The sequence below is a fragment of the Hippocampus zosterae genome, chromosome 20, assembly GCF_025434085.1.
Source record: "Hippocampus zosterae strain Florida chromosome 20, ASM2543408v3, whole genome shotgun sequence".
In the NCBI taxonomy this organism is placed as follows: Eukaryota; Metazoa; Chordata; class Actinopteri; order Syngnathiformes; family Syngnathidae; genus Hippocampus; species Hippocampus zosterae.
The window spans coordinates 260,485-1,371,052 of NC_067470.1; the positions used below are offsets into that span (position 1 = coordinate 260,485).

Genomic DNA, 1,110,568 nt, shown 5'->3' on the forward strand with positions numbered 1-1,110,568 from the left:
AATGAACACATTCAACGTCAGGCTTGCGCAGGGCTTGCTGATGATCTGCTCATTTGAATCAGGTGCGTCGCATCAGGGAGACGCGGAAAACATGCAGGGCGGCGGCCCCCCAGGACCTGACTTTGACACCTATGCTCCAAGTTATGTCTCTAACTGGATTTCTTTAAACGTTCAAATCGAATTGCTCGGGTGGAAGCGGCGAGGCTTCACCTCTCCATCTGACAATTTTGCAGCGCATAATCGGCAGTCCGCTTTTGCCCTTGTCAGTTTAGTTTGAACTATAGCACGCGACGAGAGGAAGAGAAAGAATATATGCCTGTGAGAATTGTCCCGGTGAAATTCCGCGTGAATTGTGGGGCCGTTTGTGTTTGAATATTAGGTTATTGTCGATGGTTACGCTGCAACATTGATGCCAATTTGACAGCTACGGTGGCTTTCGTAAGCCGTTGGATTTATGCTTGCAATTTCTTTAAGTGGCGGCAATATTCGATTCTATTGACTTTGCGTTATTTTCACAGTGGCAATAACCGGCATAAAAGCCAGCTTTAATCTTCGAGAGCGGTTCTTGTCAAACTGCACGTCACGTTTATGGAGTGCAGCATCGTGATATCAAGCTGGTAAATTGTCGCAGTATTGGAGTATTTTTAACGTGTACGAGTACAGACTCAGATACATCCATGCAAAACGTTTTTCGATGTGAGAAGGCCATTTAAAGTAGTAGTCGTAGTAGTGGCGTATCATCCCACACTGGATGGTCCTCCTATAGAAAGACCCGGGAATCAAATATGAAACGGATTGTGTTTGGAATTCAGCCAAAGTGTTATATAAGGTATGAAAATTGGAGAAATTGTGAAAACATTTGGACATTTATGAGGGTGGAGAGGGCGGCCGTGCGTTTAGAAAAACATTCTTCCAACATCAAGCATATGTTGCGGCCATGTGGAGACAAGAGTGCCGTTGTTGCTCACCTTGTCGGGAGGTTCGCTGTAAACAGGCAGGATCGGGTATCCTAAAACTCCGCCCTCAAAAAAAAACGGGGACGTATGGGACCCGACATGCGGCAGTGCTAAAAGACGGAATGCTCCGCAAGAAAAACCTTGTTTGGAGCATTTAGAAACAGTATCCGCCATCATAGCAATGGCATAAAAAGAATGTCGGAGGCGCAAGTGCAGCAAAGCGCTAAAACAATTTAGTCGGCAGGAGGGCCCGTCAAACAATTGATGTGACGGGACCATTTTTTGAAGTCACTTTTGGACCCAAGTTGTGCGCTTCCAAGCGCCAAATATTTGGCCTCGACTTGTCTGGAAAACTCGATATGAGAAACCAAGATGAATATTTACCTTCACATGGGAGCCATTAGACTTGAGCGCTCATTTTAGATGACACCGTTGGAAACATTCATTTCCAAAGAACCAACTGTCCAACTATTTGGACTAAAAGAGGAAGCACTTCCTTTTGCATCATCTGTAGAGCAAGAAGGATATTATTTCTTTGGGAGTCGGGAAAAACACACCGATTCAATGCTTTGTCTGGTGTCAAGAGAAAAAAAAAAACAATCCCAAAAAGGGGGCGGGCAACTTTGTTGGAATAATGTCATTGCCATTTGCATTCAAATCGGATGGGCAATATTTTTGAGAGCGTGGAAAAAAAGGGCGGGGGGTGAGGGGGGCCTGTCACCCAGCCTGAGACAGCCGGTTAAGAACTTTGAGTCTCCAGAGACCCCATAAGTACACTTGGCCGGCACGAAATGGGACCAACGTGACTGGGCTCAAAACGTGTTTCCTTTCAAAAACCACGACAAGAGCAAGACTGCCTGGGCACACCAACACAATGCAATTCAATTCAATAACCTCTGGATCACTCACAACCCATTTTAAAAGTCATCCCAGTGTGATCGTTTCAACTCATCTTTTTGGTCATATTTATCGTTGCATTTCCGAGGTATTTAGGATGTTTTTCTTGTTTTCTAAAAACTTTCATAAGGCTGTGCAAACTGTTTCCAACAAACGCCACAACAGTATCACGCGTCTAATAATAACCCGAAAGTATGACTCATATTTTCTTAAGCACATTACAGAACTTGAGGTGAAGACACGTGAATGCATTTTTTGCAGGCGATGGGGGTCACGGCAAAAGTCCAAAACAGTTTTGCCGAAGACACGCTCATCAGTAAAACATCGGTCAGAGCCAAAACAAGACGATATCCGAGTTCGCCGCAAATGCAAAACTCCGATTGTGCAACAGCAACAAACGAGAAACAGGTGTGAAAAGAAAACGTCACGTTTGGTCCAACGGTCGACTTGCAACGGCCGGGGAACAACATGCGGCCATAGGATTATTTTTGTTTGGAGGGGGCGTTTACTGGAGATGAGCCCTTTGTGGTGGTGACACATCGCAAGCTATCATCTTTCCTTCAGCAGGTGGCCGAGGGAAACGGTGTGGCATTTAAAAAATTAAAAAAAATAAAAGATCCCCGCTTCCCACGCTGCCCGTAATCGACGATTCGTTCAGCGGCTGAAGCCCGAAGACCGCTAATCGTGTTAGCGGGATCTGATTAGCAAGAACACGGCAGAACCATTGCGCCTCCCGGCCAGGAGCTCGAGTTCAAGTCTTGTCCTCGTCACCTGTTAATGATGCTAAATGACCCCCCTGCCCCCCACCACCAAAAGAAAAAAAAATGGAATTCAAATTCAAACTTGTAAAGTTAGTTCCAAAATATGATATAGTCAGTCATCATGATCATGAGCAATGATTGGCCTGTGCCAGTGATGTGATCCTGGTCTGGTTTTCCTCGTCTACACTACTGGGCACATTCAACCTCAGACACGGGCGTCAAACTCAAGGCCCGGGGGCCAGATCTGGCCCGCCACATCATTTTATGTGGCCCGCTAAAGCAAATCCAACATGTCCTCTTCCAGTGACGCTTGCTAAAATCTCTACCAAAATGTAAAATTCTCATATTTCATAAATTAGAGATATATTGTACATGGTTTCAGTCATTACAAGGGAAATGGTAACTGAAATGTGTGAGATTCCGCTGCAGGTGTTCATTTAGAAGCTGTGGCTGGATGACGTTACACCTTGCTAAGTTGAGCCGAACACGTATTATCAATCGAATGAATCCCCCAGGAGAAAAAAAACAAACAAACAAACAAAAAAGCTTCTCCCAATCGTTGACTCTTCAAAAGCTCGCCATCTGTTTCTGCTCGTGCCCGAGCGGTGTAAAAATCAGCGTCGTGTGCCGCACTTGCTATTGCAACAACATCCTGTCTCCTCTGAGAAGTATTTGTTTTGTGAAGAGCCCCTCTCGGAGATGTAGCGCTCGGTACATCCTGAGCGTCCTCCCGGGTGGGATCCACATTGTTTGATAGCCCGGAGAAGGCGTACGCCATCCGATGAGGGCCTTCTTCATTGGCAGGCGTAATGGAGGCCATGCGAGGTGCTCCGGTGGTGTAAATGGCTCAGTTGCCGCGTTTCAGGCTGGACCTGACGAATGACGGGCATAAAGACTGAAGAGACCTCACCTCCACCGCATCAATTAACCACCTACACTCCCCCCCCCCCCCTCCCATCTCGCTCCTTTTGACCCGCTGTCACCTGTCGGCTTTGTAAACCGATGACTCGGTCACACCTGATCGCCCCAAAGTCACCCAGCCGGACCGTGACTTTACACCCCCCCCCCCTCCCCACCCAACAACCCGTCGTGCGTGTTTGTCTTTCCTTTCATTGCTCATTTGTCGATGCTCAGGCCACTGACGGACGCCTCATCAATCACCATCCATTTATGCCGCTGCCATTTGGGACAGTGTGGCCCGAGGGCGAGGACCCATGCGACCTACTTCTCACCACTTTGAGAAAGAAAAGCGCCGATGCATGAAAGATTGCACGTGGGAATACTTTTGCCATTCACCCTATTGTGGGTTGTGGAACTGTTGCGAGGGACACAACTTGCCCAGCTCCACCCTTAGAATAGCCCGGCCCAGGCCCAGGGCGAGCGCGCATTGACTATTTATACGGAGCGATGACAGACCTTGTCACAATCAGAATGCTCGAGTCTTCCATTTGTGGCGTTTTGGGTGGTGGTGGGGGACAATGGATGAAAGATGAGCACAAGAGTGGACCGAGAGAGGAAATACTTCGAGCCTTGAACACCAGAGCTAAGCAATTCGGGACTGCGCCGTTCTTTCTTTCCAGCAAATTCTGTACTATGTGTAAAATGTACTTCCAAAGCACCGTATTTTTCACACTGTATGAATCTCACACGCATGTTTTGGGAGGAAGTCAGACCTGAGCGGTCGCCAGTCAATGGTGGGGCGGATACAAACACCCATTAACACATGTGGAAACTTGGAGACTTCAATGTGCTTCTGGAATGCGGAGAGAAGCCACAGCATCTGGAGAAAAGCCGTACATGGAGAGAACACGCAAAAACGCCCAACACTCCACCTCGGAGCTGTGAAGCAATCATGCTGGCAACTCGTTTCACCGTGCCGCTGCCCTGACTCCTCCAAAATGACCTCAATAGCCAGCGAGAGAGCGACCCGCCCTGGAAGGAGCCTTTGGAGCCACGTTTCGTACAGCTGTATTTTCAAACTACCGTATTTTCCGCACTATAAGGCGCACCTTCAATGAATGGTCTATTTGAAAACGGTTTTCAAGTGTCAGGTGCATAGAAAAGAAGCAATCGTGGCTGCGGTGGGGTTTGCATCCACGCTAAAGGGAATACAATACAATACAGATTGATTTATTTGGAGTTTTCACAACCATAACAAGGCGCTTGAGAGTACATTTAAAATACTACCTCCAAGAAATCCGAATATTGATCCATATATAAGGCACATAAAATTATAAGGCACACTGTCGGCTTTTGAGAAAATGGAATGATTTTAGGTGTGCCTTATAGTGTGGAAAATACGGTCATTTAAAATAAGGCCTGAATTAAAAAAACATTTTGGTTTTAGTTTTTTTCCCAATTTTAGTTGGAGTGATTTATTTTGATTTTTTTAGTTTGCATTAAATGGAATAACTTGTCGGTCCCATGATGACACACAACCGCTTACAAATGATATCTCCAACCAAGTGCTGATTTTTAAACCATCGGGGGAAAGAAGGTCTCATATGATGATGATGATGATTAAAAGCAGACATGAAGAGAGGGAACCAAAGAGAGGCTGGAGAGTTGCTGTTGTGAAAGATTCTGTTTATTTGTGTGCGCTGGAGACGGGTCAGCACAATGTGAGTGCGTAACAGCTCCAGTGTAATTCATTCATCACCTTGCGTGTGTATGTGTAAGCAAGGGAAAGGGAGCGGGGGTGGGCGGATAGGAGGTGGGCTGTAGGGGGGGGGTCAGTCCCGGTTGGTGTGTGTCGGATGGTATTCCTGCTCGTCTAGCCGCGCCAGTTAAGTGGAATCAGAGGCGAGCGGTGGCGCACGGCGGTGGTCTCTCTCTCTCTGGTGGGCTCCCGATCTCACAGCATCACTTCAGGTAAAGATCAGCTGGCTTTGATAGGAACTTTCAGGATATTTGGAATTGGGGCTAAATTGGCACAGCGCTTCTTTTCCACCTGTTGTTGCTGTTTGTCCAAGTAGTTCACGTGGAAATAATAGCGGGGAAAGCGAGGATGAGGGAAGCGGGCGGAGGTGGAAGGGGGGGGGGGGGGGGGGGGGGGAGGTGCAAATTCCAATGTGGCCTGATGAAATCGTCACTTTCCAAACATAATTTCCGAGTGAGAGCGCGCGTGTGGCGAAGGAGGAAAAGCGAGAGTTGGAAGAGCGGGGAAATGTCAATAAGGGCCCCCACCGGCTTATGCCGGCGCAGCTTGTCGGAGGCGAGCTTCTGCCTCGCCTCATCTTTTCAAACTCGCATTGGGAGACGGGCTGCTCGGGAACTTGGAAAAAGAGCCACTCGTGTCATCTGTTAATGTGGACGGCTTATCATGTTATCAGGTTATCGTGATTGGTGCGTGAAAGGGTGAAACAACGGTAGAAGAAAAAAAATACTGCTTATTTGACATTCAAAAGGAAAAGCAGGAAAGTCAGAGAAGTCCAAAGACGTTGGAACCATTGTTTATTTTGAAATGGCCAAAATCCTGGCAAGTTCAGCCTCCTGCCAGCAAATCTGCTCATATTTCTGTCGTCCTCCGTGAAGGCATCTTCGTATTGACTCCAAATGAAACATTTGCAAGCATCTGCTTTGACTTTGAAAAACACTTTACCTTTTTTTTTTTTTGACATGTACCAATCCGGTAACCGAATCCTAAATCATTGATGCTGGGCTTCTCTCAAGTTTGATACAATGTCCTCATTAGTTTAGAAAAGGAATGGAAATAAACACTTTTGTTGTTCTTCATCCGATTCATCAATGACTCCATAAAATAAATGGAGACAAAAAGAATTGTCCGCTGCAACGCTCGCGATTAGGGTGATGATGTACAACGATGATAGTTTTCACATTTCCAGTAAGTCAGCCACATTTACATGCCGAGATTGCCCGGATTTTGCGGTCGCTATACGTCTGTCTGCTATGTCTGGCTTGTGGGTTCAATGTGCACGCATGTTTTGCCGCTGCTTTCTCCTCGACTCTGGCTTCCTCCCACATCCCCCCCTGACCCCCCCCCCCAAAAAAAATTGTGCATGTTAAGATCATTTGGTGTGAGCCAGTTCAGAGTATGGCCGTGTTCTGCGGGCCAGTAGGGAAAGTTGTCTGTCATTGTTTAACCCAGTGGTCCCCAACCCAGGCCACGGTCAGTGGGTCATTTGGTACCAGGCCGCACAGAAAGAATAAAGAACTTCCTGTACATTACATCCGTTTTATTCATTTTGGAATCTAAAAGATGTTTTGTTTTGAAAAATTACCGGATTCTCTGTTACATCCAATCTTCTAGCCAATAACGTCGATCCCAAGTCCCAAGACAGCACGCCCCGCGACCCTTGTATCTCATCTGAAGTGAGAAGGTTTAAAAAAGGGAGCTGGTGAAAATGGTCATGAACAGGAAGTCATGAATTCATTCTATTGAATTCATCTTCCATGAAAAAAAAGAACACAGGGGGGGACCAAAATATTGGAAAAACACAATCATTAGAACAAAATGCTGAACAATATTTAAAGCATTCAAAAATACCAAATTAAATGAAAAATCAACAAATACCACACAGGGGAAAAAAAAGACAAAAGCTCCCTAATTTTAGGAAATACAAAAAAAATCCTCACTAAAAAAATTAAAAAAATACATAAACTATCAAAAAAATCAAACTATAGATTATTTAAAAAGACTACATTGTTTTCCCCAAAAAGATATTACGTACCACTTTTGCCACAAAAAATACACATGAGCGTAATCCTTTTGACTGTATAAGGGGAAAAAAGAAATTGACACCTTGACCAAGGTAGACTTTATTAATATTTGACAAAAAGACCAAAATATTGTGATGATTGTTCTTCCGTTTTGAGGCATTTCCGACAAAGAGACAAAATTGTGGATCTCGTCTTGCACAGCCTGACAGTCACGCTCCATAGGTGGGCTGTCAAGAGGAAGCCGACGTGATGATGCTCTGTTGCTATCAATCATTAACTCCATCAAGCCCACATTACGCTTGGCTGTCTATGCGGGCAGCCCCCCGCACGCAAGACGGGCTGCGCGTGCAAGGCGGGCGCCGCTGCGCAGTCCAAGAGCAGGCTCGCATATCTCTGTTGATGGGAAACATGTTTTTTTTATTTACGGTACTCACTGGAAGCCAGGCTGCGGTTTCACTTGAACACAAACTTGCCATGATCCTGGGAGGAGCTTGTTTTCAAATTGACTGGCTGTAAAAGGCATTTGATCAGGGGTGTGTAGACTTTTGAAAGCCACTGTACTGAAACAAAAAATGTGTGCTGTCAATGGCTCTTCTGTCCGAATAAAAATCCCCCCCGACCTCCACCTACCGCCAACATCCTGCTATTCCTGTCTTGATTGTTCACCAAAAGCCTTGCTTGACCTTTACGCTTCATCCCTAGAGGATGCAGCCTTGACCGAAATGTTTACCTTCCTGTTTTGCGGTCACCCTGGGTTTATGGTGGCCATTCTGTAATGTGCCATCTTGGCATATCTCCGCCGTTTAAAAAAAATAATAAAAGTCACCCGCTTCCGAGCTCCCGTCTGTCACACTTTGTTGTTTGCCTTTGCGCACTTCTTTCATGGAAAAACACTTGAAATTCTCATTAAATCATAAACGGGGAACATGGTGGGACGTTTTCAACATTATTTACATAGGCGCGTATCATAAATTGTCCGTGAAACGAGAGACTTTGTCGGAAATGCCTCAAAAGTGAATCCGACGTTCGGACATTTAATTAAGAACACCTGCAAGATACAACACACAATACTGCCTTAAAAGGAACTTTGAGGAACCAAGATCGATGCCAAGATCTTTTGCAATTATGATGAAGCCCAAAGAGACCAAATAGTATCACATTTTGCATGATCCTTGTTGTGTGAAAATTCCAGTATCAGTATTGTCACACACAAAAATATATATATATATGCATACACACATTAGGGCAAATCCCTCGTCTTTTCATCCGTTTTTTAATCCGGTTCTTGTTTTGCTGCTTTTTTCTTTTTAACATGAGGTTATTATATTTTTTAGGCATCCCCAAAACCTGGCATTTGTCGACATTTCGGAGGCACCGCATATGGGCCACGTGCCCACCTGCGGCTATACATGCAGCTGTTCTAATCATTAACATTGGGAACAAGTAAATAAAGCAGTGACGTGCGGCGGCCGGGCCTGCGCAGGATAGCGTGCCAGATAGCCCATCATTGTGCTACGCTTGGTAGTGCCAAGTCGTCTTCCACAAGTAACAATCGTCACGTCCGCGGCTGATACGCTTTGTTGTTTCTCAACAACGTCGCTGGAACATTTGGAGAAGAGGGAAGATAAAATTGCTCGGGTGGAATGCTGCACTATACGCACTGCCTAAAGATGCTCTATTTTTTTTTCAAAAGAGGACACTGACTAATAATTTCATTTTTGCTATTTATTTATGATGCTTTATTATGTAACGTCTGTCACGTTGCATGGTGGTGGTGGAGCCCAAAAAGCAGGCAGGAGAGAGGAGCAGGGTGTATTTGAAGATGTGTATTGATAAAACACAGAAAACCTAAGCACAGAAAACACAGAAATCCTAAGCAAACAAAGTCCAAAGTAGCAAACAAAGTCCAAAGTAGCAAACAAAATCATGAGTGAAGATAAAACATAGCAGCAAGCAAAACATGACTCAAACAACACATGACAGTAGCAACAACAACACTGAGTGTTCGGGCAGGAGTCCTTTTAAAGGCCTGATTAGCTATGAGCAACAGGTGTGCAACTGCCAGGGGAGCCCTACAGTGCCACCTGTTGGTCCCTAAACCGAATGGTGACAAAGTCTTTAAACGTCATTTTAATCAACAATTTCTAGTGTCAAGTTAATAGAATCTAACTTTAGATCGCTGCTACTGGTTGAGGGAGAAAATAAGGTATTGCAAATTATTGAATGTTTTGGTTGATTTTTTTCTTCAAGATGTGTCACGTGTTCACATTTAAAGAAAATGAATGGCCGTTGTGGAGGGCCCGGTAGTCCAGTGGTTAGCACGTCGATTTCACAGTGCGGAGGTACCGGGTTCGATTCCAGCTCCGGCCTCCCTGTGTGGAGTTTGCATGTTCTCCCCGGTCCTGCGTGGGTTTTCTCCGGGTGCACATTCCAAAAACATGCGTGGCAGGCTGATTGAACACTCTAAATTGTCCCTAGTTGTGAGTGTGAGTGCGAATGGTTGTTCTTTTCTGTGTGCCCTGCGATTGGCTGGCAACCGATTCAGGGTGTCCCCCGCCTATTGCCCGAAGACAGCTGGGATAGGTTCCAGCACCCCCCGCGACCCTAGTGAGGATCAAGCGGCTCGGGAGATGAATGAATGAATGAATGGCCGTTGTCATTTTGAACTTGGAAATATTCTTTTCGACGTTTCCACGGACGTCGTGTAGTATCTTGAACCAAGACCGCCATCTTGTGGCAAGACTCAGCTCAGAGTAAATTGTCAAATGCTGTCGATTGGAAAGCACTTGGATCACAAGGCCTGCATTTTAATCTCGTTTATGTAACAAAAATAATAATGTTGTTTTATTATTTTAGATTATTAATCACCGGCTGTAATTTCCCAAGTTACAAATACCGAATTTGCAGCTTTATAAAGTGAGCTGCTGACAACTACAGTGGGCTACGTCTTTTTATTTATTTTTACGAGTTTAAGTGTCAGAAAGAAAGAAAGAAAAAAATCAAGGTTTAGTTCCAATGTTGACATAGAAGGGGCACTCCATTACTGCACTCAGCTTTTTTTTATTTTATTTTATTTTAATTTTGCGTGTCAGTGCGTCCGAATGTTAGCATGAGTGAATGTTATGATCTTTGTTCAAGCTGACGGATGCTTGGACTTTGGGCATTATTGCACCAAACTTTTAGTGGCAGACAAAACTAAATCACTCTCACACAAAATGACATTTTTAAAAAATGGAGTTAGCCCATTTTGTTCTTGGTGGATCATTTGTTTTGCGCATGCTGCACAAGTGTGCAAGTATTATTTTCGGCCAACTAATGAGGCTCACAGAGCCATTAAAATCAAACGCCAGTTTAATTTCATCTCTCTTCCCCAGAAAAATGGAAGCAAAGGCTCGCCCCCAGGCCAATATTCCTCCACATGCAGGTTTGATTTTCTCACCGGGCAAAAGAAAGGAAAAAAAAAAGTTTCCAGAGAGCCGAATCCCCGCCGTCTTGTTTGTTTAGGTGCACGCTGATTAGAAGTTCTCACGCTGCGGCACGACGTATCGAGGCGAGCTTTTTAAAACGTGTCTTCTTATACCTTCCGTGTTTTAATGGCCCGCTTAGCCGAGCTTGGTAGCTTTGCGCAGGCCGTAACGCACCAGGGCTTGAATTGGAACCAAAATCATTGATGCTGCTTCCCTGGAAAAAAAAAAAATATTATTTTTTTAAACAAAAGCACCATCTGCTCACTAAAGCATACATAACTTCAATAACACGGACAAACAGAAACATTTTTACCCTGATGAGAAAGAATTTGACACATTTGTGTGACTGTTCCACATTTGACTTCATTTTACAATTCTATCAAAATGTTAATGCTGTACAGTAATAGTTTTCTATTCATTTTTAAGGTTATTAAGAAAATACATAAGTATGTTCAAGTGTAAAAATAGTTGTCTTTGAAAATGTGCGCATTTTTGAAAATAATTTTGTATCATTATTCATCAAGTTTGCTGTATTGTTTATCTTTCCGCTATTTTGACTTATCCTGTAAATTTCAGTGCGGCCTCGGCACTTTCCAGCATCTTTGTGCACTTTGTACAGAAATTGCATTCTGCAGTGATTGATGAATGATGTTCTCCTTCCGGGGGCTTAGCGTCCACCCAGATGGACGCATCGTCGCCATTCATTAGCCGAGAGACTATTAAATGAGGAGACGGGACGTTGAACATCTGAATAGCAGCATTTTTGGAACGGAAGGGCATCTAACATCTGTTTTTTTTTTTTTTTTCACAGGCTACTCTCTTAGCGAGGTAGCATAAAGCGTAAGGATGGTTTTAATGTCGGGCTCTGTAATGAGCTCGTGCGTAGGGGTTGAGCGCTTTCGTGTGGATTTAGCGTTTATGGGCCGTGCTGGTGCCAGGGGTGGCAATAGTACTCACACTCAAAAGAGTTTCCCTCTTTTATTGACTTGCGTAGTACTCCTACAGAGAAGAAGGTTTGGTGACTTGCGGCGGATAACCGGACACGTTTTTAAAAACAACTTCCTTCCATATTAGCTAACGATGTGAACCGACAAACAGCACATGCTAAGTTAGCTGTTATTAGCTCTTGAGCTAATTTAGCAAAGCAAATTGGAGTAATGGAAGTGGCTGGTTTTTAGGCTGAACCAAGACGACGCATATGCCACGACATCAAACAATTCTTAAATAGGGCCTCTACTTACGAACGTTTCTTCATACGAAATGTTCAAATGACGAAACGCCGCGACAGGAAAACATCACCTCTTGTTACGAAAGAAAATTTCAAGATACGAAAGGTACAAGTACCGCATGGTCTGCTGATCGCGGCGCTGACTTTCCTGAAGGCAACGTACTTATAGCCGCTCTGCTATTAGCTGTTACCTAGCATCACACAAAATAATAGACCCCAAAATGCAAATGCACAAAAGAGATTCCATAAAAATCTAAAGGTTCCTCAGGCGCTTTCTGACATTATTCTTTTTCAAATTCTTTTTAGGAGTAGCAAAAAGGCCTCTGGCCCAAGGCCTGCTCACCAGTTGTGGCAGCCGTCGTGGGGAAAACATGGAGAACGTCACAACTTGGACGACAAAGGCCATCAACCTGACGTGCGGCATGTCGGGAAATCACGATATCATCTTCACCCTGGTGCCCATCGTCTACAGTGTCAATTTTGTCATCGGCATGGTGGGCAACAGCATGGTGGTGGCGGTCATCTTCTGCTACATGAAGCTCAAGACGGTGGCCAACATCTTCGTGCTCAACCTGGCCGTGTCCGACCTGACTTTCCTCATCACGCTGCCCATGTGGGCCACCTTTACGGCCATGGACTACCACTGGCCCTTCGGGGGATTTCTGTGCAAGAGCAGCGCCGGACTGGCCATGTTGAACCTGTACACCAGCACCTTCTTCCTCAGCGCGCTCAGCATCGACCGCTACCTGGCCATCGCGCACCCGGTGCGCTCGCGACGCTTGCGCACGGCGGCGTACGCCCGCGTCACCTGCGTGGTGGTGTGGCTGGTGGCTTTGGTGCTCAGCGTGCCCACCGCCTTGACGCGGGACGTCATGAACGTGGCCGACTCCAACAATACCTTGTGCGGCGTCCTGCACCCGTCCAATCCCGGCGAGCGCGAGAGGCTGAAGGGCGTGCGCCTGGCCATCAGCCTCATGAAGAGCCTGTTGGGCTTTCTGCTCCCCTTTGTCATCATCGTCACGTGTTACTGCCTGATCGGACGGGCGCTGGTGGGCGGCAGGAACATCCAGAAGAGCGCCAGATCCCGGGACGACGAGGTCCTGCGCATGCTGGCCGCCGCCGTCCTGGCCTTCTTCCTGTGCTGGATGCCGCACCAGGTCTTCCACTTCCTGCAGGTTCTGACCCAACTCACGCTGGTGGAGAACTGCACCGTGGTGGAAATCATTGACACCGCCATGCCCTTCACCATCTGCCTGGCTTACCTGAACAGTTGCGTCAACCCCATCGTCTACGGCTTCGTCGGACGCAACTTTCGCAAGAACTGCAAGCGGCTGCTTCGCTGCTCGCCCGGCGGAGCCCCCGGGACGCACCCGAGCATCAGCTCCAAGATGAGCGCGCTGTCTTTTCGGGCCTCCGAAGCCCTGAGCCTGACGGCCCTAAAGAGCAAGGCTTCGTCGGAGGGGAAGTAAACCAGGGGGGAAACCCAAGAAGAAGACGTTCCGTGGTTGGAAAACCTCCAACGCTCCAAGCACTGAAGCACGCCAAGACTTGAGGTCCTGTAGCGTGCTAGTCTGACAGTCTCAAGTTTTATTTTGAAGAAATCGACGTTCGCCCTTGTGGGATGCACCCATACAGACAATGAACCCAAATGTGAACATTTTCCGAAGCGCTTAATCCTTTGCCTCCCTTGTAATTAAAGTTAGCAAAGGCCCGATTACTCCAAAATATTCTGTGGTGGTAGGTGGTATAAGAGTGGTCTTTCTTCGCCCTGCTCCGCACAGCAAACAAACGCGGCCAACAATTTACGACCTGAAACCCTTGTAGCCTTGCGCTCTGTAGGCGCATGCTATTCAGCGGCTTACAAAACATACTCTCAAGACAAGCTGCCCGAATTTCAGCTTTTTCAGCAGCGGCACGGAAAAAAGTCATGTGAAAAACATGGCCTAAATGTACTGTACGGCATTTTAAAAAAATATATATATAGAAATATCGAAATATATCTGGAGGATGCTATCTGGATGTTGTGCTGTCCAACGTGTGCTCGTCATGTTAACGTCAAACAACGTCATTCGTTCTCGGTGGTAACAAGACGTACCAAAAAAATGTTGAAGTGGGCGCTTGTCTTTGTGCTATTTAAATATGTTGATAGATTGTTTTCTACTGTTTGCGTGTACAGTTGTGAATATGTGACAGCATGAATAAAAATCGATAAGGAACATTAAAGTGGACGCGTTTCTATCGTTCTTACTTCCTGGTTTGATCGTGAAATGTCATCATTGCGGAAAAATGTGCACCTTGCAAGTTTAAACCCCCGGAGTTGATTAATGATTGACTTACGCATGGCAGCCACCGATTGCGGGGATGGGGGTGGGCTGGGGGGTCCAGCCCGCGTTTATAAAAGCCGTCAGGAGGCCACGTCAGCCTCACTCGCCATCATGAGGATCCTCGTGCTTTTCGGACTGGTCGCCGTGGCATCGGCCGACGTCACTCGCTTCGACGGGTAACCTTATCCTATCTTCTGATGAAACGACAATTCCACTTTTCTTTTTCGGGGGTGTTGGGGTGGGGGGCGGCAATATGATGCGAGACACGCTGAGCAAATCATAGTTTGGGCTTTCTAGCGCATACGGTGACAACCGCCTGCTATCCATCACGGTGGCGTCAACATCGGATCCAGTTCAATTAGCCTCCCGTCAGCTCCGAGTCGTGCCATTTTCCATGTGCCAGCAAACAAGAAAGTTGGCATCTGAGTGACTTGGGGGGGGGGGGGGGGGGGTTTAAACCCCCATTGTGACACGGTTTATCATGGGCGTTGTCGCTGAACTGCGCTGCATCATACCGAGAGCTCTCTCTCTCTCTCTCTCTCTGTATTTTGCCATCAATACCGATCAAAATTGAGTACAAGAATCTTCGGAAAGGCAGGTTTTACAGTCCGTTGGGGAGCACGCCTGTCTCGGAGAACTTTCCGGACTTTGGTGTTACCTGTGTGGAGTACCCTGTGATCGGTTGTCAACCAATCCAGGGTTTATGTCTTTGACCAAAATCAGCCGAGATGGGCTCCAAACTCACGCGCTCAAACCCTAATGAGGAAAACAGATGGGCCTGTTGCATCACTAACACATTTTTTCCCACCCCCAAGCGAACAAGTGTTGCGTCTAAAACCGGTTTACGACGAACACGTCACCCTCATCAAGGACCTGGCACAAAGCATTGAGGTAGACCTTGGATTCCTGACGTACCTTCACACGAGGCAGACCGCAGGTGTCGCTCAACGCCGTCCTACTTTTGGCAGATGGACTTCTGGAGCCCCGAGAGCGCCGAGCTGGTGACCGTCGACATGGACGTGGACATCCGCGTCCCCGCCTTGTACCAAGATATGGTGCACACCATGCTGCTGCGGAGTAACATCAAACACGAGTAAGCGACATGAGGCTCAAATGACTGCGTGAGTCTGAAATTGGATTTAGGGTAGCATTTCCTGAACCAGAAGGTTACCCAGCTTTGTTTCAGTTCCTTTTACGCTCATGCTAGAAGGCTTTTGTATTTGTATAAGGGAGAAAATCCTCGTCTTCAGCCCGATGAGCGGCGTGCGTCTAAACGGCTTTCGGGGGGTCGGGGGGGTTGGTTGAACGTTCCAACAGGGTCCTGATCGACGATCTGCAGGCTGCCGTTGAGGAGCAGGCCGACAACGAGGCTTCGCCCAGAACCCACAGCTACACCAAGTACAACAACTGGGATAAGGTAAGAGAAAGTCACCTGCCTTGTCTTTGCATCGACACTCTCCGAAGTAAGAAGCCATTTTTGATTCTGGAAGAGATACCACCTTCCTCCTTCCTTCGTGTTTGGCGACCGCTGCATGAGGGGGTTAAACGTCCACGTTTGGTTTTAGGTCCATTCATGGATCGCATCCATTTCCTCTTCCAACCCGAGTCTGATCAGCAGACAGGTGATTGGGAGAACATACGAGGGACGCCCCATGACTCTCCTGAAGGTATCCGGCGAATCAACAAATCATCCGACGGGTGTCCAACATGATTACAGCCGACGTTTGTTTGCGGCGGCAGCTCGGCAAGAAATCCGGCTCGGCCAAGCCCGCCATCTTCATGGACTGCGGCATCCACGCCAGAGAGTGGATCTCCCCCGCTTTCTGCCAATGGTTTGTCAAGGAGGTACGAGATCTAGGAAGCCAAATTTGAAAATGGAGATGATTTTTAAAAACAGTCATGCGTCCTCAGGCTCTGTCCACCTATGGCAAAGATTCTCAGATGACCAGTCTCCTCGACCAGATGGACGTCTACGTCCTTCCGGTCTTCAACATTGACGGCTACGACTACACCCACAAGAGCGTATGTGCTTTTCACACCCCGTCGGCGAGGCTCACGTCGAAATGCGTGACCGACTGCGTTTGCGCTTGATGCTTTCTAGAATAGGATGTGGAGAAAAACTCGCTCCAGGAGGTCCGGGTCCAGCTGCGTTGGAGCTGATCCCAACAGGAACTGGAACGCTGGCTGGTGCAGTGAGTAGGATGAGGATGAGAGAAATTTCATCTCCGATGTAAACACACACAAAACGTATACGTGTATTCTTGCACCACGTGCATAAGTACAAACATGCACTTATTGGACACTTCATATAGCCAGTGCAGAAAGGAAATTGTGACATTTACAATCCGCTTTCACTTTCACTTACATCGATGTCTTTTACTTTGCTTCCTCTATCTCAAAAATTTATTACCGTATTGGCCCGGATATAAGACGGCGGTTTTTGCATTGAAATAAGACTGAAAAAGTGGGGGTCGTCTTATATTGGGGGTCGAGGCGTTATACCTATTCGGGACGCTAGATGGCGCCATATATCATTGAAGCGAATGCAGAACTTGACTCCCCAGGCCAAAGCGATAAAAATAAAAATAGCGGTGGCACAAAGAAGAAAAATAAAACATGTTTCCACGTGGGATTTTCGCCCATGTAGGTTTCGTTATAGAGGAGTTTGACTGTATTTGTATTGCTCCTTTGATGATGCCACGACTGCATTGACGCGCACTTTCTAGTGCAAAGACATCAAATGTGGGTCTTTGTTTCAGCCATCGGAGCCTCCAGCAACCCTTGCAGCGACACCTTCTGCGGCTACAAACCCGAGTCCGAGATCGAGGTCAAGAACGTGGCCGACTTCATCCGCAGGAACAAGTCGGCCATCAAGGCCTACATCACCATCCACTCGTATTCGCAACTGCTGCTCTTCCCTTACTCGTACACCTACGACCTGGCGGCGCACCACAGCGAGCTGGTCAGTAGGAGCTTCCTCATGGCGCTGCCGAACTTTGTTCTCTCCCGCTTCGTCTTTTGGCTCTCAGCTGGGAGGATCCAGTTGGTTAACACTGGCTACGCGTCTTAGCGCTCACGTTGAACGGATCTGTCTGCCTCCTCGCGGGTCATTTTTGACACTTTAAAGGGAGACAAAGAAGTCTCACAGCCGAGGGATTTCATTTCCCGAGCGTGCATTTCTTGCCTTGAGTTCATTTCCTGCCGGGTGTCGCCACAATCTCCGCAAAAATGCGCTGCGTGTGCATATTACGTGTGTCGTTTGCCATTCTCATCTGGATTGAGTTCACAGCACTGTGTCGGTCTTTCGATTTTAACGACAATCCCGCTCGGAAATGGAGGTACCTTTGGCTTCAAAGGGTCTCCTGGTCTATCAGAATTGGTAGTATCATAATAATAATAATTATGGGCCTCGCAGTGCAGAGGTACCGGGTTCGATCCCAGCTCCGGCCTCCCTGCGTGGAGTTTGCATGTTCTCCCCGGGCCTGCGTGGGTTTTCACCGGGTACTCCGGTTTCCTCCCACGTTCCAAAACGGACATGCATGGCAGGCTGATTGGCTGGCAACCGGTTCAGGGTGTCCCCCCCGCCTACTAACCGAAGACAGCTGGGATAGGCTCCGGCACCCCCCGCGACCCTAGTGAGGATGAAGCGCTTCGGAAGATGAATGAATGAATGAAGAATGCAAAAAACAAGAAATGTGTTTTGTCCACCGTCTTGCAGCTGAAGATCGCTCAGGGAGCTTCGGCTGCCCTTCGCAGGCTGTACGGAACCCGCTACACCAGTGGACCCGGTGCGGCAACCATCTGTGAGTGACAGTCAAGTTTCGCCGCCTCTTACTACCTCCATCATGTACACGCTTCTGCGAGAGGTCTATGACTAAAACTCCAAAACTCCAAAATAGACACATCAGAAAAGGAACAAAAGACCATTTGGACACAGTTCAAGTCCCGCCTTGAATAGGGCTTTGACGCCACTTCCAACGGCGTAATCTTGCATGCGAGCAATCTCCTGACAAGCGTTGATGAAAGTTGACTTTGCTTCAAGCTTGCCGATCACTTCCTACGCTGTACTCGGCTCTGGGCCTCGTTATCGAACTGAAATGGATTTGCATCCCACGAGCAAATATTTCAATGGCCTTTGCCGCTCGATATGCCCTCAGACCCCGCCGCCGGAGGCTCCGACGACTGGGCCTACGACCTGGGTGTCAAATACTCCTTCACCTTCGAGTTGCGTGACACGGGTCGTTACGGCTTCCTGCTGCCCGAGTCTCAGATCAAGCCCACGTGCGAAGAGACCATGCTGGCCGTCAAGTACATCGCCGCCTATGTGCAGAAGAACCTCTATTAAAAAGAGAGCCGGATCGGAGAAGCCCGGCGGGACCCCGGCCAACCGGTTCTCCGGCTTCCCCCAACCTCGTCGCCATCTCCATGGAAACGGTCACCGCCCGCCATGTTTCCTTGCTGTGCTTGACAGAATGTCAAGATGAGTGCCAGCAATAAAATCAATGATCCATCCCCAAGTGTCTGCTGCTTTGTCTCACAAAGAATGTATCATTGTTATGTATCCGTGCCATTAACGGCAAGCGGCAGGCAGAAGAATGTCGCGTTCTTCTGCTGGATGACAGAATTAATTTGGCCATCAAGCAGTTGCAGTGACATTTTTGATGGCTGGTTTGGAGCGATTTTTGTCTTCTAACCTAATCCGGTACCGTAGGCCAATGCGCTTTGGCGCTATTATGGTTGAATATTGAAAAACTGTATCGCTCACTGTCCACGAGATGACGCTAAAGCATCACATCGAGGTTGCCTCAATGTTTATGCGACATTGTTGCTTGAAATGTCCTCGTCCAACATTGCAACATGACTCAAATCTTTTCAAAGCACTACACACATTCCAATCTGCCAGAGAATTGACAATTAAAGCTCTTTAGCTTCATTTCAGCTGTCATTCGACATCATTTGCATTACTGTTGCCTAGTATTTCCATTTTCCTCACTTTATATTGCTTAATTATTCTGTATTTTTTTAAACAATTTATCTACTAAAAGTATTATTTGTGATCGTTCGTTGGAGAGGCTCCAACTACCCGTGTTATGAAATATTATTTGGAAGGATGGAAGGAAACAAATAGCTTCCTTAAATTCAAGTGTATTCCACTCCCTTGCCCCCACCCTTGTCAATGTAATATCTCAGTCAAAAGTCAACCTTTTTATGTCTGATCTCGAACTCTCACAGTCTAATAGTGCCTCATGCGCATGCGCACACATTCATCTTCGCACACCCCTGGCCTGGAGAGAATGCGCGCGCGTGTGTGTGTGTGTGTGTGTGTGTGTGTGTGTGTGTGTGTGTGTGTGTGTGTGTGTGCGCGCGCTGCGCGCCTGTACACGCTCATGCTGAGAGCAAGTAGTGTAGTGGACAGACACAGCCCCCCGCCCCCCCGCCCCCGGTCACATGATGCTGACCACTGTCCCGCTTCTATAAATGCACTCGGGTACGCTTTCGTCGCTCCTTTTTGTTTCCACGCCAAAGCTACCTTGAGGGGGTGCGCCAAAGTTGCCTTGAGTGTGTGAGTGTGTGCGCCCGCGCACACTCACGACGACGACGTCGCTTGGACTTTCTTCCTTCGGTCATGACAGGTAACGGAAAGCGGCTTTTCTTCCAAATACCGCGAGACTGCCCGAGAGGCGAGACTTCTAATATATTAGCACAGCGGTGAATTTATACGTGAAAATGTCAACGGAGCGACGGAGTGATTTTACATGCCGTGAAAATGGCAGCATATCGTCACTTTCACGCCGAACACGTGCGCGCGCCTTCGATTCGGGATTTCTTTATAGATGAACTCGGTCACTCCCAAAGACGCTTTTAAACGTCTTTTCAGACTCGGTCCCGAATGAGTTAAATGTGGGTATTTTGGGGCGGTGACGTGACGTCATCACTCGTGCGAGCGTCACAACGCGGCGCGGCGACGTCAAACTTGTATTGGTGTTCACTCTAATCGAATGCAACTTCATTTTGCATTCATTTGAACATTCGAGGCAAATCAGTGACATTATATCCTGCGAATTTGAGTTCCTCTCAGATTTTAATCCCCGCCGGACAAAGTTGATAGCAAAACAGTGGGGTGACATCGTATAAATTACGAATAATCTTGAATCGCATTAAAAAAATACATAAATACATACATAAATATGGTACTGGCACATGTGACAAAAAATTCTATTCAATATTTTCTCGTCATCCTTTGCAACAAAATGGATGCGGAATGTCCTGGCTAATGCGGGGGGCGCCAACAGCAAGGGGCGTCTCAACAGCACAGGGTGGACCCTGGTCAGCAATATGAATTACTGCCGTTTAATATTGTCTGCTATTGTTTTACCCCGCCTCAGCCGGTCCTAAGCCCGGATATAAAACGGGGGGCTTGTGTCAAGAAGGCCATCTGGCATTAAAAAAAAAAAAATCATGTGCCCTGATTTGCTGTGGCAACCTCTGATGGGACCATCCCAAAGTAGGAACAACAACGACAACAACAACAACTCCCTATCCGACATCCTTTTAACAGCGGCTTTAGCGAGCGGCATTTCTATTGGAGTATCACGTTTTATGATGCTCATGTTGAGATAACGTGACTCGCTGTCACTCATCACAATGTCAAAGTGATCGTCAGACTGTAACTGCCCATCACTCGTTTTCCAGCAGCTCCATCCGTCCATCCATTTATATTACAGAAACAGATTTTTAGGAAATCGGAAGTAGATCTTTGAACCGCCTATTTCTGAAAAAAAAGAAATGCCTGTGAATGAGCCGTTTTGAAATGTATTATGTATCCTTCTAAATGCTGCTTTTTGTATTTTATTTTTTTACTTTGTTGTTTGATTCTAATTACCGGTAATGCACGTGTCTATCTTGATCCCTGTTGGCCGTATTGACCAAAGAGTGTCGTTAGCCGTTTTAAAAATCGGAGGGGGAAAGTGCATCGTGTCTCAAGTTTGGCTGAATAGACCGATAGGAAAAAAGGGGGTGTGGGAGGAGGGAGGCCTGGCCAAACAGCCTGCAGCACATCATCTCAACATAAAAGCGCATGCGACTCTTGGCAAAAAAAGTCCAATGACGCAAGGTGCGTCTCTTACTCCTTGACAGAGCAAGCTTTTGTGACCTTGGCGACCAATGACGGCTACGCCAAGGGAGCCATGGTTCTGGGCCAGTCCTTGCGCCGCCACAAGACCTCCAAAAAGCTGGCGGCCCTCATCGGGCCCCAGGTGTCGGAACAGTGCCGGTAAGGCAGCTCCGGTCCTCTCCCGACCGGCGCTCGCGCCTCGTTTGTTTGACGCTTCGAAACCCCGTCAGGTCCGTGCTGAGGAGGATCTTCGATGAGGTTCGAGCGGTGGATGTGCTAGATAGCGGCGACGCGGCCCACCTGGCGCTCTTGAAGAGGCCCGAATTGGGCGTCACCTTCACTAAACTCCACTGTTGGACCCTCACCCATTACCAAAAGTGCGTCTTCATGGATGCAGACACTCTGGTGAGACACGTCAAATAGAATCACGCCACTAAATTCCCCCCCCCCCCCCCAAAAAAAAAGCAGAGTGAGGCTATTTTCCGCTTGTTTGTGTACGTCTCAGGTACTTTGCAATATAGACGAGCTCTTTGACAGAGAAGAACTGTCAGCCGCCCCCGATCCCGGCTGGCCCGACTGCTTCAACTCGGGCGTGTTTGTTTTTCGTCCGTCTGTGGAGACTTATGACAAACTCCTTCAGTACTGCACACAACACGGCAGCTTTGACGGTAAGCCGGCACGCGCATCTTATGCAAGTCAAGCGGGAAAAAAAAAAACCCAACCTTACTAGCCTGTTGATATTTTCGGATTTGTCAAACTAGCGACGGTCGACCATTCGTATCTAAAGTGTTAGCATGCAGTGTGTGGACAAAGCCCGAAGAAATACTTTACATTTGCCAAACAAGCGTAAAAAAATAACGGGATATTTGTCTTCAAATTCCTCACGGGCCCACCGGCGGTTCCGCTCAACTTGGACGAATCCAAATCAGTCCGGAGGCGGCTGGACCCTGAAGCGATCTCCTGCTTACTAACTACTTTTCTATAAATAGGAGCATTATCGACAAACGGAACGTGGGGCTGCATTTAAATGATTCATAGCACAAACGCATTAGCAAAGTCTTTTAAGTGGTCGTAAAACTGGCTCGTTGCCCCCTGATGGTCATTAGAAGAATACCGTCTGAAAGTGGGAGCAAAGTCAAAAATTCCTTTCCGGTAAAACGTTCGTGGCAACACCATTCCGAGAAGTATGGCGTCTGTGAAATATGAATGAATGAATGAGAAACGAGCACAACGTGAACCAAAGAGCACCTTAACCCTTCCGGGCACAGCTGTTACGACAGCGGACAGCTTATCAGGTTTTCGGGTTACAGGTTAGAGTTCAAACTGTCTTCCACATCGCGCCTAAGTAAGCCGAGTCAGCTGTGAGTCGGACTCAGGAGCGGATGGCCTGCCAAGCACTCTTGGAAAGGAACGTTAATGAAGAAAATAGTTTGTCAGCCGTGCACTTGGCGTGGACTGCGAATATCGGTGCCGCTGCGTTACCTGAATCATTTCCAATCCCTTGAGGGATGATGTTATTTTGTCTCGAAAAAACAAAAAAGCAAGCGCTAAACTGCACTAGGTATCATTGCCATAAAGCAAATGAGGGATGAAACGATGCGCTTCAAACTTTTCCAAAGCAACAGAAGTCAATTAAGACGCCCCAGCTAACTACCTTCCTCGCTTGATGACTTCCAAAGCATTATTTGCGGAATATTTCACGACGGGAACTTGTATATGGCTCCGAGAATGGAGTAAAGGGCAATTAACAAAAGGAGACATTATAGCCATGATAATCTTTAAAAGTGTGCGACGCACCCCCGTTGGCATTTAACAGATGCCTTGAGTGTAAATGTGCTTGTTTTTTTTGGGTTTTATATGAAGGAAAATGAGTCATGAAACATCTTAGCTGCAATTAAACCGTGAGGAATGGGAAAAACTCATCAAAAATCCGGGGTGCGCCCCGCTCGGATGTTTTCACTTTGGGCCCGATTGTTTGTCATTTTCGAGATGCCAATCGACAAAAAGCCCCCAGATAAAAGTCTCTGCACGTCACCTGCTCAGCAAAGCCCTTGACCTCGGGAGTGGCTGGAAACTTACTTGAACGCAAATGTGACTTTGAAGAACTCGGCTTGTTCTGCTCAAAAGTGCTTAGCTTCACAGCTGTCAAAATCAAGGCCCATTACCTTCTTTACATCGCAATATGTTGAAAAGATACTCGTCGCAGGATGGAATAGCTACCAGGGCCTCAACACTTCCATCCTGCTGACCCCGAGATATAGTGACACACGGGGTCAGAGGCCATTTCAAGATTTGAAAACAAATAACAATTTCAAATCAAGTTTAAGACCCAAGGTCAGGACTGATGGCAGCAACACAACAATCTAACAGTCCTCCTATCATTTGCCGATTGTCTCCTTTGCGTTTCAGGGGGAGACCAGGGGGTTCTGAACGGCTTCTTCAGCGACTGGGCCACGGCTGACATTTCAAAACACCTCCCCTTCATCTACAACCTCAGCAGCATCGCCATTTATACGTACCTACCAGCCTTTAAGCAGTATGTGTCTCGGCCATTTGCTGACATGGTGTGGGTGCCTTGAATACTTGGAGTGGGCAGTCAAGGGGCGGGCACTCGGGGGGGGGGGGGGGGGGGTTGCCAGTAAAAGACCTGGGTTGTCGCCCTCATTGGCTACATAGCGGAAAGAGGACGCAAGCCCTTCTGTTTCAAGTTGCGGCGTAGGAAGACATAAAAAAAAAACGTACTCCGGCAAAGAGGCTGCGGAAGCTGTGACGGCGCGTACGTAAATCACGCGCTGCTAATCGCGCAGTGACCTGGAGTTCGGGGCGAGATGAGGACTGGGACGCCCGCGACTCCGGATAGGGTTTCCACCTCGACAGCTGATAGCAAATCCCCAAATAGAGCCGTTTATTTAAAGACCTTTTATGTTTATCACTCAGCCGGGTCATTGTGTGCCCACTTTTCTGCCCCCCCCCCCCCCCCCCGCACTTCAGAAATAAACCTCATTGACAAGCTCTAGGTTTTGGTTTTCCTGGCAACAGGGTGGGAAAGATTTACAGCCGTCAAAACCCCCACCGTTGACTCCAGCCGGTTTGATTTCAGCTACGGCGGCAATGCCAAGGTGGTTCACTTCCTGGGGAAGAGCAAACCTTGGAGCTACGGCTTGGACGCCCAAGCCAAAGGGATGTTGGGCGGCGCGCAGCCCTCCTTCCTCCTAGACTGGTGGGCCTTGTACTCCGCCGGCGTTGTGCCCATGCTACAGGAGCAATATGGAGACCGGCCCTTCCACTCGGAATGCACCCTGGAGGTAACACTACGCGGTGCACCCCCCCTGCCCCCAAGTCACAACAGATGATGTCAATAAGATTGTTGTTATGCATTTCTGGTGCTGGATGATGTCCCTTCCTTTCCCGTAAAGTTCCCCTACAGTGACATGGTTACTTTTTGGAGTGCGCAGGTATGGAAGAAGCTCAACGCAAACTTGTCGGCTTGACTGCGACTTCACACCGGCGCTTCCGCGGCGTTCATTTTGTGCTATTTGTTATGAATTATTTGACAAAGTGTTTTGAGATGGGACCGGTGGGTAACTTTTTCCCCGTCCGTCTTTCTCAGGCCACGGAGGAGAGCCTGGCGTCCGTGGCCGCGGCGCTCCGCCTGTCGCCGCCGCGGCCATCTTCCGAGGAGCGCAAGCAGAAATGGGAGCAAGGCCAGGCCGATTATATGGGGACAGACTCCTTTGACAATATCAAGAAGAAGCTCGATACTTTCCTCAAATGAGGCGGGGGAAGTGGGGATGCACTTGCACTCCCACACGCGACAAATGAACATTTCGTGGGGGGGTGTTCTGTGCCGTTATTTTGACATAAAATGCTTTGGTATGTTTTAAGGATTTTTTGCTCGTTATACGGATTTTTTTGGGGGTAGTTTATACAGGTTGGCGCTCCGAAAATTTGACAGGTATGCATACTGTAGATATCACAATAAACAATTTAAATTTGCTCAAGTGTGTTTATTTTCACAGGACTGTAGTCTCAACTCTCAAAAGTAATTATTATGAAGGAAACTTCCTCGGTAATGTTTGAATGACTTGTATACTCTCTTTGTAAACTCACACTCGTTACGACTGGACATTTCCGTACTATACATCCGTATGCTTTTAATATTCAAGCTAAATCACCGTTTGGAATTTTAAGTCATTTTTTCGATGAAGCTCGACAATAAAAGATTGAAATATCCCAAATACTAAGCGTTGCGCTCGTTGACTACCGTGCAGTCAAACATGATACGTCACCCCCTACGTCACTGTGCTACGTCACCACTTCGCACGATAAAATAGTGTCGCCGAGGAAACGCTTTGCGATGCGCGCGTGACGGACCTGTTAGCGGCAACCAGAACGTAAACGGAGGCTTTGCAGTCAGCTGTGTCGTCACGGTGACGTAGTACAAGACAATGTTGGCAATGCCAGCAAGGGAAGGGAATTGGCAGCATTTAAAATGTAAAAAAAGACAGAAAAAGAGGGTCACAAAGACGATAAACGGCACGCCTTTGCAATTGGTCATTTAGCGTGCACATTTTTTTTTTAATGGAGAGATGGATGGATGAATGCGTGCATTTTCCTTCGGCTTCCTATCTTACGCCCTTCGTAAACTTCGCCTCTCAGAGCCCACTCGCGAGATGTCTTTCAGAGACTTACAAAGTAAGTAGCATACGCGAATATGCGGCGTTCATTTCAATCTTGCTGCTGAAACGATCTCTTGATAGATTTTACAGAAATGATGAGAGCCTTGGGCTTCCCTCGCCTAATATCGGTGGAAAACTTCCGGACGCCCAACTTCACGCTCGTTGCGGAAATCCTAATATGGCTTGCTAAATGGTAGGTTAAAAAAAAGAAACCATGAGATGTGCGTGCCAAGATTTTTTTTCGTATCCTTTGAATCAACGAGGTAAGTAATATGCCACATTTCATTTGCTCTATTCATTTTAATTTCCTGCACCCACTTTTGATGCCAAATTCCACATTCCACTCCTTTAATCTGGCTCCATCCGAGTGATTGACATTCATAGCACGCACCCCCTGGTACACATACACGATTCTATTTCTGTATGTTAACACAGCGGTCCCCAAACCCCGGGTGGAGGGCCGGCACCGGCCCGTGGGTCATTTTGGACCGGGCCGTGCAGAAAGCATAAATAACTCGCATGACTTCCATTATATTCATTTCTGAATCTGATAGACGTTTTATTTTGAAAAAAAGGTTGGGGACCGCTGTGTTAATCCATTCAACGATCTACCCAATTTCCTCCTCTCAAATATAGTTATGAACCCCAGATGGAAATTGCGTCTGACATGAACACAGAGTCGGACAGAGTATTCCTCATCAAGACGGTGGCTCAGTTCATGGTAACATTTTCGCTTCCAAATGAACACAAGTCCCCTCACCCCCATCCCCTTACCCCCATCAACGAATGTGCATCCCTTCCTGTGACAGGCAACGAAAGCTCACATCAAAATGAACACCAAGCGCCTTTACCAGGCCGACGGTTACGCGGTGAAAGAGATGCTCAAGATCACGTCGGTGCTGTACAACGCAATGAAAACCAAGCAGATGGCCCTGGAGGACAGAGGGGAGGAGGAAAACAACAAATTCAAATTTGAACTAGGCACTCGAGTGAGAACAGTTTTTCGGGGGGTTGTTTGTTTGTTTCATGGGGAGGTACTTTGCCTATTTTGAGTGGCTGTAAAGTCTTAAATGGTAGAAGAAAGTAGATACAGTAGAACTGAACCTTAAACTGAATTGCTCTTGAGTTGGACCCTTCGAAGTGCCTTCACCCTTTCATGCACAAATAATGACAACCGACATCAGAAGTGTTTTTAGAAATATTTAGGCATGGGAAAAAAATCATTTTTGAATGTCGTCTGTGTGTGGGTGTCTATGACTCCCTTCTTTTCCCCGTCTTATGTCCAGATTTCAGATCTAAAAGCAGCTCGGCAGCTGGCATCAGAAGCCACGTCAAAAGGAGCGTCTCTGTATGACTTGTTAGGAAAGGAGGCGGACCTGAGAGTGAGGAAAAATATTCACGCGCAAAGTTTGAGATCCAAAGTTCTCCGTCAAATGATTTGGTTTGTGCTCTCCTTCAGAAATTGCGAACGGCGGCCATCGCAAGACCTTTGGAGATCAGCGGGACGGAAAAGGCCTTGAGGCACGCCATCAAGGAGGTCTTGGTTTGTATCTAGGAGGAGGTTGTGTGACATTGTTATTTTGTCAAAGCCTTTCCTTGCGTATCGTAAAATCGGCTCGTCCTTTACGTAGGAAAATGTGGAGAAGACCAAAGTCATGATGAGGAACGTGCTTTCCGATGTCGCCAGTCTGGATGCCAAGAAAGAAAAAAAACACTGGCAGTTGGAGATGAATCAGAGAAGACTTCAGACGCTGCAAAGTGTCCGGTGAACTTTCCAGCGTGACACGTGAAAAACGGGAAATGCGTCGGACCGCAATAAAGAAACTCCCACGGTTGATGTGGCAGAACGAGAAAGTTCAGTATCGCACAAATATCCAATAAGGAGCAGCAACTGTTGGGCAAACCAGCAATTATAAAGCTTACAGACAACACTGACCAATCCAAAAACCCCCCCCCCAAAAAATACAATGATTCAAACCTTTTGTTTGATCACTATTATTATTATCCTCACTGGAATGTTGTAAGCAAAGACTTACGTTCCTTTTCCATCTCCCAGGCCATTATTTATGGATGAATACGAGAAGATCGAGGAGAAGCTGGAGGAGCAATACAAGTTGCAAGTGGAAAACTTTGCCAACTTCTATTACCTCGAGTGGCAGCAGGAAAAACAGATCAGACAAGAGAAGATGTTTGAGGTGTGCGAACGGAAAGATGTCTTTACATTTTATATTTTAAATGATCATTTTTAATTCGGATTATGGGACGTGTTTCTTTCTGCACATTCAACAAAGAGTCCTATTCACTTGTTTTTCTTTTTTTTCTCGCAATTTTCTCACCCGCAGGAGGAAAACAATCGAAAGAGGATGATGCAGCAACTGAAGGAGAATTATGGGGACGGTATGAGTTCGAGTGAGACAAACGCGGCTTCAAAACATGACCAGCTCAGATAGACCTTTGTCGCGCGGTGGTAACTCGCAATGCACAATGTTTGTGTGCATGGCAGTGAATGAACAGGACACAGTTGAGGACAAAGGCCAAGATGGCGACACCGATGAGTGTCAAACTTCTCATCCAAGGCTCCCTCTAAACGACATTATGGCAGGTAACCAAAAACAATTACGCTTGACGTCAAGAGTTCCTTTCCAGATAAGGCTACAGTTTCAAGGGTACAACATGCGGCCACCGTTTTCATATTTTCAGTTTCTCGTCGCTAAATGATAAACAAGAGCCTCAAAACGCATTTGTGTTTTGTGTTCATTAGGAACAGCCGTTGGGAACATGCCGCCTAGTGACAGTGATGAGGTAAATCTCCAGAAATATTTCAAATGTCTCTTTTACATGTACTAGCTAAATAAATACTTTGGCTGGACATTCCTTTCTTTCGTTTGTAAACATACCCCGGACATAGACGCTGGACAAAGACAAGTTGTGTGTAATGTTACTTTTCAGTCCGAGGAGAGCGAGCTCGACGAAGACGAAGATGAAGGCCTGGGATCGGACGGCTTTTTGGGGGGTCCAGAAGCAAGGGCGCCTTGCGCTTCCAGGGGAGGTTCCAAACGCCACCTGCTGGACAAGAGTGATGATGACTTTTGAATTCAGAACCGACCATTGAAGTCTCATTGTGGCTACTCTTAAAACAAACACAGTATTTCAAAGAAGAATACCATTTTCGATTTCGTGGGGTCCACATTGTAGACACCATGAGAAAAAAACCCTAAAGACTCATCGTTTCAAATTAGCACTGCCCAAAGTCGTGAAAATGAACCGGACACGAAGGGAGATGGTTCACTCGAATGTACTTCCGGTTTCGCTGACTATAGCTTCTCGAATGTTCGCTCATTGATCTCATTGCCTGTATTGACACCTCATACGCAACAAATGAGTGAATAAAATTGTTATTCTATATCGGGAGTCGAATATGTCTGTCTCACCAAGGTTGTCGTCCGAGAGGCGTGTCCCGGAACGTAAAGGCAGCATTCGGCCAAGATGGCGTCGCTTTCCGCGTTCCGAGTGTGCCTTCTCGTCTCTTTCTCCGCATTCGTGACCGTGTCACTGGGCTTCGGCCTGCCGGCTCTGTTGAACGCCGCCACGGGGCTCCTGGGAGTGCCGGAGGCGAACGCGAGCGAGTGCGTGGTGGTCTGCTATTTGCTCTTCGCCCTGTATGTCGCGACACCGCGGATCCCCAGAGGGCTGGTGGAGGTAACTCGTGCGGCCGTGAACGCAACACCAGCAACATTATCTGGATACGGAGTTTTTCAAAGCAGCGCTTGGGTTCGCCAACTAAACAAAATGCATTTATTGGGAGAATAAGTCATTTTTCCGCAACAAAGTTGTACTATGGTATTGAAATCAACGTTGAACAAGTGAACAAATAAGTCCTATTTTATCAGGTGAATTTATTTCTAGTGATATTACTGCATTTACTCTAGTCAACATTTTTTTCTCTGTATAAAAACATAAATAAAATTGTTTTTCTCGGCGGAACCTATTTTCTGCCGATAACGCACCTATTTGCAGCTTTTTTTTTTTTGCTCCAGCAGTACCACCCCAAGATGGTGCCAAGGCCTTGGCTAACATGAAAGTAGGAATTGATGTCAAGAAAGTTTGTCGATGTCACAATTATAAAAAGAATACTGTATATCGAATAGGAAGGACAGATACCAGATGCATTACGGACCCCCAAGCTGTGGCTCAAAGACCCCTGGTCCGGGGAATCCAGTTTGAGACTCTGCGGCCCGATCGATAGAGTACATCGGCACTCCTCACCTCGGTATTTTGTTTTGTGCAGGCGACGGGCAAAGCGGTGTTCATTACAGGTTGCGACAACGACTTTGGTCTGGCTCTGGCCCAACATCTGCACAAACTTGGCTTCACCGTCTTTGCGGGATGCCTGCTTAAGGTGAGTGTGGCAATCAATCGCATAAAGTTTAGGGAAATGCATTTGAAAGACGGTATAGCGGCTCCGCAGTTGACAACGCGCGTTGATTTGTGGCAAAGCGGAGCAGTAACCGCGTCGTGTTTTGACACGACGAGCTACAAAATAGAGAATAGTTTCTTTGCAGGATAAAGGCGGAGAGGGTGCCAAGGTGCTGGAGGAGTTCCACTCCGGGCGCATGAAGGTGGTCCAGCTGGACGTGCGCAGCGAAGACCAGGTGAACGGCGCCGCCCGGTTCGTCCGAGACAACCTGGAGGACTCGCAGAGAGGTTAGAACAATCCCGAGTCAATAGACATCTTTGCTCGTTCTTGTAACTTTTTTTTTGTGTCTGCGATCCACCGCCGAGGTCTGTGGGCGCTGGTCAACACCGCTGACGTCTCCACGTTCGGAGGAGTGGAGTTCACCTCCGTGGAAGCCTACAAAGAAGTTTCCGAGGTCAACCTGTGGGGCACCATCCGGGTCACCAAAGCGCTTCTGCCGCTCATTCGCCGGGCCAAGGGTGGGGGCAAGAAAATTCATTTTTCATCCCAGCTCTGACCTCTGCGTGGAAGAGGCTTTCGATTGACGGGCCGACCGGCTAAATTAGCGCAGAGTCACCGCAAATGATGGGGTTGTGACAATTTGCTTTCCAGCGGTTTGGAAAATATACACATCACGTTCGGATTGTTCTTTGTGCTTCGCTGCCACAAAGACGCCAACCAATGACTTAATTGTGACGCTAAGAGTCTAAAAGATGTCCTTCCGCCGCCACGTCATTTCTTGTTCATTGTTGCGTTTCTCTCGCAGGTCGCGTGGTAAATGTTTCCGGCTTGTACGGCCGGATGGGCAATATTGCTCAGTCGCCCGTCTGCGTGTCCAAGTACGGCTTGGAAGCGTTTTCCGACTGCCTCCGCTACGAGATGAAGTCGTGGGGCGTCAAGGTGTCCGTCATCGAGCCGGGGAATTTCGCCGCCGCGGGCAGCCTTAGCCGCAAAGTCTTGGCCGGCACGGCCAACAAATTGTGGGGCGAGGCCTCGCAGGACGTCCGGGAGGATTACGGGAAAGGACGCTTTGATCAGATCATGACACCGATTCGCTCGCAGTGCAACGGCGGACACAGAGATGCGAGTCCCATGCTGGACGACATCGCCGACGCCGTTACGTCCAAGCGTCCGTACGCCAGGTACAACGCCATGGAGCCGTACTGGTGGATCCGAGTGCAGCTGATGACGCACCTGCCCGCCGCGTTGTCCGATTTGCTGTACTTCTAAATGGTGACATTCCGGCTCAACGCCATTCCTCGGAACTTGAAGCCTTTCACTGATTAAGCCTTACATTTCAATCCTTTTTGAAAAAGTAAACTATTGCACTTTGTCGGAGCCACGTCAAAGCGTACATCGTCAAAGTTGGAACGGAGCTCCGTTGTCAACACAGGACCCCTTCTACAACTGTACAGGTTGTCTGAATACTACCATATACAGTCCTGAATTTTGTAACGAGCAACAAATCCACTGAAAAGTAGAAAATAAACGGATACGTGTAAACCAACCAATGTCCACTAGAGGTCACTCTTGTACAATCATTTGTTGACAAGGCCAGGTCCAATAGTTCTCACTCAAGTGAAACGCAAACGCTCAACCATCAGCACGAGAATATTTCCACCAAGGGGGCCAAAAGTAACACAGCAGGCATAAATATTATTCAATCCACTTCTTTCCGTTTACAGTAACAAATTAATTAAAATGGTGTTGACTTTAAGCCAAAAAGGGAGCTTTGGAGGAAATACTCATGATATGATATAATAATGATTATATGCCATACGCTTCGAAACATGGACAGCAGATGATTGAAACTATGCTCGTATATTTGAGTCTTTGCACATTAAAACACAATTTCATGGCTTTATTTTGTCGTTTATTACGTTTTTGAAATACTAATAATTTCTTCTAAGTAACACCTGAAGACGCTCTCCCCTCTGTTCAAACAGCATCAAGAGCATGTCAAAACATTTTCACAGCACTGCTTTTTTTTACCATTCCACACCGGCGTAGATCTACTTGCTTCAGATTTGCGCACACCAAGAGCCGGGTGGGGGTTGTCTGCTGCTGCTTACATTTTTATGTAAGCAGCCCTCGGTAAGCAGCAACATTAGGAAACGGGTTATTTGTATATTTGTCTCAAGTGGTTTGCGACGTATTTGAAGCAGATTTTTGTTCTCTCCACTGCCCAAGCGGGCTCCATTGGTGCAGAGACAAACGCTACGGCCGTTATATACAAATGTAAAAAGCAGCGAGAGTCTGCTTCATTCTTGTATTTCAATCCCAACATTTACATGTGGCTTTTACAAATCTACTGTGGGTGGCTACACAGGAAAAAAAATGAATGAAACAAACGTGACACTTGACTTGCTTCCGTACTTCTCCAATGCACGATTTCTCTCAACTGTACATGGAGGCATTCACTTATGGTTGCTATCTAAGGACACTTGAAAACTAGGGCATTTTATGGATCTGGGTGGGGAGGGGGCATGGGGAGAAAAGGATCAAAAAATAAATAAAAATGTTTTTAAAAATTCAGTTGACGACGAACACCCGATAACTCATATGCGACACGGACTGATTTAAAGCTGAGGTGGAGAACCTTTATAAAACCCTTCAAGGAACAAATTATTGATATATCAGGAGAAAATAACTGAGGTACATTTTTAAGGTGAGTGGGTTTATATGTTTGGAAAATTGCATGTCCAGCCTTATGAAACAGTCTTTGTTTGGATGGCTGACCGAAAGGTCTAGCTCCAGTTGCCCGTATATGAGCCCCGGGGCCGTAGGTTCAACACCGCTGCTTTAAAAACAAACGCCACGCAACATGGCAAGTAAACAATGTAGACTCGCCAAAATAAACAAATAAAATGACACTTTGGTTGACAAAAAGCTGTAAAGGCACGTGAATGAAAAAAAACAAAATCTCCCAAATCCTCCATTGCATTAGTCGCTTTACGTCACAGGTTGGACACAAGAGGGGAAGTTTCACAAGACTCTGAAGTGTCACAACAACAACGTAAGAGCCCATAATAATAATAATACGCAACGTAACATGGATCCTGTGAGGAACTTGAATTTTTTTTTGTGTGCAGAGCAAAAACAGCGTTTACTGGACAAAAACCTTGCGGTTGATTCATCCCAGAATGTGAAGCAGCTCCCATTCTAAATCTAAAAGCCGGCATGGCCTCCCCTCTTTAGCGAGTCATCGCTTAGCTCGACGCACACCTGGAGAGCGTGGAAATTCTATCTCCGTTCCCCACCCAAACCGGGACGAGGAGCATAATTCCAGATGCGCTACTAAACGGGACTCCAATCTCCTCCTCCCTCCCTCGAACGCTTGCTTCCCCCCACCCCCATCTGAAATCCCTCTTCCTCCCTCGCGTTCCAGATGGACAAGTCATCATCGGAGAAAACACGCATGCGCAGCGCTCATTCTGGATTACGACAAGACACTTTTCTACTCGACAAAGCGACAAATAACAGCACCCTCCCGTGTCTCTGCCAGATGGAATCTCGCACTTCCAAAGCACAACCGGCACATTGCCAGCGATAAAGACCTCCCCCTCGTTCGTTCCCTTCGGCCGTGCTAATTTAGCACAGTGACATCATCTTTTGGACTCCGTTTACCCCGCGGCTCTGCCGAGAAGGCAGGTGTTTTGAAGCCTCCCCCGCCACCCCCCCAAGGCCTTCCCAGCAGGCCCACTTTCTCAAGTTAAAGCGTCCGACGATTGATTGTTTTTCACATGACCTCCTAACACCTGCAATGAATACCAGGTTGGACATGCTATGTTCCGTGTAGCATCCATGTGAACAAGGGCGGGGAACCGAACGGGCCTTACTAAAAAGGAGCCATATGGTAGAATATTGAGTTTTAATGGCTGGTATACCGCTGGATGTCTGGCGTGTGGAGCTCATTTACAAAAAAGAATAGAGTTTCTTCACCAATGACATCACCTGCTTGGGTGGGTGAAGATCCAGAGCCCCTTTCGAGCAATGGCCTGAAACGCCATGCAGAGGCATTATCGCGTATGAGCCAAAGCCAAAATGTAAGCAGAGTTGCATTGAGATTTGTGAACTGTTTGTGTGTGTTTGTGTGTGGGGGGGGGGGGGGGGGCTGATTGACACAAAACATGTCTCCTCAAAAGCATGAAATAAATACAACGGAAAGGCCTCAAAAATTCTGGACACTTGTGACTGAAACATTTCTGGACTTTCAACAGTTCCTCTGAAGGGTCTGACAATTGGGGGGGAATACAGGTAGCTCCGCCCCCCCCCCCCCCCCCCCCACACCACCAAAAAGGACATGCACATTCTTTCTACAAGCAGCAGAATTAATAAATAGATTTTGGTCGCTTAACTAGCAGTTGCCATGATTTGCCTTAACAACGTGAGATCTTGGGGAGAGAGAGAGAAAAAAAAGCTTCATAGCGGAGGGGCTCGGTTTACAGTTAAAACAAACAACAACAAAAAGTCACATTTTTAAAAAGAAATGGTTAAAAAGGATTAGGTATACATTTTCGACAAACTAAATGCGACTAAGCTATGGAGGTGGAAATACACCACTGCCAGCAAACACATCTGGAGCACATAAATAAGTGGCCAAGAGGTCCATCATCCGCTCTCAGGAGTCTTTAGTCTTTTTCTTTTTCCTTCTTCTTCTTCTTCTCGTCTCCCAACACTCCCATCATTCCTCCTCCTCTCATGCCTTTTTTCCCATTCTCCTCTTGGAATGCTCAACCAGGCAAAAGAAGTCCCGACGACGTGTAAAGTCTTCAGGCTTGATGTTAGTGTGTCTTCCGGGCTGTATAGTGTGCGAGTGTGTGTGTGTGTGTGTGTGTGTGTGTGTGAGACATTTACATTTGCGTTGTTGGGATCAGGAGGCGGAGAGGGCCTTGACCAGGTAGAGTTTGTCACCCTGCTCGCTGGTGAAGATGGGCGCTTTTTTGTAGTGTTCCACCAGCTCCTCCATGGAGTTGAACTTGCGCTGTCCGATGCAGTAGAGGCTCTCCTTCAGCTGCACCTTGAAATGCTTGTTCTTGCTCTGCGCCTTCAGCGAGATGGAGAAGTCGTTGGGCTGGAAGACAAGGAAGGGAGAGAAACGTGTCGCTCAGTAGTTCCCGCGCACGCCGGACCAGACGCGGCGGGTCCTTGGTTCACGCCGGCCGTTATTTTCAGTGAACGTGACCCAAACGGAACGCGTTATCGTTTGATATGTTCCGATTGCTAGGTCAAAGGTCAAAAACAAGTACCGGGACAAGTGAACACGCCTTCTTGTGACAACATTGCCTTCCGCCACCGCGCAAACTAGTTCATTGCGCATCGCCGTCGCTGAACCGAGGCCCCTTGCGTGTACCATCAAAGTCACTCAAGCAAACACGGAGCCAGTTTCGGATAACATCGGCGCAATCTGATGAAACGCAAAGCGGCCAATGGCGTGACATCACGTCTTCCCTTTTGAAAAAAACAAAAAAAAAGGACCAACATTGCTTGAGCAACACACGCTTGGGATGATCAAAGTAGCAACAAGAAGCCAAGAAGCCCAATCCCGAGAAAGACGACAACAGGGGGGAGTAACGCCGCCGTCCTTCACATGGGTGGCTTGGCAGAGAAATGCGGCAACCCCCTCGGACAAAAGATGGTTCCAACCCAAGGACACGATCCAGAACAGCACGCCCAGCAATGTTGTTCACGCAGCGCAGTGTAGCGTCGTCAGGCGTGCAGTGACTGGTCATCGGCTAACACGATCTCCCGCGGATTGTCTCAAGCAACGGTAACGTTAGCAAGTTAAAGGCCGCTCCCTAAAATATTGTCTGACATGAAAGCGGTCCGTAAGGGGAAAAAAGGGTCGGGGAGCGCCGGTGTAGAATGTGGAATAGCAACTGGAATAGGGTTGGAAAGGATCAACTCACCGATGACTCGCTGTCTCGAATGAGGAAGTCCCCCTCGGCGCCTCGCTGGTTGAGCGCCACCTCCGCCTGGTGGCGCGTCACCTTCCCGTAGTACCACTCCTTGCCGGCGAATCGCCCGCTACCGGACGGCGAAATGTAGTCACAGTCGGGCGTGGGCGGGCCGGCGGGCCCCGCCGCCGTTTTGTGCGAGGCCGAGTCCAGCACCGTCACGTAGTTCTTGGGCACCAGGCCCAGTTGGCCGTCGGCCTTGCGACATTTCCACCACTCGGGGTCGTTCTCGGGCTTCTCCACCACCTCCATCACTTCGCCCTTGTCAAAGTTCAGCTCCTCGTCGTTGTCCGAGCCGAAGGGGTAGAGCGCCTGCACCGTGTGCAACACCCGGTTCCCGTTGGCCGCCGCGCTGTTCACCACGGCCGCCAGCTTCTCCGCCAGCGATCCCGACGGGTCCCCCGGACCGCCGCCGGGCCCCACTCCTGCGGCCGTCCCGTCCACGTCCTCCGTCACGTAGTTGGACGGGAACCAGCCGGAGCGCCCGCCGTAGCTGCCGCGCCACCAGCCGTCGCTGCACTTCTCCATCACCACCACCCGGGTGCCTTTGACCAAGGAGAGCTCATCTTCGCGCTCCGCCGCGTAACTGAACTTGACCAGGGCCGGCAGGTTCAGGTCGTACAGGCGCTCGCCGTTGTCGGCGTACATGTCGGCGTCGGCGTTGGAGGCCGTATCCCTCACGCCCCCCTTCCTGCTCTTCACCTTTCCGATTCCTGTGGAGAACCACCAATGACACAAGTTCAACGTTAACAACGGCGACGTGCACGCATCATCCACTGACCGTTGCTTTCTGGCATCCGAAAGAAATTTAAACAAAATGGCTGCAACCGGTTTTCTGTCCAAAGACCAACGTGGCATCAGTTATGGGCAGCGACACTACATCCATGCGCAGGAGTTCAAATCAGATTCTCCAATTCCATTAAGGAATAATAGATAGCGTATTTTTCACACTATAAGCCGCTTCTAAAACCGTTTTCATATCTAGGGCGCACCACACATTATAAGGCGCATAAAAAAGAAGCCACTATAGTGGCTGCGGTCGTGTTATGCATCCACTAGATGGAGCGATGCTAAAGGGAATACAATACAATACAGCTTCATTTAGAGCCTTAACAAAGTGATTTATGGTTCCCCCCCCCTTCATTATGCATTTTATAACTGTTGCGATTTATACTCCGGAGCAATTTATAATCCGGAAAATACGGTACACTGGAATGACCTCCAACAGTATGGCATGTTCATGCGACAATGAAGAGTCTGTGCAGATTTGTAAACATTGAAATGAGGCGAATCGACTCTTCTCTTTTTGGGCAATCCAAATAAATGGATTAGAAATGGTTGAAAAGCCCCCTGGAAGGGACCGTATTTGAGTTCTGAGGGCCGACTGTAATCCAAAAGGGGGGGATTAGTAGGTCCCCGCGGCCCTCGCTCTCCTGGTGGTTGTGGAGCCCCGAGGCCGAGCTTTTGGCACGCCTGTGATCTCCATCTTACTTGACAAGAATTTCCACTTGGCAGCATGGCGCGCGCTCGCAGATGACGCCGGTCACACCGTTGCCATTTTCCGAGAGACCGCCAAACACTTCCAGGAGTCCCATCCCGATATACGAAAACGCTCTTTGGTGTAAACAGAGCAAGGCAACAGTACACCGGCACAATCATTCTTGAACCGAGAATGCCTTTGCTCTCAATGCTATCGGTGAGCCAATGACGTATTGCGGGAAAACTCTCAGTACGTTTGCATCATGAAAAGTCAGCTGGTTGGGTTGACATTACACCGGGAGGCAGGGTGGAGTTTCCGGGACGACGCTGGGATGGTCGCGTTGATTTTCTGAGAAGCTGCGGATGAATTGTCCCTCACAGATGTTCGGATCCGAACGCCGGGACAAAAAAAAAAAATGCAATGCTTCAAGGTAGAGCCTGTTAGTAGTCATGCCGATGCATTGAAGTGCAGACTACAAACGCAAGTTGCAACTGCCCGGCGGGGTCTCTCCAAACAAGCTTGAGGACTCGGCGCGGCATAATTAACGCATCTTTAGATGTGCTTGCTGGACATGATGTCAGAGTTGTATCTAACTGGCCATGTTCCCGAACACTACTGCCTTATCGGAGATTCATTTCTGCTTCCTTGTCTGAAGGCTTTGCATTGGAAACAGAATACCGCCTGAGACCGCCTCATTTGAGTAGATGCTCAAACTGGGTCAGAGTGACGAAAAAAAAAAAAAGTTGGGATTTGCATGTACTGCACAGCTACAGGTAGGCGGCAGTTGGACAATACTGAGGGTGGGGTTGGGGGGGGGGGTCCTGTTATTGAGGTAATCAGTGCCGGATTGCTCAATTAGACCAAGCAATCTTAATCGGATTAGTACGGAATTGGAAGCCTTCGCAACGACCCCCGGCCGCTGACAGTTTGGGGTCAGAATAATGCACTGGCCCCCCAAGAAAAAGACAATCCCCTGAACTCGGGATACGTGGTGACGCGGGTTGCGGGTGCGGGGGTTGTAGCCTGACATTCTTATGTTAATGACCACTAAAAAGCCCATTGGAGACTGTTTACGGATGGGGTGTGCGTGGCACGAGGGGGCGAACGTGCCGAAGTGGCGAGCGGCGTTTGTTTAGCGAACGGGCGCGCACAGGAACCGCTTTTGTTTTTCACTCTGCTTTGCCTTTGCCGGGCAGCTTGTCCATTGTCTGTCCGCGGCCCTCTCGACCCTCGGCTTCCCTTCGTTTCAGGGCTCTTCCTCTGTGGACGACAACACCCCGCGTCAGGCTGTCTGACAAAGCCGGGACATCCCCCCCCGCTCGGGACACAATGCGCTCGCTTGGACTGGCTGAAAATGTGCCGTTTTAGGATTTATTTTGTAGGCCAAATGCAAGTGATGAACTGTGTGGAGTGAATGTACTCAAAATGTGATTTATATCACTATAATAGATATTGTGGATAATCTACAGTGTGGATTTTCTGAGGAGTTCAATATACACGCGGATGAGAGCACAATCAGGAAGGTCTTTTCTCAAAATCTCGCAAACCACTCATGCGAATGGTGTCAAAAAGCATTGATGGCCTGACGCAAGCAAAACCCACTTCAAATCCGATCGATCCCTCGGGGAATACGTTAGCATCACCCGGCACGCCGAGAAAGAAAACTCCCAACGCGGATGGTCGACGGTACTTCACAAAAAGCACTTGATGTGATAATTATCAGTTCTTCATCCATCCCATCTGGGCGCCGTCAACCAAGGGTGACGAGCGACCGCGCAGCCGCCCAAGGCTGCCGTCGGCCACATCTAAAGCGCCTCGAGTGAGGCGGCATGTTGTCACAAGCGCATGGCAGACAATGATAAAGCTACTCGGCGGCTTCCGCCAGAACTGCGTTGTTTGAGAACGTTAAGTAGCTGACAAGAGACATTATTGCCAAGCCCGATTACAAGAATGGTTTGCCCATTTGATGGATAAATGCCATTTCCCGTGTTGAATTTGCAAACATTTGTAGATGTGAGCATTCCACTTCCCCGGGGAAAAGATAAGCCTCTCCACGTGCTCAGGCAAAAGTAGGAATGTATCACCACGACCGCGGGCTGAACTGAAATTGGTCTAGATCCTGATAATGACCACAAATGTCTCCTGAAAGAGAATTTCATGAAGAGCCGGCATTTAGCGGCACGTTGCATAATGACCATGGAAGGGAAAGTGATAACTGCCGTGTGAACACAAGTGGGGATGTACCGATGCTAACACGCTCAACTCGGCGGCTTTGCGCGTCTGACCGCTCCACAAAATTTGCTCCGGTGTAAAATATATCGCAACAAAATACATCGGTGCAGCACCGGAGCAAATGTGTGCCGTGTGAACAGCCCTGAAAGCAAGTATGTTGCATTCAGGAAACTCGGAGCTGCGAGTGCCTTCAGACACACAAAAAAAATGATAATTTCTCCAGAAACAATCATTATATTTTCACATTGTTACTGCCTTGTTGTTCTATATTAAGGTGTAGAATTTAAAAAAAAATAAACATTTACTGCAGTTGAGACCAACCTACTGAGCGCGGTTAGTGATAGATTGACGAGTGTTCCACTTTAAGCACAAATAAAGGCAATGAGAATGTAAACCGCACATAAGTCAAGGACCCCCTGTATCAAAAAGATTACGCTTTTTTTTTTTGACCGGTAAGATGAACAAGACTGGAAGGAAACATGAGTCGAGGAGAGAAGCGTCGAAGCGGGAACAAACGCGCGCCTGAACAACAGAGTCCCTGCACAATGATTCAACTTCCTTCTGACTTTTCACTTCCTCTCTGGCCAGCTCTCTTCCAATAGTAGGGAGGTAAGAAATGTGGCTCAAATTAGAGTTTCCGCTCACTTGAGGGGGGGGGGGGGGGGGGGGGGGGGGTTAAGAAACAGGAAAACCCAGGGAGGGGGCAGAGCAACTTCCCCCAGTTGCCCCAAAAAATACAACTTTGGTAGCTGATCTGTTAGTGCAATCTCTCCGGACAACGAGGGGTATGTGTCAAGTTTTAAAGGGGAAGGTGGGCACTGGGCAGGGAGGGACGTGCTTCCGATCACTGCAAAAAGTGTCTGACGGGCTGTAAAAGATCAACAGACTCGGGCTAACGACATTCCCCTGATAAGTTAGCGAGGTGCGGGAGATGGGAAGAGGGCAGGGGGTGTAGTTCAACGGATGGCACTCGACACAATGACTACACTGTTCTACGTGAGCAGTGATAGATCATGACCGGCCCGGTGGTGCGTCGGGAGGGGGGGGCTTCCCAGAACGAACGCCCTGAGGATAGCGCAAAAGGAAACGCAGCGTCTTGAGATATTCACAAACAAAAGTGGCGTGATGTTCTTCAACAACAATGGTATCTGTCGCGTTGCAGGACGCGAGGGGGCCGGGTGGGGGGAGAGAAGGGGACGAAAGCGGGATTGCGGCGTGGCTATGTACTTAAAAGCAAGAGAGACAGAAGGATAGCTGAGGCAATTACAGGCTTCAGCTTGGGCAGCAGGATTTTCAAGGGAATATCCAACCCAGAGTGGGTGTGTGTGTGTAGACGCCCCCCCCCCCCCTTGCTCTTCCAACACAACATATTAGCACATTCACAAAGGCCTGTTTCTCAGAGGAGACTCGCCTAACAAATCTTGAACGGTTTCACAACCAAAACGAGAAAGCCGGTCAAGCCACGCACGGTTAGGAAGTCCATAGAAAATCGGCGGGGGGGGGGGGATCACCAAAGACCACCAAAGTTAGAAGAGGACCTCCGCGTAGGATAAGCAAAGTGTGGCACTCACGGAAGAAGTGTTTGAATAGGTTAGCCATGTCCATTTTCGGCTCGCCGCCGCCTCGCCTCGCCTCTCGCTATCCGTCCCCCGGCTGCTCTTGCTCCACACTGCAGCTGTAGAGTTATTCCATGTGAACACCCAGCAAGCGAGGGGGTGGGGTGGGGTTGGGGGGCGGGGGTTGTCCACTCCTTGGACCACGTGACCGGCGGGAGCCAATAAGTGCAGGAGCCAGGAGGCCCTCATGGAAAGGGGAAGAAGGAAGGAGGTGGAGGACGGATGTCGAGAGTCGTTCACGTCAGAAGAAAACGAGATGTAAAGATGTCAAAGGGAAGTCAAAGAGATATTTTGGGGAGGCAGATTTTTGGAACTCCAAGTAAATGTTTTCCCTCGGGGGCAAGGCGGCGTTGCCGGCTTGGCTGATTCACAAACTGCTCGCCCATCGCATGACTGCAAGTTGTTTGTAAAATTTGACATGACTCCCCGCACTCTCCAAAGCACTCCACGCCCAGACACAAACTTGTTTGTTGCTTTTTTTTTTGGTCTCTCTCAAATAGAATTTCATCCACTCGTTCACCCCCTCCCCCCCAAAAAATTGTGATAATCACCTTCAACTCTTGAGTTAAAATGTTCTTGAATCCACTAATAGATCAGGGTGGCATATTTACGAGCTCCTTGTGACTGTAATTATAATTTTACAAGCCGCTCGGTGCGCTTCAGCTCAAGTTTCGCATTAAGGCATGTTAAGCAGATGTAAAACACACACACAAGACATGACCACGTTGAGTGCGGTTTGTGCGCCATCCGTGCAGCTGCTCACCTGTCCCGACCGAGTACAGGGGACGGATCTCGTAGCAGGTGGAGTGGGGGGCGTGGGGTGTCATAGCGAGGTTCCTGTTACGTGCTTGCACATTTTACAGGCTAGCTTCCAAGTGAGGCAATAAAACAATCACACGCTTGTAAATGAAAAGGTCACGGCAGAAGGGCAGCATCAGAAGTGCAAGTCATAGCAACCTCAAATGGTTTTAGTGGCGTTTTGGGGCTGTTGCCCAGCTACCGGGAAGACAATGTCCCCATCGTCTGAAGATAAGAGAGTTGCACACACTGCGGCGCGAGATAGCATTAAAACTCCAGGATGCTGCCTGGGCCTCATGTCTGTCGTTGGTAGATCTGCTAATAAGATGCCGGTCCCTTGCGCATATGTAAGCATTTTCTTGAAACCAACCCCGTCATGACAGTAACTTCAACAAAAGTGGAGTAAAACGTTCTTCCTGAATTCTTTATATGGTTTCAGTCATAACGGCCCACCAAGGGGAAACTGTCACAAAAATCTGGGCCGCGACAAAAATGTGTTTCACACCCCTGCTCTACGGGATGGTGTGGTATGGCGTGACACTAATTTTCTGTTAAGCCGGTGATCCGGATTTTGCATTCTGGTCTTCGCGTCCTGCTGTGCCTCAACGGGGTATACTGTACAGCACGGGTGTCAAACTCAAGGCCCGTGGGCCAGATGTGGCCCGCCACGTCATTTTAAGGGGCCCGCGAAAGCAAATCAAAGATGACGACTTCCAAGATGCATGCTAAAATGTCTACCAAAACTTCACATTTTCATATGTAAATCAGTGACATATTGTTAGCATTTTGTCGTTACCAAACCGGTTATTAGAGTTACTTCAACAGTAGTTGAATAGAACGTTACCATTGACTTCTTTATGTAGTTGAAGTCATCACGGGAATTACAATGTGGCCCGCGGCAAAAATGGGATTGACACCACCGCTGTGACATGTACCACCCTGTGGAAACGTGACTTTGGTGTCATTGGGTCTCGTTTTCATTCAGAACCGTACATGAGCTGGACACTCGGAGACCAAGAGGAGAGCCGACTGCAAAGCCATCGCAAAAGCCACCATGAAAGAGGCGATGCGGGAACGCAATGTTTCGGCTTACAACGTGCGAAAAGGTTGAGTCAGAAACAAGATCTTTACCCAATGTATCCTTGAGGTTCTTGACAATGGAAGCCTTCCTGGCACTGTTTTTCCTTTCCACATAGTTGGAGGGCACAAAGCCCGTTTTGTTGGTGGCGTTGCGAACTCTCCACCAGGACTTGGAGTCGTCGAGAAGCCAGAGGCGCTCGTTCTTCTTGATGTCGAGCTCCTGGTCCTGCTGGGCCATGTAATCAAACTTGGCGATGACTATCACCTCTTCCGTCATCTTGCACAACGTGACCTGGAGAAGAGGACGAGGAGGAGCGGTAAATACTTTGAATGATCTCACGTTAGCTCATAAGGCAGAAGTTCGGACTAAATGACAAACTCCTACACGCAGTTTCAAAATGTCACCGATACTTTTTTTTAATCACAGCTCAAGTTTGTGGTGGGGGGGGGGGCTGACAATGCAGTCAGACACCAATGGGGCGAACTCGTGCATTTCTACATTTCAGTGAGTCATTTGACATTCAAATAAATCAACAGGATTAATGTCAAGCCTGTTTGGGGAAGAAGAAGAAAATAAAGAGAGAAACAACGATAATGACAGTGAGAATCTGGACAAAAACGGAATGTGATGGTTCCCGAAGAGAAAAGGTTTGTTGGAAGGCGACAACCATGTACTGTGGCGCGATTCATTTGGGATGCGTCTGATGTCACAGGCAGAAACTGCAAGATTTGTCCAAATACAACAAGAGTCCTGAAAAACAAAATCAGTCTTGGCCAATGGGATGCCAGCATGATGCTCGGTAATAGCCAATGGCAGAGCGGCTATTTAAGTATGTTGCGTTTGGGGAAACTTGGACCCGCCAGCAGCAGCATGAACACTATTTTTACCTTTCGTATCTTGACATTTCTTTTGTAACCAGAGGACATATTTTCCCGTTGAGGCGTTTCGTCACTTGAAAATTTCGTATGAAGAGTTGTTCGTAAGTAGAGCTACCGCTGTACTTCAGACTCAAACGGAAGCAGTCTGGATAATCGTTTCTGCCAACAGTGGATCCACATGAGCAATTTCTCACTCCAAAACGAACATTTGACTTTTGCTTTCTTGAAGTGACTAAAGTCGTGTTTGTGGGTCACGGCTTGCTTCGTTAGGGCAGCGATGTTGCTCATCACAAGAAGCGCAACACTCCCCCGGGCATTGGACAAGTGTGTCATTACGAGCCTCTTAAAAACAAAGAGCAGCATTCAACCACCGGTCTTATGACAAATTCCGCCATCAGCTCTGCGCCACGCTACGCAAATGTGAAGTATTTGGGACGCGCGGACAAGCGCGAGGAAGCATCCAAGCGGCCGTTTGGCTGCTCCAATATCTCGCGCGAGATGGTGGCTGGTTCTACTCTACCTTTAACCTCCGGATTAGACACTGACCTCATTGATCGGGAGCTCCCGGGTTGGTTTTCATTTGAGCCACTGGGGTCTCCGAGGTGCCGGGGTCTCGGTTTCAACCGCAGCTGGCGCTGGGACCGGAGCGCAAATTTCTACATCGCCACCTCAATCTCACTTCCGTCACCGAGGCCGCTGGTGCCACGGGGTGGCCGAGTGCTAACTGCACATTAACTCTGCAGTGACTTGCAGCCGTGCAGATGTAACGGAGGACCAAAAAATAAATAAATCAATAGCGGCGACAGATGCTGCAAGCTCATCGCTGAGCTGCACAGCGAGCCAAGGCCGCTTCCCAAGCCAAAGCCCTAAAAGACGAGGGCAGACGGGTCAAACTACTCGAACGCCGTCACATCCACAGCCCATTTGCCACACAAACACTGTAGCCCAAGAATCAAGCCCCCCCCCCCCCCCCCCCCGGGCTCGATTGGACTAATCTACCCAAGTATTCCGAGATGAAACTTTCTTGAAGAAAACACACTCCGAGCGGGAACCTTTTTCCTTTCCACCTTTTTGTTTTTCCATCTCTAAATAAGTCTGAAATGAGGTCAAGTGAATTTGTGCAAGACCACCCCCCTTTTGGACAACTTCCTGCAGGGAAACTTGTAAAAGCTGCTGTGTCAGGTCGTATTTATACCGGTGAGGGAAAACCAGGATTTGCCGGGTATAAGGGGCAGTGCTCCTGACTTGGGAGGCAGAGGCACAAAGGAAATAATATAACCTTGGACTTCGGACAAAAAAATAGGTAATTATATAGGTATGCTGCTGGAAAAGCAGAGACTCTGAAAATAACACCGAAAAGAATGTCAAGTACAAAATTTGCGGCCCTGTTTTGCGGTCAAGGTCAACGTGGGCGGCCAAGACCACATGCGATGGCGGACAGGTGGTCAAGTGTGGCGGCAAATGAGGGCTTTCCCCTCGCTCGGCGCGGCTGCCTTTTGTCACTTTCAATCTGGAAAGTTAGAGCGTGACAAAGACAAACGAATCAAAGTGGCATCCCCGTTTCTTTTAACAAGTGCCGCGAAATCACCACTTCCTGTTCCCAAAGAAAAGCTCGTCGCCCTTTCCATGTCGTGTGGCAAAGCTCGCAGTTCAAGATGACGCAGCGCAACTTTTCGACTGTCGTGATCGCAGCCGCGGGTCAGAGACGGGTCACCCATGGAGATTATCATTAATCCCGTTTTTCAAAGATTTATGAAGACATAGTCACGTTTTGTTGGCCAGTGGAGATGCGTCTTCAAACCATGCTGTGACAAAACAGGCTTTCATTCGATGTTAGGGTACAAAAGAGAACACCGACACGAGAACACAGACAATCTCATCACGCGGAAACGCCGCGATGCGAGCTTGTCGTTTGATAGAGCCGATATGTTAAACCACGCGTGAGTTGTGTCGCCGAGTCAACTGACACCATCACATCCGGCAAAGCCCGCAGCTGCAGACACAATCCGATTGTCTTGACAGGGTAAAACGATAGGCAAGCGCCGCTTTGTCTTCTACGCGGTCGTGCTTTGCATCGGGATACGCTAATGGGAGATCAAAACGAAAAAGAGAAACTCGGACTCGGTGTTGGAGCTCATTAAATGGCCCCCCCGACCGTCTTAAAACGGGCTTAGCAAAAAATGATGTCACGAGTAGGCCTAAAGCCTAATGGGACAAATATAGATCCATCATTGTTAGGGGGGGTGTCCAAAGGGGGGGTCGTACTGCTGCCCAGCCAGATTGCTGAGGCACTGACACAGCAACAGCATGAGCTCACAGGGGCAGACAGTAACCTAATCCCTGTGACAGGCTGCTAAAATCACAGGGCTCTCGCCTTCTGGAATGCGCTCTGTATGCCCACTCGGCCCTTCTGGCACCGCCACACTTCCCGTGACTTACACCCAATCCTCGATTTTCAGCCGCAAACCTCCTTCCAACAGCCACGTGAAGAGCTTTTCACATGGGACTGCGACAACTGCAGCCCACGGGACGGGATGTCCTTGCGGCTGTCCTAGATTTCCCCCAAAACAAAACGGCGGCATCACAGCAAAGGGTCGTGGGAGACTGGCGGGGAGACAGGAAGTGCGGACATATGGGGTCAGTGGACGATGGGAAAGTGATGCATTCGAGCAGAGCGCGGGCTCCACCAAGCCGCTCAAGCTCACGTTGGCTTTCTACCAACGCGTAGCAGCATCACCCACAGTATGTGGCGCGGTTCAAATCGGGATCAGGGCCATACGAGACCTTCAAAGCAAGCGGCGTCCCTGCGAGCGTGTGTAAAAAGTGTTTTTCTTCATTCTCAAGCTAAGCAACAACGCCGCAGCAGTCACCAGTGTGTGAAAGCAGTTGGTTTGAAGTCATCGTTGATTTACGTTTTCGGGGGTGGTCATTGAACGCCTCTCGAGCAGAAAGCACGCAGACCGAGAAGGAGAAGGACGTGCCTGTACAGTAATCGCTTGCGTCGTGTATCTTTTAAAAAGAACCAACACGACAGCTCTTTGTTTTCTATCGTTTTGCACCGCAGCAGAAACTGCCGTGTGAACGCAAGTGGCGCTGCACCGGGTTAACGCGCTCGCCGGATTTGTACGTGTGAGCGCTCCACAAAATTTGCTCCGGTGTAAGATATATGGCAACAAAATACAACGGTGCGGCACCGAAGCAAAAAGCCACAAATGATACCCAAGCTTTAGGCACCACGCATGCGGTCTTCCAGAAAACTCCGCTGTTGCCTCCAAAACAGTCGAGCGCTTGTAAAGCTTCGCGTTGACAATAGCAGACGGGGGTTGTTGAAAGGAATACGACTGCTTCCGACATCCGGGCTAAGACGAGCCCTCGGGTTCTGTCTCTAGAAGACTAAATAAGCCACTTGGGAAAAGGAAGTCTGCGAGAGACACGTGTTGGAACTTGTGTAAGAGCATCTCGAGAGAGGGAGGCATTCCAGCTTGCGCGTTGGTCAGACAAAACACATAACACGGAGACAGTTTGGCCACGGGTGTCCAATCTCTACCAGAACGGCTCAATCTCTGCGGCCATTTTCGATATGCAGTGTCATCATGAAACTCATCGAGACCACATTTTAGGACACAGTTCCTCATTTTCACACCACGCGGCTGACAATAATACGCAAGCAGTCAATAAAGGACAACAAAAGCAACAGGAGGAAGTACCGTGTACCAAAAATCTGAAATTTTCGGTGCACAAAAATGAAATCGAAACTGACATTACTTATAAACATGGGTATGTTAGAATCATTTTCAAAATACATATATATACTTGAAATCAAGTTTAATATTAAGACTCCGACGTTTTGATCATGAGAATCAAGTCACAAGACGGACAGAAAATTCGACCAGCAAACATTTTCTTCTTTCTTTTCAAATCAAGCCCAAACATAACAAGTGAAATGTCATAATTGGACACAATATTTTTATGAGAATAAATTTATTGTAGGCGGCCCGGTGGTTTAGTGGTTAGCGCGTCGACCTCACAGGGCAGAGGTTCAATTACAGCTGCGGCCTCCTTGTGTGGAGTTTGCACGTTCTCCACGGGCCCGAATGGGTTTTCTCCGGGTGTTCCGGTTTCCTCCCACTTTCCAAAAACATGCATAGCAGGCTTATTGGACACTCCAAATTGTCCCGAGGTGTGGGAGTGAGTGTGGATGGCTGTGTGCGCTGCGATTGGCTGGCAACCGATTCAGGGTGTCCCCCGCCTACTGCCCGAAGACGGCTGGCATAGGCACTCCCCGCGACCCTTGTGAGGATAACCGGATCAGAAAATGGATGGATGGATAAATTCATTGTTTTACGAAATTAAAGACCTGTCAGAGATTTTCTCGGAAAAAGTTAAAGAAATGACTCGGCACACAGGAAAACTGTCAAAATCATAATGTGCCTTTCCGCCCGCTTCCAGTTGACCTTCATTGATGTTTGTTCATATAAAAATGTGTCAGCTGACTGTTTAGAGAGATCGATGCATGAAAGCTCTACGGAAAATATCTGTTCTATAGCCGAGCATATGAGGATACAACATTCAGATTTGAAAAAAAGAAGATCAAACAAAACACATGGCTGAAAAGGAAACTTTCCTAAGCCACTTAGTGGAATAGCGTGTCTCCAACTTGTCATTTGACCGTGGAAATTTTGAGCCTTGAGACTTGGTATAAATTAGTCGAAACTCCAAACAAAACACTTTCTCCCCAAATGCACCATTTTTATTCTTGGAAATGTACAACCTCGTTCTTAATAGATAACTTAACAGTCACTTTCCCTTCACTATACTGTACTACTTTTTGGGTCACATTTCAACTGGAATCCCGTCAATCGAATAGACAAATTTACTCAAGATTCCACAATTATAATATTCAAAATGAGTCTCCAAAATATGTAACTTTTTATCGCGAAAATGTGTTTTGAAACATTAAATAAAGAATGTAACCAGGGCGTCTCCACGTTAGAAAATGTGGACATTTGGGAGATGCTAAGGGTTTCCTTTTCCTATTCGCAAAATAAAATAATGCACGTTTAGTACGCTTTACAACAATTTGACCTGGACTGACTTTTCTACAAACACCTCGCGTTACGTTGCGAAGCTAACAATACGCCCGTTGTTTTTCAAGATAGAACACGGTGATGAGAGTCGCGAGAAACTAGCCGCTGGTTAGCCCCGTTAGCCGCCGTGCTGATGGAAGGTTACGTACGGTTAAGTGAAAAAAGAGCTAGCCTCGGGGCTTGTCTCGATAACAAGCCACACTGCGGCACCAGTGATTTTTACAAGGCACGCCTTACCTTCTTCTCACCGACGGCCACCTTTTTTCGTCTCTCCCTCCGTGCGTAGTCCTCACCGAAACAGCCCGGCGACGTGACCGGAGAGCGGCCAAGTTAAAGAATTTTCCAGGTTACGTTAGCCGCCGTTGGAAATAGCATGGCTGTGTGTATCCAAGCATGTCATAGCTCCGTGGCATTAGCTTATGCTAGGCTAACTAGCTAGGTTCGCCGCAAGCTGCTCAGACACCAGGTCCCGCCCACTCCTCGCTGGTTGGCTGGTTGTAGCGAGGAACGCTCTTCTGATTGGACAACCTGGGTGGAGGCCCATTAGTTCCACGAGCGTAATGGTTTTTGGACACAATATTAGGAACACTGTATCTAACTAAATTGTTTTAAATGTGTGATTTGTTGTGAATTATGTCATGTAAAAAGAAATCCCAGTAAACTAAACATTTTAAATACTCCTTTCATTTATTTTACAAAATCAGGCCAGTAGCTTTATACAGATCACAATGAAAAACATTTAAGATTATTATTTTCCCCAAAAAGTAAATACAATTACTGTATTTTTTTGTCAAATGGGAAGTGATGACCCCTTTTTCATGAACTTGTGTGTTTGTGTACGGAGAACATATGCAGTTGTGTGCAGTGTGGGTTTGGAAGGTTCTGCAGTATGCTTGCAGGATGCAATCTGTTTCCTGTTCAAACAGCTGAGGCCTCCTCCACATAAAGACCTGAGGTGAATGATGGACGCTTAATGTACTGTATATACAGGTGTATGGCAAGAATTTAGAATATGGCATAAAACATCATTTAGTTTAGTGTTTAAGTTCAAAAAGTGGAATGAAGTTACCAGACGTAAATAAACTTTTACATTTTCATTTATGCCGCACCTGTACATACACAAACTAACTTTTGTAATGTTTGGTGAATCCAGACAATTTTATGTTGTTTTTGAAAACACACCATTGTATACACAGTATACGAAATCATATTTAGGAGTCATTTATACATGTCTTTAATTTTTAAGTGAAAGCACCCTTTTCTTTTTTTTTTCTTAGAACCCCATCAATAATGTCAAGACCAGTTTTATTTCTAACAAGCATATATGATATAGTTGTAAGACACCGTCACATTATGCACAGTTTCAACATTAACAGTGCACTTCAATTGAGTAAAAATATGTCAAAAAATACAGAATGATTCAATTAAAATGTCTTGTGCAATAAAAGTCAAATAAATGTTGTATCAACATAAATATCTGAAAAACATCGTTCCAAATGATTTTAAATGCAAATATATTGTACTTAAAATGTAAATTCAACTGAACTGAACCAACAAATGCATTACTGAGAACATATACGTATGACGCTTTGAAAATCACCCATCTAGACTGTATTTCAAATGCATTGAAGAAATATTTCTCCCCCCAAAAAAAAGATTGTCTTTCAAAAATAAGTATATACAGTACATACATGTAAGTGGTCCCAAACTTTATTTGGCAACAAAAACAATTTCTGCTGGAGATCTTTTTTTTCTCAAGTTTATTCACCTTTTCGATTTGAGGTGATCAACATTGATCGAAGAAGCAAACATGCAATATTTATTAAAAACAAAATGAAGTTGTACGTTGAGAGACCACGAGCGATGCCGTTTATCGCGGCCGTGAATGTTTTCAAAACAAAAATGATTTTATAAACAATAAATGCTTTGTGTTGCAAACTTGCATGAGTGATTTGGTGTAGAAAAATGTGTAACATTCAACATCTGTGCTATGACTGCTGCAGCAGTTGAAATGAAAGCATGGGTTGTGACTTCAATGTATCCAGCTGCATAGTTATCATGTCAAATAAAAACAATTGCCTTCACAATTCATGACCAGTTACCGCACTCAATGTCAACTCACTTTGGATGACTAAAAAGTGAGTCGTCAGCGCCCTTCAGCGACCATATTGAGAAGTACAAGTGCCCATTTGCTTTTTTTTTAGGGGGGGACTCAGCAGGCAACATGAGTCACGCGCCTGGCCTGGGTAAGAACAGATGGCCGCCATGTTCTCATCAGAAGGCAGGGTCATTTTTAATAATGACCTCGGGGAATACGTTTTGAAAGCGACGTCAAATACACGCCACGGAGCTCTTTGCGTTTGCAACCTTGTTGACGAGCAATCAAATGGCACGTACAGTGAAACCGGAAAAATGCTACAGTTTAGAGTTTGACCACAAATTGATGGGGAAAATCTATTATGATGTCAGACATTAAGGGAAACTATGTTGCTGTCCAGCACAATACGAACAAATAATTTGCACGACTGTGAATATAGAAGCTTGCCAACAGACCACAAATAGGATTTTTTCCGTCCATGATTGTCCATGACCATTGTGTTCACCGAGGTTAACTTCAGTTCAGAATGTAAAAACCGGCTGGTGTTCAACTCCAAATGGTTCTGCTGTCAAAAAAGAAATCAAATCGATAAACGCGTTTGTGTTTGTTGCATCACCGTGACTATAACGGATGAGTTGTTGACACTTACGATGCATGACCAAAAACACACCTGGCTGATGTTCCCGTTCTAAGAAGTCGATAACACTGGAGTGAGACTATTTATTTGAGCCAGTTTAGCTGTTATGTAACAGATTGGTGCCCATACACCACATACATGGAGTCGAGTAGTATGTGGTGTAAGTAGGAGGTAAGAACCGACCAACACACAGCGACGGAGAGATAGCCAAGTAAAACCTAAAAGAGACAAATGGCAGCCCGCAATGCCACAAACTCACCGGTAAGATGCAGCGTTACGCATACACTTAATGGCGAGATGACGAAAGCCAGGCCGCGAAGCCTCTGCCCCTGGTCGCCAGGGTAACTAAAGCTTGACTTAACATTGGCCCGCTTGTACACGGCTGGCATGAGGGCTGATTTCAGCAAGGCAAATAGAGAGCAAAACGTGTGGTGGATTTCTTCATCTTTGGGATATTTGTAGAAAAGGTCGGTTTTTAAAGACGCATGGGGAGTGTTTTAAATTGGCGGGGGGGAAATCCATGAATATGTCTCCTTTAATAGACCCACAAAATTGCTCGCCGTTTTTCTCTTCTGCTGACAACTTGACACGAACATATCAGAGGGGAGTAAGAAAGATCACCATATCACATTGTTTTCATTTCACGTAAAAATATTAAGACATTAGTCACATGACCGGCACTCTTCCAACAACTGGCACGACGACACAAAAATCATCCGATGACGGCACAGACATTCTTTGAATTGAGCAACTAAACAAACACTGAAGGCGGGGGGGGGGGGGGGTTCTCAAACTTTTTGGGTGCAGGGACCCCTGATTGGGCAGAAATCTTCAACACAAGCGCCACTTAAACCAGTGGTGGGCAAACTACGGCCCGCGGGCCATATCCGGCCCGTTGGTCTTTTTAATCCGGCCCGCCGAAGGTTGCAACACAATTACGGTTGGATGTCAACGACTGCATTCATTTCATTTGGACTTGTAATGACAGGCATTTAAACGCCAGGTGGCGCGGTTAAGTTGCAGAGCATAGGGAGGAAGGGGGAATGATGTAAAAAATAATTGCCCACACCCGACTTAAAATTAAGTAAGCAGGACTCGACTCGAACAACCTGACTGCGAACAGAGAAGAGCTTGTTTTCAAAAGGCACACGCAGTGCGGCCAACTTTATGACTCGATTGCCGTATTCGGGAAGTTGTGTTCCTGCTCCGTTTGTTTTTCCAAGCGCTAGATCTACGCTACTTTCCGTAAAAGAACGAGTGAATAGCAAAGGAGGGCTCGCAAACGTCACAGGGATCCCAGGGACCCCAGTTTGAGAACCGCCGCTGTAAAACAAAGACTGGGAAGGACACAAATCTCTCATTTGATGGGCGAGTCGAGGATCTCCTGGTAATCCTGCCGGACGGCCCTGCTTACCCGGTACAGCTTGAGTCCGGTGAGCGCGAAAACGCTGATCATGATGACCGAGCCGCCCAGCACGTCGTAGAGCGACGGGATCATCCTCAGCACGATGAGCTGCAGGAACATGGCCACCACGATCTCCAGGTGCTGAACGGTGCTGACTAAGGCCGGGTGGAACTTGTTGAGGGCGTAGTAGACGCCCAGGAACGCCACGGTGGAGCAGATGCAGATCCCGATCAGATAGCCCCAAGTCTCGCCGTCCAAGGGAACGATGGGCTCCTGCATGATGAACATAGTGGAGGCGCCCCACGCCGTGCCCGTCCAGCCGAAAGTGAAGAGCGCGGTCCACATGCTCACCCGCTCCTTGATAGCTCTGTAGACGATCATGGAGAGCGCGGCGGTCAGGCCGGCCATCACCGTCATGGTGTAGCCGAAAGCCTCCTTCCAAAAACCCAGCCTGGACTTGTCTTCGTCCGCCACGTTGGGCACCGTGACCAGGCACAGGCCGAAGACGCTGCCCACCACCGCCACCACGTCCGCGTACGCCAGACGCTCGTCCAGCAAGAGGAACGCCAGCACGGCGCTGAAGACGGTGGTGGAGGCGCGCCACATGATGGTGCCGTTGCTGGGCGGCACGATGGCGAAGGACGTGTAGGCGCACGTGATGGAGATGACGTTGCAGGCGCCGTAGAAGAAGAGACGCAGTCGGTAGCCTTTGGGTCCGAAGGGAGCCTCGCGGCGGTAGAAGACCACCAGGACGGAGAGCACTTGGATCACCGAGCGGATGAAGAGCAACTCCAGGGAGGGCACCTTGGAGCGCTCCGCCGCCAGACGGGTGATCAGGGCCACGCAGCCGTGAGCGACCGCCGCCCCGAAAAGGGCCATCCAGGTAGCCCTGGAGGCCAGCGCGTTGGCCTCGCCGAAACTGGCCAATTGACCGCCCACCCCCTTGTCCCTGGGGGTGCCGGCCGGCTTGGCCTGGGTCTCCAGCGTTCCAAACAAAGTCCTGCCGCCTTTGCTCTCAGTCACCAGCCTCTTCCCGACGTTGGCTTCGGCAAAGGCGCCAAAGTCTTCGAAGGAAGGGGCGTCGTCGTAGCCCTCGTCACCCGGCTGGGGTAAGTGAGCGGCGTACTTTGCCGTCACCGCGTCGGGGTGAATCTTGACCCGCTTTTTGGAACCGTACGGCAGCGAGGGCGACGACATGTCCGTATGGGTTCAGGAATCCAAACTCGAGCCTGTAGAGATGCGGCGGGAGATCATTAGGACAGTACAGACATACGGTACAGTTAAGCCCTGAATATGCGCAGTTCGTCCTTCCACCCTCTTCCGCTAATATGAGGTAACGTTGAGGCAGCAAATTCAGCAGGGAGCCCAAGCCTCCCTCAACCCAGCCACTGTGTCCAGTTCTTCAGGGAGTCCTGGGTCCTCATGGGACTCATCCCGCCGGGGTGTGCACAGAACACCTCGCCGGCCAGGGCCCAGGGGTCCAGGAGGCATCAGAATCAGATGCTCGAGCCCCCTCAGCTGGCTCCTCTCAATGCGGAGGAGCAGCGGCTCTGTTCTAAGCCCCTTTCAGAAAAGCGTGCTTCTCGCCCCATCTTTAAGGGCGAACCCGGACATCCATGCGGAGGAAACTCTCAAACTGCGCTCTTTGGGGAAGGATCTCAGACCCGACGCTCGGCGGTTTAACATTTGCAAATGCACCGAAATTGAGACCGGTTTGAGATGGTTGAAAATGTTGAGCCGCTGCTTTCAGTACCGGCGTGCGGCATCTTGAAGTGGGGAGGGATGTTTCATTTCATCAGGCTTGTCAAAGACAGTCGAGGGCCACATTTGCATATTTCTTCCCTTGTGCAACCTCGCCCACGCACAGAAAAAGAAAGAAAAAAATAGCACAGCTGCTGACATACTTAAAAAATGAGATGAAGTGCGTGTGTCAAGCTCAACCAGATCCGCCCTGCCATCATTTCTTTGGGGGGGGAAGGGGGGGGGGCACTCATGCAAATCAAGTGAGTCAACATCATATTTCCTGCTACATGGATTTCTCATTTTCATGTTGTCACAAACAGCCGATTTCATTTCAACTCATGAAAAGATTGCCCAACTTTGTTATGCTCCACCCACATGAATACATGAACACCTTTCTGACTAGGAGTGAAAATGAGATCGTGTTCATTGCATCATTTTTCTTTTCTTTTCGCAAGTGGTCATAATATTGTGGTGTTTTGTCTAAGGATATATGCCACGCAGCCTCACGTCGGCAAGTGGTGTGAGGCTGATTCAGGGTGATGGGGGGGTTGACATTACGTAACAAGAGCGCGCACACACGCAATACCAATGCGGCCCATTTAAAGCATGGCGACACAAGTAGATTAAAAAGGTCGAAAGGCTAAAAAGCTAATGTGAGGAACCCCCCCCCCCACACACACACACACACACACTCCCCACTCTCCTCTTTCTTTCCCTTGTGACACGTGATCAATAAACGTTCTGCGTGCCTTTTAGGACATGACGACCACAAGGGGGCAGCCACAAGCCATCATTCGCCTCCGACACGGTGTCGTTGAGCTCTCGCTCGATTAGAACACACGTTGGCAATTATCGATTGCTCGTAACAATCTGAATTATTGTTATCGAGAAGCAAAACCACTATCCAGTACTTAAAATGTCAGCCCAGCGGATTTGCGTATAGGAACAAAAAAGGAAAGGATGCATTGCTTTCTAGGAGTCATGAATCAATTTTCCACACACTCTTTATCAGGTGGTCGTATTTGCCTTGTTTGGGCGTGCGAGGGGGGTGAGGCGGGAACTGAAGAAATGTCTTACCTTGTATTCTTTAGACTGCTTCGTGGGTCATAAAAGAAGATTGAGCGTCATTTGTCCCCACGGCCATTTCTCCTGCATCTTCAAGCCCTCGGACTGGAGTGGAACGCGCATCTGAGAGGCGGTGGGGGTTGGGGCGGCATCGAGACGAACGCTGGGTGGGTGCGCGCTCTCGACGCTCCCAAACGTGGCGTTCGTCGGGGATGATGAAGCTGAGGGTCTGCTGCTGCTGATGCTGAAGATAAAGATGGAAGGGAGGAGGGGAAGGGGACCGGGGGGGCGGGTGCTTGTCGTTCCTCTTCCTCTTTCTCTTTCTGCGCCCGCTCCAGCTTGACGGAGTTGAGGGGGGCTTTTTGATGACGAAATAGCCTGATTAGTGGAGAGGGTTCTTAACGACCACCATCTTACTCAACTGCAGATGGGGAAGGTCACCATTTGAACTTTATTCATTCATTCATTCATTTTCCCATCCGCTTATCCTCACAACACACACACACACACACACACACACGCACGCACCTGCCCCTTCTGTTTGCATCCCTCTCTGGGTAAACAAAGTCCTTTTGCCTTGGAGGCCTGTCCTCTCATGCAATCACCGTCCCTACCGGCGAACGTCATCAGGCCACATCTGCTGGCGCGCACGCTAATAACCACTTAATGTCGTGCAGTAAAACCAAAGATGGCCGCTGATGTGATGGCACATTAGTAATTCATGTCGTCTCGAAGGGAGGGGAATAATAGTTCCCGTTTGCTGTCTGGCCTGACCTGATAACAGCACAAGTGTGTCTCCCCAAAACAGAAAACGGTGACTCATATTTTTGAGCCGAACTACTGCACAAGGGGGGGAATCGTAAAAATAACAGCGTGACGTGGGTCGGGACGTGCTAATAATATCCAAGTCGAGGCACATCATTAAGTACATCCCATGACATCCAAAGCAACACGAGTCTGACTAGTCGAGTGAAGACCTCCGCCAAGACCCGAATTGTTGATGTTATGGCTCAGTCTTGAGTTGATGAACAGGCGACAGCGACAGGTGGTTGACTCTTTCTGATCTGTCCTCTGGTTTTGCCTCATATCTTCTTAAACGTGAGCCACGCCCGCTGGATCCATGACAGAAAACGTCAAGAGGCAACAAACAAACATCACAAATCTGCCTGGGATGCCTTTGGGCGTTGTTCGGGGGTTGCAGCATCAGAGCTGCAATGCTTGTAGCCTGAGGTTGTAATGACGACCTAAGACCAAAAACAAAAAAAAAAAGGCCTCCTAATGAATTTAGGCCTCGCGGAACGAATGTAATTACAACCTTGGAAAGCACACCCAGCCACTCGCTCTCTGGCTGCGGTATGTTTTCTGCATGTAGCACAACACTAATTTGGCTCACGGCGCATTCATAGCGGCGATGCTTTTGCATTGTTATTCAGCAGGATTAGCGGGAAAAACAACAATATGAAACTGCGCCCTTGTGGCATACTGGCATGTACAATGGAAGAGCAATTGTTTGATGCACTGCTGAATTCAGAAGTTCATTTTCCTGATTTGAAAAGTGGAAGAAACAAAACGATCATGAATTGTCCCCCGTCTGAATTTGACATGACATCTCTCCTTGTGAAGTGAGATGATACAAAATGGACTAAATCCCCAAACAGCTACCTTCAAAATGTCATCATCTCTTCCCCTCCACATGTGTCTGTTTTCCACTCTCGTGCGTTCATCTAAGCCTCAATTTGTCACGCCGCAGCGACAGGCGTGAGGCGGTGGTGCTGAACACGATGCTGGTGCCCGAGAGCCTGAAATAAAGGCGAGATGACAAGCGGGTGCAGATGCGTCATCGCTTCCTTCGAAACACTGGCAACATAATAAAGGCGAGAGAGAGAGAGAGAGAAAGGAGCACGAGGCGATGACGCTGAAGCTCTGTAGTCGTTCCGGAGGTTTCTCCCCAAGCCTTGGGCTAACAATGTCGCAAAGCTAAAAGAGCAACGGGCGGGCAAAAACAATCTCATGTCTGTCATCATTTTGGGTTTCACGTGTTGGATCGCGGTCATTTAATGCTAATAAAGAATTTTGAGAAGGCATTCCAATCATAAAACAGCAAGGCATTCCATTTTGTGGAGGGGGTAACATGACTAGATAGAAATATGCAAATGTGAGCTCTTCTAGATGACGTTTTTTTGGTGAACATCTTAAATGTAAACGAGTCAAATGTAAACTGTGTCTCAAATCAGTAATCGTTTTTGAACAATAGGTGGCAGTGTTTACGCTGCCAACCACCGTTCAACATGACTTGGCTAAAGAAGAAGAAAAGGCGGAAGTTAGGATAGCATTCAACGCTTCAAGTGGACTACTGAGCGTCAAGTGTTGTTGTTGAGCTTTCTGAATCACCGTCTTCTTAATGTTGAGGAAGTTGGTAAGGAAGTGTCTAGTTGCTCACGCCGACAAAATAGTTGCACTTTTCCAAAAACTGATATTCTCGTACGAGAGCGAAAAAGAAAATGCCCTCAACATAGCTCGAGTATACGTTTGCAACACTGAAATTGTCTTACGCTTTGAAGGCCATCTTACAAATTAAACTTCGACCTAATGTTATCGAAACAACGTTTTGTTCATCTTATAAGAGTGTGCAAAACGTTACGCTAATTGTGCCCGTTTTGCAAAGAATAAACAAGTGAGATCAAAACACGATGAAGGCTATGTTATGACTGGAGTTTACGAGGTTTATTTCGTTATTATAAAAATGTTCCATTTGCACCAAAGTTAGTTTACCGTCCTAACAACGGCACGATCGTACTGCTAAATATAGGATGATGTGATCGCGTTTACTACAAGTTAATTTGAACTGTATGCGGATAAACACATTTACACTGTAAAAAGGATATGCTTTTCTCCCGTCATTTTGTGGCTAAATTAACCATTTCTGTCCTCGTGCCTGCTACCACTGCATATTTTTTTTAGCTTGACCAGTCTGACGTAATTCAAAATTTCATAGTTCATCATACTGTGTTTGTTTCGCCTGTCCTGCAGACGCCCGGTAGCCGATAGGTCATGGGGAAGCACTTTTCAGCCCTCTGCTGCAATTGGTGGAACATACCAGACTTCAGATGACTGATGTCCCCATGAAGAGTGAAACCGAACCACTCGAGGGGTCGCAGAATCATTTGCACAGTCCAAGCGGAGGATCACCAGCAGACAACCTCGTTGCTCCACAGTCAGACTGCGGCGGCATGGCAAAAGACTGTGAAGGTGACGACAAATAGTTGAAATGTTGTGAAAAGAAGACAACGCTTTGCAGAAAAGAAACCTCACAAATGTATACATTGTGTTACCCGTTCAGTTTCCAGACTTTTTTTGCCCCTAAACGGAGTCACGCATATTTAACCTGTTGGCGCAATCCAAACTGTATTTGTGTCGCTCGTGTTCTTGCAGACATCCAGCGGCTGACTGGCCATCAGGAACATCCACAGGCCCGTCACGTTAAAGAAGAAGGGGGAGCTACGCAGCCCTCCCACTTTAAGAGCGATGAAGATGATCCACACCTCCCCCACGTTAAAGAGGAAGAGGAGGAGTTTGATGTCAGCCACTTGCCGCTGACTGTCGTCTTTGTCAAGAGTGAAGACGACAAAAACGAACTACCCGAACGGTCGCAGCTTCCTCGTCACAGTCCGAGTGGAAAAAATTGTGGACGAGCGCCACCGGGCAACCTCTTAGCTCCTTTATCAGACAGCGACGACATGGACGAACCTTTAAAGAGCGACAAAGTCTGCGAAGATGACGACAAACGGTTGGAATGCTCTGAAAAGGAGACGAGTGTGAACGGGCATAAAAGGCCTTTCAGCTGCTCGATTTGTGGTAAAAGGTTTACCCGGAAGCCAAACATGGTCGCACACGTGAGAATTCATACAGGAGAAAAACCCTTCAGCTGCTCAATTTGTGCCAAAACATTCACTCTAAAAAACGGCATGTTAAAACACATGAGAACCCACACGGGGGAGAAACCGTTTAGTTGCTCGGCGTGCAGCAAAACATTCTTCTTTAAACAAAGCTTGAGAACGCACATGAGCAAACACGTTGGAGGAAAACGCTTTAGTTGTTCAACTTGCGGTAAAACCTTCGCTCAAAAGATCAGCATGGAATCGCACGCGAGAACACACTCCGGAGAAAAACCTTTTGTTGGCCTGTTGTGCGATAAAACGTTCTCTCAAAGTCCACATTTAGAATCGCACATGAGAACACACGATGGGGAAAAAGCTCTCGTTTGCTCGTCGTGTGATAAAACCTTCTATCAAAGGGGACATCTGGAATCACACATGAGGACGCACACGGGGGAAAAACCTTTTCTTTGCTCGTTGTGTGGTAAAACATTTGCTCAAAAGGCGCATCTAAGATCGCACGCCAGGACACACGACGGCGAAAAACCCTTTGCTTGCTCAGTTTGCGGTTCGACGTTCTCCCGGAAGGAGAGCGTCAAATCCCACATGATTATCCACACGGGAGAGAAACCCTTCAGTTGCTCATTGTGCGAGAAAACGTTCTTTTTTAAGCAAAACTGGAGAGCACACATGAAAACGCACACGGAAGAAAAACCTTTTAGTTGCCCGTTCTGTAATAAAACATTCTATCAAAAGGGACATCTGGAATCACACGTGAGAACTCACACGGGAGAAAAACCCTTCAGTTGTTCGATTTGCGGCGGAAGCTACGCTCATCGCAGCAGTTTGGCCGCACACATGCAGACCCACGACTGAGGCGGGACAAATGTTGGACAAGTCCCGTGGAAATCACAACTGAATTTGTATTCTTGTAAAAACCTGCAAATTCCATTGTTTGGCACGTGGAAAAAAATAAAGCTGAACAAAAATAATTGTCTTACAAGCACTTTCGTGTTGGTTTAATTGCGGAGGGTGACAAAGCCCATGCAGTTATCCTTGAAGGTCAGTAGGGGGCGGTCACGCGCATATCATTTGGAACGCAAGTCGAAGAAAATGGGCCTTTTGCATCCAATAGCACATCAAAGCCAATCTCGTTTGAAATTTCTACAGTTTGTTCATGTTGAAAGTAAGTAAAAAGGCGGCGAGGTGCGGCCACGCGCCGCCGTAGTTTGGAGGTGACCTGCTTTATTTAATTTTTTGAAATAGTTTTTTGTGAAAGCGAAACCGAGAGATTTCTTAGGGTGCAATGTGCAGGAACACGACAATAATTAAAAAAAAACGTTTTTTTAAAACATCTTTTTTACCTAGACCCGCGCGATCGACTTGGGACCAGTTCGGGAACATAAAGCGCTGGTCACAACAAGGACCAGAGGGCAAATAAAACAAATAAGAAAAAGCGCTTGCACAAATGGCAAGGGAGAAAAATATAGAAGGCGAATACAAACAAAAAACAATGTATCCAAAATACACGCAAGAAAGCCCAATCACAAAACAAAATCAGTACTTACCACACCATGCTGGCCAGACCGAAAACACAACCGTGACAGTAGAAATGTATTGATAAAACACAGACAACTAAATCCTAAGCAAACAAAGTCCAAAGTCGCAAACAAAAACCACGACTGACATAACAGCAGCAAAAAGCAACAATGAGCCGACAATGAGTGGTCGGGCACAGGTGTGCGGCTGCAGGGGGAGCCCTACAGTGCCACCTGCTGGCCCCAAACCGAATCGTGGGTTTGGGGCCAACACGGGAGAAAAACCTTTGAGCTGTGCTGTGGAAGGTTTGCTCATTCAAATGTTTTTCCTGCTGCGCACATGCGGGCACAGCGCGAAAGGAGAAGACATTTTTTACAGTAGTCCCGCTCAATACGCTGTATCGTTCTGACGGAATGACATTTTTTCTGAAAAGCTGTCGATGCCACACTTGGGACGGAACTCGGAAGCAGGCCTTCATTCATGTCGAGAAAGTCGTCCGCCATGATACAACGTTACTACAGCGGACAGCTCATCATCTTATCAAGTTACATGGGGCATGAAAGGGTAAGTGAATACAAAATTAAATACAACAAATGAAAATGTATTTTAGCAAATTACTTAAATGGACCTTTCGTCCTCCGGCTTAATGCGAACATTATCGACCGTTGTAACTGGATTTCCTTGCGTTCTATTATTGCTGTATGTTTTTTATAAATTGCAAAATAGCACAGTGCCATTTTAAAAAATTGTCTTTACTGGGAACATATTAAAATGATACATACACTTCAAGCTGTCATTTAAAAAGCAAAACAGGAGTCAAGCATTTAGAAAACATTTTATATTTCGAGGGACAGGCTCTCAAAATGGCTTGAATGAAAAGTCTGTCAAACAACAGGTTGAATTAAAGTGGGAGCATGTAAAAAATAAAGCAGCTCTTGTTTGCTCTGCGGGAGCATTGAAGCAGAAATATGTACATAAACAACAAAGGCTTGAAAAATGTACCCCCCCCCCCAAAAAAAATGTAAGACACGTTCTTTGAAGCGGAGGTATAAAAAACGCAGTATGCTTGCTTAATACATGACATTGATCAACACTTACTGTTGCCGTTTCTTCATGGTTTTGTACAAGCACGGCATCATCGGATGGAATTTTAAAAAATGAACATAAAAAAGGCAAAAGCAAATACAATTCCAAATTGCTGCACTTTTCAAAAGTCTACAATTCTAATCCAGACCTCACCAAGCCTGCATGCATGATGTTGGCAATTCGAAGGTGGGGAAGCTTTGGGTGGATGTGGCGGGTTCCCCACCCCTGTTCGAAAGGGACGTGGAGACAAAGCTGCCGGAACAGCTGCAACACTGAAGCGTGTATATGTACATGGGCTCTCCAGCTGCCCGTCACATGAATTCTCCCTCACTGTTGGCAACAGTACTTTAAAAGCGCCATCGTATTGGCGAATTGTCCCGAAAGACTCCCCGGAGTGCCTGACGACCCATCAAGTGTGAAGTGAAACCGAGCAAATAGTATTTTCTGAAAATGTGAATTCAACCGAATTGTGACGTCACAAAATAGCCGGCGAGGGCTGCACAGGACCGACATTTGTGCAGTCTGGTCGCAGAGATCGTCTCAGAAGCGCCGATAACGCTACGAAAAGTTTAAAAAAAATATAATAAAATAAACTGCTGGGTAGACACTTCCCGTGGGAAAACGTCATCAAGTTGGCAACATGGAGTTGGGACTCGTACGTCATCAAAACGCGCCCAGTCACACGAAAAAAGTTGAATTCGACATTTTCATGGGAAGGGAACCTTCCTCGCCGCAAAACGGCGTCGTTTTCATCTGTTTTTAACTCTACATCTTTTAGAAACATGGAAAGCGTTTTCAACAATCTGCTCCTTCAAAACGAGGCAACTTTTTCACATCGAGAGTTCCGCACACATGATAAAAATTGTATAATATATACAGTTTTTATCCGGCAATCTCCCCCCTTTTTCAAATGCTCTGACGCGACTCACAGACTTCCGAGAAAAATTCAGAATACAATCAAATCGATCCTTTTTGAGCGTCACACCTCTGGCTGTGAAAAATACTTCACACCATAAATGTAATATAATTTCTATATCTTGCCCCCCCATTGAAAAAAATCTGCTTAATAAAATAGTCAATTTGTCAGTTTCATTAGAATTCTCTGTCAGTCAACATAAATTAGTTACAAAATATTAGTCCTTTCTCTATGGTTACATTACATAGGCAGAAATACAACAAATGCCATAATTTAGAGATTTTTTTGTTGTTTGTTTCAAGGGAGATTCCACAGTTTTCTTGCTTGGCTTCCACAGCTCCATTTTTATTGCCAAAAGAATTAAATAACATAACTGTTGATATAATAAGTTAGTCAGCAAATAGATATTAAATACTTTTCTGATGGCCTTTTTCCGATAAGGATTCCTAAAAAGTAAAATAAAATAAAAATGGGAAATGACGACGATTGCACTTGACGGTTGTGAAAGAAATGAAAGGAAGCGCAGTGCTTCTTGAGTGGAAAATAAATAAGAATCATTGCAGGAAATAACTTATGACAAAAGCCCCGACCCCCCCCGCCCCCCAAAAAAAGTACAGCTTTGTAATAGTTTGAGCCAAGAAAATCCATCATTTAACGGTTGACTACACAGCCCACGCGACCAAAATGATGCCTTTTAGTGCAGCTAAAGTGCAGATCAAGCGGGATTTTTCTAAAAAACTGTTGTACCATGCGAGCCTGCTAGCTAAGGGATTCCACGCAAAAAAAAAGGGGACCCCCCCCCCTCAAGTCCAGGACGTGGAGGAAGGCAATGGCCTCCGAAAAGCAAGAACAAAAGAATCCCTGAGGTGGACATTCAGCTATGTTGTCACGGCTCGTTCCGCTTCCCGTTCTTGGGTTCGCTTGCGAGTTCTCTCGGCGCAATTTGGTGTCGGCGACGCCTGCACGCGAGCGCCCAAAGGACAGTTTGGACTTCAGACAATGAAGGAGATCACGGCTTCCTCCATATTGCGACGGGTACCGCCAAACACCCTTATAAAAAAAACTATGCACAACAGTTTTGGCTGAAAATTCAGGATGAACCTAAAATGCACTTTACAGTTGAACTGAAGCGGACATTCCGGAACCTTCTGAACTGTTCCCTTCCAGAACTTGTCGTCCAACTTCCTTTCCACCGGAAATAGCCCAAAGGTTTCGTGAGCAGCGTCCATCTAGAGTCCAACTTTGACAGACTCCATGACAGACATCTTGATGGCTTCCTCCAACATCTGATTGTCCGTAAAGGTGGCGGGCGGCTCCGGGACGGACTCGGAGAGGCCGATGAGGGATTCCAGGAGGCAGGCGCCCGGCTCGCCGGCCGCCGGCAAGCTCGGGTAGCTCGGCAGCTGGAAGTGGAAAAAGTTGTCCGTGTGCTCGTACTCCTTCAGCGAGTTGTAGAGCGAGCTGGGCCCCAGGCAGGGGAAGCCCTCGAAGAACTCCAAGTCCGACTCAGAGGACAGGCTCGGGTCCAGGTCGTAGCCGGACGAGCGATCGACGGTGGGCGAGGGCGTGTGCGGGACTCCGCCGCCGCCGCCGCCGGGGAAAAGGTTGGCGTTCTCGTCCAAAAGTTCCGACGCGGCCCGATTGTCTAACGGCGTCGCGTCGTCGTTCCCGTCCGCAAAGTCCGTTGCGCTGAAGCCCTCGAACGTCTGCGCCGCCGTTTGCCGGGAGCGCACGCCGCGATTGGCGGCGTCCCCGTTTTCCGCGTCGTTGAAGCCGAGGAGGCTGCTCAGGCCTTTCTCGTCCGGCGGCGCGTGCCGCCCGCATGGGCCCCCGCCGCCCTCGGAGTCGTCGCTCGGGGCCGACGAATCCGACGAGTCCGTCATGTCGCTGCCGCAACTATTCTCCCCTGCGCACGCTAGCTCCGAGCCGAAGGGGAAGCCGCGCGCGGGGGCCGGCGGGGCGGCGCCGGACGTGACCTCGGCTTCCGCCGCCGCCCCTCGGCCGCCGGACTGCTCCTCCAGTCGCTTCTCCAGCTCCAGCTTCATGACGGTGTGGATGTAGTGCGTGTGCACCCGGGCCGAGTTGAACTCGATGCGGCCTTCCGTGTTCCCGCAGCCGTCCTTCGTGCAGCCACACGGGAACGACGAATGGTCCATCTGTCGGAGGAACAACCCGTTACTCGCCGATACCTTCCTTCCCTACCTCGACATTATTCGTTGACCAGAAGCCTTCTTCTTACCTGCCCAATAAAAGGCTAGCATAGCGGTAGCCGAGCACTATTTGTCGCTCAAGAGCCGCGTGCTAGCCCGACAAAAGGCTACCGCTACTTAGCCAACTCCGCGACTCGGCTAACGGAAGCCCAAATCGTAAATGTTCTCTCACCTGACACTTGATGCCGGCGAGGCTGCAGCCGCAGGTTTCGGGCTCGCAGAACCCCCGACAGTCGCAGCCGCAACGTTCCCGGGAGATCCTCAGCTCGTGCAGCTGCCTCTTCTCCTCTTTGTCGACCTTCTTGACGCCGGCGGCTTTGAGCAGAGCGTAGCGCCGCTTGGACGGGTACGGTTGGAGGAAAGAGCCCTCCTCCAGGTCGGCGCCGCTCACGTCCACGTCCCGCTCGGGGATGTCGTCCACAGTCAGCCGCTCGGCCTCTTCGCTGTCCTGGGTCCCGTTCTTGGTCAGCTGCGGAAGACGCCACGGGTCAGCGGGAAACCCGAAGAAAACCCCTTCATCCGCACGCGGTTGGACTTCTTGGCTCACCTTTAATTTAAGAGCCTCCAGCTTGTCTTCCCGCAGCCGGCGGAGCAGTTTCTCCCGGCGCAGCAGCCGCTGCTCGGCGGCGAACTCGCTCAGCGTGTACGTGCGGCGCGCGCTGTGTCGCGGCGTCATGCCGAGGGTGCAGCCCCCTCGACTGGGCACGCTGGTGAAGCCCTGGCACCGCGGGAACAGGAACACGGTCACCTGGTCAAAGGTGACGTTGCTCCGTCGCGCCCGCTTGCATTTCTTGAGGATGGACGTCGCTGCGGAGGGGCGAAAAGAAGAGAGGCATTTCTTTTGACGCTGCTTCCATCTGCCGCTAGAGGGCACAATATCCCTTCAGTTGAATTGGCAAGCTCGTTTCGGCGTCGGAAAAAAAAAAACATCCGCACAAATCAACCAATCTGGGCAATAAACGCTGAAGGCTTCAGAGGGAGTGCAAGGGGGAGGGCGGGGGGGGGGGGGTGCAATCGCCGTAAAATGACACCTTTCCCACAACAGTGCCGTATGGGTAACCATGCACGCAAGTGGAAGTAAAATTATCGGATGTTTCTTAGAAATTCCACATCCTGGAACCAAGCCCCCCACCCCCACACCCCCGCTCTGGAAATACATGACTACACTCCACATGTGCTGGCTATTATCTTTGAGTACTGGGGGTTTTCTCCGCACTGTCACCAAATTCCTGGAAGCAACAGCAATGGGCGCACTTGAGGTAAAGTCCACTCATCTGAGGACTCTGCGACGGGGCAGACAAGAAAAGGTCCAAACAAAGCCAAGAGCTCTTTTGTTTAGGGACTCATGTATGCAAGTCAAACTCAAACTTCATAGTTTCATCACATACTGCTCCATTTGAGGTTCTTTGCCCTTATAATAACTTTTTAAAAATAAAATTATCAAGGGGGGGGGGGGGACGGTTGAGAAGGCCATCTCTGGAGAGCTGAATTTATGAGCGCCTTCCCATTCCTTTGCTCCGACACACCAATCTGCTGGTGGGCTTTATGTTTGCACGCCTTCCTGGCCGCATCGCACGCCCGCCGGGCCTCTTTCAGCACCTGTGCTGGGTGCGCGGCCAAGCCTTCGCACAACGGGCCTTGTGTGTTCGCCGGCGCTTTGGCAGGCGGCCAGGGCCGCTCTTCCTGGAAACCTCCTTTGCCCTCATCACCTATAGCGACAACCCCGCTCCCCCCATCCCTCCCCACCCGGCTTTTACAGGAAAAAAATGGTTTGGACCGACTCGCATAGAAGCGAGTAAAAAAAAAAAAAAATCTAACTCATCATTGCGCCACATGTCATTAATGAACGGGAGGTGTGCACTTGTTATTCTTTCGTGAGCTGGTCCCATGGCGGGTTAACGCGAGCCAATTTGATCCGAGGTCTCGTTACTTATGTCCACTGCATGCCGCACTTCTGAAAATACCGCTTGTTGGAATCAAGGTGTTCACTGCTTTCTTTTTGGGGGGGGGGGGGGCAGTTTACAAAAACACCACCGCGTGACACATCGTTTAAAAACAAATGAAAAAAAATGAGCACAGGGAGTCTGAACAACTGATTGATTTTCAATTCAAACTTCTTTCAAACTCTGAGGATCAATAGAATGTGTTTTGCTCCGCGCGTTCGCGTGGCCCGGTACCAAATGGCCCGCGGCCAGGTTCCCGGTTGTCCTCAAACGGCCTCTCGCCGAACCTTGGGACAGACCAAAGCGAGGAGTCGCCGTATGAAGGGATTCAGCCCTTTGGCCCGCTTGAAGGCAAGAAATAAAAGCGGCATTTAAGCGTTTCATGGGCTGCCAGCGGATAAAATTCCTTTCACCTCCCTCCCGATTCTGTGTTTTTATGACCGGGGCCTCCGCGGAGCCGTAAAGACAAACTATTTTCCGTCGACCGACCGGACTCACTGTTGATATGCGTTGCCGGGGAGCCGGGGTCGCTGGGGGTGGAATCCAGGGTGTCCGAGTAGCAGCTCTCGCCCTCCGAGTCCCAGGTGGAGCAGGCCGACGAGAGCGAGGAGGGCGAGGGTGACGAGTAGCATGGGTCCTCGCCCGCCTCCTCAAACTTCCTCTTTAGCAGCCCGCTCATAGCGCTAGCGTGGACAATCTGGAAGGAACACGACAAGGCCCTCCGTCAATTGAGCAGGCTAAAGATACATGCAGACTATTTTCCAGAAATTACAGAAAATACACGTCTCTGACTTTTGTTGGATGTTCTCTTTGGGTGTATTTATGCTCAAGTAAGAGGTTTCAAACAACAGCAATACCTATGCTAATTTCCGTTAGCTTGTCTGTGGAGTTTCCCTTGATTGTTAGCGCAACAAAAGTGAACTAGCTTAATGCTAACAATCAAGGCAGTTGTATGTTAGCATTAAGCTAGTTCACTTTTGTTGTGCTAACAATCATGGCAGCGATGCCGTGTTTGAAAGTACTTTGAATCTAAACGGCACGAGCTCAAAAACCTCTCAATGGGAGAACTGAAGACTTCACGTTCAGAGAGCGCAGATTACATCCAAATATGAGAGAAACCAAGAACTAGGATGTTTCAGATGACATTCCATACCAACAAAATGTGTATCTTGTATGACTAACCTAAGCGAACGCAATACCCGAGTCAGAATTTCAGTATTGGTTACGAGGCCGTACATATAACATCATCGCCCTCATTTATAAGAATTCAGTGAAAAAGACAAAGTGAGGCAGCAAGTGAGTCCTCTGCTTGTAACCTTGAATAATCGGAATTAAACCGAGGACCCAGTCATCCCATTTTGTCCCAGAAGCATCACAAAATGAGGACGATGCAGCCACGTTCACATTGTAAACTAAAAGTCATCATCATAAAAGAAATGCAGCTTCTCACACGCAGACGCTGCGTGTGAATATATTGTGAGCGACCCGCGCTTTGCCCACGTGAGTGCACGAGGAGCCCATCTCCTGCTGCCTGCAGCCGGTCAGCCACAGGAAGTCATCAATCAGCCTCCATTTGCATAAGTCAACAACGAGCAAAGCCATCGTCGAAATCCCATCTTGGCCTTCCCACTCAAACCGACTCCTTCCCCCTCGTCTGGCTTTTAGACGCGCTCCCACGTGACACCTTTGCAGACAAAGACGTTCGCCCTTCTTCCTCTTCCAAGATGCTGCGCTTGCGCCTAGCGTTCCCGTGAGAGGGAATGCTGCCTCAGCGATAAAAACAATCAATCCTCGGAGAGACGCGCGCATGCACATCCACACACATCCATAATAAGAGCTCTTGACGAGGGAATGCCATTTCTTCTCCACTCTCCCAAAACATTGCTATTAGTGATGTTCAAATGTGCACACCGACTCATTTTGAGCTAATTGCATGCGAATCAATGTGAATTGGACACTTCACATCCGAGTATTTAAGCGGCGCACACACGGGTACTTTACACGGCGACAATCAGACCTAAATTGAGCATTTCATTCCGGATCGAAGCAAGCCAGCAGATGTGAATAAAAGAGGATGTGGGTTGTGTTCTGGGGTGGGGGGGAGGAGACGGGACAACAAAATGATTGCCAAATGGCAACACCATTTATGACGCGTGCCATTTCAGTACAGATTTTAGCCAAGATCATGCAAGTTGATTTTCTTTTGCGGGCCACAGAAAATGATGTGGCGGGCCAGATCTGCCCCCGGGCCTCGACTTTGACACCTGTGAGTTAAGGGTTAAAGTGGGACATTGGCACATGTTAGAATTTCAGTTTTTGTTTTCCAGAAACAGCCCAATAACTGACGGTGAGGGCAAAGGAAAGACTTTTTTTTTTTTTTTTTTATACGACTGTCTATAAAGCCGTCGTTTGACAATGTCCTTGGAGTGATGTCTAAATCACTTGCAGCTGTTTTAAAAGGGCTTTCTGGAAAGCATTCCTGTTATTTTTGGTCGGGAGGAGTGGGGGCGGGGGCATACCTGCTCTTTTGCTTATTGTTTGAAAGCAGAAGTGATTATCAGGGGGCTAATTGCAGGGTTAGCATTGGTGCTAAGCACGTTGGCTATTCAAGACAAAGCCAATGCCAAGCCAAGCTTGCTGGGAGGCCGGCGGATTCTGAGAAACCTTGGCGTAAGCGCTCGTCTAAACAAGATACCCCCCCCCCCCCAAGTTCCTAGAAGAGTGTGACCTGCATGCCGCCTGTGTCATATCAGGCTGTGTTATGCAAGTGCGAGCGTTCTGCCCGGCGCACGAGAGAATTCATATTCACCTTGGCGCCTGCGGACTGCCTGCGGCCTTTCAATTAACCTGACGCGTATGTTTTGGAATGTGGGAGGAAGGCGGAGGAACCAGATTCGAACCCAGAACCTCGGAACTATGAGGCGGGTGCGCTAAGCACGAGTACAATGTGCGGCCTGATGGGGGCAGTTATGCAAAAAAAAATTTTTTTTTAGATGGGGTGGGGGCAGTCGACCCTCCAACAAGGATGAAGTAGAGAGGCTGACAACCCTTGCGGGGACTTCCGCCGCTCACACGATGAATGAATCACCTTGAGACAAACAAAAGGGGGCTTGGCGCGCAGAGACCACCTCCGTATGAAAAAGCCAAGCGCATGATGCGAGCCGGGGCGGAATCAAGAGAAACCATTTTTTTAAAAGCAAAAAACAAACAAACAAAGCTGTGGGGTGTCCTCCGGGGAGCGCATCGCGCCGGCTAAGCAAAGTCTTTTTAATTAAAAGCTGCAGTGAGCCAGAAGGGAGACGGGAGGAGGAAGAGGAGGGGGAGGAGGGGGAGGGGTGGTGTCAGAAGTGGGTCATTGTCTCTTGACTGCAGCCTACCTGACACATTGATTTACTAATCCTGTTCAACGGGCAGAAACAATGGGGAGAGCTTAATCCTAGTTTGTGGTCAATGTGGGAAGACAACAAGGTCTCCACTACTTCTCTGGAGTCCACCGATGACGATGATGATGATGAAGAAAGTGTGGCAGGAAAGTAGGAGTCATCGAGGTCTCACCAAGGAAATCAGTGCCTGGAGTGGCAGCGCCCCGCTAAATTATGCATTGCTGTCATTCCATCAGTGGCGGGATAAAAAGGGACGCGCTCACTCAAGGGGGTGGGGGCGGGGGCGGGCTGGAGAAATCTTAAGAGCCCGGCAAGATTTGTCACGAAAAGGCACGACACAGATCCAATCGAGAGGCACCGCCATGTCAGTCCCACCCGACGATCAAAATCGGCCAAAAAAAAAAAAAAAACCCATTGAAATAACTGAAATGAATTATTTGGGGAAGAAATTTCCAAACGAGAACATTTCCAAACTTATCGTTTGATATGAAGCGGAGCTGCCACTGTATATGGCATTTGCGCCCAGGGACGAGAGAGCCGAGTCAATCCGGCAGCGCCGTTGATCCAACAGACCCACGAGACACTTGACTTTGTCCCCTTTGTGCTGCCTTGTCCTGCCCTTTTGCAGCTGATAATGAGAAAGTGTGTGAAAGGGGTGGGGTGGGGGGGGCAGCCAGTAGCATTTAGGTGGCAGACTGACAACCCGGCACAGCCTCCGTCTGTCTTCCTGTCCAAGTGAGTGAGTGAGCGATTGCTCATAAAAGTTGAGACTAATGAAGCCAGGAGTGTGCGTATGCGTGCGTGTGCAACATGTCAAGGCAGGTTGGAGGTGGAGGCCCACCTCTCAAAGTCGTCCCATAGGAAAGACGGCAGGCCCAATTCCACAGACGCTTCCGAGAAAGCCAAATTGCCGCTTTCCAGACGCACTCGGGAGAGGAGACGTTGAAAAAGGCCAATATGAGCGCAGCCACTTTGTCCTCACAAGGGTGGCGCCGGAGCCTATGCCAGCCGTCTTTGGGCAGTAGGCGGGGGACACCCTGAACCGGTCGCCAGCCAGTCGCAGGGCACACAGGGACAAACAACCATCCGCGCTCACACTCACGCCCAGGGACAATTCAGGGTGTTCAATCAGCCCGACATGCATGGGTTTTTTTGGGGGGAATGTGGGAGGAAACCAGAGTACCCGGAGAAAAGCCACGCAGGCCTAGGGAGAACATGCAAACTCCACACAGGGAGGCCGGAGCCGGAATGGAAGCCGGTACCTCTGCACTGTGATGTCGACACGCTAACGACTCAATTAACGGGCCACCCGATCCAATTGTTAACGTCCGCAATGATGAACTTTCTGACGGACGCATTAGCCCCGCCCACAAATTCAATGAAAGTGGAAGCGTCGTCATTTCATGGGGCGGAAATTCTCGGCCGGCGCTCCCGTGTCGTTCCGGTCGGAGCCCGCCAGAGAAACATTTTGTTCCCCTTGCCGGCGCTTTCCAGAAAGGAGAGGTACTGGGAAAAGGGAGGGAGCGCGGCGCAAAGCAAATAAATAATGTCGTGTCTCCAAAGCCGCAGGAATTCCTTCTCTGGCAGCGGCGCCGCTCGAGCTGTAAAGGAGCTCAATCAAACACAGATGTGGGATTTTTTTTTTGCTCTTCTTCCTCTTCTTCTTCCCGGGCTCGGAAAGTCCGACGCGGCACCGGGCGGGGGCGCGCGCGGGACACACCTGACTGGGGAATTAGCCGCACGTGGAGCTCACATGCCACTTTTAAAGCTGAGCCACTCGGGAGATAGTTGAGGTGTGTTGCGTGCGGAGGATGGGAAGACGGCGAGGAGGACGACGAGGCGCTCGCCGTGCGTTCGCAACCCGCATACGGCATGCCATTCCAACGCGCCAACTTCAAAATGAGACATTTTTGCCTCCACCTTCCCCCCCCCACCCCCGACTGATACCAGTACTACAAAAAATGTTTTTTCTTTTGGAAAATGTCGAAATGAACAAATCAGACAAATGACTGAAACATTGAAGATAATTCATGAAACAACATTGAAAGGAGGATTTGTCGCTCCCGTTGGCTTCACGGGTTGAGTTCGGAGCCCAAAACGGGACGAGGCAGATGGAAGCTGGCTGCCGCTGTGTGTTAGGTGGGTCAGTGTGGAGATTCCTCCTCCCCTTCCCTCCCCTCTTCTTTCCAAAGTACAAAAGAGAGGTGGGGGGGGGGGGGCGAAATGAAGCAAGGCAACCTCGCTTGAACCCAACGCCGCTCCCGCAAACACTACGCGGAAGCGCGTCCTGAACGAGATGGGTTGCGTGCGCGCCCTCGGTCAAGGATTGACCTTTCGTCACGACAGTATACGCGTAGCCCGCTGATGGGAGGTCGATATGACGTCAGATATGATGAGATGAGCCTTCAAATGCACCATTTCTCAGTCCATTTTAAACCATTCACATTTCTGGAGAAAAAAAATTTGACAAGTTGCACAGAATGCGAAAATTCAGATTCAGATTCACATGAAACTTGACAAGCAACCAATTGAAGCCATTCCACTGACTGACACCCTTGAAAAAAAATTCGACACATCCAAAGCAATTCTACGCCAATGGCATGTCGACTCATCTCTGGGAAATCAACCCAAATCATTTCTAATACTAAATTAGCATTTCAAATCATTTCTCAACCAAGTCGAACAATCGACTCCAACGGAGGACAAAAAAAAATATTATATTTACAACTACGTAAAAAACTCCCAAAGTGACTCAGGGCCCACTGGTGGTGTGCGGACCGCACTTTGAACACCCCTCATCAGCAAGCGTTGTCCTCGTGTACTGAATTCCCCCAAATTGGACCGTCCGAGCTACTTGCTAAGCATTCTGGAGAAAGTGGCGCTTGAGTGCGTGGGAGTAAAAGCACAAGGAATGGAAGCTGTGTCAGTAAACAAAGGAGCATTCTCCTCCCGCATGTATCAATGTGTGTGTGTGATTCCAGAAAGCATGATTTCCAAAAATGATCCGGGTGAGGTCGCGCTAGAGACGCTTTTGAAAAGTGCTTCCCACATACAATGAGGCTCCAAACTAAAAACAGAATGCACATTCAAAAAAAGAAAACAGGCGGAGGGTCGAGGTTGAAGAAAAGCGAACGGCTTCGATATAAAGGCACAAATAAAGATGAACGAGTGGATGGCGGAGTGGGGGGGGACAATGAAAAGGAGCGAGGCAAAGCGGGGGGGGGGGGTTAAAAAGGCTTTTTTTTCTTTTTAAATGGCAGGAATGGCGTGCGGGTGACAGCGGCGCCGTTAGCTTTAGTGCCTTGCGCGTGGGCACAAAGAACGCCGAACTAACAGGAAGCCTCGTTACGAAGGGGGTGATTATGACCCCGTGCAATCTCAATGACTGATTGGGTTCACCTGTGACGCAACCCCAGACCCCCCCCCCCCTCTCCGCCTGTCTTTTCCGTACTTTTAGAAGCAAAAACAATTCAATAAATTAAACCAATGCGTGATATAGTAGCTGACGTCAAGGCGCGCGCGTTCTGTAGAGCACAATGGAGCACGCACGCACGCACGCTTACTCACCAGCAAGTGTCCGACTGTCCGATCGGCATGAGCGGCGTAGGATGCCGGCGAATTAATCCGAACGAGTGCGTGAGAAAGCAGAGATCGCCGACGACTGCCTCCCCGCGGACGCGGATGCGGACGCGGACGCCGAGCTCTCACGCGGGCCTATTGTCTGCCTCCATGCGGCGAGAGCGCGTCCTCTTGTCTGGAGCACGGCGGCGACTGGCTGGGGCTTTTCTCTCTTTCTCTCTCTCTCTCTCTCGTCAGTGGAAAAGTCCCTCCCGGCGTGTGGCTGTGACGCAGGCCGTGACACAGAGCAGAGGAGGCGGCCGACGCCGCTTCCTGCCTCCGCCTCTTCCTCCCGCTGCGTGACTGGATTACGCGCAGCACCTTGCGGGGGGGGAACAGATGCATACCTGGCAACTCGTACGCTTTAGCCATAGTTCACACGGGTTTGGGGGCGAGGGGGGGATCATAACTTACGTATATGGCCCTATCGCACAAATCAAACAGATAATGCAGGAATCCAACTGTGAACACGGTCATGCCAGCAAGTAGAATGATGATTACACATGAAGCAGACATTCTATTATGGAGATCTACAAGAAATAGCATTGAAAATATCGTGTGTGTGTGTGTGTGGGGGGGGGGTGCCGTTATTTTGACATATAAAATGCTTTGGTATGTTCTGAGGATATTTCTGGTACTTTATACAGGTTGGCGCTCCGAAAAGTTGACAGCTATGCAGATGGGATGACGTCATAGGCTGAAGGATTCGGTGGGGGGGGGGGGGGGGGCGACAACTCCAAGAAGGCCCGAGAGTTGGTCACTTCAACCAGAAGTCACAATGTGAATCACGCCCCCCCCCCCCCCCCGTTTTACGTCGTTGTGAATTCCCAGAAAAAGTGTTCAGCGGTTGGCCAATCGCTCACAATGCTGATGTTTGCCTTGGACATTGACGAAAGAGAAAGAACTAAAGAGGGGGTGGGGGGGACCCCAAAACAATGCGGACGCAGTTCAAAGTTAAATGACCATCGTTTTTAATCTTTATTATGCACAACCAATGATGGAATGCGTCTCCGCTTAAAAAAATGTTCTAGTTCAGAAATTTCTTCCGTAACCAACGATTTTCCGAGGTACCACTGCACAGTATGATTGGCGGCTTGCGCCGGCTTCTTGAAACTCTTCAGTTTTCCGCATTTCATTTCACGCCGTTGTGCCGGTAAATGCAAACTTTCGTCACTTGCCAACACTGACACGGGCCGTGTTGCAATCGCAATGGCGTGTGACTCAACTTCTTTCCACTGTAACCATAGACAGTGACCGTCAGCTACCTGAGGAAGGAAAGTGGAATGGGAGCGTTTGTTGACCTCACATTTTGTTTTGCACCTACGGGGATTGACAAGATAATAAGATCTTCAAAGCCGTGGCATCAAATTCAATTGCAATGAATGCCAAGTGCACCCGCGTCACTTTTTACCTGTCCGAGTCCATTGAATGTTCCCGCTCAGTGATGGGAACGCATGACAAACTTTTCTCTGCAGACAAGCGCACACACACACACACTCTCTTGCTCCTGTTGCATATTTACAACTCAGTCAGTCTTGGCGACTTTTCTTTCCTTCCCGCTCGGCCCCGAATGCAGAAGCAGCAGCGGCACTGGTTTGGTTCCGCCAAAGTCAACACAGGTGCTCCGCTCCTGAAACTTGTGTACACAGAGTTATGTTCATTGTTTTGCTGCTAATGGGTGGGGGTAGGGAGGGGGGGATGGGTTCTGAGCTTTGGGGCCTTAATTATCAGCCTCAAGCAGAGACCCCCCCACCCCCCCCAAGCCTCCACAGGAGGCCAGCCAAGCACATCCAGCTGAGTGACAGCTTTAAGTGTCCCATTAGCACTCCTAAAAGTAAATGATGGATGTCTTCCTTGTGTGAAACTGGCGACAATGTCTGTATGTGAGGGGTCCCCAACACCCCCCCCCCCACCAACCCATTAAAACTCATTCGGCAGCGTACCGTGGAAAGTTTGAGGAGAATTATTCGCACCCCGAGAAAAGACAGGGAAAAAAAGGGATCTTTGACCATTCCTCCTTGCAGAATTTTGGATTCCGCATCTGGTCAACAATTTTGCGTCTGAGAGCTGAGAGCCGGCTTCCACAATTAAAAGCAAAGAAAAAGAAAAAAAGAATTCAGGCCTGTTTGGACAGTGGTGGTGGTTCTCCGGCAGTTTGTGTTTCGGTGTTGCCGGCAAGTCTGAGCGTCCAGACAGACCCCACCCATCCAGCTTCCCCGACTCTCCCTCCACTCCCAAATACACAACAATGAGCCACGCACGAAAAAAAAAAAAAAACCCGCAGTGGACATGAACAATTAGCTCTGTGTCCGACGGAATATCCAGACATTGGGATTATTGCTTCCGCACTCAAGGAGAATTATAGCGGGCGACACATGTGCAGCAATGTTGTTCGGGCACCCCCCACCGCTGCGAGTTCTTCGCTTCGGTTTGTTTGTTGAGGTGTCCTCGGCCAAGTCCTGCCGAGATAAACAGGAAGTGTAGAACTCCAGTCCTGTTTCATGTTGCCCTCTAATGTTGCCCATCAGAGCGTCTTTAAAAATGTTTTTTGATAAACAAGGAAGAAGTTCCAGGGGACAGAACGGCTTGCGCGCTGACCCTCCCTTACACAACTTCTGAGAAAAGAAGCAGTGTGTCGGGTGGGGGTTGACAGGGGTGGGGGGCCGGGCTGCCGAAAAGCCAGCGAGACAGGCGACCCTTCTCTTTGAAAAGTGTGCCAAAGAGTTGACGGTGGAAGACGACCTCCGACCCGCCCCCTCCCTCCGAGGAACACAATAGCGGTCTTCAATGCTTTCCATCTGCGGCCACCGAATGCACGTGTCGCGCCGTGGCCGCGTTATCGTTTTACGGCGTCGTAAAACCGTTCCTGTTGTGAGTGCTGGGGCACTCTCGGCGAGTAAAACGGGTGTCGCTTGGAAATCCCTGAGCGGACAACCTGAAACAACAGTTTTGATTCAAAGCGGGGGGCGGGAAAATACCGCATAGATGTTGATTGTTTAAGGTCCGTGATGTCAAAAAATACTGAGACGAAAATACACAGACTGTTGAAAATGTTGGATTTGATCGTTTTATCCCTCCCACTTGACAGTTCAACTATAAAACGCCTTTAAACCTTTCACGCACCCTGTAACTAGATAACCTGAGAAGCTGTCAACTGTGCAGTGAAACTCCTCTACAACGAAACCCACATGGGCGAAAATACCCTCTCGTGTGAAAAAATCTTCATGCATTAACACCATTGCCACTTTCCTGCCCCGCCCCTGATGCTTTATACGAAATATTTTTCTCTGCTCTTGCCTCCCGACGAGATTCACTACAACAAAGTCCAATCCGACAGCGTCCTCGACTGCTTCGTTCTGAAACGGCAACAGCAACCACCGCACTGGTTTAGTGCAGTAGTCCAGGAAGTATTTGTTCACACAGTACACATTGTTTGTGTATGTGTGTGTGTGTTTAAATCTGAGCTCAAATTTGCTACAGTGAAAAACCCCCTGTTGTGAAAAATGATTTCATTGTAGAGCAGTTTAACTGTAGTAACCGCTGTTGCTGAAAGGGTTAAAACACACACACACATACACATGCACACTCTCTCAATGTATTTAAACACATACAACTATAAAATGTATACCAAATACTGCGCTAATGTGTCTTTGTATTGGATAATGAGGCTTTAAGAGGCGGGGCCTGGAGTGACAAAAGCGAGTCTGCGTGTGGGTGTCTGTGACGGACGGCGGCTAACTGTGTGCAGCGTGTGCTCATTGTGGTGCGGTTTTATTGTTTGTCCAAGAAACAGCTGAAAAGTGCCTCGGAGACGGCAACTCTCCTTTCCCACCCGCAAGAGCATTGCAGAACGCTTTATTCCGGCCGAGGTCCAAACTGAAAACACGCCGTTCTGTTTTCGTTTTTGTTCGCCTTGTTCGGAGCTTTCGAACATCTTGTAGCCGCCTCATCAAAGCTTAAATTCACAACAACATCTGTGTCAGTGGAAGTCGAAAACAGTTCCCGCCCCCGCCCCCGCCCGGAGGAGTGACGCGAGACCAGATGAGGCGGCCTGATGTTGTTGCGGTCAGAGCGGCCAGACGGACACGACTCGTTTCAAGGATCGCGGAAGGGAGGAGGAGGAGGGAAGATGGGAGGGAGGTGGTGGGGGGGGCATGATTGATGGCTGCAGCTGTCCCGGCGGAGAGCGCAACACAGGCAAGACAGCTGCTCACCTGTAGCCCCAGATGGGACGGTGATGGAGGGCCACGGCATTGTGTTTCAACGCGGAGTTCATCCTGGTCCACTTTGAGAGGGAGGTGCTCACACAGAAGAAATAAGACGGCTTTCGCTATATAAAAAAATACTTCAAATGTTGGTGAAAATGTATCAGACAGACTGCACACTGTATTTAATTTTGACAAGTAAATATACTTCCAAAATTGCGCTTGTGTAAAAATGACCCTGGTTGAGGCGCCCGGGCCCGCCCCCGGAACGTAACGGGCCTACCGGTGACCCGAACAGCAAGTCTCGCAGCCAGCTCCAAGATATGGCGGCCGGCCTCCGAGTCATAAATCGTCCCGACTCGCGCCGCCGTCGTGGCCCTTCCTCTGAGTGAGACAAAAAATGCTGCGGAGTCAAAGCTCCCATTCATTGGCTAACAAACAAGCACTATGTCTGAGTCGCCCTTGCTGCTCGCCGCATACTGTACATGTACGTGGCCGTGTACGTGGACGTGTACGTGTGTTTTCTCCGCTCGCTGCCGTTGGGCTTTAAGGCCGCAACACAGCGCCGGTTTCGGAGCGCATGTCTTCTTTTGTTGATTTTTGGGCCACTTGGCTTTTTGCGCTAATGCGTTCCGGATCGTCTCTGCCGGGACGTTTGTTGGATGTTTTATTCATACGACGTGATGCGCTCTGGACTTTTCTCTGACACAATATTATTGATTGCTTAATAGAGCGTCAAACACAACGGCCGCGCTCACAAGAGCTAAAGGACACATTCTACGCTTAAGGATAAAAAAATGACCAGCGGGACCAATTCTTATGACATTTTGGGGAAATGTGTTGTTATTCAAGCCCAATTATGTCACACACGCAAGAACTGGAACATCATTTTCTCTTTTTTTTTTTTTTTGGCCGGCCAGCCGGCACATTGACTTCCTGCCGACGTGCGATTGATCAAGCGATTCATCTGCGGACGCAAAATTGATTTTGCTGTAACAAGCTGGACGCAGGTAAACATTCTTCCACGACGGAGGGGATCGAGACGGATATATGATGAATATCGATGGACACATACTACTTTGTTTTTTTTTCTTTGACCCCCCCCATAAAATTGCCAGAATTCTACCGTCAGCGGCATATAAATATAAAACATTTAGGCCTCTTATGGCTTCCTGCAATGCTCGCAAATCAATACAACAACAAAGGCCTTCTTTTTGGCCACTTTGCAGTCCTAGCAAGGATAGAAGGCCGGCCGAGTGTCATACAACAAAAGCGAAAGCGCTCAACAGTTTTTTTTCCCCCTCACACTTCCTGGTTGAAATGTTTACATGCGACACACGTGCTTTCAAAGAAATACGAGAGGCCGCTGAAGCACGGGAAGTGCCGGTCGTGAGCAACCGCTGCGGCCAAGACTGATAACGACACGCTTCCAAATATCTTTCGCTTACTGTTGATGGAAACGGCAGTGCGAACAGAAGAAGTACATTTTAAAAAGTACAAAAAGAAACTAGATGCAGCGGGTTACTCTAATGTTGTCGTGGCAACAGGCTTTGGCGTCAGCCTGTTTGGAAGTCCCACACCGCGTCACAACGAGTTGCAACCAACGAGTTGCAAGACTCCCGTGCACTTCCTCTTTTTTTTTTCTCTCTCTTTGTCATCAAAATGTCCCGTGTCGAAATAGCAAACTGCTTGGAACGAGATGAGACGGCAGAGTTTACGAGGAAACGCGACAGCTGGCTTGATTTGAAACCATAACCTTCCTGGAAGTCTTCACGGTGGGGGCTCGAGATGAACTTTAGCGGACGCATGAGTCGGCAATCGGTAGAAAGGAGCGCCTCGCCACTGACGGCAAGTCGGCCAGCAATTTGTTTGACTTGTCTTATGTAAGGCTCACGAAACACACGCAGGGAGTCACGTGGCGCTGTCGTCGGCGCCGCGGAGCAACACTCTTGGCTAAAAAGTGGCAGCTACTGGCCTTTGGAATTCCGACGGTGATATGCAGCCGGGCTGCGAATCCAAATCTGAACTTTGACCCCTGCACTCCGCCAAAAAAAACAAAAAACATAACAAAACAGCACAGTGTAAACCATTTTAACAGCGTCCAACTTGCTAACAACAAGAGAGTTTAAAAATCAACTTGTGCTTAATGTCCGTATGTCTGGTAGCCGTCTTTCTGCAATCATTTCAACATTTCTTTTCCACAATAAGAAGATTCCAAGTTCTGAGCTGGCCGGCAAAACAAAAAACAAAAAAGGTCCTGAGAATATGAGAAAAAGGCCGAGTAGTTGTGTTGAGTGAGTCCACACATGCGTCCCCCCAACGGGCCCCCTCGGGCGGACGCAGGTTCAAGCCCCTTAAAAAAGGCTCGTTTAATGCCGAAAGAAGAAGAGGGGCGCCGCATACCCAAAGCGCAGGGAGGTGGGGCGACTGACTCACGGCTGGGTTCCTCAACCTCCAGAAGTAACCCCCCTCCACCCCCCCCCCCCCTATCAGCACCCTCCAACCACCTTCCTCTACACTTGCAGCTGAACTATTGGTTTTTTTTGCATCGTGTCTGCAAAAGTGAGAGTGCATGAGGACACGGTTTGGCTGAGGACAGGAAACGAGCACCCCCCCCCCCCCGCCTTTGCTGGATGGATGGGCAGAGGGAATAGTCGAACCCCACCGCCTTTCTCTTTCTCCTCGTGTGAAGGACAAGCCCGGCGGGGTTGCGCTGCGACCCTGGCCGATTGTGTACGCCGCCTCACACAAGAAGCAGCCCCCCCCCCCCCATCTCCCCTGCCATTAATCACCCATGCGGGTCTCTCACTGGTGAACACAAAGACCTCACACGCCGACTTATACTCGTGCAAACACACAAACAACACGAGCGCAACAGAGGCCGCATGTGAGATGGAGATTCCTATGCACGCCCCCCCCCCCCCGAATGCATGTCGTTATTTTTCCCCGGAAAGGAATGTTCAGTTGGAGTCCATCCAAGAGCGCGGCCTCCCATTCCACTTGGCATCCGCCGAGTGAATTTGTTGCTTCAATGCTGAGATTTCAACAAAAACGGCTTTTGATATCATTGAAAGTGTCAGAAGATTCCAACCTAACCCCCCCCCCCAAAAAAAATAATGAGACCATGAGAATAAAGGCTAAATAGTAAGAGAGTCATACGTTTGCCAGAAAAAAATGGTGTCATTGTGCAAGAATAGGTTGTGATGGTTTGAGAATAAACGTAACCTTTGCAATGCAATGACATAAGAATAAAGTCATAACACTTGCAACCCCCCCACCTCATAATTTCAATATTGCAAGATGAAATTGTCGTTTAGTAATGCACGAGGGGGGAAAAAAGTGTGTATAGCCATTCAAAATAGCTTTACAAGAGTAAGATGGCGGAAAAAAATATGTGGGTGCATCATAAGCATTTCTTTGGACACCATGTTGTCATTTTCCATATCTTTCCTGGAAACAGTTAGCTAACCGGGCTAAGCGTAAAAGTGCCGAAATAGGCCTCGCGCTGGTGCGAGAGCTTGTCTTTATTTATTTTTACGTGTGATACAAGTGCAGTACATTGGCAACCTTGGAGTCGCCTGTTGAATTTGGTCACCGTTGTTTGTTTTTGCTTCAAACACAACAATGAAAAGAACTAAAGATTTTCCGTCGGTGTCAATGTGAATGGCCGTTTGTCCAAATGATCCTTTCGCTTGGCAACATTGAATTTTTAGTGTTTATTTGACCAAATATTTATCCACAGTGGCTTTTTGTTAAGGTGTGTGTGGGGGGGGGGGGGGCGTATTAGAGAAATAACATGTTTCCTTTTTGTCTGATTAATGCATTGGTGGCAGATGCTGAGGGGATTAGACCTAGATTAGTATCCTTTCCACTGACTGTTTTCCTGCCACACTCGTGCTCCCCTTTTCAGAAACAAACATGATCAGCTTTCCCCCGTGTTTTAAACATATATATATTTTTTTCTTATTTGTCCGTCACGCCAAGGTTCTACTTGTTTGGGACTCGCCTGTGTCTCGGCCACGAAAGCAGGATTTATGCCACATGCTTCTAGTGACACGATTCTGATTTGTTTGCTCTCCAGCGGCACAACTGACAGATGCGACAAGATGGATTCACTCCAGCCATAGATAAATGGCTCCGATGCTAATATGCTAACCGTTGTTATGATAACGTGTAGCAAATTAGTAACCTGACTTGTTAATGTGCTGCCATCAATTTGTCTCGGCGCTTTCACGACGCCAGCTGCTATCTGCCTTTGACTTATTTTACTTAAACAGTACTTGATTACAAGGCACCATGAACATATTGTGATCTACAAGTTAGCAAAACAACTGTTAGCATAATAGCGATTGCCTGGCCCCAGGGCGCAGTTTTGAATCGGTATCAATCCGCCTTTGTGTTTTCTGTACTCGGAACACCATCCCGCTACATGTTAGCGTGGGACCTTTTCTCATTGTGGTAAATCGCCATTCCAAATTCTACCTTTTGTTGTGGCAACATCTTAAAGTGGTTCTACAGGGAAGGCCAGGCACCTGAACCCGCAGTATGAATCCAGCCTAAATCAAAGAAACTTGAGTGGAAACTATGACTTCTTTTTCTCATTTTGGAACACAACTCTTCCTTTTTTCTTTGTAATGAACCAAAATCATCAGGCTTGGAGCCTGCATGACACCAGCACTGGAAGTCGCATTGTTATTTTGGTCGCCGAGCTTTGCTCCTCGGGCACAATTAGGCGGCGACTAAGTCGCCGGCGACAGATAAAGATATCGGCGACCGGGCGGGCGTTGTCGAGGAACACCGTAGTCTGGGGAAGGAGTGTCCCTGACCCTCTTAACCCAAGGAGCGCTTGTTTCTCCCCCTCCTGAAAGCGCACCCGGCAGCAGATGTGCGCTGGCTGGGCCTGTCAGATAATGACAAAGGATTATGTCGCCCGATTCCCACAGCGGCAGCCCACTGTGTTTGCCTCTCCTCTTTAGCCACAATTTATGGGCTCTGTCGAGCCCAGATAGATCCACTATGAGCATAAGCCCTCAGAGGAATAAAGAACAGCTCTTATCCAGGGGCCTCGGGTGGGGGGTGGGGGGGAATTAATCCCAATTCACGGCGCTGATTTGGGATTAATACAAATGAAAAAAAAACCATTGCGAGATGTGATGGAATTATTTCTTCTGACCTTAGGAGTCTGTGCTCATAATTGCAGATGAAACGTCGCATTTTTTTCCTCTCTTTCCTGCCTCGCTGCGTAACCCCAATTTGAATGCGGTTAGGAGGCAATGTCTCCCAACACATTGCTAAATTCAGAATGACGGTACATTCATTATTTGTAGGGGTGAAGAAAAAAAAATACATCTACAAATGTATTGTATCAAATGGAATCGCTTTGTGATTTCAATGACTTCAAATGAAATCATGACATTATACTGTATGTGAACGAATGAAATAGACTTTTTCATAAAGTAATCTATGCAAAATAAATGTAGCGGTATATATGTATTATGTCAAATGAATATCTCAATGTATTCGAATGAAATCGCATATCTTTGCTCAGGCCGTCCCGTGTGGCATTTTCCGTTTTAAAGACGAAATGTGAGTGACGATACTTGTTGGTCCGCAACCCTAATGAGGAAAAAAATGGATGGCTCCAATTTTCAAAACACAAGAGCAAGAACGACGAGCAACGCACTTAAGTTGTTTTTGTACATCACTAACCAACGACAATAAAATGGCCACAAGTGCAGCTAAGAGGCAGTTTGCCAAATGTTTCCATACAGTCTGCGCCTAAGTGGAAGAGGATTTGCCGTCCAGATAGGATTAGGCGCCGTCTCTTTACACAACAGTAATGTGGATCAGGACTCGGGCGGGGCTTCTGGGCTCATCCGCCACAACGGAGACGGCGCAGATGAGTACCTGAGATGATTGAGCTCACCGTCGCTGTGCTGCTGGCCAAGCGATTCCCACCGGCGTACGCTGCCGCCGCTTCATCTGATGACTTAGGTGTCAGCCCGCTGTCAAATCAGCACCGTAATGCTTTCTGCTTTCAATTTACGTCATTTATTTATTTGAAAGAAAAAAAGCAATCTGTTGTGTAATAACTGTGCCCCATCAACAGAGGAAAGAGCATTTGATTGCCTTCATAATAATCATCATAATTGATTGATTGCTTTAATATGCAGCCAAACCCGTTTCATCGTGGGAGATACGTCGGGGGCCCAGAGAAAAAGTCTTCAGCGGCTTATTCGAAGCCGAACAGTGTATGACTTTTTTTAGAGGAGGCACAAACTCAAGGCCCGGGGGGGCTAAATCCGGCTCGACACATTATTATATGTGGCCGCGGAAAAAACAAATCATACGTGTCAAATTGCATGACCCTTTGCTAAAATGTGTACCCCAATGTCAAATTGTGTGCGTAATAAATGACGTCCCTAATCCCGCTAAAGTGTGACCGGACTAGATTTCTTTGAGTAGTGAAACAAACGGCAGGCTCGGCGTGTCCCAATGCGGCATCCGTAGCGGCGCAGGTCGCATCAGTGAAGGTTTTCCCAGTGGCCCTTTGAGGGTTCAAAGAGCTCTAATCACATTAAGGCAAGCCACTTGCCGCCGAGTCCAATGCAAGCGCAAAAGCTCCCTGAGCTCGGATCAGGCCGCTCGCGTCGTTTAGACAAGACGGCGTGAGCCGTTTTGCTCCGGCGTTGACATTTTCAACATTTCCTTCATTCGTCGCCCCATGTGGAGAGTATCGATCTCCGGGCGATCGGGTCCGCGCGACAAATCTCACACTGATGGATTAGGAAGCGAGGATGCGTGGAGAAAAGGACATTGCTTTACATTGGAACCAACCAGCTCAATAGCAAAAGTCGTTCAACATGAAGAGAAAAACGACGGGAGACAAAACGCGACCAAGATCCAGCAAAGAGTCGAGGAAAGTCAAGAACTCAAAACAGGACAAAAGGAACATGTGGAAGCTCAAATACAGTGGTACCTCTAACTTAAGAAATGAATTAGTTCTGGAAGAAATTTCCAAAGGAGAACATTTGTAAGTAGAGACGCCTTTTGCATGTAAATGCTCTAATCCGTTCCAAGCTTGTTGTTTTGGAAAGCATCAAAATGCATCAAAATATGTGACAAATACATGTTGCACAATAAATGAAAGTTGTACATCATGTAAAAAACAAAGAAGAAAGAAAATAAAAAGGATGCTCTTTTAACTTTGAAGTGTGTCCTGATTGTTTTTTGCCCTCTTTAGTTCATGTTGTCTCTCAGTAGTGGTCTTTGCCTGGCGTTTTGTCCAAACTCATCCAAGGAGCTTTGCTTTTGTGGGCTTTGAACAATCCTTCGGAACTATCCAAGGCAACGACGTAGTGAGCGATCGGCCGGCTAGTGAACACTTTTTCTGAGTGATTCACACTTACGCAAAACCATCGGAACACCTCATGGCCCTTGCTTAGCATGGATGTCATTCTATGGGGGGGGGGGGGGGGGGGGATAGCAGCCCTGGGATGAAAATGACCATTTTACGATGCCGCTTCCGCGCGAATGCTTTGAACGCTGGGTAATTATTGCAAGCCGCTCCGTCGACTGCCCGGAATCCGCTCAGTTAGGTTCAATTCCCGCGTGGCTAAATTTCACGCGGCCGAATCGCTCGCCGTTCGCGGGCCTGCTGATGCGTGGCAATTCCTTTCAAATCAGAAATCCTCGTGAGCAGGATTGACAAACGGCGAGCTGGTCGGATGCCGCTCGCCTGAGATTACTTTTCCCAAATCTTCCTCTGGTCATTAAGATTAGGGGGGGAAGTCAAGTGGCGGGCAGGGAGAGCTCAATGAAGCACACTTTTCCAGGGGAACACCGTATGGATTTTTATTTTTCATAGCTTGACCAAAAAAGATTTTCTCTTGACTGCCAATTTGATTTGACCAACTCAGCAGTCACACCGAAGCGCTGTTGAGTGCATTTTTTTCACTGAAGGCCCCGCGTACTGAATACACTAATTTAGGAGAAGTGGATGCATGGAACTCGGGGCTAATTTGTCCCCGCCAAATGTAATCACCACACGCCACTTTGCAATTGAACCTTTGGACTTGTACTCGTCAAAATGCTCATTAGCGTTCCCCGACCCGGGGCATGTTTCATTCTAAATATTTACTTAATGACGCCGGAAAGGGACTGGAAAGCCCGCCGTTGAAATGAGTGAACGGGATCAAGGCAAAGTGCAAGGATGCTACGCTGTGCCCGTATCGATTTGTGCACAAAAGCTCCGCCGATGCTCTCTGCATATGTAGGTCAATGAGGCGGCACACTCGCTCGAGCGCAGCTTCCCGTCAGATATTTAGGTCACACCCCAATTACGGCGAGGCGGAGACCGGCTCTGTAGGAAATTTCTCGGAAAAAGGGACATTGTTGCAATCGTGTCTCCTTTGTGATCGTTTGGAAAATGCCCAAATGAAAAAGGGACACGTGATGATGCTATTTGCTTTTCCATGACATTTGATGCTCAAAATGCCACGTTTGGAGCAAAGGACACCAAAAGAACGCAAGCCGTGAAGCGGCTTGTCGGCGGCATCGCGAGCCGGCCGCAGACGTTTTTGTTCAGTTGGAACTGGCGCCTCGGTCCAGCTGGAGAGAATTATAAACAGTTGCAAACAGTTGCCGCGTGTTAAGCGCAACACCTTCCGCCTTCTGTTAGAGAGAAGAAAAAAATGGCAGAAAAAGCCCACCGGAACATCTGAAATCCATTGCCGGTTTTCAGTTTGAATGTGATTGGTTCATTCTGAGCAAAGCCACACCCCCAGTTTGAAGCACACTTTTGCAACCACGTTTGACTTGCCTTCTCAAAAAAAACAAACATGTTTTTTTTTTTTTATTGAACATGACAGATTATCAGTGACACAAACAGTTTCATGATTAAGCAACAGGGTGTGTAGACTTTTTATATCCGCAGCACACACACACACAGCTCCTGGCGTAATCCACAATGGCTGAAAGCAGCTAGAAAAAAAACGATGGCGTTGTCGACGAGTTGATTTGGTGCACTTCATCATGTCTTAGGAGTCACGCGTTTTTTTTTTTTTTTTCCACAAACAATCCATAATTGTCCATCTTGTCATACGGATGACAGATTGCGGTCACGGTTGCTTTGCGATGGCCTCCAAGCCATGACGTGTTCAAATCCAATTTGGATTGTGGATCTTAGCCTAACATTTGAAGATGAAAAGTGATTGTTGGACTCAAAACAGCAATCAAAGAAGTGACTTTTTTTGTCCCGAATAATGCACGGTGGGATTGGCTGGAAGCAACAAGAAAGATGACAGCTCGGGTGATTGGCTTTGAAAGCGGACCTGTCTGGCCTCTATGCTAATGCTCAGGCTGCGAGACGCTCCTTTATGGCCCTCACTCCACTCAGCCCCCCTTTTTTTTTTTTTTAATGTGCACGTGACATCACCATTCACGCAGCAGCCAGCCATGACATCCACGGGTCAGCAAAGGCTGTCAATGGCAAAGCAAAGCTCGCCTTTGGTTTCGAGACGCAAATCTGGCCCAGCGTGCCAACGCTCAGTGCGTGAGAGTGCCGCTAACCTTATTTTACCTCTCCTGCGAGACTGAATGTAAAAGTCAATAGCGACACACACGAGCTTGGCATGCGGTCCGCATATCAGATCGAGGCAGCCGCCAGCGATGCTCTGCGGGGGTGGGGGTTGGGGGGGGGGAAGAAAAAGCCTTTGAACACGCTACTGGGAAGCAGACTTGCTTTCTTTATGTGTGTGTGTGGCAAAAGTAGAAATGCTGCAAGGTGGCACAAGTGTTCCTTTTTCACACGACGTTTGAATGACAGATGTGGTGCATGGTGGCAAAAAAAAAAAAGGTCTTTGCCCCCCCCCGAGTAGTATTTTAAATTCTCTGAAGAAGGGTACACGCATATTGAAGTGTTTATGGCTCGTCTCGGATTCATCTGGCCCCGTTCTGGTGTCAGAGTGAGTTGGATTGGATTTACAGATGAGAGTAAATGAAAACACTGCTCGGGAAAGATGACAAGACGGTGGCATATTCGTGTTTGCTCATGTCTACAACATTGACAACAAAGTTTTTCTTTTTCACTAGACGTGCCACATAAACGCAGCCGACACACTGGCTAGTGTTCCCGCTTGTTATCTTCTTCAAGTTATTGCTGGCATCCGTTTGGCTGTTCCAGCTGCGGTAGCGAAGCGACGTGATGCACAGGCGGGAACGCAATGTTCCAGGAAAAAAAAAAATCATGAAAGAAAGCAGAATTTGAAAATCAAACAAACCAGTGAGAAGACATCATTGAATTCCATCGGCAGCTGCGGGTCAAATGTGGAAAGCCGGGATGAATCATTCGCTGACTGCATCGCACATGAAACGACGCGACGTAACATCACACGCATGCCAGCACGCCTGCTAAAGGAAGTGATTTGTGCAAATGGAATGCATGTTGTCACCCCCCCCCCCCCCAAAAAAACAAAACACACCTTGAAAATTTGCGAGATGGGAAAGACTGGGGAAAATTTCTGCTGACGGCGGGGAAAGTTCAAAGGAAAACAAAGAAAGGTGCGTGCTAGGTTTCCCCGCCGGCTGCTGCTAGCTAACATGGCAGTTGGCCGGCATGAGGAAACATTAGAAAGCGCTTATGTCATGCTACTGTTACAAAACAATTGTGCTACATTTACTCAATGTTATTTCAATATAAAATCTTCTGAATCCAGATCTTTTTTTTCTAAGTAGATGACTTGAAACGTGTATCTGGATACAGATGATTTGATTTGGTGCCACCACTTGACAAAATAAAATGCAGTCAATTTCAAGCAGCATTTGTATCAGTGCAACTTGAATTTGTGGACAGCGCGGCGCTTCTGTCGTTTGCTTCGCCACTCTGAGGTTTGGTGTTTAACGCTCAGCCCCTCAAAACGACCGACACGGCGCAAAATTCTTGTTGCGTCTTTTCTTTTGGTGGAAAAAGTACAAAAGGGTTCTTTGGGAAATCAAGATTTGAAAAGGCTTTTCCAAACTGGGCGGCAAGGCGGCGGACGAGTTAGCATCATCCACGTGATGCGCTCCTTTTAGCTACATGCTTACGGTGACGCTAAGCTGATGGCAACGCTTACCCTTCCCTATCATGGGACGGTCGCCCCTGCAAAGATGGCCACCATGTATAGGTATAGGCCGAGCTCCTCCCCGTTAAGATGGATGAACACCCCTTAAACGTATTTCCTTGACACCAATTACTGCTTTACAAGTATTCAGGCCTCAGCTGGCTTAGTGTCGTATCTTCGGGCGGTACGGAAAGAATACAAACAGGTTCCACTGGAAAATAAAGCAAAGACGCAAGTTCTTGAAATGCAAACCGCAAAAAAAGTTCACTGTGTTCACCTTCAGTATTTTTTTTTACATGAAAAGCACATGCAAGACAATTAGAGTCACGTCAAGAATTGTTTTCCCCCACCCATTTTTTTTTTAAATAAAACTCTGGACCTTGCTTTCATCTGGCGTCCTATGATGGCAATGCAACAAAGACAGGAAGTAGACACAAATCATCAGCAAAAGCGCATTATGATTCCGTTAAGGTGAAAATGGTTTTGTTCAGCCCGCTGTTACTTGAGTCAGAGCGCACCGTCGTCTCTCTTTAAGTGATAGTCATGCCATTGGTTCAGAGGTTTACAGGAAGCAAATAAAGTGTGAAAAATGATCAAGCGCATTTTATTATAAAGTCGGCAGTCACGGAATTTGTTCCACTCACGCTGCTGCGTAAACGACTTTATTGCGCGCGTGGCCTGTCCCGCAGCCGTCAATGTCTCCAATTTAGAATATGCAATCGCACATGCCGGTATTGGGCGTTGCGACAACGCCACTCATTCCCCAGTAATGACCGCAAAGCTCAGCCGACAGCGGCGTTGCCGGCTAATGGTGCCCCGAGGGGCTGAGCGCTTGAAGTCGTAACCCGCCCGTCATAATACGCCGGCTTTCTTTTTCCCTTCCGCTGAGGAGGTTTTTACCTGGAGGGCGTTAACACGCACGAAGCTGCGCAGGATACCTGGCTGGGGGGTTTACTCAACGGCGCCTGCGAGGCTTCTGCGGCGATACCGTTTCTGCTAGCCAGATATGCTTTCGTCGCAACGCTCCGAGTCCGGCATGTTTCGTTTTCTGTCATCTGTCATTAGACTTGGGTGGGTGAATTTTTATTGCACTTCCCGTACTTTGCTCCACGGGGAGTCACGCAAAGAGCCACAAACGGGGGTCGCTCCCTCCGAATTCATAACGTGACGGGCTACGAAAGATCGCGGGGAATTCGAAAGCAGTCTTGGCCGACGCGAACAAACAAATGAAGTTAGTTTGAAGCAGATTTTCCAAACGGCGTATGTATTGAATGGCAGATGTGAGCCGGCGTTGTTTTCCTCAGACGGCCGACGCCGTCCTCCCTTTGTCTGGTGGCGCGAGGGCAGGATGAGCCCCGCTTGGCACCGGGGAAGGATGATTTTCCAAGCAGCCTGTCGACTTTGCTACTTAATGCTCTCTTCGCCTGCCCCACTGACTGAATTTTTAATAAATGATGAGATGCGCTATGAATAAACCACAAGGCAGCGCAAGCGCCAAAAGGCAGAGACAGACAGACAGACAGAGAGAGAGAGAGAGAGAGCTTGCAAAATACTGTACCAAGGTAACACAAAAGCGATAAATAAGTGAACAAAGGCTCATTTGCAAGTGCTCGCCTCTTATCGCTATCACTGTGCCGCTACGCTAAAAATCATTTTGAGCATGTGTGCTACCTTGCCAAATTTCCAGAGCTAATTATTCATGCCGTGCCCAGATTAGGAACTTCTTTAGTCACATGAACCCTCTCAAATCCAAAATGACACTCATAGCCTCAAAAAAGACTCGCCGATAAGTAGTTAGTGCCAAAATTGTCGTAAGATTAGAATTGGAAGATCAAGAACTTTACTCAAAACAATTGCTTGTTTGTATGGTACCATTTACAACGAGTAGGAATAAATCCAGCACGGTTGTCCGGCGGTTAGCACATCTGCCTCGCAGTTCTGGGAACATGGTTAGGATCTAGGCCACACTTGGCATGTTGAAAATCATGCCAGGTAGGTTATCGACGATTCCAGATGCGCTCGACTGGACAACGACATTTAATGGACATTTTGTACTGAGCTGCAATACAGTGAAACTCCTCTACAACGAAATCATGCTTGCCATAAGGCATTTTTCACAACAGGGGTTTTTTCACTGTAGCAAATTTGATCTCAGATGTAAACACACTCACACATCACAACACTAGCTTGAATGCGTTGACACAACCGCATCGATTGGAGGTGAGGACTGGCGTCAGAGATGTAATTAGAAAGCCGCTACCTTGTACTAAAATGACGAGGCACATCAATTAGTCAGCGGGGATGGAAGCAAGAGAAGGCGGATGAAAGGCGGGGGTGAAAAGCTGGTGAAAACATCCTCTATTTCATCAAAGCGATTATTGGGGGCGAGGGTGGCGGGTACTTAACGGCATTCATATTAAAATGATTAAGGTCCCCTTTGAAAAGCTAAAAGCTGCTGCGACTGCAGTCGGTGGGACACCTTGAGGGAAAAGGCTCTTTGGGTGAGAGAGGCGCTTCTTAAAACCTGACGCAAGACGGACCGGAGACGAGGGGCTGACATTTGGACTCATGTACGCTCATTGATTTCAAAAGCCCCCTTTCCTCTTCTCCATTTTGCATAAATGACACGGAGAGGGAACGCAGATGTGAAGGTGGCAATTTTCTGGCCCCCCTCCTCCCAATCCGGTGCGTTGAAAACACATCACGATCCAACAGGTATGTTTCAACTTCCGACAGGTACCAAAAAAATCGATAAGAAAAATATCGTTCTTAGACACAAAGTTGTATTTTCTCAGAACAAATGGTGTATTTTTCTGATTAAAAAAAAGAAATTGAAAAATCTGTAATATTTTTAGGGAATTTGGGTCACATTTTTCACACAGGAGTACAATGGAAAAAACACAAAGTCAAAGTACTCCAAAAAACGCCTGGAAATGAAAACTAAGCCAGGAAACAAAAGATGACTAAGAGCACACGTATGCTCACACACACTCAGAGCTCACAACAAAGCGTGTCCGAAAGTCAGGGAACTAAATGCAAGCTAAGTGACGAGACGACCAACACCTGGACAAGGCACCAAGACTTGACAGACCTCGTTGCTTACACACAAGGAACAGGTGGTGAAAAAAGCCCACATGAGCAATCAAAACCAAACGGAACCAGATCCAAACAGAACAAACCTCCTGACAAAATGACTCACGACCATTTTTCTTGATCGTGTCAAATCTTTTTTTTTTTTAAAACACTTTTTCTGATGAGAAGAATCCAACTTCATACCAGAACAAGGTGAGCGAGTCGCCTGTCGTACGTTACGCAAGCCGCGCATAGCAATTGGAAACGCTGGCGCGACAATCAGCTTGTTAGTCACCTTGTGGTCGTGTTGTTCTTTGCCAGCGCGTGTCGACTTGCGACAGATTCGCAACGCAATGCAATTATATTGGGGCCAATGCGCTAACTACTGACTAAATGAAGGAAGAAGGAGACAAGCAAGACTTCTCCGGATATTTAGCCCCTACACTTTGTAGCAATTGTAGCAATCGTAGCCTTGAGGTTGCTAACCATCTTAATGCGGGAAGCCGCGTCGTCTGATGAGCATCTGCTTGTGTCCGTACGCAGTTGTGAACTGTGCAGGCCACCGGCGTGCGTCGCTTCGGTTCACCCGCCGGATGTCAAGATTTCTTTAGCCTGGCGAAAAAAGTGCTTTCAGAGGATTAGAATCGTCTCCGAATGCAAATGAAATGTCGCGGCCGCGCTTCAAAGAGTGACAGAATGCGCTTTCTCTGCTGAAAAGGGATTACAGAGATGACGAGGTTCGCAGCAAGAAATTCTCTGATGGAATGGGGGGGGGGGAACGTTGCAGATGGGAGAGATGGAGGCACTCACATAGCGCTGTTTCAAAACCGGACGGCGTCTAAAGCGCTTCACAAAGCCTCATTCATTGACTTACAGGAGCCGCAGGCGCGGCGGCCGAGCTCGCCGTACTTTTATTTCATGGCGATATGTTAAAATAACTCGGGACACAGTGGCTTTTGTTTGAAGCAACACACTTTTCAAGTGAGCCAAAGTATTGGAAGGGCAATTATGAAATGAAGCCAATGACATTTAAGAAGACCGCCAGCCTTTGACTTCGCCGGACTGGTGCGGTTTTCATTTGCAATCACTTTTTTCACACACACAACTTATATATATACGTATATATGTATATACAGTGTATATGCAATTTTTTTTCCATGTAATGCCATTTTGCTTTGTTTCTTTATCATGACCAATGCATCCGATCCTCTTGTCTGACCCTGTACGTACACGCATATATACCTATATACCTACATATACACACAGAAAATACGCAGACCACTTTGAGGTCGGCACGGACACGACCTTAATGGCCATTTCACACTCCATTCATGTCGACGTGACCCACAAAGTTAAGAAGGGTCACCGAGCTCATCAATAAATCAGACGCTGGCTTGACAATTCGGGGGCCCGAAATAAAATTCTGCCTCAAATGGAACCATTTGTGCCTCCTGCCTGAATTCCATTCATTTCCAGCTTTCAACCGGGGGGGGGAGGGGAGTTGAAATGATGAGAAAGGGGGCTCTTAACATCTCATCTCTGCTGCGTTTTCCCCGCAGAGAGCCGGGGCATTGTCTGGAGACGGGCTTGCCGAGATCTTCTGCCGAGCTTATTAATTCAGCGCTCTCATCTCCCCGAGCCGGCTATCATTACGGCCCTATTTATAGAGCCACGTGGGGAATGGGGAGGGACGCGCGCGCAGCCACACGCACGCACACATGTGTTACATGGTGTGCAGACGAAAAAATCGATTGCATTCATACCCCGATTGATTCCTTTGTTTACAAACAACAACAATTAAAACTGTGCTTTTCACGCCTTGTGCAATGAACACGATGGTTCCTTTTTCGTTGAATTCACGATTCCTGCCATAAGCAAGAAAAGTCATGAAGAAAAAAAATGTCGTTTTTATTTTCAAACAATGCAGATAAGATTTCGATAAGGTCGCCGTCACGTAAGCGCGCCGTTAGATTGACAGGAAATCTTAACGTGCGGCTTCTTTGGCGCTACGTGCGGAAGCCCCCACTGAGCGCGCTAATGAACAATCATCCGCACCTCCTCGGGCGCTTGCATTTTGTTCAAAGTGGGATTACATTGTGTCCCTCCATCCCAAACCTCAGCGGGAGTCCGAACGGACATGGCCGATTTAAAACCTTCTTTTAGTGACATACATTTGAGGCAGTGAGAGGCTACAGTACGCATCATGCCGACCCCCCCATCCGGGGTGGCTCGGTAGTGGAGAAGCAGAGGCTGCTTTGGGGTAGATACTCGGAGGGAAAGGAGAGCAAGTGCTTGCGCCGGGGCCCCGCCCGAGCCTCGGGGCCGATCGCACCGCATCGGACCCCCAACCCTGGGGGGGGCCTTGAACACGGTCAGGCACGCAGAAAGCAAGGGCAAAGCCACGGCCCCCAACAAACGCTCGCACAAGCACGCAAAGTCAAGCCCACCCGCTCCCGCTTCTTTGCGAAGCTTTTAGGATGGCTCCAGCAGGTTTGCGGCAAAGAGAACGTCCTAACATGGCCAATCTCGTGACTAAGTGTCGTAGGCGGTCCCGGGACCGGGGAAAAAACTGGAGGATCCCTGACACTTCACTGTGTTGATTTAATCTGCAAGATTCTTCAGTGGGCCCGGCGTATTAGATTAGCGAGTGCGCTGCTGCGCCAAGTGCAAAATAAGCACAATAGGCGGCGTTTCGGTTTTCCCGCAGGCATATTGCGTGCTCCCGCGTCACTCTCGACCAAATGCGCGCTGACACGCGGACAAACAAAAGGAGCTCCGAGGGCGCCTCGCCGCCACCGCCACACAAGGCAAGCGCGTCGTAGCGGCCGTCGTACGCTAGCTGAGCTCTGGGGCGCGGGTTTGCCATTACATGTAACAGTGAAATCTTTAAGCGCCGTGGAGAGAGGGGTTGGGGGGGCATTTCGTCAAATAGCTCCACTTGATGGGGCGCTAAAGCAGAAGCGGCCCAGATAAAGCTTTTCTGGTCGAAAATTGCCAAACGTGCAGTCATGTGTATGTTGCGGGCAATTCCTTAAATGAGGCGGAGATTAGGGAGCTTGTGGTGATTAAGCTCATTTGAAGTATTGACGATCCATCTGCGCATTGGCAAGAGGCGCACTTTAATTAAGCTGCTAATGGATGAGAAAAAGAAGCACTCTTAGGCGCAGAGCAGCATTTTCCGCAACGTTTGGAAGTGGATAAGATGCAGGGGTGGGGGGCTGAAAGGGTGTGTGTGTGTGGGTTGAAGCGTTCTTTTTTTGGGGGGGGGGGTGTTTTAATTTTTTTTTAAATTTTTATGGCAGACACAGTGGATGTAAATTGGAACACGTTGCCTACAGGGAAATGAGCACAAAGTGTCGCCCGATGAATGCACCATTGTATGTATGTTATAACAGAGGGGGGTGCGGGGGCGCTTGTATGGACTATAGTTCTACACACATTTTCAATTTGGCTTCTATTGTGAGCTCAACTGAGCCTTGCCATCCAAAAGTGAGCGCTCGACAAAGGACTGGATGACCAAAGAGGGCAGAACACAGCCCAGAATCTGCGCCGTCGCAATTCGCAAGAATATGCTGGAAGGAATTGTCATGGGAAAAGCCTTTCTCGTAGGAAAAGAAATCAATAAAAACGCCGTTCAGTGTTCAATGTGTTGCCGGTATGATACAATGACCGCTTGTTGATTTGAGGTTTAGTTTTCTGAAGTGGATGTTCACTTATTGGGGCGCAGTGTCAATTATAATCGGTGTTTATGACTATAAACGAGGTCGTTACCAGACCCCTTTGACCCCTTTGACCCCTTGTCCCCCCCACCACCCTAAAAGGAAGGCCGCAAAGTTCTCTGCTCGGTGGCCAGGAATGTCGCCAAGGATCGTCCCGGGAGTGGATTTCTTGGCCTAATTGGGCTTTACGCTCCTTTAACATTTAATAACGGCCAGCTGGATCTTCAGCCGAATATTTAATCCGAGTGGATGGCGAGGGATTTTCCGCAAAGATTATTGGGATTAACGCACAAAAGACTTCGGAGGAAAATTTGACAAAATATTGCGGTGGCATTTTTAATTCAAAAGTGGCTCCTTGACGATAGGCGTCGTCCGCTAATGAGACGGATGCGAGCGGCGGGATGTGCGCCGACGACGACGGTGAGCCAGCGTGGACGCAATAATAAGCGGGAACTTCTTAAATCCGCTCCGAAAAGGCCGAATGGCATATTGGGAGGTCAACAGACCATCTGGCGACCGTCAGCTCGTCACCTCGGAATGCGTCCGCCATACCTGATCGGTGGGCACGGTGGCGGCGTTCCCAAGGATGAACGGATTCCAAAACGGCAAACTCCTTAGGAGACAAATAAAATGAAAAAACGGGCAGCTTTGGGGGAGACGGGTTTTTTTATTTTTACCATATAGCGACAAATCAAAATGTAGAGATGTTGGACATTCTGTGTTGTAACCATGTTGTGCCACACGCAACATGTCAGCTGGCAGGGAGGTTCACTGGGAGAGATTCAGTATTATTAGAAAAGGTGCCAAAAATAGCCCCCAATAATAGTCATCACTTGCAAACAGTAGCGATATTTGACTGTGTTGCTGCTCTCTATATATAATATAGAAAAAAAAAATATATATATATATAGATATAGATATAGATATATATAAAGTGTCTCTATATGGTTGTGACGCCCGCAAGAAGTGGACGTTGACTGGGTGGCCCCGCTTGTGATTTCCATGGAAATGATACGAAGACACGCCAGCGTCTATTTAGCACCTCTGACACCCCTTGTCGGATTTGCTCACTTTGGCGGCATGAGAAAACACACATAATGCCAGCGTGGCCTACTTATTTCCCCTCCCGGAGTGTGTAATAAGGAGAGTTGGCTTGTCCTCTTGAGGGAATGTCAACCAGTCCCGTGTCTGGAAGCCTTTCAGGGACAGCGCTTATTACAGTGTACGGCTATTGAAATGTTTTCTTCTTCCATCGATAAATCTTTCACAGTTTCACAAATTCACGGTTGCGCATCGACCAGTTGCAGAAGCTCAACTCGTACAAACAAAGCGACTCGCAAGTCTTCTCGGCGAGTGAGCGGCGTTAAGTCAATCAAATGGCTCCGGATCACGCGGCGGATTAGGTGTGCCGACTCGCGCTGCCCGGGACGCTTACATCAACAGACCGAAAGCCCCCGTTACAAAACAACCACGCGCGGTCCGTCGGGCCACCCGATAGCGGAAGCGCGCTTCTCCTTCGCACGACCCTGAATTATTACTTTTATTATTTATTTTATTTATTATTAAAAACGCGAGCGAGACGCATGCGGGTGTCCTCCAACCCTGAAGGGGGCGCCGTCTCAATTGGGTCTCAATGAAACACGCAACAGTCATTCAGTCGGCAAAAGATTTCCAACGCCTGCGCAACTCTCACCGGCATTTAGTAATAATAAACCTGAAGTACATTTGATGAGCCCGTAAAGCTCTTTTATGCAGGCGAAGAGGCCGCTCTTCATCAAATCAAATCAAAAGGCGGCCTGGCTCTTCACCGGGGTATAGAAGGGGGCCTCCTAATATTTGACAGCAGGCCAGGGAGAGTTGATTTGCAGCTGCGAGGGCTCTTACGCAATCCAAAGCAGCAGCCTCCCACGGTGTCCTACCGATGGCCGATTATGAAAGCCGCCGCGCGTGCTCGAGAGTTGTTTTTAGAATCTGACAATGACACAGCAGTTTGTACAAAGCAGGAGATCTAACCGGGGGCCACACAAGGAAGCCCGACCCTGGAATCGCAGCTCCCTCCCTCGATTTTTAAATTTATTTTTATTTATTTAAATTTTTTTTTGCGCGCGAGCCAAACCGCAACGTCATCACCGTGTTATTTTTGGAAAGTGGTTCACGCGTGAATCATCCACACGCCGATAAAACAAAAGCTCTCAAAGTCTTCCGTCTGCCGTGCCGTGTAGAGGTTCCGCTGTTTTTGTCGTTGCCGGGCAATTCTCATAAAGGCATCGTTTGCAAAGACGGCCGCAGGAACGAGTGAGTCAAACACAACACCCAACTGAAGAAAAAAAAAAAGAAAAGACCAGGCTCTGATTGGACAATGGGTTTGAAATATTTCCACTTCTTTTTGTCATTTGTGTGTCTTTAAAAAAAACGTCTTATATTCGGGCCAATATGGTAATAAAAATAGATGGTGAGCGATACTTCCGCAGGGGACCGTCCGCCGCACTCCAACGGGTGGTGCATCGCTGTCGTTTGTTGTGTTGTTTGTACCACCAAGGAACAAAATGTTTCATGTCTCCCGACGACTGAAGAACAGAACGCGTTGAGCACACGCAGAAGCGATGACAAAAGCAAAGGGGGGCGGCCAACACTCGCCGAGCCCACGCCGCAATGGAGGAGGCTGACTCAGCGCGCGTCGGCGAGTCACGAATGCGTCGGGCTTCGGCGAGACGCGCGTGAGTCACGAGCGGGCGAGCGCGCGCCAGGACGGCGGCGGAGGCGCTCTCAACGACGGTTCACAGCGCCTCGGGGTTCACGGTGAACGAATGGCCACAAGCCTGGTGACAACAGAGGGCGTGTCAGCGCAAAGGGAATCCCTTGAGGATGCTCCGTGATTGCATTTTCACTTGTCTCCTGTGGAAGATATTTCTTTCTTCCAAACGTGCAGAGGGCTCGGCTTCCCAGAGTCTCCCCGACGGCGTCATGGTAACCGCCAGGGCGGTTGGCGGAAGAATAACGAGAAGGCCAGAGCGACGTGCCGCCTTCTGCTCCGGAGACGTCCCTCGGCGGAGTGGATCCCAAAAGGGCTATCGCGTTGCGGAGCGTAAACGAGCGGGCCCAACCGACGTATTTGCTCACGGCTCCGTGGCGGGAGCTCCGTTTGCACGCGTTGTTTTAAGGGTCTTCTCGGACGTCCGGGATCAGGGGAGGAGATTTCGGAGAAGAGTAAAAGTGAAGTTTTACAGCTTGGAGACGGAGCGAATGATATGCCTCAAAGTTCAAGCCGCGACGCATTTTCCTCAAAGGCCTCAAGAGTTGCTGACATTCTGGAATATCCATCTTGATCCCGGTCATACTAGGACTTTAGTTTTGTCAAACCATGAATGTAATCTAGTCAGAAAAATATATTTTCAGGGAGGGAAAGTTTGACTTGTTAAGATTTGATTTGAAACCTGTACAGTTAAGTCGCCGGATGGTGTCGCGCTACACTCGGCTGACTTGTGTACGGGCAGCGTGGGATCGGTTTCCGCTCGGGGACGGTGTGGATGTGGAAGTGAATGGTCATTTGTCTCTATATGTGCCGGCCGGCGACCGGTTCAGGGCCCAAAGTCAGCCGGGAGAGGCTCCAGCAACTCCCCGTGACCCTCTTCAGGAGAAGCGGTGTTGAAAACGGCTAAATGAGCTTTGATGATGGCAACAATCTGGAACCCGGAACGAAGCACTCCGTATACAACGGATCTCACCTGACCCTCAATGAAGTTGACTGGTCTCGGCACCACGCTTGAAATCTATTTGAGGGGCAGCGTTGTGCCAGTCATCTGCAGTCGGCCACGTGAGCGGTGAAATTGCAGCCGCAGCGACAAGCCGTGGTTGTGTCTATGCCGTCTGCGAAGGATAAAAAGGCCGCTGTGGCTGGCGCTGATATGAAAGGGCTCCGCGCGGGGGGCTATAAATAGACTGGCCCCCCGAGTCATAGGAATGACATAAGTGCTTCCATCTTCCATTCTCGTGGACAAAGCCTCGTTTAAAAAAAAAAAAGTAACTTCTCACTTTTGGTTATGTGTTGCTCAACACGTGGCCATCGTGATCGGACAGATGTTCGAGCCCGAGGTCCAAAGGCGTGACACAAATTGCTTCCGCAATTTCTGCCATGCGTTCTTCCGACTTGTTGATGGCAAAACGGGCAGCCTCCCGTTCTATTCCGACCACGGCTCCTTGAGACTTTCTCATGCATCCCGGAAGGACAGACGCGTCCCCAAAAATGTTGCGTCCAGTGCGTTTCCTCCTCCTTTACATGTTTTCAGACTGACTCCTCTTGAACATTTTCTTCTTTTTTTTTGTAGCCTGCAGTTTGAGGACAACCTCTGTGCCAGAAGCAGTAAAACAGCCCCGAATCCTAAGTGAGCCTTCTGTGTGTTGGACAGTAGGCACACTGTTCTTCGGTCCGTTGCAATCCGTGTCAAAGTGAAGTCTTGCACCGTTGCGCAACACGGCCTCTGATCATCCTCGGCGACGTGACTCTATCACGGGACGCGTGGCCTCGGCCGCCAGACTTTTCCGGAGCGCGTCTCCCATCCCTATCGGTATCTTTGCGTTTATGTAACGGCTTACGCAAGCTTTGCAATTCATTCACAGGATCGCAATCAAGGTCATCGACAAAGGGGCCGGGGTGCTGCAAAACTCGAACAAACCTGAGCGCTCCTGAGATCATTCGTGTTCTGCTTGGGGGGCTTCTTTCTTGCCATCTTCACCCCAAGAAAAGCCAGTCGCACTTCCGGTTGCTCGTCTACCTTGTGACACCCTTGAGTGTAGGTCGCCGAGCAACCCGGCGGACACCTTCCACCCCCCAGAGCCCCCCCCCCACCCCCACCTTATGCTATTAAGAGTTTTTCCTGCATCACATTGTCTGCGCCAGCATCACAGTTGCCGCGGCAACCATATGGCCGAGACGCCATCAATCTTCAGCGCTCTTAAGACTCCACGAGGCCATTTAGCAGCCGGGACAACACGTTGCTGCTTTCTTTTATTTCCTTCTTTTTGCATCTTCGTATCACCATTTCCTTCCTCCAGGGGCCATTTTCATTGATCAAATCGCAATTTCCCCCCCCCCCCCTCACAGAAATCTGTTTGAGGATTTTGTTAATCAAAACAGTTTTGCCTGGTGTGCCCTGAAAGACGCGCTAACTTTAAGTCGGGTGACTTTCCAGTCATCTTCAAATTCCGCAAGGAGAACGTGGGACGAGATTTACCGCGACATGATTTCTCTCTCCGCTTGGTGTCAACGCCTCACCCCATTAGCGACTTGATGTCTCGGAGTGTTGCGTTTCTTAACTTTATTGCACGGTCAAACGCACGTTTCCATCCAAGACTGTGACTTTATCACCCCCCCCCCCCCCCCTCCCCGTACCCTCTTGTTGCCTTGCACTTCCTTTGAAAACCGCACGACCTCCGAAAATGACTGCATTGCACTCACCGCTGCCATAAAAGACGTTTACGACATATCGACTCAAAGACATTCCAAAGGAAAAGCAGAACTGGACTTCCAAAATGATGTCTTTCCAATAAGAAAATGTCCAGACTGTAATCCGGCGCGGTGAAAAGAAAGCTGACAAATGCGGCCCAAAAATATCAGAATCCAGCCCGAGAGAAGTTGGTCATTTAACTCTCGGGGCGTTTAAAGGCAACCTTGGAAAGATTGACACCGCTGGGGAAGCACATTCCGGTTCAGCACGACCGATTCTGTGATTGCCTTCGGCTGGGCTCCGTTCTCGTCAGAAAGAACGCAAAGTGAAAATGATTCGCTTCGGCTTGTCTGTTTCTTAGCGAGAATACAACTCACCAGCTTTTTTAATTTTTTTAAACTCTTGCGAGAACGGACGGCAAAGTTGCTTATTGAATAAGTGTGCAACGGTGGCCAGCATTTATGAAATGTCACAGACGTGTTTTGAAAACACTGTGAAAAAAGTGAAGGAGATGCCTGGTTAAAGCAAAGGCCATCATAGCAGTGGAATAACAAGCCATGCCGATTCAGTGCCCCCGCCCCGCCCCGCCCCGGCCCGCCGCTAACCTCCGGAGCGATTCCTCGACCTTAAAACCTCCTCTGTGTTCTCACAATCCCCCGAGGGAGGCGGGTGCAAAGTCTGCTGCTGTCTGACTGTTCCCATGGCAACCCCAGGTGAGCGGACAGACACTGCGCCAACACGTGACTCGCCAGTGGACGGCGCCGTCAGCACAAAAGGCAGCCGTGCCGTCTGACAATCCTTCTGCTTACCGCTGTGCGTGTGTGTGTGTGTGTGTGTTAAGAGAAGAGGAGCCGAGGGAGGAGGAGAAGGCTGGACTCCAGGGGGCAACAGATGTGTCACAAGGACTCAACATCAATCCAGGAGTGCTACAGCAGCAAAAAAAAAAAAGAAGAAGAAGAGGACATGGCGTAAGGAAAAGAGGGCCTTCATGAAATAGATTTACACGACATGGCAACAAAGAATAGGACACGGGGGTGGGGGGGGCTCTGTTTATGAGGGTCTCGACATGGAGTTTCTCGTGGTTTCACGGCTATAACGTGTAGAAATGAACTACACACACACACAAAAAAAACTGGACAAGTGCACTTCATCAAAGTGAGTTGAGGAGCTTCATTGAGCCTCAAGTACACCTTTGACACTTTGGCCTTTTTGATTGCAGCATTTTCCTACTCTTGTGAGCAAATGTAGCAAAGGCCCAAATCCATCCATCCATCAATTTTCCCATCCGGCTTATCATCACAAAGGGTCCAGGGGGTGCCGGAGCTGATCCCAGCCGTCTTTTGCATTCGGGCCCGCCGGCCGCGCGCACTTTGCCCTCGGTGGCAAAAGCTCGGCCCTTTGCAGTAGAAGGCGACTCCGGAAAAGGCACGTTGCTGCGGATGGCTCTACGTTTGCCCGCAGGCTCTAAAAATAGCGGCCGTCAGATATTTTCACTCCTGCGCCGACGCCGTGTATTAATAACCAATGTGACCGAAGCGCTGCCTCGGGAGGGAATAAGCGCGGGTGGGTGGGAGTGAGGCAAGGCAGCGGGGATGTTGTGACAAAAGTCAAGAAGGGACAAACGCATCCCGGGTGACGGCTCACGCAAAGGGCTCCCGTAAGCTCCCAAGGAGTCAATTGGACCCGAAACATTTTTGCTTTGGATGGCGAGATCCAAGCCATCATTTTCATCAGAACTTCTCCCCTTCAAAATAAGAGCTCATCGAGTCGTAAGTCGGTCAACATTTGCAGAAGCCACTGTGCTGTGTGTGTGTACACCCTGGTTGTAAAATGCCGTCTGCTTATGTAAGAGGTGTTTTGCAAAACAAATGCTGTTAAGGGGCCCGCCTGGCTCTACGCGGGACATTCCACAAGCGGCGCGCAGTGTGCAGTATCACATTTCAACAAAAAAAAGAGAAAGAAATCAATGAAGCCCGAGTTGAGCCACTGTGCAAGCGCAAACTCGTTTTGTGGCGCGGCCGATTGCATCGGCGGCTTTCGCCTTCGCAGCTGACCGATTAGATGAAGAGCAGAGCGCGCACGGGAGCGATCCATTCCGAGCTAAACCACAGCCACCCTTTCGCATTGTTTCATGCTTGGCCTTCTCTTCTTCGACTTTGGAAATTCGCGCCTGGATCCTCCCCCCCCCCCCAACCCACTCCCCCCCCCCCCCCCCCCGCCCCGCCTTTCCTCCACCTCCTCTTCCGCGCTTGCAGTGCCAGGACTCAGCTGGCGCCATGGCGGGGGTCAGCTAGGGTTCCGCGCGCAGGAAAGAACATGAAACATGAATGAAACACACACACACACACACTGATTCTGATTCCGCCTCTGAACGTGCGCTCAATTGGAGCCGAGAGAGAACGGCCGAGTCCCGCAGGAAGTCCCTGCATCTTGCATGCGGCGCTGTAAAGCGCTCAAAACATACTTAGGATTTATATGTGGAATGAGTCCGCCAATCAAGCCGTCGTCATAATTGACTCCGTTTTGCTCCGTTTATAGCTGGAGCTCCTCGTTACAGAAACAGTTGGACGTGCATTCAAAAAGTTGACGAGAGGTCACCAGAAAAGACGTGTGACCTTTCACCCGCGAGCCAGAACCTCCCCAGCGTTTTGGGTGTTAGGGTGGCCCGGTGTTTGAGTGGTTCGTACGCCCCCCCCCCCCCTGCCTTCAGGGTGCTAGCTGAATGCCGGGCCTCCTAAAGCCGCCAAAGCAGCTTAGCGCTCCTCCGCTGCAGTGGGCCCCACGTGTGAAACGTGCACTCCCGCTGACACACAAACACATGCGAAGGCCGGCCCTCGCCACGCTCTGCGCAAGCCTCACCAGGTGGGCGGCGTTTGCTCGGGCGAGGGAGAGGACGACTTGGGGCAGGCTCACTCCCACTCGGCTGTACGGAGGCACGTTGCTCCTCGGGCGCCACGCACGCACCTGCAGGGAGACGGAGAGAAAAGCCAACGCGTGCCACGTGCAAGTGCGGAAAGCACAGGGGTTGTTCCGACTAATGGCTGGCATGTGTTGTGGGAAACCGAGCGTTTTCCTGAGCTTTACTGGAAAAAAAAGTGACATTGATTTCCTTAACCAAACGTAAGCTGAAATTGAGAATGCAGCGTTCCTACACGGTGCCCTACCCCCACTATATGTAGAGTATACGTTTCCAAAAATTGTTTTTCATGGGTTTTCACATGTGGGTAAGGAGAAGAAAGCTTAGACATGAACATATTATGAAAGACATTCAAAGTTAGGAGCTGCCCTTTTACTGAAAATCAATAACGGCACCGCTTCACAACCTGAAATGGTTTTCGGCCCTGGAAAAAAAAAAAAAGTTTTGCTTGCCAACACGGCCTTGCCTCACCTCACAATTACACCAAGAAAGACTAAAATAAAGAATAAAAAAGAAAAAAAGGAAAAAAGGCTTTTTATGATCTATTTATTAAAATTCATGCAGTCAATATCTAATTGTACAATGAAATAAACGCACAAAAGGAGCAAACGAATCAAGTGCAAAGGATGTTTTTCAACCAGAAACACAAAACGCTGATGAAGACATCACAGCTGAATAGATTTGTGGCGGGCATTCTTTCTACAAGGGAACCGAAAACTTTTTTGCTCAACTTCCAAAAGTCAGAAATGTCCATCATATTTTAGCTGTGGGTAACCTTGCCCGTTCTTTTTAAACCTCTGGCGGATCAATCACTGACCTTAGTTTGGAAGTTAAAAAAAAAAAAGTCAACATTGAAGTGTTTTAAAACTTTTGATTACAAATCATAAATTGGATATGAGTGGGGAAAGAAAGGCGCCATTTTTGGCCTTGAAGCCTTGAAATTCCTTTTATTTCCATCAAGGCCGCAGCGTTGGAAACACGCCACGTTGTTTTCCTCGTCAAAACATTTGAGTCACGTCACTCGTAGGAGAAGCATGAATCACTCGCGCGCGCGCACCATTTCACCATTTCACCATACATGTTGTGACCGCGCTAACTCATGCCCAGCCATGTGAGCAAGCCAGTGTGCGCGCGTGCACAACTCCGACGTTGCATTCAAGCTCTTTTGGTAAGAAATAACATCGGAGACCCCACGTCGGGTCAAACGAGGAGAAGATTCGTCTGGCGCGAGACGGGGGGCTTCTGCACACCGATTTCACAGTGACTACACGCACACATTGATGGTGTCGTCAGTGTTGAGGTGAAGTGAGCTCAATGTTCCACAGGCGGCGCCAGTGGGAGTTTGGGGTGGTCTGTACCGCCCCCTTGTGGTTGTCCCCAAAAGATTAAAACTAATCAATTACGTTGTAAAGGTTATAGGTCACATTAATGATGGAAAAAGTTTATAAATAATTTTGCTTGTTCTTTTTTTATTTTTTATTTTTAATTCTCACAAAATTTGAACAGGGGGGTGAAGACCTCTTCTATCGACTGGACCTTCCTTGTCAATTTCCTGTTCAATCTTTATCCTCACACCTTACCCACTTTTGGTACCCACTTGTGGTTGCATCACTGACAGAAAAAAAAGAATAAACATGTGGGTTTAAGTCATTGACCTGCAGTCTCGCGATGTTTAGACGAGTCCCAAATCTAGGATGAATGTTTTGATATATTAAATTATTTAATTTCAGGGAAACTTTCAATTTAATGAGAATTTGAATCGATTGCCATTGGGGTTTATTTTTTGTTGTTGTTGTTGTAGTTTTGTATTCGAACGCCAGTGGCCGTCGTCGGCCACTTTTCTCCGGGGCTGGCTTGGAAATGCGCCAACCAAAAGCGTCACCGCTTCCTGGTGGTGACGCAATTTCTTACGTCAGAAGCGCGTCCCCTCCTCCGTCGCCACCGCCGCTGTGGCTTATGCTTGCAGTCTTTACGGAGGTTAGCGCGACGGTGGGAGAAAGTTTTCCCCGGAGAAACATCAACATTACCGGTCCTGGAAACTACGAATCCTCGGCTCTGGATGTTTCAAGTGGATGAAAGCCTTCGTTTGGCATTCCAGCACCTCGGTTACCGGATACCAGCGCACTGTCCTGTTTTTTTGGGTGGGGGGGGGACGAAGGGGGGTTGAACATTTGCTCAGCATCAGTTGAGTGTCTTTCTGTCGGGGGTTTTAAAAAAATCGCTATTTTCTTTTATTTGGGATAACTTCCCCCTTCGTCTCCACTCGTCCCGCAAGATCCGTTCGTGACATGGAGACGCTGAGGTAACAAGGTAAGAAATGCACACTTAATGCAGTAAACTTGCTGCCATGACAACTCGACGGCTTTTCAGACAGTGCTGCAACTTTCTCTTCCTTGGATTTGACTTTTCAACCAAATGAGAAGTCAAGTGTCAAGTGGCCGTCGACTGCGTTGTTGACATATGACATCCTTCGACGCGGCGCTTTAGCTTCTGTGCACCTTCGTTTCAGATTCAGAGTCAGAAAACTTTAGTTAAAAAGTTACTTCTAAATACACATACGTAAACTTGGACATATGTAATGCTAATTGACTAACAATGGTTGTTCCAGTCTTGCAGTACCACTCTTTCCCACAAATGATGCTAAAGAGTGTGCTTCAAAACCCCCCCAAAAATATAAAATAAAAATTGTGAGCGAAGAAGAAAAAGCGAGCGCGATTATAAATTCATTTCTTACAAAACATTGTAACTGTATTAAAAATGTATCAATAAACATTTATCTGGATCATCTCATTGGAAGAATTGCAACTTACTCGGTCTTAGCTCTTCTATTTACAGACGAGCAGTTTCAGTGAAACTCCTCTACAACAAAATCATGTTTGCAGCAATAAATTTGTCAAAACATGGTTTTTTTTTTCACTGAAGCAAACTTGATCTCTGATGTAAACGCACGCACACACAAACGTATGTGCACTCTTTATTTTTCACTTACTGGACATCAATTTCTTGGATAACGTCTTTTATTTTGCTTCCTCCGTCTTTCATTTTGATCACTTTTCCCCTCTCTTTCCACATCAGAGCTCTTCTTGTGTTAGCTGCTTGACATCCAAAGGTCCGTTTTGTAGCCATTTGAGCAATGCAGTGTTCTTGCTGCATCTGAAACTAACAATAACAAATACTTCCTGGACTACTGCGCATGTGTAAACCAGTGTGGTGGTTACTGTTGCCGTTTCCGAACGAAGCAGTAGGGGTCGCGGAGAAAAAGGTTTCGTATAACGCAACAGGGTTTTTTTTGTTGTTGTATGGGGGCAGGGGGGCATGAAGATTTTTGTCACACGAGGGGGTATTTTCGCCCATGTGGGTTTTGTTGTAGAGGACTTTCACTGTACCACCAGAAATTCCATCCAGGATGGAGGAAATTGACAGAGGAACAAGGCATGTGTATGGAGGAGGAAAAAAAAGGTAGTGCCATAAGAGCACTCCATTGAACGGTCAACTTTCCAAAAATGGAGTCCCGCCGTCATGGATCTGCAGAAAGCAGGCCACTTGTCAGACGCTTTGTTGGTTACGGCAGTTACGGTGACTCACGGGGACCTGCGAGTTGCATCAAGAGGCCTGGCTTTCGACGTGGCGTGGTTACGCTACAAAGCTGAAACAAGTTTGCTTTGTGGGTGGGATGCTTTCACGCTAGCTCGCCCCTTTACACTGTGGCGCATTTGCACAATGCGGGACCACAGGAAACACCAATGCTCAGGCTGGTGTTTGACTTGAGCCCGATGGCGTCTGAACGCTTTCAGGGGCCGGCCGACTTTGCCCGTCATTATCTGTGAGAGTTCAGGGGTTGTGCCCCCCCCCCCCCCCCCCGGCCTCCCCGCCTCTGCCCAAACTCCCGAAGAGGAAGTTGTCCCGATTGAGCTTTGTCCGCAACGGGTTGTTTGAGTGTGAAGACAATGCTGTCTGCCGCAAGGACGGCCGGATAGACAACACACGCTAGCACGCTAACGTTGGACAGGTCTGGCGTGTTGGATTTTTTGGGGCAAGCATTTCTCACCCAAATAAAACCGATCACGTTTGACTTATTTCACGCATTCATTCCGGCGATTGTGATTCTAATCCAGAGCTTTCATTTTCCTGCAGTTTTTTGGAACTTCTTCAATCAGTGAATTGACAGTGAACATTGACCTTGGTTTTTACCATCTGCAGTTATTAGATCATGAGATATGCGACTGCAGCTCTTCTTTTGTTCTTCCGTGTTCCCAAGTAGCAGATGATGCTCTGTCTTGAATAAGGAAGTATGTTTCTATGGCCGTTCCAGAGATGGCACCCATTTGATCTTTTGACACCAGCATCTTTTGTTGACCAAAGCAGGCTTAAGCTTAACAAATAAATCAATGAGATGGGCTCTTTACAAAACTTGAAGGCGTTGTAAGGGCTGTTTTTCAGTGCTCTTTTGTTGAAATGGAAAACCAAGAGCCCAAATTGCTTGATGGCGGCAAAACATCAACTCCCCCCCCCCCCCCCCCCCCTGTTGCTGTACCACAGCTGTTTGACATTCTGTCTTGCCACGAATGAATGAACGCGCTTGTAATGGTGTGTCAGCATATAATGGAGACGACGGCTTAGCTGGAGGTTCCTCTCGGGGTGAGATAACTCCTCTCCCCGAGCCGAGCGGCTGCGATGCCGTGGACCCTGCCAGAGAATCGGCTATTTTTAGATCAAAATGGTGTCATTCCAATTTGTCACCTTATGGTCTACTGACTTTTCACCTCTTCTTGGGAAGTTGTATTTTTACTGGTCACATGTTAGATGATTGAATCAAGTGGTCTTTTGAGGACGGGCCCAATCATGACATTTTTTGTCCAGGGCCCATTGAACAACCAAAGTCAACACCAAATCAATCAAGACAGGACACATTAAAAATATATTTTTTTAAAGTCCTCAAGGCCCCTCGCTTGGAATTGAACAGGAAGTCTGCAGCCATTTTGGCCGAAAAGCAAAGGTGTACAGCTCTACGTTTCCATGCGGCAGAGAGTTGAGATTGTGTCTGACGAGGCCTCCCGCAGGGTGACATTCTCTCGCCCGCACACCGCCAGGCCTCGTGCGCCTCCCTTCCCAGAACTCGCCAGCCGGTGACTCATGCGGGGCGACCGCGGCGCAGCGCAGTCTTGGCTGTCGCTCGGCGGATGAACGGACAGGACGCCGCTTCCACTGACCTTTTGTTTTTCTGCAAGGAGCCAGTCAGCCAAATGTCTCGCTAAATAATCACTCCTGCGCTTCCCGGCCCACGGCGCAACTCCTCGTCCGCCGGGGGTTGTGGCCGCTGTCCCCTTCGTGCGCTGTTGACTGTTTTTATTTTGGACACCGCATTTAACATCTGGCTCGCGTCCACGAGACGACCTCATTTTGGTGGCCGTTTTCCCCCCTCATATGCAGCAATTAGAAAAGCGCGTTTTCTTGATTATTTCCGTGAGCGCCTAAATGGGATGAAAATGTTCTCCGCACCGTCTTGAGGCCCTTTCCTCCTTTCTTGGTTTGATGACTCAAAGGCAGTATATCACGCACTGTCTCAAAGAGGCGGATTTCGGCGACATTTCCAGCCAGCCGCACCGCAGAAATGTCTTCACCAGAAAAGTTTGTAAGTTGAGAAACGTTTTGCATGTAAATGCCCTAATCCGTTCCAAGCCCCCCAAAATTCAGACATAAATGTTTGATAATAAGATAGATTGATTGATTGTTGCTCAATAAGACAGATGCAAGCAGCCTTGGTGCATAATTCGTTTGCTGTACGGATTTTCCTTTTAAGGACTGCGTACAGCCACTGTGTTTCAACTCATGATGAGTGCGTCATCGCCCGCAGGAACGCCTCCAGGCATCTTGATGATCGCAGTTCCCCCGTTGACTTGTTTGTTTGTGCGACTGTTGTCAACCTCGCAGTCAGGGGCACTTTTTCACCTGACTGTGCGGAGGCTTGTATCATTACTAATGGATGGTCTCATTTTTTTTATTTTCTGGTCCCGCATGGGATGAACCCGAGTTCTGCAGCCAAATTTTGCTGCAACGCGGTGGGCCAAAACAAACTTGCTGTGGAAAATCCTGAAAGCGTTGGGGGAGGTTTTTTGGCAGAAGTCTGCACTCTTTTCCATCAGCGGGATTACGCAAAACCTCGCCGCTCTTTGTAGAACTCCCAGTTGAGGATTATTGTGAAAGCTGTCGAAGGCACTTCCAGTCTTTCAAAATGGCACAGGCGGACTTATGAAGGCGCGAAACCCTTCGTGGCTTTTCGGGGAAGAGAGTCTTGGTACGTTCGGTGCGGAAAAGCAGCGCTCACGAGTTAACTCACGAGTTAACTCGTGAATTTAAACTCATTCACTCCCAAAGACGTTTTTAAACATCGTGCGAACACTCCAGCAGACCAATCAAAACGAGAATTATCCTCACCAATCAAGCAAAACGTTTCCCGGTTCAGTTCGAATCGGTGTTGAAACAATCCTATCCGTCATGCTCTTCAGATTTTGGCATCGTGAGACCAACAGCGCACCAAACAATTGATCTGGCAGTACCTTCAGCGCCTAACCTTGCTAAGCGTCAAACAGGATGTCCTGAAAGGAAAGTGACCACTGAGCTTCGAGTGTCTTCAGCAGATTGCCGTGGAGATACGCAGACTGGAGGGGGTCACAGAAAAAAAAAGCACTTTAAAAAAACATGAGTTTTTCATTCCTTTCCTTCTCCGTTAGAGAAGCTCTGCGTAAAGAACTGGACCATTGAACAAGTTCACCTGGAAAGATTTTCCTGCATTTTAGCTTCAAGCGGAATAGCCAAAAGAATAACCGGCCATATGGTATCTTTTGCGTCAGTCAGTGCATATATGAGCGGGATCCCCACATATTTGTCCAAAGTCGTTCGGATTTCTTTGGGACTCCGTGAGGATGATGTCACACGTGAGATCACTCCTTTCGCACCGCAGAGCAGCTGCAGAGCAAACCTTTCAACTCTCAAGTCTCCAGAGAGCGAGAGAGAGAGGAGGGAGTTCCCCTGTTTGGATAGTGACGCAACGGAGCCGAAAGACGTTCGTGTGGATGGGCTGTGACTTCCCTTTAATCAAGAGTCTTGAAAAGACCACTGCAGTGGGAGGCTTTTTGGCCTTTGTTCAGTCGCTAGCTCCTCATCATATGTGGAAATGGCGCCGCGGGGAATCGTTTCGACCCATGAGGTGCTACCACAAGCCGGAGAACCCAAGAAGCGAGCCTCAGTGCTGGGATAGTGATGAGTGGGTGGCGAAGGGGGGTTGGCGGGGTGAAGAAACAGATGGGCCTTCTGGTAACTGGCCGGCGCCGGACATGTACCACTCGGGCATGAACGGAGCATCCCATGCGCTGTTCCTAGACCACCTGTTGTCCTCTTTCACGTGAGGTCGGAAATCGGCGTTGACGCCGTTTATCAAGGTGTTCAAACGCGGACAGTGTGGTCCAACCTACAAATAGTCGTGCAACTGTTCAGCTGTCTTTGATCTTAATTTTTGCACGGCACTTTGCAACCAGCGGCGCTTGGTTTAAAGTGCCCGAACAATGCAGTTGAGTATTGCCATATGACATGAGCCGCTAAGCTAATGGCTAATTCAAGTCCAATCTGATTATTCGGCCTTGGTGGAGGTCTGCGCTCCAGTTGCAAATGTTTTGCATGCGGCCCTTCGCTCTGTATTTATTTATGTATTTGTGTATTTATTTTTCTCGGCTGTTGGCACACACACAAGTACGCGACGTTCAAGCACACGCACGTTAAGCACATTAAAAGCACACTTTGTTGGAAAAAGAGTCAGACAATGTGGTGGAGGGTGGCTATTAGTCTCGCTGCGTGCTCTCTGAGGAGAATGACAGCAGCCAATATATCTGTCTGGCCTGTCTGTGGACGCGCACCAGTCTATATTTTACTCCTCCGTGCTTCAGAACTGCTTGTCATGGAGATGCCACTTTCTCGGTTCTTGGCATTGCTGCACTTTATTGGCAAAAGTACTGACACGCAACTCTTGATCAGAATGTCAAAAAGGATTACGCAATTCGCACGAGAGCGATCCCCGCTTAAATAGCCATTAGATGCCAATCTGGTGGAAAGTGCGGAAAGTAGCACCTGCGTCCTGTTTTTGCATTCGTCCAAAACGCACTTCTGCTTTATGTGCGCTGAAAAAGAGTTTCTTTCTGTCTTGCAGGGCCAAGTGTCCGCCGCCGGCCGAGAGAAGTTGAGCTCCCCGCGCTCGAGTTCACCGGGGCCACTTCCTGATGATGACAGTAAACATGGGTGAGTGGCAGTGCACCAGCGAGAGCGCACCTTTCCTCACACTTCCTCTGGCGGGAGAAAAGAAAATAACACATTCCAAAAAAAAAAAAAAGATAAGTGCACAAGCGGCAGCACCAGATGGCCCGTTTTGTTTTTACGACATTGTTTTGGGAAATGTTCCCTCCTTTTTATGAACTCGAAGTCCGTAAAGTATGTGGGTGTATTTCCACATTGTATTTTAGACGTGAAAGCTTTGAAATATTCAGATCAATGTATATTTTTATTTTTTGTTTTGGCCCTTCCTTGTTTCCACAGATGACGGTCTCCAAAATGGACTCCGACAGCCCAGGAACTTACAAGGTAGGTTTTCCTCGCATAGTCCCTCCAAAGCTGCATTTACACTGCAGGACCGAGTGGCCCGTTGCCATTTCATGCCAGAATTGCACAAAAACATGACCATGTTTTTCTTTTCAAAATATTAGACTGTGTCAAAGCCTACAGTGGTAATGGGTAACCAAGTTGAAGCGATGGTGGCCGCATGCTTTTCCAAAGAACACTCCCAGTTCTACTTCAATTGTCATATACCGTTGTTAATTATTATTCCAAAAGAATCACTTGCAGGAAGACTACAAATTAACTATGCTCACACCCTCTATTTCATCAGAACCATTCTTGATCGTCAAACATTAATTTTCCAAACATGCCACTGAGATTTTTTTTTAGCAATTTTCATAGGGCCGTATTTTTGACCGTGTGTGTGTGTGTGTGCATGTGTGTGTGGGTGTGCGTGTGTTTGCATGTGAGAATGTCAGAGTGCGTGTGCGCATGCTTGTGTGTGTGTGGAACCGAGGCGAGTACAAGTGTGGCTCAGGCTGCTAATTCTGCCGGATGCCTTTGCCATGATGTGTCACTCGGCACCAGGAAATCCCCTCAATGTCTTTATTCAGCCTCTCTGCCTCGCACTCGCGCGCGCACACACACACACACACACACGCACACACACACACACTTTGTTATGCTTGCAAGTCACAGCTCTGTTAAATCTATAAGCTGCTGTTTTAGCATCGCGACTTTGGTGGCGAAATGAAAGCAAACGGTCATGTGGCAGCATATAGCTGGTCGGCGGCTAGCGTGAGAAGCCAACACTGTCGTCCGCATGTTCACTCCGCGTTCCTTCACACGGACTCCAATGCAAGTTCTTGCAAAGTGCGTAACGCCGTAACACAAAACAAACACAAGTTGTTTGTTTTGTATCCTTGACTGCGAGCGCACAGTGTGGTGTGCGGTTCTCGGGCTGAAACGACACAGAGATGAACGGCGGCCAATGAAATTCACAGACGGCAAGAAAAAGGTACAATGAGTGATCCTTCCCCCGCCCCCCCCAATTAAAATAATCATCTGAGCGGACAGCAGCTGGGTGATTGTTCCACTTGATGCAAGCAATGTTGTTGTTAGTCCTTATGGGGCGGGCCTAGTATTTGTACCACATTCTCGTTCAACTAAAGCGATGGCTTGAAATCTGTCAGGCTTCATTTATTCAACACGACATTTGCCAATGTCGCGGTGCGCTCCATCGCTTCGCTTGTCTCCACTTAAACGTGAACGTCCTTCTTTTGCGCATCTCGGCATCCGAGAAGGTTGTCTGCTCTGCTAATGAGAAGGAATGCGGTCTTTCCTGCCGCCGCTGTTGCTTACAGTGGGCGTGCGTGCTTGGCGTCTGCCAATCACCAAAGCTCCTCTTAAGTGCCCCGCCGGCATCGTTGCGTCCATTAAAGTCCCGTGCTTGGGAACCTGAGAGAGCGCTGCTCGACGGGTCTACTTTCTCTCCAGCTGGAACAAATCCTAATGCTTTCATCAACACTTCTTTTAAGCATATTATGTTAAAAAAAAAAATCCAAAGTTCATTTCAGTCGCCATCATTTCTAACAAAAAGCAAAAGTAGCGTATTTTCCACACTAAAAGCATACTAGCCGACAGTGCGCCCTATAATCCGGGGCGCCTAATATAAAGGGACTGAAAAATATATATTTTTTTTAATCCTCGTCTCACCCCCCCTCGGGTGGTGTCCGTCCCTCATTCAGCTCGGGTCCACTACCAGAGGCCAGGAAGCTTCTATAGATGTATATTTAAGATATCCTTTATTTGTCCCAAGATCGCACTTGCGCGTGACTCGCTCGTTGTGCTTCCTCGGCTTTGCTAGATGACGAAGAGGCGCTCAACTCCATCATGAAGGACCTGGCGGCCCTGGGTTGCTGCTACACTCAGCACAACAGCCACAAGCCCAAAAGCAGGACCTTGCTGTACAAACAGGTGACAGCTGCACTTCACGAAACTTGGCCGCCACGCTTCACTGCTAACATTATTCCGCAAATATGGCGGACGAATTGCTCACCTCAAACATGGCTTCTGGAGAAAAAAAAAACCCAAAACATTCCACAAACGGGGTTGACGCGCTTTGCTGGCAGTGCGCGGTCGTTACAAAAACAATTATGATAAACAAAGCTTGGTGTAAAATGAGCATGACACACATGCGTCAGACATGCTATCCTAAAAAAAAATAAAAAGACGACACACCACAAAGATGGCGGGCAAACGTGGCTGACATGCTTGTACAGTGGTAGCTTTACTTATGAAACGCATCGGTTCTGGAAGACATTTCTTAACGTGAACATTTTGTCAGTAGAGACGCGTTTTCCATGTAAATGCCCTAATCCGTTCCAAGAACACACAATATTGTCCTGTTGAAACGTTTCGTAACTTGAACATTTCATTGTAAGTAGAGCTACCGCTGTCATTGGAAAAAAAAAAGTCTTTTTTGTGTCTGCGTTAAGATGCAGTAGTGACAAATAACTACTGAGTAATAATAAAGTGCGCAGATAAGCGAGAAGCGAGCAAGAAGAGGTGCGCCGCGACCTCACGCAGACTTGCAGGCCCCTGCGGATTCCTGCTCCTTCGGATGACGCATCTAAAAATAGAGAAGCCTCGCGTTTGTCTTTTGTCTGGAATAGACCAGGGGGTGTCCAAAGTCCGGCTCAGTGGAAATGTGTGGCCCCTGGCTTATTTTTATTGGCCCCTCATATAAATAGAAATGAATAACCCGTCGCAAGCCTCGGAGATTTCAACTTCAACTTGATTCCATAAAACTGTGAAGCACTGAATCATTTGGTGAGTTTTTCAGTATGTTGAAGCAAAAAGTCCTAGCACAAAGGCTTTGGGTGCATTTTGACAGACATAATACCGCAAGTGCGAATCACTTTCAAGCTGCGTAAGGCCCCTCTCTTATTGTTGTTTTTCCCCTCGACAGGATTTAAGAGTCAAGCTGGAGCATGAGAGAGAAAAACGGTACGTATCGCAGGCTTAACTCTGCAGTCCGCAGCTCTTTTTGTTCTGCCTGGCATTTTGTGTCAGGAGAAGGGGGGGGGGAGCAAAGCACAGTTACATGCTCGAGTCGCGTCAAGACATTTGGTGGAGGCCTAAGGTCTCCGGCTCGGGAAGCTTCAAACTCACGAGGTTATGCCGACATCATGCTTTAACCCTGGTTTGAATGTCGAGCTTGAGGCGTACCTTTTTTTTTTTATTATTATTATTTTCATATAATTGCGAGAGAAAATAGACGGGCAGTACATAATAGGTTCCGAAAAAGTAAGTGACATAGTGAAATAAATAAATACTTTTTTTTCCATTCATCAAATATCACCGTATTTTACGCACTCCATAGAAATAAAGCTGTGTTGTATTGTATGCCTTTCAGCATAGCTCCATCTAGTGGATGCATCATCGAACTACAGCCAGTGTTGTAGCTTCTATTATAAGCGCCTTTTAAAGCTCAAGTTTTAAAATTGGCCATTCATTGAAGGTGCACCTTATACTCCGAAGCCCCTCAAAGTGCGGAAAATATGCCATATACACCAAGGCGATGCAGACGTAAATGTACGAATGCTTCCGTGACTATGTCAAGCGAGCACTTTTACTACAATGTGGTCTCCTTTTGTAATTGTGTGGCACTTCCAAATGTTGAAATCTCGCCTAAAACACGGCCTGTACAGTTAGTTTTAGTTTAGTCCCCCCCCCCCCCTTTTTTTTTTACGACAGCCTGGAACAAATGAATCCGCTTCCCGTGATTTGGCCGCCGTCGGTCGGTCTGCCTGACTCAGTAGAACCGCCTTGCCGGTCCACAATGGAATCTAATTGGACCGTCTCTCTTTTCATTGGCAAGCAGTTCAAGGCAGGAAATGGGAACTTCTCCCCCCCCCCCGTCCGCTTTGCTTCAGTGCCTGAGGGAGCACACACACGAGCTCTCTCTGACTCTATGCACAACACATATTTGACACGCGTTTGCTTGTGTTATGAACGCGACCGTGCCTCGGCTCATTCGACAGCGCTTCACTCGATCGGCGGATTGTTGGTCTGAGACGCAAGGCACTCCGCAGTCACGTGGCACCGTGAAAACCGAGTCCATCTCAGACCGTCATTTCCAAGTGACGCTCAGTCACGCGTCAGTCATTCCTACAAGTGCAGAGAAATGACTTTAGTTCAGCTTTGTTTGTTTTTTTCGCGTCGCTAATCGCTAACATTGTCGCGATTGAAACGCGAGTACGTTAATTTTGCTGTAAATCTGCGCGGGGCTTGTGCGCCCCCGCTCCCACATGCTTGCTTTTTGACAGGAAGGAAAGGCATATATCTGTTTGGAGCAGCATCCTCTAAGCGCCTCTTTATCACACACATCATCAGGCAGTATAAACACAGACCACCAATGTTTAGTTGCGATCTGCAGGCCTGCCCCGTCTTCCCACAATCCTCTTGTCCGATGAGGAAACTAGCCAGCGTTCATTAAGATAGGCCCAGTCTTGTCCTCTGATGGGGAAATGACGTGGGTGAAACGAGCCCCCCTGCCCCCCGCCCCTTCCCCCTCACCTCGATATCAGTTCACCTCAAGAGAATGAGAGAAAAATAGGCAAAAGGGAAATTGTTTTGCGTGTTTCCTCTTTTTTTGGGGGGGGGGGGTCTTTGCATTCTATGTCGTAAAATGTTCATATGTAAAAAAACAAAAAAAAAGCATAATTAGAATTGTTTATCTTTTTAAAGAGCTAACATCGGCCAATTAACTCGGCCAAACAATTTGATTGGCCGAGGCACGCCATTGTTGTGTGTATTTCCTGTGTGCACACTCGCTAGCGTAATGAGGCCAAATGTCCCACAACTGAAATGGCAAGCGAATGATACGTGCGGCTCTGCGCAGAAAGCACAGAAAAGTCAACCTTTTGTTTTCTCAGGCACGTCAGCATTATTTTCTGGAAATATCTCAGCATCTTTCAGTCTGTAAGAGAGGAGGGAAAGACGCACATCCTGCTGCATTTTGATGCCACTCTACTCACTCTTTCTTTCTTTTCTTTCTTTTTTTCTTTAAACCATCCCCACTTGCTCTCAGGATGTTTCCCATCTGCATTTGTGTTTCTTTGACCTGAGGCTGGGACGATGAGGGGCAAGCCCGATGGTGTTGAAATGCTAGCCAACACGCACCCTGCCCTTGCAGCCATTTATTTACTTTGTTTGTTTTTTGCAAATGTTTACGCGGCAGCATAAGAAAGCACATTCGCCCGCCCACGTAGGCGCACGGCATACGTGCAAATGGCTGCATGACAAAAAAAGAAAAAGAAAATGTTACGTCGTGTGAGTTACTGGCAGCACAAAGCCAGCAAAAAGGACTCCTATTTGTGTCCATTTATTCCAATCAGGTTGATAGATGTTTTTTTTTTTTTTTTTGCACCTCTCTTGCCTCCCAGGATCATCCCATTCCAGAGGCCGCTGAAGATCAAGGAACTCCTCCAGAAAGTGACTGAGGCCTTTGGCCAGCAGATGGACATGTTCTTCATGGAGAAAGAGGTACTGGGACGCGCGTCGCTCTTATTATTGGCTTCTTATCATTTCATGGCAAATAAAATAACAATCGCTTCGATCAATGAGGGTTGATTAGACAATGGGAGGCAATAATATATACTGCGACGCCATTTTTTTAGATTAGTGAAAAAAAAAATAAAGAGAGAATGATTGATGAACCCTAATAAAAATATAAAAGCGTCATAGCTGAAATGCTGGAATGATTTGTGCCACATCCAGCGAGTATTACATCTGGATTTCATGACATCCCCTTGTCGAAGAAATAAAAAGCTCATAAATCACTTTTTGGTTTTCACAGCGTAGTTTGCTCTTCTACCTCGTGAGTCAACCAATGAATGACCCGTATTTCTGACAAACAATGGGTGTGGTGTCAACCTTTTTTTTTTTTTGTATGTCCCGAACCAATCCCTTTCTACCTCTTGAACTAAATTGGCGTACAGAGCCGTCTCCCACTGCTGCTTTGACGTAGTGGAAGAATAGGCACAGGCAGAAAAAAGCTTGCACTGCATGTTGTTTTCTTGTCCTTGTATTTTTTTCAAGATGCTGTTGCCCCTCAAGAGCCAGGAAGACCTGGACCAGGCTGTGTTTTCTCTCGTCTCCAGCACGGTGACCAATGGTCTACTCAGGATATTGCTGAAGACCCCCAAGAACAACCATGTGAGAGCCCCCCCCCCACTCACCCCTGAGCCCTCCGCCTGAAATTACATGACTTTTTTTTGTGTGTGTGTATTGCAACACAAGTAGGAAGTCGCCCTCCTTTAAAAGCTGATATGCATTTCGAGTCAACATGAGCGCCACTGTTAGCTGAAGTGACATTTCTTCACTTCCTCTCCCACTACTCGTGCACACTAACCCCCTTGCCACCCCCCCCCCCATTCACTGCAGTACCTTCAGGTGAACAGCAGAGACAAGCAGAGCGAGATGAGGTCCTCGCGGTCGCTGGGGGATCTGAAAGGCTCACTGCTGAAGGGCTCGGAAAGGGTGCGCAAACACTCCACAGGTGACTACGGTTCGTGTGCCGTTGCCGTGCCGCGTCCATTTGCACGTGTCGTGAAACGCTTCACTCCACTTGACAGTCACGGAAATCTCATCGCGTTTATGACTGTCGGCGACACAATTGGCGCCATCCACCCCCGTAAAAAAAATCAGTTCTGTTCATTCCGTTCACCCGGTCAGCATTCCCGACTCCCCCTTTGTTTTGCAGGTGTCGATGAATCCCATTTTACCGTATGCGTCAACGTTGGCGCACCCCCCCACAACGTAGCGACGCATTTATTTTGCCGTCACGTAACTTTCAAACGTCCTCCTCTCAGGTTCCCTCCACACGGGTCGGACGTCACCTCCCCCAGGGAGCGTCCCTGAAGAGCAGCAGCAAATTGCTCGCCAGGGTTCCTACACCAGCATCCACAGCGAGGGGGAGTTCATTCCAGAGATGCAAGACGCAAATGTAAGCCCCCCCACCCCCGGGGGTGTGTCTCCCGCACACCCCCGGAAAAGAAGTGAAACATCTTAACTCGTAGAGCCCCTCAAAATCAGGACTCCGCAGCGGTCTTGAGCTTAAATGACTTGCGCTGGCTTCTCGTTGTCACATTTCAGATGTTGGATCCCTTCGGGAGTGCTGGCAACTCGCTGTCGAGCAGCTGTCAATCCATCGAGCAAGCGCTTGACAGGTGAGGGATGGCCGCTCTCGTGCTCTCTGCTCAGAAGGTGTGTTGAAAGGTCAAAAGAGAGCGGGTGGAGTCGGGGTCATTTTAGCTGTTACCATGGCGACGCTTTTTTTTTTTTTTTACTGATCTGGGCACCCATGGCATTCCACCGCCATCATCATAGGAGGAAAGAGAGGACATGAGAGTGGGGCGCTAACGAGGGGAGTGAAAAGGGAAAAGAGAAAAAAGGAGGCCTGGAGAGCGAGCGAGCGAGCGAGCGAGCGAGCGAGCGAGCGGCGGGCGGAAAGGGCTCCTACCTGCACGAGGCTTATCTGCACTGCAGGCCGCGCGAACAATGGCAGGAAACCGGCGCGTCGGAACTTTTCCCTGTGAGCGGGCATGCGTGCCCCCTTATCCAGGCTCTGGCGCTCCCCGCGACGCCCCGCGGTCAGCAGAGACGTCACGCTTCTCCGATGGGTCAGCCGGGGGAGGGCTGAAGGTGGGATCAGACAGATTTAGTGGTGACATATTACAAGCGGGTCGGCGCAGCGCCAATTCCCCGCGTCTGCTCTCCTTCTCAGGTCAAAACAAACCCTCAGGATAGTCTCGGACTAACTGATTCATCTGCACGCCCCCTTGAAGACCTTCCTACCCGGCACACACTCCCAAAAGTCAAACTCAACCTTGCGGATAGTTTGAGGAAAGCCTTCAATATGCTGACAGACAAAATCCAAAATGATGGAAAATGGAGTTCTTGAATTGATGTCATTTCGCCCCGTATATTTTAATCGGTGGTATCCACATGCAACACAATGTCATTCAGTACCTTGTTGTTCAACATCGGTTTTGTAGCCGCAACACTAAAGTTTATTTATTTATTTATTTTAAGAACACCGCCCAACTCGTGCACTCATTTGAAGATAAGGGCAACAGGGGGGGACAAAATCCGAGCGGAATAGCGACTCATTTTTTTCTTTTTCCACCTTTTCTTCTCGCCGCAGCCCGCCTTTCTCGCAGAACAACCGTGACAATAATTACCTGAACCTCAGCTACGAATACAAAGGTGAGTTTGCGCTCCAAGGCCGTCCTCTGCCCGCGCCCACGCGGCACAAACGCAGAAAGGGAGAGTCCTATTCCATGGAATCTTTCTCTATGCGTAAACGGGAATTGTGTTGATATGATTTCATGCTAAGAACATGCAAATGTTGCACGCGAGCTCAAATATTTGTCTTTGTTGTTGTCTGTTGGTTTGTTTGTTTTTTCCCCCCAAAAATGGCAGGTTTCATTGAAAGGTGACAAGATGGAAATGTACATGAAGTCATATTTACAAATCAAATAAAAGGAAACACGTTTCCGCTGTTGTAATAATTTTGAAATGATTTTTCTGAACACAGTTAATCTGTAAGAGATTTTTAAAAGGGTAATGTGTGAAGAAGAACTTGAAATGCTGTCTTAAACTAGAGCATTAGTAGGTTCTTATAAATAGTTGAAGGTGGCGGTGCCCCGATTGCTCAAGTTTCTGGTCGTCTTGGACAACATTACTTTGGACAACAGCAATATAAAGAGAAGTGTTACACCTACTTTTCTCCTATAAACCAAGCCGATGCAGTTTTGCTTTCTGCTTGGAGGCTTACTGTGGCACGTGTTCGTACACACACACACACACACACGACACACACACACACACACACACACACACTTGCCTAATGTAAATCTGTGCCTGCTGAACACTCCAGTGTTTGTCTATCATTCCCCGTGAGTCAATTTTTCCTCTCCATTGCTCCGCCAAACAAAAAAATAACTCCCCGTTGCCACGGGAGATGGCCACAAACATGGAGTGGGAGAAGAGGAGGACGGAGGGGACAGGCCGCGTCATCCGACAGCTGCTTTCAATCGCCCGTGGCTCTAGCCACTTTTCTGTTTTGCGTGTTTACGTCAGTACTCGTCCTCCACCTGCTTCCGGTTATAGTTCCTCTGGGCTGGGTGCTAAAGGCTAAGCTAGCAACACATTACCTCACTTTCCTCTGTGAGAACGCCACCATTCTGGTTCCTGACTAGCTAGCAAACTTGGCAACTAGCTAGGAAGCGACAATCTCCTGAAGAGACTACGCCTTAGAACTACAAGGTAGCCAATTCCTATCGAATGGATCAACTAGCCATGCAGTCATTCGCTACTCAAGTTACGAGCTGCTGAAACAGCTAGGTATCTAATGGCTACTAAGTGAAGCTAGATTGGAGCAACCTACATGCTTCAGTAGATTGTTGCTCCAGTAGCTAGCTTGTATATGGTAACTCACTTCTGTCCTTAGCCATTGTAGTTGCTTGCTGCTTCAATGGCAAGTGTCTCTGCTAGCTACCTACTCGCTCAATGAGCAAACTGCTAGTCACTCCAGACGACTGTTGCTCCAGTAGCTAGGCGCGGCTACGGTAGTTGGTTTCTCTTTTAGATGGCTACTAGCTTCCTAATCAGAAGGGCGATTGTCCTTCTAGTAGCTCGCTGCCAACTCATTTGTTGCTCCAGTAGCCAGCTCAAACTACCTACTCGTTCCATTGTCACCTTGTCACTCCATTACCGAGTCGCTATCAACGCATCCACGACCGTTCCTGTATATGTTCTTGTGTTCTCAATTTAAAAATAAACAACAACAAATTAAAAACATGTCTTCCTTTGTCTCCTCCTATAGGTCGCCACGGCAAAGGTGGGACTTTTCCTCGGCAGTTTCAGTTGCCCAATCGGAGCAAAGACTATGGTGATCGTAAGTATCGCAACAAACGCCTAACAGCCACGGTGACGACATTTTAATCCATTGCCGTGATTGGTCAAAAAAAAAGACTAGTACGCATTCAGTAGACTGCATTTTCCTGAACTTTCCTGCGCAGATCACAATGGAACAGTCCCACATTGATACCGCGGAGAACTCTTTTAACGGGTCCTTTCAGTCAAGCGATGATTTCGATTTTCCTCTGTTGAAACTGAGCACGTTTAAAAAACACAGCCACCCTGGCTTCCCTTTGGACAGGAAGCCGGGAGACCAGGGAACCAGAGAGGCACCTGTAAAGCAAACATGTGCATGACGCGCTATCCCCATCATTAATATGTCCAATCCTTCTTTTCTCACAGGTCGCAGGACACTTCCGCGCAGCTTCATGCCGCAGGAAAACCTGTTCCAGCTGGTTCCCTCCAGCCGCACACGCAGCTACAACGGTGACGGTGGTGGCGGCCTACAGTATGGCGAGTTGAGAACGCTCGGACGCAATGTGGACAAAAGCTGCCAGCGCACCACGGCCAAGTGTGAGTTTGTTTTTCTCATAAATAAGCATTCATTTAGTAATACCGGTAATAATGTGTAGCTTTTGTTTTCTAACTGAAAAGGGTCATCTTGGAATACTGTAGCTAGCTACTGCGGTGACTAGCGGCTAGCTACTGGAGTGGCTAACTAGCTGGTCGCAGAGTGTTTGACGCGTCACACCAGTGGCTAGCCAATAGAGAGACTAGCTAGAAAGAGACTAGAGCGACTTGCGAGGGAGTGATTTTCTACTGGAGTGAATATGTACTTTAACAACTAGCTGTCTGAGCTTCTAGCTAGTCAACGACTCGCTACTGGAGCCACTAGCTGCTAGCCCAGTATTTTTCACTCCTGCAGCGATCTGTTAGCGAGCAGCTCGCTTTCGGAGCGCCCCCCTCATATTCATGACTAACGTGTTGTCATTGTCACCGCAGCCCCACGGGCGCCGGTCAACTGGAGGCAGGGTAAGCTGCTGGGGCGTGGAGCATTTGGTGAAGTCTACCTGTGCTATGACGCTGACACGGGCCGCGAGCTGGCTGCCAAGCAGGTGCCCTTTGACCCTGACTGTCAGGACACTAGCAAGGTGAGCGGAGGAAAGAAATGAGTTTAATTAAAAAGCTACATTGCCACCATTGTCGTGAGGTACCCCCCCACCTACCCCCGCCCCTCCCTCATGAAACTGACATATTCACCATTTTTGTGCTAGTTCTAATGATGCCACAAGATATCACTATAAACCATGTCACGGAGCTCTGTGCTGTTAATCCTTCCAACACACTGTAAACGAGTCATTGAATCTAATTAAAGTCTCCTAGCTTAATGCTAACAGAGAATGCAAATCTCCCTAAAGAGGCAAAGTAAAATGAGCATTACCATTAGAGTCATTCTAAATCTTCCAACAACTGCAATGTAGGGGTCCTGAAGGTATCCCCCTCACTGAACGTCCATCTATGATTTTGCGCAGGAGGTGAATGCTCTGGAGTGCGAGATCCAGCTTCTGAAGAACCTGCGTCATGAGAGAATTGTACAGTACTACGGCTGCCTGCGGGACATGGAGCAGAGGAAGCTCACCATCTTTGTGGAGTTCATGCCCGGGGTGCGTAGAGAAATAAACAAAACAAACTAGGAGAAATTGCCACATCATTGCAGAGGTAAAATGTCATTTACCTCCACGCCTGCCGAGTCGCTTGCGGAAATGTCAGCGTCCTCAATTATTCTTTGTGTTGGTCCAAACACGCGCTTGATGGGATTATTTTTCCCAAAGAGAGAGAAATACTATTCCTCTGTCTGTTTTTAATATTTACCATGGACGGCACCGTTTTTATCGCTCGTCTCCACATTTACGCCGCATCGTTCTGCCCGACGAGGCGAGAATACCCCCACCGCTCCTTTCGGTGGGATATTTTAACTGCTAAAAAAAATGGCAGCGCGTCTGCCTGTCACATTTCAGTTTCGAGGAAAAAACAATGTCTAAAAAGACAGGGAAGTTGCGAAATGATGGAAGTGAAATAGTAAATCATGCATTTCTCCTCCTCCTCTGCCTCCTGCCGGCCAGGGTTCGATAAAGGACCAGCTGAAGGCCTACGGGGCTTTGACGGAGAAGGTGACGAGGAGATACAGCCGGCAAATCCTGCAAGGCGTCTCCTACCTGCACAGCAACATGATCGTCCACAGAGACATCAAAGGTTAAAAAAAAAAGAGAGAAAGAAATTCCGCTCGGAAAATTGGCTCCCGGGGCTCGTCAAATCTAAAAAAAAAAAGTCCCACGCCGGATGTGAAATGATTTGGTTTAGCGGTTCACAAGCGCTTTGAGAACTTGACTTGAAATGTAGCGTCTGGCCTGGAAAAAGGAGATAGCGGGTGGCCCATTTCGGCATCTATGCGGCTGGGATTTTTCCACTTAGAAATGCAAGATGGCAGTTGGTCTCCACACATACAGTTCTGTTTTCCGGCAATGAAAGCCTCCCCAAAGCACAAGATGGATTGATTGACTTTATTTTCATGACTTGACGTTTGACTTCTTGCGATGTTATGGCTTGATTCTTCTCACTTTATTGCTTTTTCCGCAAAAGGTTACGACTTCTCCCTTCAGTGTGTTTGCTTTTTTTCTTGTCACTTGTGACTCCGGTCTTGCGACTGCCACGTTACGCAGGGGCGGGGTGGCCATCGGGAATTTGGGGGAAATATGTTAATTTTCCCAAAAAGGCCCTTGCATCATGGCCGCCCGCTGGCAGCCGTCTTCCCAGACTTATTAAGTATTTAGAAGTACTCAATACTTTAAAAAATAAAATAAAATTCTCTAAGAAGTAAAAGGGAATATCTGCAATAAAAAAAAGTGTTCTTCAGGTTTATTTTGGATGAGGCCGACGAGTCTTTGGACTAAATGGCTGCCGGTGTGGCCTGTGTTTCCTCTCACCAAGGTGCCAATATCCTGAGGGACTCCTCTGGTAACGTGAAGCTTGGAGACTTTGGGGCCAGCAAACGCATCCAGACCATCTGCATGTCCGGCACGGGCATCAAGTCTGTCACCGGCACGCCCTACTGGATGAGCCCGGAGGTCATCAATGGCGAGGGATACGGACGCAAAGCCGACGTCTGGTAAGAAGTCGTTAGCATGTCTGCAGCATTCTAGGATTCGAATCTGGTACAAATATACTTCCGCCCACTCCCCCCAATAATTCCAGTTCCAGTTACACTGTCCTATAATAGATGTACAATAATATTTTATGTTGATGTTTTTTATATGACAATTTACAGGTAAATTGTGTTTTGATATTCAAATCAGTTGTCAGATTTCCTCTTCATCTCCATTTTTTGGGGGAAATATGTTTTTTTTGTGTAGTGTTCCGTATTGTTTTCCCATTTTTAACTTCTTCAGTGTCACATTTGACTTATATGTCTATTAATATTATTTTTTGTGGGGGTTTCGGTTGTTTTCAATGTAATGACTGCCAGTGGGATTGAAGCAGGGACGAGAGCGCCCTCTGCTGTGCACCTATTCCACACAGGCCCCGCTTCACGTTCCAAAATCATTGAAAATCCAAATTGGCCCGACATGCGAATGGGAATGCTTTTTTGTCTTTTGTGTGGACACACACTATACAAAATGATTTGATTGCACATTTTCCTTCAAATTCAGAAAAATAAATATGATTGTGTAAGATCGGGTCAGGGGCAAGTTAGAAAAGAAAGAATGAAGTTGTAAAATGAATGAATTCAGATTTCAAGAGAATAAAAACCCAAAAGCTGGGCAGGAGACTCTGGAGTGTGAAACTGTACAGCTTCATTCTCCTAACTTTGCTACTTCAGGAGTGTGGCCTGCACCGTGGTGGAGATGCTCACCCAGAAGCCCCCGTGGGCCGAGTACGAGGCCATGGCAGCCATCTTCAAGATCGCCACGCAGCCCACCAAGCCCGCACTACCGGAGGGCGTGTCCGACGCCTGCAGGGATTTCCTGCGCCAGGTTTTCGTTGAAGAAAAGTGGCGGCCCACCGCCGACGTCCTGCTCGGACACCCGTTCGTCCAGGGCGGCTTCGGCCCCAAATGACTCGGCGACCCGCCCGCGACCACCGACACCCCGCTAGAGTGAGCGCTTGGCGGCGGAGAGCTTTTCGGGCCCGCTGTGCTAGCTTAGTTTCATTGCCATCAGGGCAGCTGTGATCGGCCGTGTGGTCGTACTGTATACGCCACTCGTTAGCGCCCGTTAGCAGGCGATTATTTGTATATGACAACGCCCAAAAAAAACAAACCAAAAAGTCTGCCTGTTTTTGGTCATCAAAGCCTTATGATAATGCCGGCGTCGCAGCGATCTGGCAAAATGGCCAAATCGGAGCCGTAACAGGAGTGGAGTCATTTATCGTCCCGCCCAGAAGAGTGGCGCGCTTTGACGCAGCCTGTTGTCGACGTGGGCGGCAAGGGCAGAGTACCGCTATCCTGATATCGGAAGGTTCGTGATCGCATATCAAGATACGGCGATTGCGATATGATCGATACATTCGAAGGGATTCACAACCGATGGAAAAAAAAAATGTCAGTATGACATCAAACGGTGACAATATCGATTCTTGATTCGTATCAATAATGTCTGGCAAGACTTCATTGTGCGATACGTCATGGTATTGATATTTTTTGCAGTCGTCTCCGATCTCGTGATACTGTCTGTATCCGGATATGGTTTATATATGGAGCTGAGGTTTATGTTCCATTGGCTCGTTTCAAGATGTGTTAAAAAAAGTGAATCTGCATTTGCGACATTACAGGACTGCTATTTGGATGGCTCCAACGATATGCCACGCGAAAGCCACTTTTGGTCCCACTCTCAACTTGTCGGACAGCGGTTGTGTCTTTGAAAAGCGCTACTGTTGTCAAAATGAAGCTCCTCAACTCACTTCAACGTGGTTCCTCGGCTTCAAGATGACTTTTGTTCACATTAAGCTCCTCCAACGTAGTACTTGGCGGCGAAAATACCAGATTGTATTAGCATTTATTTTGACTTTGTAAACGGGCGATATGTCATCTTAGCATAAGACGCCGCAGCAATGCCACGGCTGCATCGGAGCCGTGACAGCGGCTAGTATTTATCCGCCGGTGCCTTATATGCAGGACTGAGCAAAGGCGGGATCTGGCTGACAAGAATCCCGCGATCAGATACTTGCACAACAGCAGTGACGATTGCTTTGCCAAAACAGGCCCCCTTAGACTTGGGTGCTGCCTTTTCCAGCATTCATTTACCGCCTGAGCGCTATCCTGTCTGTCTGTTATGGCTCTGATGCTTGTCTTGTAAAGAAGAAACGTCCCCCCCCCCCCCCCCCCCCCCCCCCACCGGTGCCTTTCACACAGAAGCAAGCGCAGGCGGGATATTGCCAACACGTGACACGGCGACGGCATCCGCCAATCAAATGTCAAGCCGACGGGGCTTTTGCCAGCATTGACCACGCAGGCAGTGCCCCCCGCCGCTGTTACGGCTCCGATACGCTCTGGGGAGGCGGGAAAATGTCTGCGAGAACGTCTTCTTTTATTGCTCGTTTCTAAAGAGGTGCGCCTCCTCTCGCCGTTAGGATTGTACATTGCACTTTTTGATATGGCGCCACCTTTTTACCCGATAGACGCCGGCAATTTTTCTACTTTTTTAATATACGTGAGCGTTTGCCTCTCAAAGCAATAGCGGCCACTCCTCCCTATTCCGAGTGGCCCTCGCATCCATTCCAGTCTGTGGACAAGTGGCCAAAGAGAATGTTGAGCACATTCACGTCTTGCTGTTGTTTATTTGACTTTGACAGTATTCCTCTTTGTTTTTCCCGCAACCTCGTTCTACGTCGATGGCAGCTTGGATTTCAATCACTTCATTGCCTTGACCTTCGGCTTTCCGCGCTGTATATGAAGAAGCTAATTATCACCGCCACCCCTCCCAAAAAGCCTGGCTGGGGTGACAAAAAAAGAACGATCAAATGTTTTTATTCCACCCTCATCTGTGCCTTACCTGCTTGGAACAATGAATTGCTGAAACTCTGATATGGACAAAATAAAACACACACACACACACAGTTGCACACTTTTTGTATGACGCTCAAAATACACGGGAACATTAGCTGCGTTCCACAGTCGATTGTAATATGACTTTGACCGGGGTTTGGACGATTGTCTCTTTCCGGGGCTTTCGATCGGGACTCACTTTTTGTTTTTGTCTGAATGACAAAGCCTAAAAAAATGTATCATGTCATTCATCTTTTGTACACTTAAACTACATAAATCAAAGGTCCAAGTCGGCTTTCTTTGTAACTTAATAAATCAAAATGTTCAAGTCATCTTTTTTTGTCTGATATATATATATATATATTTTTTTTAACTCGTACACCACTTTCAACACGGTGGACTGCCTCTTTCACCGCAGACACTCACAAAACCCATCAAAAAGTAGGGCTCAGACCATCGAATAATTCGATGACAGTTTTGGGTTGTTTTGTCTTCTTTTTGTCTTGCATATTTGGTTCTTATTTCTGTCATCGTGGATTTAAAGTTTTCCGTGTCTCACTGTGCTATTCTAGAAACCTGCCTTGGGACTACGGCTGAAAACTAGGATTGATGCTAAACCCAGGCCTCTTGTGTGTACGTCTTTGTGCTAAGCATACCTATCGATTAATCGATGGGTTGCCATATTAGCCCCTCAAATTCAATCAGGATTTAAGGAGCCATCGGACTCAGTTCACCATCTGACCACAGGAGGGCGCAAAAAATCGATGCGAACGCTTGACAGGAGCCAGAAAGGTTGAGGTCAACGTTTCCAAGCGATAAGGAGTTGACACGCGCTTTAATTTTCCGGGTATACCGTAACGTTCTTCCAAACGCAACTGGTCACGTCTCCACTCCAAATCCTGAGCGTCTGCTTCGTCCGTGAGAGAAGTTTGAGAAATTGCTTTCTGAATCCATTTTTGACGAGCTTTGTACACTTTCCATATTGGCCCGTACCATTTGTGTTTCTTGAAATGACGTCACACTTCCAAACGTCTTGGTCAAATTTACAAAAGAGTAAGCTTTTTTTTTAATGATTCATTTAATGTATTTTGTCTCATTACTTTACTCGTCACGTTAAAAAAGAGTTCATTTGGGATTTTCTGGAATGGCTTCGCGGTTGGCCTTTAAAGATGCATTTATAGTTTTTGGCCACTGGAGGCAGTACAAACGAGACTGGAACACCGGAAGTTGTTAGCTCTCAGCAGTCTGCAATTGCAGCTTGTGATCAGAACTGTTGCACTCTATCTTTTATCATTATTCTCATTCACAGTTTGCTTCGTGTACAATTCACCGAGGGCACGAGCAAAGAATAGGAATCTAGGAGGACCCAGTGAAGCACTTTAAAACGGTACGTGTGAGCTACGATAGTTAACAGGCTGCAAAAGTGCGTCTCATGCCTCAGTTTCTGGCAGGCTGTTTCTTCATCAGGGCGTGCGCGTGCATGTGTGTGCGTGCGTGCCGGTAAGGGTAGATCCCAGGACGTTGGTTGATCGAAAAGTAGATCTTCGATCCAAAATGTTTGAGCACCCCTGCACTAGACTGACAATCCATTTTTTTCTGCAATAATTCATGTTTTTGTTTGTATCCGTGAACATATCTCGCCTGTCTGGTTGGTCTTGCACACCGTTGAGTGCATGTGAACACGATGCTCTTATGTTCACTTGGTCTTTTTGTTTTTGTGGTGTTCCCCACCACTTCACACACAGACACGGTGAAATGCTGTGCAGCTGCAGGAGACGATGGCAGCTATTGTCGGCGCACACCATTTTCTCTGTCTCGCTGTTTTTCTCTTTCTCTCCTTGCCCGTCTGCTAATAAGTCTTCAGACAAAGAGAAGCAGTCACCCCTGAGGCAAAAAAAAAAAAAAAAAACCAGAGCGAATCCTTTCCTGATCCCGACTGGAAGGAACTCTCTCACCCTTCCTCGGCCTCAGAGGCGCTGCAGAGATGAAAGGGAATACGTGATGTGCGCTTTGTGAACCCCGCAGTGTTATTGTGGCCATTGTTCTCCAGGCTCTTGTCGCTGGTTTTGCCCGCCGACATTGGCCTTGCCGAGTGGCTATCAGAAGCTTATGTTAAAAGATTCATTATTTAGAAGAGGTACATGAGCTGAGGTTGTCTCTGGTAATAGCAAAGCAGGGCAGTGTCTGTGATCTCCACCCAATGACGAAGCTGGTCACTGACTAATTACGTGGTCAACTGTGTCGAAAGCAGCACTGAAATCGAACCCCCCCAAAAAAAAGCATTTAGCCCTCCCCTTGATCTGCTTTTAAAAGGAGGTCATTTGTTCGTCTGGTAGTCTTGACCCACAACAGACGCACTACACTTGAGTTCTTCTGCTCCTCGTCTCTCAACATGATAAGAGTCACCTGCCCGATGTACGGAGGTCTTTCGGATCTTGAAGATGCCGATGCCAGGATTCAGACTATTTGTGAGAGTGTGAGTACCATCAAAACCTACGTTAATTGTTGCTTGCTTTTAAAGTTAACATTGGACAGAAAATAACCATCCAAAAATTGTTTCCAGGTCAAGTCTAAAGTCGAGCAAAAAACTGGAAAGGCTTACAGCGTTTTCATCGGCAAAGGTTACAAGTCTCAAATTGTGTCCGGGACCAACTACTTCATCAAGGTAAGCACGAGATCAGTCATTTTATGTTTTTGGTTTTTTGGGTGGTATTATAATTATTATTAATAAAACGCATTAAAAACAAATACAAATAGATATTGAAATCGTTTTTTAATTTTGTATCCATTTTGGAGCTGCTTTTCCTGATCTTTTTGAGAATGTTTGTGTTCATTTGTGGTTGATGGGCTCTCTTTTAGTAGCAGATGCGAAGCTATTTTCAATGTGAGCGTTCTCACATTTTGCTTGCAGGTGCACGTGGGAGGAAACGACTACATCCACATCCGCGTCTTCCAAGGTCTGACGGAAAGCGGGCCGGAGCTGGTCAGCGTCAAGGAGTCCAAGACACGTGATGATGAAATTGAGTACTTCTGAATGACAAACACTGAGAGAAGCCTCATCCTGTCTTTATCTACAGCAACGAGTGCATTGTTGCAGTGCATTATATAGATATAGATAAATACTGTCCAATGTCAATCAGGACCATTTTCATATGACTTGATTGAATTAACAAAATAAAATCTATTTAAAAAAAACAAGACTGACATTCTGGTTGTGTGATTTCAAAGACGTGACACATGAGGGCCGGTCCATCCATTCAGATTTGCCAAAATGGATTTGACTCGACTCACGATTCACGTTGATTTTTGGTTGAGCGCAGGAGTTGGCGCCGTACCAAATTTATTCTCACATGGAAAACGTTCTCGGGAGAAACAAAATGGTTGAAACTTCTCGCCCTCATCTGGTGCATCAGTAAGAAAAATGAGAAAAGGGAATATTTACGGTTCGAATGGATGACGTCTTTCAGCGTGATCTATCCATCACATCCGCGTCCTTGGCTGTGGATGCCTTGCCAAACACCATCGCTTTGGCGATTTGCGATAAAGACGCCGCTCGGTTATATCGGCAATGATCTAGCCAAATATTGCTTTTGTGTCTGGCAAAGATCCGTTGGATTTTGTTGATTGCTTTCAGTTCAATTTGTTTGGTAAAATGATGATTTGGACCAATTTATGGATTTGGGCGCGTTGCTCAAATTTCCTGTTTGGAAAGTCAGAGCGCACCAAAAATGGAGTGCCGGTGCACGAGCGGGTGAAAGATTGATTGTCATGATTCTGTCAAGCTGTGGGGTCAAGGTCAGAACAGCAAACGTTGCCTATGATGACCCCCGAAAGGTCCGCTCTACATCGAGAAGAAAAGCAACTCGGGGGGGGGGGGGGGGGGGGGGTGTCTCCGATCCTCACCCAGTCACTAAGTCAGTGGACGAAAATAGCTTGCTCAGCGATCTTGAAAGCAACACTCCAGAGAGATAAGCAGGCTTCTCCGGTGGCTCTCTCATGTTCCCGGCCAAATAGAATATCCACTAGCCGCTCTTCTTAACTTGAACTCTGCTATTTTTATCAACCTCTGGCTTGGGATGAATAATGACATCTTGAGAAAACACGATGTTTTTGAACATGATTAATTAGCGCACTTTTAGACGCACCTTCAACGAAGGGCCTCCTTTTCATACGTATGTTGCGCACGCCGCATGATAAGGCGCATGTCATCGAAGCTACCCAAGCTGAACTTGTTCTTCTTCTCTTCTTCTTCTCTTGTTCAAAAACAGCTCGGACAACACCGGAAGGAGCACTTCAACAAAAAGCTTTCGACAGGCACAAGGACCCATTAGGATCGCCAACGGGCTAAAGTGGCCGCTAAGCGTTTATCGACAGCTGCCAAAATGCATTTAGCGAGTGTTAATTTAGACCCCCGGTCACGGAATAAGCACGGAGCCCCCTCCCCTTTATCCGCTGTTAAAGGGAGGTCATATGTCACTCTGGTAGCGTCGGACCATAACAGAGCCGATGCAGTCAAGTTGCGCTGCTCCTTATCCCTCAACATGACAGCACTCTTCTGCCCCATGTACGGAGGGCTTTCGGACGTTACGGATGCCGACCAAGTGATTCAGGAAATCTGTGACCATGTGAGTATCAAACTTGCTCTAACTCAACATGGCAAGCAAAAAACAAAAAAAAAAAGCAATGATTTCCAGGTGAAGTCTCGAGTTGAGCAAAAAACCGGAAAGGCTTACAGCGTTTTCAGCGCCAAAAGTTGCAGATCGCAGATCATCGCCGGGACCAATTACTTCATCAAGGTAAGCGCAAGATCAGTCATTGGATTGCCGTTTGATTTGTGATCGTGTTTTTTACACCCTATCTGAATTCAAAACTCGCCAGAATACACAATCACAGAGAATACGACACATCTGTATGGAGAGAGCACTTCCACAAGCGCTGCAGCTCCAACCAAAAGACTCTTTTTCAATTCCTTTAAATTTTGAATTATCCATCCATTCATCCACCCATTATCGGAAGCCATTTATTCTCGGGGAGGGTGGGCTGTTGTGTGTGGCGTATATCGGCCCATTGGTTTCCGAGATGCTTACGCTAGGGAGCGCCCTCAGTGCTGCATTCGCATTTTCCATCAGACTTTCAGGTGGTACTTCACATGGCCGTTGTCACCGCTTTCTAGCTTGCCCAGCTTATCTCAGGGCGCCGTGAAGTCGACGTGCTAACCACTCGAGCACCGAAAGCTCGCCGTTTCTTTGCAAATATGAATCGGGATGTATTGTATTGTGCTGTCAATATCATGGAATGTGAAGAAAAATCAATGACAGCTCATCTCAAACAAATCTACTACGGCCGTTTGTGAGGAACCATTTCTGACCGGGGAGTGCGTCAATGACCACAATGTTGCTGACACTTTTACGAGCGGCTGAGAAGCTTCCCTAAATGTTGACTTTGTCACATTTGTATTGCAGGTGCACGTGGGAGGAAACGAGCACGTCCACCTTCGCGTCTACCAAAGTCTATCCCTCACCGGGACGGGGCCGGAGCTGATCAGCGTCAAGGAGTTCAAGACGCACGATGATGAAATTGACTACTTTGAATGACAGTCGCTGAGAGAAGCCTCCCCTTGTCTGTCTATACGGCGACTAGTACGTTGAGGGGGAACAAAAAGTAATACAGTCAGAATCATGTGTGATGCACTGGCCATCACGATCGACATTTATACAAATTCATTTAACAATAAAAAAAGATTGATGCTGTGGTGTGTGATTGAAAAGGCTCGATACTCAACCGTAGTGGGTTAGAACACCCGTATATATATATATATATATATATAACCGGTAACCGGTTCGGGGTTTACATCGCCTCCTATCCGAAGACAGCCTGGAAAAGCTTCAGCACCCACCGTGACCCTTGTGAGGATCAAGCGAGTCGGGAAATGGATGGCTGGATGAGTTGAAAAGTTGTGGTTGTGTCGTGGTTGTCAACAGAGTGGCACTTGCGTCGCTTGGCTGCAACGACTGCTTTGTATTTCGAACTTGGAGGCCAAAGAATGTAGTTGCGAGGGTGTTGCTTAATTGTTGTGAGTAAGTGAATGCCTGACATAATGGCTGGGCGTGGGCTGCGTTTACAGTAAGGGCGTGTGTGCGGGAGGGTGACGGTCTAATGGTGATTCACATCTAAATACTAAGCATGGATATTTTTTGTGCAAGCTGTGCAAAAAAAAAAATCTACATTCAGCATTTGGTGGTACAAAAATATAAAGATGTAATTGAATGGATTGTATTACTAATATCTTGTATTGAAACAACAGTTGAGGATTTTGAAGTCCAGCAGTGGTTCATTTTAGCATTAAATAATATCACAAATAGACACTCGGTAATTTATGTGCAGTGGATCTCCGCACATTCACTTGTAAATTCACCTAATCCGGATTTTTAAAACATATTTTATACACACACACACACACACACCGTCTGATGGCGATTCACATATAACTACTGAGCATGACCTTCTTTTTTCTTTTTTTTTTTTTACATGTCAACGACAGTATGTACCAGTAACTTCTGACACTTTGAGGCTGATGTGCTAACCAGTCAACCACTGTGCCACCCACTATGCCTCTTTGTGAAGTTCAAATGCATTTGGTCATATAAAACCTCACTTGAAACAAAACATAACCCGAAATTTATCGTGATAGCAAATTAACAATAACCCAAAAGGACAATTCGTAGTTCCGCCACTGCCGTGACGTCATCATTAGTCGCCATCAACATGAAGTGAAAACCGCGTCGCTGAGTTGAAGTAAACAAATTGAGTCAAACACGTTTGCCTGAAAGGGTTTTTGATGTTTTTTTCCGTCCGTGTCAAAGACACTGTACACATCGGACGGTCTATTTGTATTCCGTGGTACCTTCCATGTTTTCCAATAGAGTCGAATAAGACAGAGAACACGACAAATGGATAGTCTCCGAGTACTTGAGCTTTACAGTGGAATAGGTGGAATGCATTATTCTCTAAAACGTAAGTACTGAATATTATTGCCTTCTTCATCGCCTTTCTATTCGACAATCGCCCATGACGACCTGCTGCAAACGGAGGAGGAATTATAGGAGTCGGCCGAGTAGCCGGGAAAAACGTCCTAACTTTCGGGCGATTTTTTTATTTCTCCAGAGTCTGGAATATCTGCCCATGTAGTAGCAGCCATAGACATAAACACAACTGCCAATCAGGTCTACAGGCACAATTTTCCCGACACGCCGCTCTGGAACAGAACCATTGAGGTAGGTAGCATTCAAAGACTGAGAACATGATGTTTACAAATACGATTCTGTTCGCCTTAAGCCTCGCTTGACTTTTTTTTTTCTTAGGGCATATCACTTGATGACTTCAATAACTTGCACTTTGACATGATTTTGATGAGTCCTCCGTGTCAACCATTTACCAGGTACGCCCTCGTGTGTATGACAATTGTAAAAGCACGGAACCTTTAAGACACCGCGTTTCAGTATTTCATTTTCCTCATTATTGTGGCACTGTATTATGAGCCTCTCTGTGGAGAGTAGATGTCTCGTGGGATTGTATTCTAAGTACAATGGCTGGCATGTTTGTTTTAAAATGCTCGCAGTAATGCCATGGTATGTGACAATATCAAATGCCCGCCGCCAGTGTGCTTGCTGTATTTGGTGGCCAGGCAGGGGCAACGTGTGCTAGCTTGCAAATCATGCCAAACGAAAGGGGACATTTTCAATGAAAAATATCTTTGTAGGGTGGGACTCCAACGTGGTCTTGATGACCCCAGAACCAAGAGCTTTCTCTACATTCTTAATCTACTGCCAAGGTATTTGCTTCTCAGGTTTTTGTACTGTATCTTCGACTGTATTCAGTACTCGGTACATGCACTGTGTACTGCTCTTTGTATACATATGATGTGGGTTGGGTTTTGTTGACTTGCGCCTCTTTATTTTGTGTATTTCATGGTTGTTCAAGGCTGAGTCAGCTTCCCCGCTATATCCTGCTCGAGAATGTCAAAGGTTTTGAGACCTCCTCTGCCAGGTAATATTTTCACTGTTCTTAACATTTGTGAAAATAGTCATTGATTATTGATCTACTTCAGGGATGAGCAACGTAATTGACCGAGGGGGGCCACCATTTTTCATCAGTGCTTCTTTTGGGGCCGCCGAGGACTTCATAATCAGATGTATGACAAAAATGGCATTGAAATTAGGCCCGTTGGTCCCTCGGCCAGCATAAATGATCCCTAGCCCATGTAAGACCATGACACCTGTGCCCGGTGGTGTGGTCAGGTACCCTCGCGTGTCATCGAGCACGCAGACCACACTGATGTAAATGGTTTCAAATGATCCCACATGACACTTAAATGTGCAGGTGTTTGAGTGGCATTCATGATCCGGTTTCTCGGGGCATTGTTCACAAGTATCGGATGTGGCCAAAGGACACGCACTTCTACAGCTTTCTGTGACTCTACCGGTCTCTCTCTCTTTGTTGCAACATGCTGATCACACTCTGCGTAGCCACCTCTCAGGCATTGTCAGCTGGGGATAGGTGTAGACACACCCGCGGCCCCAGTGAGGATAAGCGCTATGGATAGATGGATAGATGGAGAGATGGATGAACTTAGCGTGTGATTTTTCCATTTTTGCAGGCAGTCTTTAGTGGAAATGCTGACAACATGCGGATACACTTTCCAGGAGGTGATGGTTTCTCCCACGAGGGTAAGAAGAACATTGGAGGTTGTCGCTCAACGGCCTGCTGGTTTTGCCAACATGTTTCCGCTCTATTCCGATATCCAGTTCGGCATCCCCAATTCGAGACTACGTTACTACCTGATGGCTAAGATTTCAACAGAATCCATTTCTTCAAAGTCAAAGGTGAGTGGAATATACACTGAAGCTGTATTTCCTCTGCTCATGAACCGCATATCAGCGATTCTTCATTTGGATTTGATGGACCCCGACGGGGTCAATCTTGGGCAATGGGTGTAGTTTAAAGCCTCCACGCACCAATCCCCCGTCGGCCATCAGAAAATCGGAAGCGCGTTCGGCGGGCTGTCACGCTCGGCCGTTAGCTTGCGAATCGGCGCATCGGATTTCAAGCGGAAGTGAGGAACGGGAAGCGGGCTGCGAAAATGAATTGTATGAAGACATTTTATGTAGATGTCCTTGCAAGCAGGACAGAAGAAAAGTGAAAAGGAATTTGTGAGTATGATTCAGGGAGAAATGAGTCTCTCACAATCTTTGACGGAATGCAGAGCTCTACTAACTGGGGATAATGGCTTCTGTTCACTCGAGCCTTTTCATAAATGTCTTAGTTGGGTCTTGATGTGGAAATGTTTGCGAAACTCGTGCGACATGATCACAACGTCCGACGTGAGTTTATCGTCCGGTGCTTTATCTTGACAGGATTCGCAAATTTCGCTGCTCCCCGCCGAGACGGAGTCCCCCGTGGAGCCTTCGCTTTCAAGCCCTCTACAGCCAGTTAGTTGCCGGACAAAAGAGGAAGAAATGAAAGACGGCGTCTTTTATAAACTCGAGACAAGAACGGATGCTCAAAGAAAGATGACTCAAAATCAGGATTTGTCCGTCAGTCGGATTGAAGACTTCCTTGAAGCGCGGCACAATGTTGACATGGATCAGTATCTTGTTCCATCGGAAGTATTGCTGCGCTACGCTCTTATCCTGGATATTGTCAAACCTAGTTGCCGGAGGTCCATCTGCTTCACCAAAGGGTAAGAACATTGATGCGTACATTGTTATGTTCACATGGAACCGCAAAAGGGCGCTCTCGACCCGTGTTGATGCTTTCCACATTGGCGCTAACTGACAAAACAACTGACGATGACCATGAAAATACGGTACATTTTTGAGAGAACGCGCTCTGTGAGATGGGTAGCGGCCTTATTTGTAGGTTGCTCTACCCAGAATGCGTCCGTTGCCTGTCATCACACGCTATTGCAGCACGTGGCTAAATGGACCATTCACCAGATGATACGTTTGGCATCCTACGTGCGGCTAATTTCTGTTGCGTGTGGGGATTAGAAAATGGATGCATGGATAGTTTGCCAACTCTCTCCAAGGAGTTTTCAAGTCTAATTGTGGCTTTTTATTGATGAATCTTGTTTTTTGTCCACATTATCCAGCCATTTAACATCTTTTGTGTGTGTGTGTGTTTATTGGAAGCTATGGGCGGTACGTGGAAGGAACTGGCTCAGTATTGCAATGCTGCCTTGAAACAGAGGTATGTGTTTTTATTATTTCAAAAGAAAACAAAAGATTGCAACTGGGGATCTTGCCATTAGGAACGGAGATGAGACATGTCAGCTCAGTTGGTGTCACAAAATATTCCAAATTTGGTCTGATTTGTGTTAGTTTGTGTCAACGAATGCCCTTAATATTTAACATTTTTTTCTCCGGTAAATGCTTTGCAGATTGAGAGTGTTTTTAAAAATCTGGACCAATTTTCCGAAGAAGAAAAACTTCAACAACTGCAGAGACTAAAGCTTCGTTATTTTACCCCCAGAGAAGTAGCGAACATCATGGGCTTCCCAAAAAGCTTTTGTAAGTATGACAACCATCAGCAGTTGACGTTGAACAAGTTTTTTTTTTTTTGAGTTGTTTTTTTTTTCACAATGTACTAGAGTTGAGTGCTACATGTTGAAATAATTGAAATCATTTGTTATTCTCTTTTCTTTTTAGCCTTTCCAGAGCAAATCCCCACCAAGCAGCGTTACAGACTTCTAGGAAACAGCCTCAATGTTGTCGTGGTGGCAAGACTGCTACAGCAGCTGACCTTCAACTTGTGATTCATGGAGGCCCAAAAAGTTGCCATTACTGATATTATTTCATTTGCCGCTCCCAATTTGTATTTTAATGTGGGTTCATGTCACAGTTGCTTATAATTAATTACTGTACATTTACAGTTTAAAAAAAAAAACCTTGCATGACACATTGCTCTGTGGTCGTGTGAAAGGACAGCTTTTGTTCTCAACTTGTGACTTTTTGAATTATGGATCTATCCATCCATTTTCTGGTTTTATCCACAAAAGGAAAGCTGTCTTCAGTTAGTCGGCGGGATACACCATAAACTGGTTGCCAGCCGATCGCAGGGACGCGCTCACACTCACACCAAGGGACAATTGAGTGTTCCATAAACTAGTCATGCATGTTTTTGGAATGTGAAAATCGAGAAAAAAAATATCTGAGAAAATCCAAACATGCAAACTCGACACAGAAGAAGTCCAGACCAGGTATCGAACCTGACGCATCTGCACTGTGAGGCTGATGTGCTAACCAGTCAACGACTGTACAAATCACAAAATTAAAATGGCAAAAAACTAAAAATACGTGGTTACAATCGCTGTGTTCTAAAGTGCTGTGCGTGTGTGTGCATGGACTTTGTTCTGGGCAGTGGTGTGGGCACAAAATGTTTTTGCACTGGCGCCTATCACAATGATGCGTCTGGTCTTTGTACAAATGTGTTTTTATTCAGCTGTTTTGTGTCATCTTTGAATGGCAGGAGAGCCCTTGATGCTCGGAAAAACACAGCATGTGGTTATTCTGTTCACACACACACACACACTCGCTCCCTCCCTCCTTCTATTCTGAGTCGTCGTCTCCAGGGTGGGATCTCTGATGAGACTTGATGCATTTTGTCTTGCCTGTAGAGGGCAGCATTACGCTTTGTCCCCCCCATTGGGAGTGCCAAAACAGTATTGGAAGAAGAACGATTGTCGAACGCCATATCCTTTTTTGGTATGGTGAGTTTGGACCTCAAGAAAGGCGTAGGAAGTGATCGAAGGATTAAAATATATTTTCACGTCCATATTTATCAACGGTAAGTTTTGTATTTCTTAGACATGGTGTTACCTTGGTCATATTTGTTGTCGTTCTTTTTTTCCCCGAGCGTGAACCACGGCAAGCGTTAATCAGCCTTTCTCCTTGTCATCATCAGAAATGTCCAAGTCATTGAAGAAAATAGTGGATGAGAGTCGGGAGAAGAACCTTCCAGACGTTGAAATGTGTGACAGAGGCATTTCGAACATGCTGGATATTCCCGGACTCTGTAAGAATGCATGAGTTTACTTTGCAAGCTCGTCGTAAAGTGAAAGAATCCACAGGAAAATACTGTACTGTTTCTCTACCGATTACGCCCCAGAAATTTAGGCTGAAAAAAATTACGAGGCTGAATCGAAACATGGTAATTTTGATGAAATAAATCACTGTTAATAAACACGATTATGCATTGATTTCCAAACATCAACAATGATGTAAAATAATAGTACATTTGTTTGGATAACAGCAGTTCGTTTAGTTAATTAACTAATGAATATATTAAATATATGATAGATTATAGGTGACTCGGGCCCCCCGCTTTCCAAATTTTCCTCAAAACTAAGGATTTTAAACCTGCCAAAATTGAATTGCTGTGAATTTGAGGTACTTCCCGTGCATTGTGCATCATTTTGATTCATTGTATATTCCTTTTCTTTTTAGTCACTTTGTCCAACATCACTCAACTTGTCCTGAGTCACAACAAGCTGACGGGTAAGCCATGTATAAAATATTTTATTTGTTTAATGCAGTGTAAATGTATTTTTTAATGCGTCGTACATTTTACCAATGCTCAGTGTTGTTGTTTTTTCCCCAAATCTTTTTATTGCTTACTGGATATAGCAGAAAATCCCTTGTATAATATGCACCTCGTCGTCCATGGAATTTGATTTGAGGCGTTGTGTCCCAATTAAATACAGCGGTACCTCTACTTACGAACGTCTCTTCATGTGAAATTTTCAAGTGACGAAACGCCTCAAGGGAAAAATATTTCCTCTAGTCACGAAAGAAATTTCAAGATACGGAAGGTAAAAATACAGTATCGGCTGCTGCTCACAGCTCCGAGTTTCCTGAACGCAGCATCCGTATCGCTTCTCTGCCATTGGCTATTCCCTCTTCCTGGCATCCCATTGGCTACGACCTCTGTTGTATCTTTCTATGCGTGTAGATCGATTAAACGGATAGATATGTGTCTGCATTTTATGGCTAGTGCCATTTATAATCTGGAAAATACGGTATTATGGGTGTGAAATGTATTTGTCATTATTTGGGGAGGCATGGCTCAGTAGGGGAGTGATTGACTCAAAACCGAGAGGTTGGGGGTTCGATCCCCGACCATGTCAAAGTGTCTTTGAGCAAGATCGCGCCAGTTGCCCCCGATGCTGGGTCATCAGTAAGTCAATGAGGAAAACTCTGTACAGCGCTATGTAAGTGACAGCCCACGGACGCAAATTTTATTTGTGTTCGTGCTCTGTCCACTCAACATAATGTACTGTACCACTTTGAAAATATTGACATGTATGATTATGATATTTATAATTGACCTTCCCCTTGAACAGGTTTTCAAATGAAGGACATGTCTGTGACCGAGAATGTTCATTTGCCTTTCTCATGTTTTCCAGTGGTGCCTCCGAACATCTCGGAGCTGAAAAATCTGGAGGTCCTCAACATGTTCAACAACCAAATTGAAGAGCTCCCGACTCAAATTAGCAGTCTTCAGAAATTGAAACACCTTAATCTTGGGTACACGACACATTCATGACATGACAGCATTGCTCAGCTGATGTCACGCAACGAACTTTTGAAGCCAGCCGCGAGACGCTTCAAGAATCGCTTCCTCGTTTTTCAAAGTCTTGTCGATTTCCTCTCTGTTGGTGAAAACAAACTGTGTGCATTTTGTGCACAGAATGAACCGCCTTTACAACTTACCCAGAGGCTTTGGTTCTTTGCCTGCACTGGAAGTGTTGGACCTCACCTACAATAACCTGAGTCAAAATTCGCTGCCTGGAAACTTCTTCTATCTCAGTGAGTGAATACACACGCAAACACAAACATATGTCATGAGGAGACACCGTATTTTGGGGGGGTGTAATGATCTGTGTTTTGACCAATGCAATATGTATCCATGTAAGGGCCAACAATTTGACACCAAGGTACATATGGCAATTATTATTTTTGTGACGATACATTTTGATACTTTAAAGGCGATTTTCTATATGGTTATTTTGAACCAATAATCATGGCTTTCCCGTAAATAAACATTCATTAAACTTAACTGGAAATAAACAGTAGAATTTTGTTTTTCATTGGATTTTATTTTAAGACCTCCCACTGTAATTTTGCCACGCCCCCTGACTTCAATAAAGTTGTACTTGACTTGACAATGAACGGCGATGCTTGTATTGCAGCAACTCTTCGCGCGCTCTATCTGAGTGACAATGACTTTGAAGTCCTGCCAGCTGACATTGGAAAGATGACCAAGCTGCAAATAGTAAGTTACAGGGATGGCAATTTTGCGCGCGATTGGCGGAAATCCGCCGTTTTATTTCTTAAATGGATTATTTTTGTGAATTGTCTAAATCCGTTGAGAAAATTTCAGGGCTACTCTCAATTCACAAACAACAGTCATGACCCATTGCCTCACCCTCGAGTCCACTGTGTTGAAGCCCAATGTACAGGCACAGGAGGGCAGTGGCAACAAGTCTGTCCACACCTGCTCGGCGCCTCTCCCCAGGGACAACTCTCGAGTCGTATTGAGTTAACACCGCCACGCCTTCGAGAGGATTTAGTCCCGGAGCCGAAGCCGCATGTAGTTAATCAATTGAGCCTCGCCTCGTCCAGTTCCAACCGTTTGACAGTGAGGGGCGGCCATATTGTCTGGGCACCGTTATGTCACTTCCACCCGTCTGAACATTTGACGCAAGGCCAGCTTGAGCGCGCAGTACAATTCCGAGTAGATTTGTGTATGTCATGATTTGGAATCGGAAATTGACCCTGATCCGCGTGTCCCCTGTTCCCAGTTGAGCTTGCGGGACAACGATCTCATCTCCCTGCCAAAGGATATTGGGGAGTTGGTCCAACTCAAGGAGCTTCACATCCAGGGCAATCGACTGACCGTACTACCTCCGGAACTTGGTAATGACCAGACTCTGATCTGACGAGTCTTTTACTCGAGACGATGCCATTTAGCAAAAATGACCATACAAATCGTAAGCAGGGCCCTGAGAAGCGAGAATAAAGTGTAACCGGGACTTGATTTTTTTAGCATTTTTTTATACATTCACCGTGGCTGTGGCGAATCAACTATTTGAAGATGACCAATCTACAGTATTCAGTCGGCAAAGCAGTAAACTTCGCCCTGTGCTGCTCCGCCGTTTTAAGACGAGACTGCAAATTTGTTGCCGCTTTTGAGAAACCGCCTCTCGTAAAAAAGTGCAAAAGTGCATGTATGTGTTAACAAATGTCTTTTGATGTATCTGAAGGTAATCTGGATCTGACCGGTCCAAAGCAGGTCTTCAAAGCGGAGAACAATCCCTGGGTCACACCCATTTCTGACCAGTTCCAATTGGGAGTCTCGCATGTTTTTGAATACGTTCGCTCCGAGACCTACAAATAGTACGTATAAGCACACCGTTACACAAACACATGTATATGATCCGTGTATTTGATATAATCTTTTGTTTTGAATCATTTGCCGTACATTTTCACCACCGTGCTAAAAATAGCTACCGGATATTCCGCACAATAAGGCACACCTGAAATATACTCCGAAGCGCCTTATACTTGCCTTGTAATTTGACGCTGCCGGATATTTGCGCAACCTGTTGTCGCCGTGTCATTTTTCAGATTTCAGAATGTTTCGCCAACTGAAAGACGGATCCCGTATTTCTATATAGATGTTTAGCCTGTTGTTTAATTTCACACTTGATGGATGGCCAGATACACCGCAGTAGTTGAATACGTATATTTAAAAAAAAAAAAAACATTTATACACACATACATATACCGGTACATTTATTCAACGTCGCCTGAAGAGCATTTTTATTTGACTCTTCTCAGTCTCTATGGCAGACACATGCAGGCCAACCCAGAACCTCCGAAGAAGAACAACGACAAGAGCAAGAAGATCAGCCGCAAACCACTGGCAGCCAAAAACAAATAAAAACGGCACTGGACAGGAATGTTGTTGTTATAGTAACAAGCCAGACTCACTGCATGTGCCTTTCAGTAGCTTTCTTTGGTTTATATTCATATTTATATACATTCATATATATGCCATTATTCGACTTTGCGAGATGGCTCTACAAAACCTAAATTCAGATGATCTATCTCTTATTTAATGGATCAGCACTGTAAAGTTTTTTTTTTAAATCATGCATTTGCCTGTTGTCAGTTGACATTTTTTAACTTTCTCCTTGTGAAATAAGCTTTCTAACGGTATACTGTTATTTGACATCAATGCTTTTATGGTATTTTGTAACGCAGGACTTTTACAATACAATTGAGGAAAGCAAGTTAATAAGTTGGGATGTGTAAAACGGACTACAAAATAAATGGGCACCGGGCCTTGGGAGTCAAGTCCTTGGCCTCGGATTGCCGGTCCTCGGACACAACACTGACTTCTACTAACTACCCTTGACAGCAGTACTACTACAGTAGAGTACACGGACTCGAGTAGCGCTGTAGCGGGTTTTCATCTCTTGTGTGCGGCTCACGCCAAGGGCCTCGGGTCGGACGTCGCGAGCTATCTTGGACTTTGTCCACGTCACGGCGGCCGACGCTACTCTTGAGTTTCACATTGGCAACGCGTGGCCGCCGTTTTCTGATTTCACAAATAAAAGATGATGTTGCGCTCAGGGTTCTTCTCAAATGGTTTTTGTTTTGCTTCCTGCGATGCAAATGTTGTTGATTTCTTGAGTCAACCAATCAATCACACCAGCACTTGACATATATGTTTAGCCTGTTCACACACACTCAACAAGTGGGCAAAGTCGTCAATGAAAGCTGTCCAGCGTTTTTTTTTTGTTTGTTTTTTTTTTGCGGATCCCGCGTTGGAACGGGAAGCAGATTGCGGCGACTCATGCGAAGGGCTTGTAGACACGGATGCTTTATTTCACGCAGACTCGGGACGACGGCCGCGCATGCGCACGGGCAGGAAAGCGCGAGAGCTGGCCGGACGCCGCGCCGACGGCGGTCAGGTGGTGGCCGCTCTCATCAGTGCCTGCTCACCAAACACTTGCGTGAAGTGAATCACGTGCTCCTCGCAGTGCTCGCCTGCAGACAAACACAACGCGAGGCGATTCAGAGCTTGCTTGTCAAACGCCGTGTGTCTTTGCTGGTGTGGCTGTGGCGTCCGGTGGCACAACGAGCCTACCTTGACGCTCGGACCTGATGGCGGCAACGCCCCCGTGATGCCTTCCTTGACTTCGCTTCGGAGCCATTCAGTGGCCGAGCACCGTTTTCGGAAACCGCTGGGCGGCCGCTGAAAAAGCGGCTCATTGGCCCACGCGACCGACACTTGGGACGACTCAAGCCGCCTCCCGGTACCACAGACGCCCCGAAAACGACGTCGACGAGCTCGGCAAGTGTCGAAGCTGGAACGCTCGAGTGAACGCCGGTAAGAAAGCTCGCTAACGGGATCGCATAGCTGTCAACTCGTACGCTCTAGCCACAGTTCACACGGATTGGGAACATTTCCGGGTTTTTTTGGGGGGGGGGGGGGGGGGGGGAAGTTGGTGAAAGAAGTAACGCAGGAATACAACTGAACACGGTAATGCCACCAAGTAGAATGATGATTAGACATGAATAGATCTCCATTGTATTATGTTTCAAGGATTTTTAAAAATAGTTTATACAGGTTGGCGCTCCGAAAAGTTGACAGCTATGGGATCGAAATGAGGTTTTTGCTCCGGCCGGCCCGGTTTGAGAATGGAATCGAAAGCTTTGCGAGTCTTTGATCCCGGGTGCGGCGTGCGGTACGCCGCACCCGTTCGGACCGTCAAGTCTGCGAAACGGGGATGAATGAGCGCGAGGCGAGCGCTCATCGCCACCGGCTCACTAGCGTAGGACTCGCACGCCCATGTTCCCCCGCTCGTCCGAGTGGGGGGCCATTTGGAATTGGTCCACTAAGTGGTGCTCGGGGTCATTTCCCGTGCGCGTTGACGAATTGTGATCGAGCGGGTCGGCCGCTCCAACGACGGTCCCAAAATACCGCCGAAAGCTCACTGAGGCACCTCCGCTAGCAAGCGTACGGGCGGGCGCGCTGACCTGGGTTGAAGGCCGGGTTCCCCCTGAGGCGCTGGTTCCTCTGCTGGAAGGACCTGAAGATGGTGAAGAACAACATGCGGTCTCCCGTCTGTCGAGCCGCGTCCAGAAACTTGCGGGCGGACGTGTTGTCGTAGGCGCCTGCGCGAGCACACGCGCGCGGTGAGGACAAAGGCGGCGCCGGCTAGCTGCGGCCTTCCTTTTTTGCGCGGCGACGTTACGTTACCGACGCTGCGGATGAATCGCAGCGCGCCCAGAACCTGCTGCTTGGACAGCAGAACCTCCACGATCTCGTCGTTGGCCGTCGACAGGCGCTGCGAGGGGGCGGCCGAAGGAAGCGTGTCGGAGGACGGTCGAGCGGAAGACAGAGATGCGGCGGAGGAGTACCTTCAACATGTCCAGGGACAGCTGATGGGCGGGGGGGTACGTGCTCTCCAGGGACAGGAGCAAACAGGCCTGAAAAGAGGTCGACGAGCGTGAGGGGCGCCTCGGCTTCAGATGCGATGACGCAAAGGAGTTTGCGCCGCGCGGGCCCGCCGAATCTTTCCCGGAACTCGCGATTCCCAGTTAGCTTGGCGCGGCGGCGCCATCCGACTTCCACGTGTGTTTTTTTGGCCTGGATGCTCAGCCAAAGCTTTTTTTGCCAGCGCGTTGCGGGCAAAGCGCGTCGGCGTGACTCACCAGCGGCTTGGAGTCGGTGAGGACGTGGTACTGCAGGAACTGATGCAAGACGTAGAAGAGGTTGTGCTGCACCAGCGTCTTGATCACCAGCTCGTACAAGTAGTGCTGAAAGGACAACGGGCAAAGTGCGTCGGTCGGCGCAGGGCCGGCACGGGGGCGGCGGGGTCGCGGGGTCGCGGGACCCCAGCTGACCTGCACAGCGATCTGGAAGTGGTTGAGCGAGCGAATGTACTCCATCAGCACGGCGACGGTCAACTTGTGGGAGGCGCCCTGCGCGACAAGACCGCGGCTTTGGTTTCGCCGCTACTCTCGGACTTTGATGGCGCAAAATAGCCGCATTTGTACCTTCCTCTCGGCGAACGCCGACAAGACGTGCGTGTACATGTCCGACTGGTCGATGACCGCCTGGCTTCTGACGGGTCGCTTGTGAGAAAGTCCGCCTCGCGCCGGCCCCGCCTCCGCGGCCTGCCGAGGCACACGCGCGTGTCATTCGGCTCCTCCCTTTGGGACGATGACGCCGCCGGCTCGCTCGCTCTCTCACTCACCGCGCTGTAGCTTTGCTCCGCCTCCAGGAAGTCCTTGTACACCTGATTGAGTTTGTCGAAGACGCTCGCCACCACGGGAAGACTCGCTCGCCGCTCGCCTTCCACCACTACGTGTAACGTGTGAGCAATTAGCGCGCCGGCGGCGACCCGCGGCCGCGCCGCCGACGCGCTGTGGACGTACGTTGCGAGCACACGGACAGGATGACCGTCTTGCAGTCGTTGCGTCGTAACAGGAAGTCCATCAATTTGCTTTTGTCCTGGAGCATGTCCACTGTCGGACTTAACTTGACGCGAAGGTGCCACAGGTAACCTGTCGATCCACCCGTTAGTCCGTCAATCGGTCAGTGCGCGCGTGCATGTGTGAGGGGGGGTGCGCGTCGACGAACCTTCGCTGGCGCTGATGATGATGTCGGGCTGGAAGACGCCCCAGGAAGACGAGTCTGCGCGACGGTCAAGTCGGACAACAAATGCGCTCGCGCGGCCGTCAGCGCGTACGATGGAAGGATACACAGTTGACACGGGACGGCAAGTTGCGAGGGAACCGCGGCCGGACCTTCAAAACGACAGCGGAATGTTTTCATCAATGGCATCGTCGTTAGCAAGGCGTGCCTGCGCGCGTGCGTGCGTGCGTGCCTGCGTGCGGGATGCGGCACGGCTGGATGGAGCGAGCGGGAAGCACGGGCTGATGCGTGCTGACGGCGCCGTCCGACTCCTTCAACTTGATGTCGAACATCAGCGACGTCTGAAACGGGGCACACGTGTCACGCCGCTTTTGCAGGCGCAGGCGCAGGCGCGGACGCACCTGAGAGCTCTGATGATGGACCACCACCAGGTTGTCGACGATGTTGAGAGCAAATTTGCCAGCGGTGTTCAATTTCAGCACGTGGGTCTTCTTGCACGCGCCTTCCCTGCACGCCCGCCCGCCCGTTCACACGTGTGGCACTTGAAGCGATGCGCGCGGGGGGTTTTGCGTTTGTACCTTGGCATGTGGTAGAGCACCACCTCGGCGCCGGGACTGTTGGCGCTCCTGGAGTGATGCTTCAGGTACATCACGTACAACTGACCGTAACTAAAACACACACACACGCATTCCGGTGCTTGAATCCAGGTCGGACGCGTGCCTGTATAGGCGTCGGAGCGACTTACATGGTCGCCATGGCGACGTCCCTCTCGGATAGGCTGAGTTTGGCCGGTTTCGGGACGACGGGCAGCTCGATCTCAAATTTGGACATCTTGGAGACGCTCCCGCCCTGAGGCGACGGGGGCAGAGTTTAGATGCGGCGGCGAGGTGCCGGCGCCTGGACGCCGCGCGCGCTCACGAGGCCTGACCCGAAAGGCGAAGGGCTGCAGGACGTTGGCCTGCACGGTGGTGGACAGCAGCATGACGGCGGTCTCGGGGCAGTATTGGTACCAGTTGACGTTGAGGCTGTGACTCTTGAGCAATTTGAGAGCGCGCTTGTCGGGAAACACCTGAATGGGAGACGCGTGTGGGCGGGGGGCTCGGCTGCGAGAGGAGCCCCCAGGCGCTACCTGGTAGAACTCGATGCCCTGGTCGCTGACAAAGACGATCTCGTTCCAGGTGGTCCAGCAGAAGCCCAGAAGGTCGGCGTTCTTCATCTGACGGGCAAGCGACGCGTCACTCGGACGCCATCGGCGGCTTTTGCGCTTTGAGCGGCTCACCTTGCACTCGTGCGTGAACTCCGTGTGCGGGTAGTCGGGGATGAAGTTGATGAAGTCCTGAAAGACGGGCCATTTTGTTGCCGTTGGGCCCCCCGCCGCACACAAAGGAAACAAACACGTTTCTGCTGTTGCTGAACAAGGTTTGCAACTCGGCCATTGTCTCAGACTGTCGCACACCTACAAACAGTTCGTGAGGGTGGGGGAGGGGGGACTCACCACGGACTTTGACGTTCTCTGCACGGCAAGAATTTTGTTGCCAATGGAGAATTTGATGCACTTGACTTCTCCTTTGTCCTCCATTCTGCACACAAAACAAATATTGAGCCCAAGCTGTCATAAAAATAAGGATGATGAACAATTGTGGGGCGCCCGCGACTTGCCTGAAGGCAACCGAGCTCTTGTCGTCCGGACCTTTGACGACCACCCCCGTGGCGCCCCCGGAACGCACCGCGAACACCTGAAGGCGGCACCAGACCGTCATCAGCTTCTTGTACGGACAAACGCATCGGATACCCGCAAGATATGCTGTTGGATGGCTTTTTTTAATTTTTATTTTATTTTTTTGCGGCTGCGTTGCCGGCGCTCGTCAGCTGACTCTCAGTCGAAGCTCGCGGAAGCTGACCTGTTTGTTGGCTTCGTCGAAGAAAACATTGTTGACGCTCGAAGCGTTTTCAAAGTGGACCAGGTTGTCGCAAAGCTCCAAGTAGTGCTCGTCGCTCATTGTCTTAAAACATCAGATCGATCTTTTGTTTTTGGTTTTTTCCCCCCCTCTACTTTTACGGCCACCAAAACAAGACGGGCAGAAATGTCGTTGGTTGTCGATTCAATGACTTCCGGTACGCAGTTTCACAATAAAAAAATAATTTCGCTCTTCAAATGAAAATTGAAAGTAGGAAGCACGACGAGCCATTCTTTGCGACCGGCTTTCGAACCCATGAGGACAAGCAGCGACGACAGAGAAAATAAGCCGCGATGGAAACTGATGTCTGAGGAGCATTTCGGATTGCTCTTCTTTTTGTGTGAAATCATCACTCGGAGCGAAGCAACTTGACAATTCATTCGAAAAGACATTTACATATTCAGTGAAATGTGTTTTTGTTTTTGTTCAAGAAGCTTACGAGACCACGGTCTCCTTACCAAAACAGAATTTATGATTCCAGTTTATTGTCTTGTATTCTGTCAATGAAATACATCTGAAAATACATAGAAAGAATAAAAAGCGGACGGGACCCGGAAGTGTTTGATAACGTAAACCCGGAAGTGTTTGATTTCCTGCCGTCACGGCGTCAACCTTGTTTGCCCTGTGGCTTTCTTTCGGCTTTTGGTCCTGCCTTCTTGTTCTCCTCCCAACCTCTCTCTCTAAATGACTTTAACGGCGCTGACACGCTTCACATTAACGAGTCGGTGAGTTTTTCTTTCACTTCTGCGGAAATCCCCGCCGAGGGCAAAGTTCGTGTTCGTTAATGTCGAGGGAAAGGCCACAGGAGCGAAAGGTCAACCGATGCGTTTCAAAGAAAGACGAGAAAGGAACCCGGTCTAGTCGAGTGGCACTTTTGGGCAGACGATTGAGGACGTCAGGGCGCGGTGGTCGAGGGACTGTCCCTCGGTGTGATAGCGAGCGCGCATGGTTGTTTTTATGTGCGATTTTTCCGCAATTATCTGGCAACCCGTTGAGATGTCGGCGCGTCGTGTTGTTGCTGACATGTTGTGGTTGCGTGTCGTGATCAGGTTGTGGCGATTGTCCGGCGTTCCTGCCATGAGCTTCCACACCGGCAAGACTTGGGCGAGGGGTGAGGCGCGCCCTTTTGAGCTCCTCGGTGCCGCGGCGCGGGTCGCCTTCGCCACCGATGCCAACGCGAGTGTGGTTGCGTTCAGGTGTGACCCAGGAGCACTTTGAGGAGGCCAAGAACAAACTTTCCTCGTTGAAGGAAGATCCCGGGAATGACGTCAAGCTCAAAATCTACGCTCTCTTCAAACAGGTCAACATCTCGTTCAGCTTTCTTTTCGGCATTCATGAACAGGACGGCCTTCTTTGTGGCTCAAATGACAGGCCACGCACGGTCCATGTGACACCCCCAAACCCGGGATGTTGGACTTCATCAACAAGGCCAAGTGGGACTCGTGGAAGGCTCTGGGATCCATGACACAGGTCCGGGCACTTTCTGGGCCTTTTTTCGGGCATGTCTGGTGGCGTGTTCCGTGACGTGCCTCGCGTGCCATTCGACAAAGTGCACATCGTGATCATTTTTGTTTGTTTTTCATGGCTAATGTCCCCAAGATCTCAAATGTGATTGATAGGAGGAGGCCCGGCAGCGGTACTGCGATTTGATTGGCTCCCTGGTAGCGGCAGAAGGCGGAGCCCCCGCCCGAGCGCCCGCCGGGTCGTCCGCCGGCAGCCGCGCGTACGACTCCCTGCTGGTCAGCACGCAGGATGACATCACCACCATCGTGCTCAACCGCCCCGCCAAGAAGAACGCCATCACCACCCAGGTGACGCCGACCCATCCTCACAAATGTCATCATCATCGTCGTTGTCCCCCCGGCCCCCCTCCTTGTTCGATAACTAAATGGCCTAACTTTATTCCCGGGCGCTTCTGCGAGTTGGACATAAAAGAGTTGACATGAAGCTGACATGTTGCGTCTGTTTCAGATGTATGAGGAGATCATTGAAGCTCTGCAGGACGCAGCCCGCGACCACTCGGTCGTCACCGTCTTTACTGGTAACACGCACACGCGCACGCCTCCCTTTTCAGCGGTAGCATCGCGTCTGTTCGGGTGTTTTCCCAGGCGCCGGGGATTTTTACTGCAGCGGCAATGACCTGAGCAACTTCACCAAGATCCCCGAGGGAGGTGTGGAGCAGATGGCCAAAGCCGGCGGGGAGCTGCTCAGGTGACGGCTCGCTCGCTCGCTCGCCCATCCGTCGAGTGGTGCCGGGATGGAGGGTAGTAAGATTGTCGCTCATCGCCGCCCCCTGTGGACAGGAGGTACGTGAAAGCCTTCATCGACTTCCCCAAGCCGCTGGCGGCGGTGGTGAACGGACCGGCCGTGGGAATCTCCGTCACCCTCTTGGGACTGTTCGACTTGGTCTACGCAACGGAGAGCGTATGCGCGCGGAGCAAACTCGTGATTTGCGTTTGTTCCAAATCAAAGTCGTGAAATCGTTTGTCATATTTAGGCTACTTTCCACACGCCCTTCAGCCAACTGGGCCAGAGTCCGGAAGGCTGCTCGTCATACACGTTCCCTCGCATCATGGGCCTCGGCAAGGTATCCGCACCGGAACCGCGCACGCGCCCACGTGCGCACTTGTGATTGACAGCGGCGCGCGCATGTGCAGGCCAACGAGATGTTGCTGTTCAACAAGAAGCTGACGGCCTTCCAGGCATGCCAGCTGGGCCTGGTCACGCAAGTCTTCCCCGACAGCAGCTTCCAGGCCGAAGTTTGGAGCCGACTGAAGAACTACGCCAAGCTACCCCCAAATGTAAATGCGCACAGTTCACGGCAGAGGGGGATCAACGTCATCGCAAAAAGACCATTTTAGACGATACGCATCGTTTTATGGGGCTTGACGTTATCGATGGCCCGGCCTGGGGCGACGGCAACGCTTAAGACGCTGGGCCGAACGAGCCAAGAAAAATATGTCTGGCTCGTCGCTCCGTTTGAAAAACTGTCCCTCTCCCGCCCCCAGCGGGAGTCGTGAGCTCGCAACGCCGCACGTAATGTTGTCGGTTGTGTGTGTGTGTGTGTGTTCCGTTAGTCTCTGGCGCTGTCCAAGCAACTGATCCGCTCGGTGGAGAAAGAGCGCCTCCACGCCGTCAACGACGCCGAGGTGGACCGTCTGATAGAGCGATGGATGTCGGATGAGTGCTTCAACGCCGTCATGAGCTTCTTTCAGGCCAAAGCGAAGCTTTGAGCTGTGACGGCAAGCGTCGGGACCCATCGCAAGGAGTGTCTCTGTGGTGGCGTGCCGCCGTGCGCTGTCGTCGATGCCATTGATTGGCAGCAGACATTTCGGCCAACGTGAAGGATCAAGTGCCTGACCCGATTTGCACACGTGCGTGGCACTCAACTCTATGCTGTGTGTCCATTTGTCTACAGGGGGGAGAAAAAAAGTTGTTCAAATGATCAATAAACACGTCTCCTTTCTTTGACATGTCTAATCACTTGGTTGTTGTTAGCAAGAGCTATTGTTCAGATTCGCAGCATTCTCATTAGCGATTATCCGTGCGATCATCTTGTCATTTATTTGTGATTGTGATCGTTCAAATTGCCGACACCAAAGCCACACATTTTGGAAAGTTGTATCCAGATTTATCATTGAACATATTGACTCTGACTTTATGCTATACTGGAAACATTTACTATTTGGGTTCTACAAAAATAAGGGAAAAAACCACTAAACAAACCTTCATAAAAAAATTAATATAATAAATAAATGTATCCACATATCCACAAATGAAAATAGAATAATTCAAAACCTTCATTTTTGAAGCAGAAACAAAGCAGTACCTGAGCTCGATTACGGATTCCAAAAACAAAAAAGCTGTCTGGCTATATGCTCCTTATTTGAAATTTTTGTCTAAAAATCCCCTGGCTTCCTTTTTTTCTTGTTTTTTGTTTAAACGTTTATAATGTGTATGTATTGGTAGCACGTTCGTTTCGTTTTGTTTTCTATTAGCTGAGAATTGTATTCTGACTTGTTCAATAAAGATTTGGGGAAAAAAAAGAAGCGCCCGCCATGATGAGCGTCGTCGAGTTGCCCGGCAACAAATCGTCCAATCACGAAGCGCACCGCCTCCCTTTAAAAAAGGGGGAGGACCCTCGCGCGCGTCAACGCAAGATGGCGGCCGTCCGAGATGGTGACGCGTACCTCGGCTTCGACTTCAGCACTCAGCAGGTAAGAAACAAAACAAACGCCATCCCGTGGTCGCCTGTAAACATCTTGGAACCGTAATAAGCTGTCCCAACGTTTCGGAGTGTTTTTTTTTCACCGTAACACAGTTCAAATCTATTGATTAACCCCATTCCAATGACGCCATCTTTGTCCACTTGTTTGCGAAGTTAAAGGTGGTCGCCATCGATCGCGACCTGAATGTCATCCATCAGAGCCAAGTGCACTTTGACTCTCAGCTGCCAGAGTTCGGGTACGTGAGCGCGTCCACGCTCGGTGTCACGCGATAAGTCACATATGCTAGCTGTCGGGTCTTGATCATGTCAAGTCAAGTCCAACTCGATTGTCCTCTCAAGACAACATCCATCGAACGAGTTGACTTGGAATGAGTGACGCGTGCGCGGACGCGAGTCGATTCTCCACCCAGTCCGTTGATTGTATGCATTTGCAAAGTTTGAGTGGCCGAATGGAGGCCAGGTTGACTTGTCGTCGACGAGCCCTCCATCGGGCAAATCATTTGGATTTTGGGGCGCAGGACGGAGGGGGGCGTCCACGTGGGTGCGGACGGCCTGACGGTGACGTCGCCCGCCCTGATGTGGGTCAAGGTGCGAGCGCACCCGGCCGGGGTCGCGTGACCCGCCTTCAAGCGCCCATGAATATTCCGGAGCGGTTTTCAGGCTCTGGACCTCCTTCTGGAGCGGATGCGGGAAGCCGGCTTTGACTTCTCCAGGGTGCGGGCGCTGTCGGGCAGCGGTCAGGTGACCTGGTGACCTTTGCTCACCGTCCGTCGCTCAAAGCGGATTGCGGACAACGTCCCGCTCTCGTCCTCTCAGCAACACGGCAGCGTGTACTGGAAGAAGGGAGCCGCCGCCGTCCTCCGGGGGCTGCGCAGCCAGCACGGCCTGGGCCGGCAGCTCCAGGTGACGGCCCGTCTTTTGCGAGAAAGTGGCTCCGGTTCTCGGGACCGCCTTGTCCAGCAGGTGGTGCTCGGTGGTGTGTTTCAGGACTGTTTCTCGGTGCGCGACTGTCCCGTGTGGATGGACTCGAGCAGCGGGCCGCAGTGCGAGCGCCTGCAGCGGGCGGCGGGGGGCGCCGACAAGCTGGCGGACATCACGGGCTCCAGGGCCTACGAGGTGCTGTCGCCGCGTGCGCGCCCTCCCTCAAATCCTCGGGCGCTGACACCTTTGGCTGTGCGCAGCGCTTCACAGGAAGTCAGATTGCCAAGATGCGCGAGGGACATCCGCGAGAGTTCCAGGACACCGAGGTGTGTGGGCTGGGCGGCTTTTGGCCCCGCCTCCGATGCGCCCCGACTGACCTCGTTGCGACCTCCCTTTCAGAGGATCTCTTTGGTCAGCAGCTTTGCGGCGTCGCTCTTCCTCGGCGCCTACGCCGCCATCGACTACAGCGACGGTAGGCGACCAAGCGTCATCACTCCCGCCGATGACGTGGCGAGGCTTGGGCGGGGCAGCGTGCAAATTGGACTCCAATCCTTTTGTCATTCATTTTTGCTGGCGAGGACGGCTCGGCAAGTCCAGCGGCTCCCAAATTGCATTTTTGCCACCATCCGATCCACCTTTTTTTGCCAAGCGCCAACGGGATCCATCCCGTCCTGGCGCCGAAGAAGCTTTGTCATTCCGGCGGCGACTGAACGCGCGTCCCACGTCCCGCTTCCCTCCCCAAGGTTCCGGGATGAACCTTCTGGACATCCGCAGCAAAAAGTGGAACGAGGCCTTGCTGGAGGCCGCGTGTCCCGGTCTGGACGTCCTGCTGGGAACGCCGCTGCCCTCGGCGTCCGTGCTGGTGAGACGGCGGTCCGGGCGCGACCTCCCTAAAAGACCCCCCCTCACCCGGCGCCACCGTCCGTCAGGGCGCCGTGTCGTCCTACTGGGTGCGCAGGTTCGGCTTCTCGGAGGCGTGCCAGGTGGTGGCCTTCACCGGAGACAACCCAGGTGAGTGATGGCCACCTGTCCACGCACCCCCCCCCTCCCCCGCCCGCCCCCGACCGCCGTTTGTCTTTTTCTCAGCGTCTTTGGCGGGGATGAAGCTCCGGCAGGGAGACCTGGCGGTAAGTGCGCCCGAGCGGCAGCTTTTCAGCAACGGCGTTTCCATCGGCACCCCCCTCCCCCCGGCGCGTGTGTCGCAGGTGAGTCTGGGTACCAGCGACACGGTGTTCGCGTGGCTGCGACACGCCCGCCCGGCTCTGGAAGGTCACGTGTTCGTCAATCCCGTCGACTGGCGACAGTTCATGGCTCTCTTGTGGTGAGTGCCTTTTGGGCCGCGGCGCCCGCCCAGCCCAACGCCGGCGTGCGTGCGCTCATCGTGTGCCTTCCTCAGCTTCAAGAACGGCTCTTTGACGCGAGAACGACTGAGGAACCGCTGCGCCGATGCTTCGTGGGAACGCTTCTCCGCCGCTTTGAGACAAACGCCCCTCGGAAACCACGGCTACATCGGTACGGTCGATCCGCTTTCCCGGGCTCCGCCCCTTTCCTTGTTTGCCCCTTTCCTTCTGACTTCCTGTTTGCAGGCTTTTATTTTGACGTGATGGAGATCACGCCTCCTGCGGTGGGAGTTCATCTCTTCGACGCGGATGACAACGAGGTGCGTCGGGTGTCGCCCGGCCGCGTGCGTTCGTTCGTGTGAGAGTACTTGCGTTGTCCTGCAGGTGTCATCGGTGAGCGCTCAAGTGGAGGTACGGGCCCTGGTGGAGGGTCAGTTCCTTTCGAGGCGGCTCCACGCCGAACGTCTGGGCTACTCCATCAGTAAGAGCAGACGCATCGTCCAAAGAACGCGCGCGCGCGCGCACACACGGACACACGCGAATCTGGTGCGCTTCAGTTCCAGGAACTCGAATTTTGGCAACGGGCGGAGCGTCGCGGAACAAAGACATCCTGCAGGTGAGCGCGAAAGCTAACACGCTAACGTCACGCCGCCGTCACGCAAACGTCTTCTCGTCTGTGTGTATTTGTGCGCCAGGTGTTGAGCGACGTGTTCAACGCGCCGGTTTACACCGCGGACGTGTCCGACTCGGCTTGCCTGGGCTCCGCCTACAGAGCGCTGCACGGTATGAGAAGCGGATCGTTTGACTCTTGACAAAAGTGCGACACGTCCCGCGTTGCCGTTTTTCAGCCAAAGGACAAAGGAAGGCGGCCTAGAGAGGAAGGAACAAGGAAGTCGACGGAGATTTTTTTAATTTTGCTTTTACCGTTTGGTGCTTTCTTCCGTTTTTCTCACCGTTTATTGTCGATGTTCAATTGCTGCGTGTACAGCGCTTTGGATGCGGCCATGGCTGTTTGAAAGTGCCTGAGAAATACACTTGAGTTGAGCCGACAGGATTAAGCAAGGAAGGACGCAAAGGACTCGAAAAAGGAAGAAAAAAAAAGGCTTGAGGCTCAACATGGTCACGAGTGCTCGCTTGCTCCCTTTTTGACACCCACGACGACGATGGCGGAGGAGGAGCAATCTTGCTGACTGCTGGCTCCACGTCCTCTCAGGTGCGCTTCAGCAATCGGGCGTGTCCTTCTTTGACATCTTGAAGAAAGCTCCCGAAGCGCAACTCGCCGCCACGCCGCAGCCTCACGCGCCCCAGGTACGTGCACACACACACACACAGCCACATATATATATACTGGCCAGGAGGAAAAGATGAAAATTGAAATTGGCCAGTTTGCAAAGGCCCGGCTCCCGTCACTGTCAATAAAAACCCAACAAGACAAGCGGAAATGATGGAGCCCGATGCGCGGCGCGTGTGTGTCAGGTGTACTGTGAGATGCTGCAGCGTTACGGCCGGCTGGAGGAGAAAATCCTGCAGGAGCTCCGCCCCTAAACGCCTCAAACCAACGTGACGGGCCAAGGCGGTGTTCAACGAGAGCGAGCTGTGCGCAAAACGAGGCGGATGCGCCGGCCAGCCCGTCGCCATGCCGCCTTCATAATAAAGCTTCAAAAATCAAACGACGCTCAGACTTCCTGTTGTGAACTTTTGAACTGCGGTCATTGGGATTTTTCCGGCGGAAAAACCAATCGTACACACGCGTCACATTTTCAACTTTTGTGTGGGTCCCCGCGCGCACCGCCGTTGGCCGCTCGCACCGATGCAACGCCGTCCCGGCCGCCAACGGGAAGAGGAGGGGCCAAAGGTGTCGCGGAGGCTGACGGCGACGAGGCCCGCGCCGCGTCTGGAGGCGACGAGAAGGATCGCAGACGTCTGGGCTCGCTGGCGTACGTCTCCAGGCGGAAGGCGCCCGCCTGCCCCGGGCCGCGGGGGCCCTGGAGAGGAGCAGGAGGAGGAGGGGGCGGCTGAGGGGGGGCGCACGACAAGCTGAATGCTGGCCCGCACCACGGCCGGGAACCGGGAGGAGCCGAGCGGATGGAAAAAGAGGCAACGGAGAAAGCTTCAGATGACCACGCCCGAGACGGGGGCAGCCGCTCGCACACACACACACACACACACACACACACACACACACACACACACACACGCACACACACACACACACCTCTGGATTTGCTCCTCTTGTTGCGTGAGAAGAGTTTGTTGGCAATGGGGGACGTTTGCTGGTTAGATTCTCTGGAGGCCGACCTGAACATCCCACTGAAGCTCAGCCTTGACACACACACACACACACACACATAAACTCGGTCCCAAAGCGTTCCTCGTGTCAATCAAGTGTGTTTACCTTCTTGTGGGGGGCGGGGTCTCTGCAACGCTTTTGCCCGAGTTGGGCATGGCCCCCGTGGCTGCGTCGCCCGCTTGCAGGACCGAGTTCCTGCCGCCGTTCGACTCCCCCTGGAGGAGCACACGCATACTACAGCATCAGCACAACATCACCAAAGGTCGCGAAAGGTCAGGTGCCGGCGGGACGCCCGCTCGTTACCTTCCTCGCTTTGTCGTCGTCCGCTCCGGCCGGCGCGTTTGTGGAAGCCATTGCAAAATGGCTTCTCAATTTCCTTACTCAATTTCTCAAAAAGAGCCGTCGGCCGACAGGTCGATTGCAACGATGTCAAAAGGGTCCAGAAGCATTCTGGAGAGCGCTCAGACGCGCGCCGACCGACGTGATCAAGAGTGACTGAGGCCGTCGGGCCGTCCGTCATCTGTTCTCATCTCACGCCGACCTGCCTCTTTGTCACTCGTTTTGTCCCACGACAGCCAATCGGCAGCGAGGATGCTCCCGTGCGTGCTCTTGTGTCTGTGTGCGTGTGTGTCAAAGCTGCTATCGGCAGCGAGGTCGCAGAGGGCGCCTGCCATTCCACAAAGTTGATTGTGGGGGCGTGGCCAACAAGGAGGACAACGTGGCTGACAAGACAAAACAGAAGATTCGCAACGAGGTGGGCTCGCCTTCAGCGGGTTGACACATATGCCCGAAAAAAACCACATAGTATAGTAAAGCGTTTTTGAGCCAAAAAAACGACATAGTATAGTAAGGCGTTTTTAACCAAAAAAAACGACCATGTATAGTAAGGCGTTTTTAGCGGAAAAAAAAACGACCATGTATGGTAAGGCGTTTTTAACCAAAAAAAACGACCATGTATAGTAAGGCATTTTTAGCCCCCCCAAAAAAACGACCATGTATAGTAAGGCGTTTTTAGCTGAAAAAAACTACCATGTATGGTAAGGCGTTTTTAGCCAAAAAAAACGACCATGTATAGTAAGGCGTTTTTAGCCGAAAAAAACGACCATGTATATTAAGGCATTTTTAGCGGGAAAAAAACGACATAGTATAGTAAGGCGTTTTTAACCAAAAAAAACGACCATGTATAGTAAGGCGTTTTTAGCCCAAAAAAACGACCATGTAAAGTAAGGCATTTTTAGCCCCCCCAAAAAACGACCATGTATAGTAAGGCGTTTTTAGCTGAAAAAAAAACGACCATGTATAGTAAGGCGTTTTTAGCCGAAAAAGACGACCATGTATAGTAAGGCGTTTTTAGCCCTCCAGAAAAAGACCATGTATAGCAAGGCGTTTTTGACCGAAAAAAACGACCATGTATAGTAAGGCGTTTTTAGCCGAAAAAAACGACCATGTATAGTAAAGCGTTTTTAGCCGAAAAAAACGACCATGTATAGTAAGGCGTTTTTAGCCCCCCACAAAATGACCATGTATAGTAAGGCGTTTTTAGCCGAAAAAACGACCATGCATAGTAAGGCGTTTTTAACCAAAAAAACCGACCATGTATAGTAAGGCGTTTTTAGCCCAAAAAAACGACCATGTAAAGTAAGGCATTTTTAGCCCCCCCAAAAAAATGACCATGTATAGTAAGGCGTTTTTAGCTGAAAAAAAACCGACCATGTATAGTAAGGCGTTTTTAGCCGAAAAAGACGACCATGTATAGTAAGGCGTTTTTAGCCGAAAAAAACGACCATGTATAGTAAGGCGTTTTTAGCCGAAAAAAACGACCATGTATAGTAAAGCGTTTTTAGCCGAAAAAAACGACCATGTATAGTAAGGCGTTTTTAGCCCCCCACAAAATGACCATGTATAGTAAGGCGTTTTTAGCCGAAAAAAACGACCATGCATAGTAAGGCGTTTTTAGCCGAAAAAAAAACGACCATGTATAGTAAGGCGTTTTTAGCCCCCCACAAAACGACCATGTATAGCAAGGCGTTTTTAGCCGAAAAAAAACGACCATGTATAGTAAGGCGTTTTTAGCCCCCCACAAAACGACCATGTTTTTGACCGAAAAAAACGACCATGCATAGTAAGGCGTTTTTAGCCGGAAAAAAACGACCATGTATAGTAAGGCGTTTTTAGCCGGAAAAAAAACACCATGTAAGGTAAGGCGTTTTTAGCCGAAAAAAACGACCATGTATAGTAAAGCGCTTTTAGCCAAAAATACGACCATGTACAGTAAGGTGTTTTTGACCGAAAAAAACGACCATGTATAGTAAGGCGTTTTTGGCACGAAAAAAACGACCATGTATAGTAAGGCGTTTTTGAGCCAAAAAAACGACCATGTATAGTAAGGCGTTTTTAACCTTTTTTTTCGGGCCAAAAACGCCTTACTATACATGGTCGTTTTTTTCGGCTAAAAACACCTTATACATGGTCGTTTTTTTCGGTCAAAAACGCCTTGCTATACATGGTCGTTTTTTTTCGGTCAAAAACGCCTTACTATACATGGTCGTTTTTTTCGGTCAAAAACGCCTTGCTATACATGGTAGTTTTTTTTCGGTCAAAAACGCCTTACTATACATGGTCGTTTTTTTCCCGCTGAAAACGCCTTACTATACATGGTCATTTTTTTCGGGCCAAAAACGCCTTACTATACTATGTCGTTTTTTTCCCGCTAAAAACGCCTTAATATACATGATTGTTTTTTTCGGCTAAAAACGCCTTACTATACATGGTCGTTTTTTGGGGGGGGCTAAAAATGCCTTACTTTACATGGTCGTTTTTTTGGGCTAAAAACGCCTTACTATACATGGTCGTTTTTTTTGGTTAAAACGCTTACTATACATGGTAAGGCGTTGTTGACAATAAATAAACCTTTTTTTTAACTAAAAAAGACGAGCATGTAACGTAGGGGCTGTCTTACTCCGAAAAAGACGAGCATGTGCATGTCTTTTGGGTTCAAAACGCCTTTCTGTACACGATTGTCTTTTTTGGCTGTGAATCCAGGCTTACTTACCCATCTTATCAGTGAATCTGAAACATCCTCGGCTCAGCATGTTCTCGTCGCTTTTCTGCCACTAGTAAGCATGAAAAGCGGAACCAGACACTCCAATGGCCGACGGTTTGTTGATAGTGGACCGACGGCTCCGGTGTCACTTTGGCTTTTTTCTCACGCGGTCAGCAAACTTCCCCGCCGACGCCTGCGTCCAGCGATCGAGCATCAGAAGACGTCACGCTTTTGAAGACAACCGGTAACGAGGCCGCGCCCATTGAGCGCATGTGTCCTGGGCTGCTTTCATCTGGCATTTTATCATGCTATCGGGTTACTTTCATGTTATCATGTTCGTATTCTGTTACCCCGTTGGCATGTGGTCATGTGACCACATCATCTGCCAACGGTCAATCATCTGACGATGCAAATTTTAAATAATAATAATACATTTTATTTCTAAGCGCCTTTCAAGAGACCCAAGGACACTTTACAAAAGACATTTTGTCAGCATTTCCACCTTGCGATGTGTCAAGGTGACGTTAAAATTTGACCCCCCCCAAAAAAAACTGATGACTTGCGTGCGCGTGTATTGATTTGCGAGCAAGCACTTTGCTGCACTTAAAGACATGATAACACGCTTTAAAATGTTTAGTCATAGACGTGGTTTCCTCGCGGCATGTTGTCCGTTCATATCTATCAGTTAAGATCAAGAACGGAAGACAGGAAAAAACCACCTCGACTCATGAGCCTTTCGAGCACATGACCCGCTAGGAGGCGCACGTAAAGCAAAAGACTCGAGAAATCCACTGCCGAAGAAGACAAAGGACAAAAACAAGCCGACGACGAAGAAGATGACGAGGATGTGGTCTGCTCTTATGCGCTGTAGTTTTGTTCGCTTGCGTTTCTTCGACAATTGTGTTTTAATTTAATTTAATTTTTATATATATATACAGCATATATATATATATGTATATTGGGGTTGAGGCCAGGGGTTATCTTTTTTTCCCCTTCCGTCGTCAGACTGCTTGACGCGAGTAAGAACACAACACTATTATTCGGCTCCTTCTCGTTATTTTTCGTTGTGTCCGCGCTGTTAGCATGAAGCTGCTAATAGTTTCACCCAGCGCAAAGTTGACTTTTTGTTCAAGCCATCACTTGCATTTAATTCTTCTCCAGTGTGACTTTATTATTCTTCGGCATAACACTTTCAACACTCGGCAAACAAGACTTGAATTTCACTTTGGCGCTGCGCTTCAACGTTTGCTTGCTGTCGCACGTGCCTTCATTCACTCATTCTCAATCGGTGGGGGGGGGGGGGGTGTTATTGATGGATTTGGATCCTGTGATAACTTTCTACTTTTCAAACTCAAAATACATAAAACGCGCAACCCATTCAACCGCCTTTCCAGACTCCCGTTCCAGTGGGCAGCAGAAAAGCTCGTCATAAATTCATTCCACTTAAAGTGTAAAACGAATTTTTGTTTGGGGGGGGGCAAGTGACGTACAAGTTTAGAAAACCTTTTCACATCCTAGTCACTTGGAAGGTGTTTTAAACTTTTGACCCATGTTGCACACGTACACTCGATAGCGTGAGCATCTGATGTAGGCGTGAATATGTTAGTGCAAATAATGGCTAATAAGTCTACTGCCAATATTGAAAAAGTGCCACCCCAAAATATGAACAAAAGCGACAATCGGGTCGAGAAAAATGTCCCAGAGGAAACGAGCGCTCGGGTGGATTGCGCCATCCCGTTCTGATCTTGTGTGTCACCTTTAGGACGGCCATGGCGGCGGCGGCGGTCGCGGCGCCGCCCGGAGGTGGAAGTGAGCTGCGCATCCTGGTGGGGAGGTGGCAGGAGGCGGCCTGTCAATGGGAGGCGCCGGCGGACGGGACCCGCGAGGTGGCCTGCCAGAGCGACCTCGCCCAGAGGCGAGACGTCGGCGTTCAGGCGGACCTGTTGACTCGCCGACTGCGCTGGAGACGTGCGGGTGACTTGACCGCGGTTGAACTCCGGGCCCAAATCTTGCATGCGCCTGCCTCGTGTCCCCCTTCCAGATTTGAGACTCGCTTCTTCGCAGGTTTGTCCGGCGCATCCGTTCGGCGCTTAGCGCCGCGACCCGCTCGTCAAAATGGCGACGCCGCGGTGCCGAGCGGAAGCAAAGCGGTCGGAAACGCCGTCGAAGCCCGGGAGGAGTCGCCCGCCAACGCCGCCGCCACTGCCGCCGCCGACTCCTCCAGCGCGCGTCCGCAGAGGACGCGCCGACCTCCCAGGTGGCGCCAAGACCTGCAGCCGGCGGCGTTGACCGAAGCGTCGTCCGGAGGGGCGGAGGCCGACGGGCGACGGCGGCCGGCGACGGAGGGGGAGGAGCCTGTGCGGACTTTGCCCCAGGAAGGTGAGAAGACGCTTCCGCTCCCGTCCGGCGAGGCGAGCGTACTCCTGCCGCAGCTCCCCGCGTGTGCGGCGTTGCGTCAGCAGGGGCGGCGGCGGAGAACATCGTGTGCGACGTGTGCGGTCAGGTGATGAAGAACAAGTCCAGCCTGGCTCGCCACTCCTTCATCCACACGGGCCAGAAACCCTTTGCGTGCCCCCTGTGCGACCTGCGCTTCAACCGGCGCGACAACCTCCGCCATCACCTGGGCCGGCTGCACCCGGGGGGCGTGGCCCGGCGCGAGAAGCGGCGCCCCGTCCAAACGTGGCTCTGCCACGTCTGCGGCAAAACCTTCCGCTGCAGGTCGGCGCTCAAGACGCACGAGGTCATCCACCTGGGGGTCAAACCCCACCGCTGCGACCTTTGCCCCAAGGCCTACATGCGCACCAACGACCTGGAGCACCACAAGCAGACCGTGCACGGCGACGGCGGAGGGCCGCGGCGCCGCTCGGGCTCCTTGCTGTGTCACTTTTGCGGCAAAGAGCTCAAGTTTCGCTCTCAGCTGGCGGCTCACCTGCAGACGCACACGGATGAGCGGCCGCACCTCTGCGACGTCTGCGGCCGCAAGTTCTGCCGCGGCTACCAGCTGGAGCGCCACAAGCTGCTGGCCCACGGCGAGGACGGCGAGCACGACGAGGATGGCGATGACGGCGAGGACGGCTCGCCGCCCCGCAAACGTCCGAAAACGCTCCTCGCCGCCCGCTCGCGCGCCCGCTCCGACGACAAGCCCTTCCGCTGCGCGCTGTGCCCGCGCCGCTTCGCCCGGCCGGCCTGCCTCAAGCGGCACCAGGCGCGCGCTCACCCCAAGGAGCGCTCGGCCGGCCAGCGCGCCGCCAAGGCCTTCCCGTGCGCCACCTGCGGCAAAGTCTTCAAGTTCCGCTCCCTGCTCAGCAACCACGCGGCCGTGCACAGCGACGAGCGGCCGCACGGCTGCGACTTCTGCCCGCGCCGCTTCCGCCGCCTCAGCCACCTCAAGCGCCACCGCCGCGTGGTCCACCGCGACGGGGCGCGCCCGCCGCAGAACTTTGTCTGCGGCATCTGCGGCAAGGACAAGAAGTGCCGCTCGCAGCTGGAGCGACACGTCATCATCCACACGGGCGAGCGGCCCTTCGCCTGCGACCTTTGCTCCGCGCGCTTCAATCGCCAAGGCAACCTGCAGCAGCACAGGAAGCGGGTGCACGGCGTGCGCAAGACGCCGGAAGACGCCGAGCCGCCGCTGCTCTTCCAAGACCTCGATGGGGGGCCGGACTTCAAACGGGAAGAGGCACTGGCGGCGCCGCCCTCCCATTGACGCTGCGTTCGCTCATCGATCCGATCGCGATCCGATTACTTCACCTGATGCCGTTGTGTCATCATGACGTAACTTGATATAGTATCCGGGGGGGGGGGGGTGAAAAATCATGTCAATCCTACAGAGTGTGACTTATTTGTCTTGCCATTTGGTGCTTGGGCAAGTTTGGTCCCAAAACGGGTCAAATTAGAACATCTTTTCTGGCAACAAGTCCAAGTGAATGTTTTGCCGGGTTGACTCCCAAGCGCACCAAATGATTCAAAGTCTCAAGCGGGCGACAAGAAAACGATCAGCATCAAAAGGAGCGACACACTTTCAAGTTGAATTTGTTTTTTCTTTCTTTTTGGGATGGGACATTTACACCTGGACATGAGCTTAGTGATCCAATAAATGACGTGACACTTGAGACTCCGCCCTCATCACCTGCCTGCAATCGGGTAGCGCGGATGCGCCGTCACGGCTCCGCGCCGCCGCCTTCGCGCGTCTCGGAGATCCAAAGGTGGCCCCGCCTCTCCGCCGGGCCGCGGGAGGAGCCGCACGGACGACGTTCGGCGCCCGAGCGGATGGCTGACCTTTTGCCCAGCGCGTGGCGGCAGCGGGCCGCGCCCGCGGCCAGGATGAGCAGCAGCGGGATGGCCGCAAGGAGGATGTACAGCGCCAACGGGCCTGCGCGCCAAATAACGGAATCGGCATCAAACGCTTCGCGTCGGCCCCGAGTCGTCGCGCGGCAACGGGCGTGCGCGCGGGTGTACCTGAAGTTCCCGTCGAGGTCACACGATTCCCATCCGGCGTGGTCTCTGCGAACACAAACGCACAAAACTGCCCAGTGCTGCCTCGAGATACAAGTCGACTTTGTTCCTTGACCATGCTCAAGACTCAAAACATTCAGAGCTCAAATCGTCCTTCGCCTTTCAATCGAAAAGAGTTGTTTGAAATGAGCGCATGCAAATGCTGCCTCGAACTCCGGTGGGATTCGCGCAGTCACTCTTGGCAGAGGATCAAGAGTATATCGATATATATCTATCTATATATATCGATATATTTCTAGATTCTATATATATCGAAGAGTATATGCCAATCGTCTCAGCATTCGCCTCAAGCTCGTGGACTGAAAGGCCAAGCTCGGATGGAGATGAGGAATGTCGCATTTTTTTGACTGACCTGCGCCCCGGCCGGCGGCCGCGGTCCCGCGTTCCTCCTCTGGGCGGCGCTCTGCCAACGAGACCAAAAAAAGGGAGTCAGGAAGCGGCCGCCACAAGGAAGGGGCTGAGGAGACGACAATGAGATGGAGTGACCGGCTTGGTATTTGCAGATGAAGTTATGTTTCATGGAGCAGCGGTCGTCGTTCCATCGGTAGAGGTAAGCCCCGCCCACTCCCGGCTGATGATACATGGCCACGCAGGACTCGGCGCCACACGACGGCTCGTCGGGGTGCCACTCCCTGCGGACGAGTGACAAGAAGCAGACTCGGCGCAGTCCCGCGCGCGCCCGCGCCGCGGCATCACCTGAAGGCCGCCGTGCTGCCGTCGGTCCACCTGTAGCGTTGCGGGCAGGGGGCCACGCCGTCGGAAGGATGTCGCTCGTGGCGGTCCGCGCGCCTCAAACCGATCCAGAAATCGCCATCTGATATTCCCGATCCCAAACGCAACTTCTGAACAACAAACAACGACGAGGAGGGATGAGGACGAAGATGACGTGGGAGACGGCAAATGATGCGAGAAGGGCGGCGGCGACCTCCAGGAGCGTCTCGATGTGCTTCTGTTCCTGCAGCGTGCGTATGCTCACGAGGTGTCCGCCATCCACGCGGCACGCCAGCTCGGCCTCCCTGAAGTCGACTCGGCTGGACACGTGGTGGAAGTAGGCCATCTTGTAGCACGCCGGCCGGGCCCCGCCCAGACACAGCCTTTGACCTGTGCACACACAAGCACCTTGCGTTGAGCTCGGGTGAGGCGCGGCGTGAGTAATAACATTTCAAAAAACAAGTTGGACGTTCTGTGTCCATTTATTGAAAGTCTTTTGGAGATCTACTTGCTGTGGTGTAATCGTGTACAGCATGACGAGAGAGTCGCGGGGCGACTACGTCATGGTGTGCGTCGAGAGCGGGAGACGAGAGAGTGACAAGAGGCTTTATATGCTCCTAATTTGAAATTATTGTCTAAAAATCCCTTGACTTCCTCTTTTTCCCTTATTTTTTGTTTAAACGTTTGTAATGTGTATGTATTGGTAGCACGTTCGTTGTGTTTTCTGTTTGCTGAGAATTGTATTCTGACTTGTTTAATAAAGATTTTTTTTTTAAAGAGTGACTAGAGAGGGACGATAGACGCTTCGGGAAAGCTAAATAAAATAAAAGTGATCCACGTTAACACGACAGCTGGACTCACGTGTGCCTCACTTGATAACACGACACTTGCCATGCAAATATTGCCAGTCCCAATGTTCATTTTGAAGAGCTATCTCGCCGATGATGTGGCCTCGGGAAGGCACCACAATTCATCGGCTTCACCCAAAGTGAATGCGGCCCCTGCAGTCAAAATGGCTGTGCGGGACATGTTAACCCAAATGGATATCAGCTGACACCCCGGTTGGAGTTGAGTGTCAAAGTGTCCCCAAAAAAAACACCTTACGACAGAACGTCGCTAGTGCCAATGCTAAAAACAAAGGAGGATCATCCATACTAATCCGAACGGCAATTTAGCATCGACTTCATTCGCGGAAACGCAGCACAACTCAAAGGTAGAACTTCTGGCCAATGTGTGGGGAAAAAAAAACGCCGAGTCTCTTCCGGACGCAATCTTCTTCTGCTCTCCGTCTTGGGGCGCACTCCATCCGCGCATTGCGCCGCACTGCCCCCCAGAGGCCAAAAGGTGCGCGAACAATTGCCGGCAATTGTTTCCAAAGATGCAATGACTTTGGTTTCTTGGACCAACACATATTTCCGCCCGGCGTGGCACGAAACACAACCCCCGAGATCCCAGCTGAGCCCGGCCGGGCCCGAGACTGGCGAACGGAAAAAAACCTCAAGATACTACGAATGCGATCAAGAGTTAAGAGTCGTGTTGGCACGCTCCGTCTCTGCGTGAGACACGTTCAGCGATGAGCTGCTGCGGCGTCATCACATTGCCGTTCGACACGCCCAACACTTTTGACGGCGTGTGCGCGTGCCCGCGCACGCCACATCGCGCATCCAAGATGGGCTCGGTGCCAGAACGAATGAATCGTCGAAGCGTCGCTCACACGCACACGCAAGCATCGTTCATGTAGACGTGACGCACGCAACCAAGAGTGGACAAAAGGCTTCCCGCGGTCGCTCGCCCGACGGCCGAGCAACTCACCGCTGAGGACTCTTCCGCCGCCGACCGCTGTGACCAGCACGAGCAGAGCCAGCGCTTGCGGCCTCGGCAGGTCAAAGGTCATCTTCCCGCTTTTCTGCGGAGTTAAGAAAACATTCGAAATAACGTCGGCTTCTTTTTCTTCTTCTCGGTGAGACGCGGGCGAGGCCAGATGCTCAAGAGGCCGGCCCCCTTCCGCAGCTCCGCCCCTTCCCCCTCGCACACAAACCCCCACGCGCACTCAACTTAATTGGTTTAGTGGGACGGCGGAGACGCCAATCAATAGCTCAGCCGATAGCTTGCCATCGCAGCTGGATGACATCATCGCAATGATATCACTGCAGCTCGTCAGCGCAGAGGGGAGATTTTACAAAAGAAAAAACGGAAGCTTCACCGTATTTGTCCATCACACACACACACACACACACACACATGCACACACAGACCTTGTTGCTGGTTGGTCATCGATTCCCATTTAAGGAATCCAGACAAACTTTATTGATCTGTTTTGGTTGACAACGGGCAAGGCGGGACTTTCGAAATCACAAGCGATTTGAGCCAATCACACGGTTTTGATATTTATTTACAAGGCGGCGATCGTGCCCGGGTCAAAGTTCATCACGCTAAAATCAATACAAGAATGTTAAAAAGCGAGTGGACGGTCAAGCCCCGCCCACCTCCAACAGCCACTGCTGCGGCCGCGAGGCGTCGCATATCGCCATGGCGACGTGACCTTTGACTCCCGGCGGCTGCGCGGCAGACAGACACTGACCGACGGACACCTGGTACACGCGAGCAGACTTCTGTGGGAACAAGCGCGCGCGCGAGCTTAGTTTGGAAAAAGGCAAAGGAGAGGACGGATCGGAGGAGGCGCTCCTTTGCGTCTCACCCCGAGGCTCCACTGCTGCGACCCTCCCGAGCCGTGACACTTCATCAGCCTGGGCGGGTCCGAGGTCCTGACTTCCGATACGTCCAGACACAGCAGGCCGGACAGGATCAGCTGACCTTCGTCGTCGTACGTCCACTCCTGCGCGCACAAGCCGCCGCCGTGACGTCACGTTACCGCGGCGGCATCGCGCGGGGCCGGGGGTCACCTGTTCGGGGTCGTCGGGGTCGCAGGGTCTGAGCACAACGCCGCCGCCCTTCTGACTGACTCGCGTCTGCGCCACCAAACAGCGTCCGGCGGCCGCGTTGCGCAGCTGAAACGGGAAGCCGCTTAGACTTCCCGTAGAAGTCTAAGCTTAGACCGAGGGGTCGAAGGTCACCTGTCCTCGGCGCAGCACCCGGGGGCGCGCCGCTTTGCCGTCAGCGAGCGCGGGCGGCGCCTGCAGCTTGTTGTTGATTTCGGGGTACACGTTGTCCAGGTACCAGCGGAACGAGCGACACTGCAGACGTTCCCTCAGCGCCAAACGCTCGCTCACGTCGCCAAAGTCGCGCTGGCGCAGCTCGGGACGCAGGGAGAGGAAGCGCTCCTGCGAGGAAAAAGGAGCCGCCACCGCGAGCGTCCGGGATCATTTCCAATCCGGGTGAGGATTGGAAATGATCCCGGGGCTTTCCACGTTGTTACGGCAACACTGGCACGGGCGCGCGTACCTTGTAATCGTCCATCCAGACGTGAGCCAGGCGCAGGGAATTGCGGGCCATGGTGTCATGGCCCCCCGGGGAGCCGTAAGGTCGCCTTTTGCGGAAGATGTGGCCGACACGGGAACAGGGGATAATCAGCAGCTGCCCGCCGCACATCCAAATCTAACACGCACACACACACACACACACACACATACACACACACACACACACACACACACGCTCATCGTCTTGGGCTTTGGCAAGCGCGCGAGCGTAAAAATGTCCGGCCTCACCCTGAAGGAGATCTCCAGGTTCTCGCCGCCCCAGATGTCCATGCCGGCGTCGTACTGGCCCAGCTCGCCAAAGTACTTCCTGTCCATGGCGAACAGACCGCCCGCCATGGTGGGAGACCTGGGGGAGAGGCGGCTCAGACGGGGGCCGGCCCGAGGGGCGGGGCCGGCCCGCTCCCTACCTGATGGGGGCGACGGCGCCCCGGGGCCCGGCCAGCTGGGCGGCGGGCACGGGGTCCCACTTGAAGTGCAGCCCCCAGTTGAAGCCGCCGCGGACCACCGGCGACGGCGAGTAGGCCAGCGTGTCGGCGGAAATGATGTCGATGACGGGACAGACCACCGCGCGGCGCTGCGCCCGGATGGCCGCCAGGAGGGGCTGCAGCCACGCCCGGTTCACCTCGCAGTGACTGTCCAGGAACACCAGAACCTCGCCTGGCGGGAGCGCGCGTGCTGCAGTGCGGGCGAGGAAGGCCCGGGTCACGCGAGGCGGCCGGACGGGACTCACCGGTGGCGTGGCGGGCTCCGATCATGCGCCCTCGGATCAGCCCCTCCCTCCTCGGGTTGCGCAGCAGCTTGACGTTCGGGGGCAGCTGCTCTCGGACCAGGCGATCCAGGTCCTCGCTCAGCTCGGCTGGGTGCGGCCGTTCGGCTTTAGCGGTCGGCTTTGCGACAACTTCGGGGGCGGCGCTCACCGAGCTCGCTGTGGTCGTCCACCAGGATGATTTCGTGAAGGAGACGAGCGGGGGTGCGGTCCAGCACGCTGCGCACCGTCCGGACCAGGGCGGAGATGGCCTCGTTGAAGAAGCAGATGACCACGCTGGCGGCCGGGAGGTCCTCGGGGTAGGTCTCGGCGTCGCACCTGCAAACGGCGGCGGGTGAGCGGGCGGGCGGGCGGGCGGGGCGGGCCGGGACCACGGGCGGCCCACCTGGGGTCCCTGGTGTCGGGCAGCTGGCGGCGAGGGCCGATGCGGCGCGAGATCAGCACGTTGAAGGCGTGTTGACGGTAGCCGGCGTCCCGGACTTCCTGGTCGGCCTCGTTGAAGATCATGCCTGCGCGCGGAGCGGAGGGTTCCCGCAGCCGCCAACCACGCGCGAGCGCTTTGGCGCCCTCGGCGGGCTTCTCGTATGCGGCCCGCTCGACCGCGCTCACTCACCCATTTCCGGCGACGGCCCGGTGGCCCCGGCATCGTCGGAGACGGCCCGGCGTCGAGGCCCCACGGGAGTCCTGCCCAGGCCCGGCTCGGCCGTCCGCGACAAGTAGACCAGGAGCAGCAGCGACCAGGCGGCCGACGTCACCACGCAGCCGTAGCAGAAGTAGCGCAGCGGCACCACAGCCATCGCAGCGCACGCCGCATCGCTTTACGTCCCACCGCTACATCCGCTGTCACGCGCGCACAAACGCATTCAGATGCGTGAAGGCTTTCATTTGGTGCTATGACACCACAAGTCGGAATTTTTCACCCGCGCCCCTCCGCTCTACTCCCGCCATTGCGCTCGATCGGAAAACGTGGCGCAGCAAAAAAGAGGCAAAGAAGGCCCCCTCGCAAGCAAAGACAAGCGAGACCTCCGAGGGACGACGTGGCGCAAAAAGCGCTTCGAGGTTTGCTTGAACGCTTTTCTTCTCTGTCACGTCAAGTCAACTTTATTGTCAAACGTGCTACGTGTGCAACATACGGCGCAGATGAAATGACGAGAGAGAGAGAGAGAGAGGAGCCGCTGCGGGTGCCCACGCCGCCATCAAAGGAACAATGAACATCAAATGAGAGGGAGGTGCTCTGCGTCAACATTTGAGTTTGAAGATACAAAGTTTGTCTTTTGTTTTACGCATCGGCATTGCGCCAAGCTTCCAAGCGGGAGCGACAAAGCGTGTGAAGGCAGCTTCTCCTTCTGCACACTCTCGAAAAGCTCGTCAATGATCGCCCGCGTTAAAACAAGGCGACGACTCAAAGTCCGGTCATAAAACGTCCGCAATCGTCGAAAACAAGCAAATCTCCTCTTCTTCAAATTCCCGTCCCCTCTCGCTCTCTCGGGTCCTCAGCCTCCCTCCGATGGGGTGCAGAGCTTTCTTTCGGCCGCTCTGCCCCCAAACTCTGGAACTCACTCCCACCCGACATCCGTAATATTGACTCTCTTCCAGTATTTCAATTTCTCAAGATTTAACTCATCGCCTTTTATTATTTAGGATTGTATCTATGGTTTTACTGCTACTTTTTGACTGTAAAGTGTCCTTGTGTATTTTGAAAGGCGCTTTTAAGTCAAACGTATTCTTATTATTGTATTCAAAGCGCCTCGCGGCATCCTCAACAAGTGTTCAACGTGCGCACAGGCTCGAACGTTGGTCTCGAGGCCGTCCGAGAACGGAACCGAGCCCGCGGCGGCAACGCGAGCTCGGTTCCGTTCCTAGCGGATTTGATTTGTTAGCATTTTTGCTAGCTGCCGCGCTAAACGGCGAGGAGGTCACGTGACTCACCCGGCGTCCCGTCGGCAGCCGTCGAGACGAGTTTGACCGCACGGCGCAAATCGTGAACGGACGACAACAAACATCAACGGCGCGTCACCGAATCCGGATGACGGACACCGGAAACGTCACGTCACGCCGCGGGATACACTTCCGCCAACCGCTTTCACAATTACGGTCCGAGCAAAATTCGCCACCCGGGCTCAACTTCAGCATTAAAAGTCAAGTCGAGTGTATTCATAGATTAAAAGCCGTCGTGGCGTGGTTCGGTGATTCTAAAACAAGCAAGCAAGCTAGCTAGCAAGTTTTGCGCTCCATCATTTGCTGCAAATAAATAATGGCTGCAACAGCCATCCGTTTTCTAATCCGCTCATCACTCAGGAGGGTCGCGGGCGAGCCGTTTTGGAACAGGAGGCGGGCTACACCCGCGCCCTCCGCGCTCTGAGGCGGTCGTGCCGCCCTTATTTACTCCAAAAGTGGTCTTTTCTTTTCCAGTACAGCATTTGCTGACGTCAGTCACAGCTCCAACAATTCAATTCGCCCGCTAGATGGCACAAGACCCAAAATTCAAATCCGTGTCCAAAAGGAGACAACGTTTGCAATATTTTCTGCATTCACCGAGTTGGGTTTACCCTAATCGATTCATTCAACATGCATCTTTTTTTTTTAATCTTCCCCAGTTACACCAATACACGGTGCCATATTGTTCAAGATGTAAAATATTTTATTTTGATGAACATGTTTCCAAATCAGGGTCCACATAAAAATAAAAAAAAATCAATTCATAATCATGATCACGCTGTAAGGGGGAAAAAAAGCAAGACGGGGCGTGGTCCCCAACAAAAATGGACACAATGGCAAATTGAAAATGGATCTTGTCCAAAGGGTGATTTCATTATTATTATTCTTTTTTTTACAGGCTGCCACTCGCCACCAAACACAAAAGGAGAGTGATTAAAAAATAAGTTCTCTTAGTAATAAATACAAAAACAAACCAAAAGTATTTTACAGCAAATCATCTGCCGGTCTTTCTACACATTTACACACAGAGGACCAGCCTCTCGCTCGTCGGCTCAGCCGTCCGCCCGCCCGCCAATCCGACTCTCGGCTCAGTTCATCCACTTGCGGCAGTTGAAAGCGCCACAGTGACACGGGATCTTGTGCTGGTCGTCCTCCAGGTCAAACTTGTAATCGTAGGACAGCTGGCGGACAAACGCACGGAAGGACAGACGGAGTTGAGCCGGCGCGACCGAGCAAAGGATGGCCGCCGAGCTGCGGCGCCAACTACCTCTTCTCCCCTCTGAATGCGTCGACAGGAGCTGATGATGATCTTGTTCTCCTTTTCCACGCTCACCACCTCAGTCATGCAGTTGGGGGCGCACGAGTGGTTGATGTACCTGTCGATCACAAGCGCGGGTGACATCAGTGACGCGGCGGCGGCGGTAGCGGCCGTCATCATCGGGCGCCGTCGCACCTGGCGGGTCCTCCGGCGATGGTGGCGTCGATCACGTAGTCGTTATCGATCCGGAACATGTACACGCCTCGGTTCTACGCACAGCAGACAAAAGTTAGGACGTCGACGCCGCGACTCCCCATCGAACGACGCGGACGACTGCGCCGGGGGTGGCCCTCCGAGCCGCCGTCAAAGTTGTACTTGGAAAAACAATGCGCTGCACTTTTTTGGGGGCGACCAAATGAGGACGCGTTGGGCGGCGAGAGCCCTCCAATGAGGTCACCTGACTCTCGTAGAGTCTCTCCTTGCGGTTGGCCACTTCGCTCCTGATGATGGCGCCGATGTACTCGATGACCATGGTGCACTTCTCGATGTCTCGTGCGGCATACAGTCCCAGGCCCTGCACGGATACACGCACACATGCGTGAGCGCTTGGCCTGGCCGGCCGCGGGCCCCGACGGGCGCGGCGGCAAGGCTTACCTGGATGCGCGAGCGCGCTAGGTAGACGTTGGTCTTCCAGTCAGTCTTCATGCGGCGATATTGCGCCAGCTTGGAGTGGCGCCCCTGGTGAGCGCCCGCCACCGTCTCGCCCGGCGACAGCGAAATGACCCCTGGGACGGCGCCCACGATGGCTCCCACTGAGCCCTGGCACCGCGGCGCCATGCTAGCCAGCAGGTACGGCCTGATATGGGGGGCGGGGTGATAAGTCAGGGGCGGCCAGCGGACGGACGCGCGTCGCTCGCTCTACCTCTTGGCCTGGCTGGCTTTGGGCTCCGAGCGGGCCGAGCCGGACGGGTTGAAGGCCAGCGGCCATTCCATCAGCGGGTTGCGGCCGTAGCGGAAGGTATAGCGCTCGCACGCCTCCACGCCCGGTAACTGCGCACACACGCATACAGTCAGGATGGCGGCGGCAGCGAAGCCCAACAGCGCGGCCGCCGTGACGCCACGCGTGAAGAGAAGATCACCAGATGCTTTTTCAAATATCCAAATGCTACAGCGGCTCACGGCGAGATGAGGAGAAGGCCCTCGCGTTTTGCTCTTAGGGCAGTGCTGGCTAACACACGCGCTGCTTTTGACTGATGCCCAAATCAAAGTCAAGCGGAAAACTCAAATGAAGAGTGGCCTAAAAAAAAAAGGCACTCCAGTCGCTCTTGCCGTCAACCGCAAATGAGCAAAGGCAGAAAACGGGAGAGCCCGCGCAAGCGTTGCCGACGAGCGGCAAAAGGGCCGCATTTTGCCGCTTCGTCGGCGACATTCATCCGAGCGCCGCACCGGGACCCGCGCAGAACACTTTGGCGCGGGCAAAGTGTTGGTCTTGACTTTCCCCCCGAAGAAGGCAACGTTTCGGAAGGAGCTTCCCACGTACGGACTCGATGATCCTGCAGATGGCCGAGGCGCTCAGGCCAAAGAGGTCTTCTCCTTTCAGGAAGTCCGGAAAGAGTTTGAGCGTCCCGCCGGAGCTTCTGAGCCGCGCCACGGGTTCCAGGATTTGCTCCCACACGCCTGCGGGCGAGTCGGGGTTGAGCGGGCCGGAGGGCGGACGCGCGGCCGGCCGACGGGCGGGCGTCACCTTTGGGCGTGGGGGCCGTCAGGACCACTTCGTCGTAGCCCTTCTCCACCACTTTGACCTTGAAGAGCGGCCGCGCCTCCCGCTCCTCGATGAAGCACATGTATTGGCAGCGCCTGAAGGTCGAAGCGGGTCACGCCGGTTTGGTTCGGCTTTGTTTTTGGGAAGAAACGCTCCTCGGCCGGCACGGCGCGGGTTACCTGTCGCCGTGACGCATGCTCCAGTAGATGCGGTCGGCGTGGTAGCCGACGGGGAAGATGGCGGCGGCGTCGTGGAAGGCGCTCATCTGGCGGGGGAGGAGCCTGCCTACGGCGCAGAAGAGAAGGCTGCCCACGCGAAAGCTGTGCCGCCGCTCTCCGCGCTGCACCATGGCCGCCACCTGCCGGGCCTCGTCCCGCTGCACGTACACGCGGCGGAAGACGGCGAAGCAGCGCAGCTCCGAGTCGTAGGGGGATTCGGGGGGCGGGCCCGGGGCCGAGGACGGCGAGCCGCCGCCGGCGGGGCCCGCCCTGGGCCGGTGCAGCTGGCACAGCATCGTCTTGTCCTGGGAGGCCACACGCGTGGTCGTTTGTCTCCGTTTGGGAAAAGGAAGGACGCACCGAGGCCCACAATCTTGGCGCTTTTGTGGGGACTCTGGCCCCCCCCCCCCGCCTCTATCCATGCAAAAATCAACAAGAAAAGCCAAGCGTGGCCTCCTCTTCTTACCTTGAAGAAGGTGCAGCGCGCCCCGATGGCGCAGGTGAAGTGGTACGTGTTGGTGCAGCGCAGCCGGTTGCAGCCGCTGGTGGCGCCCGTCTGCTGGCAGTGGGCGCAGCGCAGCGTCAGGCCGCGGCGCAGCGCCGACTCCACGTTGATCAGAGCGCCCGCCTGAGTCTCGTACACCTCGCTGGACCACAGGGCGCAGTTCAGGTGCACCTGGGACACACGCGGACCGTCGGCGCAAAGCCGTCGCTCTCGGGCCGGGGGCCGCCGTCGGGCGCCGCGGACTCACCCACAAATCCAAGTCGAGGTTGAGCAGTCTGGCGGCTCCGTCGGTCGCGCCGTCGCCCTGCTGGTGGCAAAAGCAACACCTGCGCTGATCCGCCGGAAAGGGCTCCGGCCGCAGACACGCCCCCAACTTCTTCAACAACGCGTCCACTTCCTCCTCGCTCGGCGCGGCCGCCGTCTTGTCGGACACGGGGCCCCTGGGCCGGAAACATCACACGCCAGCGTTTGAACGGTCAGACGGCAACATGGGCGCATTCCGAGGGCCGGCGATTCGGGGCCGCCCACCTGCTCAGAGCCACGTTGGCGTTCCAGCGCCGCCAGCGTGAACTCTTCGGGCGCTTGCCCTCGGGGAAGGCTTGGGGGTGTGGCTTCAGCTTCACCTTCACCTGTCAATCACGGACATTGGAGGGAAACCGCAGAAAGAGACGGCAGCGTATCCAGCGGCAGCGGCAGCGGCAGCGGGGCATCCCCCCCCCCCCCCGATGAGCGTACGCACGACAGCCCTCGCGCGTTGCGGCCTGGTAACCCATGTCAAGCGCCACGGCGTTTCCCACCTTGAGGCCGTCCGCGCGGGGGCGGGTCTCCATGGTGACGACGGAGGCGGAGGGGAAGCGAGGGGGCGGGGAGGCGGCGGCGCTCCGCGCGGGGGCCGGCGGGAGTGAGTGGACGGCGATGGATGACATGTTGTTGGCGTAGCGGTGCTGAGGAGGGGGCGGGACCGCCGGCTGGGGGGGGCAGGGGGGCACAACAGAGACACGACGTCATCCTTCAAGTGCCGATCGCGAGCCTACCTACGGGTGGCGTGTCGCACCTCGTCGGCGCCGCCCCCGCCGCCCTTCGGACCCGACGAGTAGAGCGCCGAGCAGTTGGGGCTGCAGAACAGCAGACTGGGAGGACCCTCCTGAAATGCCGGCACCACATTTCTTCAAGGTCAAACACGACAGACGGGCGGGCGGGCACTTTGCCGCGGGAGAGCTCCTCCTCCTCACCTCTTTGATCTTGCGGACTCCGTTTCCCAGCAACACTTTGCAGAAGCTGCACGACGGCGGCCTGGAGACGGCGGGCCGGCCGCCACGTCCGCGTCGGACCGAGTCTCCGCTCGCGGCTGGACCAAAGGTCACTCGATAGGTCACACGACAACGCCGGCGCGCCATCCCGCACAAAGTAGCAAAAGGAAGTCTACGCACCGGTCGGCAGCGCCGCTCTCTGCCACCTGCCGCTCGCCGAAGCCTGCGCGCACAAAACGCACAGCGTTTCAAAGCGGGCATTCAAAGCGCACCGGCGCATTTGCCCGCGCGCGGGGCTGAATAACGGCACCTCGGGTAGCGGCGCCGAGACTCCGGCCGGCGGGGCGAGCGGGTCCAGGCTCAGTCGGTAGCCGACGAAGGCCGGCAGCCGCAGCAGCTGGGCCAGCATCGCCATGACGGCGGGAACGTTCTGGAAGGACGGCGACATGGTGGGAGGATGACTCGGGTAAAAGGTGCGCCGCCGCCGCCGCCACACGCGCTTACCTGCGAGGCGCTGGGGTTCAAGGCGACGGCGACGGTCACCAGATCCGATTGGCGGCCGGGCTCCGTCTTGACTTCCCGCTTCAGCGCCGAGCCTGAAAAGGGCGCAAAGGAAACGGGTCAAAGGGAAAGAGCCCGGGCGGGGCCAAGAGCAGCTGGGCGGGACCGACCTTTGCCCCGGGAGCAGGGCGTCATGGGAATGGGCGGCGACGGGCAGGGTGACGGCGCCTCCGTCTTGACAAAGGACAGGTCGGGATACCTGCTGAGCTCCGCGTCGGCCACGCTCTCGGGGGACGAGGACGGGACAAAGCCGCCGGGAGACCAGTCCCGCGTGCTGATTGGACAAAAGACGGCGCGTGAGCCAGCGAGGCGCCGGCCGGCGAGCGCTCGCTCCGGCAACGGGGCGGGGGGACGTCACCGTAGTTCTTCCTGGTTGTTGTGCGGCGGCGTGGGCAGGGAGGCGGGCACGTCCACGTCGACCGGCCCGCGCGGCTCTTTGCCCTCGGACGCCGGCCCGCCTTCGAAGGGGTCGCGGGACGCCCCCGGGTCAGGCCCCAAGGCGGCGCCGCGCTCTCCGCCGGCCTGGGGCGGGACATGCCGCGCGTCCTTCCCGCTCGCCGCCTCGAAGCCATTGAGAAGCTTCTGCTTGGCCGCCGGAGGGGGGGTGGGCGGCAGCGAGGCCGGAGGGGTGGGGGGGTTGCCCAGCATGTTCTGTTTGGGACGAGAAGAGGCCTCAAAATGTCCCTTTTGCTGTCGCGTTTCCCGTCCCCTTTTCTGCCTCTGGACGCAGCGACCAATCAACTCCTGAACGAATGTCGTTGACCTTTTTGCGCTCATCTCGAGACAGACGCTCGACGGCAGATCGCGGACGTCGATCGCTTTCGTTGGAGCCAAAGAGGGTACGCCACCAAGTACGTACGTCGATCGACGCGCGGCGTCGAGTGCCGCGTCCCCGCAGAGCCCCCCCACCCACCCCCCCGGCCCCGCCCCTACCTTGCACGCAAGCTGCGCGTAGTAGTCGGCGACTCCGTCGAGGCAGGCGTTGCCGAAGGAGCCGCTCAGCACGGAGTCTCGGCCCGGAGACGAGCCGCCGTACGGGGGAAACAGGCTCAGGTCCGGGCCCGGGACGGGCTCCATCAGGGGCAGCGCCGACAGCTGAGGGGCCCCAAAAGCAAAGACGCGCTTCCATCAATCCAAAGCAAAGGGATTTGATCTTTTCATTTGGCTTGTGAGCAAAATGTCCAAATGACAAATAGGAGCTGACCTGCGTCATCGGCGGCTCCGAGGCAGAAGACGAGCAGCTGAGCGCGTCGTCGTTCTCCTCCTCGTCCTCTCGCCGCCGCCTCTTGCACTTGCTCACGTTTTTGTCTCCGGCTCGTTTGCAGCTGCGGGGCCTCTTCCCGGACGACGCGTCCGAGACGCCGGGAGGGCCCGTCGTCGCGCGCTCGGGGAAAGCCTCGCCGTCCTCGTCCTCGGAGCGCGCGCTTTCGGCCGAGAGCCCGCGGTGGACGCCGGGCGACGCCAGGGCTTTTTCTTTCAGCAGGTGGCGGAGCAGCTCTTTCCCGGGGTCGGCGCACTCGGACTGTGCGGGATCGCCTCGCTCCTCACGCTCCTCCTGCGGAGAAACGCGTCCAGTGTCCCGACTACAGTGACCGACGACTTATTAGCGAGACGTCTGCGCTATGCTTTTCAGGCTTGCAGTGCCAATGAAAAAAAAAAAATTCTTTTTTTTTGGGGGGATTAAAATCAGCCAGCTAACGAGAAATCAATTGAATTGAATCTTGAGGCGGCGCTGCCGTTCGTGACGCACCTTGACCTGCGCGTGGCTCCCGCAGAGGAGGGCTCCGGGAGAGTCAGCGGCCACCGGAGCGCCTCTCTCCCGGCTCGCCGAGCACGCCGACAGCTGCCTCTCCAGCTCCGTGGACGGCGCCAGAGCCGACGGGGGCGGGTCGGGCGAGAGCCCGCCCCGCTCCGGGGAGGCGCCGGCCGGGCCGAGCCCCCCCGTGCGGCCCCGCCGCGGCGGAGGGAACGGCGGCCCCGTCTGGCCCCCCGGCGTGCCGGGGGGTGACTGGAGGAATTTCTGGGGCAGCTCGGAACTGAAGAAAGGCACCTGCGAGAAAGCGTCGCCGCCGGGGGCGGGGCCTAGGATCCCGCCGCCCACTGCCGGCCCCGCGGCGCGCGGCTGGACCGGATCCGGCCTCTGCTGCTGCGACATCCGATGGCGCTCCGCCTGAGACGCAAGGAATGACCATTCATTTCGGGAATACGAAGGGAAGAGTAAAGAAAATGTTTTGCTTCTCTGTGGCGTGCGTCTCACCCCCTGCTGCATGAGTAGCACTCTGTGTCGCTCTTGCTGCTCTCTCAGTCTTTCCCTCCTTTCCCTCTCCTGGAAACCCTCACTGAATGGGTTGTTGTCATCAAATTTAACCTGGGGGAGCAGAAGGAACGGCGAGCTCACCATCGACGTCGCCGTTGGCGCCCTCGCTCGTCACGTCACACATTTCGATGTCGCGCGCCTCCGGCGCACGAGCGCAATACGGCGCCAAAACATACCGGGCGGCACCGAGAAACAAAGGCGGACCGCGGTTTGATCCCGGCACGTTACCTGAGGCGCCGGGGCCGATGCGTCGCGCGGAGAGACCCCCCCGTGGCCCGCGGCGGGTCCCCCGACGGCCGAGGCGAAGCTCGCCGCGGCCGAAACCCCGGCGCTCGTCGGCGTGTGAGACGCCAACGTGCGCCCCATCAAGGGCGACCAAGTGGGAGGGACGTCCCGGACGGCGCTCTGCAAAGGCTGGGGGAGCGCGGCGGTGGCGGGCGCGTTGGACAGAGGCCTCCGCTCTTGCCGTTTGCTCCTGTAGTCCTCGATGAGCGCCGCGTGATCTTTCTGCTGCCTCCGGATCTGAAGCGCAACAGGCAGCGTTTTCTGAGGTTCGAAAGGAAGTTCGGCGAGGGCAGGACAAAACATTGATTACCTCCGCTCAAGTGGCTCTTATGATTCAAATCCCAAAATCATTTGAAACATCATCAATCATTGGCCTTTTTTTCCGGAACACCTTTGATCGATAAGACGCGACGCGCCGCGCCACACATTCAAAAGCGCAAAAGCGGCCGAGTTGAGAAGCGGAAAAGCGGGCGGGTAAAAAAGCCGTTACCTGCTCCAGCTGCTTCTGGACGGCGGCCTGCCGCTCGAGCACGCGGCCCAGCTGGGCGGCGTCGTCCTCGGCCAGCGCGCGGCCCGCTTTCTTGGCCGTCCTCTGCTTGGCCGACAGCGCCTTCTTGGTCTTGCGGTGGGTGCCGAGCTGCTCCTCCAGGAGGCGCTCTTGCATCCGCAGGAGCCGCTGCGTCTCCCCCAACCACTCCTCATACTGACGCCTCCGAGAGTCGTCTGCGGCGAGCGCGTCACAAGCGCGCGTCGCCGACATCGCCAGCGACTCGCCGATGAAGCCGGCTCCGAAGCCGGGTGGGTCGGGCCGCGCCGGCTGAGGGTCCGCGTCGGGATCCTGACGGGAGACGAGAAAGACGCCTGCAGTTTTGCTCTTGCCCCTCCAGACCTTTGTGGCGCTTCGAGTGCGCCTTTCATCTACTTCCTGTTACTTCTCAACATTGCAAATCCTCTCCACGAATCTTTCACGGCTTTTTGTGCAAACACACAACAGTCTGACTTCTGCTAGATTGACTTTGGTAATCATTAAAATCACGATAATTCTTTTCTTTTTTTGTTTTGACCGAGGGGGTGTGGGGGGGGGGGTAGGAAGAGAAAACAAAAGCTTTCAAAGAAGAGCAATCACCTGTGCCACTGGTAGAGGAGGCTGACTCGCGGCGGCCTGGGCAGCGGCGGCAGCGGCAGGAGGGGCCGGATGAAACCTAACAAATCCAACCCCCCAACATGTGAGCGGAAGCCCGCGGCGACGCAGAGTCAGCGGTGAGCAGACAGGGAAAGGCCTCGGCTGGCCTAACTCGCAACTCACAACTAGCGGTTCCGCAAAAGAGCGGCCGTACCTGTTGATGACCATGTTGTTGAGGCCCAGGTTGCCTTGGCTCATGACTTTGTTAATGCCCTTCAGAGCCACCATCTTGGCCTTCATGATGGGATCCGAGACGGAATCAAAGTCCGCTGCACACACAAAGCTTTTCACAGCAACGCGACGGCAAAACGGCGGCCGCGCCGCGGCCGGGTCGTCGTCGTCGGCTCACCCAAATCGAGGATTCCGGGCTCCGGGGCGGACTTGTGTCCGATCAGGGCTTGCATCTGTTTCTGCTGCTGCTGCTCCTGCCGCTCCTGGTCGAGGAGGTCCTGCAGCAGGAGAGGCTGCTCCTCCAGGAGCAGGGGTTTGCCCTTGTTTTGGTTCCGGATCTGCTCCCGTTCCTGTTCCTGGCCCTGAGCCGACGCTTCCCGCTGAAGGGGCTGCGCATTGGGGTTGAGCAGGAGGCAAGGCCGGGGGAGCTGGAGGGACGGCGAGTCGAGGGGGACACCCTGAGGAACGGGACCGTGCCCGGAAGGCGGCGGCCGCAGAGCGAGGTAAGCCGAGCCGGGTCCGGCCGCGCCCTGCTGCGAGCTGCCCTGCGGACCTGCGGAGGGACAAAGGACGCGGTCAAGCCTACGTGCGACGAGTCGCATGCTGATCCGGGGTTCACCTGGAGCCGGCGGAGGGGTCGGGACGCAAGACGCAATTTTTCCTTGTCCTCGCGCTTGGGGCAAAATGCCGCACCCCTTCGATTCCACCTGATGGGACACAATTGTTATCGAGACGCGAGCCGGGCTTCTCTCACGACACGCGCCATCTCGACCGCGACGTTCCAAGTCTGAAAGCCTACCTTGGGAAGGTGCAAAGCGGAGCCGGGCAGGTCGGAGCCTGCCGCAGGCGCAGAAGCTCCGGCGAGTCCAAAGACCCCGTCCGGGGTCGGGTGATCCACCTGGATTCTCTCCGGGTTTTCTTCTTTCACCCGACCCCTCGAGTCGGTGCGGTCGTCCGTCTTTTGGGATGCCCCCTGCTTGAGGTCACCGACAGACTCCCCGAGGTCGAGTTCGTCGGCGAACATGTCCTTCTTGTCCTCCAGGTCGAGCTCAGGGTCAGCGTAAGCGATCAGGTCAAACTTCCCCGACAGCAGGAAGTCATCGAGATGGAGGTCGTTCGGACCCAGGTCCAGATCTTCTTTGCCTAAAGTGGCACGCGGTAGCCGTCAGCTGACATCTTAGGAAACGGTATTAAGATGAAGACGGAGATCTCCTTCGAGCTGCCGCTGGGCCCAGACTCTGGTTCTTACCGTCTTCGGGATCCAGGTTGAGATTGAGGTCAACTAGGTCTTTCACCTCCACATCTTCCAGATCTTTGACGGCAGACTCCACGCCCTCCAGGTGCTCCTCCATGCCCTCGGCCCCCTGGAGCGCCATGTTGTTGCCCCGCGCCGCCGCGTGGAGCGGGTTGCGTTGATCCTGCTGGTTCAGCTGCACCGTCAGGAGCGCAGGCTGGCCCGCCGCAATCCCCCGCGCCCGGGCGCTCGGCGGCGGCGCCTCGGCAACGAGGGGGAAGGGCAGCCTCAGGCGGTTCTCCGGGGCGCGGTGGCGAAGCTCGATGTAGGGCTGGCCCATGACGCCGTGTTGCCGCGCGGGGACGGGAAAGGCCCGGGGGGCGGCTGCAAAACAGTTGCGGGGGGTCTTCAAATGGCAGGCGCAACCGCGGCGAAGCGCACCTCAAGCCGCGAGCGCCCTTCCCACCTGCCGAGTCGAGACGCTGCGGGCCGGCGGCGACCGGCTCGCCCGGGAGAGGCTTCCTCATCCGGGCGGGGGCCCCGAGCACCGATACCGGGGGAGGGTGCGGGAAGGGATTGAGGGGACCGAACCTGAACGGGAAATGGGCTGAAAATGCCGTCACGCCGACGAGCGCGCGTATCGCTGCCGTCGCTCTCACCTCGACGGCGTTCCTCTCCGCGCGGGGCTCAAAGATGATTTGGGGGCCGGACCTCCGAGCCGTTCCACCGGAAAGGCTCCCGGCCCGGGAAGGCGCAACGTGCCGGGGTAAGGCGGCGGCGGACGTCCCAACACTTCGGCGAGCGCTTCGTCCACGACGCCCTGGGGCCAGTGGCCGGGCGTCGCCGAGCCGGGGGCCGGACCGAGAGCGGGCGCGGGTCCGCCGTGGACGCCTTTCTCCTGCCGCGTGGCGCTCTTCTGTTGTTGCTGCCTCAGAATGAGCTGGCGCAGCCTCTGACGCTGCGCCGGCACAGACGTTTCAGGATCAAGACACATTTACGACGGCCTACCGAAGGGCCCGTGCCCTCGTAACGCTCTTTGTCCTCGCGAGCAGGACGACGACGCGTTACTGGAAGGACAACCCTTGGCCAAGGACTACACACTCACGCCGCTTTTGCAGAAGAGTAGTCGCACCTGTCTCAGTTTCTCCTCCGAGTCGCCGAGCTGCGGGAGCAAGCCCGGCGCTCCCTCTGAGGAAGCCGCGCCCACTGCCACCATGTCATCGGCCGCCATCTTGACCACGGGCGAAGCTCCGGCGGTCGCGTGAGCCGCCGCCGCCGATCCGCGGTCGGACGTCCCGGCGGTCCCGGCAAAGCGGTCCTGCTGAGTGAGGAAGACCTTCTCACTTCAACATTTGCGGTACCGCGGTACGGGCGATTGGCACGCGGTGAATGACTCTGGCTCGCCTGGCAAAAACCGCTTTGGGTTTTGGGCTCCCGCCACCGCGGGGATTCATTTTTGTAATGACCTTAAATGAATACAGCCGAACCGGCGCGCGAGGCCAATTTGTTTCCTGAAGGCGCCACTCGAGAACGCTCAAGCGACAAGTTTGACGCCGATGCGCGACATCGATGCAATGAGATACCACGAGGGCCCCTTACCTGCTTGCGGGTCGCCGGCTCGCCACCGAGAGGAGACGGCACGAGCCGAGGAGTCTCCGCTTCGGGGGTCTTCTGAGGGTCGGGGGTGGAGGCTCGCTGGGCGTAACGGTCCAAGGTCAGAGCGCTGCCCGGCAATCCGGGCAAGTGCGCGGGAAGCGAGGGGCGGAAGTGGCGCCCACTGGCCGTATTCGAGCGCTCCAGACCAAGGTACGAGGCGTCGCCATGCGGGCCGGAGGCGGGGGGGTCGGCGTAGGTGTCGGACAAAGACGACCGCCGGACGAAGGGCTCGGCCGTTTGATGGTCGTAGTCGCCCCCGGGGTTACGCGGCGCGGGCGCGTAGGTGTTGCACCGAGGGGAGCCGAGCTGCGGGTGAAGAGCGGGGTCGGAAAGAGCCGCGCCGTCAAATAATTCCTGCAGCGGCTGGTTTTGGGGCGGCATGGGAGCTTTAAACAAGCCCCCTTGAACCGGAGACCTAGGGTAGACCTGGGAGCCCGAGGGGGGGCTCTTCATAGCCGCTCTGCTGTGCTCCAGGCCTAAACGACAAAGAAAGAAAGAAAAAGAAAGAAGCAGGTCAGAGGCAGGAGATATTTGGCGGCGTCGCTCACTGCCAGGGGCCGCCTACCCGGCTGGAGCGCGAGCGCCCGTGAAGCGTCGCAGGCTTTGGAATCCGGCGAGGGCACGGGAGACCCCGAGGCGTCTCGGGCGGGGGAGGTGCCGAGCGGGGGCCGAGGAGTGTTGCAGGGGTCCCGGGGAGAGGCGGGGCGGGATGAAGGGGGGGAGAACATCTGGGGGGAGGAGGAGGAGTGAGGGGAGCGGGGGGAATGCGGATGGGACGAGTAGCCGGAAGGTGGCGGCGCTTGCGGCCTGAGGAAGACGTCGTCGGCCGGCGACGAGCCCCGCAGGAGGCCGTGGCGGCCCGCCGCGTCCGGCGAGGTGCCCCCCCGCTGACTGGCCGAGAGCTGCTGCTGCTGCTGCTGCTGCTGCCGCTGCTCGCTCTTCACCTGCTCCAGCTTCTGACTGGCTTCCATCTTGGCCAGTTGCTTGCTCTTCTCACGCATTTGCTGAGGACACAAAACGCAGCGGCGGGCTTACGGCGGCGTCCGGCGCCGTTAAGCCCGCCCCGCTTCCAACACGGCAATCGCTCGAATGTGCGCGCGCACGTATCAACATGACATCACTCAGGCGGGACGGGAGAATCCTGGCAGGTGGTCCTGCTCTCAGGTGGAGAAGACCGCCACCCCCCCCCCCCCCCAAAATCAGACACGCGATGAAGAGGAGTCGCGTGGCAGACGTGGGACGGCCCAGAGCTTCATCCCGACGCGTCTGGACAGGGCCGGCAAGAAATGGCTCGCAGTGAGAAACACGAGCGCCGCCTGCATCCATGAAGCTGAAATCCTCACACGGCGGCCCGGGAATTCAACTCGCGGCCGACGCTGACGGACAGGAGGGGGCGTTTGGCGCTAATCGGCGGCACGGCGAGAGGATTTCAGGGGGTCACGGATGCAGGCCATGGGGAAGGGGTTCACCTGGAGAGCTTACCGGAGCCTCTTTGCCACCTCCCGCTAGAGATGCCTGGAAGGGACAACCTTTATCTGTATTTTCCTGCCTCTTCTTACCGGCTCGCCATCTGTCTTTTACCTCTCCCTTTTCAATGACACATCAGAGACATTAGTAGAGGAGGCGGGAGCGACGCTCGGCAACGTTCACACAAGTATCAATCAACGGCATCGGCCTGCGGGGCGCGCGGTGAGCGTGGAATGAGCGGCGCCCCCGTCCGTCAGCGGTGCACGGGGCTACGCACCTGTCTCAACTTCCACTCCTGCTCCCGCTCCGACTCTCTGGGCCTGAACGGATCTTTCGGGGCCGAGTCGGCGGCGTCCGGGCGGACGCGGTCGTGGAGCGGCTGCTTCGGGGGCTCGGCGCACACGTGGACCTTGTTGATGCGCTGAGCCGCACGGTTGTCCCGCGCGCGTTGCTGCGAGACACGGCGCCGCACGGTCACGACAAGAGGCGGCGGCGCGGCCGTGACGACGAGGCGCTCACCACATAGGGCGCTCTGTCCTGAGAGCTGGCCTTCCTCCACAGCTTGGCAATCTGCTTGACTCTCGTGGACCACTCTGACAGAAACGCACAGAGAACATCGGCCGTAGGTGTGCGGCCGCGGCAAAGCGAAGACCCCGAGCCGCCGGCGCCAACATTCCCGGAGAGGCTCCTTCGCAAATTCAGCCAATACGATTCAAACACGGCGACGTGTGCGTGCGTGCGTGCGTGCGTGCGTACCAGGATACTGCTCTCTCAGCTGGGGGAAGTTGGTGTTGCAGTAAAGCACAGGCGCCACCGTGGCCCGCTCCCCGAGAGCCTCCTCTTTCTCCCACTTCATCATGCTCCTCTGCGCCGTCGACATGGTGTCGCGCTCGCCCTCCGCCGCCCTCTGGTCGGCCGGGGAACGGCGGGGGACGGCGCCGCCGCAGACGGGAACCCCCGTCGTCGGGCCCGAGCGCCGCAGGTCGGGAGCGCCGCCCGCCAGGCCGTTCGGCGGGGCCGGGCGAGGAAATGCCCCGGCGCCTGCCGACACGCCACATTCAACGACCACGTTTCCTTCAAGCGCCGCGCGCGAGTACGTTTTGCTGCCGGCACCAGCGTGCGTGGGTCGCTCGTGTTGCTGGCCGCCGTCCGGGCTGAGCACGGCGGTGAAAAGCTCTTCCACGTCTTTCCCTTCCAGCTCTGCGTACATGTCGGCAAGATGCGTGAGCGCGCGCCGCAAAAGTCCGCGGGGCGCTGGCGCCGAGACGGGTCCTACCTGGGATCTTGTACAATTTGCTGAGGAGGGCACCTGGAACACAGTCGCAAAACAAAACGCTTTCAGCAACGGCTCCCCCTCCCCGCCCCCGCAGCCGCCTCCCTGCCGAACGGGGTTCAATGTGGCACTTGTAGGTACAGAAGTAGGACGTTATGCAAGTCACGCAAGTGCATTGTACACATTCGCGATGTCCCGACATCCACCTGGATGTCCGAATGCTGCGGCGGCCGTAAACCATCGAGCGCCAGCTGGAATGTGAGCGTCTTGAACTCACCGTCTGCCACCATCTTGTCCAGCTCCGGGTTTAAGATGGCATCCAGAGGCTCTTCGTGCAACGCTTTCTGACCTTGCCCGCCGCTTCCCGTCAGCTCGGAGGTCACCGAGGGCTCGTTGATGTCCGGGCCGGCTGAAAAGACATGCCACCGACGGTTACTTGGTTAGGGCGGGGGCTTGAAGGTCAAAGTGCCAAAGCCAGAGAAAACCCGCGATAATTAGCAACACGGCCCAAAAATCCCTATGGAGCGATTCGGGAGTCCGGAACGCTGAATGACCGGCGGTCTGCCGGTTCCTCCTTCCCGCCAAAGCCGCCGCCCCCGCCTCCCCGCCTCCCCACCTCCCCGCCTCGGATTTAAGGTCCGTCTTTAAATGTCACTCCAAAACCCGATATCGGCAACTTTGAGATTTTGTGAATCAGCGTAACAAAAGCGTCTTTTGTTAGCTCGCGCGCTAAACGAGTCAAGAAAAGAAAGAGGATGGCGATGTGATGGGCAAGTGCCGCAGTCCCGCCCCCGGTACCTGCGTGTCCGCCGCTCACAATATGAGGATGAGTGTTGAGAACGTCACACAGATCCGCCAGCGCCTCGTCCGACAACGCTGCTCGTACACACACACAAGCGAGCAAGCAATGAGGTCACCACGGAGAGCGGTGTTGAGAATCTGTCCCCATCTACTTGACTGTGAGCACCTTGGGATTTAACAACTTCTTGAATCATCAATTCCTCGGTGGCTCACCCTTGCAGATTCATCGGAACAAACGCTTGCCAACGCAGCCTCACGCGTCGTCACAATGACGTCGCGGAGACAAATGAACGGTGACGCGATGGAGGAATCAATGTCCAGACTCACGCGGCCTTTCCTGCTTGGCGTCCATGCGATTTTCCGAGGGGGCGGGGCCTTTACTATCCACCGCTCCCGACCGGCTGACCCTCGCCGCCTCCGACAGGATCCTCTGGTCCACTTGACGAATGCGATACAGAAGATCCCGACCAAAGAACGCTTCCTGTGAAGTGACGGGCGTGAAGAATGGCCGTCGGAATGCTGCGAGGGTGCGCGTGTGCGCCAGCGCTACCTGTAGATAAGACGGAAAGGCCTCCTCCAGCTTGGTCTTCTTCTTTCTGTATCTCTTCTTCACCTTGTCTGCGGTCTGCTCGGCTCCCTCTGCAAGAGGACGACGAGGATGAGGATACGGGCCAAAGAGCGCGCGGTCTTCACTTGGGGTCACGTCACCTTCATCTCCCTGCGGTGTCTCACTGCAACGTTTGATGACGCCGGCGGCCGCCTTGCCGCCTCGCTGCCGCACCGTGAAGCCTCCGATACCTGAGAGACGGAGCGTTATCACCGAGAGACGACGCTTGGACGCCGCATCGCCAGGGTCGACGTCGGCGGCGGGCTCTAGGGGGCTTCCTCACCTGGCCGGTAGGGCTTCCTCTTCCTTTTCACTAGGTCTTTGCTGACATCATCCTCGGGTGCCTGCTCTCTCTCGGGGCTGGAGTCTGACTTGATCTCACACTCCACGTGACCTGCACGCACCACACGCGCATGCACGCATTCATATAACCACATTCAAGCATGTCTGTGTGTGTGTGTGTGTGCGTGTGCGTGTGTAAAAAACCTGCGTCCGGGTCGGGCAGGGTCTGCAGGACAGACACGCTGTTCTGGTTAATGATCCTCAACTTCAGTTTGGGTTTGCACCTGATAGCAGACCGAAAACAGATGGTCAGCACTCTGCATCTCAGTTGGCAATATAATAAGATATATATTACATATAGTAGCTGGAGGGATTATTGGGGGAGAATTTAGGGAAGCATCTACGTCCATTAAATAAAAATCCGATAGATGGACAGCGATTCGAGTCAGGAATGAGCGGATGATGTTGAAGGTAGTGGCTGCGTTTGGAATCCATCAGTACCGAGGCAATCCCTCAACTTGAGCGTTATGGCCTCACAGCTCATTCTGAATGCCAAGAACTGTCCAATATCCGAGCAAATATACAGTCAGAATGTTTGACTTGTGACTCCAGACAGATCGGGACTTGCACTTTTCGTCGCCGTGCGAGGTCACTCATCCTTTTGCTCACCTGCGGTACCTACGAGTCGAGGTCAAAGGCTCAACCAGGGACTGGAGCTGAGAGAGGCCCGACTCTGTCAGAAATACGCCGTCTTGACGGTAGGTCTTTGTGTCTGCACACGCAAACGAAACGCATTTCAGCTCAACTGCCGACGGGTTCAGGAAACGTCAGCCATTTTGTGCAATGAGGAGGGAAAAAGTAGGCGGCTGCGGGCAACTTGACCGTCAGAAGAACACACCTGCTTCTCGGGTTCTTGAGAGGATCTGAACCATGTCCAAATTGTCAGGCCTCCCTGCAACAGCCACGCCAGTCGACCGTCACGACATAGCCAATCGGGCGTGCGCACGCGTGTGCGAATGCGTTACCGTATGGGATGCGACTGCGTGTTCTGCACAGTGAACAGTCGAAACCTTCATCGGCGGCGACCTCCACCTCATCTTCAGATGTCAGACCCTCACAGACTGCGTGCACCCACCTAGACACGCGCGCGCGCACACGCAAGACGTCAGTGGAAAAGACCATGCAAGTTTCCCTTAATTCATTTAGGGTGTCCCAAGGGTTTAGGGACATTTAGGGTTGTTCCCAAATGAACTGGAAGAGTCCATGATGAAAATCAAATGAAGAGATCCCTTTGTTAAGCCTGATAGGAACAGAGCAGATAAAAGTGTGTGTGTGTGTGTGTGTTACCGGTCACACTGCTGACACTGCAGAATGAGGTCATCATGCGTGTAGGCTCTCTGGCAGAGAGGGCAGCAGGTGAGACTGGCGCAGGGTCCGCAGCGGCTGTAGTTGTTCTGCCACTCGCAGTGCGGCCCGGGCGAGGCCGAGCCGCACTGGACGCACCACACACACCTGCAGAGCAGACGCACACGCAAAAGGTCTGGTAAAAAGAGGCCGGGCCGAGTTGCAGAACGCAGGCGAGCGGCGCCCACCATTTGCACTTCCAGGCCCCCTTGGGGACGGTGTGCAGGGGCGGCTCCAGGCAGTACGTGTGGTAACTGATGTCGCAGTCATCACACAGCAGCAGCCGGCCGGGGTCGGTGGCCTGGCCGCACGCCTCGCACACCGTACACTCCAAACAGCGCCACCCTTTGGTCAGGATGACCCGAGTGACCTGCGCAAAGCGGACGGGCGCTTGGAGTCGCGGCTCGACCGGGAAGAGGCGGACGGGGACAGACGGGCTAACCTTGACGTTGACGCAGTACGGGTGGTAGCACTGGCCGCACTGAGAACACGCCAGCAGTCGACCTTCCGCTCCCCGACCGAAGCTGCCGCACACCACGCACATATCCTTCGCAATGACAAACGAGGAGGAAGGTTACTTTCCGCTGGGCCGGCGGGTCCTTTTCTTGCCACGCACCTGTCTGAGTGTGAAGACGTCGGAGGTGGAGAACATGACCACCGTGTTGTGCATGGAGTTCTCCTCCTCCTCCTTGGGCGGGGCCGACTCCACCGAGCCGTACTGCAACGACAGCGCCCGGTTCACACTCGCGACAACTGGCCGGTCTCATTTGCGAAAGCCTTCGCGGCGTGTCGCCGTGAGACGCTCCCGATCGAGGGCCGCGCCAAGAAAGGTGACTTGGACAAAGCGCGTGGGCTCTTACCGTAGGCGAGACGGGAACAAAGTCCTGCGTCTTAATTCGACTCCTTCCTCGTCCCCCTCGTCCTCCTCCGATACCCCCTCCTCCCCTGGACCTCCTCCTCCCAGGAAAGCCCGAGCCACGACCCTGACAAACGGCACAGCGGGACGACGAAAGCAGCTCAAACATACACGTTGGTTCGTCGCGTCGGCCGACGACAGACGGGCCGCGCTGGCTTTCCGCCCGTTCGCAGGCAAAGCGGCAAGGCTCGAATGAGGCACGGAAGTCATCCGGGGTGGGCGAGGGCTTCTTTACCGCTCTCATGCTCCATAGGGGCGAGTCCGCTCGACGGGACTTGGGGCTGTCCGGGCCCCCCTCGCCCGGAGAGTCCTGGGAGGACGAGGGGGGGCTCACCGCCCTCACATTACTCCACCACGAAGCCTGAGGGAAGACGACGACGGGGGGGATGCCGGAAAGACGGGAGGAAGGGGACAAAACGCGGCGACATGAACGAGACCTATCGACGAGATGCCGTTAGCACGACAACAGCGTACAGCTCGAGGTTTACGTACCTGCCTGACGCGGGTCCTGCCGGGCGAGAACTTCCTCTTGGAGATGGCGGGTTTGCCCATGCCGATCTTACGGGTGAGCGGAATCACCGTGGACGGAAGCGTCTGCGAGCCCGGCGGACATGCGAGGACGACAGGACGCCACGGCGTGACTTACAAATTCAAACTTCACCGGCTGCCGCAAGGCCGGGCTGTCCAAACCGCAAACTGAGATTCACTTTCAAAATGGCTTCCAGCCCTACCTTGCAGAGGGGCGGCGACTCCCTGTACGGTGGGCTGAAGCTGAGGGGCGGAGAGGGAGGGGAGAGGGGCGGAGGGGTGAGGGACACCCTGATGGGCGTGGGCGTGGGCGAGGTCTCGGGCGAGGCCTCTGTGGAGAAAGGAGACTGCCTGAGGCGGATGGACAGCTCGTCCAATGGCGGAACGGAGCGAGGAGGAGGCCTGAGACTCCGCGTGCTGAGTGGGGGAGGTGTGAGGGAGGGCGGGTGGCAGGGGGAGGCGCTGGGAGACGACGAGCACATCAGCTTCATCACCTCCGCGTCTAAAGTTGGTTCCTGCTCCCCCTCCCCGTCACTGCTACTCTGCCTCGCCCCCTCCCGATTTGCTGCCGCGTCAGGAGTCGACTCGTCCCTCTCCGATGAGCCGACGTGGGATTGGCCTGTAACATCTTTGGCGGCTTCGAGCGTCTTGCGGGAGCGTGACCGGTCGCCTTGTGGCCATTCCGAGGGCGCGTCGGGCAGGGGGAGGAACGTCTCGGAGGTAACGCCCCAATGGGGAAAGGCGGGCGGCGAGGGCGCAGGGGAACCACTCAGGTTAGGTGAGGACTGCGAGGGGGGAGCGCAGAAGAAGGCGGATGCCGCAGCAGGCTCATCGGCTGATAGCGGGAGTACTACGGATACACGGAGAAAGAACATCATCGGCAACTTCCTTCCGGAGGTCGTTCAAACTCACTGCCTGCTCCATACCTGATGGGAGCTCCTCACAGTTCTCCTCCGCCTGGCGCTGGTCCCGATTATCCTCTTGCATCCGCTCCACCTCAATCTCTTCCTGGTGTTGCTCCTTCATCTTCTCCTGGCTTTGGACCTCCTTCTCCTCTTGGCGCCGCGACATCTTCTGCGCATCTATCAGCTGCTTATCGTGCTCCCGGTCTGGCACTTCTCCTTCCGTCTTCTCAGGAAGGTAGCGGCGTGAACAAAGTGGGTCGGCCTGGTCTGTGGTGGCCACTGTTGAAAGAAAACACAAAGGTCAAGACATGTCGGACGGTTGAACGAATGTTGACCGTTCAATTCCTACTCACAAGTGGTTGTTGACTCCCCCTCACACAGGAACGCAGAAGTGGGAGCCGCGAGACAGGGGCCGCTTTCTGACCCGACGCGAGTAGGAACGGCTGACCCCGTACTGGACTCGAGCTCCTCAAGACTTTCTGAAATCTGTGCATTATCCGGCCGCAAAGAATCAGCAAGCTGGCTCCGGCATGCTGTTCTCGCTTGCGTTTGACCAGGACATCCGGTTTCAGGCACGTTGGCGTGTTCCTGAGTGGGACCGCTGGCTGGTCTGTCATTCCAGGGGCTTAACGGTGCTGGAAACCGCCTCGGGTCAGCCGTACTAGCCCGGCTAGCGGCAAACGAGCCGCCGAGCTGGTAAGGTGGAGATAAACCCGGAGCGCAATCACGCCCGAGTGAATTCCGTTCCGGGGAGCCGGCCTGCGCGTCCGCTTCAGGGCTCAAACGCGTGCTACCCGTGAGGCTACCGGGACACGTTTCAGCAGCCCGCGCTGGAGTCGGGCTGCCGAATGTCGCACATGTTTTTAAGGAACTTGGGTCGCTCGAGCAGCCACTGGCCTCCGCGTCAATTTTGATCGGAGCGTGACCATCAGAGCCGTCGCCTGCGTATCTACTGTGTGGAGGACTAACTCTAGTCGAATGGGAAGGCTTGGAGTCTGTGGGGCGGCTGCACGTCGGAACGGCGGAGAGACTGGACGGGCCAGTCTGCGGGAGCTGTAAAAGTTCCGGATCATACAGCGAGCCAGCTGGACTGCGGTCACCCGCTGAAGCGGGACTCTTTTCAAACTCGCCATGGTTAACTGCCGTCTGAGGTGAGGTGGCGTCCAATGATGAGGGGCTGGCACATGGTTGGGAAGAGCGGTCTGCTGACATCGCGGGGCTACCTGCTTGGCTTGAAGGACCCATCCCGCCCGGTAAACGTTCAACGGCGTCTGTCATCAAGTCATACGGGGCGTGAAGCGAGTCGGCAGGACCTCTGGCTCCGGCATGGATATGTACGGGACCAGTGGGGTTTTGCGACGTGCAGTCAAGAGAATCGTTGAAATGACAAGGAACACCCTCCGCGGTCCCAGCATCACAAGACACAGGAGAGGGGCTACTACGGTCCACTGAAGCGCTTTGGTGAACAAGGCTTGCCGGTGCGGGCGACGGCAGATCATCGGGTTCACTCTGCGGACGGGAAAGGGGCGCGGGTTCGACCGTGACAGTGGCAGAGCTACAAAGACCAGATTCCAGTGTTTGGCTATTATCCATGCTTCCATTGGGCGGAATGTCCCCGGGACTAAGTTCGGTGCCTCCGCCGCCGCCTTGAGAGACGCTCGATTGTGCAAAAGACTGGTGAGCGACCGCCCCCGGTTGCAAAGGCCTGGCAGGTTGCGGAGCTGGACTAATGGGCTGCGACAGATTACACGGGGTGGAGCTCAAGGGGGCTCTCGATGGGCTACCGGCAACAGTACCGGGCCTGCATGCTGAGGGTTTGCTGCCTGGAGAGAGATCCCGCTCAAGTTTACAAGCTATGAAAGGAGAGCAATCGCTCTCCCGATCCAGGGCTGTTTCGACATCCGGTTTATGACCCTGCGAGGGGGATCTTCCGGCTAGCGTAGGACTTTGGGCCTCAGGAAAGCTTTCCGCTTGATGAGTCTGGACCTGCAGCAGTTCATCAGCAGGCCTAAGGGGTCTCGTCGGCTGGGAGCAGTCATCTTGCACGCGGCTGTCTGGCGAAATGATCACGGGCTTTGCTTCGTCATCATCCATTCCACACGGACTAAGCTCAGACATCGTATCACCCCGAACCGGACCTTTCGGAGACGCTCTGTTTTCCGGCTTTTCCCTACTCGACTCAATGGGAGGACTGGATGGAGGACTATGTTCGGATGGTGCGGAGGTCAAAAGGACAGCGCGTTGCTGCAGGTCCAAAGCAACAGAAGGCAACACGGGGGGTGTTGAACTCAAGGGAGTTCTTGGAGAGGTGCCGTGGTTGTCCTGGTAGTCCCAAGGAACATGATTGGCTTGTGGGTCTTTCTTGACTTGGATTGGATAAAGATGAGACATGGCAGGACATTCGTGGAGTTCTGCATTCTCAGAGCAGCGCAGGTGGCTCATTAGAAGCTCAGCTGGACACGGAAGAGATTGCAGTGCACCTTCTTCGAGATCTGCTCCACAAGTATAAGAAGGCGCGGAGGGTTCTCGGGCTTCGTTGAAATTCTGTGAATGCTCTGTGGCTCTCGAGGGCAACGGCACTTGACTCTCATGGAGTTCTGCGGGGACTGAGGGAGATGTTGCTGGACTTAGCTGGAGCTCTGTGAGAATTGCTTGAGATGAGACTGGATTTAGTCTTGCGTTGGTGAGATCAGAAGGAGATGGCAGCGGGATTTGAGGCAGCGCTGTGGACGTGGACAAAAATGGAAATGGTTTTTGTGGGACTTCGGTGACAGACGGAGATGGGATTGGATTCGGAGGGAGCTGTATGACATGAGAAGATGGCTTTGGACTGCGTTGAAGCTCTGTGATATTCGGAGGAGATGTTGCTGGACTTTGTTGGGGCTCTGCGACGTCAGGAGGCCATGGTGTCGGACAGCGCTGGGTCTGAGTGACGTTAGGAGATGTTGTTGGACTTGGAGGGAGCTCTGTGACCTTGGAGGGAGATGGTGGTTCACAGTGCGGGATTTCTATGACTTGAGGAGGAGATGTTGCCAGACTCTGACGGAGCCGTGTAACGTCGCAAGGAGAAGTTCCTGGACTCGGGAGATTTGTGACATCAGAGGGAAATGTTGGTGGACTTGGATGAAGCTCTCTGATGTGAGAGGGAGAGGTTACCGCACTATGATGGAGCTCTGCGATGCTCGAAGGAGACGGCACCGGACTGTGGCGGATCATGGTGACATTGGAAGGAATTGATTTTGAACTTTGTTGGAGGTCTTGGGTCTGAGAAGGCAATGGTGTTGCCCCATGTGGGATTTCTGTGACCTTGGGAGGAGATGTTGCTGGACTTTGTTGGGGCTCGGCTCTGATCACAGGAGAAGGGACTGGACTTTGCTGGAGGTCTTTAATGTTCAAAGGAGACGGGACTGGACTTCGACGGAGCTCCGTGACATTGATAGGAGAGCTGACTAGATTTTGATGAAACTCTGTGGCCTTGGGTGAATATGGTATGGGACTTTGCTGAAGATGTGTGATTTTAGAAGAAGTTGGTGTTGGACACTGCAGGATTTCTTTGGTGTCAGAAGGAGATGGAACTGGACTGCGCGGGAGCTCGTCGGTTTTACAAGGGGGAAGCTTTGCTTGAAGATCTGATGTGTTAGAACGAGATGGTAATGGACTTTGCTGGAGCTCTGTGACTTTAAAAGGAGATGGCGTTGCAGTTTGCTGGATCTCCGTGACCATAGGAAATGGGCCTGGATTTGGATGGAGAGCAGTAGCATTAGAAGGAGATTGGGTAGGACTTGGATGGAAATCCTGCACGTTAGTAGAAGTTAGTGGACTTTGTGGGCGGTCTGTGGGCTTTGACGTAGATGAGAGCGGAATTAAACCGAGGTCTGTGACACTAGAAGGGGATGGTCTTGGGCTCTGTTGGAACTCTGTGACTTTAAAACATGAGAGTGGACTCTGCCGTAGCTCAGTGTTCCTAATCGGAGATTGGACCGGAGGTGGCCGGAATGCTGTGGGCTCCAATGAAAACGGGACGGCACTTGGACGGAGCTCCGTGACATTAGAAGGAGATGGCAATGGACTGAGATACAGATCTGTGGCATTTGAAGGAGATCGCACTGGGCTTTTCTGGACTGCTTCAGTGTTGGGAATAAATGAAACGGGACTTAGTTGGAGCTCTGCTTGCTGAGACTTCAAAGGTTGGAGGTTTGTGTGCTCGGATGGAGACTGCGCTGGACTTTCACGAAACGGTGTTGGGCTACAGGGAGCCGTTTCTAAACTTGCCTGCGGCTCAGTACCGTAAGAAGGACTTTTGTGAAGCGCCGAGTGGTTCAAGGAAGATGGTGGCGGTGGACTACGAGGTGACGCCGAGAGGTTTGCAGGTGATGCCAATAGACTTTGTCTCAGATCTGTCAAATTAGATGGAGATTGTTCTAAACTTTGCTGGAGGTCTGTTGGATTGGATGGAGATTGTGGTGGCCTCAGTCTGAGTTCTGTGGGGTCAGACGGTGACTCTGGACTTTGATTAGGGTCTGGGTGGTCAGAGGGAGACCGTTCGAGACTTCCTTCTGAGCGGTAAGGAGTTTGCTCTAGACTTAGTCTTTGTTGTGGCTTTGTATCATGAGAAGGAGACGACTGCGGATTTGGTTTTAGCTCTATTGAGCTAGGCGCTGAAACCGGCGGACTTGGCTTTTGCTCTGGAGGGCTGGTAGGAGGCCGAGTTGGACTTTGCTGGAGCTCTGCGGCGCCGGAAGGAGAAGCTACTGGAATGTCGTGTGACAGTCTTGTAATCTCAGTTGGAGTCTGAGTCTGCTCTGAACTCGAGAGATGAACCGGGCTGTTAGCAGTAGTACTAACGGGGAGAACCTCAGTAGGATTTGGAAAATCTGGCGCATGTGTGGGTGTGAGTTGGAGGTCTTGGGCAGGACTGTGCAAGACCAGCGCGGGTGCTGCTCGCTCCGCACCCCGAGGCCGACAGGCGGGACAAACGTAACTTTGGCCGTCACGCTTGGTTGCTCCGATGCCTTCCTCGGCGGAAATGCACTGGGTGTGAACACACCTGCAACACACCGCACATGCGTGCGCAACACAGGCTGTTATGCGGCACACGCAGCCAGGCCATACAACACCGCGTCGACCAGAAACCAACATTGTTGCAGCTGTACTTTGTAATTGACTCCAAAGGAGGGAAGCAGAGCCCTTTCTTTCTTAGCCACGCCTACGGTTTGACGAAATGAAGGTCCTGACCTCACTTCAACATTTTCATATCAGACACGGCTTTGGCCCGAGTACAGACAGCAGAGGGCAGAAAATGGAAAAAGCTACAAATAAGCGGTGGAACACTGTTGTCAACTCTCCAAGATGTTCCTGTTGATCGTGTACCTGTAGCAGCAGATGCACGTCACATAGTCCTGCAGCGAGTACAAATCGGGCGTGTGGCCACACACGCCACAAGGCAAAGCTGGATCACATGACGCACAAAGGAAGGGGTGATTGGCCCAGTGACCTGACGACCTCACGCCGCAGCGGAGACACACTCGACAGCTCTGGGAGAAGAAGAGCATGCCCACTAAGATTATACTGCTTGACGAAAGTGTGTGTGTGGGGGGGGGCAGTGGGGGGCAGTACCTGGCAGATCCAGTTACTGTCTGGAGTGTGATTCAATGGGGGAGTCAGACAGTGCGCGTGGTAAGCTTTATCACAGCGAGCACACACCAGCAACACCGACGTGTCCTCTCGCAGCCTAAAGGAGACGGCAGCACACGTGTTACATCGCTGAAGAAGTGGTAGCCCAGTAGGTAGATCTATATCAAATATGATCAAGAGATAAGTGCAACGCTGCCATGGGTATAGATGCAAAGCATCACCGGTGTGGATGTAGCAGAAGGAAAACGCACAAGGCTTTAATTCCAAATGACACGGACAAGGTCATTTTGGACCAGACAAAACGAAAAGCAGGTTCAAAAAGATGTTCAACGTGCAGGGATGAATCGGCAGGAGGCTTTGACGCAAATTTGGAGGAGTTGAATAAATCCCAAGTTATTTCAATCCCACCCAAAATAATCCCGATTATTATTTTGTCCATAATTGCGCGGCCTTACTCGTCGACTAATCTGGGCAACCCCCGTGGCGCATGCATTACCTGCAGCTTTGACACACTCGACACGGAACACATTGCCAGCCAGCCCGGATGAGGGAGGAGGGAGTCAGGGGCGGGGCCAAGCATCGTGCGTGGTATCGGTTGCCGCAGCAACAGCACATCAACAGACTGCCGACATTGTCGCCGAGTGAACACGACACGCAGGACCGAGACTCTGAAAACAAAGACAACACACGTGCAGCCGTTCACAGGAGCGAAACCGCACCAACGCCTGGATGCGGCGCTGGCGGCCAGTGATGTTGTCAAGTGGGAACCTTCCGGCTGCCGGCGAGTGGAAAAAAAATAAAAGAAATAAATTCAAGTGTGGCTTTTCACTTTCGAGGTGCTTCGGAGGGACTTCTGTACGGCGCAACTCAACAAACCACATCGATCGGACACGTTGAGGTCAGCCGGAGTCTCCGATAGGGCCGATATTTGGCGACTTCACTTTGACCGGGGCCCTCCCCCACCCGCGGCGAATGTGCGTGTAGTTTGCGTACCCGCATGCGCGTGTCTCGTGCACAGCGTGCGTCTCTGCTCCCAGTCCTGATGAGCTCCGGCGGCGGCGGCGCATGGGAAGTGGTAGCTCCGCCCGCAGCCCGTCTCGCGGCAACGCAGCGACGCTCCGAGACCGCCGCAGAACACGCACGCCTGGACGGGAGAGATGCGGCGAGGGGGGCTGAAACCATGCGACACCATGCGCCCATTCCATCGCACTTTGGTCTCCTTTATTCTTTCGGCTTCCTCGATTCACATTTGGTCGCGCGCGGGGGTCACTAACGTCATCAACATGATCAGTGTCTGAAAACGACATTGGCGAGCCCCGGCCTAGCGACAACGCGGAGACGCGGCGGCAGGCCTTGCGGGTCAACTCTTGAAAGAGATCATCGCGCGAGATGGGAGACGTGATTTCGTCATCGTGTATCTTCTTAGGTTTGTGGCCTTGCATCTCCGTGTCGCTTCAGCTCACTTGTCGACTGACCTGCGTGCTTCCCGAGTCGATGGCTTTGTCGACGTAGAGCAACGATTGGCCCTCGCCGCGACGCACGCCCTCAGACCAGGCTGCGCACTGAAGGTGAGCGCAGCATTGACCTGCACGTGCACATGGAAAAAAAAAAGTCACCTCACCAAACAAGTGTGCACATGTGTGCCAGAGAGCCGAGACCCCAGGTGTCAAGTCGAGGCCCAGGGGCCAGATCTGGCAAAAGCAAGTAAGCATGTCAAGTTCTGCTTTAAAACTGCTTATCCATCAATTTGTTGCGCGCCCTGTATGGAATACGTGGAGGCGATTTATATGCTTTCCCAAAATTCCTAAGGCCCCTCCAAGGGAAAGCGTAACTCCAATATGGGGCCCGTGACAAAAATGAGTTGGGGCGCCCTGGTCTAGACAGACGTGACGGCAGGCGCGTGTGCATGTCGAGTACCCGTGGGATCAAACAGTGATTGGACATCGATGTCGTGCGGGAGGCCGATGGCTCCGAGCTGCTCCAGCAACTGGAAGGAAGACTCGTCGTCTGCGAAACCAGAAAATATTGATCGTGCTGCAATGCTGTGTGGGGCAACAGAAAATTGCTAAACGCCACTCACCACATTGCGCTGGGCTGTTGCTCTTCCTACACACACAACACACGATTAAGGTTATTGTGACTGCTCATTCATACAAGGAAAAAAAGTGTACATTTTTCTCTCATTAAAGATTTTTTTTTTTAAATGCAATGTTTATGCACAAAAAAACAAAACCAAAAGCCCACAGCGTGCGACTCACATGTGCACGGCGTGGCTGCGCGGGTAGCAGTGGTCGTGACAATCGCCGTCGCGGTCCGAGGACGTTCTGCGGCTGAGGACGTGAAGCGGGACGTAGCCCGGCGTGGGTCCAAACACCACCAACGGGCCTTGGCCCAGAGGGGGTCGCTCGCCGCGGTAACAGAAGGCACACTGCTGTAGGCTAACGGGACCACACGAGAGCCGTGAAGCCCGCCGCTCGGTGCGGAAAGGCAGCGAGCGGGAGCGCACGCGTGGCCCGACACTCACCGTCTTTCGGTGAGTCCCAGGCTGGGCGTGGGCGAGCCGGAGTCTTCCGACATGGAGCGTCGTAAGAGCGGCGACGGCATGTCGTCGTCCTCCGGGCGCGGGCCGGGCGACTGCGCGGGGCTGGAGGCCAGACTGGCTCCGCCCACGTCGGCATTCGGGCCGGGAGCCGGGCTGCGCGGCGGACCGGGAGGGGCGTCGGGAGCGGCTTGAGGGGGCTCCTCCTCTGAGATCGATGTCGGGGGTGGGGCCAAATTAACAGCTGGGTCGGCGGGAGGGGTTCCGGGGACGCTGGGGGCGGTGTTGGAGCTCCTCCTGGAGGCGGAGCCATGATGTCCAGTCGTCACCTCTACTGACAAACCGATCACAATCATGGTCATTAGCATCTGAAATGTTCCTGCTCATCAAGTTTGGAGGGAAGCACCTCCGCCTCACTTGAAGCCCCTCTGGCTTTTAAAGCATTTCAAGCATCTGACACCGTGAAGTCATCTTACTTGACCCGTGCCGTACTACTTAGGTGTGTGGGTGTTTTCTTTTTCTTTTTTTGGGGGGGAGGAGGGGGGGTGTTTTAAATAAACGCCTTGACGGTGCCGTCTCTCCAAAAAAGTCGCTCCTTAAACTGTGGACGGCGATGAAGACGACGCGAATGAGACACAATTGCCCAACTTTCTTTTTTAGTGCATACGTGACGGACGAAAGGAAACAAAACTTTACTCCTAAACTGGACGCGAGTCCACTTTTGGTAGATTTGATTTCATAAGGAAGATGCTCGTTGCTTTATTTTGTAGTTGATCATACCATATGATTTGGGGCAAAGAAAGTAAAAACATGACAAATTAAAGAACAATAATTTGCATGTAAATACTTGAGAGAAAAGATCTTTGAGGCAAGGGGTTACAACCGCCCCCCCCCCAATTTGAGCCAAGAACAACCTTGCCATGGTCCTCATCCTCACCTGCCATCTTCCGAAGAGGACGCATTTTATCCGTTATGTCCACGCCCTCTTCATCCTCCACTTGGGCTTGGCCTCGACTCCTCCCCCTGCACCCCCACCACAGGCACACACACACACACACATAAAACGCGTGTCAAGATGATCAAACCTGCACACGCACCCTCACACAACGACCAGGTTGCCCGAAACCGACATGAAGACAATTCCCAGCCAGCCTGACTCATCACACTTACTTCTTCCTGGATTTGGGAGAAGGGGGAGGCAGAGGGGAGGTTGAAGGAGGAAGATGAAAGGGAGGCGCACCGCGGCTGCCTACGCCATCTCTGCGAGGTCGCCCGCGAGGCCGCTTCTCCGACGCGGCGGCTTTGCGTCCGGCCCGAGTGACAGGAGGTGGCGCTCTTCGGTCCTCTGAGGGCATTCTGCTTCAAAACATGAAAGAAGTTTCAAAACATCAAACGCCCACTCCTGCTTCCTGGACAGCTCGCTGGCGAACAAACAACAGGTTTTCATCTTTGCGTTGAGCGCGTGCGTTGCGTTTGTAATGACGTGCCAATTGCCGTCTTTGTGGAATTTGTGCGGGAAAACTTAAAAACACCTCCAAAATCCTGCAAAGCAAATGAAAGCACAAAACGTGTCTTTGCTAATGAGGTATTCCACTGCTCACCATTCCAAATAACACAAGTGCTAATTCAGTGGCTGTTTGGGCACGCAAGAGATTCTGCTTGCGACGGCATGCAGCAATTCAGAGATACCTCTGGGGATTTTGGTCCTTGCCAGCCGATTGGGGAGACTGGGAAGGATCTTAACGGTAACTTGTCAGCCAATCAGGGAAGTGATTACCCACGTAGCAGGGTCAGAGAGAGAGAGAGAGAGTTGTGTCGAGAAATGATCTGGTAAAACTGTTTGACTCCATTTTCATGGTGCTTTTGCAGCCAAATTTGGCTTGAAGGCACAATTGGCTTTCATTTGCAATTGGCTTTAAGGCACAACAACGTTTCCCAAAAAGGTTGTTTTTCTGCCCGGCATAAAAAACTCAAAGCGAAGAGACACCTCTGATTTTCAAAATCCTTTGTGTGTCGGACTCACGTTGAAGTGGCCATTCTAACCACACTGGGCACTTTGAGGGAAGATTCACCCATTCCCCACTTTCTAATCACAAATAAAAAGATTCTTAAGAGTCTTTCCAGCAACGCAATACGCGTTTGAAAAAAATCCCAAGAGTAATGAGCGATTAAGCAGTGAGCGCCAGTCCAGCTAGACCACAGGTAGACACCTGTGGTCAAAAGCTCCAGTACTCGAGGGCCGTTATCCAGCATGTTTTCCTTGATCTCCCTTGCTGCAACACGCCCGTTTGAAATGATCAGTATCGTTATCGGGCTCCTGCAGAGATTGCGGATCATTCCAATGAGGTGGGTTGCAACAGGGACATGGAAAACGTGCAGAAAAGCGACCCTCGAGGACCGAAGTTGGACACTTATGTGCTCGACATTTTGGATGTTGCTCGTGTGTGCATCCCTTGCTAGAAGACTGGATGTCACTGTGATCCTGCCACCGAAGCTCTGCTGCTCGCTAGTAGGTGGACGCTTCTTGGCCGCTTTTTAAACGTTGCCATTTTTTTTTGCTTCTCCTCCTTTGAACTTTCTTCCGCGCCAAAATCATTTAGAGTACGGAACGTTCCACTCTGGCCATTGAAAAGCGCCTTTCTTTTGACTTATGCCAATTACATTTGGACAACGAGAGACTTTGGCCAAGGAAAGAAAAGAGAAGAGCAGATGATAACGGACAAGATGTGCTCGAAAGGGCCCAAAGTTGAATTTGGTCCGGTGACAGGCGTCGGCGTCGGAGTTAACGAGCGACAGAAAGCCAGCGAGAGGTGTAAACATTAGCGTTAGCAATAGCATGTAGCTCGTCGCACCGCCCAGTTGACTGATCACTTACGTTAGCAGCAGCTAACGCTCGCGGGGCTAGCCCTCGCCTCGACGCTCAAGGCGCCGCTCACGTTCGCGGTCTCGTCCAAGCAGGGCCAAAGTCACGCGCACAAACGGCCCCGAGCCGACAAAAGCGAGAAAAGCCAGCGAGGCGCCTTACGGGTTGGACGCGGTTCTCCTTCTTTTGCTCTCCAGCTTGCTGCCGAGCTCAAGCGACGTGTTGACACACAACTTGTGCGAGCACCAGCGCGCGTTTGCCGCTGCGGTCACAGCGAGTCGCCCGTCGTATCCCCGCTCATGGCGTCGGGGCTCGTCGCGTTTGGCTTTCGGCGAGTCGCGCGAGGTGAAGGAAAACGCTAAAGTTGCAGTCGACGCTCCATCATGGAGGCCATGTTTGTACGACCGAAGCACCGCCCGCCTGTCAGCGGCACCCGGAAAAGTAGGGCCGCCCCGGACATGTCCGGCCCGCCGCGGAAGCCGTCGAGCCCGCCTCGCGGCATGCCTCCCTTCCTCGCCCTCGGTCCCCTCGCCCGCCGACCGAGTAACCGATTGAGTGTGTGACTTCTCGAGTGTGTAAATACACGCGTTTACACGATGGGCAGCCGTCTCTGTGATATTTCTTGTCTGGTGTGTCAAAGTGCATCTGACCCCGCGCATGAATCTGCTCGTGGTGATTCGGCGCGTGTCATTAGACCTCAAGCTCCGTACTGGATTTCCACTCGCGAGGATTCGGACTAAACACGCAAAGACACAGACTTCATTGACAAATATCCGGACTGGACTTCAGCCGATTTCTGGGAATCATTCGGAGCCCGAGCATCTGACCGAGATGCACTTGAATCCAAACTCGAGTCGTCTCCCAAAGGAACAAAACGAGATCGAGCGAGGATCCGGATTGGATTTCCGTGTATCGATGGATTCGGGACTGGCCTTTGAAGACATTCGGACCGAACTCTCCGGGTGTCCGCGAACCCAGACGAGTGTGGTCGACTGGTCGATGCCGTTGACGTGAAGGTGATGACACGCCCGGACAGACCAACATTTCTCGCAGGAATGCGTGCGATTCCAGCAACGCAAATCAGTCTATAAGTTTGTACCCCGTATGAAACGACTAGAAATCATTTCAAAGTGACCAACTTCGGTTCAAGATTTGGAAATCCTGACCTCACCGGTGACTCATCTCAAGAGGCCTCTTTCCGGAGAGAGGGGGCTGGCAGTGCCCCTACCTCGTCAACGGTCGACATCCAAGTTGCGGCAGCGCTTCCACTTTTTCGAACTCGGGCTGTTGATTGATGTTTCGAAAACCGGGGGAAGGGAGCCGATTTCTCCTCTTTCATCTCGAACCGATTCGGACAGCAAGGGCTGTGCAGGAACACGTGTTACGATTGTGTCGCGGTCACCGTTTTATGCTCGATGCTCTGCAAAGCGCTTCGTTACGGCTGCAGCGAGAGTGAAAGATAGAAGTACAGTACGGCACAGTGTTATCGCTCGAATCTTTCTTCACAGAGCATCCGTTTTCACGGTGCAGTGTCACTGCGACCTCCAGCGGACATAATTAGCAACAACAGTTGGCTTCGGCCAAACAGTGCAAGTCAACCTGTTCTGGGGGTTCTGATCAATACGCGAGACAAAAATCCTTCCCGCGGGCCGGACGTTTGACACGCGCGCTCTTGAGCGGCAGATCAAATGAAATGCGCTGACAAGGTGAACATCAGGAGTCGCGCCAAGGCTTTATTTATTGAGCGGTGGGTTGGAGTCTGTGCAGTAGATGGAGCGGGCCGCGCGGCGGTCAAAGGACCGGCGCGTCAGACAAATTCCAGGCCGCCGTCCCCGATCCGGAAGGAGCTGTTTCTGTGAGCTTTGCCCCCGGATGACGAGGATGTGCAGCGCACGCTGAACGTGTGACCTCCGGGGCCACCCTCGAGGGGAGCAACTTCCTGCCTGGAGCACAACATGCGGTGCGTGACCAGCCGTTGCCAGGGGCGACACAGGTGAGAGAAGGAGGAGGCGTGGCCGCGACGCCTCCTGTTGGCGTGGCAGGAAGCAAACACGCTGATCCGGTAATCCCTGACAGATAGAGGGCAGGTGACAGGTGCAGGAATAGCAACAACTCGATTTACTTTGAACAACATTCAGCAAAACAAAATCAACAGCCGACGGCAAGCGCGAAAGCCCGCCAAAAAAAGGCCCGCCCACCTCAGCAGAGCCGCCAATAGCTGCGAACATTTGCTCAGATTCTCTTCCTGCTTGGACACACTGGCCCCACCCTCGCCGCGATCCGACCAATAGAACGCCGAGACGCTGTCCAGGAGGACCAGCGCCGGGCCGGGTCGAGACGCCAGGCCAGCCTGCAGCGTGCGCAGGGTCACCAGCAGCTGCCGCGAAGAGCCGCAGTGCGCCACCAGCAGGCGGGACAGGCAGGCGCGCACGTGGGCCTCGGGTCGCCGCGGCCAGATGGACGACTCGGCTGGGAGCGAGGGAGGCGCAGATATGGAGAAAGAGGGCAAAAGACAGGAGAGAGTGTGAGAGCGACTCGCTCGCACAGATTCACGCACGCACAGCGGCACATACCGGCAGCGGCGAGGAGCCTGGCGTCCAGGATGCCGACGAGCCTCAACACGTCCAGACTGTAGTCGGTGTCGACGAAGAGCACCTCCAGCTCCAGGCCGCCGGCGTGGACGGGGAGCACGGCGCGGCACAGGAAGTGGTAGAGCAGCTCCGTCTTACCTGCGCGGCGCGCACCTGCGTCAGCGTCACGAGAGATGGGTGCCGACGCCGCGCTGCTTCTTGCGGTCTCAACTCACCGGTGCCCTCCGTCCCGTAGAGCTCCACCACCGCCCCTGATCCAAATACGCCACGTCGTTGGTTAGCAAACGCACGCAAATGCCCGACTGCGTAGCCATGATGCCGCCGTCTTGGATGTCTCACAGCGTAGAAGACCGTGTTGTTGGCACTCCAAGCCAAATTTCATGACATTCGATTTGATCACCGGCATGACAGACAATACCCCCCCCCAACCCCTCTAGCCCCCATTGAGACTTATCCAATCCTGTTTTTGCGTTTGGTTTTTCCCCCCTCTTTTCTTTCTTTTTCTTGGATGGTTGTTCTTTCGGATGGCGAGGTGGACGTGTAGTTCAAGGGCCAAAAGAATAAAAATGAGTTTTCGGGCGAGATTCGATGAAAGGTTCGGTTGCCCAAATTTATGAATCGATAAGAGCCTTTTTGGTGTAGTCGTCATCTGAAGTTCAGTCCATTGAATGTTTTCACATCTTTGTTACTTTACTTTTACAAACACAGCGTTGTTGTGTTCAAATGGAATGTTTATGCACGTTGTTACAAAGAAACTTGCAAATATGGGTTTGCATATGTTCACATATGTCAATTTAAATAAAGCTTTTGACCTCCAAAAAGTCCACGATCTTAAAAAAACAACAACAACGACAACTCGTGACGTTGGAGTCCAGGCTCGGCTTGTGAACAGCGCCTGGGTGACTGACTGCCCATGTCGAATTGTTCTGGCGTGTGTGAGAGTGTTGTTGTTGACTGACCGGGTCCGGGTTGTGCGTTTTGTGGAAAAAGGCGAGGTTCGATGTCACGAATACTTTGGCGGCCATCGAGACGTGCGAACAGCTGGACACAGGGAGAGGGAGGGAGGGAGGCGCTGGTGATAGACGGTCCTCACGCTCAACAGCCACTTCGTTAGATAGACGGCGCCCGCTACGCTAGTAGCGCTACTCGACGACGTTACGCTGACGCCCGACGTCACCGATGCATTACAAATATTGGCAATAATCTTAACAAACGCTGTCAAGTACAGCCTAGGGGGAAAACATCACCCTCTTACCTGCGCGCCACTTTCCGTCATATTAACGTTAGTCCCGCCCTCTTTTTCTTCTTCGGTGGTCCTTATTGGCGCTTGGGAAAGCAGCATCATGGCGCATTAGCGCCCGCACTCGGACTGAAATGAACAAAGAAACGAGCAAAAACCGAAATCAATCCCATTTGGCTAAAGGCCCGTAAGTGGAATTACAGAAGTTGTGAGGAGGTGGAAGCACCGACTCAATTCCCTTCTCGTTTCAACAACTTGACGTCTTTATTTGTGAAGGCTAGGAACCAAACAAGACAAATACAATTCTTCAATAAATACATTTAACATCAGCACCATCGGTGTCTGCATGCTTCATAAGGACAACAAGAAGGAATAAATAGTGGCTTTGCTGCGCTCCTCTATATACAAAATATCGAATGTCACAAGTCGCAGTCTCGGACAACGCCGGCACAAATCCAAGAGCAACACTCATCGTTCATACGAGGAACACTTTTGGCATTTTGAAAACTCACAACTCGCCGCTGTGCTCTCATCACGCACAGACGCATGTCCGCAACGTTCAAGTTCTTGGAGGGGATTAAATACAACGGGAGAAATAACAGTGTGTGTGTGTATGATGAAGGTGACTTCTTGCCGTCGTCACGTGACCAGCGGGCACATCAACTTTGAATGGACGCTCCACTCAGATGCAAAGATACCAACCGCCGAGTTGTGTCCACAAAAGACACACGCGCGTGACATCGTTCAAACGGGAAGTGCAAAAACATGTCCTCCACTTCCAGTAGTTGCGCTCATCCTTTTGGACTTCCTGCTCGTGTCCGCCGGCACCGTGGCCATTGGAGGAGGCTGATCGAGAGAAGGGTGAGGATGAGGATGACGAAGGGCAGCGGGAAGCGGTGTTGTTCTCCCGCTACGCCGAGGACAAAAACTCCAGAGCCGCCTCATAACAAAACTTGTATTGGTCCTACCAACAAAACAAGAAACAGAAAGGATCTCAGAGACGAGCCACCAGTCTGTGTGTGTGTGTGTGCGTGTGTGTGTGCATGCGCTACCAACCAGAAGTTCCACCATGTTGGGTTTGTTGTTTCTCAGCGTTTTGACAGCGTGAAAAACATCAAGAGATCGCTGCTGTCGTAACATGTCGCACACAATGTTGACACTGCAGAACACGCCACTGCGGCCGCCGCCGTTCCTGCGGGTGGGTTAGCGTCCAGGGTGAGAAGGAATGAGGGGTGGTTGAAAAAAAAAGACAAGGAGGAAAAGTAAATGGCCAACTTTCCCCAAGAGAGAGAGCCAAAAGGCCAGTTCTCTCCAAACGGGTACAAAGTTGCGCGCCACGATGCAGAGGTCAGGCATGGCGCAAAGAGCAGGGCCGGGGGCCGGCGCGCCCCCTCACAAATCTGTAGAGCCCCACTTTATGCCCCGAGATTCCAAATGATATTTGGGAATGACCCTGCGCAGCCCCGGCCGGTACAGAGGAACATCTCGTGGTGCCCGGAGATAGCAATGTGGCTCTCAAATTCAAGGCACTCACGCCCCAAATGATCTTTCCCGACTGAAAGGAACACGTTGGTGTACGTACAGGCAGTGCACGAGCGTGCGTCCGTCCCCGCCGTCGTCGTGCCACTTGTCCACCAGGTAGAGCAGCTTGAGGAAGGAGCGCTTACTGACCGGCGTGTCCCGGTACCTCGGCCAGCCCAGGAACTGGAACTGCTGCACCGCGCGGTAGCCGTCCTGGGGCTGGGGCGGGGGCGGGGGCGGAGCAGAGCGGGCAAATCAAACTCTCTCGCCGGCCGAGCGCGAGACGACGCCGGCAAGGAGGACGACGGAGAAGAAGGAGCACCCTGGTGTGGTTGTAGATTCGGAAGATGCGACTGATGACGTCCTCTTCCAGGTCGGCCGAGACGAACTCCACCTGCAGCGAGCCCAGACGATGGACGCCGTTCTCGGGCCAGTATTGAGGACACAGCTGGAGGGAGAGCGGGCGGAAAGCGTCAAGTGCCGAGGAGAGAGCCCCAGGGCAAATGCGCGCGGTCCCGCTTAAGCGGCCGACCTGCGCGGGGTCCACGTCGTTGAGCATGACGATGGCGGTGCAGTGGTAGTCCAGCACCAGGCGCCAGAAGTCCTTGACGGTGTTGGGCAGCGGATGCTGCGTGACGATGAAGGCCGACGGCTGCTTGTAGCTCTGCGAGGCACAAAGCGCTCCGCGGTTGGCCAGTGCCGCCCAGCCACAATTTGCCATCACAGAACCGCAATCCTCATCTTATTATTATTGTTTGTTTTTTTGCTGCTTGCTTTTGTGTTGTTTCATGGCCATTCGAGAATGGCACCAAAGTGCCAAACACAAAGAACTTTTTTTGGGGGGGACGGGACAACAATCGACTGACTCATGGCATCGGTACGATGGAGGCGCTCTATTCGTAGCGCAGACCCAACGGAGGGCCGCTCAGCACGAGACCCGGCGGGAGCTCAAGCGGCCTACGTTAGCTCGCCGTCCGAAGCTCGGTGGCGCACGTACGTACGTCCATGAGGGCGGCGTTGATGTAGTTGGAGCTCTCGCCGTCCATGGTGATGAGGAAGGGCAGGCAGCGGTCGGGAGGGAGCACGTCCATGCAGCGGTTCTTGTCGTGGTTGCGCGGCAGCAAGGCGATGCTGCAGTCCTCCACGCGCAGCGTCGGCGTCACCATGTTCAGCGTCTGGCGCACATGGCGTCACCTTTGTTACAGCACCTCCGAAATGCGCTCCGGGACTTTTGGGGTCTTTTGTTTACCCGGAATTCCTCCTTGATGGGACAGGAGTTGGTCTGCGGGTCCAGTCGGTTCATGTCGTAGCAGACGGAACGCAGCTGATTGGCCGGGACGGACGTATCGCCACACAAACACGCCTCCAAGATGGCGTCGTGGATGAAAACGTACTGCTCCTGAGAGCACGGGATGACAGCGGAAGATGAGGACCGCGCCTGCGCCCGCGCCCGGGCCCGCCCGCTCACGCGTACCTCGGTCTGCACCATGTTGACCCGTCGCGCCCGCAGCTCTCGTACGCAGTTGTAGATGTCGACCACGCCCTCGCGCTCGGCCATGTCCAGCATGATGTCGATCACCATGAAGCAGCCGGTGCGGCCCGCGCCGGCGCTGTCACGCACACGCGCCGGCGTCATTCATCTGGCGCACGCGGCCGACGGAAACCGAAAGCGCAGCGGATGAAGACCGGCAACCTGCAGTGCACGACGGTGGGCCCGGCGGCAGGCGGCGTCTTGGCCTTGACGCGGCGTACGAAGCCCAGCAGTCCGGTGGCGTGCGGCGGCACGCCGTGGTCGGGCCAGCCCGTGAAGTGGAACTGCCGGATCTCCCGGATCTCGGCCGCGCCCCTCTGGAAGGCAAGCGTTAGCCCCGAAGGACGAGCCGGCGGCGGCGGCGGCGGAGGCGGAGGCGGAGGCGGCGCCGACCTTCTCCACCGCGAAGGTTCGAACGACGTACTCCGACAGCAGCTGCGTCTCCATCAGCGTCACGGAAACGTCGCCGAAGATGTCGCTGTCGTCGGGCCAGTACTTGCAACACTTCACCTGAGCACAAGCGCAAGCCGCCCGTCTCAAAACCTCCCGTGACAACGTCAACGACAACGCATCAGAGAACAGGATGTGTGTGTGTGTGTGTGTGTGTGTGTGTGTGTGTGTGAGAGTGGGGGCTAGGGGGGTGGGTACGACTTTCTACTTGGAGTTGTCACTTGAAGTTCAGGTCAGGACGGAGGTTTGCTGCTGTAACAACAGGGGGCACTGTTGTCCTGGCAGATGCATTCTGGGAAAAGGAGTCTCTGTGCATGTGTGTGTGTGTGCGTGTTGCCTACCCGCCCCACCTCCACCAGGTTGGTTACCATGACGATGGCAGCCGTGTTCTCCTGCCACACCATTCGCCAAAAGTCATACACGGTCTCCTGCATGGGACCTGCAAGGCGCCGGCACAGGCAAATGTAAGGCGGGGAGCGCGCCGTCGCGGGGACACGTGAAGGCGTCGCCGGCGGCGCCGCGCACCTTGCGTGGCGATGTAGCGCTTGGGCCGGTGGTAACCCTGCAAAGGAGACAAAGAAACCGGCGCTGGACTTTTTGGCTCGCTGGACTCGGCTCGGCGGCGGCCGGCCTTTGGTTTCCGCTTGGCAGTCGCTGCCATGTCGCTGTAGCAAAACTAACTCTGGCGCACGCGCGCGCTGACTTTTGTGTTTGTTTACTCGGTCAACACCGCTCGCATCCAGGATGACCACCGTTGCCATGGAAACAGAGAGGCCCAGCCATTTTTTGCGCTGACCTTTAAAGGCAACCCACTATTTATTGTGCCTGCGCGTGTGTGTGTGTGTGTGTGTTCCTCACGTCGACATAGCTGGCATTGATGTAGTCTGACCCCTTGTCTCCATCTTGAGGCTGCAGGCGCACACGAGAATGGTCGTCTACAACACACGCACGCGCGCAGGCAGGTTAGCGCGGGACGAGGCTCCCGGTTCGCAAGTATGTTGCGGCATTCGGCCAATTTTGGTAGCAATGGGGGGTGGGGGGGGTACATGCGAGAGCAGGCGTGTCCATCTGTGATCCCGGAGGGCTGGCGTGAACAACAGGGGGCTCGGTACACATCCTTGAGGAGGGGTTTGGAAGGAGGGGGCACGGTCGGGGGAGAACGGACCGGCGGGCGTGTTTGCGTACGTACAGGCGATGATGTTTCCGTAGCGATTTTTCATTCGGTTCTCGTCCTTCTTGGCTGAGTCCCAAGGTGCCGACTGACCCTCCAAAAAACTCTGAGCACACAAGCGCAACAAATACAAAGTCAGCCAGCCAGAAATCGCCGAAGAAAGGCTCATCTCCGCCGCACCGGAGTGGTCGGAGATGAGAAAGAAAGAGAGAGAGGGAGGCTGACATCATCCCAAAAGCGTCTCTCCTCCCATTCTTTTCTCTTTCCTTCCTTTGTTCCCCACTTGCGTCAGCGGCCACGCGTGCGTGCGAGAGCTCAGGCCGACCCGGGCGTGCCGTGGCCTTTGGCGGCTCAAACCGCGGGGGGGCGCCGTTGCGCCGAGCCCCCGGCACGCAGGCGGGCCTCCGCCGGCGGCCTTACGGCGGACTTTCCGCGACATCTCGTTCAACGGAGCGAGTGAATTTGAGCGGCCGCGAATGGACGAGTGAGCGCACGACCGGGAGGTGAATGGATGCGCGGGCAAAGGCGCGGATGAGCGGATGAAGGACGCCGCGAAGGACTGGCGCGTCGCGGACGAGAAGGCGGGGCGTGACCCGTCTTACCTGGTTCAGCTGTCCCATCGGATGAATGGAGAGAGGAGAAGCAAGGGGGTTGGGATTATTATTCTTATGCTCAGCACCACTATTCTTCTCCTCGCTAACACTCCGTGTTGATCGTTACGCTCCTTTGACACCCACGAGAAGAATCGGCACGCAACACGTGCGCGGAGTAGACACGGGCCCACCTCGTACTCCTCCTTGAAGCCGTAGCCCTCGGCGCACTTCATCTGCGTGATGTGCTGCAGCAGGTCGGCCACGCGGATGGCCGGGTGCATCTGGGCCGGGTCGGGGTGGTAAGGGGGCGGCTCGCGCTCCGCCTCGCGTTGCTTCAGGTGGTTCTGGACCAGGCCGCCGGTCTCGCTGCCCAGCTCATCTGCCGCGCAAAAAAAACCCACACAAAAGCCACAGACCTCGTCAACGGACGGCCACGACGGCAAATACCGCAAACGAGACCCGGGTCACATGTGCCGCACGATGCCTTTTTGTCCTCACGACGACGACGACGACGACGGCGGCCACGACATGCACACACGTCACATCAATGGAGGCGTTAGCCGTTTGTATGAATGGAACCACTGCGCCAGAGTCGGATCGAGCCGTCGGAGACGCAAGGTGCGATCGAGCGTCACTCATTTGTACTCGAGTTTGGGCTCCGGGAGCGCTGCCGGAACTCGTGCGGAATACAAATAGGGGAAAAAAAAAAGACTAAGACGAGCGACCGCAGGCGGTGCAAAGGCCGCTCGGAAGCCATGCGGGATTAGGGACAGAGCCGCCGGGCGGTCTCCTCCGCGATACAAACGTTTAGCGTGGGAGTCCCGCAAAGAAGTCAGGCTGCTAACAAAGCAGCTAGGCTACCACTGGCTAGTGTAGGCTAGCATCAGCTAGCTTAGCATTCCTAAGGCGCTCCATTTGAGAAGAGACTCAACGGCGGGCCCACGGGTGAAACGAGGCCAAAAACTGCAAAGTGGCCCTCGGGCTCACATCCGGGCAGATATCCATCAACTCTTTTCACGCCGCACTCGTTTTCCTTTGATTTTCCAGCGCTTCAGATCCTTTTTCTGCGTCGGATCCGGTTCGTGGTCCGGAACAAAGAGCGGTGCAGGCGCGGCGCCGAACGGCATCAATGAAAAGGCCGGATCCGATCCGGACCTGAGCCAAATCCGCCCTCGGTTCCGATCCGCAAACCGGTCCGGATTCAACAGACCACCCGGGAAAAGGCGGGCTCCCGAGCAGATTTGGGGGTCGGGCCGGCGCGTGAAAAGAGTTTTGCTTTCGGCGGCCAGACCCGAGGTCACGCGCGAGTCGCTAAGTTCTCTGCGGCTTCCGACCCGAGCCATCGCGACAAAGGGGCGGGGAAAGGCGATGAGACGAGTGAGGCGACGGCGAGCGATCCGAGTGGATGGGTGACATCACAGAGGGTGGCATGGTGCGCGCGGTGCCGTGCGCTCAGCGGGCGGAATCCCGCCCGGCCCTCGCTCCAAATGCCGCGTCAACTTACCATGAATGGGAACTTTGACACATCGCAGATGTCAAGAAGAAGAGAGAGAGGAGACAAGGTTTAAGCAATAAGCGCAGCTCGGGCCTCAAGGCTAGCAAAGCGCGGCCATCTTTCCTAACGCCAAGCGTCTTCTTCCAGCCCGCTCGCTCCGAGGGCGGCGGGCCTCCTCCACTAGCTCACGTCATCCGACTCATCTCGGCAGACTAGCCGCAAAACAGAACGCGCGATGAACGCCGCAGCCGAGGCGACGGTGCTACTTTGAATGCCGTTTCCTTCGTTAAAACCACCTTGGTGGTCAACCACGCCGATTGCCTTCCGAATCATGAATCCTTCCCGAGTCCTTGCTCACTCGTGGCGCCTTTTTACACAGCGGACTACATCGGCCTTCCCCTCCGAAGCTAACCCAGCGCGCTATCGGCCGCCGAGAGCGTTGAGCGCCATTGAGCGTCTTGCTCTTCCACTGGTGCAAAGTTGATTTGGACTAGCGACGTGTTAGATGGACAAAATGTTAGGTCGCCAACTAGCTTGTCTTCATATCTACATCGATAGAGATAGAGAGATAGACACACACACACACACACACACACAGTGTTTTTCTTCAAATGAAATGGAATAAACACACATTTTACATGCAAAGAAAAAAAAATGTCATGGCCAAATAGACAAAAGAACACAAATAGGTGGTGACTAAGTGTGGCTTGATCATGCCTGGACAGTGACGCACAAGTACGACATCACAGAATTCGCCCTTGTTGCATCGCCAGCGGCGAGTAGCGACGGCGCAAGCTAACCAAATTGCCCGCGCGTCCAAGTGACGACGGACGGAAAGGTTTCCCGTCGGACGACGGATTGTGCGCGGGCACGTTTTTTGCGGGGAGGTCACGTTAGCGCGTGTCCACGCACAGGTCGGAGGTCACGGACACGGAGTGGATGCGGGATGGAGTGACGAACGGAAGCTGACGGAGCGACGGCCACACTCTCGGCGTTTACTGATGAAACGGCCAAACGGACTTGAAATCAAAGCAACTCATGAGGGAAAGAAAGGGACGGAGCCATGGTTTTCCACAAACAAGCCGAGAGCAGCAAGCGGGGAGGGAGGGAGGGAGGGAGGGAGGGAGGCAAGCGAGCCCGTCTCTTTGGCCATTTCCTGTCTCACTTGTCTACTTCCCGTCTTACGGGATAGAAAAGAAAAAAAAAGAGGAAAAAAAGACGGCTCACCTAAAATGGCAGTCGGCACCGACGCGTCTGCCGGAAGCGCGCGCGCACGCACACAAGTAGAAGTGGTGGTTAGTTGCAGTCCCCCCCCCCGGTATGGAAAGATCATCGGATACTGAACGTCAAGGCGTGCGGAGGAGACAAAGTACGTCTTGCTTGCTTGAAGACTCGAGTCTTACCTGCGTAGTAGCACTTTGGAATCGTGCTGCTGTTTGTCTTCATGGTGAAGGACGACGCAGATGACACTGCTGCACACACACACGCACATCATCATCATCATCATCATCATCATCAGGCTGACAATGTGACCGTGTGTGTGTGAGAGAGCCACTCACTGTGTCCATTGAGAGTTTGCGCGTGCGCTTCCACCATTGTTGTGTGCTGGGAATTGTTGACCATGAGAGTCATTTCCTGTCTGGAGCTGAGCGTTTCCTTCCTCTTCTTGGCCAACTTCCTGTTGGCATCCCAAAGAAACGCAGCACAGTTCAAAAGCCACGCCGGGACGCCATCCGCATCCATTCATCCGCTCAAAGCAGCTCCTCTTGATTTGTGTGTGCGTGAGTGCGCCGGACATACAAAAAAAGCGACCTTCGAGTCGACTTTAAAAGCTTCATGTATTTTTTCGCTTTCTATTCCGAGTGTGCAAATCAAAACATCCATTTGTCTGATTCACTTTGAGAACGTGCGCGCACACACACACACGCTTTTGGCTCTGCCCTGTAGATATCTCTCTCGTATGTGTGTGCACGTGCATGAAAAGCAGCTTTTAAAATGAAAAGACCTGCGCGCATGTGGATGTGGCCTCCCCGAGGCCAGCCGCTGACCCCGCCCCCTCATGTCTTGTGTGCTTTCAATGGCCCATAAAGATGTTTTCCTTTTCTTTTTGAAATCAAAACAAACATTTCCCTCTTTCTTTGACAACAAACATCCAAAGACTCGCTCAAACGTGACGTGCTGGCCAATGCGCTCCTACAAATGAAGCCAAAGAGGAATCGTGCTCATTTACTGCGGTTGAAGAAAGACCTGACGCCCCCAAAAAAGTCACCTTGATGGGAGACAAAATGACAAGAACAAAAGAAAACGAAAAAGGAAAGTGAAAATCAACACGCTTACCGTTTTTTCATGAGGAGGACCAGCCCGAGGAAGATGATGATGAAGAGCAAGACGCCGGCCGCGGCGCCGGCGATCTTCACCGTGTGGTCCGATTCTTTCTCGTGATCCGCTTCGGGCTTTTTGGTGGCCGCGCCTGAAAGCGCACGCGCGCACGCTCGTGAGTGCCACAGCGTGACTTGGCAATGGGCAAGACGCTCAAAAGCACACACCGGGGCGCAGACCCATTGGCCCAAAGAAAATCCCAAATGGAAAACGCGTTTGTCACATCAAGCTCAAAGGGCAAGCGGATTTTTTTCGGGTCTGGGTTTTTGGTTTTTTCTTTTTCCCCAACTTGAACTGAAATGACATTTGCAAAGCTAGCAAATCTGCTAGTTGCTTTTGGGCGGCTTTTGGCCCGCTCCAGCGGCAAAAAGGGTCTCCGGCGGGCGTGCGCGTGCCTCGAGCGGGCAACGTCTGACCTGCTAATCGCTTGTCGCCGGCGGCGCCGGGGCCTCGGGGGCCGAAGCCCAGGGCGGCGTGCGGCGTGCTGAGCTGAGTGCTGATGATCGCGGCTGCGAGGAAACAAGGAAGGAAGGAAGGAAAGAAGGAAAGAGCATGCGGAAAGGCGGCGCAAAGGGTTAAGACGTGCACAAAACGTCCCGACGGTGGCGCCGCCATCGCCGTCGCCACAGACGGGCGCTCCCGAGCCCGCATTGGCAATGGCTCCCGAGATTTGGCTCCGCCTTCACGGACCTTCGGGAACACCTTCTTTTCGGAATCCGGCCGCCGTCGTTGGCTGAAACTCTGCGGTGGATCTCGGGGCGACTTGCTGGCCATCATCCATTCCAACGCGAGGGCTTAAGGTGTCGCCACGGGCGGCCATTGCCAACGCGGGCCCGCGTTTGGAGCCGACGGATCAAACCGGAGCCCCAAAAAATTGGTAGTATTGAAACCAGACATGAGAAAGCAAAGCAAGGCACGTTGGGCGCACACCTGTGTTAGCGCGGTGAGCCACAAAGAGAACGGGGGGAAAAAAAAACAAATCCTCGGGATGTGTGTGTACTCCCTGGTGATTGCGCAATACATGCCAGGTCTCCCACAGACCAAGCAAATTGACATGCTCGGCTGGTTGGCTGCTGCAGTGTGACTGACAGCTGCCAGGGGAGCTTCACCCAATCAGCTTCCAGTGTCATTAAACACCACAACTGTGCACCAATAAAAACTGATTAAAGATACTATAGCCAAGTGCCGTGTGTGTGTGTGTGCGTGCGTGCGCGTGTGTCTGTCCATCATCAGGGAAATCAGACTTTTTAGCGTGTTTATCTGCTGAGCCAAATGCCTCCCTTGGCATTTGTAGAGTGCCGGTCATTAGCGTCGTGTTCGCAGAGCATCCATGGAGGCGCTCGCATGCGTGTGTGACTGAGGCTACATGAAGGACAACATTAGTGTTTGTCTTTGTTCACCCCCCCCCCCCCCCCCCCGTCATGAAGCCTGCTTTGAAACTTTTGGGTTTCAACCCACAAACATATTTGGAACCTAGCAAAATAAAAGTCAAGATTGCATTACCTTTAGTGGCCACACGGACGCAGTCAATCTTTGTCTCCTGTGAGAGAACACACACACACACACACACACACACACACACACACACACACACACTGGTTGTAAACAGAATGGACAGAAGGAAAATGGCTGTGGCTCAGCCTGTGGCATTTAACAGCCAACACATACACACACACAAACACACGCACACACTGACACTGTGACCGGGTGCAAAGTGAGATGGAACATCTTGTGTCTTTCTGGTTTTAACAAACAGACGACAAATTAACCAGCAGAGCTCATGCATATTCATGCCCACACGCACATTCGCTACGGCACTGTGTGTGTGTGTGTGTGTGTGTGTGCTGTGTAGAGACAGTGAAAAGCTCTCCTGTCACTGCATTATTCAACACACACACATATACACACCCCAATTAAACCTCCAAGCGTCAATAATTAACACACACATAACACAATAACATCTTGTGTGTGTGTGTGTGCGTGTAGTAAACACTCTCTCTTTCTCTCTCTCACACACACACACACAGACAAACTAGTGTGTGTGTGTTTTTGGAGGTTTATGCCTTTATGGGGACCAGATGGAGTCGAAGTTAAAGGCTCACAGCCGCGCGTACGTGCGCGCGCGCGTACCCCGTTAGCACTGCTGACTGCCTGGTAGTAGATGGCGTAACTCTTGTGAGGCAGTAGAGGAACATTCCAGAATCCTCCATATGTGTCGTTATCACCTAGGCAGCAACACACGAGAGCATTTGATTCCAACCGCCATCATCCTCAAATCGAACATCATCATCGTCTTCATCACTGTCACCGTCACATCATCACATCAACATCCCCGCCATCGCTCTGCTCGTTGAAGTGTTGGCGCGGTCCTCACCGACGCAAAACGGCGTGGGCTTGTTGATGTGGCTGACGGCTAGCTCGGCGCTAAAGTAGTAGTGCGAGTTGAGCTGCGTGGCGTTCAGGAAGTGGACGGGGACGGGATAGCAGCGCAAGATTTCGGCGGTGCCCCTCGTCTGCCTGCGGGGGCGCTCCTCCTCCACCACCACCACCTGGTACTTGCTGCGCGCATGCACACACACAAACACAAATTAGCTTTAGCGGTAAGCTAGTTAGCTAGCGGGCGGTTCACTGCTGTGCTCATTTGCTCTCTGTGGACAAGCGGTCGCCAGCCAATCTCAGTCCGCAATCAGACAAACAAGCGGTCGCCCGCTCGGGAAGCGGGCGTGCGTGTTTTTAGAACGCGACCTCGGCCACCTCGCGAAAAACAACTTGTTTGTGTGACGGAAAAACTTTGGAGTGGAGTTTTGCGCTTGAATGGCACCAGCGCGTGCTGAAATATTGAACGGCATCAATCTTCCCCTTGATGAAGTTTTCATGAGAAAAGCATGAAAGATTGAAAGGACACGTTGACAAGATTCAAGTGTCATTTGAATGATTTGACAATGAGATGGCTCCGCTTGCGCACACGCCATGAAAAAGGACAGAAAGGCTTGCGATGTACTTTGGACCACTCCATTTGAGGGGCCACTTTTTTGGCCGACCCCAGGGACAACGGAGACAAAACGCTCGGCTTCCTTTTTGAGCCCGACGGCCGTTTGTGTGCGTTTCACCTGACTGGGGCGCCGCGGCCGCGCGCCGGCCGCAGCAGGACGCTGACGGTGGCGTCGCTCTGGTTGATCGGCGGCTGTCGCTCGTACGTGGGCATGACGGGAGCTGCGAGTGCGAGGAGGTGAGATCGCCGGCCAGCGTGCGGGATTCGGCCGCGAAGAGCCGCCGATCCCACCTGAGATCTTGGTGGTGAACTGCGTGACGGCGGGCGGTCCCGAGCCTTTGGCGGTGGCCGCTCTTATCGTGAAGGAGTAAGTGGAGCCCGGGAAGAGGCCGGTGAACACGTGAGCCGTCTCGTTGGCCGCCTTCAGGACCTTCCCGCTCTGATTGCTCAGGTCCACGTCCGAGTCGAACGAGCTCAGGGCTTTGAAGGAGACCTGACGGGAGGAAGCGCACCCGTCGGAGCTTTTTCCCAAAGCGCCCGCCGCCGGCCAACCGACCGACCGACCGACCGACCGACTGACCTCGTAGTGGCGGATCCGTCCGTACGTTTGCAGCGGCGGCGCCCAGCTGAGCCGGATGCGCTGCTCGTAGCCGCTGCCCCCGATGGACGCCAGCGGAACCGCTCCGGGAACTGCCGAGGCATTTGCGTTAGCGTTAGCGTGAGCAAAGCTCTCGAGCCGCTTAGCCCGTCGAATCATGTCGTACCGTCCTCGTCCGTCAGCACCAGCAGCTCCTCGCTCTCCTTGCGTCCTTCGGGGTTGCTGAGGATAAGCTTGATGCTGACGTTGGTGAAGGGCGTGAGGTCGCGCAGGACGTGCTGCGGCGCCGCGCCCCGCGCCTCGTACGCCGCTTCTTGCCGCTCCTCGGCCTCTGCCGCCCCCGCGGGCCGGAGGCGGTACTGCAGCGTCAAATTGTAGCGGTGACAGCGTGTCACGCTGTAGCCCAAAGAGTCCCAGCGTAGCGTCACTTCTTTGGAGCGCACCGACGCCACCTGCAGGCCGCGTGGACCGTGCAGTGGCTCTGATGTACACACACACACATACAAAGGGATTTTGTTGGGCAATATCCATTTTTGTATTTGCACTTTCATGGGAAAAAAAATCAGGTTGTTTGCTAGTTTTCGCTGAATACTTGAGTTGTATTTTCGGAAACCTACTTTTCATTTGGACTGACGAGCAAGTCCACCTCGCCAGCACCGTCTCCAAAGCACTCGAGACTTTTTCCGGCCATTTCCCGGAACGGTCTGTTTTTATTTCTATTTTCGTTATTTGTTTGCCGTCCTGCGTTCCATGACCCCGGCACAAGTTGCTCTTGAGGAGCGGCCGCCTTTGACACGGTCTCGCTTGCTACATTGGACTGCTTGCTGGATTTCAACCGTGTGGCGCGTTTCAACTTTGGCCTTTAAAGGAACAATGGGATCGTCGTCTTCGAGATTCTCCGACAAACATGCAAATGTGCGCCTCTATGTTTATATTTAGGGCTGCTTTTGTTTCTTCTTACATGCCAGCGCGCTGCTTTGGGCATGCACGTGCGCACACACGCAAGCAGGCCCGCAAGCGCGCGCGCACACACACACACGCACACACAGAGACAAAAGCACACGCACGAGATGGAAATAAAGGACTCAAGGAGGGATTACCAAGGATCATGTGACTCATAAACCCTTAACACAATCTCATACATTTGGTCTATTTCCCTCATACGTGTGTGTGTGTGTCACTCCACAATTTGAGTTTGACATTTCAATCAAATGATGAGAAAGAGATGTCTGCTCCCGTCATGTTTTTTTTTCCAAGTGAAAAGTCAATCAAGCCCTTCATTTTCAGACCACTTCCTGTTGTCCTCACACATGCACGCACACACAGAAGCTGAGGGCTTGTGTGTGCGTGCATGTGTGGAAGACAGCTGTGTGTCTTTTGTGCGCGTCGAGCACGTGGCTTCCTGTCACCAAGCTAATTTACGTGCTATTCACTCGCCCGTGCAGCTGCTAGCGCGTCACCTTCATTACCTTCATCATGATCCCCCCCTCCTCCCCCCTCCTGCTCATCAACAGCCTCGTCTTCAACACTTGTTGCTGATGCCATGTGAGAGCATCCGTCTTGTTTGCACTCACTAACGAGCTCGGCTGAGCGCGCACGCACACGCACACACACAGCGGTCCAGCGGTTAGCTCATCGACCTCACAGTGCGGAGGTACCGGGTTCGATCCCGGCTCCAGCCTTTCTGTGTGGAGTTTGCATGTTCTCCCCGGGCCTGCGTGGGTTTTCTCTGGGTACTCCGGTTTCCTCTCACATTCCAAAAACATGCACGGCATGCATTGCGTGGCACTGATTGAACATTTCTCCCTAAGTGTGAGCGTGAGCGCGGTCTCTGTGTGTCCTGCAATTGGCTGGCGACCGATTCACGGTGTCTCCAGCATGCCCGCGACCATCGTGAGAATTAAAGCATAAAATGGTTCTCCTCTCTCTATATATCTATATCTATATACATACATGTGCACAAAAGCATACGCTCACATCCAGACATGCCTAGATGAGGCCCAGCTAGAGTGAGCGATGTGAATGTAAATAAAATAAAGAGTGATGAGAAGCGATGCGTAAAAGGTTGCAAATCCAAGTCGTAAAAGTCGAGAAGCAGAAGAAGAAATCTAAGTGAGTCAGAAAAAAAAAAAGGTCAAAAAAGCTTTCAAATGTTTGCTGGCCGAGTTGAGCGTGAAAATGCGACGTGAAAAAAAGAATGACAGTGAAATATTGATATGAGATATTCTAAAAGCCTCGACAAACGGCGCACACACACTTTAATGGATGTCAACACCCGCACGCACCGCTCTGTGCGCGCGGGCGCAGGCGAGCGGGCGCAGGCGCGCTCCCTTTTGAAAAGGCTTCAACTCTTTTACTTTGAAATGACTCACTGACTTCCCACACAATTCTGCGCTCATTTGCATTCCGCTTCTACACGCGCGCACGCGCGCCAGATGATTTCGCCCTCGTTTACTTTCGAATGCTAACTTGGGCGTCATTGTGAGCCCTTCCTCAAGTGGGGTTCTTGTCTGTTCTTCCGTCCATGTGATCTCGTCAACTTCCCCCACCTATTGTGGGGCGGGATTTTCCACCCCCCTCTCCTGCTAAAGGGCAGGTCTAAAAAAAAAAAAAGACAAGAAAAATGCTGGGGGGGGGGGCTCGACAGATTTCTGATAGGGCTTGCGCAACCCGAACGCGGCGTCGTGCCATCTATGGACCCAAGCCAATTCTGTTTCACGCATTCAACGGGAACGCGCGCCAAGACCACAAATAATGAGCATGTTCAAGCAAATCAAAAAGAAGAAGCAGAAGAAAAAGCACAAAGAGAAGAGCCAAGAGCCAAGAGCCAAGAGCCAAGAGCTGTGGTGTCGCACTGAGTCGCCTCACTGGGCTCTAAGTCACAAAGCTTGTATGATGGACACCCTGATTCATTATTTAACACACAACACGCACACACACACGGATTGTATAATTGATGTGCAGTAATATGAATAAATAAAAGTCACTTGATGACAGACGAATGTTATCAGAGCGTAAATCATCACGCTGAGTGTGTGTGTGTGTGTGTGTGTGTGTGTGTAAGGGCCCCCAATTGTCAATCACACACACACATCCACACGCACACACACAAATTCACTCCCAAAGGTGAATTTGTTTATGGTGTGTGTGTGTGTGTGTGTGTGTGTGTTTGGTTAACAAGGAAAGAGCCATGAAATTTTTGCAACAGCTTGACAACATTTTGTTTGGAGAGCGCTTTGTGTATGCGTGTGCGCTAATAAATAACAACAGACACGCACACGCACGCTTGCTTGATGAGCGGCTAACGGGCGCAGCGCTAGCACCGCCAGATGCGGTTCGGCATTTGAACAATCTGGCAGATAAGCGTTAGCCACCTGACCAGCTCTGCTAACTCGCCTCTCATCAGCGACGGCCGCGGCTCGGCGCTAATGGTGCTCACGCCGCCACGGCAAAGTGACGCAGACGACGCCAAGGCTACTTCCCGCGCCACGCAATACGTGCGGTTGTCATCTTACGGCTCGCTCCAATGGATTCATTCAAATGCCACTAATGAATCATCGGTTCATTTGTTGAATGGCTTTTTTCTTTCAATTTGTATCCTTTCAAACGAGCAGGGCGGACCATCCGCGAACACGAACGGACGACGATTCCATCCCTGGCGCGCGAGTGAGCGCGTGAGTAGCGGCTAGCTAACGCGGGGCTCTCACCTGCGCATTTGGTGCGAGCGCGCAGCGGCGGCCCGGGGTTTCCCGTGCCGCCCTCCAGGGGCCGGGTGAGCAGCACGCTGATGCGGTACTCGGTATCGGGGTCCAGGTGGCCGATTTTGTGCGTGGCCTTGTCCACCGGCGTCGTGTCGATCAACATGCCCGTCGCCGTGCGGTACTCCACCTGCGCGCCAAACGCACGCGCCTCGTCAGGACAGGCCGCATTCGTCATCAAAGGGAACCGTGCGGGGACGAGGAGTTGGAAATTGTTTCTTTGTCAACCGAGGGTTGCTTTACGCCGTCAATCAAAATCAAAGAAGGCGAGTCCCAGTTCCGGCGGCGGCGGCGACTCACCTCGCGCTCCACGATGGGACCGTCGCCATTGATGGAGTTGGCGTTGAGTTGGATCCACAGGTAGGTGGCGCCCACCGCCGTCAGCTGAGGGGGGGCGATGGGCACGGGGGGCTCTGAGGGACGACACGAGACCCGGGCGAGTTGAAGTTGAAGACATAATTAATATTTGTGACCTTGGGCAACACGCGGCAGACCTGCAATTTATTACCCACAATCCCCGCTGGCGCTGCTCTACTTCCTCGTGACCCACTTCACTCGCACTCACTCGCGCAGGCGCACACACATTTGTGCCCGAGTCCGACGGTGTTTGAGTGACAGTTCAATCAGCTTTGAACAGCTATGGATCGATTGTAGAATGTGTGCGTGAGCGTGCAGGGGGGGGGGGGGGGGGGGTCATTCGTGTGAGCCCTTAGCCGTCTCCAAGACACGCACGCACGTGTACAAGCACGCCCAAAGAGAACTTCTTACGCTTGACGGTGAGGTCGGCGTAGGAGGACACGCCCACTCCGTGCCCCGATCGGCCGATGCAGCGGTAGCGGCCGGAGTCTTCTTTGGTGGTGTTGTCCACGTGAAAGGTCGCCACGTAACGCCGCGAGTTCACCGGCCTGGTTTCCGTGGCGACGGTGCAACGCCCACTCGCGCCCTGGTGGACGTCAACGTCGCCATCATTACCGTCACCGACCTCGGCATTTCACAATCGCACGCGGAAAAAACAGCCCTGGATTTTCGGGAGGGCGCGATGAGAATGTCTCCAACAAATGCATCTCATTTGTTTTTTGGGGGGAAAAGACATTTGTTTCAGCCCATTTTCATCATGAAATGAAATGAATCTTTTTCTCCGCGCATCACCACCATCGGGAGCAGCAAAAGCACCATCATCATCATCATCATCATGTGACCTACCTGCAGGAGGAGGCGGACGTCGTCGCGAGGGCGACCGCTCACCGTGCACGCAAAGATGGCCGCCTGGCCCGCATTGACTTCCACGCCTTTGATGTGCAGGAAGTGAGGCGCGCTGGCTTAAAAGGCACACACAGAGCAGCGTTCAGCCCATCCGGCCAAAGTGGCGCTCAAGCTTCAAGGTGAAATCGCCACATTCATTGCGACACCGCTAAAGTCTTCAGAGCAACCAATGAAGGCGATGGGGGCGACTTACTGCACTGGTGTCCCTGCAGCGATAGGTCTTTGATGGCCACGCCCCCCGCGGACCCACCGCCAACCGCCTCAAAGACCACCTGTCGACGGAGCGGTCAACACCGTCACAACGGCCTCCGGAGAGGCCAGGCGCTGGCGTGCGCGTGGCGGCGTCGACTGCCCCGCAACCCCCCCCTCATGCAATTAAGCCCCATTGGGAAGAAGCCACGAGAAGCGCGACCTTTGGAGTGCACGTTTAGTGACCTGGTAGAGGTTCGGCCAGAACGTGGACACGGCCAGTTCCAAGGCGTTCCACGTGCGGCGCCCGTGAGCCGATGAGTTGAAGACGGGAAGCGCCAGGGGACCGCCGTTCTCTGCAACAAACGGGAACACGCTCGAGCCTGCGGGCGCCAAAGGCACGCCGCGCGGCCGTACCTTTGACGTAGACGTTGAGCGTGGCGTCCTGGTAGAAGAGGAAAGCGATGCAGTGCGTGTCGTTCTCTTTGAGCGGCGACATCAGCAGGCGAGCGCGTCGACCGCCGCCGCCGCGACCGCTGGTGTTGGCAAACACGAAGGGGGACGAGCCTGCGCGCAAGAAGTCATGCGTGACCGACAGCTGGCGCGGCAAACGACGAGGCTGCTACGCAATTAAGGTTGGATGTCAACGACTGCATTCATTTCATTTGGACTTGTAATGACAGGCATTTCAACGCCAGGGGCGCAGTTATAGGGAGGAAGGGGGAGACGATACGCCCGCAATAGCGCCAAGTCAGGGAATAATGTACTCTTAAAGTCTGAAAAAGGTGCCCAAAAATGCCAAATCCTGCTTTTTAAAGAAAGAAATCCCAAAAACCAAAAACAAAGCCACTCGCATGTGCAAAATGGGCAGCGGGATTTGAAAGGCGAGGAAGGCCAACTCCTTCCAAAGTACGGAAGAGCCCGCCAGCGCGACACCGAACAAGGCGGAGACGCCGACCATCGCCAAAGCTCTCGCCAGGGCTGTCGTCGGCGCTCGCGGCGCTGCCAGAAAGCGGAGGCTCCGCCCCCAAAGCGGAAACTGAGAATAAGCTTCGTAGCAGGCCACCTCAGTCACAATTCCTTGCTAACGCGTACGCCGATGTGTGTGTGTGTGTGTGCACTAAAAATCTTTGCTTTTTGACCTCCGGGTCTCTTTGATCCGTACCAACATTGCGGGAGGAAAATAGACAACACACAGCGAGCGCGTGCATGTGTGTGCGTGTTGTGTGTATACATGGCAGGCTTTGCCTTCAAGCCTTAGCTTGAGCGCACGCGCGCGCGCGCGTCCGCGTGTTTTGTGTGCAGCTGGCAGCGAGCTGATAACGCTCCCATACGAAATATTAATATAGCCCCAACTCTGCGGAGACACGCGCACGCACGCACGCACTTACACACAGTGGAATAAATCAATGAGTGTGTGCAGCAGTGTGACCGACTGAGAAACGTTGCGGTTGCCATCGTCATTCAAAATGTCAACATGGTCAAGTGAAAGAAGAAGAAACTGGGGAAAAAACAAATAGATCTCCCACATTGTATGGCATTCCCGAGATGGTGGAAGTTCATTTCGGGGCTCATGTGTGCAAATGAGGGACTGACCATTCAGCAGTCAATATGGGGGGGGGCGCGTGCCACCCTCAACAAACAAATGCGTCTTTTCAACACAAACAAATGGAACAACATATGCACACTCTGCTGTGTGTGTGTGTGTGTGTGTGTGTGCGTTGTTTCCAGGAAGCGCAGCGAGAGAGCGCAAGGATGAAAACGTCAAGCAGCGCCTGTTTGACACGCGTGACGCAGTCGCAAGTCACGCCGTCAGGACTCGGCGCCGGAGCGTTTCATCTCTCTGCCGCGTGGCAACGATGCCGAAAGCGGGGCAATGAGCGGAGTTTAGTCGGGGATCTTCTTGCTCTTCGTTACACCGGATCTCCGCATCCGATAGAGCTCGGTGCTGCCCTATTGGCCCGTTGTGGCGCAAGGTGGTACTACGCTGCGGGTGCAACTTGAAATTCAGACTCGCTGCAGTAGCAAGTGAAATGGCGCCGGTGGCGTCGTCGCGGGAGCAGCGCGCACGCGCACAAAAACTAGTTTCCACTTGTTCCTGCTGCTCCGTGTGTGTGTGTGTGTGTGTCATCCGATAGCCTCCATCGCTCGCTATTAGTTACACACACGCACAGACGCGTGCTGGAAGACGGATGCGAATCAGAGCGAGTAGGACAGTCTGCGTGTCCTCGCTCACATTGTCTCCTCCATGATTGGCTGCCTGATTTAAGAGCGCCGCGTTCTCATTCGTCAGCAGAGTAACCTCGGAGAGCATGTGACAAACGGCATCTCGGAATGCGCCCCCCCCCCACACACACACACACAAGCAACGGTGTTGTGCGTAGTGGAGTGTGAAGTGTGCGTCCATAAGTCAGAGGAGAAAGTGTTGCGAGATAAGAAAAGCCGCAGACGGCCTGCGGTGCCGCATTGGAGTGCAACAAGCAAAAACAAAAGGCAAAGTGTTTTCCAGTCGCCGCTGGAAGAGAACCTGCCTTTCATTTCGTGACATTGAATGTCTTTTCCCGTCCACTTGAGCCAAAAGGCTTTCTTAAGAAGGTGAAAGGGCCCGAGCGGGTTCCCTGGGGGACAGCAGAAGCGCAAACGGGCTACCTGTCGGCATCCAGGCGTCGGCGTGCCGAGGAGGCGGCGGCGGCCCCGCTTCCCAGTCCGAGTCGTCGTCTTTGGACTGAAGCAGAGCGCACTCCGGGCCTTGTCCCAACAGACACGCTGAAAAACACACGCGGGCAAAGACGTCAACAAAGAAAAAAAGAAGGACAACGTCCTCGCGCCCTCTCGACGGAATTTCCCCTTCGCCAGCCAACTTGAAATGACGACGACCTTGGGATGCGGACGCGAGGCTACGACAAAGGGTTTGGCTGCGCTCAACTTGAGGCCAAAATGCGCAAACCTCCCGACGCCATGGGAACGGGCGACGGCGGCGACGAAAAGGTGGCTTCAAATGGCGTCGCCATACCTTAGCCTGCGGACCTTCATCCTTGGGGCCCTTTGCTGACAGGAAAAGACATCAAGACCGAGCGCCCCGCGGCCAACATGTCAGCACAAGCGCGCGTGCACGTCAAGTCGCATTCCGCGTATGTTGGCAGAGTGACGACGGCGAACGGATACGCACCCCGAGGACAAATCCACCACACACACGTGTGCGTGTTTGCATGGGTTCGGTTTCAGCGGATCAATAATCAAGTTCCCGTCATTGATGTTTGACGAATGATCACCGGTGACTCTTTTGACTTGTCAAGCGCGGCGACTCTCAACTTGGATATTTACGTCGCTATGGGAACCAATGGGAGCGCATCGGGAGGCCACGCAAAGCACATTTTCTATCGCGGGGCAAATCACAGCAGAAAATCAATAGCCAACATGTCTTTCTTGCACACACAGACAGAAGCTAGAAAAGAAGGCAGAAAGAGTTTGGCTGCGCCAAACTTTCAGGAAATGGACTTTTCCTTCCTGCCTTTGTCTGCCCGTCACAAACAAGCAAGCACACACACATATTAAGCAAGCCTGGTTTCACACTTTTAATGACTTTGCACCACTGGCCTCCGTTAGCAGCATGCGCTAACGTAAACCCCGCGAGCCGTTTGGACGAGACGCAATGACACGGCAGCTTCCGGCGGCGTGCGTCTGCGTGAGATGGGAGGTGACAGTGGACACACAATGACAGACAGCGGCGGTGGCATTTCACTGGTGACACGGACGCACGCCAAGCTAAAGCGCGACGGAGAAAAGAAAAGCCGACGAGGCCCGTGCGAAAAATCGCCAAATCTGCAGCCGGGAGACGGACGGATTGGGCAAAAGTTCAGCCCTAGTCCAGATTTCAAGTTCAACGCTCGCGCACGCGCAGTCTTTCAAAGCACGAGGCCCGTGTTGAGCTTCAGCTGCGGCGCAGTTTGCTAACTTGCCGCGGGTTAAGTATGAATAATGCAGCGAGCAGTCAACCCGCCGCACTTCAGGCATCGCTGGGACGCCATGAGAATAATATGCTAATGACTAATAATTAGCCCGAAACATACACACAGATTATCTCGCCCTCCTCCTCCCTCGGGGCTGGAACTGCCGCTGGCGAGCGAAAAGGGGGGGAGGGGGAGGCGGGGACACAACACGTCTGCACATGCCAAGGCCAAAGTCGGGACCCGAGTTGAAGCCGACGCAACATTCCGTCCGCTCGGTGTCACGCGTTCGCAAGGAGGAGCTCGCGGCCCACTTTGAAAGCGGCGACCGGTCCGGACAGCGTGCGCGGAGAGCACCACGACGGCCGCCGTTCGTCTTCTCCAGGAGAAGAAATCGCCGCGTTTGCGCGTCACGCGGCTCAACGCGCGCGCGCACGTGAGTAAGGTCACTTTTCATTCAGAGTTTTATAATCCTGCGGAAGGAATATACGCCCCCCGACCCCCACACACACGCGGACGGGGATTAGAAGATATTGCAAAGGCCCCCAAAAATGTCAGATTAAAGATAAGAAGGCAGATGAGGAATGACAAGGAAAAAAAAAGCCGCTTTTTATCCCGAGTCTTTGATTCGCTTCCTCTCTCTTTGCCGACACGGACGCGAGGTAGCAAAGCAGAAGGCGCACTGGGCCCCCACCCATCATGGATCAAATCCACGGCGCCATCGAAACCAAACCGAACCGAGACGCTGCGGGATTTCAACGCGGACAAAGTCGCGGCCTTCGTCAAATGGCTTCCGTCGGGCTGGGGCGGCGTGTTGGAATGACGCGCTCCAAAAAACGGCAAAGGCGAGCCACAAAGAGGTCGGGCGCCAACATTTGGAGAGCCGGCAAAAGACAACTTGGGACCGATCGAGCGCTACGGCGAGCATCAAGACTTGTTGTCAAAACCAAGCCAGACCACCTCCTCTCCCCCCCCCCCATCCCGGTGCTGCCACGGAGAAGTAGAAGGTCACCTCCGAGAGGAACAATATTCATTCTGACAGTCAAGCAAAAGGTCTTCGCTGGCTGCCAGCACGCGCACGCGCACACGCACACACAAAGCTGAACGCGACTTTGGAAGCACAGCAAAGGTGTGTGTGTGCGTGTGTGTGTGTGTGTGGCCTGGAGCTCCCTCACGGTGCTGCACTAATGCAAACTCGCCGCAAGGCAGACCTGAGGGGCACTTAGTGGGGCCCCTCCCTTTCCGTCCTCACCTGCATAAGAGCACGTGCGTGTGTGTGTGTCGGCAAAAAACTTGGACAAAGATGGAAAGGCAGACACAAACCAAGACGACGAAAACAATCCCTCCCCATACGCATACACAAATCTCAACCGACTAATATCGTTTACAGAGAAGCTTCTGCGACGTGCGTGTGTGTATGAGAGATAGGGGGAGAGAGGGGGGGGGGCTTGACGAGCCTGTGGGCATGTGAGTTAGCTGGCAGCGTTTTCCAATAATTAGCATCATTATGATGCTATCTTGCTAATACACTCCTTTTCAGATTCCACATTGGGGGGTTTCTCCCACACTGACGTCGTCGGCAGATGGCGTGCGTGCGTGCGTGTTCGTCATCAAACTCTGAAGTGTACCGATACGTAAACAAGAATCATCAAACCTGCTGAACACACAACAGGCAGATTAGACCAACCACACACACACACAGCAAGCACACTAATCCCCATCTCATTAGTTATGTCTGACACGCACGCACGCACGCGCGCATCTTCAAACAATAATCCTTTGAATATGATCTGGGATTTGGGCCACCACACTAATCAGACTGCCATCTCAGAACAGGGATTTACCCCCCCCCCCCCCCAATACACACACGCACACACGCCAGTAATCTTGTGAAGACATGCTGACTGTTTTGGTAATCTCATGTCAAAGCCATTATTTGCTTCCATTTTGTGGTCACGGATGCGCGGGGTCACCGGCCGCGGCGCGACGCGACGCTCCGGTTCGCCGGCCGACCGGTTGGCGGTCTCCTCGGACGCCGGCGTGGGGGCGAGCCCGCATTTGGGTGGCAAAAAAAAAAAAGAATAAATGAAAGCCCACCAAAGAGGCCATCAAACCAAGAGGCCAGTGAAGAGGCCTCTTACGGCTCAAGTCAAAGGACCTCTGCAAAAAAAGGCAAAGGCGAGTCGCAGACTTTCACTTCTTGACGGACCAAGAGACGGACCAACGGGGTTTTTTTTTTGGGGCCGCACCAAAGCGATGATTTCTTGTTGAGCGTTGGATCAGATTTGCTCCATGCGCAAGACTCTTTGTACACAGCGCCGCTCGAGAAATACACTTGAGTTGAGTTTGCAGCAAAAAGGAAAACGCCCGCCCGCCCGCCCACACACACAGATGTGCACGCAAGCTTCATTAAAATCCTGACGAGACAAAACAAAAAGCTGACCCGACTGCACCTGAATGAGCACGCACACTCACACACTCACACACACACACAGTTTGAAGGTGAAAATGTGGAGTCCTGACTCAGCGGCAGCACGAAGTGGACACATCAGGTCACCAGGGAGCGTGCGTGCGTGCGTGCGTGCGGATCATTCTGCAGTTTCTCCGATTCTGACGTAGCAATTAGAAGCCATCTTTGACGTCACGTCAGCTCATGATATGGAAATGACTCTTTTGTATCAGCGACTCTTTGTCCATCGTGTCAATTCAACGGCACGCGTGCGTTTGCGTACGTGCGGCCGCTCACGCCAATCAAATCCCCGCTTTGGCTCGGTTTCTCCCGTCACCTTGGAATGGTAGAAGCAAGGCGGTGAACCGGTCGCTCGGCGCCCTCGTCGTCACGTGGCGACCACCACGGGAGGACGAGTAGAGTGCCCCGTCGGTTTCAGATGGAGGCGCGCCAAGTGGGCTCTCGCACTCGCAAATGGACAAGGCGGAGCCTCGGTTGGCACAAAAGGCACGGGGGGGGGACTTGGCTTGGCTTAGGCAAGCAAAGGCGTGAACTCGTTCCTTGACGGGAATAAGAGCGACCGTCACGGGACAATCAAGCCACGGATTGATTGGGTGAATGAGAATCGACCCGAGGCGCACGCCGGATGGCGCTCGACTTGGACCGCCGCCAGCGAGCCCACAACATTGGTATTCATTGACCTCCCGTTGGACGAGAGAGCAAAATGACTTTGGTGTGGACTTGAAAAGGCCAGGTGCCGCTCGCTGATCGCCCTCTCATCTTTTCCCGGGCGACTCGGAAGCGGGGCACGACACCGTCGGCCGCTTGACGGGATCGATACACCGGCCGCCACTTGCAAGTGAATGATGGGGGGGGGGGGGGGGGCGTAAGACCGGACAGCAACTCCGCCGACACGGTGTCCGTGAAAGCAGATTGTTAAGTCAAGTCAACAGTATTTATAGAGCCCTTTCATTATTTGTTATCAAAATTAAAATAGCCACCATTGATGAGACACCGCGACTTACTAAGAAGTCAAACACAAGAGCGATTGAGTTTCTTAATGTGGCAAATGTTCCACATCGAAATGGACCGTGTTCAAAGGAGACCTCAAAAAAGGACACCATTTTCATGAAGACGCCGCAAGATTTCGAAGATTGGCCCAGCCCACAACCACCCCCCCCCCCACACACACACACACAACACACAAACACGAGCACAAGCCTTTGTCAGAACGAAAATATGCGTGCACGCACACAAACTTAAAAACCACATCGCGCGCGCGCGCGCACGCACAATCACGCGAACACACGCGAGACAAAACGAGCTGAAAATATGCAACGAAAAGCACCAAGATGTCAAGACGGACTAAAAAAAAACAAAAAACTACCCCCCCCAAAAAAAAAGAATAGGAACAGAGCAGAGAGCGTAAGCAGGGGAATGTTGGAAGAGAAGGGAGGAGATTTCCACATGGAAAGTTGGACGCCGACACACATTCGCGCGCACAGGCACAGATGTCACCCCCCCCCCCTCCCCATCTCCTCCCCCCTCCCCTCTCCGCCCAGGCGACCCAACCCGCCAGCCCGGGTCCAAGTCCGGCTCGTGTTGCAATTAGCGCAGTTTCATAGATGTTTGTTGCCTACCTGCGATGGCTGCCGTCACGTGGAGCGACAAGAGCAACAAAGTTGTCCAGGCGTCCATCTTCTTCTTCTTGTTCTTCTTGTTCGCTTTCTCGGACGCCCGTCGCTGGTTCCAGACGCAAAGTGTCGTCGGCACTTTTTCTTCTCTCCTCCTGTTCCTCGGCGTCCGTTCCGCACCCGCGCGAGCCCGCCGTCACGTGCGCGAGCCCGCTCGCTCGCCCCTTCTTTCCGTCGCCGCGCCGGGAGGGGGGCCGGCGTGGTGACGTCACGCCGGAGGGGAACTTCAGGGTGGGCGCTTGACGATTCCCGTCAACTTGTTTGAAGAAGGAAAGAGCCAGGTGACGTCATCCTCGGGCTGCGATCGCGCCCGAGAGTTGATTTGGGTGGGGGGGGGACGCGACGCGGCGATTGCGTGCGTCAATTAACCTTCACCGGTGGCGACGAGCGAGTTGGCGAGTCCGTCGTCAAAGCGCCTCTGTGCGGACGACTCACAAAGTCTCCTTTGACGCTGGCGCTCGCTCGGCGGCGCCCCCTGCCGGACGCCACGCCGCGCAGCGCGCGCACACGTCACCAGTACGCGACACCCTCGCGCACGCACTTTTTGACCATTTTCTTTCTCCAAAGTTTTGGGCTCTTCGTCGTGTGTGCTTCTCGACCGACTGACAGTCTTGAGACTGAAAGCCAAGCGCAAAAGATTCCATCGAACGAGAAGAAGAAGAACAAGAGCCCCTTTCGGTCTTTGGGTTGTCTTCTCCGACCAAATTGTGCACAGGGGTGCGTCGGAAACTAACGACAGCGAATGAAACTCGTGAGCCAATAAAGCTTCGCTTCGTCCTCTTTGCGCGAACAACATGGTTGCGGACAGAGAGGCTTTGCTCTGTTGAGCAACTTGCGTTCGTTCCCGCGCTCGCGACGACTTGTCCAAAACGGAGCTGAGCTGAGCTGAGCTGAGCGCGTCTGCTCTGGAGCCGCTTTGTGAGGCGGCGGCTCCCCCGAGCGGACAAGTCACGACACTGCAGCGTAAAGGTGTCCCTTGAGGGCTCGATTGGCGGGCGGCGGGTGTGCGGGCAGAAAGTGGCTTCGGGCGCCACCTGCCGGCCGGGCCGCAAACAGAAGCGTGAAGCGAAGGGGCGTCCCGCGGCAATCCGGTCGAGCGCCACCGCTGGACAAGCGCGGTCGTCGCGTCCTCGAGTTGGCTTGGGAAATGGCGCCGGAAGGCCGCATCCTGCCCGAGCGAGCGGAATCGATGGATTTGTTGTTGCCCTTGTTGTTCAAATATGTCGGGGTTTGAAAATGAGAAGAGACTTTGAAGAGGAAATCCAGGCAATGGACAAACAACGTTCGGAGAGCTCAAGGCCACTTGACTCATCAAGCGGCGCGCCGGTCGCGGGGCTCAGCTGCGGGGAAGCGGGCGGCCGCTACGCACTCAGTTGAGGCCTTTCATCAGGACTTGTGGCCAACGTGGCCGCCACCTGCTCACCTCCTCATCCCGAGCACTCGCCGGGCTTTCATCTTTTGCCGTTTGGACGCTCGCAAAGCAAACTTCCTCCCGATGAGGACGCGCGCCTTCGCCAAACGGCGGGCCGCTCTCCCCTTCGGGGTCGGAGGAGCCGGTTCGGGCCTCGCCGCGCCCTATTTGGCGCCCGTCCGCCTTTGTTCGCCGCGGAGGCACGTTACGCTAACGACAACGGCACCCCGAAGGCGTTGTTTTCCCATTGTGGGGGGAAAAAAAGCACGGCGCCATCTTGGCCTTTGCGTGGCTGACGTGGCCGTCGGGCGCGTCGGCGACAGCGGGACGCCTGAACAAAAGTTCGAGCGGGCGCGGCTCGGTGCAACTCGCCGAACGCTCGCATTCCCGACGCGGGTCGGCGAGCGTGACACGCACGCTATCCATCACGCGACGCGCGGCCGTGCGCGACGCGACACGTTTACTCGGCGGCTTCCTGCCGTCGGAGCGCGTGACCTCCTTCGGGTGGGTGGCTGACGAGGAGCGCGCGTGCGCGGGCGTCACGCTCAGACCTGCCCCGCGCCGAGCTCGCATCAAAGATAAACTTCAACATAAACCCACTTCATTCTTCTTCACTCAGCCGCTAACTTCCTGCGCTGTCAAAACAGACGGAGCGGGCCAGACGGGGCGGGGGCCCGGGTCGCCTCCTCATGTCGTTTGAGCACAAGCGGGGAAAACATCGGCCAGGTGCTCTTTTCCGCCAGCTGCGCTTCCGAGTGCGAGTGCGAGTGAGCCCACGGCGACGACACCAAATGGGCTTTTTCTTTCTTTCTTCTTCCTTGTCAAGTGACAACTCAAGAGAGTGAAGCTAAAGAAGAGCTCCGAGCTCTTCGCCTTTCTTCTGAAATGTCCCGAAATCCGCGCACGGTCGCACCCACGCTCATCCGTCCGTCCGACCCCGAGCTCAATCGGAGCGGGACCTCGCGCCCGCATTTTGACCATCGTCGGCGCAGGACGCCCGCCCGGGTGCAGACGGACTGCGGTCCCGGTAGCCGTCTCGCTCTTCCTGCGTGTCCTTCGCGTGACCTCGGGATGTTAACATTTCACACACACACGCACACGTACGTACACCACGGTGCGTGCGTGCGTGTTTCTTTGATGTGAGTCTGTCTTGTTGATGTTGGCATCCGTGTTGAGAGAGGAAGATGAAAAGCGCCATCATGCTGGTGCCGCTTCTGGACGTCTACGTGATGAGACGCCGATGAGACGCTCCGATACGCACTGATGCTACGATTACATCCATAACCGGTCTGGCCGGTAAGGGCCGGGGTTGGGGCGGGGCAAGCCCGAGGCAAGGGAGCGGAGGGACGCGGGAGATTTGCCCGCACATCCTTCTCGTTCACCAAAAACTTTGGGATTCCAAATGTCAAATGATGACAATGATGAAGAAGATGAAGGGGTGGGTGTGGGGGGATGATTTACTTAACTGAGAAGATTTGCGTGTGAAAAGTCAGTGATGAAGATCAGCAGAGGACAAGAAGAAGATAAGATAAGAGCGTCTTGCTCCGAGGATAGAATTACAGCGCCGACAGCCGTTCCTGCGCGTCGTCCAGGTGGACGTCCCGCCGTGCACGCTGCTTGACTTCCAACTCAAAACACGTGCCAGTTGAGCTCTTTCCTCCTCCTCGCACCTGGGCGCCATCACACCTAGGCCGCCCTCCGGCTGACCTTGGCGACGATCACCTTGGCCTGCCCTTGAACTCCCCTTGAACACGCCTCTGTGCGCGTCGGCCCCTTGTGAGCAGCTGCCGGCGAGGTCAAGACCACCGACTAATGGAGCTTAGTGACAGACACCAAACACTTCCCATCCGCACACGTTTATTACGCGCGCATTTCTAGTGTGCGCTCACCCACACACACACACACACACACACACACACACACACACAGATTCTGGTCTTAATGGTTTTTGGTGCACCCACATTCTGGGCCAACCACATTGCTCACATTCACCTTTTTATCATCTGCCACGTCAAAGACAACACAACCAGAAAGTCCTTGTGCGGGTGCGCGCGCATAGAATGGAAAATATGCCCGATCAAAGAATTTGATGGTGAATAAATATGGATGCGTGAGGGTCGTCGCGACGATTGACGCTTTTGCCGCTCACAGGAAATGAAAGGAAGTCATCGCTCAAGCCGAGCAAAACAAAGGAATAGGTTCCATTGAGTCCGAAGACGAAAATGTCTTTGCCCTCCAGTTGAAATGTCGAAAAATGCCCAGTCCGGAAGCCACGCGCTCACGCCTCTGGAGTCCGGGCTAGCGTGCCGCGCGTAGCTTCAACACGCTAACTCGGCAACAGGCCGACTTCGCCGTTTCGGCGGCGTTGGGCGATCGTGAGTCAAGTCACGCGGGGAAAGGCGGCCCGTGTTTTTCTCCAAATCCGTTTCCGTTCGAAGGAGCCCAAAAGAAGACGCCGGTTTCTTCAAAGCTTCCCGGCGTCGGCGCACGGGCGACGCCTCAGTAGTCGTCGTAGCGGAAGCCGTTGCCGTAGCTATAGCGATAGTCGTAGGCGTCCGCCCGCTCCGTTTTGGTCTGCACCACTTCGGGCTGAAAGGAAAGCGACTTGATGACTCCGCCGGACTCCTCCGTCACCTTCACTTCGGCCGAGTACGATGACGACGGCTCGTCCGGCGGAGCGGAGCAGCCGGGGAGCCCGGACTGAGCCTTGGGGCACGACTGGTAGGCGGCGGCCTTCGGGCACGGCTGATACGACACCTGAGGGGCGGCGGCACAAATCAGCGGCGCCATCGGCAACTCTCCACCCATACAGCGGTAACGTCAAATCTACGGAGCCGGACGGACTCTTCCGGGTCTCGTCCCGACGGCGACCGGACGCCGAGAGCCGGGATCGAAGACGGGGCCGCTCGAGTCCGGCCCCCGGAGAGCCCTTGCGAAAGCCGCTCCCTCCTCCGACGCGCCCGATTCAAACGATCGGCACCCTTCTCGGGCGGCCGCAAATCCGGTCGTTTGAATCGAGCCCGTCGGAGGATGGCCAAAGGTGATCTGGAGGACCGGACTCGGGCGCCCCCGAACAAAGATCCGCCGTTCGTCGACGACCCACGTCGACTTTGGACGGATCCAAAAGCGACTCTTGTGGGACGCGGATCAACAAATATCAAAGAGCTTTCCCGACGTCGTGTCGGCGGAGGAGACTGACTTTGGTGGTGGTGGTGATGATGGTCTGCAGCGCGGCCGGAGAAGCCGGGGGGTTCCCCGGGTAGCGGCAAGGGTAGTCCGGGCCGTAGTAATGGTGGCCGTCGCCGTAGGGACCCGAAGTCTTCAGCAGGTCCTTCCAGCCCGGTTTCGGCAGCGGCGGATCGAAGGAGGAGGACGAGGACGAGAGAGGCGCGGACCCCGAGGACGTCGGACCGCCCGGGACCGGAGCCGCCCTGCGAACGGCGATATCGGGTTTGGCGCGTCCACGCCGCCGGGATACGCCGCCGTGGGTGTCGGGCTAACCTGGGATCGCAGAATTCCGAGGAGACCGGGTAGGAAGGTGCGCTCAGGTAGCCTTGGAACTCGTAGCCGCCTCGACCCACGTAGAGTCTGGGAGCGGCCGTCTTTTGCGGGCCGGCGGAGGGCTCTCCCAGGGTATTGTGGTGGTTGTAGTAGGGTTCCGCACTTTGGAACGCGGGGTAATGCTGAGGGAAACTCGGCTCCAGGAAGGAGATGCGGTCGGCGGACTCGACGCAGGACAGCAGGGCGGGGCCAAGAGCCTGAATCGGCCGTGACGACAACGTTAAGCGAGGAGACGGCGACTGGCGGCGCCCGGCACTCGTCTCGCTCTACCTGGGATTCCACCAGGCGTCGTTTTGGCGCGAAGGGCGGCGAGCTCACGCGTCTTTTGACCGAACTTCTCCTGGCCTCCGTCTCGGACTTGGACTCCGGTCTGGGATGGTCGTGAACCCCTTTGGCCTGAAAGGGCACGGCAAGAGAAGCGGAACCCCAACGGGGAGACCGGCTAGCTCAAAGTGAGATCGGTAGGAGACGGCGTGCCGTTGGCGCACAGACCTGGAAGAAGATGGCTTTTCCGTCCACCCTCCAGAAGTTGGTGACAGGGTAGCCGCTGTGGCCTCGGCACGGCAGCAGCTCCAGAGTGCCGCCGCAACTGGGACACAGTTTCTCTGGAGCGCAAGGACAAGAAAAGCACGCGGGGCTTGAACGCGGCCGGGGGTCGGCGGCCGGGGGTCGGCGACCGGGGGTCGGCGGCCTTACTCTGCTGCTTCTGCCGCGCCTTGTCGCAGATGGCGGGCCGCAGCTGCAGTCGGGAAGCGTCGGCGAGCGCGCAGCCTCGGGAGCAAACCACCACGCCCAGGCAGGACTTTTTCAGGATCTGACAGTTGTGGTTGTTGGTGTTCCTCATGGCCCAGCCCGACAGGTGGCGCTGCGCGTTCTTGTCCTCGGCTAAACAGAGCATCACCGTGGCACATTTCGCGCGACGCGGCACGGGATGACGCGGTATTTGCCGGTTTCTCACCACTGTAGATGTAACGCACGTAGCCGTCCGTCCACTCCTGGAACGGGTCGAACTGCTTCATGTCCTGCAAACAGTCATTCGGATTTAGGAGGATCGGCGAGGAGCTCAGCTGGCCGGCCGGCCGGCTGGCCGGCCCTTTCCTGGCGCGCACCGGAAAGCGTCCGCTCACTCCGCTCGTCACGAACGGAGACGACGGGCCGCTCGCCGCAAACGGCAGAAAAGCATCGGCGCTCCATTTTCAACCCCGAGATATTGATCAGTCATGTGCTGCGCGCGTGCGCGTGTGAGATTGTGCGCAACGCATAACTACGCTTGTTGTTTCAACACTAAAAACTGGTTTTTGTATTTTTGTTCCCAGTGAAACCAAAACACACACACACGCGCGCACACAAGCACGCGTACGCCACCTCCCAAAAACATTTTCTCTGTCGGATGTATTTTAATGAACACTTTATCGAAAATGTATTTTCTTGTTGATTGTCATCCTAAATGGTATGATGATGAATTGATGGTATCATGACGAGATGAGGAAGAATGACGAGAGCAAAACTGTGGTGGAGACGACGTGACAATTGTGTCAGCGCACGGCGAGAACGACGATGAGCATTGGCCTGGCGATTTCAAAGCAAAAAGGCGTACGAATTGAACGCTCACCAAATATTTTTCTCAAGTCTCAAGCGAGAGACGCAAGTAAACGCTCTCAGATTTTCGTCGTCGTCATCCGAATCATAATCACATGCGGCTCATACGTATCGATGTGTTTGCGAGAGTTGAAAGGCGTTTTGCGCGAGTTTTTACAGGTCCATCGAAAAAACAATGAAAAAAAAAGAGGCCATCTTGGATTCAACTTTGCTGTTGACCGGTTGCCTTCAATATCTTTGCCATTTGGTGTTTTGAGGGAGAATTTGTTCTTATTTTGACCTCGTCGCGGACAAGCGCCACGTCGTTCCGCGTTAATCGGGAAGCGATGAAAAATGAGGAAGTGATGTCCGATGACCTGAGGCAGTTTGGGGTCGTTGATGTCCCAAGTGGACTTCATGCCGAAGGAGCACACGCAGTCCGCCTCTCGCTGATCCTCCGCTCCGGACATCCTCAAAGCGCCGCTCCTGCTCCCGCTCTCGCCGCACGTGGTCCTCCTCCTCCTGTTGCTTTTGGGCACTCGGTGGAGCGACTTTGGAGCACGCGACAAGTCCAAAGCGCCAAAGTCCTCAAAGATGGTGAAACATTGTTGTCACTGCCAGCCGGCCGGCGATTCACTTGCAACCAAAAAGAAGGTGAAACACTCAACGCACAACTCCTGGCTGGGAGGGGAGGGACCTCTGCCCGGGTGGGTGTGCGTCCCCATGTGTGTGCGTGTGCGAGTGTGTGTGTGAGAGAGAGAGAGAGAGAGCGCTTGTAGGGATGTTGTGGAAACAAAGAAATGTTTCTCCCAAAACAAACAAGTCATTACTCATCAATTACAGAAAGTGTGCGCGCGCGTGCGTGTGAACGTGTCAAAATGTGTTACAATGTAACCGTTGTACAGAAATGGTGTAAAGTCGATGAATTGGTCATGGTAAAAGTTCTTCAAACGCGTTTGACGTCTTCCCGAAATGCGCTTCGCCGTCGTGTGTGTGTGTGTGTGTTGCGGTTGTGTTTTTTTGTGTTTTCTTTCAGGCGCTTGAAAGCGGCGCGCGCGTCGCGGTGATTGGCGGCGGCTGCGTATAAAGGGGGGCCGAGCGCCCCAAGAACCGCTAACGACCTCAACGAGCCGCAGCCGCGAACGCCGCCGACTCGTCATCACGGTACGAAGCCACGCGGTTCCCTCGCCTTCGGGTACAATTCTTTTCGCCTTCCGCCTCGCGACTGCTTCGGGGGGGAGGGGGGGGGGGGGGTTAGAGGTGAACGGCGGCGTCGCCAATTTGCTTTCAAATCACCCGCGTCCATCGTGGGCTTCAGCAACGGCCCTACCAAGTCCGAGCCAGCTTGGCAAGCTTTTGTTCTTAAGTCTTAATCGGCTTGCAAAAGCTTGCAAAGGCTTTTTTTTGGGTGGGGGGTGGGGGGGGGTTTGTGTGAGTGCGCCTCAAAGCGGTCGGGAAAGCGCGCCGGGAAAGAGCGCCGTCTGCCGGTGTGTGTGAGCGAGACAAGTGGAGATATCCGTCTCCAAAGATACATCCGCCATGGTCGCGTGTTTTTCAAATGCCCCCCCCCCCCATCATATCTTAGTCCATGCATTTCAGTTGCACGCGTGAAGAGTCAGCGGTCGCGCGCGTTTCTTTTCAAATGGGTTCTTTTCCGTTTGAAATCGGTGCGCCGGTCCTCGTCTCATCGGCCGAGAGGGCCGACCGTCACCCGCGAGAAATATGCGTCAGATGGAGATGAAGATGGAGATGGAAATGGAGGCGTGCCTGTCTCGTGGCGACTCGTCTCGATTGGCTCGTGCGCTTCGTGACCAAGGCGTGAGCGGGAGCACGCTCACCCAACTGGGCCTGCTGGTCCACAAGGTATGGGCCCCCCGCCCCCCCCGTCGTCCTCCTCCTCCTCCTCCTCCTCATCACCTTCCGTGACGTGCAGCAGCTGAGCTTGGCCGACTTTGGACGAGTGGACGTGGTCTTGAAGGCTTTGGAGATTCTGGCGGAGGACAGAGACCTCCACGAGACCCTGGTCGCTCTCGGAATGGCACCCCAAGTAATTGCGACGCCTTGTAGCTCGTGGGCCGGCGTGAGCGATAACGCCGCCGCTTTGGGCCAGGCGCTGTCTTGGTTCCAAACGTTGCGGCAACACTTGACCTCCAGAGCCCCGAGAAGCTCGGCTCAGCTGCGGCCGATCGAAGGCTTCTACGACTTGTTTCTGGTGAGCGGACGGGCGCCCGCGCCCGCGCCTGCGCCTGCGCGTCCGCGACCGCACCTCTCACGCTTCCCGTCTTTCAGGCGCTGAGCCGCTCGCCTCTACCAGGTCGGTCACGCGAGCGCTTCGGGGGCGACGCCGAGTCCCGCGGGGCCTCTGATCTGTGGCCGTCTGTCCGTCCGCTAGCCTTGGAGCTGTCCTTGAGCCTTTTGGAACTTCTGCTCACGCTGCTGGAATCGCAACTGCACTACGGCGTCAGACTGGAGGTAACGGCCGATGACGACGACCGCCGTACGCTTTTGGTGGTCACGGTCGTTTGCGTTTGCGGCGCTCAGGCGGTGAGAACGTTCAACGTCATCCTGGACGGTCTGAGCCGAGATCAGAGGAGGCGCGTCCAATCGGAGCGGATGCTCCTGCGGACCCTGTGAGTGCTTTGAGATTCTCTGGCCGGGATGAACGCCGGCTTGACGTGGGGCGCGTCCGCAGGCCGGAGGTGGCGGCGGCCATTCGGACGGTCGGAGGTGAGCGGAGCAGCGGAGCGCGCGTGGGATCGACCCCGTCGCTTTGCCCGTGCGCTTGCGTTGCAGACTACGAGCTGCAGGTGAGCCTTTCGGAGGCTTTGTGTCGTCTGACGCCCAGGAAGGAGCGAGTCCAGCAAGCCCATCAGTGGTTCTCCTGCTCCGAAGTGGCCGGCGCCTTCTCTCGCATCAAAGACACGGACTTTGAGGAGGTGCGTGCTGAACCCGAGTGGGGGGGGGGCAGGCAATGTCACCTTTTGTGATGAAGGGCTCCATGAATTTGAGCAGGAACGCGTCCAATCTTTTTCCCACCCGTCTCTCTCGTCTGTGTGTGTGTGTGTGTGACCCACCCGCGGGACCGCAAGGATTGTCGCCATTTCCTCAACTTCCTGAACAATCGTCAAGGTGACGTGAGAAGGTGAGAAAGCAAGCGCTCGTCGACGGCCGTTTGCTTTCTGCCGGCTTTGCCCGACGCGGGTGTGCGTCTGCGCCTCAGGGTTTGGACCTTCCCGTGCATCAGAGCCTTCTTGGAGAGCACAGAGGTTTGAAGCTGAAGCGGCTCGGGCACCCTTTTGCTCTGCCGCCCGTGTTCACGCCTGCCCCCCACCCCCCCCTCAGCTCTTTCGCCCCTCGGACGACAAACTGGATGAGTTCTGGGTGGACTTCAACTTTGGATCGCAATGCGTCAGCTTTTTCATCGACCTCCCCCAGGTACTTGCCACCCACGCGCGGTGTACGGCGGTGTATGGCGCCAACGCGCTCGCTGGCGCCTCGTCGCAGGGCTTCCTGTGGGGCTCCGTGCACCTGCTCAAGGAAGAAGTGGAGAGCTTCCAGCTGCAGGTGCAGCAGGACGGTGCGTCTCCAGACGGGCGAGCGGCGCCGGACGAGCTCCTCTTCGGTCCGAGGCCCGTCTCAGCGTTTTTTTTCCCAGAAGGCGGAGCGCTTCAGGCGGTCCTCAGCGTCCATCTGAGCGTCGCCATCACGCACCTGAGTTGCAAAGGCCGCCGGGTCAGGCTGCTCTTCCGGCCGGAGCTGTTCGAGGAGCTGGAGGCGGCAACCGCCAGGGTCTTTGCGGGAGACGGCGAGGCCGCGTCGTCGTCGCAGGTAGCCGCCCCGACGCCGACCGGGCTTCGAGTCGCCATCCGGCCGCGACTCTGGCTCCCTCCGCCGAGCGGCCGGCTCATCCGTGGGCTGGTCCCAGCAGGAAGCGGCGCGGGCCTCCCCCCGCGCCTCCAGGCCGCCGGGCAGATCCTACAGGAAGAAGCCGCGCCGTCAACTCAAAGGTGAGTCCTTTGGAAATGGAGCCGGTCCGCCGCAGATGGCCGTCCCAACCCCGGTTGCCTTTGGCGCAGTGCTCCCGCTCTCGTCCCCGAGCAGCGACGACGGGGCCTCGCTTCCCACGGTGAGCCCTCCGTGACGGATTTGCCGCGCCGTCCTTTTCGCTTCTGATGCTCGATGCCTCGGCAGACTCGTCGAAGCTCGGCGGCCGTGGCCTTTGATCAAGTCGTCCGCTCGACGCCGTCCAAAGCGTCCAGTGAGAGCCCTGGAGAAGCGAGCGGCGGAGCGCCGGTCGGGAGGGACCAAGTGAAGTTTGGGATCTTTTCAGAAGAGTTGCGCTTTCCTGCCGTTTGTGTGGAGTCGCCGCTTCGAGTCTTTCAGGAAGAAACCTCGAACGTCTCTCCCGTGGTGCTTTTGAATGCGTGTCTATTTTTTGTTTTTCTTCCCCACCAATCTTTTGACTTTTGTATGTTTGCTTGCAGGAAGCGTTGCGCTCGACTCGGAAGCGATGGGCTCCGGATTCAGGTCCTGAACTTTGCCTTCCCCCTTGGCTCTCTCATTGTATTCACCAGCGGCGGCCTCATTGGAAGGGCGAGGGCGCGCGGGAAAGTTGTCGTTGCGCCACTGCTCCAGCTGGTGGCAGTAGATGTCGCCTTTGATTCATTTCTTTCTTTTCTTTAGACTCGAGTACGCTTTGACGTTGGGATAAGGATTTGGGACGTTGGGATTTTCAAGGAATTCTTCTCAGGCAGAGTTGATGACGATTGTCTTGCGCTTGCGTTAGGTTACCTGTCCGACGAAATGGATGCGTTGAGGAAGCGCCAAGGCGTTCAACCTGGCAGGCGTGAGCCTCGGGGGGTGGAACCCGCAGGTACGCCTTTGGATGATGCATGCGTCGCTTTCCCGGAAACATACGGGGGGGGGGGCTTTCTTTTTGTTGAGACGCAACGCGGCCGACTGAAGGCAAGCTAGCTCAAAAATGCTCACTCTCAATCCGATTGTCATTGGGGTGGGGGGGGGGGGGTCTGTGAAAGGGGCATTACCCGAGGAGGCGATGCAGCCGCGAGCCTCGCCGGGGGCGGAGCGACCGACGGACTCCACGGCCCGCATCCGAAACGCTTTCGAGGTCATCAAAAGCAACCTGGAAGAGCGTTACAAGGTGGGCCTTTTTGACGACTTTGTCGATTGGGTTCATCCGTCCCGTTTCTGATCGGCTCTTGACAAAACAGGACTGCTGGCTGAAGGTGCAAAACCAACTTCCCCCGTTGCCCCAAGTACACCGGCAGCACATAGTCTCGCTCTTCGATGACATCTGTCAACTCCGGTGCCAACCGCCGTGACCTCTCCCCATCGACGCTGGTGCAGACCACAGTACACCTGTTGCTGTCCTTTGTGTGTGTGTGTGTGTAGGGTAGATCTGCTTGAAAATTTCCAGAGGTTTCTGTTGGGTCATCTCAAGTGTTTGGAGGAAACCTCGCCGTACGTCGATATGTTTTTGCATGTTCAGGTAATGTAACCTAACCACGCAAAGAAAAAACAAGACCAACCAATTGAGAACGGATCTCGATGGGATTTGAAGCCCGATTTGAAAACGCATCCTGATCAAAGTCGGAGCAAAGGAACCGGATCCGATTGGCAACTTTTTCTTCTCTTTCAGGGTTCCGTCCAGGCGGAGAAACGCCGACTGGAGGACTTTTGTGATCATCACCGGCTGAGGTGACTGCGACCTTTTGAACCCTGCAAAAGTGGGGGGGGTGACTCTAACGGTTTTGGCGTGCGTGCGGCCCCTCAGGTGGAGATCCTCGGACGACGAGAGAGCTGAGCCTGCGTCCGGCCAGGGAGGATCTGCGGATGCCACGGATCGCCTCGGGACGCATGACTCCATTTGAATCGCTCTCGTTTTGTCAATAAAAGTGCATCAGCGATTGCCCGAGTCGACTCTCGTGCGGGCAGCCGCGCCCGGCGTGCTCATTTGCCATCCTGAATTAGGAGCCGCTAGCTGCCCCGTCAGTCACCCTGACCCCCCCCCAAAAAAAATGGGCCAAGTTCACCCTCAAAGGTGTCATAGACAAAATGGAGAGGAGGATGATGAATCTGAAAGGACAAAGCAACGGCAAATAGGATGAGACGGGTCGCTACGCTCAGCGCGTTTGCCTCGCGGGATCGAGCGGACCTTGCCGTTGAGCACGTTAGCTTTAGGTTAAGCGTCAAGCGTCCACCGCCCTGACGTGGTCTCGCTGGCCGTCCGATTGGCCGCGCGTGAAGGAAGCAAAGATGGCGTACGGGGGATGCAGGTGAGGGTGGCGCCGCGCGGTTGTCAAGCAACGGCAAAGCGCGTCACGCGCAACAGAAACGGAGAGTCCCCGCGGAGAAGGCGGCGCGGGCGAGTCTTGCCGAGGAGGCTCTTGAATGCGGAGAGACGGACGGGACGCCGACGCTTCCTGCCTGAAGGAGCCACGCGGGCGCACTCGCACTCGCCGGCGGAGAGTCCCAAGAGCAAAGGTGGGCCAGCGATCGCGCTCCCTGGCCGGGGCCCCGGACATGGGCTGCTTGGGAGGGAAGACGGACGAAGAGCGGCTGGACGAGAAGGTCAAGCGGGAAGCCAACAAAAAGATCGACAGACAACTGCAGAAGGAACGGCAAGCCTTTAAAGCCACGCACCGACTGCTGCTGCTGGGTCCGACTCGCTCGCTCGCTCGCTCTTGTTGTCCGTTTGTCCGTCTCGCCAACTTTCTGCAATCTTTCTCTTACGCGGTCTCCGTCTCCCCCGTGTCCGCCGGCGCGTCTCACAGGGGCCGGCGAGTCCGGCAAGAGCACGATCGTCAAACAGATGAGGATTCTTCATGTCGACGGCTTCAATCCCGAGTGAGTCGCTTTCCACTTTGCTCTTCTTGACAAAAGCCTCCAATGTCCTTCCCGACCTTGCTCGGATCACAACTTCAAGACGGAGGTTGTTCGGACGCTCCAAAGCCTTCATTGAGCGAAAAACGAATTGGACGCAGCCGAGCCGTTGTTGCTCGTTGAAGACGAAGCTTCATCCCAAACATGAAGCTTCGCTAGCTCATGTCGTTTTTGTGCCCGCCATGGAAATCGTCGGCCTAACTGACAATGTTAGGCGCTCGCATTTGGGGGGGGGGAGTTGACTACTTCTGCTTCAGACGGAGGATGGCCCGGAAAGTTGTCCGACCTTTCGAAAGAAAGTAGCACCTCTTTGCAGACGGGAATCAAGATGAGTCCGGCCGGCTGCGTTCAACCTTTTGCGCGTTCGATTGGTGATTGACACGCACTAAAAGCGCTTGTGCGATTTTTCTTTTGTCTCCAGAGAGAAGCGGCAGAAGATTCAAGACATCAGGAAGAATGTGAAGGATGCCATCGTGGTTGGTCACCTGACCTCTGATCGCATGAGCTGCATTCGCTCGGCAGCGCTTCAACTTGTGTGTGTGTGTGTGTGTGTGTCAGACCATCGTGTCGGCTATGAGCACATTGACTCCTCCCATGCCTCTGGGTGACCCTGGCAACCAGTTCAGAGTTGACTACATCAAGGGGATCGCACCTCTGTCTGACTTTGAATACACCGAGGTAACACACACACACACACACACACACACACACTTGAAGGCACCTGGAGAGTTGTTGTTTGTTGTCACCATGTTAATGACCTGATGAAATGAGACCTCTTGGGAGTCAGACCCCAGAGGACGACACACACACACACACACACACACACACACACACACACACACACAGATCTGTGACTGTAAGCGCGTGTCGCCTGTGGCCTCGTTATTTGAACGTCTCCCGGGACACTAAGAAGACAACACGGCTGTCTGGAAACTGTTTGACTTTCTGCGCGGTGCGCTCGCGTGCGGATGAGCGCTTGTGACACCCGCGTGTATGCGCACAGAGCAGTGACGACGCCTCATCTCTCTCAGGAATTCTTTGAGCACGCTCAAAAGCTTTGGTGGGACGACGGCGTGAAAGCCTGCTTTGAACGCGCCAACGAATACCAGCTGATCGACTGTGCTCAGTAGTAAGGCGGCCACGCACGCACGCACGCACGCACCGAGACCTCCGCTTGCCTGTCGCATTCACAATGTGTGTTTGTGTGTGTGCACACCGTAGCTTCTTGGACCATTTGGACTCTGTGAGAAGGGCCGACTACAGTCCTAGCGACCAGGTAATTGAAAGAAACCAAGCGAGCCGTTCGCCGTTCGCTGTCCTTCTTGCTAGGCAGACTCGCTCTGGTCTTCTCCTCAAGGATTTGTTGCGCTGCCGAGTTCTGACCTCGGGGATTTTCGAGACCAGGTTTCAAGTGGACAAGGTCAACTTTCAGTGAGTGTCGGCGAGACGGTCACCGAGCAGTCGGCTAATTCTAATGCCACTCGTGTGTGTGTGTGTGTGTGTGTGTGTGTGTGTGTGTGTGTGTGTGTGTGTGTGTGTGTGTGCCGACTCTAGTATGTTTGACGTGGGAGGACAGAGGGATGAACGCAGGAAGTGGATTCAGTGTTTCAACGGTAAGACAGTGTTTCAACAGGCACACGCGTACCCCCCCCCCCACCCTCAACATCTGATCCGGTCCGATCTGACAGATGTCACGGCCATCATCTTTGTGGCCGCGAGCAGCAGCTACAACATGGTGATCCGAGAAGACAACTCGACCAATCGCCTGCAAGAATCTCTGGACCTCTTCAGATCCATTTGGACAAACAGGTTCTTTGGCGACGGGCCGCCCCGCCCGGCCGTTGTCTCTGGTTCACGCGGCCCCGCTTTGCCATTGGCTGCAGGTTTTTGAAGACCATCTCCGTCATCTTGTTCCTCAACAAGCAAGATGTGCTCGCTGACAAGATACTGGCTGGCAAATCCAAACTGGAGGATTATTTTCCCAAATACTCCAACTACACACTTGCCCCTGATGGTAACACACCCACACACGCACACACACACACACACATGTGGGAAGGAACTTACAGTTGCTGTTGTGTGTGTGTGTGTTTGCAGCTGTTCCAGATGTGGATGAAGATGCCAGGGTGACCAGAGCAAAATTCTTCATCAGAGATGAGTTCCTGGTGAGGAAACACATGTTTAAATGACGACAGGTAAACTTATGTACAATTTCACTTGAAACACATCTGTGTGTGTGTGTTTTTGTCAGAGGATCAGCACGGCGAGCGGCGACGGCAAACATTATTGCTATCCACACTTCACGTGCGCCGTGGACACTGAAAACATTCGCCGCGTGTTCAACGACTGCCGGGACATCATCCAGCGCATGCACCTGCGACAGTACGAGCTCCTCTGATTGGCCGCTGGCCTCGGACTAGTTCCCGCCCGCTTCCTGAACCCAGCCGGCTCATGCATATCCCCCCGTTCACTGCGTTGGCTCCAAAAAGATGATTTTGTAAGCGCAAAACCACGTCTCCGCTCAGCTACGTTTGCCAGGCCGAAGAAGGCCGTGCTCTTTGAATGCCGATTCCGTCGAGTGCCGTGCCGCGAGATGCCACTCGATGGACTTTTTTGGGGCAACACTCGAGTCAAGAGAAACAATGTTTTTGTCTCGAGCACTGCTCAAGATGACAAAGGTGATTTGTTCATCCAGCTTTTATTCCTGTCAGGTAGCTTTCGATCACGGGTGTCAAACTGCGGTTCCCGGAGGGCCGCCGTTTCCCAACACACCCGACGTTGAAGCTGTTCGTTGGAATCAGTGCTGGAAAACGGGCAGGACGGCGGCCCGCCAGGACCCACTTTGGACAGCCCTATACTTGCATGCGATGCTACATACACCATGTTTGCTAGCGCTTGGTAGGCAGTTTGTGCTTGTTCTGGTCAAGGTAAATAAAAGCAGCTGTGCTTCTTAGTTCTTTCAATGTGTTTTCGCGCGTGTGCTGGAAGGTGCACTTGGGGGGGGGGGGGGGGGGCTACGCGACGGACACTTTGGCTTCTTCTTTTGGCAACCAAATCTGCCTGGAACTCGACGATGACGCCCTCCTGGCGGCGCTGATTGGCTGAGCCGGGTGTCTGTCAGTAACTGGGGCGGGGCCAAAGGCGGGAGAGAGGGGGGAAGAAAAGTAGGGGCGGGGAGGCGAGTCTGAAAACATCTGCGCGTCGCCAGTTGAGTTATTTTGGGCCCCCCCCAAAACGAAGGAGGAGATTTCTTCTGAAAGTGACGGCCGAAGACAACCTTTCGCTTCTTCTTCTTTTAGTCTCTTGCTGTTTTTTTGCCGTCTGAGGTGGGAGCGGCCCACGCGTTGGCCGAACGACTTTGTGCGCGCGCCCGCCCGCGCGTGCGTGTGGGCGCGCGAGTGCGCGGGATGCCCCCGGCGGCGGCGGCGGTCCAGGTCCCGGTCCCGGTCCCGGTCCCGGTCCCGTTCAGGCGGACGCACCTCTGACAGTTGGCCCCAGAGAGCAGAAGGGAACCATCATGACACGTACGACCTCCGAAGTGCTGCTGGCCGGCTTCATCTTCCGCTTGCTGCTGCCGCTCGGCCTCACCGCAGGTTGGGTTTCATACTTTTATTTTTATTTTTTGACGTTTTACGTTTCTACGTTGTCGTTACTACGCGACAAACCCATCCGTAATGTTGTTGCTCTTTTCATCTGACATTTGGGCCAGCATGAATAATTCACAAGTCAACTATAAGCCACTTTTTCTCGAGCACATATTGGTGTTGCATGGCAGACATTTTGGAAACCAAAAGGCTGTTTATCGAACCACGACGTCATTGGTGATGGTGGGAAGTGAAGGCCAAGGGGCCACATGTGTTTGGTCATCCGGACAGAAAATGGCCCCTGTTTTCCACGCTCAAGTCAAGCCAAGTCAAGTCGGCTTTTGTTGTCAAATATGCTCCACTTTCCTCTCTCAACCGCAGTGCCAACATTGAACACGCACAGCACGAGCAACGGCAGTCGATCGGCACGTCGTCTTCTCTTCTGAATTTAAACGGAACCATCGTCGTACACTCAAATATTTGCCCGCCATTGCTTCGATGTGGAGCAACTGGATCTGGGCGCGCTTGAGAATAAGTGTCCCGTTGCTTCCGGTCCACTTATTTTTGATTGATTGAATGATCAAACTGTGGAAATCTCGATCCCGTTGATATCGGAGGAGGGAAATCGGCGATTCCCTCCGCGGCGGCACGTGCGCATTTTTACGCCGTCCTTGTTGCCGTGTGAAAACTTTCAAGAAAAAGTTGCCGTCGATAGTTGCCGTGTAATGGTGTATTCCGTGTCGCGTGTATGTTGGCCGCCTTTGAGTCGCGGTGCGATCATCGACATCCCTTGATTGAAAAACAGGACAATGTCCGAAACAATTGATGGCAATTCACTTGCCGCTTGGTACGTGTTGTTGATGAATCGAGTCAATTGTGGCACCTTCACGTGTGATTGACAGGTGAGCGGTCCTGACTGACCCCGCCTTTCGCGAGAAGCCACAATACTCAGACACACTGGATGTCACTTCTTAGCATGTTAGCATGTTAGCATGTTAGCACGTTGGCAACATGAACAACGAAGCAGCTGACTGACGCGTCTTAACATCATGATGTGTGTGTGTGTCTGTGCGTTGGGAAAGTGTAGTTGAGGCCGGAACTTTCTATGGCTGCAGGGAGCCTTTTAGCGCCTCACATTCCAAACTGAGGGGGAGGTGTGTGCGTGTGTGCGTGGTGAGCAGTGTGTCAACACACACACACACACACAAGCAGATGTTGTTACCTGGGAAAGTGCATGTGTGCGCCTGTGCGCTGGGGGCAGGGGGAGCAAAACAAGGCCACGTCGTCTTCCGTGATGTTGTCTTGTGAAAAGTTTCAGGCCACTTCCTTCCCGCGTGTCCTTTCCACGCCGCCGTTTGGCGTTTGATGCACGCCGTTTGCTGCACGCGTGTGACTTTTGGCCGTGTCGACAGGCGCTTTGCTGCGTTTCAACGGCTTCTCGCTGGTTTACGTGCTCCTGCTGCTCCTGCTGCCCCTGCTGCCCCAACCCAACGCCACCTCCCTCAACGCAGGTACCGCCGCCCTGGTGCCACACCCCCCAAGGGGCGGAGTCACACAGCCGCTCCCGCCTTTCACGCCACCAATCTGCAATCATCGTAGCAGTAGCCCTGCAATCTTTCTTACATTCACGTGCAGCCATTTTTTCCCCCTCACAGTGCTTGCTAAAAATCTCTCTCTCTCTCTCTCTTGTTGAATCATTGCTTGAATGGAGGGAAACACAAAAGCCCCTTGTTAATTACTTTGTTAGTTTTTTTTCCAATGGTAATTGGATTTATGAAGGGAACTTGATGAATCGTCGCAGCTGAAAATGTGCCGACAACTGCGTGTTGCTCGGTAAAGTGGACCCGTGGTCCAAAAAGTGGACCTGTGGTCTGGACCCGCGGTCCAAAGTGGCCCGTCCCAGTTGCCCGAGGCGCACAAATCCTTTTCGGGCCAATGAAGCGAAGCGGCGTCGTCGGATGACGCTGTTGCAAAATGGCTGACCCCCAAGGGTCAAAGGTCAAAGTTGGGTGTGATCGCTCTCCTAGGCAGCAGCAATCGCTGCGTGACGGCGGTTTGCGTGTCCAGTTTCCTCTTCCTGCTGCTGCAGACTTTCTTCCAGATCGCCAGCGCCACCCTCGCACCCGAGTACAACTGTAAGACGCGCCCGGCCGCTTCGCGCCCGTCCGTCCGTCCGCCCGCTCGTCGGCTCCGTCTCACGGGCGTCCGTCCGTCTGTCCGTCTGCGCTTGTTTGCAGGCACCTCCTGGCAGAAGGCGCTGAGTCAGCTGGGCTTAGTCAGGTGAAAAAGCGCTCCGAGCGACCGCCGTTTGCGCCCCGTTGTGGCAAGTGTGCATTTTCCTTTGTGTTGAATGCCAATCAGTCTGACGGGAAGCGACGCGGCGTCCGCCGTGCGACAAGTCCTCCCGGACGTCGGCGTGCTGGCGCTGGGCCTGCTGACGTGGAGACTGAGCCTGAGGTCCGGCCCCTCCGCACGCTCGCAGGTCGCCACGCTCTCAACGGCCGATAAGTCATCTCCTCTCCTTTCTTGATGAGATTTCTTGCGTATTATCGTGTAACCCTGTAAGCCATTTGTAAGCATAACCTCGTTATGCGATGCACACGTGCGCGCACCCGCTAATGATCAGACTCCCGGTTGAATGCGCTTGCGCCCGCCGGAGTCGGTTTTCACGGGAGCGGACGTGCTCCGCTTTCTCGCTGCCCGTTTTGTAGGAGGGGCTCGCGACAGGGGGCGCCTGTCGTTGGCGTGACTTTCTCTGCGTCCTCGCAGGTCTTGCGCCAAGAAGGCGAGGGAAGCGCCGGCCGCAGAATAGCCACGGAGCTGCAAGAAGTGCTGGCCAAGACCGGGAGGATTCTGGCAAACGTGATGAGCGGCGGAGGGAAAGTTCTGCTCACACTTTTGCTCGGGCTCACGGGTAAATTGCCCCTTTTGCAGACGCGAGGAGTCGCGCATCCTTTGACCCCCCCCTCCCCCGAACACCTAGGATGCATGTGCCGGTGTGGGTGGATGGGGGAACTCCCCGCCGCCGCCGCCTTGACATCATTTGCCTCTCGCCCGTAATGTTGCGGTAAGGGCGCTAACGAGCGGGGGCCTGTGTGTCCCTCGCAGGTGTGGCGCTGCCGTCGCTCTCCTCCCTGCCCTACCTGCTCTCTTTTCAGCTGGTGTGCACTTGGTGGGCTTGGAGCGGTTCGCTCCCGCCGCCGCTCTTCAGGGCTCTCTCGCTCACGTCACTGGCGTACTCCGCCGCCCACTTCCTGCTCGTCTACGGCTACCAGCTGCCGTGGCTACAGGAGGCGTGGCCTCCCGGCCATCCCTCTGCCAGGTAAGGCGCAAACGCGCGCTACGAGCGGAGCCCAGGACGGGCCCCGAGGCGCCACGCCGAGGACTCGTGTCGAGTCCACGTTTGCCGTCGGGAAAATGTTGTTGGAATCATTTTGAGGGACACGTGGCCGCTCGAAACACGCCTACGCTTATTGAAGTATTCCATTGCGCAGCTTGTTGGGCCTGCTGCCCCTGGTGTCGGTGGATTGCGCCGCTCCCTGGAGGATGCGGCTGAACCCGCAGCTCAGCTGGTTCCACTTTGTCAGCCCTCTGACGCTCGTGACGCTCTACCACGTCGTGGCCGGCTTGCGGAGGAATCAGGTGATCAGGCGCCGAGCGGACAAAGGCAAAGGAGGAAACTTCAGGGCCGATGGCACCAAAGGCAGACTCTGCTCTCGTTGTTCTTCTTCAGCTGCTAGATGGCGGAGGGCCGCGGCGGAGCGACCCAAGGGACTCTTTGGACTCCGGCAGCCGCGACTTCAGCGGCGACGTTATGGCCACCGCCGCCGCCGACGAGGTCAAAAGTGCCGTCGCGGCAGAGAGGCGAAGAGAACTGTGGAGAAGCGCCGGTGGCGCGCGCGACTCCGGAGACGTACGTACCTCCCGGGACGCAAATTGAATCATCATTGCTTTCGGACGAGCCGAACGCGCCCCGACCGTCGTCTGTGCGCCTTTCAGCCTTTGGATTCTTCGGAGAGCCGCTCCGAGTCTCCGGCCCCGCCCACGCAGAGCACGGCCTTGGAGCCGGACACGCCTCGCGACTCCTTCAGCCAATCAGGTGAACGCGAGCGGCGGCCGTTCCGTTCGGGGAAGCGCGAGGTCCAGAACGGAGACGCGGGGCCCGTTGGTGTCGGCGTCGGTCGTCGTCAACGTGACTGCGCTGGCGTAGGCTCGCCGAGATCACCAAAACGCTGTGAAAAGTGGAAAAATAGCAAGGAGAAGGCTTTGAAAGAAATGCTAGCTAGCTGAAAGTACACCTTAAGTGAACGGGACGCACTCAAAGCAGTCCCAGTGAACCGGTGGCACTTGATGCGTCCCTCCGTAGAGAAGAAGGCGGAGGGAGGCCCCGCGGTCGCTCCAGACTCGTAGCGCTCGATGACTCGGCCTTGTCGGTTACCTCGCGATGAGCAAAGAACACGAAAAGGACCCGCTCCGACTCATCAAAACGACAGCGGACTGAAGGTGAATTTGAAAACGGAGCCATGGTGAACTCATCCAACTGTCCTTTGCGTGCAGCAGACACGTCGGAGGAGACGTGCGCGTTTGAAGGCGACGCGGCGGCGGGATGGGGCGGCGAGGACGCGGCGGCCTGGGCGGCCTGGGCGGCCTGGGGCTTCCTCCTGAAGCAGAGCTACATCGGCGCGCTGGTGGCCATGATGGCCTGGTCCATCACGTACGTGTCGTGGCCCACGTGCGCGCTGCTGCTGTGGTCGTGCGCGCTGTGGATGACGCGCGAGCGCCGGCGCCACACGCTGGCGTCCTCGCCCTGGCTGGTGGCCTACGGCAACGCGCTGCTGCTCCTGCAGTACGTCTTCAGCTTCGCCGCCGTCCGGCAGCTTCCGGGCCTCTTTCCCAAAAAGGACGATCCCTGCCGGGAGCTCGCGTCAAAGGTAGCAATGATCATTGCAAAAGGGGAACGCCGACGGGGGAGGGAATGCCGCGGGTCCGTCTCCTGACCTGTGACCTCGCGGCACAATCCAGAAGCAAACGGCAGGCGGCCGCGCGCTGATGTTTTGCGGTGCTTTCGGCCAGCTGCTGTTTCTGCTGACCTTCTGGCTGCTGCTGCGTCAGGCTCGTACGGAGAAGAGCGAGCGACGGGCCGACCCCACGGCCGTCCGCGTGGAAGGCCAAGCGTCTCGGGCGGGCGGCGCCGCTCTTCCCGGCTCTCGCTCTCCAGACCGGGAAAAGTCGCAAGAGATTTCCTACGAGAAAGGAGGCGTGGGGCTGGCGCTGGTGACCGGGATGTTGGTCAAATACTGGATCTACGTCTGCGGCACCATGTTCTTTTTGGTCAGTTTTGAAGGCAGAATGGTCCTGTACAAGGTCATCTACATGGTGATGTTCCTGTGCTGCGCGGCCCTCTACCAGGTCAGGCAGCAGCCGTCCCTCGCCGGCGATGCCCGCATTTGCCGTTGACCGTGCGCCCGCCTCCCCTCCCTGCAGTTGAACTACCAAAAGTGGCGAGCCTGGCTCCGGGGCTTCTGGGTGGCTGTGGTGGTTTACTCCATGTTGGTCCTCTTTCTGCTCTACACCTTCCAGTTCCCCTCGTCCCTCCGCACCTGGACCTACTACACCGGACTCAGCACTGGCAGGTCGGCGCGGCCGCCGGCGCGCCGCCGCTTGGGTCTTTGCGCCAGGCGTCTGTATGTTCCGCTGTCTTGTCTCCCTCCAGGTTGGAGGATCTGGGTTTGGAGAAGTTCTCGGTCCCGGTCCTCTTTGCCAGGATCTTCATCCCCACGGCGTTTCTGCTGGTGCGGATTGACAAACGGGACGGGACGCCCAGCAAATGCTCGCGCTAATGCCGCTTTTCCTTTCGCAGGTGTGCATCGTTCACCTGCAGTACTTCCACGAGCCCTTCCTCCGGCTGACCGACCTCCAAACTGTCGTGGACACGCACAACAGCGCCGTCGCCAGGTAGAATATATGCAAAGCCGCAATCGGAGGTCCTCAGGTTGGCGCGCCATCTTGCGTCACTGGTCACGGTTCGCTCCGCTCGATCGGACGCGTCGTCGTTGTTTCAGGTTAGTCCACTCCGAGGGCAGCCTTGCGGACGTGTCGGCCGGAGGAGCTTCTCGGCTCTTTGCGGAAGAGGAGAAAGAGGAGCGGCCCGAGGAGGAGTGCGGACAGGAAGAAGAAGAAGAAGTGGAGGAGGGAAAGAATGACGCCGGGTCATTTGAGGGCGAGAGCCTGTCGGAGGAGACGGCAGGTAAAGCCAGCCGGTCGGAGCGCCACGCAAGCAACAAGCCGAGCTTTGGCTGCTGTGTCTGCAGTTTTGGGCTCGTGGAGATTGGTGGCGGACCGTCTCTCGGTCCTGTTCCTGCGCCTCCACCTGTCTCTGCAGCGCCTACAGCGCCTCCTCTGGTGGCTCCTGGAACTTCACATCTTGAAAATCGTCTCCTCGTACATGATTTGGATGTCGGTGAAGGAGGTCGGCCAAAGTCGCCGCCGTCGGCCGTGCCGCCGTCCGCGCGCCCGTCTCATCGCCTCCGCCCTCGCCCTCTTTCCAGGTGTGCCTGTTCAACCTGCTGTTTGTGGCGTGCGCGGCTGTTGCTCTGCCCTGCAGGGCCTGGCGCCCCCTGGCGGCCGGGGTCTGCACCGTTTGGACATGCGCGCTGGCCATTTGTAAGATGCTGTACCAGCTCGACATCGTCCAGCCCGACGCGCGCAACTGCACCGCGGTAACTTTCCTTCGTCCGGCCGCGTCCGTCGACGTCACTCGAGATCGAAACCAATGAAAATGCGGCCGTCTTCAGCCAGGTAACGCCTCGACCGACGCTTCTACCTCAGTCTTGTATGCTGCTCCGATCGACCCCGCCCAGTGGGTGGGTCTTCGCAAATATGAGGGAAAACTGCCGGACTATTTGAGGGTGAGAGCGGTCGACGCTTTGGCGCAACCCACCTGGCTCGGCTCGCCTCATCCGAGCTCCTTTTCGCAGCACAACCTGACGATGCTGGCGCTCTTAGCCTTCGAGGTGACCGTTCACAGACACCAGCAACTCTACCGGCTGCGATGCAACAAAGTCCCGCCTCGGAGCAGAACTTTGTTCCGCGACATAGGCAGGCATCACCTGGATCAAAGCGTGCCGAGCTGCGCCAAGTACTTTCTCAATTACGGCTTTTACAAGTTTGGCCTGGAGGTGAGCGAGCGTCGTGAACAATTGTTTTAGGGGGGTGACGGGGGCGGGGGGCAGAAAGGGTCAACTCGCGTTTGTCCGCGTGCCAGACCTGTTTCCTGTTGGCGGTCAACGTGATCGGTCAGCGGATGGATCTCTTTGCCGTGGGCCACGCCTTGGGGCTCATCTGCATCCTGTCCAGGCGCAGCAGGAAGCGAATCGCTTCGGTGTGGCCAAAGTACTGCTACTTCCTGTCGGCGCTCTTGTGCCTGCAGTATCTCTTGTGTATTGGGTTCCCGCCTGCCGCCTGCAAAGGTAAAGGCCCTCCGCCGGAGGCTAACGGGCCGTCGCTCGGCGTAAAGCGCCGATCGGAATCCGGTGTCCGCTTTGCGCTCTGACAACAGAATGGTACTTGCGCGAGCGCAAAAGCTCAAAGCGCCGTCGAAATATGTCCTGGCAGATTATCCCTGGCGGCCCCCGACTTCCAACATGGACTCCAACGTGGTGAAATGGCTTTTCCTGCCAGATTACCTGACTCCTCCAAATCCATTCTTCCTCCTCTGTAAGAAAGATGCTCTCTCTCCTCCTTGAAGCAAATGTCAACCGGAAAAGACATTGTGTGTGTGTGTGTGTGTGTGGGTGCGCGTCCAGACGACTTTCTGCTTCTGCTGGGCGCTTCGCTGCAGCTTCAGGTGTTTGAAGACGAGCGTGACGCCGCCGTCCGGGCGCTGGCGGGTGACAACGGCGAGATGGATGTAGAAGTCGGACACGTATGGGATCCGCCCAGCGGGCTCCATCTCGCCGCCGTCCCCGACTTCATGCTGTGCAGGTGAGCGGCGCGGCGGCCGCGCCCGATCCGCTCCGTCCTCGGCCATCTGCGTCTCTGACCTTCTGACCCTTGGGCGCAGGTCTTACCTGGATATGATGAAGGTCATCATTTTTAGCTACATGTTCTGGTTTGTCCTTACCATCACCTTCATCACTGGAACCACCCGGTGAGTGAGTGAGTGAGTGAGTGAGTGAGTGAGTGAGTGAGTGAGTGAGTGAAAGGGCTCATTTCTGCACCATTCGTGACCCCAAAGCGGACGCAGACCGCTGATGAAAAACACAAACAAAGAAACCAAAAAAGACATCTAGGGGCTTCGCCGAACGTCAGAGCGGAAGATGATGAAGATGATGACGGTGCGCTTGTGTTGGACTTTGTTTGGACCTCCCTTGCAGGATCAGCATTTTCTGCATGGGCTACCTGGTGGCGTGTTTCTATTTCCTGCTGGTGGGCGGAGACCTGCTGCTCAAACCCGTGGGCTCCATCCTGCTTTATTGGGACTGTCTGATCGGCTACAACGTCTCGGTCATCGCCATGAAAAACATCCTGTCCGTACGTCCGCCTCGATTCTCGCTCCTCCGCCAAATGCGCACCGACGGATTGAGGATTCGGACACGGCCCGCTCGCCCGCGCCCGACATTCGCGGATGACGGCTGCGCGCGGCAAATGGCATCATCCGCGGGTGTTTTTTTCCGCAGATCTTGGCCTGCGGTTTCATCAAGTCCTTGGTTGTGGACCGCTGCTGGCTGGTTCAGCTCTTCGGCCTGGCCTGCACCATTCGAGGATACGCCAAGCGTGAGTGCGCCGTCCGTGCCTTTGCCTTTGTTCGCTCGCTGGTGCGATTCCCCGGCCGTCGGCCCGAAGCCCCCGGCGGCTCCCGAGGTCGGAAGGTCAAACGAGTGACGGGCCTTTTTGCCATCTACCGGTGGCGCGTTTGTTCCCGGCAGCTGCGCGGCAGAGCGGTCGACAATGCCAAGTGCCCAGCGACGAGGCGGGAATCATCTGGGACGGCGTGTGCTTCTGCTTCCTCTTGCTGCAACGGAGGGTCTTCGGGAGTCACTACTTCCTCTACGTGGTGCGGGACCTGCGAAACACGCAACTGCTGGCCTCCAGGTAAAACACGGACGCCCCCCGCGCGGGGGCGTATGCGCCTGACGCGCGCCTCGCCCGTTTGGCAGGGGGGCGGAACTTTTTGAGGCGTCCACCGTGAAAGCCGCGCGAGCCAGACTGGAGGTGGAGAAGATGTCCATGGACCTGCTGAAGAGACAGTAAGACGCCGCCGGCCTCCTTTCCGCGCGCGTAAAACGGCGCCGCAAGTGCAAGTCCCCGTAGAACGCCGGTCTGCCTTTCAGGATGGAGAGGATCAAATGCCGCCAGCAGAAGTTCCGCCGAGGAAAAGAGAAAATGCTCCGTCGGAGCCAAAAGAGCCCCCGCGGTGACGGTGCGTAAAGCCAGGCGCCGGCGTTACCGCCCCCCTGGCTCGATCGTAATGGCTTTTCTCTTCAGCTCGGGAAAAGACGAAGGGCAGAAGAGCGTGCGGCGATTGGTGGCGGCCGTGGGCGAACCACGCCTCCGGTGAGTGACGGTGCGGCCGACGCTCTCGCCGCCCCCGACCGCCGTCGCCGTCACCGAGGCTTTACGTCCGCAGCGGCGCGCGGCGGAGACTACTTCCTGTTTGAGAGCGACAGCCAGGAAGACGAAGACGAGCAAAAGGATGACGAGAAGGAGGAGCGGCAGGGTCCCGACAAATCTGCCTTTCAGGTGGCTCCACTTGTCGTCTCCACATTTGAGTTTAGGGCCAGCGTTTGTCCGCTTCTCCTTCTCCTTCTCCCGCGCCGTCTCTTCGGGGCCGAGTCGACGGGTAATGCCGGCGCTTCTCCTTCTCTTGCTCATGTTCGACCCGTGCGGCGCAGTTTGTGTACCACGCCTGGATAACGGACTCCAGGACCGCCCTGCGAGCTCGTCGCAGCCAGAAAAAAGTGACGAAGCGGAGGCCCGAGCCGGAGACGCCGCCTTGTCAGCAAAGCGCCGGAGAGGACCCGGCAGGTATTTGCACTCGCGCAAAGAAACCCAAAAGTCCAGGAATAAAAGTGCGACTCGTTCTTCTAGCGCGCGGCGTGACTGAAGTGACGGAGGAGGAGGAGGAGGAAGAGGAGGAGGAGGCGCAGAAGGACAACGAGGAGGGACCAGGTCGGACGATAGACTCACTCAATGTGGTTGTGGGGGGAGGATTTGAGGACTTGAATTCCTCAAATCATCTCACTTCCGCCGAGAAACCACTCGCCCCGACTCCTAAACTCGATGGCAAGCGCGGGCAAGCGGAATCGCAAGCGCGCAACTCGGCGAGTCCCCTGGCAAACGATGGGCGGAGAAGCAACGCGGGCGAGGCGGGACGGGGCCGGCGGATTTTCAGCCGCTCTCCTTTCACGTTCCAGATACGGTCCTCCGTCGGGCCTCCAACATCCTCCGCTTCTGCTGGGTTCTGTCGTCGGCCCTGCTGGACTCGCTGACCGCTTGGCTGCGCGGTTTGTGTCGCGAACACGCCGACATCTCCGCCGTGCTGCGCGTGGAGCGCTGCATGCTGACCCAGCAGGCCGAGCGGGTACGCCTCCGAGAAAAGACGGCCGCCCAAACGCCGGAGCGTCCGCTTCACGTCCGGCTCTGGCGTTCTCAGGGTCAGGTGCCGTCCAGAGAGGCCATCCGCCGATACGACTGGGAACACGTGAGGCGCGCTTCCGCCCAATTGGGAAGGGACCGCAGCGGTCCCGAGCGAGAGGAGGTGCCGGCGGCGGATACGGAGCGAGACCAGAGCCCGGGAGGGGGAAGCGGATCCGCCTCGGCCTCCGGAGATGAAAGGGAAGCCGACGCCTCGGCGGCGGGCGTTGTGGAAAAAGAGCGGCCGGGGCGCTCTGTGGCTCCGTCCGGCCCACGACGGCGAGCCAAACTGACCAGGATGAAGAAGGTGGCGTCGTCCTCGGATGAGGACGATCTTCCAGGGTAAGTCGATCTTCCGACGCTTCGCAACGCCCAATGGGCCAAAACGCCCTTTGGCTTATTTCAAGCCTTTCTCGGACGATGGGGACTTCCCCCCACTTTCCAAAAACGCACTTCACACATCCCCGCACAAATAAGTGTCTTTTGTTTCCGCAGCGCCGGAGAATCGAAGGAACAGGCTCCCGGACGTGGGCCTTCCGGGGCCGCCTCGCCCCCCTCGCAGGCGTCCCGCGGTCACGCTGTGGGTGCGGACATCCGAGAGCGCTCCAAAGAGAGAACGCGCGAGAACGCGGAGGCGGAGGCGGGATTAAGACGGCGGGGCGGCGACTTCCCGTCCGGAGGCACCTGCGCTTCCTGTCCGTTGGCATCTCGGCCTCGGGAGCTGACGGCGAGCGAGCTTCTGAAGAACAGGCGAGCGCCGACCCGGAGCGTCGACCGGACCCGAGGGGGCTCTGCCATCGGCTTGTCTTTTGTGCAGGACTTTCCACAATGCCGAACTGGAGGCGTCGGACCACTTCTATCGCCAGCAACCGCAGCTACTGCAGCTCTGCTACGCCTTTTACAACATCCTGGCTTCCAGGTAGCGTCCGAAAGCGCCCTCTGACGCCACCATGATGATGATGAAAACGGGAAATTTGACAAAACCAGCATCGCGGCGGTCAAGCCAGACTCATCGGCTGAAGCTCACATCCGGGGGAGGGGGGCGGGGGGACACACGCATGGAGAGGTCACACGTCCGAGCTCGCCGGGTTCTATTCTCGGCTCTCTCCGAACGGCCGCCGTTGTTGTCTGGTCCCAGGTCGGAGACGGTGTGCTACCTGGTCATGGTCTTGAACCACATGGTGTCTGCCAGCTGTCTCACCTTGGTGCTTCCCGTTCTGGTGTTTCTGTGGGCAACTCTGTCCGTACCCCGGCCCAGCAAGACCTTCTGGATGACGGCCATCATCTACACTGAGGTTCGCTCCGCTTCTAAATGCGTTTGCTCCAAAAACAAGGTGGCGGCGCCATCTGGCCGCTCTTTCGCCTGTGGGGTTTTTTTTTTTAGGAAATGGCATATTACCCTTTGATACGTCTTCCCTGTTGTAGGCTCGAGAAAGTCTTCATCTCTTCATTTTTGCCCACCTCGGGCCCATCTCCTGCAGGTCACCATCGTGCTCAAGTATTTCTTCCAGTTTGGCTTCTTTCCCTTCAACCAGAAGTTAGAGGTGGACCGCTCAAAACCCTTCCACCCGCCCAACATCCTCGGGGTGGAGAAGAAGGAAGGCTACGTTCTGTATGACCTGCTGCAGCTGCTCGCTCTATTTTACCACAGAGCCATACTGAAGGTAAACATGCTCGGTGGCGCCGCAGCCGCCGCCAGCACCCCCCCCCCAAAAAAAAAGGGGACCGAAAAACAACCGTCGCTTCTCTTTCTCCTTCCCTCCTCTCGGACCCGACCGAACTAGCGCCACGGACTTTGGGACCGGAACACCCCCGCCGAGCCGGCGCGCGGCCGTGATGACCGGGCGGAATCGAGTCCGGGTGCCGCCCCCACCGACGGGGTGTCCCGGCGCGACGAGAGGCAGGCCTGGCTCTGCGCGCCTGCGGGTGAGCTGGAGCGCACCCTTGCAAAAGCAAACGTGAAGACAAAGCGGACGAAACCAGGTTGTTTTTTTTCAGGCGGTCTGCGTTCCGTCAAACAGCTCAGCAAGTTGGACCTCCTCCAGGAGAAACTACGAGAACTTTCCATCCGGACCAAGCGCTCCTGCGTTTCCAAGTATGCCGAAGCCAAGCCGTGAGCGCTTCCGGCGCGACGGCTCTGACACCTGCGCCCGCCGCGATCTTTCAGCTGCGAGTCTCTTTCCGGACCGGCGCGTGGGTTCCTCCGAGCCCTGGTCCGACCCGAGTACAGCGCCGTGACGGACGTCTACGTTCTCATGTTCCTGGCGGACACCGTCGACTTCATCGTCATCGTCTTTGGCTTCTGGGCCTTCGGGGTAGACTTTTGCGTGGCGGTCACAAAAATTGCCCTTTGAGCGAATTCAAAGTAAAGGCGCTGGCTTCCGTAGAAACACTCGGCGGCCGCCGACATCACTTCCTCCCTTTCGGAGGACCGGGTTCCCGAAGCGTTCTTGGTCATGGTTCTGATCCAGTTCGGTACGTCTTGCCGCCCGAACCGCCGGCCCGGCCGTCTCTTGGTCCGTCTGACTCCGGCGCCGCGTGTCTTCAGGGACCATGGTGATCGACCGAGCTCTGTATTTAAGGAAGACCGTCTTGGGAAAGTTGGTCTTTCAGGTGATTTTGGTGTTGGGGATCCACTTCTGGATGTTCTTCATCCTACCGAGCGTGACCGACAGGTAAATCATCCCGGTTTCCGCCAAGGATCAAATGCGACCCAAGCCGTTTTGACCCAAGAACCCGCCTTCCTTCCAGACGCTTCAATCGCAACCCGGTGGCTCAGCTGTGGTACTTTGTCAAGTGCATTTACTTCGGCTTGTCGGCCTACCAAATCCGCTCCGGCTATCCCACGCGCGTTCTGGGCAACTTCCTGACCAAGAGCTACAACTACCTCAACCTGTTCCTGTTCCAGGGGCAAGTCGCCGCCACCGCCGCCGCAGTCCGCCACTCGATCGCGCCATCGCCCGCCGAGCGCCCGTTTGTTTTGCCCCGCGCAGTTTCCGTCTGGTTCCTTTCCTGACCGAGCTGCGGGCAGTGATGGACTGGGTGTGGACCGACACGACCTTGTCTCTGTCCTCCTGGATCTGCGTCGAGGACGTCTACGCCCACTGCTTCGTCCTGAAGTGCTGGAGAGAGTCGGAGAAGGTGCGGGCCGACCGGCTTCAAAGAGCGAACGCAGAGGCTCCGGCGCGCTAAAGTCTCGTTGCGCTCCGGTCTTCAGCGATACCCGCAACCTCGGGGTCAGAAGAAGAAACGAGCGGTGAAGTACGGCATGGGAGGTTTGATCGTCCTGCTGCTCATCTGCATCGTCTGGTTTCCCCTGCTCTTCATGTCGCTGATCAAGTCCGTGGTCGGCGTGGTCAACCGGCCGCTGGACGTCTCTCTGACCGTCACTCTCGGAGGCTTCCAGGTGAGCGCGCGCTCGCCACGGCGAAGCCTGCCCGTCCTCGGGTGGCTGACGCCGTTTGTCCTCGCCAGCCGATTTTCACAATGAGCGCGCAGCAGAATCAGCTCAAAGACCTGACGGAGGAGGACTTCGGAGCCTTGGTCCGTTCCTACGCCTACACCCCGGTAAGTAAGCTACACCACCCCTGGCGCTCCCGTCGGTCTCGTCGTTGCGGCGGCGCCGGATAGCTTTTCTCCCCCTTCAGAGCGCCTTGCAGTTTCTGGAGGCGTACGGTCACGAAGATGTGACGGTGGCGGAGCTGCAGGGAAGCAGCAACTCTTTGTGGACCATCAGTCCGCCCAGCAGGCGATACCTGAGCCAGGTGCTCCACCTGGACCACTTTCCCCTGACCTTGTCCTGGACGGTTCAGAGGTCACATTTACTTTCTTTTTTTTGGGAAAGTCCAAAGCCCCTCGAGGAAAAAAACTAAACCCCCCCCCCCCAAAACCAGGAACTTAAGTCTTGGCGCAAAGGCAGAGCTCGCATCAGGTAAACACGTGTCCTACCTGAATGATCAGACTCGTTTGGAACTGATCCAGCTGCTGAACGGCACCAGAACACTTCCCGTGTGAGTGACAACTTTGGGCGGGGGTGCACTTTTTGTCACCTACACAAACCCTTGTCAAATTTGCCATCCCAAGCTCAGCCGGCAACCTGCGATCGTGCTGTTTTTGTTTTCAGCCCCATCGAGGGCGTGCTGCCGTCTTTCTTACGCGCTCCCAGCGACTCCAACGCCAAACCCGTGGAGCAGCTCTACGCAGGTTTCTAGTCCTCCTCCCAGATCATGTCATCTCGTCTCCGCGGCTGGGGGGGAAGACTTGATCTTTTTGTTTGCCTTTCAATCAGACGGCCGCTACAAGGGCATTCTGTTGTCCCTGGAGCGAACGGCCAACGAGAACCAAGAGATCCAGGAGTGGTGGATCGTGGACCAACCCTCTTCCGGCCTGGTCCGTTTGGGAGCGAGCGCTGCGACAGACGCCGGGAGAGAGGCGGGCCTTCAGATCTTTGTGTTCAGCGATAAAGTCAGCCCGCCGAGTCTGGGCTTCCTGGCCGGATACGGGTACCGGGCTCGCTCGGCAACGGCGGCGGCGCGGGCGCACGCCGCATTCTTATGTTCCGCTTGTGTCCCGCAGCATTATGGGACTGTACGCCTCCGTGGTGTTGGTCATCGGGAAATTCGTGCGGGAATTTTTCAGCGGAATCAGTCACTCCATCATGTTTGAGGAGCTTCCCTGCGTCGACCGCATCCTGAAGCTGTGCACCGACATCTTCCTGGTACGACGGACTTTCTTCCGCCCGCTCGCGGCCTTTTACCATTTGCCTCGCGGGAGGGAGGGCGCCCCCAAACGATGGGGCGGCTCCCGCTTCCCGTCGTCGGGAAGATGACGGCAAACGAGACGAGCGTCCGATGGGCCCTTTGCGTTTCAGGTGCGGGAGACGGGAGAGCTGGAGCTGGAGGAGGAGCTTTACGCCAAACTCATCTTCTTATACCGATCGCCGGAGACTTTGATCAAGTGGACCAGACGCTGACGGGGTGCCGCGACGCCGTCCGCGCCCAATCGCTCCGGCGGCAGCTCCCCGCCCGGAGGCTGGCGTTGGACCACTTCGGCAAGACGGCGAACCCCTTTCTCGTGACTCGCCACTTAGTCCCGCCTCTGCCAAGTCCAATCTCAAGTCTGAAATGTTAATAAATTTGTGAAGCGCTGCATGTTCAAGCCGCGATGCCATCAGATTTAGCGCTATTACGCTCCATTCGTGCATTTGCGTGCATTTGATTTTGGCTTCAATGGCAACGAAACCAAAGAGGAAGTTCCAATCGGCGTCCTTTCAAAATAAAGTCGCTTCCCAGTTCAGAGGAGCCCTAAATAGCCCTCCGGTTTGTACGGCAGATTACTCGCTCGTGTTCATCAAATCGTTCCTGTGATTACAGTATTACGATAGAAAGAGCACGTGAAGGCTGGCTGCAAAATCCAACGAGCCTCAATCGATCGGACATGTCGACCTTTATTGCGAAAGTATGAGCGGTAGCGCGAGCTGCGTCGTCGCCACTTTGCCAAAAGTCAGCTCGTTCCACAACCCCGAAGCCACCAAACTAGTGATGGGAATTCCGGCTCCTTTTAGAGAGCCGGTCCTTTTGGATCGGCTGCCTAAAAAGAGCCGACTCTTTCGGCTCCCAAATGGCTCCTCAGTTTTTTTTGTTGCTTAAATTAATTTAATACCAAAAATAACGTAATATTATGCGTGTGTGTGTGTAACCCTCCCTTGGGAGCCGAATCCCATCGTTCACTTCAAAGAGCCGGCTCTCGGAATCGGCTCGTTCGCGAACGACACATCACTACACCAGAGGTAGACTTTTGTAAACAACATGGCGTATTACCGACTGGCCGACGGATGAAGCGCCGTGCTGCCGACCTTGGGATTTTTCATCAACCACGAGACCTTCTCATGTCGATTTCGACCCAAGCGACACAACGGGGCTAGCGACCGGGGAGCGGTGTCAAGGAGAGACCGTTGGACATCCGAACGGTAATGTGCACGTCAAAATCGTTAGCATCGGGGGCTAGCTCACCCGAAGACCAGCTCGCCGAGCACGGAAAGCGAACGGCACAGGGGCCGCTTCCTGGATATGCTTGCGAAACATGTCAAATGAGGAGATGGCCGCAACCAGTTCGCTCAAATTAGAAGTCTCCAAGCCGCGTCGCTTCGGTGGTACCGAATTCGCTCGCTGTCCACTGATTTCAAGTGACGCACGCCTTGACATTGTTTTGTTGTTTACAGCTCGAGGTAGGCAGGAGACGTTGTTTCCCGTCGGCGCTTTAGCCACTGCAAGGCCGTGGTGTTGGATCATTGTATACCCTTCCCGTGCCATTGCTAAATTACATTTTAGGACTGTCAGCTAGTCCGTCCCTCCGCCGTCGTAAATTGAACCAGGCTTTCATCACCGATCAAGAACAGTTCCTCACAACCATCTTAGGAACGTCAGGTCTTCTTTGGGTTCAACTGCCTTCCAAATGAACTGGCTCTCTGGCCTTTATGGCAATTTGGAGTTTCCTGCCTGCAGATTCGTTTTCTTAGTTTTTTTTTTTAAGAGAAAAAAAAAACTCTTTCCGACCTAACAGTCTGTTACTTCAGCCTTTGTGTGAGCTGTCACTGCTTCCTTGTGACTGGAAAAACAGCTGACCGTGTCGGGGAAACCTTCAAAATAAGGATCCCCGACGCGGTCAAGGATGCAAAGCAGCCCTCCACCACCGTGGTATCAATACATTTCTATTAAAATCCAATCGAAATGGCAGTTGATGAAGGAAATGTAGTTGAACGCCCGGTCCGACCTCACTTGTCATGTTAATGTCAGCGCTTTGTTCCGGACAGGTGCTCTTCAGTCTATGGGCTCTCAGTCCAGTTCTGGGATGTCTGGTGGAAGGGGATCTACCAGTGGCAACCCAGTTGATCAGTCCGAATCAGAAGAGCAAAACCAGAGCAGCAGCAGCAGCAGCAGCAGCAGGCAGCAAGGAGACACAGTGTCAGCTTCAGAAGAGGACGTTGATTTAGCTGAAGTGCTGGCTTACCTACTGAGGAGGTGAATTTGCTCGACACTCATACACTGAACATCGGAGCAACTCTTTGGGGCGCAGTTTCACTGTAAAACTGACATCTTTACCGTTTTTGCACGGCGCCTGCAGATTTTCGAATGTTAGCGTCAAGATTCACAACTTGCCTTTTTAAGAATGGCGCAAGATTACAATGACAGTGGCACCTTGGGAGTCCCGCTTTAGGCATTTTTCCATTTTGGACCCGTTGCTTCTTCACATTTTGTGAAATATACTTTATTTTTTAAAAAATGTCCTCTCTTTTGCGAGCCAAAGCCAAAAGTCAAAGTCGTTTCTAGTCTAGTAGTCCAGTCGACCAGTAGCGACACGGTGGGTGGCGGCCCGTCGGCGTTGTGAAGGTCCCCGCGGCGACGCGCAATGGTTTGCGTGTGTGCAGGGGCCAGGTCAGGCTGGTCCACGGCAGCGGAGCCACGGGGCTGCAGCTGGTCCAGTCGTACTCGGACTCCGATGAGGACAGCGATGGGGCATGGGAGGGTCGGCTGGGCAGCTGCTACAATCCGCCCGGTAAGCTCGCCGGAGAGAAGCCGCTGCCAAATCTTCTGGGCGACTGTCCGCAATTGTGACTCCCGTCATACCTTGATAGTGGACACCCAGCCTGACACGCATGTGGTGGACCGCAGTGAGATCCGTACTCAGATCCTGATGGCCACCGCTTCGTCTGATGTGAAAGGCAAAACAAGTTTCACGCACATGCTGACAGAGGTGAGTCACAAAGCTCTCATGCCACGCTCTCTCTCTCTGATCGTCCCTTACGTTGGCGGACCAAAACCGACTTCCGTCAGTGTCGGCTCTTTCTTTTTTTCTCATCTTCTGCCATTTGTCAGCCAAACGGGCGACTGTCGGTGACCGTCTGACGGCTCTCTCTCTTCGAGAGACGTCAATGGCTCAATCGGCACGGCTGGAGAATTTACGCCGTGTCGGTCGGCCCGGTGGGGGCGGCTGCGGCTGATTATGCGCCGCTTTGAATGCAGGAAAACCCCCGCGTTGAGAAATGACTGATTTTTGCAACATATGAATTGGCATCTTGTCTTTGGCAACGTCCAGTGCGCTTGACTTCAAGTTGAGTTCCCTTCCGGTGGACTCCGCTTTTGCCGCACATAAAAATGGCCCGTCAACACCTTGCGGTTGTTCTCCGCGCTCATGTGTGTGTTTTTGTCTTTTTGATTAGAGGGCGCAAGGAAGATGTCGAGGCTCCAGCTTTTCCCACGGAGAGTGCAGCCGCATCCGCTCGCAGTGAGTCGCTCGTAAAAAAAAAAAAAAGCCGACAGCCCGTTTGGAACTTCACTCGGACTACGTTTCATAGCAAAGAGGCTTGATTCAATTGATGAGGCTAATCTACATTCATAAACAAAGTTCTGACGGTTGAATGTGAAGGCCGAACCTCACTGAGCGGCCAAGATCTAACAAATGTTGGTTTTTCCTCAGGGTTGGTTCAAGGCTTGCATCATTGATCCACTGTGCTTTGATTTTTTTTTTTTGTGGTGTGTGTTTTCGAGGAGAATCACGCCGTCCGTCGCTTGTGTTTCCACCCTAGTTTCCTGCCAAACTCGGTCTCTCAGAAGGCTACGTACCACCACAAGGCCTTCTGTGGCGTCTACAGTGAGGATGGCAACATGTTTCTCTCTGCCTGCCAGGGTAAATTTCCCAAAGCACACCAAAACTGAAAGACCGCAATTGTTTCGACCGCGCCGGTGCCCAAACAACGGCCCGGGGGCCACATACAAGTCAACGATTGCCCGAAAGGGGAAACGTTGACATTCCCCGGCGCATGGCACACCGTGACATGTGACGCACGAAATACGTCTCCTTCCCTTTTGCGCTTCAGATCAGAACATCCGCTTGTACGACACGAGCAGAGGACGCTTTCTACTGCGGCAAACGGTCAAGGCTCGGGATGTCGGCTGGAGCGTTCTGGACGTCTGCTTCATGCCGGACGCGCGACACGTGCTTTACTCCAGCTGGTCGGACTACAGTAAGGACAATCCACTCTGCGTGCCGTGTGCATTCCTCAACGAGTGCCCGCCTCAGATGGCGCGGCAAGCAAACAAGCAAACCAACTCGCTCTTGGAACCTGATTGAAAAGGACATTTTGTCATTTGATTGCGAATCTGGAAACATCGGTCTGTCTGTGTTTCCCCCGCAGTTCATCTGTGCGGTATCGACGGGGACAGCGAAAATCACACGGCCTTGGACCTCAAGTGAGTCCCGCCCCCTCCTCGTAGAAACGTCAACTTTTGGCCCCCTTTGCCATCCGCCATCATCAGCCTTTTTCAAAATGGACGGGATGACGACGCGTTGAGATTTTTGCGCCTGGTACGCTCGACTGTTGCCGTCAATGAGCCCGTTTGCCTGTCTGCTTGGGTTTTTCGTAGTCCCGATGAGAGGAGGTTCTGCGTCTTCTCCCTGGCCGCGTCCACCGATGGCAAAGAGATCCTGGGAGGGTGAGTGCAGTTGGCTTTTCCGCCTTAAAAACAATTGTCGGTTGGTTGGTTTGATTTTTCTCCCGAGTCGGAATGGTCCTGTCATTTTGGAACGTCATTCCTGCTTGTTGAGTACAAGGAGCTTGTGAATGAATAGACGGACGCGTGACACCAGTTTGTTGGCTCTCCTCTCCTCTCCTCCTCCTCCTCTCCATTCAGAGCAAATGACGGCTGTCTTTATGTCTTTGACCTCGAGCAGAATAAAAGAACGCTGAAGGTGAGTGCTGGCGGGTCACGTCCACCCTGTCTGTCGAGTCAAGGTGAGCCAAGACTCGCTCTGATGCGTTGTGGTGCTTATTCAGAAGATCAGATCAGCAAACCTTCATTTGTCTCACGATGGAGAAATTCCCAATTGGCGGCGGCAAAATGATGATAAAATGAGGTCGTTTGGGGGATCAGCCGTACTCCCTATCTTGGATCACCACTCGTTGGCAGGAGTGGCTTTGCTCACGTCTTTTTCTTTTGTTGCTCCTCTCCGACGCGTGACTTTTCCCTCCCCTGTGGCAGATTGATGCCCACGAGGACGACGTGAATGCGGTGGCGTTCGCCGACAGCTCGTCCCAGCTGCTCTTCTCCGGCAGCGACGACGCACTCTGCAAAGTGTGGGACAGGAGGACGCTGCGGGAGGATCGGCCGCAGCCCGTCGGACAGCTGGCGGGACACCGCGACGGCATCACCTTCATCCACAGCAAGGTGCGGGCGACGGTCCCAGACCACCTGGACCCTTGGGGGGGTGGGATTTGCAATTGACAGCATGCATCAGCAAAGTATCTGCATGCACAAAATAAATCCGTTGTCGCCGTTTGCGCCGTGGCAGGGCGATGCGCGTTATCTGATCAGCAACTCGAAGGACCAGTCCATCAAGCTGTGGGACGTGAGGAAGTTCTCGCCCAAGGAAGGCTTGGCGGCCTCGCGCCTGGCCGTCACCCAGCAGAATTGGGATTACCGCTGGCAGCGTGTTCCCCAAAGAGGTATGCGCCCCGTGCGGACCACCGGCCGTCCTTTCCCTGCCGCGATGCGACATTATTCACTGTTATGCAAGTGCTAAGAAAATGTACGAGCAGTCCATGTACTGTATGTTCCGTGGCAGCCCTGAGGCGACACAAGCTGGCCGGCGACACTTCGGTGATGACGTACCGAGGCCACGGCGTCCTGCACACGCTCATCCGGTGCCGTTTCTCACCCGAGTTCAGCACGGGCCAGCGATTCATCTACTCCGGCTGCTCCACCGGCAAGATTGTCAGTGAGTGAAAGCTCTCTTTTGAGCAGCGCTCTCGCTCACGGAGTGCGTCATCTCTTCTTTTTTTTCTTTCTTTCTTTCTTGCACGTGTCCTTGCACAGTCTACGACGTGCTGACGGGCGCTGTGGTGTCTAAGTTGTTGGGTCACGGCGCCTGCGTGAGGGACGTCACGTGGCACCCGTACGAAGACGTCATCATCAGTAGCTCTGTGAGTGGCAAGTTGCATATTTATTTCTGTAGCTCTTAACCACAAAAAGAGTGCGCGTGGCCACGGTTGACAAATATTCACGACATCACCAACCTTAACTAAGTGGCTGTTAATAGGGGCCGATTTTTCAGGCGATTGAGACTTTCCCTCAAATTGGGAAAAATGATCTCTTCTGACCTGGCAGTCCGTCAACAACTTCAACGATGGCACATACACTTGAAAAACGGACTCAAGTACTGGAATGAATGAGCTGCGAGGAGCCAGTAAGAAGTGCACTTTTGCTTTATGCGTCCGCAGTGGGACTGCGCCGTGCAAATGTGGGAGCATCGGCAAACGCACCCTCTGGATGAGGAGCGGGAGAGAGAATGACAGCCTGGAGCCGGCGCAAGAGGGAGGACACAACAAATCCTTGGCCTTGCAGAAGGAGCCCCCCGGCACACCGCCCCGCCCCACCCCCGCCCCCAATGGCTGTCACGATCACAATTGTAGAGGGAGATGCTCGGGCACCATAGAGAGACGGAAACCTCGACGCTCGCTTTTGTCACAAGCTCAACTTTTTCCCTTCTGGCCTCTGACCCTTCGGTGCCGAGCCTTGAATCGACTTCACGATTGAGCTTCTCCACTTGCAAGTGAAACCATATTTGAACACGGTGAGGAGAAAATGACCGGCAATTCCGTATAAGTTGTACAGTATTCTATCGGCGTGGACGCTCAGTCGCAAGTGTGTGGCAAATCCGTCGGCTCTCGTCTGTTTTTGGAGGGGCCACATTCTGCCCAAAAGAGAAAAGTTTCCCATTCAAGGCTTTCATGCGCCCGTGAGTGCGCAATGCCTGCATTAGATGTGCTCTTCAATTCTGTCCTCGAATCATCGTGGACGAATCGCCTTGTGGATCCCCGGTCAGAAACCAGCTCTTGACAAATGAATTATTTTTAAAAATACACTTTGGTAAACATGAATAAAATGGGTGTTCATAATTCTGTCCTATCATCGATCCAGTGTGTGCGTGCGCAACAACTGCAAAGTGATTTGCTAACCTTAATTCCTTCCACTTGTATCAAAGGGCAACTTTTACTCCACGCAGTTTGCTTTCTAAGCACTTGTCATCCATGGCGGGGGAGGGATTTGTGTGTCCCAATGATGCCAGCAGCTAATTTCTCGGGGGCTTCATGTGGCTCGGGGCAAACGGGTCAGAGCTAAGAGAGCAGACAAACCACGGTACGAATGATCCTGAACTGGAGTCCTCAAGTTGGCAGGCAGTCATCTTGGCAACGGCTACCCAGATTGTCCCGACACCATGTTCAAGTTTATAGATGGCCAAATGCGCACTTGTCTCCACGACGCATTAGGTCGCAGTTTAATGATCGACTCGTGCTCGCGTCATCGGACTTGCGGTCGCATGGTATGGACACTGGGGCTGAAGTCGAGGCGAAGCGGTCAACCGATCACCACCGGCTTATGTGTTCATGTTGATGCTGTTGGAGTTTCATTTTTATGATGACAGCGTTCCCTCGTTACTTAGTGGTGCAGTTATTATTTTTCTTTTTCAATCTCCTGAACAAACAAACACAACGAGCAAGTGGTCAGTGATTTCCGAATGAAAATACAAGCAATCCGGAATTGGTGGCAGTTCTGGAAATGACATTGCAGGGATGTGAAATAAACAGTTGGAAGAATGTAGTTACGGATATGCGAAATGCTCGACTTGTCTTTCTGGCTAGTGTTTTTGAACACAAGTTAAATTCTTTCATAGACACAGTTTAGTTCGTTTTTGGACTCTCGATGATGCTCAATCGAGCAGTTCTTGGGCACGGTTCTCCCAATTGCCGTCTCCCTGATATGACGTCATTGACTAAGGTCCCGTCTCAGCAGGCGCCAAGATGTAAACGCGGGATAGAGGACCGAGGAGCTTTCAAATAAAGAGAAGCCATTTTCTGGTTCCTTCCTAATATTGTGCTCATTTAATTAAGTCGCGGACATTCTAATGGCAACGGTGAGCTCCAAAGTGAGCCCTGCGATTCTTTTTGGCTTCGTGCCCGGAAGTTCGTCAAGGTAAGAAGCGGTCATTTGACCCGTTTCTCAGACACACGAGGAGTATTGAGCTAAGACCCCACAAAAATGTGTCCGCTGACAAAGTATTTGTGAGAGAACGCAGCTGTTCCGAGCCCCCAAATGCAACACGGGCAATCGTTTATCTCCAAAATTAGTGGAACAGACGACCTTTAAGTATGGAAGAACTCGATTGGTGACAGACCGAGGCAGCTTAATGTTGCCTCTTTTCAAGCCGCACATTGAATTAACAGAGGAAGCCCATTTGCAGGTACTGTATAAAGAATCGCTGCCTTTCAGTGGTGGGAAATATTGTACTTGAGTAGATTTGTTTTCTTCTTCTGTGTTGTACTCGTTTATTCGTATTTCTAAAGACGTTTCTTTTAGTCCATACATTTGAAAACAGACCAACTGTGCTTTCTACTCTGTCGAACCCTTTTTTAAACTCTCTTGAAGTATAAGAGATGGAAATAGGGTGAAGTCAAGTCAACTGCAGTTGAGACTTGATTCATTGACGTCGTGGGGGAAACGCCGGAAAAAACCTGACAGCAGTGACGTGGAGGAATGTGAAGCAGGGAGCAGTAACAAGATTCCGCAAGAATTGAGTTTGTCTCATCTGAAACTTTTTTAGCGATCATTTCCAACATGTGACAACTTTTTGACAGCATAAAAGTTTGAGTTTATGAAAAGTAAATGCAGGTTTCACAAAAATGATACCAAAAATTCAAATGAAGATGGACTTTTTTTAAACGATTGTGTTGAAGTACATTTCAGAATTCAAGTTCTGCTGCACTAACGAGTGGAGAGGGTGGGTGGCATAACCGATAAAAGGGGGGCCAGAGGGGTTGTATTTCTATCAACCATGTGCTCGACTTCAAAACTGTCAGCCACGCACACACACGCAGCTTGAGTTGCCTCCATCTTGTTGAGGAATTGTCCGCATTCAAACATCAGCTCCGCCAAAAGGAGGAGAAATCCGGCCAAGAATGTTACACCGAGGTTCATTTCCCTTCTGTGTGTGTTTCTTCTAGCCGTCCGGGTGTTCCTGCTGCTCTGTTCTGGAACACGTTCCGAAGTTCCCAGGCCTGCAGCCGGGAGGAGATGGGGGCTACCTGGACCACGGAGGCCTCCATCAAGGTCGGTTCACATGCAAAGCAAGTTGCCATGGTCCGGGGTTGGCCCGTGGATGGAGACCCGACCCTCTATAAATGATGAGCAATATCGATAGTCACAAAAATCTCTTTTTTTTCTCCTAATAGACTTAATGTCACCATACTATATACCGGGGGCCCGTCCCAACTTTTTCCCGTGAGGTTTAAATAACTTTCCACTTCTCCGGCGGGTGGCCGGGGTCACTTTCTAACAAAAAGGGTGACCATCACAGAGGTGTCGAAACGTAAACCTTTTTTGTTTTGAAATAAAAACCGCTATTTATAGTTTGGGGACCACCGCTGTATACTAAAGTCAAACAAAGTCGAGGCAGACGGCAAAAACGATTGCAATTTTATTTGGCAACATGTTGCGAAACGTCTTCCGTTGAGCGGCAGGGTATTGCGTCTCCACTTCAGAGTGCCGAGTGCATCTCGCGAGTGCGCGTGTCGGGGCTCCGACGCTTCAGTAGATGAGAGCTCTGCAGTCTCCTCGGGGCCTCTTGATCTTGGCGTAATTCTTGCTGATGATGTCATAGAGCGCGGCCTGGCGGGGGAGAAGCGGGGGGCCGGGCCCATGAGGAAGTTTGGAGGCAGGACGGAGACGTCGTTTGGTTTGATAGGCTACCCTCAACATTTTAATCGGAGGAGACTCCGACATCATCAGAAACGCTTCGTGCGAGCGATAACTGGCCTATGTGCGCGGGCGCAGTCGTCAATTCAAAGGCGGCCGTCAACGTCGGCTCTTACGTATGTGGCGCAGGCGTCCAGGACCATCAGACGGAGCTCCGAGTACTGGGTGGCGTCCAGCTCGTGAACCAGCTCCCGGTAGTCTCCCTGCAGAGCGCGCGCAACAAGGTCACCCTCAAAAACGAGGCCCAGACAACACCCTTTCTTTAACGGGTCAAGTTCCCAAGGTGCAATGAGCACGCGTTCGGGACAAAAGCAAGTACTGACCACGTGGGGCGTCTTTGACGCTTTGGCGACCGCATCGCCTCTCTCGCTGTAATATCTGAAAGACAGGGCAAAATTCCCTCAGGTAGTGAGAGACAGAGACAGAGAGAAATCTCCGTCTGTACGGACATGGGGCTTTTATCGCGGGAAGTAAGTCGGCTCTTAACAAAAAGACATTCACGAAAAAGACAAACGGGCGAGAAAAATCCACTCTTGGAGCAGGAGTGCAAACATGGCTTCAAGGAGGTGCGCTTACTTTGAAATCTGAGTCTGGAATCCCTCGACCTTGCTGCGGGAGCTTGTCAGCATCTCAAACACTTTCTCCTAATGGCACACAGCAGCCAAAATACTTGAACCAGAACGTGAGCCTGAACTAAAAGCACGCGCACCGATTGGAATGCCATCATCGGCGAACGACCTGCACTGCCACTCCAAAGTTGTCCCCGTCTTCAATCTGGGGAATTTGAAGTTGGATCCACGTGGTCACCTGCAAGGAAAATCGGATACTCAGAAATAATTTATACAAACGATACATGCCAAGCGGTTTCCAAAAATAATGAGGGACCTGCAAGAATAGGCGAAGTGATTTCATTTCAATTGAATTTGTATCAACGCAGACACGCAAGACAACAAATGGCGATTTAATTTTCAAAACCCAAGTTACCACACGGCAGATAAGATAAATTCACTCTCCAAGCATCTGTTAAAAAACAAATGTGAATGAAAAATTATTTAATTTTGTAGGTGCAAAAAAAAAAGCGTTCAATTGAATACCCACAGATGCTGGCAAGAAGAAATATGACATCAGACACGGGGAATTCACTTGTAATTAAGTCGTCTTTTTTTTTTTAATGATCTAACCAGTAAACGGACAGTGGCAAGAAAGAAACAGACTTGAAATACAATATTCATCGTATGAACAAAATGCAATTCTATTGTTTAAAAATGATTGAGGACCCCTCGAGATTGTACGAAGAGGCAATACGTGTCGTAATTGAATGAATAAGGAGTGGTGCCTTTTTTCTGGTTTGCGTTTGTTGGCCTTCAAAGCGCGCATGTGGACAAGACGAGCGAAGGCGGCGCCAAATGCCGTTGCTGGGACTGACCGTGTTGATCTTCTCCTTGAGCGTCTGCAGCTGAGGCTTGACCTCCTTCAGGAGCACCCCCACACGCTCGTTGCAGCCGACGGGACCGCAAGGAGGCCCTGATGCACAATTGGACTCGGCTTCATTGAGGCCGACCATGGCGCTCGGCAAAGCAAATTACTTTCTGCTGAGCCCAAAACCTAATTTAGTTTTGCAAGAAGCTGCGGAATGGCAGCGACCAAACGGCAACCGTTTTCATTCGCTAGGAGACGTCCACTCCCACTTGTGGCCCCCAACTTCAAGGTCGTATTCACCTGAATCCTCGCCGTCCTCCTCCTTGTCTTTCTCCGCCGCCTTCTGCGACAAAAGAAAGCGGAGATGTTGTTTTCTCTGAATCTCTCGCCAGCGCAGCGATTGGCTGCTGAGCTAACAGGAGTATTTTGTTTGCATGTCCCCCCCGCCGTCCCCTTTTATTCCCCGATGGCAGCTCCCGACCTCCTTTTGCTGCTGCTCCTTCTTTTTGCGTTTGGCCTCCTCCTTCACGGGATCTGGGATGGGGATATCCAGCGGTGCCTTCGGGAACGCTTGGCCATGATCACTGAAAGAGGTCTGATGGCAACACGAAAATCGAAAACTTGAAGGTGGCGATGATTTGATGATTTTTGCAGTTTGTTTCTTGTACGATCTATTTGAACACTAACCTTTAGGAGCACCTGCAGCTCTTCAATCTTCTGAGGGAAAAATGTTGAGACGAGCGCTTCTGCCTTTTGTTTTTAAAGACAGGAGGAAAAAAGTGAGCTATAGAGTGCTGTCGAGCGACATTTTTAAAACTTTTTCGAGCAACATTTTCTGTTATGAATCACGATTCCCACTTTTACTTTGACAGACATTTTATCCATTTATTTATTTTGACCCCACAAATTGATACTAGGGGTCAGTCCCAATATGTCAACCAGGAGAAAAGTAATTTCTTTTTGGCCCTCTCCTTAGGAACCGCGTCATGTACTGTACTTCGTGAATTCCTTGACAGTATTGCCCTCTTACTTACATCTTCGGCGAGTTTCTTGGCGAAGTCGTCCACCTGCGATGAAAACAAGTCATGTCAAGTATCTCATTTGTGTCGGCTCCACGCTCCCGTGACGACAAGTTTCAAAACGGGCCACCGCTACCCGCTCACCTTACAAGACCCCGCGCCATCAAGTTTCATTTTAGCTCGTCAAAGCTGCACTCTCTAAACGGCTTCCCCCTTCTTCTCCAGTACAGAGGAGATAAACAGCCCGAGCCTACCTGCTGCTTCGTCTCGGCGCAAATATCCCAAGCGGCCATGTCGCTTCTGAGTTCGGGAACACCCTCGAAATGGAGTCTTAATGGCTTTGTTTAAAGTTGAGGGCAGTTGCAAGAAGGCCAAAGAATCCTCACATTGAGTTGTAATTCAAAGCCACAATTACTCAGCATTAAAAGCGAAAACGAAAGTCATAGTTGACGGCGGTTCCGCATTCCACATCCCCAATGCATTGTGGGACTTGTAGTTGACACGGACGCTGTTCTTCCTCCTTCAACCTGTTCATGTTCCCCAGCCATAATCAAAATAAGATGATCCATTTTCAGAGCCTTGATCCTTCGGGCTACATGCAATGTATACAAATTCGGAAAGAAACATATTTAGGTGCTTGTTTTAGTTTTGGTTGACCGCTCTTTCGAATATTTTGCTTGTTTTGACCTGCGGAGTTCAAATGTCAGAAACGGCTCTTTCGACGATACGTTGCGGTTTTCACGCTTCTAATGAGATGTATATGTACGGGGTTCGACTTTGAGCAATATCTGAGCCATTTCATGTGTAATATGTGTCCTGCGTGCAATATAAGCCTCAGTCCACACTCCCACTACTGCTGCTGTTGTTGTGTGATGTTGAGTTTTGTATTTATTAAACCGGTATTTTATTTTACAAATGCACTAAGGAGTGGCACCCAATTTCGTTGTATTTCGTACAATGACAAAGGCGATTGTGATTCTGGGTACAATTCAGTGATGGCACTGGCAAAGAATGGCACCCCGGAGCGCCAGGAGAAGCATTTCAAACGCCACACTTGTTTTTAGAACACTGTGCCGTTTGTTTGTACATCTTCGACAACCTTTGCACTTAAACTGTGCAGGACAACATAAGGTGAATTTAAAATGAAATGTCAGACGTGTCCCCTAATAAGTCACTCATTAAATGTGTGTTCTTAGTCATGGCTGGATCCAAAGGGTAAAGGTTGTACTTGCTTACACCGACATGAGAGGACCATTAGTTGTTGATTCTTTGATTTGACTGGAGGGCTGATTCAAAATCTTTTATTTATTCATTCATCCATTTTTTTTTTGTCAAGGGTGTCGGTGTGCCTGAGAAATATGCTGCGGAAATGTAACCGCAATGGGACATTTAATCATCCCATCCTAGTTACACGCTGATTAAATCACAAAGATGACGGTGAGCAGGTCATGGGTGTCTCTGCCGTTTCAGTTTTCCTGACGTCTTTCTGAATATATGGGGACAAGAAAACGGTGGCACAAGTGTTGACTATACTCTGAGCATTGTTGGTTTCGTGGTTTTGGAGCCTTTAGCAAGTACGCCGATTTGAAATTGGATTGGCTAAAAATGCGGTCGGGTTGCTCATTGACCGGCATTAATTCCTTGGGGAAGAAGGCCCAGGTTTTGTGGAAAACGCATATCGGAGGTTTATCAGCAGCTTTTTTTTCCTAATCAATTTTCCCAGTGAATTTCCATTGCCATCATACGTTTTTATCCAATCCGATGTGGATTTCCACTAACAATGGGCCGACGCGTCATTTGTCCAAATTGAAAATGGCATTTTTGTCGTCCATCTTATTGGCAAGTAAGAGACCCGATGGCACTCCCTCAGCAGCAATGCCGAAGCCCCCATCCCTTCATATCTATAAAATCCCAAATATTGGGGTCATTGTTGCCGTATCTTCACAGGTTTACGTGGGCATTACGAAAGGACACTAGGCAACGCGAAGCCCCCCCTCGCCCCTTCCTGAATCATTTTGAGTATCCCAAAACAACCAAGACGCCGTGACAGGACAAAACCGCAACGACGACTAAAAACGGGTTCGCAAGCGTGTCTTATTGGCTGTTCAGTGCCTGTTGCCAGAAGTTTTTTCTTGTGCGCCCATGTCGAAGATCCACTTCCGGGTTGACGCGCGTATACGTTGCTTGTCGGCCTCTTTTCCTATACGACGCTCTGCTGTAGAAACTCTGGAAACTTGCGTCAGCCAGCCGCCGAGTCGGGGGGGAGGGAGCGAAAAGAAAAGCCAAAAGACTCCAATGAGGACACGACCTGCGCGAAAGCAACCCGCCGGCGGACGCCTTTTGCGCTCTCGTTCATTTTGGAATAGAGCGTTTGGACTCTTTGTAAAGCTCCAGCCGACTGTCACGAGGGGGTCGGGGGGGTCGTCTGTCTGCTTAGCCACGAGGTCGAGGGAAATATCCAGCGTGCTCCTGACATCAATTTGTCGGCGTCAATGTTCACGCAGAGCAAAGTGCAAGGTCCCCTCCGAGTAGAGATATGAGCCGCGGCCAACTTTAACCAACCGCTGCCATCCGTCGCCTCCGAGCTCGCTGTTGCTCTGCCTTTTTTTAAACTCTTTTAACTTGCCGAGTTGACTTTTTGTTTGTTTGCAACCAAAGATGTCGTGCCGATTCCTGGGAGTAATACGAAGGTAAGCCCCCGTTGACTTGACATATTCGGTGTGGTTTGAGTTCATTTTGACTCCTAAAGGCGGCCTTCTGTTTGGATTCGCGTCGCGGTTATTGTGCTGAAAAGGAGCCCCGAACGCTTCATTTGCTTAAAGTAGGCAAAATGCAGAACGCGGAACCTAAGGCTCGTGGGCCACGTCGAACCCTCGAGAGGAGTTGATCCGGCCCAGCCACGCAATTGTCAAAACAAACACCTGAAGCACCTTTAACCCACTAACGCTCAGAACATTTCTAGACGCCACCGGAGGGGAAACGGCGCGACCGCAATTCTCCTCATAGCTCCAGCTCTGCACATACTTGAACGATTGTCACTGATCGATATTCCACGGCACTTGAAAGTGCTCAAGGAGTCTAATTGCAGTGTTGCACTCTAATTAGCTGCTGCCGCCGCTCATTTGAATCATGTTGCAACAATTTCCTGCACCAACTGCGCAACTCCAAATGATTTGCCGTCGGTGGGAAAAAAAACATGGAAATGTTCCGAATCCGTATGATTTGTGCGATACGGCCATATATGTAAGGTTCACCACACAATCCGTATGAACTATGGCCGAACCGTATGAGGTGACGGGTATGTTCACGGCTGTCATCGAGCGCTACTCCTGCACGACGGACCGCTTGCGTTACGGAAAGTCTTTCCAGACTTATTTGCCTTGTCCTTGTTTATTGATAATACTGTACTAGGGCGGAGACAAATTCCTTGTGTGTTTGACATACCTGGCCAATGAAGTTGATGCTGATTTGCGCCAAACTGGTTTGAGAGCACTTTGTGTGCCAAAGCGATGTCTTTGTTTGTTTTTTCAGAGAGGAACAATTCTATCACGGGGCATTTTCATATCTGGGGAATTGCGCTAAGGTAGCGTCCGGAAGCGGAACCGAGCTCTTCCCTTGCGTCATTATTGCGCCTGGTTCTTCAGGCGTGGCTTCTTTGTGCAACTCCAGAGCCATGCGATGGTCGGATCGAGCGTTGCTCAATGGATGAGTGCCTATTACGCTGCGCTGGTTGCGGTGAACGCTGATGCTTGGTAGCGTGTCAGATCAAAATTGCGACCCGACGCGGCGGGTCAAATCCTCCGCCGAATGTGCGGCGCAGAAGTAACCATGCGCGGCCACTTGACTCCCGCGTGGGTGAAGAATAAGCCGTGACCTCACGTCTGTTTCAGAAATGGGCCTGCGAGCGTCAGGCCGGGGCTTCGCTCGCTGGCTTCCATCCCCTCGCTGCCCCCCGAGGTGGCGGACTTTGTGAAGAGCGCGGCAGATGAGTGCAAGCCCGGCGGCGTGCGGGTGGTGACGGGCACGCCCGAGGAGACGGCCCGCATCCTGGCCGACCTGGAGAAGGAAGGCATGGTCAAGAAACTGCCCAAATACCACAACTGGTAAACCGCATTCCGCCGCCAAGTGCGCCACACCGACACCGACACCGACACCGACACCTGGTTGCGTTTGCCGCAGCTGGCTGGCGCGCACGGACCCCAAAGACGTGGCTCGGGTGGAGAGCAAGACGGTGATCGTGACCAAGAGCCAGAGAGACACCATCCCCATCCCCGCCGGAGGAGCCAAGAGCCAACTGGGCAGCTGGATGAGCGAGTCCGACTGGCGGAGCGCCAGACGGGAGCGCTTCCCCGGGTGCATGGCAGGCACGTTGCAAAACGCCGCCTCCTCTTTATTGCGCCGCGGCGCTTTGTTGACGACTTGCGCTTTGCACCGGTTAGCATGTCAAACGGGGATGGGGAAAGTCGCGGCGTGGGACCGCGCGCTTCCACGCAAAAAATGTCATTTTCATTGTGGACGAGATGCAGACATCCCAGCAAAAGATGCACTTTTTTTCTCCTCTCCGTGCATAAACGATTGGCTCTTCCACAACAAAGGCTTTGAATGGAGTCATAATAAAGGAATCATATCAATATAATTAGAAACTATTTTTTTTCCTTGGTAAAAATCCATTCACTGGAAATGTTCAGATCATGATCTGGCTTTGTACGGCTCCAAATGAGCCCGGAATGATGAAGGAGGCCACCGCACAGAGTAGCTGCGTAGCTGCTCTCGCCATCTAGTGGCGAATGGTCGAAAAAACCCAAAGCAAAAGTCTTGAATTCTTTTTGGGAACCTCCTCCCCCCATAACCTTAACAATATTAAATTTTCCACAAAACAAAAACAAAGAATCCCCCCCAACCCCCATTAAAAAAAAAGAAAATGTGAATTGTGAAACGTTGAAACCATGAGAGGTGAGCCGCGTCATTGACGAGGGCCGAATCGTGAACTTCTTTTTGCCCGTCTGGCCATGACATCCGCGCTTTAATCGCTGCGTTTGAATCCAATCGTGGACTTTGCACGTGACCTTGATCAATCGCCATGTTTTCAATGACCTGCTTTTTTTGTGTGCTCTTCCATCACTCTCCAGGTCGCCACATGTACGTTATTCCTTTCAGCATGGGCCCGGTGGGTTCCCCTCTCGCAAAATATGGCGTCCAGGTACGACATGAAACTCCCGCGGTCCGGCGTGTGCAGATTTCTGTCTATTTCTCCAAAGTCAAAAGTAAAAGGCTTGTCCTCGATGAAGGTGACCGACTCGCCGTACGTGGTGGCCAGTATGGGCATCATGACCCGCGTGGGCACGCCCGTCCTGAAGAAACTGGCCGAGGGGGTGGACTTTGTTCGCTGTCAGCACTCTTTAGGGCGGCCTTTCCCCCTCAAAGGTGGGCATCGCGTGCCTCCGTGCTTATTTGACGACTTTGAAGCGCTCTCCGCGCTCTTTTCCAACGTGGGCGGATGCTGGCTTTTCCCCTTCAGCTCCGCTGGTCAACGCGTGGCCCTGCAACCCAGACAAGGTGCTGATCTCTCACCTGCCCGACAGCAGGCAGATCTTGTCGTACGGCAGCGGCTACGGCGGAAACTCCCTGCTGGGCAAGAAGTGCTTCGCCCTGCGGATCGCCTCGCGCATCGCCAAGGACGAAGGGTGGCTGGCGGAGCACATGCTGGTGAGACGGACGCAAATGGTTACAAAGAAAAGAGCGACTTTACTTTTTTTGAGCACGTCAGCTTTTGCACATGGGGCAGGGGGGGTAGAAAAAAAAATCACCCGGTGTGAAACTAAGCCTTCGGAGGAGAAATGAGAACAAACGCGGCCAAAATGTCCTCCTCAGATCCTGGGCATCACCAACCCTCAGGGAGTGAAGCGTTACGTGGCAGCGGCGTTCCCCAGCGCCTGCGGCAAAACCAACTTGGCCATGATGAAACCGTCTCTGCCGGGCTGGAAGGTGGAGTGCGTGGGCGACGACATCGCCTGGATGAAGTTCGACGCGCAAGGTGAGAGGTGTAGTCTGTCCGCTGGACGTCGCGCCCGCTCACCCGCTCTTCGTTTCGCAGGAAAGCTGAGAGCCATCAACCCCGAGAACGGCTTTTTCGGCGTGGCCCCGGGCACCTCGGACAAGACCAACCCTTACGCCATGAGCACCATCGCCAAAAACACCGTGTTCACCAACGTCGGCGAGACCAGCGATGGCGGCGTATGGTGGGAGGGCCTCGACCCCCCCGCGGCCGGCGTCACGCTGACGGATTGGCTCGGCAAAACCTGGAAGCAAGGTATTGTCCTCGGCCGGAAAGAGCCGCCGTCCCCGAAACCGGCTTTCCATGCGCAGACCCGTGACCGTGCTGCCGCGCCGCTGTAGCATGAGTTCATCGGACGCCTTCCGACCCTCCGACGCATCCAACGGCTTTCTCGCAGCGTTTGCCGAGTTTGCTCTGAGCGCGGGTCAATGTGCATGTTGAAATTGCCGGTGCGCGACAACACGCGTGAAACACGGGTCCAGATTCCAGTCCGGGTCAAGGCTTGCGCTTCTCTCTGGCTTCTCCTGGTCTTCCCCACGTCACGCAAAAGTCGTCTTTCCGTTGACCGGCGCGGCTCCTGTAACATGGATCGCGACTCGTTGCCACAGCAAAGCGTCCTCGGAATCGGTTTCGTTTGAGCTTGAATGAGCAAGAGACAAATGTTTTTTGCTTGTTTAGTTTTTTTGCCCCCTCGTTGTGAACAGGAAGCGGCACGCCTTGCGCCCACCCCAACTCGCGCTTCTGTGCGCCGGCAGCTCAGTGCCCCATCATTGACCCTCAGTGGGAGAGTGAAGAGGGCGTTCCTATCGACGCCATCATCTTTGGTGGCCGCAGGCCGCAAGGTAGGTGCTGCTCTTAAAGATTAATAGTCTGAAATTTAAACCCAAATGGCAGACTGCCAGTTTTTTGTGTGTGTTCCCCCAGGGGAGGGCGTGGCTTCTTTGCAAATTGACTCTTGATCCAGACATATGACTATCAATTGACACGTTGCTGAGCAAAAGCAGTTGAAACATTTTGGCTAGCTTGAGCGGTGACGTTTTTTTGTGAGACGGTGATGTCTTCAATGTGATGGAAGTGGCCTTTGTGGATGTCTCTGTTGTGATTCCAATGTTGTCGTCATCAGGAGTCCCTCTGGTTTACGAGTCCTTCAACTGGCAACACGGCGTGTTTGTTGGGGCAGCAATGAGGTCTGAGGCCACGGCGGCCGCCGAGCACAAAGGTAACGCGCACGCACGCGCGCACGCCTTGATGTCCGCATCGGGACATCAAGACGTGCTTTGGTGTTCCCTGCAGGAAAGGTGATCATGCACGACCCCTTCGCCATGCGGCCGTTCTTTGGCTACAACTTTGGCGACTACCTCGCTCACTGGCTGAGCATGGAGACGCGAAAGGCCCCCACGCACCTGCCCAAGATCTTCCACGTCAACTGGTTCCGCAAGGACCCCGCCAGCGGCGCCTTCCTGTGGCCGGGCTTCGGCGAGAACTCCCGAGTGCTGGAGTGGATCTTCAAGCGCTGCGGTCGGGAGCGCCACGACGAGGGCGCCAAGAAGAGCGCCGTGGGCTGGTTGCCGGAAGACGGCGCCATCGACACCCGGGGGCTGGGCGCCCACGTCGACATGGGCGCCCTGTTCGAGGTGCCCCGGCACTTCTGGCAGAACGAGACCAAAGAGCTGAGAGCCTACTTCAGCCAGCAGGTGGGGGCTGATCTGCCCGCTCGGGTGGAGGCTGAGCTCAAGGCTCTGGAGGAGAGGGTTCACGCCCAATAAAGCCCGCGGCGAGTCGGCGACCACCCGCTTAGGGGGGGCAAACTTCCAAGACCAACGCAACCTTGGCTACACCCGCCTTCACCGATCCGAGTGCCTAATTTCCGTTGAGTTCAAATTGTAATCGCATGATATCACTCTGCTTGTATTCTGTAGAACGGATGTAGTGTGGGAAGCGACAGCGGATGAAGCTACCGCTACTTTTTTTTTTTGCTAGTTATGCCATTTGATTTGTGCAGGTGTACCTAATGTTGTGGGTGGTCGCTGCGTTTTGAAGAACAGAAGGGTTGGCCTGGCCTAAACAAAACATTTGTGCCTTTAAGAGATTAGCTAAATGGAGGCCATCTTTCTGTGTGTGTGTGTGAGTGACTGAATGAAAAGCCAACCGATGGCTTGTGCCCAACCTCCTCTCCGTGGAGAGAAATTTCTTCAGGGGCATGTGGCAGAAAAAGCTCATCATTGAGTCATGCAAATACCTTCCTCGCGTACTTGACAACAATTCTGCTGTTGGTGCTGGGATGGAGGCTGTATCGCTCCTGCCATCTTAAACCACAAGAGATGGATCCACATCCATCCATATGACACGCAAATGTTTACAAGCTGTAACCCAAAGACCTTTGTATCGAAACAAAACGGAGATATATTTTTGTGCAGGGTCACATTGGGTCGAGCCCGTAAAGATGTTTTGAAGAGCATTTTTACGCCGGCTCTTTGAAAAACCTTGAAGTCCCGCGCGACATCTGCTCCTACACAAAATCTTCATCATCGTTGATATGAAATGCTTTTATTGCATCATTCCAGGTGACTTGAATTGTAAAACGGACCAATGAATGCAACTGTGATCGAGTCTTTTCTGGGTATTAGTTAGGCAATGTTTTTCCCCCAGTACAGTGCAATGATATCTTGTAAGTGCCTCCAAGTCATTGTGGCAAAAAAGAAGAAGAAATGCAGTCAAATGTGCCACATAATAAAATAATTTTTAAACGAGGAGGAATTGTTATTGTCATAAAGACATAAGTGAATCATCAATACGCCTTCTAAGGAAGACGTCATTTTGAAATTGGCGGCATTGCCGCTTGCAAATGTGACGCGCTCTGATCCGGAAGCCGCCGGCTGGTGATTGGCGCCCGAACGTGGGCGGGGCGTGCAAACGCTGCTCGCACTTCCGGTTTGTGTGAACGCCGCTCCGGAGATCCCGCCGGGGGAGCGAGTCAACTTGTCTTGTCCGAACGGCTTCGTCTTCGCTGCCCACGAGCCGCGCGTCCATCGAGCTGTAAGTTTGCTCCATTTGTTGCCATCCCTTTCTGTGTTCTGGTGCGGATTCGGAAGGTTCGCCCACATGTCCGCCCCGTCTGACGAAGTGGCGTTTAGCATTTGCTGACGGCTCGCATCCCAGGTGACTTGAATCGGGAAACGAGTGTCAAAAAAAAAAAAACATTTCGCCACACGTCAAGCCATCTCGTCCAAAGGTTTGGCCACCTTATCAAAACTCAATGCAAGACATAAAGAATGACACTTGTTTCAACGAGCATTTATTCCTTAAGATATATAAGCGAGAGCCTTTATACATGCTTGAAAGGGGAAAGAAAAAAAACCCCAAAAGGTCCTTTAACTCCAATGATACTTTTATTACCCTGGCGATTTCTTTCTCCTGGCCTTCATTTGGCTTTTTTGAATTTTCCCGCTGCGGCTCCAGTCTTCTGCTTCTTTTTAGCGGATCCTTTGACTTCGGGCTCCTGGAGGAAGGTAAAAAAAAGAGACTTCACAGTCTCATTCTCAACTGTGATCTTGTGTCTCATAGGAGAAAAATCAAGAGTTTATTTTCAAACAAACACCCCCGAAGTTATCATTTGGAAGAGCAAATAAACAAATAACAGATATGGATTCATGTCACTGTTATTTTTTTCAATGAAGCCGACCCCCCCACCCCGAATCATTGAAGAAAATAAAACCAAACAAATCGCGGCGGTAATCCGGTACCTTCCGTTTGGACGACAGCGACCCGCTGACCGAGAAGAAGGCGTCCAGTCGTCCCTGCGTGCTCCCCTGGCGACTCTTGACAATCTTCTTACACCCGTTGCGGATCCTGTCCTCGCTACAGCCACGCACGTTTACGGCCTTCATGCGAGCAACGGCCCGTTGCCGCAAAAGGGGCGGCCGCGTGCTCGGGTTTTACCTGAACTGTTTTTCTTCGCACATGAACCGGAGCAGCGCGTCCTCGTCGGGCTCCTTCCACTTGAGCTCCACCGCCGAGCAATCCACCACTTCAGGCTTGAGAAAAAGCTCCCGGGCCTCCTTGTACAGCCAGTTGTCCGGCGCCGGGTGCTTCTACGTAGTCCCCAAAACCGAAGCAAAAGAAGGAGTCGAGCGCCCAGGCGGGGTGCGAGCGAGCCTTCTAACTTGAGCGGCCTTACATTTGGGTCAATGTTTTCTAGGATCTCCTCGATGCTGCCGTGCTGCTTGATCAGGTCGATGGCGCGCTTGGGACCGATGCCCTTGATGGTGCCGCAGTAGTCGCATCCCAGCAGGATACACAGGTCGATGAACTGGGGGTGGGGGAGGAAACCACTCTAAGTCAAGTCAAGTCGCAAAGGCTGCGTACAGACAACTCGGGTCAGTGCATCAACATCTCTTTTGACCTGTTCCTTTGTGAGGTTTATGTCCTGAAGAATGCGACTGAAGTGGAACTCTTGGACCGGAAGCTTCCTACAAAAAAAAAAAAAAACATAATTTGAAATGATGTGATCGCTTCAGGGTTGTCGGTGACGCAGCGCCCGGACCAAAGCAAGATTCAACTTTCCGGCCATGATTCCAAAAGGTATGTTTGGCGCAAATGCAACTCGTCATCCTTTCCGGGTGTGTCCCTGACAGCCAGTGTGACTGACCGGTTCATCTCCATGGCAACCACGTCCCATGATTTCACTTTCCCCGCTGGAAAGTATCAAATGAAATTCATCGGGCTTCATTCCAAGGGCTGAAATGATTGTTGACTTTTTGGGAAAAAGTTGGGGAAAAAAAAGAAAGGGAAAAGACCCCCCCCCCCCCCAAAAAATAAAATAAAAAGCGCAATCCCGTAAGCTGACGTACTTTGCTTCGCTGGCCGTGAGGTGTCTCAGCAGGACGTTTGTTCCGAAGGTCAGGCCGTCCATGTCCTCCGTTGCCGTGGCAAAGACCTTCCCCGCTTTGACCAGAGCGGCGCAGCTGGCCTCCGCCTCGCACGGCGCCTGCAAACGCCAGTTGGAGACGAGCGCCGTGAAAGCGCTCGACTTTTTGTCGCGGCGAGCGCGCCTCGGCCGCGCACGTTTAGATGGGAGGAGCCAAAAGAAGCAAAAGCTTTGCAATTGGGCGTCCATGGCAACGCAACGGCTTCCTTTTAGTCATGAAAGTCATCAGCCATTGCGGGTCCATTATTTGTTTCTTTTTTTTTTTTTTCCCCAAAATCCGTTTTGATCGAAAAAGAGAAGCTTTGTCATCAGACACTCGCCTCAATGTAGGGCACTCCCATCAGACTCAGCAGCTTCTTGCACTCGTCGTTATGCTGCCTGGTGACTTTGACCAGACGTTTGGAGAATTTGTCAATGTTTTCTTGTTCCCCTGCATCGGAAAAAAAAAACCACGTCTTTTCGATATATACGCATATGATATAATCATGGCTCGATTTGACTGTCAATAGAATTCTGTACCAAGTTCTTGGGCTTGCGCAAGCATTTTCTCAGCTTCCGCTCTCCTCTCCACTCTCTTTTCCAGCTGTGGTGAAACAAGAGGCGTCAAGTTCAACGCAGCTTAGGAAACACTTCAACATCAGAATGCAACGCTTGGCTTCTATGCAGGTATTGACATTTTCAAATCACTCGAGGCATTGACGATGGCCTGTCACCGGGGGCGCTGTTTTTTGAAGAGTGGGTGCCTGGTATTCATGCCAGTGTCGGATCTGTTTTTGCTCGTATCTTGACATCGGAAGGAACGACTCGCCCACAAACACAAGATTGAAACACGTATTGAACAACAACAATAAAGGGCAGCGGGGGTGCGCGCAGACCTCTCCGGACTTGAGCTGCGGGGGCTTGCCGTCAAAGACGTACACCGGTTTAATGCCGTGTTCCAGCATGCGGATGGTCCTGTAGAACATTCCCATGAGGTGGCTGGGAACGAGAGGCACAATGAAAAGCGGCGTCGGAAGACGCAACCCGCTGGTGGCTGATGAACGAGCGCAGATAGAAAGATTTCTGTTCCTTCAAGATGACGTGAAAAGAAATGCTTCCTCTTGATCAAAAGTTGGGGGGAGTTGGCGTCGCCTCGTACCTGGTTGTCTCTCCGTCCTCACTCTGCAATACGTTGCCATCCTGTCGCACGGCAATCAGAAACTGGTAGATGCACATGGAGGCATCTATGGCAATTTTCCGACCTGGGTGAAAAAACGCTTTCTTTTCTTTTCTTATCTTTTCTTTGTAGCTCATTGCCAACGGGTGGCCGTGTTTATCCACCGGTGCCGCTTAATATGTGATGTCTCTCAAGCGGACCTCGTCATAATCGCGTAGTAAGACATCCCTTACCGAAGTAGTTCTTGAAGTCTTGCTCTCTTATGGCACTAGGAGCCTGGTCGGCAATGAGCTTGGCGAGTCCGTGTATACCCATTGTGGTCGCGGGGAGGTCAAATCAAGAGGCCGAAGCTCTGAGGGAGAACAAAAAAAATCCATATATATAAATATATATAGAGCTTTTTTAAAGCTTCGGCGCCACACCAAGAGCGAGCGCGGCCATTGATACAAAGTTAAGGAGAAGCACGTTTATTTTCATTACCTCGAGAACTAAATATACATATGATTCGGCAAAGACAACCGCGACGGATCCAAACGACGGCAAAACGGGCTTTAATTGTTGAGCGAGTACCGTACTGCGCGCTTGTCTTCCCCAAAAAGTGTCGCGATGCCTCCGCCGCCAGGATGTGCGTCGGTTTCGCGGGAAATAAACGAGCAGACATTACTAATCAATCATCAATCGTTCCTCCGGCAAGAACGGCAAAGACTCCTCCTATCGATGTGTTCGTGACCATTTACAGGACTTGTTATAACAAGACTGCGTATGATTGGCCAGTCGCGGATCAGGAAATCCGGCAAACAATTTACGGTTGTTGCCACAAGGTTGACGTCTCGCGCTCGTTGTTAAACGTACGCGTTTGGAAGCTTCCAAACACAATTATATCATTTCAAATTGTCGGCGGAGATTTCATATTGGTCGTGTGCAAGGCGAGTTACGGGGTGGGCGTGTTTTATATCTCCGCCCACTCCGGAACACTGAAGTGAGCTTTGATTATTTTTGTTTTTTTTTTAGCTGACGTGGAGTTAGACGCCTTTTTCTCGCGTCGGTGCTTGTACGCAAGTATTCTGACGAGAATGGCTTGTTCGGAATTTAAAGCTTGAACACAATAGCCCCGAATGATTCTTTTTTTTTAAGTCGACACACTTGAGCTCCGGCGTCGACGTGGGGGCCGAAGTTGGAGGATTGCGACGCGGAGAAACGGGTTTGTTGCGCCAGCGTCACACATCGGTCGCACCGGGGCCATCAAATGGATACTAAATGACAAACTACGACCACAAACCAAGAAGGAAAGTGCATTGAACGCTTCTAGTTGATGACGCCTTGGCGTGAGAGAGCCTTATCTCGATGTCCACTTCATTGAGAGCAAAACAGCTTAGTTCTCCATAGAGCGCCAAGTCACATTACAAATGATCTCGGGGCACTTTGCACGCGTGCCAATGACCCCACTAACCACCTGCTAAAAGACGAGCCGAACCTCAGAGAGGTGACGGCAAATGTTGTCCTACAGCCTGGAGAATACAACTTGGCTCTGCCCTCCCAGCCACCACCTCTCTTTTTGGAATGCGCTAGATTCAAAGTAGTCTTGAGCAATCCATTTGCAAAGCATCATTTTCAGGTGGCCGAAAACCTGTGCTTGTTCACTGATGGCTAACTCTTTGTGTCCGCACCAGCGGTTATGCACTGCGGAAGAGGACCCCAGGCAGGCGGCCGGCGCAAGACCATGACCCTGCCTTGCTTCTTGGTCCTCTGCCTCCTGTCACCTGTGGCGCTGGGCTACAAGCAGGGGGACAAAGTGACTTTGTATGTCAACAAAGTGGGTCCTTATCATAACCCTCAGGAGACGTATCACTTCTACACCTTGCCTGTTTGCAGGCCGGACAAGGTCAGTATTAACACATATATATTTTTTTTCCACTCAAGCGGTTAGTTAGAATAGTTGTTTGTTTTATTTTACCTATTTTATTTTAATGATTTATTTTAATAGTTGCGGGGGGGTGGCCCACCGCCTCGGGGTCCCGTTTCCGAGGCAACCGAAAGCCAAGTAAGGCTAAAGCTCTTGTGTTCATGGTTGTTCCGCAGGTGCATCACAAGTCTCTCAGCCTGGGAGAAGTGCTGGACGGCGACAGAATGGCCGAATCGCTCTATCAAATTAGCTTCCGGGAAAATGTGGAGAAGAAAACTCTTTGTCAGCTCACGCTCTCGGAGAATCAGGTATTGAAGAGACTGCGGATTTCGATTTGCCCCGTCGCCGGCCAAGCGGGGTGGTGGCTTTGCGCTCGTTGAGCTTGAAAATCTAACGGTGGATTTTGGGTAATGTTTTCGCCGTTCGGTAAGGGACTCAGGATCTGGGTTTTTTTACTGCCGTGTGTTGTAGGTGGACCAGCTTCGCGAGGCCATCGAGGAGCTCTACTACTTTGAATTTGTCCTGGACGACATTCCCATCTGGGGTTTTGTGGGCTACATCGAGGAGAGCGGCTTCCTGCCGCACAGCCACAAAGTAAACTTTTTCATGTCTCACTGCGGGGCCGCAAAGGAACGAGGGATTTGGTGAAAAAAGAGAGCGTGGGGGTGTCGCGGCCTTTCTTTTGACTGCGTGCTGCTCCGCCTCTCTTTGCTCGCCGCCGACAGGTGGGCCTGTGGACTCACCTGGACTTCAACATTGAGTACAACGGCGACTCGGTCATCTTCGCCAACGTCTCCGTGAAGGACGTCAAACCCGTCCCCTTAGAGGACGGCGCCGGAGCAGCCGTCGGGGGAGGTCTGACGCTCACGTACTCGTACAGCGTGCGCTGGTTCGAGTCCCCCCTGCCGCACGCCCGTCGAGCGGAGCGCCTCAGGGACCACTCCTTCTTCCCCAAAACGCTGGAGATCCACTGGCTGTCCATCATCAACTCGCTGGTGCTGGTGGTGCTGCTCCTGGGCTTCGTCATCATTATTCTCATGCGGGTCCTGAAGAACGACTTTGCCAGGTTGGTCGTCGACCCCCCCCCCCCCCGTTGGCTGTATTTTATCCTTTGGAAGAAAACGGCATTTGACAAGAAGTGGAGTTGCGCGCTCATCCTGCTCCCACCAAGCGTTGTCTCGTCCGCAGGTATAATGTGGAGGAGGAGGTGGGCTCCGATGACCTGGACCAAGGAGACAACGGCTGGAAGATCATCCACACCGACGTCTTTCGCTTCCCCCCTTACAAAAGCCTGCTGTGCGCCGTGCTGGGCGTGGGGGCCCAATTCCTTACCCTTGCTACAGGTGCTTACCTCTTGTCCGGCGCACGCACACCTGGCTCCAGGTCTCGCTCTCGTGGCCGTAATTGCGCCTGCCGCTGTGTTCTAGGAATCCTTGTGATGGCGCTCCTGGGAATGTTCAACGCGCACCGCCACGGCGCCATTAACTCTGCTGCCATCGTTTTGTACGCTCTGACCAGCTGCGTGTCGGGCTACGTCTCGTGCAGCTTTTACACGCAAATCAACGGCAAGCGTTGGGTGTGGAACATCATCTTGACCTCCACACTCTTTTCCGGTGAGTCTGCTCGGAAGGACGAGACCCGCAAACGGACTCGCTCGGGTGCGACGACTGTTCCGGGCATCGTATGCCTTGTTCCCGCAGCTCCTCTGTTCCTGACGTGGAGCGTTGTCAACTCCGTCCACTGGTGGAGCGGCTCGACGCAGGCCTTGCCGGCCTCCACCGTGCTGCTCCTGCTGGGGGCCTGGGTGCTGGTGGGCTTCCCGCTCAGCGTCATCGGCGGTATCGTCGGCAAGAACCGAGCGGGCGACTTCCAGGCCCCCTGCCGCACTCGCAATATCGCCCGGCAGATCCCCGCCCAGCCCTGGTACAAGCACGGCGCCGTGCACATGGCCATCGGCGGCTTCTTGCCGTTCAGGTCAGATGGCGTTGCAACCTTTGACTTGCTTTGGAGCTTGAATGCAACGCGACCACAAAACCGAGTTTGTGCTTTCCGTCCCCCCCCGCCCCCTCGATAGCGCCATCTCGGTGGAGCTTTACTACATCTTCGCCACGGTGTGGGGCAGGGAGCACTACACGCTCTACGGCATTCTGCTGTGCGTCTTCGCCATCCTGCTGTCGGTGGGCGCCTGCATCTCGGTGGCCCTCACCTACTTCCTGCTCTCGGGCGAAGACTACCGCTGGTGGTGGCGCAGCGTGCTCAGCACGGGCTCCACCGGCCTCTTCATCTTCATCTACTCGCTCTTCTACTACAGGAACAGGTCGTCCATGAGCGGCCCGGTGCAGAGCACCGAGTTCTTCGGCTACTCTCTGCTCACGGCGCTGGTCTTCTCGCTGATGCTGGGCAGCGTGTCCTTCTGGGCCTCGCTGGCTTTTATTCGCTACATCTATCGCAGTCTTAAGATGGACTAGGCCAAGCCCGAAGCTCCGGAAAGCTTTGATCGCGCCGCTGGCGGGCTTTGGTCTCCCGTTCCTTTTTACGCTCATGCCACATGGCAGAACATCCCGGGACTCGGACCGGAGCCGGCGGTCCAAGTTGAGGGGCGATCAGAAATGAGCATGGATTGTCTGAAGAAGGGTGCATGTGGGGCTGCTTTAAAAAAAAAGTGTTGTGACTTGTCACAGACCCCCTTGCCCCATTCTGTTTTTTTGGGTGTGGGGGTGCAACACGCAAATGTTGACAAATAATTCTCCAAACTGCACCGTGTTACAAAGTAACTTGCAATACGATTCTTTGTCAATGATTTGAAAGCGACGCTTTTTATTGGTCCCGCAGAGGAGACGTTGACGCCCCCTTGAGGAAAATGGTGTATAGCATCGGTGAGGGGAGCCATAGCGACGTTGCGGCCGCCATTAACTGTGATGTGTTCTCATCGAAATACTCTTTTCAATAAAAGACATTTCAGAAATACAATACGAGAAGACCAGAGTCACTGAATGGCATCGAGTAGACGCCGAGATGTTTTATCACAGAATATAGACACAAAAAAAACCATTGTTGGTTTCCACACTACGGTATTTATGACGCAGATTGAATCGGTCCTTCTCTTCACACTTTCAAAAACGAGCCAAACCTCAATGCGCGCTGGTGTTGACAAGCACGTAGAGCACTGAAACGTTAAATAGTCGCGTAGAAAAAAATAAAACTTGGTGATAAAAGGGCCAAATCTTTTTTGCTCCGTTGTAAGACCTCGCTACATCCACTGGCCTGAATAAAAGAATTCTACAACAACAACAGATGCGCCCTACTGGCCCACGTTAGGTACGATGACCGTCATCGGAGAGTTCTGGCTGGTGACGGACGCAGCATCTTTGCCATCAAAAGCGGCGTCGGGCTCCATGTTGCCGGTTGACTGGAACACACCCGAGTTGTATTCGTGCTGGTTGATGCCCGCGGGCGCAGGCGCAGCCCAGCCGACCGCCTGCGGCCGAGCAGACATCGCGGCTTGAGGCGCGCCGGATGACCACGCCGAAAGAGGAGCGGAGCCACCGGAACTGCCCATGCGAGCGAGATAGAAGGCCAGGTTCTGCGGCGCCGGCTGCTTGAAGGCTGCGTCCATCATGGGGTGATTGTAGCGCTCCATGAGCGGCGCTCTTTGGGCCTCTGCTTGATACTGAAAGGACAAGACGGCTGGTCATCAGAGTGAGTCCAGCTCGGTTATCTGTTTGATGCTGTTGCGCCTCGCCAACTGTGTCTCGAGCTCCACAATGAGCGGACATTGGACAAAACGGAAATCGGTCGATCGCACTCGCTTACAGTCGGAACGTGGTTAATGACGCCTCCGCCGAGGGGGGCGGCTCGGCTGCGGCCCTTGGTGACGGTGTAGCGTTCCGACACCCAGTTGTTGTCCTTCTGGTGTCTCCTCAGCTTCATCCTTCGATTTTGGAACCAAGTCTTCACCTGCAAGCCAAAAGGATAAACGCCACTCATGGGAATGGTTTGCAAATGGCCTCAGACCCAGCCGCAGCCCCCCCGAGCAAATTCCCACATGGACCGCCGACCTGTTTGTAGGTAAGCCCCGTGAGTTCAGCGAGGTTCTTCATCTCGGCCGGGGTGAGGTATCTCTGCACGCTGAAACGCTGGACCAGAGTGTGCATCTGGCTTTCGGAAAAGGAAACGCGCACCTTTCCTTTCGGGGTCTCGGCGTGCGAGCTTGGTTTGCTCGGGGCCGGAAAAGGCGCTTGCGCGGAGAAAGCGTTGGCGTTCTGCTGGCAGGAGGGCAGCTCCTCCATCAGCGAGCTGGAAACGTGGTCTCCTGCGTCAGGGCTCCTGCCGTTTGTGTCATCGCGGCGCTCTTTCTTCACCCACCTGGCAGGGTCTGCCTGCGGAAGGCCGCTTTCTCGCCCGCTACCAAAACTCCATGAATCTGAGAAGGGAATACAAAGGAGATTCGGACCAGATAGAGTGCCGTAAAGTACCGTTTGTTTCCCCCGTCCGGATTTCCGTCTTCTTTGCATATTTATCGCACGCAAAGAGTTCCATTCATCAAACCAATGTTAATGTCACATGCGCAGACAAGGGATATGTACTGTATATCATATTAATAGTACAAGTACAAATCTCGTGTCGCTTAATGATATTAAAAACAATGGCCGAAGAAAACGAAATAATCCAAAGACCGTGCCTGGTTACTGCCGGTCGGTGTCGCTTACCGTCATAACCACGCAGCAATTTATTAAGGAATAGGTTAAAAAAAAGGCAACTCGTGACTCCAAGTAGAATCGAGGACCCGACCCCCCCCCCTCGCCCCCCAAAACAAAATGTATCCGCAACTTTCCGTCGTAGCGTCAACTTGTAACACAGTAACGAAGCGTTTCGTTGAGCTAACAAATGCTAGCTTGGGGAGCGGCAAATGGCAAACGTACCGGGAGAGGCGTGGGCCTCCGAGTCACTTGTGGAGTCGCTGGCGGCTCTCCCGCTTTCTCCGGCGGCTCGGGGCGTTCCGGCGAGAAGCAAGCGACCGGCTTGACTCTCGCCGAGGTACACCAGACCGGAGCCCTGGTAACGGCAATGGCCGTTGGCGACGTGCTGCTCCGGGCTACGAGGCGGAGACTCTTCGCGGGTCCGGGCGGTGGCGGCGTAGTAGACTTGCGTCACCCCGGGTGAGTAGTTGGTCAAATCGGGCGGCGGTGCTTCGCCCCAGCCGGTAACGTGGCAGTGGTTCTGCTCGTGCCCGGATTGATACATGAGGCCGTACGCGTAGGCGTGGTAGGACGCGTTGTAGTTGTAGTTTATCTGCGTCTTCCAGTCTGCCATTTTCCCCTTACTTTTAAAATATGCTTGGGGGGGAAGAAAGCGAAACAATTGTAACCCGCTGGCTAACTGTTGTAAATCGCGCCACTTCGCCGGGCGTCGTTATGAAGGAGGCGCATCGGGCAGGTGTGGCTGTGGGGGGTTGACATTTAAACCAATCGGATGACCTCACCTGCCCAGGAGCGATTCTTTCTTTGGCCCGCTCCACGCAACACTCCATGAATTCGTCCACTTTTTCAAACACTATGGATACGCCATTGCATTCAGTCCAGTGAGAAAAAAACTAAACTTGATAGCCAAAAGTTTTCATTTGAGGTGGAGAAAAAAGCGCAAGGATGAAGGGACCATCGCCTCAACTTTTTGAAACATTCTAAAGCCAGTCAAGAAAGCAATTCTATCCTGTTAGTATCGTCTGGTTCATTTCATCAGCTTTCCGTTGAAGGCGTGAAGGCAAATGGTTGAGGATTTTTGGGTTAGCCAGCAGTCCTTTAGCTCACGGTGGGATCGGGCTCTGCACTCAAGAGCAGTCAAATCCCATCTCCACATTTAGGACCCAAGAAAACAAAACAAAAACAAACTGTCGTCAGGTGACCATTTTTCAAACAGTTACTTCAGGACTATTTCTGTCATAAATCAGCCTCGAAAATGGAATTCTCTTATTTCACTCCAGGGTTTTGAAGATGATGATTGTGTTATTCTTTTAATCCTAAATACAATACAATACATACAATACATGCTGATTTAAATGGCTTATTTGTGGAAAGCACGCCCGTTGACTTGTTAGGCCTCAAAGTGCAGAGGGGTTCGATTCTGGGCTGCGGCCTTCCTGTGTGGATTTTTTATTTTATTTTTTTGGAATGACAAATGAAACTTTCAAAAGAGCTCTTTTGGCAAGTTCCAAGTATTGACCACAGATCGTTTTGTCGTAATCCACGTTTGTTTGATTGAGGAGTGAAATGGCCCCCGATGGGAAGATCCTCCCCTGCATCTGCTCTGCCGGGTTGTACCCGCTGACACAAATGACCGCGGCCCTCGTTTGCAATCCTTTTCACAAAGACGCATCAGATTAGGAGGGTCGTTTCCATCAAAGTTGCCGTTTGTGTTCCTCCCTCCGTGCTTCTATTGACATTGTAATGATTCAGTTAGCGGTGACTTGATGTGATAACCGTGAAGATGATGGCCGCCGTTAGCATTTCTCATCTGGGACTGATCACACAGGGTGTGTATCGTGCGAGTCACCAGATGTGTCTGCATTAGCATCGGAATGTGTTCTCTCGGTTCCCTTGTAGTGGGATGTGTGTTTAAAATGACCCCCCCCCCTCAAACCCCCGATGAGCTCGAAAACTTATTGTAAACTTTAAGTTTGTTCAAAAATGAAAAGAAGCAATTGAGTTTATAGATATTCAATATATCTTGCCTGCCTTTACGTTTGTGATCTGGTTCCTTGTGTGCTACAGGAAACGAATATACAGCGGCGTCTCTTGCTCAATTCCCACAAAGACAATAGTGAGTAGAATTTTTTAAAACGGTTCGTATAAGATTTGTTGTAACGACGTTGATGATTGACAACACAAAAGCGGGCCTATACCAGGTGTCTTCGGGCAGTTGGCGGGGAAACCCTGAACTAGTTGCCAGCCCATCACAGGGCACACACGCAGACGAACAACCATCAGCGCTCATGCTCACACCTAAGGACAATGTAGAAAGTGTTCCATCCAGAATCGAACCCTTCACCTCTCTACTGTGACGTGCTAACCAGTTTGTTGTTTGCTGGAATTTTAGACATGCATTGAGTTCAATAAAAAACAGGCCTCTCTGTGTCTCTCTCTCTCTATCTATACACAAGCACACGCACACACAAAACACTAAGTCAAGTCAAGTCAAGAGTATTTATAGAGTACTTTCAAACAGCCATCGCTGCATACAAAGTGCTGTACATGGAGCAATTTAACAGTTAAGTTCGGTCTTTCAGTGGATCTCAGTTCATACGGGGATCCTACAGTAAAACATTTCTGGACCACTGTTGTCGGTGAAAACCTGAATCGATGTTGTGGCAACGTAAGATGGCGGCTCTATGGCATCGCCCGCGAGGGACCAATTGTTTATATTTAAGTCTGTGATGAAAGTCAACCATTTTTTTCCAGACACTTTAACTACCTGTTGGACCGTATGAAACCTTTTTTAGAAAGACCAAGTAACCTTACTGCTGCCATTTTCAAGACATTTGAAGAGTGAGAGAAATAGCGTGCGTGGGGGGAGGGGTGGGGAGGAGTGAGTATGACGTCACGCGGCCCTGGTAGAAGTGGTGAATGATTGGCCGCGCCCCTACGCACGAGCCAGGAAAAGAACGGACGGGGAGTTAACGTCAAGAAAGAAGAGCCGAGTCGAGGCGGCTGGAAGACGTGCTCGTCGGACACATTGTCTCCCGCTTAATCCTCTTGAAAATGGCCTATCACAGTCCTTACAGAGCTCCCCCGCATATCAACACCCCTCCGGATCAGAGCTTTCTGTGGAATATCTTCCAGAGGTGAGTAGGGGAGAGGCCAGCGTGTCGTCGACTCCGCTCTTTTCACATGACAGCTCGCGTTGTCTTTCGGTTTGGTTCAGTTTGGTTTTTTTTTTAAACTCACAAGTACTGCTAAGGCGTGATTGCGTCGCCTCTGAGTGAGGCTTCCGGGAAGTGCGCGACTACGGCAATGTGCGCGGAAACGTCAGCGTCGCTCCTAAGGTCACTTCCCCAGCAGCGTAGTGACGTCACGGAGCTGCATCGTACGAGGACTACCTCGAATTGAATTTCCCGAACAGTAGTAGTCGCGTAGGGACAATTAATTCACACTATTGATGTGATTTACAGACGGTAATGTGAGCTACAAAAAATGCAGAGTGTTAAATATCGACTGAGACAGACATCATCGAGCGTATTAGTTCACGTATCAAGGTGCCGCCAGACGTCACTTTCCTCCACAGCCTTATGTAATACTGCGGATACTCTGCTTTGTTGCATTGGAATGCCGCAGACTTAACATGGCGCACAAATTATTGATGTGTGGTGCAAAGCCTGTGCAGAAAGCGGGCTGCTTTCAAGCGCTTTCCCGTCTCCGGCCGTCTGCGTGCGCGCATACGCTGTCACGGAAAGTCACCGTGAGAAGATACTTGGTGCCACTTCACTGACGAGGCACAGTCATCCTCGCATGACTGAGCCGCTTCCTCTGCCGCCTCTCACTGCTGACCGTCTGTGAAATTCCTTCAGTCACGCCGTCAGAGTCAACTGGAGCTTAGGTGAGGCGGGTGGCCTCTGCCACACACAAGAATGAGTCACCGTACGCTGCGTTGGACTTTGGAAAAGCTCACTTGGACATTTTTGTTTTGTGGAATTGCTTGTCACATGCACTCCCGTGGACTCTGTGCCCGACGAGTCACGAAGAAGCAGACGGCCGGGACAGATGCAAGTGGATTTAGGAGATTGCTGCTTCTCTGTAAACACTTGAATATTGCACACGGAGAGCGGAAACAATTGGCTTGACTTCATTTGGGGCGCTTTATTTGAAAAGTAGCCGCGTTACATTTTCCAACCCGATAGGAAATAATGAAACGTGGGCAGAACACACCGCTCAGTCATAGCTGTTCCAGAGTTCATTCAGTCCCACCTTCTTTTCCAGCGGAACGACCAGATGGTTGTCTGCCGCGGCGTCGGGCAAAGAGCTTCTCAATGACGTCTTTCATTTTGGGCTGACCGGCAAGAAGGCCGCGCTGGGCGACAAAGTGGCGGCTTTGTCCGGTCAAGGTTGGGTAACGAGCACCCATCGAGACTCGGCCTCACCTCCACAAAGTGCCGCTTGATGGAAATGCTCCCACTGGTGCTTTTCCTTTCCGATGACCCCTATGTTTGCTTTATTTATGTCGGGGGGGGGGGGGGGGGGGTTGGCTCCAGCTGCTCACATACAAGCGGACATGTCGTGTCACACCTACGAGTGAAAAGCCTGCCTGTCAGGTATGCGTTGGGCTAGGTTGCCTTTTTTTTTAATTAATAACTGAACTCTGAGGTTTCCCCAACTCCTCCCCGACCGACAGCCTCTGGCTGTAGGGTAAGCGCAATGTTTACTCGCTGCTAAGGAACAACTGAGTCACATTTTTGCTCGGGCAACATTTCACAAGTATGACGCTCTTAAGTTGCGCCGGTGACCTGCTGATGATGTCGGTGCACATTTTGAGCTGGTGCGATTCAGCACGTCTGTCGCATAGCCGACCGCTATTTTGTTTTTGTCACGCGACGAGCACGATTGTCTTCAGTGGAGCGTGTTTGGAATGTACAAAATGTCTTTGGTGAACCGTTGTCTGAGGATATGCCGTCCATCACGGTTTCGTGCACAGGAGGATCGTGCTTTTGTTTTCACGCTGTGAAGTTGTTGGCGCAGGTGACATGTAATCCGTGCTCTCCTCTCTCCGCAGGGTGGACAAGGACCGCAGTGGGGTGATATCGGACTCGGAGCTCCAGCAGGCCTTATCCAACGGTACCACGCGCACCTCTGACCGTTTCCTCTCGTCTTTCCTTTCTTTCTCAGCAATTTCAGAAGATATCGCCGAGTGTGCGCGGATGACAAAGTGAAAGCGAGCTCAAACACTGGCCATTGACGGCTAATTGTGTTCCTCTCGTGTTTCTCAGGGACATGGACGCCGTTCAACCCTGTGACGGTGCGCTCCATAATCTGTAAGTAACTGGCTGATGTGGCCGCTTCCCTCTGCACAACGGGCTCTTTGTGCGCGTGTCCGAGACCGCCGAGTCAGAGGAATGAAGGAGAGAACTTACGCCGGTCTCTGTGTCGGTCCTTCAGCCATGTTCGACAGGGAAAATAAGTCCGGGGTGAACTTCAACGAGTTTGCAGGCGTGTGGAAATACATCACGGACTGGCAGAACATCTTTCGGACCTACGACAGGGACAACTCGGGCTTCATCGACAAGAACGAGCTCAAACAGGCACTGACCGGATTCGGTGAGCCGCAAAGTAGGCGCTTTTCCTTTTGCTTTGTGTTGGTGGAGGGCTCCAGCCGCTGCTGTCAACAACTTTTCCTTGCGGCCTAAGCGGTCGGATCGAGCACTTTTGCCTACTTGGGTCCTGTGAGTCATCTTGGACCGACGCAGATTTTTCCTTGTTGTTGAAATGACACATCACCTTTCCACATTTTTATTGGGCGGGGTCACTTGTACTGCAAAACTACTCACCTCATAATGATTTTTTCAGCGCTTAGTCAATTTATTAAACATTTTTAAAAACTTGAGGCTGTGATCGCAAAGTGCTGTACATGGAGCAAATAGCATATATGCGACAATCAAACCAAATCGATGGACAACAAAGACGGTAGACGGCACAAAACAGTTCAACTAAGATGGCGCCTTTGCAGGCAAACAAAAGAATCAAATGACGGAGCCTGCGGTCAGCTGACTTTGGGCAACATGGTTGAGAGCAATTCTCAGGAGACCAACAAGATCGCTTTTTTGCTGTTCGCAGGCTATCGCCTATCGGACCAGTTCTACGGTACGCTGATCGAGAAGTTTGATCGACAGAGGAAGGGACAGGTGGCCTTCGATGACTTCATCCAGTGCTGTATTGTGCTTCAGGTAGCGTCATGATGAAGCAGCCACATGTTGCCTTAACGTATGTCTTTATTGAACCTCCCGCTCTCTTCCACAGAGGTTGACGGACGTTTTCAGAAGGTACGACACAGACCAGGATGGCTGGGTCCAGGTGTCCTATGAACAGTATCTATCCATGGTCTTCAATATCGTGTAATGGCACACCAAGAGGAGCACACCTAACCGGACACAATTGTGCACTTGCCGGATGTCCGCCATGATGGACGCTACAAGATTCCTCCCCCGAAGCCCACTGACAGCTGACCCGACGTCGGCCCCCCCCGCTCACGCACATTTGTAGGGTCGACGCAAACGAGAGAATAGCCAAGGTGTGTCTGAAAAGTTCTGGGATTGGCGACACAAAATATATTTCAAACACAATCCTCCCTGGGCTCCATAATGCACTTTCCCATCCTTCAGCACACCTGGGAGGATTCTTTCGGCCATCTTGACGTTGCCCCCCCACCACCCCCACCCCATTTCAAAATGGTCACAAAGGAGAAATCACACAAAGTCAGGCCAGGGCGAGTAGGGAGATGACGTCAGGCCAGCCTCGTTCTTCTCAGACAGGAAGTGTCAGATGCTCAGGGTATTGTGAGCGGGCATGCTTTCATGGTGACGCAGCCACAAGCGGTCCTGCCGCAACTTTCGCCTCCTCTCGCGCGCTAAACGAAGCAAGGTGGTGTACTCGATCGATCATTTGTCTGGACAACATTCAGGGCGCTCAGAGTTAGTAGCTGGGCTTTGGAATATATCTTTAGTGACCCCAGTCCTGGAACTTTGCTGACATAGCTCATTTTCGAGGCCTTTTGTGTCTGTGTCTCGCCCTCTCCCAAGTTGCAAGTACGAACGAACGCTTGTGTATTTTAAAAACAAAATCTTGTGGTGTTTTGCTGGAGTACCGCACCATATTTATGTATGTATGGGGCCACTGCAAATTAGGGATGACAGTGGTGTCTTGAGATATGAGTCACCCAATAGAAACGTTTTTAGATCAGATACGAGCCATCATTTGGCCTTTTCTTCTTCTTTGACTTGCCAAAGATGAGTTATTCCCGCTGTGTGTGCGATAGACATGGAAATACTGCATGAACAAATGGAAAACCGTGGGATTCGTAACATCGCAATGAACTGCGTCTCCTACTCAGACTGCCCCCAAATGGCCAAGGCGTGCGCAAATGGAGGAGGCATATCATGCCAAATCGAGCCTTTTCTTTTTTTGTCGAGCTCTTAGCCAATTCCTCAGCAAAGACACCCTCAACGTGGTGTTTTTCCTCCCTCCTGCTCATGCCTCCTCTTGAAGCGCCAACGCCCATCCATCCATCACAAAAAGCGAGGAGCCGCCCCTGCAGACCAACCACACCTGCCTTCTCGCTCAGAGCAACTTGAGCTCACTTGTTTGTGGCCGTTCTGATTTCGCTACTCTTCAAATAAATTGTCAAAGGTTTCCATTTGTAACCAGGACGGGGTTTTTGTGAACCTGGGGTCTTCCGGCTTGTGTACAAGTAATTTCAAACAATTTAGATCGCCCTTGAGCCACAGGAAATACGGAATCATATACTGCACATGCCTCTAATGAACTTTGGAAAGCTTCAAATGGCTTGGCACAGACCCTTTAATTGATGTGGTGGCCCCCCCCAACCAAAAAAACGTTACATTCTATTCATTTATGGTTTTATAAAACGGTACGGAGTGCTATTTTCCTGTCTATTATAATGCATTTTCACGGAGAAAGAGTGATTTGACATCTGAGCGTTTTGAGTTATAAAACTCGTATCTCAAGGGACCGCAGTTTAACTCTTGACACAACGTATTTGTAGGAGTCGGTCTGTCTGTTATTGTCATTTTAATGTCTCGACTTTTATTAGAATCCTAATGAAAACGCTTCGTTGATACCAGAGTCGTTTGCATGATTTTCGGGGATTTTTAATCCTAAAGTCGTAGCATGCTCGACTTTCTCTCATCTCTTTCCTTCTGTTTGAAGCCATGTTTACGAATACTGTGAAAGCGGTGCTGCGTCCTGCTTTGAAATTGACATGCCAGCTTACATGCCATATTTGTACAAAGTTATTTTTAAACATCCAAAAAACTATCGGAAGAGATCGCGCAGAACGCCATAGGTATTTCTTATTCTTGTGCATGATGCCTTAAAAGAGTTTGAAAGACAACAAGTGAATTCTTTCATTAAAAACAAAACGAAAAATGAATTCGTGTCTTTTTTTTTCAACCTGCCAAGTCAACCGCACGCGAAAGCAAACGCCACTTGGCTCGAGGGCGCCCACTGCTGTTTATTCGAAATTCCTAACGCTGCGATGGAGTGGTGAAAATGCGACGTAAAAATGATCAAGGCTTGTTTTGGTTGAACACTTTTCGATGTCCGTCTGAAATTCCCACTTTACTTCACGTGGGCCAAAATCGGTGGCGAATGCACCGACGACGACGTGAAATTGCAACGGCAACGTATGATAGGAACCTTTTGTCTCGTTGCTCTGATATGCGGAGGGAACTGTCAAAGTGTTGCTCATTCACAGCTGCAGCGGATTCGCGTCAAAGTTTTAAAGTAGTTCCGAGGACGTTTCTTGCATTTTTTTTCAATTTCAATTCAAGTTTTAATTTAAAGCCGTTCTTTTTCTTCCGTAAAACCACGAACAATGTATCCCAAACTGGTCCGAACGGGAGCGTATCGAAACACTCTTCTTTCTGGTCCGCCCCTCAAACACCAGGCGCCGAGAAGGTCCTTGTGCGAAACAACGAAAGGTACAAACCCGCCGGCCCCACGAATACGCGTCTCATTTGTGGAGTGACCATCTGGTCTTGCTTATCGGAAGGGATCGCCGTGGTTTGTTGATGCTTTGTTTTCACGCGCGGTTCAATGACGGAAGTGCCCGCTCCACTGCTTTCCATTTCGTCGCGACTTAATGACGTAATTTGCGCTGCTCGCGGTGTTTTGCTTTGATGTGGCCGGCGGTCCAACCGCGCATCCCTCTCTCTCTTCTCTGCTATGAGGCGCCGGAGAGACTGTGGTGTCGGAGCGCAGGGGGGCCGTGTTCACCGTGGCCATAAACCGTCCCGAGGTGCGGAATGCGGTGAACCGGGAGACGGCGAGGCGTCTGCTGGGGGAGCTGGAGGCCTTCGAGCGGGAGCCGGCGTCCAAAGTGGCCGTCCTGCATGGCATAGGTGACGTTTATGCGCTTGGCTGGATGTTCACCGAGTTTTCCTTCCTTCCACAAATTATTGTTGAACATTTAAATCCATTTCAACACGGGTGTCGCGTTTCCTTTCCTTCACTTTGCCACAACACAACACCGCGAGTGTTGCGAACACAGAGTGCGGTGAGGCAGATTGAAAACAGTGAAGCCAAATAACTTTTTTCCCCCGGGCAATTGCGACATCGCGCCGTTAGATGTCGCTGCACTCAAGACAGGAGCGCGCTTCGTCAACGCGCACGGGCACGCATATGGCTCTCGCAGGAAAAAAAAGGATGCTTTCAACCCAGATCAACTGTCTGTGCCATCAAGTGGCTTCAAGCGAGCCCTTCCTCCTCCCCAGCATGGAGGCCGTTGTCAACTAAGAGAAATATAAGCTTCTTCGCGACGGTTGGCTCCACAAAATATAGCTGGTCTCGGGGTCCCTAATGGGATTTTAATAGCCGTGACGGAGCTTTATTTCAGCGGCTTGTGCTCCACCATATCGGGACGACGGACCTTCGGGGGTGATTAGCGGCCCGTCTGCGTTACGGGATGACAGGCGGGGAGACTCCACTCGGGAAGTTGTGGTTTCCAAACATAAGGAATCCATTTGGTTCAAATTAGCACCAATAGTTTTCATTGCCATCATAAAAAAAAAAAGAAGCTGAACGATTGCCTCGCCATGGATTCAAAGTGTCGGGGGGCTCGGATTTCCGTGGGTGTTTGCGGTCAGGTCCGATCTACATGTCAACGCGCTGCAGTTAAGCACAAGTGAGGAGGAGCTACTTGGAATGTTTCACATTCCAAGTAGGCCGTTGGGCAGCACCCATTCACATGCACAACAACAAAAAAATCCCTTTTTGTTTCATCCACTTCGTTTTCTTTTCCCTTTTGACTTTGCAGCTGCCACAGTTTCAAATTTTGTGGTCTCATTTGCAGGAGGCCATTTCTGCGCCGGGTATGACCTGAAAGAATTGGCCAATGGCGCAGCCGCTCTCAAATTGGAACAAGATGTGACCAAGGGGTCCGGGCCCATGGTGAGTGACGGGGGCTCGTGCGCCCCGGCGTTGTATCTTTCACCGGATCAAAGGAAAACCAAATGAAACGTGGACCAAGGCTCTCATTTCCCGCAGGGTCCCTCCCGCTTGCAGTTGTCCAAGCCCCTGATCGCGGCGATCGGCGGATTTGCCGTGGCCGGAGGATTGGAACTGGCTCTGCTGGCCGACCTCCGAGTGGTGGAGGAGAGCGCCGTCATGGGGGTGTTCTGTCGCAGGTTCGGTAGGTCCACTGGAGCGTCGGGTGTTTTTTTTTTTTTTTTGTCGCTTGGGTGTTTTGGGACTCGTGAGAGGGAAGTTCCTTTGAAGATCCTCTTTTTTCCTTTTCCAATCTTGAAATGGCCGAGTTTGCTCGGCCTGCCCGCGTTTCCTCGCTCGCAATTAGCCAGCGGACGCACGGCCCAACAAACGCCGCGCGACTTCCTCCTCGACATTTGCCCTCTCGTGCCGTCGGCGCCGGTGACGATGACGCCATCTTTCATTGACGCGCTTAAAATATAAGTCGTGCGTGCGCAAACAAAACTGCGGCTCAATCGTTTCCTGCCAGCGTTTGATTCGGAGTGTCAACATGAAGGGCCTCGTCATCGCAGGCCTGTAATTTGAGCGGAGAGCGTCGCCGCGGCCGCGCCCCCGCCCGCCCTTCCGTGCGTCCGCTCGGCCCGCAGACGTACTTATCAATGGAGGACGACGATGACTACAAAGTCTTCAAATCCGGAGCCCAGTCTTTCATTAGCGGACGCGCGGCCGTATTGGCGCAGTGGAGCAGCCGTTCGACATTTGAACTGGTCTCGAGCAAATGAACGCGGGCCGGGTGCCTCGCGCGTGGCTGACCGTTTTTGCGGGCCCCGGGGAATCCCACCCCCCCCCAACTCCCGCGCTCGGACGTGGGCCGACGGCGACCTTCCCAGCGCCCGATTGGCCGAGCCGGCTCGCGGCTTCCTCTCTGCCGGAGGAGGAAATGAGCGGGAGGCGTCGCGGTAGTCTGGCGGCGGACCGCGGTCGCCGCAGCGACGTGGAATCTGCTTCTCTTTTCTTTCAAAGTGAACTTCCAAAGACCCGCTCGTACCCTTTCAACCATTTCTTCTGCATCAAACTTCATTGCATTACCCGCATGGGTTGTGGGGGAGGGTGTTTTTTTTGGGGGGGGGTTGTCCCTTTGATGTGGTTGAGGAGATGCCAGCAGCACCAGCAGCAAGCTGGAACACGGCGCGTCCCGTTTGGCATCGTGTTAGCGGGTTGTTTTGTTGCTGTCTGTTGCTTCCGCTGAGTGTGGTCCAATTCTCAAATCGGACAAAAATAGAGATGCTGAACTGAAAAGAGTGACTCAGACCCCAACAATGCAAAAACAAGCATAACGTGGTCTGTGGGGGGGGGGGGGGGGGGGGGGGGGAAAGAAGCATCTTTTTCTCCTTTGAACAAGAAAAGCGAGGAGCCCTTGCCAATGTTGCGTCCTTTGTCCTGGCAGGGGTTCCGCTGATTGACGGCGGCACGGTGAGACTCCCGCGGCTCATCGGTCTATCCAGAGCTCTGGACCTGATTTTGACCGGGCGCCCCATCAGAGCGCAGGAAGCGCTCGCGTATGGATTGGCCAACAGAGTTGTCCCCGATGGACAAGGTAGGCGCATCCAGAAACCTTCGAGCACCGACACAAAGCCTAAACATTACAAATGCACAACTTCAAGATCCGGAGCCTCTCAAGTTTTTGGACTTGTTAGCGTAATGAAAATGTGAGCAGTGCAAGCTCATCTGTGGCCCAGGTCAGGTGACCTTGTCTTTCACCGGCCGCGCTCTCGGCCACAACGGCGCCCGATCGGGAGAATTTTGAGTCGCAAAGACGGGATTCTCGGCGCTCGGACGAACGCCCGCGCTTGCCTTACCTCCCGTGCGTGGCCTGGCGACCGCAGGGTTACAGGCGGCCGTGCAGTTAGCCGAGGAGATCGCCTCCTTCCCGCAAGAGTGCCTGAGGGCCGATCGCTCGTCGGCCATCTACGGCTGCTTCGACGCACCTTCGTTGGCGCAGGTACGCGCCCCCTTTACATCTTGGCGACCTCGCGCATTTTGACAAACCACGACCGTTCGTCAGTTTCCCTCCGTGTGTTCCCTCCCAAGGCCATGCAGTACGAGATTGACCGTGGGGCACCAGTCATCTTGTCGGAAGCTGTGGCCGGGGCCACTCAATTTACCGGCGGAACTGGACGAGGAGGGAAGTTTTCGTAAGGGACTCGGATGCAGTATGTTGCGTAAATATGCAGCACTATTCATCGGACGTCTCAGTCGCGCGTTTCCTTCCTTGACTCTTCTGACGCAGCCTCATAAAAAAAAATGTTCATCAAACTCAACCCCCTCAAACCACCTTAAAATAAATTCAGGCGCTCACACGTCTGGCTTTTAATACATTTTAGAATGTTGTGTCTGAAAGTCACCCGTGTGGGGGTGGGGGTGTGGGGGGGTAGCTTTGATGCGAGTGGTCACTCCTCATACACAGATAAGATAGACTCCGAGCAGCAGTGGCAAGAGACGCAGAGATGCCGACACCTTTGGCAGCTTATCGGCGGGACCATCGACATCTGATGTGGCACCGTGAAGACATAACACAGGTTTGGGCAAAAGGAATGAACGGAGTGAGGGGAGCGTGGGGGGGGGGGGGGTATTGGAAGCTTTTTTTCTCCCCAAAGCAGCTTTGGGTAAGACTTTGAACAGCGATATTTTGCGCATGCGTGTGTATTTGGAACGACCGGATTTCTGGGGTAGGCGGCGCATTAGAATCTATAATACTAAAACCGGAATCGGACTCTACCGCAATGACAACAATATACATGTTGGTAGTCTAACGCGGTGGTGTCCGCATTTTTGCTGGCCAGTGCGCGTCGTGGCGCGTAGTTTCCATCTTGGCCGCCAGAGGTCGCCAACGCCTTTCTACCTGCGCGGCGGTGCTTCGCCGGCCATTTCTGTCACGGTTTACGCTCGGACGCCGCCGTTTTAACGGATTTAAATGGAAAAAAGGAGTCGCGGCCGGTTGTACGCGTGGCGTCGGGCGCGTCTTCCGCCATCGGCACTCGACGGAGAAGCGCCGTCGTGCGCCCCAAACTGAAAAGGCGTTGGAAGAGCTCCACCTCTGGCCGACGGCGGACGGAGGGGGCGGTTTCGGGACGCGCGCGCATATTCCGGAGTGCAACCTGCCCGGCTGTCAGTCCGCGCGAGGAGGAAGAGGTGAGCCCCTTTTGGCTCTCGAGTCCACGGGCAACTTCGGAGCGCCGTCGCGCAGTCGAGCCGAGCCGTCCGCTGCCATGACATGGCTTCATCCGTAGGAGTTGTCATTTCACTCTTGCCCGCGACCGTCGGAGACATGCTTGTGTTGTGACGCGCTCCCGCGGGCGCCCCGACCGCCGTCCCCACGGCGCACTTTGACCGCCCCGATGAGAACGGGGACAAAAGCCGTTTTGCGCCTCGGCGTCAGGAAATAGTTCTCATGGCTTGAGGCCGGCGCCTTGCCGTCAACTGCTTTTTCTGTCTTTTTGTTCGACAACCTTTGGACGAGGCGAGGGACGCCACCATGACCCCGGCTTGGCTCGCCTTGGTCGGATTGTGCTGGGGCGCCTACTGCTGCAGCTCCCCGGCGGCGGGGCGGCACTCCTCGCGGGACGGCAGCGGCCGAGCGCCGCCGGCCCCCTTCGTGCAGCGGCGCCTGAGGACGCACGAGAGGAGGGAGATGCAGAAGGAGATCCTGTCCATCCTGGGTCTGCCGCACCGACCCAGGCCGCGTCTGTCCCGGGCCAGATTCAACTCGGCTCCGCTCTTCATGCTGGACCTGTACAACAGCATCCGAGCGGACGGCGCGTCGGAAGGCTCCCGGCCGGCGCGGACCACGCGCGGCCCGCCGCTGGCCACCGTGGACGAAGCGGAAGCGGCCTTCCTCGACGACGCCGACATGGTGATGAGCTTCGTCAGTTTGGGTGAGTCGCCTTGGCGCTTCCGAGCGAGTTGGAGTTCCGAGTGAGTGGCGACAGGTGGTTGTTTGTTTGCGGGGGGGAGGGGGCAACGGGGAGAACTGAACCCACATCAAAATATTCCCTTTTCACCTTTGTTGTCTGCACGCGGCTTGCGTTTTTTCACCTCAATGTCTGCTGAGGCGATTGTTGTGCGCTTAAGTTGCATGGGACCGCTTTGATTGTCCTTCTCTTTCCAGCCTGATGTCCAAAAAGTGGCTTCATTTCATACCCCGCGTGAATGGCATCAGGTTTCAGCCCCCCCCCCCCCCCCCCCCACATATATACAGTCTATACAGTAGTTGTGCTTTGCTCTCCACTGTTATTGGTCCTCAGACGTCCGACTGTTACGTAATGATCTTCCTCTTTGAATTGACTTCTCCAAGTCCTTCCCGGCTTCCGGACGGGCGATGGAGTTTGTCCGCGCTTTACTATTCCCGCGCGGCGGCGGTTGAAATGTGCGCTTCCGTGTCGTTCCGCATCCCGGCTCCCACTTTTGATGTATCGCAACCGCGTGTCGGATTTGATGGAGTCTCGTTCTGGACTAAGACGACGATTCCGGGTGGTCCCGCCTGCTTTCCAAAGCGGGCCCCAAAATTCTGGATACATTTGGAAGGAAGAGAAGCAAACAAACAACCGATTGGACTAAGAAGACAAGATGGCCGTTGTAGCTAGCGTATGACGCTTAGCTTAGCCCCCTCAAATTGCCTGCACGGTGACACTTTGAACCCGCAACGGATGGAAGGATCTTTTCGTGACTTGCAAGTGGACAATTGAAATTTGAAATGCGAGCGGTGTGGAGACGGACCGGCGCTTCGTAGCGATTGGCTGAACAGAGGTGGAAAGGAGACGGTTGTTGACGGTTGACGGGAGACCCACTTCAACAAATGACAAAGTCATGTACAGTATTGACAGAATGCGCTCGTCGCCCATTCACGAATCGGGCAGCGGCTTGGGGCTCCAGTTCCGTCCTCAAACAAATTCTTGCCAGTCGTTGCTCCGTAGTCCGGCGTGCACGCGTCCTGGAATGATGTCTTTAGCAGCCGCCTGTAATAGTAGCAGGAGAGGGAGAGAGGCGGCGCTGGTGCCGGCTGATTTTGGCATCTCTTCTCCCAAGGCACGGGCCGAAGTAGCCACCGCCGCTGCTGTGTCACCTCTGCGAGTGGACTGACTGGGACCTGCGTGAGCCCCCGGGAGGGGACCTGGGTGGGGGCTGGGGGGCAGTTTGCCGCATGAGTCATGTACAGGCCCTGTCCCTTGTTGCCCTCAGCTTTCATCACGCGGTGGCCACGAGCCGCCGTGAAACACAACAAGTGGTGGAAAAACTCCCGATTGGGGAGCGGGAGCGTATTTTCCGCTTGGTTTTTCATCATCTTCATTCCTAGAATAGCGCATTCATGGCTGTTTACCTTGCGGACGTCCCGCTTTCCACCGAGCCCCGGTCCGCCGCGACACTGTGCGTCCTGTGACTCAGGCCGGGTGACACGCAGCGGCTCCCGACGTGTCCCAGCAGGCGGGGGCTGGGGCAGCGGCGGCGGCGCTGACCGCAGCGTAGGGCTGTGACGGCCATTCTGTTTTTTTGCGGCCTACGCAGACAAACAGTCACACACGCAGACTTTAAACATGAACTCACCGCTTGACTGCTTTCCTCTGGAGTGGAAAATGTGAGCATCTTTTCACGGCCGCATTTGTGAAGGCAAACGTCTGTGTTGTTGAATTTAGCGCATATGGGAGAAGACTTCCGAGAGGGCTCGCGGAGTACTCACATGAGCTTTTTTTTTATTGTATTGGCTCATTTTTGCCTTCTCTTGACCGTCCAAAAGGATTTGCTTTCCGATCTCGAAGTGGCCTCTCCCCATCCTGACCGCAGACGACCAATCATTTGCACTAAACCTCGCACCTAGGGACAATTTGGAGCACCCAATCAACTTGCCGCATGTTTTTTGGGAATGCGAGAGGAAACCCGAGCGTCCGGAAAAAAGCCGCCTCGTTTTCCGCGCCCTTCTGTGACAATCCAACCCGTATTCCGGCGGTCACGTCTTCATCCGACTTGCGTCCCTCGCTCGCCGGCGCTCGGTCTCAAGAGGACACGCCTGAAACAACAAAAGTGCCTGCTAGGCAGTCGGAAAAAGGCTCCGGGGTGAGCTCTCGACGCCGCCGACGCCGAATTTACGAGCCTCCGGCCGACCCCCTCCCTCGGCTTTCGCAAGCGCGATACAGGGGGCGAAACAATCGGCGGCGCATCGGCTGGTCACTTGTTGATGTGAGATCTTTTGGGCTTAGGACTCGAGCGTGGCACCCAACGAAAAATGCGACGACCTCCGCCGCCTCGTTGAAAAGCGCACAGAGGCCGCATTCAGAAGAAGAAGAAGAAGAAGAAGAAGGCATTTGGCATTTCAGCGTTGATGGCGCCGAGGTTCTGCCAAGGCTCCCTCCCGGCCAAAATGCTGCCTCGCTTTCAGAGGCATTCGAGTGTCTTATCAGTCAGGACGTGCGGGGGAAACTCCACCCGGGTCTTCCTGGCGTACGCGCACGCTGAGCAGATTGTTTTGACGTCAAGCGCCTCATCTGCGCGCCGAGGAATTGGACTTTCCATCATTTTGTGGCGCGTGCGCGCGTTTGTGTCGGAGAGCCGCGCTTGGACGTTTGCCGGCGATTGGCGTTGAACACTTGGACATTGTCGCATTCCTTTTCCATTTGAAAGTGGGAAGACCCGAAAAAAAAAAAGAAAAAAACGAGCTAAATGGCGCTAAATGCTACTGGGAGTCGTCGTGCTTTTTCCAGTTTGACAAACGCTGGCCTTAATGTCGGGTTTCCTCCACTTGTGCAGCTCCAGAAGCCCAAATTAGACGCGCGGTCCCTCCCAAGGGCCCAAGACGACCAAAATACATCCCGTGCGGAATTTATATCTGGACAATATGCGTTGCTGCGGACGCATTGCTGTTCTTTGTCGTTGGGATGGCGGAAAGGGAGGGAAGAGAAAAACGCTGCACGTGTTTGTGTTGCATCGGCGTTGTGTGCACGTCAACTGTTGCCGCCGGGCGGGGAGAAAATCTCCAAAGATGCACACAAAGATAACGACGAGCCCGACTCTCGGGGGCCGCGCAAATCCCGGTCCGTCTGCGCTCGCAGTCTGTGGCCAACTGAGCGCCGTCCTCTCGACCTCGGCGCCGACCAGCGACTTGCGCGGGCGGCCGCTCGTTTGTCTTGCGGCGAACGATGCGTACCATCGATGAACGTGCACATTTTTGCCTGTGTATTTTGCGGGACGGAGCGCATTCTTGAGGTTGTAAGCTTTGCTATTTCTGCGTCCCCCCCCCCCCCCCCATGCACTTCTCTTTTCGAGACGGGAACCGATACAGGCGCTGCGGAGCACCTTTTTGCGTGCCATGGTGCCGTCTCACTCCTGGTCCTCTCTGTTGTGTGTTCTCCATCTGGCAGCGGAGCGGGAGCCCCCCCCGCGGCGGCCTCAGCACAAAGAGTACAAGTTCAACCTGTCGCAGATCCCCCGCGGCGAGGCCGTCACCGCCGCCGAGTTCCGCCTGTACAAGGAGTGCGTGAGCGGCGCTTTCTGCAACGACACCTTCCTGCTCAAAGTCTACCAAGTGGTCAAGACGCACCCGCACAGGTAGCGCAGCGTGCGATGGCGCCACCTTCAGGCCTGCGTCGCCGCCGTCGGCTCTCCGGGATTTTGGCCCGTGTCCAGATTGTCCGCCATTTTTATTATTATTATTTATTATTTTTCCTGACTCGATAGCGCCGCCGACTCGGACGAAAGCGGCGGGCGGCTGTGTCGATTGGGCCGTCCGCCCGAGGGGTTCCGCGGCTATCGGGGGCCACTTCTTTTCCGCATTCCTTTGGCCCGACAATGGGCGCTTTGTACTCTGCGGCCTCGAGCCTTTTGCTTGTCCCGCATATTTGCCGATCAAAGGCCTCCTGTATCGGGATTATTTGGGAGTCGCTCGGAGCCTCGTCGGCGGAGCGAAAGGGGACAAAAGGCCACCGCGGCTCCCCCCGTCCAAGCGCCCTTCCTTTTCCTTCTCGCTTTCTCTCGTTTCACGGCGACGTTTGGCGTCTCGTCTTGGCCTTTGGCCTCAGAGGTCTGGCGCCACCCGTCGCTCGTGAACGCTGAACGGGCGCCAGCGCCGCAATTCAACGCGCCGTCATCTGTTGTCGTCGCCCAGAGAGGCGGAGCTTTTCCTGCTGGAGTCTCGCCGACTGTGGGCGGCGGAAGAGGGCTGGTTGGAGTTTGACGTCACGGCCACCGGCAACCTGTGGCTCATGAGCCCGCCGCACAACCTGGGCCTCCAGATGAGCGTGGAGACCGCCGGCGGTAAGCCCTCGCGCCGCTCCCGACGTGGAAATTCTTCCCTGCCTTCGTCGGCCGACACCTTGAGCCGTCCGTTCCTTTGCCCAAGCAGGGCGGCGCGTGAGTCCCGAGGACGCCGGGCTGGTGGGGCGCGACGGCGCCGTGGAGAAGCAGCCTTTCCTGGTGGCCTTCTTCAAGGTCAGCGAAGTGCGCCTGCGCAGCTCCCGCTCCGCCGCCGGCAAACGCCGCCAGCAGAGCCGCAACCGATCGGCGCCCACGCAGGAGATGTCCGCGGGGCCCGGCCCAGCAGGTCAGTGCCGCGGCGCCTCGGCCTTTCGGTCCTCGCCCGCCGAAAAGCGCAAAGTCGCTTCAAGGAACGCAGCCTCGGCCCCGCGCAAAAGTGGGGCCGAGGCTGCGGGGGGATGTGAGAAATAATTTAGGTGTTGCTCCAAGACTGAACGAGGCCATTTCTTTCTTGACGGAAGAAATTGAGACTTGCGCGTCCGCCGGGTGGGCCTTGAAGAGCGCCGCTCCAAGCATAAGCTTGGCGTTTCGCGGCGCTGGGCTCCGACTTGTCGGGGGCGGGGGCAGGGGGGGGCATGTTTACAAGCATCCGGCGACGGAGGACCACATCGCAGCGGAGCGCGGGTGGCCTGTAATTAGGCCGAGCTACTCATTAGCCTCGCGGCTCAAAGACTGGCCGCGCTAATGGCGCGGCTTCAAGAACGCTAATGACACGGCTGTGTGTGGGGTTTTTTTTTTTGTTTTTGGTCATGACTCTCCCCCCCCCCCCCCCCCCCCGCCCCTCCCCATTCTCCCGGCTCCGTCCCCGCCCGAGCTCCTTTTGTTTACCGTCAGGCGTAATTAGACGAGGCAGAGCTCCCTCGCAGGGTTTAATGGCCTCAGTGATGAAAGACAGGAAGAAAGATAAACGAGACAAGATCAGGACGGCGTTCCCCTTTCAAGTCCCCGCCGTCGCGCGCTACCGGGCGCTCGTAAGCGGGCCTCCGCTTTGGACACGAACGCCATAACAAAGTCAAAAGTGTCGAAGCGGCGCTTCAGACCATTCCATTGCCCTCTTGAAAGTTTCTTTCCACCTCCGCTCCCACTGAGGTCAAGGAAAAAAGAAATGAATGGAGGGCTCACGGGAGCCGCCGCTCGGCGCTAGCTGCGCGGCCTTGAATTTTTATTGGCAGGAAGGGGCCGAGGCGCTTTATGGGGGACCGCAAATCTGGGCCTTTCCCCTCAATGAAGGCCCACTGTCAATTTCGCCCTCATTCCTCTCAAAGAGCCCCGTCGACGGCGCCCGGGCTCGCACGCCGACCTTTGACCCTCACGCACGAGAGTGTCATTTTTCTGAGCCGGGACCGAGGATTTCATCCGACCGCGATTGTCGCAAATGCTTTTGCCGCCCACGCGCCCGGAACCATCCCACCACCGTTTCTGGTGAGTGCCACAAAGCGGCGGCTGCCCCAAATGTTTTGGTGGTCCCGCCTGAAAATTCTGCAGGCTTGCCGCCGTTTCCGATTTTCTTTTGCCAGGATACCGATGACGGTTGCGCAGGCGATCGTTGTCATTGAAAATTTTCAGCCCGCCTCATCTCAAAAGAATGCGCGGCACCCCCTTTTGTCCCGTTCGCCGACGAGCTGTCCTTCATCGTCGTTACCAAGTCATGGCTGTACTCATCAACTCCATTAAAAAAAAACACAAAAAAAACAATTGACCCTTTATCAGCATCGTGTGTGATTTCACAACCACTCCCGCAAACATGACCCGAAGTTCACATGGGGTCACGTTTCCTCTGTCCCTGTCCGCTTCCTGTCTTATACTCCAAACGGGCACAGGTCATTTTGTCTCCAACAATCTGACATGAAGTCAGTTTCCTAAAAAGGCAAAAATGCCCGTAGTGGCAGTACCTGTGCCCCCCCCCCCCCCCCCCCCCCCGTCCAACAAGAGGCGTTTCCCATCAAAGAGGAAGGAACTCGGGGACGGACGGGAAAGGCCTGAACAGACCCGACTGAGTCAAAGTGATCTGTCAGGCCACGTTCGACATGCCTTACGTCTGCTTCTTTGGCACAACAAGCCGTTTTTAACCGAAAAAAAAACAACAATGTATAGAAAGACTTTTTTTAGCCGAAACAAACGACCATGTATTGTAAGGCGTTTTTGACCCAAAAAAAAAAAACCATAAGCCGTTTTTAACCGAAAAAAACGACCATGTATAGTAAGGCGTTTCTAGCCCAAAAACAATGGCCACGTATAGTAAGGCGTCTTTGACCCGAAAAGTAAGGCGTTTTTGGCCCGAAAAAACCGACATAGTATAGTAAGGCGTTTTTGAGCCGAAAAAAACGACATAGTATAGTAAGGCGGTTTTGGCACGAAAAAAAACGACATAGTATAGTAAGGCGTTTTGAGCACGAAAAAACGACATAGTATAGTAAGGCGTTTTTAGCCCCAAAAAAACCGACATAGTATATTAAGGCGTTTTGGGCCTAAAAAAACCGACATAGTATAGTAAGGCGTTTTTAGCCCGAAAAAAACGACATAGTATAGTAAGCCGTTTTTGGCCCGGAAAAATGACATAGTATAAGGCGTTTTTAGCCCGAAAAAAACGGCCTTACTATACTATGGCGTTTTTTTTCAGGCCAAAAACGCCTTACTATACTATTTCGTTTTTTTCGGGCTAAAAACGCCTTACTATACTATGTAGTTTTTTTCGGGCTAAAAACGCCTTACTATACTATGTCGTTTTTTTCAAGCCAAAAACGCCTTACTAAACTATGTCGTATTTTTCGGGCTAAAAACGCCTTACTAAACTATGTCGTTTTTTTCGGGCCAAAAACGCCTTACTAAACTATGTCGTATTTTTCGGGCTAAAAACGCCTTACTAATCTGTCGATTTTTTCGGGCTAAAAACGCCTTACTATACTATGTCGTTTTTCTCGGGTTAAAAACGCCTTACTATAATATGTCGTTTTTTTCAGGCCAAAAACGCCTTACTATACTGTCGTTTTTTTCGGGCTAAAAACGCCTTACTAAACTCGTTTTTTTCGGGCTAAAAACGCCTTACTATACTATGGCGTTTTTTTCAGGCCAAAAACGCCTTACTATACTATGTCGTTTTTTTCAGGCCAAAAACGCCTTACTATACTATGTCGTTTTTTTCAAGCCAAAAACGCCTTACTAAACTATGTCGTATTTTTCGGGCTAAAAACGCCTTACTAAACTATGTCGTTTTTTTCGGGCCAAAAACGCCTTACTAAACTATGTCGTATTTTTCGGGCTAAAAACGCCTTACTAATCTGTCGATTTTTTTCGGGCTAAAAACGCCTTACTATACTATGTTGTTTTTCTCGGGTTAAAAACGCCTTACTATAATATGTCGTTTTTTTCAGGCCAAAAACGCCTTACTATACTGTCGTTTTTTTCGGGCTAAAAACGCCTTACTAAACTCGTTTTTTTCGGGCTAAAAACGCCTTACTATACTATGGCGTTTTTTTCAGGCCAAAAACGCCTTACTATACTATGTCGTTTTTTTCAGGCCAAAAACGCCTTACTATACTATGTCGTTTTTTCGGGCTAAAAACGCCTTACTATACTATGTCGTTTTTTTCGGTCAAAAACGCCTTGCTATACATGGTCTTTTTCTGGAGGGCTAAAAACACCTTACTATACATGGTCGTTTTTTCGGCTAAAAACGCCTTACTATACATGGTCGTTTTTTTCGGCTAAAAACGCCTTACTATACATGGTTGTTTTTTCGGCTAAAAACGCCTTACTATACATGGTCGTTTTTTTCGGTCAAAAACGCCTTACTATACATGGTCGTTTTTTTCGGGCCAAAAACGCCTTACTAAACTATGTCGTATTTTTCGGGCTAAAAACGCCTTACTAATCTGTCGTTTTTTTCGGGCTAAAAACGCCTTACTATACTATGTCGTTTTTCTCGGGTTAAAAACGCCTTACTATAATATGTCGTTTTTTTCAGGCCAAAAACGCCTTACTATACTGTCGTTTTTTTCGGGCTAAAAACGCCTTACTATACTATGGCGTTTTTTTCAGGCCAAAAACGCCTTACTATACTATGTCGTTTTTTTCAGGCCAAAAACGCCTTACTATACTATGTCGTTTTTTCGGGCTAAAAACGCCTTACTATACTATGTCGTTTTTTTCGGTCAAAAACGCCTTGCTATACATGGTCTTTTTCTGGAGGGCTAAAAACACCTTACTATACATGGTCGTTTTTTCGGCTAAAAACGCCTTAGTATACATGGTCGTTTTTTCGGCTAAAAACGCCTTACTATACATGGTCGTTTTTTTCGGCTAAAAACGCCTTACTATACATGGTTGTTTTTTCGGCTAAAAACGCCTTACTATACATGGTCGTTTTTTTCGGTCAAAAACGCCTTACTAAACTATGTCGTATTTTTCGGGCTAAAAACGCCTTACTAATCTGTCGTTTTTTTCGGGCTAAAAACGCCTTACTATACTATGTCGTTTTTCTCGGGTTAAAAACGCCTTACTATAATATGTCGTTTTTTTCAGGCCAAAAACGCCTTACTATACTGTCGTTTTTTTCGGGCTAAAAACGCCTTACTAAACTCGTTTTTTTCGGGCTAAAAACGCCTTACTATACTATGTCGTTTTTTTCAGGCCAAAAACGCCTTACTATACTATGGCGTTTTTTTCAAGCCAAAAACGCCTTACTATACTATGTCGTTTTTTCGGGCTAAAAACGCCTTACTATACTATGTCGTTTTTTTCGGTCAAAAACGCCTTACTATACATGGTCGTTTTTTTCGGCTAAAAACGCCTTACTATACATGGTCGTTTTTTCGGCTAAAAACGCCTTACTATACATGGTCGTTTTTTTCGGCTAAAAACGCCTTACTATACATGGTTGTTTTTTCGGCTAAAAACGCCTTACTATACATGGTCGTTTTTTTCGGTCAAAAACGCCTTACTATACATGGTCGTTTTTTTCGGGCCAAAAACGCCTTACTAAACTATGTCGTATTTTTCGGGCTAAAAACGCCTTACTAATCTGTCGTTTTTTTCGGGCTAAAAACGCCTTACTATACTATGTCGTTTTTCTCGGGTTAAAAACGCCTTACTATAATATGTCGTTTTTTTCAGGCCAAAAACGCCTTACTATACTGTCGTTTTTTTCGGGCTAAAAACGCCTTACTATACTATGGCGTTTTTTTCAGGCCAAAAACGCCTTACTATACTATGTCGTTTTTTTCAGGCCAAAAACGCCTTACTATACTATGTCGTTTTTTCGGGCTAAAAACGCCTTACTATACTATGTCGTTTTTTTCGGTCAAAAACGCCTTGCTATACATGGTCTTTTTCTGGAGGGCTAAAAACACCTTACTATACATGGTCGTTTTTTCGGCTAAAAACGCCTTAGTATACATGGTCGTTTTTTCGGCTAAAAACGCCTTACTATACATGGTCGTTTTTTTCGGCTAAAAACGCCTTACTATACATGGTTGTTTTTTCGGCTAAAAACGCCTTACTATACATGGTCGTTTTTTTCGGTCAAAAACGCCTGACTATACATGGTCGTTTTTTTCGGCTAAAAACGCCTTACTATACATGGTCGTTTTTTTCGGCTAAAAACGCCTTACTATACATGGTCGTTTTTTTCGGCTAAAAACGCCTTACTATACATGGTTGTTTTTTCGGCTAAAAACGCCTTACTATACATGGTCGTTTTTTTCGGTCAAAAACGCCTTACTAAACTATGTCGTATTTTTCGGGCTAAAAACGCCTTACTAATCTGTCGTTTTTTTCGGGCTAAAAACGCCTTACTATACTATGTCGTTTTTCTCGGGTTAAAAACGCCTTACTATAATATGTCGTTTTTTTCAGGCCAAAAACGCCTTACTATACTGTCGTTTTTTTCGGGCTAAAAACGCCTTACTAAACTCGTTTTTTTCGGGCTAAAAACGCCTTACTATACTATGTCGTTTTTTTCAGGCCAAAAACGCCTTACTATACTATGGCGTTTTTTTCAAGCCAAAAACGCCTTACTATACTATGTCGTTTTTTCGGGCTAAAAACGCCTTACTATACTATGTCGTTTTTTTCGGTCAAAAACGCCTTACTATACATGGTCGTTTTTTTCGGCTAAAAACGCCTTACTATACATGGTCGTTTTTTCGGCTAAAAACGCCTTACTATACATGGTCGTTTTTTTCGGCTAAAAACGCCTTACTATACATGGTTGTTTTTTCGGCTAAAAACGCCTTACTATACATGGTCGTTTTTTTCGGTCAAAAACGCCTTACTATACATGGTCGTTTTTTTCGGGCCAAAAACGCCTTACTAAACTATGTCGTATTTTTCGGGCTAAAAACGCCTTACTAATCTGTCGTTTTTTTCGGGCTAAAAACGCCTTACTATACTATGTCGTTTTTCTCGGGTTAAAAACGCCTTACTATAATATGTCGTTTTTTTCAGGCCAAAAAACGCCTTACTATACTGTCGTTTTTTTCGGGCTAAAAACGCCTTACTATACTATGGCGTTTTTTTCAGGCCAAAAACGCCTTACTATACTATGTCGTTTTTTTCAGGCCAAAAACGCCTTACTATACTATGTCGTTTTTTCGGGCTAAAAACGCCTTACTATACTATGTCGTTTTTTTCGGTCAAAAACGCCTTGCTATACATGGTCTTTTTCTGGAGGGCTAAAAACACCTTACTATACATGGTCGTTTTTTCGGCTAAAAACGCCTTAGTATACATGGTCGTTTTTTCGGCTAAAAACGCCTTACTATACATGGTCGTTTTTTTCGGCTAAAAACGCCTTACTATACATGGTTGTTTTTTCGGCTAAAAACGCCTTACTATACATGGTCGTTTTTTTCGGTCAAAAACGCCTGACTATACATGGTCGTTTTTTTCGGCTAAAAACGCCTTACTATACATGGTCGTTTTTTTCGGCTAAAAACGCCTTACTATACATGGTCGTTTTTTTCGGCTAAAAACGCCTTACTATACATGGTTGTTTTTTCGGCTAAAAACGCCTTACTATACATGGTCGTTTTTTTCGGTCAAAAACGCCTTACTAAACTATGTCGTATTTTTCGGGCTAAAAACGCCTTACTAATCTGTCGTTTTTTTCGGGCTAAAAACGCCTTACTATACTATGTCGTTTTTCTCGGGTTAAAAACGCCTTACTATAATATGTCGTTTTTTTCAGGCCAAAAACGCCTTACTATACTGTCGTTTTTTTCGGGCTAAAAACGCCTTACTAAACTCGTTTTTTTCGGGCTAAAAACGCCTTACTATACTATGTCGTTTTTTTCAGGCCAAAAACGCCTTACTATACTATGGCGTTTTTTTCAAGCCAAAAACGCCTTACTATACTATGTCGTTTTTTCGGGCTAAAAACGCCTTACTATACTATGTCGTTTTTTTCGGTCAAAAACGCCTTACTATACATGGTCGTTTTTTTCGGCTAAAAACGCCTTACTATACATGGTCGTTTTTTCGGCTAAAAACGCCTTACTATACATGGTCGTTTTTTTCGGCTAAAAACGCCTTACTATACATGGTTGTTTTTTCGGCTAAAAACGCCTTACTATACATGGTCGTTTTTTTCGGTCAAAAACGCCTTACTATACATGGTCGTTTTTTCGGCTAAAAACGCCTTACTATACTATGTCGTTTTTTTCGGTCAAAAATGCCTTGCTATACATGGTCGTTTCGTGGGGGGCTAAAAACGCCTTACTATACATGGTCGTTTTTTTCGGTCAAAAACGCCTTACTATACATGGTCGTTTTTTTCGGCTAAAAACGCCTTATTATACATGGTCGTTTTTTTCGGCTAAAAACGCCTTACTATACTATGTCGTTTTTTTCGGTCAAAAATGCCTTGCTATACATGGTCGTTTCGTGGGGGGCTAAAAACGCCTTTCTTTACATGGTCGTTTGTTTTGGTTAAAAACGCCTTACTATACATGGTTGGTTTTTTTCGGTTAAAAACGCCTTACTATTCATGGTCATTTTTTGTGTGTTTTTTTTCTCTAAAAACAGCTTACCATACATGGTCATTTTTTTCGGCTAAAAACGCCTTACAAAAACGCCTTACTATACATGGTCGTTTTTTCGGCTAAAAACACCTTATACATGGTCGTTTTTTTTCGATCAAAAACGCCTTACTATACATGGTCGTTTTTTTGGCTAAAAACGCCTTACTATACTATGTCGTTTTTTTCGGTCAAAAACGCCTTGCTATACATCGTCGTTTCCTGGGGGGCTAAAAACGCCTTACTATACATGGTTGTTTTTTCGGCTAAAAACGTCTTACTATCCATGGTCGTCTTTTTTTGGGACTAAAAACGCTTTAGTACACATGGTCGTCTTTTTTTGGACTAAAAACGCTTTACTCTACATGGTCGTCTTTTTTTTGGACTAAAAACGTCTTACTATCCATGGTCGTCTTTTTTTGGACTAAAAACGTCTTACTATCCATGGTCGTCTTTTTTTGGACTAAAAACGCTTTAGTCCACATGGTCGTCTTTTTTGGACTAAAAACGCTTTACTCTACATGGTCGTCTTTTTTTTGGACTAAAAACGTCTTACTATCCATGGTCGTCTTTTTTTGGACTAAAAACATCTTACTATCCATGGTCGTCTTTTTTTGGGACTAAAAACGTCTTACTATCCATGGACGTCTTTTTTTGGACTAAAAACGTCTTACTATCCATGGTCGTCTTTTTTTGGACTAAAAACGTCTTACTATCCATGGTCGTCTTTTTTTGGACTAAAAACGCTTTACTCTACATGGACGTCTTTTTTTGGACTAAAAACGCTTTACTCTACATGGTCGTCTTTTTTTGGACTAAAAACGTCTTACTATCCATGGTCGTCTTTTTTTGGGACTAAAAACGCTTTACTCTACATGGTCGTCTTTTTTGGACTAAAAACGCTTTAGTCCACATGGTCGTGGGGAAAAATGAGCATTTTGTGTTTTGAAAAGAGACTGACAGAACACTTTGAATACTGTACTTCTAACGTTGATGAGTAAAAGTGATGATCATTTTTTTTCTCTCTCTCTCTCAGACTACAACGGCAGCGATCAGAAGACGGCCTGCAGAAGACACGAGCTCTACGTCAGTTTTCGAGAGCTCGGCTGGCAGGTATGCGATACGCGGACCTCGATCTTACGCCTCAAGTTGGGCGGGTTTCACATAGCCCAGCCCGACTTTGTACTGGAATAAGATTGGATTGAGGGCGGTGGGGGTAATCATCTGAACGTTATCGCCACGGGAATGCTTCCTGTGCGTCAGGATTGGATCATCGCTCCCGAAGGCTACGCCGCCAATTATTGCGACGGGGAGTGCTCCTTCCCTCTGAACGCCCACATGAACGCCACCAACCACGCCATCGTGCAGACTCTGGTACAAGCCTCTCACGCGCCGAGAGTCTCGGGGCGCTTGAAGTGACGATAAAGCGTTTTGGTCTTTCAGGTGCACCTGATGAATCCCGAGAACGTCCCTAAGCCCTGCTGCGCCCCCACCAAGCTCCACGCCATCTCCGTGCTCTACTTTGACGACAACTCCAATGTCATTTTGAAGAAATATAAGAACATGGTGGTGCGAGCCTGCGGTTGCCACTGACGCGCGCCGCCGCCAAAGAATCTCAGCGCTGTCCAGGCGTCGCTCGGAAAAGGCTTCCGCGGCGGAACCAAAGTCCCCACATGCTATTTTAGCAACAGTTTCCTCCAAATAAACCCTCCCGTGTCAATATTTGTTGCGGCGAAAGGGATGTTCTGGTCCAAACAAGTGAAGAATCGGGCCTTATCCGTCCAACGCGGCCACTACTGGGTCAAGGGTGCAAAAATCATCACCGTCGCTTGTTTTCTTTCACCCAAGTTTCAGGGCTTTTTTTTTTATTGAACATGTTGCCGTGGAGTCTTTCAGGCGATATATTTGAAGCCAAATCTAATAGCGACAGGAAGAAGCTCAAAGCCTTACGTGCCTCGCCAATCATCCAACACAAAACATACCTCTGGCAAGCTGCTGTTTACATCACGTCTGGGCTCTTCTTGTGTAAATACTTGTACATTCACACTTTATTTATTGCACTTTTTGTTCCAAAACAAAAAGAATATCATAGAAAAGACACATGGAGACACAAGAAGCTATTTTAGATTTCTTTTATTATGAAATCTCATGTTAAACTTGCCATTATTTTGTGGGGGGGGAGGGGGGTTGGGGGGGTCAAATCTGTGGGCAGTGCACAACCCATGACTGCATAACACACAAAAACAAGTGTCACTGGAGTTCCGTAGACCATGTGCTTGGCATAAAGATTTCCTGGCAAAAACTGCTCTGTCTGTGTGTGTGTGTGTGTGTGTGTGTGTACAGTACCTGGTTTGACTTTGTCACACAAACGGTGTCAAGGAACAACATGTGCAGCGCATTTCATTTCCACAGTCCAAATATGAGGAAATAGTTCTGAGACTGTCTGACTGACTAGGGGGATTGTTCAACATCTCACTGGGGTGACTTCAGTGGTGGGGAGGGGGGGTGGGGGGGGGGGGTCTTTGGCGTGACCAAATCAGTGCTTTGACCCCACTGGGCCACAGAAAACACTTCCTTACACAAATGCAAACAAAAAGGCCACAAAGCAGCCCATGGAGACCGTTGTCCTCTGGAGGACGTTGGCCAGTACCCGTTGGGGTTTTGCAGATCAACAGAAGCAGCAGAAAATAGCATGTGGTTTCGGGGCAGGGGGGGAGGAGCTGATCTGCGTTCACGTCTTCAAGTCAGACTCCTGCGAGGGCGTCCCTGAGACTCAAGTCACATAAGCGCTGGCGAGACAACATCAATTCGTGGCTTGCACTCAAACAACAGATCCCGCATGTACATAGAGAAAAAAAAAAAGGCGGCTACACAAATCATGTCAGGAAACAACCAAGACCCCCTTCAAGAACTTCCCAAGAATGACAAATACCCAAAGACCCAGAATTGTCCCGTGGTGGTAGGAAAAGGAGAGCGAGGTTTGGCCGCAGGAGCCCACGCGCGGGTCCTCACAGCTCATCCCTCGCATGCTTCATGACAAAGTTGTGCAGGTTCTCCAGGTCGCGGGGGCCGCTGTACTTGTCGCCCTGCTCGCCGGCGCGGAACATCAGCAGGGTGGGGTAACCTCGCACCTGACGGGGGGGGGCAACAGCAACAAACGGGCCCGTCACATCTCGCGCGGGACTCGGCTCGGCCCCCCCCCTCGTTAACAAACGGCAACCGAAGAGAGATACTCACGGAATACTTGTTGCAGAGCGTGCGCTCCACCGTGCAGTCCACTTTGGCGATCTTGATGCTGGTCAGAACAGGAAAGTCCTTGGCGGCGAGCTCGTCCCACACGGGAGCCAGACGCTTGCAGTGGCCGCACCTGCGCGGGAACACGGCCCGTGACGTGTCGATCGCCGCGTCGAATGCACGCGTGCCGCCCATCAAGTGTCCCGTCCGATTTGTCGCGGTACCTTTAAGCCCCGCCCCTCTAGCCCAAACTAAATGTATTCACGAGAAATGAAGTGACTTTTGTGTGCGCTGCCTCAACTCGTTTTGATATTCACAAATAGTTGTCTTACAATTCAATAAAAAAAAGAAACGTAATGAGCGCGCATTTTAAATGAGGGGTCAGGTCTTTTTTGGACACCCCGGGATGAAACGGACGCCACGAAATCAAGGGACGAACAAGTTCAGGCGACTTCAAGCCTACCAGGGAGCGAAGAACTTGACAAAGGTGAATCCTGTGGAGATGGTCTCGTCAAAGTTGCTCTCCGTCAGGTGTAGGACGTTGGACTGCAGACGGGAAGCAAACGGTCAGGTGGGACGGGCGGCGTCCTCGCCACGGAGACGCCCGGTCGGCTCACCTTGACCTCCTCCTCCTCCTGCTGGGCCGCCTCCTCTTTGACGTCGGCGTCCTGGCGGGCTCCTTCCTTGTCGTCCGCGGGCTCCTGGCGGGCTCCTCCTTGGGCATCTTCCTGGGGCTCCTCTTGGTCTCCTTCCTCGCCGTCTTTTTCGGCTTCTTCCGGCGGCGTCTTTGCGGCGATCACCATCTTGTCCGCAAAGTCCTTGAGGGTGTCATAGTCTCGCTGTCCTTTGTATCGCGTGACCTCGATCTGCGGTGGGAAACGCGCGGCAGCCGTCAGCTCGGGCTCGTCGCTGCGGCGATGGTCCTCCCTTCTGAAGGAAATACCCGGCCCCGTCGGCTTCGGGTCGAAAAGCGGAGGCGCCGCTCGGAAAGGAAAAGCCTGCGACCGGAAACATACCTTGTCACCTCCCTTGAAGAAGAGCAGCGTGGGATATCCGCGCACGCTGAACATGACGCACAGATCGTGGTGTTCCGAGCAGTCCAGCTGAAGAGGAACGTTGGCGTTAGGACTCCCGCAAAAAGCACGTCCGCCAACAGACGAGCGGCTCCTCGCCACAAGAGCGCGCGCCCGCCCACCTTGCCGATTTTCAGGTCCTCGGAGTGCTCGAAGGCGGAGGCCATCTGGTCCCAGGCGGGCGCCATGGCTTTGCAGTGGCCGCACCAGGGCGCGTAGAACTTGATGAAATGCAATCCTAAACGCAAGGAAGGAAGGAGCTCATCATTCCGCCGGCGGCGAGAAAACGGACCCGCGCCAGCCCGTAGTTTGGAACGGCGCCGAGTTTCCGTCTCCTCCGCTGCAAACATAGGAAGGACGGACGGACGGACCAACGGAGACGGGCGGGCGTGACACTGCCGCCTGCGCTCACTTATTTGAGCGGGGGAGACGTTCTCTGCCTTGGGATCGACTCAAAGAAAACGTCGGTTGACGCGAGGCGGAAGGGATCCAGACGGACCGCTTTTTGCCGCTCGGAACTCGAACAGCAGGTTTTCCGATTCGCCTCGGCTGACGTCAGGGAGACGTTTTGCTCGTTCAAAAGGGGAGCCCAACCTTTGGAAACGTGGTCCTTGAAGTTGCCGGCGGTGAGCTCGTACATGCCGTCCTTGGGCTCCGGGGGGACGGCCGGCTCCTCCTCCGCCTCCTGGGGGGGGACGCGGAAGGAGAAGCCGTCAACGGCCGGCTCGCGAGGCGGCTGGCGGACGCCGCGCGCCGGCACTTACGGTGGACGGGTCCGTCTCCAGCTTCTTCAACATCCATTCCTCCAGAGCTTCCAATACTCTCAAGCCCTGGTACTTGAGAGGCGCCTGTTCTGGCTTGTACAACACCAGCCTACAAATCACCCAAACCAAGTGCGACAGAGAGAGAGAGAGAGAGATGGCTTTCCACATCACAGCAAAATGGACCGTCAACACTAGCGATATGTCCAAACCGAGTCTAATCAATGGATGTTATCTTCCATCGGGATTCTCAACAAGAAACCAATCCACTCATCCGTTTGCCTTGGAAAATGCATGTCAATTGTATGGCCAAACTTCCGGTAGAGTGAAGCCGCGGAGCGAACAACTCACGTGGGGTAGCTTCGGATGCTGTGGTCTTTGGAGCAGAACTTGGTGTTCTGAACGCAGTCTATTTTGACGACGTAGGCGGGGGGATCTTCCATGTTGTTGTACTTATCGGCCAATTCATTCCATGTCGGCTGCAGCTTCTGACAATGGGCGCACCTGCACACAACAAAATGGGGGAGTCACTTCATGTATGGGCGTCACAGTTGATGTACTGCAGGGTTGCTCTCGTCTCCAACAAACCGCATACTGTACATTGGAATTCAACTTTGACGTGATTTTTTTTGTACCCCATAAAGAATTCAAAACAAGTAACACATTACAGTGTTAATGGTTTGTGGTTTAACAAATTGATATGTTCAGTCGAAACCCATTTTTAAAAAAAAACTCTCGTTGTAGAGCTGCAACGGCAAAACTACAATACCGTAAAAGTGATAGTTGAGTCGTCATAATTGGATCCCATCCCATTCCTACTGTGGATACGAGGTACGAACTGCACGAGCTGGACGGTTTCCTGCATTTTTCAGAGGCAGCAGCGGTTTGTCTTTCAGAGCATCACAATGTGGGTTAGGAGATACTGCCACGTAGCGTGACAATGGACAGTAGAATGGAACAAATGTCAATGTGGACTTTTGAGGTGAATGAAAATGTGAGAGGAGCAAATGTCAGAGACGTTCCAAAGAAATACCCCAAAGAAGTGAAAGCAGCATACTACAGGTTGATTTATTATGGGGGGGTGGGGGGGTGATCCCCCCCCACACACACAATAACAGTATGTTTTTGTTGATTAGAAATGCTTTTTCGATGAGAGTAAATGTTGTCATTTAATTTTCATGATTACACCATGTTTCTCCGTTTACAGTACTGTTTAAGAAAATAAAGCCTGACTTGACTAAAATAATCCACGAAAGAGCGAAACCAGGAGACATTTAATACAGTAAGAAGTTTATTATTCTAAATTGTGAGAACAGAACAATATAAATTAACGTTTAGCACTTGTTAATTTTCCCTTTACTTTGGTTATATACGATATTCATTCAAATAGGACTGCTTTTCCATCCCGTTAGATTCAGGCAAACAAAGCGGGTCGCGGAATTGCAACGTTAGGTTTGCAAGCACCGTCAAATCCAAAGGACAAAAAAAAGTCCGCTTGTGCCACGTCAGCTCAGTGAGCTCACACAGCATCCCGACTCACAACTTTCAGCTACCTCGGTTACCCTTTCCAACAAAAAAGAAGAATACGAATAACTTGAGAGCGGTTGGCTCAAACGGTTACTAGCTAGCCGTAAAGTGGATTAAAAACGCGATGTTATTTCACGGCGAGGATATTCGGTCCACTTTGGTTGACGCGAGCTCACCGGGAGGTGTGCTACTAGCTTGAAGGCTAACTACAAAGCTCAAGTCGAACGGGGGGGGGGGGGGGGAAACAAACAGCCAAGCGGCGACTGGCGTCTAACGCTATGCTAGCTAGCTCGCTAGCCCAAACTCGCCGGCGAGCTCAAGTGTCTCGACGACGCTTTCGCGACCCGCCGCGGGAGGGTGAACTTACCACGGGGCGTAAAACATGACAAAGTGCGGCGCCGTGGTCACCGCCTCGGTAAACATTTCCACCGTGTACGTGTGCTTGGCGTGCTCTTCTGCCGCGTCGTCTTCATCGCAAAGTACCGAAGAAAACAGTAAAGAATAAATAAAAACGAGGGTGAAAGGAGCGCAAGTCAATGCGGGCGCCATGACGAGTGTCTGCGAGTCGCTGCTGCTTCTGCGGCCACAATGAAGCGCATTCGAAATCCGGTTCAAGGTATGCAAGACGTGGATGGGGCGCGCGCGTTTCAAGCCTCTCCTTTTTTTTTAATGCGTCCATCCACGCAATCACTGCGATGCGGAGATGCGCGAAAGCCCGCGGGCGTTTGCTCTGCTCACCAGCCCGACCGGTTCCAATTAAAGTGGATCACGTTACGCAAATATCGTCTCGTGGAGGCGAAGAATCATCCGCAAAGCTTCTAAAAGCGGACCGAATCATTGGAAAGATGTCCGCGTGCTTGGCGCGACGGGTTGGTGGAGTTTTGGTGTAGGCTGGACTATCGAAAGTTTCGGAGCACATTTAAGATGATGAATGTGAGCCGAGGCTCTCGTGTGAAATCTGTTCAAGTCCAAACCGATGAAGTCACTGAAGCGGGCAGGGTGAATTGTGTCATTAAAACGTCATTTACGAGAGACGCGGAGGACATTTTTATTTACCTCCAAGAGAGTCAGACAAAGCCCTCATCACTTGAAATGTTCAGGAAGGGGAGGGAGAAGAAAGAAGAACAACACGGGTGAGGTGGAACGCGTGGGCTAGAATGACAAAAAGTGCCACGCGCCGAGTGCAAAATCGGACTTTGGAGAGCCGAGAGAAGCGGTGACTGCAAGGACGCCTTCAAAGTTGGTCAGAGTGGCTGTCGCAGTCCTTTGACAGGGCCACGGTTTGGGCATGGGAATCCCCGCACCCCACCCGCCTCCAGAACTCTGCCCCGAATTCATTGGGGTGCTGGAAACGGGAAAATCTACTCAAGCAAGACACGCATCATGTCTTTGGCTGTTATTCGTGAGTGTAGTAAAAGCTGCCTGCGATTCTGATTTGAACTTGGGCGGTCCATGCCATTAACCCCCCCCCCCCCCCCCCCAAAAAAAGGAACCGCACACAAAAACGCATCCCACTTCCTGCTGGGGAAGCCATCAGGACAGACCGGTCCAACTAGGACAGAAAGGAATGCGGCGGGGCTAAAGAGGGACACGTGTTCAGTTTGACGATCGCCGACCGAGTTCGCCAACAACGTGAGATTTCACGTCTTGAGTATGACAAAAAAAAACACTTTGGTTTAGAGCGCCGATAAATAACACGTGGCGGCGGAGAAAGGGCACTTTGCATGCTGTGTTGTGATGTCAACACTGGCAAATTTCAGAGCCTTGCGTTTTGGGTCAAGATATAGCCGCCTTGCAGTCTGAAACCGGTTGGGTCAGAAGCAAAGCTAATTGGGGGGAACGGCCAATTAAAAAAAAATGCTTGTGCGCCAACGGCTAGATTGCGGGATTTACTCAAAAGGGCTTGGACACCCCTAATGTGCACTGTATGGTGGGTAAAAGACGCTCTCTGATTTTGTTTCCCTTTTGCACATGCTTGTAAGCCACCCCCCCCAAAAAAAAATGTCCCTGCATTTATTTCTTGCGTCAGCGTTTGTTAATATTTTCCTCAGCTTATGCAAAAAAAAAAAAAAAAAAGAGGCTGTCACCCGCTGATTGGCGCTCCTGCTCACACTCGTGGAAAATGTTAAAAAAAAGGGGCCCGGGCTTCGTCCAGGCTCTGGCCCGCGTTGCCGGTGAGAGGAGGCCGAGTTACAAAACAGATGTTGACTCTTTTTCGCAGGCGGATTTTGTTACCGCTTCCTGTCCAAGACCGCGTTGCTTTGAGCACACAGGTGGACAATCCAAACGCTTGCGCTAACGTCTTGCGTCTCGTTCTTACTGTTGTCGACGTGCAGCGGGCGATTGTCGGGACTCTCTCCCGTCCAGAGCGCTCACAGGTGGGGGGTCCTCTCATGGCCTGAAGCGGGTCTGAAAAACAAAACTGAATGAGGGCCAAGAATGAGTGACCATCATTTTCTCTCCCGACTCACCTTTTGTCTCTTCCTGCGACGCGATTCCTCTCCGACGGCGTCCGCGGCAGCATGCGCACGGCCAAGGATGCAAACGGGGCGACGGCGTCCTCGAGCGATTGGTAGCACAATCCAAGAGCTCCTTTCCTCCCCGGCCACTTGATTGGTGGGATGAGTGAGCGCAGGCCGCACACCTCGGGGCATCTGCGGAAGCCATCGCGGAGCCACCCGAGGTGCATCCATAGAAGCCATTCGGCCGCGTAACGCCTTCGACTTGGCTGTTGGGGAAGCAGCAGGTGCCGGCGAGACTCGGCCCGCCGCTTACTTTGATACTCTGGCGTCCCTCATTTCACCTTTCTTGGCCCCCTTTTTCGTACCCTGCTTTTATTTCTTTTCTGGTGCCTTTTTGGTTTTGGAAAACCTGTCAGGCCCGCTTTTTAGGTGAGTGGGTTCGCATTCATGAAATGCGAGTACTACCCAGAGTACTTGGTTGGTATTGAAAACAGGGAAAATCGATGCCATTGTTCGAACGTGTGGTTGGCAGTGAAGTCAGACATTCCTAAGCTTGCGGAATGTAGACGGCTAAAAGTTTTCTTTCTGCTGGTGGCTGACGACGACATCCCCTCCGACTGCGGTCTTGTTTGCTTTGTGATAAACTACGCAAGGTGTTTGTTGATGCTAGACTCTTATCCGGTATGCCTTGGCCCCGGCCGACCTGGAAGGAACGCCGCCCGGACTGACCCTGGGTGTTTTTATGCCGGGCTGTTAACTTGGAAGCGCGGTGCTTTTGTTGACTGGCATTTTCATTTCGAAGCTGGCGTCATGGAGTAACGGGGCCCCATCTTGTAGCGCAATAGAAAAGAAAAAGAGGCCGGGGAATTCTCCTCAGCGGCCAGGAAAGCTCGAGCCAATGAATGGCGTACGTGCCACTGTTCCGGCAAAACACGCCGAAATTCGTGTCGCGGGGACCTGCGTTTTCTCATCCGTCAAGCCGAGCGAAAAGGGGTCGGGGGCCTCGGGGAAACGCCAGTACTGGAAATGCGGCGGCTTGCTTGAAACTTTGATACTCGATGGGCCAATTTTTTTTTTTTTGCCGCAACATAAGGATAAAAAAGCCTCCTGCGGCTCAGCGGAACCGCTCTTACACACTCGTCAGCGGCAGTTCAAATATTTGACATTTAATGGCAACAAATGGTCTTGGGATCGGGGAGAGAGAGAAAAAAAAAAGCCCAGCCGAGGCCATTAGAAGACGAAACCGAGCTCCGAGCCATGGTCCGCGCCCATCCAGCGGATTAAGAGGAAACGTTCGCCTCACAACGGGTCCACGCTCGGTAAAGAAAGTTCGGGTTATGCAGCTATGTCTTAGGTGGTGAGATTATTCAGAGATACTGATATCCATAGCGAGGTCAGTACGGAGAGGCCAAGAACAAATGTGCTTCAATTCATTTCTCAATCCGACAACATCCCGCCAAGCCCAAATTCATCCAAACAGTCCCGAGTGGTGAACATTCTCACGTCAGGCTTGAGAAGAGGCCCCCGCCCTGGTCTCTGAATTTTGGATGTGACCTTTCACGGGCTCTGTTTTTCTTTCTTTCTTTCCAGCCAAACCCAAAAATAAACAAGGGCAGATGAAACGGCACCTCGCTGGCAGAGGCTGACCATATTTCCCGTCTTGTCACTTCATATTAGCTGATGGACGAGCCGTCTCCGTGTTGGATGGCCGCGCCGCGCCGCTAAGGCGAGAAAGCGCGCACGTGAACTAATGGACAAGGCAAACTGGCGTTGGCCCTTTTCCGTCAACATGGATGTTCCCTCTCTGATGTAGGGCCTGTTGACCGGCACGTTTGACCTTAGCATCCGCCATCACCGCTCTTGCTTTGACACCCGTGAACGCGCGCAAGCAGAGGAAACAAAGCGTGGCCTCGCATGACAGCTGAAGGAGAAGCAGTCGTTGGGAACCGAATGGGGGGGGAAAAAGCACCAGTCATACCTCAGTCCCCCCCGCCCCCCCCATAATCCTTCGTCTAGCTCACGTGACAAAAACCTACAGCGGACCACTCGCCCAAGATAAAACCGTTTCAAAACTCCACAGACTTACACATGAATAAATTGCTGATGCCGCTTACTCGCTATCAGGAAAAGTGAAGCCGGCGGCGGCCATCTTACGTCGCCAACGGCGAGGGCCGCCTAAAGTCAAGTTTAGGACAGAAATCGTGACAATCGATGTCTCCAGATAACCACCACGTAAAGCCAACAAACATCAGGCAGAATCGCTCAAGGGTTGCAATGAATGTGAACACAATACAAGGGTCGTTGCGCTCCCTAGTGGTGAGACTGGTGGATTGCAGTTCCATCAACAGCAAGACAGATCCACAAAATCGCAATCGAGCAAAAAACAAAGACGTGGAAGAGATGCCTGATTGAGGTGGAGGAACTTTGTTCCGTTGAGTTCCCGTTTCATTTTTTTGATGTGGTCATTTCATGCCATGAAGCTTCCCAAAGTGGCAGGCCTGCCCCGGACAATGACCGAAAAGCACGCCCGCCCGCACACGCAATCCTATTCATGTGCATGTGGCAACGTTAAACCAAGAAGGAAATGAGAACAAGAGCAACATTCGTGTGTCACACCACGGTGTTATTCAGCGAAAGCAGCGGTACAAACGGCGGACTCGTAGCATCCGAGTTGACGTGGCCAAGCAAGACGAGAAGCGGCCGTTGCCGATCATTCAAGCAACGTTCATCATCAACGGTGAGTTGACTTGAAGACGTCAAATGTTCCAAACACGGGTGAGCCGGTGATTTCATTCTGGAAACGTCTCAAAGTCCCGTTTGCACTCGCATCTTGAACGCTTGAGCGGTGCTTGAAACGCTCAATCCGGTGAAATGTGGCTTCCCTGAGGAAAACGATGCATCGGCGCCCCGCAGAATTTTCTCCTTTTTCTTCGACTCGCATTTGAAAATGACGTACTGCAAACTTTTTCCTTGGGCTTATTCCGTGCAGTCATTTGGGATGCACTTTTACAGGACAATTTTGAATTCTCTCGCCTTAGCTTTCCTAAGCAGACGCACGCTCGCACGCCGCAGACAGGCACGCAATGACTTAAACATCAGACAGCAACTTATCCAGGTCCTTCTTCTTCTCACTGTAGCAAGTGCTGATTTGTCCGACAGCCGTGGCGTGCTCTTCGCCCACCTCTTCCTTCAGTCGCTGCTGCTCCTTCAGGAAGTCTGCCCACTCGTCTTTCAGACGCTCCATATTTTCCTGCAGCTGGCCGCTCTGAAAGGACATCAACACGGGCACGAGTGTAAAAACAAAAATGGTCCAAGGACATCAAAATAAACACCACCGATGAGAGGAATGTTGGCTGAATTCCAAGTGGATTTAACATTGAAAAAAAAATGGAGGGTGATCGCGAATCTGATATTTGGTAGAATGTTTCTGTTCAACATTGACAATTTTGTATACACCTTTTTAGTGGCTTCATTTTAGACGAAAATTGTCGGAACTCCTCATCAAAAAAAAAGAGCTTGCGCTGGACTGGGAGAATATGGGCCGAAGAGGGAATTTCTGTGTGTGGACATCCAGCTGCCATATTCATTTACCTGCTGTGTTTCTAGCTCCCTCTGCTGGACTCTTTCTGCCATGTGATTAGCAGCCTTCACTGTGACAGAGAAGCAAAAGTGGGTGATCGCGATTTGACCTGAGAGTTGCAATTCAGATTGAATGCAATTGAAACTGCTTTTTTTCCAGGCTAGATGTTGTTTTAATATGCGTGTCACCACGGGAATTTGGGAAGCGAATACTTACATCGAGCAATGACATTGGAGAGCTGCCGCTTGACACCCTCCAAGTCTGAGGGAAGCACTTCCTCATTTGCTTCTTGCACCACTTTACTCAGGCTCTCCAGTAGTCGGCTCTCTCTGTGAGCCCTTTTCTCCTGGGAAAGAGGACATTTTTTGAAAACCTCTCTCACGCACGCACATACACACTTTTGTGCAATAGCGCACAAAGCGAGTGCTTCGTGAAAGGTTAAGTCCATCCAAAGATATGGCGTGCTCACCTACAGGTAAATGTGTTAAGGCACTTGCCATTATGTGTCAAAACAAATCAAGCATATCATTGTGTGTATGTTTGATCTTTTATACCTCGAATTCTCTCATAAAGTAGCGGATCTCCGCATTGATAATGGGCCTGTGGTCGAGGAGCCGAGACTGGATATCACCAACATCTTGCAGGAGCAACAAAGAAAACACACATACATGACAATCAATCTATTAAAAACAACAACACAGTATTAACAACGAATAAGGCTCCCACCCGAATGATGTGACACTGCACATTCAAATTGTACATTGGTAGTACATGTTAAAAACAGTGAAAACAAATCAAAATCATCCAAAATAATTCAACACACAGCACTTACAAAATGAGGTCTAGGGACAATAAACTTTTAATTCTACGCCTTTTCCCCATGTCAGTTGAAACCGAAAAGTCCTATGTGCTGTTCGCAAATTCATGTATATTTTTTGATGTTTAATCACAGCGAACTGTACTTGTTTACTATGTTCTGTCTGCTGCTCTAAAGGTTTTCTGTTCCCAGATCGATTACACCATCTGGTAAAATAATAATAATCCTTGCACCGCGAGAGGGGGAAAAACGATTTTACGAATCAAGATTCGACGCGGGTAGTCGTAGCTGGGAGGTCCAGTTGCACTTACCTTTAATAATTTTGTCCATTTTCACTCCTAAAGTCTCATTTTAATTCCTGTTCGAGGTAGCTACCTTGACTTGCTAGCTTGCAATTGCCTCACAGACCGAATTAATGATTCGCTCCAAGCTACGAGCAAACGGGAGGTTAATTGCAAACAAACCTCATCTGTGGCTATGCGTATGCCTTATTGCGTATCATATAGCAAACTAAGCATCGTACATTCAATCTGGGATGGTTCCTGGCTAATAGCAGTCATGTGAATCGAAATCAGCAGACTTCAGGAAGCCAAACACAAACTACCGTTTCCGGGTACAACGTAGTGGATTGTACCAAATCACTGTAGTAGGGGTGCGCCATTTAGTTGGACTTCGTTTGTTGCCGTTTTACGAACTGATGGTGATATGTTTCGGAGTAACTATTAGTTACAGAAATCCGAGAAAAGCTACGACACTTTGGAAAAGACGTATTTACTCATTTCTAACCGTTATTGTCGTCAGGGGGAAAAGTGAAGGCGGGCTTTGTGTGGCCCAGCAGATGTCAGTCTCGCTCTGTGGAGAATCTCTTGTAAAACACAACGCAACACGCCCCGCCCCCTTTTAAGTGAACCCTCGTGTTTTAATATGCGCCGAGACGTTTACTCTCCTTAATATCGTATGGAAAACAATCCAGTGTTTTTCAACAAGAATTCTGTACGCTGGTGAACTACAGAAAAAGTCAAAAGCTTTTGCACATCACAGGCCGAGGTGACCATAATATGGTCCGAAACATTCCTCTGGCGACCGCGTTGGAAATATATGCGCAAATTGTTAATGCGTGCGCATAAATGAATGCATAAAGACAACACTAGTGGCATAATAAAAGCGGGGACATTCATTGTGACAAGAGGCATTGTTTTGGCCAAACAGTTTAGGCCTCGCTCGTCCCGAAATTCATTAGGACTGTCACATTGCGTCAAGGACGAACCACGAAGGCACCACAAGTGCCCCACTGTCCGCATTGTTTACTCATACAGTTATTACATGCACCATTAGTTTGGATTTGCGCCTATTAAAGAGATTAAATAATTGATCGTTGCCAACGGACGGAAAGCAAAGACCTTCATCGCAGGCCGCTGTCGGGACTTGAAGAAGCACGAAAATAAAGAGACGATGTCAGCGCCGGCTCGCGTCCACCGAGAGACCAGAGTGCACCTCGTCGCCTTGTTGAGTCATCGTTCTGCAGGGGGCAATTAAAAACATGAAAAGGGAATGGCCGTTTTCAACGCAACGTTCATTTCTAAAGCAAATTTGCAGTTTGGATAGATGGAAAGGATATGACACAAACGGCTCGGTTGCATTTTTAAAATCTATCCCCAAAAGTGGTTCACATTCATCAGCATAATTAAAAGTGAATAAATAAAGATGCTTTCAATTCTTTGGGGAGTTTTATATGATACAGTGTCACTTTGAATTGTGCATTTTAAAAGTGAACAGCTTTAGTTCCCCCCCCCCCACCTTTTAAAAAAACAATCACTCAAATGGCAACAGCGAATATCAACATAACAAGCAAATATGTCTTCTTCTGCATCATTATTTCCAGAAAATGTTCTGCAAATCTGCGGCTACATCCTGCAAGCGAGTGCCAGAGTTTTTTTTTAATTGTCGTCCTGCAGCTTTATGAAGCAAATGTTTTTATTTGACACCTCTGCGCGTATCCTGCCGGAAAATGTCACAGGAGAGAACAACAATGTTCCGTGTTGATCTCAGCCGGCGTGAGGAAGACATTCTATGGGGCTCGCTTTCAAATAACTGGGCCCTATTTGCCTTGAATGCTGGCGCACACACACACACACACACACACACACACACACACACGTTACCCAGTGGGCATATTATTCTGTGTTCGTGCGTCTTTCAGGTCCTGAGACCAAAGGTCCAGCGGTGGGGGCAGCGGCCCGCCGCTTACTGCTCACAATAAATACGCTCGGTGCCACTTGACACATCATGCCTCTGAACAGGGGGGGGGGGGGGGGGTGTTGGGGTGTTGGAGGTGAAGAGAGAGAGGCGGGGACTTGTGTCATCACTGTCGGTTAGAACAGGGCTCCCCAACCTTTTTTGGAGGGGACGGTAGTGGGAGTGGGGGGGTCACGGAGCAGCAGAGACGAGCGCGTGCCGTTTGCAGACCGGCAACTATTTTTTTTTCTTCCCATTGCTTTTAAATTGCCCCGTTTTAAAGCACAGCAACTCACAACAAAGATAACGAGAGAGTCAAAAAACATTTTATTGCCGTTTTTCTTTTGTTCTCCTACTGTACAACAAATGTAGAGTGCGGCGGGGTCCCAAACGGGCCGCGGTCCGCTGGTTGGGGACGCCCCGGGTGAGAGGATCCGGAGCGACTCTGCCCTCGGCCGGGCGGCAGATCGTCGCGCTGCCACGCACCTCTTTCTTGACTATCTTCATGCCGCAGGGAAACTATCGGGTCACGTGGGCACGGAGTGAAAAGTTAAAGTCGTGGCTGAGACCGCAAGTGTGGCAGGAAGGCAAAGCTTAAAGCGCACACACACACACGCAGTGACGAGTGTAGTACTTTTCAAAAGGAAGTGCATGCGGCGTGACTCTTTGCCGCTCTGTCCCAAGGCATGATGGGAAGTCAAAGCCACGGCTTGAGAATCAGCATATGTGCTCGTCACCGTGCGCTTTTCAGGGAACATTTTTTGATCTCTTTTGCTGCGAGAATGGAAATGAAACCTTGTCAAAGGAATCTCAACTTGTGTTCAGAGAGAACCGCGTGTGCGCGCGTCAGACGAGCTCAGTGCGTCAGTAACCATCAGCGTCAACTGCCTTTTGGGGGCTCATCCGGCAGATGAACGAGAGCCGGGATGTCATTTTTCTGTGCCCCCCCCCCCCCTCCACAGGGGCCTGTCCCCCAGTCTGTCCTCAACCGCCCCAGCACCGGGAGGGATTGGCCTCTTGCCTCGACCGAGGGCAACGGGCCTGAGGACGCTCTGGACCTGTTGAAGGCGAAACGGCCGCAACCCGAGCGGCGCGCGGCGCTTTTGTTCCGAGCGGGGATGATTGCCGTCTGCCCAGGAGAACATGCAAAAACTTGAGCCAGACTTGGCCGGCGAAGCTTTTCCCGACGCCTTTTCAAGTTTGCGCACGTTGGGCGTTATTGGGCGCGGGACAGAGCAAGAAGGCGAGGCGCAGGAAAAATAGGATTTTTTTTGGAGAGAGCCGACGTGCCCCGAGGTCACGCATGAAGCGCAAACATCCACGCGGGCGCGCACACACACTTCTTGCTGCTGTGGCATGTTTGGAGCGGTGCCTCGTCAGATTAGGGCCACGCTGGCTGTGTTTGATGGCCAACCTGGACAGACAAAGCCTGCCAGGCACAAACTGCTCAGGCACATGATGTCAGGGCGTGCGCGCACGCAGGCACGCACGCACTCACACAAAAATTCTCCGCCAGCCCAAAGAGACAGATGACACCCAGCATGAATCTAAAGCCAAATCTGTAAGCATCCGCTGCGATCCAGCTGGCTAGCCCTAGGGTACCTGTCTCGGCAAACTGGAATCAGCGTCACCCCCGTGAGCTGTCAAATTAGCTCACAGGGCTGGAAATGCTGAAGCGATTTGGCCTCTCATCGGGGAAGAGGGAGCCAATGGGGGAGGGGAGGGGAGGGCGGGCCTCTGATTAAACCCGCTTGCTCTTTGGAGTAAAAAAGCTCGCAAACAACTCCGCTTGGGGAAGGTGCGCTCGTTTGTTTGGCGACGTGCTCATCAGAGATGAACGCTTTCAGTTCCCGTCCGGCGGTCCCTTGGGAGCGATGACGGATCGGGTCGGGTGGGGTTGGAGTGGATGGATTCCTTCGATTTCTTTTCTTCCGCTTCTGGTCTCGCCTTGTTTTGGACTGTCAGACAGCCAATCGGGAAGACCGTATTGAGCGCTGACCCCCCTCTCTGCGGCCGAGCAACTGTTGAATGTTCCGGTACAGAGAGGATGAATGGCTAGCGCAAGGAGACGCAACATGAACTTTGACAGCATAACCTTTGGTCCGCCTGGCGTGCCCGCAAATCGGATGCCGTTTGGACCCATGGGGGGATCCGCTCTAAAGCGGGGCCGGCCAAACTTTTGCCTTTGGGGGCTGGCGAAAGGGCCGCTTTCAAATGAACACAGCGAGGCAGTTCGCTTCCCGCCGTTTGTCGCAATTTTATGGGAAAAACCTGCTCGCTCTCACGGTGTTCATGAATGTGACTTTTTGGAACTCCATTAGATGAGTGCTGCTTCTTCTTCGGTGGTTACTTCAGGTCTTTCCTGCGCGCTGCTGTCAAAATGGCGCCACCATAGCGGCGCAACGCCGCAACTGCAGTTAAAATACGGACGAGAGACGTCAATCGCACCATCCGCCCAGCTTGAGCTTTAAGGAGTGTTGGTTGGGGGGGGGGGGGGTGTTCGTCCACCCAACACAGCACGTCATGCGCTTCCCGGAGGAGCAAGGAGCCCCGCACCATCCCACGACCACCACACACGGTGGTCTACAGCGGGTGCAACAAGACACACGCCTTGCACCAAAAAGAGAGAGACAATATTTACCACTGAGAGAAAAGGTGACATCATACATGTAGGTACCGTAGTTGCGGTCAAATTGAAGCCATCTAGCGCCTTTGGTCCCTTGTCTTCTCTCCGCTGATGTTTTCTCCCTCGGGGGTTAGAGTCTCTTAATGTCCTTGACTCAACTTGAGTCAGTCCTGACAGCGACGGTGCCCCATTGAAGCACACTTGAGAGCACCTCAACATGAGCGTAATGGAGGCTTTGCGGACAAGCCCCATCACGCCGTGTGCCACCGAGAGCCAAACGTGGCGGGGTGCGCACCGCGGCACACCTTGAAGACAACTTACAGGAGAGAATGCAGCCGCAAGGTGACGGGGATGGATTTTTCTCAGGCCTTCGCCTTGGAGGTCTTGGGCACCCCCCTTGTAGGCTCTCCCACTCGAAGTAGGCAAGACATGTGGACGCATCCTTTTTTTCTCATAATAGTTGTGAAGTGGACAAACGCGCCATCATTTGTTATTCGAATGTTGCATGTTGATGTTGTTGCATGAGTGGCGCCTAATCACATGCTTTCACCCCCGAGGTCAGAACATGAATGAGATCTGTTAAGAGGATGGCGACATCCGTGAAAGTCACAAGGGAGTCCGCCAAAGTCGTAAAAAAGACAAGCCGAGCCAAGTGCCGCACACTGGAGCCTATTATGGAGCCCATCAGCTCCCCCCCTCAATGCGTCCGCCGTCATCCATCCCTCCGTCTCGTCATGAGCGTCTATCATTGCCTCCTCCCAAACTTTATCCCCAAGGCGCTATGTGTGTCTGTGTGCGTGTGTATTTTTCACTTCAAAGGCTGGTGGGTTTGTTTTTTTTTGGGGGGGGGGGTGGCTGGGACGGGTCCAAATTTGAGGCAACTTTGAGTTGTTCCGTAGTTCAATGATGTGTGTGATAGGAGGTGGTCAGGAGACACAGAGATGATTTTGTGTTTTCTTTCCCAAATGTCGATTTCACGCCCTCTTTTCTGTGGGTGCATTTCAAAAGCAGCTACTGATCAGCTGTGTGTCATGCGCTGCTAAATTTAGGTTGAATGAAGCGGATTTTTTTCCCATGGGGGGGGGTAATCAAATGCTGTTCTGATTACACAAAGGCCCGCCACAGTAAGTGCCCGCCAGGGCCACCAAAAAGTCTTCCAATTTTGAGCGAACCATACATTGTCCTTAACGTCTTCACCAGCGTCGTGCCGTATCGCTCTCAGCTCATTGATCAGAGCCCCCGAGCGCTTGCCATTTCCGATGCAACGGGGCACTCGCTTTATTTCGTACGTGTACAGTTAGTCAAGGGCCCGTCCGCACGGACGGCGGGATCCACGGGCCGTTCCACTACGCGGCGACTAAATGGAGGGTGGAATTAATTTCACACGCAGCAAATTGGAGAATTGGCTGGCGTCTAACCTTGTGTGTTTTGTTTGCCTTTTGCTTCTCCACGCCCGTCACTGGGAAACACGCAAGCGCATCTATTGCCACTGACTTTGGAAGGCCGACGCCCTCTGCAAATGAGCACGCATTTGTGCTCTGGCTCATTTCATTCTGGGCCCTTTGGGATGTCCGAAGATTTTGTGGGACCTTTCGGGATCTCCCAAAAGGTCGGGCAAAAACCAAAGCAAAATGGAACTTTTGGACTCCAGGTAACAATTACCTGAAGGTGGCATCACATTTCATTGAAACTGATGACCTTTACTGGAGACCCCCCCCCCAAAATCTGGATTCATCATTGCCCAAGGCGATGTGTTTTTTTCGTTAACGGTAAAGCACAGTCTTCACTTTTTCTGCAGAGGGACCCCTCCGAGCATCGGCGGCTCATTCAAACTAACTGCAAGACGGGCCTTGTCACTCAACTCCTCCTCCCCCAAGTTCATCAAAACAAAAGTGTTGATGTTCTCAGAAGCCGTCACCAACCCCGACCCCCCCCCCCCCCCCCCCCGGTTCGAATCATTCATTAGGCCAATAAGGCACACACGGCAAGAGAGAAAGGCGGCAGCTCATTTCACTGCAGGTGGAAATAAATGAGTCGCCCGGAATTTAAAGCCAATCTGTTCTAATAACAAAAGACGCAGCATAAACATTCACGGGCTTCGCTGACGTATGCAGATGAGAATTATGTAAATAAGAAGACTCTTACTGCTTTTTTTTCCCCCCTCTTCCCATGGTGGTCACATTACAGGAAATAGCTGAGGGCGGTGCTCTCTGCCTAACCGTGATCCGCCTCCCCCCGAAATAGTACTTGTATGCCTATTTGAAATGCACCCCGCCCCGGCCCAAACCCGAGCCAGGTTTCACTCGCAATTACCTTTCGTAACACTTCTCAGTGAGAAGTCAACTACCCTGCAGGCGTCCTATCACAAGCGATTAGCGCAGGGGGACGGGCTGAAGTTAAGTGACATGACCTGTGGGGTTGAATGGAGCAGACGTCGCAGTGGGAGGGGGGGTCGTCGGCTTGGGTGGCACCGATGAAGCAGCGGACCTCGAAATGTATGGCTAATTTGTGGGGCATTTGAAGAAAAGGGATGAGGATTGGGAGTTCTGGTCAATGAAAAGGCCCACTCAAGTCAAAGCAAATGACATTTGGGGACACCACTTGAAAAAAATAAAAATAAAAAATATGCGTCTTATTCCCCTCACTCTACCACCCCAACACACACACACCACGCATATTGAAAAGGAGCAGCTGAGGTAGATGAACAGAAGGGAACAATCGAGGCGGCAAATTCAAGAAGATTCACACACTGGAGGTTGTGCCGCCTCCTTGCCGCAGGTGCCACATATGTACCTCAGCACCTGACGTGCCATCTTGCCCAATTGACGATCAGATGATGTGCATTATCTACTGCGGCTTGGTTCGCACACCTGGGGAACTTACGTAACCCACGTTGCGAGGCACACAGAGTGGAGGGAAGGAGAACTTCTCTTGATCCAAGAAAGATTTCATAAAGTGAACTGGGTCCTTGTGACAGACAAGAAAAGCCCCACATTTTTCAATCTCCATTTCCTAAACAACAGGAGGGGCAAGGGGCATCTTAAACAGAAAACACGTTTTTGGCTTCTAAAGTGAGGAAAAGAAGAAGAAGTTGAGTGGCCGAGCCTCCTCAACTCCCCGGCCGCCTTCAATGTTGTCCTCCGCGGCCTCGCTGGCGTAATTACAATCGACAATCAGATGGCATCTTGACGGGCGCACGGTGCAACTGTCAACTTGTGTCAGCGCATGTTAATAAGCGCTGTCAAAAGCGCTCGGGACACGCCGACGCCGGCCTCCCCGGCGCTCGGCGTTGCGGGTCCCGCTGAATCAGTCAGCCGCAGACGCCGCCCTCATCTTTGCACAAGTCGGCGCCGATTGCGTCGCCTTATGGTGATGACAAGGCGACGGAAGGGGCGGCGGCGTCCGTGTGACTCGTGGAGAAATGTCGGGCGCGGCGGGGGTGGGGGTGTTGGATCTTCTCCCATCTCATGTGATTGGAAAACACAAGGCGGCGAAAGCGTTAACGGAGCATGCGGAGGTGACGTGGGGAGCGCTTGACTCGGTTTAGCCGTCATGATGTGGAAACGCTTCCCGCCAGGGTTGGCTCCAGCCCGTTTGAGGAACAGCTTCAAAGTACAGTTTGCACGTTGCAGGTTCCCGTGTTCTCCCCGTGCCCGCTTGGCTTTTGGGCGGGTACGCCGCTTTCCTCCGTCACTCCCAAAACACTCAAACAGCCGTTTGTCCGTGATTGGCCGGCGGCCACTTTGAGCTTGGCTCAAGTTGCGCACCGCCATGAGAAAATCTCAACGATGGCACGAGAACTGGAACGTTCTTATCAGTGCCACTTGATTCTCAAAGCACCCGGCAAGCCTTTCCATCCGTACATTTTGGCGAAGCGCTCCATCCTAATCGGGAACACATCCGTATGCAACCGCAAGTCCCTTTTCGCGTTTCCGCTCAGCGCATTGTTGAATTTAGAGAGGAAACGAGGAATCGCGGCATCATGAGAACCGCCGATTCCTTTTGAAAGCCATCCAGAGGCAAGTTTTGCGGTGAGCGGTCTTGACAGTACGGCATCCAACGAATGTTAACACGAGCGAGAGGACAAAGGCGACTTTAATGGCTCCCTACGCCACAGATTGCCCCATCTAGTCACAAGGCCCGCCTGGATGACTTGAAGCCACTTTTTACATCTGTGTAAGCACAAACGCACTTTTTTTTTTTTCAAACGCCACCACTTGTCTTCTAGCTGATTTGTGTCAAACAAAACACAAGTGCGCACCAGATTTCGATTCGGGGTCTTGCGGGTCATGAGCTCCTGTGATGCGTTGTTGCGGGGGCGATGACGAGAGAGCATCGCCCCTGCACTTGTGTGAAACACAAGTTAGCATGACAAATAGCCCCCCCCCCCCCCCCCCCACGCCCACCCCAAACCATTTCACTTGCAAGCCAACAATCACAAAGCGCTCACCTGGATGACTGTTCACGGCATCAATAAAGACTGTCCAGAAGACCTTACGGGGACACGGATCGTGGTTGACATCATCAAAAGATCCTTGGGCCTCCGAGTGCTTTTTTTTCTCCTCTCTCGGTGGTTGCCCGCCTTCCGCCATGGTCCTTCTCTCCCGAGAAGCCCCCCGTGGTAGCGCGAGGAGGGCTGAAATGACACACAGTGGCCGACTGTCGCCCGAGGGCGGCCCGGGCCGGGGCCGGGGCCTCGGCTGGCTGTATGTGGCAGCTGGTGAGCTCGCCGCCCTCCGCCTGGCCTGCAGCATCAACAGTGGTGCTTAGTGGGACTTAACGGAAGCTGGGTCTCATCTCTCCACGCCGGGGCTGATGCTCGACTGCTCGCCGCCGCTGCCCGGGCGACTGGTGCTGAGGGAGCGCGGCCGAGCGCCGTGAGGCCATCGCGCACACAATAGCGATGTTTCGGTCATGCGAAACATCGCAGATTCGTGCGACTGTTGAAAAGAAAAAAGCATGCATGCACACAAATCAAAGCCGAGAACTGAATGAATCATGAACATCTCTGCTGGCATGTTATCAGCTTCCAAACCTGAAACACTCCGCGATGAACGCATAGGGGAAAAAAAAACACCCGCTCCTCTTTTTCACTTTGCTTAATTGAGTCAGGTGGAGATTCCTACCCCACAACTGTGAGTCGAAGCTTTTACGGAGCTTCAAAACTTTGAAAAGCATTTTAAAGACGCTCTCAACATGATACAAACACGTTGAAACCTGATGAACATGTTGAGAGGGGGAGCTGAGTGTTGAGGACCACAAAATCTTGGAAACTTGCTAACGGCGCGCACTCAAGACCTCAAAGCTGCCATTCAGGCGTTTCCGTTTCAATGCAAATTTACAAACTGTCGATGACGTTCCACCTGCATGACGATATAGCGCATCGTCGTGCCTTAACACGGTCTCCGCCGTTTTTTGTCTTGGGACATTTGGCTACGGGTATTTGGGTTTCTTCTTGCGGTTATGACGGAGGCTCCACGGGTGACGATTTGGAACCGTGGCGCCACTTGGCTAACTTGGGTCTGACAGCATGGGAAACATGGAAGGGCGCGGCAAGGTGAGCGGCGCGCTACCGATCGGAAACGCCACACACGGCACAAAGCCTGCAACAAATCGACAAACACCAATGAAACAACCTCGTAGAGCGGAAGACGGGCTGAGAGGACATTCACGGTCAATGACGCAAAGCAACAGTAAAAAGACAAGAGGGAGGTGACCTAGTTTATTCGTTTAGAGCCATCCTAAAATAGCTTGAGTACCTCTTCAACAACAGTCGTCTCGGTCCTAATGTTGCGTTAAACAAAACAAAAAAAATAAAGAGGGTCTCTCGTGGCAGGAAAAGTCAAAAACAGGAATGCCCACGTGGATGTGACCTGCGCTCATTTTAAACCATTTTGGTCGGGAAAAGACTTCTGTTGTGCCCGGTGTGGACAGGGGCCGGCGGGCCTCAGGGCTGCTTAGCGCTGTAAATTCTGTTCCTGAGCACGACGACCGGGGGGAGGTGGTGCCGGATCCCGGCGCGGTGCTGGATGTGGTCGAACCATCGCGTCACGTTCATGTAGCGCTCCTTCTCCTGGAAAGTCAAGTCCATCTGGGCGAGAGAGGAACATCGGGTCGTTATCGCCAGCGCAACGAAAGCACGATTGGCGAAGGGGACACATGCGGTCATGAAGGCGCGGAAAGCAGCTTACACACTCGACGGCAGATGAAGCGCAGCCCCATAAATGACAATGTCCTTGGAAAATTCTCTTTGGGATCGAATTAAACGGAATTTGGAAGCTGACAACACTGCCGCCTCCAACCAGCAGTCGCTTCGAATGTTGTGCGTCAAGCTTGAAGATCTGGTGGCGGGACTCGATGTCCCGGAGGTTCAAAGGAACATCGAGTCCAAACCAAAGTGACGCCGTGCCCGGTGGGGAGGGCGACCTTGGCTCCATGCTTAAACCCACTGACATCTCCTTACGGGATTCCCCCCCCCTCCCCCTCCCGCCACCTCTCGTAACTCGCCGCTGTCCTCTTTGAATCCTAAAAAACCGCCAGGCTTTGATATCCTTCATTTTGCAGTGAAGTGACAGTGCGAACGGATTCTTGCAAAGGTCACCGAGTTCATGGCGACATCACTTCTAGGAGCTTATAAAACGAAAATTGGAATAAACATTCAAAACGAGACAGGAAAAAACACAACTCACTATTAGTGGGTGAATTCCGTTGTACATGAGCACATCCGCTAAGGTGAAGTGGTTGCCCGCCATGCAAACTTTGTCTTGCAAATAGAGGTCAAGGTCCTGGAAGAGCAAAAATAACAACAAAATATCAGGGGAGGGGTTGCGATCCTCAAGCAATGACAAAAAAGAAAAAAAAAACGCTCTGCGGATGACCCTCGGGTCAATTCGGCGCATCTCGGCCGGATGGCTGTCGTGCGCTTGACTTTGGAGTTAGCCAATCCTCCATCAAGCGTCGCCAGTCGGTCCTGAATACTGCTGCGCACCTCTTGACTCATTAGAAGGGGCCACAACGTTCCTCCTCAAAAAGCAAAGTCAGCAGGTTCACGAACCTATAATTCTGGCTGCGCGCATAAGGTGGCCCCCCCGCTTCCCGTGTGAGCTTCAAGAAAGGCAGCCCCCCCGCTTCCCGTGTGAGCTTCAAGAAAGGCAATCGTGTATAACCCGAGGGGGGGTATGCCATCCCTCGTCCATGACTGGCGACTTCACGCAGATGCCCCGCTAGACAAGCTGTTTTGTTTACTCCGCTGCCAAATGACTCCAACTCTCACTTTGCACATGAGTGAAGCCGTCTCCATTTGAGTGGCGCGCTTTGCCTTTTCCGAGGCCAAAGTCACACACGGAAGTGCCGGTCCCTGGGGATGGGGGGGGGGGGGGGGGGGGGCACGCAACATCTTTAGCGCTCGTACGGCGCGTAAAGGGAGCTCTCGCTACGCACACCGATACATCTTGGGGGCAAATGGAGTTATTGTGCGGCAAAAGTGGCTGATGTCAAACAAGGCATGAAGACCGCAGACTTCCGCCATGGGACGCTCGCTCTCCGTCGCCTACGGCCGTGGGGCTGAAGCCCAGTCGAGCATCGGAGGGAGAGGAGGTGGGCTCCGGCTGCCTGCGCCCGGCACATAGAGGTTGGAAGAGTACAGCTGTTCATTTTCGGGAGCAAACACACGCGGGGTGGGGGGCAAGAACTAGGGCCCAACAATCAAAGTCCAAAACCAAGTTGCATCTGACCCAAATTGGGCACTTGGCAACAATCTTCAGCAATAAACAATCTTTCAACATGTTCGGACTGTCCGGATCGTGTTCTCTGCGTACTTGAGTTGTCAACTTATTAATAAGTCCTCTTTGCCAGAAATGACACATGTACGATTTCAACTTTTGTCAAAGTGACACTATGAAGGAACGAAGATCCAGACTGCTTCACCTAACAGTGACCTCAACGGAAGGTGGCTAACTTGGGATTCGGGGGTCAAACAGTTTCGACTTTCTTGTTGTCACATCGCATGAGTCACGGGCTGTGTGAGAAGCTGTGAGTTTTCTCTTTGCATCCTGGGGTGAAAAGGTTTAAAAAAAAAAAGCAGCAGCGGCGGCGGCGGCGGAGCACTTGACAGGTTGTCTCTGTGGTCCATTTCATGGAGGATGACTGGTGCTTGAAAGGAGGGCGTTATGGCAACAGCGGGGCAGGCGTGCTGGTGAGGGAGCACCGGGCAACAGAGCCGAGACGCTCTGGGCGACTTCCTTTTGTAAGTGGCACCATTAAAATATTTAAGAGGCCTGTCCGGATAACACGCCGCCGCCCAGCGGGACTCCTTCGACATGCAACGACCGCGCGTGTCACTGCGAGAAGCGCGCGCACACATCGGCGCTTCACGCTGACAGAAGAGTGCCAAGAGGCGCCGAGTGTCCGGCAGACCCGTGGCCGGCGATCCATTTCACGCTGACTGGCGTCGGGCACATTAAGGCATTTTTCACTGTCGCGAGAGGCCATGTCACCGAAAGGCCATACATCGCTCTGCATGGCTGTGGCGGGCGCCTTTTCTCAGACACGCGCGCACTGTCTGTACTTCTGGACAAACCACATGGGAGGGGAATGCTGAGGGGGCGCAGCGGGGCGGGGGGCCCCGAAACAGAGACATGTTGCTTTAACGGCGGTGGCGGAGAGTTGCTTCGCAGCCATGACCGGCTAAGCCTTATTTTCAAGACTAACTAAATACGTTAATCATACTAAAGATGACATTTGACCTGGGCCACAATCTTGGTTAAAAAGTGTTAGAAAGGATGTCGAGAAATGTTCTCGACATTCGAAGATAAAATTAAATCTTCAAAACACGGAAGTGAATAAAGAGGTTTCCATTTTTGAGGCAAAATTGGTTTCTTCCACTTTGTGCTGTATGGCTGATTGATGAAGACGTCACATCAATGATCAGCAAGTTAACTGTCTGAAAAATGCTCACCGAACTACAGTTTTTTGGTTCTGAATGGGGAGATTGGGCTGCTGTGTAGGTAGAGCCAGATCTACTCGGTGAGCTACACGACTGTTGGCCGGCCCAAAACTTGAGAAACTTCTCAACTATTTGCCTTCACACCTTGAACAGACAGCTAATGAAATGAACTCAACTAGACAAACAATCTAGAATTGATTTTGTGACTTGCCTTTTGCGTGTTTCCAAAAGTTGACAAATTTGAAAGTGGCCCTTTCGTCCCTCTATTTTTCTGTATGCAGCCCTCGAGGGAAAATGTTTGGACACCCCTGGACTAAAGCTTTCCAATTGACGTCCAAATTCAGGGTTAAGTCGCCACACTAAAAAGGGACTTAGGAGCCACTGCAAGAGGACAATTCCTCAGTTTAGCACTTTTGGAGCACCTGCCTTGAGTATAGTTCTGCTTTCCTCCTTGTTGCAGCCGTCCAGCTTGCTCACTCTGTATTCAAGCCACTGATGCACCACTGCTCTGTCCTCCGCGGCTTCCCCCAGCAGCTCAGGTTGCTTTGCTTCTTTCACCAGGTGGCGGGCGATGGTCACCAGGCCTACCAGGGGAGGACCGTTGTTATTCTGTAGCACAGGGACCTGAAAGAAGATCAAGGTCAATGTTTTGGTCGAGATTAAAAAAATCGAAATGTTCCAAATCAAATTTTATTCACTTCTGCTTTTAACCATCCCACAATATGCTGCTGTTCTTGTTTTTCCTGTGCCATAAGACTAGAAATTGGGAGTGATCACATCTAATACAAGGTTCTTACTAAGCTGGTTCACAGTAACAGCCCACCATATGGACAAGCATGTACGCTTTGTATTGTGCTCTGTACAGGAACGCCCGGCTCAGTGCATAGAGTCTATTTTCATGTCAAATGAATTTCAAATGTCATATACCAACTGGGAAACGATGTTCAAAAGAGGCTGGCTGACGTTACTCCAAGCACAACAGCGGATTGGCCAGACACGCGACTAGCTGAATAGCATTACCTTCCTTTCCGCGGCGTATGAAATGTTACCTGTCAAAAAAAGGGGCGCTTTTAAACGCCATACCCATGCAAGGTTTGGTCACCTTTTTGTCGCCTCGGCTACTGTACTTGTTGGGCTTTTTCAGTCCTAAATATTTCTCGAGCGATGCTAGCTCCCGTAACGCCATGGTTCTTCGCGACGGTGGACGTCATCTGCCTACCACCCGATTGGCTGTTTGCTGCGCAAGCCCGCCTTCCAGCCTTTGAGTGCTTGCTGATTTGACCAATTGCACACCAGGACCGAACCCTTCGTCATATTGCATCAGCGAGAGACAGACAGACAGAGCCGGTGCCACGGCACCCACGTTTGCCTCTCGTCAATCGTATTTTTATGTGAGTTCATAACACGACAGACAATATTCTGTTCAAAAAGCCCTTGGAAACACCGTACAGTCAGATTCTTAAACATACCAACACAGCGTGCCCCCAAATTGAGGATGAACATACAATACATCCTGGTTTATCATGCGCTTTCACAACAGCCGCAGCTGTAACAAAGCACCGCACAAAACAGTTCACATAAAATTTATTAACAAACACGACACATAACATAAAAACACGGGCAGTCTTGCAATCTTAACCATTTTCCCTCATACGCTTTGTTGAAAGCAACATAAGAGATTACAATGAACGCCAATGCAAGAAATACGGACACAAAACCCACCTATAACCGACGGCCATTGAAATACAATGGTTAGCATTTATCCAATCTGCAAATGTGGCTTTGAACCCAGGCTTAGCTGTCGTCATTGTTATTGCCGACTTGACAGCTAGTTTCACATTTTTGCATTCTCTGACCAGTGATCACAAACTCACTTTATCGGTATAACTCAATACCGAAAAGGAGACTCTGGCGAGCAGATCAAAAATGAGTTCAGACTACACTCGAGCGTCTGTTTTCATGGAAGTTCTCGGCAAGGATTTGCGCTCAAAATGAATCAAAGGTGACAGTGACGAGGGTCCGGAGTTTCATTCTTGAGTCCTGCAGCGAAGTTGACTTGCTCTGTCTGTCTGCGGCTGCTGTGTGACCCGGCGCGTGTCGCGTCTGGCTAAATTTGCGCCGGGCCGTTATGATGTCCCCATAATGAAATGTCAGCCGTCAGTCAAGAGTGGCCTGATTAAGCGCGTAGTGTCCAGGTGGGCGTGCGGGCGCATACGTGCCAGTGACAGAAAAACCGAGGTGACAAGCGTCGTTTTCATCTTGATTCGATCCGCGTTGCTAACAAAGTCTTGGATGAACCTCACGTGAATGCTTTTGAAATGTGGGAGGAAGCCAGAGCGCACAGGGGAAGGAAAGCCAAGCAACGGCGAGAACATGCAAACTCCAAACTAATTGGGCCGAGCTGAGATTTGAACACCGAATCGAAGCTCGGAACTCTGAAGCGGGCAATCACGCTTTTGTGAATAGCAACGCAAAAATAAATGCTTGAAAAAGTGACTACTACGATACTTTGAATGTCCCTTCATTTTCATGTTGATATTAGGGTGGGCGAGGGAGCAGGGGGGGGGGGGGGGTTCTTCCACTCCATACACTTCATATAAATGAACAGATGAGATCGTGCAATCCAATTTGTTGAGAAAGACAATCCCGGTCAACAGCTTAATTGTAGAAATAAGCACAGGGACGATCATAAATGATTAGATGGCACACAACAAGGCAGGGCTAATTCGCCGCATGCTGTTCGTCTTGCCAACAGTCCCATTTTTGTGTTTTATTTCTTTATTGGCCGCGACGCACACTTTTACTCTGCCGGGCCTTGCATAAGCGAACGCCTGCGGCGTTCACGTACGTCTCCTTTAACGAAATGCCTCCGAGCTGCCACATCCTGTCTGTGCTCAGGCGCACTGAGGACAACGATCCCCAGTGCCCGCGACTAACTGTAGCCTGTGGGAATTCTGACGACGGCGATACACAAAACGGGGGTCACATTAGTCGGAAAATCTACAGCAAGGGTCAACCAGAGCGCCGCGGGGCTTCCCAGGGAGGGCATGGCCATAAACGCAGCCCTCGGTCCTACGACGAGGTCTGTTCTCCTTTTCCGCAGCCCACAATATGCCGTGTCTTCCCCGTTACCTTTCACGACCCGGGAAACATCTCTGACCGACCGCCGGCTTTGAGATGCGATTGATCGGACAGGGGGCAGTTTGAGATGAGCGCCGGCGGTTCGGGTTGAGAAAATTGTACAATCGTACTGGCGCGAGGTCACGACCCCGTGAAAAAGGAACGGACCTTTACTTCACGTTCATTACATTTGGTTGACATTGAAAAGCAAAAATAAATGACGCTTGCGGCTTTAGACCGACACCCAAGAGAATAACTTTTGCAGTCTTATGGTGACCGATGAATAAGCTTATTAAAAATAAAGTCTACGCAGGCTTTCTCCGGGCACTGCGGTTACTTCCCACATACCAAAAACATGGCAGAGCTTGGAAAAATGGCTGCCATCACTTCCGATGCATTTCTTTCTATACTGCGGAACTGTTTGGGGGGGGGGGGGCTCTGAAAGTGGAGATTCAGCTGCTGTAAAGTGCAGAGCCGGATCTATTCCGCGAGATTAGAGGGCTGTTGGTCACTCGCCCGCGAATACTGGAAAGGTCATCGCTTGGGACTGGAGACCTTCGTCCTGGAACGGGATCGGTGGAAGCCACCAGTTGGGGGTTCTCCTCGACGCAGAAACAGGCCCCCAAAGGCCGCAAGAGCAACCTTCCCAGCCCCCTCCCGTCGTCAAGACATACTCGCGTGCAAATGAGTGTTCACGAGGGGTGGGGGCGGATGAGCCAGTGACAGCGGTGGAGTGACGCCATTTTTGTGGCATTTCATGTCTTTCCCCATAACGTTCGGGAAACGAGATTAGCATCGGAAGAGACGCGGCGCGCGCGCCACAGCGTTTAAGCGGCGGATCAGGAAGAGGCCCCAGAGACAAACAAAAGAGCGATCAAAGGCACTTTCTCAATTTCCTCCTTGCGCGCTTCCATGCCAAGCCAGGAGGCCGCGGGACACGCCGGGGGACGCGGTACCGGCTCACCGTCACCGCAAATCCAACGACCGCCTCCTGGCCAGGCAGCGGCAGTCATTTAAGACTATTAATTACCGCTCGGAATATCCTCCTCCTTTAGCCGGCGTCATCCGTGTCCCCCAGAGACAAACTAGCTCGGTGGGAGGATCTTGATCATGATAGCTTCTGAAAAGTCAGATTGTCTCTTATCGGAGATGCCCACTGGCCATGCAGGTTCCTCTCCGGCTCTCACGCTCACTCTTGCGTCTCTTGTCCGCGATTCAGAAGAGAACATCGGAAGGAAGCGCTTACGCCGGCCAAAGTGAGGTTTGCCCCCCCCCCCCCTAAACACAAACCACCTCATTTTTCAATGTGTGTGGTGTGCGGCCACCTCTGACTCCCGTTGCTGTTTTCTCATTCACCAGCAGGGAGCACTGTGGCTCTTTCCAAGAAATGACAAACTTGCAAGTCAACTGAGCTCGCCACAGATTGGTCTTGAAAAGGTGGGAACACCCCGCCCCCGCCCCCGCCAGATTATCCAACAGTACAAAGAGTGTAGCAGTACTTGGACCTAAGCGGCAAAAATGATCATTTCAAACTGTTCTCAGTCGGCTCACCGTTGCACTGTGGACGTTGAGAGTTCAATGACAAACTCACAATGTCAAGACCCCAAACGGGAGGGCCGAGTCAAGATTCAAACCCAGAATCTCAGAACCCGCAGGCAGATGTACTAACCAACGCTTTACAAAATGGGAAATGAAAAGCCACCGTTCCAAAGCACCGCCATCAAAACTCAAATCAATTGAATTCATCAAGTTAAAATTCTGACTGTATTAGCAATGAGGATCTTTTTGTTGTTGTCTTACTTTACAAGATGTCCAAATCAGAGTAAAATCACGTTTCTTTGGTGGGGAAAAAAGTCGCCGACTTGTACTTTAAAACAATTAAAATGTCATGGGATTAAAAAAAAAAGGACATTATTTCATGAAACAACGGCCTAACATTGCAAGCATAGATATGTACTTTGTTAAATTGAGGATCTTGTCAAGTTCTATTTATCTACATATCTATAATCTATATATAATAGTATTCATTGTGTTCGGGGTCATGGGTAGGCGGAGTCTATCACAGCTGACTTCCTGTGAAAATAGTTTGTGGCCGGTATAATACACGGGCTACGGATCCAGAGACCATTCCCGCATATTCCCACCCTTGGGTGGGCGAGTGGGAATTGAACCTCGGCTGTCAGTCGGGTCGACCAAAGGCATTTGAAAGGTTCACACAGGAGCATTTTGGGGCCTAATTTCGATGCCTCCTGATCCGTTGTCTTCATGTCTTTCAGCCATTAGTTTTGATTCACGACCTCCGGAGAGGAGAAGTGAAAGCTCAGGCCTGCACTTGTCTGTCTTATGACGACTATCCAGAGTATCTTTTAGCTTCGTGCTTTATGAACTGGAGAGTGTAAACGGGACGTGTGTGTGTATGTGTGTGTGTGTGGACGAAGACGGTCAGTGGTGGAGTGGAGGAAGGCGGGGAGGGGTTCAGGCAAGATAGATAAGGTGAGATTCACACGCTTATTTGTCCCTCTTCCCCCCTCTGAGAGCAAGGAATCACGGGCCGCATGACAGGTCGCCGGCACCCGTCGGGGGTGATCTATATGAGACCCTCTTTATTGGCAATTTCAACCCAGGGACAGATGAGACTGCGGCGAGCCAGCCAGGCGGCCGGATGGATAAAAGCGCCGGCGACTCACACTGAAGCTGAGCCAAATATGGCAAGCGAGTTATATGCGCCGTGCCGGGCCGTGCCGGGCCGGGCCGGGCGTTCATGTCTGGGCAATTGCCCGTTTGTGGTCCAACAAATAGGAGGCTCAGAGGGGATCGGACCTTTTCCACTGCCGGTCCCTCTCTTTTTGGAATGACATCCCGCTCAATGATTTGAAAACAAAGAATAGGATCTCCGGAAGAACTGGAAAATGAATCAGTGATGCGCTTTCTCCCTACGCGTGGCAGTCAAAAGGCGAGCAGCGACCAGCTGGAGACGCTTGATGAAGGATCGTCTGACTCCAAAGTCAAGTGCGCAGCAGTCAAGCGCCCGAGATGTGACAAAGGCACGAATGACTATTTGCCTTCGCACCTTTAATCGAAATACAAAGCATCTCGAACGGCTCTCTTGACTGGCGCCTTTAGCGCGTTTTGACAAACGGACGAATATGAAAGTGAAAAGTGTGCGAGCGCAGGTGAAGTTAAGTAGTGAGAGTAGGTGAAAGACAGGCTTGGTTATTACTTGAATGGTCATTTCTACAAGGCTGCTATGATTGGCCTGGTCACCCCCCCCCCCCCAAGGGTTGCTGGTGGCGCTCTGTTCTGTCTGGACGAATCTCTCTCTTAATAAAGTAATCAGATTTTAACAATGCGCAGAGAGCGAGAGAGGCGAAGGTCGGGTACACGGGAGGGCTCCGTTCACAGACAATCTCGACCATCTACCTGGGGGGCAAGCAGCCGGTGCTGCCGGCTAAATGCATCCTCCATCAAAACATCAGCAGACTGAGAAGTCAAGTCGCTTTCTCTCTCCTCTGCCGCCACCTCCGACCCATAACCCATTTATCTTCAGATAACGTTGTCAGATTGTCAAGCAAACTCTCCGCTGGGAGCTGAGCCCAAAGCTTATTACGGCAGAATACGCGCAGGCAGGGACTGGTCACCACTAAACCAAGAGTCCCTCTGAGCCCCCCCCCCACCCCCCCCCCCCCCACCCCAGCCGGCCTCCCCCCCTTGGTTTGGATGTTTTGACAGCGTTTGTGGGCTTAACCGCCAAGTAAGCAGCCCGACGCAGCTTCAGAAGGTTGCAAACATTTTTGTTCCCAGTGAGCAGCGTCAGCAACATTGGGTACACATGCTGAGGGCATCCAGAACGAGCAACAAAACTGGCGAAGACTAATTACACCGTCGTCAAAATCCCTTTTGCTGTCACCGACGTCAGAGTATGATTGTCAACCCAAATGAAGTACATTCATCTACAAACAAAAAGTGATAGACAAACTTTGAAGTACAAATGGCTCACATATTTATAGGTGTGCTGTTCTACTCGCAAAGAGTTTTTATTACTGATGGGCCTAAAATTGTGGCGACAAACTGTAACTTAGCGAGGACATCGGTTGACGATGATCGGACCGGAGGACCGGTGAAATTAACCGGAACCTCCGTAGGGGGTTCGTCGCTTCAAAGAGGCTCCGATGAACATTTCGCACGCACGCGTGGAATTTTTGCAGATGGGCCGAGCGAAGTGACTCGTGGACCGTCGGTCGCTTCAACCACGACGCGTTGAACAACAACCCTAAACACATTCGACGTGAATTTGCATGCCGACTAACTCATATCATTTCCGAGTGAACTCGAGATGTCCGCTCATGTCATGTTCCTTCTTTATCCTCTGCTTGACACCCCAGTTTAGCGGTGTAATGACCCGGCACTAACGCTTTCATTTGACTCTATTAGGGTCAATGTCAGCGGCTCTATCCTTCACCGTTGACCACGGACAGGTGTACTCTACGGAGAATAAATTCTCGTTTTTTGGGATGTGGGAGGAAAGCGGGAGTACCCGGAGGAAACCCAAGCAAGGACGTGCAAACTGCACACAGCAAGTCTGGAGACTTCCGGAGAATATCTGTTATTGCTGACCCAGGATAACAATACGCAACGTACACAACGTGCAGTCCCGGGTGCCCTCCCCGACCTGCAGGATTTGAAGGATCTGAATTTCTTGAAATTCCAGAAAAAGAGGACAGAGACAACACTTGGCATAAGAAATTATTGGGGTGCGGCCCTAAAGATGGACTAATAACGCCGATGGTAGGTGCCATTCTCCCTTTTCCATTGGTATCTTACCGATGATCGAGGGCATATGTTTCCGATTGGCGGGAGTACTTTGTAATATTGTGCTATGACATGCATTTTTTGCATATTGTGTCACAAACAAACAAACAAACAGTGAACGAAAGATAATCTTGCCGCAGGGGGTCATGCCGACGGCAACGTATGGATTTTGGAGGCAATCATCGGCACAAAGTCGTCGAGGCGACCTGTGGCTGAGACAACCAGACGACGTGTTCAACAGCCGTGTCTAAGTGCACACGAATCATCTGCGGATAAAAGAAAAGAAATAGGGGGAGGTATGATGCGAATGCCCTTTTTTTTGAAGGGGGGGGGGGCGGGGGTGAGGGTTGAAAGCGGGAGGTAAGTGACTGAGACAGACAGCTCCGTCATTACCAAGCGAGACGGAACCGCCTCACCTTCCCAAGTCAAAGCGGGACCAATGGGCAGTGGGGGTGGGGTGGCTAAGGAGGCCGGTCACAGTCGAAGAAGAACGGGTTGCCTGCCTGTCATGTCTGTCTTGTCAGCGCTTGCCAATCTCGCTAACTATTCTCTCCCACGGCCCGGGCTCTCCGTGCTTTCTACGGCAGGCTTTTCTACCAGCGCTGACAACCCACAGATAATTAAGGCCCATAAATGCAGCGCTACCTATGAGTGGAGATGACAGCGTTGGGTCGTACCTACAGCTCCTCTCCTTCCTTCTGTCTCCTCCGCACCGGCCGAGGAGCTGCGCGCCAGGAAGATCCCGGGGTTGCTCGTCGAGATGACTAACTTTAATTGGTTGTCTCGTATTCTGAGGAATAGTGGAGGGTTGGGCGCAGGGAGGTGGTGGTGGGGGATGAGGAGGGAGGGGGCGGGGCTCTTCATGAGAAACAGGGACAGTTGTCACAATACCCGCCCCCCCCTCCCCATGCCGCGTAAATTACGACAGAGCTATATGTGAAAGGGCATTGAATCGATCCATCCATCCATTTTCTGTGGCGCTTGTCTTCATTGGGGTGATGGGGCCCATCCCACATTGGACTGATTGCCAGTCAAAGGCATGTGATCGGGACCTAGCAGTAATTTCGGCAGTCGTACACAGACTGGGGGCTTCTCATTAATATAAGATGAATTTTTAATAAGAAAAAAATATTTGATCAAATATCCAGATTTGTTGTTGGTTGTGAATCAAGTGGCAAAGCTAAACTGCAGGGGTGCGTCTGGTTTGATTGGATTGAACTGCAGTATTTGATATCGTGGATCACGGTATTTTGTTATCTCATTTGCAGCACCTGGTGGGCATTGATGATAGCGCCCTTGAGTGGTTTAGGTCCTATTTAGCCGACAGAATCTGTGTTAGCCTTGGTTGCCCTGAGTCACGAACTGCACCACTGTTGTGTGGTGTTCCACAAGGCTCAATTCTGGGGCCTCTGCTATTCTCACTGTATGTGCTCCCTTTGGGTTCCATCTGAAGGAAATGTGGTTTTTCCTTCCACTGCTATGAGGGATGACTGTCAGATCGATGTCCCGCCGATCAAAAAGACGCTTTCTCGTTGAGGCCAATTTTACCCTGCCAAGAGGTAATTAAGACCTGAATGGCACTGATTTTCTTGAATTTCCAGAAAAAGAGGACAGAGACAACACTTGGTATACGGCGGTGGTAGTTTTAAAGGGCTCTAGAAATGCCCTTGAGGTGAGAATGTTAGCAGAAAAGTGACAAGGGCACAAGCTCTTGCGTGGTGACGGCGTTCTCATCATGGAGGAGAATCTCCTTGCGATGGGGTTCAGGCCACTTCCGCTCTGCTGTACCCCATTGAGGAGAGGGGGTGAAATGGGCCATCGTGTGTTGGGGGGAGGGACGGGCGGTCGCAAGGGTGTTTGGTCAGTCGTGAACCATCAAGTGATTAGAGCAATTACTCATCAAGGAGCTGTCACAGCCAATCGCACTGTTCCTGAGACAGGCGAGGGAGTGACCCAGACCTGCCTGTGTGTGAATCGCGAGCGCCAGAAACGGCGTTGGTCGAAAGCTGGGTGTGCTTGGGTGAGTGGCTACTCTGAGGCGGGGAAAGGACACGTCCGGATTTAGGTGAGATTGTACGTTTTGATGTGGGCAAGTGTTTGTAAAACAGTACACATTAGCAGCAAACTATTATCGTGCTAGTATTGATCGTTTCCTTTCCTGCGCTTTGTTGCAACCGAAGCCAAGTTCTAGCTAGTGATCTCATAATATGCAGTTATAATGTATGAGATCTTTGAGTATCATTTGAACATCTCGTGGCCGGACCGAGCGTCCTCTTTTTTGGGAAGGTCAAAAAATTGTCACCCTAGCTTCGCCCGGCGTGTTTTTGTCGTTCGCAGCACACGCAAGACAAAACAGCCAAGATGGCGAACAAGGAGTCGAGCGGGCATAAAGTACTGCGCATACTCGTATTTACACTATTTCTGGGCAAGCTTCCATTTAATATTTTTGCTATTTGAAGGTTTCACCGAGCGCTGTCTCTTTTGAGCAAGAAAGACGACGACAACAATAGAACATGTCATGTATTCCCCCCCCCCCCCCGCTCGTAAATGTAGTATTAATGCTATTCATGTGCTAATTAGGCATGCGCATTTGCAGATCTGTGTCTTGTTTGTTAAATGGGCTAATCTGCCTTTGCCTTTGAAAGGAACGAGCACTAAGAATAGCAAACAGTGACAGTCTGCCAGAAACTGTGACTGGATGGGGCTCGGAAGATGCGCTCCAGGCACTTTGCAGCCCCATCTTCAAACCTTACATCATCCATTATTCTCCAGCTCATATTGATATGTCTCCCCCCCCCCGCCCCCCCCTCTTTATCCATGTACAAATTCAAAACGACAGATGCAGGAGCAACGGTGAACAAAAGTGCTCCGTTTTCATTTCACCCCTACGTATTCTGCGAGCATCGCCCCCCCCCCCCCCAATTGTCTCTCTTTGGTCCGATTGTTTCTGATGTTGAACTCGGATGGATTGTTTGTGATGTGGCCACGCCGTCCGACTGTCACCAACTCAGAATGTCTCCCTCGTGAATATCACTTCTGGCTGTCGGGACTCCATCTTGGGTCACAAGCGAGCCTCTTTCCTTTACTGTGTCACAATGCCGGAACGGAGAATTTGCCTGCGAGTCATCACACGATTGGAAAAGCGACTAACATATGTTGCGTCTCCAACTGAAGCATTTTGTTCCGCCGGTGCAGATGACCGGCGAGTTTGCCAGCGCCAAAGGCTGCGGACAAAGACGGAAGGAAACATGTCATATACGGGAGATGATCAGCCGTATCCGGCGCCAGCCGCCACATAATATGACTCCTCCCCATCAAAAGACAGAAGAGGAGCCAGAATGCATTACATTCAGAGCATCGCAGTAACGTATTGCCCTTGTGTTTTATTGATATCGGGGGGAAACAGTCTTCGCTGTGCCTTGAGGAACCTTCAGAGAGAAGATTAGCGTTTCTTTGGCATATGTTCTGACTCTTTGAGGTTTTACAGGAGATTGGCTGCCTTTTTTTTTTCTTTTCCGCGAGATGGCCATGCTCACGCTTCACTTAACAGCAAGCCAGCAGGGCATGCTGGCAACTCTACCTTTTTATGCTGAAGCGTTTCAAATAGTCCCTCTGCGGTTGTTGCTGGTGTACCGTTGAGCGGGACTAAAACATTTGCCATTATTTGGTTGATTTTAATTTTACACGAGAGCATAAAAAAAAGTGCAAGTTCATATAGGCCTGCCTATCACCCAACAATACGACTTGATCTAGATTCTACAACGGGGGTGTCCAAACGTTTTGCCTTTGAGGGCCACTTTCAAATTTGGCAACTTTTTGAAACATGACAAAGTCAGTCAGGAAAGCAAATCGATCCCGTTTTTTGTTGTCTTGTTCATTTCATCCGCTTAAGGCAAAAGTTGAGGATTATTTCCACATTTTTGGGCCTCTCTGTCACAGAGTAGTTGCGGCTCTGCGCTCAACAGCAGCCGAATCCCATCTCCTCATTCAGAAGCTCCCGAGCCCACCAGGTGCCACGTCTACTCGTGGCGAGAGGAGACATCAGACATTTCGAAACGGCTCTTCAAACGCTAACGCGAACTGTGAACTAGCAAAGCCAAACAGAAACGGCCGGCCGGGCGAGAGCGTGACATGGACACGGACGAGGAGACTTGCGGCTGCCAGGTGACTTCAGACGGATCATCCGTCCTTTGATTGCAGCATAAGACGGGTGGCTATCAAAGCGAGAAAAAGAGCGAGCAAGTGCGGCAGCGTGAGCGACTTAGTTGGCGAGAGAGCGCCGGGTTCACATGAGGCGAGAAACAGAGAAAAGGAGAGATGATGAAAAGAGTGAGCAGCCACTCGCTCCTGCGGGACTCCTTTGCTTCTCCAGCCGCCAAATTAGCCCAATTAGCCGGTGTGGGCTCGGAGTGTTCGAAAAGCAGCACGCCGGACGGCAGAGCCGGCGGTCGTTCTCACTCATCTAAGTCGCTGCCTCGACTCTCTCCAAGCCACGAGCGCGCTCACCTTTCTCGCCGTTCACGCATTTGCGTGTTTGGAGAAAATGCTTGAAAGGGCTCCCCCCTTCAAACCAATCCCCACCTCGGCAACGTGGTGTCCGCGTGCCCATCTCGCTTCGGAGAGAGCCGTGAGGATTCCTCCGGTAAAAATCACTTCAAAAGCTCGCCGTCCAAATCTTTTTATCTTTTGGGATGCGAGGAGTCAAAACTTGGGCTCGGCTGCCAAAGGAGAATGCCACAAAGGCCCACGGCGCATTTTGTAGGAACGCAATCAATGAGATTGGCAATAATTGTTTCAGCTTGCACGCAGCAACACGGCGGGCACCCCCCCCCAAAAGAGAAATAAATACAAATGACCATGGAAACCATTCAAATCATCGATTCCACCATCATAAATTTCCCCAGTGTGGGACGAATAAAGGATATCTTATCTTATCTTATCATCCGATTCAATTCAAATACACCATCTGAGAAACGGAATGAAGGAAGAGCTTAGAAAACCTGATCATTGCAAAATGAGGGAATTGCAGGAAGAGCACCACAAACCCCACCAGATAAGAGGAGGGTGCCAAGAGCTCCATGGCTAATTGGTTGGCCTTGTGGCGCCAGCAAACACACCTTAAGCCACGGGAATGGCAAACGAAAAAAAAAAAAAAAGAACCCTCCATGGCCTGAATTGGATCTCATGCGTCCTGTATTCCACCCTGGGCTCTGACACACTTGCAAGTGTGTTGACCTGAGTCGACGTGTTGTGAAGGCTAAGAGGCCTGCTCGTGTACAACAAATATGCACGCAAGTGGCACTTTGACATTCCTAGCCAGGGAGGCAGACTTTGCCGAAAGAAACCAGGCCCGCTTGGTGCCATGCCGAGTACGCGGCTCGCTGTCCGCAGCTGGGATGTGAACTCAACGCAACCGGAGTGGATTTCTAGAGGGCTTGAAAGTAGAGCTCCTCTCAACCTCGGTGATGGCAACGTCAGGCTAATGCAGAAGCCGCCTGGCGCTCCCCGCTGGCTAATTAGGCCCTCCGCATGGGTCTGATAAGAAGCGGCTCACCGGGGATAAAAGATTGACCCGGGCCTACCCAGTCGACAATTGAGAAAGCGAAGGAAGACGCCTCAACGGAAACATGGCCGCCTGCCCACCGGTGGGAAGGGGCCGCGCGAGGCTTCGGGGGCCGCGAGCACTTGGCAAATTGGATTACGCTGTCACAAAAACAAGAAAAAAATGGAGGGAAAGTCAACAGAGTGAAGCGTTTAAAAAAAAAAAAATTAAAGATGGCTCCCGTCACATCACATCCACTTGGGATGTCACAGAAACAATTTCAATGACACGGAAGTCATTTACTTATTGACCCTTTGTCTAGCCAAGCCATTTGTTTCTTTAAATGGGAGCGTCTTTCATCTCCAAATGGGGAGGGTCCATCGCCTGAAAGAGTGAAGCGCGACATGCAAGGAAAACAGCCGCGGTGACGCTTGTTGTTCATTTCTGACAATGGCCGCCACATTTCACATGAGGAACACATACAAGCGCTTATAAAGACATTAAATAAAATACACGATAGGGATGTCGCTGTTTGAAATTGGGGGGGGGGGGATATAAAAATAAAAAAATATATATATCTTGCTTCACGAATTTACAATTCAGATGCGTTTCCTAAGGGATGCCCATTTAAGATGCATTGGCATCGTATATTTGTTGTCATTAGGTACAGCACGTAATGCTCAACGGCAGAGGGAGGCCTCCTGTTTATCATCATTGACTTGACAAAGAGTCGTCAATGGGGGGTGTGGGGGTGGGGGGGCTCGTTGGTCGACTCGCTCACCAAACAGACTCCGCGCGCTAGCGTCAACCGCTGCGTTGCGCCTCGATCCGCACGTTATCCATCACTGCGCGTTTGCACGGTAAACCGCAGGCGAGCGGAGAGCCATTAGCCATTGCCGCACGGACAAGTTTGCGCACGCGTGTGGCGTCGCTTGACTCCATGGCAATTGTTGTCAGATAAACACGTCGTTCAACACACGTATATGCCTGCCGGAGATGTTTACATAAAGAGAGGAAGTCGGGTTCGTAGCGCACCCAAAAAAAAGCCACAAACGGCATTGACAGAAACCCTTGCCGGGGCAACTCTGAACAAAGTCCTGAAAGGCCCCCGAAAATGATCAGCAAATTCACAAAGATTGATCTGATTTCATCAGTTGGGGAGGGAGGGTGTGTGTGTGTGTGTGTGTGGGGAGCACTTTTGGTTATTTTGATGCATGATGATGGAGGTTAACAAGCTCAATCCATACAAAGTCCGCAGCGGAACATTTGGCCGCAAGCGAACGCGGTGAAAGTCAACTCTTTTTACAATTTTGGCTTCTCACTGGAGCACGCTGGAAAGACTTTGTGGCTCGCTGTAATGGGGAGATTCATCTGACATGGCAGTGCACGTTCAATCGGAAGCCCCGCCCCCTATGCTACTTTTCACACCGCATCTGCTCATAATTAAAGAAGACGTTTAAACACGATTGTATCGCTGCAATTCCATATTTCCTTCCCTTCATCATTGAGGCGGCCCACGAGAATCAAAGTGGAATGCTTCCCTCAACACGCCATCCTTGCGGGATGCGCCGATTGTATCGTGGATTGAAGGTACTTTGAAAAGCACATCAATATTACGGAAAGGGTGCCCCTTCCTGTTTCTATAAACGCTAAACTGAAGCAATGTGCGATGAGCAAAGAGACTTTTTTTTGCAGAGATACGCGATTAGGATTATTTGAAATTGCCTCGGTAGGACTATGATGTGACTAGCTTGATATCGTCCGCTAAGACTTTAGCAGTCAATTGTAGAAAATGCCCAGACGTTCCATTTTCTCAAGAGTCGGGTTGCGGGCGAGTGGCAGGATGCGCCATCGCCCGACTCGTTTCTCTCACGGCCACGGAGGTCGTCATCCGGTCCGCCACGAACCGATTCGTGACGGACTTCCTACTTCCACACGACCTAACCCGAATTTGTTGCCAAAGTTCCCGCGCCGCAGTACGTTGTTCATCTATGCTAACAAAGGAAGTCATCCTGAGAGCAAATGAACAACACAGGGTAAGCATTCAAGAACTCGACTCAAGAGTGAGTAAATGAAGTGGGGGGGGGAAGGGGGGGCACAGCGTTGCTAACTTCAAAACATCATTTGTCAGTCCCGTGGTAAAGCGAGGAACTCATTTTCCTATCTCTCGGCAACCTGTCCAATTTTTGCTTCCCCCGTTGGTGCTCACCCACCCTCCTCTCTCTTTTTTTTCCTCTCTCTCTCTTACACGTCTGGCCCGCCGCAGCGCTTCTCTCACAGTGGGTAATGCGAAGGGACTTAGTCTCCCGGGTGTCGAGGCCCCCCTCTCAAGCCTCGCAGGCAAATGTGTAGCGGGCGCTCGGATGGGAAGCGGCGCTCCGCGGGGGCAAAGAACACGACAAAGTGAAAGGATGATGACGGCTTCGGTCTTGGACTCGAGAGGACGAAATCGCCCGCCGCATGCCGAGCGCAGCCGAGCGGCGAGCCGGCCGAGGCCGAGTGTTCCTGACAGCGCTTTGTTTGGGATCCGCAAGGACTTGACATATGCCTCCAATCATTTGGCCTCACCGAGACGCGGATCCGCGCTCCTCGGTGATCGGAGACGGGGCCCCGCTGTCGACTGCGTGCCACGTGGATCACAAATGTGGGTGTGTGTGTGTGTGAGAGAGAGAGCGAGCACCGGGGTGCTTACAGTCTAAGTGTTTGTTTTTAGCTCGACGGGAAAAGTCAACAGAAACATCCCACAGCGCTGTTGCCCAACTCACCACTTGTCAGTCTTTATTCCGAGGCCCTTCGAGAGAGACGCAGACGCCACCAAGTAGAAAGAAAAACGCTCAACTCAAGTTAGTCTGGCCAAAACAAATCATCTCTTCGCTTGTTGTGTCTAGCAGAGCTCATCCAACCGGGAGGGCCCATTTTGCTTTCCAAAATCCCTCCCCCCCCGATGTCTTTAGGAGTCAATCAATCAAACATTATTTCAAGAGCACTTTTCATCCATGCAAAAGCAACCCAAGCAGATATTTTGCTCCAAGTTTCAAATTTGGCCAAGCAAAGCTTGCCCAACTGAAATGGACTTTCCGTGCCGAATTTTGGTCGCCGGGCATTTAGCAACGGTACTTTTTTTTTTAGCTCCGGGTGCGGCTTGCAGGCTTACACCAGCGGTTTGGGAATATCGTCACTGCGATACCTTCGGCTATTATGCAAATAAAACAGACGTTGAATTGTTCCGCGCCGCTTCTTGCAGAATTTCATGTGGTCTCCTCTAAAAAGCGCCCGCGTCGAGTTAGGCTGCGTACCTGTGCCGCATCATAAATGGCGGCATTGCCTGAGAGCACAGGACTAATTAGCCCCCTCACTCCTCGACCTAATTGTCCGCGTAACAGCTGATCAGACCTTTTTTTTTTTCACTAATTGAGATCATTGATTTGAGAAATGAGCCAGTGGACGGTACGAACGCGAGATTTGACCGTGTCGTCAGTTGAAAGCATCGGGAGGATGCTCTGCGGGCAGCGCTCTCATTGGAACTCATTGACTGCGAAGCCCGTCGCGAGCAACATTTGAGAAGAGCGCTTTTTCGGTCCGCTCCTTATCGATGTGATGGATAGAAGAGGAAGAAGGCCGATCGAGCGACATGGAAGGCCAAACGTTGATCTTTTGTTTTTTTTTTCCTTCAACAATTGGGTTGAACAACGCGTTTCAAGATGAATTCTATGAAAAATCTGCCTTGATGACACGAGCAAAGCTAGTATTCTCGTTTTGCATCTGTCAATCTAGCTCGATGATACAGGAGGTATATCGAGTGTACCTTTGGACACCTGCGATCGACGCTGATCTGACCGAGTGGAGATTTGATGAGCCGCCGCTTTCGGCAGTAGCGAGGGGAAAAACAACATTGGACAAGAAGAAGTCCTTTAATGGCCTTTACTTCAACAATTCAGAGGTGAGCATCGCATGCGGTGTGAACGGCCTTCCTGTTGGATGCCAATTCAGAAGAGATCAATCTTGTCCCTGCCCGTGTCGTCGGCTTTAAGGCCGTGTAATGACTCGGAACGAAGGCGCCGCTCATTTCTTAATGTGGGCCTACTGGGAAGCATCCCCTCGCCCCAGGTTGTCCACTCATCAGTTCCAAAGGACAAGCTTTCCTTCCTGCGTTCAAAGCGTCATGACACGATTGCCGCCTTTGTCTATTGGATCAGAAATAAGATGTCCGTTTCTGTCCCCGGTCGAGAACGCAAACCGAATCCTTTGAACAGTTTCATTCTTGACTCCAAGTGAGGTATCCAAATGCAAACACTTTGGAAGTGGGCCAGTTTCCCGGAAAGGACGACCACTTTGATGTGGCTTTCCCCCCTTGAATTTTGGTCAGCTACAACTAGCGCTTATCCGAGGTCGGCTGGCGGCCCCGACTTCCCTCTTCTCCCCAGCCACTTCTTCTTAGAGACAATATTTTTGTGTTTCATTTGCATAGGGCTGCTTTGACTGGTTGTTGATCTGACATGTTACAGCCCAAACTAGGAACAGAATCACAATTTGAAGCCATGTCTCGGTTTTTAGTGAAAAAAAGATATTGGAATTTAACAAACGGGGGGGCAATCCCAGTGATTGTCAACAACTCGCAAGGAAATAGACCAGTAATGGGGGCGGGGGGCTTCTTCGCACGTGTTGCAAATCCATAAACCTATCTAATCTGCTTGGCGGGAGAAATGGAAAGCAGTTGAGAGCTCCACTTTCTCAGCGTTGTGCCATTATGTAAATTGAAGCCAATCTAAGCCCCGCCATGAAGAAGCTTTGTAATCGAGCCTTGATTAGCCAGGCGGTTTGGAATCAGCCATAAAAGGAGTCATATAAATGGCTACATTCAGCCCCGCGTCATTTTGCCCACTGAACTTAATTTGACTTTGAAGCCACACTGGGTTTTATGAACATTACGGTAACCATCAATGTTAAGTGAATTTTTATTTTGATGGCGTTATTAGATTGAATGCCATTTCAGCAACGTGTGTTATTTGAACATGCCTTTATGAGCGTACTCTCGGTGGGCGCAAAATTCGTGACACCTGGCCAAGGGAATGTCAGCTAATTAATGCAAGACCCGCATTAGTAAAGTCTACCTTGAGAAAGAAAAATGTACCCTTCTTGTTGTCCAGGTACTTTGTCACTTTTCGGTGGTCACCTCGAGCGAGTACACCATGAGGTACGAGAGCAGTAAACACAAACTTACCGATTGTTTCCTCATCGTTTCGGATGAGGTAGGTCAGACCGGTAGCCCGCGGACTGGTCCAGGGTCGATCGTGAGGGGCGCGGTGGGTAGCACCCAAAGGAGGTCTCTTCAACTGATGGCTCACAACTTTTAGTGAACAGCCACACGCCGTAAGACCTACAATAGAGAATAAACATGAAATACAGTTAATAACTCCAACGGTACGTTTTGCACATCCTTTAACTAACTCAGAACATGTACCGGAAATTGATCACGGTACCTTAAACTTCAACGATTACAAACGTGAACCTCAGGCTACAGCATCGCTACATATTGATCAAGGTGCATTTGAATGAAAAACGAAACAAAACGGCGAATCGTAAACATCGTGAAATTAAGCGAATTTGCATGTCAGTGTTCCTGTTATTTGTATATATTTTTGTGTTAGCTTAGACTGCACCCGGCGCCTCTTATCAATTTCACGAAAATTATTTCAAAGATAGACTAAAATAAAAAAAAGCAGGTCACCTTGAAGTTACGGCGCACGATCCGCATCACCGGAACTTGTTAGCGGTCAGCAGTCTGCAATCGCGGCTTGCAATCAGAGCTGGTGTAGGCGTACCTAATAATATGTCTCGCGAGCGCGAAAACAAAGTTTTCATACAAGCCAATTTAAGAAATCCTTGCAATTACTTGACTGTTGGTCCCTCATTAGGCGTCCTGTTTTTCAACACCACCTCCGGGGTGGAAAATCCACTAATGAGGACACCGCGTTGAGCGGGCCCGCCCATCCTCTTCTCCGTCCTTAATTAAGCAGCGTGACTCTCCTCCTCGAGCCAACAGCATCCAGAGTTGGGGTTGAAGAAAAACAAAACAAAAAAAAACATTCACAAATTCATCATGTTTGGGGAGAAGCGTCTATTTGTTCATTTATACCGTGTGCTTCACTATTATTATTTTTTTTGTTTGAGGTTGGATGAAAGCGGCTGGAGGCTCCTGTGCTTGGTGTACATTGTCTCATTCCAGATAAAGGCGGAATAAGTGGCGGACCAACTGAAGCGCTTGCCATTTCCCGTAACCAACACAGATGCTTGTATTGGACTTCCTTTTTAAAAAATTTTTAAGAAAATGTTCACAGGTGCCCATAATGTGCAAAACATCATGTTGTAAACAATTTAAAACAAAAAAAAAATTGAAACAAAACCCGAGTCCAAACCCTCATGTAGATCAGGGAGCACTAAAGGATCAAGTGTGCCATGACTAGCTCCAATTTGAAAAGGAGTGCCTGAAAGAATGACCAATCCCCGCGGCCATGGGATTCTCCTCCCAATCAGGCAGAGGGGGGGCTACTAATTGGAGCAGAGGCGAGACCTGTCACAGCCTCACGCTTGCGCTCGCTCTCATCTCGCAGCTAAATGTCAGCCGGCCATGTACGATGACTGTGCTTCCTTTCCCTTGCAATTATCCGCTGTACACAAAATGATTGTCACAGAAGCAACCCCCCCCACCCCGCCCAAGGGTCTGCGCTTGGTCCGAAATGATCATACCAATGACATCGGCCACGTTTGTCATGTTTTTAAAGCTCTATTTGCCGGTAACTATACAGCAACTTTCTGACTACTGTGGAAAAATAAGAACATCTCTTAATCCAATTAACGTTCTCAATGCTAGTCACGCATGCGCGGCCGTCACGTAGCGGAAATAGCTTGCGTTTGTTCACTCAACCGACGTGGCGCCGCAGCTGAACCCATTTCCAAAATTCTACTAGCACGCGTTGCAACAAGCAGCGGCATTGAGAAGGATCGTGGCACTTTAGGGACTTGATTCTTCTTTTCGCAATTGACACGTTTTGTACAAGCAGCTCGTATGCGCATCGGCATGCGGCGCTCATTGCTCAGCGGCTGCATGCCGAAGCAACATTTTGTGTGCGTAAACCTGCAGGTTTTAGCCAAAGGTATCGGAGCACACGGCCGCGCTCCGATGAAGCGGCACATTCCCCGCCACGCGGCAGAGAAGCGGTGCGATTGGCACGCGTGCTGGGAACGCAACGCGGAGAGAAATGCCATCGCCGTAATGGCGGCATGGGGAGTAAGTGACTATAACCTGAGATCAACTCGGCATTAAGGAGCGCCCTGTGGGTACTTTAACAACGAGAGACGATGAGCTGATTGTGAAAAAAATCGCTGTCACGGTGAGACAATGAGCGCTCGGGTGACAGATGCGCAAATCACGCTGTGCATTTTGACCAAAACGCTCCTGATAGATGGCCCGGCTTCTCGTTTTTCGCGTTTCCTCACGTCTCTCACGTCTTCTTTGTGCTCAGGTGACTTTGACGACGCACCGCTTTGTGTGTGGTGTGTATAGGTAGGGATGGATCTACCTATACACACACACATACATATATATGAATATTCATTCATTCATTCATTCATCTTCCGAACCGCTTGATCCTCACTAGGGTCGCGGGGGGTGCTGGAGCCGATCCCAGCTGTCTCCGGGCAGTAGGCGGGGGACACCCTGAATCGGTTGCCAGTCAATCGCAGGGCACACAGAGACGAACAACCATTCACGCTCACACTCACACCGAGGGACAATTTAGAGTGTTCAATCAGCCTGCCATGCATATTTTTGGAATGTGGGAGGAAACCGGAGCACCCGGAGAAAACCCACGCAGGCCCGGGGAGAACATGCAAACTCCACACAGGGAGGCCGGAGCTGGAATCGAACCCGGTACCTCTGCACTGTGAAGCCGACGTGCTAACCACTGGACTACCGGGCCGCCTATATATGAATAGTGTCTGGGAATTCTGGCGACAAAAGCCAATTTCATGGATTGCCACCCTCACCTGTGGCCTGTTCTAAAAACCTCAGGAAAGGACAGTCAACGCATTTCAGCAATGTTTAATTGGACCGCATGAATGAAAGGTTTCTTCCCCCTTTCTATGGCTTCCTCTCCTGCTTTCTTTGGGTGATAGATCTGCAGCGTGACCCCAGTTAATTGAAACCCAGGAGACTCTTCTTGCATAAAATCAGATTTCTCTATCCATAAAAGGATTTTGTTAAAAATAGCCCAAATCCGGCGCGGCTCACAACCAAGAGCCCGCGGCGATGGAGGCGAGCTTGGCTCCAACCTCTTCTGGCCTCCCTCAGTCGCCGCGGTGAGGCAAAAGCCGCCTTCCGCTCACGAGCTGGGGACCCATTAATTAATGGCTAATGGCAGGAAAACACAGAGCCGAGATCTTGGGGGCAAACACCCGCCTCCCGCACGGTAACCTCCAAAACAAAAGACGCACTCTCGCCCCTCATCCTTGCGAATTTGTCTCAAATGTCCCTCGGACAAACAACGGGAAAGTCAGGATGGACGAGAGTGAGAATGACAAAACCCCCATCAGATCAAATACTGGACTGGGATTGGATGAGACGGGTCCTATTAACTGCGAGCAGAGTCGGCGGGTGTGGGGACTTGTTTCGTGCGCTTGCTGAGCCGATTTTCATTGATGACGATACGGTAACGACATATTCCATTCCATCCGCGCGCCAAAGTCATCACCATCTGCAATAACGAAGCATCCAAACGCTGCATTCCGATCCATGGGCAGCCGCGTAGGATTTGGGCTTTGGGGCCTCCGCGGCTGTTATTGTGGGGGGGATCAGCAATGGCGCAACCCCCACCCAAAGCTATTCGGGGAAGGGAGGAGGGTCCGAACTAATGAAGGCAGCCGGGCCTTTTCCCTTGAACGCAGAGAAGCCCGAGGGGCTCCCGGTGACCCGAGGACAAAAGCCCCAAATGGGCCCCCTCGGGCTCTCGCCATCCTTGGCTAATTCATTCATTAGGAATACGGCGTCACTCGCTCCCATGCGAGCACGCGAGCGGGGTTGCGCGTTGCGCCGACCGACGGGCGTTTCCTTCCGCATTTTGTCGAGTTGGGAGGCGAGACGAGATGCAGCTGGGCGGTCGGTCCAATGGGGGCTGGCGGGCTTCCCCCCGCGCTGCTTCCGCAAGAAATTAATAGGTAGCGGCGTTGATGCGTTAAATTACTTTGCATTGGACAGCGCAGACAACGGGATTATTTATTCTTTTATACGGCCCGTATTAGAGCGGTGAGCCTTCTGCTTTGCTTTTAAATTCCAGCTACTTTTCCATTGCCCCCCCCCCCCACAACAACAAAAAGCATCCATGCTAATGTTTCAGTATCCCATGGATAGATATTTGAGGTTCTATTTACTCAACCCCCCCACCCCCCAAGGAAATAAAGTGCTATCGTTCCACCGTCTCTCCCTATGGTGCTGTTCATAGCCGATTCCGCCGTTTTTTTGGACTGGTGTTTTTTCACGCTTGCTGGTACGGCTCAGCCCCGAACCTGTGCTGTTAAATGAACGCCTTTGACGCGACTCTAGTGCGCTCAGACGACTCTAACGCTTTGGCGCGTGAGGGTAAAGTCACAGATTCTCAGAGCCATCAATCATCAGACTATCGAGACAACATCTTGGAGTTTATTGTAAAAAAAAAAGAGCGGGCTGCCTTCACACTCGCGGTTAGCAGTTTGCGGGAGCTGAGTGCAACACTCCAAAATGCGAGCAGATTCTTGATTGTACAAAAACGGAGTCCGTTTTATCTGTGCAGTCAAAGAATCCTGACAAAGGGCCATCTTTTGAAGTGGGGAGCAAGAGGTCACTTCATTCTTCCCTTCCAACTTGTTTTTTTTGTGTGCAAATTTCCAGCTGCAGAACCGTGTTCCTTTCGAGTCTCTTCAGTGATGTTGTGCACATTGGCCATGTGTTGGCGTGCGCTCCAAAAGTGCCCAAGCGCCACTAGTCCCTTGTAATCACAACCAGATCGTTCAGTTTGGGGAAGTTTCAGCCGCCCGCAGCAGTCGGTTGTCTTCAGGTGAAGAGAGAGCCCCAAAACTCCATCTGACGCTCATGAGGCATCTTGGGCAGGGAGGCTCCGGAGAGATCCTTTGAGGCTCAAATCAAAGCCTGTGACAGCTGCCCTCTCATACATTTTGCGAGAGAGCTCGGACTTTCTTTCCAGTTAGTAGTCTGCTTTTTAGGTCCTTGATTGAAGGAAGCTTCATTTTCTCACGGTTTTTACTGTAAACGTTCAAGAAGATGCCGACGAGCACGAGGAGGCCACCGCAGATGTACCTGTATGAGGGTGTTGGGGGATTGGGGAGGGGGGGTGACAGAGGTTGAGTATACTCAAGTGACGACAATGCCACCTGAAGAAAGGTTCACTTTCGACCCAGCGTTGCAGAAACGGCACATTACAAATTGAGAGTGCATAAAATGCGCCACAAATGCATGACGATTCAGTGATAGGTCAGAAAATGAACAGTCGAGCCGCTCCTTTGCCAGAAAGAAAATAAAGAAGCTGCACTCGGCGTGGGGAAAGTCTGACAATTTTGTGTGAGATGAATCACATTCGCAGCACGAAATGGGACCTTTTTTGACAGAGCCAATGAGCAAGTGCGGCAATGAGGGTCACGGCCGGCGAGACAGAGGAGCACACTACAAAAAAAAAGGGGCAGCAACGGAGCGAGGACGTGAAAACCAGGGGCGGGAAAGTCAAATCCCAGTTTTCTCAGTCAAAGCGGAGTTCGGCGGTCACGTCGTTAAACAGAACCACGCTGGCCCAAGTCCAAAGGTGGCGGCACTTACTGAAAAGTGAAGGGCTTGCTGAAGAACACAAAGGAAAAAAAGATGGTAACCGCCTTCCGCCCTGTAGTCACTGCAAAGAAGGAAAACGCGCTCAGAGGCACGCGTGGGTTAAAAACAAAATCAGTCAAGTCGAGTTCAGATATTTGACCCAAAAAAAAAAGTTGTAAAACTGACCTGTAACTGCAACAAGGGCATCAAACAGCTTGATCAAGGCCAAGACAAAAGAGATGCCCAAAAAACCCGCAAGAGAGAAAAGGAAGGCATAACCGTACGTCCGCACAGGGTCCTGCGAGAAGACGACAAACCGCGTGACAAGGAAACAGAAACGCGGTTTGGGGACCATCAACATCATGACGTGCGAGCTCACCTCCGAGCAGAAGGACACGGCGGGTGCCAGCCCCCCCACGCACAGCAGCCCGGCCAGGATGTACACAAAGCCGATGGAGTACGAGTACAGCACCTGTCGACGCAGCCGGCGCAACTCCACTTCACAGCTGAGCAAAGACGCGTGACCGACATCGCGGCAATCCGAGGCGCGACGCCCATCCAACATCTTCTTTATTCTCATTTGTCCTCAAATCTTTCACACGATGAGAATACTGAGGGAGGGAAATACCATTTCGGAATTGGAGGCGTGATGACGTTTCATGGCTTTCTCTTGCACATTTCCAATGGCGGCATCGGCACACAGCGCCAGGGAAATGAAGAAAACACCTGAAGAAAAACAAACGGACTTTAACACGCAGGACAGAAATGACTCTCTTTTTTTTTCCTTCTCCGCCGTTATTTAGTCAGCTGGCGTACGCACCTGTGACATTAAAGTTGGGTGTCACTTTGCTGTCAGCCAGCATGAACCAGACGAGTCCCAAACACATGCAGACGGCGGCGGCCACGTCAACCGGCCGATAGCGCTTATCTGAAAGACGGCGGCGGCAAACAGACGCCAAACGGCAGCTCAATGCAAATGAAAACCTCCATCCCGGGACTCGCCGTCATGTCAACGACAACGCTGACAGCCCGTTGACTGCTCGTCATCCGTCGACTGAGTTTGGTCGCGTGACGCTCAGAAGCTGAGCCCCGAGCGGGCGCGATGTCATTTTCAGCTGACGGCGACAGTGACGTCAAGAAAAACGGGTGCAGTTTCATATTGGACAACCGCGATATTAATATTGATACCTTGTTTGACGAGTGGGTCCGCACAGAACAAGAATTCCTTGCTTATTTTACAAAAAAAGAAGGAAAAGAAAAAGGCGAGACGTACCTTGTAAAAAGACTCCTCCAATCATGACGGGAATGAGTTTACAGCACTTGAAGATGACCTGCGTCGGGTAGTTCAAGTAACCCAGGGAGGTGTTAGAAAGGCCAATGGTGGCCACTGTTAGAAAGGCAAGTATCATATACGTCTTCCCGGGTATCCTGGAGGATATGAAAGGGGGGGGGGGGGGGGTCAGTTTTATCCCGCAAAAATTTAGGTCATTTGAATATCTAGGTAGTTTGACATAGAGTAGAACAGTTCTACCTTCTGCGTTTGTCTTTTGTGAATTGAAGCTCCGTGAGTCCAAACAGAGAGTAAAAACCAAATTGGACCAGAGTGAGGTACCAACCGAAGGGCTTAAAGCCCTCCACTGAAAAGATGAGCTCCTGACGGGGGCAAGACAAATAAGCAAGATGGTCACAACTTGAGGAGGCCAGCTCCGGCGCTGAAATACATATGGCGAGAGTATGTGTTGTATTGGCCTTCTTACCTGTACGTATCCATAAATGAGATAAAAGAAGAAGACTCCAGCCACACAGATGTAAAACTGCGCCAGGGCACTGAAGTTGCCGAGTCTGATTCCGAGAACCCTCAGTTCCTCCAGGGACTTGATATGAGGGGACATCAACTCTGCAGATGCCGGGATGGAGATGGAAATGTTCTTCCGCGGAACGTTGTACCCCGCCGGGCCGTATTTCGCACTCATTGTGCCCAGGAACTACTCGTGGCTGTGCAAACACAAAGCATCGTACCATTGCTCGATTACATTGATTTATTTAAATCATTTCATCTGCCGAGGGGGTCAATAAGGTGTTTCAATGTCACCATTTTTAAAACCTACGAATTAAGAAGACCTGGTGCAACCGTTCCAACGTGAAGAATGCTGCATACACACGAATTACCATTCAACTTTGAAATGCAGTGATTTTAATGTTAAGGTGACCATGATTTATCTCAGCTATTTTTTTTTCTCAAAAGGCTGACTAGGTGGTTTTCTTTTTTTTACCAGTGCCCAGTTTCGGCATCAATTATTTAAGAACAAAATGCGCCCCCCGTTTTAGTTCTTTTCAACAACGATCTCATATTTTGGGTGGCTTTATGTCACCGTCACTTTCTGAAGTGGAGCTAATTGAGCTATTTTCCCTTTCAATCCCGTTTTTGAGAACTTAAACATAACGCGACGAAACAGAGCATTGCCACGATGCTCGACTGTCGCGGTGTCAAATGTTAAAAAAGACATTACGAAAAAACATCAAGAAGAACAAGACAGGAACCGAGGCGCCAGACGCAAACGACATCCTGCCCGTTACCTTCCGCGTTGCTTTGAGCTCCTCCTGCGGGACTATTCCGGCGAACGGCACCACTGTAAACGTCTCTCAGTCATATTTACTAAATGTCATTTAGTGGCGACGAAACTCGCCCGGAATCTTCTTCCCCAAGTTGCAAACAAGCTAACAGGAAGCGCCTCGGCTAGCAAGGCGCAAGTCGCGCCGGCGGAAACGGCCAACCACTTCCGGCTTGCGCCGGCCGAAAGACTCTCATTCCATTGGTCGCCCTTGTCGCCAAACAACCGACGGCGTGAATAGGCGTCCGCACTTTGGGGACTGCTTTGCCGTTGAGAGCGGATGTCCGGTGGGCCAGCGTCATTTGAGTCCGGCTCACTCCTATTTCATTCTTATTTTGGAGCTCCTCAGCATCAGTGGCAGAGCGACGCGGTCGCCGTCGTAGGTGGTCGGGAGTCACCCCATAGTACTTCCTGTCAGAGATGGTCTCCAATTAAAACCAATAAAAGTCATCTATACTGCGTGTCTCTTTCAATTTATCTTTGTGTAGCATTTGTCTTATTACTTTCCTTTCTGCCTCACATTCCCCCTTCATTCCTTCCTTGTCCTTCTGTTTATGCGCAGTGCTTTATTATTCCTTTCCTGTGTAGTCATGCCCAAAAAAAAGTGCTTTTGCTTTTTTCCTCCCCATCCTACCTCTCTTCGCCTGTATTTCTCTCCTTTTTGGTTTTTTTTTTCTCGTTACCTCGCCAGCCAGAGGTTAATGCACTCTAGGAAGGCATTATTTCCTTCTCTGCCCTCCGACAATATAAAAATTCAGAATGGACAGCTCAATCCCTCTTCCATCTCAGATTTGATTGTAATGGTATTGCCTTCTGTCCCTGGGAGGCCCCTGTCGCCTCAGCGACCGGGGCCTTTATGACACGAAATGGCGAGCCTACCATTTTTCCTTCTATTCAAAAAATTCCGTTAATAACTCATTTGGAATGAGCTGTCTCCACTCCGGCCAGTTCCCTCACCCCTGAGCTCAAAGGGTCACATTGTACAGAAGAAAAGATGCAGGGCTGAATTGGACATGGAAGAGGTTAATTCATCTCTCAAAATTTACAGTCCGAGGGGCCCGCTGCTCTCCCACTGACGAGACCAGAGGAAAAAAAAAAAGGATATTTACAACCTCGTGAAGAAAGTGCGCACCTCAGTCCGGCCGCTTCCCCATCCTTGCCGTCCAACTTTATAAGTGTATCCATTTGTCATGCGTGATGGATTCATCCAATAAAAGCCATTTGCCCCTTTCTTTGTGCGATGCCGTGACATAATACAATCATTATTTGTTGATTATTCAAAAAGGAACATGGTGCGAGGGCAACGGTTTGGAATCACACCACCCGACCCGCAAGAAATAAGTCGGGCAGAGGGCACGACGACAGCCCGGGCTCGTCTCAACTGCTGCGTTTGGGGACCCCTCAGATGAGAATGGGCACTAGCTACTAGCCGCGGCCCAGAAATCAGAAGCACAATTTAGCAGCCATGTCATGTCTTTGTCATGCTGCGTGAAGTTTGACCGAGAGCAAGAATCGGCAGCTCGCGAGCCCCAAATGTTTTCCTGACCGCCTCGTGCGCACGCCGCCCATGTTTGGAGAAGGGGCTACTTTGGCAACTGTGCGCACGGGGTCACGTGCGGCGCAAAAGGTGACGGACGGTGAAGAGGGGAAGCAGGCAGCGTTTGGCTTTCTGGGAGGCAGCCAGGAGGGGGAAGCATCTCTCTTCAAAAAGCCTGCTCCCTTCAGGTAGGCCAGCTCAAAAGTCATCCATCCTCCGATCACAATTTGCCAGCAATTCTCCTCCGGTGCTTTTTCTCGGACAGAAAAGGAAAAGCGCTTTGCGCTTACCGCAGCGAGACGGTAAATGACACGATTAGTCCTTCATTGTGCCCGGCCGGGCTTATGACGACCGAGGCGGAATTGCGCGCTGTCATCTAATTGGGAGTTTTGCTGTAAGCAATCGTCCTGTTTTTGCTCAGAACCTTTAACGAGGTCATGGAATTCAAAAGCTATTGCTTTTCAAGACTTTTCTTTCCAATTATTGAAGGTAGTCACAGCTACACAATGTCCATCAGGCAGCCAGACAAATGTGGCCCGGGACTGTTGTTGCCCGTTGGATCGGTGCTTGAGGAATTGTTTCAGGTGACGGGCCTGCAAACCCGAGCACGACGTACACGACGCAAAATTGGGCCTTGCTGATTTGCAGCGCGGCGACGCTCATGACAAAGGGCAAAGTTACCGCTTTAAGATCCGGCAGGAGCCCACGCGAGGCTCGCATCTCCCAGCTTGAATACACTCAAGTTGGGAGGCCATCACGTTTGGGGAAGGCCTCTCATGCACTTGTTTATTTATCTGAGCCGCTTTTGCTGGTAAAGTGATCAGATCGGGAGACATAACGACGCAAGCTGTTCTTTTCAACTGCGCTGCGGTCGTATTGAGCAATATTTGTCTGACGATCGTGGTGGGAAAACCACGGTTGGCAACACGCAGCCTCAACTTACGAGCGGATCCATTGCGGTCGGTGGCCGCGCCCCGGTCGGATAAGATGAGAAGGGAGCGGCTTTCGTCGCCGTCCTGCTCTTCCGTCTTGCGGACGTCGCGCGGCAAATTGATGACACGGCTGCGTCCGCATCCCGCGACCGGCCTCCTCCCGCGTCGGCCGCCCGCGCCTACAGCGGAGCGGGCGTACAATTACGCATAGTTTCATACATCTGCCCGCGCACCTTTAAATAAGCAGCGCGAATGCACAAGGTGATTTGTCTGGCAGCCACGCGACTCCATTGTACATCTTGATAGCCAGGGGATGCCCCCCAGCTATGTTTAAGCATTAAATAGTGTATTATTATTTCACATCAATCACGCCGAGATGTGAGGCGGGTATTCATAAATTTTACATCTCTCGCAGGCAGCTTTTTCAGGCCTCTCTCTTCTCGCTCTCCCCGTCACCTGGAATTCGCTTGCACGTCTCCAAGAAGGCTCGAGCGGGGCGGTCGTTTCAAAACAACACCACATGCATTTATGATGAAGTCGGTCTTTCCGAACTTCGGGGGTTCGGGGGCCGCCTGTGGAAAGCTGAAAGGGTCACTTTCAAATGTGTCGACTTTTTTGAAGGCGGTCAAGAACGCAATTCCACAATCGGTTGGATTGCTCATCGGCTTCCCGTTCGAGCTCTTCGAGCAAATTGAGCATTTTTCAAAACTTTTTATGCAATGAAACTGAAAAAAAAAGGGGCAAACAAATGCAGCTCAAAGTTCAGTTCTTGTTCGATTGCAAACTCTCAACGTTAGTTGTTAGACAATTTGACATTTTGCTCGAGATTTGAGCAAGCATCGTGCCAGTTGACGCATATGATTTGCTTTGGCGGGCCTCGTCAAATGACGCGGCGGGCAGGATCTGGACCTGCGGCGTACGCGTTTGGAGGACGCGGCAAGCAAACTGCTGGATGGCACATAGCTCACGTTGCAAGCGTGCACCTCCATTAGACCTCATTTTCACAAATAAACCACGGCTCGATTTTTCTTTTTTGCACCTCAAATTATGATTTCATGGCCCGGGGGCTTAGCTGCAGCAACACTTTTTTTTTTTTTCTTGCAAAAGTCATTGCAAATTGGGAAGTTTGACGAGACGCCAGGACAGCGAGTTGAGGATTGGAGAGAGCGATGGGGAAAAATGTCTTTGAACTAGTTTTTGCTTGCTGAAAATATTGCTCCTGGGTTGATGTTGCGTCTGAAGTGTTTGACGGCGGTGGGAATTTAGGGAGAGAAAAAAAAAAAAAAAACCAGCCCAGCAACAAGTGATTCAGTGAGAAGATGGCACACGGTCACAGGTGTTCCGTTCGTGCGACGTCACCTTGCGAAAAATTCACATCGGCATCTCGAGTGAAGTTTAAATTGTCCGGCCACTGCACAAGTCAGGATTCGGGCTGTCAATAACTAGCATGGTTTGTTTTTTTGTTTTTTTTAACGGAGAAAAAAAAAATCCCACTTCCAAACAGGCAAGTCTGTTTTCATCATTTTCTGGTTTCATGATTTTGGACGAAATGGGCGTGACTCCTTTCACACTTTGCTCCCGTCAACCTGTCCAGACTCACATACGCACAAATCGACTTTTGTTCGTTTGGGGGCCGTATAAAGAAAAACGGAAGGATGAAAGGGTGGCTTTTGGCCACTTTTTGAAACACGCAAAAGCCAATCAAGAAAGTCAATCGGGTGTTCGGGCAAATAGTTGAGGACTCGGGCGCTCCGGCTCACCGAGTAGCACCGGCTCTGCAACTTTAGAGCAGCTGAATCGCATCTCCGCACGCAGAACCGTCGTAAGGTGAGAGGATCATTCATGCCATGTCTTTGTCAATTTGTCAGAGAGCACAAAGTGGAAGGAACCATCGTGAGCTTCCGGCGCCAATAAGCAAGGCATCGAGTCGGCGCCTGCGACAACACACAACACAAAGCTGTTTTCTCTTCTTCCTGCTATATAGAATATTTCTTTTGCTATTTAATACGTGCATACATTTATTTCAGGGTTCAATCACACTTTTTCAAATAGCCCCCACCCAGAAATAAAAAAAAGCATAAAACGTTGGGATTGGTCAGCAGTCTGAGACCAGACGATAAAAAGATGGCCGGACGGCCGCCCGCCCCGCCTGCCTCTCCCAAAGCCTTTTGGACTTTGCCGTCTCCCTTTAATTGAAAAAGCAGCTCCGCCGCGTTGTCTTGGGATTTGTCCCTTTACATTGTAGCTTCCAAACAGGAAAAGCAATAGTGGGAATAGAGCCCTGAATGTAATTAATTTTGCGGGGACGGGCTGTACAGCGGAGGAAGAATTCTAATCAGTTGCAGATTCCTTCCTGTTTGCTTAGCGTGACCGCGGCCAATTACTCGTCAACTCAATGGTACAGTTTCACTTCCTGCGCAAGCCAGAGAACGGAGCCCATCCGCCGCAGCTCCGGGAGAAAAGTTTTCTTCACGAGACGACATGCTGTCCGTGGCCACCTTCTGGCCACCTTCACCCCCCCCCCCCTCCCCAATGCGGAACACGGCACGCGCTTTGCAAAGGAAATGAAAGCATTCCGGCCTTGACTTAGTTTGCCGGTCGAGCCGCTCTCACGGAACGGCCGCGGAGCAAAGGACTCAAGTCAAGGTCGCAAATGCGATACGATCATTGCAGCGACCCGAGCGAGAGACGCCGTTTGGGCACGGCCGCGGCGCCCCCCTCCTCCGTTTTGGAAAAAGCTCAACTGACCCAAATGTACTCCCGCGCGACCGGGATCCCGTTTGCTCTCGGCTTTTGAAGCTTTTCCCAATTTGGGAACGTAAGTGCACCTGCGTGCCTCTGGGAAAGGGTCAAAGATCTCATCGAGGGCCAGCGTGCTACGAGCACTTCCACTAAGCGGAAAAGTGCCATCTTTTGCATGGGCGGCAAGCAAAACTCTTCCGGTGTGACTTGCGCGGCCTTTTTGTTCCCCTTTGGGTCAAATAACCCGAGACTTGATTTCTGAGGGCCGAAAAGATTTCCGCCTCAATCATTCAAATGGAGAAGGAGAAGACAGGCAGGCAGGACTTTCTTGGGGCGAGACGTAAGCCGTGCGGAGCGAACGGGAAGGTCCGAGTCGCCAAACCAACGCCGCTTGCAAAAAATTGGGGACCCGACACTTGCGGCCGCCTGCTGCCAGGGATCGTCTCGCCGTCATGAGATATTCCAGGAAGAATTGATACCGCGGCAAGTACATTGATCACGCGCGCACGCATCGCCCCGAGGACGGAAGATGACTTTACAAGCAATAAGACGGGAGACAATTGCATTATTTGAGTGAAATAAGACGGAGTACATGCAGCGAGCGCCAATAGTCCAGGCGGGGGAGAGCTGGGCTGATGTTTCCGGGGGAGTTCGGGAGAGCCGCCCCCCCCCCCCCCTGCCCGTTTGCGCTCCGTCCTCAGGTGGCACGCTAATCCACTCAACTTTGCGCCAGCCGCTTCTCTCAATGCAATCAGGACGCGCGGGCTCAGCCGTGATTGTGTTCATTTGTAAAAAAGCATCCGAGACAAAATTGAACCCCGGGGCCGAGAAGCCATAAAGATGCTGATCGGATCGCCACCAAGGAGTCCGCACTCGGGGGCGCAGGGTGTCAGGGCTGGAGCCAGAAGAGCAATGACGGCGCGCGCCTCATTCGGAGCCGGGTGCCCGCCCAGGAATACCAACAAGGGGGGGGAAGACAAGCAAGCGCGGCTTGATTTGTCATCCCCCTCCCCCGCAGAACAGGAGGATGGCACATTAGCAGGGCCTCCCCGTTACGTTTCGCAAGCAATGCCGTTGTCGTTTGTCCCCGAGCCCCTCCCTGGATGTGCGGGGGGCCTTGTCTAGCGCAGGGGTCTCCAACTTTTTGGGTGGAGCTACCATTGACTCGCTTGGCGTTCCTCGCCCAGGAAAAAGTAAGCCGGAGGAAGTCTGCTTGACATGTCGTTTGGCGTCGGCCACAGTGGCGTTCTCCCCGTCGCGGCTCACGCGTTTCCGTGCTGAAAACTTCTGAAGACAGACAGATGGAGAGCGACCCCCCCGCACCACCCCCCACCCCCTCTATCCTTATGGCATTCCATGTCAAAGAGCAGTCAGCGGGAGGGACCGATTCCAGGAGGCCGATTGAAGAGCCGCTTTGATTGACAGCTCTTCCTCTGCCGCTCTGCCCCGAGGCCGATTGCCAATGTGCTTCGTCTCACATTTTCTGACTGAGCTAATCCAGTAAATTCCTACCAGACGTGGCGGCAACTCAGCAGAGACTTGCCGGCACTTTTTTCTTTCATCTTCCCCAAAATAAATGTTTTTTGCAGAAAACAAACCGGGGGGGTGGGGGGTGGGGGCTATAATTAGTGTAAGTATATCATTAAAAGAGTTTTGTAGCGTGCTAGTTTTCTATGAATGAAAATGTGGACTAATGACACGTGGGAATTAAGCTGCTGCTGCGCTGGTGATGAACATTGTCACAGGTTTCGCTCCGTCTCGTTATGCTGCGCCTTGCAAATGGGACTCCTGCCAAATTGGGCAAATGAATTGACTGGAGGGGGGACGGCCGACGATCTCATACCCCGCCCACCCGCGAGGTGAGAGGCTCATCCTCTCGACCTTGCAGCCGTATTCTGACGAGAGCCCCTTTTCCCAGACATGGCATCCGCCGTGTGCAAAAATACTGGCCACTTCCATTCATCACCATTCCTCAACGATGGCTCCGCATTTACGCCTGATTAATTGCCGAGCGAGCCCAATCAAGCCACGAATTACCTGCCTAACCTTTTGCGGGGAAACCCGGCGCAGTTAACCGTGTCAAGGAAAATTAAGAGGTCACAATAATGAGACTCATTCGCAGCGCCCCCCCCCCCCATTTCAAAACACTCATGGGAATCGGCGAGCGGATTGGGAGACCTTGGCAAAAACCACTCGACTCATGTCGACTTGTATCTTCCGACCCAACAGGCGGCACGTTTCTATCGTTTGCTGCCGTCCGAGCGAATTGCATTTGCATGCGCGAGGAGAAGGGCCACAAATGAAGCCTCCCAAGTGCACGAGGACGACGCGTGCTTCAGATTCAAACAATTCCTCCTCGGCACAGGCAATACATCTGTCATGCCTGCTTTTTTTCTTTTTTTTTTAAAGAATTAAAAAACATACTAATGAGCCGGCGTAACTCGAGGGCTGCGTCGCTCCGCTGACTATCATATTAATGTATTCCCGCGTGAATGAAACGCATCATCAAGTTCCCCCCATATTTTCCCGTGAAGATGACGGCTGGACACAGGGGTGTACCTTGCCCTCTGAAAAGATGAAGGGCATTCTTCATTATCAGACCTCTTGTGATTACTTGTTAATAGCCCCCACCCCCCTTCTCCCCCCCTTCCGGATTGACAACATGATTGGGAATTTGGTTTTTTACGAGAATGACATTGTTTCGGTCACTCGGTCATGAGGATACCGATGTGATCTATTAGTCAGTCCTCTTTGTTGGCAAGTTTTATATCTTTTGATGAAGCCATTTTTTAATGAGATTGCACGTGTTGAAATTTCAGCCAGATTGTAGAGGGAGGCAAAACATTTTAGATGGGCCGGCCATCCTGCGAGTGAAGAACGTGAGAAAAATGTGGAAAAAACATTCTTACGCTTTGCCAGATGACGGCCCGCAAAAGTTTGGAGCAACGAGGCTCGCAGCTGAGGTGTGACTGAAACGTCGCTTTGAATATTTGGACTCGACTTTGCCCACAGCGGTCGCGGAGCAAAGTGGGCGATGCGTTGATTGATCGCGTCCCACGGGGGGCGACGGGCGGCTTGACATTTACGCACAACAAACGGCGGCGGCTCGACGAAAGCGAGCTCACGCGAGCTATGCAGATAGCGCAGTCATTCATTTTTAGCGCGCGCGTGCTAAACCTGGCTGATAAACGATTTGCCTCGCAGCACTCGCATCCATATTTTATCACGGCAGACGGCGCGCTCTGTGGCGATGCCAGACTTTGTGTGCGTATCCGTTACGCGGGGGGAGGAAAGCTCACCGCGGCTTAGTACCCTAATTAACTTTTGCGGGGCTGACGGCATCCGACAACACATTTGCTGAAACCGAGAGCGGCGCGGACGGGTCGTCGGCTGCGCCGATAAACGCGCGTTTCTATCCCGTGCGCTTCCTCGCTCCACCCTTAAGCAAACAACTTTTCGCCGTGCCCCGGGTTACTTCCTCAGCCCGCTTTTATTGGTCCGATCCTTCGTGTTCACACTTGAAAGGAATTAAGGCGTGACCTATGACCATCCCTTGAAAGCGTTAGCCGGTCGACCGATGGTTTCTATTTGGATGGCTCCATTTGGAAATGCGAAGGAACGTCACCGCCACGCTGAGCGACGTCTTCCCTCGGAGGGCCGTTACGACGGCGAAACCGAATAAACGTGGAATCGCGTTATTATTGTACACAGCAAACGGTTGGACTACTAGTTTTGAAATCGATTTATCGTTCAAGTGAGTGGAAACGCACAATCTCAACACTATTGACCATTATTACCATTTACCATTCCAACAGACATTTGCACGAGTATTCAAGATGCATTATTTTGAAAACTGCGAGGCAGAGGCGCGAACCGCTCCAATCAGTATGCAGACGACGGTCGAGATTGAACCTCATCCGGACTGCCGAAACATTTCTTCATGCCCCGCCCTCCAAAAGCAAAAAAAGCCCCCATTTGAATCTCATCATCCCAGGATGGGCGAACGCATTCCCGCGTTAGCGGCCACGCTACTTGGTATTCCCCTTCGCGCCAGTCCGGCCCACGTCTCTCTGGGTAGCCGCGAAGCTGGGCAGGTGATGAATGTTCAGCGATTGTACGAGTCCGCTGGTACAAAGATTCAAATCCATGACAGTGAGAAATGGAAGAGGGCCTCGGGGGAAATTTGGGGCTGTGGGGAAGTGCATCCAACCTGTCTAAATAACAGATCGCATCCCAACTTGGTCACTTGCTCAGAACGTGGCTGATATTAGAAATGTGCCTTCGTTACAAATGAGAAAGCTCCGTCTGCCCTCAAATGAATCTGCAAACAAAACAGGCCCATTCGGCAAATAGATAGACGTGCTAATCATTTACAAAACCTCTCTAAAATGGAAAATACGCATGAAAGAATTTTTTTCTATTGACGGATGCATGCGCTACGCAGCCCCCTCCATGAGTCTCAACAGTGAATATAGCGATCTGACCGGGATGTCATTTTCGGTGGACAGAAAGCGTCAAAACGGCCGCCCCCGGAGCCGGCTAAAAACGGGCGGATTTTGCCGCTCGACTCATATTCCACAAACGCCCGAATGCCGCAATTCGACGAGTGGAGGTGCACAGAGCGTAAAATTTGGTGCTTGACTTCCCCTAGAAAACAAATGAGGTGAGTTATCCGCCTGTCTGCAACTCTCAAACAATCAATTTTCATCTTTGACACAAGTGTGACGAGAATGTCATCCGGGCGGTGTCGTCCTAATTGGCCGAGTGTAAAAGCTCAACTCATAGTCATCAAACGCAACTCTGATCATATTCATTTGAAGCAAAAGCGATCATCTGCATCTTATTCAGACGTGCCATTTCAAAAGCGCATCCCTTGAGGCTCCAGACAAACATTCCGCTCACTGCAAGCGCACAAAAGAATTTCACTAACACGGCTGCGATTCCGACGCTTGCGGCTCACGCTAAAAATCACATTTAAACAGCCGTCATTCAAGGCGCGCGGCAAAGAAATCAGTCAGCGGCCGAGTTCAATTTGCTCGTTTGTTGACACACGTGCGGTGTCTTATGAACACCTCGGAAAAGTGGACATTTTCTTTCGCGTATATCGCGCGAGTATCCCCCACAACCCTCCCGATTACAAGAACGTGACTTATCCTATCCGACGTCGGGCTTTAGATTTGTATTTCGGCAATGAGCGCTCCGTTGACTTCCTCTCGAGTTAAGCTGGAGAAAGAAAACAAAGCGGACAAGAGGTCTTTGCTGAAAAGTCAACGGGCTCCTTGTGTCACCGAGGACGTATTCACCAGGCAAAGACATAAAACGAGGAAAAGAAAGGAAGAAGAAATGAATCAGGTCAACAGAAAGATGGATGGCGCCTGATGAGTAGGAAAACGGGCCATTTTGTCCTTTCTCTCCCTTCCGTGAAACCGACTTCTGCACTCATTCAAATGTGCAATTGCAGCACCTTGCACTTTTACTCCAACCAACCGCCGGGAATTCTGCCATATTTAGTCCATTTAAGGTCGTGCGGATTTCAAATGGGGAAAGTCAAAAGGCGCCGTTCTTTAAGAATGTCTGCGGCTATGAAGAGGGCCGCCGCCGCTTCTCCTCTCTCGCCGCACGCCCTCGGGAGTTCACCTTTTCCAAAATAACAAATGCCTGAATTACAATTAAAACAAAGGGAGGGTGAAAATGGGAAGTGGGGAAGCGCGATGGATTGATGCGGGCTCGCAATGATCCGGGCCAGCAGATGGCAGGGTAAGAACACTTCCCATAGATGCTCACTTGCGCAGCCACGTAAACTGCGCTTGGTTCAATGCATTCGCAACAAAAGTACAAGCGCCTGCACGTACCTGCCCAGATAATTGATCCAATCCCAAACACATTCCTTGATGCTTTCACCGGTTAGTCCGTTCAAGTGCCTTTTTTTCATGTCGAGTTGAAATCAGACAAGCTTCTCCTTTTTGCCCTTTAAACTCAACTCAGACGTATGTCCGGAGCCGCCGCTGGATCCAAAGTGCAAATCGTAAAACAAAAACAATAATCAAACAAGCCGGGCCGGTCCAATTTCAACTCACTGACCAGTTGAAGACCCAAGTTGGAGACTGTCGCCTTAAGACAAGGAGCCGCCAGGTTCACCGAAGACTCGAAATCGTCCGTGTCAATGGCTAGCTGTCCACACGTGCCCGCTACGTGCCTAACAATTGGGACTCATGTGTTTTCTGCGCTCTCGTTAGCATTGGGACAATGAAATGAATCAGGCCTCCGTGAAGAATGTCTGGCTTTCATAAAAGGGCGCTTCGAAATACAAACAAGCAAATCCCCAAAACATGGCCTACATTTTGATTCAAGACCCCTGGACAGAATGGACACGCGAGATTAACTGCCTGTTCGTTGTTTAACTTTGCTTCATCTCGCTTGCCTTCTTTCAAGCTGCGGGGCGGAAACCGGAGACAAACCTTTTCCATGTTGTCATTTTGCCTAATGAATGATTGGGCATGTTCAGCTACGCGCTTCTTTGTGGCCCGCCACGTTGGGCTCGAGCAAGCGTGCTCGCCGTTCTTCGGGTCGAAGATGGACGTTGGACTCGCATGACTAACAACCAAATAATAATTGTTCTCCTCGACACCATCTGTCTTTCAATGCTCCGAGTTAATAAACTGGATTCGGAAAAGACGCCACAGGTGTACAATGATAAAACAGCAAACGTGTACGCGTTCCTCCGAAAGCTCGAGTGAAAACGTCTCACGTGGTTTTCAGCGGAGCAAAAGACAATTTCAAAAATGTACACGATTAAAATGAATGGCTTCTTTGGACAAGACCTTATGCTCTCCTCACTATATTTCTTTACAAGCCTAAACTAATAAGATATTTTATCTTGGGAGGAAAAGTAATAAGATATAAGCAGACATACATCCCCACTTGCCTTTTGGCCTTTTCCTGCCGTTCGCCGTGAGCGGCTCGTCATTGTCCAGAATGTATCCTAAGCGTTTCTAAAATGCAACTTCATGCTTGATTTATGATGAATTTGTTGTAGAATCTGTCTCCTTTCTGTCGACTGATGTTATAAAGACGAGCACAGATGAGATGGTGAAGCGCCCCTCTGGTCATTATGCTTACTTACACGTCCACCCCGGCGCTGGAAAATAAATCTCTCGGACCGCAATAAAATATGTTTTTTCTCCCATATGAATCATCGGACCACACCGGGCTTCATCTCTGACCGTACTATGTTGGCTTCGGGCTTGCGGATTTAGATTTCCAAGATATATGGAGTGAGCGACATATTTACTGGCTGCTGAACTCCATTGGAGACTCACCATATTAGGCACAGCGTCGCAATCTAATGAGCTACTATAGAACCACTTTATGAAATATTACGCCTTTAAAAAGCCCATAAATCAACGGCTCTATCACGGTTGTACTATTTCATTTAGATTATTCAGCCGGTGCTCCTAAAAATATATATTGTTGAGCATCTGGGGCGCCCGGTCTTTTTGGAGCCGAGATCGACTCTTAAGGTAAGCAACCTCCCACCGGATGGCCATTCTTTGCCAGTGCCGTCGGTGAATTGGACACGGAAACAAAAGTTCAATGAGCACGGTATCAAAATAATCATTTTAAATCTCCGAAATATTCCAGTCGACATGATAGGAATGTAGAAGCATTTGGGAATAAACCGAGCAGAGTCAGTGCCTACTGAAACACGTCCAGTATCTATGATCTCTTCACATCTATTGTGGAAGTGTCTCAAATACTTCTTACATTTGTATCCATTTGTTCTTGAGCGGAGCATTCTTTCTATACACTTGTGTTGTCAACATGTCGGTATTTGAATGACTCTTTCTTCAGTCATCTGACGCGTGGATCGTCCCCGACTTTTTCACCGGCAGTACTGGCCTCAAATGATCCGCTCAAGCCTAGACAGTTGAGTTTTACCTGACTGCGTTTCACCTCGCCGAGTCACAGTGGGGCAGGGCGTGTTGAGGCAGACCTCAATTTTAAGGTGGTAAGAATGTTTGGGTGGCTCAGCCCTTTCAAATGAAATGGATGGCATCCCGGGGAGGCCTATCAAAAATGATTAAAAAGGGCGGGAGACCGCATGCGTGGAAATCGTCAAGACGAGTCGGCACAGGCTCGCCGAGCCACAACTGAGAGAGGCAGGAAGCTTTTTAGCATTTCAGCGCATAGCAACCTGCTTCGCCTGCAGCGCTGATCTTAACATGGTCTCTTTCCAACGACTGCTCTCTCTCTTGCTCTCAACTTTGGCCACTCCCGCATAAAAATATTCAAGTTGCCGGTTCGCTTCAGACAAGAATGTTTCTGTCGGCGTTAGCGTCAAACCGGAGCCGCAACGTTTGCGTACAATACCGCGGGTGCGTTTTAGGGCCTTTCTGAATACTAAGTTAACCAAAAGTTGAGCTTCAACCTAAACAAAGTTTTACCTCACTGATAGAACTATTAGAACTAGAAGATCATTTGGTTTAAAACCACATTTGAGTCCAACGTGGACGTCTTTCAATTTCCCAAGTGCGTGAGTTGGCGGGTTTTGTATCACGTCACGCCACAACTTCATTTGAGAGCAGAATAGAACAAAAGCAAGGGTACTTCCAAACTTGAGCCCGTGCAGCAGTGGCACTTGCTCTTCTCTTTCCCCTTTACAAGTTGCATCATAACTTGGACCGAGGCACTTAACTTCTTTGTCATTATTGACTCTGAGCGTTTATCCTCTTCTTCATCTTGACAGGATAAAGAATGGCCTGGCGGCACTTGGCCAGGACTGGAAGGATTATTTATTTATTTACCCCCCCCACCCCCACCCCCCAATATGTGGATGAGCTCTGTGCTCACCGTTGTGACTAATGGGAAGCCCTAAAGGACTTTAGGGGGCATCACTCAAAAGTTCGGAACACAAGAATATCACTGTGTATCTGTTTGAAACTCACTTTGGGTTGTTTTGGCCCCCCATCGAAAACGACGCTAAAGATTTGCTACGGTGGAAACCAAGATGCTTTGGAAGGAGATAATTAAACTGTCACAAGGCACCCCACTTAATATGGGTATCCTTTTGTCCCTAGACGACTTTGTCTCAGTGAAGCGACCTTGGGAGTCGACGAGCTCATCGCTCCCAGCTCCCCGCGAGCCCCCAACAGAGCTCCTCCCGTCTCAAATTAAAGATAAGGTCTGCCTGCCGCCGACTGGGTGTTCGGTAGCTAGCCTACCTTTGGCATGTGGTCGTGGCTAATTACTTGGAGCTGTTAAGGGAGACACATCTGGGGAGACGGGCAGGAGGGGAGACCTACAAACCCAATTTATAGGATTTTCCCATCGCCCCCGATAGCTTTGTGCGACTTGTCGGCGCGACGGGTTCAATGTTCATTTCAAACACGCTCATATTGCAGTAACCTGTGAGTAAGTGCGGAGTCACCGGCATCATCGTGGTGCTCGGTACCATTTGGTCCACTGACCCGAAGGACCGGGCAGGGATGTCGAGGGAGGAGCTTAAAATGTACACGGAGCTCGTGAAGGGAAGCCAGAATTGGGAATTTTGCTTCTACCAGCTCCAATTAACTGCGGTTGTCGTTAAAAACTCTGGAAAAGAAGAATGAAGCAGGCTGGTCATGTCAGGGATCGGGTTTCTCAAGCGCTGCGCCTGGTAAACCGCTCCATTTAACTTGGCTGCGACTCCCAGCGGCTCATTGCTAAATAAGGATATCAATTAGGCTGAAGCGCTCAGCAAAGGCTCCCAAGTTAACCATCAGCCGAGTGGCGAATGGATCTTTAGGGATATTGACTGCCGCGGCAATAGGTTGGTAAGTGGGCTGACCAAGGGGTAATTAAACCAGCGTGATCATCTTACACCGTTTATGGTTCTTCTGTGGCCATCGGCGCAAGAACAGATGCACGTGGCCCCCAAGAACACCGCAGACAAAACTGAAAGAAGGAAGAAACTGCCGAGTGGAGCGAGGACTGTCGCAGTCGCGTACTAGTAAATAGAAAATCGAAGATCCGTTTCTGTGTAAATCTGGACGTCGATGACATTTTTAACCAAATAAAATGATACAATTGATCAATTAATACAGGCATCGAACCACTAACCTCCGGGTTAGGGAAACAGCCGCTCCCACCCTACGACTATGGTCAGAGAGCGAGAGAGAGAGAGAGAGAGAATCGTTACTGTATGGGCACACGGATTGTCTTATTGCGCAAAGTGATTCGCTTAGAAAAGAGGAGTTCACGCGTATATGTTGAGCTTGCAGATGAAACTTGGTTAAAAGTCAATTAATGGACTGATTTTGTACCTAATTACTCACGTGGTTCACCTTGCAAAGGCACCTTGAGGAGCTAAATTTAAAAGTAAAAAAAGGTCAGCAAGTCCCTGGTACAATTAAGCCCGGAATTTCCAAAGAATTCCATCATTATTGCACAGATGACAACGTGTCTCTTTTGGCCAATGATCTACTTCTCGTTAGCTGTTCGACCAGCCCCCTTGTTAAGTTAAGATAAGATAATACGGTAAGAATCCTCTCGTCTCGCAATGGAGACATTCCCAATTTACAGCAGCAAAATGATGAAAGGGAGAAGTAGAAGAATAAAAGCTATGTAAATGATGAAAAAAAGATCAAATATGATGCGTTCGCAATGTGCAGGAAATGCGCTCACAACATGGTTGCAATTTTTGGCTTGTTTGTTTGTGTTAACGCAACCCCCATACCGGCCTTTCAAACAGTAATAGCTTCTCTTTCATTTTGCCAACCTTGCACAAGGCCAGAACTATTATCGAGATGAACTATTTATGTTTCGCTATCAAATACGTTCATTTGAAAAAAATGTAATTATGATGTATGACTGGCATCAAATAAAAGCCCCGTCTTCTCGAGGTGTTAATTTGAGTATGTGAACTTTATACTCGGAACTAATTGGTTGCTGTTGAAAACCCCAGAATGTGAGTAATTTGATCAGGTATTCCATAACCATTGTACAATTTAATTTGAGTCATTTAATTGGATTTGACTGCTCATTTCTGGGCCATTCGCCAATCAGTATTCAAGGACTGCGGAGGTGTCCTGAGGCAAACGCGCACGGTAGCTACCACTGGATTTCTGCAAGACAGAACATAGATGAATATAAATACCGTTCATCAATGAATTCTCCATCTAGCTAGCTAGCTAGTTATCTTAATTTATCAAAGGGGCTGGTCGAACAGCTAGCTATCAAATAGCCAGCTAGCTAGCTAGTTATCTTATCTTAACTTATTAAAGGGGCTGGTCGAACAGCTAGCTATCAAATAGCTAGCTAGCTAGCTAGCTGGCTCTTTGCCGATCGGATCAGAGGATGGACCCAATTTGTGTGCATATATCAAACGTGCCCGCCATTGTTTGTGTAATGCAATGCTTACTTCTGGTTATCCTTCGGGTCAGCCGTAATAACAACTTGATATGTTTACATGCATTTGTTTTTGTTTTTTTCCTTTTACCCGACGAGAGAGGGGTGGCGCCTCATCAATTGCGTTGAAAGCGGACAAGACCATCTTCTTCCATTGTCTTTGAACAAATTGAGATTGTCGCCCGCTTTCAATGTCATTGACGGGACACCGCTGAGGAGTTTATCTGTCCTCGGAGGCTCGGCCATCTCGTCTTCGTGATGGCCGAAGCCCGGAGACTCGGAGGCAGCGGCCGAGACGGCATCACCTCCCGTGGTTGATGCGCTGAGAAAACTGCCTGATGAGGGAACTGGGACTTGGTCAAATGAGGGAGGGAAGCGAGAAGGGGCCCACGGGGCAAGAGCGGCGCTGTCTCGGCTGGACCCTTTTCATTGAGCCGGAGACCAAGAGGAAGGACACTGCTGCTCTGCATCAGCCTTATGTAGTATTCATAGCGGCGGGTCCTTCCAACACAATTTGTGACCTCCGCCCCAGAGGAGGAACATTAGAGTTTAACAATAGGCCGCTCTGTAGGGAGCTATAGTCCGCCGAGACTCGGGCAAACAACTTTTTTTTTATATAAATATATATATATACAGGTATATTGTGTCTTTTCTGGGAATTCTACAATAAAATGACTGTTATTTATCATGACCAACCTCTTTATCATTTAGTCAATAAAGGCCTTTCCACTTTCTCCTTCTCTCGTTCCCTCCATCGTGGTCTGGGAGTCAGATATCTGTATTAGCCCCCCCCCCCCCCCCCTCCACCCCCAGCCCCCCAGCCTCAGGGCTGGCTGTGTCAAAAGCTAAATCATGATCAGCTATGGCTTTCTGGCTAAATTGTGTATGAAGGCTGCAGGGGGGGGGGAAAGGTGCACATGTTCATTATTGCTGACACTGAGTAAAAAGGGAGAAGTTTGGCGTGCGTGCTAAAAACAACAAGGATGTGTTAGTTTGCGAATGAATACATCATGGATCCGTTGACTATTTGATTTGCCGGTCTGAATTTTCATTTTATAAATGCAAATTGTGTAACATTAACATGCAGCCATTACACCCCAGCCCCTCCTGTTTGGATATTATGGTCGAAACTTTGTCTGCCGCTTCCAAACAAACCTCACTCACCGGAGTCTCACGACTTGTTTAGATGTGCATAAAAAATGAGATTGCTTTTCGTAGCAAGTTCTGAAATCCAAACAATTTCTTCCATGCCTGGAGGATATTTGAAACGAAACCAATTTCCAAAAAGTCAGGGGCCTCGATCATCACCCCAGATTGCGATGTAATCACAGCATACCCATATTAGACATTAGTATTAGTGCTGTTAAGCGATTAAAAAAAAAAGACGACATTTGATGATAATTCATCACGATTCGTGCTATTTTCTGTCAAGCTCGCGACAAACATTTCCTTGAGTAAATTCTCGGAATGAATGTCAAGTCATCGAACAGAGATGACATTTCGATTTAAAGACCTCTCTAATAAGACACTTATTAGAGAGGTATCTAGGAGGGGGGGATCAAAACAGTGCATTTTATGGATATTCAGCACACCTGAAGGACAGTGTGAAATAACAAGTCAGACTTCTATCGTCCTTTCCGTATTTACTGTAATATGGTAGCCTTTTGGTCATAGAAAAAAAAATGGTACGCAGCTTCACACATTTGCAGGAGAAAAAAAAAAAATAATTGTTACAGGGAAATAATGCGACCACATTTAATGAAAGGTTAAATTTTCATTTGCTCACTATTGACTGAGCTGAAAGGGCCATTATTTATTGTATTGGCATGATGTGGCCCATTAGTGCTGTATTGGAATTGCTTTGGCTTCCTCCTCTCCCCTTTCTCTCCCTGTTCTTCGGCGTTGAGCAATGGCTCCGAGCTAAAGTGTGAGGAAAGACCTGTCTTGGAGCGCGCGTGCGAGCGAGCGCGCAGGCGTCAAGCGGCGCAAACAACTCCTCAAACTTTTCCGGCTGAATTCTCGCCGTTCATTTTCACGTTGTCAGCACGGCGGCATGGGCCATTCTGCCATTGATCTGTTGCTCTCTCAATCTCTACCGGCGCATCAATGACAATCTAATTCCTTTCAGCAGATTTTATCGGCCAATGTCCCCGCAAAGTGACAAGACACATTGCGGCCGCGTGTAACTTAATAAAAAAAAAAAAAGGTGCTCCGTTCAATTCGGATTGAGTCACGCGGCAGCTGGGCTCCAGAAATGTGGCACATTCATTTAAAGATGTTCCCTAATTGCGGTCGGTGGCCGAGACACAAGCGCTACTTGAATGTAGCTCGTAAAACCCTCGACCGCGCAGTTCTGGTCAAAACGTGAGCTCATTGCAATAATGAGGCAACATCTGCATCCCGATGAGCAAAGTTGTCCTGGGGCCAAAGTTGACTCCCATATCCAAAGACCAGGTCAATATCTTGCAGGTTAATAAGCTTGCAGAGGCCGTTTTAGACTCGTTTGCAATAAGGAGTTAGCAAAGGCACATTTACTTGAAGATGCCTGCTTTCAAATGGACACTTCACTGCACTCGATTAAGCGAGATCGGACCAATTTTTGACATCTTTACCCATTTTAAGGCGGTCCCAGGCCAGGACAAAGCTTTTTTTCCATCCGGTATTTCTGTGATATGTCGTTGCTTGGGGATGAAGCTAAATAAAGGCACTGTGACAGAGGGCGTGCGCAGATGGCGCGTGTATTCGACAGATTGGTATATTTCGTGTTGCACAAAGTCAACATCTTAGCCACCGACCCCCCCCTGTCCTACTTTGTAGCGGATAGGTCGTATACAAACGATGCTTCCCATTTGATCATTTACAGTCAACATGCACCTTTTGACCTGTACAAGTTCTGCCCCACTCGGTGAGATGCCTCGCGTCAAAATCCCAACACATCAAATTTACCCTCGGCGGTGAATGCGCACGTATACACGCGGCGCGCACGCAGCATTCGTCAAATGTTATGGCTCGGTCATTTCCCTTTAACACAGTTTCTTTCCTCCAGTTTCCGAAAGTGCGTATAAACCGCATGGGGCTTTACGGTCTGGTTTCGCGTCTGTCGGTGCGCCATGCCAGCATCCGACAGCAGCGCCCTGCCACTTTCACAGGCTGTAAACATCTGGGCAAGGCCTTTCATCCGCTGGACGTGGCAAGGAGACCCAGGGGCTCGGGATTAACGCCACGATAAAAGCTGGCTCTCGCACTTGCTTTAGCAAAGCTTCAAGCTTGCCACAGTGACGAGCTGTGTTTGAAACGGCAAAAGAGAGGGGGGGGGGGGTAGGGAGGGGGGGGGGGGGCACTTTACAGCCCAACACCACAAATTAATAGTTTCCTCCAGAGGACAAACTCGTTCCAGTGTAGACTCATTCATTAAAACGGCATGTTGCATTTTTAGGGTTTCTTTTTTTTTTCTAGTTAAGTGGCGTTTCTCCGTGTTTTCATTATGACTGATGCTTAAAAAACGCAATCCGGTCCACTTGTTGTTGAAGCAACATTAGTCGTAAACTAAGACTTTCATGTCGACTTCAAGGCATACCGTCGCTGATTAGAACGCTCGCGGATCGGCGCAGACACCTCGGACGGTTTTGTTAGCATGAGCATCCAGATTTCAAGACATCCATTGAGTAGATAAGCAAACAAATAACGTTGCTGCAAAGAATATTTTAGAACGGGGGTGTTCAAACTTTTTTTTTTTGAGGGCCGCATAAAGAAAGCTGGAAGGACAACAGGGCTACTTTCTAATATGGCAACTTTTTGAAACACGCCGAGGTCAGCCAAGAAAGCAATTCTAGATTGTCTAGTTCATTTCATTTGCTTTCTGTTCAAGGCATTAAGGAAAAGCTCTGCGCTTCACAGCAGCCGAATCCCAAGGAAATACCAACAAAAACCCCCAGAACAAACAGTTGTAAGGTGACCATTTTTTCAAGTTACTTAAGGATCATTCACGCGACATCGTCCCAAGTCGACCAGAGACCTACATGAAACCGACTTCTACATTCCACAGTAGGATACTTGCAAATCATCACAAAGTGCCTAATGGTCCAAGCCAAGTCAATCCAACTCAAGCAACTCAACTTTGAGTTCCTGTTACGTGGGGACCTCGTACATCAAGTGCCAGGCATTTTTGTTCTCTTTATTGAGAGAGAGAGAGAGGGAAAAGGGGGTTGAGTGTTTTGGAATCATTCTTTTTTTTCTTCCCTGTGGACAATTTTTCAAAAGAACACCAAAAGCTTTCCTTTTGGGGACTTTAGGTTGGTGGAGAAGTAAAGAACTGGTGATAAAATTGATGAGCAGTAGATTGACAGATTTTAGCCCTGTACTGGGGTAGAAACAAAATCTGAGAGTCTCAAATTGTCCAAAGTTACTTTTGAATGATGGCTACGTGCACATCGCTCGGTGGTGTCAATGTCAGGGCGGGGTCTGGTTCTTTGGGTGTGACGCAATTGGTAACGTCGATGGCCACGATTATTACGAAGGAGTCATGAATGCTCAAATAGGAACTTGATTGTTTCTTCTCAACCAATGTCTCCTCTTAAAAATTTCACGAGGAACCATTAAACAATGCGTTTAGCACATTGATCCTCGAAGAAAACAAGTCATCATCAACAGCCACTAGTGACTTTCCATTTGTTACCGAGGAGTGACTGAGTAGTCCTTCATCCCACTGCCTCCGTTTCATTTATTTCTTCACCCCCCCCCCTCTCCCCACCCCACTCTTTTGGCTACGTGCGCCCTCCTAACTTCACACTTTGCCACATCACACTCAATCCCCATTTCGGGGTCTGACAATATAGCCCCCTCCGCTCCCCGAAAGGACACAGGTGACTGAGCCCGTGACCGCCCCGGCGTCAAGAGGATGATACATAACGGTTCAGCCTCCGATGACAAATCCAGCCGACACTGGGCAGAGAAGAGACATATTGATTTTCCAATGATTAATAAGTGGAAAATAATTGTGTTTCATTAAGATGGATGGACTTTCATTTAGTCCTGTCTCCTCCTCTTCACTTCAGCACCAGGCAGGCAATCAAATCTGCTCTTACTGGAAGCCATTACCCTGCCATGGCAACGAGGCCACCCACTTGGAGTTCTGCAGGTGCATTTTCTGGATTTCTTTGTCACGCGGTCGTTGCGGCACAAAGTCAACAGACAAACGGAGAAAAGACAGCCAGCAGAACTTTAAACGGCAGTGTCTCGTACGGCGGTCACACTCAAAGAGCCATTTTGACGCCGAAAAGACAACCAACCCCGCGGCCTCAAACACACACTCACACACACACACATACATATATGTCATGTCTTGTCAGTACCGGAGACAAACTCCTTGTGTGTGTTCTACATACCTGGCCACTAAAGATGATTCCGAGTGACTACACTATTGTCATAATGGTGATTTAGATGGCTGTTGTTTTCAACCAGTTTGGTGGAAAAAAACTTTGTATCGAGAGCCCATTCTGGCCCGTGATGAATATTATGAAGTGTCCGATAGCACGACGTGTGCTTGAGAGGATGAAGCCATGTGAGAGGCTGTTCCCCTTGAGCTGTTATGGCGGCAGGGGGGGAAAGGGGAGGGGCCCCGCATCTCGGACCTCCATTCCAACGTTCCCGGGTACCGCTTTAATGTTCATCTAATGACATCCCCCTCCAAGTTGGTGTCATGCTCCATCAGCAATCATAATTGTAAAAGTGATTCATTGACTGATGTTGTCAACATCGCTCCTGTCACAAGAGCAACGGATTGGCCGCAAAGAGAATTGGGCTCTCTAATGAATATATCAATAACCGCTGACAGGTGAGAGAGTGCTCCCGATGGGCTTTCAAATAAGCACTAACACCTCAGTTCATTTGTTTTGCGCAAACCCTGAAAGAGTCTCCTGTAAATATATTTTTTTCTCCCCCCCCCCCCCCCCCCATCTATAGCTTCACGAGAGTGTCGGCCTGTGCCGCTCCTGCACGTCTTGTTTTTTTTTGCTCAGAAACAGATACGGCAATTGGAAGTCACACGTGGATAATGTCAAAAGGAAAATGTGAACAATCACAAAGAAGCAACCAATTCACCAGGGATCAAATGAAACGCAGTGAGGCGTTAGGATCCGCTTGAGTCGCAAAATCAGACTTATTTGGTATTTTAAAAACTATTTTCCAGCATAGTTTTGTCTGAGGCTTTTTTTTTAAAGATTTGGTCGCAGGAAAAGAAAACTGCATGTTTTAATATTATGGCTGGGTGGGGTGTGTATTCCATATCCAAATTTAAAAGGATGATCCGCAAGCTAATATACGCAGTGTTTATTTTCCCGTTTGCTTTTGTAGGACAATGGCAACGGCGTTCCCGAGAGCTCGTCAATTGACCGGAACCGGCGCCATTTAACACGCTATTAATCGACTAATGCGCGTGACGTCACCGAGCAACATCGGCGAACGGCGTCCACGGGGCCTAATCAGAGTGGATTACGGCAAATTAGCCAAAACGGCGATCCCGCTTTTTCTCAGCGTCGCGGGGGTGCGCAAAGGTGATTATTCTAATGGCTTAATTCCGCCATGAGACGACGCGTTGTCGGTGACTCCCCGCGATGTTTGATTCAAGCCACGCGATGAATGAACGGGCAAAAGACAAGCGAATGGATTCCCGGCGGCGGGGAGGCCCCTTTTGCAGATCCTCCATCACGTTGCTCATCAGACACTTTTAGCAGATGCGCCGAGTCAGTCACCGAGCGTGTGGGTGTGATAATCAACAGCAATGTATTTAGTTTGGACTGTTCGTGCAAGTATAGGGGGAGGAGTTAATCCTTACGGTGCGACGCTTATGCGCAAAGGTATTGAGCGGAACGTACGGACTTTTTGTTCGACGTGTCCGTGTAATTGCATTAGGAAAATTACGTGTTGCTTTTCTTGGAAATGACACAATGAAAGAAAGAGACGGAACACGTGTCGTGCACACTATCCTCCCATCCTCAATTTTTCCCCATCAGCATAAGAGGCTTTGAATGCGAATGTCTGCATTGTGCAATTGCGCTTCAAAAAACAGTATGTAATCCCAACACTTTCCAGAGTGACGTTTAGAATATGCAAGAGAAACTGTGCATTTTCAAAGGAAAAAAAGAAAACAAAAAGTGCCGATTCCTCGTGCCTCTTTTCTCCCCTCCGCCGAGGTGCAGGGGGGGCTTTACTGTAATGTCGAGTGGATGGGAACGGCGATGGGATGCATTGTTCCCCTTTGACAGCGCCTCAATAGCTAATCTCGGAGTGTCTTGGATTTTCTTCAATCTATTAACCATAATGGCGTATATTTAGAGCTTTTGAACTTCGCCTTGGGCTTCTGTCACCCGAACGCGGCGTTGGAAGGGAGAGCGTGTCAAAGAAACGGAACCGCGCGCGATCACTTTTGTTTGTTTGGGGTGGGGTTTTTTTTCTTTTCGTCGGGGCTTGAAAACATTTTGTTTACATCGGTGGAGAGACGACCATTTAGTTTGTCTTTGACAGAAATAGGAGCTGAATGGAGGCAACGTTCGCCTCAAAGGTAGCAGAATTTGTTTCTGCAGCGCTCACTTCAATGGTTAGAATGGATTCGAGAAACACGCAAAAAGGAGTGAGGATTCATCGACTGTCCTGCACAAGTGGCGAGATCGAGCCTTCGAGGGACAAAGAACCCGACACGGTGGGGAAGAAAACGGTTGTTCCTCTGCGCTGTGTTCATCGGTGATCCCACTGGAGTCGATTTGGGTCTCAGAATTCTTTTATTTGTCCGACCTACGTACAAAAATGACCTGAGAACGACATTACACTCGGACGGTTGGTGCGCCTATTGGGGGAATTGGCAAATGCTAAACTACAACACTGCAAAAGAGTCATGGTATACATTTCTCATTTTGCCATTGAGAGGAGCTTAAAAGCGCCAACATTTGTTATAATCAACCCAAATAACCAGATCGCGACATAAATCAACCAAAGCCGTTCTAGGTTAACAAAAGAGTTTGACACGTGACGAGTGTCGTGGAAAAATAAATACGTATAAAAAATTTGTGTGCTTTCAGATCCGGAGCCAGAACCACCCCCCCCCCCCCCCCTGTTTTTCTTCCCCATTTATCTTAACATGTCCACCCTTTTCCTTTTTTAATCACATCATCGCTGGCCTTTTAAAGGTTTGCAAAAATCAACATCAGAGTAAGCATGTGACCCCACCTCCCCCCTCTTCCACGGACCTTTGAGGCTTGGAAAAACTCGATTTGTACCAATCAGCCGGGTGGGACGCTTGACTCGCAGCCGCGAACGGAGAGTCGGGACCCCTAATTAAGAGTCCTAACCCCGTTCTGACAGGCAGATTTGTTTTTGTCTTAGCCGGTGTTTGGCCAAGATCTGCTGGGACCCTGCGATCAGCAGATACGCATGAAGAGAACCTCGCCGCCATCCCACCATTGGCGTTCATTAAGCAAACCAAACATAATCAAAGCCCTGAGCGTGAACTTGGCGTGTCATCCAAATCAAAGAAATAATAGGCCTTTTCCTCCTCACGTTAGCTTGCCCCCCCCCCCCTGAAAAGATTCGCTTGCTTTTATGATGCAGGAATAACGTCGGGGGTGGAAAGGAATGCAGCGGTGGAACGCATCGGCCACCGCCTTGTTGCTCAATGAAAAGTTGCTCGATGCCGGGGGGACATGACGACACGTGAGCGCGTGCAGAAGCGCAATGCCGTGCGCATGATGCTAATACAATCTACTGGAATTGATCCTGTGCATTTCCGACACTTTGCGGGGGGTGTGGGGGTGGCTAGAGGAAATCCAGGCCATCTTTGCTTCCTATTAGGCTTCTCTGGTATTTTCCAAACAGCTGCCTTTGATTATTCACAGCGGGGGCCGCCACAATACGGCCCCGAGATAGCATCGGCCGCCTCCATTGGCGCACACACAGCGTCAACAAGGGCAACGGACGTCCGCGTACAGAGTCCAGACAAAGGCCAAGTGGCACGGAGGAGGTGCAGAAGGCCCGCAGCGTTCGGTGGGGCTTCCTGCCCCCTCCACCCTCCTCCACCCCGAGGCAAAAGATACTTCCCACGACCGCTCATCGAGCCCATTCGCATGGCAGCCCAACCTTATTTGAAGTCACCCGTAACCCCGAACCGGCAAGTGCCGCTCTGGCTGCTCCGTTTGTTGATCGAGAAACGGGATTGTGCCGTTAGAAAGCGAGTTGAGTGTCGCCGATGACTTTCATGTCACCAAAGCCAATGCGCCTCCTAATGTGCAGGCATACGTGTCGCCATTATAGTCTTGATCACATGAAATATGCTGCGTTTCCTTCAAAATAATGAGCCAGAATAGACAATTACCCCCCCCGAACCCCTACAGGAAAAATAAATAGCGATGCCGCTAAATAGCTATAATTACCTTTTATTATGACCGGCACCTCCCTGTGTTTTGCTACGTGCCCTTCCCACGGCAGACACAGTAAAAAAAAAAAAAAAAAAAAAGGCATGTGTCTAGGAGTGCTTGACGACAAAGATTTTGACAAAAAAGGGTGGCTGTATGCTACGTCACAGATGTCAAATGCAGCATTATGGAAAAGGGGGCGGGACTTTATTCAAAGTAAAGAACCACCTTGTTGTGTCACTGGCTTGATGCCCCCGCAGGGACCACGCCTATACCCTTGACGTGACTTTTTGCGACTTAAGGACGGCACTCGCAGTCCTTTCGGGTAAAAAGTCCAAACAGCCCCCTGGAAAAATCACCACAAGCCGACCCTTTGACCCTTGCCGGGACTTTGAAAGTCATTGCATTCCACCAGGCTCACGACGAGTGGGCATCGAGTGAAAGTGGGCTTGAAAGCATCTCGGGCAGTCGGACGCTACGCTAACGATCGCGGCCGCGTTTGTGGCCTTTTCCGCGATGGATCGAACCGAGATGAAACTTCCGCCTTCCCGCTGCTCGGCTCAGCCGCAGGTACCCCATGGATGTTCTGAACCCCTTTAAAAAAATGTGTATTTACACCCAGACAAGCATATTTTGATCCTCTGCTGCCAGATATCGAAAGGCAAGAAAGACGGCGAAGAGCAAGTATTTGCTGGGCGCGCGACGATGGAGGAGAGCCACCGAGGGGCTCGGGTGAAAGAGTCGGTATCCATAGCAACCCAAGCGGTCAGCTCACTTTCTCACGTGGCATCGAGGCCCATCGCAGCCGTTGAAGCCCACTGCGTGGAAGCATGAGCTGCAGGGAAAAGTATGTCTTTGTTATTGGTCCTTAATAGTGCCTCATTAGAACTTTGACCCCAACGAGGCACCCTAACCCAAACAGGAACAATCTTTCTAATTGCAGCCCCGCCCTCCCCGACAAGAGCGGATCGTTTTGTTTTTTTTTTCTTTCGTATCGAGGAGGCAAGTGACCCTCATGCGAGAGAAACGATTCCTCGGGGGAACCGGGCTCCAAAGCATGTTGTAACACAAACAGTCGCAGGAAAGGGCTGCAAGATGCACGCTCCCTGCTGAAATCTCATCAAACCCAAGAAGGGATGTTTTCACCGGCCAGATGCTGCGCCTCAGAAGACGCACGGGAAGGAATGGCGTCCAAGAAGCTCACTGCTTTGGAGGGCAAAGAGTGTTTCTTGTGGCCTTTTCTGCCTGCGTGCTCGGGTGCCGGCAGATCGACAGACCTTGACATGAACAACCCGGTTGAGGCTGTCAAACGTAACGGCGCTCTGGAGAAAGCATACAAAGCACCGGCTGGGGAGGGAGGGGGGGGAATCGCAACGTTACTCTGCGGTGAAGCCACACCCACACACACCTGAGGAATAGGAGATGCTTTTGATCAGCTGATGTCACACGCAAGCACGCCACACACGTAGAATTGTTACGATTTCAGTCAGCAAAATGGAAGGAATAATTTGAAGCACATTTGAGACCGAGAGTCTGAAAATTCCAAGTTGGTTGAGTTGTGAGCAGTGGCGGAGCGTGCATTTCAACTTTCGTCCTTCAGTGACGTCACATTCATGAACACAATATAGGCTCGTCAAGCAGCACTTCATTTCAGGAGCATTTAAAACCATCAAGTATGCATTCACAATTAAGAGCAGGAAAGTAAATTTGCAGATATTGTCAAAAATAAAAATATTTAAAAAATACTCAATAAAATGCCACCCAAATGACGCTGTGTGATCATCAACAAGTCTGTCCAATAAATTGTGCAATGCTGCAGTTTCATATAAGACACCAACCACACAATAACAAAACAAACTATTCTTTGAAAATGAAATGAACAGATCAATTGCATTTTGAGAATAGGCTAAACAACAGCAAATAAGTGAAAATGTTGAGCAGCTGAGATTGAACGAATTTTAGTGCACAAAGCTGACTACAATGCGCCATTATAAATTGCAGGTTTGTTTGTTTGTTTGTTTATTTACCGTGATATTTTTACAACTTAAAAGGATGAGCTAATTTATTGATACATTTTTGTATCTTTGTCATTTTATTTCGGTGACCATTAATACTAACGAAAGAAAATAACAAGAAGAAATGTAAAATAAAATTCACTTACTCACCAATGTAGTGCCTGTTCACTGAGCTGCAGATCTACGCAAGTGTCCCCAAACGTTTTGAAAGGCACCGTAGCTTGCAACTCTGATATTTCCTTGCTGCCTTGGTAAAACAACTTCAATTGGTAAATCCAGTGGAAGGTCCGTCTTGAAAATGTGTGGAAAGTAGTCCTGCAACCAGATCAACGGCTTCTCCTTCGGCCATTTTGGGTCAAAATGCAGTGACAACTTCCTCTAGCAGGTCCTCATCCAATCATCGAACGCGTACGTCCAGTGTCAACGTAAGCCCTTCCAGCTGGCCCTCCTGGTACTCAGACTCGTGATCTGATTGGCTATTGCAAGCTGTCTGTGCCCGTTCATTGACAGCGCACAGGGGCCTGCTCTGTTTTAAGTTTAGGTTACCTGGCAACACAATCTAGCTGAAATATGATTGGTTAAAAACTCTACCAAAATAAATAAGTTATTTATCGAGTGGCTTTCAATGTTCTTTAAAATAACATGACGTCAAGAATACAGAGAATAATTTTGTTGACATATTTATGAAAATAAAATAACAAATTAAATGTGTTATTCTCAGAAAAGTACATTTATTAAATTTACTTTTCTGAGAATGTTTTTTGCTAGCAGAGAAGGCCTTGCTGGTCCTGACGCTTGTGAGAGTGGATTCTCTTGCTTGCGGTCACAGGCACATCAAACAAGCAAAACAGTCTCAAGTTGAAAACATAATCATGAAAAAGGAATTCGAAATCAATTTAAAAAAGGATCGTATTCCGATCAAGATAAACAAGATATTTGAACACCGTTTCTTTGCAGTATTTAAACCGAATCACTACGAGGTGTTCGTGCCTCCAAGCCCCCACCCGACCCTCAAGATGAGTGTGTGTGAGTGTGTGTGCTCCATTCCATTTGGAAATTACTTTGAGTGACGCACCAAGAGATGGCAGTATTTCACAGAACATGCGGCGGTGAGCGGTGGTGGGGGTAGACGGGGGGGGTTCGAGCAGGAGACGCCGCGGCACGTTTTGACTAGAAAAAAAGAGAGCGTGGGTGGGGGTTGGGCTGTCTTGAGAAGTTAGAAAGGCAAATATTGTCATGCTATTTTTTTTGCTGTTGTTTTGTTTTGATTCGTGTCAGTTTCTCTGAAATGTTCTTTGATAGAACCGCTGCTTTCGAGTGACAGCACGCATTGAAAAAAAAACGTTTGCTTCATGACTAAAAGGGGCTGTAATTTATTCTTGATTTATTTTTCGTGTCGGGTGTGTATTTTTATACTGGCACTGTGTGTAACAACGCATGCTATGCCGTCACAGTGGAGTAGATCTTTTTTTGGGGGGGGGGGGGGGGTCGTAGTTTTAAGTGGAATGAAATGACGTTGAGGAGAAGTGGTAGAGAAAATGGATGAATGTGTGAGCATGCTTGCACAAAAAACAATGAGTTGTTTTTTTTTTGACACCATGTACACAGCATCACAAGTGTTGGGGACTATTTACTGGACCGCTGGTGGGTGGGGCCAAAGAGCGGACAGCAGCCTTCTTTTGCTTTCGTCGCGTTTCAAGCGTCGGCACGTGTTTGTGTGCGGGAAGGCTCCGAGTCGGGCCCTACCGGGCCTTTTGGAAGGAGCAGCCCGGCCGGGGTTGTTTCCGGTTCAGCTGCCGCTCTCCCATATTTCACGCTGCGGCGCCCCGCGACTCGGGCGGCCCAGTCACGAGAGTTACCTTTCGTGGCCTTTCCTCAGCGAGCGTTTTGTGCGCCGTCTGCGATGGCATCGCGTCGCTCCGCATCCCTACCTGTGTTGCCGGAGCCGTGAGTTGGAATCGTCCGTCTGTCACAGTACGACTGAATATCTCATCCCTATTCACTTTGCGTTGAACTCTGTCTTTCTTCTCGCCGATGGCCACGGATCACGTCGCACTTTGGATGATAGCGTGCGCCGGACACGCTTCGTTTTGGCTTTTATCTCTCCAAGATTTCTATTGAAAGGCATTGACGCGGAAAGATTTGCTTTTGGAGCGACTGGCGGCTGGGGATGAAAGCGCTTGCGTGTCCTCACGGAGGCTCGAAGGCGCACAACCTTTCTTGTCGGCGGCGGAGTTGCGCAAACGAAAGCGTCTGTCCGCGCAATTCATCTGCCTCGTCATGCTGCGAATACCCACACGGCCACTCCAAAGTGATAAAGGGGGCAGGCGGAACTTTTAATTCAAGAACTCTCGGCCGACTCGTTTGTGACGGCGGCGAGCCTCGCTTGGCCTACTCGACAAGCATTTTTCTTGGAAGAGGAAACACTTAGGCCAAACGCTCCCATGTTCCGAGGTGACTTGCGGTTTGCAAAGTGGACATTCCTTTGTGATCGCCGCCCGGGAGAGAGCGAGAGCAAAGACTCTGAAACGAGGTCAATAATTGTGGAGTTATTTCCTCCCTCGTAGCAAAGCCTCCATCCTCCCCGTCCTCCTCCTCCTCCTTCAGCGATCCCCTGCGTAGCATTTCCTGTTGGGACCGCAAGCAGACAGCCTTTATTTACCCTGTGTTCATTTCCCTAAATAACCCCCCCCCCCCACCACCACCCCACTCCCGCCTCCCGCTTCGACTGGGCGGGATGCTGTTTTGTGAACCTCCTAAAAGTTTGCTCGACGCCGTCCAATTTGTTCCGCCGGAAAACGCAAATCCTGGCGTGCTCTTTTCCTCCTCTTCATTATTTAGCCCCAGTACACGCCAGTGAAAAAAGTTTTTTTTTTTTTTTTTTAAGAAAGGGACGCTCGTGGTTTATCTCCTTAACTGCTCCCGAAATCTAATTTCTCTCTGGGCAAGCATTTAAATGTCTAATGACTGATAAGTGCGTGTGTGTGTGTGTGTGTGGTTCCTCCTCCAGCTGCTGCGAGATAAGTCACTTCGCTGAAACCAGACCGAGGCCCTCGTCGTCGACTCCATGGAGGGCACCGATGGTTCATTCGCTGTTGATTTGGCACCAGGATGAAGAAGGGGCCGAATCGGGTGCGTCGGAGGTTTGGCATGCGCTTGGATGCAACTTTGCGCCCTTTGGTTGGCGTCCATCACACGCCATGAAATAGGAGGTTTGGTGTTGCAGAATGAGAGTCTTGATGCCATCCTACGTGCGCCCGTAGACAAAAAGCAACATAGCGGAACACCACTTGCGGCGTCATGACCAAGCAAGGAATCCCTGATGGAAGAGGACTGCGGCGCTTGACGCTTCTGCCTTCTACCAAATTAATGGAATGAATGAAATCAAATGAATGGAACTGGGAGTCGCGGCTTGGAGTTTGAAGCGGATTACGCGGGACAGGAGAAGTGAACTCATCTCTTTTCGTCAATGGACGCTACAGCTTCGTGTTTGCTTTCAAAATTTAGCTTGTGTGCACATCTTCAGCTTGACGTCTCTGATCCACCGGTAAAAGGACACTTTGATCCTGTCCTCTTTCATCGAGAACTGCTTCAGAAAACAACGTGTATGCAGAAAAGTGGTGAAGATTGCACGATTGTCTGTGTCCTATGTTTTGTGCTGTGTTATTTTGACTTCAAAATGGCGCCGCCGGAGTGGCTGCCTTTCCAGCAGCTCCTAGATTTTCTTGTTCTACTTCGTCCTTTCAGAACTTTGCTGCTGTGAATTGGGAATTTCTCCATTGTGAGACTAATAAAGGTTATCTTATCTTATCTTATCTTATTTGGCCTAAAAATAGACTTTGAAGTGACAAGTCCGACTCGGTTTCTGGACCCCCCCCACCACTATTTATTTGTTACAAGTACAAGCGCTCATCATCATAACGCTGCTCTCCGTCGTCATCTCCAAAGGCGATGCCCCTCTCTTTTTCAATTTACTCTGCCCCCCCTTTTTATTCTTTTGCAAACTTGAACATGCCCCTCTCCATCACAGACACGCTCAGCATGTCATTTCAGCACATCAGACTCTCTTTCTCTCCCTCACGCTCCGATTCCCTAAACCGTGGCAGGCAGGCAGGCAGGCAGGCGGGCATCCGGGACGGCGCTATAATTACCAGGCGCAGGAACACATGGCGACAAAGCGGTCTCGGGGGGTACGCCACTGAGGTAATGATCTCCGGAACAAAGGGGACGGACCTGAGAGAGAAGGTTCAAGAGTCAGCCGGAGGGCCTCGCAATGCCGCGGGAGGACTTGCCGCCGGCGCGGGACTCCCGCTTTGACCGCGGCGTTTGCGCACCGCTCTGCGTTTCTGACAATCCCGACAATACGGCGTCGAATGATCCATTCATCCGTTTTTGGGACGTGACTTATCAGCGGTAAGCCGGAGCCCATCGCGGCGGACTTTGGGCGAAAGACAGAAAAGGGGGCCAATTATTTGGAGCCCAAGACGACAGCCGAAGAAGACGACGACAACGACGACGACTGCTTCGCGTTTCGCACGGGTCCGTTCGCTCCGATTGAGTTCCGGATTGAAAATCGAGGAAAGGCATCCGATCGCGCCCCGAGCCGGATACGCTCACCTGCTTTCCGATGTTTCCGTTCCGAGAGAGCTCTCAGAAAGCGCCGCGGCGCAGAAATAACTCGGGAAGGGCACGTGGGAATCGACGCGGTGTCTGGTTGGTTTAAGAATGATGTCATCATCTTTTGCCTGTTCAAACCCCCGCACTTTGACGCTGTGAGTCGGACATGCTAACCGCTTTACCGGCGGTCCTGCTTCGTCAAGTCGTTCAGAAAATCCCCCTGCAGTCTTTTATTGCACAACTTTTCCTGCTCCGCCTCACTCCTTTTCTCCCCCCCCCTCTAATACTCTATTCTGTGGTGACAATCCAGTCATTATACCATCTTCAACCACCCCCCCCGCCCCCCACACACACACACTTCTTCGGCAATGCCCTACGTCCTCCCCAGAAGCCCCCGCCCCCACCCCCCCCCTCGCGACTATGAGCTATATTACTTTGACCCCAGCCCATCAATCTGCTTCAATTGGATAATGATCTGTAATCACGTTCTTTGAGGGGAGTCTATAAAACGAGCCGGGGCCTCAGCACCCCCCCCTGCGACGGCTCCTTCTGTTTCCGACATCGCCCCCCACCCCCCCCTCCCCAAACATTTGATCCGGGCAGTTCTCGTTTCAGCTTTCGGGGCCCCCACTAAATACCCTCGCACATGGGCAGCCGCCTCGTAAAGGGGGCTGCGGGCGACGGCCGCGATGTTGATTTTTCACGGCCCCCGCTTTCCAATGGAAAAAGGGGCTAAGAGGGACAAGGCGGAGCCCAGCGGGAGGGAGCGCAGAAAAGGAGAAGGGCTGTTTAAAGCCGAGCCCTTGTTCCTCCACCTCGGATGACACGCCCCCTTTCTCGCCCTCGCCGTCGCATTCAAGCTGACCCCCGCCGAGGTCGTTTTGTAGCGCCGGCTCGTCATCGCAAGAGGAGAGGAAAGCGGCCGTCAATAAAAAGAGATGAGCAGAAGCTTGATGGACGGCAAGAAGGAAGCGAGGGAGATGGAATGAAGTGTGAGGCTTTTTTTTGTCATTTGGGAAAGAGAAAGCTAAATAAAAGCCTGCTTCAAAAGCCCACTCGCAGATAAGGAAGCTCCTGGCGAGGACGAGCCGCTCGCCAATTTCCTTTTTGATTTTGGGCCCCCGACCGTTTGTTTGGAGAGGGAAATGACTTAATGCGTGTTACTGTCTGAGCTCCTAAGTGGTGTTATGGCACGCGGAGATAACATCGCAACAGCGGCTTGCACATTTCCAAGTCAAAAGTCAGCCCGCCGCGCCTGCCCGGACCCGACGACGAACGGTTCGCGATGGTTCCGCGGGGCCTACGGGCAAAAGCTGCGTCGGGCTCGGCGCGGACAAACACACGTGCGCGTTTTGACTTGGGGAGCGCAATTTGGCTTCGGCGGGGGCTTTTGTCTCAGGCCTTCTGCGCTCTTGAATATCCATCAAAAGAGCGCCTCCTTTTTCAAGGCTGCGCAATAAACGGATGAATAGAGCGCCCCCCCCCCCCCCCTCTTTTGCAAGTGAGGGGCCCGTCTTGTACGTGATTATTCCTCGCGAGCATTCTTTGGGCAGTTGAGAGTGCTGGGACATGTGGAGCATATGCCTTTTGAAAGGATGGCACCATGCGAGGCAGGCGCAGATGGACTGGCCCTCCCAGTCGATGGCTCGCACAATGGCCAATGGAAATGCGAGCTAAAGGCCTGCATCCAGCTCCATTTAGTGGACACAAAGGCTGCTTGTAGGAGGCAGGGCGCTGCGGGAGAAGGGGAGGGCAGGGGAGGGCAGGGGAGGGCAGGGCAGGGAGCACCGGGCTGCGGGAACACGTCGCCGAGGCCGCCACACTCCGTCGCCGACCGGGACATGCTGACAAGTGACAAGGCATGCGACGCCCCGATCCTGTTCCTGACATCTGTCTCGGGACACACCTCTGAAACGCCAATGAATCAATTAAGGGGGGTATGGGTTGGACACCCCCCCTAAAAAAAAAAGGAATTCTTCAAGTTTTCAAATGCGTGGCAGCAGTTCGCAAAAGACGTACGGTTCATCAAGATGAACTTAGGAGCCCCGACCTCAACCCCCGCGGAACACCAGCAAACGGTAATACGAATCCACCACGGAAGCTTCTGCAGCCAACTCATCCTGTTCGACGACAGTCCGGGGACATGATGGCCAACGAGATGGGAGGCCGTCGTGACCTTTGGTCTGACCTAGGAACTCCTACCCCAACCGCACCGCCGGCGGAGGACTTCCAGCCTGGCGTCTGCGTAATGTGTCGGAGCTGCGCGAGGCAGACCTCGGCGATAATCGTCTCAATTGATCCAAGTTGCAGCGCGTCCAGCCCGCCTCCTCGCCACGGCTTATTCGATCAATGCGCCCTCCTCTCCGAAATGACACGTCCCCTAACAAATTACTGCTAATGAAAGAATCACGCGCACGGGTGGGGGGGCCTCTACGCCGTTATTACCCAGCATGGGTGTATTTTGATGGAGGAGGGGCTGGGGCGGCGGGTTACCAGAGTCTTGATTAACTGTTGTGGCCAAAGCGGACAGCTCACAATATTTGCACCAACATTCAAACTCCAATTCAAAGCAAAAAAAGAAATTAGCCCCAAGCCTTGATGTTGCACTCATGCGACGTTCACGTCAATTAGACCCCATCCCCGAATGCAAACTTCCTTCGCCGCCGTCGATGGTCCTGCGACGGGAGGCGGCGGCGGCCGTTCGCGCTCTCTGCACGAGCCCAAACATTTTTGCTGCAATTTGCAGCCAAATGTGGCGCTTCTCTCTCCCGCCCCGCATCTCTTCTTCCACCGGCTCGCTACCATTCCGGGCTTGACGGCAGATGGTGTTTTAATAAAGTCCAGTAGGAATAGGACTGTGAGTAAACAATGCGGCACATGCCAACTCCGTAATTGCCGGGCGCTATTACAAGCCCGGTGTCTGGCGAGGCAGGGCCGGATGGATTTGGGAAAAAAATAAAAAGGAGAGAGAGATGAAGAGGCCGGCACAGAGTGAGAGGACGAATCAGAAACGAGAAAACAAGTGAAAGGGGGGCAAACAAGGGAAAAGCAGAATTTGGAAAAAAGAGAAGACAGAGAGGAGGTACGGAGGGGGTGAGGGGGGGTGTACATGGCCCAAACATACATCTATACACCTAGCAGCTGGAGCCAGAAAAGCGCAGCTGGCGAAGGTGCAGGGAGGCCACAGGGAGGAGGGGGCCGAGCCGAGCCGAGCTGCGCTGGGCTAGGCCAGCGGGTGCAGTGCCGGGCTTCCAGCCTCCGGGCCATGGGCTCTCAGCCCAGACCCTCAGTCCCTCAGTCCCTCAGTCCCTCGGTCCCTCAGTCCCAGGCCCTTGTCAATGGGCTCCGGCGCTGACGCCACGCCAACGCCGTCCTCCGCCAAAGCCCCAGTCAACGGTCAGTCGCAGTTTGGGAGAGGCAAGCTTTCTTTCCGATAGGAAGCAAAGAGCATTGCGACACCTCGACACCCCCCATCCCCACCACCTTTAGTTGTGAAGGGGAATTTAATTCGGGCCCATCTCATATCAATCAATCTATTGAAGGATCCCTGCCAGACTTTGTCACGAATTTCTGGTGGCCAAAAGAATTTTTTAAATTTTGGAATCGATGCATTTGACACCCCGACGTCTTGAACTGAGAGGCAACCTCAGGCGGATGAAGCTAATCCATGGGAAAGCCAACACGAGCGCGGCCCCCCGGGGCCATCGGCCGAATGCAACATCAAACGCTCTCCCGACAGGTCCGCTGATAAGCACAAAGCGGGTTTCGTGTCGAAACGCAACATGTCCCCGACAACGCCTCCAACCTCCGTCCGACCAACCCGTCTGGCATACTTTTCAGGCCTGGAGATTTTTGCCTCGACTCCCCCTCAAGGAAACCGATTCCGTGGCGTGTTTTCACGATGATGATGGCGTGTTGGCGCAATGGCAGCTCCATGGAGTGCGGTGGAGTCAAGTTGAGCTAAGGCCACGCCCTCCCCCCGGGTCGCATTTTTCTGCTCAACTCAACATTTGCGGTGAAACTTTGCGAGATTTTCACGTGCTTATCAATCAGCTCTCAATGGAATCTGACTCCCATTCCAAATTGGTCTCTCTCTGACGGAGGTCATTCAAAAACAAAAAGCTACATTTGCAATGTCGGTCTACGGACGTAACCGTCGAGCTCAACGCAGGCCATTGGACTTTTCATTTTTGGGAGTTCCAACTGCGAACGTGAAATGCTTCAGTCGCGCTGGGGTGCGTTCTGAAACGCCGCTGCGCATTTAGTGAAGGTTAACCACACGGCGAAAGGCCCAAAGCACTCCATCCTTGTCCAACGAGGCTGGGAAAATACGGAAGCCTACGTAACCGTATTAAACGCTCGCCTTTTCCCACCTCATCGATCACGAGTGCAATTTCATGGGCCGCCTTTTTAAAAATTAATTTCCTTCTTTGACCCGCTACGAGCGGAAGCGCGAGCGAGGCTAGCTTGGCTATGAGTGAAATTGCACTTGTGACTTCATGGATCACTATTTCAATTACCTCGGAATACTGCATTTCACATGTGTGCGTGCGTGCGGGTATGCGAGTCGGAGGAAAAAAAAAAAAAAAGGGCATCCGCTTTATTTACTGGGACAAGTGGCGTGGAAAAAAGAAATGGAATAAGCTAAGTTGCGGCGGGGAAACTCAAACAGTGAGACGATCCGCGAGGCGTCTTCTATGTCGCTCATTTGGGCTTTTCAAAACAATGACAAATAAAATAAAAAACACGCATCACAAAGTTAGCGATCTGGCTAGCTAGCTAGCTAGCTAGCTAGCTAACATATAAGAATACATCAATTGAAGCAGCAAAATTCTACTTTAGTGGATGACAGGATCAGTCGCTTCCGGAGTTTTCCTAAGCAATGTTCATCATCTTTAGCGAGTCCGCATGAATGACAAATTTATTTCAAGGCTTTGCAAATATTAAAAGAAAATATCTTAATTGATTGTGGATTAGTGTCAAGCGCAGACATCTTGTTCTCATTCAATGGACTCTATACAGACGTGTTCTCAAGGATTAAGGGCTCTCAAAAAGGCTTGGCCCCACTCTATTGTCATGGGGTGGAGACACACACACACACACGCACACGCACACACACACACACACACACACACACACACACACACACACACACACACACACACACACACACACACACACACACACACACACACACACACACACACACACACACACACACACACACACACACACACACACACACACACACACACACACACACACACACACACACACACACACACACACACACACACACACACACGCACACAAATCTATGAGCATTACTCCACATAGCAAATGTGTCTCGAGGCACATATTTGGAAAAGATATCCAGGGTAATATTTGGTTTGATTCAATAGTAAGCAACAAATGGTGAAACCGTGAAGACGTATGCACACTATCTAAACTAACCATACAAACGTTGAGGTGATTTTGCAAATGGTACAACATTTCTCTATGGATGTAGATCGAGAGATAGGGGTGCAAAATAGCGTTGCCTTTCTAAAAGGATCGTAGTTTCGGGACTGCACCTCAAGTCAGCCGGGTTGGACGACTAGCGGTACTCGTCCACGACCCTGATGAGGACTTTCTGCGAAGGCAAATAGTCCAAGGCGTGAGATGAGGAGATGCACGGCTTGCCCGATGAAGCTTCATCTACCCGCCGTGAGGCAATCGCGCCGCTTGCCATTAATGGTGATGACCAACAAACTTGTGACTTTGCACAAGAGAAAGAAAAAGATACTTTTTCACACAATGGCCGGCCTCTAAATCTGCATTTGAATGAGAAATAAAAAAGACGGAGCTATTTACGCGGGTTGACATTTCCATCAAAGTCAAACGTAGAAACTTGAGGTGAGTAAACTTTTCCAACATGCGCACAATCTGAAGGTGGGAGAAATCGCTTTGACATTAAAACCAAATGAGATAAGGTGCGGCGACGCGATCGGTAATTTTGACGCGTCTGCCGCAAAAGCGCCACGGGACACTTCAGTCATTCTGACACTTTTTTTAACGGGATCTTTGTTTCGGTAATCCGCGTACGGGCTGATATCTGTCAGCGTGCAATGGCGTAACCATCCGAGCCCCTCAATCTTGCAGCCAAATCTCCCCCGTCTACACCGCGTTGGCCCCATGATAAGGAGGTGACACCGTCACTCCAGCCCACACGAAGAAACGCAGAGCGATCGCACACACACGCACACACACGCGCAGCACCTTTTATCCGCACAAACAGCCTGGAAGGCTCGCACGGGCGCTCGGCATCATGCTAATTTTCATTGTTGTGATCAAAAATAAACAGGTCTGGGGAGCCGAATCCCAAGGCCCGAGGGTCACGGCGCGCTCGACTGACAAGGGCGGGGGTTTGCAGGGGGTGCGGGGCGGGGGCGAAGTGGAAGCTCAGAGCGAATTACCTTGATGCGGCGCGACAGCCTCGCATCACTGTCACCGGCCTGTTTGGAAGGGCGAGATGCGGCCGCGGCGCTAACTTGGAGTCGGCCGCCTGCGATGGATGTGTGTTGACAGGACGTCGTGTTCAAGGGCACATTGAAATGAGCGCCGAGTAAGCGGCCGGGGCGGGGCGGGGGGGGGGGTGGGAGCTTGCTCGGCCATGTGCGCCCTAATTGTTATCTGGTGACTGGCGGTGACGGCCTGGTGAACGTAGAATACAGCGTGCCGTTGGACGTGGCTGGCGGTGCCCCCAATCGGTCTGAGGTGTCGCGTCACCAATGCTAATGTTGCGTGACCTTGACATAATTCGAACCATGTGCCACCTAGGAGAGGTAAAAAAAAAAAAAAGAAAAGGATGCCGCTTGATCACAGTGCCTATTTTAATGCAATCTCCAATCTGCAAATTGGAGATTGTACAAAGAGTGGCATCTCAAAGCAAGTCTTCTCCTCAGTCAGGGGCTCCAGCGAGAGGGTATTTGGTCTGCAGCGCGAGTAGCCGTGCCAGCGTCCCAGTTGAGCTTCGGCAGCTAAATAGTAGCAGCTTGCCGGGCTCTGAGCCTTCCCCTTCCAGAGAGGAGAGCTCATGAAGTCCTGAAAGGCTTCCCGACTCCCTCATCTGGCTTTGTTTAGGCCTCATTCGCTCACTCGTTAGCCCATCGAGAGGACGCTCACGCGGACACCGCAAGACCAAAGCCAACACAACGACAACGAGCAAAAAAGCTCTCGACTTCTTCCGATGGATTTTAAAATGCTGTCAGTCGCGTGACATTTCATGCCATGGGGGAGTGACAAGCAAAATCAAGAAAAACAAAACAAAACATTGGAATGTTACCGCAGCATTTGGGCTGAAATATGCTTTCCCCCATTTCTTGCCAAATAAGGAACTTCTCACGACACAAAGCTATGTTTGCGACATTTCCATGTTTTAAAAAAAAAAGAAAAAAGTATTTTCTTCTTCTTGCCAAGTCAGACAGAAAGGAAGCAGATCATTGTCGATGGGGGAAATTCCCAGTTGCCCAGCAGCTCTCGCTCTCCTCTTTTCTTTCTTTTTTTTTTTCTTCACGCCAGTAATAGCACTTGATTTAAATTTGATAGTTTGTGTCTACTCAATGGAGGCAAACGGCTCCTACTTGGTCGCGCCAGTCTATCGAGAGCAGGGCGGGCGAAATAAGGGGGAGCACACATGGCAAACGGAACAAAAAAAAAAGCAAGCCGCAGCACGCTCAAATTGAATTTGTATTCAGCAGGAAGCGGGTTAACCCAGTTAAAAGTCAGAGAATCCAATCGCGCCGGCTGATTGGCGGCACGGAGACGTTCTCCTTTGGGGGAGTCGAGGCGCATCCGCCGCCTACCTGGGCTCCGAGCATGTTTTCGGGTCACGATAAGAATACGCCGCCGTGCTTCGCGGCAACATGAGGTAAGAGCTTGGCGAGAGCGGCCATCCTTCGTCTTGTTCTTTGACATCACCCGGCGCTTCTCACTTTGACCGGGATTTTGGCAAATTCTATTTGCTTTGCGATAGTTCCATGCCTCTTCTGATCTTGTTTGATGGAACGGAGGGATCTCCCCTGATTTTTTTTCATTTTATTTTATTCTTTTTTTCCCTCAAGAGTAAGCATGCCCGCATGTTGGAGAAGACAGGCATGTTTTCATTAAAAATAAATAAATAAAATGGGGTGGGGTGGGGGTGGGGGGGACCAGTCTGAAAATGATCCATCTCTTTGTCATCGCAATGAAGGCATCGCTCGCTTGTGGTTCATTGACTTTTTATTACAAGAGCCAGCCCGACTGTCAGAAAAATGTTGCCGTCATTTGCGTGGGAATATTGGAAGCTGATCATTTCTGTATTGGGCGGACGCGCTGGTGTGCAAGCTTGCGTCAGCAGCGGCGAGCGTCGCTTTGCCGTGCGTGCGTGCGCATTTACATGCGGGAGGTGTGCATCTGTGAGCGCTGCGCTGAAAAAGAGGACGGAGGCTTCTGCATAGATAGCGAGGGAACCGGCGGCCGGCCAGACGGGGTGGGGTCGGCTGGGGCAAATTGGTTCTACCAGGGGAACGCGGCGCCCCCCCCCTGCCACCAATCTGCCCCGGCGAGGGCTCAACACCAAAATCTGGAGACCAGTTCTCTCGCTTTCATGGCGTAACGGTTACGCAAAATGGACGGAAGAGCATCCAACGTCAACCGCGGTCCATTCTGCGACTTCCACGTTGAATTTATCCATCCGACCGCTACACTTGTGCGTCTTTCTGTCACAAAACATCAGACGAGCACTTGCGGGCACGAGACCCCCACTCGTTCCGACGTCAAAGCAATGCCTGCGAAGGGATGGCTCGACGGAACCCGGACCTCCACCCCGTCAAGCCCCGCTAAACTCGGGTTACACACCGCCAACCTCATCCCCGACAGTTCTCGATTGATGTCTCCTTACGAGGCCGGCGATTCTGAGCCCCCAGCCCCCCGTCCCTCCCCATTTGAAAGCCCCTTTTTCTTTCCCCGCCGCGGCTGGAGAGGGGCCGAGGCCGCGGCGTCTTCCCGCCCGTTAGCCAGGAGCCAGAGATCCCAGCCAGAGACGCCATCTGATACAAGTGGATGATAATGAAGGTCCAGCATGGGGCTAAATGAGTTTCCACCTCAGCCTTGCGAGGGGCTAATGACAAAACAGCCACCCAGCGCTCCTTGGCCCGCCGCTCGCTTTCATCGGGGCATATGGCGTTTGCCCAATCTGCCCGGGCTCACTAAGGAAGGGGAGAGGAAACACATTCCACCGCCGCAGTTTTTTTTTGTGTGTTGGGGGGGGACAGAACAGAAACAACAGCAAATTCACTCCGCCCCTCGTTGTCGGTTTGACACCGTTTGGGATCAAAACAGAGGAAAGAAGGGCACATTTTTTGGGCTGTGAATTGTTGGATCCGAACAAAACGGATCTCATCTGGCGTGTGGCCGTTGACTCCAAGCGAGGCCTGTGCGGTTACGGTAAAATGGGGCCTTACATTCTGGTGGATTTGGGGCAAGTAGGTGCTGCAGGATTTTCTGTGCCAATCACTCACAGCATTGCGATGAAATTGCAGACTCCTCCTCACTTTTTTTTCCCCTTTTCAATCTCAATAAATACATTAAAAAAGTATGCAGGTGACATACTGTACATTTTTTGTACATTAAATACATTAAATTAAATGTAATTTATGTACATATATGTACAATATTGTACATTACACAATGTACATTATTATACATTAAAAAACTAAATTTATATCCCGGAGTATTTTGAGGAAAAATAATTGTTTGCACCATTTGAGCATTCCGATTATTAAATGATTGCTTCGGACATGCAACATCATTATAATCTTTACTTCCTGGCATTGTTTTGTCAATGACTAACATCTTTTTTTTTTGTAGCACAAACTCTCACAAAACCTTATCAGAGTAGGGATAATTGTGGGATAAATGGTATCTAAAGAAAGATGGGAGGGGGTGGGGGGTTGGGGGGGGGTTGTTGACCTCAAATAAAAGCAGTTGCTTCGGTCTATTATGTTTCGCAACTTTCGTGCCGGACGAGCGATGAGTGCTGACGAAGTCAAAGCGAGAGCTAGCGGGAGCGGCGTATTGGCCAAGCAATCGGCAAATACGTTTTCATAGCCAGCGTGGAACCCGGCGTAAAAACGCGCTCTGCGCTGAAACGGAGCCACGTGATCCCATTATGTTGCGCTCATTGCTGTTTAACACACGGCGGGAGGATCTTTGGCAGAAAGCAAAAGTAGGGAGGGAGCACAACCGTACCAGGATGCGCTCAGCATGGAGAAAATGAGCCTCCGAAAGCCACGCTGACACTTTGCGGGCCCGACCGCCATCAGCCCCAACGATACCAGCAAAAGCCCAAGCGCTCTTGGCAACCGAGGAGGCCCCGGTAGCAATTAGCTGGCGGTCGGCGGGGTGCGCAGATTGCGTCTACGAGAGGGGGAGGAGGCCATCCCGGCAAAAAAGGCCTCCCCGCAGCCCCTCCGGTCGGCGGCCTTGATGCGTCGGGACCGTGCCCGCCGTTCGCCGGCTCCCTTTTCGTTGCTTTCCATCTGGCCGCCACGTGATTTCATTTGTGGGCATCTGCTTTGCAAAACATCTTGGGAGGATTGCAAAGGATCACAAAGCTGTGGCACACACACACACACACACACACACACACGCTCCGTACTTGCTGCTGGATCACACTGCAGTAAATCGAGTTATGGAGGTCTTCGGGGCGGGGGGGGGGGGGGGGGGGGGAGCGATAGGGTTCCCACGATGGGAAAAGTTTGACCCAAGTTGAGTCAATGGGCACAGATGCCCTTGTTGGAAATGACACATCGACAAAGGCCTCGTGCGTGACAGCATCGCCCATTTCCGGGATTCCGACTTTCCACGGAAAAGAGCGAAAGCAGGCTCGGGCAGTCTTTTCTCCCAAATCTTTTGAGACAAATCGCAAAGAACAAGCACGAGCCTTCGGTCAAATCTTCCAATGACTCGAATTGCAGACGTCTTGAGATCAGCTGGCCCTCGTGCGGCAGACGTCGGCCTTTCTTCACGGACTAAAAGGCCATCATTGGATGTGCATGTGCGGGTTTTTTTTTTTTTTTTTTTAAAGCCAACTTTTGGAAACGCAACATCCGTCCTGGAATCCATGAGCATTTGTTTGGATGTTTCAATTTTTTCCGCCACGCCGCCTTGATCATCTCCCCTTTGAACAAGCAAACAAAGACGACATATTTTTCCGCAGACTAACAATAGAACGCAATTATATGAATTTCAAAGCGGCCGACGCGGCCGTTTCCCATGCGCGCACCAACAACGTTTGCTTCTTCAACCTGGGCTCGCCAAGGGTGACATCACCGCGATGAGCAGACACACGCAGATCAATCTCTACCCTCGGGGCAGTGCGCAGGAGGGGAGGGAGGAAGGTGGAATGGAGGGCGGGCAGATACAAGGTGGAGAGGTCGTCTGGTGGAGAGGAAGAGGGACTGGGGGGGGGGGCGGGGGCTTTACAGGTCTCCTCCTCTGCCAGGTGTGCTTTTCAAACACACACACACACACACACTGGCCTTCAACAGCCTGATGGGTTGAAGGTGAAAAATGACAGGCCGAGACACTGGAGAAGGCATGACAGGGATGTGCGCAGATTCCCACACATCTCAACCTGCATTTGGGGGTCAAGATTCCCGACCGCTTGCATGTTCGTCATCCAATTGCATTCCGTTCAAACTCGCGTTTGAAACATTCAGCGTGCAAATCACTCTCAAACCAATGACGGACAGCCTACTTCATGGTTACACACAAACACACACAGTTAATGTTGTGTGATCCCGGAAGGGATCCTATTCAAAAAGCAACAGACACTTGTTGTTTTGCCGGCGCGATGCGTTTTGAGGAAGTGACTTGTAATATGTCCAGCGAGCTTTAAGGCCGGATATGAACACTGGAAAAGTTTCTTTCGCGTTGCTTGCGTTTGACTTCGCTCGAGATTAAAGTCAATTAAGATCCTCAATGAGGAGGAAATGAAACAAGCCAAAGCGAGCGCGGAGCCACATTAAGCCCCGGTGGCAGTTGCTTTATATCTTGTTGAACTCCAGCGGCCCGTAATTAGATGCAAAAGACTTTATCGGCTCGTTTTTTTTTTTTTTTTTTTTGTGCTCCTTAACCGTTGCGACGGGACAAATATCCTTGGTGGACCATGTCAGCTTCTCTGCCATTAATCGCATGTCAGATGGTGTGTAGAAACTACTAAAGATTCTCTCAGGATACGGCAGATTATCTCCGGATACGAGCTCTTTGGGCAAACATAAATATTGTTTCCTTTTTTTCTTTCTTCTTCTTCTTCTTACCCCGTACAGACCTTTGTGTTTTCTGTGAGGCCACATGGTGTCCATTATCATTAAGTAAGAAAATGATGACTGTCGAAGACCACCGGGGCAGCCTTTTTTTTCTTCTTCTGCTTCTTTTTTTTTTTTTTTACTGCCGGGAGAGCTTCAGATGCCTTCTTGTCATTGCGTTGGGAGGAAAAAGGCAAGTCCTCGCTTCAAATAGGAATACGGTGATTATTTCAACGAGTCCGCTCAATTCAAAACGCAATCTGTCGCAAATGTGCGGGTCCAAATTTGAATTTCTTTTTTGGAATTGTAATATTTGACTGTCGTAAACTTTGCCTGACTTTGTTGTGTGTGTGAGATTAACCGGCACCTACGTTTGTATCTGCGGTCAAAGATAACTGCTCAAATGGTGCGCCGTGAGCTCATCAAGCAAACATCTCCTCTTAACAATCGGTCGGCCGAGCGAGCGAGCGAGCGAGCGGCTTTTTGCTCGTCAAGGAACAAAAGGCAGCTTCGGTTACACCTTCTTGGTTACAGAAACGGGACACACTGTTTTTCCCTCCCGACACTTTCCACCGATTCCAGATTGTGTATCCCCGAGGGGCGCTAGTGAAAAGTAGTCATTTGTCCGCCGGTGCCTTTTAGCGTTTTGTTTTTTTTTCTCCTTTTTTTACAACTTTTTGAAGGAATGCGGTGATACAAGAAGCCGGCGCGGAGTCACTCTACAGGGCAAAAACACTCTGGGGTTTGATTCATAACCCGAGCGTGCAGTTACAGTGTCGCAGGGCAAGGTTGGGTTACGGGCGATAATGACAAGGACGAGGAATTCCCCCGATCTCGACATTTGGCGCGAGTGACATTAGCCCGGCGTCGGCAGCCTGAGATCGGAACATCTTATTGTCAAACCAAACGTGGATTTCATCTCGTCGAATCTTCCCTCGTTGAAAACGAGCCGACACGCGATGGGCCGGATATCCGTGAAGTCGTCAGGTTTGCTTCCTACCTTAGAAAGACTCTGCGAGTTGAGCGATGTTCAACGGCCTCCATTGCCCACGCGTCCATCGCTGACCAACACCAATTAGCAAAATGTCCAATGACGCCATGCGCAACACGCCCGCATGCATCTGAAAGACATCAAACGCACGTTAGTCGCGGCCACAATAAGCTGAATAAATGTGGAAAAAATGCAAAAAACACGGAAAGTCGACTTTCCGAACGCTCTAAAATTGCTTTGGTGAAAGACTTTAGCGCATTTGAAAAAGTTGACGAATGTCAAAGTGGCTTCCCGTCACGCTTTCATTTTCAAAGGCCTTATCACTTGTGGTATCCTTGAAAAACGCAATATCATTTCAGTCGCTCCTCTTTTTGGGAAATCAAAAGATGGCCACCCAATCGAAAGCCAGTCTGACGGGGGTCCAAAGCGACTGTATTCAAACTCTCGGAGACACGCGCTGACCTTAACCTGCTTTGCCACGTGACTGTACTTGGAGTCCTCTGGAAAAGGGCACGGGCCCCCCCTTCATGGTGAGGTGGGGATGGGGGGTGGGGCGGGCTCTTCGTGGCTGAAGCAAAGGGTCATTGATCAAGCCGGGCTCCGTCAGGACATTGGTACAAATGGCAGAGGAGGGATGAACACGATGGGACAATGAGGGGAGTGACCGAGAGTAGTAGCCCGAGCAAGAAAGCGGGTTGAAGGCGGCTCCATGTTCGCTTGTCAATGTGTCATCAAGGCGGCGGGGTGAAAGGGGGGGGGGGTTCGGGCCACGCCTGCCCTGTGACGGAGCATATGTCACCCGTCTACGGCAAATAAGGTTCCTCCTTCGACCGGAGAACATGTCATGGACGCCATCTGCGACATGAGATGCTCTTGTTTGTGACCAGCAACGGCAACGCACGCTTGTTATGCGTCTCAAAGACAAACAAAGAGGCCAAAACATAAGCGCATATGTTTTCTGATTACACGTAGCTCACGGCCGTTTGACTTGACGCTCTGGCGTGGTTTCAAACGAGCGAGTTTACAGTAACGTTTTTTTTACGGTTGCGAGGGGGAAATAGGCACGCGAGAACCTTTCTCAAGTCGACGTAACAGCCAGACGGGGACAGCGGTATGGCAATGATTAGGAGCCACGGGGAGGGCTAAAGACAGGCCCCGAGCCCGCCCGCCACTTGTAGTCGTGTCGAGTCCAGATAGAGGAAATGCTGGAATAATAAGAACAGGAAGGCTAAATGGCCTATCCAACACACCCCTCTCTGACCTCCCCTGAGCCTGGCCGAGCGGGATGAAAGATCCAGCCACTTTCTTCTTCTTAATGGTTTCCTTGGTAATCAGCGCAGCGGAAGTCCTCCGGTCCGGGGTGATTAGCCCGGGCTAGGATTCCTTAATCGCCTCGGCTCCGTTCTCATGCTTTCGGGGAAAGAAAAGAGAGGAGAGGAAGGAGTGAGAAGAAGGGCGATAACAGGGCTGGCCTGTTTGAAGAGAAAGCAAAAGGGGGGGGGGGAGAGAAATGTTTGGATAGGAGATGATTCGGCAGGGCCACGAATGTTCCAAGTGGGGTTTGGTCCATCTTCAGCCGGACCCTTTGTCGCGTTTCTTTGAAGCGACGGGAGTGGGACGGCATTCCACAGGGTTTTCATGACCGGCGCAAGGGAAGAGAAAAGAGCATTTTTTTCCCCCCTCACTTGCATTGGGACATTTTCCAGATCAGATTTGAATTTCCTAAAAGGAATTGTTCTCATTTCTTTGAGCAAAAATGGCTGAGCATGTTGTCGTAACCATTGTCCGTTTCTCCTCAGGAGGCGTTTGAAAACGCTTCCCCTGGCGCTCCACATTGCCCCTCTTTGCCAATGCAGTCGGTGAGTTGCAGGCGAGGAAAAGCCGGACCGCCTAGACCCCTGCCAATAGACTGGCGACCGGTCCGTCGCCATGGGCGTATCGGGCTCCCCCGTCTGATCCGTACGCCACCGACTGCAAAAAGGAAGCAAAGAAGGGGTTGCGTCTGGTCATCTCATACAGCGCGGTTTCTTTTTCTACGGCGTGCACAAACAAACTCGTATTCATTGCATGGATGTCTCATTCCAGCACCGCGCATTAAATTGTGTCAAGTTGCATCTCGCTCCGTGTGCACATGTACGCACGTGGCTCTGCCTGTGTGTGCGTTTGAAGTCGGGATCCTCCACCTGTACCGCTTGAGAGATAATCCGGTTAGGTGCCCGTCTCGTTTTAGCAGCCCGGCGATGCGGTTGAAGCTCAACAGTACCCCCTCGGGGGTCCGGGGCGCCTCTCTCGCCAATCGCTCCGGCTTAAGCGCGGCGCGGTAAGGAGATGAGGCCTGACTCGGCCCTCGTTACAGAAATTAAATGGATCAGGGAGTAAACATAACCAGCTTTTTTTTTTTTTATTTTTTTTTTTTATGATCTCCGGCTCCGAGCAGACAGAGTGTGGGGAAGATGGAGACGGAGGGTGGGAGGGATCGGAGGAAGAGAAGGCGAGATTCCTCCTCTAATTACTTCATGGGTCACTGCTCCTGCAGGCAGATGTCAAAATCCAACACTCTCTGATGTGAGGAGAGAGCTGGAGTATGGGGAGGTGGGGGGGGGGGCAGGGAGGTAGAGCGGAGAGTGTGAGGACAAGAAGAAGAATGAGAAAAAGAGGAGGAGGCGGATGTCTTTTCAAAATAAGACAAAGCGGACATGGGGGCGATCAAGACAGAAGTGATCGGGTCGGGGCGGGCCATTTAATACGTCGGCAGGGAAGCGGGGCAATGTGGCGGTGCTGACACAAAGTGCTTCTGGAGAGGCAATGACCTGAGATTGGCCCTTGTGGGCCAAAGAGCCAAACACGTAACACGCGAGTTTGGCGCTATACCGCTGATTGGAGGCGTGGTCGATTTTTTTACACAAGTGGCTGATCCATACCCTGGCAAAGAAATCAAAGGTACAAACAGATGGAGATCCCTTGGGCGAGGCCCAAACCCCAGTGTGCCGGCTGAGGGGCCTGGGGTTTAAATATTCATGGCCTTCTCCCGACTGGAGAGAAGGCCGCTCAGCCGGCCCAGGCTGCAAAACTGCGAAACGATGAAACGCTGCCACCGACTCACCCCTGGCCCTCTCATCCTCACACGAGCAATGGCAGCAGCGACCAACAATGCACCTTTTTTGTTTGGATCAAAACCTCTCCTCTTAACGGAAATACAAGCTCTATTGTCTGTCCACTCGACTTGCCCCCCTCACGGGGCTCTCAGCTCCTGATGGCCCGTGCAACGCTCTGAAGACATCCCCGGATTAACATATATTAAGGGGTTAAAGGAAAGGGCCATTATTGTGGCTGGAGAGCGCGAGCGAGCGGCGCCTCCGCTCGGGAAGCCCTGAATGGCAAATGCTGAAGCGCACTTCATGAAGGCAGCACGCTCCATTGACAACGTCCATCAGAAGTGGGAAAATCTCCCGTTGAAAGGAGTTCAACGTAGCGTATACAAGATCACTCGCTCGATGCTCGGAAAGTTGTTGAAGAAGAAAAAATAAAATAAAATAAACCCCAAACAAAAATCACCATCCCCACTTGGGTTGTAAAAGTCAATGATTTGAGTGGCGGGATTTCCCACCGCGGTATTCATTTGTATCAGATTGTATAGACGGCGTCTTGCATTTCCAATGACCTCGCATTGCTTTTATATGATACTTGATCATAACAATGCACATTGATTGTATTGGTTTGCATTCGTGCGGTGCGCCATTGTTTGGGTAAATGTAAGGGGGTGACAGTGCGGGTATCCATGACATGTGGCAGCCCCGGGTCGGGAATTTCCAGACGACGCTTCTATTGACGTGGATCTGAGGCTCGGGTCCAAAAATAATTAAAAAAAAGACACCAGCGTGATATTGTGTTGCGTCATCCCTAAATGCAGGATTTTGTTCCTGCCAACATCCTCGGGGGAGGGGCGGGGGAGGATATTTACGGGACGGTATATGAATGACCTCAAGTGGAGATGCTCACCGATTGATCCGATACAGGCTGAAAGATTCTTTTTGAATTTGGGCCCGGTAAAGAATGAAATTGGTAACACGGTGCAGGTAATAATCACGATCCATCGGAAAATGGAGTAAATCATCTCCATCTGTATGATAAAGCTTCCCTCAAATATCGAGCACAAACTTTTGAGTCATCTCTCCAAGAGACAAACATTAGTGGAGGTAATTATCTTGTCCAACCTCATTGTGGTAGGTCGAGCTTTATCCTCCTGGAAGACGTGACAGGAGAGAAAAAAAAAAATAAAAAATTGCCCTCCTTGTGGTGTGAGGGGCCCCGATTATGTGACTGAGCAGATGAGGACGTGTTGACAGAAGATTCTTTAAAAAAAAAAAAAATGGACTAAAACGCACACACGGAAGGTGATATCTTTTGAAATTCCTTCCGAAGAGGAAGGACGGATTATGAAAATCGAATGAGGAGATGAAGCGGGGGTGGGAGGGGGGGTAGGCACGGAATAAGAAGTGCAGAGCAGAATATGTCCTATTTTTTGAAGCTCTTTTCATGCATGCAGGCTCTGTCTGTCTGTCTCCTTCCTCGCAGCCATGAGGCAGCAGTGATTGTCCCTCGTCGGTCCCACGGTCCCTACAGTGGAGGCCCACCCTACAGCCATGCCCCCAGACACACCGTCTGATGAGGCCGACGAGGCTTATTCTGAGAACCCGGGGGAACACACACACACACACACACACACACAGACAGTGCACTGGAGTGAGGCGAAAGGAGCTCACGCTATCAATTATCTTGTGCGGAACAAGCCAAATGTCTACAAGGTAAAGGTGGCACAGCTAAAATAAAAAGACGAGCGCACACGCTGCAGAGTCAGGTGAGAAGAGTACAATTCTGTGCACAAGGGTGAGAAGGAATGCGTGCAATCAGACACGCACGGCGCACATGGATCAACAAACAACAAACGTGGATCAACAGGGCAGGTGGATGCGCTCAGCCCTTGGCGCGCACATACGCACTCCAGACTGGCGTCGTGTCAAAAGTAACGCGTCAGCACTACAATATTTTTCGAAATGCACGAAGACAGGGGTGTCCAAAGACGGTCCTCAAGGGCCCTACCTGGCTGTTTTGCAGCTCCCCCAGGAGCAACACACCCGATTCAAATCATCAGGATCGTTCCGATGCTGCTTCAGAGCCGGCTGATGAGTTGCTCATGTGAATCAGGTGCGTTGCAGGCGGCTCCGGGCCTGGAGGGCGGCCCTCCGGGCCCGGAGCTGGACGTGTCTGAACTGAGGTGTGGCACTCAAATTTCGTTGGATGCTATACAATGACAATGAAGGCCATTCGGATTCTGAAAAAGAGAAAGTAAGATGGACCTTCCTGGTGTGTTTGTTTTTTTTGCTCCGTGGGACCCTCTCAATTTCATGTCCAATGTCCATTTAAAATGATCTTTGTTTGCATTCTGGCTTGCGCGTGGCTCTGTAAAAGGGCATTGAATTACTTAACCAGATGACAGATTCATTTAAGCCTAAAACATAATTAAACGGAGTAATCTTGCATTTATTTTATGACTCGGTACCCATGAAGTCGTTATATAATTTGGCTTGACTTTTTTTCCTGATATGTGATTTGCTGATAGATTTGATACGGAGCAAGTTTCCACGCAATTCCCCTGATCAACTTTCGAGAGGCACAGCTTGCGTCAAACTCTTTTCCCTCTTTCATCTCTATAAATTGTTTTTATGAAGAAAAAAAAAAGCAAGCCGCCACAACGTTATGTCCACTTGCGCATTTTAATAGGATTCAACCCAATCGCCGTTTGAAATTGTGATTCAATTAGATTCGATGTTTGTGCAGCTGTTGTACCGCCGCTCGTTCGATTGCCAAAGTGTCGTAATGTTGTGAATGTATTGTAACATCTCAGTGTGGTTCTTTTTTTCATGCGCACGCTATTATTCCAATGCATGGTTGGAGCCCCCCCCCCCCAGCCCCCCACCCCGCCTGTTGTTTACACAATTTCTCATTCGTTCCCTACCTTACCTTGAATTGTTGCCCAAGGCCTTTGAATAACCTCAAACGTGTGTACCTCTGTGGGACCAATTTTAATTCCCCCCACCCCACCCCACCCAACAACACCGGTTCAGAAGATTCTCCTATTGACATCAAGACCCTAATCCTTCCCGGCACTAACTAGCTCTTCTAACATGAAACCTCTCACCTCCAGGTGCTGGCTAACTAGTCCGCCGCTGCCTGTTGGCTACACACCTGCCCCAGTAACACCTCAAGGCAGAGGTGAACCCTGGGAAAACTCTCTTGCGCACCCCCCCCCCCCCCCACACACACACACACACTCCAGAGCTGCTCTTTGCCAGGCAAGCGCTCAAATGAATGTGATTTTCATTCACAAAGCGGTACAGGCAATCAACTCACGATGCTTTTATTGAAGGCTTTATTTTATTTTTTTTTTAAATGACACGGCAAACGCAATTATCAGCCAGCACGGCGGTAAATTAGTAACGTATAGCAATATGATCATTTGCAGTCAATTTCCATTCGCTAATGGGTTCGGCGACAATGCTGTCAGTCAAGAAACAAAAAAGCAAAGCGTTTGCCATTCTTATTTCCGTCGTCGGCAGGCCGTCGGTTGATTAATAAGAGAACGAGCACAATACGCCAGGCGTTGTTTAATCACATTTGGAATATCGTCGGGGTTTTCAGCTATCAAGGTAATTCCAAATACCATTGGATTAATATTCACATGAAAATGAGGTGCCTAATATGAAATTATATTTTTCCCGCGCGCCCGTGACAAGGGAATTGGATAATAAGCCACGGCAGAAACAATTTTAATTGGAACGATGACGTTCCCACGCCATAACAAATAGTAATATTACAGTTGCGATATTGCTGTTGATTTTGTGCCTGCCACGTGCTCGAGGTGGAGCGGCTGTTGTTCCGCTTTTCACCACCTCCGCCTCCAAAGTCTTTCTACCCGCCTCAGCGTTGACCCCACCCTCAGTGACCACCTTTTCACACTGTGGTGTTTGCGCGCGTGTGTGGATGATGAGGCGGTGACCAGAAGAGGGCAGACATACTGTATCCACTCTCATGCAACGGCTCCGTTCTCCTCTGCCGTCTATTATTTTGATTGTCGAGAGCTATTCTGACCCCTCCCTGACTATCCCAGTAAATGATGTCTACATATGGGCTCAGCTGGACACTGCAACTACCCCCACTTTTAATGCTGGCTCAGATATTTAGGACAGAATGGTTTGTGGGCAAATGCACGTTCAGAGGAGGTGCTTCCTTGATCCCGTTGGAGCTGCTGTACTGTCAAACCAATGTGTAGAGTGATCAAGGAAAAAGGACAGGATTTGTCTGACGCCGAGCAAGTCATGACGTACGGTCAAAATTCAAGTGATGAAATATCCCGCTGTACACGAGGTAAATGAGGAAAAAAAAAATCTAAGGAAATGTGCCAATACGTGGCCATCAAAATACAAGCAAATTCCAAAACAGGATGTGGATCCTTTGTATGGGTTGCGCATCTGATTGCACATCCGGGCACTGGAGAGTGTCCCGTCAAAATCCTTCCCCCTTTACGCGGCTTCTTCCAATTAGACGCAGCGACAAATCTTTGCGTGTTGGTGTCTGCAGGGTCGCCGCCATTGCCAGAGTGACGGCAGCTTGAGGTCTCACTGGCCCTTCTAAACCGCTCCATTAATTACAGCCAACCCTCCGAGAAAATTAGCTGGCAAATTTAATAACACAAGGAGGAGGTTTTTTTTTTGCGTCTGCTCGTGTGCATGTTAGTTTTGCATGTTTATTTCATCTGCTTTGTATTTTAGACTGGATGTCCTGTCAAAGAAGCACATTTTATTTATCTTTTTTTTTATATGCGATACGACACAAAAAGTACATTCTCTAACACAACCCCCCCCCCCCACCTCACTTTCTCATCACCCATCATTCCATTTCCTAAATTTTTACGACACTGTTATCCGATTGACCAGGCTCAGCATTTCACTAGAACGTCATTTTTGGGGACTCGTCAAGTTGCCACTCGCAGGTCCGTCTTTGGACTACACCAGACTTCTGGTTAGGGGCGGAGACTAGCAATGTTCACGATATGTATTGTGATGTGGGCGGTGTGCCGTGTTGTTAGAATGGAATACATAACCAAAAGTCCTAAAATCCCGCGTGATGATTTTTAATTTTTTTTCAAATTCCCATGCTATTTTTGGTGTCTCACATTTTAAGAATTGGTCTCTCCCCCACTGAATCGCATTATGGCACCGCTAAGGCACAATCCTGGGATTTTGTAAAATCTTGCATGGCTGTGCTCACGAGCCAGAAATCAAACCCCGGATGAGCGATGAAGTCTCTTGACAAAATGAGCAAGAGGAATTGACATTTGTCCCATTGCGTGTGATCGCTCCATTCAACCGTTTGGATCAGTGTGCACTATCTATCTATCTATCGCACACTTACTACTGGCTTCCACGCACAGTATTTTTTATTTCAAGCCGAACACGCTACCACCGGAACTCTTGATGCACAGACGGCGGGCGACAAAGCCATCAAACCTTTGCACATATCGCACAAAAATGTAAGAGTAGTGTAGATATGAGCAAAAGGCAAAGAAGCGGCAGAGTTTGGCGTGGCCCACTTCTTCTGTCTTTTCCTTCTTTCTCTGCGGTGCTGTCAGTCTCCCCAGGGTGGGATCAGCGCCGCCGCAATAGGTAGGCCGAGGCTATCAAAGTACACGCTTTAACTTTTTAAGACTTTGCAGGTTGTCTTTGTTCTCCTTTTCTCTCTGTTGTGCAGGCTCTCTTGGGCCCTGGGTTGGGGAGTCTCTCTGGGTGCAGGCGAGTGGCTCTGGGCGATTAAGAAAAAAATAAAAAAACATGCAGGTTTTATCTACTGGGAGAAGTGGGGGAGCCTTTTGAATTGAAGCGAGAGCTTGCCACCAAAGATGAGGTTTTGGAGGAGACCGGTAAGGAATGTGTGGATGTACGCTACAACAAGAGAGTTGAAGCTGTGAGGCTCCATGCATGCATGCATGCATGCATACACGCATGCATGCGCAATGAACAGAGAGCTGAGGGCAACACCTTTGCAAAGAAATGCTGCAAATTCACACATGCGCGCATCCCGGCAAACAAACACAGACACCCCCCCCCCCATCCCCCTTCTCCCCACCACTCACAAACACACTGGCTGCATCCAACACCACCGCGTCCGCCGCATCCACCAAGCAAAACCCACAGGCGTAAAGCCTTTGGGATGATTTGATTAGCAATGATATCTGAAAACGGCCTCGTCGTGCTAACAAGATTAAGCTGAGGCCCTGTCTGTTTTCAGCGCTGGATATTCGCGAGGTGATTAAAACTGGCTCCCCGCGCCGGAACAGGAGCCTTATAGCCGGCTAGCGGGACGGTTGCCAGGTAACAAGACGTGACTGCTGTTATGATGCGGCCGCATACGCGCAATACGCTGCTGGGAGATAAAGTAGCAAAACCTCCGTCCTTGGCCAAGCAAATCAGAGAGTGACAGGCCTCATAACACGTTGGTGGCGTCGGAGCTGGAGCGGAAAGCGAGGTTGACTCACACCGGCGGAGAAGACACCAGTAATCCCGCATCACTCCAACGTGACATGTTTGTGCAAATGATCACGATGAGGCTTCGGCGAAGAAATCAGAAGCAACGGATTAATTCCTGTACGTGGCTTGTCTCGTACAGTCTCCAATGTTGCAAATGGAATTCACACGGCGGGTCAGTAGCCCAGCAATCGAGAGCCGCGTCACTTCCAAAACAAAGAAAATGGCGAGGGCCATTTTAAGATTGGAAAACAAATCGGGAGGATCTTCAAAAGAACTCTTAAAGGGATGCCGAGGGACATTATGACCGGGATATTCGGGCATCATCTCAAATCCCGTGTACAAATACACAGCGATCCTCAACATTTTGCATGTGTCGCCGGCATAATTGCAGCCCTCCCAAATTGTGTTTTTATTTTGCTCCCCCAGTCTGGAAATATAATCACTTTGCCCAATTTTATTGCATTTCCTAATGATGCTCGCCCAGAGCGATTGTTCTGTGTGTTCCTTAGCAAACAGCGCGTGTCAGCTCACCGAGATTAATCTTGATTACTTTAGCCCTTGATGAAGTAGGCTACAATAATGCTTTAATTGGGGAATATTACCACATAGGGGAAGGAAAAAATGGTGATAGATAGAGCAGGAGATGGATGTTTGTCTCCGCTCCGCACTAATTGTAACGCCGTTTGGAGTGATTAACTCGGACGGCTCGACGGCTGGTGCGGCGGGCGGAACGCGAGCACCGGAACGCGGTGACGCGTTCATGGCTAGCATGTGCCGAGCGCCGACCGTATGATTACGCTCCACTGACAAATACTATCGGGCGCCAAGAAGACGGATGCCGTCATTGGTGCCATCTGCATTAGCTCCAACCTGCACATTATCAAGCGATGTGTCGTATCATCACACGTTCTGCCTTGGTTTCCAGAACACGGTGGAGAGAGAGTTTGAGGGATTTAAAAAAAAAAAGTGTCACGTTGCAGTCAGTTTTTTTCTTCTCCACAGCTTAGCAGAGAAGCTAAATTCCACTGATGAGCTGTGGTAAACTTTGCCAGCTTCTTACGATTGGACGCATTTGCAGGCGTTGAGAAGTCAGTCCTGTTAATATCTGCAGATAGAAAGCCAGCATAGAAGCAATTAAGATGATGAGAGCGATGAACGTATTGCATCACTGTTTATTTTCCAAAATGGCCGCCTGGAAAATAACACTGAGGATGGTCATCTACAATCGTGTACAATTTGGCGCTTTTTATAATGCTGCACTTATATCCTCCTCTCATTTGCCACATTTCCCCATTAAAGCGTTCCAAGAAGACGGTTCTTTGAGACAAGAACCGTCTCGCACTTTGTTACCTGCACCCGCGTTGAGCCGAGGACGGCCGACCCCACCTCCTCCCAAAATGCGTCTGAGGTCTGTCACGTTGCTACTTACGGTGCCGAGTGGACACGCCCTGCGGCACCACCCAAATCTGCCCATGCAGCTCTCCTTCTATTCTGCCTCTTCTTCACTTGCCTGGCATTGCACTTGACATGGGCAGGCACACACACACACACACACACACACACACACACACACACACACGTGCGGCAGGCCTGAACTGCAAGAGAGCCAATCTGCTTGCTTGGGACAGTTGTCTTGCAAGGTGTTGTACACTAACTGGACATATGCTGACCACCTCTGAATTTTTGTTGTTGTTTGTTTTGTGTGTGTGTGAGTGAAACTGAATTCTTTGTATGTGTCTCTTTGTGTCAGGACGTTGTGCTGAGTGTTAAGGGAGTGTGGGGGGGGGGGGGGGGTGAGCAAGAGGGGTGCAAAGAAAGTGTTGCAATTTGTTGTTGTGGAGTTCGGAGGATACTATTTTTTTATAATTAGAAACTGCATTGTCATTTCAGAAGACCTTAATTGACAGTAACATCTTCACAGTTCTTAAAAATAAGGTTGCCGCTCTTGGTTAAAATCGAACGCGTCATTGTTTTCACCTTCTTAACTATCACATAAAATGATGTTTCACTACTTATTAAGTTTAGTTAATTAGTTAATAGTTAATCTGTAACATACAAGAAGACGCTGCACTTAATGTCCGTACGAGGCACTCACACACACAATTCATTTGCTTGATTAACGCAAAATTTCCACCGAGTATGACAATAAGAAGATCATAAAACAAGAGGGGGGGGCGGAATGCACTTTCGCTCTACTATTACCACTGAATAAAAATATTTCATTGCTGGTCACAATTGTCGCCCCCGAATATCACAGACGGAGACAAACAGCAGCGCCCCAGCCCCCGTGACAATCATTTACATGCACGGGGTGGCTAATATGAAGCCACGGCTAATTTTGGTCACCCACACCGTTCACGGTGATCTGTCAAAGCTCGTCCAGCAGAGCTTTGATTTGATTCGATTTGATCGTATTTTACGTCATCTCATTTCGGGCGAGCTTGACAAGAGGCAGCTCGGTCACGCCGCTCTGAAACGATAACGTCATAGGAATCATTGAGGACATTTTGAAGGAAGGGAGGAGTGCGAGGGCATGGAGAAAGTGTGACGCGCGCGCTCAAAACCGCAGTTGTTTTATGATATTAATGCGTGAGGACGTCGCCATCGCTTTTGGCCGGCGTGTATGTCATGCTATTCAAATGGGAGCAATGGTGATAAGGTTGGGCCAAGACTTCAATAAAAGAGGGGAATAGAAGACATGGGGCCTCGCTTCAGGCTTTCTCTGGTGTCATAATCTGTTGTTTTATTTCCTCTCTGGCGGATGTAATCAGAGGAACAAATGCGCTTGACGGCCAGGCGCCTTATCTCCATCTCTCCTATAGCTCGCCGTGCGTATGCAACACGGGAGATTACAAAGCGACGTGTCAGATGGGCTTTATACTCGGGACCGCATGGAATCTATCATATTCCGCGGCCAGACAAATCTCTTATTCGGAAGCATTTCCGCGGCTCCGTTTTGTTGCGCACCTGCGTAGAGGATGCGCGACGGACTCCAACGCGCATTGGATTGTGCGCTCGCGGCGTTTAGGCGGATGGCGACGTAATCCTTCATTTGTCCTTCGCGTGCAGCCCGCTCGGCTTTGCAGATGTGCTTGACGGTTGAGAGGCACCCGGGATGGCCAAACTACGGCTCGGGGGCTTGGGGGGTTGGGGGTCATCTAGAACCGTTTCCTTGACTGACTTTTTCCTTCCCTTTTTGTTCTGTGAAACGGTTTGGGCAGCCCTGTTTTCGAGACTCATCCGTACAAGCGGAAGGCAAGCCCAGCGTCGGCAAAAGAAACCCCCCCACCGCTCGTAATAATGATGAGCTCTGACTTCATTATGTTCTTCGGAGTTGATTTTGGTGATTTAGAGGAGTCACAGTGGCACACGCGCATGAGATGGCCTCCACGGTTGCCGTCAGGGGGAATTTCCTGTCTTTTCCGGGAGCGCGTCACATCGGCTCAGCGCCGAGTGGCGGACACCGGCGCGCACCCCACTGGCAAAGGGAATATGAATAGAAGATCGATTCCACCAAAACACATCCGAGGATCGGAGACTATCCGCGTTCTTCTCTTTTGCGCTTCCTGCCCCGTACCGCTTCAGCATGCAAGTCCATTGTTGCCACCCATATTTATTTTTTTTTGGTTTCTTTCTTCAAGCATGGCTTGTTTTTTTTCATCCTCATTTAGGCCAGCGGTTGTCTAATATTTCTTGACTCTCACTATACTGTTTTGCAGTACAGTAAATGAATGACAAAAAACAACTTCTCTGGTGCGCATAAGCCCGAACCACATGATGCAGCATAACGCGTTTCATTCTAAGGGGCATTGATTTTGGGTGTACACGTAATTATCAAAAGAGAGTCAGTCCAGAGTGGCCTGACGAAATAGTGTTCATTATCAGCCCGAGCACTTGGGAATGTGTTCCTCTAATTAATTTTCTATAATGAAGCCAATGTTTTTGTTCGGCTGCGAAATGCCTCAATGACACTTTTGTTTACTGCCAGACCTCATTTGGGCTCCGACGGGAATCCCGCAAAGCACCGTTGTCGTGTATTTAAGCGGTGTGCTGTAACCGCCGCCGCTCGCGTTTCATCAGCGTGGTCGCATTTGTCGTTTCAAGGTCACGTAACTGGCGAGAAACAAACAAAACAGAACGGAGGGGGGTGGAGTCATCTTTTGCAACGGCGTAAACAGCCGTACTTTCCTCAATGCTCAGCTTCCCGGTCAAGGGTCTCCGTACTTATCGGACGTCCCCTCGTCCGCATGCACACAACAGACGTTGGCATCAGAAACTATTTTCAATAATTGATTCCACACCCTAATTGAACAGCACGACTGAACGACATAGCTCATTACTTTGCTCATTAGTTAATTATCGCAGAAGTAGGACAAGTCAATAAAAGTGAAGGCAGTAAATTCCGATACTAATTAGCCGCGCTTCCTTGGAGACATATTTAAAGGCAGATTAGTTACCTGAATGTCCCGCAACGGGATAAAGAGGGGAGGTTGGGGGCTGCGAGTGGGATCCCTGACAGGAGATCGACCAAGGTTAGCCGCTTGATATCATTAAAGAGAGGAAATCGTAGTTACAGCGAAGTGTCGCAGATCCCCACAAGGGATGTCGCTCAACTGCATTGGGATTTCATGTATGTGCAAACCGAGTCGAGCCATACGTGCATAGATGGAGAGGTGGGACAAAACCTACCGTGACGGATTTCAGAGTCTGTGAGGACGCAGTTATGATCCTAGCTTGAAATATCGATATTGTCGCTATCGCAATTATTTGCATTTTGTAGAGCAGGGATGCCCAACCGACCAATCGCGATGGACCGGAAGGAAGGGGAAAAAAAACTGATTTATGTGTCTGTGTGCAAGTCATTAAAATGATATAGTTTTGTGTTAGGGGGGGGAAATTTTTTAAAAAGGTCACCTTGAACCTGCGGTGGCGCATAATCTGCACTATTCGAAGTTGTCAGCGATCAGCAGTCTGCAATTGTGGCTTGCAAATTTACAAAAAGGTTTGCACGTGGAAAAAGGAACGCAAGCTAGAAGATGCGGAAGCTGATCTACCAACTGGGCCGCCCTCAGGATTTCACCTGCCAAGCTTGTTAAATAGCCAGTTGGGTTTTTTTTGCATTGTGGGAGGAGTCTATGCAAATAGATTCAAAGAGTCGAGCCGCTATGAAACAGGTCTCCGTGTGCTGAGCGCCGTCCGGTGAATATTGAAGGGGCTCGTCGGTAACGTCGTGTGTTGTCTGTGGCGTGTGACATATTAGCCCAAAATGATTCATTGGGGCGACGGATTAAATCAGCGCATTCCCTTTCCTTATTAGCTTCCCCACCGTTTGTATTCCTGCCCAACGCCGGCACTAATAAGCGTTTGACACCCTGGGCCCAGTGTGAACAGCCGTGACCGGGTTCATGCACTCAACTGATGGGACGGGGAGCTTTGCAACAATGTTGCGCAGATGCCCGGTCAAGCAATCACAAAGCAGCAAAGGGAGTCTTTTTTTTGGGAGGGGGGGTGGTGGGTTTTCAAATGCAAATGAAACAACGTGATAATCAACACCTGACATGAGGCGTGACTGAATTAGCCTGCCTGTTTAATCGAAGGCCCCGCTTCCACTTCTCCTCTGCTTCTTCCACTATTTGCTTGCCATGGCCATATTTATTTTCACGCGTTTCTTTTTCACCTCTTCGGATCGCTCACTTCACAGCCACTTGCCGGTCCACTCATCTCCCCGCCTTCTCTCACTCGGCTGTTTTCACGCCCAAATATGATCACTTTTTCCGTCAATCGGCTTTAAGTTCGGAGGAGGGGAAAGGGGAGGCGGCCGAGGGGTCCTCGGGGGACGAGAAAATGACAGAAGGCGGCCTTTATTTACCTCGGCGGCCCCTACCGTGTCGTCTGCTTAATCATGTGGCTAATCGACAACACTGTCTCCCTGCTCGCCGACGCCCAGACAATAGGGAAGCTCATTCATATTTCATACAATGGAGCGTTGAAGTCATTGCACGCGTCCGAGGAGGAGGATATTGTGCTTGGCTGCGAAGGGCTCCGTGGGGACCTCCTCCCTGCCCACCCAGGCCACGCTATAGGGCCCTCCTCCTTGCAGCTAGCATATGCTTGGCACTTGTGCCGCGAAGCAGTCAAAGCCCCGGCCCGCGCAGCTGGCCGCACGCGAGGTCCCGCGCCTGCTATCAAAGCATTAGTTCCCATGATTAATTCAAGTGGTTAATTCTGCTTCATCATGGCTTAGGAAAAATTACCAAGACAAATATGTACTGCGCCGAAGAATGAATAAAATAGAGGTGTGTTTAATAATGCAACAGGGCGTATAATAGGGCCTCTTTTCTTTTGCGCTAATCTCCTCACCAGCTCAACTTGGTGTCAGATGCCGGCTGCCATGTGCTTGCCTGTTTTTTAATGGCACTAAAAGGGGATTATCTAACACACACACACACACAGACGCACACGCGCGCACACACACTATCATTGACTCGATGAGCTTTGCGTTAGCACTTAACATTCAGCTGAAGTGCACCGTAGCTGTCCAGCATAAAATAACTACGAGTGTCCAGTGCCTCTTGCGGAAACTTCGCTCCACCCTCATGCATCTCTAACTGCCCCCTCCCACTTTCTTTAAAAGATTAACCAGGGTCATTAAGGACACTGGGAAGGTTCATTTCGTCACTAACATCATCTAATTAATCATGAAGGTGGGTGGCGATGGGGGGCGTCATTTAATGACAGACTTCCCTCGACTTACTACTTGTATTCTTGCTAATTGCGAAGGTTAACTAAAGCACAGCCGTGAAGGTGCTTTTGGAATTTTGGTTTTGCAAATCCACAAACCTCCTACAAACCACGATTCTGCGTATTCCGCCGCTCATTTGCCACTTCTTCATACCGGGAGCTCAGAAATAATCAATTGGGTCATTTAAACTCAACATGATTGGGTGTGGGTGTCCTCATTTGATAAGCATTATTACTCCGAGGTGAGAGAAAAAGGGGGCTCATCAGGGGGGGATACAGGTTAATCAGGGGGGGATACAGGTTAGACGGTGTCGCCCCAGCCCACTGAATAATGGGGGGGAATTCTGAGGCAGGTAGGGGTCAAAGTGGACACTTCCTAGCATGCAGCGAAGAGCCATTCATCTGAATGGAAATGTCAGCAGAGTGCAGGAGGTCAAAGAGCCGCAGGCTAAATTGGAGCTGGGTGTGACTGCTGACACTCAACAGTCGACCGGGGGCCACATAATGGCTTTAGGAGCCTGATGCTTATCTCCTCAACTTTGACTTGTTTTCATTCTTCTCCCACCCGCCCCTTCCTCCGTCCGAGCATCCACCGCCCGCCGCTAACCCAACCACCCTCCAAGTAATGACAACCGAGGGGGGTTAAACGCTGCGATTCCTTTCTGGGAGTGTAGATATGTGACGGATTCATCGAGATAAATCCGACCTTAGAGCGACGTTACAAGCCAACCGCATGAACGGCAGCCTTTGTCATACGCGTTCCGGAGCTATTTATGGTGTGGGTGGCGACGCGAAGCCCCTCCTCCTACTCCCGTCATTGGGAGTTTTTTTTCTGATAAGATCACGTGTCATTTCTTCTTGACTCATATTATTCCAAGCCTCTGTCAGACATACATTAGCGCCTGGAGACTGCTACGCGCAAGTAAGGGAGGATTACACCTTTGAAGCAGATTTAGTTGTGCGCAAGGGTTAACACAGATCGCCCTGCGATGCTGAACAAATAGGACATCACTTGAAGACACGGGAACTAACTGGGCGCTCATTAAGAGACTTTTTTTTTTTTTTTTGCTCGTGTTTGTGTGTGTTCTGTCCTGTTCTCCTGCGGAGAAGAGGCACGGTGCGGCCTCCTGCCACGCCGCCTGTTTCTGCGACTGAGATGCGGCATGTGGCCTAATGACTAAAGGTTCCTCTATAAAAAGTACACAGCTCCCTGCAAATTGAGTTTCCTCTTTGTGCCAATTGAGGGTGGTTTATGTAGGCTGCGGGGAGTTTCTTTGAACTGCCCGCCACCCCCCCAAAAAAAAAAAACCCCTCTAGATTCCTGGGTCAACGCCTTTCAACGTCGACTCCCTCTTTCCTTCTTCTTCTCCTCACCATTGCTATTCGTCTCCCCTAGCGGTTAGCGGGTGAGCAGGATCCGGAAAGAATGAGGAGTGGAAATTTGAAAAAAAAAAAAGACAAAACAAGAAAACTAAAGGACAAGATGCCATTATGGAGTTTCCAGGCCAAAACGATTGAACAACGGTGTAACAAATCATCCTCCTTCCCAAAATGTAAATGGAATGAACCCCGAATGCCTGCATATATCAAACTCACGGTTTACAGTACAATCGGGGATTGCCAGAGATTTGGGGCTCCATGACAAAAATTAGATAAAGAGAAATAAAAACACCTGCCCCCACCGCTTCAAATGGTGCAAATTTAGAATACGGTTTCTTTTGGACCCTGTCAGTCACAGATCTTTCGAAATATCCTGACTTTTCTCGTCCTATCAGGGCTCCTAAATGTGACAACCACTGTTGTCATTTGAAGAGGAAAGGTCAAGACCACAGCACAGTACTCGATTTGTCTTTCTGTCTTTATTCAGTTTGGGGGAGAGGATAACTACTGTCAAATTACATATTATTTTGCTGAAACTTCCAAATTCTAAACTTGTCTTTTTTGCCATGTGTGCAAATGCTCATGAAGTGAGGGCATAAATACATGCAGTATTTAAAAAAAAAAATAAAACAGGCATGCCTGCTAATTCAAATCCGCCAAGAGGTACTTGCCTTTGCCTTCTTTTTGGGGTCTTTTTTTTTTTCCTCCTCGTCTATCTCTATTGCCAAGAAAGAATGTTGGCGGCATCCCACGGCCTTGATGCCCAGGACTCAGCCAAGTGGCACCAATTGTTTTCCATGTCGGGGGGCATGAAAGCCGGGCTGGTTCACCGCTAATCAAAATCCTCCAAAAAAGGTCTCCGTCTAAATCCTTCGACTTCTTCCTTGGCCTGCGTTCCCCCCACCCTGCCATCCTCGCAATTATGCACAGGCATTGCCATAAATCTAATGCGCTTTCATGAGCTGTGCGAGTACATAAAACGTGTTTGCGGGATTTGCATACAAACATACTTATTCCAAATCCCCCCTCAGAAGTTGTAAATGATTGTCTTTTCCTGAAATACATCTCAGCAAATTGTATTTGGGCATGTTTATGAATCCTATTACGGCACGGGTTTTATCATATTTTGCGGACAGTGATGGCTTCTCAGCCGAGCTGTTAAGAAGAGCGAGCGAGGGGCCTTGGGCGACGCACATTGTCATTTGTTTCAGATGGGCGGCGGATTCCCCTTCATTGCTCCATGACAGGTTCGCAGCAGCGAGATGGATCTCTCAAGTCCGCGCATTAGGCCTAATTCGGTAACGACTGTCTAGCGAGTCGAAGCGGCTGCGGCCGCGCTTGCTCGGCACGTATGATTTGATTGGCGCCATTGGAGAGACTCCAAATCGGAGGTCTTTAAAAATGTTTGGCTACCGCGCCGAAAGAGGAGTCCGAAGCGGAAAACAACAGAGATCCCTCTAGTTGAGCTTATTGTTATTTTTAAATAAGTATAGTTGAAATTCAGACTTTATCAGCAGCTTCCATTTCCACTTCCAGATGACGACGGTAACGTTGTTTGAACATGCCGCTCACGCTACCTGTCCGAGAAGCAGCCGTAAATCAAGCACATTTCAAGGCCTCTGCCGGTTTTCCTCGGGGGCCGCGCGGACTCATCAAGCATTAATTGGTGCGACAAGCTGCCGAGTGGGGAGGTCATAAACATTTCAAGAGTTATAAAACTTTCATTAAGTTCTCACGATATCGCGGCAAGCCAGTCACCCCCATTGCTCTCCGCCTGGCCTTTTTTGTCTGGGGACCGTTGAAGAGGGGAGCGGTTGGGAACAAGTGGCCTCTTTGTGGCGCGGGGGAGCCTTTTTCAAACCGTCTCGGCCTCTTGACTCGTCCTAAGCCGGAGATCAGAGCTTGGAAAGTGGCAAAACAAAAGGGCCGATTTAATGAGATTGTAAAAGAGGCCGAATGGAAAGGAGGGGGGTTACCAAAGAGCTAGACCGCCAGCTCAAAAGGTCCATTTCAAAAGGTCTTTTCAGGATCTCCTCTAAAGCCGTCTCAATATGAGCGCCACGCAATCAAAGGGATCCGAGTGCTCTGACAGCTTCTGACATGACCAAGACATGAATATTTGTCTCAATGCTGGCACATTCCGGACATGGAGTGCCTCTTTTGCACGAACATCTGTATTTTACTGGGTGGATACAGTAGAACCTCGAAGGTGGAAAACAATCTGATCTAGGACACGTTTCAATGAATAGAGTCAAACCTTTGCTCTATGTGTATACATATATAAATATAATGTACATATTTTATATAATCTAAAAATATATCAATCAATCCGACCTTTTCCGGCCACTGGTGTGTTTTCTGGATGTCAGCCACTTTGTCAATTTGTCGGTGCCATGCAGGGGGGGCTTGTCTTGCCATGGCGGTCCATCTGGCTCCTTCTCCTTACTGGGCTTCTGTTGGCTGGCACATTCGCAATGCAGGTCAGCCCTGGAGACCATCATTTCGATATATTCTTGGAGGCCTGTTGTTTCCGCCTGGATAGTGTCCATGCTTTGCGTACATTCCCAGGATGTTGGACTCCATGCATTGTAAGGAGCTTTCTTATGAACATATCTTATTACAAATACATGTTAAATATGGTGGTCTTTTTTTGTTGTTGAAATGCCTCCTTGCCTTTATCGTTTGTTCCCAACTTTTGTAACCTCTGACATAAAGGCAGAATTTGTTGCCCCATTTTATTGCTCCCCGACCCCCCCCCCCCCCCCCCCCCGCCAGACATGACAGATTAATGACAGATAACAAAGCCGGGTGGTTCCTGGACAGGCTGTCCAGTAATGAGACACATTCCCAATGGATAGGCGAGGTGTCACCACTAACAAATTCACAGACCGGGAGTGCAATTAGTCTGAAAAAGACTAGAAAATTGGACGACATCAGCATGGGCCAAGACGATTGAAGGCAGCTGAAAGAAGAATGCCCCTTTGGTACCAGGCATCCACCATAGGAGGGGCGTAAGGGTCCCTCTTTCTTTCTCCTCCACATCTTTCTCCATGAAGAGATGTGGACAGGTTACCTTTATGGAAACATTATTCCTCGACTGCTCCATGGCAGGAGTTCATTACAACGCAGCCTTACGTTGAAATATTCTCAGGAAAATGTCAGCATATGTAAATGAGGAGTCGGCCTTCATGCGGATCTCATGTTTTGTTCAATGCTGTCGCAACCTTTCTTTTCTCATTCGCGTCTGGCTTCATCAGCAGCGATAATTCCAAAACGATGCACAGTATATCCCTCTTGGAAAAATAAACAGGAAATGACAAGAAAATTTACATTATTGCCTCGCTTTGGTTTCTAAGACACCGTTCATTGCTTCTCGCCTCTTTCATTGTAACCGTCCCTACGGCGCGACATCAGCTATGAGAAGTTGAGCTACGGCCATGCGACGACTGCTCCCGGGAGAAGCGTTATTCCAAAAATGGTGTCGGAACAGGAGTTCCGAGCATCGGGAGCCAGATTCTCCAATTGTTTCGAAATCATTCATAGTTAATTTCCCAATCGCAAAATCGATGAAAGGAAATATGGCCAAAAGAAAAAGGGACAAAATATATAGGTTTTAGCAATATTGATTTTCTGTTTTGCAGCTGTAGTTATATCTGTACTAGTAAGCCATATTAAATCATGTTGAACTGCATCGATCCCTCGGGGCAGTTTAAATATTAGTGAGCATTAAATCAATATCAATGCGGTCTGTTGTTACACACTAAAAAGGACGCGGGCATGATTCAACATTTATGCAAAACAACTGCTAAAGTCTGGCGTGGCGTCTTGGCTGGTGCCATGCTCGTGCACTGCGCGGGCCCCGTGGCTACTCCCGGCCATGAGAATGGATAGAGCTTCTATTCACAGCCACCCGCCTGCGCCGAGTGCCTCCATTCATCGCCTCGCCCGCTCGTTCCCTCGACGTGACGGCTACCACGGGAGGCTAAGGCTAACGCCCAAGCACGGAGCACGGGAGGCTAAGGCTAACGCCCAAGCACGGAGCATCCGTGCTCGCTTTGATGCCGGGCTAAATAATTTCCCACTTTTGCATGTATAAATGCAGCAACATCTTAGGGTTGTTTTTTCTCTCTCTCTCTGTCTCTCTCTCTCAAAAATTCATTTTGTGCCTCGGTACAAATGATGCCAGCGAGTTCACCTCGAGCTGTGAGGAAATGTGTGTCTTTGAAAAGAATAATGCAGTGGCTCCCAAAATGAGGCTCTACTGTACCCCGGCGCCCGGTTTGAAGCTGCGGGAGCGCCATCAGCCTAATGAAAATTCCATTAACATCCTCGCTATTCCTACTTCTACAGTCTACATTATGCAACGCATGGGCATTGGGGCCACGATGTCTAAGTTTGCTAGCATTTCTTCAGCGGGATCAAACTCTGGAGTCAATGTGAATTTGATGAGTTCAACAGTATAAATATTCACTTTACACATAATGTAGTGCATCCTCCAAATCTGAACGCAAGCTGTTACCAGACTCACAAGTTGTTCTAATTTCATCCATCCCGGCGTTTCCTCTGCTACTTGTCCTCATTAGGGTGAAAAAAAGGCGGGCGCAAACTGAGCCAAAAGGCGAAGCGCTCGATGTACCGGTGGGATCGAGGTTCCTACACTCGCTCGCACGAGCCGTGGGTCGTGACCGAAAGGAGGGGATCCCGGATGCAGGCGACCAAAATGGCTTTCCTCCGCAGGGTCTGAGGGGCTCCGGAGTCTCCGAAGTGGCTAAAGCTGTTGCCCCTGCTTCTCGACGATGAATAAGCGCTGGAGAATGGATGGATGGAACTCCCAAATTTTGTTTGACTCCAATTGTAGGAGAACTGTTGTATAAGGCCCCTCTTTGGCACACATAATTAGTGACTTGAGCTAGGCCGTTGTATCGTGAGCTAGGCCATTGTATCGCGAGGGACTTACTCTTTGGATTCAGTTAAGACCATGGGGTGAAACGATGTTACATGGGTGAGGAAAAGTCTACAAAAAATATTTTCCAAGAAAACTAAAAGCCACTTCAGAAGTTCCACTGTCTATCTGCAGGCACCGGCAAATGCCGGGTAGATTTTGGGGAGGGCTCTTCTTCTGTCATATCACTACATATTGGGCGGAATTGATATAAAAATGAACTTTTTGCACTCATTGACTGCAAGCCTACGTTGTGCAAGAATTCTGTCATTTGTTATGAAGCAAATGTATGCGACAATATCGGAAATCCAGTTAGGAAGAAAAGTGATGAGTTTCAGTAAGGCACTGGAATCTCCATGCAAATGCATAATAATCACACGGTCTGCAATATTACAAAAAATATCTTGGATTCAATTATCACGCGGGGCTGAAATAATCCTAATGTTATTGGAAACTCAATTACAGAAGCAAGCCATGTCTGGAAATTAGCTGAACTTAGCAACGGCAAGTCAGCCCCTCGTATTCATCAAGTATGGATTATCACAATATTACATGTTCACTTTGATTGTGCTGTCCAAAGACAAACAGTCACAGTCACTGCCGCAACCCCCCCCACCCCCACCCAACCCCCTTTGTTTTATTCATGAACTGCTCTCTGATCTATTATACATACAAAACTGATTCTATGCCGATCGCCTCGGGCTCAAAGGCTCAGACATAGAATTAATGATATTATATACACATGCATGATAATTGTGTATGATTCGGTCAAACACCGAGGTATTCCTTTATGTGTGATTACCATTGTTGCTCCGCTGGCAATTATTTTCGTTAATGTCGCTAATATTGTTCACGTTATTGTTTTATTGCGGCCTTTCTCTTGGACGTATTCACAAAAGAGCGGCATGTACAGGAGGTGGCTGCTCTTTTGTGAATCGTGGCGTTGCTTGACAAGGCTCACGGTGCATCAATGTTGAAAGAATATTACTTTGAAAATAAATAGCAAACTAACTCAAGTCAACCGCGGGAGATGAGTGCTAGCTCATTAAAAATATGAATGAAATGCTGCAGCTCCTCTGCAGTGTTGGTAGCGGGTACTTGATTTTGTCGTATTGTCACGCTAAATGTAATTCCTCTGGCGCACTTGAAGGCGAGATCTTGGCTATTAGCATTTGTAGATTTATGGCGACTTGCTTTCTGATTTGCATACCTGGGCATGATCGAAAATACAATTTACATTTGGGAAATTCCAACGCATGCTGCAAGCGAGAATTTTGCATATTCCACGCCATTTTCCAAATCGCCCCCGCCCCCCCTTTGGCTTTTCTTGCGACACGTGCCCAGTCATGACAAAAAGATATTAAATGTAATGACCGAATGGAAAAAGAATTTAATGCAACGTAAGGCAGCTTGATTTCAGACGTGGCTTTAAAAAAAAAAACTGTCACACAGCCAAGTCATCGCTGTAAACGTACCCTTGTTGGAAGAAATTCAGCAAATGGAGTCCTGATATCCCCTGCAGTTCAGCATCTGCAGTCCAACTGGTTGACTATGTTTCAGCCATGCCCATGTCCATGCCCATGTCTACGCAAATCAACTTGAAAGGTTCTCCTCAGGTCACGCTGCTCGACCCCCCCTCCCCAACTCGCACCGTCTTTCCAGCCATGGCTGAGCTGGGGAATATGCCGCCTTGCTCCCAGACGACTTCAATCCGCTATTATCAGGAGTGCGCACATTGCCACTCACAAGGGTTTAATTTATTTGTGCCTGTTTGTGCCCAAGATTAAAGTTTAATTGGCGCTGACTGGCAGCTCCCAAGTTTTGACTAATTCTCCTTATCGGGGATGCTTACTGAGTAGCTGTGGGCAATGTGAGGCACGAAAGCCTTTTTACACAAACACACACTTCAAGCGACAACCATCAAAATAATCATTTTCTTTAATTGGTTCATATATTGACTACCTGTGATGACATGGGTGTACTTTAGGTGTGTTTGAATGGAATTGTACTTGTGTCAGGTGAAATTAGCACTGATTAGGTTAATACTCGAACATTTTCTGCATTGTATGTAAAAAAATATCCAACCCAATTTGACCTACTTTGTGTGTGTGTGTGTGTGTGTGTGTGTGGTTGTTGGGAGGGGGGTTTATTCTAGGTGCGTTTTTATTTTTAAATCGTTTAAGATTAGAAATTATATATATCAGTGGCGGGCCGTGCATTTCAACTTTCGTCCTTCAGTGACGTCACATACATGAACACAATATAGGCTCGTCAAGCAGCACTTCATTTCAGGAGCATTTAAAACCATCAAGTATGCATTCACAATTAAGAGCAGGAAACTAAATTGACAGATATTGCCAAACATAAAAAGATTTAAAAAATACTACATAAAAAGCCACCCAAATGACGCTGTGTGATCATCAACAAGTCTGTGCAATAAATTGTGCAATGTTGCAGTTTCATATCAGTTTCAAGACACCAACCACACAATAACAAAACAAACTATTCTTTGAAAATTAAATTAACAGATCGATTGCATTTTGAGAATAGGCTCTACAACAGCAAATAAGTGAAAATGTTGAGCAGCTGAGATTGAACGAATTTTAGTGCACAAAGCTGACTACAATGCGCCATTATAAATTGCAGGTTTGTATCTTTGTCATTTTATTTGATGACCATTAATACTAACGAAAGAAAATGACAAGAAGAAATGTCAAACAAAATGCATTTACTCACCAATGTAGTGCCTGTTCACTGAGCTGCAGATCTACGCAAGTGTCCCCAAACGTTTTGAAACGCACCGTAGCTTGCAAGTGCCCAGCCGCGCTCTGATATTTCCTTGCTGCCTTGGTAAAACAACTTCAATTGGTCAATCCAGTGGAAGGTCCGTCTTGAAAATTGTGTGGAAAGTAATCCTGCAACCAGATCAACGTCTTCTCCTTCGGCCAATTTGGGTAAAATGGAGCAACAGCTCCCTCTAGCGGGCGCTCATCCAATCATCGAAACGTCAGCCCTTCCAGCTGGCCCTCCTGGTACGCAGACTCGTGAGCTGATTGGCTATTGCAAGCTGACTGTGCCCGTTCATTGACAGCGCACAGGGGCCTGCTCTGTTTAAGTTGAATTTACCTGGCAACACAAGCTAGGTGAAATATGATTGGTTAAAAACTATACCATAATAAATAAGTTATTTATCGAGTGAAAGCCACTCGACTAAGTGGAAATAATATGACCTAAAGAATACAGAGAATTATTTTGTTGACATATTTATGAAAACAAAATAACAAATTACATTTATGAGCCTCAACTTGTTGTCTAGACACACAGCAGCCTTAGCTTCCTTGGCTGGATTTTTTTTTTTACCTCACTATTGCAACAAAAGTTAAAAAGAAGGAAGTGAACAGATCTTGAAATAAAACAGGGAACAAAACAACACTGAATCAATCATGCTAGCAGAGTAACGTCCGCGGCTACATTGGCCTGCGTACTCACGCAAGTGTGTGCGGCGCGCATGCTCACGTGAGTCAGGGGGCGGGTCTTTGGTCTGAGACTCGAAGGAGGCGGGGGTGGGGGGGTGTTTCCTTGGTCATTCTCCCTGCGTTATTCCTTCCGGGTTCGTCTCCGTTGATTCGTACGTTCCTATTTATTTGTATCGCTTCTTCGTCCGTTCTTTTGGTACTTTGTAAATTATCATCGGAGGCCAACCAGTTGCAAACCACAACAACAGCACCGTGGGTGATGCTGCCGCATTTCCCATGAATGGTTCTAGCATCAATCATTATGGAGCGCATTACCGTCAAGAGATCCCATTTCCATAAACGCACATTTATGACGGAATAATACACACGCGTAAATAACGCCGATAATCTCGGCCTGTGTTTGATCATCTAAACGTCGGAGGAGCCGATCGCTTGTGACCCGCAATATTGGCGGCAGCTATTAAAATGTGCGTACAATTTGCAAAGCTTCATTTAGTCAGTCGGGGAGACGTGCGTGAAATAGAGTTCCTTTGGTCGTAACTAATGTCTCCCGATTTCTAATGAGCGTCGCAGCCACAAAGCTCCTCAAGTGATAAACATTGGATTAACAGACTCTCGGGAGAGGAAATGGAGCCATCATTCCAAACCCATCCGCTTTGAACAGGCCAGCAGATGTACACGGCAACACGGCAATGTTTAGCAACTGAAAGTGATGCACCTCATCGTTTAAAATCACATTGCCCTGTCATTAGGTCACCTTGTTTTTTGTTTTCTTTTTGCAAGCTGGCGTTTCCAGTCAACCTAACTGGGCCGCTGCTACATTTCTGTATTGCTTTGCCATTTTAAATGCACTATTCTTCTGATTCTCAGAAATGAAGTGTTGGGGTTAGTGTCCGAATAAAATTCAGATTCAATGCAGGTTGTCCAGACTTTGCCATCCGAGGGCCGTGTTCCTACAAATGCGAGGAGGCAAGGGCCACTTTAACATTCTTGCACTTTAATTCATTCATCCCGCTAAAATCAGTCAAGCAAGCAATGACATATATTGTGAACATTTTCTCGTTAGTTGGGGAAACGCTTACATGACAGCTTTCTGTTCAAGGTGAAAAGGCAAATTGTTGAGTTTTTTTCAAGATTCTTGGGTGGCTAGCAGCCCTCTATCTCAGTAGACGAGGAGAAGTCTTTCGTTGCCACACATGATTGCTAACTCTCCCTCCTCTAGGTGTGACTGAGGTGACAACCGTGTGGGAAGAGCGTTTAGCACCGGAAGCACGGTGGAGTTGAATCTCCTCCCGGCCAGGATCAGTTGCTCTCTGTGTGGAACTGGAAACCGCGATAGCTATCTTGACCCTGCAATAAGCACTCTGTCCCGCATGCGAGGAAGTGTGCACGCGTCTGATTGAGACTGATGCGCGCCGATTGGTTTGGCCAGGCCATGTTCGGCGGCGGCTCGCCCGTGTCACATGAAATTAGCAGCCGTCGATGAAGACCTCCGGGCCCATAATGCAAATGCGGTACATAAGAATTGAACCGGTGAATATCCAAACTACGGCCCGGGGGGCCATTGGCGGCCCGCCGACCATTTTTCAGTGGCCCGTGGCACATACTAACAATGACATTTGACACAGTCCACAAGGCTAGTAAAACAAAACAAAAAAATTGATTCACAATCCGAGCAGCTTTTCTAGATGTGCCAAGTTACAAACGAACGACTGCATTTACAACTAAAATATATCATCGCTTGCTTGACTGATGTTAGCGTGTGGAAAAATGTGAAAGCGGTCCTCGCATCCTCGCATGTGTACGAATGCGGCCCTTGAAGGAAAAAGTTTGGACACCCCCGTGCTCAGCAGTCATCTACGGTGCCGCTTATAATGAAGAAAATATATCAACCGTCAGTCAGAGTTTGAATTAAAAGTCAGACACACTCTGTAAAGTATAATCTTCTACCCTCCACCTACTTCATCTTGCTCTCCCTGTAGGAATGGATATATATTTCCCCCCTACTTTAGTCACTGGCCATGAAAAACACGTCGGGAGTCAGTCGTTGTTTACACGATGAAACAAAAGAAACAACACTGAAAAATGGCCGTCGCGCTTGACTTTTTGGGAAACAATGAATGGTGCTGGCGGTGGGCAAATGTGCTCACGGCAAAACACACGTCTCTCTTGCCCCCCCACCCCCGTGTGTGTGTGTGTGTGTGTGTGTGTGTGTGTGTGTGTGTGCGCTCGCTCCCCACGTTGGTGGTTCCTCACTGTGTTGGGAAAGAACATATTCAAATGCGCGTGGCTATTAAATGTTAATTTGCACAACAGATGAACGCCAAGTAGAGTGCTTCATCAACTAAATCTCCCTCTGTTGCACAAGTTAAACGACCTCTTGATTTTGGGCATGAATGCAACTTTCCAAATGTACCCAGACTTATTTATTTGGGTTTTCAGATTTCCAAGTAGAAGCAAATTCAATTCTTCTGTCGTTTTGGTCCATCGGAAACAAAACAAGAAACTGTCCAAGTGGAATCAATTTTGATCGGCACGGTGGCGTAAATGCTTCCTGAAAACATCCAGAAAATCCCAGCAGAGAGTCTTATTGAAGGCAGCAAGCAAGCTTAGCGTGTTGATAGGTGAGGATTACCGCCACGGTCGCAGAGCTTTCAACACCGACGGATCCCAACAAGGCGCAGAAATCACAAAAATGGCTACTTAATGGTTTCCATGGCAGCTTTTGAAGGTGGATCAGACAAAACTGTCGTTGGTAAGTGGCGTCAGGATCTAATACGAGTTTTTTGGTGTTGGCTTTTTTTTTTTTCCTTGGTGCGCAAAGAGAAAGAGCTCTCGTTTCGACATTGTGGAAAGACCGCAAAATGGATTTCCATACATCTTGTGTCACATCCAGTATGCAAAGGAAGACTGACAGTACTTGATGTTCGTTTTTGTGCAGATCAACACGGGCGCGTCAGCCCATTTCTCATTTTCTATAGTCATCGCATCAGCACCCAATCAATTGAAAAGAGCGATTAAGGAGGCGCCGTGGCCGGACAGGAGGCCGTTAAGGAGGCTGGATCTTGCATTTGATTGGAGCAAGCGGCTAGCGCAGCAGCTACGTAGCATTTTCAAGACGTTGCGAGAAAACAAGCCGTCTCGTTTCTCCCAACCGAGTTTGAGGAAGCTCGACCTTCCCAGCCGCGATGCACGGAGGCGAGTCAAGCGCCGCCATGGACACCCGGGCCAAAACGTTGCTGTCAGCAGTGCTCCGATGCTCTCCGTCGGCGCGTAAACGCCTGACACCTTCTCCTGAGCACATCTGCAACAGAGCCGCAACACGCAGTCACGCCACAGATGCTGAAAGAAAGACCCCGGCGCCCGAGCGCCCCGGCGCTCCCTCCCCGGCGCCCCGGCGCCCCGGCTTTTGAGCTGATGTCGCCTGACGCGGTCACAACATTGTTCCTGCATGGCTACGTCGGGCATGAGGCCGAGCGCCGCGTCGGGACGTACCTGCTTCCTGTTTGAAGGCTCCGTGGAAAACCGTTGTGACGAGCACCTGGTCGGTGTCAGCGCAAGTCAGCATGAGGGCTCCACCGGAGAGACCTGCGGACGTGGAGCAAACGAAGGCACAGCCTTACTACTAAGTCCTCACTTGACTTCTTCATCTTACTCTCACCTCCACCAAGGGGGGGGGGCACGCTTGCGCGTTTTGCTCCACACACCAATTTACACGCTGATGAAAAGGAATAGAATTGATGGATTCGGTGCTTTAGCATCGTAACGTTAAGTGTCCTGCAGGTGACTCGAATCCCCCCCCCCCCTTTTATTGACCCCGCTGTTGTCCGCTCGAGTGCAAAGTATAGACTGGGAAATTCTCCCCCTTTGTCTGTCGCGTTCAAGTCATGGAGGATTTCTGTCATTCTCGCTTTGTTTCTGCAGCTCATCGCTTTCAAACAGGTCAGCTCTGAAAGCAGCGGTGTCCAAACTATGGTGTGGGGGGTGGGGGGCGTTTGTCGCCAGCGGCCCGCAACATGGAGCCCAAACCCAAGAAATGACCAGAAATGAGATTTGATGCGGGCCTCAAAAAGGTGAGAAGAGACTGTGTCCGAAAAATCGGTGCCATCACTCCCGATATATTTGCTTAACATCTATACCGTGGAACTTTTCTCAATATTCAAAGATGCAAATAAATGATTAGAAGAACACCATTTTTTGACTGATGACGACGCCACATGAATGATCCTCAAGCATCCGTTTGAAAAAAAAATTTCTGGAGGCGGCCCTCAAAGGAAAAAGTTTGGACACCCCTGCGTTAAACAGTCCAAATCCTTCAATGGCGATGGAGGGATTAAAAAAAAAAAAAATCATCATGTTACCTACCGCCATAAAAGTAGAACATCCGCTTTGTGAAAAGAAGTAGGCCACTGCAAACAAACGCAACGCAAGGAGGACAAGAATGCTGCTCCTGAATGTTTTCAGCCTTGCCCCAAATCGAGGACACACTTTTAAGGTCAGCAGAGTGTCGCGGAAGTGCAGCGGGTAGCAGAATGTTGCCGGCACTCGGCCGGCCGCGTCGCTGAACCTCGTCGACGTCTGTGGCAAGGTCACGGCGGGAGGCATAAATGGGACTTGATGGCTCCGTTGTTCCACGTCATCCGCCGCGCTCTTCTCCGGAGCGTTCGGGGACGGCGCCGCTGAGTGCGGCTGACATGCTGGATGCACAAAAGAGGCCGGCCATGTTAGGGGAGGAAAAAATAATAAGAATAAGGGTGGCAAAAATAGAACCCATTCTCACTGCGGTGAGACGCAAGCTTCAGTTAGCCCGCACAAAGAATTGCTGATGCATTTGCCGCATTCATCCCCGAGTTTTGTTCGTATTAGTTAAACGACGTAGGCAAAGATAATGGAAGTGGACCCTAATGTTACTCCAGACTTTTTTTCCCCCTCTGCTTCTTTTTTTTTTTACTGCAAATTATAACCATAAAAAAAGCCTCTGATCCAACCCATTCTGTTAAATTAATAGAAGCACGCAAAAAAATGTAATGATAGCAATTAAGTCTGGAAAATGCAAATTTTATAGTCAAGGACGATTACCTCATTTATAGCATGTGCTGGAATGATGCCAGACGAAGGTAATTTAGATCCGGGTTGCTCACGGTTACATCATGATGAATAGGAGATGAGCGGGGGCTTCATCGCGCGCACCTCCACTCGCACGACTCTCAATCACATGACGAGCGTCAACGCCGTCGGGGGACAACCGGTGGTCCACAGGGGCAGAAATGAGACTGCGGCCCGAGCGAGGGTAAAATCCATTTGGACAAAAGATGCGAGTGAGCGCTCGGGCGTGCCAAAAGGGCGCTTGAGCTCTGACCGCGAGCTCGAAAGGCGGTTGAATGAATGAAAGTGGAAGAATGGTGGCCCCGGCCTCCTCGCGTTCGGAAGAACGCCGTCCTCGGACGAAAAAGTTTGGCCGCCCCTGCTCAGAAGGTTTTATTGCACGTCATTTAAAATTTCCCATCAAAAGTCCACACCCGAGTGACATTTAAATGCAAGCATTTTGAAAACCTTACTGCATGGGCAAGTGTAAAAGACTCACCTAAGTTAATTATTTGAGAGAGGCAGCTGGAAGGGCATTCTTGTTTTATAGGAGGTCTGCCTGCTGCAATGACGTCTAACGGCTTCCCATTTGGCTTGAGCACCCCCCCCTCCATGCCGGTACAGTACGACATGATGATAGGCCTCGTTGCCACCAACAGCTGCCTTTTCCTGTGTCGTAAAAACTGCCGTTTCTTCCTCTTTTTCTTTTTATCACCTGAGCAGGGGTGCATCTTTTAGGATTAGAAAGTCCAGTTAGTAGCCATTTCTTCCCCAGATTGTCACACTTTTCCTTCTGAATGACTAGAAGAGTGATTGTTGTCGCACAATTTCTAAATTTTGCAGAACTAAAAGCATAAATAACGCTGTGCTGTCCGGCAAACGGTTCAGCCATTCTAGAACAAAATTGCCCATGGCCCGGTCATCCTCCCATCTGCGGCCCCTTCTCAAGGATTTTTCCCCAGATTATTTTTCCCCAGATGGGGTTTGGGGAGTTTTTCCTTGCTCTCCTGGCGGTTAAGGTCACTTTTGTGAGGTGGTAGAGTCAAGGACCCCAAAAAGCAGGGAGGCGGGTAGGCGCAGGGTGGACTGAGCAAGATGAATGTTTCCCAGAAAATACAAACAGTACTATGCTGGAAAGAACTCACTGAAGTACTGGAACCCAAGTCACAAAAACCTAGAAAGAGAAAAGAAAACATGGCGGGAGCCCACAGACGCTCACAATGATTCACGCTAGCAAAAGAGGGAGCATGACATTCGACTCAGAGAAAATGACCGACGGTGGGAGGATTTTTATCTATGGCAAGACTCATAACAGCATATGCGTTTGTCAACATTGATCAAATAAATGCCAACTACTCCTCGACGTGCTTTGATTTCAATTTCAGGAGAGGATTTCATTGTGAAAAATGTCTTGTGATAGAACGCGAGATATTGCGCCCGTGTTTATTTATTTATTTGGATGATACGGCGGCCGCATGAGTAACAATTGCAGGCGGGTCACACATTGCACCTGGCCTGGACTCTCTGCGGCCCCCATCCATCTCTGGCGCAGATTGCGCTCCGGTAGGCGGAGGCCTGCCACGTTAATGGAAAGGGGGCGACGCTGGGAGCGTAGAGCCCGGAGAAGCCGGAAATTATCCCTCAGGCCATTGCTGCCACGGGATGAAATAGCGAGACTATTACCGTGGAGTTGTAAAGCTCCACACGCGCCACGCGCTATCATAATAGAATATTGATTCTATCAGATGCCAGGCCGCGGCCTGTCCCCGCGATGAAGAAGCGAGCACTAAAGGTCATTGTGTGAGAGAAGAGAGTGGGGGGGGGGGCGAGAAAGGAGAGCATCAGCCATAGAAAAGAATATTTTGTGCATCACAAACAAGAGGTGCAACTGCGTGCATTGAGTTCACCCTACACAACGGGGGGAGGGGGGGGGGGGTTGAAAAACGACAGCCCGGTTGCCGTTTGTGGCCCCGTCATCCATTTTCCAGCGTCCCGCGACTTATATTCCCCCCAAAAAATCATGAAAATAATTTTTTTCTTGATCAAAACATTGTAGTGAATCAAGATGATTCAATTTTAGAGGCAAAAATGGTTGAAGACATCACATGAATGATCCTCAAGTCAGTGTTTGAAAAATGCTCACGTGACGACATTTTTTTGGGGGTTTCGTTTCGGTTCTGAATGTGGAGATTCGGCCGCCGAACACTAGGTAGGAAAAATCATGAACTATTTTCCGGTTTCAAAAAGTTGATGAATTTGAAAGTGGCCCTTTCTTGTATGCGACCCTGAAATTAAAAAAAAATCCCTGCTCAACAACCAATCGAGGGTGTTCAGTGAAATTGTGTTTTCCTGCTCAGCAGCTGTCTCCCACGCAGCCCTAAGTAACGGCAAGCAATTGCAACTATTAATTGTTGATCAAGGCAGTTGGGAAAAGTGCCAAAAGGAAAAAAAAAATGACAAAACGGGCACCCACCATGTCAACAGCAGCACAAGCAGGAGACGTTTATGCTTGATTGGAGTAATTTAATGTTTTCTTACCCCCGCCCCCCCAAAAATGCTCACAAATCCTGGGAGGACAGTTAAGAAAATGACTTTTTAATCATCCAAGAAGCTGCGGTGCCTTGTTTCTCCTGATGGCCCCATATTGAAGACTTAGAGCCATGTAAGCGGGGGCTCGGAGTGGGGGATTCACTGGAGGAAGCATTTCATGGCAACAGTTGGGGCGATAGAACTTTAAATTTGCAATAAAAAAAAAAAGATAACAGATCATATTGTTTCCGAAAAGGTGCTTCTTTTACAGTCCTCATTAAATAACCACAACGAGAATGAGGCCACAAATTTTTTTTGATCTAAATGAAAATCAATTAAAAAATAACAATCAGTGTGGATACGATATACAATTCCTGGTGATTTAATTCTAATCCATTACGTATGATTTAATGAGCATTGCTTTATGAACGTGAATGCCTTTAAATCTCTCATTAAGAGGTCAAAGGAACAATATGGTGCTCGCAAGCCAAGTTGGACTTGTTTTTTTTACAGTATTCAAAGAATATTTTTTTCCAGAAGAACAAATGAAACATTGGAGTCGGCCAGCACGTCGGGGAGGCATAATGGGAAACGTTGCCACCCGATCCATTAGGAAATTGATAAATCTTTGCGGTGACATTCTGGCCTTGGCAAACTTCATGATGAATTTTGTTTGCGCGGGGCTCTTTGCAAAATATATTCATGAAATTTCAATGTCAGATGGAAGAAGCCATCTTTTAAGCAGAGCTTGACTGTGACAACGCTATCCCTCATTTCTATTCCGGCCACGGCTTTATTTAGTCAAATAAACACCCATTTGTTTTGCGCTCTTTCTATTTTTCTTTTGTCACTCCCTTCTATTTGTCCCCCCCCACTCCTGCGTTCTCTCGCTCACACACAGCACCGGTGATTGAAAGGCGGTGATTGTCGAGGGCCGCGGTAAATGAAACTGCCACCGTAGCATCAAATATAATCAGTTTGATGAGTCTTGTTTATGCTCTCACACTCAAAAGTAATGCGATATTGATTTGGCGCTGGGATGTAGGACTCCTCCTCCTCCTCCCTTGTGCCGCGCTGACTATTGAACGACTCGTAGCGCGCGGACGTCCAGATCCGAGACATGCAAGACCGGGTCTGGCAATCGTGGCCTGCGTGACGTCACTGAAGGTAGCAAACAAAACAACTCACGGTGCGACTGACGGAGGCTGCGGCAAAGGTTCACTTGTCCCGTTTCGCTTGGTCCTCTCTCCGTTGCACCGCATCCGCTCTGCATCCGCAGTCAGTAAAAACGGTCGTGGCCGCTGACACGATAGTTATTGTGTCAGCTGTTCATCGTCCCGTCTTGATTGGGCTTTGCACCTCTGCTCGTCAGCCATGTTTGTTTTACGGCTTCTTTTTTTTTTTTCAACTTTGGCCTCCACTTCTCTAATCGGTGTTTTAGTGCTTGAATGCGAACAAAAGGTGAGCAGCCATACTTTAAAACATTTATTTTTCACATCAGGATTTGCCACACTCCTTAAAAATAAAACGTCAAAGTATCACTTTTGCAAGTAGTCGAGAGTGTTCCCCGCCTCCTCCTCCTAGGCCGCCCCCAGATGGAAGATGCAGATGAAGACGAATGTGGAAAAAAAAAAATGCCCGGTATTTTTCCCAAGGCTGGATGAGCCAACTGAGTGCTCCGCTGTTACCTTGCCACACTATCATCAGCGGTGCCACTTTCTGACTGATGACTCTCCTACAGGAACCAACAGCTGTATGCGCAAATCATGCATATAAATCAATTAGGGGGGGGGGGGCTATGTACTTTAAACGCGCCCATTAATTAAGCAATGTCAGAGCCAATGAAGCGTGAAGTTCATTACATTTTTAGCATTGAAACTGGGGGAGTATTTGAAGAGTCTGTCCAGAGATCGGGGCTGAAAGCTCAATGTCAGGCAAATGACAGAGGTCATGTCAGTCACGTGCTACTTTGCAATGTTGTTTGGGGGGAGGCATTGAACGCTCTCAAAAAAAAAAAAAATGTTGCCCGTTGGTGAAACTGGCATTATGACGCTGCAAAGTTGCTTCTTGAACCGGCGGTACATCGATATATCTGTATATATATTTTGGACTCTTCTAGATGACACTGGTGGTCGAAATAAAGCGGCAAGTCAGTGTACTTTCAGCTCGATGTTGAACAGAGAGTGCCATCGAGAGGAGTCCAAAAAAATAGAACAACTGGTTCATGAAACAACTTTGAAGCTAACATTGTAAACACGTATGGAAATCATTAACATGAATACATTTGAATACCATCGATTATTTACAAAATCCGAACGCGTCAAACGACAAATGAATTGGGTTGCGAAACATTGAACGTCGGTGCGCAATGATCGAGGCCTTCGGGTGCAGCCGCAGTTTGTGTTCAGTTTGAAAAGCGGAGGTGCGCCACCGTGCTTCAAGTTTCTGGGAGATGACAGGGGAGGGTGGGCGGCGGCGGCGGCTCAAGGTTTCATAGAAAAAGGAAGCCGGGCCCAGCTGCCCGGCATTCAGCAATGACCTCTGCACAATGAAAGATGGCGTCTCCGTTTCCCACTCATTACAAGGTTCCACGCTGTGACTACATTTGCATATTCACATCTTTTTTTTTTTCCTCCCTCCACTGCACCTCCCCTCCCCTTTTTTTTCACCCAGCGCAAAGGATTTCTCCCGTGAGCGGGACATCTGCCCGCCCGACTCCACTCAAAAGAAATAAACATGTGCGCAGGCAGGCACGTGTTCTTTCCAGATGCCGCTGAAACATTGACATGCTGATGCGGAGCCCCGTTTCCTTCCTTTTGACCCTGTGCTTCCCAAAGCTTGAGCACCAGGATGTCATGTTCAGGGGTCAGCGAAGAAGACTACAGATTGGACCAAAACGCCTGACAGAGGTCGAGAACGTACATCTGATTTGCATATTTGAATGGCGGAACACTCGTTTGGTCAGGTTGAACACACTTACATAAAAGCGATGTCGTTTCAAGGCATAAAGCGCAGCAATGAGTGTCATGTTTGTTTTTTTTGGGGGGGGGGGGGGTTGAAAATCAATTACAAAAGTGCTGAAATGACAAAAGAGAAAAAGAAACAGCAAAACAGCCAAAGTGTGACGTTGACTCCCTTTTATTTATTTGGGTGAATGTAATTGAATGGGGCTTGGCCCAAAGTGTCGCCAATCTCACCGAAAAGCATAATGAGCTCGACAGCACTTGTGAATGCGAGCGCCGTTAGCCGAAAACCTCAAGCTGAGGGCTGCACAACAAGTCTTTGAATTTTTTTTTTTCCATTCCTCCACCTCCCTCCCCATGTCACTGGGGCTGCATCCCCAGGTTGGCTCGGCAGAGCACACACGCACACACACACACAAACACAACTTCTTCAACTTCAAAAAGTCACCGTTGCCTTCATGAAAAGGTTTTTTTTTTTTTTTGCTTTTAACATAAATCAGCAGATGTGCAGCGCTCAGACCTAGCGGCATGCCTTTCTACCCCCCCAGTCGTGTTTTTTTCTCCCAGGGACCCATTTGAAATTTAGATTGTGTGAAAATACTGTTTGTCCTCAGCAATCAAATATTTGAAACGGTGCAATTCCTTCCGCCACTCTGCTGTTGCAGCCTTCAGCATCACTTGGCAGAGGCTTTGTTGCTTGCATGAAAAGGGGGAAGGATACACTAATAGAGAAGTCTTTCATCAAGAATGTACAAAGAAACAAACAGATCAGAAGAAAAGTTTCTAGGCTTTATTGAAAATGAACATGAACACCCCCCCCACCCCCCAATTAAAGTGATGCGCTCATGAAACTTGCTCAACCTTGCCCCTGAAAGCCATGAGCAACGGTGCACTGCCTCTTTGACGGAAATCCGAATACGTTGCTCACATTGGAAATTGAATTCCACCACTTCATCCAAATTCAAATGCACATGCGGTGGAAAAAAAAATACGATTGAAGAGCAAAATGCATGGAATAAATACATCAATGTAATGATAAAGAGAGTCGCTTCGAAACCGTCTCCCTACTTTAAAACCTTGAGCCTATTTTCAACCCCTACTTTGAGCTTATTCTGCCCCCATTTTCGTTTCAAGGGCGTCCCCTTCAATGACATCCGCCCCGGATGGACGCCCGTCATCCACACATGCTAATAAGCTCCCAGCCTCTAATGAAGCAATAGGCGTAAGTCGGCGGCCGTTATCGCTTGATTTGTGAACCGCTTCATTACGCTGGGCAGCGACGAGCAGACGCGTATTCAATCCACGTCAAGCTGGCTGGAATATTATCCCTTCTAATGGGCGGCCAATATGGATATTTTATCACCGAATTTGAGATGAGAAACTTTGACGTCGGCTCTCCCTCGGCTGAATTACTTTTGTGCCGACGTCAAAGTCTCTACTTTCAACGTGGCTTCGATGTTATCTCACAGTACGTGCCGATCGACCGTTTCCATCCGCTCGAATGCATGACAAAAGTGTAACCAGAGTTTCCGAACCATCTTTCGGTGTGACGGAATCGGTAGGAGCCCTCGGCGGAGCTCCCGCTACTATTTACCGTGACTATATTGAAATAAGTGACAGGCTTCCGTTCACTCACTTTCAAGATTGGAAAACCAATCAGAGGCTTTCCAGCAAAGGAACTCTGAAATGGGCTGGTCAAGGGGCGCCAGAGCAGGAGTGATGCGAGTAACAGCCAAGAGGTGAGCGGCAGCAGCAGCATTCGGGACCAACTGGAGACGCTTCATGGAGGATTGGCTAAAAGACGGATGAAGCTCAACGTCGACCTCAAACCCCCGAGCCAAAATGACAGTTGCGAAAGTGACAAGACAACAGTTTGGTGTTCAAAGCCCTCGCTTCGCTCTCATTGGTTGAGGTCTCGCACCTGCTTCCTCCTACTGGCTCAACCCGAGGACACCCTGAGGGAAGAGAGCCGCCATGAAATTCAGTTGAACAAACAGCGGGAAGAAAATGTTTGCGCAGGTAGCCGCCTCGCGTGTTTGACATGAGTCAGCGTCATGATGTGCCGTCAGCGAGCAAATTCTGTGACGGCACTCACGTCCAAAAAGCTTCTTTCTCTTCCGTAGCTTGCGGGCGACGCCCGAGCTCTCCCGCTCCACCGTCCAAGGCTCTGATCGCTGGCCTGCAGGAGGCGCCGCTCCGGTTGCGCGGTCCAAGCCCTCCAGGTCACCGATCACCTTCAGGAAAGCGAACGCGCACACCAAAGCGGCAATCAAACGGGGGACGGAGTAATTACAAAAAAAAAAAAAAGAACGGCGGGTGCAGAATTGATGTGCTTTGTCAATTATTGAGGCTGCGAGGGTGTTTTTCAAAAGGTTAACCTCTCGGTATTCCCCGCATGATAAATGAGGTCAATATTGGTCGGGCGGAGACCCAAGTGGATCGCCACTTGTGCGGCGGCGGCGACAAAGGGAGGATGCTTCGTGGCACATTTCACGCCTTGTCACTTATTCATTCGTCCTTCTGGCGCTTCTTACTCATCATCCTCTCGGCGTGTGTCATCGCATCACTTTGGACAAGTCGACGCGAGAACGGTTTGGCCGCTTCACCGTTAAACACCCCGAACCAATTTCCAGCTCATCATCCAGCATGTACAGAAAAATCCGCAGGAGCAGACGTCGGCCCTTCTGAGATCGACAAAGAAAATTCAGACGGAAGCACGCACGCCGCATAATGCAACAAAGCAATGGCGGTCGAAAACGGCAGCGTGCAGAAAACTGCACCCCCCCCCTCTACGAAAGTGTTTGGGCACATCACCCGGAAAGAAGGAGAGAAAAAGCGCTGCGGAAATTGCCATCTTTATTTATCCTTGTCAGCGGAGATGCTCCTCATCAGCATTTTTTTTTTGTTTTGCAGCGCCATAAATAATTTGCGGGCAGAGGCAATAGTCAAGCTGGCGTAGCCTTAGTTGCGCATCTTTAATTGAAGTTTCCCAGAAGCCCAGCCAGTTTTTTTTTGCATATGCCGCCGCCTTCCATATGGAGCGAGGAGACAACAACGCCGGCACAGTTGTCCGTCGACACTTAAGCGCTAGCCCGCGAGGAAAAAGAGCAACGCGGGGGGACGTAAACACACTGTGCTTTTAGGAGAGAAGATAATGACTTTGCCTGCGTTAATTTCTTCATCAGCCATCTTGTTTCTGCAGACAGAGCGCTTACGAGGCCTTCGGTGAAGGCCTCGCGTTACGCCGGGTGCGGTCGCCTGCGCTTTTTGCGAGGCGGCATCTGCGGAACATCTGTTTTATAGGTCGTGAGTGTTTGCAAAGCTACACCTCACTTTACCTTTTCTTTTTTTGCGTGCGAGCACACGGCTGGCGACGTTTTGTACGGTTGTGATTCCGCCACGCAGTTCCAGCTGAGTGGCTGATATCACAAACGCGCGCCCGGGGCCGTATGCAGAGGGAGAGCATTTGAGGGATCATTAATATGAACTTTCTTTGAGCGCGATGCATATCATAGAGAGCTCATTATTTGGGCGTCGGAGCACCTTATTTGCGGCGGGAATCTCTCGACGGAGCGCGTGAGAAAAGGCTTCAATCAACATACAGTAACCGGCGCAATAATGGCCGTCTCAACAATTGCAACATTTCATTTTGCACGGCCGCTTTTCGTTTTCTGGTGTTTGGGCAAACAGGACACACCTGACTGTTGGGCGCCTTCCAAACAGCGTCTCACAATGTCCACAGCTCAGGGCCATTCTTGCGGGACTTTAATTGTGAAGGTGTTCGTTTAGACAAATTCAGCCTGTAAATGTGTGAGTAATATGCAAAGCCGCCGGCCCCCCGGAGCCGCGGTCATGTTATTCTAAGGGAGGAGCTGCTCCTCCGGGGCACCGGCGTCCAGGACACTGCCTATGAAAACAGAGCACTTTAAAGGAAATGAGCCATCCGTCAATATTGCCTCAGTAAATGGAAGCAGCCTTCTTCGGGAGCACAATTACCCTCGCTAACGAGAGTGGAGTCACGCCATTACATATTTAAATGGGGTTAAATATTTGTATCACTGTCGATCTCGGAGGGCAGGTTTGGCCAAAGATTTTGACAACGGAAAAAAAAAAAAAAAACACCTCGCATTTTCTCTGCTGTGGAGGACGCAACGGGAAAAGATCACTTGCAGACATGCGGACTCTCTTTGCATTTGGTGAAGCAGCAACTGGTTATCATTGGGCCATTGTCAATTTTTAGGTGGGAACCGATTCAATAGAAAGACGGGATTTTGTAGAAAGATGGTAGATACTCTATATATATTCATTCATTCATTCATCTTCCGAGCCGCTTGATCCTCACTAGGGTCGCGGGGGGTGCTGGAGCCTATCCCAGCTGTCTTCGGGCAGCAGGCGGGGGACACCCTGAATCGGTTGCCAGCCAATCGCAGGGCACACAGAGACGAACAACCATTCACGCTCACACTCACACCTAGGGACAATTTAGAGTGTTCAATCAGCCTACCACGCATGTTTTTGGAATGTGGGAGGAAACCGGAGCACCCGGAGAAAACCCACGCAGGGGAGAACATGCAAACTCCACACAGGGAGGCCGGAGCTGGAATCGAACCCGGTACCTCTGCACTGTGAAGCCGACGTGCTAACCACTGGACTACCGGGCCGCCCTCTATATATTTTTTTTTTACTTTATTTTTTTTTTTTTGCAATGCATGTCGGATTTTAGTTTGGGTCTTGGGACAGAACCAAATCTCAATTTTCCTTCTGGATGTATGCCCACAATCTCCATGTTTTCTATTTTCTGCTGTGTTTTGCTTTTATTGCTCTTTATGTGGGAAGAGCCATCGCCGTACATCTGGACAGCGCCGTGTCGCGTGCGTATCTGAATGCCAGAGCATAAAATGCCAATAAAAATCAGCGCACGTGTGCCCGGAATGCCCTTTGGTGATTGCAGGTTGCTCGCACATACATAAAGGCGGCCCACGCTTGGCGCGAGTTCTGATGTGGGTCTGCGGGCTCGGGCCCGGTGCGCCGCGGAGAGAGCGAGCGAGCGAGCCAACGTTGAACGTTTTCACTCCCCATTAGTCAAATCGTGACGGAGGACTATTAGGACGTTACGGAGCCTCCGAGCTAATTGTTAGCGTGGATGTATAGTTGCCACCTCCCGCCGTTCCTCTGACAGTCAAACTTCCAAATATTAATCTAGTGGAGATGATGCAGGTTGCTCTCAGGGGGGACTGACGGGAATGATTGAAGAAAGGAATAAATGCAGCACTTGTCAGGTAGCGCTAATGAAGCAATGTTTCACACGGCGCCGTCTTGTCAAAAGTCAGGATGAAAGAGGTTGGCAATGTAATTAAATTCCCAGAGCGACCCCCCCCACCTCCCCCCCCTCTGTCGAGTCAGTTGGGCCGGCGTTGTTGTCAAGCCTTCGTCTCGATTGCTATTTGCTAAGCGGTGACTACAACTGATCTTTCCAACCGAGTCGGGATTTGTTTCTGGGGGCAAATCTTTTCTCTTCTATTTGAGAAGGAAACGACATTTTACATTTCTTTTTGCCCAAGGAAAACATTTGGGATTCGAGTTCTGCAGGTTTGCCACTCGCTCTCTTGCCCGCTCCCGATTTTGAGTCCGCGACTCACCGACCTCCCTCCCTGCATGTGAGGGTCGGCTGTGCATCCCACCCACCTTTCCTCATCTTGCCTTAAGCCCCCCCAAAATGACCAGCAGGCACCCGTGGCGGGGCAGAACGTTCGACCTTATGCAAAATCCGAAATGCCGTACCTCAACGATGGCCCCGTCCGGCCGGCGGAGGAAATGGCGGTATCTTTGCTTGAGCCCGCTGACGTAGAGCGTGTGGATGGCCACGTGGGTGCTGGTCTCTCCCAGTGGCAAGGGGGAGGGCTCCCGATGCCGCTCGTCCGCGGGGGTTGCCCCAGCGCCGGACGGTTTCTTTGCTGTCCACGTATGCTCATAGACTGCCACCTAGTCTCTCGCACACACACACACACAAAATCAGGTTTCTGATCGCATTCGGTCTACTCCCCCCCCCGACAGACCAGAATACAACACAAACGTGTGATCTGTTGCGTTAAAAATGGGAGAATCATTTGCAGTCAAACCAACAAACGCAAAGACAAAACAGCAATCTGCGCGAGATCAACCGATCGATAGCAGGCGTGTCCGGACTTTTTCCGCCGAGGGCCGCTTGAAATGTTCTTCAATTTGAATTCATATCAGTCGAGCTAGCGAGGACATCTTCTTGTTACTTTGCAACACGCTTAGTGGTCAGAAAACACCGAAACTGCTCGTTCAACGTCGGGGTTTCATTGAGTGGCGTATCCGTGTCGGCCGGCACCTCCGAACACAAATGAGCTAAAGCAAATACAACTCAAGGCACTTTGCAGAGAAAACAGTGAGGCCCGTTCCCTCACTTTTAAGTAATTGGAGCCGCCGCAGAAGCTGCAAAGTGGGCCGTCTCGCCGTTAGAAAGGATGTCATTGTCAAAATGTCGCGTGCGTACGGGGGGGGGGGGGGGTGCTGTGCCTCAACCCCAGATTCCGAAATGGAATGAATGCATATTTCTCAGTCCAACTTTGGTTTAAATGCACCCGTTTGGGCGTGCCGGATTCCGCTGTGCTGTGCCGGATTCCGCCTTAATCGAAAAGCCTTTTTTTTTTTTTTAAAGCCCCCTGCGAATGAGCAGTCAAAATCCAGTTGACGAGGCCAAAAAAAAAGCTCGAGAAGATTTTGCACGCCGGCCTTGGGTGGCGCCCTTGCACGCAACGCGCGCAGAGCCGCCCGACCGGTCTGGTTTTGTTCCGCCGGTGCCCGCCTGGCTTCTTGCTTTTCTAACGAGAGTCGGTCGGAGTGCTCTTTGCACCGCGCCATTGTTCCATTTGCCGGCACTAAGTGAGTGATTTAAGGTTCGGTGCCTGCGTGGAGCAGGCGGGCCGGCCAGCTGCGGTTCGAGCAGATAGCGTTCAAGTGAGCTAACCTAATTCCCGGCCAATCAAGTCGGGATTTATTGTCGGGGTCTGCGTTTAGAATCTGATAGAGTCCGCATCAGTCCCTTGACCGGCATCACGAGAGACAGACCTGATGCGTTTTGGCGGAGGACTATTGATGGCGACGGCTATTTTCCAGCAGGGACATCCATTTCAGGATTTGGAGACATTACGGCAAAGGGTGAGCGGGCGAGGGGGGGTTTGGGGGGGCAGACCTGCCTCGCAAGCCTTTCTCAGGAGGAAATGGGATTTGCGGCCGAATACGGACACAAAAAAGGACGTTTTCAGGCGTGCCTTTCCACTTCAAGCTGGATGGTGTTGCTCGGCAAAGCTGGTGGAGGGGGGTGCGCGCCACACAGAGGCTATCCGAGCTCCGAAGGGTCACGCTTTGCGTCGACAAGTTCCTACTGGAAATAAAATGTCTCCTTCACTTGTCTGCCTCGTGAGCCAAGTGTCAGCCTGTCTCGAAACGGGAGACACGATTGTACCGCGGCGGGGCTCGGAGGAAATGGAGAACGCTGCTAAAAGGAAGGAAAGAAAAAAAAATGGAAGTCATCCGCAACAATCGTCACGTTGTGGATATTGACCGGTCAGAAGTTGGCCGCGCCGCGCTTTGTACTTGGCCGGCAAAAAGGCATGACGCGTGTGACTTGTCCGAGACTGTTGTTTCATCTTTATCTTGGCCCTTTAGTTTGAGTGGACCGCTGTTTTTACACGTTAGCGCTCAGCCAAGCCGGTGACCTTTTCAGGAAGGCGGCCGCGTAGCATTTGCAGTCATTTCTCATACGGGGGCGGGGGGGCTCTCTCGGGCCCGGACTGCGCGGATGCTGCGCTTCCTGCCCTCGCCTGCCCGTTGTTGCCTCGGGCCATCGGGGCCCAAAGCGCTGTCCGCTCCCAGAAAAAAAAAAAGGAAGCCACTTGAATGTGACATGCACATGCAGGCGTGCAAAAAGCGTCTGACTGCCAGTGTACCGCTGGCCCTCCACAAAGAGCGCAGGATTCGGATGAACCCCGCCTCGGATTTCTGCACACGCAGTCGAGCGCGTGAACAATCACATGGAGCGAAGGGAGCCGCCGTACCCGCGTGAGCCGAACCTTGACCCCCCGCCCCCTGCGCCAGCCACCTTGGCGCTCGGCGTGTTTCGGGTGGCCCGGTGCCCCGTTTGCTGCTGCGCTGGGTTCCTATTTCAGCCCCCCTAACCTATTCAAGAGAGTCGAATGGCATCTTGCTTTTTTTTTTCCATCCCGGCGACCGCGTCGACGTTGCGAAGCACCTTGGGCGTCCCCCCCCCCCAATTGCCTGCCAGTCATCTATTACCTCGACACACCAAGACAAACGACACGAAGGAGCGCGAGCGTTGATGCAATCAGGTTGGGAAAACATCTCCGGGGTCGGCCGACAGACGTCTTCTTAGCCTTTTGCGCTTTTCTATTTAATCTGTCCTCTCCGCTCCTTCAATTATCCCAATGTCAGCAGCAGTGGGAAACTTTGCACTTGGATGAATTAGCAGCAAACGAGGTTCGCGGGGGGGGGGGGGGGGGGGGCTCAGCCTCTGCCGCACTCTGTCACTGCCATCGCTGTGGCTCCGACAAAGCGGTTTTCGAGACCCGGGAAAGTATTTCAGACACCTCTCTTCTATCTACAGGGGGGTGGGGGGGGGGGGGGCACTACTACACTGACGGCTCTCCCAATGTATTTGTTCCAGCCTCTCCTTTCTCAAGTGCACTTTGCAACAGTTGTGCAAAAGCCAAAACAGATTGCGCCGTCTTCTTGGCCCAGACTAGATTACTCCAAGAATATCGTTTTTCGGCGACATTGTTGCATGGCTTGGTATATTTAAAAAAAAAAGAAAAAAAAAAGAGTACAGTCGACACAGTGTTGCATGTTTTTCCCTTTCCCTCATCCCTCCTTTCTCCCAGCCAGCTAATGAAGGCCTCGTGGCCTACTCTTATTAAAATTTCGCCCTTGCCTGCGATATTAATTGGCTCGGTAATAAGCGATGCAGCGGATTCATTATTTAATTGCAGGGGCACATTTGGAATACAGTTTCGGAAATGTATTTTTAATGAAAAACACTACATCCTGACCTAATCATATCAACCTTATTCGATCTCATTAGGGATGCAAAAAAAAAAATCATTAGAGTTGCAAAATATTAGTTTCAACTCTTGTCGGGCTGCTCCTTCGCTTGCCTTCATGAATTTTCACGTTGATATCTCTATATATTTTTCCCCTTGATGTGATGAATAGTTAATGAGGGGAAATGACACGAGGAATTGCGCGTGGGCAAATTAGGCTCCAGATAGCAAAGTGACCCTGGATGGAGACTCGCTCTCACTAATTCTAAAATAATGACACATCAGCCCGTCTTATTTGGATGAAAAATAACAGCCAGGCGCAAAGCGTAATGAGCGCCAATTAAGTGACGTCAGCTGTTAAGTCAAACGAGTAGTTGGAGCTTTGATTGATTGATTGATTTGGTTTTGATAGTGTCAAGGTTCAATGATAATAGTGGAAAAACAGGGAGCTATCAAGTCATTACATTTTGAATCCCCCGCGTGTCAAAAAAGCCCGGTCATACCCGTGTAGCAAATTCGCAGGCGTCATCAACGCATGTCGATTTAGCCGTCGCATTTTTGGGAAAAATGTCTTTGCGGGAGGTGCTTTCCGCAGACCAATCGGGCCGCTTCCGAGCTGGCTTTCTGTTTTGGTAATTATCCTGCGCTAATTAGAATGAAGCTAAATACCTCCGAGATAAGTTCGCCATTTCCTGAAATGTAACTAAAGAACATTGGAATGATATTGAAGAAGTCAATTCTCGACGTCGTTTTGGAGCACGAGTTGAATTTGCGTGCCGGGCCGCATGCGCATACCTTGCGCCTCTCGCCGTGAAAGCCCCTCCATTGCTCGGCCTTCTTGACGATGTAGCTCAGCTCCTGATTGGACAGCTCCAAGTCCCCAGGTAGGAAGTAAGCTCCCTCCTTGGCGGTGAGCCTCTGGAAGATGTCCAGCATGCGGCCATTGTTGTGAAATCTAAGGGGCGGGGGGGGGTCGGAAAAGGAGTAAAAAAAAATAAAATAAAATACCTGAGCAAAGCTGTGAATGTACTCCACGTGCGCAGGCGCATCGCCTGTCACAATGGCTCCGTTTAGAAATCAATGAGAGAAAAAAAAAGACAAATATAGATCAGAATGGCTGAAAAAAAAATGGAAGTGCAAATGGAATCAAATATGTTGCCCTTGGACTAGGAACCACTTTGTTCTCACACCGACTCCGGCATTGTCAGTGTGTGTGTGTGTGTGTGTGTGTAATGATGGTGGGTGCGCGCGATGCGTCTGGTCGTGTGTGTGGGAGTCCAATCCTGCCAGATTGCCGCTTGCAGATGAGTTTGGAGAGCCCGGCCTGAGTCACAAGGAAAGACTCGAGACCAAAGCGGACAGCGTATTGATCCGGAGATGCTTATCACAAAAAAGCGCAACGATTTCTTTGAGCCGCATATGGATGCAGCCGGCCGGCCTTGAAAAGGAATCGCCATGTCTGTAAGACTTAAAAAAAATAAAATAAAAAATAGTGCATTGGCTGACCATCAAAACAAGGCGACCTTGCGCCCTTCCGCAGAAATTGCAGTCTGTCAGAGGGTAATCAGCTCTCAAATAAAACCCGCATCAAGGAAGCGAGGATTTATGCACCAAAGTGCTGCGACGCTTTCAAGCCAGCATCATCCCCTGCCCCTCTTGGGACGCGCATGTTTGGACTCCCCCGACCTCGCGCACAACAACGCCGTCCGTCTCGTTTCATTCCCCACTCCAACGCGGCTTCTCATTCATTGACGCCATCTCTCGCCAACCAATAGTCCGTATCTTTTCATCATCCTTTTCAAACCGCATTTGACTTCTTTGCTGCCGTTAAAGGCTGTGAGTGTGTGCAGGCGCGTCATTAGTGGGCGGGCTTATCACAGACGGAGGGTTACATCTTCACGCTGGATCCAGACACCTCCCAACTTTTGCATTAGAAACACTTTCAATGGTGGCTATGAAAAAGGCGGCTGTGTGGTGCGCGCATGTGTGTGTGTGTGTGTGTGTGTGTGCCGTTGCGTTTGTGTCAACTCAAAGTGCTGATTTGTGCGGTCCATGCAAACCTGCAGAAGTAATTCCAGTCGACTGTGAAATCAAAAGGCATCAAGATCAAGATTAGTTGCATTTTGCTGTAGTTGTTGTTGTTGTTGTTGTTGTTGGGTTTTTTGTTGAGTTTTTTCCCGAGCTTTTCGGAATTAGGACCCGGGCGCACACGGTGGAAGAAAGACTTCTTGCTGAAACTCGAGTGTGCTGGTGAGAACCAGGCCAGAGTGTTGCAAAGCAAAGGTATTGGTCTTCATTATTAGATTGCCATCAAGCTCCCGTGTTGAGCCGCGAGCCTCACCTGAGCAGATAAACGCCAAGGACGGTGAGCGACAGCAGAAAGATGACTGCGTAAAGGAAGACGGTGACGGCCACCCCGGCCGCACCCGATCGCTCCACTCTTTGGAAGTGCCAGAATAGCTTGGCGGCGTCCCCCACCGGTCTGTCCGGCTCGTAGGATAGATGCTGCCGCCACAAACGTGAGGTTACGGCCATGGGTGGGTGGATGGGATGGGATGGGATGGGTGGATGGGTGGATGGGTGGATGGGTGGATGGGTGGATGGATGGATGGGTGGGTGGGTGGTTGGGTGGGTGGGTGGGTGGGTGGATGGATGGATGGATGGATGGATGGATGGATGGATGGATGGATGGATGGATGGATGGATGGATGGATAGATGGATAGATGGATAGATGGATAGATAGATAGATAGATAGGAGCAAAAAAACATTTCTTCTATGGTTTCAATTTAACATACAATTCATTTGCAATTATTATGGTAATCACACACACGGTTTTTTTTCCACATCCTCAACTCTCTATCCCCCCCCCACCCCCCACTGTAATCTAAAGTCACTTTGCTAAAATAAAGTGAACTCCTATTTAAAGCGCACAAGTGTCCAAGTGATTTTTAAGTGACTTACCCCGAGGACGGCGTCCACAGCAAGGACTGCCAGGGGGTGCAGGACTGTCCACACTCCCTGAGCCATGATCAACTTTGACGTGAAGGAAGGGAGTGAGCCAAATAGCCGTTGACAGCCACATCTGATCAGAACCAGCAGGAACGTGACTGCGTTCAAGGTCAGGGGACCCACCACCACCATGACCAGCTCCTCGCGGGTGTGAAGCAAAGAACTCTGGTACACCAGGTCCACCGTGTAAGCGTGGAATCGGAATCTGGTGAGAGGCAGAGGGGGGAGGGGGGGGATTGATGTGTATGCGTCAATATGCATGTGGCAGATTTAGGATGTTGCGCCACTGTCACTATTCGCACAAGATCAGATTATTTGCAATCATTTTGAATTGTATTTGATGACATGAAGATCATCTGCTGGATTGCTTTGCAGCGCATGAATCAAGCCAACATGAAGAAAGAGGAAGTGGGGGGAAAAGCATCACATGCTGCAAAACTTGTTTTTTTTCTCGTTTTCCGCTTCCAAGAGAGTACACGCCAGATCGACTCTCCATTTACAAGAAAGCCTCATGAGCTCCTTAATCTTCCCATCAGTCAGGAGACGGCAAAGCAGCGGCAACGCGGGACACCTCGGCTTTCTGCTCATTAAGTCCCACCTGATTCTGCCTATTCGCCATTCTGTTCATTAATCTCAACGAAGAGCTCCATTGGAGTTTCATACGCGGCAAAACTACCCATGCGGGATTGGAACTTTCTTCTGGTCTGGCTGTTCTAGTCCAGCCCTTGAAAATGGTGGTCTTTGCTTTGGGCAGCATTTTCGGATGCATCCACTGTGGTGCTTCAACAGGATACACAAGAACGTGGCACAAAAGCAACTGTGCATTTTCTGTTGTCTGCGCGTGCATGCATATCAATAGTCGGTCGCCCCTCCCATCCTGATAGCTATGTGTGTGTGCGTGTGTGTGTGTGTATCAAAGGAACTGAACTCACTTGTTGACAGGAACTGCAATGGCCTGGAGGTAGAGCCACTGGCTGCAGTAATGCAGGTAGAGCCTCACAAACCACATCAAAGCCAGCAGCAGCATAATGAGGCTGAGCTGCAAAGCGCAGACCCGCCGGCAACCACATGGTTGTTGTTGGTGGCGGCGGCGGCGGTGGTGGTGGAGCTGTTGCCGCAGCAACGCAAGGCCCAGCTCGGATGGCAGCATGCGAAGGACCAAGTGGCCTGGCTTCAACAGCTGAGCAGAAGGCACCGAGTTCTGGACGGGCCTGGTTTTGGACAACGCACCATTACGTTTATGCATTTCACAAGAGTGATCAACCATATATACTTACATACCTCTCTATGTATAATAATAATAAATTTAAAAAATTGTTGCCAACCTCAGCAGCCAAGAAATGAGTCCGTAGTTGCATCTCACATGACATGAATGCAGTGATGGCCAACCAGAGTGCCGCGGCACACGGCCGTGCCGTGAGAAATTAGCAGGGCTGCCGCGGGAAATGATCCAGTCGCACGTAATTTGCCCGAGAATGATCATTGATTGATTACAAAACACCGCACGTCTTTGTTCGTGTACTGAATCTACGCCAGCGCCAGTTTACCAAGTGCGAAACGATGACACGTTCTTTTCATTAGCAGGCGGAAGATGGAGCACACCTGTCGTGATCCGTGCAACGGAATCGGCTTTGTGCTCAATTAAACGGGCCCAATTTCACACTCTGTGACGACGACATCATCATTTTTTCAATACGCGTACTTTTTATGGTGTTACTGTATGCACTTTGATTTTTTTTTTCCATGTAAACGTGCCTCGGCTCAGTCAAGATTTTTTACTCCATGAAACTCTTTGGAATTTTCTTCCCAGGTTGTACCATTGCAAAAAAAAAAAAAAAGTTGCTCACGTACAACAAACCGCCTTTTTTTGTGTGTCTGGCATTTTCTCTGAGGTGTTGAATTGTTTCAAGTTTGTCAAGCTCCTCGCTGGATGCGCACGTGGGCAGAGGGATTCTTTGAGAAAACACTTAGCCAGCAATTTTGGGCTAATAAATATTAATAGCTTTCCTGAAACCATAACAAGCAAACATCTGTCATAAACGTTGGCCACTGGTGAGAGGAGATGAAGTGCAGCATGCAAAAAAAAAATTTTTTTTAAGTAGATTGATGCAAATATGATCTATACGTCATCTTTCAAACTTTATATACAGCGACGGTTGTTTTCAAGTGCTCGAGAAATACACTTGAGTTGAGTTGAGAATTCAACTGCCAATAAATGTCTTTCTTTTTTTAAATGGGAGCATTTCGCCCTTTAAAAAACAAAAGAAAAAAACGGCTGGATCTGCAGTGTGTGGCATTGGGCCGCCGTCTTTGCCAATTACCTCCCGTTTCTTGGGAATTCGCAGTGTTGCGTTGATGTATGTCTGCTCACTACCAAAGAGACAAGGCAATGAAAATATACATAATTTCCATCGCCAAAAACCAATTACATGATGTATAAATATATATGTAAATGCCATGTCTGTGCCTCACCAGAACGATTCGGGCTTTTATTCTCTTCAAAGCTCTTTGAATGAATGGGCCAAATGTGGGGTTTTCTCTTTGTATTTGAAGTGGAATTGGAAAGTGGATCCCCCTGGCACCCCCCCCCCCTCGCAAAATAATAGAAAAAAAAATCAGTGCGCTGTAAACACAGGCAAGATGCTCCCCTGTCAAGCGGCATGAAATGAAAGCGGCAAACTCGACCTGACGCCCATCCTCTCATATGATGAAGATATTGATGATGCATGAAAGATGCATATTTTTAGACACTCCGGTGGTGTCCTTGCGCCTCTTCCAAAGCAAACATGATTTGCAATCTGTTCTCACTGCTGTATTCAAGTCGGGGGTTTCATCTTCCCAAATGACAGCGTGCCGCTCCAAAGAGTCCAAACGGATGGCCAAAACAGCAATGCATTGGCGCAACGTGGCTCCGTTTGAATTGCCCTTCCAAGCAGGGGGGGTCCAAAGTTTTTCGGCCGAGGGTGCCCACCTCCGACATCTTTTTTTTTTTTTTTTAACTAACCTTCTGGGCCGTGTCAATGACCATTTTTAGTATATGCCGCGGGGCACTGAAAAATGGCGCCCGGGCCTTAAGTTTGGACACGCCTGCTTTAAAAGGTTGAGTGAAATCGGGGGAGGTCAGAAGCTGTTTCCTAAATATCGTGCTTTGGAGACCTGTGTGGTCCCATTTTGCAAAAAACGACTCATCCTATATGTTTTTTTTCCTTTTTGCGAGGTATGCAAATTACGGGACAATCGTTTGCGCAAGAGCTATCTCTCAGTCGGCTTTGCTTTGAGAAAAAAAATCATCAATAGAAACGGAAAAGGCAGTACGAGCGAGCGGTACTTTTTCAAGACGCTTGTGTAATGAGAACGGGCGTCGCCATGTGGGTTAGGAGACGGATTACGGCGGCATGCTCCATTTTGAATCGCAGATTTAACGCTCGCAAGTCTGCGGGGCTGCAGGGCTGAACCCAGCCAAGGTAACCCCCCTCAGAATCCTTCCGCAGAGCACCGAAAGCCTCCGGTCGAGGGCCACTTAAAAGTATCGGACTTATCCTTTCATTTGGAGGATTAAGTTATTTCCCGTCACTTTCCTATTTGGGCCACTGGCATTGTTTACCAATGCGCTCGAAGCTCCCATCTTTTCACACGTCGCCCAGGAATGGCTTGCTGTCGGGGGAAATGGAGAAGGCAAACATTGAGAGTGTGAAAATAGACTTAGAAGATTGACAGATAATGTGATTGTTCTCTTCGTGGCCTACATGCATGACTGCCATACTGATTATGGAAGTGTGATTATCTGAGGTGTCAAAGCGAGAGAGGGAGAGAGAGAGAGAGGACGGGCGATACCTTATCTTTGTTTACATCTCATCCCCTTGATTATGAATTTCTCTGGGAATTTGATGGCATTTGTCTTCCTGCTGACACCCCCAGACTTTTAGGCGATAATTAAGGACGCACCTTCACTTCATATATATATATATATATATGGGGCCTTCGACAGTATGCCACGGGGGGGCCGTGAAGCGAACTAGTGCGCGGGGCCATCGATCCAAATTGTTGCCGTTGTCATTTACGCTCATGTGCGCTGGAACAAGTTGGATTGAAGAACAGTTATCTTGATATTGTAAAGAGACGTGTCAGACGTTGGATCTACCCCCCCCCCCCTTTTATCTGCTCCTGGAACAGTTACCGCAGCGGCGCTTTACAGCCCTTTTGTTTCTTAGCACGGCCCACGGAAGGCAAGCGCAGACGCAAATAAAGGTGGAGCCTTTCCCGTTTTTGGGCCCAGACACGCATCCAAAGAAAGCCAACCTCATGCGTGTATGCTTCTTGTCATGCGCCCCCCTTGGATGAAGCCCCCCTCCCCTCCCCTGCCCTCCCCTCTCCTACGCGAGCCGGAGCACCAATGGGATCACACTCAGCCCTGACTGACAGCCACGGCACAGTAGAGGAACCAATCATTTGGCAAATTTGCCTGTCGAGAAGCTGACAGCTCCCATTTTCATAAACACGGAAGAAGGACGATTGCGATGGATGCGGGCCGCCGGAAGAAGTGCTTTGCTTCCAGGCGGTCGGCAACGGAGCACGTCTGGACACCGAAATCCCTGACGTGTTTGCCCGGCCGGTGGCGGTAGCCACGGGGGGGCCTCCTCTGCTGTCCTCCTCTCATGCGCGCAAACATGTCTCCCCCCCTTGGGCGCAGGAAAGCGACCCGGAGGTGACGAGCACTACCATCCGCCCACCTCTGCGAGCGGGATCACATCAGAATTGATTGACCCCGGCGCCGCCTTGCGATGTAAAGTTGCAGCCTGCACAGGGCTGACAGGCCGCGACTAGCCGTTGTTTCATTTTAGGCGTGACCCCCCCCAATCATGTTTCTTGGAGACACATTTTTTTACACAGAGTCGCACCAGATGGATTCCTGAAGTGACGACATGACCCTTTTTCTACTAAACTTACACGTGAGCACAAAAACAGATGGCGAGGAACCAAGATGGAGCCTTCAAACTGGCTCGGTGGGGGGGGAGGGAAAACGTATGAAGAGGAACGCTGGTCCCCAACGAGGCGAACTAACTTGGGGAAATTAGGTCAACGTGTTCCTTTTGACTCCAAGGTGGGGGGGGGGCATGATGCATGTCTTGTGTGTTTGTTTGTGTGTGTTGCAATAGTGTCAAAGTTGACATGTTTGTGTGACTAAATGGGTCTGAGTGCAACCAAGAAAACATCTCTCTCTCTCTCTCGCTCTCCATCCATACAGTGTAATTGCTATGAGAATTAGGGGCTATATTTCAATGTAATTAGAAACTTGATAATTGGACTAATTAGATCTAAACGCTATGTGAGAATTACTTTGATTAAAACAGGTTCTCACCTGCAACCAGTCTTAGATGAAATTCAAGAAATGTTTCATGAAGGCGCGAATGATTATTTCTAATGGTTATGAATCATTAAAAAATAATAATAAATCTCACTGATTTAAGCCAATTTTGTTTTTATGTTGTTTCCTGGAAATATATGTCGAGAATTTTTAATGTGCAACAGCTAACCGATGTTATCGGTACATTAGCTCCTTAATTGCTCCACAGGGATAACGTTTTCCGAATCGGAATTATGAAGTGTGGGGGGTCGGGGGGTGTCAAATGAAAATGACTCAAATCTGCTTGATGAAATTATGACACGGAGGCGTCATCAACCTTTCCCAAACAATCTAAACTGCAACATCTGCGCATCGGAGGATTAACGTGAAGAGCCGCAAGGTCACCAAATGAGTTTGCGCACATGTTGAAACGTGCAGCCGCAATGAAAGAAAGGCAAAGAAAGGCAAATCATCGCGGATGCTCTTTGTTCCATTCAGTTCTCCGATAATGACCTGGAATTATCCCGAGACGTTGCCAATTGTGCATTATTCAGCCTCGTGAGGCGCAAGTTTGCTTTTTTTTTTTTTTTGGTTTGTTTGTTTGTTTCCAGTGAGTTCATCTCGTTCCAAACACACGAGGAAGAGGAGGAGCTCATTTCACGTCAACGCAACCGCCGTCTCTGCCTGATTAATTCCTACAACCCGTCACTCGTCATACGCTTGACAGACAGCCGACGCGGTTGTTACGGACGTTGAAGTTGCACCTGCGGCCAAAAAATATCACAAGTATGCCTTCCGTGTTTGTTTTAGTTTCAGCGCGTCCTCTGCCGTCGAGCCTCTTTTTAGACTAAGCCATACGTCTCGTCTGGTTTTTGCTTTTTTATTTTTCCCTTTTTAATTACGTGACGCATCCGAATATCTCGAATAAAATGCAAAGTTTGCAAATGTTTGCTGAATCACGCATGAATATTAGGCCCAAATCTTCATGAGCTCACTCTGCTGTGGCTCAATAGATGGCAGTCATATCCCTCCGTCGCTTGCAAGCGCAGGTGCACGCCGGATGCTCATGCAAGCAGATCAGAGAAACGATGGCTAAATGACATCACGTCATTATCATGCAAGAAAGATGACCAAAAAAAAAAAAAAAGCCAAGAAATAAACAGTCCCCGCCTCTCGCTTCTCTTCTAGTCCTCAGGTAATGTGCAGAAGCCTTGGCAAAGTCAAACATCACAGTGGGGGGGATGCGTGCGGCAATGACTTTGAGCTTGCACGGTCTTTCGTTGTTGTTGTTGTTATTTTTTATTTTTTTGGTGGTAATCTCCCCGCGAAAGCCAATAGCAGCGCTGTGTCTTTCTAATGTTCTGATGAGGTGAGGTCATAAAAGACGTTCTCCTGCCAAGATGAAATCGATAGCAACACTCGAAGGCGGGCCGTCACGGCGCTTGCAATCCTCATCAAGAACGGCGCGAAAGAAATGGCTTTTGCACAACTCCGCAACCGCTCACGGGACTTAAAATATACACACGCACGGAGAGATAGATAAATAAATACGAAGAAGCGAGAAAGCCATTCGATCGTATTTGCGCGTTGTCTCTGATCTTGTTGAAATACGGACAATGACTAACAGGCGCGGGTTTACGATTTTCAATTCCCCAGAGAGCGTCATCGAGTCGCTCCCACTCGCCCTGCGGTACGAGAGCGCCTCCCCTTAATTGAGTGGACGTTCAAAGAACAACAACAACGTGGCTTCTTTTGGAAGAAGGAGCGCTACGCTTGTTTGTTTCGTGTCTTCTCAACTCACTTTTCTTCATCCGCACATCTTTGGAATTAACATGCGTCGGCCAGATGACCCGTTCCCGTTTTTACATCTGTAAAAGTTCATCTTGGCCATTTTGGAGCATAGCGATTGGGGATGTCAACATACTTTTTGTAAAGCGCTTCGACTGGATCAGGTCACCTGCTCGTTACAGCAACAGCAGGTAGAAATGGAAGCAAACGCATGCTGCGGAAAAACTTGAATTGAGTGTCTGGCGCCGAGTCATCAGAGAGAGAGTGCGAGAGACAGCCCCCCCCCCACCACCCCCCGCCCGATTAATTTGTGTTCCAATGATTGTGTCCATCAGGTGGATTTGCTACGTCAGAATGCGACTTACAGCAGGGAGAAGGTGTGCTCCTCCAGCTCCTCCATGTCGAGGTTGTGCACTGAAGGCTGCGTCTGGCGCTTCACCGTGCCGCTCACGGTGGGGAGGGGGCTATTTGTCTTCTTGATTGGCTTCTTCTGTGAGGAGCGGCAATCGGGGAGAGCACACGCAGACGTCATTTGTAAGCAAAGCAGGAAGCAGGCCTCCAAATTTATCTCCGGGGTGGTGTGGGGGGGTGTGCAGGCGGCTTGACAGTGACGGCGCGCGTGACGCTTTGGGAACGTCGGAAACGCCGCACGATTGACACGAGAAGAGAGCGATGGAGAAATGGCACCCGGCACGCCATCATTCAAGCGGAGTTTGTTGTTTGGGGAAAAGGCGTGCGCGCGCGCGGTGACGCCGGCGTTAAATATATGATATCCGAGAAGCGACACTTCCCCTCTGCCAAGGCCCTCCCCCGCATACAAGTCCTTTACTGTCATCGTCATAAACACAGTCAAATGGAGTTAGCAAGCGGGGCTTGAAATATTTCACCAAGGTACTTGGGAGCAGATATTATTGGTTAAGCCGCCAACATGTTAACGGCTTGCTTCCCCGCCGCTGTCAGCCCCGCGTTGCCCTTGGGTGGGCTTAGCGCCTTTCCGCTTCAAGTTGGGAAATACTCATCCTGATGTATGCTAATGAGCGCCGCGCTTGCAACCTGGCTGCGTTCGTTTTCAACCCGCTCCTCTCCTCCGTCTTCCCGAGAGGAGCCCAAAAACACGGCCGGTGCGAAATGAGCCGGGGCAACCGATAACGGCGACGTTGGTTTGTCGCAGGGCAATCTTGGCCAAAGAAAGCTTTGGATTCCAGAGTGATGATCACAATAAAAAAAAAAGGGTAGAAAGAAGGCGGAGAGTAAGCGGGGGCGGCGGGGGGGTCTATGAACCACAATGTTCTCCCGGCGTCTCCCCGCAATAAATTTAATGCAATACCTTAAACGCGGATGCGGTATTATAGGCGGATTCCTGGCCCGCGGGCAAAGTGGTCGCCTGGAGAAAATTCATTTTAATTAGGCCTGCACTGCAGGTTGAATGGTTGAAATTTGATCCCTGGCGCTTGCAGGCTGGGGCCGGTTGGAGATCACTCCACTTAATCATTACACAACTGGGTTCCGCACCAGAACATTTGACAGACTTAGCGAGGTTTGAAAGACCAGAAATGGGGGGAGGAAGCACAGAGGCGGCGGGGAAGTAAAACCCTCGCCGCAACAAATTCATTTATTGAACAGGAGGCCACAGATGACTTGAGCGGAGTTTCGCCGACTCGCCGGTATGGCATGCGGAGCGAGGGTTCAAACTACTTCAACGCGGAGGTTGTCCAACGGCCCCCCCACCCCCTGAGAGATTTCCAAGAGGAAAACAAAAAAAACAAAGGAGGTCTGCCCATCACTGAATTTGTCTCATCGCGCTGATCAAAAGTGTCTGTTGGCGTAATATTGCTTTTTGACAAATGTCAGCTAATAGGCTGGGGAGCCGCCCGCGTTTGAGTCTGTGTGTGAAGCGAGAGGTGGCAAGGGCGGAGCGCAGCAAAGCGGAGAAGGGCGCTCATTTCAAAATCACGCTTACCTTCCAGTGGGGGCCAGCCCCTTCCTTCTCCCTCCCTGGTTGACTCTTTGCTCCCACCTGGCCAGAAATGTCTCCTGGACAAGGAGCCTTCCCTGAATTCCATGAACAAAAAATACTGTTTTCAGAGAATTACATGACACCTTCCACATCATTACAGATGATCCATCGTTTTGTATATTTCTCACATTAATTGAACATCGGACGGTACATTGTCATCGATGCTACGGGAGGAAACACGGTTCGCTAAACATCCTGGACGGTCCAAATTTCAAATTCTCAACGTAATAATACATCTTTTCTACCTGTCTTTTCTTTGTAAAATTACTTTTGGAAGTGCCCTCCCCCTCCCCCTCCCGCCCTTTTTTTTTTCTCCCTGTAATTTGGATGGTAAGCCGCCAGATGTGTGTCTCATGCATGAAGAGTCAGAGATCTGCATTATTTAGCATATTAACATTCGGAGAATTTTAAAATGGGGCTTCTCGCATTGCCTCAAGCTTGTAATTAAGTAAACCTTAGCTTTAGACATGCAAAATCTCGCCATGCAAAAGTTATCACCCGCATGAAAGTGTCCACATCTATATCATACAAATGAAATACGACTTTTCTTTCTGCAGAATTAAATAGATCAGTGAGATTTTATATATATAAAGTTAAGGTGCAATCGCAGACTGTTGAACGCTAACAACTTGCCGTGATGCAGATCACCAGACGTGAAAGGTGACCTGCTTTTTCATTTTATTTGTGTGTGTTTGTGTGTGTGTGTGTGTGTGTGGGGGGGGGGGGGGGGTTAAAAATCATTTTTTTATTGTTTATTTTTCATTTCGCCCCCCTACACCCTTCACAATCGTCTTGGGACCGGTCCGCGGGTTTGCGTCTAGTGGGCGCCCTTGATTCCAACTGTAGCAATGAGCTAAGGATGCGCCTAATGAGAGAAGGCTTTGCCGCTTGCACGCGTTCAAGGACAAAAGCGCAACAAAAACAAACCGCTACCGTTTGGCCCGCTGTGAATTATGATGCGTTTTGCTTCACCGCACGTTGCGATTGCTCAAGCGGAGGCTGCGCGGACGGCTGAGGGCTACGTCCGTGACCTCGGAGCACTCGAGCGGCCACGACTCCGGCCTCTCCGGGCACTCGAGGCCAGCAACGATCCACTACGCCGCCAGCATGTGCCAAGACTTCAGACATCGACACACCCACGTACGGACGATCGCGTATCGTATTCCACATCGACGTGCAACGCTTTGCGGGGTGGAATACTATACGAAGGCCGGCTCCCAAACAAGCTGAGGAGACAGAAAAGCCCCAAGGTCCGTAACCGTGTCGCGTTTTGAGATTCACCTTTGCAAGTTACATTTCTCACAGAAACTGCAACTGACGCATAGCAGATGCGGACACACTTTTCTTTTTTCATACATGAATGACAAACTACACTGGAATGGCAGCGAGCAGTGTTGCCAAGCGGTCAGGAAGGAATGTGGCTCAAAGTGGCCCGATGACGCCGCCACCTAAAAAGCAAGAAGCTGCAAATTGCGGCGGAATCATCGGCGCGCGCTCAAAGTGATCCACTAATGGCCATCGCGAAACAAGACGCTCATCTAATGAGTCATTTCGGGTCAAACAAAGCCGACAGTCATTGAATGGGAAAGGTCACTTAACCCCAAGCGCCTGCAGCTCACATTCAAGTTCTCCATCGTGCTTGGATGACTCAACCGAGACGTTGGGCCCAAAAAGGAGATCGTCACACAATAACATGTCATCATCTCCAGCTTTTAAAGGGGCTTGAAGCACGTCAGCTTTTCTTTTCGATTGGGATGTCAGGTTTTGTTCTGAAAGCGACACCTCACACTTTTTTTTTGGAGGGGGGGTGAATTGAATGTCAGCCCCAGGAAGCCAAACTTTCAGTCGTACCGTCATACTTTTTGACACTGCATGACAAGAGGTCTCCATATACTTCTGTCGATTCCGAGACAAACGGGTAATGAGAAAGATCCGTGCCCCCCCCCCCCCCCCCCTCCCGGCCCCCGCGTCACACAGAACGTATTAGAAATAAATGGGAAGGAAATGTCTCAAACCCTCAGACAAAAAAAGCTGCAAGAGCGGGCTGAATAATTTGCTCCTCTTTCCCTGGTTGCGGTGGATTCGCATTTTCAAGATGGTCCGAATCTGTCCGAGGGGGGGGGGGGGGCTTCCTTCAATGTTGTCGTAATCCCTCCATATAAACACCTGAATTTCCTCCAGACGTCACGCAACATCAACGGATCTGCATGCAAATGAGCAGAAAGCCGGCGGCAGGAAGGAGGGACCTCGCCGGACACCTTTCGGAACCGTCGTTTCACTCGCCGATCGGGTTCGCTTCCCCGGCAAACTTCTCAACGGCCCGACAAGGGCGCTGGCATGTGCTACCTCGAGCACGAATCTCACGGCGGGCGCCTCCCTCTTTGGCCTTCTGTCGAAAGCCTATCCCTCGTGGGCGTTAAGATCTCTATGGGGGGGTCACAGGTCAGTTGGCGGAGGAAGCGACAAGCTGTGAAATGTAAAAAGAGCAATTTCTTCCACATGTTTCGGCGCTGGGAGAACACCGCCGAGCTGTCGGCCGCCATCACTTTTAAAATGGGCCGGCCCGCTACCCGGCAGACCTGTCACAACTCATTTGTAATTAAAAAAAAGCCCGTCTGATGTTTCCGGCACAACGCGCCGGAAACTTTTGAGGACTGTTAAATAAAGATGAGCCAGGCTTTCGCTAAAGTTGTACTCGTACAACTGCACGGAGCGATCGACGGCGGCGCGCGCAAACGACGCGGAGTCCGTTTGAATACGGGACGCTGCCTTCGGTGCTGCGCTTTGCTCTTCTTTCCACGCGGAAACCAAAGCAAAAATGTCTGCCCCCATTCAAGCGGATATTTACGTGCCGTCACATTGCGTCGAAACCGTCCACCCGACCGAGCTCTTCGCTAGCCTTGCTCACCTCGATGGTTTATGCATTTTAGAGCTGGGGGGAAATGCAGACCAGTTGTGTGTTAAGTCAGAGTCTATCAGGCATAATAGTCACTGTGCAAATATTTGGTGATTTTTTTTCTTTTTTTGGGGGGGGGAATGCTTCTGCTCTTTTTCTGGCAACGTGTCTAAGCAAGCTTTGCCCGCTGTCTCGACCCATCCCCGCCCCGCGGCACTTGCACGCCGCGGAGCGAAAACTGCCACTCTTCCGATGGCACTTGCAGTGACATTCGGGTGACATTTTCTTCCCACTGTGGCATGCTCGGAAGTAAGCGAAGATGAAACCCCTACCTGGCAGAGATGAGGAAGAGCAAGCGGAATCCGCCGACAGGTGCTGGGGGGGAGAGCCCCGGGGGGAGCGCATCCCGGCGCGTTCTGCCGCCCCACCGCTGGGGCCGACGCCGAGCGGGTTCAACTGCGGATGCGCCGGCTGTGGATCGGGTTTGGAGCCAGAGGGAGCCCGACGGCCCGGCGGTCGGCCGCGCCGGACGGCGGGTTGGAGCGACGCAGGGGTGCGTAAAGGCGGCGCCCGTCGGCCGACGGGGCACTCCGGTGACCCGGATGCACCGAATGTGAGTTTCCTTATCTGAAACAATGAATGAGCGGATATTCCTTGAAACTACATCGCGACCAAACTACGGCGCGTACGACGTGACAATAAATAAATAGAAGTGGCATTTGACACGGGCCCTGAGGTTCGTTCAAAAAGGCGAAGGTGAGCCGAGTGAGAAGGGAGGGTGGACTGTAGATCTTTTTGCGATAGTTCAAAACACAAAGAACCGATTCAAAGAATAAGCCAATTTATCTTCAAAGCGCCGTCGCGAATAAAGATAATTCCATTTTGGAGGCCAAAAGAGTTTCTTCCACTTTGTGCTCTCCGGCTGACTGATGACGACGTCACTTGAATGATCCTCAAGCAACCGTTTGAAAAATGGCCCCCTTACCACAGTTTTTTTTTCTTTTTTCTGGGCTGTGAATGCGGAGATGGGATTCGGCTGTTGTTTAGTGCAGAGCTGCATCGATTCGCTGAGAGAGAGAGAGGGGGCGGGGGGGCTGCTGGCTGTCCCAAAAATCCTCAACTATTTGTCTTCACAGAAAGCTGATGAAATGAACGAGAGAATACAAACGTGCCAAGATGGTGACTCTCTGCACAGCAATCTTCTGTTTGACTCACTGGGATACATTGTCAAAAAGGGAAGGAGTCAAGTATCCTTCGGAGGGGTGGGGGTGGTGTCCCTTTTTTGGGGGAATACAAGAGGTAAAGCGGACACACAAACGCTCACCTGGAAGTACAGATTGCACAGCCAGTTATCCAGATCGGAGGAGATGAGTGCTTCGATTTGCCGAAACTGGTCCACTTGCGTGCTGGGCTCCCCTCTGAGCAGTGGAGTTTTGTACCTGGTTCAGTCAAAAGTGAGGAGAGTGACTTGAAAGACTGATTTTGGATGAGCAAAAGGGGGGGGGGGGGGGGAGAAAAGTGGAACGATTTGCATGTCTGCCTCACGGATCTCCCATTTGGGCTGCTCAAGTCATCTTATGTGGAAGCGCATGATCTCCCTGTACTTGAATGTTGCATGTTTTTTTGTTTTTTGGTGGGGGGCGGGGGGGGGCTACTTCTGCTTCTTCCCACATTCCAGGCGTGTTAGGTTTATCAAAGCCTCTAAATTGCTCCAAATATTTAAACGGGACTCTTTTCGTTTGTACAAAACTTGCATGAGACCGAGTGGCGACCAGTCCGCCTCTCGCCAGTCAAGACAAACGTGTCCAAACACCACGCCCAATTCCACTCCCGCGCCAACATACCTGCCGTGAAGCAGGCCGAGGCTCGGTCCGCAGATGGGAAACGCCCCCCAAGCCGGAACGGACTTCATGTAGCCGCTTTGTCCCGGCGAGGCCGTCAGTCGGAAGATGAGGACCATGTGAGGGAGAATCTCACAGGCGGGGGGCAAGATCTGCAGACAGGAGAAGCGGGGAAAACCAACTCATTTAATGCGGGCCGTTAAATGATTTTAATTGCAGGTGCAGCCGGCACAGCAACATCCAACTGTCTCCAAACGTTGGCGGGACAAAGACTGTGGGCGTCAAACCCAAAGTGGAGGAAAAGTGCCGATTGCCCGAGTAGTCGCTGAGCTGACGGCGAGTCGATTTGCCACGTACGGAGGCGCCCATCAATCGAGCCGATGATATTGAGGCCATCTCGCATGAGGCTAATCGTGTTAGCGGCGATCGCGCTCCATACCAAACATGCGCTTTCTTATTCAGATGGAGGACGGATTCTTTGATTTTAGTGTACAGAAATGACGGGTATTAACGGCCGATTCACACAAATATGGGACTTGTTTTTTTTTTTTTTATCATTCATAGATTGTAGGAAACATGGAAGTGACCTAAATCGCCATTTGCGTGACATGGCCCCGTCCCATTCATCCAAAGTCCATCGCATTGACGTGCGCTTATCATGCGTGTCTGTTGAATACTTTCTTAGTGACCATAAAAGAAGATTTTGTAGGAGGGCTGGGAAAGAAATATTGGGGGATCCCAAATCTCAAATCCTCTCAACCTTCAAACTTTTGTCTAGCTTCCCATACGCTTGAAAAAAAAAAAAAAAGAAAGAAAGAACAAAGACAGCAGGCCTGACTGTTTGGCTCCCACTCGCCAGCTCAAGTGGATCCGTTTCTGTCTAAATGCAAACAGAGACGTGCAAAGTGAAGAGTGCATGAAAAAAAGAGATTGGAGGGTGGAGGGAGGGGTGGGGGGGGGGGGGCAAAATAAGCTCCTGGCTTCCTCCTACTATCACTAATTCCTCATTTCCTCTTCGAAAGCTCTGCGAGGCCTTGGAAAGATCGCACGCTCTCGTGTGGGCTGACAGGAGAAGCAAAACATCCAAGAAAGCCACGATAGTCGCACAAATCTGATCACTGGTTTCACTGCCATCAATGAGCACAATAACAACAGGTTCTTCAATAGCTTTGAAGAGGGAATGGGGGGGTGACTTGAGCCGTTTACCGTGCTGTACTGAAACCGATCCCCCCCCCCCCAACTTCTGAATCAGATCCCAGGTCTGCATTCACTTCCTGCCAGTTTTTTTTCTTTCCATTTGATGGGGAGTAGGAGACAATCTCATGCGGCTGCTCTGTGAATACGCCCACAAGAATGTTGACAGTGTCCACATTTGCTGAATAGCCAGAGAAACCCTTCAACTTCTCTTTGGAGGTCTGCACGTGCGTCACCCAATTGAAAGCAAACAAAGACTTTCATGAGTGACCATCCAAACGGATTCCTTCAAGCCTTGGCACCCGAGACCGTCGATGTTTTGTGGAGCGTCCTTCCAAAGAAGATCTTTCTCAAGAGTAGGCTATGGATTGACTCCGTTCTCTTCAACCGCTTTGTCCAAAAGACGCATTTAAAGCGTCGAGATGTTTGCTACGTATTCCAAAAATATCGTTGGCAGTACAGAAGCAAATCCTCTCAAACTGCAGTCGTCTTTTTAACGGATTCGGAATCCCCGTATTGAGATTTGGATCCAAGATTTTGAGCGTCCAACATATAACAGTTCCGCAGAACTTTTCTCTCCTTCCCATCCAAATCCGGCACGATTATGCTCCCCAGTGCATGTTTTTTTTTTTTCCCAACTTCATCCTCATTCCAATAAAACACGACTTCCTTATTTAAATGAATAATTGATAGCGGTTTTGATTTCCATGCACGGGGTTAAATGTCACGTTGAAAAGTTGTTCTTTTATTCATGGCAAAAGCCCAGAGAAAAAAAAACCTGCGGGCTGCGCGTGGCATCTTTTCACGCGCGCCGTCTTTTTTTGCAGCGATAGAACTTCTGGTGAGCGTTTCACGTGGAGAAAACCGCTCCGTCTTTGCTGCAAATGATGAAACTGCGAGAAATGGGACGGTGAGTTGGAGCTATCGCGTGCGGTGCCGTGCGGCTAGGCTACATGAGCACAAAAAAGGCGGCGCGTTGTCGGGACGCCATCTTCTGATGTTGTGCCTTTTCCCGTGCGGTGTCAGCGTTGCGCGGGCAGCACGTGTTTTGCATTTCTGCCGCTTTGTTCATCGTGCGGACATCTGAGAGAGGGCGCTTTCAAGGCAACCTCGCCAAGCAGAATGTAAATAGAGGCGCCCTTCGATGAACCGCCCCCGTTCCGTCTTTCCCCGCTTGAATAGAAAGCATATTAGAGTCAACAGAGGAAATGAAGGCAACATGTCACCGTTACCCAGCCAGACGCGATGATCTCTCGCTTCTCGTTGAGCCATGCGAGTCTTACCTGTCAATCGCAAGGCTGACTGCAAACCAGTTATGCTAACGCGCCACTATGTACACATAAATTGAAAAAAAGCATGGCGGTTAGCAATCCAGTGTTGCCAAGTCCTCAGTAAGCAAAGTGGCTATTGGCTGTCCTGACAGTCGCTTCAAGTCCTGGAATGAAAGCTGCAGGAGAGGAATCACGTGGTGGGAAAGACAAAAGGTGAGGAAAAAAAAATTAAACAACCCCCCCCCCCCCCCAAAAAAAAAAATCCCACATTTATTCCTTATTTGCTCTTACCATGAAGAGATTCTGGTTGATGTGCAGGGTGGTGTCGTAGAAGCCGCCCTGGTGTTCAACGGGGTCAGTGGCTGCCATCCCCTCTCGCCGCCCTCTCTCACAATTCCAGGCGAGAGGCGGACCCCCGAGACGGCTGTGAAGGGCCACGCTGACACTGTAAAGGCCCCTGGGAAGTTTGTCTCTGGTGGCCCTGAGACAACGCACGCACACCTCCACGGGCTGAGGAGCCGCACTCGACTGCGTCTGCAACAACAAACCACAAAAGTCCTTTTTGAAGACAGTCAGAGACAGACAAAAATCCATTCAAGTGTCCGGCGCGGCTATTGATCGCTTCAAACATTGCTAGATCAATCACTTTGGTACCATTCAATATTTTTGACTATGAAAATAAAAAGAATCGCAAAGTTATTTTTATATTATATTTTGGGGGTTGGGGCGGCCCGGTAGTCCAGTGGTTAGCACGTCGGCTTCACAGTGCAGAGGTACCGGGTTCGATTCCAGCTCCGGCCTCCCTGTGTGGAGTTTGCATGTTTTCCCCGGGCCTGCGTGGGTTTTCTCCGGGTGCTCCGGTTTCCTCCCACATTCCAAAAACATGCGTGGCAGGCTGATTGGACGCTCTAAATTGTCCCTAGGTGTGAGTGTGAGTGCGAATGGTTGTTCGTTTCTGTGTGCCCTGCGATTGGCTGGCAACCGATTCAGGGTGTCCCCCGCCTACTGCCCGTAGACAGCTGGGATAGGATCCAGCACCCCCGGCGACCCAAGTGCACAAAAAAAAACAGAATGACAGATCGGTAGTATCGAGCCTTTCCAGTTTCGGGCAATTGCACTTTGCTAACCAAACTGGTTAGCCTCCAAAGCGCCAAGTGGCGATTGTCGAGAAGGCCGTTGAGGAGTGCGCCAAAGTCGATAAGCTTCCCAACCTTGTGGTTGATGTTCAAAAATAGCTCATCAATACGATCAGCAACAATCTTGGCATTGTATTATCGGTGCCTTCATACCCACGACAACACGTTGATATTGTAGCAAACAGACAAAAAAAAAAAAATGCTTTTCCATTCGCGATAGGCAGCACTCATCGGTTTGTCAGCAAAAAAATAATAAAAAATACGTTGGGGGGGAGTGAAGAAATGAGTATAATTGGTGGCAAGGTGGTTTAGCCCACACATCTCTCCCATTTGGGAGGAGGTGGCGCAGGCCTTCAAACCCCCACACCTACAAAAGAGGATGAAAGAAGGCAGGGGAGGAATGACAATAAAACGGCATCACGTGCACATCTTTGGGAGCTATTGTTACGATCCGGCCGGCGTTGTTTGCGCGTGGAGGAGACGGCGGGAGGTGAAGCGGGGCAAATTTTTGGTTATCAGACGGCGGTTTGTTTGCCGCCAGCCCGAGCGCCGCCTAAAGTGCCGTAACATTACAGCGCTCCTCCAGATGAGATCAAAGGCTCCACAGAGGGATCCCGCCACGCTTTTCGGCTGGCGCGCCGCCGTCCTGTCGCCGACGTCGCTTCTCCGTTGCTTTGCAGCCATTGACTGATGGCGCAAAATGCGCTCTTAATAGAGAGAGAGGAAATGCCACCCACAAAAACTTCTTTTCTTTCAAAGTGCGGCTAATATTCGGAGCTTAAGCGTTCTCCTTAATTATTTTCATTTTAATTAGTAAATCTTAATTAACAATGAACATTTACCCTTTAAAAAAAAAAGGCTTTGGAAAAAGAGTGGGGGGGTGTATGGGGGGGGGGGCACGGGCTGGGGGGGGGGGGTGAAGAAAGGAGAGAATAAATATGACAATCTTTCTGGGACCTGCGGGCAGGATTACCGATGCAGGCTGCCATAGTTATTAAACACGTTCTAAATTAAATGCCTCCATGAATTTTGCACAGAAATACATTTTCATACGTTTGCATGCCAAATGTGGCATTTCATATTTCAGATTCATCTCGCCGCAGTCATTTTGGGGAAATGTCATCTAAACAAAGATTTTGTCATTTAGCAAAGGAAACGACTCGGCGTCGCAGCTTTTGGCCGTTGCTTTCTCTGGCTGCGCGCTTGCCCCCCCCCCCCCTTCCCGTTCCCCCCTCCCTCCTCTGCGAGAGTCTGCCCGCGCCGGTTGTTTCAAGTCAGCAAGCCATCAAAAATCTTTATCTCGGTGAAACACAGCAATTTGGGAGATAATCGAATGGTGACTGGGGGGCACGAGCGCCAGTCTGAGGAATTATACCACAATCTCGCCCGCATTTACAACCTTCCTCAAAGCCAGTTGTCACCCTGCGAGGAAAAGCCCCCCGACTGAAGATTCATTACATCTGGAAGCCAGCGTGGCGGCCCCCGTCCCCGCACGCGGCGCAGCGGCGCGCTCCTCCCACAGCTTCTCTTTCTCCCCGGTCTCGCCTCCGAACCCCTTTTCATCTCCCGAGGCTGCGTCTTCCTCCTCCGACGCCTCAAACTCGGCGGAGGAAGCCGCCGCCAAGCGTGGCCCGACGTCGGCCGAGTTTTTCCGATATAATAACCCCTGCGATTGCTCGCCGATTCACGATCGATACGTGCTCAGATTCCATTTTTGTCGCCGCATCATTCGATTTGGTCGGATGACTCGGACGTAGAAAGAAGTTTGCTGAATTGCCGCCATTAGAGGTTGATTTACGACGTGGGAGAGTTGAACTGCAAGAACTTGAAAAACATCAGCATCGATCCACAGTCACGTGGAATCCGAGCTTACCGAGGAGGATGGCGGGAGTTCCGCGCCTTCCCGGCCTTCTGGGCGGCCTTCCGGGTTAGCGCTCCTGCGCGCCACACGCAACAAAAAACAACAAGCTAACCCCGTTAGAAAGCCGCCGCAATCTAATAAGAGCGCGCGGCCAAACACGTCTTCTTTCCTCCCCTCGCTCCCTTTCTCCGCCTTTCATTCTTATCAGAGGTAATGTAATAAGCGGCCGCCTCGCCGCGTCTCTTAATTCCTCAAAATCGAGCAATATCACAGGGGCCCCGGCCCGCCTGTGACTGGGGATAAGACGGGAGTAAAAAAGGAGGATGATTGGACAAAGCGACGCCTCGCATCAAAGGCGGGCACGGGCGGACGGGCTCTTTCTTTTCTATCCTTGCCCGCCGTCTGCGTTTGTGTTACATGCGCTTTCATCAGTTCACAACAAGGCACAATGCGCAATTACTCAACCTCCATTAAATCAGAAAGAGTGGCGACAAATGAATTACACATTTGTTACCCCCCCCCAAAAAAATCAAAACAACGCGAGTCAGCGCCACGTCTCCCCTCTCTCTTTTTTTTTCCTTTCATGGCGAGAGAAATGGCGACATCATTTCTCATTCAATTCCAGGCAGATGTAGCCCTCGGTGATGCGTAGAAAGTCTCCCGTGTCTAATAGCCACCCACCACTGATATCGGAAGGAATTTACTGGGTTCAAAGCTGCCGAGAGGAGGTCACCGCGCTAACCCCCCCCCCCCCCCTCAACTACATTCATCTGACACGGCTGGTGTCCAACTACCCACCCACCCATAACGCAGACAAACACAAGAGAAGAAGACCCTGATGCGCGCGCGCACGCGCCATTTTCATGATTCTATTATGTCAGCCGCCACGCTAGCCCATAATTACTCCAAAACAAAATCATGCGCAGCCGAGCGCCCTGCGGGCGTTCGCTACGAGATGCGACGTGCCATCTCGGACTTGGAGCGGACGCGCAAAGAACCGCCAGCCCGACGAAACGGACGCGAGTCTGCGTCCCGGTGCCGTACTCGAACGCACGATGCGATGCGATGCGAGGCGCGAGGATGAAAACGTCCGCCAGAAGACAAATGCCTTTCACACGGCTAATGACCACGTGACGCCGGATGCGCAAATAAGGAGAAACGGAGCGGCGTGCGGTAAATTGACAAGCGCACAATGGAAGGGTTGAGCGGAAGAAACGAACGGCGCCGCGATCCGCGCCGAATCGATAGCGGGCCGCACCCCGAAGACATGTTGCGTTACAGCGGTGCCGGTTTACACGCGGTCAGCACATATTGACGCGGGCCGTATAGATGCCGTGATGTGTCTATAAGTGACGCCGCGACGTTCTGCTTTTCTACGGAAGATGAGGCAAAGACGAAACAGGCCTTTTCTTTTCTTTTCCCTTGAATAGATGGAAAATCTCCACTTTGAATGCGGAAGCGGCCGTGCATAAATATCACGGCGGAATAAGATAACGCACGCCGCTTAGCCAGGATGAGTCAACTTCTTTGCGTTCTACGCGACGACGACGAGACATTGTTGCAACGTTTTTTTTTTTTAAACCAATGACACTCACTTTACGTTGCGATACGACAATACTCTTACTCGTCCTTTCAAGTGAGATTAGGACTAAATATACTTTGGGTACAAGTTCCGCAATCTGTTTATGTAGGCACGTCAAAGTCGGGGGGGGGAGGGGTGTCTGCATTTCCGCGCGCATTTTCTTTTCTTCACTCTGTTTCTGTTGCGAGTGGCGGTATAGCAAGCAAATGTTGGGCTGGCCGTTCTTCGCGCACTTTATTTGGAAGCTATTCAAAGCTATTCAGGTGCTTGGGACGCACGATCCGGCTAAGTGCTTTTGACTTGAGTGCATCCGGCGGACTTTCAGACTAAAGCGGCCAATTTGAAATTGTTGCGGCTGAAGCAAAAGTGGGCCAAAGTGGTAAGTAAGCAGGCCAAAGAAAAAGGACGCAAAGTTCCGCACGGACGGCAGCAACAGAGAAATGCGCACGCACGTGTTCTTTCTGCATCCATTAGCCCGAGCCAGCCGTACGCGGCTTTAATGGACGCGGCCGACGCGCGGGTGAATATGGGACGATGACACAGATATTCCCTCTTTGTAGCTTTGTAGCTGACCTGCTGCGGTGAAAGGCTGCCAAGCGGAATCACGTCAGCCGGCGCGCCTTCCCTCGGCGGTGGAGTGCGGCCGGCGACCGCCTCCTCCGAAGTCTTGACTGCAAAAAAGGAAAACAAACAGCAATCCTCTTACGACACATCTTGAGGCATTAGTGCACATTACGTATAGAGACCGAAGACATTTTGAACACGCGCACGTCATCAAAACACGGGAAATCGTGGTTTGTCCTTGAAAATGTCCCATCCAATCAGGCCCAAAGTGCTCGGAGCTCATGCAAACGAAGCTTCGGTTGTCCTGAAAAGACTTCACACCGTGCGCTTCATCCTTCTTTGCTACCAAGGAACGATTTCAAGAATCAATCAATCAATCAATCAATCAATCAAAGCTCTTTCTGTCAGCTTAACAGCGCTCGCGCCTCCTCCCTCGTTTGAGAGCAGATGAGATTGTTTGCGAATTTGTGCGGGTGTATAAACAACGCGTGTGGTCCCATATGTGCGACTGCCAAAGCTGTTGTCGCCATGTTGGCATTTTACAAGCTGCTCTCTCTGCACACAGCCCGACACCAAACGAGAAGATCACACAAGTGATCTTCTCGTCTACAACGACCTCACGCCACCTTTTATTAATACCGATTTGCGATTGTTCTTCTGGGCATTGCGGCGGACTGCAAAAACGGAGAGACAAAAGCGAGGAGAAGCCGAAAGGGAGAAACTGAAAAAATGTCGGCTTTAACGCCGACACGCGCTGATCCAGTGCGTTCAAGCCGTGCGGCCGAGACTTGTGGGAGGCATCCGTACAGAACGGGGAAGCTTGATTGTCTGCAAGTCCAGCAAAGGAAGCCGGCTTTGTTCGCTCGCTCTCTCTGCTTTTCCGCCTGTATTGCATGCAGGAGCCGTTAATCCAAGATCCTCTTGACTTTTTTTTTCTCTCTGGGATTTCATGAACATTTCAAAACAATGGGGAGGGGGGGCTGCTAATCTCTGTGGCACAGCAAAATCCGAGACAAAGGCAAATAATAAGAGACGACGACATCCTAACGCGTTGAAGCGGCCCTAAACCTATCACTCGCGTACGGGAATTACAAGGAAGACGCGCGTCACGTCAACACGATCCGGTGTTCGTCACGATCCGGCGTCTTCGGCCGGAACAATGGCGAGCTTAAACCGCCTCAACGTGGCCCCGGAGAGGGGAGCGCGGGCAGGTGAATGACATCACGTGATGACATCTGCCTTGGCGAACGCTTTGATATTACATGGCGGTGATACCCGAAAGATACAGGTGAAATGACTTCTCCATTAATAGCCACGTTTCATTATAACCGCCATATTACTCGGCTCCCAGGAGCTCACTTTTAATAGGCCTGGTTGGGGGGGGGGGGGGGGTGCTGCGAACCATCGAGTCGAAAGCGACAATGGACGTGGGGGAAATAGAAGCGGAAAACTGACCAATGATACGTGACCTTCATCAACGACAGTCAAGTCGGGGAGCCAATCTCGCGACACCATCATGTGGTGTATTTACATAGTCCGTGGCGAGCCTCGCCAATGGTGATCTCTCTCACCTCCTGTTAATGGACCCAGGCGAACTACGACCACGGCGGACGGCATACTTAATTCGAGCTCATCTCGGCGGCGGACCCCGGCCACGCCGCCACGCCTGGGGTTGGTCTGCTCCGCCGAGATCGGGTCAAAGTCGTTTGGGGCAGATTCATTTCCTGTGAAAAGTGCAAGAAGCAAGAGAATGAAAGGTGTGCTGGTGGCGGGGCAGAGGGGGGGGGGGGGGGGGGGAGTGAGGATGTACGGGTCCGGGTTAGGAGTTATTAGAAGCACATGAAGCGAAATGTTAAGTTTGAAAGGCACGCTGCGGAAGGGCAGGGCCAAGGGCTTCTTGCAGATAAGGCAGAGCCAGGAAGAAACCCGCCTTGCGAAGCACAACTGAGAGCGAGAGAGAGTGTGTGTGTGTGTGTGTGTGTGTGTGTGTGTGTGTGTGTGTGGAGGTTTTCTGTGTGCGCCCCTGCATGGCCCGCAGTGCTCTGGGGCCTAATTAGCATGCTGCAAAAGGTCACGGCAAGCAATCTCTTAAATACGACTGCCATATGTTTGCCGTGTTCAAAAGGGACTAATGAGAAAGTCGACAAGCTCAAAAGTACCTGGAATTTCAAAGACAATACTGTCCTAATACTGGGGCAGGGGGGGGGGGGGGCGGGGGGCGGTGGGTCAGCGGCCTAGAGGAGCGAGAAAGGGTGGAGAAGGAGATCCAAAAGGAAAATAAGCCGGGGCCTCCGTCTCATTGACTTCTTATTAGCAATCACTGACCTATCAAGTCTGCTGCACAGAGTTTATGGGAATCCGAGTGCTCGGGGGCACTCCCTATTAAAAGTGCTCCCCACCGAGCCGCTTTCTCAAACCCAAATCGTTCTCATTGCGGCCTTTGAATATTTCACTCCCATCTAAATAGTTTGACACGAATTTCTCAGTTTGTGGGGCCAGAAAATGTCCTAAAGTACACTAGCACCTTTTTCCAAGTCACATGGTCGCTTGGGGAAGGTAGCGGGAGGTTCTCGCAGCACAACGAAATGCGAAATCTCTCGATCCAACAAGCGCTGATGGCTGAACGCCCCGAAACCCGTTTGGAACCCGCAAAAAAAACCCCAAACGAGCCCCATGAGGAGAAGCGGATTCAAAAAACGGAAGCTGGAGTTTCAAATCGTCCATTTCCAATTTTGTAGCATCTATTGTAGAAACCACTTCATGTCTTACAATCTGGCTGGCAAAGTGTAATCACTCAACAGCATAACATGTGACAACAAAAAATATCCAAGTACTTGCAAAGTTACCCCACGATACATAATTCATCGCGCAAAGGTTTTACGAATCTTCCATCATGTACTGTATCTTCCTATTCTCTCGGCGAAAGCAAAAGCAATCGCGCACACACAGCAAAAACTTGCCATGTGACTCATCCCTGCGAAAACTGGCACACTGGCAACCTTCAACGCATCCTAATTTGCCCATCCCATTCCTCAAGAGTTCTTCCTGACACGGTGAATTAGAAGGGGCCACACATTGGTATGCCCGATTGGCCGCGAGCCGTGTTTCAGAGGCGTTGGCAGCCCGGGCGCCGTCTGCGGCGCCCGGGCTCCGTACGGTCGTAGCGTATGTAAATGCGCTCTCTCCTACGACTCCGGCCCACCACAAGGCACGGAGCCGAGAGTGGGAGTCAAGGCCGATTGTGTCCAGGGGTGCTTCCGGATAGCGATAGAACACCCACTGGTGGAGCGTTCTTCACTGGAGGAAGTTCTAGGAGGGGCTTTTGCCTGTGAGGACACGCTCGCTTTGGAATGCTGGGACCGAGGGGCCCCTGAACGCACAGAAAGTGAGTTGGAAAAGAAAGCGGGGGGGAAAGGTTAGATCAGGAACACATCTACTGCCAACACATTTGAGGCTAATGAAAAATGAAGCTTCACCTCTTTCTTTGGCTGAGGCTCGCAGCTCCATTTTCTTTTTTTTTTCAAATTTATTTAGGCGAGTGGGGGAGGGGGTGAAGGGAGCTGCAAGGGCGCTATCTGCCCTGTCACCTTGAATTTCTCTCGCCGGCCAAACGGGAAGGAGGCAAGGCTCGGCGTCGAAGGCCGGGTTTTCCGTGCCCGCCGCATCGACTCGCGCTGACAAAATAAGCGGAAATATCAATCAAAATACACAGAGAGACACGAAGGAGGGATGCGGGCGTGGGGTCAAACGGGCCCGTTGTAAAACAAAGCATCTTTGGAGGCCAAATATTGCCGTTGCCGAGCGGTCTGCCCCCAGAACGTTCTCACGCATCCTCCTCGGATGACGCTAAAACACAATTAGCTTCAAATTAAATCAGAATCTTGCAGCAAGGGGAGGGGGGGGTGGGCAAGGCAGTAGAAGAAGAAGAAGAAATGATTAAAATAATTACAAATTGCGCCCTGACAAGCAAGAGCAAAATTTAGCCCAAAGCCATTTGTCTGTAATTAGTTAATTAATCCTTACACAAATTATGAGCAATAACTCATCAAGCAGGACTCACCCATCAGAAATTCAGCCGACTTGGATTTCTTCTGCTTAGCTTGCCGCCGAGCCTTCTGCTGTAACTTCTGGAGGGAAATTGTGAAATGAATAAATTAGCCGCCGAATGAAGATCATCATTTATGATCCGCAACTAACGCAGTATTTTAAATATGGGACGACACCGAAATGTCATTTAATTTACATCGCCGCTAAAGGGGTCAAGCGCTAATTGAACAACAGGAGTGGAAAAGAAAAATTCAGCATAAATAGATAAGAAAAGTTGACGTGAATGTGTAATGAAGGTCACATTAAAATATGTCCTCCTTGTTCCCCCTTTTTTTCTTCTTCTTTTAATGAACAGGCAACAACATAACACTCTCTCCTGGAAAAATAACATACGCAAGCGACACAGGAGCGCAGCGACTCGACACGGCGCGAGCATCGGGATGGACCTGCGGTACAGACGGCGCGTCGTGAGCCGTTGCCTTGGAAAATTCGAATGAGTTTGCGTTGCGGAGAGTACATGCGCGAGCCGTGGTACGGCTGTACAATCGCTCCAGATCTCCAAAACCACAATTAGCACGGTCCAAAAGACTTTGGCATTCATTTACTCCACGTTGGCGGCTCCACGTGTCCATAAATAATCCATTCAAAGAGTTTCCCACTTCTAGTGGTGGTGAAGTGCGGTTGAGGAGCCGTAGACGCCCTATACTGCCTCCTATCGTCTGGGAGAATTTCAACCGACCCAGCGCCTCCAAACGATGCAGAATACGTTGCGAAATGGAAACGAAAAAAAAAACCAAAAACGTATCCCTGTGCGTGTTACGGTATTTTTTTGTGTGAGTGTAAAGTCAGTTTCACTTTCACAAAAACAAAAGTATTTTTAAAAACAAAATAACAAAGCGGGTCATCTTCCACGTACGGCGACGCCTGATCTGGAAGTTGCGATTATCTGGAAGTTGCGATCGTCTACAATCGCAACGTGCGATCAGAAGTGTTGCGAGATATCTTTTTTTTCCAGAATTCTTCTTCTCGTGGAATGTTTGTCTCATTTTGAAACGCTCTAATAAACATGTTGCAAAAGTGCGTCCCGTGCCTCCACGTACGGCCTCTACCAAGATCAGGTAGGCGGCGATTTCCTTTTCACAATTTCACAAACTCTTGCTGCTACTTTGGTCCATGCGTCTGCGCGTCTGCGTTTTACGGGTCCGGCTGCTTGAAAAGTAGATCTTGGCTCCAAGAAGGTTGCATGAGATTGCGCGGGGGTCCGTCATGTGACGTCCCAAAGACAATATATATATCATACATTTACATGCGGTTTAACACCGGCCAGTGGAGAAGTTCAACCTCCGTAAATGCGCCGGCGTACGATGCAACGTCCCCGCATTCACGCCAGAGGGATGCGCAGAGCTCGCAGGAACGTAGGTGGTCGACTGTACCCTCGCGTGACATGGAAACGAGAAGGAAGGTTTCAAGCGGGCCCCCCCCCCCCTTTGAAATCAGCAGGATGCGGAACAAACTCGGCAGTCCCACATTTCTCTCATTTCTGCAGCGCGCAGAACAATGCGACCGCTGAGGTAAATCCCCTAAGTTGTCGTTTTGGTTGTGGATCTGTTTACACGAGGATGCGCCGGCTATAAAAAGGGCTCCCCTTGCTCAAAGCCTTTGAGGCTTTTCAAGCCATCATTTTATGCAGATTTTGTTGATGGGGTGCGCTCGTACCCATGAACGGCGTGCGTTTGTATACAATATTTCGTTTCAAAGGAGAAAATCAAGGGGGGAAGTGGGGAGCGGGGGGGCGGGGGGGATAGGCTATTTCGACTGTAAATGACAGAGTAATTAAAATCGAGAGGAGGACTACTGCCAGACCAAGCTGGTGAGAGGAGTTTTGGTCAATGCGTCTTCACGTTCAACAAAGTCACAGTTTTTGCTTTTGCATTTGGGACGTTTTCGCTCGCAATTAATCACGCCATTTTACATTTTCGTAAACTCTCTTAAAAAATTTTCAACGCCAGTTGGTTTTTATCAAGAACGATGCGGTGGACTCACTCTTGTGTTTAGTTTTTTCCAAATCCGTTTGCCTGGTTTCTAACAACTCCCCGCCAGACGGAAGCGGGCGCCCTGTTCCGCTAAAGTCGTCTGACAACGGATCATGTCTTTTGGTGGCAAGTTCAGCTCCTGCCAAAGGAAGAGAAAGAAAGCCTCCTCAACACAAAAATGGGAAAAGCCGCATCAGGAGCACGGCGCGCATAGCGCCGACCCCGAGCGGCTCGGCTTTGGGTCGTTGTCACAAAAAATCTAATCCGCGCGACACCACGTGAGCCTCCGCGTCGACAGAGCGCAGCCAAACGCCTGCTTCTCATCTCGCTTCCTTTATCCCGGCGACATTGACGGCGTGCTCCTTACACTACCAGGCCTGTTGTTTAATGCGCCATAACTGGATGGAACATGCAGATGTTGCATTTCCAAAACCATAAACAACAATTTAATCCTCGGGGACCGAACAAATGCACGCGCGCACGAAAAGAATCCCCGGATAGCCGCAGCGTCGACACTGCAGTGCGCATGCTCAAATATGCGACAGCTTTCCGGCTATATGCAAAAGATGCGTCGACTGCGCGGTGCTGCGCCCCGACCCTGTGCCAAGACATTTGGGGCTATTGCAACACTGACGAGAAGAGACATCATTCACGTTTTCACTTTGTGGCATTTTGTGCTTCTTGTGAGGAAAAAGTCATTTGTAACTGGTGGCGTAACCAACCCCCCCCCCACATCCCACCCCCCCTCCTCCACCCCCATTACTTCCTTGGTAAATGCGATTGTTGTCAAAAGGAATTGAGCACAACAATGCCTTGTTCAGTTCTTGTTGCATTCAGAGGCATCGCTAGAAGGGCTTTGGGGAAGACCGCTTGCTGCTGCTGGGGGGCCGGTGGGCACAGACCAGCTAGAAAGTGAATTTTGCATACTGTACGGATCATCGCCCAGTTCAGCGCAGTCACATTGAATCCGCCGTCAAGAAATCGTGCTTCATGAAACCGTCAACCCTCATTTACGTCCGCCTGTTTTCTTTCCCGGCGCGGCTGTAAACAAGGCCCCAGCTTGGAGATGTCTTCCTCCGTCCAGGCGTGCGCAGAGCTGTGGACCACCCAAAAAAAAAGAAAAAAAATACAAATAAAAAATCTTTTTCGGCCAGCTAACGCTCCCATTTGCGAACAGGCACCACGTGCCATCGGCAAAAGGAGTCGAGGACACGCTTGTGAAAATGACGAGGCTTAGCGAGCGTCCAATCAGAATAGCCGACGCGTTTGTTTCCCGCACGCAAGGTTTTGCTTGAGACGCCATCCGAGCGTTTTTGTGGTTTCCGTCTCATGTCTTTCGAAACATTTTCAACTCATCCGAGGCGTCTGGCTCATTTGAGCCTCAAAGCGTGATCTTTTTGACGTGCGCGCGGTCATCGTGACCCACCCAGCAGTTTCTTATTAACGCAACAACCGCGTCGGTTGGCGCAGACACAAAACATCATTAGTATTCAGGCTTAATTAATCCACGCCGGCCCGCTTAAAGAGAATTGGCCAATTATTTCTGCACGTGCGCTCCTCTGATGCTAACGGATTGTGCGTGTTGCTGAAAGAGAGGGCAAGGCAAACCTTGAGAAATGACTTTGAAAACTTTCCCCTCCAAAAATGTCACAACCAACTTGACTCGGGAATGGTGACGAATGAACCATCACACGCCAAATTCTCCCTACGGTCAAATATCCGAGCGCCGATCGAGAGAAAAACTCCGCAATTGAGTCGTGGGGGGGTTCACACTAAAAAGATCAAATGTGCATTTATTATGTGCCCCGATTTGCGGAATTAGAAATCCAGCACACGTTGGATGAAGGTATTTCCTGGGATCATGGGAACCCGCTTGAGATTTCCAAGAGCCTTTTTGTTTTTCCTCTTGAGAAGCACGCACTGGCCTCTGTGCTCCTCATATCCCCGTTTGAGGAACGAGAGGCAGCGCGGAGGAATGCCAAATGTCAGTGGTCACACTGGACCAGCAGCCCCCCCCCCCCCCCCATCTCTCACCCGCCCCTTCACACCACACACACACACAAACAGAAATAGCTGGAGGTCCTGACCCGTGTCTGCTCAGCTATGAATGTTAGCGGTGAAACTGTACTCACAGTCCCAAAGGTGTCCATCACTGCTCGGCACAGCCGGCAAAATAAAAATAACGTCAACATAAACCTTTGTGACAACATGAATGAATAAAATTCTTCGGCTTATGATCAAAATAGAACAAAATCACCTTTTCTAATGAATTGTGGTGACTTGTTTTGGGATTGAAACGTCTTATTTATTCACTCTTCCTCTCCTTGCTCGTGTAACGCATCCTGGAGAGTACAAGACAATAAGACGCCATTTGTTATTCGCCTTTTTTTTTTTTTTTTTGAGGATTGATTGTTCAACTCGATTATTCATTTATACTGACAGGACGATCAATTGATATTTCTCGCATTTTTTTTCCCCCATGGTAATTCAAATAGCTTGCACAAGTTTCTGCTGAAATAGCAAAACAAACCCCAGGCAAACCGTGAAAGATTATCCGGTAGCATGCGAGCGCAAATGAAACGCAAGACTTTTTTTTTTTTTTTGCAACGAACACTGCCGCTCCGCTGGGGTGTGATTGGAAAGCATGTAAAGCTATTGAATCTGCGGTTTGTATATGTGAGGCGAAATGAGTGTTGTAACAAGTGGGCCAGTGTTTTTGTAATTGTTTCAAATTACACGTGGCATAATAAGTCTGTGAAAGCGGAGCCGGTAAGCTGTCAACGTTAACGAGACAGAGACCCCGTCCGTGCACCTTATCGTGGTCCACGGAAAAATAAAATTAACCAAATCATATTTAAACAAATGGGGGTAGGGGGGGGGGTGAACTGACATACTTGTCTATTGATCGCATAATCAGTGACATAATAGTAGTAGAGTGTTAACGGAAAGCCAAATGAAGTCCAAAAATCGACTTGCGGGAGACGCCTACTCGTTTCTGGTCAAACACACGAGACGGACAAATGACAAAATACACGTTTGCCATTGTGCTACATCACCTTCCATTTGAACAACACTCAAGAATAATAATAATAATCATAATCATAATCGGGAACTGACAACAACGGTGAAACTTTTTACGGGCCATTTTGCTTTACTTTCACTTGACAACTTCAGTCCGGGTTCTTCGTTGTCATATTTAGTGCTCAACAATGCGGAACCCATTTTCAACGCGACACGGGTCTGGACTGCTGGCGGGCCAGTCTACTGGCTGCACACTGTTACTTCAAAGCCAGGTTTTTATTGCTGCGGCAAAACCCGTCTCTACCCTTCAGCATCCATAGTGCCTTCACAGATACGTGAGTGTGCATAGCATACCATCACAGATGCTGGCTTTCCAACACCCTCAACATGTTCTTTTCCTCTATGGCCCACAGACAACACGTCCACAATTGCCAAAACCAATTTGAAACGCGGACTCGTCAGACCACTTTTTCAGGCCTTAATCCAAAGCGACGCCGGGCTCCGTGGTGCACAACACGAGCCGCTTCCCCTTTCCAAACGCCAAATCTTTGCTGGGCCTGCTATTCCACGAAACACGGATAAGGGCGGCGTGTAATTCAATAGTCACCAAGGGACAGGGGGGCACCGTGCACTCAGGAAGATTATATTTGTTCTCCGTGTTTGAAAACAGCCAGCCTCCCTCGAGACACAAATCGCAGTCAGAGGGGGCAAAGGCTTTCTCCTGCCCCGATCAACCGAGATGCTACGCAAGCATCACGTGTCGCACTCTTTGTATTTTAAAGCGCAGGTCGTATGCTGAAACGCCGCCTAAGAGAGCGCACGCCGCTCGCCCAACATTGGCATCGGACATTTTGAGCGCAGAGCGCATTCAAAGCATTTTCAAGGGAATGGAAAGGAGAGTTACCTTCGGAGGCGTCCCGGCGCTCAGCTCCAACGTGGTTGTCATGGGACCGTTGTCAACAAACACGCACGGCTCTCGTGTCACCTCCTCATGTTCTCGTTCTCTCGCCGCAACAAGAAGCGCAAGTGAAAGGAGGATGCCAAGCTGCAGCCCGAAATGCATCAAGAGGTTGAAAAAAAACATATCCGAGTTAGTCTTTGGCTGAAGGCCACGCGTTGTCCATCCATTCCATAGACGAGTCCCATGGCGCATCCTCACGCTTGCTGTCAAGCTACCATAGCGATTTTTTCATGCACGTCCCAGAAGATAAGCCACGGGACGAGCCATCCGATGGGGAAAAATAGTGCGATTTCATACGGTGGACTTTTTGGGCGGAAGATTGACATCAGAAAAAGGAAAAGGAGCCCCTGCGAGCGGTATTCATCTCTCCTTCCAGACATATCCCCGCTCGTCCACAGCGTGGCCTTTTTCCAAGCGTCACCTGCCAAGACAAAGTTGCGTCTTGGTGACGGTCGCACCGAAGCGGATGGCATCGCCGTTTGTTGTCTTTTCAATGCCTTTCATTATTCATGGGGGTGAAATGCTGCTGCGCTCAAACCCCCCCTTCCCCCGATCCCCTTATTGTTTCACGGGGGACACCTTCCCGACAAAGATGGCCACTTCATCACCTTGCCGTCGTGACAACGAACCGCGCCCAGCCCAAGCTAAAGTCCTCACTCTGCTTTGTAAACATGCATAATGCAGCGTATGACAACGGCGCGATACATTATTGAGAGGGAGCGGCAGAAAAATACATTTCTCAAGCGGGAACCCTGCAAGTTAAGCAGCTGCTCTCAGGAAAAGATTCACTCGCCACCACGGTGAGACGGGCTTACGGATGACGAATGATCCTCGGGCGTTGTGCGGCACGGCGCGACGTTCGCAAAGCTAAACTTCAGCATCGGGCGCAACCAGACCACAACGCTCATACAGAATGAAGAACCGGGATCAGGGTTCAGCAAAGTACACAAGCCCCGAGAGGCACGATTGGTTTACCGTCATGCTCGGGTTGCCTTCAAAGTCTTCGCCAAACTGTCATTGACGGTTCACGCGATGAATCTCGACTTAAATCGCCACCTTGTGCAATTGAGTCTGAGTGCAGGCATGAGCGCGGCTAATGATGTTATCTTAGCTAATTAACCTGTGTAGGGGATTCCACTGCAGGACATGGGATTGTTCATCCCTCATCCGCGTCTTCATTATTATCTTGACAATCATTATCATAAAGTGGCTAACTTGATGTTGGCCATTCCGCCGCCATTAATCTCGATTGAGTCCTTCCTTGCCTTTTCCGTGCGGGCGGGCGAGGGCCCTTTGGGGTCATTTTTAATTATCACCGAAAGGATGGGAATTCGGGCACATTCAAATAAGATCAGTTGTGGTCACAGTAATCTGTGGGAACCCCCGCGAGGCCCCGTTACATCAATGAATGCGCTTTGACTACATTTGTGATTTTGCGGCGGAGCCCCTCCCCCCCCTCCTCCCGCGCCCACGCTCGCCTCTTTACTTTGCGTCAGCTTTCACTCGGAATGTCGGCTACAACCTATTAACACAGCAAACGAGGAGCGGATCGATAGCCCTCAATGGGCCATGTGTCATTAGTTAATCGGCTATTGATGAGCTATCGGCACGCAGCTAATTAATCCCACACCCCCGGTGCCGGCCTTCAGACGTTCCCTTAATGGCGCTCTTCATCTTAGCCGTTACTCATAGGCACGCTGCCCTTTTTGCTGTCGGCTAGACAGTGACTGACGGGGAATACAAGTTAGCCGTCAAGAATCTCGACTCACCTGGAGCTTTCCAACCCAGCGCGGCAAACGTTAATATTAAACCCTCGGCTACCAAACAGAACAAATGCGGTCTTGGGCCACGTGGCTGAAAAAGTGTGCGGTCCAAATCAGATCATCTGTTAAGGGTCAGTCGGGATGAATTTGGAAATTCTTCGCTGGTGAAGAACGGCAAAATATGCTGCGTTTCCTTGCCTCTCACAACCACATGGTTGAATTCCTCAGCGAACCCGGTGCTCCACTCTTTGTTGCTCCGCATATTGCTGATCAATAGCACTCGGGCGTACACGCAAGAGCACCTGAAGGTGACCCCGAGCGCCGGCGTCACCGCGGGGCTCCAATAAGCCGCTCTTCAAGCGCCCCTCTGCGAGAAGCAAAGCTCCAACTTTGAGCCTGCCGCTGTTGGTTTGATTATTGTTTATAGATACAGCCGAGAATTAAAGTATGGCCTGCAGGCAGCATAATTATTTACAGCTGAAAACTCATATCATTACCAGCATGCTCCTAATTGCCAGAAGTAATATCAATGTTAGTTGATTAAGTGCTCCCCCCCCAACCCCCACACCTCCCGTCTTCAGACTCTGTAATGTGAAGAGATTGTTTTCCCTTAGCATATGGGGATGATGCTCCGTCTCAATGCAGCGGTTCGTATGGCTGCGCTTCAGATTTTTTTTTTTGTATCTCACTTTTTATTTATTGATGTATTTATTCATGCGATCCGCTCAGCCCTCATTCCAAACAATACAATACTCAGGGTCCCTTCAGAGGCTTGCCATGGATCGCCCTACTTTTTGTTGTTACGTCAAATTTTTCCTCTTGATGAAGATTTGGGGTTTTCTTACAATGAGGATGTGACGTATAGCGATGCCCGATATTCTGAACCAAAGTGAGCTGGAGATAAATTCTGGAACAAAAGTCACTCGCAAATGACCAAAAAACAAAAACATTTTGCCAGGTCAAGGTCTGCGTAACATGTCTTCAAATTCGGAAATGGGTTTTGAGCTAATTTTGAGCAAATTCAGTTTGAAGAGTAAGCGTACTTGTGTTATTTGGATACGCCGCTTTCCTCGATCACCTCGGTTTAATTTGGTTCCTTTTTCCTCAAACATGATTAGTTTTTTGTTTGTTTGTAGTCTGACTGCATATTCCATACATAATAATAATAATAATACATTTTTGCTCCGCATGTGTAAGGGTGAGTTCCATTTGGTTCAAAGAAAAAACAAAAACAAAATGAGGGCAGCCAAAAATGAGGACAGAAGTTTCAGTATGAAGGTTGTCTTGCATGATGGAACATAATTATTGCAGGGCGAAGCCATTATAGCTAATACAAATTAGAATAAAAATGTTCTTGGGAATTGAAGAAAATGATGTGGCTCTAAAAGAACGTTTCTGAAGGGCAGTTAATGTCATGAAAATCCATCTCTTCTGGAATTAAACCTGCGCAGGCAAGTGGAATGATATGTGAAAGGGCCAAGGCGAATGCTGATTAAAAGTGGGCCTAGGGTCATCATTAGGGCATGATCTCAGACAAGTTGAGAGCGAGGGGCACGGTGGGGGGGGTAGGGGGGGGGGGGGTCTTATAAGAATCTTGGTGACCATCAGGAGGCCTCTCATATGTCACAGACTCCTCAATGACTTGGCGTATTAGACGTTCAAACGCAAGTTAATGGACAGAAAAGCAATCGTGCGGAAAGGAGATGATCGCGTGGCCAAAATGTTCCCACCATGCCCTCGGGTCTGCGGAGCGGACACGATCGGACGTACCGAGACCTGAGCGGCGGCTCGGAGCGGATGGAGCTTCCCCCCCCCCCCCCCTCCCATTTTGGAATGAACAATGCACAAGCCCCCCCCCCCCCCCATCCCCTCTCGTAGCCCATCGTCTTCAAACTAATTTTTGTTCCTTGTCTTTTGACTCTGCGTGAAACTTGATTTTTTTCGTTGGACTGTTTTTGTGCTTTCTTTGTTATTGTTTGTTGTTGTCGGAATTATTCTTGCTCCATGTACGGCACTTTGGATACAAAAAAGCCTGCTAGAAAGACACTCGAGTGGAGTTTTACGTCTGTTTGTTACGTTACAATCATATAGATGGCAAAAATAGACCTCCTCCACCCCACACACACACACACACACACACACGAGAGGAACGGAATGGTCTCTCCGGCCCCGGTCCGCTTCATGGCCGACGGCCTATTCGGGCGCTGGTGAGCTCATTGGACTATTCATCGACTGTGTCCTCTGCCTCTTTTGCCTTTTAAGTTTTCGAAAGGGTACGGTGCTCACTCTGTGAGCTTAACCCAGATCTCTTTTGAACTTTTAATGATCTATTTCCTACAGGTTAATGATTCAACGCGGACTTTACTACCGTGTGTGCACTGACATATTAAAACACGAGCAACGATGCGGAAGGTAACCACGGCTACGCTGTTCTTTCCCTCTCTGCCTCATTCTTGAACACTTTCTTCAGCAGTCGCGCCGGTGTCGTCTACTTTTAAAACATTTCTACGTGCATCGCCAACGTTGGTGCTGGCAATATCGTACCGTCTGGAATTCTCACAAATCAACACTTGAGAGCCATCCCACCGAGACGCTGTGACGATTGCAGACGGAGAGTTGACCTTTCATGACCTTTCAAAATCGATCCTATTCAGCTGCTGTTATTCACGCAAACACATCAATTGGTCAACAAAACTGTTTTGAACTCATTCGTCATGAACTGAACACCGTCACGAGTCTCTACTAACAGGCGCGAGCTAACCGCTAATGCCAGCACCAAACCCATCGATGCGGAAGAAAAAAGTCAATACGAACTTTGTCTTGGAATTAAAAAGTATTTCACGGAATGCCTTGAGATATTTTTTATTATTTATGAACCGCAGAGAATAGCGCCTGTTGGCTCATATAATGTATGTATTTTAATATGTCTCTTCCCGCAACGGCAGGTCGTATATTTCGACACAGAGTGAGCGAGAGCGACAGTTAACTCAACACGTTCCCACGGTTGTGTTTTGTCTTTGTCGAGTTCCAACCCGCGGCCAAAAAGAACACGGTCGCAGCCAAAAGGAAGCCTTTTCATGTCCGCGAAGAACCCAACGATGAAGTTATACGGAAGACGGAGGCATCATATCCTCCGTTGTATAAAAGTCGTACTTCCCTCGCAGGCATCGAGAAAACAAAAGCCGTTGAGTCATCCACGTGTATTATCAAACACGATCGGAGAGCGGCAAATTGGTAATTATCCAACCAGGTTGCAAATCAACACTGTAGTGACTTTGCTCCGCAGTCCCCAAAGCCTCTTCTGTTCATTTAGCTCAAAGGGGTCGTCCGTAAACAGACTGAATAAGTCGTTAGCCTCAATTACGGGGGAAAACGAAGGCGTGGTGGAAACGACGTGTAAAAAAAACAACAACCGGGGTCCGTTTCTCAGGACGCGGTTGACGTGACGGCGGAGGTACGGGGCTCCATTCCGGCTGCGGCCTCCCCGCGCCCGCGTGGGTTTTCCTCCCACATTCCCCTGGCGTTGGAGCCGAATCGCACCCAGCACACGTAAAGCGGCTGTCACATTGATAAAGTCCCCACAGTAATTGAATCCCCCGCTTTTGCCGTCCGCATTGAAGTACTTTCAAATGACCTCTTATAAATCCTGTTAACGGCAAAAAGTGCTTCTTCCGCATTGACTGCAGCGTTACTTTTTGACCCTTGCCACTGGCTAGCATCTCGCGTTGGAAATGGGCTAATTTAGAAAAAAAAAAGAAAAAGGCTACATTTGCAGCACTTGGCAGTGAATGGCTGGTTCATTTGAATAAGCGCACCGTGCTCGGAGGGAGGCGGGGCCGGCACGGGGCGGACACCGTCAATGGGGTGGAACCGCAAGACTTCTTCTTCTTGGAGAAACACCCCGAACAATTCCTTCACTTTTTTTTCCTCCTCGTATGCTGTCGGCCTTTTCTAAAACTCCGTCACTTACCTGTAAGGCGCGTTGTACAGTCAATTCATTTGGAACTTTCCGTCTTGCCCTCTTTTCATTAGGGGAGTAACGGATGCTAGTAAAAGAGAACCGCAGGGCTAAATGCAAGCAGGAAAGTGATCCCATGAACAAGAGAGACAGAATGGCAACGCGTTCAGTCCATTCCCATGAAAGCTGCACGAGAGCGAGAGCGAACGTGATATGTGACATACGATGCCGAGCCAGCTTTTTGTGTCGAGCTAGAACGGATTGCCCCTCGGTCATGTCTGCCGCATATCTTCTTTCATCGAGTCCATTTCAGATTTTGTTACCCGGTGATTCCATTAGGTGCGGCGTATTCATTGCAAGACATGAGATCAACGTGCTCGCAGGTGGACTGGATAGATCTCACTTTCCTTTGGGGTCAGCCAATCCTCCATCATGTGTCTCCAGTGGGTCCACAACGCTGCTGCTCATCTCTTGACTGGTACTTGGAAGAGGGAGCGCAGCACTCCGACTCTGGCATCCCTCCGCTGGCTGCATTTTAGAGTTCTTTTGTTGAAGAAACGGCCTCACCCCACCTGAAACTCTCGGAGCTACTCTGCGCCTGCTCGGTACCGGAAGGTCCGTGGACCAGACACTATCAGAGGTATTGAGAACTAAGGCGGAGGTTCGCCGGGCCCTCTCTTTGGAATGAACTTTGGGCAAGCCCCCCCGACCCCCCCGCTGCCCATCTTGAAAACCCGTCTCAAAACTCATTTTGATTCGTCGACTTTCAACTCGACATGAGACTTGATTTTGAGCTTGGACTGTTGTCGTCTTTCTCTACAGACCACTTTTGGCTCTCTGCTTTGTCCGACATGTCCACGGCTTGGTTTAATCCACTTGGCAAAAGAGCAAGAAGCATTTGCCGTGCAGCGGAGAATCAGATATGGGCCTGAAAACTCAACTGGAAATACAGAGAGAGAGAGAGAGAGAGAGAGAGAGAGAGAGAGAGAGAGAGAGAGAGAGAGAGAGAGAGAGAGAGAGAGAGAGAGAGAGAGAGAGAGAGAGAGAGAGAGAGGAGGAAGTGGAGAGCACTCTGGCGTCCGCATCCTTCCACCTCATCAAACATGCACCAGGGCAGACGGACATATGGGTGACGCTACATTCTTGAAAGAGGCGAATTCCTGACCCCTCCGTTTGCCAGCCCCTCCCCCCCCTTCTCTTCATCCCTTTCTCCCGGCCCGTCACTCACAAATTGCCCGTTCGAATGTCAGCCCTCCTCTTGATCAAACGAGTCCATTGTCTGCCAATTGGCGGGGCGCTGACGAGGAAGGAGGCGAGCGAAGCGCGGAACCTCTCGTCCGCGAATGAGCGCGCGTTAAACATTGCTGCTCGCTGTCAAACTTTTTCAACGCGCCGCGCGCGGTCAGACATGCAGCCGGAAAAAAAAAAAATCAATACAGCTTAGCGTGGCTCTGACCCACATACAAGGAGGCCAGGCCAGTAGGCTCTCCAGTCCAGCCGGTTTCACTCTTTTGAAAGCCAGGGCGTGCGTTCGCAAATGTGGGCCTGTGCCTATTGTCATGCCCCCGTGTGTGTGTGTGTGTGTGTGTGTGTGCGCAAATTGAATCTACATTTGTGCGCACACGCGAAAGACTCTATATTAGCTCGTGGGTGCGACTTTCTGCGTTTGTGTGTGCGCGCGCGCGGGTGCTGGGCCCGAGTGGGTGTTGACTGCACACGAGCCCTTCCTGCTGCCTGACTTCACTGTCACTGATTGCAAGCGACGCGGCGCTAAGAAAAGAGCAAAGCTGACTGTCAGCAGCGATTAGGTCCACGCCGCAGACAAGACAAAGAGAGAGCGCAGCACATGCACATTAGCAATGGCTGTTAAACAACTTGAGTCCGCGAGATTTGCCCACCGAAAAGGGGAGGCAAACATTCAAAAGAGGGCTGCGCTCGCATTCGGAAACTTCGCAAGGACGCCTTCCCTCCCGTAGCGAGTTTCTTTTCAATGCTTCTCATCGTCGCTATCAACCAAGTGGGCTTGTTGAATCCAGTTTGGAATTTTTTTTGCAGGAACAGGAAGTAGGAAGTGATGTCATCACCAGCAAGTGAGTCACCATTAATGTAGAAGACAGCAAAGAGAGAGAGCCACCCGCCGGACTACTTTTATCCAAACAGGAAGGGATTGCATCAGTGAAAAATGAAAAACGGGACTGTGTCAGAAAACACAGTCGATATTCTATTCGCTTGTTGTAATCATGCAGAGGGGGGGGGGAGTGAAGACTGCTCCACCAATTGTACTGCTGACAGCGTGGGCTTTTCTATTTTTAGACATCAAGTACAGCCTTTTGTGTATACCAAAAAGCGGCCAATATTTAAAGACTGAATTTGAATAATTGATCTCGGGGACATCTCAGTGCAATCTGAGGGAAGTGTGACGGCGACGACATGAGATGAAATGTTAACGCTCTCTTTTAGCCGCTTCGGGCGGTAGAGCCCAAATATAATGAAAGGAACGTTTTTTTTTTTATTATTATTATTATTCTGCCATCCTGTCATTTATACATTCATATACAATCCTAAAATTTCTTTTGCACTTTGATTAAAAATGAAAGAGCCGAATGAGAAACTCCTGCATAAATCCTTTTGTTGCACCAAAACTGAAAAGAGAATGAGTTCGCGCAAAACTGAGAGCCAAACTTTTCGTTTTCGTGTTCGACTTTCCAACTCAGGCGTTGTGTGCCGAGGCTCACTCTCTTTATTAATCTCCCCCCCCCCCCCCCACCCCGCGCTTACAGCAAAGATCTTCAAACCAAATATGCGTTCATGCACAGGCATGCGCCAGCACGCCATGTAACAAACAGAAGCCCACATAAAATGTGAAAATGCACATGCAATGTCGGCTCACGAACGCACTCCTCCCCGAACACGAGCCGCTCGCATGCAGCGTGAGTCAGAAGCCCAAACGTGCACACGGGCACACGGAACCATTGCTTTCCTGCTTTTACTTTGTTGTAGCCGCCGCTTCCATTTCTTCACGTCGTCTCTCCGAATGGGACCCCGACTCGCCTCGTTCCCCGGAGCCTTGTTTGTGTTCAAGTATCTCTTTAAAAAAAAAAAAAAAACACACACACACACACACACACCTGCGGAGTAGTTTGGAACAGCGCCGGGTCGTTATTTTGGCACAATCTCCTTTTTCTGTGTGAATGCGTCGTCATTCGTTGAGCGAGCAATGTTTGTTTGCGCTATCACCATGGTCGCATGGGAACCGTTCAAAAAAATACTTCATTGTTTTGCTTTGGTTTTGGCTCGGCCTCCCCCGCGTAGAGGCGCAGGGTTCGATTCCGGCCTTCCCGTGTGGAGTTTGCGTGTTCTCCTGTGTGGGTTTTCTGCGGGTGGTCCACTTTCCTCCCACGTTCCAAAAACATGCACGGCGGGTCAATGGAACACCGCAAATTGAAAGTGTGAGTGTGAGCACGGGAACATTTTTCATGTAAATGAGTGAGAATCAGAGCAAACAAATGCGCAAATCGAAACACCCGTGCAGCATCTCCGAGTTCAAGCCATTAGCAGTGGCGCAGCTTGTTCAACAAATATAATGATGCTTTGTTGTCGGAATGTGTTCTCTTTCTCCCCATAAAAAAAAAAAAGTCTTTTTATATGCCCGAAAAAAAGGTTCAATGACAACGCAGTGTCGGGGGAACGACGTTAGCCTGCGACCCGGCAAACAAATGCGCGCATGCTATTTTCTGCTCCTCCAAGATCAGATATTTGGGGCAAGGTGTTGCGAGTTTCCTTGTGGCTCTCTCGGGGGATTCGCGTCTGCGCTTCGGCTTGGGTCGGAGATAAATGAAAAACCTTTTGACTTCCGCTTCAAGGAGAGTGGCGCCGGGCGGGAAAAACTGCCAGCTCAGCTGGGACGCCCCAAACTGTGTGAAATTGAGCGAGCTAACGGGCGGGGAGCATTAAGAAAACTAGTTCTCGGCATTTCCATGCCGTTTTGCCTTCAACTAGCCCGTCGAGATTGTTTAGCGTTTAGCGATCCTTTCTGTCGTATTATTATTAGAAATTCCATTCTAACGGGAAACGTCATTTCCTTTCTTTTGTTGTTTTTCCTATTTGGATCTAATGTTGAGATTGCTCCGTATACAAAACCCCTCTGAATTGAAACAATTGCGCACTGATTGACATCAGCCGCGAATTATCTGCCGGCGAATCTCAAACGGGGGGGCAGATCAAAGTGGGGAAAATATGACAGTGCGGTGATGCTGAGCTTGTCGCCACCTGCCACAATTATAAATGGATCCCGTTGTGCCGTACGCGCGAGCATGCGCGTGTGTGCGGGCCCTGTTGACAATGGGAGCTTCGACCTCAAGTCCTACCGCCCTCAAAGTATGAAATGTTTTTGAAATCTCAACACACACACTCTTCTTCAAGTCTGATTTCGCTTTTGGTCAATCCCACCACGGTTTGACCCACCATGAGTTAGAAAGGCGTCATGAAATGTCAGCTGCAATCATTTGTGGGGTTTTGCAGGCACCCGTTAAGGTCAGGGAGAAGGGAGTCTCTTAAGGTGCGCTCCATTTGCTCACCCTCTCGTCCAATAAGGGATCGACACTACGAAAAAGTCATTCGTGTGCATGAATAGGTAGTTGGTGTGCGCTAATTGAAAGTTGGTGCGCACAAAGTACTTTGGGGTTTTGTTTTTGTTTTTTTTCCAGATGTACAGAACAGCATTGGTGGGGTTTTGTTAGGACTCAATGTGCCCCAGTAATCCAATCGCATCACACCAGTCCCTTAATCTTTGTCAAGGAAATGCAATTGTAATGATGCATTTATTGAAACTCGGGCAAGGTTTTTATTTAATCACAACATGCTCGAACAGCACTGGCGGTAGATGAGAGGGAAAAAAAGTCGCAATCTTTCATCACACTGTCATCCTCGGGAAATCCAATTTGTTGCCGTTGCTCTCGGCTCGGCACGCGGGCGCGTGAATTGCGTCACGGTGCGGCTTGAACAACGAGTAAACCCTCGGCCGGTGCGCCTGTGCCATCTTCTGTCATCGAGTGCATTGGGAAGCCATCGGGATCATCTCGAGTGACTGTGTCCATGTGGTCGGGTGTCAAATGGAGGATGGCAACAAAACATACTTGGACTTTTTTTTTTTTTCGTAGATAGGAAATCGTATTGGTTGTAAGGCTGAAAGAGAAAAAAAAGGCGCTAACTCAGCCTATCGACGGGAGCCGCACTCATGAGTCAGGGATGGCCTTTGGTCAAGCGGCGAAGGGACGGGCGTGGTCGCGCACGCACGCGCAAACGCAGACGAGGGGGACCTGAGGGAGGCCCAGGAACTGAGCCACCAGCCGAGGGAGCTGGGCCAATTACGCCGCTCCGATAAATGCACGCATGGTGGTACTTAAAAGACGCTGCGAAAAAAAGAACAAAGCTCCCCCTTCCCTCCTCTTCCTTCCGATTCGATTTGAAACGGAGGGGACTTGGAAACAGATTTATGGGTCAGTTAAATATAGTCGGCAAAAGCGATTCCCTAACCGAGCAGCCAGCCCTCCTCTAACTCCCTCCCTCGTATTATCCCACCAGCCCGTTTCTCCTTCCCTTTGGTCTTTTCTAAAATGATGTATCTCTTCCAGAGGATGGAACCGTTTCCCCGGCGGGATGCTCAAAGGCAAATTGACCATCCGGGCCTTGTGATTCAATCGGCGCCCCTTCCACCCTCTCCTCCTTCCTGACAATCGCCTCCTCCCGCCGATGTCTTTCCAACCAGGACTCATCCGATGAAGCCTGAGCTCAATGCCACTAAATGCGTTATTCTCGCAACCTACCTTGTGATCCGGCAAACGACCGCGGAGGTTTTTGGACTGGCCAACAGCCGAATGTCGTCTCATTCCTGCGATGGCCTCGTAAATCAGCCAGAGAGCACAAAGTGGAAGAAAGCGTTTTTGCCTCTAAAATGGAATGCCCTTTGTTGACTCCAGGCTTTTGAAGATACAACGATTGTTGAGAATCGGGCTCGGGCGTATTTTGGACTGATTTTACCTCACCATCCTGCAAGTTGTAAACGCAACGCTTAGCAGGTTTTCAGCAGCTCGCATGGAAGTGCAAAACGCCCGTTGGCCAATTTGCAGACGAGCACGCGTCTTTTTTTTTTTTTTTTTTACACACACACATTGGCTGGCTGCTGTGTTCTGCTAATCCAGCGCTCCAGCACAATCCACTTCCAAGGCTGCAAGTGCGCCAAACAGGCCGCAAGTTGCTTTCCCCTTTCCAAGACACACGGTTCCCAGCGTACCTGTCAACTTTTCGGAGCGCCAACCTGTATAAACTACCACAAAAAAAAATCCTTATAAAGAGCAAAGCATCCTTATAACAAAGCAAAGCATTTTATATGTCAAAATAACGGCAGAAAAAAATGTCAATGATATTTCTTGTAGATCTCCAGAATACAACATCTGCTTAATGTCTAATCATCATTCTACTTGGTGGCATTGCTGTGTTCAGAGTTGTATTCCTACGTTCGATTTTTTGGAAAGTTACGTAACGTAAGATGCACCACCAAATCCGTATGAACTACGGCTAGTTGACAGGTATGTCCGAGCCATGTTTGAGATGGTGTTTCGGCAGCAAACGCACAGGCAACAACTGTTCTAAGTTCGACTGGTGGGGTGGGGGGGAGCTTACTGGTGTAGGCGCAGATTTGTCAACCTTGGCCAAGCCTTTCATCCTGAAGCCAATGCAAACGGGGGCAAATATTTTGGGGGATTTGCTTCTTTACCACTGAAGAAGATTCTGTCATATTTAATCCAGTTGCTAATTCTGCGTGAATATGCTGCATGTTGGAAGCATTGCTGTTCTTCCAGATCTCACATTGGGTGACCAGGTACCATCAGGGGTGCCCGAGCCAACATCTACTTTTCAAAGCAACCAAAACGCAAAAACGCACGCACGCACGCCATGACGACCAACAGCCAGAACGCCCCCCCCCCCCACACACACACACACACACCGAACATTAAGGAAAAACAGACAAATGAGGTCGCTAAAAGACTTTGTGAGTTGGGGAGAAGCAAATCACTGCCTACCGCAGAGGAGACGTGAGGAGGTGCAGTCACTTGTGCAGCATCCGAAGCGCAGAAACTATCGTCCGTCCGTCCGTGCGTACTTGTCGCGTTTGAAAATGCATCTCCCGGCTCCAGATCGCCGTTGTTTGCCAGTGCCATCGCCGAAACAAACTGCGACCGACGATCACAAGAATACGAACCAAAGCCATATCGCATCAGTCACTGATTGCAAGCTGCGACTGCAGACTGCTGGCGGCTAAACTAACAACTTCCGGTTGCAGAGCCTTTTTCATCTTATTTTATTTTTGAAATACTTTTTTTTTGTGAAAGTGAAACTGATGCGATGCTTGGGGTACGGTGTGTAAAACCAAAATATATCAACCAAAAAAATTATTGATTCCATCTTTAATGAAGAAGAAAAATGCTCTTTCCTACGAATGACGCCACATTGTGACTGCATGCGAATGTTCCATGTTCCAAAGCAGTCACATGTTTTTGGTTTGTTTGTTGGTTTGCCTTCACCCCCCCCCCCCCCCCCCCACATCCACCTTGTCTCGTCCCTGCCAGCAGCAGCGCCCTCTCCAAGGTATCCACTTTGTGTAAAGATGTGAGGGCTCCAAAGTTGACCTATACAGAAGCTCTGCTGGTCCTTGCGTCCCTGTGCCTGCAGCTCACGGCAGCCAGGCGTTGATGAGAATCCCTATAATTGGCCCGAACCGGCGCGCATGGCCCCGAGCTCCCGCATCACGTTGCCAATTGAGAGATTGGAGGATATATATGGAGAGCGTGAAACGGCGAAACGCGAGCCGACCCGGGCTCAAAGTGTGGAGACTTAATGGCTGCTCTAAAAAGATTGAGTGTGGGTTCATCAAATTTGACTTGCGATGACTGCAGATGAAGCGGCTTAGCCCCTTTTGAAGAATGTTATTTTAACGGCCACGTTATTCTAAGCCTTGTTTATTTTCTGCCTCGCAGTGCTGATATTTTCTCTGGCGTGTGGCGATGCATTGAGGGCAGGATTAGGAACGTGCAAAGATTTGACCGTCAGTTTCCCAACAAACTGGCGCAGGCGCGGGGAGAACACGCATCGCAAACTCCAAAACTCCACGCAGGAAGTGCTAACCGAGCAACCGCAAGGCCACCCTTGTCAAATGTCCTTTAGATTTTTTTTTGGGGGGGGGGCGGTTGGAGGTCCGCAAATGGCCCATAGTTGACAAAATTTGCAGACGGTCGCAGTGCAGCATTGAATATCTCTTACGTGACTCCTTTCTGGACCGACACGGGCCTTTGTTCAGGTTTGGCTCAGAGAATAGTTTGATTGGAGCGCCGTGCCCAAGACCGCTTTCAATGGAGATCAGCCTCGTTTTGTCGTCAGGTCAGGTTTCCGTCCAATATCTGGAGGCGGTGGGCGGACCGAAAGAGCAGACCGACCCATGCGCCAACGGTCTGTTGTTATTGATCGGCCGCGCGCTTCCGCCGCGTGAGGATTGACGCGGCGCGCCGCATCCGCATGGTAACAAATTGGGAGGCAAAACAACAGCTACAGTAGCGGGGGCCTCTCCTTGGAAAGAACTGATTAATGCAAGCTCCTGCGGGCAAAAGAAGCAGGGATGGACGGAGGGATGGATGGAGAGAGCCTGGCAAGAGAGGGAGGGAGGGAGGAGAAGGATGGAGGATAACCCGGGGCAGGCGTGCGGGAGCAAAATGCAAAGGCGCCGCGCGCACGTGGGGAGGATTTTGACTCTTTAATCTTGCCCTGCGTTGCTTTGATAAGGGGCGAAATCCTCCCCTTACCACCACGATAGAGCCGTCCTCCTTTTGTCTTTCAAGTTATGGATCCACGAGCTGTTTATTTGTGTCAGCCTTGCCGACAAATTTCCTGGAGAAAAAAGTTCACGCCTGACTTTGCGGAGTTATGAGACCGAGCGGCCCGGCGCTCGGGTCAACTTGGATGTCAATCGCAAGCTCGGCTTCGGCTCGAGACGCAATCTTCGCCTCTGCCCGTGAAGAATCCTTGCGGAAGCGCGTGCCGTTTCGGGTGAACGGCTCACGTTGCATTACAACAAATGCAAAAGTCCCCCCCCCCCAAAAAAAAAATATGTTGCCGGGGAGGCGTCATAGAGTGTCGGTTCCTTTTTTTGTTTTTGGCTCAGGAATTCTTTTCGAGTCACAATGCGACAATCTCACTTTGACATAAGTGGCAAAAGCCACGCCCAGGTTTACATTGACACTAACCTCATGAAGCTGTCAGAGGAGCGGAACGGCATTTTTTTGAAGCTGCTAGCGAGCTTTGAAGCCGCTGACCTTTTGGCTCCGGCTCGTCACGTGCCGACATGGAACCGGACTGTCGAGTTGCCGTCGCCTCCCGCCGCATTCCACCGTGACTTGGCGCGCGACGCCGTTTCATGCAATCGCTTCCGTCAGGAAGTCTTTGGAACGTATGTGGATTCATTGGTTCCTTTCAAAAAGATTATACAGGCGCAACAAGGAGTTTTATCAACTCAAAGGCACTTTGGTAGCATATGTACGCGTCTTCAAGTGTGGGAGTGCGACACCTCGTTAAAGGGAAACAGCCTGAAAGACTTTGAGTTCGGTTGTCTGGCCTTGAGGGAAGACGTAAAAGCAAAATGTTGCATCTGGCTGAGATGAGAATTTGACATCCCACTCAGTGTTCCAAACCAGTCCCATTTGTCATCGTCGGACTATTTGTTCTGATGACCACCGTGTCTCAATGTTAGCATGGTTCCAAAAAAGGTGCGGCAGCACATGTCACATTCCGTCGGGTGTAAACCGTCATGTTTGGAGAACGAAAGAAAGAAGTCAAAGAGCCAGCGCCGGTCCTCCACCGAGCTGCGACTCTTCCATTCTGCGCTCCGGCGCTGAAGGCTGTGTTGTCAAGTCGGAACCACCACCCCACCCCCCCACGAAAAAAAAAAAAAGGAAAAAGCCTCCTTGCACCAGACTGCACATTGGCCACCAGTGCTTCCACAAACATGCGCTCATTCATCAAATCAATGCATTCCTCTCCCATTCACAGAGATCTCCTCCAGCATGGCGGAGCGCGGCGGCGGCAAACTCGCAATGTCTGCTGGAGACTTGATGACGCTTCAGTGGGCAAACGCACTTCCCTCAAGGCCCTTGGGATCAACAACGCAGCAGCAAACACAGGGACTCGCAGAGACTGCTTGCTGCCGCTGCTGCTGCTGCTGCTTTTTAAAAAAAATCTTCCGAAGGGGGGGGGGGGGGGGTGGTATTCAAAGTTAAATTGCTGACTGTCAAAAGAAGTTCATCCCAAAATAAAGCCGGAATGAAGACGCATGTCGGACATGTCCATGTGTCTGTCCACAGGAAGCAGAAGTGGATGGAGAGGCATGACAAAACAAATAAAGCAAAAAGTAAAGCAAGCACTTTTTTTTTTACTTCAAAAAATTCACTTGATTTTTATTCCAACTTTTTTTTCCCCCACTCCTGTAGGGGTCAATTATCTTTTCCTTTGAGCTAGCTTCATTATATCACCACCGTAGCATCTCCTATTGAGACGATGAAATGAAGCCAAGTTATCTGCGGGCCGGGAGGATAGTCAGACGTATTTTCCTCCCCAATCCAAAAGCGTTGTCACGCGTGCTCCGCGTGGCACCGGCAGGTTTCGGTCGATCGGTTCAAGAGCCGAGCGCAGACGGCCGCGACCCTCGGTGGCTTGGCCCCGGCCGTCAGCAAAAAAAGGCCCGCGTGCGGTTGACCTTGCTCAGGATGGCAGCTTCCAAAGTAACCCCCCCGATCCCCCCCCACGTCCTCCCGGGCCCCAGATAAGAAAGTCGTCCATCATCCGGTGGGGGCCGCATAAATGTTTAACTGTGGTTACCGAGTGTGGCCATTGAAAGTTTTATCTCAAACCTTCTTTATCTTCTTTTCATTAAGTTCTCCAGCACTAATAGCCCTGCGAGTCTCCGCTGGGGTAAGGATGATGTTCTGAATAATGAAAGCTCATTATTTCTCCACAGAATGCTTGTTAATTCAAATGATGATATTAAAACTATAGTAGCCCTCAGCAGTTGGGTGATTTCTAGCATACTTTATCATGTATCAATATATACTCGCTTTGTCAAAACTGCCCCGAGCCTGGGCTGACATTCTCCTCCCGAGGAGTGGAGTGCTTCAGCGGGGTCTGTAATACTCTAAGGTGACAACTGCCAGAGTTTGTGCCTTTAGGAAAGCGGGGGGGTTGGGGGGGAGGGGGGGAAGAAACTCACGGAGCTCCCATGTCTGCTTGACATTTTTCCATCATGTGCACATGAATCCGCAGCAACACCGTTTCCCCTCCCCTTCTCTAACCCCCCACACTCCCCCCCACCCCCTTCTTCCTCGCACGCGCGAATACGCTCACATCTGTCATCCTCATCTGTCCGGCCTGATATGCACCCATGTGAGCAGACGTTTGTGTTTGTGCAACTTCACTTCAGTCCACACACACACACACCCACATAATGTCCAAGTGTTCATGCTTATGAGCAAGCCTGCCCATTAACCTTTAAATATGCCACCGTGGCAGTTTTATCTCCAGGGCACGCCTTCTGTTCAAGGGTGTCGGTCAAATGATTGTGAAGGATCTGGCGAGGTTCTGCTGATCTGATGGACCGCGTCCATCCACGCAAGTTCAGAGCACAGGTGAATACGGGCTGTTTGATCCCAAAAGAGTTTTGGCTCGATGATCCACGTTGAGCGATCTGCCTTTTCGTGAAGATCTTATCAGGCATTTTTTTTTTTTTTAAATGTGCTCAGCGCTTGAAGGCAAGACTTGAAAATTGCTCTTGTGTGATAAATGAATTTCAGACGAATGTAAACATGACCTCCCAACGTCATGGTGGGGCAGCCGTGGCTCAGGGGGGTGGCTCAACTCTTCTTTTTGAAAAAGATGCTGAGAAACAAACCAAAAAAAAAATTGCATGCAACAACAAAGAATCAAAGAATAAATGAATAAAAAAGACAGAAGAAAGCCCAAAAAGAGTCAAGCTAAAAAAAAATCAAAGTCTCAGGCTGAAAGACTGAAGATGACTTTGAATGCCAAGACTTGTCCATTGTATGTTTGCGTAAACTTTATCAGCTCTCGTCATTTTTGGAGTGTTCCCTTGTCAACCGTTTGTGAATACGTTTCAAGATCAATAAATGTGGCTTGAATTTGGCTTGTAAAAGCCGCATGATGCACACACAATTTGATGCTGCGTGAGAGTTCGGTATTTTGGGGATTGATTGACTTCCCGAAGACGATCCGTGTTTTGGAGAAGCAAAATCAGTCATAATCAAACAAATTCCGCATTGGGCACACATGGAAATAAACATTCAAATGAGCCCATAAAAGAAAAGAAAAGCAGGATTGAAGTGTTGAAATTGCAACGAGGAGCTTGCCGCTCTAAAAATATCCGTCTTATTCCATTACCTGAAGCGCAACATTCATGTTTTGGCATCCCCTGATAAAAAAAAAAAAAGATGCCTGTGGTTCTTTGCTTGAATTGCATATCTGGGGGGTGGAAGTCATGACAATATGTGTCACACAGTGCGGAGGGCAAATTTAGTCAAACGAGTGAGAGAGAAACACGGCGAAGGCGTTCGTTCCGGAAAAAAAAAAAAAGAGCGCCTTGGGGGTTGCGCCTGACACGCTTCCAGAGGTGTGCTCCTGGACCCCCCCCCCCCCCGACCCCCCCTATCGGTCAACACTTGGCCGGACGCAAGCCCAAGCGTCCATTTGCGGCCTAAACTAGTGGTCTGCGCGTGCGCGTCTTCCTCGAGGTCCCGCCGGCAACAAGAAAAACACACACCACGACGACGTCAAACGAGGAGTCACGCAAGCCCGACTGGTTTCGTTCGTCCCGATCCAACAAAGATCTTCGTTCGGTGTCACGTGGCGAATATCAAGTCGTGAGAACTCTCCGAGAAATGTTGCTCACCTCCAATTGCTACTAACGCAAGGTTTCGATTGCAATGTGACACTCACCTCATGTCCCAGGCCTTGTCTTCCCTCCCTGCCCCCCCCCCCTTTTGGAGGAAGCGCAAGTGCATACGTTCATCCGGCGCTGGGCATGCCGCCAAGCAGAGTGGACCTGCGGGCTAGAGCGCATTCGCCCGGAATTGGACACACTCGAGCTTAGACTGGCACACTCGCCATTGCTACCACGACACAGAAGTCGTGCGTGCGTGCGTGAAAGTGGAGAATAAAGGATATCTTATCTTATCTTATCTTAAAAAACAAGCGGAGATGTTCAACGTCGGGACGTTTGGCCACAAAACCGGAGGTTCTTCCATATATGACAAACGAAATTGTTCTTCTGTTTGCATGAGCTCCCGATTTGCTCGTGGAAGTCCCGGGCCTCCGCCCCCATCTTTCCTCATCCCTTTTTCCCTCCCAAACGGCGCATGCGGCGGGAGCGGAACACTTTGGAAAGCGTTGTCCTACCTGATAATGGATTTGGTGCCCCCCCTGCAGGCATCCACCGTTGGCAGTTCCTGAATACTCCTGCGAGATCAATGGAGAGAACAGGAGGACAGAAAGGCAGCGCGCTAGGCAGCGAGAAGGTGTGTGTGTGGGGGGGGGGGGGGGGATGAAGAAGGGATGGGGCAGATAAAAGGCAAAATCCCGTATCGTCTCCCGTTCGCGAGCGGGAAAAGCGTAAAGCCGGCGCCGTAATCTCTTGTCAAGACACAAGGCCGCTGTAATGTCTTCCATCAGCAAGTGGATTATGCGGCGGGGAATTGTCATTTACACCGGCTTCACTTTTATGCGCGGCGCGGCTTAAAATTTAATAGCATTTAGCCCAACAATGGGCCGGCCCGGCGCGGCCCAGACGGCGGCGTGGCGCTCCACAAGTGAGCTCGCGTCGAGGTGGAGTCGCCCCCCCCCCCCCCGACCCTCCGCAATGGCATATTCCCGCTCGGCTAATTAGCCCGGGCCCGCCTATCTCCTCGGCGCACATGTCCATTGTCGCCGGCGCCGCGCAAATCTCCGCCCGACTCCAATCCCCACCAGCTATTGTTTGCGCCCGTTTCCTTCAATAATCCCGTGTAACGCCTGCGCCTTTTGTCTTTGGCTCGTCGCATCCGAGACCCGAAGTGACATGACCAGACATGGCTTTAGAGGGAACGCCGCGCTATGAATTCCTACCTCGGCTTTTGTCTTCCAGGAATTACGGGAAAAAAATAAAAAAATCAAAGAAAGCCTCCGTGTACGCAACTTTGCGAACTGCAAGTACGTTACACACAACAAAAAAATAAAGGCGGATTAAAAACCAGGCTTGGACGTGTCTCGGAGCTATTTCTCTTCTGGAATCAAGCGGTGAAAAGCCGGTTTGGATTTCCCAACTACACGTTATTCAACCCAAAACATGATCGGCATTTGTTGTCGTCGGCGTTGTTCAATCCCACACACGGATTCCCAGTCGGGAGACCGCTCGACTGCGTTGCGACGTATAGACGCGGCGAACGCGGCGGCGCCGGATAAAGAAAAAGAAAAAGAAAGTTGAGCTTTCCTCAGACAATTTCCCAAAATGGCCTCGGGGAACGCAGGTGTGACGGTCGGAGGTGTCCCGTGTTCTCTCGGCGAGCGGCTGACAGAAGAAGAGTTGCGAGGGCGGGGGGGGGGGGGGTTGCCGTGAGAGTTGAGATGGGAGGCCATGATAACGTCAGGCAAAGGGCGGGGAAACCAACGTTGCAAGGTCGGACCGCGATTGTCGCGATAGGTCGGTGAAAAAAAAACATCGGTGGCACTCCAGTCGTTGGAGTCCATCGGCCAGGCGTCGTTTTGTTTTTTTTAAATGCGCAATCCTCGCTCACAGTACAATCTTTGTCCGCCTCCCTTCTGCTCCCGCGCGAGTGCCGCCACGCCCCGCACCTCATATAGCATGGAGCTATATGAGAGGAATAAGTGCGGTGCTGAATAAGTAAAACTCCATTTCAGCCCGCTGCTCCATTATTAATAGCGAGCGGGCTGAACTTTGATTAAACTACTCAAGTGTTCTTCCTGTGTGGGATTTTGATTAAGACTCGACCGTCTCGCAGCAGGAGAAGACGGACGGTGTCTTCTCTCGCTTTCTCTATTTCTGCCGGTACGATTTGAGTTTTTGTTTTGGGGTCGTTGCGTCGCCGTCAATGGCTTGGCATTCCAAAGCGGTTGTTCGACGGTCAAATCGCTCTTCGGTTGCGCTTTGACGGCCGACGAAGCTAACCACCGCGCGCCACATATCGAATGGCAAACTCGCCGCTCAAGCCCGCAATCATTCAACCGCCTTCGTGCGTGTCTGTCATCCTTCAAAGTCTTTTGGAAAAACCTACTTTGACTCGACCGTCATTCATGAAGCCCGTCGCGGCTTTTCCACTTCATTTGTCAGCCATTTTTGGAATGCGTGCATTTAATTTTCCAGCGACATCAAGAGTGAGCGGTTTGATTTTTGTCAAACAGATCAAGACGCTTCACCGCCGGCGCGTGTTGATACAAGAAACTGACACGCCGAAGACAAACACTTCAGTTTCCAATCGAGTCAACTGATTGCAGATAAGAGGGGCTTGGCCCACAAGCTTTGTTGACTTTGGCTTTGCCTATACGACACCTGCAAAGGTAGGCTCGAAGATGTCAATCGCACGCGTGCCGGAGGCAAAGACTTCACAATTTGCTGCGGCAATACCACACCTCCGGCGAGGTCGAACCAAAGTAGCGGGACGGAAAGCTTCGCTCCTTCAGTTGCTTGGTTTAATCGGGCAACTGCCCGGTAGCGACAGTACAACCGGGTTGGCGGCGACTAGCAAGTGCCGGTCAAGCAATCGCTAAGTTCGCGGCGTCGTAAATCGTGGCGGCAAATACACGGCGTACAAAATTGTTCCACCGTGACTTGTCTGACGGCGTCAATCGGAACGAGCGTGAGCTTGATAAGAAAAGGAATCGTTTTCCTCCTCTTGGGATCAAACTATACGGCGACGGCCAAAGATTGCATCGCCGCGTATCCCGCGTTTGCGCTTGGAAAGCGAGCGAGCATGTCGCTTCCCCCTGCGAGCGGCATTTTTTTCCTCAGCTCTGGTGCCAAAGTCTTTTAAAACATCCGGTGTTGCATCTTTGCTTCATTTCAACGGCCTATTTGTCGCGCTAAGCCGTCCCCGTTATGTATTGCACAAGCGGGGCGAGGTGTCAACTTGTGCTCTGGGGGTGAGGGTGGCTTGCCTTTCTTCCTCGAGGTGCTTTGAACCACGGCGGCGCAGGCCCCGCTCTTCCTTCTCCGCTCCCACAAGCCGGTTTTGCCCGTGATCGCTTTATGAACACCTCCTCACACAAAGCAGCCTTCTCCACTTGGGGCTACTTCTGTTCCATTATGCACGGTGGGAGGATTAAAACTGCAAGACGCCACGGCTTCCCCATTTTTTTAAATTTTTTTTTTGGTGTCACGTGCGCTACAGACAGCGGGCGGCCAATGGCGTGCGAGCGTGGCATGCAACAGGGCACCCCGCTTGGCCACCCACACATCTAGAGGAGCGTGGAGTACGTGCGAGGGGCACAGTATCAAACAAGGAACATCTGTGGCCACTGGGCTGTGAATACCGGGAACAATGGTGGCCCTGGGGCAGCCGCAGAGTCCTGGCCTGTGCCGCAAAGGCTCGGGACGGGCTGGGGAGCCAAGCGGGAACGCGAGCGTACGCGCGCGCGCAACGCACGCGCATCTCAGAAAGGAAACCCGTGGACTGCTTCAAATTTAGGATTTAAACAAAAACATGGATGGCGGAAGGGAAAAAAAAAGTTGCAGGCTAGTATTCTGAAAAGGAAAAAATGGATCCAAATGGAGCAAACCAACAATTAGTGTTGAAATGGTGAGCATTGAAGCTAATTGCAATTTGAGTTTCCGGCCATTATTGGTTGAAAAATCAATCAATACTGTACATGTGATGGGATTGTCCAATTTCAAAATGAAGCGTGTGCATCACCGGACCGAAGCGATAAGCCGCTCCTTGTGCCACGTTTCATCGCAAGTGAAAATGAGCCCGTGCATTTCAAACGAGCCAATGGTCTCCCCAGTCTGAGCCGTGCGTTATTATTAGCCGCACGCCGCTGCACTTGGACAGGGCGATTCATTTCACTGGTAGACAGCGATACCGGCTACAAGTCATTTATTTTCACAAAGTTTGACATTTCACACCTCATCCTTGATCTCTCATCCCCCACTCTGCCCTACACACACACACACACACACACAGGAACTCACAATTATACGAGCACACCCAGAATAGCAAAGTCATCCGTATGTGGTTTCTTTCCTGCAAAGTGATTCTTTCCCGTATCATCTGGCCACCGGTAAATCGTGATCAACCGGAGAGTGGTGAGAACAATGTTGACTGTTTTCCATATGTAAAAACGAAAACAATAAAACATTCAATGACTCAAATGCTGAACTTGATATTGGGGGAGGGTGGCGGGGGGGTTTGGACAGTCACAAACTTGATAAATGTGCAATGTTGAACTGTTTTGTTTTGTGTAATTCAAATCAAATAACTTCAGGACGCAACTGTTCTCTTCTGATGTCCTTCGCTTATTATCCCTTCGGAGGCAACTCGTGTGTCAAAAACACACACAAAGCCCCAAGAAAAAAAAACAAATAATCTCTTGATCCATTTCTACTTTGAGAACTTTTGTTCCAGGAGGTCCCAAGGGATCAACTCTTAGCGCTTTTGTCCAAAATGAAGCGACAGGCCAAGAGTTTGGTTGCATGGCGACTCCGCGTTGACGGACACGGCGGCCCTTTGAAGCAAAAGCTGCGAGCGGCTTCCACGCAGCTCACGCCGTTGATTTCATTCAAGCGAGGTCTCGAGCCGAGTGACATTTTGACCAATGTCGTGCGTCTCCTTTGCCTTCCCAGCCATTAATCCGACTTCCCTGGGCTAAATTCCATCCTGCCCGCTTCATTTCCAGTTTCCATCCGTGGCGCGGCGCCAATATTTCTTAGATTTGAAAAATAACAACACAATGTCACTCAACTAGTCACTGCTTGACATCTCATTGTGCACGCCTCACCTGCAGAGTGACAAAGCATGATGGATCGACTAACTGACGCACACACACACACACACACACACACACCGTGGAAAGGGACATGGAGAGAGACCGAAACGGAGTGATTGGAGTGACAGAGTTTTGATATTTCTCCGGCGCTCTGCTCGTAAGCGCAGGCACTTTCTTCCCTCCGAGGGACAGGATCCGTTCAGGAGCTCTCGAGTGCCTTTAGCGCGGCCGCTACCGGACTCATTTAATCAAAGGTTACGAAATATGGCGGTGAGTGTACGAGAGAAGCAACGAGGAGGCGTAGGCGCGCTACTTTATCTCAGCGGAGTCTCCCAACAGTCCTCAATGTCTGCTCTGAGCACACATTTCCATTTTAGCTTGAACAAGATGGTTGGAGTTTGCACTTATGGCGGAATACAAAGTTGTGACAAATATCGTAAATCGCCAACCACAATGGCGAAAATTGCTTTCATACTCCGATGTGCTGTACGTCGCAAATGGCTCCGCCCCTTGATCCAGAACACGCACCTAAGACACAACATCCACCATTAGATTCCACCTCATTTCCCCAAATCTGCGGTTCCGCCACTAAAGCGATTAGTATTCATTCCTGCTTGCACGTTTCCACAAAATGACAACAAGTCAAACTGGAACATATCCATCCACGTTCACATGGAACGCACTCCGTCGCTCACCCAAGTGACGTCGGTGTCAGCAGCCAATGTGGCATCCATAAAGACGCGCAATTGCCGCATGACGGGATTAGGCGTGACACACGAGGACAAAAATACCTCTCAACCATTTGCGGCCCATCATTCTTCACGTGAAACGGAATGTTGGTTATATGTGGCCCGCGTTGCATCATTCCATCCATCTTGGCTGTTTGTGAAGAAAAGGAGGAGGTGAGAGGGATTATCTTGGGGAGGGAATAAAAGGAGTCTTAGGAAAAGGCTCTTAATAAAGCGCTGAAATTCTCCGCCAATCGTTCTCTTGGGCTGTCGACGGCGGCCATGTTGGGCCTTGCGTGGCGAGGAGGCGGAAAGGGGCGAGAGAGCGCGGGGGGGTGGGCGTGTCCAGGGTTTACGGCCTATCGGAGTAAGGAATCAGCTCAGCTGCTCTCTGGTTGCAAAAAGACGCAGAAAGAGCAAGATTGCTTTCACCTGCATTCCCCCGGGCAACACGCAAACACAGGCCTCGGCCGGCCTGACAGTCAAACTCACACACACACACACACACACTCCTCTGACTACTATTCTCTATGACTTCCCGAACACAGAAAGATAAAAAGAGGGTGTTGCATAAAAAAAAATCCCAATGATGCGCTGTGTATATCTGTGGTCAAATTTGCAAGCGGCATATACGGGCCCCCGCGTACGCACGCTCATCGATATCTGGCGTGAGAGGGAGCCGCATTTGGTTGATCTTCCAGGATGCGGAAAAAACTATGTCAAAAAGGCAAATCTGTATTTAGCGGCAGACGGGTATATCCTTGACGTGACAGCTATACAGTCATTATCCGGCTGTCACGCGTCGCCCGGGGGCCGCCTCGTCTTCTAGCGAAAAGCCCACGGTTCCCATGCCCGAGACGCGGCCCTATTAGCTTACCTGTTTCCAATTCAAAGGCCGTCGGCGAGCAAAAAGATGCCAGAAGGACAAAACAAGGTGTCGTATTTATGAATGTGTCAACGCGGGCCCTCCCCAAAGCCGGCGCGCACCGTGAGCAATGAGACTGACAAGGAAACGGGGGGGGGGGGGGCCTTTTCCCGTCATGACAAATGACACCTTCAAAAAGCGCCAGCAATAAGAAACTCGAAGCGGCGTCGGTGCGGTGCCACCGCCACCGTTGCGGAGGGCGGAGGGGGGGGGGGGGGGTGGCGCTCGTAAACCGCCCTGGTATTATTCAGACCCAATTAGAGGAAACTCAACCTGTAACATTGAAGAGTCGATCGTGAATATCAAATGCTGGATAATGACTGGATGAATTATCAAGGTGGAACAGAAGAAGAAGGAGAGGCGGAGGAGGAGGAGGGGGGGGAGGAGGGGGAGGCGGCGAGGGCTGTGACAGTAGTTATTACCTCAGCGCTGACTCTTCAGGTGTGTTTTCAGGTGCGTGCAAGTCCCGGGAAGTCGACGTGCTCAACCGATGAGCAGAACCAGGTGCAGGATGTGCTCGACTGTTTCTGTCTCCGCCGGGGCTGCCGAACGGCTGCATAATTGTTGACAGTTAACTTATCCAATTACAGATAACAGCCCCGGCGTGTTCTGCCAAAGGAGCCGTAATTAGATCAAGACTAAAGTCTACCCTTTCAGCCGCTAAGAGTTCAGCCATTAGCCGCCCATAGAAAATTCCCGTTCGACAAACGCGGACGTGTGAAAAGACGGAACCCGCCGGTATGAGCGGACACCAAACGGTGCGTACGAACGACGCAAGCTAACGTTGGAGTTCGTCATGGTAACGTGAAGAAGGCGTCATGCGTGGCAACTCACAGCGCTCGCTATGAACCCTTTGTATGTTGATGCCGCAACGCTTCGTTGACTTGGGCAAACGGTGCGTGGCACCTTTGGACGGTAAATATAAGGGTGGCCGGATGCACAGCGTATTTGCTTCCGCCACATATGAATAATCGATTCAAACTGATAGATGAGTAGCACACCGACAACGTTGTTTTTTTCTTTGGGGGTTTTTTTTTCCTTTTTTTACGAAAGCTCTCCGCAGACTCCATCTGGCCTCCCAAAAGCCGAGAGCACTGCAACAGGATCAATACAAACTAGCCGCTCAGAATTTATACCATCGGCCGCGGCATTGATCTTTATCGGCAGTTAAAAGTTTCTGGAGCAAAAATAGGGCGGCTGTCTCTCGTTTGCTTCTTCAATTTCTCCGAGCGCTGCGATCGATGCGCAGACATTTAATGACCGTGTGGGAGCGAAAATCTCGCTGCATCTCGGCGCGCCTGCCATTCAGGAACCAAACCGCTATTTGATCTTCCCACATGCTTATTTTATAAAGCAAAGACTATTGTGTTAACAAAGACACAAGTGGGTAGAATGTTTGTTTACTTACGTCGCCCCCCCCTACCCTCCAAAATAAAATACATTTCAGTATTTGCTGTTGGATTAAAAAAAAAAAATCCTCAGATGGCAATCTATCCCAAATGTAGACGATGGCAGATACTCAATGTTTGCTATAAAAGCGCTCTCTCTCAGTCATGGGAAAATGGCGGCTGTCCTGGCTCCGGACTTCCTGTGTGAAGCTTCTCACCGTGCCTGTGGGGAATCGACATTATTGCTAAGGAAAATGACGAAACTCTGATAACCTTAGAGTTAGTTGAGTTCTTTTTGTTTTTAAGCACAAAGTCACATTAAAAATAGATTTGGCCCCAGTGTAGTTTACATATCCGAAAAAAACAAATGAATCATTTGAAATGGATTGAAGCCAAAACGAAGGCACGACTCCAACATATTTAAATGAATCTAGCATTTTCTTCTTTCAGCGCCGTCGCCCTAGCCGTGCATTTTGTTCACGCGTGTGCGTGAATAGGGGAAACGGAGCGCTGATTATTTCTGCGTTTGTGTGGTCTGTCGATCTTGGCACCTGTTGTCCATGGCAAATAACGTGCTTTGTGCAAATTTTAATCACCTGCAAGTGCAAAACAAGAGCAATGCAATCAGGACCTAATTAGCGCAGCAATTAACACCTCTCGCACTCACAATACTGAGCGTGCCAAAGCTCACACGTTCAGCTTGTGCGATTGCAGTTTCTCTTCTCAGTCAAGCATTCCAGTTTGGAAGGAATTTGGTTCATTCACGGGGAAAAAAATCTTGCGGCGACACCAGTCAAACTTCTTTTTTTTACCCAAAGGCCGCGTCAGATTCCATATCAATGTATCATCGCCATATAGTCACATAAACATAACAAACGATGGATAACTAGTTTTGCCATCAAAAACCAATCAATTAAATGTGTTGAACTATTTTTAATTTCTTTAAAAAAAAGGATCCACATGCAGACTTTTGAAGCTATTGTAAATATGCTCACATCCTCAATTTGTGTCTTAACTTGGCATGAAGTGGCAGTCAAGTGGACGAGGTCAGTGATGACTATTGATCAGGTCGCCGCTCAGCCAGCCAGCCTCTCCGTCATGTGGGGAACAGCGATAGATTGGTGTGTCACTGTCTGTCTGACTGTGGGCCTCCGGGTGTGTGTGTGTGTGTGTGTGTGTGTGTGGTGTGCATTGACCTCGCCGGACTATCCATTACAGCCCAAAAAGCAATACACTTCACTTCTACTTGAAAAATATGAACTTTATTCCCTGGATGAGGAGCTCATTATGGCGGTGGCTCAGACCAACACCGACACTGTCACCTCAGTCACAACATCAACAATTGATCAATACGTCAAGCTACGGAGATGACAGAGGGAGCTTTTTGGCTCATTTGTCCAAAGCAAGCAGCCCGGGTGTTAACCGTTAAACAACAGATGCTGGCCTTAAATTCAAATGCACTTCATTTTCAATGGATGCAGTATAATTATCCCAACAGAGCTGGCCACCAAAACTTTTCCCAATAATATTAGTTGGACAAGTGTCCAACTAATATTAACTCAACAAAAGTCTAAAACAAAAAAGCGTTAGTCACCGAAACAAACACTTGGGAAATTGACTCAACATAACATGAGTGGAACAAGGAGCGAGACACACAGCACAACACCAACAACGAACTAAATGGCAAGCAAAGTGATGACACAACGAGGAACACCTGGACAAGACACAGGTGGCAGAGGGAGCTGATTGGGAGGACCAGAAGAGCTGCAAGAGCATCCAATGGGGGGGGTAAGAATTGAAAAGAAGTGCTCGCATCGTAATGTGAATATTCACAATTTTCCCCCAAATTGTTTTTGTGCATGCAAGATGCTCCCCACACAAAAAGACAGCCTGCGACCCATTTACAAAAGGCGTCTTTTGTACTCGAAGACTTGATTTGAAATCCTAGCCACATCCTTGGTGGTGGTTCCGGTCTAAGTGGTGGGGCGGAATATTTGGGATAGCTGAATGTGCCGGGGAGCCACAGCTGTCGTCTGATTCAAATACATTTTTCGGTGGGTGACATCACCCGACTCTTCGAGTTGTTGACATTTGTGTCATCAGCCTCATTCTGTGGAGCTCCACAGAAGATCTATTGTGGTGTCGTCGTGTGGCCGAGTCAGAATCCGAACTTCTGTCGTGTGAACTCCTGTCAAGAGACACGATAGGCCTCGCGTTTCCCGACCAACTCAAATGTCGCTTTCTTCGTCATTGACCAAGACCCACTTCTGTCACTTTGGCCATGGGTGCTTTTACGTCACGTCTACCTGCCGGTTGAGTAGAATGGGTTGGGGGGGGGGGGGGGGGGTTGCAGGGCACACAGACGGCCTCAGATATTTTTCTATATCTTTACTGTATATATACTGTGTATAATATATACATATGCACCAACGTTCCGTAAAATGAGTTTACGGAAAGGAACGTGTGACCTCCATTTAAGAAGTTTCCGCCCCCTCCTATGGCCATCTTCCCCTCTCACCATTGGAGCCACATAATTAGGAGTGAATACACAGGGGTCGGAATTTTGAGAGTGTGTGGGGGGGGGGGGGGCGGGGGGTTCGTCCTATAATCTTTTGCTGAGGAGGCACCTTGTCCTCTCCCATGTTTATAACATCATCAAAGTTGTGCCTCCGAGGGGCCCCCAGCTTCGTTAATAATTTAGGTGCATTGCTGGTCTGCCAGGCTGAGGGAGGAAGCTCGCACTTATTGAGTTTGTAAACTGTGCCGTGATTTACATAAACACCTTTCATGCTCGTCATGCGTCATGAATTAAAACACGGTGCCACTTTGCGCTCTCTTAATTATGGTGGGAGAGATCAATTAATTATCTATATTATTAAAGATGAATTAATTATCTTTAATTTCACAAAGATAGCAGTGAAAGAGAGGACTAGAAAAATAGGAGGCACCAAGAAAATGCAACCCAACCTGAACAATACTAGCAGTGGCGTTCTGTCAGGGCCAGCAAGGCCTTCTCTGCTGGCCTAAACATTCTCAGAAAAGTAAATGTAATAAATGTACTTTTCTGAGAATAACATACATTTAATTTGTTATTTTATTTTCATAAATATGTCAACAAAATTATTCTCTGTATTCTTTACGTCATATTTTTTCCACTTAGTCGAAAGCCAATCGATAAATAACTTGTTTATGATGGTAGAGTTTTTAGCCAATCATATTTCAGATAGCTTGTGTTGCCAGGTAAATGTTGACACTGGACGATTAGCGGCAGATGAGCACCTGCTATAGGGAGCTGTTGCTGCATCTTGACCCAAAATGGCCGAAGGAGAAGACGTTGATCTGGTTGCAGGACTACTTTCCACACAATTTTCAAGACGGACCTTCCACTGGATTGACCAATTGAAGTTGTTTTACCAAGGCAGCAAGGAAACATCAGAGCACGGCTGGGCACTTGCAAGCAACGTTTAAAAACGTTTGGGGACACTCGCGTAGATCTGCAGCTCAGTGAACAGGCACTACATTGGTGAGTAAATGAATTTTGTTTGACATTTCTTCTTGTTATTTTCTTTTGTTAGTATTAATGCTCACAAAATAAAATGATAAAGATACAAACCTGCAATTTATAATGGCGCATTGTAGTCAGCTTCGTGCACTAAAATTCGTTCAATCTCAGCTGCTCAACATTTTCAGTTATTTGCTGTTGTATTGCCCATTCTCAAAATGCAAATGATCTGATCATTTTATTTTCAAAGAATAGTTTGTTTTGTTATTGTGTGGTTGCTGTCTTTTATGACACTGCGACATTGCGCAATTTATTGGACAGACTTGTTGATGATCACACAGCGTCAACTATTCCGTCACACTTTTTGTTACAAACCGAGCCCGGCCCCCATCAAAGTTTGGGGCCGCCTGCACATGTCAACAACTGCCGGAATTCAGCAAGGCACAATCTGGAGCGCTGGAAAGCCAACGAAAAGGAACATTTCCTCACCTCCAGATTTATGGCCTGTAAAGAGCAGTTTGGCTGTGCGAGGAGTCGCTGATTGAAGGGTACACATCAGGGGGGTCCCAAGTCGGTCCTCGGGGGCTGCCGTCCTGCCTGTTTTCCAGCTCTCGCAGGAGCAACGCACCTGATCCAAATCATCAGGAATGATCTCAAGCTGCTTCCGAGCTGGCTGATGAGCTGCTCATCTGAATCACCGCTTCTTTAAACGCGCAGCGATCGCTTGTTGGCTTTGGGAGCGGCCATCCATCTTGCCAATTAATGCAAATACATCCCCGGAAATTTGGAGAGCAAACAAATCTTTCCTCTTCATGGCCACATTTTTCTCACTAGGCTTCTTCTGTCACCAGAGTTTTGTTTTTGGTTGCCACCCCCCCCTCCCCTCCCACCACTCTGTGTGGATTTAGATGGTGTCACTCTAATGGGTTTTACAGTTTTTAAAGCGATTATACTTTGGGATTACTACCTGAGCAGGAGGGGCTTGAAAAAGTTCAGCAATGCCTTTGATGTGCTGGAGCGTAAACACAACCTGAGGCTACCTAGCGAGGAGGGGCCCCCGCTTTGTTATTCAGAGCCTCGGACCTTAATTGTGGCGCTCGGGACAAAAGAAGGAGGCGGGGATGGTGGGGGGCTGAGGTAACATTTTTCAGTGGAGGGAGTTTTACATAATTGTCGAAAACAAGAGGCGTAGCTGTCAATGAAGCGGGTCGCGTTAGTCGCGTGCTCTTCGCCGGATGTCTGGATTCCAAAGACCAACAACCAAATGACGAATTACAAAGAGAGCTCATTTACACCGCTAGTGTTTTAAATCATCCAGAACAAGCTATTGTGCGGGGGCCATTACTTGTTCTTTAAAAGAGTCGGGCGGGCGACATTCAGTGCTCAGCTTCCCGGCGAAAAATTATTGAAAGCAACGGCTCCACTGGGCCTAAGTACAGAGCCGCCGAGCTCTGTTAGCATTATGGCCCATGCAAATAAGCCTTAATGTGTCCACAAGGCCCTCTAAAGGCAAATACCTCCAGTCTCAGTCAAAGAGATGAGCTTCCTTCCGCTGCAGGCAGCCCTCGGCGCCGCGCTGGTGTCAATTAGCGTTTCGCTTCACGTCTGTTCACTGAAACTTTGGTTACGTTTACTGATTAGAGTCCTCAATCTCGAAATGACGTTGGATTCCCAAGACGGCTCCTCTCGCCTTGCCTCCTCTTTCCGTGTGCTGCACCTGGACTGCGAGTCGCTATTCTTTCCCGTCGGAAATGAAACGGCAAATCAATATTGGCGTTCACAACTTGAGATGAAACTCTTCTCGCTTTTACTGTCGCCGTGTTCTTTTTTCCGGGCCATTCAAACTGCCGTAACAGTGACAAATGCGTCTCAATCGATTGTTGGCGGAATCAGCAAATTAACAAGTACGATGGTGTCGGGTAGCCCCCACCTTGGCTCACTCTATCCTTTGTGATTTTCTCCCTCCTCCAAAACGGAGCAGCGAGCGAAGCGATGGAGCAAAACCCATAAAAAGACGGCAGTCATCAACAAACACAATAAAATCCTGATCTAGAAACTCGGTTTGCGAGACGAGAGACGATTGCCGCTCAAATGTTTTTGCAATTTGGAGTCGGTTGCCGCAAACCACTAAATGCCCTTAAATAGTCTTGCGCACTTAAGGTTTTTCACCACTTTCAACTCGTGTTTTATGTAGCCAGCAAGTGATTTAAATATGTCTATAGATGAAAAACATCCTCCGCCATCGGTGCCAGACGTCATGGCTTCACATACGACAATGTGCTTCCAATAGAACTTCAGATGGACACGCAAATGTGTTGTATATTTGCGCCGCGCGGGGGCCGGGCCACGTGTTTTCACAGCAAATGAACTAAGCTCAAGCGGCGCTCTTGTTTGTGTAAAGGCGTACCGACCACAAGTGGCAGGAACTTGAAAAGTGTGGGGGGGCGCACATACCAATGTCAAAAATCTGGACCAATTTGTACAAGATAAGAAGTCCATTGCCAAGTGTGTGCTTATTCCTGTCATCGCGCGTGTGTGTGGCGGGTGGCGGGTTACCCGAGATCATAGCGCACCATCATCAAGTCCATGACTCGTCCAACCTTGGTGTTGAACACAAGAATAATCGATCAGCCTAATTTGTCAAAGATACCCGAGAATTCGTAAGGCAGGCAAAATGCTCAAATTTGTCCCCACACTTGCTGTGTGCAGGTAAAAGGGTGTCGGGTCATTGCAGTTCTCCAAGTCAGCACCAAGGTAGATTATATGAGGCAACGTGTCGTGGGATTGTCTTGAGAGCAGGAATGTTGCTCTTTTTTCTTTTTTCTTTCTATTTTGGTGCGAGAAGGCCCGCTCGGGGTCACGGGTTCACATTCTCAGTGGCTCAACATCATCGTACGTTCAAGTGTTGCGGTAATTCTCTGCTCCCATCTACTTGAGTCAGGTCGAGGCGACGGAGACACACAAATCCTCCTCCTCACCGCCGTCTTATTGTTGGCAAACCCCAAGATGCGTCTACGCATCTTAGAGAAGGATACAAGTGTTTTGTTGTCGGATACGAACCGATGACTGCAGCTTTGAGGGAGTCTTGCGCAAGCTTTACAGAGTAATTCCTGTTTTTTCTCTTTTTTTTTTTTTTTAAACATAGCAGGTCTTCTGACTTTTTGACCCGAGATAGGTCAAAGGATCACGTAAAACCGGAATGCAAGAAGCGGCAAATGCGGTCCAAAGCCCGATAGCAAATGTCAAATGTCATTTTTAGATATTTAAAAAAATAATAATTTTGCATGCAAAATGGCGTAGAGATGATGATGATGGGGGCGGCGGGTGGAGGGGTGGGGGGGGGGGTCGTCAGAAATTGTTTTAATGTTCTTAGGAGGGGCGCAACATAAAATAATTGAGAAGCAGCGCATTCGTTCTTTCCAATCATGTCGGACTTGGCCGAGAGTGCCCCGTCGTTCCTCTCCTTCATTGACATCGCCGTATAATGACGATGCCGTTCCAGGTGTGCTGTTTGAGACCACTGATGAGGCTCATGGCAAACAACAAAAGAAGTCAGTTATAGGATCAAGCTAAATCTCCGACATGCTTCCTTCGCACGCACGCGCAAGAAGGCGTGTCCCTTTTTCAGCCACGTTAAAGCCGTCAGGTATTTACGCCACTTGCTCGGGTTATCAGATTTCAGGAGCTCCCCCTGGGGCGCTGGAGCACAAAAAAGAGAGATGGTCATCCAGCCATGACCGAAGACATTGACGGAAGGCGACGCACACAACGCTGCAGATAAACGACAACTCATGCAGAACGCCGCAAATGATCAGACGATGCTTGTTTCATATGTTTATTCAACACCGTCAGTGTGTTGGCCAATATGGAGACGGATGCCGGTATTGATCCGGAAAATGTGTTTGAGGAGCTACGGCGCTTTTGATTGCAGATTACGGATGACAGTATATATTTTTGTTTGGTTTTTTTTCTGTTTCACACACCGCAGTAGTTTTTTTTTCTTTTTTGTTTGTGGGGGTTTTGTCGTTGGATTTTTTTGTCTTGTGCAGTCACACAGAAGCCATACATGCAAATGCCACTTCTTGACACACTTTTTGGGGGTGTTGTAGGTTTTAATTGTAATAACGTCGTTATAAGCAGGTGAGCGCGGCCTCACCCGACTGACTGTTATTTCACATCGGCACGGCCCAAGGGCCCGGACGCCTTTTATTTACTGAAGGCCACCTCGACGAGAAGATAAAAGGCAGAGCCACGGAAAAAGATGCAGAACTGGAAAGATGTGCTCAATCTTCTCCGCTCTTTGGTGGCACTTCGGTTTTCATCAGTCGGCCGTTTTCAAGCTTAAAATAGTTTCGACTTACAATCATATGATGATTGGGTGTTGAGGGGTCAAAGGTGAAGTAATGTAGGTGACAGCTTCCACTTTGAAGTTTGCGCATGCAAGTTCCCCCGCCTTTCTCATCCTCCCCGAGGCGCCCTGTTGTTCTCCTCCCTTTGCATTCCCACCCTTTCTCTTTCACTGTCTCCTCGCCTTCTTTTTCCTTCTCATCTTTTCCTTCATCCAACACACGCGGCTCGTCCCCTTCCTAAATTTGGAGAACCAAAAATGTGATTTACGTGTTTGTCATAATGCCAGATGACAAATATTAACAATTGTTGTTGTTTTTTTTGTCAGTTTGTGAAAACTGACGAAACCTGCTTGTGATTCCACTTGAAAGAAAGAAAAGGCAAAAATCTCCTTCCATTTTGCCTTGTATCGACTTGACCGTAAACAAAGTAGCGTCCGGCATTTCACTCGGACTTCCTGTTCCCAAAAAGAAGCTCCCAAAAACATGCACACCATACACACATGCGTGCCGCTCCACACGGCTTGAATGTTCTGGCAGCGATATCTCCAACGCGACCTGTCGTATGACGTGTTGCTTTCAGCTCACGTCCGCCGGGGTAGCGACCCCCAGAGTGCCAGCACCGCGTTGTCTCAAGAGCAGACGTTTGTCCGCTTTTCTGCTGCGATGAAGAGCCGCAACACCATCGCTTTCAGCGAATCTCCCCGGGTGGGAGACGAGAGAGGAGACACAAAGAGAACCACTCGGCGTGCAGACAGAGGGAGACAGAGGAAGGGGAAAGAAGACACTCCATCAGTGACCAAACATGAATACGAACAGCGATTATTTGCTATCTCAAATCTTTCCTCCGCCCCGAAAAAAAATAAAATAAATAAATAAATAAATACCACTCTTACTTTGTTCAAAAAATAATAATAAATGAATGCAAGTCTGTGTCCAATTGCGGGTCAAAGTGCCAGGTCTGGACTTTGTGTGAAAACAAGTTTCTGAGTTAGCTTTGTCATGATTGGGTTTGGGACCAACAGGTGGCACTGTAGGGCTCCCCCTGCAGCTGCACGCCTGTTGGTCGTTAGGTGCTTTAGTACTTTAAAAGGACTCCCAGCCCGACCGCTCATGGTCGGGTCGTTGTTGCTGCTGCTCTTGCCTACTGTCATGTCAGGTTCTGGTCATTGTTACGTTTCATCTTTAGTCATGTGTTTTGTTGGATACTTTGGACTTTGTTTGGGATTTAGTTTTCTCTGTTTTAATACAATTCATTAAGTACAACCTGCTCCTCTCTCGTGCCTGCTTTTTGGGGTCCACCACCACCCCGTTACGTGACAATCTCATGATCGAAACACTACAGCTTAACTTTGAGAAAGCAAAGTGTGAGGATGCGCCCGGTGCAGCTTTGAATATTTGCCTGCTTATTTCATGCCTTCTATTGAAGGGTTCGCGCATTGTTCTTTTTGTCCCACCGTAACGGCGAGTGTTTGCGAGGCTCGCCAAAGCCAAGGAAAAGGCATAAGTGCAGAGGGTCATCCTTGTCTGCTCTCATAGCGTCCACTGGAAGCCCTTTGTAAAACAGGGCATGCTATGTTTTTCGGATCCCAATTTTTAGTGAATTTTGCCTTTAGCAGTTCAACTTAATGTCAGTCAATGTGAACAGAAACCACGACGAATTGCAAAAAATGACTCGTTGAGTTGTCGGGGTCATTCTTTTCGTAGTATTAGTATCCTCCATGACTGTTGTTGCGTTTTCTACTGTCGTTGTGACTCATTCTTCTTTTCTTTTTTTTTATTGTTTGTTGTTGTAGGAGTTATTTTGGCTCTCTAAAGTTCTCTCGAAATACAGTTGAGTGGAGTACTACCGCGTTGTGTGCTCATCGAGGTTGAGCGATTCAAGCTAACTTGTGGCAGTATCACCATGTCATTTGTCCTCTGGGGATATTTTGGATGGGAGTCGGAGGGGCTTTTTGGGGTCACGGCCGGCAGGGGCACTTTTTGCCCCGAGGCCCTACTGCTCAGCTTGAGGAGCTTTTCAATCAACTTTGGACCCTTACGAGTTCCTAGAAATGGGCAAAAGCTGGGGAAAGAAAAATAACTCCTTTTTTTTTCAACTCTAGGTGTAAAATAGCTTTTAAAGTGTATATATATACCCTTGACTCTTGCACAGGTCGGCAGTCCAATAATGAGCCAAACATTAGACTGCACCTGAAAGGATCCCTGAATGAGACATCACAGGTTTTTCCAATGAGGCCCAATTGTTTCGAGCTTCTCATTCGTCATCCCCGCTCATGTCACACCGACTCGTCTGACCCCTCGCTCTCATTCATGTGTTTCAAGTTGCCCACACATTGGACCACTAATGGCTCCTCTACCCCCCCACAACCCCCCCCAATGCCCCCCTTTCCTCCCCCACTCCTCCCTCATGCTGCGCTCTCGCTAATGGACAGATGGCATCCCATTGTTTACTGAGCCAAGGTACAATGCCTTATCGGCCATAGCAGCGGAAACTGGGCTAGCGTTTATGCTTGACCCAGCTTAAATCTGCCACCAAAAAAAAAAAAAAAGAGGAGGAGAAGGAGAGCAGAGAAAAGAATAGCCAATGGAAATTGCTTTTTTAAAAAAAAGGGCTTTCACTCCCGCGATATGATTTTTAGCTCTGTGTTTTCACCTCTTTGACCCTGGATAGTGTGTGTGTGTGTGTGTTGCGCTGGTCAACCGACCCCCCCCCCCCCACACCCTCCCTCGCCCCATCCCCTCGCTCTGCGTCCCCCTCCTCGCCCAGCGCCCAATAATCGAGTGAACTGTGACAGCCGCCATCATATATAGCCACACAAGCACACACAAGCCCGCAGGCTAGCACTTGATTTCTTGGCGATGGGATGCAATCAGCTCACAGCCAATCAGTAATGAGGCTTAATCAGCTGATCGATCAGAGGAGAAGAAGAGAGCCTCTCTCTGCCCTCCGTTCATTCGCCGCTGCCATTTGTTGGACCATAAAGTGACACTGACAAATGCCACGCTTGGCAAATTCGAGACGGCGTTGGGCTGACCGTCCGTCTCCGTGAACGCCACGCAAAAAGAAAACACAAGTGAACGAGTTCTGAAAATGAAATGGACTCTCCGTGCAAGCAACACGAGCACGGCGTGTCTTACTTTTCATGAAATGCTGCATGACGGTTAAAGACATTTGTCAGTGAAATGGCAAGCAAATAAAGTTGCGGACGCTCGTCTACTACTTCCAGTACAGTGCCGAATTTGTTGAATATCATCCAAATTCATTTTTAAAAAAAAGGTCAACAGAAAACCTGCGAGTGATGTCAGCTACAATCAGATGCTATTTGAGGTATTGCCCCCCCACCCCAAAAATAAATAAAAACAAAAGAAAATGATTGATAATTTCCCACTCGGCATATTGTGCTTTCACGTGTCCATCTTTTATCTCAAAATTCATCCATTCGTCCATTTTCCGTCCCGCTTATCCTCGTTATACATTCATGACATTGTTCAAGCAACAAAAAAAGTCTTCAACTTCTGTTCCCAAGAAGGAAGGATGCTACATTACCATTGTCCATTGTCTTTTTCACATACACGTCAAGGTTATGAATACAAAACATGTCAAACTGTGAACATTGTTGACATTTTTTTCAAATTAAAAATGCTCTGCTTTTTCATTATTACAACAGTGGAATTTGCTAAGAATATGTTTCAAATAGGATTGGCTTAAAACCAATTTTTTTTATTTCATAAACCTGCAAAATGAACTCTTTTTGTGGCATACGCTCCACACATTTGTCAGTCAAATCAATTTGACTTTCAGCATTCCTCATCTCACAAGCACCAATTGCCATGAATTTGTACAACAAGCATTTGTGGCACTTTTTTTATTTGTGTGTGTGTGTGCGTGTGCGTGTTGACCGAGCATCCCTGTGTCAGCCCTTCCGAGCCCCGGCTCCTCCCTTCCTTTTAGCCCCCGAGGGCCCGAGACCTGGGGAACTTTTAATTACCCACAGCCGCAGCTCTCCTCATCGCCCAGCCCCGAATGCTCAACAGGTTTTACTACTTTCCAAGGCATCAGTGTCTTTAATGATAATAGGAAGCAGTGTGGGGGCGTGCAAGAAGAGGTGTCCAAGAGGGGCACACAGAGAAAGATAGGGGGTATCGTTGTGCAAGCCTGTTGGTTAATTAGCCCTGAGTCAGGAGGAGCAACCCCCCCCCCAACCCCACCCACTCACACACACACACATACACCAACCCCCTTCCCGTGCCAAGAATGGCCATCGGGCGTTATCTTTTTATGGTCTTTTGCAGACTACACAGACGAGGGTGTTAAGCAGCACGGAGGGCATATGGTGCCACCATTGGAAACATGCTGTTGTCACTCAGTTGCACATTGACAGAGGTGGGGGGGGGAAAAAAAGTTTGAATGTCCGCGCAAGAGGCGGAGCGCGGAGGTGTTTTGCTCCAGCTGCTTGTTGGCCCAGCACAATGATTAAGCACATGTACACTCTCGAGAGTCCCAACTCGTCCCGCCTGCGTGCTTGCGACTCTTAAAGAAGCAACTTGCACAGGATTCCAATGCAAAGAAGGATAAATAAGTTTCTTGCACATCTTTGTCATCATTTGGATTCAAAAGAACTCCTCAATTCCTTCCCAACTGCTGGGCAGCCCCCTGCGTGAGCTCGAGAGGCCCCATTTTGTTTTTTTTAACTCTTTCCACTTTTTTGCAAGAATACGCAAGATTCTTCCAAAATACAAAAGCGCTGCACAAACATAGCGTGGAAAGTTTTCAAGCTCCTTCACAGTAACGCCAAATGTGCATGAACAATGACGGCAAGCTTTTTCTTGCCTGTAGCAGTGGAATTCCTGTCAGTGTCAGCTGAGGAGGAGTTTTTAACATCCCAACAAGACAGTACTCACATCGCGGCTACTCATTGAGTATTAAAGCCGTCCGAATGGCAAACTGCGTCGAATGTTAGCTTCTTATCAATAACGATTGTCAGGAGGGATTTCAAGCATCTTCTCTTGACGACATCCCGTCAAATTCTCCGCCTGTGCGCTTGCAGCGCCCACCCATACACACCTCAAATGACGAAGCAGGAAGTGATTGGCGGGCCGCACCCGTCAGAAGCGTGTCCGTAAACCAGTAAAATGCTTCCTCTGCCAACAAGTTCAACTGGAACTTTAGCGGCGGCTCAACTCGAATGCAAAGGCTCGGATAACGTTGAGCTTAGCATACACAGCGGCGCGTCGGCAAACATACATACTGTCCATCCGCCATATTTTTTTTTGCCCAAATGTGCCTTTTCCTTACCTGAATCTGAAACCCGTCTTTTGGGTTTGTCGTTGGGTTATTTCTCATCGATACAAAGAAAATCAGAGAGTTAGCTTTTTAACTCGAGTCTTATGTTGAGATGTCCTTTTGCCGCTCAACATAATATTGGACAGGATACATCATAAGCGGAACCTTGTTTTTTTTTTTGGTGTGCTTTTTGTCTCCCGATGACGATTGTGATGCCGTCCTTTATCCAGATTCATCTTCCTCACATTTTCTGCCTTCACCCCGTCGTCATACTGTGGCTGCGCAAGCCCGAGGCAAGTGAGGCAGCTCCCACTTTTGTTCCGTGTCCTGTGACTAGTTATTTTTATCAAAAGTCACCCAAACGGCTCATTTTTCCACCACAGTCTCTTTCCGTTCCATAAATCGGGATGGTTCATCAGAACATGTGCGCCAAACCCCCCCCCCAGTACATCTTTTCTGGTAGAAAGAAGAATCGCAATTCGCATCCCCCCCCCCCCCCCCCAAACCAACAACAGTGCAGAAAATGGCTGCGTGCGTGTATTGACACACACACACGTACACGTCAGGCCTGCAGAGGCATCGTGCGGAGTGGGGGATCGATGGAGGGGGTCAGGTCATGTCACAAGAGGTAAAGCCGAAACAAGTCAAAGATTGTTTTCTGCTTCTCTTTCTTGTGAAGTGTCTGGAGACCTCGCTGGCCACTGTTTCATTTCTCAAACAAAGATCACGAAAATAATGCTTGGCAACATATATGCAGTATGAACCGGACAAACGTCACACACCTCGGCTGTCTCCGTCTCCCTTCATTCCCCCGAGATGTCTTGTTGAAGAGAAAGAAGGGGCGGCACTCCCGCTTATTACAACCCCAACAAATTGTAATGATTCATTTTGATTAGTTTCTCTCCAAATCTCCGACTTTGCACGCAAAGGGCCCACGGCGCTACAAAGGTTGCGCAACACTCACGATGCACACTCGGGATGAACTCGCTAAGAAATCAATCTGCACATCGAGTAAGTGTATGAAATCGATAAGTCATGAAACGGTCCAGAATAGTGGCCGAGGTCATATAGCCAAACTGTTAATTCCTTAAAATGACTGTTATTATCCATCCAATGTTATTTTCGGACTCGCGGCCCACTTATTAGTGTGGGAAAAGAACATGTGGTCGTCCAGTCCAATGCGGCCCACAATAGTCTGCTTTGTCGGGCCTCACCTCCCTCCTGCGACACGTCGGGCGCCACATAGGGCTGGCATTGTGCTTAATAAAGTTACAGTGTCCCCCCGGACGACTCGACTTTCCTGGCGAGCGCAAGCTCGGCCCGGCGGAGGCGTGACAAGTTTGGACAAAAGGTCTTAATTGCCTGCCGCTTTGCGACGCGCCAAATTTGCCGAGCGGGGCCGCGGCCTAGCGGGGACCAAATACGTCTTCGGGGCTCTCGATTGAGCCGAGACTGGAACCCAACCAACGAGATGATTTTGTAGCCCCCCCGACCCCATCCCCCCATCTCCAAACTTCCTGTTGTGACATTCCCCTGCAGTGCAATTGTTTCGGGCGGAGGTGTACCTGCAGAGATTCTACGACGTCACTGTATAAGGTGATGGATGATTGATCCCCACCTCAACGGGGTGAGGCCGTCAGCATTCCAGGAATTCAGGGCAGAGATGCTACCTTGAGGAAATGATCACAGTTGAATGTTCTCAACATGAGAGGAAAGGGCAGTGAGGTGTGGAGCCATGATGATGAAAACATTCTATGCAACCTCGAGAATGCCTCGTGCGCTGTCAAATCGAAAACTTTTCATCCGTTAAAGGGAAAGGAGGTTGGGGGGGGGTATTCATTCACTTTAATTGTGGCTATAAATTTATGCTCATATTGTTTGCTGATGTGTTGAAGTTGCAAATGATTAAAAATGACAGAAAGTGCGCTCGCCGCAACGAGTGGCAAACAGACGCATTTGATGTTTGTCATTGGAAATCACCGGAAAGCTCAGCAACAATCATTTTGGAAAATGAATCTTCCTGCATCACCTTTTGCTAGCTGCTGAAACTCATACACATGAATGTCGCTTGACTGATGGCATCCAAAGCTGCTGCATCCTGTCTTGCCCCCCCCCCTCCACCCCCTGCCGTAACCCTCCCCAAGGGTCCTGACAACAGGGTTTGTGCGTGTATGTGTGTGTGTGTGTGTGTGTGTGTGTGTGTGTGTGTGTGCAACTGAGTGTGCTGAACCAAAGTGAGCACGCTGCATCTCCCTTGGGTTGGGAGGCCAACTGTGACAGCTCAGTCCACAGGTAATATTCGGGTGGCTAAAAGGAGAATTCCCTTGGGAGGTTTTTGGATCCGGCAGGGGAGTGAAGCTTTTCTCCAACCAACAGTGAAGGTCTGAGCAAACAAACGCGTGCGCTCGTCGCTGCAAAGGGATGCAACATCAATTGGGCGCCACTGACAAAGAGGTCAAAGCGGTCCAAAGATCAATGGTACACGCGGTGCTTTTATTTCCAAAGCCCTTTTTTATTTTGATGTTCACACATGTGGGCCGTGAGAGTGAGCACGGGCAACAACTTACCGATCCGTTTGCTATATTGAGTGACTTTTCCCTCACTTGAGTGAAAAATCCCGCCCCGAAAAGGTGACTCGTGACGTTGCCATCGGTTGGTCCTCATGCTGACGACATCTCCAGCACAGTGGCAGGGAGAGGACCATCCCCTCGCAATCATTTGGGAGTCCCAACTCAGAATGGCTAAAAACGGCTTGACGGTCGGTGCTCATCGTGTCGAGTCGATCATGATACGATGCAATTCCAAACGCCATCGATTGGGCCCGTCGGCGGAAAACGAAGACGGGAAGACGGGATCGTCAAGCCAGCGAGTCGACCGGGTGTCACGGGATGGCAAGCCCTCCCTAAACTTGCGTCACGTTGCAAACACAAACAAGATTCTCTTGAGCTGGGCGACGCGCTTTCAGGCTGCCCTTTGTCAGCGTTTTTATGAAGGAAGGCCTATCTTTGGACTATCATTTGACATCATTTACACATTCCTCCTGCCAGATGCTCCCTTGTGATATGCCGTGTGTGTTCTCTCCCTCGCAGGGCTCAATGCTTTGCTTTCTTCCCCCGCGGCCGACCCCGGCCCCGCCTTCCCGACCCCCCTCGCCTGCGCGCAAACGTATAGGGGGCCGCGGACGGCGACCGCTGGCCCAAGGGTAAAAAAGCCCTGGTCGGAGAACCCACCTTTTCTCTCCGAGGGGGAACAGACAATGCTTTGTGGGAGTCTAGCCCTTCTATTAAACGCGCCGACGCCCAGCCGCTTAAGCACGTCCGCCGAACTGTGGAGCATTGTCCGGCGCGCGCCGGCCCAGTCACATCCTTTCCCCCCGATAGGTCCCCCGTGACGATCAATGGCCCAGTTCTGCCGGATGAGCCGAGGCTTTGGCGGCACCCCGCAGGTCTCCCTAACGGGCCCGCTCATTTTGTGACTGATGGCCCGTCGCTCTCCGCCCTCTCCGCAGCCGCGGCCTGGAAGAGGCGCTCGTCCGGTCGGCCTCGATTACGGCCGCCCAGCGGGTCGGGGACTCCTCGTCGCCGCTTTTGTCGGACGGCGGCGAGCCGCGTTTGTTTCCTTCGCATTCAGCGTGACTTTTTACGGGCTCAGTAATTCTGATCGGTTTGGTTTTACGACCGCCTTGAAAGGACTAACGTCTGCCATCTCATCTGGTGGGCGCAATTAGGTTGTCGGAGGAGGCCTCGGCCGACACGTCCGTCAGACGAGGAGTGGCGCGGAGTCGGACCGCTCGGTCATAAAGGTTATATTAGCGGTTTATGCACCCGAGCGCCGCATTGTTAATGGCAAATGGCATTTACTGGGTGCAGCAAAGGGAGGCCATTCAATCCACTGTACGGTTTATCTATCATGTCAAGCGCTCCATAAAAAGCCCTCGCTAATATCAAAGGAGACGCTACACAAAGGCGCCGTCTACCCTTGGGCGAGATTTAAAGCCGCTCTTGTCTCGCGTGCGGCAAAATGAATAGTTGATATTTTCAAAATCCGTCCGAAATTAATCAAATTTAATTCCTCTTTGCCCCGTGCCTAAGTACTTGCACATGGACACACAAGAGACAGACGCGCAGCGCGACAAAGACATCGGCGCAGTGAAACAAACCCTATTAAAGTCATTTCAAGGTTTTATTTTGCATATCTGCTTCGGCGAAATAAGCCCCCGCCTCAGAAAAAAAAAAAAACAACAACAACAACACAGCGACTGATTTAATGTGCCTATTAGAATACAGTCATTAGCAACATTTGATGGAACGCTCTGCGGGGTGGCGTCCCACCTGGAATACAGCGCGCTACAAAGCGCACAAGTTGGATTTTACAGTTAACGCAGAGTACTCAATCTTCAAATTAATAAGGACGGGTTCTCAAGTGGGCCTACGCTCTTATTTGTGTTTTTCCTCTCACGTGGTGTCACGATGACAACATTTTTCGCCTGATGGTAGTCGGTAGGACCCGAAAAGTGCAGTGAGGTCGCCTGAGCAAAATGGATTCAACAAAAATGCAAACAGCAGCGCACTGGAAAAAAAAAAACATGAACTCTCTAAGTACTCGCACAAAGTCCCGAAAGCCAGAGGAGCCAAAGTAACCAAAACATGACATTAGCACGCGGACGCTCGCGACTCCCAATCCAACCAAGACAGGCAGAACTCGGGGAAGTCAATGCAAGCAAAGTGACGAGACAACGAGGCACACCTGCACAAGGTGTGAGGGAGCCCGTTGCTTCAACACAAGGGCACAAAATCAAATGGAACGGAGAAACTTGCCGCAAAATGTGACTTAATGCTCATAACGTAAGACCAGATTTTTTTTTTTCTTTCCTCGCGGACTGAAACGATGTCGTCGGAGCACCGTAAACAGCCTTCATCAAAATGGGCCCTCCCGTTTGCATTCATTCAAAGATTTGGGGTGACGACAACACAGGTTTATTGGCCAATTGTGAATTCCACGCCACGGGTAAAACAACCAAGCGCAAAAATTGCAAAGTGGGGCTGGGGTGGGGGTGGGGGGGTTTACGTATGTGCGTGTGCGCGCCCTTCAGAGAGTTTGCGTCATAAAATGTTGACGCTTGATTGACGGCTTGAAGCTTCTCGGCTAATTACAGCCAGAAGAGCGGCCTCGGAACAGATGCCACACTTGTGCAGCGATAAATGCTTCCAAGTCACTTCTTTAGGGCTGCCTGCCATGCAAGGAAATGGCATGACTTAAAGCACAAGCGCCCCGGGGGCTCTTCCTCGCCTCTTTGTCTTGTCATCCTGCATCTTTTAAATCTATTCACCGCTTCCAAACAACACAGGCAGACAGCAGCGGAGCATGCGATGGGAGGGAAAGGGGGGGGGGGTGCGGCTAAAAAAAATAAGATCCAAATCTTCCCATTTTGTAGACAGCGCAGTATTAGGTTTTCCATCAAAGAAACGCCGTCTTCTCTTGGATTTGTGGAGCAGCGCTTAAGTGCCTTGTTGTGAAGGCCAAGCTAGCGTTTGATGAAAAGCGAGCGCTCTCCCAAGTTCGGAGGCAAATATGTTCCGACTCGAGCGGCGAGAGACAAATGAGCTTGACAAGTCGCCGTTGCGTTGGGTTGAAAGTCGTCACACCTTCAAGCGTTGCCGTGTGACGGGAGAACGTTTGGCCTGGTGGTCTCTCTCCCGTCGTACTTTCAAACAGGCGGGGCGACCGGCCCGTCGGCTCCAACGTTGCGAAGCCGAATGCCGAAAATACAAATGAGCGAGCGTATGTTCTCTCTTGACTGTTTGTTCCCTTGTAGCCAAGTCTCAACGCTCTTTGGCAATTGATGATTGTCCCAAAGAATAATTAAACCGGTTTGCATTTTTCATGAGATTAATTCCTCGCTTCCTCGGCGCGGCGCCGTTGCTAACCTCACGTCTGTGCAGTCTCTGCACCTTATTAACATAATTGAAATATGTATGATCTTGCAGAAAGAATTCCCCCCTTCCACCCCCCCCCCCCCATGATAATCATATATAAGTAAGTGACAGGACCCGCATCATATGCTGATCATACGTTGTCCCCAATCCACAAACGCACACCCACATACACGCCGAGCGATGTTTTGAAAGCCGCGTGTATTTTTGGACGCATGCAAATTGACCACGCTTGGCCACCGTCTGCATGGCCTAACAAGGTGGAAGATGCGGAGGATAGAAGAAGAGGGGAAGGGGGAGGGGGGGGGGGGGGGTTGCTGCAAAAATAAGGCCAACTTTCCATGACATCACTGGGCTGGTATTAACACGTCGCCCCACTTTCCTCTCCAGTGCCACCCAAATCAGACGGCTACAGCATGGAGAGCGTGCGTCTTGCTTGTTTATTGCCTCTCCAAGTGGCGCCTTGCCAGAACCTCTGTTTTGCATTTCCTTCCAAGGCTAATTTATCACATCCTTTTCTCACTCCTCCTTCTTCTCCTTCTTCTTCTTCTTCTTCTTCTCCGGGGTTTTGTCTCCAACGCCGGGGTAGGCCGGCGTTGCCTGCGAGCAGCAGGACGCCGCGCGGCGTGATCCCGTCATCCTTTCGGGGGACGATTCTCGGAAACGTTTGCAACATTGAAAAATGTACGCTGAAGTTATAGTGTGCTTGGCGAATCGAGTCTTTGTCGAGCGGTGGCGTCGAGTCTTATTTTGAAAGTCCACTTTGTGATAAATAGGACGAAAAATGCATATCAGGCGATTGATTTCAGCTCCAGGCTAGATCAGTATCAAGCTGAAACATTTTATTGCCTCCAAAGTCACCATTTGTGGACTTTGACCAAGGAACACGTGCACACACACACACACACTGACACACACACGCGTGCACGCACACAGCTGCCAGCAACACCCCGCGTGGTTTTGATCTAATTTCCTCCCCTTTCTCCCTTTCTTCCTTTACCTTTCCTGCTGAAATTGATTTCTGCTTGTTTGCTTTGGCGGTAATAAGATCAACAGAAGGATCGCCTTTCAATGGCATACTCCGTCGAAACCCCGGGCAAATGATTTGTCCAAACTTAATAATGGAAATACTTGGGATGTATTTGGAGATGTAAACAGTAGTTGCAATCAAACGGCGCCCGAAGGGGAAGGGCTCCTTTTCGGTTGCCAAGCCTTTCCACTTAGCTTGGCGCTACACACCTCGGGCTTTCCCCGAGCACTGAGAAGAAAACGTCTCCCTCCTCCGGTCGAAGGCGCTCGGCGGAAAGCGCGTAAAGGCGCCGGTGCCGTAAACGGAACGGGAAACGTCCGACTTCGCTTTTGCGATCGTTAGCATACATTTGCTTACGGGAAGATTCAAACAATGCTTTGGTGCTTGTTGGGGTTTTTCTTTGAAATGATCAACTGCGCTTGATTATTGTTCATTGTGAGTCTTCCGAGCAACATGAGAATTTGAAGGCCAGATGTTTTCGGCTTTGCAGAACAATTCCCGAAAGAAATTGCACGGCAGGCCGTAAGTCGGCATTTTGGGAGGCACCAGAATTCCAGCCGACGCCCTCCGTATATTCAAGAACGTGGGAATGTTCGACAAAGTGTGACAAAATGACGAGGACTTCTTTTTCCAGCCTTTTCGGGTGCTGTCGCCGTCCCGATACTTTTGTTCGGGACCCGTCTTTGCCTCTTTTTCTGCCGGTTTAAATGGACATGTTGCGATGAAGGCGCAGCCCGCGTTGCGTCACATTGCGACGCCCCTGCCGACCATCCTGGCGTTCGTCATGAGTCCCGAATTGACCGCTTTCCTTGTTTGAGTTGGGTCTGTGTCACTGCGTGTTTGTTGATTTCCCCTCCGGTGGATGGCCGGAACCCTTTCATTGTCTCACCGATGTGACCAAATATGACTTTACTTTGTTGTGTGAACCCCGCCCCGGAAAAAAAAAAAAACACCTTCCTCACGCAAGTCTTGCACTTTGAAAGGTTGACTATTTCCAAGCACAAAGGAAGTCCTTTTCCCCCCCCCTTGTTTGACTGTCAGCACCTAACCACGCAAGCTGGAATGAATTAAGGAGCATCCCGGATCCAGAAAGCCACTGCAGCTGCAGTCAGCAGCCCTCTTCCCCCAAAACAGTCACGTTCACGGTGCGTTTAGTTCCGTAACATGCCCGCCGTCGCATGGAGCCCTTGTGACCAGGCCGCAGAATCCAGATAAAAGCTTTGCGCCTGCCTGCTTCAAGTTTGAAATTTAAAAAAAAAAAAAAAACTCTCCGACATAAATGGATTCAGTGTGAAATGCACAAATGGAGATGTGCCGATGGTTTGAAAATGTGCAATTAGGACAGCCGGACAGCCGTTTGAGAAAGCCAGCGCATGGCGACCAACACAAATCCGCCGTAGAACAAGTCTTGAGGCGAAAACTTGTTTCCATCACATGCTGGAATCAATCCTTGCAGATTGGTTTGCCTTCACAAACGCAAGGCCTCCACATTCAGCACATGTGGGGTTGGCTTTATTTTGTTTCTCTCTGAGACATGAAACACGAGCAACTATCCAATTTGTTCTTATTTGCCCTCAGAATTTGCTGTGGCTTCATTTGCTTTGGAATTCCGGCCTTTTATTCCATTGAATGTTCACACGATGTTCTCGTAGGAAGTATTTCAAAGTCCTTATATTCATAAAAAACCTTTCAAAAGTCACTCGAGTTCAAAGTTCTTGCTCTCTCATGTTTTTTTCTTACATCCCGTGACATTCAACCGCATTCGTTTATTGGATGGTGTATGACCAATTGCATATACAGCGCAAATATTGCATTGTTTTATTATATTGCTGGTCAAAAGTCGATCAAGTTCAAATGGACATTGTTCCACAATCAATTATTTCCGGGGGTGCAAAAAAGGAGAACTTTCCAGATATTCCGATGTGTGCGGTGCATCATTCATTCAATCATTCATTCAACTTCCGTACCGCTTGATACTCACTAGGGTCGCGGGGGGTGCTGGAGCCCATCCCAGCCGTCTCCGGGCAGTAGGCGGGGGACACCCTGAATCGGTTACCAGCCAATCGCAGGGCACACATAGACGAACAACCATCCACGCTCACACTCACACCTAGGGACAATTTAGAGTGTTCAATCAGCCTGCCATGCATGTTTTTGGAATGTGGGAGGAAACCGGAGCACCCGGAGAAAACCCACCCAGGCCCGGGGAGAACATGCAAACTCCAGACAGGGAGGCCGGAGCTGGAATCGAACCCGGTACCTCTGCACTGTGAAGCCGACGTGCTAACCACTGGACTACCGGGCCGCCCATTTATACATTTATATATATATATATATCTATAGATATATAGATAACGGCATTTTTTGTGTGTGTGTGTGTTCTGGAACAGAAATTGAGCGTTTTAAAAGTGGGGCAAATAAAGAGCAGGACTGATGTTTGTGGGAGGAGCCTCTTAAAACACCTGTCTTGAGACCGCGGGACGGGCCCCCAAGGCAGGCGGCTGTCAATCGCTCCTTCCGTTGTTCTGTCATCAAGGAAAAGGTTTTTGAAAAGATCAACCATTTGCAAGCGCCAACCGCCCCTTTTTGAAACTTTTGATTTGTGACTTGGCAAGAATATGCAAAAGGCCTTTCGAGTTGAAGGCGTTTGCTTCCCCTTCGATATCATCTACACAAAACTCGCCACCACATTTGAATGGGAAAACCCGTGCGGCGCTCTTCTCTTGCGGCGCGTCATTTGACTGTGATGTAAATTAGTCGCGGCTTTTGAACGGCCGCTTTATGGCCAAATGCTGATACTGGGATGAGGGGGGGAAAAAAAGAAAAAAAAACTTATCTGGATTTGACTGCCGCTCACCTTTTTTGGTGAGCGCGGCCAGCTGAGAGGGCTCCTTTTACTAATCGCTCTTTTGACAACAAACACGAGCTGTTTGGGGCCAAAGACGTTCTTGTGGCGGGTGCACTCACATAAAACAAATCCTTCACCGGGTGGGGGGCGGGGGTGGTAATACTTTGTCATATATGTAAATATATATGTATGTATATGTGTGTCTATATGTCTACTTCTTCCTTTCATAACTTTGCTGCTGTGAATGGGGAATTTCTCCATTGCGAGACTAATAAAGCTTTTCTTATCTTATCTTATCTTATCTTATCTTATATATCAGATATAGATAGATACATTTTACACATTTATTATTATTATTGGATACATTTTTCACTGTGGGTGCGATGTTTGGTTACACACGGAAGCTGTCAGGCTTATACCGACAGAGTCGATCCAATCTGGGCAGATTCTCGTCCCATTTGGAAGAGGCCCGATTCTGATCTGAGGAGATCCTATTCTACAGTCTGGCCCCTTTCTTTTTGTCTTTGCGCGATCATGAGGCATGTCCAAATTTGGCTCGATGGGAGGAAAAAAAACAAGTCAGTTGAATCATGTCGCGCCAATCCAGTCTCCAATTTCACAGATTTCAATTGATTTGGTGTTACAGTCCTTGCATTGATGCTATTTTAACTGTGACGCGCCCGCAGTCGACTCGCTTGGGCAACTCCAAAAGGACACCCCCTCGCGCACGGCTTCCGTCTGAACAGACTAAACGGACGTGCTGTCGTTTCTTGAAAAAATCAATAAGTCAATAAACCGAAGGTCCGCCTTGTGGAAAGGGCCTGCGCGCAAAGCCGTGAGCGGCGGCGGTCGTCATCCTGTTGCGAAGCGCAAGGCAATGAAGGAGGGAGGCCCATCATAAATTGAAATGAGAAAAAAGCCCGAGCGGGACGGAAGGGAGACCCTTGGCTCTCTTCCGAGGTCATCGGAGGAGGGGGAGCAGCTGTAACGAGCGCGCAAACAAGCGGCCCAAAGACAAAAAGAGGAGGATGGGATCCGCCGATCACTTGCCTGCAGTGAAATCTCCTCGGCGCGCTCGAACGTTGCGAGAGAGGTCGGCTGAGGAATGGCAAGGAGGGAAGCAATAATGGACGCGGCGGCTTTTGCTACGTCCCGCGTGGAGAGTTCATGTCGGGAGGCTGTCGTAAAAAAAAAAAGCCACCGTGTGCCAATTGAGCGGCTACAATTAACAGATTAGAGTGATAAAGAGCTTGCGTGGCTGTGAGGCACAGCGGCTGCCACCCCGGGCCCTCGGGCCTCCACCGGTTTGAAGGGGGGTGGGGGGGGGGGTGAAGCGCTGATGAAGGGCCCAGATAATCTCTTCCTCGCCCCCCCTCCCCCCTCTCCCCACTCCTCGCCTCCCACTTCTCCCCACCCGATCCTCGGCGCTGCGTGCCCCGGAGCACCTTTTGGCAAATACCTGCTCAATATTCGAGAGAATGGGAGGGGGCGGAGCTGTTGGGCGTCTGCACAGGGGAGATACAACACAGCAACAACAACAAAAAAAAGCCTCTTGAAAGAAACAAACAAACAAAAAAAAGCGGAACATCTGCTAAAGTGATTGCGGGATAAATATGTTTGACAATTATTGTTTACAGTGACAGTGGTAACAGTGTCGGCAGCCAAATGGCGAGCTCGCCATTTTCCTCCATTTTGCTGCGAAGCAGATGGGCCCGGCGCCATCCATTAGCAAGCTGTCAAAAGCTTCGCTCTCAACTTACTTTTATGTCTTCTTTGCACTGCCCTCCCTATTTGCCAACGACCGCGATGAGTGCAAATCAGATAGCTAGTGCACCCCCGCCCATGTTTAATGTTCAAGAAATGTTTGTTTCCCCCCCACTTGACATCATCTTATTGTATTCGGGATTCTTCTCTGCGTCTCTGCTGGTTGCTTTTCATTGTTGACTTCACCACATGATGGCAAATACAATTGGGACATACGGTGCATGTTTGTGGTGATTCAGCAGTCGCTCTTTTTTTTGGGGGGGGGGGGCGGATGAAGATCCGCCGTGGATCAAGGCGACTGAATTGGAAGGAGGAAGCCCATCAACGGGAATGGCAAAGGCGTCGTCGCTGCTCTGAGACAAATGGATCGTTTGCGATCTATCTGTGCGACGTGCAAGAATCGGGTGAGACGGCGGATAAGGCCGCCCGCCCGCCCGCCCGCCCGCCGACCGAGAAGTGTTCCGACCCGCTTTACCCGGCGCCAGCCCCTCGTTGCTGCTGTGAATCTGCCCAATCAACTAATGTGTTGGGAACAATTAACCCCCGACACCCCATCGCTTGTAATTGGCACCTATTAGGGGGGGCTGCGGGATTCCTTGCTCGACAAAGTGGCGAGGGAGCAGCGGAGTGGCGGCGGCGGCGGCGGCGGGCGGAGGTTTGATGGGTAAGCAAAGTGCGAGAGCGACGCATAACCAACATTTAATTATCAATGAGGTTTTCGCAACACTTTAGAGGGGCCCCGGGCGTTGTTTCTTTCGCTTGCTGGTAATGGGCTCTTTTTAATGGCACTTGTGTTAAACACGGGGGCTGCCACTGCCAAAGCCTTTTACTTGTGGCTCCTTTCAATAAAGACCCTGCGCCTCGTTCACACTTTCGGGGTGTTGACACCAGGCCACTTCACCTTCATGCTCGATTTCAAGTCCAGCGCTTCACATTTTAACAATGCGAACGAGCTTTTGCTTGCGATAGCCGATCGCTTAGCAAGCAAAGACAATTTGCAATTTTGAGATATTTCAGGAAGAAGCAAAATGGCTTTGGCGGGCCGGATCTGGCCCTCCGTCCTTCACTTTGATACCCGTGGAGTATTTTTACCAAAGGATTGTTAGAATTCCGATTCGCACATCCTCAGATGCGGTTCCACTGTATTTAAAATGCAAAACTTCCCAGGCCCTGCGGCCTGATCCTTCGCTCTTTGTGGCCTGAGCAAAAAAAAAAAAAAAAAGTGGGGGATGATCTCCAGCATGCCACGTATGACCCAGTTTTTTGAGCCTTGTTTTGGGGGAAAGGGACTTCAGCGCACCCTCCGTCAACACCGGCTCCCGTAATGTGTCCGAGCAGATGCCAATCAAGACCCTGCGCAATGACAAGCTGGAGATGACACGGCGACGGTTCCTCTCTGCCGCACGCCTCGCGAGCAAGCCGACGCGCCGGTGATTACGGCCTTACGGTGCCAAGCCGCATGTTGACTTGGATCAAAGCGCCCAGATTGACAAAGGAGACACAAACGCATCTGACGATTGGGAGAGCTTGAGATTTGGGCCGCACGAGTGTTCGCCGGTGTTGCGTGAAAACTTGTCAGATGGCGTTGGCGCCAGGTTCCCCAAAGCATGAAACATGAGGAAGTGCAGAAAGCGGAAGCTCCAAAGTCATAAGAGTCTTCATGTGTGATGTCAGCAAATCTCATTCAATTTCAGCTCAGAGAGCCTCTGGACCGCCGCAAGGTTTTTGCAATGGGTCTGCGATGTTTAAAACTCATTTGAAACTTTGGTCGATGTTTCAAAATGTCCTCGCAATCTCCAAAGTATTTGCGATGAAAATTCAGAAATCAGCTCATCTTGCTCCTCCATGGAGATGTTTGCAGGTCGAGGAGGAATCATCAAAATCCGTCTTCAGGTTGAAAATCAGGTTTCAATTACTCGCGTTACAAACGATCTTTTCATTTCTATTGTCAACTTTTTGTGGGTCTTCTCAAAGGCACGGAGAGAGAAGAGATGGATTCAGTCGAAGAGCGAAGGAGTGGGTGGGGGGAAGGGGGGGGGCGGCATATTTGACAGTCCACTGGCATGAAAGTCAGACCCCCCGAGCAAAAATAATTCATGGAGAAAATTACAGTTTGGCACGTTTGTGTCAATATGCATGTCAAAAAGGTAATTGGCAAATTGTTCTGCAGTGTCGAGTCACGTCGGCGGCGTTTGGCCTGTGGTGGGATCGAGCGCGTCTCTTCCCAGGCTACGGGAGGCCACGCGGGCCGAGCTCCCGCCGCTAATAACTCGCCTTTGCGCTAAGAACGGAGCCGCTTCTCCTCAAGCCGTCACATCCGCTTTGCGGGGAGCCAACTCAAAAAACGCAGAGGGCGCCGCTTCATGACTTCGGAACGCAAGTGCGTCAGAAGATAGCATTCGGCAGCAACAAGCGGAGTCAAGGTGACGATGATTTTTATCGCGTCTCGTTCCAGCGGGGTGGAGGGCGTGGCCTCCGGCGGCGCACCTGTCACCCGCTTCCTACCCACTAACCGGCCGCCGATATCAACTCTGCCGTGCTGACGACCGGCTGCCGTCGGGTTTTGAAATGTTGCTTGCAAGTGCCTGATGATTCCAGACATTCACGACGCCATGTTTTGCATGTTTGTGTTTTGTTATCCAAGTCGTTCGTGTGGTTTCTCTGTTGCTATTTGATTTCCTCATCCTTTCAGCGATAAGCAATTTCCATTTCTCTTTTCCCTTGCCTTTTGCAAGCTCGTTTGGTTTTTCACGGTGGATTTTCGTTGTACTTGGTCGCTCTCGCGTGCCGTCAATGGACAAGTTGCTGTCAACTGTGATCTCCGTTTATGTTTGTGCAATCGCGGAGCACTCGACGCAAAAAAAAAAAAAAGACATTCCGTTATGTTTTCATTGGGTAGTTGTCTTTGTTTTCTTTTTAGAAAAAAAAATCGGAGTTTGTATCGTGAATTCTCTTTTAGTCATTTCTTTAAATGGGTTTGACAAAGTGTTGTTTATGATGCCGCTCTTGGGTGACATTTTTGCGCCTGCTTTGAAAAAAAAAGAAGCAAAAAGGTTGACTCAAACTCGATGAGGAAAAGAGCAGTTGTAATTTTTGGAATGCAAACGATGGCTTTGCGAGAGGCAAACTATACATTGAGCAAAAATGCAAATGGCGCAAGTAATAACGGGGAGATAATGGCATTGTACACGCGTTGACGTTCACTGGAATCGATGAAATAAATTGCAAAGGTGCAGTGATCCACACGGAGGCCTTGGTTTGGGGGCGGGGAAAGAGAGGGGCGGTGGGGAGAGCAATCGTTAAAGGGCCAAGCTGCGAGTTGATTAGGTTCGGTGGGTGGGGGGTGTGGGGGGGGCGGAACCAGAGAGCGAGCGAGAGAGACAGAGAGAGCGGAGTCTAAGTCCTTTATCATGGGGAGGCACCGCGTGGCCTGCAGCTATTGCCGGCCTGAAGCAAAGTACCACGGAGAAGAGAAAAAAAAAGAGGAGGAGGGGAGGAGGGGAGGAGGGGGGGCGGTGACGGAGGGAGGCGGGGGTCTATCATCAAACTTCATAATAGCTGCTCGGGCTTTGCCACAGCTGCGCGGTGACCCTTTGATTTTGCTGTGATGGAACAGATCGCTCACGATGTGAAACGGTGCAAAATTATCATGTCTATTAATTCAGTCAGACATGCGTGCACCCGTCACGCGCAGGCGCGCGCACGCCCACACGCACGCACGCACGCACGCCTGCCTGCCTCCCAAATCTTTTCTGTCTTGTGCCATTTCTTCGGCTTGGAAATGTCCTCGCAAATGCTGCCAGTCGTTTTTCATCATTGACTCGCAGACAGTAAAGCCGCCGTGTGTGTCCGTGTTTGTGCGTGCGCGTCCCTTTCGAGAAAGGGGATGGGAGGCGGGGGGGGGGGGCTGCAACGGACGTGCATAACCCATCCATTTTCGTACACTTACTCAACCGGGAAACGAACGATTACAGTTCCACTTTTCAAGGCTGCGCGAATGTCTCATCTTAGTCAGGATTTGTTTACTGCCTTTGTTTTTTTTTTCTGTGTGTGGCGTTTTTTGTATTATTTTTATTATTATTGTTATTATTATGACAGCGAGTGCTGAAAAACGTGACAATAAATCAGCAGGAGTCTAGGAATCGTAGTCGTTCGGATTTCGGACCTCGGTTGCACATGATTCAAATGGTGCGATCATTTGAATCGCTTCTGGTAGAAAATGACGATTATCGTGATTATTGTGGCTCTTATTCGTAGTACTTGGTAGTGTGAAACATTTATTTTGGTGCATGCAAACACTTTGTTTTTTCTTTTTTCTACCCCCCAATTTTGCTGCTGTGGACTGTAAATTTTCCCAGTGTGGGACAAATAAAGGATATCTTATCTTAGTATTTAAATAGTTGATTGTGTGTAACTTCGCTTACAGAACAAAGAATGAAATGTATTCTTGCGGACGTGTTGTTGTGATTGTTGCCGCCTTGCTCTTTTTTTTCATCAATGTTCATGCGGTGACCTCGAGCGTCTAGAAAAGTGTCTCTGGGGCATTGGTCCTCAACCGCCGGTCCGCGGACTTTTTACCACTCCGCAGGGCATTTGTTACCGGGCCGCACATAAAGAGCTTGCCTTAAGTCCGTTTTATTTATTTCGGAATACGAAAGCTGTTTTATTTTGAAAAATTACCGGATTCTCCGTTACACCCGTCTGTGTCACCTTGACTCACGTCAAATCACGCTTCTCTGTCACGTGACCGATTACGGCTAAAAATAAAATGCCGCACCTTGCAAAATGGCGGCGGCTTTAAAAGTACGTTCGAGACAACTGGATTAAAGTTATGGCTGCATACTCTGAGATCGCCACAATAGCACTGTTGCTACTTCCGACATCCTACCTGTGTGAGGTGGAGTTTTTTCTGCAGCAGCTGCAACTAAAACGGAATAACGAAGTAGACTGGACATAAACCACACACTTGATGAGGTGTCATTGTCTCCTATTGGCCCAAGATGGGACCGTCTGGTTGAAGAAAATCAAGCTCGGGGCTGTGGTGAGTCGTCATTTTCATGCACTTTGAATTTGCCTTTTATGGTACTTTGTGTTGCGGCCTGATGAGACGCTCCTTGTGTTTATTATTCAATTTCGAAAACACCACAGTTTTCATGCAGATCATACCATATTGCTGTATTTTGTTGTATTAATCCGCCGCACCTTAAATGCCGGTCCGTGAAAATATTGTCATAAACCGGTGCGTGGGGCAAAAACGGTTGGGGACCCCCAATCGGGTATTATTTGAGCTTTTTCTTGACTGTATTATTATTGCCATTTGAAATACTCCCCCCTACCCTAATTTATATGGAAAGCGCCAATAAGTAAAAGCAATCATTTCATGAAATTGACAATGAATTTTATGTAGATGATTTTGACCACTGATGCCATTTTGGGGCTGATTCATTATGTTGCCGTCAATATTGTCAATATTAATGAGGTTTTTTTTTTCAACTCCCAAATATGAGCATGTTGAATGCTGACGGTGTGTTAGGGGCCTTTCATATGAAGTGAGGTTTAGTTGTGTTTTTTAGGGCGAAAAGAGTGTGAGCAAAAGCTGGGGGGGGGGGGGGTGCAAGTTGATTGAGATGGCGTGTGCCTGGCTGACGGGAGCCAGTGAGGGACAAAGACCCAGCGAAGCCACGGCCACTGGAGCAATTATTCCTCCACGCTGCATTTGGATTAGTGCAATGGAAAGAAGCATATGTTTGGCCCGGGGCGACACTCTCCCCCCCCCCTGGCTGACTGCAGAGGATGCTGAGAGAGAGGGAGAGGACGGGGGGGGGGGCGGAGAAACTAAAAATTGAACGACATTAAGAGAACATAATTGTAATCTGCTTTTTTTTTTTCTCGGTACTGTCGCTGAGGGAGACGCTGTCGTGAAATTGTCAAAGCTTGGACAACGACAGTGTTCGTCAATAATAGAGAAGAAATAGTCAGAATAATAAAGCCCGAAATGTTGCAGAATCATATTGAACGTGGATTTGCATGAGTCGTTTTTCATAATAATAATAATAATTTTCTGGAAGTGCCAATTGCTTTGTTTCTTTAAAGCCACTTCGAGTTTTCTAATCGCTTAGCTAATGTCTCACGTAATCAAGAGCGATTTGGCAGAGTCGTTGACCTCTCTTGGCTTCTGAGCCCCGGCCAAGGGGCCCAAAAGGGGGTCAGGCCCGGGCTCGGAGGGGGCGGGGGTCTTGGTGGACACCTAGACCCCCAAATGACGGCCGATGTCAGAGTTGAAGACAATTAGCTCATTTTGCGCTTCATTGCAACAACTTGCCGTCATTCGATTGCACCGATGGGCGTTTCAAATGTGGTTGAGGGCAAGTCTTTCTCTTGTCCGAGGCGTTTCTTCAAATCTCATTTCGAAACGCAACATAAGCAGCTTTGATTGACAAACGAGGTTTGCGTTTGACAATGTTTGAGATAGTTGGTGAGGGATTTTTTTTGGGGGGGGGTCACTCCCTATATGTGGAGTTGCTCGCCACTGCAAACTATAATCCAGGCGGTGAAATTAATTATGGAATTGGAATGCTTCATGAAAATAACAATGATAATCAACGGATGCATTACAAAGTGCTTGTCGTCTGAGTTCATCCATTGAATGCGATTTTTTTTCCTTACCTGTTTTGTGCTCTATTCTCCTATTCAAACCTTTTTTCCAATGCTTTGAAATACTTTTTGCGCTATTATAAGGACACCCGGGCTCAGAAATGCCGTTTCAAAACAGTCACAATAATAATTATAATAATCATAATAATATTAATAATAATAATATTAATAATCATCATAATATAAGATTACATTTATTTGTCTCAAAATGGAGGAATTCCCAATTTACAGCAGCAAATTATGAAAGGGAGAAAGTAGAAGAAGCCTGACAGCAGTCTGCAGAAACTATACTGTATAATCATCATCATCCTCATACAAGCGCGTTGGCGTGCACGCGTGCACGCGTGCGTGGTTGCAGGCAGCGCCTGCAAGCGGTACAGTGCACACTACATAACGGCGAGGCCGCTGCAGGCTAATGAGGCCACGCGTGACACCCACTTGCAAGCTTTGCAGCAGCATCCGAATACGTTGTGGCCAGAAAAAAAACAATGCGCCAAAGTGTGGCGTGCACAATGAACAGGCGATTAAAACACACACACACACACACACACACGAACGTACCCAAACGACCGATTTGTAAAATATTGGCCAGCCTGCACGGTGGCTGACATAAATGTGCTTCGTACTTTTTTTTAATGTTGAAAATAGTCGCAGCTCTCATGATTAATTACTTACTTGACTACTGTCGAATGCGCATTGGAAACTTTGTGGACAAATATATATTTGTCATCTCTTCATGAATGTCAAGCAGGATCAACCTCACACAGCCTTGCTGTGATCGCTCGCTCGCTTTTTTTTTTACATTATTTGAACTTTTTTATATATATTTTTTGCAAATGTGTTTTCTCTCTGACTCGTTCGAGGGAGGCGTTCAAGTACACTAGCGCCTTCATTTTTTCCTCCACTTTGTTTTATCGATGCCTACTAGGAAATCCTTCGAAACCGGAACCTCCACCTGTTTAAGTCGAATCAAATGACATCCGAATCTTCATTCATACTCGCATGCGCACGCAAACGACACGAGAGTAAGATCGGAGATTTCCTTAACGCCCCAAATTGGTCACACAATCACCCAAACGTCGCCATCCTCTTGATTTGTCATTGCAATTGTGGAGCCCCTGTGAGGGGGGTCGGATGGTGCAATGCATTGTTCCAGATTCGATATTTCGAGCGCGCCGGTCTCACCCTGCAAATGTTCAATTCAACTTGGCCGCTGATACATTTATTCAACAATATTACCCGTTTAATCCGATTTTTTTTCCTGTTGTTGCTGGTTATAAAGTGACTGTTTACCATAAACAAGAGCAGCCGGCTAGTCTCTCTCTGTCTCTCTCTCTCTCTCTCTATCTCGCTCTCTCTCTTCTCCCCTTTTATGAGGGAGCGAGCGAGCGAGCTCTATTGTGCCCGAGGACAGGATCCCACACATACAAAAGTGAGGAGAGGAGCCAACAAAAATACAAGCCCATGACTGACAACAATGCCTCACCTGCTCCAATGCAGCACGTCGCACCCATGCCAAGGACATGCTCAAATATATCTATTTTTTAAATCCCCTGCAAAATAAAATGTACTAAAAAATATAGCCCAAGCCCAGATTGAAGTTGCAAATATTTCTGAGAGCACCTCGGCGGAATATTCACTCTGATAAGGATGAGCGATATATTACGCAACGGGTTTGCATGCATCTCTGCACACCCAATCAAGCCGAAAGGCCACACGCAGCAGCAACACACACGCACACACACGAGAGAGAATCACACGACGGCAGTGATTATACACCGAGAGGCAAGCAACATAACAAATATTTGATGCATGTCTTCCAACAATGCGGCAGACCAGCAGGGCTGTATATACACCCCAGAGGCCCCCCCCCCCTCTCTCTTGTGCACGCTTCAAACGCGACTCTATATGCTTCATTGCAGGCCCGCATACCAATCTGAAGGCTTTCTTTTTTATTTTTATTATTATTATTATTATACTTGTGGGAAAACTGTGAGTTCAGCTACGTATCGCAAAAGCCATGTCGTCAAGGGAGGCTTCAACTCAATTACTGTTGCCGTTCACAATAGGAGAAAAGAGCATCAAAAAATAAATAAGAACATACAAATCAAGCAATGAATAAAAATAAAGTACAGATGAAGCGTATGAAATATTTATTTTTTTCTGGGCAACAAAGGAATATAATACATCGACAGGCATTGGGAACTATTGCCAGCACGTGTCTATACAATGACAGCTAAAATCGCCTCTGATTTTTGGACATTATCAGACAGAACAAGATATTAGGTCGACCCCCAATAACGTGTTTGGAACTTTTTTTTTTTTCAAAGAAAAACAAAAACAATCCATTTATTGCTTTTATGGCGCTTCAAAGACAGAACAGGAGGTGATTTCTTGATTGGCACGACACATAAAATCTTGTATAAAAAATAGAAACGCACAAAAAAAACACGTTCTCCTCAGGGGTGTGAAATGAGCAAATAAACGGAATAAAGATGAGAGAAAGAGAAAGAGAGAGAGAGAGAAGCGGAAGTTGTATTTCTATTCAATTTGTTCACTTGCTTCAATGTCACCTCAACATGCTACAAGAGGGCTGAATTGAAATATCCCAGAGAAATCAAATAAAAAAGACCCCAAACTTCTGTTTTTTGTTTTTTTTTCTTCCTAAGAACCATTAAATCACATGAAGAGCTAACCGAATATTAAAACCCACTAAAACAGGAGGCACCAGATAAATTAAAAAAAAAAAGTTTCAACAGACGCACCATATTTACAATTCCCATTAAATTACACATAAATAAATATATACATACATGAACACTGATTCCCTTATATAACCGTGAATCGTGTTGCAATTTTTTTAAAAAAAAAGTTCAAGTCGGTCGCTTGGAGAGAGAAGGAGAAGAGAGTTTGAAGTCGTGACGTGGAGCTCTGTTGAATTTCTCCAAGTTATTATTCACAATACTGAGGGAAGAATTGGTCCATCTTTGGGCTTCTTCTTCTTTTTTTTTATAGTTGTTTTTTTTTTTTGTTTCACAAAATTCAAACGAGTCGCTGGATTTCAGTCCATTGCTTGCAGCTCTTTCGAAAAAGAAGGTGAACATCGGACGTTTTCTTTTGTGAGAAAACACACCTCCTCCACACGCCGGAGCTCTTCTTTTCTTTCTGTCTTTTTTTTTTCGAACAACAATAAGAAGAATACAGCCGCTGGAAGATTCTTGACTCGTTTTCCCAGCGAATCCCAAAAATTGGCCGTCTTTAATCAAAAGAAAATCAGCAAGTGGCACGACTTTATCAATAGTATTTAGAATATTTATATTGGATGGGGGGGAGAGCCCGGACAAAAAGAGGTGGGGGCGGGTGCGGGTGCGGCACAGAAAAAAAGGAGGCCCCGGGGGATTTGGCCCCTTAATGCAGAAGGGGGTGGGGGGGGGGGGCGTCGGGGGTATCACTTTCTGTGCTTCTCGTCCTTGTCGCCTTTAGTGCCGTTATCTGAGTGACTGTTGGGGTTGTTGTTGAGGTACATTTTGTCCATGGCTTTGATGGCTTCGGTCAGATAGTTCTGCAGGGCCGTGACGGCCGCGCACAGGGCCGGCGTGCCGAATCCGTGCGAGATGAGGCTGAAGTGGGTCAAGCAGCTCTGGATTCCCGGTTCGAGGATGGGCTGCGGCCGCGAGTTGCCCAGCGGCGAGCGGTCCTGGGACAGCAGGTCCGTGAACTCCTTGCACACTTGCCTTTGGAGACACAACGCCAAATGGCCTGTTACCATGCGAATTCGTGTCCGAGTGGAAATGCACATCTATCGAGATGGATTTATTATTATTTTTTAAGGGGGACATCGGGGGTGGCTGCGCAGTGTGAGATTTTTCGCTCTGAGGGACTATCAGGTGACCTGCACCTGTTCCATTTTTTTTACAGTTAAGATTTTTTTGGAGTCTCCTTTTCTCTCTCTTTTCCTGCTCCCTCTGTGTGGTACACAAAAAGCCAAAATGCAAATAACTATTTTCAGTGACGTGCATCAATTTCTTTCCTGCAATTATAATTGTTTTCATGTTTATTTATTATCGGGTCCTTTTTGACCACAAAATTGAATAAATGCCCTGTTCGTTTTATATAGCTACATTTAATGCAAATGTTGGTTTCATTTTATTTGCACCCCTTCAAACGGAATACAACATGACCTATTACTATCGTGACACACACGTATGATATTATTGCTATTATTATTATTATTGTTGTGTGTGTGTGTGTGTGTGTGTGTGTGTGTGTGTGTGTGTGTGTGTGTGTGTGCGTGCGCGCGCTATACTTTGTACAATTTTTGTTGTGGGGGGTTTTCCGACAGGAATAGAAAAAAAAATAAGTCCGTCTAATTGGGCCTTAAATAGTTCTAAATTAATGTTTGCTCTTGCCTTGTATGGTCATCAAAAATCATTCAATGCTCCCGCCACGATGCACGTCTCCTTTTCAAATCTATTTGGCTGTTTAAAACACATTTTTTTAAACGGCCCGTTCGGATACAAATGCAAATGAAATATCACGTGATCTAGAAACCCCAATCCTGCATCACGAGATTGCGTCCTCAATAAAATGCATGAACGGGCTGGGATTTGTAGTCGTTGTTTCTTTCACAAATTCAATATCAGAAGATCATTACCCATGCTCAGTTTTGTTTTTCGTATCCTAATTTGGAGGCCTAATATCGAAGGCTGCTGATTTTGAGGAACTCAAATGGCATATGTTTTATGCAGTGTATATTTGAGCATTTTTTTTTTGGGAAGACTTTGCATCATGTCTGCAGCTGTTTCCTACATTGTCGTATACAACACGTCAAGCCGTGGGCCCTTTCAAGCAGAGTGCACTTACTTTGTAGCCAGTAGCATGTTTTTTCTTTGGACTTGTTCGTTTGGGTCGGAGTGTTGACGGTTTACATATTCAGCTACTGCCTTGGCGGGGAACTCGGTCTCACACACGTAACCAAAATCCCTGGCGAGATGCACCGCTTCGCCTGACAGCAGAGATGCAAAGGGAGGAGTAAAAAAAAAAAACATGAGTTTGGACGCGTTAGCCGATTATTAAATACGTTCACACGCACGGTTGTGATGGAATTCAATCCAAAGTATTTATAGGTCGAGCGGCATCGCGCGTGATGACGAAACACAATCCCGACCGAAGGAAGGAAACCAAAAGACACAACGTTCCACCCGTGTCGTCTTGTCCTGCCGGTGCGGCGAGAGAGCCTTCGCGTGCAGGTGAACAATAAGTGGCTTGAAATATAGAGCGGGTGTCGCGTTAGGCGCCGTGTCATCGATTAGCAACAAAGGTCCAGAAGCCATTGGCATACAGGTGAGCGAGTTTCGCTTAAATACAGCCTCTCCAATTCAGTGTCACTCGGAGGGCCCTCCAAGTCATCGCTTTTCATTTTCCCCGCAGCACTTGCTGCCCCCAACGCCTTCATTCCCAAAAACAAGCGCGCATGCGCCAATTAGCATTCAACCCCTCCTCAACGCCACTTGTCGGTCTCCCGGCCACATGAGCGTTTTTTTATTTTTTGCCCTTCAATTTTCTCTCTCACAAGACAAGCAAAACGACGGCTTTTGCATTGGGACCAACGGAGCACCACCTGGTGCGAGTGCACCGCACCCCGCCCAATAACGAGGCCCGCGAAGCACAGTGCGGTTTGCTCAAAAACCAACGCGTTGCCTGCCCAAACAGGCTTCGCCGAGACTCGCAGGATTTTGGAACGCGCGTGCGGCGCGGCTGCGCAAAAAGTGCCATTCAAACGAGACGTTATTAATGTTTGGAAGCAATAAATCAATTGACTTTTCGTCCACGCGGTGAACCGACTGAGCGGCACCCAACAAACTAGCAGCACCCAATAATTAACACCGCACGCGCAGTCGCCCCCCCCCCCCCCCCCCCCCCCCCCGCCTCGCGCGCGGCAAAAGTAGGCCAGTCGTCGACCTATACTTGGGGCTGTTGCAAGGGCCGCAGAAAAGCCACGAGAATTACCAGCACTGTCCACGCACACGCACACGCACACCCTTCATGCTTTATTACTTGCAAGGCAAAGTCGCTCCACATTACACGCATGAGCGCATATGCTGATTTTCAACACAGACCGAGGAAAAGGGGGAAAGCTACAGAAGGGGGCGGCGGAAGGAAGGAAGGAGGGGGGGGGGGGATAAAAAGCCAGCACCTGGTATGGCGTTTTAAAGCAGGATTTGCTGCAGCTCGACTCACCTTCTACTAGTGACGTCAGCAAGGTGACGTTGGCTGCCTTGCGTCTGCCCGCAGGTAGATTCAAGCCGATTTTATCCAGCTTCTCCCTCAAGGATCTCCCTCCATTCTTAGACTTGGCCCTACAACAATAAAATAAAGCACGCGTTCAGCGTGGTGGCGTTTTTTTTTTGGGGGGGGGGGGGCTCACACATACACACACACTCAAAATAAATAAAGCACAAGAGTTGGGGCCTAAAAATCATCAGCTACCCCAATATGTCAGGTCGAAAACTTTTTTTTAATAGGGGGGGGGGCAGCGACACGTGATCCAATGATTTGGTTGCTTTTGTCCAAAACAATCCCATCTTGAGGATTGTTTTGCACAAACCCAACCAAAGCAAAGAAAAAGTTGTTTCAAACTGACCTCCGGCGGCCAGTCTGTTTTTGAGCCTTAATTGGGTTTCTGAGCATCATTTGTTGTGCTAATTTCAGGGTTGTCCAGTGACATTTCAGCGACGGAATGCGCGTCATGCCACTGCACGTGTTAGCAAGGTCGGGTAGCAAGAGGTGAAGCGTGCACGTTTCGAATGGAAGTCTTCAAATGAGTCCGCTTGGGAAACCTGCCATTAATAAAGCCGAAAAATGAGCCCCGGTGTCTCACTAGCAGACAAATACGGTGCAAAAATGAATAAATAAAGCCCTAGTTAATAGGCAGCTCTATTCCAGGCTGCAGCACTTCAGTCGACAGTTCACCAGAGACCAATGTTTTCATGTGTAATGCCTTCAGCAGGCCTATAGAGCCGGGCTCGAAACAGCCTCCATTAATTTGAGAGAAGGAGAGAGAGAAAGAGAGAGGGGGGGGCAAGTTAATATGGAATTTAACACACACCCCTCCTGCTTTAAATGCGGGAGCAAGGTGTCATGCTTGGTCGATTTTAATTATTCTTGGTACAAGGGGAGGGAGAGAGAGAGAGCGAAAGCTGGCCTATGTTGAGAAAAAAGGGCCACCTTTTATTATTATTATTAATATTATTATTATTATTATTCGTGTTGTTGTTATTATTCCTCACCTCCTCAACACGCCGCCCAGCAACGAAGCGTTAAGGCACTCGGGCGGCGAGAGGCGTCTCTGCACCTCAGCCACCGTCACCTTGTACTTGGACGTGGAGCTGAGCAGGGACAGGCGACCCGGAACCGAGCAGAACACCTCGTTCGGGTTGACCACTCCGCCGAACAGGCCGTCCTTGTTGATGGGGATGCCGGAGACGTTGTTCTTGGATAAAGACACTGGACCTAGGAGGGCCGAGGGAGGGGGGTGGGCTTAGAGGGGGTTTCGCGCTCGCTGAATTTCATGCAATGCAAAGACTAAACTAAATGAGAGCAGCGCGTGTATCCTTTCAGCAGCCTATCCGCGCCCCCCCCCCAAAAAAATTAATGATACTTCAAAAAACAGTGATATAAGGGAACGTTCCATTGGAAGTCACGACGTCGTGACGCAAACAAGCCATTATGCCGATATTTTGACATCTTTGCTATCGCAGGATGATGGGGGGGGGGGTGATTTTCAGCCCCAAATAAGAGAAATAAGGTGGCGGTGGTGGTGATGGTGGCGGTGGTCCTCGACGCCGCACGCCGACTGGCCTTCGCGCTGTTTCGGTGCATGCGCGGATGCAGTAACCGGAGACAAAGAGGGCCCGTGCGCGCTTTTGGATGGATCAGTTGTGACATTTGTGGCTCAGGGGAGCCTAAAAGAGACAATGGGAGTCAAACGAACTCTTGAGATTACACATTTAAGAGGCCAATTATCATGTTGCAGATCGAGAGCCTGGAATAAAAACAAAAGCGATAATAGCGCGCTACAAAATACGAATAGGGGGAATGTGAAAAACGCTGCCGGGGAGCTCCAATTTGTCCTGGCACAACGCATTTACAATAAAACACCTCCTTGCCGCTTCTCTCTCTCACACACACACACACACACACACACACCCATGCAGTATCTATAGACATATATAAAAGAAGCAGCATAATCCAACTCAATGGGCTTGAAACTAGATTTCCAAACGCTTGTGATTACACCAAAGTGCGTTTTCACGCCCCTCTTTCCCCCTTTCCGAGCGACACGCTCTCATCTTCAACGCAGCGGGGCCCAGGGTGTATATGCTCCATCCGCCGTCACCGACTTCCATTTTGAGCATTTGGAGCGTGCAAGCGTGATTGCCGCTATATTGGGCCTCCACCAACCAGCGAATCCGGTGGCCATTAATACAGCGCCGGGCCCCCACAAAGCCCACCAGCCCCACTCAATTCATGTGCGCGCATGATGTGAAACGCTGACAGTAAATTCCATCAGCGAGAAAGACGAAGAGGGGCAGGAAGAGGAGGGGGGCGCAGCCCAGTTTGATGCACTTGGAAAGCATGTAATGAAAAATAGGCTAGCGCATATTAGGATCAGTCGGGCATTACGGCATCGAGTTCTCTCGAGCAGAATGGTGTGTGTGCGTGTGTGTGTGTGTAAACTTGCAGAAACACGCACGATCTATCGCGGAGAAAATTGCTTACCTTTTTTAATTACAGTCTGGTCGGGAATGTGAATTCCTTGATCCTCAACAGGCTGTGACAGAAATGCACAAAAAGAGAACATTTAGCCACAAAGGGCGTCCAAGCCTCATCAGCCACGCAAACGCCATTTCGCAAAGCTCGTACCCGGGCTCTTCCTCTTTCTTTCTATTCCTATTAGCACTGCGCACCTTGCGCTCTTTTCACAAATGCCCCATTGGAAATGTTTAAGGAGCACAGTGGTGCAGACGGTGTCAGACTTAAATAACGGCGCTGCGTCGCCCCATAATCCTGACCTAATTCCGCCCTCTTATCTCACGCGCACGCACACAAAGGCACACGCTCATCAGGCAACTTTAAATCGAGAGCGAATAAGAATTACGACGGCAGCCTATTAAAGGCCTATGCACTAATTAGAAGATTTCTCGGTGTTTGTTGCCGATTAAAGACGCCTCTCGCCGAGAAGCACGGCTTTTAGTCATGGCAGCATTTGTTTCCTTTTTTTGTATAATATAAAATAAAAATAAAAATAAAAACAACGCATATTGTGCGTTTCGTTAAATAAAATGATCTTCGTATTTGAGCGGCATTTAAATGTGCATTCTAATTTCCAAAAATAATTAAATCCCCCCACCCCTCAAAAAAAGGACCATTTTTAGAAATGATTTGAATTTAACTGCACAATGCGAGCGCGCACGTTGTCATAATAACTCGAAAACGATGACACCGGCAGATCGAGGAAACAAGCGCACTCCCAATCGCGTCTCAACGTATGTTGCTTTAACAAGAGTTTAAAAAAATGCAAATCAAATAAAATGCAAAGAAGAAAAGAAAAAGTCGACGGCGCCATTTCACGCGCGGAATGACGCGCCCGGTTCGGCGCTCGACTCGAACAAAGGAAGCTCACCTGGACATCTTCTAAAGAGTGAGGTATTCCATGGATTGGGATAGAGTCCGAGAGTCCCGTGTCAATGCCGTGGCCGGACGGTAGGAGCACCTCCCGGCGGTAGTCCCGACACAGCTGGTGGGGCAGGCTGCGGTGCTGGTGCAGCAGGCCGCTCTCCTGCCCTTGCCTCTGGCCGGGCCAGCCCGGGTGCTGCGTTTGCGGCTGGGCGTGCAAGGAGTTGAGGGAGTAGGGGTCGTTGACGTGCGAGTAAGGGTCCTGAGACTGCGGGTAGATGGGCTGGTAGGGCGGGGGGAAGTACGGGGGCTGGAAGTCTGAGTTGGGCGTGTGCGAGAGCGGCGGCGCGCTCGTGTAGGGACTCTGGCCCACGCCGCCCAGCTGAGGTAGCCTCGCCGTCCCGTTGCTGGTGCCGTCGTGGCGGTCCTGGTGCGGGAAGGAGAAGACGCAAAAAAAAAAATTTTGAATCGGCCCTCGCCGAAGCCTTTTCGTGCAGTATTCTTCTAGCCGACAGAATTTCGGAACGGAAAGCGAACGATTCGTTCATCTCCCAAGATTTTAATAATTCATACCAAAAAAGACCAGACGCCAAAATACAGATTTTACCCCCTAGCCCGCACAAATACACATGCAAATGTTGCACACGCAATTCTCCACCAGCGCACCACCAAATGTACTCAACTTAAATTCGTCATATCGGAAAGCAACTTACCATAGCGGAAAAACTGTGCACTAACATCTTGGGATGCTTTTTTGTTGTTGTTGTCTTTTTAAAAAATAGATATTACAGCTTCAAAAACGTGTCTTGCAGTGGAGAGAATGGGAATTTATCAACGGGGAAAAATAGATATATATCCCCCCCCCCCCAGAAAAAAAAGGCTCCCGTGCAAAAAGACCGCGACGGCCCCGCAGATCAGATATGTGCCCCGGCAAGAGAGCGATAATCCATGAGAACTAATAAATTAGATCCCCATTGCCCTTCATTCGGATCTAATGAAAATCAAAGTATTCAAGGACGTTGGTGGATTCAAGGCTCGTGGAACCCCCCACGCAACAAGAAAAAAAAAGTTTCTCTCTCCTCTTTTCTTCGCTGCTGCTGTCACGGCGCTGCGGTCCCCTGGCTGGAGCTCATATTAGTCGCGTCTTCCTCTTCCTCCCAGTTAAGCTCCTAACAGAGCCCGGCCATGGCGCGCCAGCAGCGTCCGAACACTTCGGTCGGAACAACAAACAACGACGACGACGACAAGGAGAAAAAAAATAAATAAAGGAGGGGCGGGAGGGGGTGGTGAGCCAGAAAGAATAGTCGGAAGTGGTGCGTGGAACGGAGGACGCGAGTCAGGGGCACAAAGTCTGCGCTTAAATGACGTCCATTGAAAGGAGGAATCGGAATATCTAATCAGAGAGAGAGCGAGAGAGAGAGAGAGAGAGAGAAGGGGCAACGGAGGGAGAGAGCGCGAGAGACGAGAAGAGGGACATTCACTCTCTGACGAATCAGAACGAGAGGGTAGTGAAGCGAGGGGAGGGGAATTAAAAGGGTCCCAGGCCAAAGCAAAAAAAAAAAAAAAAAGATGTAGACCAGAAGAAAGAAGGAAAGAAAGAAAGTGTGTGCACCTCTGAGGACGACGATCTGCCAGCTCGGACCAGCTCAATTCTGCCTCCAGACCTCGCGTTTTTCAACTCAGACTCGACATCCTCCATGGGACTCAATTAATCCACCGGAACCCCCCCTCCCCCACCCCCCTCAAAAAAAATACCTGCAACAAAAAAGTCTTCTGAGACGAGGGCGCAACTTTTCACCTCACCTTTCCTGACCAATCACACATTATTTAAGCAGCTAAAATCAAGCACGTTTTGGGCGAGATTGGTCATCAAGTGGAGAAAAAAAAGGATATAAATACAACGACGACGTGGAGGCAAAGGCTACGAGCTTCTTCTTTTTTTTTATTCGTTCCCCACTAAGCGCTTCCTTTCCTGTCAATACTAGTGTGCTTTGAAAACACGTCCAACTGGCTTCTCCACTCTCAAACAAGTCTCTGATAATGCTGCCTAACTTTGTCTATGGCCACAACAGCACCGGTGACACTTAGTCACACACACACACTCACACACACACACACGCTAGCAACAGCGTGCTCGAACGACTCAAATTGCACACACGTTAAAACACAATCAGAGCAGACTGCATTTCAAACACCTGCCAAGCACAAGTCAAAATATTTATTTCAATTCTATGCAAAGGTCGGTCCGCGTTGTCATTTTATTATTATCAACTGTCATTTAAAATTGAGCAGACATTTTGGAAGGAACTGTCCGAACACTGCATTCGATCAAATAAAAACGGGAGGGAGGCATTGGGCAATATTTTATAAATGCAGTTTCATTCAGAAAAAAAAAGCAAAATAAATGGAAGGCGCTGTTATCGAAAATCCTGTTTAATTATTATTGTTATCGCACAATGATAATTACAAATTATATTAATAATAATATTATTATTATTAAGAATAATAATAATAGTGTCTTTGTCGTTAGTATTGTTATCATAGCTATTATCGTTATTGTTATGAAGATGATGATTATTATTAATAGTAGTCGTCGCGTCGTCGTATTGTTGATTGACACCCAGCCTATTGCTTAGGCTTGTCAAAAGAATGAGGCATTAAAATAACAATACAACGCATCCCGAGAGTGTAATAGCAATTGTGGTGCATATGCTTCAAATACATTTGAAGCAATCCAAAGACGGCGGTCGATCAAAGAGAAGCCCCTTACCTCGCAATCTTCATATTTGATGTTATCGGTTAATTTCCACAGCATTTTCATGGGACGCCGAGGTGACTATTGAGTCAAGGTGTCGCCCAGTTTTTGCACTCAGTCAACTGTGCTCCCCGCTCCGCTCCAAAACTACTTTTTATTGAAGCCCGCGCGCTCTCGCCTGCTTTTTTCTTTTTTCCTTTTGGACTTTGCTCGTCTCGCGCTCTGAGGTCTCCCTCTAATGGTGAAAGCGGAGGCCTGGAGTTGCTCTGTAATAACGACCGGCACCGAGCCTCATTAGCATATCAACAGCCGTTTGATTCCCCCCCCTCCCACCCCCACCACACACACACAAGCACGCGCGCGCGCGCCGCTCATGCAAGCATCGCCGTGTTGATGCAACACTAGTGGACATTGCACAGGTATAAAAACACACACACACACACACACACATAAATGCACATGCGACTGCAACTGTGTGTGCGTTTATGTGCGTGCGTGGGGTTGAGGCGAAAATGCAGCTAAAGTTGCCAAAGCAGAAGGTGTATGCAAATAGCAAGCCACCCCACTTTGTCGTCAGTCTTTCTTTTTCAAACTGTTATTTTAATCCCATTGAGAGCGCGGGCCTTGTGAGCCTATTCCTGCACTGTTATGCTAAAAGAGAGAGAGAAGAAAAAAGTCGACCATTCCAGGCGGCTCTACAGGTCCATTGACTAGCTGTGAGGCTTAATTTTGAAGTCGTCAATAATTAACACAACAACGCGGTCTCGTTTCATGTGAATGAGAGGCTGAAGGTAGCCTGGCTCGGCCCTGTCGCCGGCCCCTGCGCCCTCACCCTAGTAGGGCCCGAGGTGAGCAGACAGGTCGCCGCTCTCTCTCTCTCTCGCTCTCTCGCTCTAAGGCGTTGGTCCCTCTCGTTTCAAATCTGGATTAACATTTTTGGGGGCTGGTGGACCCCCCACCCCCCCTTGTCCCCTCTCTTTTTTTTGTTGTTGTTGTCGTTGTTATTAATGAGACGCGAAGCAACGAAACTGGCTGACAATGACAGCACGCGAGTGTCTTTTGGGACCTGAAACTTACACCATAAAATACGCTCATTGAAAATAAAAAAAAACACGCAATGGAACAAATTAAAGAAGACAAAATAATTGAATCCATCCTAAAGCCATTCGATGTGCAAGCAGATTGAGACCTGAAACGATGTCGGTCCCAACGATCCAAAGAAACACGTCGGGCATAAACGCGATCGGAGAAAAATGTCAGTCGGGACTAAAGCCCATGGACACCATTTCACAGGCAAACCCGTCAAGATCCATTTAACAACAAGTCGACACTTGTGACACTTTTCGCACATTCTAACGAGCGTAGCTTTGTCTTCAAGCAGACGAAACACATACCTGCCATTCCCCCATTTTGCCCATAATTGACATGCTTCTCCTCCTTCGTCTTCTTCTTTCGATACTTTGTTTTGGTCAAACCGCCCCAATGCTGTTATCTCATAGAGCCTCCGGTCTCAAAGTAAAAGCTTTTACTTTTTTCGACCTGGACCAGATCGTCTCACCTGGCCTATAGGGAGGGAGGGAGGAGGGGATGGTGGGGGAGGGGGGGGGGGGTGAACGGTGAACGGGGCCACCTGGGGACGCATGCGCGTAGGAGCGGGTGGAGACGAGAAGTCGAGAGAGCACTCAAGTCAGATGCAACTCCTCCCGCATATCACAAGTGCCAAAAAACATTCACTTTGAAATCAATTCAATATTGTCACATAATATTATATACAAATATCGACATGATTAATATATATTTGACATGTGTGTATGACATAACCAAATAAAAATACTTCCTATTTTATGATGATATCATAATGAAAAGGTTCTACATACATTTATTGAGTGCGCGTTAGAAAACAATTTATTCCTTGCTCCCATCTTCTCGCGGGTGGCTTCGGGCGGGAGGCGGGGAACACCATGGATCAGTCGCCGACCACCTGCAGTAATAATTCAATATTTTATACAGACGTGAGTTTGGGGTGGGGGGTGTCGTTCTACACGACTAAACATTTTGGTGCCAATGTATTTGTGTCAAGAACGATGCAATTTTTTTTGTCACTTTAGAAGACGATATGAAGCAAGTGAAAAACTCCAAAGGTAAACATGACTGTCTCCTGCACTTCTTTTCTATGTGACGTCATTATTTATTTAGCCACTGTTTATTTCTACTCGGGAGACTGCCTCAAGCTAACGGTGAGCTCCCACCCCCTTGTCTTCTTTTCGCGCATGTGAACGCGGACGCACTCACACACGCACACACACAGCTCATGATGCAGTTGCTCAAACCATTGAATATTTATTATAATATAATATAATACTATATAATATATAAAATAAATGATCATAACAGGAGTCTTAATTATTCAATGTATTTTCTGTTCCTCTCTTGCACTGCATGCTTTCTTTCTCCTGCAGCAGCGCATCCCACTCGCTTATATGCGTTGTCGTTATTTAAAATAAAACATTTTAAAAGCTGACCTCGTTGGGTCAAAAAACTTGGTGAATCTTGTTTTAAAAACTAGAAGAGTAGCGACTGTATTGAGCTTTCTTAATTAAATAGCTGTATTTGAATATCTAGCCTGTTTGTCTGGAGCTTGTTATTCACCAGGCCCGAGGCGCATGATGTCGTCCTCAAGCCGCAAGCTGTCTTTAATAAGCGTCAGAAAGTGCACCTCGGGCACTCTGTGTATCCATTCATATTCAAATGATGATTACAGCAGCAATGCAAACAACGTTTTTGTATTTATGGATTCGCTCTTTACTGACTTTACTCTTGTTGTTGATGGGCTTGGGTGCCGTTTTTGCAGGTATTCCTCATAGTGTCGTGTTAGCACCGGTGTGACTTCGAAAGTCAACCTATATTTACAGATAAAATGATTTTTTTTTAAAGGAGCCTTTCTAAGATTGACTAACATTTCTACCTTTTTAATACACGGAATATGCGTGTGGTGAACAATCGCTATTGAGCCATCGCGTGCGACCCCGAGGTGCATAAATTGTGGTCTTCGAACGCCCCCCTTCGACAGACAAGTGAAGAGTATTGAGGTGGCATCTCAACGCAACTTAGTTTTGATCCTTTGGCGCCATCTTCTGCTTAAAAATAAATGGACAGTTTACGCTCCAAAAAGTGAAGTGAAGCACCATGTCGCACTTGTCATTTTGTCCCGTTTCTTGACTCCATGCAACGAACAACGTGAAAACATTTGCAAAGTGGGATCAAATAAATCAAACATAAAATCAATTTACAAATTTTTGGGCTTAATTCGACATGAATAAATGGATGTTTGGATTAGAGTAATTGAAAATATATCAAATGAATGATTCTTTAAGAGTACGAGCAGAACATAGAATCTAACGAGTTTATATTTATTTTTCATATTTTGAAGAATGTTTTTTTTTCACATTGAAATGAATTATATTACGTGGTTAATGTCATTTTAAAAAAAATGCCCAGCAACCGTTTAGCATGAAGAACGCAGTTTCCCATCGTACATTTCGCCAAAGCTTTGTGTCACAACAATTAGTTTCCGGTAGGGAACGAGGTATCGCCAACGACAGAGGACAAACCAGACGAGCGAGGTTGTATTTTATTTTGCTTTTCAACATTTCTGCATGACATTGACTCTCTACGTGCGAGCGTGAAGCCAAGTCGCATCATTTTGAAACGCGTGTTGCTTTTACATTTGAGTGAATGTAAATGCGTATAAATCGTGTGCGCTTAGTGGCAGTTGGTCTTATCTCTCCAGGCAGGCGCGTGAAAAATTAAAACATAGTCCTGCTACATCTTTTAATGTCGTTTACACATACATAGATTTTAATATTTAGTCGCATGGTTACATCAGATATTAAGTGCATGGCGTTTGTGCGAGTGTTATGTACGCCATCTGGACTGAACGTGAACCCAAAGTTGGCAACGGGTACCAAGTAGTTCGGTTTCTAAATTGTAATAGTCTGATTGTAGGGCTACGTCACTATAGGTCGGCATTATTCATGACCTTTCCCACTGTCAGCATTGGCAAAATCGAGTTGCCCCGCACAAATTTTATTCTCTGATGTTGAAGTTTATTGTTGCGCTTGTTGTTTTGCCGCAATTTTAAATGCCATTGAGACGAATTATGAGAGCACTGGCCTTGGCAGGTGTCAAACATGTCTGTGGATTGGGTGGGCTATGGATACGCAGCCCTGGTGGCGTCGGGGGGAGTCGTCGGCTACGTGAAAGCAGGTAAGCGCTGCTGATGCGCTGACTTGAGTCATCCGCCATGTCCGCATCCCGAATGCAGGCGATGAGCTCTTGATTGTGGCTCCTTTCAGGCAGTGTTCCTTCCCTGGCTGCCGGGCTTCTCTTTGGGGGTCTCGCAGGCGCGGGCGCCTATCAGATCTCCAATGACCCCGCCAACATTTGGCTGTCTCTCGGTAACGATTCTGTACGATGATGCGTTTTCCTTTTTCACAAGTTGCCATTTTGAATGGACCGCGGTGTCTTCCAGTTACATCGGGCGCGCTGACGGGTGTCATGGGAAAAAGGTTCTACGGCTCCAGGAAGTTCATGCCTGCCGGCCTAATGGCGGGTGCGAGGTAGCTTGCGCCACTGCCCGCGCTATTCCATTGGCACGCTGTCAAAAATAATCCCATTTTTCCCTTGCGTTCCAAGTCTGCTGATGGTGGGGAAACTCGGCATGGTGTTGCTGAACAAACCTCAGCAGTCCTGATGGCCAAAGTGTAATCCTTGACAATTGCATCGGTTGACATCAAAATCTTAAATTCAAGCCGATGCTTTATTGACTGGAGTACAAATTATATTGTATGTCAAGATCATTTTGTATAAAGAGCTTGAAATAAAAAAGTCCGTCGAGATATTTCATGTGCTTTTTATTTTTTATCATCACTAGTTTGCCTTTATCCACTGATTTGTATAAAAACAAATACAAAAAGAAGAATAATATCCATCGTCTTGATTCCTGCAGCGTAATCCATGACGGTACGGACTCGTGCCGGCAGGTTCCAGAGGTGAATAAACGCAGAGGCAATGTCAGCAGGAGAAGCGTCAATCTGTCCAGTCGGCCATGAGTCCAGACATCCGTACAGCCCTCAAAATAGCTCATACATAAATCCAGCATATGAAATGGCGCCGTGCTAGAAGTTACGTATAAAACCTCATACATAGGTTGGACAATTGGCTCTTGCCGGCCATTTGGGGGAGGGGCGGGGTTGCATTCGAGCTTCTTCCGACTGCTTATTTTTCAGCAATTTGGCCGACAACCAGCGGAAGACCAACTACCGATTTCCACCATACTTGGAAGTCCAGTCCACCCTGCCGTGGACCGGCTGGACGGCGGGAGCTCTGGTCATGCGGTTCCCCGAAGTCTTCCCCAGAGCAGAGTAGTTGCTCCCTTTCAGCGCCTGATTTCTGTCTGTCCTCGTCTTCCAAGCCTCGTAATCTGAAACAAGAAACCAATCGGTGTTTCAGCGCCTCGGAGGTCGTCCAAACGGAATCGCGGGACGAGCTGTTGCCAAAACCACAATACCTTCATTCGTTTCACTTAAAGAGGAGATGGACTTTGGTTTTGAACATTTTGCTCGGTCTTTTTTAATGTCGGGAGAGGAGGAAGGATTGACTGGAAGAAAGACGGATGAGGGGAAAGAGTGCAAGCCCATCTTTAGTCCGTGGGCCAAAGTCGCCCGAAAGACAGACGAGTGTTTACCTGTGTGACGGCCCGCTAAAGGAGCTAGCTGGATCCTCTGTCCCACGGCGCCCACCTCTTTCTTTTGTAGCGAGGGGATGTAAGCGGCGGACAGGTTATACTTGGTGGTCACAAAGTTCCCTTCAAAAGAAGGCGGAAAACAAGGGGGGGCTGTCCATGACACCAAGCCGAGAAGCTGGCTGAACGACGGAGTTGATCTGGAAGACCCCGAATAAAAACAAAGTCCGTCACGATGACTTCTCACCTGGGTTGGCTCTGTTGACGGCCAATCCCGCTCGGATGGGAACAAGTGCCTTGTTGACGGCGTCGGAAGAGTTCTCCCACAAGTCCCGTAACGTCACGCCGCTCTGCGCCTTTTCTCCTGCCGTTGGCCGAGTCTTGCCGATCAAACCTGGGAAAAGAAACGTCTGCGATGGAGTACAATGCCACACGAGAGCGCAGCGTGATAGGCAGTCTTACCAGGCAGGTATCTGGATTGGCTGAGGTAATGCTGGCGCGCCGCAGATCCTGCGTGATTGGGCTCCACTGGACCAAGCGTAACGTTGTGAGGTAGTTTTGTAATTGTCCTGAAGGAATACAGAGGCTGATGATGGTCCCTGGCCCTGCGCCATTCCAAAAAAAGAAAATTGCAGATGGATCATTCCTGCCAGATCCATCGTAGCTCTCCGATCTGTGATGAAGCTCGATGGCGCATACCGCGGCCAAAGTTGATTTGAGTTCCTCTCCTCCTCCGAGTTGCCCAAACTGGGCTTCTCGGAATGAAAAGCGACCGCGCCCGACGGCTCGGGATCATCCGAGCCGTCTGATGTCTTGACGGCCGCCTGGCCCCAGCGGCGTCTTCCGTTCTTGGCCGCGCCTGCTCCGCCCGGACCGAGCTTGTTTTCATTGGCCACCGATGCTTCTTTCTGAAGACAAGGAGGTGTGCATCTTCAGTGAGAGAGTCAAAGGGAGCGTTCCGGGGGTGAATGCATTTTTTCAGGGTGGTTTTTCGTTCGAGTTGAAAGCGACTCGTTGCGTGGGCGATGCCGCCGGGTTTACTCACAGCTTGAGCCCGGCAGATTTGCTGCAGAGGCTGCTGGGTAGCTTTGGCCCCCGAACGGGACAGCTCGGGGTCCATCTCTGGGGCCGGCTTCTGAATTACTTGCCGGGCCTGGATCGTCTTGGCCTCTTGGCTGTGAGGACGAGGACCCGAGACCTGTCCGAGCTGGAAATACGGGTATCGCAGAGCCTGGCCGGAGAGGACGCAGATCCGGATTGCGGCGAGGCCGTTGGCGCAATCGCGCTCGCGTGACCAAATGTCATCCTGAGCCTCGACGGGAAGGTGTGCTTTTGGGATGCCGGTGCGTTTACCTGGACAGCGGTGGGTCGTTTTTTGGGATCCCACTGCAGCAGGTCCTTCATCAGGCTAATGGCCTCTCTGCTAGCATTGGGAACGAGCGTCTTCAGTGGCGTCGGCACACATTGAGGGAAGCGAAAGTTCATGGCTGAAGCCAGTTTGTAGCCCTCGGGCCAATCCAGCTAAAGAAAAAGACAATCAAGTGCCTTGCGGTCCGTTTGGCCATCTTGCTCCATGGTTATCGGGTTCAAGTTGCTGGCCTGAGCCACTCCGGACTGACTTTGCGGTACGCACATGTCACTTAAGCATTGAGTAGGAATTAGTCACTGCCCATTGTTTCTAATTGCCAAGTGAAGCCTCGCTATCACATGTTTCACCTTTCACGGCTTTTTAGCATTTTGATTGGCTAAGGGACTGTCATCGGTCTGTGCGGCTTGCCAAATTTGCGTTTGTCTCACCTTCTTGACAGTGCCGAGGACTTGGCAGATCTTGAAAATCTCGTCCACTTCACTGTTCCCCGGGAAAAGAGGCCTGAGCGTGTAGAGTTCCGCCATGATGCATCCTACAGCCCACAAGTCAACCGGAGAGCTGTAAGTAGACGACCTGAGCAGAACCTCCGGCGCTCGGTACCTAGGCGGGGGAAAACCGTCTCCGATAAAAATAAAAAAAACAAGAGAGGAGCACTGATTGACAACGAGCGGGAGCTCTCACCATCTTGTCGACACGTAGTCCGTATAGGGAGGCTTGGAGCGGATCTCCCGAGCCAGTCCAAAATCTGCTATTTTCACCAGCTCTGGGCCCATGCACAAGAGATTTTCTGGCTTCATGTCTCGGTGGAAGAAACCTGGAATGGACATTTGACATTCTGTAATCGTAGCCAAACGTGTGGCAGGTACTGACACGAGCAAAGAAAAAACAAAAACAAACGTCTGAGCTACCGATCCACGCGTCGGACTATGTGAAAGCTAAGCGCGGCTGTAAATTGCTCTTTGTTTTGCGCAGCCCTTTCTTGCTTGAAAGCGTAAACAGTTCCAAAAACACATGACGGACACATTTGCCATTTCCCGAAGTGGAACCTCGAAAGTCAGCCACAGTCTCAAATCTTTCCACCAAGCTCGATCAACTCGAAAGTGTTAACGGTGTTGCCCGTTAACACTTTCAACCTCAACAACCTCAAGATGAATCCGAGTTGAAAGGCCGTCATGAAATTCAAACGGTACACTTTGAAGACAATTGGAAGAAGCACAGAAGGAAGCATCTGCTCGGTGAAAGTCATTGGGGTCAAAAGATTTGATTGAATTCGTTGTATGGCTCAGATTTGCTCCCTCTGGTTGGTGTGAATGGAAAGGTTTGTTTGTTCTATTTGATTTGATTTTTTTTTTCCCCCAGAAACTTGTGGTAGGATTTCAGAAATGTCTTGGGGCGCTCAACTTTGGATGTTCCACTGCCCGTAGATCCTAAGCCAAGTTGTTGAACAAAAGAGTAGGGCTACTCACCATGCTTATGTACAAAAGCCAAGCCAGCTAACACTTGAAACATGATGTTCCTAAGTTCATTCTCTGAGAACATCTTATTCTCTCTAACACGAGGCCAAAGACAGAAAAAGGAAGAAAAACAAGACATGAAACAGAGTCCAGCGTCAAGAAAGGGACATGCAAACTAGATATGCGGAAACACCAGCCAGAACGTACTGTTTGTACACTTGTATTGTTGTTTATGTTATTGCTGCTAGTCTGTCAAAAGGACCCACCGACTAGCTTAGTTGAAATAGGAAAGAGGGCATGGCAATCCAAGCGGCGGCGGTGACTTCATCAACCGCAAGATTCCACCCATTGATTCAATTTCGAAACGGTTTCAAGCGGTGTGAAAGTCCAAATTCTATGCATGGATTGCCCATTTATTCAGCAAGGGGGAATCTTGCAGCGTGAGGCCACTCATGCGCAAGTCGGGACGGGACCGCAACGCACCTACCATGTTTGTGAATAAATGACAGGCCTTGTAATATCTGAAAGCTTATGTTTCTTATCACTGATTCGGGGAATAATTTCCTTCTGTAAACAGAAAAATGGAAAGAATCCCAGTGAGTCAGGCCGCTCGTGGACTACGCTTAGTCTGGAATCGTACAATTCAAACGTGGCGATCACGTGCGGCCAAATTAGAGCCATCGTGGTGAGAATGCACCGTGCGTCCCTCCCGCCGTTTGCGCTTGTCTATTTCCTTACCTGTCCTTCATGAGCTGATAGAGGTTCTCCTTCATGTATTCAAAAACAAAGTACAGATGATCATTCTCCCTGATGACTTCCTTTAACTTGACCACATTGGCATGGTTCAGCTTCTTCAGCGACTGGCAAATGAAAAGCAGTGTTTCTAATGTCACGTATATGTCGTATCGGACTGTTCTTCATCGTAGTTATTGATAGTCGGGCACCCAGGTTAAAGGCTGAGTGTTAGCACTCGGCCATCCGTCAAATCGGAATGCATTTCCTATTTGCGCTTTTTTTATTTTTTTCCCTGACAAATAACGCTGAAAGAGAAATAACAATCAATAATGTCGGATGTGTTGGTAGGAGATGAAAAACTGGCGGATTAGGCCAAATTTAAAAGCAACCTTACCTTCACCTCTCTTAGGTTCATACATTCCTCCCACGAATAAAACTTCCTTTTCATTCTGTAAAAAAAAAAAATGGAATGATGCGTTCAATAATAGGCTCAGAACAATGTCTTTGGTGTTAAGGTTGGACAGTACATCGCAGCAAGTGTGAGGTGTGATGTATATTTTGGTCCTCTCGTATAGCTCAAGGAATATTGGAACCGCATCCGATTTCATGGTCTGACGGTGGCGTTCAAAATTCAGGCCAAATTCAATGTGGAGCCGAGGCCGTGTCTGGCACCCGTCTTTGCACGGAAACACCTCCCGTTCGCGCAAAAGAGCATCATCACCTCATGCTTCTTGCAGAGTACGTCGGTGATGGGTGCCTGGCGTTTTCAGACTTCCTTTTCCACCGGGTTAGCCACCTGACACCCCCCCAACCCCAGCCCCGTCCATCTACTTTCTCTCCCTTTCACCACGATAAATGTATTGACTTACATGGTAACCAAACAATCAAGCCGTGGACACGCCGTTGGGTAGCTCATGTATTATTGAACCCCTGCAGCCGTACCACTCGTTGAAACAAAGAATGGACAAGCGTTATTGTTACCCTGGGTGATGGGTTGAAATCACTTGAGACAAAGAGAGTCGGGGAAAAGCCTTCCGGCAATGCTCAACTTTATGTGCAGTTAAAGGGACACGTTTTAAGCGGTGGCCGCTCGGTGCCGAATCCCATCACGCATCGATTTAAATGTGACCGCTTCATTTTTTTTTTGTTTCTAACACAGTCGCATCTTTAACCCATTCAGTGTCGGCCGTTTTATGAGCCTCATTTACCCTACAACGTGAATAAAAATTTAAAAATACATTCAAGACGTACCTGCAGGATTGAATGCTCCGATTAAAAAAAAAAAATTCCTCGGCATAGAATGTAATAACAATGGGAAAAGGAAGGGTGTGCACACTTTTGCAACGACTCGATCTCAAAATCGTTTGTTTTGACCCTCCCCTCAAAATTTCTTTGGAGTTGTACACGTTAATGGTGGTGAGCGAAAGCTACATCTTGTACGAAACTTATCGTCAGCCTTACCTTTTAATCGCAACAAGTTCTCCAGATTCGTTGCTTCTCCCCATCAGCACGCTGCCGTAAGTGCCGTCACCCAGCTGCTTTAAGGTGGTGTAGCGGTTCATCCTTTCTCAAGATGGTTTCATCGGCTGTGTGTGTGTAGGTGTGTGTGTGTTTTTCCTTTCTTCGCTTCTTCTTCCAGGAGAGTTCACCTATGTGTACTTTTCCAGGGAATTTCTTTAAATGAGGCAAGGCGTTGTGATTCTTGTGGTTCAAAGGTCATCTCGAGGGACGGCTAGCAAACCTGTACGGACGGATCAGAAATAGAGTTCTCAACAACTATTCAAGAGTAAAATCACACAATTTGACTTGTTTTTGTTGTAGAAAGTTGCAAAGACTGCCTCTTTGGTTCGTCTCAGTGACAACGGTGCGGAATATGTCACACCAGGACATGCGCACCTAAAGCAGATGACGTGGCCAGCTCTCAGCAGATTAGGCCGACGGGGATGGAAATAGGACGTGACATCGGGGCCATGCTTCCAGCATTTCACTCTTTTCGACTGTTCCGGTGCTAAACCGCGACTGCAATGTTCATGAGTTTCATCAATTTCGAAAGGAACAAGTTCTAACTGTGAAAGGATATTTAGTCTCAACGTGAATTGAGCTAAGAAAGTCTTGCACTTCACTAATGGTAGGGAAGGAGTTGTAAGATTACGAGTCAATGGCATAAAGCCGTCATCTAAGGCCTGCAAGAAGATTTTTTAAAAATCTTGTGGTAATAAATCGCGTTAGGTGGGGGGGAAAAGGCCACAATTTGGATGAGTCCAAATCTCGGGGCACGCAGAAATGCAAACATTGACACGGCGCCGTGATGACTTATTCCTACAAGTGATTTATTTCCTCACCAAACCGCAACTCTGCTCATATACCAATACCGCGTATTTTTTCACGCGAGACTGTTGTTGTGACTAAGCGGGAAGGGCGGCCAGAGGACAGATGGCCTGCGCTCGGCGCTCCCATATGGCAACCCGTTGTTAGGCGGATTTCAAGGGAATTAAGATGCAGCCCTGTTCCGTGACATGAAAGGAGAGCTAATCAAGGTCAATCGGACAATTGAACAACGCACATGGAAAAGCGACGGCGGCCAATTCCGACATGAGACAAAACTCAACGGAACAAACTTACTGTACTTCCACAAGGTCGCAGATGAAACCAAAACCTTCACCCGCAGGCGTTCACCTCAACTAAACTGCTTCTAAGATGACCTTAAAACTCCATTGAAGTGTAGAAGAGGAAAATAAGGAATTGGTGGCGGTGCACCTGCCACAAACTAAACTCACCGTTTTAATTTCCTGCTTGCTGTCTGCTCCTGCTGCTTTCTTTCCATACAATTCACGGTGCGTCTAGCACTTGCGATAAGACCTTTGTGCGTGTGCGTGTGTGTGTGTGTGTGTGTGTGTGTGGAGTATATGTGCGTGCGCGCGCGTGACATCGTGTGGGCGTGTGTGTGGTGTCCATGGTAACGCACACACGAATGCGACGCCGGTTTCTACCTCCGGCGTAACAACGCAATGCGCAGTGGGACTTGTAGTTTTGACAATATTCCGTGGCATGACCGCATAATTATATTTGTAGCCATCTCATGCGCCATTTTGTTTTGACATTCGGTTTACCGACAAGTGACAAATGTCAAAGTTTGACCAAAAAAATTGTCCACAAGAAAACGAGTGTTGGCAGTGAGTACTCTTGACCACCAGAGGGCGACGTCGTATCATCCAGGCTCTTTGACCACTTCATTTTTTTTTTTTTTTAAATTTATCGCGCGCCGGGGCTAAAATAAAAGAATGCGGTTGAACACCGAAACGCTCTTGTGGGCAATTTAATGACACCATGCAAAGAAAGAAAGAAAGAAAGCGAGACTGTCAACTCTCCAGGCGCACGAGTTGTCCCGCCTCGGGGTGGTCTCTACGACGTGGGATAGGAGACAGCTGGGTGTCAGGGGATAATGAGCGCAATGTCTTCCTAAGAAGATTACTCGGGTGGTTAGCGCACGGTCCGACAAAAGCGCAACTTGCTCCAGTGTGCGGTCAGGAGCAAGGCAATATCGGCGCCCACGTTTGCAAGATGTTCTGGAGTCCCGTTCAACTGCCGAGGGCCGCGCGGGACGCGTTCCATACTTCGCACCTCCACCGCAGAGCGCTTTCCTGAAGGGGGCTTTCTTGTTTTGGGGTGACCGGGCAGGCATGAGGACTCGACCTGCTGGGATCGGGAACGCCAACGCCGACTGGATGGGCTCGCTGCCCCCCAAACTTTGGCTGGTGCCACTCAATCATCTCGCCGTTCCAGGTGAGCCATTCACAGATGCGCGCATGTCATTCGCTCGCCAAAAACGTGAGGTTCGCTTGCACCAAAATGTCTCCCCCTTCCCGTCACTCAAGAAGCGAACCGAAATACCGGTTTTCTCTCGTCCAGGCTCTCACGACTCCTTCACCTACTGGGTCGATGCGCATGCTCCCGTCGGTCCCGATCAAAAGATCTACGTCAAGTACCTGGCTACCATGTTTAGCGTTCTAGCCAAGAAGGTGATGGTGAAGTGGTCCATGACGCAGGTCGCTACCTACGCATTCCTTCGTTTTGGGGGAGAGGGAGCGCCCTCGTTTCACGCTCTGCCGTATTTCCACAGAACCTGACGTTTAAGGAGCAACTGGACGCGGGCATCCGCTACTTTGATCTCAGGGTCTCCTCAAAGCCGGGCCAGCCGGGGCTTGAGATTTTCTTCATCCACGGTCTGTTTGGACACAAGGTGATCAGAAGATGGATGCTGAACTTGTGCTTTTCCATTTAGAAAGCTCCGTTTGCTTCCAGCTGATGTCACATGACCTTTTTTCATTGTTATTCTTATTGTGCTGTGTGAGTTGCGTCATGGAATGTTCTCCTCTGCTCTACCAGGTGAGAGACGGCCTCATTGAAATCAACTCCTTCTTGTGCCGGCACAGGAAAGAGGTGACGTTTGCCGGCTTCCCAAAAAAAAAGTATCCTCGTGATTCGCGGCGCCCCCGACAGGTGAACTCATTGATGTTGGAAACAGGTTATCTTCTTGGACTTCAACCACTACTACGCCATGGGCTCGGCCCACCACGAATACCTCATCAAAATGCTGCAGGAAGTGTTTGGCGGTAAGCTCTGTAAGGACTGCCAAGTGGAGACCGTCACTCTGGACTACCTCTGGAAAAACAAATACCAGGTCAGGCCCTCAAGACGTCGCGACTTTAGCACGTTTACCGCTTCCTCGAACATTAGGTGGCGTGGACAAAGTTTCACACACTGGCGCGCATGCGTGTGTGTGTGTGTGTGTGTGTGTGTGTGTGTGTTTGTCACTTTGCCACATGTAGATACGCTTCAGCTGTCACGACTTTTTCTAATTTGAAAAATGATTGGTTGAAGGAACACTTCTTCCTTTGCCCCCCCCCCCACCCCCCATGTCCAAGTGTGTCACCTGCGGACAGCTAATCCCCTGCAGCAGGCTGTTGTCATCCCATTAGCACGTATTTTATCATCCAGTCTGCCCTGGATATTTCTCCTCTGGTCGCAGTTTCCATGCGTCGGTTCATTGCAGGTCATCCCTGAAGAAGAGCCTCGTACAAATACGAAGCATTGGCTGATTTTAAAAACAAGATCGATATTTTTGCACCTTGTGGAGCCAGAGCGTTTTCAGATTCTGAGAAAGAAAATCCGAGTTCAGGCGCACTTTGCGCTCGACTTTTGCTTGGACGTCCCCTAAGCTTAAAACATGCCCCCCCCCCCCCCGACCTCCCTCCCGCAGGTCATCGTTTTCTACCATCATCCGTCAGCCCAGGGCGTCCCCGTCATGTGGCCCGGCGACAAGATCCCGGCGCCGTGGGCAAACACCACGGAACCCGGCAAGCTCATTCGGGTAAGTGCTTACGAGTGTCAAATAGGATTCTGCATCTGAAATCAACATTGGATGAAGACAACATTTCAGGATGAATTTTCAAATGACATCACTTTTTACGTATCGGTAAGAATGTGTTGTGTGTGCGTGTACACACGCGCACCAAAGATTGCTCAGTTTTCACACGTGAATAGGTTTGGCATTCCAGTTTGCAAAATCTCCTTTTGTGGTGCAGGCCGCGACTCACGAGTGACTCGTGTTTGTTTGTCTTTGGCAAACGTTTCCTCTTGAATCTCATTTCTGTGGCTCCAAATCGCAAGAAGGGGCTTCTCGCAGGGCACTTTGCCCATGAGGACCGCGCTCCTTACTTGTTAAAAGACCAAGTGACCCCCCCGCCCCCCTCCCACCCCCACGTGCGCAAGCACTGGGCGACAGAGGCAAGGAAAAACTCCTTGTTGGGAAGAAACCTCGAGCAGCCTCGAGAGTCAGCGCGGGGCGGCCGTCTACTTTGAACGAGCAGAAAAAGCATCTTTGCGAATGTGAATTTGCTCGGGCTTGTATCCAACAAAGCGTTTCTCGCCTAGTTCCTGGAAAGCACCCTGAAGCAAAGAGCCAAGCAGGGGTCGTTCCATGTGTCCCAGGCCATCCTCACGCCCCGGGTCAACACTGTGGCCAGGGGTCTGCTTTGGGGGCTACGGAATTACTTGGTCGAAAGGTAAGCCGTTTCATGCGAAGGAGGATGCCATGAACGGAGGGACTCGTGAAAAGGGGTTGGAGCTCATCACCTTCTTGTGTTGACGTTTTAACGGAAAAGCGAGTCACGGTGAAGGAATGACACCATGAATGCATGCTCTGGTGGGACGCCTGTTCTAATTTGGCACCTCAGAGGAAACGGGATTCTTTATCGCCTTTAGACAAACACACCGACTTCCTGGTTTTGTTCTCCCCACTGCATATTTGAGAGTAAAGGGCGTCTGACTTGCAGCAGTCCTGGTTTGTATGTGTATGTGTGTGTGTGTGTGTGTGGTGACTGCAGAAGGAGGAGATATTTTCAGCCGTTTTTTATTCATTCACCTTGTGAAATCTGCGTGATTTGCACTCATTGAATCCCTCTTTTTTTTCTTTGAAGCAGAAACCTCCCATCCATCATGTCCTGGGTGGAGGTCCAGAGGCCAGGGTCGGGCGGGGTCAACATCATCACCTCTGACTTTGTGGAACTCACCGACTTTGCCAACATTGTCATCGGCCTCAACAACTCGCTGTTGTCTGAGCAAGAGCGCAAAGCGAGATGATGACGAGTGGGAACGGGCGTGCCGACCGATAGCGCCGGCGACGGGCTAGCGTCCATCGCTCGCGGTTGCGGCCGAGGGCCGTCAAGTGGGGAGCGCAAAGAGGAGCAGGTCGGATTGATGCCGCGCATTCCTCTGTTGTTTGCGTTGGCCCTTGCGCACTCTTCATTTCTTTGCGACCAATGGACAGCGGGTTTCGATTTCCCATGTTTCAAAAAGCTTCCGCTTTAGCGTGCCGTGCTGTAGAAATAGAGTGGAGGCTCCAAAGCTATGTACCTTTCTATCGAACGACCTCATCTGTGACTTCCAAGTTATTCTACTTTCCAAATAATAAAAGAATAGACCGGGAAATACTACGCTTCGCTTGAGCTGGAGCCAAAACGCACTCCTGACTTCTGAGGATTGTCGCGTTCCCGAATGACTCGCGTTGTTTTCAAAGTCCTCCTTTAAACGGGCGCCAAATAAAACACGGGAGCTCACATGTAGAAGCGGATGAACCCAGTCTGGACATGACGAGACATGCTCGAGATTTTTCAGGTTGTTGTTTTTTGCACACATCAAATCAGAGAGTGCGTCTGACTTTCACGTGGCTAACGCGACCACTTAATGTACAAAATGTCATATTTGCCAAGCAAAATGCTTATCCGCTCATCAAATTTTTGGGAAAGCCGAGTTCATTTTCAAAGCCGATGCTGATGACATTGCCTGATGACCTGCGTTCAAACGAACATTAAAAAAAAGGACTGAAATAGAACCCGTTTGGCAAAATGACTGACCTGGCAGCAGTCCAGACCTGTCTCCCATTGCAAATCGGGATGGATCCAGATGATTTTATTTTGTGCAACCGCTCAACTCAATAAAATGGAGGCCATTCCACTCACTGTTTTTTTTTTCAGTGCGGTCGCATCATGCGTGGGACTTGCTCTAAAATGCTGAGGTGTTTTTTTTTTTCATTTCTTTGACATGTTAGCGATGCCATTCTAATCCAACAGTCAACTTTGCACGTGAGCAGGAGTGCAGCGTTGCCACGTGATACGTGGCCAGGTTTTGGTCCTCCTTACCTCTTATCACTTTTGTGAGCTAAGAAAAAGTTCAATTCCTTTTCGATGTGCTTCACTTCTTTCTTCAGCGGCCTAATAATTCATGGAGCTTCTCTCTTTTAGCAGGAAGGAGAGCGGGGTCAAGTTGCGGTGCTCCGTTAGCACCTGCCTATTATGCGCAGGCTGTGTGTGTCCTCATGCAGTGTGGTTGAAAGACTGACTTTGTGTGGGGTGTTTGAGTGTATGTGTGATAGCGAGAGAGGGGAGAGAGAGAGAGGGGGGGAGGGCTCAGATTCCCTCCCCTTGTTCCAGTCCTTCTCCAGCTTGACTTCCAGCTGCTGTCACATTCCTCTACACGGCGCAATTGGCCGAGGCTGCCTGTTTTTTTTTGTTTTTACTTTTGTGTATATTTGTAATTGTGTAAGCATGACCTAGGATGGAAAGTCTCGCCCGTGCCACAAAGGGAATGTTTCTGCAGTCAAGGAAAGGACTATAATTGCAGCGGGAGTTTTGGGGGGGGATCAACGACGTTGAATCTGGATTATCCAGCGGCTGGATTGTGTTCCGCATGATGACGGAAGTGGCCTGTCCAGCTTCGATCATGGTGGGTGCCTTTTTCGTACGCAAAAGCAAATATGTCCAACTGAACAAGTTATAGAAGATGAACGTGGCTTACAATCTTGTCTAAGGATACAAAACCTCTTCTGCGACATCATCGGTGACTACGGCGCAGCTATTGGGCCGTACATACCACAAGGTTAGGTTGGACAAGGAAACCGTTTTTGCTCAGAAGTGCCGCTGACCTTTGACCGTTTCGAGACCTCGAGTGCCTGCGCTGCTGCTTCATTTGATTCTAGTGATTATTTGGCTTGCTACTGGACCTGTACGTTGAAGCGGTGAGCCGCTTCCGATGGTCCTGTCTGGAATTTTATGGTTGGTTGCATGACGGAAAGAAAACATCCGCTTTATGTTAAGCATGGACTATATGTAAAATAGATTGCACATCTGGTGGTGATTTGCTGTGTCTGTATTCTGAAATTGTCCCTTGACTTACCGACAAACCTAACGAAGTACCGGCATACCTTGAATTCACGCGGCAGTCACTCTGGTGGAATGGAGGAAGAAAAAGCACACCCGGGATAGTTGTTGTCGTTAGAACGAAAAAAAACAAAATACGGAACGACTACCAGATGGTTGGATTCTACTTGCAAAAGCCATCGTGCTCCCATGGGTCCATTTTATTGTGGCCGGATCCATTTCGGTCTTGTTGCGAGCGAAAGGGAGTGTGCCGTGATGACGAAGGGGGGGGGAGAAGACCCTTTTTGCGCCACGGGAGTCGCCGGGAGAGGGACTCCATATAACGCGGTATCACAATGATGGCTTTGTCAGGTGGGAGGAGGAGAGGGTGATGCTGGAATGCAAGGGGGGGGTTTGGGAGAAACAGAAGGATCAAGAAAGGCAAGCGAGATAAAATGCCGTTGTTCATTTCGCAGGTCAGAAGGAGCTTTCCATTCAGAGAAAGCCTACGAGAACAGCTCAAACGTTATCGTCCTTGCTGCCCGGTATCTCTAAATTGACATGAATGCAAGACAATCGTTTGAGCCTTTGTTGCACAGGAGCGATTGGATTTGTCAGGGCTTGGCGTTATTGACTCCGTCTTTCCAGTGTGCCCCTGTAAGTGTTTTTTTTTGTGAATATATTTAGTTCCGTACACCCTCTTCTCTTGCCTCCCTGCTTTTTCGGTCCTCTCCCATCACACTGAAAGAGCGCGTTGTCACCTAAAATTTCGCAGCCGCAGCCAAAAAGTTTCGACCAGATCAATTTGAGTCCTTTTGGCGTGTGAGCCAGACGCTTGGAAAGCCTCCGATGTGTGTATAGTTTTGGGCTGAAAGACAGGATGGGGATGTGAGAGGCTCTGCTTTTGGCCCACCACAGTGCCCGGACTCAACTAGAGCAGAACAAGAGTGCGGCAAACGTGTCTGCGCCTGCCTGCAGTCGGGAGTTCACCTGGTGCAACAACAAAGGAAACGTTTTTGTGAAAGACGAAAAGAACAAAAGGAGAAGCCTTCCGCCGTTTGCTTTGGCTACAAGCAAAGTGGGATGTGAAGACGATAATCTTCATTTCAACAAAAGGAGCCCATGCGGGACTTTATCTGCGGATGTTTCTATCTTAGAACAAACGGGCCCCGAAGGCCAAACGGGTTTGTGTGTGCGAAAAGGCAACCAGGAGGCTGTTCATGCAGCGTAGGAAACAACCTCAGTGAGGAAGTTGGCAATGAATTCGGGGAAGCGGTCCGGAGGCAACTTTGATTTGCCTTTCCGGAGACGCTGATCCGCCGTGCGAAGAAAAAAAAAAGAAAACGCTTGCCTCTAAATCATGTAGCTTAGCAAAAGTCTAATTGTAGGATTGAACGTCGTAAGAACAAAAGAGGACGATTTTTTTTTCCCCCCCTGCTCGAATCATCTGATCTCCAATTTCAATTCCACAAACTCGATAGGAAGAGCAAAATTTCGATGGAAATAAATCTCCATGCCTTCATTCGTGATGTAGGTGGGCTAACGCAAGCGAGAATCACTTTAAATAAGAACAAGAATTTATTGTCATTCGAACAGGTGCAATGAAAACAAAGCGGCCGAGAGTCGAGATTCACGTCACATTCATTTTTTTCAAAGCACAACCCGACCAGTGACACTCCCTAACCATGAACTGGCAAGGACATAATTCGCAGCTCTCCCCACTGCGTGCGTGTCTGTGCACGTTTGTTTGTGAGCGCAATGTATATTTATGTGCATGCTTGTTTTGCTCTTAAGTGGTTTTCCCCCTTGGAAAACTTCAATCAGAAGCGTTTCTCTTATGTGCCAGCTGAGTACGCAAAGCACAGCTGGTTTACGAGCTCCCTTATGCGTAGTCTTCGATCTATCTACCTATACACACACACACACACACACACACACACACACTGTGTATTTGTGCTCCTTTTTTCTTATGATCCCTCGTTATCATTTGGCTCAAGAGGTGACTCTTCAGTTGCCCGTTGATCACAGCCGCCCGTTTATGACCGCTGCCTTCCGTCGTACCCTTTGAAGCACGTTTTGACCTGGTCTGACCTGATCTCAATCTCTGTCGCAGGACTCCGAGATGATGTCACAACCAGAGTCGGATCAGATTCCTCCAGTTGAGCACAAGGTGATTTGATGTGATGATGCCTGTCGGCGCAATCCAGTCTACGTACTTGATTGTGCAATTGTAAATGTTTGCAGTCGGCCCCCCTGGATCTGATTGACACCGGGAAGGGTCTCAAGGTCCAAACGGCCACCCCTCATCTGGTTAGCCTGGGTAGCGGCAGACTAAGCGTGGCCATTACCTTGCTGCCACTCAAAGAAGGTAACGCGCAAGGGAATGTCATACGGGAGAATCGCTTCCTAAATGGTTGCATTCTACGTTTTGATGCATGCGGCTTAGTTCTTCGCGGCACTGATTCTCTACGTGGTGCTTTTTGGTTTTTGGGTCGAAAGTTCTTTTGGGACAGCTGATGGCGACAATGAGTCACAGCATCAAGCAATTACGAGCTGGAAATAGAGCAATGGAGAATTGCCAAGTCGAGTACTTTTGAGTTTTGGGGTGTCTACCGCCCTCTACAGTGCGTATCTGTGTTTGCATTGTAAAGTACAGTACCGAATCGATATTATTGCAGATGAGCGGGGGCTTTTTCAAACGGATTAATTCATTCTTAATGTTCAAGGCGTGACCCGCATAGGGCGAGAAGATGCCCCAATTCCTCAAGATATCACCATCCAGGGTCCCGGAATCGAAGCCGAACACTGCCTCATCTTCAATGAAGGTCCGTTTTCTTTCAGACAAAATTACAAACAGCAGGAAAATTGGATAATTAGTTGAATGAGTGGGCGGAATTGGACTAGAACTATACAGACTAATCGGATTCATTTCCCCTCTTGTCAGTACGACTGCGGTTCAAAGAGAATCGTGTCTTCGTGTTTCGTAAAAACATTCTCTATTTACTGGTCCACGCTCTTGTGATGTTTACTCATCTCCTCCTCCCCCCCACCCCCCTTCAGGCGGTGTCGTTACCCTGGATCCCCGTGGTCACCTGTGCAGTCTCGATGGGGTTCAGGTCACGGTGCCGACCCCGCTCACACAGGGTAAGCCTCACTTGAACAAAAGAAAAATACATTTGTTTTGATGGACACGACACGGCGCACCCGCTATAATGAAACAATCAAACAATCGCGAGATGTCACCAAGTCAAAACTGTAACTGACTGTGCATCAAAGTAAAAGTGTATTGCTTTTTCGGGTTGCGTGTGCGCACGTGTGTGTTTGAGATACCAACACGACAACCTAAAAGGGACAGCAATGAGGGAAAGTTTAAAGACAACCAGAGAACTGGAAATCTCATTTATTTTTGACATAGGAGTGAGTGCATGTGTGTATGTGTGTGTGTGCGTGTAGGCGGTGGTCATCTGGGGTTTGGTTATTCAGCATTCCTTTCCATGTGTGCATGATTTATACATCCATGAATTCTTGTAAGTTTGTACGCTCCATATATCTTTGTGAGTGCGTGTGCACAAGTAAGGATGTTCTCATGAACGTCGGTCGCGGTACCGGCACTTCGCATTACGTACCTCTGGTTTAGCTTAGTTCATAATGGTTTGGAACTAGCTGTTCCAATGACTCACATGTTCCAGCAGCTGGAGATCATTGCAGTATCTTTCGAATCGGAGAGATCTGCGATTAACTTAGGTCTACTTTAGTGAAGTAGTTACACTTGAATTGTGTAACATGTTTGTGTGTCGTTTTGGGTTAAATATTAACAAGCCTATCTCTTTTCTTGCATGCCTCGCCGATTCAAATATTGACCTTGTTTTATCTACAACTGGAGGCATTGTGAAAAAGAAGTCACAGAAAACAAAACTTTTGAAATTAAATATATATATATATATATATACCTTCACTCCAACGTTATTGAAACAACCAGAAGTCACTTGAAAACTAGTCATGTGCTCTTGCTGCTTAACACCATGAGTCACCGCAACAATGAAATAATTCAAGCAAAACTAGACATGAAAAACTAACTCTATCATTTAAAAAAAATATTTAGTGCCAAAAGGGTTTATACAATGTTTTTGCGTCATTTGTTTAGGCTATATTTGTTTTGAAAACCTGATGCAACATTGTTTTTTTTTTATTTAAGTGCATATTAAGTTAAAAGTTGGTCATTGTTTGCTTGTTTTGTTTATTTTATTTGATGTATTTACTTGTATTTGATCATCATTAAGCGGCCCTCATTCGAATGTTGGGCTTTTTAACCAATTTCCCAAATCAAGCTCAGTTTGAATTGGGTGAATATTCTTGAAATAAGCACCTCAAGGCCGTTCTGGATGAGTAACGTTCACGTAGGGAGCAGCAAAGAGAAAAAAAGTCGATAGACAAAAGAAGTATGGCGGGGGGCGGGGCTCGAGCAATCTTCGAACATACCAACTACCAACGGTTGCGATGTTATATTTCCTTTCCAAGTGTTTATTATGAAATGACGCACGTGACTTTTGTTTACCTTGAATAGTCTCTTCGAAATCGAGCGATCATTTTGACCACTCTCTGAACGCGGTTGCCGCACAAACTCACCTAGCGCACCCCTTTTCTTAATGTGGTTGGTACAGTCCACAGCTGGATGTAAATCAGTGTGAAGTTTATTCTTCTCGCGGAGTCAAAGATGAGTCGGAGTCGGTAACGAAAAGGATGAGCGAAACAAATAGCAGCATGTAAACTAACAAGAGTGAGGATCATCCTTTTTTTTCGTTGCGCGTTCTTCGGACATACGTGTTTTGGCATGCCTCCCCTTGCTGTGAAAAGCACAAAGAAAGACATTTTCTTCCGTCGTCACTGAATGGGACTCGGAACGGTTAGTACCAGGGTTTATTAGCTCACAAATACTAGCTTGTAACGTTCATATTTAAAAAAAAAGTGTGGAGATGTTTTTTTTTTCCTTTGAAAGGAAGTACCATCTTTTGACTGGTCGTGTGTATTGATCAAGTTGCTGCTTGGCTCGCCTGTTTTGTTGTGTTCTCCACGCTGTGGTTAAAAATAGTTTACCTTGCACCCACTTACCTTCAGGTTCTGCACGTACAAAAAATAATAGGTTTGATTACCGATTATTTTCTCTGTTTGCGTTTGTCTGTCATAAGCACGCATGGTCAATTGTGTGCACTATATGACCATCTGTTGACCTTTTTTTGTGATGAATTGACTACTCTGAGTAGCCAGAAGAAGTGAAGTCCAGCTGATGGCATCGATTTTCTTTTTCTCGGAGAATAGGTCACAACAGCAGGTTGCCTGCAATTGAATCGTCTTGTAATAGTCGCAGCTGTCTGCATCTGATGGATCGATATTCTTTTTGATAAGATAGGGATATCTGTGTGTGTGTGTAAGACTGACCGACCGACTGAGCCAATCAACACGGACTGGACTCCCTTTGTGCCCCGGCTGATTTTAACCCAAAAGAGAAACACTTGAGAATTTCCTCACCTGTAACATTGGGAGAAGAAGTGTAGAGTTGAAGAAATTGAATCCAGACTCGACTCAAAGACGGCTACATCTGCATCCTCAAAGACTCTGAGGTTGGACTTTGTAGTTGGCAAGCTTTAATTATCTGCATGAAGATCGTTCCAGACTGGGGGCGCGAGGGGGGCGGCGGAGGCGACGTTCGAAGGCGGCCCGCGGAGAGAGGCGCGCGCGGGGACGGGATGGCGTGAGGGGGACGGGCGTGTGGGGGGTACGGTGCCGGTCGTTGGCCGGTCGCCTGCTCCCCCCGCCCCGACCCCGCAGCGCCCCCCCGCCCCCGCGGCCCGACCCCGCGATGCCGTCGGCGGCGGCGCCGGCGCACCCCGGACCCCGAAATCCAGACGCGCCGAGGGCGCGAGGGGGACGGCGGAGGCGGCGGCGACGTTCGAAGGCGGCCCGCGGGGAGAGGCGCGGGGCCGGGATGGCGTGAGGGGGACGGGCGTGTGGGGGGTACGGTGCCGGTCGTTGGTCGGTCGCCTGCTCCCCCCGCCCTGACCCCGCAGCGCCCCCCAGCCCCCGCGGCCCGACCCCGCGATGCCGTCGGCGGCAGCGCCGGCGCACCCCGTCGCGCCCCGGCCCCCCGGAGCGTGACCAACCTCGATGGGCGGCGTCGCCGTCCGCCCTGCCGACGCTCCCATAGTCCAAGTCCAGGCCGGGCCGCGGCCGGCGTCGGGGACCACTCCCCCGCCGGTGCCATCGCGACCCGGCCGACCTCGGCCTCTGACGGCGGAGCTCCGCACTTTGGGCTATTTTCTAAGTCCCCCTCCGGGCGGTCGACGGCATTTGGGAAGGCCGCCCGAGAGGCGCTCCGGGCGGACTGCCCGGGCGAAACGCCGGCCTCTGACGGCGGAGCTCCGCACTTTGGGCTATTTTCTAAGTCCCCCTCCGGGCGGTCGACGGCAGTTGGGAAGGCCGCCCGAGAGGCGCCCTGGGCGGATTGCCCGGGCGAAACGCCGGCCTCTGACGGCGGAGCTCCGCACTTTCGGCTATTTTCTAAGTGCCTCTCCGGGCGGTCGACGGCAGTTGGGAAGGCCGCCCGAGAGGAGCTCCGGGCGGATTGCCCGGGCGAAACGCCGGCCTCTGACGGCGGAGCTCCGCACTTTGGGCTATTTTCTAAGTCCCCCTCCGGGCGGTCGACGGCAGTTGGGAAGGCCGCCCGAGAGGCGCTCCGGGCGGACTGCCCGGGCGAAACGCCGGCCTCTGACGGCGGAGCTCCGCACTTTGGGCTATTTTCTAAGTCCCCCTCCGGGCGCTCAACGGCAGTTGGGAAGGCCGCCCGAGAGGCGCCCTAGGCGGATTGCCCGGCGAAACGCCGGCCTCTGACGGCGGAGCTCCGCACTTTCGGCTATTTTCTAAGTCCCCCTCCGGGCGGTCGACGGCAGTTGGGAAGGCCGCCCGAGAGGCGCCCTAGGCGGATTGCCCGGCGAAACGCCGGCCTCTGACGGCGGAGCTCCGCACTTTCGGCTATTTTCTAAGTCCCCCTCCGGGCGGTCGACGGCAGTTGGGAAGGCCGCCCGAGAGGCGCTCCGGGCGGACTGCCCGGGCGAAACGCCGGCCTCTGACGGCGGAGCTCCGCACTTTGGGCTATTTTCTAAGTCCCCCTCCGGGCGGTCGACGGCAGTTGGGAAGGCCGCCCGAGAGGCGCTCCGGGCGGACTGCCCGGGCGAAACGCCGGCCTCTGACGGCGGAGCTCCGCACTTTGGGTTATTTTCTAAGTCCCCCTCCGGGCGGTCGACGGCAGTTGGGAAGGCCGCCCGAGAGGCGCCCTGGGCGTATTGCCCGGCGAAACGCCGGCCTCTGACGGCGGAGCTCCGCACTTTCGGCTATTTTCTAAGTCCCCCTCCGGGCGGTCGACGGCAGTTGGGAAGGCCGCCCGAGAGGCGCTCCGGGCGGATTGCCCGGGCGAAACGCCGGCCTCTGACGGCGGAGCTCCGCACTTTCGGCTATTTTCTAAGTCCCCCTCCGGGCGGTCGACGGCAGTTGGGAAGGCCGCCCTAGAGGCGCCCTGGGCGGATTGCCCGGGCGAAACGCCGGCCTCTGACGGCGGAGCTCCGCACTTTGGGCTATTTTCTAAGTCCCCCTCCGGGCGGTCAACGGCAGTTGGGAAGGCCGCCCGAGAGGCGCCCTAGGCGGATTGCCCGGCGAAACGCCGGCCTCTGACGGCGGAGCTCCGCACTTTCGGCTATTTTCTAAGTCCCCCTCCGGGCGGTCGACGGCAGTTGGGAAGGCCGCCCGAGAGGCGCCCTAGGCGGATTGCCCGGCGAAACGCCGGCCTCTGACGGCGGAGCTCCGCACTTTCGGCTATTTTCTAAGTCCCCCTCCGGGCGGTCGACGGCAGTTGGGAAGGCCGCCCGAGAGGCGCCCTAGGCGGATTGCCCGGCGAAACGCCGGCCTCTGACGGCGGAGCTCCGCACTTTCGGCTATTTTCTAAGTCCCCCTCCGGGCGGTCGACGGCAGTTGGGAAGGCCGCCCGAGAGGCGCTCCGGGCGGACTGCCCGGGCGAAACGCCGGCCTCTGACGGCGGAGCTCCGCACTTTGGGCTATTTTCTAAGTCCCCCTCCGGGCGGTCGACGGCAGTTGGGAAGGCCGCCCGAGAGGCGCTCCGGGCGGAATGCCCGGGCGAAACGCCGGCCTCTGACGGCGGAGCTCCGCACTTTGGGTTATTTTCTAAGTCCCCCTCCGGGCGGTCGACGGCAGTTGGGAAGGCCGCCCGAGAGGCGCCCTGGGCGTATTGCCCGGCGAAACGCCGGCCTCTGACGGCGGAGCTCCGCACTTTCGGCTATTTTCTAAGTCCCCCTCCAGGCGGTCGACGGCAGTTGGGAAGGCCGCCCGAGAGGCGCTCCGGGCGGATTGCCCGGGCGAAACGCCGGCCTCTGACGGCGGAGCTCCGCACTTTCGGCTATTTTCTAAGTCCCCCTCCGGGCGGTCGACGGCAGTTGGGAAGGCCGCCCTAGAGGCGCCCTGGGCGGATTGCCCGGGCGAAACGCCGGCCTCTGACGGCGGAGCTCCGCACTTTCGGCTATTTTCTAAGTCCCCCTCCGGGCGTTCGACGGCGTTCGGGAAGGCCGCCCGAGAGGCGCTCCGGGCGGATTGCCCGGGCGAAAAGCCGGCCTCCGACGGCGGAGCTCCGCACTTTCGGCTATTTTTTAAGTCCCCCTCCGGGCGGTCGAGGGCGGGCGCGCAGCCGGGCGAGGCGTCTCCTCCGGCGGCCCCGGCGAGTCGTACCTCCCCCCCACCTTTCTCTCGTCCACATCGCACCACAGCGACCACTGACCGATACGCAACCGAGACCCGCCTTCGGAGGGCCCCCGCCGGCACCGGCCACGCACCGGCGCTCGGGCGGACGGCTCCTTCGGCCTGCACGTGTGTGGCCTCGCGCAGAGAAATTGCAGCTTGAAGGTGCAAGGCGCTGCTTTCTGGCACCCGCGAGGCGGCCGTGACCTATTCCTTCAAATTAGGTTGCTAAAGCTGCCCAGAGCAGAAAAATTGCACAAAGAGCCAAGATTGAAAGGAGGAGTTTGGTCGCTCCCCCACAATTCCGTCTTTTTTCCATTTGTCCTCTCACCATCCTTCTCCTGCCTCCGAGGTTTGCTATGACCTCAGGTCCAAGGAATCTGCTTGCCCACCGACTGTAATGGAGTTATTCGCTGGGATAGTTTTCCCTCTTGAGATTCAAAACAAATGTCAGCTCCAACTTTGAGTCTCTGCGTCGTCGTCCTTTTGACAAATTGTCAGAAAGGAACTTTATTCTCTTGTCCTTTCTCTTGGGAAGTATTTGGACAGCTGTGGCCGCCTGCGTGCACTACCGAGGTCCTGACCCTGACGTGTTGTTTAATACTTGGGCCCCCTCCGCCTAATTGATGGCCAGAGCAAACACTGCGGTCTGGAATGGCCAACTGTGAAGAAATATCCCCGCACGAAGGCTACATCCTGCTTTTTGGGATCCACGTGTATAATATTTGTGTCTCGCTGCCTCTAATTTGACCTTGTGTGTGTGTGTGTGTGTTCCTGCCTCAGGTTATTCCCTGTGTCTCGGTAAATCCTACTTCTTCCGGTTCAACCATCCCGAGGAGGCAAGCAGAATGAAGAGCATGCTGCCACAAAAGAGCCCCGTCTCCGCCCTGGCATACAATACAGGTACACAGAAACACAATACAGGCTCTCTCTCTCTCTTTTTTTTTTTAATCTGCTGCCACGTATGCTCCTCTTTCCACCCCCCTTTTCAACTGCTCTGCTCTTCAGAACGTCTGTCTCCACACACAATCCGAGCCTGTGTACGTACTTGCATTGTCGGTAGTCACGCAGGTGTGTGAGATTTGGAATGGAATGGGGGTGGGGGGGAAAAAATGCTGAAGGGGAGCCAAGGGGGCGGTGGATGGAAGCTCACACTCGTATATTATTCCAAATACACAATCTCATCGTCAAGCATGCCTGAATTTAAAGCATATTGGATTTGTGCGTGCTTCCCTCGTTGTCAAAGAAATGGCGAAGCATTTTAGTGATGTGTCTAGTGACCGATGAACTGAAAGTTGAACTTCCTGCGACAGAGCGGTAGATAAGCGATTGTTCGCACACAAAGGAAAAGGGAGAAAAAAAGGGAGTCGATCCATTCCAGACCTACGGTATAAATCTGCCCATTTATGGACGTACAAAACTTAACGTGCCTGTGTGTGTGTGTGTGTGTGTGTGTGTGTGTGTGTGTGCAAAGTGGGATCTCGCGCTGCCTCTCATTTTCTGCCACATTGCTCTCCACCCCGTAAGGTTTGCCATTCTCTCACGCAGAATGAACTCGAAAAACCCACTTGTATACTCTTTGCTTCCATATGCGTGTTACGCGCATGCTCTTTCCTCTCAAATGGAGCCACTGTTGTTGTTTGGTTGTACGACGTTTTTTTTTTTTAGGTGTGGTTTATCAAACGCTGGGTGGTCTGAACCAGCGAGACCACCGTAATGGCTCCTTTTCCACATCAGGCCACAAAGCTAAATAGAAATGTGCAGGTTTCCACCCAGCTGCTCGGTGAGACGGAATAAATAAAGAAGGTGCTAATCTCAGCAATGTAAGACAGACCAACGGGTTCAGGTCACGTTTCGCGGGAAGTGCCCCCCCCCAAAAAGGATGAATCAGATATAACTAAAAAAAAACAAAAAAAATGAGATGTTAGGAATTACACCACCACTGCAACCGTCCTCTCCCACAACACTGAAACGGTTAAAAGTGGAAGACTGTTGAGAATGTCCCCAAAATACGTTGTGGTGTTTTTCATTTGAAAACCTATGCGGGGAACTCAAGCACCGCTTTGAGCTGGCTGTTTTCTTAGGTGCGGTGTACTTGCATGCATGCGGGTGGATACTATGGCAGTTTGAAATGCGCGCACACACACACACACACAAAGAAACATGGAATGTGATGCATTATGTCCATAACAGTCAAGGTAAGCTGCAGAGGTGGAATAAATTGTTCACATCGCCGACATCTTTCTCATACTTGTCTATTTGCGCAATATTAATCATCCGTCCGTTTTTCTTCCAGACTATCTGAAGTTCAGCAGCGATTACAGCCGCGCTGTGGTCGGCGGGCCCGGCAGCGCACGGGGCATGCGCTCGGCCTCCGAGCTCCGCGATTTGATGGACACGCTGCAGCGCAAGAAGAAAGCGCTGGAAAACAGCCTGAGGGCCAACGGCAATAGCGAGCCGTCGTACTTGGGCGTGACGCAGGTCGGCTGCTGTTGAGCGCCGCGGCGGCGGTCGTCCGCGCTTGAGCGCCGTCGCGTCTGTCAGGTCCTCGGTGACGGCCTCTCTTTTCTCTTCTAGTCTCCGCCCACCACACCCATCACATCGCTCTCCTCGTCATCAGGCCACCAGGATCAGGCGCGACGTTTCTACGGTGCTGATCGTCCCCCTGCGTCGACGAAATCCGCGCCCCCTCCTTCCCCGTCTCGGCGTTCGGACCACTCCTCTGTGCTGTCGCGTTCCTCCATCGCTCGCAACTCGGGCGCCGGCGAGAGCCGACGTCTCCATAACTCGGGCTCTTCGCCGTTATTGTCAACGTGGCACGGCAGGGGCTCGTCTGCGTCTGCCGGCGATAGCTTACTGCTTTCGCTTCCTCCCGCCTCGTCGTCATCCCGCCCGCCATCGAACGGGGGCGCCGTCAGCATGCCTTCGAGCCCCCGCCTCGGGCGACGCAGCTACGGCAACCAAGAAGCCGCGCCGAGCGGTCGAACGCGGAAATATTCCGCCGGATCTCTCAATGCCCCGGTGGGAATCGGGCACAGCCGCTCGCTGCCTCGCCTGTGCCCGTCCCCGTCGCCCCGAGACAACAACAACGGCATCCTGACGTTATCCGCCTTGCAGCCGCATCGCTCGGACACTCACAAACTGAGCAAGGACCATCACAACAACAACAACAACTCGAACGCCAGGCTCGATCTCAACCACAACTCCGGTAACTCCGGCCGGCAGCTCTCAAATAGGAACGGGGTCCATGCCGCGAGTCAAGGGGCGGGGCTCGTGTCTATCTCGCTCTCCTCCCTCAAGCTGCCCTCCTGCAACGGCGTCACTTCCTCCTCCGCCGCATCTCCGCCTGACCTCACAATCCCATCCAAGGCGGGAGGCTCATCGTCGTCGCCTCGCGTGGCCAAGAAACTCAGCCTGACTTCCGCCAGCACCGGCGCCCCTGAACTAGAGCCGCCGTTCGGGGAAAGGGCGAAACCTTGGGCGGACCCGGAAGCGACCCTTGGCTTCGGACGCAGCGAGAGTAGGTCATCGTTCGGGAAAGCAGGAGTGACCCCGCCGGGCGGCTTCAGGGAAAGACGGGGGAGCATCAGCTCGTTGAACGGGAAGGAGGAACTGAGCGGCTACCATCATCATCAAAAGGAGGAGCGACTCCGTGAGCAGGAGGTGGAGAGACTGGTGAGTCGCAAGCACGCTTTCCTACGTCACTCGACACGCGTGTCGCTTGAGGCTGACCTCAAGACCGCGTCTGGCGCGAAGCCCGTCCCAATGGGACTATTTTTAACCTTTCACTTTGCTCGAACGGCGTACTTGCGTGTGTGACATATGTCAATCGCGCGCTGGGTTGCCAGAGTGCGGTTTGTCCCCCAGGAGAAAGTGGCTCAGATGTGGGCAGAAAATGAAAGGGCAGAGTCAGAAGAGCAGCAGGTGGATAAACACGCCCATTCTGGCCGCGGAATTCCACTAAGCCTTGCTCGTAATTATCTCTCCGAAATGGACCGCAAGGCTCGGCGAAAGTATGCTGCCGTTGCTGCCTTGCTTTTTCAATTCCTACTTGCTAGTTTGAAACTCTTCTCCAAAGAGTAGAAGGCTTCATTTCAACCCAGTGCGCCGCTGGGGTGTATTTATTCCCCCATCTAGTGGGCACAAAATTCAACTTTGGCCGTGGAGTGGACGGGCTTCTTTCTCAACAACAATTAGGGAAAAAAAGACGCCTTTTGCTCTTTCACATGAAAAGCGTCACGGGAATCGAGACTGGCATCTTTTTTGATTTGTTTTGTCGCCAAGAAGACGCCATCTGGTCTCATCTGTTGTTTTTCTTCCCTGTCTTACTTTCTCCTTGCCGCCTTTTTAACCGCCGATGACTCTAAAAGGCCCCGTTGGAGTAGAACAAGGTGACAAAGCGTTTCTGCTTGACACCAAGAATATGATGCTAACATAGGCTCTGACAAGATTCAGATCCCAGTCTACACCCCCCCCCCCCCCCCCCCCCCGGAACACGATTCCCTTTGGTGTGCATTGTTCTCCTCGTGGCATTTCCTGTGCTCTTGTGCACTGTTTAGAAGAGCAGAGTTGACAGCTGCCCACCTCCTCATTAACTTGCACTCTCTCTCTCGCTCACACACACACACACACACACACACACACACACACACACACACACACACACACGCAGAGATCCGAACACCGCTGACCCACATTCCTTTTCTCCGTCTCTCCCGTTGGAATATGACTTGATCTTGCCGCTGCTTTAAATTCTCTCTCCCCTTTTGCTGAAGTCAAGCCCGCAGAGCGCACAACCCCCGTAATCTGTCGCCGTGCCTTCAGCCGCGCTTGACGGTGGCAACGAAAAGCTTTCGCTCAAGGGAATGTCCGTCGGGGGGGGGGGGGGGGCGCGCTCTGCAAAGAATGCAAACCGCCTCGGCGACTTGATGGGAGAAGGCGCATTTTGGAACAAGCACGGGCCTTTTATTCCTCCGCAATGCTTCCACAGGTAGTGTAAAAAAAAAAGGGGGGGGGATTGATTTTCAAGAGTAATTTGTAGAAACGAGTGCCTCAATCCTGAGATCGTTGCACCGATGGCTCTGTTTATATTTTTGTGCTTTGCGTATGTTTCTGTATCATGGCGAGAGTTGGTCCTTTCTAAGCCCCCCCCACGTAGTTTTCAAAGCAGCACTTGGGTCACATTTAACCATCATTCTCTGCCACGCGGCACGTGTGCGCTCTCCCTCCAGGAACGTCAGCGTCTCGAGACCATCTTGTCCCTGTGCTCGGAGCTGGACCAGGATGGCGGCGGCTCACTTACAAATCCAGCAACCGCTGTGGCAGACCTCCAAAAGATCAACCAGGAGCTGCAGAAGCTCCAGCTGAATGACGACGACGACGATGCGGCCTCGGTTTTCTCTGGCTCCTCGCTCCTTAACGGACTTGTTCCGGAGAACGGCTACTACGATGCAGACCCGGCGGTCCGACAGAGGCGCGGTAGTTGCACTCGAGACGGCGGGGCGGATTCGCCGGCTGTTAGTCTGCGCAGCTCCGCCCCATCGCCCTCGCCTCAGATAAACCAGGTAAAAAAATCAGCCTACCGCTCCATTTCTTTGTTGGAGAACCTCAATATGGCTCACCGATGACGAAAACAAGTTCTCGCTTATGAGAAAAGCTGACGTCAAAGAAGTAGAAGAGCTCGCGCTCCTTGCTTTCATGCCCGCGTTGCCAACAGGAAATGCGCACGGCTCATTTGCTAGCCATGACTGTTCATTTTCCAAAAAATGCGGCCAGATAAGGCGCCGTGACCGACGGCAAAGTGCTATGACCTCATGCCGAGCCCTTCGAAATGATTGTTGGAAGAACGATTTGATATCCCCGCGCCTTATCTGCGGCTCTCTCGTTGCCTGCGATGTGTCGATTGCGCCATCAGGCACGCGACGATGCGCTCCACCGCTACGGACAGGAAGCCAGGCCCTCGCAGGAGGAAATGAGGAGAGTGGAGGAGGAGAGGATCCGAGTCCTCAACAACATGGAGCAGCTTGAGCAGAAAATTAAAGAGCTGGACAACCAGATGGAGGAGTCTGCCCGAGAGGTTTGGACTTTTTCTTGGACTCGCCACAAGGGGGCCGCGATTCTACTTTGAACGTTTTTCGAATCTGCGCATTGTGGAGAAAAGCACCCTCAAAAGAGCCTCAAAGCCTCCAATGTGTTTCGTCGCAACGGACGGCAGCCATGTGCTTTTTGCTCAGGTGGAGGTAGAGCGAGCTCTCGTCGAGGCGGAGCGGGAGTCCGAGTTAGCTGCCCTTCAGCGGGAAAAAGAGGCCCTGGATACACTTGGCAACAAGATCACTGACATGGAGGCCAAATCTCAGCATGAAAAAGACAAGGTAGTCAGTCCCATTCGACGCCTAACCGCAGAGTACAGCTCATTGTTCCGTCACAGCCGCAAGACAACGATGTGCCACCGGGACAAGCCAAGGTGTCGTTTTCGGTGCCAGACTTTCATGTCGTGGGGGCGGGGCTTGGGGGGGATGGTGATTGCATTGCGACATGGCAAACAGATAGCGTGCGTGTGAGAGTAGCTCCATAGCGTATGCTCGTCAAAGACGCGTTGACAGTTCGAGGTCATGCGACGGTGCTAATCCTTCTCATGCTGTCTCCGATCCAAATATAAAGATGCTAATCGTGCCCGAGGGGGGGTAGAGCGCTCACCAAGCCATCGTAACTCGTGCCCCCACAAATGCTGCTGCGTGGTCATTGTGGGCGCGTGCCAATATGCGTACGGAGCACCGGCGTTGCCAACAAGGTGCGACTTGGAAGCATTTTGGACCCTGTCCGCAATTGCACCCCCCCCCCCGAGTAAACTTTGATGGAGGAAGGGAGAGTCAGACTCATTGAGAATGAGATCACGATTTGGCTTCAGAGGAGGTAGAGCCGACCGAGCGCCTCGACGGGCTTTGGGTGCCTGTGGATGTTAAACTGAATAACGTTGTGCGAGTTGTCCCTCACCCTCGCCATTCCGTCCCCCCCGCCCTCTCCGCACTCCCCCGTCAGCCCTTTTCATCACCCCTTTTTAAACAATCAGCAAATGTCTTCAGACTTACTTATGACCTCTCCATCCTCGCAGTCGATGATAATTCCGCCGCCGATCCTCCCGTTTCCCCTTCCGAAATGCTCAGCTCGTCACCTCGGTAACTAACAATGGCTCCCCCAGTCCCACTAACGCTGCCATCCTCTCTGTGTCCTCTGTGTGTGTGTGTGTGTGCCTGTTTGCTCTGGTGTTACTTCCATGTGCGTCATCCACTTTGTGCGTGGCCTCGCATGCGCGTGCGTCGCCACGCACATGTGTATGCATCAGGCGTGCGAGTTGCTGCAGGCAGAAAAGGGCAGAGTAGAGAGATTGGCTCACATTGTGTATGAGCAGCGCTCCCTGCTGGACAGCTGCCCCGAGGCCACCAAGGAGCCCCTGCGGGAGCAGCTAGCCAGGGTCAGTACACGCACTCAACACCCCCACTGCTCGCACATACATCAACATGACTTTGTCAGACACTGGACCCCCGCAGACGAGGGCAAGGGGGGGGGGGGGTCACGCCAATCCAACGCGGGGTGTCGATATGTGATTGAAAAGTGGGTGTCTTGTACCGTCTTGTTGTCTGTGGTTTTGTTGCGAGACCATTTCATTCAGTCCGCCTTGTAATTCCAAAGGGTGGGGGGGCAGATATCAACAAATGAGTATTTACAGCAGGTACGTCTTCCGCCAAGGTAAGAAGGGTCAGTGAACGAGTGCCAAGAGAAGGAAGAACCCGGGCGCGTAATTTGTTACGAAGTGCTGCCGGCAATGATGAAAATGCATTCATCAACATACCCAAGTACTGTCATGTCTTATTATGAACTCATTTAACCAAATGAGAAGTAATCGCAGTACCATCGTTACAATGAGAGACATTTGCAGTATTGATCATTGATCGGACCGATTTGTGTGTGTGTGTCTCAGGACTGCGAAGTACTTGAGACGGAAACAAAGCGCTTTGAGGACCTGGAGTTCCAGCAGCTGGAGAGAGAGAGCAGGCAGGACGAGGAGAAGGAGACCCAGACACAAGAACTTCTCCGAGAAATCGCCGACTATCAACGGAGCACCGTGACCCGCAAGGTTCGGACGCATCGGCAGTTTGGTCGCTCCTGATCCATTCGTTTGACGACGACCTCTTGACCAAGTGTTTTTTTTTTTTTTTTCCAGGAGCGACTGTCGATTCTGAAGCAACAGGAGGCAGACATTACTCAACAGGCGGAGCGAGAGAAAGAAAGCTTCCTGAAGGAGAGGAGCAATCTCGAAGTCATGTTACAACGGGTAAGGCTTAAAATTGTGTCCCCCGAATGGCGTACTTTGAAAAATACGTGAGGAGTTCAAACGCAAAGCTTGCCGGCTCCATTTTTTTTTTTTTTTCCAAGCAGAGGACTCCCCGTTAATTGAAGCGAATGAATCCGAAGCAATTTACGGACTCGTTTGGGTGCTTGACGAGGTTTGCCTTGAATGCTTTGCCACGCTCACATGTTTTATATTGCCCAGGAGAAAGAAAATCTTGCGCCTCTTGATCGGAAATATGCTGACCTTACCGGTGGACAAACCTACACGCTGAGGGAGGTAGGTGCGATTGACACACACACACACACACACACACACACACACACACACACACACATGTACAGTCCACGAAAAATGATTCCAGGAGGCCAAAGTGATGGGGGTGGTCCTGTTATTTGGGCTTTCCCCTTGCGCTTGCTTGCTAGGACGCAGCCGCCCCGACTCATGCGGGTCAGTCTTTTGGCGGCAATTTCCGGGACCCCTTTGTCACAACTTGTCCGCCAGTCAACTTGTGTGCCCTCCCGTCTCCTCTCGTTTCCTCTCTTTTTCTCAAGAATACTGAGGTACTTACCGTTTAGCTTTTCATTTCTTCTCTGCTCTTTGCTCAAGGTCTCCTCGTGGATGGATCGATTGAATTAAGCAGCTCTCTAGCGCCCCCTCTCTCTCTCTGTATCAATCAGTCTGTATTAATATTGTCAGAGTGGCTTTTTGGACTGGATGTCATGCGTCATCCGCCGCTGTCTCCTTGTGATACAAGGGCTACGTCACTGTCGGTGAACTCAATGAGCTCTACTCACAGTTTGATGGGGACCCTAAAGGGGGCCAAATCCCCAGCCCGACTCACGAGTGCGAAACAAAGCTCTCCCACGATGGCATCGGAGAGGATGAGGTGCGTGCTGCTGTGGCGCTTAATCAATACGAGTTCACTTGGGAGTTTTGCTTTCTCGTCATTTCCCCTCCTCCTGTTTTTTTTTTTCAGTTCTCTGATGATATTTCTCCTCTTTCCAAAGCTCTGTCACTCTTCCGCTTCTTCCTCCTCTTCGTCGTCCTCCTCCTCCTCCGATCTAAATCCGTGCCCCGCCTCCAAAACAACCTCTGTGCACTGGCCAGAGAACATGGTGACATATCGAGAGCTTTCCCCCCTCCCCGACTCCCCCCCGCCCCCACTTCCTGCCAAAAAGATCCATCCGCGACACAGGCAGGTAACTTTTGTGTGCGCCGCTGCTAAATTGCGTTGCAGATCGATCTGTACGTTTTTGCCTCATGAGTTTGTACATGCTGGCGGAATTGGTGAGATTATTAGAAATCACTCCAACGGATGCGCCATTTTTTTTTATACAACCACAAGATGGCACCAAAATGAACATTTGACCAACGTGTGAGGTTGAAAGTTGACGAAGCTCCTTCACGTGTGTCGTTTCTATCGAATCAGCATTTCCGGCTGCTGGAGGAGAGGAAGCGCTCTGACAAAGATGGCGGAGCTCATCTCAGTGACACGTTACCCAGGAAGAAGGCCACATCCGCCACCATGGCCCAGTACTCCAGTGCAACACTTGGACGGAGTTTCCCGACGAAGGTGGGCTCACCTGAGTGCCAAACTCGTTCAGCAGTCTGAAAGTCGACGTTAAGATTCAAATTTGCCTCAAGACTGCGAGTACAACTCTGTCTGTCAAAGTCTACTGCCAGCCCGAGTCATTGTCTTTGTCCGACGGCATCGCGTCATCCGGTGACCTCTTATTTGATGATCTTTTCAATGTGGCAAAAGTCTTTTGTGGATTTGCTGTCAGGCCCATCCACCGTTGGTCCAGAGCACGAGCTGTGGCAGCATTCTTCCCAGAATTCTCTCCTTATCCAGCAAGGAAACGGAAAGCAGACGCCTGCAAAAAGGTGCGTTGACACGCAAATACAAAGTTGCGTGTATTTCAAGGGCCGTTTGAAAAATTCCTTCTTTTTTATACTCTATATACACACACACGGTCTGGCTGTGGTTTCAAATGGATATTTGTCTGCAGCGACAACTTCCTCTTACTACGCTAGCATAGCCCAAATTGCTCTTCAAGGTTTTCTGGCAGCGTGTGCATTTGTGTGGTCCCTCTGTCCCTTTGGTCTCTTGATCTGGCACATCAGATGGGTGGGGTCCGCCATTAGTGGCAGATACCATCGGCTTGTGTGTTTGGGTCTTCTTCCTGTAGCCAGAGGCTGAGCTCCGGAGTTTAAAACGTTGCCGTTATTTCTGCTGCTCGTCCTCAGTAGGCGCACCTTTTTATTTTTCGGCGTCTTTAGCATCTCCTGTGTACGCTGCTATTTTATAACCGGATGTTCTTGAAGGAATTGCGCTTCAACGGTCGGGATCGTTGGTGAATGATTGAATGTATCGGATTATCGGTCACGCTGGCGGGACTTAGCCATACAAAAGCAACGGCGGCTGGGCAAACTGTTCTCCAAGAGGGGGTGACGCGGACGGGTACAATTCTCATCACACTGAATGCAAGTCGCGCGCGCAAGCCTCATGTTGTTTTGGCCGCTTGTCTTTTGCGTCAAGGTCATCCGAGCTCTCGAGCGTCATCCCAGACGAACGTCTACCTCGACGCCTTCGACTACCGTGACAACCAAGCCTTTGACACAATGAGCGTGGATAGCACGGACTCCATTGAGACCAGCATCTCTGCATGCTCTCCTGATAACATCTCCAGGTCAGTTCATGGCGAGCGCGCAGCCTGGCTTGGGTTTTATCACATTTTTACAAATGCCTAAAATACAATGACACCTCCACACCACCCCAAAAAAATTGCAAAAATTATTCTTCATTTAGAATGAACAAAGTTGCAAACTAACCAATCAAAAGTTTATGAAGAGAGTGTGTGAGTGTGTGTGTGTGTGTGTGTGTGTACATACTCAGATGGTCTACCCCCACCCCGGGTCGATGAACGCAACATGCGAGTGCAATTTGGGCTCCAGTCCCCCAATCTGGACGCAAACCATGTGTGCTCTCGTTTCCCTCCTTTTTGTTCTCAAATTCATTTCAAATGTTGAACCTCCCTCCCGCCCCCCCTTGTTCCACGAGATAGATTCTGCACATATTTAAGCCGTTAGCGGACTGAACGGCTTGTATTGCAGTGCAACGTCCTCCTACTGAAGGCTCCTGACTTAGTTCCTGAAAGTCTGTTTGACTTTTTTTGTTTTGGAAGTAGAAGATGAATGTGGTTTTGTAGTCCCGGTTTACGGTGACAATGAGTGTGATTCCCTGTCGTCGGCCGAGGTAAGCCAATGAAATGCGGGTGTGTGTATGCGTTGCGGTTGAAGTCATCACTAACCTTACAATTAGCGGAAAATAGGTTGTCTGCATACAAGGTGTCCAATATTGGTGGACGTGTATATGGAATGGGCATTCGGCAAAAGGTGTTTGTTACGTCTTGAATTTGAATCGGGGAAACTCTGGATCCCAATTTCAACAACAAAGTCCCCCAAAAAGCGTTTTGTGTGTTCCAGTGCGAGTACTTCAAATGTAGCCAAGATAGAGGAGATGGAGCGTCTGCTGAGAGAAGCCCAGGCGGAAAAGAACCGACTCCTTGAGCACAAGGTGATAAGAGCGATTGTGTGGAGATGCGTGTACGCGCTGGGGGGGGGGGGGGGGGGGGGCGGGGGGGGTCACTTTCCCCTTGCCTTTGCGCTTGACCCTTGTCGTACAGTGTAAAGTGATTTACTGCTGCCCCTCAGGAGCGAGAGATGGAAATTCGAACGCAAGCGCTGGATGAGGAGAAGAAGAGGCGGGAGGAACTGGAGAAGTTGCTCCAGGAGGAGACCAGCAGGCGGCAGAAGCTCATCGACCGTGAGGTGAAACTACGAGAGAAGCAGCGAGTGCAGGTGAGAGGCTCCATTGTCCAAGCCGTGCAGATTGCGTCACGGATACGACGGGACTTGAGAACGGATTTGACGAAAAAATTCCAACGCGAGGCATTATTTCTATAAGCCGCATAACGTTGTTGCGATCTTCTTCAAAACGTCACCATGGTTTGTCGTTGAGTAAAGGGCAGCCGGCACTTTTCCATCCTTTTGTCGCAGTCCCGACCGCTCACACGCTACCTACCGGTGCGAAAGGACGATTTTGACCTGCGGGCTCACATTGAGTCGGCGGGCCACAGCGCCGACACCTGCTTCCACTTGTCCATCTCGGAAAAGACGTGCAGAGGCTACCTGATCAAGATGGGCGGCAAGATCAAGACCTGGAAGAAGCGCTGGTTCGTCTTTGACCGCAATCGACGGACGCTCTCCTACTTCGCGGGTTGGAATTCATCTTCATTTGCTCGTTTTCTTGCGTGCCGTCTTTCAACGCCGTCATTTCGCATCACGTACAATTTGCGATATTTGTGTAGACAAACACGAAGCCAAGCTGAAAGGCGTGATCTACTTCCAAGCCATTGAAGAAGTCTATTATGACCACCTGAAGAATGCGCATAAGGTACCCGTCCGCGTTCGCATTTGTGTGTCCATGTCGGGGGGGGGGGGGGGGGTGGCGTCCCCTTCTCATGTGAGATTGTCTTTGTGTTACTCTAGAGCCCCAACCCCTCCCTCACCTTCAGCGTCAAGACTCACGACAGGGTCTACTACATGGTGGCCCCTTCCCCTGAAGCCATGAGGATCTGGATGGACGTCATCGTTACAGGCGCTGAAGGATACACGCAATTCATGTTGTAGCCAAGCGGAATGAGCATCTCCAAAACGTCTTTTTGAAGACTGTGTCGTTATTTTAGTCGGGCAACATGTAACCATCTGCTCGACCCGGACGACTATCTGACAGAGCCTCCGATTTACCCGTTACATTTAACGAGCCTCGTTACTAAAGGACAAACGCAAATGAGAACAATGGAAGGCTTTTTTCGTCTTACTGTGCAGTCTATCCGACACTACCTCTTTTTCATGTCGGGCTTAAATACCCAAGAAGCAAGCACACCACATTCGGAACCGTCTCATCACGGACTCAGAAAATGGCAGTTGGAGTGAGAATGTCACCTTTTAAATATTGCATGTACATTGCGACTTTTTCCGCCAAGCCCGATCGCTTGGCTTTGTAGTCTGTTCCTCAGGTTCTAGTCATGTGCATGCACGCGTCCCCGTTTGTCACGGAAACGTGTGATCTCATAAACGGCGCTTCCCAAGTAGCGATGGACACAAACGACGCAGACGCAGTTTTCACGCCAAAAGCGCACCCCGGCCGTTCAAAGACTTAATACCTCAAAGCCAGAAGTGATTTTAAAAGTACAGTTGCAGTCACTGATCAGCATTCGGATTCTCTGCGTGCCTAAAGGGGTGGATGACTTTTTGTTTATGCATAGACGGCAGTCTCTATTTTTCCTAACACTGTTTCTTTAAACTCTGTGCCAAATTGCCTGTGCTGACCAAACATAATTGTGGCAGGTTTAAGGCGTAAGGGGGACATGTATGAACCGGCGTACACGCTGCTGAATATTGCGCTTCAGTACACTTGCTTTTACAGTACATATTTGCTTTTTATTTGGATTAATTTAAAGGTGTTTTGTTTTTTTTAGACAGCACACTCGCTTTAGAGCTCAATATCGAACGGCTTGTCATTGCAAATTTCTCCATTGTCAGACGATAAAAGGTTTTGTTATCTTATCTAACCCTGAGCAATATCGGTGCATCGATGTCAAGCTTTTTCGTGGAATTCTCGACCAAAGTTCACGTCCGTGTTGTATGATCCACGTCAAGTTTGTTATTTCTTTGCCGTGCCTTTTTGGATGACAATGTTTGCTTGTCAGTTCCAAGCTCAAATCAGCGCTCCCCTCACTTTGTGCAGTGACCACATTGTCACCCTTTGAAAAGAAGGGCCAAAGTCGTATTTTTGGCCCAAAAACATCTCAGGGGGGGGGGGGGGGCGGAGCCTTGATTTCTACCTCTGAAATGACATGTTGAAGAAATACAATCACGATTTGATTCCGTTTTTCGTGTTTCCTGAAAGAAAGAAGAAAAAACTACGTACTTTGGCCTTTATTTTAGGAAGGTGGCGATGTCTTTGCATGGTGGTGAATTTTTTTTTCTATATAAATAATAAACACCTCGTTTTCTTCTTCACGATTTTAATGTTGACTCAAGGTGGATGTTTTCAACGCGTCAACTGGCTGCTGGGTAGAAAGCAGTTTTCAACGTCCGTTCTGCAACAAAGTCGTGCTGTTGCATCACCGCGTACATACCACAATAGTTTAAACCAAAAAAAAACAAAAAGAAAGAAAGCGTTTGGAGCTTGGAAATCGATGTGGACTGCAATCTCCCAAACTTCCCGATGGCCACCGCGCCCCTGCGTGACACAAATACAGTATTACAATCATTTGGGTTCGTACAAAGAACAAACACCTCATTTGCATTTAGTATGTTGACGTAACTAGTTATTGCACCGGCTGTTTAATAATGTGTGTTTAACCTGGTGTGCATAATGTGGATGCTATCCCTGATGACTTGATTTTTTTTTTTTTAATTTGAGCACGAAAATATAATAGTGGCATAACCTAATTACTATGTTGGGACACTATATCAAGCTTCCGTTTTCCGTAATCACTTTTTCATTTATTAGTATACTACTGCAATGATTTCAAGAGTATCGTGACGTGAATTGTTTTATTGATATCGTGAGCCGGGAGGTCATGCAGTGGTTGAAGTCAACACGCGCGGCGTGTGTCTTTAAATAGTCACGATGAGGATTCCTGTTGTGTGGCTTTAAGAAGCCTGTCGTAATTTGAGTCCGAAAGAGCAAAGATAAATTGGGGCGGGCCCTGCCGTGAGCAAGCTTGCACCAATCACAACAACCCCCCCTTTAAAAAAAAAGCATTCGCGGAACCACTGCAGATATGCACGTTAGCTCTCGGCGCGGCTTGTGGATAAACATGACCTTGTTGTTGACACGGATGTGGATCTCCCCCAAAGCCAGGCCCGTGTTCTCCCCCGCTTCGTTCCCGCGTGTGTGCTGCTGATCCGGCGCGGACAGATGCGACGCTCGTGGATATGACGCGGCGGGCGCGCGCACCTCCGCCTGCAGCCGTGGGAGCCTTAAGCGGCCGAGGGACAGCGAGTCCGTCTTCATGAGAGTCGTACGGTGAGCACAGCTGTTTTTTTTCCTCAATACGCCGCCAGGCGGCGTCAAGCTCGCCGTTTGCCTTGCCTTGAGCTCTTGTTCGTCGAAGAGAAAGTCAACGCATCGTCGCTCCGTACGAGGGTGACACACGAATCCTTGAGGAATTTGATGCTAAAGGCGAAGTTCTCATAAGGCGATGTGCGCCCCCCCCCCCACCCCCCGGCCCCAACACGTCTTGCGCCAGCGCATTGCACCCTACGTACAGTCCCGATCGAACGTGAGGCAGGAACCCACAATCGACTTCAAATTCATGATTTTATTCGCAAGGAAATTGCATCTGCTTCTCACCAGCAACACGTTTGACGCGAGCATATCTTGCAGATGTTAAGTCCCGAACATGTTCATTTGCTTTTGCCCAGAATGTTGCTGGTCTACTCGAATGCTTTCATTTCCGGTAACTTTCCCAAAAAAGTAACGCAGGAATTACAACTCTGGACACAGCAATGCTACTAAGTGGAATGATGATTAGACATTAAGCAGACATTGTATTCTGGAGATCTACAATAAATATCATTGAAAAATTCGTGGGGTGTTTTTCTGCCGTTATTTGGCATATAAAATGCTTTGGTATGTTATAGGGATTTTTTTTTTTTGGTAGTTTATACAGGTTGGCGCTCCGAAAAGTTGACAGGTATGAGTAGGGCATGTACGTCCAGTTTCCAGCATACAGTGTAAGCTGAGCCGGAAACCTTCTTCCTGTTTCTTCCCTCCGCAGCGGAGCCGGCGGCCATGGACCCCTTCAGCCAACTTATCGTCACCATCTCGGTGAGCAGCTTCTTCACTTTCCAGTGGCTCTTCCACAAAGTCAGTCCCGGCTGTCGGCGCGCGTCAGCCCGGGCTTCCTCGGCCTCAGCGACAAGCAGAAGGTCGAATGGAACTCCAGGTGAGCGGGCGGCGACGCTCCGGTCCGGATTCACCCGCAGGGCACCTTGGCGAGTCTCCATCAATTTCACTCGCGCCTTCTCGTGACCGCGTGAAATGAAATGTCATCTGTGTCAAACTGAACTGAATGGAATTGTGCTTCAGGTGCAATTTTCAGGTGCCATTTAAATGTCCGTCTGATCCGTGTTTTTTTTTTTTTTTTTTTTCAGGACAGTATCGACTCTTCACGCACTGTTAGTGGGAATCTTCTGTCTTTATATTTTGTTCTTTGATGCCGCCGTCAACGAAGACCCAGTCTGGTAAGAGCGTTAGTCAAAGGATTTGACTTTTTGAAATATTGTCACCCGAGACCACGAGACGCTCAAATCAAAAGCAGATTGAAATGTTCAAATCCAAGCGGGCGTATCTATTTATCAGGACCGTTGTGCGCTTTTTTCCCCCCACAGGGGAGATCCTACTCTCGTGAAGACTAATGTTGCTATCACAACGGGCTACCTCATATCTGGTAAGGGAAGCCTCACAGGTAATGCATTTAATAAATTAATACATTAAAAAAAAAAGTAATCACCTGCTTTCATTTGTACAATGCCCCCCCCCTCTCTCTCCCCATCTTATCCTTATGTTTTCCAGATCTGTTGCTAATATTTTACTATTGGAAGGCGATAGGAGACAAGTTTTTTGTAGTGCACCATCTGGCAGCGTTGTATGCTTACTACTATGTACTGGTGAGTGCCCTATTGTCCAATAGCAGAACACGCAGGCAAGACGGGAAGGAGCCGATCGAGGGTGAACAGCAGGCGCTGCGGCCATTTTCTTCGTCGGCGACCTCGTGAAATTGTTCTGGATCTCGACGATCTAGCGCTTCAGCGATTATGAAACCAAGTACATCAAACTCGGCAGAAATGCTGATGCGCTCATACGTTCGTGCGTCCGCTCTTTTAGTTTCAGTTGCTGTTCACTCTTGATTTACTCTCAAATTGTCCAGTTTTTTGTTTTGCATGGAATGCCCAACAAGCTACCCCAATCCCCTCCCCCTCGTCCTTGGTTTTACTGACCTTACCCCCACCCGTCTCTCTTGAGTTTTGGCGCAATACCTGCCTTGCATGCCGACAGCGGGGCCCCTTCAGGTATCCCGTTACCCGGCATGCCAACAAAGCGCGTTTTCCCCAACAACGGGCCGCATATCCGCAATCGCCCTTTGCCATCCGTTTTTGGGCCTGAGACTCGTCGCGCTTCCTTGCGCTTTCCCTCCAAAGAGAAAACTGGCAATGAAGCGCCAAAGGGATTTATTTGCCTTTCAAAAACAAAAAGTGTACGAATGTCATTCACGTCGACTGCGAGTTCCATTTGTGGCCACGCGGGGGCAGCAGAAATCGCTGGTCAAAATGAACGCACCGTCGCCATTTTTTGGGGTGAATGTGCAGCTTCCCGGCATACGCCGAGAGGCCTTTAGCAACTCTTGACAGAAATCATCGTCCTGATTTCTGTCTCCGTATAAAAGTGCAGTCAGCGTTGCCCCATAGTCGGTTTGAAAGGTCCGACACGTCCATACTGTCACTGGACACTCACGTCTTCCTTAGAAATGTCCAATCGTTTGTCATGTGGTCAAAGTTTTTGTGAATTGCCGTCGCGGCGTGCGTCTTTGTGTGGGTGTTCACTCCAAACCACAAGATGGATTCATCTCATTTCGAGACATTTACAACGTTTACTACCTAAGGGTCAGCGGGTGGGACTTTTCCATGCATGCTTCGTTTCTCAACGTTTGCATTTGTGGCTCCAGATTTGGATGTCGAGGCTTTTTTTTTTTGTTGGAGGGGGGGTAGTGTTCTCATCGCTCTGTCTCTCTTTCTGTCCGTCCGTCTCTTTAACATTATCACCCCCCCCCCCCCCCGCCCCCCGCTCGTCCAACCCAACATGCAAAGATGACCAAGTTGGCTTGTGTGAAGACACTTCATGCAAAAACATCCAAGACGCCGCGTATGTGCGTCGTTCTCCGGGGAGCTTTTGATCTAGATGGGGAGGGGGGGGGCTCCTCCTTATTAAATTCCTGTCTTGTCTGCTGTTCTTGCTGTTTGGTTGCACTGAGCAGATGTGATGCCCAGTCACAGTATGGACTTACCAGTTCTTAGAGGTACGAGCGTGCTCGCGCTCAGATGGAAAATAGTGTACGCAGACCGCGCGCCCATTTCTATCCCTTTAGTAAGTATGTTGTGGTGACACGCTTGTATTTCAGGTAAGTTTCCTTTTTGCATGAGACGCAAAGTCGGGCCCAGGACTCGACGATGCCGACCGCACGCAGAATGAGGTCCAATCGGAGGTCGCTCAAATAGAATCGGTTCACGCAGCGTTTTCATTTGAGATTGCTTTTTTTTTTCCACGACGCTGTGAAACTTCAAACGACAAACTTGTCAATCGTAGCTGACGGAAATCAAATTTGGAGGATTTTGATTTCCGCCTGCTATTCCAACGGAATATTGGCTTGGACGTGTCGTTGCTTTCACGCAGTGGCATTTTCTTTGTTTTGATGAAAATCACGAGAGCCCGTTTGATGGACCGTCTGTCCAAAAGCAGCGCCGATGCAACCAAAGTGTAGGAGGTTATGTCCCGCGTCTTGGTTCCAAGTCCCACTTGACGTGGAGCCCGCCGTTTGTCGTGACTTGACCCCCCGCCCCCTTGAAATGGGCCGAATGTGACTTGATCCTCGTTGTATGAGTCGGGTCCGTTCTTGAGCTCTTATCTTATTTTCTGTACCTGTTTTACCTCGACGCTCTTTTCCTCTTTTTGCTCTCTTTGCAGGGCCAAGGCATGTTGCCTTATTTTGCTAACTTCCGTCTGCTCGCCGAGTTTTCTACTCCTTGCGTGAACCAGCGGTACGTACCAACCCGCCGACGTCGACGAGCAGCGCTCCGTTTTGGGGCCGTTTTCCTCCAAAACGCAAATGCACTCGAGTAGCGGCCCGGGGGGGTACTTAGGGATTGATGCAGCTGCTCAAAAGATAGCAATGCATTTGTACGGCGGCATACAAAAATCCCAGATTGTCGTCGTTCACCGGGGCCCTCCAAAGTCGTACTTTGCGATCGAGGACGTCCGCATGTTGAATGTGCCATTGTTGTTCCCGTTGCAGCTGGTTCTTTGAGGTTCTAGGTTACCCGAGGACTTCCCGGCCCAACATGGCGAACGGCGTGGCCATGGCGGCGGTGTTCTTCATGGTGCGCGTGGCCATCATGCCGCTCTACTACGGCCGCATGTACGCCGTTTACGGCACGGAGGCCTTTTACCTGCTGCCCCGCGGCGGGCGCCTGGCGTGGATCTGCTCCAGCATCTGCTTGGACGTCATGAACGTGATGTGGATGCGCAAGATCGCCCGAGGCTGCTACAAAGTGCTGCAGTCGGCACGCCGGGCCAAAGATGGCGCCGCGCCCCATGAGAACGGGAAAGTCGACTAGGAGCGGGAAGCGGGCGCCGCGTGCTAGCGCGCTAGCTCGTCAGCCATTAAGAGCCGAGAATCTAACGAGGAGGAAAGATTCCAAAAGCTGGGACAGGTATGATGGATCAGCTGACCGCCCGCCGACAAGCCATGCAATGACCTCTCGGCAATACTCTTGCGTTGCCTATCTTTTATTCGCAGTATTTTTATTTTTTTTCAAGAACTATTGACCCCTTTGGTGAACAATGGAGCCCAAACTGAAAGTGTTTACTCCTCTTTTCACACACACATTCACCGGTTAAGACTAATACCGGCAGAGATCCTCATTGAAGCTCGGTGCCATCAAGTCCTTAAAGGCTCAGCTTTTTTTTTCTTATTATTTTTTCTACTCTCCACGGACACAAAGACAAAGTGAGAAGTGTGACTGAAGCAGTGCTTTTGCTATTGAAGAGACTCGTTGACAAAGTTGCCCTTTTAAGAGGCGATTTCAAACGGATTGAAACACGCCTGTCACCTTGCTTCTTGTTGTTGTTGTTGGTTTTTTGCCATGCCATATAAGGAGCTTGGAGTTTTATCATCAACGGAAACGCTGAAAGGGAAACTGACCGTCAGTGCTCTTTTTCCTCTCACGAATGGGATTTTAAAGTCAGGTCACAACAATGTTAATGATAAACACAGTCGACATTGATTTATTTGACCTTTTAAACGGGTGAAACTAGAAGCAGGATTTTTTAAATTGTTTTTTTACATCTATGACTTGATTGCCCCCCCCCCCCATTTTTGGGGGGTGGGCACAGTATTGTGTTGCAATGTGTTTAAATCATCTTTTAAAAGATTTAAATTATTTTCAGTTCACGTTTCACCAACCGTTTCCCATTAGAATACAAGCATTCTTAACTCATTCACTCCCAAAGACGTTTTTCAACGTCTTTTCAGACTTGGTCTCGAATTGGCTGGTCCTGAATGAGTTTAGGGGAAACGACATCTCTGCCAAATACACTATGATTTTTTTTTTTAAAGCCTCGCAACGTCCAGCTTTTGTTGCCTTGTCTTTTCAGTTTGCCTTGTCTCTTCGAATGTTCGTAGGCTTGCGGATATGTCGTGTTTTAACGGTTGACGAGACCGCCAAGTCGGTGCTTTTTGTGTTCAACGCGCTAGATTGTGTTCACAGCCGTGCCAAGTTGCAGCGAGGCTCGCGTGCGCATCCTGTTTGTGATCGCGTTCACCTCAAGTCCGCCGTGAGTGTAAAAACCTTCACCGATTGGGATCTTGGCTTTTCACATTATCAAAGGATGTTCTTGGCGGCGGGGAGAGTCCTAATTCTAGTCTGTTTTACCCGAGGCGGTCATATTCTCGTGTAACGAAAAGTGAGAAAGTGCACAATGGCGGTCAGATGTGTGCGCCCGGTCATATTGCACTGGAACGGATTTCCTTCTCTTTTGGCGGTCATCGACGCACGCGCACCGCCTTGACTTCATGGCAAACTCCGCACAACGCCGTCGCAAAGCAGCCGTTCAATGGTTTTCATGTCCGGCGCAGAACTCATTAGCAAGGGAATACTTGAAAAGTCAGCCGCTGTTGACGACGCATCACAATGTGGCCAGTGCAAATAGCAATCTAGTCTGTGTGGAACTTTCATGACATGATCGGTGGACTAGAGTCAGTCCCAAGTTCGATATTGGATGGAGAAGAGATGGGAGTGGCTACGGAAGGGGGTGGGGGGGGGCGGCGCTAAAATGACATTCTGTGAATGTGATGTGAATTATGGGAGAAGAGCAAATGATCAGCATGACATTTTTATTTGTTCCTTATAATAAATGACAAATTGAACCGTGGGCGGTGTCTTGTTATTTTGGGGATAAACGATGTCACGTTCACTTAAGTCGACAAGTACTTTTGGATGGACGGATCAATGTTGTTGGCAGAATGTGGATAGATTTCCTATTTCTAGATACAGAATAACTCTGAATGTGGGAAATACAGTCATTGGCATGGGCGAATGCATCAAAGCATCCACGATTAGGGTTGGACATTTCCCTAAATGACTTTTTTGGGGGGAATATTTTCATCTGATTGATCTGAAATTCTGTTGCATGGCGTTTTGGGCAGAATCACGCTGCTGGGCTACATGCATGAAACTAGTTGGGAGTAAGGGTGGTGCCCCCATCTTTGATTTCAAAAATCAAAGGTGGCGCCACCACTTTCCTCCAGCAGATGGCAGCGCGGAGCCAATTTGTTGAGTCCTGAAGCGTTCAGCAGAGTCAATGTCAGAACGAGTGACTGACTTTAATCTGGCCCCATTCAATTGACGTATTGCTCATGGGTTACATGGTTCGGAATTGCTCCAGTATGTAATGAGAAAAGAACTGCAACATACCGACTGAGGCTGTGTCAAAGGTCGTTGCTTTGCACACAAGGCGCCATGTCAGTTTTGCCACACTGTGCAAATAACACATTGTTGATCCATTTTTTATGCTTTTTCAAAGTCCGTGCGGTCAACAAGGAAAAGTTGAGTGACCTTCACAATCCCCAAACTGTGTCAGCGGTCTTGTTTTTTGTGACACCCCCCCCCCCCCATCCCTCCCCATCCCCCTCCCCTTGAAGCTTAAATAGAACCGTGGCGTATCAGCCACTTGTCCCAAAAGGCCCGCTGCCTTCCTAAATGTCAGCACATTGCATGTGCAGGAGTCATCTCCATGGCAACACAAAATGCTCCACTGCCACTTGCAGTGCACGCAAACTACAGTAACGCTTCAAAGTATTTCAACAACTTTGTATGCGTATTGCGGTCGAGTGATGCTCTGCACTACATCATACTGAGCGCTGCTTCTCATGTATCGGTATTTACTGATACAGTGTCAGTATTGTCGGGCGCGGCAACTGAGCCGCGATGCAAATCCTTGCGATTTGGCCTTTGTCGAGAATGCTATACGGTGGGTCAATAGAATACTTGGCGAGTTGCATGATGCCGCACACAGGCGTGCGCACAAACTGTTTTTAGTTTCAGGGTATCCGATGTCTTTCCTACGCCCCTTCCAGGACATCTGTGTTGGGTTTAATGGTCACATGCCACAAACACCGACCGCTCGCCCAGAAGAGCTCCCTCTCTGAGCCTTAGAAATGCACATTTGTTGCATGCGAATGCAAAAACGAATGCACATTTACGATATTGCTTTGGACACACCTTCAAAACTAAAGCGAGGGCTTTACGTGTTTCAGACCTTGCCTTTTATTGGATTGCGCATGTTGTCCATTGCCCGCCCGACTGTCGACGGCGACGCGGCACATTCAGAGAGCTTGACGGAGAAGCGAGACGCGATCTGATACCACTGCGCGCCTTGTAGAAATGTGAAATGTCAATCAGATTCCTGTCAATCGCAACCCCCCCCCCCCCCCCGTGTGTTTAGTTAGCATACGCCCACTGACCTCAATTTTAGGGACATTTGACAACGCAGACGTGAAGATGAAAAGCTCTGCAAGTGCGTTTTGGGTGATTGTCTGTTTTCCGACAGACCTTGAAAGCATCACACACGCCTAGCTGAAGTTTGCGAAGACGTCGACGAACCGCGTGCTCGGGACGGGCGAGAGCATGCGTGGCGTGCGTGCGCGCGCGCGTGTTTATATGAGAAGGCAACCCGGCTCAACCGTCACATGAGACTCAAAAGAGCCGAGGAGACCAAGTGTTCGCTCACCATCGCCCCTCTGGCCCGCCGCCCGTTGCCCTTTCTCGGCTTTGAACGACCGGTAAGCAACGATTGCGCTCTCCTCGTGTACGCGTCGTCTGTTTGTGATTTTGTTGTTGTTGTTGTTGTTGTTGTACGTGGTCCCGTGCAGCGTTGACGAAATGTCACAGACGGATGTCAACGGGGCGCCTCGCAGGGGCAAGGTGCTCACTCTGGACACGATGAACCCCAACATCAAGCAGGTGGAGTACGCCGTTCGAGGGGCCATCGTGCAACGGGCGGTGAAGATCGAGAAGGAGCTCAGAGAGGTAATTCAAAGTCAAGTGCGACCAGACTCCACTTGTTGAGCTTGCGACTTGAAAACCACCACCACCACCCCCCCTCCTCTCACACATCAGCCGATACCGTAAACGCTCGCTTAAGTATAAGCAGGAAGTACCAAGACGTCTCGCTCGTGAAACTAAATGTGCATAATGCGGGGTGCCCTCGGTTTGCGATGGCGACGACGTAAGTCGGAACGCGTCGTGGGCTCTGACCAAGCACTGCTAAAGCAGCAGTGAAGTCGTCGTGCCAGCACATACTTGCCCGAAAAGGCAGAATGGTGCATGTCTGCCTCGCGGTTCTGAGATTCACTTTTGGAATCTTTGTCATTCAAGTTTGCATGTTTGTCCCCCCCCCCCCCCCCCCCCAACCCTGCATTGCACGTTGCATGCCATTGAAGACCCCCTCAAGTGCACAAACATCTCCCATTCCGTATTGATCCAATGTGTTGTGCTGGGCATGGGTTGCAGCCGTAACCTCTGTAATGCGACACTCCCTTGCGGTCTTTGGTCTTCTGAGTGCATGAGGATCAGGATTCTGGAGGAGGATGTGGTCTAAAAAATTGTTACATAAGAAATGAGGCAACGTTCTCTCCGGCCTCTTTTGTCTCTCCTCCCCTCAGCCTGCAGAGTTCATTGGACTACGCTCTCGGCGCGAGGCCCAGCAATGTTCTTTAATCTGGTCAAGAGCCGCGTGGAAAGTAATTGGTGCACTGGGGGGGGGGGCTGCAGGCTCTCTCAGTACATTTGGAGAAGGCAAAGAAAGCATTTTTAACAAATGGAGCCCCGCAATCAATAAACGGGTCGCTCGCCCTTCGCATTAAATGCCCTTGATCAAGGATGAATAGAATAAATGAAGGCTCACGCAAGTATAATTTGGCATATTTTGCAAGGAGGCGGGACGTCTTTAGACTGCAAACTTGTTGTTGAGGACGAGGCAAACTATGTTGCCTCCATTTTGCATCGGTTACTCCAAGACATCGGCAGTCCATTCCAATTGTCGGTTCTTAGTGTGGCAAATACCCTCAAACGGTGCACCAAATAATCTATGCAATCATACCTCACCGGATTCAAAGGCAAAGTTTTTTTTGTTGGGTTTTTTTTTGGCGATGCTGAAGTTGTCATGTGAGCGAACGCGTCCTGCCAGATCTCTGACTGGAAAGCATTTCATGACAGCTCAGCAGATTTGTGTAACGTGTGTAAATGTGTGCTGCCGTTTATGGGCGCCACGGTGACCTGACGAAACTTTGGCCCAGATTTGCGGCAGTCAGGCAAGGAAAGCAAAACAGCTCAATGTGATTGATGAGCACGGTGAATCACGTTTGCTTTTATCAGGGCAGCCCGTTTAGGAAAGCCGCTTTGTAAGACGTCGACTAAAATGTCAACTAAGCGGCGGCGTTTCCTGCCTGGCGTTGTGTAACCAGCGCCTGGCGGCTCCTCTCCTCGTCCGCCGTGAACAGCGGGCCCTTTGTTGCTTGAGTTAAATGCGCAGGCTAGAAACGTGAGGCGCCCGATCTCGACTCATTCTCGCTTGGTGCTGAGGGGTCCGTTTGTCGGGTGGCAATCATTGTTAGGCTGCAAAGAACTCCAAAATGTGACGGCCAGCTGACATGCATTTTGACTGAAACTGAAAATGAAAGCCATGCGCCAACGAGGTCGGCCGAGGTCGGCCATCAAGCGCGACCTCGTGCAATGCGGCCCACTCCAAACTTTCCAGCACCGTATGCCCTAAACGCTTCATAGTAGCCCTTCCGCTAATACCAGCGTGTCAAATGGCGCCGTTTGACAGTTGTAGACCATGTTCACGTCGAAGACAAAGTCTACGTTCGACTCAGTGTGTCAAAGTCCATCGTCGGGTTGCGTCATCTGATAAAAAGATGGCAGTCGCCGCGCATCGGCGGCCATCGGCAGACGCGCCGGAATCAAAGTGGAGCGCGCGAGGTTGAATCGGGACAATGCGGCCGATAAGTAAAGGCTAAGCTCAAGATCAATGCTAAGTGGATGGGGAAGAAAATCAAACCATAAAAGGGTTGATTCAATAACCACAAAGCCCCCCCACCCCCTTTTTCATTCATTTATGATGATTTTTTTTTTTTTAGTTCAGCAAATTGCAGAAATTTGCCAGAAATGTTTGGAGCACGTCGGCGTTCCTTTGCATGATTGGCCGTTTGATCACCAAACGCATCACTCGGCGCGATCGATTGCACTTGACTGTTGCGTTGCGTTTTGTCCGCAGGGTGCCAAGAAACCTTTCACGGAAGTCATCAAGGCCAACATCGGCGACGCTCACGCCATGGGCCAGAAGCCCATCACGTTTCTCCGACAGGTTGGACATTTTACCGTTTCAAGGATGACGCAACGGCGGCAAATGGGATTCACCTCGGCGGCGTGGGCGTTCTTGTCGCTCCTGCGCAGGTTCTGGCAATGTGCGCTTATCCCGAGCTCCTCAAGGACGACGGCTTTCCAACGGACGCCAAGCAACGGGCGCGGCGGATTCTTGAGGCCTGCGGAGGCCACAGTATAGGTCAGAACAGAAACTCCGCCGCCGCCATCCGCTTGGCCTCCTCTCCACGCGTGGCAATAATTGACACGCTCGCCCGAGACACTCAAGTTAATCTTCGTTGAAGGTGCGTACAGCGCCAGCCAGGGCATCGAGTGCATCCGTCGGGATGTGTCGCGTTTCATAGAGAGGAGAGACGGCGGCGTCGCATCCGATCCGGACGACGTCTTCCTTTCCACCGGGGCCAGCGACGCCATCGTGGTATGATGTCATTCGCCTGCCGCCACTTTCCCGGCAAACTGATCATTTCAGCGGCACGCGGGGGGGGGGGGGGGGGGGGCGCTTTCTGTGCTTGCAGCCCCATCAATCATTCCCCCCCCAGCTGCCGGAGTTAGTTATCAAGCGCTGTACTTTGCTCCACACGTGTCGCTGCGCAATTGTCAACCTGCCATATCCAAAACCACGGCCTGGGGGGGGCCATTCACGGCAACGATTAAAAATGACATTTGACTCGGCCCGCGAGGCTAGTTCAAAAAAATGAATCATTAAAAAGAGGGCGGGGGGGGGATGGGCAAGAGTAAAAAAGTGGGCTGTCCAAAAGAAAAAAAAAATGGCGCCACTGCTGCAAATAAGCGGCTTCGCGTTGCAAACAACTTTTCTCGCAAGCTTCACATGCGTGGTTGATCGTTGCCTTGACGACGGTTGCCAACGTCTCCGTTGCTCTCCGCTCGCCTCCGTATCGCAGACCATGCTCAAGTTGATGGTGAGCGGCGAGGGTCGTACCCGCACGGGAGTGCTGATCCCCATCCCGCAGTATCCGCTGTACTCGGCCGCCATCGCCGACTTGGGCGGCGTGCAGATTAGTTACTACTTGGATGAGGACAAGTGTTGGAGCCTGGATGTGGCCGAGTTGCGAAGGGCCCTGCGAGCGGCGAGGGAGCACTGCCAGCCCCGCGTGCTCTGCATCATCAACCCCGGAAATCCCACTGGTACTCCCCCCCCCCCCCCCCCCACTCGTATTTCACATTTGTTGCAAAATTTTCTAGATTTGTGATCCTTCTCAAATGCGGGTCTCCCGTGTCGCAGGTCAAGTCCAGAGCAGGCAGTGCATTGAAGACGTGATCCGCTTCGCAAAAGAGGAGCGCCTCTTCCTCATGGCCGATGAAGTAATTGTGAAAATCCCGTGACGGCGTTGTGCGTGGAGACCTTCCTTTTGATGTCCAGAATGTGTCAATTTTGCTCCCGCTTATTTTTTTTTTAGGTCTACCAGGACAACGTGTATGCCGAAGGCTGCGAGTTTCACTCCTTTAAGAAGGTGCTCTTTGAGATGGGACCAGAGTACTCGAGTACTGTGGAGTTGGCCTCTTTCCACTCCACCTCCAAATGCTACATGGGAGAGTGAGTTACACCCGTCTCGTCACGTTCACTGGAAATGAAAGAAAAAGAAAGATATTGAGTCGACTTCAGTGCCATCAAAACAAAATGGACAAGATTGAAAAAATGTGACCGAGCAGGAAACCGCAATCCAGGTCACACGGACACACGATAAAGATAAGATAAGATAAGATAAGATATCCTTTATTTGTCCCACACTGGGGAAATTCACAGCCTCCAGCAGATAGAATGTAGGTATAAAGAAGAAAAAAAAACAACAAACACCGTTCAATTAAGTGCAATATAAACACAAAATGGATAAATCACAGTGCTATTTACAATTGTCTTTCACATCATTTTATTATTATTATTATTATTATTGCTGTTGGTGCGGCAAAGCTCACTTTTTGTGTCCTTATGAAGTTAAGGTCAATCGATGCGGTTTGGTATTTGACCTTCAAGTGGAAAAGCCGCGCCGCGCGTGTCTGTGACCATCAGGTGCGGATTCCGCGGAGGCTATATGGAGATCGTTAACATGGACCCGGCGGTGAAGGCCCAACTTGTCAAGCTGGTGTCGGTGCGCTTATGCCCCCCCGTGCCCGGGCAGGCCCTCCTGGACTTGGTGGTGAATCCCCCTCAGCCCGACGAGCCCTCCTACGCCGGCTTCATGAAGGTATGATTGAAGATCGCGAAAGGCATTTCCAAAGCGGTCGGAGTGAATCAGATCAATAGTGCCGTGAAAGTGCAGCGTGGCGCCGAGTCCATTTGAGCGATGCTGCGGGTGGGCCATTAGCGCGGCGGCGTGCCGATGCGCTCTTGCGCTTCAACGGTGAGAATCTTCAATCATTGCAACTGTTTCACATCTCAAGTCACGGTGGAGCAACTTTGGCAACGGCGTCGTTATACGTCGCGTGCACTAGCGCCAAGAACGGTTAGGGGACGCGCTTGTGGACATCGCTTTCGGCGACGTCTTTCGTGCGTGTAAAGGTGAAATGTGATCCAGCTTCAGACCAGGGGCCGGCCGATATCTTTTCAAAAGCGTCGGGCTTTTTTGTAACCCTCCCTTATCCGAGCAATGTTCTGGAAATGAATTGAGGGACTCGGCGGCACTGCCTGCATCGGCCACCAGAGGGTGACAAAAATCAATTGTGACCGCTTGGAAAATGCTCGGCAGCTCTTCATACGTGTGAATTTTCTCCGTGGCCCCACAGGAACGTACTGCGGTGCTGGACGCCTTGGCCAAGAAGGCCAGGATGACCGAGCAGATTTTCAACAAGGTGCCCGGTATCACGTGTAACCCCGTGCAGGGCGCCATGTACACTTTCCCCCGCATCACTCTGCCACCAAAGGCGATCGACAAGGCTAAGGTATGTCGGCATCGTTTCCATTTCCGCACGTCCTCCTTTTCCGACGTACCGTGCCGACGTTGCAGGAGGAAGGCCAAGCGCCTGACATGTTTTACTGCATGAGGCTGCTGGAAGAGGAGGGCATCTGTCTGGTACCAGGTAGCGGCTTCGGGCAAAGAGAGGGAACGTTCCATTTCAGGTCAGTCGAAGACGGCGTTCAACCCCCCCCCCCAAAACGGCAACAGAAGCCAACCGTTTTCTTCCTGTGTCCAGGATGACCATCCTACCCCCGGCTGAGAAATTAGAGCTTGTACTGCAGAAGATCAGCGCCTTCCACCAGCGCTTCACTAAAGAGTTTTCTTAAGTCTTCCGCTTAGTTCCAAGTGCCTTTATCCGAACAAGTGGAGCTTCGAGGTCCTACTTTTGCATCGGCCCATTCGACTTTGCTTAGTTTTTAATATAGCACGAGTAAACCAATTTTATCATGCATGATGCACTTTGCCACGCCAGATAATCGTGCTAACTCTTCACCGTCCCCAAAAAAGAAACGCCGCGCAAGCTCGTGCCTGCCATTCAAGGTGCCAACTGAAATGTAAGAAGCGCTTTGAAAACCGCCATTAAACGCTTGCATTTGTTAACATTTGCTATTGGTGTCCAATCAAGAGTCGTCACACTGGAGCCTCGGCTCACGTCACCGGCGTTTTTTCTTTAGTTTTATTTCAAAACCCTCAGAGCTCTCACATGCTTTTTACAAGCAGAAACAAACAAATGAAAGAATGAACGAAAATGTTGGATGAACTCGGTCATCGTCACGGCAACTCAGTAACACTTCCGCATGTCCCCCGAACCGTCGCAGTCCGTACGTGATCTTCTCAAAGCTCATCTCGTGCGTGTGTCAACTTTGTGGCGTGCTCTTCCAAGAATTGACTCAAGGCATCCACTGTTCTGTCGCCGCTTTCAAATTTGACGGGCTTGTGTTTCCCGTCGCTCGGGGCCAAGTATATCGTGGGGAAGCCTTCCACTTTGTACTCGTCGTTTGGAACGTCGTTAGCGGTGGCGTCCATCTTGGCGATCACCAAGTTCTTCTCGGCTTTGTATTTCTTGCCCAGGGCCAAGAACTCGGGCTCCAGTTTTTTACAGTGTCCGCACCAAGGCGCGTAAAACTCGATGAGGACGTCCTTCTGGGGGTCCATGACGATCTCGTCGAAGGTCTTTCCCACCACGACCTTCACCGCTCCTTTGTTGTTTTTGGGCACGGGCTGCGACTTGATGATGGGCTGCAGCTTTCCTGTTGACACGCGTGCACGACTGCGTGAGATTGGAACATTTTTTGGAAGATTGGTTAAAAAAAAAAAAAAGCTCACCCTTTTTGAAAGCCATAACAAATTCCCTCAGCACGTCAGAGTCAAACTCGTCGGGCTCCATGGCGAACTTTTTACCGCCCTCGGCCAGAATGCCGACGTTGACTTCCTCGCCGCTCTCGCTGAGGCCCAGGCTCTTCAGCTCCTCCGCGTAGTCTTCCTCATCACCGATGGCAAACGTGTACTCGGGGTGCTCCCGGGCCACTTCCAGCACCTTGGATCTCCAGAACTGTGTGGCTAAATGGCCGCAACACGCGTTTGCTATGGTGGACTGCTAGCGGCGCAGGCTTAGGCAACAAAACGTACCTTTCCTGTAGTCGAAGCTAAAGTCGACTCCGTAGTACACAACGACGAGCGGCCTTTTAGCGTAGCGCTTGGCATCGTTGCTCGGCTTTCTGTGGCCCACCAAAGGGTTCGCGTGCTTCTTGAAGAACTCTTGCAAATCCGACACCGATGTGGAGTCCTGGCAGATACAACAAGAAAAAAAAAGACAATTTTAGCTTATTAGGGGTATTAAAATGTCAGATCGAGTTTTTATGATATAGTCCAGAACCTTGTTAAATGGCTACGCCTGAGAGTTTGGATCAAAAGTGGAGCCTCTAATCTTCGCAAAGGCGGCTTTTTTTTTTTTTTTTTTTTTTGGTCCAGCACGAGCTTGCGCAGATGTCACCAATTCCCTAGCCAGTGACGACTTGCATTATTCCGCCGGAGGGGCGGGGAGAGTCCGTACCTGGACCAGGAGAGCGTGGGAGGCCGGCTCATATTTGGAGCGGAACCTTTCTGGCTGAGTGACGACCACGTGACCGGGCGAGGCTTTGAGCAGCTTGGCCAGCTCGGCGCTGAAGGTGTGACGGAAGGTGAAGTCTTCCCTGAGCGAGTTGCCTGCCACGCAGACACAAGCGGCTCAGAACAAAGTGCAGTAAAAAGACCTCGGCTCCAGGTAATAGACACGTCCGCCGTGGGTTATGATCGGAAAGTCCTCATTGTTGTGAATGGATTTGCAAGGCGTCCTCCTTACAAGCCTCGATGTAGGTCTCGTACGCCGCATCCCGCTCGCTGGAGAAGATGCCAACGATGACCACGTCGTCGCCGTCTTTCAGAAGCTCCTGCACTTGTTTGGCGGCCTGCACCTGCTTGGAGGGAGGCCCCGCCTGCTCGCTCATGTAGTCCACGATGCCTGCGGGGGCAAGGAGGCAAAGCGGCGACTGAGCGCGAGTCGACATCGTCGGCGTGCGGCGCCGACGCCGCCTACCGTGCTGCTCTCTGGGCCCGTTGTACTCAAACGCTTTGCCCTTCCTGAAGATCTTGAGGGTGGGGTAGCCGCTGACGTCGAAGCGGGAGGCCACCTCGTTCTCCACCGTGGCGTCCACTTTGGCCAGGGGGATGGGCGGCGAGCGCCGGCTTAACTCCTTGGCTGCCTTCTCGTACTCGGGAGCCAAACGCTTGCAGTGTCCACACCTGCGAGCGGCAAACGAACACGGCGGATGGGAATAGTCCAGTCTGGCATTTGGAATCAACCCGATCTACGTATGCCGGAACTGACCACGGAGCGTAAAACTCCACCAGGATGATGTCGGCGTTGTTGACCGTCTCATCAAAGTTGTCCTTGGTCAGCACCAGCGTGGCCTCAGGTGGAGGCTTCCAGTCAGGGTGCGCGATCTCTTGGACACGGGCCACGATAGCTGCCGGAAGAAACCAGAAAAGAGCCAGACTGAAGCCGTGACAACAGTCAAGTTGAGCTTGAAAGTAAACGAGAAGCTCAGTCGGTAAATCATAACTCAGATTACGACGACAAAGCAAACTAATCTGTGGCTCGATCGCTCCGATTTGTCAAGATTCACAAAACAATGACATGTAAAACATAGTTGTGGACTGCACTTCTTTACCCTTCTGCGTCCGGTCTCCATCGTAGTCCACAGGCTGGCCTCTCTTCAAGATCTTGATGGTGGGATAGCCCGACACCTCGAACCTGCTCCCCAGGTCCTTGGCCTCGGTGGCATCCACTTTCGCCACTGGGATGGGGGGATCGTTCTCCTTTAGGGTCTGCGCAATCTTCTCGTACTCTGGTGCAAACTGTTTACAGTGGCCGCACCTGCGCAAAAAAAAAAAAAAAAGAGCACAACCTCAGTAAACAGGTATGGGAGCAAGTGAGGAACGCTTTTGTAAATATGATTTGAATCTTCTGTATCAATCGTTTTAGCAGCAAATACACCACTATAATCCCATAAGGACGCGTTGATAAGTATTGCATGCGTATTGTCAGCCCCCCCCCTATCAAATGTTGCTTCTAAGGTACCATGGCGCATAGAACTCAATGAGCACGGTGTCTTTGCCCTCCATGAACGTGTCAAAGTTGCCATCGGTAAGAACCAGCACTCCATTCTCCTCTTTGACTTCAGTGTCGTCCTCCTCGTCACCTCCCTCCTCTTCGTCGCTGTCGTCCTCCCCATCCTCGTATTCTTCTGGATCAAGCGGGCAGAAAGATGGCAGAATGAACCGACACGACCTTTCTGTAGCTCGGGCGCCACGAAAGCAAGCCATTCTGTTAAATGACGTTCAAACTTCGACTATGTTCCCCACGCAACTGATAAAACAAGTTTTGCTGCTCAACTATTGACGATATCGAGAATTGCGTTGAAAAACTCACCATCTTCACATCGGCATACAATCGTCAAGTGGGCAACGGCGAGGAGCACAATGAGCAGCAACGCAGTCTTGCTCATTGTCGGAAGACGGTTAGGCCTCGTTGGTAATAAGCACCGATTTGACAATTTGGTTCTGTATTTGTTTAAATGTCATCCAATTCAAAGAGCCCGGTTCAATCTCAATTTATCACCGCAGGTGGGCCTTTCGGCTTTGTGGTTTCTTACCAGCTAATAAACGCGTCGCTAATCGCAGCGTTGACGCCTTCTCGGGTCTACAATTTGTCTGACTTGCCACGTTCTGATTGGTCGACGCCGCCGCCCTTTGTCCAATGGCAAGCCGCCACTCCACGAGCCAACAGGAAACGTAGACGCGCCCGATTGGTCAATTTTGTTGAATCGCTTCCTCTATGATACTCGAAATGTACCTTCGCTGCTTTGTTTACTCGCAGATGATAGTCAAAGAAATTGCGCGTCAGAAACGTTTGTCGTGTTCACAGGAGCAAAATGTATTTGTCATTGCATAATGAATATTCACACTCAATGTAGAATCGCCTTGGGATCATCGTGTTTGCAAATGTTTATGCACCGACTGAAATGATAGCACCTGATTGCAGAACTACTCCTGCTGTCTAAACAATTTTGAAATGCAAATGCTGTATATTCCTGTACACAGCCACCAATGAAGATGTGCAGTTTTAAAAACGCTCACAAAGGCTTATTGTGGATCACTACTTCGACCAACATCTCTGTATGAGGTGCCTGAGTGGTTGTGCGACACGTAATATTTTGACGAGTCAAACAGCTGTCGCTTCTCCTGGTCACGTGGCTCGTTTGCCTTTCCAGAGCATCATTTAGGACTGAAAGACACTCCGCTCGTCCACTTTGCAGTTCCCCCACCATAGATTTGGATTCTCCACCACTGGCACTTGGTCGTGGCAATGCCGCTCTATCACAAATGACCAAAAAACAAACAAAAAAAAAACTTTCAGGATAACACGTTTTGCCAAACAGAGACGCACCTCACATGTCGGAGTCCAATGTTTTTGGTTATTATACCTCCAACCACTAAGGGGCAGTGTTTTGTTTCTTTCGTGACCTGTGCCGAATAGGGGTCGATGGCCCGAAAGTTTGGAAATGGGGTTTCCTCGGGTGGACGCCGGTGTCACTGATTTGTCAAACAAACGTTTTCCACGAGCGTGTGTTGTGCTGAAGAGGCGTTGTTGTTGTCGATTTGGTTTGTGGATAAATAACAAGTTGTGACTTTGCAAGTCATTCAATGTCAGTCATGATTCCATTTCGGAGGGCCATTCTGTTGTTTCTTTTTTTTTTAAAAAATGAGTATAAGAAGTCAAACTTAAGCAATCAGTATTGGACAAAAGTGGCAGTGGACAAGTTCCTGCATGAATGATTCCAGCACTACCATTCCTACAAAATGGACTAGGTGACAGCATGACTCTGCAGACACCTTCCTGTACAATCTCCATTACTTAGGGTAAGTACTTTTTTTTTTTTGCTTCAAAGGGTAAGTACTGTACTTGTATTTGATTGTTTTATTTTGGATTTGCTAAACAGTGGCTCTTTGGTGTACGACATGTCGAAATACATCATCACGTGGCACGGGTGGGCATGCGATGTTGCCGCGGCACTTAATGTTTTTAATTTGATGATTGTATATTTTTCAACATGAATATTCATTGCACTTATGACTTAATAACTGTCCTAGCCTAGTTTATTGATCAGTAGCAGGTCACGCATTGGGGACCTGGACTTTCAGGCTTCATATAACCGCTGTACCAGCACAATTGTCGAATACATTCAGTACCACACAAAAACGTTCTATATTGGCACACAAATGTGTCATGCGCAAGAGTGCATATCAATATTCATCCAATATCCAACACAAAATATTTGTGATAGCGCAACATAGCTAAAGACGTATTGTCTTCATGGTCAGAGATGGGATGTGTGCACATTGCTACGGATTGACTTTTGGAATTTAGCTCTGGTCCGACCCACCAGAGGGCATCAAAATGTTAGCACGGGCCGCTTCGTGAGATCCGTTTGAAATATGATTGATTCAAGAAACCGTGTCGATGTCGGGCGGAACTCCTTATTCTGAAGGCCTTCAGCAGATTGGAGTGGCGTGGCATTCACCGGGGCTTCTGGTTCTGTTGAGCGTGTTCTCTCACTGTTCTGGAATACAGACAAAGGGTTAAGACTGGCTATGCAGCAACATTCAGCTTATGTCCTTTGTTTTGGGTTTTTTTTCCAAACACCTGAGAGGTGTGTGAGGCTGCAGGGCTGTCGTCGATGTGGGCATGATGAGCAACAGGGAGCAGTGTGGCGTGCAGCCTGTTTAGTTTGAATAGTAGCTCATCCACCACCGTTTCAAACTCCTCCAGGTAGTAAGTCTGGAAACGCAAGGCGGTCGTGTGATTTGGGGCTCCTCTCAAAAATCAAGCCACGTTTTCCTCACCTTGCTCTCCACGGCAGGCCTCGCCTGTTCTTCGTGTCCAGTGAGCTCACGAACCCTCCGTCTGATGTAGCCGCCTAATTCTCTCACAGTGCATACGTCCTTCCTGCTTTGACGCCGCTTCCTCCCTGATGAGGACACCGAGGCCATCATCTAAAGAGACCACAAAAAAAAAAAATGGAAGCGAAGCAGCGCATGCCGTAACGCGCTACGCAGCAGCCATCTCAACCGGTATTGTTGATTGTGAGGCACTTTTGTACCGCAGCGGCGAAGGACAGGCAGAGGCTTCGGAAGCTTAGGAACGAGTATCCGGATCGGAGGTCACAGTTGTTACATAGCAGTGTTGGAAGGGAGTGTGCAGCTAGCAGCAGCATCTGGGATGGAAGGATAGAAAAGGCCTTTATTAGTTTTGCAAGGGGCAAAAAAACGCGACAGGAGTTGTTATTCATATGAATGTGAAACCGGTAACGTGGAGTTTGCATTTTATGCAGACTTGGTTTCATCATACTTTTTCTTGGCTAATTAGCTGAGAGATGTCACGTTGTTCTTGCCTTGTGGAGGACTCCAGGACTGCATTCGTCTCTTCTCATTGAAAATGTTTCCAATCTCCCCTCGGGAAGTTGCCATTTGAGGCGTGTGGGTTTGCTCGTGTTCGACTTCCCATCGTCGGTAATTCATGTCAACTTTGGATGTCAATCTTCTACGTGCCCACTGACGGCGATGTGATTAATTGATTTGATATCGTTACATTTGTACGTCGTCGTATTGTCGACAGATCCTACTCAAGTTTGGCAAGTTGTATTTCTGAAGTGTTACTTCGACGGCGTGTTGCTGCGCAATAAACATCCGGAAAATGATCCGTAGTCTCGCATCCAATCAACGGGCGGCTTACAAGGTTTGGGATCAAGCGGGTCGAGGGCGTCGTCGACCTCCTGGTCAGCGTCAGCATGGTTGCGCATTTTGCGGTGAGGAGAAGGAGCAGAAGGCCACGCAGGGAGCGAATATGCTGCAAAATATCAGCGAAACGTCAGCGACGTCGTAGGCACGGAAAACAAAACGGCCACCTTTCTCTCGTCTTCTGTCGTTCTCTCACTTGTTCCCGGGCGGCCAGGTGGCTGACATCCACGCGTTCTTTGCCGTCGCTCCTCCGCAACAGCTCCACAACTTCCACGGACTCCACGGAGTAGTAGATGTGGTGATAAGAGTACAGGAAGATCACCATTTGGAGAATTACCTACCGATGCGCATATGTTGGATTTCCATAAATATCACGAGGTGACTATGACATCATCACTTTGACATCAGAGTTAGCAAAGCTTGATGTTTCCGTTACGCGGTGGCCCTTTTCCCTTTCGCTCCTGATGTGCCCGCGAGCCCGGTGAAGATAAGCGGATTGGGACAATGCACGGATGCCACACTTACATGCAGCCAGTTGCGGGGTGCCGCGCAGTATCCTAACAAGCCTTTGCGCCACGCGGTGCCCACTTGGATGCTGAGATGCAGCAGGGACAAGCAGAGGAATAGCAGCTAGATAGCAACAAAAAAAAACGCCGCTGTGAGAAGTTGGCTCATCGGGTGTTGTTGTTGTCACGTTCCTGGTTACCTGGCAGACAGTGACGACGTCGTCCCGAGCGGTAGGCGTGCGGTAAACCCTGAATGAGCTGCCGTTAGCAATGCACAACATCAGGAGGAGCATGGCTACAAGGACACACAAATCCCTGAAGGAGACGGACATAAAAGTATGCCAGAGAGAAAAGAGCCCACACAGTTGAAAAGCTCCGTCAACAAAGCCTGAAGCGTCCAGCAGATGGGAGGTGCGGCCTTATGGAAGACACTTACCTGAGGGTTCGGCCAATAAAAGCGTCACGGCTTCTGCGCGCCCGAGTCAACCGCAGCTCCGCGACAGTTGGCGGGCGCACAAGGCGGAGAAATCTCACTCGCCGGCGCTGTCCGAAAAGCGCAAAGTCAGAAATGACGTGGCTGCGACGGGAGACGCGAGATTGGCGGATTTCCGATGAAACCGAACGTTGACGCCGTCACCTTTTGGAGATCTGAGATGCCGTCCGACCGAAGAGCGCAAGCGAGCTGCTCTGCCGCTTTAAAGGTGATTCTGGAGGGACTCTGGAAGTCTGTTCTATTTCTGTAGCAAACGGATAGCGTCACGCCCACGGCAAGGATCTGCGGCAGCAAAGAGGCGTTATTCGGAAATGCAAGCAGACGTGTACGTTGAGGGGGAAAATGAGGTTCTACCCCGATTGGCTGGATCAGGAAGAAGCAGGACGCCAAGGAGAGGAAGGTCGACTGGAGCCACAGTCGCAGCTTACTACTGCTGAACCTGACGATGACAACAAACACTCACCGGAGTGAGGGGCCAATGATAAATGATGTCGCAGGAGCGCCAAGTCGAGATGAAGTGAAGGTGATGTGACGGATTGATGGTGAAAGTTCAGGGGTGAACTCCCGGGAATGGGTCGTTCCGCCAATGTCCAGTTGGAATGGCTCTTCGAATCTCTGTCGAAGCTCTTTGGAAGGACCGACGGCTCAAAAACTGACAAGGATACGATCAGAAGAAATTGCATACCTGAGCCCCAACAGCACCGTGATCAGTAGACCGGCAAAAGACAGAAGCAGGCACAACGTCCAGGGCAGATGGTAACACCACAGCCGAGCCGCTCTCATTGTCCTCCGTCTTAGCTCGTCGAACGCGGCGAGACGTGGTCTGCGTTCCGAGCAGGCCGCCCGCCGAGAGCCGCCTCCCTGGCTTGCAGCCTGACAAGGGGCTCCTTCTTGAAAGCGCATCCGCTTCTGAATGACTTCCGTCTGGATTTCGCCGTTCTTCACGTCCCTCGCGACCGGCCGATCATTCTTCTGAGCCGAGTCGGGGTTGCCCACTGCAGAGACATCAACGGGGATCGGCGCACGGCGCCTGCAATGCGAGGCGCTTGACAACGGCGGTCTGCGGTAAACCGACGTTACCCTCGCGAGGGTCCCGGCCAGTCCGGCTTCTCTCCTCTCCCGTCGTCAACTTGGCTCCACGCAGTCGAAACAGGAACGTTATGAGTGTCGCCACGGGCAACACCACCGCCACGCTTGATAGCCCGGCGGTCAGAGACGTAGCGGATAGCGCCGTGGTGCCCGCCTCGAAATGGAGCTGTAGAAACCAAGCTCGGCATCGCATATCTGACAACACTCATGCACGGACGGTCTTTGTTTGTTGGTGAACGGTTTGTTTGGACCCACCACTTCTTGCGTTTGCGCTACGATCAGCGCGTTGACGCACGCGTAGCCTGCGAATAGCAGCAGGCATACGGCCAGCCTTTGCGTGCGTGTGAACGAGTGAGGCTGAGGGCAGGTGTACACGGACATCCACGTGTGGAAGTCCGCCAGGTAGTCGCACAGCGTCAGACGCATCATCTGCGGATGCGAGGGCGGAGACGCGGTGAGGGAGACGGAGCCGTTCCTCGGTTCCAACGGGGGAGCGGATCCAAGGCCCTACCCGAGCTACTCCGATTCCACGAGTGCAAACGCGCAGCATCCTCTCCACGCGGCCGTCCCCTCTGCTCGCGGACAACCAACACTGGCCCACGAAGAAGAGCCGCCGCGCGTCGGCCCGCCCCGGCTGCGGTCACACCGGATCAGCAAATGTCAAAGCGTCCGCGACACGACGCGGGAGGAAAAGCCTCACCTCGGAGACTTCCACCAGTTTCAGGTAGAAATGCGGCGACGCTCCGGAGTTGTCGTGCCAGATGCGGACCCCCCACACGGGACCCAGGCTCTCGGCCGCACTGTGACGTTAAATTCATCTCGTGGAATGGCGACTCCAAATGTTTGTCTGGTGTTGAAAGGGCTTACTCGGACGTCACCTGAGCACAAAGGTGTCTCGCGAGTTCCTCCTGAAAAGCGTGCATCCCGGGACGGACAGTTCCCTCGTCGGCGAGGTGCGGTCGCCGCCGTAGAGTGCCACGTAAACCTGCCAAACGGGCCATCGGAACATTGAACGTCGACTCCGGTGGGATCGGATAGAGACCGGCGGAAAGACGGCCTCGCCTTTGCGCTCAGTCTGTACGCGGAGCGGAGGCCGGTGTGGACGGTCACAGCATAGAGATGCGCTTCCCGCGGACAGTTGTCGCCCAGGTAGTGGACTCGGCAACTCGGCTCGGACGCCATGTCCGCTCTCCTGCATCCCATCAACGCCGGCACGTACAGACACGCGCACAGCAACAGGACAAGCGGGACGGTCACGTCGGCGGCCTCGCTGAAAATGACAAAATGAACGTGAAACGCAATTTCATTTTTCACGTGCTGCCTTTCGAGCCTGCGGCTCAATTGACAAGGTCACCTGAGGAAGGCGTCCAGGTCGGCCGCTTCGTAGACCGTCCCAATCTGCTTCCGGACCACGGTCATGGCCCTCAAGCGGTGACAACTGCAAGCAACGGACGGCAAACGGCGAGCGAGGGCGGCTCCAAATGCCTTTCGCCGCGTCGACGCCAGTACCTGCAGTTGACGGCGCGCGTGCCGTCCGCCTGCCGCGTGCTGCAGCCCAGCGGCGTCCAGGCGCCCTTTAGGCGGTCCAAGGACAAACATTGGCTGGCATCCACCTCCAGAGTGTAATTGATGGGGCTGCTCGGGCGCTGGCGTCCGATTGGTTTATCAAAGTCGCCGTTGAATAACGCCAGGTAGCCCACCCCCGGAGCTAGAGGCAAATTCCCAATCGCTTGAATCCGCAGTCACCGGACAGCAACCACATTGACGGCCAGAAGAAAAACCCACTCTTGAGATAAGACGGCGGCAGGGTGATACGAGCGGTGCGGGTCTCCCAACGGTGAATCTTGCGCAAATGGTGCGTGCCGGGAGACGGCTTGGCAAACATCCTGCCGTAAACGGAGGCTCGGCGATCAAGAGATGCAAAACGTGCCCATGCGACGAGGGCGCGTACCTGAACAGCAGCGTGATGGTAAACGAGCGCGTCGGCGGCGGCGTGAAAGCCACGCTCAGCTGGATGGCCTGGCGGGAATGTCGGCGGGTTACGTTGAAGCTGTGGTAGGCGACGCGGTTCGGCAGGAGGACGTACTCGTGAGCGGCTTCCTTCTGCGAGACGTTAGTGTTTTACAAGAGAAGGTTTGGGGAAGGTGAGCTGAAATCATCCGTCCGGTTCCATCGGATCGAGCGAGCTTACGACGGCGGCAACCATCCCACGCACTTTGTCTTGTCTTGGTCTCATCTCCGCAGTGATCGGCTGAACGAGCGATCCCACTGAGATTTTTTTCCCGGTGCCGCATTCATACAGAGTCAAGTCGACCACCGGTCCATTCATCTGCAAAATCCAACGAGAAGCTTGTATTTCTTCAAGTCGGTGCGCTCGCAGTCTACGGCCGCGCTCTTCGTACCCTCTCGGGATACGTGGCCCGGCTCCAAGGTGACCGATCGAGTTCGGCGAGAAGGCTGAGCACACACTCTCCTCTGAGAGAAGGCGTCAGCGGCGCGGGCGTGTAAAACGTGGCCGAATCGCCGCCGATGACCGATGCTGCCGAGTCCCGCCGCGCGACGAAGAGAGAAACGAAGCCACTCCTGACCGCGTGCTCTTGGCTCTTCTCCGACAAGGTGTGCTTCTAAGACAAACGATCCACACTCGACAACCAGAAGGGAAACGGAGTTGCCGATGTTCAAGCGGGACTTCTCACCAGGATCAGGTCAGAAGCGGTCAGTAGAATAGTTTCCACGAGTCGCTCCGGCCGCTGGCTGGGACTTGTTTGCAAATCGTCATCTGTGAGGCCCTTTCCCGAGTCGAATCCAACCGGCGGATGGGGCTCCACCCGGCGCGTGGCGTCCGCGACGTCGTGAGCGCCGATGGCGGCCTCCAGGCCACGCGATAACACCGCCACCAGGGTGTCGAGCGTCCGCCGGTCCGGTCGGTAGCGCTTTGGTGCACCGGGTCGAGAAAGCTCCGCCGAGATGGCCTTCACGTGAGTCACCGCTTGTCGGACGCTGGCTAATGTCACCTAAGAAGCGTATGACTGCGTGTCAAGGGTCTGTTCCGAGCCCACTTCACTTTGTGTTTCTGTGAGGGGAAACTGCAACTTGCCTGCCTTGGCACTTGGAAAAGATCTCGCAGAATGCCAACGTTGTCTACCGTTGAGTCCTGGCATCACATAACATGTTAGAACGCGTGAAAGAACGATGCCATCAGTCACTTCACGGTTTAAAGCATTTCTCTGCGGGAATAAGATGCACGCTTTTGTGATAGCAGCCAAAATACGAAACGGATCTATCTATGCTCAACGTTGCCGAGGGCCAGTACGTGGTCCAAGGAAGAAGCAGTCATGACCCGGTTTTGTTTTGGTTGCCAGCTGGAGCCGAGGCCGGTTCCCTCCAGCGGAGCACCTGTCACGCGTCGCAATGGGCTCGGTACTTAAGGACCGCCGAGTTGTTCCGATTCAGCAATCGCCTTGCTCGTGACGCTGTCCCCGAGTGCTGAATTCTGGAGACGTTCCCTTGTTCTTGCCTCGATGTTAATGCGAGTATGCATGTTGTGATGTGTGCATGTACCTGGTCAGGACTTTCCAGCTTGCACAAAGCGGAGATGAGCACGTTCCGCAGATGACTCTGAGCACGCTGGTCCGCCTGGCTGTCCGAGCTGAGCCTATTGAGGATGCGCGACAACAGACTGACATAGTTGCTAATCTCCGCACTGTTCCCGAGCACAATCAATGCGGAGAGGTTCTTCAACCCTGATTGGGACCTGCTCACAGAAAGAACATGTTGAGCAGGATTGAAATGACAACAAATGTTCAAACATTGAACATTTGTTGATCCTCGCGCTTACAAAACCACATCAGGATCGGGGAAGGAAACGGTTCTGAAGAAGCTGGGCCGGACTTGGACAGTTACTGGGCAAACTTGAGTGGAGGATCCGTAAAGGCCGCTTCTGATTTTGGTGTAGACGGTTACTACAATCAGAAAAGTCATGAAGCGCTCGAGCTCATGCATGATCCCGTCGAGTCACGTGCGGGCCTTTGATGGACTGGATTGCAAGCGTTACCTTTATAGTCATTGCCGGGGTGTCCGGATGGCAGGCTGAAGTAGTACTGGAAGTTTCTCCCCTGGTACAACATCCTGGGAGGTTCTCTCCCAACGCTGAAGCTGTACTCGTACAGTAAGTCCTTCAAAAGATACGCGGGCACACACACACAGAGAACTGTTGTGGCATCACTCAGGGACGTGTAGTGGAAGAAAAAAAATAAAACGATAGGCTGGCGATAGGAGTGACCCAAAGCTATTTGTACTGTGACTGTTTTTTTTACCTCTCTGCCTGAGGTGCAGAAGATGCCGAAATGTGTATACAACTCCAGCCCTTTGCTTGGTTGGACTTGGCATGTCATTCCTTTAGGAATGGGCTTTGTTCTCAAGAATAATTGCGTGCGTCCCAAAATACGACTTGGACATTCTATGGTTTGGAAAAAACAAAAATAAAAAATGCAGTACAATGTGGTCAGCATTCAGTTATTTCAAAAAGAAAAGAAAAACCTGTGTGTGATGAATGAAGGACTCACTGGCGATGACCTCCAGCATGTACACGTTGCCCGGCTTTAAGCTAAAAGGTCTGAGGCTGAGCAATGCAGACGAAAGTCCTGCAAAAGGAGTGGCGGCGTTGCGATGAGCGATGACCGATGCAACCGGAGGACATTTCCTGCCTGTGGCGTACCCGTGTAGGTGTAGGACGCAAAGGATCTGGCGTCGATTGGTTCTCGAGGGAGGTCGATCAAGGTCTGCTTCCGAATGGCCTGCCTGGGCCGGGACTCCACCAGATTACTTCCCTCGGAGTCGCGTGGCGCCGGGTGCAACCGCGTGTCGTCCCTCGGATTCGGCCTCAGAACATCCGCACCTGAAAGCGGGGCGGGTTGGACGAGTCGAGCTATTGGTTGTCATTGTGAGAAAAGTATTTTTGGAAAAGACAACATTCCAGTGCACAAGGTGTACCTCTCAGTCTTCCGGCTGAGATTCCCGGCTCTCCCTCCTCCGCGATTTGCCAGGGAACGCGGGAACCTGCGCCAGAGAGCAGAGGCTTCCGCTCACGTCGGCGAGACTTGACAAACGGCGGCGTGCGCCGATCGCACAGCTCGATACTCCACCTGGTCCATCGGCGCGATCCCAGTCTGCCGAGGAGTCGTACTCGATCGGAAGTTGACTTGCAACTTCCCCCTGATCCAAACGCACGCGACCGTTCTCGGCGGCAGTGGAGTCGAGGGACTCCAGAAGGCCACGCTGCCCTCCGGCAACGTAAGGGGGCTCCTCTCCTAGCCGTGAAGAGCATTTTAAAGAGCAGGATCTGGTCAATAATTGCACAGTAACGTGAAGCACTTGACAAAATGCCTCTCGGAGTCCAGTGAATGAATGAATGGAACCAAAAAAAAATCTCCATCTTTGAAATCAGTATTGCGTTCTATTTCACATACCGGCGATGGCCTCTGTAGGAACAAACGCATCTAACGGATGAGCAGGTTGGGAAGAATTTGGAGCATGTGGCTGAAGATGTGAGGTGGGCATCGATGCGGTTTCTTTGATGGTGGACGGGGCACCGAGGTCCAGCGTGAAACAAAATGGCACTAGAAAAGAAGAGGAAATGGTTACGAATTGCCATCCGGCCAATCTCACCGAGGGCCGCTGGTCCCGCTCACGGCGGAGACCGCACCCGCAAGAGCCAAGAATCGGGCCGCGCTCCGTTTACCTTCGACCGCGGCTTTGGAGGAAGCATTCACCGAGTGCAAAGTCCAGGTGTACTGGATGCGGTTCGGGGGAACCTCGCAGTCTTCACACAGGGCCCGGACTGTGATCGGCCCGTCCCAGTTGACTTGGTCTCCGTCACATTGCAGACACGATACCGCTAGCCGCCTGAATTGGAGACGTTCGCACAATAGATGGAGCTGCTCAAATCTTAACTGGCCACTTTAAACATCAACAAGTTAGCCGGTACCCGAGGACGCTGGGCGTTAGGGTGACAAAAGCTTCCGTCGAAGCAGACCGCGCTCCGCTGCGGACGGTGAGCGTGAACTGGAACTGGTCGAAACGCGGCTGGAGGGAGCCGGTGGGAAAGGTGAGCACGGCGGAGCCGCTAGCGACGTGACGCTTGAAGCAGGAACTCTTGATGGAGCTGACCGGTTGGCACGTCCACGTGACGCTGGAAATAGAAAAAAAAAATTCTAGGCCCGCTTCGAATTGCCGTTTGGCACAAAAGGGCCGCGGCGTTCCTCCACCTGAAGGGATGCGTCGGGAAGTCGGGATCGTAGGAACGCCGCCCATCCAGCGTCACCACGGTCGTGTTAGCGCGCTTAACGAAGATGTTGGTGCCGCCTTGGATGGAAGCCACGGGAGGGCCGGGAATCACTTGAAGTCTCACGCTGTAGTTGCTGTACACCACGCTGCCCACCACCTCCACCTGCACCAGTGTGCTCGCAAAGTCAACCCGTCATGGCAGAAAATTAAGATCGCCGCGTTGCTTCCTGCGGCTTACCCTGGCCACGGCGGCGTAGGTGTCGTAGCGCAGGAGATGTCCCGGCAGGACCAGGCGCTGCCCGTGAGCATCCGCAACCGGCAGAACTCGGCCCGCGGAGTCGGACAGCGTCCACGTGTAACGGAGGCCCCTCGACGCGTCGCATTCCACGTCCCCCTCGTAGGACACGCCCAGACGGATCACGTCATGTCTCGGCACCTGAATGAAGAAAGGTCTCCTTGAAAAGTACTGCCGCGATGGGACCGGCGAACGGCCTGACCTGCAGTTTGAGAGGGCCCATGTTCTTGACGGGCGGAGGCCGACACGGACGCTCCGAGACAAAGATGACGCTGCTGAGGGAGCCGCGACTGACCCGGTTGGACGCGGTCACTTCCATCAGGAACTCTCCGGTGCTACGACCGCACACACGGCGGCGCGTTTGATGCCAGAGCAGGCACCATCCGCCTTTGACTGGAAAGCTTTCCTCACCTGAGAAAGGCGTGCCGTTCAACGCTTTGTCCCGACCTTGTCGTCCCGTCGCCGAAGCTCCACAGGAATGTGACGTCGGTGCCGGAATCCACTCTGCAACTCACTGTGATCGTCTGGTTCCGAAGGACGGAGGCCCGGTGGACCAACTTGTTGAGCTTCACGGGCCTTTGGATGAGGACGGACAAGGCTCCGGACGTGAGGGAGGTGCGGCCGTCGGACAGCAACGCCGTTACCTCGTAGCTCCAGAAGGAAAAACGCCAATTCAGCCACAGTTGGGGCAAATAGAATGGCATTTTTTTTTGTTAATTAGATAAACGTTGAATAAAGGTTGAACGCCCTTTGCAAATCATTGCTTGCAGTTTTTAACTTCGGCTTAACGCAAGTTCCCGACTTCATTGGAATTGGGTTTCTTTTGCAAGCCTAGCGCAGTCATATCAGTGCAGCGAGTTGATGTTTGATGAGCCAGAGACCTTCCAGGAGCGTCGTATCTTTTGGTGACGTTCCTGCTGCCGCTTCTTCCCGTTGTGGAGTCGCCAAAATTCCAGAAAATGTCCAGCGGCCCGGGCACGTCCGTCACAGCCGAAAAGGTCACGTCCGTATCGGTGGGGTAGGCTTGACGTGTCGTATAAACGCTGACACCTGAAAAGGTAACCGGATTTCACACGCACCAACAGAGACTTTTTTGTTTTGTTTTGTTTTTTAAGTGATGCGGAAGAGTCGAACGGGTGTCACCGGGTGTCTCCTTACTTCGGTCAATCATGTTGGCAGCGGTGACGTTGGCTGGAGACGGCACGAACGCCTGCAAGTAAACAAATCAACATCTGCATGAAGGGGCTCTCTGCGTTTTTTGTCAGATCTCATTTTCTATCATGGGGGTGGGTCTGATTTTTTGTGAAATTGTGCGGGTGTACTTCAAGATCCAAAAGTGGCGTTGGATAAAAATGCGCGTCAGCCATTGGGTCAACACCTAGACACAATGAGTACAAAGAAGCGGAATCTTGGCACAATGTCCATTACCTGGAGTACATGGACATGTGCTATTTTGCAAGAAAACATCACGCTTCCAAATTCTTCCTCAGAAAGAAACATTCAAATAAGTCAACAAAAAAAAGCCCCCCAGCACACGTGCATTCACACACGCTTCGCCGCTTGAATAGCGAAGCGTACGCTGGCATACCAGGCTGCCGTTCGGGGCCTCACAAGTCCTCTCGACCCCAAGCTCCGCGTCTCCCTCCCTGTGACGAAACGACCAGCACAAGCGCGCTGCCGGCCCGCCGGCCGCGCACGCCCGCAGCGTGACGGGATCCCCCACATACACGGCCTGCGCGGTCCCGCTTTGGGAGCTTGCGTGCGGGAGGGGGGTTCCGTGAAGCAAAAAGATCTCCGACGGCGCCGCCGCGCAGAAGCCCGGGGGGCAGAAATGCTCTGAAATCGGGTTGAAGACCGTCAACTCTAAAAATAATAGGACAAAAAAAGCAGGTTACAAAAAGAAGCTATCGGACGCAACATTTGTTTGTTAGCCCCCCCCCCCCTCCCCCTCCCCCTTCCCCTATCAGACATACTGATTTCATGCTCGGCTGACCCTTCCCAAATCCATTGACATGAAACTGCAAAGGAGCCATCATCTGACACGTTGACCTGCTGTGAACTTTGACACACTGAGGTCCCACAGAGCAACTCCACAGTGATGTCATTGGGTCCACCCACTTCCACCATTACTGAAAACACACCCGCGCGCACACACACACACACACACACACACACACACGCACACACACTAACATTAAAAGAAAAATAACAGCAAGACAGCAAATGCATTATGCATGCACAAGTAAATTCCATTTGTGTTCTTGTTGATTCAGCTTGTCCCATCAATCGACAGATCTGCCCCCCCCCACCCCCCCGGCCCAATGTGAAACCAATTATTAATAGTCAAGGAGGCCTATTGTGAACATTTGAAGCCAATAGTCATATGTGGTCAATGCAAAAAAAAAATTGCAGACAAAATTTTGAACAGCACAAACTCCCAACACTCGACTCTTCAGATTTTCAACATGTGCAAGTTTTGTTTTCAATCTTGGAAAATCGAATACAGAATATCGGAAATGAGCCCAAAATCAGTCCAGCACTAATACTTTTATATTTTCATGCATCATAGTTTTGTTTGCACAATCCTGGTTAATATTAAGCTTCACCTCTTTTTGCAATAGAAGATACATTGCATTATTTTATATATATATACAGAGTATATATATATATATATACATACACGGGTATATATCCTTTTTTTTTCAACAACTAAATGGTGTCTGTCCAACAGGAAAACACCTCCAAAAATCTAAGCCCTCGAGCTTGAATCCTCTTCATTTTAAATAGCTTCTCACCTGTGACCTGGTCAAGGCATCCCGCCGATTTCACGCAAACCTCCAGAACAAAAGTCGTGGCGGCATGCAATTTCTTCACAGGGGTCGACACATTTCCGTGGCACAAAAATGCCCCTTCTCTCCTGTAAGGTGCTAAATTTCTCGCCCTGCTCCCAAGAGGAACTTTCGGGACCCTAAGGAGAGATCATCCAAAAGAGTTAAATGCCGAGAAAGAAATCAAAGATTAAAAAGAAAGAATCCCCACCTCTGTTCTCCTCTGACCTCCCGTGAACCTCCATTGGAGGAAGCGTTGAAACAAGCAGACACTCTCGGGCCACGTAACGCGTGTCCACAGTAACACCATTGTGTTGTTAATGCGGCAACTATGAACCTTATAAAAATTAAAATAAGAATAAGAGTGAATTGCACGGTGACAGTTTCAGGGTCTCGAGTAGGATTTCAAACAAGGGCGGGGAATCCGATGGCATGTGTCAGCGATGGCTCTTTGAACATAAAGAAAAAGTCACGGGACTAAATTGAACACAGGGAAACAATGATAGAAATGGTTTGCCTAAATTTTGCATGCCAGATGAAAAAGAAATACTCAAAGAGGAAAGGCGTTCCCCAGCCCTGGCTTTTAACGAATGACTACATTCATGATTTGAAATCTCGTCCAAGTTTATATCTGCCCCTGTAACACGGAACGTCGTCTTGAACCTTTCTACTTGTTCTCTCACCCCTCATCTAGGCAGATGCCGCAGCAGGATTTCGGGTCAAGGTCATCGCGAACTCGGCCGATATGATGAAGCGGGCTGCTGCCGTCGACGCACCCCGAGAACCGCCGTGAAGCGTCCCCCGGGGAGCTTGCTGCTGCCGCCGCCGACAAGCAGAGAAGGAGAGCGCCGGTGGTCAAAGCGCCCATGGAACGAACGGATGAGAGCCAAACACGCGTCGGTGTGGAAGGAGGAGCGACGTGCAGGTGCCCGGACCCTCAAAGCGACTGTATGCAGGTGAGGAGAGACACGGCTGCGTGTGAAGAGGGGGAGGGAGGTGTCACACCCCGCCTCCCTCTCAAACGCAATCTTTTGGGCGACATAAATCGTACGAGTGGATACGACGGTCACTTTTTAAGTCTGAGTTTCCACACTTTCAACTTTCTCCATCTAACATCTGATTTTAGTACTGTACCTACTTCGTTTTAAACCTTTTGTTCGTTGACTGTCTATGTAATTAAGTGCGTCTTTGAAGCACAGAGAAAGGATGTACCTACATGTACTTTTCGCAGTCATCGTGTTGAATAGAAGTCACTTATTTCACATAAAATAATGTATCTTGCATACCATGACCATTCGTGTGTACTTTTAGCCGGACCTCATTTCAATTTGAACCCACGTCAGTTTTATTGTCTATGTCGTCAATTCGCACACACCAGGATAAACTTAATATTCCTTAAATTGAAGAACGCGTTCCGTGATTCAACTGAAAACTCGACCCATGCATTTCGCTCACGCAGTAGTTTAGAGTCACGCAAAAGACGACGTCGTCCAAGCACGTAAAAAAATTGACTATCGACGTGTTTATTTCGAGTAAACAGGTTGACAAATAACAACGAAAACAAAACCGGCGACATGTGTCATTTGCCAGCAAGCCATTTGGAAAAACGCTGTGAAATACAGAAATGTTGAGCTTGTCAACGGTGTCGTCCGGATAACTCTCCCGGTCCACCTTAAAAAATCTTTTCCGGTTTCCTCAACGTCCCCTTTAAGAGACGAGACCGGTTCTCCTAATGACCGGCAGAGGGCGCAGTAAGACTGCATCATCGTCTTGTCGAGATGCGCGTGAACCGACGAGCCTTGGGGATCAAACCGTGTTCTCGCTTCTCTTTTTCTTAAGGAATATGCGCTTCATTGCGTGAATTCGTTTTATATTAACAATTGGAGTGCCCGACAGCACGGTCGTGGGACTATGGCGCATGATTTCCATTTATTTTATACACCGATGAAAAAAGAAAAATCCTCGCGTTTGTTTTCTTTTCGAATAAAAAAACAAAAAGGCACGTAGATGTTTTTCGGCTACAATTATGAGTCGTGTAAAAATAATTGTTAAAAAAACAGCACATAATTAAATATCGTCGGGAAATTCCCAACTCTTCTAAATCCAAAGTCCGAGGGATTTGACGGATCACCCCATTAAAATATACATCCACACGCGCACACCTCGACTAAACTGTATTTTAGGCGTGTATGTGCGTCAAAGCCCCGCGGGTCTTCTTTAACCCTTTTAAATGTGTTGGATTGATGAATGAGGGTGTCAGCGAAATATTTAAAAAAGTGGTGGGAAATGTGAGAGAAAATCAATGCTGTCTTTTCGGTCGAGCGGGGTGGGGAAAAGCAAAAAAATCAGCACTGTTCTTTATTTTGCCTCTTTGTTCTTAGAAATAATAGAGCTATTTTTAGCAAGTCGGTTTCTTCGTAATGGGCTAAATAGGTTTTTAAAAATCGGTGAAATTCATGATATTCACAGTCAAATTTAAGTTGAAATGATTTTTTTCCCCAAGACACCTTTCGCGTATTTGAATTTACTTTGTATTGATTGGTAGCCTATTATACGTTCTAAAATAGCCATTGGACTCATTTAATTGACTTCAAAAATTAAGAAAATGTAAAGATAATAAAAGCCTGCACCGAAATGTTTCTCTTACAGCAAACGATAACTAGGTTATAGAACAAATCCATGTGCTTTCATATTCATGGCGGTGTCTTCCACAAGGCCTTCCCCTTACCTCACTCTGGTGACGGACTGTTTTTTTCGCCCTCACATTCGATTTCAAGTATTCCATTAAACCTTGCATGTTTGGGGAATTTTTAGGATTCTATAAAGTAAATCTGATTCCACTCAAGTAGGCCGACATGCACGAAACTGACCCTGAAAATTAACATGCAGCTGGCATGTTAATTTTAGCCGACGCATTTCAGAACCGTGCTGTGATCCCGAAAAATGTAATAAAGGCAAGCTTTGCGGCTTGTTTGTTGAAGACATTTCGACTCGAATCCCGAAGCGCTTGGGTTTTGGAGACGCCACACCTCACATTTACAACTGACTGAGCCTTTTGGCTTCAAGGTGAAACGTCTTCAGCAAACAAGAAAAAGTCAGTTGCCTCCAATCAAGATTTGCGGATTACCCGGACAAATGCAAATCTTGAAAGACATCAATAAAAAAAAAAAAAAAAATTTTAAACGAGACTGAGTGGGCTCCTTTTAACGGAGATTTGATCACAGCATAATTCACAACTGCCATCAGTGCTGATGATGAAGAATGTATATATATATATATATATATATATATATAATATATATTTTTTTTTAATAAGAATTGCGTGGAAAATGTAGTTAATCCGACGTTTTATTCAAAGGAAAAATCTTGAAAATGTCGTAAATATTGCTTGGGGAACCTGCGTTTGTTCAACTGTTTTATGATCCTAATTAGGCGAAAAACGAATTGGCGAAGTGAATGATTCCCGATCGAGGCATCGTCCCCCATTTCCATCATGAGCAAAGTCTCCCCCGAAGAGCACAACGCGCACTTGAAAGAAAGCTGGCTCCGGCGAGGTCACGTATGCGCCGCTCCGACATGATGATCTATTGTCAAAGTGTCGAACAACACCTGATTCTTCCCCTTGCTGTGCCAGAGGCTTCACAAGGGGAATCTCGCTTGAAGCATTTATTATTATTTATAAATTCGAAATTCCCTTAAACTAGTTCAACGTGTAGTTTAGATGCCGATTCTTATTGTTAATCATGAGCCTCCTGTGACATTAAACATGCTTATTCAAAAGCCCTTTTCCCCCCCGGAGGGTGGGGTGGGGGTGAGCTGTTTGCACTCAGATTACACCCCAAACAAGCCGCAGTCACTTTATTCATGAAGACGCGTAGTTTAAAAAAAAGTCGAACAAAGAAGCAAGCAAAATGGTTTTGAAAGTAATGATGCATTTTAGCTGTCGTTCAAGAAAGCTTTGCAAAGAGATACATTGAACAGTCGAAAAAAAATGTGCAAGACAACTTCCCCTTCCTTCCCTACAATGCCTAAATAAAGCCTTAGCTCCAAGGAGAAACTTTTTTGCTTTTCCCTTTGGCCCACATCCTGAATACTGAAGTGGGTAAAAGAAGTCGGCTGCAGGAACCTTATCGGGCACAAGCCCCCGACTCCTCCCCTGCCTCCCATCACCTCAAAGAATGCGTCCCATACACTTGAATAAAAAAAAAGAAGAAGAAAGGACACAACTTTGCGTTCTGCGGTCCGTGCCCCGGAGCAGGCTGACTTTTGACACGCGGCCCTCACTGCAGCGCGGTGGGAAAATGTGAGCTGCTAATCAATGATGTGCAAGATCAGACCTGACTGCCATTTATTGGGCGCTTTAAAAAGTTAACTTCACAGCGACCGTGCACTTGCACGACATCATCTCAAAACCGTATCGATGCATCATCAGAAGAGCTGCTATGTCACAACTGGGATTTAGTCGGAATCTTTGCAAATTATTTTCTATCTCGCGGTAGACTGGAGGTTATTATACGCGCACACAACAACGTGATTCAAATAGAATAAGCGTTTGAAAAATTATAATAATAGTATGGCTGATTGACAACCCCCCCCCCCCTGCCCCCAAAAAGTGAACTATATTTGCCCCCTAACCTCACTTGTAAATAATACACAATTACATATCAATAAGTCTAAGCCGTATTACACAGAGGTGTTACTGCCTGGCTGCTTGGAGACTTTTTTTTTTTTTTTTTTGCCCACACCCTCAGCCTGTTCCTAACTCCCTGGTATGAGGAGGGTGAAAGGTCACCGCCGCTTGTGGCCGTGTTCAAATCCTTCTATAGAGCCTCATGCTCTCAAGTGACCTGTCATCTCACAAGAGATTTTTGTTTGCAGGCCACGGAACTGATCGGATCTGACAAACATCAGCAATCTTTAATTAGAGAGAATTTTGCGACCCCCCCCCCTCCCACAAAAAAAAAAACTTTTGTGATACTTTGAAAATGAACTCGTTGAATTTGAAACTGTTGCATCTTGACTGCATTTTAATCTTCAGCGTTTATTTTGCTTTGCTTTTGACTAAGAGCGTGCTTGGTAGGGGAGGGGGGGTTGTGAATTACCATGAATATAGCAAGATCATAATATGAGTAATAATGCGACCGAATCCGGAATAAAATGTGTGCTGGTTCTACACTCGCTAGTGAGTCGCGTGCAAATGTGGGATATTTCCACTCGTGTACTCGAATAGTCCAAATATATAGACCATGTGTAGTTTTTTATATGGTTATTTTTCTTCGATTTTCAAACGACTAAAGGCAATACTTTTCCAATCGTATTTTTGACGGTGTAAAATCTTCCTTCTGAATGGCCTTCAAGCTCTCCCTTTGTTTTGCATTCGGATTTCATTTCTGCGAACGTCGACCCTGAATGCGTTTAATTGTGGTGTAGAGCAGCGTCTAAATTCTTCTCGTTAAGACTGTTGAATAATTCATCAGCTCCGCTCGGAGTTTCGACCCACTCGCATTGTAATTGCCATTTAAACGCATCGCTTGGAAGAAGACGCCGTCGAGGAAGACCGCAAATTTTGCCCTTCTGGCTCCTTTCACGCAACGTGGGCAAGTGGCACATTCTGCCTTCCGCCGTCTCGTGCGATGCACGGAAAAGCCCCAACAAATGCAGCCTAGCTCCGAGCCCTCCGAGCTGCTTTTCCCCCTTCGTCTCCCGGGCGAGCTGCCCCCGAGACCCCGCGTCTCTCCCGCTTGGGTCTTTTCAGCCCTTTTAACCCTAAAGCATTTCAATGAAGCTCGAGGAGCACGAGTCTATTCATAAGATGGTGCTTAGAGGCCACTTCAATAATTACGATAATATATGCATGTTGACATATGCGGCTACCCCCCCCCCCCCCCCCCCAGCAAGCACATCCAGCGCTAAGGCTTTTTAGCGATGCATGGATTGAATGATTTTTAACGTCAGCGTCCTAATCGCACGAAGCAGCCACCGCGCAGTCCCCTCTGCATCCTGCTCCGTGTCGAGGGGGGGTAGAAAGGCCAGCGAGACACCGCCGTTCCTTCGCCGATCGCGCTAAATAGTGCACATTTGACGAAGCTGACACGAAATCAACTTTGCAAGCACCAGCATAAAAGCCGCGCGTTGCTCTGCGATTGGATTGTCTTTGCAATAATTGCGTCCATTCTAAGCTTTGAAAACACTGGCGGCATACAATGTCGATTTGTTGCAGATAAGGCCAACCGCGAAAGACACAATGGTTAACAAATGCAAATGCCGATTAGTGTGTGAGTTTCTTTTTTTCCTCTCTCCGTCTCTCTCTCTTGCAGGAGAAGCGCGTATCAGCACGCAAAAAGACCCTCGTGTGCCTGCATCGCGCCACCGTTTGCCCAAACATGATGAGTGTGTGTGTGATCCAGTCCGCTGGCTCCCAATCCGCACTGGAATTTCAGCCGCTCGACTCTGCTTTTGCAGTCGGGCCCCTCCACGCAGGCCCCACGCAGCGGCTTGACTCGCTTGGGTCGGCCGGCCGTGGTTGCCTTGTGGGGGGAGCTGGCTTTGGAGCACGCCGCAGAGCGAGCGCCCGCGCACGGCGTCATAAATGGCAAGTCCCCTCAAACTTTTTCACTCACTTTTTGGCCGAGGGGCTGCACTTATAGATATCGGGAACACTTGGGCTTACATTGTGCTGTTTCGGTGTTCCTTTTATTTTACGGACGTGACTCTGTGTGTGTATGTGTGTGTGTGTGTGTGTGTGTGTCCGCTGCTTTTCATTTGAAATCAATAAGGATAGTCACCAGAACATCCAGCTAGCATTCAGCGTCATAAAATTGGTGGGATGGATTAGCTATTTAGGTGGTTCTCAGAAATCTCAGGGATGTGAAACGAGAGCCCCAAAACTTGTTCAAAACCAGGTAAAAAAAATGGCATAAATTAAATATTCATGCATGCAGTGTGCTATGAATAAATAATAATGAATGATATACATTCTATTTTTGTGAATGTATATTGCCATAATAAACGGACACCACCCTTGACACGTAGCTTCGCGTTGTCATAAAAATATATATATATATATATATGTATATATATATATTTTTTAAGGCGCTTAAAAAATGTAAATATTGTATTTAGCATGCAATCCTTTAAACTTGTGCTTCAACTTAGTAAAGTTGTTCAGGTGGAAGTGGACAACACGTTACAGAGCTCGGTTGCACCTTGTGGACACGCAGCGAATGTCGTTTTTTTTTCTTCTTCCCGGCTACGTATTATCACGTTATGGACAGCGTGGGACTCAATGAGAGTTTATCTTGTGACAATGACATTCTGCCACTTTAACAACAGTTTTTGAAAGTGATTCTCAAAGCGGGTCAAAGTGTGAACATCCCAGTTTCTCTTTCCTCAATTTAACCCCCCCTCCCACCCCCTATTTTTGGGGTCAACATTGATCTCATAAAACAGTCGTCTTACACTCAGTTGCGTGTAGTGGATGTTTAATACTTAAAAAAAAACGGGAAAGGAAAGTGCATTCGAAATCACCTGTTCAAGTTTCCATTTTGAGTGCAGTTGTCGCACATACAAATGTATATCTGCATAAAACAAAAACAGCAACAAAAAATACTTCGGAAAAGTCACACAATAAATATTCCATTTCACACCCAGTGACTTCAAACTCAAAAATATTCTCTCAAGTAACGTGTCAAAAAAACGGAGGAACGTGAGGATGCTGACGAGCATTGTCGTTCGTCAATATTGTTTACAATGATGGCGGCAGTGTCACTGAGCTCAAACACCGTGACCGCTGTCTACGTCCATGCATCGTGCATTGTGTGTGTGTGTGTGTGTGTGTGTGTGTGTGTGTGTGCCCTAGCCCTCTTCTTCCTGTGTTGTGCAGCCTATGCTTTTGACATGCGGCTTAAAGGTTGAAAGCTTTGCTCTTGGAACATAGCAACCCGCCTCCACCCCCTGTCTCGACTGTGTGCAACCTCACCCGAACCCCACTCCACCCTTTTCCTGCATTTTTTTTCCCCCGTAGGCCTACTCGCGTAGCACCTCGGGGGCAAAGCTTTTTTTTTTTTTTTCAAATAGCCAGTTTCCAGGCTGGAAATAGGGCTGGACGTTTTGAATTGTCACTCACGAGAAGGCCCTCGGTGAGCAGGGGCTTCACGTGCACTGCTTTAATCACGCATCTTAACGTTTGCCAGATGTCAATTGAAAGCAGTTTTAAACAATCATCATTAAAATACAATCATCTGAATGAGAGCCATCTTTTGCCGAGTTGAGCTGAAGTCACTCTCGGCCATTGCAGGGGGCCTATCATGGGTGCTGGCCATCCACCGGATCTGCTCTTTCCCTCAGAAGGAGGGAAAAAAAAGAACTACCAATTAGCAGGACCTAGTCCCGAATTGTAACATCTTACACATTTCCTCAAAATAGGCACCACGCGTGTAGGTGCGACCGCAGTCATTTACAGGTGTTTCCTGGTGCTTCGAGGTTTGCCTGCTGGCTCTTAACGGCTGAAATTCAAGCTGCGCACAAACAACTTCGAGTCACTACATTCATTGATGCTCAAAAGGGAGCATTTCGGGCGTTTGAGTCATAAAGCTACATGAAAAAGAGGGAACCCCCAATCAGATGAATGGAAAGTGGCTTCACAAAGAGAAACCTTGATTTCAGATATAGTACCGAATGACAAGGTCGAGCCATTTCAAATCGAATCGTCCAAATCAACAAGGCCCTGCTTCTCCAAAAGCTTAATGCAACATTTGTATGTTCTGATCGGGCAGCTTTCACAGGAGCCCAAATAGTAACAAAGTGCATTTTGCTTTCTTGTGCTTTGTTTGCTTTGTTTCGGCGTGGCTTTGGGCTGGTCCCCTTTTTTCAACGAGACCGCATTGGGACCAATGTTCTTGTTGTGAATTTCACCGTGCATCCATAGACGGCGAACTGGAATCGATCACGTGATTAGTCTCAACCTTTTTCTGAAGTTGTGATTTTCCCCATACTGTTTTTGATTGTCCGTAAACATAAGGCTTGTGTTGTGTTTGTCAGCACCTCGTTCGGGCATAATTCTAGGCAATTAAACAAGAGAACACGTTCACGCCCCCCCTCCACAAATAAATGCACATTTTGTATGAAAATTATTCAACTCTAATCAAGGCGAAACTGTGGTATACAGACATTGCCACGCCCACTTTAATAACTCCTACATTGAACACTTGGAAGTGGAACATCTTGGGGCGTTGCGGTCAGCCCGTCAATCAAAAGGGGAAACCACAGCTCGCGTATAGTTAAAGAAAACGAGTGGCACATCATGGAATAACCCTGATCAGAAGCTTTGAAATTCTCCCAAGTCCTCGTCTCGAGGAATTCTAGTTTCAGCCTCTTTCATACAAAGCGCCAACCAGAAACACTCTGGCGTAGTCATACAATCCAACAGGTCGACATAAAATGAGCAGGAAAAAAATAGTTTGAAAAAGTTAAGTCATGAGAACTTAGGGCTGGTAGCTTTGTTGTTGTTTTTGTTTTTTTTCAAATAAATCCACCTATGGGGGCCTCACGGTGGGCGTTTTCTGACACTTCAGTTGACTTCCCGTGTTGTTTTTCTCTTGTCTGAACCTTGAATGCAACACAATTGCAACACATTTCCAAGTGAGGGGGGGGGGGAGAAAAACTCACTGGATGAGGTTCTGAGTGAGGCGGCTTTTTACTTCTTTTTTGGGGGGGGGCACTGCTCAGTAGGCTTATTTTGCGGTCCTGTGAGTGAGTGGGGGAGGGAGAACGTGTCCTCCCGGCTGCCAACTCCACACTGGGTGAGATGGAGGGGGAGGCCCGAGACCCCTCAGAGAGTTGAGGGAGTAAGCGGGACATAGATCCCCGTCGCTGCCAACCGCCAACGACGGCGAAAATGGGAAGTTTGCCATGAGGCTGAAAGGCAGTTTGACGCCGCACGTCCAAGTGTTCGCGCTGCTGCGTTTACGTCGGCTCGGTAAATTCTCCTCGCAGGGGTGAGAGGGGGCGGAGGAGGTGGAGGGGGCAGCCCTGGTGACCCTGCTTTGTCTTGATTGCGCCCTGGAAAGCCTGGCTCTCCCCCCCAGCTCTGAAGCCCTGCACTTTTTAGTCCTCGCTTCCCCCTCCTCGAGTCGGTCCCGGGTGCTCGGATATCCGTGCGAGGCGGCGGGCCACGCGGCGGCAGCTTCGAGGGCGTCCTCGTCTGATTTCACGTCCAGCGGCGGGTTGGCGGAATGTTTCGTGTTGACGGGGGGCACTTTGAAGGTGACGGCGTCGGCCTGGCACTCGTATTCATATTCATTGCGGCAGTCTTCCGCTTTTAACGCCACTTTGTGCGGAGCAAGGGGCGGCGTCCTGGCGATCTTGCAGCCGCTCTCGGAACGAGGAGACGCCGTCACGGCGAGCTCCTCCGTCTCGCTCTTGATTTTCTTCGGGGGCGTGGGCAGTCTTTGTCCGGTGAATTTGGCCTCTTTGTCCCGGCCGCGGGCTTCGCCGATGGGACACGCCGACGTCCTGCGAGCCGCGCAGAGGCCCTTGTTGGCGTGCGGCTCGAAGCGGACGCGTTCGACCGCCGCGTCGGGGATCGGACCCGCCTCGTCACGCCCGTCCTCGGCGAAAATAACCGAGAGGAATTTGGACCCGGAGCTGTTCCTAAATGTGCCTTCCTCGTGCCCTCGCTCCGCCTTGTGAGCGGCGGCAACGTGGCTCTGCGGCTGCTGGCGGTTGTAGTGAAACGTGGGCTGCAGAAGCAGAGGCGCCGCGATAGGGTTAAGGGTTTTGGCGAGGGCCCCCACCCGGGCCCGCCGAAAGCGGATACTCTGAACCGAAACCCGACTGGAAACGGAGCTGGAGTCCGAATGAGAGGAGCTTTCTTCCTCCTCCTCATCCGTGCTGGCCTCGGTCGTCTCCGACTGGGTTTCATCCTCATCCTCCTCTTCTTCCTCGGAGCTGCTGCTGGTGGAGAAGCCGGAGCCGAAGTCCGAGTCGGGATAGGCACGGTCCGAGTAGGTACTGGATTCGGTATCGCTACTCTCCGGGAAGCTGGCTTCGAGGTGATGGCGGTGAAGGTAGAAATCCGGGCTCAGTTGGAAGGCACCAAAAGCCGCGCGGTGCGTAGCGGAGGCTCGGGGTTGTACCAGCAGCACCGGCGGGACGTGCTGGCGGTGTCTGCTTCTCCAGGGGTGTCTTGGGCCCTCCCGGCCGCCGCCCCCCTCGCGCCTCCTCTTCCTTTTGTGATGAAGGTCGCCGGCCGCGCGAGACAGCCGCGACTGAGCGGCCGCGGCCGACTGCAGCGCCGCTGCGGGGGCGCTCCGGAAAAACGAATGCTTCTGGCTGAAAGTCACCCGGTTCCCTTGCAACTTGGCGGTTTCATAGTTTTTAAAGTGTCTGCGAGTGGGCTTTGCGGCCGAGCGGCAACCTCGTCCGCGGCTTTTGTGGTAAAAGTGAGGTAGTTTGGAGTCGCAGGGCTCTCTCCTCGCCCGGCGCGCTTTGTCTTGCACGCCGTGCAAACTGAGCCAAACTTTTTTCTGCCAAAGCTGGGCGTCCGCGTGGAGCAGCCCCGCGGACGCCAGGCCGTCCGCGGCCGAACGCGAGGCGGCTTTGCTTTTGCCCTGGCCGGATTTCAACACTCGCTCCGTCTTGCAGGAGAAGTAGAGCGCCTCCACGTCCTCCCGCGATATGAGCGTGCACTTGGCTGCGTGGAAAGCGATGGAGTTGATTGCCTTGAGCTTGCGCAGCTCGTCCAGGTCGCAGTGGTGCTTCTTCACCTTCAGGTGGTCCATGCGCTTGTGCACGGTGGTGCGTGGAATGTTCTTGAGCAGCTCGGTGAAGACCTGAGACAAAGCAAACATCTGCTTGCCTCGGATGAGCAGGTAGCCCAGTCGAACTCCTTGCATTTCCTCAAAGCCACACTCGAGGTCTCCCATGTTTTATGGATCAGCACCGAATGCTCCAATAATCCCGTCTGTGGATTAATCAAGGCATCCCGCTCGTATCCCCCGCGCCAAACTTTGACATGCCGGCTGTCAGGTGCGACGAGCCGGCCGCGTCCGCTCGGCGCACGCACAGTCCGGCGTGGCGGAGGAGCGAGACGGATGCATCCGAGGTTGTTGGCTGTTACCTGCCTCTGTCGGCTCCACTCCCCTCCGGTCGGCAGCAGAGCGAGGGGAAGGTGTGCACAACTGCCTCTGCCAGAGGAATAAAACGGCGTGTGGATGGCTGGGTGGGGGGTTCTGTGTGAGGGGAGGGAGAACGAACGAGAGAGCGAGAGAGAGAGAGAGAGAGAGAGAGAAAGCAGCTAAAATACAGCTGCTGTTGTAGCAGCACAAATATAATGACAGCGAAGGGGAGGTGCGCCAGTCGGGAGACACCTTCATCAATTACTGTTCACGGACTCGATGCCCATTGGGTGCTTTTGACAGGTGATGCAATAAAAATGATATCCCAACCCCACCCATGACCACATCCACTTTACAATCGCCCGCAGCCCGCAGTAAATCACTCATCATCATCGCCAGCATACATTTACAAAGACGACGTGAGAGAGACACGATTAAAAAAAAAATATATATATATATATATATACTCTGTGTGTGTGTGTGTGTGTGTGTGTATCGGCGGTTTATACGTTGGCCCATTGCACAATGTTCCCCTATGAGTTCCCTTTAAAATACACACATTGAAACCATGCCGTGGTCGCAGAGCTGCTTTTCACAATCGAGCTCCGATAAATCGTCCTCATTTCTCATGCCCGTGATTTCCCCAGCATTGACCCACTTATCCTACAATCGTGTCTGCATTCACCTAAACTCTGCACCCGTTTTGTTCATTTCAGAAAAAAATGGTTTCTCAGCACCCCCAAACCCGGAAGCTGCATGTTCTGCTTGTCTGTGTGAGTGTGTGTTCAATGAAATGATTTCCAGGGGCGGATTTCTGAATGGAATTAAACATCCTCTAAAATCCTAAAATAAGAGTCGTGCGACTACATTTTTTTCTGTAAAAAAAACGATTTGTAATGTCTCTAGAAATGTGTACAGTCAAATGTATGCGTGGAATTGGACATGCGAAAAGTGCAGTGGTGTTTGCTCCTGATGCACAATGCTCTTGAAAATACATCGATTTGTCAATGAAAGCCTTATTCAAAGGGAGTGTAGTTTAATTCATAAACAAGCATTTCACTGTTGTCATCGCAAAAGGCATATAGGCCGTGAGTTACGTCGAAGCCGGAAGTGGACGCCAATCCATTTCCTTTTTGACGCTCGCCTCTTTGGGCCCCCTCCGTTCGGACGAATCTGTCGTCCCCCTTCGTGATGTCCCCGCTTGACGTTGCATCGTTTGTTATGGTCCAAAACACGTGAGTCCCCTGCGGCCGTTGCAGTCCACAAAGCACCCAAAGGCGTGCGTGACGGGGCCCGTCCGCATGCAGTCGAGAGCGGGCATGCATGAGCTCTTGACAATGTAAAAGGCCATTTCCTGCTTTACGGGACGTCCGTGTCTTTTGTTTTATTCAGTCTCCAAAACCGAATTGACTAACGGAGAACCTCTCGCGATAGGATGATCCGGGTGTCAGACTTTACGGCAAACCACTAAAACGGGGCAAACTTACTCAGTCGTGGTCGTTTTGGATGCACGAGTTGGATTTCTTACAGTTTCTCTGCTGTGTGTCCTAATATTGGGTCAGACGCGGCGCTCTCTAATGCATCTAACGTAATTTATTCAAAATGATTAGATTTGACACGAAGGGGTAATGTCTGGAGTTTTGCCACAAACGTCTCGAGTGAGATGTACTGTATGTCTCCCCAAGTTTTAGCTCGCTCCCCCTTAAAGGCTCAGAATATATGCGACGTGCACCTACGTACAAGCGCAGACTGTGTATGAATGACATGCAACATTGCCGATCATGCCGACTTGTACGGATGCAGGGAGGAGGAGCAGGAGGAAGGGGGTGCTTTCGTTTCCGGGTGCCCCGGGGAATAAGTTGAACCGAGCACGTTGCGCTGAACCCGACTTGGGAGATGAGGGAGTCGCATACGTCTGCCTGGTCCTTGCGGGACTATCGCTTTACACCGATTTGTATCGTTTGAATGTTATTTTTTTTAGGATTAAAGTCACGTATGAAATTAAGACAAATTCGAGAATGTGTTCACGTAACTGCAGTGGCAGATCCAGCAATATTATTTGCGCTCTGTGTGTGTGTGTGTGTGTGTGTGTGAGTGAGTGAGTGTGTGTGTGTTTAACAGATTTGAAAGCACCGAGGGTCAAGCTAAATTCGCAGCGCACCCTTTTGCCTTTTTTCGTCTCTTTGCACTAATCGACGTAAATAATTTTCTTGCGACAAGTCGCCTTAATTACACGCATTCGTATTTACCCGAAGCTGCAAATATGCAAAAAATAAAAAGCTTTAGGGATATATGTGTGTATTTCTATATTTTTAAAGACATGGGAATATAAGCGTGTGTGTTCCAATTTTGAATTCAGACTGTTTGAATACAAATCCTTACGCCCTACCTCTTTAAATTTTTTTTAAAAATCATCGAAATTTCCTACATATGACGGACAACATAAAGTCATTTCCTCGAAAAGCGGGCGCTTTGTCATGCAGATTTTAGTGCACCAAATGTCACACGGCATTGCCTCCTTGTCCCTCCGGTGCCTCTCACGGTTGTTGGGAGAACGACTGGCTGAGAAGGAGAGCTCATCCCCGGAGCAGGGTTCAGCGAAGCCCCCGCTGGCTGCTGGAGGAAAACCTCGCAGGTTGCGTTTTGGGACGAATTGAGGTCATTTGTGCTGGGGGGGGGGGGGGGGGGTTTCCCTCAAGAATGTTCTTTAATCACAGGTGATTTGAATCATTTGTACAATTATGATTTTTTTTGTTTCCTTTTTTAATACCGAGCGTTAGTGGATTTCTGCTGTAATTTTGGAAAATGTGTAATTCACGACTGAAGTTTCATTTTTTATAAGGTGATTCAATTCCGCATTCCCATTATGGAGATATCATCTATAAATCCAAACGCATCAGCCAGCCAACTCGCAGCACACGTTTGTTTTTGGATGGACGAAAATGGAGACTACCGGTCAAGGAGGCGAGGGCACTTGTAAGAGCATACGACTTTTTATGACACAAAGCCGCTGCCCCCCTCCCCTGCCAAAACAATGAATTCCACTCCACCCCCCACCACCCAGGGAGAATGTGATTTTACATGCAATCCGAGCCTGAAGTGTGTGAGGACAGTGGTGGGGGGAGGGCTCCCTTTCACCTTTCACCCCGTCGTGTTGGACCACAAAAAAAATAAAATAAAAATAAACGCGAAGGTGCATATCGACCAGCCCAATCGTGGTGGGACACAAAATTCATTTTTGGAAAATTTGATTTCTCAATCTAAATTGGGATATATTGTACTCATTTCAAGTAATTTAAGGTGAAGACAATGCAGTCACTACTGACGCAAAGTGAACTTTGGAACAATTACTTTGCGTATAGGACACACGAAACGAACCCTAAATGATGCAAAGAAATTGTGCTCAACGGCGCTAGTTTCTGGGCCAATTGAACACATGTTCTGAACAGATGTAACCAAATATAACACCGAGAGCACGTGAACGAAAAGACACAAGAGTGGTTTGCCGTCTTCATTTTTCACTGGACGATTGGTTTTTACTGCTCCTTTAAGCAAACGGCCGCGATTAAACATTGCGCGGTGACATGACATTATAGTCGTTATTAAAACATTGAGTTGAAAACAAGCACGCGGCATCTGTTTGTGAACACAAGTGCGACAAAATACACGTTCGACTCTCGGCTGTCACTACTCATTTGTTTAGGCTTATGAGGTCAAACTGTGAAAACATTCCTGCTTCTTCAGCTGAGTTCTCGCTGCAAACCACACACACACACAAACATGCGCGCGCGCACGAAAGAATTAAAGTTGTGAGATAAAATAAATATTTATATATATATATACTATATATGTAAACTTTTGCAACTCTTGACATGTAGCATCTTGGTTATCATGCGTAAATATGTCCATTTTGGAAAGAGGAAAGATTACTGCACGAGTAGCCAGAATTTTCTGCAGCCCGAGAAACATTACAGATGATCCGGGCGGACTTAATCGAGTGCAAATTGTTAAAAAACAGACCTCAAAAAAAACCCCAGTATTTGTAATTTTCAGTGTTTTAGTAGTTCCATGGGCACCTCCACATTGACTGCTCCCTCCAATGCCTCCCTTTGTTCTCTCCGCCTAATAGGTTTTCCCCCGCCGTACACAATTCACTTTTTTCCTTTTTCTCCCCCCTTTTCCCTAGCTCCCCATCCCCCCACGCCCCTTTTAGTGGAGTGCCCAGTGTCGACTGGAGCATTTGAGCAATTTGAAATTAAAGCAAACAATGGCCAGGCACTCCCAGGGACCTCTCGCTCACCATATTACACGGAGGACGCTCGTGTGCTCTTGCGCATTATTGGCAAGTCATTACGTTTCTCTGGAAACCGAGAGCAGGAGCTCGCTCTGAGGAATCGGTGACGCAAGCAGCAGCTGAGTGCTTGGAATAGTCGACACAATACGTGTATGCATGTGCGCGTGTGTTCTCGAGCACCGTTGGCAACGGCATGGGGATGCTGTCAAAACAATATACAAGAAACGATACTGGCATTTTTGTTGATCACTTCATGTTTACGAAGGACTAGATGGAAGAATTCTTAGAAAGCTTTCCACATTTTTTTCTGGCTTGTATTATGTGCATGTACATTTCTCATTCCTGAAGCAATTCTGCTCAGAATGAAATGCCACAGCGTAAAATGCACACAATATTTGATCTACTTAAAAGGTGAAAAGACAGGCATATCAAAGGCATGATGAAGAAACGGATTACAACAAGTAGTCGAATCTTTTTAAATGCAAAGCTAAAACCTGTAAATTAAGTTTATTCTTACTCGTAATAGTAATAACACTGAAGCTCATATAATCCATTTAAGAAATTTAACTGCATGTCGAACAATAATGTTTGTAGACAATCACAACTATTATAAATATATAAATATATATATGTGTGTGTGTGTGTGTGTGTGACGTCAGAAAACATCAAGTCTCCAGTTGTCTCTGTACCAAACAAATCTATTCAGATTCTATCATCAAATCCATCCGGTGTGTAACTAGTGTACTATGTAATCTAATACATACATAGTTTGTATTCAAAATTTAAAATCACTTCATCTATTAAGGTTTAAAATGATACGTTTGCATTGCACACTTTTCCCCCTCACGTTGCTTTACACAGTAATGTTTTAACAAAGCAAATCAACACTAGATCACAGTGCGAAACGTCCACAAGGAGTAATGCTTTGAGTACAAATGATGGCACTAACACGTAAATAAGTTAATAGGATAAAATTATTTTTTTGTTTGATGCGTATTGAAATGCAATGGTTCACATGCGCCAACCTATCTTGTACTTCCGGGAAGGCTGCATGTACGCCAACGCGCCTTGCGTCATGACGCACTTCCGGTTTCACTTGGAGAACACCCCTCCCTCCTCCCCCCGACAACCTCAAGATAGCGTCGCGAAGTGGTTGTTTTGGTTGAAAATATCGCATCAAGAAAGCACGTAAACACGTTTAAAACATGGGAATTCGGACGAGTGGGACCAAATGCAGCGCAGGAGAGGATCGACGGACGCGTTAAGCGAAGGATTTGACTCGTCTTCCTGTGGTATTGCTCCGCATGTTCAATTTCTTCGTAGATGGTCTCCGGAGAGCGTTGTCTGCTGGTGGACACAGAGTTGTCGACGAGTAACATGAAGGAGATGATTGGAGGGTGTTGTGTTTGCTCAGACGAGAGAGGCTGGGCGGAGAACCCGCTCGTATACTGCGACGGACACGGCTGCAACGTCGCTGTGCACCAGGGTAAGCTCGTCCACTCGCCGCTGAGCTAGTTAGCATTTAGCTTGCAAGCTAGTTAGCCCGGTGCAAGGTTATGGAAGGTCCGGCTGCCAAGGCCAAGCTCGAGGGCACGAAAACGCAACTGCGATCGCTGGGTCCTATTTGTCAAGTGAGCCGCTGTTTTTCAAACACAACCCGAACGTTATTTGGTCCTGTATGTCTGCGCCAGGGTTTTGACACAAAGCAGGGAGAAGCGTCAAACTGTCAAAATGTCATCCATGCGAACATAGGGTGTGAGGTAACGCTCACCAACCGCAAAATAATGCCAATACTCGATGTGTTCAGTAAAGGTCGCAATGATACAAATCTGTGATTCTCTGTCTAACAAATGCTAAGTGTTGACACTGGCTGTGTTGACAAACGCTGCCACTCACCATGTGTGTTAGACTTACTTGGCACGAAGAAAACAGAACCCTCCCCACGAGCGTTTACCTCTAAAGTAGGGTTGAACAATTTAGAAAAAATAATCTAGTATTTTGGGGCCAGGGGGTTGTTTCTTGGTATTATTTCGTTTCAATTACAATATAGAAGGCAGTGAAAACACACTATTATTATATATACTATTATTAATAAAAGCCAACACTCATAATATCTATTTCCCATAAATTTCACGAGACAGTCATTTCAAAAATGTCTTCAAACAAGCCTGGTGTTGGCCTACCCTTGATGTCACTGAACCCTTGATGTCAGAGTACCCCGCACGTTCACTTGAACGCGGCGCTTCTCTCCCATTCACCAGCACCTTTTAGTGTGTCACATCCCCCATTGCACAGCGCTTTATGCAAGCCGCGAGGAAAGGAAACGGCGTAACCGAATGTCACGCCAATTAGCCAAATGCAAAGTAGTGACAGTGTCCGATCGGAGCCGGTGTAATGCAGCAGTAGGTTTTGCCAGAGCCATGCTTTTTCATGTCTTAATTTCATCCCAACTTTCTCATCTCCTTGTAGAAACAGAAGTAGCGGAATTAAATGTATTCCATATATTTTTGGGGGGTCACTTGACATTGTAGAAGTAGCAACAGTCATTAATGGAGGACAATTATCAAGCGACCAGTTTCAGTGACTTTCCCAGGATGATCATTTATCCAGTTCATGGCAGCAATTAAACTAATTGCCCGCTAAGGGCCTGCCTTTGATGAGTACGCATGTAAACTTTGTTACCCTGCTGTAATGAGGAAATGAAACATATTCGAAGAGACTAATGCTGTCAAAGTAGCATTCTATTCTGGCAGTTCATTTGTTTTTCAGTTGGTGTACTATCAGATGGGCGGTTCCCATCACCGGTCCACGAACAGATAGGAGAAAACAAACAAACAAACAAGCACATTTAGTTCTTTATTGAAGAGAGTATACTGTACACACTGCCTTCCATAATTCTTAACACCCCTGGTCAAGATGTGTTCTTTAGTTTCGAATAAATAAATTGTTAGGATCCCTGATGATAATACTCTGCCGACAAAGCAGCACCTAAATTTCTGCAATGTTTCACTAGATGGGAGAATACAGAAAGGGGGATCTTCGACCATTCTTATTTTCACAATAGCTGTAAATCCTCCAGCAGCCTGAGTCCTCTTCTCTGCGCATTCCTCTTGAGCACATTTTGCAGGTTTTCAATGGGGTTGGGGTCTGGGGACTAAGATGGCCATGGGAGGAGCTTTATTTTGATTCAATTGAAAAACAATCCATTTATTTTAAGAATTTTAACACGTCTTAACCAGACATGCCCCCCCCTCTCTGTTGCTCATTGTGCTTTGTTTTAATTTCTCTGCAGCCTGTTATGGCATTGTACAGGTGCCCACTGGTCCGTGGTTCTGCAGAAAGTGTGAATCTCAAGAGAGAGCGGCTCGGGTGGTGAGTCTTGCCTTCCATCTGGTCTCGCTCATTTCTACTTAAAAAAAAAATTGTACTACCAATGTTTTTGGGGTGGAAATGCATATTGCCCTATTTCAACACATCGCAGGGAATGGGTAGGACAACGATTGCGTTGACCATTGCCATGTCACGTGAAACCTTCACATTATCCTTAACGTATGACACAGCCTTCATGTAGATGGTTGAAGCTTTGATGATATACAATGTTGATTGTTTGGCTTTCTGGGGGGGGGCTTGAACACTCTTGAGTGCTGTTTACGTTATGATTGTGGCAAGAAAGCTCGATTTCAGGTTGAAATGTCAGACAGCCTGAAACAAATCTGTGTTTCTCAAATAACCACGTTTATTTGAAGAACACTTATTCCTTTTTTTGCCATTGTCCTAAACATATTTGAAGCCCCACCCACATCTGGCAGATCCGGTCAGCACCAATTACTGTCAAGTGTCACGCATCTAATTAAATATGCGTGACAGGCATTGATAGAGGATTATGGGCATGTAACCGAGGCTCCCTTGTTTCTGCGTCCCATCTGTGGAAGTAGAAGTTTCAACTTAATTTGACCTTGACAAACAATAAAGACCTTCACAATCGCAAGCATTTGTCAAACGTAGACGGACTTTGTGTTGATAAAGGTGTTTACAGTTGAATGGATCCACTTTTCAGACTCTACACAAATACAATGGATGAACACCACAATCCAAAGTTTGAAGCGCAACACTCGCAGCATCACTTTAAGACTTCAGAGTATATTTCTTTCACGTGCTTTTGCATCACATGTGCACGTTTAAGTCACACAAAATGTACACGCTGAAGTATCGCCAAACTGTCCCGATACAATGAGTGCCGTCGCCACCATGGCTTACTTGGTGCTTCTCGTTGATCCACAGAGATGTGAGCTGTGTCCCCATAAAGATGGCGCCCTGAAGAGGACGGACAATGGCGGTACGCGGCGTCACACGCACACACAGCCACGCTCGCAGAGCACACTCTGCCCCTTGTGTCGTTAATTGCGTGTCGCCGGCAAGTTAAAGGCGTTTGAGCGTGCTGTGAGAGCTGCTGTTTGGTTAGTCTGTGAGTGTGTGTGCTGATTTCTCTGCACCTTCCTCTCCAAGTCTATCTTTTATGTGTGTGTGTTTATGAGGGGGTGGGCCAAGTTGGGTATAGTGCATAGCCTGTAAGGAGTCTCCTTGCCGGGTTCACCGGGAGTTCAGTTTGGTTGAGAATGTAAATATTCTGTGTGTGTGTGTGTGTGTGTGTGTGTTTTGAATCAGCTAGAGAGAGGCACAGCTGTGGGATTGTGTCCAGGCCTGTTGGGAGGCATCATGACAACACTAACACACACCGTTTTACTACTTTCTCCTTTCTTTTAGCCTTCCCACGACCCTGCTCTTGCTTGTCCTTTTCCTCTCCCCCTCTCCTTCCCTTCCATTTTCATTATCTTGTCTCGTCCTGTCAGCTCCTCTTCCTCAACTTGTTAAACTGTGTACATTTTTGCCGCCGGACAAGAAGAAAAGAAAGTTGAACTTTATTTATATGGCGCCAATTTGCGACGCATTCGTAGCGTATGTCGGCGTTACTCCTTTGTATGTGTTGTGGCGACCCAGCAGAGAAGATGGAGAAATGTGTTTGGAAGGATTTGGATGGCATCGTTTGCATTCTTAGCTTCCCGTTGAGCGTCGTCTATGCTTCCCGGTACGTTTGCTTTGACCGAAATGATGGCTGTGATGCACTCAGGTCAGTGATTGTCACGGTTCTCGCCTAACCTTCATACCAAGAGCTTTGTTTGGCCATTGCGACTCGGCTTCCCTTGAATTTCAACCACGGCGCGAATATGTTGACAAAAGTTCACCGTCCAAAGACGTTGGCCTTCTTGGTTGCACGGCTTCACAATAGGTGTTTTCTGGCGACAATGTGGATCGTTAGCTTGAGGAGCAAGGCCGTGCCACTTTTATAGTCCCGTTTTATAGGCCTCTTCCAGATTCTTGAAGGGACTTCCAAACACCAACATGCCCCATTTCACACCCGCCGCCTTCTCCCTGTCCCGCCCTCTGCCTGTCCTGCCAGCTGGGTCAAAGGCAGGTCAGAGGTTCAACTGTAAGTTTAAGCCTGTTTTTGTTTCCTCTGTGAGGCAAAAGACAAGACACCTCCGACGTGGCAGAAGTCTTCCACTTCCATCCGACCACGGGCTCACTTTCTTCTGCCTCTCCTCAATTTGTCATTAATTCTGCTGTCAAAGTGTCTTTGCTGACAGGCAGCTGCCGTGCCTGTTAAATGTCACAATAAAAAGCCTCTTCACTTAATTGCAACTGTATCAATGAAAATGCGACCGAGGCTTTGTGTATTTCACTTTAGACGCAAATAGAGCCAACTCTCTTGGGCGTTCTCCGCTAAATATTCTATGTACCGAACTGAAAACTCTCTACAAATGGAATTTGAAGACATGTTGGAGTTGCACATGAGTCACAGGCCGAGGTTTGTTTGTTCAGCGACGGTCCGTTCAAATTTCCCAGTTGTAGTTGCAAATGACCCTGAACCAACCGTGGAAGTGAATTTTAATGTGCACTTGAAGCTGGTACCATCTGTCACGTTTTCTCACTCCAAACCGCTTGCACACATGACATTGGTCTGTGCCATGACACAGCAATCAACAATTAGTGATTGAGTGAACATTGGTTATGAACCAGTGAATCATTTTTTTTCTTCTCCCAAATGTTACAGGCTGGGCCCATGTGGTGTGCGCTCTTTACATACCTGAGGTGGAGTTTGCAAATGTCTCAACTATGGAGCCCATCGTACTCCAGTCTGTGCCCCATGACCGCTATAACAAGGTAATAAGTCTGTTGCACTCGAGTCCAAGTGATTTGATTTTCGAATATCTGCCGATGTAATAGATTAAACTCACTACTGTTTGTTGTGAAAGTGCTCTTGAATAAAGTTTGATGAGATCGGGCTGGTGAGCATTCCAGGTGCCAATCTGATACAGTACTTGGGCAGTGCACAGAGAAGACAAAGAGAGGGCGTCCAAATTGTCTGCAATGCATGTCAGCTCCTTTTGTCTTTTGCTAGCCACCGCACTTCGAAAATTCGGCAACCGGGCCCCAATTTCCAGTGGTGGGATGGGGATCGGTACGACTCCAGCGTCTGTCCCTTTATGTGTGTTTCTGTGACATGTGTTTGTATAGACATGCTATATCTGCGAGGACCAAGGCAGAGAGAGTAAAGCGGCCACCGGAGCATGCATGACCTGTAACAAACATGGCTGCAGGCAGGCCTTCCATGTCACATGGTGAGATGCCCTCACGTCGTATTCACCTCACCGCTCGGAGGAGAGGCACTTTTGAAACTCAAAAGAACTCAAGACTTTCAAAATGTGTCACCGTCATCCTGGCGCCGCTAATGTGTCTGCCCGGCCACAGTGCCCAGTTTGCAGGGTTGCTGTGTGAGGAACAAGGGTCGGATGCAGACAACGTCAAGTACTGCGGTTATTGCAAATACCACCACAGCAAATTGGTAAGTGGCCATCTCTGCTCGGCACAATTTCCACAAACCAATAAAAACAACCTTGATGTTCATCACGACAAAGTCCGGCAGGCGAGGCAAGGCAAATGTATTTCGCTTTACTGCAAAGCGGGATCTAAAAATCCAGGTTAATCATAATGGCAAATGGCATATTTCATGCCATGCATTATTTAGATTAAAATGCTCTCCATTTTGTGTTAGTGGTCAAGTGGCCTGCCTCCGGGGAGCTTGCTTTGCTTGAATTAGCTTGTGTCAGAACACTTTGCTTTACTCTAGACTTTTTTTTTTTTTAATCCACTTGAATTAGACCAGCTCGAGCTGAGGTCTGTGTTAAATGTTTCTGTAAGCCTGTTGGTCGTGACGCACAATGTTAGCTCATTCGTGACATACAGTCAATACGGTTGGCGTTAGGATGGCTTGCCAGGAAGTGCATTTATTTGGTAAAAAAGATCGCACATTGTTGCTTTCAACAATCATTCGTTCGTCCAGTCATCCATTCAGTCACTAATTGGTTTGTTCATTCTGATCAAATTCAGTGATCACTCTACTGTCATTCTTCTTTTCTGCTCACCCACTAAGCCTTTTTCACTCCTCTGCCACATTCCCTACTGCCTTTTGTCAGAAGTGTATAACATCCAGCTACATTTTATGGTACATGTCAGCACCAAGGGCACTGGTTAGAATTTTCTTTTTGCATCTGCTGATTCCTCGGATGCGCCTGTATTTACTGTGTATTGAATTTTGCCCCAATAAGTAGGCTCTCGACCGCGACCTCTGTGACTTCATATCTATTGCGAGTCATTTATTTACTCTTTTCCCGCTTGGCAGAGAATGGCGGCCTTCAAGTAAAGCCTTGAGTTAACAGCATAGAGTATCAGCCTTCATTTTTTTTTTCCTTTCAAAAATAACACCAACAATACCATGGACAGTTTTGTGTTCCACTCTGCACATAGTCTTCAAACTTCGGTGCAGTTTTAAGCTACCGCGTATGATTACCCCATTCAAGGGAGCGAGTAACCGGACCTGAGCTGGGCATAGTATCGGCACGGGATGAACAGCCTACGCACTGAATTCCTGCTGCTGCTGCTGTTGGGTCAAGCGCGGCTTTTGTGTGTGTGTGTGTGTGCGTGTGTGAGGGAGAGAGAGACACCATCTTGTCAATTGATTAATTGCCCAGCCTTACATCCAAAAACAAGATTATAGGAGCAAGAAGGGTCTTCATTGCGCACCATTCCAATCATTTGAATTAATCCATACAATTCATTGGCTGACTCTTGACTGTTAGACAACATACTGTTAAAAACATATGCTCTATGGATATATTGCTCTTTAAGTAGCCGTGGTAGTATGAAAAGGTCCGACAAGCGTTTTAATGTGAGAGCACAAATGGGAGAACTCATGCTGTCATATTGATTTGTGTAAATGTTTTTGGCTGTCGCTGTAAATGCCGGATTTGTATGGCTCACTCTGCCAGAGGGAATCGGTGGTGAGCGGAGCCGGTTGGCTTTCAGAAAACACTTAGTGAACAATGTTGACAGTGCCTCTCGAGAAAAGAGTCGAATTTTAGCTGAATTTAGACCACGGCTCGTTCTAATCACGTCCTCGCAAGTTTTGTTGGCAAAATGGCACTTTTTTTCTTCAAGAAATGTATGTGTCAAGAGTCTAACTAAGACATTGAAAAACACCAAATCATGTCGATCTGAAGGTGCACAACAGCAATCAGAAAGAACAATAAAAATACTCCAAACTAAATGCAGTCCTTAACATATGCCTGGAGGTAATATCGCTGCTTGTTCATCACCATGGCAACAGACACTATGAGCAATATCAAGCAGGCAAGGACTTCCCAAAGTCTCGTGTGATACCAAATAAAATTGTACCCTTCAAAGACACTGCGGTGCAGAGTGTTGAGGAATGTTTTGTTGTTGTTTGAATTCCACTGCTAGTTCCTCTGGCCTTCCTGCATATAAATTTGCTTGTCGGCTGTGCTTCATGTTAGTCTGAGCAGGTCATTCACAGGAAATCTGCTCTTTTACCCCCTGCGCCCCCCCCTGTATGTCGAAAGTCGGCTGTATACACGTACACAATCATAAGTAGCGAGTTTGTGCCCGTCGATGTTACGGCACTTGCCGACCAAAACTTGGTTTTGGCACTCTTAAAATGTTTAGCTTTGCACTTGCAAAAAAACAAAAAAGTCATTTCACCACTTTTGCAGCATACAATATTCACATGGAAGTTTTGTGTGACCGTTTTTTGAATTTCGACTTTTGTTTTTCAATTTTGACCTGACCTTCTGTCATTTTCTTTTTTCCCCCCTTCACTTTTTTTCTTGAGTTATTCTAGATTCTAGTTCAAGCCTCTTTTCTTTGAACTTCATCCAATAACTTGGAGTTCCTCTTTACCTTTTTAGCGAAGACGCAGGGGCCGCACTAGTAGATCTCAAAGCTTAAGTGACTCTTCCTCTCAGTGTATGGATAGACCCCCAGACCAGGAAAAGAAGGTAAGAGAGCCTTCAGATCTTACCCTCTCTTCGCCTCCCACCCATAACTGCGACTCCACCGGAAATATGTACTGTCGCTTTTACACGCCCACATTGGGGCCATGCTCCACCGCTACACAGAATCAGTAGTTCTCAATTTGATTGACATTGGTAGGTTTCTTTTCGATGAGTTTCAAAGAGTTGAACCAACAAGACAAAGGTCGGGGGGGTTGGGGGGGGGGGTTATGTATTTATTTTTGGGGGGGCATCATATTGATGAATTGTTTAACAATGTGTTTTTGTGAAACTGATTGTTGATTAAGTGCATCTTGAATCTGAGGCAAAAATGATTGCCCAACTTGACTGCTTGCAGCAATGGCAATGTGACTGGATATTCCGTTTGAATCGGTTGGCAGTAGAACAAGGGAAAACATGTCACCAACCATGGGAAGTTGAGCAACCACTCAGACCTGCAGCATTATTGTGCTCAAGATGACATTGAAACGGGACTACAGAATTTCACCTTCCGTACAAAAATGATTTACTGGTTACTATTCCCCCTCATGGAGAGAGGATATTTAGTCAAATGCCCGTTTTAAGGATCAGTCCCAACATTTGAAATTGTGTTTTATGACCATTTTTTTGGGGATTATTGTTACAGTTCTATCTGTACAGGTCAGTCGTTTCTCGGGGTGCTATAAAAGTTGATATGAATCAGAAAATCTATTCGATTTGCCACCACCAAGTAATGCATTTACAAGTCTTCAGAAGGAAGAATTAAGTCAAAACTGCAACATTTTTGAAGATCTGAGAAGAGCACAATCACTTGCACTTTTAACTTTTAACTTTGTTGATGCTGAGGGCTGATTTAGATGTGAAAAAAGCCCAAAAGCGCAACTGAGCGTTTCACGTGGATGCCGTGATTGTTTGCAAAGTGAAATCCAATTTGTATCTTTTCAGAAAATGTTGCTTGATCTGTTTGTGGAACGGGGTGCTCACAAACTGAGGTTCTACTGTTGGGTGTGCCGTTGACTGGCTGCTTGCGTGCTTGCTTGTACACGTCTCGTCAATTCTGCTCACCTCATGTGAGACCCTCCAGTCAAACTCCGGCTGGGGCTGAAAGAAGCGTAAACATGTGCAAACACCCCCCCCCCCCCCCCCCTCCGACACACACACACACACAGACACACAAATCCTGCAGGAAGCGGCAGAGGGGGATTCTTGCCAGGCCAGGGCAGATTATACCCCCCATACCCCTTTCACTTCCTGTTCCTCCATTTCACCCCGTCTTCCCTCACCTCTGCAGGCTCGCCTCCCTCTCCCCTTTCCTTTTCTTCCTGAAGCATTTGTGCTGAATGGCTACTACCAAACAGGCAGTATATTGTGCCGCTTTATCCTTCCTGTACGACTAACACTGTTGACATTTCGGCTCTTATTCATCAGCTGTTTAAATGTTTTTACAATGGCATCTTAATTTTGTGCCAAAATTAGGCATTGTGAGACATTCATTGTCAGTTTTCTTTTTTTTTTTGCCCAGTGCCTTGCCACTATGGTCTGCTTCATAGACTGAATAATGGTTTGACAAACCCTCAAAAGAAGATTGATACTCTTTTTTTTTTTTTCTCCCCTTGCTGAGAACATAATGTTTACAGTTCTCGTAATGTCTTAAATGTAAATAAAAGACCCAAGTTGTATGGTCACTCATTTAAATGTAATGACAGGGTCTGCCGAGTCGTCGCCGCTGTTTAAAGTTCCACCCGCCCAAACGCGCACAAGTTGAGCCTCAAAGATTAGCATTAGCTCAAGGCGGCTCACGGGCCGCTTCCAGTGCAGCTGCTGTCTCCCATTTCGGCCGGTGGGGTCTGTTAACTGCCACTCAGTGCGGAAGTCTGGCTAAACTGTCACCAGCTTTCATGTGATCATTTCCCAATGAGACCCCGAGGGCAGAGGCGTTAGGGGGGTGGGTGGGTGCGTGGTGGGGGGGTTGCGTCGCTCCTGAGTTGCCGCGACACTGAGCGTCATCAATATGTCTCTCAGGACCGATGCATATTTTCACAGCCTGTCTAACTGCCGGCACGTGTGCGCGCACGCCTGTGTGTAAAAGCCCGGATCCGCACCGGTCTGTCCATATGCGTGTGCAAAGAGGTGTCGGCGTGTGGGATGTTCATGTGAGGCGTAAATGCGCCGGCACCCGATCTCCGCCTCACGGGTGCGAGAGGAGGGCTGGCTGGTGTGCAAAATGGAGATGGTGTAAATTGAGATACAAGCGGTCCAAGAAGATAGGCTATGATTGGATGAAACAATGAGATCTTGTGCACTTCTATGACACACGACTCCAAAATTCAGCAGGCGGAATTCCTGTTGCTCTCTGTTTCCCCCCTCATCTCTCTTCCATCACTCTCTTTGTGCTTGTGACGCTTTCATCTTGGAGTGATCCTTTGAAATGTAATGCTTTTTCCATCACGCACACGAGCGCACATACACACGCACACTCAGTGCACAAGATACGCATGCACGCATTTACTCCACAGTCCTGCTCCTACGATTTAGTCGCTATCTTCTTGGAAATAATCATTCCCAGGCATGGTTACATACATGTTGAGATGTCTACAAATATTTCCCTTTAGCCTTGCTCATGTGGTATTTCCTTTGTTTTCCCCTTTCTTTTTTTTTTTTGCCTGTTTTTGTACCCTTTAATGCTCAGAAACACAAAGAACGGGACAGACACAAACCCAAACACAAGAAGACCTCCATGGACATGTCCCCCTCCCTTGTTCTCCCAAACATCATGGTCCCAGAGAAGGTGAGGAGCAGCCTTCTCTTTTGTTTAGTGAACTGCTCTCTAAGTAATTCAAAAAAAAAATCTCTTGTTTTGGTCATCACTGGGTTGACTTCCCTTGGTTGGAGACATGTTTTCATTGTAGTTAGTTAGCTTGCTGAACAACAAACAAAACTGCCAAACACCAATTTCCATTTCGGTGTCTGTCTGGATAAAGGTGTCAATCAAGGAATTGTGGAGAAATTGTTCTCAAATTTCCCAGTGAGTAATGCATGGTCTGACCAACAAATTCCCTGCACTTGCAGGAAGCCAAATCCTCCTACGGTGTTTTGTGAGTTTTCAGCGCGGCGCCCCCTTTTGCGTTAACACTCGTGATTCCTCTTTCATGTTCTCTTTGCACCTTCTACCCTCCAGACCTACACCAGCAGCAATTCGGTGGTCGGGGGCCCCGCTCTCCCAGCAGCCTCGCAGAAGCGGCTGGATGACGCGAGCGCCCGTTTCACCAACGCCAACTTTCAGGAAGTGTCATCCTCTCACTCTCTGGCAAGCTCCAAGGACTGTCTCGCCGCTGATGCCGCGAAGGTGGCTTCTGAGATGAAGAGCAAGAAAACTCCCGCTGGAAGCCACGCGGTGGGGCAGAGGGGGGGCCGGAAGTCTCTCACCTCCTCGGGGAAAGCGCTCCCCTCCGCTGTGGTCACCATGGCAACCTCCACATCTGCCTCCACTGGACCTTTCCACCAAGGTAAATTGAGAGTTGAAAATGTCCCTTCTGAATGTTCATTTTGTACACACACAAAAAAAAAGCCTGCGGTTACAAAGACGGACGGGGTGGAAAAGTGTCGGATCAGCTGGCCGTCGACCCACCAAATGTGTTTGTGCTGTGTGACTGGATTCTGACCGGACTTCAGACTTTTTTTTTTTTCCGTGTGTGGCCTTGATAGCAGTGTTTTGTCTCCGGCCTCTGGCTCCTGTAATCTAGGTATTTGTCTGAGAAAAAAAGCACATGCACACAGACATGTGGGGGGTGGGAGGGGGGGGGGCTGAAGGAGTCGGTGCTTTCACTAAGCTCTTGTGTTTTCTATAATCAGAACCTTGAGCTCTCGTCAGGTGTGTGTTTTGTCTATCGAAGGAGGAGCACAGTGCGGTTGATTCCCCCCCCCCCCCCCCCCCCCGCGTACTTCCTTTGTGGGAGGACGACACGAAGAAGGGAGTGCTCACTTTAGAGCGGATGGAGATGAATAAAACAAAATGGAATGATTATTTCAGTTATCTTGTTTTTCCTGTTCTCACGCTAATGGGGAAGAAAAGCACATGAGCCGAGAGATGCTCCTCCCATAATGTACGCTCCCGCCGCCCCCTCCCGAGCGTTCCCCCCCCCATCCTCGATCGGATCTTCACTGCCCATTTCAAAGCGTTCCATATTCAATTGCCTTATCCCATTTCCTCTTGCCTTGGCCTTGGTGCACCTGTCTTATCAAGGCCTGCTGTTGACGAGTGCCAGCAAGACGGCCTGTGCCCCCACATCCTCTGATTTCCTAAGCTTCGCCGACTCCTCCTTGCGCCCGGGAAGCGTGACTTCCTTCTCATCGCCGCCATCTTTCAGCTGCCTTGTGAAGCCGAGTTCAGAGGGCGCCGCTTCAGAGGGAACCACCAACCTTTTTGCCTCTCTTGCGACGACCGCTCCTGCAGGTGATGGTTGCACTCTACGTTTGTCAGGTTTTGCCTCACCATTATTCGAAATCAAATGATCCCGGCCGTCAGTAGAAAGATGATATTGCTAAAGCGAAGAGACGATTCATCGGGCATATCCCGCACAATAGAACCAAACTTATTTCCCTGGAGTTTTCGACAATTTGTCAGCTTAATAGTCAGTGCTATTTTCTTCTTCTTCCAGTGGGCGGGAAGCTGTATGACAATTCCCACAGTCTCTCAGCCAGCGAGACGACGAGCCTCAGTGGCTCGGCCGTCTACAAACGGCCGCAGCCCTCCGCCATCGGCCCGGGGAACGCTGGAGCAACCGCGGCAGGCGGGGAGGATGGAGTCAAGAAGAAAAAGAAAGGCAACTGGCGCAACAGATTTGGACCTTGCTTCACAACGGACGTCAAGCCACCAGAGTCATCATCGCCCTCCCTCGCTTTGCCCACCACCTCCACGGCCAACGCCTCCTCCTCTTCCGCCGCACCCCCACCCACGTCCTCCTCCATGACGCTTTCTGGCCGGCCCGGCTTAACTTGCAGCGGTGGTTTAGGAATGGGAGGAGGCGAAAGAGTTCTCGGGGTCATAGGTGTCGGCAGCGGGATGCAGAAGTCCCCCTCACTCCTCAGGAATGGGAGTCTGCAAAGCAGCGGCGGAGCAGGTGAGAGCGCAATCATTTAACCTTGGCGTTTTTTCCCATTTTGACGCCGCCATTTGCACTGAAGGCGTTGGAGCCCTAACCATTCAACTGGGAAGCAAGAGTGTTGCTAAAATTGCTACTGTGTTGTTACGGTGTCTGACATGGCATCTGTTCACTCGAGGTCTTGTCAATGTGCTGCTGCAAGACTAATTGGGATAACCGTTGATTGTTATTTTGGTCGGTTTGTTGTTACAAGAAATTAATTTCCATTCTTGAATAGAGGCTCGTTAAATACACCGTCTTATGTCTTCCTGATGACTGAAATTTTGGTATCGAAGCATCGACGAGGTATCCTGTACACTTCATTCCAAATTATTATGCGTATAGGATTGAAATGAAACGTATTGATTGGGCGGCACAGCGGTCAACTCGTTAGCACGGCGACCTCACAGTTCAGAGGTGCGGGGTTGGATTCTCCGCCGTTCCCGTGCGGAGTTCGCATGTCCTGATGGTTGTTCATCTCTGTGTGCCTTGCGATGGGCTGGCAACCGGTTCAGGGTGTCCCCCAAGCCGACTGCCCGAAGACAGAAAAGTGTGAAAAATACCAAATTTAATTGATGCCCCATTTCAAATCCCAAAGCTGCTTTTCTTTCAGTTACCCAATGGTACTGTGATTGTATTAAGTCATTGCTACATTCTTGTTGCACCTTTTCTGTTCTTTAGACCATGATGTCAGGTCATTTGAGCACATCTTCATGCAATTGGTAATGCGAAATAGAAACGACAACCTTTTTTCATTGGATAGAAAGACATTCATGATTACCTGGAACCATCAACATAAACCCCAGCAACGCTTATACAGCAGACCTTTTGGAATAGACTTCTTGCAATGAAATTTTGCTCTGTGTGTGTGTGTGAAGCTACCCAGCTTTTTTCCCCTTCTTCTTTGTGTTCGGTTGCTTGGCAACTGCTTTGGAGTTCCCCTCTGCTGGAGGAAATGGTTCAGTACAGCTCTCCCATCCCGCATTTCCGCTTTCTTCCAGGATTACCACCTTTTTGTTTCTCCCCGCTGTCTGCCAGCTCTTTGCTCTTACCTTGTGTCTCTGCTTCTCACATCCTTCCTCTTCTGATGACGCTTGCTTGTTTTCCAAAATGATGCCGATCTTCTGCAAATGAATCTACCGAGACACAATGTTATTTGGTCGATGTGTCTTGAGTCCTGAGAACAGAATTGTATTCACCTTAACTCAAGTATTCATGTTTTTGTTTTATATATATATATTGGTCTCCAATTTGTAATTAATATGTGTGAGGAATTTCCTTTTTATGTTGCTTTGATTTGGACATTCAGTTTGCTGATGTTGACAAAAACTGAAAATACACCAAAGATTAGCTGCTTAACCCTAAACTCTAAATGTTTTGTGTGGGATATTTGACTGATTTCATGTCACTGCAAACTTGTGTTCTCCAGATTGACCACAACTGTATGTTGAATGGGGATAGCTACTACAAAGCCATTTATCATTTCATACATATGTATTACTTTTCCCGTGTCCATTTTTTTTCTGCTTAGTAATATATGGAAGGTGTCTTTTTGGATTTCTTTTTGTTTGAATTCCAAGACGAGGCACGGACACAGGACCAACTCATTTATTTCCGCTCTGGTGGTCAAAGGAAAGTTAGCAATTCCCGACGTGTGGCACGTTTGTTGCTTTTCCCCATTGTACGATGCTATTTGTAACCACCGCTGGTGTGGGAAGGTAGGGGAAAGGTGGCTGATATGGCCTTGGCATTGTGTGGGTGCGTGCGTGCGTGTTAATCATGTGTTCGTCTTCACACTGTAAATATTTAGCTGAGGGTTAATGTAGGGCAGTTATGGGGAGAATCCTTGGGTGCCCTCCCTCCCCCATCATGCGGCGTCCTCCCACCATGCTGATGGATAGATAGTTAGCTTGATAGATATGTGCCGGTGGGTGGCGAGGGGCAGGGCTTCGTTTTTGGTTAGGTTAATGTTTGACGGTGGGGGGCAGGGACGGGACTCGGGTGTTTGTGCGTGGTGTGGTGTGAACATGAATTTATTCTGGCCAATGTGTGTGTGTGATGGAGGGAACGAAAGTGGATGGATTTTTTTTTTTGTATCCCACCCCCATTTTAACAAACTTTAACATTTTTATTTGTATTATATTTGTTTTAGTTTAGATTATTATTTTTTGATACACCTCATTTGTGCGCATGTGTTTTCAAAGGGTTATAAGTCGGGAAATATTCTTTGACTTTTTTTTTTTAATTGAGGTTAAGTAACTGAAAAAATGTTTCTGTATTTTTAGTAGTTCCGAATTGTTTGAGCCAGTCGACTTGGCAATCACGAACCTTGAGGGTGATTGTGCTTGCACATCGCAATAACTATTCACGCAGCCAAAGTGATCCTTAACTTTTAATGCACATGCACGGTTGCTTGCGCACACACAGAACACACACACACACACACACACACACACAGCTCTCAAAGTGCAGAATGAATGAATGTGAGTCGCACCATGCTTTTTCTGCATTTCAAAATGATGCAACAATTTAGTTTGTCGTTGAAATTACAATCGAGAAAAGAACCACAACATTTTTTTCATATTAGCAGAAAATTAATTTCACCTCATCTTGCTCCCTATTTTAAAATGTCACAGATGTTTTGAATGGGGAAAAAGGACGGAGTTTTAGCGCTGGCTCACGCAAGCAAATGCGTGTCAGAGTTCTCATCAGACCTTTTGAGCAAGTTGAATGTCCTGTGGCTGAAAAAAAATATTTATCGTATTTGAGTGTTATGCCATGGGTGCCGTTTAGGCCGTTTTCCTCTGGCATGTGTGTTCTAATTTCTTGAAATAATTGTAACACTGATACTTCTTTGTTTAAAATGTATTCACATCACCTGTAGCAAAAGAGTGCAGGGAATTCAGCTTAAAAAATATTTTTTATACGTGCGTGTGTGTGTGTTTGTGTGTGTATATTACATATACATTACACATATATTTTTTTTTCTCCAAAAATAACCGTGCCAGCATTCCTAATAAACAATCCTCAATGTTTAAATGAACCTCGAGCCCGTGATACATCCATGCACCGTGGGCTTTTACTTGCGCCTCAGTTTGCGTAAGAAGCTTTTCATTGTTGTATAAAACGAATAAATGGCGGCGTTGGTCTCGCATCCAGCTGCTGAACATCTCGCAGGAGCGCATGCCGTATGAGTGACTGCAAGCCCAGCTTTTGCTGATCCATTTTTCTGGTGCATATTACAAAGTGTTATAAATAGTATGTAGGCCCGTGCAGTGTATAGATGCCCCCCCCCCCGCCCCCTCCATCATCTCCCTTCTCCCCTCCTGGCACAAAGATCTCTTGTTCCCCCAGTGAATGTATGCTGCCCTGAGCCATTCAGGCTTTTGTGGGACTGAGAGGCCCTCTCTTCCCCCCCGACCACCACCTCTGCTGGGGTCAAAGGGGGCCGGGGCAGGGCTTATCCCGGTTAGCGGCTGAGCATAGGAGCGTGCGCATGCGCGCGTGAGGCAGACCAAGATAAGAGGATGAGGCATACAAACACACGCACACACTGTAATATTGTGTTTTACTTGTTCTATTTGGTTTTCTTTTTTGGGGTGCAGGGTAGGTGAATTTCCTGCACCTTTCAGTCCAAAATGAAATATTTGTATTTACTTCATCCCTTGTAGTTCATTTTTAAGCTGTTAGTTTCAACTCCTTTGAGAACAGTGAAGCTTTGAATGTCATAGAAAACCTTGAAAATGGTTTTGAAATTTATACAGGAGACCGGACAAGTTTTTGTTGTTTGTTTTGGTTTAGGTTTTTTTTTTCTCCTCCCTTTAAGCTTTACCAACCAGAGTGGATATATTTGGGTCCAAAAGTATCGATCAGCAAAGCACATCCTCGAAGAGCACTGACACGTTTTGATTCGTGTTAATGTTTTGTTCACTTAGTTTTGTTGCTTTTTTTTTTTTTTTGGTATCCTTATTCAATCGTGCGTCTGATCTTAATCTGAAACTCAGGTTTTCAACTGACTGTTCACAGGTGTTTTCTCCGGCGGCGATGGGTCGTCTTTGTCGGGCCCTGGCGCCGTCGCCATGGGCGGAGTCAACTCGGACCAACTGCAACCCGCGCCTTCGCTGGCCCCTCCCTCTCCCTTCACCGCCACCGCACCCCTGACCGGCACGGCCACCACACACGTGAGTCCGAGCACAAGTGGCGTGCCAATGACACGCAAGCACACTTATCCTTCGATTTGGCTCTTTCTCGCCCAGATATTAACACGCCGTTTATTCAACACCCTCTGTCAGGCCAGCATTTTTTACGATGACGTGTCGATTATAACTGCAGTAGCACCCAAAAAAACCTCCCCCAAAACAAAACACCGCTCACTAATTAAAATAGCTGCACAAATAAATCTCTGCACGGTATGTAAACTATGTGCCAGGCACATGCGTTGTGACCTTGTATGAATTGTCTCTTCTTAGTGAGTTATTGGATGGCTGATCGCACTGGGCATGCGCTGAGGTCTTCAGTTTTATTCACAATTCTGAAGATTCCTTTGCCCCTTTTGTTGTTTGCCAGCCAGTTTTGATTACTCATGGCCTTCAGAGAAAAATCCCGTATTCTGGAAAATCAAGTGATGCTTTTTTTATTTTATTTTTTTTAATCCTGACTAAAGTTAAGGAATGAAACAAATTTTCAGGCGCCGGGCAGGTGTGGGAGGCGCAGGAGCTCAGAGAGGGAAGGGAAGGTGGAGCCAGGCCATTTCAATATTTCAAAAGAAATCATTGGATCTTAAAAATAACTTTTTTTCCTTTTTTACATATTGTATATGATACGATTTTAAGGCTACATAAATGTCATTCTCATCCTAATAAATGTACCTGAAAATATTTTGGTAGCTTTTTTGGAAGCACCTTTTAACTGCCCTATAAAGAGAGAAAGGGAGTGCTTGGGGATGTGTGTGTGTGTGTGTGTGTTGGGGGAGGGGGGGGACTAATCTGTCATTACTGACCTCGGTGTCCTTCTTTTCAGAATGTCCTCAGAGAGAATTTTCTGTCAGTGTCCACACAACTCCATTTTTTCTCCTGTGTCCCCTTAGCACCTTTTGCTCTCTGCTGCTTGTTCACACATCCATCCTTTCTCTCCCCCTCCACTTTCTCTTTTACCCCCTCCCAATTCATCCTTCTCTTTCTAACTCTCCCTCTGTTGTCCTGTGATGTAATGACATCTGACAAGCACCACAGTAGGGATAGAGGGGCTGCTCTCAAGTGTGTTTGTGTGTGTGTGTCCGTCCGTCCGTCTGTGTTTTGGGTCGTTTTGATTTTTCAGGCCTGACATTTATCTTGGCCGGTACCTCTCTCTGTTCCTACCGAACAGGCCTCGGGAAGCGCAGGAGACATTGGCTATTTGCTGAGTGCATATAGAGGAGTTTCACTGTGGTCGAGAGAGGAAAGTCATTTCATCTGAGCTGTGTGTTGCACACAGAGCATATTTGACAATAAAACTTGACTTGACTTGACATTTGGACTGTATAGTGTGTCCATGTTTAAAAGTGAGAGAAAGGGAGACCCATCTGAAGAAAGCATGTGATCAACTCCTGCGCATCTGTAACGCATACACACGCACACACACACAAAGTTAACCCAACCAAAGAATTGCGACAGCAGTCGTTCGTGTGTGTTCAAGACGGACTCAGGCCATTTGTTACTTTCAGTCCACTGGGCCGCTCCGGGCTGCCTGTTACTGGCTATCCGCCTAGGACAGAATAAAAGGGAGAGCGAGCGCCTTTCGACGAAAAATGGATGTGAATGAAAAATGACTGTGGATGGGAAGCAGGCAGGAATAAGGCACAGGGAAGAGGAGGAGGGGCGGTGAGGAAAAATCAGTGCCATTTTCAGTGCAGGGAAAATGGACAGATTGGATTTTTGTCCAGCGTGTCTTTTGTGTGTGATGTTGAATTAGTAAGAGGAGACAACGGATAGAGGAGAGTGTAAATGGGAGCAGTTGTGCAGGAAGGACTCCCCCGTAGCACAGCTGTCTGCACCTACGCCCGCCCAACCGTGCCCCTCAAATGAGTTTCCATGAGTCAACTTCTTCGAGAGGGTGTTTTGTTGACTTGGCCGTGGTAGCATTATGACAACAACAACTCTGACGATCCAATGAGGCGACATCTTCAAAAATAGTTTGATGCTGTCATTCACGCGATGGTAGTTTTTTTTTTCCCCATCTGTCTGATAGGACCAAAGCAGTTTGGCATTTTGTTCCCTCCCCTCTTATCTTTCTCGGCCCCCCTCACTCAAACCGCACCCCTTTGCTCCACGGCCCTTATTTGGGAAATACCTTAATTGGATTAAACTCTATGCATCAGAAACACTTTGTCAGCATGTCGGCGTTGTGTCACTTCTCTGAGGGGCTTTAGGCCTCACGTGTGAAGCAGGACAGAAAGAGGTGGCGTTGCCATAGTTTCTCGTTTTATCTCTTCCCCCTCATGAAAATTTTAGGAAATTTGTGTCCCTCAATTATGATCTTTTTTTCTGTCTAATCAAACAGAATGTTGGGTTTTTGTTTTTAACCTGAATAAGGGTGTTTAGACTCTTACTTTATCCACCGTTCAGATTCGACACTTTCATGATATATCGTATTTATTTCAACATCCTCTTCATGATTCCTGAAATTTATGATTTTTTGGCGATTCTTTTTTACTTTGTAGGAAGATCGGCAAAATTATTTGAATGAAGACTTTGAAGGAGTGAGTTTATAAGGAGTTGGGAGTTTTCTTCCCCCTTTTTGATTATTTCTGTGTCTTTTTGTCCTCAGGTGAGTGCCCTTCCAGGGTCAGTTTTCAACATGGCTCCCTCACATATGTTTGGTAACCGTCTGAATCCGAACTCTGCCATGGCAGCGCTCATCGCCCAGTCGGAGGCCTCACCCGCAGGTTTGGAGCTTACCCCATGTGACACAATCATGTGTGCGAGAGGGATCGGAGGGTGGGGGTGGGGTGGGGGGGATAATGGATTGTCACCACCCCCTTCTCGTGGTCCTGCACAAAGGTCACGGGTCAGCGCTGGTGAAATTTTCAAGCTCCTCCCCATGAGCTCTTGTGGAACCCCGCCCCACCTCCTTTCTTCCTTGGGAACTATCAGATGAACACATGGAGTGCCTTTTGTCATGCACTAAGTTTGACACGCTTGCCGTTTCTCCCGAAGAGGTTTCACAGCGAGAAGCCTTTCAAAATGAGAGTAGTTTCTTCCTGAAACCAGAGATGAGAATGATTTCAAGAAGAAGAGAAGACTTTGGTCGTCTGATGCCGCCACCATCAGTCAGATCCTTTCTGACCCGCAGGTTAACTCGCTAATCAGGATGAATGACAGGGCCACAAGGATGTATTGTGCGTGTGGGCGTGGCCTCGGATGTCTGTGCGCGCGCGTGTGTGCACGGGATATGTGATGTGCTCGGTTGCGAGAGAGTAATGGTATAGAAAGTCTTGGTGTAATTCTAAAATACGATACGCAGATTGGAAGCAAGAGATCGTCTGGCGGATCGGTGCGGCGTCTGTCTTGGTGAAGAAGGAGCTGAGCCAAAAGGCCAAGCTCTCCATTTACTGGTCAAGCTACGTTCCAACTTTCACCTATGGTCACGAGCTATGTGTCGGGACCGAAAGAACGAGATCCCGGATACAAGTGGCCGAAATGAGGGTGTGCGGGCTCTCCCTTAGAGATAAGGCGAGAAGCTCCGTCATCCGGGAGGGGCTCAGAGTCGAGCCGCTTCTCCTCCACATCGAGAGGAGCCAGATGAGGTGGCTCGGGCATCTGATTCGGATGCCTCCCTGGTGAGGTGGTCCGGGCATGACGACCCAGCACACGTTGGAGAGACCATGTCACCCAGCTGGCCTGGCAACGCCTCATACGATGCCACATTCTTACTTTGTATGTGCAGACTTGCCTCGGGGGTGGGGGTTGGGGAATGCCAAAATTGCCCCCGCTTCAAATGTACACTTTTTCATTGCTTAACCTTGCTATTGAAAATGATTGCGGGATGTGGATGTGAAGGGCCCCACCAATGGCTTTTCCATGTGCCCCTAAATGCCTATCACACCTCTGGTGTTTTTCATATAAATACACAAGGCGCATCTCATCTCCCCAATCTGTACCGCTCAGAACTTCAGATGCGCACACAAAGTATGAAAAAGAAACGTGTGAACGATAACAACAGGATTTGATAGACAAGCAAATTGATTGCAATTGAAAGAGTGGGGGATATGGAAGAAAACCAAAGAATCATGATTTAAATGGCAGTCGTTTGAAGTATGCTGGGTACACATTATTTCCACTTTAGGAAATTGCATGTCTCCGGTACGGTATATTTTCTTCCCGCCGTACGTTTGCAAACAGGCGTGCGCACGCGGGTGGAAGTTGCGCCCGTTTACTTTGGCAGCCAACTCTCGTTGCCTTTTGTGCGCGCGGTGGGAGGCGCCAGGATGCGAAGGGTTGCGAAGGGAACGCACATTTGCTCTCAAGTCAAGGCGACGACTATGGCGCTGACCCAGCCGGCTAAATGCTTCGATTGACTCTTTTAAGTAGGGGGGAGTTTAGCGCTAGCATGTCAATGCAAACGTGTCTGCGTGTGCATGTGTGATTCATTACTCTCTCTGAGGGAAATGAAAGGAAGCGTCTGGCCAGCGGCCCAGAGGAAGGCGGACAGAGAAAGAGAGCGAGCGGGCAAAAAAGCCGCATCCCTCATCAAGTCGCGCCGACTCTACAAGGCGGGCGGGTCGTACGTGTGCCCGGATGTTTGTTTTCGTGCATGTTTGCGTTGCCCCGAAAAATGAGTTTGACCACTTTTTTTTGTCCAAAGTGTGCATCCGGCCGGCCTTTTTAATGGAAAACCTGTTGCGCGCGTGTGCTTGCATAGATCAGGACGCCGGAGACACGGGCGTCGGTGTGCAGGGCTTCTCAATAAGGGCTTCTCCCAAGACCACGCCGCGGTGAGTGTACGCACACACTCGCAGATGCTCTTCCTCCCTCCATCCCCATTTACATTCCAAACTGACCCCCCGCCCGCCCCCACGCATCCCCCGCTCTGCTTTTCCCTCTGCTGGCCCCCCATCTCATCTTTCTTCCACTCACGCCACACACACACACACACACACACACACACACTCCCCTATTTAGTGCCTACAGGCAGTTCTCGCTCTGTCAGCCAACGATAACGTGTGTTTTTGAAGGTGGTAACCATCCTTCGACTGCAATTGTATTTTTCTGGTTTTATTCACACAAGGAAAAACATTTTGTTGCTTTCCGGAACTGTTTGACACCTTCGGTCAAGGTAGGAATACTAATGACAGAAATCGTTTTCTGTTTTCTGTGGGATGGATGATTTCGTTTGAGAAGGTTGGTGGAGACAATTGTCATTTTAGTATTTGACAGCCAAAACATTTTGTTTTACCCGTTTATAATAATAATGTAATTCTTGATGATTGATTATTATGGTTTGGCAATTTCAAATGAAACTAGAGAATTAATTGCAGCATTTATTTTTTTTTGCACGTGAATGTAATCTTAGCTTTTTTCAATCATTTGTGTGTGTGTGTGTGTGTGTGTGTGAGATACAGAAGTGCAAAACACCCTTCTTAAAAATGTATCCAGAGATTGTGAACACACAAACACACAGCGATCGTCAATTTATCAACGTTGTCCACTTCCATCTTTGATTTTGCACATCCACTTTTCTCTTACACTGTCTCTCTATCACCTCACACCCGCACACCCGGACACAGACACAGTCTGGCCCCTGTTCATCAGAGGCCACTGTAACAACAAATTGATGTCGTTTTATAGCCAGCAGTGTCCATGTTTGTCTGACATTTATGTTTGGTCGTTAATCTGCCCATTGACCTCCCTATCGCCCCTTTTCTGTCTGTGCTCGCATTCTCTGGCTCTCCTTTTATTCAGCTCGCCAATTGGTGGCCTGCAGATCCGCTATGACTCGTCAGGGTCGTTGCCGGGACCAGGGCTCGGGTTGCTAGGGGCCGGGGGAGGCGTCGGCGGCGGCGGCGGCGAGACGCTGCCCCCGGTGGCCACCACCATAGAGCAGCTCCTGGAGAGGCAGTGGAACGAGGGGCAGAATTTCCTGCTGCAGCAGGGCGCGCAGGGCGATGGTGAGAGACAACACGCCGTTTCCGCGGACATCATTTGGGGGAAAGAGAGAGGCCGACCCCCTCGGGTTGAAGTTCTTGTGTTTGGCAAGTCCCGCTCCCGCGTCAGGTGGCCCTTCTTGGCCTCTGACCTCCCTCTCTATATACCAAATCGGTCAGTGGCGAAGTGAGAACGGGCCATATGAAGTCTGTGCAGTGTAGCATTTAACCGTCTTGTCGCTGGTGCCGGTTTGAAGGACCTCTGCCGCGACGCGCTCAAATGTCAACTCCAATGCGGTCCCGTTTTCTCTCTGTTTGTCAGTGGTGGGCATGCTGAAGTCTCTCCATCAGCTGCAGGAGGAGAACAGGAGGCTGGAAGAGCAGATAAAAACACTCACTATGAAGAGAGAGCGACTGCAGCTTCTCAGTGCCCAGCTATCGGTGCCTTTCACGCCCACCTCGGCCTCCTCTGGTACACCCTCTGATAAGTCAGGATTTATGACAAATGTGCAGACCCCTGCGTCTCTGCTTTCATTGAAGTACCGCGATCGCATTTTGTTGTAGATGTAAAGGGGGTGGCCTCTGACTCATCGTTACCCGTGGCAGCTCAGGTAAATCACTGTTGGAATGAAAATGGCATCAGCTTATTCATGTTTACTATGCTGAGGGTTGGGGGGGGGGCACACTAAAGCTTTTTACCTGTTTTCAATAGTTTAGCCTGTATCATTCATTCAGCATCTGTATTCCTTCTTAGGACAGCGCGTCATGTGGCGGCCACAGCAGTAGCGGCTCTACCTCTTCCCTGTCAACCCCGCCCTCACTTTCTCAAAGCCCACCTCAGCCGCAGCTAAACGGCATCGTCGCCGCAGGGACCACCACCCCAGCCGGGCTGGGGAGCATGTCTGGACTGATGGGCGCCTTTGGTGGCGGAAGCGCGCTGGGCATGGGGGGCATCTCTGGCACTCTGAACGGAGTGATCCAGACGCCGGCGGGGACCGGAAGCCCTCACGCGACGGGAGCTTCAACCGTGCCTGTCAATAACAGGTAGTGCGGGCGTCCTCGCTCGCTTACCCCACTTTTGCCCTCTGCTATCCGGGTTCGTTTTCCACTCGTTACAGCCCCCTCTCAGTCCACATCATATCGATAAAATCCAACTTCAGACCTTTGTATTGGTTTTCACTGGCTTGATTTTTGTCGCGCTTCACTTCAAACTTCATTTTGCGCTTCCTGCGCTCTCCCAAACGTTCCCTGGTGAAAATCATCAACGCTGCCAAATGCTCACTTTACTTCAGTTGAAAAACGACGGCTGACGTGCGCACCTCAAACGAAATGCGACGCTGTTTGGGATCTTCGTAGATGGTTTTTTTTTTCTTCCCTTGTTTCCTTTTGCTGTCATGTTGGACTGTAGCAGCTCTGCAGTTAGTAAGAACGTGTGAGACGGACGGGAAGTTTGGCACGACATTTCACGAGGGACCGAAGTTTTGCGGCAATTTAAAATTTGAATTGCAGTTGCCCGTCATTTTAAAAAGCGACACAGAACAACGTATTGCACGGGGAGCCTCGGAACGCGATACGGGCTTGCACACTTCACATCGTAGGGGAGTCGCGGGGACATGATGTCATTCGATGGGCGGCGCTGAATGGCCGACTGTCATCTTGGATGATCGGGTTCTCGTCGAGTTGAGAAAGGTGGCAACGTGCGCGGTGGCCCTCGGATGCTTTTCTGCTACGTCACTCTCTCGGGGGCCTTTTAGCACACGAAAAAAAACTGAAGCCCGCTTACGGCTCTCTCTCGTTTGGTGGGGCCGCAGGAGGATACAACAACGAAACGAGCATACCATACCTATACGTGAGGTGGTCAACTTTCTCAAACGAGTTCCCTAGATGCACCTACCTCTCCAGCACACAGGACCTAACTGACCGGCAGCAGCCGGCCAATAAAAATCCACCAGAGTCAGGAAGGGCCAAACAACGTCTATGCTAAAAGTGCCTGAGCTCAAGCGACCCCCCCCCCTCTCCCCACCTAAAACTTTCACCTCGCTCTTACTGCTATCTTCATGCTGCTGGCAATTAAGCTGTGTCGCCAAGGCAACCGATTATGAAACACTGATGTCTTGTCGCTTAAAACCAGGAAATGTTATTGATACGTATTCTCCAATATTCAAGCTCATTTTTCGTTGTGATTTTTATTTGTGTGTTGATGTCACGGGTGTGGGATGCTTTTGTCTTGCAGATGTTGCTATTGAACATCTCCTTGTCCTACAGTGCAAAGTTTGGTGTTCTTATTTTGGCTTCCCGTTCGCCCTTTAATTGACTTTGATTCCGATTCACGTCTTCATGTTGATCGTTCATGATGGGGGGAGTGTGTGACTGGGTGTGGGGTTCGTTCTTACCTCTTTAAATGTAAATAGATATTTTTCCTCATTGGCTGGTGGTGTACATAAGGCTCGGTGAGAAGCAAAGCCAATGAAGGATCAGTTTGGATGTGTGATTTTTGTATAGTGGGGGGGGGGGTGTTGGAGGGGTACTGGACACACAAAGTATTAATTTATTTTTATATCTGCAGGGACATTGTGTTGTTTTTTTTTTAGGTTTCACACTGTTTTTCTTGATGTTTTATACTCCAAGGCACCGTGTTTTTTCACCTGTGTGCACAAAATGTTTATATCCGTTTGTACAAGTAAAAAAAAAAATAATGACGGGCAGGGGAAATGACTTTGTTTTTCAAATCACAAATTAAAGAAATACTCTGGATGAACTAACAGGCTTATGTCTTTTCAAGGAGAATGGTTGTCAAGAGACATTCCCAAATTTATAGGTACGAAAAGCAAAGCTCTGTCTTACTTTCCGACGACTACGTTCCACAAACTTGCCACTACAAAACCTCTTGTGCCTCGTTGACAAAATGCTTAATATCTGAGATTCCGAGTATTTCACAAAGGTATTGTTTTACTGTATTTGACAAGTGTAAGGATAACGTATAGTGTGTGTGTATATATATATATATATATATATATATATATATATATATATATATATATATATACACACACACACACGCATCAATGGTGATAATGCGATGCTAGCACGAGCGAGGTTAGTCACCATGTATGTCGTTCTTTGTGACAAAGAACATATTAAATCCTGTGAAAATATTTCACAGTGCCCACTCTCTGGAGGGGCCATAAACACCATTTGATTTAAAGGCAGTTGACACGACCGCAGACGATTAAAAAAAAAAAAAAAACGCCTTTATGTTAGATGTGTGGGGAATGACAATGCAGCAGTGGTAACGAAAAGGATGAGAAAATTGGAACACACCAGATTGTGCAGCTTAGTGCCACAAGTGTGACTGAACATCATTTAAACAATGTTTCAAGGCTGCTGTCCTAAAAACAAAATGCGCGTGCCACACACACACACACACGTTTGATGACTTCCAGCTGCTAAGAAGGAGCGTGTGTGTGTGTGTGTGTGTGTGTGTGTGTGTGTGTGTGTGTGTGTGTGTGTTTTAAAGGTGGGGGTACCACTCTGCTACATCTGCTTCTGCCCTGGTAATTAAAAGCTCACTTTGCCCCTCCACCACTGTTTCCTCACCCAGCCAAGATACCCCCGCCACCACCACATACACCTCCCCTGCATTCACGACACACAAAGTAACCCGAATTCAACAACAAGCCCCCACTTTTCTCCTCTCTTTACCGACCACTTGCTCACTGCCCCCAAAATAGCCCCATCCCCTCCCCCGCCTTTACGCGGTATCAGAGCTGTCAATCAAAGCCAGCCTGTTTAAATAACACCCACCACCACCACCACCACCGCCGCCACCTCGGACCTTCTCTTTTATAAGCTGCTTCCCAACACAGCAGAGCCACTGTGTCCATCATCAGCCCTCCCTTCCCCCTCATCCCTTGAGTTCGGTTGGTGGGGAGTCGGGCTGGCTGGTGGGGGCTCGTACCGGCTGACGGAGGACCTCCGTGTGCCGCCTGACCAGGTGCCTGATGGCAAAGTCAAAACATGACTAAGCCCCGGTGGAAGAAAACAGGAGATGTGTCTGCCCGAAGGCCTCAAGCGGGAAGGTCAAGCCCCCGATGATTAGCCCGGTGCGGGCCACATAGTTCAGCTGACACCGTGGCTGCGGATGGTGAGGTGTGTAACGCGCCACAAACTAATCGAAGGGTAAAGACACATTTGCCTAAAAAACGGACACATCACATTAGGTATACCGGCGTCCAATCGTATTCAATCCTTTATTTACTCATGTACAATGTGTTCATACTTTGTTACTGAACAGTGTCCAATAGGTATTGATTTGACATGATTTTTGCAGGTCTAGTGTGCGGCGTACAACTGCACCGCATCGTCGTCACTACTGTGTCCAATATTTTGACTTGTGAAGGACAATAAATACAGGGGGAGGGGGGGGCAGCGGCTCAAGAGTAAGAAACCATTAACAAGACGAGGTGGCTGTTGGTGTGTACAGTAATGCGGTGTAAATCATCACAGAGTGGCTGTCATTAAGAGGCTTAATACTGGCTGGGAACCTGCAGTCAGCTGCCAGGGGCCCCAGTACGGCGCCCTGAGGAACCAGAGCTGCCAGATAAAGCTTCGGGGTTGATCGAGGCAAGAGGACGAGGACAAACTCAGCGTTTGGGGGGGAACAGCTGAGGCAATTCCCAGGGAGCTGTGTGTGTGCGTGTGTGATTCTCCCCCACCCTCCCCCCGCCCCCCACAGGTCCCTCTCCTGTAGGATAATGGTGGCGAAAAGAAGCAGCAGGCTCCTGCTACATCCCTCTTCGTTCTCAGACAGCTTGTATTCTTCTGCAAAGTGACATTCTGCTGATGCACACACTCATGCGCTCACACTACACACACATCCGACCAGACCTCCCATCGAGCCGATATATATATATTTTTTTGATACACAAAACAATGTTTGATCAAATGTATTTTTTTAAAGTGAAATTTTTGTTTTAAAGTTTTAAATACGAAAAGCATTTTTTAAAACCTGGCCAAGAAATAATAACACCGGAAATTTTTAAAAAGGATATCCAGTATTTCTTCTGTTGGCAAAAAGAGCTGAAAAACTAACATGAAATGAAAACAAGCAGAGAAACGTATGACAAAAACGTTTCATGATAGCGCAAAAAGATTGAGTCTCATACTAATTTAAAGATTTTTTTAACTAACAATATTTTCTTAAATGGTTTGACTTGTGCAGAGCCATCAACGCATACGCACAACACACACATGTCAACTTTCAAGTAATTTGTGAATTGGAAATGTTCATGTAGGTGTGTACGTCTTCGTGTGAATGGAATTTATATTTTCAGTGCGATTGGAAACCTTCCCGTCTTGGCTGCGGGCAAGTAGCGACGTCCTCCGGGGGACTCGGCGGCGTTTCCTCGGCGAGCCTGCCTGCAGAGTGACGCCCCGCGCGGTCCAGCCTGCCGTCTCTCACCCGCTGACTCCGGCTCGCATAACCGACCGGAGAAAATCCGCGAAACAACACCGGTGAGTTGGACACCGGCGGGTGAATAAATATGCTTTAATTCTGCAGTTCACAAAACAAAAACATAAACGTGACTTCGTTGTGCGGTTTTGTGTCGTCTGCTTTTCCCCTTTCGGAAGGGAATTGCACCCCGGGGCAAACACATCACGATTGGCGTCGTTCGTCAGGTTACCACAAAAAAAAAGCGAAAATAACAAGTGCGAATGAATAATAAGAGTAACCTTTTTGTGGGAATAAGACGCATGGCTGCTGTCTTTCATGGCGACCTGCTGTCTGCTTTGAGGACCCTCAAGCAGGAGGGCAGTGAAACCACACGACCCACCACCCCAAGCCCCCCCAAACAGAAAGCCACTCAATTATGTATCAATTCAATTAAACTCGACCAGAAGCCATCGCTCTTCTTCTACACGCACGTTTTCCCTATTTAATATCTATTTTGGATTTTTTGCAAATATGGCAACAAACAAACCTTTTGAGATGAACATATTCAAATGGTGCAATTCACTTTTTGTCCACAGTGTCGTTTCCCTTTCACGTGAACTCAGTGATAGAAAACGGATGGACTGACCAACGTTCTAATCCTGTTTCTTGCATCCCAGTGAATGGAGTGGCGAGGAAGTCCATGTGTGGACAGGCGGCGATGGCAGCGATGAATGTAAGCCTGCTCGTCTATAATGAATGTGACGGGATATAGATGTGAGATGAGCTCTGGTTTTTGATCATCAAGTAAAAATAGATCAGTCACAGGCAGATCATTACTGATAATTACTTCCAAGTGATTGGCCGTACGTGAGGCTCTATTCTCATTATGAACTCTTCCAGGCCTCTCATGCTGTGGGACTCTCGTGTGTGTGTGTGTGTGTGTGTGTGTCCACGCCACAGCACCACTATAATGAACGATGGGCAGAGAGGGATGTGTTCTTAATTATTTCCCCCTTTTTTGCCAGTGTTGTCAGGTTGAGAAATTTCAATTTAGTATTCATCAGACAGCAGCGCGTTCCACATGCATGATGATATGAAAAAATGCTGTCATCTGATTCCACGCACCCACCTGTGCACGCGTGTATGTGTGCGTGCCCTTTTCTGATGAGCTAATAAATAACAGGGAAGAAGGTGGGAGCATCCTTACAAATTTCCACGCACTCATCTAAAAAAAAATTGCTTATGAATGACCGTGGATCAGAGGGAGGTGCGCGCCACTTTACAAAGCGGGCGTGGCAATTGCTCGGTCTTGCCTAATATTGACAATTGTTCCTTCTTTGTTGCAGCGGGAAAGTGGAACCCATTCACATTCAGTTTCTGTTGTCGTCGCTTATTCTTGGGACGTGAAGATTCTTAAACTCGATTTCCTAAAGGTAAGGCCTTCATAAAGCACAAAATTGAATTTTAATCCCCCGAATCTGCTGTTCAAAGCTCAGAAACAAGACACAATAGAAAAAGATAGAAGAGGGAAATGAGCAGAGTTGAATTGCACGACAGCAATGTTCCTTGTAAAGTATTTGAGACATTTCTTAGAAGTATAATGGTGATTACAACAGGAGAACCACAAATCTATATAACCCAGAAACGTCTTTTTTTTGGGGGGGGGGGTCAAAATGCAAAATATTGTGTGGAAGCCACACCCAGAACAATGAATCAACTTTGCAATGTTGTAATTTATATTACAACTTCATATTATAACATTGCAATAGAAGGCAATTTGCAAAGGCTGCAATTAGGTCCCCTTAAAAAAAAAAAAAGGAAATATCTCAAATGTGAAAATTGTTCAACTCATGTGTCTCGGATTTTGTCAATCAGTACTTTGAAGGCAAATAACAAGTCCGCCATTGGTGCCCCCGCATGGTGCTATGACCAAATACCAAAAAAAGGATGGCACCTCGACTTTTGGAAGGAGTAGAAGGAAAACAGTTTCCATGAGTCTCCCTCGTTCTTGAGCTGTCGACAGTTATTAGCGGCGCAGATCTTTAAGCTAATCTTTTAAAAGTCCCACGGCGACATTGGAAATGGCCGGAGGAGATGCGGAGAGGGGGATGGAAGAGAAAAGCGGTATGAAAGGGAGGAAGGGGAGGAGAGAAACTCAATCTAAAGCACCAGGTGCACCTTTTGTCTGCATAATCTCCCAACCCTTGAGACGGCGCGCGCACCGGTCAACGTATATGACCTCTCACGCAAACGCGCCTGGCGCTTCGTGGAACCGCACCTTCACCAGATTGGACTTCGCCGGCATCTGCGTGAGCGTGCCCGCGTGCGTCTGACACATGTGAACACTTATTTTGTGCACGTGTGAAGCGGCGAGCATATTGGTGGCATTCCTGCCGCACAGCTGCACCTCGCCGCTACCTCTAATTGGCACTTATCTCACCGGTACATCCAATTTGCACTTACAAGCATGATGTAGTCAGTCACTTTATTCAGTGATGATTTATTTCTAGGGAAGACACGTGACTCCCACGTGTGTGTGTTTGTGTGTGTGTAGGAACAACCTAGCAGGGGAGGCGGCGGTAGTAGTAAAAAACATTTAACAGCGTGTGCGCATTCTAGGTATTTTCTTCATCTTTCTCAAGGGGGTGGGGGGGGGCACAAACATGCATGGATGCCTTTCAGTCGACGGCATGGAAAACACAAAGGTCGGCGATTCGAATGAGCCATCTGAAAGCTTGAGATGGTAAGAAACCTTGGTGTGCGCATAAGAAGAAAAACACGCCCTTGAGCAACATTCGAGGCCGTGTTAATCAATGGCTCTTCCGGGGGGGGGGGGGGGGGGCCAGACCGAGCAGAGCACCCCTCGTCTGGCCTCATCCCTTAAGCCGGCGTCCTAAACTCGTTCAAAGCCTCAAGTGGCCCACGCAGCCAAGGACAGAGCAAGACTGCTCATTGTGATTTCATCTCGCTTCTTGCTGGAGAACAAACATCAAATAGGGCCTTCTTATCAAGGCCCGCCCTCCTGGAGCAATCACCAATCAATATCTCCCCTTTTTGCGTGCGCCAAACAGGTCGGTGGGCTGTGCTGGCTAAGGTGAAAAGGTCAGGTATGACTCCAAAATGGCCGATCCCAAATAGGCGAGGAGCAGTTGCGATGGTTGCTTCCCATGTCCACCTCATCAGGTACGTCTGCGCGATGTCACGGAATGCTTGACGATCTCGTGGAGCGTCGCTATCGACCGGCGTTGATCCGTCCGTCTCGGGCCCGCCTCATGTTGCACTTTTGACGATTGTTGATAGCATGCAATAGGTCGACTTTCAATCGTGTCTTTGCACTTTTGAGGGTTTGATGGGTCCATCCCGGCTGACTTTTGCCCCAAGTCAGCCGGGATAGACCGAAGCGCTCGTTTTTCCATCTGCGCCTTGGACTGCGTGGCGAGCCCGATGAAGTGGCCACCTAGCCTGCACCTCACCACTTGTGACAAGGAAGAGATGCAAGGAGTCACGCGCAGGCGAGGGTGACGTGACACTGATGTCTCCTCCCGATGTCTGGGAGAGAGAGGGAACGGTAGAGGGAGCAAAAAGTGAGAAGGGTCCGGGGGGGGGGGGCAATCCTTTGTTCTGTCAAGGACTTAACACAATCAGAGAGTACAGTGTGTCAGGAGCACACAGGCATATATCAACTTCAATCCCTTTTTAATGAAAAATCCTGCCCTCTCTATTATGTGCAAATTAACCCCTCTCTCTCTCTCGCTCTCTCTCTCTCTCTCTCTCTCTCGCTCTCTCGCTCCTGCTATCTCTGTCTTTTCTGTACCCATTTCCAAAATGTGACACCCCTTGCACGCGCAACTCGGCAATTCTACCGAGGTCACACATTTAAAAACTTGAGGAAAAAAAAAAACGTCTGCAGCCAATTTAAAATGAATCCACTGTCTTTTTTTTTTTTCCCCCTGAGAGTCAGTTAAAGTTGGGGTGCCTTTCCAGAGGGGGCAGCTTACAACGTTCTTGCCCCCGCTTGCTGATTGTGTTTTTAAAAAAAAAGATAACTAATGAGGACTTGTTCAGAAGAGACACGGCGGCTGCTCTGTGCGCGCATGCCGGACCCAACGAGGCCCCCGGCCCTCTTGGATTTCCTGGTATGGAATCTACAGTATGCCCCCTGCTCCCCCCCCCCCCCCCCTCGGGCCCTCCCACCCCACCCGCCTTGCCCTGCAGGAGGTCCCACTGGCCCAAACACTCCCTCCCCCTCTCGCTCAACACACGCATAGACACTTTGCTAATTGGTGGAGGCTGCTTTGGGTCAAAGGAAGCCGTCATCATTCTGTTCGATATGTCGGCGGTCAAGGTGTCGATTGGGATCGGTTTGCGGAGCTTGGGGGTGTGATGACGTGAACATAGAAATATACAAATATGTAGGGTTTAATACGAAGCGTACAAAGATTTTTTTTTTCTTTTCAAAAGCTGCGGTGAACCGCAAGCGGCTTACGAGAGGGCTGGGATGCAAATCCATCAAGTGGGAGCGCTACGCTAGTCGTAAGCGATGCTAATTGCGTCCGACATAAAATACCTGAGGGCGTGGGGGGGGGGGGCGCGGCACCGGCGGAGGGCGGGAGGGGGCCCGCGCATGCAAATCACAGCCATCGACAGCTTGTGATGAAGTGAGAGGTGCTGGCAAAAACACAGTGTGTGTGTGCCGTTACCATGGAAGCCACTTTCACCTCCCGGGCCCGCAGAGAAGAGATGGCGGAGAGGAGCCCGAGAGAAGGACAACACAAAGAGCCAGAGGAGAGGCCGGAGGAAGAAGAAAATGGTCGCCCTTTGCTCCGATCCAATGACGTCGACAAGCTTTCCGGTTTTCAAAGCAAAGTTGGCGCATGAGCTTTTCTTGTTGGTTTTGCTCCCTGCACGGCGCTTTGCGTATAGCGGTCGTTTTCAAGCGCTCGAGGAACACGGCCGAGTTGAGTTGAGTTGAGTCGATGGAAGAAACCTTTGCCGATGTTTTTCCCTTCAGCGTGACGTCCAACGTCCACTTGATGAATGATTAAGCATAGCTCAAGAAATTGAACATTGTGTGACACACGACGGCATAAGTGAGTCATCTTTGCCAAATGGAAAGTGTTTTCCGAGATGGCAGCGAGTTCCATCTCCAAAAGGTCGGGTGGGGGCCGAGGAGTTGTTGTTGTTTTTGACCTCGCTCGCACATTTCGGCGCAAGCGTGACGAGCTTCCTGGAGCGGGCCTTGCGTCTCAATGGCGGTGAGTGGAAGGGAGCGTCTCCGCTGCTCCGAGAAAGGTCAGGCGAGCGAGTCCGTTGCGCCGATGCTAGTTTTGAAGGAGGCTACGGGAGGTAATAAGAGGAAAAAGATGCCCCCCAAACCCCACACCACCACCCTCCTCCTCCTCCACTTCCTCTTTCAAAGCTCCATTAGACCAACTGGTATCTCTCTGGGAAAATTGATTTTCCCCTTGCAGTCCTCCATTTTTTTTGGTTCTCTCTTCCAAGGTTCCATTTGAGGCTTGTTTGTGGCAATCTCGAGAGCAGTTGGAGAAAATGAGAAGAGTTTGCTGGCGCGTGTACTCGCTCATCTCGCTTTGGATCTCAACTCGGACGCCGGTGAAGGCGCAGAAGAGAAGCCCGCGGCATTTCTCTCCTTTTGTTTTGTCGCCGCCTAATCCTTCGCTTCCTCATTCTTGGTGTCTTCACCATCGCATTCACACTCCCCCCCCCCCTCGCGAGAGCCGAGACCCGCATCAATGTGCCATTGATTTTCCTATCAATGAACATTAGTATGGATCAGAATGCAGCTTGCCGCCGCGCCCCCGAGTCTTAGAGACGCGCACATGGACACCGGTACATACAAATGCACGTAGATGTCAAATGGAGGTCTGCACCCCCCCTCCACCCCCCCATACTGCATCGCTGCACAGTGCAACAAAGGAGTAAAGAGCCCGAGAAATAAAGCAGGGTGGTCTTGACAAAGGAGAGGTTCTAGTCGAAAGCACAGCAGCCAATCAATGGGAGGCATGACAGAAAGGCTCGGAAATGAAATCAGACTTGCCCGTTTGTTGCGCCGCGCACGCAAAAGCGCTCGCCGCTCCAGCGGCGGCGTGTCGATTCACTGCGGAATAATCCAGTGCGATGGCCGAGCAGCCCGGATAATAATGGCCGCTAATCACGGCGGCGAACGGGACGGACGCCGCCTCCCTGGCGGCCGCCGGTTGCGTTCCCCCGTTCGCTCCGGCGGCCATTTGTGTCTCTTCTCTCACCCGATAATAGGCTCCCAGTCAGGTGAAGATTGACACTTGGCGCCCTTTCTTTCGTGTTCTTTCCACACCGGTGGCCATATTTGTCTTCCGTTGAGGAAAGAAACTTGCACGGGTGGCGCGGCCGCTAATTGTGACCGAAGATATCCCCTCCAACAAGTTTGGGGTTGGATTTACTCCATCTTCTTTCACCAAGCGGTTGCACGAAATAAAATTATCTGGCTCCGGGCACGTATTTTAACTTGACTCCAAGTCCGCCGCCATTTGGTTTTGCGCAGCCAACCTGACGAAATAAAATGGAGTCCATTCAACAGTACAGGAAAAAAAATCGAGTTGAACACACAGAACATACGAACATGGAATTTCTGATGTAGAATTAATTGAAATGATCTTTTTCGGAGACTTCTTTCAAGAGTTCCGAAAGATTTCTACAAATTGAACCACGCTAACAAGCCCAAATGTCAAAGCAGGTGATCTAGGATTGCTCCTTTTGAGCCTCTTCTCGTGACAATTCAGTCCGATTTATACATGAAACAACCTGTAATGAGTTCAAAAGCTGTCTGTCGGAGGATTTTCCTGCCAGAACTAAGGTTTTGCCATTTCTCAAAAAAAACAAAAAACAAACCAAAACAGATGTGTGCTTTAGAGAATGAATTTGCTTGATTTACTCCTGCCTTAGTTTTTTTTTAATATCATCCCAAAAGTAACATGATTGAACTGCTGGAAAACAAACACAAAAGCTCTGGAGATTGTTCTCTGAAGGATTTCCTTGGATTTTGTTCCAAAAAAGAAAACGCAACAATAATCACAAATAATGTCAAATTGGCTCACGGCTACGGCAATTGAACCTGTTCTTGGGAACAGTTTCAAGGATTCCATGAAAGTAAGTAGGAATTGCTCTTGTAATAACAATTTTGGTTCGTGGAAAAAAGAAAAACGCATTCGAACACAAGATTAAGTTTTATTGAACTTTTTTTTTTTTGGGGGGGGGGTGGCAGCATGACTCTCCACACTAAATTGCCAAAAGATCTCGGTGTCCTCTTGGAGGTGAATCTGTCCGAAATGGTCATGTGTTGTCAATTTTGCTCACGTAGAACCAAGGAAGGCCTTGATGGAACAAAGGGACATCCTTCTTTGGGAGTACACACATGAAAGTTGATCCAGGGTTAAGAATTCCCTCCCCAATCCCACTTGAGTAGACAGAAACCAGGAAGCCTCGGGCCGTCCGTTGCAGTGCCTGATTGTAAAGTGTTTCTAATTTAGGCTTGCTGATCTTTCCCTCACTTTGTGTGTGTGCGTGTGTGTGTGTGTGTGTGGGGGGGGGGGGGGGGTATATTTACACAGTCTGTGTGTACTGTGCATGTATGAAGTATAAATGTGTGTGTGTGTATTTATGTATGTATATGGTTATACGTATATTCGTAGATATTGATGCGTTTATGTATTACATATGAATCGACTATGTGTGTATATCTATGTGCATTTATTGGATTGGATAAACTTTATTGTCAAATGTACTGTATGTGTAATATATAGCACAGATGAAATTTCTTCCCTCTCAACATAAAACATATACTATATATACAGTATATATACAATATAAGCGTGTTTTTTCATAAGGTATATATATATATATATATATATGTTATAATACACACACATACTGCATATACATTTGTAAATAGTTTTTAACATTTAATTTATATATTTATAAGACTTTTTACGAGTGCTTACACATTCAATCATATAAATATATATATAGAGAAATGCAACTTTACATACGTTTACCATAAAATCAACACCACACACACACACACACACACGTAATTTCTAGAGCTGAATTTGATTTTTACAAAGGGCACACTGTATGAGCTTTTCACCCGTGGTCAGGCACCATTTGAACATAATATTTGGAAGTCTCCTAAACTTGATGATTGCAGCCCATTGAACTTTTGGGGGCATCGAAACGCCAACCGAAGGCGGAAAGCGAGGCGGTGAGGCAGGCAGACCGCGAGCTGAAGGGCGACGTGCGAGAATATGGCGTCGACTTGGGGGAAAACGAGCAAACGCTGCACGTATTCAATAAGACGTTTGGTCCACGGATGCGCGCACGAACGTGCCGGCGTGTTCGTTCGCTGCCACTCGGTGGTTTTCGGCGTCAACAATAACCGATCGTTCGGCGGGTGTCCAGCCGAGGATCGAGCGACTTTCCGCGGCCGCGGGGCGCAGCAACGACCGGCAGGAAGCTGCTTTTCCCCGGCAGAGTGGAGCAGGAACTGCCGGCTCTGCTCTGCTGCTCGCTCCGAGAAACACACACGCAGACTGACTTACTCACTAAATAAATAGATGTAATTATATACACACTCACGCACAGCATTTTGGATGTAATTTAACGCGCATTTTTTGTTCTCTTGTTCAATCTGATGGGAGAGGAATATTCTTATGAGTCCATTCAAAAAAAAATCAGACGTGCAACCTAACACCATCGAAGACAATACTAAACAACAAAATAAGAAATAATACATTTTTAAAATCACGAAATACCCAAATGTAAAGTATACTAACATTATTTGATATTGGATACATTGTACAGCGTAAAGAGTGGGGTTTTATCGAGCACAAAGAAATGGCAAATAGTTTACACCCCCAGGTAATTGTTACACGTTCTGTCCATTTTTAAGGCCTGTATCATTTGATGAATTTCAAGTATCAATTGATGACAAATCGTTGTACTGTCGTGACAATCGCATAGAACCCCAAAAGGCTTTGATGGTCTCCAACGGGCAATATGTTGACTGACCTCAACCATAACCATCGAACCCGATTCTAATGATCCGAAACAACATTCAATTGCCTTTCAGGCTGAAAGCAAAAAAAAAAAAAATACCGAGGGAGAAATGTCCAATAATATATGAGACGTATATGCATGAATTTGGGTCTGGTCAAAAACAAAGCTTCAGCCCCTTCTTCATTCCCTTCTTTGTTCCCCTCAGATGTCATGACACGCCCAACACTGCCACCTGGCGGTCGCTCGGTTTCACGTCAGTGCGCGCTTCCTCCAGCACAGAGCACACCGAAATGTTTCGACATCCCAAATATGACACTTGTTCAACTGTTCACACCACTGTTTGTTTACACTATGCCTTTTAATTGTAGTCATTGCTCAAATACGACTTGAACGTGCAATATCATGCACGCACGCTATATGCGCATTTATTTTTTTTTTTCATACACTACCCGTTGGTTGTGTCATCAATATGTCATATCGCTCGCATCTACTTCCCTCTTGGACGAATTCTGTTGTTGTATACTTGGACTACATTTATTCCTGAATGTAGAGGCAACAACAGTGTCTTTAATTCTTCCTGCTTTGATTTCGATCTCGTTTCCTTCACTTTCATTTTCCTTTTCTTTTTCACTTGCTGGTTGAGCGATCTCTCAATGGAGTATTCGTCATGTTCTATGTGCCTAGCTAGCTAGCCGTCTTGTTTGGCCGCGTTCTTGAGCAAGACGATGACCCCGGGGTGACCTCCGGGATGGTGTCTTCCTGATATCATCACATGATCACGAATAACGTCACCGAGACATATCCTAAAGGCTTGCGAGACATTTTTGAATTAGTCATTATGTCATCGTTCCATTCGCCGTTTGCACATTTGACGCAGCGAGCGCTTTCCATGAAATGTCACGCAGGCAGCATAAGACAGACACACACACACACACACCATCACGTGTGTTGCTTACCAAATGTATTTTCCCATCTGTGTTAGTGATTTATATTGATGGCATATTTTTTTTTCAAATTACGGTGATTACACGTTCGCGTAGTTTAGTGCTAAACGACAGCCTTGTAGTTATGTCGCTGCTTCGTCGTAAACTAATGAATTATTTTTGGTGGATTCAATTTCGTTGATGAATTTTAGTTGATGGAGATGAGGAACTAAAGTCAAATGGATTGAAATGAAATAGCCCACGCAGACAAACTGTCATTCTACTTCGTAAATGAACACTGCTGCGTTCAAACCCCATTCCCACCTTTTTTTGGGGGGGGGTGTGAACAATTGTCACAGGACATATAAATAAATATATACATATATATAAATAAAAATATATGATCAAAATATATTTTTCAATAATCGGTTTGCACAACCCATCGTTTATTTATGATGGCATTATCTCATTAACTCAAAACACTCGAGGTTTTTTTTGGCCTACTGTCAGTAACAGAATGACATCATGGCCTAATGAAATATATATATATATTTTTTGATTAGTGCTTAAATTCAGTGCCTCTTATAAAAGGCTCGCAGTTTACCTTTTAGACTTCGGAGGAGATCAGTCATCTTTTTATTGGCCTCAATTATAGTCCACGCTCATCTCTCGCCGTCATTTGCCCTCACGCTTAGGACAACGTTGCAGGTTTTTGTTTTCAAATGAATGAAGAATCATTAAAGAATGGCGATGTGTCAACGCGAGTGGGAACGTGCCGGGTTTTTTTTTGTTTACTAACAATCGCGTTTGCGGGCGCACTTTGGCTCAGCGGAAAGCTGAGAAGACGTGAAAATAAAACCCCGGTGGAAATGTGGTCGTAGTCGAAAGAGCAAAAACTGACCTTTGGACAAAGCTCTGAAGGTGCAGATCAGACCAACAACTCGTGGACTAAGACCCCATTACAGCGTGCAGATTTAGCAACTAATAATTATTTTGGGCAATCTACAATTTGAGAAACAAGTTAAACGCTCACTGGATTAGTGAAGGAAGAACATCACTTGATGCAGAAAAGGGAATTTCCATCTTGAGGTCAGTCTTCCAGCCTTTTTTTTTCTTAAGTCAGCCATTCCATGCATTTCATTCCGTTGTATGGTAAATTGAGGACATGAAGCGTTTGGGGACCTTCCTAACTCCGCCTGATGAAAAAGCTCTCAAGTTGGAAACTCAAGATGCACTGGAAATTTCTCAATTGACCAACTTCACATCATCTCACATTTTGGTTCGTATTTTAAAAATGCCGTACGTACTTCCAAAGTGAAGGACATTTTATAATCTAACAGATTATATTTTCTACGACACGCCATTGGCAGGTGTAGCTAATAAAGTCTCTGGAGTGTTTTTAGGTTTTCACGTAGAGTTGCAAAGGTGATCTATCCATTTGCTAAACTGTTTATCCTCAATGAGTATTCCTGGTGAGATTTGAATCCTCAACTTCAGAAATGTCAGGCAGAAGTGGAAAGGCTTGTATTGTAATGTCCATTTGTTTTTATTTGTTTGAACTAAAGAGCCGCAGCATCGGATTCCCCGGCGTGTGATCGCTGTCGCCCCGCACCCCAACCCCACGACGAGCCTGTCAGCTGATCCGTCACGTGTCTCTATGGCCCCGCCCTCCCTCAAAATGGAGTTGTCGGATTCCGTGCAGAGAGGGCTCCGGTCTCTCGGCGACGCGTCCGCCGTGGACCACGCCACCTTCCCGGCTCTGGTCGACGTCTGCTTCCGCTCTCTGCTGTCTGCCGGTCGAGACGCGGGGTTGCTGGGTGAGCTGAGAGACACTCTTTTGTCTCCCGCCGCTTCTCGCTCAGAGGAGACCCCTCCGTGTAAAAGCTGCGCGTCCGTGACTCGCGTTACATGAATGGGATTCAAACCCGGAAGTAGGTGCGAACAGTCACAAATCGACAGTCAAGATCGGTCGCTGTGAATCCAATTTATTCGCAAGCATGCATCGTTTTCAAATTAGCGTTTAGTTCGCTGTAGCGGCGCCAAATGTTTTCAATCCTTACAAACAAAACTCCCCTCCACACGGTTTGGGTGATGCAGCTTAAGGTTTTTACACATGCAAATTATCATTGATTTCCATTCGAGACGTCAATCAGTGCGAGGGGAGCGCCGACCTGCATCTCACTGCAGCGTAACCGTCTTTTCTTGTCAGTCTGCTTGTTGTTGTTGTTGTTGGTGACGTCACGTCCCGCTTCCGGGTTCTGTCCTCTCAGAGGAGCCCGAACTGAAGCAAGTTGAGGGGGTCCTGCTGAAACGGATACACGCCGCGACCACCACGTTCATCCTGGAGGCGGTCAGGCAAAACGCAGATGAGTCCACGATCAGGTAAACGTGGCAGATAAATGAACACACTGCGCCCAAAAGATGATTTTATCTGTGCTTGTTAAGAACGTGCGCTTCAGACAGCAAATGTATAAAACTTGTGTGTTCAGGGAATACCTTCTTGTTTATTTCTACACTCCTCTGTCATCCTTTGGAGTGTGATAATCAACTCGACGTGGCCAAATCGGAATTAAATCAACTCAATTTCATGCTCATAAATTTGCATTCTGTCACTTTACATATATTTAAGTCATTTTCTCCCTGTAGCTCCTGCCTCGAGGATCTGTCGTTCAGTTCGGAAAGAATCGAAATCCTCTATAGCCGCTATCAGGTGACAAGCACATCATTTCCTCATCATTGCCTTGCATACCTTATATTTTATCTTCTGTTTTCTTCACAGAAGCACAAAAAGGAGTTGGAACGATTGTTGGCAAGGTAAGCCGTAGAAAGACTGCGGTCATCCTGATCTGAACACATTTCGTGGCCTTGCAAATAACACACAAACACACACACACACACACACACACACACACACACAACTAAACAGGCTGCCCATGTCAACTGTCGTTTTTAGGATTTTCATTTTTTTTGCGGGCCATGTCGTAGGCTGCTGATAAATGGAGGGTGGGCCGCAAATGGCCCCCGGGCCCTAGTTTGGACACCTTCTTTCATATGGTCAGCAGTAGTGTTTTGATTTAGAAGAGAATAGCACATTGTGAGCTGAGATGAGCACCCATTAGCCATTTTCCACAACTGAAAGTTTTTAAAAAAGTTTTTTGAAACTAGCATCTTCCAGATAAAAATCCTTGGACAGGAATTAATGTGGATTTGCTACTGGAGAGATTCGAGCTCGTCATAGCTCAATCATTGTTCTGTTTTGGATAACTTGAAACTAGCGCCAGTATGAGCAAACGTGGTAGTTTGGGACAACATGTCTCAGTCACATGCAAAGAATGTTTTGAGTTTGATGATGGTTTCTTATTTGATTTGATTTTTTTTTTTCATTCAATTGAATCTTGAATTTTCAGTTCCAAGAAGGTAAGGAAAACGGCAATAATTTTGTCCTCGAACTATCAGTTGCAAAATCAGTTGCAAATGAGAATTTGGTCTTTGATCCGGTACACGTGTTGTTGATTTGTAGCGGTTTCATCTTTTTTTTTTTTTTTAGTTTAGTTGTTATTCAAATGAAGCAGAAAATACCATCTACATCCAGTACGAGGGATTGTTTCAATCTTTTCTTTCATGTCTGCCTGCGTTTTTCCTGACAACCTATCAATGTCTGTTAAGTCTGTAGGAACCGTCAATCAATAAGACTTGATCAATAATGCAAATGAGGGAGTGATGGCTTTAAAAGCGCATCGTCCTATTAATATTTCTATGTTTTCATAGCATTGGAAAGCAACCAGCTCACATTACTGACGTGTCATGGCGGCTCCAATATCATGTCAAGGTATGCGACCAAATATTTTGCCTCTCGATTTGATACAAATAATGGGCGGGGGGTGTCGACGACCATCTCACAATGTTGCTTTATCCCACGGCAGAATGGAGTGGTCGACAAGGTCAACGAGCCTTTCTACTTATTATCGCTCAACACGCAGGTAATGAAACAAACAAACATGCATCTCATGTGTTGTTTATTATTATTTTTTTTTACGTGAGTAAATGATGAAATGTTGGTGTTTTTGGTTAGAATAAAGGTAGTCCCGAGGATATCACCTTTACCTGTACCATGGAGCAGTTACAGGTATGCACCCGGAACCAAACAGTCCACCTTAAACCGCTTCACTTCTTCCAGAAAATAAAAGGAACTCATTAGAAGGCTCGTTTAGGGCCATTTTTTTCCCCGGAACAGATTTGCTTGCAGCCTTCCCTGTTTGTATGTATTCTCTTTCAAACGATAAATGACCCCGCCCCTTTTCTTTTTTTTTTTCCATCACCAGGACATGGTTGGCAAGCTGAAGGACGCAGCCAAGAGCGCAGAGAAAGCCAGTCAGATGTGATGATGACGATGATGATGTTTTTAGCCTCGTTGTGTTTAGAAAAAATAAAATAAAAAGTCCTAAATGTCTGTGGGATTTCATTTGAATTCGCGCGATCGATGCAACCCCACCCGGTGTTCGCGACGAGCGTGGACTCGTGAGTGACGTTCAAGCTCCTTTTGGGACGTAGCTCGGTGGTCCGGCATCCGGGATTTCATCCCCTGCTTCTTGTCAAAGTTTCACGAGCAAGTGACACAAGCTTCTGAACCTTCCACGAACAGGAACAAAGTGTTATCATTGTACAACAAATCCACTCAGACGTAATTGCGTCAAGTTGATTTGTTTATCTCGTATGTTCAAATTTTGTCAAGCGTCATTTCAAAACAAAACAAATCGGGACGTCACACACCAAAGCGCGATTATTACTGGTTTGATACGCGGGTAAAAGCGTCCTTTCTGGTTGAAAAACACACAAGCAGCCGAATGCGTTTTCCCACGCGGAACGTGACACGCGGTGGTTAATTTTCGCTGCTTTATTCCTCGGGAAAAGTGCAAGACCAAAATAATAATAATAATAATAATAAATGACGGCCGACAGTAATGGCCAAGCTCCTTTAAGCAGAGGATCACGTGACCAAAGCGGGGCGGTCCAAGTACAAGCCATTTTGGGGACGGTGTCAGTTTCCACGGAGAGCGCGCGCGCACGCGCACTCGCACACGCACACACTACCGCCGCTGCTTTGCACTCGGGAGGAGGGGGCCAAGTGGGTATTTTGGAGGCAAAGTTGCAGTAGCCAAGTGGCGACCGGACCCAGGCGACGCCGGAGGATTTGGGCTCGCGGTGCCAGCGCCGATCGGACACGCTCGCCAAGTGCGCGTTTGCCCGCGGAGGGCGGCGTTCGCGTCTCCCCGTGTGAAATGCGCTCGGCTCGGCCACTGACAGCGTCTGCAGCCTGCTTCAAGATGGCGGCTCAGCTGCGATTCATTCGCTGCTGATTCGCCTCCCAACTTTCATTGTCTGTCCGCCCCCCCAGCCGCAGCCAGCCGATCCCGGCACGCAGGTACGTGCTTCCGGCGTCGCCGCAGCCTCGAAGCGGCACCCCGCGCCGGTCGTGTCGCGGATCTTTTCGCGGCTCTCCCCGCGCGCCGATCCAGCGGCGGATGTTGAGGCTTTCGTCGGTGCGGCGAGCAACGACCGACGTGGAGATCCGTGTGTGTGTGTCTGCGCACTTTCCGAGGGATCTCCGGGCGAAAAGAGGTTCCCAGCTCGGGCTCAAAGCCGATTGAATTCACGGCCGCACGCGGGCTTCCGCGGCGTGTCTGCGGGCTTTGCGTCGGGGCGACTTGATGCCGGATCGGGATTGTTTAACGGGCTTTTTTGTTCGTGTAATGTGGCAGTTCGCGGGTAAAGCGCGACGGACTCGGTCGAGACGTTAGCACGATCGAGACGTTCGGAGCCTCCTAACGGGGCGCGTTTGCTCGGAGCCTCCTCATTTTATAGAAATGTCACCTTTGGGAGCTTGTGCACCAGGCGCGGCCGCCTTTGTACACGTCTGTGACATCATTCTCGAGTTATTAACTTAACTTGGATGACTACTCGGTCAAAGCAAGTGTGCATGCGCCGTTCATATATCAGAAGGTTCGGAACCATCTGCTTTTGTTCGCGTCGGTTCGGGTGACCCCCGTTTCGTCCGAACGGCTGGTTTGCCTCATTTGGTGGATAGCTTCGAAAGAAATAAAATCAATCAATACATAAAGGAATGCCGCAGCGTTACAAAAGGCCCCTTGTTTGTTTGGCGGAGCTGGCAAAATCATTAGGGATTCCTTTTTGGAGTTCCGCGGCTCGGATCCAGCGCGGGCTGCTCATTTGTTGCAATTAAACGTCATTAGGAATATTCGCATGTTCACCGATTTTGGGGAAGTGCAGCCGCGACAGAATTGACATGTCTGTCAATGCCGTGTGGAGCCTGTCACGCACTCTTGGGGGGGTCGCAGGACGACCACACATGACACACGCATCAAAAATCGATCCCCGTTTGCTTCGATGATGTGAACAAAAGTTGTTCTCGATGTTAGATTTTTTTATTTGCTCTTTTTTACGAGTTCGGGATAAAAATAACAGCGTGTAAATGTGCCGTCAGTCCTTCCAAAAATCTTCGGCACCCACTCGCTTTATTCGTTGTTCGCTCAAAAAGTGCATGTGATCAAGTCCACGCGAACGACCTTTGGATCCCTTGACGCTCCAAATCTATTTTGTTGGTTCTCAAGTATTATAGGCGCACTTTTTTGGCGTGTTGCGTGAATCCTGCATGCTCCTCTTGTCTTGATCTGAGAAATAAGAGCAAGAATTTCGTCAGCGCTTTCTGGGTCGGAAAATGTCCAATCTTTCTGCAAATATTTATATAGAAAAAAAAATGCCCTTCTCAATGAAAAGGACTGATGTTTGCCATCCACGGAAAATGCGCTAAATTGGATTTCTGTTGGGAAAAGAAGCAAGCTCATTTCGCGCGTCCCGGTAAGACTGACGCGACCCTCGCGCACTCCACATTTGACACCGACGCGGTCGCGGGAGAAGCCGAAGCGGGTTTATTGAGTTTCCCTGCACAAAATGGCATCCCCGCGCACTGTGCAGATTCCACGCCGCGGCTCCGCGTGTGCGTGCGGATATGTGCGCTCCCCTCTCGGGTGTGACGCATCCAACTCGCCGCGCGCGCGCGCGCTTTAATTTTTCAACGAATCGCCAATCTTGTTATTCGAGCGCCCACTCGAGAATCATCCAAAAAAATGGTTGCCATAGAAACACAGTGGGATTCGCCCCAACGCCTGAGGTGAGACGCGCACCCTCTCACGCTCCACATTTGACTCTGTCAAAATCAAGAGTTAAATAGTTGCTATAACTCATGACGGGGAGGTTGCATTGCAAAGCAGTTGGGCAAAAAAAAAAAAAAAATAAGATAAAGAATGGATTTGCATGAGTGGATATTGTTTGTGGAAGCTTTTCTTGTAAGCGGCTACTCCCGCGCCCTTTGAAAGTAGCGCAGGCAATGCAAGGCGACGTCTACGAACGCCTTTGCGGGGAAGATTTATGACGCTTATGATGCAATTAGCAGAAAAGATGACGTTGACGCGAAGCAAACGGCCCGCTTTGTGCAAACGGCGCTCTGAATGTCGCTCGCTCTTTTTTCTTTTCGTCTCCGCGCCATCAGCTCCTTGGCTCATCATGCATCGGACGACGAGGATCAAGATTACCGAGCTCAACCCTCACCTCATGTGCGTTCTGTGCGGGGGTTACTTCATCGACGCCACCACCATCATCGAATGTCTGCACTCATGTAAGCATGCCGGCGCGCCGGCGGCAGGGCGCATGCGCATGCGCATTGCCTTGGCGCTGTTCGGTGATCCAGATTCCGCTTGTCTTGCAGTTTGCAAAATGTGCATCGTCCGATACCTGGAAACGAGCAAATATTGCCCAATCTGTGACGTGCAAGTGCACAAAACCAAGCCTCTGCTCAACATTAGGTGAGAAGCGTGCTCTTCTCAGACGTCGGGTCATCTCTTTTCACCTTCTTTCAACGTGTACAAAATGTGCGCAGGTCTGACAAAACTCTGCAGGACATCGTGTATAAACTGGTGCCAGGCCTTTTTAAAAGTAAGTAACACGCCAGCCTGAAATAGATGAAGAGAAACCGTTGTTGGAATTTGCACCTTTTTTTTTTGTAACTGTTGCATCATCGCAACATGCATTTAATTTGATTATTTTTTTTAATCTGACAGATGAAATGAAGAGGAGAAGAGACTTTTATGCTGAACACCCTGTGGAAGGTGAGACGTCAGTTGAAAATCACACAAAGCTAAGCAGTAGGCTGAACGATTTTGAAAAATGATCTCATTGTCTCCCCCCCCTTCTCAATATTACATGTCTTATTTAATATGCAATTATTTTTTTGAAGCTCCTCCTCCCATGCATTTTTCAACCAAACGTGCAATAATCTGTATTGAAATAAACAATGTCCGATTTATCCTCGAGAAATGTTTTGTCGGTTTCCACTCAAATAAAAGCAAATAAACACGCATCCTTATGAAAGACGACATATAAAAAATCTACATATAAAAATAAAGCCAACCTACCTATTGAAATGAAGCTGAGAGCCCCCACCCCAACCCTAACAAAGAATTGTCGTTTGAAAATTTGCGTGGATGCATTTCTCGCCGTTTTACTCACCGTTCTATTGAAGGTAGCCCCCCCGCCCCCCCTGACGTTTGATTCGACAGCTTGTAATACTTTGGAATCAAATGTAAAACCGGTGTATTTTGTTTGTCGTGGCCGCCTCTTTATTCTGCAGCTTCTAACGGCTCCAACGAAGACCGAGGCGAGGTGGCAGATGAGGACAAGAGAATAATCACAGACGATGAGATCATCAGCCTCTCCATTGAGTTCTTTGACCGGAGCGGCAGGTAAGAGGACCTTCAAATTTCCAATCCACTCTCCTCCCAATTGCTCCCCGTGACCTCGATCATCTCACGCCCGATTTGCAGTATGTGACTTTTGTGTCGTGCGCTGTCGAGTAACGGCGTGCGTTTGATTCTGTGCAGACTGACTGGTGGACTTGAGGACAAGCATTCAAGCAAAGATCAGGTGTGCGCATTTTCCGCTTCGACGAGAAATATTTTGCGCTTCAGTCAATTCCACCCCTTGAGAAGGCAACCATTCCTTTTTCTTTCTCTCTAATTTTCGGGCAGGTGGCAAACAAAAGGTACCTGCAGTGTCCGGCGGCAATGACCGTCATGCATCTGAGGAAGTTCCTGCGCAGCAAAATGGACATCCCCAACACTTACCAGGTCTTCTATTTTTGAATGTTTTATTGATTGATTGATTTTTTTTAGTAATGTGTCGATCATATTCTTCGCCTTTTGGAAATATCTATTTTGAATGATTTGTTTTGTCGATAGGTGGAAGTGATGTATGAAGATGAACCCCTGAAAGATTACTACACGTTAATGGACATAGCGTATATCTACACTTGGAGAAGGGTGAGACTCATTCACATAATCATCTGCATTTGGGATTCTCAACTCAACTTTACTCAACTTATAAATTTTATTGAGGATTTTTTTACGGTTTGTAATATAATCCTCAGTTTATAGTTTACTATAATTGAGAAGGAGCTGATAACAAATCATTGTCAAGCTCTGACTAATATGTTTACCCCTGAAGAAAAATATAAACCAGGAGGGGGACATTTTTATTTTGTAGATACTTCAATAAATCGTTTTTTTTTTTAGCTAAAAACGCCTTACTATACAAGGTTGTTGTTTTGGGCCAAAAAACGCCTGACTATCTTGGCGTTTTTAGAGGAAAAAACAACAGAAGAAAACGACCATGTGTAGTAAGGCGTTTTTAACCGAAAAAAACCCGACCATGTAAAGTAAAGCGTTTTTAGCCCAAAAAACGACCATGTATAGTAAGGCGTTTTTAACCGCAAAAAAAACGACCATGTATGGTAAGGCGTTTTTAGAGAAAAAAAAACACACAAAAAATGACCATGAATAGTAAGGCGTTTTTAACCGAAAAAAAACGACCATGTATAGTAAGGCGTTTTTAGCCCAAAAAACGACCATGTATAGTAAGGCGTTTTTAGCCCAAAAAAATGACCATGTATGGTAAGCCGTTTTTAGAGAAAAAAAACACACAAAAAATGACCATGAATAGTAAGGCGTTTTTAACCGAAAAAAAACGACCATGTATAGTAAGGCGTTTTTAACCAAAACAAACGACCATGTAAAGAAAGGCGTTTTTAGCCGAAAAAAATGACCATGTATATATAGTAAGGCGTTTTTAGCCGAAAAAAATAACCATGTATAGTAAGGCGTTTTTAGCCCCCCAAAAAACGACCATGTATAGTAAGGCGTTTTTAGCCCCAAAAACGACCATGTATAGTAAGGCGTTTTTAGCCCAAAAAAATGACCATGAATAGTAAGGCGTTTTTAACCGAAAAAAACCGACCATGTATAGTAAGGCGTTTTTAACCAAAACAAACGACCATGTAAAGAAAGGCGTTTTTAGCCGAAAAAAATGACCATGTATATATAGTAAGGCGTTTTTAGCCGAAAAAAATAACCATGTATAGTAAGGCGTTTTTAGCCGAAAAAAAACGACCATGTATAATAAGGCGTTTTTAGCCGAAAAAAACCGACCATGTATAGTAAGCCGTTTTTATCCAAAAAAACGATCATGTATAGTAAGGCGTTTTTAGCCCCCAAAAACAGACCATGTTTTTTGGGGGCACATGTTTTTTATTATGTGTTTTTTTTCGTGCCAAAAACGCCTTACTATACTATGTCGTTTTTTTCGCGCAAAAAACACCTTACTATATTACTATGTCGTTTTTTTCGTGCCAATAACGCCTTACCATACTGTGTTTTTTTTCGGGCCAAAAACGCCTTACTATACTATGTGTTTTTTTTGGCTAAAAAACGCCTTTCTATACTATGTCATTTTTTTCGGCTCAAAAACGCCTTACTATACTATGTCGTTTTTTTTCGGGCCAAAAACGCCTTACTATACTATGTGGTTTTTTTCCGGCTCAAAAACACCTTACTATACTATGTCGTTTTTTTTCGGCTCAAAAACGCCTTACTATACTATGTCGTTTTTTTCGGGCCAAAAACGCCTTATTATACTATGTGTTTTTTTTCGTGCCAAAAACGCCTTACTATACTATGTGGTTTTTTTCCGGCTCAAAAACACCTTACTATACTATGTCGTTTTTTTCGGCTCAAAAACGCCTTACTATACTGTGTTTTTTTTCGGCTCAAAAACGCCTTACTATACTATGTCGTTTTTTTCGGGCCAAAAACGCCTTATTATACTATGTGTTTTTTTTCGTGCCAAAAACGCCTTACTATACTATGTCGTTTTTTTGGCTCAGAAATGCCTTACTATACTATGTCGTTTTTTTTTCGGCTCAAAATGTTGTTTTTTTCGGCTCAAAAACGCCTTACTATACTATGTCTTTTTTTCGACTCAAAAACGCCTTACTATACTATGTCTTTTTTTCGGCTCAAAAACGCCTTACTATACTATGTCGTTTATTTCGGCTCAAAAATGCCTTACTATACTATGTCATTTTTTTCGGCTCAAAAACGCCTTACGATACTATCTTTTTTTTCGGCTCAAAAACGCCTTACTATACTATGTGGTTTTTTTCGTGCCAAAAACGCCTTACTATACTATGTCGTTTTTTTGGCTCAGAAACGCCTTACTATACTATGTCGGTTTTTTCGGCTCAAAAACGCCTTACTATACTATGTGTTTTTTTTCGGCTCAAAAACGCCTTACTACACTGTGGTTTTTTTCGGCTCAAAAACGCCTTACTATACTATGTGGTTTTTTTCGTGGCAAAAACGCCTTACTATACTATGTCGTTTTTTTCGTGCCAAAAACGCCTTACTATACTATGTCGTTTTTTTGGCTCAGAAACGCCTTACTATACTATGTCGTTTTTTTCGGCTCAAAATGTCGTTTTTTTTCGGCTCAAAAATGCCTTACTATACTATGTGGGTTTTTTTCGGCTCAAAAACGCCTTACTATACTATGTGTTTTTTTTCGTGCCAAAAATGCCTTATTATACTATGTGGTTTTTTTTGGCTCAAAAACGCCTTACTATACTATGTGTTTTTTTGTCGGCTCAAAAACGCCTTACGATACTATGTCGTTTTTTTCGGCTCAAAAACGCCTTACTATACTATGTGGTTTTTTTCGTGCCAAAAACGCCTTACTATACTATGTCGTTTTTTTGGCTCAGAAACGCCTTACTATACTATGTGGTTTTTTTCGGCTCAAAAACGCCTTACTATACTATGTCGTTTTTTTCGTGCCAAAAACGCCTTACTATACTATGTCGTTTTTTTCGTGCCAAAAACGCCTTACTATACTACTGTATGTGTTTTTGTTCGGGCCAAAAACGCCTTACTATACTATATAGTTTTTTTCGTGCCAAAAACGCCTTACTATACTATGTCGTTTTTTTAGCTCAGAAACGCCTTACTATACTATGTCGTTTTTTTCGGCTCAAAATGTCGTTTTTTTTCGGCTCAAAAATGCCTTACTATACTATGTGGGTTTTTTTCGGCTCAAAAACGCCTTACTATACTATATCGTTTTTTTGGCTCAGAAACGCCTTACTATACTATGTGTTTTTTTTCGGCTCAAAAACGCCTTACTATACTATGTCGTTTATTTCGGCTCAAAAACGCCTTACTATTCTATGTGGTTTTTTTCGTGCCAAAAACGCCTTACTATACTATGTCGTTTTTTTTGGCTCAAAAACGCCTTACTATACTATGTGTTTTTTTGTCGGCTCAAAAACGCCTTACGATACTATGTCGTTTTTTTCGGCTCAAAAACGCCTTACTATACTATGTGGTTTTTTTCGTGCCAAAAACGCCTTACTATACTATGTCGTTTTTTTGGCTCAGAAACGCCTTACTATACTATGTCGGTTTTTTCGGCTCAAAAACGCCTTACTATACTATGTGGTTTTTTTCGGCTCAAAAACGCCTTACTATACTATGTCGTTTTTTTCGTGCCAAAAACGCCTTACTATACTACTGTATGTGTTTTTGTTCGGGCCAAAAACGCCTTACTATACTATATAGTTTTTTTCGTGCCAAAAACGCCTTACTATACTATGTCGTTTTTTTAGCTCAGAAACGCCTTACTATACTATGTCGTTTTTTTCGGCTCAAAATGTCGTTTTTTTTCGGCTCAAAAATGCCTTACTATACTATGTGGGTTTTTTTCGGCTCAAAAACGCCTTACTATACTATATCGTTTTTTTGGCTCAGAAACGCCTTACTATACTATGTGTTTTTTTTCGGCTCAAAAACGCCTTACTATACTATGTCGTTTATTTCGGCTCAAAAACGCCTTACTATTCTATGTGGTTTTTTTCGTGCCAAAAACGCCTTACTATACTATGTGTTTTTTTTCGTGGCAAAAACGCCTTACTATACTGTCGTTTTTTTCGTGCCAAAAACGCCTTACTATACTATATCGTTTTTTTCGTGCCAAAAACGCCTTACTATACTATGTCGTTTTTTTCGGCTCAAAATGTCGTTTTTTTTCGGCTCAAAAATGCCTTACTATACTATGTGGGGTTTTTTTCGGCTCAAAAACGCCTTACTATACTGTGTTTTTTTTTCGTGCCAAAAATGCCTTACTATACTATGTGTTTTTTTTCGTCCCAAAAACGCCTTACTATAGTATGTCGTTTTTTTCGGCTCAAAAACGCCTTACTATACTATGTCGTTTTTTTGGCTCAGAAATGCCTTACTATACTATGTCGTTTTTTTTCGGCTCAAAAACGACTTACTATACTATGTGTTTTTTTCCGGCTCAAAAACGCCTTACTGTACTATGTCGTTTATTTCGGCTCAAAAACGCCTTACTATACTATGTCGTTTATTTCGGCTCAAAAACGCCTTACTATACTATGTCGTTTTTTTGGCTCAAAAACGCCTTACTATACTATGTGGGTTTTTTTCGGCTCAAAAACGCCTTAATGTCGTTTTTTTTCGGGCCAAAAACGCCTTACTATACTATGTCGTTTTTTTCGGCTCAAAAACGCCTTACTATACTGTGGTTTTTTTCCGGCTCAAAAACGCCTTAATGTCGTTTTTTTCGGGCCAAAAACGCCTTACTATACTATGTCGTTTTTTTCGGCTCAAAAACGCCTTACTATACTGTGGTTTTTTTCCGGCTCAAAAACGCCTTAATGTCGTTTTTTTCGGGCCAAAAACGCCTTACTATACTATGTCGTTTTTTTCGGCTCAAAAACGCCTTACTATACTGTGGTTTTTTTCCGGCTCAAAAACGCCTTAATGTCGTTTTTTTGGCTCAGAAACGCCTTACTATACTATGTCGTTTTTTTCGGCTCAAAAACGCCTTACTATACTATGTCGTTTTTTTCAGGCCAAAAACGCCTTATTATACTATGTGTTTTTTTCGGCTCAAAAGCGCCTTACTATACTGTGTTTTTTTTCGTGCCAAAAACGCCTTACTATACTATGTCGTTTTTTTGGCTCAGAAACGCCTTACTATACTATGTCATTTTTTTCGGCTCAAAAACGCCTTACTATACTATGTCTTTTTTTCGGGCCAAAAACGCCTTACCTGGTCGTTTTTTTCCTCTAAAAACACAGACGGGCCCACTTCCGCTCCAGTATCGTGTCCGGCCGAACTGCAAGAAGCTGAAGGTGAGCCACAGCCAGCAGGAGAGCGACTCTGCCAGCGACAAAGCCGGAAGTCCCGCTGAAGCCCCGTCGACGTCCTCCTCTCTGCCGAGCCCATGCGACGCTGCGCAGTCCTCGCTGCCCCCCCCTCGCGGCCGTCCAGGCAACAACGTGAATGGGACCCTGGCGGTGGCCCTCTCGACTCCCAGCCGCCCTTTCGCACAGCTCGGCAAGCCCCGGAAGGTTTCGCTCAACGGCTCGGCGACCTCGTCGGGATGACAACACCGAGAGTGGACCGTGCCGGCCAACGGGAGACACGCTCAGCTCACCCCGTTACCAGGCCAACATTGATCCATTGTAGTGTCTTTCGCTCTCCGGTCTGACGTTTTATGGCTGTTTCCTTTCTGTAGTACATTTCACAATAAAACCGGGAAATTGCGTGGGAATTCTATTATAAAGTATTTGGATGTCGGAGAGAAAGAACTGCATTTACTCCTTTTGTCATAACACAGGATTTATTTTTTACAGGAACAAAACAAGACATTTTTTTCGCCCCATCTTCACTAAACGTTCACGATGACATCTGGAGCTTCCTCAGCCCACATCTCATTTCGTTGTTTTCAGGAGGAAAACTACGCATTTTAACCGTTTTCCACAAGCCACGTGTACATAGCAATATACAGCCATGCCTTTTCAAATAACGGCGATATTTTTTTAATGGAAAACATTTTCCGGTTGTGCGACATTTCACGCTCATGACATCATGTCACCCGTGTTTTCCGTTTCTCGATTGTATGGACAACTTATTGTATTGTTACTGTTACACAGTATAAAACATCTAAATAAAAACTTTTACACGCAATCTACGATCAAACTTGACTTTTTAATACTTTTCCATGCATTGAACATGTATTTTATAATTGTTTTTTTCGACTGACATGCGGTGGAATTTGAGTACAATGACCGTTTTAATTTTGTCAGTTAACTGCATGCATTCGATATTCATTGAAAATAAACAATTGATTAAAAGGACGAATCAATAGGTATTTTGCGGAATAAAACTTGTTCACTTAAAGCAAGCATTCATATTTCATGAGATCACTTCCGTTTTGCAATCTCTTCGTTCAAGAAAATTACAGCATTCAACATAATTATTGAATTCAAGATGACTAAATCGAAATGTTCAATGTTTTTTTCTTGTGCCGTTTTATAAATGTACCAGTTCCCCCTTCCGCACGCGTATTAGAGCACAATTACCGAATTCGTTTTGATTGTCGTGAACAAACAAGGTTCTATCGAATTAAAGCCATAAATTTAGCAAGAGCAAAACATTCGCGTGGTACGGTTTCCTCTTCACGTCGAGTGGTCTTGTCTTGCAGCGTTCCTGTTGCGATTGGCTCTAAAATGACACACACACACACAAAAACACACATCCATTTGTTCAATTTGTTGAACTGAGCCAATACGTTTTGTTTGTGATTGCGAAAAACGTCAACATATCACACCAAGTACCGTGGGTTGATGTTCACGTGGTTCCGCGGGTGACATTTGCTCTTTGGCCGGCATTCTTTTGTGCACTGCAGGTCGACAGGGCGCTCTTGTAAAGCTGTGCCTTAAAAACAGATCATCATTGAGTTTCAAAAGCTTGCATGCCCGCGCACGCTCGCACACAAAAACAAACGCGGGCGCAATGAGGGTGTTCATCAGAGCTACATGTAAAAAACAAAAGCATTGGTGCAATTGGATTTTTACCGTCGTACAGTAAATATTTGTATAAACACGTTTCATATTCATTCATTCATTCATTTTCCGAAATGCGTAATCCTCACTAGGGATCCTGGAGCCTAGCCCAGCCGTCTTCGGGCAGTATGCGGGGGACACCCTGAACCGGTTGCCAGCCAATCGCAGGGCACACAGAGACGAACAACCATGCGCACTCACACCTAGGAACAATTTAACGTGTTCAATCAGCCTGCCATGCATGTTTTTGGAACGTGGGAGCTTCGTTTTTTTTTTTGAGTCGTTGCTAACCCCGAAACAAAAGAGCGAGTCATTACCACGCCTTCAGTTCACGTTTCATGCAAAGTTGTCACTTCGGAATAAGAGTGACGACTACGTCTGAATAGACGATCTCGGGCAAGTGTGGCGGCGGCGGCGGCGTTGCCATGGTGACACTTGTCAACACAGACTTCTCAAGGCGCACAGACTCACCTCCAAGTCAACTGGTTGTCAAAAGATCCTCGGGAGAAGTCGTCGGTGAGTTTCGCGAGCTCGGCGAGGTTGGCTTCGCGTGCAGGCTTTTGCGCTAAGCTCGGAAAGCAACCAATGCGCACACCTTGGTGGATTCACGCTCGACGAAGAACGCAGTCGTTCGGTTGACGCGCGTCGGCCTCTCTCTTTGTCACAAAATGCGGAATGCGGTGACGCAAAGAACCTCGGGACTTCTTGCGGCTCGGCGTTGTCTTCGTCACCGTTTTCAAGCCAGAAGCCTAAAAACAGCGGAAAAATGAAAGCGGTGACGTGGAGCGGCTAAATGACGATACTCACACTTCCATGTGCAGGTTTGAATCCCCTTCTTGTAACCGTTCCATTTGGCGGCTGGCACGATGACTCAAAGGCAGATCGTCCAAGGTGAGTTGACTTTGTCAGTCGCGCGAGCGAGATGTGCGTCTGATTCGCCTTGTTGTGCCGCGCAGTCTTTGAGCAGTACAACAAATCCAGAATGCAATTTGTGCAAACGGTTGCTGATCTGGCGGACCGGCCGCAAAACATCGAAATCCTCCAAAGAGCAGGTAGGAGGGGGGAAAGTCCGTTGATTTGCAACTTCTGTCTCGATGGTGCGTCTTCACCCCGCCCCCTACCCTCCCCCCTCCCGCAGGTGTCATGTCGATGCTGAGGCCCCTGATGCTGGATGTGGTTCCCGGCATCCAGCAAAAGGCCGCCTTGGCCCTGGGCCGCCTGGCGGTCCACAACGCTGACCTGGCCGACAATTTGGTGAAGGAAGACATCCTGCCGCAGCTCATCCGCTCGCTCACCATACAGAACGTGAGTGCGTTTGCCAGAGGCGGGACGCAAACGCATCCATCCACTGTTGGCGGAGACCGGCGCCCGATGAATACTTCTCGGCATCGCAACTGAAAAAAAAACGAGAGCAAATCATTTCCTGTTGAAAGGCCTTCTCTCACGTGTGTTTATCCAGCGCTTGTATAAGAAAGCGGCGGCGTTCGTGCTGCGCGCCGTGTCCAAGCACTCCCCGGAGCTCGCTCAGGCGGTGGTGGCCAGCGGAGGCGTGGACGCGCTGGTTGTCTGCCTGGAGGACTTCGACCCCGGTGTGAAGGAAGCTGCCGCCTTGGCTCTGGGTTTCATCGCGCACCATAATGACGGTGAGAGCGACGCGCTGTCTTTGCATTCAGCTTGCCGGCCTTTGCGGATCACTTTCACATTTCCCCATCTGTGCGCGTGGACTTTTTTTTTCTTCCTCTTTCGTAGCCTTGTCCCAGTCCATTGTGGATGCGGGCGCAGTCCCCATGCTGGTGTTGTGCCTCTTGGAGCCCGAAATCGCCCTGAAACGCACGGCGGCTTCGGTGCTCAGTGACATTGCCAAACACACGCCAGAATTGGCCCAAATTGTGGTGGAAGCCGGCGCCATTGCACATCTGGCTCAAATGATCCTCAACCCGGACACCAAACTGAGGGTAAGGCCCACGGTGGAGGTTCGACATTGACGTGTGTAAATTGCCCACTTGTCAGTCCATCGCCAATGGAGTCGTTTTTTTCTCGGCTAAAAACGCCTTACTATATATGGTCGTTTTTTTGGGCTAAAAACGCCTTACTAAACATGGTCGTTTTTTTCAGCTAAAAACGCCTTACTATACATGGTCGTTTTTTTTGGCAAAAAACGCCTTACTATACATGGTCGTTTTTTTCGGCTAAAAACGCCTTACTATACATGGTCGTTTTTTTTTTGTTAAAAACGCCTTACTATACATGGTCGTTTTTTTTGGCAAAAAACGCCTTACTATACATGGTCGTTTTTTTTCGGCTAAAAACGCCTTACTATACATGGTCGTTTTTTTTTTGTTAAAAACGCCTTACTATACATGGTCGTTTTTTTTGGCTAAAAACGCCTTACTATACATGGTCGTTTTTTTCGGCTAAAAACGCCTTGCTATACATGGTCGTTTTTTTTGGCTAAAAACGCCTTGCTATACATGGTCGTTTTTTTGGCTAAAAACGCCTTACTATACATGGTCGTTTTTTTCGGCTAAAAACGCCTTACTATACATGGTCGTTTTTTTCAGGCCAAAAACGCCTTACTATACATGGTCGTTTTTTTGGGCTAAAAACGCCTTGCTATACATGGTCGTTTTTTTCGGCTAAAAACGCCTTGCTATACATGGTCGTTTTTTTCAGGCCAAAAACGCCTTACTATACATGGTCGTTTTTTTTGGCTAAAAACGCCTTGCTATACATGGTCGTTTTTTTGGCTAAAAACGCCTTACTATACATGGTCGTTTTTTTCGGCTAAAAACGCCTTACTATACATGGTCGTTTTTTTCGGCTAAAAACGCCTTGCTATACATGGTCGTTTTTTTGGGCTAAAAACGCCTTACTATACATGGTCGTTTTTTTTGGCTAAAAACGCCTTGCTATACATGGTCGTTTTTTTCGGCTAAAAACGCCTTACTATACATGGTCGTTTTTTTCAGGCCAAAAACGCCTTACTATACATGGTCGTTTTTTTGGGCTAAAAACGCCTTGCTATACATGGTCGTTTTTTTCGGCTAAAAACGCCTTACTATACATGGTCGTTTTTTTCAGGCCAAAAACGCCTTACTATACATGGTCGTTTTTTTCGGCTAAAAACGCCTTGCTATACATGGTCGTTTTTTTCGGCTAAAAACGCCTTGCTATACATGGTCGTTTTTTTCAGGCCAAAAACGCCTTACTATACATGGTCGTTTTTTTCGGCTAAAAACGCCTTGCTATACATGGTCGTTTTTTTCAGGCCAAAAACGCCTTACTATACATGGTCGGTTTTTTTGGCTAAAAACGCCTTGCTATACATGGTCGTTTTTTTGGCTAAAAACGCCTTACTATACATGGTCGTTTTTTTCGGCTAAAAACGCCTTACTATACATGGTCGTTTTTTTCGGCTAAAAACGCCTTGCTATACATGGTCGTTTTTTTGGGCTAAAAACGCCTTACTATACATGGTCGGTTTTTTTGGCTAAAAACGCCTTGCTATACATGGTCGTTTTTTTCGGCTAAAAACGCCTTACTATACATGGTCGTTTTTTTCAGGCCAAAAACGCCTTACTATACATGGTCGTTTTTTTGGGCTAAAAACGCCTTGCTATACATGGTCGTTTTTTTCGGCTAAAAACGCCTTACTATACATGGTCGTTTTTTTCAGGCCAAAAACGCCTTACTATACATGGTCGTTTTTTTCGGCTAAAAACGCCTTGCTATACATGGTCGTTTTTTTCGGCTAAAAACGCCTTGCTATACATGGTCGTTTTTTTCAGGCCAAAAACGCCTTACTATACATGGTCGTTTTTTTCGGCTAAAAACGCCTTGCTATACATGGTCGTTTTTTTCGGTTAAAAACGCCTTGCTATACATGGTCGTTTTTTTGGGCTCAAAACGCCTTACTATACATGGTCGTTTTTTTGGCTAAAAACGCCTTACTATACATGGTCGTTTTTTTCGGCTAAAAACGCCTTACTATACATGGTCGTTTTTTTCAGGCCAAAAACGCCTTACTATACATGGTCGTTTTTTTCGGCTAAAAACGCCTTGCTATACATGGTCGTTTTTTTCGGCTAAAAACGCCTTGCTATACATGGTCGTTTTTTTCAGGCCAAAAACGCCTTACTATACATGGTCGTTTTTTTTCGGCTAAAAACGCCTTACTATACATGGTCGTTTTTTTTTTGTTAAAAACGCCTTACTATACATGGTCGTTTTTTTTGGCTAAAAACGCCTTACTATACATGGTCGTTTTTTTCGGCTAAAAACGCCTTGCTATACATGGTCGTTTTTTTTGGCTAAAAACGCCTTGCTATACATGGTCGTTTTTTTGGCTAAAAACGCCTTACTATACATGGTCGTTTTTTTCGGCTAAAAACGCCTTACTATACATGGTCGTTTTTTTCAGGCCAAAAACGCCTTACTATACATGGTCGTTTTTTTGGGCTAAAAACGCCTTGCTATACATGGTCGTTTTTTTCGGCTAAAAACGCCTTGCTATACATGGTCGTTTTTTTCAGGCCAAAAACGCCTTACTATACATGGTCGTTTTTTTTGGCTAAAAACGCCTTGCTATACATGGTCGTTTTTTTGGCTAAAAACGCCTTACTATACATGGTCGTTTTTTTCGGCTAAAAACGCCTTACTATACATGGTCGTTTTTTTCGGCTAAAAACGCCTTGCTATACATGGTCGTTTTTTTGGGCTAAAAACGCCTTACTATACATGGTCGTTTTTTTTGGCTAAAAACGCCTTGCTATACATGGTCGTTTTTTTCGGCTAAAAACGCCTTACTATACATGGTCGTTTTTTTCAGGCCAAAAACGCCTTACTATACATGGTCGTTTTTTTGGGCTAAAAACGCCTTGCTATACATGGTCGTTTTTTTCGGCTAAAAACGCCTTACTATACATGGTCGTTTTTTTCAGGCCAAAAACGCCTTACTATACATGGTCGTTTTTTTCGGCTAAAAACGCCTTGCTATACATGGTCGTTTTTTTCGGCTAAAAACGCCTTGCTATACATGGTCGTTTTTTTCAGGCCAAAAACGCCTTACTATACATGGTCGTTTTTTTCGGCTAAAAACGCCTTGCTATACATGGTCGTTTTTTTCAGGCCAAAAACGCCTTACTATACATGGTCGGTTTTTTTGGCTAAAAACGCCTTGCTATACATGGTCGTTTTTTTGGCTAAAAACGCCTTACTATACATGGTCGTTTTTTTCGGCTAAAAACGCCTTACTATACATGGTCGTTTTTTTCGGCTAAAAACGCCTTGCTATACATGGTCGTTTTTTTGGGCTAAAAACGCCTTACTATACATGGTCGGTTTTTTTGGCTAAAAACGCCTTGCTATACATGGTCGTTTTTTTCGGCTAAAAACGCCTTACTATACATGGTCGTTTTTTTCAGGCCAAAAACGCCTTACTATACATGGTCGTTTTTTTGGGCTAAAAACGCCTTGCTATACATGGTCGTTTTTTTCGGCTAAAAACGCCTTACTATACATGGTCGTTTTTTTCAGGCCAAAAACGCCTTACTATACATGGTCGTTTTTTTCGGCTAAAAACGCCTTGCTATACATGGTCGTTTTTTTCGGCTAAAAACGCCTTGCTATACATGGTCGTTTTTTTCAGGCCAAAAACGCCTTACTATACATGGTCGTTTTTTTCGGCTAAAAACGCCTTGCTATACATGGTCGTTTTTTTCGGTTAAAAACGCCTTGCTATACATGGTCGTTTTTTTGGGCTCAAAACGCCTTACTATACATGGTCGTTTTTTTGGCTAAAAACGCCTTACTATACATGGTCGTTTTTTTCGGCTAAAAACGCCTTACTATACATGGTCGTTTTTTTCAGGCCAAAAACGCCTTACTATACATGGTCGTTTTTTTCGGCTAAAAACGCCTTGCTATACATGGTCGTTTTTTTCGGCTAAAAACGCCTTGCTATACATGGTCGTTTTTTTCAGGCCAAAAACGCCTTACTATACATGGTCGTTTTTTTTCGGCTAAAAACGCCTTACTATACATGGTCGTTTTTTTTTTGTTAAAAACGCCTTACTATACATGGTCGTTTTTTTTGGCTAAAAACGCCTTACTATACATGGTCGTTTTTTTCGGCTAAAAACGCCTTGCTATACATGGTCGTTTTTTTTGGCTAAAAACGCCTTGCTATACATGGTCGTTTTTTTGGCTAAAAACGCCTTACTATACATGGTCGTTTTTTTCGGCTAAAAACGCCTTACTATACATGGTCGTTTTTTTCAGGCCAAAAACGCCTTACTATACATGGTCGTTTTTTTGGGCTAAAAACGCCTTGCTATACATGGTCGTTTTTTTCGGCTAAAAACGCCTTGCTATACATGGTCGTTTTTTTCAGGCCAAAAACGCCTTACTATACATGGTCGTTTTTTTTGGCTAAAAACGCCTTGCTATACATGGTCGTTTTTTTGGCTAAAAACGCCTTACTATACATGGTCGTTTTTTTCGGCTAAAAACGCCTTACTATACATGGTCGTTTTTTTCGGCTAAAAACGCCTTGCTATACATGGTCGTTTTTTTGGGCTAAAAACGCCTTACTATACATGGTCGTTTTTTTTGGCTAAAAACGCCTTGCTATACATGGTCGTTTTTTTCGGCTAAAAACGCCTTACTATACATGGTCGTTTTTTTCAGGCCAAAAACGCCTTACTATACATGGTCGTTTTTTTGGGCTAAAAACGCCTTGCTATACATGGTCGTTTTTTTCGGCTAAAAACGCCTTACTATACATGGTCGTTTTTTTCAGGCCAAAAACGCCTTACTATACATGGTCGTTTTTTTCGGCTAAAAACGCCTTGCTATACATGGTCGTTTTTTTCGGCTAAAAACGCCTTGCTATACATGGTCGTTTTTTTCAGGCCAAAAACGCCTTACTATACATGGTCGTTTTTTTCGGCTAAAAACGCCTTGCTATACATGGTCGTTTTTTTCAGGCCAAAAACGCCTTACTATACATGGTCGGTTTTTTTGGCTAAAAACGCCTTGCTATACATGGTCGTTTTTTTGGCTAAAAACGCCTTACTATACATGGTCGTTTTTTTCGGCTAAAAACGCCTTACTATACATGGTCGTTTTTTTCGGCTAAAAACGCCTTGCTATACATGGTCGTTTTTTTGGGCTAAAAACGCCTTACTATACATGGTCGGTTTTTTTGGCTAAAAACGCCTTGCTATACATGGTCGTTTTTTTCGGCTAAAAACGCCTTACTATACATGGTCGTTTTTTTCAGGCCAAAAACGCCTTACTATACATGGTCGTTTTTTTGGGCTAAAAACGCCTTGCTATACATGGTCGTTTTTTTCGGCTAAAAACGCCTTACTATACATGGTCGTTTTTTTCAGGCCAAAAACGCCTTACTATACATGGTCGTTTTTTTCGGCTAAAAACGCCTTGCTATACATGGTCGTTTTTTTCGGCTAAAAACGCCTTGCTATACATGGTCGTTTTTTTCAGGCCAAAAACGCCTTACTATACATGGTCGTTTTTTTCGGCTAAAAACGCCTTGCTATACATGGTCGTTTTTTTCGGTTAAAAACGCCTTGCTATACATGGTCGTTTTTTTGGGCTCAAAACGCCTTACTATACATGGTCGTTTTTTTGGCTAAAAACGCCTTACTATACATGGTCGTTTTTTTCGGCTAAAAACGCCTTACTATACATGGTCGTTTTTTTCAGGCCAAAAACGCCTTACTATACATGGTCGTTTTTTTCGGCTAAAAACGCCTTGCTATACATGGTCGTTTTTTTCGGCTAAAAACGCCTTGCTATACATGGTCGTTTTTTTCAGGCCAAAAACGCCTTACTATACATGGTCGTTTTTTTTCGGCTAAAAACGCCTTACTATACATGGTCGTTTTTTTTTTGTTAAAAACGCCTTACTATACATGGTCGTTTTTTTTGGCTAAAAACGCCTTACTATACATGGTCGTTTTTTTCGGCTAAAAACGCCTTGCTATACATGGTCGTTTTTTTTGGCTAAAAACGCCTTACTATACATGGTCGTTTTTTTTTTGTTAAAAACGCCTTACTATACATGGTCGTTTTTTTTGGCTAAAAACGCCTTACTATACATGGTCGTTTTTTTTCGGCTAAAAACGCCTTACTATACATGGTCGTTTTTTTTTTGTTAAAAACGCCTTACTATACATGGTCGTTTTTTTCGGCTAAAAACGCCTTGCTATACATGGTCGTTTTTTTGGCTAAAAACGCCTTACTATACATGGTCGTTTTTTTCGGCTAAAAACGCCTTACTATACATGGTCGTTTTTTTCAGGCCAAAAACGCCTTACTATACATGGTCGTTTTTTTGGGCTAAAAACGCCTTGCTATACATGGTCGTTTTTTTCGGCTAAAAACGCCTTGCTATACATGGTCGTTTTTTTCAGGCCAAAAACGCCTTACTATACATGGTCGTTTTTTTTGGCTAAAAACGCCTTGCTATACATGGTCGTTTTTTTGGCTAAAAACGCCTTACTATACATGGTCGTTTTTTTCGGCTAAAAACGCCTTACTATACATGGTCGTTTTTTTCGGCTAAAAACGCCTTGCTATACATGGTCGTTTTTTTGGGCTAAAAACGCCTTACTATACATGGTCGTTTTTTTTGGCTAAAAACGCCTTGCTATACATGGTCGTTTTTTTCGGCTAAAAACGCCTTACTATACATGGTCGTTTTTTTCAGGCCAAAAACGCCTTACTATACATGGTCGTTTTTTTGGGCTAAAAACGCCTTGCTATACATGGTCGTTTTTTTCGGCTAAAAACGCCTTACTATACATGGTCGTTTTTTTCAGGCCAAAAACGCCTTACTATACATGGTCGTTTTTTTCGGCTAAAAACGCCTTGCTATACATGGTCGTTTTTTTCGGCTAAAAACGCCTTGCTATACATGGTCGTTTTTTTCAGGCCAAAAACGCCTTACTATACATGGTCGTTTTTTTCGGCTAAAAACGCCTTGCTATACATGGTCGTTTTTTTCAGGCCAAAAACGCCTTACTATACATGGTCGGTTTTTTTGGCTAAAAACGCCTTGCTATACATGGTCGTTTTTTTGGCTAAAAACGCCTTACTATACATGGTCGTTTTTTTCGGCTAAAAACGCCTTACTATACATGGTCGTTTTTTTCGGCTAAAAACGCCTTGCTATACATGGTCGTTTTTTTGGGCTAAAAACGCCTTACTATACATGGTCGGTTTTTTTGGCTAAAAACGCCTTGCTATACATGGTCGTTTTTTTCGGCTAAAAACGCCTTACTATACATGGTCGTTTTTTTCAGGCCAAAAACGCCTTACTATACATGGTCGTTTTTTTGGGCTAAAAACGCCTTGCTATACATGGTCGTTTTTTTCGGCTAAAAACGCCTTACTATACATGGTCGTTTTTTTCAGGCCAAAAACGCCTTACTATACATGGTCGTTTTTTTCGGCTAAAAACGCCTTGCTATACATGGTCGTTTTTTTCGGCTAAAAACGCCTTGCTATACATGGTCGTTTTTTTCAGGCCAAAAACGCCTTACTATACATGGTCGTTTTTTTCGGCTAAAAACGCCTTGCTATACATGGTCGTTTTTTTCGGTTAAAAACGCCTTGCTATACATGGTCGTTTTTTTGGGCTCAAAACGCCTTACTATACATGGTCGTTTTTTTGGCTAAAAACGCCTTACTATACATGGTCGTTTTTTTCGGCTAAAAACGCCTTACTATACATGGTCGTTTTTTTTCGGCTAAAAACGCCTTACTGTATACGGTCGTCTTCCGGTGGACTGAGATGCTTACGGTTATCCGAGCGGTCTTTCTCAGGAAGCAACAACCGTGCTTTTCTCCACACAGAGGCAGGTATTCTCTGCTCTCGGCCAGATCAGCAAACACTCGGTGTGCCTGGCGGAGATGGTGATCGAGGCCGACGTCTTCCCCGCAGCCATTATGTGCCTCCGGGATCCGGATGAATGCGTGAAAAATAACGTCACCATTCTGATGAGAGAGGTGGTCAAACACACGCCCGAGGTATTTACTGCACACAGGCGCTCGAGCACCGACACAAGATCACACAACCGAGTAAGACACGTGTGACCGTTTTTGCAGCTGTCCCAGGTAATCGTCGATTGCGGCGGCACGTCCGAAGTGATCACCTACCTTGGCGAGTGCCGCGGAAGCCTGCGGTTGCCCGGGATCATGATGTTGGGATATGTGGCGGCGCACAGTGAGAAGTTGGCCATGGCTGTCATTCTCTCCCAAGTAAGTGGCTGGCTTTCTTGCTTTGGCTCCCGTACCCCGTTGCGAAGAAGCCGTCCAAAGCCCTTTTCGCACTGCTCTCGTTCAACGTATTTGGAAACGTCGACCTAGAAGCAAAAAAGGGAGACTTTTGCCAAATGGCAAAATGAAGTTTCAAATAAGCTTCATGAACCAATTGTATTTTTTGGACATCCTGCCGCCGCCCCTCTGGAAAACAACTTTTGAGGCGTCTCGCCGCTCTGTCGTCACCGCATGCACAATGCGGGGGCTCGTCGGCCGCACGCTGCGCCCCCGCGGTGCGGACGGGGCTTCACGCTTCCATTCCTGCCGTCCTCGCAGGGCCTGCTCCAGCTGGCCCTGTGTCTATCGGAGGAGACGCAGCATCACATCAAGGCCGTCACCGCTTGGTGCATAGGCCAGATAGGACATCACACCCCAGTGCACGCCAAGGCTGTCGCCACTGCCAACCTGCTGCCCAAACTGCTGCAACTCTACATGGACGCCAACAGCTCGGAGGACCTGCAGACCAAAGTACGCTCTTGAACAGGAACGTAACCCGTGCTTTCGGTGCACTGTTTGATTTAAGATTTAAATCCACAACAACCTTTTGGTTTAGAGTAAGAAGGCTCTGAAGATGATCCTACAGAAGTGTACCTTCCTACCTGCGCTGGAGTCCCTCCTCTACGACGCGCCGAGCAACATCATCAAACACGTCGTCTGCCAATTCAGCAAGGTGGGCCCCGCTCAAAACAACCTAAAAATGGGCAACGGCGCCATCCCAAATGTGATTTCGCTACTCGTCTCATCCTACAGGTATTACCTCATGACAGTCAGGCTCGCCGTCAATTTGTGACCAGCGGAGGGTTAAAGAAAGTTCAAGAGATCCAGGCGGAGCCGGGCTCCGTCCTTCAGGAACACATCAATTCCATCAACAGCTGCTTCCCGGAGGAGATAGTCAGGTACACGCGCTTTAGACTTCAGTCTGTGTGAGACCTCCAACTTGTCCTCTGAGCTGTGACTGTACAGGAACACACACTCGGGAAGACCTGTGCAACAACTATGAGATAAGTTTGTGCAACAATGGACGTTAAAAAAAAAAAACAACAACAACAACTAAAAACCTTGTCCCGGCATCGCTAAATTATTAGGCAAAAAAAAAAAATCTTTGCATCACTTCGATCAAAATCATTATTTTTGTTGACTGAATGAGCTGAAAGGAGCTGCACACCTAAATGATCACAAAAAAAAAACAGCATCTTGGTTGAAGGATGAAGAAACGATGGCGAAAGTACTTCCACGCACTTCATGTCGCAATAATTATGTTGAAAATGATGATGCTTTTGTGTTTGCTCTTTCAGGTACTACTCTCCGGGCTACTCAGAAGTCTTGTTGGAGCGCTTAGAGAACTTTAAGATATCTTGAGAGCAGCCGGCCACCCCCATGACTCGTCCCTGCAACAAGACCGCGCGCTTCAAATATGCCTCAAACATTCACGATGTCGCTGGATGTTTGATGATTGATCATGAAACAGTGTAGACTAGGCCACCATAAAACACTCAAGACTGCCTGCACACGATTGAAATTTGTACCTTTAGGAGGATAAATGCGAACTAACGTGAAATAAAAGACTGCGTTAACATCAATTCATTGTCCCCGTTCAGTGAGCGACGGAACGACATTTTTTTTGTTGTTTTTCTTTTTTAACTGAAAGTCATCGTGACGGTTTGTGGAGGCGTCTTTCTTTCACGTGAAGGACTAAGCTACGCACTGCCCCCTGGCGGCCGCGACCGCGCACTGCGCCTCAGCTGCTGGCGCCGCCGCCGCCGCACTATTTTGGTGTTTTTGAGGCCGCGCGCGTGCGCGTGCGGAGCAGCTGCGGCGCACATGGCAAACTGCTCTTTGTTGGTTGTCTCGCGCCCACATGGACGCTCGCTTCTCACAGTTTTGTCGCCTTGGCCGACGGAGGCGAGCAGCTGGCATCTCCCTCCACCTCCTCTTTAAACAAAATGCGTTTCAAGCATCATCCGTTCAGAATTCTCTCTTTCAAGGTGCGACGGACAACCACCGGTTGGCTCCCTTTGGCGTGTCGCTAACACGGTTGCTTGCAATGAATGTCCAATAGCAATCCTATGGTCATTTTGGGACAATGATAAAATAAAAAGATGGATAAAACATGGAATTAGTAATAAACGTCATGCATATAATAACTAAAACCGCAACAATAAACACAATCAGACTCCGGATAACACTTGGGACTATAAATGTTGTTATATGACGAATGATATACAGTACGAGACGGATTTAGTGAAGTTCAACAAAAATGCGAACGCTCGCGTAGCCAAACAGCAAAATGGTCACAGTGTGGCTCCCTGCGCAGTTTTATTTTTTTTTAAATCACTGATCAGATTTTTTTTTGGGGGGGGGTTTGCTGCATTTTACTTGTTAGGTCTGTTTATTTGGTTGATCGACACAGTAAATACACAATAGTGGTAAAGTGACATTTGCGCGTGCAGTGTAAGCCAGACGTGGGGTCAAACAAACTCCTCCGGACGCCAAGACAGCATTTAAAGAATGCAAACTCTAGTATGAGGATTTTTCAGAATTACATTTACCACTAGACTGCCACTTTTATTATGTTTGGATAAATACCGTTTTCACCCCCAAATTTGAAGCCGTTTCACTCAAATCAGATTTCGAGATGTATATTAAAAAAAAAAAGTCAAGACGGTGCATTCTAAATGATCACGAACATCCTACAGATCCGCTTTACGTCAAATAAAGAATGCATTCCGGTGTTCCGCGCGACTCATTTGGGCCCCAGCCTTCTCCGTCGCCGCCCCCACCCTGCGGAGCTGTGGACCACAACACATTCGCAACTGTACTGACCTCCCATCCTTCGAATAATTTCTTAAAACTCACCGCTCCCGCAATGCTTTTAAAACACCTTTTAATCCCTTTGACCCGTTTTTGCTTCGTTTTTCATCTTCTAAATGTGTTTGTTTTAAATCCTGTATGCTTGGCTTTAAAGTGTGCATTTTTATCCCGTGCTTTCAACTCTTGTAAAGTGTTTGAGTACGATGAAAAGCGATTTCAAAATAAAATTGTTATTATTCTTATAATAATATTAATATTTATCGGTGGGTGGCGGTGTGTAGAAACAAAAAAAATATCTATCCACGGTATAAAATACTAACGACATTAATAAGTATTATATTGTATCCAGGATTTCGCTCAATCACATCTAAAACGAGTCTGAAACGAGTAAAATCGTACTAGCAAAGTCTAACGAGTATTTTTTTTTTGCACAACTGCATCTCCCCCCAAAAATCCACATGACCAAGCAAGCATGTATTTTGTAACTTCTGCATTTGACTCAACGAAGCATGCAAAGCAGAAACGTTTTAAGAGACAACGGCACGAAAAGACGCCATTCGTCTTTTCATCTGGCAAAATACAATTAAACGGCAATCAATCAGCTCAATAGCCACGAGGCAAAATTGTTAACTGGGCTACTTTGAGTTTGTTTGACGCTTACTCACCCGTTAAAAGGTGGGTCGCCGTTTCAAAGGAGACGACTGCCGTAAATCGGGTGCAGGCACTGAAAAGGTACGAACATAAATGTCAAATATCAGTTACGTCGAGATCCATAACAGCGTTGATTAAACGACAACAACAGAAAGGGGCGCGGGTCGTCAACAGCAGTTACTCACCGCAAGTTGACTCCAATCCTCCACCGACGACGGCCGCCTTTCGCCAGAGAACGAAAACGCTCTTGATTTCATCGAGTTGATACATTTTCTTTTTCTAAAAATGATAACCTGATGAGGATGCGGGCAACATTCCCAGCCGGGGTTGAATTACGCCCTACTCAACACTCGCTTTGGCTAACGACCATTTGGTAAACGAACATTTACAGATGAGTTAAATGGCAGAAACGATTACAAACATCTAAAGGGCCAAAAGACTTTCGTCCTATTTTTTTTTTTTAGCATTTTATAGTATTTACTAGATGTTATTCAAGGATGTTCAGCTCGAATTCAACGTGGACAAATATATCAATAGTCAAAACTGTATTTTCGAACGGATTTGTTCTCCTGTGGATGAAATTCGGATGCATGATAAAGGCGCAAGCCGGCTGTATTTCTAGAGCGCTTGAAAACAACCAACGCGGTACACAAAGTGCTGTACGTGGAGCAAATATAATATATGCAATAATCAATCAATGAATAATCAAGACAGTAGACAGCACAAAACTTGTTTAAAAAAAAAGATCAAGTCTGAGTCAAAAGCCAAATACAAGAGAGCGAGGGGCCTTGCCGAATGTTCAGCGGGAGGTCATTCCAAAGAGTCGGAGCGGCGACGGGAAAGGTTCCGTTCCCTCGGAGCCTCCGCTTCGTTCTCGGTACCTCGAATCACGTCTGGTCCGCAGACCCGAGGCGCCGGGCAGGTGTGTGAGGCGAAGGAGCTCCGAGAGGAAAGGGAAGGTGGAGCCAGGCCATTTCAAGATTTCAATACAAATTATTCGATCTTAAAAACAACTCCAAAATGAGTCAGTGAAGGCACCACACAAATATTGATGTGGTTTCAAATTCTCACGTGTTCAAAGTGTAATATAATCATGAATCAGAAAAAAAGAATCTACACATTTTTTTTAGTCAAGCAGAACGAGTGCTTTAATTGATTGCAATGAATGCGGATCATTAAACGTTAAGAACAAGAAACATCTTTTTAGAGGGCATGACGCCACTGAACTTTGACAAACCATAGACGGCACCAATCACACACACATACAATTACATAGGCGCGCAATGCTCACACGACTTCAAGTGTATTGCCTGGGCTTGCTTTTCTAGTTCATGAAATTGCTTGAATATTTTTTTGGGGCACCCGCGTTTTCAGTCCTCCAAAATTTGAAGGGTCATCTTCTATAAGGGCCAAACGGAAGAGGTATCTGACACTTTACCATGCATGTCATTCGTTTTGTTGGAAAATGCGCGCGGTAAGCTATCAGGGTCAGCAACGGCAAATTCACAGGCAAAGAAACAAAAAAAAACTGCGTTGCAAGACGCAGCAGCACTCTGCTAAAGTCTAGCATCGCCCTCATTCTCATCACGGTAAGTACACAAAAAAAACCCCAACAACTTTCTCCTTTCTGCGCCATTTAAAAACATTCCTATGGATAACAAGCTGATGGGAGGGTTTTTAAAACATAAAATTTGTACACACGTCTCCACATAGTGCAACACAACACACACACACACAACAAAGATCGACGTGATGACGGTCGGCGGCCTCCTGAGAAGGGCGACGCGGCCAGGTGGAAGCACATCCGCGCGCATGCGCACAGGCAGGGCAAGCATTGAAAAGGGTCAAGACCGCTCAACCGCCGACCCGAATGAGAACACAGCTTTGTTTTTTAGTTGGCTTGACACCACCATTCAAATGGTTTTACAATTCCAAACATAAAAAGTCTCAACACGGGCAATTGGGCTGGGCTGGGCTGGGCTGGGGGGTTACATAGCAGAGTTAAAAACCAGATTCTCAAAATAACATTTGACATTTATTCCAAAAAAGATAAAACAAATACAAAGTATAAAATTAAATAATTTCCGGAGTACAAAGGCACACATCTTGCACAGTGTAACAATGAAAAAGAGTCCAAGCGCGGCGGCACGGGGGGGGGGGGGGGGGGGGGGGGGGCGGTTTGATGTGATGCACAACAGCGTCAAAGTGGAGGGACACAAAAATAACTTCAACGGTCAACAACACTGACTAGAGAGAAAAGGAAACTTAGTCCTGTGACATGCAATTTTTAATGACTTTTTAAAAGCACATCAGCGTAAGCATTTGAGAGATTCAAGCATAGTTAGTCTTCATTTACCACAGCACCATCCGTCATTCAGCCTCATGGGTGACTCTTTTTTTTATGCCCCCCCCTCCCCCCCAAATACAACAATTCACGACTAAAATCCAATGTAAAAATATAAATGTGAATATAATCTGATATCTACACAAACATATTGTGACGGAAACCTTTTGCACGGGTTAAAATAGGTCAAAGAGGATGACGTTACTTGCTTGAAGTTTGTTTTACAGAAGTACTGCACGTCACACGCACATTTCTCACTTGAACACAAACACACACACACACATATTGCATTTCCCTTCTTAAGACCGCATCAAATAAGTGGGGGTTGTCGTTTGTAACATTTGGTTCCTTTCCTTGTGTGCAAAATATTCCAAAACCCTCCAACACAAACGGGAACGGCCTTGACAACATGCTTCTTGTAGCATCTCCCAAAAACTCTCTCCGGGAAAGTCATCAAGCCAAAAGAGAAATGCGGTCACTCCCGCAAACGTTGAGGGGCTGCAACCCTCTTCACCAGATTGAAACACAAAACACTAAGAGTGGTCATCCGGCATTTTCCAAAATAAAAGTCAGTGGTTGACTGGCAAGGCTCCTTTTGAAGATGTTTTGTCAACAAAATGCACCAAACTTTTTTTCCTTTTCCTCTGGATGCGGCTCAAGTAAAGCTGCAGTGGGGGAGGGATAATCCATTTTGAGATCAAGATTCTATGCTATCGTCATCCTCAATAAATGTAAAAAGAGAAATACCTGCAGGTGGTGACTAAAAAATAAAAAAAACGTGACTGATGCTCCACAATGAGTGAAGCAACGTGGAAATGTGTGCGGGGAGGTGGAGAAGTGCCGCGCCAATCTCAAAGACGATTAAGTGCCGCCCCCCACCAAAAAAAAACAAAAAAACATCTGGAAGCGTTGCTGGACAATGACCAGTCGCCTCCTTGAAAACCTTGACTTTGAAATGATGGATGCAAGAAGAGGAAGCTTGTTTTCCCGCTGCTCAGAGTGCGACGCAGCCACGTGGTTCCTCAATTTTGTTTTGCTGGCCCAATCGAATACTTTTCTGGTTTCTCTCCAAACGGAACCAAGTCCCTGCAAGCTTTTGCACACATTATTCACAGGATTCCTCTTAGTTGCCACAAATGTCATCAAAAGCGCAAAATGTTTTGTCATGACCGTAACAACAAAAAAAAGTGCAAACATTTTTTTAAATTCCAACATAAGGTGCCGATGGCAAGAGCCCGTTCATGGCCGATGTCGATTCTCGAAAAGACCGCCACCCGAGAAGTTATTTAATTGATGCATCGTTTCCCGTCGCCAAGTCACCCTTATCCAGAGTCCGCATCACAACTCAAACGACAAAAGTGAGCGCACGGGATGAGGGGAAGCGCTGGATGGACATATGGCAAGAGCGCACAGGACGACGTGCAGTGACTAAACGCAACGAACGCGGCAATCTGCAGGGACGTGAGGGTGGCCTCCTCCTCCCCTCAGTGAAACTCGGCCCCGCCCGACAACATGACATAAAGGGTGAGTGTGACAAAAACACACAAATGAGGTGCGGGGGCAATTTAAAAAACACATTTTCCATCAAAATGACAAGACAAAGGACTCAAGTTTGTGTGGAAAAACAACGCCGACGAGAAAAGAACTTTTGCTTTTGACAATTGCCTCATCCAAAGAACCTCCGCAAAAGCCGAGGAGGAGTTGAATGTAAACGAATCACGTTTTAGCTGCGGCAAGGAGGAAGCGGGGAAGCCACACAAAGACACCACAGCACCTTCATTCTTTCCATGGCCTTCTGCTTTTTCCCCCTCTCCACATCCTACGGCCCCCCGCCGCCGCCCTAGAGCTTGAGCACCTCCTGGTGCCCGTGGGGGCTATGACAGAATAGTGGTGATGAAATCATGAAACCTCTTGGAGTACTGCTCGGGGTTCACGGTTGAGATTTCGGCTCCAGCCTGCAGGGAGAAAATGAGGCGTGGTTTTTGCATTCGGGAGCGACACTTTGCACCCGGGCCCGTCACTATTGTTTTGCATTTCTCTCCCAAGGACGGTTCAGACCGTCCCGATACACGTCGGACGGCAAAAAGAAGCTTCTTACGCCATGTTTGACCGTCTTTGCGGCGTGGGCGGCCTTCTTCTTGGCATCGTAGTGTTGCAGGATGTCAATGATGGCCATGAAGTAGACTTCTTTCCTGGGCGCACCTGCCGGACGAAAGCCAAGTTACGGTGAGCGCGCGTCCGCCGGGGGCAGCTCGAGGTGGGGCGGGCACGACGGGCCTCTCTCACTTTCACTGCTTTTGATGGCATAGACATCAATGGCGGGATCAAATTCTCCGGGGGACAGGGGCTTGGTGCTGTCCAGGGTGTTGCTGGGACTGTCGGGAGGGGTCCCGATGACCCCTCCGTCGCTCTCGCCACCCTCCTCCTCGGCCTCGTTGTCCTCGCTTTCCACCTCTTCCTGCTCTGCTCGTTCGACATCGTGGATCCCCACCAGCAGACTGTAGTCCATGAGCTTCAACTGGGCCAGGAACTAAGGATGGGGGGGGCGGGGGAGGCATGAGGCATTCAAACAAGCTCCCGGTTCGCCGCGTAGACGCGGAAGACCTACCTCGACATCTTTCCGGAGCTTCTCCAAGAACATTTTCTTGTTCTCGTCGTCGACGCAGATCTTCTGGCCATCGTTGATGAAGTCGTTGTCCTTGTAGGTAGGCAGCTCCTTAGCCTAGCCATCGGCAAGGGAGATTAGCGGTCCCGCTGACAACAATCGTCATCAGCCAGTGGGGAGAACGGGGCGGCAACATGCCACTATGCTGGGGCAAAGTCTCCTCTTTGTGTAAAGATATAAAGTCAGCCAATCACGCAAGAGGCTGCCATATAAAGCAGCGGCTTTTTACCTTGCATTTCGAAGGAAACGTATATTCACTTTAACACCAGCATGAGTGTTACTGTCCCGTTTTCCGCAAGGTATGACAAAAAAAAGCAGTCGATGGAAGTGGTGCAGATGGCGGTTCACAACTTTTACTCGGGTATTTCAAAATGTACGTTGGGTCATGAAAAACGGTCACGGCAGAATTCAAAATCTTATCTTCGGCATGTTGAAACACCCGGCCGGGCGCAGTATCATTGAGATTTGGAACCGGCGGTTTGTCAGAAAGAGCCGCCCGTCCAGGTCACAAGCACGGGCGGTCCGTCCAAACCGAGGTCCAACCTCTTTTCAAGTCACTCGGGCAACGCGGTGCATGCGGCATGCGCGTCGGAATGGACGGACCCATCTGATGCGGTATTTATTCACAGGTGCTCGGATTTTGCTAAGGGCCTGATGTTTGAACAGCTTTTCCAAGCATCCGGTAGATCCGTACACCGTTTTGCAGAGTCGACTTAAAGCCAAGAAACGCCTTTGCCGACAGTGGGCTGGAGTCAGCGCGCAAAACAATCATTCGTAGGTCTGCATCGCAGATAAATAACCACAACAATTAAGTCCCTGAACGATTGCCCCAACAATCAATATTTGGATCGGAAAAGGTGTTCTGTGAGAATGGGGCCTAAAACGTTTGGGATCAAGAGAGCAGGAAATGAGGTAACGGGAGGGTGACGGTCAGCAGCGGTGTGGCTACTACAGCGTTTCTATGGCAGCAGAAGAAGAGCAGCAACACATCACTTGGAAGCAGACTTGCTTGCGGTAGAGACACTTCAGACGTTACACACACACACACACAATTATAGATGACACAAAACATCATAGAAAACATCTAAAAAAAAACAGGACAACTGAACACATATACAGACATGGACCTCATATAAGCAATATTAAAAAAAATAAAAATAAAGGGCTGGGTAGTCAGCTCTGCAACTTCTGGGCGACTTTATGCCCGTACGCGATGTGCATAATTTTAGTCTGAAGTTTGGGCTGGGGCTGATACCGTGTGCAGTACAGACACGAGTTGCAGGAAGAAATACCGGTAGTTTAAAAATAAAGGGAAAAAAAAATAACAACATAAGAGCTCGGACTCGTCCGTGTTCGCTCTTCGTCTCGATGATTACCAACGAGTCCCAAATCAACTGGAATGGCTTACTAATTGTACGTCATCACACCCACGAAACGTCAAGTGCCATTCAACACTGGGCAATTCGCAACGCAATCCGAGTCCTGTGAGCAGGCCCAGACCGCCTGTAAGCATCGTTTAGTGGTCGAAAACCAAGATCCCTGCACGACACGCACTCACACAAGTCACCCGGCAAAGCAATTCAATCAAAATTCAATTTTTGGGGCTTGACAGTTTTGATCCTGAAGCGGATTCTCCATTCCGGTCCTTTCCCGTATGCAAAGGATTGGGACCTCCTGACAGATTCCACGATATTGTAATAAAACGGAGCATGACAAAAATATCACCCGCTTGCTTACTAGCGGCACATCCAAAACCGTCGCATGGTTCGCTCTTCAAACTGTGTGCTGATAAACAATGCTCCAATTTCTGAGGAGGTAGACGACACGCAGAATACAACCGGGGAGTCGCACTGCAACATTTTGGTTGGATGAACAGCACATGCCGTACTTGGAGGAAACCAACTTGTCTAACGTGAGTCATCTCTTGGATATCCTTTTTAACGACAGTACCCAAGGCAGCAACGTACTGGTCGAGTGCCAATAATAACAAAACCGTTTGCCGACAGAGAGGCGGCGGGTCAGCACATCTCGGCGCTCTTTCAGGCACGTTTCTCTCCATCCTAGCGTCGTCTCCGACTGATGCATTTTTGACTGCTTTGGTGAGGAAAAGAAAGGACCCGCCCTGGCGACTTTCTTGTTACGTTGTCTAAACTGTATTCCGTAGATCTGATTCACAATCTCCTTCCTACTCACGCGGTCACTCAAACTTTCTGCTCTTGTCTGTTGCAAGTTGGTGCCATTGATTGAATGATCCTGCTGAGAAATTGAAAAAAAAAAAAAAAAAACGTATGACCTTCGAAGCAAAACAAGACTTCCTGCGGAATAAAGGAATCCCGGTGGGAACAAAAGAAACTCCAAAAGAAGCTTGGTTAGATAGATCATGCCTGGTATATGAGCCCTGGTTGTCTTACATCTCTTACGTGTTTCATGGCGCAGTAAAAGCGCGTCGCGATCCGCAGTGTTTGCAGCCTTTGCTGAACGTTACCAGATTTGGGCCGCGGGGGCACATCCTCTGGTGGGGGCGGCTGCTAGAAAAAGGGGGAGCGAGGAAGGGGCGGTCGGGGGCAGAGGAAAGGAGAGAAGAAAAGGAGAGAGGAAGGGAGGGAGGAAGGAAGTTGGAAGTAAAGGCAAAGTATTTCAAATGTAAAAGAACATTTGCTTGAAAAAAATGGAAGAGGCGTGGCGAGGGCAGGATGCGGAAAATTATTGTGGCCAACTGTTGCGCTCTCCTGCTATTTATCCGCTACGTGGCGAGAAGAACTTCGACTTTGTCCGTGTTTCTCCGCTGAATGCGCTGGAGGTCGGCATTACGCTGCTCTACCTGTACGCGTGGCAGTTTTGTTGAAACAAGGGGGGGGGGGGGGGGGAAAGTCCCTTTCGGCATGTGGGCAAGGAATAAGAAAGGCCGGCAGGGCTCCTCGAAGGAGACTTGGGATGGAACCTAAATAGAGCAAGGAAACGTACGGAAACTCAACTCTACATTTGCGGTGGTGCAATTAAGCCCACGGACGCTAAACTCGGATCAAGGCGGCCCACTCGGCATTCGTATCGGGACATCGAATCTGTGTGCGATTCAGAAAGACACCCAGAAAGGGCTTTTCCAAATAATATTATGAGGATGCTTTTTTTTAAAAACGTTATTAATGACACTAACAAAATGCTAAGATGACGCATTTACCTACCCCCGTCTTTCCTAAATGATGGATAGGTTAAGTCAAAAGTCCAGGCAGATGTGACACATAGGTTGAAACAGAATGGGGCTCGTGTTCACACTGGAATGCGTTAGAAGGGAACTATCAAAAGATGCAGAAGAACTTCTTCGACCATGCAGATGCATGCATGAAAGGCAGACAGTCATGCAGTCAGAAAACAACCCCGCCATGCTTTTTGTATGAGCATTTGAAAACACACACGGCACCTTCTAAAACACAACTGTTCATCTTTCACTTATTGCACACTCACCATAGCAATGCGTGCGAGTGTCCACACTTGAAAGGTTGCAAACACAATCGCCGAAGCTGAACGCCGGCACTCGTAGTCAAAAGCGCTTACTGTTTGCCCAAAAAAGTCAGAGCCAACCACAATCTGAAGAGTGTGCACGTTTGACGCTGCTGAGATCTCATGAACATACAACTGGTGACCAAATAAAACTGTAGCCAAGCTAGTGAGTCAAAGCAGTTGACTCATTAGCTTAAACCCCCGAATTGTATTTTGTCTGACACTGACGAGGCTAAATTTAGCTCAGGGAATCACGACAGCTCGAGCCCTCCCCCCCTCATCCCCTTCCACGGCGCATGATAATTAAACCACCAGAAACTCCAATGGAAAGTCTAAACCTTTGAGTCAGAAAGGGTGGTTTCGACAGCAAACGGTCCTTATTGGGATTTGAACTGAGCAAACACTGCCGGTCACGCCAACTGTAGAAAGATATCAACAATGTTTTTGGAAGATGGATGAAAATTGGTCACCAAGCGCCCTGGGTGGAGTCACCAGCGTGACCGGTCAGCCGGTCGTCTCAGGCAATGATGAACACCGTGAGTGTGTGTCACGTCACAGATGCATTCGGTTCACATTAGCGGTCACAGTTCTTTCTGCAATGTGCACAAGTTTGTAAAAAATAGGGCATTTAAAAAAAATCTGAATTGCGCATCATGTGCTGCAGTGTAAACAAAGCCTCTCATAACAAAAAAAAATACAAGTAAACTTTGGCTTTTCAGGGGAACATAAAGAATGCACTGTGGAGCAAAGGAAAAGGTCACACGGGCTGAACAGTTCCGAGTTACCGCGTTCCAGAGTGATGGACGCATCGGGGTGAGAAGGGCAGAGGATTAAGTGATGCAGCCGGCATGGCTGCCGTGCACCACACAAACTGGCGGGACTACTCTCATTATTGAGGCGGGCAACGTTGCGTGCCCCAAAATGAATGTAGCGGAACTATTTTCAGAAAGCCTCCCCACATGCAGAATACAAGATGATAATTCCCGGTTTCATATTGTGAACAAGTTGCCCAGAGAGCATGTCTGTTCAGGGACCATTTTTTTAAAAACTGTTCATCCATTTTCCTGTTCCAACAAATCTCCACAGTAAGTGGGATTACACAGATATCTGGTCAGCAATTTTCTTGTCAGTGTTGCTGAGTGGAGAGGCCTTAAAAAAAGCAGCCCAGAGGTAGAGGGTTTGGAATTCTGCATGCCGGCTCCTTCTTTCACAAGGTCAAAGACGCTGTGTCACAAGTAGTGTTCGTTAGTGAAGATTTGAAATGAACAACTAACGCCCCCCCCACCAAAAAAAAACAAAAAAAACAAAACAGGGTGATATACTGCAAGTCTGTCCCAAAAATGATTACCCCCCCCAAAAAAAAACAAAAAACAAAAACAAGGTGATATAAGTCTGTCACAAAAATGATTACCCCCCCACCCCCGAAGCAACATTATCACATCACATTGTTAATCGGTAAATAGGGCTGTCACTAACATAGCGCTTTTCTATGTGTGGCACTTAAAGCGCTTGACACTATTTACTCATTAACCTACTGATGACGCAGTATCAGGAGCAACAGGGGGGGGGGGGGTCGGTACATTGCTCAAGGACAATTTCACAAGGTCGCAATGGCCGAGGATCAAACCCCCAACCTGTGGGTTGGGAGACAACCACTCTACCTCCTTACACACATCGATATTGCTATTTACAATAGCACTCAAAAGGGGACACACACACACACACACACACACAAACATTCATGCGCGCACATCTTTCACACGCAGAGAGCAAGCAGGGGGAAAAATGGAGCAACAGAAGCAAGGTTAGAGTGGTTCAAGCCAACTAAGAAAGACACACAGCATGCAGGGGGACCAGATGGGAATGGGGTCATGGAATAATCGGTCCTAAGTGTTGGAATGATCATTTATGACCGTCAGCATTACCAAAAGGAAACAGATGCCACCCGATTTGGAGATCATTTAACTGTTTGGGTGATGGCAGTTGCATTGAAACTGCTCAAAGTCGTGTCGGCCACTGAAATCGACGCAACGACAGATTCTTCAGCGCATCGCTTTTTCTGCAATTGACCCAATGTCTGTTTTCATAAGCAAGATATACACAAGCTAACTGACTGTCTTTGCGGATATTCGATTCTGTTCATTTCCGCGCTTTGCACCGTCCACAGCAGCGGTGCCCAAGTCCGGTCCTCGAGAACCACTATCCAGCATGTTTTAGATGCGTCCCCTTCAACACACCCGACTCAAATGATCACGGTCGTTATCGGGGTTCTGCAAAGCTGGCCGATGCGCTCGCTGCTCGAATCGGGTGTGTTGGAGGAGGGAGACATCGGAAAGAGTTTGAATAGGTACACTCGAAGACCGGACTGGGGCATTGCCGGTCCTCAACACACCGGATTGTACATGGGTCATCGTGGATTGATGAATTTGGAGCAGACTTGGACAGAGTAGGAATGATTGCAAAAAAAAAGAAGACACATTTCCATGCCAGCAACCGTATCCATTTTTTGAGTGTAAAATGATTTTCGCATAACTCCTAAGTGTGTTCAAATGCTCGCAATTGTATAAAGTAACGGGTAAAATGGCCTTTCATCATGTTTCAAGGAGGAGTGTGTTTTAGCCAGAGCGCCGTACCTTCTCCTTGTCACTGGCCTCTCGTGCCACAGTCGAACCCTGGAAGCAAATAAAAATACCATCACGTTACTGGCATTACTGCGGCGATTCGTTTTTCTTTCTGCGCTCTCCTTTTATACCTTGAGATCATATTTTTTGAAGACGGAAAGGCGGTGCGAGAAGACGTTGCGCGTCACAATCATGTACGTTGCGTCCCCGTCAACGGTGAGCCTGTACATCCCCAAAAACTGAGGCAGCAGCGTGTTGCCATGGCACTCCACAATAAACTGCAAAATCAGAAGGATACACAGCAAAAGTGGGTATTGAACGCAACACAGGGTCTACTGCAATCAAGGCCTCTGCCCCATTGTTTTCTTTTCACAACTAAGATATCTTGAACAGCGAACCGCCATTCTTCACATTCTGTCTCCCCCTGTTGGTCATTGTTTTGTCTACGTTCCTCTGGACGGTCCGAACTGGGAAAGCAAATCGCCCCCCCCCCCCTCCACCCCCCACATACTTAGCCAATCAATCTGATTCTGCTAATTTAATGTCATGACTACGTTTATGTCACCTGATGGTACTTCTTTAAAATGTTGTGCATTTCCGCCACGTCTTCACTGCTGATGGTCTTGATGACGTAGCGCTTGTCATATGAGGTATGGAAACGAGCCCCGCTTCGTCCCTGGGCTTCACTGTTCAAGGGAGCGCTACGAGTCAGGGAGTTCTGCGAGGAAAAGAAAGACCATTCACCAGACGTTAGTTAATCTTTTTGATGGGAAATAGTGATGTGATAAACAATATGATCAAATTTTCAATACTAAAAAAGAAAAAAAGGGGGGGGGGCATTGCTAAGCTTAACTCTGATGAATAAAGACAAAAATGCTCAGTACTGTATTTGACCTGGATGACCACCATTGTTTGAACAAATTTTTTTTTGCTGCTTCTTCAAGCCGTCCGGATAACCATGCGGTGTTCCGACCCCGCACGCTGCGCCTGACCAAACCTTTACACAGACACAAGCAGCTGTTGTCCAGACTTTGGAAAAATCTCCAAGTAACATGATCCCCAAAATCCTGTCTCTGTGCCTCAGTCTTCAAGAATTCAAGATGTCCTCTGCCCTCGGTGACTACCTCTACCCCCTTCCAAATCTTTGCATCTTTTACTATGGAGGAATAGCCTTTGAGGCACATGCACCAACATGTGCTTCACAGTATGACCTAAAATGGATTGCTTTGTGAAATGTATTAAAAGGCTGACACATAATTCACTCCCACCGATTCAAGATCTTTGTGAGGATTGGTTGTAACGAGGGCTATTGTCATCCAAAAAACAAACAAAGTTGAACAGGCAGTTTTGTTAGCGCTTGACCTGGTGAAGTAATTCTCTGCCAGCCATGCCATGACAGTGCTTTGCACTTGCTAGGATCTTTAACACTTCCAATAGAGCACGTTAAAGGCTAATACAAACATAAAATGGACAGCTGCAACGAGCTAGGACATGTTGACCTCCAAGCCCTGCTAACTCACTGCATGAGTGGTGGGGGGTTGCCTCGGACGGACAGACAGAGATGCCAAAGAGAGGTCTCGCAAGTGGGCTGAACAAAAATGCTACTTCTGGTGTTTTTCTAGTTCCGTGTGAAGTTCAGTAGTCAGTATGGCCCTTGCAGAGGATGGTTTCGCACAGCGGTTGCACAATTCCCCATTTTAAAGACAAATGACAAACAGCGTCGCAGTTGGCCAACGTAGCAAGGAGTCTGCTGCGCATGGCCTCAACTTAAGTGAACATGTTGGACATTTAACAAAGATGAAGGTACATTTTCATACCAAGAAATCTTGATCATCGATGCCAAACCTCTCCCTGAGGTTTCGAAACACCAGGGGGCAATACTCCTTGAACTTGAAATGGCTGGGCATGTTTTCTCTGCACAAGGAAAACAAGAAACCACAGTTAGGAAATGAACTTTTGGGTCCAAAACTAAATTTGACAATGCGGACGGCAGCTCAATATTCATAAACACATTCAAGATCTTACTTATTGAATAGATGGTTGTCCACTTTAATCTTCGAGTAGGCCTTGAAATCATCTGGCATGAGCATAATGGGAATCTGAACATGGCTCAACTCGTTTATCTACAGGAAACATGGGGGGAAAAGGGGTGGGGGGGGGCAGTGATAAGGTAAGAAACTTCAGCGCTGCAATTATTGCATACACGATACTGAATTTCGCTGCGGAAAACATCTGATGTCACCCTTTTACAACCCATTTAAACGGCATTGTGCTGGCGTCGCAACGTTTGCGTTCATTAGCCGGCCTAACCTCGCATCCAGCATAGTTCATTGCCATACAACTATCGCACTTGCAGAGTCATTGCAAACCACCACGTCCTGTTTGTCTCCATAGCGATGCAAAAGTTTTCCGGCCCAGAGTGAAGCAAGTATGTGCTATTGCTTCATTTGGACAGGAAGCCAGTGCGGCAGAGTGCTCCGTCAGCAGCATGACACGGTATTGTTATCTCTGAACTTTGTCAAAGCGATGACTTGCTCTTAGCCGATGACAAGGAGTGTTGACCGAAAGCAGACATTTGAAATAGAGAGTCTAACAGCTACAAATTGGTGGGGAGAAAAAAAGAATTTTAAGCTTGTGAACTCCTGGTTTATGAGCAAAACGGTTAGCCAACAGAAAAAAAATATGTATTTTAAGCTCTGATTAAGATACAGACTGAAAAATGTGTTCGTATGATATTGGTCCAACAGCAGACATTCACAACACACAATGGAGACGTGAGTGAATGGAGATTTGACCTTCAACCCCTTGCCTGCATCATAAGGTCACAGAGCAATGACATTTGATGGTCGGAGCGTGGACTTAACCTTACGCTGACCAATTGTGCGGCCATGGCGTCATTACGGAGATGGTTATGACTCCAAACCCATTCATCACTGGTGGCAATAAGACAAAAAGAATGTGGCCGTGTGGACCATTCCATGTGCACAATATTATTTTTTACATTTTATAAATTATGTATTTTCTAATGAGACTTGTTTAGGGTAAATTCCATCACTTCACTTTTTTTCCCTTTTAATACTCGTCCCTCACTTTCAATCTGGCTCTCCACAACTGTATTATGTAACAAGCAAAAGCGCTCAGACAAATCACATTTCAATGAGACTGAATTTGGCGACTAGCTTGTCATATTGCAGCCATTTTCAACCTGTAGCGAGCACTGTTGTGCCAGTGGGGAGTTCTGCATCCTTCTGTTCACAAGCACAGGGTTCAGACGTAATGAGGACGCAGATAAAAATAGAGTGGTAGCAAATACACCGGTACAACTCAAGGTAGTTTGCACCACCTGAATCGAAAAGCAGCAAAGAGACTATTCCATGGAGAAGCTGAAGTGAACGTAGGTGAAAGATGGACCATAAAATGACTTATGCATGGAGCAGATTTCGAGCATGGTATCTGACACGAAAGTGAACGAATCAGCACCAACGAGTGCTGATGGATGTAAACACACACATGAAAAAAAAATGTCCATCTTACTTCATCGAGAAATATGGCAATATTGTAATAATAGTGACTGGCCTACTGCTACGAGAAAAAAAAAATGTCCTGACACCCTAAAATAAATATTCATGCAGACATAATGGCTCCTTTTGTTCATTTACAGGCACTTTGTCAATAAGAAAATTAACATATGAACAGAAATTATTCAACTATGTGGAGTGATGCTTCCTATCTAGTCAAAATTTGGCAGAACACATTACAGCAAATTCTGGTCGCACCGGTTTAAATGACATCAAACCAGCTGTGGCTCCTGCATCAGATGAGCAAAACTCGAAATGTAATGCCAATGTGCTGCCAAATTAACTCCTAATATGACGAGTGTGGCCAAGAGAAAAATGTGAACTGAGCCAGTGTTTAATGTCATGGTTATGATGTTATAATTGGCCTTTTCACTTTTTCTAAGGAACACATTATTCAATTCTAGAACTACCTCTGTCAACGCCAAATTATCATGAAAATTTAAGAAAAACATTCTTGAATTGGCACTGATACCACCCTAACAGTTTTGTAGTCATCACTGTTGTTGTTCTTTTTTTCTTTTAAATAATCTGTAAACAAATAAAATGTGGCGGTAAATTGGGAAGTGTTCTACTAAGAAGCTCCTCTTTTTCAGTGTTAGCAAACCACTTCCTCGTTAAATAAAACCATAAAATGGTGTGCAGAAATGGCGTCTCCGTCACTCTGGTTCACCCTTCAGTGGTGTTTTTGTACCAAACATAAATGAGGGGATTGCTGCAGAAGAGTTCAATCATAATTTCATCACGCCAAAAAACAATTTCCCAACATGCTTTGGGGAGATTTGAAAATGTTATCCAACTCCCAGCATATATTCACATCCAACAGAAGAATCGTAAAAGTAATGCCACATTTTTTTTAATCATGCCAATGACGATCACGTTTCTTGACATAAGAAATATGGATTTCTTTTAAAAAAGAAATGTGTTTCTACATAGGTTTGTCTTTCATTGGTTATGTTTGGACTAGGAGCAAGCCAAGGGCATTGACCCAATGCAAAAAAAAAAGGAAAAGCAGAGAAGCTCCCTCACATTGGAAGATGCACTCACCCATGACATCAAGTCCTGCCGCTTACCCTACATGTGCATAACAGGAAACCACGAGTACCAACAGCCCAAAACACACATCATCCGATACATGCAATAAAATTGTGCCATTTTCAACATGTTGAAAACCTGCCGCCATTTACAGTATACATTGGGATGTCATGTAATGGGGGGGGGCGCATACACATAATATATATATGTATAATTAGCTCTAAAATACGGTCCAACTTACCGAATGGTTGACTCCCCACATAACCACGCTGAGTTGAGGATCGCTGGCACGGAAGAGCTTCACTTTCTGGGCAACGAAGTGCTTTTTTTTCGTCTTGGTTTTGCTAGCAATGGCTGCAGCAATACTGCCCGCCGAAGCCATCGTTTTGCAAGCTCGTTGTGCGTATTGCAATCCGTGGGGTTGATCTTCAGAATGTATTCCCTTTTCTGGCACGGCGGCCACCACCTCGCGATTCAGTGGATAACAGGGCTATTCATCTAGTCAGCTGTCTGGTCAAAATGAGCCTAATCCCTTTCTTCATCAAATATCCACCGCAGCCTGGCTAAAACCATATGGCCCAAACTCAACAAGGATTCACGGGGGTGGGCAGGGCGCAACGTTGACGCTAATATCGGTCTCCTTCGCCTGACAGTCCACCGCGTCCCCCAGTATGCATTATCGAGCAGGTCTCTTTCCCCTTTCGGCTCGCCCGTGGAACTACGCAGCCCTGCGACGACGTGAAGCCTCACTGAGCTGGCATTAGCAGAGCCGTAGCATGCTAGTCATATACGGGTGAGATTCATCAAGGCGAGAGGCGGAGAAACACTTCACAACGGTGCATGCATTGACACGGGAAGTAGTTGGCGTTGTATTGGAAAAAGCGCTACATTGACACATTTATTATGCCAGAGCAGCCGCGAGGTACCGTTGACCGGCAACTATCGTTCGCTCATCCGACCTTAGCTCGCCAGCTAAATACACCAACGGGCTGCCGAACACCTGCTATCCGGTCCGCAAGCTAGCTAGCTGGCTAGCCTTAGCATTAGCAGCCCGAGTAGCGAGCGGCGGCGAAAACCTTCGTCCTACGCTTTCGTGCTCCGCCCGTGGAGATGCCAAAGCTGTTGTCCTTTAATGTCGCTGCCCCGTTGAAAACGCAACGAAGGCGACGCCTTTATAGTAAAGTCGACGGGCGATCGAAATCCGTGCGCGGGACCCTCTGGTTCATGTGTGCTGCTGCTGTCAAGTGACAGCTCGACAGATGGGAGTCGACACTCGGGCAGCCTGGGCTTTGCAGGGGCTGCGTCCTGATTCGCTGCAGCCCCTCCCCACTACCCCCTCCCCACGGCCGCCAGAAGCACGACGCTTCTCTGTGTATTCCCTTCCCACTACATTTACATCGTTTGTAATTCGCAGACCAAACAGCATTTATGCGGTGCATGGATATTTTGGGTGCCTGCAGGTAAAATGTGGACATCAAATCCTCTTCTGTCGTTGCCATTATCGGCCTACCACTGCACTCAATGTGCGTTGCCTACGATGTGATTTGTAAAGCTCTGCTGAATCTTTTGTCCAAAAGCGACAATACCTTAAGACACACACAGGGCATTTATGTCTCTTGGGTCTCAGGCACATTTTTATTTTCAACGCTTACTACATTGTTTACAACAAACCCAGTGTTATATTGTAGCGAACATAATGGCCCAATTGAGTGACTGCGTCTAACCTGGGTTGGGCAAACTAGATGAGACTATATAACGTGTGTAAAATAGTTTTTTTAATTTAAAAAAGTCATTGTCATTTTAAGGTTATATTCAGTGAGCCAATTGTTTAATAGACATAAATATATTTTAGTTTAGAAAAAGAAACCGGAGAAATTACCACACCAGTTGAAAGACCCTCGAGTCTGTCTAAAACAGATCAGGTTTTTAACCATTCTACCATGAAGCAATCATGCACTTAATAAGGACACAATTTGTATTAGTATTAATACACAAGATGACTTACACGACGGACTTGGGGGAACGTTGCCTCGGTTACTACGTCACGCTAACTTTGTTGTCATTATGGTCTTTGGACTACGTCCTCGACGTGGACACTTCAAGCAGGGGGACAGCAAATTAATTTGAATTCACTCGATAAAACGTGTAAAATAAACACGAACGTTTCGAAAAGTAGGAAACGAATCAAACTTGTGTGTTCTGGCAGGTGACGGAATGGGGAGGAGAGATCAGAAAAGCGAGACAAGTAGCGAGTCTTTGAACACGGTAAGTTACGTCTTCGTCTACTTGTGCTACATCGGAGCTGTGCTCAAGATACAGTCCCACTTTACCGTCATCTCACAGATTGAAGCACGATGCGTCGCGTTCAAAACACCAGCGACTGCCGTTCTTCTACTAAAATCTCCCGAAGAGGACATTTTAATAAAAGCTTGCGAAGCAATCTACGAATTTGCGGAGGAAGGTGAAGGGACCCCTGTCTCGACTGCCCATCCGTCCGCCCGTCTAATCCAGTTTGTGTTCTGCCCCCCACCCCGCTATTAGGAGATATGAACAAGGTTTATCTAACGGAGCATGGGGCACTGGAACCTCTCAGTCAGCTCATTACTCACAACAACTGCAAGATCAGACGCAATGCCATCATTGGACTGGGCGTCATGGCTACTAACAGTAGGTCAACGGCACACATATTCGGTGTCCAATGCAAATGAGCGAGTCAAAGCGCTTAGGACGACGCACTGCGCTTGCCTCTCGCGGCAAACCAACAAGAGGGAGGCAACCGGTGCAAGCTTGCCCATATTTGGGGCTGGACGCTCAGTAACGGGGGCCGCGGTCACGCCCACACCGAGGGAAACATAACCCTGTCGTTTCCACTCGGACGCCGTCTTATGAAATAATGCCCCGCCAACATCTTATTTACATTAATCGAATCTTGAAAGATTAATTCTATACACATGCCAGAGTTCGAGTTCTTTTTTTCCTTATTTCCCCATGCCATACCTGTCAACTCATACGGTTTAGCCATAGTTCATACGGATTTTGTGGTGAATATTACGTATATGGCCGTATCGCACAAATCATACGGATTCTGAAAATTTCAGTTTTTTTTGTTTCCCCCTAGCAGGTAGTTCCATTTGCATTTGCCCAGAATGGTGCTAGTCTACTCGAATGCTTTAATTTCTGGTAACTTTCCAGTAAACTTTGTATGCAGCGATGGCTGTTTGAAAGTGCTCTATAAATACTGTTGACTTGACTTGACTTGACTAAATCACGTGGTTCCATTGCAGTACATTAACCAGACATTGTATTATGGAGATCTACAATAAATATCATTGAGAATTTCGTAAGGTTTTTTTCTTCCGTTATTTTGACATATAAAATGCTTTGGTATGTTATACAGGGTGGCGCTCCGAAAAGTTGACAGGTATGCGCATGCTATTATCAAAAACAACTCCACACAAATCGTTTGCTGTTGCAACTCAAACATTGCTCAACCACCTCTCCTGTTTAACATGCCGACTTTCGAAATGCTGCTCCCTAATTGAACTGCAGTGACAGCAAATGGCAATCTGGGTACGCAATGAATGGGTTGCTCAAAGGGCGCGCTTAGCAGAGTTAAGTGCAGTGTGAAAAGGCCTTTCATTTCAGTTGTGTTATCACTTGAAGGTACAGCCAGGAGTGCCCTGCAAAACATGGATATTATTCCAACCATCATTGACAAACTATCAATCAATGGTAAGCTTTCATGCTCCAATGCTGAATCAATATTCCGTCACTTTTTTTAAAAACTGCATGTGCAAACACAAGCCTTTGCCACTCAGCGAGGTACAGGCTTAATATGCTATGTTGTCTTTACCATGTTATGTTTTTCCTGTCAATGAGACGCTGCTGTCCAAGAATTTGGGACCCTTTGCCTCTCCTGTCTGTCCGCGGATTCCTGCTGCCAGGCCCAGATCATTGAGAACAAGGGTCTGCCACTATTAGTCAACCTCCTCTCTAATGCTGACCCAGATGTCCAGAAGAACTCTCTGGACATCATCTACAATTTGATTCAGGTGATTTAAATCATATTGAAAAAACAAAACAAAACATCACAAATGGAGTCACGGATTGTATCTGAAAAAGCACAAAGTCAACATCCGCTTTCCAAGTTGTAATGATTTTATGTCTATGAAGGACACACAGCTTTGCCGGGCTGTCATCGAACTACAAGGGCTTCGTCAACTACTCGCACTGCTCAAGTCAACCTTCAGTGCCCTTCAGCAACTGGCTTTAAAAACATTGCAGGTCATTTCTACTTGTGAAGAGTCACAAAGCGCCTTCAGGGACGAACGGCTATTCGATGACCTCATTGAGATCCTCAATGATCAGGTTAGTGTACAGTGTGTCAAATATATTGTATGGAAGAAGCATTGAGACACTGTTGGTCACTTAATCGAGAGCTTGTTGGCCTTACGTCAACCTAAACGAATTTCCATTCCTGACCTTGGTGAGAAATTAACAGACACTCTGGAAGATCTTGTGGAAAAGCTGCCCAGAAGAGTGCAACCTGCAAGAGCAGTAAACAAACAACATTCATTTATTGTTGCCACAACTTCCTGTTTTGTAGGCCAAGTGTCCCAATCCTTTTATGCATATCATTTCATCTTAAATCACTTCATTTTGGCATTTTGGGATGGTTACAACTGAGTATTTCCACATCTCGCAGGATTTGGTTGACCTACATGGGGAGAGCTTGCTGGTTCTTTCCAATTGCATGAGTGACTTCGAGAGTTTCCGGGTGATACAAAAGGGAGGAGGCCTGTCTTTGCTGATGGAGCTGCTTATTAACCCCAAATTGCCTGAAAGCCCGGCCGTTTTGCCTAAAAACGGCAGTCCAGAAATCCAGGCCATTGCTGTTAAGTGCATCGCGGGTGCCGCTCAGAACCGTAAGAACAGAAAAATACAGTGCAACATTGAAAAGATGACCTGTAGGAGAGAGGGGGCACAGTTGTAACCTTTTTGACATATCCGTCTCTGAGCTCCTTTGACCTAGGAAGTTCAAAACTGCAAAGTAGCTTCAAGGGTCAACTAATAAATCACATGGAAACGTGACTTCCTGGTAGCACAGCCTGAACTACGGCGGGAAGCTGGTGCCATACTGTGCGCTGTTGCGTCATAATTTAACAAACGCCATATATCACTCCCGTTACACATGAAATAAAAGACACTTGCGAGTGTTACAACTGTGGCCGCTCTTCCCTACTTGTGTATACACCTTGTGTGGGCGTGCCGTCTATCTTGGTTGTTATTTCTCACGATGTGTACAGCTGGCCTTCAACCATTTCTGAACGAGCAGAGGATTGAGAAGGTTCTGGTGGATTTTTTGACTAGCGGCAGCGACGGCGTGAAAATGTATGCTTGCCAAGCCTTTGCCTTGTTGACCTCCTTCCCGCCAAGCAAAGACCTCTTCAGGGATTTAGGTACTGTACTCGCCTCAAATTGACCACTGACAATCCTCGGGTGCACATTTGATTGTTGTCTTCCATTCAGGTGCCATACCGGTTGTGGTTCGGTTACTGAAGAGTAAATGTCCAGAGATCCTCGAGCATGCTATCCAGGGCCTGACCAATATCACATCTGGAGATCAGCACAATACTATGTAAGAGCAAGAAAAGATGACCAAGTTTCCTCCAAAGTCTTCCATTTTAGGCAGTCACACAAAACACATGCTTAGGCATGAATATTGTACAGCTGTACGGGCATTAATCGGAGTTTTCTTTGTATTGTTATGACACCACCAGGGAGGTATTTTATGCAGGAGGACCCGAGGTGCTTGTGCAGAGGCTACAAGACACGTGTCCGAAAGTGGTGGCCAATTCTCTAACATTACTCGGAAGGATGGCGGGACATGAAGCCATCCGGTGTAACGTGATCTCACAGGGAGTCGTGCCAGCACTGGTGGAAACCTTGAAATCGGAAGACACGCAGGTCCTGATCAGTGCCTTGCTCTGCACCTGCGAACTGGCATTTGAGGAAGACACCAGAACACAAGTTAGTTTAGCGAGACTCAATCCGAGTAAATCAATTCTACGCGACACCCGGGAAAATGCGCGAGGCACATGCGGGACCATAAAAGCTCAATATCGAGCTCGATACAGATGTTTATTGTAGCACAATGTTCAAAATAGAGTTGCTCATAAAGTTGTAGTATAATGTCTACCTTTTCTGTGAACAGTACCAAACCCCGGGTCATTCGGATGCATCATGCGACCCGCTGCTCATTCTCAAAAGCGACCAAAGTAATGATGCTCGTAAGCGGGTCTCTTTCAGAAAACGAAAGGAATCACGCTTGATAGGCGAGGTCGTCAAACGAGTCTTGCAATAACATCAGGACCTTAATGCTGAAATCTTTTTCAACGTAGCTGCGAGAGGCCGAAGGCCTTGGACCGCTGGTCGGTTTGCTGCGTTCCAGTCACATGGAGGTGTTGCGCTGCACGTGTATGGCAATCAGTGTTTGTACAAAGGATGAGCCCACTGCTGTGGAGATGTGTAAACTTGGGTGAGATGCTGAGCTAGCAGTGACATGATACGCATTACTGTGGTGTGTTTTTCATAGAATATTCAATATTCATAAAATATTCACTATCAAACAATACGATATGGAATCCTTTCATGGATTACTTAAAAACATACAGTACAGTATTTGGTGATATTTTGAAAAATATCCTCAAAATTTAGAACCGACAGTAGAGGGCAGTGTAGCACACAGTCTTGTGTTATCACTGATTTGGTCTTTTCCAAGTGGAAGAACTTGTCATGTTTGTATGTTTCAGAGCCTTGGAAATCCTTCAAGAAATCACCCAGTCAATAACTCGTAGGAGCAAATTCACCGAGTTTGCCTTGATCAGTCTGCTGAAATACAACGTGTCTGTTAAATATGGTCTGCTCGGCTATTTGGCCGCGACTGATGTCATCACATTTGGCTTCTATGATGCTGGGAAGGTGTGTGCTTTACGAAAAAAAAAAACAAAAAAAAGGTGTTTTCATTTTTGGGAGCTTGCTGATGATATCAAACACATGAATGTCTCCATCAGGTTAGCTTTTGTCAGAAAGTTTTGACCTTGGAGGAACTCTGCATGGAACCAGTAAACCAACTACGGCCTGTCATTCTTGTCAACGCAATCGAGTAGGAGTCCCAAATCGCAAATCAAAGACATGATGCAGTTCAGGCCAGTTTGGCTCAGGCATTAATCCATGCATGAAAACTGTTGAATGATTTACATTTTTGTGACTCAGGATGAGTGATGAGGTGCAACAGAAAGACGAGGCCCAGTCAGAGTCTAGTCAAGAGAGAAATCGTAAAGTGATGGATGACATCGCATTACCGCTTCTCGTTAAAGAGGTGAAAGAGTCCATTGAGCCTTTGAATGAAGAACAGGAGCAATATGTCGCGTTGGCCAGGTGACTATTTCCAACAACAAAGAGACATTTCCACCACTGTGTGCTCACCTGTGCAGAAATTGCATAAAGGGTGAAGAAAACTCGTGTTTTGTAAGCGTTCAGGCAACTTGTGGTTCTCTCTCGGGGTTGTCAGGTTTGTCAGCGAAATCATGGGTGGAGCCATTGAAAAGGAAGACCTGGACGCATTTCCGTGGTTGCAGCACCTGGATGAACTCAGGTGTAAGCTGCAGTGCAACGTCATCCCCATTGGCATGATCACAAAAGGATTTTATTGCCACAGGGCACTTCTTTTCAAGGTGCTTCCGCTGACGACAGCGTCACAACACTGATCCAAAGGCATCTTTGTAACTATTCATGCATTGTCCTTTTCCACGCAGTACTTAGCTGATGCCGTTGGCCTGAGGTGTACTCTGGTTCGAGGTGACTACAACCGAGCTTGGAACGAAGTACTGCTCTACAAGGGAGATTCCTGTAGCAATGAAAACTTCTCACAGCCGTGTTGCTACATTGTGGACCTGATGCATGAGCCTGGAACCTTCCTGGAAGTTGACAGCATTGCTGCTAGTCAGTATGAAAGCTTATAAGAGCTGCCGAGAGTTGGAACTGGAACTAGTTTATTCAATATTTGGACAGTAGAGTGAAATGGTCGTATGGTGACAGCCAGCCATCTGGCTAAAAAAGTCCTTCTCAAATAGCGGGGCTGACTCCCACATTTTTTTCATGGGGGTGAGGTGGGTTAAATGGCTATGTGTGACCGTGGAGAATATTTTTTCCCCGTACTAGAATGAAATGCAAATGCACATCCACTACAGTAGGTGGCAGTAAGAGTGCACGGGGGGTATTAGCTCCAAACTGCAGGTGTTCTTTTGCACTGAGCATGCACACAACACTATAGAGTAGGGAGACGTCAAGTGCAGTGAATAAACCCTGAAGAGACACCACAGAATCATTTACCATGGATGAAAAACAAAGGCAGATGAAAAAAGAGTGAATAAAGTTGTTGGAAGTTGATCTGCAGTGGTTTTGTTTTTTATGATACAATGTTAAGGTGGCGCGGGGGGGGGGGGGGGCGTCGGCTGGTTAGCACGTCGGCCTCACAATGCAGAGGTGCAGGGTTCGGCGATTGGCTGGCACCCTGTTCAGGGTGTACCCCGATTAATGCCCGAAGACAGCTGGAACAGGCTATAGCACCCCCGCGACCTTTGTGAGGATAAAGCGGAACAGAAAATGGATCGAAAGAATTTTATAGACAAAACACACCATTTATAGTCACAGCAGAGTTGGGGCCATGCACATATACACACATATATATACATATACACACACACACACACACACACATATATATATATAATATATATATATATATATATAATGAATAATGATACTTTTCGGTCCTTTACTTTGTTGACGGTCCCTACTACAGCCGGTTGCCCAGGGAAACCATTGTTTGTCCTATAGTTCACATCGGAGGTCCGGGAAACTGAAATACCTTGGACTTGGCGATAAGATATTTGCCAATTGTATGATATATTTTGTGTACGTCTATGAGTTATCGATTCGGCAAATTATAACCTTCCATTCAGTTTTACTTTTAATCGCGGATGTTCAGTACAGGCTCCCACGGACTCAAGTCGGAGGTAAGTTCCAATAAATGCACCATTTACGTTTCGTTTTTCGTCACGAGGTCATCAAAAATGTTGGTCTCTGTTACGCGATGACGTCGAATTCGTCACGTTGACTGTAGTCAGATTTGAGCAACGTCGCCGTTCAGAACCAAAACCATTCAAAGAATGTCATCATCGTGTGATCGATTATTTGCCGAAGCTCGGCGAAGCACCCCGTCGTCTGATAGAGGCACGGTTTTGAATTCCTCTTTTGTCGCAAATGTTCATCGATGCAAAAAGAACTAAAATGCCCCCAAACTCCATCCGTTGTGTGTACTCACAAGCTCAACATCTATTAATGAAGTGGTACAAAAGCGCGACTGATGTGGAGGGACCGTCGCAATGGACAAGAAAGATAAGAAAGAAAAAAAGTCCAAGAGTTCAAGTCCCTGCAAGGATACGGTCAGGACATTTCTGCATCTTTTCTCCCCGTCTCTAAATGCTCTGCCACACAATCCACGCCCTTCATTGTTTTTGCAGTTCGAACCACTTCGCGTCGACGTCAAAACGACAACGACCGCAGTTCTTCTGCTGAGCTCCCCCGAAGAGGACATTGTGGTCATCGCATGTGAAGCGATCTTCCAATTTGCAGGGGAAGGTGCGGCGCGCGATTTGCAAAATATCCTCGTGGATGTCGAGTCCATCTCGGCCTACGGTCACTATGGTCGAGGTCTGCACGTCGCGTCGCGCACTCATCTTCCCGGTCGCTTGTCTCCCCCTGCTGTCAGATGGGAACAAGGTTCATCTGATGGAACTCGGCGTCCTGCAGCCTCTCAGTCGACTCATCGCACACAGCAATGAGCTGATCAGACGAAATGCGTTCATGGTTTTGGGCACCATGGCCTCCAACAGTACGTGCAAACAGCATCTCGAGTACACTTGCTTATGATTAACTCGCTTTGTTATTGTGTTGTTGGCGTTTTGACACACACACATTCCAACAGTTGTTTCAGAACTCCTCTTTTGTGCCGTTACGTGTTTTGCCCTGCTCAAAAGAATTAACCGGAGTCATTTACGTTGTCGCACAAAGGTGCCGTCGCCAATGCCCTACAACAAATAGATATCATTCCAACCATTATTGACAAACTCTCCCTTGACGGTTAGTTTGCGCGGTTCATCATTCTCCAGCCACGTACGATGCTCGGTCATTCACTGGACTTTTTCTTTCCAAAAGATTTGGTTATTCAAGAGTACGGAGCCCTGTGCCTCTCCTATCTGTCCCTGGCTCCGGCCTGCAAGGTTCAGATCTTTGACAACAAAGGCCTGTCGGCATTAATCAAGCTGCTTGCCAGTACAGAACCGGATATTCAGAAAAACTCTCTGGAGACCATCTACAACCTGGTTCAGGTCAGTACCAATATCACCGCGCTGGACTAATTCCAATTGCGGCAACGCTATTTTCATTTCTTCTTTTTTTTCTCTTCCTCTGGCCTACCGCGGCAATGAAGAGCAGCCAATTCTGCCCATCCGTCCTGGAGTTGGGCGGCATCCCTTTCATTCTGGAGCTGCTCCATTCGGACTACGTCGTCATTCAGCACTTGGCTTTAAACATTTTACAGAAAGTCACGGCCGATAAAGAGTCGTACGGCGCAATGAGGAAAGAGCAGGGACTCGAGAAGCTCTTAGATATCATCAAAAACACGGTTGGTATTTTGTTCACTTTTTTGTTCTGGTCGCACGCGTTTTTTAAAAAATTATTTGCCGTGAACGCTTTTGTCTTGCAGGATTTCAACGACCTCCATGTTGAGGCTTTGCAGGTTCTTGTTAATTGCATGAGCGATAGTGACAATTTCCTGCTGATTGAGAACGAAGGAGGACTGACGATACTATTTGAGCTTGCCCTTCCGCCTAAACTCTCTGAACCGGGCAAACATGAAATGCCTCTCGTTAAAAGCAGCAATAACGAAGTCCAGTCCGGCGCTGTCGAATGCCTCTCTCGAGCTGCTCAAAACGGTAAGCAGTGAAGCAATCGATTCCTAGCTGGTGTTCCGACTTGTCTCGCGTGTCTCGTTTCTCATATCTCTGTGCGTATTCGTGCCTACGCGTGTTCAGCCAACAATCACAAAATTCTCCACGACATCGAAATGGAGGACATTCTGGTGGAGCTTCTCTCCGGCAGCAGCGATTGTGTGAATATGTTTGTTTGTCAAGCTATGGCCGGCATGAGCTCCTTCTTATCCAGCAAAGAACGCTTCAGAGAAATAGGTCTCGACACAAAAACGTGGAACCGTTCATATTCTTACTGGCATTATGAAGCAGGAAATTTGGTTGACCCCCCCCTCCCTCATCCCCCATTCAGGCGGTTTATCTGCTTTGATACATTTACTGAGCAGTGGACATGCCCTCGTGAGAGGGGAAGCCATCCAGGCCCTTGCCAACCTGACATCCGATCACCATCAGAACTCGATGTAAGAGACAACCCGGCTTTACCGTTGTTTTGCACGATTGTTGACAAGAACGGGCATTGTTGCTTTTTTTTTTTTTTTTTAAATTTAGGACAATATATGAAGAAGGAGGGCAGAAGCCTCTTGTGCAGTGCCTCCATGACAGCTGTCCCAGAACAGTGGCCAATGCCGCCGCCATACTTTACAGGATAGCGGGGCAGGAGGCCGTTCGCTCCGACTTGTTATCTCTGGGGGCCATACGGGCATTGGTGGAGCCCTTAAAGTCGACGGACCCGCAGGTCGTCGTTCACGCCGCATTGTGCATCTGCGAACTGGCGTCTGAGGCCGACGCCAGGACACAGGTTTGTCTTTCCGTGCATTCGCGTGCTTGTATAGCTGATGTCGTTTGGAATGATTTTGCCCCGGGCAAAAAAACGGCCTTTATGAACGTGTGCAGGTGATTTTTGCCGTTTAGCCAATACAGTTCGTTTTACTACTGCAAATTCTTGGTTTTCCACATGGTTCAAATGGAATGAGCTGCATTTGTTATTATGAACGATCGCATAGAGCAAAGTCGTGAGCTGCTCCATCAGCGGAAGTCTCACAAACTTTCCGTCTCGCACGGTGACTGTACACCGTCGAGTTGAGTTTCCCTTTTCAGGCGTATTTGATTTATTTATTGATTGACTCCAAAGGGACACTTTTGAGGCACTCCACTATGAGCAGTATCTATAAAACGTTCCTAACTATCTACTGAAGCGGTAACGCAGACGTGCAACTAAAATGTGGATCTTGTCCACCGTAGCTCCAGAGTGCCGGCGGTCTGGAGCCATTGGTCAGTTTGCTGCGTTCCACTAACATGGAGGTGTTGCGCACCGCATGCATGGCAATCAGCGTTTGTGCAAAGGATGAGCCCGTCTCCGTAGAGATGTGCAAATTTGGGTGAGATGCTCAAAACTATTCTAGATTTTCTGGGGACTATAATTCAGGTCTTCCAATTTACTTTGGGGCACATGCGGGAAACTTTCAGGATATAAAAGATAGCATATTGGATTTTTTTTTTTTCGGTACTTGAAACAGTACTTGCATCAGTGCAGTCAAGAGGGTGGCTAGTCAAAAAAAAAACTGTTGGGAATAAATGAATACATTAACATGAGTAAAGGCGGCCCGGTAGTCCAGTGGTTAGCACGTCGGCTTCACAGTGCAGAGGTACCGGGTTCGATTCCAGCTCCGGCCTCCCTGTGTGGAGTTTGCATGTTCTCCCCGGGCCTGCGTGGGTTTTCTCTGGGTGCTCCGGTTTCCTCCCACATTCCAAAAACATGCGTGGCAGGCTGATTGAACACTCTAAAAATTGTCCCTTGGTGTGAGTGTGAGCGTGAATGGTTGTCCGTCTCTGTGTGCCCTGCGATTGGCTGGCAACCGATTCAGGGTGTCCCCCGCCTACTGCCCGAAGTCGGCTGGGATAGGCTCCAGCACCCCTCGCGACCCTAGTGAGGATCAAGCGGCTCGGATGATGAATGAATGAATGAATGAATGAACATTAGTAAAAAGATCTCAGGTTGCGAATGTAGGTCAGTGTGTCCGATAGTGTTGAGTCTTGAGCGCTGGCCACCGTGCACGGGTAACTGAAAATGTCAAAAATGATGTAAAAAGTGTCAAAAATGAAGTCGTGTTCTTCATTTTGGACACTTTTGCTCCCCTTTTACTTGTCCGTTTTACCGGTTTGCGCACGCCAGCACACCGAAGGCACCGAAGCACCTCGATCAGCGCTGCGCGTTTGTGTGCGTTTGTGCTCTAGAGCCCTGGAAATGCTGAACGAAATCAACCAGGCGGACACGAGTAGGAGTAAGTTCAGCGAGTTTGCCTTCAACAGTCTGCTGCAATCCAGCCTCTCTCTCAAATACGGCTTGACGGATCATTTGGCCTCAACCGATCTCATCACCGATGGCTTCTACGATGCCGGGAAGGTGTGTCGGCGTTTGCATTTGGGAACCCCGATCGCGATTAGGACCGTCGGAACCTCACCCCCTACGTCTCTCTTTCAGTTGTATTTTGGTCAGAAAGTTTTGACTTTAGTGGAACTGTCCATGGAGCCAGTGAACGAACACCTGCCCGTCATCGTTGTCAATTCAGCCATCGAGTACGTATGCTACGTCTCTCTCGCGCCTCCGTCGTACGTGGAAGCTTTCAACAACGGGTCGCCAATGTTTTTACGCCAGGGTGTACATCCACGCGAAAAGTGCGCAAGGAGGGCAACAAACGGAGAGATACTGGAAGTTGATGAATGACGTGGCTTTGAGGTTTTTGGTGAAGGAGGTGAAAGAATCCATCTCTCTCCTGAACGGCGAACAGGAACGCTACGTAGCCCTGGCCAGGTAATACTTCACTCATTTCTTGAAGGGAATAAGTGCGGCGTGTAAAAGCGATGATTTCGCTCTCCGGGGTTTCTGAACAGGCGAGTTAGCAAAGTCATGGGCGGAGCAATTGAGAAAGAAGATTTGCACACCTTCGGGTGGCTACTGCACATCTCCCTGCTCAAAGTGAAGCTGCAGTGCAACGTGCTCCCCATTGGCCTGATCAGCAAGGGGTTCTACTGTCACCGGGCTCTTCTTTTCAAGGTGAAGCGCACGCCCCCTGCGGACTCATCCGTTGTTCTCGTTAACCGCCGACACCCGTTCCGCCTACGCAGTACTTGGCTGATTGCATTGGCCTGAGTTGCACTCTGGTGCGAGGTGACTACAATCGAGCTTGGAACGAAGTCCTACTCCACGACGGCGATCGCTCCGGCAATCAAGCTTCGTCACAGCCGTCTCGCTACATTGTGGACCTCATGCACCAGCCCGGAACCTTCTTCAAGTCCCATACACCTGCTGCATTCCGATACCACGGGACAATAGAGCATCGCAGCTTTTAGCAGGACTGGAGTAGCCCTTTTTTTAAAAACATTTTTTTTTTTTTTACCGGAACTTCAGTGTGCTTTTCTAAGCCCGTGCATGATATCTCTAAAATACGAAGAATTAAGACCTGGTAACAATAAGATGATTGATGGTTGTCGATGTAGCTCATAAAATACAAGCCCAATTCCGACGTCGTTGCGTTCAACAAATGAAAAAACATTTGCATTATTTACATTTACAAAAATTTACATTTTTGTGAATGGCTGCAACACATTCCCAAAAAAAAGCGGAAAGGTGGCTGTCAAGATTGGTTAGAAAAAAAAAAAAACACCTTTTAATATGTCATCTTTTTTTTTTTTTAAGATAAACATCCCCAGATAAGCTTTTGTGAAAACTTGGCCAAGGTTAGTTACACAATAAACAAAGTTGTAGATGGCATCCGGTCCACTCGCCTGACTCGGTTCCCACTTAGTGACTGAATGGACTTGAAGATGGATGGATGGATAAACCGTAAAAAAAAGAAAAATCTTGCCTGCACTACATATTTGTGCAAAAATATTGCAGAAGCTATTCAAGGAAACAAGTGTTCCAAATTAGGCAGACTGTACAATACTGCAGGATCTAAAATGCCAGGGAGAGAAATGGAATTGAAGAGAATATTGACTAAATGAAAAATGCATGCCGTTTGGTTCAACTGCAGCATTTGCAACTATAACGCAAATAAGTCAAGAGTCGGCATTTGGCAAAAAAAAAAAAAAAAAAAAAAGACGTGGGATTGTAAGTGTCATAAACGCTATCCACCATATCTAAATATCAATAAACCTTGTCGGCTTTGGACATTGGCCAGCAATTAAAAGGAGCGAACCCAGTCCACTTTGACCTAGATTGTAGAAAGTTGGACTTTTCCAAAGGGTCACCCGCTTAACAGGCGGGAGCAGCCGGCGGAGGAAGCAGTGCTGCCTTTCAGCGGCGTCGAGACAAAAGACTCGCAAGCATGTCTCGCCTCGTCGGTCGCATGGCCGTCGTTTGCAAGCGCTCGCGAGCCGCACCATCGCTGTCGACGCGGAGCGTGCCGACTTTGCGCCCGGTGCACACAAGTCCAGGTCAGTCGGATCTTGCGATCACATTAGACGGGTTCTCGTAAGCTCGGCGCATGTGCGACGACATTCCTCGGAATCGAAACGGTAGGGAACTCTGCAATGGCCGCTCCTACGTACGTACATCGTCATTGAAAAACGGCAACCGCTTGGAATGGATGAGCTGACCTTTCATTTTCAGTCATTTGCGCCGTTGCTCTCTCCTCAGGCCCGAAATCTCTCACCCGCTATAATGCCACTACGGATTGGCAAAAGAAACTCTCTCCTGAGCAATATGTGGTCACGAGAGAAAGGGGAACTGAGGTGGTGAGTAACAGACTTTTTTGGGGGGGGGGGGGGGGGTCGGGGGGGGGTCTGTCTCACCTGCTCATCAGATTCCCAAGTGAAAGTAACTTCCGAACTGCAGACAATTTTACGATTGTCTCATTGTGGAATGACAGGAGAGGTTTAGTCAACAGTCACATTTCTCAGCATGACTTAGATTTGTTCTTGATTTTACTGCTTGCTGCTTTCTACCGCCGATTCGTCTTACTGTTTATTGTGTATGTTAAATCGCTCCATGTACAGCACTTTGTATGCAGCGATGGCTATTTGAAAGTGCTCGAGAAATACTCTTGACTTGACTTGACATTTATTCTCAGCATATTAGCTCTCGCAATTGATGACATGGGGCGGCCCGGTAGTCCAGTGGTTAGCACGTCGGCTTCACAGTGCAGAGGTACCGGGTTCGATTCTAGCACCGGCCTCCCTGTGTGGAGTTTGCATGTTCTCCCCGGGCCTGCGTGGGTTTTCTCCGGGTGCTCCGGTTTCCTCCCACATTCCAAAAAATATGCGTGGCAGGCTGATTGAACACTCTAAATTGTCCCCAGGTGTGAGTGTGAGCGTGGATGGTTGTTCGTTTCCGTGTGCCCTGTGATTGGCTGGCAACCGATTCAGGGTGTCCCCCGCCCACTGCCCGGAGACAGCTGGGATAGGCTCCAGCACCCCCCGCGACCCTAGTGAGGATCAAGCGGCTCGGAAGATGAATGAATGAATGAATTGATGACATGGAACATGCGATACCTATGGCATACATACTGTACACCAAGCCAAGAAAAGTTCAACAAGCTCAGTTTTGATTGGTCGGACTTGCCAGAGCAATACGTTTCTATTTCGGGAGGTGTCGCTATCATTCTTAGAAAAACTTGAGCTAATATGGAGTCCTCTTTGTTTGTTTTCGTTGCATGCTTTCTCTCTCCGTCTCTAACCACATACGCTTGCACCCGTTCCTTCCTAGCCCTTTAGCGGGATATACCTGAACCACTATGAAAAGGGGATGTACCACTGCGTCTGCTGTGATTCTCCACTCTTCAGGTAAAAACTTGCTTGTCCACGTGCACCATTTTCAAATTCACCCTTGCACCAACTGGACTTTGAAATTTGCTTGGCAACCAACCGTCTCGCTAGCTCGGAAGCCAAGTATGACTCGGGGACGGGCTGGCCGGCTTTCAAGGAGGCTCACGGCACATGGGAGCGAGATGAGAGTCACGCCTCGATCATCCGGCGCTCCGACAACAGCCTGGGGAGCGCCAGCGTCGAGGTCATTTGTAAAAACGTCAGTTGTCCTTTTACTCTCGGACGTCCGGCTAGCTTGAGGCGCCGCGCGCGCTCTTTCTAATGCTAATGTTGTCGTTGTGTTTTCCATGCAGTGCGATGCCCACTTGGGCCACATCTTTGAGGACGGGCCAGACCCGACGGGTCAGCGCTTCTGTATTAACAGCGCGGCCCTCAACTTTAAACCTCGAGACGACGACCCGCCAGGCAAGATGGAAGAAAACTGATACGCCACTTACGGCAAAGTTGCTTTTCGCGTGTCATTTCCCAGACAACTGACGAGAGATTTTTGGGGACAAAAGTTTTTTGTTTGCGTCACTCGATGAGAGTCACTTTTCATTCTCATTCCGTCTTAAATTTGTCATATTTCTACACACTCGCCGGTGAAGTTTGACAATTGGTTTAATGTACTTTGAATGAAAAAAGAAAATACTCTTGGATGTGATTGCAGCTCTTTTTTCCTGACTCTGCTTGATTTTTTTTGGTTTGTTGTGCAACTGACCTCACCTGTATGAAGTTTGCCGATCCTTTTGTATGAATAAATGAATACGTTGCTCTCTCTATGTTCTATCGTTGACTTTTAAAGTGCTACCGGGGTGAATACTGCACTCTGGTGTCAAGAACCCCATGCAGCAGGATCCCATCTGGGTTAATGTGTAACTGAACATGTCATCCTCTTTGGACACACTCCTGCACCATCCGTTTGATGCATTTTGAGTGCCTGCCTGTGGACACGCCACACCGGGAAGAGTGACAGAAAAAGGAAACTCCAAAAAACAAAACAAAACAAAGACGAAGACGAAGATGGCGGGAGTTTGGAGGTGCACGCTAACCCTGGCGCTATTGATGTTTGTGTGTCTCTGGGCAGCTTCCGAGGCAGTAGGCGGCGCAAAGAGTCGGCCCAGACCCAAAAGACGACCTCGTAAGAAGCCAAAGGTCGACCCGATAGATCTGACGCCTCCTCAGAAGAATATAGACATTCGGCAGGTACGGTACCGGTTTGGAGTTGAAAATGGTTGGGGATTGGGCTCTTATGAGTCGCAAAAAAAAAGATCACCCCACCCCCACCCCCAACCCGAATCGACTCACAGCTGTGATTTGATGAATATCGCAAATGTTACTGCTTTTGTCTTTGACCTTTGCTCATTGATCATATACAATTGTCTCTGTAGGAGAGAGATTGTTGTTGTAAAAAAAAAAAAAAAAAAGTGCAACAACACAATTTTATCCTGCGCCCGAGACTAACAGTGAAGATCATTTCCGGCTCGCCAGCTGTTCCACTTCAATTGGAGCATCGGTGGTGTAAAAACAACAAAAAAAAGAGAAAAAACAACGTTGACAGGAGCCATCAAATGTGCACTTTGCTTCGTCAGGGGTCAACGCAAAAAAGAACAAGCTTGTGCAACCCGTGTCAATAGGGTGCCCGGAAAATGTTGTTTTTCACGCAACGCACTTCTCTTAGCAGCGCGTGAGCCGTAACTTAACTCTATTGAGCGTAAGAATACGTTTGATGCGATCGTTCGGAATGTAGCGGAAGTGGAATTGGCAACAAGTTTCTACCGCATTTGCGTTTGGGTTTCAGATGCTTGGCACGTGGTACTTGCTCAACGCTGCCTCTAAATGTTCCCATCTCATCAATCACGGCACCAAAGTGGAACCGACCGTCATGACCCTCACGCTAGCCACCGCGTCGGACCGGTCGCTGATGGTTAGCACCAAGACACGGCAGTACGTATACTTTTTTTTGACTTGCAACTAAGCGGCATTTGTCAGCTCTGTCGCGAGTGCGGCTGTCAAAACAAAAGTGATTTTTTTGTCCTTCCGCAGTAATCATCAGTGTTGGGAGATATTGCAAATGTACCGTTTGAGCCCCACCCCGGGACGGATGACGCTACCAGGTTTCTACTGTCACGCTTACTTTAAAAAGTGATGGAAAGTCGTCCAATATCTTGGCTCAAACATGATCCCTTGCGCTAGGATCTCGACCCGAGCTGAACACCGACATTGTGATCGGAGAGACGGACTACAACTCCTACGCTGTCGTGTACTATCAGAAACGAGGCCGGGTCACCATGAAACTTTACGGTCAGCAACGCAACGCGATTTGAACGTTCAAAGCGGCAAGCAAATGCTTTGCTCTCATTTTCCCCGTTGGTACCGTTTGTGTTTTTCCATTCAGGCAGGTCGGTTGACAATCTATCCGAACCGTTGCTGACCAAGTTTGAGCAACTTGCTGAAAAGCAAGCTTTAGGCCTGGCATTCCTTTTCCCCTTCCCTACCTACAGTATGTATTCATGCACTTAAAAAACATTTTTTAAAAATCTAAACAAAAAAAAAAAAACGTCTTATGATTGATTGTAACGCAATGTCACTTGGGTATTGTTGTTCAAAAGGCGGGCGGCCCGGTAGTCCAGTGGTTAGCACGGCGGGTTCACAGTGCGGAGGTACCGGGTTCGATTCCAGCTCCGGCCTCCCTGTGTGGAGTTTGCATGTTCTCCCTGCGTGGGTTTTCTCCGGGTGCTCCGGTTTCCTCCCGCATTCCAAAAACATACGTGGCAGGCTGATTGAACACTCTAAATTGTCCCTAGGTGTGAATGTGAGCGTGGATGGTTGTTCGTTTCTGTGTGCCCTGCGATTGGCTGGCAACCGATTCAGGGTGTCCCCCGCCTACTGCCCGGAGACAGCTGGGATAAGCTCCAGCACCCCCCGCGACCCTAGTGAGGGTCAAGCGGTACGGAAGATGAATGAATGAATGTTCAAAAGGCTTATTCTCAAAATAGTTGCCATAGCACAAAAAAAAAACAAAGCTAGCATTGAGGCTGCTGCCATTTTCAAATGTGCTCTTCTTTTGCTTTTTTATTTTTTTTAGGTCACTGTGGTAATGTGGACCAGCATCACACAATTAGTAAGTTGGCATTTGCAACTTTATTTAAAAAAAAAAAAAGAATCGCCAATTTCAGTCAAGAAGATGAACAGCGAATTGAACACCAATTCATTGATCTTGGATTCAAATCAAACGGGAAATTCAATGTTCTCATTTTTGAGAAGGCTTGACTAAAAAGGATCTCTTTTCATTTGCCGTATTCTCTCCCAAAGCACGTAATGTTTCATCGCGCATCGAAAGACAGCCGAGTTTGCTCGCAAAAGACAAATTGTAGCATGTGCATGCATGAGGAATTGAGCAATTCCACCATCGGGAGAGCGATCTGGCCGATGACCTTCCTCCCGCCTCCAAAACATTTGCCTGACGCGCTAGCTTGCGCTTGTGTCGCAATCATTTTGGGTCGTTTCAGAGCGGCCGATAAATAGATCAGCGCAGAGTGGAATTTAACCTCTCTCTCTTTGTCTTGCAGACTGTGTCCCCACGTGCTGAACCGGCGGAACTCGCAGCAGCGGGGGCGGCCGTTTCTAGGCCTGATCTGCAGCTCTTGGAAATTCAAGCCAAGAGAGAGAACACGTTGAGTGGCGTCATATGAATAAAAACGCACCAAAAGATCAAGGCTTGTTACGTCGCATGCCTTAGCCTTGTAAATTTCCCCAGTGTGGGACGAATAAAGGATATCTTATCTTATCTTAGCCATCGGCGGTCTGATCAATTCGGAGGTGTGCGTGCATGTGAGGGGGACGGTGAATGAAAACCAGATGTGCAATCTCAAGGAGTTTGGTTACACAACTCCAACTTACAAAACGGAGCGTGCATGCGTGCGTGCGCGCCTGTTACACAAGCAGCCGATGACCAGTTGGTGCCTGCTTGGTCTGCCAAAAGTGTCTGTGTGTGTGTGTGTGTGTGTGTGGGGGGGGTCGGGGGGGGGGGGGTTGTTTTTGTTTTTTAGTCAAAATATTCTCTCTCATTCAAATGCACAGCAAAGGTATCAGGGGCCTTTATATACAATGATGAAGTTGTGATTGTGTTTTATTCCTCAGACGTTTGAATTGAACTCGACTATCAGCTCGATGCTCTAAATGAACAGGGTGCGATGCCAATTGCAAAAGAAACCACCCATCCACGGCTTATCGCAAATTCCAGTGGCAAAAAGCTTGACAGTCCGAAAGGCAGCTTTGGTCCTGGCGACCGGCCATTCCCAGAAGCTTGCAAATGTCCTGACAGGTGGCCAAGTGTAATTCTGTCGCAAGAGACCTCCCGTGTTTGCCCGTGTGGAAGCACCTTTGCACTCTTCTCAAACAAAGGGGTTTGAAATCATCTTGGCCCGCGCCAAACATTTGTGATGGGCGAGAAAGCGGAGACGCGTATTAAAGGAACCCTCCCTTACACAAATGCACTTGCGTAACAGCGCGCGTTCGTAAGGCCAAAGAGTTTTATAAGGCCGAAGGGAGGAGACAAGAAGAGCGGAGGAGGGGATGCAGCATATAAGACCCCCGTTGACCCACCTCGCCAGACGGTGAAGAAGAGGAGCCGATCCGCAGGAGACACCACGATGAACACGCTACTCGGGATGCTGCTGGCACTCACGTGCGGACTGGCCGCGTACGCCGACGTCGTGCCCGTTCAGGATTTTGATCTGCAGAGGGTAAAGCAAAAAGACCTTTTCATTCATCTGATTTCCCCCCCCCCCCCCGCCGTATTTTCATTTCTCTGCGCCGTCTCCTTCAGATGGCCGGCAAGTGGTACCTGGTCGGCTTTGCCACCAACGCGCCCTGGTTTGTGAACAACAGGGGAAACATGAAGGTCGGGACTGCGGTCATCGTGCCAACCGAAGGGGGGGACATGGACCTCACTTATACCCACATCAAGTGGGTCATGAACGTGAGAAGTTTATTGTCACGGAGCGGACTGTGAATCCTGACCTTGTTTGTCCCCTTTCAAGGGATGACGGTACCTGCTGGAAAATGACTCATCTCGCTCAAAAAACCGAAACGCCCGGCCGCTTCACCTTCCATAGCCAAGGTGAGCCACATGATCGTATTTTCATTCACGTCTAGCCTAACTTAGCGGAGAGTCAATGACATGAAGGTGGCCGCCATGAAAGCTTTGCCCGCCTCGTAGAGGGTTGCGCAAAAAAAAAAAAAAAAAATCACTCAAAAATGTTGACAAAGTAAAAGTTGAAGCTACCACTTTCCTCCAGCAGATGGCAGTGTCGGCTGAATGAGCCCTACACAAACAAGGGAGTGTTTGTACATATACAATACACAAGCTGATTTATAAAGCGCTTAACAAAACAGTTAACATAAAGTAAAATAATAAACACAACACATAACATAAAACACAGTACACACTCGTCAGCATAAGCAGTATCGAAAAAGTCGGCTTTCATATCCAAGTATTATGCCATTAAAATGTCATTCTTTTGATCACAATTCGTACGGTCAAGTTATTTTGTGCCTTCGCGGCTTCTTCTGTAAACCTCAACCATGCAATGTGACTGTCTACACTAAAGGCATCTGTGTGTGTGTGTGTGTGTGTGTGTGTGTTTGTGCGCTCGTTTCCATGTTTTGAGGGGACATAAAATTGGAAACACAGTCACGTCTTGGGGACCATTTTTCTTATGGGGACAAAAAAGCAGGTCCCCATAAGAATAACTTATAAAAAGCATCAGAGGGCTGCCCTGAATGTGCCTGTGAAGGTTTTAGCAAAAACCCACAAGTCACCATTTTTACTGATTGTGTGTGTGTACATGGTGCTCAGCAGCCCCCCACATGGTTATTCGGTGCTATTGCACTCACTCCTCCACACACACACTTTGCATGTGTGTGCGTGTGTGTGTGTGTGTGTGCGTGTGTGTGTGTGTGCAAAGTGCACCAAACTAACCTGCGCTATTTCCCAGCTTGGAACAACGACAACGACATGCGCGTCGTCCGAGTCCTGTATGACAACTTTGCGTTGATCCACACGATCAAGACAAAGGAGGGCGCCTCGGAGGTCTTGAACAAGCTTTACAGTGAGTCGCGGCTTGTTCGCCAGCCAGGCTCTCAATGGAATACGGGCCATGTTGCTTTTGGGGAGGGTTTGGTGGCCACGTCCAATTGAAGGCCACTCGCTTTTTTTTGCAGCTCGCTCCCCCGACGTCGGGGTGGCCCTGCAGCAGACATTCACAGACTTCTGCACGGAGACCGGCATCCTGCCTGAAAACATCGCCATCCTCCCCAATGCTCGTGCGTATTGGAAACGTATTCGATTATTACCTGGCAGGTGTCCCCTCCGAGCTTCTAACTCGTCCGTTTCCTCATGTTGTTGCAGCCGAGTGTCCCGAGGCCTGACGACGATGCCCCCGTCAGGCAGATGGGCTCCACAACACCCGCTTTGCTCAACTTGCATTTCCATTTTACACGACGGACGGCTGTAAATAGAACAAAGAGCGGCAGAGAGAAAACATGTCGGTTGAAACGGTGCTTTTCTTCTCATCGCCTGATTTGCTGACCCACAAGCCAATAAAAATAAGTGGAAGCAACCTCTTGCGAATTGGTATGTTCAAGAAGCGACGTACCATTGCTGTGCGCCAGCCTCTGTAGGCTGCAACAAAATGGTGTCCGATTATTTTTTGCTGACATTTTTCCAGTTTGGAAATGCTAAACGGCTTCCATCTTACCTGTCCTATAGATCTCTCCATTTTCAAATCTGCTTGGCTAGGCTCGAGGCGGGCCCCTTTTTCTTTACGCCCCCGGTGCACAAACCAAAATCCACGAGGGAATTCGAGGATGACTAAAGTGTCAAAGAACTCACTCAAGAACCCTGACCTCAACCAAATCAAAACATCTTTAGGACGAACTAGAACCAAGATGGCGCTCCGTCGTCGTACGTTCACAGCTGCATAATGGCTGCGAAGCTTCCATTTTCACTTCTCGTTGGTGCAACGATGACATGGCCCAAGACTTTGCTGGAGAGAGGATGCGAGAAAAGGACGGCTTGTCAAAGATCAAACACTCTTTATTGAACTGAACAGAGCGGATAAAAAAAAACAAAAAAAAAGCATTCGGGTTATGGCTACGCTACTCCTCATTCTCATGTTTGGACCCCCTTTGGGAGGGCAAATGTGTGATTCCGTTCTATCTGGCGGGGACGCTCGCGATTCGAGAAAAGGAAGTCGCTCCTCGTTTGCCTTCGGCCATTCAAGTCGCATTTGAGGCCAAAGTAAAAGGCGGATGGCCAGATCCAGCTGTGAGAGGGCTTTCGCAAAAACGTCGTCATGGCACGCGCACGTTCGCAAGTAACAAATACGAAGCAAACACGTTTGGCAGCTCGTCGAAATTGTAATTTCAATGCAGGAGAAACAAACCGGGTTGAGTTTTTTGGTTCTCCGATTATGGCCGGACCTCTTTTATCAACAGCCGGGCGTCGGTGTGTGAAATTGTCCTCGGCAAAGACAATCGTGGGGACCGTTTGGCAAAGAGAAAAAAAACCATAGGATTCAAAGAAAGCTGCGACCACGAGCGAAAAACCAACGCAACCAGCTGCGATAAAAAAAATTCTCATCATGCTTGGAGAAAACACCGGCGCGGCCCCCGAACAACCAAATGTCGGAGTTGACATCAAGCTCACTTTGATACATACATGACGTCATTGGCAAAAGGACGAGGACGAAGGAGTATTCTGGCAGTCTCACAAAATAAACATATCTCCTTTCCAATCCAGCGAGTAAGCTGCAATCTCATGTGAAAAAAATAAAATCAAATAAAATAAAATAAAAAGTCAGCCGATTGGGACGCAACATCGTTTGTTCTGGGTGTTTGTTTTGCCACATGGAGATGACGTGTTTCACGTGTCTTGTTCCTGAGAATCACTTCCAATGAATTTGGCACTTTTGCAGCCAGAAGTGTTTTCGATTCATTTACGGTTATCACGCAGCCCTTGAGCAACACGGCGGCTGATGACTTGAAGGACTAGTGGGAAAATTTTGACAATCACTCATCCGGTTCACTGGATTTTTATTGGATTTTTTTTTTTCACATAAGAGTGCAACTTTTTTTTTTTTTTCCGGTGCAGCTCGGACACTCCTCGATAGATTCGTATGGATGTCACGGACTCTCTCAATAAATCTTTGAACAAAAATAAATCCCAGTATATTAAACAAAGGCAGGCTGGCACAAACGACAGTCTGCAAAAACCAAATGCTAATCGTTTGGCGTGATGATTAGATCTCTTTTTTTTTTTTTTTCTCAAAACTAACGGCGATTTTGTCCCATCACACAAGCCCGTAAATATAACTATTAGTCATATACAGTATTCAAAGGACTCCATAAAACTCCCGAGCACGAGACAAAGGACAAGCCAGTTAGGATTTACACGGACAGCCTCGTGGAGCAACACTTGCCTGAGTCCGTCAGTTCCGACACTCTCGATATACATATACAGTTTGTAAGAAAAAAACAAAAAACAAAATGTACACATCTCTCTTTCTCTCTCTCTCTCTTTGGGAGGTTATTGTCCGACCGCAACGACTTTTCTTTCTCCTTCCCATGACTGGTCATTGCACTGAAGCGTCTCCATCATGCTGGCGACTTTACGGCGAGACGGCTCACGTCGTCTCCGGGAGCGCCGTCAATGCTGGTTAGATGAACCACTCCTTCTTTGATTCCTCAATGGTTTCCGGGTTTTCCGTGCCGATAATGGCCGTTTCTGGAGACTCTCCGGGGGGCTCGGCGCCACTTTTGGCCTCGTTGGTGTGGTAGGTGCCTTTGTGGCGGAACATGTAGCGGATCAGGAACAGCAGAGTGCATAAGATGGTGAAGATGACCACCGCGATGATCCCTGCGGGTGAGACGGCAAGCGAGGTGCAGTCAATGCCGGCGGACGCCGCAAAACGGTTTCGTGTCGGGAAAGCGTACCTCCAACGATCGCCGAGTCTCGATTGACTCCATCGGGAATCACTCGTTCCTCATTAAAAGGAAATTCTGTGTCTGAGGTGGTAAAGAAGGAGACGTCGGACTCAGATTTGTTTGAATCCATTTGGAAAGGTTATTTTTTTTGGGGGGGGGGGGGGGGGGTCCTGACCTGTGTTGTCCAGACGCCACGGGTCAGTTGCGGCCGACATTGGTGGGACGGTGAGAGGTGACGCCCCGCAGTTGGACTCCACCAGTTTCCCCCGGTAAGACGCGGGCCGGGCGGGCGCCGTCTGCGGCCCGCTCCTCAATGCGGACTTGAGCGGCGCGACGCCGTTGAACTGCACCCGCGATAAGCAGCCCACGAAGCCCGGGGCGTTGTAACGCTGGATCACGACCGGGTCAACATATCCCGTTTCTGGAAGGACAAAGACGGCCGCACGGTGGCTGAGACGTGATCTCAACGGTGCGCACGTGCGCCGGACAAATTGGGGAAGTGAACAAATGCGTCCGATTCACTGATGTAAACAGCACATCACGAAGCCCGCAGCCATGACAATTTAGAGTGTTCAATCAGCCTGCCACGCATATTTTTGGAATGTGGAAGGAAACCGGAGCACCCGGAGAAAACCCACGCAGGCCCGGGGAGAACATGCAAACTCCACACAGGGAGGCCGGAGCTGGAATCGAACCCGGTACCTCTGCACTGTGAAGCCGACGTGCTAACCACTGGATTAGGAAGGGCACTCGGCTCAAAATGAGGCACGAAGCAATTGCTGCGTGTATCTGCGCACCAATAAGTTGAAATGTTCTCGGGCAGCAGCTCTGATCATTCTGCATACGTGCGCCTGGGTGTCGGGTCACTCGCTGCCGTCGTTCCACTCGGCTAGTTTTCGTCTTGGGCGGCTGGCGAAAGTCTCAAGCCTCTCCTTTGCAACAGTCATTCATGCTTGACGTTGGAGTCAGCCACTCCTCCATCAAGCGCCTCCAGCGGGTCCACAACGCTGCCGCTCGTCTTTTGACTGCAACGCAGCAAAGTCTAAAGCACTTGGCAGGAGATTGCGCTGCCGCAACGTATCGTCCCAAATGATTTGCCATCGTGATCTGGCAGTTTGGCCGCACCGCAAATATATGATATAAAATTACGCGGTCCGACACACACACACACACACACATCAAGATGCGCACGATAGCACCAAGGTCATCGAGTTGAGCAGTCCGGTGCACCGTGTGAGCTTGGTGTGACATGAATCATGAATGCCGGAGGAGAACGGGCAGGTAGGGGATGGCTTATGGGGAGGCGGATTTTCTTTGAAGGGGGCTTGGAGATGTGGGTCAAGGACGAAGGAGAAATAAGGGAAGATGGAGACATCCGCAGGACGAGTTGAGAGGGAGGGTGTGGGTGTGGCTGTGGCTGCGTCTGCGACGACGCTAATAATGGAGAGGCGGGAAGGATGCTGTGTGGGGAAAAAAAAAATAAAAAATCCCGGATGCCAGAGAGATGACAACGAGGGCAGGGATCTAACTGTTGCCATGGCAACAAATGGAAGCTGATGCTGAGACGGAAAAAAGGCGATGAAGGCAACCGTGAAGCTAATACTCACTTTTGTGTGCGTTTGCACAAGTGAAACATGCCGGAAATCACCCCAAAAAGTGACCGAGACTGGACAGCAAGTGACATTTGCCATGACACGGAGTTGCAACGCCCTTGGCTCGTGACCGCCAGTCAACTGCAGCAACTTGCAAGTCAGAATTTTGGCCATATAACGCCTCCACAATGACAAACCGGATTGGATACATGTGCTACATGCATGCAGCCACTCAACCAGGTAGAAAAGCATTTTGGGGGGCGCAAACTGACACATACATATGACCTCCCCGTGGATGCCCGCGAGTATAAACACACACACACACACTTCCTCTGACAGTTACATTGAGTCAAAATATGAGTCTAACCTGCTTTCCTCTTCTCTCTCGTGTCCTCCCCGCTTTGATCTCCACACAGAATATTAGCAGGGACTTTTCGCTCATCTCTGCCCTTCTGTGTTCTCCCTCTCTCTCTCTCTCTCTCTCTCTCTCTCTCTCGCCCTCTCTGCAGTGCGGTCCCACCCCCACCCTGACAGCAGCTGGTCAAAACACGGCTGTATGGAATTTACATCGACGTGGATCAGGATTCGCCGGGTGGAAAAAGTACAGCTGCAGACATTTTGTCACACTCAAAGCCTTGGCCAGATACACTCGAGCGCAGCGAGATCACAGCCCGCCTGCACAGTTTCATGAGCGAATAGAACAGACGGAGAACAGGCGTAGGACAGAAATGGAGGCAAATAAAGCTGATCATGGCGAGAATCCTCCCCCCCTACCCCCACGCCAAATAAAAAAAGACGACAACTCATCACATCACTATCACAGCTTGAATTCCGACTTCTCTCCCCAAAGGTCAAAGGGCAAAAAGAGAGACATTGAGGCAATTTCTTCCCATGGGACAAGGAAATCAATTTTCTCGCTGTTTGGAATGTTGTCAACATGAGCGTATTTGATCAGCTTATTTTATTATCTATTATCAGCTTATTATCTATTAACTATACGGTACCCATTATTAAAGATGGTCACTGCTTACCCCACCGGAACCACGACACGCATTTTTGCATTGAAATGGCTTCATATTGCGCAATCAGGTGCTTTCTATTGTTGCAAAAGAAGCTAGTAGAAGCAAGCACGGAGGAGACGTCACTCGTGAGCGTGCCAGCGCCTGCTTGTCAAACAAAGCACGGCTGTCTCCCAACGAGATGCGTCCGGCGAGTCTTTCAATAGCTTCTTTTGTCGCCGAGGCCTCTGGGCAAAAGATGGAATTAGATGTGCGTGCGTTTGTTTCGTCTCCTGCCCGGTCCTCCTTTCATGCATTTGTTTCCTGACTTTCCCGGGGTCCCACACACACCAGACAACACTTTGACGGGACACCATCTCAGTCAGATATGTCCCGCTTCAAGGGATGAAAGCGTGATTAGAACCATCAACCACACTCACAATGATTACATACGGCAATTGTGTACTTTGCAGGAACAAAATGTCATTCCTTCTTTGAAAGAAATGAATTAATGAATGAAAACAGTAGCAAAACATTTATTTGCGTTTTGTACGCTTGAATGTCCACGTTCAAGTGATGTGTAAGGTATTTGTTTTGTGGGACTGTTAAGTGCAGGCTGTGTTTTGAGTCTGACAATCATCACCTTTTAATTAGGCAGTGACTCAAATACAACAGCTTTTGGACTAGCTCTCTAGTGCCCTCTAGTGGATTCATGTGGAAATGCAAGCCGGGTGTGGTAAATGCCTCCATCCGTTTGTTGTATGGAACGTTTGTTCGACCAAGGTACGGCATTACACAGTGTGTGCATAGTTGATTTGCAAGATTATTGATACGTAACCGCAGACTGTGCAAGGCTCGTTCATGTGGATACACAATTTGGGGGGGGGTCGCAGAAACCAGTAACCTGGATCTAAAGAGTCAATTGTCAATGAGATCAGGCGCAGAAGATGAGATGACATAATACATGGGCAGTTCAGTAGCTTACCAACTGTTTTCTTAAATGTGGAGACTCACCATAAACTTTGCCCAAGAAGAGGGTCTTGACCAGATTGAACTTGGTGTCCGAGGCATCCGGAAGGGAGTAGCTGACCGCGGGGTAATGGTCCAGCTGAACCAGAGAGGGAGAGAGGGAGCTTTGGGAGACGCTTGGAAATACATTCACAATGGCATTGTTAAAAAGGGCGTGGCTCTCAAACTTTGGCCAGCCTTGGCGGTGCATGCAACGAACACAAGATGAGTCAGTACAATGATGCTATCTTAAAGGAGGAGGCTTAGGTCCAAATGTCTGAAAAATCGACGTTAAATGTTGACAAATACGCACAGACGTGGGCCTGTAGGCGCAGGTTGTTTACAGTACACGGTGCAGTATTGATTTAGGTCAGGCATGATTGAGAAATCATCACACGTTAAGTGCGGAGAGAGAGAGAGAGAGAGCAGCCGCCATGTTTACAAAGAAAGGCATGAGTGGAGAACCGCTGCCCGACGCAGCACTTAAATAATCCTGAAACAGAATTAACTTGTTATTGCCGTTTCATTGAAGTTTCTAATTAGCTCGAAGGCCGCAGCCGGCCGCAGTTGACGGGAGATCATTTCGAGCCCACAAATTGCTTTGCGTGCGTTCGTGTATATGTGTGCGCCGAAGATATAAAAGCTCCCCCCTCGTCACTCACCACCGCCTCCTCTCCACTTGCACTCTTCTCGGTGCTCGCCAGAGGACTGGCCAGACGAAAAAGTGCAGCTTTTGTGACTTGACTTTTGCAGACAATCCGAATGTGACCAATTTGTGTGTTCTGCATTCGGATCCTCCACACGACCGGATCATTTTACCCCCCCTGCGCACACGCGCGGGCTCTCCAAATGTGATTGGCCTACAAAGGGTGCGGGTTTCGTTTTCCACCCTGGCTGGAGTGCCGGATAATGGGACAGGATTAAATTGCACACATCTTATTTACTTTTATCTGTCCAAAACAAATTGGCGGCGCAGCCAAGCGAGGGTCGCGGCAACAACAACAACAAAAAAAAACGGTCCTCCGAGGTTTGCCGCAACCCCAATTGACCAAACTTTGTCAATTACGTGGGCGCTCTTCTTTGACGCCGCGCCATTTCGACAACACAATTTCCCCCCCGAGCGCAGAGGATGCTTTTAAGCGCAAATAAGGAACATATTCAAGGTGGAGTTCATGAGGGAACCAAAACATCTAAAATGTGTTTGCTTAACCGTGAGCTCAGAATGGATCCATTTGAAGCAAACTCTGCACACTCAAGTTTGAATGCCGCAGGAGCGCATTAAGCGTTCTATGATTTGTTTCCCTAATTGTAGCTAAGGGACGGCAGTAGCCCCATCACAGATAAAACTCTTGGCCGTAAACAACAGAATACGCTCTGCTAAATGGATACTTCTCTCAACGCCACAATCAAATCATTGCTCATGTATACTCAAATCTCATTGGAGAGATATGTTTACGTCCTTGGGCGTCTTGATTGGGCTCCTCGGCAGCCTCAAGAAAACTCGCCAATTCTGTTTCAGCCAGGCCATTGTGTGTGATCAATAGGCAGCCCTGCCAGCCTCTCTCATCCGCTCAAGGAAGCCACCCCCCCACCCGCAAACAAACAGCAAAAAAAAAAAACAAAAAAAAAACGCAGTGATTTATGTGGCCACTTGAGGGCAGCAGAGACACAAGACTGACATCTTGAGAGCGTGTGAGGGCAGTCGAGCATCAAATTCTGCCGAGTTGTTTTTGCCAATCCTAAGCATCCCCGAACAAAAATGTTGAAAAGAATATACCCTGAAAAAAAAATGATGATCTTGTCACCATTTGGTTACATTATTTGTTGTTAAATAAATGCCATTGAGCACTGACTGATCTCTCTCGGCGCAATCATATTCCCCAGCACACTTGCTGGGAATCACAGCTTTTGATCATCATTCGAATTTATTTGAGAGCAAACCTGTACTTTAGGACGGTGGGTGTTTTTTTTTTGTTTTTGTTTTCCCAAGGTCTGGTTTGTCAACAACTTCAACTTCAAGAGTGTCAACTTCAGACATGACACTCCAAACTGCCACCTTCAGAAGTTCTCCGATGACTCTGCGATTGTTGGCCTCATTACAGAAGGGGATGATCGTGAGTACAGGGGACTGACAAAGGACTTTGTGGACTGGTGCCAGCAGAATCTCCTCCAGATCAACCCGAGGAAAACTAAGGAGTTGGTTGTGGATTTCTGCAGGAAAAAGTCCTCACCAGCACCGATGAACATCCAGGGTATGGACATAGAGAGGGTGACCTCCTACAAGTACCTTGGTGTTCTTCTCAACGACAAACTGGACTGGTCCACAAACACGGACACCCTGATTAGGAAAGGACAGAGCCGACTCTTCCTACTCAGGAAACTGAGGTCTTTTGGGGTTCAGGGGTCACTCCTTAAGACGTTCTATAACTCGGTGGTGGCCTCGGCCATCTATTATGGCATTGTCTGCTGGTCAGGCAGCATCTCGGCCCGGGACAGAAAGAGACTGGAGCGACTGGTCAGGAAGGCCAGTTCTGTCCTGGGTTGCTCCCTTGACACTCTGGAGGAGGTGGGCAACAGACGGATGCTAACTAAGCTAAAAGCTATGATGGCCAGTCCCTCCCACCCCCTCCAGCCCGCCCTGACAGCACTTGGTAGCTCCTTCAGCCAGAGACTGTTACACCCACGCTGCAAGAAGGAGAGATACCGACGCTCGTTCCTACCAACTGCTGTCAGGCTGATGAATAAAAAATAACAATCATAATAATAATAATAATTAAATGATGTGAAGGTAAATTGTAAATAGTACTGTGATTTATCCATTTGTGTTCATATTTAATTGAATTTATTTATTTATTTAATTGAAAGATGTTTGTTGTTGTTTTTTTTTTCTCTTCTTCTTTCTACATACATTCTTGCTGCTGGAGGCTGTAAATTTCCCCATTGTGGGACAAATAAAGGATATCTTATCTTATCTTATCTTAAGATTTTATTTTACTTAGCTGCCTCCTCCTGAAGTATCAGGATCTCAGCCAGCATTAAGACAGGTCGGGCTGATTTATGTAAGCGCACACACAGACGCGCGCGCTCGTGTGTGCGCGCGCGTGCACCTCCCCGATCAAAGCATTGTAATCTGTCTCCTGCAAGTGGATTAAAAGTGGCAGAGGGCAAGCGGTGTCATCTTCGCAGCAGTCTGCGGAATTCAGTGAGTGTGTACAGTCACTACCTGGACGGTGAGCCTTCTGTCAACGCGAGACAAATTGATGCTATGTGGCTGTCCGTTGGCCAGGTTCCGCTGGTCGACATCGATGGCAAATGGCTCCTTCAGCCCTCCAAGTTGATAGCGCACCTGCAGAGAACCTGCAAAGACATGAGGATGGAGCTTGTGATTTGGCCTCACATTTTTCTAGATCAAAAGGTCGACTTTCATCATACATCCTGAAAATACCCGACACAAAAATTCGACCTTTATTATGAAGACCGAACAGAAAGTACTAACTTTGCTCCGCATCGGTGGTTATCATCGAGCTATCGTACTGTATCCGCAGAGCAGCACTCCTTGATTGGCGCCTTTCGCAACGCTGGCTGGCAAGTATTACCGGAGAAAATCATTGATAGTACATATGCAGCGCATTGACGCCGCAGCCGTCCGTATTGCATATGGAAAAGTGAAGGAATTTGCAAAGATGCCTCGTTGGCTTGCTTCTCGACGATGTATCGCAAAACTCATGCAGTTCATGGCGAGCCGTTGATTGTATTCTGCCCTCCTCATTCCAGTTGACTCATATTAGTCGCCAATTTTACGCCGACTACCGTGGCCACATCCAATATGGCGGACGTGCTGACGTAACACTCAGGATGGGCTACCTGGCAAAAATAGCTCCGATGAACTCACATTGAAAATGATATCGAAATATATCCCGAATTTATTTGAAGAGATCCGTGCCTCAAGTGGGGGAGGGGGGGGGGGGCAGAGTGTTGAACCGGATGGCTCCCAGAGGAGCTTAAGAGGACCTCAGGAACAAGGACCGCTTCTCCATTCATTTGGCATCTACATTTTGCTTCGCGAGTTTCGAGCTCCCTCCCTCCCGCTCACCGTTGTGCCTCAACACCACCGCCATGTAGTCCTCCGTCCTGGAGCTGACATACATCAAAATGGCGGGGGCACTTGACGCGCTGAAGCTGAAGGTCACTTCCTCTTTGGTCAAGTTGACTTCCTGCGACATCAGGTGACTCGCGAGGACCTCGGAGTCCGTCGGGGCTCCCGCCGCAGCTTCCGGGAGCAAGTCGTACCTGACCATCGTCCCCATCTCAAAGAAGCCTCCGACGTCTGAAAACAAGAGTGCAAAAAGGAATGAGAAAAGCGCAAGGAGGGGGGTGGGGGGCATGACTGAACAGTGACAGGAAATCACCGAACATGAGCTGAAGGGAAAAAAAGAAAAAAAAGGATGTGATGAAGAAAAAAATTGGATAGATGACACACACACACACACACACACACAAAGCAACATGCAAAAGGAGAGCAATCCCCTTTTTGGGCAAACGTGCACACACACACAACACACACACACACACACACAGTTTCCCTGTCATTTTGTCAGCAGCCTGCCAAGACCACAGGGGAGAGAGAAAAAAAAAAGCTTTAGGAAACAAATTAATTCACGTGTCGGGGATCACGTCAGAGCGAGCACAAAGGCTCTGATGGCGATGTCAAAGTTCTTTGCGCAGCGTTTTCGGAAAACTTGATTTGAGACCCGCAACAGCTAATGACTCCCCAAGCAGCTTTCAGCCTCACGCACACCCAAAAAAAAAAAAAAAAAAGAATAATTACAAGGTGACACTAAGCTTATGGAAGTGCCTTTGAATATTTCCTCAAATGTTTTTCGGGGCTGATATCGACAGTGAGGCGGATGCACGCTAGCAGAGTCGCTTTCAGGCAATGGCAGGATTACGCTTTTCGGAAAGTCTCGTAAACATTGACGATATTTTGACAAGAGCATGTTTTGAATTGTGGGGGATAAAAAAATGTCCATGATTAAAATTGGTCACCAATATGGTTTCTATATATATATTTTTTTCCTATGGAGAATTGGACTTGACGACATTTTTCTCTCTCTCACCTCGAGTGCAGAAGGGGCCATCGTAGGCGGTGGCGGTGCAGTCGCACAAGTAGCCGTTGTACTTCTCCACACACTTCCCCCCGTTGCGGCAATACGCGCCGTAACTGCTACAATGGCCTCGGCAACCGGGCTTGACCCCGGGCGTCACCTTGGCCCTCTCGTCCAGGTCAAGGGTGACGCCGTTCATCCGTAGAGCTCGAATGCAGCCCAGGAAGCCCCTCTGGCCCCCCGCGGCACCTGCGCACCAAAGAGCAAGCGTTTAACAGCAACGCCCAAAAAAGGGTCCGAAAAGGCAGTCGGAATGTAAAAAAAGGGGCAACATTTTCTTTTGAATGGCTTTCAAAAGCATCTTGACGGAAGCTGCGCTGTGATGCAAATCTCCCCAACCGAGCCGCCGCTCTTGGAATAACCTTCAGCCGCTTGGATTTCTCACTAATTGGCCGAGCCTAATGAACACAATGTCGCAATGAAAAATCCCACTCGCCGACACGTGTCGACGGATACACAAGCGGTATTAGCGGCATACTAAACGCGCAGCGAGCGCCTCCTACGTGCCCCACTCGAGCGGTCGGCACTGGCGGCATTCTGAGCCTTGGGGCTTCCAAAGCCTTTCGATCCGGCGCCCCCTTGTGGCCCTTGCGCCGCGGCTGTCCGACCGCTCGTCGATGTGCACGGCGATTGGCTTTAAGGTAGATGGATAGGTGCCTTAATGACTATCGCAAATCCACGCAATCATAAAAGGACCCCCGTAGGTATAGATTGAAAGTGCAATCGCATTAAACAGTCACGGTGCCGTGCAGTTAACAAAAGCCGAGGGGCATTTTAGATATTAAAATCTCTCAGATGCATCCCTTCAATTACAGCAAAGCGGCCATTTAAGCACGCGCACACGCAGGTAAAGCCAAGTTGACTTTCATTTTTTTTTTTTTTTTTCCCCTTGCCATCATGCATTATTCATGCGGGGAGATGCAGCTGGGCTTTTCCATTTTTCCTCTCCCATTTTTGAATTCCGCAGCGGATTGAACAAAACACTTGTTAATTAATCTATTTTGTGCCACTGATTGGCTGGAGCTTCCCACCACCTGTTTACCTCATTTCCAACTCATCCTTGATTAAACGGACACGAGGCGCCGAGGCCGACGGAGAAGGAGGCGGCTACTCCAGCGGCTAAGCTCAGTCCTTTTTATTCTCACAGGTACCCGGGTGCTGTCGATGTTGGCTTGTTGACGGATGAGCAAACAACCGACATTTGTGTCAGTCATTTAGCCACGATTAAAGAAAAATGATCAATATTATCTTCATCCATCCATTTTCGAATCCGCTTTTGTGTGGCCCTTATCGACAGCGAACGCCTCGTTTTAACCATAATTGCTAATTGCGCGTATGCTACACTCATTTGACATTCATAAAATCATTCTTGTCCCTCCTGCTTTAGCTATCGAAAGGCAATTCCGCGATAGGATGCAGGGAGGTTTTGCTTCTTTTACCTGCGCTCTGTTTATTTGTGTTGGTCTTTAAAATGCTAATTAAAATGCTTTGGGATTAGATTGAGTTTGGACCTTATTGGTTAAAAAAAAAACAAAACAAAACAAAAAAAACAACAGTCTGAAGCCTCCGTAAGCCAAGGCGATGTTATCGCCGACACTCTCATTTTGCAGTGCGGGATTTGATATCTGTCGGTTTCGCAGCAATGCATGGCCTCGTTAGAAGAGGCTTAATGGGCTCCGGGGTTGATGGATCCCTCCGTGAAAAGCCGACGCGCGTGTCGAAACGAAGAGGCGTTTGGTAATTCCTCACGTCAATGTTGGGAAGTGCGGCGTGGCTCAAAACAAGTATGGATGCGCGAGCGCATTCATCCTCGCCAATGTTAATAAAGCAACAGGCGATGAAGACGCGGGCGAGATTTGACTTGGAGGTGCCGCGGACACGTTTGATGGCACTCAATAAATGTTACCTACTGTCTTGGCAGGTGGGGGAGGCCGGTTTCCCTGTCACATGCAGTGAGAAGCAAAAAGCGAGACGTCGATTTGATCCGAGCGGGCGGAAGCCGGAAAGAAAAAAAGAGAGACAAGAAAACATCCAAACAAAAGAGAGAAAGTGAGCATGCAAAAAAAAAAAAAACGCTGAAAATAAAGTGATGAATGAACCGTTCGTTGAGGGCGAGGCGTCAAACGGATGCTTCAACGAATGACATGTGAGAATTGAGGACGACATGCGTGTATCAGGTGAATCGGGGGAGCTCAAAGTTAACCGTGCGTGGTGAATGACAGAAGGTTGATGGTCGAAACATTCACTTTCAAGGCCATTCAAGCAAATGAAGCGCTGTGCAGTAAACACTAAAGCAATCCAACGCTTGATGGGGGAGCGTATTGACGGAGAGGAAAAGAGATGTCCATGGCACCCCAACACGTAATAAGCACGGAATTTGTTTTGCTGTGAAATGACACAGACACATCAGTGCACACTCGAGGACGACAATTGTTTCAATGTTGCCAATGCCAACAAATGGTGCAAACAAATCTGCATTTGTCTTCATTTCGCCATGCATTGACCCCCCCCCCCCACCCCCACTGACTGCTCTCATTCTTGGAACCTACACAAAATATGACGCACAAATGCACGACAGTAATTCCCAACGTTTACTGAACGGAGCGTCACACTGAAAAAAAAATCCCAAAAGAAAACTACTAATTGGTGCACGCTGATGACTATTTCGGGCGGCCCGGTAGTCCAGTGGTTAGCACGTCGGCTTCACAGTGCAGAGGTACCGGGTTCGATTCCAGCTCCGGCCTCCCTGTGTGGAGTTTGCATGTTCTCCCCGGGTCTGCGTGGGTTTTCTCCGGGTGCTCCGGTTTCCTCCCACATTCCAAAAACATGCGTGGCAGGCTGATTGAACACTCTAAATTGTCCCTCGGTGTGAGTGTGAGTGCGAATGGTTGTTCGTCTCTGTGTGCCCTGCGATTGGCTGGCAACCGATTCAGGGTGTCCCCCGCCTACTGCCCGGAGACGGCTGGAATGGGCTCCAGCACCCCCCGCGACCCTAGTGAGGATCAAGCGGCTCGGAAGATGAATGAATGAATGAATGATGACTATTTCCTGCACACCAATGACTACTTTGTGTGCACGAAGTATTCATGCGCGCGAAATCGTTCCAGCAAGTCGTACCTCTACCGGTAACTCAACAGCCTCTTTCAAATGACCCGCAAAGGAGGAATTTTTCGAGCTTATTTGTGCATATGAAAGCGAGCCCAGTCCAGGTCTTGCTCTCTTGCCTGATTGACGATCAGAAATAAGAACGCGCCGTCCCCTCTGCGGCGCTGCCAGCCGTCCCCTAATTCCCCTTTTCATTATTTCTTGTGTGACTGGCAAGCGTTCGTACGGGCGCGGCCAATGCGGACACAGAAAAATGAACCGGCGTGAATGAGGGGGGGCCGTTAGAATTTCCAGCTCTGTGACACCGAATCAAATTGCAAAGAGTCCAGTCCATTTTTTGGCAAATGAACGGGGTGGGGGGAGGTTGTGAAAGGGGGCGAGGCAATCCGATGAGCGCTAGGGCGACTGATAGCCGTTTGGAAGACTCTGCTGAGGACATGATTTGGCCCAATCATCTCGATGCCTGCAGCTTACAAGTTTGGTTTTTTCCACGACGGACGCTATAGAATGGCCAGCGAATGGGAAAGCACAGTGAGAGATGACATCATAGAAAAAGGAAGAGCGTAGATTAGGCCCACAATCAACACGGCACATCTCTTGTCAATCAATCAAATGTTACCGGAGTCCGTTCTCAAACGAGGGATGATCGGCTCAGGTCTCTTTGTGCGGTTTTCCTTTTGGTTCCGTTAAAAATAAACGCAAGTCACCGTGTTAAAGCCCATAAAAAGGTGACCTCACATGTTTTTTTTTTTTTCCCCCCCGTACCCGCACAGAGCCCACACGCGGCATTATCGGATGTTGATTTACCCTCATTAAAAAGACTTTATCACTTAGGAATTCCCGAGGAAGCGCGCGTCCGTGCGTGATGAAATATGAAACTCTAATGTGATTGGGAGTGCGGGGGGGGGGATTAGCATTGAATTAAGATGAACCGAAGCCGCCCAGGAGAAAATTTCCATGGGAGTCTGGGCCCTCTTTAAGTCGAAAGAAGAAAAAAAAAAGGCGTTCAACATTCAAATGTTCCCAGTGGCCGATAAACGGGGATAGAACAAAAAGCATTTGAATGAACGTCCATCCATTTTCTATCGCACTTGTCATCGGCAGAAAATTGGAGCCTATCCAAGGTGGTTTGGGGCGCTAGGCGGGGCTACGGACAGATAATATGGACAACGAGAAAAATCACAGGCCTTCACCCACGGGGCCGATGCCGACATTCAAACGAAGAAGCTCAGAACCGTGCGGCAGACGTGCGCTAGGTCGCCGCGCTTCAACAGTTTTTTCCCCCAATGACATGACATGGCAGTTGTCGGGACTCACCCACGTAGAGCTGGCTGAAGAGTTCCAAACGCGTGTGCCCTTGCGCCGGCGCCGGCCGCGAGACGCGATGAGTTTGGTCCAGCTGGAGAAGGGCCTCCTTGATGTTGAGCTCGGCCGTCACGCGGTGCCACTGGTCGTCGTTGAGGGGAGCGTCGGAATGCACCGCTAACTCCACCGGGCCGTTTCCCACATCGAAGGAAAACGAGACAACGTGTGGAGCTGTGTGTGAAGGGGAGAAAAAATACAAATCAAATTAAATAATAGACCATGTGCATATCATTTGACCCCTTTTAGGTGGGTCCTGGACCGCTCGTCCAAATTACACACGGAGTATTGTTTTTTTCCGAAAGTTACGGAGCAAAATTCCATTCAGAAGATGTTCCGGTGAGGGAGCGGCTAATTGACTCCATCAAGAAATAAAGTGCAGCTCGAGCTGCGGCTAGCAGACATCGTGGCTAACGATGTCCTCTTGATGGTATGGCGTGAAAAAACAACGAAAGAAACAAAAAGAGCCTTTCTTCACGTGCAAGCGAATTTCCACGGGGACATTTTAGCATAATCAACTTTATAACAAGTGGAGCAGCTGGAGCTCTGGTGCGGCCGACACAACCTCGGGCTGAACACGCTCAAGACTGTAGAGATGATCGTGGACTTCAGGAAACATTCTTCTCCTCAGTTGCCCCTCACACTATCCAACTGCCCTGTGTCAACCGTCGAGACCTTCAAGTTCCTGGGAATCACAGTCTCCCAGGACATGAAGTGGGAAGTCAACACCATCTCCATCCTGAAAAGGGCCCGGCAGCGGATGTACTTCCTGAGGGCTGCTGAGGAAGCATGGCCTGCCACAGGAGGTGCTACGACAGTTCTACACGGCAGTCATCGAATCAATCCTGTGTTCTTCCATCACGGTTTGGTTTGGGGCCGCCACAAAAAAGGACAAAATCCGACTTCAACGGACAGTTAGGACGGCGGAAAAAATCGTTGGCACCGCCCTACCCACTCTTGAGGACTTGCACACTGCAAGAATCAAGACAAGGGCACGGAAAATCCTCCTGGATCCCCCGCACCCTGCCCACCACCTTTTTCAGCCACTCCCCTCAGGCAGACGCTACAGATCCATGCGCACCAAATCCAGTAGACACTTAAAACAGCTTCTTCCCTCTAGCCATTAACTCCTTAAACAGTCACTGACATAGTCACTCTTCTTGCGCCACAAAATGGTACTACAAAACTACTGGTTACTCTAAAATGGTTCAATGATTTTGTTGTTTACGATGATACGAGTGCAGCGTGTTATACCGGAGACAAATTCCTTGTGTGTTCTACATACTTGGCCAATAAAGATGATTCTGATTCTGATTTCGTGCAGTGACGTTTCATAATCCAGGACGGACCTAAATCGAGTCTGTTTTCAGAGGCCCCTATTTTTGCAGATCCCAGCATGCCCGCTCTGAAGGAATTCTACTTTCTCGTTAACAATCGTCACGACACAATTACACAATTAAAGTGACACCTCTTCCAAAGCCCCCAAACGTCCTCTTGTGGAGCAGTCATCTGTACAGGTAAATGTGCACTCCATTTCTAATCTAATGGCTCGTTTATTTCAAAGCAATTCATTTGGCCGCTATCGATTTCTGCCCGCTGATACGTGACCGATGTGGAGAAGCGCTAATCTCCGAGGCAAGGTCGATAGGCGGCGGCAACTGTTGGCTTTCGCCTCGACATACATTCCTGTCATGAGAGACTGCGGTTTCCCCCGTTTCTATTTGCCGTGGCGCAGCGTTCATCGGCGACGTCTTCTTTTTGTCCATTCGAGGTGACTTTGACTTCGAGGAGAGGCCGAACAATCCCACAGTTGAAACCACTCATTTGTGCGCTTAAATGAACGCCATTTGCACTTGGCAGGCACCCCTTCACGTTTGATCTCTAAAGCAGCAATGAGGACGCAATTATTTTTTTTGCGGCCGCAAAGTCTGTATTTGCACAGTTGCCCGATCAAAAGGCAATTTGTTACAATCTGCCCAGCGTTCGGCACGGCGGCGAGCCTTTTGAATAGAGCCAAGCGGGGTAACAAAGGCAAGCGTTGCGGACGGCGCCATACACCAGCAGAAATCCAAAAGACTAATAAGCACTTAGCAGCGCCATCTACGTTTCGGCTTCATTCGGTTCCCATATGAGAGAGGCTCATTGTACGTCGTCCATACACAACCGCCGTATTTTTGCATCCTTTCGTTCCCGTTCGCCCTCCTCCTTTATTGCTCACTTGCCTTCTTGACTTGCCTACCAGTTTTCCCCTTGATTGATGATTCGCATGACAAATAGTATCACGCGGTTAAAGGGAGCGCATGAACCTCGGAGATAAATCTCACAAAGCGACGCCTGGGAGACAAACAGCCGAGTGTCCGAGCAACGTGACGGCCTTTAGTCGAGCGGATTAACGATCCCCGTCCAAGAGCGAAGGGGTCCGCGGGGCAGGGACGAAAAGCGCTTACTTCATGCCGCGTGCCGAACGTTCATGCGCCGCAGGCTTGAAATGACTTCATTATTGGCGCGCGCCACTGAGATATTTGCATAAGCCGAGTCGCGTGCGCGTGAATTCAACCGAGCGTGGAAAACATTTATATGTCGGCCTTGAGAAAACGCCACCTGATCTTCACCTTCCCATCGCGCTTTCTCGATTGAGCTTTGGATACACGCAGGCGCTGGGAGCCAAGTGGCATCGCCGATATCTGCCAGGGCTGAACAATCATCATTTGGATCGGCACCCGATTGCGCAACATCAAAAATAGCCGCCTCCCGCATATGCCTGCAATTTGTCATGGCCATTAAACTTTGGGAGAATTGGAGGAAAATGTCCCAAATACGTGTCCAAGTCTCAAACGGCGCATCGACAAAACACGGAGGCGCCCAGAGGTCAAGTATTCCCGCATTTTAAGAGTCGTCTATACGGCCTCAAATCCCCTTAGTGGCAAGGCTCTCGTCGTTAGTCTTCTTAACAGCCTCTCAATGATGTCAGTACCTTCTCCTTTCTAGCCAGATTCCAAGAGAAATCGCATCCACCTGACAGCTTCGCGTCGACCAAGGTCACAGTGGTGTGCATACTGCACAATGTCGCGCGTGTGTGTGTGTGTCCGTCACAGTCATTTTCTTTGGGTCTAATGCTCGTCCTTTCATGGGCAGACGGGATTGCGGAAAATACAGTTTTTGCACCATGCGAGTGGGCAGAGAGCGAGTGTGTTAAGATGCGGCGAAGTGGGTCAGCGCGTGAACGCGTGCGGGAAAAAATGCGGTTGGTGGTGATTTGTGACACATTGACAAGAGCGTTTTGTCATGAGTGAAACTTCAGGAATGTGTTTTGCAGTTGTAGACACTGTTGGAAGACAAACATGGCAGCCCCTCGGGGAAACTTTGACATCCAAAATGGTTCAAAGGCATGTTTGGCTGCTTTGTCTATCTGCAAAAATAAATAGTCCTCTTTGCTTCCAAAATCATTCGGCACTTGGCATCTGACAAAAAAAAAGGGGGGGGGGGCGGTTGGGAATGACGACAGGCTCGGCACAGCAGCAGGCCACGGTCGGCAAGTCCCCTTTGACATCAAATGTTCAAATCCACTTTGGCTCTCACTGAGAGGCAACTGGTCATCTATCTGTGCGCGCATTTGGGCCAAGACACACACACACACACACACACACACTCCACGATTAAACCGAAGACTGCCATTTTAATTGCACTTTTAACACTCTTAATCAGAGTGAAATCTACCATAGCCGCACGGATAGTAATTTGGGCTGCTGGAAAAGGATCGTGGCAACCTGCTGCAGGACATGTAAAAAAAGAGACTCGGAAAGGGGGACGCGGGACAGATGTCTCATCATTTAGTAGCCATCATTAATGCCTCCATTTCTTTCAAACATCTGCCCGTGCCGTCTCTAAAACATTTAAGGACATGAGATTATAGAGTGGTTTTTTTTTTTTTGCATCTGAAATTGGCAAAGCTTCATATAAGTGGCTTTTAAAGTCGCATCAGGCCAGAGTCACCAAAACGGTCCCGGCGGAGGATTAGCTGGCGAGCCTATTGGCAAAATAGCTTGCGAGAAATGTAAATGTAAATGCCATTGGCATTTCCTCGGAATGTTGCAGAAGTGATGATTTGAAAACCGAAGCACTTGCAGAGATTGATAGAAATGAAATGTTACGTACTGATACTCTCTGAGAGGACGGCGTGCGTGTTTGACATTTTCTTTGTTTTTCTGTGGGAGGGGGATGATTGATGAGTTCCAAAATGTACCCAAGTTAATGCAACTACATTTTCAGTCCTGCTTTCATCAATAATTGGTCTCGGCCGTCATCGCACGCAGTTGTACACCGCAGGAGGAAAAGGCTGGGTATGCGTGAAGGGATGAAAACGTACATTTCAACTCCAAACGGATGAAATCTGTGTTTCCAAGATTTTCCAGGAAGACCCCGTACGGCGCACTGGTCTTGAAATAGAATGAGATGTCAGCACTGGTCTCCCCCTGGAAGGTGGCAAAGTGAAGGTAGGACGATGGGGTGGTGAAGGAAGCGGCGTTCCAGTAGTTATCTGTAAAAAAAAAACAGATTTACAACCCACGGGAAAGCCGATATCTCACCATCCAAGATTCGGTCATTGAAAAACTCAAACTTCCAAAGGAGAGGTTTTAATGTAGCTCGTCAATTTCTGCAAGTTGGGTGCAATTTAATGAAAAATTTATGACCAAAAAACAAAAAGCGCAATCAGGCTTTTCATTGTGAATGCGGAGACACGGTGGGTGAGAGGAGTTTCAATCTGGCTCGGCAACTGATAACAACTTTTCTAATGACTCGTGATTGAAGCAGAAGAAGCGCCCGCTAATGAAGACAAAGTAGCTTCGTGCTAAGCGGCCGCTGATAAATTATCAGACTGTGGTTGATGAAGTGACGCCATCGTCGCCGCCTCCCTTCGCCTTGGTTCCGCGCGGCCCTGATTACTGATGGCGAAGGGGGGGGGGGGGGGGGGGGGGGCGGGGGCGCTCATAAGGAGAGAAGACATTTTCAAAGTATCAAAATGCAGAACTTGACAGGATCCTTAACACGACTCAGCCCAGCTGAAAAAAACACAGCACACACACATACTTTCTCATTGGACCAAAGTCCGTTTCTCGAACTGGTGAAACATTCCGCATCGACAATATCCGAGCGCAAGGACACACAAACAGGATGGAAAACGATGTTGATGTTGATTTGTATGCGCTGCCTGAAACGTCAAAAGCCTCCAGCAAGAAAGGGGGTGAGAAAAAGCTGTCGGCGACGTATAGAAGCAAGACGGACACGAGGATAAAGAAGTCGCGCCTGAGGCCGAGTCGCGCTTCAGGAGGAGGGGCGGCGACCGCAAAAGGGGAAGACACGTGCCGGGTGATGGAGAAGGAGACGCGAGGATCTCAGGTCGCGGGAGCGGGACAGAAAGTCAATGTTGGCGAGTTGCGGAGATGAGTCGTGAAAAGTCCAAATAAAATGAGGATTTTCTGCATTCGACGAGACCGCTTCGGTCGAAGGAGAGCGGACGCCGTGTGAACTTTGTCAGTTTGTCGTCGGCCCCGGTCAAGTGGGAGAGGGGCCACTTCCGGTGGCTCATACTGCGAGTTTGGCAATCTGCTATTTCATCAGGGAACGCCTCAGTGCTTTTTAAATGCATCTCCGCCAGCGGCTAAAAGGCTCCTCCTCAGATCCTCGCTCGCGCCGAGCAATGAGATAGCAACGCGCGGGTCGGCTCCATTATTTCTTTGAGTGTGAAGAATGTGCCGTCAACAAAGTATTATCGTCGTAATGATCGAGCTGCCTTGCGCCGCAGATTAAATCCATGTTTGCTTTTCTTACGCTCAGGTTATTGCTTTCCCGAACACCCGTGCTTACTTTGTTACGTCAAACTCCCGCTCGCAAACTGCATCTCCAACCGTCTTCCGTCTATCCATTTTCCAAGTCCTTCAATATCCAAAATAAAATCAGCAAATAGGGAAAAACACGAACAGAAGCAGTGAGTCCAAATTTATGACCCCCTTGGCCCCCCCGCTGGAAATGTTGCCGTCGGGCAAGCTGCTACCTTCACCGAATGCCTTGCCACCCCAGTTGCCACCCCTACTCTTGGCAATAAATTTCTCGATGCGAAATTCCAAATTGTATTCTCGACAGCCCCGATATAGTCTCCATCGTGTGGATCAACGTTTTAATCACCAATTTAAAATTCACCCCTACGCTGACCCCCCCTCCTTTCAACAAGAAACGGTCGCATCCTACTGCGCAGCCAATTAGGGAAAACCGTCAAGTGCATTTTTACTTTTACTATCTCGGGCTGACCACAGACGGTTGGGTAGGCTAATAATTTGTTTGCGGTTGCTCGAAGTTTAATGCGGTGTGTTCAAATGGTCTGTCAAATGTGACAACTCCTGTGAAATGTACTTTTCGGTCGAATAACGAGGCGCTGCGGCGGGGGGGAGGCGGGGGGGGGGGTAACCTGATCTAGCTTACATTGAGGCATGCGTGCGTAGCCATACGAAATGACCTTTGGAAAAATAATACGGTACATTGGAACATTTCCCAGGGATCAAAACTCGTTATTCGTGTTAACTCTTAATAAGGAAAAGCTAACATATCGCCAAATTAAAAGTAATACAAACGGTCAATAGGGCGAGAGCTGCCAAACCTGCGCATGTCTTTCGCTTGACCAAAAGCCAGACAGAATGCATCGATGAGATTAATTTGGGAAGAGAAACGGCTCATACACACATAAAAAAAACAAAAACAAAATAAGGCTTTAAAGTACAGAGAAATACACCAACGCGAAGACCCCACATGCATATCTACGACTAAATCTGCTCATCTTTAGATGCTTTCTCACTCACTAGCACAAATGAGCTCTTACACCCGCCGCTCGTACCTACCGACTGCTGTCAGGCTGCTGAATAAAAAATAAAATGATGAGGAAAAACAATCGTACATTAGCACAGCCACCTTATCTCTATCTATATCCATATTTATATTGCACTTCAATGAACGGTGTACATTTATTTTGCGAACGCTTTGTTTTTCTTCTTTCTACCCACAATCTGGCCGCCTAGGATTGTAAATTTCCCCAGTGTTGGACAAATAAAGGATATTTTAATCTTAATCTTAAAGAGTTTCATGTGCAAACATGACAAGCCTACACGCTCAAATGCGACCTTTGTCTCCTCGTGGACCAAACGGCTCCGCGTGACCCGCTTGCACTTGTTCCCTCCTCTGCTATTTTAATTAAGAGGCGGTCAGACCAGCAGCAGTCAAGTCTAAAAGAGGCTTCACACTTTGCCAAAGGTTTCTAACAACGCCTCAGTGGACGGGACGCCGCTAAGTCGTTCTCATAATGGGCTATTTCTATTACCATTAGTACAAATTGTCCTTTTCTTGGGGGTAATTACTATAATAATGGCCCAAGTACTTTCTTTTCTGACATGCCTTTCATGGGTTGAATACTGCAAGAGGCGTTTTTTTTTTTTTTTGGTACATGGTCCACAAAAGACAGAAGAACATGATGGTTCTCAGTGAGGCGGCGCGGTGGTTGACCGGTTAGCACGTCGGCCTCCCGGGAGGAGTTGCGTGTTCTCCCCAAACGTTTTGCAACAGGAGCCCCCCCCATCCATACTGAAGCGTCTTTTAAGAGCGCCTGATCATTACAAACAGCAACACAGTGGCGACCTTTTAACTGACTCTGAAAGAACCTCCTCGGCGCTCAGCATGCAGCCGGCCGGCCGGCTTCGCTTTCTCCGAACTCCCGTGCCTACCGCATTCAGCCTTTGTTGGATTTGAATTTTGCAGAGGGGGCTTTTGTTTGGATTTCACGCAATAACCTTCACCAAGCGCAATCCATGCGACGTGAGGTGACGTTTCGATTGTCACGGGGTGTTTAGAAATAACTCAATAAGCTTGCCCGCGGGTGGCGATTGTCTTTTTTCCCGCAGGTCATTTACGGAAGTCGATAGTTACAGCAATGAGAAGACTCACCATCTCCCTGGCAGCGCAAGGGCCCCACGGTGAGCTTGGCCTCGGAGCCAGCTCGGTTGGTGTCGCCCACCGCAACCTGGCTGACCGGCAGGTGTTCCTTATATGCCAAAAGACCAGAATCTTCTCTCCTGGAGGACAAAGAGCGGAATAAAACTACAAACTCTGAACTCGATGGTGTGCGGTACCGAAGGGGAAGTGAAAAAAAAGAAGAATTCATCATTCATGTGCTCACCACAATAGACAGACAACAGATGAGCCAAAAAAAATGGCATTATAAGATGTTGAAGCTGAGAGTCATACATTCGGCGTGGAATGTGTGTGTGTGTGATCATGAAACAAAACGTTTTCTTCATAGGTCCCTTGACCTTCACTATTTGAGTTTCACCAATAAATGAGCTCCTTCAAAAAAAAAAAACCCCAAAAAGTTTTGTTCCGGATTCCTGTGGGTGACCTTTGAGGATGAAATGAAAGGGCAACGCCTGGCGAAACAATTTAAAGGTTCTCGGACCGGAACCAAGTTTGTTGATTTGTAATTTAGGAATGTGGGCTCGACAAATCTCGTTTCCAAGATTTCCAAATAATCCCTCGGAGCCACTGGGGCTCAGATGGTAAACGGTGTCCTTGACTGAGACGTCCTGAAACCGCGTTGGCCCCTTTTTGCCAAGGCTGCCGCCTCGATGGGAGCGAATGGGGGCGGGAAACTTCACAAAGAGCGCCAACAATGTTTCCGCATGACCCGAGAGTCCAACTTTACCATTCGGAGTGGTCGGCATCGCAATTGCAGTCATACTTGGGGTCGGTGCAGTTTCGGTCCATGCCGCAGGCACATTTCTGGATGCCGGGACCCGAGCCCCCCCAGTAGAAATGCTTTTCACTGCCGCGGCCCACCCACCATGTGTAGGGGGTCCCGCCTGGGGAAGGAAAAACACAGCACAAGTCAGCGCAGGGTGTACCTGACGATGGTGTCGATCGGAGAAAACTGGATAAACTGAGCAAAACATCCCCCCCCGCCACGGAAACACAAACGCTTTTAGTGCGGCGGATCCGTAAAATAGTGCATCAATTCATCAGAGCGTCCCTGTTCCTGCTCTTTGGTCATTTGTGTTGCTCAGCACCAGCCGCTCTTTGTTAGCCTCATTTTATTGTCATATTGGGTTTTTTTTTTGGTGGTGGTGGGGGGCGGGGGGGTTTGTGGGAGTTCGTGGGAGTCCTTTGTCTTTGTGCTTATCTCAGCAAGTCAGCGCGTTTCGTTTTGGCGTCCCTCCTCCTGCCGGCACGGCCCACCTATTCATGACTGCACTCAAAGAACCCCTCGACCCTGATGCCGTTCCCCCCCCGATCTCGATCACTCCCGCACATTTAGCCCTCTCTTGACTGCAGGCTTTCTAGCTTTCATATCTTTTGGTCTCAGGGGGCTCTTTTTCCACCTTGATCCACCTTGCCATTATCTCGCCGCTCGCGCCAAGGTGCGCCTTTGCTGCGCCTCTGCTGCGCCTTCCCGTCTCATATCTGCCTCTTTGGTCGAGCTCCGTACGGCTTCTGACTCGCCACGCCACGTCTCTCGCCTGGCGTCTAATCTCGTCGTGTATTTATTCGTTCGAGTTCGGATGCTCTTTCATCCAATTTGGCAACCCCCCCCCGCTGCTGCGTTTTGAAATACGGGCCGCCCTCCCCCGTCGATCCCGAGAGTTTTGTACACTCGGCGCGCTGCTGAGCAATCACATTTCAATGGCGGCCTGTTTGTTTGGAGCTTCGACCGTAACGTAGCACAAATTCCACTCGACTGTTGCATCAATTGAAATCGAAAGGAGCCGACGAAAACAAAAACATCCGAATGTCCTGTCTTTGGTCGGAGAGCCTGCTTTGGCGCTAACAAGCATCTAATGATGCAATTCCCTGAGTCTTTTGTCTTTAAAAAAATGCATTCTGGGAGCTTTAAATTGTGGGACTGGAGAGCAAAGTGGACCGTTTAGTGTGGTGCCCGTTTGCCTGCAGCGCAGAGTCCGAGGCGGTCCGAGTTTTTGCCAACGGTTTCAACCTGAGAGTCCACCCGTAGCGCGGACAATTTACAGGATCCGACTCCTTCCCTCGCCCGCTGTTAGGCACGACTTTACGCTCTAATAAATTCACTCTGCATACCGGGAAGCCCATCACCACAACTCGCCCACACCAAAACACGCACACCGTATCGCAGGTCACCACCGTGTGTCATCGGCCGCTGAATGAAAAACACGTCGGGACGGAGAGAGGACGATGGAGAGGGAGGAAAAATTCATATCAATAGCCACGCCTCTAATTGCCATGTCCGCTTGATAAAGGACACAATACCGGCGCCCCCTTCAACTCACACACACAGGCGGTTAGCATACACACAACCTCGGGCAGTCACAGCAATTGAAAAGCGTCTGCCAGACATAAACAACCGTCATCATCATTATCAGGGAGTCATCGCCGTGCCTTTATTGGTGTGTTGCCCCCACCCGGGTCAAGGCCAATGGACAGATAGATCACGAAGAAAATGACTTCTGTCAAAGCCCGCTCATTTGTCCGGATCATTCATTTATTTTCCCCCAACACATCCATCGGAATCGTCATACAAGAGGACATAACGGCAGCGTTTATGGATACAGAGGAGGGTGATCGAGGGAAATGAAAAAAAAAAAACATGCGGCGAAAAAGGAAAGACATGAAAGTCAGGGCCTGAGAATCCATAACGAAGGACACCTAAGATAAGGACTCGGCGAGTCAGATAAGAGTGGTGACAGACAGATGGCGATGGAGGAGGGAGAACTTCTCCACAGCTGCAGGAAACGCAACACCTCAATGCGTGCGGAAGGGATTTCACAGCTCTGGTATGAAGATGGCAAACTCATTGTAGTTCTTCAATTTGTGATATTCCAAACGGAAAGGCCGTGCTATAAGATACGCCGTGCGCAGCCATTAAAAAAAGAGAAAAAAAAATTTCAAGCCTGTCAAACAGGGAAATAGCGAGTACATCTGTCATAAAACGTGTTCCTTGAAGTATGGCCGTGCAATGTTTTTCGATCAGATGTTTGCAGCCTCACAAATCTCGGCGGTTCAGCGACGACGACTACTGCGACTTTGAAATATATTCATCAAGCACGTCACACTAAGCTATGATGTTTGCTGCCTTTTTAAACGCAAACTTGAAAGGACCGTATGACCGCAAAAAACATCAAGTGGCATCAAATGAAAAAGCTTCACAGCTGCTGTTTAGGACACACGTGGATGAAGATCTTCAAGTCGCTTTTAAAAAGCCTTTTTTGTGGCGGTTATAAGATAACTTACTGAATTTCAAAAGGATACACTCTATGGACACATGTCTGGAGCATGTCCCAATATCCGATATCATACTACGACCATAGTAAACAGCAAGGATGGGAGAGCACCGCGATACCTGCAACGGCGCAGGTCTCGGCCCATACTGATACTGGCTGCCCTCTAGTGGTCACTTTCAGGAAGTAAATCCATTTTTTTTTCTCGAAGATTGATGGTAATGATGCAAAAAGTAAAACAGTACATTAAATATACACTCAAACAAATATGACAGTTAAATGTATACAGTAACACAGTTGTCCAACTCAAGGCCCGGGGGCCAGATCTGGCCTGCTACATGATTTCTCCGTGACGCTTGCTAAAATCGATACCAATTCTTACGAGCCACAGTACTCAATAGCACGCACGCAAGCAAATTAAAATGACTTCCTTCAAGGGAAAAACAAAACCAGAAAATAAAAACATCTCTTTGTGGTGTCTGTCAAGTGTAAAAAAAATAAATCACATGTAAGGTTTTTTGTTTTTTTTTTGTGCTTTTTATTTGGCATGAAGAAACGCGCATCCGGCTGACAACGGGCTGCTGCTCCGCATGCCGTCACAGCACTTTGTTGTCAGACGCATGATGGATTTCAGGCTTTCATTCTTGAGCATGTTGTGTTTTCTTTTGTTCCAAAGATCTGTGTTGGCTGCCTCTTTCTTTTTGTGAAGGCACTTTAGAAATGGCGGCATCTGAGAACTGTTTTCTTATCCGTGCATCCATCCATTTTTGAGGGGATTTTGTGGGGAACCGGAGCCATTGAGTCCCCTGGCACGTCGCGACCACCATTTGTTCACATTCGCTCCACTTTCATTAACCTCTTTTTGGAATGTGAAATGAAACATTTTCGTTACATTTTTAGGCAATAATAGCCAGTGGTGCAGTACGGTTCTGCAAACTTAAAATCATACGAGCAGATTATTCCAAATGGAAGGATGAAAGGGCCACTTTGACCTTTTGAAATGCGGTAAAGTCGGTCAAAAGCGCAATTTGTGCTTGTATTGTCTGCATCATTTCATCAGCTTTCCGTTGAACGAATCAAACGATTACAATGATCGATGTTAAAAATAAAGAAATCAAAAGAAGGAAAAAGGTTGGCTGGCTTTTGGACACTGAGTCTTCTATGCGTCGTTCTTTCTTGGCACTCGAGCCACCGGTGAAGCTGCTGACCTCATGGGAGGTTGGGGGGTGTGGGGGGGGGGGGGGGGGCAGCAAGCAAGTGTCTCTCCCGCTGGGCACCAGAACACCCAGTCACCTTTCTTCTCATCATCATTATACCTCCCCGACATGCTCAACTCTGGTTTTCTCCATGTCTCCCTCTCTATTCCCCTTTGGTCGTCCTTTCGCTCTGTTCTCCCTCATTGCTGCCGTCTCCATCTTGGCTTGAGTTATTGATTTCTGTAAAGGTTGACTCCCTTCTCTCGCCTCTCCTGCTTCGCTGTGTTTCACTGCCATCTTCTTTGCGGGGTTTCTACTTACTTTTGAAAATCACTCCCTTTACACTTCAGCCCATTTTTCGGCCATCTTTTTTTTTTACTCCCGGCACCGAAAACCGCCACTCGGCTCTTCTGCACATCTTTATCCATTGCTTGTTTATTGCTTTGACAAGGCTGGAACACAATTCGCAAAATGTGCTCGTAAACGCTTTATCGGGAAAGCAAGCATATCGGGTGACTTAAGTGGTTGTTCAAATTGGAGTCGGAACACTTCGTTGTGAGGCAGCATCATAAAGTCAGCGATCATTTCTGTTTTAATTTATTCCCCCTCGCCCCCCCAATTTTTTTTTCTTTATATAAAGACAGAGAAGCAGTTATTATTTTGAACCCTATTTTGAACTCTCGCCCTGTTGATATCGCTACAGCACCAAATATGCTTAATAAGGGACATTCGATTTGAATTTTTAATCTCATCCAAATCTTTGAAGTGCCACCAGCCATTTTCTCTTTTCAAGGAACAACATAAAAAAACAAATGATTCTAAATCTCACTCCCTAAAACGTGGACAATCGCTAACAGTTAGCGGATCTGCGCGCATAATGCTCCAATGAGTTACAAAAAGATCTTTCATGAATACCGACGAGGGCTACTGTATTGCGATGTTGTTCATTATGGTGGGACACAAAATCTTTGCGACCAAAAAATGACACTTTTGAACATTTGGCATATCAATGGTCAACTAATGCAGTGAAATGCCAAATGAGGTCAATTGTGAATAGCTACTCCAGACAGCCGAAGATAAACAAAACCAAATTATACTTCCAAATTCCATATTTCTCATTTGTCTTTGTTTCAAATGCCACCATGACTGAAATAAGAACACAAATTTGATCTGAATTTATGTGAGCAGCACTACCTCAGTGTCACATGCTTTGCCTTGATTGTAAACATCCCAAGTCGCGCGACTTGACATTCAGCGCAAAGAGACAGAACGGCCACGTACGTTGTGATCGGACAACATCAGAGCACGAATACTCATGAGAGCAGCCGAGTGCGGCGCAAGCTTGGTTTTAAATCAAACGCCAGGCTCGCTTAGGACTGCATACGCCTCATCCATTTGCGCAAGCACGCGGCACGTTATTGCAGTGGGCGCCGAAGAGGGCCGCGCTGACATTAGCAACAGCAAATAAATGGCGGTGTGAAGCTAAGCAGTAAATGATTAGCCGGTGTCCAAAATGGGACAGACGCCACATGGACAGTTGGGTCTTATGATTCGTGGATTGTATTAAACAGCGGGCGACCATCTTTTCTTTCCTTTTTTTTTAAATTACCCCTACAGGGTTAGGGTTAGGGTTAGGGGTTGGGGTTAGGGGTTAGGGGTTAGGGGTTAGAATTTAGGGGTTGGGGTTAGGGTCAGGGTCAGGGTTAGGGGTTAGGGGTTAGGGGTTAGGGGTTGGGGTTGGGGTTGGGGTTGGGGTTAGGGTTAGGGTCAGGGTCAGGGTTAGGGGTTAGGGGTTAGGGGTTAGGGGTTAGGGTTAGGGTCAGGGTCAGGGTTAGGGTCAGGGTCAGGGTTAGGGGTTAGGGGTTAGGGGTTAGGGTTAGGGTTAGGGTCAGGGTCAGGGTCAGGGTCAGGGTCAGGGTTAGGGTTAGGGTTAGTGTCAGGGTCAGGGTCAGGGTTAGGGGTTAGGGGTTAGGGTTAGGGTTAGGGTTTGCAACAGTCGAAAGAACGCGGTGATCAAATTAGTGATGGCATAGCGTTTGGCAGGCGAGCTTGCACCTGCTCATAGGAAGTTTCATCATTATTTCATTCTTTTTTTTTTTTGCCGTCATGGAAAAAAACGCAACTTTCCTATCGTACTGTTTAGTTGATGGTTTGACTGAAGGCATAACAATGTTTCTTTCTTTTTTGGGGGGGTTAGGGGGGCTGACAGCTTGAGCGTCTCATCTGTGAGATCTGAAGTGCACCTCATTGCATGTGCCAGTCGAGGGTTCAGCTGGAGTTTAGGCGAGGACCCAAACAGGATGCGAGGGAGTCAGTTAGGAGCGAGAATTCCATTGGCGGTGGCGTGTGAGATAGGCCCCATCAGAAATGGATGAGAATAAACAAAATGGCATTTATTTCCAAACACAATAAAAATCTGGGAGGGTGTGCTTTCAAAAACGTGGAGGCTCTCTTTGCATGCAAGGACTTTGTGAATCAGCGCAGATGCCGGCGGAAGGAATCGTTTTCCATGATGGGGATGTGTTATTATACGCATAGAACGGGCCACATTTCTTGTTTGAGGACTTGAAAACGCAACATGGAGACAAAAAAGCGATCCATCTAACTGTATTTCCTCTTCATTCGAGAACCGGATTGCGTATTACGGCAGAGAGAATTGCATTTTTCATAATTGCATGGAAATACGACATCCTCCATTGGCTAAAACTGGACCGCTGCCATTTGTGATTTCGTTCTAAAACAAAGACCAATTTATGAGTCCACCATGCTAATTATTTTTTTCTAAGACGGCGCACTATTGTCGTGTATTAACATTTGCCGGCTTGGAAATAGCCTGAGAAAATCAGCCTGACAGATTGAGCGAAGCTATTACTCGGTCTTATTCATGTTAAATCAGTGGAGAGTGCCAGGTACACAGCGCTCCGCCACTTAATGAGGCTGGCTGTGATTGAGTCTGCTCGCATTGGAAGATCTTGGCCAGCAAATGCTGAATACACTTCAATCAATTCTCGACACAGCCCATCATCAATTATTTGACGGCACCGTCGGAACGTGACGTGGGCTCACCGAGAGAGGAGGCGTTGTCGGTCATTCAATGTTAAAAATAAAATAAAATAAAGGCAATATCGCACGCATGTCAATGGGGAGTTGGAATCATAAAATTGCCAGTGTCTCTCGGGTCTCTCGTAGAAGGTTGCAGTGTGCTGGAAGAACCTTTTTTTTTTTTTCCAATTTACAGTATGTGCCAGAGAGAGACATCGAAGTCTCCGATAATGAGGAAGTTGCAGTCGCAACCGAGATAGTGTCAATGGGCAGAACTGCAGGCTTGGAGGAGCCGGTGGTGAATCACAACAAGCGAGTTATCACAAAGCAATTTGTTGAGCCGCAGAGTCTACGGGTGTGGGCTAATCACAAAGAACATTCACATTTTAATTTCATTTCATTTGAACTCCTGAGCAGGCGAGCAGCGCGATTCAGGAAAGGATGACAAAAAGAAATGCGCAGTCAACGGAGTGAAATGCTGGTTCTTCATCAAACGATTGCCAACGGAGCAATCGATCTTTTGAATGACAAAGTGATGTCCCACTTTACGGGCATTTCTTTTGTCAAGAAAAAGAGACGTTTTTCTGGATGGAAAATAAAAATAAAATAAGAATTAGGAATAAAAAGAACCGTTTCCTATGGAATGATAGTGCCGTGCTGAAGTCAAGTCAACTTTATCGTCAAATATGCTCGATGAACAACATACAGCACGGAAGAAATTTCTTTCCTCTCAACCGCAGTGCAAACATGCAGTGCGTTGAAAACACACACGGCTAAAAATAAGGGCAGCGAATCCGAACTGCATAAAAAAAAAGACGACCGCTAATAATGTGTTATGTGTTTTCTGTCCATTTCCTTCTGAAATGTAATTTTGGGTGCGGTTTGACTTCTTTTGTCCAGAGTAAACAAAAACTTGACTAATAGAAGTTTTGCTCACCTCTGAGGTCTCAGTGACATGTTCTCCATTGTTGATTTATAGCCAATCAAAGCAGCTAATTGTTTTTAATGAAGTCAATTTGTGTCTTCCGTCATCCCCGAGCGTGGCTGAGGCCGTCTCTGCCTCTGTCGCTGTCGACTAAGGCGTCACCGTATTCATCAGCTTGCCCTCATCAACGCCTCTTTGGCGTCGCGCACGTATGCGTCGATGAACACATGTCAAGGGATGGATGGCGAAGCGACATGGAGGCGCATCTTCGGAACCCCAAGGAGAACCATCACGTGTGCACCGCTCTTAGCTTTTCATTCATCAGATAGAATAATCATCTGGGAACGGGTGAGCTTCGGGATAATACTGGAGATAATACTGGAGAGTTGAACGCAACTAAACGCGGGGCAAAGTCGAAGTAGAAAAGTGCATCGTTTTCAAACATCAGCTCCTCAGAAGGTCACATATGGCATGTTTTTGGGATGCGCTAGCCTTCCAATGATACGCTGATAAAAGCTGAATTTGACGCGTCTTCATATCACGCGGGGAATGTCATCACAGTTTACAGCAAAATAGGTGTTGTCACACACCCCGGAAATAAATGATCATCATTTCCAATGTTCCAAAACTGAGCTGTGGGAACACCTGCAGAGGCTGTCGGTGACCTTCTAAGCAAACGCAAGTCTGGCAATGACTCCCTGCAGAGGTGCACGGTGGCAGACGCCACAGATACAAAAAAGTCAGACTTCTGCTCGAGCACCGAGTTTCAAGTTTTTCGCTCCCTTATCATTTTTTTTAAAAATTGTTGACTTCACCCAAGTTTTTCATAACAATGTATGCTCAAGTCTTGATAAACATGTTTTGTGCTTGCAAGCACGCGGCCACGGTTTCAAAAAAAAAAAAAAAAGGGTTCCCACCACAACAGTTACGTGTTGATGCCTTTGCCTTTCGTAGCTCTGCAATGCTGCTGACGGTTGGGCCAGTACAAAGAAAAAAAAAGGGGGGGGGGCGGGAAACATTTTCAAGCAGGGCCTCACACTGTAATGGGATGTTGAGTGTCTATCTGACTGTTGTGATGTTTTGCCATTTCCCTTCACTTCAACAAAGCCGGGGAAAAAAAAAGCAAAAGAAAAAAAAAAAGAAAAAACCTTCCTGAGAGCCAAACAAATATACTCCCTCGCCCAGTAACAAGTCAAAGCCCATAAATGGATTTAAATGAAAACAACGCAAGGTATGTCATTGTGCTAAAAATAATAACAATAATATTGAAAGCACAGACCGCATGAAGCAACTGCCTCTGAAAATAATGAGATCCAAAAAGGCTGTTGTGAAAAGGCGCACGGTCCTTGGCGCGGCAGAGGCAAAAACTGATTTGCTCAAGTCCATGCAGGAAGTTAAAGCATGCACGGTACACGTTCAGAAGAAACTGCAAGCAGACCTCCACGGGCGGATGATAAGTTGGCGATCGCATCTCACCGCCGTGACTCACAGCGTTGAGTGTGCGCCGCGGTCATAGTAATGAATGAAATATGATGTCTGTCTGCATCTGTCTGGGCGCGGCAAATTGACTCCACTTTGATTCTCAAAATGGTCAGGTTTGCCGGGCTGCGGGTCAAATCGCACGCCCTTTGAACGCCCGGCGCGGCGCAGGTCCGACGGACAAATTCCCAAAACAGGCTCCACGAGCCTCGCGCCAGAGAGAGAATTTGCTGCCGCAACAAGGCCTCGCGACGTGGCATGCAGTTATGGGGAAGTCCAAAAGGCACAGGACAAAATCTCGCTTGTAAGGACTTTTGAGGACCTCATGTTAATTTTCCTCATGAGTGATGGAAATGAAATCGACCGTCTCTTGATGTAAGCCAGATCTCGAGAACGTCTTGCTTGCGACTTTTTTGTGCTGCTCTCCCTTAACATCCTCCATCAGTGTGTGTGTGTGTGTGTGTGTGTGTGTGCGGGTGAGCACTGGCACCCCTCCCCGCCCCCAACAAAAAGCCGCTCTCGACAAGCCCCACCTGTCCCCTCTAAACTCCTTTTTCACCCACCAGCATCGTGATCAATCACACTGTGGTTCACCCGACCCCCCACCCCCCTTCAATCCCATAATGCTTTGCTCTAATCCACACTTCCATCCTGTGAAGCGGGGCAGCTGACCCCCCCCCCCCCCCGCTCCATCCTTTCCTCTCGCCTCTCTTTGGGTGCCCTCCCATATCCCCTCGTCTCCCGCTTCAGTCATTCCAGCAGTCAGTGAGCTCTCCCTCCCCCCGGGTTGGTGACCCTTGTCAGAGCGACAAAGTGCCCAGTCCTGCTCGCCTACACCGCTGGAAAATTAAGGACTCGAGGGGGCGAGGAGGCACACAGTGTGTGTGTGTTTGTTTCATGACGGTAAGGCAGAGCGAGCTGTGTGTGGCAAGAAAAGAGAGAGAGAGACAGATTGGGGCTATGTGTGTCAGGTGTTTTTTTTTGGTCTGTATGTGAGAGAAGAGGCTAAAGAGTGTTGTTTAGAGAGGAACGCGTTGCAGATGGTTGCGCTGATCCAGCTGTTCCCCCTCCAGCGGGTTAATGAGCATCACAGCATCTCCTCCTCTCTTTTATCTCTTCGCCGCATGAGCCCGTTGGCACGCGGCTATTTAGTCAACACAGCCAGTGGCGCAAAATTGAGATTCCTGCTTCGGTTGAATTCCAGATCTCGCGGCCACGTTGCCAGACGTCACTCCGTGTTTATTCGACATAAAGCTGGAAAATGACAAAGCTAATGCCCTGGTTTTGTTTTGGTCGCGTTCCAGCAATTTGATCACAATTCTAACTGTTATTACCCTCTGGGACCGCGAAGCATTTTTCTCCCTCGGCGAGATATGGCTTTCGGAAAACTCCTTCGCTCACACAAGAGTCCGCACGAGTGACTTGACCTTCAACCACTCAAATACAGAAAACATATTTTTTTAATGATCGACTGCGATGTCATTATGTTCTCATGAATACAAATTGCTCATTGCGGAATTGGCCCACAGCATTAAAAAAAACCATATTTAAGTCGTATTCATGTCGGCGGCCTCAAAGCATACCCGGATGTGAATTTTGTAGTCGAGTCAAATGAAAGCCTCCACCCGTAGTGACGTTAGCGCTCAGGCTCCCTTGCCGCCGGGCGCTGTTTATTTGGCAAATGCTGACGCAACAGGGAGTCTGACTGTGACGGTCATTAGTGGAGTATCGGGCCGAGCCGAACCATTTATCTAAAACGCGTTCCTCTAAGTGCGGATTTGGAGTTCAAAGGGGCCGTCGATGATTGGAGTTTGTAAGACACAGCACAGAGAATGATGACGTTCGGGTCCGCCGCACGCCTCAGCCTTGAGCTCTTCACATAGCAGGCGTCCATCGTCAATTTCCCAACCTTCTGTACTTAATTGCAATTTCTTATTTTGCATTTTTTTTCTGGACTTTGTTGGTGCTTTCGATTAGAGTTTTCCCCAGTATACTCCTGCAAGTGTTTTTGTGAACACATTTTGTTCAATACACTCTGCTTCTCTTGCCTCAGTGCTTTTTTTTTTTTGTTCCTATACCGGCGGGCCATATTGACAGAATGAAGGCATATATATTTTTTTTTCACTGTAATATCAAACAATGCAATGTGAAATCCTACGAAAATGCATAGGAATCCTCTGGTCTTTACGATTGTTTCTATACTGCTGCAGTTAACCCCCATGCGACTTTCCCCACATCTTTCGTTAAAACCCTTTCAAGGTCAATGCGGATAATCAACTGCCCTGCGTGCGTTGCGGTCATCGTGCCACAGAATGATAGTTGCGCCGGTTTTCTCCCGTTGTTTTTCCAGTCAGTCTAATCTCTGGTCGAATGCGCCGCTGTCATCCGAGAGCCGTGTTCGCAGTGCCTTCAGTGATTGCGGCACACACATTGCAGGCGCTAAAGACAATCAACATGTTTTATGACGTATAAAAGCGCGAGGGGGAGGAGGGAGACAGGTAAAAAGGCTTTCCATTACGCTGTGTGTAAATGAACGTCTTTAGCGCCAGTGATCCGTCAGGAAAACGACACTTGGATGACCAGTTTGCGGGTCCTACACTACACTTTGGCAAATTTGCAGAGAATTCATGGCCAGCGAGGGATGGCCTAAGATTGACTCAATAAGATTGACCACTCAGCAATTTACAAGTGAGACAAAGTTATGTATGCTTTTACTTTCAAACAGCCATACGGTTGATGAACATTTGTTTGGAGCTACTGGTGCGCGTACAAGCGAAAGCGGCCACAACTCAGTCAATGTCATTGAGGGCAATATGTATTCGTTTGAAGGCGTTCGAGCGCGTTGCTGGCAGCATATCATTCAGTGTCGAGGCCAAGTTGCAGAAAGCAAGCTAATCTCCTTCCACCCCAGTTCTCTCTCTCTCTCTCCTTTGACTCTTCCATTTGTTTTTTGTCACTCCGCATCAATCAAAAGTCGTGTAAGGATGGCACTTTTTCCCCCCATCACCTCTTCTCATCGGTATGCTCAATGCGCTACTTTGACTATTTGTTCTTCTCCCAAGCTGCCCTTTTACTGCTTGTGCATGTGTACTTTTGGATTTGGGGAAAAGGCCGACGATATGGTTGTACATGATGTAAATATGCAAGAGCCGTCTCCCGTAAAGTGTCGCCATTTGATTTTAAAACACAGTCAGACAGCGAGAAAAAGAAACAAACGTGCACAGGCATGGAAGACACGTGATGTCCCTCAAGGATCACTCCCGGAACCCCTCTTGTTCCATCTGTATAAGCTAACCTTGGGGTAAAATAAATCAAAAGGCCAATGTTGGTTATCAAGGTTATGCAGATGACACACAGCTAACAGATGACAGCGGTTCAATTCATGTGTTTGTCATCGTCTAGAGCAAATGAACAAGTGGATGAAACCAAGTTTCCTTCGGCTAAACCAAAAAAGATAATAGTTTTCCGCGATAAAGAAAATTGCTGTTCAAAAACACCTCTTGAATGCCGCTGCGAGGCAATAACCTCCATCCATCCATCCATTTTCTGAACCGCTTAATCCTCACTAGGGTCGCGGGGGGTGCTGGAGCCTATCCCAGCCCTCTTCGGGCATTAGGCGGGGGACACCCTGGATCAGTTGCCAGCCAATCGCAGGGCACACAGAGACGAACAACCATCCACGCTCACACTCACACCTAGGGACAATTTAGAGTGTTCAATCAGCCTGCATATTTTTGGAATGTGGGAGGAAACCGGAGCACCCGGAGAAAACCCACGCAGGCCCGGGGAGAACATGCAAACTCCACACAGGGAGGTCGGAGCTGGAATCGAGCCCGGTACCTCTGCACTGTGAAGCCGACGTGCTAACCACTGGGCTACCGGGCCGCCTTTGAGGCAATAACCTCCACACCGTAATGTAAGGAGCATGTGCACACCAGAGCAATAATGCCGTTATTTCCTCATATTTAACAGTGGTTAATGTCAGTGAGAACGGAGGATCTCAGTTCATTTCTTTGGGTATGTTTCAAGGAGTGGAGTATTTGTATATACAGGACATCAGAAAATCAGAAAATGTGGACAATCGAAGACAAGCCGAGAGAAGCAATTTTTTTAAAAAGCATCATAAAATATCCTGTAAGTAGAGCGCATGATTTGCGAAAAAGTATGTGCAGTTGGCTAGATGTTGGAACTGTGCGCTTGTGTTTCACGGTGTACTTTGGAGGCAGCAGCGCGCATCTTTCTAAGTTAAGTTAAGATATCCTTTATTCGTCCCACACTGGGGAAATTTAGTGTCATATTAAATGAAGAACCTCCATAATTCACCTTGACCACTTTGACTTCTGCCTGCTGCTGTATTGAAAGGAAGATAACGGCTCACAAAATCGTTACATTGGTAGCAATAATGTGCGGGCAGTGCTACAATTTGTACGGGGAGTACGTTGTTATTTTGCAGGCTCTTTGATTGACTGGTGTTATACTTTTGGATGTAAACAGCCTCAAAGTGAAAATAACACAATGGATGCACACTCGTTCGTATTTTCAACAACACTTGTAATTTCCCCATTGCGGGACAAATAAAGGATATCTTGATCTTAATCTTATTATGAGAATCACTAGCTTGTTTCGCTTACCAATTCATTCTTTTAAAGTGGAAACCACTTTCTTTTGCAGTAAAATGGTCTATTTGCTACGACTAGTCGAAACGGGGAACTCGACCAGAAAAATTCAATGGAAGCATTCATAAAATTTATGGGCAGAGCCATTTTGACTAAAGAGGGCAAACGTGACGTGATGATGATTGCAGCTCGTGTGTTTGTTTAAGATGGATCGGTAGGCAACCGCGACTGGCTTAGACTGTCAGCGCCAAAGGTTAGCGTGCAGATTGATATTTATGCGTTACGTGCTTTTTGAAAAGCAGTCCGACGACAATCAGGAGCCTTGCGGATCGCCGAGCGTGCAGTCGTGCTCCCCGGGCTAATGGCCAACGCAGCGAGCTAGAGAATGCCGGCGACCGGTGACTGATGGAAACGGCGGTTGTTCGTCAGTACGTCTGCAGCAGTTGGCTAGATTTGTGAATCCGAATGGGTTGCACTCTCTAAAGTCAGAGGATGTCAACTGAAGTCCTTTGAGCCTGTTTTTGACGAAGGGCTCCATAAATAAATGTGACTTGACTCGAATCTGTGAACGCCCGAGGACTGAAAGAAAAGTGCTCAAAGGGATTGGTTTGATTCTTGACCCACATGGACCAGGAGCCGGCGATTGCCAAATTGCCAAATTCATGAAGTGATACGGGGAAAGCATCTCGGAAGATAACGACTTGAAAAAATAAAAAGCGATAAATAAATCCCCGTAGGGTGTTAACAAACGGAGAGAGAGAAGAAGGCAGCGAGATGCTGCCCTTGCAAAGTCTGTACGCTGCGAGCTTAATGTTGTGTCAAGTGTAGCGCAGTGATTGGCGATACTGCGCCTGCGTGACGAGGAGCGGCAATCGTTGCATTCAGGTGGACGACGGACAACAACAAGGCAGAGTGAGACACAAAGTCTGTCAAGGCAACAGATGACCGCATTATCCCGAGCGGCGACGCGTCACAGCAGCAACGTAGCGGGTGCAAACCTTTCGGGCAGCGACCGCGTGACCATTCGCAGCGTTTCGCTCTTTCTCGGCTAAATTCTGGAAATTCACTGTCGGACGGCAGCGGCGGTGAACACACGAGGTCGGGAGCCCATTCCATCCGTTAATTTGCTGGGCTATATAAAGCCTTAACTCTACTCTCCGGCCTGAAGCGGGAGAAGACCCCCGTGTTCTCCCCCCCCGCCCCCCCCCCCCCCCTGCCCTGAATTAGTTGCACTGCCCGAGTCGTGTTAATTAGCCTCATGCCAATAACGGGTAAATGGAGTAAGGCAGACACCGCGGTGATGTTGGGGGGTTGCGAAATATGCCCGAGGACCCTGTTAATAGCTCTCCTCCCTATTGAATTTCAAGAATCAGCATTCACGCTTGCTCCCCCCCCCCCCCCCCCCCCCCCCCCCCACCTCGCGTCATGCCCGAGGTACCCTCACAAATTAACGACACTGTAGCCAGAACATTAGTCAGGTAATGAAAGATGCGCAACAATGTATATCCCCAAAAGGCCGACATCAAGACATATCAGGGCAAATATAAAGCGATAGTTAAACCTAATGATACAATTCCAAACAGTTCGGAGCCAACGACGCGTTCCTTGTTCCAGCGAGAAGCGCAAACACAGAAGACAACAAGAATGAGTTCGCAGCTAAATGGAAATGATGAAGTGATGAAACAAAGGTCAATCAAGGGACACAAACACGTCCGCTCACTTTCAACGCCGGGTGACTTTCGATTTCAAAGCAAAATGACCCGTTGTGATGAATATTGAATGGAGTGAAATATTTCATGGGTCCCTCAATTAGCGTAGCTTAATATGGAATAAAATATTTAGAGGGCTGTAATCTCATTGTAATTACTTTATAAATAGGTCTATAAACCCCCGAGGGCCACCGCTGTGTTATTATTATGAGTTTTTTTTTTTTAATACAGTTGGATTATTTTGGGATGCGTGGGCTGACAATGAACATCATTTTGGACTCCCTCCCCTACAAGTGAAGAGTGAGGATAGCTCCTGGATATAAAAGCATAGCGTCGAGGAAGAGCGAGCGCCAACTTGGGGAATATTTGCCTGTCGGTGCATTTCAAAAGGTTAATAACGAACACGGGAACAAATGAGAGCAAACAAACAAGTGGATGAGTGCAACGCTGCGCAAATGAGAATTGAAGTGCATTCACAAAAGAGCCTCATTACCTTCCAGCAACAACTCCCATCACCTGATCCCCCCCCCCCCTCCCGCCCCCCAAAAAACAAAATGGAGTTATCTATCCGTGAGCTGCATCGTCACTTTGGTACGCAACAATACGGACGCGGCATAGGTAATTGAATTCCTGAATTTGTCTTTGTGTTTCGAATGGATGTCGCAAGACCCTTCCAACTGGAGGACAAAATAATTAGCTTTTGGCCACAAACACAACACGCACTTTGACTAAGACAAAGCTGGTCTATTTATGATAAGCAGCCACATGGCGAGATGAAAGGACATAAAATACAATATGTTGCAATGCCCTCCGTCGTTCCCCTTTGCTGCATCATTGGCAGGCTACGAGACGTTGACTGTATGCCGTTTCCACGGCGATTGGCCACTCACACCCACAATGCGAGCGCATGATGTACGACTGTTGCGTCGAAATGGCTCGTGCTGAGCTGACCTGACTGGAACGCCGCCGCCGGATGGAAATGTGGCTTAACGCCGCTGACACATTAAAGCGATCTTAAATCAATGCGCAGTACATTTTGATTCCGAGTGACACCTTTTATGAAAGGAACCGCTGACACCTGAACGATACGGTGTTTGGCACCCGGCGTGAAGGGAGATAAAAAAGATCATTTCCAATCTGAGAATATTCACCTTGAGCGGCCGCGTTTTAACAAGGAACGGGGGGGGGGGGGGGGGGGGGGGGGGGTGGCATTTTGTTCAGACGAGATGTTAAAGCGTTTTGGCACATAAAATCACAAGCGTTCGCGCTCGCACTCACGCCTAGGGACAATTTTAGTGTTCCGTTAACCTGCCGTGCAAGTATTTGGAATGTGGGAGGAACCCGGAGAAAACCCACGCTGGCGCGGGGAGAACATGCAAACTTTACATGGGGGGGGGGGGGGGGGGGGTGGTTCATATAAGTCATCAGACTTCCTGACACTACAATGGTGGTAAGGGAGTGCAAAATAGCAAGATTTGATTCAAATCAGATACGAGGAGAAAGTGGAAAAAACAAGAACGAGGAAATATGACCCCGGTAAGTCCAGCGGCTTCAATTTGTGTCTCTGTACCGCCGTTTCTTATTCCACCCACAATCAAGAAAAAAAAAACGCCCTAAATGCGTGTGCATCTGTGTGTCTTTTGACTTCAAGCAATCGCAGTCCAGAACATGCGGAAAAAGGAGGAGGACCACGTCAATTAGAAGTATTTCTGCAAGGTCCTAATTGCCAAGTGTCACCAGCGGCGGGCCGTAATTCCCATTTAACGCTTGGTTTGGCTCCGGAATATCCTGCTCCCCAGCGTGGAAGATGAGAGTCCGGAATAGCAGGTGGAAGAGGAAGCGTGCGTGTATGTGCCTGCGGTACACACAATGGAAATGCCGTGGACTCGGTCTTTTGATGAAAGCTGACAGCTAATTTATAGAGGGAAATTTGGGCTAAATGATTTTTCCTGGCGCAACTTTTCAGTCACTGTAGACTGGTAATTGGATTTCCCCGACTCACGAGGTACTGAATTAGGAGTCAACTGGTCAATGAAAGGCCACGTGTGTGCGAGAGTGTGTGTGTGTGTGTTTCTGAGGCACTTAGAGTAGCCCATGAATTCCGCGTGCATTTGTGTGCCTTTTGGTCATTGACAGGTTTAATGAACTCCCTATCCGCCCAGTGCCGCTAATTGCTGCGGTGTTTTGTCGTTATGAAGCAATTCCCGACAGTGGGTCTGCGTGCGCTCGGTGGCGATGCCCGTGTGCGTTTCTGTTTACAAATGCGCGAGAGTGGAAAGTGAAGCTGACAAGTTTGCTTATTATGGATTGTCATGCGCTAATAAATACCTTAAATAAGATGTTAGTCGAATTATTTATTGCAGGTTAAAAGTAGCAGCCTTTGCAGCGGGGTCACACTTCCACAAGACACATCCTGCTCAAAACGCCACAAATCAAATCTCATTATCTTTTTTCATAAGCCGCGACGACTTACTGGTCTAAATTAAATGGACTCAAAGGTGATCATTTACACAGTGGCCAAATCCAACCAAATCGAATGCGCATAAACGTGGAACCAAGCATTCATCTCGCCAGGGTTGGCAAATGTTGCACCTTTGAACTGAAACAACCGCTGACAGACCACCAATATGTGCTAATTAGAATTTATTTTGTTACTTTATGCACCTCGGGCAGTTCATCGTATCGTAAGAGCAAGTGTTGCGACGTTTTGAGTACCAAAACCTCTTCTTCTGAATTGTGTCAAAGGAAAACAATAAAAAGACGACGTGTAGAGCGATAGCATACCTGGTGTGTTCAGCAGTCTGGACCTCCGGCAGCTGTATGTGATTTGTTGCTCACAGTGTTCTGCGCTGCTGGTGATTGCTGTCACCTGGAAGCAAAAGGAGCATGAAAATGTGTGTGTGTGTGTGTGGTCCCCGAAAGTGATGAACTAAAAAGTGGTCCCCACAAATCACATAAACCGGTCTGTGTGTGTGTGTGTGTGTGTGTGCATGTGTGTGAGAGATCATGTTACTGAACAGATAAATTTTGTGTTAAAGCATTTTTACCTCTCTTTTTTTTTCCACAGGTGGCGCAATGAAAATAATTGTAGTTTTAATTGGGCTTGCTTGGAACGTGACAGTCGAGGAGTAACAAAGTGAGAGCATCGTTAAAGAGATGACGTGTGCCTTTCAAATTGAACAGGGGTCTCGAGAGACCTTTTATATCCGCGGTACAATGTATCAATTCTGTATATATATCGTCATGGCTGACAACGGACTGAGCAAATTGCGTTTCTATTGGAAGCGTCAAGATGAGCCAAGTCCCTGCAATTGATGTCTTGAAAGAAAATAAAATGTATTATTATTATGATTATGATTATACTCCTTTCTACCGACTACACTAAGAGCAGACCGCGGCTGTTGCCAGAGACGTTCACGGGTAATAAACATACGATACGTTGCTGCAGGGGTTCCTATTGTCATTCAACAGATGCAATTTCTTTGTTATGATCCATTCTTAAAAGGATGTTTTGCAGGTTGTCCGTGCTCGTGATATTTCAAGAGAAAATAAGCCGAGTGCCGCTGTGGTAAACATATACCGTCTGAATAGTCACGCTGTACTGCCTTCGTTGAAAATCGCTCAAACAATCAACGTCTATTTCATCATTTCAAGACTACCAGATTGGTAAACAATAAAAAGTCGCACTTCAAAGATGGTTTCATTCTTCTCGGATTTTAGAGATGCCCATTTGATAAAACGTTAAGCGTCACGTGCCACCCCAAAATAGATGGCGGTTTAATCCCGCCCACCACATGCGGAATGTTCTCCGGCTACCCCCTTACGATAAATGCGCCCTATATAGTTTGCGGCAACCGGGGGAGGAACCAAATCAAGAAACCACTTTGGAGGCATGCGTGTTTGTCGGACCTGGTCCATGGAGGCACTGTAGTTGACTTGGAGGATGGTGCGCCTTTCTCGACTGGAACCGGTCACTGTCGTTTTGGGCGGAAGGTTGTTCGTGACGACAGTCCACACTCTGTCCTCTGTACGAACGTGCACACAATTGGACAACATTATTACAACAACAAAACAACAGCAGATTTCACATTTCCACGACGCAAAATTTTCAAGAATCGTATGCTTAGCATTAGCATGTCAAACCTAAAAAGTAGACCGGTGCTACCCAAAAAGTGGCCGTGCCGACTGTCTTCCTCTGTGATCAAGGAGACCTCAAGGTCAAGGAAAACACGTTGTTTGAAACAAAATGCTTCATGGGATGGCGCACGTACACAGTCAATGACAGTTTCGCTGTCACAAGAGTAAATTTCTTTCCGAACTCCGGGAAGTTACGGCCGGGCGACCGCGGGGTTTAATAGACACTTCACTTCTCGGGTAACATGAGGCTGTCACTCAAGACGTATCCCCGCTCACTCATACCGCCACTCTAGGTAGGCGTGCGTGTCGCTGTGTGTGTGTGTGGCTGGATTTGAGGTCTCGAAGGTGTGTGTGTGTGTGCTCATGGAGGGGAAAGTGGAACTTAACATTCGGTGGTATGTGTGCGAGAGTGCAATTCAGTGTGACTAAGGGCTTAGCCAGCGGAGTGCGGTGACATTTTATGAAAAGCACCCCCTTTTGCTCTTGCACCCGTGTGCCGCGCGCTGTTCCACGCAATCTAATTATTCCACTCTGCACGTGTGTGTGTTTGTGTGTGTGTGAGTTTGCTGCGTTCACGCGAGACAAGCAGGTGAAATGCGTTGGTATTTGTGGCCGGGAGATAAAAGGTCTGACTCGGTTTTGTAAGAGAGCCGACGTTTCCTTTTTTTTCTTGTTGCTTCCAGTGTATGTAATGAAAGATTTGTATCATATCAAACACAGTTTTGACAGTTTAAACTTTTCTTGGATGAACATAACATCTTGGAGGTCTTCCAGTCAGGTTTCAAGACGATGCATAGCACGGAGTTAGCCAGCCCTGTTACGCGTTTCTAATGACCTCCTCCTGGCAAATGACTCTGGAGACCACGTGTGTCTGGTCTTATTGGACTTAACTGCAGCATTTGATACAGTGGATCACAGTATTCTGCTGACTCGTTTGCAGCACTTTGTGGGCATTGGCGGCAGTGCTCTTGAGTGGTTTAGGTCCTATCTAGCTGACAAGACCTTTTGTGTCAGCCTTGGCTGCTCTGAGTCACGCACTGCTCCCCTGTCATGTGGTGTTCCACAGGGCTCAATTCTGGGGCCTCTGCTATTCTCGCTGTATCTTCTCCCATTGGGTTCCATGTACAGCACACTTTGTATGCAGCGATGGCTGTTTGAAAGTGCTCGAGAAATACTGTTGACTTGACAGTCAACGATCCAAAACAGGGAGCAGATAGTGTACATCGTCGGCTCAAGGCCTGTGTTCGAATAAACACCACGCCTCAATGAGTATCCGAGTGTGTTGTCCATTTGGCCCGATAAATGCTTGTCCTAAAATAGATGGCGTCTTTTGTGTTCGGGTTAAAGTCTGCATTTCCGATCAAAACACAGTATTTCAAAATAAAAGCGAGGCAAGTACCGGTATGTGCATTTAGGCACTGAGCACAGGCGCTTGCTTCCTGTACAAACCTGTCATGTTGCAATGAACTTTGAGGGGGCCCAAAGGTCCGCTGCCATCGGGGTCGATCCAGTAAGTGTCCGAGGACCGGCCTAAATGCTTGTAGGCCTCACATGACGGCTCATAGAGAGCTGCCAAAGAGAAAGATCAGAAAACAACGAGATCAATCCAAACACTTCCAACTACTAAAATGCTCAGCTAAGTATTATGAGCTCAGCAACTTGAAAATCAGCATGTCAGAGGGACCAATTTATGTTCGACGTCAAGGATTAAAGCGTGATCATGTTGCAATTCATCATCCGGGCCATCATTTGGAGTGCTTTCAAGGTTCTCTGCAGCGCCTGTCAAGTCTCGGTTTGCCCCACACAGTCTCGCAATCTTGATGACACACGCTGATGCTATGTCGCGATGATACACACGCACACACACACAAAGGGATGAGTGGAAGAGTTATTACCAGAGATGTGGGAGTGTTTCTTGGAGTGAAACCATCATGATGGAGGCGCTGTTTTCCTTTCTCCATTTATTCTCCGTATTTGTTATCCTTGAATTCTCTTGCGCATTTCTGACTTACAAGCTACTTTCTTGCCAAGAGGCAATCAAACTCGAGATCCAGCAAACCTTGCATGGTAGACCTCCCCCAAGGCCAACTTACAAGTGTGGCAGGTGGCGCCGCTGTATCCTGTTCCATCGCAAGTGCAGCTGAATGTGTCCCAGGTCTGTTGACAGCGACCGCCATGCTCGCAATGATTAGGCATACATCTGCAGCAGAGAGGATGAGCCGGAGCTTTTTAGGTCATCTTTCACCGGCGTAGGAAAAAGTGCAACAAAATGTACACAATGAACTTGGAATTCCATCCAAATATATAACACAAAGCCTCCATTTGCCTTCTCCTGCTGCATCAAGTGAACTGACAAATGCTTTGCAGACTCAATAAAAGCTCACATCCCCGTTCAGGTCACCTCACAGGTCAGGTTGAGAATTTCCCCTTCTTAAATGCCTGACCGGCGGGGAAAATCATCCAAATACAACGGCCACCTTGCTTCATCGCTGCACTGCTCGGTTTGAAATCGCTCTTTGTTTTCAGCAGACGAGTGTCGCAGCACCGTGCCATTTGTCAGCGGTGATCTCCCCGAGCCTCCGCCTGTCAGCCGTCTCCGTCTATTTAAGGCTCTCTTGATGACTCACTCGCTCATTGCGAGAACGTTCGCCAAGCACCCGTACGGGAAAGCCCCCGGGACCGCTTTTCCGTGGCCTGATCCGGCTTTGCTGACCCCGACCGACCTTTCTGCCTCGCTGTTCCCCTGAGGAGTCCCCTCAGTCTTCTGAATCCCGCCTTAGCACGTTTGCCCGTCACTCGAACTGGAAAAGAGTGTCTTACCTATCGATGATGGCACACATGTCCAGGCTGACGTTCTCAAAAGCTCCAACTGTGCCTTTCTCCACAGCATGCAAATCAGCCGGTTGGTCGTCCACTACGATGGCTTGCATGCAACCCTGGAAGAAGCGTTGAGACGGCGGGAAAAGCGTCTGGAGAAAATACCCTGCGAGCAGAGCAAACGAAACAGATTACAGACAGCGACGATTATCATTTGGTGGGTTTGATGGCTGCAGTGAATCTGCATTTGTTTGGTTGGATGTTTTTTCTCAGTTTTAAGCATATCAGGCACAATATGTCTCGGCAAGGGCGGCCCGGTAGTCCAGTGGTTAGCACGTCGGCTTCACAGTGCAGAGGTACCGGGTTCGATTCCAGCTCCGGCCTCCCTGTGTGGAGTTTGCATGTTCTCCCCGGGCCTGCGTGGGTTTTCTCCGGGTGCTCCGGTTTCCTCCCACATTCCAAAAACATGCGTGGCAGGCTGATTGAACACTCTAAATTGTCCCTAGGTGTGAGTGTGAGAGCGAATGGTTGTTCGTTTCTGTGTGCCCTGCGATTGGCTGGCAACTGATTCAGGGTGTCCCCCGCCTACTGCCCGAAGACAGCTGGGATAGGCTCCAGCACCCCCCGCGACCCTAGTGAGGATCAAGCGGTACGGAAGATGAATGAATGAATGAATGTCTCGGCAATACATTGATCGCAATCCACCGATAGCACCGCCGACCGGTCCCAAGTCAATTGCGAGGCGTCTAAGGGGGCTAATGGGGGCAAATTTTGGGTGCGCCCAAAATTTTCACCAAAAAAGTATGTTAAAAAAAAAAAGTGGGCCACCTTGAACCTACGGTGCCGCACGATCTGTATCAAGGGAAGGTCTTAGCAGTCATCAGCCAGCAATTGCAGCTTGCAAGCATCACGGTTGCAATAGATCTTTTTTCAACGTTATGATTACACGCTTGTGCAAATGTACTGAGCATTGATGCAACCGTACGGCGTATGAGTAGCACACAGCGAAAATGTCTGCCAGTGTGGGTTTGTGTGTGGGGGTGCGTGTGCATTTATCTGTCTCGGCTTGATTTTCATATCTTTCCCCGCATCTTGCCATTTGCCATCTGCATCGACCGCTTCCTTGCGCAGTTGCCTAGCTCACCGTCGAAAAAGAAGAGACTGAAGCGGTGAGATAAGTTTGAAAAGAGAACACACGTACTACGGCTGTCTGGCAGCACACTTTGCGTCCTTTGGGTAGCATTCAAATGCAAAAAGGCGATGCGGCTCGGCTGACGGCTTTGGCAGAATGAAGGAAATGACTAAGAAATGCGAAGCAATGTCGGTCTTCTGCGCAGAAGTTGAGCATCGTCTCAAATTTCAAAAAGTCTGATTCACGACACGTGCGTAGCAGCTCATTTTGTTCGCATTTTGTGCGAATGTTGAGTCATAATTAATCCCATGATGCAGAAAAAAATAAAACAATTCTTGCCCCGCCAAAATAAAGCAGAAGTTTCACCGTTTGCCTGTGTATACATGGAAGCTTTTTGACAAGTCAAATCGATTTTAAGATAACCCCCCCCCCCCCCCCCCCCAGCACCAACACGACTGGCAATAGTTTTAAAGTGAGGCATTTGCGATAAAACATTTTCCTCAAGCAGAGCTGGAATATTTCGTCAGGAGAAAGAGGATGGGAAGTGACTCATCTAAATATTAAAAAAAAAAAAACAACAACAACAACAAGAACTTGAGCCAAATACAGGATTAGCTTCCCTGAGAGAAATTTGCATAATGACAGCTGTAAGTCAGAGGACGTTTTTAGGATTTAGAGTCATCCAGAGGCCACGCCGCACACAAAGCAAAAGCCCCAAAACAAACAAATGCACACTCATATTTTGTCACAGCTTCACCTCGTATTTAGCTTAAGCCTCAGTCGGAATGGAATGCCATCCTTTCATCAAATGACTTTTCTACCATGTTGTGACTGAGAAAGATGTCTCATCTCATTTGCACAGTACATGCCCCCCCCCCCCCCACCACCCGTCTTCTGTCCCTCTTGATTGAATTGTGTATGCGCATTGGAAATTCAGTGGGTGTCCGTCCGTCTTGCCAGGAGAGGAATTCACTTTGTGGCTTGCCTCGTGCCACTTTTGCTAATTTCACGAAGAACAGTGACAGCAGCGAGAAGCTACGTCCAGTAAAATGGGCTCTGTGCTCAGCGGAGTGCGAAACCAAACTAGGCGGGAACTGAAGAACGGGCTCAAAGATCGAAAATAAATAAATAGATGAAGGGGGTAGGGGGAGGGGGGGTCGTAACTGGAGAAAACAAAATGGCAATTACAGACAGGCTTTTCTTTTTCTGTCCTTTTTAAGTGGACGTGAAAAAAAAAAAACAATGTTTCAATCACCTTGGTGCTGCCTGTCGCAAATTCTTATGAAACTATTTACCATGAAATAATTTCATAACTCCCGGTTGAGTGGAAGATTGCAACATTCTCTTGCAAAGACCTTATGGCGTGCTTTCCGTTCATCAGGATCCTACTTTTTGTGTAAAGGTTGCATGCCGAGCCGACAGCATTTTTTTTCCCCTTTTCAACCATGATGTTTCCTTTTTTTTGGTGGGTGGGTGGGGGGGGGGGTACCGACAGCTCACAGTCACAAGCATCAATATGTTTTCATCCTTTTGAGAAGAAGTGAAGTTGGAAAAACCACTGCTGGGCAATTTCCGCCCACCGTTGTTCCTCACTTTGCTACACGTTGGCCATTTAGATGTTTTATTGTTTTCATTTGGAGAGAAAAACGAACATTTTGAAACAAGGGGGAAATCAAAGGCTAATTTGGAGCCGGCGATTGTTGTTGCACACTGCGCCAAGCTACAGCATCAAGGAACGACCTGCGCTCTTTGGGAAAACCATGAAAGATCGAATAAGCTGGCCAATAAACATTTTCACTGCGCCGCAAAAGCACAGCTAACAATGCTTATCTATCGCGTTAACCCGACATAGCTTCTTTGACAGCGAGAAATGTTAAAACGCTGAGGAAAGATGCCACTTACTCGGGTACTAAAGGTTTGACGATGGCGGCAGTTTGACAAACACGTTCCCATGAAGGCCAATTTGTTTCGAAGCGATGTTCTACTTTGAAGATTCCCTCGCTCAATGTATCACCACTAATTTCCTTCTAATGCTTCTGAGGCATATTAGCATCGAGCTACAAAAGAAGGATATTGCAATTGCAATGAACAAGATCTGACAAGCGGTGAGGAGGGTCACTCGCCAGGACGCTCGCCCGTCTATTCATCATTTGTATTTTTTAACATTGGATGTCATGTCGTCGTGGCAGGAAAATAAGGAAGCGATCCAACGGACAACGCGATGTTTCCTTACCTCCCAGGTGATACGTTCCTCCCGTGGTGATCGAGAGCGGCGACGTGGAACGGCCGGCAGAAGCCTCGTCGCCATCTATCATCAAGGCGGCGTAATTCTCCTTGGCCACCAAACGCACGGCGTGCCATTGGCCGTCGTCCAGGCCCGAGCCTGCGCGGCAAAGACAAAAGATAATCTGAAATTCTGGAAACTTTGCGCCAGGAAACACGACGACGCGTCGTCGACGGACACCTTTGCTTCACCCGCAAAGGTACGTCGACGGCACGGCTATAATGTTGTATCTTACGCTCCATGAATGTGCAACGGTGGGCATTTCCTTGGAAACCGTTTGAGTGGTGGTTTTCCACACTCCATATTTGTGCTTTCTTTGTTTGGTACATTACAAATGTTTCTATTAACAAATGGAAAAAAAACAAACACATTTTGGGGATGTAAGATTTTTTTTTTTTGTCTGTACCGTATTGTGCCGCAGCACCACCTACAAAACCAAACAGTTCAATATTAAGGATGATGAAAAACGGGATCGTCTCAATAATTGCAAATCCGCGATTAGTATCCCTGACATCACGATGGCCTCCCGCGTCCGTTTTCTCCCTTTGGAGACGCCGTTCCGCCTGGCTAAGAACCAACTCCCATTTCAAGTCACATTGTCCATTACCGCCCCCCCCCCCCGCCTAATTTCTTCTTTCCCTGTAACATTTCGTCGTCCTCCCCCATCCTAGCCTGCGTCACAAGTCCATTCCCTCTTAACTCAGCTCTCTCTGTCTGCAGTTGCAAGTATGAAGAGTCTTCACGTCGCATGTCACCTTTTTGTTTGCCTGCATGCGACCCCCCCCCCCCCCCTTCCTTCCGTGGAGCCGTGCTCCATTAAATATGAGCGATGTTTTGGAAAGGGATATTACCAGCGAAGCCGGCCCACTCTCGTCACCTGCCCCTCGATACATCACCTCACAGTGACACCAATCTCCACTCATCCTTGCAGGCCCGCCCCCCTCCCTGATTCTTGATCCTGTCCTCTCTATCTTTATATCCTTCTCCGTTGTCCTCCCGCACGTCAGCGCTCTGCTCTTGCGTCCGTTTTCTTTGTTGCGCCGAGGCTGCCCCCGCGTGTGGATACGGAGGCTGCCGGCTTTCAATCTCAGTGGGGTGTGTCCACTAATTCAATTGCAATTTCTGGGAGACCGTGCGCGTTTTTGTGGGAGCTCCGAGCAAAGATAGCCACCTGCTGAGGGGGCGGGACTCCTATGATCTTGGCATTATCATGCCACACAAACCATTCAACAGAGAACGACTTTAATTGTGGGGAGGGGCTGGGGGGGGGGGGTTCCTTTTGATTGGTTCTCTTTTATGTTTTAGTATTTTTTTTCCCCCCATTGCAATGACAAATAAGAAGTGTGTGTGTGGCATGTGGACCTTGATGTGCCCCCTGAAGATTTGTGTGAGGGGCTGAATATCAGGCTTCGCTGCATCCCGCCACCTCTTGAATGTAATGGAAAATACATCCTGTGTCACTCGGTGACCCCCCCTCATCTGTTCTACATCACCTGCAACAATGAGTTTATCAGCGACGGATGCCCGAATTGGCCGCGGCGCGAACACGCACGCACGCACACGCTGCGTCATAAACTCAGGAATATGTCTCTCTCTGTGTGTCACACACTAAAGCTGAAATCATTGAGACGCCTGGCGGCCCGTTGCATCTAAAAAGAAATGTTCACCCTTCTCGAGACATAACGATCACGCTTGCAACATCTGCAACCAAGATGACCAAGCCTATCCCAGCCGTCTCTGGGCAGTAGGCGGGGGACACCCTGAATCGGTTGCCAGCCAATCGCACAGAAACGAACAACCATTCGTACTCACACTCACACCTAGTGACAATTTAGAGCGTCCAATCAGCCTGCCACGCATGTTTTTGGAATGTGGGAGGAAACCGGAGCACCCGGAGAAAACCCACGCAGGCCCGGGGAGAACATGCAAACTCCACACAGGGAGACCGGAGCTGGAATTGAACCCGGTACCTCTGCACTGTGAAGCTGACGTGCTAACCACTGGACTACCAGGCCGCTGTCCGTCAGTCAATCAAAAATAAAAAAAAAATCCTAAAACTGGCGACGTAGGAACTGAGACCTGCAGCCGCAGCGTCAGTTCAATACTTTCGAAGAGGTTTTCTGAGTGCGGCGTCTAGAGAAGTAAGTAAAAGGGGAAGGCGATCAGAACATTAGAGCGGCGGCGTTCCCTTTGGAATGACGAGCGCTAGCCTCTATTAATGCACTCTCACATCCTTCTTTTTTTTTTTTTTGCCCTGTCAGAAGAGGAGAGGCGTGCCTGCCTTTCCACAGGTCGCCAGCCACCTTAGGGGGAAACTCTTAACTGCCACATCCAGAAGAGCACATCACAGTCGCATTCTGATTATGTTGCGCATAAAGAAATTGCTTTGCGTGTGTTCTTTTTGCCGTATCTGGGCTCTGCCTCTCGTGACAAATAACAATTTTAATGAGCCGGGACCCACCGCGGCGAGAGTCTGCTTACCGAGAAATATTGATTGGATCTTATCAGAAATGTTGAGCTTTTTCTTCATCGCCTTCCGCCCCTCCTGCGCTCCTCCTCATTTTCTTTTACAACCCCCAACCTGTCCCCTCGGATTTTGTTTCAAACACCATTCAGAAATTGCAAGCAGCTCGCTTGAGGATACGCGATGATCGGTCTTCAAACTCTGGTGTGTGAAGCGCTTCACGTGCAACATGCACCGTTGCAAGAGAGATGGACATTCACCTTCTCACCGGGGGGGGGGGGGGGTATTATTTGAATGAATTCTATCACCCGGCTGTCTGCGACCGCTTATCCTCACTGTGACTTACTGGCGAGCAGTTCAGGGGTGTCGTCTGCCTTTCAGCCAAAGTCAGCTCGGGCAAGCTGGAAGGCCCCGCAACGCTAAGCGGAATGAGCGAAATGATGGATAGATGCATACTGCGGGATTGACGAGGGAAAACTCCTGACCAGGGAGAATAAAATCTAATTGCATAGCTGATGGAGGGCGGCAGGATGTTCGAGCGGTTAGCGGTTACGCTCAAAAGGCTGAGTGAGGAGTGACTCACCATTTTGTTCAGGTGTAGAATAATTATATATATTTGAACAAGTAATTCGAGGTTGACGGCTCACGTCACTGTGTCAAACTCTCTGAGGTCATTTTTTGTCGTTGCGGAGAGCGGGCAACATAAGAAGCGCACTTTTACAGTTTAGATTTGCCGCTGAAGTCTTTCTGGGAATTGCGTGTCTTGTTTTATCCTCCACGTGAACTAGCAGAGTTACTGCACAGCAGAGGCCTTGAACCAGAAGGACGTTTTGAAGGTTATAAAATGGTATGATTCAGTGACTTCGCATCATGTGGGATCGTAACGGGCAAAATGCGGGTGTTTTTTATGTCGCTTTAGCGAGCTTGCAAAAGGGAGGAAAGCGTTTGGCGTTTTGGCGGAAAGGCTACGCGGGGACATTGGCTGAGGGAAGTAGGGCGTAGATTGATTTGAGTTGTACTTTAATAAGGTTACCCTTCTTTCAGCAAAGAGGGATTTTATTGAACGTGGCACAATAGATTCATCCATTGTTGAGAATTGAAGATAATCAGAAGAGGTGCCTCTCCAACGTGTCCTGGGTTGTCCCCCCCCCCGCCTCCCCCCAGATGAGAACGTACCAATACATGACCACACCTCGGTGAAAGAACAAAGGACGTGCGCCTTCTGTATGCGTGCGCATGTACGCGGCTCCCCGACTATTCGATGGCACTAAGCTTTTAATTTGAAGTCTCCTGTGCGCCCGCAGTGACACTGAACGCCAGAAGCCAGCTAAACCGGCCGACTTCAGACATACTAATAACAGAATCAAAGTCGGCGAGTGTGCGCTACGCCGTGCGAGTGAGCTTATGTATCTGTGTATTCTAGTAATAGTGATGTAATCACAGGCTCAAGAGCAATTAACCGAGAGGGCAACGCCGTAATAATCCCGACCCCTGGGCGTTAGCCTATTAAAGCAGCAGTGGGCAGAATAAATGAGTGTCTTCGGGAAGAGATGGAGGGAGGAAATGAGAGCAAAGTAGGACAAGGGAAGGAAGGAACAAAACAAAACAACCTGAAAAGTTGCATTGCGGCCACAAGGTGGAGCCGATGAATGAATGAATGGTGAAAAGAACATTCCGGAATGCAGTGAAAGAAGAGTGCAAAGGGCATTTCCAAGGTGTTCATTAAAATAGCGCAACAGAAAAGGAGATTTCTGTTGTCAACTATTTTGCTTCATTTGCTTTGCCGAGGAAATCGAAATTCCTTTTGAATGATGCGAACACTTTTGGAGCTCACCTGACGTCAAGTCCACCATGTAATGCCTGGCGGCCCCGGTCACATTGATGTGAAGGACCACCTTGCCATTTTCCAGTGACATTTCCAGCGTTCCATCGTCAAGGTTACTAAAGAGCAGTAGCCCGTGTGGATTCCACGTACGAAACTGCAGACCCACCGATACGAGGTTGTGAGCGGCTCGACCGGGCAGCTGGAGGAAGCTGCTGGCATTAAAAAAGACGGGGAAGGAGTGCGTCTCCACACAGGAAAAGGACAGGTTACGCTGAGAACGTGTACATGGAGAGAGAAAGAGAGAGGGAATAAAAACAGTCAATTGCAATCATAAGACGAACATGAATAAGGAGATGATGCGGAATTAAGGACCTGATCAATGAAACTTTGATCGCACCTTCTGTTTGTTGAAGGAAATGGTTTTGGACACAGAACAAACCAGATCCACAGAACTTTAGCGCCATGTGCAGGAATGGAATACAGGCGACCGCATTTCAAGTTTTGTGTGAGTGCTCGGCTATTTAACCGCGTGTTTGGTATCATCGATTGCAGTAGTTGAGAGCTGCAATTGTAGAAAAATGAGATGCACAATGTGAGCTGGGCAACATTTGACTCACAAAACTCGAGGTGTCCAGCTTCTTCCTTCGGGCCAGGTCAGTAATGTTGTCTCCGTTGTAGTTGATGCTCTCCATGCAGCCTTTAAAGTTCTTGCGCCCAACTCCGACTGGTTTGCCGCTGTATGGCATCCCCCCGAAGCTCAACTTGTCAGGCAGGAGGAGGATAGAACTTGGCGTCAATGTTGGATAACGGCTCTGGTGTGTTTGGCTATTATTAGTTTTATGGTCGTTGGAGAAAGTCTTGTTGTTTTTTTTTCAACACACCGCGGTGCTCCGATGCAGACCGGGAGAGGCTGGGCCTTGATCGCAAAAAGGCCAGGCTGGTTCTCAAGCAAAAGAAGTCAGCCAATCAGAAGTCAGTCAAGAACCGCTAATGTTCCAAAGAGCTGAATGAGGAAGGCTGTTTTGTGGGCGCCAACGAGAAGCCGGGCGAGTTGGGACTGAGACAAGCGGGCGATAGGATTCATTCATTTGTCAAATGATCTAGCGATTGATGTGCTGTATTGCTAGTATGAAATAGATTGAAAAAAAAACCAAACAAACAAGTTCTCTCCCCTTCAAATGAGGTCACATTCTGACTCTGCGGATTTCCTTGAAGAGCCTTGAATTGAACGGGCTCACTTGAATGGCCCTGCCTCGGTCCTCGGCGTCTGAGATGAACTTTATCAGCGAAAATGGCTTCGGGTCACCCGCACAAACATATTTCTCAATACAGCCACACGTTGGTCACAAAAGCAAATACACGCCGGCCTGTAATCACGTCCCACGCACAAAGAGCGCTCACCCCCACGCGCACATTCCAAAGAAAAATCAATTTCCGGCTACAAGGATTATTATTATGCAAACCCATTGTGCGTCCCGTCCCATTACGAAGCAACATTAATTAGGTGAATCTTATGGATTAGCATCGTATTAGCTCAGCGTAAAGCCAATATATAATTTCCTGGGTGCTATCATTTTGCTCTTGAGATAGCGCAGGCTAAAAGTTGGAACATTTGCATACAGACAGCCAACTTTCATAAAAATATTCAATCTATCTGCGATCTACTTGCCATCTTTACGTACGAATTTGCATACAGTACATTGCTAGCGGTTGATATGCGATGAGTCTTATTAGAGGTTCTTTCTTCATTCATTTGAGCGTTTGATTGTTCTTGATCATGACCGTGTGTATGAACATTTGCTCTCCGTTAAGAGTAACGGCAGACTCTGGCACGATACCAGGAATGATCGGCGCATATACTGCGTAACCGTGTGAATTACCTCATAGTCCAAGTCGAGGTGGTCGAATTCCCCGTTGGTCCTGAAGTGCTGAGTGTGTCTGTCCAGAGTGAAATTGACATTGCGCCGGTAGCGCTCGATCACCACCGAGTGCCAGTGGTTGTCATCCAGGAGGCTGCCCGTCGTCACCGAGGTATGACCCAGAATAGAGCCGTACTGGTTGCTGCCTGCAATTCGCGTCACCATAGTCTGAGAAAACTGCAACCGGCCTTTCAGAGCGACACCGATAAGACGGAACCGCGATCTGCCGGAGGGTACCTTCGGCCAGTTCTACGTGGAAAAATACAAAAATACAAATTTTGCTGTGTTGCCCACCCAGGTTGATCTGCAGCAGCAGCTTGGCCTTGCGCAGCTCTAAGGTGATGTAGTCCCCCTGCTGGCCCTCTCCATGAAGAATCACCCCCTCGCTCTCCGACGTCTTGAACCTGAGTGCGATCACGTCCTTGATGAGCTTCATCTTCTTCACCTAGACGCGGTACACACAGCAGAAGCTTTTGCTTTGATGCCCGTCGCCTACAAAGGAGGATTAAATCCATCATCACCGTTGTCATTTTTTCCGAAGCAAGATTTGACCAGCTCCCAACTCTGCAGCGTACCGAAAGGAGCGCGTCACAGCGTGCCGGCGCGCGTCAAACATTTTGACTTTGTACGTTTCTGCCCTTTGAAGATTGAAAACAAGTCTTACCTTGAAACGATACGAGATCACACCCTGTCCATCAAAGTTGATCATGTCCGCCCCTGGAATAAACCAACATCAAGGCGAGAAAGATGAAGAAACATTTTCAAAAGGCGCGGGAGACGGCGACAACAAAGCGCCGTATTGCACCCGATCCCAGAGTGACCGTTTGCATCACAAGGCATCATCGCAAGCGTCTGTTCGCAAGGAATCGCAATTTGTCAAATGCGCTTCTATGAGACGGCTACGTACAATTACTATGCTATGCTATCGGCAAGGGAGTTGCGGCATTAGCTGTGGCCTGCATATCAACAACAACAACAACAAGGAAAAAAGCAGTTGCTACTGACTCAAAGGCACTCAGCCAAGTTTCAGGGGGGCGTTATTAAATAAGCCACCGACGGTAAGTAAGTGTCTCCTCTTAATTAATAGCGCAGATTTTGGCCCATCCGCCTGAATCGTTTGCCACGTAGAGCAGGGGTCAGCAACCCTTGGACAGCCACAGCATACTGATGAAAGCAAAGGATTCGCGTACGTCTTCTCTTTCCCTCTCATTCTCATTATTTGGGTCTTCGAATAGAGAGAAAAGTTCAGAGTAATGGCCCCTACGTTTGGGATAACCTCCCTTCTCCCTCTGCACGCCTTCACCTTTTTTATTTAACCTTGCGGCCCATGTCAAATGTCCTTTTTAATATCTTTTTTTTTCGGCAATGTTGCGGGCCGCTGAAAAACGGATGGCGGGCCGCAAATTGCCCCCGGCCCAAAGTTTGGGCACCGCTGCTCTATATGGACGGCTATATTAGGGAGACCACATTATCGCTAATGCGGGACCTTGATTCACCGGCGCACGTTTGTTAAAAAGTTAATTGCATGTTCGAGCACCGATTTCCATAGCTAGTTGATGGTTATGGTCAGAAAACGTTTTTTTTTTAAGTTATCGGTAGTCGAATAAAATGTAAATATTGAACATTCCATTTGAAGTAATGAAGGGAATTGATTGAATGCCTGCTTTCGCACAGAGATGACTTTCTTCAACTCGAACCGACGTGACGCCACTTGCAAATGATACGTACAAATAATGAGTCTGTCTTGACACGTGTTCCTTTCTTTCAATTTCCCCGACTAGTCTCGTGTCCTAATTGATTTTTTGGCTGATGCTTTGTTCATCAAAATGGAAATGAGCATTTGCCAGCACGTCGGATCATGACTCCATTTCAGACTCCACCGACGGCACGCAAACACGGCGCCCGCTGTTCATTGCAATGGCCCATATCACTCACAATACTCCGCAGAACTCATTCTCGGATTTGATCAAAGGCCCGGAAGTACCATCTACAACTAACGTACAGGTTTGGAAATCATGCAAGCAACAGTTGCGAGTGTCTGTTTGTTTGTTTGAGCGCTTCAAACTATGCTTAGAATAGGAGAAGTCTCTTTGCAGTTTATCCATCCGTCCTTTTACGGTGGGGTTTCTCTCGTTCAGGGACGCGGAGTCCATCTCAGCGGTCTTCGGTTGCTAGTATGCTTTCCAACTGTTCTAGTATTGACTTGTTTTTCGGGTACGCTTTTTCCAACGTTTTACTGCCCAAATTGCCGGTGTTTGACAGGCAGTCCCACTGCTGTGCTCATTATTGATCGTTCCCGCCTTAAGAATGAGCAATAGATTTTGTTGAGGCTTTACGAGTCTCCCTATACCATTTTTCTGACTGAGGCGACGACTGGCAGCTTTCTGTTTGCAAAGCGTCGTTTTGCTTTTAAGTCCGTCTTTATTGAAAGTACGGCAAAATGATCGCGACGCTTCTGGCCAACGCAGTAAGTAAGTGCGTTGGATTCAAAAGGATTCTCAATTTGTTTTGGAGCAGGAGGAATAGAGCAGCAGCAGCAGCAGGAGCAGGAGGAGGAACACCGTGGGCAACTCTGCAACACATTTATTGACTTTTCGGGGGCCGCTGTGGTGACTTGTGCTGACAAATCTCGCAGGCCGTTGGACATCCACTTGCTGCCCTTCTCGGAGGAGAGTCAACATCCCTGCCCCAAAGGCGCATTTCTCTCTCCATCTACTCTGGTCACTCTCGATACCAGAGCGTTTTCTACCGCTTATCCGGAGTGGGGTCGCGGAGGCAACGATTCAGCGATCAGCTCATCGGCTTGCCCTATAGAAACCTGGAACAATCATCATCGATTGAATCGGGCGAGTTAGAGTAGGGAGAGATCTGAAACAGGCAGGATATGGCTCTCGAGGAACCCCTGGGGTAAAGGCTGCTCGTTAGGGCAATGATTTATCATCCCGAAGTGATTCTCGGTTCAACGGACGTCCGAAATGAGTAAATATAGATTTTAAAAATGGGAGTAGGCGTGCACATGACGGCTTACAGTACAAACAGCCGTAGACTTCTACGCGAAGACCAATCCTGCCCTCTTTGCTCCACTCCAGGGGGACCAGCCTCAGGAAGCGAGCCACGATTCCGTGCTGCAGCTCGTGTCGAACCGCGCTCTCCGAGTTGGAATTTCCAGAGAAGGCCTGCGCACAGAAACACACACATGATGAAATTAAAGACATCGGAGCCGCACGCCACGAGAGGCTTTGGGGAGCTAAGAGCAACAAAACAAAAAAAAGTCTTTGTTGCGCTCACCACATCCTGCCCCGAGCAGGCACAGGCTCACACAACATACTGTCGGTGATTATGACTCTATATGAGTCTTATTATGCCATGAGCCAGTCTGACTGCGGGGGGATTTGGAGTGTTGAACGGAAAGTACACATAAGAAACTGGCTGTTCTTTTCCCTGACTTCCCTTTAGACTAATTGGGTGCCCGTGGCGGATGTGGTTGACGGTCCCTGAGAATATTAGACCTGAGTGGGTCTGGGCAGTTCAACCTTTAAAACAATTATTAATACCTCAACACAAAACGTTTTTTTTTTCATGATCTGACCTGACAAGTGCGGTATTCTAGTCTCTGCTAAAAAGCAGCATTGGGAGACCTTTGGAAGAGCAGAAAAGGGAGGGTGAGAAAGAGCTTTCAAATGACTCCGCAGCGATCCGCGTCCAGTACTCTATGCTCCCCCAAATGTTGAAACAAAGCTCCGAGCGACTGTGCACGCACCGTCCCCGAAAATGCGATGAGGAGTTTGTTAGTTTCCCTGATGCATTTCCTTCTCGATCATTTTTAACATTTCTATTTACCCGGGAAAGGTTAACCGCGCATACAAATAGAGGCAAATTGTATATTAGTGCCCCGCTTCACATTGGCGGAGCTGCATACGGCTCTTTGGGGAGGGCACTCGCGATGTTTGATGCTCTATGTTTAGGCAAAGGGTGTAAATTCTCCCTGGGAGGCACTCCAAAAATGCCAAACACACTCGCTAACGACTCTTGTTAGTGCGTGAGTGGCCTGCAGTCCTGCCGAGGTACTCTTCAGTCACGTATTATCGAGATGGCGACAAAAAGGGACCCGTCACGGTCTTTTGTTTTGGGTTTGACTCGAGCAAACCACCCGGGGGGGGGGGGGGGGGGGGGGTGTTGTCTCAGAGTTTGCAAGATGTTAAAATCTGACAACTCCATCCATGCATCCATCTTCTACCGCTTATCCGGGGCCGGATCGCGGGGGCAACAGCTTTAGCAAGGAAGCCCAGACTTCCCTCTCCCTAGCTACTTCTTCCAGCTCTCCCCGGGGGATCCCAAGGCGTTCCCAGGCCAGCTGGGTGAAATAGTCTCTCCAGCGTGTCCTGCGTCTTCCTCGGGGTCTCCTCCCGGTGGGACATGCCTGGAACACCTCACCAGGGAGGCGTTCAGGAGGCATCCGAATCAGATGCCCAAGCCACCTCATCTGGCTCCTCTCGATGTGGAGGAGAAGCGGCTCGACTCGGAGCCCCTCCCGGATGACCGAGCTTCTCACCGTATCTCTAAGGGAGAGCCCGGACACGCTGCGGAGAAAACTCATTTCGGCCGCTTGTATCCGGGATGTCGTTCTTTCGGTCGCGACCTATAGCTCGTGACCATAGATGGTCAATCTGACAACTAAAGTGTCATATTTATAGCAGTTGGTAACAGCAAACAGACGGGAACGTTTGCCCCCAAAGTGGTGTCAGGTGAAAGAGCAAATAAAAACAGATGGTCAACAAATTGCAGGACGAAAAGTGTGATATTGTCCGTCTAAACTCGCTAATGTTGACACCGAGGCCGCACTTGAGCGTCAGCTTTTATTTATTGTGCCGGATGTATCTCGGTGCCCATTTTTTCTGTTTTTTGTTTAACATTAGAGAGACTCTCCAGTCGCAGAAAAAATAAAAATAGATTGAAAGCCTTTTTCTGGCATTTAATTGCTGTTGCTGGAACAGTCAACCACTTCGCTCGGGCCGCTCGGCCATTGTGTGCAAGCTTCCCTAACGGTGCCAGGGGAAATCAGAATGACCGGTCTGGTCTTTTGTTTTTTATCGACATGTGTTTGGGACAAAGGACAAAGACGGGCCATAGAAGAAATGGTAGTTTCTGTTTATTTCTAAGGATGGGTTTGTCGCTTATGAAACTGGGGCCAAAGTGCGGTCATCCTAAATTTAATGGAGCGCCACCATTCGGGGTCAGAGCTACGTTACCCTCTACCGGGCCTCTTGAACCTTTATGAGTCGCAGGGGGTTTGAGTTCCAACCCGTGAAATGTGAAAGTCATCATCTGTAGTTTTTGCAATTGTGACCTATACTGTATTGAATGAAACCAAAGATTCAACCTTCAAACATTATATTTACATATTCTTACAGACAACGGATGTTTTTTTAGAAATACTATACAGAACGTTTCATTGACATTGTGGGTTTTGTTCACTGATGAAGTGCGAAGACAATTGACATTCGTCGGTAGTCTTTTAGCCAATCAGGATGCAGAACACAATGCGGTGTTGAAAAAAAAAACCTGTCACGCTCGATAAAAAGATAAAAAGGCAGGAAAAGCAACAGAATAAAGTCAAATGCAGCCCAAAAATAAAGAAATAATCCTGGTGTGTGTGTGTGTGTGTGTGAGATTTATCAGTAAACACTCTGCAGCTCTTCTAACTTAATTAGTCATCCACCACGGAGACGCGCACTATTCAAGACTTCGCTATTCATTTACCTGACAAAGCAGAGTCGAACGGGGTGTCCTTGAGAGAACACACATGACTTGGTCACGTTTATACACAGACAAGCTCTGAGGACAGCCGCATATCAGCGCTCGTGCCTGCGAGCCAAGGTTAATAAAAGTGAACAAAAACTAGCAAAGGAACGCCGACTGAAATGGAAATGACATTGGAAATCGGGGGAAAAAAAAGACACTTGAAAGCTCATTAGAACCTGCTGGTATAAAGTCAAATTCCGGACGTTGTATCGGTCTGTCGTGGTGAAGAAGGAGCTGAGCCAAAGGGCGAAGCTCTCAATTTACCGGTCAATCTACGTCCCAACCCTCACCTATGGTCACGAGCTATGGGTCGTGACCGAAAGAATGAGATCCCGGATACAAGCGTCCGAAATGAGCTTTCTCCGCAGAGTGTCCGGGCTCTCCCTTAGAGATAAGGTGAGAAGCTCAGTCATCCGGGAGGGGCTCAGAGTCAAGCCGCTTCTCCTCCACATCGAGAGGAGCCAGATGAGGTGGCTTGGGCATCTGATTCGGATGCCTCCTGAGCGCGTCCCCGGTGAGGTGTTCCGGTCATGTCCCACCGGGAGGAGACCCCGAGGAAGACCCAGGACACGCTGGAGAGACTATGTCACCCAGCTTGCCTGGGAACGACTCGGGATCCCCCGGGGAGAGCTGGAAGAAGTAGCTAGGGAGAGGGAAGTCTGGGCTTCCCTGCTAAAGCTGTTGCCCCCGCGACCCGGCCCCGGATAAGCGGTAGATAATGGATGGATGGATGGATACTTTTTCACCGCAGACTCACGGCTAAATAGGGAGGCCGTGACACTTGGATATACCCGGCCTGTGTCTCATTGAAATCGGACGCTGGCCGTTAAAAATCAAGCGGACGGGATGCAAAAGTCGATTCCCGCAAAAAGCAAAGCGTACAACAAAAGAGGAACGAGGAACGCAATGAGAACAGAAAAACCTACAGAGAGGGAGTTGAGCATGAATGAATGCGTTTCCCAAAATGGAGAGTGGAAGACAAGACCTGCACTCCCAAAGCAGAAAAAGGAGGCATCCAAATGGTCAGAAAAGACAAAGAAGAATCGCTTGTCTGCTGCGCCTCCGAGGTTGCTCCATAAAGGCGAACACTTAACGATTCAGGGACATGCTCGACAGACCACCTGTGGAGATGTGGAAATTAAAGTCTGCGTCAAGCAATGACACACACATTAGTTGCACTGAGGCTTGTTTGGAGGTTGCTGAGAGCTTTCATGCTAACTATTATTCACTCGCTTTCCGCCCTGTTTTCTTGAAGCGTGGGCCAAATGGATCAGAGGCCACCTGACAAGATAACAAGGACGCTAATGTGTTTCCTCCAGCGGATGCTTGAAACATTATTTGGGCCTGCCGCCTCTGCTCCTCTCAAAATATTTTCCCTTCAACCCTCCCTGACCGGAACCAGGGGAGGAAAAAAAAACAAAACATTGCTTTTGGATTTATTTATTTTTTCCATTTGAAGAAAATGCATTTACAGTAAGTGCTACCTTGACTTGTCATTGTTGTGGTGAAAAGCAAATTCACAAGATTTAATTGACTACAAAAACACATGTGATGGACAGCAAATCATGTCGCCGCCGATTTGCAGCAACGGGGAAGGAAACAAAACAAATTGCAGCAAACAATCGTTCCGAGTTAAACGAAGCGGCAAAATGCATGCGGGACAATTTTTCATTGGAATGCTGACAAAGCATTATTAATGTGTCCCCGATTGATGCACGATGGGCTTAAGAGTTGTGGCTGCGGCCGGGCCGGTTTATTAGATACATACATTACTGTCGGCCGGGCAGGTTGACTTACAACTTCAAGCTTCCCACGCGTACCAAACAACAGCGCACAAGAGGAAAGGGCACGCTGGAATTAGCCGGACCAAATTCCTGTGATTTGAATGTTGATGTGTTTTACATGGCCAAAGGATTTGCATCCTTTCACAATCGAGGCTAAATCACCGTTCGAGATGTTTAGCGGGCTTTATGTAAGCCAGGGGTGTCCAAACTTTTTGCCAAGGGGGCCAGATTTTATGTGGTAAAATGTCGGAGGGCCGACCTTGGCTGACATTCTTTACATTGATCAACAATATTGTTCAACAAATTTTAGTAAGCCAGTCTGTTTCACATTTCCATTTTTATTTTAATTTCAACAATCTTAAGAATTTCCGAGGGCCGGATGAAATTCGACCGCGGGCCGGATTTGGCCCGCGGGCCGGACTTTGGACATGCTTGATGTAAGCGATTCTCATCTGGCGGAGCCAAAAATGGCTGACGGAAATTTCTGGTCTGGTCGTTTACGAGAACAATACAGAGGGACTACCAAATGTCTACATTTTAGCGACAGGAAATGTTGCTCACTTGTCCTCTCGTCACGAGTTGACAAAAAATGTCGCCGCCGATATGCCTTTGGCGGTGTCGTCGTATTCTTTTGAAACATCATTTTAAAGCATAACCGGGCTATTGTTCAACAAACAAACAAGCGGAAAAATGCGTCATTGTTGTTCATCTCCATAAAAGTGGGGCACGACTCTGCATCCACAGGAAGACGCGGGTACCGGGGGGACGGCAGTTGACAAGCGCCGCACTCCAATTGAATAGTGCAAAAAAAAAAAAAAAATGTGTTACAGACAGCAGAGTCAACATTGAGGAATGGGACAAATATATTCCAAGAGTGCAATTTTTCTTTCATGTTTACTGTCGATCGCATTCAGGTTTCACGTCACCTCAGTGTTCCTGTTCCCCCACCTGACTGACAACACCTGTATGACGTCAGTGAGATGAAAAAAAAAAAACCGCCGTGACAACCTACTCAATGGTGCAAATGGTGTTGAAATTACCATAGTCATTCGTCAATGTCGTTATGACTCCGCAGCTTCACAAAAGCAATTATGAACTGTTTATCAGCGATCTTCCTCGGGGAATCGCTCAGCCAATACAATGACATTGTCTATTGTAGGAAAGGGCATTCATTCCTGAGGAGTTACGCTTCTTTATCCGGCCCACGTCGGATTGGCGGTGATGGAGCCACAAGAGCCGGCGGGGGGTGGGGGGGGGGGGTGGGGGTGAGTATGCTCATTCTTTCCCCTTCATTTTAATGCAAACAATGCATGAAAAGTTCAGTAGCAGTTGCCCCCAATTATAGCCTCAAAAAATAGTCGTGGGTGGCACAACGGCTTGACAGCTCCGAGTAGTTTGCCTGAAATTTCTCTGGATACGTTGGCTTCTTGCCGCATGCCAGATCAAATGAAGACTCTAAATTGTCTGAATGTGAGTGACAATGGTTGGTTGACGCTATGTGTCCTGCGACTGGCTGCCATATACTTTTTTTTTTTAAATTCTCATCGCAACTTTGTTTCATGTCACAATCCACCCTTGACACTGGCAAAGAATGGCAATCGCGAACGCCAGGAGTAGCATTGTTAAACGCTACAGGTGATCTACGATAGTCATGTCCACGCATCGTGCTGTGCCTCCATGTCAGGTCTCCTCAAGGGTAGGCAGTGATTTCCTTTTCACAATGTCACAAACTCTCGTGGCGACTTTATTTGTCTGTTTGGTTCACCCTAGGGGCCGCCTCTCATAGGAAAGTCCGCTCGGAGAGGATCGGGGTCACCTTTGATCCTAGTGAAGGATGGAAGTTACAGAAAATGGCCGAATGGGTAACGAGGCATGGATAAATAGTGGCGACTGTCATTCATACACACACCCACACACGCATTTCCCTTTTTTCACACTTGGGCCTAACTCAACGTCCTTGTATGCATTTGATCTGTTTTTACATCTACGAGGCAATGAATGGGAAAGGCAATGTGTACATACATTATGCGTTATGTCGTACATAAAGAGCAAGCGGTAGCTTCCCCAAACAACGGGGAGATGAATGTGTTTTGGAGCATTTGCAGAAATCGCAGAGGCAATGGATCAAGGTTAATAGCAAAACGCCAACACTTTGAAATATATAATCATGGCTAATAGTTATGGTGCAGAACGCATAAACAACAGCTTCATTTACTTTGGCCCATAAAAAGTGCACATATTGCATCCCGAATAGACCTGAAGGGCCACAGGCTGAGCTTAGTCCCAACATCAAATAAACAACCAAACAAACATTGCTGATATTCTGTAACCAACTAAACATAATTATTGGCCTCGGATACTCATAAAAGGAAGACGAATGTTTGCGGCCGAGCCGTTTCATTTGATTTTTTTTTTGGGTGGTCATTTGTCCATGTTTGTGCAATTTTAGAGCGCGCTTACTTTTCACAGCAATGTCCTCAAACGTCCTATCACGCCGACAATTCTCATAGCGGTCGAGTTCCGCTGTGACCGTGCTCAATTCGATTCTGTCCGGGCTCAATACCAGCGTTAAGCTGCCCGCAATAAGCCATTAGCTAATGATACCTCCTCGTCAGACAGCTCAAGTGGAAAGTGGATGTGGAATTATTTAAAAAAAATGTTTTTTAAGTAAATGGTTGATTTGGGGGCAGCCCGGTAGCCCAGTGGTTAGCACGTCGGCTTCACAGTGCAGAGGTACCGGGTTCGATTCCAGCTCCGGCCTCCCTGTGTGGAGTTTGCATGTTCTCCCCGGGCCTGCGTGGGTTTTCCCCGGGTGCTCCGGTTTCCTCCCACATTCCAAAAACATGCGTGGCAGGCTGATTGAACACTCTAAATTGTCCCTAGGTGTGAGTGTGAGCGTGGATGGTTGTTCGTCTCTGTGTGCCCTGTGATTGGCTGGCAACCGATTCAGGGTGTCCCCCGCCTACTGCCCGGAGACAGCTGGGATAGGCTCCAGCACCCCCCGCGACCCTAGTGAGGATCAAGCGGTTCGGAAGATGAATGAATGAATGGTTGATTTGGAGTAATGGACACATTATAATGTAAAAATGGTCAATATCCCGTGAAGTAAAAAAAAAAAAAAAGTGCTGGACGCTGGACTGCCGACAGTGCGCCACACACAAGTTGCCAGTACAGGAGAAGACACGCGCGCATTGCATCAGAACGCCACAACCTCGAACGCTACAGTACTCACCCAAATGTTGCCATCCTGCTGATAAGGTTTCCAGTTCCTTCCCGTGTCACTGTAGAGCAGACGGTAGCGCGTCGTCCAATCGGAGCTGCTGTAGCGACCCTGCGTGGCAATGGCGCTCAGTTGTTTTCGGGCGCCCAGGTCCACCTGCAGCCACTGGTAGTGATCGCTATCGAGTGGAGACCAGCCACCTGCACCTGAAGAATTCGGGACATTTTAAAATCAGGTTCTTGTTGGTATACGTTCACAATTGTGAGTGGGTGACGAATCGCCCCCCCCCAAAAATGGCCTTTTTACAGTCATTCTACAATGAGTGTTGGATTCTGTTTTGCCAAGAATATAAACAGAAAACGGCGTAGCAATTCTACAAAAACTGACAATTGAAACTGGTTTTATAAGGTCAAAGTGTGAAGGAGGGAGGCAGAGAGAAAACAAGGATGGGGGGTCGCTATTCAGCTACGTGAAGGGGGACATGAGCGATGATGTCACACGATAAAATAGTGTAAGGTGAATGGGGATGACAAAAATCCGATACGCGTATCCAATTACACAGCTATTGTGCTGCGGCCCTGACAGATAAACTGGACCGCTATCTGTGGAATGTTAATAAGTCAAAAAACATTGCTTCAAAGACCTTCACGCCCCCCCTACACACACACACAAATGAGGGGTAATGGGTGCAGGGAGAGATTTTTTTTGGGGGGTGGAGTTAGCATGACAGTGAAGGGTAAACAAAGGCGACATTGAAGTTCGCGGAGTGGACGATGGCCGAGGTGATGCGACGCTTTGAGAAAGATGGTAGGATGCAGAGTTGGGGTGACTGGCAAGATGGCGCATTGATGAGGAGGAGGGGGGAGGAGCCACGGAAGACACGGAAGATTAGCATAAGAGAGATTGATGAGGTAAGCAAGGAAAGGGAGATGAGACGGCAAGCGGATGGGACGGAGGAGGGAAAGAAAAAGGGAGCGTCGTTCTGGAAAAATGATGGATGAGGGCAAAAGTGGAGCGAGGGCGAGGGGGGAGCGGAAGGCAAAAATGAGAGAATGACAAAGCTGGGCGAGGGAAAGCCCAAATGAGCCCATTTCAAAGTGACGAGAGAGGTTACATGGAGTAGAACGCGGGTGCTTCAAATCACGTGAAAGCAAAAATTGCAAAAGTTGCGGCTAAAAGGCAGGACGGCGCGAGCGAGTGCAACGTCGCAAAGCGTGACCGCCCGCGCGTCAACAACAAGTGATGATAAATGGACGGCCGCTGCCACAGTTCGATGTCTTCTCGTTCAAAGTTCAACCTCACCTCCTTGGAAACTTTTACCGCATTCTGCGAGTTTGTTAATAAAGTCGCCGATAGGATGCTTAGAGTGCGGTGTGCACCCACACAAAAATATTTCGTGTCATCCAAAAGGTGAAGGTGGGCAGAGGGAGAAAAAGAGAAAAAAAAACTTTTCTCCATATTCGGAGACACTAAAGAGCCATTCATGATTCAAAGAAGAACACAAGTTATCTTTAGCGAATTTAGAGGCAAAAAATCTCATTTTTGAGTTTCATATTGACCGTTAGATGTCAGCGGGAGAAAACTGTAAGGATGTGTGGGAGTTTAGAAAAGCCGCACAAGAAAAAGAAGCGGTCTGCAGAAAGAAGAGCCAAGAGGTGCGGTCAAAGGTGAGCGCCATCGGGAGAATGGAGGGAAGTGACAAGAGGTTGACAGACTAAAGGGGGCCGGGGGGGGCGGGGGGGGTGTGTGGGGGTCAAGGCTGACAGAGTGAGTCGGAGTGCTGGTGCAAGAAAAGAGAGCGCGGAATCAAAGGGAGGGGAAGCGGCGTTAGGGGACCGCTGTCACCATCCTCTCGCCTGTCACACGCACAGATGTTCGGGGGGGGGGGGGGGGGGCGCGAAAGGAGGAGGACGAGGATGGCGGAGCAGAGAAGGTCAAAGAAATGAGATCGGATGAAGGAGAGGAACTTCAATGTCAGGGACACGCAGGGACGGATTCAATCAATACCAAAGGAAGTGCGAACTGCGCATCCGGAAGCCGTTCTCGAACGTTGCTCATTTTCTAAGCCGGAACGGCCCGCAGTGTGAACCGACGTCACCTAAGATTCCGTGTTCGAGCCCCATCAAATGGCTTGCGCCACATCACTGCAAATTCTGGACTGTGAAGTTCACATCAGCAGGATTTCTGGCCCCGAGACTCGCTCAGGATCGGGGAAGACGTTGGCCGATCCGCCGATGATTGTTCAGTGACAGCTTTTTCCAAAACCTCACGCCGGTAGAGCGAGGGCAGATCGCCCGTCATGAGGTCTCAATTGGCGGCATCGACCAAACCCTCGGCTGTGTCATTAGAGCCGACCTCAAGGAAGGCTACGAAAGCTTCCTTTGGTTCCTTTCAACTGGAATCAAACGGCGTTGCACAGCCCGGGCGTGTTTCACCACCGGCCTTTCTTGCCTTTGTTCATCTCTTGTTAGGCTGTCAAGCCGACTCCCCTTCTCTGTTGTTTCTTGTGAGAGAGAAATGACCGGCGCTAACCTAAGACAACAAATCACCGAGCGGAAAAATGCTTCTGGCAGAGAAGAATGAGGGAAAAGGGCCAGTTTAAGTGTGAATGCCGTTTTGGGGTGCGGTACAATTATTGGAATGTCCCCGAGAGAGAGAGAGAGAGGAAGGAAAAACATTTGAACTCGGAAGACAGAGATATGCGGCCGGATGAAAAATTATCTTTGACAGATGGCGGTCAGCGCAAATCCTGCTTTTCGTCTTTCCGAGTGACGAATAAAATAACATTATTGTTCAACATGTCGCAACTCCACAGGCTGTCATAAAAGAAAGGATGCAGCTCTGCTTTGTTGTTGTTTTTTTTCTTCATCTGAGAAAATATTCCTTCATTCTTGTCCTGGGCGGTCCAAATCTATGCTGACGATTTTGCAAAAGATGTTCTTCGATAAGCACACTGATGGTGAGTTGGGCTCGGATTCCTGTCAGTTGCGTAGGAATTCATCCATCCATCCATCCATCCATCCATCCATCATCTACCGCTTATCCGGGGCCGGGTCGCGGGGGCAACAGCTTTAGCAGGAAAGCCCAGACTTCCCTCTCCCTAGCTACTTCTTCCAGCTCTCCCCGGGGGATCCCGAGGCGTTCCCAGGCAAGCTGGGTGACATAGTCTCTCCAGCGTGTCCTGGGTCTTCCTCGGGGTCTCCTCCCAGTGGGACATGCCCGGAACACCTCACCGGGGAGGCGCTCAGGAGGCATCCGAATCAGATGCCCAAGCCACCTCATCTGGCTCCTCTCGATGTGGAAAGTGCGTAGGAATTCAATTGATTGAATTGATATTGAATAGAAATGGAAAAAAAGTGTTTTTCCAAAGTTTTTCCCGTAGCAACATTAACGCAGAGTCATCCTGGAAATGAATTGTGTTGCGAGCATCCCCAGAGAGAGTCAACAGCTGCTTCGCCCTCTTGCCAGCGCTTCATCTTTCTGTCACGGAGCACACGGAGCACATGGAGTCGGCAGTAATTTAATTAGAAGCGGGCCGCCGTTATCGACGGAGGAGTGCAATGGCTCAGGACATCAAAAATAACTTCACAAGATGACACGCAAGAGAATTACGTTTTTTTTTTTTTAAATCAATAAATAAGACAAATGGGGATAATTGTCAAGACTGTCAAAAACTTAACCTTTGCGTTGGTCATGCGTTAGGCTATGCGTATTTTTGCACTTTCTTGAACATGTCGAAATGACAATGAGAGAGAGAGAGAAATCAAACAAGAGAGGCTACCGTGGGCTCATGCGAAATCCCAGCCCGTCGTCAAAAGTCTCCGTAGCCTCCGGGGCTAAAATTGAGACGCGCCGCTACTTTGTACGGCTGTCTGCCGGCCCATTTATAGCGCTGCCTTTAATAATACTTGACATGACTTTTATTGTGGTGGTGATGGACATAAATGTGGACAACAAGCTCGCCATTAATCTTGTTCTCTTTTAGCCAGCGGCCCAAGGAAGGCACCTGTCCCTCTCACCCCCCCCCCCCTCGTATTCATTTCCTCTGTGTCCTCTCTGCAATTTTCCACAAGCCCTCATTCCCTCAGCTCTCATTTACTTCCCTGCTCTTCATCCTTCTTCTCTTTGAACCGGCACCCGCAAGGCAGGCGTCTTGGATTGGCAGCGCGCTTGTGCGGAGAGGGGCAGATCGTGTGATTCCCAATGTGCGGCTCATCTAGCCGTTTCTGAAAAACGTTTCTGGCATGTGACGGGAAAGTCTCTCTGTCAGGGAGAGTTTAGCACAAGTTAGGATTAAGTCGCTAATGTGCTCGGTTGACAATTCTTTGGTACTCTCCATAAACGCGTTTACAACAAAGAATCCAAACTCCAAATGCACTTCTTGTTCACCAGAGCGCTAATTGATTGGTTCGTTTCATTTTCCTTTAAATGCCAAATGTAATGTAAAAAAAAAAAAAAGATTAAAAAACATGATTAGGGTGGGGTGGAGGGGTGTCTCTTCTTTTCCTCTTTTTCTTTATTCCCTGGGAATTGAGATTCAGTCTTGGATGACAAGATAATGTCGCAATCTCAATAAGCAATGTATTTGACAACAAAACCACAACAGCGTCTTTTAACATCAGACGAATAAAAGTGTGTGTCTGTGTGTCTGTGTGTGTGTGTGTGTGTGTTTGTGAGTGGGAGAGTGTCAGCCTTACCTCCTCGCCTGTTGAGCTTTGCATAACCAGGTGCATATCCATTTGAGAAGACAGACGAGCTGGAAAAGGCCGTGTGCGGCAATGGGGAGGCCAGTGCATTGTCACATTTTGCTGTGAAGAGAGAAATGAGATTGAGAATCAGAGTAGAAAAGATGGGGGGGGGGGGGGGGGGGGATAGAACATGTGGATGAATTCTGAAATAGAAAAGGGTATTTGGATATGTTTTTTGTTCCAAACTCACAATAACACACTAACTAATTTGACAAATAAATAAATAAATAAATAAATAAATAACACAGCGGCGGCCCGGTAGTTAGCACGTGGGCTTCACAGTGCAGAGGTACCGGGTTCGATTCCTGCTCCGGCCTCCCTGTGTGGAGTTTGCATGTTCTCCCCGGGCCTGCGTGGGTTTTCTCCGGGTGCTCCGGTTTCCTCCCACATTCCAAAAACATGCGTGGCAGGCTGATCGGACACTCTAAATTGTCCCTAGGTGTGAGTGTGAGCGTGGTTGGTTGTTCGTTTCTGTGCGCCCTGCGATTGGCTGGCAACCGATTCAGGGTGTCCCCCGCCTACTGCCCGGAGACAGCTGGGATAGGCTCTAGCACCCCCCGCGACCCTAGTGAGGATCAAGCGGCTCGGAAGATGAATGAATAACACAGCCCGAAAACACAGCTGAAGGTTGCAATGAGCTACCGGATAGACACTTGACGAGTCATGTGGATTTGCACGCAAAACATTGCAAAGTCCTTTTGGCAGTCAAATAGTAAAGTGTGCATTAAAAAAAAACAAAAAAAAACCTGTCACATGTAAAATATGGACCTGGACATTTCTCAAAAACGACTTTGAAACAATTCTGTCACGGTCACTCTTCTAAGTGCAAGATGCATTTTGGACAGAATTGCTCCGATTTCTTCTGAAAACAGGCTGCACATTAAGAGTCAAAAGTCGACCGTGTTTGAATCCTTCTTTAATAACACTGTAATTTTTACAAAGCTTTCAACATTCAGTTAAGTATCCGTACCGGTGTGCACTGTGGCTGACAAACAAGCTTTCAAGAAGTCAGTATGGTAATGTGGAACAAATTGCATTTTGAAAGCAGTTACAAACTCTTCAAAGTACTTTGTGCTTTATGAATGCTGAAGCGCATAATTTAGCATGTTAATCTGTCGCGAGAGGGAAAAAAAAAAAGAATTTTCTATTCAAGTGCACTTGGTAAACATTTTCAGTGCGTTAACGCCACAATATAAGCTCATCTTTAACACCGCTCGGGAACCCATTTGCGACCTTCATCACACTTCATTGGAGTTGGAGCCGTTTTGGCGAGCAGATGGCTTCAAAATGTGTTCAGCAATCAATTGAACAATTAAAAAAAAAGACAGGATTTCATTTTGGGGGTTTTTTTTTGCATATCTACAAAAAGCTGTGCAGAATGTGAATCCATTTATTCTTTTGTAGATATTTACTTTCCCACTCTACCCAACACCAACCTTCCTTATTTTATTTACTTTTTTTTTTAACTGGCCTCGCGGGCCATGTCAGATGTCATTTTTAATATATGTCGCGGGCCACTGAAAAACGGATGAGGGGACCACAAATGGCCTCTGGGCCATAGTTTGGACATCCCTGATTTGGAACAATATTTCTCTACCTTTATGAGCCAAGGACACATCTATTGCAAATGAATTTCTGCGGCACCCAGACAGAGCTCTCAAAGCACACGACTGTGCCACGGCAGCCTGGCTGGGGGGGTCACGATATGGCCCGGAATGGCAATAGGTCCAAAGGAGAAAAAAAACAAAAAACACTTGGCAACGATCAAAAAGGATTCTTTGTTGCCGTTATATGTGAGCAAAAATGTTTTCCATGTCGCCATGAAAGGAAGCCGCGGTCAGCTTCCCCCCCCCCTCCCCCCCCTCCTTTTTCTACAAGGGCAGTAAGAATCTTATCACTCTGACATAAACACACATAAAAGCAACAAACACACTCATTTCTTCCAGTACATTAGCTTTCATGCCGAGAGAAATGCGGTGTGCCAGGCCAAGTAGATGCAGTCCATAGCTCTCTGTCATGGCCCATCGTATTGTGTGCACCGGAGTGTGAGAGTCAGATTTAGAGTGGGAGACTATTGTTTGCATCGTCTGCATGTTTGTGTTTGTGAGAGTGTGTAAGAGGGCTCGGCCAGTTGGCTGCTTAGACATATTATGCCGTGTCACAAGCCCGCTCGCAGAGTCAAATAAATAAATCAAGAGCACCTTGGCTCTATAACTTGGGTGTGTTTCTGCATGGGAAGTAGTCTGCAGTGCCCTTCAAGGAGAGCAAGTAAAGTGTATGGCGTATTTTCTCGGCTTGTTACGACATGGCAACACGCGTGCGCGCACAAAGGAATGAGGGCTCAAGCACCTCCCAGTTTAATTTGGGTTTGCAAGCCTAAATCTTATTAAAATGAGACTACCTTGGATTTTGTTTTGGGATTTAAAGTATAAACGTGAGTCACGAAAGCCATTAGAAACATAATTTGTCGCGTTATAAATAGCTCTTGCCTGCATTTACAACCGGCTGCTGAAAATGAGTTTGGGTGTCCTGTGGTTCGGAAATGCACGCAGAAAACTATGTCATAAGTGTTATCGAGAGAGGCTCATGTCAAAGGATGACTCCTCTTTTCAAGACGGGAACTAAGAGTTATTATCGGATCAACAGAGGAAGGGAGGGGGGGTGGCAAAAACAAAGAGCATTGAAAGAGGGAAAGGGAAAAGGGGGCGGGAGGCAGGCAGAATGAAGGCAGAAGCTGAGTCAAGTCAAGTCAACGGTATTTCTCGAGCACTTTCAAACAGCCATCGCTGCATACAAAGTGCTGTACATGGAGCGATTTAAAATGCACAATAAACAGTAAGACGAATCGGCGGTAGAAAGCACCAAGCAGTAAAATCAAGAACAAATCTAAGTCATGCTGAGTCGAACACCAAAGAATACAAGTGAGTTTTGAGGAGGGCTTTAAAGATGGCAAATGCAAATGGCTGTCGACCAAAGTCTTCTTATTGACACTTTGAGTCAGGTAAACAATGCGTATGTGCGTCCGCACGCACGTTCCGGGAAATTAGGAAGGAGGAAATGTGTTGAGCTTCTCGCCAACATTTGGGAGGGGAGCCAGAGTTGGTTTGGCTGCTTCTCAAATGACTTTCCATCGGCGGAACATCTCTGGGGCTCCAAGAGAGTCGGGCTCCAATGAAATCGTCACAGGGCCGCGGGCAACCTAAAATCCGTTGAAGCAAATCCCAGCCATTCAACAACATTTGGGCTCGGATGTTACTCGGCTAATGCGGCCGCCACGTTGACCTCTCTTATGAATCCAAGTGTTTAACATCGAAGCTGCCCGGTTCACCGCTTCTATGCATAAATGCATCAACTAATGCATAATTCACAAGTGACACAGCGAGCACGTGTTCAACAAGCTCGCATGAATAATAGGGTCAGAACATTGGCTGTTCTTTTCCAGACCACTACCAACACTGCAAAAATCTTTATTTCATGACAGAAAGGAACTTTCCACGCAACCTTTCCACTGCGTTGGCCAGTCTGGTCTTTTGACAGCACAGACTGCCGAAGTTTGGGGGGGCCTGGGGGCTTTTTGTGGACTCCGATCATGAACACAGCGGAGGTTGTCAAAAAGTCCCAGCAGCTGCACAGGTGTACAGTCCAGAGCGACTCTCTCAAAGTGTGGCCGACTTGCTCCGTCTGCGTTTTGTGCTCCCCGGCGGAGCTGGAAGAAGCCTGTTTTCCATTGGCTGGGATTTGTTGATTTCATCCTGGAGATATTTTCATCACATTCACTGTCTGGGGCGGACGATGAGGTCATCCTCAAAATTCTATTTTGATTTGCCCGCATGCCCTACCCCCTCCTATTGACCGACTTTTCTGTAATATCCATTATGTAATACATACATCAGAAGCTAAAATTAGGAACGGCAGCGAATAAGACATGGAGACACTGTCGCTAAATCATTGTGTTGTTGCGTCAAATGCTTTTGCAAAATATACCATCAAAAGGACAGAACTGTCAAATGAAAGCAAATCTGATCGCACTTTTTTTTAATTTTTCAAATGTCAAAAGCTTTTGAACTTCTTTTCCCTCATCTGGAAGTGAGCAAAGGGGCACTTGCTAATTAGCGATCATCCACATACGCAAGCTGACCTCGGACACCTGGTGCTGCACGACAGCAACTCCCAGGTGCTTTTCGAAGAGACGATCAGACGGGCCAGCACACAAAATGAACAGATGTTCCAGCGCATCTAAAGAGCTCTTCAAATTGCCACTCCACTTGCTTGTGACTATCTACATTCTGCACACATATACATATGCACACACGCACACGCACACAATTCTAAATTCACAATTAAAATGTTGACGCAGACTCGTAAAGTATTCATTTGACCCTACGCGTAAAGTATTTGCACTTTGCCCCATTTCTCATATTTTGTCCTTCACTGTGGAGGGGTTCTTAATGTTATGGCCCGTAGATGTATATGACTCTCGGTGTGTATCGCACACCTTGTCTTGTTTCAGCACAGTGTTACATTCTGAATCTCAGCCCGCATTGATCCATCAGCAGGGTCGGAAGGCGCAGACTATCCAATTTCAAATCACGCAGCGCCTCGGGGGGGTTCTAAAATAACAATTTATCTCAATGATAAGGTGCCAAAACTTTTCTTTTCCAAATTTGAATTGAATTTGGTGAAAATGGAATAGTCAAGTCAGTGGGAAATGCATTTGCGCGATACATGACAAAAAAGTTTTTCATCTCCGGAACCCCTCCACAACCTCCCCCCACCAGGCTTGACATAGAAATTAGTCTTTTTTTCTCTCAGACAAGGATAATTCTTTACCTCTGTTTCTAGATGTGCCAGTGGAACCCATCTCCACACCCCTCAGGGCGAGAGGTACTATGTTATGAGTTCTATTATGTTCATTCATCCCTCTCACACATAGTTAACACCTCCCCCATATGTCACCTTGTTCTCATGTCTTTGAAGCTGCATGGAAGAAGCCACATTTTCTGTCTTTGTGTCATGAACTCGGACTATTTGGTTGGTGCATGATATGGGAGCACATTCGAATCGGAGTCCAAGAATGTGTTGGCATACACCTTGCAATCACTTTCAGTTAGTTAGCAGTCAAGAACCTTTTCTACTGTATTCGATGTTCATCTATTATTGACCCTGTGAGTTCAAGTCCTGCACAGATGATTGGTCTCTCTGTTATTGGTAATCAATGCTGGTTTTATGGCAACCCCTCAAGTGTCTCAACCCCCCCACCCCCCCTTTACATTTTGGGAAAAGCTCACTGCCCAGAGGGACAGAGGAATTCATGTCCTGCGGCTTCCAACGACAAGGTCATTGAAAAGGGACAGTGTGTGTCGAGAAATATGTGAAATGAAAAGCATGAGAGATGATGAGATATTTGCGATTCTAGTCAGAATATTCAAGGTCAAACACGGTGTAAATATAAACCACCACAGGAATACTTTAATTAGCACAAGCAAATTGGCCAACCACCCAGAGGCAGTTTGGCACTTGACAATCCGAATGGTAGCATGCAGCAGCACGCGCCGAGGGCCTTCATCACCTTCTCCGCTGCCCTAAACATCAAAAGCACGAACTTGCAGTGAAACCTCATGTGAAATTGGATACGTGTATTCACAATAGTCCTTTTGTCCTTATTTCATAGCGCGTGTCTTGGCTTGCCTCTGTTCCCGGCTATTCGAGGGATGATAGTTATTCCTTCATTTTTGTCTGATCAGATTTCTATGCGTTGCCATAACGATGTTAAACTTCCCGGAGCCTCGCAGACTCTGAGATGCAAGATGACAGTTGGACATGACTGAAAAAAAATCACTTCAAAGGCGGACATTTTGAAAAACCGAAAGGCCTGCGTGAAGGCCCGCACCCGAAAGACACCCACCCGCCACTGGTATAATGACATACAGTTGATTCACTAGGATTGGGGATTCAACATTTTCTTACTCATTCAGTGACTTCCATTTCCTCTTTTCGCTTTTGTATCCTCCCTTTTTGACCCACGGATTGCACCGCCGGTCACATCAGTTATAACAGCTTGAGTCGGTGAAGCCTCAGAAAATCTGCTCAGAGCAGAATCATTAGCCTGCGGCTCTCACGTTTATACTAGCGGGGAGGAAGAAAGCATCTGTGTTTGTCTTTGACAGACTATCAACAGGCTTGTATTTTATGCATGCACCGCACCAAGAATTGGAGAAAATATGATTTATTTTTTTCGATTTTTTCCCCAAATTAATTTTGACACCATTTGTTCAGTGGAATTCTTCCAATGTTAGCAAGGATGAATTGTGCAAGAATGCTAAGAGGCCACGTCACAAAGTACAGCTTTCATTTCATTTGCACCAACAATCTGCGTGCAATTACCTGCTGATTTACTAAAGCAGGAGCTCATTGAGCAATCTGGGAATGCGCACGCACACACACACCCACCCACCCATACGACATACTCAAAGTATAAAGATCTGAGAATGCTGCTTAAACCGGTGAAGCGGATTAGAAAGTCGATGGGCTTTCCGCGGAGGTTGTAGGAGAGTGGGAGCCATACAGCCAAGCGCAGGTCAAGGTTTTAATTGAATTGGAGGCAATGCACCGTCATGAACAGTCGAGTCCAACCTGCACCTACATCCATGTTGATATCAAGCTTCATCCAGAGATTAGGAACACCCCCGTGTGTGAAAGGAACTCTGTCATATGGAGATAGAGGAGCAAAAATGAGCCGTCCCCGATTTTCATACTCGGCGTGTCATGCAAAAATGCATTCTCAGGACTTTACATGCATACCGTCTTCTAATAGCGCAAGAGAATCGGCAAGGGGGGTCAATAAAACACGCGAGAATGGTGCCCAATAAAAAAGGCCCAGCGAGTTTATGTTTTCCTCATCGCCACTGCACCGCACTGCGGGTCAGTCGCAGAGCAATCTGTGAATCACGAGTTGTTGGAGGAGTCCGGACGGGCTTTAGTCATTTCCCCCAGAGACGTCAGGAAGAAATCATGGGCCTCCATCTCTCTCCCTCGTTCAACGCTCATAAAGATGATTTGCTGCCAATCTGGCAACAGCAGCCCATAATATCCCTCCCTCCACTGCCCTCCAACCCCCTTTGTCAGCCCCAAACTCCGTTAAGCCGAGAGACAATATGTTCTGAATGTCAGGTTGACGCCAATGTAGTCAAGGCTGGGGGGGCGGAGGGGGATCGGCTCAATGGCAAAAGGGGAAGAAATTAAAAACACTCACGTATGGCGATGTCTTCACATTCTATATGTGTCAATAAAGTTTGACAGAAGACAGTCTACTTTATGGTTAAAAACCTTCCATGTCAGCCATCGGCATTTCCCCATCATGCTTCCACTGTCTCCAAGTGCTTCATTTTCTTGAATGTTCTTGACAGTTTGGCATTTTCGCCATGTTTTTTTCCCATGTGAGTAGTATTTTCCAGCGGCCCGCAACATTTCTTTTTTTAATCCTAAAAATGACATTTGATTCATTAGCCCCTTTGAACTCTAGGGCTGATTTATGAAGACATCGCATGAATCATCCTCAAGTAAGAAATGGTCACTTTACTACACTTTCAAAAAGTTGAAGAATTTTAAAGTTTCCGTTTTTCTGTATGTGGCCTTTGAACGAAAATGTTTGGACAGCCCTGATTTGCATAGAAATAGTGCAAGTGACTTTGTTTTGTTTTTTTTTTGTTTTTTTTCTCGACGCTGGAGTGATGGAAATGTATTGACGGAAAGACATGTATGAAAAAAAAATAGACAATGAGCACAGCTTTTGCAAAGGAATGCCGGCGCAAACTGAAAAGTTTGAACTTCAATGAGGATGAGTCCGAGAGTGCTTATCGGATTAGCGGTCACACCAATAAATTGTAGCAATGCTTTAGCTTGGGAAGTCCAGAAGTGGTTCGAGGTGAACTGCATTTGCTCAAGACAAACGAGGGTTCTCTCTAGGAGCCACAGCGGGGCTCCCAGGGGTGAATCTGAATGGCAAAACGTTGATTTTTGCATATTGCGTGTGTGCGCACATCTACATCGCGGAAGACGCAAGCTGCGTTGAAGCTCTGTAGTGACCGGGGTTCGCCGAAAGGGATTTAGCATTGTTCTCCAATTCAGTAATACCTGACGGCGTGCGCAGGAATTAGAATTGCTCGTGGCCCGCCAATAGCAAATGAGGCTTATGGCGGTTAGCTTTGTTTGTGTTGTGGCGATAAGCACTTAGCGCGTTTGCTTCTCACGTATTAACTCATGTTTCAGTCGCGAGCGATGTTAACATCGGCTGCCTCTGGATTATTGCGCTTCCTGCCAATGCGGAGGATTAGAAAATGGCTCCAACCGTTGCATTGTGCGTCCCCGTGACAACCGGGGCTCCGTTGTTGTCTCCTCCAAAAATGTCTTGGAAAGCTTTCCTTATCCGCCCTAGATTCCGAGTCTCCGTGTGGCGTTTTCCTGATATTCACCCACGTGCTTTCGCCGCAAGCCATCAACGATCTCGTCCCGCTCTTTCACAACCTCCATCCATCTCAAGAGGAAGGTTTTCAGACGCAATCTATGCAGGGAATTTACCGTCGATTGGAATACATCTGAATTGCCGTCGGGCTCCAAGTTGACACCTGACGGCGGCTGAATATTAGCAACTGCCATCAAGCGGCGCCTGATGAATTGCCCACATGAGCGAAAGGGCGCCGTCGACGCATTGACATTTGTCCAAGCCGTAATAAACACGTCGCTTCGACTTCTTCGGCACAACAGCTTGATGTGGCGATTAGTGTACGTATTCCTCACGAATACCATCCGGCACGTTCCATGTCTGTCGCATCCATACTACATTTGACACATACGCGCCTATTCAAGCGAGATCAAAGTTTGGCATTTGTAACTCATTGAACGCCACCAGAGCAAAGCCTTCGGCCCTTTTAGCACAAGTTCAGAACCGAATCCTGAGCGATGAGGCTTTTCACCGTAATGTGTTTTGAAATAACAACAGTGGAAACTGATTTCTCATCAATTATTCCTGCCGCGGTAATCCAATTTGCGGGCACCGTCAAAGGAACCGAGATTGAAGTTTGAGGTTCGGATTGAAAACCTCACTGAACTATTCAAAGCGGTAAAACAACAACATCATCAATACGCACCACCAGCACTGGAGCCCCACAGGGATGTGTCCTCTCGCCACTGCTCTTCTCTCTCTACACAAACGATTGCACCTCAACAGATCCAGCTGTCAAAATCATAAAGTACTACAAAACTACTGGTTACTCTAAAATGGTTCAATGATTTTGTTGTTTACGATGATACTAGTGCAGCGTGTTATACCGGAGACAAATTCCTTGTGTGTTCTACATTCTTGGCCAATAAAGATGATTCTGATTCTGATTCTGAAAATACGCAGTTGATGCGGCGAACTCTTTGTGATGGAAGACAAGTCTTTGAAAAACAAAGAGAAGTCGATCGGACCGCTGAATTGCTAATGCCTCGCGTGTGCCCTGATGAGATACACCGTCGCCATCACACATCAGCAATTGCTTGGTGACGATTTGTCAAGCAAACATAAAACTGGTCAAAACGCAAACCTTCTATTCCCTTCATTTCCATCCCTGTTTGTTCCTCACACGCCATTACGAGGACCGGCTATTCAGAAGGCGGTGTTGTAGTGGGGTCGTTAGCTGAAGAAGGAGGAGAAAATAGGGAGCGCGCCTTGGGAGCGCTGAATGGAAGGCGCAACAATGGCACACGCAGTGCAGCAGCGTGTGGACGCTTGGGAGCCTTTGCTGACATACTGTTCTCTGATACAATACATGCACACACGCAAAAGTCAAAAGTCCCTGAAAGAGGCCTGCAGGAAAAAACAAAAAACTAATATTGGGCTTGGAAATGGTGTTACTCTGTTGATCTGCAGTGTTTTTTTTCCCTTCCGACGCTAATCAAATGGGATATAAATGCACCCTACGCAAGAGCAGCTTTGGCAAAACCGTTACAAATAATGACTCCCGGTGGAAAGCGATTCATTGGACAGTATTGCATGTGGACGTCGGCTCACGCTTGCTTGCCGTTACGTGTGTCTAACTTTTGCACGCCAACGATTGTTCATCCGTGTGTGCCCCGTGATTGGCTGACAAGCGGTTTCGGGTGGACCCCGCCTACTGCCCCAAAACATCTGTGGTGTGTGTGTGTGTGTGTGTGTGTATATTCTTTAGTAGTTTTCATAAGATTGGTCCTCATCCCCCCCCCCACCCCCCCTCACACTTTTCAAAATCCCATCTGTGCCCCTTGCATATCGCCTAAATGCACGCCGCTACAGAATTTGGAATTACCGGTACAAATGTTGGTGTGACCTGCCACCAATCCTCAACTTATCCCATCTGAACATTTTATTTCTTGGACATGCAGGCAACTGCAGCTGTAATTGGGGGAGTCGACTGCCTTCCCAATGCTGTTCATGTGTGTGTGTGTGTGTGTGTGTGTCTGCGCGTGACCAGCATGATGAGGTGACTGTTGGTGCAGTCAGACCCAGAGCTTTTGTTGCAAAAAAAAAAAAAATTTTGAGATACGTCTTGTTTGGTACTGCTTTGTGATAAGCCACTTATCCAGCCCCCGTCCTCAACAACAACAACAACAACACAGAATCATTCAACAAAAGGTCAATAGCAAGAGTCTCTTCTACTTGGCACCGGCACCATGTGTTGGCCACACTTTAGGTTGACACTGCAACATTTCAAAAGCGAAATCATCTATCAAACACATTTTTCGGAACTTTTTGGTGGGAAAAGAATCATTTTACGATATCTTGTCCAATAAATGGTAAGTGATAATCTCGGAAAAAAAAAAAAAGAAAAATCAAGTGGCAGTGAGAACCCTGGACATTGAATGCATATTTATATCAATGCGTAAGCCTCCCCTTGACTCCAAAACCACATCAACCATTTACGTGATACGCAAATTCAGAAAGATGAAGCAAACTGGCCAGTTAACCTTGCCTGTGATATCCATTCATTGCAATTTACAAGAGCTCACAATAGAACACATCCGCAGTCGTCGCTCTCCATTTCTTATCGGTCTTGCTTTTTGCATCGCCGGGGCAAGGTTAGATTTTGTTGTAACGCCTGAATGACACGTGTCTTTGTTTTTACCCGCCCGGGTCCTTACATATCATCACTCAAATTAAATGAACTCCTCGAAGCAAGAGAACGAGCTGGGCAGCGCAGCTTTATTCAAAGCCAAGCGGGTCCGGGAGCCATATTACCAAAGTTAATTGATCCAGCAAAAAAAAAAAAATTAAAAAAATCCCCGCAGCATCTATCCAGCAACCAACTAAATGCTTTTTAGGAAGGATGCCGACAACAACACGGGGCCCAGAAGCTATCGGCGAGATGGCTGAAAAACGTCGCGTCACCTGCAAGCTTTCAAGACACGGCCTGACCCACACCGGCAAAACCGAAAGGGTCCGAGCCAAGCGGTGCGAGTCTCCTGCAGTCGGCCAAGTTGTTGGAGCCAAGCCTCGTTTGGGAGAGAAGACTCCCAATTCCCCGAGGTCGTTTGCTTCTACGGTAGATTAGCTGCGTGTGTCTGCTGTGTTTGTGGGGTTTGTCGCTGCCTCCTTTTGGAGCTTCTTTCAGTTTTGTTTGCAAACAGTCGCCCGGCTCGAATGATTGAAAGTGAAAAAGAAGTCTAATGACCGTCAACTCAGTGTCATCGTTCAGTGCCAAGTGCCGAGTCCCGGGTCAGTTTCCCTCGCCAGCCGTCAAAATGTCATATCCGTTGCTCGTTTCGATTGGAGCGCATTAAAAAAAAAAAAGACGAGCTGATGTATTCAGCGCGGATCTGTGTGCAGCCTATAGACCCCGTGCCGCTGCCGTGCTTGCTGAAGCAGATTGTTTATGACAGCTCGCCGGCTGCAGAGTGCAGACGGCGTGCTACGGGACGGCTTCTATTATTGCGGCGAGCGTCAGAATGAGCAAACGCGCGTCTGCGGCGGCCGCAGCGCAAAAGCACGTTGGCGCTAACGACAACAACAAATAAATACTGTAGATACATCATGAAGATCAAAGCTAACGCGTTTCCACCCGCACAAGTTGACTTCATTTGTGCACATTCATTGTGTGCATTTCAGGGTTTTTGGGGAGGCAAATTTTGAAGAAATTTGGCCCTTATTTCCAGATCTGAAAGGCGGCAGCCCCATCGCGAATAAAACAAAGGCCATCAGCAAAATAGCAACGATTGCTGGTCCAGGTGAATTGAACCGAAGCCACAATAGAGGCAAAGTGAAAACAACCGCTTCATAGTTGCTGAAGGCTCACTTGTCAGGCAGGCGATATCTCCTGTGGGTTGTGGCTGACACGCCCCCCACGCCACCTCCCTTCCCAAATGCAATTTAGGGGCCCACTTCCAAGTTGCAAGCATGAGAGCAGAGCTGCAAGATGTTTCCCAACAAAGATTTGACGATTGATGGGAAGAAGTAAAGTGCTGTTTGTTTTGCTGCACGCGTCTCTCAGCGGGGGCATCACAATGTTAATTTTCAACGGGAACGGAAGCTCAAACAACCTTTACTTGCTTGATTTACCTTCAAGTATGGAGGGAGACTGGCTCAAGGCAATCCACACACACACACACACACACACACACAGCACACAGTTTATTTAAATGGAGCAATCGCTGCCAGAAGAGAAATAAGACACACTTTTATCCGTTTTGTCCCAGAGGTCTTTTGAAAGCATGCCTGGAAAACCCAACAAAAAGAACACCTCTCGTCAGTGGAATATTCACTCAGCCTGGTTGCATCCACTTGCCCACTCACCCTCATATTTCCCACCCTTTTTCAATTGGCACTAGTCTCCGCTTGTTTTATATTTTCTCAGTCACTGCGGAGTATTTTTTCCTTGGCAGCCGTCTCTCTCTCTCTCTCTCTCTCTCTCTCTCTCTCTCTCTCTCTCTCACCTTGTCCGCTTGACTGTCCTCTCCCTCACAGTTCAGCTCATCTCTCCAATTTCTGACACCATCGTTCCCCTGAGCTTTTCTCTCATTTGCCACCTTGTTGTGGTGTGAACTGCAAAAAAACGGAAGCATTCAGGAGCAAGTTAATGTTGCGCACGATGAACGACGATGCTTGAAAATGCTCCTGGTATTCAATACCAAAGTTCTGAACAGTATACAGGGATGTATGGGGGATGGAACCCCCCACCCCTCCGCCACCAAAACCCCCCATACAAACCAGGTATTTGCTGATATTTGTTCTTTCTTTGCACCAGTGACTCTGCTCTAAGCTTGGCCGCAAAGCAAGTAGAGGTCAGCTTCCTCATAGAGTCAATAAAAACGAGTTCACAGAGTTGTTATTGTGTTTTATAACGCTTTGTAAAATTGTAATTTATCTCAAAACGTTAGCGCTTTGACTCTGACAGCCTTGGTCGGACATTTTTTATCAACGCAAGCCAAAGGGGGATGGCCAAGCAACGTTAAGCAGTTGATCTTTGTCTCTTCTCTGGCGCGACGCTGATTTCTGTCGGGTGTCCGTTTTTTCACCATGAGCGAATTCCGAGCCCGAGTGACGGAACTAATGAACGGACCGCGGAAGGCACAGCGCGTGCTCCTTCCGTGCGAGGACAGTATATGCGTTGGCCTGCGTCTGTGAATGCCTTCCACCTTTTGTAATGCGCTCCTCCACGTCCCTTTCATTCAGCCCTCGCCGTGCTCTCATCTTGCCATCCCTCCTTTTCACCTTCCTCCAGCTGGTTACGTCTACTAATGACTGTCGCGAGGTGGACAAACGTGAAGCCGCTAAGTCTTGTGTGCTGTAAATATGGCTCATTAAGATGGGACGAGGTGGGGAAGGTGATGAGGTTGCGTTACAAGCTGCTCTATGCACTCGCGTTCTTACTAACGAGTTGCTGACAAGTTGATGCCCGGCATGTCCTAAACAAGCTCGAGGTGTTTCACGGTACGTGGAGGACAAATATGGGCGAAGCAGTCAAGTTAATCATATTTTGAAGGATACCGTGAGCACATTTAATCAAGTTATGTATCTAAAGTAGGGCGGCCCGGTTGTCCAGTGGTTAGCACGTCGGCTTCACAGTGCCGAGGTACCGGGTTCGATTCCAGCTCCGGCCTCCCTGTCTGGAGTTTGCATGTTCTTGCGTGGGTTTTCTCCGGGTGCTCCGGTTTCCTCCCACATTCCAAAACATGCGTGGCATGATTGAACACTCTAAATTGTCCCTAGGTGTGAGTGTGAGCGCGAATGGTTGTTCGTTTCTGTGTGCCCTGCGATTGGCTGGCAACCGATTCGGGGTGTCCCCCGCCTACTGCCCGAAGACAGCTGGGATAGGCTCCAGCACCCCCCGCGACCCTGGTGAGGATCAAGCGGCTCGGAAGATGGATGGATGGGATGGATGTATCTAAAGTTTACACTACAAAGGCAAAATTGAAACATGGAAAATGAATGACGTCAAATCGGGGGGTGGGGACGGGGTGGGTTTTTAATGCGATGGGAGCGTGCAGAAAATGACAAAATGTGGTTTAATGCCTCACAAATAGAAAGCCGACAGAGTGTAGTTTCACTTTCTGCAGGCACAGGGGCAGCACTAACTGTCCCTGAGCCTGCAGCTTTTAATTGGGCCTTTTACGATCACCTCAAAGCGCTGTGCTGGCACTAATCACATTTACATCAATGCTCAATGTCCCAATCTTGTTGGTGGGGACTCTGACCCCGGTGCCATCCATCATCCAGCACGTCATCTCCGGCCGATGAAACACTGACATCGTCCCGGGATTGGAACTCCTTTGCTGAAAGTCTTCAAATGCGGTTTGGGACGCGCTAACCGCTACCAGGCCGCCTCTTTCTCACGAGCTCTCCTTTCAGCTTCACCACAGTGAGGATGCGCCTTGGCTACACACAAGAGAGCGAGTCGTCCGTGGTGGTTGGGGAAAGATTGTTTTTGTTTTGAAAGCATGTTTTTCTTCCAGGATTATTTTTTGCTGACAAAATCTGCCTTCCGTCGATCTGCTGGAACTCTTGGGAGCATGAAGGGCACCGAGGTCATCTTCTGCTATTTTAGCTGTCAGCAAAACACTGCAGGATCAACATCGGCGGCACGAAACCGCAAGAAAAAACAGCCGGTCAGAAACTATTTGGAGCTGCCTCGACTGTGCACTCGGCTATCACGCAAAAAAAAAAAAACATTGTGGCCGGTGGACTGTAAAACGATGGCACCGACAACCAGCAGGTTACCCAATCAAAACCCAAGGCCAGAATTCTATTTTTGTCCTCGGAGACCAATTAAAAAGCACCACCCTAGTCTTGAGGCCTTCTTTCTACGGACTCTCTCGGCGTCTGACAGTTTAGTGGCTTTGACTGCGTGGGTTACAGATCGGAAAGGGAAATGCGGATCCTTTGTTTTAGCCATGGCATCTGGGAACGGGCGAGCAATGATGCAAAGTTGAGAAAAGGAACAGAGGAAATCACGCGGAAAACCAAAACTCGAGAGGAAGTTTTCCTCTCAAAGGAAGGCCCCGGCTTTCATTCCTAGCGTCGTGTCTTCCCTCCGCCCTCAGCGGGAGAAAGTGAGAGTGACATCGGATAGATGGAGAAGCACAGAGAGATGAATGGGGCGAGGGATGGGCAGGATATGCGCCGGCCTCTTTTTCCCACTGCTGCGTCAGCTCTCCTTTATTTTCTACACATCCATCGTCCCCTTATGTCCATCCCTCCATCCATCCACGCCATCTGCCCATCCCCTCGCCTTCATTTGTCAGCAAGTCTAACATCCAGTTTTCAATACCGGCGAGATGAGAACTTGGCCTTGAAGGATGAGACGGAAACCCAACGTTGACAATGAAGGAAGACATGAAGGCATTTTGTAACAAAAAGCAGAATGGTCAACGGGACCTGCTGAAAAGTATCACCCAAAGGCGTCCGGCAGAAAAGAGCGCTCAAACTTTGACAACTGACCACCGCATAAGACATATTATGTGATGATGATGTTGCAGACAGACCTTTCTGGTCTCTTCTTCCTTAGTTATTAGTGTTTTGAAACACTTCTGATACTCAATTTGAATGAATATCAAGTTTTATAAAGGATCGTCGGAGATAGGCACTCAGAAATAACGACAAGACACTTTATTGGTCCCACACAGAAATGATAACACAGTTCAAACAAGTTGTATGAAGCTAAAGAACTCTTAGCGTATGCCATTAGGGTGGAGAGAAACACCCTCAGCAGAGTGAGCTTCAATACGAGCTGGGCGTTCGTACGTTAACCCACAGCGGACTCTGCTGCGGAGCGTCGCTCCCCTCCTTTTATAATCAAGTGGCATTGATCTCAATCAAGTTTTGACAATTCAAGACTATGAAGTCGTCAAGGCAGGCTAAATAGTTTATCTCTGAAGTCGTCAAAGCAGGTTCCAGAGTCCATCTCTGAAATTGCTTAGGCAAGCAAGTCACCAAGTCATGCAATCATCTCAAAGCAGTTTTTTCACTGAGAAGAAATACATTGATTAAAGAAAACATCACAAAATATCTTAATATACCATTTAGTCATACATGTCATTCTGCTCTCGTACTCGATACCTCCCACTTGCACAAGCATTTGAGTCATTGTTGTTTACGTCTCCTATGGCAGAGTTTTTTTTTTTGAGGGGGGGGGGGTGTTGCCTGATGAAAAAAGGCCAATGTCTTATGTCATAGTCACCGTACAGAGTCCTTGGAAATGTGCTCCATAAATACAAAGGTACACGATTACCGTTTTGATGGGTCCAAGGTATGTCTCTGTGCAAGATCTTCGGGTTTAGCCACGACATCCCGAACAAAGTCATAATCCTTAAGGTCAAGCACACACATAAACAGAGTCCCATACTTGACATTCTACAGGATGGCAGACCTGGAAACTTTTTTTTATTTTTATTTTTTTTCTGGAAGCGGCTTCATCAGACAGACAGTCGCTCAAGGCCTCACCTCAGGCAGAGTGCAGCACTCGGGTAAAAGCAGCATAAACATGACCACCATTACGCACAAACCTCAAGGAGCCTCACTCACTCCCGCAAGCTGCAGTCATCACCATGTGCAATAAACCTTGAATGCCACTCAGTTTTTTTTTGTTTTAAAGAAGCACAAAGGTGTACACACACACGCAGACAACCCGGGTAGATGCAGCCGCGCATAATGCATGTATGCTAGCCTCGAAGCACCAGCACACACATGAGTGCACTCAGACAACTAAACCACAGATGCCTGTTTAGCAGTCAGCCATAACAGTTCTGGGAGTCTCTTACTTTCCATATGACCTTTTGCCACTTTGCTAGTGACATTTTAAATATGCTCTCGCTCACCTTCGCGTGCAGCCTTGTATGCCGGGCGCTAAACAAAGCCGAACGGCGAAGAGAATGAGGCTGAAAATGGAGAGATGAATTAAAGTGACCCCAACGAGAGTTCGAGGTGACACCTGAGCACGAACGCAGACGGGTGGAAAGGTTGCGGGGATTTTAAAGTGTGAGCCGAGGAGGTGTCGCCTGACAAGGCAGAAGCAGAAACGGTTGAGGCGCAGCGTGAAAATCATTCGTACGTGAGGATGCAATAGTGAAAACGGTGAATAAAAAGCAAGAACGGAGCGAGTTGGCAGAAAACAAAAAAGGTCAGGAAAATGAAGACGGACGAAATTAGAAGCTGCGAATGGAAACTGTGGAAAGGGCAAGGCTGGATAGAAAAACTAGAAGGAAAGTGAATGATTGGGTGGAAAAAAAGATGATAGTACGGATAAGAGAGTGAGGGATGCGCTCTGTCACTCTGGAAATTACAGCCTTCTCTGGTGGAAATGTCACAGATATGCGAGGGGCCTCTTGTCAGAGCTGTGGTAAAATGTGACCGCCATTCATCTCTACCCAGAGGCTGCAGCGCTATCAAGAGTCTTGACATTAATGGGGGATCCTCCCTTGCATTAATAGGCCAAATTAATGTCAGCGGATCTCACCGACTTGAAAGACGCTCACTTTTCAAGATGTGCACACCAGAGAAAAAAAAAAAGTCTCATGTTGTTGATAGCGGGCGAGGGCACAGCGGCCTGATCGTCTCAAGAGACGTTTTTGCAGGTAGGGAGGCCAGACTTTTGCACATCGGGTTTCCCGTTTCAGCCATTTTCTAATACAATACAAAATAAAAACCTTTTTTCAAATGGTTACAATTAAGAAAGAAATTTTTCCTCAGCAGACATCACCCCCCCCCAAAAAAAAAATAATAATAATCAACAGGAAGTAGAGTAAAGCCTGACAAAAAAAAAAATCAAAAACAACAATGAAACCACAATACTTCATCATGCAAACTGTGTTGGCATTCAAAAAGTGACTTCAACCGCCATTAAAATGTCCCCATCCTGCTATCAAGTTACACTCAAGCAGTAGTGGAAATAACAACGCCCGTACACCTCCCTGCAGTCGCTCCAAATTGTTCACTTGATCTGCTCCACTTCTCCCTGGTGTGTGTGCGCGACTCTCAACTATCAATTTGCCCATTTCAGCCAGTTGAGTTAGATACCACCCCCTGGAGGGCACTCCATCAATTCCGCTTTGGAAATTCGGATATGGACCAAAGCCGGCATCGCTCTGATCAGACCCATCGTCGGGTTTCAGTCTTTAGGCCTTGATTGGGGGAGGTCGCATGAAATGAGCCCAAATATTCGTAGGGGATGATCGCCCGAGAGCAGGAGTCTCCAAATCCGGTCCGCGGGAGCCCCTACCCAGCCTGTTTTCTTCCTCCCTGCTCCAAGACACCCCATTCGAATAATCAACTCGTTAGCAAGCTTTGCACAATCCTGTTCACCACCCCTCATTCGAATCAGGCATGAGTAAACATGGAAAGGAGGCTGAATAATGGCTGGCGAGGACCGTACTTGGATACACCCGCCCTACAGGCAGTAAATTACATCGATTCGCATTTTGAAAACCCGACACACTATTCGTACAACACTGACACCGAATGTTTTTGTTAAACTGAGCCAACAGCAAAGTTGGGTCAATACGATAGGACTCGGGGTGAGGTCAAAGGTTACACTCGTCACACTGGCATTCAAGAATGAGTTATGAAGTAGAAAGCAAAGCCCGATAGTTTGTGAGAGCGATCCAGAGATGCATTCGTTTGCTGGTGCTCCGCGTTTGAGACAGCTACCTTCCATACGTTGGACTCAACCATTCACGTGTCCAGGCGAGTTCTTCATCCGAATTTTCCGAGGACATGATAAATTGCTGTGGGAATACACTGCTGGGATTTCACATGTGCCGCTTCTTGGCTGGCGCATCAGCGACCAGACCCGCGGTGCAAAAATTAGTCGGCTCCTATGAGAGGTGGCACCCGTGTGAAAAATGAGTTCCTGACCAAATCCAGTTTGACGGCGATAAAAACAAGCGAAGCCGCGAGGGAGCATCCTCGCAGCGTGACGGCATTTTTCAAACTGCATACTGATTGGAGAGTTCATACAGCGCGTCTTAGTGGTTCCGACAGCTTTATTAATACACCGCGTCGGCACTTTGATCTAGCAAACAAAATGCTATCAATCTTCTTATTTTCAGAACAGTGGGGTGATCAAAGAGCTTAATTGGGTTTCTGTCAGCAGTTGTCTATTAGAAGAGAGATTGCATGCAGGAGCTCTACCTTTCATGCTGTTGTTTCCGATTTAAAAAAAAAAAAAAGACATTTTCTGCATGTCCAGCCACTATGAGCTGAGGAAATAGAAATAGAAAAAGTTCTTGTGTTTTCTGGAGTTAACATGAATGTCAGGCCTTAATCATTAGAAACATGACTTTCTGGCAGAGCTGATCAATCGCAGTCGAAACATTTATAAGTTGCAGTCCGCTTGGAACTGACGCAAGGGCGCTCAGCTCGCGAATGGAAAGCTGGCAAATCAGAAGCGCAAATTGGACTGTCTGGCTTTTTTTTTTTGTACCGAAATAGGAAACAAACAGTGGTATGTAAACCGCTCGCCTGATTATTTCGGTAAATTCAACTCCAAAATGTTAACGCAGTTAATATAATTGGCCCTATAGAATGGTGACACTTCCTAACTGCTTGTTAAATCCTAATCAGAGGCATAAATATGAGACCGCCGCTAACCTTTACTGTAAAGACTGAGCAAATTTAATTAAAAGAATTCCAAATAGTAGGAATGTATTCAGTCAAATAATCCACACACACACAGACACACACTTTGAAAATGTCATATGTAAATGCTCCAAGTGCTGCCATATAAGCTGACCTCGGTCACTTATATGAATATACACACACGTGTATTTATGATTTAGATGCACAAAGCCTCCGAGTGGTTCGGCGTGCAGGGAAACTCTCTCGCCCATTGACATGAAACGCAATATGGCTGCCGGGATGACCGGATTTGTTTTTCCTTTTTATTTTTTGATTGGGCGCCAAAGCTGCCAAACAGGAGGTGCAAAGTGGCCGCGGATGATTGTAACGTTTATGTGCGTGCAGCACCTTAGTCGTGCATTCGCTCCCCTTTTGGGATGATGACTCCCCATTGAAGTTCATTAGCCTTCATTAGCAGCATTACGGGAGAGTTTGGATGAAAGCGTTCCGGCGTCATTCCAAAGGGTTGACTCTTCCTACGCAAGCTCATGGTCTCAATTGCGGCTAAATTACAGCCGCGATCGACACTTCAAAAGCCTTTCATTCTCCCATGCTCTTGATACTCACATGTGCTCAAGTCTGTTGAACCGAGAGTCACTCCTTTGTCATCTTTTTTAGCCTTTTGTCAACCTCAGATCTTTCTCTCATCTTGATCTCTCAATCTGCTCGTGGAGGAAGCAAAACACCCCCCCAAAAGCTCCAACACACACACACACACTTTTTTTTTTGGTCATGTCACGGGCCGCTGAAAAATGGCTGGTGGGCCCCCGAGGCCATAGATTGGACACCCCTACCTTACGTTAGCGGACACTGTTCTGTTTAAAATCTCAATGAATATGGCACTCAGTGACAAGTTGACAAGACGCGACAAAACAGAGATTTGAGTGGCAATCGGCTCCCCCAGACTTGGACCGCAAACAGACTCGCCAGTGGAGAAACTCTCCAACTATTGCTTGGTTTTGTATATGTGACTGCGGAGGAATGAAGGATTTGAAAGTCTTAACTTTTCCAATTAGGTCTGCTCTTTCTTCTTCCAACTTAAGCACTTAAAGGCCAGTGGCTTCTCATCAAGGCTCCCCCCCCTGCTGTGAATGCGGCGCTGCAAAGACCTTGGGTTACAGGAAGCGGCATGATGCAAGCCCCCTGCAAATGGATAGCCAGAATCCCCACGGGTGGGTGCCAAAGATGGGTCAGCCCTGTTGGAAGCGTTCCCAATGCGAGCGGTTGTGCAAAAAGGAGGGGCAGAGCTCAGCGGGGCTTCGGAAAGTGTGAAGAAAAGCCCACGCGCCAAAACAAGTCCGGTGTCTGGCAGGGAAATTGACGCCGGGTTCCTGTTTAGACTAACAATATGACACGTTTCGTCCTGGTGTCGAGATGCTATTCTTGTCACGTTTCTGTCGGTTTTGTTTTGGTAGTAGGCGGGACCGGGGGAGGGGGGAGGCGTTGCCCTTAGCTCCGCCCCTGTTCATCGTCAAGCTCGTCATCAGCCACCTTCAACTCGCTTGTCGGATTATTCCCGCCTCACAGATCTCAATGACATCCGATGCCAAAAGGACACCTACATAAGGATCGCGCTCCATTTTTTTTTTTTGAAAGATTGCCACTTTCTGGAAGTGTTCATTCAATATTACATTGAGGAACGCCATGTTGCATTCAATTGCTGCTAAAAAAAAACCCAACAATCACCCGGGTCAGACTCCGACAACACTCGTCTTCTACGTCTTAGTCCCAATTGTGACTAAGGTGTCAGCGGAGGTTGCGCAACGGCTAGTCCGTGTTAGCATTCTTGTACAGCTCGCAACTGTGTTGAGAAAAGAGACTTCCCAGGCACAATCCGGTGTACCCCAAATTGTCTGCGGCATTGATGGCTGGCGCATCTCCGGCGTGCCTTTCTGTGCATTTTAATTGGGCCGCGGCGTCACTTGTGGTCTTCTTTCAAACACCGCGCCAGTGGCCCGCAGCCCCATCGGGAAGGCCAAAGGGGAACGTGGATGAAAAGAGCAGAGACGGACAAAAATGAATGGCGACAGGGTCGAAGTGTAATTAAGGAAAGTGTGACAGGGGGCGAAAAAGGAGAGGGTGAAAAGTGATTTTGGGGGGGGGGGTGAACGTCAACCTTTCTGTGTGAAGCCGAGCTCTCACAAACAACTCATGCAGCGACAGGCAAAATGGAAAATTGGCCATGCACTGACCCTGTAGTCTGAAAGGAATTTTAATTTGTGCGCGACCGGATTCGTTTCATGAAATGCACAATGCTGACGTTGGGTGGGATGCCGTTGTTGAAGAAATGTCGGCACAGGTGCCAAGTTTGCAAAAAAAAAACGAATACGCGGGGAAATTGACCGACGAGCATGATGAGGATGACGAATGACCTGTAAATCTCTTCATCATTTCTTTTGGCAGCTGAGTAAAATTTACTTGACTTAAACCGCAGAGATGCTACATCAAAGCAGCTAAAAAAAAAAAAAGAAAAGAAGTGGAGTTGGGTTGAAAGGAGATTGTAAGAAGAGACAGAGGTGGGTGTGATACGATCATCAAGGCAAGCAGTGGCAGACCCTTAAGTCTTTGATTTATGTCTCACTCACTGTGAGTTTGTGCGCCGTGTGATTTATCGTTCGTTAACGCAGACGAATTAAACCTTGTAGCCCACTGAGCCGCGCGCATCAATTACCGAGATAACAAATGGTCTCACTGCAGTTCACCTTTAATGAGGAGATGTGGCAATTGATGTACACCTACACACTCTGAGAAGGTTGCAGGCATGCATTCAACACACACACACACACACACAACGATGCTTCCGATTTGGGTTTAGAGCTTTGCCAACAGCTTTCCAAACAGATGCAGATCATCGACTCATCGGATAACATTTGGGCTTTGAGTCACAGTGACAATGTGATCTCACTCCACCCACCACTTAGCAAATTGAGAGAGTAATTTAAGGTTAGATAGAAAAAAAAAATAAAAGGACAGATGGAAGCGATGGAAGGTTCCGGAACGCTGTATTCCCACGGTTCCTTTTTCCGGTCGCATATGCATTGTACATGACCGAGGCTCCCCCTCGCTCTCAACGTTCAGATCGCAACAAGGTCAAAGCATCCTGGAGGGAAAGCCGTGTACATTTCCACAGAGGAGGAAAGTAAAAAAAAAAAAATCTCCTCATGAATATTGCAAGACGGAGCTTAAATGAGTCAATGAGGAGGGCCGGGTAGACACGAGACATCCTACGAGATGTTGCCGAGCAGATTAGCGGCTGCTTGCAGCAAAGGTAAACACCTTATTAAGTCCAATATCAATTCTGAGGCACCGTGCGGCACAACAATCAGTTCTTTTTTTTTTTTTGTTAATGAAATTGTGAAACTCAACATTCATCCTGTCTTTGTATGAAAACGGAATCCAGCGTGTGACATTTAAGAAAAGGCTTTCTGTTATTACTCATTGATCGAAATCATATTTGTATGCCCATGTGAACGTGAGCGTGTACGAAGGCCGAGCACGAGAGAAGGAGCGGTCGCGCACCGCATGCTAACGTCCATGAGATGTCGAGCCACCCAATCGCAACTTCTACGCTTCTGCTTGACTTTCAAATTATTGTGCCTCCTGAAAGATTTTTTTTTTCCCCCCCTCTCAAAATATCGATTGATGTGATCAATGTTGTCTCAAAATCGCGGTCATTAAAATAAAATACAGCGTTGGCACTTGAGTAGTTTACGGGAGAGACTTGCTCGGTATAATGTAGATGTCAATTTTCAATTTAACCTCCAAACTTCAAATTAAATCCAATACACTGGTGACTTTTTTTTTTTTTTTTTGTGGGCTTGCAGGCAAAAAGCCTTTCGTTACTTTCCGAGAGATGAAGCAGTCCAACCGCCATGCCAAAGAATTTGAGGACGAACGAAAAAAAAACAAAAACAGTCAAGTTGAATCCAATCCAATCCAATTTCCAACTAAGCGCAGCCCTGGCGTTTTTTTGGAGGATGGAAAAGGGGGAACGGAGGGCCGGAGGACACACAGGCTCCGCCTGCAACAGCAACAGCCCCGCCCACCAAGCCACACTTGCCCAACCAAATCAGACGGGGGAAGTCACCCATCGAGCCCAAGGCCTAACGTGAGAATGCCTTCAGGTAACTCGACAAACGCAACTTCAAAACCGGGACAGGTTTTCTCTGCAGTCCAGCCCTTCCAATTACTAAAAAATATTTGAAGCAATTGTTTTCCTCCGTTCGGAAGTGACGGCCCTTTTTTTCAATCCGCTGTGTGATTATGCGTGACCCCGTGGCGCCTTATTGCCTGATGAAAGCTAGCAGGTTCACTGAGGTTATCCCGTAGTTCCAAATCAAATGAAAACAAGACTCGGTAATCATTTTCTTATCGGGCCCGCGCCTCTTAAAAGGTTAGCGCCGGAGAAGCAAAAGTAGTAGTTAATGATAATCCGCTGTGGCGCCATCACAGTCCGTCTATTCTTTGAAAAGTTACTTTTAAATAAGGAGACTCTTGAAGTTGAACTTGTGATTCTTGGCATTTGAGTTTTTATTATTTTACATATTCTGTAAACATTCTCTCTCCGGTGGGGCTTCTCTCTCTCTGTATTTTTCTTACCTCTTCAGTTTGAATCTCAGGGATTTGGCGCGAGGCAAAGGTGACTGGCGGCTTTTATCACTTGACCAAAGTTTTCAGGTTTTCTTTTTTTTTTTTTGTTCTCTCTTTTGCTCACAAGGGTAGAGAAAGTAAAGGAGAGTAAACATTTCATCATATCCTTCTCTTGAACAGCAACAGATCAAAAAGTATATATATATATATATATATATATATGGAAATATTTGTTTCCTTTTTGTCGGCCTTCCTGACCAGAAAAAGACGTCCCAATCTCTGTACGTTTCAGTTGTGCTGTCTTGATTGGGGCTTGCCCCCCCCCGCCCCGCCCACCTTTCACAAACAGATGGCCAACAGAAGTTGCGCCACTTGGAGGCAAATGCTTGCATCAACTCTCAATACTTGATTGACTTTCATTGCTGTAGGACAGCTGGAGGTTATTAACCTGTTGATCCCTTGTTTGTCACCGGCTAGCCTAAATGATTGGTCCCATCTTTCTAAATGATTGGTCCCATCGACTGTACCTCTGGCAAGAGCATCCCCGGATGATGAGACTTCCCCGTTCAGACTGCGCATGCCTTCATGTTCATCCGCAGGAACGAGAACGTGCTTCCGCGAAACAAGACCCTCAGAATTTGGAATGCCGTACTCTCTTTCGTGTGATTTGTAAGCACTCGGCGACGGCGATGAAGCCATGGACGGAAAAACAAGCGTAAACCGTGCTCAACTAAAAATATCAAATGATCCATGGGCCCCTCCTTATGAGTATCGGGGTGTGCCGTTTGAGCTCCGAAGCGTTTACAAAATCGCATGCGAGATCAAATTGGAGAGCAGACGAGGGAAAACAAAGTCGGTTGAGTCACGCGCAGCGATCCGTGTGTGTGAAATGGGATTATTTTTGCAATCTGTGTGTGTTTTTTTAGGCTTGTTTCTACCTAGTTTCAAGCTCCGGTTGTCAGCGGCACCCTCTGTGGATGATGGAGTCATCTAGTCAGGACGTAATTATAGATAAGCTAGCAGGAAAGTTTGGAGGAAGCCGCACACTAAAGGTGAAAAGCGGGAGAACGCTGCATTTCAAACTTGGAGCCCCATTGACAGAGGCCTTTTGCTCTCTTTAAGAGAGCCAAGTCAGTACAGTTGACCTCTGAACTGTGAATGAGTCAGGTCATCATGATCAATTTATATTTGGATGGAGAGCAGATAATAGGACGCGCACAGAGCGCCCATAGAAACGGAAAATGCGTTGCTCATGTAGCGAACGCTAATGGCCTCGCACAAATGCATTTGTTCACTTAGGTCTCTGCTGCACCTCTTTCGGATGATGCCGATCAAACGCACAATATTGCCTTACCTTGAAATTGACGACTGCAATTTCTCAATACTCAACCGGACTCGACTCGGCTGTATTTCTCGAGCACCTGAAGGTGCCGTCCACTCCGACACTCCAATATCTAAGTTGGAGACTGTGGGCTTAAGGAGCCGGGGGGGCCTAAGTCGGCAGGATGGGATGTCCGAGGGCCACTGGGACCAAACAACATCACTTGTGCCTTCTCTTCATTGAAATTCAAGAAACCGAGTGTCATCCGGGTCTTGACTTCCTCCTGACGGAATCAAAGGGGCCTCAATGAGAAAACTTTTTTTGCTATCGATCTGAGAGGTATTGGATACAGTGCGGCCTACAGACTGCATACTATATTTATATATACTATAGACCTACATGCATAGGTCTCATACATGTTCTATGGTTCAGGACTCCCTCTTAAGCAACCGAGTCTGTATTCCAAAAGCACTAAACAAATCAGAACTAAGAAAAAAAAACCAAATCACTCATTCTCTCCATCCCGACGGTCAGCTGGAATCACTCGTCCATCATTTCCCTGCGGCGAAGTCGTCGTCTTTGTCTGAATACAAAACACTCCATCTTTCATGTAAAAGGGGGTTCTCTCGGGGCGGCAAAAGTAAAACAAGGCTGTAAAACATTGGAACTCGACGTTATTGCTGTTCCCCCCCCCCCCCCAAGTAGAAGACAGATGGGCAGCTGCGCCGTTGCAAGTCAGAAAGTACAATTGCGCGCACGACAACTTAAAGCGCCCCTTCGGAGACCCATCTGTGGCACATTACATCAGCATGTGTCACCACCTAAATTGGCTGGATGAGTATTCTGCCTTGTAAAGAGGGAACATGAGGTCGCCAACTGCGCCGCACAGTTGGACTGCGCCATTGCCACCTGCCTTCTCAACAGGCCACTTCCAAGTCTTTGCTCGTTTCCAATGCAATCTGGAGCGCGACCGGCGATGGGTGACATCAAAAGTAAAAGGATGTCAGAAATGGATGGAAAACGGGGAAACGCCGGTGGTAATGGTTCATGTGCGACATGATTACATGGGGGGGGGGGGGGGGGGCACGTATTGACCGCTCGCACGCACTTCCTGGACCAGATTTGAAAGCATAAACGTGAGGGAGTACAAATTGCCGAGGCAACCCTTTTGACGTCGCATGAAAATGGATTCTTATAAAGGGCAGGGCAGTTATTCTTGTGTGAAGGAGAAGCGAGTTTCAAGAAGCGAGTTTCAAGAAGCGAGTTTCAGAGGAGACGACAGCAAAATGTTGCCACAGGTGGGGACCTCCGGTCACACGATTGACTTTCATGCGCTAATGACGCCACTCGACTTCACCCTGACTTGATGTGCTTCGCAGTGGAAAATCCCATTTGGAGCATAGTTTGCCGTTTTCTTTTCCAAACAATCCGCATTCGGATTTCGCACGCACTTGCGGATGACCGAGCGGTCAAAATATTCACAAGCCGTGCGCACGTCTTGAACGTCATTGCCACCTTGAGTCGCTCGACTCCTTGCTGCAACCCGTCAGTGTGTCCGCCGCCATCTTTGGTGTGGCGGATCTGCCCGTGAAACAAAGGACGTACATTTTTATTCCCGATGATTACACTGGTTGGCATCAAAATAAATGCACTGCAGCCATACAGGATTTAGCCCCTGCCTCTATGATGGAACGAATACATTCAGCAAGGTCATATCTATTAGAGAAGTTATGAATATGTAGGCGGCTTTGATTTATGTTCTACTCTGTCTCTGGACAACACGGAATCAATCGCAGGCGCTAGCGTCTGAGCTCCCAATTGATACAAATTCCCCCCAGCAGTGAGGCTTTGGTGAATTGGCAAAAGATTCTCTCCCCCCCCCCCCCAGGGGTCTTAGAAGCACACACTGAATAAAATGTAATCAACCGATATTTGAATGTGACCGCAAACAGTAAAAGGAATCTCCTTACAGCTCCACAGTGTAGTTGCGGTTTCCCGGGTAACGGGCGAGCGCCTATGGAAAGATGAGCACGATTATGCACGACACCGGTTCAAAATGTGAGTAGGTCGTAGCGCTACAACATCTCCACGAGCTCTTTACTCATCACCGCGTTAAATCAAGCTTTCTCACTCTCTACATTCCTCCCCCTTCCGAGGGCTGAGGTGACGCCCCCCCCCCTCCCCTTTATGACACATTGGCCTCAAGTGATTTATACCGCCCGGCACCTCTGCCTCTCTCTTGACCCTCTGTGGCCCATCCACTGCTGCTTTGAGTTCTTACTCATTGCCCTTCTCTTTCCTGCGCGTCCGCCATGACAGCCTCGCCCGAATTAGAATTAGATTATTCCAGAAAGGTCTTGAAGTCAGTCCAGGTCAGACCGTCCATCCGTCCATGTTCAACAGCGCTCGTCCTGGGCAGAAAGCAGACCGCACCTCTGAACTGGTCTCCAGTCAGTCACAGGGAACGTATAGAGGCCAACGACGGGTCACAGCCGTATCCACACCAATATGGGGACAAATTAGTCATCGGCCTTCCCGCTGGGATGTCGCACGAGAAAATAAACTGGAGGCAGGTCGTGACGCTCTTACCACTCCACGTATTTTGTGATGACAGAAAAACCAGTCATTAAAGCACTCAAATGAACTCATTGGGTTTGCCTCCCTCTCGCAGTAAATGGGTGTTTGTTTGGTTTTTCAGATTCCTTCTTCTTCTTCTTCTTCTTCTTGGCACATCTCCCACGCTGCACTACGCTGTGACAGTAAACAGCATGTGCGCCAGCCTCGCCTTTGATATGGAACATCAGGAGCAATTTCACTGCACCGCTAAACAGGCTGGTTCCGGCACCGCATTCAAAAGGAGGACAGATATAGCGACATCTGGCATCTATAACAACAAATCTCATCATCAACATCTGAGCTCTGCGTTTTGTGTGACTGAAATTCCTCTTCAAGGAGTTAACATGCAGGATTCCCTCAATTGAGTTCAATTGATCTCAGTCGCCGATAAAATTCAATGATGAGAATGAGATGCTTATTTTTTTTTTTTTTTTTTTTTTGGCGAGCGACATGAAGCCGCAGCCCCCGGTGGCCTTTGGCGATAATGCAATCCGATCTATCTTTGCATGTGCATAATGCTAATGCTGCGGTCTGAATGACAGCTCATGAATGGCGAGTTTAACACGGCTTGACCTCGTCCGATCCGGTTTGATTTTGTGGCTGCGCATGATAGGTGGGGGGGCGGGGGGGGGGGGCTTGACAGCTGGCCAAGTGCGTGGCAACTTAAACCCAGGCTGCATGCAGATGATGGTCTTAATCCGCCTGTTCAGTAGGTCATATGACAAAATCTGCCTCACAATAGGAGCCCGCGACCGTTACGACAGAGCTCACAGCTGTGAAAACGCAAAAAAGGAAAAATGGGTTTTGACATGCACCAAATATTGCAAGACAGGTAAGAACTGACAAAGTGAGAGTCATGCGCTTGGGGGGGGTATGACCTCTGTTGCTCGTGTCTCCCTACCGGGCTAGAAAGCTGTTAACAAGAGGAGTCGGTTTGCTTGGAGTATGATAAGTGCGTATGGCGAAAAAGAAGATGGGGCAATCAGCTCGACGTTTGTTTCCAATTTGTCACGTGGAGGAGAAAATCATTTTGTCAGGGAACGCATACAACCGGTCTGATCGGGTAGCTCACGAGCATCCAGCCAAGATGTCCGCACAGAGAGAAATACTCACACAATTAAAGTGGCAAGTATAGGAATGGGAAAGGCACGAGCGCACACACACAAAGAGGGAGTCGAGACAAGTGTAACCAAGCAGACGTAAGAGACGTGCACTGCATCCGGCAGCGTAAAACAACAACAACAAGGAGAAAAAAAAAACCTTCAAGTCACGTCTGCGCAATTACCTATTTTTATTGAACTAAAACACACTTGCCCTTCTCGTGGCAAATGGGAACAAAGTTGAAGTTAAGGTGATGAAGGGAAGGAAGCGGATGAACGAGCCGGGAAGAGACAAGGACAGCAGACGGCGGCTCCAAGTGACGAGACGGATGAGGCTGTCACTCGCTGATCGAACGCCGAAGCCTCCAAAGTCGACAGTAGAGAGAAAAGCAACGCTTTGCTTTAATGTCATTCCGAGCTTCAAATCAGCACCCGCCCCCCCTCTCTGCTCCCGGCCCGTCATCTTAGCAACACGCACTCACTCGCACGGGCAACAATCTCTCCGCGCCCATCAACCTTGGCCCGTCAGTCTGGACGCCATGGCAACGCATCGCAGGAGTTCAAATTGAGGATTTGGGAAGCGGATGAAAGCCACGATTGATAGCTACACCGAGTAAGAGAACAAATTGTGCTCGCGGAAGCACATTCAAACTGCTTGCAGGCGAGATGGCCTCGACGGTAAAGCAAAACCGACAGTGAGGGAGGGGGGGGGGGGTTGTTTCCCCACTTTGAGACGGCGATAAAGCCTGAGTTTAGACACACCTTTGTGGGTTTTACGGGCACAGACTTGAGGAACATTGAATTCTTGAACATGAAAAACGACACGACAATAATTGACAAGAGCAATTGGCTACAAAGTACGACTCATGATGAGGAAGGCGGCCAACCCAAGCAATTCATTTCCAGCCTAAGCCCCCCCCCCCGCCCCCCCCCAAAAAAACATCTTTGGTTATTATTGGGTCATTTGAGCTCAGAGTAAAACTTGAGAGCCACTCAAAATTGTATTCTTTGGCGTTCGACTCAGCATGACTTCGATTTGTTCTTGATTTTACTGCTCGGTGCTTTCTACCGCCTTGATTACCGATTCGTCTTACTGTTTATTGTGTATGTTAAATCGCTCCATGTACAGCACTTTGTATGCAGCGATGGCTGTTTGAAAGTGCTCGAGATATACTCTTGACTTGACTAGATTTGTTCTTGATTTTACCGTTTGGTGCTTTCTACCGCCTTGATTACCGATTTGTCTTACTGTTTATTGTGTATGTTAAATCGCTCCATGTACAGCACTTTGTATGCAGCGATGGCTGTTTGAAAGTGCTCGAGAAATATTCTTGACTTGACTTGACTAGATTTGTTCTTGATTTTACCGTTTGGTGCTTTCTACCGCCTTTATTACCGATTCGTCTTACTGTTTATTGTGTATGTTAAATCGCTCCATGTACAGCACTTTGTATGCAGCGATGGCTGTTTGAAAGTGCTCGAGAAATACTCTTGACTTGACTTTCAGTCATTCACCGGTGGCACTCCAATGATCAAAAGAAAAACCAAGTGGTGGTCGAAAGGTAATGGACAAATCAAGGAGAAGCCAGAGAAAAGCGACAAGTGTAAGCAACTACAGGCTGACAAGAGGCAGTGGGCCGCACCGGGGCACGCCGCTCTCGCAAAGAAAGACAATCAATGTTGAGGATCGCTCGAAAGAACTTCGGGGGTCCTAAAATATCCGTCACAGCGCCGCTACCGTAAAGGAAGCGCGGCGGAGGGAGGTCCATATTAAATACTGCTCATGATTTAGCTTGAAAAAGCGAAAATTAAACCAGGGTGGCTTGCGGAGAATGTGACTGCAGGGAGGAGGCATTATTAAAGCTGTAAAATTATAAGCGAGGCGCTGACAAGTATTAAAATGATGACAAGGTGACCGGAGGGCAGGAGAGAAGAATTCCTCTCAATGGTTTCGCCAACTCTGAATGCCGGAGAGATAACGTGCGGGGAAATATGAACTCCACCACAACGACATTTGACACTTAGTACTTCTTTTTTGGGGTCACTCATCAATATTTTCTGCCCCGTGGAGAGAAAAAAAAAAACGGAACAACAGCATCTCCCAAAATCGGGTACTTGCGCTATCAAGCCAGTTGGACAACCTGCACGGCAGCGGTAAATAACATCCCCAACTCTGCGTCCTACGGTCGTAAATCCATCAATCTGATTGGATGTTTCCCTTCTGTACGGATCTGTGATCAGCAATGCTGTAATCTTCAGCACGTTGGCCGTCATCTCTGATATTTATGAGGCAACGATACTGAAGCAAACCCGGACTGGCCGTTTGTAAATGTCAAGCATGCCGAACGTCACGCTGGCCTATCACAGATTAACCGTGGCTTTAATTAGGAATTAATTCCATTTCAAATTAATCAAGTGTGCTGCCAAAGGATTGACCTGGCCGGGCCTTGGCGCCGATGATGCCTTCGATATTTTCTCCGTGGCCCTTCCACGGGTTGTAAATTGATTTTATTGTTAATCAAGTCACACGGTGTGTGCTAATTAATTATTTGACCTCTTTCCCCAAAAGGGCGGGATTAAACAGGATTATTGCAGACTGGAGTGGAAAATTAAAGACAGACACAGGTCACAAGGGGGAGAGAAAGTGAGATTGGTTCAACAATTGTCAGCATCAGACCAGGACCTGTTCAAACTGAAGGGAACCCCGCCCCCCTCCCCGCCCCCACAATTAAAATGAAACATTTCAGAGTGGGAAAGTGGGGAAAAATGAACAAGCGAAAATTGAGGTGCGAGAAATAGAGCAGGGGGCAGAGCAGCATGAAGTTCATGCACACGGTGAAAACAAATACGGGGTGGGGGGGGGGGCGTCGCGAGGGAGGAGGGAATTCAAGCAATATATAGAGTCGACGGTTGAGAGGTAGCACGTGGACGGAGGGGATAAAAGGAAGCGGTGACCCGTGGCCGACTGGGCCGCGGTACCTTGAAACAGAGCTTTATAGACCTCCCCCAAATCCATGTCAAGGCTTTTGCCCGTGCGCATGGACCAAAAGCAATTTTGAAACACGTGTCGGTGCGTGCGCGCACACACACACACACACACACACACACAGTCTTTGCAATATATAAAGACAGAGCGGTGCATTCAGGCGCAAGCATCTCGTCATTTTGATATTCCCCGTGGCAGCCACACATGATGTGTTCAAGTCAAGGCAGGTCTGTCTATCTGTTGCGTGAGCTGCACACAAGCAGCTCATGCTGCGTTTGGGCACCAAAAAAAAAAAATTAAAAAAAAGTATCATATGCTTTGCGATCTCAAGCAGGATAATCAAGCAATACGGCCAACTCTTATCCTGGGGAAGTAAATGCTTTGAAGTGCTTTCAGCATGTTCTCACAATTTTTTTTTTTTTTTTTACCCGAGACATCACACACAGAGATGCAGACGATTGGGGTAAAAGCGCATCCTGGCCTTTTCCTTTTTTTTTTTTCTCATGAGCACCGGCAGCATAAGGAGAAATGTCCATTTCCTAACATTGGGATGAGAGAATCTGCGTCTGGCAAAACCAGAACAGGAATAAAAGAGAGTTTTTGTAATGTGAGAGCGAGTTGAACAGATGTTTCGGGGCGGCGTTTAACGTGTAATCCGACTCAACCTGCTGCTCTGTGCAGCTCAAAAGGTCGTTAACGTTAGCGAATGTAGGTGAAACTCAAAGAGACAGACGTTTTCCGTCTGCGTCCGCCACGGGCTTCCTTGCAACGCGCTCCATACATAATTCAATAAGCAGCACTTTGGCTAAGATGCACCCAGGTGCCAAACTCGAAGGAGAACCCGGCAATCGCTGCAGATTTTTAACACAAATATCTAAGAAGAGGATTTCAAGTTACCCCAACTTTTTAGGACATCCGTGCACATCATATGTCATCATCGCCGCACTTAAATGCATGATGACGCAGAGCTAACCGCTACGTTTGGAAAAAAAAGGCGCACGGCAGCTTCCGCATGCAGCAAAGGTCCAAATTATTCATAACCCGGCTGATATCTTAAGTTAACGCCTGGCGGGAAATAGCACAGGAAGCGGGCAAAAGACTGGAAGAACTTGTACTCGAAATACTGAAGCCTCACCGTCATCCCTTCATTTGTTTGACTTCAATAAGATAGATAGAAATAGAACATTCTAATCAACGACCAATTTAGAGCATCGGATCAACAAGTACGACGTTCAAAAAGAAAAAGAGCGTTGCCGTTTTATCTTGGCACTTTTTTCGAGTGAAAATATGGCTTGAATTATTTGGGCTTAACTGCATGTTGACCGGGCGGCCCGGTAGTCCAGTGGTTAGCACGTGGGCTTCACAGTGCAGAGGTACCGGGTTCGATTCCAGCTCCGGCCTCCCTGTGTGGAGTTTGCATGTTCTCCCCGGGCCTGCGTGGGTTTTCTCCGGGTGCTCCGGTTTCCTCCCACATTCCAAAAACATGCGTGGCAGGCTGATTGAACACTCTAAATTGTCCCTAGGTGTGAGTGTGAGTGCGAATGGTTGTTCGTCTCTGTGTGCCCTGCGATTGGCTGGCAACCGATTCAGGGTGTCCCCCGCCTACTGCCCGGAGACAGCTGGGATAGGCTCCAGCACCCCCCGCGACCCTAGTGAAGATCAAGCGGCTTGGAAGATGAATGAATGAATGAATGAATGAATGCATGTTGACCCCTCAGAATTAAATTGCACTTTTTTTTTTATTGTTATGATTAAAGGTCGAGCCTATTTGCATTGCGGCCGTGCGGAACATCACGAGCTGAGCACTTTTCATGACTATTATTGACAAATGCTAAAAAAGTAGAAGGGCTACGTACGGTCGTGAGTCATGGAGCCCTTCGGTCGCTCTAAACACCAACATGCCATTCTCGCTGAAGCATGCTGACATTGAACCACGTTTATTTGTCATCAAGAAGAATTACAACGAAGAATAATGCACGCATCGCCAAGCCAGATGGATACAAGAAGGGACTTGTATCCATCTGGTGTTTATTGACACCCGATGGCTCCCCCCCGTAGAAAGGCTGGCCCCGCCGCAGTGGTGATGGGGATTCAGTCGCGGGCTTCCTGGATGAAATTGGCAGCGTTTGAGTGTGGGAAGAAGTGGCGAGGGATCATGTTCTTAGCGTTATATGAGCGAATATCGTTTCATCGCTGGACACGAGACAAGTCCATTAAACGCTCGGCAAGCATTGGATGCGCTTCAAGTGTAGGTAGAAGTGATACGCTGCCACAGCGTGACTAAACCTCTCTCTGCTGCGAAGCGGCTTTTTTTCCACGCGGCTTTATTTAGGTAAAATGGTGGGGGGGGGGGCTGAATGATGAGAACAAATTAATATTGTGGACATTCATGAATAAGTGCCCTGGGATTGACGAGTGAGCACAACCGCCCATACACAAACAGGACTATTCAAAGTCCTGAGCGGGTTGCGTGTGTGTCTAAGGAGGAAAAAATAAATAACTAAAGGCGAAGGGGTGCGCTTGTTTATCGCTAAGCAAACGTTGTCTGGTGAATATTGCAGCACAACTTGTCAGTCTGCATTTAAATCCACATGGCCTCGTTCCCTCAATGAACCACGGATAGCCCGACTGCTGCATTCCGTTAGGAAAGAGTCATTAGGGCGCAGGTCCATAAAAGTAGAGTCTCGCGCCGCCGTGTCAGTTAAAGCCCGATGATAGAGCCAACGATACGTGACGGCGGCGCCCGCGCTCAAGTCAGCGGAAAACTCTTAACGGCAATATTGTTTTGTAGGGATTTGCTTGAAATTGGTAGGGGAGGGGCGGCCCGGTAGTCCAGTGGTTAGCACGTCGGCTTCACAGTGCAGAGGTACCGGGTTCGATTCCAGCTCCGGCCTCCCTGTGTGGAGTTTGCATATTCTCCCCGGGCCTGCGTGGGTTTTCTCCGGGTGCTCCGGTTTCCTCCCACATTCCAAAACCATGCGTGGCAGGATGATTGAACACTCTAAATTGTCCCTAGGTGTGATTGTGAGCGTGGATGGTTGTTCGTCTCTGTGTGCCCTGCGATTGGCTGGCAACCGATTCAGGGTGTCCCCCGCCTACTGCCCGGAGACAGCTGGGATAGGCTCCAGCACCCCCCGTGACCCTAGTGAGGATCAAGCGGCTCGGAAGATGAATGAATGAATGAATGAGTCAAAAAGGACATTACGCAGCGGTAACTTGACACCAAAAAAAAAAAAAATGGATATCAGACAGCACGATGAACAATTTGACCTTGTAAATGTAATTACGGAGCCTCATTGCACCCAAACCTCAGGCGGGTGCTCACACAATTGCGAGCAGAAGCCAACGGCGGCTAAACGTCAAAATAGCGGGCTGATCTAAGCGCTTGACAAACCAGTCTGCTCCCAGCAATAATCCTCTGCCTCCTAATGGGAACCATTAGACTGTTTAGACGCACACACACGCAGAGAGGAACATGTAAACTGGAGTCAGGTTGAACGTGTTATACTGAAGCAAAAAATCAAACGCATACTGACATTGGATCTTCAGAAAGCCTCTGCTGAGTGCCCTATAAAATGACCACCAAAAAAAAAAAAAACCCTGCTTCAGACTAAAAGGGGCTACAAGATGCCACTAAATAATCTCGTTTGGTTTGACAGCGTATAAAATGAATATTACAGAAGAAGAGTTGCCCCCGAGGCACGTGCAGACTGATGTCTTTGTCAAACGGCCCGGCATGCTTAATGGGATGAGAAAAGGCTAATCTGATTCTATATCAGACAGGCGCTAGGGGCATCCCATTTAGCCACCCACTGCGCTGTGAGCATGCCGACTTGAAGGCGCGCGCTTTTCCTTCGCACACCGACGGCAATTTGACAAAAATCGTCTTTGCGGAGGGGGGGGGTGAGAAGAATGGAAGCGGAGGAGTTTTTGTTTTTCTTTCCAATGGAAATGAACAACTGCAAATAAGACTTCCTGTCTGGCATACACAAATAAATAGGTCGTGAACTCCACAAGTTTGACTTTCATTTAGCATCGCAAGTTGGAATCGAACCAGCCGTGCATTTGTTACCTGGGCCTTAAGAGGGGCCACTCCCCCCACCCCTCCTAAAGATGACACTATCACATTGCAATTGTAGAAAAGATCCCGATATAACCAGCACGCAGCTATTCCGGCATCACCTGCAGCTGTTAAGAATCAATATTTAGCTGATAACCGGACAAAAGTAGAAAAATGGAGAAAAAAAAAATAAACATCACGCTGATGTGTGTCGATTGCCGCAGACGGAGAGCGGGTTACTAGTTGAACTTGACTAGAAAAACGTTTTGATCTGAGCAACTTAAGAGGCGTCGCCAAGGACCAAATCTTGGAAGGATGGGGGCCAATTATTAATACGCAACAGCCACGACGACAGCAAGCAGGAGCTCAGGCCAACACTCCCACCAGAAACTTTTGGGCCATATGTGTGTGTGTGTGTGTCATTTATCAAGTATCCTACACGGGCAGTTCCAGGGATTCCGATTCAATGCCGATCCACAAGAAGACGTGACTGTCGCTAATGAGACTTTGTGCGCAAACGACAAGTCATTATATGGAGACGCTTCAAAGTTTCCCACCCACCTAACCGCAGCCGCCTTCTTACCACTGCCTACGTGCCGTTACGTGTGCGCTCATCTCATTTCGCCGGAGCGCAACGGATGGCGGCAAAAATTCCGGCAGCCAATTAAGTGACATGGGAGGGGGGGGGGTTCGTCTTAAAGCTGACGGGCGCTCAAGGCGTACATAGCACGCGTGGGAGAAAAATCCCGTGCCTCGATCTCAACACACAATCATTCGCAAGGGGGGGGGGCGTGCATTGGCCTGTAAATGTCAATGCAAATGAACCCCAAAACGGATGCGCGCGGAGAAAAAAGAGGGGGGGGTTGGATTTACCTCATGTGTGTCTCTTTCGGACATTGTTCTGGCTCCGGTTGTTGCCACTTTGTAGCGAGACCTTGTCAGGCCTCGTCACTCTGCTTGCGTGTTCATGCGCAGCCGTCACTCACATTATTTGTCTCCGAGAAGCGATTTCCTGACGCAAAGTGTGTCGGATTGGGAAGATGAACGAAATGCGAGAACAGTTTCAACTTTGTGAAGATCCGCCGTCTATCACGACTTTCTGAATGTTCACTTGAAAAGCCGTCGCCAGAATTACAATGATGTGTAAATTTGATGTAAAAATGCCATCATCGTGTTTACTCAAAGAGCTCGCAGGGAGTCGTGGTTACGACAAAGGCAAAATAGATGCAGCCTCTCCTGTACATGCATTAAACAGACCTTTTTTTGTGTGTGTGAGGCTGAGGGGCGCGGGGGGGGGTATAAAAACCACGAAAAAGTCTCAAGATAAGGCTGCTGACCTCACTCCGCTTGCAGAGCGCACTTAACACATGTCAGTGCACGTCCCTTCCCCACCGAGCCACAAACGGTCCCACGCCAACCTCTCCAGGAAAGACCCGCACGCCGTGCCTACCCGAGTTCCGCTGTGACGAACCTCCAATAACCTTTCGCCCCGGCGACACGAACACATAAACAGATACACTTACCGCTTGTTGGCAAAGCTCCTCGCACGCAGTTGACGTCGCAGAAAATCCACAGAGCCGACAGCAGGAACAACGCCGGTCCTCCTCCAGGACGGTGCATCTTCGCGGTCGGCGCCGAAGCGGCTGACGTGCGCGAGAGAGGGGAAAAAAAAAAAAAAAAGCACTGGTGAGAAAGCAAAGCAGAGGCACTCTGTCCGCACGTCCGTCCGGCTCGGCACTTGAAGACTGGAGGAGAGGAGTGAGTCTGCGCTCTCCCACTTTAGAATAAAAGCCACACGGGGATGCTGAAGGGAGAGAGAGAGAGAGACGAGGACACGGAGGAGTGAGACGCCACAAGCTCCGACGCTTCGCGGAAGCGTGTCAGTGCGCAGCTGATAGCGGTGGTCCGGTGCGCTGTCCGCGGTGCTGAACTTGCCTCCCTTTCGTTTAACTCCCTCCCTCCCTCTTTAACTCTCTCCCCTCAAATACCTCCGCTTTCAGCCACACAGTGCCGCCCTCCTTCTCGAAGCCGTGGTAGCTACCCCCCCCCCCCCACCGCCCCCCTCCACACACACACGCCGTCTTCAAATTTTTTGTCCAGCCTCTCATTTCGTGCCGTTTCTTAGTAGGACATTTCATTAGGTACACTTATTCACTCCAATTTGAAACAGTGCGAAAAGAAAAAAGGGTTCCCATCACAAGCTCCCAAACGTTAACAAACAGCCGATGACAACAAAAAAACAAAAACAAAAATGCATTTGAATAGAAGCGGTTTGCATTCTTGACGAGCGATACTGTCAAATTATTTCCTGCCCGATATCTCCCTCCTCCGTCACACCTGAGTCAAATGAACAAGCTCTGCAAGAGTCCCATCATTTGAATCTGGTGTGTTGGAGACAGGAAGCGGTTTAAGCATACAGGAAAGTGGCCCTCGGGGTCCGGAATTTGAGACCCCTGCTCAAAAATAAACAGGCAACACATCTGCATCCACCCATGAACGTAGTAAAGCCAGTAAGTATGCAATTGCATCATTAGGAACACCGCGGGGCGGTGAAAGCGCCTGTGGACAGTCCCAACGGTTGGGGTACCTTGAGAAAGAGCCATAAATGGAGGGGGGGGGGGGCAGGACAAGGAGACTCTGCTCTCACTCAATCAGTATTGATCAGTGTTTCGTGAAGCAACTGATGCGGGCTGTGGTGCATTACTCGGCTGTAACCGGTAGAGGCGCCATCGACTTGGACTCAACTCGTCTTTTTGGTGCAATCAATCAATCAATCAATCAAAAAATAAATAAATAAATAAAAACAGCAAAAACATGAGCTATTGGAAGTTGAGTTACATCTACACGGACAGTTTAAACCACTTGGAAATATTAAAAAATAATAATTTGATCAACTGACGATGTATTTTACCCATTGTATATGAAAGTAACATTGTCAAGTGTAACACACACACACATATTTATATATATTAGATAGATAGAGAGAGGAGAGAGCCGATGGATCGATTGATCGATAGATTTGTGAGTAGACAAGTAACAATATTTGGCAGTAATTTACTGTGTCTTTAACAAGGTATAAAGTCGCCGCTCTCAAAGTAGTCATGAAACAGGTCCTGTCGTTGAAAAGAAATAAAGCAAAGCTCCCGCACTCCGAGGCAGCATACCCACGTCCAGGAAACAATTCTCCAAAGGGTCTGAATCCAAATAAAACGGCTCCAATCCAAAGAAGTTTGAAATACAGGCCCCCCCCCCCCCACTGCCTGCTTGCAAAGCGTCGACAACAAACCATCGACGCATAACGGGAGCGGCTATATACACAGGAGGCCGTTAACCAAAGAGGCACGGGTGGTCGGAAAAAAAACGACGAGAAAATCACAGGCGAGTCAAGCAACGAATTGAATCCGCAAGGGGAGCGGCTTGCTTGAAATCAAAGTGAAAAGCCTCACTTAAGCGGCAAACGATTAACTAATGAGAAGCAAATGTGTGCAGTGTGCAAAAAGGAGCCAGGCTCAGACACCGGCCAGAAATAAACAACATAATTACACACAAAGAAGATTAAAAAAAAAAAAAAAAGAAAACCTACACTGTAATGAGACATCAGTGTTTAAAAAAAACAAAAAAAACAAATATGGACAAAAATGGAAACCCCCAAAACAGCGCGTCTGATACAGAACCAAGCGCGAATATAGTTGACTTTGCGCCCGCTTCCTTTTTTTACTCTCCACTGCTCGTTTGTCATGTCACGAGTCTTCCACTGCAATGTCAGAAAAACAATGCCCCTCCCCACCCACACCCCCCACCCCCCACAAGATGCACAAATGGGTTCGTCAATATGGCAGGCATTCTAATTAGCGGCCATCAATCATCTCATGACAGTGATGCCAGCGAACTAAAAAAAAAAAAAAAAGTGGATTACGGCAACGATGAACTTCCAGTGGGAGATTTTTGTTGTTGTTGTTATCGGAGACTTTTATACGCAACTCATGTGGAAAAAAAAAGAAGCCACGGGGTCATCTCATGTTTAGGAGATTGGTGAGGAATTCTTAATAGATTCTGCAGTTGATTCTGCCGCTCTGTTTTTCTTTTTTAAGAAAAGATGCAGGGAAACTGTCTCAAAATCAACAACAACACAAAGAGAAATTATAGATGCGTCGCATCAAACGGAAAAAAAAAGATGTCACAAAGATGACTCGTTGTCACGGCAAAGCAACGGCTGATAAGCGCCGCGTCCCAAAATCTGCGGCTGATGATAAATCCCTCAGGCCGCGCTCACGGACGCCTCATTTGCACGCGACGGCAAGACGTGACTGGAGCGCGGCGGGCGGACCACATCCCGTCGGGTCGGCCCGAACATCTTTGGAGTTGCTCAAATCTGTTTGAAACTTGACGTGAGGATCGATGGAAATGTTGATTTCAATTAGAAGGGGTTGAAAGTCATCCCGCCGCACTGACTGGATTGCAGTTGCAGTCATTTGCGTTGAAGTCGTTTTCCAGACTGCACTCATCCCAAGACGAAAGTAAGTTGCCGTTCTCGAACGGTGGGACACTTCCGGCGGATCGTCTTACAAGCGAGACGGGCCTTTTAAGAATGTCACTGCAGAATTGCTTTGTGAAGCATTTGCTGGACTTAAGTGAACGAGCCTCGGGGAATCGACGGCACAAAAGGAGAGCAAAAGTCCCGGCAGAGCGAGAAATCACCTTTCACACCTTCCCATTCCAGTGCGACAATAATTCCGACCCCCCCCCCCCCAAGTGCTCAATTTTTATAAATCTCCTTCAACACATGCTGACTAAGAAGAGCTTTTTTCAATAAAAGTGATGAGCACTTAAAAGCATATTTAACTGGGAGCATTGTGGCCTTTTGAGTGTCTCAAACAGCACCCGGGCAGGAAGAAATTGGCGTGAATTAGTCCTGAACAGGATCATGGTTCATTCTTCATTATGTTTAGCTTCAAGTGGTAATTCATTAAAAAAAATAAAATTTCAAAGTGTATCATTTGACTGGAACGCATGGCAGCGGTTAACTCATTCAGTACCAGCCAATTCTGGGCCAAGTCTGAAAAGACGTTTAACAACGTCTTTGGGAGGGAATGAGTTAACATAGCTGTATTGTTTTGTGTTTTTTGTTATTTTAAAGTGTCCTTGGGTGTCTTGAAAGGCGCTTATAAATAAAATGTATTATTATTATTATTGTTATTATAAGTATCGCTTTCAGCTACTTCATAGGAAACTGTACGTACTATATCTTGACTGAGCGGGAATCAATCCTACTCTAATAAGGTACACAGTCAGGTCAGGGTGTGTTGGAGAAACAGCATCACTGTGGATCTTGATGGCGACAGAAGATGCGTTTTCCTTTTGCGCCACAGCAAATAAGCCAAATCGGTCCTTAACGGGGACCGCAATCAAGCGTCTAATTCCCTTTTGATGAGCCGGCCCTTAATGGCTCGGCCACACCTGCTTGGACACGTGTCACCGCACGACCTCTTGGCGAGAGCGTTCGATCATCGATGAGATGCCCAGCTCATCATCGTGACCCAGTCACGCATCCCCGAAACATTTCATCAGGCAGTAGCACGTGCGCATGAAATCATTACGGGGCCCGCTCATTAATTACCATCGTCTGCGGGCTCGGCTCGGGGGTCGGCGTGGCACTTGAGATGATGAAGGCTCTTTCCGACGGGAGCGACCATTCCCGATGGTGTCGGCGGCAAAGATGAAAAACGTAGGACGATATCACCTCATAGCGAGAGTGGCTGATAAATGAAGGCGGAGCCAATGTGAGGCGCCGCAGAGGAGCATGGCCGTTAGCATGAAGGTGGGCTCAATGAGCAAACGAGGAGAAGAGCGAGCCCGCACGGGAAGAACAAGAAAAAATGTGGAATTTTCGCACTTGAATTTCTAGCATCCAGTAGAGGCCGTACTTTGTTTTGATCGGCGGCGTTTTCGTCACAAACGGGATATTTGACTCGGTTGTCCTTCGCTTAATGCGCTTAAACGGCAATTTGACTTTGGAGGTCACGATGCTTCCGAATCCATCACGATCGGCTCCCTCGCAGCTATTTGCCTTGACGGACAGCTGCCGGTTTTGACCTTGAGCATCAATTGTTTTCAGGTCAACGATGGTGTATTCTGCCCCGCACTTCTTACTGACCAAGCGCCACACCAAGCCCAAAACGACTCCATTAGTGAACACCCAGTGTACTTCTGATCCAAATGAAAAAAACAAACAAAAACAATCAGCGGGCCTGTCATTGAGCTCACATTGGCCGCAAAAAAAAGTATTTCAAACAATATCTTGCCACAGACATGAACGGCAACAGATGAGTTATGATTAAAACCGCAAAGATGCACGCAAACTCTCTTTTTCACCTGTGCTGCACTTTAAAAAAAGTTGCCGACATTGACTGCACTTGCACGCCGCCCACCTTGAGTGAACTTGTGACGCATGCAACTTTTCAGTCATCCTGAAAAAAAAAAAGTCTCAAAGTACTCGAGGATTTGCATCGATCATTCTTGACAGGAGTAGTTGATCGTTGTTCGTATATTTTCCTCCTAATCATCACATGACTGCATGTTGCTGTGTGCAAACATAAGGACGGAACGCGTCTTCAGAGAAGCAAACAAACAAACAAAAGCACCAGTTGGCCCAAAAAAAAGCTATCTTGTCCCCCGATGCATTTCGTCCCGGGGGACCCAGCCCGCGACCCCAAAAAAAATATAATATGCGTCTAAACTTGGAGACTTTGAAATCAGATCGAGCGTGATTGAACGCCCCCATTTCAATTATCGCAATTGACGGCGCACAACCGCGCCGTCAATTGCAAACGATTCCGATTGAAACGGTTGAAGCGGTGGCTGTCATGGCGAGACGGGCAAAAAGAACCGAGGGGAGTCGCTTACTTACTTGCTGCTTTTTGCGTCCACTTTGCTTCGGGCGTCCTCAACTTTCGGCGTCCGTCACGGTGCACTACCGCGATCAGGTCAATCGGTGGACTGTGGGGGAGGAGGAGGCTCCGCCCACCGACGCAGGTGAAGGTGACGGAAACAAAACGCGGACGGCCAAAGAAACGGGATGGCATGAAGCTCTGGTTCTCACGAGGTAACCTGGCAAGGTATAATGCCGTCCAACCTACCGCAACCGCACACAAACATCTGCAAGGCCCATTTGTTTTGAGGCGCTTGCCCCCCCCCCCCCCCCCCGTCCCCCGACATTCCCATATTCACACAAGCCAAAAATATTCATCCAGCTCACACCCTCCCTAGTTCAACCAGGAGCTCCGTCTCAGCTGGCACGTTCTCTTATATTATAACACTGTAGAGCGTGAACAACAGGGGGCTCAGTCCACATCCTTGAGGAGAACCGCTGCTGAGTGTGATGGTGGAGGAGAATGTTACATTATTACAGAGACATTGTGCTATCTTCTTTATTTTCTATTTCTATTTCTAACTTTTGGCCCGGGCCTCCACAATATTTTCTGCTTCTCATTTGCCCCCCCCCCCCCCACCACCCTGGAAAAATAATTGCCCACCCCTGTCTTATAATGACACTGCACCTCATCATTCTCACATCATTTTATTATGAGAAATATCAAAAGGGATGAAAGTCATTTGTTTGTCCTCTGCGCTTGCTCACAGGAAACCCATCCGCTGACAGAAGACGAAGGCCTTTGCAATTACTTTGTCGGTGAAACAGCATCACAGACTCTACACCGTATCCACACATTATATGCACGTAGTGGGCGATGACGCTTTTATTCATAGGGGAGCTGGAAGATCAGAGCAATTTCACAGCCATGTTGTACTCTCGGAAATACATCGCGGGCGCAAACGGTCCCACTGGAAAGAGAAATGAGCAGGAACGATGTACACAAACGCCAGCGTTTCATTTTCCAACTTTGCCGCCGGACCGTTCACGCCGACATTCACTCCTAATTGGTATTCGTCAACCTCTGAAATCACTCGAAGGATCCGCTATGCTCAAAAATCTCAAATATCGGCGCCGCGGTTGAAGCGGCGGTTGAAGCTAACATGGGTTGAGATGTGTTGATGGCAGCTCGATGACGAGTGACATCAAGCGTTCCCGTCATGCGGTGACCACGCGGTCAGGAAGAAGTGGTGGCGCCGTCGGGTCCGACGTCTGCTCCAATCGCAAAAAAATGCTTTTCTCAGAAGCTGCAACGACAATAATAAAATTGTCATTGTCATCCAAAGTACTCCAAATCTTTTTGCTGAACACAATGAGGAAAATTTTACATGTTTTTTTTTAATTGGAGGTATTTACCACTTTCCAAAATGGTGTTTTTTACAGTGTGCTCGAGTTATTGTCTGCAGCATCCGGAAGACTCGCGTTTCTCCACACTCGCTTCTTCGCTTGTCATGAACTGGGCCAATCCTTCAATCATCTCTGAGCTTCGAGTTCCATTTTAACGTTGGAACAGGACCCTTTGACTGTTCCAATTTCAAAGTGTCTGGTCTCTGAAGCTGGTTATCTTCTCTCGGCACAGCTTCTGTTTTTAAAATTAATCCATTTATTAATAATGTCAGCGTTTTTTTTTCTTTCTCTCTGCAATATGACAAGAAAGAAAAGTTCTCTTCCGTGTATCACTGACTAGACAGTTTTGTTGCAGGATTTTTTTTTAATTGTGCGTCAAAGTACTTTTGGTCCTTTCACATATTTTAAACAAAGATGCATATATAAATATATATATATCTACCCCTGGTGGCCGAGATGAGTCTGTGTGACGCATTTTCCTTCTAAATTATAGCAAGAGAAAGTAATACGTATTGAGTTGGACTGGATCAGTGAGGCGGGACATTAGTTTTTTTTGGCCTAGTTTCACACCAACTTGTTAAAAGCAATTGTCTGGACAATCTGTCACCCGGCTTGGAACCGCTTCTCCAATGAAGCCTGTGATACAAACACACAAACGCACACACACACGTGCGCACACGCACACGCACACACCACTGGCCACACATCCTCAAGCGAAACAAAGTGGAGAAAACTGCAAAGATAAAAGTGTTTGGGGAGCGAATTAACGTCAAGCTGTCCCCCCCCCCCCCCCCCCCCGCCATGTTCCCTTTACGCTGTCATAATCCAAACATCATAAACGAAAATCAAATAAGCGCCAATGCTCTTTTCTGCTTGATAGAAAAGGCCATTACTATCTGACATACTTTGGCGGTCTTTACTTTAGCCTTGAACGACAAACCCCGCAGACAACAGATCCGCAGCACAAATAAAGCCTCTTACAGAGTCTCCTTTAGCTGACGGGATCGGCTTTAACGCTGTATTTGATTTTCAGGGTGCCCAAAGACAGCAGTGTGTGTGCCCCCTTCTCTTTGCTTGAGGGAGGGGGGGAGATACAGATATAGATATAGATCAATGTGATATTGTTAACTAAAAGCACTTGGCAATGATGGCCATGACTGAAGAGCTGACAGTATACCGGTACCGGAAAGAAGCCCCCACCCCCCAAAAAAAAACCCTAAACAAAACAACAACTTTGAGTGCACACACTATTAATTTGTGCGCACGGAATAGAGCGTGCACATGAAGGGGACACACACACACACACACACACACACACCGGCGTGGACGCGATGAAACGCATCCCTCCACGCTCCATTACCTTTAGAGCCCAAGCAATGTGTTGGTCGTGTCCTCCCCCCTCCTTGTCGCTGCTGTAGTTAATGACTTCTGCCTAATGACTCCATGGTGAGAGAAATGAATGGCAGGTAAGACTGCAGGCCACATCGCGTTTCTGCCTCCCTCTGCGAAACTGCATTACAACTACTGCCCGCAGTAATTATCTCGACACAGGGTAGAAATTCAATCCGTGCCCGTGTTGGCGTGCGTGTGCGTGGATGCATCCGTGTGTGTGTGTTTGCACAGGAAGTGATGATATTAATCCAAGTCTGTACCATGCAATATTTGTCTATTAGCTTTAGCTACACTTCAGTCGGCGTTTCTCTTTATTCAAGGAAATACTGCAGCATCATATTTAAGATAAGATAAGATAAGATATCCTTTATTCGTCCCACACTGGGGAAATTTACAGCCTCCAGCAGCAAGAACAGTCTCTGGCTGAAGGAGCTACCAAGTGCTGTCAGGGCGGGCTGGAGGGGGGTGGGAGGGACTGGCCATCATAGCTTTTAGCTTAGTTAGCATCCTTCTGTTGCCCACCTCCTCCAGAGTGTCAAGGGAGCAACTCAGGACAGAACTGGCCTTCCTGACCAGTCGCTCCAGTCTCTTTCTGTCCCGGGCCGAGAGGCTGCCTGACCAGCAGACAATGCCATAATGGATGGCCGAGGCCACCACCGAGTTAGAGAACGTCTTAAGGAGTGACCCCTGAACCCCAAAAGACCTCAGTTTCCTGAGTAGGAAGAGTCGGCTCTGTCCTTTCCTAATCAGGGTGTCCGTGTTTGTAGACCAGTCCAGTTTGTCGTTCAGAAGAACACCAAGGTACTTCCAAGGTATTTACCAGAAGAATACGTCTAATGTTGAATAGCGAGTAAGCTTAGCTCTCGATATTTGGCGCAAATGCTTCCTGCAGCTGAGGCTGGATTTGACTTTGGGCTTGGAGAAAGCTGTTGTCTTGAAAACAACAGACGCTGAGCACGTTTTCAGACACTCGTGTCAACAGAGGTACTGAGTTCCCGTGCCTTCGTGTGAAGCTCTTCAAGTGCGCATTATTTCTGAACAACATCCAGGTTCGTATGTGGGGAAAAAAATGGGGTCTTGGCTGCAAGCGCTTGGCGCTTCCAGATGAAAGAGCAAATTTGGCAGAATGGATTGAAAAGAAGGGCCGGGGACAAGTTACCCCGGAAGTGCTCATTATAGAATAAATGATAAGAAGTTCAATTCTGCTGGCTTGCAGCTGACAAAACGATCATTTCATCAGAGAGGAGCCGGAGGGACGATAGTCCGTGGTACTGTTGATAAGCCGATCGCCGCAGGGTCCAGGATGTCGATTGACTACCGAGTGTGAAACTTGAACAGAATGTGCGAGCCCTGCCTGGAGGTGGGACGTAATGCTCCTGTCGCATCCTTTTTATTGGTTGTCAGCACTGCGGTGACATGGAGGAGCTTTGAAAAGTTGATTGCTGCGTAAGACCAGTGCAGGGGCCATCAACGGGGGTGGGGGGGAGTCTAGCCTTGTAATGCCAGGGGGCGGGGGGTTTGGACAAGATCTCGATCCCCGGTGAGAAAAGGCTAGATATGACGGCTGATATAAATCTCTCACTCTTGTCATCTTTGTGGCAAAGTCGGGTCGCTGGTGCCCCTACTCGAATCTCACCAGAGAGTATCGGGACTAGGATCGGGAAAGGCGACTTTCAATCCAGCCGACATCGCACCGGTGTCTTAGGCAGGCTTTGATAACGGCGCAATTCTCATTTCCAGTACGGTTTCCCCGCCCCCACCCGTGTTCCGCATTAAAATGTAAATGTGGAAATGAAAGCCCTCCAAAGGGGATTTGATGTCGTTCTCAGGTGATTCAAGGTCGATTGAATACTTGCCTTGAATGACTTCATGATCCCCGTTTATTAGTACCCGTGTTTTGTGTCCTTGTCCCTCAAAAAAAAAAAATAGGCTTTGACCGTACACTAGGAACACCTTTCATTTTCAAAGTACTGGATACAGTACCACGGTTCCCCACAGAGACACAGCAAGATCTTTTTGGGGGGTTTTTGGGGGGTGTGGGGGGGAGGCGGGGTATCAGTCAAATACGTATTATATGATCGGAATTTGTGATAGGACGTGACCGGCGGCGAGCCGCCAGCAGATTTCCGCGGTGGCCGAGTACAATTAGTTTGATGCAAATGGTCCGAAAACTGCATTTCACCATCAAATCGTATCTCCGCAAGAAGAATGATGACACGCATCCCACATCTGCGACTTGGCTCGACTAATCCCTTACTTGGTGGAAAGTGTCAAAGATAGCAAGGAGCGCCCGCCGCATGTCAACTTTGAGCTTTTATCTCTTCCAATTCCCTCTCGGACTTTTTCCTTCCTACTTTATAATATCCTTCCATATCCGAGGAGGAGGAGGGATTGCTGCTGCCTCAGCGGCGGGCGGACAAAAGCAAGCGAGAGACACGGCGCCAGAGTCAGCGGCTTAATGTCTATGCCGGGATGACCCCATATTGTTCCAAAGCCACGAGAGACGATTAAAAAAAAAAAAAAAAAAACGCCCATAGCGGAGGAGCCTTAGCTTAGCGCGTAATGCCTTATATGAATTTCTTATAAACGTAGACCACCCCCGCCAAGCCCCCGCCCGTTCACATCATATCTCACTTGTTCTCCCTAATTCCTCCATCCCTCCTCCTATGTGATCCTCTTTGCTTGAGGTAGCACAAGTCCCCAAATCGATTTCACGGTGGGATTGTGTGTTAAACAGAATATCGTACGCGCATCTTCTCGCGAGATAGAGTCAAAGGGCAACGGGAATGATTTTAGAGGTGCTCAGTACATGAAGTACACAATGTATGGTCATTGCTCATCATTGTAAATGCTAATTTTGGTGTCATATTATTCTTTTTGGGTTTTTTTTTTTAAAGTACGTGTCTCGCTCTGGATGTGGGCGGGGCTCGGGGTTTGAAAGCACACCTGGAGTGATAAAGCACATTTTCCTTTCAGTCCGGCAGACATGGATGGATGACGGGGTCGTGAAGGTGTCGGCGCTCCACAAGTCAACTACTTCATGACTCCATTCGGTTTTTGGGGTTGGGCAAATTGCGATTGGCTGGATTACACTGTGGAAGATGGAACAGCTGCAAATTATCCCCTTCTCGTTGGAAGCCTTTCCCACTAAGATGTGTGTCCCGTGGAGGGCCAAGTATGATGCATATCAAAATGCTTCTTGCCTGATTTGTTTGCCATTTCTGCCTTTTAAATCTCATAAATGTGTATCGAGCACCCGTTATCTCAATATGCCACCCATCTTTTATGAGGCAAGATATGAGAGTGAAGTATTTCATTGCTTGGGGACTCTTCTCGGTATATTTGGATTTTTTTTTTTCCTTTTACACCCGATTGCAGTATGATATATGCACGGCATTGACAACAACAATGCTTCATATTTGAAATATTCCTTCATTGCTTATTGTTCTTCCCCACCACGCCCCCCCCCCCCCGCTCCCCCTTCCTTCGAGTGGATGTTATGAAATTCATCCAAAATAGTCAAACAAGCAGCAGGTGTATTGGCAAACCAAACAGTCATCAACTTTCCAACTCCAACTCATCACCTGGACGATTTTCTTGCATCATTGTCTTCCTAATTAGTCTCCGTATATCAGCGGCATAAACAAAAAGCATCTGGCGCACCGCAGAGAAAATTCAATTCAATTTTTTTTCTCCATGACTTTGTTATGTCTGCGCAGCTCGGAGGCAAAAATCATTGCACAACTGCTGTCAAACATCTGGAATGAAGTCATTGCAAGGCAGCGCCCTGAAACACTTAGCGGGAGCTTGACAGGTTTCCGTCCCCTCTTTTGGATAACGGAGGGGGCGGCACGGCTCGGTGGTCGCAACTCAGAGGTTGGGGCTTCAATCACCGGCCATTTCAACCTAGTTGAGGTGTCCTTGAGCAAGACACTGTCGCTCTTCTTGGCCTCATAGTTCAGCTATGGGATTTGAATGACAGTTTGTACCATATAGCCGACATGCGGGTTTTGTGTTTAAATTGAAAAAGGACGTAAAGATGGAGAAACGCTATCATTACTGGTAAATGATGGGCATAAAATGTCAGACAGGAGCAGGGGATGTGATCTAATATCCGCAGGGGTAAACTTGCAGGGAAAAGGGTGAAGAAAAAAAAAACAACATTCCTCCCAATGACTAATCCTGTCAGATGTAAATTTATTCATGGATGTATCTATAATGCATGCCTAAAGGATGAATGGCTCCTTGTGCACAGAGCACAAGTGTGTGTGTGTGTGTGTGTGTGTGTGAGTGTATATTCCCCCACTTCCCGTACATGCAGTGTGTCAGGAAGCCCGAAGAACTGCTGATTGATGAGAGAGTTTGTTTTAACAAGCCCCCCCCCCCAGTGGATTCACCTTGAGAGGGACTTGGTTTTGCGCTTTGCGTGCCTTCGACTGCTGTCTCAACGTATCTGAGGCGTGCGCCATCACTACTGTGTGCCGTACGTAAATGTGTGTGCTCCTGCCGTCTGTTTACACGTGTGAGGCCGTATTTGTTTTTGCGTGTTTGGCATTCGTGCATTTGCATCATGTAATTCCACACTCGATGTCGAAAATATTGTGTCCGTTTCGATGACTCCTTATTACGTTTCAATGAAAACTGTTGTGACTGTTTGTTCCACCTTATTGTTTGAGTTGCTTTGCGATTGCTGGCACTCGTTGATGCTTTGTCCTACCGTCTTGATGTCTCACAGTACGTGAACGTCGGATTATTCAATGACAGATTGTCGGTACGTCGAGCTTTCGACCGGAGCGTCAGCTCTTCCTTGTCTTCCGCATCCAGCCCTGCTCTCTGTAGCTACTTTGTGTTTTCATCGATAAAGACATTTCCTTTTCAACTTGGCGTGGCATGTCTGCTCCTGGGTCCTAATTCCACCCGTTTTACTTTACATAAGTTGAATTTGTATTTATCTTTTATTTTATTTTATTTTTTCGATAATTTGTACTTCTATTTACACACACACACACGTATTATTTGGACGCTTTCATTGCAGGACTCTATGACAAGTTTTCAGGAGCAGGAGAAAAAGTGCTTCCCTTTTTGGCCTGTAGATGTCCCTAAATCACAATGCCACCACTTTTGCCTTCAGTTGAGAAGCCTCCTTATTTGTCGTCGTTGACTGTGGACATTGTATAGGCGGAAGTATCTCTAGCCTGTAAGTCTCGTTTTGTTTTTGGCCAAATCTTCTTTTCCCTTCGGCTTTTCCCCAAATAATAGTATTCACGTTTAAAACATGGTCTCATTTCGATTCCAGTGATATCTATCTGCATTATTAAATAAAAGTTGTCGAAAACGTGTCGTCTTGCATGCGTTTGTCGTGTTATAACGCTGCAGTGCGCACCACTAGATTTGGGCAAAGTTCAAATTACTGGCCAAGATGCCTGGTCAAAAGTTTATTTTTGCTGTTCGAGCAGCAATATATATATATATAATATATATATGCGGAATTATTACGAGTCACTAATGGGTGAACGATAAGCAACAAAAGAAGACCATTCATAATTTTGTCTTGTTTAGAATCAGCCGGCAAGTGCTCCCATTCACCAAGATCATGTTGGGTTTTGTCGGACTGAAAATTAAGAAGCACTCTGGTGCAATAATCAGTAACAAAATCATTAATGATTGAAAATGCTCAACTTTGTGTCATCTTTAAGTGTGGGGGAGACTAAAAACTGAATGTGACACTAGCCACACTGCTATTTCTTTGCCGGGTGGAGAAAGTTGGATTAAACATTTTATTTCATGTGAGTATTTTAACACCAAAAATGGGTCGACAAGTATTACAGATCAGGACGTGTTAAACATATCTTGCAAGATCGATTTCATTTTTGAGCTGAAGACTTGGTATGTTTTTCAGCATTCATGCTTGTACTATTTTTACCCAAAGAATCGTTGTTTACACGACATGCAACAAATGAATGTTCTCATTTTTTTCCCCCCTTGTTTGCCTAGATTTGATTCAAATTTCTTTTCATTTTACCTCAGTATTGCTCGTACTTGGTCGGTACTAATCAGTGTCAACTTATCAACTTAATTTCCCTCACAAAAGGCAAGAAGTCTCTAATCAAATAGCATATTCAAGTTACCCCATGGTAAATTGTAAACACACTGTGACGTTTAGAACTTGATGTTGACTACTAGCTTGAGGAGGAGGAAGAGCCGCTCGCAGCGACGTGTGCGTGCATCGGGTGAAACAAGTCTGTCACCTTAATTGATTGAAATTGTGTTCCGTTTGTGAATGTGCAGTGAGGTCCAACTGGGGAAAGGGAAACAGAAAGCCAGACTCCAGCTGTGCAACTGTCATGAAGTGTATTCAAACCTTGGGATATGAAAAAAAAAAAACCTCAGAGTGAGGAAACAAGCAAAAAGCAAATCTCAAAGATCTGTGCCCCTCTCCTCAGATCCCAGCGAGTTGCTCCCGCGGTCATGGATGAAGAGCTGTCACCTCTGGAGTACCTGCTGCCCTCAGGTGCTTCCTTTCAAACCTCCATCCTGTCAGTGCAAAACACACACATGCACAGCGTCAATAAAAATCGCATTGGAAAGCAGCCGGCCTTTTTGTCTTGACCATAACTGGAATCCTTCTTTGCTGCCATCGCCTGAATGACTTTTTACACGTCCTGAAATGTTGCGTTGACTTAAAAATGGCAGCACAATTTAATGCCAAATGCTGCAAGGATCCACTTGAACTAAAACCACATACAGGTATTCAATAGGAAAATAACACCCATTAAACGTTTTTTTCAATAACTCGCTTTTTGAAATGCACCAACATAAAAAAGGCATGGCAAATGATTTATAAAGGCAAACGCAAATGTCGAGGATACATGGAATACAGTGCAACGGCGAGAGCTCCCGCTGTAATCTTTGGCCCATTAATGCTATTGGAGCTGTTGCAGTTTTACTTTGTCAAGGATGCAGACTTTCCCGTGAGTCCTTTGCTCCCCTGCAGATAGAAAAATGGCAATTGCAAATTAGGGGCTGGGAGATCTGCATTCGCAGCGGAGCAAAAAGGGGGAGAAAAAGACGAGTGGAGGCAAGATGGATGGTGCTTGGCCAACTAGATTTGGGAACGGATTCATCCCAGGACGGGGACTTTGACAATGAAGCATGGGCAGTCTGCGACGGGAAGGAGGGAGGTGACAAGCTGACATGTTTTTCCCGTGCCGATTTTAAAGACCCTTGCTGCCATGTAGTCGCAAATGGCGTGCTATCCAAGGTCACAGTATTCAAAGTTCTGACTATCAGGCTACTTTTGTCCAACACATTCTTGTAGAGAGCTGCAGTTTGGGGACAGATAGCAAGAGCTCGTGCCAGAAATATTCACTATTTCACTTTTAAGCCTCCCCCCGGCCCCCTTTTTTTCTTTTTGTTTCGTTGAGAACACATGGAAAAAGAATTGCTTATATCAACTCTACTTTAGGGAGTTTGTACTTGTTTAAATCAACACTACTGTCCAAATATCACAAACATCCGAGTTCTGCTCAAACATGGGCGCGCTTCTTCATGCTGTCCCTCTTTGTCTGACTGCAGGCAAACAGAGGATCGCTTTGATCATCCTGAACCAGCCTTTGGATAAGGACTATCTTGACATACTGTGGAGTAAAGGTATCAATCAACCCATTTGGGTTCTTCACATGTAATCTGCGTCCTGTTCACTCATTTGTGCCAGTCTTGTGGAAAGTGGGTTTGGACCAAATACAAATGGGGCGGGGGTCGAGTTGATATAAGCATGGGTTGGGAAATATACCCTCGATCCCCAGTTGCTATTACCTGAATATTGCCCGTGTCACAATGACGATCACGGGTAGATCAAGTTGGAAAAAGCGGCATGCGCTGCTCAGCGACGACCGCCGCCCCCTTCGCAGACACGTCATCCTCCTTTCACTTCCGGGTCCAAATCTCACTCACGCTACGTGTTCTCACGGGATTATAGCCAGCACTACTCTTAAAGAGACAGTGCTACATTTGTTAAACAAGTTGTATTCACTACCGAAGTTCAAGTATGGTTCATCTGGTTGCATTTATACATTCTGCGTCTCGTCGACTGCAACAATTATCATATTCAAAAGAGTGCTAATTGGATACAACGTGAAGTCCAAACGGCACAGGCTGAATATTCAGCATGACTGTCCTGCGACCTTCCAATTGCAAATCTGAAAAATGTCCGAGCCGTAAGCATTCCCGCTAACAGTTAAGGTCAAAGTCATGATCACAAATTAGACCGACTTACATGAATTCACCGTCTTTGTTATTAATTGATGGTTTGTCGTCGTGTGATTTTATTGTTGCGCCATCTACAGCACTTTGTATGCAGCTGTGGTTGTTTTCCAAGTGCTCTGTAGATGCAGCTGAGTTGAATTTGCAACTAAGCTTTCACTTATGAATATTACGGATGGTTGATTGTGGGAAAGAAAAAAAAAACAACAGTCACATTTCTGCCCTGGAAGCATGATGAATTCAGTCTAATCTTAACGACTTGCCAATTGGTGCGCAGCTCATATGCATACTTACGTGTTAGCAGCTTACTGAATGTAGCCACGTGCAAGCGCCAGTTCTACTGGAGGGCATTTGGATCGCGAGGAAAAACTTTGACCTTGCTGCAGTCTCAAACGTCGCAGAGATCTGAAAGGTCCACTTCTCTGGAAAAGGCTCTGCATTTGTTTTGCTGCGTGCTTTATAAATAATCCAAGGCACTTTATCAGAGTACATGACAAACAAAACCCGGCACGGTACTGCGCACACTTGCTCATTCTTTAGTCGGGGAGCATTTTAGGCAAGAGAAAATGAAGCTGTAGGCTCTGTTTTGTTCATGTTGCGCAACCTGACTAAAAAGAGAAACTAATTAGACCTCTCGTCGCAATTCTGACAGTACACAGATCCAAAATACTGCATCTATTTTGCGCTGATTTTATTGTAGATTATTGGCACGTCACGCTTGCTCAGTGGAACTCAACATGTGAGCAGAACAGTCCACTGGAAAAAAATAAAATAAAATCTGCCAAAATAAATATATAAAAAATAAATAAATTATATATATATATATATATATATATATATATATATATATGTAAATAAAATCGGATCAAACTTTGTATACCATCAGGACCGCTGTGAGATAGGTTCGACCCATCAAACGCGCGATGTTGGGATGTGACAAGTTTGAAAATACCTTCTGGCAAAGATAAGATATCGTTTGAAATCGAGTTTGAGGGAAGGTTGGGCTGAGATTTTTGAAGTGCCGCAAGCAATGATGACGAAGACGCTTTTCTTATCAGTTTTGCTCCTGGCTCAAGGGAGCATAAGATGGTCTGATGAGACGACTGCGATGCCGCGATCTCTTGCAGCTTGAAAGCGAAATCTTTTCACGCCATACGCCATGTATTTATAATGGTGTCTATGGGCTAAACACATGCTAGCATGTGTGTGTGTGTGTGTGTGTGTGACCGACACGGCGGCACCGCAGCCAGGTCTCCACCTCCGGCGACCCGATGAAACACACGCACTCACACAGGCACGTTGAGTCAACTTCAGCCTTGTGATGTGTTGCCCCTGGGCTCCTCCCCTCTTCACCTCTGGGAGAGGATGAGCAGCAGGGTGCCCAAAAAGCTACTGGAAGGTAGAGTGCAGAATACCGATCAAAGGGGAAACCTTTGGACGGGTGCCGGGTGCGATGTTGTCAAGTGGAACCGAGCTACTTATCTTCCTCGCGCACATCTCGTCTATCGGTCACCCTTATCGACTGGCTTGCACGCAGACGCGGTGCAGCAACTTCATAAGAACAATCAGGGCGGGTGACATTGTGCATGCGTTGACCCCAACGGGGTCTGCGGCATCATTTGTTGATGTGGAAGAGCTTGTTGTGACAAAACGTGACTGCTTACGTCGACGTTCACCCAAAAGCACCTGTGCGATTAATAATGAATGAATGAAATGCTCTGAATTGAGTTGATCACGGCGGCCCGGTAGTCCAGTGGTTAGCACGTCGGCTTCACAGTGCAGAGGTACCGGGTTCGATTCCAGCTCCGGCCTCCCTGTGTGGAGTTTGCATGTTCTCCCCGGGCCTGCGTGGGTTTTCTCCGGGTGCTCCGGTTTCCTCCCACATTCCAAAAACATGCGTGGCAGGCTGATTGAACACTCTAAATTGTCGCTAGGTGTGAGTGTGAGCGCGGATGGTTGTTCGTCTCTGTGTGCCCTGCGATTGGCTGGCAACCGATTCAGGGTGTCCCCCGCCTACTGCCCGAAGACGGCTGGGATAGGCTCCAGCACCCCCCGCGATCCTAATGAGGATCAAGCGGCTCGGAAGATGAATGAATGAATGAATGAATGAATGAATGAATGAATGAATGAAAAAGAATAGCAGCCCTGTTGAATGATAATGAGCAATTGCGAACCGACGTAAATGCGCTCAGACATGGCCACGGACAATGAAAAGGTCTGACGTGGAGCAGACAGACGTCTTTTCGGCGCACGCTACCGCGACTTGCATAAGGTACAAGTAGAAGAAGCAGAGCGTGGTCTTTGAAGTCTTTCCCTTGTGTGCGCCCTAACGGCCCCGGACATGAAAGGGCTCTTCAGGAAAATGGTCTGCCTGTTCCATTGGAATTGAATAGGAGCCATGAAAGAGAATACATTTTGCATCTTAAACAGAGGGACTGCATATCATTCATTAAAAAAAAAAAAATAAAAACAGCTAACATCCTCATTTGTCTGCCTCAAGTCGGATTTCAATTCTCACAGTAGTTTATCGGCTTCACTAATTAATGGATGGATGCATCTGTGTTCTGTTAGTCATTGTTCGGTGTTTAAAACCGAGGCTTTTCGTCAACAGTCAACCCTCATTAAGCCCCCTGGTCAACACGGCAAATTCTTTTTGGAAATTGTGGATGTCACGTGGCAAAAGAGGAAAAGCATATATTCCGGATTGTTATCAGCGCAAAAGCCAATATTTGTGCACGCGCTTCCAACCGCACTGTGCCGCGCGGTGCATTTTCTCATCCGGTGTCCCGCATGTGACGTTCAAGGTGCCATATCACGACACCCGCACAGTCCTGTTCACATCAATTGATCTAACTTTCATTTCCCTCCCGTCTGTATTTATCTTGCCGTGTCCGTGCAGCCCGAGTGACGGCGTGTGCTGATGGCGGCGCCAATCACCTGTATCACGTCACCAGAAAAAGTGACAGGTCAGTCTGCCCGTTTTCTTCATCTATCCCTCTGTCAGTATCATCTTGATATTAGAACTATGCGGGCCGGTATAGCCTTAAAATGGCATCTTTTGATTTTCGTTCCCCCTCCCAAAATGCTTATTGTTTGGCTTCAAAGCAAAAGCAAATTCATATTCAACATTTTATTTCTGGATTTTGTCTGCATTAATTGGACAATTCTCAAAGGACGGTTTGATCTCCCTTCTTCTGTACGGACGAATCCCGAAAGCTCACGTGGGTTATTAATTGACAAAGACAAAACACCGTAATTATCGCAGTAATGATCATTTTTGTTAGCTTTTAAAGTGCAAGTTGCAGTTTCAGTTCGCTTTTGTTTTGAAAGGCATTGCAATTGGAATTTTATTTTGTTTTTTTGTCGTTAACTATAATAACCTTGATGCGTCTGTCCGAAAATCATACCGAGGCTGTTTTTGCACATTTTCACCCTAAATGGCAACTTATCTGGCTAATGGAAAACCGCTGTTAGCACCGAGATGTATCTGGGGGCCTCGGGGGTCCCTGAAGTGTTCGGGCTTCCGCATTGACGCTTGAGTGTGAACCGTAGTGCCTGTTCTTTAAAGGCTGGTGATGAAAATGAGGGTTCGACCTCTTGGTTTTTTTTTTTTTTGCAACCGTGATGGGACATGAGCAAGTTTGGGGTGCGTTTTAGTCATCAAGTTTGCACGAAGGCCGGCACGCCGGGGAGGAGGCAAGTTCTCTCACATTTGTGTTGAAATTATCGCATAGCAATTTCCCACTGAGAAGCCGCACCTGCAAGATTGCGTTCTGAAGGACAAACCTAAATGGGATATTTCTGTGAAATGCATTCTGCAGAAGCAACGTCCTTAAAGAGTAGCAAGCGATCATTTGTGCGCAGCGTCTGCCTGCGTGGAGTGGAAATTGTACAGTGTAGCGAAATAAACGTCGGGAGCGGAAATTATACAGTGACATGAACACGACGTTTGCAGAGCTATACTTGCGTTCGTGACCTCTGAAAGGTGAAGCGGTTTCAATCAAATACTGCTTAGCTAAAGACAAACAATTTATTTTTATTTTTTTCGTTCACACACTCGCGCCTTCTACCTTGCCTCTCAGATCTTGTTCTTGAGAATCCGCTGCTGATTTTACACACGATCCCGGGAATGTAAATATGGATCCGACACGCCATTAGCTCAGCGTACTCAATCTGCCATGTGTGATTGAAATGCGGCTATTTTGAGCTGAAAAAGAGTTTTTGATGATAAGAAAGTGAAACGCGAGCCGGCAAGGCCAGTCCTGTTGTCGTGGCGCGACTCAAAAAGCGAAGATTGTGAGTGAAAACGCACCAATCCCTTTGTTGAACGCCCTTGAATAGTTTCAGCTCGACAACGAGAAGTCTAATAAATGTCGGTAATTTACACGAAAGCATTTCCCTCAGTATCATCATCTGGCTAATTGTTATCATATCTCGGTAATAAAACCGTTTTCATGACGCCTCATACGTTTGTGAAATAGTCCCCCCTTGATGCCCCCGGCGCTCCTCCGACTCCAGCCTGGCATCCGCTCCCATTTCTAATTGGAAAATGACATTTGTCTAATTAGCGCATCTCATCAAATCCTCGGCGGGAGGATAAAAAAAAAAAAAGTCAAGAGATGAGTGAAGAGGGAGCGGATCGCGGCTGAATGTAATTGGACAGCTGCGTACGTGTGGAGATCAACACGAGGGCGGCGGCTGCTGCTGGTTGTTGTTTCAGCCTCACGACTGACTTCGTAAAGTTTTAAATGGTGCTTTCATTTGTTCAAGAAAAAAAAAAAAGATATTCAAAAGCGGGCGGCCCGGTAGTCCAGTGGTTAGCACGTCGGCTTCACAGTACAGAGGTACCGGGTTCGATTCCAGCTCCAGCCTCCCTGTGTGGAGTTTGCATGTTCTCCCCGGGCCTGCGTGGGTTTTCTCCGGGTGCTCCGGTTTCCTCCCACATTCCAAAAACATGCATGGCAGGCTGATTGGACGCTCTAAATTGTCCCTAGGTGTGAATGTGAGCGTGGATGGTTGTTCGTCTATGTGTGCCCTGCGATTGGCTGGCAACCGATTCAGGGTGTCCCCCGCCTACTGCCCGAAGACAGCTGGGATAGGCTCCAGCACCCCCCGCGACCCTAGTGAGGATCAAGCGGCTTGGAAGATGAATGAATGAATGAATGAATATTCAAAAGCTACCTGGCCGTCTGCTGAATCGTGAAATAACCGCGGCATGACATTCTTTGGAAGGCTTAGTTCATTTTCACTGGCCACAGTCAAGCCCGATTACCTCCGGATCTATTAAACTGAGATCACCTCAAGAGAGAGCAAAGGAAGCTGGCGGGAAGAAGGTCCGAAAATGCTGCTACACAATTCAAAGAAAAAGTCACCAAGACATGAGAAGATCTCTTTCAATCTGGAAAGAGGTCACAAAGCCTCAAGTCGTCCACAAATGGAAGAGGAGCTAGCAAAACATTCGCACGCGCGCACACACGCTGCCCAACCGGCCATGAAATGGTGTTGTTTGGGCACACGGCAAGATAGCAGCTATCATCTTCCCGGATGGGCCGGCGGGCCTCTTAGCGACAAACGCACACCTGGATGGAATCACACCGACATGTTATCTGTGCGCCTTTGACAAACGCTCCTCTGTGATATCCGCAACGCTCCTCCGAGAGGATTTGGTGACCTTCCGCGCACACGAAAGCAAAGAAAGGAGCGACAGGCGCAATGTGAGCGATCCGTCTTCCCGTGGCAAATCACCCCCCTGATGTCCTCTGCACTTTGTCTCTCTCGTCTTTCCTCGACTCTGCTGCGCACTTGTTGTTTTTACTTGCGATCCTTCCTTTCTTCTGGAACTCACGCTCTCTCACTCGCTCTCCTATTCAGCTTCCTCCCCGACTATATCAGTGGAGATTTTGATTCCATTACTGCGGAGGTCCGAGCTTTCTACGCAGACAAGGTGAGTGGAAATCACCACAAACGGCCACACCCGCTAGCGATTCAATCTGCATAGAAGAGACAAATAATTGTTCCTTTTGGGGTTTTTTAACTCATTCAGTAGCAGCCCATTCTGGACCAAGTCTGAAAAGACGTTTAAAAACGTCTTTGGGAGTGAATGAGTTAATTGATGTCGTTATTTTTTTTTTTTTTGTACGTAGGGGTGCCGTCTGATAGAAACAAGCGACCAGGATTTTACGGACTACACGAAGTGTCTGCTCATCATGGTGGAGGAGATTCAACGACGGAATCTGCAGGTGACGGTTTCACTCGTAGCAAAATGGATTGATTGAGGTGTAGGAAATGCAATCCCGCCGGGTATAACGAAACCGGATCGTTCAATAAGTGCTGTTCCGTGACAAAAACACCAGTTTGGAAACACTCGTTAAAATGTTTGCTTCGAAAATATAAAGGAGTGGTTCGGATATTTGGCGGTATGGCGACGTTTGATGATCATTTATAAGGTTATGCAACTAACTAGCTTTCCCATTGTTGCAAAAAATAAAAAAGGCAAAATCGATCAATGCACTTTTTGTTATCTAACAGGCTTGGCCCGTGTAGCGAATCAATGCTGAAGCTCGCGTGTTACCGTAAGAAGCAGGAGTCACGTTAGGACAAGTGCGCTTTCAGCCCTCCGCCTTGTGTCTGTATTGATTTCAAGCGGGAGGGGGGGGGGCGTTTGTTTTTTTTTTTTTTTTGCTCTCGCCTCCAGTCTTGCGCTGTGCTGCGCGATGCCAAACCAAGCCAACCTTTTCCTGACACCGACTTGAAACTAATGGACAAAAGTCCAATTCAGTCGAGTGAGACTATTTATACTGCACTTGTTCTAAAATGACTTTGCAAAGATCTCCCGTGTCTTACCCTCGTCTCGGCTGATTTACACAAACTTTGGTCACTTGACATGCTTTTTAAACAAAAAAATTATTTTTTTTTTGCTGCAATCTTTGTCAGTGTCGGGTAAACGCAGCCCAACATATGGAATGATGGCGCTCCGTGTTACATTCAATGCCGTATGTGCAGGTGGATGCCATCGTGACACTGGGAGGGCTGGCGGGCAGACTTGACCAGATCATGGCTACTCTCGAGACCCTCCATCACGCTTTGTCTATGACGCAACTTCCGTTGGTAGTCATCCAAGGGACCAGCCTGGCCTACCTGCTCAGACCTGTGAGTGGATGACGCACGCACGTATTGTTGTGTGTGTGTGTGTGTGTGTGTCGAGATATCTCCGCAAAGACCAAAATAGACGTTGTCGTCACGTCTAAATCAAATGCAATTTGTCATTGATTTTTACTCACTGCTAATAAGCGCAAATTAGCAACGGGAGGAATGACCGGGTCGCGTCGAAGACCACCGCATGCTAGTACCCCCCCCCCGCCCCCAAATCATTTCTGCCTCACTGCCGCTTTGCACCTTGGTCTCTCTTTTAAATAATCAAAAGCATTCACACTGGTGACGGCCCACTTTGCTGTTCTGTATGAGATAGAGCCAGCCTTGTTTGATGCTCCCCAAATGGAATGTTCTCAATGCCAGGCACGTCCCCCCTCCCCCCCCCAGCCCTCCGTTGATTGACTTTACAAGTAGGCCGACATTGAGGGACACTTCCCATTTGTTTGCCTCTCTCCTTTCTCCATTTTCTCCCGTTTTGTTTATTTTCAAGATCTTCATGCAAGACCGCGTGGCTTCCCGGTGAAACCGGCTCACGGTTGAAGCGATCCTCTCTCACGCAACCCCACTTCGCTATTTCTTGTCATTATTCCAAAGGCGCCTTGTCATTTGCCGCGTTATACTTGGGACACCTCCAATTAATCTTACTTCAGCGACGCTAAATGAAGCTCATTTGTCAACACGGCACCAATTTGCCGGCGACTGATGAACGCAGATGCCTGTACATGAAGGTGAGTGCGACCTTTGGAAAGAAAAAAATAATAATAATTGCGCTAGTTGTTGCGTTTACATTTGGAATGGAAGCGGCGGGCGACGCTTTGCCGCCTGGCGACCGACCATCGCTGCTTGGTCGCATCCTTCATTTTCCCGATGACGTTTTGGATTTGGCCTTGACATACGAACCTCGATAATCCGGTTGCGATCAATTCAGTACGCCGAGATGGATCGTGGAGAATATGGTACTCGATATAATACAAAATGCGACTTGCCAAAAAGTAGCGTGTTTGTATTCTCTCTGCAGGGTGAGCACGCACTCGGGGTGAACACGGGCATCGAGGGCGATTGGTGTAGCCTTATTCCAGTTGGGGGGCCCTGCCAAACAACCACAACAGGACTCCGATGGAACCTCAGTGAGTCCAAAAAGTATTCGATCATTCCTGTTGATCAACTCGCTCTTAGGGATTGGTAAAATATCAATTTCATTGAGAGATTGTTTTTCTGTTTTTGCGGGAGGGTTACGTTGCTTTTTTGGGGGTTTGTTTGTTTTGTTTTTATAAAATGGGGATGGGGGGGTAGAGGAGAAGGGAGATCTGATGGGGCAGGGACATTTACTCCAAGGTCATATTGGTCATCCAAAATCCGTGTCCGTTTCATAATCAACCTCAATTTTTTTTTCCTTCCACTTCAATAAATTTAGCAGTGCGTGTAGGACAATATGCAAACATTTATGACGTAGAAGTTCTTAACGCAGACTATTTTTCAAATGGGAGTCGCAGCTTGGAGTTTGAAGCGGATTACGTGGGACAGGAGAAGTGAACTAATCTCTTTTCGTCAAAACTTAGCTTGTGTGCACATTTTCAGCATGACGTCTCTGACCCACTGGTGAAAGGACACTTTGATCCTCTCCTCTTTCATCTAGAACTGCTTCAGACAACAAAGTGTATGCAGAAAAGTGGTGAAGATTGCACGACTGTCTGTGTCCTATGTGTTGTGTTGTGTTATTTTTGTTATTTTGACTTCAAAATGGCGCCGCGAGAGTGGCTGCCTTTCCAGCAGCTCCTATATTTTGTTGTTCTACTTCTTCCTTTCCTAACTTTGCTGCTGTGAATTGGGAATTTTTCCATTGCGAGACTAAGAAAGGTTTTCGTATCGTAAAATCGAATCGTAACTGAATGATGTGGAATGAAGTGGTGCCTTCACTTATACATCATTCATTATGACCATCGAATTCAAGGTCATTTTAAGGTCCCCCCCCCCGGTATCCCTTCACATGACTCAATCCCCAAGAATGAGCACTCACCTGAAAAAAAAAGGTTGTCTAGCCCCGCTCCATGATGTCCTGTTCAAGTTTCAATTGCCGGTGTCAGTGACATCCAGTGGGTGATGTTGCGCAATGCGACCCCTTCCAGTCCTTAAATCGTCTTGCTGTAAACAAGTAACATACGCTTAATCCAAATATCCACTCAATGGCTGGAGCTTTTTTGAGTGTTATCGGTCAAACGAACTTGTTCTTACCAGGCGCAACGTCCAATCCATTTGGACTTTGTGGAAAAGGCGTTCTTGGCTCGTTAAATACAAAAACCGCCGTTCCTCGTCGCAGGCTAATACACAAGTTTGTTGGCTCTGCTTGAAATGCCTTCCTGTCTGTTGTCAACCAAGAAGAAGTCATCCAGTTTCCTTCCAGAACCTGTTTACTGCCACGCCAAGTCTGGAAACAGTCACTTGGCTGGCTCGCTCTGCCTGCATAACAAAACAGCAAAAAAAAAGAGCCTTTGTACGTTTCAAGCAAAAGCAAGATGCGTGCGTATCAAAGGAACCGTGGCGCGTATTCTTTGACGCTGAAAATTCAACGGCATGTTGATGGGAGAAGCCCTGCGGTCTTCTCCCCAAAGCTGGCCTCCTAACCAGCTGGCTTCTTAATGACTTGGCACCGACGGAAGTGCCTCCCGCCCGAGGGGAACCTGGCCCCCGTCTGTCAGAGGGACGATGGTGTGGCAGCTTTTCACGAGTCACCGCAACACGTTTGAATTGCAGAGAGACATTTTTTTTTAACTCTCATCTCTCCGGAACTCCTGCCGCTGTGCAATTTAGCTTCGGATTTATTTGCTCAGGCGGCCGTAACTGATTTCAGGTCTGGACTTCTTCAAATGGCACGCCGCAGTTGAAAATGTGACCCAACAATAACTTTGCGACAAGTCCTCTCCATCTTTACTCACGAGCTCTCCGGGGTGCCTTATTAAATATCTCGGGGCAAGCTTTCCAAAGTGTTAAAAAAAAAAAAAAATTGAACGCATATTGAATCTTTAAAAGGGCTCTTCAAACTCATGTTTTTTTTTTTTTCCTTTGGCTTTTCCGGATTGTAGAGTTTTGGCGTTTCCTACTGTGGTCATTATTCATTTCTTATTTGATTGCTTCTTATCTTCGGACGGCACTTTGTTTACAGCCGCGCTTGCTTTCGAGTGCCGCAGGCAGACAATTAAGTTGAGTTACGATCGTAAATCGGCTCAAATCTCACAATAAACTCATCGAGTAATAATGTCGACGCGACTTGTCGAATCAAACCCGATGCGCAGTGAGAAGATGGGAGGAGCGGAGCAGGCATTTGGAGAGGCCTGGCGATGACCGTGGCTCAAAGGGATTTTTGTGGACAGCGCCGTCTAATAAAAGGACTGCACTGCAGTAATGATACTGGAGGGTGGGGAGCGCAACGTACTACTAAATAATGAAGGGACTGCCGTGTGGCAAAGAAATGCACTCTCGTCGTCGCGTGGAACAATTTGAATCCGAAAGGTGGCCGGAAGCCCAGCCGTTGTCTCTCTACGGTCCTTTCTGTGTTGCCGGGTAAAAAACTCATCCATGTGTTGTGTCTGCAAGCCACGTTCAATGCTAACGTTGCAGGATTTAATAGCGGACGCCGACTTTAATTCAATTATTTTGTCGCTCAAGCTCGGCCGCTAACGCCAACGATGATGCGAACTCCGGCTGAGTTGGCTGCCCCCCCTTGAATCGTCAAGAGCGCGGCCGCATGAACCCGCACGAAATTCTCCGGGCCTCTCTCGGCTTGTTTAATTGGCTCGGCCTCCGGTAGCGCTTTTAGACCCCTGCCAATTTATTTGCAAAATGAGCCTTTCCCTGCCTCATTTTCGCCTCTCCTTGTGAATTCCATTGCCCTTGATGTACCCCGGCAACCGAGCGGCGGTGCAATCGTCCCCAATCAAGTGAATATGACATTGGGTGCCAACGACTCTCCCAATGACCCCCGGTGAACCTCACCCGCGCTTTCCAGCCACCGTCCAACTGCCCAACTGTTGGAAATCAAGATAGAGACTCAATCCCTCCGCATGCTAGCCAGTCTTCACTCGAGCCGTTTGACAACTTGAGAATCCGAGAGCAAAGCGAGCATACGCGTTTCCGAGCGTACGTGATCGAGTTAAACGCTTCATGAGCCACTTCCTCAAATTGCAGATGAAATATAAAAAGAACCAAACTATTAAATATTAACGCAGCGGGGAAAATATTAAGACAGGATTTTCGCTTTAGCGCGTATTGAACACACACACACACACACACAAGCGCGCGCTTATGCTTTTTGCGTGTAGAACTGGAGCAATAAATCACCCCCACCCCCACCCCCACCCCCCCAACCGCCTGAAATGATTGCACTGCCGCTGAGATGAGGCTCTGTGTTCAGGATTCCGTGTGTTTGGTCTCTTGTGTCGTTACAGTTCTGCACTCTTACTGTATCGTGACCTTGTCCTCCCGCTGGCACCGCGATCCACTTTGAAAATCCTCCATTAAGTCCAACACGAGGACACTCTCTCATTGGCCACAATCACCACCACCACCGTCGAGCTCCTATCAACACAATCGAACAATTGCAGCCGTCCCCTGAATGACCAGCAGAGACAACGTTTCCTTTCTTTGAAGGTCGACTTACCTCGCCAACTTTTTTTTTTTCCACTTGACGCGCTTGCACAAATCCGGTGGCAGCATCATAAACCTTGAATAGAAGCGACTGTCCCGGCGAAGCAGACGGTGCTGACGATGCAAGCGCGAGCGTACGTCACGGGCAATAAATAAGCGTCCATAAAGGGAGAAAGGATCGGCGTCAAGCTGATGATGTGATACTCACCGGCTTTCTTTGTACAGAACACACAGCCGTCTGTGATCCTACAAATTGGGTAGGACTTACCCTATTGCAAGATCTTCTAGGGCAGGGGTGTCCAAAGTCGGTCCTCGCGGGCCGCCATCCTGACTGTTTTCCGGCTCTCCCAGGTGCAACACACCTGATTCAAATCATCAGGAACGTTCTCATGCTGATCACCTGAATCAGGTGCTTTGCAGCCGGGAGAGCTGGAAAACAAGGCAGGACAGCGCCCCTGCTGGCCCGGAGCTGGACATGTCTCTTAAGGTATTTATGAAAGGAATGCATTCAGTACAGTGCCTCCAAAGGTCTCTTTCAGGTCCACTTTTCAATCTTTGGTCTCTGACCTTTTAATGGTTCGGCTGGAGCAAGAAGTCCTATTTGAGTGTACTGTACAGTCGTAGCTCCGTCTGAGAATATCAAACAGAATCTACCTTGTCAAATTCTCCTGTCTGCATGCTGACTCCATTTGGAGCGTGCGTGACTCGGCGCCGCTCTCCTCTGGGTCATTTGTTGTGTAAATACGCGCCGTCCCTGTACAGCTGGCGGGCCCTTTTCAGCAGCGGCGTGCCGGAAATGCAATTACAGGCGGCAAACATCCCCATTGTTATCACTGGAGGGTGTGGCGCTTATTCTCAGCCCCTTGTGCAGCCTATTGATCGTATCACAGCTTTGATGGGAGGGATTACTAATGAAGCAATTTGAAATCCCCGTTCTCAAAATCAGGTTTCTGTGAAGCGTGCGTGTGTATGTGGCAGGGCCTGAGAGAGAAAAAAAAAACCTGGAGAACCAAAGGGAGCCCTGTGGCATCCTTCGATGGTGCTCTGCTGCCCCTGGTGTTCATTCTGAACATTACGACTGGCGCGATCATTTTGGCCCAGTGCAAAAGGGGGTGTGTGGGACAATTTTCCCAGCAGATGGACCCTTTCAGTCTAATATTTCTCCTCCCACACTTTGTGGTTCGGGCTCCCCGCTCACTCAATTATCAAGTAATTCCCCCAGCAGCTTTTCCTCCCCCTCCCCCTTTGAGGTTTGTGTCAATCTGCTGCAATACAATGCTTGTTTTGAAGCCTTTGAAGCAGAAGAAGCTGTTTTTTCACGGCCGTTTGATGGGCGTGCAGACGCCTGTGGACAAGCGATTGTCTTCGTTGTTTGACTTTGTTCTCTGGTTTTCTTTTTCCGACTCGTTGAAGGAGCCGCGCCAATGTGACTTTTTCATGCTCTACAACTTGTGTATTTGAATGCAATTTGCGGAAGGGGAAATAATGCAATCAACGATCCAGCTATGCATGGCCCGTTTCTGAAATCTTTGACCGCTAGAGGGCACTGCTGGACAGATTTGTCACTTTCTTCTACGGGCATACATGCTGTCCATCAAGTCTATTCATGAGACTAGATATCGGAGATTTATGTGTCTAATTTATTCAGAACCACAATCAGATATTTATTTAGTCTATTGACTTATATTCATTGAGCTATGCTCATACTTTTGCCGTGTCCAAATTCATAGGGTGCTGTCTGATACCAAATGAATCTGCGTTTTGCAAAAAAATATAAAGAAGAAAATGTTAGTCTGACTTGAAGTTGAATGAATTTGTTCCCGTGTCTGTCGTCCAGACAACCAGGTTCTGCAGTTCGGGAAGCTGGTGAGCACATCCAACACCTATGAGTCGGTTTCCCCCGGACAACCCAGGAAGCGCATAACCGTCACCACAGACCAGCCTCTGCTTTGGAGCATGGGCATCCATAAAGGATTGCAATGACCCATCCGCCCATCTTTTTTTCTTTTTAAATACCACTTGACCTCCTAAGGGCTGCAACTGAACTGAAGCCTGTCCCAGCTGGCATAGGAGGCGGGGTTCACCCTGCACTGCCCACCATCCAATCACAGGACTGAAACGATGGCAAACGGTAACATCAAAAATGTTCATTTTTTTATTCCAAGTTCGCTGTAAACTAGGGATCTTGCTCCAGAATGTAAGACTGTTTTTTCAAGTGATTAGCTGTGCTCGTGAGAAAAAAAAGGCACTTTGTTCATCCCCTTTTGTTTTATTTCAAAAGTGAAAGAAATGTCAACAGAATGTAAAAACGTCATCCTTCACCCCCACATCACAACTGTACACGGCAATGTTCTGGTCTCAGATGTTCAGGGCTTTTAACCACCACTGCAAGACAAAATGAGAACAATTTGATTAAGCTTTGCGCATACAAATTGGATGTGAAAGCTATAGCATGCTTTTGTTTTGGTTGTAACTGTGGCAAATACAGATAATAGCGGCTTTCATACCATATAACAAATTTAGTTAACTGATTGCAGATGAATAGGCAATTTAGTATTGAGTAAGTAATTTAATGTGGGATACATTTTGGTAACTGGTGATGACAACTGTGTGTAGTGCAATGATTTCCCACCACTGTCCTGAATAAACGACCCAAATTTGGTTGCACGGTCCCAAATTATTTATTAACTCCAAATATTGCATCTATTCCAGAGACATAGTGATTTTTTTTCTCCTTTGTGCAGTAGGGGCAAAGCAGTTGTGACTCTTAACATTCCAATTCAGGTGAATTAACTTTGCGAGACAAAAACGTGTGAGACTTACACAATGATGTTGTTGATGGGGATGTGGATCAATTTAACGAAGAACCCAATGAAGCCCATAATGGCGAAGCCAATCGCCGTGGCCATTGCAATTTTCTGGAATTCTGGGAAGACGAGCAGGAATATTCACAATTAAGTACCCGTCTGACCACAAATCAGTGAGCGACTATCCAAAGACTGTACATACCTTTTCTGTCGGGTTTTGTGCATCTCTTTACCAGCCGTATGGAATCCTTAACGAATTGCCGACTGGGCTCCACAAATTGCATGACTTGATCCATGTTTGCTGAAGACAAGAAACGCTATGTTAGCGACGAGCTAAATCAACGCCACCCAACGCTGACGTCGACTTTAGCCTGATTTGTTGATACAGTTTTAACAATCACCTCGAATAATATGCTGTCTTTAAGTGATTTGGAAACTTTGTGAAGGAAAAGATGTGGAGTTTGGCGAATCAACATGTATTTACTTGTATGGAATAGTGAATAGAAGATCCTATGTCGACCGACGTAAGGTATAAATAAAATAAGCACAAGCTAAAGTGAAGCAGATTTTGTTGATTACATCCGATCTTCAATCTATAAGATTGAAGTGCGACAATTCTTACCTTGTCCAACGCAGTGTTTGACGAGAAGAGCCGAGAGGAACGAAGCCACGTCGCTCTGGGGATAGGTTAGAAGAGCTGACGTTTACTTTGCACGCGCATGCGCAACAATTCTTTCTCGTTGGTCGCTTTAGTGTGAATTGTTGCTTAGTCTGCCGTCTAGCGGCTGGGAGCGATTCATCCCAAGCAAATTCGTGTTGATACGTGCATTGTTCTTCTTTTCAGTCAGTTCTTTTGAACATCAGTTTGTTACCGAGTTGTATTTTATATTTTGCCATAGGTTTAATTGGGAATGTGAATGGTTATTTGTCAAAGTGTGCCTTTCGAAAGACTGGTGAAGGAGAAAACATTTTAGAAAATGGATGGATACATGGATTCTGGCTCTCCTTTTTAACTCCTTTCAATCTTACATCATTTTTTTTATGTTGTCCTGCAATTGTCATCCAAATGTGGTTCATTTTAAATAATTCCTGCGCCGTAGCAAGTCCATTGGCCAATACCACATTCCAAGAGTGTTCATGGTGTCTCATGTGATTTAGATTAGAACTTAAGTTTTTCCTTCTCCAGCTATTGTTCACCCCTACAAATACTCAACAGTGACGCATTGAGGTCAAGTGCATGCGTTGTGTTCTAAATCTTGCTATTTGAAAAAGAAATATCCACCAAATCTTGACCACTTGTGATGTTTTATAAAATGAATTGGTGAAGACACAACTGTCCAGCAATGTTAATGCCCCGAACAAAAGTGCTTTAAGAATGATGCCTTTTCGCACTTAACATGATACAAAGTCCTTCCTTGGATTCTTCATTATTCACTGCCAGGTGATGCCAAGCATGTTGCAGCTGCTCTGCCACAGCTCCCGCGCCAAATCGTCATCCGAGGCACTTCTGGAGCACCTTGCAGGGGCACAGTCACTGAGACCACAAAGAAATGGGATTAACTCGTCGTGTCCGCTACATTGGGAGATACCTAAAAGAGTGATCGTTTGATCATAACACCAGGGGGCCTTTGTAAAACGGACCTGAAGTAGCCTCCGCTCTGACTTTCCAGACCGGGCTGCACGGCGCAGTAGAGGGTGGTCTGAGCGCCTTCCACCGTTGTCTTTGTGAAGATGCTGAAGATCTTCACGGCCACCTGGATACAGTGGTGCTGGTGCCGCCACAGGTCCGACTGCACCACGCCGGGGTGTAGGGAGAACACGCTTACCCCTGTTCCTGCAGTAAGCATAGTAAAGTACAGCAGGATGGAGAAATGCAATTTCTTCGGTGGAAAACCGATCAGCGGAACTGGACATTATAGTATTCACCAATGGTATACTATGGTCTAATAGTGCACCTTTTTGCGGCGTTCCCATTCGATGTCGTCAATCCAAACAACGGGCCTTCCCTGAGCCGAGCGCGTCAGTAGGAGAGGACAGTATTTCCACACGCTCACCTTTCAACTTTTTGGCGAGGGCCCGTGCAAAGAGGACATTAGCCAGTTTGCTCTGCCCGTAAGCCTTCACGGTGTCATAGCTGCTCTCGCTGTTCAGGTCATCCAGTCGAAGGCCGGTCCAGGTGTGAGCCACCGACGCCACCACAACGATGCGAGCCGGAGCGGAAAACTTGATCAGGTCCAGCAGCAGGTAGGTCAAGAGGAAGTGACCTGTTATTTCAGGTTGGAAATATCAAAACGTTTCCTCATTGAGAAGGCATCTCAGAAGTGACTCTTGCCTGAAAAAAGCCGAAGCCATCTACACTCATGTTGGATGCAAAATGTTGCTCTCACTAAAATAGACGCGGGAGGGCAAAATCACATTTGGGGAAGGCGATTCTCATCCGTTATATGAGATTCAAAGCGGTGGCAACATCTTTTGAGTTGCTAAATAAAATGCTTTTCGGTCCCCGGGCGCCAGGAACCCTTCCGAAGCCACGATAGAAAAATGGATGGAGATGTGTGTGTGTGTGTGTGTGAGTGTCTTTGCATATGCATACGTGTGTGGGCTGCCTTGCCGAGCACAGCGCGTTCTCGCTTCCATCAGCCTGGGTTAAAAATACCAACTCAACACGTTGACATGTTGGCGGGTTGTCAAGGATACATGACATCATTTTATGCGTGCACAAAAAAAAAAAAAAAAAAAAAAAAAACAACAATGGTCATCCTGATCATGAGCCCATGATCACAATTCATTGACTTCAATTGCTTTCACACGATTGGACAATAACCTTCAATGATGAAAATGAAACAAACTCTGACTGCCGTTGTTTTCCCGCACGTTCCGCGTTATCGACTTTGTGAAAAAATTTGCAGACTCACCCAAATGATTGACTCCGAATTGCATTTCAAAGCCGTCAGCGGTCTTGGAGTACGGACACATCATGATGCCCGCGTTGTTGATCAAAATGTTGACTTGTTTCTCCTCTAAAAATAAACACCCAAGCACAGGTTGATAAAAAAGAGGATGAAGAACGTTTGGCAAATACTCTGGCAGTGACACCCCCCCCCTTCCCCCAAAAAAATCCCTCTTGCATCATCATGACAGTACAAAGTCATTGTTTTGCAATGTCTCTTCCGTGTGGCCAAAAGTAGGACCTTTATGTACTCTTATTAAAGAAAAAAGGAAGGGAGCCACCACCACAATATTTGACAGTTGGGTTCTCATGCAAAATGGGAGCGAAAGCAAAAAAAAAATGTCACGCGGAGATTTCTGCGTTCATTACATGACGTCACAGAGAAGCCAACTCAGCCGACCTTTGAGGATGAGCTCAGCAAAGGCTCGAATGGACCTGCTGTCCGAAAGATCCAGTTTCCTGACAACCACGTTGTCATTCGCCGTGTCTTCCACAATCTCCGATCTGGCCTCCTCTGCTCTTTCCAGGTCCCGGCATGCCATGATGATGCGGGCACCTAAAAAGACAAAAGACTCATCATCCCATTTCAACATGCTGGACAGCAAAACCTTCTTCATTGTCATTCTTGTGGGACACAAATGACGGTACCTTCTCATTCACGAACATACATACAGCACGACATTACACTAAAACACACACACACACACACACGCACACAGCCCATCAGTTATGGAAGAGAAGAGCGATTACTCAGTGGCTGTCTTTGTTTTTCCTCCTGCCGGTCCCATGTGGGAAAACTCGGTTACTCCCACATTGCCTCAAAGGCCAAGTTCACTTCATTAAAATAAAGCCGACAACAAGCTGTTGTCAATGTGCTCAATGCACCAAAAGGCTCAATATTCAGACTAATGAGTCGCTGTGATTTTCCCGTTGCATTTTAAGAGGGGACAAACACACCCCCCACCCAAAAAAAAAGAAAGGAAAAAAAACATTTGAATGAGAACACAATCATCATTGGGTGGGACGCTGTCTTTGCAGTTTCAACCTGTACCGTGTTGCGTAACCCTGTTGACGAGTTGTTGGTCATTTATCAAGTAAATGTAAGCAAAACACTGCATGCAACATTTTTGAGAGGTCGCTCCAGTGTGTGTGTGTGTGTGTTGGGTTCAGTCTCCCATTTTTCTTTTGTTTCCCCGTCTGGCAGCAGAATGGAGCAGCACCTCACAATGCTCCCTCTGTGCCCCTTTTTGACGCATCATCTATCTTCCGAGTGGAGTGTTAAGTCGCATGCCGGTTTGGGGTTCGACGGTACATCAACCGGCGTCCTCTTTTTACGGCGCGAGGGAAAACGATCCAAACATGTTGATGAAAACCATTTCAGTGGAAGGAAGGATTAAACGTGATTATTTGGTGGAGGCCTGAGCATGAGGGTCACGCTTAAGTCTGCTTACATTCTGCAGCTTTTGATTCGCGACTGGAATGTGCAAGTGGCACGAGGAAAGGGGGGAGATGAACACCAGCGGCAAAGGTCGTCATTTATTGGAGTAAGTCAAGACGCGAAAGGATGGAGAGAGTCGATTGGGGCGTGACAGGTTGCGTTACCTCTGGCGGCCAGGTCTCGGGCCGTTTCCTTGCCTATGCCGGTGTTGGCTCCGGTGATGACGACCGTTTTGTTGTCCAGCCTCTCCTCGGATGACCAGCGGTGACAGCACACAGCTCTGGGCCGGAAAGCAAGCAAAGTTTCCCCATTGAGTGCGTTTGCATCATTACAAACCAAAGTATGGAGATTTCAATTAGGAAGTTAGTTAAGAACGCCTTGTTTCAAATACCAAATTTGACAAACATCAAAGGAGCGACCCGGTTAGTTAAGTTACCCCCCCCCCCCCCCCACTGCTAACTTTATTTGCCTGGTCGGAACTCGACTCAAAGCAGTGCAATGCATCCTGCGTACAGTAACGTACGAGCCACTTGACAAAAGCAAGCGGTGTCGCAAGCGTCGAAACACATAACTCAGGATCAGCCGGCGTTAATCACCTTAAAATGTTAATTGTCCCCCCCCCCCCCCCAGCCCCGCGCTCTGCACTCGCCATGACCTACCTGCAGCTCATCATTCCTCCAAAGCGACGAATCCCCCCCTCACGAGATACAAATTGGCGCAACTCAAGACAGAAATGAGCAATCGGTCTTCGTGCAGTTTGCGACACCATCATCATCATCATCATCATCATCATCAACATCGTCGCTCCTCAGAGCCCCGCCCACCCGAACCTCACATCATCAGCGTTGAGCCAATCAAGTAGCGAGCTGGCACATAATTGCTGCAATTCGCCAAGTTGCAGATTGCCAAGCGAGACGCTCCACCCACCGTGACCACCACCCTCAAAAACTTGCTCCATCTAAGGGAGGGGATTATTAATATTGGGGGGTTCAAGTGGCATTGGGAATACTGGACACGTATTGCCTGTTGCAGTACCGCTTTCTGGCCGTTAGGGGTCCTCCTCAGCCCACACAAAAAGCCTCCCAATGCTTATCACAGATAGATAGATAGATAGATAGATAGATAGATAGATAGATAGATAGATAGATAGATAGATAGATAGATAGATAGATAGATAGATAGATAGATAGATAGATAGATAGATAGATAGATAGATAGATAGATAGATAGATAGATAGATAGATAGATAGATAGATAGATAGATAGATAGATACCCACAGAATTGGTGAACGTCAGCCATACATGCCCAAATGAACAGAAAAAAAGCCCCCATCAGACTCTTGCTCAACAGTATCTTTTAATCATTTGCAACGTCAACCTTTGTCTTTTTTTTTGCAGACACGTTTTCTGAGCATCAGCGTGAGATCGCTCTCCATGTTCATCTCCAACGGATGCCCAGCAAGTGGCAGCTGGCAGCCCACAGTTTTAAAGCCGTGCCGTCGTCGCGCCCGGCCCTGCAGCCCTTGGAATAGGCACAGTCCCTGCAAGGAGACGCGAGGCATTGATGTGATCACCTCGGATGGAGCGAGCGAGCGAGCGAGGCAAACAGGGCCCCCCCCGCAAACTCACTTGTAGTGCCCTCCATTCGTCAATTCATTCTCAGGAGTGACCACGCAGTAGATAGTGGTGTAGGCCCCCTCTGCCGAAGTCTTGAGCAGACCGGAAGACATTCGGATGATGTCTGCCATGGGCCACCCCATGTGCCTGGTTATCTCGGTGTTGACAGCGCCGGGGTCCACCGAGTAAGCCGTCACCCCTAATGCTGGAAGTCAAGCGTGTTTCGCTCAGAAATGATTGGAAAACGTTGTTGGTCGTGAAATATATGGATCGAGAGTGCCCAAATTACAGACGGGCGGCCATTTGGTGTGGATATACAGTCAGAAATCTGCGCAGCCCAAGTTAACATCGAGAGCGACAAGCAACCGTTTGCGCTAACTGCTGCTTCTCAAAGACAAACATTGTATCCTCCAAGCGTGCTTGATTCCTTCTCCTTCCCTCGCCAAAAGCATTTGCGGTGAAAGCATGAGACTCTCACGTTGGGAAACGGGCCGACCCATTTGGTTTTTTTTCCCCCCCCAAGCCCCGCGCAGTGGCGAAGAAGGCCAAGAGGCCCAGCAGAGAGAGAATCAAAACGACACATCATACCCTCAGTCCTCTTGGCCAGCTCTCTGGTAAAGAGAACGTTAGCCAACTTGCTCTGTGCATAAGCCCGCGCCGGGTGGTAGTTGTTCTCCACGGCCAGGTCGTCAAACTGGATCCTCCCCATGATGTGAGCCGTGGACGAAAGGGTGATGACCCGGGAAGGCGCCGAGTGCTTGAGCAAGTCCAGCAGCAGGAAAGTTAGGAAAAAATGACCTGGTAGGGTGCGGGTCAAGGAAACAAGGCGTGAGGAATTTGCTCTGATCAATCAATTCAATTGAAATTGGAACGTTTATAAATGTCGCCACCAAATCAAAGTCCTAATCCCAAAGCCCAATGTCCAATTGAACTCTTGTTTGAATCTAAATTCGCAACGGACGCTAACCTTCAAATTCAGATTGCGTACAGAGTGTAATTGCCGAACGTTAACGTTAAAATCATCGTCAAAGCGACCGGCATTTTCATACCCAAGTGATTGACTCCAAACTGCATCTCGAATCCGTCCACGGTGGTGGCGAAAGCGCAAAGAGCCACGCCGGCGTTGTTGATCAGGTAGTGCAGAGCCTTCTCGGCTGCGATTCAAATGCATTTGGTCAAACACCGGATCTTTCCGGCAACACGCCATCAACACGCGTGTCACCCACTGCTGTAGATGTTCTCTGCAAACTGGCCGATGGACTTGGTGTCGGCCAGATCCAGGTGCCTGGCGACGACTTTGGCGCACGATACCTCCCTCATGATTTCGCGGGCCGCCTGCTCTCCCTTGGCCACGTCCCTGCAGGCCAGAATCACCCTCGCGCCTGCAAACGGATTGCAATGGAGAAGATGAGGAGGTTCAGACTGCGGCGGCTTCATCGGGAAGCCCGAACGGGGAAGACGCCGTCGATTTGTCCGTCTTGCCTCTGGCCGCCAGATCTTTTGCCGTCTCTTTGCCTATTCCCGTGTTGGCGCCGGTTACGATGGCCGTTTTTCCGTCCAGACGCACGTCGGACGACCACTTGGGGATGAACAGAGACCTGGCGATGAGTCACAAACGGCACATTGTTGGCGGCTAACATGGAAACGAGCTCTCCGTGATCCGAGCCCTGCAAAATGTTGACGTAAACTCCACTTTTTAAACTTTGTGTCCAGAAACGCCTCCTTGATGATCACCAATGCAAACGCAGCGATTGTCCCCCACCCCAAAGGTACAACAATTGTCTTCTTTTGGTTCAGTTTCTTACCTTACGGCTTGCATCCTAATGCTCTCGATACGCGACGAAGAAGTTATTCCGAATGACCAGGCGCAGACGCAGAAATGAGATTCCACCGTCGTTTAGAGATGCAAAGAGCTTCTCTCTTGTGATTGGAACTAATCAATTGAATTGGGATATGGAGGGGGGGGGGGGGGATCACATGAGCTGCTCTTTTCTCACCAAAAGCTCAACAAAAAGGACGATTCATACATTCCGGGTCGGAGAGGCGCTGATGGAACAAATCCAGAGGCGCAAAGCGGAACTCGCTGATGAACAGAACAGATCTTGTGGTGTTGGACGGGGTTCTGCTAAAGAGCCCCAAAAATGTCAAAATTGTATTGAAATGCTTCTATCGAGTTCCAGGAAGTTGGGGATTCGATGCCGGCACGCATTCATCTGTAGCTCCGAGGCACTTCATGTTCATGTTGTCTCTGCAGAGTTATATAAGACATTCCTGCAATGAAACGCTCCGAAAAATGGCACCGGTTACTGGTTTTGATTTTGAAAGATATTATTTGGGAGGGTAAACATCAAGATCGAAAAGGAATCATGACATTGTTATTATTATTTTTTTTAAACAATTTCTCCTTTGTCAGACAAATAAAGGTTCATTCATTCATTCATTCATCTTCCGAGCCGCTTGATCCCCACTAGGGTCGCGGGGGGTGCTGGAGCCTATCCCAGCTGTCTTCGGGCAGTAAGCGGGGGGCACCCTGAACTGGTTGCCAGCCAATCACAGAGCACACAGAGACAAACAACCATTCGCACTCACACTCACAACTAGGGACAATTTAGAGTGTTCAATCAGCCTGCCACGCATGTTTTTGGAATGTGGGAGGAAACCAGAGCACCCGGAGAAAACCCACGCAGGCCCGGGGAGAACATGCAAACTCCACACAGGGAGGCCGGAGCTGGAATCGAACCCCGTACCTCTGCACTGTGAAGCTGACATACTAACCACTGGACTACCGGGCTGCCCCCAAATAAAGGTTGTCTTATCTTATTTATTCCATCCCAGTAAAATTGACTAAGTTCCCTTTGCTTTCCGTCGTCCGACCAATGGGATCGCACCAAAACCTCCGACGACCTCCTTGATGCGAAACTCTCAAACAGGGAAATTGAACCCCCTCACACCCACAGGTGACACAGCTGTAATTTCAGTCCCACGCCAATGTGGATTTTTAGGTGCTTTCCACGACAGGAAGGTCTATCGGGCAGTTGACTTCATCCGGTCAAGTGAAGCACACTTTTTGAGCATTTCTTAAACGGATCCCTTTAATGGCCTCATTAGTCATTGTGTGACTATAGAGTGGGTGCAGCATGACGAGGTAGCGCAGCAGGGGAGCTTCCATGCGCACCACTTCCTGTTTTAAAGCCTTGAAATCACAGGAGACAAGGTGCTCATTTCTGGTCAATGAAGAAGAAGAAAAAAAAAGTTGTAGAGTCCAGATCTTCTCTCACGCGGTGCCCAATGGGAGGGCGGCCAGCAAGATGGTGGCTGACCAAGTCCTTGCAGCTGCTGGAAATCCTCCTATGCCTGATGAAAGCATGCCTGTCTGCTGACAAGAAGCACAGAGGCCCCACGTGTAATTAACTGTGCCTCAAAAAGAATCGACAGCATAAATGGCTTGTCATTTTCCCCATCCCAGAATAGCAAAGCTCACTGAGAGAGAAAGAGAGAGGCCGCAAAACACAGGAGGGGCGCCGGCCATCTTTTGAAGGGATGAGATGCAAGACACTTTAATTTCACTCCAAATAATCATTTTGCCACTCATTGCAATTACTACCATTGTCCCGGTTGCTAACATAAATGGCTGGAATGTTCATTTGTTCCCACCCCCCCCAAAAAAAAACAAACAAACGATGAATTAAAACATAAACAATGCCACTTTGCACATTTGTTTCAAACAAATGACAAAAAAAAACACAGATCCCTTTTCTTCAATCAAGCCTGCATGTTCAAACATACTCAAAATAAAAATAGCTTATCAAATGCACAGCATTTTCCCAAGAGAAACCGCACAAATGGTGCAGTACGAAAACAAATCATACAGAAAAACAAAAACATGATTCATACCAAAACTGGATGTGTCGGTTTATTTTATATATATACTGTATATATATATATATATATTTTTTTTTAAACTTTCAATGTAAGAAAGTTTCTCTGAGAAACGCGAGTTAATGCTTTTCTTCAACAAGTTTGGACATCTTCCCTCTCATGTAGCAAGCAGATTAAATTCCCCCCACCATCAAAACGTTGACTTTCATGGTACGATTTGATCACGTTTGGAGCATTTCCAAAGTGTCCAAGGATCCCTTCCAAATGGTACCATTGAAACGTGCTTACTGAGAGCCTGACAGTCTAAACCAGGCATGTCCAAAGTCCGGCCCGCGGCCCAAATCCGGCCCGCGGTCGAATTTCATCCGGCCCTCGGCCCCCGTCATTAAATCAGTGCCGTCTGGCCCGCAGGTTGGCCTGCTACGAGACTGAGGTCTCGTAGACTGGTGAGTGATGTTTCATAGAGTACTGCTTCCCTCTAGTGGCTAAATGAGTAATAGCACTCACTAAATGAGTAATAGCATTTAGACACTAGAGGGCATCACTCACGAGTTAACAAGACATCACTCCGTGTTTATATTGACTGATATGTCATATTTCAAATTCCTGTTTCAAATGAACCAAAAGAAATTCTTAAGATTGTTGAAATTAAAATAAAAATGGAAATGTGAAACAGACTGGCTTACTAAAATTTGTTGAACAATATTGTTGTTCAATGTTAAGAATGTCAGCCAAGGTCGGCCCCCCGACAATTTACCACATAAAATCTGGCCCCGTTGGCAAAAAGTTTGGACACTCCTGGTCTAAACTGTAGTTAGGCCAATCATGCAATGAACTGGCGACCGGAACAGGGCGGGATAGGCTCCAGGTCACCCCTGACCCTGAGAGGACAAGCGCTTTCGGAAAGCTTTGGATGGGATGGGTGGTTAAAAAGGGTTGGAATGGCGAGACGCTCGGACGGATGCTTTGGTTGCCATGGTGACACTTTAGGCGCTCGTTTTCGGGGCGAGCACCGGCTCATCCCGCAATGGCTTTTGGATCATGGAGTTCCCCGCTGACCTCACGCTACTCTGGAAAAACGGCGCCGTCTCATTGGCCTCTTCTTGCACGGGACTGGCAAAGTCGCTTTCCAGTGGCGCGCCGTCACTTCCGAGAGACGCGGGACCGACGTAGACCACGATGACGTCGCCGCTGAAGTTCACCACCTGACCGCTGGAGATGAAGGTGGTGTTGTGATTCCCCGACACTTGACCTGGTAGAGACAAGGCGCTGTGAGCACACGAAGAATATACATGGGGGGAGGGGTGGGCGGGGATAATGATGCTCGGTTTTGATTGACAGTCCAAAAGTCACTCATTGATTGTTGGATGGACTTTTTCTCTTTTTGTCACTTTAAGGCCTCTGTTTTCCACCTAACCGGACCCTCCGGCCGACTTTGCCGCCTACGCGAGGAGACGACCGAGCAAACATCTGATACGAGCAAACAGGCAGACGCCTCGACGAGAAAACACACAAAACGAAGCCGCAGCAGAGGCTGGCGAGCAGCGTCTTTTTTTTTTTTTTTCCTGGAATAGCTGCGTGAGAGGTGGAACTTGAAAAATATGTCCTACCACCGCAAGTTTGAAAACAAAAGCTCTCTGGAATCCGCTTCTCTTCATCCCTTCCAATATCTGGCCGATTTCTCTGGATGCCCGACGACAGCGGCATACTTTCGTTTCAGACCGAGCTGAGCGCCGACAGAACATCTCGGCGACGTCGTGACCTTGCAGCAGACAGGTGACCTTGAGCTTAAAATAGAATTTGCGGGAAGCCTGTCTAATACGCGCGTGATGGGAAATGGCGTTTGTTTCGAGCGTGTAATTATGGGATCCCGTCATCAGTGAGAGTCTCGCACATTTGCGTGCGTGCGCGTTGGCTGGACGGGGCTATAAAAGTATTACTCAAGCTGAGCACATCTTGCTACAATTAAAGCTGCGGTCACTTTACGCAACCCTATGAAAGTCTGCGTAAACAGGAACTCTGACAACGGCGCGGCTCACACACACACGGCGTTGTATGTCTGAGTGTGGTTCTTGTGGTCCATTTTCTTTCAAAAAACACACAAGTATCCTATTCCTTTTTTTTGCGGGGGGGGGGAAGGGATTTGTGTGGTTCAACATTCCTGCAATTGGTGGAACCTACGTACAGTCTTGAAAAGCAACTTACCTCGTAACTTAACTCCATTCTCTACGATCTGGTTTTATTGATTTGTGAGATTATCCGGTTAAGGAAAGCAATTGCAAACAAAAAAGACAATGTTGTTGTTTCTTATTAACCTCCAAATATTTGGAGCTCACTTTCCAAAAGGAAAGTCAATGGCGTTTCCACGGCGAGCTCCAAAGATCTACTTTTGTGGCGCAGTATATTATTGGCCCCAACTCAAAAGACCACGGCAACTGCGTTCACTTTGCGCTCGTATGACTCGTGCACTCGGAAAAGCAAACTTGAATTTTGGACGCTGCTTTAGCTTAGCTTGTTTGAGCACAATTTGGCTATTTGCTTGCCGTCTTATGCATCATTTATGTTTTGTTTTTTTTAAGGATTATTTCAGTTCACAGAGTGAGAGGTCCTTTATGTTCAAACGGTTGACATTTTTATTGCGTGTTTTTTCGCAATGGTTTGCTATTTTCTTTCAGAGGGAGCCCTCCGCTCCGGGGACCGTGGCGGACCACGCGGCCACGCGGTCGCCATGCGTGCAGGCACCTGCCGGACAGCCGTCATTGCTGGCGGTCTGCAGCGGTGGCCCGCGATCTGGTCTATTCATATCTATATCCATATCTATGTCTGTCTGTCCGTGCGTATGTATGCAAATGTGTTGTTTGGGTTTGGGTCCAGGGGAGATTCCAAAATTTGCAATTTGGGTATAGAAGAAAAAGGTCCTTGGGGGAAATCCTGCTTTAAACCTAATGCGGCCATTTTGCGCAAAAGCGGGATTCGTGGAGGTCTCTCGTTTTGGCTTCTGTGAGAAATATTCAACAGATGAGCCGTGCGACGCCGCAACTTTCCAGTCAAACCCAACATACATTTCATGTCTGTTATTCTTGGTGGGCTCTTTGCAGCTTTTGTGTAGAAACCCCCCAAACTGGCAGAACCGTCCGGCTGCCTACACAAACAGTGCAGCCCATCCACCTGGCAAACATTGCCACTACCGTCTTTATCGCTCCGTTTCTTTTCCCCGATTTTTAGCTGACTGCTCACTCAAATAAGAACGTTGGACGGCACGTTGTTGTTGTTGTTGTTGTTGTTGTTTTTTTTTAAACATACCTGAGGTAAGAGTTGGTTCTGCCAGCTGACTCTGGAGGCTTCCAGGCGGGCACTGGAGCTCTGTATCTACCGACAGGAGCGTTTTTCCTCTGCTGTCCTCCAGCGAGGCCCCGTCGCGTTGCTCCTGACCGGAGGCCTCCTGAGGCCTCTCCGAGTAGAGATCTCCAATGGACGAGGAGGACTTCAAAGGGCTAACTGAAGTCGTCACCGAGGGCCCGCTGTTGTCCGTCGACGAGGAGTCTGTGCTTTCCAGTCTGTAATATCCCTTTTGCTTCGCCGGCGACATGTCTTTCAGGTGACCTTTGAACTCGGGTCTCGGCCTAGCCTTGCTCAAAGGCGCGCAGAGTTCAGGGGCCGAGCCGGACGCGGGACCGGCCGAGGAAGAGCGGAGGAGAGGAGGTGAAAAGGAGACGAGAGAGGCGATGCTTGGTTCACTCGTCACCACGTGCGCATCGCCGACCCCTTCGCTCCTCTCCTCCTCTGGCCTCCTCTCAACATGCGGACCACCGCAGGAGCAAGTCCGGAGACTTCCTGGACTCACAGCTTGGCTACAGTCCTCATTCTCCCCGACTTCCAGAGGCTCCCGGACCTGAACGCTGCACACGCAGGAAGCCGGCAACAGCGGAGAGACGCCGGTGAGTTCCTCTTCCTCGGAGACCTCCTCGGGACCACCAGAACCTTGGCTCTGTCCCTCTGTCACCGCCTCCCTCTGTAAGCCTTCATTGGCGTTGGCGGTGGTCTGAGGGAGGGAGACCGTAACGGCGGGAGCGCAGGGGACTGAGGTGCGAGGGGGCTCGTCGCCATCGTTGGTGCGAGGGGCTTGGCGGAAGAGTTTGGTTGTCTCACACGGGATGTATTTGAGGCTGCCTCCTGCCCCGCTTTGATAAAGAGGGGCCAGCGTCTCCTAAACCGGCAAAAAAAAAAATATGAAGCATATTTTAAAGTCAATGTCATGTCAATGTCAATGTCGGAAACGTCATCTCACCTGCTGTATCCTTGTCCTTTTCAGATTCTGCACGCACGATCGCAGGTTAACTAAAAATGGGGGGGGGGGGGGGGAATTCCCATTAAATTTGACACAGGCTGGTGGATGTTATTAACCAAATCATGTACAGTTGTCGCTTACACGAGAGTAATTTGAGTTTGTCTTTGTAGCAAAAAAGGAACAGGATGAGGAGACAGAGGACAGTGATGGCTGACAACACCGACACTATCACCCAGGAGGGGGCAGCACCTACAGGTAGGATGACGTCAGAATGTTTATATGAATATGAGTATTATTTCCCCCCCCCCCCCCCCCCCCCATAAAGTGATGTGATTTTCCTTACTGGAGACAGGCGGTCCACACACGGCGTCTGCCTGAGCGCTGCCTGCTTGTGTCTCACTCCTGCCCTCTGCCTTACAACTGAGAGAAGGAAACTCATTTCAAGGTGGTATAAGGTTAGATACATACATATATATGTATACATATATGTATATGTATGTCTGTAGAGAGAGATACTAAAAATAACAACGAAAGCACAAATGGGACGGTGGAAATGGAGGCACGAAACAGTGTGGGCAGTTACTGAAATCCCATCTAGCAGTTAATGTGTCAGCATGGATAACTAGCCAGCTGTGAGAAGATTAATGGAGGGAAAACCATGTGGCTCCCTCCTCTACTTTTGGATGGGAGCGTGAGTGGAAAGTGATGTGTGTGTGATCCAGGGTTCCAGAGGAAGCCATGTGAATGTGTGTGTGTGTGTGTGTGTTACTCATCCGAGCTGGCTAGCAGCTAGCACTCAAACCAACCAAATGATTTTCCCTTCAGAATGTCAAAGCAAGATGCAGCGCACGCGCACTTACTTTGTCCACTGTTTGCATTGCCCGGTGTTGTTGCCGGCAGAAAAGGATCCTTTCCGACACGGGACACAAATCTTCCTTCCGTTTACGGACTCTGGAATACGTCCTTCACATTATGGTGGCTGTATGAAGCGCGTCTCATTTTTGGGGAGCGGCAGCCGGCTCACCTGGCTCCACCTCGAGTCCATATCCGGGCCGGCAGGAGGGAATCCTCTCGCAGAACTCGCAGTTGATGAGAGAGCACTGGAAGTTGGGAAGACAGGGACAGGGCTCCTCCGCCTCCACATTTTCAGGCCTGGACATGAAACCTTTCCCTGAAAAGGAGACAGACGACAGGCGACAGGCTCACGATCGGATGTCTGGTGGCCATGCGTTCGTTTTTTTCATTTGTTTTGGACTGAAAAGCAGCACAGTTCGGTTTGGGGGTTGAATCGCGACTCGGGCCTTCGCGATTTGAGTTGGCACGTTCTCCTCCTTCAAAAAGCGAATCGGTTCTGTTTTCTATCATGTAAATTTGGAAAAGGAGAAAAAAAGTTTCTTTCGAGTCGAGTGATGATTTTGGGCTATACACGTTTGCAAAGGATCACACAGCGGCCAACGAGACACGGTGTCGACGTCATTTTTATATGTGGAAAACCATGACGGTGACCGCCAGCAACAAAAATGTTGACACAACGCAACATTTCAGGGCATCCTGATCCAGCCGACAGAATAGTTGCAGAGGTCCTGACCTGCATCGCATATTCTCTGCTGGAGGCAGCGCGTCTCTTGGGTCCAGGTGGGCTGGTACTCCCCGCTGCCACATTTAATGCATTTGGTCTGATGGGATTCGCCGCAATCTGCAAACACACGGAAGCCTGCCGGGCGAGAGCGGCGGGCGCGAACACAGAGAGGGAGAGAGAAAACGGTCACGTCTCAAGTGGAATTTGCGTACAACGACAATGAAAAAGAGCGCTACCTGGTTTGCACTTATCGCAGCATCTTGAGCCTTTTAAGTACTGTTGTCCGCCACATTGGAGAGCCTTGGAAGCTGCGTTCTAAAATACACGGTGAAGAAAACATCAGTTTTTCCACAATTGGCCTCTAGACGTTTTCAGCAATAAAAAGGAGAATCATACCAATGTCAGCCTACTTTTTTTGTTTGAAGGGCCTCTTTTCTCCATATCCATGTGATCATTGGATATGCTGGTGAGTAATGAGAGGAACCAAAGTTTTTCCGAGACGTGCCCTGGAATTATTTCCGCAAGCTCAGAAGTACCTGACCAGAATCCAGACCATCAAACCAAACTCTAGTGGCACCCACTTACAAGAGGAGCCATCTGGAATCGCACGGAAACCTCCGTTTGGCTTCAGTGAGTGAAAGGATTCTTCTAGGAGACTCGTGTGTGTGTGTGTGTATATATATAGATATAGATATATAGATATAGATTTGTGTGTTTGAGTGAGTAGATTAATTGGGGCAAGGAATCTAGAAGAGGGCAGGTCATTATTTGCGGTGAAGTAAGGTTTCATGATGTTTTGGACGCTCCTCGTGAGTTCCAAACTGAAGGAAATCAAGAAGGTGGGAGCGCCGGAAGGAAGCGATAAAGGGAAGGAGGAAATCAGGAAAGTGCAGGAGGGCAATTAAGATGAAATAAAGGATGCCAAGCGAGAAATCTGGACGCAATGAGGGACAGAAATAAGAAAAGCAGGCAAGAGGAAGGATGAAGCAAAAAAAAAAAAAAAAGAGGCTCAACCAAAGCAGGAAGACAAACGTAGGCAAGGGAGACAGACGCGGCGATCAACTTGACAGACAGACGGACTTGGCACGCTTCTCCGTTTGGACTCACTAAATAGAAGCTACATAGCCTCCTTTGTCCACCCCCCATGATTATAGGTCACATTTATAGGGCCGACCTCAAAGCTAACTTTATCCGCTGTGTGGTCACACACTGTGAGAACTGTTAGCGGATGAAGGGGAGGGGGGGGGGCAATCCAACGGGTGAAGAAATGAAGAAAATGAGACTTTGAACACCTTTCTGGCAGCCTGCGTGTGATAGCATCGGACCAGAGCGAGAGCATTCCAAGAGTGGGATTTGCATAACGGCCGGCGGCAGCCAGAGGCAAGGGGCCAAAAAAAACACCGGTTGACTTTTTGGTCTTTTGAGACTTGGTGAGATTCACGAGGCTGCAGGAAAATCAACACCGTGAAAAGTCGAGTGCACATTTTGAAACATCGCACCCCTTTGCGGGTTCCAATCTTTGCTCTGTGACGCTTTGCATTTTGCCAGGGTTTCATTCAGTGGCTAAATAATGGCCGCCGGTGTGGGGAGAGCAGTCTCCACCCAAAAATCAGCCGGGATAGGCTCCAGGACGGATGACTCGGACGAATGCTTTCCACAGTCGTTTTTCGTAAGAAAAAAACCCCCAAACTGAAATAAATCACAAGGTGCGCAATACCTGGCTTCGTTCGAGAAAGTGGCAAGTTTGGAATGGAAAAGGCTGGGCGGTCGATGAGAGATCAACAGAGGGCCCATCAAAGTTCCAAGGCACAAGAACTCCAAATTACAGCTCGCATCCTTCACTAGAATCCCTCTGCGCTTTTTGAGGTCACGGAGCAGCGGCTCGACGTAACACAGGGCGGCTCCAAATAAATATTGCATGAAAACCGAGAAAACCGAGGGGAATTCTTCGGGGATCCTGTGAGTCAGTGATTGCATGACAATGGCGACAACAAAACCAAAGGCTAAACTTTGCAGCGTCACTTGAAAAACACCTCTCCGAAAAAAAACGCTGTCCACACCAGGACCTCTCGCTTTTTTGAGGATGCCATCCGGTTGGAGCAAATGTGACTTTCACATCAAGTATCTTCCAAAGATATTTTGGAGGAGCAGAAAGCTGCAAAGGGGGGAGGAATTGTGGTTAATGACGGCGCTTACTGGAACACCGGCTGTGCCAGATAACGGGTGCCCGCCAACCACATCTTGTAAATAGCTGGCAGGAACTGAAAGAGGCATTGCAGCATATATACACACACACACATATTTACAGTATATATACATTATACACACACACACACATATATATATATAGATGCTGCTTTAAAAATATAGGAAACACATAAACAGCACAATGCCACATGTATACACACACACACACACAGCTAGAGCAGCTCTTGGAAACTCACCTGTGCATGCAAGGCAACAAGTATGCATGCCACCCAGCATGGTAATATCCACCTCCGGGGAAAGTTTAGTCCCATATCTGCCGTGCGAGGAGGCCAAACTTCTCAACGAATCACTCCTCACGTGCGCGAGTGCGTCCGAGCGCGAACTCCTTGCCGCAGGGCATTCTCACGCCTTCCTTTCCCACCGGTTGCTCTCCTTCCCTTACTCCAGTCGCCCCCCACGCCTTCTGTGAGGAGTGTGCATGCAAACGCTTGTACATGAGGAGAGAGAGAGAGAGAGAGAGAGCGGCAGGGGAAGCAACGCCTCCCACACAGTGTCAGATGTTAAGAGAATCGGATCCCCCCCTCCCTCTGTACGCTTTTGGTTAGGGTTAGTTCTTTTTCTTTCTTGACCTTCCGTGTGGACACGCAACATCATTGGTCATAACAAATCTCTAATGAGATCCAACACAGGAGCTGTCGTGAAACAAAATCTCCAATCTCAGTGAGTCAGCGCCTGATTTGTTTGGCACATATTTTAATGAGGGATGTTAGGTATTGGGTCATTGGCAGGGAATCAAACCCGCGCCACGGGGACGAAAGCGAGCGGCGGGCCCGTGCACCGATAGACCCGACGTGGTGCTCAAGCACCCGCTCTTTTGCCCCGAATGAAAAAGTGCCTACGTTTTTCTGCTTTCTTCAAAATTAAATGCAAGCTGAAATGTATAAATATTGAACATTTTGATTCCTGTTTATATTTATTCATTCATTCATTCATCTTCCAAGCCGCTTGATCCTCACTAGGGTCGCGGGGGGTGCTGGAGCCTATCGGGCAGTAGGCGGGGGACACCCCGAATCGGTTGCCAGCCAATCGCAGGGCACACAGAGACGAACAACCATCCACGCTCACACTCACACCTAGGGACAATTTGGAGTGTTCAATCAGCCTGCCACGCATGTTTTTGGAGTGTGGGAGGAAACCGGAGCACCCGGAGAAAACCCACGCAGGCCCGGGGAGAACATGCAAACTCCACACAGGGAGGCCGGAGCTGGAATCGAACCCGGTACCTCTGCACTGTGAAGCCGACGTGCTAACCACTGGACTACCGGGCCCATGTTTATATTTACTCATATAATATTTATACAAATGTATAAATATTTTCTTTCTCTCTGTCGGCCTCCATGAACACCTGCCCCCAAAATGTCTGTGCATACGCCCGGTGAGTGGCATGTACCACTCAGCTATTTTCAAACAATTATCATACGGGGATTTAAGTGCGCCAGTATAGTCGCTGGCTCACTCTTGAGAAACCAGGCTTGAATGAAATATTACGATCCAGCCACATCATTTGCATGTCAAACTAGTTGCGGCTCACTCTTGGCATGCCAAGATTGTCAGATGATTGCAAAATGACAGTTATGCAAATGTTAAAACAATGTTCAAGGACAATAGAGGGAGAAGGAAGAGGGAAAAAAAGGGGAACCATTAACTACAGCAGCTAAAAATACAGTATGCGAGCTGCTATGAAGAGGAATACTGTAGGTTTGTTCAAAGTGCAGCACAGAAGAATGATGAAGTATTTTAAACAAAGCCAGGTTTCAACACACACACACACACTCATTTTTTTCCCCAACCCCATAAAAAATGTTGACAAATGCAGTTTTGTGGTTGGGGCGCTGCAGCCCGCACAGTAGCAATTAAGATCCAGCTCTGACTGTCTATTTTTTTAATTTTTTTGGTCCTCACCCCAAGCAACCCTAAACGGACGCCGAACGCACAACAAATATGCCCACAGTTCCCCTGCCTGCACCAATAAAACTCAAACTGTACAGGAATCAAAGGCCTGGCTTGTTTTGCCACACGCAAACGCGCACTAAGTGCAAGCAGACGCCATGCTGTTAAATGAGCTTCTCACTTCAAAATGACCCGTAGAAACAGCGCATACGTTTGAGCTCCGTAAGCGTGTTTGCTCACATTGGTTTTGGCGTCACTTTGAACTAATCAAAGGTTCATCAAAAAAATGCAAACCGCACACACTAAGGCAAGAATGTTGCTGATGAAGAAAACTGAGCTTCCTTCAGTGGCCTTCCAGCAGTATTATTGCTTCCACTGGTTCTGGAAACACACATGACCCGTGAGTCACCCAAGTCAGTGCTGTGAGTAAGAGGTGCCGACTTGGACGTGCACCCAAAAGGTCCGCGCGGATTTGCATGGCCTCGCCTCTTCTGGGAGGCAGAGGCACTCCGGTCGCCAAGAACAATCGTGAATCAGGCGGTGCAGGAATGGAAGCTTGCAGCGGAACACATAAAAAGGCTCCGAGCTCACGCCCGCAACTGATCCATATCAATTATTTGTCCACCTGCACAGTTATCAGGAAGAAAAGTTGCATATTAGCTTGAATATGCAAATGCTTTATAAATGACCGGTTCTCGACTCGCGTAATTATCAACCGCTACGGCTATGTTTGCACAATTGTGCCCCCACCACCCCCACCTCCGCCCAACTACAATTCTTAAATTTGAAAATATTCAACGAAAAGCTTTTTTTTCTCCCCCGTAGGTAAAAATGTTGTTATAAATGCATGTTGAAATTGAAGTGAGAGGTGGAGCTTCATTCATTCAGCACTTTCGCCATGTTAGTTCCCCCACCAAATTTTTGGCCGTGGCTCAAGTGGTGCCCAACGTTGCATGTCAGCAAGCAACAGGCGTCCCCTGCCGCCGCTATACAGTATTTGGGTGCCTTTGTTTGCATCAGCGGTGCTTTTTAAATGAGACTGATTTAAATTCTTTGATTTTACAAGGGTTGTGGATTCTTTCAAGTCAATCGGTTGGAAGTGACCATCGCCATGAAGACAGCTGTCGAAGCTGCTCCAGGAATATTCAAAATCCCAAAAGTTGGTGGATTCTGCAGACGAAACGGATCACAAAGCAATTACTTTTCGGATGATATCCGTCGATACTTTGAAGCTTACATTCATCAGGACTGTCGTTCTAAATACCCAAGAGGTGTTTTTTCAGTTGAGTTTTGAAGGAAACTGTTGGGAATGCCCCAGTTGGCGGACTTTGCGCAGATCAAAGTGAGGCTACGAGTGGGCTGGGCCGCCACGGTCGTCTGTTTGTCTGTCCGATGACTTTTTATTGCCTTTCACACCTGTCGCCACTTTGAGCCATAAAGCACTTTTTCCTTTGTACTCAAATGCATCATTGACGAGTGCGCATGTAAATCCGCAAATGACCTTTTATTAGACCAAGACACAGATTCCAAGTATACATCAGTACCAATCACTCAGTTCAATGTATGGTAGTTATTTACGTTTTCCACCCGAGCCTACCTCTCCCCGAAATTGAATGAAACATCCACTAGTCAACCAGAAAGACGGGACAAAATGCACCCAAATTACAGTCAACCAACTCCAAACGACAAAAAAAAAACTGTAGTGATCAATCTGAATGTGCATCAGAACAACAAAATAATGAAGTGCAAAATTCTTTGGAAGCTGGAAATAAAGTGTGTTCTTCAATAAGATATAAATAAGTTATAAAACAGAAGCTATCAAACGGACAGCGGAGACAGACTTTTGAGGAAACAAAGGCAAGACGATTATTTAGAACTCCAAGTAGGCGATGTTTCGGAACCACATCCACGCAAACATTTGTAGTCACTTTAAGGATTGCCATTTTGCTCGGACATGCTTAATACCGCTACTCGTAGGTTTATTCCATCCCAAATGACACCTGGTAAAAATCGGAGGTGACAGGTACCTCCAATGTTCATAGCGTGACAACGATGCCTTCACGTCGTCCTGAAATGTCCAGAAAAGATGTCCCACTTCTCATGGAATACCGGACTTTTGTCCTCCGCGGCGCTTCTTCTCATAAATTGAAGATGTCAAACAAACACTTGACTGAGGGGGAAAAAAGCAAATCAACGCTCGCAGAAATGCACGTCACATTTGATCGGTCGTCATCTACTCGGGAGCGTCGTCAGACGTTGCGGTGAGGCTGGCCTCGCCGCAACGCTGCTCACTTCTTCCTCTGAAAAACGTTGGCCAACATGGCGCCCGATGTGGTCAGCTGACCCATCTTGCTCAGGAACTTGGTCTTGGCATCCTCGCCCACCAAACTGGATGCGATGGACACGGAGCTACAAACCACAACAAGAAAAGCAGAGTCAAGCTTCGCTTTGTAGCACATTTGCGTTGACCTACAAGATCGTGACCTTTGGCCTGAATGTAAATATGAGTGGCTAAGGACGCTCGATGGCCAGTACGGATGTTTTACGGTCAAACGGCTCAATTACTTCACCCTTTAAGGTGCAGTTACAAGCTTCTGCTACTGCCTCACTCATGACTGAAAACTGCTGATCTTGTGTTTTCATGCCTAAACTCAAAAGTGGACGAAAGTGATTTCAACAAAATAAAACAACAAAAACTAAATGTTGTTGGAATCTAATCATTGCATTTTTAATTTTGCATTATGTAAGTGTCACGACAGCGATCTCTTTCTATGGTGGAAACATAAACCGAAACTGAACAACACAAGACAAGACCGTCATTCTTCTCACCCTTGCGCATCTCCCATTCCTCTGTTCTCCACCTTGAGCTCACACTCTTTCACCATCGAGCTCAGAATCACCTGGAGGGAGAAAAAAATACAAAAAAACATGACACACAGGGACGATGATGACGTTAGGGAGGTCTTTATTTGTACGTTAGTCGGTTCCTTAATAGGCCACGGACGGTCTGGAAAGAAATTCTCAAGAGGCAGCTGATTATTAGTCACCTTGGGAAAAAAGCTCACATGAAAAGGACTCGGGTGAGATTTGGAGACACAAATAAAAAGCAGTCGGCGTTTTGAAGCATTTCAGGTGGAGTGTCACACGGTCACCACTTGACCGTGGGGGAAGTTTGAATGTGCGCGTGAGCCGTCTACGGACCTCGTGCTCTGGGGAGAGCTGCTCCATGTCGGCCCGGAGACACCTGAGGCCCGGCAGGAAGTGGTTGATCATCACCTCCTCAGATATGACTGTGCGTGTGAGGTTAAGGACCGGGGGAACGCATTTTTTTTCCAGACTTATCACCATTTATGACAGCAAAATACGATTCGGGATGCGGGAGATTTATCGGCCCGTCGGATACTGCCAAATTAGGACAATTAACTCTTTCAGCACCAGCCAATTCTGGACCAAGTCTGAAAAGACGTTTAAAAACGTCTTTAGGAGTGAATGAGCATAGAAGCAACTTTTAAAGCAATAAATACTGAAACTCGGTGTTTTAACATTTTCACGAGCACACGGTCCCATTCACTTGAATGAGAGCCGCAGCCGAGGCTTAGGCTGAGGGCGGGGCCGCTTCAGGAGGCCGCGCCTTTTCCTTTTTAACACGTTTAAGTTACGGACAACGGCGGCAAACAATCCATCATCACGACCGGCCGTCTGGGCCAGCGACACCAAGCGCGTGCAGACTGAGATCGTCTACTTTTGTCCAATTTCAGAGGCTGGGGTGCTGATGAAAAGCGAGAGAGCAGTGGCGTGGGAGGTCAAGCCTCTGAGGTTAGCAGCATACATTTGACGTGGGCCTGCGCTGTGAAATGACAGCCTGACGATGACCCGCAGGAACGAACCGGGACGGGGTGGGGCTCCCAGGGGAGACGCGGCAGACAGAAGAGCGCGTGCGGCAAAGAGAGGTAGCGGGAGAAAAGCAGGGAGGGACGTCGGGGCCGGAATGGAAAAGATATTGTGGGTAAACGTAGCCGATGTTGGCGTTTGCTATTCTCTCACGCTCTTGAAGCCTCCCTCCCTCATGTTCTCCTTTGCTTAACCAACCTTGTAATTACGTCTAGTCCCCAAAATAGGGAGGGGTTGGGCGCAAAGTTATTTTCTCTTTCTTTCGCTTGCTGCCAAACGACAGAAGAGCGGCGCCAAAACACACACATTGCCGGACCGCAAGCCGGGGGGGGGCCACGCTTGATGCGTGCCGCGAGGATCAAGGGCACTATCAGACCAGCGCGGCCAAACGCGCAGCGGTGGCGAGAAAGGATACAGCAGCAGGACAGGGCGCTGTAGGCCTCGAACAGCTGGGTGGCGATGTCGATCCTCTTGCTCTCCACCGCTTGGCTGTTGTTTGCCTGAGCCAGTTTGTGCAGGTGCGGCAGGACGACTGGACCAAGGAGCACAAACGGCGGGTGAACATTCTCTACATTGGTGGGATGTTCTTTTGCGCTCATCCTTTCGCGTACACTCGTCTCTGAAGCGAGGCTCGGCGTTGGGTCCGACGCGTCCGAAGGTCCTGATGATCTCCATATGCAAAGAGTGCTGATCTTGATACTGAGGGTCCTCCAGGAAAGATGCTAGCTGCATCTTGACACGCTCCAGCAGCTGAAAGGCACGCAAACAAGCCATTGGCGTTTCTTCAAGCACGTCGCATTTTGCGGACCGTTCAGGAGACACTTTGGACTCCTTACCTCTTTCTGCGTCACGGTCTCCATGATGGTACCAAAGGCAGGAATTGTGGATATCCTCACAGAGCTAAACAGAGCAGGAGAGCGACATAAAAAGGTAGGGGGTGACTATTCGTAAGCAGTGCGCCGCGTCGTGTAGGTCTTGACCATTGCAAAGGCAAACGACGCACCGAAACACACGACTCCGTGAGCAGAGGCTTTGAAATAATACCGATGATGTCATTATCAAAGCAGGCCTGAAAGAAACCGCTGATGCCAGCTGCATAAACTAAACATTTTCGACACATTCTGCTGATGGCTGCATGTTCAATTTTACAGCGTTTCGAACATTTTGCTGATCCGGTGGAGAAGTTAAATGTTTATGCGATTCATCATAAAAGGAAACGAAAACGCTCGCTTGCAGGCAGGTGCGACATCAATGAACATAAAAAGAATAACACTACGTTTAGAGCAGTTTGCTAATTCTGCTTACTTTAGACCCGAATGGAATCTATCATAAAAAGCAGCGCACTAAAATAAAAGAGAAGTCATGTCATTGCGCGTTCCGTTATGAATAATATATGTTTGCAAGACATAACATCATGAGAAAAGAATTGTGACCGTATGAAGTAGCATCTTGTCGCGTTACCCATGTAATGTTTCACGTTTTAGGAAATATCTAATATCAGAAATGTTGCTTTTGCGTGGTTCTAATACACACATACTTTCTGAAGAAACAAGCGCTTTAAAAGCATTTCACTTCCATATTCACGTTTAAGGTACAACAACTCTTTGTTGATGTTGATGGGGGGGCGAAATACGATTGTATATCATTTAAATAGCAAAAGCTCAACTTGGATTGACCTCACTTCTATCAACCCTAATCATGTTGATTCATTGCGCTATGAAAAAAAAAAACATGAAAATGTTTGATGAGTGTGCACCAGTCGAGAGAACCATGTGATGAAACAGGCTGCATTCCAACAGCGCTATAGCTCACTTGCTCATCTTATTCTTTAAAATGTGCATGTGGCAAAATAAATTCATGAACTCGGTCCATAGCCAATTAGTATTTCAGTCCGGCCAAGCTCAGTATTGGAGGCCGGATGTTGGCAGACTTCTTCCCCTTCATGATTCCGGTTGGGCAAGATGAGGCCATATTCGCTTAACATTCGCAGCTGCTGACTACGAGCGGTGAGCGCGACAAAAGACGCTTTTTGACGCCGCTTGAATGCAGCCTGCAAGAAGAGTTCACGGGGAGGTGTTCCGTCGTCGATTGACTCACAATTCAGGCCCATTGCATAGAGTTATAAGGGCCGGGGCCGCCCGGCGGTCTACTAACGCTTCGCTCATGCCTTGGAGAATCAACTGCAAACCCACCACAGAGATGAGAGAGGAGGAGGAGGGGGCAGGGGCGGGTGGGGGGGGGGGGAGAAAGAGAAGGTCGGGGAGGTGATAACAGAAGATAGCAGGGATAAGACAAAAGAGAGAAAACGGGGAGAAAAAAAAATGGAGAACGTCGCGGGTGAAAACCTGCCGCTAGCTGAGGGTTTGGTCAGGAGGAGGGCCTCAGCCTCAATGGAGTGGGGTGTGAGAGGAGATGCGACGCATGCAGGGCTTGCGCAATTTAGGCAGCGTGCAAACACACAAGCCAGACGGAGTCACGTCAACTGACAGGATGATGAAAGACATTGCTCGGCCTGATCCTATGCAGGTGCAACTCCGTACAAACGTTGCCTGTTAATCCATAGCATCGTGATAAGAGATTACAGATTCACGTCGTCGCTCCTGATAGGTTGACTGCTGCAGTGCGATGGCTGTCAGGCGGCAACGAGGAGGTGGGGAAGGGGGGAGGACGCTGCGCAGTTACTGTTGTTATTGCTGATCCACTTACATTTCAGGGTCGGAGGAGAGTGTGATGAGAGCCGGCACCACTCTCTGAGCGACCAGCGTCTCATTCACCCCCTTCACCAACAGCTGTTCGGGTTGGACAGAGCCGGACGTGATGCCACAGGGGAAGGCGGTGCATGGGACAAGTGTAAGCGACACCGCCGTTAGATAGAGAGAAAATAATCAATAATATAGTGAAATAATGCAAAGAAAGGGGGAAAAAAAAAAAAAACAAGGCGCAACAAATAGAAAGCAAGTGAGGCTCTTCCAAAGTCACGATTAACACCTCACAGAAAATATGGCGCGATATTGCACAAATGCTAAGTGTTAATCCCTGGAGTTTGAGGACAGACTCCAGAAGTGGATCGAATCCACTCTGCGTTCCGAAATAGTGGACAATAACGAAATCCGATCCAGGATCTGTGGTTGACCGACACATTACGACACATAATTATGTGGACAATGGCGGACTGCTACACAAAAGGGGATGGTCACAGTGAGGCGTGTGCGTGGGGAACGGGGAAGTACTTCACAATAAAATAAATAAATCAAGAGGGGGACAGGGATTTGGCTGAGCACTCCTCCTTCCACAAGTTTACATCAAGTGAGGCCCGATTCCACTGTTAGAACTGTACGGCACATCCTCACCGAACGCACACCTTTTTTGGAAAGGTAGATGCAATTTGTTACGGTTTCATTAAACAGCTTCGCTCAGCACTTCACTGCCAGAAGCCTGGCAAAAGTACAATTGAACTGCATTGGGGGAGGCCGTGGGGGCGGTAACAGGCAGCTACTTTTCAAAACAAATGCAGTATTAAGTTTCCTGAATGACCTGAAGTCCCGAAACTGTGAAGAACGCGAGTCCAATTTAATTAGACTTTCCAAAACTCTTTTGCTGACTTTGTCATTTTACTGACAGATGCAGATATTTATGTGGTGCGGTTTGAGAGCAGTAAAATGCTTGAACAACAGAACTTGGAGGTGCTAAATACAGTGGAATCCAGGCACTAACTATCACGATCGGAGTTACGTTTACAGCATTTGCGATTGTTGCGCAACATGAAATGCAGTTTTAAACAGCAGCAATCGCGAGCAAAGCAAGAACACATGCAGCAAAATTGCTTCGACTTGAATGGATTACTAAACATTTTGGGTGGAAATTACTTTTGCTTAAGTGTTAGCAACAAACCAAAAGGCATGCATAGGGAGTTGCTAATCCACAATTGACACTTTTCTTTTCTTTCTTTACCTCAAACATCCGTGCTGAGGTACAGCGGACCAATGCAGAGGTGTGGACTACTCCATACCAAAGAACAGTGAGCAGTAACTCATGGTACACTGGATTAGCACTGAAATCAACAAAATTCGGAGACATTTGAATTCCTGGGCAATCTGTCTGTGGGTGGGCAGGTGTGCGTCTCACCCCAGCTCCACAAAGGAAGCTTTCAGGCTGTCGAGAGGTGCGTGGGACAAAGACAGGGTTGTCATAACATCCTCTAAGAAACCCACCAACAACTTGCGGTCCTCTTCCTTTCGAGAGTATGACAAAAACACAGTACCGACTTAATGGTTCACTCGATTTGATGTGAAATAAAGTTTCCTCTCCACTACACGACTTCTTGGCAAATAAGAGTGGAAAAGACTGTCATGTTACCTGATTATAACAGGTCAGGACTCCCGTGGCGTAGATGGGGACGGTGGCTTTTGTAAGAAGACCGTTGCCAGATGAAGCATCTATTGAGGGCGAAACAGAAACAATCTAAGTCAAGAACTATTGAAAGAATCAGTTCCAAGTTGTCACTTGGTTCTGCCTAAAGAGGAACGATCAAGATAGCCTTGCTTCAATATGGCAGCAATTGCATTGTTCCACCCTTACCAACATTCTCTTCAGACAAGCGAAGAATCTCTTGGAATTGAGGTTTAACCTGCAAAACGTCAAAAAACAAGCAATAACATGAATTAGAAAGACATGATATGAGCTGATGAGATGCATCAGCATCACCGAGGGCAAGTGCTTAAAATGCGACGCGGTCAACTGAAAAGACTTTTAACAGGTCAGCATTGATTCACCTTGGTGTTGGTAAAAACTTTGCCAAAGGTTCGACAGAACCTCCAAAAAAAGCGCGAGAACTCATGAACGCAGGCGGACGAGGTCACGTTGATGCGACCCACGATCTCTATGAGCTGAGGAAGCCTTCAGAGGGTAGCATAAAAAAAAGGAATGAATGAATTTGATGTCTGAATACATTTACAGCGTGTGTGTGTGTGTGTGTGTGTGTGTGTGTCTCACAGCTGGTTGACCACCCAAAGCAAGCTTTCCCATCCGGTGGTCCCTTCATGCTCTAGTTGGTGGTCGTAGAGAAGGAGCAAGGCACTCAGCATCTCCCTGCTGCCGATGATGGTGGCCACATCCTGGAGGGGGGAAGCCGGCCTTGGAAAGCGAGTCACTACAATGGCAAATACACGCTAACAGCAACTGAACACAAAGCTGAAACAAGAAACCAACAGGCTGAAGTTTCATCCTGCACCCTCTATTGCAGGTATGTCTCCGTGGAGTTTGGCTCGGCTGGTGAAGGGCGCGTTCTGCAGCACCACGGCAAAAAGGGGAGGGGTCAGACTCTGCAGGGCTGACAGGAACACGTGCAGCTTGTGCTCATCCAGGCCATGTTCCCCCTGCTACAAAAAAACGGGGAAAATGGACTATCAGAGCAGGAGTAAAGGAGTCCGCGTCAATCAACGGCAGGATAAAAAGATTTTTTTAAAAAGTGAGCATGTTCCCACGCACCATGAAGAGCTTCTCTATACGTGCCAAGAGAGAAGGGATGAGTGACGTGTAAAGGGTTCCCAATTCTGTTGTCCAGGCAGCGAATGCGGGAATGAAGACCTGGTGGACGGCACTGACTACCCTCTCTGAAGGGTCGCCGAGTGAAAGCAGCATCAGCTCAAAACCCTGAAGAAAACGACACAAACCGGCAAAAGAAAAACAAACAAACACAATGAATTTTGAACACCGTTAAACAAATACCTTTGTCCAGATTGAGTTAAATTAAAAGTAGTATTTGCAGTTCATGTTATTTTAAGGATACGGTATATTTATCTGAAACCCAGAGGGAATGGAGAGGGCGAACAAAGCAAAGCATGGATTTCCCCCTGCAATTAAATACCTGGGAGTATTTGTCAGCATCATCTATGTAACCCATAATAATCCCAAGACTCTTGACCACGGCCTCTCTGACCATGTCAGCCTTGTCCTCGGCAAGCATTTGCTGCAACATGGACAACACGAGCGAACTTCGAATTTCCTTCTGTGGAAACAGAATCAAAAGCAGGCATTTTAATGTATGCATCTTTCCCCCCCCCCTAACTGTTCCATCAACTGTTATTCGCTCGATACAAATGACAACATACAGGGAAGTACGGCGCTAAGGCTCCACAAGACTCTGCCACAAGAAGTCTTCTCTCTGGATATTTATGGTTAATCTGAAAAAAAAGGAGTGTATGGGTGCATACAATTAGGACAGAGAGGAAGAGCAGGCAGAACACAACAGAGAAAGCAGAAAGGAAACAAAATTGACGAGCATCAATACGCTGATCAAAATAGTAGGCTGCAGTTGTTGCCATGGAATTTTACTTTGTTTATCAAAAATGTGTTGATGGTGCTAAAAAAATGTATGCTGTTCTTTCTATATTCATTTATTCTCAAAAGCAAAAGGTAACTTTTAAAAAATATTGTTGCTATAGCCTACAATAATATTGCGCAAGTAAAATGGTGAACTGCTCATCAGTAGTTTCCTTTAAGCTTAATCTCACGGTCCGGTCATGAGTGGTGGCATTTCACTTCTGTAACGCCCCTGTTGCTACGTCGGTAGGCGACGACATTGCAGGTTGACGTCAACCCCCGAGCCCGCATCACTTAAGTGCAGGACAGCCAGATGGAGACATCTGGGAAATCTATTTGCATGGCTCTGTGGCACGTACCTGCTCCCAGCATTGCGGAAGAAGCTCTGCCTCAACACGCGTGGGACCCACGTGCCTCGCAAAGGCTACACATCCCGTCAAGATCATTTGTCTTGAAGAAAAACAGAAACGATACCGCATCAAATTCACACATCTTGACACAATTTGTGCAAGTACCTTCCACATGCATCACAGTGTGCACACCTCTGTTCATCATCTGGTCTCTTGATTAAGTTAAAAAGGATGTGAAGAAGCTGGTCTCTCTCTCTGGACTCTGGGTGAAGGCAGGCGGTACACAGGATGAGAGGGATCAGCTCCTGAAGCATAAAACGGAGAAAAAAGCGGAAGCTTGTCAATGACTTTCAAGTAAGGGACATGGGAGGGAAATGGCAGTCAAGAAGCCATTCATAAAGGAGAGAAAATGGGCAGTAGGGGAAAATAAACACAGCTTTACGAGCAAACTGGAAAAACATCAACCCGCAGTACCTTAATGCTATTAGACTTTCTCATTTGTTGCGGTAATGTCTCCAAGAAGCCACCGACGTAACACCCTCGTTCCCTTGCTTAAAAAAAAAACAACAAACAAAAAACCTGCCCTTTCCAAGCGTTCAGACAGAGTTCATGGACCTTCCAGGCAGAACAAAAATCTGTATTTGATGCAAGGCCTCCATGGCCCAACCCGTGGTGAACCCGGCATTCCCGCCACACACACACACACACTCACCCACATACACAAACACAACACACACACAGAAATTAGAGAGTGCATGCTTTGTTATAAATGTGTTTTTTTTTTCCAGGAGCATATGATAGTTTTCCTGCCACCGCGCTGGAACAGTTTGCAAAACCCCGACACCCTTCTGGATTAATGGAGAGAGAATATGGGTCAAGATAGGCTAAAATGAGTCACACTGGCCCAGACCAGTCAAAAAAAAACAAAAACAAAACAACCAACATTCATTTTAAGTGTTTTGTGACACATACACAAAGACAGAAAATAGCAATGAGCATCAATTTCAATCATGTTAATACCCTGGGCTTTTCAAATAGGATCAGCTGCTAATTATTGAACGGCTTTTATGCAGCACGGAACCAAGTGCAAGTGTGTCTGGCATCAGCTTGATTTATACAATCAAATTGGCACTCTCAATTATCACCTTATCAATGTTGCATGCACGTTCACCGAACAAGCATCTACATTTGATCTCAACTGTTTCATCTCTGCAAGTGGTTTTGAGGAGTTCTTGTTGCACAAAACAAATGAAGGAAAGCAGACAAGCATTTTATTGGGACAATAGTAGCACGTTAAAGAACATTCAAAGAGGGAAAAAACATTTTCTTTAATGATTTACCAAGACTGATAAGTGTAGCCAGGTGGCCGGCGGTTTTTCAAAACAGCTTTGCTCCGTTTCAAACAACTTTTGTTCTTTAAGTGTCACAATCTAACAAATGAAGGTGTGTCTCCTCCTTGTAGAGGAAGGAGATTCGAGCTGCAACCGGTGTGTGTGTGTGTGTGTGCATGTCATGGCTAATGGCTCTAACGGACTTCGTACAAAGTTCACGTGTCTCAAAACAGACCCCTCGGTGTTCTGATGCATGCTATTCTTGCACTTGGGTTTGTTGTTCTTGATTTCACAAAGAGATTAAATTCCTCTTCAACTGTTGGTGGTTGACTAAAACAACACCACCGTGGCAATATATGCAAAGCAGGCCAAGTGTGAACAACTCCAACAAGACTGAGCTCCTATTGGGTTTCAACACTGGGTGCACAATTAATGTTCACAGTCATGTTGTGAACACAACCTGCCCGCATGCCTTTTGCGCAACAGCGACAAAAATGTACATCAATAACATTCCTAAAACATCCGACGCATTAGAGCACGTTCTAGCCATCCATCCACCCATCCGTTGTACATATCAAATGGCAGCACAGAAAATGTTTCTAATTATTCGTGTGAAAATGCTGTGAGTGTGGGTAGTTTAAAAAGAAAATTATAAAAATAACTGAAATAAAAACTTGGGTTGATTAAAACTGAAGCAAAGGGGATCATTGAGGGATACATTTGGTTTAAAATAGATGAAGACGGGTTAAAATGGCCTCTTAGGACTGTAATTCTCATCCATTAATTTCCTACAATGCAAAATAATACATGACAGAGAAGACAAAAAGGCTGGCAAGCAGAGGTGGACAATGTATTCAATACATACAAACAAAAAGCAAGCACTGCTCATTCTTCTTTTTTTTATGAAATCCTGAAACTCTTATTGTGTTGTGTTATTTTTGTTATTTTGACTTCAAAATGGCGCCGCGTGAGTGGCTGCCTTTCCAGCAGCTCCTATATTTTGTTGTTCTACTTCTTCCTTTCATAACTTTGCTGCTGTGAATCGGGAATTTCTCCATTGCGAGACTAATAAAGTTTATCTTATCTTATCTTATATATTCTTATCAGCTAGTAACAGAATGCACAATTCATGCCAGAATCTTCAGGAAGAAGTTTCCAACCAAAAGCGACACGATCGTAAGTACTGTAATACCATGACTTACAAGCGCCTAAACTTCAGAATCTTTGGAGTAGCAAGCTGTCACTTGGTTGATGTTTTTGCTTGTGTTGCACGCAAAAATTTGACTTAAGACACAGCGCCACTGGAGTCAAGTGACAATTAAAACGGAGCAATTAAAGTGGAAGCTTGATTCACTTTAAAGAATCCATCCATCCACTTTTTGGGAGTTGCTGGAGCCTATCCCTGCTGACTTCGGGCAAAAGGCAGAATAACCCCTCAACTGTTCGCCAGTCACGACACATATCGAGACAAAGAACCATAATAAACAGCCACATTCACACGGTCGACGAGAAGGAACCGCTCCCACGCTGCCCGCACACGAGTCGGGCGAGTGTCCCACTACATAATCAGCAAAATTTTCAAGAAGAAAAAAAAAATGCATGATTTAAATTGGATTTCAATTTGTCAATCACGGTAGCGCCGAAATTTCAGATTGCGACCGTCACCAGTTCCACCCTTACTTGCCAGACTGCAATTGTAGCCAGCAGGCATGCGATATGGCTTTTTTTGGGGGTTGTGTGAGGGACCGTGCAGATGAGCGTGTGAAGGACTCACCTGGCAAAGATGTGCAACCATTCTCTAGAGGAGAGGCATGCACCAGAGTGAGAGAATGAGTGAGACGATAAAGAGAAGAAGAAAAAGAAAGCCAGTGAAGGCAAACGGAGCGCAAACATGAATGGTGGACAACGCAGTTGAGGCAGAATGAATTGGGACGCCTGTGTGATAAACACTTAATAGATGGACACACATCAGCAAGGGTATATCCATAGATTCCATTCGTGTGCATACATGAGTTGGGTATCGATCAATAAGCAGAAAGGTAGTAATTACATATTTATGTTTGAGGCATGTGATTATCAAAATTAAATAACTCAAAACTGGGCTGACATAGCGGTATGTGTGTGCGTGTGTATGGGTGAGTGTGTTGTTTCTTATGGAATATTTCAATTACTTGTGATGGTAGATTTTGGATTTTCATCGGCTGTAAGATATAATCTTCAAAATGATACATATTAAAAACAAAACACCAAGATTATTCGCTGCTGTGTGCCTATCTATTTCACAATAAAAAGAAAGCATGGTGTTATGATGATTAAAAAGAGCGAGGGGGGTTAAAAATGAGCAGGTGGGCCAGGCTTTACCTCTCTTTTAGCTAGGAGGACATTTGGGACGATATGAGGAAGGCAGCGACCCAGCATTAACATCACACTCTCCTCGCTCTCTGCGATATGAGACACCTGAAGATGAGAGCGATGTTAAACGGAGTTTACATGGAATACTGGATCTGCATCAAAACGTGTGTCTGTATTAACCTCTGCCCCCAGGCGACTGTTTGAGCACATTCGGCAGAAGGATAGCAGAGCTTGCTGGAATGCCGGGGATAACTTCCTAGGTTAGCACAAATAGGAAAAGACCCAAACCAGTTACTGGTGCATTCAGTCTGTGTTCCACAAAAAAAAAACATGATAAATGACTGCATCCAAACGATTGCCTGCGCGGAATTTCTTCAAGCTGCACGTCTGAATACATGTAAACAACTCTCGCCATCTAGTGGTTACAGTTAGACACACAGCAGTTGCTCTGCAAGTCAGTACGGCGTGGGCTCACTTGAGGAAGTTTCTGGACTTGTTTGCACAGCGGCGGAAGAACGCGTCAGTTGCTGAGATACTCAATGTTTTTCATTGGTTGGTTTTACATGTTTTATCATGTCGCCGGAGGAACGCAACCGATGCCATGTGTCATATTTATAGATGAGCATGTAGCAAACATGTATATAGAGAAGTATATCGTATATGTTTTATTGCATTTCTAGAGCTTTCGGTATCTATTAAAAACCACTCACCTGTTTGGCTGATCAAAATGTGCAGGATGTCGACTTTTAAGCTTATTTTGAGACTGTGGCGTGTTCTGCGTTAAGGGAGGCTCACTTTGAGGCTCTGATACACCCCGGATGTCCAGGCACTGTCCGTTATCTGCGCGGGGCTGAGGACAGGGCATACATGGATTCAATGTGCTTAGGGCCTTTCTAAAACATAGCGAAAGGCTTCGGTCGCTTAAATTCAGTCTGGGAAATTTAAAATGACTTTACCACAGAGGGTGGGATAGCTGAGGAAGTGATGGCGGTGCAAGAGGATGCGGGATTCGATGTATTCTGCGAGCTACGGGCAAGAGTGGCCGGTGGTGGGGAGGAGACCGTCTGCTTCAATGTCTGGATCTCACTGTGGGGGGAAGGAGACTCTGGATGACGGTTACTTATAACACACTCATAAGACAGAATGTTCCGATGTAGTGCGGCAAACTGGTGCAAAATGCAATTAAGCCTTCAGCTCTAGTTGGCATCACTTCAAAATAATTCCTTGAAAGGGTTTTGGCACCATTATGTGATATCTTGGAACAGTATTTGAAGAGCTGAATAGGGTCCCAAAAAACTTCAATCTTTGGATAGGTGGATAGCAAACCAAATGTGTTTTGACCATTTAAGATGAAAAGTCTTATAATCGCTATGAATCAAATGAATATACACAAAGTGACAAACCTCTGAAGTGTCTTCATCTGCTCAGCTAGACTCTCCTTTTCATTGTTCAGTAGACTGATTTGGTACTCTAACTCTTGGATGATCTCTGCCTGTTGCTGTATGAAAGCAATAGAATAGACTCAATAAACAATATAGAGAAAGAAACAAAGGAAACTTTTTTCCCTCCCTGTGTAACCGAAGGGGGTAAACGATCAAACAAACCTGTTGTGAGAGGTCAGGCTTCCATGGGGGATCTTGCGCTGCACAGTGTCCAGTGAGATCGCCAAAATCTGCTCCGACTGCTACGTCAACCACGTCCCTCGTCGGAGGAAGTGAGGAACCGCAATTTCTGTAGAGCTGCAACAGGTCAGGAGGCTTTGGGATGTTGAGGCCAACGTCATCCCAAAGCTCAAAATCCTGGAAACAAATTAAAACAATAAAACAATGGAAATAGAAGTTATAATATGCTAGTGAAATGAATAATTAATGACCGGTCATTAAAGCTCTCTTAAAAAGGCGGCTCTTGAGCCTTCAGCAGCGTTGTGTTGTCCATTCGGAATTATCCCTATGAACTGACGGAGAGGATCCACAACTCAAACTTAAATTAGGATTAAAGCATTAAATATTTGAAAAAACATATATTTTGGTGTTCAGTGAACATATAGCAGGCATTTAATGTAAAATTCATCATTTTCCAAAGAAGAAAACGGTTCTTGGGTTCTCCGGGGTTAAATAACAAATATTTTTCTGCAAGGAAGACCTGTACCTGATCATCATTTTCGTCTGAGAAGGTGATGGATGAGAGTTTGTATTCATTTTTCAAGAGATACTCATTCACAAGGAAGTTTAAGGCTCTTTTCTCCAGCGGGCGTAGCGGCTCCTGAGGCAGAGAGGAAAGAAGCCTCAGTATTAAACGCTGCGGAGGTTCACCAGACATTAAGAAGATTTTAACCTTGCCAACAGTCAAAGATCCCCACCTGAATTTCAGGGCTTGATTTGAAGTTCTTTCTCTCCTGAGAGGGAACTTCGTTCTCTGTGGGAAAGAAAAAAAAAGTGTGTGTGTGTGTGTGTGATGAGTTCAAATGGAGGCTCAACATTATTCGGGAATTCTCCCTCGAAGAAAAGCAGAGAAAGTGACAGAGAAGGGCTCGGTTCTCGGGTGGAAAAGTTTATTTTAGAGTGCGCCACACCTGCTGCCTGAGTCAAGTTGGCGCGCAGAGCCTGAATGGTCTCCTTTGCTTTCCGTAGCTCAAACTCCAGCACTGGACAGAGTGACAGCACGGGCACACACACACAGGCACACGTTCACGCACGCGTACACAGGTATTGCATCCAAACAAAGACAGGGAACAAACAAATAAAACAAAGATGGGAGTGAAAAACACAGCAAATATATTCAGAGTCTAGAAATAAAACAACACAAGAGGGTGCATGCAAATCATGGATCTGAGAAACGCATGCAGCAGAGGCTCATGGAATAAAGCAAACAAAGATTGATGTCAATTAGTGGAAACCCTTACCCCCAGGCAACTGTTTTTTCTTTTCTTTTTTTTTTCCATTAGTCTGCTCAACCAATGACAAAAATACAGTCCAGTTAATAAAGTGCAGCTAGTGGGATTTTAACATTTCAATTTGTTGCAGCTGTCTGACAAAGGATTTCCCGTGCAGAAGGCTCAATTACAGAATGATATTACACTCCAACTCCCCATCAAAAGTTAGAGGGTCACCCAGACAATTTCATGTTTTTGACAAAAACACACCATTAAATTGCACTACAGTCCAAAAGGTTGGAGGCATTTAAAAAATGTCTCAAATGATCCCGAAACTTATGTTCTGATAAACTATGTGCTATACAAAAATAGAAAGAAAGAAACAGTGAGGGTAAACATGCAAAGTTGTTTTGATTGAAAAAAAAAACGAGAGAGATAAAACACAGCAATTGATATGCATTGTGGTGCACTCATCACCTGCAACGACGCAAAACAATCTGTTGACGGTGCTTTTTATTCACATAATCCAAACGATTACAAAAGCAATGCACCTCAGGTATAAGTTTGAAAAAAGACGTTTTAAATTTTTTTTTAAATAGGTTCTGTCTAGGATCCAATCTCTAGATGGTTACGGTGTAACTAATAATGTGGTCAGAGCATACGATTTTGAGTCATTGCTACACAAAGCAAATGAATGTAACACCATCATGAAGACCCATTGTTGCAGGTCATGAGTGCACCGGATGCAATCCAAATTCCAACACAAAACTCAATCCACAGGAATGGGAAGGGGGAAAGAAGGAAACAAATAACGAGTTTGGATGGAGTGTCTTGTCCAGTCTTGACCAACTGGGGTTTGATCAACGTCAGGAGAAAGCCCGAGAAGCCCGAGTCAGACAGCTGTGGGCGGCCAGATTTACAAAGAGGGTAGGTGGAAGTAAAAGGGACAAGGTGGCGGCGTTATGGGTGGAAACCATTTGGGAAATGACCGTCAAAAATAAACATCTCTGCTGCATGGTTTTAAATAAGCACTCAAACTGTGTCATGGAGCTGTCAGCTTTCCATCCACAATTCTGCAACCTTCGATGCGCAAACTACCCATTAGGATGACCTCAAAATACAGGCGTTAGATGGCAAACAATTAAAAGGCTGGATCACGCCAGCTGCAATGATATTGACGCTTACCGGTTTTTATTTGCGAACCAAAGACAGATTCACTCATCATATAAAACATTTGCACCTCGCCAAGCCGCGTGCATTCTCACAGCTCACTGGTGCTTGCGAGTCACACTCATCTGTTACACCAGCCACGAGGATAGAAAGTGTCACGATGGAGCCGCATTGGGAGTTAGGCAAAGCTCCTGTACCAAAAATACCACCTAGAGACTCAATAAAATCAAAACATACACTCGACTGAGCCCAAGAATAAAAAATCATCATTTTAAACTGCTTTTTTATGAGTAATTTGTGACACTGGTGATAAAAGTAAAGTTGATACGCAAATGAGGATGCTTGGGCAGAAGGCCTTTTAATATGCGTTTATTTGAGCTTATTTTTGCAATTGTAGTCTGAATTGATTTCACAATCTGGCAGCAACGGAACAGAAGATGCAGTGAATTCACTGTGATGAGTTCGATGCCGAAAGTGGTGGCTAAGTGATTTTAAATCAGAGTGGAAACGGGACAGGTGATGGACAGGAAATGGCGGGAGGTTCCCGAGACTGGCAAAGTTTGTGCCTCAGTACCTTTACACCTTTGCGTCAATACTTTGGTGTAACTGCAACTTAGGTTACATTGCAAAAGAAAGTCTTCACCTGCTGATCTGTAGGCCTCGTGCTTACATGATCATCTTTCTCTAGGAAAATGGTTCTATTGGTCGTTCCCAGTCAACATGTCTAATTAACTAGCCTAAACATAAGGTATGCAAAATTAGATGAAGCCATTTCCATTCCATCTTTCACTTAAGATGCGGCTCTTGGCTCCGGGCTGTGACAGCAAAGGTTCATCTTACCTGCCACCCGCTCGTCTGATTCTCGATTGCCATCATCGGAGTACCGGGCAAAATCCAGAGAGTCCAAGGTGCTGATGCTGCCAGCTCGATCTATATCCAAAGAGAAACACAGACAGAGAGAGAAGTGAAAATGTAAATCACTGACGGAAACGAAACCGACGGGGATGCGTCCGTGTCCCCAGTGCCCTCTGCGCCCGCGGTGTAATGCTTCGCGTGGAGAATCGTTTTTATTTAGATCCATTTTGCTTTGTTTTGTTGCTGTGCTGACGGGTTCAGGTCTGGCAACATCTATCGATGCCAGCGACATATCGTGCTCGGTAGAACAATTATCGTTCTCACAAATGTACATTTATGTATCGCCTTGCTGCCATTAAAACATTCAATAATCACTGAACTACATTTCGTCATTTCCGTATACAGAATATACTTTCGTGACATCTATATTTGGCGGTGTAGTGTGAAATAAGTGCAATAGACTGCGGTTCAAGTGTTGTAGCTGCACATTGACACTTTGTAGTCCAAGTCTTGATATCTGACCTCACGGTGTCTCCAAGTAAAAGAAAACGTTGCTTTTATCTGTAGAGTTCAAAGCGGATTAAATGGTGATTATCACGGCGTTGTCACGGGTTTATCACTTGGTACTGCATTATTACATAGCTGTGTGCGCTTCAGTATGTCTGCAGTTTTCAGGGGCAGGTGTGGACAGCGGGCATCTCACGAGAGACTGGGTCCAAGATCGACATTAAAAGCTAAATGCTAGCTTGTGGCGTGCTGGCTTTAGAATTTAACACAGGAGGCGAACGTCAAGCACTGAGCGAGCATCGTCCAGCTACTTACTCAAAGGTCCACCGGGTCCAGTTCCCTGATCTTTGGCAGGTGGCGTGCCGCTCTGACGTTCGAAATTACCCGGGTTGGAGAAATAATCCCTCAACCTCGGGAGCTCCCTGCCCGATTCCAACAGTTCGCTGTGAAACTCCAGGGCCGTGAGGATGTATTGGTCACGCAATAGCTGAGCGGCGATGACATCCACCGACACTCGCGACTCGACGTTGACAGCCATAGCGGCGGTGGCCACGGAAGGGACCGAGATGCCTTCGCCGTTCGGACTCGTTCGGTTGCTGGATAGCAACGTAGTCGGAGGCTCGGCGTCCGCGGGCGGGGAAAAGGGGATGCCCGGCGGCGGTCCAGGCGCCCCGTCACTCGGGCTGCGTTCCGTGTTAACTGTTTCGTTTGGTCGCCGTTCACTCTCCTCTTCTGAATCACTCAGATTAAACGGGTTAACCGACGCCATGTTTGCACGATATAAATCTTTAGCTATCTAAAATAAGCTAATCAGACCTGCTTCCTGAATGGTTGTCAAGCTAGGTGAGACGGGATTGGTAGGATACCAACAAACGTCACGTGACATCTATTGCCCTTTTCCCACAGCAAATTATCGACAGGCTAAAATAAAAAGTATCGTTCCATAACAGTGGTTTTTGATATTAGGAACCAGGAGTAAAACATGACGTTTCCGCAAAAAGCCTTTGACGATCGTCTGAGCGTGGCTGTCTTGTAAAAACATATTTTAAGTGCTTTATTTTAAACATATATTTTTTTCAAAACAAGAATATTTCGTTCAATTATATTTCTATTCATCCAGATATCATTTGATTGGAGTTGGTCATGAAGTGGCAACCGCACGCACTTAAAGGACGGAAGCTATTGGAAGCTGCACCACGACGCTGTTGCAGCCTGGCTATAAGTGACGTGTCTGGGCGACAGACACCTTGGTGAGGGCAACGTTCCCATTTTAAGCACTGCCTGTGCAGTCTTTTGCAAATAAATCATGACTTGCTCATTTTTCAACTTATTTGCTAAGTAGTGACTGATGCAATCGACAAGATTATACAATGATAAAAAAATAAACATCATTTTTGCACTCCAGATTGTGCAATTTAGATAGGACTACAGGACCCACAAATCTTTTGTCACAACCAGGAAGTGCACGAACGGAGTCCTGAAACATAATCTCATTAGAAAGGAAAGAGCGATGTTTTTTTTTTTCAGGATCACGCTGATGTTTTCCGTAACGTGAAGCGGCCACTTTATTGGATCTTTGGATATGCGTCCGTGGTCGCTGAGTAACATAATGTGAACAAGAATCATATCTTCAAACAAGTCGAACAAGTTGTGCAACTGGTTTTGGACACAAGCGTCTCCCATTCATTCATACTGTCTTTTTAATGGCTGAGGACTTCCGATGTTGTATACGGGTAAGTCTTAGTGGGCTTTATTTTATTTGTAACTGTTACATGGTAAAATGAATCGGGGAGAAAGTACAGTATATCGATTCCCTTCTTTGTCTTTGCATTGCAGACTTGAAGTACTGGTGCCAGTGCTCAAAATGAGGTGGATCACCTTTTTCGTGGTGGGACTGACTGTCCATGTAGTCTTCTTTGTGTCCATATTTGATATCTACTTCACTTCTCCTTTGGTCCATGGGATGACACCGATGGCCACACCTTTGGTTCCACCTGCCTCCAGACTGGTGCTCATTGTGGCTGACGGCCTGAGAGCAGACAGCTTTTTCAGCCTGCTCCCCAACGGCTCATCCAAAGCTCCTTACTTGAGGTTGGGTAGCAAGCAAAAAATAAAAATACTTTTTTGAGGGACGCTTAGGCTTCTGTTATCTGTCTTCAAACAGGGCTATCATTGAGGAGAGAGGTACCTGGGGTGTCTCCCACACACGCGTTCCCACGGAGTCTCGCCCTGGTCACGTTGCTCTTATTGCTGGCTTCTACGAGGATGTCAGTTCTGTTGCTAAAGGTGTGTAGTGTAATACAAAAACGGATATAACTGTAGGTGGTATTGGCACTCGTATATGAGTCATCATACCCAATGTTTTTGTGTGCCTGGGATCAGGTTGGAAGGAGAATCCTGTGGAGTTTGACTCTGTGTTTAATGAGAGCAGGCACACCTGGGGTTGGGGCAGCCCGGATATTCTGGCCATTTTCACAAAAGGTAGCGCACATACAGTACTTTGTCAGGTCATGAGTCGGCTGTGCGCAGTACTGTGACATCCAATACAGGAGTGACAGCATATATAGCTCAGTTCCCACTCACATGCTCAAGTGATTCATTTCAACGGATATGTACAATTGCACAACATGGCCACAGTGTTTCAAATATTTCAGTTACCTCATTGAGTTGCATCCCCACACACACACACATCTACTACAGGGGCGAGTGGAGACCATGTGTACACCCACGCCTATCCGGCAGAAGAACAGGACTATGCCTCCACGGATGCATCCAGGCTCGACAGCTGGGTGTTCACTCAAGTCAAAGTATGATAGCTGGGTACTCATGATATCCATACGTTAGATCATCATTTTCAGTGTTGCTTTCTTTTCGGGCAACATGACTGACGGAAGGAAATGATGCCGTTTTTTGCCTTCTCTATCAGTCACTTTTTCAATCAGCCAAGTCAAACTCCACTCTGATGGCCAGCCTGCTGCAGGATCAGAATGTCTTCTTTCTGCATCTGTTGGGTATTGACACCAACGGACATGCTCACAGACCAATGTCCCAGTCAGTTCTGGATTTTTCTTGACTAATACTGGTAATTACACTGGAGTCTTCAAAATTAAAATCCACTCGTTACGTTTTATTTGTCTTTCATGCAGAGAGTACCAAAACAACATTGGCCTCGTGGACTCTGGCGTAGCTGAACTGGTGTCCGTAATTGAAGACTTCTTCGGTTATGACGGCAGAACAGCTTTCGTGTTCACGTCTGATCACGGCATGACCGATTGGGGTAGCACACTAAAAAATATCAATCCAAATGTAACATGAATTTGCTTAGATGTCATATTTGAATCCAATCGTGTGTGCCTTAGGTTCTCACGGTGCTGGTCACCCCTCAGAGACTCTCACCCCTTTCGTGGCTTGGGGAGCTGGAGTACAGACACCACACAAAGTGACCGGCGATCAATTTTACCAGGACGGCTATTTGCAAGGTGCACTCATAAAAAGCTATTAATGGTGACCATTTTATTCATAAATGTTCCGAATGCATTTTGCTCTTTGAGAGATATAATAGATTCGTGGCCTCATTTCTCTTTTTACCCCAGACTGGAAATTGGAGCACCTCAGAAGACTTGATCTCAATCAGGTGCGGCTCCTTAATTTCATGATTTTGCTGTTCTAATCCAATCACATCTCTGCGATGAAATAACAACTTGCGGTCGAGCAATGTTGCACCACGTCTCAAAAGTTTACCGTTCAAAACGCTGCAGGCTGACATTGCTCCTCTCATGGCATCTCTCATTGGCGTACCTATTCCTGTCAACTCTGTCGTGAGTATTATTGCTACATTATCTATAGCGCAGTGACTGAAAAATCAAAACGCTTTCCTTTTTTTTTAATTTTTTTTTTTTAAAGGTCGATATTATGTTTGTGTGTCCTCAGGGTGTATTACCTGTACTATACCTGAACAACAGCGATCTGTTCAAAGCAGAGTGCATGTACACTAATGCTATGCAAATATTGGAGCAGTTCAAGGTGAGGCAGCGCAAAGCTCAGCTCTAGATGACATGTATGGCATTTGTTTGCACAAAAAAAATTAAAAAAACAACAGTAGAACATCACTCAATAGGATGAGTAGTAAACGGGTAAGTGACGATGTTACACTTTTCATTGCCTTTAAATTGTGTGTTTTGTTTCTATTTTCTTAGATGAAAATGAAGCAGAAAAAAGAGACAACCTTGTCTTGTCTCTTTACTCCTTACCAGTAAGTACGATAATCTGGATGGAGGTGTTAATTTGGGCATTTTAGAGTTATGGGCCTTCTGCACAGCAAGCACTTCCACAAACCATTAACAATGCTCAGTACTGCCACGCTCAAAACACGTTGCGTGGATTTGGTCATGAGAGCAATCTGCTTAAGGTAGAAGTTCTTTGAAAATGTCCGGTCGCTACGTGCCAAAGAGTTGTGGCCAAACCGCATCATCCGCTTCTAACATGACGCAGAACCATCCCAACCAGTCTATTTGGCTGTCCGTCAGCAATGCCGCCTGATCTATCGCTGTCCCTCCGTTTATAGAGCGCTGACCGCGCCGAGGCAAGCAGAATTTATTCAGAAAGCAAGAATACTGATTGATCTACACAAGTATGAAGAGGCTGTGAGTATCGCGGGCAAAGCAAACGTTTCGGTCCATCAATACCGTAAACTGGGAAATCTCCCCAGATGACGGGCTAGTTGATTTCGCTCAATCTTTTTCTTCTTCTCCAATGTTTTTGTTTTTTTTCTAGATCTCACTCTGCCAGGCTCTAATATCCAATGCCCTCGAAGGCTTGGTTTACTACCACACCTACGACAGGTTTTCCTTGGGTTGCAGCGTCGTGCTGGGATTTGTGGGGTGGACCTCATACGTTGTCCTGGTTGTTTTGAAGACTCATACAAGCCTTAACATGCATCCTGACATACTCAAACGGGTATATGTTTGAATCCAATTAGAAACACTCACTACGTTTCCGAGCGACATCTTTGACTTCGGCATCCACAGAAGCCCAATCGTACCTTGGTGAGGCTGAGTGTGTGTGTCGCCGTGGTGATCAGCATATTCCTGCTCATCCAGAGGAGTCCACTCACATACTATATTTACTGCCTGCTGCCGGTGCCCGTGTGGTACTCTGTTTTTAAAGAGTGAGTGTCCTTCCCTGCCCCCCCCCAAAACAAGTGTGCATAACCATGGTTCAGACTATTTATGTTGATCATTCCGAAAAGAGACTGCGGTACATGCTCAAAAGTAAAAAGGCTCACAACATCCAACGGGCTAATTTGCCTCAGGCTGATGAATAAAAAATAACAATCATAATAAGATAAGATAAGATAAGATATCCTTTATTCGTCCCACACTGGGGAAATTTACAGCCTCCAGCAGCAAGAATGTATGTAGAAAGAAGGAGAAAGAGAAAAAAAAAACATCTTTCAATTAGATACAATATGAACACAATGGATAAATCACAGTACTATTTACAATTTTTCCTTCACATCATTTAATTATTATTATTATTATTATTGTTATTTTTTATTCATAATAATAATAATAATAATTAAATGATGTGAAGGGAAATTGTAAATTTTTCGGAAAAAGAAAGAAGAATTATTATTGTTATTTATTATTCATAATAATAATAATAACAATTAAATGATGTGAAGGAAAATTGTAAATAGTACTGCGATTTATCCATTTTGTGTTCATATTGCATTTAATTGAAAGATGTTTGTTGTTTTTTTTCTCTTTCTTCTTTCTACATACATTCTTGCTGCTGGAGGCTGTAAATTTCCCCAGTGTGGGACGAATAAAGGATATCTTATCTTATCTTATTTTCCGTTGCAGGTCCAACACACTCACAGATTTGATTCAATTGGCTCCTTCCCTGCCGCTGTGGAAATGCTTTGGCTACTTTGTGCTGGTAGCATTCGGCATCGAACTACTGGTCAGTGTTCATAAAACTGTCAACCAGACGACTTTCTTGTAAATGCAACAAGGCATCAAGGTTACAAACTGTTCTTCGACTATCCCCACTCAGGTGGTGAGTTTTTTTCATCGCGCCATGCTGACTGTGGGCCTGGCGGTCCTGTCTCTCTGGCCGATGATCTCAGGACTTTTTGACAAGGCTAAGGTAGGATATAGATAGTGACATTGTGTACGTTTGCCTCTTTGACCACAAAGCATCATTAGAAAGTGTTGATGTCGGTTTCGTGAGTCGTGAGTGTCGTTCATTTTGATGAGCTTGTCTGATCATGATCGCTTTCTAGTGCTGCTCAGTGAACTGGTTTCTGGGCTGCCTTTGTTTGGCTGCTTTCCCCCTCATGCCCGTGATGGGAAGGGAGCCCAACACATATCTGGTGTGAGTATATACGTCAATAAAGTGCATTGTTGAATCAATAACCTCCTGATAAGAATACAAATAATGCAGCACCCGACTTATTTTCTTAGGATCTGTGCTGGTCTGCTCACTCTGTTTCTATCGGTCTGTTTCCTGTGGCCATCACGGAGCAGGACATCACTCCTCTTTAGTGATAAACAGCAGCTCGTCATACAGGTAGCTGTGGCTAATTACGTTCTGCGCATGACTGCATTTGTGTGAATGCAGCCGGCCTCACTTTAATGGGTGTCACCGAACAGATGCTGCTTGTGGCAGTGTCTGCATGCGTGCCGTTCTTCACGCACTCCAGCCTGCAGCAGAAACGGGGGCTGCCCCTTCTGGCTCAGCTCATCAGTTGGGTCACATTAGGTGGGTGGCATGTGACGGAGAACGCGCATTTGCTTTGGTTTTTCGGAAAAAGAAAGAAGAAGAAAAAAAAAAACACAGCTTACCGTACTGCTTTCTTTAGCCTCTTCCATACCCGTTCCCTTGATGAGCTCTACGCGCCTGTTTCACCGGCTCCTCAGCGTGTTCCTCTCGCTCACAGCCACATACCTTCTGCTTAGCACTGGGTAAGACAGCATACAATTATTCAAGTGTGTCGTTCGACACCAGGACTCCAAACACGTAGTTGAAATCATAAATTCAGTTTTGAGTAGATGGCTTTGTTTGCTCATGCAAGTTGCTGTGCGCACCGAGGCACATTCACACCGGAACAGACACGTTTCATCCATATATTCGGATTCTTTTGTGAATAAACCTTCACCAGATGCATATTTTCTAACCCAGCGCCGAGGCCTTGTTCCCTCCGGTGTTATCTTGGGTGATGTTTGTGTGGATCAACATTGAACAGGAAGCAACAATCGCTGAGGGCACCTCTGGAAGGCAAGAGGTATCCATACCGTTTCCTTCACCTTCCTCACTCCGCAATCCGTTGCGAAGCAGACTGGTTAGACAGTTCCAATTTATTTCCGAGCAGATGTTTAGAGATGACTCTGGAAAGGGACTCGTATATTTCATGTTGAGTGCCATTTCCTGCAAATTGCAAAATTGCAGTTTCCACATACTGGACGAGGAATGATTAGAACTGAACTCAATAAAATATCGACGTAAGCCAAAATGTGTGAATACATGCTGTCTCCAATGTCTTCCAGCTCTCCACTATCGATTTCTCCGCCAACATTGACATCTCCAAAATTCGCCAGCTCAAGTTAGATGACATTCGGCGCTCCTACTTCTTTGTATCCTTCATGGTGTTTGCAAGAGTGTAGCGAAGGCAAAGCATGCAGCAACAACTGCCACCACGTTATCCTTGACCTCATACGGCGCTCAGGTTTTTTTCATCATCGTGGCTTTTTTTGGCACAGGGAACATAGCGTCCATTAACAGGTACGTGTTTGAACAGACGGAATGGCATTTCTAATCCTTAAAAGAAAACCAACGTAATTCTTTCATCGTTAAGTTCAGCGCGTCTACGTGTCAGACATCATGGCATTTATGCAGCTATACGTCAATTCAGAAGTGGACAGAAAACAAACTTTGGTTCAAGTAGATGCTTCAACTCTAAATTGGTTATTTGTCCTAAATCTTTCTTTTCCCTTTTTCTTTCAGTTTTGACCCAACGTCGGTTTATTGTTTCCTCACGGTCTTCAACCCCTTCATCATGGGAGGGTTGATGATGTGGAAGGTGAGCTAACTGACGCAGGAAGCTTTGAACTTGCTTCCCGATCAATCTTGACCACTCTTCTTGCCCTTTTGGTCTCCAAGGTCATCATTCCATTCGTAATCGTAATGTGCACTTTTGAGACGATCCAAGTGACAACGCAGCTGCCATCGAGAAGGTACATCTTCATTTCTTTTTGTCCGCTTGTAACCACAACATTCGCACTCTTGGGCGTTTTACTTTTGAAGCTGACTGACTAATAGAACAAAATCTCTCTCTATCTGGCAGCTTATTTCTGATCGTTTTGGTCATCTCTGACATGATGGCTCTGGTAAAATCTCCGATTTACATTCTGATGCAATGTAGAAACTGCAAATGTGCGTACTTTTCTACCCAAGGCAAATCAAACCTTTGACGTTTCTTTTCCGCAGCACTTTTTCTTCCTAGTGCAGGACTATGGCACCTGGTTAGAGATTGGCACAAGGTAACCTGGCTCAATGAGAGAGCGTGTCGCTGCAAATGCTGTTAGAAATGTTTCCTTTGCAATAGTTGGAACCATGTTGAGTCTAGTTTTAATGATGTCAAATGTGAAAAGCTGCATATACTGTACTGACACAGGCAAAACGTACTTTCTCTTTATCCCGCACAGCATCAGCCACTACGTTATCGTGATGTCGATGACCATCTTCCTGATGTTGCTGAGTGTCGTCACGCACATCCTCACCTCGCAAAGATTTGTTCTGTGGCGGCGACGCAAGATTCACTTCCCCTGAGCAAACATCAGCAAAGCACATAAGCTTTCAATAATGTTTGTGGTTATAGACCCTGTCATAAATGTATCTATATTTAACATTGTATTTTGCTGAACAATAGTCAATGAGTGACATTTATCAAAGCTGTGAGAAAACGTGGCAGTGTATGCTTTGAAGTCCTCATTAAAAAACATGTTTCACCCCACCCCACCCCGCCCCTCAACATCTTGTCCTTGCACTGTATGACAGTAAAATAAGCTCCTCGTTATTGTACTTTGGTTTTCAATAAATATAAACGCATATATTATTAGTTTTTATGGGTGACAGTTTGGACCCAGCACAAGTTCCTTTTATATTATTTTGTATGGGATATTGCATTTTTAAAATTGGAACAATTGGGATGGATTTTGGGAATGTGCACCGGCGCCCTTTTCAACGCTTACTCGATGGCTCTTGGATTCGAGGAAATTTGACATACAGGCTCCACGTCAGGACGGTGACGTATTTTATAGCTAATGATACATTACAATGATTTATCACATATCTATGCACCCCTGCTTCATCAGTACCATGTGAAACAGTTTGTTCAAATGCAGGTGAAATTATCAGCAAAAAAGAAAACGCCTGAGTCCAAAAACGGGTGGCCGTCTCGTTTCGTAACGAAATACTTTTGATCAATATTACGAGCACCTTGATATGCAACACTTCGTCGGTGATGTCATGTACACGTTTGCTCATCTTAATTATCCCTGATGATTGGTAAGAAGCAGCTGGCATAACACACTTAAGTCAAGTACAACTTTATTGTCAAATGTGCCAGCTCAGATGAAATTTCTTCCCTCTCAAGACAACATAAAACAAGTATTCAACGACTTTGAAAAGTAATTCGTTGGGTAAAGTATCATGCCTACTATTTGCATTTTAAAGACCACGAGTTTAACTCTTGAACGAAACAAAGACAACGCACTTGAAAGTACAGTGGGTCCTTAATGGTAGGTGCTCATACTCAGGCTGTACTGTGAACCTAAAGCATTGTAGCGCAAAACAAAGCAATCAAAACAAGGACTTACATGATAACTAAACGTTTCAATTTGCTAAATGGAGGAACAGATCTCTTACCTGGGCTATTAGTGATCAAGAAACCTCGACAAGAAAATATAACCTTCTTAAATCTTTGAACTAGTTTCCTCTGGGCCAGACAAGTCATTTGCCGCATGGTTGCCTAGCGACGGGCAGCGCGGTCCTCTTCTTTAGAGGCGCTTATCAGCTCTTCAGCACAACACCGCCCCCTTCCTGCTATGGTGAGCACTGCGTCCACTCAGAACGGACTCATTGAAACATTACAAAAAATGTACCCAATTTATATATTAATAGTATATATGTGTTTGTGTGTGTACACACGCACACAAATAATTCTTAACATTTATTTAAGTGATGCCGCAAATATGCAAAATATTCAGAATTATTTTTTTTATTATGAAATAAGTTCTTGAAAATAGTCATACAGTCATTTGAAAATAGAACTACAACAACCAGTAACAATGGACTTGGACAGCGACAAAAAAAAAGAAGGAAAAAACTTGAACAGAAAATAATTTTCAACTGTACACATGCACATTAGCAGTCATAGGACAAAGGTTTTGCATGAGAACTCTGCACAGCGCATGTCTTAAGATTTTAATTATCTTGAAATACATAGCAAGTCTCGTTCATTGAAATTACAAATACTTAAGCGAAAAAAAAACGTTATCAAGATTGAGTGACTATCAGGATGCTTTTCACTTTTTATCTTACCTACTGTTACAAAAATAAAAGTATGTCTCGCTGGACTCTTTCTCTTAAACCTAATTCAACTCTCTGGATGGAACTTTGGCCAACATTAGCTGAGCTTGATGAAAATTAGCCAAACTCAGAATGCCAAAGTGATCTTCCCAAAAGCAATGTGGTAATTCCTGTTTAACATTTCATTAAATGCCTAGAATGGATTTGGTCCAAGATCATGAATGGGGCTTTATAATAAAAATTGTGTCATTATTATTGTCCTTGTATGAGTGATTCTATCAGACAAAACATCAAAGTTAAAATATAAATGGAATGGAAGGCCTCCTTCCATTCCATTTTGGTGGACAATAATGGCTCGGGATTCTTCTAGGCCAATTTCCAGTGCTAAAACACAGCTTGGGAAATCGGGCATAAAAAAGAAAAAAGCTACAAAGTCCAAAGTTGACAACTGCTCAATCACAAGCTTCCGTGGGTCTTGCTTTGCTTCTATCTTTTGCCCCGTTTATTGCCGGCGGGTGGCTTTTTGAGCTGCAGCAGAGGCGCCCCGGTGCCGAAGCCGGCAGCAGGCGCGTTGGACACGCCAAAGGTCAGTCCGGCCGAGGGGTTGATACCAGGGTTGCTGAAGTTAAAGCCTGAGGTGTTGGTCCCACCAAAACCTGGAAAAGCAAAGAGCAAATGCAAAGAATTGGAGAGAGAAAAAAAAGGGTTGTGATTTCATCGTACGCTGCAGATTCAAGACACCCTGGTGGCCCGATGCAGCAAAGCAGCTGGAGAACATAACCAAGCCTACTCCATGGGTCACAGCAAGTACAGTGTCATCACTTTGGTCGGTTTCAAGTTATTTTGGTGACCACTGTCAGATTTTGCACTAGGTTCACAACAATTTTGTGTACATCATGTACTGTAAAACAAGGCGTTAAGAGTTTTAGCAGATTGTACTGTTGTGATCATTTGTATCAAAATCACATTTAGGTAAATCAGTCTGACTAAATGCTCTGTGCCAACAAGGCAAGGGGCATGTTTCTTTGTGGACCGCACACCAAGCGGTTGTGTGAGGTCGAATGTATTTTTTTTAAACACGTCATGCAATTCAGAGGCAATTCGGCTGCTATCCACAAATACTCGTATTACGGTAGTTATTTTTAACGTAACAGGTGGCATTGTGCTGTAAACCAATGTTGGTGTTGTTCAATTCAATGAATTGCAGTGATCCAGAATTGAGAGGGAAACAAACAATCACACACACACACACAGACACACACACACACGCCGCCCTCCACAAGAGAACCACACAGCCTGTGTCATTCATGCTCGCGAATCATGCGTGAGGAGTTACAGTCCACATGTACCTGCACTCAGACTGCCTCCTGTGGGCTTAGTGGTGGCGGCGAAGGCAAAAGAAGAACCCCCAGTCCCCACCCCACCAAATCCTGGCCCTGCACCAAAACCTGTGGGAGAGTCAGACAACGGAAGTCAGTCAAACCCCGGCGCACAGCTTTGACTTGGGTGAGCCTGCACAAGCTAGCACGGGCTGCATCGAAAGCGCACAGGCATGGCAAAGCGAGGGCCAAAGGGAGAAAAAAGGGAATTTCAACAGACTCCGCCGCTTGGTGTGCGTTCAGACCACTTTCCAATTTCGGTTCGTGGTTTGCGTTTGTTTGTAATTGTATGGAGTATGCTTTCAGAATAGCGGACAGTCCAAAGCCGCATAAAAACAGGAGCGGCTTTCTGGTGGTGTGAACGCACTTATGCCAGATACGAATGCGAAAGTGAGTAGCCACGCTCAGACTCAACACTGCAACCTCACCGTTGCTATTAAACTTGGAGTGGGGGAGAAAAAAAAAAGCTTAGGTAATACCTCCCAAAGTGGTCGAGCCCATACTAGTGCCCACTGCTGTGGCAAAGGGGTTGCCGAACCCTCCTCCCAAGGGTGGCTGGTTCCCTGTGGCACACGGAGAGATGCTTTACTCCTTTTAAAGCTTCCTCTGACACAGCGTCTTCCCCTATTTAAAATACTATGACATCACTCCTCTTATGTTCAATGTATCCAATTCAAAAGGTGGCTTTTTTAAGGGTGCAGCTTGCATGACATATACACAGTGGAACCTCCAAAGTTGAATCAAAAGCGAAATACTAACTCTCCCAACAAGGTAAAGTCCATTTATTCTCCATCATGAAACCTCGCATTGGCATGATGATAGAGATGTTGTGGACATGGCAATCGACTACAACTAAAAACCGCCCTGCATGCGTGTCATGGATTGGAAACAGTCGCAAGCCTCTCTGGAGATTGACATGAACCATTAGGCTGACAGCAAATTGATTCGCAGGTAATCGAGATTTGATTGATCCTACACTGAGGTCAGACCGTTACTACTGTGGTGGCATTACTTTGGAAGTTTCACTGCTGTTTGAAGTTGTTGACAAAAGTAACAATCTTTTGTTGACTATCTGGAAAAAAAAAGGAGGGGCAGGGGGGCTAGTTCTTTCACTCCAAAACTTGTCTTTGCTTCTCTCAATGCCAGCACAAAAAAATTAGCTTCAGCTGAAAATAAACAAGGACAACCATTTCTTTGTTTTAAGAAAACGTTTTATTGTCAATTTGATATGCAACTCAATTTACAGAAACAAACACGTTTCGAACATAAATGGTAGTCGTGGGTTACTAGCTGCTACTGCATTTGACAAGTTTGCAAAGAGTCAAGATTTCAGAGTGAATGAACTAGCTTCTGTGAAGAAGAAAAAAAAAAATCACACCATTACTGAATCGAGTTTAAAAGGCACACCATATTGTGTAGTAATTATACGGTATCAACAGGCATTGGTTAAATATGTTTAAATACAAGTCAAAGCGCTGAAGTGTGAAATAAGACACAAAGATGTGGCATTTCAGGGCTCTCAGTCACTGTAAACGTCGAAAAAACACGAGTCGGCGACAAGTTGGAGTGGAAATTTAGTGACAGGTGATCTAACCAGCAGCTGTTACAACTAAATAAGATTGATCTTTACTCGTGTTCTCTCACACGTTTTCGTGCCTACATAGTGAGTATCTCGTGCACATTCATCCGTCTTAAAATGTGTCAAGAGCTCAACAGTTCTTGACGTGGGCCTCTAGGAAGCCACGTAGAGGTGAAGGGCAGTTCAATAAATAGAAAAAAAAAAAGACTAAATATATATCTTCATATAAACGGAAGCAGAGAGAGACAGATGGACTAACGATTGACTTCAAGTACCAAACAGTGTGACCACTAATAGGACCAGTGTAAGTGTCAAGCCAGTTGTGGAAGACGTTTTTTAAAAGAAACACATTATTACAAAATAATAATTAAAAAAAAAAAAGATTTGTGTCAGAACACAAGTCCTAACTCCTCCGAATGCCATCACAGCAATAACATTAATTCCAAGTTTCAAAACATTCAAAACAGTGATTTGAGGAGAATGTAAAAAATGATCAACCACTTCAATTTAGAATGAAGACACTGCACCGCGTGCAAACATTATGGGGTGTGACGTTTCAATAGGTCACCACCTAGACTTCTCTCAATTTCAAGCAGGTTCGGAGAAATGGTAGAACATCGACATTTCACAATTTAGCCAAGCAAGTGGCTTTCACTTGCAAGTCCTGAGTCGTTTGGCACATTTGACTTTTCTGCGCAGTGGCACAAATGGAAAGCAGCTTTGGGCCAGCACCATGTGGCATCACACAATTTAAAAAAAAAAAAGAAAAACACAATCCACGTGTCAAATATCCTTGTCTGTCCACCATGTTGTCATCTCGCATCATGTCAACACGAGTCCATCAATACTGAGTGCCCCTAAAACCCAACCAAAGGTCTATCAATGACAGACTCTTATATGACAACTCATGCTGCTCTCCAGGAAATGCTCAAGTGAAGTGGAATATTGCTTTTGGGGCAATTACACGTTTGCCGACTTCAGGGATGAAGAAGAACCCTGACATCACAACAATGGCATCACACGCACGCACAGCGCAAAGTTGGGGTATCAGAGGCCTGACCCTCCTTTGCCTGTTCCACAGAACCCAACAAAGGGGGCGATACACTCGGGAGCAGAAATATGGGCACGTCAACAATTCTCAATTATTTGAAATGAAATGTACGCGAGGTCCTTTAACTGCTGCAGACTTTCAGCTTTTATTTGAGGGGATTTATTTTGCCTTCAACTCAGCCAAACGGTGGGTTGGACTTACAACCGTGCATCATCTGCTTTTCAAAAGGACCAAAAGTTATGTGACGAATGAATGAAAAATCAAACTTTCACTCTTAAGTCTTCATATCTTTCTTTTCACGTCCCAATATTCACGGCCCCGAATGTCCCCCACAAGACGAATAAGTCAGTCATGTACAATACTGTAATTCTGCTTTCACACCGACACGAGATGTGTGACAACGGTGGCACTGTTATATTGTCGTTGCTACCCAAATATATCGGTTAAATAAATTAAAATTACATCACGGCTCATTGCCATTGTCAGCCATTAAGTGTGTTTGCATCCGACTGCTTTTTAGGTTAGATGCAGTAAGCTCCAAGAACATTTCTGTTTTCTCAGCAAAATAAATAAAGATGTGTAATTAATAAAATTCTTTCGATATCTACAAATTCACGGATGCAATCACTGATTTGTGACTGGATTTTGTTGCTTCTACCCCTCCGCAGAGAGAAATGAGTTCCGATATTTCACACATGAGAAAACGCAGAGCTCCGAGTGCTAAAGGTGCAGAAAGAGACATTGAAAGCACAAACGTCACTCATGATCGGAGTCACGAGTTTGATTGTGGTCAAACCAGAGCATTTTTCACTGGCGTATGCTCGCTTTGTCCGCAACCAGATTCGATTTGAGTGTCGGACCGACGAACGAAGACTGCCACTGCCTTTCCAAACCCTCCTAAGTGCAATGTGATTGCGGAGTCTTCGGTTGGAGTTTTATTCACAATCAAGTCAGAAACAAACTGGGATGTCCCCCGATGTCACAGTAAACAAACTGAAAGTGGAAGAGCGTGTAGAAACGTATACGCCAAGAGTGTATGATTACATTAGTATTGGGTTATTGTGCGTGCATCTGAGCATGACAAGAGCCACTTGGTGTTTACTACCAGTAAAATTATGTATGCTGGACATTGTTACTGGTTTGCATCATATCCCAAGGTGATTTATGAGGGGGGGTAATTTAGTGCACAGTGGAATGACAAACATGGCGTGACGCTAATAAACTGACCTTGCTTGTTTTAAACAACACCATAATTAGTGTTAAAAAGAATTTTGGCCAGACCCCGTAAAACAGAAGAGACATGTTTTAGAACGACCATATTTTTTTCTATGCCACTATCTAAAAAAATAGATCCTACCGGTTCCACCTAGAAACAATCGAGAGCTTTTTAAAAAATTAGTCTTGTGGTCAGTCACAACACAGACTTAGAGATACTTCAACTTAAGCAGCTGCCACACTGTGGATTTTACATCCATATTCACTTGTTAATATGTTAGTCAACAAGCCAAATACTGAGATCACACAGCAAATTCCTAGTAATAATATTCATAGTAACAATAATAATAACACTGATTTGGGTGGGCTCAATTAAAGCATAGAACATCGAGGAATTATCTGTTCAATATTTATATTCTTTGCCATGTGTGTGACATTGCAAGTATTAGAAGCGCTCCGATCGATCGGCCAAGGAATCTTACGCATCCCTCGACTTTCTATATTTGTTAGTGAGCGGCTGTAAAATGGAAAAAAACGTGCAGCTAATCCCCGTGATCGGTATCGGCCGATTTCACTCAAGGAGAATCGGCGGCAGGCGAGGCAACATAAAAGCCCGATCGGAGCAACCCTAATTATTATTTTGGCTTTGTCAATGTCGCAACAGTTTCCAGTGAAACCATCAATAATATATCCTCTGCTTTTGTACAGTAAGGCGCATTAGAGAAATCAAATGAATCCAGCCCATAAAGTGAGGCGGCAGAGACGTGACAGTAAGGCAGAAAACTATTTCCAGTCAACAAGAAACTTTTTTCCCCCTACAAGTATACAGGCATATACATCTCTGCAACCAGCATTTTATTTCTTGCGGTTGTCATCCTTCCTTCCTATACCAATGTGAGTATCTAGCAATTAAATAAACGGTGTTCTTTCCAACCTTCCGAACATTCTAAAACTTGTAGGCAGTCAGACCTGTAGTTGGCTGCTGTTGCTGGGTCAGTGTGGCCGCCATGGCCACCGCTGCAGCATTTGGCACGCTCGAGAATGGGGCCGGACCCGTGGTGACGCGCGGCGTGCTCTGCCACTTCCTGTTCGACGCCCGCTTGGACTCAAAGACGTCGGTCGAGTCCTCCAAAAAGGCTCGGCGGTAGGAGAGGTACTGGTGCTTCAAGATCTAAAATACAAGACAAAAGAAAAAAAAAAATACGGCAGACATTGATTATGATGGACAAAACCTATGTTCGATGGTGCTCCAAAAAGAAAAATGACCTTCTTGGAATCTGAACAAAAGTATCACACATATGAAAGAATACCTTACTTAGATCAGATAATTCTTTGCATCTATGATATGTTTGCATTGAGACATTTGAGTGCAAATCGGTCATTTCGTAGAGTTTGTGCTGACCTTTACGTTCTCATGGACAGATTGGAGCTGCGCAGCCTGGGCGACAAACGTCAGGTACAACTTCTGCATGGCCAGGGTCAGGTCTGGGAACCGGATTTTTCAAAAAGTGTTTAGAGAATTAAAAAAAAAAAAAAAAAAGACGATACAGTTTGCGAGTTTGAAGGCCTCTGACCCTGAGGGGTGATGTGAGAGCCACTGCTCTGTGTGGTCAGGTGGTTCTCCAGCTCTTCGATCTGCTGTCGGTACTGCTGAAGTTGCACCTCAAACTGCTCTACCAGGCAGCGGAAATAACTTAAAAAAAACAAAGAAACAAGTAAAATTTCAACAAAACCTATTTTTCTTTTGTCCATATATGAGCTCCAAAGGAGGTTGTGCTCGGTTACTTACTCCGAAGGTGCAGTGTTTTCATGCTGAAGTCCAGGGGGCGTCTTTTGCGTACGCAGTGCTATGTCGGCATTTTTCAGCTCCTTCATTGAGAAAGGACGTATTCTAGGTTAAGATCAAGGATTGGCATTTGACATTTCAGGACACAGAAAGACCCCCTTTTAGTGCGTGTATCATTCAACAGCTTGCTCAGTCTAAAATACGACGACTAAATACTAGTACTAGTCAGAGTGCATCTGACATCAAGCGGAAAAAGTTACGCGTGTCCGTGGCTACCTGTGCAGTCTCCAGTTTGAGCTTGTCAATGGCCAGAGCTTGACGCTGCAGGCCACTCGCATTGACAGAGAGAAGCTGCTTGAGGGTCTTAATGTCATCCTGGACTTTGGAGATTGCCTTTGACGTCATTCGGCTGATGTCCTCCTGAACCTGTTTCTGCTCTTTGACAAACTTTCTGGAGAAGGGAAAAAAATAAATACAAAAATGAAAGCACAATTTCAAAGCACAGTGGATGGAATTTTGATTCATACTTACTGGAAATTCTCGACGTCTTGGCAAATGACTGGAGGCAGGTTCTCATCCTTTAAGGCTTTACTGTCCCTTATATGAGGAGAAAGACAATTTAGTATTCGTTATGACAAAGACACAGGGGCAAATTAACTGTATCCATTGCGGGGCATCCTGAGGTATCAGGTGTTTGGTATAGCAGCTCACAAAACAAAAGTACACCCTCACATTTCTGCAAATACATCTTCATGGGTCAGCACTAGAATTTGAATGTTGCCACAATGTAAAATAGTCGGTGTACAGCTTGAATAACGGCGAAAGTTCAAAATACCTCAACACGCAGTCATTCATGTCTAAACCCCTGGCACAAAATGACCACACCCCCTAATTTCCAATTAGTCACATTCCATGCGCAGTGAAATGTGGCAAGTTTGCCTCATAATGTCTCAAGTGTGGATGGGGAGTAGATGTTTTAAATATATCGATAGTCTCACTCATCTTCTACAGGTCACTCAAAGGTTTAATATGACAGACACCACTTGACAAAGAACTACTAGGACCGCAAAAAAAGAACTTTCAGCAGATCCTTAAAACCAAAGACTTGGACTCTGACTTGGGTGCCAAAAATGTGTGATCAGGACATCCCTAATTATAACAGAGGCAGTGGAAGGAATACAGTTTGTGAACTGGTCAGCATTACTTACTGGGCGTTGGCTCCAGATGAGGTGTCACTCTTTTTCTCAGAGGAGGCACTAAAGTCAACCCCACCCAAGCCAATACTGGGAGCCGGGGCTGCCGTCGCTGCTGTTGAAGTGCTTAACAAAGAACTTAATGTTAACCCCCCTCCTCCACCAAGAGTGGACTGACCCAAACCTGAAATATACAGTGAACAGACGTGCTGATGTAACCTCATGAATCACGTGTATGTTTTGTCACCTTATAAGTTTGCTCACCTGTAGCCACCGTACTGGAAAAAAGACCCCCGCCCAGCGATGGAACCGTTGCGACAGCTGCCGTGGTTGTGGTGCTGCCGAGGCCGAGTGCGAAGCCTGTCGCCGCGGGCTGCTGTGGCGCCGTCGACGTCAGGACAGAGCCGAATGTTAAACCTGCCCCAGTGGGGGCAGACGCGGAGCTGGTGGTAGCAGCAGTGAGGGAGAACGGCGCAGCTGAGCCAGTGGGTTTGTTGAAGGCTAGGCTGAAGCCACTTGCGGCCGTTGTCGAAGCTGGGGCCCCTGGACACAGGCAAGAATCAGCATTTAGAATATTGTGACTTAGGGAATAATGGATTTGTTAAATGGGGCAGAATACACTGCAGCAACATTTTAAGACCAAAACATCCCACGGGATCTATGGATATTATTAGAGTCTTACATTGTAACAATACAAAAGGAATGACTACGTGCAACAACGAGACCGATGCACGGCACAGCTAATAAAGTGGGTTGCTGTGGTGTGACTTACCTGCAGCAGGCGTGTTGAATGAAAACCCCCCAGGAGCTTTCTGACCAAAGAGACTTCCTCCTAGACCGAGGGATGGGGTGGTGCTGGCGGTCGTGGCAGGGGTGGCAGCGGCAGCACCCAATGCATTACCAAACGAGAAGCCACCAGTACTGGCCGCAGGCGCACTTAAAGCAAAGTGGGGGAAAAGCTCTTCAGTTGTCAGCTGACGAATCATTACATAATTTACTAACAGGGGATAGACGTTGTCAGAACAAATTGTGTTATTAGTCAAAAGCAAATACCGCACAATGACGTCACACTCGTAAACGTCCCTCGTAATATGGGTCATCGCCAGTAGTGTCAGCGGTGCGGATAATATTTTGGAAGGTGAATTTAACAAGTTGAGCCACTGTTGTCTACACACGCTAAGCTAATGTTAGCTAAGTCGTATTCGTTTCAAATACCTGGTTGCTGCTCCAAATGCAAACCCTCCTCCAGCGTTGGTGGAACCGAGTGTTCCCGTCCCGAAGTTAAATCCAGACATTGTAGTTTAATCATTAAACACCTTCAAGTCCAAATTGATGTGCTTTAGCCACATTAGCAGAGCGGCGACGAGCAACACAGCATCGCGGCAGTTAGCTTCGCAGAAATGCCCGCGTGTGGGCCAGAGCAGAACTACTTTAACTTTAAAATATATTTTTTTCCACACAACATGACTCTCAAACAACGCCACTGCAGTAAGTTGTTTTTCGCTGTATGTCTGAGCCAAGTGTATTCCGTTTAAACATCGAAAAGTGACCAATATCGAAGGACGTATGCGCGCATGGTGCAAATTTTCCTATTCCCCGCCTGCTGCTAAGCAAACGCTGTTGCATTTTGGGTAGAATGGTGGTCAACGACATTACCCACAATTCCGTTGTCACACTCGCGTGACGTGTCGTACAAGCTTGTGATGTGAGGTAAAACATGTAAGAGTTCAATTTCGAAATAATGTTTTACTAAATATGGAAGGATACATTTCAGGTTACATTACGGTTACAGTACACGCCTTATATTTTATATAATTTTTGCTACAATCATGTGTTTGATGTGGGGGTTTATTTCCCTTTGATTTTATTTGACAGTTCCACTTAGCTCTTCTTTTGAAAAGCCATGCACCTTTGGCATGGGCGTGCTTTTCCAGCGCTTTATGCGGATGCCGGAGAAAAGTAATTGACAATAAACAGACTGAATGCATTTGACATCGTACTCTCTTTTTGTTGAGCAAAAATTGTACACGATTTTATCAATGATCGAGCTATATGTGGAAAGCGTTGCGTGAACTCTGAATTCGCTGACAGCTGTTACGATCTGGAGACATGGAGCATATCCGAACCCCGAAGGTAGCTAACATTTTCTAGCTAATTGCAGCGGACGGAACGCAAGAGAGCAGCGCGGCCTCACATGATCTTTGAAAACAAAACGTCTTGCTTCGTTTCATATAGTGCTCTCGAAATGCTTATGATATGGTATCGTTCATGCAGGCGTGGCCAGCTTGGCTCAGTTTTGACGTGACTAGCATCTGAGCTGTTTTGTTTCACCTTGCACCACTTCGTCTGTACTCTTTGAATTGTCACACCCTCATTTATCGACCAAACGGAGCTGTCAATGCAAGCTGATTTAAGAATCGCATTGGAAGGCGTTGCATTTCTGCAGAGACCAAGTGTCTGCATCAGTTATATGAATGTTTATGTGTTCTCTTTAAGGCCTCGTAATAAGCATCAAGTATATTATAGCAATTCCGTTTACATTAGAGATGCAGCCCCCAAAAAGCACTGGCACACAATTGGATTGTCAAAGGCCGTCACCTCAGGCCAAATTACTTAAGGGAGATCAGGTTGAATGCAACCGATAGAGAAGAGACCAAGTGGCGCTGTTCATGGTTTAAAGTGATTTGTGTGACTGCAAAAGATCCGCTGATAGATGTAATTATTCTTTAGGAACAAACATATTATCCCTGCCCGTTTACTGCTATAATAAACAAGTCACGTGCATCAGAAAAAAAGACTAGCATCGTTGTTTTTAAGAAAAATAATTACCACCATTACCTCCCTACACTCATATGCTGAGCTATTGACTTCCTGCATTGAGCATAGCTGCTCTCATTAGTGTTGAGACGAGGACAGGAAAAAGGAAACGGAGGAAGAATGTCTGAGTCACTAAAAATCACAAAAGTCAGCAATGTGGACTGTTTGCAGTGACAGCAGGCAAAAGAACAAGAAGATTTTGGCCACAGAGAGCAGCTCGCTATAAAAACTGTCAGTTTAAAGGGGAATAGTGTTGCATATAAATCCCATGTGTGTGTGTGTGTGTGTGTGAACGCTTGCAGGTGGAGCAGGTGCGTCTGGTGGATCGCTTCAGCAACAAATCCACCAGCGGCACACTGTACCTCACAGCAACGCACCTCATCTTTGTGGAGAGCAGCTCGAACAACTCAACATCTGCCGCACAAGAGGTTTGGGTGAGTGGATCCCAATGTTTTGGATATCCAATGCAGTTAAGTTGTCACCTTTTTGTCGATGGACGAATTTGTCATGTGCAGCAACGGCGCAATGCATGTATGTGTTTACCAAGCCAGGTGTTTCTCGTCCTCCACTTCCCCCTCTGCAGATTTTGCATCACCACATCGCATCCGTGGAGAAGCTCTCGCTCACCACCTCGGGCTGTCCACTGGTCATTCAGTGCCGTAACTTCAGAGTGGTTCACTTTGTGGTGCAGAGAGAACGCGACTGCCACGATGTCTACAGCTCGCTTTTGCGCCTTCTGCGGCCTGGTGGGTTTCACTCTGTCCGCCCGATCCGTTGGCCCCGCCTTCTCTTTCCCGTGGACATCTATACACACTCATATGTATAGAATGGAGTCTTTACAGGTTCGGGGCCTGTGTTGACAATTTCCTTCCTTGTGCGCAGAGTCGTACGAGGAGCTCTACGCATTCTCCTACAATCCCAAACAGAATGACCAGCAGCGTGAAGAAGGGTGGCAGCTCATTGACTTGGGCGCAGAGTTTGAGAGGATGGGTGTTCCCTGCGACCAATGGCAACTCACCGACGTCAACAGAGACTACAAGGTCCGTGACGTCCTGCCCCCAAAATGTCACGTAGAGTACACTGGGACAACTACTTTGTAATAGATAAGGGTATTTTTAATATAATTTGAATACCCAGGGAACATACCATTCAGGGTGTTACACATTTGGTCCAAAAGGGGGCGGTAGAGCTTCTGCACAGCAGTCACTGTAAAAAGCAGCATTCTCGTCCAAAATGACATCAAATCCGCTTTTCCACCTAGCCACATTGTTTGCTTTGCTACAGAGTAGTGAGAAGTGCGTTTGCGTGCCTTTCTTTTCAGATTTGTGAGACATATCCACGTGACCTGTACGTCCCCATCACGGCCAGTAAGCCCATTATCGTGGGCAGTTCCAAGTTCAGGAGCAAAGGACGCTTTCCAGTCCTGACTTACTTCTACCAAGAGAAGAAGGTACATCATTCGCCACGGCGCCTCGAGCTTCATGCTCTGTTTGTTAGCTTCAGCGTGGCAAACTTAATGCGTGTACAGTATTTGCTTGAGGGTGAATTAATTAAAGTGGTTGTGTTGTACTGATCAGTCTGTCGCAGTAGGTTCCAAACCGGTTTGTATTAAACGATATTGATAATGCCACATGTATGGTTTTTTTATAAGCAGCAAACCTTAAGCAAATAGTTTTACCTATTTTAATCACCGCTAGGTGCACAGCATTGAAACATTGGATATGTAACTGCCACTCAAAAATTCCAAGTCATATCACGTAAGCTTCTTACCACACAAATTATGTTTCCGGTGGCTGCAGTTACACATTTTCCCACGCCATCGCAGGTTCCTCTTTGTTGTTGTTTTTTTTCCCCCCTCATCAACTGTTGTTCTTGGTTCCAATGGATGTTGTGTGTGCATCATGACAGGCTGCAGTTTGCCGGTGCAGCCAGCCTCTCTCTGGCTTCAGTGCACGCTGTTTAGAAGATGAGAGCATGCTGCAGGCCATCAGCAAGGCCAACCACAACAGCCGGTTTGTTTACGTCATGGACACGAGACCAAAAGTAAGATGCTAACCCCGAATATTTCATCAAAAAAAGAAGACCCTGGTTTCGCTGCATGACACTTGTACATTTTGCACAATGTGTGCCCTTTAAACACCGGTGCCTCTTTATCTCTTGCAGCTAAATGCGCTCGCCAACCGAGCGGCGGGCAAAGGCTACGAGAATGAGGACAACTACTCCAACATTCGCTTCCAGTTTGTGGGCATTGAGAACATCCACGTGATGAGGAGCAGCCTGCAAAAGCTGCTGGAAGGTCCAACACGGCTGCTTTAAGCATTCAGAGTTGATTTGTTCGCCAGCCGACATTAACTTTTGCTTGTGACCCGTAGTGATTGGAGCTCGGTCCCTCTCCATGAGTGACTACCTGGTAGGACTGGAGAGCTGCGGCTGGTTGAGGCATATCAAGGCTGTGGTGGATGCAGCGATCTTCCTGGCTAAGGTAAATGTCAAAACTAACGTTTCATTCTTAGAATCTGAATTTTAGTTGTCGTGGCACGTCAACACACCAAGCGAAGCTTTAAACATGCCACTACATCAAAACAAAACTGACAATCAATAATGATCAGCCCGGGCTGACGTACTGTGCCAGTGTTGTTGCTTGTTTGGTGTCATTATGGCTGCTGAGAAACTCGTTTGATGGGAGGGGTGACCTTCATTTAGTCAGACCATAGCCTTGTCTAATAGAAAGTGATTGGTCAGCATCTTTTTGCATCTCCAAGCAATAACTGTACAAACCTTTTTGAGGTAGTAGTCAATCACTCGCTTGTCGCGTGATCTGACCTCTAGGCGGTGACCCGGGAAGGAGCTAGCGTGTTGGTTCATTGTTCCGACGGATGGGACCGAACAGCGCAGGTCTGCTCCCTGGGGGCTCTGCTCATGGACCCCTACTACCGCACCATCAAGGGTTTCATGGTATCACTCTCATACTTCTTGGATCTTCTTGTTTCCCCACTTAGCTCGTCCTCACCTTGCTTTGGTCATTTTTGTCTTTTAGGTGCTGATCGAGAAAGACTGGATCTCCTTTGGCCACAAGTTTGCAGATAGGTAAATTGTGCGCTCCACTTCAACGTACATTGACAGTGACCTCATTTTACCCATAGGAAATTATTCCAAGTGATTGCGTTCCACACTCAAATTAAAACTGCTATCAACTGTACAGGCAGCATTTATTTTGAAATGACAGCGTTATTACATTTGTCATTTCTGAGAGAACTTAACGTACAATTAAACTAAAACATCAACTTATTTGTAACTTTTAGGTGTGACCAATTGGATGGAGACCCAAAGGAAGTGTCTCCTATCTTCACCCAGTTCCTGGAGTGTGTCTGGCAGCTATCTGAGCAGTTCCCTCAGGTGTGTGTCGATGTGTTCTGCATGCAAGACACTGTTACTGTGACATTCTATCCACATCTGACTTGCAAGTTTGTTTTTATGGTCTTGGGGTTTTTTTCCCTTTTTTTCTGCAGGCATTTGAGTTCAGCGAATGGTTTCTGCTGCAGATCCACGAGCATGTCCATTCATGTCAGTACGGAAATTTCCTCGGCAACAACCAAAGGCAGAGAGAAGAGCTGCAGTGAGTGCACGATGTAGAACTAATGCTCTTAGAATTTCCCCTACAGGCCAAATAGTGATATTACACCTACATAATAGTGCACAGAATATTAAAAAAAAACGAAAACACCTCTTAAAGTTTCATATTAGTGTAAATCCTGAGCTTGAAAAATGCCTTGCAGTGCATCGTAATGAGCCTTGTGTTTTTGTGTGCCAGACTCAGAGAGCGGACCCATTCATTGTGGGCGCATCTAATGAGCGAAAAACAGAACTACTTGAATCCATTCTACAGTCCCGCGTACGCTGAAACGCACCCCGTTTTGGAGCCCTCCACCTTGCCCTACCATTTCAAGTTGGGACCACCTTCTGTGCACTTTTCTCTGCCGCCTTACCGGCAATTTGATTTTCATATGTGTCTGTGTGTGCAAGGTTTTGGAGAAACATGTACCACCAGTTTGATCGCTCCATGCACCCACGGCAGTCCATCCTGAAGGCCATTCTCACTGGGCGGGAGAATAGTCGCCAGGCAGAGAGCAAGCTCCAAGCACTGGAGAGTGTACGTGAACACACACGAACACTGCTTGAATGAACGCTCGACACACAGTGGCAGTCAGAATGGATTTGCATTGTGATTCTGTCACCTTGTGGTGCCTTATCGGTATTGCAGGACGTCTGTGTATGAATGACATTCGAATTTGAACGCCAAAGTGTTGCTGGTCTTTTTAAAGTATATTTTTCCAGAAAAAAAATGAAAATGGGCGGCCCGGTAGTCCAGTGGTTAGCACGTGGGCTTCACAGTGCAGAGGTACCGGGTTCGATTCCAGCTCCGGCCTCCCTGTGTGGAGTTTGCATGTTCTCCCCGGGCCTGCGTGGGTTTTCTCCGGGTGCTCCGGTTTCCTCCCACATTCCAAAAACATGCGTGGCAGGCTGATTGAACGCTCTAAATTGTCCCTAGGTGTGAGTGTGAGCGTGGATGGTTGTTCGTCTCTGTGTGCCCTGCGATTGGCTGGCAACCAATTCAGGGTGTCCCCCGCCTACTGCCCGGAGACAGCTGGGATAGGCTCCAGCACCCCCCGCGACCCTAGTGAGGATCAAGCGGCTCGGAAGATGAATGAATGAATGAAAAATGAAAATGGTACCACTGCGGGGGTTCCAATAGAGAATAATTTTGCCATCCCCTTCTGCACGTTAGAGACTCCACCAGCTCGGTGTGACGCCAGTCGTGGCCGCCAACCTCCCAGTGGCCCCCCCGACCAGGGATCACCGCTTACTTGACAAACCGCTCCCGCCGCGCCCCGACTCCCTCATTTTGGGGGCGCCCATCAATCACAAGGAAGCCCGTCGGCAGAACGAAGAAGACAAGCACGAGGAGGTCGGCGAGGAGGCCACAGAGAGCACGGACGTCGAGCGGACGGTAGAGGGGAGCAGTGGCTCCGAGAGCCGCAAGCAGAGTTACGGCGAACTGGAAGGGACCTATAATAGCGATGTGGCCAAAGAGGAGCCGTCTGCCGTCAGTCTGGAGTTTGGAGTGGCACGCATGACCTGCTGAGAAATGCATGCAGTGTCAGGAAAGGACGGCTGATATGTAACAATTTACTGAAAAGTGAGTGGAGAAGCTCTTGTTCTTGATGTGTAATCACAAGCTGATTACAAAATGGTCCTAAATGGGCCATTTTCTGTGTCTGTATAGTCTAAGGCTCGATGAGAACCTTCATTATCTTGTCATATATTGCACCGATGGAAATGCATTTGCTTTTTTTTTTCTTCTTCTTATTTTTTAAATGAATGTTGGGACGCACTAGAGAGAAATAATTGAGAATAAATTCATCCGCAGTCAAATATGACTTCTCTTTTTTTTTACCTCAAGTCTTAACAATGTGTTTCAGTGTGTGTGCATGTGTGACAGCACAAGTGATTTCAAAAATAAAATGCATGAAGGACATGCGTGCCGTCCTGATATTTGATGACGAAAGTCACATTAACCAGATTGACATTAATCCCTTTTTTTTTAACATTCAAGCCCACAGGAAAGCAAGTCCTTTCATCCCCACGGAGGGCTCGCAGCCAGTGTCATCTTAACTCAAAATTGGAGATAACACCAAACCGGAATATTTGGCCCTGCTCGTTATTCTACCCTCTTCCTGGTGGCTGAGGATCAAACCAGCTGTGGCTCAAAGAGGCTCAGCTGTCAACAGCTGCCACCGTTGATCATTTGATCCTATTTTACATCTCGCATTGATCAGATAAACAGTCTTACGAATGTGAATTGATCTAAAAAATCCCAATGCTGTTCTGTTCCGTCTGCCAGGACAATAGCCGGTGATGGCTGACCCCAATTGGTGGTCGCTGTACAGCGGAGTACGCAGTTGAGTAATGCATATAATTGAATGGGAGAAAAAAAAATCCCACCAGTGTGAGGACCTCGAATTTTCCAGAATTGATGTAAAATTCAAGGCTCCAGGCTCACAGTGTCACTGTCATGACACATGAACTGTCAAGACAAAAAAAATGAAGTCACCGGTATTCAAATCTGATCAACAACACCTGACAAAGGTCAGCCAAAACCTATTGGGTCAGCGTATCTTCCTGTATCAGCCACTGAACAATACATTCTTTTTTAGAACATTCTAGCACAATTTTGATTGTGTACACAGTGAAAATTAAATCAATTTTCACGTCATCACTTCAAGCCTGAAGTTTTTATAGACGGTTTAGACCGAGTTTTGTGCTTCAGAGCTCTTCTAACGTCTTGAGGCAAAACAATTCACAGATTTGTCACCAAATTAGATTTCCTTCCCCAATCAGATTACGAATCGCAAAGCCTGAGAGATGTCCGGATAAACACACTTGGCATGCTGGCAGCCATCTTCCATTCAAACTAAAAGTACCAGTCGTCATGGTTTATTTGTGAGGCGCTTCCCAATGGTGCTCCGGGCAGCTCGGCACTGCGCAACACATTCATTTATTTCACTCCCTCACCCAGCCACTAAATACTTCATTGAATGTGCGCTTGCAGAAGCCAACGACATCTTTCAAAGACGACAGAAGGGCATTTTGTGATTTTCCTTCATACTGTTACACGCCACACTCGGGACAAAGTGACCTTGGGACTTGTGAGACAGGTCAGTGTCAACAAGCAAATACAGAGAGTCATTCTTCAGCAACTATCAATAAAGACATCTGTCTCGGACAACCCCCCCTGACTTCTGCTTGAATGGAAGCAGCAAAACAAGACTAGAGTGTGTCGCCGGCAAAATCAGTGAGGGAATGGCAACCATGTTGAACCTCCAGAACCTCTACTAGCCTAGTTGTGCTCATATGAAACATTTAGAAGCTTCTCTGTGGGCTCTGAATCATTCAGATCTAGCACTGCACGTCATGCCGCATGGTTGAACCTTCCTGAGGACAAGGAGGCACCATTGTAGTCACGTTTAACATAAACACAGCCAGCACACCCGCTACAATGTCGCTGGAGATTTTGTCTCTTCTGTGACTCCTTTCTTTGTAGCGCCTACAAAGGTGCAGTAGGAAGAGAAGATGGGAATTCTGTCCAATATAGGGCAGGTTTTACCAGAGGCTAATTTTGGCTTTGATACAGTTGACACCTGTGAGTAACAACATGACTGCACTTTCACAATCATACATAGCTGTTTGGAATGCAAAAGTGTTGTAGGGGATTGCTCTTAGAGTTGTGTTAAAAACAATTAGCACCACTTGCTTACAAAGAGGGCAGTGGGTTTAATCCATGATTCAAACACACACACACACACGCACGCACACAATTGTTGAAGGATACGTATTACCGCTTTGTTTAATCTTGAGCCTCCTGCACCCCACCTCCCTAAGGGGATCAATGTGTGGGGCTGATTCTAAACACTAAAGGGCCTATTCTCCTGCCCAGCGCAACACTAACTGTACGCATGGATGGACTTTTCTTTCTTTGAGTATTTTTGTAGATGGCCACAGTTAGAAATGGGCGATATGGGAGTGACCATAGTCGACTTAATTTGTGGCCACTTGAAGCAGCTCCTATCATTCCTTTCAAGAGTTGACCCCCCCCCCCCAAAAAAAAAACCCAACAAGAGACCAGACAGGTTGTTAAGAAAACACAAAACAAGACTGAGTGTCCTCCAAGTGTCCCACTTCTTACTGAGCTTCACTCAGGGGGCTGAAAAAGGACCCCTACGAGACAGATTGGTGGGGTGAATGTGTATGTTAAAATTTTAATGTGGTCAAGTCAACTGTATTTATAGAGCATTTTCAAACAGCCATCACTGCATGCAAAGTGCTGTCAATTGCTTTCAATGTTATTTTAAATAACAGTTATTTTAAATAACATTGAAATTGGATAAATTATTATGGTAGAGTTTTTAAATAATCATATTTCAGATAGCTTGTGTTGCCAGGTAAACTATAGTCTGCGTACCAGGGCCAGCTGGAAGGGCTTACGTCGACACTGGACGTGCGCGTTCGGGTGATTGGATTAGCACCTGCTAGGGGGCGCTGTTGCTGCATTTTGACCCAATATGGTCGACGGAGAAGACGTTGATTTGTTTGCAGGACTACTTTCCACGCAATTTTCAAGACGGACCTTCCACTGGATTTACCAATTGAAGTTGTTTTACCAAGGCAGCAAGGAAACGTCAGAGCACGGCTGGGCACTTGCAAGCTACGGTGCGTTTCAAAACGTTTGGGGACACTCGCGTAGATCTGCAGCTCAGTGAACAGGCACTACATTGGTGAGTAAATGCATTTTGTTTGACATTTCTTCTTGTTATTTTATTTCGTTAGTATTAATGGTCAGGAAATTAAATGACCCTTTTAAGTTGTAAAAATATCACGTCAAATAAACAAACAAACAAACAAACACACCTGCAATGTATAATGGCACATTGTAGTCAGCTTCGTGCACTAAAATTCGTTCAATCTCAGCTGCTCAACATTTTCAATTATTTGCTGTTGTATAGCCTATTCTCAAAATGCAAATGATCTGTTCATTTTATTTTCAAAGAATAGTTTGTTTTGTTATTGTGTGGTTGGTGCGACATTGCGCAATTTATTGGACAGACTTGTTTATGATCACACAGCGTACTTTGGGTGGCATTTTATTTATTATTTTTTAAATCTTTTTATTTTTGATAATATCTGTAAATTTAGTTTCCTGCTCTTAATTGTGAATGCATACTTGATGGTTTTAAATGCTCCTGAAATTAAGTGTTGCCTGACGAGCCTATATTGTGTTCATGTACTGTATTGTGACGTCACTGAAGGTCTAAGGTTGCGTGCCAGCATGGCTGCGGGGCATTTTGCTATAGTAAACATTACATCTACCTGAGAAGCAGCACTCGCGTTCTGTGCCTGACCGGTCAGGCGGCAGTGTGGGTAGCCGATGACCCCTCCCGGTGGAGAGCGATGTGCTTCCTCGCCCCTCTCTGGGGAAGCCCTTGGAAAATGTGTTTGAATGCTTGGGGGTGCATGAATGCAGACATTGTTTGATAGCAGTGGGCTGGAAGAGGAGAGCCTGTGGTGCCCATGGTGACAGAGGAGGAGGAAAATGAGGTGGAGGAGAAAAAAAGAAGCAGGGGTGGGACGAGAAGGATGGTTACAATTGGGTCGGTGTATCAGGGAGATTCATGGGGGGTTGGGTGAAATCACCGGAGGAAAAAAAAAGAGCAGCCACAGTCGATCAGGCCTGAAAAGAGAACACCAGGTGACAAAAACGAAGCTCTAAACAACAACATTTTAATTTCTCTCAATGATTGCCAAGGTAGGCGGCAGTCACGATGCTCCCCGACCCTTGGCTCTGTGGGTCAATGTCATTAGCATATGGTCAATATTGAATGCCTGCTCAAAATGTACAAGAGGTTAGTCTGAGCTCTTTCTCTGAGCCCAGCAGTGCTGAAAAATGTCTCTAAATCCATATCCCGGCTTAGCCTGCTCATAGCGTATTTCAGCATTGACCCTCTGATTCAGGCTTTTTGGCAAGACAGGATTTTGTTTACTTCCCATAGTGCCTCCCTAACCCCAAAACGAAAAAAAAGTGAGGATGGAGCGCCCGGCAAAATTATGAAAACAGTGTTCGCCATGTTTTTTTTTTGGCACCTCTCACCTTGAAGGATGACACGCAGGGGACAAAGAAAAAAGAAGAAAATTTTACATCAAAGCATTCAGAAACAAGTTGGGTCATTGAACTCACAAATGAACATCTGAAGAAGAAATAAAGTTGAACTGGAGTCTGTCGTTACGATTGTAGCGGTTTAAAATTTCCTAAAGTGGTCATCAAAATTACACAGCTGCTTTTTTCGGGAAAGGATGAATTTTCTCATTATATGTAACTAAAATTGGTGCAACCATTGAGAATCTTCATCTGTGACACAAACAAAGATGGTAAGGTTTGAAAACTAATGACTAGTTTTTTTTTTGGGGGGGGGGAGCAACAGTGCCCTGGGGACTGTGAAGGTGGGGTGGGGAGGGGGGTGTAGGACAGACTCTGGCGCCCTGCCAACGTTGTTGAAAGCTGCTTAGCCCACCCTGTTGCCATGGATACAGTGAGGAACAGGAGAGAGAGAGAGAGAGAGAAAAGCTGCAGGCAGGCAATAAAGACAGCCAGAGTGGGAGCGAAAGAGCTGTTGGAAGCAGCGTGGAGAGAGAGAGAGAGAGAGGGAGAGTGGATGTGCAGTCAGAGAAAGCCCAAAGGGAGTAGCAAAGTGCTCGTGGGAGACCCCAGAGCGGGAAGCCGTAAAGCCACACAATGGAGCTGCAGACGGAGTGTGCGGATCCTACTGCGGCCCCTCCGTGTGACCCCCAGCCCACCGGGAAGATCAACAAAGCCGCCTTCAAGCTCTTCGGAAAGCGACGCACTGGCTCCGGAATGGCCAGCTTCTTCTCCTTCAAGAACAAAGGGGCCACGCTGAGCGGGACCAACGGCCATTCTGACACTGGGAATTCTGTCAATGGGAATGGTTCGATGTTATCCGTCGAGCTGGTGAGAAGCAAAACGCACGATGGGCTCACCGGGTCGAACCACGGTGCTGACGGACAGGGACGGGAGGGGCTGTCCGCTGTGGAGACGGGAACCGGGAGATCTCTGGGTAAATCGCTAAGTTTCTTCTCTCTGCTGCGACGCGGGAGTCTCAGGTCAAGTGAAAACGGCGGCGGACTCGTGCGCAGAGGGAGGGGCTTGAAGGGCTTTTTCAGTAGCATCCGCTGGCGACGCAAGGACAAAACAAACGAAGGAGACGCGGAAGAGTCGGAAGCTCAGAAAGAGAAGGACGCCAGCGCCGCAGACACCGAAACGGCAAAGGATGTCACGCTCGCCCTTGAACCAACACGACATTATCGCCGGGAGGATGGCGAGAAGACGGAAGAAGAATCGTCCGTGGCTCACGCAGCCGGCGTTTCCTTGACGCCCGCAATGGCCGGCCCATCCGGCCCATCTGCCGAGCCAGATTCCTCCTCCCCTTACACACCCAACGACTCCCCTTTGCACGGCGCCCCCAGCAAAACCAAAGCCTCGGTCTCCAGCCTCACCCCCTCACTCGCCACATCCCATTTGGAGTGTTGCAGTGCCGGCGACCCTCCCTCGGAACCCTCGGTGGACCGCCTGTGTTCTCTTCTCTTCAACGACGTCACGTCCCTCAAGAGTTTTGATTCCCTCACCGGCTGCGGGGATATCATCGCCGATGCGGATGAGGAGACGGCAGGCAATGGGGGCAGCGGTACCAGTAGCAGCAGCAGCGGCGGCGGCGGGGTGGCAGGGGGTGTCGCGAGACCGCTTGGAGTCACCTGCTGCGCAACTCGTGGCTCCCCGTCAAAAGTTCCTCTTTCCTGCGCGCTGACACAACCCCTGTTCACGGCATCTTCCGGGCCGGCTTCGCTTCCTGCTCGCACCCGGGTGCCCGCCGGCCCTCAAACACCCCCAGTGGGCAGCGGGGTGGTAGCCTACATGGGCGGCGGAGAGGAAATGGCCAGTCCGGAGGGAGTGGACGATGCTGACATGCAGGGGCTTTGGCACATGCTCCCTTCAACCGGGGACGACTCCCCGGCTTTGCCCCGATCGCACCAACCCTCCTGCACCACACCCACCTCCGCTTACCCACTTCGCACCCTCAACTCCACCACCTGCCACCAACCCTCAGCCAATGGATGTGCGGATCGTAAGACGCTCCAGGTGAAGTCTTTGGGGCTCAGTAAGATCCCAGTAGCGGGCGGAGCAGGAAGTCGAGCGGCCAAACCCCTCCTACCGCACGGTCGTCAGCCGGCGTCGCCCGGAGACAAAGAGCCACTCAGCGACGAAGGATACTGGGAAACCCCCTCTGCGACGCCCACGGCAACACCCGAGGAAAGTGGGCAGCGGCACAAGCACAATATGTCACGTGACAGTTGCTCCGGGGACCGCCTGTATGATCTCTACAACGAGCCAGACGGACCGGAAGGCGACGAGGACCAAAACAGTTCTTCCTCCTTGTCAACCGAATACAAACTCAGTCCTCCTTCGTCCTCCTCGTCTTCTTCCTTCCGCTCGCTGAAAGGCAGCGCCAGCCTTCCCCGGGAATCCAAGATCCCGGTCAGCGCCAGACAAACGACGCCGACGCAGTCCGTGAGCCAATCGGCACTCTCATCCGTCCTGGAGGCGGAATCGTTGCCGAAATCGAAGATCCAAGGACCTCCTCCGGCTCGCACCAGAATTCCCGTCTCCAAGGTCCCGGTGCGTCGCTCTGGAAACAAACCGGCCCCCAGTAAGAGCGGAGCCGCGAAGAAGTAGCTCTTCTTTCTTCCCGTGCCTCAATGGACTTGAGAGGCTGAGCCCTCTGTGCTGTTTTTACAGAGCCAAAGGTTTTCCGGATACAATCGAATGGCGCCGGCTTGTTCGCCTGAGAAAAGTCACCGGGAGACTCCAACAAACCCGGATCGTATTCGAGCGCTCGCTGAAACTTCAACGTTGACCCTTGACAATCCACGAGCTCGGAAAAGTTCAACTTTTCAACTACCTGCAAAAAGGCCTACCTGTGAGTTGGAGGATTTCAAAGCTTCATCTCAAGAGTACATCCTGCCAAAATAAGCTACTTTTTTTAATATAAAAATCTTCTACCAAGTAACACATTGAAATCAATTTTCTTATCTCAACCATATCAAAACGACCTTTAAATTGTCCCACTTTAGAGCCAAAGTATCTCTCCTCCAAACAGACTGAATTTTTTTTTTCTTCCACCATGGATTTGCACCCTGAGTACACATTTGCATGTGCAACCACAAAAAGAGAGCACAGACATTTGAAGGCTTTCGATGACGTCTCTATTTGACAAGCCATACACGGGGCACAAAAGGTCACACACTTTGGCACTTTGCATGCAACGACTTCAGCTTTGGAGGACTCCAGCTTGACATTACAACTTTCCTGAGCACTGATGGCATCGTGGGAAGTCGGACACACAAATCTTTTTGGAAAAAGGGTTACTGTGTCTTTTTCTTTGAGGGGGTGTGGGCGATATGGAAATCATAAGGCATTAAAACTGGTATTGTACTTTACTCCCTCTGCATTCAGGGCTGCAGAGCACAAATGTCAGGGAACGCACACACACTCACATGCACACGCACAAAATTTGTAATAGCAGGACTTTCCTTTTCTAAGAACACGTGCAAAAAGAACATATCTCAACGTCGCGCTTTTCTTTCAAACGATTTTTTTATATGCTTCCTCCCACTGCACTGATTCAAACTATGGCTGCTCCAGTTTTCTAATCCGTCCTTTGCAGTTTAAAGAAATGCTCAGAGACTCCTTTGAAATGATTTAAAGAGGAGAATGATTTCTTCCAGACTATGCCTGCCTCCCAATCCGGAAAACGCAAACGGTGAAATTCCGTCAATGAAGTTGAAAGTGACCATTTCGCTGATTGAAAAGCGGTGGTGTCGTGCTAAAAAAAAGCAAAATGGTGGAAATGAGGGGGCTCGCGATTTCAGCTGTGTATGAAAAGTGAATGTAGCTTGACATCTTTGTAGATCAAGGATTAGTATCTATTTTTGTGTGCGTCGACAGGATTTTACAGGAGCAAAGCAGATGACTGTACAGTTTTTAAACCCAGCCTGTAACGCCTGCCAATCAGCAATCTTGTTCCAAACATGAAGAGCCCCAAAATGTATTTTAATGGTGACGCGGATCAGGTATTTTCTCAGCCCTCCGTCAAACAGAGGGGACTTTTATATGCAAAGCCATTTTGGTCTGTGCGCAGTTTCTCTGCTCCCAACAACAAAGTGGGAGTAACACTTCCGTCACACTTGCGATTATTGATCCACGACGCATGTGTGTGTGTGCATGTGTGTGTGTGTGAGACTTGTTGGGAAAGGGTGGTGACAGTTTGGATAATGCCGGTAGCCTGGTAGTTTTTTTGTGTTTTTTAAAATATTTAAACTTACGTTAAGCTCCGTTATTTATCCTCAAAGGAGGCAAAATTTCCCTCCTTCAAGGCCACAGCAACTGTTTCTTCAAAATGAGCAATTACTATTCAGTCTGTACGTTAAGCCATTTTGTTGTGTTCTAATGTTATGTCGGGTATCATCCGAGAGACCGTTTGCACCATCGCCCGTATGAAATACGGGAAAACAAGTCAGTTCCACGGCATTATCTGCTTTTCTGTCCACTTTCGTTACTCTTGTGCCCCAATGTGCGATCATCCTCTACAATGAAAAGGACTTTAAGTTTCTGCTTTATTCCGTTGGACCATCTGTCAGGCAGCGGCCTGAAACCTTTTCCGCGTTCCGTATTTAACAAATAAATGTGTTTGTCGGAATGCACGTTTCCCCTTGTTTCTGTCAGGGTCTCCTCGTTTCCTGTAGTGGCAAAAACCTCGGCGGGCATTTGTTCACGGATCCCTCAGGTCACGTCATGGCCTCACACTTCCTGCTCGATTTGCTTCATAAGGCTTTATAACGGCAATCTAAACGGCAGATTGATGTGCCTATTGACCGTGTGACTCATGAATATGGATCCAATGACGGATGCCAGTGTTAAAAAGTTCCTCTCTTGTTGGGGCGGGAGGAAGAATTGGTGCAGTGCAAATCCCTTTTGTAATGCCGCAGCAATCCCTCCCTCTCTGCCTCCCTCACCTCACTCCCTCTCTGAGGTTTATGTAAAAAAGCTTACGTAAGACAAAGAACACTCGCTTGGAGAAGGCCCATCAGCTCAAAACTGGAGTGACGATACGTGCGGCGTGCTTGCACACCAGCCGCGTCCCGTCATTCTAGGCTAGCATGATGCGCTCTCGTTGTGGGTTTTGTTTGGGGCCCAAAGTTTGGTTACAGGTACATATAAAGGCTCTCACGCAATTGAAAACAATATCTCAGTTTATGTACCTTCCCCAGAAGTAAGAGCCGACGCGTGTCTTTGTACAATTCAAAAACTCTAGATCAAATCTCGCATGGCAGTTCCTCCACGTCGGTTCCCATGGTAACTGTAGTAGGTCAACCAATGAAAAGAAGGGGCTGGGAAGGGAGAGGGCTGCGAAACGCTGTTTCAGCCTTGTGCTGGCAGCTGTCACGCTGCGTGACAGCTGTTATTGGAGAGGCTCTCGGGCGTCGTGCGGTAACACACCCACTGGTCAATAATTCATCGACACATTTGCTTGTGACTTTGTCAAGTCAAAAGTGGCGTGAGATAAGCCGCCAAACTGGTTTTCTTTGAGTCGCTTCCTTGCTCATCGTTTCATCTGATTGCACTAATTGTCATTTATTCGTGCTTTTTTTCATCTCACACTCACAAAGATGTATTTTATTTAGAAGGAAATACAACGTACACTGTAGTAGGCCTACAAAAGGCACAAATTAGCACAGGTGTGTTAAATGCACAGTTAGTTTGAGATTGCTATTATCTTCCAAGAAGCAAAAAAGTTGATATTTAATGCAGACCACTCATTAATTGTACCCCAAATTAAAACAAAATACAGCCTCTATGTTGTGTGAAACGGCGCTCTCTAGCGGAAGCGGTGCGGAAGTGCATGCTTTGTGCAACATTTTCTTGGCAAGTTACAAACTCGAGTCGTTGGCACCGAATTCGTTTTCTCCATTTTGCAGACTTGCAGAGACAGTTTGTACTTGAATGTCTTCAACATTTTTGTTTCATTGCAAATAAGCGATAAAAGCCTGTGGTCCTGTGGTGCATTTAGAACATAGGTGTCAAACTCAGTTCCTGGAGGGCCGCTGTCCTGCATGTTTTCCAAATCTCCCTGTTGCAACACACCTGATTCAAATGAACAGGTTCAATGTCAGGCTTGCACAGAGCTTGCTGATGATCTGATCATTTCAATCAGGTGTGTTGCAACAGCGAGACTTGGAAAACATGCAGGCCAGTGGCCCTCCAGGACCTGAGTTTGACACCCCTGGAGTAGAGCATTACTGTCATCAAGTGGTGAGTGCAGGTATTGCAATATTTCATTTTTGAAAGTGTGTCGCTCCACCCAGAGGGCTTACATTTCATGAAGGTGCATAACTGACACCGTTAAGTCAAAGGTTGAATCTGCACTACCCTAAAAAAACGTAGCAGCACATCTCTGACTGAAGCACACTGGAGAATATCTCTCAACATGCCACAGTGAACCCTCGCACTCCCCAAAACTCCAGAAACATCAGGTGGATTAAGTTCATGGGGAGCACTTTAATTGACTTCAAAGGGACAAAAGGCCAGCAAACTAAAAGCACTAATTCAAACCCGACCACCTCTAAACAAAGAGGTAAACAGATGACAAATAAGTAGCAGCAATCAGGCGGTGCTGAACAGGCAACACCTGGTCCGAATTCTCAATCAAGACAAACAGGATTGAAGGCACACTGCAGGACGACACATACAAAACAATAGATCAGTGGTTCTTCACCTTGTTAGAGGGACAGAACCAAACCAGTTCACATGCACATTCACCAAACCCTTCATTAGTGAAAAAAAAAATATATATACATATATATATTTTTTTTGTGTCTTAACCTCTTTCAGTGAAGGATTTCAATCAATAGAACCAAATGCAGGGTCAAAGTACCTTATACAGTACTGCACTGGGTTGTCATCTTCCATCTCACCACTAGAATGCGCTCATGCACCATCCTTTAAATTAGCGGGGGTCCTATACTGTAGTTGGAAAGTCTCTCTCACACACACACACACACACACACACACACACACACACACACACACACACACACACACACACACACACACACACACACACACACACACACACACTGCCGTGCCTCTCTATTGTTAACCACATACTTTTGCGCAAATGGACTGCTATTTGTACAAGAACTTGATCTGGGAGGCCTCGATAGATGGAATTGGAGTGAAAAGCTGAATCTAATTTCATTTGTTACTCCCCCGTTTGCTTTTATGTTAATTTCTGGTACTCCTACGGTACAGGCATGGGGAGGCATACGCTTATTGAGACACATTTGCAAGCAGAGAGAGGCTACAGTGCTCGGCAACAATGAATGTTCTCCCTTTAAGCATGTCCAGCTCCGGGCCTGGAGGGTCACCGTCTCTGCCTGTTTTCCTGCTCTCCCGGCTGCAACGCACCTGATTCAGATGATCAGATCATCAGACAGCTCTGAAGCAGCATTGGAACAATCCTGATGATTTGAATCAGGTGCCGTTGCTCCTTGGGGAGCTGCAAAACAGGCAGGACGTGGGCCTCCAGGCCGCGAGGACCGACTTTGGACACCCCTGCTTTTAACAGTCAGCTTTTTGTACATTTTTAAATTTGCTAACATCAAAATGTCTTACATTTTCAGATCACTATTTCATGTAAAATAGAAACAGGGCTCAACAAAGTATGCACACCCCCGCGCCTTTCCCCAAAATATGATTTTTGTGCATGCCTGTGTGTGTGTGTGTGTGTGTGTGTGTGTGTTCACAACCACAGCAGTCACAGAGACAGATTTGCAAATGGTCATGCACACACACGCACACACACACACACACACAGTCATCCTCTACCGCTGCTCTTAAAACAGCCACAGAGCCTGGAGAACTCAGCAGTTCACAGAAACAGGATGCGTGTGTGTGTGTGTGTGTGTGTGTGTAGTTTTGAGTGGTCTCAGCTGCATGGGCCATGCTGCAAATGACAGCCAATCAGTGCTAATTCAAAATCAGAGTGCTTTTGACGGCTTTACCCTGGGGAACAAAGCAGTTGCATGCATGTCAGAGTGCGTGCATGCGTGTGTGTGCGGGTGTGTGTGTGTGTGTGCGTGTGTGTGCGGCTGTGTGCGCGTGGAGCATTCACTGTTCACTCCACCTGCTTCTCATTGCCAAAATCTGTTTCTGGATATATTCAGCTTTTATAACCCGCATCCCGGAGGTACAACTGATAGATGATACGTATAAATGCAGCTCTCAAGTGAAACAAGTCGGCCGGGATCCTGCCGTACGGTCCTTTCGTCCGTTATTTTCACAGTGTTAGTGGTGCTTGAATTTCAAGCTCAACCAACATTTTTTGCCAAAAGCATTCCCCAAACAAGCACATTTTCATTCTCTTATTATGCATATCCCAGGAGCCACAGATGCACCTCGATAAAAGTGTTGATTTTGGAGCAATACATGATTAAAATAAAGCACATTGTCATCACAATTCAAAGATTTAATGGCATGAGCAAGTATAGGTGCTGCGCATACTCAAAATGTAAGTACGTTCACTCGCGCTCGGTCCAGACAACGCGGTCCACTGTTCGCACAGTAATCACACAATAGGCCCGAGTTCCTTTCGAAACCTCGCACAGCTTCTCCCTCCCTGTCGGACAATTGATCCGGCAGTTTGGTTGCTACTCCAGCCTCCAGGCTATGCCCACTCGCGGTGGTTAAGAAGAGGCTGAGATGGCAACTTGAGCTGTGCGAAAAAAGTTGGACATGTATCATACCTGCTTAGAGGATGAAAAGCCGGGGAAGAGAAAAATGCCAAGCATCAACTCTTACTCGCGTTTCCAAAGTGACGTGGAGCTGGCATGTTCCCAATTGGCACCCAGGTGATGTCAGAGAGGAGAAGAAAGAAAGAAGTGCACAATTAGGGTCCTCCGACACACGTTCTTCAGGCTAAACTTCCTCCTGCACGTACTGGATATGTCTCAGACCGTCACCGGGCTTCTTTTGCGTCCGCCAAACACCCACACACAAAGACGATTTCAGTCTTCATTCAGACAAGTTCTTCCCACCGCACCATTTTTTTGGCTCATTTATTTTGAGACGTCCTTTTAAAAGACGAAATGCGAAATAACGTGTGGTATATAATGAGTTACCGGATAAGAAACGTGTCCCAAAGTATCTCCTCTACACGTGGTTACGTTGGTTTGTAAGAGACAATATTAAAAAAAGTATGATTTAAAAACGGACCAAATACTTTCATTTGAAAATTCACATTTGTAAATTTTGGTTTTTATGTGTATTGTATTTAAAGCGCGCACGCAAGTTGAATAATACGGTACAACCATAAAACACAACCTTCCAATTCGGTATGCATTGGGAATTATTTAATTTGACTCACCAAAAACAATTAACTCGCGAGTTCTATTTCATGTAGTCAGTATCTGCCAATCGGTATCGATACATCCATCGTAGTGGGCGGCCATTTTGTTGGAAATGGTTTCAACGAAGCACCGTCATATAGCGTTAGAATAGATTCGTTATGTCCCTCGAGTTATGTTGTCACGAGGTTCGACTCTTTTTTGGCGTCTCTTAAGTACTGTAGGTCTCCTTGTAAGACACTTATATTAGTTTTGTTATGTTGTAACGTAAGCAGGCAACGTTGAACAAGATGGTGCCTCTTTACCTGCATTACTCTTCTTCTCATTCACTTGCTCCCCCCCCCCCCCCACCCCCACCGTCTGCTGCTCTTGACATGTGTCATATTTCGGTTTCTGCTCTCGAGGGATAAATGCCAGATTACATGGTGTAGTATTTTTATCCGTAGTACATTAACCCACCAAGCTTACTGCATCAAAGCTTGGAGGACACGCACACACACACACACATACACACACACATATCGCGCACACAGGCACAAACACACGACTGTACAAGAAAGTGTAAAGTGCCTCCTTTGATCACTCCCACCCTCCCTCTTTCTAATTATCCTACTCTCTCTCTCACACACACACACACACAGACACACACACACACAGACACGTGCGAGCGCAGTACCCACTGGCGGTCCTAGACAGTTTCATCTGGGGTGGCAAGAGCGTGGCAGGAGGTTGACTTGGAAGGGCCCACACGTACACAAATACACACGCAGACACACACACTTTTCTCATTCAGGTTTCATTTTCTGCATTCCGTGGCATGTATTATGGATGTCACGTGGAAAAAGATCGCTCCGTGTTGAGTACCGACACAGTCTGCGTAGGCTATACCATTAAAAATATATATATATATAAATTCACCTAGGCTTTACCACAAATGATTATTTTAGGAATCTTGGTTTTTTGAGTACAGGAAATATTTGTTGCGCCTACCCACTGGAAATACACGAGCATAGATAAAAAAAAAAAGGAGTGAAACTCAGAGAAGCCCACATTTGGAACGAGGAGAAAACGACGACAGTATTTGTCATTGTAATGTCTTTTATTGACGGCAGAAAGTTGTCCATGCGTGGCAGTTTACAATGGGATATTCCATTCATCATTCATTCATCTTCCGAGCCGCTTGATCCTCACTAGGAACGCGGGGGGTGCTGGAGCCCACTCCAGCTGTCTCCGGGCAGTAGGCGGGGGACACCCTGAATCGGTTGCCAGCCAATCGCAGGGCACACAGAGACGAACAACCATTCGCACTCACACTCACACCTAGGGACAATTTAGAGTGTTCAATGCATGCATGTTTTTGGAATGTGGGAGGAAACCGGAGCACCCGGAGAAAACCCACGCAGGCCCGGGGAGAACATGCAAACTCCACACAGGGAGGCCGGAGCTAGAATCGAACTGGTACCTCTGCACTGTGAAGCCGACGTGCTAACCACTGGGCTACCGGGCCGCCTACTTCAGTTTAGACAGTTTGAATTCAACCCTACCACATACCGTGTGCAAGCTATAATTCGTAACCTTTTTTTTTTTTACAGACTTTTGTCCTTTGCTGACAGCTGACTCTTGAATTCCCCCCACTAAACCTGGATTTATAGAAGGACACCAAACTGCAACAACATCACGCAAGAGTAGACGTATTTGGCCTGTTGTGCTAAATCTCCGCGCCTCTCGGCGGGATCCGTCTCGTCGAGTGAGGTGCGTCGCAATCAGGCTAATTGGACAGGTGTTTGCTCGCCATTATGTTGCTAAATCCTCATGTCAAAAAAAAGACCCCCCCCCCAAAAACAGCACGACACCCCAAAAGAGCCGCTGACGGATTAGCTGAGCGGTTTGGATGGGCGGGAGCGCTTTTGCATGTCATAGTTAAAGAGAAATTTAGACGGAGGGTGAACGTAAAAGCGGATGTGCGAGATTAAAGGAGAGTGGCGGTCTCGGTATGTGGTAAGCGCGAGTCGTCTTCTTGTCAGCCACCCCTTGGCGGGACCATGCGCCCCACACAGAGAATCGGAGACAGACGCTGATTCGCCATCCACCTCGCAAACACGCTCATTTTTACCCGAGGAAAGAAAAGATAGCGCAAACGCAGCGGGCGACTGCCACTTGCTCCTTTTTAACTAAGACCCTAAAGTGTCAAAGAGATCGCTAAGACGGTGAAAAGGGGGCAAAAACGCAACGACTTTCTCCATTTGCGACTGGATGGGACATAAAAGGCTTGAAGCGAGACCCTCAAAAGAATAAATGTGTATTGATTTCACCCAAACTCCAAGTGCTGCGGGGCCACTCAATCAAGCTCCAACTACTCCACAACTCACCCCAAACACGGCACGCAACCTTTCTTCCATCCTTAATCCCGCCACATGTCCATACACGCCGGCTCCCAGCCACTTCAAGCTCTCCTAAATGACCTCACGGAGCAAAGTGACGCGCTTAACCCGACGAGCGGGTGGAAACGGAGCACGGCGGGCCCTCGTCCACGAGCAGGCGGCGCCCAAAGGTCAACAAGAAGACGTTCTCGGCGGGGTGACGCCATGAGCGAGGCCAGACGCCCTCGATGATTCGCTTGAGCTATCGAATGGAAGCCTGCCTTTCGACTGGATTTTCCTTGCCTTTTGCACCGCGCCGTTAAATCGGCCGTCGACATTCGAGTTCGGATCAAAATTGTGATCCATTGGAATATACCAGTAGGCCGACCTCTATTTGCAAGTAGAGAGGTCCCAGAATGAGCCGAGCCTTGCACAATTGTCATAGTACGAAAACACAAGTTGCGCTCTACCTTTCACCCAACATGATCAAGCCGGGACAGTTGGAATGAAAAATCTCTCTCTCTCTCGCTCTCTTTCTTTGTCCTATAGTTGGCCTCTGTTCGTTTGCCCCCAAACTTTGTCTCTCCCTCCACACGACACTGTCTCTTGTTGACTTTCCCGAGCTTGATCAGAAAGAAAACGGTGGTGCCAAAGAGAGAGACACGTCCGGCGAGTAGCGGGCCCGATGGGAGCCCTCGGGATGCGCAGCTCCTTTCAAGTGGGGCCCAGATGGAGGTGGCACCATGCTGCCGGAGCCTCCGGAGTTAATTAGAAGACACCGTCGCTGCGGGGTGGCGAGGGCCGTAGGACGGTCACGGTCAATTACGGCCAGGTTGGAACATCAATTTGTCGCGGTGACCAGAACGGCCTCTGACAATTTACCTGCACTATTGTACAAAGATGTAAAAGAAGAATTAAAATCGCCATTTTTGCCCGCGTTACAAGAAAAGCACTCTCACGCGAGCTATGATTGAAAGAAAAGTGCATATTGTTGTCACGTGGAAACATTTGCCTCGGCATCCGTGACTCTTTCTCATTGTATGAAAAGCTAATACGGAGAGCCCAGCTTGTTTTCCGTCACTGCACTTCATATGCATGCGAAGCGCATGGAATTCTTAGGCTCATGTTTTTTAATTTTTTTTTTTTAGGTTGACCTCATCGGGTGATATTCTTCCCTCAAAAGCACTCCGAGCCAAATGAAAATCACTCGCTGGAAGGATAAGTGAGGCTTGCAAATGACCCGAGAGAAGTGAAAGATCCTAGACCTCGCACGCAATTCACTGCAGCCACAATCCAAGCCGAGGGAGGAATAGAATGCGTCAATTAGTATCAGCAACCTGCAATTCTCCGCTGCCCCCTTTTTAATTTAGAAAAGGTAGCTCTTTTTCTTTTTTTTATAGATTTTTCCACCAATTTGCTCGCCTCGTGTAAAAATGATTGCCTTCAACCGAAAGGGCGCAGAATACATCACCATTTGCTACTAATGCATTTCTTGAAACGCGTATGGCGCTGCCGCTGATGATTTTCAACTTGCCCAATTTCATTGTCCGAGACCAATTTGGAGAGGCTCCATATGGATTTATTCAAACAAACTTGCAGACTTTGGTTAATTTTTCTGGACTATTATTTATTTGATTTTAGTTTGATACACTGAGCCTTTTGTTATTCGAGTAATGGCGTAATGCTCTCTCTTTTCATGGTGCTATTTCAAACTCAAACAACTCTTAAATATATATATGCACACGTGTGGCGGTCGAATTGAACAGAGCAAAAGATGGACGATCAAGGCTTAAAATACCATGAGCATGTATTTATGGACGTATTTAGGCCACGCACATGAAGTGCCCAGGCAGCAATCTCCAATGTAAATGTACATTAGCATATATTATGACTTGGTGAGCTATGCAAATAAGCTGCCTTAATTAGGGATAAAAAGTCTAAATCTTTGTGGCGCCAGGAAGTTTCTCCGGGCAAGCGGAGCACTTTGCTGTCAACTGGGAATTAACTAAACAAAAAGCCTGTGAGAAATCACAACTTTCCCCCCTCTCGTGATTAATTCCAAGTGTTTTTGGAGTTAATAGTGTCACGCTCGGTGGCTCTCAAAGCTGCTCGGCTGTGGACTCTTTGGAAACGTTCAATTTGATTGGACGTTTCTGGGTTGGCGAGATGGCATGTTGGATTAGCCGCCGTATTAATTATGCTCTTAGACAATCAACAGCTAAGAATAAGGCTCCACTTTGATGCTTCATTGCGACGCATATCTGGAAAACTTTTTTTTTCTTTATTTAAATATAGTCCATATTTTGCATACCAAAGAGACACATAAAACTTGTCAAATTAGTTGGTATAGGCTTTCTGTTTATTTTTCATGAAACAAATTCTCTTCTCGCTCAAGTCCTAGAATAAGGACTTATCCGCTTATAGTGACAGTTTTTTTTTTAAGGGTGATCAAGTGCATTAATTTCAGATTCGTCATCATTCTATCTGTGAAAGCCGCGGAAGGCGACATTGAATCTTATGCGAATGTCTCCCATGTATGGCTGAAAATGGCAGTTGAAATCACCTTTTGAAATATTGAAAAGTGTCCAAATAAAATCGATTGCCTGCAAGTAAACCGAATAGTTCAAGCATCCGATAACTTCAATCCGACTCCGCTAAGCCACAAGAACAAGCCTGCATCCCTCGTCCAATCATATGTCAGCAATGTCAGGGCCAATGGAAAAGCAACCACTCACAGACCATCTCGTGTGCAACCTACACAATGGAAAAGCTTAAGTAGCCTTGGCTTGCATGCACACACACACACACACACACACAGTCATTGGGGCCAATTGTTTCTCATGATGGATGTGGCACACTCGCCCGTCAGCGTGGTGCCCCTGCTGCTTTTAATTGCCCTATCAGAGAGCTGGAACATTTGTTACTCCGGGGCGCTTAGCTCAGGTTAGCTAGATGAGAAGCCATTGCCTCTCCCTCACGCACAACGGCCATCACGCACTGACTCAGAGACACGCTTCCTTTCTGCAATGCTGAGGAGGTGATTTCATTCTTTCTTTCTTTATTTAATCCCGCTTTGTTGGTTTGCAAGAAATTCTACAGCGCAGATCCAGACATTCAATTCTGTTCATTTATAAACTTGTACTTACATTGTATTAGTGACTGATTGTATCAAATATCAAAATTCAACCATGAACAGGAGTTGGGATTCTTCTGGACAGAGTCCAAAAAAACTCCTTCATTGATCCATCTTTATTCTGTCCAGTATACTGAACCCAACGGGGGTATCGCAACCAGATGCAATCGGCTACTTAGATGCGTAAAAGTGTCAACTTTAATGCAGATGCGGTTGTTCGACCCTGGTGGATTTCTGCGATCTCACTGGGTGTCATTCTCGAGCTAAAGCTTAGATTGTGCGCTCGAACATACGGGAAGCGTTGTTCAACCTCATTGTTGATGGCAGTGTTGTCACAACAGATAATAACACCGACACCTGTAAGTACGCACTCGTTGTCACGCTCCGCTCTCATCTCAACAACTACAATCGACGTTTTGCAAAAGAATCTGTTGTGCTGACACGCATTCGCGACAAAACAACGCATTTTTCTTCCTGACAGATAAAACGGAAAGAAAGAAATCAAGAGGGAAACATCAAGTCAATTTTATTTCGGCTTCATATGTTTCTCTGCGGTGACAACGCTCGCCGTCTTTTGCTGTTGAACTCTCTGCCAAAAGCTTTCCCTGGGGATGTCAGTAAAGTCAGACAATCTCTAGTCAGAACTATCTAACTCTAAACTCAAATCAAAGTTGAGCATGTCGTCTTGACGTAGTTTACTTGGTTGGGTCTGCGTAAATGTGCTTCGTTTCAGAGATGCAGGACCAAAGGTCTCCTCATCAATACAAGCTCAGCTGAATGAGAGTCAATGCTGTTCGCTCTATGACCGTAAGGGGGCAGTGTAATACCATGCAAGAATGCCTTCGTTACGTCCCACCGCTTCATTTTTACCTCTGCCTTTTATTTTTTCCATCCATCTTTGCATGGCTCTCTGTCCTCGTCGCTGCACACAAACACACACACACACACACACACACACACACACACGCGCGCACGCAAACGTACTGTACAAAAATGCACGCACACACACTACAGAACCGACACACAAATACACAGTAATCTCAGCTCCCTCCGCTCAATTATGAGCCACAATGCGTGTAATTAGAAAAGAATAAAATGCATTTCAGCTTTCATTAATGAATTTCATTGATTAGCTCCATCTCTTTGTTTCTCGCTTTGATGAAGTTAACTTTGCGGCGAACAAACAGCTGAACTTTGGACGCCGCATGTTGTCTTTAGCGAGTTGGCCATATGGTGCGTCCTAAATAGAAATAGGCCCTTGCCACAAAGCTAACAATGGTAATGGAAAAAGGGGGGATCTGAAAGTGAAGAAAAGAAGTAATAAATCACGGGACAGCATTATGGTAAAAGGCAAGAGGCGGCGTTTAAAAACAGCAAGCAGTAAGAATAGATGAGGTGAGGGGAAAGGACATAATTGCTACTCCGTTTGGGGACATGTTGCTGCAATAAACCGCACAACTGCGCCCGGGAATACGGGAGAGTCCATGCCAAGTGTGTGAACCGGGGCGCTCGATTGCAGTGACCGTGTCATGGATGGGAGCACTTGATGCCCGAGCCTTTTGTCTTTGTGCATTTGGAGCTTGCATCTGCGCATGTGTGCGGTGGAACGGAGACTCTGTGTCAGCAGTGCTGGTGCCCTCAGTGAGCCGCTCTCTAATTACAGTCGACGCTTTCGCCGTCCATCTCCCTGTTTAAACCCGACTAACGCAGGCCGGCCCCACTGAGCCAAGGTAAACCGCACGGCTAATTAGACAGACCGGCTTCCGTCTCTGCGCCGGCAGTGTAGTTTGAAGAGAGCTCGAGATGGCGGGAAGGTGGAGACTAGAGAATGAGGAGAATTCGCTGCAAAAGCGTCACGTTTACATTTGGAGGCTTACGTTGTTATCAGAAGTGAGGAACGCAACAGGGTCTGCTCCGTTGTTTTCGCTCGTGTGTGTGTGTGTGAGAGTAACGGCTGAGGCATTTCTGGGGTTTTATAGCGTTAGTCCAAAGCTGTTTTGACACCCCCTTGAATGCATTTCTTTAAGCCGGGCATAATTTGCATACTGTACGCAATTGTAAATGGGAGAGAAGGTCATAGGTCAACCCGGGGCAAGCTAATCTGCATAATTGGCTCCAGTGGTTCAAATTATAGCCTCCTGCTGCTCTGCTTGGAGACGGAAACCAAGGGGGCGAAATAGGAGCGCTGCAATTATGGTCATATGCGCCCAATGAAGAGGGGGGGTGTGGGGGGGGGGGGGGTAAGAAACCCTCGTTTTCTTTCTGTTTCTCAAGATTTTGCCTCTGACCAATGAGAGGTAACGGTGGTACCAGACAGCAATCAGGAATTCATCTGCCTCCACAGCGGCGAAACCCCGCCCTCGCCACACGGACAACTAGAAAGTGGGGGGGAGGGGGGAGACAGAAAAGCAAGTGAATGAGAGAGAGAAAGACGAAAGAGAAGGAAAGAGCGAGAAAGGAGGTAGCATCTCTCCTCACTCATCAAGACGCGTGAAGGGAAGGCAAAGGATGAGGGCGCGAGGTAGACATCTTGGCTGTGGCGATGGCGCGAAAGTGAGCGGCGAAATGGAGGGGAAAATAAGACGCCGCCACACGTCAAGATGGCGCTGACAGATCTGTTGTCCTTGAACCAAGTGACATTTTCTCCTGGCTGTCCTTTACTGTCGATCCCGAGTCAAAACAAAAGCCCCCCCCCCCCCCCCCCCCCCCCCCAGATTCCGCCTCATCTCTTTAACACTTGATTATTGTATCTGTGTGTGCAAAGAGAGGTTGGATGAGGGCACAGTAAATAAATCATGCGGGTGAGGGGGGGGGGGTTCATTGGAAGAAGGTCACCGGCTGGCTGGACCCTTTTCTGCACACACGCGCTCACACAAACGGACACACATCCTTGCTTGCCGACAGGCCCCCTGCCCCTCATTTCGGGGTGCTGTGGGTGATTCTCCCGGCGTAATGGCTTCTTAGCCCATTTCCAGTCTCCCGTCTGAAAGAAATGGCACACGGAAGCTCCCAAACAGTGACATACACACACCTGGCCAGACGGGCACTGGGGAGAGGCAAACGGATGGAATCGGCCCCGGTAAATAACGTTCTTCTGTACATATTTGCTGTTTGTCTGCCTTCTAGCCTATCATTTGATCTGTGGCTTTGAGTATTTCATTTTTACCCCCCACCCCTTTTCATTCTTGCGGATGTCGCCAGCGCTCGAGTATGGCCCTCTTCGTCGTGTTTCTTCATTGCGCGGCCGCCGCCGTCGTATGCTAACGCCGAGGTGAGCCGCGCTGTCAATCGGCACGTCGCGCAGGCTGCGGCTAAGCCGGAATTTTCCACAGGTGCTTGTCAGGCGGCGAGGTGGAGAAGCGGTGACACCCTGAGGAATGTAAAATGGCCGCAGTAACTTATTGCAATTGTCCTCTGGACCTTCTGCCCGACCCCAATTTCTCAAAGCGGCGTATCGTCATCAAGGATTTCGTTCCGAATGGCAAGAGCGGAGCACGTTTCATAAGGTCGCACAGATTTGACTCTTATTAATCGGATTCGGCGAGAGCTTTAACTTGAGGCCTCGACTGGTCTTGAAATGTCACTTTTTTCGTTGTTGTTGTTGTTTTTGAACTGGCTGGATAAGAGGACGGATGATCAACTGCCCATTCGATTTCCGAGGGGAGCGGGTGTGCATGCCAGATAGACAAAAAAGAAATGTACAAAGAAGAGGGATGCATTTGTTTGTCTGAATCTCAATCTGTCTAGCGGGGCGGCAAGTGGGAGGGTCTATCAATCACCCCCCCTCAAACCCACTCTTCATCATTTATATTCAGCGGTTCAAATCACTTCAGCAGGAGGAGAGACTCTGCTCCTTTGCATAAGGAAGAGTAACTCCTGAAAAGCTGTCAGAGCAAACCAAATAAATGACGACATTGATGTATACGTTTGATGTTTTTGTTCAGAGCGACGATAAATGCGTTCATGCGTGATGACGGATGCGGTCTCACCACTCTGCTATTGTCTTTCTTACTTTTTTTTTTTAGCTGGGCGGCACATGAAAAGTGTCTTAAAAAAATAATCGTTTCAGTCAAGACTAATATAGTCAAATTTGGCAAATGTGGTCTTGTGCAGATGATGTTTTCACGTCTTTTGCTCGGTAAAGGGCGGCGCTGTTTGTCGAAGAAGTTGAGAGAACCTTTTGAAATCTTTATTTGAATGAGTCGGTGAAAAGACGCCTTTTATTCTGGTCCGAGAACATGTGTCGGGGACACAGGGGGGGTGCAGGCCATATGCAGACCGCAAGAGCAAATAATTTGTGCATTTACATATCGGAAAATGAATAAAGCCTCAAAAGAACTATTAAAAAAAAAAACTAACACCAAAATGCTATGGATAAAAAAAAATAAAACAACCCCAAAACACAATTGCCCTAAATTTTTTCCACACATCTTATTATGGAAGGACTTTCTAACAAGTGAAATGGATCCCGGTCAGCCGCCCTGCGCTTGAAAATTGCGGTTACGCTATCCTGTGTCGAAATTCCTCCGTCCTCCATTTTAGCGTTGCTCAGTTGTGACCTTGTGCTGTGCGTGTGGAAATTGAATGCAGCTAACTACAGGGGCTTAAGTGTAATCATGTCTTTAGCTGCAAGAAATGCGCCGACGGGCTGTTTCTCCCTGGAAAATGAAAACTCCCCACGTTAATTGAGGGATATTACTGTTGGAGTCAATTTCCATGTTTCTAACGGGGGATATTCATACCCTCAGACCTGGACAAATTTTTCTGTCTGGGTGCAAAAGGGTGGGGGGGCGGAGGAGATGGACAAAGGGAAAATAAATGAAAACAATTGCAGCATTTCAGTCAGGAATGTGAAGGAAGCACCTCTTCACAAAACAAATGCGCAATTGTGCGAAATCCTTCAATCATTTTGTCTGTTATTTTCTTTATGATACGGACAGAAAAAAAAATCTTGTCAAAGAATCCATTTTGAACAGAAAAATAAGCGCAGGTAAAAAAATTCAACCGTGGTTGTGTTGCTGATTGGAGTCAGCCAATAGAGGCCAGTGTGTGACAAAGTATTTGGCCTCTCCGAGGCCGCTGCTCATTGGAGGAAAGGCGAGACTGGTCGGGGGAGCAGGTTGGGGGGAGCTTGGAAAGCCGGGAGGGTGGGGGTCAGTATTGTTGGATATTGTGGAACGGCATCAGCAAACAAGGCGTTTAACTCTGATCGCCGAATATGATGCATTGATATCCGTCATGTGCGCCGTGAAATATTTGCCTTATTATCAAGTGTATTTGTGACGCAGGCTCATACATATGCATCAAAATGGAACTTCCCTCTCTCCTGATTTTTACACAGAAATACAACATTTTTATTTTCATTCATTCATTCATTTTCCGAGCCGCTTGATCCTCACTAGGGTCGCGGGGGTGCTGGAGCCTATCCCAGCTGTCTTCGGGCAGTAGGCGGGGGACACCCTGAATCGGTTGCCAGCCAATCGCAGGGCACACATAGACGAACAACCATCCACGCTCACACTCACACCTAGGGACAATTTAGAGTGTTCAATCAGCCTGCCATGCATATTTTTGGAATGTGGGAGGAAACCGGAGCACCCGGAGAAAACCCACGCAGGCCCGGGGAGAACATGCAAACTCCACACAGGGAGGCCGGAGCTGGAATCGAACCCGGTACCTCTGCACTGTGAAGCCGGCGTGCTAACCACTGGACTTATTTATTTTTTAAAATTCAACCCATGGTTTCTAATTCTCTCCCCTCCAACATACCCTCCATCAACTTCTGGTAACTCTCACCCGCACATTTTGATTTGAAGTCCAGAAGTCATTAGAACATTCCATGAATTGGCTCCAAATATGTTGACAACGCTGGCACAGTACATCCTCTTCCCCTCTTGTTCTCTCAACTTCATAATTATGATATCAAAAAATCCCGGTTTATAATTTGGGAGGATTTCCGCATGACCTATTTAACTCTGTCATATCATTTTTCTTAATATCCAGATTAAAATTTCTTTCTCTAAACCCTTTTCAACATGTGCAATTATTTGAGCAATCAAGCACAAAAACCCGCCTCGCCCGCACCCTCTGCCCTTCCCCTTCGCTTTTGCTTGGCCTTCACAAATACGACTTGGAATACAGATGTGTGCTCACGACCGTGCCCCCCACCCCCAAACACACTCACACACACAAACATACCTCCCTGGTGCTTGTCTCTGTGCAATTAGAAAGTGAAAGACTGCAATAAAGGTGGCGCTGTATGAGGAGGGCAGTTAATGAAAGAAAGGATTATGGGTAAAGGCAGCATCAAGGGGAGATTAGGAAAGGACCAACAGGCTCCCTGAGACAAAAGATCCTACTGACAAGAGCAGTTTAACACACATCTTTTCAAGCGCTCACACCCACACCCGCGCACACGCGCGCGCGAGCACTATAAATCTACTCAGATTTGCAAATGTAGACTCGCATGTGTAAAATCATTAAGCCATCCCCTCCTGAAAGTCATGCATCAAAACAATCTTAAAATAATCCAGATGTGCCCTCGAATTGGCACTCTTCAGAAAAACTTTGGTGACATCCAACGGCCGTCAGATACAGGCTTTAGCCAAGATGTTGTCGCGTAATCCTTCATCGCATTTGACGACGGCAGTTGTTAAGTTACGCACGGTGAGAGATGAGACGCACCATCTTTTTTTGTTTGTTTTCAGAAAACAGCTTTTCAGAGTCACTCTAATATGGACAATTTGGGCTGCCCACGCCAGGTGGAACATACATATTTGTTTTTGTTAGTTTATTTTTTAATTTTGCAGATACGATATGGGCCATCAGAAGGAGCCCGAACGATGATTTGAATTTTCATTTGTGAAAAAAATATATTCATTCTGGGCGGCCCGGTAGTCCAGTGGTTAGCACGTCGACTTCACAGTGCAGAGGTACCGGGTTCGATTCCAGCTCCGGCCTCCCTGTGTGGAGTTTGCATGCTCTCCCCTACGTGGGTTTTCTCCGGGTGCTCCGGTTTCCTCCCACATTCCAAAAACATGCGTGGCGGGCTGATTGAACGCTCTAAATTGTCCCTAGGTGTGAGTGTGAGTGCGAATGGTTGTTCGTTTCTGCGTGCCCTGCGATTGGCTGGCAACCGATTCAGGGCGTCCCCCGCCTACTGCCCGGAGACAGCTGGGATAGGCTCCAGCACCCCCCGCGACCCTAGTGAGGATCAAGTGGCTCGGAAGATGAATGAATGAAAGAATGAATATATTCATTCTAACCCAAATGAGAAATTCAATTGCCACTGCATATTCTGTGTTGCATATACAGGAAATCACTTTACACACCTACAAAGCGGAACCTCTTGAGTTAGAGTTGCAGGTGAGGGTTGGGTGCGGGGGCGGGGGCAGTGTTTTTCTTCAGGTCACCTCAACAATAGTCAGAAAGCAGACTCGCATCTTTCCAACAACATTCGCCCCCAATCGGACTCTAACCGTAACCCTCTTGCAGTCAGAAGCGGATTGCCGTTACTGCTGTAGGTCCACTATATTAATTACTAACAATAAAAGGAAATGGGCAAGAAATCAATGACCGAAAGTGCATTTTTGAGAGGCTCACTAATCACACCATCCATCGAGTGAACTCGTGCATTTTGACTTCAATTTTTAGCCACTGGTCCATATGAAATTATAATTAGTTTGGTATTCCTGTACTTGATACTTGGGTAGGTTGAATGACAGACACTTTAAGCCTTTTATACAAGTCATATTTCACAAGCAGAAAAAAAAGTATAAGTTCGGATTGACGCCACCCAATGTCAAAATTTTGTTTGTACGTGGTATGCAAATGGAACAAAAATGGAAAAAAAGGCACAAAACCGTAATCGGCCACTTTGACCTGCAGTTTAAATCCGGCCAAAGAAACGTCGGGCTGCCCACCACGAGACGGCCATGCGGCTTCTTTAAGTAGAGTGATAAGCACTCGGGCCTCAATGCTGAGCGGGGAGCAAATTGAAAGTGAAGATTGCCTTCCCGTCGACTTTATCTTTTCCCACGAAAACAGGGGAAGGGTGGCTGCGACTACACCTATTGATTTTGCAATTTCAGCAAATTAAGAAGGAGACAGCCGGACCTATTAGAGAGCCGTCTGTGGCCGGGACTTGCATGGGAAGTAGTGGTCAGTGAAGGGGACGGAGAACGTTGGACACACAGTCAATTCATTTTGGATCGTCGTCTGTTTATAATTATTATTATTTTTAAATCAACCTTAATTAGGGAGGACAATAGCCATCCTCTGAGTGAGGCTGCAAGTGTCAGATGAGCAGCTAATATATTATCTCAATCGAATACGGGATTTGATCCACCTCCCAATGAGAAGTTGATCAATCCGATCATTTCTTACGTGATCACGCGGAGTTACGATCTGACACGGCTTGCAAGTAACAGGACCAAATCCAAGGTTCCTTCCAGGAGGTCAAATAAATGCATTTTCTCCCCAGACGAAGCAACCATCCAAGTGCACTAATCCGTGATATACATTTATCGGCAGGAGGGGAATTTTTCAATCTGATTGCGTTATCAGCCTATATATGACTTCCATATTGCCGCTTTAATATGGAAAATTCAATAGGAGCAGTGATGGATGATTTCTCTGCTAAAGGCTGCACATTTTTCATTCAGTCTGGTAACTTTTTGGGGTGGGGGGGGCATGTCCTCCGAAAATGATGAAATATGAGATTTTCATTGATTTATTTTTTATTGATCATTAGTCTCGGCACAGCACCTGCTTCACCAATTTGCTCCCAATCAAAATTGGCGCCAAGATTGATATTTTGCATCACGGCAAGCGGGGGGATGATCATTATTCATTCAATAACAAGCCAGAATTACAAAGACAAAGAGCAGTACAAGACACCCGCTTTGTTCAATTTCCTCCGGCGTGATGATAGCTTTCATAATTCCCCCCCCTGCGCCAAGTTTGCATTTTATTTCAAATGGCTGCCCTGAGGAGTGAGGGGAAAATGACATTCTTGACTGCTTTCTTGCCTACATGTGAGAAAGAGTCCAGCTTGCGATCACGAAACGACGATTCCCTTCGCATTGCCGGGTGTTGTTGCGTAAATGCACCGTTTATGTGTGAATGGGAAGGCTCAACTCGGGACTCATTCAAGGATTGCCCCTTTTGGAAAGACAACTCCTAATTGCTAGGTAATTAACATGGCATGCTGTAATTATGTTCCCCTAAGGACCCGATTAGTGTTGCTTGCATGTCTAGTGGGCGCTGAGGGGGCTGCGCGTGAGCGTGTGTCTAAGCCTATCTGCTGGCCCCGGGGACAGATGGCACATTGTCAAAAGCTGACATGTTTTGTTTTCCGCTGATATGCGTCGAGGGGCTGCCGCGCGGGAGAGGAGGCGAGCGGCGCCCGGGGGACGTGTCCTTTTGTTTCAGCCTCGTTAATGAAGTGCTAATGGAGTATAATTATTTACATCGTCAAACACGGCCAATGAAGATGTCAAGTGGCAGAGGCACAAAAGCGCTCGGTAGCAAGCTGGCAGCCGAGAGGCCGCAATATGGCCGATGGCGGCTTGCGTGCTTACCCGCCACCCGCAACACATGGAGGACCAATTAGCGACAAGCTGTTTGACACCCGCACAGGTTTACCTGATTTTTTTTTTTTCGAACCGCGCCCGTTTCAAATGCATTTTGAAGCATAAAGTCGTTGAGTAGAGCAAACGCCAAATTACGAGACAACCGCAGTGGCGGGGGGGGGGGGCGGGTGAGGAAAAGAAGCACGAGGCGACACAGAGTGACATTGATCAGTCGTGGAGCGAATGAGAAGAGGCAGTATCGAGTGTGTTAACACCTCCGGCTAATCGACATGACAGAGTTTAGACTTGCCCCACGAAACAACATACACGCACGCGCACTCACACACATACTGGCATCCGTGGCCTCAGTCGGTCGGGGCGGCTCCGATCGTCTATTCAAGTGAAGAAGGGAAAATCAGAATCATCCCCCCCCCACCCCCTCCAAATGGATCGACTTCATTCGATAATGCGCACTTTTGTCATTTTTATGATGTTGTTTTGCTGATTGAAATAGAAATGTATCTTAGGCTATTTTTGTGGCAGGGCACAGTGTAGTATGGGTTCCCCCCGGGGGCAAGGGGGTGGGCACTATGACCGTGAGCCCATATAAATGTGTGATCCCTCATACGATCACATATAGATACCAAAAGACAGGACAGAAAAAAAATGTTAAACCATTGTATGTAAAATGTTTCTAACCATGCTCTGCTGGAACCGATTCGTTGAGGTGAGGTGTCGAGTCGTAAACACCCGACCACAAAGTAGTGGCGTGGCTGCAGTTCCACCAACCAACATTCCAACGTTGCCTCCAAGACGAAGGGCGTCTGAAGTCAGTCTTTTCACACCCAAATTCCTGAACTCCTCCCCTGTTGGCACGCACGAACTGTCTACAGCTGCCATTAAATGGCTGGAAGAGTTGAATTGGGCGGAAATCGATGAGTCGTGCCTGGAGGTGGAGGCGCAAAGATGGCATCATAGGAAGGCATGTGTTGCGTTACCATCTCGGATGCAATGGAGACGATAAAAAAAAAAAAAAAAAGAATGATACGAATGATAGACGTCTGTCTACGTATGTGGTATGGTCGAGGTTTTGGTTTTTATATTGCGCACGATGGAGAACAAATGTAACTTCATTCAAAATAAGGAGATGAAGCCTCCTTTATTTGAGCAACGCAGCTGTTTCCCGCATACGCGTGCATTTGATGCGTTCAGATTTTTATGAAATGCGTCAAAGCACTTACATCTTCATCAGTAGACTCCTGAACCACGCTGAGACCGAGTCGGACTAATGAACAGATTTGAATCTTGAGCACGTGCCACCGCGGTCTGCGTTCAGAGTGAACGCAAAGCACGTGGACGCGGTTGGCTGGATGTCCGCGTGACGCCAGAGCAACGCGGCCATTTGAATAGTCAAAGTACGAACCAGCAAACAAAGACAAAGTGCGACCCGAGACCAGAGATTGAATGTCACTTAAATACGACTTGGCAAAAGGTCACTTAACACAAGCCTGAATAAAAAGGAACCCGAGGGTGTTAAAAGACAGTCATCATGCTGTGCTTTTTTTTTTTTTTTTTGGGCCCGCGTGTTTACTCTGGAGAATTACAGTCAAGTGGCTGTGACATATTGCTGTTTTTAGAGTCCAAACGCATTGAGAGAGAGAGCCAGGCTATATCGACGTTGCGAATCAATATCGCTGGAGTGGGGAGCTAATGCTGCCGTATCAAGTGTTGCATTCAAAAGGTATACGATATATTTTGACAGCCTGGGCTTGGGCTGCTGTCATGCTGATATTAGATGCGGACCATAACACATTCATACACATCCTATTCAAGTTAAAATGAGTGATTGCGTAACTCCATAATGAGCCTCCCTGATGACTTGTAGTCGTCACTCGAAGTAGAAACGATGGCTCCTCGAGAGTTGAAAACCTCGAAAGCCGTACGCGGAGAAAGACCGATTTGGATTTGTTTTGGGAGCTCGTTGCCACTTCCGATATTTGGCAGGATAAAATTCTGACAACGGCTTAATTGGGTGACTCTGGACACGCACGCGCTGTGCCACCGTTGTGCTTGTGCTGTAAGAACAATTCCCGATTCACTGCAGCAAAGTTATGAAAGGAAGAAGTACAACAACAAAATATAGGAGCTGCTGGAAAGGCAGCCACTCAGGCGGCGCCATTTTGAAGTCAAAATAACAAAAATAACACAACACAACACATCGGACACACACTGTCGTGCAATCTTCACCACTTTTCTGCATACACTTGGCTGTCTGAAGCAGTTCTAGATGAAAGAATAGAGGATCAAAGTATCCTTTCACCAGTGGATCAAAGACGTCATGCTGGAATGTGCACACGTCTGCTACAAGCTAAGTTTTGAAAGCAAACACCAAGCTGTAGCGATCATTGACAAAAAAAGAGTTGGCTCACATCTCCTGTCCCCTGTAAATCCACTTCAATTCCAAGCCGCGACTCCCAGTTCGGCTTGGAATTCAGTTCTCCCATCGGCGCTCCACGCTAACGCTCGTTTCTTCTCATCGTCGGCTCCTCAAGCCTTACACCCATCTGGCCGCAGACCGTTCAACAGCACCGATCTCTCCGCTGAACAAAGTGGGGCTGTGAAAAATGTACTCCGCCATACCATTTTATAGTGTGTGGTGAGGAGAGGTAGGGTTTAAGCGGTGGGGTATTCTTGCCTCTGGTCAGACGTGGAATTCATTTTAGCGGGAAGTCCCGTGCTGCGGTCATTTCTTTTAAAGGCAGGTGTTATTATCCTGATAAGGCCGTAACGACCGGGGATTGACAACTCCACAATCCCCTTTAATGACAAAGGGACTCCGTTGTGTCCTTTTATGACTCACTAAGAAAAAAAAACAACTCCACGGGAGAGAATCAGTCATCTTTAGACAGTTACTAAAACCTCAATTGGACAACCGGTTTAACAACCGCAGCTTTTTGAGCATTTCTTAGGTCGTGACGTAGAAAGATGAACGTCAGTCATTACAATCTGAAACCGAGCAGTGCGAAGAAACATATTCATGGCTGACAAATGCTATGCAGCAGCACCGGCGTCGACATGTACGTATCATGAAAGAATTGCAGCCGCGAGAAAACACGGGCCCGCTCTGACGGTGACGATACGTGACTCAAATTAAAGCTGCTTTCTCCGGAGCGATTTGAATTGTGTTTTCTAACCAAAGCTCCCCCTAAGTTATGGCAGAGAAACCCCAAATAACGACACCGCCCACATTTGAAATGGCAGCCATCTGTCAAAGGAGTGTCTTTTCACTGCCCCTAATCATTCGCATCACCAAAAGATGATTATTCCCCCCCTCCCCCCATATGAAATGATAATTATAATGTAGTGGATTAGAATGGGGCCAAAAACATGCCTTAATGTCAGAGAAGATTGCCGAGTAGTGTACAATAATCGCTGCTTGGGTTTTTTAATCGGAGTGAACTATGGGCCATAAATTATTGGCAAACTTGTCATGCAAACTTGTGTGTATGTATGTGCAGGCACATGACAAATCTAATTTTTCTGCAATTTTAAGAGGCTTAAAAAAAAGTATTTTTCTGCGGTATACTTCCACTCGTGGGGATTATTTTATTTTTTTCTTCTCTAAATGACATTAGAATCTCCGAATGACTCATCGGCAATTGTAGTACAGCTGCCTGCCTCTTCGACACGCCAGCCGGAGAAGACGTTGCATGAAAAGGGGGTGTCATACTTGCAGCTCACATGTTTGGAAACCCTCCTATCTAAATATCCTCCAGGAGCGTGTTTGCATCACTCAGCAATCTGCAACTCCAAATAGTCTTTTTAAATCTCGCAGCTGATCTGTGGCGTCGCGTCACGTGGAAAAGAAGAACTCATACATTTATTTAAAATACCTTACAGCCACAGAGTGAAAGATAGTTTTAATATTACAAAACAGGCCGGGATTCGCCTGCTCAAGATGAGATGCTCGGAGCCCGAAGGAGCTCGGGGGGAGGGGGGGGGGGCGTTATGGCACACAATGAAAAGATTTCTCTGTTGAGCTTTTTGATTCTTGCTGCTCACACGCCAAACGCGGCAAAGTCCACGGCAGCTGCGCTCACCCTCATCCTTAACAAAGCAGCAAAGCCGAGCCGTCGTGCCCGATCGGTCCGAAACAAATTCAGACATCCGTATCGACGCAACCACGACTCCTTCGGGGAGAAAAAGAAATGGTCCCCCTTTGTTTCATCGGGGTATGAACAATCAGAGAAGCTGCAAATTGCTTTGCCACCTCTCCCCCCACCAGCAGTCTGTGCGGACAAATCTGCCCGTGATGTATCATTATCACAACTTTGGGTGGAAATTTTTTCAGAAAATACATTTCTATATTTTCTCTGCGTGTCTGCGATTTCCCCGACTTGCTCGCCTGTGTGTTAATTCATTAGCTGGTCAGCAGGAGCAGAATGGACGTCGCTTCCCATGTAATTACTGTCCAGTAAACAGGTCAGAAGGGGAGAGTCCAGCTGCTGCAGCCCTCAACAGCTCTCACACACACACACACACACACACACAACGTCGGCAAAAACACAGCCGTACACACACGGTGGGTCCTGAGCTTCCAGAGTGCTATTGATTGGTTAGGCTGTGACATCTCCTAAGCCATGTCACCCTTGTGAAAGAAGCCTCCAAATTGACCAATAATAAAGTGGTGGAAGTTGTAGTGGCACTCTCCTGGGAGCTGTCCGTGTGTGTGTGTGCGTAAGTGGAAGTGTAAGCATGCTGCATGTGACCATGAATATTTCACGGTGTATATTGTGGATTTACATGTGCACCCTCTTTGCTTCTCTGCATCCGTGTGACAGTACTTACAAGCGAAACTCACACTTGACATTTCTAACTCTCTGACTGAATCATGTCAGTTGATACGCTCAGATGCAAAAAATAAAATAAAAATTCCTGTACTGTGTTGTTAAGGGCTGATAGATTACAGTATGACCAAAGATCTACTTTTCAAGCAACCAACTTCCCACATGCCATGATGATGTCACGATTGATCTGTTTGGGAGCAACAGGTGGCTCTGTTGGGCTCCTCCTACAGCAGCACACCTGTTGGTCATCATGTCATTAGTAGGGGTTCTGTTAAATGGACTGCCAGCCCGACCACTCGCTGTCGGGTCATTGGTGTTGTTTCTGTTGCTGGCACTGCTTCTGTTGGTTTGTGTTGATCACATCATATTTTTTTTGCTTTTGGATTTTGTTGTGACTTTGAATGCTTGTTTTGGATTTGGTTTTCTCAATGTTTGATGAAACACACTTTGTCAAGTTCACTCTGCTCCTCCTTCCTGTCTGCTTTTTGGGCCCCTTAGCATGAATGAAACAGAAAAATAAATACAAAAGTTTGAGTTTGTTAAAAGGAAATTAGCGCCTACCTTAGTGGAGACCTGACGGAGAGGCATCAGTCCCACTTATTACAGCGTATTAAGTGCCGAAACTATCGTACGTACGTGTAGCGTTTTAAAATGCTTCACCTGATGCTCCAGATTGCCATTCTTCGCCGGTGCCTTTGGTGAATTTGACATAAAACAAACTTTGAATAATAATAATTATAATAATAATAAAAAAAAGATATAGGTGTATCGCAACTGCTTTGATTGTATCCAACCATACAATAAAGACTTCCTATTGTATTGTATTATATTCTATTCTCTCTTCTCGATTTTTATATGCATAACCTTTGGTCCGGTGCCACAAATGCAAGTGTGAAGTCAAAGTGAACCAGATCAGAGTACTGAACTCCAAGTCTTGGCCATTGTGATGACCAACACAGGAACCCTGTTGCTCGGTGTGGCTGTTTGCAAGCATACAGTTCTAAAGGGAAATAGACCCTTCATTTAACATCTCATTAATGCTCATTTTACGAGAGGGCGGCCTTTCGACCAAAACAAGTATGTGTGTGTGTGTGTGTGTTTTTGGGTTTTTTTCTTTTCTGCTTGTGTGTATTCCAACACCAACCTCATTACAGTGTGGCTTTATGCACAAAGACTGCGGGGTCACATTGATTTGACTCCCTGGAGTATTAGCATGGGATTACAGCAGTCAACAGGCCTTCATTGATGCGCGCGTGTGTAAAACAGAGCTGAACTAAGGGTCATTACACCATAGAATGGCACGCCGCTGCCGTCTGCGTGAGTGCGCAAGTGTTTTTGCATACCCTCATTAATTCTTTGTGCTAATACAACCACCGCCCTGCTTAAAGTGTTACTCTTCTGAGGGCTTCTCGTCCTTATGATGGAACACTTTCATCTCAGAGTTTGATTGGCTGTGGGAGGTGTTTGTGTGTGTGTGTGTGTGTGTGTGTATCTTTATCGAAATTATGAGTGCTCCCCTCAGAAACACACTCAGCAGTTCACAATCAGCTTGTCATGCGGGCGTGTTGGCGCGCGCATAATGACGGCCATTTGAAACACTTAGTGGATTACGCATCATCAGTATTTGCATAACTTTGAAGTAGTCATAGCATTAGCGAGGCAATTACAATAATTAACATGGGAATTCATGTCAACGGGCCGCAGCCAGCAGGCGAGTGCAATTACAGCTATGCTAATGAAGGTTTGATTAAGCTTTTAAAGAACAATCGGCTTATTTAACCCAACATGTTCAAGTGGCTGTGAGGACAGTGAACACCCCCAACCCCCCCTCCCCCTCAACCCCTCCTTCTTCCACCTGCCTTCCTGTTGGAAACACGCACAGAATTGTGTCATGGCACTTGGCGTCAAACGTGCCCGATGCGTGCACAGCCCTCTTTCTGCGCCCACCGTACACGGTGTATATACTGTATACAAACGAACACACGCGCACACTTGGCTGCACACGCATCATCTTCCCCTCCCGCTCCCTCCTCCCCTCCTTTTGTTTTGCCCTGCTGTCTTTCCATCCAGACAAGAAGACACTTTTTTTTTTTCTTTCATTGAGCAAGAACAATTTGCTGTCTGATGCCGGATGCCTCATTGTAGTGACGAGGCCCAAATTAAAGTGCGGTCTTATTAAAGAGTGCTGAACGTGTACGTGTGTATTTGTGCACGCACGCGCGTGGACAAATACACACATACGCGCATGTGCTCTTGACACTGATCCGCCCAATAAACTCACTGTCCGTGACTAAGAGTGCACTCGCAGCAAGACAGACACAATTGCCTGTTAAGTCGCTGTTGCCTTTAGCGAGGCTCTCTGAACAATGCCTTGATGTGTGTCACGGCTCCAAGCAGCATCAAGACAAGCGGAGATTATTTGAATGAATTAAGGTGCCTCTCTCTGGGCTTTGACGGGACCGTCCGATGCCTGACACATTTTACCATGAACCAAATACACCTCAGTGACCGCGATACGAAACAACCTCTATTTTCACGCTTCCTCCATCGCCTCCCAGCGTCCACTTAAAATTCGTTTTAAAACTCGTTTTTATACTTTGGCTTTTGACTCAGCCTGACTTGAGTTGGACTCTTTTTGTACTTTCTACCGTCTTTGTTACAAACTTGTTGTTTGATTGTTTGTCGATGGATGAGTTCTTTTTGCTCCCTGTACAGCGCTTTGTGTACAGCGGGTGGTTGTTTTCACGCGCTCTAGAAATACACTTGAGTTGAGTTGAGGTGAGTCATACGGTGGGAGTCAGTCTAGCTCAGCCAAGTCGATCAATGTCACTCGCTGCCATATCGGGGTGACAATAAAGCAAATAAAGCGCTGCCTCGGAAAGTGGAGAAAAAAAAAACAGACAAGAAGAGTGCAGTTTATTTGTTATGAGACAGACTCGCGCAATCACACACACACACACACACACACTCGGCGCCTTGCTTTCGCTTTGATTAACTCCCAGTTTGCACTTTGTGTTGATTGTGCGCATTTGCATGAGCATTTCAGTGCTGTCGCTCGCGCGCATGTGTACTCACAGCATCTCCATATTTGCGTGAGACTGTCGAGCGATCATTATTACACAAGTCAATAGGCACATGTCCTCGTATTGATCGCTTTATTGATGAGCAATGAAGGATCTCGGACCGCGGAGGGTTTATTAGACCGTCAGCGAGACCACAGTGAGATGAGCTGAAATTCGGCTAAGAATCACCTGCGGGGCAAGATTATCGGCTCTGCGACAGCTTTGCAGGTACCATTAAATGCCCATCTGGTTATAGTGGATCAATTAAAATGGGCCATGATCGCAAGCGCTTGGGGCCTCAAAGTAAGAATATGTGTTTTTCAAAACATGGAATGCAGATTTATCTTCAGGACAGATGGACGTGAATACGTTGCTGGTCCTATATGATATAACTTGAATCTGTACAGTAGCTTACACACTCATCCGCAGGATCAATAGTTGTCGGCGCTTGAAAGTGGAAACGATAAATCAGAAGTAGTGCCTTTATATATCGATAGGCATCATCGTTTGCTTGGTTTGAGGTAATTTTATTACCAAGATCATTTTGATGGAACGTCCAGATTTGATCACATTTTATTCTCGCCAAAAGAGAGAGAGACCGGAGGAATGATTATAATAATAACAATAATAATACGTTTTATTTATAAGTTCCACTTTCCAAAGGCGCTACAATCACGTTTCCTGCCGTATTATATTCGACTGGTCCCCGAGATGGCCGGGAGGGCTCCGTCACCATGCAGTGTTATTGTTTCTGTCCTTCAGCTTCCGTAATGTGCAGCTTCTTCGAACGTATATGCTCAATGCCAAACGTTTGGTCCTTTCCGAGGTCACGGGCTGCCCAAGGAGAAGTTTCGTTTCGTACTCGCCAAAGCATATTTGCAACTCTGGGCATGTGCACCATTTAACCAGTGTCGGTGATAAGCGTATGAGAGATATTTGGAGATATCTGGATGGTTGCTCATTTTCCTGTTGTGTGGAATATTTGAAGTACCCAATGTACTCCATGCTTTTTGCATGAGAAACAATAACGGCCTTAATTGAATTCGCCGGCTCATTCTCTTTTGAAAATGACTTTCTTATTATGTTAATGTCATTGGCATCCGTAGCAAGTAACGCTTCATTTCAACGCTTTTAAGCAAATTACGGCATGTGTACGTGTGAGCGGCAAAGGGCACCTTTGGGTGACAGTATTGTAGCGTAAATGAGTGTCAACATGGTTGATTTGCCCGAGAAGGTAAAAACCAAACCCTGCGGCTCTCTGATATTTTCTCTCTGTCTCTCTCCGGTTTACCATTTTCTTTGCCTCCGCTGCCCAGGCCCCTCCTCCTTCGCTATCCCCCCGGGGTGTCCTGAGACCCTTCATGACTGTCGCCATGGTAACACCTCAACCATTTGACAGCGGTCCCGGACACTCCATCCCACCCTCCTATGTTCTTCCTGTCCTTTTCTCCCTCCCTTCTTTTTTCTTCAGAGCATCCCCCCCCCCCCCCCCCCCCCCTTCCTCACCACCACCAACTAGCCAACCCTCCCCAAACTCCCTCCCGTTCCTCTCAAAACATGGCTTCCGGACAAAAATCACAAAATCACAGTGGCAAGTGGGGCATATGATGATGGGACGACCCCCCTAAGGGCTTTTCTCTTTCCCCAAGCACCCCTTAAATGGCAAGAGCAATCATAACGTCCTCACACTTTGAAGTCTGCTCCCAATTCCTCCCCTTTTTTTACTTTCTCTCTGTCTGTCTACTCGCCTCCCCCGCCTCACCCCTCCCTCTCTTTTTTTTTTTTTTTTTTTTTCTTCCACGCTCTCCTCCTGACTCAAATGGGCAGACATGTTGCGCCTGCATTGCCGTGACAGAGGGATGTCGTGCTGGCTATTTCTGAAGCAAATCAGTCAGCATCCAATTAAACATGGGAATATTGATCTCATGCCTCATTTCTGAGGATTAGTCTTCCCTTTGAAACATGACCGGGACATTCACACACACACACACACACACATATACATATGTACGTGATCTACACGCTGCGAGACATGTCCGGTGTCAGCTCCGCAGGTGTGATTGTGAGTCATTACAGCTGATGATGTGAAAGTGAGATTTCAGGCCACCCTCGTTGCCGCTGCTGCAATCCCAAATTCACACCCGCACGCACACACACACATTCATTCTCTTCTCCGGGTTATGATGGAGTTTGTTTGTAATTATAAACACGGGTATCAAAGATCCTCATCAAATTCAGGCCGATGGGTATCCTTGGCTGCTTTTCAGAAGGATGCACGGCGCGCCCTCCCCTACAGGCACGCACGCTAACAAACGCGCACATGCTCCACTTCAAACGTCGAGCCTTCTTTTTGAGCTTTTGCATACACCTTGAAGGTCTTTTGCCCCCCCCAAGAGCCCCAAGGTCAACACACGTTGTCTGTGAGTGTCGTGTCGAGCAGTCCCCTGGGCTCAGCTGCTTCAGAGGCCACCACCTGCTTTTTAAAATTTTTTCTTTTCCGCCTCATAGCAAATGTTGCCATACTTCCGGGTGAACGCCTGAGAGGAAAACGATTTGAGAGCTACATCAATGAAATGACAAAAAAAAAAGTATTTGGATAATATAGGTAAACTCCTGACGTAACCTATGATCAGCATTTGAAAGATTGTTCTTTGCAACTATACTGCTCAGGCATTGTTTGCAGGCACTGGCAGCGGGTACGCGGTCCTGCTCAATATTTTGTTTTCTCCATACGATATCCTCCACACCTTCAGACAAAGCCGGCGTGTGGTCAGGAGTGACGGCGAGATGCTCACTGGCGCAAAGATAGTTGCGATGCCAGGCTTTGATGCTGATGAGGGACCATCTGCTCAGCTGAAGGTGCATGAAAGCACACAGTCATAAATGTCAAGCAGCCTGAGCTCAGCCACTGTCAGGAGGCGGGCGCCAAAGTGTGTCTGATCTTGTCAAAGAGAGCCCGCGGTCGGCTCCGAGCATTGCAGCGACCGGTACTGAGCTGGAGTCGGGCCGCCGTCTGATCTAATCCGGCCACCGGAGCCACACATAATTACGCATGGGTGCATTGAACAAAAGGGAGGAAGCTCGAAAATCGAGCTGCCACAACAAAACACCCGCCGCGTGACTTGGTGCTAAATCTGTGCAGAAATAGAATTGTTGGAGACCGCGCTGTCTACGCCTTTGACAATTAAAAAAAAAACAAACAAACAGATATAAATGTTTAAGGTCACTGTGAACATCCTTGACAATTAGAGTGATGCCTTGCTGAGAAAAGAAAGAGTTTGGAACTACAATTTGGAGACTTTGTTGGACAGCAATGGAAAGATCATCCACTCTTTGAGGGTCGGTCCTTCCTCCTAAAATTGTACAATGGCCTTAGTTAAAAAAAAAAAAAAAAAATACAACACACCCTGACCATGATAAGATTCCTAAAGTTACTCAGCCCACTTCTTCACGTTATTGTCAACCAAATTAACCACGCCTACTTCAAGTTCGAGTCCAGCTCATGTCCGGGATGATCTTTTTGCTCAATGCATACCGAAGACAAAAACAGAACATCCATACAAATGTAATCCTTTGACTCTTGCAATGTTCAATGTTCGCAAGAGGGGATGCTTTATGTGCCCGCGTTTTATTGTCATTTTATGTGACTGGCGCACTAATGATGATTGTGTGAGGGCATCGGAAGGCAATAAAACACGCTGATTGACTATTGCATAAAAAAAAACGATTTTTCTGAGGGAATCAATTTATCGTCAGTATTTAATGAGCATTATCTGCTTTTGTTGGAATCATTGAATGTTGCCTGGAGAGTTTGACCAACAAATGGAAATCAAACAAGGGAACACAAGGGACCGTGCGTCTTACTTGCATGTAGCATAAAACAGATGGCTTTGAAAACGACCTTGTACTTTCACTTCACTTTTTTGCCGCTCACTCATAAAGACTGCGAAATGAAAGGTGGGGGGGGAAAAAAGTGTTGTTGTTGGGGCAAAGGAGTGCACGGTGTCTCCAGAGTCATTTTCATTCACAGATAAACACACGGCAGCAGCGGTAAACAAGGTTCACGGTGAAAGGGTGAGACACATTTGAGAGTCATAAAGGATTTTTTTTTTTGCACCCCCTCAACAAGCAGAGATCAAATCAACTCTGTGTGTGTGAGGTGCCTTGTAGCCTCAAGCAGCCGAGCATAAATTTACCACGAATCTTGTTTCTCTTACAAGGGTATTACTTTAATTTCGGTGTTTGGGTAAAGAGAAGAAGGAGGAGGGGGGGGGGAAATTATGGGAAATAAATAAGAAAAGATGCATCTTACTGGGGAGGTGGAAAAAGAAAACAACCCCCCCCCGCCCACCAACCACACACCCCAAACTGTGGTGTATCCTTCCCTGCTCAAATTGTCACCTCATGTACCACCTGACCCCGGAGCGCTCCTCTAAAATCAGTTTTGTTTCAAAATAGAAAAGCAATTTTCCTTGGCTTTATAATCCTCCGTAACAGTCAACCATCATTTTTAATCTTTAGATGCATTTTAAATCCAAGCTGTAATGTCTTAACTCTCTGCCAAGGTCAAATATCTTAGCAAATAAGGCTTAAGCTTTGTTTTATATGAAAGAATTACATGATTAATACCAAAGAATTAATCAGGTACTCTTCAGAGCAGGGAGATTGGGTTTGTGCGACAGGATTATGCTGTCCTACTTTTTTTTTTTTCCAAATGGGCATAAATTCACTTGGACTTTTTTTTTTCTTTTAGTACTGCTAAATACATTTTTTTTCCTTCAAACTATTCCCTCGCACACGGAGCCTTGATTGCTGCTCACGGCGCACGCCGATATTTGCATTCCTCTGCAACTTTCCTGCTAATCTTTATTAATTCACAGCCACTTTTCAAATCATGACGAGTATGTCTTGGCGAAGATCTTCAAGTCAACATGGCAGCTAGTTCAGCGAATCCATTCTTTGAAATAAATTGAAAATTGTTGAGAAACCATTAAAGTTGAATTAAATGAAGCGCTTTCCTATCATGCACGGTATGCGCGTGCGTGTGGGTGTGATTGCTTTGCATTGAGCGTTAAATCCACATAACAGGCCGCATCTAAAGAGCCCCCAATTTATTGGTGCTCTGAAGATGTCTGTTGGGCAATACAATCAATCGGAATACAACTTTATTTATATGGCGCTTTCACAACGGCCGCAAAACGCTTGACAGAACAGTTGACATAAAATAGCGGAAATAATATAACTGGACACATTCCTAATGTGGTTAAAAACGATTCCTGCATCCGCCTTGTCGTTTGAAGGAGTTATTGATGAAAGAGAGAATCGTCTCCTTCCAGCAGCGGAACAGAGACGTCTTGATCGTCCCACACGTCTGCCATCGGTTTAGTTGGAGAATAAGCCAACCAGCTGTTGCGTCCATGGATGAAAAGTGAGATGGGTTGACTTTTCCTGTGTCCCATTTAGATCCGCTTCATTTCCAAGTTGCGACTCTCAGTTTCAGACACGCATCTGCACTCCGCCCCGACGCTCCTCTCTCCTCACCCTCAGCCCCACCAGACGGTCCGACAGAGCGATGGTGTGAGATAGCGTCGTAATGCACGCATTGTCGTGGTTTGCTCGTGGCAGGTTACGTTAGGGGGGCTCATTGTCAGGGTCGGTAGTACACTTTCACTCTTTGTCATAATTGGCAACCGAAGATACCGGTATTACCGAAAACCCAATCTTTGAAACCAAGTGCCAAATCCAGGCCTCCGTGTGATTATATTCAGCCTCTGAACACTTTGCCGTTGGTGTTTGAGTCCACTCGGGCCCCTCTTCTGGAAGGGGCTCTTTGCAATTTGGAATCCGAGACGGGAATGTTTCCCAACGAGTGATGCCGTTTGAAGAAACGTTAGCATCCAGCCTCCCCGCATGAGGTAGACCTCCACCCCGTGCATCACGTTTCTGTTTACGACCACCCAGGACGGCCGCTTCTTATTAATGCAAACTTTTCATAAACCGGACAGCAATTTGACTCCTCCGCCGTGCGTCCAAACAAACCGTGATTTATAATTCACATGATTTATGGTCTATCCGCATGCCAAAGCACCTCTGTATGCTCACGCGTCGATTTATAAATGCGTCGGCCGGCTGCAGATCAAGTAAAACTAGATGTAGATGCATCGGATGATTCCATTCAAAACCCGCTCATGTCTTTATTATGCACAATAAATCTAAAACCACTTGGAGTGTCACCACTATCCGGTGCCTCTGCCGCACCTTCATTGTCGAGCCAAATGATAAGTTGCTTCTTAAATTGCTGCGACAGTGACACATGCATAGTGATGAGACACTCTGAATGTGAACGTGATTAATTGCTGGATAGGATGTGGCAAAGTCAGAGGATTGGAAGGCCGTGGATGGTTCACTTTTGAAAGACCGAGCCTTGTATGGCAATGAATTCATGCAATATTTTGACCCGGATAGTTACGTACGACATCAACTGGACCTGCAAATCTTTTTGAAACCATCAAAGCCCGTCAAAGCATTCCCGTCGAACGTTGTCGTGATTTTACTTGCGATGTGTTCAACAGACGCCCGAAATGACTCTGACCCGTTGGGCACTGTGATTATCATATGAAAGGTTACGTTTGACCCCGGCCAGTCAGTTGCGCTCGGCATCCGTTTTGAGTTGCTTTTGTTCAAGCTTTACCTTGGCGAGCGCCGGGCTGCGCCGGGCTGTGCCGGGGAGCTTAATGAAGGCTGATGTCTCTCTACGCGACAGGTATTACACAATCAAAATGTTTCAACAAAGCTCACTATGTGGGGTAATTGGCGCTGTTTAAAAATGCATCAGATTTTGGCGTGAAAGTGCACACACAAATTCATACACACTTGCACGCCAGGCGCTTTTTGATCTGACCCGTCAAAACCCATTAAGGCTTAAAACATACTTCCGACTGACACCCGCCGTCTCCGCGAGAAACCCGCCAATTACCAGTGGAAAATATTCCCCCCACCTGGCTGCCGCATTTGCATGTGAGTGGAGCGATCGGTTCAAATGGGAGCATTTCGGCGCCGCTCAAAAATTCACAGTGTGCCGTCAGATCGTGGCGCGAGTGAAGGGGGGGGGGGGGGGGGGGGCTGATCAAGTCATTGGAAGTCAGCGCTTTAACTGCAGCTTTCAAAGTTGCTTGCACTGCAGAGTGAGGTTGCACCCTCGCAATGGAGCTAAGCGATGCAAGTTGGCCCCGTATTTGCGTCGCTTCCACCATTAGTGGGCTTTTGCCCGAACGCAGCGGCTCTAAACTCTTCTCATTTCAATACATTTGAATATAAGGGAAAGGGAATAGTGAATAAAGTTGGGTCCTCAGCGTTCCAACACTTGGTCATCAAAATGTCATCTTTGTCTTTGACAGGCTAAAGAGAGAATGGAGTGCCTTTACACCGAACAACTTTGAATCGTTCCAATCAAGATCATTCATCTTGTCATCTTTGGTTCTCACTCAGTTCATTGTGTGCTTTGCATATGTCACTCTGATTGTCTGACCGCTATCGTCTCGCAAAAGTTGTCTGAGGATGACGTTGGGCTTCTTCTGTCCAAGTGTCGAAGTAGGCCACCACGTGGGAGTCTGAGCAGATGTCAATCAGAGACATAATGGCCAAGCTCCTGGCTGAGGCGGGAACTGACGCCGTCCGCTGACACAAAGAGTGCAACTTGGGCCAGTGGCCCGGCAAAGTTCAACAGAGCACGTGATCAAAAAGCCCCAAATTGCCATTTCCCCTCAGCTGCACAAAATACCGACAGAATTGTCTCGAATGTAAAGTGTCGAAAGCTTTCATAGAGTCGCATTCTACATTATTTCCCGAAGAGATTAGAAACCAAACAGAATGTTGCTATTTATCTTAAGTCCATCGCGTAAGATGGAAAGCAATAGAATCCCCTGTTCCGTTACGGCGAATCCAATCGCGTCGCACACAAAAGATGTTGGGCGGGGGTTGTTTTTGCCAGTTGACTTTTTGTGTAATCTTGTTGAGCTCTGGCGAAGATTTTATCTCAACGTATTAAGCTCATGTTTGACCTATGTCCAAAACAAATGGGGGGCAAAAACAAAACCTCCTTGGCGGAGGTGAATCAAAAGGGTCAGCGTAAGCGCCGCAGTCGTGGGACGTTCAGCTCCGTCCGTCCACACCAACCTCTGCTGCGGCAAGCAACGTTCCCATCGAATTTGTCATGCATCTGAACATTCCCACAAACATTCCCTGAGCATTCCTGAATGGATACTTTCAAACCTGCTCGGATTTGATGTTGTAATAGTTCGACTGATGACAAAATGAAAACACGTGTTCTATAATCAACTGAGTTTGTCCGACTTTTTGTTTTCCAAATGAACATGCAAATGCAATCGGCTGTGGCGACGGTTTCCAAATGGCCAATTGTGCTTCCGTTGGAAGAAAACGGCCATGACATTGATTGTGCCATGCGACGCATTTTCTACATACGGAGCAAACGGTAATGAGCGGGATGATGGCAGGAACATCATTATCGCCACCGTCCTCGCCATTCGTATAATCAGCTCTGTTTGGAGTGGCCGATTGCTTGGAGCCTCCGATTGGTTGTGCTCAGAAGGTGAAAGGAAGACGGACACACACACACACACACACACACACGCACACACACACACACGAGTCGCGCTCCTCTTCATTGTTTCCCTTGTGATTAAAAGCCATCGCTGTTGAGTCTCTTATATTGTCATCAGCGCGCCTTTGTGATGCGTCTGGGCCGCACGTGTGTGTTTGTTCTCCCGGCAGTGGCCCTTGCTGTAAATGAATGTCATCTCGCCTTAGTCCGAGCGTGGGCCCCAACGCGGCCGATCGATACTTCATTAGGCCCGGATTGTCTTGTGTCCATGCAACCTTGAAACCGTTCCTTAATTACCCCCGGCATTAAGGCAGGGGACGGCGCTACGCCCCATGTTGAGGACGACCCCCCCATCCCCCGGCCCCCCGCCCCACCCTCTGCAAACACACCGCCGCGATACCCATGAACTTCAAACATCAATGGCCAAGATGCGCATACAGAAGTCGAATTCATAAACAAAAGCGACACAGCCGTGAAGCGTATTGGAGGAGCCGCAATCTTAGGAGGGATTTGATGGGCAAAGAGATGAAATATGAGGAAGCCCGGGTTGGAAATGCAGAGGGGCGACAGGGGGGGGGGGGGGTCGAAGGACTTCAAATTTCCCAAGCTTCAATGCATGTGAGAGGAGAGATCCCATGATAATCACCACCAGTGAGGCCAAAGTCGCTTGCAACCCGTCGCATGTCTTTAATTTTCCCCATTTCATGGGACTTTCTCATAACAATACATTTCAAACGGAGAAATATGCAATATGAGGGGGTTGGGGAGGGGCGGGGGCCGCTCTAACCTTTTTGTTATGGGATCAGAAGCAGACAGCAGAGGATGAAAGGCTTAAATGTCACCAGGCTTGACATTTTGACCGCGCATGTCTTTGTATGTATGTATTTCTATGAATGCGTGTGGCTGTGCACTTGATATGCAGCCGTGTTGTTGTTTCCTTTTTGTTTTCGCACTTTTCGCACAAGAGACGAGGAGCAACAAGATCACAACGCTGTTTTTCTTTCTGAATTGTTCATTCATCTTCCGAGCCGCTTGATCCTCACTAGGGTCGCGGGGGGTGCTGGAGCCTATCCCAGCTGTCTCCGGGCAGTAGGCGGGGGACACCCTGAATCGGTTGCCAGCCAATCGCAGGGCACACAGAGACGAACAACCATTTACGCTCACACTCACACCTAGGGACAATTTAGAGTGTTCAATCAGCCTGTCACGCATGTTTTTGGAATGTGGGAGGAAACCGGAGCACCCGGAGAAAACCCACGCAGGCCCGGGGAGAACATGCAAACTCCACACAGGGAGGCCGGAGCTGGAATCGAACCCGGTACCTCTGCACTGTGAAGCCGACGTGCTAGCCACTGGACTCCCGTCTGAATTGGAAATACTGTATTCTCTGAAAGTGAGATACTGTCCTGGCCGATGGCCACCATGCCGATGGCCACACCACCACAAACCATAAATTTCGCACCTCTGGCTTCTGCGCGCTGCGTGTCATCATTCGCGGTCGAAAGCGGAAGTAGGCGTTTTGAAGGACATACTTAAACGAGGCCTTTGAAAACTTGTTTGCATTGGTTGTTTGGATCCCAACTTTTCAAAGCACACGCAGGAGAACACAAGCACTCTATTACCTTCTGAATCGTCGTAAAATGGTGCTGTGGGATTTTACCCCGGACGGCCACGATATAGATGAGTGCCGTTCGGAGGGAGAAAGATGCGAGACGCTGCAGTGTGTTCAAATAGATCATTACACGCAAAAGCAGAAAACGGGAGAGAGCGGCAGACAAGGGAGGGAGGCAGAAGGGGAGGAAGTGGAGGGGCGGGCTGGCCTGTGGAAGAAGAGGCAGATGGGGAAGGGCGGGGTGTTGGGGGATAGTCGGACGTGGGGGTGGAGGGTGCAGTCAAATGGCACTCATGACAAATGACATCCCCTGTCTCCCAGTCCCCTCTCCTCAGCACCGTGATTTGTCATCTCCACTTCTGACATTTTTCATCGCACTATCAAATCACGCTGACAGAATGATATTTTCTAATTCTCCCAACCTCGGAGCGCGACAAAAATAATGGCCGCCGCATGCTACGCACACTTCTTCTCTGGTTTCCGTACCGCTGTTTTCTTACGCACTCCATGCGTCCGGGGGTCTGCGGTCATGAAAATGCAACCCTTTGCCAAACGCCTTGCAGGCGTAACTTGACTTTCAGCAATCTGCTCCTCAGAGTCGTTGAAGATGTTTCGTCCGAGTGATGGCAGATGTAAATGCCACTGTCTTTGCTTCACACACTTTCTCGTTTGATGGCGCTCTCGGCACCGAAGAACTGTAAAAGCAAGTAAAGGGCACTTAAATGAGTCCCCCGCCCGCTGAGCTTTTGATTTGCCACCGTATCATCCTTCATTGTTTTATTGAATATAAATAAGGACCATGTCATATCTTCCTCGACCCACCTTTCCCACGAATCCGGGTCACGGCGCCGCAAATGAGTTTAGGGCTAATTCTCTGCCAGCAGGAGATCACTATCACTGTCGCCTGAAGGCATACAAAGAGGGCCATCGCCAACTCTTTGCACGACTGCATTTGGATCTTTTCGATAAGCGCTAACATGCAAATCTACGGACATCACGGAGGGGCGAGCGATTAAGCACATTTCCTGCTTCAGAGTAGCCGCGCATGATTCACACAACGGCAAATGTGCCGTCTTTCATCTTGGGAAGGCCTTTATATGCGGTCCCTGAAATGCAGCCTCCCTGTTCAACGGGGACTTTTCAGGATGTGTCATTAGCGCAAAGTGGAAAAAGGGGCGTTGAATGTACACGCACCTGTATCAGATCTGGTTCTATTGCAATGTGCATGTCAAATGGAATATACGGTAGACATTAATGTACACGTGCTAGTCCACTATTTTGTTTTCTGTTAAGGTACTGCTCATCTGAGTGACAGTGCTGGCAGTTACCTTGTATTAGCGTGTGTGCATGTACAGTACAAGAATGTGTGTGTGTGGGGGGGTGCGCACTTGTGCTCATTTTACGATGTCTGGGTAATTAAGCATGATCCCTGGATCAGCGGCTTGCTTTTAAGCAGCGAGCGGGTGTTGTCGTTCCAAGTCATAAATGTCACGTATGCATGATCTGACGTTAGAAGTCCCACGCTAACTGCTCTGCATTAGCGCTGACCTCCATGACCCTCCAACTATGGCAACGTGCTCATGATATCACGATATAGGCATCGAGCGCCCATCATCAAACACAATTAAGTGTATGGATTTCAACTTGTTGTTGTTGGTTTTTTTTTTATCTATAAGGAGACGTTTGCAGTGGTAGGCGGTAAAAGAAAGAACCGGTGCTAACCTAGCCACTGGACCGGAACTAGCATAAGCGGAAAAGAAAAGGCCCGGTAGACATTTGACAGTTGCCTTTTCTCTCATCGCGGGCAGGCTAAAGATGAAATGGACCTCATCAATGAGGCTCATTGATAACTGATGTATGGTGAATGATCAGGATAAGATAATGTCCGAAATTGTCCGGGGACTGAGTCGGTTCATTGCAGAGTAGCGCTACTGTGCGTCCGACCATTTTTTAGAAGGTACCGTCTGTTCTTCTCCGCAGATTTGATCTTGAACCTCACATCCTGCGCTAACGTACACGATGAGGGTAGCACGTAAGATGCGGGGGCGTTCTCACCTCCTGATCAGCTTCGAGCGTTCTTTTGAGCGGCACGGCGGTCACTTCCTCCTGCTCGCAGGCGAGCCGGGCTGAATTAAACCTGAGTGTGAAATGGCGGTTGAGCGGAGGAGAGGGACGCCTTGATGGGAGAGCGCCGAGGAGGAGAGATTGATTGGGCCAGCCAGAAGATGGCTTCTGAGCGAGGCCTCTCGTAGCCAAGATGGATCTCGCGTCGGGTCCTCGCTCCTATGAGCCCCTCGCCGCTAATCCGCCTCAAATTTCCCTCTGATTGCTTCCAAATTGCCTTCTGCCATAGTTTCCCACTGATTTCTTACCGCCAACTCATTGCCGCACGGAAGAGAAACTGATGTCCAGCCTGGTGAGCTTCTTATTCGGCTTTGAGCGGAAAATGTGCACTGAGAAAGATTGGGGATGGAGAGCTCCTGTGCCGCATGTGTGTGTGTGAGTGTGTGTGTGTCCGTTCCTTCATAAAAGCCGTCTCTGGACTTGTCATTAAAATGCATTATCATCCTGCTGTGTCAAGAGAGGAGACAAATAGTCTCTCCCTCCGCCTGCTATCTGACTGTCTCATTCTTATTCTCTCTTTCATATACTCCCTGACTTCATCTCCTCAGGGCGATGAACAGAGAGGGGGTCTTTTTTTTTCTTCCTTTTGCCCCACCTCTCTTTTCCTGCTTGTTTCCCCCTTTCTATAATTACTCTGGAGCTTCCTGTCTTTCTCACTGTTTCGGCCTCTCAAGATGTTGTGCCCCTGTTATATATATTTGTTTGCATTTTCCCCCAAATTCACGGTCGAGAAACAGAAAGTTGGCGTGCTTTTTTTTTTTTTCGTTCCGGTGGCGTGCGGGGGTCTCAACTCATTCACTCCCAAAGACGTTTTTAAACGTCTTTTCAGACTCGGTCTAGAATTGGCTGGTACTGAATGAGTTAATATCAGCGGAAAGGATAACAAAGATATAGTCTAACGCGCTCTGATTTGTTTGCCACTCATTTATCATGTGACCTTTTGCTGCTATCATTAATACCGAGGGGTTGGGGGGGGCGGAAGGAAGGCAGACAGATAGAAGATGGGCGGGGGGCAGGTAAGGACGGACATATTGCAAGACAAAGCTAAAACCGAAGAAGCAGAGACGCAGAGAGAAAGGTCAAGTAAAGAGACAAACAAAGTAGGAGGGTACGTCAAGAGAGAGCGCAGAGAGGACAAAAGAATAAGATGGAGAAAGAGCAAAAGCGATAACAGGCAAGGAGCAGAGAAGATTGCATTTGAGAATTACTGGCCAACACCTCACAATTTATGCCCTGGCGCAGTGCTTGGCAGCAGCTGGAGACCGCAAAGCCTGCGGTGAGTGCGAGTGTATGCGTAAGACGGGGGAGAGGCGAGAAAAGAGTCACGGTAAGCTACGCGGTCCTCGATAGCACCAAAATGACATTATCAAGGGGACATTACGAGAAAAAAGCACCGGCGAGCAGGGTTTCTTCACACCGATATGCGCTCCGTGTGTTAACGTGAGCCTCTGCCGTGGTCTTCGGCAGCCGCTGGACTAAAAATATCTTCTCGTCTATCGACTCTTTTGTCTTTTCATCCCCGTCATTTCGTGTTGCCAAGAAAGAGCGGAAAATATTTGGTTCTCCTGTCCAACGTGTTGCATTGATTGTTGATTCATGTCTTGAAGTAAGTGAGGCAAAACGTCAGCTCGCTCCTTGGCCGCAATCGGCCCGCGTGGCCTCGTTTCGCCGTTCTCAAACTTAACCAAGAACAAAGGCCGCGGCAGGTTGACCCTACGCCCATGAAGTCTTCCGCTGTAGGTCATGTGATCACATGACCTTGTGTTTCTCTTTTAAGTGGCGTGTGTGGGCGTGGTCGAGTTTTTTTTTTTTTCGTCACTTACAAAGCAATTTGTTTGGCTTTGCCAAAAGACTTTCCTGAAATCGTGGACAAACAGTTAATGGCAGAAATAAACTTTCTGTCCAAAATTCAAGTCTTGAATTGTTGCTACATTTGGAAGTACAGTATAGTGACTTCAATGACTTCAAGGAATGTCATTTTTAAAAAGCAAACTCCGGGGTGTAGTCGCTTGCATTAAACATTGAAAATCTAAAACACACACGAATAAAAACCACCTGAGAGAACTCTTTAAAGTTCAGATTTCTTTGTTTTTGTTTTTTCTTTTTAATGCCCATACTGTGAAGTCAACGACGGACCGTTTGATCAAGTCCATAAATGCCTGGCAGACAAAGAGCTCTCCCCCAGGCCAAAGCGCTCCAATCGTGCAAGCGGAGAAGCTAACGCAAACCATTTGTTACCATCTTTGATTTTATTATTTTTTATTTTATTTTATGACCAGTTAATCCACGACAACACGAGATTGTAGTTACGCAGACTTTGATCCAGATGAGGACAAAACATCAGTTTGTTTCTAGATGAAAGGATTATAATAAACGTGTAATTCTCGTGTTCGGACAAGCCCTGCATCAAAAAAGGGTTTAGGCCACGACGAGGAACAATATCAGGCCTAACTGTATCTTGTTATACACGTACACGCGGGCCCGCTGTTCCCTCTTCGTGCATAAACACAGGCCTCATCAACCCTCGCGTGTTATCTGCCGTGTGCGGGCTGGAGGAGGAGAGACCACACAGCGAGGGCCACAAAAATTAAACCATCTAACAATGCCATCGCCAGGCCCGGAATATGAAGAGGAAAAAAAAATGAAGGTGACATTTGAAAAAGAGAGAGAGAGAGAGAGGTGTACCGGTGTGTGAAGGAGGGAGTGAGGGAAGGGGCGAGGGGGGAGGATTTAATAGGTCCCTGAGACACGAAGGGTGTGAGATGAGATGATGAAACCGTAGGATAGAGAAGAGCGGAGAGGGAGATTGTGTGTCAAAATGTGGATGTTTGGAGATTGGGCTTCCTAGCCTGCCAAATGATTAAAATGTTCCCTCTGACATTCATATTCCGCTATAGGAGTCGTCGGCATGCCTATGCGCCAACCGCCGCCTGGAATATGAATGAAGGCAGCTTGTCTCAAAGTTGACACATTTCGATGGCTAACTTGGTAAATATTTGCTGAAATGGTGACTTGCGCTCAACAGAGAATAAAAAAAAAATGTAATTAAAATATAATTAATATATATAATTATTATATATTATAAATATATATTATATATTAATATACTAATAATAAAATAAAATATAAAATATAAAAAAATAATAAATAAAATGTGGGACGAATAAAGGATATCTTATAAGCAGTCAATAATGACATCATTAAAACGTTTGACTTTCATGTTCATTTTGCTCCGGTATCAGATTTCGCAGTCTCATTAAAAAAAATTATTTATTTGAGTAAATAGAATTAATAGCATTCATTATCCTCTTTTGGAAAATGCATCAAGCCAAACCAAAAACGCTCATTAATTGACTCGCGTTACCCAAAAGGTTTTCACGGCAAAAAATATCAAAGGGGGGGACTTCAGACATCACAATCCTCAGTGTGTTCCCTTCCAACACTCGAAGGGTTGTCATGGTTACGGGGGCAGAAAAATCACCCCGTGGCTCAACCCACCCCCTGTGACACACTCGCACCCGACACACACATACACACATCATGTCCTTGCCCCCCCGCCCCCCCCCGCACCCCCTCCAACCCTCTTTTCCATTGTTCGGGCCTTGCCGATGTCACTGGTGAATGTATGAATTTAACATACATGCGACATGATGCATATCTGGACAGTGGCAGGGTGAAAAAGAAAAGAAAGAACGTACCGAGATAATGAAGACGCATCCCCAAAAATGCCCTTGAAATTTCAAAGAGAAGGTCATCAGAGTGGAAATTCGATCTCAATGAGATTTCGTATGGAGGGTTTTCCATTTTCGGGTGCAATTAGTCTCCAGGATTAATGCAATAAAATCTATTTTTGAAAATATATAATCGGGGGCTGGCGGGAGAAAACATGGAGGGCAGAAAGAAAGAGAAAGAGAAAGAGATGTTTTGTTTGTGTGTGTGTGTGTGTGTGTGTGTGTGTGTGTGTGAACTTCACTAAGCACTCAGGGGATTACAGTGCACTTGCTTCTGATAAACATTCTTAATTTTGATCGGATTTTTGAAGCCATCAGCATAATTATTGTTTTTTCCCCGTTTCTTGCCGTTCCAACCTATTTCATTCATTGATCGATTTATGATTATTTTTATTTTTTTTAATGAGGACCAAATGCAATAAACAAAATGGATATGCATTAAGGGGGGATGATGGGGCTTTCAAGTCTGAAGCGCTCATATCTATTAAGTGCTTCCATTATACCACATTTTCTTTTTTTTTCTCTCTCTCTCTCTCTTTGTATCTTCAAAGCAGATCGCGGGTGTCTATTTGACCGAGAGGCACCGCAGAATTCTGACTTGAAGCTTTTATTCAGAAGGAAGACGAAAAAGTCATCGTCCGAACCACTTCAACGTGCAAAAAATTAGTTGGAAAAAAAAAAATATATCATGGAGCCTGCTTTGGGAAAAGGAAATCGAACAATATTAGCATTTTAAATTAAAAAATACAATTGACATTGTTGTCTGTGTTTGGACATCACCCGTCGTGTAATTGCTGTTTGATAATTCTGATTGACTATTGATCAGACGTGCCTTTTGACCCCAGCAATAAATCCGGAGCAATAGTTCAGGTCACTGCAAAATATTTTAGTGCTGGTTGAAGAGAGGACTGGCCATTTTTTGCGCCCCCCCCCCCCCTGCACGCACCTGTTTTTCTCTTCTTTATGACAGCACCGCTCTCATCATTCCTCTTAAGTTTTACCCTTTTATGACCTTTCGCCCAGACCCAACGTGCCGGCGTTTATATATGGGCTGTCCCGCCTTGACGGGATGGCCAGGAGGTTATGGAGGGGCTGCATTAGGCAGTCCCCCCCCCCCCCCCCCCCTGTCTCACTATCTCACCATGTACGAATCCCCAACCTTGCTCCACTTCATTCATTTTGTTCGTCCCCCGCGGTCGGCCGGCAAGGCCTCTAAATCCCCCTTTTATTGTCCACGGTGGCCACACAAAGGCAGACCCGCGCTCTCATTTTCCTAATGCGCCTTTGGACGTGTGTGGATGGGGGGGGGGGATAAAAAAAAAAACTCCAGGCGTCCTGGCGACTGTTTCTGGTCACTCAGATACAATACAATACAATACGATGACACCTAAATGACACATGTTGTGCTTCCTGGAGAGGCGGAGCTGCGGTGATACGAGGCGGACAACACTTACTCAAGCACGCCGAGATGACCCACTTGATCTTCCGGTTGACGCCAATATCCTCCCTTGGCCTTCTTTTTCTTGAGCTCGACACCTTCCTCTTCACCGGCAACAAAAGTCGGATTACCCAGTGAGGGAGTGATAGCGAGAGAGGAGGTCGACGCCAAAAGAACATCAGTGTGTTTATGCACAGCTTTCTTTCTTTGTGTGTGTGTGTTTTCAAGCTCAAATAGAATCCCCTTCAAAGCTGGCTACTAATTATTGACCAGAAAAGGGAGAGAGACAAAACAAAGTCATTACACGTGGACATTTTTTCTGGCCAAAAATCTTGACGGTCATTCGTGTTTTTTTTAGTTGCCTCAACTGACTCCGCCTTTTTTTGAAACATTGCGGGAGCTACGCTGCCTTCAAGGACAAGGCTACGGCGACATGGCAGCATCTCCTTATCAGCTCTCCTCCATCTTTGATGTCTCACTCACATCGAGTAACGAGAAAATCATCATCTGGTCGCCGACAATCCAACACCGCTGGAAAGGAATATTTATAATTATGATATAATCTAATTAATAATCTATATTTTTCATTATATAACTATAATAAAAAAATCTTAATTCTAAATGTAGATAAGACTATGCAATCTCTCGTTGAAAATACTGAAAAGAAACAAAATGAAACTAATATGGATGTCGTGAAAAAAAAAGGATATTTTGCATTTGTTGTTTTTTATCATCAAAGATTTAATTTCTGGCCAATGTGTGTTTCTGTCTAGCGGTTTGCACCGGTATCATATTGAGAGCCGTTGCTCGTATTTTTGACTTTCCATGGCACAAATTTAGGGAAAGCAAAATAAATTGACAGTTTTTATCGCGGAGCACTGCCAACATTTTAATACAGTCATGGCAGCATCGGTCAAAAGGGAAGCGAGCGCTCCAAGTTTCTTCCGAGGGAACGTCGGCGCCACCTCTCCTCGTCTTGTGCAAGCGGCTATCATGTTGCGCTTGACCTGTGGATTTTGATGCATCATATCGCAATGTGAAATTGTCGCCATTATCGTTTGTGAGATGACGGCTTGACATTTCGCATCTCTTTGTTGGGAATTTCACACCTCATTTTCTTGATTGGTGCGTTCCGCTAATCCCTTTTACGACATCCACATTCCGGTGACCCACAATTCAAAACTTGAACATTGTTGTAACATTTGCTGCTTTTTTTTTTTTTTAATTCGTTGAAAAACACAGCCTCTCAATGTTTCAATTCCCAAATATTTGTCAGTTGCACCAGCGCGTCACTCCTCATCGCGGGCATCAGCCCCGCGAGGCTTCTCTGGGGCGGGGAGCGCTCTCTCCGTTTCTACCCATCAGGCATCGGGGCACGACAGGGGGGAAGCGTTGTTGGGACGGCGGTCCCGAGCTGGCCTCTGATGTAGACAGACATTCCGAACGACACGGGCCAATCGGATGCAAGATGGCGACCAGGGGTGGTGCTGTGTGCCTTGGGATGGATGCTGGGGAGAAGATGAGAAAACACGGGGGGGGGGCCTCATTTGAGGCAGTTAATGTGCAGATTTATGTAGAGGGACAGTGGTCAACATTCATAAGATCTCCCTTTTCCCTCCAAGCCTCCCGCCCCCACCTCCTCCCATTCCATTTTCTCCTATTGCACCCCCTAACCCCACCCCCCACCCCCTGCACCCACACACACACACACACCAACCCCCAAAGCCTTTCTTCCCATTCGCCTGATTTTCTCCCTCTTTGTCACTCACCGTCATTCCATCCGTTGCACCCTCTCTTTTTCCCCATCCCTCATCTGTCATTCCTGCCTCCCCCTGCATCACCGCCCCCCCCCACACTCCCACCCCACACACACACACACCACCACTGAGATTGTTGTGGACTGTAGCCATCAGACCAATAGGAGGCATAGGTAGACCGTGCAACCGAGCAGAGATTATGCACAGCCCCGCAGTCGACATTTTATTTGGATGTTCCAGGAAGCAGGCGGCTTCTCTGTTGAGCGTAGACGCGTCGATAAACATTTCCGTTTATTCCCTCATCTCTTGTTCATTAACCTGAAATAATCCAGCAAACTACAGATGAAGAAATACAATCGCTGGATGTTTTGTGTGTGTGTGTGTGTCTGCTCTCGACATCTTTGTACTTTTGAAATCAAATCCACTGTGCACATACTAGTACGGTACACGTGATACTTATTAACAACTGTTATTCAATGATTATTCCCGAGATTTAACATAAATATGATCGTGACATCATTAAATAATCCTAAAAATGCAGTACTTGATGTTTTTAGTCATCTGGGAAAAAAAACAAATGTTACATTTTCATTGACACTCAATTTAAATGTTGCTGAAGGCTCCTCGGCTGAGGATTTTTAGCGTCTTAATGAATTTAATTTTCACTTTCAAAACAGAAATGGAGAAAAAAAAAACACTTTTTTTCAGATCAAAAGAAATCTTGAAGTCACATTTTCATCGGACGGCGACGATATACGAGAAATAGATGTGATCCGTTTGGGTCCTGTGTTGTCATGACGTTAAACGTTGCTTTCAAGATCCAGTGGGCATTGCGTGGATTCAAATGCTGTGCTTTGTCGCTGACTGAACCACTTCACTTCTCAAAACGAGCAAACTTTCCAACAACGGGCAACCAGCTTGTGCCACTTCCTCATCTTCCTGAGCTTCCTACAGTACGTTCGGCCTTCACTTTTATTCCCATTCCCTCTTCCCCAGTCCACTGACTTCTGTGGTAATCCCTCTCCATCATTACGGGGAGGCCCTTCGCTCTTGGTGGGACTGTCTCACCCCTCGTTGCGCCCGCATTCCCCTCCATTTTGCCTCCTCTTCTTCCCTATCTTCAGGCACACCTCGGCGCGCGTCTCGTCTTCTTTTTTTTTTATATTGCATTTTAAACCAAGAAAAAAAATTCCCTGAGAAGAACAAACTTCAAAATCTTCAAAACCCCACACACACAACAACAACGCAGTAAATACATGTTTCCATGTTCGAGGTGAGTTGGCTAAAACGCTTGTGCGAAGCTAATGACATGGAAAACATGCATTTCACTTTTACGCCAACAATCACTTTGTCACGCGGCTTCAAACGGGCGCGTCTCCCGCTTTTGGAAGCAAACTCTGCGTTTCTACCTGCAGCTGCAAGTGTTTCTGCTATTCTCTGTTGGGGGAGCTTTACTTGTGAACCTGCCAATGTGATCTCAGACTGGCTGTACCCGGGGGCAAGGAAGTGGAGACTACATACTGTATCTATGTGTCTGTGCAGTAGATATATATATATATATATATATATGGGGCGGCCCGGTAGTCCAGTGGTTAGCACGTCGGCTTCACAGTGCAGAGGTACCGGGTTCGATTCCAGCTCCGGCCTCCCTGTGTGGAGTTTGCATGTTCTCCCCGGGCCTGCGTGGGTTTTCTCCGGGTGCTCCGGTTTCCTCCCACGTTCCAAAAACATGCGTGGCAGGCTGATTGGACGTTCTAAATTGTCCCTAGGTTTGAATGTGTGTGTGAATGGTTGTTTGTCTCTGTGTGCCCTGCAATTGGCTGGCAACCGATTCAGGGTGTCCCCCGCCTACTGCCCGAAGACAGCTGGGATAGGCTCCAGCACCCCCCGCGACCTTAGTGAGGATCAAGCGGCTGGGAAGATGAATGAATGAATGAATGAATGAATATATATATATATATATATATATATATATATATTATATATATATATATATAGCATTTCATGTCTTCATTATTATTCCCTGATTTCTTCTTCAGGATGCAGGTGAGGCTACTTTATGACGCCTGCCTCCGGCTTGCGTGCTTCTGCAGAGGCTGTGTCAGTGGGGATAATTTGAGAGTAAATTTAGTACATTAAAAAATTAATCACACGCAATGAAGTCAGCCAGCACCAAGCTTTGCCTTTTCAGCCAATAGAATCCGGCCGGAATCATCGCGCGTTAGCCGGAATACAACAAAAAAAAAAAGGGCATTTTCCATTCTCTTTAGCACCTTTTAGCGAGTGGAAGTTGCAAGATTTCGAGTGGGTTCAAGACGGGGAAAGATTGCTTTGAGTGACAGAGGAAGGGCAAGACAAAGCTGGCTCGCCAGCCTCACGTTACTTGCTAATTAAAAGAGAAGTAGCCGTCTTCCTTGGGCTCTCTGTTATTCCCTTATTCCTGGGAGTATTCATGTTTTATTCAGGAGAAACATAACCAACGGATGAAATTAATAAAATCGGGCCCTGCCTTTGCCTGCCATCTCTTGAGGGGGCCCTAAATTCAAACGCTCGTTTCTGCCGGCTTTGAAAGCGCAAACTCAAAGTGCTGGCTGTGTACTCGACTTTTCATTTGTCTCATTTCCTGCATATTAACTTTCTTTTCCCTTTTGTTTCAAAGTGCAGTGCCCCGAAAATAAAGATCCATTTTTCAGTGCGGGAGCACGTTTTCCTCAGAACTGCAGTGATTTTCTGACGTTCTTCACTCATTTTCATGGGATGTTTTTTTTTTTTTTTTCCACCTCCCCCATATCACAAACGAGACCGTCAAACTCAGTTCCTGGAAGGCTGCTGTCCCGCATGCTGTTGCAACACACCTGATTGAAATGATCAGATCATCAGCGCAAGCCTGACGTTGGCGTCATTTGAATCAGGTGCGTTGCAACAGGGAGATTTGGAAAACATGCAGGAAAGCGACCCTCCCACGCCCCTGCGTTTGACACTACCAATTAGAATGTCACGCTTTGAGTTTCTCCGCAAGAGCAGGATGCAAAAAAAAAAGCGCCGTTCCGCTGTTGTTTCATGAGGTGCGTTCAGGCCTTTGTCATGCGTGTACGCGTTGGCGTGAATGTCCGCGTGCGTTTTTTGACCACATGCGTGCGGGCCCCCCCGCGAGGATTTGCCTGTCTGATCACCTCATGTGAGTCTAAGGAGGGAAGCCACGCGTGACTAACAGCCACTTCAGAGTTGAACTAATTGTGTCATTTTGAACATGAATCTGCGCTTGGCCACATTTTACTCAGCCTCCGCCTTGTCCCTCGTGGAGGGAGGACACGACGCATGCGCAACCATCACGCTCCGGAGGAATTTCCAATGCCTCCGCGGGCGCCTCGTTTATTTCCCCCTCTGCATTGCTGTTTGTGGACTACTAAATGTCCTCAGTGCCGATCAGATACGGTAAGATTAGGCCACAAAAATGTCGACTTCCTCCCACCTCCCTACTCTGGTGACGTGAGATGACAAATTGAGACCTTGCATGTGCGACCATATTTACTTCCATAAACCTGTTGCCACGTGACGTTGCTTTTTTGGTACACGACACTCTATACCATGTTTTGTGCGCATGTACATCAGGGGCGCTTTGTATTCACCTTTAGTTTAATTTTGTCATGTGAACCATGACATCAAAAGATCAGATTGAGAAGACGAGCACATTTTTGCAATCGATTAAAAAAACAACTTCAATATTTGATTTATTTTTAAAAAAAAGGTGAATCAGGAAAGGTGAATTACTTAATTACAACTAACTTAACCATTGATCACAATAATGTGACATTGATGACACTGTGATCAGAAGAATTGGCCAAAGATGATCCAAAGATTTTAGAATTCACTATTCATACAAAGCCAATGTCTCCCATACAAAATATTAAAATGTCAAAGGCTCTCCCCAACCAAAGTAGCTTATACTTTTGCTACTTTTCTCTCCCCCCCCCCCCCCCAGCTTTCATGGGGAGCTCCATTGAATGTCCAATAGCTTGTAATTGAGCTCACTATCTTTTACAAGCTTGCCCAACCCTGCAAATAGACACAGATCCAGACACCAACGATTTCCTACCGACCCGTACGCGTGGGCGCGCGCACACACACACACAAACACACACACACACACACACACACACACACACACACGGTTAAAGCAGCACAGTGTCGTTGATCAATAGTTTCCTGCGCTGGGGAGGGCTGATGGCTTCAGACAGCAGTCAAAGCCCTGAGGACCTGAGGGTGACACCCCTTATCAACTGAGCAAGGTGAAATGTCAAACACTGGATCTACTTCCCCCCCTTCCTCCCCCCTACCTCCCTCTCTTGGTCGGTAATTTTCGATGAGCGCCTACAAGTGGCTTGACTCGAATGTATTTTTTCCATCTCACTTATTTTGTGCCTTTTCTTCTTGCTGCTGTTGTTGTTGTTGTTTTTTTTGGGGGGGGGGGGTACTTTCAGCCCGAGCGGCTCATCCCGTCTCCCTTTTGTCCTGCGCCCAGCTGTATGTTTTTCTTACGCCACAACCGAACAGAAAGCAGCCTATTGAGCGTGACACAGATGCAAATATGAATTTGAATATGGCCGCAATGTTTGTGGGGGTGTTTCACCGCTAATCTGGCTTAGATGCACTCTGCATGTTTTACACACTGTCCATTTCCAATGGCCCTGAGCTCAATAACAACACTGTCGGATTAGTGCTGGGTGACTTCACACACTAATAACAACAGAAAGGAAGATGCATAATATGGAGACGGCTCCAATACGGAAATATCACTAGACTCTCCATGATATATTCCGTTAAAGCAAATAGTACAGCGCATATATATATATATATATATATATATATATATTTCTGAAAAGGATAGGTGTACAAATATGTGAAACTTGTTTATTTGTGATAAACATGCTGGTGCATGCCCCACCGCAAACATTTTTTTTTTCCCCCTGCATAATATTTGGCATTATTTCCTCATCCGGCAAAAGGATTATCGTCCTCAGATTGGATTTATGATCCCAACGCAAAGGCAGGTTTATCCAGCCACCATATGTAGAATTATCATTAGAGCTCTAATCCTCTGCACATCACACACACACACACACACCCGCAGATGTACGTACCCTCCCAAGCTCAATGATTGGCAGTTAGCAACTTGTGCATCTTTTCAATCTAACCCCCTCTGAGAGATTAAATCATTTGTTTTGCGACGTCAGTAATGATGGCATAAAGACATAAAAATAAACCACGAGGAACACTCGGCTCGGGACAAAATATGCACAGATGTTTTGACGAGATGACTTTTCGATGAATTTCAGGTTTTCACATGAAATAGGTTCCCACGATGCCAACAATTTAAGCATTTTAACGTTGCCTTTACTGTTAATGAAGATTTTACGATTGGGACACTTGACATTTTTACGGTTAAGCATGAATAAATGGATGTTGGACTTCAACGGGTGTTGTCGAATTTCGTAATTAATTTAAATGGGCGTTTGAAAGGAAACATCTGTTTGTCATGTGTCATTGAGAAAACGCGACTGGTTGGAAATTGGTATTCCCCGCCATCCTCCTTGCACGGCTCCCTCAGGCTTGCCCATCTCTAATCAAGTCCTAATGAGCGTAATTGGTCGTTAAAACATGCCCGAGTCTGACACAGCCGCGCGACAGCGTCTGCCATATGGCCGGGGTTGGCCCGAGGCCCCCGAGCTGCCAACTGTTCCCCCCCCATCAGCGACTGAACTGTGGCGAATGGCAGCGGCTGCTCGGGGAGTTTCTCTTCTCTTCATGAGTCAGCACCGGCGTCGCACTGAGCGGCCAACTTGGCTTCCTATGGGTTTTTATTTTTTTTTCAATCAGAAACGAGATATTTGGTGTTTTCATTTTTTTGGGAAATATATTGTTGATATTTCCTCCAAATTCTAGAACACCTTTTTTGTTATGTCATCAGTTATGACAACAATTCCCTTGATTGAAGCTCAAATACCTTTGTGGAAATATCATTTTTCAAAATGAACCGGCGTATTGTATCCTGTTGTCGCCCACTTTTATGTACTTTTTTTTTGTTGTTGCAGTTTTGGTGAGATATTATTGACAGTACATTGAAAAAAATAGCGTGTTGAATATACTCCATTTTATTTGATCAAGTGGCTCCACACAACAGAATCATCGGGATTGAGATCCAAGTTTTAAAAAGATGGATGGTCAACGTTAACAAATGTTTCTGGATCGAGACGATTTCACTCAACCCCTCGATGAAGTCAAATGGAATAAAGTCAACACAACTTTTTTTTATATGACCATATTTGACAACAAACCTCATCATTTCTCTTCACTTTATTTTTCAGTCGCTATTCATTTTTGCGCAATTTAATCAAGCTGCTTCCATGCACAGTGCACACATAATGTACTGCATGTATAAAGTACTCTTTAAATACAGTACTATGTACAATGGTCTACGGAATAGATGCAGCGCTGGTTTATTTTTTATTAATTTTTTTGGAAATAAGGCAACAGAAAAAAAAGATCATGGATTTTTGAACTGTGCTGCTTTTGATTCACGCAGCCGGGAAGTGGAATCGGTGCAAGACTCGGATACCTTTTTCGCCACGCGATTTCAGCCACATCAGTAATGCGTTGCCTTGACTGCGCCGCATGGCCCGCTAATTAATTTGTTTCTCGAAACTAGGAGCTGTGAGGCCTGCCGCCCTCGGCCAATTTACTTGTGACCCAAATCTGACCCAACTACTGTGCTGTGTGCCTGGCTTTTACTCTCTGTGCATGTTCCGGGGTCTTCAGTGAGAAGAGGTTCAGCACATGGTAGCCCGCGATACTACGAGAAATTAGTCTGTAGTCTCTAGTACCACGGGGGGTTGAAATACGTCAGTTTGACCTGTTGTGGGACCTTGAATTTATTTTAACATGTATACTCAAGATAATGTTGATATTTTGCACGGATAAAAGTTTTGTCTCGGAATATTCCCTTTGGCACACGTTCCGCCGGGCTCGGTTTCTCCGTTTGACGTCTCCATTAGGGTGGGCCCGCGCGGAGTGCGGCTGATTTCCCTGCCAATAGATATAAGCTGATTGAAGGCGACCGGCGTCTCGTCAATACCGCGGGCTTGTATTTGGCCGCGCCCGGCCTGCCTCCACCGCAGCCGATTATCGGCGACCTCTCATAGAGGTATCGAGCTGCTGTCCTCACTCTTGTTACCTAAGTGACGGTCTCGTTGTTTCACACAAGAACTTCCGGGGAGCAGCCGTTCGGTTGCAATCCCACTATCTCCACCGAGCTTGAAATTGATCTTGAAATATTTAAATACGACAAAAGTAATTCCATGAAAGAAATGACAAATGAGCCCAAAAGATGTGAGGAATTTACAGCTCCCTTCAGGACCAAAATGAAATCGATAAGCCTCTAGTCCATCACAACATGATCGTTTTAATGCAGTTCCAACTTGATTTTTATGAGGAAACACTGGCCACTTTCCATGTCGAGAGGAGCCAGATGAGGTGGCTTGGGCATCTGATTCGGATGCCTCCTGAACGCCTCCCCGGTGAGGTGTTCCGGGCATGTCCCACCGGGAGGAGACCCCGAGGAAGACCCAGGACACGCTGGAGAGACTATGTCACCCAGCTGGCCTGGGAACGCCTCGGGATCCCCCGGGGAGAGCTGGAAGAAGTAGCTAGGGAGAGGGAAGTCTGGGCTTTCCTGCTAAAGCTGTTGCCCCCGCGACCCGGCCCCGGATAAGCGGTAGAAGATGGATGGATGGATGGATGGACACTGGCCACTTTGCATCTCGCTGATGCTGGAGAAGCTTGATTTCCCAAATCTTCATCGGCCTGGGCTTGAGACTTCATTGATCCATTTGTGCATATCGGGACGTTCTTGAGAGGCGCAGTTCCGACCTGTCAAGGCTGAACGCAAAAGAAGGCGGCGAGACAGCTGGATGAGTCCTCATCTCAAACCGTAAATAAAACATCCAGCAGCTCTCCGGGGGATAGTGCTTGTGTCTGCTGACCTCTTAAAGGTTAAACCCTGTAAAAAGGTTCAACCTTGAAAGAATTATTTTCATTACTTTTCAGCCCTTCCAGTCACCCGCTCCCCTTCGGCGGATTAGTCCTCGGGTTGCATGCTATGCTTCTCTTATTGCTCCAATATTAGCTCATGCCATTTTTAAGGTTTTCTTGTTTTGTCTGACCAGCAACAAGAAGAAAAAAAAAACTTCTGTCAAGCAATAATTATCTTTCAGTTTGAAGATTGGCCTCTTCAATTCTTTGCACACGGTTTTATTTTCGAAAATCTCGAGTATTTCCTGTCATTCACTTTATTTGGTCATGATTACACGTACAAACGGGATCCCCGTTTGGCGGAGGCCGCTATTGGAAGAAGTACGCACACATTCTATTGTCCAGACCGTGTAAGTGGAGTGCAGAAAGCCCGTACAATGTGCTTCGCATGCGTTTCTCAGTGACGCACAAGTCCGTTAATTTGAGCAATGTAAACAGAGAACCCATTTAACTTTTGAACCCTCCATAGTCTGTTTTGATGCTCTCCGGGGCCTCGCCGACCATTTCCATTTTCATTTTCATTTGGCTCATTAGAGGCCTAAGTGGTTCCGAAACTGGTAGACCGGGTTCACAGATAGGAATGAAGAGCGCAAGAGTGATTGCCATAAATGCCCCGCTGTAATTGAATCGCATCATCTCGATATGCGATCGAATTATGCATACTTCACTGAATGTTCTCGTGTACGGGATGTTCTGTGCGACTTTCCCTCGGGGAGAGAGAGAGAGAGAAAGCATGTTTTGAAAAAAGAAATTTTCATGCCAAACGTTATTGGTGCTTTGTTAAAAATTAACCCGGACAGTCCCGGTTTTGAGCCCCGTGTCGCCAGTCCCGGTGGATTTGGCCAGTTCTCACACTCCGAGACGCAAACGTGGTGAAATACGAGTCTCACCCGGAATTTTGCTGCGACTGTACGATTTCCTCAGCATGACTTAGATTTATTCTTGATTTTATTTGATTTATTGATTTTACTGCTTGGTGCTTTCTACCGAAAGTGCTTTATAAATACTGTTGACTTGACTTGACTTGACTTTCCTGCTGAAAAGGAATTTGCCATCGCCCCGTACGTACGATCATATAAACAAATAGACGTGCAAAGATTTTCCACCGGAAGAGTCAGCAGGTCAGCCGGCTTGCCGTCTTCCAAATAATCCCGCAACCCCACGCGCACGTCCGCAGCCTGCTGCTATCTGACGGGCCAGACCTCGAACTGTGACCAATCGGGTGTTTGTCTAGCGTGGACAGTGGGATTATCACCAAGACGCACGCTTTATCTCCTGCGCTTTCCATACCCTTGTTTCAGCCTCTCATTAGAATAACAATAAACACAATACAGATGCCACCATAAGATGACATCCATCCAATATGCTCTAGCCGCAGGCGCGCGGTTGGGAGATGCAAGCGCATGAGCGTCCGCACGCACGCGCCTGGCGGATTTGTCTCTGCTAAAGAACGGACAAGATGTTCATCAAAGCTGTCTTTGCGGACTCGGAGTCTTTTATAACTGTGGGTGTGTGTGTGCGCGTGCGAGTGTAAGACACAGCGCCCGTGACGACGGCGCGTGGCGTCACTATCATGTGGCGTGGAATCGATTTGCTCGGGGTTACACTCTGCCGAGCCCGAAGCGTGTGTGTGTGTGTGTGTGTGAGAAAGTGTATGTCGTCAGAGCTTCTAAGCTGAATATTGATGTATTGATCAGACGCTTGTGTTGCTCAAAGCCATTTGCTCCATGGGGAGTCCATCTAACACACACACACACACACACACGGTTATTGAACACTGTCAACTTTTCTGCGAGGACAATTGCCGGCAATCGGCGCTGTTTCTTGTCAAAGTGTGTCTCATTGTCTTAAGCCGAGGAGGGCGGTGTGCCGCCGCTTGGCACACCTGCCACACGACCGTTCATTCGAATGCTAATGTGAGCTCAAGAGCATAATAGTATTATGGGATATAATAGCCTTATGGTGCACCTATTGGCCTTGTACTGTATGGCCACGCTGATGGCTCACTTGTATTCTTTGGCGTTCCACTCAGCATGACTTAGATTTGTTCTTGATTTTTACTGTCTGGTGCTTTCTACCGCCTTTATTACCGATTTGTCTTACTGTTTATTGTGCATGTTAAATCGCTCCATGTACAGCACTTTGTATGCAGCGATGGCCGTTTGAAAGTGCTCTAGAAATACTGTTGACTTGACTTGATGGCATATTGGCAGATGTGCATTTGTGGAAGGGTGAAAAGGTCACGGCGGCCCGGTAGACCAGTGGTTAGCACGTCGGCTTCACAGTGCAGAGGTACCAGGTTCGATTCCAGCTCCGGCCTCCCTGTGTGGAGTTTGCATGTTCTCCCCGGGCCTGCGTGGGTTTTCTCCGGGTGCTCCGGTTTCCTCCCACATTCCAAAAACATGCGTGGCAGGCTGATTGAACGCTCTAAATTGTCCCTAGGTGTGAGTGTGAGTGCGAATGGTTGTTCGTTTCTGTGTACCCTGCGATTGGCTGGCAACCGATTCAGGGTGTCACCCGCCTACTGCCCGAAGAGAGCTGGGATAGGCTCCAGCACCCCCCGCGACCCTAGTGAGGATCAAGCGGCTCGGAAGATGAATGAATGAATGAATGAATGAATGAATGAATGAAAAGGTCACGCGACATGTCAACGTGCTGCCAAGTCAGAATGATCTTATGGCAATCATAAAGGAAAGTAAAAATTCCCACATGAATTTTGAGACATTTTTACCGTACGTAACTACAAGTCTCATGCGGGACTTGTTTCCCACTGACTAATTTGATGAGACGGTTGAGCATGTTTATGGGTGGTGGGACACTTTGTGTTCGATTAAACCAGAAGATGATGACCTCATAAAAGAACAACTTCCTGGGATCAAAAAAAATAACGGGCGTCATTAAGGCTCATGCGATTGTGTATAAATTAAAGTTGCAATATGATTTTGTTATGATACCGCGCCATGTTTCCTCCCTCCTTGTGTGTTTGAAATGAACGGCCTCCATAATGACGCACCTTCGTCCACTCTTGATCAATCCCAGCCCAGCTCAAATGTAATTAACACGTGCGTTTGCCTATTTGGCAAGGCTTCAATCAGAAACACTCGTCTCGTATCGGGGGGGCACGATCGGGCGCGGCAAGAAACGGAAGCAAATGGCAGAAGACGTATCAAAGCCGGGACAAAAGGCTGACTGGAAAAGGTCTTGTGCAGTCACCTTTTCATCCGCGAACCCGATACCCCACCCCGGCCGTCATCCCCCCCCCCCCCCCCGTTCCCGCTATCGCTGTTTCCCTTTATTCCAATTACAGCAGATGGCGTTGAAGTGGCAGCCGGGGCATATTTCATGGGGAGGGAATAAAAGCAATTAGACATTCAATTTGGAGTGTAATTAATCCTACATCAAAGCTTTCATTAGTGATCGCTCGTTAGTGAAACATGCCTCTCCCATAATGGGATCGCTTCTAAGGGGGGGAAATCAAGCGGGGGTTAAACAAAAGTCCTTGTTCCGTCGGCGGCGAGATCAAGACAAATGGGGCGGCCATCAGGTTGGAGGTTTTCGCAGTTCCGTGTCATGTTTGACGCGAGGTGTTTTCACCACAGTGCTTAATCGAGCTCAAAGCGTAACGTCTCATTCGAGCGCAGTCATTTCAATTGCCCAAAATAATCTCTTTTTGTTTTGCACCTCTGCTCTCCTTGTCTTCAAAGCCCAGTAAATGAATCGCATTTTTTTTTTAGGATGTCGTCCATCGGGTGTTTTTCTTCAGTGCTCTAACGAGGTACTAAGCATTTGTGTTTCCCGTTGTTTTCCGGTATGACTTTTGGCAAGATACAGATTTGGGGTATCCACTCAAGAGCGGCAGCGAAGAACACGGGTCAAATGAAATTGTGTCTGCGCACCTCACTGCTTGCTGTAATTTGTTTTCTCTTTGAGAAAGGTTTTGGCTAGCTTTGGTCAAGGCCGATGTGGTTTACTCGTCATTTACACGCCGGCAGAGGTTCGTCCCAGGCGCTATCTCTCCCGCACAGATGCCGGCCGTCACCCCGCGAAGCATCTTAAGCGCAACTTCTTTCATGTTCCTCTCCCGAGCTTATTAAATAGGGGTGGGACTTATGAACTGTTCTTTATTTTGAAATCCAAGTCTTAAATCGGGCGGCCCGGTAGTCCAGTGGTTAGCACGTCGGCTTCACAGTGCAGAGGTACCGGGTTCGATTCCAGCTCCGGCCTCCCTGTGTGGAGTTTGCATGTTCTCCCCGGGCCTGCGTGGGTTTTCTCCGGGTGCTCCGGTTTCCTCCCACATTCCAAAAACATGCGTGACAGGCTGATTGAACACTCAAAATTGTCCCTAGGTGTGAGTGTGAGCGCGAATGGTTGTTCGTCTCTGTGTGCCCTGCGATTGGCTGCCAACCGATTCAGGGTGTCCCCCGCCTACTGCCCGGAGACAGCTGGGATGGGCTCCAGCACCCCCCGCGACCCTAGTGAGGATCAAGCGGTTAGGAAGATGAATGAGTCTTAAATCTATTTGTGCCGAAGTAAAAATACTATTGTGGCTGGTTGGTTTTCTTTTCTGATGATGCCACGCTCACCCCAACGCGCTGTGTAATAAGAGCACTCGGGTACAGGAAAAAAAAGCAGAAGTGGGCATCCATCTTCGTAGCGCCTCTTGTCTTTCCCCGTTTCTTCCCGCCTGTTTGGGATTTGGGAGGATGCACTTTGTCATGCGGCCAGTGAGACAGATACTGAGAGTTTTGGCTGCGACTTATTTGAGCTAATGGTCTAGAACATTGTGAGCACCCTGACACCCAGAAGCAATTTCGTAAGCGCACTGGGCCGCTGCAAATGGCCCCACGGTACACCTGCATGGTCAACGCACTTACCGGGCCCGCATCCGTGCACGCGCACATGCGCCTCTTCCGAGTGGCGCCGGTCTCACGCTTGCTGTCCGTCCCGTGCGGGGCAATGTTCAATCGTGATCAGGTACTCATGCCAACCGCTACATATTGGACGCTGGATATGGCGTTTGGTGGAGTGGTGACAATAGCGCTCCTCCATTACAACGTATTGAAGGTGCAATATGCCATCAAAATCTGATTACGATTAAACTGTCTGACCACTTTTTATTTAGTTATTTCTTTATTTTTACGATTCCGTGATTGAAAAGTAATGCGATATCCTTTCCAACCTTTGCTCGGTGCGATATTCAGAGTGGAGTCAAGGGTCATTTATCATCTTCCGAGCAAGACGAGTCAAGTATATTCCGAATGATTCTAATTCGTATGATTTGTCTGATTGCATTCGCTCGTGGAAAGACATGACGGAATTAAAAACACGGCTTTTAACCTGCGGTGGTCCCGCTCAACTCCGTGGCAATTAAAATTTCAATGTAACATGTGTTGTTCTCAAACACGTTTCCATGACTTTGATTTCAGAATGTATGGTCACTGTTGACATGAGCCATGCTTCAACAATTTGTCGATGCCATACATTACAAAAGGAAAAAAACAATCTAATTAGCCACTACAGGGTATGTCCTTGCAACGGTCGGATCAGAGATCAGTGGAGCCAGAGTGTCCAACGTTAATTGCATTTTCATTTATTAGCACATATCTCCTGCAGGCATTCAAACTAACGATGCTCCAGAAGGCCTTGGCTGAGCTTTATGTGCCCTGTCATTGATTTTTACCGAGCGCTGGCCGCGGGAAAAGACAATACTCTCCACTTCATTACTTAGGAGAAATGAGTACATCCTGGCCTACATCTGTGTCGCGAGCAAAGCACCAAAAGCAAGTTCCAGAGGGTCTCCAGAAACATTTTTTTGGGGGGGGGAGGAAAATAATACAAATACATCAATAAATACAGAAAAGTCAGGTAACATCAAATTGTTCCACGAGACTACGGCAGGGTTCAAGTGACACAATTACAAATACTTTGCAACCAAGCCAGCACAGTTTTGGATGTACTGGAGATGATGGAGGCGTAAAGGAATTGAAATAGATGAATACATGGATCAATAAATCAATGACATTTCATAATTTTGCTGCTGTCGATTGGGAATTTCACCAATGTGAGACAAATGAAGGTTTTCTCATCTTATAACCTCACACCAGAATCAAACGCCTTCCAAATGCGAACAACAATCCGATATGAATTAGATGGGTGCAAATGCCAGTGGAGTCCGCCCGTGTCCAAGAAAACAGGAAGTTGAGATCCTCCATAACGGACAAAAGAAGAAGAAGAAGAAAAAAAAGACGAGATTGTTTCGATATTACAGAATCTAGTGAGGGCAGGGTTAGGTTAGGTTCATTATTTCCCTTCTATTCATTGGAGCTTGCTTTTCTGTATAGCTTCACCGTTGTGTTTACCGCTCCAAACAAACATGCGGGCTATTTATTTGGAATGAAGTGTTTCTCTCAACATATACTGTCGATGCCCTTGCATGAAAAAGAAAACGCACACAATAGCAACTGCACGCATGGCCCTCAAGCAAGATATTAAGACAAGACGGACAAGAGAGAATGACGAGACTGAGGTCAAAAGGTCGCAAGGCCGAAATGTGTATAAGGTCGTATTTATCTTTCTACTCAACTAAACTTTTCCTGTTATCATTTGTAAACTAGGTGGAGGTTCATTTGATGTTTCCCCTTCCTGTTGCCGTGTCTCATTAACGACGCAATTTGCAGTGCTCTTCATATACTGCTTTCCAAAAATACTGGAAAAGTAAAGCCAGTTCCTCGGTTTTTGTTGTTGCTGTTGTTGGATTGTAATGCGAAAAGATGCATTTGAAGCAAAAGATAATAAAGCAATCACAACTCCGTATTATTTGGGATTAACGGTAAATGCCTTAATTAAAAAAATAAATAAAATCAAATTTGCTACTTTAACTTTTGATTGCCTGCATTTTGGGGTTTATCTTTGTGTGCATTCGCCACCCCCGCCCCTCCCCCCACTCTCTGGCCCGAAAGGTCATAGTACCTCATCCCGCTGACATTTAGAGCATTGATAATATTCCCTCACATATCAATTTCACCTATTTTCTCATCATTCTCGTTTCCCCCTAGCAGAAAATGGAATCATTTGTGCTTTCAGCAATTTGTTATTGATTGGGAGAGCTCTGGAAATAGAGGGTAGCCATTATGGCAATGCTGCAGCTACGGCTAAATTGAGTTTTAAGCAGGCCTGCAAATGTATCATTTCACGGTCCGAACACAAAAGCTTTTAAATCCGTGAACCTCAGGAAGGATCAAATGCCCTAAAAATACCAGAATTCCCCCCACATTGAGAGCTCTTCGAAATTCCTGCCGTCAAATGAGATGTTATGTAGCGCTGTTTAAGAGAAGCCGCGCCATCGATCGCTTCTCCGATTAGCATCGCATCCTTGGGAAATGTGCCATCATGGGACATTCGATTATTGACGAGTGCCAGGCGGTTTCATTGTACCGTGCGCAAAAAAAGTCAGCCTAAAGCCATCAGATATGAATCTTTGGATTTATGAATGAATGTATGTGGGGGAGTCACTTCTCCCATCAGCATATGGACGGCTTTTTCCGTGTTCGACATTCTCCATTTCTTGACATCGGGCCCCTTCGCCCTGTACTCTCCACCCTCGGGATAGTGCATCAGGCCTGGGCGGTAGAAGCGCTAAGAGTGCCTCGAGCAGGGTCTTCCCCGCATCCGTCCGGTTGGGATAGGAAAGAACCCGCCGACGCGTAGCACCTCTTTTCACAGCTCATAAATAATGCTGCCCATTAATAATGAATAAGTAATTACCACGGCTGTTTTATTTTTGTTGACCAAGATGCAGAGGGGCTCATAAATTAGCGGTAACCCTTCTCTCCCAGGGCGGATTCCGACTTGGAGCTCCCAAGGGGAAGGGGGGCGTCTGCTTTTTATGGGCCGTGAAGTCACCAGTCCCCGCCAACCCCCTCCCTCGCTATATTGAGTGCGTCCCTGCCACAGTCCGATCCTGCAATCTCCTCTTCCCGCTCTCAATTTTAACCTGCCACGCGAATTGGCAGACACCGTTGCAATTCTGAAGAAAGACTTGCCTCACTCTTACATGGCAGGTACCTTATACGTTGCTCATTGAATATCGCAAGTGGGGCGTAGCCGTGAGCTAGCGTTAACGAAATATTTGCAACTGCACCACATTTGTCCAATATGCACGTTTAATTCATTTTGATTGTAAAATCGTATTTCAATCATACGCACGATCCGTCCATCCGTTTTCCCGAGGGTTGCGGGTGTGTGGGTGTGTCTTCGGCCAGCAGGCCTAGGACATCCACGACTGGTTCCCAGCCCATCGTAGGGCACACATAGACCAACAACCATCACACCTCGGGACAATTTCGAGTGTTCCGTGAACCCGCCATCGATGTTTTTGGAATGTGGGAGGAAACCCGAGAAACGCCAGGCGGGCTCGAGGAGAACACGAAAACTCAACAACGGAAGGCCGGAATCGAGCCAACTATGAAATGGACTCGCTAACCAGTCGACCCTTTGAAGGCATTCCCCTCTAAAGGTTAGCCGTGTGCATTTAGTTGTTGACCAGTCGCGTGTGAGTGTGGGTTTGGGATGTATGGGTGTGTAGAGAGGGCGAAAGTCAGACCGCCAGACTCCTAATGATCCCTCCAGAGAGGGCTTGCCGCGTGCGGCGTCGAAGCCCGGACAGGGAAAAGCGGTGGAAATTAGCTCTCCGTCTCCATAGCCCGCTATGAAAGTATACCTCTGTCACTGGCGCCTCAAGACAATAAGCCAATTAGAAGAAACCCATACGAAGATCCCGGCCCGCGGGTGGATGTGCTCGGTCTAAGTGCGTAGGTTAGAGGTGAGACAGAAACGGGCACGGTTTTACAGATGTCCTCTTCATGCGTTCCCCGCCGCTCGGAAACTGGACAGAGACGAGATTTTCTGGTAGAAAAAGCCACATGAGTAAATGACCACTTGGCTCCACCATCTTCCGGCCCGCCGTCTTTGGAAAAGGAGCTGAGGTTGTCGAACGAAAACCTCTCTTTCATTAGCCCTCTTCTAATAAAGCCGCATGGACTTGACAGGGTCACGTGTTTGATGCTAACCAAGCCCTGCAGTATAGCAATCAGTCGAAACAGATTCAGAAATAGTCTTGGGTAGCTTTTACAAAGTTCTCCTTAAAAATGAGCTAAATCCTTCATTTGAATATTTCATTCAAATGTCATGTTGTAGTTTTGGCCAACAGGTGACACTGTAGGGCACTCCCTGCAGCTGCACACCTGTTGGTCGTTATGTCATTAGTAGTTGTATAAAAGGATTCCCGCCCGACCACTCGTTGTCGGGTCATTGTTTGTTTGTCCGGTCATGGTTCTGTTCCTGTTAGTCTTTTGCTTCAGTCAGCTTTGGTTTGATACTTTCTTCTTCTTTTTTGATCTTAGGACTTTGTTTAGGATTTAGTTTTCTGTGTTTTTAGTCATAGAATTTGTCAAGTTCACCCTACTGCTCCCTCCCGCCTGATTGTAATAAATGCACGATGAATGTTTTGCTGAACCATTAATATACGTGGCATTAATTTGAGTCGAAAAAAAGTTTCTGGTTTGAACTTGATGTGGTCTTGTTGTGTCAAACAAATGTAAAATCTGGCCTCAAGTCCTCCATGTTTACCATTTGACTTCATTGAGCAATCCAAAAAATAAAAATAAAAAAAAGAAAGAGAGACACCCCAAATGACTTTCCGCATTGTTGCTGAAACGGAGAAACACAAGTGATTTTGGTATTCAAGTTTGCGATTTTAACAGTTACAACAAATTCCATTCCAACGAGAGGCCAGGCAGATAATGAGGTTTTCCGATTTTATTTCAAATGGTCCTGTCGGATAATGCTTTTTTCCCCCTCTTGCACCGTCTGACAAATCGTCTCTCCCCTCGCGGTCTCGCTGAGATATTGTCTCGTCTGCCCGCGCCATAACTCATACTTTGCCTTTGACGCTCAATTAAACCGCATACATTAAGCCGAGTTGATGGGAGGTGAGACGTTTGTAATCAAGCATATTTATTCTCTTTAATCACCCTCGAAATCACACACGCGCACGCACAACCACAGGACCCACATGCACATCCACTTTGAGTGAATATAAAAAAAGTCTAGCCACCTCTACCGAGATGCCAGTTTTTGTGATGTAAAAAGACGAGACAAAGACAAACCATTTCAAAGGCTCTTGCAGGATTATTGTGACTTACATCATGTCCAACTCAGGAGGCTCAGTCAAAATAAACAACTGGCGAGGTCCAACGTGAACAGCGGCCCAATTTCCCGGAGCCAATATGGCGTTGTGTCAGCTTCCTGACTGCGCCAGTACAAATCTCATCAATAAATACAATGAGGTCAACGCAATCTTGCTTTTGCATAGTCAAGCGATTTTTGCGTATGTCAGGTTAACTCTTTTGCTTTGAGGCAAGGGTGTCCTCAGGTTTGGCCATCTATTTTTCAGCGGCCCCATGACATGATTAAAACAAAATAATAAAATATTAATAATAACATTTGACACGGGCCGCAACGTTGGCCACTCCACAAACGTTGAAAAATCCTCCGCTAATTTGCCTTCACACCCTTAAGAGAAAGCTGACGAAATGAACTCGACGATCCAAACGGCATATAATTGCTTTCTCAAGTGACTGAAGCCCGTTTCAAAAAGTTGAAGGAATCTGAAGCGGCTCTTTCCCAGCACAGACATGTCAACGTCTCGACTTTTTGGACTTTCAGAAATGATTTACGTATTTTTGGGCTTGCTCGACGTTAACTTGGTTAAAAGCGTCATGCGTGTTTTACAACAGTTGTCATTTCCGTGGTCCTTTTGACAAACCGTGGCCGTGGCTTCATCTCCACTCGCTGTCAGTAATCACATAAAAGAACGGCGACGGCGAGATGCGGCAAATAATTACAAACATTCCCAGCGGCTGCTACGGGGACCCGGAGCCTCACTTTTAATTAAGACGAGGAAAGACACGGCGACATCCGGGAAGGCCAACGCCAACATTTGAGTGCGTTTTTTTTTTTTTTTTTTTGCTGCCCCATAAGCATACAAAGGCTCGTGCGCGTACCTGCGCTTATGAACACACTCGCGCACATCCCATTGAGCGACAGGGGAAATAAAAGCTTGGTTTAAAGAGGACTTAGAGCCGTCCATATCTTCGCATGAGTCTATAGTCGCTGAAAGCCGTGCGTGCGCGTCTGCGCGCCAACAGGCATGAATGATGCATTCGAGGTCTTTCATGACAAATTTATTTGATCGTAAGCAAGGGATGGGAGGGAGAGGCGCGAACGGCAAGGCAGAAAAAGAAACGGGGACACAAACAGGCATTGATATAATGCTCATAATGCCTTCCATCTGTCACTTAATAGTCGCGCGCTTGGCACGCCGTATACGTCGGCACTCGCAGGAAGGCATTCGAACAAAACCTCGTCTTTCTCGCAACAGTAGCTTGGGGCGTTTATTTAGCAAACAGTACAACAGTATACGATCTTTATTTGAGCCGAGACCTTTAAGATAAGATAAGATAAGAAAACCCTTTATTAGTCTCACAATGGAGAAATTCCCAATTCACAGCAGCAAAGTTATGAAAGTAAGAAGTAGAACAACAAAATATAGGAGCTGCTGGAAAGGCAGCCACTCTCGCGGCGCCATTTTGAAGTTAAAATAACAAAAATAACACAAGACAAGACATAGGACACAGACAGTCGTTCAATCTTCACCAATTTTCTGCATACACTTTGTTGTCTGAAGCAGTTCTAGATGAAAGAGGAGAGGATCAAAGTGTCCTTTCTCCAGTGGATCAGAGACGTCATGCTGAAAATGTGCACACGTCTGCTACAAGCTAAGTTTTGAAAGCAAACACAAAGCTGTAGCATCCATTGACGAAAAGAGATTAGTTCACTTCTCCTGTCCCACGTAATCCGCTTCAAACTCCAAGCCGCGACTCCCATTTATTTGTCTAAATGTTTGGAGGGGCCCCGATCATTAAGACCATGTTGAAGTGGGATTGGCTCTACAGGCCAGTGGGTTTTTATTTTTAGGTCCCATCAATAGTGAAGTGCAATTAAATTAGGACCCCCCCCCCCCCAAAAAAAAAAAAACTTGCGCTGTACTGATGTTTTTGTCCCACGTGCTGGTATAAGCTACTTAAGTTTTCACCTGCACAACTGTAAGAGCATGCCGAAGTGCGCTTTGTTTGTCGTGTTCTGTATCTTCGACAATTTTTTCATTTTTTTGGGGGGGGTGATGACGTTGAGGTAGAGCGTGGACACAAAGTTCAGAGGATTAGGGAGGCAAGACCGAGGAGCATGTGTCATCTGAAGAAAAAAAGAAATTCAATAAACCACTTCAAAAGGCCAAACAAGGTATTAAGATCGGATAAGAAAACCTTTATTGGTCCCACAATGTGGACATTTGCAGTCTACAGCAGCAGAATTGATTCTTTTTGATTCAGGTTTGGTGTCTTTTCGGGTGGAGTGCACGATTTTTGAGGATTTTTGCCAAATGTCACTCTGTGTTCCACACGTCTCCTGGAAGCTTAGTTGTCAGCGGCGTGGAGTGCGTGCGGTAGCCAATGTTGTTCACACATCCATGCACGTGCAGCCACTTGCAACCTACGCAATCCATTCGCCGAGTCCTTACGTATTGGATTCTCTGTCATTTTCTTATTGTGCCACAGCCATTAAGCGCCCACTTCATTATCGAGCTACCATCTGCTAATAACAAAATAGACAGAAGAGAATAATCAACACTCTGCTCCATCTCCGCTGCTTTCTTCCACGTGCCTATTGTGTACCCGCTGCCCTTCTCTCCAGTCATTTGGATGAAATCAAAGGAACGTCGTCGTGTGACTTTGTGTTATTAATGTACGTACGCCTCTGCCTACGTGCGTAAGACAGAGAGAGCGTATACTCGACTTCCATTGTCCGAGAGTACGTCTGTTTCAAGCGTGTTATTAGCGTGTGTGCGTGTGTGTGCGCGCGCATGTGCGAGATGCAATAATTGAAGGCCCTCCTGCCGATTTCACACAATCAACATGGCCACACTGGAGGTGATGAAAGTGAATCCAAGATTGAAGGGAGTCTTAAAAAGGCTTTCAGAGCCTGCTCCGATGCCTCGATTATCCCCACAATGCCTTATTAAAACCGTAGCCGCCTTCACGAGGTTGCAGCCCCTCATTTCAGTCTTTTCCTTCTGCTCGCTTCACAAGGCAGTGTCGTTTTGGATCGGACCGGACCGGGGCCTTTTTTTTTTTTGGATGCTTTAAAATCCCACTAGGCCAAAAGGCGGCCCGGTAGTCCAGTGGTTAGCACGTCGGCTTCACAGTGCAGAGGTACCGGGTTCGATTCCAGCTCCGGCCTCCCCGTGTGGAGTTTGCATGTTCTCCCCGGGCCTGCGTGGGTTTTCTCCGGGTGCTCCGGTTTCCTCCCACATTCCAAAAATATGCATGGCAGGCTGATTGAACACTCTGAATTGTCCCTAGGTGTGAGTGTGAGTGCGAATGGTTGTTCGTTTCGGTGTGCCCTGCGATTGGCTGGCAACCGATTCAGGGTGTCCCCCGCCTACTGCCCGAAGACAGCTGGGATAGGCTCCAGCACCCCCCGCGACCCTAGTGAGGATCAAGCGGCTCGGAAGATGAATGAATGAATGATTAGGCCAAATCCCACCCCATACCTTACCCTGCTTCGGTTGTTGTTGTTTTTAAGCAAACGACCCTGCTGCCAGCCCAAATTCTCCCGACTGACCATTTTGCGTCGTCCTTATTTTCTTTTTAGCTCTTCCATGTGTGACTTGAGATGAATTGGGCACGGTGACGTCAACATCATCGGTTGTTTGCCGGCTCACCTTTAGGCACCCCCAACAATGCGTCCAAGTCATCTTTTTGCGGCATAAGAGAAGCGGAGGAGGCTGCCGCGCCCGTTATTATCCACGACACGTTTGCGTTTGATGTGGCCGCCATCGTTTTCTCTCCCTGCGTCAACATCTCGCCGCAGAGCAGTCTCGGGATCACGGTGGCGCGGGGGGGGTGGGGGGGGTGGGAGACAATATTGAATCAGTGCTTCCGCCGGCTTTTGCGAGCGGGCTTAGCGTTTGATGTTGTGACATCGGATGAGATTGAGAGAGAACGGAAATATGTAACGACCAAACGGTCCCTCTCCTTCCTTCGACCCTCCCTCTGTTTTGCCCCCCAACCCCCACTCCCTTCTCTTTTCATTGCTTACCGTTGCCTTTGTCTCATTTAGCTTGTCTAAAAATATAGTCGTCCTCCCAAGATGTTCAGGGGCTAGAAGTGTTGACACGCGTGCTGCCTTTTCATCTAGCAGGCAGGCTGCAAGGAATCTTGGGGGAAATCAGGTGTCTTAATGACAGCCCGACGTGCGGCGCCAGCGACGCCGAGCGCCGCCATTTGCCGTACACGCATTAAATTATTCACATCAAAAACTCATTGTTTGTTACCTGACACAGCCGCGGAGATAGGTGGAAAGATGATGGAAAGGCGCAATGAATTAAACATCAGGGAGATGGAGTGCCTTGGCGCGAAGCAGGAGAGAGGCAGTCGGAGAGACCAGCCATGAGAGGAATGTGCATTCCAAAGGCTCGCGTCGAATCTCCAAAAGATCCTTTTTGTCTATTGAAGGAGAGACGCTTTACGTTGAAAGAGCGTGCCTTTATTTACATGCGCGATACGATAAGAACATGAATGGCTGTTTAGAGTGCCCGCACTATTATCTTCGCCTCCAGTGGTAGACACTCAAGAATTTGTGTCTCAAAACAGGAAGTACACTACAAAACTGCAGATACGGTGACAAGTAGCCCAAAAGCTGTACGAATCCAAACATTTTCCTCCCTGCGACTGACTGGCGAGCAGTTCAGGGTGTACTCTGGTCCGCCTTTCACCAGGAACAGTATATATACAGTATATACAGATATATATATATTCATCTTCCGTACCGCTTGATCCTCACTAGGGTCGCGGGGGGTGCTGGAGCCCATCCCAGCCGTCTCCGGGCAGTAGGCGGGGGACACCCTGAATCAGTTGCCAGCCAATCGCAGGGCACACAGAGACGAACAACCATCCATGCTAACACTCACACACAATTTAGAGTGTTCAATCAGCCTGCCATGCATATTTTTTTTGGAATGTGGGAGGAAACCGGAGCACCCGGAGAAAACCCACGCAGGCCCGGGGAGAACGTGCAAACTCCACACAGGGAGGCCGGAGCTGGAATCGAACCCGGTACCTCTGCACTGTGAAGCCAACATGCTAACCACTGGACTACCGGGCCGCCCACAGGTATATATATATATATATATATATATATATATATATATATATATATATATATATATATATATATATATATATATATATATATTTTTTTTTTGCAGCGAAGGTGTATAAATACTTTATTTGCTCACATTTGATGCCATGTGAAATTCTCCGAGGCCAAACAGCAAGTCAGTTTAAAGCAGTCCTCCGTTTGCTCTACTTTGCGGCTGTGGAGGGAATTAGTTTGATGAGCAAAGACATTAGCAGCAAGTGTGGCAAATTAATGTTTCAGCATTCTTTAAAAATGGATTACATTGAATACTTTATGAAGTACAATGATAATAGCGTGTTTCACGTCGACATAATGGCGCACTTAACAATGTACTGCAATTAATACGCGGCGCTAAGTGGTACCATGTTAATTTGCCAAATGAGAACTTGAAAAATAGATGATACAAGTTGCTCGATTGTTTTCCCTCTTGACCGAAGAGCTCAAAGCGCAAGAGGCGGCGGGGGGAGAAACACGTGCATTTATCAGAGAGTGATTAAGTTTAAGGCAATGTCTCGCTAAATATTTAACAGCTTTGCTTGGTGCAAAGTATATCATGAATTATAAATGGCGGGGACGAGCGCGTCCTGATGTAAGCCCGCTATTTAAAAGACTTAACCTACAATGAGGGAAGAGCAATTACGACCGGTATAAATGAGAGATGAGTTTTTGTTCGGTAGTTCTGATTAATTTCTGCGGGTGATCACAATGGGGAGGGAGGACGGGGGCACGTTCATTAGTCTGTGACCCTTTGAAGCCCTTTGGTCCAGCTGTGGAAGTTTCAGGGAAAAACCGAATGCATATTCATCGGCCGCGCCTCTCCTTTGCACGATTCCATCTCATGCCACAAACGCATCCCGTCAATTTTGGTCATTCTTCAACTCTTGTTGATTCTTATTTTCACACCGTTTTTTTTTTCTTCTATTTTCGGGCCCCCTTCGCATCGGAGTTGAGTGAGCGCTCGTTTTCCGCGCCGGCGCGGCTACACGTGTTTTAAGCCTATCTGGTTTGTCTGAGTGTAGTCGTATTGATCCTCGGCCGAGACATTAGATGTGTACGTCCTGTCAAGGGTTTGGTGACCTCTAGCAGTCTACCTCCAAGTGATAGCTTTGATAAGCTCCATCCCTTCTCTTTGTTCTATCCGCAGCTCGCCGCTAACCTTTCGCCCCCGTCGGTGTTTGAGCACGACCTTTCTTTAATGTGTAATACACACCACGTGCCACCCCGCCACGGAACACACTCATTCACACATGAGACGTACACACACGGAGACCGTGAGTCAACACCCCTCAAGCATCAACTCCCATGGAACCTTATTAAAACCAACTTCAGTGGAAATGAGGCAAGTTCTCAAAGTCTCAATAACTTGTATGATATGTTGTATGAATAATGTTTTCCCCGCCTCACTTCCCCCTAATGCCAGAAAATCCCAAATGTCCCTCACACACACACACGCACACAAAGACAAAGTCCACTCGAGGCCACTGATGGGCATGCGTTATTTACTCGGGGCAACAAAAAGCAGATGCGGCCTACGTGCGCACACACGCAAAGACGCTCTCATTCCGCACGCTTTTGTTTGAAGTTTGCCAATCATCCGAGATCCCTCACAGCTTGCCCCTGCCTTCTACCAAATAGCTGTCTTCATTAATTAAAAAAGAAAAGGCAGCGTTATTCTAATTCCCTTTTCCTAGCCCTTGATGTCATAGAGGGGGTGTGCTCTGTTTTGTGGCTCTTCCCAAGTTTGCTTTCATCATTGTCTGCCATTCCCCACGGCTTTGCCTTCCTGACATCAAATTCTTTTTCATTCTTTTTGTCTTGTTATCCAATGGGAGGAAGTTACGGAAAAGTTACTGAAGCCCAACGGAATCTTTGGTAGTTTTTAAAATGTATTTATTTCTATAGCGGTTGCCCCCTCTAGGCTGGCGGGCGACTTCCAGGCCACTACTGGCACCATGAGCATGATTATCCAGTCTATTTAAAAGTCGGTGGCCTGAACAAGGCTTAAAGTTGCCAAATGTTTGGTGTATGGCTTGTTTGTCATCGTGTAAAAGAAATAAAATACTGATGACTCAGGTCACATACGTCAAATTATGCGGTAGAAAAACTGCCATCTTGCAGGACTTCATACTCGCGTTAGAATCTAAAGCTAAAGTTTAGATTGATGAATTGTTTCATTGACAAACAACATGGCAATGAGCACGGAGGAGCTACTTTTAAAAGCAATACTATTATAGAAAATAATAATCATAATAATAATAGTCATTCAGAGGCGATTTGATATCAGGAGAAATAAAACAATTCCCGGTAGGGAAATAAACGAATCTAAAATCAATTCATTCCTCACTCATCATCAAAGTCGTGGGCGAAAACTTTAAATAAATTGTTTTGTTTTTTTCCTTCACAAAAAGAGTCAGCCATGATGGCCAATGCAAGCATAGAGCAAGATAGCAAATGGCAGCGTAGCCCGTTCAGAGTTGTGCACGCTGTGGGCGCACAGGTCCAAATGACGAATGAGCCCAGCAAGGCCAACGAGTGAGAAAGTGGAGGGCACGTTTGCACTCTGTTTGCAAAGGCTAAACTTATTAGTGTCTTCTTAATGCCTCTAAGTGCAGATAGCATAAAGAAACACAGGGTAATGATGATTTGTGTTCTCTTCATCCAGGCGCAGGGAGAGGAGTCCACTTGTTCCATGTAAGTGTTATAATTGGCACCTTATTGCATTAGGGGCAAAATGCATTGTGTGATTTCCCGGGTGTCATTTTTGACTAATGGATTCTTAAGAATAGTAATCTAATCGCTGTCATTACTTCATCTCCGCTGTTTTCTGGAAAAGCAAAAAGTAGCAGTGCCGAAGCACTTTCCGCCTCGGATGGAAATTAATCCGCACACCTTCTTACCAGACTTTCATCAATTTGTCCACTTGCAATTTGCCAGGTGGATTATTTTTCCTCTTTATTCATGTATTTGTGTGTGTGATGTCACTGAAGGGCTTTGCAATGATCAAGCCAGATATTTAGCATAAATATGCAGACGCTGTATTCTTATTAATTGATGAACCCCGGCATGTCAGACCGATGGTCAGGAGACCGTCCTCTTGAATAACCCTCGACACACACAACAGGCGTGAGTGAGAGACAGTCGGCCACACGACACCCTACCCTTCCTCGCGGACCTTTCACCCCCCCCTCCCCCCGTCGTCCACTGTCCTCCACACTCTGGCCCCCGCCGTACGCCCCCATCCTCCAGGGAGGAAAGGCTGACTCGCATTCAGCATCTCTCAGCAAACATCGAATGAATAAAAGAAAGGAGACGTCCTGTTGACAGTCTGTGTACGCGCCGCCAGGAGCCAAAACAACTGTCAGCAACTACCGGGGACTGTCCGAAATGCCACAGAGAAATGAAAGATTGACAAGTAAATTCATAAATAAGTGAAATTTGGGGATTGAGAAGCAAAATAAAAATCATGCCGAGTCGCCTGCTTTGAACCAGCCTTCCTTGTCAAGTCGGCCAAGGAGTTTGACGATTGGCGTTATGCTACGCTAACAATTACCTTCACCGAAATATGTGTCATCCGTTTTAGTTTCAAAACGTTGCGCATACTCCCAATGACATTCATTTACAGTGTGTAACTCAAAGCTTTGGTCAACAGCACTGTTGTTCGTGTGCCCTTGACGCCGGTTGACATTCCATTGACATTCGAGAGTACACTTAAACCAATCTGTTCGGTTTGTTGTTGTTGTTGTTGTTGCTTTATAATGTTTAGATGACATCACAGTGAGAACCCCTCTTACAGGAATCTCACACGGCTCTAAATACGGGGCTGCGGTTTTCTTTGGAAAGAAATAACAAGGAGCACCTCGCCAGTTGTGTACGGTTGGCTTGAGGATGAGGGGAGGGGATGAGATAGTGTGATAAATTGCCCACCCTTCCTCTACCTCATCCTTGACTTAGAAAAATACCGTCTTGGCGTTTTAGGTCAGCTTCTGACAACTATTAGGCGAAGTGAAATAGATGGACTGTGACCTTATTTTCTGCCTCAACTTGATTTTTTTCCCCGTCTCTGCCTTCTTAACATGTGAATTATAAAGATATGATTTATTGGTTTTAATGGGGACAGTGGGGGGGGATCCAAGACTTGATGAACAGATGTGTCCTTTTACCTCTCTTCATTTTATGTCCCGCTGAATATTTTCATGGCGGTCGCTATTGATCTCTCGATGCGGTGGAGGTCGCGCCAGCTAATTCCCTTTTTCATTACTGCAAAGACCCCCGAATTCTCTTCGTAGATCTGCCTGTTTCAACGACACGAATATAAGCCTGCGCTGATGGGGCCTGGTGTAAATGTATTAGCCCCCGTGCCTGTGCCCTGAGCCCAGCCAGACATAATTATGTTAGGAACCAATGAGACAGCTGGGAAATCAATATGCTAAGACAGATTGGGTGGAGATGTGTGGCCAGTGGGGTGGGAATAGAGAGGCCCGGCAGCTCCCCGCGGTGTGAAGGGGCTCGAGTCGAAGATTAAGCCATAGACTTAGCATTTACTGCAAGAATTCCCTGCCTGAATCTTGTTAGCGTTGAAGGAAAGACCCCTGCGAGCAGTCGGTGTTTCCCGACGATGGAGGCTTCGCTCGGCAGCAGGGTGGCCCGTCGTCCTCCGAGCCCGAGCGGGTGGTCCTGCTTAGGTATACGGGTACATTTCAACACTGGGGACCTTCCAAAAACACGCTTCGCCATACTGAAGCACTGTGCCACTTGCACCGACGGTGACTGATCCTCTTCGACACCGCCTCTGGCAATCTGTTGTCAAAGTAAGGATCTTAGTTCAAGGTTGCAAAATATGAAGATGTTGAATCAAGCGCTTCAGGATGGTGATAAAGGCTTGATGGGATTGGGCAGTGATGGACTGAGACTCCGGAAGATGGAGAGGGCTGTGAAAATATGGGGAGGGCTGCTGCATGTGCTCCGTGCCCCAATCAGCAGCCGCCGCGGCAACGTCCGCTAACAATGGGCTCCATCAGGCCAGGCAGTGGAGTCACAGGCATAAGTGCACGCAGTAAGTGTGCAATTTCTGCCCATATGACCATCCTGACACAATTGCTCTAATTTTCCTCCTTTGAAATGACTGATAAAAGACTTTGGTAATTGCTACAGAATTTCCTCCGTGGTCTGTGGGGGCGTGTTGGGGCTGCGTGTTGGCGAAATGGAGAGTCTGAGGAGCACGTGTGTACATGTTTGTGTGTGTGTGTGGGGGGGGGCATATCAGTGAGAAGTGACACAGCCTCGGGGCCTGAGTATGGAGACTCAAGTGTCAGTTTGTGAAAAATCCCAAATTAATACTTGTCATTCCCTGTCTCCCTCTCCGCCGTCCTCTGCTTCCACCGAGGATCTTATTAAGTGGAGGTAATTTGTTCTGACACAGTATTGGCGACTACTAAATCAGAGGAATTCTTGCTCAAAATCTCCAAAGCATTGGGTTGAGCTGGCATTTCTTTTCATTTCAGTTTAGGTCGCCACAGTACAGTTCTGAACGGCGAACGCAGAACTGCCTTGTGTGGCCGATAAGATCCGTGTTAACCTCGTCAAATATCCTGTCGCGATAGCATTGCCCTAAACCAATGATCTTTTGGTTCAATTCAACAAATTTCATTCCGAGTTCGTCAATCTGAATGTAAATCGTTCGTAGGTCACCCTTATTTAAGTGTTTATATGATTGGGACATTTTTGTCTGGTCGTGTGCCGTCCGATTTCTCTTCAGGCCACGGCCCAATAAAGGTACGGAAACAGTCAGTGGACATTTTGATCACACTGACACATTAGCTTTGTGACTGAAAAATATTAGCATTCCAAAATTGCCTGACCAGTTTGGTGGTACACGCAATCGTGGAATACGTGTCTGTGTGTGTACTTGCTGCTGTGTGATGCCCGACTCTGATTGCTTGGCTCCAACCAGTGTCAATCTTCACTATGAACTTGTCCTTTGTAATCAAGCCTCTTTTATCTGATCCCTCGCTTTCGTGTTTGTGTGTGTCTGTGTGTGTGTGTTTGCCAGCCATCTTATTGGAACGCCGTGGATTCCAGGCTGTGTCCTCACTTGATTGGAGTTCAGTTACAGAGCTAGGTAGAGTTCCAAAAGACAAGCGAAGGGAGAGCGAGGGAAATGGATGAGAGAGTAGTACTTTACTGACTCCGCTAACTAACCGGTTTCAATCAGCTACTTTAAAACAGCATCTGTGTGTATGCGTGTATGTTTGTGTGTGTGTGTGTGTGTGTGTTTGAGAGAGATACACTGTGACAGAGTCCTGAGCTGCTGATTCCAATCAAGGTACTGTATCTACCAGTGCCTGGGTAATGCTGGCTAATAGTTTCATCAATACTTATTATGGCTCTATTGGTTCACTAAAGTGAGAACAGAACCAGACGGCACATAGCAGGGAAAAGAGAAGAAGAAGAAGAAGAAGGTGGTCTTCTGCTGATCCAGACGGACAGCCTAACCTCTCTCCTGGGGTTTTCTTATTCAGGAATCCAATTTTCCCAATGTGATTGATGCGGACTGGATCTAGCGGAATAGGGCTAACGCTTTTATACCACCCCTCTTTCCCGATAAAGCACTAATGGCCTTGTCCCGGCTTTTCCAACTTTATGCTCTCCATCTGAACTGCTTGTACGCAATTAGTGCTGGCAAAGGCAGTGGGCGATCCGGGAGCTCAAGTGGTGGGGAGAACGTGTGAGAGCGGAGGAGTAAATGGGGGAGCATGAGGTGGCAAGAGAAGAGCTGATTAGTCAGTGATGTCGGAAAAAATAAGACCGCTCGGTCACGACGTGTTCCTACGACACCTTTTGTAACGAGGTATATCAAATAGGACGGGCGCAATTCAACCTATGCTGAACCAATGCTAGAACGGAATTGACCTGACTGAAAAACTTTTGAGATGGGCATTCCGACTTTCTCATTGCACTAATTCCTCCGTACAGAAATGGACGCACGTGTTAAAACCGCGAATCGTCACATGCGACATTTACGATGAAGTCCAAAGAGCCATTTGCGAGAGGGAGAAAATGATCACATGGAAAATAAACTCAAACGCATCACTAAATTTCATATATACGCTTCTGCAGATGTCATTAAATCTACAGCCGCATGCATAATCGTGTTGATTTAGCATCTCATTATGCCGCTTTAATGACAGAATCTAAATTAGAAAATGAGAACTGCGCTGGTTCATTATCACCCCCATAAAGAGAAGTAAATGTGTGTTCAAATTTGATGCAAAGTAATAATTAGACATTTCCCATACAGTAAACAACATGACAAGCTGACTTTTTACATTGGATGATTGGATACGAATGTTGTGCCGTGAGATGGATCACATATCTCGTTTGTTCAATTGAAGAAGGTTTGCCTTTCGTATCTTTCATTTGGATCAGAATTGTTTCATTTCTGCGGCCCGGGAGAAGGGGGGTTGCCAGAAAAGTAGAGGCTGTGACTACTTATACATTTATTGATAGACCGTAGAACTTTTCTTGGTCTTCGGAGATGCAAAACAAACATTTAAGATGAAAAGACTAACAATTTCTCTTCGAAACACCGTAGTGATTAAAGATCATTCCGTTTCAGAATCCGTGCATCAAGTCTGCGACAGCTTGCGCTTTCCCAGCTGCCCCCACAAGCAGTAAAACGAAAGCTAACCAGCGTCAACGAGCATCAGCTGCTCGCGTATATTCTGCTCTGCATGTGCGCCATATAAAATGTTGGAAATAGACTGTTCCCCCCCCGGTGGGGTGTGTGGAATCAAACAAAAACAAAAGTAGCACACCGATATTTCAAGCTCTTGTTTCAATTCACAGCGACTGTGCATGGGGAGGGGACAACACAGTGAATAGGGGGCATTGATTGACAGATTAATCATACTGCTGCAATGTGTGCATGTGTGTGTGTTTTGGTGCATTCCGCTGATGGGGTGTGTGCATGTGCGTGCGGGTGTGGGTGTGTGTACGCATGTCCCCGGTGACCTTGACAGGGTGGAAGCCACTACTGAGACACAGCTGGCAGGTTGTGGCGACTCGAACTTGCTAACACTTAACACTGTCTGCACTGCAATTATCCGCAGTAAGAAGACTTCATTTTGTACTTCCAAACTCGATGTAACGTCATCGCTTTGCAACGTAATATTTTACATGGTAGCATTACAAGGTGGTGATAATCGTAAGGGGGACTTTTTTTTTTCTTAATCCGTGTCCCTGAACTGAAATACACTTTCAGTTACAAACTAAAGTATAAGCCCCTGCCAGGAAGCAAGCATGTTTATTTATATATTACTCCCATTTTATTTTTTTGCCGTGCGGTAGCCAGGCTGACTATTCCCACCTCAGTGCTCCCGAGGGCTTGACCCTGAACTTAGTCACCTCTGATAGCTCCTCAATATCATCTGGCTCCCCCCCCACCCCACCCTCCAACCCCTGATCCGAGAACAGATATTTTCTTATCCTTCTAATGGTTAAGGTTAGGGAGTTGGTCCAAGGTAATCTGACCCTGAATCTGCGGTGGGAGACGAGTTCTTCCTCAGGCGTCTGCTGCTGCTTGACAAACAGAGGAAAGGAGCGCCGAGGCGAGCCAGGGGGCAGTGTGGATCTAGCAAGCCAGCAGTTAGCAAGGTTGCTTTGTGTGCTTGCGCAAATGTTTTCCAACATGCCCACTTTTTGGGACGGCTAAATATGGCCTTACATACTCGGGATAATGTCCCACCTTTGAGCTGCGGGGCTATGCAATTAATGGCATTGTTGGGCGTGACACATGCAGACATTTAGACCTGTTGACATACACGCGCAGCTCCTCATGTGCATTTATGTCTGTGTGTATGTATGTGTGTGTGTGTGTGTGTGTGCGCGCGCTCGCGTCTGACTTGCAACGGCGAGGGAAATGTCATGTTCACTTTGTGTTTGTCTAACCCTGTGGTCTCCACCCCTAATAGCAGGGTCTATGGGGTGTAGACACATGCCAATATTCATTGGCAGTTGAATCAAGCTACTTAGATAGCATCTGTAAACAGGACTCAGAGGGCCTTGAATTAAACGGAGGGCTGCAAAGAGCCCAGCTCACTGCGGAGATTACACAGGTTCAATACAGGTTAATGGGCTTTTATTTTTTTTTTCCTTCCTCCCCCTGCAATGAATCACTTGCAAATTGGCAGGGTCCTGTTGGAAATGTCACATTTTCTATATTTCATTAGTGATGTCTAATTGCCGGCGCTAGCTCGCCAGAATTTCGTTTTAACGCACCCGATTCAAATGAGCAGCTCATCAGCCAGCTGTGAAGCGGCATTAGAACATTCCGGATGATTTGGATCAGGTGCGTTGCTCCTGGGAGAGCAACGCACAGGCAGGACGGCGGCCCGCGAGGACCGATTTTGGACACGCCTGTTCCAAATGATCGTGTATGGTAGTGAAAAACCCAGCACACATTAATGACACATTAATGTAGCCAATCTGTATTTTTCCCCTCCCTCCCCCCAAAGTCATCTTCCTCTCTTTCGCCACTATGGCACCCTGCTCACCAACACTGATTCATAATCTATAGCCGTGCCTCGGAGACCTGCAGCTATTGATTTCACGCCTACAGTAATCCAGCAGTTGTATCCGCTGCTTGTTAGAGATGCCGAGGCTCGCAGAGCTAGCCAGAGAGGGACTTGAAGCCTGATGGAGGGGCGCCATTTTTGGACCGCTTCTTTTTCAGCAGCGAGGAGAATTTTGGGATTGACTCGCACCCAACACACTGTTTTTATAAAGACAAAAGGGGGAAAAAAAGGACGGCCATTTCGCCACTTGCTGTCGACGACCAATCCCAGATCGTCTTGAATGTCACATGGCCAAGCTCGTAAAACAGCCGATTCGTGATTTCATGATGAAACTTCAACGGCGTCCTCCCCTGAATACTGTCCGAAGATCTCAGTGAATGCACAGCGGATGCAAAAGTGGAGTCCTGCTTTCCAGTAGGCGGCAGCTAACTAAGCCTTGGACATATTGCCCACAGCATGCTCATCATGCATGATACAAGAATAATAGACGTTGTCGCTTTCACTTCATTAAGCATCTAGGTAAGTGGATATGTAATTTAACTCTTATAATCCAATCTAAGTCATTTGGTTTGGCCCCATCCATCATGATAATGGCGACATTTGCCGCCCACATACTGCATTCAAGTACGACAAGCCGAGATATGCAGTTGAAGAGTTCCTATTCCATTCGAGACAATTCCACACGGTGGGTCTTTTGCAAAGAAACCATGTGCTCCGATCGCAATGTCGAATTATCTGTCAAACCTGAATAGGAGCACAGTTCGTCGTGCTGTCGCTAAAGGAAAAAGTGAAACAAAGAAAACGTGTCTCGGTTTCAATCAAGATGACGGATGACAGGAGCATTGAAGAGGGCGCATTTATCTCAATCAGGTCCTGGCCATTAGCATGGGACCAAACATGAGCACTGGCCTTCATTAGCCTGGCCAAATAATTAGTTGACCTTGGCTAATAAGCTCTCCCCAACTGCACACACACACACACACACACACACACATGCACGCATGGGCAACGGTTTGTGGGCTGTAATGAAAAGCGCTGCAACTCACTAGACTGATTGCTTTGTTCTGATGAGATTCTGCCTTAAGTAGCACACTTGGTTGATGGACAGATGAGCAGGAAGATGGAGATGAAGGCAGATTGCGGAGTGTCACACAAAAGCCACTGTTATTGCTAGGTTCCTCATCAAATATACGGCGGGCCGAGTCTATTCTCTTCCATGACGCCGGTCATACGTATCCCATTCCCAGAGTCCCAATTGTCACCATCATGAAACATCCATCCATCCATCCATTTTCCGAAACCGCTTGATCCTCACTAGGGATCCTGGAAGCCTACCCCAGCTGTCTTCGGGCAGTACCCGGGGGACACCCTGAATCGGTTGCCAGTCAATCGCAGGGCACACAGAGACGAACAACCATCCACGCTCACGTTCACACCTTGGGACAATTTAGAGCGTTCAATCAGACTGCCATGCATGTTTTTTCGAATGTGGGAGGAAACCGGAGTACCCGGAGAAAACCCGCGCAGGCCCGGGGAGAACATGTAAACTCCACACAGGGAGGCCGCAGCTGGAATTGAACCTCTGCACTGTGAAGTCGACGTGCCAACACACTGGACTACCGGGCCGCCTATCATGAAACATTTATAAGGCCAATCAATACATGTTATGTATAGAAACACAATTTTACCTTTCGTGATAAACGAAGAGGGGCCTATAAGCGCATTCCTCCCTCCCCTTCATTAACATCAATGACCAGATAAGTATAAAGTGAAATGTACGGCAGCATTTGATGACGGGGGACGGTGCTAGCTTGTCAATCAGTGGCTAAATCAATTGTCTGAGTGATCACTGTCGACGCGGGTTTCAATAGCATACACCTGAGCTTCGTTGTCTTGTGGGGAAGAACAATCTCTTTTCCGTGCTCTTGTGTACTGTATGCAGAGTCACATCAGCGTGACCAATACACTAATCTCGGCTTTTCTCCTCTGGCTACAATGAGCTGAAGAAGGTTAACTTCACCTTGCAGGGTAAATAGAAGAATGAAGCGGAATGGCTGTCTGGGACGGGGCTATAAACAGTCGTTATTAACTCAACTTGATCGCACAAGCGGAGATTTATAACGGGTTGCGGCTTAAACGTGACTTTTACCCACACAAGGGGCCACACAAATCAATAGACATTTTGGGGGTATTCGGAAGACATTTGATGCAGTGGATATGTGATGTGGTTTAGAAGTATATTTACTCCTTTAGACCACAAATGGATGTTTGGCGACGTATTGACAAGGATACAGCGGAACCTCACCGCTATAACGTTCACATTTCAAAGTCCCGATTTCAAGTCATTCATTTGCTAATTTTGCTTAAAAGGAACACCTTTATAACATGAACGTCATTATAACAAGCAGATTTTTCCCCCCCACAAAATAGTGAAAAGGTCTTCGTTGGAACAAACCGTGGGAAGCGAACTGCCGTCGCGCCCTCGCTTGTGAACAAAATGTACAGCGCAGGATTCCCCTCCGTGTTACGCGCATTTGTAAATGTTTATGCCGTATTACGCGTTGATGCTTTTACATCTATAAATGGCCGCACTGCATTATACATGGTATACATCGGCGGCCATTTTATTGGAAATGTTGACAATGAACGACTGTTATGACGTACAAATTCGAGCTACGTTTGGAACGAGGTTTGACACTATTAATAAGCGCCCGCAGCAAAATGATATATCATGTACGCTCAATTGCAGTCCTGTGAAAGGAATTGCGATGCAAAAGTACCGAGGCATAGCGTAGGCGCATCAGTCTAATTCTTGCTCTTTTGGTTTGAAAATATTGAAACATCCCCAATATAACCGAGCATGAGTCACAGGACAATTAAGTGAAATTGCTGCCTTTTTGTCACAATTTGCATCCACGTGCTTTCTAATCTGAAGCTATTTGAGCAAATAGAAATGATGTTTCCCCTCATCTTCTGTTACAAGTTTTGAAAATCACAATCTTTGGGAAAATCAATAGAAAATGACATTTTGGCAGCAGCTGGAGGCTCTGTGGGAATGCCAACTTTTCCTCTTCGTACGTCTGCCATGCCTGAACAACCAACACACACACACACACACACAGAGGCAGGGGCAGAGGAAGCAGCCGAAGGAAGGTGCTCACCAACAACAGGGAGGGGTGGAGACGTTGTAGTGGATGTTTATCAACTACTTGTGCTTGCAGGCCGAATGCACCATTGTCTTGTCCGAGACGCTAACCTTTAGCGTCTCGCTGCGCTTCGGCGCATCTTACAAAGTTCATTGCGGGGAGAGAATCTTGACCCTGTGGATGATTTGGAGGACTGAAATACCACTTTCATTTATTATTAATCTGGGCCGGCCGAGGGGAAGGCGAGCCGAGGCACTGTCATACCTGACTGGCTAATGTAAGAAGTGGCCATCTCACCGTGGCCCTGGGGAATCAAAGCCCATTACTGCTTTGAGAGATGCCCTAATGTCCAATGTGAACACACACACACACACACACCAGATCAAAACATTAGGACCAGCGTGAGATGTCCATGCACACAAAAAAAACACTCAAAATAACGTGTCGAGTTGTGGACCACTTAACGATGTTTATTTCTTTTTCCAAAAAAGACATTTGAGAGACTCAAACATTTATAATTAAAACTTGGCATTGTATGAAATCTTGTTACAAATATATTATGATATGATATGTGTAGTTACTGCCCTGCCCATGTCTGAATTCAAAACATGGTGCCTCTTGGTGTGTGTGTGTGTTCAGGAATCAATCAAAATAAACCGTGCATCTTGTCGTCACGCAATGTCTTGAGGAAAAGGAAAAAACATGGTAGTAGCAGCTCACAAGTCTTTTTTACAATACAATACAATACATGCTGATTTATAGAGCGCTTTCACAACAGCGGCAGCTGTAACAAAGCGCTTTACAAAACAGTTAACATAAAGTAAAATAATAAACACAACACATAACATAAAAGACGGACAGTCGTGCAGTCCTAACCACTTTTCCGTCACACGCTTTGTTGTTTGAAGCAGTTTGAGATGAAAGAGGAGAGAATCAAAGTGTCCTTTAACCAGTGGATCAGAGACGTCATGCTCAAAATGTGCACACGTCGGCTACAAGTAAAGTTTCAAAGTCAACAAGAAGCTGTAGCATCCATTGACGAAAAAAGGGATTGGTTCACTTCTCCTGTCCCATGGAAATCCGTTTCAATTCCAAGCGGCGACTCACGGTTCCAAATACGCATCGGCGCACTTCGCCAACGCTCCTCTCTCCTCATCCTCAACTTCAGCGGCCATCCATCCAGCCGCACCAACGCCAACTTTCCAACAGCGCTGACATAGCCGCTGAACAAATCGGGGTTGTGAAAAATGCTTTTTTTGTTTTGTTTTGTTTTCTCTACAGACAATGGCCTATTTACGTGATTTTGACAAACATGCAATTTCACATGTGCAACTTTGGGAGGGTGCAGGTAGCTTTTCTTTTCATTACAAAGTGAAGGTGTGCATGCAGATTGTAATTAAAGCTGCTCGGACCAAACAATTATAACAGTGGAACAAATGGATGCGTATGACCCTTGATGATTTAAAGTCATTGTTTTTTGTTTGTTTGTTTTCTTTCATTTTGTTTTGTAACACCGGTGTGATGGCTTAGGTAAAATGTTCTAAATAAGAACCGTTTCGAACTCAACTAATGTAATGGAAATGTGTGTGCGTTTGTAGTCGAAAACGTAGCAGCTTAATGACCCGACGGGTCTGAAACTGAGCTCTGGTTAATGACGCATGTGTGTATGAAATACAGACCCCTGTGTTTTAATGGGGGGGGGGGGAGTGGGGGATGTCCTATCAATACCATAGATTGGATTAATATTTCAGAGTTAATGTTTGTGTTGAAGAGTTTGCAAAACAAACATGAGGCGAGGCGTCACAGTTGCCCGTGCAGGAAAATGCAATCTTCTGCGACTTATCCGCTCGTCTTTTTAATTAAGAGCGTAATGGCTTTATAGATTTTTGAAAAGATGAATTCTTATTGACATTTTTTATAATTACCCATCTTTATTGCTTTCCACGAACATCAACGTCACGGCTCATCAAGCCCCAGAAAACCCGAAGGATATTGGTGGAATGCTTTCCCCGGGGGCGCGTTCCATATCATTGGCCCCTCCCTAAATCGGGGCATTTCTCCCTCATTTCTATGAAATGGCAAAGCCCAAATATGTATTCAGACAATGGAGGTTCTGTTGAGAAACCACGCAAAAGTCATTCAAGCGAAACAAGAGGCAAGATGTTGCTAATGCTAATATGTCAACAGAGCGCCAAACGCGCTGCTTCAAGCCTGCTCGGCCTTACCGCAGCAAGAGTCCTCGGTCCGAAGTACACGTCAGCAAAAAGCCATCTGCAACGAGGGCTCCAACTTCCAGCTCAACGTTAATGAGATTCACAGTCAATTTCGGCGTCCCGCACCGCGGATGGAAAATAGTCGTCTAGCATCATCACCTCGAACCGCTCAAAGGAAAACACGCAACGTCTCCGTTTAGCTTCCGCAAGTGAACATTTTCCCCACTTCCAGTGACATACAATATCCTGGAAAATTGCTCTGCCTTGTCAATGGCGCTGTTTATATTTGCTCGTGCTAAATTTATGAATGCTTCAAGAGCTGCGTCGTAAGTGTAAAGTGGACTTGCCAAACCCGGCGCGCCGTGCGACAGTTTGGTCGGTCTGTGTGCGGCGGCGGGCTTGAAACGGCTGCGTTTACACTCGCGGTGGTTCACACCAGCCCGGCTGGGACCGCAACGTGCCGTGAAACAAAAATCCTTTTACTGCCCATAAAGCTTCTGAAATGTCACTTTAAAAGCAACCTTCCAAGGCGCGAGTGCTCAACTTTTTTTTGTTTTGGGGAATAGAAGCAATTAAGGACAATGGTGCCTCACTGGACTGAAAGGCAAAGAGTACGATTTGAGTTTGCTCAAATGTGAATAGGCGTCGGCCCAGCTTGTCCAGCTCGGGCTCGTCTGCCAAAACTGTAAACGCAGCCTGTTTACCTTTTTTGTCCGCGTAGGGGAAGCTCTGTACAGTCAGTGTGGTCTCCGAGATATTTTTGGTGCGACTGCTACACGTAAGAATATGCTCAGCAGATGTTAGCTGGCTCCTGGCCTTGTTAGCTCCACTTGGAACAAAGCACACAAACTACTGACACAGTAGTTCTCCAAAGTTCACGTGGGGTCATCCAGTGGCGTGGCCAGTAGAGAGCAAAAACGAGAATGACACGATTCAGCGAATGGAAACACAACTCCGAGTTCCTCGCAATGACCGAAATGTTTCAAAGAGGTCCGTCTGGAAGATGTCTCTTCTGTTTGATATTTTTAATCCTCTCCCCAAGATAGCATGACAAACAAAACGAACCCCACCCCGCGACTCAATATTGACGCAATGTCATTCGAGAATTCAACTTTAGAAAATAAGCACCAAAACAATAAAGCCCTTTGTTTCCTCTCCTTCTTTTTTCACGACTTCCAACAGTTACCAGATTGCCCGATAATACTCATCTGCCGTGTCGTTTCCTCGTCTCGTTTCAATGATCTCTCTGAAAACATCTCGGGAGCGCCACGCCTCCGTTTGTTTGTCTTTGCCGCGTGACTCCGAGCCCAGGCCAGACGCAAAGGCAAAGACATCGGCGGCGAGGCTTCCCGCTGCCGGAGCAAAGCGCTCCGATCCAGCCCGTCATGTAAATAACTTGTTTCAGTGTGCTTTCAATTAAAGCCGAGGACAAAGTGCCATTGCGGCCTTTTGATGGATGAGCTCGGATATTGGAGTGTACCGCCGGATGACAAAACGGTCCCGCACTCCACCTCAACTCCTCTTTCCTATCGATTCCCCGGGGCAGTTATTCATCAGGGCAGCAGGGCCACTGTCAGATCGGCCGCTCCTTCTGCTCACAAAACACATTTTCCGCCGTTATTGATAAAGCTATTTGACCTTTTATTCAAATGCGCGTTTGCGCGTAAGGCGCTCCACATCTGTGTTTTTCTTTCTCCTCGCCTCTGCCAGAGGCTTACACATCATTGCCGCTACACCAATAAAGTCAGGCTGTTTTGATTAACGGCAAATGAGTAGGTCTATTCTTTGCAGATGTCTTTTGGAGACGTACCGCGCTTTGCTTTCTCGCTTCTTACTCAAATAAATCCCACGCCCGTTTTACACTTTGGCCGAGCCGTTGCATAAGATGCAGACGCATCTCGGTACTCTCGGGACACCTACGGCCAGGGCGGCATGTGTGTTGGGAAGTTTTGGGAGTTTTTATTTTGACATGGGCGGCCCGGTAGTCCAGTGGTTAGCACGTGGGCTTCACAGTGCAGAGGTACCGGGTTCGATTCCAGCTCCGGCCTCCCTGTGTGGAGTTTGCATGTTCTCCCCGGGCCTGCGTGGGTTTTCTCCGGGTGCTCCGGTTTCCTCCCACATTCCAAAAAACATGCATGGCAGGCTGATTGAACACTCTAAATTGTCCCTAGGTGTGAGTGTGAGCGCGGATGGTTGTTCGTCTCTGTGTGCACTGCGATTGGCTGTCAACCGATTCAGGGCGTCCCCCGCCTACTGCCCGAAGACAGCTGGGATAGGCTCCAGCACCCCCCGCGACCCTAGTGAGGATCAAGCGGCTCGGAAGATGAATGAATGAATGAATAGAAATAGATATTCCTGTTGGAATAAAATGAAAAACAAAAGAATCCATTGTCAGTGATGATTTGAGGGGCGCTTGGATATTGACGGAGCCAAAGCGACCGAGATCAATACGCAAATAGGATCTGAAGACATAATATCACGACGGCGCTCGCCGTCCTGGAAGTTTGGGAAGGCTTTGGGGGAAGATATGGACTCCGCCGATGTTTTTTCGAGCGAGCGGGTCTCCCCTTTCCAGATGTGTACTAACTAGGAGGCCATTGAAACATAACATGACTGAATATCTGGCATTTTGAAGCTTCAAGTCGCGGAGGTCAAAGGAAGTTTGGCTGCCGTTGTTCAAAGTAGCGCTGCTTTCGGCCAAATCTTGTGGACCATCCGGTCCGAATACACGAATCACAGGATTCCAGTTGTTTTGAGAAGCCTGATCAACAGAAAGATTGATTTTGAGTTTGCGATGACTCACGGCTCTCTTTTTTTAATACTTCAACTTTTTATGAAACGCTTGATTTGAAACCCCAACGAGATCGAGGCACGGCGCTTTCATCCCCACAAAACTCTTGGCCGTGTCTTTACCTTGCCATCAATTATTAAGACGAGATCTTGGAGTGAAAAAGTCATTTCCCTGAAAAGAACCCGGACGGAATTGACACGAACCCAAGCCTTAAAACACACTCCAAGCGGTATCTAAAAGCTCAGAGCATGTAGCAATAAAATTGTGTGTGTGTGGGGTGGGGGGGGGGGGATGGGTGAAGTCATTCTAACAAAACCAAACAACAAGCCCAAAAACAGTCCATCGAATTGGGGAAGTGAAAAACAAGAGCGATCGATGGTGACTCTAATCTTTGGCACCCACAAAAAAAAAACGTGTGAATGTAATTTCCCAGACTAGGCAGTAATCTGTCCTGTAATTCCTCCTAGTCCTTAAATAAAAACCCCTCCAGTTTAAGTCCTCAACCTCGTTTCTTTCTCCCCCTCCTTTGCCACCTTTAATAGGATTTGGCAGAACATGACTTTGTGAACGGCTCCTCTTCACCGTACCCAAGGAAGAGCAAACCATCCTCGGCGAGGACTTCTTAATTGCGTCAAATAAGTAACGACACGCGTGCCGACACCCCGGTAAGGGTCTAAATGAAAGCGGTGATGAATTGCGCCTGTCAGAGAACGACGGTGGAGACGCTCTGTGCTGTATTTGGCCTCCGATGATGTGCGCCAGGAAAAGATATCGAATATCGTCGACAATATGCAGTGCTGCGTTTTCATTCGATTTTTGTCTGTCCCGTAGTGGACAGCTTCATCGCAGGATGATTTTTCATTCTAGAAGATTAAACATCGTCAAGGGTGACGGCGAGGAGCGTGGCTGATACTTTTTTTGGTGGCGTCGTGTCTCGGCTGCAGCTTCTCATTAGTATGTTAAAGGGTCGGGGGTTGGGGGGGGGGGGTTCAACTTGTGAAGTCGCAATGTAAAACATCAAATCCCCGACAGCTCTCTCATCACGGTCACCATCGGGGAGGCGGAGGCACAGCTGCTAACTAAAGTAAAAAGTCGATGCGGGTGCACGGATTGAGGGGCCATGCGTGCAGGTGCGCAGTGTGGTCGGAATAAGATTTCCTGCGGGGAGGCCACAAGGTCCATATTCCAATACATAGCAGTCAAATGAAATTACCTCCGTGGGGGAAACCTTTCTTGTCACAAATTGATCGGGTATCTTTCACAATGTCTTATTTTGTCGGATTTTCCAGATTTTGTGCGGAGCGGTTGACTTCGGAGGGGTCATGGAAATTGGTCCCCGTTTCAAATTCGACACTGCACTTCACAAGAGAATTGCGGTGCCTGCTTATCATCCATCCGACTTGTGTATGAAAACCACACTACTGCCGTCGCCGTTGGATTTTTCATTTTCATCTCGGCTAGATTCCACTTATCAATGTTTCCGCCTCCACTCATTGTTCTTGGCGAAGCACCCGAACCACTATTTACACGAGAATCCGCGATACCAAAAAAATGACATATGAAAGCGATACACATGAAAGCAGGTGTCCATCGGTCCGGGGGGGGGGGGAGGGATACCGTATACGTATATCCTCCCGCAGTGATGGGCAAGTGCATGTTTACATGCCGTCTAATCGCCGACCCGTATCTTGTTTACCCGATCGGGGCGAAAGCTCGATGTCGAGACTCCTTAAAAGTCAAAGCCGGAGGGGGGGTGCGGGGGAGGTGGGCCGGGGAGTCGGGCTAAAGGGTGGATAGCGCGTCCAAACGTATACCACATGTTTTGGTGCACATACACACTACACACACACACACTCTCCACCAGCCGCAGGGCGCCATGGTTACCTTGGAAGTTTAACGTGGACCAGCTGGTGTACTTGGGTTGTGAAATTACATTGCAGACGCGTGCGGACGTGAGCGCGCACACACACACACACACACACATTTGCACAGGATCAAAGCGTGTTGGAGTCCCGCACGGCAGCCCCTCTGCTCCCGCCTTTGGCTAAATGGACGACCAAACATTCCAGGCTGTCCAGCCCAGTAATATCTGGCCTGAAGCCTAATGAAGATGGACTGTGTTTATAATTCTCCCGTTTGCTCCGATCACCAACATAATCCCTTCTATGCACACGGCACGGCGACACAAATCACTTTGTTTCTTTCCGTGAACTGCAGAAGAGAAGGGAAAGGGGGACTGAGTGAAGTCTACTAAGCCACAAAGTCCTTTTTGATTGGGCTCGGATAGGTCTTTGCATTTTCCGGGGCCGCCTCGTCATGTGACCTCCGGCAAAAAAAGAGAAGGCACCGAGGGATGTTTTTCTGCCCGCGTGAGACTTTGACACCTGCTTCGCGGCGGCAAATTGGACCGGCTCACTCTCAAATGAGATTTTTGCCCGCTGCGCACGCGCTGAAAGAAAGGTCACCCATTACAACTATTCTACATGATTCACGGAGTTATCGCATCTCGCCTTGCCTACCTTCACTTTAATTAGCTTTGGGGACCTGGGCGAGATGCGTGTGTGTGTGTGTGTGTGTGTGTGTGTGTGTGTGTTTGAATGCCCTGGTGCTGCCTTCCTCTATAGTTGCAGAGAAATGAAATTCCCCTGTTGACATACAGTATTCCTCCAATACAACACATGAGCCAAACACTACGAGCGAGTGCTAGCAGGTGAGAGAGGCGCACTGTTGCCTCTCGCCGTGTGATCGCGTGACACGGATCTGTGGCGGTTGTCCGAGAATTAAGAAAGTGAAACAAATGACTTGAGTTAGACATCACCTAGCCTGTCATGATTTGGTTTGGGACCAACAGTTGGCACCTGCAGCTACACACCTGTTGGTCATTATGTAATTAGTAGTTGTATAAAGGGCGGCCCGGTAGTCCAGTGGTTGGCACGTCGGCTTCACAGTGCAGAGGTACCGGGTTCGATTCCAGCTCCGGCCTCCCTGTGTGGAGTTTGCATGTTCTCCCCGGGCCTGCGTGGGTTTTCTCCGGGTGCTCCGGTTTCCTCCCACATTCCAAAAATATGCATGGCAGGCTGATTGAACACTCTAAATTGTCCCTAGGTGTGAGTGTGAGTGCGAATGGTTGTTCGTCTCTGTGTGCCTTGCGATTGGCTGGCAACCGATTCAGGGTGTCCCCCGCCTACTGCCCGGAGACCGCTGGGATAAGCTCCAGCACCCCCCGCAACCCTAGTGAGGATCAAGCGGTTAGGAAGATGAATGAATGAATGGATAGTTGTATAAAAGGACTCCCGGTCGACTACGCATGGTCGGGTCATTGCATGTTTGTTGCTGTTCCTTTGCTGGGGTCATGTTTGTTTGTTTTGTCATGTTTAGGTCATGTTTCTGTGATTGATGGTTTTGAGCTTCGGTCATGGTTTTTGTTTGATACTTTGGACTTTGCCTGCTTTTTTGGGGTCCACCACCACCACCTCGCTACGTCGCGTGACAACGCCAAGATCCTGTATCAGGATGATCACACTGGCCTGACTCGCTGCCTTTCTCTCAAGCCGTCAACGCAAAAACAAAATGCATTCGCACCAAAAGGGGTCCGAGGGTTTCATCGTCTCTCCGAGGATGACATCATGGAGTCAAAACCTACAGAATCAATAGCGATGTTACACTGAAAATGACAAAGCGTTCTTCCGTGGCTCATGCACACACGACGGTCGTGGGTGGCTTTTGAACGTATAGATGCACGGCTGGATTTTGGATCACTGCGTTATACGAGATGTTTGCAATTGTAAATCTCGGGGACATTTAAGAGATTTCCGTGGCTAAGTTTTCACCGCGAGATGTTTTTCCCCGGAATGACTTTGTGGTTTTGCTGTAGGTTACCAAGCGAACTTCCAATCATCTCTTCTTCTATGAGATAAGGGGGGTTTGAGTTTTTTGTTTGAAAGGACCACTTTCAAATTTGTCAACTTTTTCAAACACGCTCCAGTCCATTTTTTCCATTTTATTTTATTTTTTGTTTTACACAACACATCCCTTTTTCTGTTCCCCCCAAAAAACAAACAAACAAACAAAAAAAATGACACATTGCATTCATAGAAAGGCGGGTAGGGACGTTTACTTGTCGGAATAGTTTGACAACAACACACAAAAAAACATTTGGGTTACTGTATATCATTTTTTTTTTCTTGTTTTGTCAGTTTGATTTATCGATTTAGGAAATAATCCACCATAAATTAATCTCCAATTACTCTGTCGTTTAAAGGGGAAGTCGGGTCAAATTTGAATTCCAATAAAATGCTCTACGCGCCCCCCACTCGTCTTCACACGGGCATCTGATTAATATTGCATTTGTGGAATTTGAATTCAGCAGCAAAATCCACCTTTTTTTTTTTTTAAATCCATCTCTGGGGGGCGGCCATTTGGTCAATTGCTGTCCACTGAAAATGACATCACAGTGCCGAAGTGCTCATGAAACGACCGATCGTGGCTCGCCAGCTGAATTCATATTTTCGGCAAGCGCAATATTAATCAGAAAAGCGTCTTTAGTGGGGGTGCAAATTGTTGTCAAGAACATTTATTGACATGACCCCCCCAATCAATGCATACTTTCTGATTACAATCATAATTTGGGGGACGACTTAATGGAGGAGTCATGTTTTTGTAACGTAAAAGTGCTCTTCCTTGAGTCCAACCATGTCCTCAGCTCCCACCTTCAATGCTATGCAAAATAATGTGTGCTTGTCTCGGAGAGCAAAGCTTATACATTATTGCAGTCACGCTGTCCACGTCTGAAAACATTTCATAGGCGGCGCGAGGGAAAATGTAAATTTGAGATTGCGGAATCAAACACACATTGCCGCGCGCGTGCATGCACACACAACAAAAAGCAAAACCTCATCTCATTTTTTCGCTTATATGCACTTAAATGCATTAAAATGGAAAACAGCTCACGCCGGCCTCACCACTCAAGGGGGCTCGAATATTTGTTTTCCCCTGCCCTGTAGTGTCCTCATTGCCAGTGACCAAAATTCATGGTAATCTCCGCCTCGGAGTACACCGCTGCTTTCAGACTCGTCAATCACGTCTGCAGTCACGTGACCATGCTCCGCTTCATACACATTGCGATTCTCCCAAATCCCGCCTGCAAGCTTCATTGCCCGCGCGCATGCATGCTCAACGGTTGCAAGGTGACGGCAAACCGCTGGAAGTTGTTGCATCCGAGGCAGCGGTGCATCTCGCATACCTTCCCTTGATGAGAACCGCGTGGAGTTTGAGTTGATTCAAGCCTCGAGCCAACTTGACAAACTAATCTGATATTTGAGTGGGCTTGGCGAATCCGTTTTTTTAAAATTTGTCTTCTTGGTCCAAGAACAGCAGGAACCAGAAACAACAATGTCCTTGGATATGTGTCGTAATACATCAGGACAGTCATAGGCCATGGAAACATAAGGTTGATAGATGGGGAGAAGTAGAAGGATTTTATCAGACACATTTGAAGAGCAGCGTCCATCCATCCATTTTGGAATCTGCTTCTCCTCAGGAGGGTCGCGAGCGCGCCGCAGCCTATCCCGGCCATTTTGGGGCAGTAGGCAGCACCCTTGCAGTCTGCATCTTGGCCATTTGTCCATTAATGACCTTTGTCAACTTTTGGCAAGTAATCTCATCTTCATATCTTTACCAAAACAAGTCCCCTTAGCCCCGCCCACATATTGTAATCTGACAGCAACAAAAATCGGGCCTCTGTCTGCACGTGGCGAATCTTAATTAATCAGTTGGATGAAACTCTCTTTTTATATTTTATTTCTTTTCATTTTTTTTTTTTATTGTTGTTAGCCCCTCTACCTCAGGCAATGGGCAATCAGTCATACATCAGTCCGATCTGATTGCGGCAGTGATGGTCTCTTCCTCCCGTTTGGCTCTCACCTTTTATCGAGTCCTTCACGGTAATGTTATGGGCATAATGGCATAATGGGCAAGCCGAAACTGATCTTGTGTACGTGGGATTGCGTGCGCGTGTCGGCGTGTGTGTGTGTGCGCATGAGTGATGACTTCAAGCAACTGTGACCTCGCACATCACACTTTCATGCATAAAAAAACTAAACAAGACAAAAAACACACACCCACACACACGCACACACAAGACAGCGGTATTTTCTTCTCTCTCTGATGAACTAACATAGGAGAAACATTTCACTCTGTGTGTGCACGTGTGTGTGTGCGTGTGTTTGTGTGCACTCGCCTATGGGTGATTGTGTGTTCATTCACGTGGGGGGGAGGGGGTCGCAGTTTCATTTTACTAATTCAAGGACAGCTCCTAATCATGCAAAGTGACTACATGGACACGTTACGCAAACATATTCATTAACTTTGTAAATGTTTGCACACACACACACACACACATACACACACTCACGACGGCTACCCCGAGGCAATTTGTATTATTGAGTAGGTGACACAGTAAAATTTCATAATCTATTAGCGGTGTTGCAATACAGTCATGCAAGGTTGTGTTGTGTGTTGATAAAGACAGCATTGGACCAGCACGCGTGTCTTAATCCGGGTTGATGCGGCATATTCAAGGCCACCGTTGATGACATCTCAGCATCTGTGGGGGCAGCAAGTTGAAGAGAGAGAGAGAGAGAGAGGGGGGAGGGGTCGAGTTTTTGCTGTGCTGCATTTTAGGAACAATAACACAGACAGTCGATGAAACATCTGACAATTTTATTGTAGTTACATGTGGACGGCAGCTACAAAGTCGAATACTGATTTGGAAAAAAAGAATCGTTTTCTTCGCCATCGATGAGCTAACTTGATTCCATCAGACGTCTATACGTGACAAAGCGCTTCTTGCCAGCTGTCTGCTGAACAGTTCATAATTCAAATCGGCAGCAAATCCAATGGGTAATTGTCAACAGGATTCCCTGGTGCCGGCAATTATTGAAAAACAAGAGCAGTCACACACACTTACACACTTACACACACACACGCGCGCGCGCACACCATCTACATCACCGTTGGCTCTCCAATTATAATTTTTAATATCCCGTTCCTCTGAGATTGAGATTAATGGCCAATCGCCATCATGAATTCCAACGCCGTCTATTATCATCCCAGCCGAGGTCCCAGTCCGCACTAATTGCATTCTCAAAAGCCCCCCGCCCCCCCCCCCCCGGCAACCTTAAGATCAATCAATAATTTTAATTTTAAGTTGTCCCCCTCCAGCGGCACGCCAGCCCCGTTCCTCGTCCTCGGCTCCTTCCCACCGCCTCCGTTTGCGTTTCCGCTTTGTTTCCCGAAAGCACCGAGAAAGTCCGACGGCAAACGAATCGCTTCGTCTCGTCTGCGTCTCCCTTCCATCCATTCGTTCGTTTGTCCGAGTGTTTGCGCCACCCGTCCCCCTTATTTTTCGCTGGCGTCCGCAGTGTCTACCCTCCCTCGCCCTCGCTCCGTCTGGCGAATAAGAGGCAAGTGGGTTGGGGGGGGGGCGCTTTCTGCTCTTCCCCCTTCTCAGCGTGTAATTAGCATGCAGATATGCATCGCCCGGTTCGCGAATCAAATCGTCTCGCTTCTTTCCTGTCTCTGTGCCAAGCGCACATGCGGAGTAGGATTAAACAAGTCGTCTCGAACGTCTCGTCCACCTGCCGATGTTGCAAACATGACTCATCGAAGAATTTTGGGGCCCTTTCGAACAACATTTCGAACAGCCGACATTCCACCTACAAGCATTGGCCAACATTCAATCGGATGTCGAATGGTTGCCGATCGTAAAACGCCGAAATCCAGCATATATGCGAAATCTTCTGAAGCCCAAAAGACCACGAGGCGGCGGCAGCTTTATTCATCATTACACATACGACTACAGCAATTCTCCACTGTGTACAAACAAAAGGGCAAAGTTTGTTCCAAGACATTTTTTTCCGCAGCCAAGACCATAAGCCCGCAACGGTCGATAGTTGGCCTTTTTGCTGCACGATACAGACGGGAGGTCAAATCGAGGCCAGGCGCGTTTGTTTTTGCTGTCGGCCCCTCTCAACTCTAGTGTGTACATTTCGCGGCATTGACAAATTCAACGATTTGGAAAGAAAACTCTCCATCGTGAAATTCACGATGACGCATTTGCGGCCGCGTCATTCTTCCACATTGAGTCAACGCGGCAACAAGTGTGTCCGAGGGAGGGGTTGGTCGTGGCTGTTCTCCCTTGCGCGCACTCATGGTTTTGTTTCCTTGGCACCGGGCCAGCTTTGCCATCTGCTCTCCCCCTTCGTCCCCCCCTCCCCCCCTTGAAGCCAATCTGCACGACAGTTGCTGTCATGACGTTCCTGCCATCCTCGTGGAATACCAGGGATGGGGCACCAGGCACACTTTACCCCCCCTCTTACTCCTCCTCCCCCTGCTCCTCCTCATGCTCTTCTTTCCACGCCCACTTTGCCATATAGTCCTCCAAAGGGTCCAGGTGGCATGTCGGGGAGCTCTCTTGTCGGCATTGGGACAGAAAAGAAAAAAGGATGGTGAAGGATATTCTGTACTCCATTGCACATCCTGCCGGGAGCCTGCAATACCTCCTTAGACCACAGAGCTGTGGTGCTGGTGCTGCTTGTTGTTGTTCTTCTTGTTGTTGATGATGTTTCCCTTTGAGCAAGAGAGTTGAGAACTAAATCCTCTTCCAAATCTGGGAAGTTCTCCGGCTTTTGGTGTGGTTGAGGGGACCTTGGTATGTCTCACACACACACACACACACACACACACACACACACACATGCGCGTAAGATGCTGCAGTGCTTCACTCAGAGCCTCCCTGCCACTTCATCCACCCGCTTCCTCGAAAGCAGCGGGAATGCCACCGGATCTAGCAGAGACTCACTCATGCTCACGTTTGGATTTAACACCCAACGTGCACTCGCCTGTCGTTGGAAGCTGCGGGAACGCGAATAATCAATTAAGTATTGATTTCTTGTACGATTTTGTAAATTTCAAAGACAAAGCGGGGTAGCTTAAGGAGCGCCGCGAGGAGCCGCAAATTAGCCAATAAACACAGACGGGGAGGGAGGGGCTGGAGTAAACGAAGGCAAACGAACGAAGCGTCTGTCGTTGCGTTGATATGCTTGTTTTTTTTTTTTTTTTGTGCCCCTCCAGATGAATTAACGGCGTGCGTGACGAAGACGCGATGGCAAATGAGCGCGCAAGGGTTAAAAGCAAAGCGCTCCAGGAGGAGAGAGAGAGTGACTGCAATCAGACATGCACCTTCGTTCCCCATTACGCCGTTCTGCGCATATTGATGCGCTGCCTCATGGATGATTATTACCTTTTTGGAATATCGCACCGCCCAAACGAGCCTCGGAATAAAGGAACAGGAGGAACGGACGGGAATAAGACAAAAGAGCGGAGGTATGCAAAGGCGCTAATGATATTCAGAGCGCTGACGGCGTGTCATCTGCATGATGACAACGGCCAATTACAATGAACCATTGGCTCTCCGCCGCAGATAAGTAGGAGAGGATCTGGGCAACGAGGAGGGGGGGAAGCAAAAATTGACTTCCCCGTTCCTTTCTTCTCAACGTGCCGCTGATTTGCCGACTCGTCGCCGTGGATTTACAGTAACGATGGCTAAAAGGAAGACAAGAAAAAAAAACCCAAACACGACCTGCCCGAGCTTCGTCCCTCAAACGGGCTAGAAGGCCAAAGGCGATAAGTGGAGCTCCGTTGTTGAAATAATGGCCGCCGAGGATGGTATTCCATGGCCACGCCGATTCCGGTGGCATTCCTTCCCGTGCCAAGCGCCGCCGCAACGAATCTGTCGGAAAGCGCAAACCAACACGCCAGCGCACAAACGTACGGCGCAATTTTTTTTCCCCACTGCGCCGCCCTCTCCCCTTCCTCAATCACGGTAACAAAATGCCTCCTATCCCCATTTTGCATATTCGCATGCCGCCCCGCCTGCCACAAAGGACTAAACAGCCATATGCAAAGCAGTCTGGCATCCCCTCTTACATAGCAATGAGGGGGGGGGAACACTGCGCGGAAGAGCGCGAGGGAGGTGGGGTAAAACATGATTGGGCGAGTAAGTACAGGAAGATGGCGGCGATGGCGATGGGGGGGGGGCAGTCGGGCCACAGGGGATCTTGTTGGCACTAAAAAGCGGCACGCGCCATGTTACCACTCCCACTGCGTGATGACGAAAAGGTGGGCGTGGGAAAAAAAAAAGAGACTGAGCGGCGGGGGATGAAAGGGAGGGTAGACGAGGGCATGTTGGCACTAAGAGGGGGCACGTGTTGCCTGAGGGAGGGGAGGGGAGGGGAGCGGCTCGGGTTGGTAAAAGGCAGTGGGAGCGCCCATAGAAATGCAAGGTTAGAAGGATATGAAACAGCCATCGCGTCTCAAGAGGAACCCATTCCACGCTGGGGGGCCACCTGCACTACCGAGGAGCATCGCGTCATTAAAACGCAAGATGCAAAGGCCAGTCCCCTCAGACATGACTCTCATACCCTCTGGGGGTGGGGGGGGGGGGTTAAACTAGCCTTACGGTGTCTTTGACAAAGCCTACCCATGCGGAAATGACCCACGTCTGCCTCCATATACTTGTGAAACTTCACTGACATGCTGGTCATCGACGGGCACACACGATACCTCTGGAATTTTTGAAAACAAAGTTTAAAAAAAAATGTTTTTTGAATGTTGTGACATTTGTATGGACGCCCGTTCCTTTGAAACATCACCGATAACCGATAGATTTGACTTCCTGACGCACTTTTGTAAATGTGTTATTGTATTCCAAGTGTTGCCTCTACTCAAGCCGCCCTTCTTAAGTGTTTTTTTTTTTTTTTTTTGCACATCCTTCCGATTCCAAGCCACTGTGCCCGAAAAAATTGGCAGAGACTTTTTGACAAGGGCAAAAGTCATTGGGGCTCACTGACTGCACCAACAATGGCAGAGGGAGGGGTCAAGTCACTTTGCTCCTCTGGCTGTGCATGTTATCCGAATATTGTGGCTTCGGAGCTTCTTGAAGATTTTGCCTTGACTGTGTCATAAATTGTGAAATGTGTCATTGTGCATATTAAAATGCTGCATTGTTGAACTGTGACCCCCCCTCCCCTCCCAAAGTAACCCGGAGTACAACTACGTGATATGTGTTTACCAAATGTGCTATGTCTACCAAAGCTGTCTAATACAACAGGCTTAAATCAATTATTCATTCATTCATTCATCTTCCGTACCGCTTGATCCTCACTAGGGTCGCGGGGGGTGCTGGAGCCCATCCCAGCCGTCTCCGGGCAGTAGGCGGGGGACACCCTGAATCGGTTGCCAGCCAATCGCAGGGCACACATAGACGAACAACCATCCACGCTCACACTCACACCTAAGGACAATTTAGAGCGTCCAATCAGCCTGCCATGCATGTTTTTTGGAATGTGGGAGGAAACCGGAGCACCCGGAGAAAACCCACGCAGGCCCGGGGAGAACATGCAAACTCCACACAGGGGGGCCGGAGCTGGAATCAAACCCGGTGCCTCTGCACTGTGAAGCCAACGTGCTAACCACTGGACTACCGGGCCGCCGTGAATCAATCAGTCAGCCCAAATTAAATGTGCATGTGATGCGGGACAGCGATGTCGTTTTCAGTTAAGTCTTCGGTGGCGTGTGGCATCCGACGACGCAACACTCGGGCCTTTTCGTCATCCGCGCTGAATCGGCGGCTGATTTGAAGAAGCCTCATTAGAGCAGCATCAAACACAATTTCCTGTTTGCAAATTGAATTTGCTCGAAAAGTCATGACCGTGGCAATCCTAAACAACCCAACCGTACATACTAGCTACTCATGAATGCCCTTGGCAACCCCCGAAACGGCCACGGGGGCTATTTTCAATGCTCCTTTTCACATAGACCCCGTTGAGAGGAGCGCCAAGAGTCCCTCTTTCTGATTTCCTTCTCCAGCTTTGTCTAAGACAGAGGAAATCTCATGTTTCATAGCTGTCGGTGCAGAGGGTTGCGCGCGTAGCCTGAGGTTGCGGTGCCAAACAATAAAGCATCATTTGATAGATGCGAAATTACTATGGTTCTTCCACTGAGCAAGGGTCCTCACCCCAGGCAGGGCAATACTGCGCCAGACAATCTGTCACATTTCTCTACAAAAAGTCAGTAAAAAAAAAATAAAATCATTCTTTAATGGTGTTCATTATGTATGCATGTTTCGGATGTAATCGTGTTGTGAGAGCAGGAACAGGAATCCTGATTGATTGTTAAGGTAGTGCATAGGTGTCAAAGTCAGGTCCTGGAGGGCCGCCGTCCTGCATGTTTTCCAAGTTGCAACACACCTGATTGAAATGATCAGATCATCAGCAAGCTCTGTGCAAGCCTGACATTGAACCTGATCATTTGAATCAGGTGTGTTGCAACAGGCAGGCTCCATTGGAAAACATGCAGGACGGCAGCTCAACCAGGACCTGAATTTGACACCCCTGAGGTAGTGGCTCCCCAATGCAACAGACGATTGACTTTAAGTCGCTCTACCTGAAAAATACATTCATTCATTCATTCATTCATCCTCCTAACCGCTTGATCCTCACTAGGGTCGCGGGGGGTGCTGGAGCCCATCCCAGCCGTCTCCGGGCAGTAGGCGGGGGACACCCTGAATCGGTTGCCAGCCAATCGCAGGGCACACAGAAACAAACAACCATCCACGCTCACACTCACACCTAGGGACAATTTAGAGCGTTCAATCAGCCTGCCACGCATGTTTTTGGAATGTGGGAGGAAACCGGAGCACCCGGAGAAAACCCACGCAGGCCCGGGGAGAACATGCAAACTCCACACAGGGAGGCCGGAGTTGGAATCGAACCCGGTACCTCTGCACTGTGAAGCCGACGTGCTAACCACTGGACTACCGGGCTGCCCTGAAAAATACATTTTTTAATTAATTTATTTGGCATGGTAATTTTCTTTGATTCTCTGCAGTGCGTGTTCAAGCACATCCTACGAAAGGAACCGTCGTGCCCTCCTTTTGAGGCCACTGAAGCTGACATCCTCAGAAGGTGGGTGATGTCATGTCAAAATAATAGCGTTTATTCCTCAGTCCATTTATGATGTTGCCATGAAAGCTTAGATCCCACCCCTTCCGCATACTGAGCATCATCCCCCCTCCACCCTCGCCGCCCCCCTTTTCTTTTAATCAGATAGATGTTAAGAAACACGCTTGCCCCCCTCCTCCTCCCCCTTTGTTCTGGTCAGTGGGCTCATGCAATGTTTATTAGATTCAAAGTCAGTCACTGCGACGTTAGGAAGGGCGGAGAAAACATAAAAAGGCGAGTGGCTGTGGCGGCGTCTTCGCGGCAGTTTCTTATTTATTTATTTAGATTGCAAATTGAGACGGAATCAAAAAGAGGGGAGGAACGGGACGCGGCCGTGATTTAGAGCCGCCGGACAGCGTTTATGATCACAACGGTCCAAGTGACTCCGGTGGGCCTTGTGGCGGGATTTGAGCCGTTTCCAAGCGAGGCCGGAATATGTACAGACAGGACAAGTATATCCATATCCGACATGGAATTGATAAGCGGCAAGGGAAGTGCGGGCCGGGGAGTTCATCGTTCTGGCACACGTGACTCGTCACAGAGGGCTCGTGTGATGTGCACCATAGCGGGGGCTGCTTGTTGCCACATTGCGACCGGAATGATTCACTCGGCCCCTCCGTGAGTCGTCACCTTACCGTGGTGGAGGGGTTTGTGTGTCCCAATGATCCTAGAAGCTAAGTTGTCTGGGGCTTTATGCCCCTGGCAGGGTCACCCATGGCAAACAGGTTCTAGGTGAGGGGCCAGACAAAGCACGGCTCAAAAGACCCCAATGACGACAAAAATAAATGGATCTAGGTTTCCCTTGCCCGGACGCGGGTCACCGGGGCCCCCCTCTGGAGCCAGGCCTGGAGGTGGGGCTCGTTGGCAGGCGCCTGGTGGCCGGGCTTACACCCATGGGGCCCGGCCGGGCACAGCCCGAAGAGGCAACGTGGGTCCCCCTTCCCATGGGCTCACCACCCATGAGAGGGGCCAAAGGGGTCGGGTGCAATGTGAGCTGGGCGGCAGCCAAAGGCGGGGACCCTGGCGGTCCGATCCTCGGCTGCAGAAGCTAGCTCTTGGGACATGGAATGTCACCTCTCTGGCAGGGAAGGAGCCCGAGCTGGTGTGTGAGGCAGAGAATTTCCGACTGGATATAGTCGGACTTGCCTCCACACACAGCCTGGGTTCTGGTACCAGTTCTCTCGAGAGGGGTTGGACTCTCTTCCACTCTGGAGTTGCTCACGGTGAGAGGCGCAGAGCAGGTGTGGGCATACTCATTGCCCCCCGGCTCAGTGCCTGTACATTGGGGTTCACACCGGTAGACGAGAGGGTTGCCTCCCTCCGCCTTCGGGTGGGTGGACGGGTCCTGACTGTTGTTTGTGCATATGCACCAAACAGCAGCTCAGCATACCCACCCTTTTTGGAGTCCTTGGAGGGTGTGCTGGAGAGTACTCCTGCTGGGGACTCCATTGTTCTGCTGGGGGACTTCAATGCTCACGTGGGCAATGACAGTGATACCTGGAGGGGCGTGATTGGGAGGAACGGCCCCCCCGATCAAAACCCGAGTGGTGTTTTGTTATTGGACTTCTGTGCTCGCCACGGATTGTCCATAACGAACACCTTGTTCAAACATAAGGGTGTCCATATGTGCACTTGGCACCAGGACACCCTAGGCCGCAGTTCGATGATCGACTTTGTAGTTGTATCATCGGATTTGCGGCCGCATGTTCTGGACACTCGGGTGAAGAGAGGGGCGGAGCTGTCAACTGATCACCACCTGGTGGTGAGTAGGCTCCGATGGTGGGGGAAGATGCCGGTCCGTCCTGGCAGACCCAAACGTATAGTGAGGGTTTGTTGGGAGCGTCTGGCGGAATCCCCTGTCAGAAGGAGTTTCAACTCCCACCTCCGACAGAGCTTTTCCCATGTTCCGGGGGAGACGGGGGACATTGAGTCCGAGTGGACCATGTTCAGTGCCTCTATTGTTGAGGCGGCCAATCTGAGTTGTGGCCGTAAGGTGGTTGGTGCCTGTCGTGGCGGCAATCCTCGTACTCGCTGGTGGACACCAGCAGTAAGGGATGCCGTCAAGCTGAAGAAGGAGTCCTACCGAGCCTTTATGGCCTGTGGGACCCCAGAGGCAGCTGACGGGTATCGACTGGCCAAGCGGACCGCGGCTTCGGTGGTCGCCGAGGCAAAAACCCGAGCGTGGGAAGAGTTCGGTGAGGCCATGGAAGCCGACTTCCGGACGGCTTCGAGGAAATTCTGGTCCACCATCCGACGTCTCAGGAGGGGGAAGCAGTGCACCACTAACACTGTGTACAGTGGGGATGGGGCGCTGCTGACTTCGACTCGGGACGTTGTGAACCGGTGGGCAGAGTACTTCGAAGACCTCCTCAACTCCACCAACACGCCTTCCTTTGAGGAAGCAGAGCCTGGGGACTCTGAGGTGGGCTCTCCTATCTCTGTGGTTGAAGTCACCGATGTGGTTAAAAAGCTCCTCGGTGGCAAGGCCCCAGGGGTGGATGAGATCCGCCCGGAGTTCCTCAAGGCTCTGGATGTTGTGGGGCTGTCCTGGTTGACACGCCTCTACAACATTGCGTGGTCAACAGGGAGAGTGCCTCTGGATTGGCAGACCGGGGTGGTAGTCCCTCTTTTTAAAAAGGGGGACCGGAGGGTGTGTTCCAACTACAGAGGGATCACACTCCTCAGCCTCCCTGGTAAGGTCTATTCAGGGGTGCTGGAGAGGAGGGTCCGTCAGGAAGTCGAGCCTCAGATTGAGGAGGAGCAGTGTGGTTTTCGTCCCGGCCGTGGAACAGTGGACCAGCTCTACACCCTTAGCAGGGTCCTTGAGGGTATGTGGGAATTCGCCCAACCAGTCTACATGTGTTTTGTGGACTTGGAGAAGGCGTTTGACCGTGTCCCTCGGGGAGTTCTGTGGGGGGTGCTTCGTGGGTATGGCGTACCGAACCCCCTGATACGGGCTGTTCGGTCACTATACCACCGATGTCAGAGTTTGGTTCGCATTGCCGGCAGTAAGTCAGAACCGTTTCCAGTGGGGGTAGGACTCCGCCAAGGCTGCCCTTTGTCGCCGATTCTGTTCATAACCTTTATGGACAGAATTTCTAGGCGCAGCCGAAGCGTTGAGGGAGTCTGTTTTGGGGGCCTCAGTATTACATCCCTGCTTTTTGCAGATGATGTGGTACTGTTGGCTCCTTCAAACGGGGCTCTACAACTCTCACTGGAGCGTTTCGCAGCCGAGTGTGAAGCGGTTGGGATGAAAATCAGCACCTCCAAATCTGAAATCATGGTCCTCAGTCGGAAAAGGGTTGATTGCCCCCTCCGGGTCGGGGAGGAGATATTACCCCAAGTGGAGGAGTTTAAGTATCTTGGGGTCTTGTTCACGAGTGAGGGCAGGAGGGAGCGAGAGATCGACAGGCGGATCGGTGCAGCGTCTGCTGTGATGCGGACGTTGTATCGGTCTGTCGTGGTGAAGAAGGAGCTGAGCCAAAGGGCGAAGCTCTCAATTTACCGGTCGATCTACGTCCCAACCCTCATCTATGGCCACGAGCTATGGGTCGTGACCGAAAGAACGAGATCCCGGATACAAGCGGCCGAAATGAGTTTTCTCCGCAGGGTGTCCGGGCTCTCCCTTAGAGATAAGGTGAGGAGCTCGGTCATCCGGGAGGGGCTCAGAGTCGAGCCGCTTCTCCTCCACATCGAGAGGAGCCAGATGAGGTGGCTTGGGCATCTGATTCGGATGCCTCCTGAGCGCCTCCCTGGTGAGGTGTTCCGGGCATGTCCCACCGGGAGGAGACCCCAAGGAAGACCCAGGACACGCTGGAGAGACTACGTCACCCAGCTGGCTTGGGAACGCCTCGGAATCCCCCGGGGAGAGCTGGAAGAAGTAGCTAGGGAGAGGGAAGTCTGGGCTTCCCTGCTAAAGCTGTTGCCCCCGCGACCCGGCCCCGGATAAGCGGTAGATGATGGATGGATGGATGGATGATTCACTCGGCCTGACAATCTCATTACCGCTCCTTGCGCGGCGCAGACCTCCATTCTATCCTCGATCTAATCACACCGAATGCTCAAATAAAACGATATGACCTGACCGAGAAAAGAGCGGCTAGCGCTATTTAACGATGCCGTTGCCGTATCAACGTGTTCCTGCTTTGATTGTAAGACTCGTTTGGTCAGCTTTTGCGATTGAAAACGAGGCACGCGAGACGCGAGACGGAAAGACGGGACTGCTTCATGAGGAGGGCTCAACTTCTGCGGTGAAATGCTTGTGAAGTCATTCAATTGTGAATCTTGCCTTTTCCGCTTTCAAATTGACCCTCACCGGCAACGTTTCTCTGACATCGATGCGACCGGAGCCACGGAGTTGTGCCCAATCGATAGCACCCTCTCTCTCGCTTTGCCTCCAACCTTCAGCTGCGTTAGTCCACCTTTCATCAGGCTGGACCATTGATCCTCGGCTTGGCAGGGGGTCCTTTCACAAGGCCGCCTAATGTCCTCATTATGTGTCCTGTGTGAGATGACGGGCTAATTATCATGTGATTAAGCAGCGAAGCGGCGAATCTGTCACACTTGAAGGGCGACGTAAGAGTCCAGATCTTCAAGGTGGTCCCCGAAGGGAAGCAGAATCACCACCGCAGGGAAATCGGAACCAACGGATGCAATAATTGTGCCTTTGATGACGTGTCCGGAAGCGGACCTTGTGATTGTCATTCCCGAGGCCTTGTGTTTTGGCGGGAGGGTGCGAAGAGCACAAATCCCAAGGTAATCTGAAGCACAAAGCCAATGTCATTACAGACGCGGCGGGACATTATTCCAAAATGGCAAGTGAGGCAGTGCTGAGACAGTAGATAAGGGCCGCGGAAAATGTGGAGTAAAAAGGAGAGGGTGAACGCTGGAATTTGTCATGGCCTGATAAAAACAGGCAAGCGGGCAGGCTGGAGGACGCCGTGATAGCACCGTCTTTTTTTTCTTTTTTACTCTTCTACCCCCCCCCCCCGCCAGCCCCCCTCTTCCTTTTTCCTGCCTCTTTCTCTCACTACCCACTCTCCGTCTGAGGTTTATCTGACACGCGATGAATACAGCAATTTTATCTGAATAGACAAAGAAGCAGTGACACGCAGGCGCACTCTGACGCTTGACCTTGGAGGATGAAAGAAACGACGCAAAGGGAAGAAACGGCAAATGACTACAATCGCGATGGCTTCCGTCGCCTTTAAACTCCGAGCTTTACGGCATCTCATCTCATCATCGCCGCATTATGTTTTGTGTCGTCATTTTAATCCGAGATAACGATCACTTTTGTCATGTTCTGCTGGTTAGCACCTCCGCCTCGCAGTGCCCTGGTGCGTGGTTCGATTCCCGTGTGGAGGTTACATGTTCTCTCCTTGCATGTGCGGGTTTTCTCCGGGGACTCCCAATTTCCTCCCGCATTCCAAAAACATGCACGGCGGGACACTCAAAGTTGTCCCAAGCTGCGAGCGTGAACGCAAACGGTTGTTTGTCCGTGTGGGAGAGGCTCCGGCACACCCTCCTGAAGAAAAGCGGATTAGAAAAGGGATGGATGGATGTCATGTTGCGAAGAGAATGTAAAGTTGCCGTTGAGGTATGCAAACAGACCAAAAAAAACCCAACAGATACCAAGACTCAAAATAACACACCAAAGCCTTTGGCGTTACAGTATAATATATTCAAAGCTTGATTTCTTTTATTGTGAAAGTCACGGCTCGGTCTTTTGTCAATCAACGCCATTACATGGACATCCTAGCGGTGCAAGTGATGTCGCGGTTATAAGATAAGACAACCTTTATTTGTCCCACACTGGGGAAATTTGCAATATGTGTTCAAAATAATCAAGCGGAGCCGAGGTTGCAGCTGTTGTGCATGTGGTGAGCTTAACACTGTGTGGCACACCTTAGCTTTATGGTCTACAGCTGTACGTCGGAGTGGAACGGGGTTATATGTGGCCCACAGCTGGCATCTGTTCTCGAGATGCCACATAACCTGCAACGCATTGACCATATCAATTCACAGATATGTTCTGACTTGGCTCTGTAAAAAAAAAATGGAATAAAATAAAATAAAAGAGAGAAATCAAACGATGCCTGGCATGTCACGTCGGCCTACGAGGCAAAAACTTTTTGGAGATGCACGTTAGCAATTTTCAATGTCGGAATGTCTTTGTGTCTCTGAGCTCATTCGGGAAACAGGAAAGCAGTAATTTCACAGATTTGGGCTGAGGATCAACTCCTATTGCAGTGACTGCGTGCAGAGAACAAAGATTGGAGGAAATGTGCATCTTAAATCTGAAATAAAGGTCTCAAAATGCTTTTCACTTGAAGATGTAACCATTTATCTGGTATCGGTCTGCGGCTGTATGGATGGAGGTCTTGAGGAGCCGACGATGAGAAGAAAGGAGCGTTGGCGCGGAGTGCCGATGCAGATTTGGAGCTGGGAGTCGCGGCTTGGAGTTTGAAGCGGATCATGTGGGACAGGAGAAGTGAACTAATCTCTTTTCGTCAATGGACGCTACAGCTTCGTGTTTGCTTTCAAAACTTTGCTTGTAGCAGACGTGTGCACATTTTTCAGCATGATGTCTCTGATGCACTGGTGAAAGGACACTTTGATCCTCTCCTCTTTCATCTAGAACTGCTTCAGACAACAAAGTGTATGCAGAAAAGTGGTGAAGATTGCACGACTGTCTCTGTCCTATGTGTTGTCTTGTGTAATTTTTTGTTATTTTGACTTCAAAATGGCGCCGCGAGAGTGGCTGCCTTTCCAGCAGCTCCTATTTTTTTGTTGTTCTACTTCTTCCTTTCATAACTTTGCTGCTGTGAATCTGGAATTTCTCCATTGCGAGACTAATAAAGGTTTTCTTAATCTTAATCTTAATCTTATAGGGCAAAATACGATGAAATCCCCTCCCAACCCCCACCCCCCATTATTTTAGAGGGGAGCCATAACTAGCATTTAGATTGGAGGGAATTCCTTATAAGTACGCGTCTTGCTTGTCAACTATTCTGGCTTGATTCCGTAATTACTCTGGAGGTGGAGAGGAAGGATGGCTGACGTCGGTGTTGACGCGGGGCATACAATGTGACTATTTCTACAAAGGTACTCTGAAGTGGATGTTGGCAATAAAGCGATAATCCCTCTTACAACCGCAACCTTATTACAAGTAAATCCGGAACATTGAGAAAATGTCACTCCTCTCCGACTGGAGGTCTAATTTGAGTCTGTTGATGAAGACAAAGTGCAGAGCGCCGCAAAAGTCAACTTTTTTTTTCTTCGTTTGTTATCTCCGATAGCAAGAAAGTGAAGGGGCCTCGGGACGAGGCCGTTTCTATTTTATGCCTTGATTCCAATCAAACTTGCCATGACTGATCGAAGGTATCGTTAATAAAAGCCGTCCTGGATGAAAATGGCGTATTGTTTTTCAAAGGCGGGATATTTGGAATTGCCGTCGCAGCGTTTGGGCTCGCTTCTTTGAATCTTTCCCCGGACTATTTTGTCGTAAACGTCGATGTCGGTAACTGCCAAAAAGTGAGCGCTTCTATCCAGACAGTGATCTTTTAATCTGCTAATGTGAGGGCAAGAATAATCCCACATCTGGAAGTTCTACCACAAGCGCGTAATTGCTCCCCCAATGGCTCCTCGGGCTCGGAAGAGAAAGAATGACCCGCATTGAGTCGCGCCGCGACATTTAGAGGGCATGAAATTTGCTCAATTTCAAATGACTTGACGTTTCCCAACCAATTTGTTTTTCCTCGCGCTGTTTATTGACGTTTCTTCTAATACGAAGACTGCGCCACACATCCCCACAAGTGACGGATTCATCGTTTTCTTTTCGCCGTCGCTCTCTTCCTCCATATTTTTTTTTCCGTTCCCTCTTTCTCTTTCACTCTCCTGCCGGATTTCATCTTTGGCAGGTGCTTCCTGTCTGCACGTTGACGTGAAATTAAACACGAGGCCAGATGTGAAGTTTGTCTGTTTCGGCAAAGACACAAAGGAAAGCATGTTTCTCGGGCACGGCTCCCGTTAGCTTTCCCTGAACCGTGTCACTCTTTAATCGAAATGTTTGATGATGTCGTCCATTTTCCTCAAGCCGGCGTGTGTGTGTGTGTGTGCGCTCAGGTACGGCGGCTTAATCTTAACGTCCATTCATGCATTGGTTTGACTTGGTTTCGCCTTCAAAGTGAGTCCGGCATAATGGCGTCACAAAGCACCTTTCAAAGAGCAATTAAATGCGGTCGTCTACAAGATGTGCTTTTTCAATTCTTGCCGTGCTTTTGTCGTCCTCGTCTTGCGAGCGCCGAGCGAGAGAGAGCCAAACGTGGGGAAAAGAGAAGCACGGGCAGAAATGGAAAGGTCAAGAGTGATGGATGCTTTGTGTGGGTCTGTCATTCCCAATTACTGAACTTTGCCTTCGAAAGCATCGCTTAGCTGCATTTCTCATTTCTGCCTTTCTGACTGATGAAGAACAGGCTCTTCCTGGGGGGGGGGGGGGCACTGTGTGTTTTAAAAAGCGCCTCACTGGTCGCTCTCTATTTACTTCAGATGCAACACGGCGGCAGCCGCCGCTCCTACGCAGTTCCGCTTCGGCTTTCTTGATCGGTATAGCGCCGAGTGTAGACGGCTTCCCTTCTCTCTGATTGGTTATTGGCCAAGCGACGGACGCTATTTCTTTGAGACGTTCAAGTGCATCGTCGGGGAAAACTTTTAGATTCCACTCGACGACTGTATATATTTCCAATTCGCTTCTCACCAGTACCGAGCGGACGAGCCGTTGCACTGTGACACTCGGCAGACGCGGGCGGAAGAGGATGCGAAATGATGAATTTGACGCGGAGCAGACGCCATGTTAATGATTAAAAAAAAAAAAAGCTACAATCCTCACCCCCCCCTAACCTCCATCCCCGAAGCAGCTGACTCCATTAAAATCATAACACATCTATTTTCTGCTCGTGAAAAGCTCCCTAAGTGTCCCGATAAAGGTGGAGGTGCTTTGTGAGGTCGGTCCGAGGAGAGCTTTACGAGACAAGCTACGCTGATATATGACTCGTCGAGACTCCATTAAAACCCTGCGACTGCGCCATTGGGGGGGGGGGGGGGGACGGAGGGCACTCATGCTCGGGTCACAGGACATCTATAAAATCAAACTTTTTCTTAATATCTGCTCATACATCAACAGCCCCCCCCCCAACCCCCCATCCCCACCCACCTACAGTTGAATTTGAAACAGCAATGGTTGAAGACGATCGTTTTTCAAGAGGTTGAGGCGGGAATGCCGGATGTGTAACGTGCTTTGGTAATGGCTGATGTTTCGCCCCCCTGATAAATGGAGCTGATCACTAATGCAGAAGGAGGAAGAAGGCCACAATCTTGGCGGGACTTGAACAGGTGGCCACTGCCGCCATGTCTTTGGATTCTCTCGTTGGTTCCGGGGCAGCACGGCGGTCGCCGGTTCAGCACGCCCGCCTCTCGGTGGGGGTTCAATTGGTTTTGTGACATACTTAATGGTCATCTCAAAATGATGTATAGAGATATATATAAATGTTTACTTCTGGTTATTCACAAAAGTATTTCAATCCAGTTTTATCGTAACGCTCTCTACCCTGAAGCCATAAATGCGAACCGGTTCGCTCTTCTCCTCCTGCGTCTCGGGCACATTTTGCCCCGTCTTCTTGTGTGTTCAAGCTAAAGCGTGTGTCCTGTCTGTCTACCCCGTGGCATTTCCAGGCTTCATTTGTTTGAGGGCTTTCTCATCCAGGGGGGGGGCAACCTCAGTCCACCGTACCCTCGTCAATCACGGCTGGAAAAGAACGCGGTGGGGGTGAGGAGAGAGAAGACTTGAGGTGAGAGCATGATTAGTGATCGGGCCGATACCTGTCGGTGTCCCCTGCCGTCTACCGTTGCCATCTTCTCGTCGTATATGTTTCCGTCCCTTCTTACTCACCTCCGTCCGCATCCTCCGTCCGCGTTTCTGTCCGTCGGTCCACTTTTCTTTCTGTCCGGTTGTCTGACCTCATCCCCAATGGTGGTCCCTTTCATGAGTGCGGACAAATGAGGATGACCTTTTATTGTAAAACAAACACCCGTGGCGAGGGATGAAAGTGCCGGTGTGTAAATTAAACGCAGAGAGAACAGAGGGAGAGTTGGAGCCAAGGGTGGGAGGCTGAAAACTTTTTGAAGTCCTCATAATTATCAAACGGTGTCTGCGACGGACTCGCATGGTCACCGTTCAATAATAAAGTCTCCGAACCCGGCTGGCGTTCTATTGATGAACTGTGAGGAGCGGACCTCTTGAACGTGCGGGAGCATGAATTATAAATGGCTTTGACAGCAGAGGCCGGAGTCGGCCCACTAATATCGCACATGAAGGTCCGTTTGGATTTTGATTATTTTTATTCCGAGGGCTCGCAAAAGGCCAGCGGACTGTTGGTGAATATTCAAAAAGGGCAGACTTTGATTTGGCCTCTAATAGCTTCTTCAAACAGCTTTTGACAGCCTGGAGCCAGAGGGGAGGCGGGTGGCACTGGTGTTAAAGGACAGGCACACGCCGGACAAAAAGAGGCCACGACACAATAATACGGGTCGCAACTTGGTCTTGAACAAACATGGCCGCATTTCGTCGTTCATTTGGAATGCTGTCTTTGAAATATTTACAGCGTGCGGATCCGATTTTTGTTGTGTTTCTTTGGCAGGTGAAATTCTATCAACGTTCACATCCGATGAAACGGGTAGTCTTGGAGTTGACGCGAAGACCATCACGATGGAATGACTGCGTTGTTCAAATAAAACATCATCTTCCGAGCCGCTTGATCCTCACTAGGGTCGCGGGGGGTGCTGGAGCCCATCCCAGCTGTCTTCGGGCAGTAGGCGGGGGACACCCTGAATCGGTTGCTAGCCAATCGCAGGGCACACAGAAACGAACAACCATTCGCGCTCACACTCACACCTAGGGACAATTTAGAGCGTCCAAACAGCCTGCCATGCATGTTGTTGGAATGTGGGAGGAAACCGGAGCACCCGGAGAAAACCCACGCAGGCCCGGGGAGAACATGCAAACTCCACACAGGGAGGCCGGAGCTGGAATCGAACCCGGTACCTCTGCACTGTGAAGCCGACGTGCTAACCACTGGACTACCGGGCCGCCCCGGGTTGTTCAAATAATAGCAACAATAAGCTAAGTTGAAACGTGGCACGGAAATATGAAATATTTCTGTACATTCTCCCAACTTTTTGGACCTTATCTTACCATGTGATCATTGACGCTTCCAACCGTGAAGTGCCCGTGTTGCCATCCGTGCTTTGCCCACTCGGCGTGTACAGTATGTGTGCGTACGCGCGTGCTAGCGCACACTCTTTTTGTGAGTTAGGATGAAGGAGAAGATATAAGCCTGGATTTAGTTCACAGGGTGATTTTTATCCTTGCAGGGGGTCTCCAAAAGGAAAACGATGGATGCAAGGTCACCCGATCCTGACACAACACCCACACACACTCGCAGGTGGGTAGGAAACACAATTATCAACAAGCACGTACACATTCCCACAAGGGTGCGTCCAAGCGCTCAAATAGCAACGCAACTCAATCACATAGGTGTGTTGATCCCCAAATGGGGATTATAAAGTGCTGATGTTCGGAGTGAAAGAAAGACAGCTTTGCCAAAGCTTCCTCTTCATTCTAAACGCTGATAACGCTAACGGTATTGACGGTGGCTACAATAAGTCAAAATCATTTTTCTCTCGACTCTTCTGTGATGTTGTCTTGAAAGAGCGACGTTAAGACAAACGTGAACTCCCATTGACCATTTTTTTTGGAGCTACGGGAATCGCCATCACTGAGGGATGCCACAGGGAGCACTGCCAGAGACACATACATTCTTGATCTGTAGAAAAATGCGATCTTATACCGTTGAGTCCGTTGAACTGAACTCATCCGGAGAGCGCCTTCAAAAAAACAACTGAAGCCAAAGTACAGAGAGTTCAAAACATAAACCATAAAATAATGATCATGATAAAGCCAGTACTAATCGAATCAAGACAAAAAAAATGTGCTTAAGTGAATTGAAACCCAGTCGGTGACGTGTAAACACGTCTCAGGTTAAAAATATTTTGGTTTTGTTGGTTTTTTTTACATGTCCCTACTGTCTCGTCTGATCCTGTGCGGAGCAAACTGAAGTGAAGAAATAGATTTCCTGATCAAACATCACTATCGTGAAATTAAAAAGGACAAAAGGATTGGCACTGAAACATACGGAGAAGAGCAAAATGGTGAGAGTCGGGGGCAGCTGCGTATCCATTTTTCACTTTCCGTAGCGTGGTGACGCGCGTGTGATGGAAAAGCCGATTATTGTGGAATTTCTCTTTGTTCACGGCGCAGAGACAAGAAAATGTAATTTTCTCATTCAAATCCTCCTCCACCTTCTTCTTGGTCGTCCTTCCCCCCCTGCCTGTTGCCTTGCAGCTTTTGTGTCCACGTCGGCAGGACTGATCTGATTTGGCCATAGGAGATGGGATTTCCAGTGACTCCGTTTATCCCCGCAATGCTTGAGTGTGACCTTTGCCGCCTTACCCGTGTGCGTGTGTGTGTGTGTGTGAAGGGACGGGGGTCTCACTCGGAGCACAAACTCATGTGGAGACTTGTGCCCAGACGTCATCCTGCTTGAAGTAGATCCAACACCAATTTTGTGCGGTTTAGTAAAAATATCAACATTGTAGGAAAATCAAAGATTGCAAGTTTTCAAGCTTCAATGATCAGCAAAACAGGAATGTTCACAAGCTATTGATCACATGAATATATTAAAAGGGCAAACTTGCCCTAAATGTAAGTTACTAAGAAGCGCAACCAATTAAATGTTTCTTGTTGCCACCCTTAGCTTGGTATTACTCATCCTAAAGAACAAAAAGTCACCCACTTCAATGCCGCTTCATCTTGAATAACGAGCTCGTCTTCTCCCACGGGATCATTTTGAACAACAATTTCTTACATGGATGGTAATCAGACAGTCACCCAGTACACACTGGCGCACACACACACACAAGAATACGGCCCATATGCACGATAATGGCAGTAAGTGATTAGCTTTACAGATGAGGGATCATTTTTGTCCATTTTCCGGCAAATGGTGATTGCTCCAAGCATTCATTAGCAAATCGCAGGGGTCAAACGATTCAGAGACAGCTCTCGCTCTTTTTAAAACCACCTTGCGCAGCGGTCCAAGATGAATAAAATGGGGCCGCAAATGATGAGGCATGCGGTGAAACCGGTTCCCCCCTGATGAAAAGGGATCCCGTGCCATTATGTCCTTGATGTCTGTGGGAGGATCGGGAGAATATGCAAGTGCCAAAATATTCCTTGGCGGGGGACATTCTGGAGGCATTTGTGTTGGCGTATCCGTTTGCAGCGGCCATTTGAATGTTGGCACCCGTGCGAGTGTCTGCGAAGGTGTCATTGACGTGTGTCATCGCCATGCAAGTCAGTGCGAGGCGGGGAAGGGCTCTTCTTCATCATGGCCCCTACGGGAGGCTGCGATGGAGTCCGGGCGTGAGTGCGAGAACCAAAGGAAGGGAGGGAGAAGGAGGAGGAGCATCTGCACACTGACAGCGTGAACGATACATCGTGTGATTGTCTCGGACAGAGCTTCTCTCTCTTTCTCTCTCTGGCTACCTGCATTGCGGCCTCTAACCCCGCTCCATTTCCGACCCTCCTCCATTTATTACACTTTATTTCTTCCCGCTAAAATGGTAGACAAAGTTTGAAAACTTGTACGAATTTGACTCATGTGGTCATCTCAAATTGTTGTGATTCATGACAGTGGAG

The 1,110,568-nt window shown here is 49.1% G+C and overlaps 73 protein-coding genes and 12 long non-coding RNA genes across 199 annotated transcripts in view; 46 read left to right on the plus strand and 39 right to left on the minus strand.

The window, feature by feature from the left end:
• Positions 1-5,245: 5,245 nt before the first annotated feature.
• Positions 5,246-14,212, plus strand: agtr1b (angiotensin II receptor, type 1b). The gene is made up of 2 exons (XM_052054420.1): positions 5,246-5,485; positions 12,296-14,212. Exon 2 carries the CDS (start codon positions 12,361-12,363, stop codon positions 13,456-13,458), a length of 1,098 nt encoding a protein of 365 aa, XP_051910380.1. The 5' UTR covers positions 5,246-5,485; positions 12,296-12,360; the 3' UTR covers positions 13,459-14,212.
• A 181-nt stretch (positions 14,213-14,393) lies between these two features.
• On the plus strand, positions 14,394-18,825 carry cpb1 (carboxypeptidase B1 (tissue)). Its single transcript, XM_052054412.1, has 11 exons — positions 14,394-14,489; positions 15,129-15,204; positions 15,282-15,406; positions 15,631-15,730; positions 15,879-15,980; positions 16,054-16,158; positions 16,225-16,335; positions 16,415-16,505; positions 17,073-17,275; positions 18,032-18,116; positions 18,471-18,825. Exons 1-11 carry the CDS (start codon positions 14,425-14,427, stop codon positions 18,656-18,658), a joined length of 1,251 nt encoding a protein of 416 aa, XP_051910372.1. The 5' UTR covers positions 14,394-14,424; the 3' UTR covers positions 18,659-18,825.
• Positions 18,826-19,788: 963 nt separating this feature from the next.
• gyg1b (glycogenin 1b) lies at positions 19,789-25,264 on the plus strand. 2 transcript variants are annotated; one of them, XM_052054423.1, is made up of 7 exons: positions 19,789-19,946; positions 21,451-21,586; positions 21,658-21,832; positions 21,933-22,095; positions 23,837-23,963; positions 24,528-24,732; positions 25,038-25,264. In XM_052054423.1, the coding sequence occupies exons 1-7, from the start codon at positions 19,940-19,942 to the stop codon at positions 25,200-25,202; spliced, it is 978 nt and encodes a 325-aa protein (XP_051910383.1). In that variant the 5' UTR covers positions 19,789-19,939; the 3' UTR covers positions 25,203-25,264. The 2 variants fall into 2 exon arrangements, with proteins under 2 accessions (XP_051910383.1, XP_051910382.1); XM_052054422.1 differs by lacking the exon at positions 19,789-19,946 and adding an exon at positions 20,758-20,818.
• Positions 25,265-26,021: 757 nt separating this feature from the next.
• On the plus strand, positions 26,022-29,511 carry LOC127593157 (clusterin-associated protein 1-like). Of its 2 annotated transcripts, none has more exons than XM_052054414.1 (12): positions 26,022-26,122; positions 26,188-26,299; positions 26,743-26,827; positions 26,916-27,095; positions 27,393-27,488; positions 27,566-27,649; positions 27,738-27,871; positions 28,163-28,301; positions 28,449-28,515; positions 28,610-28,708; positions 28,868-28,908; positions 29,056-29,511. In XM_052054414.1, the coding sequence occupies exons 1-12, from the start codon at positions 26,029-26,031 to the stop codon at positions 29,197-29,199; spliced, it is 1,275 nt and encodes a 424-aa protein (XP_051910374.1). In that variant the 5' UTR covers positions 26,022-26,028; the 3' UTR covers positions 29,200-29,511. The 2 variants fall into 2 exon arrangements, with proteins under 2 accessions (XP_051910374.1, XP_051910375.1); XM_052054415.1 differs by having other exon boundaries at positions 28,449-28,503.
• Positions 29,512-29,519: 8 nt separating this feature from the next.
• bdh1 (3-hydroxybutyrate dehydrogenase, type 1) lies at positions 29,520-31,905 on the plus strand. The gene is made up of 5 exons (XM_052054421.1): positions 29,520-29,805; positions 30,395-30,505; positions 30,669-30,810; positions 30,889-31,041; positions 31,329-31,905. Exons 1-5 carry the CDS (start codon positions 29,593-29,595, stop codon positions 31,790-31,792), a joined length of 1,083 nt encoding a protein of 360 aa, XP_051910381.1. The 5' UTR covers positions 29,520-29,592; the 3' UTR covers positions 31,793-31,905.
• A 489-nt stretch (positions 31,906-32,394) lies between these two features.
• On the minus strand, positions 32,395-50,190 carry nck1b (NCK adaptor protein 1b). Of its 2 annotated transcripts, XM_052054418.1 has the most exons (4): positions 49,929-50,190; positions 43,777-44,017; positions 36,472-37,232; positions 32,395-35,636 (listed from the first exon to the last, which is right to left on the minus strand). In XM_052054418.1, exons 2-4 carry the CDS (start codon positions 44,000-44,002, stop codon positions 35,436-35,438), a joined length of 1,188 nt encoding a protein of 395 aa, XP_051910378.1. In that variant the 5' UTR covers positions 44,003-44,017; positions 49,929-50,190; the 3' UTR covers positions 32,395-35,435. The 2 variants fall into 2 exon arrangements, with proteins under 2 accessions (XP_051910378.1, XP_051910379.1); XM_052054419.1 differs by lacking the exons at positions 43,777-44,017; positions 49,929-50,190 and adding an exon at positions 41,803-42,254.
• A 2,242-nt stretch (positions 50,191-52,432) lies between these two features.
• On the plus strand, positions 52,433-53,138 carry LOC127593168 (uncharacterized). The gene is made up of 2 exons (XR_007960341.1): positions 52,433-52,699; positions 53,093-53,138. It is a non-coding gene; the product is annotated as an uncharacterized LOC127593168 (long non-coding RNA).
• Positions 53,139-53,518: 380 nt separating this feature from the next.
• On the minus strand, positions 53,519-56,849 carry slc35g2b (solute carrier family 35 member G2b). Its single transcript, XM_052054416.1, has 2 exons — positions 56,652-56,849; positions 53,519-55,060 (listed from the first exon to the last, which is right to left on the minus strand). Exon 2 carries the CDS (start codon positions 55,026-55,028, stop codon positions 53,784-53,786), a length of 1,245 nt encoding a protein of 414 aa, XP_051910376.1. The 5' UTR covers positions 55,029-55,060; positions 56,652-56,849; the 3' UTR covers positions 53,519-53,783.
• A 2,897-nt stretch (positions 56,850-59,746) lies between these two features.
• On the plus strand, positions 59,747-61,461 carry LOC127593152 (gastrula zinc finger protein XlCGF8.2DB-like). 2 transcript variants are annotated; one of them, XM_052054410.1, is made up of 3 exons: positions 59,747-59,888; positions 60,072-60,921; positions 61,258-61,461. In XM_052054410.1, exons 1-3 carry the CDS (start codon positions 59,747-59,749, stop codon positions 61,388-61,390), a joined length of 1,125 nt encoding a protein of 374 aa, XP_051910370.1. In that variant the 3' UTR covers positions 61,391-61,461. The 2 variants fall into 2 exon arrangements, with proteins under 2 accessions (XP_051910370.1, XP_051910369.1); XM_052054409.1 differs by having other exon boundaries at positions 60,072-61,461.
• Positions 61,462-62,787: 1,326 nt separating this feature from the next.
• Positions 62,788-75,376, minus strand: csrnp1b (cysteine-serine-rich nuclear protein 1b). The gene is made up of 5 exons (XM_052053739.1): positions 75,159-75,376; positions 68,707-68,905; positions 66,813-67,072; positions 66,438-66,734; positions 62,788-66,211 (listed from the first exon to the last, which is right to left on the minus strand). The coding sequence occupies exons 2-5, from the start codon at positions 68,885-68,887 to the stop codon at positions 65,285-65,287; spliced, it is 1,665 nt and encodes a 554-aa protein (XP_051909699.1). The 5' UTR covers positions 68,888-68,905; positions 75,159-75,376; the 3' UTR covers positions 62,788-65,284.
• A 32,199-nt stretch (positions 75,377-107,575) lies between these two features.
• Positions 107,576-130,571, plus strand: map3k22 (mitogen-activated protein kinase kinase kinase 22). Its single transcript, XM_052053709.1, has 18 exons — positions 107,576-107,978; positions 113,869-113,957; positions 114,252-114,296; positions 116,137-116,246; positions 117,241-117,278; positions 119,720-119,819; positions 120,375-120,491; positions 120,720-120,834; positions 121,148-121,281; positions 121,431-121,504; positions 122,482-122,543; positions 124,165-124,236; positions 124,602-124,772; positions 125,202-125,350; positions 125,732-125,863; positions 126,323-126,452; positions 127,188-127,365; positions 128,077-130,571. Exons 2-18 carry the CDS (start codon positions 113,939-113,941, stop codon positions 128,312-128,314), a joined length of 1,884 nt encoding a protein of 627 aa, XP_051909669.1. The 5' UTR covers positions 107,576-107,978; positions 113,869-113,938; the 3' UTR covers positions 128,315-130,571.
• Positions 130,572-132,546: 1,975 nt separating this feature from the next.
• On the plus strand, positions 132,547-133,330 carry LOC127593469 (cystatin-B-like). The gene is made up of 3 exons (XM_052054942.1): positions 132,547-132,715; positions 132,803-132,904; positions 133,151-133,330. Exons 1-3 carry the CDS (start codon positions 132,632-132,634, stop codon positions 133,271-133,273), a joined length of 309 nt encoding a protein of 102 aa, XP_051910902.1. The 5' UTR covers positions 132,547-132,631; the 3' UTR covers positions 133,274-133,330.
• A 1,376-nt stretch (positions 133,331-134,706) lies between these two features.
• Positions 134,707-135,989, plus strand: LOC127593468 (cystatin-B-like). Its single transcript, XM_052054940.1, has 3 exons — positions 134,707-134,864; positions 134,934-135,035; positions 135,702-135,989. Exons 1-3 carry the CDS (start codon positions 134,781-134,783, stop codon positions 135,831-135,833), a joined length of 318 nt encoding a protein of 105 aa, XP_051910900.1. The 5' UTR covers positions 134,707-134,780; the 3' UTR covers positions 135,834-135,989.
• Positions 135,990-136,985: 996 nt separating this feature from the next.
• trdmt1 (tRNA aspartic acid methyltransferase 1) lies at positions 136,986-141,597 on the plus strand. The gene is made up of 11 exons (XM_052054932.1): positions 136,986-137,253; positions 137,404-137,513; positions 137,601-137,677; positions 137,999-138,070; positions 138,220-138,285; positions 138,896-138,965; positions 139,044-139,121; positions 139,653-139,978; positions 140,430-140,487; positions 140,678-140,807; positions 140,946-141,597. Exons 1-11 carry the CDS (start codon positions 137,190-137,192, stop codon positions 141,050-141,052), a joined length of 1,158 nt encoding a protein of 385 aa, XP_051910892.1. The 5' UTR covers positions 136,986-137,189; the 3' UTR covers positions 141,053-141,597.
• Positions 141,598-141,916: 319 nt separating this feature from the next.
• On the plus strand, positions 141,917-146,619 carry rsu1 (Ras suppressor protein 1). The gene is made up of 9 exons (XM_052054933.1): positions 141,917-142,083; positions 142,201-142,311; positions 142,743-142,793; positions 143,702-143,822; positions 143,986-144,104; positions 144,488-144,570; positions 145,100-145,214; positions 145,562-145,694; positions 146,139-146,619. The coding sequence occupies exons 2-9, from the start codon at positions 142,203-142,205 to the stop codon at positions 146,239-146,241; spliced, it is 834 nt and encodes a 277-aa protein (XP_051910893.1). The 5' UTR covers positions 141,917-142,083; positions 142,201-142,202; the 3' UTR covers positions 146,242-146,619.
• Positions 146,620-147,170: 551 nt separating this feature from the next.
• Positions 147,171-152,090, minus strand: rmc1 (regulator of MON1-CCZ1). 2 transcript variants are annotated; one of them, XM_052054929.1, is made up of 21 exons: positions 151,872-152,090; positions 151,630-151,706; positions 151,466-151,550; positions 151,250-151,306; positions 151,100-151,186; positions 150,899-151,039; positions 150,716-150,819; positions 150,549-150,638; positions 150,372-150,477; positions 150,203-150,311; positions 150,078-150,122; positions 149,956-150,009; positions 149,751-149,879; positions 149,570-149,676; positions 149,370-149,489; positions 149,217-149,294; positions 149,025-149,129; positions 148,731-148,799; positions 148,570-148,657; positions 148,347-148,484; positions 147,171-147,353 (listed from the first exon to the last, which is right to left on the minus strand). In XM_052054929.1, exons 1-21 carry the CDS (start codon positions 151,968-151,970, stop codon positions 147,274-147,276), a joined length of 1,968 nt encoding a protein of 655 aa, XP_051910889.1. In that variant the 5' UTR covers positions 151,971-152,090; the 3' UTR covers positions 147,171-147,273. The 2 variants fall into 2 exon arrangements, with proteins under 2 accessions (XP_051910889.1, XP_051910888.1); XM_052054928.1 differs by having other exon boundaries at positions 148,313-148,484; positions 151,466-151,706.
• A 404-nt stretch (positions 152,091-152,494) lies between these two features.
• LOC127593464 (enoyl-CoA delta isomerase 2-like) lies at positions 152,495-155,399 on the plus strand. Its single transcript, XM_052054930.1, has 11 exons — positions 152,495-152,653; positions 152,978-153,039; positions 153,125-153,228; positions 153,300-153,398; positions 153,548-153,739; positions 153,900-153,969; positions 154,037-154,139; positions 154,232-154,352; positions 154,426-154,515; positions 154,586-154,729; positions 155,006-155,399. Exons 1-11 carry the CDS (start codon positions 152,613-152,615, stop codon positions 155,159-155,161), a joined length of 1,182 nt encoding a protein of 393 aa, XP_051910890.1. The 5' UTR covers positions 152,495-152,612; the 3' UTR covers positions 155,162-155,399.
• A 591-nt stretch (positions 155,400-155,990) lies between these two features.
• xylb (xylulokinase homolog (H. influenzae)) lies at positions 155,991-160,090 on the plus strand. Of its 5 annotated transcripts, XM_052054926.1 has the most exons (19): positions 155,992-156,145; positions 156,310-156,392; positions 156,675-156,744; positions 156,817-156,897; positions 156,973-157,059; positions 157,144-157,272; positions 157,338-157,403; positions 157,477-157,549; positions 157,821-157,939; positions 158,007-158,088; positions 158,164-158,204; positions 158,283-158,398; positions 158,474-158,589; positions 158,664-158,737; positions 158,802-158,898; positions 158,975-159,033; positions 159,113-159,200; positions 159,631-159,725; positions 159,894-160,090. In XM_052054926.1, the coding sequence occupies exons 1-19, from the start codon at positions 156,089-156,091 to the stop codon at positions 159,960-159,962; spliced, it is 1,602 nt and encodes a 533-aa protein (XP_051910886.1). In that variant the 5' UTR covers positions 155,992-156,088; the 3' UTR covers positions 159,963-160,090. The 5 variants fall into 5 exon arrangements, 4 of the variants coding, with proteins under 4 accessions (XP_051910884.1, XP_051910885.1, XP_051910886.1 ...); XM_052054924.1 differs by having other exon boundaries at positions 155,991-156,145; positions 158,164-158,398; XR_007960410.1 differs by lacking the exon at positions 159,113-159,200 and having other exon boundaries at positions 155,991-156,145; positions 158,164-158,398.
• Positions 159,349-164,034, minus strand: LOC127593467 (5'-AMP-activated protein kinase subunit gamma-2-like). 6 transcript variants are annotated; one of them, XM_052054937.1, is made up of 4 exons: positions 163,760-164,034; positions 160,813-160,922; positions 160,633-160,739; positions 159,349-160,527 (listed from the first exon to the last, which is right to left on the minus strand). In XM_052054937.1, the coding sequence occupies exons 2-4, from the start codon at positions 160,860-160,862 to the stop codon at positions 160,178-160,180; spliced, it is 507 nt and encodes a 168-aa protein (XP_051910897.1). In that variant the 5' UTR covers positions 160,863-160,922; positions 163,760-164,034; the 3' UTR covers positions 159,349-160,177. The 6 variants fall into 6 exon arrangements, with proteins under 6 accessions (XP_051910897.1, XP_051910898.1, XP_051910895.1 ...); XM_052054938.1 differs by lacking the exon at positions 163,760-164,034 and adding an exon at positions 161,011-161,483 and having other exon boundaries at positions 159,349-160,402; XM_052054935.1 differs by lacking the exon at positions 163,760-164,034 and adding an exon at positions 161,011-161,483 and having other exon boundaries at positions 159,349-160,461.
• Positions 164,035-164,461: 427 nt separating this feature from the next.
• On the plus strand, positions 164,462-167,633 carry LOC127592917 (zinc finger protein 436-like). Its single transcript, XM_052054005.1, has 4 exons — positions 164,462-164,769; positions 165,513-165,724; positions 165,815-166,129; positions 166,210-167,633. Exons 2-4 carry the CDS (start codon positions 165,520-165,522, stop codon positions 167,454-167,456), a joined length of 1,767 nt encoding a protein of 588 aa, XP_051909965.1. The 5' UTR covers positions 164,462-164,769; positions 165,513-165,519; the 3' UTR covers positions 167,457-167,633.
• Positions 167,634-167,781: 148 nt separating this feature from the next.
• chodl (chondrolectin) lies at positions 167,782-170,960 on the minus strand. 4 transcript variants are annotated; one of them, XM_052054032.1, is made up of 7 exons: positions 170,789-170,960; positions 169,191-169,366; positions 168,962-169,107; positions 168,752-168,897; positions 168,618-168,668; positions 168,209-168,253; positions 167,782-168,122 (listed from the first exon to the last, which is right to left on the minus strand). In XM_052054032.1, exons 1-7 carry the CDS (start codon positions 170,868-170,870, stop codon positions 167,911-167,913), a joined length of 858 nt encoding a protein of 285 aa, XP_051909992.1. In that variant the 5' UTR covers positions 170,871-170,960; the 3' UTR covers positions 167,782-167,910. The 4 variants fall into 4 exon arrangements, with proteins under 4 accessions (XP_051909992.1, XP_051909995.1, XP_051909994.1 ...); XM_052054035.1 differs by lacking the exon at positions 170,789-170,960 and adding an exon at positions 169,868-170,156; XM_052054034.1 differs by lacking the exon at positions 170,789-170,960 and adding an exon at positions 169,838-170,156.
• A 272-nt stretch (positions 170,961-171,232) lies between these two features.
• Positions 171,233-175,506, minus strand: galnt11 (UDP-N-acetyl-alpha-D-galactosamine:polypeptide N-acetylgalactosaminyltransferase 11 (GalNAc-T11)). The gene is made up of 12 exons (XM_052054006.1): positions 175,112-175,506; positions 173,796-174,022; positions 173,568-173,691; positions 173,334-173,500; positions 173,147-173,272; positions 172,824-173,073; positions 172,645-172,762; positions 172,379-172,531; positions 172,051-172,257; positions 171,880-171,984; positions 171,675-171,812; positions 171,233-171,588 (listed from the first exon to the last, which is right to left on the minus strand). Exons 2-12 carry the CDS (start codon positions 173,977-173,979, stop codon positions 171,448-171,450), a joined length of 1,713 nt encoding a protein of 570 aa, XP_051909966.1. The 5' UTR covers positions 173,980-174,022; positions 175,112-175,506; the 3' UTR covers positions 171,233-171,447.
• Positions 175,507-175,802: 296 nt separating this feature from the next.
• Positions 175,803-207,389, minus strand: LOC127592943 (histone-lysine N-methyltransferase 2C-like). The gene is made up of 73 exons (XM_052054053.1): positions 206,902-207,389; positions 205,047-205,235; positions 204,814-204,899; positions 203,862-204,210; positions 203,596-203,775; positions 203,418-203,443; positions 203,255-203,344; positions 202,813-202,922; positions 202,331-202,481; positions 201,834-202,005; positions 201,320-201,434; positions 201,074-201,237; positions 196,057-200,750; positions 195,725-195,982; positions 195,002-195,648; positions 194,763-194,864; positions 194,506-194,631; positions 194,215-194,337; positions 193,971-194,072; positions 193,797-193,901; positions 193,543-193,724; positions 193,298-193,462; positions 192,976-193,085; positions 192,849-192,902; positions 192,620-192,722; positions 192,155-192,234; positions 191,952-192,062; positions 191,612-191,859; positions 191,389-191,542; positions 191,059-191,136; positions 190,538-190,669; positions 190,264-190,296; positions 189,744-190,187; positions 189,507-189,580; positions 189,265-189,438; positions 189,003-189,107; positions 188,086-188,524; positions 187,464-187,996; positions 186,997-187,185; positions 186,524-186,822; positions 186,331-186,455; positions 185,880-186,248; positions 185,430-185,773; positions 185,250-185,337; positions 184,809-185,183; positions 184,614-184,728; positions 184,403-184,478; positions 183,767-184,114; positions 183,220-183,513; positions 182,932-183,042; positions 182,425-182,844; positions 181,879-182,229; positions 181,608-181,769; positions 181,033-181,325; positions 180,785-180,948; positions 180,618-180,709; positions 180,424-180,543; positions 180,294-180,336; positions 180,096-180,211; positions 179,918-180,007; positions 179,661-179,831; positions 179,392-179,492; positions 179,111-179,303; positions 178,825-179,034; positions 178,320-178,663; positions 178,123-178,235; positions 177,919-178,055; positions 177,301-177,428; positions 177,033-177,234; positions 176,836-176,952; positions 176,574-176,647; positions 176,388-176,496; positions 175,803-176,301 (listed from the first exon to the last, which is right to left on the minus strand). Exons 2-73 carry the CDS (start codon positions 205,229-205,231, stop codon positions 176,209-176,211), a joined length of 17,580 nt encoding a protein of 5,859 aa, XP_051910013.1. The 5' UTR covers positions 205,232-205,235; positions 206,902-207,389; the 3' UTR covers positions 175,803-176,208.
• Positions 207,390-208,452: 1,063 nt separating this feature from the next.
• Positions 208,453-210,927, minus strand: xrcc2 (X-ray repair complementing defective repair in Chinese hamster cells 2). The gene is made up of 7 exons (XM_052054026.1): positions 210,797-210,927; positions 210,586-210,699; positions 210,290-210,371; positions 209,546-209,581; positions 209,313-209,468; positions 208,938-209,208; positions 208,453-208,808 (listed from the first exon to the last, which is right to left on the minus strand). The coding sequence occupies exons 2-7, from the start codon at positions 210,673-210,675 to the stop codon at positions 208,547-208,549; spliced, it is 897 nt and encodes a 298-aa protein (XP_051909986.1). The 5' UTR covers positions 210,676-210,699; positions 210,797-210,927; the 3' UTR covers positions 208,453-208,546.
• Positions 210,810-236,923, minus strand: LOC127592909 (receptor-type tyrosine-protein phosphatase mu-like). 5 transcript variants are annotated; one of them, XM_052053981.1, is made up of 37 exons: positions 236,547-236,923; positions 231,160-231,276; positions 228,928-229,077; positions 228,757-228,866; positions 228,515-228,593; positions 228,262-228,377; positions 227,827-228,001; positions 227,359-227,471; positions 227,008-227,188; positions 223,467-223,781; positions 223,283-223,392; positions 222,994-223,195; positions 222,821-222,923; positions 222,085-222,269; positions 221,841-221,935; positions 221,214-221,250; positions 220,127-220,219; positions 219,669-219,801; positions 218,891-219,009; positions 218,735-218,803; positions 218,559-218,585; positions 217,341-217,352; positions 216,028-216,215; positions 215,262-215,349; positions 214,931-215,007; positions 214,598-214,634; positions 214,414-214,511; positions 214,016-214,132; positions 213,785-213,939; positions 213,566-213,701; positions 213,341-213,490; positions 213,093-213,266; positions 212,624-212,755; positions 212,414-212,539; positions 212,153-212,310; positions 211,627-211,762; positions 210,810-211,534 (listed from the first exon to the last, which is right to left on the minus strand). In XM_052053981.1, the coding sequence occupies exons 1-37, from the start codon at positions 236,602-236,604 to the stop codon at positions 211,481-211,483; spliced, it is 4,425 nt and encodes a 1,474-aa protein (XP_051909941.1). In that variant the 5' UTR covers positions 236,605-236,923; the 3' UTR covers positions 210,810-211,480. The 5 variants fall into 5 exon arrangements, with proteins under 5 accessions (XP_051909941.1, XP_051909942.1, XP_051909945.1 ...); XM_052053982.1 differs by lacking the exon at positions 217,341-217,352; XM_052053985.1 differs by lacking the exon at positions 220,127-220,219 and having other exon boundaries at positions 236,547-236,922.
• A 2,928-nt stretch (positions 236,924-239,851) lies between these two features.
• gcm2 (glial cells missing transcription factor 2) lies at positions 239,852-243,807 on the minus strand. Its single transcript, XM_052054010.1, has 8 exons — positions 243,528-243,807; positions 242,531-242,594; positions 242,269-242,457; positions 242,065-242,177; positions 241,843-241,968; positions 241,513-241,769; positions 241,211-241,442; positions 239,852-240,768 (listed from the first exon to the last, which is right to left on the minus strand). The coding sequence occupies exons 1-8, from the start codon at positions 243,618-243,620 to the stop codon at positions 240,511-240,513; spliced, it is 1,332 nt and encodes a 443-aa protein (XP_051909970.1). The 5' UTR covers positions 243,621-243,807; the 3' UTR covers positions 239,852-240,510.
• Positions 243,808-243,887: 80 nt separating this feature from the next.
• On the plus strand, positions 243,888-248,309 carry sycp2l (synaptonemal complex protein 2-like). Its single transcript, XM_052054009.1, has 19 exons — positions 243,888-244,314; positions 244,894-245,013; positions 245,084-245,197; positions 245,261-245,362; positions 245,440-245,464; positions 245,543-245,622; positions 245,692-245,780; positions 245,843-245,877; positions 245,944-246,086; positions 246,240-246,292; positions 246,371-246,416; positions 246,493-246,585; positions 246,655-246,727; positions 246,806-247,157; positions 247,227-247,276; positions 247,342-247,560; positions 247,635-247,677; positions 247,937-248,023; positions 248,187-248,309. The coding sequence occupies exons 2-16, from the start codon at positions 244,894-244,896 to the stop codon at positions 247,371-247,373; spliced, it is 1,407 nt and encodes a 468-aa protein (XP_051909969.1). The 5' UTR covers positions 243,888-244,314; the 3' UTR covers positions 247,374-247,560; positions 247,635-247,677; positions 247,937-248,023; positions 248,187-248,309.
• Positions 248,310-248,379: 70 nt separating this feature from the next.
• On the plus strand, positions 248,380-249,088 carry LOC127592948 (uncharacterized). Its single transcript, XR_007960271.1, has 3 exons — positions 248,380-248,476; positions 248,810-248,868; positions 248,945-249,088. It is a non-coding gene; the product is annotated as an uncharacterized LOC127592948 (long non-coding RNA).
• A 600-nt stretch (positions 249,089-249,688) lies between these two features.
• LOC127592928 (guanine nucleotide-binding protein G(olf) subunit alpha-like) lies at positions 249,689-252,957 on the plus strand. The gene is made up of 12 exons (XM_052054023.1): positions 249,689-249,829; positions 249,945-250,017; positions 250,475-250,529; positions 250,612-250,731; positions 251,085-251,182; positions 251,275-251,329; positions 251,411-251,484; positions 251,608-251,666; positions 251,742-251,862; positions 251,937-252,067; positions 252,151-252,218; positions 252,305-252,957. The coding sequence occupies exons 1-12, from the start codon at positions 249,694-249,696 to the stop codon at positions 252,449-252,451; spliced, it is 1,137 nt and encodes a 378-aa protein (XP_051909983.1). The 5' UTR covers positions 249,689-249,693; the 3' UTR covers positions 252,452-252,957.
• A 244-nt stretch (positions 252,958-253,201) lies between these two features.
• LOC127592908 (piezo-type mechanosensitive ion channel component 2-like) lies at positions 253,202-269,429 on the plus strand. Its single transcript, XM_052053980.1, has 54 exons — positions 253,202-253,646; positions 255,050-255,148; positions 255,665-255,772; positions 255,875-255,917; positions 255,999-256,119; positions 256,407-256,551; positions 256,746-256,959; positions 257,132-257,279; positions 257,371-257,550; positions 257,637-257,736; positions 258,195-258,568; positions 258,711-259,046; positions 259,122-259,270; positions 259,351-259,429; positions 259,498-259,592; positions 259,700-259,884; positions 259,949-260,106; positions 260,186-260,356; positions 260,432-260,545; positions 260,615-260,815; positions 260,902-261,106; positions 261,252-261,353; positions 261,443-261,620; positions 261,700-261,786; positions 262,013-262,169; positions 262,316-262,412; positions 262,565-262,730; positions 262,796-262,885; positions 262,970-263,058; positions 263,124-263,192; positions 263,266-263,378; positions 263,531-263,663; positions 263,727-263,807; positions 264,053-264,219; positions 264,292-264,614; positions 264,768-265,022; positions 265,090-265,191; positions 265,411-265,567; positions 265,754-265,936; positions 266,057-266,198; positions 266,271-266,367; positions 266,440-266,587; positions 266,660-266,747; positions 266,821-266,947; positions 267,024-267,182; positions 267,266-267,413; positions 267,490-267,678; positions 267,747-267,839; positions 267,920-268,086; positions 268,166-268,282; positions 268,396-268,475; positions 268,561-268,774; positions 268,848-268,989; positions 269,143-269,429. Exons 1-54 carry the CDS (start codon positions 253,571-253,573, stop codon positions 269,242-269,244), a joined length of 7,863 nt encoding a protein of 2,620 aa, XP_051909940.1. The 5' UTR covers positions 253,202-253,570; the 3' UTR covers positions 269,245-269,429.
• Positions 269,430-270,050: 621 nt separating this feature from the next.
• dcaf11 (ddb1 and cul4 associated factor 11) lies at positions 270,051-276,225 on the plus strand. Of its 3 annotated transcripts, none has more exons than XM_052054004.1 (15): positions 270,051-270,240; positions 271,084-271,291; positions 271,699-271,826; positions 271,906-272,024; positions 272,491-272,555; positions 272,857-272,957; positions 273,148-273,294; positions 273,466-273,520; positions 273,695-273,763; positions 273,962-274,019; positions 274,310-274,495; positions 274,620-274,773; positions 274,893-275,045; positions 275,144-275,250; positions 275,548-276,225. In XM_052054004.1, the coding sequence occupies exons 2-15, from the start codon at positions 271,098-271,100 to the stop codon at positions 275,617-275,619; spliced, it is 1,608 nt and encodes a 535-aa protein (XP_051909964.1). In that variant the 5' UTR covers positions 270,051-270,240; positions 271,084-271,097; the 3' UTR covers positions 275,620-276,225. The 3 variants fall into 3 exon arrangements, 2 of the variants coding, with proteins under 2 accessions (XP_051909964.1, XP_051909963.1); XR_007960239.1 differs by lacking the exon at positions 270,051-270,240 and adding an exon at positions 270,264-270,498 and having other exon boundaries at positions 274,893-275,041; XM_052054003.1 differs by lacking the exon at positions 270,051-270,240 and adding an exon at positions 270,267-270,498.
• Positions 276,226-278,783: 2,558 nt separating this feature from the next.
• psme1 (proteasome activator subunit 1) lies at positions 278,784-281,981 on the minus strand. The gene is made up of 11 exons (XM_052054038.1): positions 281,772-281,981; positions 281,533-281,565; positions 281,186-281,248; positions 280,980-281,093; positions 280,799-280,838; positions 280,506-280,603; positions 279,818-279,886; positions 279,656-279,723; positions 279,403-279,457; positions 279,196-279,282; positions 278,784-278,992 (listed from the first exon to the last, which is right to left on the minus strand). Exons 1-11 carry the CDS (start codon positions 281,808-281,810, stop codon positions 278,912-278,914), a joined length of 747 nt encoding a protein of 248 aa, XP_051909998.1. The 5' UTR covers positions 281,811-281,981; the 3' UTR covers positions 278,784-278,911.
• Positions 281,982-283,573: 1,592 nt separating this feature from the next.
• pck2 (phosphoenolpyruvate carboxykinase 2 (mitochondrial)) lies at positions 283,574-290,323 on the plus strand. The gene is made up of 11 exons (XM_052054054.1): positions 283,574-284,207; positions 285,408-285,620; positions 285,697-285,881; positions 286,647-286,717; positions 286,806-286,941; positions 287,036-287,223; positions 287,389-287,551; positions 287,612-287,827; positions 288,277-288,414; positions 288,696-288,791; positions 288,866-290,323. The coding sequence occupies exons 1-11, from the start codon at positions 284,176-284,178 to the stop codon at positions 289,336-289,338; spliced, it is 1,911 nt and encodes a 636-aa protein (XP_051910014.1). The 5' UTR covers positions 283,574-284,175; the 3' UTR covers positions 289,339-290,323.
• A 527-nt stretch (positions 290,324-290,850) lies between these two features.
• fen1 (flap structure-specific endonuclease 1) lies at positions 290,851-294,299 on the minus strand. 2 transcript variants are annotated; one of them, XM_052054021.1, is made up of 12 exons: positions 294,136-294,299; positions 293,889-294,007; positions 293,638-293,740; positions 293,375-293,477; positions 293,019-293,082; positions 292,820-292,929; positions 292,423-292,559; positions 291,975-292,041; positions 291,750-291,881; positions 291,512-291,663; positions 291,316-291,430; positions 290,851-291,071 (listed from the first exon to the last, which is right to left on the minus strand). In XM_052054021.1, exons 2-12 carry the CDS (start codon positions 293,968-293,970, stop codon positions 290,994-290,996), a joined length of 1,143 nt encoding a protein of 380 aa, XP_051909981.1. In that variant the 5' UTR covers positions 293,971-294,007; positions 294,136-294,299; the 3' UTR covers positions 290,851-290,993. The 2 variants fall into 2 exon arrangements, with proteins under 2 accessions (XP_051909981.1, XP_051909982.1); XM_052054022.1 differs by having other exon boundaries at positions 294,121-294,261.
• Positions 294,300-294,458: 159 nt separating this feature from the next.
• tm9sf1 (transmembrane 9 superfamily member 1) lies at positions 294,459-298,522 on the plus strand. Its single transcript, XM_052054002.1, has 9 exons — positions 294,459-294,856; positions 295,326-295,537; positions 295,735-295,866; positions 296,030-296,152; positions 296,284-296,624; positions 296,747-296,901; positions 296,986-297,171; positions 297,259-297,532; positions 297,633-298,522. The coding sequence occupies exons 2-9, from the start codon at positions 295,331-295,333 to the stop codon at positions 298,024-298,026; spliced, it is 1,812 nt and encodes a 603-aa protein (XP_051909962.1). The 5' UTR covers positions 294,459-294,856; positions 295,326-295,330; the 3' UTR covers positions 298,027-298,522.
• Positions 298,523-298,851: 329 nt separating this feature from the next.
• On the minus strand, positions 298,852-300,871 carry nanog (nanog homeobox). Its single transcript, XM_052054020.1, has 4 exons — positions 300,481-300,871; positions 299,617-299,981; positions 299,372-299,515; positions 298,852-299,228 (listed from the first exon to the last, which is right to left on the minus strand). Exons 1-4 carry the CDS (start codon positions 300,869-300,871, stop codon positions 298,860-298,862), a joined length of 1,269 nt encoding a protein of 422 aa, XP_051909980.1. The 3' UTR covers positions 298,852-298,859.
• Positions 300,872-303,164: 2,293 nt separating this feature from the next.
• On the plus strand, positions 303,165-308,707 carry pdcd6 (programmed cell death 6). 2 transcript variants are annotated; one of them, XM_052054041.1, is made up of 6 exons: positions 303,165-303,395; positions 305,318-305,379; positions 305,532-305,576; positions 305,701-305,871; positions 306,376-306,485; positions 306,559-308,707. In XM_052054041.1, the coding sequence occupies exons 1-6, from the start codon at positions 303,313-303,315 to the stop codon at positions 306,655-306,657; spliced, it is 570 nt and encodes a 189-aa protein (XP_051910001.1). In that variant the 5' UTR covers positions 303,165-303,312; the 3' UTR covers positions 306,658-308,707. The 2 variants fall into 2 exon arrangements, with proteins under 2 accessions (XP_051910001.1, XP_051910002.1); XM_052054042.1 differs by having other exon boundaries at positions 303,171-303,395; positions 305,701-305,859.
• A 142-nt stretch (positions 308,708-308,849) lies between these two features.
• On the plus strand, positions 308,850-574,804 carry zgc:101569 (uncharacterized protein LOC449822 homolog). 3 transcript variants are annotated; one of them, XM_052054030.1, is made up of 8 exons: positions 308,853-309,257; positions 309,507-309,677; positions 310,628-310,725; positions 310,822-310,966; positions 312,209-312,358; positions 312,648-312,763; positions 312,853-312,956; positions 313,229-313,369. In XM_052054030.1, the coding sequence occupies exons 1-8, from the start codon at positions 309,152-309,154 to the stop codon at positions 313,230-313,232; spliced, it is 894 nt and encodes a 297-aa protein (XP_051909990.1). In that variant the 5' UTR covers positions 308,853-309,151; the 3' UTR covers positions 313,233-313,369. The 3 variants fall into 3 exon arrangements, 2 of the variants coding, with proteins under 2 accessions (XP_051909991.1, XP_051909990.1); XR_007960240.1 differs by adding an exon at positions 574,791-574,804 and having other exon boundaries at positions 308,854-309,257; positions 312,853-313,568; XM_052054031.1 differs by lacking the exons at positions 312,648-312,763; positions 312,853-312,956 and having other exon boundaries at positions 308,850-309,257; positions 313,229-313,558.
• Positions 313,606-329,379, plus strand: bmp6 (bone morphogenetic protein 6). The gene is made up of 7 exons (XM_052054019.1): positions 313,606-314,696; positions 318,171-318,357; positions 318,914-319,062; positions 319,151-319,348; positions 328,114-328,190; positions 328,341-328,451; positions 328,521-329,379. Exons 1-7 carry the CDS (start codon positions 314,297-314,299, stop codon positions 328,668-328,670), a joined length of 1,272 nt encoding a protein of 423 aa, XP_051909979.1. The 5' UTR covers positions 313,606-314,296; the 3' UTR covers positions 328,671-329,379.
• On the minus strand, positions 323,733-327,299 carry LOC127592945 (uncharacterized). Of its 2 annotated transcripts, XR_007960243.1 has the most exons (4): positions 327,211-327,299; positions 326,404-326,483; positions 325,071-325,704; positions 323,733-324,371 (listed from the first exon to the last, which is right to left on the minus strand). It is a non-coding gene; the product is annotated as an uncharacterized LOC127592945 (long non-coding RNA). The 2 variants fall into 2 exon arrangements; XR_007960242.1 differs by lacking the exon at positions 327,211-327,299 and having other exon boundaries at positions 326,404-326,956.
• On the minus strand, positions 329,195-336,042 carry txndc5 (thioredoxin domain containing 5). Of its 3 annotated transcripts, none has more exons than XM_052054018.1 (10): positions 335,993-336,042; positions 332,497-332,649; positions 332,149-332,257; positions 331,979-332,069; positions 331,507-331,622; positions 331,328-331,414; positions 330,929-331,177; positions 330,775-330,857; positions 330,315-330,444; positions 329,195-330,208 (listed from the first exon to the last, which is right to left on the minus strand). In XM_052054018.1, exons 2-10 carry the CDS (start codon positions 332,586-332,588, stop codon positions 330,086-330,088), a joined length of 1,080 nt encoding a protein of 359 aa, XP_051909978.1. In that variant the 5' UTR covers positions 332,589-332,649; positions 335,993-336,042; the 3' UTR covers positions 329,195-330,085. The 3 variants fall into 3 exon arrangements, with proteins under 3 accessions (XP_051909978.1, XP_051909976.1, XP_051909977.1); XM_052054016.1 differs by lacking the exon at positions 335,993-336,042 and adding an exon at positions 334,040-334,411; XM_052054017.1 differs by lacking the exon at positions 335,993-336,042 and adding an exon at positions 334,040-334,407 and having other exon boundaries at positions 330,935-331,177.
• Positions 339,050-342,050, minus strand: bloc1s5 (biogenesis of lysosomal organelles complex-1, subunit 5, muted). 4 transcript variants are annotated; one of them, XM_052054049.1, is made up of 5 exons: positions 341,932-342,050; positions 340,269-340,351; positions 339,931-340,060; positions 339,726-339,784; positions 339,050-339,399 (listed from the first exon to the last, which is right to left on the minus strand). In XM_052054049.1, the coding sequence occupies exons 2-5, from the start codon at positions 340,281-340,283 to the stop codon at positions 339,223-339,225; spliced, it is 381 nt and encodes a 126-aa protein (XP_051910009.1). In that variant the 5' UTR covers positions 340,284-340,351; positions 341,932-342,050; the 3' UTR covers positions 339,050-339,222. The 4 variants fall into 4 exon arrangements, with proteins under 4 accessions (XP_051910009.1, XP_051910006.1, XP_051910007.1 ...); XM_052054046.1 differs by lacking the exon at positions 341,932-342,050 and adding an exon at positions 341,055-341,153; XM_052054047.1 differs by lacking the exon at positions 341,932-342,050 and adding an exon at positions 340,843-341,148.
• On the minus strand, positions 351,098-373,155 carry eef1e1 (eukaryotic translation elongation factor 1 epsilon 1). Of its 3 annotated transcripts, none has more exons than XM_052054045.1 (4): positions 373,029-373,155; positions 354,763-354,960; positions 352,082-352,177; positions 351,098-351,483 (listed from the first exon to the last, which is right to left on the minus strand). In XM_052054045.1, the coding sequence occupies exons 1-4, from the start codon at positions 373,041-373,043 to the stop codon at positions 351,340-351,342; spliced, it is 453 nt and encodes a 150-aa protein (XP_051910005.1). In that variant the 5' UTR covers positions 373,044-373,155; the 3' UTR covers positions 351,098-351,339. The 3 variants fall into 3 exon arrangements, with proteins under 3 accessions (XP_051910005.1, XP_051910003.1, XP_051910004.1); XM_052054043.1 differs by lacking the exon at positions 373,029-373,155 and adding an exon at positions 355,439-355,607; XM_052054044.1 differs by lacking the exon at positions 373,029-373,155 and adding an exon at positions 355,420-355,566 and having other exon boundaries at positions 354,763-354,920.
• On the minus strand, positions 377,482-381,478 carry slc35b3 (solute carrier family 35 member B3). Of its 2 annotated transcripts, none has more exons than XM_052054025.1 (10): positions 381,234-381,478; positions 380,414-380,651; positions 380,188-380,309; positions 379,930-380,084; positions 379,477-379,584; positions 379,285-379,349; positions 379,036-379,128; positions 378,843-378,954; positions 378,669-378,738; positions 377,482-378,155 (listed from the first exon to the last, which is right to left on the minus strand). In XM_052054025.1, exons 2-10 carry the CDS (start codon positions 380,627-380,629, stop codon positions 378,005-378,007), a joined length of 1,092 nt encoding a protein of 363 aa, XP_051909985.1. In that variant the 5' UTR covers positions 380,630-380,651; positions 381,234-381,478; the 3' UTR covers positions 377,482-378,004. The 2 variants fall into 2 exon arrangements, with proteins under 2 accessions (XP_051909985.1, XP_051909984.1); XM_052054024.1 differs by having other exon boundaries at positions 379,285-379,382; positions 381,234-381,477.
• Positions 464,686-492,953, minus strand: ofcc1 (orofacial cleft 1 candidate 1). Its single transcript, XM_052053990.1, has 13 exons — positions 492,654-492,953; positions 489,901-490,049; positions 489,381-489,495; positions 488,389-488,683; positions 485,104-485,195; positions 483,509-483,633; positions 476,944-477,222; positions 475,964-476,216; positions 475,342-475,505; positions 473,796-473,955; positions 469,699-469,899; positions 466,013-466,151; positions 464,686-465,872 (listed from the first exon to the last, which is right to left on the minus strand). The coding sequence occupies exons 1-13, from the start codon at positions 492,729-492,731 to the stop codon at positions 465,742-465,744; spliced, it is 2,181 nt and encodes a 726-aa protein (XP_051909950.1). The 5' UTR covers positions 492,732-492,953; the 3' UTR covers positions 464,686-465,741.
• On the minus strand, positions 498,338-507,790 carry LOC127592937 (uncharacterized). 3 transcript variants are annotated; one of them, XM_052054040.1, is made up of 4 exons: positions 507,511-507,790; positions 501,566-501,632; positions 501,093-501,179; positions 498,338-499,229 (listed from the first exon to the last, which is right to left on the minus strand). In XM_052054040.1, exons 1-4 carry the CDS (start codon positions 507,757-507,759, stop codon positions 499,033-499,035), a joined length of 600 nt encoding a protein of 199 aa, XP_051910000.1. In that variant the 5' UTR covers positions 507,760-507,790; the 3' UTR covers positions 498,338-499,032. The 3 variants fall into 3 exon arrangements, 2 of the variants coding, with proteins under 2 accessions (XP_051910000.1, XP_051909999.1); XM_052054039.1 differs by lacking the exon at positions 498,338-499,229 and adding an exon at positions 500,445-500,875 and having other exon boundaries at positions 500,982-501,179; XR_007960241.1 differs by lacking the exons at positions 498,338-499,229; positions 507,511-507,790 and adding an exon at positions 505,843-506,396 and having other exon boundaries at positions 500,445-501,179.
• Positions 567,917-579,780, minus strand: tfap2a (transcription factor AP-2 alpha). Of its 4 annotated transcripts, none has more exons than XM_052054013.1 (7): positions 579,608-579,780; positions 575,466-575,885; positions 574,562-574,613; positions 573,070-573,292; positions 572,021-572,139; positions 570,644-570,785; positions 567,917-569,514 (listed from the first exon to the last, which is right to left on the minus strand). In XM_052054013.1, exons 1-7 carry the CDS (start codon positions 579,638-579,640, stop codon positions 569,229-569,231), a joined length of 1,275 nt encoding a protein of 424 aa, XP_051909973.1. In that variant the 5' UTR covers positions 579,641-579,780; the 3' UTR covers positions 567,917-569,228. The 4 variants fall into 4 exon arrangements, with proteins under 4 accessions (XP_051909973.1, XP_051909972.1, XP_051909971.1 ...); XM_052054012.1 differs by lacking the exon at positions 579,608-579,780 and adding an exon at positions 578,229-578,449; XM_052054011.1 differs by lacking the exon at positions 579,608-579,780 and adding an exon at positions 577,071-577,442.
• A 1,958-nt stretch (positions 579,781-581,738) lies between these two features.
• On the plus strand, positions 581,739-583,109 carry tmem14ca (transmembrane protein 14Ca). Its single transcript, XM_052054052.1, has 5 exons — positions 581,739-581,836; positions 582,395-582,479; positions 582,569-582,670; positions 582,745-582,832; positions 582,909-583,109. The coding sequence occupies exons 2-5, from the start codon at positions 582,404-582,406 to the stop codon at positions 582,964-582,966; spliced, it is 324 nt and encodes a 107-aa protein (XP_051910012.1). The 5' UTR covers positions 581,739-581,836; positions 582,395-582,403; the 3' UTR covers positions 582,967-583,109.
• A 15-nt stretch (positions 583,110-583,124) lies between these two features.
• mak (male germ cell-associated kinase) lies at positions 583,125-590,421 on the minus strand. 8 transcript variants are annotated; one of them, XM_052053994.1, is made up of 15 exons: positions 590,292-590,421; positions 588,976-589,255; positions 587,909-587,963; positions 587,518-587,639; positions 586,792-586,874; positions 586,007-586,139; positions 585,754-585,925; positions 585,310-585,477; positions 585,002-585,187; positions 584,656-584,864; positions 584,419-584,561; positions 584,204-584,350; positions 583,960-584,079; positions 583,783-583,872; positions 583,125-583,695 (listed from the first exon to the last, which is right to left on the minus strand). In XM_052053994.1, exons 2-15 carry the CDS (start codon positions 589,074-589,076, stop codon positions 583,532-583,534), a joined length of 1,893 nt encoding a protein of 630 aa, XP_051909954.1. In that variant the 5' UTR covers positions 589,077-589,255; positions 590,292-590,421; the 3' UTR covers positions 583,125-583,531. The 8 variants fall into 8 exon arrangements, with proteins under 8 accessions (XP_051909954.1, XP_051909956.1, XP_051909955.1 ...); XM_052053996.1 differs by lacking the exon at positions 586,792-586,874 and adding an exon at positions 587,267-587,346; XM_052053995.1 differs by lacking the exon at positions 590,292-590,421 and adding an exon at positions 590,129-590,273 and having other exon boundaries at positions 588,976-589,246.
• A 730-nt stretch (positions 590,422-591,151) lies between these two features.
• On the plus strand, positions 591,152-595,209 carry plcxd2 (phosphatidylinositol-specific phospholipase C, X domain containing 2). 2 transcript variants are annotated; one of them, XM_052054027.1, is made up of 8 exons: positions 591,152-591,297; positions 591,424-591,560; positions 591,635-591,754; positions 591,901-591,954; positions 592,040-592,195; positions 592,775-592,885; positions 593,449-593,579; positions 593,994-595,209. In XM_052054027.1, the coding sequence occupies exons 1-8, from the start codon at positions 591,195-591,197 to the stop codon at positions 594,154-594,156; spliced, it is 975 nt and encodes a 324-aa protein (XP_051909987.1). In that variant the 5' UTR covers positions 591,152-591,194; the 3' UTR covers positions 594,157-595,209. The 2 variants fall into 2 exon arrangements, with proteins under 2 accessions (XP_051909987.1, XP_051909989.1); XM_052054029.1 differs by having other exon boundaries at positions 593,997-595,209.
• A 20-nt stretch (positions 595,210-595,229) lies between these two features.
• Positions 595,230-619,443, plus strand: phldb2b (pleckstrin homology-like domain, family B, member 2b). Of its 3 annotated transcripts, XM_052053987.1 has the most exons (23): positions 595,263-595,797; positions 598,324-598,380; positions 598,455-598,578; positions 598,937-599,035; positions 599,271-599,354; positions 605,790-605,909; positions 607,303-607,487; positions 607,584-608,681; positions 610,238-610,570; positions 610,921-611,082; positions 611,240-611,377; positions 612,349-612,477; positions 612,985-613,140; positions 613,228-613,338; positions 613,558-613,632; positions 614,786-614,929; positions 615,141-615,240; positions 615,896-616,046; positions 616,843-616,933; positions 617,071-617,217; positions 617,416-617,635; positions 617,727-617,812; positions 617,908-619,443. In XM_052053987.1, exons 1-23 carry the CDS (start codon positions 595,762-595,764, stop codon positions 618,046-618,048), a joined length of 3,987 nt encoding a protein of 1,328 aa, XP_051909947.1. In that variant the 5' UTR covers positions 595,263-595,761; the 3' UTR covers positions 618,049-619,443. The 3 variants fall into 3 exon arrangements, with proteins under 3 accessions (XP_051909949.1, XP_051909947.1, XP_051909948.1); XM_052053988.1 differs by lacking the exon at positions 612,349-612,477 and having other exon boundaries at positions 595,264-595,797; XM_052053989.1 differs by lacking the exons at positions 614,786-614,929; positions 615,141-615,240; positions 615,896-616,046; ... (3 more) ...; positions 617,727-617,812; positions 617,908-619,443 and adding exons at positions 613,779-613,916; positions 614,111-614,242; positions 614,364-614,774 and having other exon boundaries at positions 595,230-595,797.
• Positions 602,778-605,132, minus strand: LOC127592946 (uncharacterized). 27 transcript variants are annotated; one of them, XR_007960257.1, is made up of 3 exons: positions 605,009-605,132; positions 603,590-603,602; positions 602,778-602,972 (listed from the first exon to the last, which is right to left on the minus strand). It is a non-coding gene; the product is annotated as an uncharacterized LOC127592946 (long non-coding RNA). The 27 variants fall into 27 exon arrangements; XR_007960259.1 differs by lacking the exon at positions 603,590-603,602 and adding an exon at positions 603,710-603,722; XR_007960255.1 differs by lacking the exon at positions 603,590-603,602 and adding an exon at positions 603,949-603,961.
• A 1,736-nt stretch (positions 619,444-621,179) lies between the features above and the next one.
• On the plus strand, positions 621,180-626,641 carry LOC127592935 (TLC domain-containing protein 4-B-like). The gene is given in 7 exon segments (XM_052054036.1): positions 621,180-621,308; positions 621,311-621,380; positions 621,589-621,678; positions 621,826-621,884; positions 622,010-622,104; positions 624,176-624,249; positions 624,504-626,641. Coding segments are annotated over 7 exon segments (792 nt in total). The 5' UTR covers positions 621,180-621,226; the 3' UTR covers positions 624,826-626,641.
• Positions 625,036-634,667, plus strand: LOC127592920 (alanine aminotransferase 2-like). The gene is made up of 13 exons (XM_052054008.1): positions 625,036-625,217; positions 628,319-628,550; positions 628,641-628,797; positions 631,046-631,135; positions 631,225-631,333; positions 631,437-631,570; positions 632,055-632,298; positions 632,396-632,475; positions 632,571-632,707; positions 633,182-633,356; positions 633,895-634,050; positions 634,116-634,228; positions 634,303-634,667. Exons 3-13 carry the CDS (start codon positions 628,651-628,653, stop codon positions 634,391-634,393), a joined length of 1,476 nt encoding a protein of 491 aa, XP_051909968.1. The 5' UTR covers positions 625,036-625,217; positions 628,319-628,550; positions 628,641-628,650; the 3' UTR covers positions 634,394-634,667.
• A 126-nt stretch (positions 634,668-634,793) lies between these two features.
• Positions 634,794-638,342, minus strand: pdia4 (protein disulfide isomerase family A, member 4). 2 transcript variants are annotated; one of them, XM_052053992.1, is made up of 10 exons: positions 638,038-638,340; positions 637,687-637,852; positions 637,277-637,482; positions 636,934-637,072; positions 636,643-636,848; positions 636,409-636,567; positions 636,121-636,272; positions 635,697-635,853; positions 635,394-635,627; positions 634,794-635,317 (listed from the first exon to the last, which is right to left on the minus strand). In XM_052053992.1, the coding sequence occupies exons 1-10, from the start codon at positions 638,111-638,113 to the stop codon at positions 634,902-634,904; spliced, it is 1,911 nt and encodes a 636-aa protein (XP_051909952.1). In that variant the 5' UTR covers positions 638,114-638,340; the 3' UTR covers positions 634,794-634,901. The 2 variants fall into 2 exon arrangements, with proteins under 2 accessions (XP_051909952.1, XP_051909951.1); XM_052053991.1 differs by having other exon boundaries at positions 636,409-636,848; positions 638,038-638,342.
• A 157-nt stretch (positions 638,343-638,499) lies between these two features.
• Positions 638,500-653,070, minus strand: LOC127593052 (polycystic kidney disease 1 like 1). Its single transcript, XM_052054244.1, has 46 exons — positions 652,869-653,070; positions 652,047-652,202; positions 651,662-651,936; positions 651,232-651,283; positions 650,955-651,123; positions 650,485-650,724; positions 650,276-650,408; positions 650,017-650,214; positions 649,760-649,941; positions 649,480-649,683; positions 649,234-649,397; positions 648,962-649,111; positions 648,486-648,707; positions 648,211-648,390; positions 648,059-648,136; positions 647,810-647,952; positions 647,548-647,668; positions 647,332-647,455; positions 647,055-647,247; positions 646,591-646,647; positions 646,190-646,507; positions 645,896-646,117; positions 645,709-645,822; positions 645,445-645,596; positions 645,279-645,379; positions 644,979-645,201; positions 644,848-644,931; positions 644,556-644,763; positions 644,372-644,478; positions 644,194-644,293; positions 644,005-644,127; positions 643,749-643,922; positions 643,485-643,659; positions 643,090-643,399; positions 642,759-642,843; positions 642,549-642,686; positions 642,348-642,454; positions 642,112-642,226; positions 641,931-642,035; positions 641,602-641,742; positions 641,401-641,514; positions 640,769-640,882; positions 640,512-640,661; positions 640,312-640,446; positions 640,122-640,228; positions 638,500-638,981 (listed from the first exon to the last, which is right to left on the minus strand). The coding sequence occupies exons 2-46, from the start codon at positions 652,198-652,200 to the stop codon at positions 638,741-638,743; spliced, it is 7,002 nt and encodes a 2,333-aa protein (XP_051910204.1). The 5' UTR covers positions 652,201-652,202; positions 652,869-653,070; the 3' UTR covers positions 638,500-638,740.
• Positions 653,071-662,616: 9,546 nt separating this feature from the next.
• On the minus strand, positions 662,617-665,210 carry skida1 (SKI/DACH domain containing 1). The gene has a single exon (XM_052053774.1). It carries the CDS (start codon positions 664,823-664,825, stop codon positions 662,633-662,635), a length of 2,193 nt encoding a protein of 730 aa, XP_051909734.1. The 5' UTR covers positions 664,826-665,210; the 3' UTR covers positions 662,617-662,632.
• Positions 665,211-670,422: 5,212 nt separating this feature from the next.
• Positions 670,423-695,146, plus strand: mllt10 (MLLT10 histone lysine methyltransferase DOT1L cofactor). 5 transcript variants are annotated; one of them, XM_052054986.1, is made up of 18 exons: positions 670,423-670,797; positions 672,604-672,683; positions 673,593-673,647; positions 675,424-675,533; positions 675,888-675,991; positions 676,122-676,215; positions 678,635-678,724; positions 681,408-681,506; positions 681,897-682,224; positions 682,962-683,171; positions 683,377-683,838; positions 687,886-688,040; positions 690,664-690,781; positions 692,758-692,830; positions 693,798-694,003; positions 694,302-694,451; positions 694,544-694,590; positions 694,734-695,146. In XM_052054986.1, the coding sequence occupies exons 1-18, from the start codon at positions 670,635-670,637 to the stop codon at positions 695,025-695,027; spliced, it is 2,838 nt and encodes a 945-aa protein (XP_051910946.1). In that variant the 5' UTR covers positions 670,423-670,634; the 3' UTR covers positions 695,028-695,146. The 5 variants fall into 5 exon arrangements, with proteins under 5 accessions (XP_051910946.1, XP_051910950.1, XP_051910948.1 ...); XM_052054990.1 differs by having other exon boundaries at positions 694,739-694,826; XM_052054988.1 differs by lacking the exon at positions 681,408-681,506.
• A 3,259-nt stretch (positions 695,147-698,405) lies between these two features.
• On the plus strand, positions 698,406-700,964 carry LOC127593490 (uncharacterized). Its single transcript, XR_007960416.1, has 3 exons — positions 698,406-699,493; positions 700,091-700,146; positions 700,760-700,964. It is a non-coding gene; the product is annotated as an uncharacterized LOC127593490 (long non-coding RNA).
• A 10,002-nt stretch (positions 700,965-710,966) lies between these two features.
• bmi1a (bmi1 polycomb ring finger oncogene 1a) lies at positions 710,967-724,419 on the plus strand. The gene is made up of 17 exons (XM_052054903.1): positions 710,967-711,204; positions 711,658-711,769; positions 712,034-712,201; positions 713,156-713,216; positions 713,311-713,367; positions 713,460-713,513; positions 713,710-713,768; positions 714,783-715,006; positions 716,955-717,080; positions 717,171-717,267; positions 717,342-717,397; positions 717,523-717,570; positions 718,092-718,203; positions 718,342-718,384; positions 718,489-718,587; positions 718,699-718,779; positions 723,952-724,419. Exons 1-17 carry the CDS (start codon positions 711,045-711,047, stop codon positions 724,258-724,260), a joined length of 1,866 nt encoding a protein of 621 aa, XP_051910863.1. The 5' UTR covers positions 710,967-711,044; the 3' UTR covers positions 724,261-724,419.
• Positions 724,420-724,765: 346 nt separating this feature from the next.
• LOC127592773 (uncharacterized) lies at positions 724,766-736,048 on the minus strand. 2 transcript variants are annotated; one of them, XR_007960218.1, is made up of 6 exons: positions 735,907-736,048; positions 735,550-735,744; positions 727,167-727,544; positions 726,193-726,470; positions 725,494-725,593; positions 724,766-725,380 (listed from the first exon to the last, which is right to left on the minus strand). It is a non-coding gene; the product is annotated as an uncharacterized LOC127592773 (long non-coding RNA). The 2 variants fall into 2 exon arrangements; XR_007960219.1 differs by having other exon boundaries at positions 726,185-726,470.
• Positions 726,098-737,648, plus strand: spag6 (sperm associated antigen 6). Its single transcript, XM_052053683.1, has 12 exons — positions 726,098-726,237; positions 726,543-726,612; positions 726,678-726,773; positions 726,860-727,026; positions 727,181-727,364; positions 727,471-727,676; positions 735,604-735,777; positions 735,856-736,008; positions 736,345-736,536; positions 736,622-736,738; positions 736,819-736,964; positions 737,364-737,648. Exons 2-12 carry the CDS (start codon positions 726,588-726,590, stop codon positions 737,425-737,427), a joined length of 1,524 nt encoding a protein of 507 aa, XP_051909643.1. The 5' UTR covers positions 726,098-726,237; positions 726,543-726,587; the 3' UTR covers positions 737,428-737,648.
• On the minus strand, positions 736,440-737,694 carry LOC127592774 (uncharacterized). The gene is made up of 4 exons (XR_007960220.1): positions 737,595-737,694; positions 736,817-737,040; positions 736,668-736,748; positions 736,440-736,524 (listed from the first exon to the last, which is right to left on the minus strand). It is a non-coding gene; the product is annotated as an uncharacterized LOC127592774 (long non-coding RNA).
• Positions 737,695-741,799: 4,105 nt separating this feature from the next.
• On the minus strand, positions 741,800-756,526 carry pip4k2aa (phosphatidylinositol-5-phosphate 4-kinase, type II, alpha a). 5 transcript variants are annotated; one of them, XM_052054958.1, is made up of 11 exons: positions 755,510-756,526; positions 752,684-752,781; positions 752,476-752,572; positions 751,224-751,376; positions 750,790-750,936; positions 750,671-750,709; positions 746,960-747,064; positions 744,483-744,596; positions 744,161-744,404; positions 743,973-744,076; positions 741,800-743,829 (listed from the first exon to the last, which is right to left on the minus strand). In XM_052054958.1, the coding sequence occupies exons 1-11, from the start codon at positions 755,648-755,650 to the stop codon at positions 743,749-743,751; spliced, it is 1,323 nt and encodes a 440-aa protein (XP_051910918.1). In that variant the 5' UTR covers positions 755,651-756,526; the 3' UTR covers positions 741,800-743,748. The 5 variants fall into 5 exon arrangements, with proteins under 5 accessions (XP_051910918.1, XP_051910916.1, XP_051910917.1 ...); XM_052054956.1 differs by having other exon boundaries at positions 746,951-747,064; XM_052054957.1 differs by having other exon boundaries at positions 746,960-747,067.
• An 86-nt stretch (positions 756,527-756,612) lies between these two features.
• LOC127593470 (armadillo repeat-containing protein 3-like) lies at positions 756,613-763,716 on the plus strand. 11 transcript variants are annotated; one of them, XM_052054946.1, is made up of 17 exons: positions 756,613-756,728; positions 757,475-757,533; positions 757,612-757,729; positions 757,810-757,935; positions 758,932-759,000; positions 759,148-759,320; positions 759,442-759,636; positions 759,974-760,193; positions 760,575-760,727; positions 760,798-760,906; positions 761,049-761,298; positions 761,670-761,806; positions 762,081-762,249; positions 762,342-762,433; positions 762,544-762,708; positions 762,842-763,004; positions 763,086-763,714. In XM_052054946.1, the coding sequence occupies exons 2-17, from the start codon at positions 757,483-757,485 to the stop codon at positions 763,290-763,292; spliced, it is 2,397 nt and encodes a 798-aa protein (XP_051910906.1). In that variant the 5' UTR covers positions 756,613-756,728; positions 757,475-757,482; the 3' UTR covers positions 763,293-763,714. The 11 variants fall into 11 exon arrangements, with proteins under 11 accessions (XP_051910906.1, XP_051910904.1, XP_051910910.1 ...); XM_052054945.1 differs by having other exon boundaries at positions 756,666-756,791; XM_052054944.1 differs by having other exon boundaries at positions 757,475-757,729.
• A 414-nt stretch (positions 763,717-764,130) lies between these two features.
• On the plus strand, positions 764,131-769,718 carry LOC127593382 (armadillo repeat-containing protein 3-like). 4 transcript variants are annotated; one of them, XM_052054807.1, is made up of 16 exons: positions 764,131-764,777; positions 764,856-764,973; positions 765,104-765,226; positions 765,406-765,474; positions 765,550-765,722; positions 765,824-766,018; positions 766,100-766,328; positions 766,428-766,580; positions 766,675-766,783; positions 766,872-767,121; positions 767,565-767,701; positions 768,558-768,726; positions 768,805-768,899; positions 768,979-769,134; positions 769,215-769,377; positions 769,449-769,718. In XM_052054807.1, the coding sequence occupies exons 1-16, from the start codon at positions 764,718-764,720 to the stop codon at positions 769,671-769,673; spliced, it is 2,424 nt and encodes an 807-aa protein (XP_051910767.1). In that variant the 5' UTR covers positions 764,131-764,717; the 3' UTR covers positions 769,674-769,718. The 4 variants fall into 4 exon arrangements, with proteins under 4 accessions (XP_051910767.1, XP_051910766.1, XP_051910765.1 ...); XM_052054806.1 differs by having other exon boundaries at positions 764,131-764,973; XM_052054805.1 differs by having other exon boundaries at positions 768,558-768,899.
• Positions 769,719-770,440: 722 nt separating this feature from the next.
• On the plus strand, positions 770,441-772,641 carry msrb2 (methionine sulfoxide reductase B2). Its single transcript, XM_052054812.1, has 5 exons — positions 770,441-770,759; positions 770,962-771,059; positions 772,030-772,106; positions 772,200-772,347; positions 772,442-772,641. Exons 1-5 carry the CDS (start codon positions 770,651-770,653, stop codon positions 772,571-772,573), a joined length of 564 nt encoding a protein of 187 aa, XP_051910772.1. The 5' UTR covers positions 770,441-770,650; the 3' UTR covers positions 772,574-772,641.
• Positions 772,642-773,007: 366 nt separating this feature from the next.
• Positions 773,008-775,841, plus strand: c8g (complement component 8, gamma polypeptide). The gene is made up of 7 exons (XM_052054811.1): positions 773,008-773,333; positions 773,929-774,074; positions 774,174-774,244; positions 774,324-774,431; positions 774,526-774,630; positions 775,216-775,251; positions 775,700-775,841. Exons 1-7 carry the CDS (start codon positions 773,151-773,153, stop codon positions 775,717-775,719), a joined length of 669 nt encoding a protein of 222 aa, XP_051910771.1. The 5' UTR covers positions 773,008-773,150; the 3' UTR covers positions 775,720-775,841.
• An 865-nt stretch (positions 775,842-776,706) lies between these two features.
• LOC127593388 (lipocalin-like) lies at positions 776,707-778,753 on the plus strand. The gene is made up of 6 exons (XM_052054814.1): positions 776,707-776,875; positions 776,959-777,098; positions 777,173-777,252; positions 778,130-778,243; positions 778,356-778,457; positions 778,543-778,753. Exons 1-6 carry the CDS (start codon positions 776,783-776,785, stop codon positions 778,560-778,562), a joined length of 549 nt encoding a protein of 182 aa, XP_051910774.1. The 5' UTR covers positions 776,707-776,782; the 3' UTR covers positions 778,563-778,753.
• Positions 777,406-777,720, minus strand: LOC127593392 (uncharacterized). Its single transcript, XR_007960397.1, has 2 exons — positions 777,573-777,720; positions 777,406-777,499 (listed from the first exon to the last, which is right to left on the minus strand). It is a non-coding gene; the product is annotated as an uncharacterized LOC127593392 (long non-coding RNA).
• Positions 778,754-779,208: 455 nt separating the features above from the next.
• cntnap2a (contactin associated protein 2a) lies at positions 779,209-894,634 on the minus strand. Of its 2 annotated transcripts, XM_052054802.1 has the most exons (27): positions 894,432-894,634; positions 889,048-889,167; positions 850,679-850,789; positions 845,994-846,187; positions 838,204-838,351; positions 835,840-835,892; positions 835,470-835,620; positions 835,137-835,321; positions 833,874-834,017; positions 833,266-833,527; positions 828,917-829,066; positions 825,555-825,717; positions 824,828-824,934; positions 824,184-824,303; positions 822,507-822,622; positions 821,382-821,466; positions 803,089-803,245; positions 802,335-802,462; positions 798,715-798,885; positions 794,304-794,522; positions 789,834-790,070; positions 788,810-789,043; positions 787,940-788,073; positions 784,723-784,816; positions 781,294-781,539; positions 781,128-781,199; positions 779,209-781,050 (listed from the first exon to the last, which is right to left on the minus strand). In XM_052054802.1, exons 1-27 carry the CDS (start codon positions 894,604-894,606, stop codon positions 780,851-780,853), a joined length of 4,176 nt encoding a protein of 1,391 aa, XP_051910762.1. In that variant the 5' UTR covers positions 894,607-894,634; the 3' UTR covers positions 779,209-780,850. The 2 variants fall into 2 exon arrangements, with proteins under 2 accessions (XP_051910762.1, XP_051910763.1); XM_052054803.1 differs by lacking the exon at positions 894,432-894,634 and having other exon boundaries at positions 889,048-889,262.
• Positions 792,550-845,811, plus strand: LOC127593391 (uncharacterized). Of its 2 annotated transcripts, none has more exons than XR_007960395.1 (2): positions 792,550-792,597; positions 845,495-845,811. It is a non-coding gene; the product is annotated as an uncharacterized LOC127593391 (long non-coding RNA). The 2 variants fall into 2 exon arrangements; XR_007960396.1 differs by lacking the exon at positions 792,550-792,597 and adding an exon at positions 825,855-825,907.
• Positions 894,635-902,316: 7,682 nt separating the features above from the next.
• tpk1 (thiamin pyrophosphokinase 1) lies at positions 902,317-919,915 on the plus strand. Its single transcript, XM_052054810.1, has 9 exons — positions 902,317-902,388; positions 903,635-903,702; positions 904,767-904,841; positions 908,353-908,419; positions 911,325-911,397; positions 911,597-911,692; positions 912,456-912,602; positions 913,624-913,732; positions 919,084-919,915. The coding sequence occupies exons 2-9, from the start codon at positions 903,660-903,662 to the stop codon at positions 919,227-919,229; spliced, it is 756 nt and encodes a 251-aa protein (XP_051910770.1). The 5' UTR covers positions 902,317-902,388; positions 903,635-903,659; the 3' UTR covers positions 919,230-919,915.
• Positions 903,526-914,730, minus strand: LOC127593393 (uncharacterized). 2 transcript variants are annotated; one of them, XR_007960399.1, is made up of 2 exons: positions 914,623-914,730; positions 903,526-903,725 (listed from the first exon to the last, which is right to left on the minus strand). It is a non-coding gene; the product is annotated as an uncharacterized LOC127593393 (long non-coding RNA). The 2 variants fall into 2 exon arrangements; XR_007960398.1 differs by lacking the exon at positions 914,623-914,730 and adding an exon at positions 905,007-905,122.
• On the minus strand, positions 919,496-920,841 carry sec61g (SEC61 translocon subunit gamma). The gene is made up of 4 exons (XM_052054815.1): positions 920,676-920,841; positions 920,256-920,354; positions 920,070-920,172; positions 919,496-919,631 (listed from the first exon to the last, which is right to left on the minus strand). Exons 2-4 carry the CDS (start codon positions 920,347-920,349, stop codon positions 919,622-919,624), a joined length of 207 nt encoding a protein of 68 aa, XP_051910775.1. The 5' UTR covers positions 920,350-920,354; positions 920,676-920,841; the 3' UTR covers positions 919,496-919,621.
• Positions 920,677-928,013, minus strand: si:dkey-73n8.3 (uncharacterized protein LOC100150965 homolog). Its single transcript, XM_052054904.1, is given in 14 exon segments — positions 920,677-921,587; positions 921,695-921,887; positions 922,108-922,317; positions 922,969-923,073; positions 923,404-923,559; positions 924,606-924,721; positions 925,101-925,245; positions 925,882-925,982; positions 926,071-926,263; positions 926,647-926,856; positions 927,108-927,212; positions 927,285-927,505; positions 927,507-927,656; positions 927,864-928,013. Coding segments are annotated over 14 exon segments (2,022 nt in total). The 5' UTR covers positions 927,878-928,013; the 3' UTR covers positions 920,677-921,484.
• A 2,487-nt stretch (positions 928,014-930,500) lies between these two features.
• tnfrsf11a (tumor necrosis factor receptor superfamily, member 11a, NFKB activator) lies at positions 930,501-938,466 on the minus strand. Of its 2 annotated transcripts, XM_052054808.1 has the most exons (10): positions 938,249-938,466; positions 936,041-936,119; positions 935,814-935,939; positions 935,250-935,396; positions 935,086-935,176; positions 934,569-934,645; positions 934,367-934,474; positions 934,226-934,275; positions 933,241-934,144; positions 930,502-931,189 (listed from the first exon to the last, which is right to left on the minus strand). In XM_052054808.1, exons 1-10 carry the CDS (start codon positions 938,321-938,323, stop codon positions 930,924-930,926), a joined length of 1,923 nt encoding a protein of 640 aa, XP_051910768.1. In that variant the 5' UTR covers positions 938,324-938,466; the 3' UTR covers positions 930,502-930,923. The 2 variants fall into 2 exon arrangements, with proteins under 2 accessions (XP_051910769.1, XP_051910768.1); XM_052054809.1 differs by lacking the exon at positions 934,367-934,474 and having other exon boundaries at positions 930,501-931,189.
• LOC127593390 (uncharacterized) lies at positions 933,811-934,713 on the plus strand. Its single transcript, XR_007960394.1, has 3 exons — positions 933,811-933,951; positions 934,396-934,480; positions 934,578-934,713. It is a non-coding gene; the product is annotated as an uncharacterized LOC127593390 (long non-coding RNA).
• Positions 938,467-941,447: 2,981 nt separating the features above from the next.
• relch (RAB11 binding and LisH domain, coiled-coil and HEAT repeat containing) lies at positions 941,448-960,622 on the minus strand. 9 transcript variants are annotated; one of them, XM_052054916.1, is made up of 31 exons: positions 959,927-960,620; positions 959,090-959,179; positions 956,780-956,851; positions 956,567-956,622; positions 956,356-956,469; positions 955,812-956,006; positions 955,611-955,705; positions 955,164-955,293; positions 954,918-955,057; positions 954,388-954,463; positions 954,217-954,312; positions 953,630-953,653; positions 950,717-950,829; positions 950,534-950,624; positions 949,964-950,035; positions 949,720-949,860; positions 949,341-949,505; positions 949,084-949,231; positions 948,846-949,002; positions 948,626-948,749; positions 948,432-948,480; positions 948,210-948,289; positions 947,979-948,085; positions 947,805-947,904; positions 945,951-946,033; positions 944,690-944,753; positions 944,465-944,603; positions 944,269-944,385; positions 943,164-943,252; positions 942,792-942,862; positions 941,448-942,371 (listed from the first exon to the last, which is right to left on the minus strand). In XM_052054916.1, exons 1-31 carry the CDS (start codon positions 960,378-960,380, stop codon positions 942,251-942,253), a joined length of 3,573 nt encoding a protein of 1,190 aa, XP_051910876.1. In that variant the 5' UTR covers positions 960,381-960,620; the 3' UTR covers positions 941,448-942,250. The 9 variants fall into 9 exon arrangements, 7 of the variants coding, with proteins under 7 accessions (XP_051910876.1, XP_051910875.1, XP_051910879.1 ...); XM_052054915.1 differs by lacking the exon at positions 945,951-946,033 and adding an exon at positions 946,560-946,642 and having other exon boundaries at positions 959,927-960,619; XM_052054919.1 differs by lacking the exons at positions 945,951-946,033; positions 956,780-956,851 and adding an exon at positions 946,560-946,642 and having other exon boundaries at positions 959,927-960,619.
• A 222-nt stretch (positions 960,623-960,844) lies between these two features.
• On the plus strand, positions 960,845-968,627 carry pign (phosphatidylinositol glycan anchor biosynthesis, class N). The gene is made up of 29 exons (XM_052054923.1): positions 960,845-961,344; positions 961,448-961,702; positions 961,776-961,897; positions 961,994-962,092; positions 962,312-962,418; positions 962,538-962,662; positions 962,758-962,888; positions 962,971-963,090; positions 963,205-963,245; positions 963,370-963,429; positions 963,542-963,634; positions 963,808-963,863; positions 964,176-964,254; positions 964,385-964,567; positions 964,639-964,778; positions 965,476-965,575; positions 965,669-965,761; positions 965,898-965,989; positions 966,079-966,184; positions 966,268-966,376; positions 966,477-966,579; positions 966,797-966,899; positions 967,162-967,248; positions 967,341-967,396; positions 967,619-967,694; positions 967,775-967,848; positions 967,959-968,001; positions 968,102-968,154; positions 968,320-968,627. Exons 2-29 carry the CDS (start codon positions 961,476-961,478, stop codon positions 968,441-968,443), a joined length of 2,802 nt encoding a protein of 933 aa, XP_051910883.1. The 5' UTR covers positions 960,845-961,344; positions 961,448-961,475; the 3' UTR covers positions 968,444-968,627.
• Positions 965,855-968,442, minus strand: LOC127593460 (uncharacterized). The gene is made up of 2 exons (XR_007960409.1): positions 968,300-968,442; positions 965,855-966,575 (listed from the first exon to the last, which is right to left on the minus strand). It is a non-coding gene; the product is annotated as an uncharacterized LOC127593460 (long non-coding RNA).
• Positions 968,628-969,877: 1,250 nt separating the features above from the next.
• Positions 969,878-980,044, minus strand: nup58 (nucleoporin 58). 3 transcript variants are annotated; one of them, XM_052054898.1, is made up of 13 exons: positions 979,623-980,044; positions 979,180-979,343; positions 978,672-978,950; positions 978,423-978,591; positions 977,746-977,811; positions 977,491-977,665; positions 977,218-977,297; positions 977,003-977,121; positions 976,831-976,913; positions 976,398-976,599; positions 972,063-972,146; positions 971,554-971,652; positions 969,878-970,860 (listed from the first exon to the last, which is right to left on the minus strand). In XM_052054898.1, the coding sequence occupies exons 1-13, from the start codon at positions 979,700-979,702 to the stop codon at positions 970,691-970,693; spliced, it is 1,770 nt and encodes a 589-aa protein (XP_051910858.1). In that variant the 5' UTR covers positions 979,703-980,044; the 3' UTR covers positions 969,878-970,690. The 3 variants fall into 3 exon arrangements, with proteins under 3 accessions (XP_051910858.1, XP_051910859.1, XP_051910860.1); XM_052054899.1 differs by lacking the exon at positions 972,063-972,146; XM_052054900.1 differs by lacking the exons at positions 971,554-971,652; positions 972,063-972,146.
• A 259-nt stretch (positions 980,045-980,303) lies between these two features.
• Positions 980,304-986,657, plus strand: mtmr6 (myotubularin related protein 6). The gene is made up of 15 exons (XM_052054897.1): positions 980,304-980,540; positions 981,527-981,658; positions 981,808-981,970; positions 982,107-982,264; positions 982,546-982,674; positions 983,133-983,267; positions 983,388-983,520; positions 983,597-983,706; positions 984,054-984,179; positions 984,262-984,311; positions 984,527-984,620; positions 984,734-984,840; positions 985,036-985,170; positions 985,248-985,374; positions 986,011-986,657. The coding sequence occupies exons 1-15, from the start codon at positions 980,517-980,519 to the stop codon at positions 986,365-986,367; spliced, it is 1,980 nt and encodes a 659-aa protein (XP_051910857.1). The 5' UTR covers positions 980,304-980,516; the 3' UTR covers positions 986,368-986,657.
• A 4,224-nt stretch (positions 986,658-990,881) lies between these two features.
• Positions 990,882-995,605, plus strand: amer2 (APC membrane recruitment protein 2). The gene has a single exon (XM_052054902.1). The coding sequence runs from the start codon at positions 991,570-991,572 to the stop codon at positions 993,580-993,582; it is 2,013 nt and encodes a 670-aa protein (XP_051910862.1). The 5' UTR covers positions 990,882-991,569; the 3' UTR covers positions 993,583-995,605.
• Positions 995,606-1,107,915: 112,310 nt separating this feature from the next.
• zfhx4 (zinc finger homeobox 4) overlaps positions 1,107,916-1,110,568 on the plus strand; it is a 119,512-nt gene continuing 116,859 nt past the window's right edge. The window contains exon 1 of the mRNA XM_052054628.1: positions 1,107,916-1,108,253. The gene's annotated coding sequence lies outside the window, so the exon portion shown is untranslated. The remainder of the gene's footprint in view (positions 1,108,254-1,110,568) is intronic.

Excerpts from the sequence above, each read along its gene's own strand:
- agtr1b (XM_052054420.1), top strand. The coding sequence starts at position 12,361 with ATGGAGAACGTCACAACTTGGACGACAAAGGCCATCAACCTGACGTGC.
- cpb1 (XM_052054412.1), top strand. The coding sequence starts at position 14,425 with ATGAGGATCCTCGTGCTTTTCGGACTGGTCGCCGTGGCATCGGCCGAC. Across the intron at positions 15,205-15,281 it reads ACCTGGCACAAAGCATTGAG|ATGGACTTCTGGAGCCCCGA; the intron begins GTAGACCTTGGA and ends TACTTTTGGCAG. Across the intron at positions 17,276-18,031 it reads CGGCGCACCACAGCGAGCTG|CTGAAGATCGCTCAGGGAGC; the intron begins GTCAGTAGGAGC and ends ACCGTCTTGCAG.
- gyg1b (XM_052054422.1), top strand. The coding sequence starts at position 20,773 with ATGTGCCCTGATTTGCTGTGGCAACCTCTGATGGGACCATCCCAAA. Across the intron at positions 20,819-21,450 it reads TCTGATGGGACCATCCCAAA|AGCAAGCTTTTGTGACCTTG; the intron begins GTAGGAACAACA and ends ACTCCTTGACAG. Across the intron at positions 22,096-23,836 it reads ACAACACGGCAGCTTTGACG|GGGGAGACCAGGGGGTTCTG; the intron begins GTAAGCCGGCAC and ends TTTGCGTTTCAG.
- LOC127593157 (XM_052054414.1), top strand. The coding sequence starts at position 26,029 with ATGCGTGCATTTTCCTTCGGCTTCCTATCTTACGCCCTTCGTAAACTT. Across the intron at positions 28,302-28,448 it reads GACAAGAGAAGATGTTTGAG|GAGGAAAACAATCGAAAGAG; the intron begins GTGTGCGAACGG and ends TCTCACCCGCAG. Across the intron at positions 28,516-28,609 it reads TGGGGACGGTATGAGTTCGA|TGAATGAACAGGACACAGTT; the intron begins GTGAGACAAACG and ends TGTGCATGGCAG.
- bdh1 (XM_052054421.1), top strand. The coding sequence starts at position 29,593 with ATGGCGTCGCTTTCCGCGTTCCGAGTGTGCCTTCTCGTCTCTTTCTCC. Across the intron at positions 30,506-30,668 it reads TTGCGGGATGCCTGCTTAAG|GATAAAGGCGGAGAGGGTGC; the intron begins GTGAGTGTGGCA and ends GTTTCTTTGCAG. Across the intron at positions 30,811-30,888 it reads CCTGGAGGACTCGCAGAGAG|GTCTGTGGGCGCTGGTCAAC; the intron begins GTTAGAACAATC and ends TCCACCGCCGAG.
- nck1b (XM_052054418.1), bottom strand. The coding sequence starts at position 44,002 with ATGACGGAAGAGGTGATAGTCATCGCCAAGTTTGATTACATGGCCCAG. Across the intron at positions 37,233-43,776 it reads GAACCTCAAGGATACATTGG|GAATCGGAAAGGTGAAGAGC; the intron begins GTAAAGATCTTG and ends GGTTCTCCACAG. Across the intron at positions 35,637-36,471 it reads TTCGAGACAGCGAGTCATCG|CCCAACGACTTCTCCATCTC; the intron begins GTGAGTTGATCC and ends CTTGTCTTCCAG.
- slc35g2b (XM_052054416.1), bottom strand. The coding sequence starts at position 55,028 with ATGTCGTCGCCCTCGCTGCCGTACGGTTCCAAAAAGCGGGTCAAGATT.
- LOC127593152 (XM_052054409.1), top strand. The coding sequence starts at position 59,747 with ATGACTGATGTCCCCATGAAGAGTGAAACCGAACCACTCGAGGGGTCG. Across the intron at positions 59,889-60,071 it reads CATGGCAAAAGACTGTGAAG|ACATCCAGCGGCTGACTGGC; the intron begins GTGACGACAAAT and ends GTGTTCTTGCAG.
- csrnp1b (XM_052053739.1), bottom strand. The coding sequence starts at position 68,887 with ATGAGCGGGCTGCTAAAGAGGAAGTTTGAGGAGGCGGGCGAGGACCCA. Across the intron at positions 67,073-68,706 it reads CCCGGCAACGCATATCAACA|CGACGTCCATCCTCAAGAAA; the intron begins GTGAGTCCGGTC and ends GCCCCTCCGCAG. Across the intron at positions 66,212-66,437 it reads TCGCCGGCATCAAGTGTCAG|ATGGACCATTCGTCGTTCCC; the intron begins GTGAGAGAACAT and ends TTCCTCCGACAG.
- map3k22 (XM_052053709.1), top strand. Across the intron at positions 116,247-117,240 it reads GGACCTTGCTGTACAAACAG|GATTTAAGAGTCAAGCTGGA; the intron begins GTGACAGCTGCA and ends TCCCCTCGACAG. Across the intron at positions 121,505-122,481 it reads ATCGAGCAAGCGCTTGACAG|CCCGCCTTTCTCGCAGAACA; the intron begins GTGAGGGATGGC and ends TTCTCGCCGCAG.
- LOC127593469 (XM_052054942.1), top strand. The coding sequence starts at position 132,632 with ATGATAAGAGTCACCTGCCCGATGTACGGAGGTCTTTCGGATCTTGAA. Across the intron at positions 132,716-132,802 it reads TTCAGACTATTTGTGAGAGT|GTCAAGTCTAAAGTCGAGCA; the intron begins GTGAGTACCATC and ends AATTGTTTCCAG. Across the intron at positions 132,905-133,150 it reads GGACCAACTACTTCATCAAG|GTGCACGTGGGAGGAAACGA; the intron begins GTAAGCACGAGA and ends TTTTGCTTGCAG.
- LOC127593468 (XM_052054940.1), top strand. The coding sequence starts at position 134,781 with ATGACAGCACTCTTCTGCCCCATGTACGGAGGGCTTTCGGACGTTACG. Across the intron at positions 134,865-134,933 it reads TTCAGGAAATCTGTGACCAT|GTGAAGTCTCGAGTTGAGCA; the intron begins GTGAGTATCAAA and ends AATGATTTCCAG. Across the intron at positions 135,036-135,701 it reads GGACCAATTACTTCATCAAG|GTGCACGTGGGAGGAAACGA; the intron begins GTAAGCGCAAGA and ends TTTGTATTGCAG.
- trdmt1 (XM_052054932.1), top strand. The coding sequence starts at position 137,190 with ATGGATAGTCTCCGAGTACTTGAGCTTTACAGTGGAATAGGTGGAATG. Across the intron at positions 137,514-137,600 it reads TCTGGAACAGAACCATTGAG|GGCATATCACTTGATGACTT; the intron begins GTAGGTAGCATT and ends TTTTTTTCTTAG. Across the intron at positions 137,678-137,998 it reads CCGTGTCAACCATTTACCAG|GGTGGGACTCCAACGTGGTC; the intron begins GTACGCCCTCGT and ends ATATCTTTGTAG.
- rsu1 (XM_052054933.1), top strand. The coding sequence starts at position 142,203 with ATGTCCAAGTCATTGAAGAAAATAGTGGATGAGAGTCGGGAGAAGAAC. Across the intron at positions 144,571-145,099 it reads AGATGACCAAGCTGCAAATA|TTGAGCTTGCGGGACAACGA; the intron begins GTAAGTTACAGG and ends CCCTGTTCCCAG. Across the intron at positions 145,695-146,138 it reads CGCTCCGAGACCTACAAATA|TCTCTATGGCAGACACATGC; the intron begins GTACGTATAAGC and ends GACTCTTCTCAG.
- rmc1 (XM_052054929.1), bottom strand. The coding sequence starts at position 151,970 with ATGAGCGACGAGCACTACTTGGAGCTTTGCGACAACCTGGTCCACTTT. Across the intron at positions 151,707-151,871 it reads TCGACGAAGCCAACAAACAG|GTGTTCGCGGTGCGTTCCGG; the intron begins GTCAGCTTCCGC and ends TGCCGCCTTCAG. Across the intron at positions 150,010-150,077 it reads TGCCGTCCCGTGTCAACTGT|ACTCGTCTTCCTGGGGCGTC; the intron begins GTATCCTTCCAT and ends ACCGTCGCGCAG.
- LOC127593464 (XM_052054930.1), top strand. The coding sequence starts at position 152,613 with ATGACTTTAACGGCGCTGACACGCTTCACATTAACGAGTCG. Across the intron at positions 153,399-153,547 it reads CTCTGGGATCCATGACACAG|GAGGAGGCCCGGCAGCGGTA; the intron begins GTCCGGGCACTT and ends TGTGATTGATAG. Across the intron at positions 154,353-154,425 it reads TGGTCTACGCAACGGAGAGC|GCTACTTTCCACACGCCCTT; the intron begins GTATGCGCGCGG and ends TGTCATATTTAG.
- xylb (XM_052054924.1), top strand. The coding sequence starts at position 156,089 with ATGGCGGCCGTCCGAGATGGTGACGCGTACCTCGGCTTCGACTTCAGC. Across the intron at positions 156,393-156,674 it reads TCTCAGCTGCCAGAGTTCGG|GACGGAGGGGGGCGTCCACG; the intron begins GTACGTGAGCGC and ends TTTGGGGCGCAG. Across the intron at positions 158,738-158,801 it reads TCGACGCGGATGACAACGAG|GTGTCATCGGTGAGCGCTCA; the intron begins GTGCGTCGGGTG and ends GTTGTCCTGCAG.
- LOC127593467 (XM_052054934.1), bottom strand. The coding sequence starts at position 161,061 with ATGGCTTCCACAAACGCGCCGGCCGGAGCGGACGACGACAAAGCGAGG. Across the intron at positions 160,740-160,812 it reads ACCCCGCCCCCCACAAGAAG|GCTGAGCTTCAGTGGGATGT; the intron begins GTAAACACACTT and ends GTGTGTGTCAAG. Across the intron at positions 160,528-160,632 it reads CAAGAGGAGCAAATCCAGAG|CTTTCTCCGTTGCCTCTTTT; the intron begins GTGTGTGTGTGT and ends GGTCATCTGAAG.
- LOC127592917 (XM_052054005.1), top strand. The coding sequence starts at position 165,520 with ATGGCGGCGGCGGCGGTCGCGGCGCCGCCCGGAGGTGGAAGTGAGCTG. Across the intron at positions 165,725-165,814 it reads ACTGCGCTGGAGACGTGCGG|GTTTGTCCGGCGCATCCGTT; the intron begins GTGACTTGACCG and ends GCTTCTTCGCAG. Across the intron at positions 166,130-166,209 it reads GCGGACTTTGCCCCAGGAAG|CAGGGGCGGCGGCGGAGAAC; the intron begins GTGAGAAGACGC and ends GCGTTGCGTCAG.
- chodl (XM_052054032.1), bottom strand. The coding sequence starts at position 170,870 with ATGACCTTTGACCTGCCGAGGCCGCAAGCGCTGGCTCTGCTCGTGCTG. Across the intron at positions 169,367-170,788 it reads CGGCGGAAGAGTCCTCAGCG|GTCAAAGGCTGTGTCTGGGC; the intron begins GTGAGTTGCTCG and ends GTGTGTGCACAG. Across the intron at positions 168,123-168,208 it reads GACCTCGACGGGAACTTCAG|GCCCGTTGGCGCTGTACATC; the intron begins GTACACCCGCGC and ends TTTGGCGCGCAG.
- galnt11 (XM_052054006.1), bottom strand. The coding sequence starts at position 173,979 with ATGGCTGTGGTGCCGCTGCGCTACTTCTGCTACGGCTGCGTGGTGACG. Across the intron at positions 173,692-173,795 it reads CGGGCCGTCGCCGGAAATGG|GCATGATCTTCAACGAGGCC; the intron begins GTGAGTGAGCGC and ends CTCCGCGCGCAG. Across the intron at positions 173,501-173,567 it reads CCCGACACCAGGGACCCCAG|GTGCGACGCCGAGACCTACC; the intron begins GTGGGCCGCCCG and ends CGCCGTTTGCAG.
- LOC127592943 (XM_052054053.1), bottom strand. The coding sequence starts at position 205,231 with ATGCCCTCAGAGGACCGAAGAGCGCCACCTCCTGTCACTCGGGCCGGA. Across the intron at positions 202,482-202,812 it reads TCGACTCGGGAAGCACGCAG|GCGTGCGTGTTCTGCGGCGG; the intron begins GTCAGTCGACAA and ends TCTCCCGTCCAG. Across the intron at positions 193,086-193,297 it reads CAGTGTCAGCAGTGTGACCG|GTGGGTGCACGCAGTCTGTG; the intron begins GTAACACACACA and ends GCGCGTGTCTAG.
- xrcc2 (XM_052054026.1), bottom strand. The coding sequence starts at position 210,675 with ATGATGCTGCTTTCCCAAGCGCCAATAAGGACCACCGAAGAAGAAAAA. Across the intron at positions 210,372-210,585 it reads TGACGGAAAGTGGCGCGCAG|CTGTTCGCACGTCTCGATGG; the intron begins GTAAGAGGGTGA and ends CCCTGTGTCCAG. Across the intron at positions 209,582-210,289 it reads AAACGCACAACCCGGACCCG|GGGCGGTGGTGGAGCTCTAC; the intron begins GTCAGTCAACAA and ends TATTTGGATCAG.
- LOC127592909 (XM_052053981.1), bottom strand. The coding sequence starts at position 236,604 with ATGGACGCCTGGACAACTTTGTTGCTCTTGTCGCTCCACGTGACGGCA. Across the intron at positions 223,196-223,282 it reads GACGGATCCGCCACTACGAG|GTCTCCTTCAAAGCCCTGAG; the intron begins GTCAGTCGGTCG and ends TCCTCCCGTCAG. Across the intron at positions 212,540-212,623 it reads ACGACGTGGACCCCGCGCAG|CTGTGTCCTCAATACTGGCC; the intron begins GTCGGCCGCTTA and ends CTCTCCCTCCAG.
- gcm2 (XM_052054010.1), bottom strand. The coding sequence starts at position 243,620 with ATGTCCGGAGCGGAGGATCAGCGAGAGGCGGACTGCGTGTGCTCCTTC. Across the intron at positions 242,595-243,527 it reads ACGACCCCAAACTGCCTCAG|GACATGAAGCAGTTCGACCC; the intron begins GTCATCGGACAT and ends GACTGTTTGCAG. Across the intron at positions 240,769-241,210 it reads TCATCACCACCACCACCAAA|GTGTCGTATCAGCCGTGCCC; the intron begins GTCAGTCTCCTC and ends GCCGCCCCTCAG.
- sycp2l (XM_052054009.1), top strand. The coding sequence starts at position 244,894 with ATGGAGATGGAAATGGAGGCGTGCCTGTCTCGTGGCGACTCGTCTCGA. Across the intron at positions 246,087-246,239 it reads AAGACACGGACTTTGAGGAG|GATTGTCGCCATTTCCTCAA; the intron begins GTGCGTGCTGAA and ends CGGGACCGCAAG. Across the intron at positions 246,586-246,654 it reads TTTTCATCGACCTCCCCCAG|GGCTTCCTGTGGGGCTCCGT; the intron begins GTACTTGCCACC and ends GCCTCGTCGCAG.
- LOC127592928 (XM_052054023.1), top strand. The coding sequence starts at position 249,694 with ATGGGCTGCTTGGGAGGGAAGACGGACGAAGAGCGGCTGGACGAGAAG. Across the intron at positions 251,183-251,274 it reads CTGATCGACTGTGCTCAGTA|CTTCTTGGACCATTTGGACT; the intron begins GTAAGGCGGCCA and ends TGCACACCGTAG. Across the intron at positions 251,863-251,936 it reads AGATCCATTTGGACAAACAG|GTTTTTGAAGACCATCTCCG; the intron begins GTTCTTTGGCGA and ends CATTGGCTGCAG.
- LOC127592908 (XM_052053980.1), top strand. The coding sequence starts at position 253,571 with ATGACACGTACGACCTCCGAAGTGCTGCTGGCCGGCTTCATCTTCCGC. Across the intron at positions 263,664-263,726 it reads CGCCGGAGAGGACCCGGCAG|CGCGCGGCGTGACTGAAGTG; the intron begins GTATTTGCACTC and ends TCGTTCTTCTAG. Across the intron at positions 266,748-266,820 it reads CATGGTTCTGATCCAGTTCG|GGACCATGGTGATCGACCGA; the intron begins GTACGTCTTGCC and ends GCGTGTCTTCAG.
- dcaf11 (XM_052054003.1), top strand. The coding sequence starts at position 270,354 with ATGTCAAATGAGGAGATGGCCGCAACCAGTTCGCTCAAATTAGAAGTC. Across the intron at positions 270,499-271,083 it reads TTTGTTGTTTACAGCTCGAG|GTGCTCTTCAGTCTATGGGC; the intron begins GTAGGCAGGAGA and ends TGTTCCGGACAG. Across the intron at positions 275,251-275,547 it reads ACGTCATCATCAGTAGCTCT|TGGGACTGCGCCGTGCAAAT; the intron begins GTGAGTGGCAAG and ends ATGCGTCCGCAG.
- psme1 (XM_052054038.1), bottom strand. The coding sequence starts at position 281,810 with ATGGCCGCTTGGGATATTTGCGCCGAGACGAAGCAGCAG. Across the intron at positions 280,839-280,979 it reads AGGAGCAGCAGCAAAAGGAG|GCGGCGGAGAAAGACAAGGA; the intron begins GTCGGGAGCTGC and ends TTGTCGCAGAAG. Across the intron at positions 280,604-280,798 it reads GGAGGACGGCGAGGATTCAG|GGCCTCCTTGCGGTCCCGTC; the intron begins GTGAATACGACC and ends ATTGTGCATCAG.
- pck2 (XM_052054054.1), top strand. The coding sequence starts at position 284,176 with ATGTCGTGCCGATTCCTGGGAGTAATACGAAG. Across the intron at positions 285,621-285,696 it reads CTGCCCAAATACCACAACTG|CTGGCTGGCGCGCACGGACC; the intron begins GTAAACCGCATT and ends CGTTTGCCGCAG. Across the intron at positions 286,942-287,035 it reads GCGGCCTTTCCCCCTCAAAG|CTCCGCTGGTCAACGCGTGG; the intron begins GTGGGCATCGCG and ends TTTCCCCTTCAG.
- fen1 (XM_052054021.1), bottom strand. The coding sequence starts at position 293,970 with ATGGGTATACACGGACTCGCCAAGCTCATTGCCGACCAGGCTCCTAGT. Across the intron at positions 292,042-292,422 it reads CTCACGGCCAGCGAAGCAAA|GAAGCTTCCGGTCCAAGAGT; the intron begins GTACGTCAGCTT and ends TTTTTTTTGTAG. Across the intron at positions 291,882-291,974 it reads TAAACCTCACAAAGGAACAG|TTCATCGACCTGTGTATCCT; the intron begins GTCAAAAGAGAT and ends CCCCACCCCCAG.
- tm9sf1 (XM_052054002.1), top strand. The coding sequence starts at position 295,331 with ATGCACTGCGGAAGAGGACCCCAGGCAGGCGGCCGGCGCAAGACCATG. Across the intron at positions 295,867-296,029 it reads TCACGCTCTCGGAGAATCAG|GTGGACCAGCTTCGCGAGGC; the intron begins GTATTGAAGAGA and ends CGTGTGTTGTAG. Across the intron at positions 296,153-296,283 it reads TCCTGCCGCACAGCCACAAA|GTGGGCCTGTGGACTCACCT; the intron begins GTAAACTTTTTC and ends CGCCGCCGACAG.
- nanog (XM_052054020.1), bottom strand. The coding sequence starts at position 300,871 with ATGGCAGACTGGAAGACGCAGATAAACTACAACTACAACGCGTCCTAC. Across the intron at positions 299,516-299,616 it reads CGGGGCTTACCTACAAACAG|GTGAAGACTTGGTTCCAAAA; the intron begins GTCGGCGGTCCA and ends TTTGGCTTGCAG. Across the intron at positions 299,229-299,371 it reads TCATTAACCACGTTCCGACT|TATCAAGCAGAGGCCCAAAG; the intron begins GTAAGCGAGTGC and ends TTGTCCTTTCAG.
- pdcd6 (XM_052054041.1), top strand. The coding sequence starts at position 303,313 with ATGGCCTATCACAGTCCTTACAGAGCTCCCCCGCATATCAACACCCCT. Across the intron at positions 305,380-305,531 it reads CCAGCAGGCCTTATCCAACG|GGACATGGACGCCGTTCAAC; the intron begins GTACCACGCGCA and ends CGTGTTTCTCAG. Across the intron at positions 306,486-306,558 it reads AGTGCTGTATTGTGCTTCAG|AGGTTGACGGACGTTTTCAG; the intron begins GTAGCGTCATGA and ends TCTCTTCCACAG.
- zgc:101569 (XM_052054030.1), top strand. The coding sequence starts at position 309,152 with ATGTATCCCAAACTGGTCCGAACGGGAGCGTATCGAAACACTCTTCTT. Across the intron at positions 312,359-312,647 it reads AGTTGTCCCCGATGGACAAG|GGTTACAGGCGGCCGTGCAG; the intron begins GTAGGCGCATCC and ends TGGCGACCGCAG. Across the intron at positions 312,764-312,852 it reads ACGCACCTTCGTTGGCGCAG|GCCATGCAGTACGAGATTGA; the intron begins GTACGCGCCCCC and ends TTCCCTCCCAAG.
- bmp6 (XM_052054019.1), top strand. The coding sequence starts at position 314,297 with ATGACCCCGGCTTGGCTCGCCTTGGTCGGATTGTGCTGGGGCGCCTAC. Across the intron at positions 314,697-318,170 it reads GATGAGCTTCGTCAGTTTGG|CGGAGCGGGAGCCCCCCCCG; the intron begins GTGAGTCGCCTT and ends TCCATCTGGCAG. Across the intron at positions 328,191-328,340 it reads TTCGAGAGCTCGGCTGGCAG|GATTGGATCATCGCTCCCGA; the intron begins GTATGCGATACG and ends CCTGTGCGTCAG.
- txndc5 (XM_052054016.1), bottom strand. The coding sequence starts at position 334,221 with ATGGCGCCCGCATTGACTTGCGCTCCTTTCACCCTCGTTTTTATTTAT. Across the intron at positions 330,445-330,774 it reads GTCAAGTTCTTCGCTCCCTG|GTGCGGCCACTGCAAGCGTC; the intron begins GTAGGCTTGAAG and ends GTTCCCGCGCAG. Across the intron at positions 330,209-330,314 it reads CGCTCTGCAACAAGTATTCC|GTGCGAGGTTACCCCACCCT; the intron begins GTGAGTATCTCT and ends CCCCCCCGTCAG.
- bloc1s5 (XM_052054046.1), bottom strand. The coding sequence starts at position 341,091 with ATGACTGCTATTAGCCAGGAACCATCCCAGATTGAAT. Across the intron at positions 339,785-339,930 it reads CTCCAATGTCATTGCTCGAT|TGAAGGCTGCTAATCACATG; the intron begins GTAAGTATTCGC and ends TCTCTGTCACAG. Across the intron at positions 339,400-339,725 it reads GGGAGCTAGAAACACAGCAG|AGCGGCCAGCTGCAGGAAAA; the intron begins GTAAATGAATAT and ends ATGTCCTTTCAG.
- eef1e1 (XM_052054043.1), bottom strand. The coding sequence starts at position 355,522 with ATGGCGTTACGGGAGCTAGCATCGCTCGAGAAATATTTAGGACTGAAA. Across the intron at positions 352,178-354,762 it reads AAAGCAGAACTATACTCAAG|GACCTTGACCTCTATTTGCA; the intron begins GCAGGTGCTCCA and ends TTGCTCTTCCAG. Across the intron at positions 351,484-352,081 it reads ACGGAATTCACCCACTAATA|ATGGACTTGACTTTCCAGGA; the intron begins GTGAGTTGTGTT and ends TCTCTCGCCCAG.
- slc35b3 (XM_052054024.1), bottom strand. The coding sequence starts at position 380,629 with ATGAGTGCGAAATACGGCCCGGCGGGGTACAACGTTCCGCGGAAGAAC. Across the intron at positions 379,383-379,476 it reads ACCCAACTTTAATGTCACAG|GTGTTTTCTTCATTTCCCTG; the intron begins GTGCGTACGCCA and ends GTTTTTCTTCAG. Across the intron at positions 378,955-379,035 it reads CCGTGTCCTTCTGCTCGGAG|GACCCTGTGCGGACGTACGG; the intron begins GTGAGCTCGCAC and ends GTCTTCTCGCAG.
- ofcc1 (XM_052053990.1), bottom strand. The coding sequence starts at position 492,731 with ATGGCAGCCACTGACCCCGTTGAACACCAGGGCGGCTTCTACGACACC. Across the intron at positions 489,496-489,900 it reads CTCGGCCTGCTTCACGGCAG|GTACAAAACTCCACTGCTCA; the intron begins GTATGTTGGCGC and ends TGACTGAACCAG. Across the intron at positions 485,196-488,388 it reads CTCTTCCTCATCTCTGCCAG|GGAAGGCTCCTTGTCCAGGA; the intron begins GTAGGGGTTTCA and ends CATGGAATTCAG.
- LOC127592937 (XM_052054039.1), bottom strand. The coding sequence starts at position 507,759 with ATGCGCCATGGGACTCGTCTATGGAATGGATGGACAACGCGTGGCCTT. Across the intron at positions 501,633-507,510 it reads GCGCCGGGACGCCTCCGAAG|AAGTTACAGCAGAAGGCTCG; the intron begins GTAACTCTCCTT and ends ATTTCCCTCCAG. Across the intron at positions 500,876-500,981 it reads AGCCTCAGCCAAAGAAAGAG|GGGCCCCTCGGTCCCAGCAT; the intron begins GTGAAGCTTCAT and ends CTGTGCGTTCAG.
- tfap2a (XM_052054011.1), bottom strand. The coding sequence starts at position 577,157 with ATGGAGGATGTCGAGTCTGAGTTGAAAAACGCGAGGTCTGGAGGCAGA. Across the intron at positions 574,614-575,465 it reads ACTCTTTAGAAGATGTCCAG|CCTGTTGAGGATCAAGGAAT; the intron begins GTGAGCTTCCTT and ends TTTCTGTCACAG. Across the intron at positions 572,140-573,069 it reads CTGGGCGGCGTGTTGAGGAG|GGCCAAGTCTAAGAATGGAG; the intron begins GTGAGGAATAAT and ends TTATTGTTGTAG.
- tmem14ca (XM_052054052.1), top strand. The coding sequence starts at position 582,404 with ATGTCTGTGGATTGGGTGGGCTATGGATACGCAGCCCTGGTGGCGTCG. Across the intron at positions 582,480-582,568 it reads CGTCGGCTACGTGAAAGCAG|GCAGTGTTCCTTCCCTGGCT; the intron begins GTAAGCGCTGCT and ends GGCTCCTTTCAG. Across the intron at positions 582,833-582,908 it reads GGCCTAATGGCGGGTGCGAG|TCTGCTGATGGTGGGGAAAC; the intron begins GTAGCTTGCGCC and ends TTGCGTTCCAAG.
- mak (XM_052053994.1), bottom strand. The coding sequence starts at position 589,076 with ATGAACCGCTACACCACCTTAAAGCAGCTGGGTGACGGCACTTACGGC. Across the intron at positions 587,964-588,975 it reads GAACTTGTTGCGATTAAAAG|AATGAAAAGGAAGTTTTATT; the intron begins GTAAGGCTGACG and ends TTTTTTTTACAG. Across the intron at positions 587,640-587,908 it reads TGAACCTAAGAGAGGTGAAG|TCGCTGAAGAAGCTGAACCA; the intron begins GTAAGGTTGCTT and ends TTCATTTGCCAG.
- plcxd2 (XM_052054027.1), top strand. The coding sequence starts at position 591,195 with ATGAGGACTCGACCTGCTGGGATCGGGAACGCCAACGCCGACTGGATG. Across the intron at positions 591,755-591,900 it reads ACGGTCTGTTTGGACACAAG|GTGAGAGACGGCCTCATTGA; the intron begins GTGATCAGAAGA and ends CTGCTCTACCAG. Across the intron at positions 591,955-592,039 it reads TGTGCCGGCACAGGAAAGAG|GTTATCTTCTTGGACTTCAA; the intron begins GTGACGTTTGCC and ends TGTTGGAAACAG.
- phldb2b (XM_052053987.1), top strand. The coding sequence starts at position 595,762 with ATGATGACGGAAGTGGCCTGTCCAGCTTCGATCATG. Across the intron at positions 611,378-612,348 it reads CTCAGCATGAAAAAGACAAG|GCGTGCGAGTTGCTGCAGGC; the intron begins GTAGTCAGTCCC and ends TGTATGCATCAG. Across the intron at positions 615,241-615,895 it reads AAGCAGACGCCTGCAAAAAG|GTCATCCGAGCTCTCGAGCG; the intron begins GTGCGTTGACAC and ends TTTTGCGTCAAG.
- LOC127592920 (XM_052054008.1), top strand. The coding sequence starts at position 628,651 with ATGTCACAGACGGATGTCAACGGGGCGCCTCGCAGGGGCAAGGTGCTC. Across the intron at positions 632,708-633,181 it reads TCCAAATGCTACATGGGAGA|GTGCGGATTCCGCGGAGGCT; the intron begins GTGAGTTACACC and ends TGTGACCATCAG. Across the intron at positions 633,357-633,894 it reads CCTACGCCGGCTTCATGAAG|GAACGTACTGCGGTGCTGGA; the intron begins GTATGATTGAAG and ends GTGGCCCCACAG.
- pdia4 (XM_052053991.1), bottom strand. The coding sequence starts at position 638,113 with ATGAGCAAGACTGCGTTGCTGCTCATTGTGCTCCTCGCCGTTGCCCAC. Across the intron at positions 636,849-636,933 it reads GTGGAGTTTTACGCTCCGTG|GTGTGGACACTGCAAGCGTT; the intron begins GTCAGTTCCGGC and ends TGCCGCTCGCAG. Across the intron at positions 635,318-635,393 it reads TGTTATGGCTTTCAAAAAGG|GAAAGCTGCAGCCCATCATC; the intron begins GTGAGCTTTTTT and ends GCGTGTCAACAG.
- LOC127593052 (XM_052054244.1), bottom strand. The coding sequence starts at position 652,200 with ATGGTGGAAGTGGGTGGACCCAATGACATCACTGTGGAGTTGCTCTGT. Across the intron at positions 645,202-645,278 it reads GCCGCCGTCTTATCTCAAGA|CTCCGGGGGTGGGCTACCTG; the intron begins GTGGGTTTTTCT and ends ATTTGCCTCTAG. Across the intron at positions 642,036-642,111 it reads ACGTCGTCACTGTCTGCCAG|CTGCTATTCCTCTGCTTGTC; the intron begins GTAACCAGGAAC and ends GTTGCTATCTAG.
- skida1 (XM_052053774.1), bottom strand. The coding sequence starts at position 664,825 with ATGGGAGACCTCGAGTGTGGCTTTGAGGAAATGCAAGGAGTTCGACTG.
- mllt10 (XM_052054986.1), top strand. The coding sequence starts at position 670,635 with ATGGTCTCCGGAGAGCGTTGTCTGCTGGTGGACACAGAGTTGTCGACG. Across the intron at positions 683,172-683,376 it reads TGCGACGACCGCTCCTGCAG|TGGGCGGGAAGCTGTATGAC; the intron begins GTGATGGTTGCA and ends TTCTTCTTCCAG. Across the intron at positions 683,839-687,885 it reads GCAAAGCAGCGGCGGAGCAG|GTGTTTTCTCCGGCGGCGAT; the intron begins GTGAGAGCGCAA and ends GACTGTTCACAG.
- bmi1a (XM_052054903.1), top strand. The coding sequence starts at position 711,045 with ATGGCCCCGCCCTCCCTCAAAATGGAGTTGTCGGATTCCGTGCAGAGA. Across the intron at positions 713,217-713,310 it reads GGCTCCAATATCATGTCAAG|AATGGAGTGGTCGACAAGGT; the intron begins GTATGCGACCAA and ends ATCCCACGGCAG. Across the intron at positions 713,514-713,709 it reads GTACCATGGAGCAGTTACAG|GACATGGTTGGCAAGCTGAA; the intron begins GTATGCACCCGG and ends TTCCATCACCAG.
- spag6 (XM_052053683.1), top strand. The coding sequence starts at position 726,588 with ATGACTCAAAGGCAGATCGTCCAAG. Across the intron at positions 735,778-735,855 it reads TGGTCAAACACACGCCCGAG|CTGTCCCAGGTAATCGTCGA; the intron begins GTATTTACTGCA and ends CCGTTTTTGCAG. Across the intron at positions 736,009-736,344 it reads TGGCTGTCATTCTCTCCCAA|GGCCTGCTCCAGCTGGCCCT; the intron begins GTAAGTGGCTGG and ends CCGTCCTCGCAG.
- pip4k2aa (XM_052054955.1), bottom strand. The coding sequence starts at position 755,650 with ATGGCTTCGGCGGGCAGTATTGCTGCAGCCATTGCTAGCAAAACCAAG. Across the intron at positions 750,710-750,789 it reads TCAAAAAATATGATCTCAAG|GGTTCGACTGTGGCACGAGA; the intron begins GTATAAAAGGAG and ends ATTTGCTTCCAG. Across the intron at positions 743,830-743,972 it reads CAAAGACGGTCAAACATGGC|GCTGGAGCCGAAATCTCAAC; the intron begins GTAAGAAGCTTC and ends TTCTCCCTGCAG.
- LOC127593470 (XM_052054943.1), top strand. The coding sequence starts at position 756,734 with ATGTGGACATCAAATCCTCTTCTGTCGTTGCCATTATCGGCCTACCAC. Across the intron at positions 757,936-758,931 it reads GGGCGTCATGGCTACTAACA|GTACAGCCAGGAGTGCCCTG; the intron begins GTAGGTCAACGG and ends TATCACTTGAAG. Across the intron at positions 761,299-761,669 it reads AGGAAGACACCAGAACACAA|CTGCGAGAGGCCGAAGGCCT; the intron begins GTTAGTTTAGCG and ends TTTTCAACGTAG.
- LOC127593382 (XM_052054804.1), top strand. The coding sequence starts at position 764,718 with ATGGACAAGAAAGATAAGAAAGAAAAAAAGTCCAAGAGTTCAAGTCCC. Across the intron at positions 765,723-765,823 it reads CCATCTACAACCTGGTTCAG|AGCAGCCAATTCTGCCCATC; the intron begins GTCAGTACCAAT and ends GCGGCAATGAAG. Across the intron at positions 766,329-766,427 it reads CTCTCGAGCTGCTCAAAACG|CCAACAATCACAAAATTCTC; the intron begins GTAAGCAGTGAA and ends ACGCGTGTTCAG.
- msrb2 (XM_052054812.1), top strand. The coding sequence starts at position 770,651 with ATGTCTCGCCTCGTCGGTCGCATGGCCGTCGTTTGCAAGCGCTCGCGA. Across the intron at positions 770,760-770,961 it reads CCCGGTGCACACAAGTCCAG|GCCCGAAATCTCTCACCCGC; the intron begins GTCAGTCGGATC and ends CTCTCTCCTCAG. Across the intron at positions 772,107-772,199 it reads TGTGATTCTCCACTCTTCAG|CTCGGAAGCCAAGTATGACT; the intron begins GTAAAAACTTGC and ends CCGTCTCGCTAG.
- c8g (XM_052054811.1), top strand. The coding sequence starts at position 773,151 with ATGGCGGGAGTTTGGAGGTGCACGCTAACCCTGGCGCTATTGATGTTT. Across the intron at positions 774,245-774,323 it reads GGGACGGATGACGCTACCAG|GATCTCGACCCGAGCTGAAC; the intron begins GTTTCTACTGTC and ends CCCTTGCGCTAG. Across the intron at positions 774,432-774,525 it reads GGTCACCATGAAACTTTACG|GCAGGTCGGTTGACAATCTA; the intron begins GTCAGCAACGCA and ends TTTTCCATTCAG.
- LOC127593388 (XM_052054814.1), top strand. The coding sequence starts at position 776,783 with ATGAACACGCTACTCGGGATGCTGCTGGCACTCACGTGCGGACTGGCC. Across the intron at positions 777,099-777,172 it reads CTCACTTATACCCACATCAA|GGATGACGGTACCTGCTGGA; the intron begins GTGGGTCATGAA and ends TCCCCTTTCAAG. Across the intron at positions 777,253-778,129 it reads CTTCACCTTCCATAGCCAAG|CTTGGAACAACGACAACGAC; the intron begins GTGAGCCACATG and ends GCTATTTCCCAG.
- cntnap2a (XM_052054802.1), bottom strand. The coding sequence starts at position 894,606 with ATGCCATCCCGTTTCTTTGGCCGTCCGCGTTTTGTTTCCGTCACCTTC. Across the intron at positions 846,188-850,678 it reads AAAGCTCAACAGGCGAGGAG|GTGCAGGTGGCTGGTCTCCA; the intron begins GTAAGGCTGACA and ends CGAATTCTTCAG. Across the intron at positions 798,886-802,334 it reads CTTGCGCTGCCAGGGAGATG|ATAACTACTGGAACGCCGCT; the intron begins GTGAGTCTTCTC and ends TTTTTTTTACAG.
- tpk1 (XM_052054810.1), top strand. The coding sequence starts at position 903,660 with ATGGATGAAGAGCTGTCACCTCTGGAGTACCTGCTGCCCTCAG. Across the intron at positions 911,398-911,596 it reads GAGCTTTCTACGCAGACAAG|GGGTGCCGTCTGATAGAAAC; the intron begins GTGAGTGGAAAT and ends TTTTGTACGTAG. Across the intron at positions 912,603-913,623 it reads TGGCCTACCTGCTCAGACCT|GGTGAGCACGCACTCGGGGT; the intron begins GTGAGTGGATGA and ends TTCTCTCTGCAG.
- sec61g (XM_052054815.1), bottom strand. The coding sequence starts at position 920,349 with ATGGATCAAGTCATGCAATTTGTGGAGCCCAGTCGGCAATTCGTTAAG. Across the intron at positions 920,173-920,255 it reads CACAAAACCCGACAGAAAAG|AATTCCAGAAAATTGCAATG; the intron begins GTATGTACAGTC and ends TCGTCTTCCCAG.
- tnfrsf11a (XM_052054808.1), bottom strand. The coding sequence starts at position 938,323 with ATGGGACTAAACTTTCCCCGGAGGTGGATATTACCATGCTGGGTGGCA. Across the intron at positions 936,120-938,248 it reads TTGTTGCCTTGCATGCACAG|AACGCAGCTTCCAAGGCTCT; the intron begins GTGAGTTTCCAA and ends CGTGTATTTTAG. Across the intron at positions 934,475-934,568 it reads GTGTGGACCGCCTGTCTCCA|GTGCTGCCCCCTCCTGGGTG; the intron begins GTAAGGAAAATC and ends TCCTACCTGTAG.
- relch (XM_052054916.1), bottom strand. The coding sequence starts at position 960,380 with ATGGCGTCGGTTAACCCGTTTAATCTGAGTGATTCAGAAGAGGAGAGT. Across the intron at positions 948,290-948,431 it reads CTTGTCTGAAGAGAATGTTG|ATGCTTCATCTGGCAACGGT; the intron begins GTAAGGGTGGAA and ends CGCCCTCAATAG. Across the intron at positions 948,086-948,209 it reads TCCTGACCTGTTATAATCAG|GAAGAGGACCGCAAGTTGTT; the intron begins GTAACATGACAG and ends TACTCTCGAAAG.
- pign (XM_052054923.1), top strand. The coding sequence starts at position 961,476 with ATGAGGTGGATCACCTTTTTCGTGGTGGGACTGACTGTCCATGTAGTC. Across the intron at positions 963,635-963,807 it reads AAATATTGGAGCAGTTCAAG|ATGAAAATGAAGCAGAAAAA; the intron begins GTGAGGCAGCGC and ends CTATTTTCTTAG. Across the intron at positions 965,990-966,078 it reads GAGCCCAACACATATCTGGT|GATCTGTGCTGGTCTGCTCA; the intron begins GTGAGTATATAC and ends TTATTTTCTTAG.
- nup58 (XM_052054898.1), bottom strand. The coding sequence starts at position 979,702 with ATGTCTGGATTTAACTTCGGGACGGGAACACTCGGTTCCACCAACGCT. Across the intron at positions 977,298-977,490 it reads TCAAACTGGAGACTGCACAG|GAGCTGAAAAATGCCGACAT; the intron begins GTAGCCACGGAC and ends TTCTCAATGAAG. Across the intron at positions 970,861-971,553 it reads AGGAGGCAGTCTGAGTGCAG|GTTTTGGTGGGACCAACACC; the intron begins GTACATGTGGAC and ends TTGCTTTTCCAG.
- mtmr6 (XM_052054897.1), top strand. The coding sequence starts at position 980,517 with ATGGAGCATATCCGAACCCCGAAG. Across the intron at positions 983,521-983,596 it reads CCTGCAAAAGCTGCTGGAAG|TGATTGGAGCTCGGTCCCTC; the intron begins GTCCAACACGGC and ends TGTGACCCGTAG. Across the intron at positions 983,707-984,053 it reads CAGCGATCTTCCTGGCTAAG|GCGGTGACCCGGGAAGGAGC; the intron begins GTAAATGTCAAA and ends TCTGACCTCTAG.
- amer2 (XM_052054902.1), top strand. The coding sequence starts at position 991,570 with ATGGAGCTGCAGACGGAGTGTGCGGATCCTACTGCGGCCCCTCCGTGT.